Source organism: Macrotis lagotis, chromosome 8 (genome assembly GCF_037893015.1).
Source record: "Macrotis lagotis isolate mMagLag1 chromosome 8, bilby.v1.9.chrom.fasta, whole genome shotgun sequence".
In the NCBI taxonomy this organism is placed as follows: Eukaryota; Metazoa; Chordata; class Mammalia; order Peramelemorphia; family Peramelidae; genus Macrotis; species Macrotis lagotis.
In genome coordinates, this window is record NC_133665.1 from 179,322,148 (window position 1) to 180,475,580 (window position 1,153,433).

The window sequence follows — 1,153,433 nt, forward strand, 5'->3', positions numbered from 1 at the left end:
TGTAATTCATTTAAGTCTTCCTTTAAGAATCTGGATGCTATGTCATTTGGTATATTTATATTTAGTATTGATGTTATTTCATTATCTATGGTGCCTTTTGGAAAGATTCATTTTCCCAAGTATCTCTTTTAATTAGATCTATTTTTATTTTTACTTTGACTGAGATCATGAACTCTACTTTCATCTTTACAACTTCACTGAAGCTTAGTAGATTCTGCTCCATCCCCTTAGTTTAATTCTGAATGTGTCTGTTTCAAGTGTGCTTCTTGTAAACAACACATTCCTGGTTTCTAAACCATTCTGCTACCTGCTTCCATTTTAGGGACAAGTTCATCCCATGAGCAAAAGGCATTTTTGCACACAATCCTATCTGTGTGCTCTTTCCTCTTTTGACCAATTCATACCAGTTTGACCAGGAGAATGAGTTTTGTATCAGCCCCTTTCTTCCACCCCATCCTTTATTTATTTATTTTGTTGTCTACTTACGCATCCTGATTAGATGAGATAATTCTTCTTCCTCTCTTTTTCCGTTCTTATCTCAATATCATCAAGACATAACAGAACCACTCCCAGGTATGCAGTCCTTTATCATTGTTCATTCATATTTATCTTTTTTGATTTCTTTCCATTGTTATGTTTGACCTTCAAAGTTTCTCCATAGCTCTGATCGTTTTTTAATAAAGAATTATTAGAAGCCTTCCGTTTCATTAAAAACCCATGTTTTTCCTCTTGCAGCATTATACTCAGGAAAACCAAGTTATTCTTGGCTACAAGTTTATATTCTTTGTCTTCTGGAATATAATATTTCAAGTTCTCCACTCCCTTAAAGTGTTAGCTGCTAAATTGTGTGTGATCCTGACCGATTCTTCAGTATTCAAATTCTTTCTTTCTGGCTGCTTGCAATACTTTTCTCTTTGACCCAAAGGCTCTGGTTTTAGGTTATAATGTTCTTGAGAGTTTTCATCTTGGGACTAATTTTATGAGGTGAGTGGTAGATTCTTTTTATTTCCACTTTGCTCTCCAGTTATAAGAGATCTGGTCAGTTTTCTTTTAAAATTTATAAATTCCTTTTTTGGTTGTTCCCTTCAGGTAGTTCAATGATCCTTTTTCCAGTTCAGTTGTTTTTGCTATGAGATATCTTACATTTTCTTCAATTTTTTTTAATCATTTGAGTTTGTTTTAATATTTCTTGTTATTTTACAATGTCGTTGACTTCTATTTGATCCATTCTAATTGTCAAGAAGCTTGTTGTTTGGGCAAGGTTTTGCATTTTTGGTGCCAGCCTGTTAATTTTTGTTGATTCATCCAATGAGGTAATACTTGGCCACAGATTGGAAATGTGGAATGAGTGAGAAAGTATTGAGGATGACACCTAGAGTGTGAGGTTGGGGGAAAAGGAGGATGCCCTTGACAATAATAGGGAGTTAGGAAGAGGGGAAAATAATGAGTTCCATTTTAGACATGATAAATTTTTTTTTGCAAGGCAAATGGGGTTAAGTGGCTTGCCCAAGGCCACACAGCTAGGTAATTATTAAGTGTCTGAGACCGGATTTGAACCCAGGCACTCCTGACTCCAGAGCCGGTGCTTTATCCACTGCACCACCTAGCTGCCCCCAGACATGATAAATTTGCAATATCTAAGGGACATCATGTTTGAGATGTCTTAATAAACAATTGGGAACTTTCTCACAGGAGAGAGAGGTTAGGGGGTGGATAAACAGACCTGAGAATCATCTGTATAATGATGGCAATTGATTGCATAAATGTTGATGACATCACCCAGCAAAATAAGATAAAGGGAGAAAAGACCCAGGACAGAGCCCAAATCAGCTGACATTAATTGATGAAGATTCAGTAAAAGAGACTAAGAATTATGTGACTGAGGCAGATCTTGAATTCAAATCTTCCTGGCTCTCTATCTTATATATCACATGGTCTTTCTCCAAAATTTACTTACTTAATTTTGTGGGTGTTCCCTGTACTTCTACAGATCATCGCCCTTATGTCATTTGGTTAAGGGGTCATCCTGTGCTTACAATGGCTCCTCCAACTCCATTACCATGTGGTCAGTTAGGTGAGGACACTCCTTATTATTTAGACTTAATGCTAGAGTGATGGTTCAACCCATACTTATACATTCCTCACCTCACGGACAAAATCTCCAGGACTTTAAATGGTCTTTTCCCCACACCACCCATTGTCTCTGACCATTGTGTGGCTACTTCACATGGGCTCTGGTCTTTTGGTTTTGTTTGTAATCTACCTCTTCTGGTGAATATACACATGAGCTTTTGACCTGCCTAGAATCCAGGGTAAAACTCCCCACTTCTATATTTGAATCATACTTCTCTTAAGTCAGCAGCTATCTTCAAACAAGAACAAGGACTCCTACTAACACAACTACTACTGCTGTTGCTGCTGCTGCTGCTGCTACTACTACTACTACTACTACTACTACTACTACTACTACTACTACTAACACTTTTAAGATAGTCTTTATATTTAAGTCTCTCTTTTCTCTCTCTCTCTCTCTCTCTCTCTCTCTCTCTCTCTCTCTCTCTCTCTCTCTCTCTCTCTCTCTCCCTCCCTCCCTCCCTCCCTCCCTCTGCTTTTCTTTGTGTTTTTCTCTACCTCTATCTTCCAGTCTGCATCTGTATCTTCATATCTCTTCATCTCTATATCTTTCTAGCCTATCTCTTGGTCTCTGTATCTGTCTCTCTGAGACTATCTGTCTATATGTCTTTCTCCCTCTCTCCGAAACTATATTAGAATGACTTAAAAGCTCAGTTATTCTTCCCTTGTACTTTGACCTCTCAAGGAATCTCACAGAGGCAGAGAAACAGAGATGTCAATCCCTATTTTGTCTTTAATGTACACAGGGTAACCCAAAGCCTAATTATTCTAGTCTGAAAACACTGAACTATGAATGCCATGATTATGGGAGCGGAGGCCAGGGAAGGAGCAGGGGGCAGGGAACATGGGCTCCTGGGCTGGGGACATTGTGTCCAGTCCATGAGAATGAAGCCTCTGTATTCTCTCAGTCTTGTATTTGTCTTACACCAGGGCCCCCAAATTGGACTGCATGAAGACATAAGACCCTTTGGGCAAGGTAGCTTACTGGCTATGGGGTATTGATAAGACTTCAGTACTAAAACAGGGAGTTATCTTGGGAAGAAAAGAAATAAAAAGATGGTATGGTAAAAAAGGTAACACGGCAAACATTTTTGACTGGAAACATGATATTAGCTTTAATATCCATACACATGTATAATCATATGTATGATTATATGTATGCATGTGATATATAATTTAGCATATTCATGCCTATAGATACAGACCTATATATGTATAGGCACATATATACATTAAACCTATATTATATATACACACATACATATACACCAACATGCAAATTATGTCTGTGTATGCATATATAAAAAAGATACTAGGCAAGGAATATATACAATATGCTCTGCCTAGTACCATCTATATCTACATCTACATCTACATCTACATCTACATCTACATCTACATCTACATCTATATCTATATATCTATATCTATCTAAATCTAAATATATATATATATATATATAGAGAGAGAGAGAGAGAGAGAGAGGTATAAGAATTTCTTTAGGTATGGGCACAGATATTTATATCTGCATATAGACCAACTTATTTTTGTACATAAATATGCAAATTCATACAGGCATACCAGTGTGCCTGCATGTTTCTAACAAGAAAGAGTCATTTGTGCCTAAGCTCACATTACCCAACAGGTAGGGCTCAGGAACAGGATCAGCCCCTTTCCCCCTCATTATTTTTATCTAAACACAAAGAAGGAAGGCATAATGTTTATCTGGAAGGGACTTCCAGGGCCAGAAAGTTCAACCTCATCATTTTACAAATGAGGAAACTGAGCCCTAGAAAGAACACACAAACTAGAATTTGAACTGGGGTTCTGAGCACTTTTTTCACATTGACCTTACTTCCTCCACTTTAACTTTGAGTGACTCCAGGAAATTTTCTAAGATTACAAGTTACAGATAAAACATCAATCTGCATGATAAAAGGAGTTCCATGTACAGATGAAATCTCTTCTGGGATAATTATGAATTTATAAATACAAATTTATAATAACTATCCATGTAATAATATATGTGTTATGTGAAACTAGGTGTCTCTGAATACAGAATTAGAAATGAAGAAGGAATTCCTGCCTCATACAATAACTAGTTACATGACTCTAGGTCAGCTAATCAACACTTTTATTATCAGTTTCTTCATCTGCAAAATGAGGACAAATAAAGCCCCTACTTCCCTGGATAGTTTGAGACTTCAATGAGACCATTCATAGAAAGCACTTTGCCCACCTTAAACCACTATCCATATATTAGCTATTATTATTATTGGGCTATGGAGGGTGGAGAGAGGAAAGGGAAATATCCAGATCTGGGCTTTTTATCAATGAGGGCAAGTCTTTCTACGAGTGCCGAACTAATCAATAATTACTAGTCTTAGAAAGTTACCTGAAGTACTAACAAGTTAAATGACTTGCCCAGGACCACACAGTTAATGTTGCATTTAGGTATATTTGTTGCCTTCCACCTTGCTTTTGTGTTCTCTGTTCCAATCTCTTTTGTTTAAGGACGGGGCTCCCTATTTCACCCCAGCTGAAAGTGCAGTGGCCACTCCCTACTGACCCCAGAAACAAGGGTTAAGACATGTAGCGCCATGCCTGGCTATCACAAATTCTAAGATGGCATTATCCCTTCTCAACTTTTTGGAAAGTCATTCTACTTCCTCATTGGGCATATCAGATTGAGAGGCTCCATTGTCATTGAGGATAAAAGTAGCTAGGCAGAGAACCTTGGCAGGTGCAGTCTCTCTCACATCTGTCTGTGGTTCTCCCAGGTCCATCTACAAATGCTCTTGAGTGGACTAATGCCAAGCCTTCTCCAGGCTCAATTTCCTCCTCACTGCTTTTTGCTGTTTTGTGGGGGAAATGCTGCTTATTGTCTTCTATCATCTGCCCCCATGATTTTTTGCAAATGAGCCTGTATTCTAAACGGTTGTTGTCCTGACTGCCATGTCTTTCCACTTGGCAAAGAGATCAAAGATTTTCTGGCTGAGGGGATTTCTGAGCTCATTTGGCTTCCTCATTATGGCAATTGTTTTAGATCATTAAATCCTAAGAAATAATCAGAGTCAATGTCTTTTCTTTTTCCATTTCCCAGTTTTCAAAGTCAACAATTTAAGTGGGCCAAGTTGGAGCTAATGTAATTGAACACAGTTTCTCCTCCTCTTCTTTTTGCTTCATTCTAATTTGACTTTGATTCTGAATTTTTCTGTTATCCATCATCTGGCTATACACAACTGATTAGGAAGTGACTGCCATGGAAGTGACCAATCTGTAAAAATATAGTCAACTTCATTTGCTGTGATAGGGCTTGGCATTTGTTGGGTCCAAAATCTTCTGACTTTCTTCTTGAGAAAAGTATTCATGATGTGACAGGCATTAAGCTTCAGCATAAAAAGGAATCTTTGGTTTTTATTCCTCTATTAATTCAAACCATATTTCCATCTATGTTTTCCTTGCCTGGTGCCCACATTCAGAATGAAGTTTCTACCTCTGAATGAATTAATAGATGAAAGGTTGAAAAACCATCTAAGTGCTTGTTAAATTCCAAGAACTCACAGGTTACAGAAATACAAAAACAAGGAGAGTCCTTGCCCTCATGTAGTGCACATTTAAGTACCAAGGGAAATAGGGACTTACATTCGTGGTTCTTGGCATGTTCTCTTTAGAATTTCTCTAGGAAATAGAGAATACAATTGCTAGGTTGTTGCATTAATCCGGAAGACAAGTGATGAGTGCCTGGACTGGCCATGTTAGTGCAGAAAATGGGACAGATGGGAAATATATCAACAAGGGAGAATCAATACGCTTGCTCAACTGATTAGGCATGGGAGGAGGTGGTGAGTGGGGAAGAGTAGAAGATGACTCTGCTGGTTGGAAGGATGATACCCACAGCAAAAAGGAGAAGTTAAAAGGATGGGGAGAAGTTCTCTTTTTACATAGAGGGTAACTAATACACAAACATGGAATTGAATTGAAGTGAACTGCATTGGTACATCAGTTTGAGGCTTCATCCCTCACATAGACAACTACAATAGTCAGTCTGTGTGTTTTATCCCAATCTCTTTCTGTCTCTGTTTCTCTCTTTCTCTGTGTAGGTTTCTGTCTCTCTATGTCTCTCTTATTGTCTCTGTCTTTCTGTCTCTTTCTCTGTTTTTGTCTCTCCTCTCTCTCTCTCTCTCTCTCTCTCTCTCTCTCTCTCTCTCTCTCTCTCTCTCATTTTCCAATTGTGTCTTCAGAGATCTTGTAGCTGGCAATCTCTCCCCACTCTAATATAATGAAGACTATAAAGCCTGATTAATCTTTTAAAGATACGGTTTTCATCATTTCTCTGCTTAGAGACTTCAGTTGCTCCCTATTACCTAACGCATAGCATTCAGCTCTTTGGTCAGATATCAAAGACTCCCTGCAGTCTTTCTCCCATTATCCTTTGCTATTCCTTCTTGCTTCCCCCAGCCCAGAAAGCTCATTCCAGCACTATGTTGCTACTAACACTTCTCCATCTCTAAAATATTCTCCCCATTTGGCTCCACCTAACCAACCTTCACTCACTTTTCAATCTTCACTTGGACCAACTCTAGGAAGTTTCCCCTGATCATTGCTCTCTCCAGCTTATGGTGACCTCGGAAGCCATGGAGTTTGCAGCACACACTGTCCTTATAGCTCCTAGGGCCCTTGAGTTTATATTTACCTGTTCTATCTCTGCATTTTTTCCTTGTCTTATAGGACTACCTGTGTGTGTGTGTGTGTGTGTGTGTGTGTGTGTGTGGTTTAATTTAACCCCAAAAACTCATTTGCAGACTCCATGAGAACCATAGGCTATAAATATCTTGAACCTAGTTAGCATGAACCCTTGTGTTCTGAACATAGGAGGATCTGAGTTAGGGTACCACCTCTGACACATCTGGGCTATGTGACCCTGAGTGAGTCTCTTCCCTTGCCTCTCAGTGCCTCAGCTAAGATGACACCTATGATGGGGGAGATGCTGATCTATACTTCTAGAAGGGCTTTCCTCCCTGAAGCTCCCTATTCCCCTGAAATCATGGGAAACTCAAAATGAATAAAATCAAAAGGTATGTTATACAGAGTGTGCTTAGCAGCTTTATGGGGTGAAAAGAGAGGCAATCATAGGGTCAATTACTATAGGCCACACACCCCCTAAGAATTTCATAAATAATGAGGTATGAGGGGTATAGAGAATAGACAGCTGGCTTTGGAGTGAGGAATAATAAGAATAGCGGTGAACATTTATACAGCCCTTCTTCTGTACCAGGCTAAATTACAGATGAGGAGACTGAGTCAAACAGAAATTGAAAGACTTGCCCTAGATCATAGAACTAGTAAGTGTCTGAGGCTGGATTTGAACTCAGTTCTTCCTGAGCTTGCAGAATTCTATCTGCTGAGTCACCAAGTCTCTGTGTGACCATGGATAAACAACCTGAATTCTCAGCGTTCTGTCTAAGTCTCTCAGTTCGGTAAAGTGCTGACCCACAATGAAAAGCGTTCCCTCATCGGGAGCTCCCAACATCAGCCCTTCCCCCCCAAACCCAAATCTTTCAAAACTCTCAACTTCCACAACCACTTAGAGAAGTCTAGTGGGTCACATCTTTCTTTAAAATCCTGTGGGAGAATGTTTGGTCAAAATCAGGAAAAAAGAATCCACAAAAGGAGTAAATATTGTTAAGTAGGTTACAAAAGGTTTATGTAATGGTTTCAGGATCAAAAATAAATCCTCCCTTTGTTATGTTCCCTGAGCATCCATCTAAGAAATAACTCTAAGACTTCCCGGGCCCCAAACCATCCAATGGGGAAAATGCAAGATTCGAATAGCTCTTTGACGTTTTAAATGAATACACAGTGTCTCAAGACCCTTTAAAAAACAAATAAGGGAGGCCAAGGTAAGATGATTAGTCAGATGAAGGCAGTAACCTGATAACGTCTCTGAATCATCCAGAGGCAGGAGACATGTGCTGTACATCAAATGTGAAGCCAGCGTACAAGATGCATCTGTTTTCACTCAGAGGCCTCCCCTGGCCCCCTGGTCCCAGGCCCCCCTCCCCTCTTCATGCAATGAACACGACTGAAAAGTCACAGAGAATAAGAAGATGTTTGTAGGCTACACAGGATTTAATCCTCTCTCTACATCCTGGGCTGTCAGACTCTCCCACAGGCTGTCTGCCGCAGCTGTCATTGCCGGCTGAGTCACTGTGTCCTATTTGTCAAGACTCGGGGGATTACATCGAGACGGGGCGTCTATCTGAGGAAACGCAGTGTCCACCCTGGATCCGGTTTCCTCTCTTGTCAGAGAACAGTGATGGAGTCTGCGATGACAGTGACGGCTTCTGAGCTCTTGAAGTCAGCAGCAAGGGCAGAGGTCTGCTCCAAAGTACAATAAGAGTCAGGGAGTCCCAGAGAAAAGAGGAGGCCTTGACATCTGCTGCTCAGAGCCACAAGGACCTCAACTCCTTTCGATCCAAGGATGCTGCAGTGGACTTTTGGGACGGAGCACTTACGTGTATATTATTGGATCTTCACAACAATCCTGGGAGATAGATGCTGACAGTCAAGGAAACCGAGGCAGACAGAAATCAAATGACTTACCCAGGGTCACACAGCTAGTTAAGTATCTGAGGCTGGACTTGGACTTCATGCTGTTAACTGACCTATAGACCAAGTCACTACACTGGAAGATATAATAAGACTTTATTTTCATATAGTTCTTTAAGATTCAAGTCAAGAAATGGAAAGGATTATAGAAGTCATCTGGTCTAGCTTCTTAACCTCCCTGCCCCAACTCTGTTGGATAGGTCCAATCAGGAAAGTCATTTGTCCAGTAACATATAATGTAAGGGTCAATACATGAACTATGGTCAGTCTTGGAGTCACAAAAGACTAAGGCTCCAGTTCCATCTCCATCTCCAGTCAGTCAATAAATATTTTTGGAATACCTACAGTGTACCAGTGCTAAGTGTTGGAAATGCAAAAAGAGGCAAAAAGACAGTCCCTGTTCTCAAAGAGTTTAGAATCGAATGGGGGAGAAAACATGCAAATAAACATAAACAAACAGGCTAGATATAGGATAAATAAGACATAAGGAAGAGAGAAAAGACACTAGAATTACGAGAGAATAGGAAAGGCTTCCTCTAAAAAATGGGATTTTTGGTTGGGACTTAGAAGAAAGTCATTTGGTGGTGATAAGAAGGGAGAGCATTCCAGAGCCAGAGAAAATACTTGGAGCTGAGAGATTGTGGAACAACCAGGTGGCTGCTGTCTTGGATCAAAGAGAACATGTTGGGGGATAAGGTATAAGAAAACTGGAAAGGTAGAAGGGAATAGGGTTGAAGGATTTTGAATGCCAGAGAACTTTGTATTTGAACCTGGAGATAACAGGATGCTGCTGGGGCTTTTCAAGTAGGAGAAGAGGTGCGTGAGATGGTCAGACCCAAACTTTTAGGAAAATGTTTCAGTGGCTGAATTAGAGTGAGGTATACTTGAGTCTAGCAGACCTGCCTCTAGGCTCATTCTGTGACCTTTAGACTCCTTACCTCTCAAGGTCTCCATGTGAATAAGTATATTCCTTCCTCCAGTCTCTCACAGCAATGTCACAAAGCTAAGTGGTCTCAATATCTTGTTGCTGACTTACAAAATCAGAGCTGGAAGAAGTCTTGAAAGTCAACTTGTTCACCTCCCTCCTTTTATAGGTAGGGAAACTGAGGCCCATAAAGGGTGAATGACTTGGCTGAGATCATGTGGATAACAAATACTGACTTTGGATTCCAAATTCAGCATTCTTGCCACTGTCCCATGACTTTAATTTAGATCTTTTCACTGATTCCAGATCTCTGAAAGGAAGACCAGTTTTTGCCTATTGTTTTTCAGCTGACTGATATGAACTGGGTGTTTAGATGGTCCCGAACTCACTGTAAAATAGCACTTCCTTCTGTTCTGGCTGGGTCCTGGGGACTGGCCCAACTCATCTTTCCTTAAATACCATTCATCTGAATCATCGCCTTGGCTCTGCTCGGTAGAGAAACCCTAGATTCTACTCTGCCAGGAGATAAAACTAGCCTTAAGAAATCCCAGAGAATGGGTAACACAAGTCAAACCCATCAGAAAGAAGACCGAGCACCTATGGGAGGGGAAATAGGCAAAGGGAAATTTTAGGTAACTACTCTTTTCTGATGTAAGGAATCCTATGTTGGACATTCCCATTGGCAACACCCTGGAAGATTCAGGAGAGCAGACAACCCCTGCAGAGCAGCTACTTTGGTAAGGAATTCAAAGTCTGTTGTGTTGAGGTTAGAGCATATGAATTATAGGTAGATTCTATTTCTTTTTGCAAAGCTATCCTCATATTTGATATGCTGGGTAAGTAAAATCTCTCTGATGAAAATAATAAATTTTCTTTTATTGGAATGGCATCGCGTCCTAAGTTGTTATAGCACTCTTAGCAAAACTTTCAACACACCAGCATGTTGTAGCTCACCCTTTGAGAACTACTGACCTCAGGAACGCTAACCGGAGAGCTCACTACTTTTGAATATGGCTTCAAGCCCTGGGCTAGAGCCTTCTTCCTCTCTGCCTGAGATCTCTGGAATCTAATCCCCTAACAATAACGATCTTTGGAATGTGAGAAGAGCATGGATTCCATTCCAATGGAAATAAATATTTCATCAATACAGTCACCGCTTGCTCCAGTGGCAGGGAGGTTAGGATTTCATCACCCAGGCCAACACTCTTCCTCCTACTACACTCTCACGGACAGGCCTCAGAAGCTGACATTGGCTTCACCAGTCATTGAGACAATAAAGGCAAACAGTGGGACTTGCAGCTGATCAGAACCAGGTGTCCAATTCAGATTTTCCAGTAACTTTTTGTCTCCATATAAGGAGAAAAACAGGTGCTGGGAGAGATGAGCTCAGCGGGAAAGCAACTTATAGCTGGGAGAGACAGAGGGTTTGGGGGGGGGGGATCTGCCTGAACATTAAACCTTTTTTTCAGATCGAAAGCTCAATCAAAGGCTATTTTACATCACACCTGAAGTTATGAAAAGTTTCTTCTTTCCCCTTTGAAGGGGAACACCGAGTCCCAGGCCCTTATTGAACACATACAGGGCTGACCCTGTCATAGACAAATTAGGGACACACCTATTCCAGGTGTACAATCAATCTGGAAGAGGCTGGGAGAGTGTAGTGGGAACTTCCCTCTCATCTCCTCTCCTCTCCTCTTCTTTCTTCTCTCTCTTTTATCTCTTCTCCCCATTTCCTCTTTCCCCCTTTCTTTCCCTCTCTCTCCTCTCCTCTTCTCTCTTTTCTCTCCCCTCTCTTTCTTTTCTTCTCTTGCCCTGTCCTTTTCTCCTCTTTCTTCCCTTCTCTTCTCCCCTCTCTTTTGTTTTTCCTTTTCATTCTTCTCTTCTGCCTTATCTCCCCAGTCCTCAGTCGTCTTCATCTGTAATGTGGACCATCTAGTCTCTGAGTCTTTACAACTCTACATCTCCGACCCATGGATCTGTAAAGTGATCAGACTAAATACCTCCTAGGACCTTCCACCTTGAAACCTCTGCTCCTTCTTTTGTCTCTTTAAGTCCATTCCTTTCTTGTTCTGCCCCTAGTGAAGATGGAGGACAGTAGCTGATCACCATTTCTTTTTGTTTTGATTTGTTTTGTTTTTGCAAGACAATGGGGCTAAGTGACTTACCCAAGATCACACAGCTAAGTAAGTATTAAGTGACTGAAGCTGGATTAGAACTCAGGTCCTGACTCCAGGGGCAGTGCTTTATCCACTGTACCATCTAGCTGCCCCCCGGTCACCATTTTTTGAGGCAACATGAAGACGTGGAGGGAGTGCTGAGTTTGGACATAAAAAGACCTGGATTTAAAACCAGTTCTCGGCTATTGTCTCAGTTTCCTCATTTGTAAAATGAACACACTAACCTGGATGGTGTCAGAGGTCCCCTTCCTCCTCTAAGTCTATGAGATAGTTATATGCCTCTCCACCACTCCATGCTGCCATGCCTGTCTTCCTTCTGTGCTTGAAGATCACTGTCTCTACTTAGTTCTCCTCAGAGTAGGTTTTCTTTACCTTCTTTACATCACGGACTTCCTTGGGTAGCATTCTCGGAACTTTCCCAGAATCAAAACAACAACAACATAGAATTGCAAAGGAACCCAATTCTATTGAACTAAATATGCATTTTTCCCCATTTAAACTCATAGACTCACTGAAATCTATCTACCCAGCCTTGCTTAAGAAACTGCACTCCAGAGTTTGACTTCTCGCTCATAAAACCCTCTCAAAGCCTGGAACTTCATTAATGAGTTTCCTTCTTGGTGAGACTCAGGTGCAAGACAGATCTCCCACCATGGAGATGGGATGCGATCTCCACACCCTCCAATATCTTGCCATCTCTGTGATCAAGACCATCAGTGAAATCTGGCAGAGCTGTATGACTCAGGCCAATGCCAAGGACAAGGGAAGGTCCCTTTATCAATGAATCATTGAGCAAATATGAATCGAACATATCTGTCTCAGCTACAGTGCTGGGGATGATGGAATAAATATTTCTTTGTTAAATTATTTTATTTTGAACTTCATAAACACCAAAAAGAGTATGTCTATATATGTGGTAGAAGAAAAATAGAGAAATTTATATGCAGCTTACTTTTCTTTTAAAATATAAACAATAAAGTTGATATGACTTTCAAAGCTATTCTACTTGTCAGTGGTCTTAATTCTGCTCTCTTCTGTGGACTTCTTTAAATGCTTCAATTAGAATTCTTTCTTTCTCTTCTTTCTGTTTCTTTCTTTATGTTACCCTAGTCCTAGGCCAATTCTCATTCCCTAGTCCCTTAATGGGGGCTGGACTGGGGAGGAGAGGAGCACAGTGTGACAAATATGCTTAGTCAAGCAAAATAACTGGGTCTGGAACCAGGAAGGTCTGAATCTAAAGGTGGTACCAGACACTTAGCAGCTATGTGACCCAGGGGAAGTTACTTAGCCTTTATTTGCCTTGGTTCCTCATCTGTAAAATGGGAGCACACTGAAGAAGGAAACAATACATCCCTTTAATATTTTTGCCAAGAAAATCGCATGTGCAAAAGTCCACAGGGTCATGTAGGGTTGGACACAACTGAACAACAACCGGGTTATAAATAGAAGCATAAGATGTGCCCTTTCCCTCCAGGAACTCATAATCTAGTTGGAAAGATAAGATGCAAACACAGGAGAATATAAGTTAGTGCAGAAGGCGGTAGATGCTGAATCGCCCATCAGATAGCACTAGGAGTAAGCAGCCCAGGCTCCCGGAGAAGAATAAAATTGTGTCAAACTGGCCTGGTCAGAGACTTCCTGGAGGAAGTAACATCTGAAACAGGGGGTAGACTAAGAATAGCAGACTAGAAGGCTGGGAAACTAGCTGTGGAATGCATTAAACATTGATTGAGGGTCTCTGATATGACAGAGGGCTGACAACATGGTCGAGAAGGTTTAGATTCATGCCCCCACCAATGACACTCACTTATTCCCTGGCAAAGCACTTAACTTATTCTATGCCTCAGCTTCCTCTTCTGTAAAATGAGGGAGCTGCACCAAACACCCCTCTTTTTGAGTGAGGAATACTAGGGTTTCTCAGAAACCTATTACCTGTGTGATCCTGCCTGGAAAAAATCTTTCTATCTCTCAGACTCATAAAAGTATCTCCTATTTTACAGAGCTGACGTAAGGATCAAATGAGGTAAAGTATGCCAAATCAAATGGGATGGCAAACCTTAAAGCCCTCTGTAAATATTAATTATTCTTAGCATCATCATTATTATTAAAATACTCTGGAAACCTTAAGGTATTCCATAGAGGTGGATTCTTTATTGTTATTATTTTGATAGTGTTGAGCCAAGGTATGGAGATTGTAAGACAAAACGAAAACATCTTCACTCTGAATATGGGTGAATAACAAGGTAAAGACAGAGAACATGAGGGATGTGAGCGAAGCCCTGGAGGGATAAGAAAGGTTGCAGGTAGAAGGGAGTCTACAGGAAAGGAAGTCAAGGATCCTGAGAGGCAGAGATGAGAATGGAGGGCAGTCCCATCAGAAATTTCACTTGGGGAAAGGGAGTTTGGGATCGGGCACAGACTATTTTGACTGGGATGCATGAAGTCAGTCAATTAGTCAAAAATCATGTATGTCAGACACTATGATGAGCATTGTGGGCATGCAAAGAAAGATCAAAGACAGTATCTGCTCCCAGTCTGGGGAGAAATGCCTGGAATCCTAGGCTAGAGATAGGTCTCAAAGGATTTTCAAGACTAAATCACCAAGTTTATCATTAATTCTTGAAGTAATAGAGAGCCATTGAATGGGGGTTTTTTTGTTTGTTTTTCTTATTTTTTATTTTGCAAGGTGGGGTTGAGTGGCTTGCCCAAGGCCACACAGCTGGGTAATTATTAAGTGTCTGAGGCCAGATTTGAACTCAGGGACTCCTGACTCCAGGGCCGGTGCTCTATCCACTGTGCCACCTAGCCACCCCCATTGAAGGTTTTTAATAGGGGAAAGGCATGGCCAGAGCTGTGTCTTAGGGAGATAATTTTGTCAGCTAGATTGGAGAAAGGAGGTATGGTTATGACCTATTGCAGTAGTCTAGGGACATCTGTGTAAGTGGAGAGAAGGGGATGATGGGGGAGATATTTCACAAGGAGAATTGAGGACTCCTGGAGGATGGTGAGAGGGAGTAAAGAGTCTTGCATGACTCCAAGGATGAAAATCTAGATGCAAAGGGGATAAACATATATATAGGGCATCTACAAGGTCCCAGACACTGTGCTAAATGCATATTTATCTCTTCTTATCCTCACAACACCCTAAGAGAGTGAGAGAGAGGTAGTATTATTATCCTCATTTTATAGTTGAAGTAACTAAGGCAGGCAGAGGTTGCCCAGGATCACACGGATAGAGTCTGAGGCTGGATTTGAACCCAGATTTTTCTAAATGCAAACCCATGGCTCTAACCACTGTGCAACCAGCTAAGTTTCTAGAAGGATGATGGTATACTTAAGAGAAATAAGGAAATTTGAAGGAGGAGTTCATCTGTGAGAAGGAATATGATGAATTAGGTTTGGGGCATATTGAGTTTGAGGGTCATCCAGGACATCAACCTGGAGCTGTGGATGGTGGGATATTTGAAAGCTAGAACAGAAGATTATCCAAAGCTTATATGGGGCCCTTAATGACATGATTATTGGGTAAAAAAAACCATACCATCACAAGTATCTCGATTTATTGATCAAAAGCCATTTATGAAGCACTTTTTTGTACCAAGTGCTGAGACTGCAAAGAAAATGGGACCCACCTGCCCATGGTAGCAAAGTGTAGAATGTCAGAAGCGGGGGGCGGGGGGGTGAAGGCTGGTTGATTCAGGCTGTGGAACTGACCAATAGGAGAAGGAACAGTCTGGTAGGAGGATGGCGTAGGGTGAGAAGGTCACAGGGAAAGATGGATGTTCCAGGATGAGGAAGCCCCCGACACTGAGGGAAGTGCTAATGTGAGAGCACAGTCAAGGCATGGTGGGAACCGACAAACATCATTATCGTGCATCTTAGGTTTGTTTGTTTTTGTTTCTTTACTTGTTTTGTTTTGTCCTTGTGATAGACAGGAAGTCTGATCAGCAGCTGTTGTCCAGCAACATTTAGAGCCCTGGCCCGCTAACCAACCTGTTATTTCCTGTCTGAAGTACATAAGTCACAGAATCAAAATGTCAGAGCTGAAAAAGACATCAGAAGGTCATCTAGCCCAAGACCATATTTTATAGAAGAGGAAATTGAGGTTCAGAGAGGTGTACTGACCTGCCCGTCATCACATAAGGGGTGTGTGACACCTCCGTCTCACAGATGTTGTTGGAACTTACCTCTGCAGCAAGAAGTGACTGGGCAGACATGGGCAAGAATTTGCTTAAAGTCTGCTAATCTAACCTTGGCTATTTGCAGAAGATCAGAGATCCTCAATCCAAGATGCTTCCAGAAATCACTTATTTCTTTTTAAATGAAATAAAATAAAAATTAGTGGAAAGGGGATTTGTATCTATTAGACAATTAATTTCTTGGACCTGGGATTCTCAGGCAGTCAAGACTCCTATTTTCAAATGATCTCAGAAAGAAAGTTAAATCTCAAACTTTTGAAGATAAAGAATCCTGAAATCTCTGCTCTTTCTAGGATTGTACTGGTAATTTTTATCCCAAGGTTCCAGCAGCACTGTCTGGCATCCAACCAGTTTATTGGACAGTTCAAAGGAGAGATTTCTGTGTGAAACTGGCTATTGAGTGGTCTACTGGGACCACCAAGTCATGAGAGTTATGAAGCTCTTTCACAATGAAATCAAATAAACATGGTCACAAGGAGCATCCCTAGGAAATAAGGCTAAACCTTTGATGGCTATGTCCTGCTGGGAAAACCCACCTTTTTAACTGAGTTCTCATGGTCTCATGAAAATGACTGCAAGACATACTTAGAATCACTGCCTTTCAGAGTTGGAAGGGATTCTGAGTTGCATTTTACCCAATCCACACCTGAAATAAGGTTTCACTGTAGGACCTCCCTAACCAGTGGCTGTTCAGCCTTTGCTTAGGTTCCAAGTGAGGAGACCTCACTGAGGCAGCCCATCCCAGGTGTGGATGGCCCTGTTAGGAAGCATTTCTCAACATTGAGGCAACATCTGCCTCTTTGCAAATTCCACTCATTTCCCCTAATTCTTCCCTCTAGGATCAAATAGGCTAAAACAAATCCTCTATCTTGTGACAGCCTTTTATTTACTTGAAAACAGCTACCACTCTTCCCTAAGTTTCTTAGGAGGTTGTTTGGATATCTCATCATGAGTTCTCTGAATTACTGTAAGACACTGTATTTATCCAAGTTCTTAATTCTCTCAAAATTGCTTGCCTTTGCAATGATGTTTATTATTGTACAAATTGTTCCCCTGGTTCTGCTCACTTCCCTTTGTATCAGTTCAAACAAGTTTTTCCAGATTTCTCTGAAACTTTTCCTTTCATCATTTCTCATAGCAAAATTGTACACCTTCATATTCATATACATAATTAAGTAACTTTACATTTATGTTCACTCATTCTCACCTCTCCTTGATGAGTACCTCCTTAATCTTCTATCATCACAAAAATAGCTACATATGGGTCCTTTTCTTCTTTTATCTCTTTGGGATATAGATCTAGTAGAGATATCACTAGGTCAAAGTAGATTCACAATTTAATATCTTCTGGGCATAGTTCCAAACTGCTTTCCAGAATGCCTCCATTCTGAAGATTTCTAGCTCCTCCAACAGTGCATTGCTGAAGCCCCTCCAGCATCTGTCATTTTACCATTTTGTCAACTTTCCCAATCTGATGGGCATGAAGGGCATCTCAGAGTAGCATTTTTTAAAATATCCCTATTTATAGTTTCTATTCCCCCCCCCTCTCTCTGAAAATGATCTGCAAGAGTAACTTTCATAGGAATTTAGGATCATCCATGAAGAATTAAAAAGGGACCATGGAAGCCATCAACTGAAGGATGTTTCTTATTTTTATAACTGTGAATGAATTTTTTCTGTCCTTGGGAAAAAAAATCTTTTCCCTGAGATTCTTGCTTCAAATAATTTCCCCCTCATTTTCCTACTCCTATTTTTTAGCTGCATTGATTTTATTTATATAAAAACTTTTAAAATTTCCTGTAATCATGATTTTACCCTATGTGATCCTTTACTCTGTGATGAATTCTTCCCCTACAATAGATCTGAAGCATAATGTCTTTCTTGTTTCTAATGTTCTTCTAATGTCATCCTTTCTGTTGAAATCTTTTCGCTCTCTTTTTTTTAAATTCTCCTTGCTAAACACAGTGACTGGCAAAGAGTACATTATTTAATAAAGCTTTTGATCATTTAGCTTCTCTTAGTATACAGTACCGTAAAATGAGAATAATATTAGCCCTAAAGGGATCTAATGAAATGATATAGGCAAGGTTCTTCTGCCAACCCTAAAGAGCTTTATGAATGTTGACTCTCATTATTATGACAATAGCTGATATTTATAGAGATCTTTACTGGATACCAAAACTGTGCTAAGTGCTTGAGAAACCAAAAAAGCCCCAATAAAACAGTTCCTACTCTTAAAAAACTCACATGGGGCAGACATTCTGATATAGTCTGGTCTGTCCTAATGTAGACAGGATAAATTAAACCTAATTGACAAAGGGAAACCACTAGGACTCTTGCAGGTGGTTGAGACTTGAGAGACCCAGGGTACTCAGAAAGAAGAGTAGAGCACCAGGTATGTTCTTGGGAGACAGTCAGAAGAAGTGCCCAGAACCAAGTGACATAGTATTCTGTTAGTGAAGGAGTCAGGAGGCTGATGTCACAAAATGGAAGAATGAATGATGGCAAGTAAGGGGTAAGTAGACTGGAGAGGTTGGAGGGTGTTGGGTCATGAAGGACTTTTAACTCTAAACAGAGGATTTTGTATTTGATCCTGAAGCTACTAGATAACCACTGAAGTTTATTGGGTAGGGGATGATTCCTGCTTTAGGAAAATCACTTTGTCAGTTGAAGAGCCTCACTTAACCCGTGAGTTATCGCATTGGGTGCACACACAATGCAGGAATTGGATAGACTCGCAGGTGTCATCTACTCAGTGCTGGCATCATCAACATATTGACTGGGTAGTAATTATCGTTGTTCTCAATGATAATGGGCGTGTGATGTCTTGACTTGTAAATGTGTTTGGATTAAAATGAGGTGAAGTTGTGCAAGAACAATAGCCTCACTCTAGCCTTCGGTGTAAAATGAGTCCAATGGAAGGACATAGGTCAAGATGATTAACAATGACTTTGGATGTGGTGGGAGAGCCACCGGGTTATACAGACTATAGAGAGAAGTATGGTCATCTCAGAGTTCATAAACATATAAGTGGAGAGTTGCTAAGGCCAAGTGGGAAAAAGGAGGGCAAATATAGATTTCTGAAGTCATTTCCTACAAGGGGAGAAAATGAAAAAGACAGAAATACCATGAGGCAGGTACTGATCTCATTGAGAAAGGAGAAAGAATGTCCTGGAGGTTGGTAGATGATAGCTACCAGAACCCTATTTGGAGAACAAATTTGGATTGAATGAACCACAAAGAAAGAGTAACAAAATGATGGTGGTAGAGGAAAGGTCTAGAAAATAGTCACTGAAAGCAAGGAGTATTTTGACTTTCCCATTACCAACCAGTAAAGACAAATATAACCAGGCTAAACACATAAAACATTTTATGTGCTAGCTATATATAATGTATCATATATATATATATATATATATATATATATAATATATGTATATATGTATGTATACATATATATAACATCTATGTATGCATATATATAAATATAGAGCATACATTAATATATCATAACATATATAATATGACAAAGAAGAAGAAGAATATAGAACTTTAAAGTTCACAAAACACATTGTGGAAAGGAAGGGAAGGAAAAGGGAATAAGCATTTATTGAGTACCTACTATATGCCAGATACTTAGCTAAGTGCTTTTACAAATATTATCCTATTTGAGCCTCACAATAAGCTCGTGGGGGTAGGTGCTAGTATTTTTTCATTTTACAGTTGAGAAAACTGAGGTAGAGGTGAAGTGATTTGTTCAGGGTCATACAAATAGTAAGTGTTTAAACTCAGGTCTTCCTATTTACTGTACCACTTTGGTGTCTTCTAATTATAATCAAAAAATCGTATGTATCATCCCCAGTCCCTGAACATCATAAGATTTTAATAAACGCTTGTTGATTGATTTGTTATTGTTCCAAGGTAATTGCTCCCTCTTCTAAGTTCCAGCAGAATTTTGTTCAGACTCCAAACTCAATATTCTTTTTGCTGGGCTGTGCTGCTCATTTTTACACAGTTATTCAATGTGGACATCTCATTTTCTATTGAACCATCCTGCCCCTCAAGCAGACACGGGGCAAACAGCCTAGATGGATAATTCGTTGCTCAATGGTAGGCAGTCCAAGCCTTCAACCACCAAGGGGAAATGTAGCTTGGCCTATTTTTATGGATTTACCTTGGATCAGACTAGCAAAGAAATGAAATAAAATAAAATAACACATGGAAAATAAATGTTCGCTTTCTTTTAGGTAAACAAGATGGATTGTACATTGGTTTCACAAAGCCAAAAAAGAAAACATGTCACCAGTGAAGATGAGAGAACCCAAGTTCTGAATCTCCCTCTCACCCCTCCCTCAACTCCTCCAGCCTCTATTCATCTCTCAGACACTTTGAACAGCTTCTCCCCTTCTGCCAGGGAGGGTCTTATTCAAGATCCCCCAGTGGACATCACTGCACGCATGGAGTTGATTGACACCCCCGCCCCCACCCCCAAATGCTTTCTGATCAAGATAAAGACTGGAATATATGCCGAAAGTTAGCAACCCTGCCAATTATATCCATAAAAAGGAAACTTTTTATCAGGAGATCTCAGTCTCCTATTTCTTTTCATGAGGCTCGGAAGGAGGGAAAACTGCTTTCATGTGGGTTGAGAAGTCGAATCAGAGAAACCTGAACAGCCCAGGTCTTTTTCACACAGAGATGACAAACACTTGGATGTCTGTCTCTTGAGCAAATGTCTTAAAAGTATAGTTTACTTTTTTGTGACAGGAGAACAGAATCCTGAGTCCTAACCAGTCTCCATTCTCTCAAAGTCTCAGTGACTTTGGGGAGACATCTGCCAACATGAAAAACACATGACTGGGACACATTAGCCAGCGGATCATGGGCAGGAACCCTCTAAGGAAAGCAAGAACTGAAATTTTTGCCCAAGACTCAAAGCCAATACAAACTAAACCGTTAATGTTTCAAATGGCTGATTGAGGAGCTGGGGGCCACTTTGTTGTTGTTGTTGGGTTTTCCAAAATGCTCCACTTACTGGTTTCACCCAGAATGGAGAGAGAGAAAATCTCTCTATATATTAATAACTCATACCTTCATAGTGGGTACAGGACTGGTCTCAGAATCCAAAAGAGTTGGATTGCCTTTTGGACCCGAGCAAGTGACCTTACCTCTCAGTGCTCCAAGAAACTCTTTAAGCCTAGGAGTTATAGAATGATGGCCAACTTGCTTTGGTAGCACTGGTATTCTTTCCTCACCAGACTCCCTATACCAAGGAAATCATAGGTTCAGTTATAAAGACAAAGGGAAGAAGGGAGAGAGGGAGAGAAAGAAAGGAAGGAAGGAACAATGGCATTTAAGGTCAACAAAGTTCTTTCGTTATGGCAACCAAAATGTGTGAGGCAAACCATGGTGCCTACTCTGCATCTCATAGTCTTATATTATTGCATAAAGCTCAGAGAGGTTTTAGTGTTGTGCTAACCATCATAAAATCAATGTATGTCAAAGATAATTAATTACTATTAGAGACTACCATTTACATACTACCTACTAGTGCATTTTATAATTATTTATAATTATTATTTCATTTAATCCTCAAAACAACCATGGGAGACAGGTGTTGTAAGTAACCTGATTTTACACTTGAGGAAATTGAGGCAAATAATTGAAGTGATTTTCCCATGGTCAGAAAGAGAGTAAGTTTCCAAAGCTGATTTGAGCTCAAGGATTCCTACTCTAGACATTCTAGAGTGTTCTATTCACCAAAGTACCAGTTGCTTCCAGATTGAAACTCAAAACTTCCCAATTTTGAGCCAACTCTCTGGATATACTCCACACAGTGCCTGTCTTCCTGACTGATAGCAGGTATATCTAATAAACATTAAATCATTGCTATTTTACAGGAAAAGAAACTGAGGTTCAAAGAAAGTGGGGTCAAAGCCAGGACTCAAATCCAGGTCTTTTAAACCTGGAACTAAGTTTTTTTGCTATATTGTTGCCCCTTCAGAGGAGGCCTCTTTCCTTCAAATTTAGTAGACACTAAATTAGCATGGTAGTTAAAATTGATTTGCAATTTCCAGTGACCCCTATTCTAACAAGCAAACAAAAGATAAGCTAGGTCAGCTACCCAATAGGTTTCAGTCAACCACATGTTGAAGGGTGGAGTCCAAGTACAATTGGACTGGTGGTCAAAAGAATATCCCATTTTGGCAAACCACTTCTACCACAGTCTGGTGTTATTTTCCTTAACTGCATTGTCTACCATAACCACAACCTTGAAACATCTGTATGGGTGAGCCCACTCACAGAAGACAGGAAATGCCACAGGCAGTTACATTTGGTGACCCATTGAGGAGATATTGCTTTCCTCTCAAGACTGCAGTCCTGAACTGCAGAAATTCAGCAAGGAGCACTGTTCTAGCCTCAGGTCTGCCAGGAATGTACTGGTTCTAGGGCAAGGATGGAATGCCCCTGACTCACTTGGGCTGGTGAAAATATATTTTACTGGAGACTTGAAAGTCATCATAAACAAAGACAGAAGAGGCAGCAGACATGTCCACATACAACCAGTGCATCAGCAATGGCTGATTGTAAATACAAACACCATAGGTATCCAAGAAGATTAGTGAGAATTCTCATGGCAAGTATATCGATGCACAGAGAGTGACCAAGAAAGGACAAGGAGATATTTAGAGTTCAATAAAAAAGAAAACAAAAGTAAAAAATTGGGTCTAGGGAGGCTAGGTGGCACAGTGGATAGAGCACTAGCCCTGGGGTCAGGAGTACCTGAGTTCAAATCTGGCCTCAGACACTTAATAATTACCTAGCTGTGTGGCCTTGGGCAAGCCACTCAACCCCATTGCCTTGCAAAAACTACTACTACTACTACTACTACTACTACTACTACTACTACTACTACTAATAATAATAATAATAATAATAATAATAATAATAATAATAATAATTGGGTCTAATTAGATCTCTGGATTTCTACTCAGATGAATCTTTCTTGCATGGCACTTTTCTAACATTCAACCAGGATGAATGGATAACTGCAAGGTATATAAATGTCTACTGTTTCCAAAGAACTGAATTTACAGATAACCCACAGAGTAATGGAGCATCACATAGCAGGCATGCACAGGCCACAATATATTACATCAATACAATGGATTAGAAGACATGTAACAGATTCTATCAAGGAAAGCTAAGGGCAGGAATCAAAGGTGTGTTGGTCACATGGCAAGACTAATGCATTACTGTTATGCTGCTCAAGATATCAAGAGAATAAGAAGACTCCCAATCCATTGGGTGGTTTTTCTGTGGTAAATAAATGGGAAGTCAGGGTCCCAGAGATGGGCAGGTATGGATAGGTTATGACCTACATCAATAGAGAGAAAATCCACACTGATGAGGCTTAGCCTAGCTCCTGGTACATGGGAGGTACTTAATAACATTTATTGATTTGTTGAATATTGATTGACAAATCTAATTGAGTATTTGAGAAAGAATGTGCTAAATTGTCGATTAAAAACAATTGAGTAGATTGTGCTGTCTTATCTAGACAGAAAACAAAGAAAGATGAGCAGTGGCTGTTTTTATTTCCATCTTTCTCTCCATCACATATGTCTATTCTCTAACCTCCTAATTCAGATAAAAATTCCCCTTTGATGCTTCAGATTCTCTTTTCTTTTTTTTCTTCTTGAAATTCATCTGTTTTTAAGGCCCACTTAATTCTTCCCCCAAATCTGCATAGTAGAAATTATTTTTCTCCTCCAGTTATATTTCTCCTCCAGAATGAGAAAACTGACCATCCTATTGTATTCTGTCCTAATGGGATCACATATGGATATTTCAATCAGTTCTCAATGTTATATTTTAGGGGAAAATATAGATAAATTTTATTGCTCTCCACAATAGGGTGACTAGGCTAGTAAGAGAACCAAAGGTCATGATGTATGAACACACACACACACACACACACACACACACACACACACACACACCATTCAGCTGATTTGATTTTATTGAAGGAACCAGGAATATAGAACCTTAAGAATAGAAGAGCCTAGGGGGATGCAATAATTATCTTCAAAAGTTTAAAGAGGGAATAGATTGGTTCTGTTTAGCCCTGGGGGCAAACACAAGAACAACAGGTAGAAGGTACAAAGAGGCCAATCTGGGTTGTCAATGAGAACTGCCCCAAAGTGGGGATGGGGCTGCCTTGGGAGGAGATGGATTCTCTCTGAAGGTCTTCAAACAAGTCAGATAACTTCTTTTCAGGGATGTTCTTGGGCTGATCCAGAACTTTTCATCATTCCATGTTCACACTGCACGTCTTTATGGATGTCCTAACCATCTGTGTATAGAATTTTCCTTTCTGTGGTTTGCTATGTAGGCTTTTCTTAGCTTCTGTGGTAGGAAGGGAGGAAATGAGGTCTCATATTTAGGATCCCAGGTTCTGAATCAACTGCCAACATGGTGTATGGTCTTGGTTAAGATGCTGAGCTATTGTGAAATGAGAGTCACCAACTGTGACTCTCATATGAAAAGCATGAAGATGAGGGACATCCATGCTGTGAAATGTGGGGGAGACTTTGGTAAATCAGTATATCACCATCCAGTAGGAAACTTCTTGGCTTTGGTGCTGCACACAAGAAGGGAGAAATTATTCCCTTTTGAAAATGGTATTAACTTCTTGAAGGTTCTCAGGTGCAAATTGCAAACCAGAAAGGTTAACTACTGAAGAAGAGAATGTTCACACTTCATCGAGTTTCTAGATGTAAAGTTTATGAATTCCATTTTTAATATGAACTTGAAAAATTTCATCATATTATATGCTAGAGGGAAAAAAAAACTCAGATTGTATTTTTAAGTGGCTTTGGAAATCTTTTTACAGGAAATGAGAATATCCAATGAAGGAACTAGGGAACTGGAGAAGGCTTTTAAGGGGATATGAAGGTCGTCTTCAAATATTTGAAAGGCTGTCTTGCGGAAATAGAGTAATTAGACTTTTCTGTCTGGTCTCATAAGGAAGAACCTGGAGAGATGAATCTGTAAGTTTCAGAGAGAGAGATATTGGGGAGGGGGAACCAGCTGTTTGGTTTATATGATTGCTGGCTCAACAATGCAAGAGCATTTCAAGGTCAGAGGTTGGGGGACAGGGAGAGAAGAAGCTGCTGCCAATCCCTTAAATCATTAACTTCTGTCATTTGGTTATTAATACATCCATTTTACAATAAGAAAGCTTAGGTTCAGAGAGTTTTTGACTTACCAGTCATATAGCTAGTATCAATGGAAGGATTTGAATCCAGGTTTTCCCATTTCAAAGTCCAACTCTCTATCCATCCATTCCACATTACCTCCAACTAGTCAATCATCAGATCCTATCTTTATAGCTGGAAGGGATTTAAGCAGTCAGTGAACTTCACCTTCTCGTTTTATAAATAAGGAATGTGATTTGTACAAGATCATTGGTGAAAAATGGAACACAGACTATTTCCTAAGTAGTGACTCCTGAAAGCAAAGAAACTCAGAAGTAACTGTCCTTCACTGCCTGAGAAAACTTCCTGCCTGAAACTGCTTCCATGCTTCCCAGAGCCAAATTCAATATGGTAGCTCTGGGAGGACCAATTAGCCCATCTGTCAACAAAAAATACCAGGGAGAAGATGAAGAGCCCTGATGTGAAATAGGGAAAAATGGGATGGGACCCATGTGCAGTTGATAAAGGAAATACACACAGGGGCCTCTCTGGGATAAGAGTTAGCCAGCTAAGGAAATCCTCAGCAACCTCAGCCAGCTGACAGAGCTCAAGCAAAGCCTTTGATGAACACACAACCATTGTGACTTTGCTTCAGAAGGGAACAATTCAGGACAGCGTAATTGCCACCCAATCATCTCCCCATCAGCATGGACTTCTCAATTCTGAATGAACTCTGTACTGCCTTTCACAAAGCCCATGATCCCAGGGAGTTCCTCCAAGGCCACAGAATATACTCGATCAGCTCTGAACCAATTGGAGGAATCTGCAACCCCTGGAGAAGTTTTTGTCTCTTTCTTTGTCATAACCAGGCAGTGATTTTAGAAATAAATGGGGAAGGGAAGATTAGGATAAATGGATATAAGAAAAAGTCAGAAGAATCAGAAAGATATCCAAGATAATAACAATGTGAATGACCACAACACTAAAAGGGAACTTGGGTTCATTTGCTGATAGATCAGTTGACAGATGATAGCTACATTTCCCCATGAGACTCAGTTTCCTCATTTGAAAACTGGAAGGGGAGAAAGACTGAATGATTTCATTGGACTTGGAGCCAAAGTAATAAAGTAAAAAGATTGATGGTGTGACTTCTTTGGAATCAAATGATTCAAATCCTGACTTTGCCATTTATTGCCTCTATGACCTACATTACCCTTGTGAAAAAAAAAATGATAAACTTAAAAGTCAGCAAACCTTTTACAAAGAAGGATTAAATGGTAAAAGAAAGGGATGACATCAGGAAATGATTACTGCTGAAAAATGAAAAGATTCCTCTTTTTACAAAAATAATATTTGATTTTCCAAAATTGTAAAGATAATTTTTAATATTCAATTTTTAAAAAATTTTGAGTTCCAAATTTTCTCTCTCAATTACCCCATAACACAGTAAGCAATTTGAGACAGGTTATATATGTATGATCATGTAAAACTTATCTTCATATTAGCCATATTATGAAAGAAAAAATAGTACAAAAAGAACAAAATGAAAAAATAAAGTGAAATTAGTATTCTTCAACCTGCATTGAGATTCCATCAGTTCTTTTGGAGGTGGATAAAAATTTTCTATCATGAGTTACTTTGGATTTGTCTTGGAACACTGAATTAATGAATGTAGTTAAGTCACGGTTGATCATCATACAATATTGCTGTCTACTGTGTTCAATATTCTCCTGATTTTGCTCACTTCACTTTGCATCAGTTGCATTAATTCTTTTTTTTTAGGTTTTTGCAAGGCAAATGGGATTAAGTGGCTTGCCCAAGGCCATACAGCTAGGTAATTATTAAGTGTCTGAGACCAGACTTGAACCTAGGTACTCCTGACTCCAGGGCTAGTGCTTTATTCACTGCGCCACCTAGTCTCCCCTAGTTCCATTAATTCTTGTAAATCTTTCCAGTTTTGTTTTGAAATCATCCTGTTCATACTTTCTTTTTTAGTTTACTTTTTTATTTTATATTTACTTTATTTTTGCCAATTACATGTGAAGATAATTTTCATCATTCACTTTTGCAAAATTTTCTCTCTCCATTCCCTTCTCCCTCCCCAAGACAACAATCTGATACAGGTTATACGTGCAAAATTATGGTTAACATATTTCCATATTAGGCAGGTCATGAAAGAAGAATCCAAATAAAAGGGGAAGAGAGAAAAGAGAGAAAAAAAAGAATAAAGAGAGGAAAAATAAAAAGTAAAAATAAAATGCTTTGATCTGCATATAGACTCCATAGTCTTTCTGATGTGGATGACATTTTTCTATCACAAATCTTATGGAACTGTCTTGTCATCTTCAAGATTAAAAGACAACTTATAACTGTTATGCTCACTGAATTGCTAAGAAGAGCTAAATCTTTCAAAACTGATCATCACATAATGTTGCTGTTACTTGTACAATGTTCTCCTGGTTCTGCTCACTTCACTCACCATCGGTTCATGGAAATCTTTTCAGGTTTTTCTGAAATAGACCTGCTCATCATTTCTTATAGAACAATTGTATTCCACAACTTGTTCAGCCATTACCCAGTTGATGGACATGCCCTCAATTTTCAATCCTTCACCACAGCAAAGAGAACAGCTAAAAATATTTTTGTATATGTGGGTCCTTTCCCCTTTTTATGATCTCCCTAGGACAGACCTAGTAGACATATTGCTGGATCAAAGGATATGTACGGTTTTATAGGTCTTTAGCATAGTTCCAAAATATTTCCCAGAATAGTTGGATCAATTCACAACACAAAGGATTCTATTGCAAGATAAAGGAGTCCTTATCCCATCTCTTATTCAATCTGGCAAGTCACCATGATTATTTATTGTGCCAAACACCATGCTAAGTCCTTGGGATATAAAGAGGCAAAAGATAGTCCCTCCCTTCAAGGAGCTTACAATCTAATAGGGAAAATCACATGTAAACAAATACATATAAATAAACTACAAACAAGATAAATAGGAAATAAATAAAAGAATCAAGAGGGACTAAGGAAGGCTTCCAGTAGATGAAATTTTAGTTGTGCTTTAAAGGATCTCCTCTTTTGGTCCTAGTGGTACCCTGATGGGCAGTGAAGTTTTCTTTCATGCCTTCAGTTTGAGCTCCCAGTCTGCTATGCACCCTCCCCCATATCAATCACCAGTTAGTATCTCCCTTCTAACACTGGTCAGTCCAGTGATCAGCACCCCAATGTCTCCTGGGCATCCAGGTGTCACAATGGCTAGAGCACTGGACCTAGAGTCAAGAAGATCTGAATTTAATTTTGGCCCCAGTCACTCACCAGTTGAGTGACCCTGAAACAAGTTATTTGACCTCTGCTTACCTCAGTTTCTTAATCTGCAAATTGGGAATAATAATAGCATCTACCTTCCATGGTTGTTATGAGGATAAAATGAAATGTTTGCAAGGTGCATTATAAACCTTAAATTGGTACTATCTAAAGATCAGTTATTATAATCCCTATTACTATAATTAATGTAACTATCTTACTGATAACTATTAAATAGTCAATTAACATCAACTAGCTTTTATAAGATATTTATAGAGATGATATAACAAGAACAGAAGTTTTAAAAATTCTCTCTGAATCAGGGTATTAGCCTGACCTATCCCACATTGGTTCAAGGAGAGTGAGCCCCAAGTAAAGCATTTGCTATAAAGCAGATGTCCCTCCCTTGCTTCCATTATTGGGTTGGGTCAAATAGGTCACACTCCAGGACTTGGCCACTACACTTGTCTCAGTCATCAGCAGACTCTGGTATACTGGGGTTCCAGTACCTGGAGCTCCAGTAATTGTTCTTCTAATCTTTCAAGTAAAATTAATAAGGTCACATCCATCTTCAGTCTGCCTTCATCTAAGAATAGGAAAGAGATAGACCTTCTAAATCTATGAACTAGACCCCATGACTTCCCCTAATGTAGAATTGTTTAAATAGTAAAATGTCTACTCTATAAGGAACTTATGACATCTCTGTTTGCTCCCTATTGAAAGATGTTTTTGCTTCCTAGATTATCTGCACAATCAAACCAAAGTTCATTTTCCTTTGGTACCCATAAAGGTCCCATTGAAACCATGGGCCATTGGGTACATCTTCAAGGGTTGGGCACATCATCTTTCAGGGTTTATTCTCAGTTCCTTTCTCCATTTGTCACCATTTCCTCGGTCTGATTTTGCCAGGAAGCTTAAAGAAGCAGCTACAAATGCAAGCGATTAGCTGGTGTGGGAGAACTAGACGCAGTTTTGGTCACTTACTAACAAAAACACACAGCTGGCCGAAGGGCATCATGGTGTCATTTTTCCATCAATGTGAAAAAAATAAAAAAGGCAATCTTTGGAAGTCTCGCCTCAAACCTTCAGCTCCTCCACTGCGGGGGATCTAACAGCAAACATCTGAAGCCCGTTCTTGGTTCTCTGCCGCGTATTGGACATTCCGAGATCTCGTTAATCAAACCAGGCTGCCCGCTGGTGAATGCGTCTTGTGAAAAACCATAGACAGCCTCTAAGCCCCAATCATCAAATCATACAAGGGTTTTTAAATAGAAATTATTTTACGGATATCATTTTGTCAAGAAAAACTACTTTCCCACTGCCATGTAAGAACAGTAGGCAGAACAGAGACTTTCCAGAAAATGGGATGAGAATGCTATTGGAGAAATACTGATCTGAAATGATGTGGGCCTCTGGGTCTGGTCTTTCTTTCCTATAGTCATGGAAACATGTGAATGTTATCAATTAACTGAATTCCCCTTTATCTGGCAGGACTTTTGACTTTTTCTGGGGTCATGTGGATGGTACTATCCTCTCTAATCTAATCCAACAAGTCTATGTTAAAAGCCTCTTACCCCCAGGCCCCTATCCAATTCACACCTTGGATATAGACCTTGATCACAGGGCCAGTGGAGTCACGGACAGTACAGGGAGCAGGGACTGCCTCCCATGAAGCATGTGTGTAAATCCCTCTCAGGCTCCACAGGATGAAAGCCCCGCCCCCAATAATAGGTTCCCATGATAAATTGAGGAATAGGAAGAAAGGACCAAGGATTGAAGGATTCGCGAAAGGCTTCCTGTAGGACAGAGCAGCTCCATGCAGAGAAGAAAGGAATGTGTTCCAGACACAGGGGACAGACTGTGCAAACTTGAAGAGGTAGGGGATGAGAAAGGAGGGGAGGGGAAATAAAAATGCATCATTCAATCAATAAACACTTTTAAGTATTTTCTAGGTGAAAAACTTATAGTAGGAAAGTTAGGTGGCATGATGAAGGTGGACCTAAAGTCAGGAAAATATGAGTTCAAATCCAGCATCAGATATGGTGTTACCACATAACCTCTGTCTGCCTCAGTGTCCTTGACTGTAAAACAGGGACAATAATTGAATCTACCTCTAAGGTAATCATGAAGATCAAAAGAGATCATATTTATAAATCATTTAGCAGAATGTCTGGTATATAGCAGGAGTTTAATAAATGCTGGATCCCTCCACCTTCTCAGTAGATTCTGGGGATACAAATATAAAAATGAAACCTAGTATCCTAATAACCAATTAAAAAGAATTTGATAAATGCTTACTATGTACAAGTCACTCTTCTAGGCCACAGACTCTACTTTCAAGGAGTTCATAATTCACTAATCATCAATCCATTTAAAAAGCATCTATTAGGCTCTTGTGGTATGCTATATAATAAACTTTTACTATGCTTTAAATGCTGGGATAGAAAGAAAAAGCAAAGAATCCCATGATCTCCTTTAGGAATATTTCCCTACAAGAAGGAAATCCAGCCACAGACATATTGGAAAATAATAAAGGAAATGCTCTTCCAACATTTCAGCTCATCCTTCCTCCCTCATCCTACCCAAAAAGGAAGGCCTGGCTTTCAAAGTCATTGGCATCTTGAACAGAGATCCCATGTGTGTGTTCTGATCCCAGCTCCAATGAGGATTGAGCCTAAGGTCATCCATTTGAAAATGAACTACAAACTCTGAGGACAATGAGAAGTAACCATGCTATTTACCAAGGAGCCGGGTGGCTAATCAAGCTGTCCGCCTCTCCACAACCTTGGGTGGCCATCTGTGCAGAGATTTGCTTGGAGTTTCTTCTCTTCCTAAATTAAACTTGGCCTAGGGACAACAATCATGGATTCTGTGTTCTTGTGTAATGTATAGGGCAGAGTACACCCTCACCCTCAACCGGCTTCAGAAAATAATTGAAAAGGCTACAGGGGGAAATCTGAACTCTCATTGTCAGTTTTCCAATAGATAAACAGAGCCTTATGAGTTATTCTGCAGCAAGAAGAGTAGGGTTTGAAAATAAATCATACTAATATGTAACTAAGCAAAACATCATTCTCCTATTACAATATTTAATAGATCATCTTGACCCAACGGGAGGGGGATCACTTGGGTAGATGAGGAAGGAGGGTGAGGTAGAGGAACAAAGTTCTCTCTTAGGTTCTTTCTCTGAATTGCTGATTTCATTTCTGAATCCCAGTTTCTTATGAGTTAGGTTACTCAATAAACACACATTTATTGTTTACTGTCTAAGTAAACTAAGAGACAGAGGGACAAAGAAAGGTAAAATAGCATCCCTTCCCTCAAGAAACTCAGTCATGGGGGAGGCAACATGGAAATAACTAGGTACATGCAAGATGTAACAGAGTAGATGGTTGGTAACTCTGGAGGGCAAGGAATTAGGGCTTAGGGGAGACAGGGAAGGCCTGCAGAAGGAAGGACTGGAGCTCAGTCTTGAAGGAAGACAGAGACGATAAGGGAGAGGCTTCCAAACAAACACGGGAACACCCAGTTACTCCATGGAGCGGCCAGGTTAGGCACTTTCAGACTCAGAGTGGGAGCAAGAGTGAGTGGGAGAGGGGAATACAGCTGAATGAGCCTATCCATACCTCCTCCAAGTCTGGCAAGGATTTTTTCAACTTTTTGCCTTTTTTGTTTACTTTTACTTTTCAGAATAATTTATTAAAACCTTAATGCTTCCTTCACTCTGCAAACAGAATTAAACAGAAATTGAAGACGTCTTGCAATAATCTGTACTTATATAAAGGTCCACAGGAAAACATCTCAGGTCATTTGTCCATCAATGCCTCTGAGTCTCCATCAGGTTTCTTTGTTCATTCATCTCCACTCACTTTTCCTCAATCATTCCACCATTCAACAAAGACACACACACACACACACATACACATACTCACACATACATGGGAGAAACAGCACAAAAGAATGTTGTTTTTTGAATTGATGCATTTTTCAAACTTCATATTCATTTCCAAGGAAGTGTGGTATTAATGGAGAGCCAGGAGGACCTAGGTTCAGATCTAACTTCTGGTATACACTGGTTGTGTGACCCTGAGCAAGTCACTGTAGCTCTTGGTGTCCTAGATACAACTCTCTGTGATGATGGTGTTGATCTGCCCTGAGGGAGGGTTTCCTCATTTGTGAATTTTTCCCAGCAATGAAAACACTGGTCCAGTTCTTTCCTTATCCATTTTTCAACTTATTCTCCTTTTCCTACCCAGTGAAATTTCTCTGTAACAAATACTAAAAAGACACTGTTCGCATCTAACAGTGTATGCCAGAGTTCACCCCCTAGTCTGCCCCCTTTTAGAGAAGGAGATGCTCTTTTGATTGCTCAGTTCTAGGCCATTCTCTTTATTTACCTTCTTGCATTTAATGTCTGCCCTGCCCCACCCTTCTACTTACTTTCCTCTGCATCAGTTCCTCTGACTGCCCATGATAACCTAGCTGCCTTGTGCTTTTTTATTTTAGGTTTTTACAAGGCAATAGGGGTTAAGTGGCTTGCCCAAGGCCACACAGCTAGGTAATTATTAAGTGTCTGAGGTCAGATTTGAACTCAGGTCCTCCTGACTCCAGGGCCGGAGCTCTATCCACTGCACCACCTGGCTGCCCCCCCCCCCCTTGTACTTTATAAGATTAGTATCGGAGATAGATTAAAAGCCTGACACTATCATCACCATTACCATTACCATCACCACCACCATCACCAGTCTTTGCTTAAAGACCTTGGAGGAGTGGGAATCCACAATCTCTCTGGCCAACACAATCTACTGAGGAGGATAGTGTGGAGCTGAGCTGGTTCCCCAAGAAGTGGACACAGGGAAGGAAGGAGAATGCAGGTAGGGCAGGATGATGACCTGGTAAAGAACCAAGAGATGGAAAGAAGGTTTGTCACTGCAAGAACAAAGAATAGAGTTTAATGTCATAAGGCAAAAAGAAAAACATTTAGAGTCATAAGGCAAAGAGAGAAATATAATGATAAAATATTTTACCAAGTAAAGGAATTGTGGAATTTATCACCATGGTAGTGGGGCACTTATGAGTTGATGACCAGACCAAGGGTATGCCTATTTGGGGAGTTTGTGAAAACTTTCACAATCCATCGTTTTCTGTTTCTCAGGTTTGTAATACAAACGTCTGCCCATTCACATGCTCTGTCCCCTTTCCCTTACACCAGACCAATATTCCCTTATTCCTACAGAGTAACGAGGACTAGAGAGCAGCGAATTATATACAAAATGAAAATATGGCCCCAAAGAGGGAAGGCTTTCATCTCCCATGAAAGCCTGGCTGCTTTTGTTGATACATATGGAATAAATTTGGCCCAATTATATGCTGGGCTTGGGCACTTGGGTTCCAGTCTCACCACAGACTTCTGTTTTTTTTTTTTTTCCACAGATATACCATTACTGGCCAGGACCCTCCAGAACATTTGAACCAGGACAGTAGAACCCAGGCAAGAGAGTTCTCATGATCACTCAGCGAGAAATAGAAAGGACTGAGAAAGAAAATACCCCGATCTGTGCCAAGATAAAATTGAACCACCAGAGTGTCAGGACAATGTCCCAGACTGATTTCAATAAAAGCGTTCTCTCGACCTTTTCTTACACACCTCCACAGAAACACCAGGAAATGGGAGAAACCCCAGTATTCTCCTGAATACAAAATAGGGTTCCATGGCATTGGGCCTGGTTGGTCATTGCTGACGAATTTCTAGACCTCATTTTTAGGTTTTCAGAATTAGTTATCTCAATTATACAACCCCTTTTCCCTCTGATCATTTTGTGACTGCTCAGGAAGTGGGGGGGGGTGTTCTTTCCTGATATAAGTTGGGGGATGAAAATTGACCATCCCCTTGCATTTAAATTCAATGACTATATGCATGTGTAAATATGCAAAATTATACATATTTACATTAAATATTTTATGAGCGTGTGAAAGGTACAGACTCGTGATTTTAAGGGGTGGGGAGAAGTAGGTACATCTATAATTTAGAACATAAAGAGAAGTATCTAGGGAGACGGGAAAGGATTTGCCCAAGGTCTAATGGTCAATATGTATCAGAGACTAGTCTTTAGCCTACCTCTTTCTTCCACAAATACTAACCCTTAACCACAAAGCCATGTGTGTGAGGGGGAGGGATGTGACATATGTAAATATATCAATAAAGAGGAGGGGGAAAGGTAGGTTCTGTGAATTCACTGGTCAGTCTTCTAATAAAGACTAGAATTAGCTGTTGGGTTTTGTCTCTTTTTTTGTTTGTTTAATTTGTAGCCTCAGAGAATTTCCAGGGATATTGATGGGCCAGGATCACCCCAAGCCATTTCAAATTAGACCATAAACTGGAATCTAGTTCCTGACTGCAAAGACGGCTCTATGTACACATTATATCACACCACCTCTCATTTTTTGTCTTTTTATCCCCAAATCCTTAAGGTCTAGCACACAGTGAGTGTTTCATAAATGCTTGGTGATTAAATGACTGATTAGGAGATAATAGTAGGTACTTGACTGGTTGATTGATTGAATTTCTGGTCTCAAACTCCAAAACATACCCCTTGGACTCTGATCTTCTTCCCTACCTCCTTTCCACTAGTCTTAGACTAACTCTCCCCAATAACCCAGGACTCTGTTATATAGGAATATCAATACATAAGGAAAGTATATGCCAGCTTTCTGACACTAATAAGGCCATTTGGTTTAATCATGACAGTGAGTTTCTTGAATTCATTATAAGCTGCACACGACATTGTATTACCATCCTACACCTTCTTTCCCTATAAGTTTTCCTAACTCCTTTGGTATCAAGATCCCAGCACATGCCCATTTGCGCTCAAGGACCAACAGTTGTCTTCTGGGCATTATGATGGGCTGACTTTCTTCCCTAGGGAATCCCTTACCAGTTTGATCCTCAAGATATCGAAATCTTTCTTATCTTTTAGAAGATATATAGGGATTCTATGGGCTACTAAAATTCCCTTCCTTGTCACCATGGAGAGCTAGGCACAACAATCTTCATTTAAATGAAGTCCTAAGGAATAGTGTTGTTCTTGTTCAGTCACATCCAATTCTCTGTGATCCCATTTGGGGAATTTTCTTGACAAAGATACTGGAGCAGTGTGCCACTTTCTTTTCTAACTCATTTTACAGATGAAGAAACTGAGGCAAACAGAGTTAAGTGACTTGCCCAAGGTCACACAGCTAGTATGTGTCTGAGGCTAGATTTGAAGATGAGTCTTCCTGACCCCAGGCTAGGTAGTCTATACATTGTACCCCTAGCTGTCCCATGTGAACCAACTAAAATAAAGCCACCAAACAACTGTCTGTCCTAAGATTAGATATCTGCAAATTTCCAAGTTTACACCTGATTCCCTTCAAACAACTGATGGCATTCCTTTTATTTTCATTCATTGCTCTAATTTTCTGTTAAACTCCCAAATAATTTCCAGGCTCAACAATTCCATTTCCAAGTGCTTTTCCCAGTTACTTTAAAATCTTTTCAGTTTGAAGACCTCTCGACTGTGGACTTGAGTAGACCTTTTTTGGCAAACCTAACAGCAGACCAAGACAACCCTACCTAAATTTTCACATTATAGCTTTAACTAGCAAAGATATCCCCACACCGCCTTCCAAGATGGGAGATAGGGACTGATGTCTAAAATGCTATTTGAGTACAAAAGATTCTATTCTCCTAATGTTATTAAGGCATTGACCAGTCATCTTGTTGCAGACCTCTTTTTTATTTGACTCTTCTCCCTTACAGGATAGGCAAGGTCCTTCAAAGGAAGCATTTAGGAGAAAATGTCTCTGGATCTCTTTCTTTGAAAACCTAATAGCTCTCAAGAATGACAGCAATGTAAATCACTGGTATCATTAGGCCCAGCCTCTATGAGTCCAAATTGCTCCCATCAGGGTAAGATTAGGTCAGCCACCTCGAAAAGGACGAAAGGCAAATATTTTTAGAGGCCAGTGATCTTGATAGTATGACATGGTCTGCTTGAAGCCTGATAAGATCACTTTCTGGACAGGACCAATTATGGGGCTATTCGGTCTTCAAGATCTCTCCATTATCTGTCTCCCCCCCCCTGTCCTCATCCCAGAAGATGAACTTGTTTCAAAATGAAGATAGGCTAGGGAAGCACAGATGCAAGAGGGGCTAAACACCATTTCTTAAGCAAAGCAACATCAGGAGAGAGAGAGGCACACAGAAGACCCGCTTGTTTCCATCAGTGAAAGCGTTTATGTTGAGATTGTCAGCCAAGCCCAGTTAGGTCTGAATTCTCAAAGAAAAAAACAGGCTGGAAACAACATTGAGTTATTATGTCTCAGGCCAGGAGAAAGCCTCGGGGATTTGGGGATCCTAAATAAATAAGGGGGGGTAGACTTATGGTCGGTGCATAAATCATGAACAAAAACACAATTAAAAGGCTCCAGAGGAGGCTGTAATGAGCCACAGGCTGGTGAAGGAAAAAACTTCCAAATCAGCAAGCAACATTTATAGTGGAGGCCAGCAGTCTGAGCCAGCTTTATTCTGGGATTCGGAGAGTGACCTTTCCGATGGACCTGCTTAGGTGGAGTCGCCTCATTTTACTGTAAAGGTAGTTTTGGAACTGGAGGCTGCCTCTTCTCAGTCTTGGCAGGTTGGTTGTTTTGGCTTAAGGGGCTAACTGAACTCAAAGTATCTAGGGGTAGAGTAGGGTGGGGAGAATTCTGAGTCGGCTTGGTGGAAGGTTGACCATCAGGATTTCTGTACTTTCATCCATGATGTCATTGATCCTCTTCCAAAACAAAGGACAAACAACCACCTTCATTGCCATTTCCTCTGTTAATACTGGCAGGGTAGGGAATCTCAAAGAAATTCAGGACATTTCATTTTAGTCATGTGAAGGAGTACAGTAGAGTTAGGGGAAAAGTCTTGGATGGAGAGGCCAAGTCAATTTCAAATCTTGACGCTAGACAGACCTGGTACTTCCCTGTCACTTGCTAGATGAATGACTTTGAGCAGCACTTGACTTCTCTTAGCCTCAGTTTCCTAATCTGTAAAATGAGAGGATAAGACTAGATGACCTCCAAAGGTCCCTTCCAGGTTTAAATCTATGAACACACACTCCATCCTGACCATTTTTATGCCCCAAAGGGATGGGATTGGACTGATTTGGGCCTCAAGTTTCCTTTCTCTCATCCCCCTTCCCGAGGGCGGATGTTTAAATGTGAGCCGAAGAAAGGAAAGAGTATCTATCTTCAGTTTCTAGAAAACTGAGAATTAGTTTGTTGAGAAAATGATAGACCAAAGTGAAGTCGCCCATGCTAGAACAGAGGAAAATGACCCAGGATCATAGAGCTAGGGTAGAACTTCAAAGTCATCTTGTCCAGCTGCCTCATTTTAGGGCTAAGGAAAATGAGGTTGAAAGGATGAAACAATTTACCCAGTCAGTTCAAATGAAGCCCTAGCAATACTGCTAAAATCTAGATAAGAAATCTAGTGTGACTTCTTAAAAACTATTTCAGTATAATTGGTCATTTTAAGGCATTTAAAAATTATTCTGCTGAGGAGAGCCCTGGAGGCTTCACCAGATTGCCCAAGGGGGCCAGGATACAGAAAAAGTTAAAAACCCTTGACCTAGATAACTCCTTAAAATAGATCTTTTTTTTTTCCAAACAAAGAAATCAAGTTGTTTTGTTCTGGATTATTTTTTGGGTCATGGAGAAGAATCTTATTCTATGACTTCATCAATATAAAGAACTCCTAAGGTAAAAACATCCTTCACTACTCCACAAAGAAACAGCTAGTATGACTGTGCTGATTTTCAAGGGATTTATATTTCTTTTGTTTTCTTACTGTGAATAGGGAGGTGGGAAGGAGAAGAAAAAAGTTCTTGGAAACTGGAAGAAAAAAGAAATCCACATAATATTAGAGAAAGACCAGAGTCCTGAGAAATTAAGACAGCTGCCTATGCTGAGGGGACTGGGAAGTTGTGACTAGCTTGCTGTCTGTGTCAGAGTCAACACTTGAACCCATGTCTTCCTGACTCTGAGATTGACCTTCTTGGAATCCCTCAGGGTTTATAATAAAGGAGCTTTGATATCCTATTAGCCAACCTTCAGCCAGGACAACCCAGAAACACTTCCCAGCCCACTCAGCCTCCATACATTTTGACCTCCTTCTCCATCAATGAGCCCATTAAGCCCAAACAAGCAATCTCTGGAGCAGCCTGGCCTCTGCTAATTGCAGGTGTGACAGATGATAGATGCCTTGATTACATCAAGCCCGGCAACCCTATAGGGCCTCCTCCTGAGCCTGACAAGGAACGCTATGGGGCTTCCTCCTGAGCCTGGCAACCTTACAGAGCCTCCTCCTGAGTTCATGGCCATTTTGAAAGGGAACAAGCTCCCTAGGGAGGAAAACTCTAGGGGAATAACAAAAACAGCAAGGGCAACAAAAACCTTACCTATGCTTGCAAGCCTGCGCAGCCCATTGGGTTAGGCCATCAGTAGATGTGAGCATTAAGATTTTGCCTCCATGGCAAGTTATGTATCCCCAAGCAAATCACTTCCTTTTAGTCCATTTTAAAGCTCTGTCATTTTAAGGAGTCTTACCATAAAGCAGTTAATCTTAACAATGGCAGCAAAACTCCATTTCCCAAGAAGTAGGCCCAAACAGTGAAAGTCCATTACCCTAAACCAAGATTTCTCAGTTCTCTGCAAACATGGTCTAGTTCAAAATTGTTTCCTGAATGGAGGATTTGGGGAAAATCCTGTTTTCAAGAGAGGAGTGAAACAAAGGAGGCTCCTGTCTCTCCAGGATCAGGGAAGAGCTTGCCTCGGTGAAGGTTGAGCTCAGTGGCTCCAGTATCTAAGACTGACATTCCTTCCCAGAGTTGGGCGACTCCTCCAGCCTCCAAGAGCAAGGGTGGGCATGGGCTTCCTCATTTCAGTGCCTATGAATAGAAGCTGCATTCTTCAACTATCAACCACTACGGAGGGATTCTCTCTCCCTCCCCACATATAAATGAAAACAGATGAATTCAATCAAATCTAAGTCCCCCGAATTATGGCTTCCTCTCTTTCTCTCTCCATACCTCATGGTGAAGTTTAGACATAATTGGCCCATGATTTTATCCAGCAGTTCCCATTTTTTTAGGACCTGAAAAAAGGAACCATTTAGTTTTTGAATGCCATGACTTTCTTCCCAACCAAATCATCACATTTCCCAAAGGCAGTGGGAGCCCTAATGGGCTTCCTTTTCTCCCCCCAAGTGTGTGACTGACCTGTCTGAATCATTAAATCAATCAAACAATAAGCATTTATTAGAAATTTAAAGATGCACCAGCTTGGTGGCCAGTCACGCCAAACTTGAGTCAGGAAGCCTCATCAGCCTGCGTTCAAATATGGCCTCAGACAATGACTAGCTGTGTGACCTTGGGAAAGTCACTTAACCCTGTTTGCCTGTAAAATGTACTGGAGAAGGAAATAACAAACCAGAAGAGTCAGACAACTGAAATGATTCACAACAACATGTTGAGCCATAAGAGTACAAAGTCAAAAGAATCCCTGGCCCCAGAGGGTCAGTAGACCTATTTAAAATCCCTAAAAATAGCCATGAGGTGATGGGGGAGGGATGGGAAGACACAAGCAGCTGAAGCATCAGGAAAGATTTCATGTAGATGACATTTGTAGGGACTAGGGATTCTGAGAGAGCCAGGTAGGGAAGGAAGGCATGGTGGACAGCCCTTACAAAAGCCCTGAGGTGAGAGATGGCCTGTGACTGGATCACTGGGTCTCCAGACGACAATAGAGAGAGAGGGAATAGAAACACAGAAACTCCATTTGGAAAAACTTGGGGTTCTTTGGTGAGCTGCATCTCTGGGTCAGGCTAAGACTGTTGGAAATAGGTTTACTGTTGAGCAACTTAGACTTTCTTTGCCATGGGGGTTTAAACCTAGCTTAGACATGGTCTGGCCCAACTCCTTCATTTTACAGATGAGAAAACTGAGGCCCAGAGAAGTGAAGGGACTTGTCCAACATCACCCAGAGAGTCTGAGGGTCTCCTGGGTTTAGGACAAGGGCAAGCAATAGAGGAGGACCCAATCTTTGGACAACAGTCCCAAGCAGCAGGCACACCCAAGCAAAGGCCAATTTAAATAATTTCCTGGCACAGAATATGAACCTAGTCACTGTGGTAGGGTGTTTCCATTGCTTTATCTTGAAAGCGAACATGGAAAATGAGGAAAGAACTCCTCGCATGGGTTCCAGCGAGCCTATCCAGGGTTAGGAGTGTGTCTTCAGTTACCACAAACAGCATTGCAGGCTGATGTGGATGAAAACTTTTCCTGAATGGGGGTCAGGAGATAACGATCCTGTTCCATGAAGGTAAACAAAAGAGCAACTGTGCTTACCCACTGGCATCAGAGGAGGAGGCGGCCACCACTCACCAGCTCCTTCTCATTTATTTTCCAGAGAGGAGAGTCCAAAAGGGAAACATTCAACTCAACCATCATCTAAGTGGTTCCATGAAGTGGAAAGAAGAGTTAGTCCAGGCACTAAGCATCCCAGAATCTGGGGACAAGGAGGGATTTCTGAGGCTGGGAATCCCTTCAACAACAAACTATCAAATTTTTGTTTGAAGGTCTTGAATAAAGGGAAGAGCAAAGGAAGGGGACAGGGCAGAGGTAAGGGAGAAATTTTAGCTCCTGAGGCAGTTCCTTCTCATACTGGGAGTCACAGAGGTATGGCCAACAAATCTAACTCCAGAGCCAGAAGACCCAGGCTTAACTCCTAACTTTGATGTGTATTATCTGTCTGACCTTGGGCAAGTAGCTTAAGATCTTCTGAGCCTCAATTTCCTTATCTCGGTTTCCTTAACCAGACAGTCTCTGAGGTCCCTTTCAGCTCTAGATTGAGGATCCTATGACTTCTTGAAATTGATATTCTTAGGATGCACCTATAGCATCTCCATTAATTGGATGGCAGGCTCCAAATAACAGGGGCCAAATCTCAATAAAGTTGGTATCTTCCTTGGCCCTTGGTAGAAAGTCTCATACAGTGGAGGAATTCCATTATTTTCTGCTACGCTTGGTTTCAAATAAACTTAGGAATGTCAGCAAGATCATCACACTGTTTCCCATCTTTGTGCCTTTCTGTTGGCTGAAGCCCAAGGCTAGAAGACTGTCCCTCTTCCCTCTACCCTGTAGTTTCCCTGCTTCAGCTCTAATGTTCCTCTGCTACAAAAGGTTTCTGACTCAGATTGCCTTCATCTTCTTTAGCTATCATGTAGGCACCCAGATAGTTATAGGTAGTTTCCCCATTAAAATTTTCATGCCCTGAGAGCAGGGACTGTGGTTTTCTATTTGTTTGTTTGTCTGTTTGCTTTCTTTGTGTTGCCAGAACTTGGCTCAATGCCTAATACATTAAAAGTTTAATAAATGCTTGGCTGAACAAGTTGTGGTATATATCTGTGATGGAATACTATAGTGCTATAAGAAATGATGAGCTCATTGATCTTAGGCATGGGAAGACTTGCATGAAATGATGAAGAGCATCCTCCACCTCCTCCCCATCCTCTACCTCCTCCTCATCATCATTTTGTTTTCACTCAAACAAATATTTTAGTTAAATTTTTGGATAATTTTGATCATTACATTTTCATATTAAAAACCAAAATTTTTTTCTTAACACTTTCTATTTTTGTTTATATGCTGTATGTTTTGTTCTAACTTGTGAAGTTTCCAGGACTATGGAATGTTAAAAAAAAAAGTGGCATAGCCCTCCTGAGCCTATCAGGGTTGTTAGAAGAACAAAGTGAGCTCCATTGTAATGGAATACAAAAACCGATAAGCAAATAGAACCTAAAACTCATCACTCAATCAATAAGCATCACTTACACACCTACAAAGTGCCAAGCCCTGGGGAGATAAGAATGAAAAAAAAGACAAAGTTCTTACATTCTAAAGGGGGGGGTGTAAAAATGTGCATACTCTACACTTGTAGAGAATAAATTCAGATCGTTTATTGGGCAGGCACTAGACCTTAGGGAGATCCCATTTAACAAACTTCCAAATGAAGCACCAATGAAAATTAGGTGGCAGAGTAAAGTCAGGGGATTGCCCTAGCTCTCTCACAAACCACTCCAAATATCTTTCAATAATGACTCGAACCAAATTCTAGAGTGGCAGAATCCACAAGAAGATTGAGTGAAACAATTTTCCAGCCCAAGACAAATTGAAACACCAATGAGCAGAAGTACTATTCATGGTCAAGTTCCCACCTTGCCCCCTCCACCCACCTTGTCCTACAACCCAGGTCTTTTTTATTGGTATTGCTGATTTCCCATACAAATATATCCCCATTGTCAGATGTGTAGACTCGTGTCTTCTTTGGCCACTGGGAAATTATTGGCCACAGAGCTATGCTTTGGCTTACATGAGTGGGATTAACCAACTAAATGGTCTGGGTCCTGGTTCTGCAGCTCTCCAAACAAGGCTGAGGGAGGTACTGGTCTCAGATCCTCTTGTAGTGTAGGATCACAACCCACAGTCAAGGATCAATTGCCTATTTACCCACAAACAACAAATATCTACTGAATGCTTATTCTGATCCAGTTACTATGCTGGGAATATATTAATTAATCAATCAACAAACATTTATTAAAGGTTGTCTATGTACTAGACACTGGAGATACAAAGACAGAAGCAAAATAGTCCTGCCCTCAAGAAGCTTACTTTTGATTGGATAAACAACATGTGAACATATGTGTAATACATAAATACATATATCTGTAGGAAACGTTTGGATGTGTGTGTAAACGTATACACACATATAAACAAAAATGGATATAAGACAAAGAGATTTCTATAGGCAAGTTACTGGAAACTACCCTCAAGAAGCCTATATTCTATAAGTGAATACAACAGGTATCCATATTAACTAAATATGAGATAAAAAGATTTGGGGATTTCTCATATTGACAAATTTAGATGTTAAACCATCATATCAATTTATTAAGTACCCGCTAAACTCCTCACAAGTAGGAATTTTCATTCTTTGTTCTTTCCTCTTACCCACTGATTGACACATAGTAGGCACTGAATAAATCTTCACCGACTTGATTGATTGCTAGGGGTCTGGTCCATGCTATGGCTACATCAAAGCCAAAGGAAGGAAGTTAGTCAGTTGGTCATTCAGCTTATTCATTTGACTATTTGATTAATCTAATGTGTAGATCAGGACAGTACAAAAAGGCCTGGAATAAGACTCAGAAAGCCCTGAATTGGTCAACTCACTTCATTTTTGGTTCTTGGGGTCTGCTTCTTTTTCTATAAAATGAAGAGAGTCAGCTCTGAATTCTCTTCCACTACAAGAATGATTCCATGTGCTACAAATCACTTAGTCTACCTGGGTCTTACTCAGTTTCCTGATCTGTAAAATGATAGGGATGGACTAGATGACTTCTAAGGTTCTTATCATCTTTAAATTCTAATTGTAAGATGGGATCTCTCCAGAGTCTGGTGCCCTCCCCACAAATAATCCTGAATTTATTCTCCACAATGTAAAACCCATGCACATTTTATATCATGTTTCCCCCTTTAGAATGTAAGGACTTATTCCTTTTCATCTTCATCTCCCCAGGGCTGGGCACATAGTAGGTGCTTAGGTGATGTTTATTGATTGAGTGATGAGTTTTAGGATTTAAATTAATTAAATGTGAAAACTTCAGCATCCTCCTAGATCCCTATGAAAACAGCTATAGCCAGCCTAAGGAATTTCAGATATGGAGCCATGGAGGTGGAATAGAGAAAGAGTCATTGTGATGACTTCTAACTCTTGACTTTGGGGGTTTTATGATTCTCTAGGGCCATCAGAGACCTCTGTCTCCCAGTTAGTCTTGCCACTGGAAACTCTAAGACGCCAAAGTCCTTTTCAGTCCACTGAAGCAGGAACTGCCATTTTTGATTCCCTTACTTTGAGCAAAAATGTGTCTGATGCTTCATCTGCAATGAAAATATTCTGTGAGTTTGTAAAAAAAACAAAATTAATAACATACTTTTATAGGCATGTCTAACCATGAGATAATTATGCTCCTTGGATCATTGGTATCTTCCTGCCAAATGGGTTTAACATTATAATATATTCCTTGTTGTGTGGTTGGGCATAAAAATATTATTCATTCAAGGTTTATAATAACAGACTATTACCATAATAAATATTGGTCACAAGAGTTCTTCTATTGTGGGGAAGACTGTTACCCCAGCTCAAATGCATTACTGCTGATCCAAGATTAAATTTCACTTTTTTTAATCAAAAGTCTAAATCCTAAGGATTCCAAACCTTGAAATTGAAACTCTCTCTTGAAAAAAATTCAATGGGAACTATCAGAAAGAAATAGTCAAAATGGTCTGCAATAAGTCAAAAGAAACATGGGAGGTGTTTGGTCCGGTTCAGTCATCATTCTCCCATTGCAATGGTCTGCCTTCCAAAGAACTCCAAAACCATGATCTTGGGCCAAGGAAGCCTAGAGGCTTGGAAATGTGTTGCTTTTTTTTTTAAATCAAGGCACCAAAGGTCTCTCAGGAAAGTTGCAATTATTGTGTTACTAAAACCCAGACATCTCAAATCACTTAAGAAATCCAGGCTCAAGGTAGGAGAATCAAGAACCATCTTGTATTCTTGAGATCAGAGTCATTACTTGGGTGGGTCAACTGGGACTTTGCTCTGGGGGAAAAATTTAAAGGGCGCTGACAGTACTGGCAGTCCTTGAGCAGCAGAGAAATGAAAGAGCTTAGCACTTAGTTAGCAAGAAGAATTAGTTAAAGTAGGAAGTTACCAAATGGCCTACTTCCTCAACTCTAAACCTTCATCTGAGGACACCTTTTATACTATTTGCCTTGAGTACAATCTGTAAAATTCTATGTCCAAATATTACTAGTGGTTCTGCTAAAGATCATATCCTATTAAAACAAAACAAGTTTTGGATTTTGGTTTTCTGCTGTCCTGCCATGAAGCTGTGTCAAATATTATTGCAAATGAGTGAATCAAGAGTTAGGCCTTAAAATATTATTATTGTCAGTATTATTTATTCCAAGATTCATGAAAATAGTATCAGTTATAATGGAATTTAGACTCGATTTTGGTTCAAAAAAGAGCTTACATTTTAAAAGATTCCTTGAAATTGGAAAAGAAATGGAAATTTAGATTTTCCATTTTTATTAAGAGATTCTTGCTTTTTCTGCATTCAGGAAGTCATTTTGCCCACTTGGGGATGAATAATACAATATAACTAGAATGCTTCAGACCATAAGTTATTCTGGCAAAAAAATTATAAGACCAACTGAAGATTTTCTGGTTAACCAACAATATAGGGTTGTTAGGTAGTACAGTGGAGTCAGAATGACCTGAGTTCAGATCTGTTCTCAGACGTATACTAACTCTTTGCCTCAGTTTCCCCATCTGTCAAAATGAGCCAGAAAAGGAAATGGTGAGCTACTCTAACATCTTTGTCAAGAAAACCCCATTTGAGGTCATATTTGAGGTCAATAAAAACAAGAGTCAGTGCTGGAGAGCAGAAAAGAAAAGACCTGTGTTCAGTATTCAGATACCAAGCCCTGACACACCCAAGCTTTAAGTCACTCATTTAAATTCTCTGAGCCTCAATTTCCTCATCTAAATGGAGATAACCATCTTCTCACTACCTGCCTCACAGAGGGATGCTAGTTGTAAACCTCAAAATGCTCTATTATTGTGAGTTTTTACTATTATCTCTAAAACCAGACTCACTTGTTGAGTCTGGAAGAACATTTTCCTGCCTTAGGAAATATATTATTAATCACTGATAAAGAACTGTTAGCACCTTTTTTTTTTTAGGTTTTTGCAAGGCAAACGGGGCCAAGTGGCTTGCCCAAGGCCCCACAGCTAGGCAATTACTAAGTGTCTGAGACAGGATCTGAACCCAGGTACTCCTGACTCCAGAGCCGGTGCTCCATCCACTACACCACCTAGCCGCCCCTAGCACTTTTTTTTTTAAATCAAGGCACCAAAGATTTTGCAGGAAAGTTGCAATTAATGTGTTTCTAAAACCAACTCATCTCAAACCACTTGAGAAATCTAGGCTGGAGGGAGGAGAATCAAGAGTCATTTTATATTCTAGAGAGCAAAGCCATAACTAGGGTAGGTCAACTGGGACTTTGCCCGAGAGGGTGCTGGCAGCACTGACAATTCTTTAACCAGCAGAGAAGGGTCTTTTTTCAGGGTAACAAGCAGCTGATCAGTGAGAGTCAAGCTCTGGAAGTGTGAGCAACTCTGTCTGCTACTGGTCTATGTGGAGAATATGAGGAGCTTGTTTCTGGGACTACATGATTATAGGTAATAGAAGGGTCAGACCAGACCTGGTTCACCATAAGGACAGGTATTCTATAATTGTTTCCCAAGTTCCTAACACCATTTACTGAGTGATAAAGAAAAGTCTTTTGATTGGCTGTTGAACAGTTAATAAAAATTTATTAAGCATCAACTATATACCAACCAAGTGACAGGTATACAAATAAAAACAAAGATATTCCCTGCTCTCGAGAAGCTTACAATCCAATGAGGGAAGACAATATACAAAAGGAAGCTGAAAGTAGGAATACAGAGGAAAAAATACTTGGTGTGGGTCATGATAGAGAGTTCCCAAAGTAATGCAGCTGGTGGAAAATGTGGAAATGACTATGCTGAGCCCCCCCCCCCCCCCCCCCCCCCCGCTTTAAGGAGAAGCCCATGGCCCTGCCCTCCAGTCAAAGAGGAGAGTTCAGAGGAGTGGAGGATGCTGAAGAGAGGTGAGGACCAGACAGATTCAATCTGGATCAAAAACTGAGTATTTATGAAAGTCACTAACTGGCCAAGTCGAGCTCTCTTGCCTGATGATCAATGAGGGAAGAATCACTGTGGTCTCAGGGTGGGAAAGGGACCTGAGGTCCACTTTCCTTATCTTCATGGATTATTATGCAATTTTGAAGACATCTATTGGCTTTCTGTCTCTGTCATCCCCTGCTCTTGATTAAATGACTACATCAAACAGAATGGTCTAGATCATGACCTTGTAAGTGGACTAAGAAGTCCACTGATGGCACTTATTGAAAACCAGGCTGGGGAAGGAGCCACCTTTTTTTTTTTTTAAGGTTTTTGCAAGGCAAACAGGGTTAAATGGCTTGCCCAAGGCCACACAGCTAGGTAATTATTAAGTGTCTGAGACTGGATTTGAACCCAGGGACTCCTGACTCCAGGGCCAGTGCTTTATCCACTGTGCCACCTAGCCACCCCTAGGGGCTACCTTCTTGACACAGCCCAGCAATGGATCTATCTGGCAGTTAAATCACCCTGTTTCTTCGAACAAGAAAGCAACTCTTCCATACCCACACTGGTGGGGTTGTAGAGATACAGACATATTTATCCAGTATTGCTAAAAGTGAATTCAGTGGTAGGGGAAAAGTTTATAGCAACTATTTTGTTTGACCCCATTCTCCCCAGTAATCAATGTATAGGAAGATGATAGCTTAGTTTGGGGGAGACATTTTAGAACTTCAGATCTTACTCTATCTTTTCAGTATATTTGTTGCTCAGTCCATTTTCCAGTTGTATCTAACTCTTAATGACCCCATCTGGGGTTTTCATGGCAGAGATACTGGAGTTGTTTGCCATTTCCTTTGTCAACTAACTCATTTTACAGATGAGAAAACTGAGACAAAAGGATTAAGGGACTTGCCCAGAATCACTCAGCTAAGAAGAGTCTAAGGCCAGATTTGAACTCAGAAAGATGAGTCTTCCTGCCTGTGTGTCTTCTGTCCATTGTGTGACCCAGCTGCCCAGAAAATATGCTTTTGTAAAGACTAGTTGATGTTGATTGGATAATCAATACCAAGAAATCAACTGGTCACACTGATAGTGACACGGTAACGTCTGGCAATCAACATTGAAGGGGACACAAAAGAATGAGGGGTCAAGTCAATAGCATGAAGAGACTCTCACTGACCCTTGTGGATATCCCTAGAACTCTGAAGGAGAGATGAAGCCAACCATGCTCTAAAGTTCTAATCCTTCAGGGCATGTGTGGGTTGGGAGAGGAAGTCCAAAGTCCTGTCATATTCATATTGTTCATCACAGCATAGTAGAAGCAAAGGTAGAAGGTGTATGAGATTGAACTAAAGAGGATCTAACCTCAAGCTTACATCTGTTCCCCACCCCATTAGTTTTTAGATTCACTGATACTTGCTGAAGCCTTTCCGTGTTGGGGAAATAGGAGAGGTGTCTCCTCTACATAAGGATGGGGAAAGAACTATGGCAGGAGTAGGCAAAGCTCAGCATTGTAGATTCCAGGTCACGAAATTTGAATTTCCAGACTCTTGACTACAAAAGAGATGCAACTTAGAAGACTAGTAAAAACGCATTATCCTAGGATCTTATACAGCTAATCAAGTTTATTTTATATTATCACTACTCTTTGAATTCAAAAGACAAGAAATGATGAGATATAAATTTAGCATCTGAAATTTATTGGCAACCATAACAATATTACAAAGCTTAAGTCATAGTTCAAACTACAGAAATAATCAAAGAACATGAACAAATAATTTCTTTTAGGTACCACCTCATACCCCCCAATTTAGTAAAAATAATTAAATGCAACAAAATTCACTTCTGGTAGGATTATGCAGAAAGCATATACACATTCCTCACTGTTACAAATGAAAATCTGCAGAATCTCTGTGGACAGTAAACTAGCAAGGAGTAATAAGAATAGCAAAAATAATCATCTCCTTAAACTCTATAATAATTCCATTGTTGGGAATATAGTCTGAAAATCATCTTTTTTTTTTTAAAGAGCACCTTTCAAAGATTTTCCTAACCATTACTTAAAAATTAGGAGAAAAATAAAACAAGAAACAGCCTAAATGTTTAACAATAGAACAATAGTTGAATAATTGCACTAAGAATGTAATGGAATAATATAATGCAATTAAGATCAAGAAAGATAGAAAGATCTTTATGAAATAAGACAAAATGAAAAGAGCAGAACCAAAGAGCAGAATCCATTCTTAACAAGGACCATATATGAAAAATGAATGGGGATTTCAAGGGAGTGAGTGAAAAGTTAAAATGATAATTTATGTATTGCAAATCACTTATTTGAAGGTAACTGGCTTCAAAGCAAGTCTGATTGGTTGAATTGGCATTTACTGTTAGGACTATAATGAATCATTATTGTAGCCTGGAAAACCACTGATTTTTCAGGCCTAATCCAACCAGCTGTCTGTGTCCTCAGCATATGCACCTCCTCTGGCTGCTCCCCCCCACCTCCTGCTCCGACCTTCCCTGGAACAATCCCCATCCCACCCCCATCCTCTATACCCAGATCCTACTTTGCCTGAGTCTTCTAACTTGATCATTTCCAATTTCCTAGCTGACTGGTACCTCGCTGTAGGTAACTTCACCCATCAACCAGACCCATCTTACCACTCTCTATTAATTCCCTGAGATGCCTTTATCCTGTAGCTGCCAAAAAGCATGGAAGGAAACTGGGTTCCAAAACTCCCTGTGAGAGCCTGAAGTCTAGACAACAGCCTCTTCTTCTATTCATTCCTTCATAGTTTCCCCCATTTTTGCTCTGCTGTCTTATCTCTGGTCCTTTACTCTCATTGTCTGCCAGGCTCAGAAACTTTTCCCCTTCTCCATCTATTGTTCTCCATCCTTTTCAAATCCCAATTCAGGAGTCACTTCCTCCTCCCATTACTTAGCCCAATAATCCGTATTTGCAGTAATCCATAAGAATAATCCTTAAGAAATGCTCCTAGATCAATGGGAGCCATGGTGCTCCTTCCACCACCTCTAGGTTGATGTGATCACTTTCTCCCCCTCAAGCTTCTCATGACCCTTTCCTCACTTTCTTTGGCTCCATCACCTCCTTCTTGTATTCTGCTACTTTGATGGCACCCCACCTTCATCCACCCGGCTGCAAACTCACGCTAGCCCCATTTTTACCTTATATCAGAGCTACTAACTAATTGGGCACCATATTTGTCAATGTGAGGTCTTCTGACTCCCAACCCTGCCCTCTTTCAACCACATGGACCACATTACAATAACAACTCTTCGAGGCCCTTGTACATCCACTATCTGATAGAAGTCTCACATCAACCCTGACTGTGCAGACCAGGTGAAAACCAAGTCATCATTTTCCTTGGGGCAAAAGAAAAGTTTGAGAGAGGAAGAAAGGGTGGTTGTGGAGAGGGTCAGGCAGTCCCACCTCATACCAGGAGGGAATAGAATCTATTCATCACCCCCCACAAAGGTTAGAGAATAAATTGGGTTCTCTAGAAGGGGGCTGTGACAATTGGATATAGGGAGGGCTGGTTGGCTCTGGGGCAGTTGTGTTGTGATAACAGTGTGGACCAATGGTGGGCCATGAATTAGGGAATATGGAGGCCCTCTGGAGATGAGTGTCCATCAGGCCCACATTAGTTCCAGTTTCAACTGCAGTTGATAAGTATTTATGAAGCCCTTTCCATATACACAATACATAAACATACACAAACAGAGATGAGAAAATTGAGACTCAGAGACAACAGATGGATATATCCAAGGACACTAGCAAGACAGTATTAGACCTGAGGGTTAAACTCAGATTCACTAACTTTGGAATCAAAAGACTTGGGTTCAAATCCTACCTCTGATAGAAATTACCTTGCCCAACCAAGTCACTAAAGTTCCTGAGCCTCAGCAGCTTTCTCTTCTGTAAAATCAGAAGGTTGGATCAGACAGTCTCTGAGGTCCCTTCTAGCTCTGCACCTGTGATCTTATGGTCCTACCTATATGACTTTGGACAAATCACTTCTCCTCCCTAGGACACAGTTTTTTCATCTGTAAAATGGCAATTGGATAGATAACCTCTGAAGCCCCTTCCGGATGCTCCTATAACTCCAAGTAGCCCAGAATCTATCTACTGTCCCACTCTGCCCTTCATATTTATCAGTATGTACCAAAGCTCCATACCTTCTAATTCCACTAAACGTATAGTTAATGTTGTAGTTGTTCAGTTGTGTTCAACTCTTCCTTACTCCATCTGGGGATTTTTGGCAAAGATATTGGAGTGGTTTGCCATTTCCTTCTCCAGTTCATTTTACAGATAAGGAAACTGAGGCAGAGTTAAGTGACTTGCCCAGCTAGTAAATGCTTAAGGCCAGATTTGAATTTAGGAAGATGAGTCTTCCTGACTCTTATCCTGACATCCTTTTCATTACACGGCCTAGCTAAAGAAGCCCCTAGCAGCAGCAGCAGCAGCAGCAGCAACTTCCAGCTCATAGATGTTCCCAATAGCCCAGAAATCCCCCAGAACATCTCTAGTGTCCCAAGTAAGGAATCTCTTGACCCTTCCTTTTGGAGATTTCTTACAATCAGCACTGACAGAGCACAGACACAAAGAACAAACTACAAAAATCACTTTTTTGAGCCCCCTAGGCTAAAAGAACAAGATGGGGCTTTGTCAGAAGTAAGTAAATCAGCCCTCACCAAAAAGGAGGCTCCTCCGACTGGCTTCCCAATATACCTCTTAGGTGAGTGTGAGAGAACACTACTCTGACAGCTGCTTATTGACTTTTAAGATGCAAATCTAATGCCATCCAGCCCTGGAGGAAAGCACCAAATCAGAAGACTGGGGTCCTTTCAGCTGCTCTGATGACTGAAAGCTGCCTGGATCTCATGGGAAAAGCTTACTGTCCAAGCCATACACCTTCCTTTCTTAACTACGGAAGCTCTGGATGTAAAGGCGATTGCCTGGAGACCCCTACACTCAACAGATGCTCTTCTCAGATGTTATATTGGTCTCAGAGGCAGGTTCCCACTCTCCATCCTTTCCTGTTGGCTTACTCTATTCTTAGGAAATAGAGCATTTAGTGCAGAGCCTTAACAGCCAATGGCTTTGCAGAATATTGTAAAATGGGGATAATAAACCTACTTCCCAGGGTGGTTGAGAGAATCAAAGGAGACGATATTCGTAAAGTGCTTAGCACCTGGAACGTATAAATGCTAATTATTATTATTATTGTCACTATCATCATCATCATCATCATGAACTAATTATTAGTCATTCTTCACAATCATTTGCATTTTGACTTAATCCTGAGAAAGTTAGGAGGAGGAATGTGCCCAGCAAGGGCAGAGCCAGCAGAGAATAGTCACACTGTGACATCACCAAAAGACAATGATGGCACTCCTATAACAGAGGTACGTGTATAATCTGACGTGTGTTCCCTTTGTATGTGATTTGGCCAAGGAACCAAACATTCCCTATGGAAGGATTCATCATATATAATGACTACATATATCCATTGTTCCCTTTGATGGTTCCATTTGTGAGAAATTCTTCAAGTTATTGGGAAAATGCTATTTCTTCTGCTACTGAATAGGATCGATGAGGGCCTCATATTTTGGCAGGTCATACAGAGCACCCACAGTGTTGTCTGGCTGCTGTTGATCCAACTTTGGGGGGAAGTTTTTCACCATGAGTGATCAGGGAACTATGAGCAAGTGTGATGATGAAGTCTTTTCTTGGTTGAAGATGGGGAAGAAAGACTAATGACAGAGCCTGAAGCTTGTTCACATCTCTTGGCTCTGTTTGATGGAAACTCCACGGAGGGAAAAAAAGAACTACCAGGTTGGGAGGTGCCCCTTGCCTGAGACTATGTTTTAGCATCTTTGTGCTTCAAGTCTGAGTCTACTCTCCCCACATACTAAGTGTGTGTTGGGGCGAGAGTCCAACCCAAGTCAGGTGGGTGTTTCTGTAGCTACCGATCTTGCTCTGCAGTCTTCTCAGTTGATTGATAGTAGAAGAGACAACAAATGGCTAATTGTTACCGGGAAGCACATCAGGTGGGGGCTTGTGAGTACTAAAAAAAAGATCCTAGCCATTCAGGGTTACCTAATGATATAATTCCAAAGAGAGAAACAGAAAGTCAGTAGCCTCTGGAGGAATCAACCTGCCAGGGTAATCAGGGAGTGGACAGTGAGCCCCAACCACTGGTGACATTACACTTCTTTTCTTATTATGCTTCAGTGGTTCCCCATTAATCTAAAATCTTAAATAAGTTGTTTGCAATGAGAGTCCTTCACAACCTTTCCCCTTTCTACCTCCCTGGTCATCTCAAGCATTGACCCCTTACCTCTACAGTCAGATAAACTATTCTATTTGTTGTTCCTCTCATCTCTAGGACTTCGCATGTTCAGTTTCCTTACCTCTGCCTCTTGGTAGAGGTATCTTTGGTAGAGGTACCTTGGTAAAGGCACCCTTTCCTAATATTTTTCCTGGCACCCTCAGTCACTAGTACCTTCCTCTCCAAGGTTATCAGAAATGTGTTTATATGTATCTTGAATACACTTAGCTTAAGCATATTGTCTGCCCTGATTGAATGTAAGCCCTTAGAATATATTTTCATAGGGATTCATTTTATCTTTAGGTAGCAAGCACCTAGCAGAATACCTGACCCATATAAAGAACTGGGTAAACATTTGTCTTAATTTACTTCTATTTCATTCCTTTTTTTCTTTGAAATAATTATGTCTTTAGGCTGACTAGTTAACAATCTCCTTTATGGGGTTCTTGAGCTATGGTTTTGGATGAGTGAGAATCCATTGAGTATATCAAACCACCCATGTGAGGGTGTGATATGATGCTTCAAACATGAAAATAGAAAATTGATGCCAGGTATATTTCCTTTTATTTAAGAAATTAAGTAATATCTTTTGTTCTTGCATTAACCTCATTTCTAATTATATTCCTACTGTCTCCTCTATCCTTTCTAACAAAAAAGAAAAGAAAATGGGGTAGGAGTTCAGCAAAACTAATACATACATACAACCAATATGGTAGTCTATTCTGTGTCCCATATTCATAGCTTCTCACCTCTCCAAAGAACAGAGGGAACAGAGGCAGACCAAAGTCCCATCCTTTTTTCCCACTCAATCACTATAGAACATTAGACCTGAAGTGGATCTTAAGTTCATTGAAGCCAAAACACTTATCTGCCAGAAGACTGTGATCCCAAGAGGTTTAATTGACTTGCCTAGTTAGTGCTCAGAGTGGAACAAGGAGCCAAGACACCTGATTCTGGTACTGTATTCCTTCCAGCACACCATGCAGCCTGGGTAATCCAGCCTATATCCTGTTTTAGGATAACACAGGGATTCCCTTCTGCTTATGACATCCACATTCAGAGAAGGCACATTAAAAATAAAGTGCCTCAGTCCTTCCACTTATTACCTATTGGAGGGCCCCAGAGAAGAGATGGTTTATTCACAGCTTCCCTACCATAAAATACTTTCCATATTAAAACATGTGCTTCTGGTGTTCCCTTTTGCTTCCTTCTTTTCTATTTCTTGGGTTCCTTGTGGCAGGTGAGATGCTGTTATCTTTTCTGTGAACTTTGGCCTTTCCTTTAGCCTCTTCTCACATTTCTTTTCCTCCCAGGTCTACATCATGGAAAGTATCTAATAGGTTTTCATCATTCACTCAACACTGATCTAGGCACTTTGGGGGAAGGGAAGAATATATACATAAGAAATAGAAAATAAGTTTCCTGCTCTAGGTTAGTTAATAATCTAAGCCCAAGGGGGGAATGATGGCACATTAGAGGCACACTGAAAAGAGGATAAAGAAGACAGGGAAGGATCTGGAAACCATATCACATGAGAAGCATTTGAAGAACTTGGGAAAGTTAAGACATTTATGTGGAAAAGTAATGAGATCTGTTTTGTTAAAATATCACTTTCTCCAATCTCAGACTAATGATAGTCTTCCCTTATTTATTATCTCCAGTTGATTCTGTATGTATCTTCTTTCTACATAGTTGCTTCCATGTTGTCTTCCCCATAAGACTGGGCATTCCTTGAAAGCAAGATCTTTTTTCTTTGTTTCCAAAGAGATATCATAGAGCCTAGTATACAGTAGGATCTTAATAAATGCTTGTTGGCCAGACTGCTTGACTTCAGAGAGAAGAACTAGAAGCAATGAGTAAAAGTAACGTGGTGCTGATTTCAATTCAGAAAGACTTGGGGGCAATCACTGTTTTCAAATATTTGAAGGACTGTCCTATGGAAGGGTCACTAAATGATTTTGTGTAACTCCAAAAAATAGAACTAGGAACGACAAAAATTGCAGATGGGCATTATTTAACTTGGCATAAGTAAAACTAACTTGATAGTGAGAATTGATTACCTCTCCCAGTCTGATTTTGATGATGATGGTGGTGGCAGTTGTGGTGGTGGAGGTATTTTTTTATATAGTGTATTAAGGTTTGCAAAATGTTTTATATGTATTGTTCCATTTGATCTTCATGACATCCCTGTTAGGTGGGTTTCACGAAGAAATGAGTAGGGCATTCTCCTGACACTGGTAATCAGTGGCATTATTTGGAAATCAAACTCTGGATGGTTGTGATGGATGGCATTGGGAGTTAGGAATCAGAGTGTGGGAAGCAGCAAAAGAGGAGCGCTAATGGTACATTAGTATTGATTAGTGGTATGAGTTAGAAGAATGATTAGGTGATGATGAGTGGAAATTGAAAGAGTGGAAATTGCATTTGTGGGTGTCTGGGTTCAGATCCCTAGTAGAGGGCACTTTGCAAGTTGTGCGTGGATTCCTAGGACTTAGCGGTGAAGTTGGGTGTGGTGAGTTCCCTGTAGAATTTAGAAATTTAGAGATAATGGGCACATATCCAAAGTGGAGACTGGCATAGTCCTTTGGTGTTTCAAGTGAAAGATTGTGCTCTGGGTCTCATTATCTTTACTGACTCCATCAGTTGGGGAAAAAGATGAACAATCCCTGATGGATAGAAGCCTTCTGAATAGGACAACTTGGAGCCCGTAATAACCTCTGAACTAGAGAGCAGAGTATTCTCAACAGCAGAGGAGAGGGACAAGGTCATAGATAGAATTTTCGAGTATGAATCTAAAAGTAGTAGAAGTGAGTACCTTGTATCAAAATATGGAGAAGATTCATGCTCCCAGCAAAGACTGGACTTGGTGACCTCTTAGGTCCCTTCCAATTCAATCATCTTTTGAAGTGGACATAGAATGATAATTAAACCCTCAGGAACCTTCAGAGGTTCTAAAAGGAGATTTATAACCATTAGTATTAGGGCTGGCTAGGTGACACAGTGGTTAGAGCACTGGCCCTGGAGTCAGGAGGACCTGAGTCCACATCTGGCCTCAGACACTTATTACTAGCAGTGTGACCTTGGGCAAGTCATTTAACCCTGTTGCTTTAAATAAATAAAATTTATTAAAAAGAGGCTTTAGTATTGAACAAAAATGGGCAATCTAAAGTCCATCGTGTCTTCATTCATGAGTCCCTTTTTAGTTTTAGTTGGAGTATCCCACAACACTGAGACCCAGTTCAAGCTGGTTGTGGTCAATTTGCTTTTTTGATATTCTTCATCAATCTTCCTGCTCCAAAATCTCCCATCAATCACTCTTAATGGGATCTTATGTGTCCCATGGACCTTATCAAAATTTCCCTGGTTTCCCTCTAACTGAAACTCTCACAATTGGAGAAAAATGACTTTAGGCCAATTGGGAAGCTTCCTACCCAATAATCCACTGTCATTCCACTCCAGGTTATGAGCCACCCAGGAGCCAGTCATCTCTTGATACCCTGCCCTTGGCTATGCCTGCTTGCCAAGCTGTCATCAGGGACTTTCAAGATAGTTTTTCTTTGGAATCTCTTCACATATCAGAATAAAATATTTCTCCCCTGGGTGTCTGTCAAATGTCATGTAACATTTAATCCTAAATGCATTTCCATAAAAGTAATGAAATGAAATGGTGAAACCTCTCCTCGACCAAGATTTCTTGTTTCTCTAGTCCCTCATCCATAACCGATTTCCTTCCATGGAAGGGAAAGGGAAGGGATGGAAGGAGGAGGGAGATAGAGTTGCTGGTTAATTGGTTTTCCATGCTTTTGTCTGACTTGTCTCTTTAGTCAATGCCAACATAAGACAGTTGGGACCAAGGCACAGTGGGTTCACTTAGATTTAACATCACCTCCAATAATCAAAATGTCAATTCCAAGGAATGGGGCAGGTCTGTCTCTGTTTAAGCTACTTAATCATTCAGCCATGTGTTTGAGTTAGGCAGCAACATTTGGCTCAGTAAGGTAGTACGAGGTTTGGACTCGGCCATTTTAACTTTTCCAGAATTGACTTCCTCAGTGAGGACAGGCGTACATGGCAGAACCTTTTCAGTGGAGTATAGATACAAAGTGGGAGGCATGAGAGTTCAGAATCTAGATTCTAGAGACTGGTGGCTCAGAGACTATCTCTGTAACCTTGAGCTAATCAAGATGATTAACAAACAAGTTGAAACACATGAGGAGAAAAGGTGTCTGTATTTTGAAGAGTTCAAATCATCAGGATACTGAGAGAATTGGCAGATGTGATTGCTCAGCGATCTTAGGTAAATTTTGGAGAAGGGGAGAGGTAGCACAGCACTTGAGAAAGACAAATGCTGTCATGATATGTAAAAAACAGGACAACGATACATGTCATTGCCTCTACATGGCTGTTGCTAGCAATATTGTGGAATATTGCAATGCACTATGAAAGGGATGGCTTTGAGTATTTAGAAAGGGAAACGATGATTGCAACTTCCAGCATGACTTCATTAAAAATAGGACCGGGTTCCAAAATATGTAGACGGACAAGAATAATGAGCCCACTTAAACAAGGTGAGATTTAATAGAAATAAATATAAGGTGTTATACTTGTAAAGTTGATTATTTGAATCCAAGTACAAGTTGAGGAATCCTGGTTACCAGCAGTTCATGTGGAAAAGACCTGGATATTTTAATGGACTGCATGTTCTATACAAGCCAACAGTGCATTAAGAATATGTTAAGAGAGACACTGGGTCCAGGATGGGGGAGTTTCTACTCTGCTCTCATCAGAACACATCTGGAATATATGGGCACCACCTGTTAGGAAGAACACTGACAAGCTGCAGTCTGTTCAGTGAATGGGGAACCAGGATGGTAAGGAGAAGGACATTATGCCATATAAGAATCTGTTAGAATAACTTGAGATGTTTAGTCTGGGGAAGAGAGAACAAAAGAGTACAGATAATTATCTTCTCATATTTAAAGTGCTGCTATATACAACAATCCTGTGGAGACCCAGAGGGTGGCACTATGAACAGCAGGTAGAAGATGCAACGAGGCAGATTTTGGCTCATGGTTTGGAAATGATCATGTGACCCTGGGTCACTTCTCTGAAAACCCAAGATCTTATGACAACATGAATCTCAGACCCACCTCTGAGACTGGCTGTTCCTTGGATATCTTTAGGTCATGATACCATCCTCATAGCCTTTCCCCCTCCTACCTGTAGCTCAAAGAACAGTCATCAGTTCAATGCTACTCTTCCTGGAAAGGATGTTTTGATCATCATACCATGACTCCAATTACAGTCCTGGTGACTTCCCAGATCAAAGCAACAGCTCCCTGGCCAAAATTTCCCTAGAAGTGAATCCTTTTCCCATTAGAATGTAAGCTCCTAAGGTTAGAGAGTTTTGATTTTTTTTTTGAATTTGTATCTAAAGCATTAGCAGTCTCTGACAATGTTTTTGTTTCTTTATTTCCCCATCCAGGTCTGTTTTCTTCTCTTAAAAAAATGTTCCAGGGGCAGCTAAGTGATAGAGTGGATAGAGCACCAACCCTGGAATCAGGAGGCCCTGAATTCAAATGCGACCTCAGACATTTAATAATTGCCTAGCTTTGTGACCTTGGGCAAGTCACTTAACCCCATTGCCTCAAATATTTTTGAAAAAGTTCCCTTCTGGCTCTAGTTATATATGTATTGACACAGCTAATATTCCTAGGATTAGTTGGTTCTTGTCCTTTGTTATTGAAAAAGACCAAACCAACGTCACTATGTTTGAGACAAATTACAGTGTGTCTGACTGTGGCTAATAAGAACAATCCAAGCTTGGAATGCCTACCACAGGTCAGGCCCAAATAATTTAATCCTGAGATTAAGCCCTTAGTTGGAGACTTAGACAAAATAAAACAGACATTTTCTCTTTACCTCCCTGCACAGGTACCTTGAATGACTTGGTATTTGTATTTGTTGCCATGGGAGCTGATGCTCAGTAAGTCAAGGATCTTCAAGTAGAGGGGTTTTCACCTTATTCCGCTTGGCCCCATGGGACAGAACCAGCAATGTAGAGACACTGGAAAGAGGTCAGTTTGGACCTAAGATCAGAGTAACCTCACGATGGAGCTCTCCAAAAGTGGGATGGGCGGTCTTGAGGCATGGCTCAGGCCTCCTTGATGGAGACCTTCAAGCAGAGGCCAAAGGACCACTGGTCAAGTGGGACTTCCATGGCATGGACGAACTGGTCACTGGGGCTCTTCCTAGTTCTGAGTTCTCTCCTATGAAACCATAGGACTTCAGTTATTGTGTCCGCACTAGACTGGGTGACTGGGCGGGGGGAGGGAGGAAAGCACATACTATGCCTGCATAAACTGGGGGGGGGGAGGGGGAAGGAGAGCAGAATCAGCCAAAATTGACAGTAAAAAACAGACCCTGCCCTCAAGGAGATTACTTTCTCCTGGGCAGAGAAATGTTGTAGAGATAAGTGAACAGAAATTATGTGCAAAAGAATATGAAGAATTTCAGGAGGGACAGAGCCCTAATCAGAGCGGGAAGGAGCACCTGAACATATGGACATTTAAATGGAGCTAGCAATCATTCTAAGGGTGAAGGTAAGGAAGGAGAGGCTTCGAGGTAACACATAATCTACACATAGTACAGGCATGAAGCCAAGAAGTAGAATACTCAGACACATGTGTATATATGTAAAAGTAAACATGCATGTCTAGGTAGGTTTCTACATGTGTAGAATGTATGTGCAGGATTGTCTGCATGATGGACTAAAATGCCAGGCTATGAATTTTGTCTTTTAACGGGCAAATAGATGCTAGAGGAATTTGGAGTGGGGGGTAGGACAGGCAGGGTATAGGCTGATCTCTGGCTCCAATACGTCCCCTGGTGAACTGTTTTCATCCTGGTAAGCCTCCTCCTCCCCTCCACTTCCTCATCTAAAGGTGACCCCCCCCCATCAGAAGCAGAGAATCAGAGACCAGCTCTTTCCCACTCCTCTCCTGGGACCCCAGAGCTATTGCTACACCTCTGGGCTAGTTCAGCAAAAGCAATTTGATGTCATCCAGAATTTCCTGGCCTCCTTCCGTGATATTGGAAGCTCTCCACGCCTCATCAGAAAACTCCAGGAACAAGTCTGTGGGTTAAAGGTGGTCTGACCTCATGTGTGGTGTGGAAAGTCTTTGTCTGCCTTTGTGAACACACTCTGCAGACACACATACCGATTGCTCCCTCCAGGCCAGAGAGCCAGCATCTCCAGGGGAGCAAATGGGTTCCCCTGACCTCTGACCACAAGCTATTTATCTCAAAGAAGGCACTCCTCAAAAAAAATACCTCCCAAGCATCAGCTTTCAGGTAACTTTCTTTTGAAGAAGGCTTTTTTCTTTTTTGCAATGGATTTTTTGATTGTTTTATTAATGTCAGTGTTTTGAGATCACCTTAGTTTCATATACATATCCATACACACACATATATCAGACACACACTCATGGCATTCATCCATGGACATACAGACACACACACCCTCATCCAGACAGCCATGCCCTGTAACACAATCTAAGAAAGATTTTTTTTTAAAAAAACAAGCCAGCAAAACTAACCAACAAATAGGATCATAGATTTAAAAATGAAAGAGATCTTACTGGTCATCTACCCTAGACTTCACATCTAACAAATGAGGAAACTAAAGGAGGTTAAGTGACTTGCCCAAGACCACCCAGTCAGTGAGCGTGGAACTGGAGATCAGGCCTTCCCAACCCCTTATCCACTATCCCATGCTGCCTCATCAATTGGGTCTGACTAGATATATTAGGGCTAGGATGCTAAAGTAACCTTGCCAGAGAGTAACTATTTTCTAATAATGCATTAGAGTTTTCTAAGAATTTTAAGGATGTTAACTAATAGTTACATGGCACTTTATTTGTAAAGAGTACATTTGGGGGTGGCTAGGTGGTGCAGTAGATAAAGCACCGGCCTTGGAGTCAGGAGTACCTGAGTTCAAATCCGCTGTCTCAGACACTTAATAATGACCTAGCTGTGTGGCCTTGGGCAAGCCACTTAACCCCATTGCCTTGCAAAAAAAAAAAAAAAAAAAAAAAACCTAAAAAAAAAAGAGTATATTTGGTTTGGTTTTTTTAGTTTTTTTTGCAAGGCAAATGGGGTTAAGTGGCTTGCCCAAGGCCACACAGCTAGGTAATTATTGTCTGAGACTGGATTTGAACCCAGGTACTCCTGACTCCAGGGCTGGTGCTCTATCCACTGCGCTACCTAGCCACCCCTAAAGAGTATATTTGTAAAGCCATCTTTTACAGTAAAAGTTTATATAGCAAGGGGATGGTTCAAAGAAGTTTTATCTCTAGCTTCTCTTCCCCAAGAGAGACTTTGATTCCTGCCAACAGGAGAAGTAGGAGGTTGGGGTCAAAGGTTGACCCTCTGTTCTCCTTGGGCTGGGCTGATAATGATTTATCCACCTTCTTAAATAGTATTAGTCTAAAGGGATGTCATTTTTAGGTTCAAGCTAAACTACTGGCAAAGAAGGGCAGTAAGGTTTACATCCCCCAGGGTTTGCGTGACTCTCTCCCCACCAAATGTCAGATTCACAATGAACACACATACCCTATATCAAAGAAACTCATTTATCAAAGTTGAGAGCAAAATAAAAGTCAAAGGCAATACACATATAAAAATATAGACCATACAATATGCAGAGTAAATGAAATTTTATCTCACTTTAGGAGTAAGATAATCTAACTCAAATGAGAGTGTCCCATATCTCACCCCAAAAGCAACTTTTCCAAAGTCTCTAGCATAGCAAGCTATGGTTAAGGAGATGATAGAAACCGACAGCTCCCCTCTTTTGGGCTTCTCCCCAAAGCCTTTCTCTCCCTTCAGAGACCAGAAGGGAAGTTGGCATCATAGATATTCTATCTCAAAACTTGAAGGTGGTGAAACCTAGATCTCTCTTTGCCTCTGCTGTCACCAACTCTGCCCTCCCTTCACACAATAATCAATCTCCATCACCCTGGAGAAAGTGCCATTCAGTCAGCCCATTCAGTCAAGGGTTATATCCTTGGGACTGAGTTTTTCAAAATGGTGACTTTGATTAATGAAATGAACTGTTTGGGTTATTCAAAGTGTTTTTGCTATTTGTTTATTTTTTTTTCCTTGTGAGTAGATTCAAATCAAATCCACTCAAATTCATTCAACTCAATTAGCAATATTTATTTAGCACTTACTGTATGCATCAGGCTCTGGGGACTCTGACAAACATGAAATAGTCTCTGCCCTCAAGGAGTTCAGGTTTTATTAGGGGGAAACAACAGGCTTGTAGATAAATAAGAACAAAGCAAAGTCAAAGTATTTTCATAGACAGAAAGGGAGATAAGGAAAACCTAAGAGATAGCATTTGAGGGGTGGCTAGGTGGTGCAGTGGATAGAGCACAGTGGATAGAGTACAGGCCCTGGAGTCAGGAAGGCCCTGAGTTCAAATCTGACCTCAGACACTTAATAACAACCTAGCTGTGTGGCCTTGGGCAAGCCACTTAACCCCACTGCCTTGCAAAAACTAAAAAAAAGAAGAGATAGCACTTGAGGTGCCAGGAAGATTCTTATTCTAAGTTCAAATCTGGCCTCAGACATTTATCAGCTATGTGACACTGGATGGCATGTTATCCTGTTTGTGTCAGTGGCCTCAACTGGAAAATGCCAAGAAAACCCCCCAAAACAACAATAAAGCTATCACAAGGCAGAGTCGCAAGAGGGAAAGCATTTCAGACAGGGGCCACAGCTTGTGCAAACATTCACAGACGGGAAAGGAAAGCCACCATGTTCAAGGAACAGCCAGTAGACCTAGAAGGATCTTTGTGCTGGATTGAACTTTAGAGTATTCATAAAGATTTGCAAAGCACTTTAGAAATATTATCTCAATATTATCTCATTTGAACCTCATCACAGCCCTGCTGGGAGCTACTAATGTCACCCCCATTTTACAGATAATGAAACTAAGTCAGGGATTAAGTGAAATGTCCAGGATCACACAGCTAGGAAGGATTTAAGGTTGAGTTTGAACCCAGCTTTTCCTGACTCCAGGGTCAATGTTTTAACCATTATAGTACCTAGCTGCCTCAATCAAGAACAATTTACCTTGTTACCTAATTAGCAAGCTCATAAACTTTGCTTGTTTGTTTGTTTTTGCAAGGCAATGGGGCTAAGGACTTGCCCAAGGTCACACAACTAGGTGATTATTAAGTGTCTGAGGTCGGATTTGAACTCAGGTACTCCTGACTCCAGGGCTGGCATTCTATCCACTGTGCCACCTAGCCACCCCTAAAGGTAGAAAGGACCTTAGACATCATGTCACATCACTCAATCAACAAGAATCTATTAGGCACCTACTAGGTGCCCCCTGGCCTCTGCTAGTCTCTGGTGATGCAAAGAACAAAAGAAAACAGGCTTACCTTCAGGAAATTTGCTTTTCATCAAAGGAGACATCTACCAATTAATCCACCAATCAATGAACAACATTTCTTTAATGCCTACTATGTGGCAGGCATCTGAGTACACAAACCAAAAAGTGAAAAACTCCCTGACTTCAAAGGATCAAGGAACTGGCCAGGAATTATTAAGGGCATGTTACTAGCTAATGTTTTAAGCAATGAGAAATCACAGGTCCAGAGACATGAAATAGCTTATCCAAGATCACCCAGGAAAGAAATAATAGAATAGCAGATACAATGTGTGTGACCCCTAGCTCCTGGCCCAGGAATCTGTCTCTCTGCACCAAGCTACCTCCTTCTGAAAACAGAATTTAAAGTTCTACCTGATGACTCCTTTACCAAAGCTAAACTGACCTACACTTGAGGATATGGATCATCATGATTCCCAAGATGCTTTGTAATTAGCCATCTGTGGGAAGTAATTCTCTGAAATGCCTATTATAATTAACATTATTTTTATTGAGCCAAACCACTTCTGGTGTTCAGTTTTTCTTTGTTCCAGCAACTATAAACTATCAATGTCCTAGAGATCTCCCTGATTCTACACACAATTTAACTGTAATCTCATTTAGACAGCCAAATTCATTAAGAAAAAATGACCATAGCCTTGACTCCTGAATCCCAGATGTGTGGAGATCAATGGGTGCAGAAGAAGCCAGAGAGGTCGGAGCATACAGAATGAGGTGATCACGTGCATTTCCCTGGGATTAGAAGATTTAAAACTGGAAGGGGTCCTCTGAGAGATGATCTTGTAGAATGCCCCCATTTAGAGTTAGCAACCCTCTTAAGTACTATCAGAGACCCAGAAGGTGAAAACAGGCTTTAAGTCCTAGAAGTCAATGCTATTTCCGTTATCAATCATTCAACAAGCATCTCCTATTTCTATATATCTATCATCATGATGTCACTGGAGATAAAGGACAAAAACAGAAAAATCCCTCCTCTCAAGGAGCTTCCATTCTAATGGGAGATAAAACATGGATGTGAATAGGGAGATGGAAGTTTAAGAGGGATGACTCCCATCCCCACCCCCAATTAATGTAACCAACTCTGGCTATAATACTGTTATCTGACTTGGGGAATCAATCAATTGAAGGTCTAATGGGATGAACAATTCCTAGCCACCTCTGCTGAATTAATGGATCACTCCAAAGCATAAACCAAACATAAAAAAACCAGGTTAACCATGCTGGGAAAGCATGAAATACTTGGAGTCAGAAGATAAAAATTAAATGATAAAATGTATTTTGATTGACTAAAAGAATTAGCCACTTTTGAGGCTACTGATCTCGGAGAAAGAGATTCCAATGAAGATTTTCCAGCATCTGTTTGGGGAGTCTAACTTTGGGGGGGAGAGCGGGTTAAGAAAGCAGACCCTTTTGTACCTGTTCCAGTAGCAGGGTGGAGCCCAGGAGTGTCACACTGCACCCCACTCCTCTTGGTTGACCACATCACCATTAACTAACAATACATCTAGCCAGGAGCTGAGAGAGGACAAACTAGACACACCCAGCATGTCTTCTTTGGGGCAAAGAGAAGTACAATTTCATGAGGCTATATTGGTCCCCAACTCTAACATGGAGATATACCTACCAAAGAGTAACTTCATGAAGTCATCACACTAGGAAAAATAGGACTTCTGGAAAACCAAGGACTTTGAACTACCCTTTCCCTATATGCAATTTTTAAACCTGAGCTCACTTTCACCAAGTTTCTCTGTACATTTTCATGGGAAAATGTATCCCAGATTTGAGGGGATTATTTTTGTACCAACTACTCTTACTTAACCACATTAGGAAATCATTAACTGTGGCTAATTATTCTCAACTGGATAATTAATACAGAATCAATAGAGGAAGGAACTTATGAATGACACTAACACCAACCACTGTCCATCCCTTAGAGCTACTTCATTCATGTCAGTCTCACTCTCTATGACCCAATTTGGGTCTTTCTTGGAACAAAACAGTCAGAGATTATTTCCTTCTCCAGCTCATTTTATAGATGAGGAAACTGAGGCAAACAGGATGAAATGACTTGCCCAAGATCACACAGGTAGTAAGTGTCTGAGGCCAGACTTGAACTCACAGTCTTCCTGGCTCCAGGTCCAGTGCTCTATCTACTGCAAAGCCAAGTGAGGAAGGAACAGTCTCAGAAACCAGAAAGGATTAAAAGGAACCAAAAGCTTTGATTTATCTGAAGAATCCAAGTGATTGTGGACCCAAAGGAGGATGTTGGGAGAACTTCAAAAGGAGAGATCCCTATCTGCCTGTTCTTCCTACTCAACACACCATCCCCATCACCATGGCTAGATCTGGGCCTGGAATGAATTCAAATCATCATCAAGCATTTAGGGAGCACTAAAAGCTGGGGAGCAGTGAGGGCTGAGAAAGGTGCATTTTGCTGCTTTGAAGTAAATTAGGGCTTCTAAGACCCAGAGGCAGGAAGAGGAGAGAGAGGGAAGGAGTCCATTCCAAGTGTGTGATGGAAGCCTCCAAGTCTAGCATAAGTCAGTGTCTAATAGATAGCAGCATGTTTAATAAATGCTTGTGGATTGAAGACATGATAGTGAAAACGAGGCAAAAGACTGCATGGTTGGCTATCTAGATGGCACAGTGGATAGGGCACCGGCCCTGGAGTCAGGAGGACCTGAGTTCAAATCCAGTCTCAGACACTTAATAATTACCTAGCTGTGTGGCCTTGGGCAAGCCACTTAACCCCATTGCCTTGCAAAAAAAAAGCCTTAAAAAAAGAAGAAGAAGACTGCATGGTACAGAGGTGAGAACATCAGACATGGGTTCATATTCTGCCACTGACGTTCACCCCTTAGGTGACTTTGGGTAAGTGATTTCATCTTTCTACATCTTTTTTTCAAATTCACAAAATAAGGGAATTGTCTCTGATGACCTTTGTGGACCCTTCCAACTCTATATTTTATAATTCTATGATCCTAGATGACTTAACCTCTCTGGACGTCAGTTTCCCCATCCATAAAATGAAGACTTTTTCTAGCTAGAAATACTATGAGTCAAATGCCTTGGAGGGAGAGGGTCAGGATTTGAGTCCAGTACCTTCCTCACATGCTTGTTGTGCGCACAGTATTTTGGAGCCTATAAATCTGAGTTATTATTAGACTGGAGAATGGACTATAAATGAGAGCATGAGAAATGTAGGTAAAGAAGAGAAGAGGAAAAGAATTGAAAGAGGACAAAATGTCTGGCTTCTGAGATCCCGTCTCATCGAAGCTAATCCCTGCCCTTCTAAGGGTGGCCTCAGGCAAATGTGCTCTGCCAGGCCTGGCTTAAGAGAGAAGGGAAGACTGTCAGTCCCCCAGGGCGCCAGACCAAGGTCTGACTGTTTTGTTCCAAGGACTCTGGAGGCTGCCAGGGACCTTGAGGGATGTGGAAAAATCTTTCCCCCTTCCACCTGAAGTCCAGGATGCTTGGATGCTCAGCTCTTGCTCCAGGCAAGCCGCTGGGACTAGCAGAGGTGGCCTCCAACACCGCAGGGACCCAAGGAAGCTGAGCCATTTCCTAGCCCAACCCAAAGAGGGAAAGAGGTTGTTATTTTACCATGTTGAAGCATGCATCTGAAGATTAGCAGGGTGGTCTCTGTTATCAGTCAGCAAACTCCCACAACTCCAGATCCCTAAGCAGTAAGGGTAGCAATCAATCAGCAAGCATTTAACGTGCTTTCTATGAGCAGGCCAGTATTCTACCATCTGAGGGGATTGTTGTTGAGTCATTTCAGTCATCTTTGTCATCCATTAGGGGATTTTCTTGGCAAAGACACACTGCAGTGATTTGTCATTTCCTTCTCCAACTCATTTTACAGACGAGGAAACTGAAGCAAACAAGGTGAAGTGACTTGTCCGGGGTTACACAACTAAGGAGTGTCTGAGGCTGGATTTGAACTCAGGAAGAAGAGTCTCCCTGATTTCAAACCCTCAGTTCTATCCATTGGACAACCTAGCTGTCCCAGCTGCCCTAGTATAGGAACATCACCTCATACCTTTCAGATTGTCTAATATGATAAAAAAGGAAAATGACAAATATTGCAGAGAATGTGGGGAAAATGGGCCCCTAATGTACTGTTGGTGGAGCTGAAAACTGATCTAACCCTTCTGAAGAGCAAAGAGCAACCAAACTGTACATACTCTTTGATCCAGCAATAATACCACTACTAGATCTATATCCCAAAGGGATCATAAAAAGGGGGAAAAAAAGACCTAATGTACAAAAATATTTAGTGTCCCTTTGCATGGTGGCAAGGAGATGCCCATCAATTGGGGAATGGTTGACCAAATGAATGTAATGGATCATTCTTGTGCATTAATAAATGATGAAGAGGTAGATTTCAGAAAAACCTGGAAAGATTGAATGATCTAATACAAAGTGAAATGATCAGAACCAGAAAACAATGTACTCAATATAAGCAACACTGTGTGATGATTAGCTATCCATCTCTTCTCAGCTAAAATTAATTGACCAATGGACAAATTAATGGACATGTGAGTAAATGACTAGATAAATAAATAAATGGATAGATGCATGAATCAATCAAACAAGAAATGAAGTGAAAAGTTATTGTTGTATAATTGTGTTCTCTACATAACTATAAGATCAGAACTTGGTGGACGTGATCTTCTTAATATATATTTGGGAATATATATAATTGTGATTTACTACTTAATATAATGCTCAATTTCCTTCTTCCTATTCTGTAGAAGACCTTACTGGCCCCCAAAAGACTGTGAGCAGACCCTGGTTTTCCTTTTGCCTTTCCTTATGTCTAGTGCCCACCATACTGCCTGTCACATAGTAGGCATTTAATCCATACTTGTTGCCTTGACATTTCCAATGTCATCCCCAGCAGCTCTAAAAAGGATGGTGGTGATCAGATATGTTAAAGGCTCTTTGTTATGTTTCTAACAGCATATGCTTTCATTTCACCTTGGAAAAATTAAATGCCTAGAAAGTCATAGTTTTTCCTCTCTATTTCCCATGAAAAGTATGTGAGGCATGAGGGGAAAATGAAAAGGAAGATATTTGGGGGTTTTTTTAAATTTGCTTCTCATTCTTGACAGATTAGAATAGTCTTGAACTACCCCCCCAAGTATATATCATTTAGGAAATGGGGCAAAAGAGCAGTTCCCATTGGCCCCAATCCCAGTCCACACACACACACACACACACACACACACACACACACACACACACTGCTAGAGACTAATACAATCTGAAACTATAGAAATTAATTTCAAATGTGTTTTTAAGATTACTATGTCATTTAACTTGTCTATTTGAGTAGAATCCCCCCTGAGTACATATACACTATTATGATACTGGAAGACTTTTCTTTTCCATGTTAAGTCTCATTAGCCTGTTACCTATAAGCCTCTTCACATTTTTAAAACGGTTCCTAATCTAAAATATTTTAGAAGTCATAGCTAAAGAAGACATGGACTTCCATGTTCCACAAAGTTCTAGCAACAGCTTCACAGAAACTCAGAGGTAGAAGGTACTTCACATACTGTCCATGCCCACAAATCCCTGAACAAGAATCTTCAGTCTAAATTAATTGACAAGTGGTTGTCACTCTTTGCTTAAAGACCCCAAGTGAGGGAAGACTCATTGGACTGTTCTAAGTTTTTCCTGCCATCAGGAATAAATTTGACTCCAAAACTTTCAGCTACTGCTCCTTCTTCTGCCCTCTAGGGTTAGACTAACCTAATGTAACCCCTCTTCTACATGATGACCTTATGAGGATTTGAAAATGACTGCTGTGCTCCTTCTGAGCCTTTTCTTCTCCAAGTTAAACATCCTTAAATGGATCCACATATGGCATGGGTTTATGGACTTTTTATTATTCTGGTTGTTATCCCTCCAGCTTATCAATGTCCTTTCTAAAATGTGGTACCCAGAACTGAACACAGTACTCTAATGTGGTCTGGCCAGAGGAGAGCAGTACATCCACTTCCTTATTCCTTATTCCTGGAATATTGGACATCAGAATCATTCTGCCCATTTCAGGGACTTTCATCAAAACATCTGTGGAGTTGTTATTTAGTGGAAAATTAATTCCACATTTCTATCAAGAGATTTGCTTGAATCCCAAGGTGATTAACACTTCCCAGTACTGAAATTAATCATATTTATTGCTAGTCTTTTCGGGGCTATAGGGTCTACATAAATGGAGAACCATTTAAAGCTCCAGAATGGAAGAAAGGGAAAATATATAGCAAAGACATTTCCAACTTCTGGCTTAATATTGATATTTTTAATGTCTGATTTTTTTAAAAAAGAAATATTCTAGATGAGAAACTCAGTTCCAAACAAAATATTTGAATGATTTCTCTCCCCTCTAAGTTCCAGCTTTCCAAAATAGAATTACAATTTGATTTACTACAGCAATAAACTGGTTTCCCTTTCTCTAGAATTCAGAAATGATGACACACTTCCCCATCAGAGAGAAAAGCATTCTATATCACACTCTGCCAAAGAGCTTTGGTTCAGGAGTCAGGAGACCTGGGATCCCAGGTATTGTCACTGAATAAGAATGGCTGGGATAGTTGTCCTGTTTACCTCTGGGGAATGTTGACTAAAAACCATAAGACATACCAGAATTGTCCACATTCCTGAGTCATCTTAGCCAGTATTCCAACTCTGGCTTAGAAATCATTTCTTAGTCTACTAATGGGGAAAGAGACTCAGTCCCCACAAAGATAGCTCCCAAGAATGAGTTCTAGTCTTCATTTCTCTTTAAAAAAAAAAAAAAACTAATCTGGACCTGTCATTTCTTTGATCCTGGGGAGCTTTCAGTGTGCAAACTATCCACAAACTGGTTGCGGTGCCTCATGTCTGTAATCCTTGTGACTGAGGGGCCTGAGATTCAGAGGTCTTCTGAGTTCAGAAGTTCTGACACACAATAAGTGATTAAGTAAGTGTTAGACGGCCACACTAAGACCGCCACCAATACAGTGAGTCCTGCAGTTAAGAAGGGTGAATTTGTCCGGGTCAGAAAGAAAGCAAGTCAAATTTGTCTTCCAACCAGCAGTGGAATGGGTCTATGAGTGACCAAAGATGGACACGATAGGGAAACCCACTCAAAAGGGAAAGAAGAGAGAAAGCAGGAAGGAAGGGAGGGAGGAAGGGAGGAAGGAAGGAAGGAAGGAAGGAAGGAAGGAAGGAAGGAAGGAAGGAAGGAAGGAAGGAGAGAGGAAAGAAGGGAAGGAGGGAGGGAAAGAATGAAGGGAGGGAAGAAAGAAGAAAAGAAGGAAACTCTATCCACTAATATAAACAAGGAACTGGCTCATAACTTATATCCTTAGAAATATGGGGCACTGTTAAAGTTAAGTGACTTGCCCAAGGTCACATGACCAGCAAGATAATTGTAGTATTTGAGTCCAGATTTTCATTAGAAGCTTGCCCTCTATTTATCATTCCATACTGTCTCATGATGGCTCTACAATGTATTAACACTTCATGATTATTTTTGATTTCTAGAAATATACATAATAAAAATGCTCTAAAATTAGAAACCTTTGCAGGAACAGGGGTTGAGGCATTGGACACATTCCCTATTGTATAGCTACCTGTGGTTTAGAAAAAAGTTTGGTCCTGGGTAGCCTAATTGGGAGAGAGATAGAAAGGATGGAGGTGGGGAAGACAGAGAGAGAGAGAGAGAGAGACAGAGAGAGACAGAGAGAGAGGCAGAGAGAGACAGAGAGAGACAGAGAAAGAGACAGAGACAGGACTCCCTCTCCTGAGCTTGTTCAAGCCTTCACCCCAGTGCTCAAGGGATAAACTCACTTACAGTGTAGTTTATGGCTCCCGTCTAGGATTTCCCCCAAAGAATGGGAGTGAGAAGATACTCAGTAGACAATATGAAACAGTCATTGGATAGGGATTGATTTACCCTTACACCCAAAATCTAAAAGACTGGCAGAAAGCATTAACCAAGTGACTTCAAACAGGATTGAGGAGTTTCCGTGCTAACTCCTGTTCCAACGAGCTGCTCCTCAGCACAGCTTGCCGGCTTCCATGACACAACATCTTTGCATTTCCTTTTTGGAGTAGGGAACAGAAGAGAAAAAAGAAATGCTTGATAATTGACAAAACTGAAAATTTATAAAATTGTCAAATGAACTTAAAGCAGTTCTTTGATCAATATAGATCTAAAGTAAAAAAAAAAAAACCCTGATTAGAAATCTACAAACCATTTTATTTTATTTTCTGATGAAGTTTAAGCATCAGCCTTGGGCAGATTGCAACAGTAACTAGACGTTAAATTTTTGAAACCTGTTTTGGGGCTTTGCATGATGCATCAGGCAGAAGCTGAATCTTCTTTTAACTAGTACCATGTCCTTCTCCTGCTGCATTGTTGCAGGGCACAGCAAGACCCAGAGATCTCTTGGGATTTGCTACATCATAGTCAATACACGTGGCCAGAGGCCCCCAATGCTCCCATGAGGTAATCTGGAAGTAAGAACTCCAATTCTGATCATGGACCAAACATTCCATAAATAAGTACCAGCTCCGTGGTGCTTTCAGGAAGTCTTCCATCGAACAGAAGGAAGATGTATCTCCAAGTTATTATGCTTTAAAAGAGAATATGATGTGTGCACTATGGGAATTTGGGATCAAAAGCAGAGAAAGGGAACAGATAGAGTGAGAAAAGTCCTGTACTGTCCCACAAGTCACTGTGCAGAGAGCATAAGATCTGGCTATTCTGTTCTATAAAAGAACAGGGACATCTTCTATTATTTGCACATTTTAGAGTATATATATATATATATATATATATATATATATATATATCCCTATATATAATTTATAGGTGTGTATATGTGTGTATGTGAGAGAGGGACAAAGACAGAGAGGAGAGAGAAAAGCAAAATACTTTGACTCTTCTTTTCCAATAAGGGATCTTCCTTTCAAAAGCTAAAATCATACAAAATTCCTTGAAAGATACTACAGAGGCTTTGATTATAAATAGCTAATATACATATAAACTGGGAGGGTTCGCAGAAGGAGTTTGCCATTAATGTAGAGATATAATAAGCTAACTCCAAATGGAAGTAAGATTCCTTTCAGATGGCAAGTTCCTCCTGATGCTCCTATTTGAAGATGACATTGTGTCCATTGCATTCAGTCCTGGACCACTGCAGATCACCCTAAAAGAGAGCTTGAAACCAAAATAGTTTATCCACACAGAAAAAAGCCACCTGGATGAAAAATATTTATTATAATCACTCAAACACGCTTAACCTAACTATTCACACAGGAAAAATCAAGTGGATGAAGAGTGCCTATTATCATCACTTAGAAGGGTTTAAAATATCTACCTATGGGGAGGAAAAATCAAGGGAGTGAAGATAGCTATTAGAATCACTTAAAAGAATTTGACCTAACTGTCCATACAGGAAAATACAAATGAAGGGTAAATGCCTATTGTCCAGAGTATAATATGCAGTTTCATGAATATCTCATGGACTTGGTCTATCAGCACATCTCTCTTTTTTTAAAAAAATCCTAAATTAGACAAGAGAGGAAAACAAGCTAGACTGCCTTTTTTGTAAATTGTTCAATTTTTCAATGAAACCCCTGATTCTCTCTGAAACAAAGGTCTATTTTTTAATATTCATATTTTTCTAATTGAGAAAATATGGATACAAAGCATGGAATACCACAATGCTCAGATCAGAACCTGAAATCAGTCAAAGGGCAATGACTAGGGATATGTTAGGCATGATTAGGTTTTACTATATTCCTAATAAAGATGCATGTAGAAGTGACATAAATAGTATTTTCAGAGCAATGTACAACCAGAAAGAAATAGGCTGATCAGACAATAATGACAGCTACTATATGGAAAGCATTTTAAAGTTTTCACAGCCTTTTACAAAAATTGTCTCATTGATACTTACAAAAACCCTGTGATACAAGTATTATTATCATCCTTCCTTGTAGATAAGGGAAATGAGGCTAGTAAAGGTTAAGTGACTTATCCAGGATACCACAGCTAGTGAGCATTGGAAACTGGACTTAAATGTTAGTCTTCCTAACTTCAAATCTAGCACTCTACCCTCTATATTACCCAGGGATCAAGGGGCAACTCACGGATAGTCCAAGTTTTCCTAGAGATCACAAGAGATCAAGAAGATGGCACATGGTAAACATCCTCAGTGTGGATGGTGGACCAAAGTCACCCAGGAGTTTGCCGCTAATGTAGAGCTAATAGTTAGCTAATGAGCTAATAGTTAGCTAATAAGCTAACTCCAAATGGAGTTAGGATCAGAAATCATGGCTGGGTTGTGCTCTTCTCCACATTGAGAAGATTTCAGAGATCTCAAAGCATAAAAGAAATGTAGGTGCTAATGTCTGGATCCAGGCACAGAAGTATGAGAAATTTGAAGGGGTCAAAACCACTTTTAATGGAAGAGGGGCTGGGACGGATAACCAAAGGAGGCTCCGTGAGAGATAAACCTGTATTGAACTTTAGAAAAAGGGAAGGATTTCAAAGAATAAATAGACTTCAGTGGGGAGTCCATTCTATCTTAGGAGTGTGATCAGTGTGAAGTGTCAGAATAGATGAATCAAAAGCTAGAATTAAAGTTGTTGAAATATCAACCATCTCAAAATTCAGACAATACCACTCTGACGGCAAAGAGTAAAGAAGAATTAAGAATTTACTTTATGAAGGTGAAAGAGGGGAATGTAAATGCTGGCTTGGTGTTTAACATAAATAGAACAAAAAGTTTGATCACTGGTCCCATAACTTTCTAGCAAATAAAGGCAGAAGAAATGGAAGCAGTCAGATTTTATATCCCTGGGATCAAAGATCACTGCAAACAGTCACTGTAACCTTGCATTAAAAGATGTTTGTTCATTGGAAGGAAAGTTATCGCAAATCTGGACAGCATACTGAAAAGTAGAGACATCACCATGTCAACAAAAGTCCATGCAGTCAAAGCTAATGGGTTTTCCAATATCAATGTATGACTGTAAGAACTGGCCTATAAGGAAAAGTGAACACCACAGAATCAAGGTTTTTGAATTATGGTGCTGGAGAAGACTTTTTTTTTTAGTTTTTTTGCAAGGCAAACAGAGTTAAGTGGCTTGCCCAAGGCCACACAGCTAGGTCATTATTAAGTGTCTGAGACCGGATTTGAACCCAGGTACTCCTGACTCCAAGGCCGGTGCTTTATCCACTATACACACCACCTAGCCACCCCTGGAGAAGACTCTTGAGAGTTCCTTGATCAAATCAGTCAATATTTTAAAAAATTAACTCAGACTATTCATTGGAAAGACAAATATTAAACCTGAAGTTTAAATACTTTGGCCACAAAATGAGAAGATGGGACTCATTGGAAAAGATGCTGGGAAAGATTGAAGGTAAAAGGAAAGGGGGAATAACAGAAGAAGTGATAGAACTTGGACAGACTTTAAGAGAAAGTAAAGGATAGAAAGGTCTGGCTTGCTATGGTCCATGAGGTCAAGAGGAGTCAGTCCCAAATGAATGATTCAACAGCAACAACAAATGGAAATGGAATGAGGTCTAATTTGACTGCAACTAAAATTCATTCAGGGAAACAGACTGACAGATGGTTGGAAAGGTAGATTGAAGCTAGATTACCAAAGTCAGAAAAGATTAGCTCAGGAATTCATACTTTAATCTACAGGGAATGGAGGACTACCAAAGGTTATTGATGCTGAGAAGGGTATGATCACAGAAATTTCTTAAGAGATTTATTCTTCTCATACTGTGGTTTTAAGGATGGAAAATGGGTTAGGAAGGAAAGTAGGATGACCAATTAGAAGATCATAGAGACCACTGAAAGGAGATAAGAGTCTGAACCAGGATGGTTGCAAGAAAAGTTGTGGAAGTAGAATAAAAAGGGCTTTACTACAGAATATAAATATAGAGTGGGAGAGGGGAGGAAAAGCTGAAGATGTCTCAAGAGTCTCCGCTGGGGTATTTGGGAGGATGGTGGTATCACCAAAATTCTTTAATTAAATTCACAGGATCATAGAATGAAAGCTGGAAGGGACCCCAATGGTCATCCTATCCCATCTCCTCATTTTACATATGAGGAATCTGAGTCCCAGATTTGGAGAAGTGACTCACTTTGGGTCATACAACTAATGTCTAAGTTGATATTTGAACTGAAGTCTTCCTGTCCCCAGGCCCAGCACTCTGTCCAATGAATCATGCTATCTCTATGAAACAGAAATAGAACATTAGGGAGAAAAAAGGATTTGGAGGTGGGATGGAAGATTTTGTGTTCAGTTTTGAATATGTTGAGTTGAAGTATGGCTCTCCAGGTGAAGCAGGCAGTTGGAAAAAAAGAGGATTGGATTTTAGAGGATGGGAATAGGGATTTGGGAACCATCTGCACAGAGATCATAGTTGAATCTATTGAGCAAGACCACCAAAGGAGAAAAAAGAGAAGAGAACCAAAGAGAGAACTCAAGATTAGTGCATATTTCAAGAGTAGGAGGAAATTGGGGTTCTAGCTAAGGACACAGAGAAGAAGCTGTCATAAGATGTAAAAGACCCATGAGCTTATTCTATCATAGAAGTCAAAGGAGGGGGAATTTAGGAAAAGAGGAGGGAAAGGTTTATTATTCAATTCTGTAGATGGGTGTCAAGGAAGTGTGGACAGAAAAAGACCACTGAATTTTGGGAGAGAAAGGTCAATCGTGACCTTGGAGAGAACAGGTTCAGTTGTGTACATGGTCAGTTTCCAGGAAGGGGATTTGCAAATGCTCTGGTGTTGTTTATTCCAGTCATCTATCCTGGGTACCCTCACTCCACACAAGTCTCCCTCACACAGTATCATTTTGTCAAATTCCACTCAAAGGTCAGCTATGCTTGTTAAGATTTTTAAGGTGTCTGTTCCATTTAAATCAAGCTGGGGGGAAAAGGGGGAGAAATGGAATCTACTGAGAGAACAATCCCCTGCAAATTAAAAACACGTGCGCCCGTTCAATAGGTCAACTATGTAAAAATGTGTGATTATAGCCTGTGTTTATAGGGATTTTATTCACAGACAAGGCCTGGGTTAGGGTTTTACTGATTTCCTAGTGTACAGGCTGTCTAATCCAACCAGGGCCTGGCACAGTTGTTTAGATGTTTAGCTCTTTTCTTCTAGAAAGGAGAAAGAAAAAACACTTCCATGCATAATTTCTAGAATAAAACTTAGACAAATAACTTTCAGGAACTATCTCCATGTGTATGAATATTCAGTGTTTAAAAGCAAAACACAGACAGTGGCAAAAAAGAAACAGAATTACAGTAGCTCTGAGCTATTTTATTCTGAATGCACTGAAGAAGCACAGAATGTGTGAATGAGGAAGGAGTTCAGTGGGCATTGAGTGCAACCCTTAAATACCTGCAATTGCTACCTCACCCCTTTCCCACCATATACCTAGCAAGTGGGTGTCCTGGCAACTTTTGCTGGAAGATTTTCAAGAACAGGGAGCTCACCCCTGAAAGAAGTCTGTTTGTCTCTTGGACAGTTAGGAGGGTGAGGAAGTTTTTTCAAATATTCAGCCTGAAATTGGCTTCTTTGCAACATATATACCCATTGTTCTTGGTTCTGTCCTCTGGGGTCAAGTCTAATCCTGCCTCTATACGTCAGTCTTTTAAAATACAGTGATGATTTTCCACTTGAGCCTTCTCTGTAACACACTAAGCATTCCTAGTTCATTCAAGTGATCCTCATATGACCTGGACTCCATACATTTCATCATCCTGTGTACTTATGAAATCACACGCTTGGACTGGATGGCAGGACCTTCTTGCTTGGGAGCTAGGATCCTATGTGTGACCCTCTTCCCCCGCTATACAATTAAAGAGTTAGACTAGATGGTGTTTGAGGTCCCTCAGCATGTATAGAGTCCTGGACCTGGAGTCAGGGAGACCTGAGTTCAAATCTCAAATACTTACTAGCTGTGTGGGAAAGTCTAGTAATCACTGTTTACCTCAGTTTCCTTATCTGTAAAATGAGGATAATAATGGCTTCTACTTCTCAGAGTGGTGAAGTCTGGTCTTGGGGGATGGGGGACTGTTATTTCAAAGTCTTAGACACAGGGTCCCAGTCTGAGAGGAGATAATGGTCATGATGGTAGTGGTGGTTTGACAGAAAATGTATGATCAGAAAAGGAAGTGGTGGAGTCTTGAAGAAAGGAGGGATTATGAATGGACAGTCCATCACCCATCGATGACTTTACCCCTGGAGCTGAGAATTGAGAAGGGCCAGAGCCCCAAATACTCTGGAGGACCTTGTATTCTACACTCCTTCAGAAATTTGAATGCTGCTGCTTTGGATTGCTTGATTATTCCCTTTCTCATCCACATCCTACCTCCCTGCCTTTTTTCAGTCACTGTTCTTCTTACCTAGCATATTCTCCTTGTTCATCTCAGTCTCTTAGCATTCCTGGCTTCCTTCATGGCTGAGCTCCAAACCAACCTTCTTCAGGGGGCCTTCCTGTTTCCCCAAGCCACTAGTTCCCTCCCATTGCAAGTTACCAACCTTCTACTTATTCTCCATGTATCTTGTAGGAATCAATAAATACACAAATTTTGTCTTTCCCATTAAAACATAAACTCCTTGGCAGTAGGGACTGCTTTTGTTCTTCTTTTGAATCCCCAGCTGGTAGTGCAGTGTTTTTAACATAGTAAAAACTTAGTGATTCAACTCTTCCATATTTGGGTCTTTTATCCAAGTGAGCACCAGAATATGAGGGCCTGAATTAACTTTCGTTGTGTCCAGTTTCCAATTCCATCTCATATACTTTGCTGTATGCCACTTGGCAAGTCTCTAGCTTTGGTCTCCTCATTTGTAAAATGAGGGGGTTAGCTTCTAAATTACCTTTGAGGTTCAAATTTATGATCCTAGGTTATCTATATTGTGTAGTAAGTCCATGGAAGTCAATCATCATTGCAAAGCCTCTAATACAGTGAACTATCTGTGACTGGTCTAATAAAGCTTTTGATGGCAAAGCTTTTGACGTCAGCATCCAAAAGACCACCAAGCAGCTGCCCAAAGAAGTCACTGTGGGTAACTTGTTCCAATAGGTAATAATAATAAATAATCACTAGCTTTTACGTAGTTCTTTGAGCTTTGCAAAACACTTTAAATAGATTATATTGTTTGGTCCAGGTTTTATTTCTCTGCATGGGAAATAAAACCACAGGAATGGACACTCAGACCGTGAAGAGGCCCTCTTTTGCTAAAGTGTTGCCAAGGATAGTTCTCTCTTCCCCATGAAACATAGCATTCCACTTTTGGGTGGTTCTAATTGGGGCAGCTTAGGTGATTCAGTGGATAGAGTGTTGGGTCTGGAATCAAGAAGGAAGTCTTCCTGAGTTCAAATCTGGTCTCAGACACTTAATATGTGACCTTGGGCAGATTACTTAACTCTGCTTACCTCAGTTTCTTCATCTGTAAAATGAGATGAAGAAGGAAATGGCATCAGTACATTTGCCATGAAAATCCCAAAATGGAATAATAAATGATTGGACATAACAGAAACAACCAAATAATAACAAACATTGTGAAAAAGTTTCCCATTTCCCCTGAGCTTCACTCTACCACTCTGCAATTTCTACTCATTTGTGAAGTGAATCCCTCTGTTATGTGACAGACCTTCAAATACTTGACAACATCATAGGACTCAAGGCTTCTGGTATGAAAATGGACCCCAGAGATTCTTTAACAGGTGACAAAACTAAGACCTGGGTGACCTAATTGACCTGTGGAAAGGTCACAAACTCAGAGAGAGAAGGGGAGCAGAGCTGAGAGTATTTGTATTTATTCAGCATTTTTAGATTTGCAAAGCATTTTCCATGTTATCTCATTTGATATGATGGATGAGAGCATGATGATATTCCAGGAATTCAACTGATCACCCTTTGACCTGGGCATTCTGGACCCTTTTGGTGTATAGAACCACCCTGTAGATAATGCTTCCCTGGGAACTGCTCATTTCCTATCCTGAATCTTGGAACTGTTTATTTTTGTAGTACTATACAACAAACTGATGGAAAATGTCACCTGACTCCTTTATCTGTTAAACAAACATTAGAAACAGCAATTTGGCAAGAGGCTGATCTATTGTTCCCCCATTTATCAAGTTGCCATATTATTTATCAATGGGAATGCATTTTTGCAAATCACACAGCCAGACTCCAAAGGCAAGTAACTGATGTAAATCATCCCATTAAAAGCAACAAGGCTGACCCCTTCTCTGACACTTAGATATTTAATCTGTACATTATTTAGCTTGTAATATTCCTCTTTTCTACCCCAGCACCATATCTAATAGTTAATTCTCAGGGTTCAAACAGCAAAGCAGTGTTTTCCATTTCCTTCTCTAGTTCCATTGTGGCAACCTTCAGAACAAACAGGCCAAATTTAACTTTTTCCATGTGCCTTTAGAGAGTTTCAGTAACCCAGGGCTATAGGCTCTCTCAGTCCAAACAAACTTGTTAATGCCTTAGAAAGAGACTCAGAGGCTAAGTGTTTTTAAAGATGGGTGGTGACAATATAGAGCAGTTACTGAATGACTTTTCTCTGAGTATCTTCAGCACTTAGTGATATAGTAGCAGTAGATTCTTATTAATCGCCTGTTGGTTGATTGGTAAGGAAATTTAAAAGGGAGAATAACTTATTGTGGCAGCAAAAAACTGGGGAGCATAGATGTTCATCAGTTGAGGAGTTGTGGTACAGGAATATATGAAAATAATATTGACCTATAAGAAATGAAAAATAATTCAGAGAACTATGGGAGGACTTACATGAACTGATGCAAAGGTACGTGAGTAGAACCAAAACACAATACACAAAATGACCACAGAAATATAACTGGAAACAAAAATAACAATACTAAACCAAACACTAAATACTTTTAATGACCAAATTTTCATCCCTAAGCAGAGATGAGGAAAATGCACTTTCTCCCTTTCTTTGCAGAGGGGAAGGCCTGAGGGTAGAGAACATCATATATCCCAATATATGCTGCTGTTATGTTAGTTTTGCTGTACTGCTCTTTTTCCTCTTCATATTTTGATCTTAATAATGAATGACTCACTAGGTAAAGGAAAGATTAAAATGTAAATGAAGGTAATGTATAAATAAAATACTGACTAAACTTTTTTTATTTTTTTAATAAAACTGTTTTTAAAAAGAAAATGAATGGGATAGAGGATAGATTACAAGATGATGAATGAGCTGATGGGGAGATTAGATGGGTGAGTCAGTGGGTGAGAAATCCCAAGCATGACAGTCAATGTAGCACGTATGAGGAGGAATGACTGTATCTGACCCTGGTGCCTGGGTCTGCAGGATGAGAGAGAGAGAGAGAGAGAGAGAGAGAGAGAGAGAGATCAGGATGCTCCTCTGGTGAGAGAAAATGGCTCTGGGATCCCCTGCCTTCCCACACTTTGATACTGGATTCAGAAATATCATTCTAATAGCACAGTTCTAATCTCATAGTAGTCTGTGCATGGGAACATCGCACCCCAGGGACTAGGGGTGGGGGTGGTGTAACAAGCTGACCTAGAGTCAGAGCATCAGAGTCGATATATGAGTGGGTCTGTGTCACCTGGCCTTTAAAGCCTTCAAAGTCTGGCTCCAAACTATAGTTTCCAGCTTTAAATCACATTAATCCTTTCATGAACTCTGTGTTCCAGCCAAACTGGATCTTTCTGTTCCTTAAACACAGCATATAATCTCCCACCTTTGTGCCCTCATAAGGCTGTTTCCCTTGCCTGGAAGGCACTCCCTTCACATCTCCATCTTTCAGAATCATTCTTTCCCTTCAAGGATCAGCTCTGCCGCCATAGACTCCATTTAGCTGTTCTGTTTCTCAAGCTGGAAGGGCTCTCACTCCCTCTTCAAATATTCTTAAAGTACTTTGTCTAGATCTGCTCTTTGCCCCCATCACTAGCTATTATGTGGCACATTTATCAGTATCCCTCCTATTAGAATGTAAATGTCTCCACAGAGTAACTGCATCATTTTTTTAATCTTTCTATCCCTTGTGCTTTGCAGATAAAAAAATGTGTAATTCAATCATTTAATAATTGTTTATCTAATGGATGAATGGATGGATGGATGACTTATGAATAATTTCAATGGCAGATAGTAAGAGATCAGATATGTTTGTACATATTTATAAAAATTTCAAGTTTTATGAAAGAAAGTGTGGTGTGGTGGCTACAGTCCCAGATGTGGAGTCAGGAAAACCTAAATTTAAATCCAAAACCAGATACTTACTAGTTAGATGACTTTGGAAAAAACCACTTGCCCAACTATGCTACAATTTCCTTATCTTTAATATAACTGAGTTGTACCAACAAGGTGGAGAACTAGATGTTTTCTCTAATCTTCATAATCTGTCCAAAATAAGAAGCATGAAACAAAAATATTTCAATTTCATCTATCTCTACAGTCGAGGCATTACTGAGGACCCAAACAAAGTAAAAACAAAAAAGTGAATGGACTTATAATAGCAAAAGCTAGTCATTTATCTACAACACACCCAGTTTTCATCATACTTTTGAAGGTGGTCTGTACAACCAACCAATCTGTTTGCAATGTACCTCAGCTTTATACCCTAATCACTTCTCCATATCCTCTGCTGTGCCTTGGAGATATATAAACCCCAAATAACAGAATTTTTCTTAGACTGTGATAGCATGACAATTTTATATGCCATTTAACTAGCAAACTGAGGAACACAGAGAATGGGGGACAGAACATATGGCTATGTGATGCCCCACTAAATCTGAGGGAAAATGCACAGCATTCAGCTAAGTTCAATTCTATTCCCCCCATGTGACTTGGGGATAAGATCAAGACTAATGAAACATCATTACTTGCTCAGTATGGGAGGAGGCTGAGACTTTTTGAGATCTAGCCCCCAGGGAAATTGCCATTAAAGGGGCAAGAGTCAGAAAGCGAACAATAGAGGAAAAAATAAAGAAAAACCAATGAAATTATCAAAGCCCTTAGGAGGAATAAAACTCAATTAAAGACTTTGAGCATAAGTAGATAAACAGGAAGACAACAGAAAAAGAGTTCAGACAACTAGAATAAGTATTGCAAGGTAAAATAAAATAAATCAATGACTGATAATGGAGTTTTTTTGTGTATTCCCAAGAGAATATAGAAATAGAACTACTTCAGAATGTTCTTGAATGAATTAAAAGAGAAATAAAAATTGTCAGAGCAGAATTTATAGCCAGCACCACAGAAATAATTGACTGAAACTAAAAAACTTAAATCAATAGTGACAGTCTCATCAAAGAATGAAAATACAGAAGAGGATGATCTGGAAAAAGAGAAGCAAAAAGCAACAATATTAAAATAAAATATGATTTCCATGCATGCACATATATTTGTCTAAAATACAAGATATGTTGAGGATTATAGATCCTCACAAAGAAGGCAGGTCAAAAAGCATGAAAATCATATTGCAAGAAATAATAGAAGAAAACTTCCCAGGACTTTTGAATATAGAAAACAAAGCATCCAAACAAAAATCCAAAGATTTGCTCCAGAAAAAAATACACTTATGCTTCAAACTACAAAATACATAGTGTTTAAATTGATCGATTCCATTGACAAACAATAAATTCTGTGAGTGACCAGGAGAAAGCCCTAAGTAAATGTAATTTGAATAGCATATAACTATTCTGCACCCATGAGAAAGTGCAAGAGCAAAGAGAATAATGTGCTCTTAAAAAGCAATGAAACTCAAGATGAGACTCACGGTGACCTCTCCTGAAAATCTGAGCCTAACAATAAATGAAAACAAAAAAGAGGTGCATTCAATTTAAAATGAGGAATTCGAAATATTCCTAGAGAGGAAATTAGATCTGAAGAAATTATTTGCTTTTCAAATAACTAAGACAACAGAAATACAAGAAAGATAAGCAAATAAAGCAACCAAAAATGCAAAACAATATTAGCATGAGCATTAATAAGTTTCTAAAATTACATGAGAAAACAAGGGTGAAAGCAGAAGTCAAGTAAATGTAATGGTGGAGAAACAGGAATATAAAACATCATGTACTAAACCTTACAACAGCCCCTCCTACAAGGGAATCAATGTTTTTATGAGATTAAATCGCAACTTAAAGGGCTCTTAAAAGAGGGGAGAGGAAGAAAATAAAGGGTAGTATATGATATACATCATATATATATATATATATATATATATATATATATATATATATATATCATATATATATATCATATATACCCTAATCAATTCACAGGCTACTGCATGTTAGGCATAGTGAATAGTACTGGAGGAAAAAACATCTATGAAACACTCCCTCTTCTATATTCTTTGGGAAAGTGGCAAGGCCCCAGGATATGACAGATGCACAGATGAATCAAGTAAACCAGCACAGATTACCACTTGCCAGTCATTGTATGAGCTGCTGGGAATATGAAGAATAAAGAAAAGAAAAAGAAAGAAACGTGCCCCCCCCCCAAGAAACATTGTTCTATTGGGAGGGAAAACAAAGAAATATAAAAGTCATACAAAATTTCTAGCTCTAAAATCCTGCAGTTCTAAGAAAGATCTAGACTAGAATTTGGATAAGGGAAATGAAGAAGGAATGAATGCATTATATTGTCTATTCATTCCAAAGTTGCCCAGACATAATGGTGGAAAGCATTGGCATAATTCACTCCATAAATTATGCATGGGATGCAACCAATGAAATTAGAGCCATTTGACTAAAGTTTCAATTTCTATCTAAAAGATGAGGCCAACCCTTTAGGGGGGAAAAAAGAGGATTCCTCCATTGTCATTTCCATTTCAAAACATTTTGACTTTTCCTTTTTCTGGAGGTTTCTTCCATAGCTTTGGCTTCCTCCAACCCTCCAGGGTCCTGATGCCTGGTGCCCTTTCATGTACTCTCCATTTCTAATCAAATAAGCCTTACTTATTGTACATAATATTTGCTTCCCATCACCATGCCTTTGCTCAGAAATCTTTCCCTCTACAGCTCCATTTTATAGAATCATTAACCCCCTTCAAAGCTCAACTCAAGCACAATCTTATCTAGAAAGTATTTTCCAATCTCCCAGTTGCTATAAAACTTACTTCCAAAAACTACTTTGAACTTACTTTGTGTATTTTGCATTTACTTATCTCTACATGTTTTCCCCATAATACAAAATAAGCTCCCTTGGGTTATGGACTGTCTCTTTTTTTACCTATTATTCCCAGAATCTAGTAAAATACCTCACACACAATAGGCAATTAAAAAATGCTCCAACTTGAATCCTAACCTTCATTCTAACCATCTGTCTCTGCCTCTTGCTAATTTATCTGTGCACATAATATTATGTTCCAATCTTTTCTACCCCCTGGTAGAATATAATCTCCTTGAGGGCAAGGATATTATTATTTTTTCTTTCTTTCTCTCCAGCACCCAACAAAATCTGTAACATTTTAACAAATACTTTAATGGAATGAATGTTTGTAGATGCCCTCGCATTCTTTACCCAGCTTTGCCAGAAGTGTGCAATCCATTTCCCAGTCACCAAATCTAGGAAACCAACCTCTCACTGTCACATATAGCCCTGCTCTTCTCCTTCATTCTAAATCTTTTTACCCTGGATAGAAGGAATGTTGTCGGCATACCTTGACAAAAGCTTGGATGGAGCCCAAGTTGGTGTGGATCTTTTGGCCTGCTGGGTGAGACCTGAGCCTCATTTCAACTTCAGAATGGTGTTGTAAATCACCCCCCACCATCACTATTAGGCTGCTCCCCCACTGTTTATTCCTCAAACTCCCAAGTCTTCCAATGATTCATGCCCTCTCCCACATCATGTGCCTATAGAATATGAAGGAGAGGCCCCTGAAAATTGATCTATTTTCTGAAAGTTCTCCTCAGTTTGTTTTTTTTTTTGGTTGCATGCCATTCTATAGGTCCCTGTTATTTAGGGTCTCCTTTGGTATCATGTCCCTTTTAAGATACAGGCATCTTAGATTCTCAGGCTCTTGGGACTGATGATTTGCTGAGAACTCAGTAGAATAAATTCAAGCCAAATCCCAGGAGCTGCATGAAGCCTTCACATATAGATGGAATGGTCCTGGGAGTCAGGAGATAGGCTGCTTACACAGACCAGCTGCTGTTTGCTGAGAATTATGAGGTGGGGAGAGTCTACCACTCCTGCTGAGAGAAACAGCAGCCAGATGAAGGGAGAAGAGCTAGCCCCTGGGCCATCTTGATTCAGGACAAGCTCAGAAAGCAGCTGCAAGATTAAAGAGGTCTTAAAGAAGGCAAGTCGTACATAAGAGATTTGCAGTTTCATGTACAATCATCATTTTTTTTATTATACTATGTTATGGAAATGTTTATTTTATTCCATTAATTAAAATTAAATGAATAAATATGGGGGGAAAGATTCTAAGAGGCCCTTGATGAAGTGGAAGGTGATAGTAGAGGATTTGCAAATGCTTCACATATCTTTACAGATGAGCTGCCATCTCTGGCACTATGATTCAGGACAGACTTCTGAAGCATTTTATGTGACCATGTCTCCAGTAGACACCTCCACTTCATTACTTCAGAGACCTGAGGAAGCTCCTTGTCAGCAGCCTCAGTCTTTTGGAAATGGGCTTTGGGGCTGGATGAACTATGGCAGGCAAGGACACTTAATGGAATGTATTTCTGGTCTACTGGGCTCCTAGAAGTCATAGGGAGATAAGACTGTAGGGTATTGAACAGTATCATGTTGACATTTGCTGAGAAAGCTATATTGGATTGAGTCACTGACCCACATTAATGTAATTTACTCGAGGTAAAGTCAATGTATGTAGAACAGGATGGGGGAGGACAAGAAGGAGAAAAAGATGAAAGTAGAGAGACAATAGAATTCGGGGGGGGCAGAGGAGAGGGAAAAGGAAAGGAGAGTTTAAAAGGAAGAACTAGTTATATATTAATTTGGAAAGGAAGAAAAAATTCAACTGTATCTAAAGTCAAAAGGCATGAGTTTGAATCCCAGTTCTGACTCTTACTGCCTATGTGACCTTGGACAAGTCAATTTAGTTCTCCAGGCCTTAGCTTGTTCATAGAATAAGAGCACTGGACTAGATAAATCATTAATTCAACAAGTATTGATTAAGCAACTACTATCTATCCAGGTAGCATGGTACAGTGGATGGAGAGAGCTGGCCTTGGAGACAGGAGGAACTAGGTATAAGTCTCAATCTGAGACTACTAGTGTGTGATTCTGGAAATCATTCAGTCTCTCCGTGCTCTAGTCAACTCTCTAAAACAATAAATTGCAGTTGTTGCTGAGTCATTTTTTTCAGTCATGTCCTATTCTTCATGGCCCCATTTGGGATTTTCTCGACAAAGATCCTGGAGTAGTTTACCATTTCTTTCTCCATTTCCTTTTACAGAGGAGAAAACTGAGGCAAATAGGATGAAGTGACTTACCTAGAGTCTCACTACTAATAAGCATCTGAGGCTGGATTTGAACTCAGGAAGAAGAATCTTCCTATTTCCAGATCAGTTCTCTGTACCTGTACCTTAGCTGCCATGATAAATTGCAGAGAAGGTGAGAGAATACCTGCCCTCAAGGAGCTTATACTCTCTTGATGTTTCCTGCTCTAAATCTGTGACCCAATGAGCTAAGCAGCAAGACGAGTAAGAGAAAAATTAATCAAGAACGTAAGGATTCAATAAGAAAAAGGAGACAAGTCGGTGGTAATACAAAGACATGGAGGTTGAGGAGCCTGTAACAGGAAAAGCAAGATTTAGCACCCAAAGCTGGTGAAGAAAGGAGATGATATAGCACCCAGAGAGGTCAGTTAGGTGATGCCATAGGGGATAGAGTACCAGACCTGGAGTCAGGAAGATTTATTCTCCTAAGTTCAAATCCATCCTCAGGTACTTAACTAGCTGTTGAACAAGTCACCTCACCCTGTTACCTCAGTTTCCTCATCTGTAAAATAGTATCTCTACCAAGAAAATCCCAAAAGTCACTGTCAGACACTGAAGAGTTCTAAGATATAAAAGGTGAGAATGCAAAACAATTATTAAAAGTTTTACCAAGCACTGGCTCTGGAGTCAGGAGTACCTGAGTTCAAATACAGTCTCAGACACTAAATAATTACTTAGCTGTGTGGTCTTGGGCAAGCCACTTAACACCATTTACCTTGCAAAAAAAAAGAAAGAAAGAAAGAAAAGTTTTATTAAAAAAAAATTAAGAGATTTAAGAGATTCTAAGAGGAAAGGAAGACATACAGCATTGTATGCAGGCAGAGAGTTGGTCCTGAATTTGGAATGACACGAATTCAAGTCTGGTTTCTTCCACAACCTACTTGTGTAATCCAAGGTAGGCAAGTCATATTATTTCTCAATGCTCTTAGTCCAAGATGTCAAATGTCAGATTAAAATGTGATTGGGAAATATTTAACAAAATAAATAAAAAGAAACATTCAAATACACTTTCCTAAGTGAACATGAGCCTGCTGGGATCCTTATGTACAGTTTAGTGGACCTGTTTCTACTTGAGTTTGAAGCCACTGCTCTTGACAAAACAACAAATTAAAGAAAGGTACTAACTATATTGGGAAAGGGAATTTCTTCATGTAATGGTTTCATACAGCCATAAAAACATTAAATTCATAATCATACATGTGTGCATGAACAAATGAATGAATGAATGAATGAATCCTTTAGATATTTAGATATGTGAAGAAGAGACAAAGAAGGAGGTACAGATAAGAAGACATGAATGAAAAAAATAGAAAATGTCCTCTGGAAATTCTCATTTCACCAATCACCTATCGCCATCACATTTCCTCCACTGTTATGACTGCTCCTTTATCCCCTGCATTTCCTTCTTGTCACTCCCATTCCTTCTCCAACACTTCAGATTTTTCTCCTTTCTAAAACCTTCCAAATAAATCCTGTCTGATCCATTCCCCATTTCCAAATTCTCCCTCTTGTTCCCAAGTTCCTAAGCTTCTTTCTAGGCTGCTATGAAATGAGATATTTCTAAATCATTTAGCACTTATTCCCTTCCCCCTGAGCTCTGGCTTATAGCATTGGAATTGTGTGTCTTCATACATGAACATACACAGATATATTTGTAATTGTCATATTTCTGAATGTCTTGGCTCCCCAATTAAACCACAAGAGAGCAGGGAAAAAACCTTGAAAATCAGGAGAAAGCAAATTGTATAGCCCTTTAAACAGATTTTTATTTGATTTGGGAAGTAACAGGGAGCCTTCCTAGAAACTCCCAAATCTCCTTCCAATATAAGCTGCTCAGGTACCTCATTCAATGGGGAGTTCCCACCGGACAAAGGTCTTCAAGAAGAAGTTGGAGAACCACCTGTCCGTCATGGGATCTAGTTTTTGAGGATAAATGTGATCAGTCAGTGCCTGACTCATGGTAGGAGCTTAAAAAATTGTTGTTTAATTGACGGCCCCAAGGTCTTGTCCAGCTGTGAGACTCAGTGATGCTTGAGGTCCTTCGGGATGGCTCACATTTGATCCTGGCAAAATTCAGCTCATTATATCTGAGCTACAAAAAATCTGAGCCATGGGACCGGAAGGAGTGTCCTTCCTGGATAAAGAATTACACTTGCTAGGTTCCAGGCTGATTGCTTCCTGGCCCAAATCTCCTGCGTCTCTGTTGTCACCCCCTTTTGAAGGGATTCCATAGCTTTCCTTAGCAGCCTGTTCTATTGCCCAGTAATCCCTACTATTAGAAGACTATCTCTATCTGCCTTAATCTCTTAGCTGCTCTAGGAGTCATGTGGAACTGGCCCCTCGCCAAGGCAAAAGGCTGGATAATTCATTTCCTCCTACACAGCTTTATGTTCAGAACAGCTTTAGTTCACGCATCCTAAGATTCTAAAAGGTGATGTCCTTCCCCTGAGCAGGTGTTTCTATCTTTTCAACCAGGAGGAGCAGAGCTTTGCATGGAGCATGGGACCTTCGTGCCCTCAAGACCATCCAGCCTGGGCAGAAATGGTGCAATTTCTACCCTACTCAGTGAAGCAACAGGCAAAAGATAGTCCAACCCCTCACAGATCTCACAACTCAATAGGGTGACAATACAATATGATATAAATGTATCAGGTACTGTGCTAAAGATACAATAAGAAAAAGAAAGACTGTTCTCAAAGAGATTAGAATTCAATGGGAGAAGATAAAGGAGGTTGAAAAGAAGGCACCCACCCAGGGGCATGATGAGGAGGATGAGGAGGCAGAGCAGGTGGTGGCAAAAATAAACAAACAAACCATGCAAAGATCTGCATGCAAGCGAAGAAAATCCAAGGCAACCTCAAGAGGAGCCACAAGCATTAAGAGGGTTTGAGAAGGGGTGGCTAGGTGGCACAATGGATAGAGCACCAGCCCTGGAGTCAGGAGTACCTGAGTTCAAATCTGACTCAGACACTTCATAATTACCTAGCTGTGTGACCGACCTTAGGCAAGCCACTTAACCCCATTTGCCTTACAAAAACCTAAAAAAAAAGAGGGTTTGAGAAGAGCTTTCAGCAAGTGGATTGGTGCTAAGTAGTGAGAGAAGCAGAGATGAGTAGGGAGAGCCCAGAGTCACCACAATATTATATCTCACAGAGGCCTTGAACCCAGATCTTCTTGGCATCTCCACTATGGCATATAAAATTAACAATGACCAAAACTGGTTAAAGTCTTTCCTCTAAACTGTATTTCACTCTGCACCTGGTCTGGGCTGGTCTGGGATGGGATGAGATGAGATGGAATGGGGAAAGGAAAAACAGAGGAGAGGACAGGATCTGATATTTTCCTAGGATTTAAGCTTTACAAAGTTTCTTATATATATTGTTTAATTTGATTCTCGTCATATCCCTTTGCAGTCATCCTTATCTCATTTTCATCCATGTGGGTAGTCTTTCCAATGCTGTAGCTTGCAACCCATCCATGCTTGCTGATCCTGCGGAACTCTTGTCCAAATCTTCCAATAAATCTTTCTTGAGGGATCCACCTAACATTTTGAAGGCCTTTCTCTAGTTCTCTTGTTCTGTGTGTATCCTAATATAGTTCTCTTTCTGTTCCCCTTCACTCTTTGTTCCTACCACTGATCTCTCCAAAGACCCTTGGATGACTATGGGTTCCAAGCTACTCTTCCAGGCTCTGTGGGCCTCTGAGTGACCTCAGCCTAAATTCTTTGGGGACATATGATATGCCATGACTTATAGCCACAGAGATTCACTAGAGGGATAATGATGTTAAACAGATGGACCTTCATTTCAGTAGAGACTTAGGGTCATCCAAGGCACTGACCAGTCTCTTGACAAAAGTAAAACAGCCTGTTCTATTCCTCCATATGGAAATATTATAGTTAATATTAGAGCCACAGCTCCAGATGAGCAAAGTGAGGCTCACAGAAATTAGATGATTTATTCATGGTCACATAACTCAGAAGTGTAAGGGGAAGGATTTGAACCCAGGTCTCCCTCCAGTTCCAACATTCAGCTCTATTATGAATTGAACAAGTGCTCAAAAACTATCTGGTCCAAATCCTTCATTTTACAGAAAAGAAAACTGATTGGCAGGTAGGTTTTGTGACTGGCTCAAGGTCACACAGGTAGTAAATGACAAAGGTGGAATTGAAATCCAGATCCTGTGATTTCATGATCATATTATTTCCACTGTACCTTGACCCTTATTTTACTTTCCAATTGCCATTACATTCCCCTTTATTTCTTTTCCTTTGGGGGCTGTGTAAAAATCACTTTCCCCATCTGGCCTGACTCCGGGGTGATGCTGCCTGGACTCTTGTTTTCAGTTTGGGGCACTTCATTACCAGAGGCTGAATTGCTGGAGGGAGTTCAAAGAAACACAAGAGCAATAATGAAGTGACTGGGTTGAGGGGAGAGGGTGGGGAGACCGGGATTGCCTCACACTAGAAAAGGACAACTGGAAATTGTTGTTTGTCATAAATTGCTCTCGTCTTTCTAGGGTCCAGTAGGAAAATTCTTCTGCTTTATAGTAAAGGCAAAAATAAGCATATTTTATGACTAGATCCACTAATGATGATTATTAATGCTTAGTTAACAGCTCAGGTTGGAGAAATACAATTATTGGCAATAACTCATTAATGAATTTCCTACTACCTAAAGCCTGTGAAACCATGGAGAATGATGGAAATGGAAATCCTGACTATGATGAAATGCAAATCAAACAGAACTTGCCCATTGGGCAATCCAGTCATGCACCCAATTTCTTCTCATTTTTATTCTTGTTTTCCATCTTTCCTCCTGCTTTCTCTCCTTCTGCTTATCACTCTTTGGAGGTTGGGAGACACATTTTGCCCTTTTTTCCCCTCTTCTGCTCATTCCCAGACACCTGGACTTCTGGGTTCCAGTTGAACTGGAAATAAACTGTGCTTGCAATCTTTCAAGGAAGCCTGGTCTCTCTAACTCCTTGAGGGTCTTAAACTTGCATCTGGAAGGAAATGTGGCTTAATGGTTCCAATGGCCAGGAACCAAGAGTGGGGGCGAGAGGTCTCCAGATCTGTTCCATTCTATTGCCTATGATGCCGGTGAGACCATGGGTAACTTTATAGAACCGAGATGAATCCTAGATTCTCCTCTTTTAAAATGTTATGTATTGAGTATTTAACCAGCTCCCCAGGTGAAGAAACTTATTGGAAATCAAGAATTGAACATGGAATTGAGCTGTGTGATTAGAGAAGGCAGACCTGAACAGAATCAGCAAGGCAAACTTGGCAAACATTTTCAACCTTAGTCACCATTCCTCATTGATGGAGAAAACCCCTGATCCTGTCACCCAGGCAACTGGCATTTCTTTTGAACTCAAGGCTTCTTGATTCCAATTCCAGTAGCCTCTCTACTATGGTCCCTGTCTGTAACCATAGCCTGACCTGCCCATCTACACAGTCTCTGTCCACTTGCTTCAAAGTTAACCATCCAGTTGCAGGTGTTCATTCAACTCAGCAGTAGGAACTATTTACGTAGAGACACAAGCCAAAGAAACAGAGAAGAAATGATTGATTTCCTTAATATAGCCCTGTTGTTTCTCAGTAGGAAGGTGGGAGTGATGAACAAAATTGGAATATTATTGTGATAAAACCAAGATAAAAGGTTTAGTGAAGGGGCACAAGGAAGGATGCTCATCAAAGACATCGAAACCATGGAGCCTGGTGGTATTTCCACACTCGTGGTTCTGCTTGGGGTATCTGATGCCACTTCTTGTGATTTATTACTTGGGCTATAGATTATCTCAGGCTGGGCTGGAAAGGGATTCTTGGCTTGGTATTTTAACTCACCGGATGCATTGTGTGTGAGTCTCTGGTCTTGTTTCTCAATTTGTCAGCTGTAAAGGGAGTCCCCACGGTTCTCTTTCAGACCTAGCTTTGTTTATATAGTGCAGCAATAATCCATCACATGTGGCCCAAATCTCCAAATTCATTTTTATGCCAATGATATGACTTGTGTATAAGACTGGCTAATGGGTTTCTCTTTTAATTTTGACTTTACAACTTTGTTTCCAAAGCCACAAAGGGCCTTTTGTTTGAGGTATCATTAAAAAAAGAAAAAGTACATGACAGTTTCAGAATGACCCTCCATTTAAAAAAAAAAAAAGCTTCATTGGTCTTGGCTTCCATCTAAGATGGAGTCCCATTATAGCAGTTACAGTCATTACAGCATCACATTATCTCTCTTGAAAATGCCACTAAGTGCTGTGTGTTGTTTTTAAAACAGTTATTATTTTAGTTTTGAAAGCTTGGAGCAATGGTTGAACCCCATCCCCCACTAGGGGACTGGATTTTATCAGTCGTCAATCTGGGCATCCTCTGAGGACGGCTCTTCCCTCATTATTCAGGGCGCAACAACCATGGGATAATCTAATTCTTGACCAAACTAGCGAGCGCTAGAATATTTATTCTTTTAATTTGGAAAGGAGTTGCTTTCAAAGGCTTCCATTGAAATCAAATCCCAACGATTCATAGAAAACAGCTTGCCCCCATGCCTCGTAGCACTTGGAGCTAAGAACTGTTAGCAAAAAAAAAAAGAAAGGGGAAAACTGAATTACTGGACAGGGGGATGGGAAGCAGACAGCCTCCCGTCCTGAGGACTAACGTCAGTGAAGGTTTTTGCCTTCAAATCCACACTTTTTCAAACGAAGATTTACTCTGTGATCTGACACTAAGAAAATATAAGGAAATCATCGAAATAAATGGTGCCATTGCTCATGAATTGCTCATGACCACAGCTCACTTGGATCCAAATGTCAGAGCATGGAAGAACAATAATGACAACATTCATGACGATGATGGTCGGGGTGATAGCTAGCATGTATGTAATGTTTTGAGGCTTATAAAACACATATGTGTTCATACATATATCAAATGATATAAACATCACATATGCTTGGATATACAGTTTTGTATAGAGATGTGTATGGTATATTTCTATATAATTTGATCCTCACAACAACTCGGGGAGATGGATGTTATCATTTCCCTGATTTTATAGGCCATAAGACTATGAGAGAGGGTAGGCGTCACATGTCTAGTAAGAGACTTAGGATTTAAACTCAGGTCTTTATGGTAGATCCTACGCGCTCTCCACTGTCACCTAGACGCCCCACTCCTACACACATGCACACATTAACTGTTGTTATTTAGATTCAGAATCTTAGATTTGGAAAGGGCCCCAGAGTCTATTCTTCATATCACCAAGGAGCCTCCAATGAGATCCCCTCACTAGTGCTGAGACTACAGTTGAAGACTTCTAGGTCTAAGGAACTCACTACCTCTCAAGGAATCCAGCTTGCATTGAGGTAGCTCAGTGGATAGAACCCTGGTCTTGGGTCTTATAATATGGATGTAATGCTGATGTTGATGTTTTTGTCCTTCATTCTTGGAAGAAGCCTATAATATCAGGGAGGTGATGCCATGACAAGCACTTTAATTGGATTTGAATTGGGGGGGTGAGGTGTACTAAGTCACCAGCCTCACTTTCTCCTCCAGAACCATAGGGGTCCAGTGGCCAGATGTGAATCAGAGGCAAGGCAATCAGGATTAAGTGACTTGCTCAAGGTCACATAGCTAGTAAGAGTGTAATGTCTGAGGTCAAATTCAAACTCCTGCCCACCTGATTCCAAGGTCAATGCTCTATCTACTGAGCCTTTAATGCTAGAAAGGACAGTAAAGGCTACCTGCTCTAACCTGCTTATTATTTTACAGATAAGGAAACTGAGATTTGAATCCAGTGACAAGATCATAAGATAATATATTTAAAACTGAAAGGAACCTTAGAGGCCATCATTTTATAGATGAAGAAACTGAGCCCCAGGAGAAAAAGTATCTTTCCCAAGGATCACACAGCAAGCAATTACCCAAGTTGGAATGTGTGCTCAGATCTACTGACTCCCAACCCAGTACTCTGCCCATTGAGCCACATGCCCTCTTTATCTTGAACCTTCTTAATTGGGCAAGTGATTTCACCCCTCATAAGAAGATTACTCATCCATCAAATGAGAATAATAGCTTCATGCCCCCACAGTGGTTATTTTGAGAACCAAATAAGATAGCATATATATATATATATATATATATATATATATATATATATATATATGATAAGTCTAAATAGGAACTATTTTAATTATTAAGTCATAGTTGTAATTTATGTTGATGGAGAGAATTCTCATACTAGGAGTTCCTCGTGTTGATAAAATTGGAGATACTTGGCATGTTCAGGGTCAGAAATTTACATGTAACTATATCAAATTTCACCATACTAGATTTGGCCCGTGGCACTATCCTGATCCCTTTGGATCCTAGATGCTATTTTCAAAAGCTCACATTTGATGAGCATGATAACTCTGCCTTTATCTAAGTCACTGACAAAAATATTCAACGGAAGAGACCCCTGGGGTATTCTAGTACATATCTCCCCATAGGCTGACATGGATCCATTAATAACCACTTGGTGGATCTAGACATTCAGTCATTGAACCAGTAACTAGACAATCACTTAGTCTCCAAATATTCCATCTTGGAGTCTATCTGAGAGTCTCTAGGCATGTGACCATCATGAGAGACTTTTTTCCCCCAATGACTTTTTGTCCATGAAAGTCCCCTGATCTAGCATTCTGGCACAGGTGTCAAAAAAGGAAGGGAGTTGGCCTGGCATGATCATCAGTACTTGATGAATTCAGGCTGGTTCTCATGGGTCACTACTTCCCTTCCTAAGAGTTTCCAAACCATCGCATCAACAATATGTCTTAAAATTTTGTCTGAAATTGGTCAAATTTGTTAACATTGAGAAAGTCATTCCTGTTCCTTTTCCTGAAATAACTGGAATTTATTCATAATGTGAAAGTTTGCAAAGACCTTTGAGTACATTGTCTTATTTGGATCTTATGAAAGCTCTATGTAGATAGGTCACAAGCCGAGAGACTCGCAGATAGTAGGTGCCCATGGTGATATTTGAAGCCAAGTCTTCCTACCCATAAAATCGGTGCTTTAAATAGACAATACAAGTGCTTCTGAAGGTTTATGAGAGAACATATAAATATGTGGTATAATTTTTAATCAGCAACTTGGAGATGAGTAGCTAGGGATGATTTGGATTTCATTAATAAGGCATAAATTCCAACTCAGACAGCTAGTATCTGACGTTGAAGTTGAACTCAGGTTTTCCTGACTACATGCCCAGGATTTGAAGCTGGATAGGACTGCAAAGGTCATATACTGCAATATAAATGTCATGCCATGAGGGACCATTTTACAGATGAGGAGACTGAGGCTCAGGAAGTCTAGTGGCTTGCTCACGGTCACTCTGTAAATGTTTGAGGTGGGCTTTGGAGGCAGCTCTTACCACCCTACTATATTGCCTCCCCCAGTATGCTACTAATAGTGCCCATGGTATTTGACCTGGGTTGCTTGGGTTTGGTTTGGTTTTTAATTTAGTGCCTAAGTTAATGGCTGCAAAGAACAGGGGAGAGCGAGCAGCGGGGTACAGATCACATGGATGTCCCCCTCCTTGGAGGTCTTCAAGCTGAGGCCAGACAACCACTTTTTCAGTAAGGTCTTCCCTTTGTTGTCTGGTCGGTCCTATAGCCATAGCTCTGATTCTTTGATTTTGTGTAGGAGCAGGGGATGGAGAGGGTAACTGGAGCTTGGAAAAGATGAAGCACGCCACAAAAACAGAGCAGACACTGGCCGCTGGCCAATGGGGCACTGGCCGGTGGAGTCTTTGGTTGCTTTCATTCATCACTGTCTCTGAACCCCTCGGCAGCACCAGACAGCTCACTGTATAAAAGCCTTCTGGTTCACATGAACGTGGCATTGCATCCATTTCTGAAAGGCAGACCTTCTTGCTCTGAATCCCTTTCAACTCCAAGTTGTGACAGCACAAGCTTCGAGTGTCATCCCCAATCCCAGACGGTATCACTTAGGCGTGCTAACTCCCATCAGATTCTATTTCCATGAAAGACACCAGAGTATTTTTAAGATTATAATTTACTGAAGATGCTCATGATGTTTAGCTTGTTCTGGAGGATAACAAGAGGCAGCTTCACATAGCAGAGAGACACTCTACCTCAAAGCCAAGAAGACCTGAGTTCAAATCCCACCTCAGACACAGACCATCTACATAACTGGGCAACTCATTTAATGTCTCTGTTCTCAGAAACAACCCAGGATTATCCATTACATAGAAAATGCCAGCCTGAATTGGTAGAAGGAATTTCTTCAGCCAAGAGCTCCCTATACCAATGAAATGGGAGGCCCATTCAAAGATAGGGTTGGTTTGGATCTGAGTATTTCCCATCTCTTCAGTCTCACTTGAAGAGAGAGAAGGAAGGAGAAGGCTAAAGAGCCAAGGTAACCCTGAGTCCCATGACTGACTGAGAGATCAAGCTTTCAAACCTGCTTATTTTAATCTTCTTTTAACTACCACATGTTTTGTCTCATCCCCAGTCCATAACAATCATTCAGAGTACCTTAGATATAATAATGATAATAATATTAATACCCTTCATAACTGACCTGTCCTATTTCACTTGGTGTGATCATCAGTTCTCATGGTTTGAAGAGTATCTTTATGCAAATGGTTTTCAGAACTATATAGTCAGCCCTAAAATCTCTCTGGAGATCCTCAAGATTTATATTTCTGAGGGTTTTCTATTTGATTCCGGAGGTAATAGGGAACCTGAGGAGTAGGGGAGATGATATGGACCTTAGTAAGATCACTTTGTTGCAGCCAAGTAGAGAATGGATTGAATTGGAGGGAGATCTGAGGAAGGGGCACTAATGAGAAGATGTTGATATAGTCCATGGAAGAGAAATGGATAATTGAACTAAAGTGGAAAGAGGAAACGTAAGGGAGATATGTGTTAGATAAAGTGGTTCTAGGATTTGTACATTGATGGTATAAGTGGGATGAGAGTGGGAGAGGAGTCTAAGGTGACCCCTCTAAGTTTGAGAGCCCAGTTGAAGAAAGGAGCTCAAGAAGCAGTTCAAGGTCCTATCCCCTGAAACTACAAGACAAAACATCAATTCAATAAAAGAAAGACATTTGAAGCATTCCTATGCAAGGGGGGAGAAGAGGAGAGGAAAGAGGAGAGAGAGAGAGAGAGAGAGAGAGAAAGAGAGAGATCAATAGATTGTTTTGCAAACATTCCCTGACAACAGAAACACAAGAAAAATTTTAAAATCCTGCTACCAAGGAAAGTACAAGTAATGAAATAAATTGTTCCCTTTCCCAAGCACTATTAAAAGGAAAAAAAATTTTAAAAAGGAGAGGAGATTGATGGGGTTGCAACAAGAGCAGCAACATTAGAGTAATAACACAACCATTAAGAAATTTGCTTTTTAAAGTACACAGGATGAAAGCAGAAATTAAATATAAGTGGTGGTGGAGAAAATGTAGAAATTGTAGAATAGGCTGACACAGAAGAAGGAAAATTGGAGGTAAAATATGGAAGAAAATGTGTGAAGCATCTTAGGTGAATGGTTAACAAGAAAAAAAAAACACCTGTAGTCTCTCAGGAAGAAGACAGTCTAGATGGAATGGGTGAAATGATGAAGAGGGATGGTCATATGGGGGAAAAAATGGCAAACTTCAACTCAATGATGGTATTGGATTCCAAGGAAGTGAGGAGGGAGGAGAAGAATTAAATTCTATAATTAAAATGCATATGATCTGCAGAGATTTGGGACTGTTTAAGTCATTCACATTTAAAGAGGATGCTATCTCTGAGTGAATACAGGGGTATAGGAATTAGTTTTCCATCTAGGATAAGGGGGATAAGAGGTCTTGAAACCAACTAAAATCCACAAGAGTGGAAGGGCATGAACAGGAGTGATTTCTAGCTTTTACTCCGACTGGCGTTTCTGAGAATAGGCACAATAAAAAAGGAGAGCCAGGGAACAAGATCTGCAAGGTACAGTAACCATCTAGAACTCCAAATATGTGCCTTCGAAGCTTTAGTTCCATGAGGAATTCCTTATAAGAAGAAATAAATAAGTATAATGACCATGAATTGAAAAAATAAAAGTTTAGAAAAGACAAGTGGGACATATTTAAAGTAAAGAAATCCTTTTTAGAGAAAATATAGAAAATTTAAAAAATTTGAAAAAAGAAAAAAGTGATTTTAACTAACTACATGACTAAAAGGAAAAAGAAATGATAATTAGATAAAAGAAATGAATAAATTAAGTATAACTCTAAAACTAGGGGAAAGGTGACAAATTAGAGGGAGTGTTTCAAGGTAAGGGGAAGAAAACCCATAGAAATAAAGTTACCTTAAGGTACTGTAAGCAAAGAAAACTGAATAGATCAAATGACATCTTTATAGAGAATAAAGATCAAAATCAACAATAAATGATCCTTCAGGAAAAATAAAAACATTACAGAGAAAAATTTAAATCTAATTAGCATAACTTGGAATGTGAATGACTTAAACAATCCCATAAAATGAAAGAGCAGGACAGAATTGGACAAGGAAACAAAATTCCATAATCTATTGAAGGAAACTAAGGAAGAAGCACATTTGAAAAAACAGAGAGGCACAGAATAAAAATGAAGAGTTAGAATAAAATTTACTATGAATCAGGCAAATTCAAAATTTCAGAAGTTGTTATCATGTGATCAAAGCATAAAAAATTCACATTATAAATAAATAGATTTATAAAAATGTAGAGTCAAACTTAAAAGAACATCTAGTTTAACTCTCTTGCTTCACAAAAGAATAAAGAAAAGTTCATCATAGGGAAGTGAACTGGACAAGGTCACGGTTGCATCACTAAGTCAACTAACTAGTAAAATAAGATCTGGTCCAATGACTAAAGAAAATGAAAGTTGCCGAGCTAGAAAAAGTCCAACATCTTCCATTTCTCCTTACCTTGGATTTCCTTTTGTTTCTGAGTCCCATAGAAATCTACATTTGGGTGAAGGGTATGGGTTGGGGGAAAGGACAGGTGCAAAAGGAATAGGGACTGGTATAGAGATGGTATTATATGAGGCAGCACAGAGAAAATGGTAAGAGAAGGTAAGTCTAATCAACCTTTTAACACCATAACAATTATTAAAAGCTAAAAAAGATTGCTTTTCAGACAGTAGTGAATATCATACTGGAGCTGGAGTGTCCGGATCTGAGACTTTTCTCCTAGATCATGGATTCTGATCAAAATACTCAGTTTCCTCATTTGTAACATGGGGATAATAATTGCATCCACTTCACTGAGTTGTTGCAAGGCTCAAAATGAAATCCTGTATGAATAGTGCTTTACCATTTAACATTATTTTTATTACATCTAAAAAACTTATCTCTAACTTCCTTCTCTTGCTCTCAACAGTCCATAATCTTATGATCTGCATATACATCTCTAGATTTCAGCCAAAACTAGAGACATGAAAGAATTTGACCAGGGTCACTTAGGTCATAAGTAGTAATATTGAGATTAAAACCCAGGTCTTCTGACCAAATCCAACCTCCTTCCCATCCAACCATGATATTTAAAACATCTTTATGATAAGCTTAGACTCTGTATCTATGAAAATAACTGGCCTAAACATCCAGAAGTTGTAGAAAGAGTCCTTTGGTCAGTTAACAAGCATCTATTAAGGATTTACTATACTGAACTTACTAACGCTGACCTAAATGCTGAGGATATTATAATAATAAAAAGGTTTGTCCTTCATTCTTGAAGAAATTATTATTATTTGTTAAGGATGTAAAATGAAAAGAGTCCCTACCCTGAAGAAGCTTAAATTCTCAAAAGAAGCTGAAAAGGAGTGGGGAGGATTTGGAGAGGGGGAATGGTGTTATGCAAAATGGAGGTTCCAGGAGGTGCTCACCAAGGAGAGAAAAGATACAGAGAGTTGGAGGGAGGTTCCAGGATGTGAAGGCCACTGGTTGGGAGGGACGGTCCAGCATGAGAAAGCAACTGAGGCATGGCAGGGAAGGCTGGAGTTAGAAGCAGACCTGGATGAGTTATCAAAGATGGTCAGCACCACACCAGTTGGACTACATGGCCCCTGGAAGACAGATCTGATCATCTGGATGGAATTCCATGTGGACCTGTTCTATCGCCCTGTAGAACATAAACTCTCTGAAGGCAGAATTGTCTCCTTTGTGCTTGTGTCTCTAGTGTCAAACACAATGCTGAAATATAATAGGTCTGGAATAAATGTTTGTTGGTTGATTAACTGGAGAGTTCCCAGAAGATGGCCACTGGATCCTGGAGTCCATGCCATGTGAGACCATAGTATAGTGGGGAAATAATCAGCTTGAGAGTCAGGAGTTTGAATTTCAAATTCTAGTTTTGTTGCTTATTAGGTGTGTGAACTCAGGGAAGCTCATACCTCACTTTAAAAAATGGAACGAATAGCCCTTAGGTGACCCCCCCCCCCCCCCAGAGAGCTGCTGGGAGAATTGAAGAAGGAGTGGCACTTGGTATATTCTAGAAATGTCAGATGTTAGGATTCCATTCAGATCCATAAGCATTAAACATCTTATGCTAAACCCTATTCTGGGTTCTCAGAAAACACTGTCAAAAAAATGAGACAGTCCTAGCCCCCAAGAAGTTTATGTTGTCAACACAACTCCTGGTAGCAGGGGAAGAAAATCCATCCATTTCTCCCCAACCCTCCCCCCAACCCCGAATGTTATTTCATCCCATTCACTAAAGCTCCTGGGGTTATTCTCTGGACCAACATGCCCCATTCCAGAAAGAACATTCTGCCTTGGAAGCTGCTGCTCTCAGCATTACCCCCCCCTTCCACCACGCAGTCCTCCCAAGGAACATGGGACCCAACTGAACAGCAAATCCCACTGGCAGCACCCGCCTCACTCCCTGTGAGAGGCGAATGTCTGGAGGCTGAGCCGGCCTGGCCTTCTGTAACATAAGCCCTCCCCACCCAGAGGGCAGAAGTCAAGGACACTTTTTGATTATGGAGGCAAAATAGCCCCTATCACCATGTTATTTTAGCCTCCCTGTCTTCCTCTTGATTGTTCTCCTCAGCTTAATCTGTGGCATCCAGTGATAAGCCTGCTGGCACACAATTTATAGAGGAACAATTGTCTTGTCTTTTTTTTTCAGGACATTTATCTTTCCCAGCAGTCAAAGAAAACCTATATATAGTGCCTCCCTGGCGACAGACTCCCTCTGTCTCTGCCTTTCTCCCTATCTCTCTCCATCTCTCTGTCTCTGCCTTTCTCTCTCTCTCTGTCTTTCTGTCTCTCTCTCTCTCCCCCGCCTTCTCCCTTCTCCCCTTTCCCCTCCTTGTCTCTCTCTCTCTCTCTCTGGGTCACTGTCTCCCTCTTCCTCTTTTTTATCTCCTCTCTGCGTCTCTTGGACATCTGGGCATCTTATTGGATACTCTCAGTCTCTGTCTCCCATCCCTCTTGACGCCCCCTGCTTTCCTTCCCTCTTTGTTCATACTCCCTCCTTCCTTCCTCCCTTCCCTCCTTTTCTCTCTCTCCTTCGCTGTCTGCTTCTCTCTCCCCCCCTCTCCCTCCCACCTCTGCCCAGACACAAGCAAGAGACCTAAGTTTTACATCGAGGAAAACCCCAATAGCAACATCAACATGTTCTCCATAATTTTGCTATCTCTGATATTTTATCTCTTCCTCAAGGCTGTTTTTTTCTCACAACACATTCAATTTTGATCAAGAAAATGGTGTAAAGATTATCAGTCTGCCTTTTGTGGGGTGGGGAGAGAAGGGAGGGTGGGGGGAATTGTAGAATTCAAAACCTTACCAAAACTGATAGGTAGAAACTACTGTTGTATATAATTGGGAAAGAGATAAAGTATTGATATGATTTTTTAAAAAAAGAAAAAGTGACAACAACCAGCCAACTTTTGCTTAAGGCTCAAACTTAATTAAACATCGCTGTTCCAAGATAAAGTTGGTGGTGCATGACTGATGGGGAGAGGAAAGAAAAGGGCCCAGGGAGATCAAATCCTGGAAGGCTGTCCTTTCTCCTCAGGCACTGGACTCAGCCGGCAAGACCTGGTCAGTGTTTCTTTCTAACAGCTCGGCTTTCCATAGGGATCCATCACAAAACGAAAGAAGCAGCATCACTAAGTCACACCAACGATCATCACTGACATTTATAATGTGCTCTAAAAGGGTGGTGTGGCATAAAGGAAAAAGGTCCCAAGAGGCCCAGATGCTTCCTAACTATTATGAACCTCAGTTTCCTCACCTGTAAAACAGATCCCACTCAAGATCCGTGACCATGATCTCCCAGGTCCCTTCAGCTCTGTGATTCTCACAGCAACCCTGCAAAGTAAAACAAATACTAATGACATGTCATAGAAAACTACACATTCCCTCAGAGCCAAGAAGACCTGGGTTTGAATCCCACCTCTGTGGGATACTGCTGTGTGACCTTGGACATGTCACTGAATCTTTCAGTGAAGACTAAAAGTAGAGAACAGAATATTTATCAATATGGAGAATATATTGGTGAAGGGAGAAACTCTGAGCATCTCCTCTGCCAGACTGATTCTTTAATGAAGGCAAACAAGTCCATCTTTTCCTTCAGTTCTTACCTAGGCTTAATCACTGAATGGGCATTGCTTCAAACTTAGTTTAAAAAGCCCAAGGTCGCCCACTACACCCAGGGCCACCTTCTGTCATCCTGACCCATATCTGGTCACTGGGCCCAGATGGCTCTGAATGAGAAAGTGAAGTTGATGACTTTGCACAGTACCCCCCCACACACACACACACACACTTAAATCCAATTCACTTGCTTGTCATGGAATTACCCTCCTGGCGTCACTGTCCTCTTTCAGAATGAAGGACATCAGCAACCATCCAAGAGGATGCCAATGAAATGACAGGTTTCACCCTTGTTTTATACACAAGGTAACTGAGGTAAAAGGAGGTAAAGTGAATAACTGAGAGTCATGTAAGTTGCTTTGGGACAGAGACAGGGTTGAACCCAGGGCTCTCCTGATTCCCAGTTCTGCCTACTTTTCAGTTGATTGATGACCATTTATCTAGAATCTCCTCTGTTCCAGAGTCCATCCACATATCATGATGCTTCCCTTTGTTAGTAGATGATAATAATAGAGTCCTGTACTACTAGCATTTTCTTATGGTCCAATCCTCTTCATTTACAGATGAGGAGAGATTGGAAATAATATCACACTGACATTGAGAGGCACGATAGGAATTTGAGAACAGGTTTTCCAATTTCAAGCTCTATCTTTCCAACATGCTTCAGTAAAAGAGCAAAACCCTTTTATACCTTTTCAAGGCATTTCCTTTTTTTTGTTTTTAGTTTTCAACATTCACTTTTATAAGACTTTGAGTTGCAAATTTTTCTCTTTCCCTCCATTTCCTCCTCCCTCCCCAAGACAGCAAGCAATATGATATACATGTACCATCATGTTAAACACATCTGAATTTTATTGTGAAAGAAGAATAAAAATAAAGGGGGGAAAGCCAAGGAGAAAAAAAATTAAAATAGTATGCTTTGATTTGCATTCAGACTCCAGTTTTTCTCTCTCTGGCTGTGGATGGTATTTTCTAATACAAATCATTTAGAATTGTCATTGATCACTGTATTAGTGAAAAGAGTGAAGTCAATAGTTGATCATCTCATCATGCTGTTGTTACTATGCAGTGTTCTCATGGTTCTGCTCACTTCACTCAGGATCAGTTCATGTAAGTCTTTCCAGATTTTTCTGAACTCCACCTGTTCAGTTTCTTATAGAACAATAGTATTCCATTTCATTCATGTACCTCAGCCTGTTCAGCCACTGCCAATTGATGGGCATGCCCTCAATTTCCAATTATTTGCCTCCACAAAAAGAGATGCTATAAATACTTTTTGTATATGTGGGTCCTTTCCCCTTTTTATGTTTTTGGGATATAGACCTAGTAGTGGTATTATGGATCAAAGGATATGCACAGTTTCAAAGCACTTTCTACTGGAGTCATATGTCCTTGTTACAAGGATCAAAGGAGATAATGGACGCAAAGTGTTTTGCGAAACTCCAATTGTGATATCGTGATCTATTATTTTATTATCAATATCCATCTATTTTAAGTTGCTAAGTAAAGTGAACCTAATGCACACTTCACATTACTAAGAAATAAAAGAATTATAACCCTGAGCATGCTAACTATTCCATAAATTGAGGGGTAAGAAATCTGTGCTGATTACTCTGAGTTCTTGGTAAGAAAAGACTTTATGAATACAATTCATAGCAAAGCCACAATTTGCCAAAAGCCAGCTAACCAAAACTCTTGATTTTATCATATAGTTTCCCACCTGACCTCCATTTTTTTGGAAAAAAGACAAAAATAGCAAGAAAATAAGCTGGGAACAGGGTTTAGTCCAAAGAGCAGCCTCCGGGGATGTCCCAAGGTCAGGATCATTCAACCCCATCTCCTACTCCAGCTCCATCCCAAGAGACTACAATTGTAATTGCCTTTCCTAATGGCGACCTGGGGCCTTAAACATTCAATAAAGATTTCATTCTACTCTCCCTACACAGCTAAGGCAAGAAAATGACCTAACTAATTTCAGAAAGGAAGGCCAGCAAGAAATGTCAAAACTAAAAGATTTCAACTGAGGATTAACCAAGAAACCCAATGAACCATGCCACTGCTCCCTAAGCATTTCCACAGATTGAGGGGTTGGGTGTTTTGTTTTATTTTTAATAGAAATTATCTAATTCCTGGTATCATAGATTCGTATTGGAGAGAATCGTGGAGATTCTCAAGACTAATCTCACTTCATCTTCAGTTCCTGCCACCAGAACTGGTACCATTAAATCTTTTGCTCCATAATCAACCTCGAAGGTCTCTTTCCAACTTGTCTTCCTAATTCCAAATTTCAATGTTCTATGCACCATCGCTTAAATACCTGAGAAAGCAATAGCTTGGCTTAAGGTTATATTTCATAGTGAAGAGAACCAAAGACTTGGAGCAAAGAGAGACCTAGGCTTGAATGCTGACTCAGACCACATTTAATGAGTCATTTAAATCCTTTGAATTTTAGTTTCTCCATCAATAATAGGGGGATAACTGCCCCCTTTGATTTTACAACTGCTTCCATAGAAGGATCTATTAGCCTATAATAAATATGATAAAAAAGAATGAGTTGCAATTCTATAACACATGAAAGTTGCAAAACTTTAGAAATGTGCCTTTTTAAATTCCAAGGTAAAAAAAAACCACATTTATTCCAGGTATTCCAGGTGATACAGAAGGTAAGCCCTGGGGACTCAGGATTCTGGAGTATCTACCACAGAATTTCTTGTGGATGCTTTCTTCCATTAATCAACAAGATTTCTTCAAGCACCTACTACTACCAGTCACATGACAGACAACAATGAAAAATGTTCTACCCTCGAGGAGCTTCCACTCTGATGGGAGGGATATCATATAAACAACTAGCCACATAAAGGGTATAAGCAGAGGAGGGGGAGGTCATCTCCCAGGGAAGGGGGAAGGCAGAAGGGACTTTGGCAGATGGTGGGATTTACAATTGTGAGAATCTTTTTTTTTCAGAAATGGCAGAGATTTATAGTGGTGACATTTAAGACAACCAAGCACCCCCAAAAGCATCTCTCTGCTCTAGACTAGACTTGTAACTATCTTTTTTTAGATTACAAAAAGTCCCAGAAGTCTGCTCTATTTCCTGAGAGATCAGTTCTCCTCTCAAGTCTAGCCTATTTCTTATACGTTAGTGATTCTCCCTTGAGTCCTAAATTTAGTATTTCTACATAAAAAGACAGGTAGATATCTTTTAAATGTTGGCAAATATTGGACCCAGTCAATGAACAAGCATTCAGTAAAGACTCCATGATAGGTCCTCTGCTAAGCATGAGAATCCAAACAAGCTCCAGACAATGGACTAGATAACCTCTGAGATGCCTCCATCTGTTATCTAATGATCCTATGGTCTTTCTGGTTCTAAAATGATGAATTGTTCTGGCTAACTTGGGTCTAAACTGAATTGGAAGGAGTATATTCTGTCATTTACATCTAAGTGTTAGATAAAGTCCTGATCACCTCATCCCATAGAGATCCTGAAAGGGCAAAAGGAATGACTCTAGTTATGGACCTAGAGATCCTGGGTTCAAATTCTGTTCCTAACGCCTTTTACAGACCCTTGGGAAAGTCAAGTCTGGGGCTGAGGATCTTCACCTAAAAACTGAGAGACTGAACTATATCGTCTCAGAGATGACTTCCATCTCTGAATCCATGATCCTATGATCATTTTAGGTTTCTAAGTGAGGCAGGAAAATGAAATCTTTCTGTTGATTGGAATATCCATGAGCAGTAAGTGAAAGAGGAGGATGCCCATCTCAGAAGTAGCTGAGCCTCCTGGATGAGAGGGCCAGTCTCTCGATCTCTTCTAGCAGTAAATCTAGGCTGTTGTGATGTTTTTCTTCTCCCCACCGGCCTCCCATCTACTTGTCCCGGCATTGTGACCCAGACAAAACCATACCAGGAAACCAGGAGGGTAACTCTAACCAGGCACAGACAGCGGTAACTTGACCGGGAGTCCAGATCAATCAGGACGACCGTCTGTGTGTGCCGGACTCATAGGGTCTGTTTTACGGCGGCCAGCCTCACAGCCTATGGCCAAGGGAGTCATTCCGGTATGTTTTTGCAGATGAGACACAATTTATTAACATGAGGCTCGGCGGGGTGCGGGCCCATAAATTGCATGCCAAAATTGACCAACTCAGATAGAGAGAGGGAGAGAAATGGAATTGTTGTCATTCTTTCGGGCTGACAAATGAACTGTTCTGGACTGCGACAGCTTCAGTGGAGTGAGGCGAAATAAATCAGCCGGCTTGAATTGTGGTAAGAAAGCAAACAGTTTTATTGGTCTACAGATCTTGAGAAATGTTGATTAAGTCAGATGTGGAAACCCCTCCAGTCGTTTTACAAGCTGTTTTACCCCAGACCCCCCAGGCCTTCTAGTCTTACTCTAATCTCCCAGGAAAAGGGAAATGAATTGTTTTATTTTTGATAAAGAATGATAATAACAACCCTCCCTTCTACATATTTTTATGGGCCTGGGAAAAGGTAAATCTGAGTATGCAAGGAGGCTGGTACATGTTCTACAGGAGTAAGCTGCTATAAACATGGTATACCCTTCAGACTGGTAGAGGGCAAGGATGGTGGGGCTGGCGTTCCAGAGTGGTGACAGCTTGCGAGAATGCCATAAGCTCACTAAGAGTTCATTGAACACCACTGATTCTAAAATTAGGGTGATTGAGACTGGAGCAAGGCAGAAGGTGCTTTTGGAATGACATCATTTTCATCATCATCAAACTTTAAAATATGTAAAGCTATTTAAAATACTATGACTTTTGAAAAACTGTAAATTCATATTCCCATTGGATCATCCCCAAAAGCCTTTGAGGTTGGAGCAGCTAGGTTGCATAGTGGATAGAGCACCGGCCCTGGAGTCAGGAGTGCCTGAGTTCAAATCCAGCCTCAGATACTTAATCATTACCTAGCTGTGTGGCCTTAGGCAAGCCACTTAACCCTATTTGCCTTGCAAAAACTAAAAACAAACAAACAAGCAAACAACAAAAAAAGCCTTTGAGGTAAAGCTCTTATTATCACCATTTTACAGATCAGGAAACTGAGGCAGACAAAGATTAAGTGACTGGCCAAGGAACAAGATTTGAACTCTGGACTTCTTAACTACAAGTAAAGTGTAATTATTCCAGCAAGACTTCCAGGGAATAATAATGCTTAGACTAGTAAGAGGAGAGAGAGCTGAGTTGATAGCTATGATAAAGAAAGTCATCATATATAAAATGAAAACCAAACTGGGCCTTGGAAGGAGATCTTTAAGGAGTCTAAGATGCAAAGGTGAGGAAGTCCTTTAATTTTAATTAATAAACTATTTTTCTCTCCCTTTCTTTCTCTTTTTCTTTTAAAGTCTCTTCTCTCATTCTCTCTCCCTTTCTTTCTCTCTTCCTTTTCTCTTTTTAGTCTCTTTCATTCTTTTCTTTTCTTCCTCCCTTCTCTTTCCTTCCTTCCTTCCTTTCTTTCTTTCTTTCTCTTTTCTTTTCTTTCTTTCTTCCTTTTTCTTTCTTTCCTTCCTTCCTTCCTTCCTTTTATCTCATCTAGCCTGAAATTGCAGGCACCACTCACAGATCTTATCTTCATGGGAGCTTTAACCATTTCCATCCTGGGCTAGCTCATCTTTCTTAGGCTGTTTTGTGGTTTCCCCCATTTCCCCACCCACCCACCTTATCAGTGCTGCCCTTAGAGCAGATACCTAATTAGCTTAGTCTTCTGCAGTTCAGAACTCCTACCCTCAAGAAATCCACAGCCTCAGCCTGCCAGGTAGCCAAGTGGGAAATGAGTCCCTGGTACCATCCAAAACTGGGAGGATTCTCTGGGGTCTCTCTCCCTCTACTCTCTCCAGGTTGTTTTCCTCTTATATACACCTTCTTAATCATCTCTAAGGTGGGAATTTCTACAGCTTGTCCAAGTCAGGGATGAAGCCCAACAGTCAGTTAGCCTCCCCATACTGCCATGTTAAATGGAGAAGCAAAGCTTATGGTTTGGCCTTCTCCCATCCCCTGGATAACCAAAATGGTCTCTGCGGCAAGTGGTCTGTCTTGGCTACCAGATTTCTCAGCAATCCTATTTGGCAGCCTGAACCAACTTGTTGCAGCTGCAATAAACTTCTGAGACCCTCTCCCTCCAGTCTCCTCAACAGTAGCCAAGCAGACATTTGTGCCTCTCCAGGATCCCCATTCCACCTGCTGGTGCTATCAAGGCTCCCACGGCCCCAGGCAAGAGTTGAAAGAAGCAGAGAAAAGCAGAGGAATAAAGCCAGAATTTCAAGAAAATGTGTCTCTTCCCTGGACATGCATTTTCTATCCATGTAAAATGTCTGCACTGATTACAGGAGGCAGGTCAGCCAGTCAACTTTGCTGATACTCAAATCTGTCATCCATATACCAGAGAGGGGTCTGGGTTATTTGTTATTTCTCAAGTGCCCGGGACTATCCACTTTTCCTTCACAATTTGTCTCATGCATCACCTTCCACTCCTTTTGGATATGACCATTTTCATTCAAACCCTTTATCATCTCATTATTAGTACTGTTCACTCATTTCAGTCATGTCCAGCTTTTGATGACCCTACTTAGGGTTTGCTTGGCAAAGAGTGGTTTGCCATCTCCGTCTCCAGTTCATTTTACAGATGAGGAAACTGAGGTAAGCAGAAGTAAATGTCTTGCCCAGAATCACACTCGCTGGTAAGTGTCTAAGAAGCTAGATTTGACCTCAGAGCTTCCTGCCCCAGACCTAACATTCTAGCCACTGTACCACCCAGGTGTCCTTATCATCTCATACCTAAGCAATTATAATCCTCTCTCAACGGTTTTCACCACCTTTAGTCTCTCCCCCCTGCCTAGCCACCTTATGTAGCAGATGTGGCAGATGAATCTTCCAAAAAACACTCCCCGAGGAGAAGATTTGAGTTCAAGTCTGCTCCCAGAACTAGCTGTTTGACCTAGGCAAATCACTTAAGCACAATTTGCCTGAGTTTTCTCAAGTGTAAAATGAAAATAACAATAGGCCCTAAATCACAGGGTTGTTGTGGGGATCAAATGAGATAAAATGTGAAACAGTGCTTAACATCCTAATTAATACTGTATTCATCTATCTTCCCTCTCTGCTTCTCTCTTCCCCTCCTTCCCCTCTCTTTTTCCCTTTTTCCTCTCTTCTCTCCACCCCTTTCTTCCTCTCCCTTTGTCTGTCTTCCCCTCTCTCTCTGTCTCTCCCTCTATCTGTGTCTGTCTGTCTCCTCTTCCTTCTCTCCTCCCCCCTCACCCAAATACATCATTTTAATTCTAGTCTTCTATTTGTTTTCTAGTTTCAATACCTGGAATATTTTCTTTTCTCCTCTATATATATACCTAATCTTAAAATTTAGATATTAAGAGTTAAAAAGAGACCTTAAAGATAATTTAGTTCAATTCAAAGAATCACAGAATTTTTATCAATAGAAATGATCTCCATGGTCATATGAGTGAATGAATCCTTTCAAGATCGGCCATTCAGTTTCTCCATGATGGTCATCAAATGAGGAGAAATGCAGTATTTCCTGAAGTGGGCACCTCTACCTTTTGAGATAGTTCTTAACCTAGAACTTTCATACTGATCTGTGAATTCAATAATGTGGATATTCCCTTCAGTGTTGTGGTTTGCAATCATCCATATCTTTTCTCCTGGTAGCTCTTGTTCCATTCTTCTTTTATATTTACCACAGGGGAAAGCCCCAAAATGTTGGGCGTCTTCCTCACTTTCTCTTGCTGGGAAACTGAGCATAGAAACCAGTTGTTGATGGTCTCTCAGGCCCCTTTATTTGGAATTCACAAGGTTTAAGAGTTTTCTACATCCTTGTTATCTTCCCTATGATGAGCTCATCCAGCATGGCTCTCCTTTAGGTTCACTTGGTCTGATCCAAAAACTTTCCTGTCTTTGTTCTCTTTGGTGCCCTTTTAACATAGTTTATGGGCACATCTGTGACTATGATGTTAGAACCCAAATGGGGAGGCTCCATTTTCCTTGATAATGGAAAAAGTTATAAAAATGTTTGCAGATCTTTTCCATCCTTCGCCCGTTTCTTGTCCTCCTTCCAGCTTCATTCTTAAATGTCCTGAGGGTGATTGTGCTTATTTGGCACTTTTGAGAAGCTTTCTTTAAGCTAATGTTACCCTCCTCTATTTCTGTTTTATGAGGCGATGCTCTCATAATCTTTTACCCTCCTTCTCCATAAGATTTTTACAAATGAGTTTATGTATTAAACCAGTGTTTTTCTTGGCTGCCATATCTCGCTACTTGGCAATACATAAAGAAGTTTCAGACAAACTTGCTTTTTTGACTCTTGCTCTCCTTGGTATATAGCAAATGGTTTGTACTAGTTGAATTTCAACATGAAATTGTTTTATTCATGTTCACGTCATTATTTCTCTTTATATTCCATTTCCCCTTAGATGTTCATTGATATTTCATGTGACATATTTTGTGACCATTAAGGTCAGGGTAGAATTATTTTCATTACATGTCTTTTTTTTTCATTTTTAATCTTCTAGCATTGTACTAATTTTTATCTTGGCTCTAAAAATCAGGGCTTTGACCCAATATAGACTGTGAATTCAAGAATGATTTCCACATCACTAATGAGTCATTTCCTATCTATTAAAATAGAATTAATTTCATTTTGGTGATGGCATTCAATACTTACTATGCCAGAGTCTTCCAATTCTTTTCTCAAAGAAAGAATTCATTATATACAGAAATGAAGCTTCTGAGTCATCTAAAAGTTTGAAGTTTCTCTAATTCCTTGTTTTTGGTCCATATTTTCCAATCTATTTTTCCACCATTCTCCTCTAGACCCACATTTAAATTAAAATCACTGGGTATCCTAGAATGTCTTTGCATGTCTTTTCTTAGATTTTTTTTTAGATTTTTTTTTTTGCAAGGTAAATGGGGTTAAGTGGCTTGCCCAAGGCCACATAACTAGGTAATCATTAAGTGTCTGAGGTCAGATTTGAACTCAGGTCCTCCTGACTCCAGGGCAGGGTGCTCTATCCACTGTGCCACCTAGCCACCCCTGCATGTGTTTTCTTAATGTCAATCTAAATTGTCCTATTTGCATCTCCTACCTGTAGCTTCCTAATTCTTTAAATACTACAAGACATCTAGTCTATCTCCCTGAATCGTCCCTTCTCCATGCTAAAAAGCCTTAGGTCTTCCTACTGACCTTCATATAAAAGGGATTCAAGGACCTTTGCCATCTTGGTGGCCTTCCATTGGAGGCTCTCCAGTTTATCAATCTCCTTTGGGTCTCCTTTCATTCTTATCCAGACAAGAATTACCCTTCCTTTGAATTTATCACACACACACACACACACACACACACACATATAAACTTTGATTTACTCACTGTTGTTCAGTCATTCGATCATGTCTGACTCTTCATGATCCCCGCCCAATATTCTGGGGCTTTCTCCTGTAGTAAACGTATGGGAAGCATGGAACAAGAGCTTTCTTGCAAAGATACTCATGTTTTGCCATTTCATTCTCCAGTGAATTAAGGAAAATAGTGTTTAAGTGACTTGCCCAGGATCACCTGGGCATGATTTGGATGTAGTTCTGCCTGACTCCAGAGCCAACACTATCCACTGAGCCACCTGGAGACAGCAATAGCAACAGCACGGTGGGTTTGGGTTCAGCTCTCTGTGGCTGACCCTCACTGTCGGATCCTAAATAAACCACTTAACCTCTGGGCACTGGTCAAGCCCTGGGACTCCCCGAAGTCAAAGGCAGGGGAGATCTGCTACAGTGAACGGATTTCATCCACCTGCTCACGTCACAGGGCCTTCACGCGCCTCCTGTACGACCTTGTATTCTGGGAGCTCGTCCAGTGAATGAGCCGGGCTCAGCAGAAAGAGGACTTAGTCCGGAGAAAGCCAACCCGGGCCTCAGGGCTCGCCCATCCTCCAGGCCATCCTCCAGCCGCGCTGCCAGGGATTTCCAGACTCCGCCAGGCCCACCCCGGGTTGTCCCGATCCTATCTGGACATCAGAGGCCCCCGGGGAGCTGGAGGCTCTGCCTGCCCTGCTGGTCTGGGGGTGCCCACCAGCGGCCCCCCGGCCCGCTGGGGCACAAAGCCCCTCCGCCCGGGCCGCGGCAGAGTCCTGTCTCGGGGCCAGGCCCCCGCGGCCCGGGCTGAGCGCTCCGGGGCCGGCCCCGCCGCTCCCGGGCGCCCTGGGCTGGGCTGCGGCCCCTCCGGCCCGCCGGCCGGCCGCACTGCCTCGGGGGCCTTCCTTGCCCCGGGCCGTGGGCCCCTCGGGCGGATCTTCCACGACGTCTGGGGCTGCTTTGGGCTGGGTGTCGGTGGGCTCCGCCGCGCTGAAGCTGGGGGAGAATCGGGCTTTGCAGCCAGCGGCCATCTTGGCTCCGCCCCGTCCTGGCCCCTCTCGGGCCCCGGGCCCAGGTGGCCTGGACAAGGGGCGGCTGCGGACTCGGCACTCGGGTCCGTCCTGGCCTCACCTCCCTGGTGGCACCGACTTCTTCAAGAGTGAAGGGCCAAGGGGCGGCGAGGTGGAGCCCCGGCCCGCAGGCAGGAGGCCCTGAGTTCAAATGCGGCCTCAGACACTTCCTAATGACCCAGCTGTGTGGCCTTGGGCGAGCCACTGAACCCCATCGCCTTGCCAAACCCTAAAAGCAAACCAACAGAAGAGAAGGAAGGACAAACAGTATCTTGATCTGTCCTGTGGCCTCACCACCTTTCTACTGGGCACACTCTGAGGTGATTCTCTACCTTCAGGAGCCAATGGAAATCCTCTGTGCGGCACTTAAAGCCCTCCGGTCCTGGGCCCTGCCTGCTACTCGCATGTCTGCATCCTCCTTCCCGCCATCAGTGGCCCAGCCCTAAGGCCATGCCTGTGAACCAGTGGGCCCCACACCAGATCTGCCCTCCCCCCTTCCCTTTGTCTCCTAGCTTCCTTCAACACTCAACTCAAATATCACTTCCTTCAGAAGAGCTTTCCAGGGCCTTCTTGACTACTAGTGCTTTTCCTCCACGATGACCTCCGTTTATGCTCTCTATAATTTTTGCTTTAATACCATATTAAATCAGTATAATAATTAACATATATAATATTTAAGACCAGTGTCTGTTTGGTGAGCGATGCCCCGAAGGTGGTGTTTGACATACCTGCAAGAGGAAAATGACTTCTGATTGGTTGAAAGAATATGGAGCTATCACACTATATGAGTGTTGAGGGAATGTCAACTTGCTAGACTTCAGGAGATGACCTCAAGAGATACAGACAGCATAGATGTTTAAATAGTAGTCCACAGCCCCATGCATGTCACGCAACTGTGCCTCATCGTGTCCTTTGACTTCTAGTTCTTGGTTAGATAATTCTCATTCTCTCTCTCTCTCTTTCTCTGTCTGTCTGTCTGTCTGTCTCTCTCTCTGTCTCTTTGCCTGTCTCTGTCTGTCTATCTCCCTCCCTCCCACCCTCTCTCTGTCTCTGTCTGTATATCTCTCTCTGATCTTATGTCATTCCAAGTTAAAGACTTCACTTATATATATTACATATATATATATATATATATATAAGCCATAATATACAAATATATAAATAAAATTTTCTTTGGTATATTCTAATTTTAGAACTTCTCCCATTTCTATTTGCTGCTTTCTTCAATTAAAAAAAAAGTTTCCTAGTTAACTAAGAGGGTCTTTTGTGTACAAAATGTTTATGGGATAGGGTCTAAGCTAGCCAATGTAGGCTGTGGGTTACTCTCTCCCTTGAGAGTGATCAGATGACAACCCCGTAGAACTATATTTCTTATATTAGAAATTATTTGAAGTGTAGTAACTGGAGCCAGCCTGGAGACCTTGGAGAACAGAGAAGAGATCATTGTACCATAGCAGGCCTAGATTCTTGCCAGCACAGTCCTCCTGCTCTTCGAGTGGTATCAGGCTAACATCTGCATCATCTTGTTGTTGCTGTCCAGTCATTCCATCATGGCTGACTTTTCATGATCCCATGAACCATTTTAATAGTGTCCAGGGGATTTTCTTGGCAAAGATACTAGAGAGCTTTGTCATTTCCTTCTCCACTATGACCCACCCATTTGAGCAACCTGGCATGGCAAAGTTCATAATTTCATTGAGCTACACTAGACTTTCACCATGACAAAAATCTCTAGTCCAAAAGATTAATGTCCAAGGGTTGCAGAATAAAACTGCTTCCCCCTCAAGAGGAAGGGATGACCTTTGGCTTTTATATTCAGCAGCTTCATTCCAGAGGCACACTCTCAGACAAGAGTCTCTGTCACCCATATGATGTGAATGAGCAGGTTACTCCAGCAAGATGACCCACTGAGAGTGATCTCACAACTCCTCCACAAACTGCCTTATCCAAAGGTAGGCACAAGTCATCTTCCTAACTCCTTCAAATTTCTCATTTTTCCAAGAGCAGCACAAATGTCCCTTCTTTCAATACCTGAGGCTCCCATTTGGAAAAAGAAGCAGAATTTGGTCAAAGAATCACTTAAGAAAGGAATGGAAGGGGGTGGCTAGGTGGTACAGTGTATAGAGCACTGGCCCTGGAGTCAGGAGGATCTGAGTTCAAATCACCCTCAGACACTTAATGATTACCTAGCTGTGTGGCCTTGGGCAAGCCACTTAACCCCATTTGCCTTGCAAAAAAAAAAAAAAAAGGAATGGAAGGCAATGTAAAGGCAGAATTAGGTTGGAATCCAAGTCATAATATCTATTTCAAGCTAGAATGGATCTTGGAGGATATGCAGACTAATTCCCCCCATGCATAAACACATATGCATTTTACAGGGGAGGAAAATGAAATTCAGAAAGGTTAGGGGGATAGTAAATGGAAGAGGTAGGATGCAAACCCAGAGCTTCTGAGTCTATGACTCCACATCTACAAAAGTCTATGCTCTGTCCCATGAATATATATACAGTGTCTTTATAGTTCTGTGCTCATGCTAACACCATTCCCTATGTTTTTCAAATCTTCTAATCCTTCCTTCCTCTGTAATTCCTCATTATTTTTAAAATCTCATCTCAGGTCCAATCTCGTCAAGAAGTCTTCCCATTCCCTGGTCAGTAATGATTTTCCCCCTCCAATTTCACATTTGTTTTCTAACTTTCTAATGTGCTCAAAACTTGTATTATAGCTAGCAAGGCTTAGTGGTCTGTCCTCCTGCTGAGTAGGGATGGTGCCTGAGGTTACATGTGGGATTTAGGAGAAGTAGTCTCCATGAATATAGCTTAATATTTCTTCTTTTAGAACCTTTTCTATGCTGTATTTTTCTTAGGAGACATGTAGTATTGTATCCTTGAAAGCACACTGGATTTGGAATCAGAAAACCAGATTCAAATCCCATCACTGAATCTTTCTACCTTTGTAATCTTGAGAAAGTCATTTACTCTCTGAGAATTTCTTCATCTATAAAATGTGGGATTTGAATTAAATGGCTTTTGAAGTCCTATGAACATAGCAACATAACTGAAAATTCACCAAATCTAGTTTTGGCAGGTCATAAATAAGGAGCAAATTTCAGAAAACACACCCTTTTAAGGTGCATGTTCTATTGGTTTCCTAAAGTTAAACATGAGAGGATTCAATTTGGGCAAGACAATCCCAGTCTCAGAGCCAGGAGGGACCTCAAGGGACATTTTGTCTCAGCTAAAACTAAGGGTGGGGAATGACTGCCTCTCTGACATTTTTAGTAGGTGGACCCTTCTGCTTCTCCATGAAGACTTCCAGGGACAGAGAATCCCCAGGTCTCAGAGACCCTGTCTCACTTATAGATGTCCATCACTAATTGTTAGAATGACTTTCCTTGCATCAAGGACAGAGCATCATCACACAAGGAAAGAAACTATGGAGTATTTGGTATTCCTCAGGACCTGGGTTTAAATCTTGGCTATTGTCATTGACCTCTTATGTGTTCTTGGGCAAGTCATTCTCTTGGCCTCAGTTTCCCCAACTACAAAATGAGGGGGAACTAGATGACTTACAGTTCCCCTCTAGCTTTAAATCTATAATTCTAACCCAAAATTGTCCTTTGCAAGTTTCTCTCTCTCTCTTGTTGCTAATTCTGGTCCCTGGGATCAAAAAGAACAAATCTAAATCATTATGACTTTTGAAAGGATGAACAGAGATATCATCCTCATTGATCCCTTCTTCCCCCTCCCAGCCCCCAACACACACACACACACACACACACACACACACACACACACACACACACACACACACACACAATGTCTTTTTCTCCCTAAGCTAAACATTCTACTTCTTTCAAAATTCCTCACGTGGTACAGGTCCTTCACCACCCTGGCCACCCCTCCTTGGACACATCCAACCAATCAATGGCTTTTTTAAGTTTCTGTCTTCAGAACTGAATATAGGCTGGGGCCTGTTGGACCATTCAAATGACTTTTTTTGGCTGGATTCTACCCAGATTCAGGAAGACCTGGGTTCAAATTCCACTTCAGGTACTCCAACCTGTGTCATTGAAGACAAGTCCCTTCCTTTCTGTGTTCCTCAGTTTCCTCATTGGTAAAAATGAAGCAGTCAGACTTGATAGCCTCTACTTATGATACTATGATCAGCATCAATTTCCACAAGCACAATAGACCAGGCCAGCCACTGCCAAGTCCCCAATTTGAAGTTTCTGTATTAATCTATAATAGATTAATTTCAAAACGTTATATCAACAACATTGCTTTCTCTGCTCCTTGTTCCCAAGATCCATCTTCCCTTTTCTCGGGAGTCTCATCCCCCAAGAGCCCAGAAAACAGCTCCAAAGCATGTTGTTGGGATGATTTATTTCCCCAAACAAATGACAAGATGGGACTCAACCAATGACCTGCCCAGAGTAATGACTGTCCCATTCCTCCAAACTCTTGGTGGGATATTTCTTTTGTTAAGTGGCCAAGACCAAGAGCTCAGTACCAGCAGCCAGAAAATAAAATCAGATCATTCTAGCAGCATATATCCAATGATCTGAAATTCCCTGGAATCTGATTCTGTTTCAAAGGGAAAAGTCCAGATTTGGTTAAATGTAAAAAGGGAGAATAACTTCCCCTCTTGGGAGGCTCTGCTGAGCTTCCAGTGAACTCTGGCCCTGCCTTGGTTGATTTAATGGGTTAATAAGAGCAGTTGGGAAAGGGGGGGCTACCATGGATCGGCTGTTCTTCCAATCTTTGATGTCCTTGGGATTTGTCAAAACCTCACTTCAGCACTTGAAAAAAACAAGATTGTTGGGCATTCATTTGTCTGCCCTCCCTGCAGGAGCAAACCATGTGGGAGTGGTCACTTGGAAGTCAAGGTCAGCCCCAGGTCAGAAAGTAGCTGATCTCTATTAAGGACCAGCCTGTCTGCTCCAGGTCCCCACTATTACCAGCAGGCCCTCCAGAGAATTCCTCTCTCCATCAGACAAAGGTCTTTGTTATGCTATGTCAAAGGTGACTCTTTAACCTTCCTTTCATAGCAAAATCACTGGGCCAGCGAGAAGATAATGATTTTCATCAGCCTCAGCCATGGGGGTGACAGAGCCAAAGGCACCAAAAGGCCAAGGAGGCTGGGGGACAGTTGCGGGGAGCAGGCCATAGGTGGGGTGAACACCCTTGCCAAGGGAGGAGACCAGCTGAGCCTCTGTCATTGGGGGCTCAGGCCTGCCAGCTGCAGACCAACGCAAGAAAGAGGCCAGGCCATCTCAAGTTGGCAGCTATCAGAACCGGGGGAGGGCAGCAGTCGGCGGCAGCAATGGCAGACTCATGCCCAGGCTCTGGGGAGCAGATGACTCACCCTCCTGCCAGCCAGCTGGATGGCCAGCAGCCCTGGACTCATAAGGCCAGAGTGGCCTGGTGTGATTACTTTGGACGGCTGTGGGCCCCCAACACTTGGGATTTGTAAATGCCTCCAGAGAGCTGGACCCAACTGATCCTGATGACTGAGGGATCCTTGTGTCATGGAAATCAAAGATGCCAAGGCTCAGAGGGAATGTTCCCGGGGGAGGAGGGGAGGAGACGTGCTAAAAAGTCAGATTGTTCTTCATGGTGCCTCAGGCTTGGCCTTTCCATGTAACTAAAGCCATTTAAGAGAAACTCCAACTTTTCTCCTGGCCCTGATCTCACCTGGGTCCTCATGTCTCCAGATCTCAAGAAGGTGCTGGCTGGGGAGCACATGGGGAAAATAACCCCTTGTCTACAACCCAACACGAGGCCATTTTTCTGAACTGGTCCAATGCCTTATCACACACACACACACACACACACACACACACACACACACACACACACTCATTCACACATATTAATGGACATTCACTCACTCTCATACACATTCACATGCAATCTAAATATATATTCACAGCCACAGCCTCATATCCATTCACATAAGTTTACTTACACTCACTGACATACACTCATACATATTCTCATACATACATACACACGCACGCACACACACACACATCTCCCCCAGAAGCTGTAAGTTCCCAAAGTAACATTGATTTTTGCAGAAACAGTTACCCAAGGAAGACAAAAGGACTCCCAGGGGCAAAATAAGGACTTAAACATTATTCCAAAGACCACCTCTACCAGACCATCATCTTTCAGTCCACTGAACTATAGGACCCTGGATAAGTTAATGAACATCTCTCAGCCTCAGTTTCTTCATCTATAAAATGAATATGAAAATATCTGTAGAACTTACCAGGCTATTGTCAGGTAAGTGGTAGAAGGAATAAGAACTCTGTCCTTGGGGTCAGAAGAGACCTGAGTTCAAATCCTACCTCAATTACCTACCAACCAGTCTCAGTTTCCCCTTCTATAAAAATGAGAATAATGACAGTACCTACCTCACAGGGTTATCATAAGGAGTAAATAAGACAATGTATTGGAGAAATAAAGCATATATAAGTGCCAATTATATAAAAAAAATTATCCCTTTTCTTCAGGTTGGAGCAAAGGGTTAAAATGGTCCCCATTTTCTGGCTTTGCATCTGCTGTAGCAAAGAATTGGGTCTAGCTCCATAGCTGAGAGCAAACCATGCAGACAAGAGACACCCCCTCCTTCCATCCTTCACCCTGAGCTATTTTATCTCCCCAACCAGAATGTAAGCCTCTTGAAGGCAAGAGAAGTTTTTACATTTATCTTTATATCCGAGCCCTTAGGGAGTTTCTGACATATGAAAGGAATTTGCTAAGTGCCTGAGAATCTCCCTTCCTCATAGGTTCCATTTGGATTGTAGAAGGTGTTTTTGAGACAGAAGTTATGGGTTTGAATCCTGGCTGTGGATTCTCATCTAGAAGATGAGCAGATGGAAGGGACCCCAGAAGACTTTCCCAACTGTAACTCTAACCACTTAGGTTTCTCCTGCAGAGATCCAGGAAGGGTCATGCCTAGGCACCAACCAACATGTGCCCATGGCCTGGACCCAAGGCCAACCCATCTGTGAGGGGATGCCGACACAGCCGGGTCAGCCATGTGTGCCGAGAGGTGAGGTCAGCCCTGCAGATCAATTCCAAAGACTCTATCACTCCTCAAACAATGTTTTATTAGTCCATAAAATGTTCCTTAACTCTGCTGCTGATGACTCTGCCTGTGGACTTTCCAGGGCATCTTGGAAAAATACAGCCCAGGGGAGCGTTCCAAGACTTCCTTGCCTATAGACTAAATTCAGTTAATCCAGTCTAACTTTTTCTCTTAGTCCCTAGGCCTGTGAGTCTTTGTTCATTTGCATGAGGGTCCTAACATTGAATGCTCTGAAGAAAAAATATTCCAACACTTCTAGATTCCTGTCTCCCTACTTCCAGCTGAGGCGCTCTGGGGTTCCATCAACTCCTGATGTTTGATTTATAATCCTCAAAAGTTGTCTGACAGTCCAGTCCACCCTCCCCACAGCTGCCAAAGTGATTTTCCTAAAGAGGATAAGGAGCAGTGTGTGCAAAAATATTTAGTGGAGCCCTTTTTGTAAAACCCAAGACACCAATTGAGGCACGGCTAAACAAATTAAGGTAGATTTCTAGGATGAAACTTTTTTGAGCCTTAAAAAAAAGGATGAGAATGAAACCTAGAAAGATTTGTACTAACTGATGCAGGGTGAAATGAGCAAAACCAAGAGAAAATTGATACTCGAACAACATTGTGGAAGGGCTTTGGAACACTGGTCAATACAATGACCAACCATGATTCCAGAGGTCCTTGTATGAACCATCCTACCCTCCACCTTACAGAGAGGCAATGGTCTCAAAAGGCAAAATAAGGGAAAGAAATTTTTGGATCTGGTCAAAGTAAGAAGTTTCCCTCTTTGACTTTGCATATATATACATATATATATATATATATATATATATATATATATATATATATATATATATATATATAATGAGGAATTTGTTTTTATTTTTTTTTGTCTTTCAGTTGTTAGGGAGGCAAGAGGGAAAGAAAATAAATTTTTTGTTGTTTTTTTTTAAAATAAAGAAAATAAAAAGGGGGGGTGCTAGCCTGATCATATCTCTCCCCTTCTCAACAAAGTGGTCTGTATACTTCTAGAATAAAATATAAATTCTTCTATTGGGCATTAAAAATTCTTTACCAACTGGTCCCAATCTACTGTTTCATCTTCATTAGACATTACTACCCTCTACTCATTCAGCTATACTGCCTTATTTACTATTCCTCAGAAATGATCTTTCCTGCCTCCAGGACTTTGCACTGGCTAGTCCCCATGGCCTGGAAGACACTCCATCCTCAACTCCAGTTCTTAGACTCTCTGTTAGATCCAATAATACTTGAAGCCTTTCTTGGTTCCACTCCCCCCTCTACTACCAACTCATGGCTTCCCCTCTACGGTTGTCTTTTTATCGTATAGACCTATATATGTATTGTCTTCCAATTGGAATGTACGTCTCTTGAGGGCAAGGGCTGTTTTTATTTTTTCCTTTATCTTTCTTGTACTTATTTAAATGCTTGGCACCTAATGGGCACTAAATCAAATGTTGGTTCATTGTTTGATGGACAAATGCTTATTAATAGAAGCGTGGGTTATCAAACAAGGCCTAGGTGACCTCTGAGGTCCTTTTCACCTCTGGCTGTATTGTTCTACGGTCATTCTCTACTTGGCTTCCCCAAGACAAAATATGATCAACTATAAAATACGGGAGTAAGACTATGTAACTGTCAAAGTCCATTTTACATGTATTTTACTATGGTCTGTATGTGGTCTCCATGGATCTGAGTTTCTTGTTCAGTCACTTGAGTCATACCTGGTTTTTCTTGACCCTCGTTGGCAAAGATATTGGAGTAGTTTGCCATTTCCTTCTCCAATTCATTTTACGAATGAGGAAACTGAGGAAAACACTTGTCCAGGGTCACACAGCTGGTAAGTCTCTTAGACTAAATTTGAACTCAGGGTCCTCCTTACTCTAGACTTGGCACTCTGCCCATTATGCCATTGAGCTGCCCTCAGTTTACTCATCTGTAAAATGAAAGAATTTAACTAAAGGACCTCCGAAGTTCCTTCCAGGTCTAGGTCTAGGTTATCCTTTTTGACAAAGAGGCAAAGGCAGGTTTATCTAAAGAAGTGACACGGAGGTGGGAATAGGGTGGCCCGGGGCGGCGGGGGGGGAACAAATGACTCCAAACGGACTGAAAACTCTACACTTCTTTTAGAGGTACAGTAAAACAAACCAAGAGGCAAACAAACAAATAATCAAACAACCCGATCCAGATATAGAACATTCCTTTGCACAAAGAACTTCTCATGTCCAGGATACCTTCCCTCTTCATCTTGGCTACATTAAATCTCCAGCTTTCTTATTAGTTCAACTCAATGCCCTCTTCTACATGAGCTCTTTCCTCAATCTTCCTAATGATTGTTCCCATACCATCCCCCTATCTTGGTCTAGCCCCCAGCCCCCCACTTCTTTTTCTCCTTTCCCTTTCTCTCTCCTCCCCTCTTTCTGTCCTTTCTTTCTTCCTCCCCTCTTTCTCTCTCTCAATTATTTTCTATTACTTTTCATATGCTTTGTATTAGCTTTCCTGTGGATTTGACAGAATTGTAACTACCTCAAGAACAAAAACCATTTTGCTTTTCTCTTGGTGACCTCAGGGTTTAATAGGGTGCCTATGTCTGGTCTTATAAAAAAGCATGTGGCATTCCAAAGAAATAAAATCAATCATCAAGGTTCTTTTGGAGAATAGAATAAGATGGAAAAATCAAGACCAAGACAACAGACACTCCAAGACAGAACAGAGAGGCCTCCAGCCCTTGGAGACTAGGTAGACTCCACTGTGTGGCCACATGCTTGTCTTTATCCAAGAGGACTGCCGACTGCCTGGGGGTTGGGGGCGGGACAGGGTCATCTCCCTTTCCCCCCTCATCCAAAAGTGGTCCTTTGGGGATTGGAAGTCCAGAGAGCCCTCAACAACCACCCCAAGATCAGATACCACAAATGCCTAGTGAGGAAGTTTGGACCCCATCTCTAGGATAACTCTGGAAAATTCCAGGGTCTTGGTATTGAAATGGTTCCAAGATCTTTGTAGTAATTTTGCATCTACATGTAGCAACATCACAAACTTGTGAGAAAAGACTGTGTCTGGTGAAAAATAAGGGCCTAACAAAAAGATGCTTTCCTTAAAGACGAGACCTATCCCAGAGGTTCTGAACGTCTTTAGTCTCTCCCAAGTGCTGGGGCCCAAAGAGAGGGGCTGGTCCTTCCAGCATCCCTCCAGAGATCCCTGGGCTAAAATAGGGACAAGACATCATTCATGCAGACACTCCCTCCAGACTTCATGGTGTCTATCACCAGAAGCCCTGCTAGCCAGGCAGTGTCCTGGCTCTAGTCAATGGAGTCTGGGCTGAAAAAATGGAAAACCAGTAGGCAAGGGAACTATTTTGTCATCCCAGGATGATCTGATGTGTGTGTTCTGGGTCGGGGCTCTGCCACTTAATCAACAGCAGAGCTTGGTTCCCTGGAGTGAGCTCTGCTCCTACAAAATGGACTAGGGGCTTATCCTGAACTAAATTTAGATCTTGGGGGTGGACAGAACAAGAGAGCAATTGAGTGTCTCTGGTGGAGAACAATTTGATCCAAGCTGAAGGCCACCACATTGCCTGAAATATTCCTAGCTCCAGAGCCCAAGACTGAGCCATTCCAGGGCTGGGCTTTGGCAGCCGTGATCACTTGGGTCATGTGTCTGACTTAATCAGACCTTTGGCTATATTTTCCATCTTCTCCAGGAGCAGGACTAGGCTAGCCAGGGCACCACAGACAAGACAAGAAGTGTAGAAAATAAAATGGATCCCATTTCCATCAGGCTGTAAAGTTCACAGGTGTTATCCCATTGGAGCCTCCCCCATAGCTCTGGGAGGTTGGTGCTAGTGTGATCACCATTTTAGTAATGAAGAAACCCCCTATGCTCTGAGGGGTTTGTCTTCATTGACAGTGCAAAGCTGTGAGGAGATACATTCAAACAAACAAGGTGGTCCTTGACTTCAGGGGCCTTACATTCCAAAGGGGGAAGCGATGTAGAGAGGCATAGAAAAGGTGGGAGGAAGGAAGGGATGGGGAACTGAAGAGGAGAAGGAGGTGGAGGCCATAGAGAGTCAAGATCAAAAATGGGTTATCTCAATCAGACCTTACATCAAACCTGTAAGGTAGATGCCATTAGGGGGAGATTTGTTTAATAAAGAGAACTCCCAGGTGAGGAGGTACCTTCTACTGATATATGTTGCTACCTAATCTTCAATTTATAGTCTTAAAGACTTTGAGTTCAGACTTAATATACTTTCTGTGTAGCATCTGCCCCACAAAGTGCTCTTGGAAATATTATGACTGATGGATGGACGGATGAGTTAGTGCATCTCTCCCATTGCTGGGCTAGGGTGAACAAGTAGTGGCTTGGGGCTCTCCTCATTATCTAGTGTCCAATATATCCTGGCATGGACTCCAGCTCCTAGATTCTGCTGCCTTAGGCTGCTAACCTTTAGAAGCTTACAGGATGGTGGTCACCTCCAATCTCTTTGATCTAAAAGAAGCAAAGACTAGAGAGACAAAAACAACAGCCACCTCAGTTAGAGAGGGTTAGAAGGCTGCTCCCCGAAATCCCCAGCAGCCCCTTCTCCTTTGGCATCAGCCAGGCCCAGAAGAGCGAGAGCTAAGAGTTGTGTCCAGGTCTGGTCTTTTGAATGAACCCCTATTCCAACTCAGCTGCTGACCAATGGTCCCACATGATCAGTGGACTGGAACCACTTACAGATTATGTGAGTAGGCTTCAATGTTCAAGCAGGGAGGTTTTGGGAGAGCCTCCTGAGCTCATTGGCCAGCCCCCCTGCAGAAGGCATTACAGGTAGAGATGCCAGCTCGAGTGGAGGAGGATAGAAAGGATGCAAGACCTAGAGCTAGAAGTAAACTCACAGGTCACCCAATCCAAGTCCTCCATTTGACACATGAGGAAACTGAGGACCACAGAGAATAGGAAATCTGTCTAAAGTCATAATACAGGTATAAATATAACAAGTAGATTTTGAATCCAGGAACTCTCTGTCTCCTAGGACAGTTTCTAATCTGGCAGTTAGACTGAGTAGAGCAGAATCCCGGCGGTGGAAGCAATTTCCACAGCCATCTAGTAGTCCAAACCACAGATGAACAGAAATTCTTAATGCCAACTATCTGGCTTTGACCAAAAACCTCCAGCAAAGAGGAACCCTTGACCTCCCAAGTTACCTCCTAAAAAACAGCCATTCCTGACCTCTCTACTTGTGAGCACTCTCCTAACAGCCTTCAATTACTCAGATTTTCTCTGTGTTTTATGTTGACTTACTTATATACATGTTAAAAAGTATACACCACAGAGGAGAGAGACCTGGACTTGAGGTCAGAAAGACTTAGGGACTTAGGTTCAAATCCTGCCTCAGACATCTACTGAGACTAAGTGACTCTGGATAAGTCACTTTGCCTAGGGTACCTCATCTGTGAAATGGATATGACAATAACAGTACTCATCTCATAATATTTTTATAAGGATCAAATGGGATGATGCATGAGAGGGTAGGGCCTGACCATCTCTAAGGGTCCTAAGTCTATGAAAAAAACCTACAATATAGAAAGCTCTTTGCAAATTTAAAAATGCTACACAAGGTATCTCAAAAAAAAATCTAAGTTCAATTTATTTTTTTAAAAAATAGTTTAAAACTAAACAGGAAGTTTAAGCTGCACAAAGATTTTGGGGACACACATATAAATGTCAATTCATTATTATGGAGAAATAGGATGTTGTAATGGCTTAAGAATTGCCTTGGACTCCAGAAGACCTGAGTCCATTTCCCATCTCTGCCTCTGACTATGTGACCTTGAGAACATCATTTGATCTGGTGCACTAAAACCACTTTTTAAATTGTCAGATGTACATCGGCATTGGGGGAGGGAGTTTCCTCTCTCAGAACTCCTTCTATCACTCAAATTACTCATCAGTGTGAATGTATATACAGATACGTGTTCAAATATAATAGACAGATTCGTGCACATTATAATTGTCCTAGGCAGCTCTAACATCTGAAGTGATACTAAAACTGCCCAGAGAGTGTCCTTACTGGATATCCCTTATAGCAACAAAATCCCAGGCCTGGTTCTCCTCAGACCATTATTTATCTATCATTATTATTATTATTATTGTTGTTGTTGCTATCATCATCATCATCATCATCATCATCATCATCATCGTTTTTGCTATTATTTAGAATGTAAGGTTCTCAAGGTTATAGACCATTTAAAATTTTGTATTCATGTCTCCAGGCTAGCACTGTATCTGACTTTTAGTAGCTGTTTAATGAATAAATTAAGGCTGAGATGGCTATCTAGGATCCCTCTGAACACAAGCAAACTCTTAAATTATCCTAAGTCTAGAACCTTCCCTTTATCAGAGATGACCCAAATTGTCTGGTGTCTGGGATTGGGGAGCTGAGGAGATGACATGCCCCTGTGACATTTGATAATAGAAAATAGATGTTCAGAGATAGATTATAGGAGGCCCTGGGGCAAAGGTGAGAATTAACCTTCAGTGTGCTTTCTTTCCCTTAGACTCTATGCTGGAGATAGACCCCTATCTGCTGGATCCATCTGACTCTCAAAGGTAGCAATGTCCCCCTAGGTGGCCAGGACACAGTTGGAGACTGATCCCAGCTATTCAGGAAGAGACTGAACTGATCACTGACAGCCCAGACCTATCTAGTCCTCTCCTTTGCCCAGTTATGGGTGACCCAGAAAAGGTCATGGAGAAAATGGAGGTTCCTGAGCTATTTGTTAATCTTGTGACCCCCACTTTCATTTCCAACATCATGGTCATCTAAGGAGTCCCGTATAGGACATACCAACCAAAGCCCAGGCAACCCTGGTCCTGTTTTCCTCAGCAAATCTAATCACAACTTATTCCACAGAAGGGCTAAGTAAGGAAGGAGCTGTGAAGAGAGATAATCATCAGAGACCAGCCCACATTCTTGTCCTTATCCTGCATTCCAAGAGATATGAACTGACTTCAAAGAAAACAGCATTCTGCTCAGGATAGTGGAACCAGAGGACAAATCCAGCCAGAAGACCTTTCCCCATGCTATCAAGACCTCAGCTTGCTCCTTAATGAAAGGGGGCTGGATAGAGATAAGGGTCATGGGGGAAGCGGTTCGCCCATCCACTTTTCTTCAACACCCCCCCCCCACCCCCAGCTAGGATGGCTGCATAATAACTGCCCTACAACTTGCCAATGGGCTCTAGTTCTGGTCCCTTACTACAGAGGAGTCATCATTTTGTAGTTTTGGAACAGACTTCATCATTCATTACAGTTGTCAAAGATGAAGCTTGTTTACATTCATAAGGAGTGTTTGTTATCATCCAAACATCATGATTCTGGATTTTCTCTCACTGTCCTTTATTCCAGGAATGTTTTCTCTCCCTTTCTCTGCCTATTGATTTCTCTGACTTCCTTTCACTCTCAACTAAAATCCCATTTTTTACTCTTAATTCTACTCAATTACTTTTTAAAAGTTCATTTTGAATTTCCTCTATTAATTATCTTGTATATATCTTTGTACATACGCACTTGCATTTTATCTTCTCCATTGGATTTATATCTCAAACTTAGCAAAGGACCTAGAACATAGAAGAGGCTTAATAAATGTTTATTGGTTAATTGATTATATAGAAGGGAGGATACTGAGTTTTCTCTAATCTATGGCTTCCTAGATTGATGTTTGTTTATTGTTACGACATGAGACAGAGTTTTGCTCCAGTGTGGATATATGTTAAGGAGCAGAGAAACCACTGTTTCCTCTCTTCCCCTTATTTCCCTCCATTGGATAAATGGCTCCACGTGCTACAATTGGCCCTAGGTTACCACTATCAGAATCATGAAATAGTAACCTTGGAAAGACGGGGCTTTGGGACCCTTTAAGACCAACCTCATTTCACAGATGGTGAAACAGAGGCAAACATAATTTAAATGGTGAATCATACAATTAGTAGCTATCTGAAACAAGATTTGAACTCCAGACTGCCTAGCTCCAAGCTCACTGCAACCGCCTAGCATCTTCCATAGCTGTGCCACTCTTGTCTCGGGACCTGCCTTCTTTCAACTGCCCAGGAGGTTGAATGTACCATAACTCTGTTTCTACCTGACCAATGATCTACCTGACCCACATGTTAAAGGAAGACTGCCAAAACCTCAGCCCATCCAAGATTTTCAGCTATGGGTATAAATACTGTCTGGGACTGGAGAAATCAAATCAATGCATTGATGGCACTGTGCATTTGACAGCCTGCAACATTTAAACTCTGGGACATTATTCTTTTTTAAAAAAAATAAACCCATGGGGTGGCTAGGTGGCACAGTGGATAGAGCACTGGCCCTGGAGTCAGGAGTACCTGAGTTCAAATCCAGCCTCAGACACTTAATAATTACCTAGCTATGTGTCCTTGGGCAAGTCACTTAACCCCATTGCCTTGCCAAAAAAAAAAAACTTAAAAAATATATACCCACAAAACTCCAACTTGAAGCAAAAAAATATGGGCAAAATAGTAGCCAAGTAATTAGAAATGTTATTAACACCAAAAACAGAAGAAAAAAAACACCTCCAAATTTGAGATAACTGAGGACCATGCCCTGAACAACCAAGAATGTGAATGTTAGGGGGGGAAAGCACATCTGAATTAAGAATGGTGGACCCAAGACCATTCTACAACTTAGTGAGTAAGCAAAAACAAGATGGGAACGAAGAAAATGCATTCCCCTCCCCCAAACAAAAAAGTGAATGTCTGCATCCCCCAGACATTCTCCAAAGAAATTGAAAAGGGCCAGAATAAAGGAATCAGAAGAACTCTGGAAAGAAAACTAGACTGGGAGTTAATGGATGTGGGCTTTTGGATCTGATACTTCCTATGCAACCTTGGACAAAAGGTGACCTCTCAAGACCCTTATAGTTAAGATTTTGTCACTGCATCTCTCTGAACCTCTCCTGATTTCCCCAAACTCTCTTTTTCCCAATTTCTAGTGCTTTTGTCCCTCAGTTGCCTTGTATATGTTATATGTATATATGTATGTATATATATGTATATGCTATATACAGATTTTCTACCTTGTTTGAACTTGTTTGGCTCCCATAGAAGACTGTAATCTTTTTTCTGTGCATATTGATCAGTTGATGATCGTTCAGATTTACATTGCAATTCATAAAATACTTTCCTCATTTGTAACTATGCCCAAAATTAGGGGGAAAGACTCACATGTACAAAACTATTTATAACAGCTCTCTTTGTAGTGGCAAAGAATTAGAAATTGAGGGGATGCCCATCAACTGGAACATAGTTGAACAAACCATAGTTTGTGGTATTTGAATATGTTGTAATACTATTGTTCCATAAGAAACCATGAATGAGCAGACTTCAGAAAAGCCTGGAAAGATTTATATGAACGGATGCTGAGTGAAATGAGCAGAATGAGGAGAACATTGTACACATTAACAGCAACATTATATGATGATCAAATATGATGAATTTAGCTCTCCTTAGCAGTACAATAACCAATGACAATTCTCAAGGAATTGTGACAGAAAAGTCTACGCACATCCACTAAAGCATACTATTTTTAATTTTAAAAAAATTTGTTTTCCCTATATGGGTTTTTTTAACTCATAGTTTTTGATTCCCTTTTGTTTTGATTCTTTAACAACATGATGAATTTGGAAATATGTTTAATGTAATTATACCTATATAACCTATATCAGATTACTCACTGTCAAAGGAAAGGGGAGAGAAAGGAGGGTTAAAAAATGTCCAACTCAAAATCTTATCAAAAAAATCAATGTTGAAAACTATCTTTGCATGTTGTTGGAATAATAAATAAATAAACAAACAAACAAACAAATAAATAAATAGAGAGATAGATAAATAGATAAATAAATAAATTTAAATTTAAAAATTTTAAATTTAAAAATACTTTCCTCACAATAATTCTGTGAGATGAGTAGCATTGCTCTCAGTCTGGCAGTTAAGGGCACTGAAATTCAGGGAAATTAGGTAATCATACCACAAAGAAAGGGCAGAATGAGGACAAGAACTTGGGTCTTCCTGGTTTCAAGTTCAATGCTCTTCTGTCTTCCTGTTCTTCTAGCCTATGACTTCAGATACTTAAGGGGACATCAGGAATATCCTAGGAAGATAGAAGGGATTCCAAGCCTTGAAGAAAATAGCTGGGAAGAGAGCTTAGATCATTCAGTCAATCAACTATCAAGCATGTATTGAGCCTACCATTCTCTACTGTGAAAGGATCTGGAGATTAAAAGATAAGACTAAAATAGTCATCTCCTCAAGGAACTTATATTCTAGAGGAGGAGAAAACATGTACACATATCTATAAACCAATGCAAAATTACAGATAAAAAGTAATTTGTTATATTAATACACTTGGATTTTTTTAAAAAAGTGACTTTATAAGTATTAGGATTTGAATGTTGAGATTTATGACCAGCACTGTGATTTAACTGGCATTGGGAATTCCTGTGTGAGGAAATCCCTCCTCAGGTCCAGATCAGCACCTTCTCTGTCATGAGCAATCTTTGTTAGTTGCCTGGGCTTACTGAAAGTAGAGTACCTTATCCAGGGTCACACACTCAGTATGTTTCAGAGACAAGACTTGAACCCAGGTTTACCTACCAGCTTTCTCATTCCTATGCCATGCTGCCTCTTGTATAAAATAATGAAAATGTATATCTTATTCAAAGGAAACAAACCATAAAGAGCCTCTGAATGGTAAAAGAACACCCACTTTTGTGGCCATCTGTCAACTTTGGGAGAAGACCATCTATGGCAAAGAGCAGAAACAGATATATTAACTATGACAAGAGAAAGGCTGACATAGTAGATTGAGTGCTGGCCTCAGAATCAGAAAGACCTGAGTTCAAGTCCTATTTTTGGCACCTATTGGTTGTGTGAATGAATCTAGACAAGTTATTGAAACTTCTCAGTACTCTAGGCTCTCTACGACTCTAAATTGGAAAGATGGTGCCCATTTGTACTGGTCAAGGAAACTCCTCACCAGGACTTCCCCACAATGTTGAACCTCTTGGGAGGACTTCAACCACCTGATGATGCATGGCAAGTCGCATCCCATTCAAATCAGAGTATCTGATAAGTGTTTGACTTGTCTTGATGATAACTGAACCTCTCAAAAGGTACAGGAAGCAATCAGGATCACTGCTTCCCTGAGCAGTTATCTAAGTAGAATTTATCTAAGTAATTGTTAAGAAGTTATTTAAGTCAAAGACAAAGAAGACCAAAGGACTGAAGAAAGAGGCATGAGCCTATGGATAGAAAAACTAAAAGGAAATATGTGGGGAGGGAAGCCTCTTAAAAATGAAATTCTAATCACATGATTGCAACATTCAGTGAAGAAAAAGAAAGGGGAAGGTATGGATGAACCCTGATAAGACTACTGAGGGAGCTCCCTCAAGAGCTAAGGACTAGTACCAAAGGTAGAAACAGAAATATAAAGCAAAGAAGTGACGCTATGACAGCATTATTAAAAAGATTAAAGCTTTCCTGAGGTTTATTTTTAAAACATTAGCAACAAATAGAGTTTTATCACAGCAAAAACAAACTAGTTCAATATTGAGAAATGCCAGGAAGAAAGTTTCTCTTTTATTTGTATGTTTTCTATCAAAGAGAATGATCTTTTGGAGAGATGGTTGGGAAAAAATATATAATTAATATGATAAAAAGTAAATTGTGGACCAAAAGACATGAACAGCTTTTTTTTTTTTTTTTTTTTGGTTTTTGCAAGGCAATGGGGTTAAATGATTTTGCCCAAGACCACACAGCTAGGTAATTTATTAAGTATCTGAGGAAAGATTTGAACTCAGGTCCTCCTGAATCCAGGGCCAGGGCTCTCTATACACTGCACCACCTAGCTGCCCCTGAACAGCTATTACTAATCATCATTATCATTATTATAAATTCTTAAAAGAGAAGCTAAATTCTCTTTTGGAGTTCAACTCTCCTGACCTTAGATGAATTGCATTTCAGAGTACTGAACACATTTACAGATGTGAATGCTCAAAGGTTGTTGGTAATCTTGGGAGCTTTGGGGCAACAGGGAGATGTCCCAGAAGACTGGAGATGGGTGAACGTTCCCAAGTTTCTAATAGAAAATGATGGATTCTCAAACAATTGAGCTCAATTTAAATCTCTGGCAACCCCACAAAAGGTTATTAAGTAAATGATCTGTGAGCACTTAGAACGGGAAATAGTGGTCACTGTAAGCTACCATAAATATACTGAGAAAATCTTGCCCAAATAACTTCATTTCCTTCTTCTTTAAAAGCAAGCTGATTTCACAATATAAAGGAGAGAAATCTGGCTTCAGAGTACACAAGATCTAAGTAAAAATTCTTCTCTTGTCCTTGGGAAAGTTGCTTCATCTTCAGTGTCTCCAGGAAATTCTCCAAGACTATAAATGGCAGAGGAGGTGCCCATCTGCATTGGCAGATCATCCTCATTGAGAATTCCTACACCAAAGGATCTTGGAATCTTAGTGGACTATGAGATCAAAATGAGAAAACCAAGGGCCTGGGCAGCCTCTCCCTCCCCCCCCCTCCTTAAATTGTGAAATTGAGGACTGCCTTTTACCTTGCTTTATATCCCCACAACAGAGCCTGGTTCAATAAATGCTTGTTGGTTGACTCGCTGACTAGAAGCTAGCACTGTCCTAGCCTGCCCTGAGAGAAGTTTCATGCCCATAACACAGGAGGTAATAACCCTATGTATTCCGCCCAGATCATATCATACCTGGAATGATGTGCTCAGCTATGAGCACCCTATTTTAGGGAAGGCATTGACAAACTGAGAGTAGCCAATGACTTTAGCTTATTGAGAAATGTGAACTTTTCAGCATTGTCGTCATCACCCAGCTTGGCACTGGGTCACCTTTCTTTTAAAGAATCTGAGCTTATTATTCTACTTATACTCGAAGAGTTGATTAATAATCATTAAGGCTCCCAGTGAAAATCATCAGCACCACTGCAAGTGATCTCAGACTACTCCTCGTGAACCTTCCACTGAAGCTTTGGCAAAGCTTTGTGTCATTTCCACTTACTGTTACAGACTATTACAGAAATGAGACAACAGGTTGAGTTTCACTCTGGACACACATCAGTCGTTTAACTATCTGGATCACTAGTTAAATTTATTTACAGTTCTGTACCTGAGCACATCTTAAAATCTGATTGGCTGATCTCACTTAGGCTCTCACCTCTGATAGCGCCTTTATGATCTCAAGCATATCACGCAACTTCCTTGAACCCCAGTTTACTGTAAAATGAGGGGGTTTGACTAGATGGCCTCTCAGGTGTCTTCTAAGTCTAGAGTTTCAGTCTTCTGGCACTGCTTCTTTCTTTTCTTTCTTTTTCATTTCTGTCTAGATAGAACAAGATGATGAGTTATCGCATACAGTATGGCAGACCCCGGCCCACAAAGCCTCACTGTTTGCCATTTTTAAAGTTTTCCAAAGGGGGTGCATGAAAAGAGAGTTTATAGCCAGTACTAATTGTTTTTTACCATGGGACACAAAGGAGACTTGGTCTTTTACCACTTAAAGTCACAACAGTCTATTAATTTTATAACCTACATTTCTGTAATCTTGGCTCAGAGAGTTTTGTTGAAAGGTGGCAATGAGTGAAGGAACAATGGGCATCATTCAGCTCCCCCATGGGTTAAGCTAATATATAACAACTAATAAGTATCTCAGGGCCTCATTTTCTTCCCCCATTTAATAATAACGGACCATAATATGACGTCCTAAAGGCTGCGTGAATGCTCTCAATGGGAGAGTCTCAAAACTCTATGAGACGGATAAAGCTGCCAATATTGTCACCATGTTACTAGAGAAGATCCTGAGGGATGAAGTTTAAGTGACTTGACTATGGTCTTCTAGCTAGTAAGTGTCCCAGGTGGCGCTGGAATACAAGTCCAGCTAGTCAAGATTTGAGTTTGGATGCCAGAGTAGCGAATGGGGGCAAGAGGAGTCCCTTTCCCTGGTGCTGAACAGCTGTAATACAGGATTCCAGAAGCAAAGGAGTAAAGATTTGGGGAAGAGTCAGGGTTTGCAGACAACCAGCCTTCAAAGAGTTAATTCCAATTTCCAGAAAGGAAAGAGTTTTGCTGACCCTGAGTGAGATGGGCTTAACTAAATTCAATTTCACTGCAGTCAACAGGAAAGGAAGAAGGCAAAGCGAATTTAACAAACCAGGCTTTGTAACAATTCCCCAGCAGGAAACAATCTTGGGGCCAGTTATTCACTTTGTTCACATTGATGGGGACACCCAGCTGTGTTCACAGCTCCTCCTCAGGGCTCAGTCTGCTCGGATTATTTAAAAAGCTGCTTTACTGGCTGGGGAACATTGCCACAGAGTGGCATTCCAGGAGGGAATCCATGGGCTGTACATGGAAGCCGGCACCGACTTCTCTTGGGCCAACCTTTAGTAGTTGGCCAAAAGTGAAGGAATACTAAAGGAAGCCCCTGATGCCAACAGACATGGTCAGATAGAAATAGCTCATTGGCTCCTCCTTTCTCCCATCTTCCTTAGTTTAAGCCAGTTAACTTTTCTAACTCAAAGGGGCCATGGGCAAGGGTTGGGATTAGGATTGTCACTGGTGTTGGGAAACGCAGGCAAGGAAACTCCTACCAATGCAGATCAGCATCTTCTTACATCTTAGAATTTTAGAGAGTTGCCTGGGACATTCAGAGGTGAAGTGGCTTGCCTAGGGTCATAGAGCCAGGATATATCTGAGGCAGGATTTAAACTCACATCTTCTGATTTCTGAAAAAAAATCCACTTTTTATCCGCTAAGCCACATTGCTTCTAAATACAGAGATAGACATAAATTCAACCACAGATTTGGAATCTAGTATTTTTTCTTTAAAAGCTACTGTCAGGTTTTCTAGAACACATTTTGTTTCTTTTTGTCTGACAAGTTACTTCAGGAGGAGAGACAGACAGACAGACAGACAGAGACAGACCAACAAAGACAGATTTGGAGAACAACAGAGACACAGAGAGAGACAGTCACAGAGACAGAAAATCAGAGAGAGACAGAAAAAAGAGAGAGAAAAAAAACCAGACAGGGACAAACAAAGACAGAGAGAGTCAGAGACACAGAGATAAAGAAACATGGTGACCTTGGAGTCAGGAAGACCTGGGTTCAATCCTTGTCTCTGATAAACACTGGCTGACGGCCCCAGGCAACTCTGGAAAATTACAGAGATGGTGACTAGATTGGTAGAAAGAATTACCTTCACAAATCAGAATTCCAGGACACAAACATTTATGTATTTAATAATATAAATGTGCATACTCATATGTGTGTGTGTGTGTATGTGACCTCCTATGGACCCTGGCCTATACCCAGTAGGTAGATTATAAACCCATGACCCCCAGATTAGATTAGTGTAGAAAGTTTTAACTAATCTCTGAGAACCTGGGACAATACCTATAAAACATACCAACAAATCAGATTTATTACAACAAATTCAGTTACACAGCATGGAGCTTGGTCCTTGGACCATGGCCCAATCTGAGTCGCCAACTCTATAGGCAGAAACTGTGGATCTCAACCAGGTTCACTGGCTGGTAGCTCTCCAATTTAGCTAATGATTCTTGCTAACTACCAGCTGAGCTAATTGCCTCTGTCTGCTGATGGAATGTCCACGCTGTCAGCATCCTCATCCTTTGGTGCCCAGAGACAAAGTGATAGCTCTGGTCACATCACTACCCTCTATCCTCCATCCTTCCAAACTTTGAATCCCACTGACCCATATAGAGAGGTCATTTGTCCGCTCTCCTAAATGATTTCCCTGGACCCAGCTGGTAGTCCACAAGTTCTGCCATCTTTCCTGCCTAAAACAGGAAGGCTCTCTCACCCTGTACATGCCACTGAGGTTCCCTTGTAGCCCAGAACTGATGGAGACCCTTTTGGACAGAGTACTGATCACAGGTTCATAGATTTAGATGCTATCAGAATAAGGAAAAGGGTTCTCTTTGTCTTGTGTAACCCTTCCACTTCTTTTTTTAAAATATTTATTTTAAATTTTTTGTTCACCTCTTTTTTAATCCCCTTTATATTTTTCAGCATCCTCCCACCTCATTTCCTATTCACAGTTATCTCTTATAAAACAAAGGGGGAAGTGAGAACAAAACAGTACAGCTAACCAATACATCAATCAAGACTGACAGCATATGTTGTATTCCATCTCCATAGGTCCCCACATCTCCTTTTCAGTCCCCTCCCCCACTTATAGAAAGATGCCTTTTGGGGTCCTTTACATTGCTAGCACCTTCCTTATCTGGACCTTCCATCTACTCTGTCTAATTCTTGCTGGTGCCTAGTTGTTTCTATGTTGTCTTGCCCATTAGCCTGTGAGCTCCATAAAAGAAGGACCATTTTGGTCTTTCCTTCATGTCCCCAATGCTTAGCACAAAACTTCATAAGGACAATCTGGTGGTGTAGAGGGTAGAGGGTTTGGCCTCTAGTAGGAAGATTCATGGTTCTGAGTTCATATCTGATCTCAAACCGGTGTGTGACCCTGGGCAAGTCATTTCTCCCTCTTTGCCTCAGTTTTCTTATCCGTAAAGTTATCTGGAGAAAGAAATGGCAAACCTCTCCAGCGTCTTTGCCAAGAAAACTCTAACAGGGTCATGAAGAGCAGATCAAAGTGAGACAACAAATGCTTAATGAATACTTGCTGAGTGTTGACTTCTTTGATAACTGAGGTCTAGTAGTGACAAAGGAACCAGCACCCTAAGGTTTTTAACCATTGGTACTCAGTGGTCTAACAGCCAATCAGCTGGTCCACTATTGGAGGACTGACTCATATCAATATTGAGATCTTGGCTGCAAATTGAAGCAGAAAGTGACCCCAGAAGGGTCACAGATGAAACCACTGGGGAGGTCAAAAAAGGAGGCAGGTAAGTCATAGAATGAAAACAAAGGATTACCTTAAGGGACAAGTTCTTAGGACTTGAACCCCGGACAATCAAATTTAGAGGGTATAGCCCAAGGGTTCACTGGGAACCCTCCGACTTGGAGCCAAGGCCCTGGGGAAGGGGCTTCAGCATGTTGGATGTGCCCTTTTTGAAGGATTATGGGAAAATGTAAACAAGAGTCAGAGACTAAGGAAGCTTTTGTGGGCTGGAAGGGTCAGCTCAGCAAGGTTGTACTTCTGTGGCTGAGGCCACAACTGCCCCATCAGGAGGCAGGCTGGTCCTGTTCATCTCTCACTAAAGACCACAGCTTGTCACAGGTACAAATATGTCCCACAGAGATGGCCTGACCCTGCCTGGGCTGCCCTTATATATTGGCTGCCCTCCATGGTCTTCACTCCAAGAACACACAGCCAAAAAGAAAATACCCGTCAGATGCTAGTTGTGTGAGGAAGGCCGAGGGAGATGATGCCTTACATCTCTCCCTCGCTGCCAAAGACAATTCAGCTCCCAATTTCCAACTTTCAAAGGTCACAGGAAACAGTGAGGGATGAAGTTGAAAAGTCGTGTCTAGCAATTTCATTTACCTCTTTTGTCTCTCTGAATAAGTGTTGTTAATTCAAACCATTGCAAAACCATGCTTGATGATGTGTGAGAATGGAAGCCCCAAGGCCCCGAGGACCCTGCCCTCAACATCCTCTTGGGCTGTATCTCTGGGAAGCAGTAATCAATTTAGCCTGGGCTGCCATGACCTAGACCACTAATGTGGATGGCAGGGCTCACGGAGACTAGGAGTTTTCTGGGCAGACAGGCTGCCATTCCCAGACTCCCCCCCCCCAGATGCCCCCACCTTCTCAATCATCCATGACAAGATCCCATTCGGAAAATAGCTTGGGGAGGGGGCAGACTGCTGTTGTTTGTTTGCTTAGAAACTGTTACAAATCTCAATCGTTTTGCTGAATTCTGATTTTAAAAACCAGATTTTTATTTTAAACAATTCTGATGTTCAGACAGAAGAGTTCCTTTTGAAATAGTAACCTACCTCATCATTGCTCTATGTTTAATCTAATTCAATTTACTTTATTAATTGGTCTGGACTTCTTATTTTATCCATGTATTGAGATTCTAGAGTGGAAAGTGCCTCATCCAATATAGATTTACAATTTATCTGTAATTTATGGTCACTGGATGCATGGATGGATGCATGGATGGATGGATAGTTGCATGGAGGGTTAAAAACATGAATGAATCAGGATGAAAGAATAAAATAAATGAATAAAAAATGTAACCACTTACTATGTGCTAAACCCTGGGGATAAAAATTGAAAAAGCAAGGCAGGCCCTGACCTCAAAGAGCAACATTCTAATTCAGTTAATATTTGTTCTTTTTTTTGTGAAGACCACAATCAAGGAGGTAATGCCATGAGAAGCACATAAATTGAGTTTTCAGTGAGGAGGGGCTGTGCCAAGTCACCAGCCTCACTTATTCCTACAGAGTCATCTGGGTCCAGTGTCCAGATATGAATCAAGATGACTGGAGATGGCCCTGGGTGCAAGGCAATCAGGGTTAAGTGACTTGCCAAAGGTCACACAGCTGGTGAGAGTCAACTATCTGAGGCCAGATAGATTCGAACTCCCGTTGCCCTCCTGATACCAAGGCCAGTGTTCTATCCACTGTGCCACTTAGCTGCCCCCTCTAATAACGAGGACAACATATAAAAGAAAGGCAAGCTGCAAGGCATAGGGAAAGACCCTGAAAACCTAAGGGTGCCACAGAAATGTGAATGGAAAGGCCTAGGGTCTCTTGCCCTCAACAATAAGCCAGAGTATAGTACCAGGGGCTTCTGGGCATAGACATGGCAGACACACATAGAGGATCATAGGGTGCTATGGCAGTGCATTTGGTAAAGTCTAGGAAGGCCTTCCATGGACTCAGAAGGCAGTGTTGGAGATTCCCCTGGCATCCAAGCTATGTGAGGCATCAGTCAGCATGAATGGAGAAAGAGATGAGTGAGGAATGCAAAGGGGAAGAATGTTCCTGGTAGCGACACCTCTTCCCACTGCCCGCCTGGCCCCAGGGAGGTCTTGGGCAGATTAGAGAGCTGCAAGACATAAGAGGCATGCAGTGGAACTCCTAAGTTTATAATTGTAAGGCTGAGGTGGTCAGGGTCAAAGGTGGAATTCCAATATGGGTCCTCTGATTTGGGCCAAGTTGCCCCAGTCCTTCAACCCCCTATTTGGGCACATTGAACACAAACTTAGACAATGAGCTGGGTACAAAAGAGAGGCCAAGTGACTCAATTGTGGTCACACAACCAGGAAGTACCAAGTGCAGGACTTGAAACCAGATCTTCCTGACTTTAAGGCTGTCCCTCTACTCATAGATTTGCTTTCAGGGTTAATTTTATAAGCAGTTATTCCAATGATTCTAAGATCTCCCCATTTCAGGAGTTCTCTCATCAAAGCTGTCCAGCCTGGGGGACCCATCCTCCCAAGGTCACCAGAGGGGGCCATTCCAACATGCAGATAGCTTTCTGTGCTTTGTCCCAACATTGACACCAGGGAAGCCTCTGGTTCTACCCAGTCATCCTCACTCTCTCTCTTCTTTTTTTTTGCAAGGCAATGGGGTTAAGTGACTTGCCCAAGATCACCAACTAGGTAATTATTAAGTATCTGAGGCTGGATTTGAACTCAAATCCTCCTGACTTCCAGGACTGGTGTTCTATCCATTGTTTCACCTAGGTGCCCATTCCTCACTCTCTCTTGCCACAGGATCAGTCACTTCATATTCTCTTCTCACCTATCCCACAATTCATTAATTTCATTCAATAAATATTTATCAAGCACACTCTGTGTTTGATGACCTCTCTCTTCTCATGTTCTGAGGAGTCAGTTCCTTATTAGTAACCTGCCTGTGCCTAGTCATCCTGTACCTCTCAATTGGGAAGAGAAGGTAGTAAACATTTGTATGGTGCCCACTATTTGGCAAATAGCTCTTTCCATATTATCTCATTTCATCCTCCCAACAATCCAAGAGGTGTTATCTTCATTTTGCTAATAGGGAAACTGGAGCAAACAGAGAGTAAGTGCTTGCTCCTGTCTTAGACTGGATTTGAACTTGGATGTTCATGACTCCAGTTCATCACTCTATCCACTGACCCACCAAATAACGTCAGCATAATGACCACCTTTAATCCTTTGGAAGCACTGCCAAGTAGCCACTCTGGGAAAATGTCTGTATTGAAAAGATGAGTGTATGCTATTAAAGGAGTATTGGAAAACAGAATTTATTCTGTAAACTCATAGGGCAGCCACCAGGAGGAAGGAAGAACAGAGAGAGCTGATCTCAAGTATCAGAAGACCCCTATTCAAGCTCTGTCTCTGACCTATACTGTGTGGCCCTTGGTCGAACTCTCAGCTTCTCAGCCCTCTAGGAAACTCTCTAAGATTTTATTTTGTAGAGAAGATTCTGTTTTTCATTGGCAGATGCATTTCTCAACCCTGGGAGTGCCTTAGACTAATGAAATCAAAAGTCCAGTCCCTAGCTACCTAGAATAGCAAGAAGGAGCTATAAGTGTATGATAGAACAAAGCAATGAGCTCAAAAAGTCTTACAATAATATCACTTTTCTTAAAACAACTCTGTGAGGTAGGTACTGTAAGTAGTAATGATCCAATTTTTTCAGATGAGGAACCTGAGGTTTATAATGTGAGGAGAGAGTAGACTTGGTGTCTCCCACTCACTGGACTCTGGAAGAGTTGTCTTCGCTTGCTACCTGCCCTTCCTCACTACCTATTTCATTCCCAGTTACTTGCAATCTGGTTTCACAGGTTAACATACAACTGAAACTTTTTCCTAGATTGCCAATAGTTTCTTAATTGGTTCAACCAATGAGCTTTTTTCCTAGCCTTATCCTGTATGGCCTCTCAGTTCCTGTAGATGTTAATAAACATTCCTTCCTGAATTATCATCATCAAAAAGCATTTAAAATTTTTATTTGTCATATTCTTCACTTTATGACCATTTTGGAGTTTTCTTGGAAAAGATACAAGAGTGTTTTGCTATTTCCTTTTCTGGCTCATTTTATAGATGAGGAAACTAAGGCAAAGAGGTTAAATGACTTTGCCCAGGGTCACACAACAAGGTTGGATTCTCTTTATGGATTGTGCTGATGGAAGGTAAGCTTGGGCAGGTTTTATCAAGAGTCTAAGGCCAGATTTGAACTCAGGAAGATGAGACTTCAGGTCATTCTAGCTCCTGTGTCACCTAGCTGCCCATTAGCATTTATACAGCACCTACTAAAGAGCCAAACACAGTTAATAGTGTCATTTGATACTCTCTCCTCCCTTAACATTCAGGACACCATGGGGCAGAGTGGGGGAAGAGGTTTCAGGGAAGACCAAATAAAGAGAAATGTCTAGAGGCAACCATCTCCAAGATGTGAGGAGCCCCTTCCCATGATGTCTCCCCTGTGGACTTCCATCAGTCCATACCAGCAAGGCATGGAAGGCTGTTCAGTCTTGATAAAACCTGCCCAAGCTTACCTTCCATCAGCACAATCCACAATGAGAACCCAATCTTGACCTGGCACAATAGTGAGCACCTACTGACTACATGGTGATGGGTGGATAACTTCCTTGCTATGATGACACATTGGAAAGATACTGGAATATAATTAAGAAAAGAGGGGAAAATGAGCACAACCTAGATCTCATCATTCTCTTTGGAGGAAGGGCAGATTCCCTTTCCCCCAGCTCCCTCATTGTTCTCATCTATCTCATACTACAACAATGACCTCCTTTCAGTCTCACTACAACTCTGTGAGGCAAACAATCTAGGCATTACATTAATAGGTCTCATGTGTAGCTGCCAGCTTTTAGCATAGGGCTTTGCACAACAGTAAGAGGTTAGAAATTCTTCATTCAGTCACCTAGTTTTGAATTTAAGATTTGAATGCAGGTTTTCCTGATTCCAAACTCTACCAAAGCACCTTTTCTTTTTTTAAATGATCTTTTTAATTACATTTATTTATTTATTATTTATTATTAAATTTAATTAAACCAAATGTTCTTTTTTTTCATTCAAGAGACATTTATTTTCTCTCCCTTCCACCTCTCCTCTCAACAACACGGAACAAAAAGAAAACGAAAATTGTCCTAACAAATAGGCAAACAAAGCAAATTCCCAAATTGGCCGCCATCTGACAATATCATCTCCACAATCCTCTCAAGATGGCAGGGTCTGGTCCTATTTTTAGTCCATGGCTTCATTGATATAAGGGACTCTGCTGAGTTCTCCAGAGGGAGATCAGTATCTAGCATCTGCTCTGTAACTAAGGGTCTTAGGGACTCTAAGATAGGGAAGTTTCATGATAGGGTCACATAACCAGAGCTTCCTTACATGGAGACTAGCTTTTATACTACTCTGCTTCTATCTGGTTAGAAATCTAATGGAAACAGGAAAAAGAAAAAGAAGGAGAAAAGAAAGAGAGAGAGAGAGACTCAATAGTAAAGCACTTCTTTGGATCCCTGGCATGGCAAACATTTGGGAGTCAATAATAGCCTTGGCTTTGACCGCCATACCTTGATGGTGCCATATGAATAGCCATCGCCAGGAGAGTCATGGGAATCCTCTCCCCAACCCTGCTTCTCTGACACTTTCCCCAGTAATCTCTGCATACCTAACCTGGCTCCATCATAATGGTTATTATAACCTCCCCTCCTATACCCCCAAGCCTTCTAGCTTTCAACAGGCTGTCCATTTTCAGTTAATGCCAAGGAAATGACTGCTTTTAAAGCTTCCTCACGGTGGCAAGCCCCACTTTGCATTAGGTGTAAAAATCTTTTCGTTGGACAACTTCTGTTTTCATAGCTGCCTCCCCAGACACAGCTGTCCTTGTGTCTGTGTTTCCTCTTAAGCTGCCCTCCTTGGTTCTTGGGGGCCAGAGCTCAGGGGGAGCGGCAGTAACAGTTGCTGGGACATGGGGGATGTCAGTTCTTTGGCAGAGAGAGAAGCAGAATTTGGCCAAATGACATATGGGTTTTTTCAGAAAATTTCAGGAAAAGTTTTCTGTGCAGCTTCCAACCACGATTCCTCTTCTAGCCAGTGGCCACCAAAGAAAGGGGCCATGGGATCCGAGATCTAATAGCTGGGAAAAACTTTCAAGGTCATCTAATTCAACCCCCTCAATTTACCAGTGAGGAAACTGAGGTCAAGAGATATTTGCTCAAGGCCACAAAGACAGTAAGTGGTACAGTCTAGATCTACTGCCTTTGTCTCCAAATGCAAATATTTCCACTGTACTTCTCAAGAGAGGCATCAAATAAGGGAAATGTTTCTCTATTTCTCAGGCACCAAACATTTCCTTCCTCTCCTTTCCCTTCCCTTCCTTTCTGTTTGACTTTTGACTTCTCTCTCTCTCTCTCTCTCTCTCTCTCTCTCTCTCTCTCTCTCTCTCTCTCTCTCTCCCTCTCTCTCTCTCTCTCTCTCTCTCTCTCTCTCTCTCTCACCAGCCACATCCAATCAATTGCCAAGATTGCCTCTAAAACATCCCTCTTTTTTAATTATATAGTTTTTTCTCACTATTTTAATTATATAGTTTTTTCTCACTATATATATATATATATATATATTATATATATGTATATAATAGTAGTTTCTACCTATCATTTTTTGGTAAGGTTTTAAATTTTACACTTCCCGCCTCCCCCCACCCCACACAGAAGACAATCTCATATGCTTCCCATTCTTTCCATGCTAGGCACTGTTCAAAATTGAATGTGTACAACATCCCTCTTATCTAGCCTCTCTTCTTCATTCACCTCACGAGCATCCTAAGCTAAGCCCTTCTCACTTCTTCCCTAGACTGTTGACGTAATTTCCTAACTGTTCCACTGGTATCCAGTGACTCCCCTATTCAAGTCATCCTTTAATTCAGTGGCCAAAACAGACAGTGTAAATGCATACACAGATCTGATCAGGACCTGTTCCTGATTCCCCAATTCCCTCTAAAATAGAAAGAAAATTCATTAGCTGTGATTTATGGTCTTCAACAACGTAGCTCCAATTTTATTCATTCCCCTTCCTAAACTTTAAATCCCTGAAAAATTCATCAATATTACCCTCCTTCAGGGTCTACTGTGTGTCAGACAAATTGCAAGGTGTTCGGAATCCAAAATCACAAATGAAAAGAGTCCCTGTCCTTTCGGATCTTACATTCTTTTCCAGCAGATGACACAGAGACACATCAACGCCAGGCATAATGTTATGCATTAACAATATAAAGAAAGAATGAAATCTGGGTTGGCCCCAAGGAATCTATTATATTAGGATCAGCACATACAAATTAGATAGAAAGTAACTTTATGAGTAGAAGGGAACTCATAGAAGGAGAGAGATGAGGAAATCAGGGAAAGCTTCATGATATCAGGCAGAACTTTGAAGGAAACAAGGGATTCTAAAAGGCTGGAGGCACCACCTAGGAAAAGACATGAGAATGGGAGATAAAGTAGATAGGGCCAATTTGACTGCATGATTAGCTGTGATGCCAACCCTCTGCCTCCACACATTTAGACAAGTCCTTCTCCAGGACTAGAAGGTCTTCACTTCTTCCCCCCATCTTACAGAATCCTTCTCTTCATTCAGGTCTGAGTTCTATAAGACTTTCTCCATGAAGACACGCCTAATTTTGTTAACTTGGCATTATTCTCTCCATCTTCAAACTATTCCTGGGAATGTTGCCTGGACCTTCCTTTTGTAGATCCACTATGTACTGTGTGCTTAGTTTTCTGAGTCAATGGCCTTTTAATTTAGTGAAAAGAGTATTATTGACTTTGCAGCCTTGGATTCAAATTGTGGCATTTTCATCCTTGGCGACCATGGTCAAGTGGCCATTGAACCCCTTTGAGTATCTATTTTGACCCCCAGAAGTCTATATCTCTGTATATAATCTCATCTTTTTCTGGTAGTGATGAATACCGCTGTTGGTCACTAAGCTAGTGCTAATAATGTCCATGTAAACCTTAGATTGTAAGTTCCTTGAAGACAAGGAGCTGCTTTTTGCCTTTTTATATCCCTAGCAAGTAGGACAATGCCTGGAACAAATAGACTTACTTTTGATAGTGGCAGTTGTGGAGCAATGGGACTAAGTGACTTGTCCAAGGTCACACAACTAGTCTGTCTCAAGATTTGAACTCTTAATAAACATTTACTGGCTGACAGATACAGTGCTCATGTGCTCAATTGCTTCTTCTTCTCATCATCAATACCACAAGGGTGTTGCTTCAAGGCTCATCCTGTACAGACATATAACCCTTTACACAGGACTCTTCTTAGTAAAGATAGCATTGTCCTTTGGAAAGGGCAGTGAATCTAAAGTCTTGGGTTCAAATCCCACCTTGGCCATCTGTTTAACCTTGGGCAGTCACTTCCCTTCCCTTCATGATCTAAAATGAGGAGGCTGGACTAAAAAGCCTTTGAAGTCCCTAATGACTCGATAGCTATGATCTGATGATGGATTATGACCAAAAGAAATAAAAAATTGTTATACCCAGACTTCCACTGGTGAGCCTCTCCAAGTTTAATTAGTTGCTCTTCAAATGAGAGACGTACAACTTGAATTCAAACTAATAAGTATCTTCTATATGCTAGAAAGTGGATGAATGCTGGGGTGGCATATACAAGCAAAGATTTGAAGAATGGCTGCTCTGGACCCTTTCTTAAAATAATGGCTCCAGAAGGAACTCATCAATGGAAGAAGGGACCCGGGAGGAAGAGGGAAAGAGCAGCTAAAGAAGTATAGCAAAGCTGAGAATGCCTTATGACTGGTCTGGACCCTTCTTCAAAGCCTTCCCAGATTAGTAATGCCCACCTTTGCCTGTGGTTCCCTCCATATCTTCCAGCATCCCTTCCCCAATATGGTTACTACTCAAAGGAAAATCCAGTGGGATTTGGTGACAGCAGACTTCTACAGACTAAAAAGGATCCATGTGTCTGATTCTTGTTTCTTCCCTTCGTTTATCCCCAAGAAAACTCTTTTTCCCTTTTCTTCTGAGATATATGATCTCTTCCCAAAGCTGGTCCTCTCTTCTTTATAGGCCACTATGCTTGCCATTGCATCACCAATACAACCTGGGTGTGAAACATCTTTTGACCTCTTTAGGTCTCAGTGACCAAGGATGAATGAGACATTGTGTGAAAAAGAAGGCAAACGACTTGAAAGATGCCTGTATTATTCTAGCATTGTTATTCTTAGAGCCGGAGAACTGTCAAGCTATTTCTCCCATGTCTCTCACACATCATTTCCTCTCAAGCCCAGTATATTTAAAAATGGAAAAAAAAAAAAAGCCCTCCTCCAGGACAGAAGCCATTCTCAGACCAAGAAAACAGTCCCTCCAAAGAAACAAGACTCTCCTTTCTTGTTGTTCTTGGTTTACCTTAATCTCACCTTTGGGCCTCTTTAACCACAGCCCACCATCCTAACGGGAACAACAGAAACCAAGGACACTGGAACAATGACTCAGTTCTCTACTCCCCTTCCATTCCCTTCTCTGTACACAGCCCCCCTATGGCCAAGAATAACTCCCATGCTTCATGAATTTTCAGATAATATTGAGGGGAATGTGAGAATGACTTCACTGGTCCAACAGACAGCATCTGTATGAAGCTCCTTGGGGAGACGGACTGGGGCATAGAATGGCCTCTTGTCCTGGGATTGTATCAGTAGGTCCCATTATCTACCAAAGAGATGGGAAATTGGATAAGAGCCAATTTCAAATGCAGGCAAGCTGCACCATTTACATGAAGTATACGGGGCTGGGCCCACCACAAAGCTGGCGGGCTTTGATCTGGGGGGACTTTGGAATCATGTGTGACGAAAGAATTCTATACAAAGAATTATTTCAGTGTTCAAAGTTAATGAAAAGTCAGTCTGCACAATTTATGGGAGCAAGAAACCAAGCAATGAAAGTGGGAGGAGGAGGGGAGCAGAAATGTAATTTTTAAAAGCCCCCCAGGAATCTTAAGTGAGACCATCCTAATCACCCATGGAGTGCCTCTGCCCTGTAAGTTTCCATCAGATTTATTGGGTTTCCATGGAATTCAATCTCCTTTATCCGCTATGGAAATCTTAAGATATAGATTAGATATTGCTATAGATTAGATAAAGCTGTAGATATGCATAGGCCTGGGGAGACCTACAGATACAGAGGTGGAAATATTTGAATATTGGTGAGGAAATGAAGCAAGGATGAAAACAAACTGAAGATCAATTCCTCTAAGAGGAGATAAGACAAGAGATGACATAGGATAATGGGGTCATAGATTTAGAGGTAGAAAGAGTCTTGGGAAGCCACTTTCCCAAGCCCTTCTTTTTACAGATGAGAAACCTGGAACTGAGAGTGGTTCAGAGATGATCCCAAGACCACACGGGCAAGATCAGCCATTGCAATCCAGAAAAGGTCTTAGAGGTCATCTTGGCCCTCTCCCACATTTTACCCATGAGGAGCCGAGGGCCAGAAGATAAGGCAATTTTCCCAATATCACGCAAGCTGCAGAGCTAGGATTTGCCTTCTTCTATGGCCCCAAATTAAAATTAACTTAAATAACGAAACTGTTCTCTTTTACAGAAACCATCAGTCACTTAGGTTAGCTGGTTATAACTCATATCATTGCCTAATTGCCATAGAAAGGACTGAATTTCTTTTTTGGGGGATAACGGTTCTGCTCATTAACCTTCTAAGTGTCAGACAGAATCTTTTCAGGGTTAATTTCCTAACCATGACATGAGAGACATGGCCACTTTGGGCACAAAATAAGTTTTTATATTAGTAACTCACAGATTCATTTCAGCTCAAATTTTTTTTTTTAGGTTTTTGCAAGGCAAATGGGGTTAAGTGGCTTGCCCAAGGCCACACAGCTAGGTCATTATTAAGTGTCTGAGGCTGGATTTGAACTCAGGTCCTCCTGACTCCAGAGCTGGTGCTCTATCCACTGTGCTACCTAGCTGCCCCCTCAGCTCAGACTTTTAAGGACCCCAATAGAGATGGTACAAATTCATGAAACTTGGACTGATTGGAGGAAGAGTGTAAAGCATGATTGACAGGTTGTGAATCTGAAGCCGAGTACCTGGGAAGATGGGTGGTTCAGTGGATAGAGGTCCTGGATTAGAGTTAGGAAAACACTTCTCCCTTAGCTTAAATGTAACCCCCGACATTTACTAGTTGTATACCCCTAGGCAAGTCACTTTACCCTGTCTTTCTCCATTTCCCCATCTGTAAAATGAACTGGAGCAAGAAATGGCGGACCACTCCAGTATCTCTGCCAAGAAAACCCCCAAAATGGAGTCACAAAGCATTTGGCCAGACAACAACAAATGTGTAGAGTAGAAAGGAACCTTACATAGGCCACCTGGGTCCAAATGTCTGCATTTTAAAATTGATCAACTGGCAGGAAAGCCCCTTGGCTGAAATCATGGATCTAGCAAGTAACAAGGGAGATTCGAATCCCAGATCTCGGACACCAAATTCTTGCTTTCCCTGGGACCACCCACTGGCCTCTACCCAAAGTGGCCACATCTATTAGGATTTTCAGCTACTCTCTTCAGGATGAACTGTGGAATCACAAAATCCCAGAGATAACTCTCGGACCATCCAGTCCAGGTTATTCTTCATGAAGACTGCCTTCATCCACAATGTCCCCGACTTGGAGCCACTCGGCCTCCATTTGAAAGTCTCTCTTGGGATTTCTAGAGTATCCATTTCATTACTGGAGGACTTTGAGTAGAAGTATTTTCTCAGTATTCACCCAGAATCCCATAGATTTTCATTCATTCATTCATTCAATCAGCATACATTAAGCCCCTCCTAAGAGCCATGCACTATACTAAGCACAAGGGGTGATTTTAAAAAGACAGAAAGGGGGCAGCGAGGTGGAGCACTGACCCTGGAGTCAGGAGGACCTGAGTCCAAATCCAGCCTCAGACATTTAATAATTGCCTAGCTGTTTGATCTTGGGCAAGTCACTTGACCTCATTGCCTCAAAAACAAATAAACAAATAAATAAATAAATATAAAATAAATAGATAGATTTTTTTTAAAAGAGACAAAAGACAGTCCCTGCCTTCAAAGAGTTCACAGTCTAATGGGGGGGGGGGGAATGATAAGATGTGAACAAACAATAGATGGGATGCCAGAAGTAATCAAGAGAAAAGACACTAGAAATAAGAGGGATTGGGCATGGCTTCCTGGAGAAGATGGGATTTGAGCTGGGACTAGGAGGAAGTTAGGAAAACTTAGAAATAAAGAGGAGGGAGAACCTTCCCAGCATGAGGGACACCCAAAGAAAATACCGGGAAACACTGAACAGAAAGGAATGATGCTGAACCAGAGAATGGGTTGGATTATGAAGGATTGTAAAGATTGAGGATTTTATGTTTGATTTTGGAAGTGATAAAGAAACACTGGAATTTTGGTGTCTTGTGATCACCCTCGTGCTTTAGGAAGATCCCTCTGGCAGCTGAGTGGAGGATGGTCGGGAGTGGAGAGGGATGTGTGGCAGGCTAAATGCATTCATTCACACGGAGGAGAAAGGATTAACTTGTAGCTTGTCATTGATGCTGAGTCTTCCCTCCCCAGAGTGGGAGAAGCATCATCCCTCTTCCTCATGCTTCCAGTGGATTGGTGAACTCATCATCAAGGGCAGAATTTCTTCCACTGGTGCACATTGTAAACCCATTCCTGCCTGGCTATGGTGTGTGATTGCTTGCCTCACATCCTCCCATAAATTCACCAATCCACTACACTGGGGAGATCTCTCAGACAATGCAGAGGTTGTCCATCAGTCATCCCTTAGTCTTGGAACTCCAAGTCTGACTCATTGGTTGTTGACTTGGTTTATTTGGCTTTTTCCTGGTGCTTTGTCAGTGACATTCTTTACATGTTTCTCCAACATTATTCCTAAATTCATGTTGCAGCCTGCTCACACCTACCTTTTGTCAGTCATTTTCTGTGGGATCCAATTCTTCATGACCCCATTTTAAGCTTTCTTGGCAAAGATCCTGGAGTAGTTTGCCATGTCCTTATCCAGCTCATTTTATAGATGAGGAAACTGAGGCAAACAGAAGTTAAGTGACTTGTCCAGGGTCACACAGCTAGTACGTATCTGAAGCTGGATCTACACTCAGGTCTTCCTGAATCTAACTATTCACTGAGCCACCTCCATACCCATCACAATATCCCACTCAACAAAAAAGGAACCATGTGTGGTCCTCTCCACTCCACCCCAAGTCTTCTCAAGGCCATACATCCTCATTTACTTTGACCAGTCTTCCCTTGATGATGCCACTGCTAATTCTGAATCCTGTCTAGTCACTCTCCTAGTCAAATTCCATCTTGTTGGGGTCCCTCCTAAAACTGGATGAGACTCCAAATGTGATCCCATCTGGACAGACCATCATTGCCACATGTCACAAACCTAGGGAGGAGCCCACAGGACTTTGAACCAGGGTAACAGAACTTAGGGGCTGCAGAAATCCACACACTCACTCCTTCAGGATCACTTGAGTGGAACACATAGTTAGCAGGAAAAATTAGCAGAAATAGGAAGCTATTGGAGAATTAATAACAGCCATTTGTAGCAACTAATAGCTCTTCCCTATCAACTGAATTTGTTACTTCTTGAATTTCTTTTCACCTTATGAAGAGGATAATAATAATTATAGCTAGCATTTCTCTAACAATTTAAAGTTTGCAAAACTCTATAAAAATTACCATATTTTTATCCTCAAAACAACTCTAGGAGGTAAGTACTATTATTCTCATAACACAAATGAGGAAACTGAGGCACAGGAAGGTTGAAGGTCATTAAGTTAAGAAATATTTGAAGCAGGATTCAAATTTAGGTTTTCCTGACTCCTTGCCTATTGTTCTATCTACTGGGTCACTTAGCTCAGTGTAGAACACATCCAATGAGACTGTAAATCCATTGGCGTATCTGAGATTTGGAATAACTTTAGGCAAGTTGGCATCTCCTTCCCAAAAAAGAAAATCTCATATTTTCTAAAAAGCCACATCAAGGTTATCCAAGAGAACGTGGAATAAAAAAAGGCTAAAACAAACCAAAAAATAGGCAAGCACTATCATTTTGAAAATAATTTGGTATCATACATTAGAAAAAAGATTTCATTTTCTTGCCTAACGTTGGATGACTATTGATAGATCAAACACTGCACCAGGAGATACGGCTTCTGACATGATCCAAGATGCGTAAGCTTCATCAGTTTCAAAGAACTAGTTGGACTTCAGGGAGAAAGTGAATACATCTGGACATAACATTTCGTACCCAAGTCCAATAAAGTAATAAAAATAATAGCATGGCTTTCTCCTATAAGAAAAGGAATCTGTCATTTAAAAAGTCTCACATAAAATAACCACTCCTTAAAAACAACCCATCCCATGACTTGTGAATTCTTTTTCATTCTGTTAAAAGTTAGCACTATTTATTAAGGTGCCCCCAGGGCTATTGCTTTTCTCTCTTTTTCCTAGTCCAACATTCCACAAAATAAAAGGAAACTAATCTCTCAGTTCTTAACCTCTTCCAGTACAGTTTCCTAAAAGATGTCCCAGGGATTTAGAGTTGTGTCTTTGGAGCCTACACGCATCTTTCTGAGGCTGGCTAAAGTCAAGGATTTCAGTAGGATTCTGGGGAATTGGGAATTAACAATCTCCTTCAGAACCCCTAAGAACACTCTCCTTCTGGACACTCTCTTCTAGGACTATGGATACAGAAGATGGGATAAATCATCAGTCATGGTCACTGCAAAGTGACAGTTGGTTGTGCCTTAATGTCTTTCTCTGTTACATGAAAAGGTGCTTTGGTAGAGTGAATGGAACACAATTGGGTTTTCCTCATGAAAAGCCCAGAGTGGAACCAAATATAAAAAAATTCTTTAAGGGGTACTGACCATGGTCATAAAAAAAGTCAACAATAAAATAGAAAGGAAGGAAGGAAGATGGAAGATGGAGAAGGCAAGGAGAAATGATATAAGGATGAGCACGAAGTTCAATTCTATCTTTGATACCTGCTGTCTACATGTTAGATAAGTTACTTAACCTCTGTAAATGGAGTGTGGGGGGGGGGGAATGAAGGAAGGAAGGAAGGGAGGGAGGGAGGGAGGGAGGAAAGGAGATAGAAAGGAAGAAAATATCAATCAGTGGTTTCTTCTGTCCTCTTTTTATTAAAGAGAAAAATGAATGGAACCTTTGAGATCAGGGTGAATGACATAGGTCTGAGTAAAATATAAACTTGATGAATACTCACTGACCATATTTCTTGGATAGTACCAGCATATCCAAATTATGCTTTCAATTTGTTTTCCAAATTAAAGTGTTTGAGGTCATACACCTATTTATAATTTGAGATTGAATCCCAGATATGACTATGGTCTTTGAATATTCCAGATCTCTATGATGTCTAAAAGGATGAGGAAGTGTTCACCATGAGACTCAGCTCAAAGAGATGAGCTAGTCAGATACTAAGAGAGATTTGTTCTCAATCACTCATAGTCATTAACTACCAAACAGGATCTCACCAACCCTAAAGAAAGTAGTGGTAGCTAATATATGCTATGCATGGAGAAAGAGTATAGTATATACCCCCCAAAGACTATATATGAAATATATAGTGCTTTGATGGAGACAAGGGTATGGCCAACAGGCTAGGGAAGAGCTCACATGGAATAAGGCCACTGCTGGACCATCTGGTAGCTTTCTTTTTTTTTTTAATCTAATAATCCTGGCAAACTTTGTCATAAGACAAAGCCCCCATCAGCCTGCCTTAGGTATGGTTCTGCAAGATTGACCTGAAAAAGAGGGAAATAAGGAAAGAGAAAAAAAAGTGTTCAAATAAACAGTTATGGGGAAATGGGAGAAGAAACAGTAAGAATGTAATCCATTATGAAAAGGATTAAAATAATGATAACACTAATATAACACTTTGAGGTTTCTAAAACTCTTGGCAAACATTATTTCTTTGGAGTCTCATACTGACCCTGTGAGCCAAAGACTACAATGTTAAAAGACAGAATAGTTCAGAATTTCTGTGCTGGGGTGGGGGGAAGGGCAGAGGATTGGGGGAAAGGATACTATTTTCCAAACTACAATTCTTTCAATTATTATACACAAAATTTTCAGGTTTCATATATTGAAGTGGTATGATCTATCATCATTGCCCATGTCTGGGTTAAAGAAGCATTCTTAAATGAAGAGTCTGTCATACATTGACTACAACAATAATTAATGAAAAGACAGAATGAACCTGACCAATGTGTAATGATGACAACCTGTCTTGACCCTATTTTAGAGATGAGGAAATCCATGTCCCCACTTTGCTGGAGGTGAGGTTGTAGCTGGGTGGAATGTTGTCTATACTGACAGATATCAGGTGTGTTAGTTTGTTTGGTCATTTTCAGTCCTGTCTGACTCTTTGGGACCCCATTTGAGCAAAGACCCCATCTTGGGCAATGATAGTGGCATGGTTTATCATTTTCCTTTCCAGTTCATTTTACAGTTGAGGAAACTGAGGCATAGTGAAATGACTTGCTCAGGGTCACACAGCTAGAAAGTGTCTACAACCAGATTTGAACCGAGGAGGATGAGTTTTCCTGATGCTAGACCACTACTCTATCCAGTCCACCACCTAGCCATCTTCTTCCCAAATTGTAATAATAATAATAATACATTTATATTAAAAATGTCCCTTTCATGGTGCTCTGGGCAACTGCCTGCTCCTGGCTTCATGGACAATGCCCATTCATTCCATGATAGCCCCTGGACAAAGATCTCCCTTTCTTTGCTGTTATCATGTTGTGCAACATGGGCATTAAATATTCCAAACCAAATTTGATCCCATAGCTAAGGTGTTCCCAATAAAACTCAGAGCATGGAGACCCTTCCTAGGATGACAGCCTTGGTTTCTTGCCCTTTTTTGTGATCAGGAGCAGAATCACAGAACTTTGGAGTTGGATGAGCCCTCAAAGGCTTCTGGGAACAAACATCCCTGTCACAGCACACTGAGGAGAGATTTTCCAACTTTTGCTCAAATACTTCCATTGAGACATAGGGGATATGAGGAGAAATCCAATGCCTCCCAGGGAAGCTCATTGCACCCTGACTTATCTCTAATTCTCTGGCCAGTTTTCCTTCCATTAATCCTTCTGCCGTTAGTTCTGACTCTACCTTCTGGGACACCATTGCTGCTTGGGTCCCCGGCCAAAGCCCACATTTTGTTATATAGATACACTGAGAGATAAACCACATCTGCAAAAAGCCTTGAGTTTTATGAGTGTTTCCAAGGGCACTTCCCCATGATTGACTGTGGACATTTGGATTTCCCCCAACTGGGCTCCCCAAAAGGATTGTGTCAGTTGTAATCCAGAAATGCATTATATTTTTTAGTGTTAAACCACGCCCTTGTGATGGATCTTTAAAAAGAACATCGGTCTAGTGGGACCAGTTATTTTATTAATATAATGTCCTCCAGTTTCCCTAAAACTACCCCTGGGAAGGTAGAGAAAGTTTTCCCAAAAGCCGAGAGAGGCGGGCACCTGCTGTCCTGCCAGCCATAAATAATGCCAAAAGCTGGTGGGGGAGGAGGGCTAGGGGAAGAAGGAAAAAGAGAGAGACTCAATCTGGGCTCCTGTCTTTGAGCTCACACTGAGTTGAAACTGTCTTCCCCTACAGCTCCCCTCCTCAGAAACACAAACTCAAAGGTGGAGATGACGGTGATGATAATTTTTAACTGCGCAGAGTGCTTTACATTTATGACGTCTTTCTATTCCCGCATTATCACTGCAATGGTTACATGGATAGCTGTTGTAATCCTCATTACAGAGATGAAGACACTGTGATGGAGGGAGTAAATGTCTTGGTCCAAGTCGCCTAGCTAGTAAATGTGTGAAGAGGGACTGAAACACGGTGTCACAATAGATAAAACACTAGACTCAGAGGGGAAGACCTGGATTCAAATCCAACCTCAGACACCTAGCTGTGTGAGCCTGGACAAATCACTTAACCTCTCTTTATCTGTTTTCTCAACTATAAAATCGAGATAATGATAATAATAGCACCATCTCCAAAGGTTAGTGGGAGGATCAAATGGAATATTGGATGGAAAGTGTTTTTCAAACGATAGGGGGCAGTATAAATGCTAGCTGTTGTTTTGGTTGTTGAACTGCTTAAAGAAATTCTGAGGCTCTTAGGGGAGATTCTCAATATCCCCTAAATCTTTGCTCTCCCTAAGGAGACTGAGAGCCTCATTTCAATAATACTCTTCAGATTCTACAGTAACAGATGTTCTTAGAAGAATAGACTTAAAGCTAGAAGGGACTTCTGGTCCAACATGCTGAATTTCACAGATAAGGAAACTGAGGCCCAGACAGATTAAGAGCTTGTCCATGATCAGGGAGGTAGTGCGCATCAAAGCTGGGGTTTGAGTCTGAGCCACTTAATTTCAGATCCCTTGTTCTTCTCACTGTACTTACTAAATCGGTTTTTTAAAGAAGAATTCTAGAACTTAGGGTAATTATACCCATATTTCTCTCTTTGTCTTCCCCATTTCCCTTCCTCTTATCTCTTTGTCTCTATCTCCTTCTCCTCCTCCTCCTCTTCTCCTCCTCTTTTTCCCCTCCTCTCTCCTTCTTCTCTCCCCTTTTTCCCTCTCTCCCACTTCCCTCTTTGTCTCTATCCCTCCTCCTCCTCCTCCTTCTTCTTTCTCCTTCTTTCCTTCCTTTCCCCCCTCTTCTCCATCTCTCTCCTCACAGGTTTCATCCTGATTTAATTCTCTTCCTCCTCTGAGGAAAACCAGCTTCCACCATGAAAGGGGAGGTGGGGGTGTAATTACATCCATCTCTTCAGCCCCAAGGATAACCAGCTGGCCCCAGGCCCACGGCTCAGAGATGACTAATGTCCCGGGCCCCTCCAGCCCTGCTCTCTGTCCATATCGGAGCTTCACTTATGGCTTGGGATAGCTGGCCTGGGAGATAAGCCCATACGTGGATTAAGTCAAATGGAATCCCTGCTAATGAAATAGAAACACACAAAAAAAGGCCAAGGTCTCTGCAATGGTCTCTTCTTGTCTTTGGACAAAATTGAAACCCAGCTGAATTTTTCAGAATTTCTCTCATTCCATTCATTATGACATTATCTGCCCTGCTTACAGCCCTTCCTTCCCACGTGTTTATTTGCTATCACACCCTCCCCTTCACCCCAAATTCATACCTTCCCTAAGAGTTGCTGCCTCTAATCACCATTTATCTTTCCTGCTCTATTCTGTCTCCCAAAGACTTGCTAAAACCCCCATCCGTTCTGTGTTGCATTCCTGTCACAGCTGTCCTCAAACACCTTGCCACGGTCCTCATTGCCTTTTTTTCTTTTTCTTTTCTTGTTAATGCTGGCTCTGTCTGGAGGCCTCCACTCAAGTGTGACTTTGACGCCTCAGTTCTCAAGCTGCCTGGATGCTGATCACAAGTTCAAGGGCAGACTCTGTGCTTGTTATCTGTGGAACAACTTGGTCAAAGAATAATTTGGCTTTTTTTTGGGGGGGGGCAAATATCACAAATACCTTTAGCTGAAGAATAGGGGAGAGAAGGATAAAGCACAGTACAGGAGAGAGAAGCCAAATCCAGTCTCTGAGGCTTACTCCTACATGAACTCATTCAAGTCCCTTAACTTCCATGAACCTCAGTTTCCCAGAGTGTAAAATATGGGGATTAGACTAGATCGCCTCTGTGGTCCATTCCAATTCTAGAACTATGACCCTGAAATCACTTAACCCTTCTGGGCCTCACTTTCCTCATTTGTAAAATGAGGGATTTGGACCAAAGAGCCTCAAAGAGAGGCGGCCAAGTGGAACTGAAGCTGGATTCAGGAAGGTCTGAGTCCAAAGCTGACCTCAGCTACTTTCTAATTGTATTGTTCTGAGCAAATCACTTAAAGCTGTTTGCCTCAGTTTCCCCATCTATAAAATTAGGTCAATAATCACACTGACTTCCCAGTGTTGTGGTGAAGATTAAATTAGCTGATATTTGTAGAGTGCTTTACAAACCTTTAAGTTTATGTTATCATCATCATCATCATCATTATTATTATTACTTATTGTTGAGATCATAAATATAGATTTAGAGAGGAAAGATATTCCAAACTGGGGTATTTGGGAAAGTCTTTTGGAAGAGAACATGGTGCTTGTGTAGTAACGCAACCTAAGAGATCAAGTGAATATGAAGATTCTTGTGCTGAGAGGGAGGAGATGCTGAGCTGAGAGAGGCAAGAAGGTCAGTTTAGTTAGACTAAAGATTTAAGAAGAAGAAACGTATCCAAAGAGGCTTGTAAGTTCTGTGAAGCCAGAAACGCTTCTATTTTTATCCTAAAGTCAACGCATAGCCATTGGAGTTTATTCCCTAAGCATAGATGCTTAGGGTAAATCACTTTGGTGCTATATGAGAGATCAATTAGAGAGGGGAGAGACAAAGGGCAAGGTGATAGATAGGAGGGGATTGCAATCCTATAAGTTAAAAATAATAGCAGCATGATCTGAGGAGGTGGCTCCAATCGATCTTCTCCTTGAGGGCAAAGGAGGATGAATTGTTTGTCCATTTTTGTGCATTTACCTAATGCTCAGCGCAATGCTTAGGAGACAATAATTACAAACTAGTTAACCAACTCTGTGTGTGTGTGTGTGTGTGTGTGTGTGTGTGTGTGTGTGTGTGTGTGTGTAGATGAGTAAGAAGTATGAGAGATGTTATGGAGATTGGAACAAGATTCAGGAACTGAAAAGAGTAGAGGTTGTAGACCCAAGAGATTGGAAGGATGACAGCGATTTCCACAGGAAAAAGAAAATTGAGAAGGGGGTGGGCTTGGGGGGCGGAAATTCATTCTGATTTGGGTGGTGAGTTTGAGATGTCTAGGGGACAAACAATTTGGAAGATCTAATATGGGTTTGATGATGTGGGCTTCAAACTCAAGAGAGATGGTGATAGATGTAGAGATTTGTGAAGCACCTGCAAGGGAATGATAAGTATACCCATAGGAAATGATAGTTTAGCAAGCGAGAGACAAGAGCAAGAGAGAAGATGGCCTCAACAATGCACCTCCAGGGAATGAGTGTCACGTGGCAGAAGATCCAGCAAAGACCACTAACAAGGAGCATTCACTCAAACAGGAGAATTAAGCGCTGGCTAAGTCATGAAATCCCAAACAAGAGAGTTTTTAGGAGAGGAGGAGAGTCACAACATCAAAGGTGGCAGACAAGTGAAGAAGGATGAGACCTGAGAGAGCACTGGGTTTAGCAATTAAGAGATATTAGAGAGAGAAGAATCAGTGGAGTGAGTAATGAGACTGGAAGACAAGTCATAGGGGTTTTAAAAGACAATAGGAGAAGCAACCAATATAGATGGATTTTTCTGAACTTGAATTTCATTCCTGGCAAGAATCTTCTAGATAGTGTTAAAAAAAATTGTTTTGTAAGCATCCAGAAATGGAAACAGGACTACTGAGCATCAGTTTCATTTAAGAAGCAATTATTAAGCACCTACCATGTTCCAGATGCTATGGTGGGCTCCAGAGGAAGCAGGCAAAAATGACATAGTCCCTACCCTAAAGGGTTTACATTCTTTTCATGGAGAAAACATATACACGGATAAGGGAATGCAAAATACATACAGAGGAAATACAAAGTGATTTCAAGGAGCAGGGGCACAACACGGACAACTGGGGAAGGTCAGGAAAGGCTTCTGAGAGGTCTAGATGAGATTTCAAGGCAGCTAAGGATGTCACAAGGAAGGCAAACATGGAGAACAACCCAGACATTGGTAGAGAGGGATAGCCTGGAGAAAGGCAGAGAGTCCATAGATGAAGTGCCATGATAGAGAACAGCTAGCAGGTTGGCAGAACTGGAGATAGATGTATGAAGGAAAGAACTATGAAAATGAGTCTGGAAAGAGAAACCAGTTTAGAGGGAGGATATTGAGTTCCATTGCATCTGAGATGCCTTTGAGACATCCAGGAGAAGATGTCCAACAAGGGATTGATGATTCAGGATTGAATCTCTGGAAAGAGATGATGGAAAAATATGTAGCAATGGGGCATGCCAAACCAAGCTCACTTCCTTTTTGGCAGCAGAATTAGGTGGAATGCTACAGACTTCGTTTACCTTGATCTCAGCAAAGCACTCGACAGTCTTTGATGCTGCCTTTGCAGACCAAATAGATAAACGTGAGCTAAATAGTTCAGGAAAGGGAGATTTTGTATGGCCTGAATGATCTTACCTAAGGATTTATCAATGTTAAGGGCTGGTGCTGAAAAAGAAAGCAAAAATAAAGTTCTTATTCCCAAGGAGCTCCCATTCTGCCATGATGGGGAGAGAAATGCAACGACTCTATGCATTATTCGATGCATTCATCAGCAAGCATTTGTTAAGGGCTTATAAGTGCTGAGGATACAAAGAAAGGTAAAATGTTAGTTAGAAAGAAGGATGCAGGAGTGAACAGTCTCAAGATCATACCCATCCTGCCAAGACTGTTGAAAGGACTGAGGATATTTAGCCTGGAGAAGGGTCAAGGGACACATGATATTTGTTCTTGCCCACCACGTGCCCGTTTCATGTATCACATATGGCTCCCTTAACTGGCTACTGAAAACATCCCAGGTTTAACTCCTGGACCTTCCGACAATGGTTTCTATGTGTGTTTGGCACAAGTTTGCACTCATTCAAATGCAAGTTAAGGATAGCTGGTCTCATAATGACTTGTGAACAACTCATAAATCCTGAATAGCAGGTCCCCATCAATGCAAATAAATCGATCTATCCCACATAAGAATTACAGGAAGACACAGTAACTGTTTTCCTTTAGGCTCATCATCCAGAAACATCTGTAATAGGATTCTTTAGAGGATAGGTGATTTGTGAGACTTGGCAATATTTACATAACTTTCGGGGTACAGGCTGAAGTGAATGTGGTCACTGATCAATAATTCTGTTGATGGATTTAAAATACCAGTGGAGAGAAGTAATCTAGCCTTCTGTTTCCTCTCACTAGATGGGCCTTTCTCCAGAGACAGCAGATGGATTTGGAGAATATGATGGGTTGATCTGGTTCTATGAAACCAGTGATGAAGGTGAGCGGGAGGGAGGAACATGTTCTTCACTCTTCGTATCCTTGTTTAAAATTCCCATTACAGGCCCCTTCATGCCAATTAGCTTTCTTTGAGTTCCTTATAAATGAATCATAATACATTATCTGGATAATTTTACACTATCCATTCCCCAGGTGTCTGTATTTCAAAATTGTTTTTCTGAAAATATAAACCAAGGCCAAAGGATCATGGGATAATAGATTGAAAGCTGGAAGGAACCTCAGAAGCCATCTAGCTCCACCCTCTCATTTTACAGATGGGGAAACAGACCCAAGTAGATTATGACTTGCCCAAGGTCACGCAGGTGGTAAGCATCAAAGGTGAGATTTGAGCCAGAACCAATGTTTTTCCCATTCTACAATTCAAACAATTTTCAGAAGTAGAAATGCAAGCTATAATGCTCCAAATCACCAAGACGAGAAAAATGACCCTTCAAACAGCTCAGAGGTTTCACCTCAAAACTAGCAAACTGGCAAATGGGACAAATGAAAACAATCACCACTGGCAGGATTATGGCAAAGCCCACACACTCTTTTGGAACTTTGATTTAGTCCAAGCCTTCAGAGCAGGCTAGAAAGGTGATGAAAGAGCTTCTACTCTGACCCAGTACTGGATAGTCACCTCAGGAAGGTCAAAGATAGAGGCCAAACTATTTCTAACCGTCTCCTGGGGGGAAGGTGCAACTGTTAAAAAGAATTGTGCTGTTTGAATGCAATTGTTTTGAGTCCTAAGAGAAATGGCCAATAGAATTTAGAGGAACTGAGTAAATCTCTAGGAAATGATGCAGGAGTCGGAGATTAATATGCACGGTGACCATAATCATGTTACATGAAGACACTGAAGGACAACTCAGACAAATTTAAGAACTCACTCTAGAGACATGAGAAGCAAATCAGCTTCCCTTCTCTTGGTAGAGAGATGGGAGACTCCAAGAACAGAACAGAGCCTACCCAGGTAGATGTGGCCAGCATCTGGGCCAATTTCACTTTAACCACCCTTCGTTGTTACAAGGAAGGACTCTGTTGTGGGGCGGGGGGCAGACTAAATCCACATTAAGAAGACAATTTAAAGAAAAAAGAAAAGACAGAATGACCAATAGGTAGTGTCCCTTCAACTCAAGCCTACTTTCTTGAATTATAACATAGTTCTTATGTTCAGTTTTTAAAAGGGGAAAACAAAGGCCTTACTCTCTCTCTAAGTCTGGAGCACCCTGGACCACACCCAGTGTGATTTACTGACCATGTGCACCACTTTGTCTGAGCATCCCTAAGAAGCTACAATGCTGAGAAAATGAACTTTGACCACTGTGCTTAGATTAAAATGATCCATCTGATTTTGAAATCCTTTTAAAAAAATTAAACAACATATACATTTAATCTGATTTGATGATCCAAGGGAGGGAGCCAGCAACTGCAGAAGTCCAGGGTTTGGTGCCAAAGAGCAATCTCCTCCAAGGTGAGGACAGTGTGCAAGGATATGAGACATTTGGCTCAGACCCCGTCTCCACATGAGCCCAGCGTTCCTGTGAATCCAGAGAGCTCTTTGTGGTTAGATTTATCTGGACTGTTGACTCTCTGTCATTCCAGAAGAGGATATTGGAAATAAATGAAATCCATGTCTAGCCCCAAACCCTTATTTTAACCCCAGATTCACAAACACACACACAAAATCAGATGGGCCAATAACGTGGAAAGAAATGGATCTTTATTGTGTCATCTTTTCACTCACAAAGGGGAGACCAAAGGTCTGAAATGGGACATGCAGGAATAGGGCAGATGTTAAGGAAAGAAGGAGGAGCGATACAGTGCAAAGGATACCACCGGGTCTCAGTCCCTGGAGCATGATACAAGCAACTGGGTTTCAGACACCAAAGGCCATGGAGGGAGAAAAAGGGGGAATTCCTTGATTCTTTGGAGAGGCGGCTCTTAGATTTGACCAAGCCATATTATACCAGGATCTTCCCTTCTCCTTCATTGATGCATAGGATGCCTCCATCATTTCCTCTAATCTAGGGCATAGGTTCACACACATCAATTAATTTCCCATCTGTGATCTCACTGAAGGGGAGAGAGACTAATAAAGACTCGGATTGGGAGCGAGGGGATAGATAATGAGATTAGAGGTGGAGGGGGTTGCAGTTCACAACCATAGGACACCAAAATTTTCAAAAAAGGAGCAGGATAGGGAGTTGGGTGGTGCAGTGCATAGAGCACCAGCCCTGATATCAGAAGGACCTGAGTTCAAATTCAGTCTCAGAGAATTATTACTAATTACCTAGTGGTGTGACCTTGGACAAGTCACTTAACCCCATTGCCTTGCAAAAGAAAACAAAAAGGGGGGGCAGGATAGGGGTAAAAAGATGAAGAAGGAGGGATAGCCCCTTAGCAAATGAGACCTGGGGATTTCAGAGGAGACCCCCTCCAAAGCAGAGAGTCCCCCCTCTGCCTCTTGGGGTATCAATCACCAGAGGTGACTCTCTTCTCTGTTTTATGTGACTCCCCATTCTGAAACCCCAACACTACAATAATTCTATGAGCTCATCCATTGGCCAAAATTTTCTGTTCCATGGTGCAGATGGTAACCTATCCACATAGGTCACTCTTGTGTGTGACTTCCCATAAATTCACCATCAGGAGTCCACCCAACTCACTAAAGGCCTTCCTCACTTTCTCTGAATGGTCCCATTCCTGTTCATGTGTGGCTATTTAGAAGTTAGGTTGTGCTTGGTGTCACTGTATTTGGGTGGCTGTCGAGTGAGATTTCACAGACGCATAACCAGTGGCTGACATCACAGTGGTTTTAGTTAGTAAGCCTCAATTCCTTCCTCTTAGAATTTCCCATTTGACCTCTGCTACCACTATATTAGATTAAAGCCTAATCTAATATGCATGTATACATTATACATACAAAATATACACTAATGTGGTTTATTAAATTACAATGTGCTCTGATTCTCAATGAATTCTCTGGGTAATTCACTATGAAAATAGGTATCTGTGTTATAAAATTCTTCATGCTTTCCCTATACCTAGCATCAAAAAGAGGACATGTCCAGGAATCCAGTGCAAAAGAGATTCCGCCCCCCAGTTTTAGTGAATCTCGGGAATATAGGATATTTTGTGATTTTGCCCCTCATCCTAAATTGGACTGCAGGAACTGACATAGACTTTTTCCAGTTGGAGGTCTGATGCACCAATAGACCATAATTCCCAATTGCCTCTCTGAAACAAGCCAGCCACAAAGGGAGGTGGGAGAAGTACTGCTGCCCCACCCCCACTCCAACTGCCCCGTCAGCATTGCCAACCTTGCATAAAGCATCTTTGTCACGGCACGCATCAGCCTGGCTTCTCACGTCTGCTCACACCCCAGCAGAGCTGGTTGGGAATTACTGAAGCCCATGGTTATATAGTATAGGGAAGAGTCCAATAGAGAGCAGGCTTGGAGCGGGAAGGGAACTTTGACATTATCTTGGCCAGGCCCCTTAATTTACTGATGAGGAAACTCGGGCTAAGAGAAATTATGGGCTTCACCCAAGCTCACACAACTAACAAATGTCTGAGTCAGGATTTGAATTCGGGTCTGACTTTAATCCTCTGTCCATTGCACCACCTTCCTGCCTGGATGTTGTGCATTTGATCTGGGTCAGATCAATTAAGCTCTTCAGGTCTCAGTTTCTTCATCCATCAAATGACAGTTTCAAAGTAGTTATCCTCTAAAGATACCCTGATTCTAAATCTATAAGGATCCCCTCCTCTTAGATTGATATACAAACCTTCAATGGTCAATGAGGCAGTGGAGTGGACAGAATGGATAGTGTCAGGGAAACCTGCATCCAAATTCTGCCTCAGATACTTCTAAGCTGTGTGACTCTATGAAAGTCCCTTATCATGTCTGGGTCCCAGATTTCTTTTCTGCAAAATGAGAGAGTTGGATTTAATAACTTCTAAATTCTCTTGTAGGTTTGAGTATATAAGCCTATGGTTCATTGCCTTCTTCCAGTGAGATGACTACCTGCCCAGGTCTCTTTTAGTACAGGGGTCATAACACATGATTTGGAAAATCTGTAACAAATACCTAATCGTCTTTGATCCTCAGTGGTGGCAAATCCTCATCTTTTGGGGGTGAATTTAATTTTTTGAAACAGGAAAAAGAGTCAGGCAAAATCAAGTCTGAGATTCTTAGCTGAAATTCTTGTTTGTAATAAAAACAAGATGTGACTGTGAAGTCAAGAAATCAGAGCATTCAGAGTGCTTCATAAGCTGCCACTTTTCACAACTTCAAAAAAGGACCCCCAGAAACAGTGTGGGCAAGGGAAGTATCACAGAACTCAGTGGGCAGCCGGCCAAGGAGACAACTGCCTGGGATTGCAAGCACTCATTGGGTTGCCCGAGGTCTGGTATGTGTGGCAAAAACAGGAGGCCCTGTCCTTGATGCTTCCACCTCACAAGACACTTCATATTAAGTAATAGAATTTGAAGTGGTCCATTAACTTACCTGTAAAGAATAGTTTTAGGGGCAGCTAGGTGGTGTAATGGATAAAGCACTGGCCTTGGAGTCAGGAGGACCTGGGTTCAAATCTGGCCTTGGGTAAGCCACTTAACCCCATTTGCCTTGCAAAAACCTAAAAAAAGAATAGTTTTAACATTAAACTAACAGAGAAAAGGATGGTTCTTACTTAAACTGTTTTTTCTGCTAGCTGTAAACTCTACCCTTCCCTTCCATGTCATCCCCTTATAGTGTTGAAAGTTATTTCATGGAGCTAAATATTCCACTTTTGGAGCCACCTTTAGCTGCTTAAGGTCAAATGGTCTTGAGTTTTGAAAACAATGATTCAGATTAAATAAGATGAAATTTTATAAAAATAAATGTCTTGCTCTTGGGTTCAAAGAAAATCAACTTCCTGAAGTAGCTTCTCTGAAAAAAAAAAATCCAAGGGATTTAGTGCTCAATGTAAGCCAACAGAAGATTGGGGAGATAAGAAAGCAACTCTACCCCTGGGATGAATCAAGGGGAGTGATGGCCTCCAGGACAAAGGGCACAATGGTCCTCTTGGTTTTTTGCCTTATTCAGACCCTAACTGCAGTAATGAGTATTCAATTTTGGAGCCACATTATAAGAAAAGCAGTGATAAAATGCACCGAGTCCAGAAAGACACAGTGACCATCATATAGTAAGCACTTTTTTTTTAGGTTTTTGCAAGGCAATGGAGTTAAGTGACTTGCCCAAGGCCACACAGCTAGGAAATTATTAAGTGTCTGAGGCTGGATTTGAACTCAGGTCCTCCTGACTCCAGGACCAGTGCTCTATCCACTGCACCACCTAGCCTCCCCTCACATAATAAACACTTAATCAATGTCTGATCCAATGACATCACTCCCTCCTACTCAAAAACTCCATGGTCTCTAGGATCAAAACCAAAATACTCTTTTTGTCATTCAAAGTCCTTCCTGACTGACTCCTCCTGTCTTTCCCCTTCTTATATCTCATGCCCCAAGACGTATTCTTCATACCAATGACACCAGCCTCCTGGCTGTTTCACAAACAAGATCCTCATCACTTAGCTCCAGACATTTTCTTTGGCTGCATCCCCTGCCTGGAATGCTCTCCCTCTTCTGCTCCAACTTCATTCCTTGGCTTCCTTTAACTCCCAACTAAAAGTCCACCTTCCATTAGAAATCTTCCCTCTTAACTCTATTGCCTTCCCTCTGCTGATGATTTCCTATTTATCCTGTATATATCTTGGTAGATACATACATGTGTGTGTGTGTGTGTGTGTGTGTGTGTGTGTGTGTGTGTGTGTAAAGAGGAGGGATCACAATGAGGAAAATTAAATCTTGATTGAGTAAAAAACTTTGGAAATGCCCCCACAGTGGAATGGGCTGTTTCAAAGCAGAAGGTTTTTCATCCCCTAAGGTTCTACAAGCTCAATAGGCTCTTGGTGGGTATATTGGGGAGCAAGGGAAGGAAAAAGAAGGGACCAAACACTTATTAAGAACCTGCTGAGTTCCAGGCTCTGTGCTGAGCCCTTTACAAATATCAACTCATTTGTATTTTGTAGAAGGAATTTGTTTCAGATATGGGTGTGACTGGATAGAGCTTGGACTTGATAGGGCTTTTTTTTTCTCTTCAAGACTCATATGCTTTCTTCTTGTAGTCATCTGGGCCAAAATTTAATTTAGACCAGGGCCTTTCAAATCTTGGATATGGTGCCTCTTATGATTCGTTTGATGGATATTTGCTAAAAGTCAAGTTATGTAAAGAGGACTGAGCCCAGTCCCTGCATGGGAGGTGGGGAGGGGGGATGAAGAAGAGAAGGGGTGAGACAGAGAAGTTAGGCAGCTGCTATACTTCTCACAATTAGGGTTACACAAGACTAAAATTAAGATGAGGGGCTCTCACTCAGGTATGGCTTGCATGAGAGGGCCACTCAGGTCCCTTCTAACTCTAAACTGTCTAAAGGAATAGGGCAAGCTGAAGAATTAGGTGCTAGCACCCATGAATGCCACTTACTAACCTCCTAGGAACCTGTTTCAGATGAAATAACCTGAGGTGAGGGCAAAGAGGTAGCTAGTTCTTCAATTGGAAATTACACATTAGATGGAAATAACTAATGGGGCAAAGGATGCTACAATGGGGAAAAGGGAAGCGTGATACTTGTAAATAGCTTCTAAAGAAATAGAGATCAGATAGATCAGGAAAAACCCCACATGACCCCACTACACTATATAAAGATTATATATAGCAGGTACAGCATTACTGAATGCATATGTGTAGTCATATAGGTATGTCGAGATGGGTATATACATATATGTGCTTATGTCTAGTGATTCTGGTAGCATCTGCTTACCAAGTAACAACAGTATTATTATTATTTTATTTATTTTATTTTTTTGGCAAGGCAATGGGGTTAAGTGGCTTGCCCAAGGCCACACAGCCAGGTGATTATTAAGTATCTGATGTCGGATTTGAACTCAGGTCCTCCTGACCCCAGAGTCGGTGCTCTATCCACTGTGCCACCTAGCTGCCCCCTGAACAATATTATTTTGATGAATGTTGCAAATCTATGAATGCCTATGCATTCATTTTAATGATTCTCTGTGTCCAGAGCTATTTTTTTCATAATCTCAAAGAATTTTACAGTCTAGGACAATCCATGTAACTTGATAGATTAGAGTGATTTAGGGACCCTGTTAAGTCTTAATTATGCTATCCCATAGCATTGTGGTGCTATGTTGCAAAATCATGTCAAGATTGCTGCAGGTACTTTGCAAAGTACCTGTGTAGGTGTAAGAAAGTCATGGAAAAAATATTGATAATGCCAATTAAGGGGCAGCTGGGTGTCGCAGTGGATAGAGCACCGGCCCTGGAGTCAGGAGGGCCTGAGTTCAAAGCTGATCTCAGATTGCCTAGCTGTGTGACCATATGCAAGTCACTTAACCACATTATCTTTCAAAAAAATTTTTTTATTATAAAGATTTTATTTATTTTGAGTCTTACAATTTTTTCCCCAATCTTACTTCCCTCCTCCCCCACAGAAGGCAATTTGCCAGGCTTTACATTGTTCCCATGGTATACATTGATCCACACTGAGTGTGATGAGAGAGAAATCATCTCCTTAAGGAAGAAACATAAAGTCTAAGAGATAGCAAGATCAGACAATAAGATAGCAGGTTTAAAAAAACTCTTAAAAAAAGAAAAATAATAAAGTCAATTAAACTTAAAAGCATTTGTTTTCAGGAAGCTGGGGTTAAATAATATCCAGAATACCTGGATTATATTGATTATATCAATCTGTAACTGGCAAACTAGGAGACACTGGGTAAGTCACTTGACCTTGCTCAGGCTCAGGTCTTCATCTATAAAATGGGGATAATAATCTTGCCTCTTTAATGGGCTTGTTGTGAAGAAAATTTTTGAGTGCTATAGAAATGGCAGATGCTATCTGAGATGTAAGGTCTGTTTTGAGTTTCTTGTTGACAGGACGAGATGGATTAAAATTTTATTTTGGAAAAGGATGATTCTCAAAAAAAAGGCAGGGAAGGGGGGGAAGAGTATGGGGGTGGGGAGTGGCAAAATAATGCATTGACTTTGATGTTCCCAAACCAGACCCAGACACTGGCCTCTAGGGAGGGCTTTGAATACCAGAATCTGTCAGGGTGAGTTTATATTCAGTTTATATTCCCTCACACACAAGAGCGTGAGACTGTGGTTCGGAAGCAGCCGGCTGACACTGTATTGGATTTCAGTCCCTGGTTGGGGTAATAAAGGAGCAAATATTTACAATTGCATGTTTTCACATGTGCTTCCCCAACTCCTGTCTATTTGTGGCATTGTTTCAATACGCATGCAATACGAGGCTCAGGAAAGTGTGTTTGACAAGTCAATTAGCAAGACGAGTGACGATCAGAGTTAACAGGGCAGGCTTGGGGTCGGCAAAGCAGCAAGGTAAAGCATTCTTTAAATGGTCCCTATGGGTGACCCACGCTATTCCTCTCAAGAAAAGATTCTACACAGTCCAGTCCTTAACGAAAAGGAAAATTCTATAAAAATTTGGAGTGAGAGCTGCAGGCCAGTCCATGATACTTGTAAATAGCTTCTAAAGAAATAGAGATCAGATAGATCAAGAAAAACCCCACATGACCCCACTACACTATATAAAGATTATATATAAGCAGGTTCTTTGCTGTATGGCCTAGAATCCACACAAATGACAGAGGACTCTGGGGGTCCAGAAGCAATGGATATGACAAATAACTCTTTTTTTAAAGGTTTTTGCAAGGCAAATGGGGTTAAGTGGCTTGCCCAAGGCCACACAGCTAGGTAATTATTAAATGTCTGAGACCGGATTTGAACCCAGGTACTCCTGACTCCAAGGCCGGTGCTTTATCCACTGCGCCACCTAGCCACTCCAACCATAACTCTTGAAAGAAGAGTATACCTGGGGTAGGTCAAAGTGAAGAATGAGTTTGAAAGGGAATGAAAAATAGTAGATGGCTATTAAAAAAAAAGAGAGCAGATTTGTATTTAAGGTAAGGATAAACTTCTTTAACAATTAAGGCGAGCCAGAGAGAGAGCAAACTGCCTTGGGACTAGAAGGATCCTCCTCACTGGAGAACCTCAACAAAGGTTGGGTGGCTTCCTATTGGGGATATTCTAGAGGAGATTTGTGTTCAGCAGCGGATAGGGCTATAGATGGCATTTGTTTCTGATATGGGTGTGACTGGATACAGCTTGAACTTGATAGGACTTTTTTTCCTCTTACTCTTGAATTAATTCTTGCCTTTGTCCAATCCAAGAAGCATTTGTTAAAGACCTTTGCCATGTCTATGATAACAGGCATTGAGAATACTCAGATAAAACTGAAGAATAAATTCTGCCTTCAGAACCCTTCCATTCCAGGTGGGAACAGGTAAAGAAATAAAAGATAACTTTACAAGGGAGTCAAATTAAAAAAACAAAAAACTAGGGGAATAAGAGGGATTTCTGGTAGAAAGGTAAAACCTGACCAAAGGTGTAAATCTTTTCCTCTCAGTATTTCACATAAACAACCATTCTCCTCAGAGACTTCCTGAACACTCTCAGTAAAGTCAACAAGTCAAATCCTAAACCCTTATTCAAAACAGGAACTGAACTAAGTGCTGGGGATACAAAGAAAGGAACATTTTTTGCAAGTTTCCTTCCTTCTAGAAGCTTACATTCTAGTGGGGAAGACAACATGCAAACTACTCTGTACAAAAAAGATAAAGGCAGGAGGAACTGGAGATAATCACGAAGGTAAAACCTTGGCATTACTTTGAATGGCAGAATTGTAACTCAGACCTAATAAAGCAGACATTAGCCTTGAAGTGATGAAATCTAAGGGCTGATATTTTACTCTTGAATCTGTCAAAAATAATTAGCTTGGCAATAGACTTTGAATTAAGATCCACAGGTAACAGATTATTTTGGTCTGGCAAAAGCCAAATTCAGATATTAAAGACAGAAGAATGAGCTCAGGAATATAAAAGGTGGAAGGGTAAATGTAATGGTCCCACCATTATAGGACTAAAGAATTCTGGGGGAAGTGTGGTGGCCACATACTTCTCTTTACTTTTCATTTGCCTTTAAAAAAATTGGAATTTGATATTCAGATCCATTGTTTCCAGGCTTAGTTTTCTCATAATTAGGGTTTAATATAAAAAGGGAAAGTTATAATCAAAAGATAGCATTGAATTTAGCATCTTTTTTTGCATGTTTGCCCTTTGCCCTAATTACTTTTTTCAATTTTCTGAACATATGGAATGACTTTTCCTAAACATGTCAGAGAGGTCAAAGCTTCTGTTTTCTTTAATAAGATTACAGAACTTTTCTGAAAATTGAGAGAATTTGCCTCATGTGGCAGAGAATTCTTTCGGCATTTGATTCCATCAGCAAGAGAACTGAGTCATACCAATTTCATTTGGAATAAAGTATGCAATAATCTATGAAATAAATGCATAGAATTCCAGACAGCTGGCCAAATGAAAAATCTCAGAAGAGATGCCTCCTCAATATCTCATTGAAATTTAGCACTACTCCAAAAGAAGAAAACTACCTCAAACGATATGAACAAATCCTCAAATGCAAATGGACAAATCACTTAAAAATGAGAAAAACAAAGTTTACCAAAACAAGGGGAAATTATTTAGAATTTTAAAAGCTTAAAGCAAAAATGCTAAAAAAAACATATCAAACAACCTCAGGTGCCGAATCAGAGATAAGAGTCAGAAATATTCAGAACACAAAAATATGGATATTAAATACATTGGAGGAAGAAATAGAATTAGCAAAAATATCATCAGATGAAATTAAGCTGAAACTTAGGACAATGAATCTCCTAATAGAGTGCTTAAGTCCAATGACTATGAAATATCAGAGTCAAGGTGCTGGATTTGGGGGCAGCCACAAGATGAACTCTCTTAACATTTCCCACTAAATAACTTAAAAATAATGTTTCAAATCAAATTTTGGAGTAGCAGAGCTAACAAAAAATCAAATTGAGATATGATATTGGGATAGAGGCCTGTCCAGAGCTCACATATATCTGGTGGTAGCAACGGTGGCCACAGCAGTAGCAGGAATTCTCATAAATGATAAAGTGATCAACCAATTGGTCAGAAAAAGATTACAGATACCCTCTTCTGGCATTGGGTAGATCAGCAGCTCTGTTGTCCAGATGGTTGGTCAGAAAGGAGAAAGGCTTAGAGAAGCCTTAGTGCTGGCAGCTGTAGAGAGCAGGGGCCCTTCCTGTGTAAAGACACCTAGAGCAATGATCATACCTCTCCCTGCATCACATCACCTTGGAAGCACCAAAAACCTGCAGATCACCAAATTAACTTTGAAAACAGCAGCACATAAATGCCTGAAGCTTGGGACAGTGCCTCTCCTAGAACTTAACTTTTAACAAAAAAGTTGAAAGTCAAGGAATTTGTTGAAAAAACCAGAAAACAAAAAAAAAAAGCTACTGTGGGGAAAAAGCAGAAAAGGCCAAGGTATACACTCAGAAGGAGATAATAATGTGAAAACAGCTACAAACAAAGTCTCAAAGAAAAATTCTAACTGGACCCCAACAAGAATTCCTGGAATTGTTAAATAGATAATAGAGGTAGGGGAAAAATTTGGAAAATATGGAAAAAGAAATGAGAGTGATGCAAGAAAATTATGAAAATAGAATAAACAACTTGGTAAAAGAAGTTTTAAAAAACCTGAAGAAAATGGTACCTTAAAAATCAGAGTAGACCAAATGGAAAGAGAGGTACAAAAATTCACGGGAGGAAAAAAAAAAAAAACTCCTTGAAAATCAGAGTAGGCCTAAGGGAAAAACAGTAAAAGCTAAAAGAATATCTCATCAGAAAAATAACTAACCTGGAAAAATTGATTGAAGAGAGACAATTTAAGAATTATTGGACTACCTGAAAACCACGAAGAGAGAACCTAGACACCATATTTGTTTTTAAATTATCAAGGAAAATCTTGACTTTCTACTATCTTAAATTTAGAGGTTTAAAAAAATCACCTTACAAAAGAAATCCCAAAATGAAAACTTCCAAAATATTATAGGCAAATTCCAGAGCTCCCAGATCAAGGTGAAAATATTGCAAGTTCCAAAAAAAAACCACTTCAAAAATCATAGTGCCAGTCAGGAGTGCCACATAAGATTTAGCAGCAGTTATGTTAAAGGAGCAAAGGGCCTCGAACATTATATTCCAGGAGGCAAAAAACTAGGATTACAAATAAAAATGATCTACCCAGAAAAAAATGAGTGTAGCCCTTCAGGGGAAAAATGGTTATTCAAGCATTCCTGATGAAACAACTAGAAAATTTCATATTTAAATACAAGATTCAAGAGGAGCATGAAAAAAGGCAAACATAAAGGAGTAAGGGACTCAATAAAGCCAAACTTTTCATATTCTTATATGAGAAGATGGCCTATGAAGACCCTAAGAACTTTATCATTATGTCAATTAACAGCAACTTACATAGACAGAGGTCATAGGTGTGTGTTGATTAGGTTGGGAGGATTTATTTTTTTTAAATGAAAGGTGAGAAAGAGGGATACACTGGCAAAAAGGAGAAAGGAAAGGTATAAGGAGGAAATTTTTTTCTCACATTAAAAAGGTACAAAAGAAAAATTTTTATAATGGAGTGGAAATGGGGAGGGTTTTAACCTCACTCCCATCAGAAATGGATCAATGAGGGAAGAATATAAACACAGTTATATATAAAAATATAGCTTACCTAATAGGGAAGTAGGAGGAGAAAAGGGAAAGTAAAAGGTGGGGAGTAGAGTGACAAAAGAGAAAACTGAATAGGGGAGCCAGTAGAAGCAAAATAGATTTTCGAGGCTGGATAAGATAATGGGTTGGAAGGAAATACACAGTGAATATGAACAGGATGATATAAACCATAAAATGGAAGATGATAACAAAATGGAATAGAAATCATAATCCAATATATATACATATGTGTGTGTGTGTGTGTGTGTGTGTGTGTGTGTTACTGAGAAAAACTAACAGAAGCCTGGAAATACAAGAGGAGTCTAGGTTATGAAGGACTTTGAATGCCATACAGAACATTTTATATCTGACCCTCATAAAATTAATCAGTTCTAAAAATTTTCATAAGCAATGTAGATGAAAATGATGGTTCTAGATAACAGACACAAGAAAGAAATCAAACACATATTGATTATAAGAGACATTCTTGAAACAGAAAGATCCATCTAGTTTAAATAAAGGACTGGAGCAGAATCAAACATGTTGCAGTGGACATAAAGACAGGGGCAACAATTGTGATCTCAGACAAAGGAAAAGCAAAAGATAGACCTAACTAAAAGAAACAGTGAGGGAAACTATATTATGGAGTCATATCAAAAAAATTTATAGCAAGTGTCTCTGATGAAGGCCTCATTTAAATATAGAGAGTATAGAACTGAGTGAAATTTATAAAAAAAAAATAAGTCATTCCTCAACTGATAAATGGTCAAAAACTATGAACAGGAAATTTTCAAAAGAAGAGATTGAAGCTATCTTTAGTCATGTGAAAAAATGCTCTAAACCACCATTGATTAGGGAAATGTAAATCAAAATAACTCTGAGCTACTACCTCACACCTATCAGAAATGACAAATATTGGAGGGGATGAGAAATAATTAATAAACTATTGCTGGGACTGTACACTGGCCCAACAATTCTGGAGAATAATTTGGAATTATCACCAAAGAGCTATAAAACCGTGTATGCCCTTTGACCCAGTAATGCCACTTCTAGGTCTATATCCTAAAGAGATCAAAAAGAAAGAAAAACAACCTAAATGTAAAAATATTCATAGCCTTTTTTGTGGTAGTAAAGAATTCGAAATCAAAGGGGTGCTCAATTGGAAAAGGTCTAAAGTTGTGAGAGATCATTGTGCATAGTAATAACAATGTTGTAATGATGATCAACTTTGAAAGACTTGGCTACCCTGATCAAATCAATGATCCAAGACATTTCCAAAGGACTCATGATGAAAAAATGCTATCCACCTCCAGAGAGAGAACTGATGAACAATGAATGCAAAGTATAATTTTCCCTTTCTTTATTTTTCTTGCTTTTTTTGAAATATAGCTAATATGGAAATGTGTTTTGCATGATTTCACATGTTTAATTGATATCATATTTCTTGCCTTCTCAGTGGGTAGGGGAAGATGTGGGAGGGAGAGAGAATTTGGAACTCAAAATTTAAGAAGAAAGGAATGTTTAAAAAATGTTAAAAAGAAAGTGGGAAAATGTAAATAAAGCAATATATTATAGTAATGATGCATTTTGGATAGGACAACAATAGCTTAAAAACAAAGTTAGCCAAAAGTATTAAATGCCTACTGTGCTAAGCACCAAGGATATAAAGAGAGGCCAAAGACTTCCTCCCCTTGAGAAGACTTACAATGTAATGGGGGGAGACAACAAAGAAATATGTACAAACAGACTATAGACAGTATAAAAAAAGAAATAATTAAAAGAGGGAAGGCATTAGAATTAAGAAGGGTTGGGAAAGATTTCCTCTAGAAGGTGGGATTTTAGTTTGGAGATGATGGTGGTGATGATGATGATGGTAATGGGAGGCAGAGGCGAGGAAGGAAAGCATTTTTGGCATGGGGATAGTCAAAAAGAATACCCAGAGGGTCTTCTTTGTGGAACAGACATTGGATAAAGAATATATGTTACTGAGAAAACTAACAGAAGCCTGGAAATACAAGAGGAGGCTAGGTTATGAAGGGCTTTGAATGCCATACAGAACATTTTATATCTGACCCTCATAAAATTAATCAGCTCTAAAAGTTTTCATAAGCAATGTAGATGAAAATGATGGTTCTAGATAACAGACAAAAGAGAAAAAACACAGAATTTTCAGTGTTACTGAAACATTATAAAGAAGGAAAGAATTCATTTCAGGGAATCATCTACGAAAAATTCCCAGAAATTTTGAAGAAAGGGGCAGGTTAAAAATGGACACAATTATCAGGATGCCAACTTGACAGCACTCAGGACTCAACCCACCCAGACACATCATTATTTAGTTTCAAAACTATGACAAAGAAATTATCTTTGAAGCAGAAAAAAACTGTCATGTATCACAAAATATTCATTTGAATTCCATGAAATTTTCCTACAGAATTAGAAGCAACAGAAGCTGTAATGTCATTTCCAGACAAAACTATCCTCAATTCAGGTTTCTAAGAAAGTTCAACATTGTATGTTAGGATATATATATATATATATATATATACATATATACATATATATATATATATATATATATAGAGAGAGAGAGAGATCTATAAATACATATATAGATAGATATAAGAAGAAAGGAATGTTAAATGGCATTCAAATATCAAAGTGAGAATGAGGAATTCTTGGTGTGAGAATGTATAACCTTAATTTTTCTTGCAAATCTTCAAGAATAGATCCTCTGGAATAGACCTGAATTACCAAAATAATAATATTATAATAATAAAAAATTATAATATAAAATTATAATATAATAAAATAATATAAAACAGCAAATAATATAAAATTGATAAACAAAAATCTAATAAAAATAATAAATATAAAATAATATAAATTTACCTAATGAAAATAATCAATCCCAATAATTAAAGATAGAGTAAAAAGTGTTATTCTTTAACACCACTTAATGACAAAGTTTAGGGTGTGAGTAAGGGAAAAAACAGGAGAAAGGGGAAGATTTAGTAGGCTGTGATGGGCTTTTACAAAGGAAAAAAGGAAACGAGGAGAGGGAGCTGAGGGCTGAAAGGAGAATAGGGAAATTCCAGAGTACAAGCCCCAGTTTAAAGAAGAGTATGCTTGTCCAGAGGTGATGAGTCTTAGCAAAATTTATGACACAACAAAACATAGGGGTTTTGTTTAAAAATATGTAGATATAAGCTTATTTTTAAGTTTAGAAAAGGTTTGATACAAAGTTTATATTCCCTTCTGACAGAATGAACAATACCAATAAAAATTATGGGTTAAGTGAAATATAAGAATTATGACCTCATTGACATCTCAAACTCAACATGCCCAAATTGAACTCATCATCTTTTCCTCAAACCCCCTAGCCTTCTGCACCTCCCTTTTAATTTTTTTTTTAAATTCTCAATTCCAGTTCAACATTATCCCATCTTCCTATTAAGAAGGCCAGAAGTATGGTACCCATTATACATATGAAGACATGCAAAACACTTTCCCAAATTTGTCACATTACAACAGAAAACAAAAAGATGGACAAGGTCAAAGAAAATTTGATTCAATACTTTTATCAAGAGCAGCTCCATCCTCCCAGATACCCAGATTTGGAACCCTGGGACCGTTCTTCACTTTGCTCTCTTGCTGACCTCTCAAAACCGGTTGTCCAATTTTTGTTGCTTCTTTTTTTCCCAAAAAGTTTATTTTATCCTGAAGTTAAACTTCAAAATAAAACATTTTCAGATAGATCAGAACACACAAAAAAAAGAGAATTCCATTTCAAAGCACTTGCTTTTTAAAAGTTCATGATAATATAAAATGCCGTTTATTTTTAAAACTCCCCTTATTTTCTGGGCTTCTTCCTGAGCTTTTGTCTATTTCCATCTATCAATTTTTGGTAAGTTTTAGTGTCTTTTTTATTTATTAAATCACAATTAACTACGGCCCATCTCCCGAATTCTGTAGCTTCTTTCTTTACATCTGCTCCCTATGTCCCTATCCTCTCATAGATTCACTGGCCTTTTCCAGTTCTTATCACCTCTTGTCTGGATAACTGCCACAGCCTCAGCTTGGTCTCCTCATTGCCAGCCTCTCTCCACTCCAACCCATCCTCCACTTAGATGCTGAGTTTGGGTCTTACCTAGCCTCTCCTTACACCCCCCCCCCACACACACACACAATAAACTCCCAGGGTTCCCTCATCCTTCCAGAATCAGTATCAAATACTTCATTTGCTATTGGTGCCTCTTCATAATGTGACTCCTTTATCATATTCTGGTATTTGTATGTTTCTCTTCCCCTCTAACCATGCAATGATTCCACCACAGTGGCATGGTTTGCTGTCACTCAAACATATCTATCTCTATCTCTCTACTCCAGACCTGGCTATTTCCAGAGCCTAGAATGTTCTCCCTCACCACTCCCAACTTCTAGAATCCTTGGCTTCCTTAGTTTAAGGTCTACCCTGTCCAAATGGCCTTGATTACTGCCCTCTGTCCTAGCTTCTAGCATTATTGTCTCCAAGGTTGATTTATGTATGTTTTTTTTCCCTCTGGTTTGAATAGAAGTTCCTTAAGGGCAGAGGCTATTTTTGCTTTTTCTTTGTATACTAGCATAGGTATGTATTGTTATCGTTGTGGTTTTTCAGTTTTTTCAGTCATGCCTGACTTTTTGGTGATCCAATTTGAGGTTTTCTTGGCAAAAATACTGGAGTGTTTGCCATTTACTTCTCCAGTTTATTTTACAGATGAGGAGATTGAGGCAGAGTGAAGTGAGTTAACCCAGGTTCACACAATCAGAAGGTCAGATTTGACTCAGAAGAGTCCTGACTCCAAGGCCAGGGTCTAACCATTGCAGTACTGTCTGACTGCCCTATCTCTCTAAGAAATTATGCTATCATTATTATTTCAGTAGAACTAAGGAGGAAAAGAGGAACAATAGTCCTGTGTGTCCCTCATCAAGAGAGAATGAGGTAGACTGTAAGTTAAGAAGTCACCAGAATGGAATTTATCCATCTCTCCCCTTCCCTCCTAACCCCTCTACCTAGAATCATTTTTGGCCTTCACAAAATTGGATCCATTCTGGGGGACCGGAGCCCCTCCCAGATACCCGGAAGCCAAAGAGCTTCCCAAGGTATTTGACTTACGTGAGCGTTCTGATAGCTTAGCTATTTGAGAGATTCAGTATTCACATCCCCCATTCCAGCTAATCAGCCTCTTTTCTGGGGTTTAACATCAAACAAAAGCCCAAGGAGATTCTTTTTTCTCTGTCTGACAGAGAAAGTTTTCTAAGCAAGAGGATATTTATTTAAGTGATGGGGAGCCGACTTCAACACAAGTGATAAATTTGTCAATCTTTCTCTAAAGGTTGTTTATTCTGAGCCACATAATTGTCATGGATCATAAATATAAGACAAAGTAAAGCTTCAGTGACCAACCACATAGGGTGGCTTAATGCAAGATAAGAAAGAAGATGTCAACTGATCTTTTGAAGAAAAAGTGCTTCCTGCGGCATACAAAACAAGAGGTCTTTCTCAACATGGGATTAAGAACAGAATTTTTAAATGTCTTCTCATATTTGAGTGGAAATAGAGACTTCTTAAGGAATAATAATCCTCGAGGCCATTCCTTCTTTCCTTTTTTGTAACACTCCCCAAGAAATCTTCCTTGGATCACCTCCAGGAAAGTAACCAAGGACAGGAGAGAGCATTCCTTCTAACTCAGATGGAATGATGCTTCCTTTTTCCATCAGCCTTCCCTGCTTAGAGCATCTTCTACGTTTATACCATTGAAGCATGTCTAAAATGGGGAGGAAATGCTTCATTATTTCATCACTTATAACTTTCATCTGCTACTTCTGGCTCTGCCCACTGGAATTTGTGTTGTTTGGCCCCAGGAGACAGAACGAAAGGCAATGGGTGGAAGTTAACCAGGGGCCAATTTAGGCTTGATGATGTGGGGAACTTCCCAACAATTATGTCAAATATAAGTGCAAAGGGCTTCCTTGGTATGTATGGGCTCTTCCCTACCAGAGGTATGCAAACAAAGATTTATCAGCAAAGGGGCTTCTTGTTAAGATATGGGTTGAACTAGATGGCTTCCATTTTTCATCTGTGTTTGCCCAGTCTATCTTCCATTCCAAGAATTCACTCCCTCTCGAAATTCTTTATTTTCTTCAAAGCTCAATTCAAATACCATCTTCTATATGAAACCTGCACTGGTCCCACCCATCCCCACTCCTATTACTTCTCCCCCAAATCTCCTTGTATCTAATTTATATAGATTCCTATACTTTTTCTTTCCATAGAATGTAAGTTTCGTGAGGGAAGGACCTGCCTCCTTTTTGTTTTTACCCTCAGTGCTTAGCATAATACATAGACATAGTAGATGTTAATAAATATTTATATTTTTGAAAGATTTTATTTATTTTGAGTTTTACAATTTTCCCCCAATCTTGCTTCACCCCACCCCCCACAGAAGGCAGTCTGTTAGTCGTTACATTGTTTCCATAGTATACAATTGATCTAAGTTGAATGTGATGAGAGAAAAATCATATCCTTAAGGAAGAAACATGAAGTATGAGATAGAGCAGAATTACATAAGACATTTTTTTAAAAAAAATTAAAGGTAATAGTCTCTGGTTTTTGTTCAAACTCCACAATTCTTTCTCAGGATACACATGGCATTCTCCATCACAGATATCCCAAAATTTTGCTTGATTGTTGCCCTGTTGGTATGAGCAAGTCCATCAAGGGTGATCATCACCCCCATGTTGCTGTTAGGATGTACAATGTTCTTCTGGTTCTGCTCATCTCACTCAGCATCAGTTCATGCAAATCCCTCCACACTTCCTGAATTCCCATCTCTTCTGGTTTCTAATAGAACAATAGTGTTCCATGACATACATATACCACAGTTTGCTAAGCTATTCCCCAATTGAAGGACATTTATTTGATTTCCACTTGTTTGCCACCACAAACAGGGTTGCTATGAATATTTTTGTACAAGTGATGTTTTTACATTTTTTCTTCCTCTCTTCAGGGTATAGGCCCAGTAGTGGTATTGCTGGATCAAAGGGTATGCACATTTTTGTTGCCCTTTGGGCATAATTCCAAATTGATCTCCTGAAAGGTTGGATGAGGCTTAATGAATATTTTTCAATTGAGTGATGTCCTCTGAGTCACTTCCAACCTCAAGTTTTCATACTTCTACCTAAATTATTTGATTTAGAAGCAGATTGTGGTAACAAAACCTATTTTCTACATTTCTTGCTATCACCCAAGTCATTGGTAGGAAAGCAATATGAGTTTGGACCATTGCCTCTGTTCTTGCTCATATCTCCCCTTCAAAGACGGGTCATCATCTGTTGGAATTGGCAATAAATTTTCATTGCTTGATGCAGACACAATTTTGCTACCACAAGAGGATAGAGATCTTGCAAGGATAATAAGACACAGGTGCAAAAAAACCCCCAAAAAACCACGAAAAAAGAATGAACAAGTTCAGCCTGGAAGAATGAGACATACCTCCCTCTAATTAAAGAAGTGGGACTAAGGGTACAGAGTGGGACATACCCTGCCAGATGCAATGACTGTGTTGTGACTTTCTGTAAAGGTTTTTCTGTTTGTTTGCTTTGCTTGTTTGTTACAAGGAAGGATTCAGTGGATGACTGGGGGAAATTAAGAGAAAGATATTAAAGCTGACAAAAGGCAATAATAAAAATTTCAAAGAAATGACAAAATGAAAACAGTACAAAGATCCCACTCCTGTGCCAAAGTTCACATGAATGGGGAAAACTTGGGTCAAACTGTTCATATGTTGCAGATCACTTTGTTTCCAATTACCTTCATGAAGAATGTGATCATTCTATATATATATATATATATATATATATATATATATATATATATATATATATATATATAGAAAAGATTAGCTGTGATTCATCTGGAAGAATGAATTTCAACTTGAAGAATAATAGAAGCAAACTATAATGTCAATCACAATCACTCCCCTTTTTTGCATGGAAGATACATCAAGGGCTGTTTAGCAAGATGGAAAGGGCTTTGTATTTGGCATCAGAGCACTTAGGGTCAAATCGGCCTCTTAAGTCACTTTGGGCAAGGATCACAGTTGAAACAGACCTGCAAGGCCATAGAGTTCAAGCCCCTTATCTGAGAGATGAGGAAGCTAAGCTCAGAAAGGTGACTTAGTCAAGATCACACAGGCCTTCTTCACACTAGATCCAAGAAGTATGGTGTTGGAATTCATCCATGGAAATATCAGCTATATGAATAGGCAAATAAGGAAAACACCCTTATAAGCATCAGCTATCAATAGAGTAAAGAGCAAGGGGAATTCTCCCTCAGGACCAAAAATCAATGAAAAGAGGTAACTTTGATAAGGGAGTATTTCATATAAAGATAAATGGGAAAAGGAACTTTTGGCAGCTCAGAGGTTTTTACTCCCTCTCAAGAATGGAATTCCCAAGACAGTATTTTGTATTTACACACGCACATTTGTATTTTGTTTCTAAAATGAAGTGAAAGAAAAGGGGACATAGGAATGGGAAGCAGAGCTAAGAATCACAGTTTTTGGACTATGCACAAACTTAATATGAAGTCCTTTTTCAGTGACAAATGAGAGGATGCTCTCCTAGATGAACTGAATTGTCTCTCTCTTGGCATTCTTGCTAAGAAACCAGAAGACAAAAGGAAGCAAATTGGAAGGGTGGCTAAAAGGTTTCCTCTTGGAGAGGCAAATAAAGGAGCTAGTGAAGATGAATAGACCCAAAGGCAACAAGAGCCAAAATATTAGGTGGACCTCTCATATGGCAGCATTGTTGAACAGCTTTTGCATAAAGACCATCCCAATGGGGAGATACCCAAAGTCTATTGCCAAAAATAAGGAGGCCCAGAAATCCTACAGTAAGTTTCATATGACTCTCCAAGCTAAATCAACATTTTTAGCATGGACAACTTCAACACATAAGTGAACTTAGGCAAAGAAAGCAAAAAAAAGTCATACAATTTGGTTCAAGAATTTTTTTTTAGTTTTTGCAAGGCAAATGGGGTTAAGTGGCTTGCACAAGGCCACACAGCTAGGTAATTATTAAGTGTCTGAGACCGGATTTGAACCCAGGTACTCCTGACTCCAAGGCTGGTGCTTTATCCACTACGCCACTTAGCCGCCCCTCAAGAATTTTTTAAAATGAAAGAATTTGGTAAAGACTTTTTTAAATCCTATGCTTGTGCAACACAAATACTTTTTCAAGGAGTGAAGTGGAATACATTAGACATGGAAGGATCTAATTCATGAGGAATGAAATTAATTACATCTTCCTATACCAATATATACCCATTGCTTGCCCTGTGAAAGTAGGCTACAGGAACTGGGGAGAAGAAGGTGGTTTTTTTTAGTTTTTTTCCTCATCTTTTTTTAAATTGACATTTTTATTTATTTATTCATTACTAAAATAGTCTTATTGTAAGAGTAAACAAATCCCCCTCCCATCCCCACAAAAATAAAAAATCTCTTGAGAAATCAAGCAAAAGAAAGAGAAAACAAAGGGGCTTCAGTCTGTGTTCCAATACCATCAGCTCTGTCTCTGTGGCAGATCGCATTCTTCATCACATGTCCATCAGAGAAGTTACTCCCACCATTGATGTTGCTGATTGGAATTCCCTCCATCCATTGGAGAAGCTTTTGCAGGGGACAAGTTCATTGACTTTAACGCAAGACTGTTGTACAGAAGAATTAGATTAGACTCCAGACAACCAGGAATGATAGATAGAAGCTGCAAAGAGGTCAGTGTAAACTGATGTCAGGAAAAATAGGTTGACAATTTAAGCTCTCCCAAAGTGATACTGCCTCAAGAGGCTGTGGTTTCCCTTCTTCTGAGAATAATTATTAATAATAATGATATTCCCATAGTACTTTAAGGTTCAAGAAGCATTTTATGTTACCTTATTTGATCCTCAAAATCTGAGGTAGGTGCTATCATTGCTATTCCCATTTAATTGAAGATGACAAGGCTGAGGCTGGGGGAGGTTAAGTAATAGCTAACATTTATATGGCAGACAGTGGGCTAAATTCTCTCTCTCTCTCTCTCTCTCTCTCTCTCTCTCTCTCTCTCTCTCTCTCTCCTCTCTCTGTCTTTGTCTCTATCTCTGTCTCTGTCTCTCTCTGTCTCTGTCTCTCTCTCTCTCTGTCTGTCTGTCTCTGTCTGTCTGTCTGTCTGTCTCTCTCTCTCTCTCTCTCTCTCTCTCTCTCTCTCATCTATATAGACATATAGAAACCTAGTGGATTACATACAGAGACACATAGATAGGTAACTAGAGAGTTACCTAGATAGATAAAATATAACCCTGGCAGGCAGGTGTTTTATTCTCTCCATTTGACAGATAAGGCAAATGAGTCAGAGGTAAAGTGACTTACTTAGGGTTCATACCACTAGTAAGTGTATAAGGAAGAATTTGAACTCTGACCTTCCTGACTCCTAGTCTGGTTGTGCCCCCGCCGGCTGTTCTCCAAGCAGAGACAGGCGGACCATTTACACGGCCGTGTATGTTGTGGAGATGTCTTTGGGTGTTGGTTGAACCAGATGGCCTCTCCAGCTTTCAAATTCAAGGATTTTGTGAAACAATGAGAAGCGAATAAAAGAACAAATAGCACCAGAAACTATGACCATTTCCTAAGGAATTTTAACTAAAGTCAATCAATCATCCAAATGGGAAAGCCAAGAGCCCAGAAAACTGCTTTCCCTGGCCTCAGAGCCAAACTCAGAGACATGGCCTCCAAGGGTCACACTGACTCAGCTCATGACTCCATTTGTAAAATCTTCTGTAGGAGGATGGTAGCAGATCATGTGCAGATCTCATACAAAGAGTGGTGGAGGAACCAAAATGAGCTCCAAGAAAGCTTGGCCAGAGCCCCAGTGAAGCAGAAGAGTCCCAATAGCATGGAAGGGTAAAAGTGGAAGAACCACAGACAGACGATGCAACAGCCCAACCACTTGAATTCTGACCCTAACAATCCTCAGTGTGCTTCTTGGGGAAGCAGAAAGGACAACACACACATACACACACACACTCACACATATACTCTCACATACACACACACACACTCATACATACACACACATACTCATACATACTCACACACACTCATCTGTGCGTGCACAGACCAAGAACAAGAATTGAAATACATTCAGCATATGCAGAAGAGTTCTGTCCTGTAGGAAATATACCTTTGAGGGTATGGAGACATCAGTTCTCCAAATATCTTAAAGGAGGGAAGAAATCAAGGACATGGAAAAATTTAAGTATTTGCCAAATGCTATCCAGAAGCCATCACTTGCAATCTACTGACATCCAAATTTCACAAGCATAAAGAAGGGTCAAATGGCATGTAAGTGAATATTAGATTTAAAATCAGTACCTCAGTTCAAATCCTGACTCTGCTTCTCATTGCCTATGAGAATCTTTATCCTCTCTGGGCATGTTTCCTCACCTATAAATTGGGGGAATTAATCTAGTTACTAGTGATAGTGTGGTATGGTAGACAGAGGGCTGTGCTTAGAAGCAGAAAGACTATGGTTTAAATCCTTTCTCAGATACTCCCTGTGTGAACTTAAGCAAGTCTCCAAAACTCCTGAGCCTCAGTTGCCCCATCTGCTTGGGTTCTTTGGCCTCTAAGATCCTTTCTAGCTCAAAATCTATGATCCCAGTGTAGCCGATGCGATCTGGGGTAACCTTATATGCATAGGAGTTTGGGGGTCACTGAAAAGCAAAGGAATTTGCATGCTCTCTCTGGGATGTTAAAACTGCTCAGGTTTTTATTATGGCAAATTATTACAAATATACGGGTTAAAACTCCTAGAAAAGCAGTAACCACTTTAAGAACAGGCTAGGTGAAGTTTCAGTGAAAGTGAGAGAGGTAGCTAGGTGGCACAATGGATAGGGCACTGGCCCTGGAGTCAGAAGGACCTGAGTTCAAATCCGGACTCAGACCCTTCATGATTGCCTAGCTGTGTGACCTTGGGCAAGTCACTTAACTCCATTGCCTTCAATAAGTAAAAATTTAAAAAAAGAAAAGAAGAAAGTGTTAGAAAGAGAAGGAAAGAGAGAAAAGGTCAGGCAGCCATGAGGCTTGGCTTAGTCTGGCTACATGGCAAAGGGGAGCCTATGATGCTCCCTGTGGCCCAAGAAAGAGTGTGAGAAACATCCATCCCTCTGGAGACGGATTTCCTTCTTGAAAGAAGAGGGCAAAGAGAGGCAAGAGGCCTCAGCACTTCTTTTAACAGGAACAGTATTTAACTTACTCTTCTGTGGTAGGGGGGACAAGGGATGGCGCTTGGGCCAGGTATCTGGTCCTTCCTGTCCTAAGGTGCTGGACCCCCAAGTTCAACATGTCATTTCCTGTCACACCAGCTTCTATGGCCAAGGTTCAGGGAGGGGGGAAATGGGGGACAAGATACAAACAACAGTGTCAGGGGGAGACGGGATACAATCAAGGGCAGTTTACATCTCAGGAGCACACAGCCTTCCACAATTAACAGGATTTTAAGATCATTAAAGCTACATTCTTAATTCTCTGCGTCATTCCCCGCATCATCAGGATGCTATGATATCTACATTTCTTTCAAGCTGCAAAGCTATGCTCTTATTCATTTGTAAAATGTGTTTATTAAGCACCTTCTATGGGCTAAGGTTACAAAAGGCCTTGGATACAAAAACAAAAGTGGTAATAGTCCCTACAATCAAGGAGCTTCTCAGATCCTCTGATCCTCAGGGATTTGACACCAGCATCTTCTCCACTATTCTTTACTCTCTGTGTTCCCCAACTGTCTGCTTTAGTAGAAAGAGAGGGTACAAAGGGGAGAGATGACGCCAGTTCTGTCCAGTAAAATAATAAAGCTCTGGAGCAATAGGCTTGAGTGCGCTAATTGCCAGATCACTTGTGGGGAGTTTTGTTTTTCATTCCTGGATGTCCTTTGAATGTAGGTCTCTGAACCTTAAACCCATGAATCAGTGTCTTTCGTGGGGAACACTGAGCTAATTGAACCTGGGAGGGAGGAAACCTATCTGAGAGCTAAAATGTCTTAGGATCAGAGGTCAGGCTTTGGGTACATTGAGAGAAGTGAGGTCAGTAGACTGTGATCCGGAAACTGGACAGGTGGGAGAGGCCCCTGCCGTCGTACCAGGAGAGGATATTCCCCAAAGGTTCTAAAGGGGTGAGTGGTTTAGTTCTGCAGGGGGCCTTTCAGGACATCAGACAGCAAGCCACCGGATGGATGGGAAGCCAGCCAAGGCTGGTGGAGAGCCGGGGAGTGGGAGAGTAGTCGGTGATGTGGGAGGATGGTGGGAGAAGGGGAAAGGCACCAGAGCTCTGACTGTTCCCCTTCTTCTCTGTGGCCCCACTCTTTTATTTCTAGATGAGGAATTTGAGGCTTAGAGATATTAAAAATAATAATGGACAAGTTAGGAGAGATCTGGGTTAGATCCTTCCTAGCCATGAGATCATGGACAAGTGACTTTTCTCTGAGCTAAGAGGGCAGTGAGGGGTGCAGGAGAGAGAGAACTGGGCCTAGAGTCAGGAAGACCTGAATTCAAATCCAGCTTCAGATACTGAGTAGCTGCATGATCCTGAGTAAGTCATTTCACCCCTGTCTACCTTAGTTTCCTCACATGTAAAATGGAGATATTAAATCATCTGCTTCTCAGGATTGCTGTGAGGATGAAGTGAGGAAATATTTTCAATGCTTTTTGAAAAACCTTACAGCACTAGATTATCATCATCATTAATTATAATAATAATAGTCTACATTATATAATGCTTACTATGCAGCCAGGCAATGTTGTGCTAAATGAGTTTCAGTTACTCTACTAAGTACTAATTAAATAAAATTATTTTTTTTAACGTGAAAACAGGCCCTCCCCTCCAGGGATTTACGTTTTTTTAGGGGTTTTTTTTTGCAAGGCAAATGGGGTTAAGTGACTTGCCTAAGGCCACAGGGCTAGGTCATTATTAAGTGTCTGAGACAGGATTTGAACCCAGGTCCTGACTCCAGGGCCGGTGCTATCCACTGCGCCACCTAGCCGCCCCGGGGTTTACATTTCAATGAGGGAAATAAAATAGACATCTAGAGACATACATGTAGAAGATCTAGACCTAGATACAGCATGTAGTTTAGAGGGGAGGTGGTAGCCTCAAGGGGCCCAGAAAAAGCCTCTGAAGAAGCTGAGCCTTGAAGGAATCCAGGGATTCTAAGAGGCGGAAGTCAGAAAAGGGGACATTTCAGGTACCCGGGTAGGTCCAGTGCCAAGGAGTGGAGATGGCACATGAGTTACTGTGTGTGAGAAACAAGCAGGCTCAAGTGACTTGACTGTAGCGTACCATGGGGAGATGTATATTAAGTACAGGAAGATAGGGAGGGGGCAGGATGAAAGAAGGGAAGAGAAAAGGACTCTGAGAGAAGGGCGGGAGGTGAAATGAGCCATTCGAGTTGAGATGTTTGTCCTGTGCCACTCCAGTAGTATCACAGAGATGACAGAGTCACAGATACCTCGCATCTTCTTCTAGGAGGTCTCCTCGCCACTTTGATTGTTCTTGCAATGGTCATGCAGAAGAGAGGGAGCAACCCTTGGGGGAAAGAATTCTAGAATCCCAGAAATTCAGAGTTGAAAGGAAAGTTCTAAGCTTCCTTTCCTACAAAGGACTCCCTTCTACAACATATTCAACAAGTGGAAACTTTTGCCTTTCAGGGAGACACCAGATAAAAGACAGGAATCACCGAATCAGAGAACTGCCGAGAACCTCAAGGGTCATCTGATCCCAAGTGTATCTGAACAAGGCTACCCCCTGGTGGTCTTCTAGTGTTTGTTTGAAGACCTTTTGGTGAAAGGGCAGCCAATTCCCTTTTTGCACTGGCTTTGATTCTTAGGAAGGCATTTATTTCCCTACATCAAGCCTAGACTTGTTCCCTAGACGTTTCTACAAGCGGTCCTCTTAGGTCTCCCCTTGGGAGTCATGCCCAGGAGCATGAAATGGCACAATGTCTTGGTTGTGAGAAGAAGAGATCCAGCTGTTTCCTTTGAGAAGAGTCCCTCAGTAACTTCCTCTCCTGTAGGAGAGGCTAAAGAGAAGGAAGTTACTACAATCTTCAGGTAGCATTTAAGGACAAGGTGAGTGAGACTGATTATTGGTGTATGGTGAAAGGAGTATATGTAAAGGCAACCTGGGTAAGGAAAAGGTAACCGCATTGCAGGAAAGTCATGGCGAGCAGAGCAGTGAGGGACTGTGAAGTGAAGGGAGCAGAGACTTGGGAAGTAGGGGAGCAACACAAAGATACTCAAGTCTTGAATCTCTTTCCTCGATATAATCACTAGGTTGTGTGCATTGGGGATGATTGGGATGTGTCTGGGATGTGTCGCAAGCTGGTGACTTGGTAACTAGCCGTTGTTCCCCCATACAACAGATACTAAGATGGAATGGGCAGTGATGAGAATTAGCTACCTAGATGGTGTCTGTTTAACTTGTGTAAATTATTTTGCCTGTCTGGCTAAGTAAGCTTCTAAACCTTCTTCCCCAAAGAGCGACAGCAGGATAGATAAGAGTATTGGAAAACCTAACAAACTGAAAACTACATTCTCAAACCATTAGAAAGATGATTTTATGGTTTTTTCCCCCAATAACTTCTTACTTAGTGGACACTTTGGTGTGGTAGAAAAGAGATTTCTTTGGGCAGAGTTGGGGTCAAATCACAGATCTGCTCCCTATTAGCTCTGGATAACTTTTGGCCCGTGTTTATATTTTTCTCTGCCTCCATTTTCTTAGCTCTAGAAGAAATAATAATGAGGATATTTATATAATACTTTCCATATATCTATCCTCACAGCAAACTTGAGAGGTTAAAATATAAGGTTTTTTTTATTTTTTAGGTCAGGAAATAAAGGTGAAATTAATAAATTAGTCAGATTAAATTTAAAAAAATTAAGCGTAATAAATTCTGAAGATTGGATCTGAACCCAGGTCTCACCACACGGAGATAAGAATCACCATACTAGGACTATTGAACCAGTCAAATGGGGCATCATTTGGGTAAAATGCTTTGCAAGCTGTACCAAGTCCGATAGAAATGTCAACTGTTACGATCTTCCACTGATTGTTTTCTTCCTAGTCCTCACCTCATCATTTTTTAATGGGAAAAAAAGGCTTCCACTCAAGGTTATTGTCCCCGAAAGAATGGAAATTATATTGGGGATTCCTCCTGGCAAGGTAATGAAGAAATACAATTGAACACAAATGTTTCTATTTCCCTGTTTTGAAGTGATTATGAAAGACTCAGGCCTACAAGAAAATTGGAACCACAAAAACACCAGTCCACTATTAATAGAATAGCAACAACTTTTCCAAAAGAGCAAAGGTGTTTGCAGTGAGACTACCTTAACTTGCTATAAAAGCTAGAAAGGATATTTTGCCAGAGGGGAAAGATAGAATATCCCTAAAGTAGAACCAGGAAGCTATTTCTCTTATGGGAAAGACAAAGAATGCTATTGAATATCATTAGTACATATTGGGAATTTAAATATTTTTAAAGAGAACTTTCCATCAGGATTCAACTTTTTCTGAGATACAATATCCTATCCCCATCCAAGGAATTGAAATGTGAACCTTGGGTTCCCTCAAATTTTACTAAAAGGGTGGAAGGAACTTTAGTAGAGTCATTCTATTATAAAGCATAAAAGCTACAAGATGAAGGTATATACCATTTACTGGTCTCCATAGAAGCTGGTAGAAAGTAATTGGTGTAATATGATAAATAGTCTATAATGATACATTATTAATTATTATTATTAATTTTATATTACATCATATCACATATTATTTATATTATATTACATAATATTATATAATATTATATTATGTTATGTTATGTTTGTTGTATTATGATTATATTATAATTCTTATTATATTAATTATAATTATTAATTATTATCATTATTAATTCAGAAGATCTGTGTCTTCTTCCTACCTGTGTGATATTGGGCAGATAATTTCTTCTTTCTGAGCCTCAATTTCTTCATTTAAAATATGCAAGGATTAGACTAGTTGATGTCTTTTGATGGCTTCGAGTCACCTACCTGGGAGTATTTGGAGGCAGCAGGTATTCTGGTTTGGTTAGAGATGACTGGAAAGATAAGTTGGGGAGAAATTAGGGAAGATTTGAAAAGCCAAGGTAAGGAGTTTGTCTTTGGGTAGAAAGTAAGTTCCTCAGGTATGGCTCCAAGGAAGAGATCTGAGAAGAGATCCTACTTCCATACAGAGATAGGAGGTTCATAATGGCACATTGCATACATATTTTCGGTCACTTTTCAATGTTTTAATCAATCCTGATGATTTTTTCCTCTTCTTTTTCTTTTCTTTTTTTAAGGTTTTTGCAAGGTAAATGGGGTTAAGTGGCTTGCCCAGGGCCACACAGCTAGGTAATTATTAAGTGTCTGAGGCCGGATTTGAACTCAGGTACTACTGACTCCAGGGCAGGTGCTCTATCCACTGCATCACCTAGCCACCCCTTTCTCTTCTTTTTCTTTAAAAATATCATTTATCATATGAAATGGTTGTCTGGGGAAGTCACAGAGGCTCAGGAAAATTTTGATGATTTTTAAAAATAAAGAAAATATACCAATAAATGATATATTTTTTTCCAAAAAAAAGTCTAGAAGGAAGAAATGATAAAACTTTTGTCTTTGTGTCTCCAGTACCTAGCCCACTGCCTAGGATATATTATATGCTTTCATAAATGCTTGCTGATTGGTTGACTTTCTTCTCTAGGCAATTTCAAATCTAATTTTTGAGTTCTCTGAGTAGAATCTGCTGTACCCATGAATGAAAATATGACCTTGACCTGAGCTGAGGCTCTGCTATCCAAGAAAATGCCAAACAATCCTATCTGGCTGATGCTGGAATGTACATAGTTACTCTGAATAACTAGCATTTCATGGAAGAGTGGACCTCAACTATCATATTCATACTCATTAAGAAATGCTCAAAGTATGCAAAATCATAGAAAGAGATACATGGCAAAATTGTACCACCCCAAATGACAGCACAGTTTTACTTTCCATCAGACTATAAACTATCTGAAGGGGGAAAGAAAGACCCAGCTGTGTTGAATTCCGGCATGTCGCAGGAGGAATTAATTACCGCCATTTTTAACACTCACTTTCCTGGGTTTTGATTTCAGCATGGGATATTTATTACAACAGATTATTCTTATACAGGATAGAGAAGGCTTCAGGGTTTCTTTTTTTTCTTCCTGTTGGGGATGTAAAGAAGCAGTGATGAACTTCCACAAGGCTTTGCAGGGAGGGTGAAGAAAACCATGAAACCCAATGCCTGGCTGTAGGTACCTAGCAAGAGGCCTCCATGCTTGGGGGCACCTCTGATAATCAATCAAAGCTGGTAAGTGAAGCATTCTGTTTTGCATGCGCACTGCTCCTTGAAGCATTGCTGGGTGGTGGTGGATAAAGGTCTTAGCAGCACTGGACAGCGCCCTCTCTCAGGACCAAGAGCAAACAAATACAAATGGCCACCACACTCGATTTTATGAATCCATTGTCTTAACTGGGGGGAGAGAGAGGGAGAGGGAGAGGGAGAGGGAGAGAGAGAGAGAGAGAGAGAGAGAGAGAGAGAAAGGAGAGGGAGAGAGAAATGTTCTTCAGATGGGTTGGATTAGACAGTGGTTTAGAGGTAGCATGTTGTAGGAAGACAGTGCTGAATTTGAAGTCAGAGAGACCTATGTTCAAATCCTTCTTAGTAGCAGTGAAACCTTTGATGACTCATCTGACTTCTATGTGTTGCTGGCAGTTCCCTAGGATTCATCTACAAGTTGTGAATAATATGTGATTTACATGATGGGAGAGGGGGCAGAGACAGCTTCTACCCCGAGAGTTCCCAAATCTGATGAAATCATAGATGCTTTGTGTATTGGTGTGGAACCCATTTCAAGTCGTTGTCAAATGATTGTTTTAAATAATAAGAAATGTTTCACAATTTGGAGAAAGCTTTAAACTCTACTACAGACATTACCTGGATCTTCCAGGTAATAAAGGAATCAGGAAAGGTCTCATGAAAAAGGCAGCATCTGAGACCCAAGGAAACACAGGGACCTGAAGAAGCATGACCCTAAAGAGTTCAAGGAACCTCCAAGCATCAGCCGCTTCTAAGACTATAATCTGGGGTGGGTGGGGTAGGCGGGTAGGTGGGAGGAGAGAGACAGAGAGACACAGAGAGAGACAGAGACAGACAGAAAGAGAGACAGAGACAGACAGAGACAGAGAGACAGAGAGAGAGACAGAGACAGACAGAGAGAGAGACAGAGAGAGACAGAGACACAGAGACAGAGAGAGAAGAAGAAGAAGAAGAAGAAGGAGGAGGAGGAGGAGGAGGAGGAGGAGGAGGAGATGTAGCAGAAGAAGAAAGAGAAAGATGAAGAGGAAGGGGGACAGAGAGAGAAGAAAGTAGGAGGGGACAGGGGGAGGGAGGGGAGGTGAATAGAGAAAAGGAGAAATAAAGATAGGAAAAAATAAACAAAGCATAAACTCCTATGACTCCTTGTTACCTCCAGGATAAAATATAAAATGCTATTGTGCTTTTAAAGCCCTTTATAACTTGATCCCTTCTTCTCTTTCCAGTCTTCTTCCACCTTACTCCCCTCCTCAGGAACACCTAGGTCCTGGAACACTATCACTCAACTTGGCGCCTTTTCCCTGACCACCTTAGACCTACAGTGTTTTTCCTCCTCAGCTCCACCTGCGGGCTTCCATCCAGCAGTTCGAATTCTACCTTCAGTAACAGGTCTTCATGGTCTCTACCAAAGATTAAATTCACGTGCTTTCTTTATATTGTTTCTGTGTTATGCTGTTGGTCCATTGGCTCCCTTTATTGGTAGTTGGGTGGCTCAGTGGAGACTGCTGGTATAGAGTCAGGAAAATTTTCATTCAAAACCAGCCTCAGCTATTTCCTCCATGTGTGACCTTGGAAACGTCATTTAACCCCTGTCTGCTTCAGTAGCCTCAACTGTAAAGTGGGGATCATAACAGCAACCTCATAGCAGTGGGATAAGGATCAAACGAGATAATATTTGAAAAGTCTGGTAAATAGAGGTTATTGCTATGTTACCTTCCTTCCCCTTCTGAAGCTGGCCCTCTGCCACTCTGCTGTGGTGATTCTTATTGCTCACATTTTCTCGGCCTGACCTTTCACAGCTCACCTTATTGGATCATCCAACAACACGGCCAGGTCAAAGGTCCCTCCTGAAGCCAATGTGTGTCAGTCAGCCAACAAGCATGTATTTATCCTTAATGATATTTGTGCTAAGCACTATGCTAAGTGTGGGAGATACATAGCAAGTCAAAAGGAAGGCTCCTGAGGATCTCACAACCTAATGGGGAAAGAGAGCAAGCAAATAAAAATGAGCAAATAATTCTTATACAAGATAACTAGAAAATAGCTGAGGGAAGGCATTAGAAGAAGGAAGGACTGGGAGAAGTGAGATTTTAGCTGAGGCTTAATGGAAACCAGGGAAGCTTGAAAGGGTATGATAAGGAAGGAGAATCTTCTAGGCATGAGGGGCAGCCTGAGAAAATGTGAGAAACAGCAAAGAGGCCAGTGTGGGCATATGATTCTAATGTGGGTCTGCCACCACTCAATGGGACCTGCCTCTTTCTCTTCCCCTGAGATCAAAGGCCTTCTGCATGATAAAAGAGAGAACATCAAAGAGAAAGAGACCTCATCCAATGGACTTGATTCTGTGAATATAAAGAATCAAAAAGAAAATCAAGGGACATGGAGTCTAGGACCCTTAGGGACATAAAATAAACCATAAAATTATATGTAAAATTATCACTAGCACCAGATCTGAAAATTTAGTTTGTATGAAATCAAAAGTTCAACTGTCTGAAAGCTGTGTCAAAATCTCTATGGATGTAAAGGACAGGGAAAAAAATTTCTATGGATGTAAAGGAAAGACAATCAGGATAATACAGACTCTCGGGCATCATGAAGGAAAATTTTTCTAAAATTATTTTGGGTCTTGACCACTATGTACATATACATATATATATATATATATATATATATATATACATATACATATACATATATATGTGTGTGTGTGTGTGTGTGAATATATACCTATATTTACCAACCAAGTCATCAAGCCTGGAGTCTTCCTGATTCATTTTCCTTAATTCAAATCCAGACTCAGACACTTAATAACTGTGTGATCCTGGGCAAGTCACTTAACCATGTCTACCTCAGTTTCCTCATTTGGAAAATGAACTAGAGAAGGAAGTGGCAAACCACTCTGACATATTTGCCAACAAAATAGGGTCATGAAGAGGTGAACGCAACTGAAATAACTGAACAATACCAAAGTCATTAAGAAATGAAATAATTAATTGGATTTTTTTTTCTCATCTATCATATCAATATTTTGTGATTGGTTCTGGTCACCAAACGTATAGTTGTATATGTGTATTTCCAGATTCCATTTTATATATTTTATATATCATACCCAAACAACCTGTCCTCAAAAATGGGGTCAGTCTAAGGAGATTGGATAGTATAGTGAAGGGAATACTGGCTTAAGAATCCAATGGTCCAGATCTCACCACTGATGCCTCTGGCCCTTGTGACTTTAGGCAAATTCAACTTTACTTCCTTGGACCTCGGTGTCTTCATCCATAAAATGATGGGGGAGACAGAAGTTATGGCTTCTCAGGTTGCTTCCAGAGTAATATTGATGACTTGAAGAAGCTTCCTGACAATTTTGCTCCCTTAGGGCAGTGATGTTCTGAGACATACAATGGATCTTAGATCCAGAGCTTGACGGGACCTCCCAGGCCATCTTGTCCAGTCTTGGCCTGTGGATCCCCTGAACACAAGGACTCTCTTGCCCTTGGCCTATAGAATAATCAGTTTCTTAATCCTTTGGATGGGTTAAGGGATACTTGGTCATTACATATTGCAGGACTTGTTTATGGAAAGACCACCGGCCCTTGTTTATGTAGATGGAACAAGGAAGAGGAAAGGAGGCATTTGCCTCCAGAGCTCCAGGAGGAGTTGGTCCCTAGTAAAGACATTCTCCTGAAAGTTTGGAGAATGAAGGTGGAAGAAATATTATACTGAATCTACAATGCAATTGCTCTGGAAGGAGTGCTTGAAGTTATCTAATCCAATCCCCTCAGGTTATAATTGAAGAAATTGAAGCCCATGAAGACTGAGTGAGTCACCAAAAATGACAAAGGGATTAAGTACTGAAGGTTAGATTTATACCAGGTCTTCTGACTCTTTCCACTGCACATTTTTGAGATGGCTTAGGTCTTAACGCAGGCACATAAAGAGGGATATAGATTGTAATGTCAGAGGTAAGGTTTCAAATTATACGCCCTGAATTTCCAGAGCCTAGAATTCAATATAGTCTCTGTATTGTGACTTTTTAAGCAAGAAGAGGGTTGGGGAGTAGAGAAGAAACTTTGACTGTATTAAGTGTGCCAAGCCTTCTTGGACAGTGGTCTTCCTATAGATAGTGACAGGTGCTCAATGAAGAGGTCAAGTTAGCTTTCAAAATGGCAAGTGATTATTCTTTAGGATGTTGGGATCTCTGTTCTTTAAGCTCCCTGGGCTTTGTTTTCCTCATCAGTAAAATGACCAGATTGAACAAGACGGTCTATGAGGTCCTTTCAAGCTCTGGATCTAAGATTCTATGATCTTCTAATGCCTTAGCACAAATCAGGAAAGGAATATAAATCCTGTTCCCTCAAGGGTGACTGGCAAGGGATCCTTCTGATAAAGGTTCGAAGGGAGCCAGGGTTCAATTTGAACAAAATGCAGAGTGGTAGTCAGCCAAAACGATCTCTTCTGAGTCTCCTTGTCTTGTAGGATTTGAGTTGCCTTCCTCTTTTGGGGGTGGGGAAGGGTTTGTAACCCAAGGTGTTGGCAAAGCCTTCCCTGAGAAATGATTTCACATTCTTTGGGAAGCCCATGGAATCATTAGGTTTTTTTTCTCCAGTCTAAAGAGCTGATTCTTTCTTAACACATGGTTCTAACTTGTTCAAAAGGTGATCTGCCTCCTGGGAAAAAACAAAGCAGGAGGTTTTCATCTGTCTAGGAGGTCACTTTAAAATCCTCTTTAGTGACAGTCTTATGAGTTTTCCCTGACACCTAGAATATATGGGTTAATAATTGGTAACAGCTGTTTGACCTGACTGTGGTCACACAATTTAAATTGCTTCTCTTTATACTTTGGGAGGGAAAAACCTACTGAGGATAGTCCAACAGTAGTTGGTATTCTAATTGGGAGATCTTTGTCTAGTGACTGATAACTGAACAGATGAGTGGAGGAGTCAAATCTTTTCTATACTGACCTCTTGTCATAAATGCAAACAGAAGATCAAAGGATGTTGATGGCAGACTAAGGGAAGAGAGTTTTGCTGGTCCTCTGTGGAGGAGCAAATAAAGGAGCAGGCTGAATTGTTTTTATTGTGCATTCAAAGGTAACCAAAAGCATCCTTTCAGGGATACCTGGTGATTTCATATTGCAGAACTTGTTTGCGGAAAGACCACCAGCATCCATTGCAGCAGCAGAAGAAATCCTACAAAGAATCCAATAATCCTCCTCTCCAAGGTAAATCAGAAGGCATTTTAAGAGATTGTGATTTCAGTGCCAAAATGGACATGGGGGTAAATATAGAAACGTGGCTTAGAAAATATGGATCATAATTGAAAAAAGAGAAATGCTTTTAGATTACACATAATTCACCTTCATTTTATTGATTTCTTAAATGTACATTATTACATGTCTTTATGTATATCTATTTTCTGGTGAAGACCCTGTGCATGGTAAACTGCAAATAATAGCACCAAAAAATGAAACTAAATTAACCAAAAAGAAATGACTGGTTACTAATATGGGAGTCATATCCAAATCAGAATATGTATAAAGTCATTCCATCATCCCATTAGAGTAAAAATTGAGATAAATGCTAAATGAGAAGAATAAAAATGAGGTGATAAAATATAAAATTAAAACAGTTCCAAAATGACTTATTTGAAGAAGCTGTAAGCAACCTCCAAATGGAAAATGGAAAAATAATAGTCACTGACACAAACCATCACCATTTGCTAACAAAATGTATCTGAACTTGAAAAATCTTCATAATAAGGGAAGCAAGAGAATTAGAAACTGCCAAAGTCAGCAGACATTTGATTTCCTTGCAAAGTACAAGCAAGTGGCAGACAAAAACAAAAGTTAGAATATGAATTCATGTGTGCCAAATATGAAATTTGTAAGAGCATGATCTATGCCTACTCAATGGCATCCATGTTGAAACTATGAGAAGGGAATAGGCAGGGTTTTGCAAATGATATTCCACAGTTAATTATAAAATCAACTCAAATATGCAGAGAACTGAAGTCTTTTGTGTTTATCATTTGTTGATTATGAAAAATTATTTAACTGAGTAGAGCAAAATGCTACCCTAAAATCTTTTCCCCATGAAGAGTCATGTGTATGTTAAAATCAGATAAGATTCCCAAAGATATAACAAAACTAACTTCATTTGAAGACCCCCTGATTGTTTATATCAAATGAAGTATAAAATAGAATGATATATGTTCACTAAAAGTATTTTTAATCATGATAGATAATGTCCAGAACATAAACTAAATTGAAGCTGGAACCCCCATTGACGGCAAGAGCTTCTAGAGTTTCCTGTTTTAGGGTTTCCAAGTTCTAGGGCATTACACTCTCCCAACTTACATCCCAAATCATCTACTAGAGCTCAGCCTAACCATTCAAACAAGAAAAACCAAGTGGATGAAAAATGCCAGCAATCTGAACTAGAATATTCAGTAGAATGGAAAATCCATAGAACTGTTCTGCTCATGTATCTTGAACTAACATGTTGATACAATAACAAACTTGACCTCCCCATGGGTCAATTGCCTTATAAATTGTGCAGCTTTCAATGATTACAAACTTCTGCCTGAAACAAAAACACATCTTTAAACCCTGATGTTCTTTTAGGAATTGCACATGGCTACAAATCATGGACTGTCATAGTCTCCAAAGCTGTGTTGGACCAAAAAGTTTTGAAGAGAAGCGGTGGTCATAAATAGGCTGCAGAGTCTTCCTAATTAAGAATTGTGTCTAAGAAGAGGTTCAGAAGAGACTGCTTGTGTGGTACCTTCCCCTAAGCCTCAACTTTTCAGGTCCCTTTTATTTGTTGTCTTCCTCCTTGAGGGAGGGACGGTCGGTCTTTTTGCTTGTATTCATATACCTAGAAGTTAGCACATGGTTAACATCTCATAAATGTTTTCTGGCTTACTTATCACTAATATGCTGGAATTCACATGGTAAAATCAGAAGACTTATCAATGACCATGTTGTTGTTCAATCTTTCGGTCATGTTTAGCTCTTCATGACCCTGTGGACCATATCACATTGATACTGTTTGTGCGGGTTTTCTTGGTAAGGATACTGGAGGGGTTTGCCATTTACTTCTCCAATGGATTAAGGTCACCAGAGGGTTGCACAGCTGTTGTCCCATTACTCTTTTTGCTATGGGTGTTATATAGCTTTAGTTGTGATCCCATCTAGGCTTTACTTGCCAAAGATACTGGAATGGTTGGCCATTTCCTTCTCCATTTTACAGATGTGTAAATGGAGGCAAACAGGGTGAAGTGACTTGCCCAGGGTCACAAAGCAGGAAAGTGTCCGAGCTGGATTTGAACTTAGGTCTTACTGACTCCAACTCCAGTGCTCCATCCACTAAACCACCTAGCTGCTATCATGATATTGGAATAGACCTGATAACACCATACCCTACTTTTCAAGGACAGTCTACATGACATTGGAACTTAGGGAATGAAACAAGGAACAAGATTTTCATAAAAACAGATTTTCCCCTCCCTAACCAATCACTGCCTTTTGGGCTGTAAAAATAAAATAATCAGTTCTTTGCTAGGAAAGAAATATGCTTCTTGAAGAGTAGAAATTGTACTGAGTCATAATCTGATTTGCTGATGAAAACACAGAAACTGACCTGAAGAAGATATGACTTCTCCCAAAACAGATTAGATGCACAGAAGTGAACCCTGACCTGGTGTCCGGGAAATAAGAGCTGGGAGAGGCCCACTGAGGTCATCCTCATCCTGAGGAAGGAGCACTCCCCAGGGGAGTCTTCCAGCTTCTCTGGTCTCATATATGTCGAGATATATACTTACATTTTAACATTTTTTATTAAATTAAAGCCAGTTCCATCTTTCTGAGGAATGAAACTGAAAATGATTAAGGGAATAATTGATTTTCTAATGAATGCAATTTAAGACCTTGGCAGTCTTTCTTCATGCAAACATTCCAGTCTTGTGAGATCAGTAATACTAGGGGTAATAGAAAGGGTGAAGACTCACTCGGTATAGCCCATGGAGGAAGTGGGAAAAGGGTATGTGGGTCAATGAATGTAAGTCTTTCATGAGAGGTGGTCTCTATGAACTCTACTAAATGCTAGTGGACCTGGAGATCTAAGTGACTTTGGAGCCCTTCTCACTCACCCATATGTGGAGACACTCTTGCCTTATGAATGATCTGAGTCATTTTGCTCTTTCTAGAGGCAAGAAATAAATTGAAATGAAGGGGGGAGATGTTACTTGGAAATGGTATAAATGCAACCTTGGAAATGCAAATTCTAAAAACAATCCTTGGGGCTCTCTGATTCTGGTCTCCTAAGGTGATACAGTGAGAGCACAGGTGACATTCAAGAACGGTTAGGCAGCTTTTCATCTGGAAATGATCTGAGGGCTTTGTTGGACTGGCAAGTCCAATGTAAGTCAACTGTATGCTAGGGAGATCAAAGAAGCTGGCATGATTTGATCTTCAGAAGAAGTTGACATTAGTCTCTACACAATCTATTCTCATTAAGACACACTGGGAGTTCTGTGACCAGCTCTGGGCTTCCCCATTCAAGAATCACCGTGAAAAACTGAAGTACATCCAGGGACAGTGGCCAGAAGAGTCTCTTAAGTCTGCACCAGTGGACTGAAGATGTTTAGTTTGAAGAAGAAATGACTGTTCCATCCCTGTTTTCTGTCCTTACCTTCCTCCTCTGTACATCTTTAAAGCTCTAGGTTATCCAATGAGTTCCTTAACCACACCAGTCATTTTGAACGACTCTCCCTTTTCTTCCTTGGTATGGCTTTTCTTTGCACATCTTTGCTTCAAGAATGCCATATATCCATAAATCCAAATGAATCTGATCTAAGCAAGAGATAAACCTTGAAAGAGGACTTACTATGTTTCTTAGCATTCTGCTGTCCTCATTCACAGTAATTGTCACAAGGAGAAAATCATTTCCCAAAACCTTTTCATTCAGTCTCCCAAGATGATATTTTTTAGAACACAAATCTGATTGTTTCATTCTCCTCAAAATTTTCCAAAGTTTCCCCATGGCCTCTAGAACAAAATACAAATTACTCTGGCATGAAAAATCCTTCCCAATGTTGCTCCAAAATATCTTCCCAGAAATAGAAGTTAGAACCTTCTTTCTCCTGCCATACTGAATATTCAAGATACACCAGCTTTCTTACTATTCCCCTTCGTACAACATTCCATCTCCCATCTCTGTACCTTTGTTGTACAGACAATATTCCCCACACTTAGAATGTTCCCCACTTTTGGAATTCCAAAGACCATCCAAGAATCACAACTTTTAGACTGGAAGAACCATAAGAGGCTTTAGATGCCACTGAGTCCAATTTCCTCCATTTAGAGCAAAAATGAGGCACAAGAAAGGTCACATGATTTGACTGGAATCACATATTAAGTCTGGAGACAAGGTAAAAACCTGAGTCTTTTTGATTCCAAGTCCAGGATTTTAGGTCCATTTTACCTATTACCTGCCTCATAATTATAAAAGGGAGATATTGCATCTGCTAAAGGAATTCCTTCAGCTACTCATGGCAGACCAGTCTGGCCAGAAACCAATTGTTTTCCTAACCATTTCCAGCCCGATTCACAGACCAATCTTCCCTTCTACTCAATATGAAACCCAATCTCAGCCTGTGATGAGACCGGATCTTATCCTTTGCTACAGACTTCCTAATCTGCATTATTAGCTCTTGTGGTTTCTCATCTTAAAACACCCCTGCCTATGAGAGACTTCTGGAAATCCTAGGAGAATAGAATCTCCACCAGGATCTTTCAACACCACATTTGGAAGGTTTGATGAGAATTAGGATGGCGAGGGTAGATCTGTGCCCTGAGGGATGCTTGGGTTCCACATGTCAAACTCCTTCCTTTGGACCACACATTTCCACAGCTTACCTAATATTAATTTTTAATTTGCATCTGAAAATGCTACCATGCTGAAATTGGGTTGTAAGGATGCCCTGCCCCCAATATTAAGGAAGGAACTCCATGGCTGATAAGGAAGAGGTAGAGCATCACAATTAGTGAAAAGAGGGCTGGTCTTCTCATCAGGAGAGAGCAAGTTGGAATCCTGACTTTGGAACTTTCAAGCTATGTGTCTGTGGGTAAAAGTCAATTAATTTTTCTGGATATCAGTTTCTTTATCTATAAAATGAGAATGGAGTAGTTCCAATAACCCAGGGTTTTTGTGAGGAGCAAATGAGACAATCAATATAAAGAGGTTTGTAAAACTTAAAGAACCATATGCATGGCAGCTACTATTCCTAGCCAGACATAAAGCCCTACACATTTCAGACAGGGCTATTTAATTCACACTGGTGGGACAGAAAACCTGCTGCTACCACCATTCCACCACTATATACCTCCAAGGAGAACAACATTAGCAGATGATGAGAAGGTAAATGATTTCCTTCCAGGAAGTTAAAGGGTTCCTGATTTAGAGCTAGAAGGGGCTTCTGAAGCCAGTGAGTCAAAACTCTTCATTTTACATATCATTAATAATCATTAAGACATACTACAATGCTCTGAATACAGCAAGCACTTAATAAAGGTTTACTGAAAAACAATAAAAAAATGAATGCTGAGGGGCAGCAAGGTGGCACAGTGGATAGAGTACCAGCCCTGGAGTCAGGAGGACCTGAGTTCAAATCCAGCCTCAGACACTTAATAATTACTTAGCTGTGTGACCTTGGGCAAGTCACTTAACCCCATTGCCTTAAATAAAAAAATTTTTAAATAAATTTTAAAAAATTTAAAATGAATGTTGCAAAATTATACCAATCAAACTTGAATCCAGAGAAAAAAATATGAGAAGGTGCTTCAATTTTTAACAGGTTGGGACCTCTGGGTACCTTGGTCAGTTTTGCTGAATTTTTTTTTCTTTGTTCTAAATCTTTATTATAAAGGGCTGGCTGGTTGGGAGGGGGAGGAGATAGATATTGGAACAGGTAGATGCTATCAAAATAATAGCCATCCCCAAATTTTAACATTGCATTTACATAGATAGTTATATAGATATAGATAGGGATATAGAAATTACTTTCAGTTTACAAAGCAATCCTGAACCAAGAGAGGTGTGTTGTCTGTACTTCAGATTCAGAATTTTAGATGTCAAGATCCATTATACATTGCAGTTCAATCAACCAATCAAATATTTATTTCAGACCCAATGTGGGGTAGGCTTTGGGGATTTTTTAAAAAAGTGAATCAACTTCTATTCACATGGAATTTATAGTCTAGTAGAATATAAACACATACATAGATGTGTACAAATACATGTGTGTATTTTTATACACATGTTTGTATAATTATATTCAGCTTCATGTGATGCATACATATGCTTCTTGTGTGTAACTGTGTCCACATATTATATGTGTAATTATGTACACGGGTGTGTGTGTTACATACACACATCTACACATACACCGATTACATATAAAGAGAATATATGCAAAGTAGTTAAAAATATGGCAGTTTGAGAAGAGAGACCCTAGAAACCAAGGGGATGAAGAAAGACTTCTCCCAGAAGATGGTTCTTGAGTTGAATCGCAGAGAAAGAGATGCTCCCTCTTTGACCCAGAAGTTAGGAGTGAACACCTTCTAGGAAAAGATGGCAGTCAGGGCAAAGGCACAGAGATGGGAGATGTGTGTGAGGCTCAGAGAAAAGAAATGTTTATGTAGAAAGGAGTGATGGCCACTCAGGATGAAAAGATGGTTGGGGGGCAGACTGCATAGGGCTTTAAAAACTAAATAGTGGAGTTCAGATTTTATCCTAGAGGCAACAGGAGGACATTGGAGTTGGTCAAGTAGGGGAATGATCTGGTCAAATCTGTGTTTAAGGAAAATTCCTTTTAAGCAGCGGTGTAAGACAGACTGGAGTAGAGGACTTGGGGCAAGGAGACTGATAAGGAGGCTGCGGCAATAATCTGTGGTGATGACCAAACCAGGGTAATGGCTATGGGATAGGGGAGAGGTTGGGAAAGTAAAAATGGCAGGACTTGGCAACTGAATGAATGTGTGGGGTAAGGGAGGATGGTGGTGCCTTCAGTAGAATGAGGGAAGCTGAACCAATGAGAGGAAGAATCATAATCCTGATGTGATAATGAAGTAAGAAACACTTTACCTCATTTTATTGGAGTGATAGTTAAATGCTTTTAATCATGAAGGAATGCTCATCTATATTCATAAGATATGATTCGTAAAGCTTAGGGAAAGCAGAGAACTCAGAGATACTCTTTACTTTGGAGATGAGGAAAATGGTGCCCAGTGACAGCTGGTAGGTGGCAGAGTTGGGGTTCCAAGCCCCATCTTCTGACTCCCGATCCAGTATGCTTCCCATTGTACCATCGGCCTCCCTCCTCCATGACCCAACAGAAGATCTTTATGAATGGGAACTGTCTGCATTTTGCCTTGTGTCCTCAGCACCTCTTCCAGGGCCAAATACAGTAGTTTAAACTAACAGGATAGGAAATTTGGAGCTGGCAAGGCCCTCAGGAACCATCAGATTCAGCCTTTCATTTGATGAAGCACATGATCATAGATTTAGAGTAGGCACCTTAGAGGTCATCACGCCCAGCCCTCCTTATTTTACAGAGAAGAAAATGAGAGTCCACAGAGGGAAAGTACTTGGCTCATGGTTCCAGAAGTCATGAGCTTCCTCGGACTCCAGGACTGATGTCTTTTCCCTAAACTCCTCCATCTCCCCGAATTGAGTGGAATTTTGTCTCAGTAACATTGCAGAACATTCACTCTGGCTCAGGTGCCATGATACTGGGAGTGTTAGATCCCAGACCTCTTCTTACCTACCCAGGAATGGAATCCTAGGAGGGCAGGCTCATTTTCAGCTTTTCTTCTCTAATTCTCTCACTGTCCAAAGGTATGCATGGAATAATGACCAGTGGTAATCATGACATTCAACATTGAGCCAGGGGCATCCTACAAAAGAGGACAAGTAAGGGAATCGCATCTGAACATGGTCTAAAGACAGCTGTCAATTTTTGATCCTGGAACTATCTCCAATTGAAACTCCAGAGTGATTCAACAGGGGCCTTTTAAAAAGCTTCTGAATCTTGCTGCAGCAATGGAGTCGTAATCGTTCTTACCCAGCCCTGAAGGTGGCTTTGAACCCCTGATGCTATGTGGCCACCGTGCACAAGTGATGGAAGTACCCTCCAATCCTTAGCCATAAGTCACCCTGACCGAGACACATTTTAAACCACAGGCTCCTTATTGTAGACACTCTGCCATGTATTTACTTATTTTGTTCAACAGATGCAAACATCTCAGTTCTAAACATAAATATTTAACATTTTAAAAAGACAGTATTTAGGCCCTTGGATGCCCTCCAGAGGCCCAGCCCTCGGTTATCACCAGCCCTGCCAATTAGTCCATCATAGAAAGAATCTGAATAACAATGGACTTCAGACCTATTTAATTCCCCATTTTTTTTTTAATAAAACAAATCTCTCTGGAGAGCTGGCAGAGGTGAAAAAAAGAAGGATGGGTTAGGGTCTTCTTAGGGGCTGTTAGGTTGAGGGAGCAAAAGGGAACTACAGGTGTATTTTTTTTCCATTTGTAAAGGAAAATGTTCCTCTTGTCCCTCAGCATAGTTGGGATGGCTGCTGGGGGAAACAAAAGGAAAACAGGTTCATAACAGACAGAAACACGGTGGACGAGCCACTGGGACCTTCTTTCCAACAGCACAACAGGAGCAAGGAAGTTCCTGCTCAACAAGATAGGGAGATGGGGTTGTTTCTCTTGGGACTCAATAGAAAGAATGGTAGTTCTAAGTTTTCAACCCAGGTCTGCTGCTTCCTCTGTGTGGCCTTGGCCGAGTCACTCTGGGCCTCAGTTTCCCCATCTGGAATATGAAAGTATTGCAACAGGTGACCCATAAGGCCCTTTTTAGCTCTAAATCTAAACTCCCAAGACCCTATTCCCTGAGAATAAGAGAATGGTAAGGCTTAAAGGGATGATACTGTTAGGAGTGTGGGATGCTGTGGCCTGAGATAGGAAAGGAGGGCATAGATGTAGTATTAAAGATGATTTCCCACCATCTTTCGCCATTGTGACTATCGACCAGATGAAGCAAGAGTTAAAAGTCCAAGGGAGTCATTTATTATTATTGCTGTTATCATACACACACACACACACACACACACACACACACACACACACGCACACACAGTCATCCCCCACTATAAATGATATGAACTCAACAAGGGCAAGATCCATGTCTTATAAATGGAAATCATGTTGCTAGAGCATTATTGCTGTAGCTGTTATTAATTTTAGGAAGAACTAGGTGGTTCAGTGGACAGAGCATTAGGCCTGGAGTCAGGAAGACCCGAGTTCAAATGTGGTTTCAGATACTTAATAGGCTGTGTGACTCTGGTCAAGTCACTTAATTTTTGCTTGCCTTAATCCACTGGAGAGGAAAATGGCAAGCCATTCCATTATCTTTGTCAAAAAAAAAAAACCCTCACACATGGAAAGTATTAGGGTGCAGTGGTCCATGGGGTCACGATGAATTGGACGTGACTGAAGAACAAATTCTTAACTTTAAAAATTCACATTTTATCTCATTTTAATCACTCATCAAGCTGAGTAAATGCTAGTATTCTACCATTTTGCATTAAAAGAAAATAAGGTGACACAAGGTCACACAGCTACTAAGAGTCTGGGCTAGATTTGAACTCAGGTCTTCTTGACTCTAGGCCCAACCCTCTATCCACTGTACTACCTAACTAATCATCCAAGGGATGGAACAAATAAGAAAGGAATCTGACATCTCAGTCATAAGTGAAAAGTCAACCGGTCCATGAGTGATTGGTTCCTTGTTTCAAGGGATCCCAAAGCCAAAGTTTCTGGACCTAGGTCTCCCAGGTTGCACGGGTCATTCTAAATCAGCCTCTAGCTAGGAGGATTCACACAAGTTTTGGCCATGGAAGAAGGTGTGACTTCACATACATATGTTGCCACATAAGCAAGAACACATGAGTTTACTCAAGCTATTTACATGGACAGCAGAAATAGTCTGTCCTTGCATTCATAAAACTTTTCTAGAGCTAACCCTCCTGTTAGAACAGCTCTAAGAATCCAGGGCAATTCTTTCTTTTTGGAGGAGAGGGAAATAAAACTCTAACTGGGATAAGTGATATGAGTTTACATGAATTTATATGTACAGGCACATAGATAGATAGATAGATAGATAGATAGATAGATAGATAGACAGATAGCTAGAGATATAGATATATACCAAAAAGTCTGAAGTTATTACAGTGATAAATATAAATGCTATATTATGTATTAAAGGGATATTATAAAGTCATAGTATGTATAGGATATATCACAATACTATATTTTAAGGTTATATTATGCTTATATATTATAATTATAAATAAATTATAAACTATACATCATAAATCTATCATAAATCATAATATGAAATCATAAATAAATTATATATTATCTATTATAAATCTATTATAAATTATATAATATAAAATTATAAATCAATTATATATGATACATTCTAAATACATAATAAATTATATAATAAAAATTATAAATAAAACATTATAAATTATAAAATATATTATAAATCTATAATATTTATATATTATGATGCTTGATTATCAAACTATATTATGCTTCTGTATTATAAAGCTATATCATATATTAAAGCTATTCAAGTATCCTATATTGAGAAACATCTATACATGCCTATATGTATATGTAATCTCTCCACATGAGGTGTCTCCACAACCCGCAACAAAAAGACTAAGGCTTTTGGACAACATGTAATTACACATGTATGTGTATGTGACTGATGGTCCATACACATGCATCTGCGTAACATCTTTCCATTAGGCATGTGTTTGTACAGTCAGCCTGCTATGGTAAATAGAGAGCTGGAGGTGGAATCACAAGGACTATCAAGTCCTATCTCTGGTTCATGCTGACTGTGTGACCCTAAGCAAGTCACTAACCCTCTGACTGCAACCCTCAGAAAACTTTAAGGTTGAACTGAAGTCTTCCTGCCTCCACGTTTGTGTCTCAGTCTGGTCTCCATGATCAAATTTGCATAAATCACAATGAACATGCAAAAGCAATTCTCTGTATACAGGAGAACAAAGAGACAGTTGTCTCAGCATGTGCAGACTTCTTTGACCTTCTTCATACTGTCTAGATAATGAATGATGATGATGGTGGTGGTGGTGGTGTCCACCTACATGGATATGGGAATGACCATATTTTGCCATTTTTTTTGATTAACTATGGTATTCCTCAGCTGCTAAGGTGCCTCACCTTGCTAGTCTCCCATTCTAAGAGGGATCATCAGTGAGTTCCTATCTCTGCTTGATAAACTTGAAAGACCAGTCACAAACTTCATGAGTCTCCACCTTTCCAATGTCTCAAGGCCCAGGTTTAGAGATGAAGCAGGGTGATACTGGATCCCCCACCAATTAAAATGGTGGAAGCTCTGAAGTCAAGACTAAGAATCAAATCAGAAGGGCATATAAGACAAAAGGAATACACCATGGCACCCATGTCACTTATTGCCCTGTGGACCCCTGGCAACCGGTTGTGAGCCTAAGCTATCAATGTTCATGGGTCATGTTCTTCTCAAAGAAGAAAGAACTGGAATGAGTAAGGGCACCTTCAACAGCAACATTCCAACACCTTTAGTGCAGCTTTGGATCTGGTCAGTGGTAACATACTTTGAAATAAATCTCATCAGAACATGTGAATGAAGCTATTCATTTAGCTCTCACAGTAAGACCAAAGTTGGCTACAATAGAGATATCAATAATGGGAATAAGTGTGAGAGAATGATTCCCTCCCTGGCCTCTGTCTAGTGATGGGCCCTTTTACAATTCAATGATACCTCACTGTCAACTTTGTGAAAGAATGTCATCTTGGTTTCTATTGGACAGGCTCGATGCCTAAGAGGAAGACACTCTATACAGTTTTAAGGAGATAATCAACTGGAGCCTCCTGGAAGAGAGGTGACCAAGATGTTGAAAGTATCACAACTATTCCATGTTTGCATCATCTTAAGGAAATGGAATTGGAGAGGTCAGAGGAGAGATGACATATGGAAAATGGATATCTCTGGGATTGCCATGCTTATTAGGTTTGAGTATCTGGCCCCCAAGAGCATGACTAGAAGCAGTCGATGGAAGCTGAAGGCACAGCATTAGGTTCAATGGGAAAAAAACATCCCTGATGATAACTTGTTAAGAAATGAAATTGGTCATTCCACATGGTTGGTGAGCCCCTTATGAACTTAAGCCTGGAGGAGGAGGCTGAGTGGTCATTAGTTTGGGCTGCCATGGGGGCTTGGCTCTTGTCTCAGCCTATGTGGGGTTGGATGACCTCTAAAAGTCCCCTTCCCATCCAAAACATGACAATCCAAAACAGGGTGCCACCCACAAGTGGCTTCTAAGTGGAGCATAAGTCATGTGAGAAGGCGCGTTGTCACTTAGGTGAGTTTTGATGAAAAGTGGGCCGAGTTATAATATGATTCTTGACCCCCTCCTTCCCCTCTGCTTGGCAAATGTTGCAATAGGGCACCATCAGTGACAGCTGAAAGCTGAATGGTCCACAACCAGGATGCCCTTTGGTATATGGCCACTCAGAAAAGCAATTCTGTCCAGTCAATCCAATTATTCTAGAACACTGAAATGCCACATCTGACATCTTTCAAAAATGCACATTAACATTTCCTTCTGAGAGGCAGTGAAAAATGAAAAGGGATCAGATACATATTGCCAGGAAATGGAAATGCTGACTCTTTTCCTTTGTATTAAAGTGATTCAAATATTAGCTGGAATGCTATGGTCATCCTGTTAGGATATTAATGTCTTTAGGATGATTAGAATGATCTCCAAATCAAACTTTGGACAAGTAAACTCCTCAGTATCAGAAGACCTGGGAGTATAATCCAAGTGCTCCAAGGAAGTCGGGGGGAAATGGTATTTGAGAGAGAATATGTCTCCAATACCATCACCCTGGGGAAATGAGACTATTTTGCTGAAGGTCACTGCCCGATAAAACAAGGCAATGGTCCCATTGGATAATAGATTTTAAGCTAGATGTGACCTTTGAGACTAGGAAACCAAGGCTTAGGAAAATGGAAAGCATTGTCCAAGGTCATACAGGGTAGCTCTACCATGAAGGAGTCCTCAGACTCCCAAGTCAGTACTCTTTCTACCATCTCGCACTGCCCCTCACAATGAATAAGAAACTAAATTTTCTGATTTGGATGCATATTATTTTTATTTTGAGATAAAAATGAGTATAAAATTTCCATTCATGCACTTTGAAAATTAAGAACAGTGAACTTAAAAATAAATTTAACAAATAATAAATGCATATATTTCAGTCCTATATCAAGGTCTGGGAAAAGAGATGAAAAGGAAGGTTAGAACCAGATGGTCACCCAGCCCATGTGAATGGGACATTCATTCATTCAACAAACATTAAGAATCTACTCTGCTTCCTCCACTAAAGGGAGATGCAAAGACTCAATAAGTCTTGGTCCTTGCCCTCATGGAGCTTATGATCTACTAAGGGGTAAGACATGCACAAATGATCATAGTAAAAAAGAATTCAAGATAAGCATGAAAGGTTCAAAGGTGCAGTGAAAGAAATGGGGGAGGGGATCATTACCAACCAGAGGGTGGCATTGGATTGGGGCTTTATAGGACAGATGAAGGTCAAAAGACATCCCAGGTCTAGAGAGCAGCAAGAGTCAAGGAATGTAAAAGGGAAAACCTGGGAGTGCCAAGTGGTTCAGTTTGACCAGAGATAAACTGAGATATTTGGCTGGACCCTGATGGTGCCTTGGATCAGAATGCCTGCCAACAGCTCTCTGACTCTGGTGGGTTTCCATCTGAATTTTGTGAGGCAACAGACTCATCCAACAGAACTGTAACTTGGGGGCAGACATTATTTTAATGCATGTTTTTGCATCCCCAACACTTTTGGGCATTACACATATCTTCAGTTTAAAGAAACATGTGACTTTGGGCAGATACAGAGCTACTACATTGCAGAAGGCCTGGAATGCCATGCTGAGGAGTTTGAACTCTATTTGGTAGCTTACCAGTCTATTGCCATGTTTGGAGCATAAGGAAGATGTGAATGGATAGAGACAGAGCTATAAAGAAAGCTAATCTGGCAGGAGGAGGAAGAGAGGGCTACGTACAATATGTGGGCAAGTGAGTGTGAGGGCCTGGGGTGGAGGGCAGTGGGGTAGAGGAAAGAGAGAAGGGACCCAGAAAGAAATGCATGTCAAGAGGAAAAGCATGTCAAGAACACACACACACACACACACACACACACACACACATACACACACAAACAACACATATACACCAGAAAGGAAGACAGGGAGGAGTTACAAGAAAGGGACATGGGTGGGCAGGTGAAGAGCTTTGCATAGATATATACATACACACACACACACACACACACCTGAGAAATAGCCTGAGACAGAGGCTCATCTGCACAGCAAGCTGGACAGGTTTGGGTACCACTACAATAAACTTCCCAAGCTAGGCTATATTTTTTCAACAATAGGTCAAGGGGCCATCATCTTTTGGTACATGCGCTGTGGGCTGGATGTAATTAAAGCTGATGGATAGAGCTGTCCCAGTTTAGGCCTAGGTAATGTTTAATTGGAAATGTTTGTTTATAAAAAAAAGAAAACCCACAAACTAATAGCAAATAATTAATAAAGTCGATGCTGGTTTTTAATTCCTTAAAAAAGAGATCAACAATGAACTTTTTACTGGACCTTTTTAGATACTTCCCCCCCCCCCAAAGAGTGGGGTTTCTAGGGGTTCAGGATTAGTGTAAACATGTCTACTTAGGAGCAAAATGGCTTTGAACATGTCACTTCAACCCCAAGTTTTGGCAGGAAACTTTGCTGGTTCCTGAACCCATTAAAATTTAATTATAAAATGAGTTCCTATTATAAATTGGGGCCCTGGAAAAAGGCATGTCAGGAGATTGACTTTTCATACCTTGAAAACATGTAAAGTTTGTTTCTTAAAGATAGCACAAAACTTACTTCTTTTACGAAGAAACCATAAAGACATTCTGAGGTTGTGTTTGTGTTTTTAAAGAATTATTTTAACATCTTATGATGGATCAGAAAGATCTCAGCATCCTTTCCCTTTGACAGAGGAAAGCTGGACAAACACCAGCTAATACAAGCCTTGGGCGTTAATAAAATCCATGCTATGGTAACTTTATTGAACTGTGGTGCCTTTTCTAGATAAGATCAATGCCAACAAATGAGAATCTTTCGGCTGTAGAATTCAGAAATGACCCAATTGTCCCAAATGCTGCCATCAGGTTCTGTGCCCCCCCTAAGTTGGCATGAGGAAGCAAGAACACTGCTTCCTCCAAAGAGAAGTGAAGTCTGAGATACAGTCAATCGACATGTGCCAATGAAGCCTTCCCTGGGCATTATGTCTTCCTTTCTGCCTCCACCCAAAGTCACTCTCGCAGAGTTGAATCCGATGCGAGCCTGAGACCATCCTTAGACTGCTTCTGCACATGGCTCGAGTCTCCATCTGGCCAACCTGAGGAGGTTTAGCTCCTTTCCACTGGATGGCTCCAATCTGATTATTCCAGAAACATGGCAGGGGGAGAAGTTTCTGGAAAAGAGGAGGGTAAGAGGCACTAAAATAATTTAGAGATTACACAAGATGGCTAATCTCAGCTGCAGAGAAGCAAAGGTCTAAAGACTCAATGACTCGGGTCTATATCAGTTATCTTGACTTGGGGATCTGTGAACATTTTTATTAAATTTATATTTTGATTTCTGTATTTTAATATAACTGGTGTCCTTTATAAACCTGTGTGTTTTACTTAAGGCATTCAAAAAGACATTATCCTGAGAAGGGGTCTGTCCACAGCTTTCACCAGACTGGCTCCCAAGAGGTCATAGTACAATAAAAGGATAAGAACCCCTGATCTAAATGGAAAGGAGACAGTTTAGTGAGCTGAGCCCATCCAGGTTTGAAAAGCTTTCTCCTACACTGGGAAAAAGAGTCTGCATCTGGTCTGCTGAGGGATGAGGAGCAGGGCTGGCGAAGGGTTCCCTCCTCTTACCTGACTTGAGGGTCTGGGTGGCCAGGTGCCTCTGATTGGGGAACAGACCACCCGACTCCTGTTCAGTGGTTCTCTCCTTTGGGTCTAGATCTGAGATGGAAGTACAACCACCTAGATGAACAAGAAGAACAGAGTTTGAAGGGGAGCCCAGAAATGAGTCTGCCTTCCTACCAGTGGTGATGACTCAGGTATAACAACATAGGTAAGAAGCAAAGTGGCAAAAATCTGTTGGTGCTCAATGACCCCAAATAACAATAATGACCAAAGATCTAGGTCTCTCCCCTTCCCCACTCTACATACACAATCCCCTCAGTTTTATGTCCAAAAATGACTATTAGGCCACGTCTTGCTCATTTGAAAGATATTCTACCTCTAATCAGAATGTTCTAATTTTCCAGAAGCATGTTCTGATACTGATGCTGCAGACAAAGTGGGGCTGCCACCATATTAGAACTGATCAAATTTTAAGATGGAATAGAGAAAATTGTCTATGGTCCCTATTGCATGGGGATTCACTATGGATTCTCACCATGGCAGATTATGGGAACCCACAAGAACAAATGAGATCCAGTATGAGCAGGGAAAAGCATCTGTTGGGGTTGCCCAGAAGGGTCCATGCAGCATTTTCCTTGGGGACAGAACAGTGAGCCAGGGCATGGCAAAGAAGAAGATTTCAATACAGAGCAAACTCCTGGAAAACAGGGTGCAAGGTGCCTCTATCAGCCCTGGGTACAAAATAAAGCCCAAACCTAGAGAGAATTGTTGATTTTCAACTCTAAGCTGATTGGACCAATTTGCCACCATCTCCTTTCCTTTGGTAGAGAAGCAGCACTGTCTTAGGAATGAGGAATTCTAAAGGCAGTGGGGACCTCAGCAACTCAATACCCCATGTCCAACCAAGTGGTCCCTGAGTTCCTATTGAAAGATTTCCAAGAAGGAGAAATCCAAGATGACTCCAAAGAGTGGAGCCCATTGCTGCCAGAGGTCTAAACTGAGTCCTTTCTGCTCCTGGTTCTGCTCAATGAGTCCAGGTAGGACAAAGCAAAAGCCTTCTTCTGGGTTTTATTACTACTTATGATGACACTCAACTGGAATTTAAATTAACTTCTTAAAGAATTAATTTCTTCTTTCAGTTAAAAACTTTAAAAAATTTATTTAAAAAATGGAGTTAGGGGATTCCAAGTGAGGAAACTTCCTTTGTAAATTCAGATCTGGCTCCATCCTGTTCTCTATATAATCTCTAAGAGTTGCTTGGGGTACTGAAATGACTTGTCCAGGGTCCAAAGATGTCAGAGATGATATCATATTTAAGACCAGATCTTCTTGACATTGAAGTTGGTTCTATGTACTTGATCTCCCAGCTTTGTCTCAGGAAAAAAAAAAACTTTATTAGGCCACATCTTGTTCATTTGAATGATATTCTATCTCTAAATTTGCTAGATGGGTGTTCTGATATACTAGAAAGCGTCTTGACCAATTTTTTCTTTCTTTCAGAGGAGATTCTAAAGGGTTTATTGATCATTTATCCTTCTTAATGTTTGAGCAATTACATGGATTCCTCTTAGTAGTTTTAAATTTAGATGATAATATGGTATAGTAGAAGCAGCACCTTCACTAGAAGGAAGGTCTTGCTTTTCTTAGCTTTGGTGTCAGGGCCTTCTGATATTTCCCTATAAAAATGAGCTCGTGAAAATGTCCAGCCCCATTATTTGGGGAATAAGTGAATGATCCGTGGCAGCAGATTGTAATGAAATATTCCTACATCACCAGGAACAGTGAACATGAGGCATGAGGCATGCAGAGATGGAAGGGAAGACTTGTACACACTGGCCCGGAGGGAGGAAAACAGAACTGAAGTACCAATGGACACAATGGCTACAGTCATTTAAACAAAGACAACACCACGAGATGGAAAATCTTGGGCCAAACCCAATGGCCAGTATTGGTTCCAAGTGGCTGATATCAATATTCTTCCTTAAGCTGTTAGGAAATGGTAAACTACCATTGCAATCACTAGCTAGGTTTGTTTAGCTTAAAAAAATATTTTTTAGGGGAAAGTACCCAAGGGTTGCAGGGCATTGAATGGGAATTGCAAAAGAACAAATTGGATCAATTAAAGAAAAAATGCCCAGACCCTAAAATGAGTATAACTGATCTATACTGAAGTCTGCTTGGCAAAAAGGAATAGAGATGTCTGTTTTGGAAGCTGGCTTGTTGAACCGGTTACTGATGAAAGAAAGATCCTGGGATCCTAATATAACTGTTACACCATCAGTTTTACCAGCAGCACCACAGACAAAATGACTATTTTCCAAGAAACTCCACGGCCAAATAATGAGCATCAATACCCCAAATATTTCGATGCGTTTTAAGAAACCATAGAATGAATAAAACCAAGAGATAAATTACTTTTTATTTAGTCCCTTTATCCAGATTTCCACCCTCCTAAATGAAACTGTGGATCTCAGACCATAAACCAGAAAATAGGGAAGGCACTTGTCCTAAATGAGGTCTTGAGCAACTACAGCTGCAGGTAAACGCCAATGGTGTTTGCAATGACGCATACAAGCCAATGGGCCTCTATAGGAAAGGAACTGGCACCTTCTGAGCTGGAGGTCAAACACTCAGCACTTTCCAAATCCCAAACTCTCCTGGCCCACTCTCAAGCAGTGTTTCACAATATTAATCCAAACATCATGGGATTTCTTTCCCCAATAAAACTTCTAAAGAATGATTCTTAAGCTCTAACAATGTACCATAAAATCTCTTCAAGTAACAGGAAACCAATAGGCCGACCTCTCAGACAGGTAATATAGCTAGAAAACTGGGGAAATTAAAAACAAATAAAATGTTACAAAAGCTTCCTGATGCAGGCCCTCCCCTTGGCTTTTCAGAATCCTTATCTCCTTTCAAGGATCAGCTCAGGGGCTCCTTCCCCTTTCCTGATTTCCCTACTCCATTTTCTAGTCTCTCCCTTTCCTCAAATGATCTTGTAGATATCTACTTATCTGATTACATTTTTTTTCTATGTACAGAGAGCCCAACTCTGATGCTTTGGACATAGTATTCAAATGCCAAATGTACGTTTGCCGAAGAGATCATTTTACAGAGAGTTCACACAGGGCAGGTTACTCACATGGTGGTCAGAAAAAGGATACAAGGACACTCTCAAGGTCTCTCTTCAGAACTTGGGTATTCACTGTGTGATAAGGGAGACCCTGGCCCAGGACTGCCCAGCATGGCATGCCCTCATCAGAGAGGGGGCTGTGCTCTATGAGCAAGGAAGAATGAAAGCAGCTCAAAGGAAATGGGAGATGCCCAAGTTTAGAGAACCCACCCCAAGTGTCCCTATGGGTACCTGTCTTGTGGTGGAGCATCCGAGCTCATTTTGGTCTGATTGGTCACAGTCAGACACCGTGGAACCTGCCTCTAACAGAGAGGTGTCATTTTGGTCCTTGTCAAGAATGAAGAACCACAACCAACCTTGTGGGTCAAGCATGTTGGTGCTGCTAATCTGACTGCTGACTGGTTGGTCAGTACAATACAACCCCAGAACGACAGTTTAATTGGAGAGCATTGCCTTCTGCTGCAAAGGACTGTCTTCAAAGACAGAAAGACTATTCATGAGTAGAAAAGGTAGCTTCAAAGGACAACCTCACTGTGATGGATGGAGCACTTTAGGACACAGATCAATTGTCCTGAAGTGGGTGGGGGAGGAAGTTAAGTTGCCTCATTACAAAGTTGAGCCTCTGAGAGGTTGAGTCCACCCTCTCTGGGTTAGACTTTGGCCTTGATTTCTTCCATGTCCATCTGGCCTTTCCAGGAAAGTCACTGACCCTCTACAGGGAGCCCTCCTCACCTTACCTCTACTCTCTGCCCATGATCCCAATGCAGGCTGTTTCCCACTTCATTTCTATATAATGGGAAAGCCTTTTTTCTTCACTTCATGGGCTTTTCAACATCTGTCCCAACATCAGTTCTGAACGGTCTCTCCAAAGCCCCTTGTGCAGGGGCAGTCTCTGCCCACAGTCCTGGCACCAATATTCTAACTGGACCATTTGTCCCTCGGTACCCACCCTTGTTTCCAGCTTCAATGTGTGGCTGCAAAGCATAATTATAGAGGCCCGCTGTTAAATGTCTACCTGGCAAAGAGGATTTCCGTTGAATGCTGCCAAAAATTCAGGTACAAGTCTTGTTATTACAGTGAAAACATCATAAATAGACAGTATATTGAGGAAATAAATGAACCCGGGCTATAATTGCAGTCATCAACCATCTCTCTTGACAAATAAAACCCAAAAGAAGCGAGATGCCAACATATTAGGTGCTTGTTTATTGAAAAAGGATTTCCTCAGCAGTCCATGTAAAACATTAAGTGCCAATTTATTCCTCTCCTAGACAGTATGATGGGAAAATGTTGCTGCTTAAAAAAAATTTATTTAACTTTTACTGATTATCATGGGCAAACCAGAAAAAAAAAATGAAATGTAGACTCATTCAAATCTAGACAAAGGAGCTTAGTACAAAAGAGAAGGGAAAGAAGCACTACCCAGGAAAGAAAAAGGAAAGGTACAAGGCTATGAATCCAAGAAACTAAACATTAAGTTTAATATAAAGTTCCTACTGTGAGCTGGGAACTGCCCCATGTCTCAAAATGTTTACAACCTAATGAGGTGGGAGTGGAGTAAAATCATGAAGAGACAAGATAAAAAAGATAGTAAAATAAACATCAAAGAGATGTCCAAGAATGGAGCTATGAGAAACAGAAAAAAATATTTCTTTCGCCTGGAGAGTCCAGAAAGGCTTCATGAAGGTGAACTCTGAAGGAAAGGAAAGGTTTCAGGGAGCGGACGGAGGAAGAATAGTCCATTCCTGTCCCTGTGTGAAGAGGCAGAGGTATGAGAAAGGGCAGGATGAGAAGAGGGAATGGAGAGGGGTTCAAGTTTTTTCTGGAACACAGAACATATAAACGGGAATAATATAAGGCCAGACAAGTAGATTGGAGCCAGACTGCGGAGGGCCATGATCAGGGGCTTTAATTCTGTAGGTAAGGGGAAGCCTTTTTATTTTTATTACCAGTTGTAAAGAGTAGTTTGCTGAGAAGCAGTGATTCTTGAATGAATCCTTGGGGTATTTATGTGTTTTTAACAAGTAAGTTTTGAAAAATATTTTTGTTTTTACAGCACCTACATTTCCCAATGTATCCCTCCCCTATACCATACTATTCTAATAAGTTATTTCTTATAATAAAGAAAAAAAATTTTGACTAGTCAAATTATTTGAAAACTGACATTGCATGCAGAGTTCTCCATCCATAGTCCATTGCATCTTCAAGAAATGGAATCACATTGCCAAGAGTGGGGCCAAGAAGGATCACTCTAATTATGAAAGATTCAGGGTTGTGGCTGTTGTTCTATTTATATTGCTATACTAACTATATTGCAGCTATAACTCCAAAGATGCCAAACAGACATCAATTGACCCAAAACAGAACTCATTTTCTTTCCACTTAAAGACTTGTCCCTTCCTACCTTCCCTATTATTGGAAAGGAAAAACACCATCCTCCCCAGTGCCCCAGATTCCCAACCTAGGAGACATCTTGGACTCTTTCCCTCTCTTAGTCCCATAGCTAATCTTTCACAAGGTCTATGGGTTTGACTTTCATTACTGTCTCCTGCAATACCCCTGTGTCTGCTCCAACACTATCACCCTTCCCTCCACCTGCTACCAGTAGGTGCTCATCACATCACACCTGGATTATTGCCATAGCTACCATGGGTCTACCTGCCTCAAGTCTCTCCACTCTAAACATCCTTTACTCCCCAGACACAGTGAGTTTCCTACAATGTAGATGTGTTCACGTCACACACGTGTCCACTCAGTAAACTCCAGTGGCTCCTCCTTACCTCCAGGATCAAATACCAAATATCCCCTCCTACTTTTCCAGCTTTCTTGTACCTTATTTCCCTTCTCATACTTATTCTTCAATCTAGTGGTACTGGCCTTCAATCTGTTCCATGAAAAAGACCCTCCACCTTTTGACCCCAGGCTTTTTCTCTAGCTGTCTGTCCCTCCTGCTTGGAAGGCTCTCCTTCCTCTGCACCAAGCAATGACTTCTTTGCCTATCTTGAAGACCATCTAAAATCCCACCTTCTACAACCCCTCTTAACTCCAAGGCCTTCCTGTGGCTAATTATTTCCTCTTTATCTTGTATAGAGTTTGTTCTATATATATTTGAATGCGTTCTCTCCCATTAGAGTATAAGCTCCCTGAAGGCAGACTGTCCTTGGTCTCTTTTTGTAGTCTTGGTTTTTAACACAGTGGCTGACAAATAGTGAACACTTTAATGTTTATCAAAGGAATGAAAGATTGCCTTCCTGGTTTTGCTCACTTCACTTTGCATCAGTTCTTGTAAGTCTTCTCACATTTCTGTCTTCTTTATATTCGTTATCTTATGGCACTGAATTACATTCATGTACCACAGTTCATACAGCCATAAGCCCAGTTCATGGGCATCTATTTTGTGTCCAGTACTTTGCTACTATCAAAAAAAAGTGCTCCTGTAACTATTCTGCTGTCCACATGACCCTGAGTCTTGCAGAGTGTCAAGATCCCAGGCAAGCAGATCTGTTTAGAAGACTGCCACAAGCTAGCTTAACTATCCCCATAGCATGTGTAGAGGCAGCATGATGCAATAAATAGGGTTAGGGAGCCCTGGGTTCAAATCTCACCTTGGAGATGCCTTTGTTCTATGACTTTAGGTAAAAAATTTCCCTTCTCTGGGTCTGTGTCTTTATCTGCAAAAAGGGAGTCGGGGGGATTAGGGGGGAGGTTTTCTCTGCAAATTGTCCATCAGCATCCCCACCCTTTAAAGCTGGCCCTGGACTTGCTACAAGGATTAAGAAACTGGTAGCTCAACCATCTTTTTCTGCTGGTAATTACAGGAAGCTATACCAAGCAGGGAAAAATAGTCCTAACTTACTTACAAAAAGTAAGGGCGACGCATAAATCCGACACCTTGGAATGGGTCCAGTTTAAGAATTTCTCCAGATGTCAGTCTGTAAACAGGCCTTCATAAAGTGAATTCCCCCCATTAGCTGCTGGCAAGAGCCAGAGTGAGAATATGCTGCTGCCTGATGACCCCCTCCACCCTAGGTGCCTGGATTCTTGTCTGACACCAGAGATCTTTTATCAGTTAGGAGGGAGCCGAATTGGGGGCAGAGAGGCCCTGGCACCACAAGTGCACCAGAGGCTGAAGGCACCTTTGAGTTAGGGGGTTCTCCCAATGCTGCTCCCACAAGGAAATGAGAACTCATTCATTTGTGTTACATCTGGTTTTGTAACACATTTGGTTCCTAATCTGAAGAATTTGGAAGGACACACACCCAGCAAGAATATAAACAGTATTTAAAGGGGGGGAAAGGTACCAACTGCTTTGTTCGAGTCTCCAAACACAATGTTTTTACACATGTTAACAAGATCATTAAAAGTCCCAAACAAGAATACAGAAGGAGCCTTCAATTAGTGTCTGGAAATGAGGAAGGAGGGAAAGTTAATATTTACTTTTCCTGGCCTGCTGATCAAAAGCTAGGGTCCTTGGCAATGGGTTGGTAGATCTTTCTTCAACTTAGTCCTCAAAAGAATGATAAGAAGAGTATCTAACCTTTGGGGTTTAAGCTTCCACTTTGTCGCTAAGCCTTAGGGATCTAGAAATCAGAGGTGGAGGGGAAAAAAAAAAAACCTCCTTTCCAGGATCTTGCCATTTTCAAATGTGTTCTAATCCTTGTTCCTCTTCATAAAAATACTAACAGAAAAAAAGGAATAGAGGAGTAGAGTGAAGAGTTTGGAGGTGTTGAGACAAGTCAGCGAGACTATATTTAGAACTCTTTAGAACTCCCTATGAGCCGGTCACTGGACTACCGGCTGTGGAAACAAACAAAACCAGGTCCCGGCTCTCAAAGACCCAGGAAAAAAGGTAATAGTAATGATAATGATGACGACGACGACAAGGATGATGATGATGATGATAAAATAATGATAATTATCAGATAATGAGCTTTCAGCCCAACATTTTCACTCAATTACCAAAATCAATGATTTTTGTCCACCTAAGCAGTATTTTCCAGCACACCAAACCTTAGAGAATAGTACCAGAAGAGCAACTTGTCCTGGGAAGGTTTCAGTATCAATTCCCCTGAACATCATGAGGAGAAGAAAATCATCACACTGCCTGTAGCCCAGAGCACAGAATTTTATTTGGCCTGGCTATTGAACAATGAGAGATGGAGGAGTCTCTAGAGCAAAACCATTGCATCAATGATGATGGCTTCCCAAAAGATGCTGGCAATGCTTCTTCCACTTGAGATCAGTCCATAACTTGAACTAAAGTCAGAGTCCAGACCAAGTTGGGCCATTTTCAGAAATTATATGGAATGGGAACCGGCCGCCAAAGCGTCAGCTTGGCCAAGTCGCTCTGGGAACAAACCAGTCACAAGAAGGGGAAAAAAAAGACACTGTGACAGGGATTCTTTGTCATCTTCTAATTTTTTTTTAATACAATAAGGAAACAGAATAAAATCTTGGGCACCAGGCCAAAGTGGTTCTGTCGATAGAAAGATCTGCTGTTCCAGCAGAGAAACAATGTCATTTTCCAGACAAAGAAAATGAAGACGGAGGAACCAGAACAAGTCTGTGTGGCCTAATCCAAGGAGCTAACCAACAGGAACCTGGCACGGTCACCATGAGGGGTCAGAAGCACAATCACAGAGACTCTAACCAAGCAAACAAATTGGAGGGACTTCCACAAGCCACAAGCAAAGCTATCAAATGCAGCTTCTTAAAACAAAATTCTCATTTCCAAAAAAGAGAGTGAGAGGCAAAGAGATGCAGGAGGAGCAGAGATACAGGACATTAACACTGGTTTTCCTAAGGTGAAAGTCCAAGGCTGGCAGCTTTGAACTGTTCCTCAAACACCTAGTTAATAAAAGACACTCACTTAAGAGTCCTACAGGTTGTAGTTCTGAGAAACACTGATTTCTCAATGTGGATCTTTCAAGACTTCATTCACTAATGATCAGTAGGGATAATGAGAGTTGTGGTTTTCTATTTACCAGTGTTTCCACCATTATGGAGAAATAGGACTCAAATAGATGAAAAATTAAGATGAGGATAAAAACGAACTAGATTTTTCTCCCAGGAAATCACTGGCTGAACCTGTAAGGGTCTTCTCAAAAAGGAAGTCTACAAACAGAAATAAAGCATTGAGGGAACACCTTGCATTAGACACCATTTGGACCACATTTGACCCTTCCACTGTCCACCTGATGAGGGCAAGAAGACTTCTCAGATGTAGCAGCCTCTTCTCCCACTAGATCTGGGAATAAAAGTTTGATGTCATGGTCCTGGTCAAACACCCATTCTCTAAGAAAGAAAGAGAGCAGCCACAGAGGGCAAAAAAAGCGTTGTTCCCCAGACTCCTCCCAGCCAGCTTCAGTTTCCAGATGGGGATCTGATCCATGGCTAAACAAACAAGCTTCCCAAGGAAGATAAACAGACATACACACACACACACACACACACACACACACACACACACACACACGCACACACACACATACACACGAAAAGAATGAAGAAGTGATGTCTTCCTTTTATAAATGGTAGGTGCTCATCAGACACTTGTTGACATGAGAAGGATTTCATGGGATTGTACTGGAAGACTATGCTCGGGAGACCAAGTCTCATGGAGGTCATCAGTCATCCCCTAAGCTGCCAGAAGCAGACTCCACTACAACATTTCATGACCAAGGGTTGTCCACAACGTACCAAAATCTCTCAGTAAATATTCTGGGATAATAATGACCTAATTAAAGTCTTTGTTTTGTTTTGTTTCTCAATAAAATTCATCCATTTATTTTTTTTCTTGTGGGGGAAAAATCCCTCTCACCATTATTTTGAATTTTCTCAAAACTTTTAGGGTTTCCTGTTATTCTTTGCACCAATTTCCCTTGCCACATATATTTATAGCCCTCCTAACTAAGTGTATTGCAGGGGGAAAAGTCTTGACTCTGGAGTCAGAAAATATGGGTCCAAATCCCACCCAAAGGTTGACAACTTGGGTGATTTTGTCAGGTGACTAACTTTCCTAGGTCTCAGTTTCCTTTTTGGTAAAATAGAGTTTCTTTCTGATCTGAGCTCTGATCTTCTACCCCTGACCTTGAAAATCTCCATGTGGAAGGAAGTCAAAAAGAGAAGCAGTTAGTGAATTTAGTCATAGCAAAAGATTGATGATGATGATGATGATGATGATGACAGATAGATAAATGGATGAATTTTCTATAGTACCTACTATGTGTTCTTGTTAAGAGATTTACAAATATTTTCTCACTTAATCCTCACAACAATCCTGGGAAGTGGATGCTGTTATTTTCTCCATTTTACTATTGAGGAAACCAAGGCAAACAGGATAAATGACTCGATGGAGATAACTTTCTAACTCCAAGCTCTGGTATTCTAACTACTGGACCATCTAGCTGCCCTGTGAGGGTAAATGTGGGGGATATCTCTCCTTAGGGACAGCTGGTGATGGTAAGCATAAAAGGCTGCCCAGACTGGAGAGAATTCTGGGACCAATAGGAAATTCCTGCTTAAAACCTCTATCACAAGTCCAAGATCACAGCCAAGGAAATAATGGACAGAGACATCAGATAGCAGTAAGAGAACAATCTCTTCCCCACTTCTACCTATTCCCTACAGAACTGCCCTAATATTCTGGAGAGCTCGCCATCCTTCCAGTCACCATTCCCACATGATGATATTCCTGACTATCCATTCATCCCATATATTCAAGAAGTTGCCAAGTCTTTTTGTGTCTTTTTCTCTAACATGCCTTCCCTGGTTCAGACCTGTTCAGATGTCACCTGGCTTCCTGCTCTTTCAGTTTCTTGAATATCCTCCCTCCAGGTCATCCAGAACATAGCAATCCAAGTGATATTCTCAAAGCATAGGTCTGACTGCCCAAAAATCTTCCGTCTCCCTATTGATTCAGAGAACAAATATAAAGACCTTTTTACGGGCATCTGAAGTCCTATACCACTAGGCCCCAACCTATCTCTTCAGCCTCACTGGACAATTAGCCAGATGGAGAGGAAATATTAACATAACTGAATATGTTGGTAAATCAAGGGCACATCTATGCAAGCTCCCATAATGTATGGGTGGTTAAAGAGGGGCTGACACATCTGCATCAACTTTAAAGACCTAGAAGGAAAAAGACACAAAAGGGGACCCCAAATTGCCTAGAGCTGTTACCCTCAACCCAAAGGAATGAAAGGAAGTCATTGAGGGAAGATGAAGTCATAAGTTAGAGTTAGGGTCAGAAAGAAATGGGTGGAAAAGGTGAAGAGCAGAGATTTTTCAGATATTTAGGGAAAGAGGTAAAAAAGGGGGGGATACCATGAAGACACTGAGAAAGAAAGGAAATAGTGGGGAACAAGTAACTGAATAAACTAACTGTCAATTATGGGCAAGGGTCTGGTGATACCAAGATAAAAGGGACAGGATTCCAATCTTCCCCAGACTTACAATTCTGTCATAGAGGTGAAAGCACATCTTGAAGAGACTGGTATAACCCAAGCTCAGAAGAGAGAACATCCCCCTGGCTGGGGGGCTCAGGGAGTGGGGCAATGAGCTAAGCCCTGGAAGAAGAGAAGACGTCTGAAAGGCAACTAACTATGAGGAAGACCTATTCCTGCCATGGGAGATGGTCTAATGGGAGAAGACCCGTAGTAGACTTCGGCTTATAAGCCCTTCAGCCAGAACATGGAGAACACACATTATGTGAAATAATGTCAATGAAGAAAGTTAGGTGGGAGCCAGATTATGGAGGACCTTAAAAGTGGGGCTATTTTATGGGCACTAGGGAACTAGGGGAGTACCAGCTCAGATCTATGTTTTGGGATTGTTTTGGCAGTTGGATGGAGGATGGATTAGAAAGGGAAGGTACTAGAAATAGGGAGGCCAATGAGAAGGCCAAAAAATTAATTCAGACAGGAGGTGATACTGGCAGAATGAAAGTAGTGGAGAGAAGGCAGGGGCAGATGCAAGAGGTATTGTGCAGGAAAAATAGACATTGGGGATTGAGAGAAGAATCAGAGATGCCTTGGAGGTCAAGAAGCTGAGTCGTTGGGAGCATGGTGATGCTCTCAAGTGGACAGGAAGGAAAGGGTTGGGGAGGAAAAAAGAAACCCTGTTTTAGACATGCTGACATTGAAGAATCTATAGGACACGCCAGAAGAGACAACCAGCAAGCAATTAATAATAGTTCAGAAGCGATAGGAGAATAGACAGACCCAACAATGGACAGACAGACAGAAAAATAGAGAAATTGACTGCGAGCTCTGAGAGTCATTTGTGTAGGGATCATATTTAAATACATAAAGCTTCGTATATTGAAAATGAAATTTATAAAGAGATAAGAGAAATGAGTTTGAGATAGAGCCTTGGAGAAGTCCTGGACTGAGGCAGAAGATGCACGATACTTTGACCAAGAGTAATGAGAAGAGGTAGTCAGAATATGGGGAGATAACCAAGAGGAAGTAGCAACATGGAAGGAAGAAGAGATAGCCATGATGTAGATGAAGGGTGGGGGCAGTATGCAGAAACCACCATGAGGTCAAGACGGAGAAGACGTAGAGAAGGTCATTGGGTTGGGCATATTCCAACTAGTGGGTGACACTGGGAAGTTATTTCAGTTGAGCAGTGAGGTGAATAGCCAGATTGTGTGGGTCTGCGCTTCTCGGGAGGCAGAGGCAACCATTACACAAGTGGATGTGATATGGAGGAGGGACGCAGGCCAACTGGCTTAGGGGATAGCAGAGGGAAAAGAAGGCTGTTTAAAGGCAGGAGAGATCTGGGCATGTTTGGAAGTAGTGGAGAATAAGACAGTAGATAAGGAGAGATTATTAATGAGAAGGAGAGGGGGAGTGATTAATAGGGCAAGCTCCTGGAGGAGATGAGGAGGGATGGGATAGAGAGTATGCACAGATGTCAGCCTTGGGAAGAAGAGCCAGCTTTTTCTGGGAGTCGAGAATCAAAGGGGGGAGAATGCGTAAAGATGTAGAAAGGTTTTGAAGTATGGGTTAGATAAGAAGAAAGTTCACACCTGATGGTCTATCTCTTCTCCATGAAGTAGGAGCCAAAGGGGATTTTCTGAGAGATGTGGGGGAGACATCAGGGGCTTAAGGAGAGAAAGGAAGGTTTGGAATAACTCCTGAGGGGAGTGTAAGAGTGAGTTAATCAAGAAAGAATAAAAGTTTTTCCATGTTGATGTTGAGTAAGCAACATGACTGTTTAGTTGTTCCAAGTAAGCTCAGAGGTGTGACTTCTTCCGGCAGCCCCTGCACTTAGAGACTCCAGATAGAACAGCCAATGGTCTGATGTTGGAGAGAGCAGAAAGGGAGGGAGTGAAGGGTAGATGCCAATTTGTACAGGAACTGGTCAAATCCAGACTTAAGACTGGGAAGAATGAAAAGTGCATCCAGAGACTTGGGTTCAAGAGAATAGTCTGCCATTTACTCATCCTGTGATGCTAATGGTCTCTGGGATTCCTTCCAGCTTGAATATTCTGTGATTATCACAGAAGTTTACAACTTCCTGGAATCTACTTTGGTTAGGAGGAAGATGTAAAATAAAATGGGGAAAATGGAAATTAAAAAAAAAAAACAGAAAGTGAGAGATATGGAGGTATTACATCACAAGCAGGGGAGGGCTAGTCATCAGGATCCTGGTGCCAATGGTTCTTATATATTAATTACATATGGCACCAGAGCTATAACTAAGCCAAGGTGATTAAGGATTATCCTAGGTGCCAAAATTTATAGGATGCTGACATCAATGAGACATCGTCAGTAAACAGAAACAGCCAAACAGTCTTCAGCCATCATGAATATTAGTGAAAATAGGAAGCTGCTGGACGGAAGATGGTAAGCATGCTTGCTTCCAATTAGCAGTTGGCTTTCCCAGTTGCAAGTCAGTTCTGCCCCTTGCCTCTCACTGCCTCTTGGTGTCCCAGGGTTCCTTCCCAAAGGGCCCTCCCTGGGCCCTGGGTCCAGCATCCCTCTCTTGACTCGGCTCCTGGACCACAATCCTGGACCTTATCCCAGGGACCAGAACCACCAGTTTGGGCTCTGCCTGGTCCCACCACACACAAGTTGGTAATCCTTCTACTGGGGACTTTTTCCGAAACCAAGTGGGAGCAGGGAAAACTTAGAGGCTCCCCTAACTGCCAAGGCAGACAGGTATTATTATCATCATCATAGCAGAGCTAAGCCCATTGCAGGTGCTTTATAATTATTATCTCATTGATCCTCACAAGAACCCTGGGAAGTAGGTGCTACTATCAGCTGCATTTTACTAGGGAAGAGACAGAGGCAAGCAGAGGTGCAGTGACTTACCCAGGGTCATACAGCTAGGGAGGGCCTGAAGCTGGATTGGAACTGAGGCTTCCTGGCTCCAAGGCTAGTGCTCCACCCACAACATCATCTCAATGGTCCTGATGATTCACACAGGTGTATCTACAGCTATTCTTACAGTTTAATGTTCAGGAGGCCAAGGATGGTGAACTTTCCATTGTTTGGAGGTAGGAATATCAAATTCTACCTGCCCATCTGAAATTACTGAAAGGAGCAGAGCACTCCACCCTGAGAAAGGATGCCTGACTATGGAAAAGGCAAAATAATGAAGGGGAGAGAGGAAGATGGGGCTGGTGATGACTGAGAAAGGAAATCCAGGAACACAAGATAGGAGAAACTATCCGAGGAGCTCTACTTTAGGAAATGGAAATGGATGCATTTGAGATGAGAAAATTCAAACAATCTTGTGGAAGCCACAGGAAATAGGAAAATGAGGACAAAGCAGAGCTGTCACGTGGGACACGCTACATGATGAACTGGTGGAGGAAGTACTAGAATGTTCTGGGTCAGACACACAGCATTCATCCAAAGCAGAGGGTCACACCCTTTTCTGTGATGTGGACCCCCCACCCCTCATCCCTTGGCAGTCTGGTGAAGCCCTGGGGGTCCCTTCTCAGAATTATGGTTTTAAATGAATAAAATAAAATATATAGAATTACAAAAGAAACCAATTGTGTTAAAATACAGTTATCAAAATATTTTCAGATTCAAGTTCACAGATCCCAAGTTAAGAGCCCCTGAGCTAAGATTTGGCAATGAGAAAGAAAAAATACAAGGAGGGTAAAAGCCTTTTGAACCCAACATTTTTGGGGAGGGAAGGAAGGCAAAAAGAGTAAGCAAGCTACAATTGAATGGACAGAATTTTTAGGGTTTTTTTCTCAAAGGAAAAGAGGGAATGCGGCAGGGAGGCTCAAGTCCCAGCTACACGTGTTGCTTTCTTCTTTTTGCCATCTTAGCCACTCACCAGCCTGATGCCAGATGCAATGATGAAGCAGGGATTTTAGATAGGGAAGAACTGGTCCAAGTCCCCAGGTGAGTTCCATCGACTCTGGTGTCCAGGACCTGGCTACCAACCATCAGCTGAGAGGAGAGACAGCTGCTCAATCCATTCATGTCCTCCAGAGCTCTGGTTGGGATCTGAGGACACAAGGGATGATCCTCTGTTCTACTTCTGCTTAGGTTAGAACCAGGAGAACCTGGGTCTGAATGTTGGCCAGTTGTGTGACCCTGGGCAATGACCTCTCTTGCAAAGCCTCGGCTTCTCCATCTGCAAAGTGGGAGTAACATTCTGGGGAGCACGGCCTCATGGGGTAGTTTTGTGGGTCAGATGAGACCATATATTTGCCACTATTAATTTGTATCTGAGGGAGGCACTTCTTCACCACACGGTCATCTTTTGACTCACATGTGAACTGGATTTAAATGAGGCAGAGCTGCACAAAGTTGGAGACCTCATCCTCTCGTCCAGAGTCAGCAGAGCCCACTGGGGAGACAAAAGTCGGGACGAGTGATGATGGGATGCAGTGGATGATGTTGGCATCTTCCCTGTCTGACCAAGCTCTAAGTGCTTCATCACACCTACTTCCTCCACCTTCATAGGCTTGGAACAAAACATTCACAATCGTCTGTTCCACCAGGGAAACCTTTGCATATTTGGGGGAGATACCCCACTAGGTCACCAGTGGCTTTGAGGCCTGTTGCTTACTCTTATATGGTCATCTACATCCACCAAGGATACTTCCTTTCTGGAAATAAGGAGCTTTTAAAAATACAAATACAAAGAGATCAAGGCTATTCCTCTAGAATAAGAACTTGAGAATCTGGAGATAGGACTTGGAAATGGGTCATTATCTGAAAAGAGTGGAGAAATATTCCTCCTCCTTGGACAGTCTGGACCATTCAGCTGGGTAACAAAATTTGATGTGGTGACTGACCAAAGATTTTCAAAAGCAACAATGACCAAAATATAAACTTGGCTCTTCCTATAAATGCAGGCTTTGTGTGGCATCCCAAGGAGAGAGAAGGAAGTTTCAAAGTTGCCGAATCACTTGGTCTCCATCTGGCTGCTGCCTAACCAAGTTTTACAGCAATGAGCCAAAAGCCAAGAACTTTGTGGGGAGGCTCACAGTGAGCCCGATGCTTGGGCTAAATCTGAGCTCCTTGGATCCTTCCTGGCCAGGGAAGGACTCTCTCTGTGTGGGAGTTTAGCTCTGTCCTGTATTTCTGAAAAAGAATTCAATAGCTATACTCTGCAGAAATCTGACCCTATTTTGACCTTACCTCCCAGGGGGCTGCCTTCATCACGCCCCTCTAGTGCACCCTGATGCCACTGCTCTATATCCTACCAGAGACCCTCACTTAATGGGAGGTGGGGAGGCAGGAAGCGGGAACTGACGAATACTAGATCTGATACAAACAGATCCACTTCCACAAGCCTGAAAATGTTAAACTATATGCTGACGGTGCCCTCCCCTGTATCACCATTGGTATCTCCTAAAGACATGGGACAGAAAATGGAGATTTCCCTCCTCCCTGACTCTTTTTTTCCTACGATACCATTTATAAAATGTGAATCAGGTCTTGGGAAGGGCAGTCCCAAGTCAGAAAATGTCAAGAGGAAGATGATGAGAATGGTAAGGAAGCTCAAAGACTATGCCAAGAACTTGGAACAAAGAGGACTTTGGGAAAATAATAACCACTGCTAAGTATTTAAAAAGCTATCACATGACTTAGAAGATTGGCAAAGATGACAAAAAGGGAAAACGACAAATATTGGAGAGGCTGTGAGGACACAGAAACATTAGTATGCTATTGGTGGAACAGAGAAATGGTCCAGCCAATTATAGAAAGTAAAAGCCTCAAAGTTATCAAATTGTGGCTACCTTCTGACTCAGCTATACCAATACAGGGCTCCAAAGAGATCAAAGAAAATGGGAAACAAATCCATATGGACAAAAATGTTTATGGTAACTGAAAATTAACAGGCTGCTCAGCAATTAGGGAATGACTAAATATATGAATATATGAATATATGAATATAGGGTGATATTATTGTACTATAAGAAATGATGGTATCAGAGGAATCTAGGAAGACTTAAATGAACTGATGAGGAGGGAAAATGAGAAGAACCAAGAGAACAAGTTGTATGGTCACAATAAAAATAAAGATAACTCTAAAACCTTAAGAAATCTGATCAATGCAAAGACTAACCATACTTCCAGAGGACTGATGGGGAAGTAAGTGTACTTCCCACCTCCTGGGATAAATGGGATAGACTCAAAGAACAAAATCCAGCATAGTTAAGGCGGGAATTTGTTTTGCTTACATATTTGTAACATTTGGTTTCTTTCTCTTTTTTTAGGTTTTTTCAAGGCAAATGGGGTTAAGTGGCTTGCCCAAGGCCACACAGCTAGACAATTATTAAGTGTCTGAGGCTGGATTTGAACTCAGGTACTACTGACTCCAGGGCTGGTGCTCTATACACTGCACCACCTAGCCGCCCCTCTCTTTTTTTTTCAATTGAGGAATTTAGTGAAATGGGAAAGTAAATGAATACTTGTTAATCAAATTAAAAGTTTAAAATTAGCAATCATTTAAAAAAAGATATTTGACTCCTCATTGACCTCAGAGAGCTGAATTATGAGAAATGTCAAGTTAACAAGAATTTGATTGGGAATTTCCCAACTATCAAAGCTTTGCACATGTGGGAGTGCTCATCTCAGGAGGTGCTGGGTTAGGGTTAGGGTTAGATTTTTTGGTGAACACTGGATAACCACTTGCCAGGTATGGTAAGGAGGATGCTCAGATACGAACATGTTGGACTGGATGGCCTTTGCAGCTCCTAACAATTCAGAGTCTGTGTCAGTGATCAGGAATAACAAAACAAAAAGAATGGTAAACAGTCTGGACCAAACACCATCACATTTTAAAATTAGTCTATACCTGAACTAAATTGTGTGTGTGTGTGTGTTTTTTTAAATCCATTGTTACAATACCATTACCCAGTAGGGAGCATTTACTTTTAAGAAAAGTGGTAATTTTGAAATGGTTAGCTCTGTTATACCAACTCTTTTCTCTCCTGTTCATCATTATCATTGAGATAACTGCACAAAATTTGGCTACATGCAAATTGGCATTCATTTTTTTTTCTTTTTTAGTTTTAAGAAACAAATGTTTGACTTTGAGAAAGGAAAACTAGAGAACTGGGAAATTCTCTAATCTGGATCCTGAAAAGTTCACCTGCTCTTCTAAATGCAGCAGAGGGATAGTAAGTGATCTCACGGATCTGCCTGGGTGGTGATATGGGGGCCCATTCACTGTCAATTTGGAAGTCTGGCTGCTATCTAGCTTATGTCATCCTCTTCCTGTGATTGAATCTGAACAGGAGTGTGGCAAGTAAGCAGCCCAGACCCTGTCGCTACTGCATTCACTTTGAGATTGAGCTGATAGAAAACAAACTTCCAGGGAGCCTCAGGATAGGGCTGTACAACATATCCCAGCCAAGCTCACCAGAGAGGGTAATAAATAGGTCTAATTGCTAAGTAATTTAAAAAATAAATTTCTCTTTTGCACAACAGAAACAATGAATGCCAACTTGAGTGCTTGGTGACCCCTCTAGGACCTTGCGATATTAAGAAATCAGACAGCACATTGTCCCATTTTGTTTGAGCAAGGCAGCCCCTTTGCTGTGTTGGACTCTTCAATTCATAATGAAGTGTTATTTGTCTTTGGTCTGCAAGGCCCCTAAGGGATAGGGTGAGTTCCAAACTAAACAGTAAAAGACAGAGTCCCTCAAAAATGGCCTAGGATTAACATGGATTCAAAAATATGGCGAACCCAATGCTAAGCTTTGCAAGCTGTCAGAGTTCCATTAACATGAAAAACTCAGTTTGGGTTTTCTGGGGTCTTCAAAGGCTAGGAAATCAAATGCTGCGTCCTGTGTGATGATGGGGAAGTAGTTAAGATGGGCAGGGCAAGGTCAGATCCAGACTGCAATGAATAGGATTTAAGAAGGCCACCCCCTTTGGAAGCTCATGGGAATTTGGCTCATGATTTAACACTTTCCCACGTCTTTCCTTGGAGTCTCGTTCCTGGGGTTTATGCTCTTTTTCCATTGATGGACTTGGAATCTGGCATAGACACCCTCCCCAGCAGAGGGCTGACTTCTAAGCTCACAAATCTTAAGATTGGATCTCGAAGAGTCTTGCCTCAAGAGCAACTACAGGTCCAAGACTTGGCTAGGCAAAGCATCAGGGGAGGCTGCAGAGGCACCTGCTGATGCTGTGTTCTAATCCACACAACCAAGACATTAAGAAATTATGGGAGGACACAAGCTCTGCTACTTTCTCTGTGAGTCCTGCAAGTGGTGGATGGCCAGACTCAGCCAAGGCTGGGGACCAAGAGAAGAGTGGTCCACTGTGCTGCCCAAGGGCTACCAAGGGAAGAATCCAACCTCTTGAGGACAAAACACCTTGGAATGTAACCCAATTCAACATGTACCTACTTTATGGAAGGCACTGTGCTAGACTTTGGGGTAAAACAACAGAGAAGTCCCTGTCCTCCAGGAGCTTGAGTTCTTTACTGGAGAAAGTATCATAAGCACAAAGTGACAGATACACCATTTACAAAAATTGGTTTTGGGGAGAAGCCCCAGCAATTAGGGAATCAGGAAAGGGCTCATGTAATAGATGGCACTTGAGTAAAGCCTGAAAAAGAACTGGAGATTCCAAGAGGCAGAGATGATGAGGGAGTGCAAGCTAGACCTGGGGGGGGGGGGGAGGGAAAAGAGCAAACAAATCTGTGAAGGCAAGACATATCAAAGAGAAGAATCTATAGTTTATCCTAGAGGAAATAGGAGGCAATGAAACTTCTGGAAGCTCCAAGTAATTTGGGTCAAGCCCAAAATCTTTTAAAGAGAGTCCACAGTAGAGCCCTAGGGCTTTAGACAAATCAAGGAGCCAACAGAGAGCAAGAAAGACATAGGCAATGAATTCCTTTTCTGCAGTTCTCCATCCTTTAAAGAGTGAAGGAAACTTCTGAGGTAGGAAAGTAAGAAGAACCAATTCTTTTCTATAACTCTTCTCTAGAGTCTGTTTGTCATCTTTATTTGGAAAAAACAAACGTTTATTGGACAGAATGTTCAAAGCATTTCATCATCCTACACAAAGCACTGTTGAGGTTCAATGTGGCTGATGGGAGCATTTGTTTCTCTGTGTTGGTATTAGTCACTCGGACTGTAAGTGAAAAGAGAGATTGTGAATGAAGGGTAGCTCACATCCCACCTCCCCACATCGAGGAGGCACAAGAGCTACAAGACTGGCATTACTCTGGGCCCCACCAAAATAACAAACACCATTTCCTGGAACTCTGTCACCTTTCCTTGCAGAAAGCAACCAATGACCATGGTTCACAGAGCTGACATCTGCTCATGAGACCAAAGACACACATCCTGAAAATCAAGTCAAAACATAAACAGATGCTCATTGATTTCAGGGCAGAGGGAGCTAAGAGAAACAGGCTAGGGAAAATGGTTCAGCACCTAGTCATGAGTGGCCAAAAGTTTCAGATGTCTTACAACACTGCAGAGATTTTCTAGATGAATGAAGGAAGCTGTATTTATTAAGCATGGTTTGGGGGAGATAATGAGTGCAGGAAGGCTGAGGTGTAGGATGGATGGAAAAGGCCTGGTGGTCCTCTCAAGGGAAAAAGAAAGACAGTTGGCACTGCCTTCTCATCTCCACTGATAAAATCATTTCTAAGGCAGAATCACTTGACAATGCTAAGATCTTCCATGAAGAAAATCAGAGGTTGGAGAGACTCAATCATGAAAAATCAAATCAAATTCTAGCATTAAATTTAACCATATTTTTGAATCCTCTACTGGTAGATGCTATAGAAAATTTGATGAAAAGATCCAACCTAAGCAGAACATCCTATACGTATTTATAGTTGGAATTTGAAGGATAAGACAAAGACAAAACATTGGAACCAATCTATCAGTGTGTCCACTAATGGCCTGTCCTGAAGGCAAAAGGGATACATTTGGATATTCATTCCTCTGTTCTCTGGATGCTTTTAAAGAAAAGGAAAATGGCTCTTGAGAAGCCAAGCTGGGAAGAGCTGCTTGGACCCAATCCAATACACACCGAAGAGATTGATGCTGGATGAGTCACAATTTTGAAAGCATTCAGAAACTGATTTTCAAGCTATTTAAAAGAAAGATACAAAATGGCTGGGCAAGAGGAGGACTGGAGAAAATCACAAGTGATATAATTAATTAGTACTGAGCAAGAGAAATTGTAAGAAGATCAAAGATTACTGTGTGATTTATCTGTATGATTGTGTTTCCATCTCCATGATCTTAAGGAAGATGATCCAAACATGAATCCATGGTGTCCGTGATGAAAAGAGGTGAAAAGAATATTTAGGCTTTTTGGGGTGGCTAGGTGGTGTAATGGATAAAGCACCGGCCTTGGAGTCAGGAGTACCTGGGTTCAAATCCGGTCTCAGACACTTAATAATTACCTAGCTGTGTGGCCTTGGGCAAGCCACTTAACCCCATTTGCCTTGGAAAAAAAAAAACAAAAAAAAAGAATATTTAGGCTTCCACAAATGATTCTCCACAGTGAAGCACAGCCTTCCTTGTCACACAATTGACTGAAAGTTTCAGAGAAAACAAGATGTCCCTGTGTTATTATTTACTATTTTTTAAATAATCTGACTCCATGCACCAAAATTTACCCCAAAGAGTCTTCTCCAATATGGTGCTCCTCATGATAGCACGAGATCCTATATGGTTCCTCAAAAGATGCAATAATGAAGGTTAATAGCTAATCATATATCTTCTATTTGTTACTATCAAAGAGTTATGAATCAGGGAGCTCACCTAGAATGTTTGCCACTGTCCTTTGGAGGCCTATTTGGGGTTCCACTGAAAGAGGGATGCTCTGTACTTGATGATATCCATCAGAAAATTCTATTTGCAAGGCTTTTTAGACTGAATATATAAAGTCCAAGGCAAATAGAGACTCTTCAGTGAGAACTATAGATATGCAAAAAGAGAACAGACCCACAATTCATGCAAGAAAAACCAAATGGCATTTAACCGGAGGGACAACTAATTGCCTTAGTCCATCTCTACATATATACTGGACAAACAGTACAGAAAGACAATGAGATAGACCCATTATTGGTTAGGAGTAAAGTATTAAATATGCATTTGGGAAAATGTGAATCTAATGACGTAGGCCACTGGCTACCAGGGAGAACTAGCCATATGCATTAGGCTGCTCTCTGAGATTCCAAGGCTGTAAGACATCAGATTTAAAAAAAAAAAAAAAAAAAGACACTAAGTCACTCCTCTATCTGTCTGTTCCATTAACATAAGGCAAGCAAAGGGTTGGCCTCAGAATGAATCTTTCTTCTGTCCATTCCTTCCTTGAAGGGTGAGGAGTTGGAAGTACCAACAGTGTCTGATAGTTTAGAAATGAACTGTCTTTTTCCACCTTATATTCTTATTATGTTTGCTGCTTTCATTTTGGGACTCTGAGGACTACAAATGGTAGCATCATGGTAGGGAGAGAAGACTGAATAAGAACCAGAAGAGCTAGTTTTGCTACTATTACCACCAGCATTTATATAACACTGTAAATTTACAAACCATTTTACATGAATTATCCCATTTGGTCTTATGACAACCCTGTGAAGTAGATGCTATTATCTCCATCCTATAGAGAAACCCAAGTCTGAGAGAGGTTACATTACTCACCACATTGCTAATAAGTGAATCAGGCAGGATTTGGACTTGCAACTTTAGGATTTCAAGCCCAGTCTTTTATCCATTGAATGTCACCAGCTTCCTCTACCAATGAATTGGTTGATGCAACATAGTGGAATTCATCTCTTTTGACCTTAAGTTTCCTCATCTGTTAAATGAAGGGAGTGGATCTTTAGAGTCCCCTCCCAGCTTGAAGACTGTAGTTCTATTACATCGTGTAAGAAGCTTTCAGCATGTTTATAAAATATCATTGCCGAATGTCAGATAAGAAGGCAACAATCGGCATCCACAGAGATGAGATCACGGATCTACCCAAGATGGGAGCATCAGTCCAGTTGAGTCAGGTCATACCCCATGACAATTAGTCCTACAGCTCAATCTCAGGTCCCATCATCCCCCAACTCCTGCCGATGCATATGCTAAGTATTCCAAAGGCATCACGGGGCAGATTAATTTACAGCCAGATTCAGCAGTCGTATTTACAACAGATACTTTATCTTTAGGAGGCCTAGCTTTAATGCTTTGTATTGATTCAAACATTACTTAAATTCCCATGTGAATGTTGGCTGTTATACAACAATATACATATTCAGTCCACTGAATACAGAAATATCACAAGATAACAATAAATAGCTGTATTTCCCCCACTTAAACAATAGACTATCCCCAAGCTAGTAGGTCTGGATTGAAGCAATCCCACTAATGCAAAAGGACTCCATCATATGGACTGTCAAGGGATCATTTTTTTAAGTAGAGGAGGAAAGGCTCTGATGGAGTTTTCCAAACTAATTTGAGGATGAAACACTAGGATTGTGAAATAGATGGACTCTTTCAACATGGGGTCTCTCTAAGGGACAGTATTATTCTCTTGGTTGTCCTCCTGCTGTCTGATCACTACTTCTCAATTTCTTTCATGGATCATCAATCATCTTGTATCCTTTTGCTTCCAGGGCTGTGTCCTAGGTCCTATTTTCTTCATTTTTTTGCTCCGAGATCTCATCATCTCCATAAATTCAAGTATCAGCTGCATGCAGATGCCTCCCAAATCTTTACATCCAATTCTAATCTCTTTCCTGAACTTCAGCTATCCATCATTACCTAAGTCCTGGATGTCTCATAAGCATCTCAAAATTCAACATATCCAAAGTGGAACTCATTCTCACTCCACCTAGTTGCCCATATTCTCTAATTCTATTGAAAGCAGGTTATATTGGGGGTTATAGGACCTGATACACGTTCTAGAAGGCTTATTCCCTTCTCCTTTCTCCATGCAGTCACCCAGTTTCAATACTAATCACAGGGTTGTCCAAGACACAGCTCAGTCCCTCTTCCTCCACAGTCAAGGATTGTCAGTCTTGTTTTATCCTCCCTGATAACATCTCCTGCTAACCTCCTCTTCATTCCCGTCATACAGGTTCTTGTCTGATCTACTCTTATAGTTTCCCCCATTCCAATTCTCTCTCCTCTCCCATCCATCATTTTCACAGCATGTCTTGCTAAGATAGAAGTCGTTTCCATTGACACTGGATAGCCGGCTCTCACGCACCTCTCCAGCTTTACTTTAGCAACTCCCCATTCATAGACTCATAATCCTAGAGAGAGGGTTCTTCATCTAATCCAACAATGTAACTAACATTCATATGGCATGATGCTAAGCAGCTTGCAATTATCCCCTCATCTGATCCATACCACAACCCCAGAAGATAAATTCTATTAATTTATTATTATTATTATTATTATCATCTTCACCTCAGAAACTGAGGCTCATTGAGGATGCATGGCTTGTTCAAGGTCTTACAAGTACTAAGAATTCAAGTTAGATCTGAACCCTGGTTCTCCGAATCAAAAGTTAACTCTTTCCTCCATCCTGGGCTGCTCCCTGAACATGTCACATTAATTACCATACCCGGAACACATTAGGAGCTCAATAAATGCTTACTAGCTGACTCCTTTCTCATCAAAGCTCAGCTCAGATACCAGCTCCTCTCTGAAGTAGTTTCTGATCTTCCTTCCACCTTGGTCCTTGGACAATAAGAACAGTAAGAAGGCCCAGATCCCGATTCTGGGTCTCCTGGAGGAAATGATCCCTTCACTAAAGTTGAAGAGCATCAACTCTCCAGATTACAGTCTTCCAGAGTGGCCTGGGTGGGTCTTACAGCTAGTTTGTCCTTCACACATAGTAATGGCAATTGGAATAAATGTAATAAAAAGAGGTCAGTAAAAGTTGAGAGAAAAATTGAGAAAATGAAAAAAAAAACCTTTTCCTTCAGAAAAAAAATTGATGTACAATAAAAAACATTTTTGGCATAGAATGGATTACAGTTGTGTTGTTACCTGTGCCTTAGGGCAATGGATCCCTCTGACAGATTGTACTTGTCAATTTGCAACAGAAACCCAGTCCGGCCCCTAGGTAGGACCCAGGCAATCCTTAGGCCATGGACCATTCCCCTTTTATCCAGGTTGCCCTGCAAGTCTGCCTTCTGAACAGGTCCTCCATCTCAGGCTAAGCCCTCGACCTCATCCACCACAAAACTATGGCTCCCATGCAACAGGCTGCCCTATGCAGCAGCCTCTCTGGCCTTTTAGCTTTCCCCTTCCTTAGACAATGAGAAGAACAGTCCTTCTCTCTTACACCTAGTCCTGGCAAGGATCATTGCCCTGGTGATTTTCTTCACATGATCATGTTATATCAGAAAACCTGCCTAGGAAATATTGGGCCTTAGAATAATGCCACACCATGACAAGTTGTGATCTGAATGGGAAGGAAGTTTTGTAGCAGATTTCAATTAGCCAGTTAACTCCCATGTATTCCGAGATGATGAACAACACTGCACTTGGAGTCAGGATTCAAATCCTTCCCCAGGTCCTTACCAGCTGGGTGCTCTTGGGCAAGTCACTTCATTTCAGTAAAATGAGTGGGTGGGACTTGCCACCTCTTCCTCCTGGATCTCTCTGGCTGGTTCACCCTTCATCATGTCCTTTGCTATCCAGGGCTCTGGCCCAGATCCTCTTCTTGGCTCTTTTGATCAGCCTCATGGGCTCAAAGAAGGTCCCTTCCCATGCTAATTTGTGATCCTGTGGCCAAGTACACCACAGGATGCTTTCATTAGCCTCACTCAAGTTCCTAATTCCTGCCACCAAATTCAGAATAGCTAATAGGTATTCAGAGATTCTCAGCACAACCTCTGAAAAACAGGTGAAGAGACCAGTGGACAACGGGGGGATGAGAAGCAAAAGAGAGCCCACGGAGCAAAGGCAAAGGAGGAGCTGATGCAAAAACTGGCAACATCTCCCCTTCTGGTCCATAAAGGAAGAAGAGTCCTAGAATGTTCAGACTGGAAGAGATCGCCTCATTTGAAGCCCTCTTTGGTTCATTGATGCTCAGAGACTTGTTCAAAGTCCCCTTGAGTGAGGGGTCCTGAGACTTCTGGCTCGGAAGGGGGATCCTAAAGAAGACAAGAAGCAATTCCTGCTTCAAAAAGTCTATCCCTGAAGAATGAATTCATTCTTTGGAGAAAAAGACCAGATCCGTTTCTAATCTCAAATTTTGGAGAAGAGAGGCAGAAATATTTGGGAGATTATTGTGCTGGTCAAAGGATGAGCACACATTCTGCTTTTCACCTGTGCACTCTTCCAAACAGACTGACTGGACACCAAGACCTCCTCTTTCTACCACTTCCTACAGACGTATTAGACCATCTGGCAGAAGAGAGCAGAACTCCCTTCCACCATATTGAAAGGTCTTCAGCCACGTGGAGGTAGAGCATGGACAGGATTCTATAAAGAAGGCCAATGTCAGTTGAATGAACTCCAGTTCTTATTTCAAGGCCCAGGGATTACATCAGGGTCAGGCCAGAACCTCTCTGTGCTTTGGCAGCCAGTCTTCACAAATTGATGTGGCCCCAAAGGCTCCAGTACCGGGCCTCCCTCATGCTGGATGTGGTAGGCGAGAGGGCGGCTAGGATCCTGCACTGACAGCTCTTGTAGCCCCCACTGGTGCTGACCCCAGAGACCCCTACACCACAGGGAGGCTTCAGGGGAGGGCCAGAAGGGATTCCACAGACTATGGAAATGAGAGTGAGAGCAAAGGGCTCCCTCGTTTCCCGCAAAACCAAGGGGGAGAGGAGAGACAGTTGAAAAGACCAAAACAAGTCAGAGTAACATCATTAAGCAAAAACACTTTTTAAAAAATACGGTGTGTTCCGGTCAAGACAAGAAATGCATGTCAAGGAAAGAATGAATAAAACATAAGTTCCAGTAAATATTTTGTCCCATTGGCAGTGGTGCCCAGAGATGCTCAGCTTTAAGCCAACTGTTCCCTGGGATGTGGTGGCCCACAGAAAACCCTGCTGAAGGGGCTCTGGCTGAGTAGCCCACATGGGCTGGGGCAGAGGCTGCCCCCATTCCTCCACAGACATTCCTGGGGGCTGGCAACATTGGAGAATCTAGTGAAAATGGCCAAGGGTGGGGAGGAACCTCTCCTTCTGAGGTCTAGAGGATCAAGTTATCTATAAGAAAATCCAATTCACACCAGCCTGGTGAGGTGCTTATTATGTCAAAATACAAATCATTTCCTTGGCAGCAAAAGCACTGCTCCATGTTTCTCTTCTAAAAATATTGGGTAGGTGGGTTTCCAAGGGATCACACACACAAAAAGAAGAATTTTCTTTTTGATCAGGCGTCTTGACCTTAGCTTAGGCACACTCTAAATGAGAAGTGACTTAAGTGTTGACCAGTGTCTCCTGCTTCTGTCTGATGCGGGTCCCACCAGATCGATTAAAATGACAAATAGAAAGCAATTTCTTTCTCAGTTGTCAATGTGCACAATAAAGTGATTCCTTTATTTCTCAGATAAAATGAACTGAATCTCTGCCTGGTGTGAATGATTTCTACAGAGTGGGAGAGAAAGGCATTGGACCCCTTGGAGCTGGATGTCGCCACTCCCAAGTTTCACCTTCTATAGTTAATGTTGATGAAGGGCATTGAACACCGGAACTAATTCTCTTGCTTCACCAACTTTCAGGAGGTTTCTGAGGTACCTTGGAACTAGGTGTCCACTGGGACTTTTGCAGTGCCCACCATGGGTACTTGCCCATCTGAACAACAGAATGTGTGTTTGATTACAGTGAATCAGAATAATTTTAGACAAAATCTAATTCTGTCTGGCTGTATGATACAAAGGCTGGTGGAACCTTGAGATAAGCATCCCACTGTCTTCTAAAGAAGGGGAGAGGAAGGGAAGGCAATGATTGTGAAATGATCTTCTCAGTTTTCCTCCTGGGAGGTCACTGTGACATCCAGACAGGATTCTGGCAACAGAAATTCACCCGTGAGCTGGAAATCACACCTTTTTAAAAACCAAATTCACAAAGAGATGACTGGGGAACCAATATTTCTTGGCTATCCCACAGTGGCCTCTCAGGTCTATCTGGGCCCCTTCCTACACCACTTGCCACCCATCTCCTTCTTTGATCCCCAATGTCAATTTGAAGGGCTGAGTGCATATTCTCTGAAATGTGTGGCCCCCTGCTTCTGATCCCATAGAAGACTGGGTGTCATTAAACTGGAAATACAATTAATCGACTCCGATGGCCTGCTAATCATATGCCCACTTTGCTCATTTCAGTGATAACTCTAATTTATAGTCAAAGACTTAAGTACCACAACAGTCCGTCTTTGGAAGGGGTCAAAACTAATAAAGTTCAGCTTTCATCAAATTATGGATGGCTACTGGTAAGAGAGCTGTTGGGAGCAGTTAAAATAATTACCCATAATAGAGGGGCAGGCGAACACATTGATCTCATCTACTACAAGACCATTGTTCTTATTTGGAATTACAATGTCTTTTTTTTTTAACTTTCTCAGGAAATTTTTGCCATGATTCACAATCTAGGAATCTTAAAAATGACTTTCTTATTCCCTCTACTTTACCACTCCCCAAGTCTTCTTCCTGTTTTCTGGAACTTTCTTTTCTCATCTCTCAGTTTTACTATTGCCTTCATGACTCTAGATGGAAAAGATTTTTCCCCGCTTTTCTCTCCTCCCTCTCAGTATGGCAGCAATTAGCCTCAGGAATCCGGGGCTAGGGAATAGCGGGGTTCAGCAAGTCTCCACTGTTAAAAGAGATGTCATGAATAGAATATTAGAGATTTCATCATCAACCTGAAAACAAGTTCAAAAAGTGGTATTTCAGCTGACCCTTTTCTGTACTTGGAGAAGAAAAACATGTTTCTCAGGTGCAGGTGCCTTGGCTCATTTCTTGTAGCAATGCCCTGGGACAGACCAGTTAAAGCAGAATACAAGGCTCAAAGGCTACAGGGACAGAACTGAAAAAGTAAGGTTTTTGAATTCTCAGACCAAGGAAAGCTTTGAAGGTTTTCTGAAATATATAGCGAGTGAGGGATGGTCAAAGAAAGAAATGATCGCCTATATGATGGTGAATTTCACAATCAGTTGATCATTCAATCATTGATTCCCAGCACTAAGTGGCCAGGAGATAATTGCTGCCCTCAGTGACATATTGGAAGAATACAACACATAGAATGGTGGCCACAAAAGTAGTTTTGGTCTCAGGAGCTACAGGAATTGTGAGTGGAAACATAAGGCAACAGGCCATTCTGCCCTTTCTAAGAGCATTAGCATTGTAGTAAAAAAAAAATAAGAGTGAAAAAGCATTTATGGCACATGTTCAGAGGAGTCTGCCAAGTGGTGGCATGCCAACTGGTGTGACTGTCTGCAGACCATGAGAGAGAGGCAGAAGAGTTGTGATGGGGGAGTCTGGGTGGTGGCAAAATTCAGAAGACCCCTCGGGAATAGAGCCTGGTGTCCTGGGAGATGGTATCAAAGGCTGGCACTGGCTTAATAGAGGAGATTCATTTATGGTCTCAGAAGCCCAAAGGGCAACAGAAAAATTCCTAGTGAGAAAATTTAACTAAGTATTTCACACTATATTTCTGGTAAAAAAAATTTATTATTTTTCTGTTGTAAGAAATGGAATATTATCTCCCCCAATGATATCCAGGATGCTCATATTTGGTAAAGAGGGCAGGTCAATCATACAGTGAATGATAGGCAGCAGGGGAGTGGAGTGAGGAAAGGTTAAAAGACCTGGCAGGAGATCAGAGGATTTAAGGGAGGAAATAGCTTGGCTGGGTCATGATCCATACTTCTGGGTGGGTCTGGGGGCTTGGGGATGATGATTCACTTAAGCATCATAAGGCATGGAACTTACAGGAGACTGAAAGGGGAGCCTCGGGAGATACTGTGTAGAAGAGGTGGTTTATTTACATGAAGGTCCTAGGCTAAAGGACATGCACTTTCATTCCAAGGAAGGGATGTAGGTGAGACATTTAGAAAATCTTTCCAGTAAGTAGCGGGTTGAGAGCCTGGGCCTCATTAAGGAAAGGCTGCATAGACGCTTTCCTTGCCCTGCCAGAAGCAAAGATTTAAAAAAAAAAACTTCCTTTTTCTTCTGATTTCTTTCAACATGACAAATGTACAGGGGCAGGAGTGCTGAGTTTAGAGGGTAAGACAAATACCCACAAACAGAAAAAACAGGTAAGGAAATGGGAGAGTTTCAAATAAAGTCATAGGAGAGATTAGAGAGGACAGATGTTCTTCTAAGTTGGGTGGATAGAGCTTTGAAGCGAGGGAAGAATTGAAGAAACAAAGGTGGGGGAGGAGGGATAATTTCAGGTGTGGGGGACCACATTAGCAAAAGCCTGGAGGGGCAAGGTGAAATCAGGAAATGTGAATTTATCTGGTCCGACTGAAATGGAGAGTGAGTCAAAATGAAGCCATGTAAGAGAAGGCCAAAAAATGTTGGGTGATGTCATAGGAAGGGCTACCTGACTTGATCCCACTGATCCCATTGGGGCATGGTTCAGGCAGGGTCAAAGTAAAGCTGGCGGGTCCCTCACTGCTCCTGGAACCCAGCACTCCCTTGAACCTCACCAGCTTCTCTAAGGACTTTCAGTTGTTAGACAAAAGAACTTGAGTAACAGTTTCCTAAGACTAGGTCTTCCAAGAGACTCCCCTCCTCCCCTGCCCTTCAAGGGCAGCCAATATTCTGGTGCTTTGTGGTATTCTGCATGTGATGTGATCAGTGTTAAGTGACTTGTCCAAGGTTACACAGCGAGTGTCTGAAGTCAAATTTGAACTCAGGTGGCTTCAGGGCCAGCGTCCTAGCCACTGTGCCAAGATGAAAGGTGGGCTAGGAGCAGATTTTAGAAGCCCTGAAATGATAGCCTAGGGAGCTTGTTCTTGGTGGGAGGCCCCTGGAGGTGTTGAAGCAGGTGAATTATGAGGTCAGCTTTGAGCATTAGAAAGATTACATGGGAAATCATTAAGGACTGCAGAGAGGCAACCAAGAACAAGGGCAGGAGGCTAATCCAATGGTCTGTGCAGCAATGAGCTACAGGGGTGCTAAGGAGACAAAAAGGGGGTAGCGGTAGCTCCCGGGAGCAAATAAGATATCCAGCTATAGCGCACAAAACAGTGGCTCGTGCCTATGGAGTTTTACAAGTATCTGGTGACTGTCTGGTCACCCAGGTAATATAAAATAGGAATGAATTAACATAGAAACCGGCTCTTCTGCCTCCGATGCCCTGCGCCACAGGTGGTCTTTTCTTTTTCCTTTCACTGGACCATTCCTGGCCTGGATCATAAGACTTGGGATGACTGGCACTCTTCCCCCCAGGCTGGCTAAGCTGGACTGAGCTATAGGGGAAAGTCACCCCTCCTCTCTCCATGTGCCTTTATTCCCAATCTAAGACATCTTTGGCATTCCTTTGCTAAATAAAGGGCCCAACTCTACAAGCCGACCCATTGGTTCACAGCTATTAAGTCGTAGACCACATCCCCACTACAGACCTGATAGTTTTACCCAAGGGTCAGAGTGGGGAAAAGACAAGGCTTTCTGCAAGTCTCGAATCCACCCAGATTTCTGTCTTATTCCCTGCATGTTTTTCTTTCTTTTCTTTTCATTTTTTGTCCTCTCCCAAATGATAGACCTATTTGCTTTTTCTGAGAGGAGATCCTACCACCCACATGGACAAGGACACGTGTGGAACTTTTACCCGAGAGACCCAACTGGATCCATCAGCTAAAAGCAAAAAGGACCAAGAACTGGACCCTTCTGTGGAGGCGAAGCCCAAGGATGGACCTGGGGCCAAGGGAACCCATCCTCTTCCTCTCCTTGTAACTACCAATCCTGCACTACCCCTTCCTCCTTAGTGCTTTTGCAGGTTGCCTTCCTCCATTAGAAAGTAAGCTGCTCAAGACAGCTTTTTGACTGTATTTGTATCTCCGTTGTTAATAAATGCCTATTTCCTACCTTTTCAGATCAAATTTTGGTCTTTGCCATGGGATTGATCATTCTATTTCAAATCTGTGCATGTCTCTGTCTGTCTGTCTCTGTCTCTGTCTCTGTCTCTCTCTCTCTCTCTCTCTCTAATTTCCTGAAGTGGCTGGCAACATAGAATATGAGCTCCCTCCATTTTCTGTGAAGATTTTTCAAAATCTTTCCTCCTTCCATCCTGGTGTGGAGAATGGGGTTCATGTCCATCCTTACCAAAGCTACCTCCCCTAGACAGAGGATGGAGCCTAAGTCCCCCATATCTAAGCTAACTCTCCTCATACACCCAGTCAGATATCTTTCCCTGATGCGACTTCTTCCCTTCCCCCAAGACATAGGATAGGCCCAGACCCCCCCCCACACTTCCCTCTTCAATAAAGATAGTTTCTTTAAAGACACCAAGTTGACCCTAGAATCTGATTGACCCTGGCGGCAGCTTCCTGGTCACCTAAAAGTATTAAAAAGTCCCAGCAAGAGGCAGTCTAGGTTTCGTGGATTTCTGAAGACCACTGGAGTCTCCAGGGTCCCATCACCAGATTCAGGTGAGACAAGGGTGGGAGGATTTGGGGAGGTGACGGTATCCTTGTTGCATACCCTTGCTATCTTTCCACGACTTGGGAGTGCCTCCCTCTGTGCCACCATCAGAAGAGAGGCCCACACCCAAGGAAATCCCATGCCTCCCTGCTTCCTCCCCAAGGTCCTGGCTCCTTCAATTCTGTCTTATCCTAAGGCTGTCCATCTCTGTGGTCCCTCAGATACTCAGACAGCATTTGTCATTACACAACTATTACCTGTAGCTCTCTTAGCCTGTTATCCTTTTCCCGCCTTCTGGCCTTCACTGCCCACCTACTACAAAGAGCAGGAGATATTACCTGACTCTTCTCTACTGTTTGCCATGGAGAAAGGGTTTTTGCAAATCTGAGAGGGTGAAGGAATATCAGTTCCTGTTGATGGTATCATGACGCTATGATGGCAGACAGCTTCTACCTTACATGTTTTCGAAATGAATCTACCTCCTTGGCTAGCCTGTTCACAAAGGAGGAATCCTCAGAATAAGGTATCTATGGTTCCTTCCTACATAAAATTTTTTCTGAAGCCCTTCTGGTGGGTCACTAGATATTTGCCACACAGGTGGCCAGTGGCCTGCCACAAACACCAATTTGTTTAGGAAATAAACTGCCAAGATGAATGTGGCCATAGGGGATGCTTCTTTTGCTAAGAATTATTTTCCCCCAAAGCATGAAGCAACCTAAGACAGCATTAGGAATCAGTCCTGACCACTTATACTTAAGCTGGCCCCATTAACATTTAATGTTCCGATACAAGAATGCCCCAGTCAGTGTCTCCTAATTGATGAGATGAGGTGAGTTGGCCATGCCTGTCCATGCAGAGGATTGAAAGTGGTGAAGCTCTCACTGCAGGCGGGGTTTCTTTTCCAGTATATATTATGCATGATTTTGTTCTCTTTAAATATTCATTTTGGTAAATGTGATTGCCATAGCCTTCTTATGCTTTCCTCTCCAAATGTCTGAAAGAAGCATTTCTACTCAGCAATCCCAGCCTTGGAACACAAATACCCATTTGCCCAACCCAGATCTGCCGAAATTGAGACAAGGAACAAAAGCAGAAACTCCTGATGACCCCATGAGAACTTCCATTCACTTCAACTGGCAAAGTTGGGAAGAAAAGACCAGATGCTGACCTGCATCAGGAAAGGGAGCTTCCTCGCTGTCATGAGTCCAGTCCCTATTCCCATGAAGACATGGTATTGACCTGTAACCAACAATGCATTTAGGGCTAACTTGGAGCTGATCAGTTAACCCAGAAAAAAATCTGTCTCAGTTTCAATAAAATCCAACATTAGTAATAATGCACCCTATCATTGCCAGTCCACTGGACTTAAGTGAAATTCTCTTTATTTATGAAAGAATTTATATTTGAGGTGGAGAATGGAAAGAACTCGACTTATGTCTATGGGAAATTCTGCATACATCTGCCATATACATATGCCATAGAGACTCCAGAACAGAATTCGAGAATTGGATCTGGACAAGACAAAGGTCATTGAAACTGATGCCATCATTTTACAGATGGCAGCCCTGAGGTTGAGAGCATTAGTGGCATCCCTAAGCTATCCCCAGGAGAAAGTACCAGAGATGAGGCTAAACCCACATTCTTTGACATCCAACAAGGCATTCATGTCTCTAAAATTAGATCTCCTTAAAAGGATATCTGTGTGCACATGTATCTCTCTCTCTCTCTCTCTCTCTCTCTCTCTCTCTCTATATATATATATATATATATATATATATATATATATATATATATATATATGTATATGCATGCTTATAGAGAGATACTTATTTTGATTATCAGGAGGTCTAATCCAGCTCAGACACTTGCCACTTACTAGCTGTGTGACAAGTTACTTCACCCTGACTGCCTTGCATCCAGGGTCATCTTCAGTCTTCCTGATCCATATTTGCCCACTGGACCCAGGTGGTTCTGGAGGAGAAAGTGAGGCTGGTGACTTAGCACAGCACCCCCCCCCAATCCATTCATGTATTTGTCATGGCATCATCTCCCTAATGTCATGGTCTTCTCTGAAAATGCAGAACAAACATTATTATCATTATTACTTAGATTATAGATTTAGATATCTAAAGCATCTGTAGCTATATAGATCTCTATCTCCGAAATGCAATATAAAGTGGCAAAAGGATTCTATTAAATATATTTACTATGATATTTTCAATTGCCCATTTCATCAGCATGGGCATTCCCTCCAAAGATACAGACTACAGTGTCTTTTTATTGTGGGCAGTTCTTACATCTCAACAGAGGTTAAGCTACACTCTCCTAATTATCCATATTTTAAAAGCTTCCAATTCAAATAAATATGAATTCTTTCCACATGTTATTAAATGATCAATTAAAAATTTAATACTGGGCATCAACAAGTGGAACAAACTGGTACAGCTTACTTACATTTAAGTTAGCTACTTTCAGTGTAGAACGTAGCCTAAGACATTTACGGTCCCTCCCTAATAATTCCCATCCGGGTTCCTCTACATTTCCCTATTCATTTCCATTCACTATCCCACTTAATATTATTTAAAGTCCCTCCACATACCCTTATATTCCTCATTCCTGTTTATCTAATTACATTATTATTGCTGTTCTGTGTCCTTCCTTCTGAAAGGTGATGACATGATATGCAAGGGAATTGGATTTAATTGAGGGAAGACCCTGCAATGTCACCAGATACTGCATCGCAATTTCCTGAACCATCCCATCCCTGGGCGATTCGGTTGCTTCTAATTTTTTTGCAATTACAGAATAATGCTGCTATAAAAATACCTGAACAGAAAGCTTTTTTATTGTTTTTTTAATAAGACTTTCAAGATCTATTCCCAGTAGTGGAATCACTGAGTGTTTTACTCATTGTTTAATCAATGCCACGACTCTCTTGGTCTTTGTCCCTTGTCATTTTCTTACTAAAAGCACGACAAAGGCTTCCCTTGCATTTTCTACCATCCGATGTGCCAGGAAAATGTGGTCTATCCATCAATGGATCCAATGTAACTTTTGTCCCAGGGAAATTAGGCCCAAGTGGGACCCAGGTGAAACTAGGTGAAGAATAGCAACAGCAGATGAGATAGTGACAGGAAGATATTTTGGAATATTGTAGGGATTCGAGAGATCTGCTGATGAGAAGCAGTACCAGCCTGACTGCTTGTAGCTAGAGAAATTAGCCCAAAGTCAAAGAAGCTGGTCTGAAAACGATGGGGGAGGGAGGGGTGGATGTGTTAGATAGAAGCAGCATTTATAGAGCCAAGTACTGTGATCCTCACAACAATCCTGAGACATAGATACTGCCATTATACTATATTGTAGTGCATTATATTTTTATATTGTATTTTATTATATTTTATATGTGTTTATAGTTGAGAAACAGACCTGCAAGTGACTTGCCCAGTGTCACCCAGTTAATGAGTGTCTAAAGTAACATTTGAACTCAGGTCCTTCTTACTCCAGGCCCAGGGTGCTGCCCACCCATACCACCTAGCTGCTTTAGACCTGACTAAAAACCCTGTCCAGGAAGCCCTCAGAAGCTGACATCTTAGAGCCCTAAACCCAAAGGGAAAAATAATCTTTAACATTTGTCCTTCATTATCAAAGACACAAGCACATGAATTGGATTTGAGTGAGGGGGTGCTGTGCTAAGTCACCAGCCTCACTTTCTCTTCCAGAACCATCTGGGTCCAGTGGCCAGAGGTGAATCAGGATGACTGCAGATAGTTCTGGATGCAAAGTAGTCAGGGTGAAGTGACTTGCCCAAGGTCACACAGCTAGTTAGTGTCAAGTAACTGAGGCCAGATTCAAACTTCTGTCCTTACTCCAAGACCAGTGCTCTAGGTGGCACAGTGGATAGAGCACTGGCCTTACAATGGGAAAACAAGAAGCAGGTTCAGGAGTTAGCATAGGAATACTTAGAGAATCTACAGCCCTACTTGATAACCTAGAATGCAACCAGAACCCTTCCACAGCAAACTTATGGAAACAACAGAAAATTTCTATAATCTTCAGGGATTATCCTATGTTTGAGTTCCACTAGGCTTCATTACCAGTTAATTAATGCAGGTTGTCTCCTTATAAGAAGAGGTTAAAGATCTTGGACTGGCTCTTAGTAGGTCAATGGATCCATGAGTTCATGGATGTGTCTTCTTATCAATGGTGCTATTGTTCCAGGGACCTCTCCCCCAGTTTCTTGTTGTCATGACCTAATAAATGTGCTGAAGGGTTTCCTTAAGGCTCTTTAAATCTCCGTGACCAACTCTTCAACCTTTTAGCTATCCATGACCCACCGCCTCTCCTGAACCCACATGTCCTAGCTCGTGATAATGGCTTTCAAGTTGTCTCAAGTCTCTAACTCAACTTGCATATAGGTTTTTCCTCCTACTTCTTCTCACCATGTGCTTCTCACTTCTTTCTAATTCTTCATCGATTTAGGAGTTCCATAATTCCCAGCCATATGGCATCATGTTGAGGGACACTGAGCTCATTCTCAAATGCAACTGAACCCCCTCTCTTCCTCCTTCTCCATTCTGGGCTCATCTTATTATCCATACACATTTGTCATCTCAAAGCTGTCCATTCAATTGCACATCATCCTATGGAGAATCAGCATTCTTCATCAATGCAGTGTTTTCTTCTCTAAAGAACAGTCTCTTTAGAAGGCTTAGATCTCACCAAGGAGATTTCATTAAGGAGATCAGACAGACTATAAGTAATCAGTACAATGGGATCTACAAACAGAAGCATCTGCATGACCTCATGATGAAAAAAAAAAAGGGATTCCTTTCCCCTTTAAACACTGTGCAAAAATCCTCCATGACAGAGGGAGGTCCTCTGTCTCCCTACTCTGGGCCAGCCTTGATAGGGATAATCAGAGGACTCTTCAACAAAGCTCTCTCTGTGACTGCCCCAATGAAGGGATCATTTCAACAAGTCACAGCAGACACACCAAACAAAGGATCTTTAGAGTTGTCTTTTAATCTATTATTAAAGTTTGTCTTTTCTTTTCCTTTCCCCCTCTTTGGTCTCCTCCCTCCATCCAATTCTTGGATTCCCTCATAAAAGTGCTTCTTCTTATGCTTCTCCACCAGGTCTTCTAAATAAAATATAGCCTTTTCCTGTCATATTCCAGTCAGGAGTCCCATACCCATCACATTTCAGTGACTCCTATGAGATCAAATGAACTTTTCTGAATTTAGACTTGTATTTTACCCTGTTTGTTACCCATATTTTCTTCGTGTGTAACTCTCTATCTGGGGGCATGCTTCTTACTGTAGACTCTCTCCTTGTTGGCATGCTTTCTATTCTCCGTGGCATTTGGTTCAGCAAGCTGATAGGAGAGGTCCTCCTCTTCTTGCCTCCCATTCCCCACTTCTTTTTTCCCCTCTACAGATCCCTAGCTAAGATTCACAACATTCTGGGCAAAAATGTCTTTATCCTTCTCATTCTAGTCAGTTCTTGTCCCCTTCTGCACAGAGGAGTCAACTATCATAATGAAGGCCTTTTTCTTATTGTTCTTACATGTAGAAACATCTCCCTACTACTTGGTTGCATCTCATTCTTGGTACTGATCAGCCTCCTTTGCCAATTCAACATCTCCATGATAAATGTCTTTCAGGATTCTTCCCATACGAAAGTCATCACTGGCAACATGTGAGGCATTTGAAGTTGAACTGATTGGCACCTGGTCTGGTCTTCCTGATGCCAGGTAGGAGTCCTATCCACTACACCACCCTGATATCATTACATAGAAATTACTTTAAGAATGACATACTTCAACTGAGATCTGGGTTCTCCAATGTAATATGAAAGATATAACCATTCTTAAAGATTCATATGAGGGGGAAAGTATATAAGCCATTATTAAGTGCCAGCTATTTTGCCTCTTGCCTTTACTCTGCCATCTTGGCTCCACCTCTACATTGTGCCTCTTGTAAGATCGCTCATCACAATGGTGATGTCTGTTTTGAGTTCTTGTGAGTTCTCCACATTTTGTTTCACTAAACATCACAAATCAGTATTTACTAAATAGCTAGTTCTGTAATCATTTGTATTTTCCAAATCTCAATGAAATCAGCACAATAAACAAATTAGGACCTCTTTAAGTAGACAAGGGTTTATTTCTTAACATGAACAACTGTTTGCTCTCCAAGGGGGATTTCCCATAGATGGCTGTTTATAGATGATATGGTGCTGAATGCATTAAAACCCAGAGCACTGTAGAGCTTCTTAAAGATACCATTATCCCTCAAAATAAGTTGGTCTAACTATCCACACAGGAAGAAACAAGCAGATGAAAAATGGTTACTGTCCAGTCTAAGGCCTGAGAAGCTGTAAGATCAATCTTTAGAGCTCATGCATCAGGATATTAGTAGTATTTTTATAATAGAAATAATGTGCATATTACATATATTCACTCATATATGATGCTAATGTTTGTCCTTCGATCTCAAAGAAGGCCACAGCATCAGGGAGGTGATGCCATGACAACATATGAATTGGATTTGGCAGGGGAGGGGCTGGGCTAAGTCACCAGTCTCACTTTCTCCTCCAGAGTCATCTGGATCCAGTGGCCAGATATGAATCAGGATGACTGGAGATGCCCATACTCACATATGTGTATATGAATATGCACCATGGCTAGACACTGGAAATGGACAATGACCTAGGCTCAGAATTGGGCAGGAGAGGATATGTAGGTTAGACTGTCCTTGGAATGGACTAATAAAGCAGTGACATGCATTGGACCTTCAGTAATTCCTGACAGACAAATAATGAGAGGAGGGCTTTTATCTAATCCAGAGGTTCTGGTGTCAGTCACCCTTTAATCTTTCAGGACTGTGTTTTAAAAATATATGCTTCATGCTTTGGGACTCAGGCATAGTCACTACAAGAGAAGAATAAACAGAAAATCTGTCAAGTAGGTAGATAGGGAACCTTAAGACACATGTGGTGATGTGCCCAATCTTGGGTTGTTTCGAGTCCACCAGCCACAAGCCACAAGCCATGAGCCAAGTCTGCAGTAGTGACAGACAGACAGGCAGAACTCAGGTGGAGACTTCTGGCTCCATCCAAAGGTCAGATAAACACATCAGTGAAAGCAGAACACCTTTTTGAAGGGTGGGAAGTGCGGGTGGAACACCAACTGATTTTAAAATTAGGTGAAACTGCAGGCTCAAAGTGACAGCTCTTGAAGGTTTTGATGTGAATTCATGGAAAATGATCCTCTGACATTTAGCTGTGAAAGGTACAGTTTATGTCACTTCCAGTGAAAAGCATGTGTCATAACCCTGGGGGAGGGGGGGAGCCGGACTTTGGTGCTAAAATTTGTTATGAGAGGTTGTAAAAGCCAGGGTGTTCCTTTTCACGTATAAGAAAAGCTTCTCTCTTCTTGTCTTGAAGTAGGCAAAAAAAGAGCAAGATATGAATCAGGATACCTAGAGGCACCCACGCTCACATCTGGGTCCGAGTGCCGATATCATGGCTAGACACTGAAAATGGACAATGACCTGGGCTCAGAATTGGACTGGAGAGGAAAAGTGGGGTAGACTGGCCTTGAGAAACTGCAGGATTTTTTAATGATCCCAAAACTCCTCCTTGGATCATCAAGGATGAGAGATGAAGCCATTCCAGATGAAACCACCAGTCTAGTTGGGGTTATTGTGACAACAAAGTATGTTGGCCAGAGAGCCAAAAAACCCACCAAAATGACACTGGAAAAGCCCAATTAATTTGTCCACTCCATTTTAGAAACATGCCCAATCAATGAATTAACTAAAATGTTATTAATAAATAAGCCAACGTGTCAAGAAACTGTAATTCAGTCAGTACAGTGCTACTGACCACAGAAGAAACCACCATTTGCCTAACTAAGGCACAGTAAATGATTTTTGAGACCCGGGTTCCAATCCTGCCTCCGATTATTATTGGCTATCACTTCATTTCTGTGACCTTCCATTTCTTCTTAAAATAAATTTAAAAATAATGATACCTGAGGAATAGATTTGGGGGGGGGGTCTTATATTACCATTGTCATTGTGAGATTCAAAAGAGATAAATTAGGTAAAATGCTTTGTAAAGTGTTGAGATATTCTCTGACTACCACCTCTAATTAGGATTTCAGCTTCTACCAAAAGAATTAAGCAAAAGTAGGTTATAAAATCATTTTTTGATATTATAAAGTCTGAATTATTTACATAAAGGAGACTATCCTTAAATTAGGTGCCTGGTGACTGAATGAATGGCTCAGTAAACTGTGGAACATGAATGTCACAGAATATTACTGTTCCATAAAAAAATCTGGAGAATTCAGAGGAACATGGGGAAATGGATATGGATTGACAAAGAGTAAAGGCAGCAGATGCTTGGAATATATATATATGATGACTACAACAATGTCAATGGAAAAAAACCAAGAAAATAAAGCTGACTCCCGTGTAATTGCATATGATTGGACTTAGAGAAGGAATGAAAAAAATGCATCTGCCTCTATTCATTGGTGAGGTGGACAGGGGGATGATTATAGGCTAGAGACTGTTGCATATACTGTCAGGCTCAATTTTCTGAAATTGTTTTTTATTTGTCACTTTTTGTTACAAGTGAAGGTTCTAAATAAATGAATGCAAGTTTAAAAAACCCAAGAGAAGTCTCACTAAGTGATGGGTAGGAGACATACCCAGAAATGAATGTGATTTTTTAAAGGCATCCATTTGAAAATGGAGAGGACTTTAAACATTTAATTATCTTCTTAAACAAAGGAGGTGGAGAAAAATGCATGAATTTTTATTAACCAGGATGAAATAGATTAGGTTATATGGCAACATATGGTACAAATTATATATTTATAAATAAGCAATGTCCAAATATAAAAAAAAAGATGAGATGGCCTTCTCTAGCAACCTCATGTGAATATGCATTGGTAGATATATAAATATATGGGAAAATGGCCTCTATGATTATCCAATGAAAATAATAAAAAAGAAGCTGGCTTGAATAGCCAATATGTCCTGATTTAGAAGAATTATATTGAAGATTATACTCAGAAAGCTCACAGTCACTCTAGACATTTGGGACTGGTTCGGAGCCTCCTTTCCCAGATGGAAGCAGTTTCTAACACAGAGGAGGGGATGACTCCTTCAAAGGCGGGCTGTGGGAAACAGAAGCTGGACAGCTCCCAGGTCCTTCAGAGTCCCCTCTATCTGGTATGGCTCTTTGGTGGACAGAGAGCCCTTACAAGAGACTCTGGTGCAATGGAAAGAAAACTAGTTCTAGAAGCCTGAGGCTTAGAAAAAGTGACCTTGGGCCAAACACTTAATCTCTCTAAGCCTCAGGTACCTTGATGGATAAGAAACTACCCACATCACAGGCAGTTGTGAGGAAAATGTCCTGTCAACTTTAAAAGTTCACATAAATTAACTCAACGCAATGTTCTCATTCGCCAATATCTTTTGTTGGATCTCAATACCACCATCTTGCAGTGGAAGTGACTCTCCTTGCTTTGGAATACCTATAAACTTATATTTGATCAACATACTGCTAATAGTTGATAAAAATGCAAAACCTTCCACAAGAAATCTTCTATCAACAAGACATTGAACCATGAACCGTGGAGAGAGGCCTGGAAGGGGAAGTGAGTGAAGTTGTAGCAAGAAATGGCAGCACTGGAGGTAGAGATGAAGACAAAGAAGAGGTCAGATGAGTGAGTCATGGGCAAAGATGGAATGATGGGAGTTTCTGAGCAGACAAAGGAATGCGGTAATTTTAATGAAGAGGATAATGTAATGGTGAGGCCCATATAAAACCAGATGAGCCCACGTGTGTGGCCAAGGCAGAGGCAAGGAGAAGGTCAAGGGATTCACATAGGCTGAGGATTAAGGAACATAGTCAACACTTAATACATGCTTTTACATTCATTCATTCATTGATGACATCACAGATCCATCTCATGATAAAAGTATAAAGATAACATGTCCTCCTCCTGACTTTGGACAGAATTCCTGGCTAGCACCTAATCCCACTCCTCTTTCATTTATAAATTAAGTATTATTGTTTCCAAAAGCTAAAGAAATAAACACAAAAGCTTTTTAACTGCCATTCGTGGGTATTTTCCTAAGTTAAAAAAAAAATCCAATTTGCCTTGCAATTTAATAAAAGAACCGCAGACCACTCAGTCAAATAGCACTGATAATGTCATCATTAAATAAATAGGAAAGAGAGCTACAGTGACTGTATGGAACAAATCTTAGGGTGTCTTACTTGGCAGATAAAGGACTGTTCTAGATGAAAGACTTCAGCATACTGATGAAATGACTTACTCAGAAGGGTCCTCAAACTGAGATCAAACCACTAAGTGGACCATTAACTAAATGACATAGTTTTAAATATTAAAAGGGAAGTTTAAAAATGCCCCAATAAAAAAGGGGTCAGCAAGGTACTTCATTAAAAGAGCCACTGCCATCCACAGCTCAGTGTGGGAATAGGAGTGAGGTGGAGGCATCATGCTACCCATCAAAATGACTTTTCTGGTTCAGATGCATCACTCAGCAGGACCCATTTACCAACCCTTTTTAGCTCCCAGTTTGGCCAGTGTCAAAGGCAACACAGCTGAGGATATGGCTTGAGATGGCTTGTAATTCATCTGACCACATTCATAAGTCATCCAACTTGGTTTGCATTAGCTTCCTAAATAATTGAGGCACTTACTCAGACTAAGTGACATTTAAGATCTTGGCCACTACACTTTTTTATATAATAGCTTTCTCTCTTCTGGGTCCAGACCACTTGATCACTAAGACCACACTGACTGTGACATCACTAGCCCCACATCACTCTACGGAGGGAAAAACATCAGCAAAATAAGGGGCAGGGTGACTAGAAAGAGAGACCTTAAGAAGGGAATAAAAGCCATGCATTTTTCATGAGCACAATATTAATATGTCTCCATATTTCATGGGCTAAGCCCACTGACACAGTACATTTTGAATGTGTGTTAGAGATATTAGGTAGGTAATTAGGACCATTATTGTATCAACTGTGGATGTTAGAAGATTCTAAGGGTTCATAAATCTAGAGAGTAGAACACAAAATTGAAGCAAGGGGAAAAGGAATGTGTTGAGACAATCACTAGAAACTGGCCTGTTGGAAACCATACTCCCCAGAAGGAAGCCCTGTATACAAGAAGTGTAGCTGAAGCCAGAGATAAGGGGAAATCTGGCTGGATAGCTCAGGAATCTGAAGAATTCAACTCAAAGAGGCTGCAGCAATCCATTCTAGAGACCCTGATGGGCTCCATAAACTTCAGCAAGGGGAGGACTGAGAAGGGTAGCTGGACACCAGATCTCTGGAGATCAGAAAGGGGGCTGTGAGTATCCTCTTCTCTCAAGGAAAACTGAGAACAACAACCCCAAAGGCTCAAATAAGAGACCTGGGGCCATGTTGCTCCAAGGCATGTCTTCCTAAATCTAATAGGCCACCCAGTAACATCACACTTTCTAGTACTTTCCATACAAACCTTAGAGTCCCTTCTTCTCCTTCAGTCTTAGTTTCCTTCTATGCAAAATGAATGGGGGGGACACCAAGGACTCTAAAGAATACTATGATTTCAAGACTTCTAGCCTCACTTTTCTCACATGCCATTTTCACTTGATGTTTTACGAGGAGAACATTGTTTAAATAACATGGCCCGGCACATGACACTGTCTAGGTGACTGGGAGACAAAACTCGTGGCTGTTGGAAGAGCTGAAGTCCTGGCCATGGGCCATCACAGGCAACAGCTTCATGTGGCTACAGTCAAGACATTCTCCATAAAAAAAGAAAGGACACTCCAAGAAATTGTTCTTTTCCCCCAATTGGCCCAATTTAAGTCGGATATGAAAGAATGGTAATAGTTTACATATGAAACCAATCTGTCTCTAAATATATTGAGGACCCCAGATTTGGAACTTAAAAGGAGCTCAGTCATCTAGTCCACTTCTCTCATTTTACATGTAAGGAAACTGAGCCCCTGAGAAATCAGAGGAATTGGCCAGCCAAGGCCAAGTTGCCTCAGTCAGTTCTCTAATTGCAAATTTGGGGCACTTTCCAACAAATCAAAATTTTACACTCAAATTGAAGCAGCAGGGCACAGGGAAATGACATGTTGATCTTAAAGGTCATGCCTTTCAGGACAGCATTGTCACCCTTGCACAATGCATGCTGTATTAGCCACTCCTTGGGGATCACAGCTGTGGCATACGTAATGGAGAATACCTGGAACTAAGTGCTAAAACACTCCCCAAGCAGCACCTTTGCCCCACCAATCACAGAAATGCATTTAAGCAAGGTCCTCTGGAGCAGAGCTCTCTCTTTTCCTCTTTGCATTTCCCAGCAGGACTGCTACTTTTTCTCTCTCTAAGCTAGACCCATGTTCTCCAGCCTATGCCTTTGGAGCAATATGGCCCCTGTTCCATGGGGTCTAAGTTTTTCTTCTCTCCTCTCCTCTTTCCTGGACCTATGTTCTTTCTCTCTCCCTCTCTCTCTTGTAATTATGACCCACATGTCAGATCAGTTCTACTTCCTCAAGATCAAGGGGAGGTTCAAGGAAAACCATTGAACCTCCTGCCCCCAGGTTTCCACCTTTCACAAAGGCTCATCTGAATGAAAGGGCCAGAATGGGGCTGACTCACAGCAGTTACATGGATGCGTTTCTTCTCTTGGAAGACCAGCCAACAAGTCACTAAGCATCCATTCCAGCTTGCCACGGCACTTTGCTAAGTCAAACATAACAACGGGCAGAAAGACAGTCAGTCTGTGCCCATGAGGAGCTTACGCTCCAATGAGAAGAGGTAACACATAAAATGTGGGGGGGGGGGGAAGCCACCATGCACCATGTCTGGAGCAGAGTCAGGAGAATATGGCCAAGCCGAATGGCAACAGCAGAATGACATCCTTAGGAGATATCTGCAATCATGGAGATGTGTGAACTGCCCCTCTAAGTCCACATCCTAGACATTTGAGGTCCCTTCCTAGCGGACCTTTGAGGTAGGTGTTTTGTTCATCCATTCCTATACATTCCACACATGCTCTGCATGTAATTTCATCTTCCCACAAAGCTAGGGGTGTTTGTGAGACAGGGTATCCCAGATTTATGGGCAGAGAGTTCGCTGCTCTTTTTCTTGCTGTGCTATTTCATCATATGCCTTTTTTTAAAAAACATTGTCTTCTAGCTGATAATTAAAGGGCAACCCATTGGTAGGGGCTCGTGGGCTTTGGTTTTAGGGGAGATAGCTCTACAGAGTACCTTGAACCTGGGATAGTTGTGAACTGGAGAACTTGCCTCTAAGTTAAGGAAAGTGTCCCCAGGATTATACATTATACATATGGGTCAGGGATGTACCCCTTGTCTCTTACTACCCTGGAAAGGAAGTGACAGAATGAAAGAATTTGTGTTCAATTAATCTCAAAATATCTAGATTTAAGCAATAGGACAGCCCTCCTAGGGGACAGACAACCACAAAAAGGATAAATCAAATGTAAATACTGGACCAAATGGAAAAACAGGGACCATTACTCCATTAGAAGCCCCTTTCATCTTCCTGATTATATGAACTTTTTAAAGGAATTCCCTCCTCTGCTTCACCAACACACTCCCTCCCAGGAACACCCAGGCACAAGAACAAAGGACCACAATCTAAGATGGGAGTAAGGGCAAGAGGAGTCTCCTCCACCCAGACTCTACCCCCACAGTGACCCAGAACTCCATTTAACTGTTGCTCACCTGCTTCCAGGCCAGGGTTTGAGTTCTAGGGAAAGTACTTTACAAACAAGCTGCCGAGCCACTTTCCTGAAGGGCCCCATCCTGTCCTGGCAAGGCTACCAGCTGCCCCTTGGATGGGATGACCAGAAGGAGGATGTCCCCACTCTTGTTCTTTTGCTCCCGGAGCAGGGCCAACTGAAATCCCATTCTGGAAAGGCTCCAGAGTCTGGTCTTTGGTAAAGTCTTTATAGGGCCATGAGAACAGTGGAACAAATGGACTCTGTAGATTAAGGAAGACCCTCAGTCTAGACAAAGAAATGTACCTTCAGATGATCTAAGTGAGGAGACCAGTCTTTATCAGAAGACTTTGAGGCCAACCTCTTTCCAGGCTGACTACAGATCCAGAAAGCTTTGGGGGACAGAAGTCCTATGTATATTAAATAACCAGAACTGACAACCCCCTCCATGCTCTGGAGCCAAGTATTCACAATAATGAAGTTTATTTATTCAATCTTGGTGTTTTTCTATTTATTTAATTGCTCTTATTGAACAAGAGTGGGGGGAGCAGGGAGGGAAGAAGACAGCCTTAGAGTCAGGAAGCCCCCGGGATCAGGTCCTTCCTCTAACCCAGCCTGAATGAATGACCCTGGAGAAATCACTTAGCCTCCCAGTGGTCTAGGTGCTGATCCTCATTGGTAAAAGTAATTTTGCTCATCTGGAGGTCCCTGCACCAAAGAAATCATATATTTAATCCTCCCCCTCAAAACTGCCAAAGGTTTGATGTTGACTGTTTTTCTTTGCAAGTGTGGAATACTTAAGCTAAGGAATGAATGAATGGACTCTGCCTGCATGGACTAGCCTGTGCACCTAGCCACCAGGGAGAACCCATGTGCAGGGGAAAGTGGGTCCTCAGGGCCACACATCAATCCAGCAAAGACTCTGCTCCTTTTGCCACCTGCTACTGAGGGTTTCAAAATAGGGTATAGGTCAACAATGGCACAGCTAGCTTCGCAGGCACCAAGTAAAACTCATGCTCAGTTCTTTTACATTTTCATTTATGCTCTAAGAGAAAGCAGAGTGGAGAAAGAGAGAATCAGCTGAAGAATCGTAGGTGCATAGACTGAGAGAAGATACCCCTTGAATCACCCCAGCATATGATGACTGAGAGCCCAGAGGCCCAGCAAAGTGAAGTCATCTGTCCAAGGCTGGAAGTGTCAGAGTCAGAAGGCAGGCAACTAAGGCCACTGGGGAATGAGGGGGAGGGAAGAGGAAGAGGAAGGTCATGATGTCCCCAAACCAGGGTCCTGCTTCACTAGGCCCCACCAGGGTCTACAATTATGCTATGTGAACCTGGCCAGTCTTGCTCCTGGACATCTCAAAATGAATGCTAGGGCTCCTAGTGACCACAGTCAGGGCATGCTAAGAAGGACTGGTACAAGTCAACAGGAAAGAGGAGCCCCCTCCTTCAGGACCCTCCACCACTCAGGGCCAGGGGAGCTTGACGCTGATGTCGGCGCTTACATTTTAGCCTATGGCACAGGACTCAGCATCTCTGCCCTCCCTGACTTTGATGCCTGGGGTCCAGGAGAGCTGCAGAAGAGCCTCATCTGGGTTCCATTAGCTGGTATATTATTCTATTTATGTTCGTGAAACATGGTATCTTGAGATCACATTTACTAAAACTTTACCTTAAAAATAGTTTGATTCTCTAATCCACTTTTTATTGGTTAGAAGAAAAACAAAACGTATCATGTATTCAAAAGTAGGGGGGAGAAAAGACATACCATTCTAAAAATGTCTAGCAAGCAAATACCCTAAGAATATTTATTCAAGTGGTTATGCTAGGATAGCTGGAAGAAAATGTGGGAGCAATTTTCTTGGCTATCATCGCTCTCACATGAAATTGAAACTCAGATCTAACCCAAGGCAGATTCCTTTCCTTTGGGGACAGTCCTGTCTTACCTGGCATGACGATGGTCTGCTGAGCCGCTGCATCAGTGCTTAGACAGAGGCGGCCCCCTTTGGCAAGGCGGTCACAAAGAAGGGTGATGTGCTTCTTCAGACGACTTGTGTCCTTGGGGATGTTCAGCTGGCTCGTAAGGTTCAGGGCCTGCTCCTTGGAGCTCTTGGATAGACAAGTCTTCAGCAGATGAGAGACAGCAGCATCGACCGTTTCCTCCCAGCCCTGAGGAGGGGAGTCAGTATGCAATGAAAGTCACTGGGAGGTGAATTTTGGTAGCTGCTACAAAAATTCTGTATGATAGGAAGGTCTTCTGGGTGGGATGTATGGGATGGCAAGGAAGGTCTAGATGGGTCATGGCAGAAGGAATACCCACCCAATGGAAATTCCCTAAGAAATGCAAAACTTCACCACCATGAGAAAATGTCCAACTTTCAACCACTGGAGGCAGCAAGAGAATGAATTATCTACTACAAAAACTAGATTGAGACTTCACACAATAGTTGAAGAATCTGCCACAAGGGATTTAAAAATAATGTGTCACAACATTTGTCTTTGTTAAGTTGTTTCAGTCATACCCAAACTCTTTGTGACCCCATTTGGAATTTTCTTCACAGAAACTGATTTTCCAATTTCTTCTCTAGCTCATTTTCCAGAGGAGGAAATTGAGGCAAACAAGGTTCCTACTTTTAGCCAATCAGTGTCTGTGCCCACATTTGAACTCAGGTCTTCCTGACTCCAGGCCCTCTGCTCTATCTGTGCTACTTAGCTGCCGATGCATAATAAAACACTTGATGAATGTTCATGAGGGGAAATCCATCATGATCTCTGATATACTTGGTATTTCAAATATACTTGAAAGACTTTTTAAAGAACAAAGCATATTTTATCTGTGTACTATTTGTGGAGAGGAGATACTTCTATTTTGCTTTTAGAGCCATTGCCAAAAAAAAAAAAAAAGTAAATTTGGGGTCAGAATAAGGAATTTTTTTACTATAATTTAGAGGCAGCTAGGCAATGACAGAGAGCTTTGCTACCTCTTCTGGTGGGAACCCTTCACCTTGGTTCACTATTGTAAACTCCCTATGTCTCATCTCTTCTGAAGCCTCACTATGACCTAGCAGTCCATGTTCCCACATGGACTCTTCATAAACAAATAATAATAACATTTATATTCATTAGTTTGCTGAGATGATAAGAAGTCAAATCACATATAATGCACTTTGAAATTCTCAGGAAAAGATCATGTGTTAAAGATTTTTCTCCTTTTTTTCAAAAACCATTTCTAGAAAAACGCTACTTTAGGACTGAAATCTCCTTACAAAGTATGAGTCCAACTCTTTTTCCCCCCTTCAAAAAAGAGATAAGCCCCCCTGAAAACAAGTTTGCAATCCAAACACCACTACATCCTTCACTCCTGAAACACAGGAGAAAACATCGGGAGAGCATTTATCACTCAATATCAGTGCTACGTTCTCCAAGAAAGAGAGAGGAAAAGAATCTGATTGAATAAACAGAGATTATAGCCCTCACCCTGGTTTGAGGGTTAGGAGAGAGACCTCATAAAAATGGCCTTTCGTTACAAGTCTTAAGGCAAAACAACATTCGTCTCATTCCTTTATTTTACCAAGTGGCCTTCTACTGTCTGTGCTGCTCAGATAAGAAGGCAAAGTTGTTTCCACTCTGAGTCCCAAAAGCTCACGGACGCAGTAACCCAAGTGGAAGAGCAACTCTTCAAAAGAGGCACTAATTAAACTCCAGAAAATGGTGGGCCCCCCCCGGTCCCACAGGCTTACTGGACACAAGAATTATCATTTGGAGGGTGTCAGCAGTAAGGAGAGCCCTTTCATATCCCGGGCATCTCTTCCAAGGAAGCCGGAGTGATTTGTGTAAACTCTGGGATTATTCCTTTCTCAGCCATTTTGGACAAAGCCAAGTCTAAGTGAGGACCTGGTAGTGAAAGGACTGCAGTGAATGGAGTCTGAGCTTCTCAGTTTGCCAAGCTCCCTGGGGAAAAGGAGGTCCCATTTATTTTGAGTGGATGAAAACCTCCAAGTGCTTTGTGAAATTCAGGCTAACTGGTTTTAGTGGAGCTTAGTTAAAGGATACTTAGCAAACAGAGGAAAAGGCCCTTCCACAGACCTCTTCCACCCTTCCACTGTGGGTGAGTGTACACACACACACACACACACACACAGAGAGAGAAAACCTTTACCTTCTCTATCCAGTGTCCTTTCTGACACACCCTCCAGCCCAGACCCAGCTCTTTCAGCTGTAGTGAGACAATCCAAGGTGCCCAATGGCCTCCTACAGAGGTTGTAATGGAAGGTTTAAAGGTGGTTTCAGGCTCTGGAACCCTGAAGAAATGTCCATGTGGATGGTGAGATAACACAGTTCCCCTCTCCATCTGTGGGGCTCTAGGTATTTGATTAAATGCTTTAAAGAGCAGAGTGCTCCACAAGAGGGCAGGCACAAGATCTCACCTCGGTTATAATGAATTCTCTTGAGTTCCAGCTGATCTGATTCATTTTCTTGATTTCTCCCCTCCCAGACCACCTTGCCCCACATGGGGATTACTCGATTATGCTTTGTTCTAGCGTCCTGTGCTTGGAAGGCAACATTACTTGGATACCAAGGCAGATCAGCCCCTTCTCAACCTTGACCCTCTTCTAGAACTGCCTAGAAAGTGAAGAGGCAAAGTGACTTGCCCAGAGCCCTAGGGCCAGGAGGTGACTAAAGTCAGACCTGAGACCAGGTCCTCTTAACCCTTAACTCCCTTGGCTGATTCTCTGGAGAGGAAGAAAATCCAGTAAACTGAGATTGAGAGTCAGGAGACCTAGCCACATGAATATATGCCACCATACTTTTTTGGCCTCAGTTTCCCCAGGATTAAACTTCACAAACACATTGCTCTGATTCACGGGGTCAGTCAGCCTCGCCTCTTTCCTCCCACTCCCAAATCTGGAAGACTGTTGTGGTTGCCTCTCATCAGCTCCATTCTTTCCACCTTCATGAGTCCAGTCTGGCTTCTGGTCTTCCTCCTCCCCCATTATCCTCCTCATCACTGCTAAAATAACCTTTCTAAGGTAAAGGTCTGACACTATCACCTTCTTGCCTGAAAGCCATCCATGTCCTCTATTGCCACAAGGACAAAATACAAACTTGGTGGTCTGCTATTAATCTGGTTCCCAATGATGCTTCCCAAGATTCCTCATCAAGTATTCTAACTTCCAGACAAGCCAGCTAACTCAGTTTCCTCAAACCTGCCATATCAAGGAATGGAAGAAACAGGCTTGACCTAAGATAATCCGAGCAACTCAACAGCAACAGTGAGACATGGTTCCCAAGGGCAGAGTAAGATGGTGAGAAAGTACTCAGGTCAGAGGAATCAGCAAAGATGGAACCGTGGAGAAGGATACTTTGTTAGCTTAATGTCTTGTACCCCTGCCAACATAAATGACCTTGGGGAAATATTTTTTTAAAAAAGAAAATGTCAGCTCAAGAGACCTAACATTTCCGTAATTTTTTTTCTATGGGCAGGAGAACATTGGCAGTACAGGAAGTCCTAAAAAGCTAACATACCTTAATGAGAAAGGCTGACTCTACCAGACAAGGTGGTCTGCAGTGAGGGAGTCTCAGCATTGCTGGTACCAAGGCAGAATCATGAAAATTCTCCTTACTGGTCAGTCAACTCCATCTGGTGACCACATCTATTTTGGGCAAAGCTGGTATCAGTTTTCCTGCTCTCCTCAGTAATGCCATTGCTCATAATTGACGCTTTATTGCTAGGTTCACCATTCCCCAGAGTCCTTGACAGTGTCGTAATTAAGGGGTGATCCCTTTTTTTTTGTTCTCAGAAGTGTCACTCTGTCAACAAACATTTGTTAAGTACCTTCAATAAAACACATCATAGTTGACAACTAAGGGGTGACAACTAAATGGGGAGAGGAAAGAGATAACAATCCACCCATCCATCTAACCAGTGGAGTTAAGTCTCTCCCAGTGGGTCACAGATTATTGGGACAATTTTCCATTATCAAATGAAGAAGCATGTCCTTCTGAGAATAATGTTTTTAAGTAACTGTAGGAAATGTTAAACTTCAGTCAGAGGTTAGTGAAAATAGACATATTTTCCCCCTTCATTCAAGTCCCTTAATCCTCTGAAATCTATTCATGGACCCCTTCTTTGGACCCTAAGTTAAGAAGTCCAGGTCTACTATGGAGACAGACCATGGGGAATTATATAGACTGAGGAGGGTAGTTGTGTATTTTTTTAATAGAGCCTCCATCCTTCCCTCCTTCCACCAGCCTTTCACTAGAAGAGCTACCCAAAGTAATCCAATGACTTTGACCCCTGGGCCAGACTCATTGCTTGAGTCAAGCGGTTGGTACAAGAGGTGGACTTGGAGTCAGGAAGGCTAGGATTCAAACCCAGCCTCAGACATGTGCTGGTAGTGTAACTCTGGGCAAGTCACAACTTCCATCTGCCTCAGTCTCCTCAACTGTACAATGGGGATAACAGCACCTACTTTCTAGAATTGTAAGAATGAATCAAGGCCTTATCTGTCCAATGGTTTCCAAACCTTAAAGCACTCTAATAGATGTTAGTTAGCTATCAGCCAGGTACTCCATCACCTTCAGGGGAGGAGATGAAGATTTAACAAGACTCATGGTCTGACTCTATGCATTTACAACCCTAACCAAACAACAACCATTTAGTCTTAGATTATAATATTATATAACTAATTAATAATGATTATCATGCACTTACTGTATCAGATACATTGGTACGCACAAAGATAAACCAAAAACAGTCCCTGCCTCCCACTGAGTGATTTGACAAGAAGGTTCAGCTGGTTGATGTTCTCCATTAAATACTCTGACTCAGAGAAAAACCGTGCAGCTATTTTGTGGAATTTAATTTGGAATGCAAGATCAGTCAGTAACCACTGAAGGGCCAATGTGTGCTGGGTACTGTGGGGACAAAGATTCTCAGTATCCCTGGCGCCCTGACAAATTCTGGTGCACCAGATTCAAGGGTAGGTGGAAGCTAGGCTTCCCAGTAGCTTTGGGAATACCCCAGAGAACAGACCAACACTTTTACTGGAGACATAAACCAAGACAGGAGTTCCCAACCTGCAGACTGTGAACTTCTTTAAAATGATTTTTGGTAACTATATTTCAATATAATTGCTTTGCTTTATAATTCTCTATCTTTATTTAAGCAACATGATTCATGGAAGAGTCCGCAGGCAGCCCCCAGTGGCCCGCCTGCTACTAAAGGGGTCCACTGCACACCACAAAGGGAAGGGCACATCCTTCCTGACTCTCAGGGGCACATTTCGGTGTGGGACCCCCAAGACAGTTGTGGCAAGGCCAGGCAGCCAGGTGGGCGTCTTGGGAGGCTCAGGTCTAACAGTAATGCTGTGTGCTGAGGTTGTCATCTTCACACTGATGAATTCAAAGATCTGTGATCTCAGCAGTGTGAATTGCCTCTCCATCCATGGGAGCAGCCATGGCTCAAAGCTTCATCGGGTGCCGTTAGCCTGGAGATGTGCCTTGCCACCCCAACTGGGCTGATGCCCAGGGATCATTAGATCCAAAGCTTTAACCAGCATGATTGGGGAGGGGGGACCCTGCCATGACGTGGCTTGGGGGGAGGGCTAGAGTTCAGCTGATTTCAGCAAGTGCTTGATGTGCATAAAGGATTAATAAATGCTTGCTAAGGGGTAGTTAGGTGGTGCAGTGGATAGAGCACTGACCAGGCGTCCAGAGGACCTGAGTTCAAATCCAGCCTCAAACACTTAACAATTACCTAGCTGTGTGGTCTTGGGCAAGTCACTAAATCTCATTGCCTTACAAAAACCAAAAATTAATAAATAAATGCTTGTTGAAAAACTGATTGATAAATCAAATAATCAAAGTGGATAGACTAGTATAAATAAGGTTGGTAAAAACCTTCAATTAAAAATGTATTAAAATGGATCTCTCCCAATAAAAAAAACATCATTTCCCCAAAAGGGCTTTTTCCTTTAAAAGGTTACCAACCTCCAGTTTTGCAACAAGTTAATGGCAGAACCCAGTCTAGAATGCACGTGATCCAACTCTAAGCTGAGTTTCTTTCCATTACTCAGTGATGCATTTTACTGAAAAATGTTGATGCGTGTTTGGAGACAGGAAAAACAGACCTCAAAAACTAAAAAAGAGTTATCAGTAAACCACAAGATATATCCCTACATATGGATTTACTACATAGTCATCAATGAGTACAGACTAGCAAGGGGACTAGATAAATGTCCCCTCCACTCCCATCCCTGGAACTTGCCCGTGATGTGCCTGCCTTGAACTGGGTATAAATTTTAGGTGACCACCTGGTAGTTCGGGCATCTCTACTCCTACCCTCAATGTATGTATCTTCCACATGAACAGGGACTTTCCAAGGGGCTAGTCTCAAGTTCCTAAGATAGTGGAGTGCCTAAATACATATTTGTGAGGGCTCAGTCATCAGAGCCTCCAGGCAAAGCATCAGAGCATCAGTTCCCCTCAAATACTAGGGTGTATCCTTAACAACCAGTGAGGAATGAGTGACGAACTATGGAAAAAATCCCCCAAATATGTTAAACCACTTAAGTACAAAGTAGTACAGGATTCTTTTCTTTATTTTTCTCTTCTCCCTTTAATTAGTTTGAGCTTTGAGGACCACCCAGAAACTCCAATTACTTTTGGATGTGGCTGCCCTTCTCTGCATTGGTCAAGGCCATCCATGGACACATGATTCCTACATCAAGATTCAGGTGTAGCCTCTCTGGTCACTTTCCTCTAGGGCCGAACAAGATGACCTCTCAAGTCCCTCCATTCGAAAGATCTTTGACCAAGGGCTCCATTATGAAAGCTCAACCAAAGTTCTTCTCAAGGTCATTGAGCAACGAGTCAAGATCACGATGTGACTTTATCTGAATTCCACAGGCCTTCGGAAAGCACAATGGAGCAATTACTAGAGTTACTCCTTCTCCAAGGACGGTGGAGAGAGAGATGACACTCTCCCAAAGGAACAAGTTATTCTCTTAATTGGGATCTCATGGAGGGAATAATGTTCTGTATGGGGGGGGGGAGCTTGGATTGGAAGACTCCCAAGGAACCTCTCATCCAGGCAAGCTGTCTTCTCGGAACCCAAATACCTTGGCTTTGAAAAGTGAAAAATACAACACAGGACACTTTCAATTTTGTATTGCTAAACAAACTAGAAATTGGATTTTGTTTGTTCAATGTCTAGAAAATTTGATGACTCTAAACAAAAGAAAACAAAGCTCATGACTACTAACAGGACCTATAATTTCATCAACTAAATGTTTCCTTCCTAGGCGGGTTGTTTTGGTAGCATTGCATGAAAGAGACAATAGCAGGAGAGAGAAGAGAGAGTAAAGGACAGGAGAGGGAAGGGGAGGAAAGAGAGAGGGAGTGAGAGGTAAGGGGGAGAGACACAGAAAGAAGAAAAGAAAAGGACAGGGCAAAGAAAAAAATGAAAGCACACTTCTTCACCAGGGATATATGCAGAAATGGACATGTGTATACAAGTTTGTATTTATACATAATATGTGTGTTCATATATGTTCATATGTGTATATATGCATCCATATTAGAAATATACACAACAAAGTCACATGCATCTATGTGAAATGCATCACCTATACTTTAGTTCACATTATATTAAAACAACCAAATTAGAGATGGACCATAGAACTCATGTTCTTTAGGGGAGACTTCCTTCTTACTGGGTGAGAAAGGGCAAAATGAACCCCTATTTCCTTTTTTTTCAGGAAAACAACCATTCCCCAGCAAAACAGTAGACCACATTCACAGTCAGGTCAGTAAAACTCGAAATGAGCTGATACATGCCGAGAGGGTGGACATGGTTTGGATCCTGACGTCCCTGGAAACTGCGTGGAAAAGTTGTTGGCTCCAGAATGAGACTCAATGGCTATAAAGCCACAAAGGCGTATAGAGGGAGACTCCGCTGCCAAAACTAGATATTGGATTTTATTTGCTCAGAGTCTGGAAAATTTGGCGACTCTAAACAAAGAGAGCAAGGCACATCATTACTAACAGGACCAACAATTTCGTCAGCAAATTTTGATTCACTGTTGGGGACGGTGCAAGCCTGTCCACATGGATGTCACAAACTACATCTTGGCTAGACTGAGCTTATTTTTTTTGAATCGATGCTGATGTGCTTTGGAAGAACATAAATTCTGACTAATAGACCTGAATGTGGCCACCTGCTATAGTGTTCTATTTTCTCCACCCACAGACAAAAAAGACCACCAAGATTTGTCTCAGTGCAGTAGAAATTATTTGACTTTATTGGACTAATGGGCGAAGTGGGTAGGAAGATATAAATCACAAGAGGAAATCCATGTGCCCCAAATTAGAATTACACTTGTTCAATGTACTGTACCAAAAAGTCTCAATATGCCCCAAATAGCTTGCTTAACCAAACAAAGGTAGGAAATAAGGCAAAAACTCATCCTTCTCATTCTGTGAGAAAATGTTATTTAGTTTGGAAGTTATAGTCTTGTAATTAAAAAAAGGGTAAATAGTAAAAAGAAGTCAAGTGGATCTAGGAGAAATTCACTTGCTTCTAAATTCTCCTAGGTTAGGATAAAGTAGTATGGATGGCATTTCAACCTAAAGTGGCTTCTGTTAAGAAAATCAGAGCAAAGTACTATTTCCTCAGGGTCTATTGGAGCAAAATGAGAAGGTGGCTACTCCATGGGATGGAATGCCGCCTGTGTCCCAGAAACTGGGGCAAGCTAGGAAACATAAAGGTTTGTCTAGAAAAAAATAATAAATAAAAACTTGCCACCAACTTGTTTCGTCAAGAAAGCAAGAAAAATCACTCAAATCTTGACACTGGATCAAAGTTGAGGAAATCATAAGCCTCTATTCCAATATGTGTCTTGTTTCCCTGAAACTCTCTGACCTAGTCTTTGTCGTCACCTTTTCCTCCCTTCCTTCCCCATCCCTGTCCATCTCCTCGTCCTTGTCCTCCTCCTCTTTTTCTCCTCCCCCCTTTCTTCATCCTCAGCAGCAATTTTCATTGGTGCTTTCAGGTCTGATGTCTCATGCCTCTTGTTTCCTGTGCACTCTCCATTGAGCTTAGACACAGTCAGGATAAATGTCTGCTACAGACCCAAGGCTCTGGGCCAGGGCACTCTCAGTTGGTCTCTGCTGGGCCACTCTGCTTCTCTTCCCTTAAGAAGCGGGCATTAGATGGCTGCCATGACTCAAGCCTCACTCCCCATTCACCCATGTGGTCTGCCTAGCATACAAATCCACCCTGGGGAATATACTCAGCATGCAGAGTTAAGTTACACATGTCAACTTGTGCCTTTCGCTCTTTCTAGGTTTTATTTAATGCATTTTCACTGTGCTAAGAAGAAAATAAGCATAGAACATTCCAAGAGGAATCCAAAAAGAACATTTCCATTCAGCTACTCTTGGGACCCACATCATTTACAATTCTACCATGAACATGTCAAATGGAAGTCAACTGCAGTGCACCTAGCTCCTAACTCTTAGCTATTTCTGGCCATCATGGAGACAAATTGTGTGTGTGTGTGTGTGTGTGTGTGTGTGTGTGTGTGTGTGTGTATGGTTGTGTGACTATGCCCTTCTTGCTACTATCAGAGAGAGTAGCAAAATATTTAATTTTCCCTTTAATTTCCCACACACAGTTAAAGTTATTATGGCACCATAACAGAAATAAGATTCCACTTTCACTGCTGATTCTAAGTACTTCCTTCTTTTGTGAATCTTTTGAAAAGGGACATTAATAATGGTAATGATGAAGCATCTGAGTCATCCTTCAGCCCAGACACTGTGCCGAGGTCATTACATCAAAATGATCTGATGACGCCTGAACACTCTAAGCCTTTTAAGTGAGTTTTGACAAGCTACTTCTCAAACAAAAGGATTTTCTATGATAAACATATGCTCCTTAGCAGAAGCCATGCTAATATATCAGGAAGAATCTTTCTCTCAAAAACTGTTTGGAGAAAAGAGATGGAGAAGTTCTCTATTCCCATGACTGATGCACAAGTGCTGAGGGCGGGCCGGCATCCGGTGCTTGGGGTCTCAATAGCAGGAATGGAAGAAGCTGGCGTCCCTTGGAAACAAGGACCCAGAGAAATAGACCCAGAGTAAACACAGAGAGACTCAAAATTATAAATACAAAGCAGTAAGATGCCAGGGGGTTGATAAAGAGAGTGCCTGCAGTGGAGGCGATGACCAAGACACGAATGCTCCAAGGCTCCAGCAGGTGGATTACTTGGCTAGGAGCAGGTCGCTTTGTTTTGTCATTTTTCACAACTCTTTGGTCCCCCATCTCAGGTTTCCATGGCAAAGATCCTGAAGCACCTTACCATTTCCCTCTCCAGTTTGTTTTACAGATGAGGAAACAGAAGAAAACAAGATGAAAAACCTTGAGCAGGGCCACCCAGCTGCTAAGTGTCTGAAGACTGGTTTGAGCTCAGAAAAACTTTCTCAACTCCTGACCTGGCACTCTATTCACTGTACCACCCAGCTATAAGGAACCCTTGGGGAAGGCCAGGATCAAGGGGAACACCACCCAGAGGGTAGAGGCATTCCACCACCCTGGGGCTCTTCAAACAAGAAGATGGAGCCATTTCCTGGGAATGTGGAAAAGGTATGAGCTGGACCGGGTGGCCGATGGAATTATCTTCCACCTTAAATTCTATTCAATTGGCACTGTTCAACTGGATAGGAGACAACTTTAGGGGGATATGGTAGCTGATTTAGATATTTGAAAGGCAGTAAGGTGAAAAGGAAATTCATGTTCATAGTGGCTCTCTTTTGCAGGAGCAAAGAACTAGAAAATAAGGTGTGCCATCAACTGGGGAAATGGTTGAATCAGTTATAGTATGTGAATGTAATGGAATCCTATTACACCATAAAAATGATGGAGATGGATTAAGACAAACCAAGGAAGACTTGTATGAGCCAATGCAGGGTGAGCAGAATCAGGACAGCAAATTATATAACAATACTGGAAAAACAAACAATTTTGAAAACTCTCAGAACTATGATCAAAGGTAATGTGCATCCATGACTCCAGAGGGCTGATGCTCAAGCATGCCATCCACCTCTTGGACTCAGGGTGCAGAATGAGGTATGTATTTTGTGGATATGGTCAAAGGGGGGATTTATTCGGCTTGAACCTGCATGTCAGATGGACAGAGATGGGAGATGAGAGAGCATTTGTTAAATGGTTATTATGTCTAGGCACTCTGAGAGCTGCTAGGAAGGTAAATACAAGCAAAAACTATATAGAGCCTACCCTCAAGGATCTTACATGTTAATGAGGAGAGGGGAGGACCATACCTGCCTGGGAGCAGAGATGGAAAAGCCTAGAGAATCAGGAGCTGAACAAGAGAGAAATGAGCTGTGGTGGGTCTAGGCACCTCGTTAAATGGCAGATCTGGGCAAGTATTTACCAGTGGGAGAGGCACCACCAAGGCAGAGGTGTGATGGTAAATGGTTGACAACTGACTCTCCAAAATAAGGATGATAATAATAATAGTAGTAGTAATTATTATTATATCCATGTTTATATATGATACACTTTCAAGTTTAATCTGCATCATCACCATTTTGTCCATTACTTTTAGAAGTCTAAAGTCTAGACAATCAATAAAACAATCAGTTTGATTCCTGATGTGTAGCACTTGCCAATTGCCAGGGTGTAAGTGCTCTCACTGACAAGTGAAGCATCTTTCAAGGTTCCGAGGCATCTCTAGGATGATGTCTTAATTTTCTTTTTCTTTTCAATGGTGGTAGGGGAGGGGGTGGGAGGGATAAAAAAATTTATTTCTGTTCATTAATTTTTTTCAATTTAAAATAAAATGAAAAGAAACAAACAGGTTTTCCTTGGCCCCAGAGGACAAATCTAGGAGCCATGGGTGGATGTTGAGAAACAGTAGATTTGGGCTTGATTCCTCCCAATTAAAGCAAAGAGATGGACTAAGTTTGTCACTCCAAGTCTTTACATGAAGGGTGGATGACACCATTGTTGTAGGGAGGCCAATTTGGATGAGATGACCTCTAAGATTCTCTGATTCTACAGCTGACCTTGAAAGAAGACTTTTGGATGAATAAAGTGTGCTTAAAATGTTGCATATATGTTTGCTTACAATAGTTAACAAAGAGCCTGTAGACAAAAATCACAGGCTTTATACCCAAACTTGCTCTCTTAACATGTGTGCGGGTGGGCTGGGAGAGGTCCCATTTTTCTAACTGGGCACAACAAGACAGGCGGTAATGCTCCCTTAGTGAACAGGTGCTTGATATTACCGACTGATGGACTTTGCAGGATGGTTAATAGTATAGCACAAGTTTTTGAAGGCAAAAAGAAAGATTGAAAAAGATCCACTAGCAGACGAGGCCATGTGCGCCTTTCTGTCATTTTGTTTGTCTTGTCCTCTACAAAAGAAAGTAAAGAAGCAGGAAGTATAATGAGAGGAAGCGTGCGGCACACCTCCAAAAATCAACCACATTGTAGCAGGTACAGTCCCTTGCATGTGAAAAGAGGCATCTTCAAATGATAACCACACAAACCTAAATTCCAATAAGCAAAAGGCAAACCTAGAAAATTCATCAAGCTCAATAAGACTGACTGTCAGATATGAACCAGCCTTCAGGGAAAATATGCCCTTCGGGGAAGTAGGAAGGGCAAGGCATTTTCCAATTCCACTAATGGACTCACGATTTGGAGTCCTTTTAGGAGGGCTCAATTAGAATCGCAGCTGACATTTTCCTTGAGACAAAATAAGAAGGCCATTTGGCATGGGTGCTCCAAGCACAAAGGAGGGATGACACCTAGTCTGCAGCAGCAGCAGGATTAAATTGTTTCTCGATGATCCTGGAAAACTGTCAGAACTGGGTAGTGTTTCCAGAGAGACAGCTGGCTACAGACCATAAGGAAGAATTCAGTCCCAAATGGAGTGACATCTATATGAAAATGGTGGGCTCACACTGCGATGAACATTATTTTTTTATAAATCATGAATTATAGATTTAACATGAACCATCAATAGAGTTGGCTAAACATGTTGCACAACCATTTACATTTTGGTCCAAGGAACAGCTTGGGTTGGGGTCCCTCCCAAGCCTCCATGACTCTGAGATGATAAGAATCACCTCTTCCTTTTGGGGAGCACAGGGGAGAGCCCTCTGCAAAGGGATGTCCTGGGGCTGACCTGCCTCCTGACACGTTCCATTTAAACAAAAAATACAACAATCCACAGCATGGAGTTGTTTGAAAAGGAAACGAACATTTTCCCAAGCACTTTCTTTCACCGCCGTTCTTCTCAGATGCTTGTGGGGAAATCGGCACACTGGCCGAGAGCTTCTGTCTGTAAATACCAGCCACATGTCTACGGGATCCCCACCCCCACCCGACATCCCACTCAATCCCCTACCCCCTTGCAACTAAACTTATGTCTAAATTACTTTCAGATTTCTGTGGTATCTTAATAACTTCAATATGGGATGTATTTTCAACATTTGGGTAAGTGGCTTCTCTCCGCCCACAAGCTCCCCTTCTTTCCAAGCAATTTTAGCTTTCCATTCTTCATGTTAGCCTCTCGGTAGGGTGCCCATCCAATAACACTGATTTGTGAGGTCTGAAGACATAATGTGAGGGATTATGAACAACCCTATGTAAACCACATACAGAATGACTCTGTCTGAAAGAATGAAAGAGGATTCCTAATTTTCAAGATGTACATGAACTGTCCTTTTGTTCTCCCAAAAGCTACCTCAACAGCCCAAAACCCAAACTGAACCTCAAAATGTGGCTGAACATGAAGAGCATGAAAAACATCATGAAGATGTCTTCAGATCCTCCTTTGCCCTTTAACATGTCTTACCTCACTGATAACAAGGGACCAAGAGACTTCAACAACTCTACAGGGAGCATACCCTTCCCCACCACCATGAAAGGGGAGAAGTTGCCCTTGAGGACTTTGCAAGAGGGAAAAGAGACTCCCAGTTCAGAAGGCTGCCAAAATCTTAGGAGATGACCACAGCTAAGTGGTCCTGTTTTCAGGTAAGAGAAATCACTAGAGAAACTAAAGGTCCTCACACTCAGGAAATTCTTCTTTATAAGAAGGCCAAAGTCCATTTTGACTTATTCTGTTCTTCACTTCATACTAAGATACTTCTCACTAAGTCATGACTTTATCAGTCTCATCTCACTTGCCATCCATGTATACCCATGTCCTTGCCAGGCCCTTAAGAGACAATGTGGCCAAATCATCACCTGGCCATCAATGGTTGAGTGTTGAGCTTCTTTGGACTTGGTCACTTGAGGAAAAGGGCATATAGGTTTGTCATGGGGGCCAAACTCAAAGTGCTCCAGCTTAGCAGGATCTGTCAGAATCTAGATGGTGCCCACAGCATCCTGGGCTCATAAACATCACAAGCCAATTGGGACCTGGAGTCATCCAGTCCAGCTCCTATGTTCTTTACCTGACTCTCCCAATGTCAGCGGGGTAAGGAGATAAGACTTTTGAAGAGGGATGCCCTACAGAAAGGGAGTTCATTAGTTACCATCTCCCACCCAAATATCACCAGATCAAATAACCCTCATCTCTGGAACCAGACTTTATCTTCTGATCCCTCTTGGGTTACTCCCCCCCCCTTAATTGGCTTCATCTCCTTCCCATACTTCACATGCTTCTATCTGAAGAGCCCTAAACCAAATGATTTGCTCCCCAAACTGTGTCCAGTGCTAGACCATAAAAGGATGACAAATTACAGCTTCCAAAAGGCTAAATATCTTTTGGGGCCCATCTCAGTCCATGGTTTCCTTGTTTCAAACACATGACACATGGTGATCTACACTCCTGCTGCTATCAACTGAGACCCCCTTAAAAGTCAATCAGGACCATGTTATCTTGCGTCAAGATGGAGTGGTTCATTCTGCCTGTTACCGAATACTACTCTAAAAGGATTTCTGGCTCTCATGAATTCTATTAGTTGTCTTCATTAAGAGAGCTCATGAGAAAGTGTGTTAGATCCATGTTTTCAATTGACCAACTGCTACGGTGTCCAGGGCCGAATAAGAACCCAGACAGAGGATATCCCTCTGCTGTGTTAGCCCAAAGGGTAAGACCATTTCTTGCTTCCTGCCCTATATTTCCCTTTTGGCTTTTCCTATTGACTTTGTGTTCATTTTCCTAGCAGTTTCCAATATTTCACTGAGCTCATTTAAGCTTACAAACCCAGAATTTCCAGGGTATTGGAAAAAAAAATTGATCCCCAAATGATTCTGAAGGCTTTGTAACCATTTAATCCATTTTTTAGGAACTCCAGGAGAAGAGACAGCAAAACTTCTCATTTCAATACCCCTTAGGGAGATGTCCCTGAACTCTAACATAGTTCTTGATTTTCCATTCTCCTGAGAGATCTGATCCAATTTGTAGCTCAGGCTTCACTTTAACGAGGCTCTCTGAGGCGTGTCCTACCATTGCTGTAGATGTTTAAATTGGAGAATGACAAATAAAAGTCATGCTAGTATCTTCACCAGCGAGAGGAGTGAGGATTTGTCAACCAGATAGCTTAATAGCAGCCCTCAGCCCTTCAAATAATCAAGTAACTATTTCCCAAGCTTCTAGGTGACAGAAGACCATAAGAAAACATGTACTAAAAAGTGGCTAAAAAATGCACCTCAGGGGCAGCTAGGTGGCATAGTGGATAAAGCACCAGCCCTGGAGTCAGGAGTACCTGGGTTCAAATCCGGTCTCAGACACTTAATAATTACCTAGCTGTGTGGCCTTGGGCAAGCCACTCAACCCCATTGCCTTACCAAAAAAAAAATGCACCTCCATTTCCAACTTTAATCAAGATTTCAGAAAAAGTGGAAAGGGTACGCCTCAGAAAGAAAATCAGGATTAAGGAGCACTTCAGATGTGCCAGTTCTCTTGAAGACCTTCCCTGTGCCAGGCAGAACAGCCCTTACCAGCTCTTGAGAATCCTGCTGCAGTGGCAAAAATGCAGCCTCAAGAATAGCGATCTGGTCAGCACTGAGCTGCTGCCACAGTCCAATCAGCATGATCACCAGGTGAGTGGCGCTCTTCAGTCGTGTGAAGGATCGCTGCAGGTTGTTGTGGTTCTCCTCTGCGGCATCCGCCAGGGCAATTACCTGCAGAAACATCAAGAGAGCTTCATCATCGGTGCTGAGCCCCAGACACCAAGGCATCACAGGGCACACACCTGTTTTTATTTAGGACAAGTCGATAAACTTGGTCTTCCATAAATATAAGCCAGAGAGAGTAAAAAATGAGACTGTCTTTTCACTCTGTTTGTGCTATAGCAAACGTGTTAAAAGTGATCCCCAATCCATGTGGCAATGGGACAAAAGTAACACATCCATATTCACATAGCTACTGCCATTCATTCATTCAGGAAGGTGGTCAATAGGCACCATGCAGGCACTGGGGAGACAGGCAAGAATCAAACAATCCCCACCTTAGGGAGCTTACATTGGATCTGGAAAGGCAACATGTACAAAGATAAGCAACACAACTACATGCAAAGGCAATTTTAAGGGCAGAGGGCTTGTCCCAACTGAGGAAAGTGAATCTTGGTAGGCCCTTGAGCTGAATCAAGGTAAGGAGGAAACACCTTCAAGAAATGGGGGACAGACACCTAGTGTCAAGACAGAAAGGCCATGCATCTGGCTGGAGGATAATAGAGGACTCCTGGCCATTAAGCCTGGACAGATAGGCATGCTAAAGAATGGTACTTGTATTTTATCCATGAGTCACCAGAGAACTACTGGGGCTTCACGAAGAGAGAAGAGGCCAGGCACAGCTTGGAGAACAATAACCCAGCAGTTGTCGATAGGATGGAGAGAGAGTGGAGGCCAAGACCAATGGCTAGTACACTACTCTAGAGGGGTTGAGGAGCAGACGAAAGAGGCTATGGAAACAAAACTAAGCCTTGGCCATGGGTGAACTATGGCTGAGTGAGGTGGACTTTGGAAACATGGACAGCTGGAAGGATGGTGGTGCCCTTTACAGACAGGAGGGCACTGCAGGCTTTACAGATGATTGGATGAATCTCAAGAATCTCCTGCCATACAACTGTACCTAAAAAATAATGTTATCGTGATCTCTGTCATGAATGCCCTCCTCAGATAAACTTCCCTTGTTCTAGCTCAATTGAGTTTGAACAGAGAGATAATGAGTACAGAGTAAACAAAACCATACACAGAGGTTTTTAACTTCAAGGGCCAAGGGACCCAGGTGATGACCCCTAAGTAGAGCAGGTTTTAATAAAGGGACATGGGGAGTGGACAGAGCACACCCCAAGGAAGCCTCATGGGAAGAGCCATCCTGCTGATAAGTCACAGGATCGTTTGCAACCCTACCCTTCAGGATTCCACCTGAAAGGTGACCGGGAACTAGGACAAAGCCCAGGCTGAGTGATGTCAGTCACTGGCCCACAGCAAGTGGAGGGAGAAGGCTCTGTTGGGTGTGTTTACTCTCAGATGCCAAATCTCCTCAGGACAAAATTGGCAGGACTGAGTTGGATTGTGGGCTTTTTTGAATGCTTGTGTGGAAAAAAAGGACCAAAAGCAGCAATTAGATGGAGCATCCCAGCTGCCCTGGTGTTTTATTTTAACGCCTCGGTGAATCCTGTGCTCATTAAAAGGAATACTCACTCCTCCAAGAAGCAACAGCCATGTCCTCATGCCGTCTACCCCACCAGAGTATGAGAAGTCACTGGAGAGGGGAAGTCTGAGGCCGGTGGGCACTAGAACGAGCGTGTTGAAAAGTCATCAGGCAGGACCCCTGCTGGATGGGCCCAATGTCTTTGGGGGAGGGGGAGATGGGGGGCTGTGCTCCCAGGGACTCCAGAAGCCACCCAGAGGTCGAGAATGAGCCAGCCCTTCTAGGCCCCTCAGTAGATGTTATATCCTTGAAGCCACAGCATAGAGTAAGGCCAGTCTTATAGTCCCCTCGAAAGTACCAAACCTTTGCTACACTTTCCCCATCACTTTCCAAAAATCTAGAAAATCAACAAAACAAAAATCAAGTCCCAAATTGTAGTATTTGCCAATTTCCAAGGCATGAATGTTCACGTTTTAATGACTGGCTCCAGCAAGTCCCTACTCAGACACAGAAGTATCACCCAAAAAGTGTCTGTGGGTAGGAAGACCAATCCCCATCAATGGATTCAGGGAACTGAGTATGTGGCTAGGAAGCTACTGCCCAAAACCCCCTTTTACCAGATGAGACTGAAAGGCAAGTCTCCCTCTATGAGGGAACATCAAATGAAAGGAAGAGGCCACTGTGGAATTCTGTCAGTCACTTTGTGATGGCTACTTCTCACTGAGAAGACCAGTCAATGGAAGAACATGGAGGTTTAAAAGAATGGTAATATTTCGGGTTTCTGCTTATCTGGGATGATGTAAAATATAGGATTGAGATTTTTTATGCAGATTTTTGATGAAGATTTTGATGTCTTTTGGTGTGTCCCCTGACCTTTCATGGCTGAGGCAATGAGAAGTGAACCAATTTCCTGAGGTCACCCAGATGACAAGGGTCAAGCCTGCATCCAAACTGATATTCTTAGACAGCAATTCTGCTATATGCCATGCTTTCAAAACAAACATGTCTAAAAGGGTGGGATGTCTGAGTACTTGCAGACCCAGGCACCTTCATCCAATGCACTTGTATCGGGATGGCTATTTAGTGACGTAATATCCCAGGACAGCACCCATCCTAAGCAGACCTGCCAAAAAGTAATGATCCAGGAGAAGTTTGGGGGATGCCACAAACTATCTAAAACTAAGCAGGGGCAATACAGGACCAACCAGAGAGAAAAAAAGCTTTTTGTCCCCCCAAAGTCCCAGAATTAGCTAAGGAAAGAATCAAAGAACTCCGTGGGTATACCACCTGGAGCAAAAGCCCAGTCTCTAGGAATTCACCAGCTGTTCACCACATTCTCCACTGGAAGGTAGTGATAACCTTGACTGTGACTCAGTTGCCCTTGAGTGTCTCCAGTGGGCCAGGTCTAAAGGGCTAGGATCATGGGACTCGGTGTCCAGCCCCTCCAACAAGGACTGGGAGATCGCCCAGTTCACTGTAAATGGTGACACGAGGCCAACCCGCTGCCGGGGCTCGACTGTAGAGGGAGTGTGTTGTATGTGTGTATTGTGTATTCTCTGGATACCAGAGGACTACAGCAGCTATCAAAGGCTTTAGGAAACGATAAATGCTAATGATTTCAAACACAATGCATAGAGCTTCCAAATTAAAGGTTTCCAAATCGAATGGAAAGCCCAGAGGACAGGTCCAAGTCCAAATGCCATACTGGAGGATGCCAAAGGATGAAGCGGCGCCCGCCCCCACCCAGGGAGCTGCTCGGGGGAAAAAGCTGAACTGACTCATAAAAATTGGTGTGAAATTAATCCCAAATACTTCCAGCTGCCAAGACAGGCTCTAAAATTGGTTACAGAGAAGCCGCGGCAGAACAGACATGAGTCACACCACAGTGAGCCTGGCCAGGCCGATCCCAGACTTCCCTGCCCGTTCTGCCACCGAGATCCCCAGCTGGGAGAGACCTCAGGGCCCATGTGGCCTCTCTCTTTACAATAAAGGAAACTGAGGACCCCGCAGACTGGGTAACTTGCCCAAGTGGCAGAGCTGAGATCTGACCCCAGGCCTCAAAGGCTGGGGCGGGGGGAAGGCATGGGTCTACCCAAAGAAAGCTCCAAGGATGGGGCTCTGAGTTCCCTACTGTCAATCACTTCAAACCCTTTAGCTGGAATCTCTAGGGGGTTTTTGGTTTGGTTTAGTTTTTTGCTCCAAAGACCTCATCATCTCTTGCCTGAATTATAGCCTCCTAACTGACCTCCCAGAATCCAGTCTCTTCCCTCTTGAATTCATCTTCCAAGGCTCTGGGCTTGGCCAAGCTCTTCTCAAGCTCCTACTGCCTCTAGGATAAAATGCAAACATCTTTGTTGGGGATGGAAGGTCCTCTCTGATTTCCCATCCTCCCTAGCCACTCTTGCCCTCCCACAGTCTGGGTTTTGGCAAAATTTGGCTACCTTCTGTTCCTAGTACCAAACAGTCCATATCTCAGCCCTCTGCCTCTGTCTAAGCTGCCTCCCATCCCATTAAGGCTCTTCCTTCTCTCCAAGCTGCCTCCTGGAATCCTACCTCTCACTCTCCTGGAATAATGTGCTTTCTACTTTGGCTTTTCCTGATTCCTCTAAGATTTGAGGGAAGCCCACCCTGAATAACTTACTTTGCATCTACTTTACATATGATATATATATATATACACATATATATATATTTACTTCTCAATATATGAGTTGTATTATTGAGGAGAGTATAATCTCTTTAGAGGCAAAGTGCTAAGACTAATGCCTGTTCAATTGATTTATTTGAATTAAGGAATTTTCCTTTCATAAAAATAATAGGGTTCATGTTTTTGTTTTTGCTGTTTCTCATTCTAAACAACTGAAAATTAAGAAAAGAACTACCCTCAATATCAGAGATTTCTTCTTTAGAACCAACAAGACAAAACCAAAATGGATATTCTGCTGCTCCCTTTTGAGAGATGCATCCAAAGGGATCATTTAGAAATTGTCTCTGAACCTCAAATTAGAATATAATAACATACGTGCTTTTATCAGGAGGATGACAGCATGCTTGGAAACCAATTTCATCACCAATAAAATTAAGCATCTTAGTGAGAAGTCAGAGCTTTCCTAGGTTTGAAACCTAGATGCTCCAGAAAGTGGAACTAATAGCATTTTAATGCAAATCCTTCATGAGGCCCCATAACTCCAAGGGGAACCCTCTCACTTGGAAAAGTTAAAGATAATCCCAGAAATACAAAGGACAGTGTGGTTCAAGGCTCACTAACTCCAGATCTCTTGACCACACCAGTTTTTCTTCAAGGTCCTCAGTTCATTCATCTAGAACATAAGAGTGTTGAACTTGACATCTGCTAGGGTTCTTTCAGTCTAAGGCTTTGGAGTCTTATGGCCATGACTTTGGATCTTGCTAACACTTTGCATTTTCCAGGTCATATTTATGGAGACTGGGAGATGTGGGAGGCATGGTCTGCAAGCAATTGCCTGGGAAAGGTCTGGGCTTCGGTGACCTGAAAACTCAGTGAGAGAGTGACGAATTAAAGATGGGCAACAGAAAGTTAATCCATCCTTAGGCTACATTTGGAGCATAGCCTGGGAACAACGTAATGATGATCAGAATGTCTTCTGGGCGGGGGTGAGGGAGAGGGAAGGGGGGGCAGAAAAAGTATAAAATTCAAAACCTTACCAAAAAGTGATAGATAGAAGCTACTATTGTATATAATAGGAAACAAATAAAATATTTACATAATACATCTGGAGAAGTTCAGCGATCTAGGCTGGAAAGACATTCTCTGTTCCCACCATAGTCTGCCCTCCTCCTTCCCCCTGTCCCCCACTTTCCCCTATCATAACAGAAGTCAATGCCAACCAAAAACTCATCCTGGACTCCTCCTCCTCTCTCCCTCCCTAGCTCCAACATGGTGCCAAGGTCTTTCGATTTCACCTCTGCAACATCTCTTAAATATTCCCCATTCTCTCTTCTCACCCCAGCCCCTTGCAGGTTTATTACCTCACTCTGGATATTATAATAGATGTGGGGGGTGGGGTCTGCCTGCCTCAAGTGATTTTCCTAAATGTCAAATCTGATCATTTGACCCTATACTCAGTAAACTCCAGTGGTTTCCTATTTATAGACTCCAGGGTCAAACACAAAACACGATATTTGGCATTCAAAGTTCATATAATCTAAGCCCCCCTCATCTTTACAGACATCTGAGACCTTACTCTCCAACATATGCTCTTCGATCTTCCATGAAAAGGTCCCTCCATTTCCCATTTCTGGGTATTTTCTCTGGATGTGTCCCATGTCTGCAACACTCTCCCACTCCCACTACTGAGCTCCCTACTTCCATTAAGTCCCAGCTAAAACTTCATCTAGGAATCCATGCTCACCCCCTCTTCATTCTGAAGCCTTCCCACTCTTATTATCTCTTCTTTATCCTGTCCAGAGCTTGCTTTGGAGATATTTGGAGATAACCCTAAGTTTCCCCAGTTCCATTTAAGTTGCTTGAGGCAGGGGCTGTCTTCTGTCTCTTATTTGTATCACCAACACTTGGCCCACAGTGGGCACTTAAATGTTTATTGATCGGTTGATTGAGAGATCAGATCACATCTGAGGGTACTCTGGATAGTGTAGAGGGAAAAGGGCATTGATAAGTTGGAGAGCAACCAGAAGAAGGCAACCAGAATGATGAAGGATCTGGAGTTCATGTCTTATCAAGATTAGCTGAAAAAAACTGGGGTTGCTGAGTCTAGAGAAGATAAGATTCAGGTGAGATTAGGAAGCTGTCTTTGTGTCTGATCTGTTGAATTGTATCTGATCTGTCCTGCTTGGGCCAACCCCATTGACCAAAAGCAATGGCTAAAAATGGCAAATTTGTATCTGAAATACAATTTCCCAAAGTGGAATGGATTCCCTAACGAAGAACCAGCCCCTCTCACCAGCATCTGGCAACCCCTGGGGAATGTTAAGTTTGTCACAGACAAGAAAGAACACATGGGACAAAGGGGTTTAGAGGGTCCCACCCAACTGTTTTTCTAGGGTCCTGGGAGCTCTCGTCTCTAAAATTAATCAGGAATCACTCACCTTCTCAGACTGTTGAGAGGGAACAGAAAAGGAGAGCCTTTGGAAGGCACAAAACACCAAAAGGGATTATCACTGTAACTTAGACTAGCACTTTCAGAATACATACATGTTATGTTACATTATATTATGATGTTATATTAGGCTGAATTATATATATATATATATATATATATATGTATATACATATATATATATATGGTGAATTACCATCAATAAAAGGTTGCTAATTCAGGTAATTGTCCATTATTCCATATTTATAAATGAGTCTATTATACAGTAGAATATCTTCACACTGTGTACTTTCCCCTCTACTCAGATTCTAGCTTTTCCACATATTATCTCTTATCCTCCCTGGGTGCAAGAGTCAATCTTTGGATATTTCTGTTCTGCCTTTTCTAATACATTAATAAAGACTGAATGCAAACACCACCAGATGGGGGAAGCTGAGCCAGAAGAGGTTTGGCGAATCCTATCCAGGACCAGCCAACACATCATCAAGAGGCCGGGACAGGGAACGCAAGGAGGCAACATAAGAAAAGACCCAACTCTTTAGAGAATCTGGCTGAGTCAGACGAATGGTGAAACTCCGTGATGCTTTCTGTTCCTTCCTGTTTGAGGATGGTTTCCCTCTACTTGAGAAAGCTTCCACTGACCCTGTTGATACCATGGGATCCACCTGGCCTGGCTTTCTATAGATGTGCATATTGAGCAATTCCTTCCTCGATCTCCTCCCCACCTGAGGACTTGTCTTTGATTTTTTAAAGCCCTGGGATATGCCAAGACCTAGCTTGAGCAGGACCAGACCATGCCATGGAAGTAGAAGGGCCCTTCTGCTCAGCCCGGGGTATGATGCCACTTCCTGCCCCAAACTGCCATATGGGAGAGCCATCGATTAATCTTTGCTTGGGTGCCCTAGGCCAGCAGTCAAGAGGACCAGGCTTGTTTTCTAGCCAAGCTTAATTAACTTGTAAGGGGGATTTTAAGAGATGCCATAGCAAATGTTTTACTAAAAGCTATATAAATTGAATGACCTGGATTCTCCTGATGCATTAAGTTTGTCATTTTATTTTCTCTTTAAAAGACAACTTTGGAATGAATTGTTCTTTAGAAACTTCCTCTGACAATTACTCCCTGAGTCTGGTGTTGTTTGTTTTTCTATTTGCATTATTTAAAAAGTTAAAAAAAAGTTAATTTAAAAATATAAGGAGAAAGCAAATTAGAGAACACAAATTCAGGATCCAAAAGCTCAGCTATGTCCTCACCAAATGGTCCATAACTCAACCTTGATTTTACTAGAACTCTGAACAGGGCAAATGATCAATCAGGGTTCCTCCATTCCAATAAACCCTAAAAACCAGCACAAGGAGAAGTTGTACTTTCATTCCATCTTACAATTAAAGAAACCCCTGGCAAAGGCTCAGTTCTTCCAGAGACTCCAGGAGGCCCCATGGAAAGGATCTAATTGTCTCCTGGGCGGGGGGGAAGTGTGTGTGTGTGTGTGTGTGTGTGTGTGTGTGTGTGTGTGTGTGTATGTGTCTATCTGTCTGTCTGTCTGTCCCCGTTTTTAGATCCCACAACCCACAGAGCTCCTTGGTCTTCCACCTCTCTATCACAACTATCTTCTCTCAGAACCCAGACCTCTTGCCTTTCCTCCATGAGGAGATGCAGATGCTAACACTAAAGAACTCACATTTGAGTACAATTCAGATCATCCCCATGAGGTATCTCCCACTCTACAAGGGCCACCTTCTGCAGCCAAGGGCTGGAAGGACTGGAGGACTTACAAAGGGAGGATCTGCTGAAGGATCTCAGAGAGCTCCTGCAAGCAAAGTTCCAAAGGGATAGGCAGACATGAGAAAGGAGGATCAGATCTGCTCAGACAGAACTAGTGGCCACTGGCAAACATCTCAGAAAGACAATTTCAGGTTCTGGCTGGTAGTTCTAAATCCATGGTGGTGTGAAATGAGAAAGACATAAGTGTCCATGGTCAAGTGGAGACAAACGAGACCCTTTTCGTAAAATTTATCTGCCAAATGTACAAGAACCTCAATCAGCCTAATGGAAACTAGCACCATTTTTTGGGTTAGCTTTGTGCTAAAAATAAAATCATTCCCAAACTTACTTCTATTTTTACCTTTTTCCCTTTTTTTCTGGCTGACCAAAATTTTACCCCTTTCCATAAAGCTACCTATAGTAAAATGAAATCCTAGTCTTAAAATAATAATTAATGGAATCAAATTGTAAAAAGAAGAATGAATATTCTCTGGAATAAAGTTACTTATTCAACAGATCGCTCTTAAATTTCAACTGCACAGTTGGCAATGTCATAGCTCATTTTACAAGCCATAGAGAATTCTGGGGACTTCCCTTTCCAAAATCAACATCAATGAGATCTGATCTGAATGGTTTCTAAGTTTAGAAACCCTTTTATTAATGTTGCATATGGCATTCCTACATGAAGATATTTTAATAATTACAGAGCTGACCACACGGCTATGAATGCCATCTTCCGTGTTCAAAAATGATAGATGGATGGGTGGGTGTCCACCAAAGCATTTAATTAGCTTAGTGGGTGGCTTGTAAGACACACAATTACATGTCTACATAAATTCAACTACTTAGCCATCTGGGCTAGCTTTCTTTCTATTTTGGACACAGTAGTTATAAATTCTTAACTAGCCTTAAAGATCATTATATTCTCTGAATGAAAGAAAAGTCAAGGGGAACTGTCAACCTGGACCTAATTATAATGAATAAGGACCAGTACCGAAACAAGAATTGATAGAAACCTTGGAAGGAAGTGGCCACTTCATTTGAAGGTCATAAAAGATAGGGCCACAGTGGATAGAATGCCAGATTAGAGTTAGGAAGACTCATCTTCCTATGTTTAAATCTGGCCTCAGACATTCAATAGCAGTGTGACCTTTGGCATGTCACTTAACCCTGTTTGCTTCAGTGTCCTTATCTGTAAAATGAGCTGGAGAAAGAAAAAGGAAACCAATCTAATATATTTTCCAAGAAAATCCCAAATGGGATCACAAAGAGTCAGACACTACTAAAAAGTGACTCAACAGCAAAAAGATATATAAGGAGAGACCCTTCCAATAAAGACAGTGGTGTGAAAACTTATAGCCAGGCTCAGCAAGATTTTAAATGATGCCGCTTGAAGTAGATCGATAAAATGATAAACTCCTTTACGAGTACAGGAGGCTGGAAGCCAGCACCAGCTCTGATAACTGGCCAGGGTCTGTCCCAGCTTCAAGGGAACAAAGCCAGGCTCCAGATAGCAAAGGCAGACAGACAGTGATGGGGCAGAAGTCAAGGATGGTCCTGGCTCCAGGATTAGTTTCCAGGCCAGGTTTGTGGAAGAGCACCAGGAGGAAAACCAAGAAGCAGATATCGCATTCAGATTGTAGCAGATCAGAAAGATGCAGACTGTAAAAGCATCAGGGCCCGTCACGGATAAAACTGCAAGGAAAGCTAACAGTTCAGAACAAAAGGGAGAAATGCAACCCAAGTAGCAGCATACTCCCTGAAAAACAGAATGGAACAAAACAGAGGTCAATGATTCAGTTAGTAACCAAAATATTAGATGAAGGTCAAAAAGCCGTGCAATGGATGACAAAGAATGCATGAGGTATCTGTGATCAAAAACAACTTCCTGAGGAAAGATGTCAAAGAAAGAATCTCAGAAAACCATGACCAAACAAAACCCTTGGACAGAACATTTCCTCAAAGACGACTGCCCAGATTCAATAGAACCAGAGGGCCAAGTGAAAATACAAAGAGTCCATTGATCACCTCCCGAAAGAAACACCAAATTGAAAACACCCGGGAATGTCATAGCCAAAATCCATAGAATTCTGGTCAAAGAAAAATGCTAAAAGCAGTTAAAAAGAAAAAGTTCAAGTACCAAGGAACCAGAAGAGTCAGGATCACATGAAACTATATTGCCAATTGCAATAAAGGAGAGAAAATCTTGGAATAGGATATAAAAAAAGAAAAAGTTAAAATAAATGGGTTTCCCTCCTAAGAATATCTTGTTCAGAAAAACTGAGAAAGTAATTTTACAAATGAAAAAAACAGAGCTTTGACAGGAGTTTCAAACATGTCTAATGAAAATAATCAAAGAATCTTTGAAACATAAAGGAGACAAACAAATCCTAGGAAGGTAAATAGACTGAAGTAGCCACAAAGAGTCTAAAGGATGATCAAGTTCTGACCTCCCAACAGGGGGATAGGAAAAAAGAAGTGTTCCTTCAGAATCCTCTTTCTTGTAGAAAGAATAAGGAACACATGTCATTCCTCAACAGATAAGTCATTTAAAGGATGTGAACAAGAGAATGGCAAAGTATTCACAACTGCAAGAAAAAATGCTCCAAATAATCAGTAATAAGAGAAACACAAATCAGAACTACACTGAGGTTTCTCTTCATACTAGGCAAAAAAAATAGGAATAGTCAGTGTCAGGGGCCAGCTGGAGTCAAGAAGAGCTGAGTTCAAAATCAGCCTCAGAGTCTTACCAGCTGTGTGACCCTGGACAAGTCACTTAACCCTTTGTCTCAGGTACCTCATCTGTAAAATCAGTTGTAGAAGGAAATGATATCTTTGCCAAGAAAATTCCAAATAGGGTCATGAAGAGTTGGACATGACAGAAAAGACTAAAGATAGGTACACTACTATATCATTGGTGGAGCTGTGAAATGATAGCTATTTCAGAAAGCAATTTGGAGATGTACAAAGTGACTTAAAATGTCCACAAACTTTGAACTAGAATGGTCTATTACTGGTCTTATATTCCATGGAAGTCATAGATAAGAAGAAAGTACCTATAGACATCAAAATATTGATATCAGCAAGCAATTGGAAATAAAATAGTTGCCCATCACTTGGGGAATGGGTAAACCCATTGTACTACAAGATGGTTCCTGGGTTGGAAGAAATGATTGATGTGATGAATACAGAGGAGCCTGGAGCAGAGCCAAGAAGACAATGTTCACAGTATCTATAAAAATGTAAATAGAAAGAATGGACATAGGAAAAGGAAAAGGAAATGTGACAAAGTTATAATGATCAATGAGGATATGAAAAGAGATGTGGGGTCCCCAGGTGTGAAATGAGTCACCTTTGGGGACTTTTCACCAGGTTAGTACGTTGTGTTGATTGCTTCCATTTCTATTGGGGTTTTTTTGGGGGGGAGGTCTTGGATACTGAAAAAAACCTATGAAGATGAAAGAAACAGAGTATCAAAAAAAGTATTTTAAAAAATAACAGCTGCCAGGCAGGGACAAGAAGTAGAGAGAAGCAACTTTTACTGCAGGGCCCTGTGCTGAGCTCATCACGAACATGATTGTACCCCACAAGGCCGGATGAGGGTTAGCCCCATTTTGCATGGAAGGAGACTGAGGCACCCAGCTAGGAGGGGTCTGAGCCTATCCTGGAACACAGATCTTCCAGCACCAGGCCCAGGACTCCATCTGCCAGGCCACTGGCTGTCGCTAAACAGGGGGAGGAGGAGAGATATACAAGAGGAGAAGAAAAAGAGACAGGGCACCCCCCAGGAAGGGTAAGAATCACAAGTATGGATCAGTGGGATAAAGAAGGAGTTATCCAGAGACACAAAGAGGAAGGCCAAAGGAACACGCTGGCACATACACATACATGGGGTTACTTATGCACACTTATCCCATGATCAGGCATACAGAGACATCAATGCATAAATGCAGGCACAGGCCTGAACATACAGCTCACTCACATACATGTGCGTGTGTGTGTTGCAGATGCAGACCTTTGTCTATACACATGCGCACACACATGTATTGGTGCCCATACACACAGAGCCGGGAACTTGCATGGCACCTGGGTCCATCTCTGTGTGTTAGGAGATGGACAGGAGCACATGGACAAACATACGAGCCACCCACAAGAGATAAGCCAGGGAAGACTAGCACGGCAGTTCTCAAGTCCTGGGAGGACAGTGTGGGTCCTGCCCCGGTGCGCCATGGCTTCTAACTTGATTCAGAAGGGCCGGGGCTGTGTCTTTGCTTTGTGCCCCACGGACAATGACCATCAGCAGAGTGGGGGGGGGGGGATCCAGGCAGTCCCTTCCACAGCCCAGTGAACAGTGTGGAAACAGAGTCATGAGACTGGAAAAAGGGAAGGGCCGATGGTGACACTTCCTTACCACTGGAGGTCTCTGGACAGATGCTGGCAGGCCCGTGCCAGGGATGCTGTAGATAGTGGTCCAGAGGAGAGCAGATGAGGCATGGATGGGAGGAACAATGACACGGGCTGCCCAGAAGACCAGGTCTAAAAGTGTGGACCAGGGTCGCCAGAGGTCCCTGAGATGTTTTCACAGGATCAAAACTGTTTGCACAATAATACTAAGATAGTTTCATTTCTAATACAGTAAATATCAACAGCTATAACCCACAAAACATATTTTTAAGTGTGTGAAGGGTCGAGGCGGCTAGGTGGTGCAGTGAATAGAGCACCGGCCCAGGAGTCAGAAGGACCTGAGTTCAAATCCTGCCTCAGTCACTTGATAATTACCTAACTGTGAGACTGTGGGCAAGTCACTTAACACCATTGGCTTGCAAAACCTTTAAAGAAAAGAGTGTGAAGGGTTGGGCAGCTAGGTGGCACAGTAGATAGAGCACCAGCCCCAGAGTCAGAAGAACCTGAGTTCAAATCCTGCCTCAGTCCCTTAATAATTACCTAATTGTGAGATCTTGGGCAAGTTAGTTAACCCCATTAGCTTGCAAAAATCTTAAAAAAAGAGAGAGAAAAGAGTGTGAAGGGTCCTGAAGCACAAGACCCTTACCAAAAAGGCAGAAAGAATATGAAGAACTGAATGGTGCCTTGGACTACAAAGAATATGGAAGCAAAATTGGATAATATAATAATAAATCACTGCTGGTGAATCTGGCTAAAAAGCCCACATTTACCAAGGGTCACTGGCCCTTTGCCGCCTTCTTCACCGACAGTTCCTTGTATGCTCTGTGCCAGATACAGTCAAATGGGTGAAACTTGGACTAGAATGATTCAGACATGGGGAAACAGTAAAACCAAGTGAGGAATGTGACACAAGGCATGACCCCAGAACCCAAGAACAAGCGAGAGGACTGGAAAGGTGGCCCAATCCATACTTCTGAGCTTGATCCACAAGGTCTTTGTTAGAGAAGTCTAGCTGAGGACTTTGGGGGGCCTGTGGGGCCCTGAGCCTCAGGGCTTGGCTACACATGTTCGTGGGTACCGACTAATGTTTATTTTACAAAGATATGCAGTTTTCTTACCCCAAACTCCAGGCAAGTTAACAGAGTATTATAGAATAACATGGTAAGGCGATAGCCTAAGTGAGTGCCCATTAGGATAGCAATTTGTAAAAACTCAGGTCACAGGAGAGAGAGAGGAGGGGAGGGGAGGGAAGAAGGGAGGGAGGGGGGAGGGAGGGAGGAAGGAAGGAAGGAAGGAAGGAAGGAAGGAAGGAAGGGAGGGAGGGAGGAAGGGAGGGAGGGAGGAAGAGAGAGAGAGAGAGAGAGAGAGAGAGAGAGAGAGAGAGAGAGAGAGAGAGAGAGAGAGAGAAGAGAGAGGGAGGGGGAAATGAAGGAAGGAAACAAGGAAGGAAGGAAGGAAGGAAGGAAGGAAGGAAGGAAGGAAGGAAGGAAGGAAGGAAGGGAGGGAAAAGGAGGAGAAAGCAAGGTAAAGAAGGAAAGACTATTATTTTTTCCAGCTGCAATGGACTGCGGTGTCTATTGGTTCTCTGGCTCTGGGACAATCTAAGTGCTGTGTAGCAGCCAAGATTCTCATTTGAGAAGGCCATTTTGTACCTTGGGCCATGTCCCAACTGAGCTCTACCCATCTCCAGAGCTGAGCTATCTTGTCAGTGGTCAGACAGCTCCTAAAATAAGAGGTAAAGCCGCTGATGAGCATGCCAATGATGCCTTCTCTATGGGAGAGTGGACCCTGCTGAGGAGAGCTACAATTGGAGCTGGGGGTGGGAGGAGTGCCCTGGCCAGGAACGCTGGGATGGCTCCTCCCACCCTACAAGTTAGATTCATCTTCCTTACAAGGCTTTGTGACCTTCCTTGAGATGTGTCTTAGGCGTGAGTGTGGCCAGCTGACTGCAGTCATCACTTCCCTTGGTCTCCAGACAGCCTCCACCCAAGAGAGTCTAAAGGAATGGCTCGGAGTTCTCAGTTTGTGCCAATATCCAACTTAAATGATAAGAGCTGTCCTGAGTCAACGGGTCCTCATAGGCTCTGCCCAAAGACAAGTCAACAAACTTCTACATCATCGATTTTCACACTCTAGGGCCTCAAAAAAGTCTTTAAAATTATTGAGGACCTCCCTCAAGGAATTTGTTTTCATGGATTGTACTGATTGGCATTTAGCATGTTAGCAATGAAAATTTCTTAGCGTTGTGATGAAATAGCTCATGGACTCCTGAAAGGGTCCCAGGGACTCCTCCTGGAAGAAGCTCACGCACTTGAAAAGAACCACTAAATGATGACTAACTCCAAGTGATTTCAACTTTTTGCACAAAACCCACGTCCTAACACTTGACCATCCTCAGGTCCTTTTCATTCATCAAAGACCAGGCACATCTACGGGTCCCCAAGAACCCTCTGCTAGGGATCACCCTGCTCCATATCTGGCCACTGGACCTAGATGCTTCTGGAGGTGACCTGGCGAAGCCCCTCCCTCAAATCCCATTCTGCTACAAGTCAAGATCTCACCTTACTCTCTTTGACACCACTTCTTATGGACAAATGGCAACTATCAGTGAGCTAACATTTTTGCAGTGCTCTAAGAGTTACAAAGCGCTTTGGAGCCAGGGGGCCCTTATGACAGACAGAGGTTGCTAGATGTGTTGAGCTTCTCCCAACTAGAAAGCATCTAGATTCCTAATTGGAGTCAGATTCCTGGCTCCAGTCCAGAGCGCGGCCCACCAAGTCACCACAATGCCTGCCCCTGCCCACTCTAAGCCAATACTCAGCACACTAAGGAGTGGGCTTCCCCAAGATATTGTGGGTAGATCCCCAAGCTTGGGCAGATGGTAATGGCCAAGCTGCCACCCAGGCCCCAGCTGGCCTGAGTGTGCAGAGGCTCACCACCAGATGATGAAGGCCTAGCCGTGCCACGGATCTGCCATGGAGCTCACAGTGGGAAGAACACTGGAGTTGAGGTCATCTTGGGCCCAGGGACCAGGTGAGCTGGGAATCTTAGGCATTTTGCCTCTTCCTAATCTGCCTCACAGGCAGTGGCACCTGGATCTCTGCTAGCCCAGAGCCACCTCTGGGACCCAGGGAGATCCTGTGCCTCATGTACCTTGTAAGCCAGAAAGTCTACCAAAAACATCCAGGTGCTGAATGATGGTGACTGCTGCAGCACATGTACCAAGTGAATGCCAGATGAAGGAACACAAAGATCCACCTATGTTTCTGTAGGCAGTTTAGGTCCTTGAACCCCCAGTAGCCCAGAGAAGAGGGAGCCACTCTTCAAAGTTGGCCACAACCTGGCCATGGGGCTCTGGACAAGTCCTCGCCCCTTCCTCCCACCCCGCCCCAGGCAAGTCTCTTGGACTCTAAGTGGTGGAGCAGGCAACAACCGACATGGGTGGAGAAGCTCTCTCACTGAAAGGTCCACAGGGGTTCTCCCTCTATGTGCCACCCCCCAAAAAGTAATAAAATAGCTCATAGAACTTGAGAGCTAGGAAGAACCTCATAGATCATCCACTCTTAACAAAAAACCTGGAGACCCAGAAACTTAAAGTAAGGCACTTGGGCAAAGTAACAGAGCAAAAGGGCTCAGTGGAGTCAACATCGGCTCCCTGCCCACTATCCCACTGTCCAGAGCAGTTCTGCCTGGCTGCAGATGGATATCCGATCTCCACCACCAGGAGATGTATAGAACTGGTCATGGTTCCTCACTAGTAAAGCTTAAGATCCTCAGGAACAGAAACTGGTTTTTGAGTCTTGGGACCCCTGGCACCCAGTCCAGGGACTTCTACAGAGGAGAAGCTTAACAAAAACTTGGTCAATTTGACTGAACTATCATCTCCATTTTACAGGGAAGGTAACAACTATTGAAGGGAAAAGTGCCTTGGCCACAATCAGGGCTACTAATTACAGAGGAAAGGATTCGGACCCGGGCCCTCTAACACTGGGACACCCCATGCTCTATCCACCCTCACCAGTCCTTTTCTCTTAACCTTTGTCTCCTGGGCTACTGGGTCTGATGTCAGCTCTCATTTTCCTTCTTCTAAAAACAAGCCAGTCTGTCTGGGGGATGACTCTCCAAATTTTTTGACTGTGCCCTCCCTGGCTGGTGGAGACAAGCCAACAACGGATAACAAGTATCATTTTTCTCCCCCCCTAAATACCTGAAACAGGTCCTGTGCAAAAGGGCACCCTATCTACCCGAACAATTCGCCTTCTCTTTTACTCACACCCAAATCGGACAAGGATCCCTGTTTAAATCTGGGGACTCTAATAGACCCTATTCTCCAGAAATCTGAACCCGTTGCCAAAGCTGAACCAAGTGGGGAAAGATTGCCATCGCCCAGTAAGCGATCCACACTCCCTTCTTGTTTTCATTGCTAGTATTAGTATCAGAAAGTGCGATAAGGTGTAGAGTTTGGATAAAGTAACCGATGTCACATAGGCTGGTCAAGGAAGCTGGCTATAAACCTCTCCCAGAATAGGAAGAGATGCCACTTGGCTGGGAACAAAAATTTGGGTTCCTCTTTATCTTCTCCACTCTCAGGAACGAGGTCTTTATTTCTTCATTGGTGCATATTAAAATCAGAAATCTCCTTCTTCAAAACAAAACTCTTCTGAGAACTCATGGAGGAGAGTGGGGGCGGAGGGGGATTGTAGTTGTTAGTGCCTAAGAGAAACAGAATCATGGAAGGTCAGAGCAGGAAGGACCCAAGAGATGGATTTTACCGACAGAAAATGATGGTGAAATGTTCATTAAAATTCCAAAGGAGCCATCTGTAGGGGGTGACTCATAATGCAATCCCCAGGAAACAGAGAAGATGTTACTAGGCTGGTAAAGTCAGTCAGTATTGGGGGAGGGTCCTCAGAGTCAGACCCTGTCCTATTGAGGGTGAAACACAGCCACATGTGGAAAGTCGTAGGCATGATTTCAAGAGGTGCAAAGTTGCAGATGACATGATGGTCTACCTAAAGAATCCCAAAACATCATCTAAAAACTACTAGAAACAATCAGCAACTTTAGCAAAGTCGCAGGATATAAAATAAACCCTCATAAATCCTCAGCATTTCTATATATAACTAGCAAGATACAGCGGGAAGAACTAGAAAGAGAAATCCCATTCAAAGTAACTTCAGGCAAAATAAACTACCTGGTAATTCTACTAGCCAAGGCAGGCTCAAAAACTTTTTGAAAACAATTACAAAACTCTTCTCACGCAAATAAAAACAGATTTAAATAACTGGGCAAATATCAACTGTTCACGAAGAGGCCAAGCTAATATAAAATGACAATTCTACCAAAGCTAAACTACTTGTTTAGTGCCCTGCCAATCAAAATTCAAAAAACCTACTTTAATGAGTTAGAAAAAAATCTAAGTAAATTCATATGGAGACTTAATGGGGACTTAATGAAAAAAATGCAAAAGAAGGTGCCCTAGCCCTACCAGATCTAAAATTATACTATAAAGCAGCAAAACTGCCTGGTATTGGCTAAGAAATAGAGTGGTGGAGCAGTGGAATGGACTAGGTGCAGCAGCAGGAAAGGGTTATAGTAATCTCCTGTTTGATAACCCCAAAGAGTCCAGCTATTGGGATAAAAACTCTCTTCAATAAAAACTTGGGAAAATTGGAAGTTAGTATGGCAGAAACTTGGATTAGACCAACGCCGCATACCCTATCACATGGATACAGGATTTAGACATAAAAAAATATTATAAGCAAACTAGAAGATCAAGGACTAGATTACCTGGCAGATCTATGGGAAGGGAAGCAGTTTATGATCAAGAAAGAGTTGGAGAACATCACTAAAAATAAACTAGATAATTTTGACTACATTAAATTAAAAAGGTTTTATACAGACAAAACCACTGTAACCAATATCAAAAGAAATGTAGTCACTTGGGAAACAATTTTTACAACTAGCATTTTTGACAAAGGACTCATTTCTAAAATATACAGAGAACTGAGTCTGATTTATAAAAAGCACAAGCCATTCCCCAATTGACAAATGGTCAAAGGATATGCAGAGGCAATTAAAAGATGAGGAAATCAAAGTGATCCATATGATTATATGAAAAATTGCTCTAAATCACTACTTATTAGAAAACAAATTAAAGCATCTCTGAGGGACCACCTCACACCTCTCAGACTGGCCAATATGACCAGAAAGGACAATGATTGATATTGGAAGGGATGCGGGAAATCTGGGACACTAATGCATTGTTGGTGGAGCTGTGAACTCATCCATTCTAGAGAGCAATTTGGAATTATTCCCAAAGGGCAACAAAAATGTGCATACCCTTTGATCCAGCAATACCACTAGAGGGTCTATACCCTGTAGTTAATGAAGAGATAACGAAAAAGGGTGAAAACATCCCATGTACAAAGATATTCATAGCAGCCCTGTTTGTTGGTGGCAAAGAACTGGAAATTGAGTGAATGTTCATCAACTGGGGAATGGTTTAACAAACTGTGCTATATGCATGTCATGGAACACTATTGTGCTTTTAGAAACCAGGAGGGATGGGAATTCAGGGAAGCATGGAAGGATTTGCATGAACTGATGCTGAGTGAGATGAGCAGAACCAGAAAAACATTGTACACCCTAACAGCAACATGGGGGTGATGATCGACCTTGATGGACTTGCTTATACCAACAGAACACTTCTCACAAATACGGTAATTTATTCTAGATACTATTTTTATTTTCAGATAAGCTTCAAAGTGTCTGCCCCATCCTTTTAAAGTAAGCTGTAGGGGCAGCTAGGTGGCACAGTGGATAGAGCAATGGCCTTGGAGTCAGGAGTACATGAGTTCAAATCCGGTCTCAGACACTTAATAATTACCTAGCCGTGTGGTCTTGGGCAAGCCACTTAACCCCATTGCCTTGCAAAAAAAAAATTAAAAAATTAAAAAATAAAGTAAGCTGTAGAGTAGACCTTAGTTTAGGGAATATTGGGAAAACTCAAAAATACTTGGGAATTTTATGTTGTTTCATGTCCCAAGGTGTTCTCAACTTTCTCTTCCAGCCCACAATTTGAAGTTTTATTTTTAGATGAAGGAAAGGGACACCACATAACTTTGAGACCAAAGTGATTTCCAAAATAAGATTATTAGTAGTTGGTTTAAGTACAGATGATCAGAATTCCTGGTGGAATTCAGCCTCAAGAAAGTCTTCGATGAAAAAAAGATGAAAAAAAACTTTTTTTTTTTTTCAGAGAGCATCTTCCCTTTGTGAGAAAGAAATAAGCTCCTAGGTTTAAAAACAACAACAGTGGCGGCAGCAGCAACAATAACTCAAGTTTCTCATAAGAACATTTGCTCTGAGTTTGTATTCATGAAAGGACTGAGATTTCACATGGAGAAGACATCGCACCCAGCTGAGAAGTCAGCAAGGACTTTCCCTCTAATTGCTTCTTTTGGTCATGGAACCTCGGCTCCTTGGCCTGTCAGGCCACAAGCTGCTGTTCGTTGGACAAATGAGGGAACTGGAACTGTTACCTATATGCTTGTTGTATTTATTCTGAACAGATGAGCAGAAATCAAATACAAGCTCCCAGGCTGGTCCCAGTCTGCTCGCTTCCCTGTCTTAGCTCAGCCACAGTCACTGCCCAGTGAGATTAGGTGCTCTGGTCAGCTAACCCCCTCCATCCCCTTCCTTGTCCCAGGTTTCTACCCCTGCAAGGCCTCTTCTTCTAAGACCCAGGCCAGGGAGCCCTTCCTTCTCCTGTGGAGCCTTCCTGGTCCTCCTTGGTGTCTCCCTCTGCCCCACCTGAACTTAGGAGCTAATAAGGATCTCCTGGATTGAATTTGGATCCAAGGAAAATGCTATTGTTTGTGTAATGGTCCAGGAATTCGCTGATAACTGGAGTCTCCTGGATAGGAGATACCATGAGGGCCAGATTCGATACCATGGAAGACAGAGGCACTCCCACAGCTTTGGATCCGGCCACCCATGGACAAGCTTCAAGTGCCCTGGTCTCCACAAGCTGTGGGGGCCAGGGAAGGGAAGGATTTCAGGAGAGCATCCCCTCCTTGGAGGGCAGGAACCACCTGTTTTTGTCCTTGAATCTCCAGCAGGACCAGGCCCATCGAGGACCCCAAACACATGCTCCTCAAGCTACCCTGGCTTAGACTGGGAGCTTTCCCTAAAGTTACCCAACCAAAGTTCACAAGAGACCCAAGTTATTGAATTTCCAAGTCACCAAAGGGCCAGGAAGAGGCAACGATCCCTCTTCCTTGGCCATGCTCAGGCCTGTGCAGAACACTACGGTGGCCACATCTGCCTGGGTCTGACTGGCAGAAATGGCTGGCCAGCAGGAACCCTTTGGAGCACTCATCCTTGTCAGTCTCATCACCCAAGCATGGCCTATAAAGCCCCAGAGCCACACATTACAGATGGTATAATTTCAAAACATTTGCAAAGAATGTGGTTTCTAAGAGATTATTAGCAGACAGCCTAAAGACTAGCTAACTCTTAAAAGGAATGACAGTTTCCACAATAAGCAGATTTAGAAAAAAGACCAGGATAAGTAGAAGCTCAAAAAATTTACTATAAAAATATAACTATTTCTAGGATATCTCTTTTCCCCCAGCCATATAAATTTGTTTCCTATTCGGATCCATCCTTCATGGTATCTGAATAAAATATGTTCTTATATCTAAAAAGTTTGGAAATTTTGAAAAATCTAAATTGAAAATAGTCTAAAAATTTTGAAAATAGATTCATTCTCTCTTCAAAGTGAAAAAAGATTTCCAAGAGAAAAACTAATAATCACCACCTCTTACAAAGGTTGAAAGGAAAGGAAACAAGGTTTAGCATCCACCATCAAATGGACACACCTATGTCTCCAGAGCTCACTCAGGAGGCAACTCCTCCACCACTACAAGACCATCTGATGGAGGGATACAGTCTTCATTTTCCCTCCAAAATGCTGAGCCCCCAAAGCACTGGCACATGTGACAACGATGTACAACAGAACCCAAGGGCCCCATGGCACTGCTGTCCCATCTGGTCTGGAGAGAACACAACTGTCACACCAGACAAGGGCTCTTGGGGCCCACCTCGAAGGGGTCTGTCCTGCTCTGGGTCATCTTTGATCATGAGGAAACACTTCCTGACATTGAGCAGGACTGCTGGGACCAAGGAGCACAGGTCTGCTCCCCCCCTTCATCCAACAGCCCATCGTAGGTTTAAGGACAATCATCAAGCCCCATAAGCCTCACTGTCCAGGCTAAACACCCTATGAGCAAATCCTCATTCCTCCAATCTTGTGGTCAGCTAGCAGGAGTCTTCCTGTTCTGTCCCTATATATTTAAAATACAAAACATATTGTTTTTTCTATTTAATCTGAAATACAGGGACTTCCTCTTTGTGATCACAAAGAGTCAGCATGGTCTGTTCAGGTCAGGGACTTCATTTCCTTTTCTGATGGGGTTACTAACCCTGGAAGATCAGGAAAATTCTACACAGGGAATTTTAACCAAAATTTGCCCAAGTTTTTGGGTAAAATGCCTCATTCTACTCTTCTAAAGATTAAGGGATGTGGTCCGGCCAATAGTACAGTTATATGGCTTCAGAAGTAGTCAAAGGAATGACTGGCTTGAGGAAGGAAGTCATCAATAGTTTGATGACAACTTGGAAGGTCTCCAGTGGAGTGCCCCAAGGATCTGTGCTTGGCTTGGGGCTCTTCATATTTTCATCAGCAATTTGGATGAAGGCATAGATGGTAGGTTTATCAAATCTGCAGATGATTCACAGCTGGAGAGAGAGCTAACAAATGAGAAGACAGAAAAGTGACTCTAAAAGATTATGGCAGGGCAGGAAACTGAGCCAAACCTGTTAAGGTGCAATTTCATAAAGATTATATAACAAGTGCATTCAGATATGACTCCACATGTGCAGAGTTGGAGTTCAACAGCAGTTGGTCTGAAAAGGATCTGGGGGGCTCAGTGGACTATAAATTCTAAGTCAACAGTATGAGACACCAGCCAGGAAGATATCATGCTCATGGACTGCACTGAGAGACAGGGCTCCCACCACTAAGACTGAGAGCCCCACTCCATGTGACCCTGGCAGTTCATCTCAGGATCTGACACTTTTATTTGAGGTGAGCTGGAGAAACCTTTGAGAACACTGAGGGAGATAAAGGGCCTGACCTGAGTCCAAATTATATGAGAATAAAAGATCTGAGGACAGTTAGCCTAGAAAAGGGAAGACGGGCAGAGAAAGAGCCATATCTGGAAGAGGGAATGGTTCTGTGTGGTTCCAAAAGGAAGGTCTGGGACAACCGGGTTAAAGGAAAAGTTTCTGAGCAATCAGCATGACTGCAGTAGAATGCACTGCTCCAGGAGGCAGGGGTCTGCATCAGTGGAGGGCTGTGGGCAGGGGCTGGAGAGGGCAGGCAGGAATTGGAATAAACACTTGTTGAATGAGTGAATGAATGACCACTGAAGTTACTTGAACAGCAGTGGATCCTATGAGTCCCCTAAGAGTCCCAACATCTCTGCCTGTATTCAGGAGGCTCCCACAGACTCCCGCCAACTCTTCATTCTCAGTCCCCAAGTCTTCCTGATTCTTCCATCACAGAAACTCTCCATTGCCTAGAAGGTCTTTCCCAAGATCAAGCTGAGTTCAAATCCAGTCTCAAGAAAGAAAGAAAGGAGAGAGAGAGAGAGAGAGAGAGAGAGAGAGAGAGAGAGAGAGAGAGAGAGAGAGAAAGAGCAAGCAAGCAGGAAGGAATATGTGTACGTGTGTTTGTGTGTATGTGCATTGACATATAGTTACAGCTCATTTGACTGATCAGTTATATGATCATTTCACTAAACCAATAAATTTTGCCAAAATATTTTAATGAGTATTGTTATAACCAAGAAACATTAAGATTTCTCTTGATGAAATTCAGTCTTAAAAACAGGAAGCTGTTTGGCTGAAAGTCAACAAATCTGGCACCCCAAAAGATCTGAATTCTTTGCAAAATTTTAAAAAGAAAACAACTAAGTAACTCAAAATCGCCGTTTTCTGAGTTTTAATCCCTCCACTTTTTGTGATCCTTAGACTTTCTAATGTGAATTTCATTACAGCCATATATTGGGGGAAAAGGAAATGCCATTAGCTATCAAATCTAAAATAGGTTTTGGTGGAAATTAGACCAGCTTCTGGAAAGGGCTTTAAACATACTAATATCAGCTTAACTTCTTTTCCCCTCCTTGGCAGGAACATCTGTACTGACTCCACTTCAGCCGTCTCGTGAGTGCCTAGATGAAGTTTAAGGAACAGTCTTACGGCATCGTGTTTAGCTCTAATGAATCATACTCTGTCTTCTGTAGAATGAAAAGAAGCTGGAATCATTTCTCAGGGCAAACAATTACAAATAAATTGGTAACAAATGCTCCTCGGCTAGGCCAAGTCTTCTGATAAGGAGACCTTTCATCCTCAAATACATCTTGACCACTTTTATGATGTTGCCCTTGATGCAATATATTTGAAGTTCACGCTTGAGTTCAGTCAAATCGTTTTAACTCTGACTCACCCAATATCAGCCACTCAGAGAGGTGCCTAAGGAGAGATGCTTCTCGGTTCAGTGTCGAGAAACTCAGGGGGCTTGTCCTCAGAGCTCCTGGTTAATAAATTGGCTGAGGAGATCAAGAGGGCTTTAGATTAAAAAGAAAACTGAAGGGAAGAGACATTCCTCTCTCCTCTGCCAGCTTGGATGGCCCAGAGACAACAGGGACAATGTTGGAAGAACAACAGCAAAAAGACAAAGTAATTTATAGGAGGTGCTATCCAAGAAGAGAGGCCACAACACAACCCACATTGTCAGGGAGTTTTGCAGAAATGCACTAAGTATGAAAATACATCCTTTGGTGAGCCCAGAAGTCTTAATGCAATGAAGCACATTCAACTTTGTAGTTATGGCTCAGATGTAGTTGAAAGAGGCATGACTACTACACTCTATGGCCCTAGAAGAGAGCAGAATTGAGGAAAGGGACAACAGACAATAGTTTCTATTAAGAAAGTATTAATATAAGGGAGTTCTGGAAGCAGAAGGGGAGAGCATGGTGGAAATCACTGTATGAAAATCTTTAGCGGGTTCATTCCCCAAGATCTCCATGAGAGAGACCATTCTTCAAGGTCTCCGTGAGGGTGTTACCCCCAGGATCTCCATGGGAGGGGTCTTCCCCCAAGGTCTCTACAAAATGGTTCATCCTCCAAGATATCCATGAGGGGGTCATCCCCAAGGTCTCCATGAGACAGATCATCCCCCAGGGTCTCCTCTCATGATCCACTGTGTTTGGCCAGAAGTCGGGGTTGTCCAAGGCTATGTCAACAAAGAGCAAGCTGCCATTGGGCTGGGAAGGCTTTATGTGGTCCTAGCAACAGATGACTCAGCTCAAGAATCAAGTCAATGAAGAGGGCAAAAGTAAACCCCCTAGGGTTTGGCCACAAAAGAATGTTCTAGGCAAGTGAAAACTACAAAGTGGCACTCTATCCAACGTGGACCCCTTCTGTTTTTAATGAGAGAAAAGAACACCACAGTAGTTATAAAGAACATTAACTTAACTGTCCAAGGACAAAGAATCCAACATGATGCTGGAAGAAATGGCCATAAACCAAACTAGAAGACACAAGGAATCTGTAGCTCGATGAAAAGATGATATGTTCTTTATATCTATGGCACTGGGGAACTAAGTTTCATGAAGCAGTCAAAGGCAAAAAGAAGTAGCAACTCATGGGTCATTTGGTTATTTTTGTCTTTGCAAAACTCATGATGATCATAAGAAAGGTATGGAAGGTACCTGGAAGGTGGCTGCAGTTGATGCACCAAAATTTGTTACAGAGGAGAAAGAAATAAGAGGACGTGACAAATTTTTCATAGCTGATTATTTCAGTGCAAAGATGGCAATACAGGTAGATGAGGAGAAAAGTTAAAAAACATGAAATAGCAGGAAAAGAGAACAAAGTCTTGTGGGCTACTTAGAAGACTCATGCCTTTATCTGATAGAAACCATCTTCCAGAAAGAGAGTCCATAGGCACTGGACATAGTGAACACAATAAAAGTCATACCCACAAATTGGCACCAACTCTAACTCAATAGGAAATGATTAGTTACTGATGTGGGGTTCAGATCAGAATCCTGGTGTATATTCAGAATGTCAATCAGCAAGAATGAAGTTCAAAATCAACAACAAATAAAAAGATAAGAAAACTGTAAATAACCACAATAGCTCCAACCAGAAGGATGGAAACAAGGCATCATTGAATGCCCCAAACCAAGAAAAAGGCTAAGATTATCACTGTTGTCTGCTGTGATTACTGGTTGGCCATAACAAAAAAGGCAAAAAGGGAGGTGGAATATAAAGATTATAACATAAGATTTTAAAATAGTTGGAGCAGCTGTGGCACAGTGGATAGAGCACCAGCCCTGGAGTCAGGAGGATCTGAGTTCAAATCCATCCTCAGACACTTAATAATTGTCTAGCTGTGTGACCTTGGGCAAGTCACTTAAACCCATTGCCTTAAATAAAAAATAAAAGATTATAATATAGTTGCCAAAATGACGAAAGTCTCCAAAACGTTTTCACCAGCAAAATCTTAATTGACTCATCAACCAAAGTGACAAAGCAGCAACAGTTTAGAATACAAAAGCAATTTGAAGGAAGGAGGGCAGTGATCAACTACAAGCATGATCATGAAAATATCAAAGAGAAAGTCAATGAAGACAAATCTGGAGAAAATTTAATGCAAGTCCACAACGACGTACATGGAGTTGAGAGCATTCACAGTTGAAACAGTCAGGGGGAGGAAAAACAGACATAAAGTGGAAGGCGCTTGTCAACGTTAATCTTTAACAATCTAATTTCATTATCCTTGACAGAAAATCACCTCATTTGGACATTAACAGCTGAGTTGGATATGTTGGGTTTTTTTAAAAAAAAAAAAGTAGAAAAGACATGGGAAGATGAACTTGGAAATACCATCTGTCCTGGAGACCACAGAGAAATCATCTTGTGACCACTTTATACTCTCTGAAGGATGTGAAGGTCCAAAAAGAATGGGGGGGGAAATTGCATGTGACATTAAGAGACACAGAAGGAGACCAAGCTGCCATGAATCACTACCACTTATATGGCTGCGTGCTAAGAGCATTTTCAATAAAAATATGTAAGACAAGGGAGAAATCAAGTTTCCCACCCTTGGCCAATGACAAACCCATAGTTCTACAACAGACTGAGAGGCACAGAGAATACTCGATCCCACTGAGCTTACGGTATTACCAAAAAAAATCTGACTTAGTAATGCAGAATGAAACCTTAGAGGACATCCTATGGGACAGAGGTAAGACACCTTCGGTGAGCACACATCTCTTCTTTTTATGCTTTCTTTGATGTTGCTGATCAGAGGATCCTTGTCCAAGGTTATCTGTGTACTTGCTTTATCCCCATCTTATAGGGCAGCTAGGTGGTGCAGTGGCCTTGGAGTCAGGAGGACAGGAGTTTGAATATGGCCTCAGACATTTGATGCTTACTAGCTGTGTGACCTTGGGCAAGTCACTTACACCTAATAGCCCCACATCCACTGGACCTGATGGCTCTGGGTTGGAAAGTGAGGCTGGGAACTTAGCACAGCATCCCCTCACTCAAATTCAATTCATGTTCTTGCCATGACATCACCTCCCTGATGTTATGGTCTTCTTTGAAAAATGAAGGTCAAAGGGGTGGCTAGATGGAGCAGTGGATAAAGCACTGGCCCTGGAGTCAGGAGTACCTGGATTCAAATCCAGTCTCAGATACTTCATAATTACCTAGCTGTGTGGCCTTGGGCAAGCCACTTAACCCCATTTGCTTTGCAAAACCCTAAAAAAAAAGACTAACCTATAGATGAGGTGTTAAAAAAAAAAAAGAAAGAAAATAAAGGTCCAAAAAAAAGCCCAATCCCCATTTTATAACTGAGAAAACTGAAGTTGAAAAGCTAGGTAACCTAGTACAAATGAGATGGAAAATAAGAGTGGAGAGTTTAGGGTCCCAGTCCCTGCAAACCTGGTTGACCATACCAAAAAAACAAAAAGAGGTTATGTGAAGAGGGAAAGTACATTTGAAGAGGGTGCCTTAAATACCAACCAGGCCTAGGACTTTATATTTTCTAAAAAGGAATCTGGGCAATAGATATTCTGCAGTCTCTGCATCATTCCTGTCTGGATAGTCAGGGTGCTTTTCACTGGCCCCAGATCTCTTCTAGGAAGCACTGCAATGTTTGATGACTTGATATAATCACCGTAATTTCATGTGCAACAAAAACAACAAAACCATCCAGAAAAGCCCACCCCTCCATCGAGCCTATCTCCAACCTGCATTCTGAGTTCAGATGCAGAGGTGGGTAGGGACCTTCAGGGAACAGACATCTATGTGGTCTATGCCTCAGGTTTCTGATGCTGAAGAAAGAGTTTGCCTATTATAATCTTGAAAGTTGAAACTTAACTAGTTTTGATATAGAGATGAGAGACATCCTTTGTTGGCTGGTAAAATCAATGTAATTAAAAGACTCTCATTCTTCAGGACTTCATAGGGCCCAAACTCTCAAGATGTGGGGTGGGGGGATTTGCCACAGGGGAAGACTGGCCACATCCTTCATCCAGAGTGAAAAGGCTTGCTCCTCATCCATGTCCGTCCACAAATCCTCCAATGGCAGCTCTCTTCTGGTTATTTATATGGAATAGAAGAGAATGTGCTGAGCCAGGAGACCTGAGTTCAAATACAGCCTCAGACACTCTAAGCTTGGTGACCCTAGACAAATCACCTAACCTGGCTGCCCCAGATTCCTCCCTTGTAACCTAATGACAGCAAGTCCCTCCTGGGGCTGTGTGAGGACCCAAAGAGACCACGTCATCAAAAGACACACCATAATATAATTCTCATGATTTTAATATTTCATGGGGCCCAAGTGATGCTCTAAGGGTACTGCGAGTGAGCCTCACTCTTTTTTCTGAGATCTCTTCCAGCTCTATCTCAATGACGCTGAACTGGTTCTAGAGGCAGAAACTGGTGGGGCCATGGGACTTCCAATGAGATTTTTTAAAAAAATCATAATTTTTATTATTAGTATTATTATTATTATCAAGCACTAAATTTAGAAAGAGTGTGTGTGTGTGTGTGTGTGTGTGTGTGTGTGTGCACGCGCGCACGCACCCACATGCAGTCAGGGACATGCTGAAAGCATTAAAGACTAGATTAAGTGTTTGGGGAAAATAAAGGTTAGAAAACATTTTCATTGGTCCATAACAAGCCCTTTGTATCCCATGTGTAAACCCTGTTGCTAACCCCTTCCTCCACCCAAGGCTCCCCAGCCTGAGATCTGTCAGTGTAAGCACCCTGAGGCCATACTCCCCATCCTTCTCTTCTGTACTTTTTTCTAGAGTTACAAGATAAGACCCATGGAGTGAAATTGCATGTTCTTCTGGAGGTTAACAGGATCCCTCCCCACAAAGGGTCTTGAGCACAGAAGGCATGAGAAAGAGGAAGACGAGAAGGGGAAGGGAGGGGAGGAGGAAGAGGAGGGAGAGGTGCTGCTTAAAAGAGTCTACATAAGTAACTCATAATCTTCATTGTCTGTATTCTTTTACACATGCATGTCTAAAATGGATTTCCATAGATGCCCACTCACACAATTTTAGAACTGGGAGGGACCTCAGGGGTCATCTGGTCCAAAGCATCTCCCTAAAGGAATCCCCACTGAAGTATACCTGGCAAGGGCTCATCCAGTCTCCCTCCTGGGCTGGCCCACTCCTCTTTATGAGGAGGTTAGGAAGGGTCTTAGATCAAGCCTCAATTTACTTCTTTCCAATGCTGACCCTTGCTCTTCTTTTTGACCTCCAGGGTCAAAAAGAACAAGTTTAAGTCCCCATCCATCTGACAATTCTTTGAAAAATTTGTGGACAGATACGTCGATCCAGGCCTTCGCTTCTCCAGGCAGCTGAGCCCAGCTCCCTCTGCTGATGTTCCTCTCATGAGGACTCAAGGCGCTTCACCTTCCTGGTCTTCACTGACCTTTCTGCATTTTTATCCATGTTCTTCTAACTATAGAACCCAACCCAGGCCTGCCCATCACTTCCTTCTTCCTGGAAGCTCATCTCTCTCTTATTCTTCCCACCTTTGACCAAAATCCCTCAAAAACAACACATGAATACTGAGAGAACTGTTGAATTCCTAGCCCCCTTATGGGACCAGCGATGATGAGGCTCCATCTTGAAATCGACTGAAAACCCCTGAGAATCCATCATCTCCCTGCATCCCCAGAACCTTGCACAGACCTTGTATGCAGCAGATGATTACAAAAGGCTTGCTATAAATGAAATGAAGTTTTAAATTAGGTTGATGGGGAAAAATAAGCTCATGTTTCCCACCTACTCTATTTTGATGCCACTGATAAATCCAAGATATTGAGCTACCAGAACACGAATCTTCCCTGCCACCACATTTGGCACATTGGGGGTTGAGTGGTGGACTTGGATCAGAAAGTCTTCACTATCTAATGATGAGCAAGTTATTGAGCCTCTTAGCCTCAGTTTCCTCATATGTAAAATGAGAATAACAATAATAATAATAAATAGTATCACCTACTCACAAAATTTTGTGAAGATTCAAAGAAATAAAAAATGTACTATTTTTTGCAAGCCTGAGAACAACTGCATAAATGCTATTCCTAGTCTATAACAAGGCTAGAATACAGCCCCAAATTGTTATTTTTAGGAATATTGGTATTTAAAATATTAAGTATGGCTCAGAATTCTGCCCAAGTGGGTCAGTTCAGACCGAAAGGGTTTATTTATTGTCATACCAAAAAGGCTTCACCTATATGGTTGAGTCAACCACTGGACTCGAAAGATGAGAGGGAGAGCTGAGCATATTAAACATTCAATTAGTCACAGGGAACGTGGGCCCTGCCCAGCAGATTTATAGTAAACATTCATGTCCACATCACATTCCTTATGATAGGAATGGCAAAGTTTGTTTTAAAGCTAAAAAAAAGTAGCCAAGAAAAATGTCCAACCCCAAACAACCACATGAGTTTTTCATTCCCCTAAGAAGCAATTTTTAGTCTATCTGGGTTTGGATCCATAATCCATACAAGCTCTAAAGTTAAACAATTCTGGTTTGAAGCAAATTAAAAATTTCCCCCAACAATTGCTAAGTATGAATGTTTCCTTTTCCACTGCAACCAGATCAAATTAAACCTACAGGCCACATTTACTGTAACATAATCAAAGGTTACCCACAGGGAATACGTGGCATGGGTTCACTATATTTTTTAATAATTTTCTCCCCAAAGATCAACAACACAAAGACCACAACTTGGAGCTTAATCAACCCATGTTTGGGATACACCAAGTTACACCAGTTCAAAAGGATATTCAGTGTTCAGTATAAATAGCTCCATCATGTTTAAAAAGGAAAATGTACTCTCTTTTTCTTAAATTCTTGTAACCAAATGAAACCTGGAAGTGAATGATATGATGGAAAAAAGAATTCTTAAAGGCAAAACAGTCTGTAGGTAATGGGGAAAAATCTCAGGATCAGGCCATAAAAGGACTAGTTGAAGGTGGTGGAGATGGTTCACTTGGAGATGTGGGTACAGCTTAAAGTTGGATTAATTAGTCCAACTCCTTTTCCACAAGTTAATAAAAAATTCAGTGGCCATCCAAGGCACACCTCCAACAAGATCCAGAATCAATCATTTCTTCATAATTGTGTCCACATGAGAAAGCATTGTGTTGTGTGGTATGGTTGTAGCCCCTGACCCCACTGATGGCATCCGCCACATGGGGCAGTGCCTGCCATCCACTGGGTAGAAGCCTGAAAGGGCAAACCAAGGCTGGTTGGTCCAACAAGTTTCCAGAGCTAAGTACACCATTCCCATCAGTGCTAAACTCTGCTCTCAATGCATTCCACGATGACTTCTCTCCAAAAGAATCTCCCAAGAAGTTGACTCATACCAGACATACCAGTGATGCACCAGCCCCTATGTTAGTCCATGCCTTCCCCCAGCATCACAACTGGGGAGAAGCACTGCAATTTTGAGCTTATTTATTGCCGTTGGCTTTTTATACCAGGACTAGATCCAAAATCTCCTCATTGTACATATTTTCCCCAAAGGATTGCATAAGACATTAGCTCTACATTACTTCTGGAAAAAAATTTTTTTTTACATAGCCATTGTCCTCTCCAAATATCAAAAAATAAATAATATCTTTGATGATCAAGGTTCTGGTCTTCAGACAAGACTCACATCTGCTCCTCATCTACTTTCCTTTCATCCTTTTAGACTCAATAAGTCCACCTGAGCATTTCTACCGCACTCTGGATGTGCCAACTGCCTCTACAGGAATGTGCAATTTCTCTTTAACCAGGACTATTACTTCAATATTTCAAGGATCCATGATTTCATCAACAGGGTTACTCTAACTGCAATTTCTCTGCATCTCAGGAATATACAGGTTGTTATTTCTAAAAAAGTCAATTCCTGGCAGTCAAGTATCTGGTAAGGGGCTTATTCCAAAGGCAGGTTCTTGTGTTGTGACAGCACCAACAGTGCCCCTTGGTTGGGCCTGCCACCCATAGCTCCCTCCCCCTATTGCCAGTGCTTTCAACAACCTCCAAGGTCACTGGGAAGTCATGGTGAGGCATGAAGTAGCTTCCTTTGAATAATCATTTCTACTCCTCAAGTATTTTATTCATTCTGGAGGAGTCCCCCGCTGAACCAGGAGGGGTCCTGCAACAGGAGTCAACACAGCAAAATGGTAGCCAAAAAGTCAAATGCTATCTGGGCCACATTGAGAAAAGTTCACTTCTTTCACCATATTCAGAAAAAAAAAGTTTCAACTAGACCCTATGACTTGGTTTTCACTAAGACCTCCCACCCCATATTTTCCCCTCTGTCAATCATCTTATATGAGATCTCAAGGGCCTGTGATTTAGGGTAAAGATTGAAACAATACACTTAATTTGCTGAAGTTTTTTGGAAAAAAAACTACTCCCCAATAATTCTCCTTTTTCTATATCTACATAAAATGGCTAATTTGGGTTAAGTAAAAATTAGTCTTCTTCAATTCCACCACTTAAAAAATGGACTGATCAATGAATGGTCAATCTGATTCATTGTGTGATAATGGATGAATATACTCTCTCCCTCCATCCCCCCACTCCCCACTCATGATGCGAATAGCTACCAAAAAGAGCAATCTTACCTCCACTCTATCCCTGCAACAACTACTGGCTTTCATTTGCAAATGTCAAATTAATCTTCTCAATGCGGAGATGAGAGGGCACCATTTTGGAGTTCAAAGATTTTGAGCAGTTACTTCTTGGCTCCTGAATAACTACCCACAAAGGAGGAGGAGCAAAGCATGACCAGGGAGGGTGAGAGCCCTGGAGACTGGCTGGCACCTTGAGGGTCTAGAATGCCCAGATGCGGATCACACTCTGGATCATTATTGTGGGTGTGTGACAGATCCCCCTGTATGGGCACAAACCCCATCAAACCAAGAAGAGTGTCTCATCTAAACTCTGACTGTATCTTCTGGACCTCCCTCGATGGATGCTCAGTGTTGAACTGAAGCAAATCAATCAATTAGCCATAAGCATTCAGGAAGCTCCTTTGGGTAGTAGGCATTAGCCAAGGTTCTGGGGGTGCAAATTCAAAGGAAGAAACCAGCCCTACTCCATGGGACTTCCATTAAACAGGTGACTGTTTAAGCAAGGCCTGTTTCTGAAGAGGTCTCTCAGGTTAAACAGCAACAATTTACATTATTATGAGCTTTTGATGATACTCAATACTGACCTGAAGTTTCCAAAGTTCTCGCCATGCCTGTTCTCCATTTGGGCCCCATTACAACTGGCAGTGGTAGAGATTGCAGTCATTGTCATGCTACTTACATCCATGATGAAGCTGAAGTCTGGTGAGGTCTCATGCCATGTCTATGCCACACAGTTCACTATTTAGTCTAGGAGGTAGAATTTGAACCCCATGTCTTGCTGACTGCAAGGGCAGGTTTCTATTCTCTTTACCATATTGCCTCTGGTTACCATCACCTTAGTTCAGAAAACAGTTCTTTGGATCATTTTTGCAAAAAGCTTTGCAAAGCAACATTTAAGTCTATTCAATTAAACAATGAAAAGAAGCAGAGAGGTGGTGGGCCTGGCAATGCCAAATCTCAAATTATACACAAAGTAGAAACTCTCAAAACAATTTTGTTTTGGTTAAAAAAATAAAGAGAATGAGCAATGGAATAGATTAGACAAAGAATGTACAGAAGCAAATGTACCCAAGACCCTACAAATTTACAAGGTAAAAAAAACCCTAGCTATTGAGATAAGGACTCACAAGTGACAAAAACTGCTAGGAAATTTGGAAAGTTGTAAGGAAGAAATTCGATTCAAACCATATGTCTTACCTTTATTTAAAGATAAGCTCCAAATGGATTTATGACCTAACTATGAAAGGTCATATTGCAAACAAATGAGAGAAACATGGAAAAAATTATCAGATCTATGGACAGAAGTTCATGACCAGGAAAGGGGGGGAATCACAGAAGACAAAATAAAAAATTGTGACCACATAAAATTTAAAAGTTTTTGTTCAAATAAATCTAATAAAGTTAAGATTTAAAGAGAAAAATTATTAATATTTGGGGGGGGGATTTTGTAGGAAGTTTCTTTGACAGAAAGCTTTCATTTATGAGATAAAGAAATGATTCAACTTTATAAGAATAAGAGTCATTCCCCAACTAATAAAGGATTTAAGGCTATTAAGAGGCAATTAATTTTCAAGGAAAGAAACCCAGGCTATATACATATATGAAAAAAATCAATACTCTCAGTCATTGCTAATTAGAGGATAGCAAATTAATTCAATTCAGATTGGCATCAATCTCCCATCAATCAGATTGGCAAAGACAATAAAAAAGAAAATGAAAAATGTTGGAGGGGCTATAGGTAAATTGTCATCTGGATGCACCATTGATGGAGCTGTGAATAGATAGAACCATGCTGGAAATAAATATGGAGTTATATACAAAAACATGTCCTTTTAACCATTTAGGTATTATTTTATAACAAGTCTTTTGTGTGGAAAAAATACTGGAAACCAACGGAATGTCCATGAATTAAGGAATTGCTGAATAAGCTGAGATATATGAATGTGATAAAAATCTTATTGTACCAAAGAAGGAAGCAGATTATTTCAAAGAAACTTTGGACAACTAATATGAACTGAAGGAATGTAAAAGGAATGGAACCAGTTGAACAATTCATACTATAAAATCAATACTATAAAAATGAACAATTTAAAAACTTATAAACTAAACAACAAATGAAAATATTATACAATAGCAACAAGACTGTAAAGACAAAAAAACTATAAAGGCTGCAAGAAGTCTGATCAATACAATGGGAGTCCATGGTTTCAAAAGACTGATGATGAAGTTGCTACCAACCTCTAGACAAAGTGATAATGGATTTAAGGGGCCAAAAAGGGAATTTGTTTTGCTTGATGATGCACATTTGTTACAGGAGATTGCTTTTCTTTTCTCTTCTTTTCAATGGATAGGAGATGAAAGGGAGAGAAAGGGGATTTCTCTTCATTAAAAACATTTTTTAAAAATAGGGGGAGGCACTCCAGATGGAGAATATGTCATATATTTTCAAGAGGAAGTTTAGTTTTAATTAACTATCTGAGTAATTACAAGAGACTTCTCAAGGAATAGGGATAATCTATAAATGGTTGTAATGTAAAAAACAAAACACATCAAGGAAACTTAAAAACCAAAAATCTGCATGGGACGTGCTTCCCTTAATCAATGAGATCCTAGTCCTCACAACATTCCTATAACAGTCAATTAAGAGAACATAAACATCTACCTCCCCCAACATTTGGCCCCTGAATTGAATGAACATTTTCAATGGCATTTAGATCACAGGACACCATGACTGAGCTTGATCACCCTTTATCAGGAGCAATTATCAGCACAATGATAGACAAAATCCTTTTCAAAATGGTAGCTGGCTCTTCAGCAAGCGGCTTAGCCAAGTAACTGAAGTAGCTACATATTTGTATTTCATCCACTCCACTGACTACTTTTTTTAATCACTCCTCCCCTCTAGTCAAAGACAGAATCTCTCTATATCTGCCCATTATAAGTAGCCACTCTGTCTACTTAGAGTAATTGTGTTATCATTAGTAATCTTTCAGAACAAAGATTTAAAAAAAAAAAGTGCTTTACAGAGATCTCTTGGTCGACAATTTGAATTATCCTACCTAACAAGGAAGCCAGAAACTGATGCACTCACTTTGTATACATCCACAATAACCCACCAAAATTAGTGATTCAACTCACCAAAATGAACTTGGTTGGATAAAATTAAATGTTTTGTATTTATTGAATTATTCAATATGATTTAACCTCAGGGACACTTCTATCAAAAAAGCAAAATATTTAAAGTAATCTTTAAGTTGCAGATGAAAGATCTTAAAACATAAATTACCCTCAAGGCCAATGACAGAAATTTGAAAATATTTTATTGTCCATGATACTAAAGAATAACCCATTTCTTCTTCCTGGTATACAGGAAGACTTTTTTTTTATCACATACTAATATAAAACTTTCAGTCTCCTGATCAATCATATGCACTAGAGCTTATACATATATATTCACACAAACACACACATACGGATGTATAGATATAAACATATGTATAATATGTCTTTATGTAACACACACACACACACATACACACACCTTATAAATGGTTCAGTGACCTTTGTTGTACAATGATAGATAGTCAGAAAGCCAGCTTGTTAATCAATGGAATTAGTGGTGTCCCTAGAGCTCACACCAATCATTGAAATATAAAGAATACTGGGAGAAGTTATAGATTAGGCAGAAATCCATAGAGCATCTTCCAGAATTACAAGATGCCCAAAGCAGAGAAGACAACTGAAACCTCTCCACACACCTTAGGAGGGAAGCCACGACTGAGACCCACATGGAAATGCATCATGAATGGTAGTGAGGTCTACCTACAAAGGTCCTATACGCTCAATCAATATGAATCAGAATCCAAATCTGAGGGGCAGCCCCAGAAAAGGGAGGGGATAATGTCCCTGACCTCTGCTCTGGTCAGACCTAATCCAGAGTTGGGTTCAGGTCTGGGTGCTAAGCTGAAGAGGGTCCAGAGGAGCATGACCAAGCCAAGAAGGGTCTGGAGGCCATGGTAACATTGTAAGGACTAGCTCTGTGATGAGAGGGTTAGCCTGTAGGTGAGAGTTGGGGGGGGGGGGAAGTTGACTTCCAGAGATTACTCCGCTCTGCCTGGCAGAGAGGGCAGAGTCAAGAGTCCCAAGAGGCAAACTGAGGCTCAAGAGATCAGGAAGAACTTCCTAGCCGGAGAACAGCAAAATCTCTAGTCCAAGTTCCTGAGAGTCTGATTGCACCAGATCCTCCACCAGCACATGGAAATAAATGAATTTGTAGAGGCAGAAGAGAGTCTCCTGTCTAACAGCTCCCATCCTTCCACCCTAAGACAGAATGACAGTACATCCAGGGGGAAATACGGCAGCAGGAGCCAGAAAGAGCTTGTTGAGGTGAGCTTGACCAAGTCCAGAGTTTCCCTTTGGGGTCATGCATCTGTGGCATCCTAAACAATTTTCAAACCTCCTTTCCACCCTCCACTACATGTGAGTCTCAAACCAACTCATTAGGCCATTAAAGTAGCCATTATCTTCATTTTAAAGATGAAGAAACAGAGGTTCAGAGGCCAGTCTGGGCCAAGATGCCCCCTTGGATTCCAACCTTCTGCTTTGTCAAAAAGGATTTCTTCCATCACTCCACAATCCAGCATGGTTACCCAGTCCTCCAGAGGGGCCTTACCTCTTTCTTTACCTAGTTCAACTTTTCTAAAAATTATTTTTGCTTTCAGTTAAAGTAAACTTTATCAAAGTCAATCAATTCAAAGTCCCATTCTCTGCCCTCCCTTGAGCGAATTCAGAGGAGTCCTGGGGAGTTTGAGGCAGACAGGGACCAGGGGTTTGGCCCAAATTGCACAATTATTTTAAGTGTCAGAGGCAGGATTTAAACCTAAGTTCTCCCCATTCTAAGCCTCTTAGAGTATTACAGATAAAAGTGGTTGTTAAAGTCAATCGAACCTGGGAAGAGAAGAGTACAAAGCTGATGCCATTTAACCTAGATTTATACCATCACACTACAATTTAGGTCAACAGTGAAAAAATCCAGATGGCTCTTTTCCTTCCTCCCTTCCTTATTTCCTTTCTCCTTACCTTGGCCAACATGATGCTAATTCAACTTTTTAAGCTAATAAATGGCACCTCAATCTTTTGGCCACAGACAGCCATAATGCCTAAGAACATAATCTCACCACCAGGTGAGTGGACTCAATGATAAACTACAAATTATCAACCCTTTGTGAAACCTATGATCACCAGGATTTGACAGACCTCAGTCTTTTTGTTCCTGTCATCTTAAGCACAAAAACTATCCCTTGATCCTCCCTCCCTCCATGCTCTCTAGTCTCTACCAGGCCAAATTCTGGAAGATTTGTCACTCAAAGGGCTTGTGCAGTTGACTGACTAATTTGATGTTTCTTAAAGTAAGGATAACATAAGAAATCAATATTATTCTTTAACTAAGCTCAGGAGAATGGTTCATTTCTCAGAGGGTCTTAGATGTGGGGAAGTATCCTTTCTATCTCATCCTATTCTTGACTTATCTGGGGTCTCCAATTTATATATATATATATGTGTGTGTGTGTGTGTGTGTGTGTGTGTGTGTGTGTGTGTGTGTGTTTGCAAGGCAGATGGGTTTAAGTGGCTTGCCCAAGGCCACACAGCTAGGTAATTATTAAGTGTCTGAGACTGGATTTGAACCCAGGTACTCGACTCCAGGGTCAGTGCTTTATCCACTGAGTCACCTAGCTGCCCCTTCCAATTAATATTTTAACATTAAGTATACTGGATAAATGGTCAAAGAGAATGAAAGAATAATTTCTGAATCAATTATTAGCTTTCATTATGGAAATTTTTAATTTGAAATATAAAATATGGAAATATTAAAACTGGTTTCCATCATTATGAACTAATAATTTTTAGATACACTTTTCTAAAAGTTTAATGGAAATAAGGTAAAGATCACCATCATTTTGAGTCATCAATAAAAGTGAATTATATTACAAGCATTAATATTGAAACATTGAGCAATTTCCATTTCTGAAACCCCATGGAAATTATTTTAAATTAAATAAATTGTAATTCAGTCATGTATTTTCAGATTTATCTTTATTTTAGTCTGTACAAGACAGTAAAATATTCATTATTTTTTAAAATAATAAAACATGAAATAATATAGCTAACACTTGGGCAGAGAGTGCTTCAAGTTTTTGCTAAGTGATTTACAAGTGTAAAGTGATGCTCACAGTTACTCCTGGGAGTCTGGTGCTATCATCACCCCTAGATGAAAAAAAACAGAGTTCAGGGTCATGAAGAAAGGAAGGGTTTGAGGCCCAATTCTTCCCTCCAGGTCCACCCCAGTACTTGAGCCATTGAGCATCAAGAACAGAAGCTAGGGCTGAGGGCAAGGTGATGGAGGATTAAATTAAAAAAACAGTGTTCTAAGATTAACACTAAGACAATCCAAGTGGAGAATGAGTGGAAAATGGCAAGTAACACTGAGAATAAACAAATCATGATGGTTTTGAAAAGCTACTTTGGGGAAATCGGATCAAAGGAGAGAGGAGGTCATGGTGTGGGATGGAGAGGTCAGTGATCACCAAAGAGATAGGAAAGGTAGAACTGGTCAAATATCTGCTTTGATTTCTCTGTCAAGCAAAATGATCTTTAGTTGGAAAGGATGAAACTAAAGTGACTGAAGGGAAACTGAAACACAGGATAAGGAGGGGTAAAAAAAAACACCAGTTCTCAAGGAAGCTGAAGACCAAAAGAATTGACAAAGTCCCTGGCATGATCTTGGAAAAAATCATGGGAAAATGAAAGGCTGGAAGAGGGGAGAGAGGAGGGATTCTGCCAACCATTGGAAAATTAGATTGAATTAAATTTCTAGCAAAATTTATGATGTGTGGACATAAAAGGTTCTGGAAAATCTAGTAGTCTTCATGGCCCCTTTCATTCCTTAATCCTATACTCTATATTCTGACACAATTTGATACTGGGTCTTGTCTTTTTTTGTCATCCTTTGTCTTTCTTCACATAGAAGACTGAGTGTGAAAGGTCCATGTTCACTAAGAAAGGATCATGCCAAGTTTTTCAGAGTTTCTCTATTTCTTCATCTCCTGCCACAAATGTTGGTGTACAATCTCCATCTCTCTGCAGAGGAGCCCTTGTGCTCATGTTCATCTTTAGAGCCATGATACACAATGACTAAGGGTTCTCATCAAGTCTTGTATTACCCTCCCTAGGAGATTGCAATATGCAACTCTTAACATCTCTCTGGTGAGGCTGAGCTTCCCTTCCAATCAGCTGGACCCCAAGTGGATTGCTACTGAGTATGTTGAGATGGGGTATAGTTATCAACCCAGTGGTTGATGGCCAGAAATTCAATTCAACTCAACCATACTAACCATTAATCTACCTTAATATTCTCCTTGTTCTTCATTTTTTTTGGTGATACATGAACTGGACATTGGGAGGTAAAGGAAGTAACATAGGACTTAGGAACATGTTCTAATCTTGTTTGTTCTGAGGTCAAAGAAAGATCACCATGAGAACAGCATTTAGATCCAGCTTCTAGGTATATGGTTAGGCTGATCTTTGGATTGCATATATAGTCTGTTGTTGATACCTTATAGTCTATTCTACAATAAATTTCAAGTTGATCATTTTTCCTAAATTTCTATTTATTTCAAATTAGAAAAAGAAAAATATTTTCATCTATCATAATACTCAAAGAAACAATTTGGGAATCAAAGTCAAAGTTGCTTTATAAAAAGAACATTATATTGAAAAAAATAGCAAAAATACAAAGACCAAATAATAAATCTCTGTTCGTAACAAAGCTGAAAAAATCTGATATTTAGAACCTATGAGGAATTTATTTATAATAATGTCCATTGCATAATTCATAAATGGTCAAAGCATATGATCAGATATTTTTTATCTCAACAAATTAGTTAGAAATTATTTATTATGCACATATGTTCTGGTAGCATTCATTCTTAGTAACTACTTGAAAAGCTATTCAAACTTACCTTCTCTATATCAAATTGGTCTAAAAAACTAAAACAATTTAATTGCATGTTGGCTGAGTTGTTGCTTCTAAACCATAAATTAGGGCACCCTTTTTGAAAATAAAGCTAAGGGTTACAAAATAAGTCATACATTTTGACAAAAGGATTCCCATTCCTGAAACTATAACCTGGTTCTTGTCCTAGGTTATCAAAATGATGTCACTATGTTTGAAATGGATTGTGGCTGATCAAGCCAATAAGAGCTCAGACACTTTCCCACAGACCGGGCACAAATAGGCCATGGGAACACCGAGGATGGGTTCTCTAAACGTGGGCATCTCATGTTTCCTTTGAGTTGCTTCCATTCTGCCTTGCTTATAGAGTACAACCCTCCCTATGAAGAGGGCAGGCCATTTGCGCAGTCCTGGACCAGGGTACCCCTGCTGCACAGTCAGTTTCAAAGATGTTATTAAAGAAGGTTGGGGGAAAAAGAAATCCAGTAGATTAGTATCTTTTTTGCTTTTATTTTTAATAAAAATGTGAGCAACTAATTACCAAAATGAAAATTTATAAAGATTTCATTAGACATCTAAGGGTTCTTTATTATATTTAGGGTGAATTTTCATTTTCTTCTGAGAACATCCGAGATGAATTCTATCTTGTAGCTTTTAGGACAAACTGAGATAAAGGAAACCACCATGCATGCTATCTAATGGGGGGGGGCATAAATGCTGGTCCAGTTGTTTTGTCTTCAGATTAAACACAGCGCACTCCTTGTTTAAATGGTCAATGGAACCAAAAAGCTCTGGCATGCTCTTTGGGACCACTGAAATCCAGGTCCCACAGAAAAGCTGATATTTTGTAGGAGATAAAGACCAAAAACTCTCAGAGGGAAAAGCTATTTTTTTTGTTTTCGTTTTGCTTTTAAATAGAGTCAGCTTTGGGGAACATATTAGAGTACTTCCAACAATAACTGGTTTTCTGTCACCATAACCTAATCAAGGGGCGCGATATTTCCATATAGAACACTTTGGTGTCCCTGGTAAGGAGGAACCTGAAATGTGGTTGTTTTAGGGGATGACTTTTTCTGAATATTCAGCAGTTCCTAATTTGGGGTGGAGGGTGGTTTTTAACTGACAAGTCAGGAAGCCAAAGAAAAGTTTTCCCAGCAAGCCAAGAACTACAGTCACAGGAAGGACTTTTTAGAAATGATCTTGGGGAACAACAACCTTCATATCATGAGAAAAAAATGTTGGTCATGAGCCTTAAATAGGCAAGGCTTTCTCATGGATTCCTACTTGTGTGTGTATTATGCATACTTATGTGTGACACGTGTATATGACATATATCTAGGGGTCATCAAGACACAAATTTTCAAATTCTTTTTCATATGGAGGCAGACAAGATGATTTCCAATGCCTTCTACTTCTAAATTCTGATTCCTTGATATTCTCTCCTCTATAAGAAGAATAAGGCATATATATATATATATATATATATATATATATATATATATATCTGATAACTCATAAGCAATTATTATTTCCATCACTCATAGCTAGTGTTAATAAAGCAGTGCATCATATTGGTAAAGGAAAATATTCCACAATTTTTTAGCAAAATCATTTAAATTACTTACAAATGAGACCACAGGGAAGGAAACTCTGACTATATTTCCAGAATTTTTTCAATATATTGATCAGTTCTGCTGGGAAATTTTTCCTGCTCTTTTTGTTTCTCAATAGAAAATATTCTTTGTGATATGGATGTCTTACTTGGAGAGGAGAGAGAGAGAGTAGTGGAAGGATACAGGGAAATATTTGGGCAAAATAAAAACAAAAGATCAATAAAATATATTCATTAGAAAGCGAAACTAGAGCTTCAACCCCTCATTCATTCATTCAATGATTCTTTAGGACCTACTCTGTATAAGACACTCTGTCAGGTACTGAGAATGCTAAAATAAAAAAGAAACCATATCCCTGGGCTACAAGAACTTATATTCTAATGGGAGGAACAGCATAAAATCTGTTTAGACTGTGTGAAGTAAATCTAACTAGCTTTTAGCTAGGTTGGGGAAGCAGACCTCATCTTAGTGATGAAGCACAAATCAGACCATGCTACAAGCCAGAGGAATATTGATCCTGGTCCTGTTTCTTGATTCGACATGTCATTTCACTGGTGGAGAGAGCTCTTGTCTGGCGTGTGTCTACAAAGAGACCTGGACCAGGACAATCACTTGCCAAGGCCTGCTCTCGAGACATGATGTTGTGTTAGAATGCACTAATGGTGATGTGAGTATACATCTACAACATGTAAACAAACATTCAAAAAGCCATAAAATAGCAAAACTCACAAACTGCTAAAAGTAGTTCCCTATTCTAGGACCTGATGGTTGGTCAACCTGATGGTTGCTCTCCTCCCAGGATTCTTGTTCACATGGGACGGATGAGTAGAACTTTTCCCATCTGATTGATGAAGTCAAGTGGTTTTCCCAAGCCATTGGGTGCCAGAGCAACAAAGACCGAAACCAGCCTCCATCTTCAAAGCCCAGCACTTTTGATGAGAACAACATATCCTTCAAGTATCCACGATCCTAATCAGATCATTTCATCTATTGCACATTCCACATAAGGCTAAACCTTTAAAACATATAAGGTTAACTCTTAAAACCAACCTAAAGGGCAAGGGACATCAAGAGATGGTGTTCAGGAACTGTCTGATGCCTTAACAAACTAACCATATTCCCCTTGGACAACTTGGTTCTTTCAAATATCTTCTCAGTTCTTTGTTCCTGTGTGACAATGGGGGTCAGCAGGAGATGTGAAAACAATCATCATAAACCGGAGAAAACTCTCCGACAGACAGTGCCAGTGTCATCCCACAGATTAGAACCAAAGACGACTTAAAAGTATCTGTGTACTCTGGGGTAAAGAAAAGACTGGGGGGAGGGGGGAGAAGGGGAGGGGGCACTGGGGCTGTCTTCTTGGAGCTCTCTTCTCCCATTTCTCTTCTGGGCCTTAAAAGCCATTTTAATGACTATTTTAACAGTCACGTTCTTGATCCCACAACTTCATCCCGCTGTTTTAATGAGCAGGCCACGGCTCATGAAAGAAAAGGGAACAGCTGAGGAGCCTGGCCAACTTCACAAAAGCTGTCTCCTTCAAAGGCCCTGGGTGAAGGAGCAATTTCATTAATGGAAGGGACAATGGGCTGCCAATCAAAGGTGGAAAGGCCATTCGGGAGGCCCGGGCTGGACTTTCTCCCCCCCGCCCATGTCATCCACCGTGACAAGCAATAGCTCCCTCCACACAAAGCACTTGGGGAAGGCTTGCCATCATTCATGGTTTGGGGCTGGGAGCTTGAGAAATGCTCCCATGTTCCAATAAACCACTCTTCCATAACATTTGCAAAGGAGAGCAAGGAGTGGTCTCCCCTTGGGCAAACACCTGTCAACAGGCCAGGGAAGGGTCACTCAAACTGACCACCTCCTTTTATGTCCCATGCCAAATTCACTGTAATTCATTTTGTTTCTGCCAGAGATTGGCATTCCAATCCCATGTTCGAGACAATTAGCTACTATCCTTAGTTTCTCACTCCTTAGCTTAGGTATTTCAAATAAGCCCCAAAAAACAAAGGCGAGGGAGAGGGGGCATTCACATTTTGCACAAAGAGAAATGGACACCCAGCTGCTTTACACAAACACAATGTCAAACCTGAGATTCAATGGCACCAGTCGGGAGAGTGGGCTAGAAAAATACGGGAAGACTAATTTATGTGTTAATAATGCCATAAGCAATTATGGAAGAGGAGAAAAAACCATTTAGATGAATACGTAATTAAAACTATGACACAACACAAAGAACACTTTCTTCTGGAAGAATTATGTGAAAAGATGAAAGAGACAGAGAGATTCCCACCTCTAAATTAATTTCACCAGTATTTTTAAAGCATTCATCAGCTATTTTTACTATTCACTCTTAAGTAAACAGTTAACAAAAAAGATTAACCAAATCCAGAAGTTTTTACAAGGAATATTACAAGGTAAAATAAGTATGTTTCCATTAAATAAGCCAACAGAACACCCACCTTCTCAAATCATTCCATGTGTTCACCCCAGGACAGAACTAATTTTCTTAGAACAGACAACTAAGAAATCAAAATCCTCCAGTCTCTTCCTAATTCTGTCATTTGCTGGGTTACTTTGATTAAAAAAAAAAACTTAGCCTCAGACATTGTATCGATATATAAATGTTTAATAAATGTGAAAGAAATTTATATCATTCTTTTAAAGTGGATAAAAATAACTAACTAGGAAACCAGTTTTTCACAAGAAAAAGAAATTCTAGTGTGGTTGATCTGGTTTAGGGTAATATAACAAAACATTCCTTTCCAACACAAATGTCCCAATTTTTCCCACACATGAATCTTTCACATTCCCAGACTAATTGACCTACACTACAATTTTACCAGTTGGCTAAGGAAAATGTAAATGCTTCTATTTGTGCTAAGACATATCTGCCTTTTGAATAATCTTAGAATCCAAGAAGTAATGATAAACTCTGGCGAGGTGGAGGCATTGGGAATATGAAGGCAGTATTCTGGGCAAGGTCTTGTTCAGTGCAACAAAGCATAGTAGCATCCTACTCAACAAAAAATGAACCTCTTGAGCAATTTCTCCCTTCAAATATAAATGAAGACATTGGCTACCTAATGACAGCAAACATAGCCTAGCTTTATAAGTACTTAGATCCAAATCTGCACTCCACTGGAAAGGGCCAGAGAAGGGAGGCCATCCGACTCATCCTAGAGGGTCTGTCAGTCAGCACTAATTAAAACACTCGTATCGGAGAGACACTGACTTTTCTTAACAAGAACAAACTAAGTGAATAATTTAATTCTCCTTGACTCCTACTTCCTGCTGTGTCTCTTGAAAATATTTGAGATACCAGGTTTACAAACATAATTGCTTCTGTTGATCATTAACCAGCATGTCAGACAGGGGACTTTCAAGAGAGCAGATCCACTGTGTAAACAATATCCCCAGAGGCCCCCAAAGCCAATGGAAGGGGCAAAAGGATAAGTCCTAATCTCTCCCCAAAGGGTCAGCCTTGGAAGAGGCTTGAGGGCCACCTATGGCTAAGCCTCCTCAGTCAGGGCGCCATCCCTGCTCCGGGCTGAGTCGCTGATGGGCTAGCCCCAGATGCCCCTTCATTTAAGGAGGAGACTGGTCTTTCCAGAGTCGGCTTCTGAAGTTGGGATCTACTCAGCCAAACAAACCCAAGTGGCATAAACAACAACACTACACATGGGTGTTTGTTTCTTTTCCATTTTTAGCTGGAACCGTGCTCCATGAGGTGTGTTTTGCCATTAGATTAAGTGAGGCATAACGTTTCTCTGCCGTTGGTCGCTTGGGTCCCATAATTGCCATTCAGTGGCTTGTGTGGGAGAGCAACTGGAAATCCCCAAATGCCTATTTTTGATTGTAAAAACAATGACCAAAATAAGGCATGAAAACCAAATGCTTCTATGGGAGGAGAGGAAATGAGTGAAATGGTTCTGGGTCAGATTTTCCCTTTTTTAACAAGAAAAATAAAGAACCACAGAAGTCATATTAAAAACAAAACAAGAGAAGAGTACCAATTACAGCTCAATGGCGACTATTTGTGTTGGCCTAATAGAAATGAGTCTAGGCAAGTTTTTACAGGAAAAGAATTTTTATCCCCCAGGTCTGCTTGCACAACGTCAAGTGGCCCAAGCAAAGGACACTGCCATGTTTCCTTCTCTGCCCAGAATGGTCTGCTCCTTTCACAAGAAATAAGGAAAGAAAATATATTATAGCAGCAACTGGACTGACATTTTAAAAAAGAACCTTTAATTAAAGACATGCTTTTTTCTTTTGACATGACTTAACTTCTAATAAAGGATGAGACTTCTCACCACAAGCTACCTCCATTTATGAGGGCGCTAAACCTTTAAGTGAAAATCAAGGCTCACGCTCTGTAGTTCTACATTCTTGGGCTCCAGCCCCCATCCACTCTCTTCAGTAGGAAAAAATGGATTTGTCATTATGTCAAAATGGGAACTCTTTAGCTAAAGAGCCATGGAATTATCCAAACAGTTACATCTTGGGAGGTTAACGGGGTATTTCAATGTTTGGTTTGTGGATTTGAGGTTGATTACATACCTCTATTATTGAATGGCAAGTTCCTCCCCAAACTTAATTACTTCATTATCTTGACATAGTCCAAATATTTCTGGAATTGTTTGTCATTAAATATGCAAAAAGACATGCCCTCGTGCATTTATAGTAGATGATTTTCTCTTTCTTTTACTATCATAATAAAATACTAACATAATAAAACAACAAATCATATATTATGGCCTAACAATCTGGTGAAAATAGAGTGCACAGGAGGCCAAGATTAGCTTCAATCCTTTTTCTCCTTTTTGAGAACTAGAGGACTCTTGGTCTGAAATTGCATTTTTCTCCTGATCAACACTCTAACAAGCAGCTCTTTTACCAGGCCCCACCCCATCGTGGTGGTTTATTTTTGTGGTGTTTGCTTTAAGTCACAAAGCATCTTTTCTCATTCAGAAAAATACAAAAGCAATTACTGCAAATAGGAACATATTTTTTTTTACATAATCATAAAGAAAAAATAAGATTTCGTTAAATAGAGAGCATTTAACAAATGAGATAAAGAAAAAGAAAACTAAGAAAAATGGAATTTGGACAAGGATGTATTTCTGGTCAAGGAAATTGATAAAGCACAGAAATGATTCTGGAATGAGCACAACCCAAAGGAGGTGTGTCACACACAAGAAAACAAGGCCATTTATTTACACCCACTAAGGGACAATGGCTATCCCAGAAACCCTGCCCTAGACAGAGCATGGTGCATGACCCTGGGGACATGGGCAGCAGCCCTAAAGACCAAGGGAAAGGGTGGGCAGAAATGCTCCAACTGAACACAATGGAGAGACACAGGAAGTGAATTTGCCAGGGTCACCCTTAGAGATGAACCATGAATTATCTATGGCCTTAGTGCTATTTAGGAAACAGGCAGCTATCCTGGAAAGGGGTCCCCCTTTAACACCATCAAGGAGGCCCACACAGATTTTCTGGTGAACCTGGCAAAGCAAATTCCACTGCCTTCCATTCTTTTCCTTGATATTCAATACATTTTCATTCAGTATTCCCATCACCCAACTAGCTGCATGTCTGGAATCAGGAAGCCTGGAAGGTCTAGAATGGGGCAGGTAGAAGAAACTCATCTTCCTGAGTTCAAATCCAGCCTCAGATACTTACTAGCTGTGTGATCCTGGGCAAGTCACTTAACTCTATTTTCCTCAGGTTCTTCTTCTATAAAATGAGCTAGAAAAGGAATTGGCAAACCTCTCCAGTATCTCTGCCAAAAAAAAATCCCAAATGGGGTCACAGAGAGTCAGATTTGACTGAAAAATGATGAATCAGAATTGAATATGGGAAAATTCAAAGTCTGAAAATGAGGCATTTCTGCCTCCCTGTCTTTGCATCCCTAGTTTGCCTCCAAGGCTCCGCTCCATTGCAATCTTCCAACTAAAGCCTTTCCCAATCTCTCCAGCTGCTAGTATCTTCTCCCTCAAAAACCAGCCCTCTACTAGAGGAGACCAGTCATGGAAAGCTTCACCTACAAGTCAAAGGCAAAAGTGCCAGGTCCTGGGGTGGGGGGTGGGGGGCAAAACCCCAGTCCTATCCCTTCCTCCATGCCATTCTTCAATATCACTCCTCTGGGTGCAGGTTCCTGAGCTGCTACCACCAGACTCAGAGAGAACCACAATGAATGACTCTCCCTTAGCAGAATTCTATACAACATGCATGGCTGGGAAACAGAAGGAATGAATTGATGAATGAATAGGATTTATATTCTATCACTAAATATTAGAACCAGATTAATGCTCAAGTGCCTATAGACCCAGGAAAATGTGTTAGGCCTAAGGGAAGAAGATGACCCTGAATCCATGTCCTTACTACTCCTAATGATGATGATAATAACTACAGTCACTACTGACATTTCTGTAGTGCTTAACATATATTAGGACAACAATCCCTGGCATTTCTATGGCTACTTAAGGAGAGCAAAGAGCTTTACCCATGCTGGGAGGTCCGTTACATTAATAATAACACTCATTATTATTAATACCAATACGATAGAGCCTTAAGTTTGTAAAAGCCTGTAGACATTACCTCATTAAATGATGCTATTCCAACCTGGAGATGAATTCCAAAGACCAGGCTGGCTCAGTTTACAAAGACTCATCTGGAGATTTGTCGACAGTAGATGGATTCTTCAGTCAATCAACACCCATTTTTTTTTAAGCTCTTATGATGGCCACAAGTCAAAGAAAAGGGGGAAACTATCCTTGTCCTCCAGGGTAGAGGCCTGGGTGCCCACAGCTGAGACACCGGGGAACCTGGGCATCTGGGGAGGAGGACCAGGCAAGGTCTTCTCCAAGGTGCTGGCAAGGAAGACTGGCTCCACAATGCTGAGCATGGCAGGCAGCCAGAGTGAAGGTGGAGGAAGAGCTAGATGGCAGCAGAGAGGACTAGGGAGGTAGAGCAGCTCCTGAAAATTCTGCCCACCTCAGCTGTGAACTCATCCAACCTTTCTGGAGAGCAATTTGGAATTATACCCAAAGGGCAACAAAAATGTGCATACCCTTTGATCCAGCAATACCACTACTGGGTCCATACCCTGAAGAAATGATGAAAAAGGGTAAAAACATCACTTGTACAAAAATATTCATAGCAGCCCTGTTTGTGGTGGCAAAGAAGTAGAAATCAAGTAAATATCCTTCAATTGGGGAATGGCTTAGCAAACTGTGGTATAGGTATGTCACGGAACACTATTGTTCTATTAGAAACCAGGAAGGATGGGAATTCAGGGAAGCCTGGAGGGATTTGCATGAACTGATGCTGCGTGAGATGAGCAGAACCAGAAGAACATTGTACATTCTAACAGCAACATGGGGGCGATGATCAACCTTGATGGACTTGCTCATTCCATCAGTGCAACAACCAGGGACAATTTGAGGCTGTTTGCAATGGAGAATACCATCTGTATCCAGAGAAAGAATTTGAACAAAGACCAAGGACTATTACCTTTAATTTAGGGGAAAAAACTGCTTATTGTCTGATCTTGCTATCTCTTATACTTCATGTTGCTTCCTTAAGGAGATGATTTCTCTCTCATCACACTCAATTTGGATCAATGTACAACATGGAAACATTGAAAGACTAACAGACTGCCTTCTGGGGCGGGGAGGGAAGTAAGATCGGGGGGGGAAAAGTGTAAAACTCAAAATAAATAAAATCTTTAAAAAAAAAAGCAATAAATGCACCAAAATCATGCTATCAAGAAAATGAGAAGCTGCTTCTCTAACAGCTTGATTAACAAATGATTAAATTGCCAAAGAAAATTAAAAAAAAAACTCTGCCCACCTCACTTCCCTTGGGAGATGGTAGCAGACAGCCCACCACCCTCTAACTCTGGGGGTATTTCTCTAGGTGTGATGGGATTCCACTGGTCCAAGGCATGCCCAAAGAGGAAACTCCCTCCTCCCATGCAGGAGCACCCTCTACATCAGAGAGGTGCCAGGGCTGCAGAGGCAGTACGTCTTCGAGGTGACAGTGGTGCCCAGATCGTCCTCACACCTGACCACCCCCTCCAGCAAGCTACCTGTCTCAAGAATCTGCTATTCCATTCAAGGGCATTTAAAACAGGCTCCGGCCACTCTTGGGCTGTTCAAGACCTTCCTGCCTCCTGGGTCCACTCCACCTCCCTCTCCTCCTCAGGATGCGCCTGGCCTCTCTCCTGACTCTCCTAGCCCCCCACACCTGAACTGTTTTCTCTCTCCTCCTCCTGGCCTCCCTTCCTCAGCTTCAATCACACCTTCTCAACCCCATGCAGGGAGAGTGTGAGAGCAGCCCCTGGGAAAGCTGTGGATGACCCGGGAAGGGCAGGAGGGAAGTGGGAGCCAAGGACACAAGAGGTCAGGCAGGGCCAGAGGGACCAAAAAGACCAAAATCCCAAACCTCTTGCCATGAATGTTTCTGATGGAGTCAGACAGGAAGAGCCTAGAAGGAACTGACACAAATTTCATGGCATCCTATAATTCTGGAAGATCTCATCTTATGCCCATTAAAACAACAAAGATTTTTTTTCCACAGTTAAATATTGTTTCTATTGAAAATTTGAAGTTTTAATGTAAAGACTTAACAGAATGTCTTCCATGGGGGATGGGGGAGGGAAGCAAGAATGGGGGGGGGGCTATAAAACTCAAAATAAATAAAATCTTTCTAAAAAAAGAAAGTTTGAAGTTTTAAAACTAAAAAAGGAAGGTAAGCATCACCTACTGGTCTAGTAGTTCACTTCTACATGGAGGGGCTACAAGTGATTCAACCAACGAACAACTGAGGGGGTGAAGGGAGAGTTCCCCAAAGAGGCCACTGAGCTTCCCCTGAGCAGATGCAGGAGAGAAGGTGCGTGGCTCACACCATCTCCTCAGAACAGTGGGATGGTCCAGAAGCTCCACATCCGAGTCTGAAGGGGGCAAGGCCAGGGGCTGCAAGCTACCCTCGAATCCTCCAGGCCTCAGCCTGGCCCTCGGGCCCCGGCCTCCCTTCCTAACTTTTCTGGCTAGGAGCCCAGCTCTGGAGTATAAGGACACACAATGCCTTGGGAAACGCTTGGGTGTGTGTATGCGCAGGCACAAACACACACACACACACTCTCATACTCATACTCATCCTCAGACACACAGACATACAGACACACACACACACATACACACTGCTGACAAAGTGGCGCTCTCTGGGAAAGCACTGCCTGCCCTCCCAAGCAGAAGACTGCAGCCCCCCTCTACAGGAGGTGATGGAGCCGCCTCTTAGCCCAAATCCAACAGTCTCCCGGGGGGGCTCTCAAGCTAGAACAGGGGCTCATCAGGAGGCCTATGGGAAAATATTACCATAACCCAACTAAGTAATACCATCTGACTACTTTGGAACAATTTCTCTCATTATTTCTGATCTTTCTGACAGGGAGATTCACGTCCCAGTTTCCCCCCAAATGCAAAGTGTGAAAGAAACCAGAGTTTCCCCTTGGGAAGGACGTCAGTCCAGGTCCAAGCTGCCCCGGCTGTGGAAAGCAGGTACCGCCAGAACACACAGAAAGCCTTGTCAGGACTGCCTGGTGGGACACGGAATGGGGGAGTGTGATTCTTCTCCAAAAGCAAGGGGAGAAGTGGGACGGTCCTCCCATCGTCAGAGCCAAGAGCTGCCTTCTCCCTCATCCTTTCTAAAGGTCTGAGGTCGCAGCCCGGCTTCCCCAACTCCACTCGGAACAGGGCCGTTGTGGGCATCGGATGACGGAGAAAGGGGAAAAGCAGAAGCAGCCCAGGGATGCCTGATGGAAGGGTGTCCACAATTCACCTCTTTGCTTCCACATCCCCCTAAGCTGTCCTGTTCACCAGTGTGCCTACCTCAACTAGATGCAGACCCCGGGGCCATGAGCTAACCTCATCAAAAGGACAGTGAGGTCCCCAAGGTCACCTTTTTATTTATTTCATTTGCTACTTCCCCACTCCATCCTGACCTGGCTTCCCCTGACCTGGGACGTTCCCTGGGCCGGCTCAGGCATGGATTTGAGACCTCCCCTCCACACTGGTGAACAAATGGCTTATTTAGGAAGCACAGTCCTTGCCCCACTCTGTTTTCAATTTCCATAGATTTCCTTGCCTTTTACAGCCATGCAATATGAATTTGAATTGACTTCTGGGTCTACTTTACAGTGTGAAAAGTGGCCACTGAAAAGAGGAGATTTGGCCAAACACCCCCAGGTGGAGGCAATCTGGAATCCTACGGGGTCTCAGGCCACAGCGGGGAACCAGCGATGATGAAGAGGGACATTAATGAGTCAGAGACATCAAGCCCAGCCCTCAGTCGGCGGCCCTGGCCATCATCAACCATTTACGAAGCCCCTACTACGAGCCTGCCTCGTGCTGGGGAGTCAAAGATAAACTAATGAACCCGGCCCTCCTCTCAGGGGAATTATATTCTCCCGGAAAAGACCCCATGGAGACAATCATGAGGGGAAGGCAGGAAGGCTTTAGGGATGAGGGGCACTTGAGCCGAATCCTGCAGGAAGTGGGGGGCTTCTAGCACATTGAGCAGAGGGAGGAGGGGGCTCTAGGGTTCTTTTGTCCATCTCCCTCCCAGGCAGGCTGGGGCCTCCCAAGGTGGTCCCTGGGTCACTCACCTCTCTCCCCCCTTCACTATCTTGTTACTACCAGGGTTGGGTTAGCAGCATTCACTGAAGCAGTGTGGGAAGGGCAGTTGCCCCAGAAGCTGGCTCCCCAAACCTATGGGACACTCAGCCCTGGTACAGACAGAAGCAGCAGCTTCCCCCTCACAACTGGGCTCCCCTCTTCAGCCCAGGCCCAGAGCTGGGGGAGGGTCTTGAAACAGACTCCAGCTGCACCCATTGGCTCCAAGGCCTTCTCTCTTTGCCACTTGACTGAGGAGTGAGCGGCCAGTCCAAGCTGATGATGGAATGATTCACCAGCTTCCCGGGATCGATTCCTTCTGGGCTTCCCCAAAGATGAAGATATGGGGTCCCAGAGCCTCCCATGGCAGAACTGAGAGGCTCTGGGGTTGGGGGCAAATCGACAGGACAAGTCCATGAACATTTAGCAACACGAGCACCACACACTTCTAAGCTTCCCCGAACCCATACACATTTTCCCCATTGCATTCTTACATTAAGACAATCAAAAGGACAGTACACCGAGCCCTCATCTGCTGCCCACCATGCCACCATGCTCTCCATGCCCACTGGACCATGGAGCGGGCCCAGGTGTACTCCTTGTGGGTGACCAGAAGGCTGGTCTGGCTGGACATGGGCAGCGAGAGCAATATCCAGACAGGCTCCAAAGATGGGTTGGGGCTGAAAGTCAAACAAGACCTTCTATTCCATGCTAGAGGCACTGGAGAGTCACGGGAATCCAATGAGGGCTAGGGTCTGCAGATGGGTGCTGAAAGACGACCGCTCACAAGACTGGTCTGTCCCAACTGCCACTTTACATTAGTGACTTTTCTCATGAAAATGATTGTTCATCCTGTCAAAGTGGATTTCTTTTTACAATAATCTATTATATTACAAGACTTTGGAGTCAGATTCAAACAATGTCCCATACTTGTTTATTTTCATTCCTTCCAATTCTGCTACAAATATAAAAATTTTGGAAAATATCTCCAATGTACTTGAAATGCACGCCAACAATATTCTCTTGAGAAAAGGTCAGTTATCATATGTTCACGTTTGGGTTTTTCAAACAGCCTGGACACCACCACCACCCACACTCCTCTTTTTCATATGCTATGGATTTAGAGCTGAAATATGCAGCCTTTTTTAAAAAATCTAAATCAATACCCAGGGTCTTGCCAAACACAATATAGCAATTAGTATTGAATGTTCTGAGGTTCAGAGTTCATAGATTCAACTGTCAAACTAACTGAATTTTGAAATTGTTTAGAAGAACATATTGTAACGTTTGAAAATTTTAATGTAATGTGCTGGTCAGGTGTTTGGCCTGAGAGATGGTAAACTCCCTGAAAAAGTCACCCTTGAGCGATTCATAAACATTATTTGAAACAAACAAGGAGCGAGAGGCAGCAGTTTGGGGATAGAAATGTGCCTAGAACTGTTACTTTGCAAATAAGCAGGTACAAAAGGTCATGGGGCAAGAGGAAAACCAGCCTGGTTTACACTGTTTACTATTGATTGGGAAAATGAATGGGAGTCTTGGGCTGTTGCCACTGACGTTCCAGGGCCCCCGAAGAAATGGGAGAGCTCGACCAAGGTGGGCTTTGAATATAGTAAAGGGAGCTAGGGGCCACTTCAGCCCAGGGAAAGTGGCCCTCGGGTGACACCTGGGGCGGGAGGGATGGCTCTATACCTAGCGGAAGGGCAGGGACTTGACCTTCAGAGTGGTTGGGTGAAGTGAAGCTCACAAAGGATATGGAAGAAGCCAGCCGGGAGCCCCAGCTCCCGGGAAGCTGTGCCCATCAGAGCTGTCTTTGAAGACAGCCACATGTGGGGAGGGGCTGGAGGGCACATGTACAGCTCCCAGGGTGGCCATCCCATCCTCAGTGCAATCTTGGGGAGAAACATTGTAGAATGGGAACTTTCCAGAAAGAAGAAAGGCATTTGACTTATCTGATAGCTTCATAGTATTGCCCTGTATCCATCTCCCAGGGCTTATGCAGCATCCCCCAACTGAGGGATATCCCCCAGATCAGAGTTCATCATTATAAAAAGAGCCTCCATCAAGGGCAAATTATCCACACTAAGGCTGAGAAGAGGATCCCCAATGTTGAAAACTGGCGTAACTGCAAAAAGAATCAGAAAAGAAAGGCAGGCTATCTAATGAGATCAGGGAGCTACACCTGAAAGGGACCTCAGAGGCCACCTGCCCCAACCTCTTCATCTTACGAATGAGGGTACTGAGACCCAAAGGACTCCCAGGACTTCAAAAATTATGATTTCTGAGCTAGACAGACTTCAAAGACATATTCCTCCATTTTACAGGTAAGGAAACTGAGTCCCAGGGAGAAGTGGCTTTTCCAAGGTGGCACAGGTTCTAAGGGGCACAGCTGCCAGCCAACCACATTCATTAGAAATCTCGGGCCAGGTCAGTCCCTGAACAATCTTATGGTGCTGACAAGGCAGCTCCCTTCTGGGAGCCGGTCATTAAGGGCCGGCCGTCTTCCGGCCTGCCATGGTTAACTCTCCACAAGATTTACGACCCAGGGCTTCATTCCCAACGTTAAGAGCTATTACGGAAGCCATCGCTGGAGGTCTCGGATCAATAGCACAGGCCTGGTCCAGGCCCCTCAATCTCCTTCTAACACATCAGAGGTGATTGTTAAGTGCTGCCAGGGCCGGGAAAGCTCTTGAAAATGAAACACTAAAGAGGGTTTGGGGGAAACTGTGGGCAGCTGCGAGGCCACAGAAGTTACTTATTTCAATGAAAGACTTTCAAGGCTTACAATAAAGCACATTAGCACCAGTTCTTGAAATAGGGCAGGATGCGGCGGCTTCACACCCAAGAACCAGACTTACTGAAAGGGAGACTGCCGAGCTGCCCAGCAGACTGAAAGGACATGGCGGCTCAGAACATTCCAGTGCCAGCTGTGGGGCCCTGAAGGGACGAGGGGCCTGGACAGAGACAGTGTCAAAGCCAGTTTGGGGGCAGAAAAAAGAACAAAGAACCAGGCAGAGTCCAGGCTGCAGCAGCCTTCCACACCACACTGACTTTGCCAAAGGACTCCACCTTCCCATCCAGTCTTTCCCTGTCCAGTCTCACCATCTCACCTCCCTGGAGCTCACCTGCTCTCTCCAGGGGAGGCCTCCTGAGAAGGTGGTTTCCTCCTCACCACCCCCCCCCCCCCCCCCGCCAGCTCACACCCAGAACTGCCAGTTCTTACTAGGCCAATCTTTGAATAATTGCCCGGAGGGATGCAGGGAGGTACAGACCCCTTCCCTGGAAGGTGCCTCACCTGTGTTGGTAGGTGGTCAAGGGGACCAACAAAATGACAGCAAACATTTGTTAAGCTTCATAGTGTGCTGGACACGATGCAAAGGTCCAGAATGCAAATCCTAGCAACAAGAAAGACCTCCCTTCCCTTCTGGCACTTCCACTCTAGTGGGGGAAGAGCATATGTGAAAGAGAGACAGAAAGAAGAGAAGGGCGCAGTGGCTATGTGGATGAGGATGAAGAGGGTGACAACAGTGGATGGGACTTGGTGTGGGGAGGGTCTAAAAAAGTCTTGAAGGGTGAGTATGGGACAAAATAAGATCAAAGGTCACCTGTGAGACTCAGCGTCCTCAGAGCAGAGACCAAGGTGGGCTAGGGTTAGAGATGGGGAAATCGTCAGAGGACAAGTCTGCAGGTTTTAGAGATGGCTGGAAAGTGGATGCAAACTCAAATCAGACTCAAAGTCCTCCAATGGAGGATGAAGTAGGGGCTATGGGGATGACAAAATGGAGGAGTGCTTCACTAGTGTTGGTAGGTGGTTAGGTAGACAAATCCTTAACATCTAGTGACTAGAGATGTTCAAACCAAGGTCTGGGTTTGACCAGAGGACCTGGACTCAAATCCTGGATCTGCCTTGGGTTGTTGACCTTGAGCAAGTTATAATGGCCCTTTCTGGCCCTCAGGTTCTTTGTAAAATAAAAGTATTATACCAGATGGTCTCTAAAGGACGTCCTAGCTCGAAGGCTAAAATCCTAAAACCATTTATGGAAGTCAAGAAAAGAAACTTTTCTGATGTGTCAAGAGGTCCGTAGTAATCCCCCCAATCTCCTCCATGTTCTAGAGTGACAGAGCAGGGGAATAACTGGTGTCCATGGTTTAGAGTGACAGTACAGGACAATAGCCGGTGTCCATATTCCAGAGTGGGAATAGCTGGTGACCATGTTCTAGAGCCACAGTTTGAATATCTAGAATCACAGTATAAGAGAATAACTGATGTCCATAAGGAACCCTAACTGTGGCCCTGAATCACGGCCACTACAGAAAGTGCCTTTGAATCATCAATGATGAAGTATAACTATCACATAATTCATATTTATCCTAGTTCCCATCTCCTACAGTCAGGGAAAGGATATACACACTTTTTTTTCTTTTATTAATTCCTCCAGATTAAAACTCACAATATAATTGATGATCAGGCTCCCACAGAAATCACTAAGACCAACATGACCAGGCTGAGCCAGGACAGCTCCAGGCATTCCCGTTACAAGCACCTTGGAGAACAACTCAGCATCCATGAATTGGGTCTTGGGATTGAGGTCAGAACCAGGTAAAACCAAAGCAGGTGAAGCCGAGAATATCAGTGACTGGCATACCTCTGAGGCTGGTCAAGTTCTATCCTGACATGTAGGGCAGCTAGGTGGGACAGTGGATAAAGCACTGGCCTTGGAATCAGGTGGATGGGGAGTTCGAATCCTGCCTCAGACACTTACTAGCTGTGCATCCTTAGGCAAGCCACTTAACCCTGACTGCCTCACATCCAGGGACGTCTCCAGTCATCCTGATTTATATCTGGCCCCTGGACCCAGATGGCTCTGAAGGAGAAAGTGAGGCTGGAGACTTAACCCAGCATCCCCTCACTAAAATTCAATTCATGTGCTTGTCATGGCATCACCTCCCTGATGTCATGGTCTTCTTTGAGGATGAAGGACAAACATCATCACTCTGCCATGATCTCCACAAGAGCTCGAGGAGGAAGGCATTGCACATGCTCCTTCCTGAGCATCCACCTTAGACTTCCTTGAGGATGGCATGCAGCTGGATGGATGATGGATAGATGGAAGGATGGATTGATCACATATATACATCCATGAATATATTTATGCATCTATATATCGACATGTCCCCAATATCTGTATATTGTGTTTGTGTGCATGGGGACAAAGATTTCAAATGAGTTAAGCAATATTTAGTGCTTTTAGTTTCAACTTGTAAAATATCACGCATTAAAACTTCAATGTTATCTTGTATCTTCTTCCACACCAAGACAGATTACAAGGAATTTATAAATTCATGGAGGTTCAGAGAGATTCAATGACTTTCTCATGGCCACTTAGCAGAATCTGAATCCAAGTCTTCCTGATTCAGACTCTTGGTCCAACTCTATGCTCTGTAATAGTAGAATATTCTTTCATTGTCCATTGGGTTCACTAAGCTTGCTACTTATATTATTTATATACAATTATTCCAATACTCAAGCTGCATGCAGCCAGATCATTGTGGGCAATTTTCCAAACATTCATAGCTGCCCATCCTGGGTGACACTGGCTATGTCCTCTCATGTTCACCACAAGAGTACCCCTTGAAATTTATTCACTTATTTAACATGGCACATATATTTCTACACATACTAACCCTCTCCATATTCAAATCTAAGCTCACTGTAAGTAGTTATTTCATCCCTTGCTTGAATTTGTTATCACTGTTTTCCAGTATGATAAATATTTATTGATTTTCATGGTACATGTACATGGTAGTGAAAAATGCAGATCCCTGACATGGCCCATAATTACAAGTTCTAAAATCACTGAAAAAGAAGAGGAGGGAGAGGCAGAAAGGGAACAAAACAGGAGGGGTAAGAGGGCCAGACTGACCAAAGTAGCCCAGGCCACTGGGAAGGACATCCACCACGTCTGGGCAGAGACTCATGCTCCTTCCTCCAAAGTCGTGAATCTCCAAACCTGTCAGGCTCCAACAGTAGTAAACTCTCCAGTGATGGATGGCTCCATCAGGGGGGTGGGGGCTCGCAGTTGACCTGGATGCCCCCCAGAGCACAACCAAGCACCCTTTCTCTGGCAGCATTGGGGGAATGTTAGGTGAAGTAAAACATCTCCACATGAATGGAGGCTCTTTTTCCATGAACAACATCCATATGACCAGACTCCTGGCAACCCCAACAGACCAGTTCACACCGCTTGAACATTCAGCTTTGCCAATCTCATGCCAGCTTCATGACCTGATGCAATGCCCACTCCAAGCCACACTGCTCATCAGATAGGTGCTGTGAAGCAGCCTAGTGTGTACAAGTATTGCTCCAGCCACCCAGCATCTCCCCAGCACCCCATCAAGGGCATCCCTGGGCGTGAGCCAGCCCTTCCTTGGCCCTCTGCTCTTCCCCCACAACCTAAATCTACACCTACATCCAAAGGCATCGAGGCAGATCACAGAAGAGAAGACTTGAGCCCAAACACAAAGAGCTCCTCCCCCCACCCAAATGCACTTCAATTTTCTCCATCTGAAGGGGCAGATGGCATTCTGGGAACAGGAGGCTTCAAGTCATGATTTGGTTTCATTTCTCCAAGATGGGGGAGGGGGAGGACTTCCAAGGGCTGCTGGAGACAGTGCAGGAGGCTGGCACTCTACCCCCCCACCAAGATCACTGCTGCCTTTGCTTTGACCAGTTCTCAAACATTTAGGGGTTTATTTTGTCCCAAGGTTTCCCTCATGCCATCTCTGGCTGCAACCTTAAAGTCCTATTATTCAACATCTAATGATAAAATGACATAATATTGTAGAGTGCATTCTGCTATTATTGCTAACAAATTAGATCCAATTTTCCTTATTTTTATAGCTGAAATGATTCCTCCTTTAAAAACCATTACATCCCCAGAAGTGAGCCAGGGAACCCCGAGAAAGTAGCACCCGCCCCTGGACCTTGGAGATACAGCTTTGGCCTTCCCTTTTCCCAGCAGACCCAGAATCCAATGCGCCGGCTGCTGCACATGGACATACTCCAATTACCTCCACATGCGTGAGTCTTACGGTCGGCTCCAGGAACTGACCGCTTAAGCCATCAAAAACCATGCCCTTCGACAAGACAGGTGGCCGGCCCAGATGCCAAGCCAATACTTGGTGGCAAGCTCTGGAATGCATTCTGCCTAAGTGGTTCTGGCAGTCCTGGGGGAGCTAGAGGACTGACCTCCAGCATTAGCCTCAGCCCACCTTCAGGAAGTTGTCTTTCTTGCTGGTCTGTGGCCAAAAAGGTGCCACCATCCCAAGGATGTTTTCTTGGTAGAAAGGGATCAAAAGCCAGAGCAGAGGGTGAGTTGGTCTGCAAGGCTCTTGGCATGAAATCCCCCCTTAGAATCCAGTCAAGGGCTGGAGAAGCTAATGGGATGGAGCTCTCGCAGCATGAATAATACATAACGGACACAATCAATGCAAGGAGGTTACAGGCTGATGGAAAATAAATACTCTAAGTGGAAACAGAGGAAGGCTCCTAAAGACAAAGGCTGCCTAACAATCCATCTCTTCTCTCTCCAGAGTGAACAGAAGAGGGAACTGTTGCAGTGCAGCCAAAATACGAAGCATCTCTATCAACTGTGGCTCTTCCTTTGCCAGATTACACTCCCCAAATCATCTGTGCCCACAGGACTGTGACTGAGGCGAGCTAGGGATCAGTGGGCACATGCTCCTGCCCCTTGGCCAGGGGACCCACAAAGATGCCCATCACCATAAACATCATGAAATCGTGCAGCCAGGTTTGTACAAACAACTTGGACGAAAAGAGCTAACTATTGACATCTGTTTTCCTAAAAGAGCATTCGGGATCCTTGATGCATCCATCCTCTCACGTCATGTCTCTTCCAGCAACCGACAAGGGAGGAAATGATTCACAGCCTTCTGCCCCTAGGTAAAGAGGGTCGACAACTGCTCTAACATACCCCAGGGGACCAGCAAGACCCCCCGCTCATTCAGGGCCTGCCAGCCCCTTTCCAAAGGAGGGCCCTTATTACAGAACAGTACCTGGGAAGAATGGATGAGAGCAGAACCCTATTATTTGTCATTTTTAAAATTTGCTCCAAGTTCCTTAAACCCCAAATCCTTTAAGGGTAATTTTCTAGACATAATAGTTGACGCAGCCTAAATACAGATGCAGAAAAATATGCAAAAAGAAAAAAATCACAATTGCTACAAACTCTGGTGCAAGAGATACGAACATTTCTCTCTGGTCACAGCTGATGCATCATCCCACAGTGATTTCAAAACCTGCCAAGATTTCTTCAATCTGCAACCCAAAATAAAGAAGCTCATGTCATTTCTCTTCTTTCTTCCCGAATAGCTAGAAACCAAAGGAGCTCGGTCTTTCTAGTTGTTCAGTTTGACTGAATGGCTAAGGGGACAGGTTCCATTCCCCATCCCATTACAGCCAGCATCTCCAAGTGCTTTTCAAGGCTTCCTTTTTGTGGATTATAATATATAGGAAGGGAAAGGAGGTGGGGTGGGAGGGAGAAAGAAAGACAAGACAGAGACAGTGAGACAAAGAAGAAAAAATAAAGGAGGATAAGAAAGCAAGAGAGGGAAAAGGAGAGGTGGGGTAAGAAGGACAGAAGGCAAAGAGGAAGAATATGTTAAAACACCATTTTATTAGACCTGTTAATATTGTAACACAACAGCTGTGGGTAAAACATCAGGGAAAAACATCCAGAAATCAAAAATATCAGACATAGACTTGAATAGGAAAATGTAGCATGTTTATATATGCTCTTATGAATTTAAAAAGGAGGGGCCGGCTAGGTGGCGCAGTGGATAAAGCACCAGCCCTGGAGTCAGGAGTACCTGGGTTCAAATCCGGTCTCAGACACTTAATAATTACCTAGTTGTGTGGCCTTGGGCAAGCCACTTAACCCCATTTGCCTTGCAAACCACCCCCCCCCAAAAAAGAATTTAAAAAGAGAGATGGTTCTCATTTTCCAAGTTTTGTCTAAATTATATATTTATATAAAGGCAGGGATGGTTTTTTAAGGTTTCTTCTACATCCTCAGTAAATGGACTGAAGGCTAACAGTATTGAGCAGTGATGGAGAAATGACTATTCAAAATATTAATCAATAGTTATGTCAAATAAAGAGAATTAACACAATCTCAGATCCCAAAACAGTATTGTTATTACTCTTCAAGTAATGCTTTACTTGCACCTAGATGAAATGATCAACATAAATTGACACATTTAGAAATGTAGGATTTTTTTAAAATGCTAACTGATATTATATAAGGAGATTAGGGGAAAGTTCACCTATTTCTAGAGTTGTTGTTGAGTCATTTTTTAGTCATGCCAACCATCAACAACCCTATTTGGAATTTTCTTGGCAAAGATATTGGAGCAGTTTGCCTTTTGTGGATTGTTGTGGTTTCCTTCTCCAGCTCCTTCTACAGATAAGGAACTGAGGCAGCCTGAAAGTTAAGTGACTGGCAATCTGAGGGGATCTGGAGGACTGGTCTCCGGCATTAGCCTCAGCTAGTAAATATCTGAGACTGGAGTTGAACTCTCACAAATGAGTTGTCCTGATTCTAGGTTCATCACTCCATCCACTGCAATACCTCGCTGCCCTATCTCTTTCTATGGGTATGTACATGTAAATTTGTATATATATTATCAGTAATAATAATAATAAATATTTGTAATCTCCAAACCACTTGTAATGAAATGCTTTCAAAATGTAGAGACCTAGCAAAGAAAATCAAAACCATATGAGAAAAGGGTGAAGTATATAGCCCTCGTGTTGCCCTATCTACTTCTCAAATTCAATGGAGGCTGCTCAGCTTCTAAAATGATTTTTATGTACACAGCAGAGATGAGGATGTTTGTCCTTCATTCTCTAAGAAGCCCATGACATCAGAAGACAAGCATCCAATCTATTTCTTTTATTCAATAACATAAAACAGGTATTTTATCAACCTGGATATGAAAGAACAAGATAGCTACTCATCATTGAACTATTTCCTTATGAACTCCTCCAAAAAGACAAAAATATATTAAGAACATTCTAGACAATAACCTTGTGAGGATGAATCTTCAAGCATTGTCATATCATTTTCATTTTACAGATGAAAAAACTGAGGCTGATAAAGTAATTCTCACTAGTAAATATTAGCAGTAAGATCTGAACCCAAGTCAAGGGACTCCAAGCTCCACAATTAAACCACACCATTTCTCAAGGTCAAATTGAAAACAGTAGGTTAGATGTGTCACCACCTGTATCTAACACTACCCATCCAATCAATATTATTGGTGATTTTCCTAAATGTCATAGGTCATTGACAAGAAGAACCAAAGTCCTTTCCTATGCCTACCACACTAGTTCTCTCTTTGGTCCAGACTAGTGATTTCATGGACACAGAAAATTCCTAGAGAAGAAACCTCCTCTACCAATCCAGGTCAGCACCTACTCTGGGATGTATAGTTTGGACGAGCTGCCAGAGATGCAGAGAAAGTGAAGGCTGCATCAGAGGTGAGCAATGAGAAGCTACATGACTTCCAACTATTATGTCTTATTCTTTCAGTGTCCTCCAACTAGGTCAGTCCAACTTTCTAATTGTCACTTTTTTCTCCTTGAGTCCATGCTCCCCTCCCTTCTTTCCCATTGTAAATTATACCATAAGAAGTTGAGGCAAATGATGCCTCAGTATTCCTAAAAATGAAAGTGAATTCTTTGATTTGGGCAGTAAGTTTGGGGCCCAGTTCAGAAAGGTTCTTAAGATTGAAGGGATTCAGGAAAGCCATTCAGGGCTCTTCAGCTACAGACAAAGTCCTCAACTTGTTAGCTGGGCTCCAGTAGCTTCTAAAATGACTTTTATGTACACAGCAGAGATGAAGATGTTTGTCCTTCATTCTTAAAGAAGCCCATGACATCGGGGAGGCGATGTCATGACAGGCACATGAATTGGATTTGAGTGAGGGGAACTGTGCTAAGTCACCAGCCTCACTTTCTCCTCCAGAGCCATGTGGGTCCAATGGTCAGATATGAATCAGGACAACTGGAGATGGCCTTGGATGCCAGCTAAGGTGGCATCTATTAGAGTGCAAGCTCTCAGTGTCCAAGCCTGAGTTCTGTCAAGTGAGGGGGATAGCCGAGGTACAGTGGCCTGGCTATGGCCAGGAAGGACTATGATGCCAATTCTGGCCCCAAACAAAGCAATGGTCATCCAGTCTTTTCTTGAACACTTAAGGTAAGGAAGACCCCAATCCTTTCTGAGGAAGATTATGCTCATTTTCGGATGATCACTAAACATTTCTATTATATACCTACTATGGAGCCAACCATTGTACTGAGAGCTAAGGATACCAAGAAGGGGTGTGTGTGTGTGTGTGTGTGTGTGTGTGTGTGTGTGTGTGTGTGTGTATGCGTGTGTGTGTGCATGTGGACAGACAGGCAGACAGAGAAAACTTAAAGAACTCTCTCTGTATTGAGCAATCAGTCTATATATCAATGATTGTGTACCTATAAATCTCTAACTATAGATTGACATCAAGAGAGACATAGACAGAGAAGGGTGGGGGCAGGATTCAAATTCATGTCTTCCTGACTACAAGCCCTCTACTCAGTCCGTCAGCAGGCTAGATGACTGAAGAGAGCCATCCTGGATGTCTCTTCTCTAGACTCATCAACACCAGTTCCTTCGTTGCTTTCTGGGTGTCAACATCCTTCCTACACATGGTATCCAGGGCTACAGACCACACACTCTACTTAGGCCAAGCCACAAGGTCTCTCACTGTCCCCGCTCCTCTCCCCCTCCTCTTCCTCCTCTTCCTCACCCCTCCTCCTATCCAGGGTCCCACCAAGTGGCTTGGATCCAGTTGGTGATCACGGAATCCATGTTGTTCTGTTGACTCCCTAAGTCCACACCAGTGGAGGAGAACAGAGTGCAAGATAATTCAGAATGAGAGATAATCCAAAAAGGATGACCCTTCAAGTTTAGAACTGTGTTCATATATTGACATTTAAATACAACTACAGTTAATCTCAGAGTTTAAGATGAATGAAGGAAGCTGCTTCAGTGGATCTATTCAGACCACTGCCAGGTGCCAGTGCCATCTTCTCCATGACAGGGAAGGGTGTGGTGACCTTCTTCAAAGGAATACCACCCAAGCACTGTCTAATACTTCACCAAGACAAAAAATCCAAAACAAACAAGGGGAAAATGGAAGACTATTTGTAGGATCCCAGCTTATTGGAAGGAGGAACCTCAGGAGTGATTGGGGGTCTAAACCCTAATATTAAAGTTGAAGAAGCTTGGAAACTAGAAGCTACATGATGTGCCCCAAGCATCTGGAAATGAAGGAGCAAAGTTGGATTCAACCCCATGTTTCTCTTCTTCCCAATGGCTCCCACTGCCCTGAAAATGCAATGTAACCCCAAAAAAGTCAAGGTGAGAAGAACACTGAACATTTACAATGCTTTTATTTACTTTTGCAAGCTATGATCATTGCTGTTATCAAAGTTAATACTGATATGGAACTTTAAAGTTTGCAAAGCACTCGGTCTAGACATTGCCATTTGGGCCTCCGCACATACCTGGAGAGAAAACCAGTAGAAGAATCGTTATCCCCATGCTATAGATAAATCAATCAATGGGGAGAATTTATTAGGCACACAGTGCCAAGCCTATGCAGATTATTGGTAAAAGACAAAAACAAAAGGTTCTGCCCTTGAGGTTTGTGCATTCTATCCCTGGAAACTATGTAGATGGTTCACAAGGGAGGCAGCTGTCATACAGCGGTAAGATCTGAACCCAAGTATTTCTGACTTTAAGCCTAGTCCTCTACATGCTAGGCTGCCCTTCCTCAACTCCACACAGGCTGGGAATTTGAAACAGAAGCCTCTAAAAACAAATCTCACAAAAGGGGGAAATCAGTTCATTTGTAGAAGCAAATATTTATCCACTACAGTATACATCAACCATACAACATTCCAGTGATTATTTTCCAAATTTAAATTATTTACATTCTACCATAAAGCAACAACTCTGTTATAATCGCAGGAATAGTCTTTTCCCTGGGTTAAAAAAGATGATTTTTTATAGTCATCTTTAGAAGAATCAGTGCCCCCAAGTGAATTTTTTTTTAGGTTTTTGCAAGGCAATGGGGTCAAGTAGCTTGCCCAAGGCCACACAGATAGGTAATTATTAAGTGTCTGAGACTAGATTTGAACCCAGGTACTCCTGACTCCAAGGCCGGTGCTTTATCCACTACGCCGCCTAGCCACCCCCCCCCCAAGTGAATTTAAAAATAAAAAATTCCCAAGTTGAAAGTAATGTAAGATGGCATTTTTCTAAGACCTTTGTTGGTTTCTTGGATTTGACAAATCAGCATTTCTCTCCCTGCTTGGGATGCCAGACCAGAGAGGAAGGACAAAGGTCCCTCTTCCAAGTCCTGTCTTTTGCTGCACTCTGCTGGAACAGTCCCTTACTCTTCAAGACAGCCCAGACCATCCAGACAGAAAGAGCCCTTCAATAAGGAAAAACAGAAACCTCTGCATATGGTGAAAGTATCTTCAATCCTGCACATCTGGATGGGTAATTGTGCCTCTCCTTTATCTCATTAACTGTCACCCTCTCTGAAAACACACATCCCTTCTCCTTTACCCAGCCCACACATTAATAAATGATGATACAAGATGATAAATGTTTCCATCATGATTAGAACTATTATTGTGATTGCTGAGTGTTTATCACCGATCGACCGAGTCCTTGGCCTAAAGGCTCACTAGGCTTTTCTTTTTGTGGAAACTTGGGCCTTTGTCTCTGTAAACATTGCCGGTGTTTTCCCAGATGGCCATCACCTAAGGTTCAAGGATCATTTATTACATTAGAAAATAATGTTTCCCAAATCAAGCGGACAGGTTTGTGGTTGGCTGAGGGGAAGCCAAAGAAGTTACTTCTCAGCATCTTCACAACAGATCCGTGGGTTTTTCACTCCACTCCCCTCACCTCAAAAAATGCACCTGTAGTCGGCATTCATACTGGAGTTCTTTCAGTGAAAAGTAAATCTATTTATCTTGGCCCAGAATTCCACCAAATAGTGTCTGGAGAGGAGTCAGTAACACAGATGCAATGGAAAGAAACGTGGCAAGCTTGTTTCAACAATCTTCCGAGGGCAATGAGGAAAAACTTTCACCCTTCTCCCTGTCTTGGGAATTACAAACACAGATGTTGGCACCTCTCCCAGCATACACCAAATACTTCTCGATTTTTACTAATACCTGCTAAAATTATGTCTTGGCCTCTTTGCTTGGAAAGAAAAGGCCAGAATGACCCTTTCTCTGACTTTATAATCCACATAAATCTTCTCAAGAGTGTTCCCAGGGAGAGCTTTCCATGGAATATTTCTTGTGCAAAGAACAACAGAGTCCTTGGAGGTGACTCTCCCTTCTCTAGAGCTTTCACTGTTGCTCAACCCAATGAGAGTAGAGATTCAGGAGGCTAGTGAACAAATGGAGGCAGGCACTTATCCTGTGGGGACCAGACTGCCCAGTTCTAACAATGAATCTCAACCGTGGGCTTGAGCTGTTGCCCTCCTGTTTTTGGTGCCAGCCTGGCATGATCAAAGATAAAACTGGGCTATGCGCCCATTTTACCAAGACACCATTTCTCATGCCCACCATCGTGTGTCTACTCACAAAGGCACCACCTTAGTTCTACCCTCTCCATCATTCCTGTAAAGATGCCTGCCTCAAATCCGGCCCCACTCCATCCACCCTCCATTCAGCTGCCAAAGTGACAGGCCTAAATCACAAGTGGGCTCCCCATAGCCTCACAGATTAGAATAATATCTAAGGATCAGAGATTTTGAAACTGGAAAGAGCCTTCATAGTAGCTATGGAGCCTGACCCCTACTCTTACAGAGGATGCCAAGAGTCAGTCACCCAATGAGTATCTGGAGCAGAATTCAAATAGAGACCTCTAAAGCCCTTCCCAGCCTGGTCATAACCTCCCTCCCACTGCCTTCTCCCTGATCCTCACCCACATTTCATCTCTCATCTCCACAACTCTACAGAGGCTGTGCTCCAAGCTGACCGCTGCCTTTTCTCCTCCTCCACCATTCTAGCTTTCCTTCTTTTGGGAGATCTTCCTGACCTAGTTTCCCCACCCCCCAATAGTTCATGCCTCTCCATAACCACCAATTGAACACACTTCTCTAGTCTATACTCTCTACCTCCTCCCCATGGCCCATCAAGGTCTGTCGAATGACCCTCCAAGCATTTCCCAATTCTTTCCTTTCTCTCCTCTGGCAGAGCCCCCCCCCCCCACAGGTGCAAGGTCGCAGCACTCATCCCTATCTGCCACAAGTCTCTCCCAACTCCAGGAGCATCTTCTACTCAGCTGCCTAAGTCATCCTCCTAAAGTGCAGCTCCGACTGCATCACTCCCTACTTACTCCTGGCTCCCTAGTGCTTGCAGGATCCAAGATCAAATCATTCAGAGACTTTCCCAGTTTCTCCTCCATCTCCTCCCATCCCCGGCCATTTCAATCCTCCCTCTCTTGATTCTGGTCATTTTTCTCAGGGTGCCCCCCCCAAGAATGCTCCTGCTCCTCATCTCCCCTTCTGAGCTTAGGCTTCTCTCTGCTTCTTATCTCTTTCTATGTAATTGTTTGCATGGTCCAGTGTAGGCACCTCAAGGACTAGCTCATCTTGTATTGCAGCCCCCTGGGCCAAGGTGGGCACCAGCACAATATGCATTTGAGCCAATATGAGGGCACTGTGATGTAGTAGGAGATCATTCAGAAGACCTTGATCCCAGGGACCAAGCTTGCATATAAATCTGGCTAAGCATCTGAGGCACTGGAGGACATCTAAAGTCCTGGTGGGGTAGGGCCAGAAGGTCAGAAGTAAAATGCTCTTCCACACCACCCAAAGGGATTGTTATTTCAAAAAAAGGCAGTGGGGAATTTGCAATGATTATTGATAACATCTGGAATTTTAAGGAATGACTTCACAAGACTATCTTTAGGAACTTGAATTTTATTTATCTACACTAGGAGGCATCTAAATGGCCTGGAGTTAAGAAGACTTGAGTTCAAATTCTGCCTTTGACACACCATAATTTCTCTCAGCCTCAGTTTCCTTATCTATAAAGTAGAGATGATAGGACCTACCTCACAAGTGTGATAACATATATAAAGCATTTTTCAAATGGTAAAGCACAATATAAATGCTGGCTAACACAAAAAAGTAAATTGCTATAAACTGGACATAAATTTAATGAGATTTATTCATTTCAGGAGCAAAGGAAAAATTTATAGAAATTTAAATATTTATAAACAATGTTCCAGGTATACATGCTCGCACAAATAATCATGTTGGAAATCAGTGGCAAACTAATAAGTATGATTATGAAGAATGAAAGAGAAACAAAATATTATATTTAAAAATCTAACAACATTCCTCAAAATGGGCAGAATGGACCCAAATTTTAATCTGAATACAGAAAAGATCCATTTTTTCTTTCAAATGACAGTCGTTGTCTTTATTAACCCATTGTCATAATGCTCAAATAAGAAGCAGCACGTAGAGTAACAAAGGTAGCTGGAACCAAAGGCCATTTATTTACTTATGTTGTATCTCTGATCTGGTATTTAAATGAGAGGGTTTAAAGCCAGGTCTTTGGGCCAGAGCAGGGAGGGGGGGGAAGCCCATTTTTATAGCAAGCAGAACAAATTGACTTTTGAACATCAAAATACTACCCAATCAGTTAATGGGATTTTGCTGTGTCACAGACCAAAAACTAAAAACAACAAACCTTAGTCATTTGGCAGGAATAAATGGCCAAAATGGAAAGTGAAAGAATCTGCATTTTAGGAGCTATTTGGTTAGTCTGGGTTGTTGTCTGGCAACAGAAGGAAGTAGGAGATTTTACAATATGGCCAGGAATCCACCATCATTTTTCATGAGTTTCTTTCCAATCTTGTGGTAGATCTTCCTACTCCCATCAGGTCAACCCCAGAGGCTGCTCCAAGATCCCAGGTGGCCCTATTTTTTTTAGGTTTTTTTTTTTTGAAAGGCAATGGGGTTAAGTGGCTTGCCCAAGGTCACACAGCTAGGTAATTATTAAGTGTCTGAGGCCGGATTTGAACTCAGGTACTCCTGACTCCAGGGCTGGTGCTCTATCCACTGCGCCACCTAGCCACCCCATATTTTCTTCACAGGGCAAAGACACCATAGAATTCTCAGTTCCCAAAGATATGGTTGGTCAGCAGTGGAATCTGACCCTTTTGACTGGAAAGTACAAATCACAGGGCACTGGGCCAGTCCTTGTTTTCATCCATTTAATTGAGGGAAAAAAAGGTTTCCATAATTTTTTGAAAATGACCTTTCATGACCCATCTCCAGTCTGTGGCAAAAGAGTTATGAGCACCCAAACCAGAAGCATTGGAGTTTCACTGCTTGGGGGGGGGGGGGGTGAGGCCAGAAGAGAACCCCTGGCCACACACTTGGTCTCCCAGGGATCAATTCTTCTACTAGGTCAGGAATAACTCCTTTTTACCAGGAGCTGAAAACAAGACTCACAAGTATGCTTATCACACAGCCCAAATGTCCAACTACCAGCCATCCTACAAAATCAAATCAGTGAGGGGGTGGCTAGGTGGCGTAGTGGATAAAGCACCGGCCCTGGAGTCAGGAATACCTGGGTTCAAATCGGTCTCAGACACTTAATAATTACCTAGCTGTGTGGCCTTGGACAAGCCACTTAACCCCATTTGCTTTGCAAAAACCTAAAAAAATCAAATAAAAAAATCAAATCAGTGAGCTCTTGCCATGGGTTACTGGTACATATAAAAGCTTTCCTTTAGCCAGTTAAACATTCCAATAGACACGTAGGCCTTCCCACTCTCTAGATCCACTTACAATTGGCTTCTAGGTAAGACTTTCTTTCAAAGGATCTTCATGAACCCGATCATCCCTTTTCAAGAGAGGGTGCGGCCAACACTTCCAAAATGTCTTTAGCAGGTCATTGGATTTGTCAGACAAGTGCCCAAATAATTTCCTTTCAGTGCAAAATCTGCTTCCCTAGTCTTGGTCTTTGGTTAAGAATCCCAAAAGATGCTACTGACAGAGCAGGCAGTCTCCTTCAAGGAAAGAAGGCCAACCTCAAACAACCTCACCTATATTTGAATCAAGGAAGAGTTTCTTAAGTCCTTACTGTGGATAAAGCACTATGCCAAGCCCCAATAAAAGAAGAAACCTAGTCCCTGCCTTCAAGGGCTTGCATTCTAATGAGAGAGCCAGCAACATGCCAGATGAAAAGGTTCCTTGGTCCTTAGAGTACAACAGTAAGCAGTCTTACCTCTTCTTTGAGGCCACAGGGACTGACCAGATGATCTCAGTTCTGACGGTGAGAGATGTGATAGCACCAAGGATTTCCATGGTCAGAAGGTGCTTTTGTGGGTCTTGAGGGGATACAGCCACAGAACCTACAGGAGCACAGGTCAGGCCACATCCCCCAAGAGTAGCTTCCAGGCTGATGGGATGGGCTGGAAGCCAACCTCTCCTCAAGGTTCCTGGACCAGTATCTTGAGCATGTCCAAGAGGACACAAAGGTCAAGGGTGTCAGTGAATTCACTCACCTGGCTCACCCTGCCTCCTATCTGACTTTTGAAAAACTGGAATAGAACATAAACTGGACAAAACTACACCATGGCTGCTCTGAAGCTACATTAGTTGAAGCACAGGTCATCTCCTTCTAGCCAAGAGCTTGTGTTCCACAAGCCCACTCTTCATTTTGCTGTGGTCTTTTCTGCAGGCACCAGGTCCTTTGGAATGACTTCCCTTAGGTGTTCACAGCAGCCTGAGGAACTTAGAAAATCACTGCACTTCTCTTTGGGTGCGAGGACCACCAGGAGAAACTGAAACCTGTTGCAAATAAGCCTGGACTGGAGCTCCGCTGCAGGCTCAAGAGGCACCTGTGGCCTTACCTGGGAGCCCAAAGGACAATGACAGAATGGCTTTCTGGGTCTATCCTTGAGAAAAGTTTTCAATTCTCAGCATCAAGGATGACCTTATAAAACCCAAAGATTCTTAGGTTAATGCCAAAATGAAGAGTGTCGGCTGATGACACCAGCATTGAGTCAGGGCTAAGACCAAAAATACAAGTGACTATGGAACGTTACCGCACCTCTCGAAATACAGATGATTACAAAGGGAAGAAACCATAGTGTTTATATAGTTACTGCTCCTGGATCCGAGGTTAAGAATTCCTGCTCTAATTTAATAGGGCTTTGTGTGGCCTTCCAGTAGAACTAACAAACATCTCTCAGGGAGTTTATAATGAAAATATGACAAAAAGACATTTTTCAAAGAGTTAAAACCATCACAAAAGCCATAAGTCAAATAGGGGAGGCAGACATAAACCTGTTGGTTTAGATGGGCATTCCTTTACATCACTGCCTCCTAAATATGCATAAAAATACTGGCCACATCTTAATTTTTAGTAAGAGTATGAAATCACAGAAGCATTGACCCAAAAGAGACCTGAGTGACAAAGTCTGGTCTTCTCATTTTACAGATGGGGAAACTGAGGTTCAGAGAAAAGACTCATCCCAGAACATACAACAAGGCAGCCCCAGGTGAGGAAGGGGCAGAGCCAGCTGAGCCACCAGTTGGCTGGCACTCACTGGAGGGGAGACCAAAGGCGAAGTTGCAAGGAGGGCCTGGCAGAGACATGATGGCAATCTGTCCCTTCTTCCTCTAGCCCCTGCTCTCCTTCTCATTCCTCCTCAAAAGCCAGGGTTGTCCCTCCCCCAACTCTCCATGGAATCCACCAGAGTTTATAACAGCAGTCTCCCTTTCAGAGTCTTCCCTTTTGCTTCTCAGTATCTCTTTCTAAATTCATCATAACAATATTACTTGATTTTTAAAGAAAACCTTTAACAGTTTTTAATTAAAATGTATTTTTAGGAGGTGGCTAGGTGTCGCAGTGGATAGAGCACCGGCCCTGCAGTCAGGAGTACCTGGGTTCAAATCCAGCCTCAGACACTTAATAATTACCTAGCTGTGTGGCCTTGGGCAAGCCACTTAACCCCAGTGCCTTGCCAAAACCTAAAAAAAAAGTGTAATTTTAACACAAATAGTGCTTTAACTTTTGTAAAATGCTTCACGTTCATGATCTCATTCAAGCCTCAGAAATATCCTATGAGGTGAAAATGGAGTTATCAGAAAAGTTGGGTGCCTTATCAATGGCCACAGAGCTAGTGGGTGAGTGTCAGAGGCAGGATCTGAATCCAGGTCTTCTTGAGGCCAAGCCCAGGACTCTGTGTTCTATCATATAGAAGAGTAATAAGATAAACAAGACAAAAGCAGATTTCTGTTTCCAGGACAGACATTACAAAGTTTAATCTTCCTGGTGGTGAGACAGTCACACGAAAGAACCCCACTTTGGGGCTTGGCATGGGGGTTTCCCAGCTGCTATCGAGGCCAGAACACCTCTGGATGGGCTTCCCAAGTGAAGGCAGACTCCTTCCAGGGAGTTTCAGGAGCCCTGGGCTGGAGGCTGCTGGGAAGGGGGTTCTCTTGGAATTCATGGGTGCATTCTGATATCTTTTCCTGGAAGTCTAGTATAGTTGCCTCTTTTACCAGAAATGGGTTGTCCTCATTCCTGTTCCCGGAGAGGCCCAGATCCTATGGGCAGGGTCACCCAGACCTCCCAGCAAGGCCGCTGGGCAGGCTTTAGGATCCCTTTGCTTGGAGCAACAAAGACAGATCCTCTTTCCACAATCAAAATGCAATTACTTTAAAGGTTTGAGATTGACATTATTTAAGGTCAGTGAAATTCAATCTCTCTCTGTCTGACTCCAAATCGTCGGGCTGACACACAAAGAAGTGTGTCGATTGCTGCAAATTCATAGCACTATTGGAAAAACAAGGCACTGTGCATGCCCAGTGAGGGGGGCCACCTCCTGGTGGGTGAAGGTGTTTCAGCACAAACCCCTAGATCACATCACACTGAATGCCATCTCTTCAGGGCATCACCAAAAGAAGGCCGAACCAACAGGACCCCTGTGAGATGATGATTCCACATTCCTGGCTCACAGAGACAAGATCTACATTGAAGTGTAATGCAGCCACACCCTGTCTCTGAGAGAACTCTCCTGAAAAAGGCCAAAAGGGCAGACAAGAAAGAGAAGAGGAATTTCCCAGCAGGCTTTGGGGCTCCCATCAGGGCAGGAGCCTGGAGGCTAAGATGTGGGAGTCAACGTGCACCTTGGTCAGCATCTCCAGGCCAAGGCCGATGTTCAGCTAGATGGAGCCAATCAGAGAAAGTGGATCCTAACAGAAGATGCCATAGCTAAAGAGGAGCACACTCGCCGTTAATAAAAAATGCAAGTGCCCGGGAAAGAGGAACCATGCCAGATGGCTATTAAGACTGGAATGTTTCAGACACTAATAGGCCCATTCTTGGCTTGGTGGTGTGTAACTCTCATTAAGTTGCAATTAGGGTTACACACCTCAGTCGAAGGAGACATCACACCGATAGCTACGCAGGACCGCCAGCACCCCCTGCCCCTTCTAAAAGAGAATCAGTCGCACTGGGTCCCAAGCATGGAGGCCAGGAGGAATATCACATTTGGAACAAGTAAGGAAAGTGAGACATGCTTGGGTAACCGGCCAGCACCCTGACAGCTAGCGTCCATGTAGTAAAGTTCACCCACCAAGACCCACAGCCAGCTAGGTGGTACAGAGGAAAAAGCAAGGAATGGGAAGTCAGGGTCTGGGTTCAAATCTCAGTTCTGCCACATTCAACCCATGGTCCTGTCAACAAATCACATCCTCTCCAGTTCTGAGCCTCTGACACCATGATCAACCAGGGCCTGAAGATTGGCCTGGACCAGCAAGTATCCCTCCAGTGGCTACTTACCTGCATTCACATTCCAGAGGCTCCTTTCCTCCCTCCTGTTCACCTTTTGAGGGAACAAAACAAGGTGAAAGAGAAGGAGAGAGGAGCAAAATCAGAAATGAAGTTACAGGCAGTCCATGGGGGCCAAGGCAAACCAGTCCTATCACCATGAGCCAGTGCAATCCATCGCGGGGTGGGAGGGAGGGAACATCTATCCCCCTCATCTAGAAAGTCAAAAGCACAGACGGGAGGGAATGAAAGTGGTCTGCCTGGGCCCTGCCCCAAAATTGGGGTCCCAGAGGAATTACCAGTGGGAGGGGACATGGAGGATGGGTATTCCAGGGTGTCCTAAAGGTTCTGAGTGGCCAAAGGAGGAAATAGGGGAGGATTCCCAAGTTGATCTAGGAATGAAGACAGACCTCTAAGAGATGAGAAGGCCACGTGTCCACTTCTGTCTTTCCGCACCCAACATCCAGCACAGTACATACACTTGGCCATGAAACTCTCAGTGATTCCATGGCAAAGGACAAGAAGGCACAAATGAGCTGTGTCAATCTGGGTACCAATGAAGAAAGTACCCACATGTATTAGAGCCCAGAGCCACAGTAGAAAGACGCACGAGTCAATTTAGAATTTGGTTATTCTTTCCTATAATAGCATCAGAAGCCTAAATGTATTACAAAACAAACCTTTAAAATGGTACCTAAGTTCCACTTCCCCCCCAAAAAAAAGAAATATTCTTAAAATATTACAAAACACATTGCCAAAATGATCATAAGTTCAGGACCCAAATTAGTGCCTCCCCAACTGTTAACTAATCACCTGGTAGTTATGTGATTTATCCATTTTCTATATGAGTTGTCTCCTCAAGTAGAATGTAAGCTCCTCGAGGGCAAGACCTCTTACTGAGTCTTTGCAAACCCGCTGCACTGTATGGGACTTGGCCACTTCTTTTTCCTTCTTTGGACTGGACTGTGATTTCCTAAAGGGAAGGCACTCCCAGCTCTATCAATACTGATCAGAGTCCCATCCACAACTCAGATAACTAGCTGGAGCACTGAGAGGTGAAGCTAAGATTTCCTCAGTCACCTAGCCGAGACGTCTAACAATCAGGATTTGAACCTGCAAGTCCTTGATGCTGAGGTCAGCTCCGGATCCACAAAGCCCATCGATTGACTTCCCTTCTAATTAGCCATCTCTTCCCTTCCACAAGATGTTGTTATTGTTTTGATTTCGAAATATTTCATTCAGAGAAAGTCAAACCAAAATATTCTGAATGGCCCTTGTTTCTGCAAGTTTCTGAACCCTAGCCCGAATTAATCCCTGATTCTATTAATCTGGTGCTCCTTTTATGTTGTAAGTGACTGTCAAACAGCAGCAAGTACATTCATTCAGTAAGAAACAGGAAATAAGTTTCAGGAGAATTCCAAGTTCTATTTCCTCTAAAATTTCTCCAGTATCTCTCAATGGCATTTTCCCATAGTGTCCATTATAAAGAAACACAATCCTGCTTCTCTAGGTTCCGTCCCATTCATTCATTTTGGGGAAACTATTTAACCTGATGAAATATAAATCACAGGACTGAGAACTTTGGAATTTTAACTTTTTGTTTAAGGAGGTTTAAATCTGTGAAAGAAAAATGAGCAAGCTACTCCAGGGTTTTAATAATCTGTCCTGGAGAGGGATGACAGCAGCACGCCATGGTCCTGCTGTGGCCTTTCTAGATGGTGATAGAGACAGGTCAATGACTTACCCCAAGGTAGCGTTCATTCATCATAACAGATGGGGAATTGAAAGGGGATCAAAGGTCAATGTGTTCTCACACAAACCAAGGAGAGAAAACACTGACCATGGAGAGGAGACAGGTCACGGCAGGACTTGCAGTAATTCAATGAATGAGATATTTTGAGAGTAACCAACCAAAGATTCAACAAATAGAAGCAAATTGCCAAAAATGGTAAGAAAGGGAAAGCCATTGTCAGAAGGGCTATGGAAAGACGACATGAATACACGACTGGGGGGGGGGGGGGGGAGATGAGGAGAACAACCCATGAACTGATTCAACCATTATGGATTTCATTTTAGAGTTTTTCAATTGGAGTAACCAAGTTGCCCAGGTCTTTTGATCTAGAGTTTCTACTGGTGGGTACATGTTTCAAGAAAGTCAAAAGATGAAATCAAAGGTTCACTGGAGACCAAAATGTTTGTAAGGACAAAGAAAAGCATATGCCCAAGATTAAAGAATGGCCAAAAAAATGGGCAATGTATAGATTAATGGAATATTATAGTGCAATAAAAAAATAACAAGAGCAATTCAGAGAAATCTGGTAAGAGCTACATGAATTGACCCTGAAATAAATTAAGAAAACCCAAAGATCAAGTTTTTTAATGATTACAGCAATGCAAAGTGCTCATTAAAGAGAAGTTTAATTTTAAGAAAATGAAAAATCCACTGAATGATCTGGAAAACAGGGAATGAAATTTGCTCTGTCCTTATGAAAAAGATATATATAGTAAAAAATATACTGCTTCCTATGGGGTCAGGTGGGGTCACTGTATTGAGTGCCGATTTGAGGGTCCTTATTTTATTTTGTCACTAAAGAAAAAGCCAATCAGTAAGAAATAGGAAGCCCAAGGGAGTTTGCTCCTTTGCCTGTTTTTCTATGAGTGACTAATGAAAAGGATCCTATAAAAGAGATATTAATAAAACACTGCTTTGGTTTCTTATGTGTCCCCCCTCACCCAGATAAGGGTGGGACCCCGGATACAGCCCAAGCAGGGGAGAGTCCAAAGCACCCATCTGCCCCTCCTTCTTGGAAGCATTGCCCAATATCACATCGGTGTTTTTGGCTCAGCCGAGATCCATAAAATCCTAGGCCAAGGACACTTCATAGGATGGCAGTGATCCCAAGAAACTGAAGGATATGTGGCAAACTCTTGGCAGGTTTGGCCAGGCCGGAAAGGCATTCCCATTGGTCCAGGTGACGGCCTGGGGCTGCACTGGGAGGAGCGGGCTAAGCTCAGAATCAGGAGAATGACCATTAGATCATGACCATTTGGCCAAAGAGACTGATGAAGCAATGAATCGATGTTTTTAAAGACATTTATTGAGTATTTACGATGTGTCAAGCACTTGGGAGACAAAGAAACCTTCCTTGGGATAACTTACATTTGTTGGGGAGCACACAGGCGACCACAGAGGGACCCCCTGGGAGGGAAGACCCAGTTAATGCTGGAGAGGTGGGCAGCCAGGCAACTGGAGGGAGTGCAAGAGGCAGCCCAGGCCTCGGCAGAGGGTCTGCTGCCTGCAGCCTCCTCCCCAGAGAGGGGGAGGCCCCAGGACCCGCTCCCTGCAGTCCCAGGATCCCTTCATAGGTGGATGCAGTGGTGGAATAGCCCCAATAACCCCGCTGAACTCTCCCAACATTTCCCTGCAAACAACTCTGGAGTCATGACATCATCCAACCATTTGAAGAATGAATTTGGAGTGCCAAGGGGTAACAGTGTGTACCCTTTGACCCAGCAATACCGCTCCTAGGTCTGCATCCCAAAGAGACCAAAGGAAAAAGGAAAAGAACTTATATGTACAAAAGTACTTCGAGAAACTCTTTTGTTGGTGGACAAGAATTACAAATTGAGGGTATGTTCATGGGTTGGGGAATGGCCAAACCAGCTGCAGGATATGATTGTGATGGAGTACTCTTGTGCCTTGGGAAATGAGGGGAGTAGTTTCAGGAAAAACCCAAACCACATGGCAGGACCCCTATGAACTGGTGCAAAGGGGAAGTAAGAATAACTGGGAGGTCACGGTGCACAATGTTGCAATGAGGACCAACCGTGAAAAGCCTGGCTCTTCTGATCCATACAATGCTCCAAGACAATGTCAAAAGACACATAATGAAAAACGGCTATCCACCTCCAGAATTCTGAGTGCTTCTGGCTCTCTTATATTTTTGTTTTTGTAGTATGGTAAATATGGAAATATGTTTTGTACTATTTAACATGTATAATTAATTGATATCAATTTGTTTGCTTTCTTATTGGGTGGGAGAGGGGTGGAAAGGAGGGAACTTGGAACTCAAAATTTGAAGAATAACAAATTTTGAAAACACACAAAAGAAATATTAACTCAATTGCTGGTACCCTTAATTTGATTTCTTTAGCCAAACATCAGAAAGTACTAAAGGAATTCAACCCCATCTTAATAACATTAATGTGCTAAATAAAATCAGAGGATGGGAAGAAACTGGAGCTAAATGGGAGGAGTAACCAATGAAGTCATTAGCGGAGGGACTTTCATCTCCATGAATCCTTCCTGGATTCAGCAAATGCCATTATTCTTTTCCCAGCATTAATTCTTACCTGTGTGTGTCCTCTCTCCGTCTATGAACCAACAGTCCCTTGAAGCAGAGAATTTCTTTTTTTTTTTTTTAATTTGAATCCCAAGGACTACAACAGGCACAAATGTCTGAATTTCACCAGGCCATCTTACTATGTTGTGTTAATGATACACAAAAGTACACATGCCCAACATAAGTAAATTTTTCTTATGTTCAAGCCATCAACACTAATCTGCCATGGAAAACCATACAGCCCAACATAAAGAACCCAACAAGACAAATTCCTCCACTGACTTCCACAAGAGCTCAATATGAAGAGAAGGTACTGTACATATGGATGGAGCCCGTGCAGCATTGGCCAAAGTTGGCACAATGTGACTTTCAGCATCTCTCTAGAATGAAGGGTGCTCCACCGGCTGACTTCTAAGATCACTTGGCCCCAAGCTCTTAGGTCAGAAAATATGGCTCAGAATTAATTGTGACATTAAAGAGGCCCAAGTTGTGTAGCCAGCTTTGATGTCCCAGGCATGGGGATACAGCATAATTGCTTGGAGGAGTCATAAGACATTGTTGTTGACCACAACAGAAGCACACTATAAAAAATGACTAGTTGAGCAAATGGAATTTATTTCCAGATTGGCTATCTGTCTGTAGTCATGTCACTGGTGGGGTGGGACTAAGGTCAAAATCAGGATGAGATTATAAAGATAACAAGGAGGAGCCCAATGCCATTCACTATGACAGCGCCAACTACTTAAACAAGCTGCCAATTTAAAAAATAAATAAAAGAAAATTAATGAAAGTAAGAACATGCTTTTGATTATCACCATTTTCTAAAGAAATTTATCCAACGGAAAATAGCTGTCACGATGGGCAGGGAAAAAATGGGCCCAGTAACCCTGTCATTCGGCAAACATTCAAGGGTCCCCCAAGGGCAATGCCAGTTGGGAACAGACAGCGATAGCTACTAAAAACTGTGGGCTCGGCAGTCCTCTCGGGGAAAACTGAAAAGAATGAACACATAGCATGAACTCAGCTATCCGGTCACATCACATACTTAGAACACAAAAGTCTAAATAGCACCATGAGAGAGTAGACACTGTGCTCCTGGGGCAGACCCTCAGCACCCCCCTCCCCAAATTCCATTCAGATTTACTTTACCTGCAGTTCCACCAAGCCAGGTTCCTGAGCCCAAAGCAGATCAGGAGGAGATAAAGAAACTTCTGGAGAGGAAAGCACAATGACAAGAGAAGGCCTGGGACAAGGAGTCATCAAAGTCAACAGTCACACTGTACAGATGAGGAAACAGGCCTGGAGGGCAGCAGCAAGGCCAGAACCTGGGTCCCCAGATTTCCAATCCAGGGCTCAGAACCCTTTTAATGGATTAAACTTGATGGTGGATGACAAAGAGACACCAAGTGGAAGAGATTATTCCCCCCATCAAAAGGTATTGATTAACCTCATGTTCTGTCCCAGGCCCTGAGGGGAGGTGCTGAGGTGACAGCCACAAAGCATGAACTGATCCCCACATCTGAATGGAGGAGATACAACAAGAACACAAATAAGCACAAATAAAAGGTGATAGATGCAAATATATACCAAGCAGTTCAAGGAGGGAGGTCACTTGCAGATGAGGGAATCAGTGGTTGATGCCCACTGGACTCAAGGTCTTGGTCCACCATAAATCCAATAACAGGAGGGCGCATCAGGACCCTTGGGGAGTCCTCAACCAGTAAACAAGAGCTGTGGATTCTCCTCCTCCTCCTCATCCCTGCTTCACCTCCTGATCTTGTGATTCAGGGCTAAGAATCCCTCCTCCAACCCTTCTCCTCCTCTATCTTCCTGAAGTGCGGCAGCTCCTGATGGTCTGAAAGCAGAGGTTGAGGGTTCAAGGACTTCTGCCTAGGTCATCTCCTGGCTAAAAAGCCCCCCCATGGCTCCTCAAGGAATTTATTGACCGTGTCCGAGTCCAGCCTCTCAAATTCCTCTCCAGAGAACTCCCATGCACTTCTCAGCCTCCCCGACCTCTCACTGCCTATACTCACACCAAACTGGACCACGCACCATCCCCCAGAGAGGTGAGTGTGGGAGAATGCAAGGACATGCGTGTGAGAATTTCCCACCTCGCCATGTGGCTCTGATTCACCTGGAATGCCCTTCCAACACCATTCATTAAGAGGGGGGAGAATGGCAGCCAGGGCCAGAGAGGTAAGTCAAAAGGCCATCTTTTCAGGGGATTTTTGTTTGTTTTTTAAAGAGGAATTTTCTGCCCTAGCAGAACCCAATGCCTTCTACTGACCGGGCTTTTGAGAATGAGCAGCAGTGGTATTGACCTCCATCAGGCAACTGGCCCCAGGTCCCCTGGGCCCCCTAGACAGAATATTCCAGAAGCAGGATGTCCTGATTCAGGGGGCCTGCTCTCTTTCCAAGACACCGCGCTGCCTCTCAACCTCATATTATGGAACACAGTTAATATTACAGAGAAATGAATATTCCACAAGTTCAATCACTTTTCCCCAAATATAACTACATGATAAAAATTTTAAAAGCCTCCTGCCTCCAAAAGTCAGTTTCCTTTAAAAGGGGGAGAGGGAGGAGACAGGGGAAGAGTTACATAATTTTGTATTCTTACACATTATTATATTACCAAAAAAAAATGAAAGCCAGGGGCCTTTCTGAGTTGGAAGGGCCCACCTCTGGCTGTCTAGAACCACTTCGGGCTATGGAAGCCTTGCCTCCACAAGCACCCTATCAATGATCATCCGGCCTTTTCTAGAAGCCCCCTCCAATAAAGGGGGGCCGCTAGGACCTGAGGAAGCCCTCTTTCCATCTTGGGAAATGTTCTACCCACCCAGTAGAAACATGGCTTGGTGGATCCTACCCCTGCTCTCCTTCTGCCACTCTGGGCCAAGCAGAACAGGACCAGTTCCTGAAGCATAGAGCAAGGAAGTCACGCTCCCCCCAGTCCCCTCTTCTCCAGGCCACACAATGCTATTAGCTAGGGTAAAAAAAATGAACTCCAAGGGCTGAATTGGCTCTATAATTTAACAAATATTCATAAGGAATCTCAAACATCCTATGACTGAATACTTCAAACAGTTTGCAAAATTCATGGCTTTTTCCTAAATTAATTTTGTATATTGTTTTACTATTCCAAGTATATGGCTAAAAAGACATTTATGATTTTGAGACTACTACATATTAAAGACAAACATAAAATTCATGAACTCCATTCCCCATTTCCCAAATAACAAGTTCCCCCTTAGTTTCTGCTACCACAAATAAAAAAAAAAACTGCTACTATAAAGATTTGCTTTCACATATGAGTAAAGTATGGCTTAGCACATTATTCACTTTCTTTGATTTCTTTGGGACCTGGATCTAGTAGTGACAATGGACTTATAAGACACAAAAAAATGAACTCTAATTCATAAATGATTTGAAACATCATTCTAAAATAAACCAAATATGAAAAGTCAATGACAAACTCATAATTCAATGGATCCTGTGATTTCATTGATGTGAGTAATCCAGATATCCTGAAGTCAAATTTTCATCAAATTTCATAGAAATTATAAAAGATACCACATATTCATCAAAAGATATGTAGGGTTAAGGACAAGAGCCAACAGTTCTTTGGGAAAGAACCATCAACCATGACTTCTGAACTGAGGACAACAGAGATGCCCAGAATCTAAAATACATCTCACCACTCCTGGACTTGGAACTGATAGTTAATCTGGAGCCCCTCTAGGCAGGGGCTTAGGAGGGACAATGAAAGGATGGAGTGCCATGCTGAGAAAGCAGAGAAGAGTAATGATCTGTCCTTCCCTCCCACCCCCAGACACCCCTATTCTTCACTGGGTCCCAGGATCCTCGGCTTGGAGAGCTCACTTGACCCACTCCCACCAGCCCAGGTGACTTTTTAGGAACTTATGAACAGATGAAACATGTTCACCAAGAAAAGGTCTGGAATAAAAAAGGCCTAGCAGAATTACCACAGTAAATATAAAAGGAGACAGACTCACTTTTTGGTAAATAGAAATTTTGCTACAGTCCTTCAATCTGACTGGTATCATTTGGTTTATATATGTTCTGAGTAACCCAATAAAAACTATATTTTAAACTTTGGAAAAATAGTGATGTTTAATAGCAATGCTGACATATGGAGATCAATGTGGACCAACAAGCTTCCCATGTGAGAAGCATCCCAAGAAGCATGTGATGGGCTCTCTGACAATAGTCCTATTCCTGAGGCAGCCGTCCCAATCTCATGTCATCAGCAAGTCTGATAAGGAGGCTGTCACTGACTTAAGTCACATCACTCGTGAAAACATTAACTAAAACAGAGTTCTATGATATCACATGGAGATTTCAAGGATGGGAAGAAAGAAAGGGCTCATTTCTCAGGCCCAGGGCTGAGATCTCAGACCAATGAGTCTGAGAGCAAGATGACAGCTGGGATGCGGGGTGGTCACAAACATGCTTCTGGATTATGGCCAGGAAGGACATCCCCAACCTTAGAGTATATGCTAAATCACACCAACAACTCCAGTTACCTGGAAAAAAAAATACTGCCCCCTGCACTGACCTGTTTGAACGTCCCATCTAACAAGGTGTCCAGATGTTGGAGAGGGGCAGGCGTCTTATCTTTGAACCTCGTCAGTAGCCGTCGTTCTATGGCTCGGAACTGGATGGCTCTTTCAGATAACAGTTCTTCAACTCTGTCTGCATTCAGTCGGAGCTATAATTAAAAATTTCCAAAGTTCCAATTAACTGGGCAATAAAGATCCTTTGCTCTGCCAGAAATGTTTAGGATAAAAAATGCAGGTGGCCAGGCAGCCCACTAATGAAATTCCTCTCTAGTGCAGAGCAGCAGTTACATAAATGCTTTTGATTGCCTATGAGAGCCACTATTCTTCTTTAAAGCATTTCTCTTAAGATACTATTGAAAATTAAAATAATCAAGTCAAGACATAGAAAATAAAAGATTTTCAAAGTGAGGTTGTTATTATTTCACAAAGCAAATACAATAGCATGAAACTCCCCAAATTTGAGGCACACCATCCACATACATGTGTAAAAAATATGTCAAGAGAGTTGCTAAAGATGCCCATGTTTTTAAGAATTAATGTGCTGAAGGACCCAGTACTAGCCAACAGTGGGTCTACAGAATGTTTATGAAAGAAATTGTAAATTGAAAAATCCATTTCATGTTTTAACTAATGGATGTGTGATCGCATAGAGGAAAATGCACATACCCTCTCTACAATTATCCTATCAGCAAAATGAAAATGACTTGTCATATAAAGTCATATCATCATAAACCAGGAGAGAGTAAAGGACTATATTTTTCATGCCTAGAAAGTAAATGAAGTTGTAACTACCAGTATCATAAGAGAGTATTAAAAAGATTATGTCATATAAAAATCAAAAGCTTTTATACAAACAAAATCAGCCTAGCTAAAGTAAGGAAAGGATCAGCAGGAATGATTTATGTCAAAAATGAAAATTAATAAACAAAACTTATTCATAAAGGAAAAGAGAGTGATAAAACATTTCAGATGAAAGTCTGACATCAAAACCTACAGGGAAATAGACATAAATCGATACTATCAGCAGCCAATTTTCAATACATATGTGGTCAAAGGAGATGAAGAAACAACTAAACCAAAGTCTAAATCAAACTTTCAAGGTAAAAATTTGAAAAAAAACATTTTAAATTCTGCAAAAAAAGAGTAATAAAATTGTTTATCTCACCTAGCAACCTAATCACTTGTTTTCTCCTCCAAAGCAGCAATGGACAGTTAGAAAGGAAAGACCTCTTTTGGTCTTGGGATTTCATATGCGTGGGGAACTTTAAAGATGGAAACTCCCTCCACCAATGTGATTTATACATTACTAGATGCTGGACAAGTCCCTTAACCCTGTTTGCCTCAGTTTCCTCATCTATAAAATGAGCTAGAGAGTAAAACGGCAAATGACTTCAGTACCTTTGCCAAGAAATCCCAAAATGAAGCATGAAGAGTTGGACATGACTGAAACAATTGACCAAAAGTAAAAGATAGATCCATTTGGTAAACACATTACAAGATCAATGATTTAAAGCTGGGAAGCACCTTAAAAACCATCTAGTTCTAGTCCAATAACTTCCTTTTACAAATGAGAAAAGTGGGATCCAGAGAGTTGACTACAATAGCAGGAGGCAGTCAACATGCAAACTCAAACCCTTTACCTCCAAATCCACTAATATTTCCATTTTGTCTCACATTAGTTTGAATTTAATAAATAATATAATAATATAATAAATAAAATAAAGAATAAAAGAATAAATTTAGAAGCTTCCCTCCGAAATGTCTTTATTTACAAACTTCCATGTTACAGTTAAGACCCAAACACTGTGAAATCATCTTTACACTTTTACTTTTTAGATCTAATTACCAAACATGATCAATTTTTTTTTAGGTTTTTGCAAGGCAATGGGGTTAAGTGGCTTGCCCAAGGCCACACAGCTAGATAATTATTAAGTGACTGAGGCCAGATTTAAACTCAGGTACTCCTGATTCCAGGGCCAGTGCTCTATCCACTGTACCACCTAGCCGCCCCTAAACAAGATCAATTCTTACTTCAAAACACCCTTATCTAAATTTCCACATCCCCTTTCCCTCCTCAGTTGCTGAGCTAGCACTGCAGAACAAGCAGCCAGTACTGTACCATCCTCCCAGCCCTTCTCCTGGTCTCTTATCCATCTTCCATACAACACCTTAATACCTGTAGATTGATCTGCAACAGTGGTCTTCCAAAAACACTACTTTTATCAGCTTGTCCCTTGTCCTCAAGAAGCCACAAGGATCAGTATTACTAACTAAACCAAGTTCAAACTTTTCTGTACAATGATAAAATAGCAGTTCAGAACTCACACACATTCTGGAGAAAAATATCTTCTAAGGAAAAGGCAAAACACTTAAACAAAGAGAATCTTATCCAGAAAGTCAGGGCACCGTCATCCCTGGAATTAACCAGATTCACCAGTGTTTCTATCAAAATCTAGCTTCATCAGGGACAAATGTGTTGTACTGACACCATTGTCTCAGGATCCAACATACTACCCAAGGGGAAGGTGATGTCCTTAATATGAAGACAAGCCAATATATATATACATATATAGACATCTATTAAGTGCCTATTATGTGACTGGATTGTAGGGTGCTTGAAGGAGAACAACAGATAGAAGAATTCTACAAAAGGTAGATTAGAGCCAGGATGTGATTGCTACATCTACTTTTCTCATCTCAACAAGTTAATCTTCATGAGCATGACCACATGAGCAGTGTCCAGAGGACGTCTGTGAGGAAGCTTTGAGAAGGTGTCTGTAGATGATTTTCTACAGTCCACCACAACTTCCCAGGCACGCAACCAACTGAGCTATAAGAAACAAAAGTCATACCAATCTAGGGTCTGCTGAATGCAATGAAGAATCTCTCTCAATAGAGTAAATTCTGGTCTCAAATAGAAGTCTCTCCCATTCCATATGCCAGACACTGTCTAGGAGATAAGCTTGCTCAATTTGTCCACTGAGCCTCAAAGTCAAATGGGAAAAAAAAAACCAGGTTGGAGGTATTCTCCCATTAATTCTACCATTCTATCATTAAAGCATGTGACAGTGTTGAGAGGGTACCCTGGCCAAAACTCAAAGAGCAAAGGTAAATATATATATATATATATATATATATATATATATATATATATATATATGATTGGCAGAGACAAGCAAGCCCTTGGGCCCAGAGTTGAGCACTGCTAGTAGTGGCACAGTGCCCAGAGTGCCAGGCTAAGATCAGGAAGACTCACTTCCAAAGTTCAAATCCAGCCTCAGATACTTGCTAGCAGTGTGACCCCAGGCAAGTCACTTCACCCTGTTTGCCTCAGTTTCCTCCTCTGTAAAACGAATGGGGAAGGAAATGGTCAACTGCTGCCCAATCTTTACCAAGAAAACCCGAAATAGTGTCACAAAGAGGCAGACATGATTGAAATGAATGAACAACAAGAACAATCTTAATAAATGAAGAACCTAAAAAAAAGAAATAAATGGGGGGACCGCTTGACGGCCATCTGTCTTCTAGTACCTGCGGAGTTACCAGGTGGAAGAAGGGTTCGACTTATTCTGTTTGGCCCCCAAATGGCAGAATTAGGATCAAGGTGTGGAAATACACAACAGCATATTATTGAACAAAAATATTTTCATCCCTCTTGGTAAATGTCATCAAGAAGCCGCCTCTGCTCTTCCCTAAGTTTGTCCTTCATTCTCCAGAGTTCCGGATGGCATTCCATCTGCAAGAACTTCCAAAGGCAGCAAAACAACTCTGAGGAAATCATTGATGAACTGAGACGATGCACCGTAATAATTCATCAACCTAGGAATTTTATGGAAATGCAACGACGGCAAATGCAGCCAATAGGTGGAAAAACTGAACAGCAGAAAGAGGCACTTGTTTCTTATAAAAAGCAATAAAGAAAAAAAAATCTTTCCATTTCAATAACTCCCAGAGATGACTAAATGGTATTAGCAGAAGTTGGAGAGAGTGTGAAGTTACCCAAGAGCAACTAAAGAAATGGGTCTCTCAGTGTGTGTGTGTGTGTGTGTGTGTGTGTGTGTGTGTGTGTGTGTGTGTGTATGCATGTGGAGGGGGGGGAGGACGAGGGGCTGGGATCAGTGGGGAGAAAAGGACTTCCAATTTCTTTGATACAGATACAGTCTAACTTTGTATGAATATCTTCCTATTATGTAGACATAGAACAGAAGAGGAAGAACAAGCCGACAAAGGGCAAGGGTGCATTGCAAATCAACTATGTTTGGCCAAATGGAAGTAGTGAGGGTCTCCCTATGAGGAGGCTAGACCCTAGGGAACCTGAGCTGCTAATCTGAAAGCTCCCCAAGGAGAAGAGCTATGAGCAGAAATCCCTCCTGAGCTGTTGGTGGGGCTTACCACAGGAGGCAACTTAGGAGCAGATCTTATTGTTCATAAAAAATCTGAAGGACAGAAGTGTTTGAAGGAATATTGTCATCTAACTGTAATATCACAGCACAGAACAGGCCGGGCAGACCACCACAGTGGGGACTGGCTGCTGTCAAATCATGGACAAGACCCCAGATCTCTCAGTTCCCCCAATAGAGGTTGAAAGAGGAAAATGAATTAAAAAAATGTAATTTACAATGAACATTATTTATACATCTTGCATCACATATATCAGACTGCTTTAACATGAAAAAATTCAAACATCCCCAAATTGAAAGCATTTGGTGTAAAAAATATACTGACCTTTGCAGAATTTCCCTTCTACATATGATCTCCAAAAAAATCAAAGAAAACATTGTTTCAAGTTCTCTATTCTCTAAGGACCAGATGCTGTACAGAATTATGCATTAATTCTACACAAAAATTCTTATATTGATTCTGAATGCCTGAGGACCAAATAAGAGAAAACTTCACTTTTATGGCCCATACAGATACTATTTTATACACATGAGCAGTAATATCTTTAAAAAACAAAACTAGCTAATGGATTCAGGGGAGATAGATAAACTGAGGGTCAACTTTGGGTCAAATCCTTGGAACCAAAGATGTATATGCTGAACCAATCACCAGGAGCAAGCCAAGACCTCTCCTGGACACTAGATAAAGACAAAAGGGAGACAGCTCCTGACCACAAAGAGCCTAGACTGAAGGGAAGATATAATAATATAAACACATTAATATGTTTGCTGCTATTTGGAACTGATTATAATTTATGCATCATAAATATTTCCCTTAGATTCAGAAGAGATTTATAAGGCATAAAATCTTGAGTTAATGAAGTTGATTGTGTGTATATAAAGTAATGTGATTGATCTGACACACTCAGAGATGGAGACCCCAATCTAAGGGCAATATTACAAACAGTGACCTTGGCAGCCTCAATATGCTATGCAATGATGCTGACAGTGACCAAGTCACTCTGGCCACTCCCCTTTGGGGACTGTCCGTGAAGCCAATTACAGTCAAACGGGAAAATTCCTCTTTCGTTTTTAACTGATATCTGTTTCCTCAACTGAGCATTAGCCAATTTGGTTCGGACATTGCTCACCAGCTGTCAATAGACATAAACATCAATGAAAGCATGTGCCGGGCTCTGGGGACACAACAAGAGGAAAAAGAGAGACCTCAAGGAGCTTCCAATCCAAGGGGACAGACAACAAACACATACATACAAACAAGATGTATAGAGATGAAGAGATTTAAACACACACACACACACACACACACACACACACACACACACAGAACACTATTTTAAGGACTGGAAAAGAGTATGGGTTGGGAGGAGGGATGGGAAGACCAGGCAGAGAGAAGAGGATGAGGGCATGAAGAGCTTTAAAAGGGGTTTCTTCTGTGATCCTGGAAGGGGAGGCTTTGGTTCTTGAGGAATCTGAGGCAGCCCCCCAAGTGACATCCATCTCCACCATGACAAATATTTGTGTTCTGAAGTTAAAGTCAAAAGTGGAGTTTCAAAGGCTGGAAGCCATCTGGGGTACAGTGCTGAGGAACCAATGACCACCCAGCACTTGTCCCCCAGTTCAGGGGGTCTTAAGACACATTTCAGGTTATGAGTTTATACCTGGGACTAAAAGAGGCCAAGATGTGAAGCAACCTCCAAATGGATCAGTAAACTTACTAGGTCCTCTTCCTAGTCCAGTTCCAACTTTGTCAACTCAATTTTCAGGTGTGTCTAATTCTTCATAATCTCAGCTTGGGGTTTTCTTGGTGAAGACCCTGGAGCCTTTACCATTTCTTCTCCAGCTCATTTTGCAGATGAGAAAACTGAGGCAAATAGGGTAGAGACTTGTCCAGAGTCACAAGTTACTAAGTGTCTGAGGTTGGATTTGAACTCAGGAAGAAGAGTCTTCCTTCCTCCAGACCCAGAAATCTATTCACTATGTCACCAGCTGCCCCTCCAGTTCCAACTTGTTTTTCATAAATATGGGTCACTAGTCATAGGTCACACAGTCCCAACATAATGAAAGGATCAACATAAGCATACTGCTCCTATCGTAAAGATGAACTGAGAGAGATGCATGTCCATGTACAAAAGAAAGAACATTATGATTATGCCCATAATTTACATTATCAGACATACCTCAAAATGCTGGTCAATTAGGTCAAAATATTCTTGTAAAGGAATACACTCCAAGAAAGAACAAGCGAAATCTTTGATTCCCAGCTTTTCAAAATGCTCCTGGAGACGAAGTGTGAGCTCCTTGGTGAGGAGCCAGAGGTCCTCAAACTGCTCGCTTTGGATTCGATACCGCTCTGTTGCAATGGCAGCCAAAGGAGGAGAGAAGAGAGCCCGTTAGTCATCAGTTGGTCACCTAAAGTTTGGTGACAAAGCCCAACCAGCCAAAACTTTCCAGTCTGCGGAGGTCAGAGATTTTCCCACAACACGGATTTCATGTAACAATTTCTGGGGTTGGATTGTCATTTCTGCCTCCACCAGATGACCAGGCTCTCAAAACTGGGCAGTCACTGGAGGCTGCAGAGGAGGCTTCCATTAATTGAACAACTACGATGGAATCACCCCAAGGAAGAACAGCCATAGCTACTTAAGAGATATTTTCAAAAATAAAACCTCCTGGGGCAGCCAGCTGACACAGTCATGGGCCCTGGAGTCAGGAGGACCTGAGTTCAAATCTGTCCTCATTTAATAATCCCTAGCTGTATGACCTTGGGCAAGTCACTTAACCCACTTAAACACCTTGTAAAAGTTAAAAAAAAATTAATCATCCTCTGAGAACAACTGTGATCAATATGAGCAGCTGGCATCCAATGATCATGGGTGACACACTTCCCACCAATTCAAATCCTGCCTGAATGTGGCACTCGAGGGCAACGATGGAGAGCATCCAACCTTGTGTTCACCTATTAGAGGGAAGGACCAAGAGGGAGGGAAGCTGCTGCCTTTGCCCCTTCAACCAGCATGGAGGACCTAGAAATCCAGCCTCAGATTCTTACTAACTGTGAGACCCTGGACAAGTCATTTAAAAAAACATAAAATCCATTTGCCTCAGTTTACCCAACTATAAAATGATGATAATAAATCCGACTTCCTGAGGCTCTTGTGGGGGTTGAGTGAGAGTTTTGCATACACCTTCAAGTGCTCTATGGCAGTCAGAGGCACTTCCAGGCATGGAGTCTGAAAAACTCAACTTCCTGAGTTCAAACCTTGCCTCAGACATTTGCCCCTGGGTATATCACTTCACTTTGTTTGCCTCAGTTTCCTCATCTGTAAAATGAACTGGAGAAGCAAGTGGAGAACTACTCCAGTGTCTTTACCAGGAAAACTCCAAACTGGATCACAGAGAGACAATGCAGAAAGGACTGAACAACAATAAATTAAGGGCTACACAAGGTCATCCTTGGAGTGTTGGAATAAAAGGAGCAGAGATTTAGGGTTTTAAGTGCATGGGCCCAAAATAAATAATTGTTGAGTGAATGAACCTTTGAAATAACTGAGAGCACTATTCCATTAAGACACGATCACCAGAAAAGAACATCCCCTCCATCTCCCTGCCTTCTTCCTGAGGCAGAGAGAGCAGGCAGGTGGGATACTCAATTCCTGACCCAGGACTTCAGACTTTCAAGGGACTCAGTGAATATGTGTTAAATGAATTAATTAAATTTGAGATATGGAAGAAGTGTCCTCTTGGCAAGTATACTCTACCCTAGAAGCAAGTTTGCATCTCTGTAAAATGTGCCACACATCTCCTAACTTCCCAATCTCAGAGTCTAATGGTACTTGGAGAAATGGCATAAAATGCTCATTGGAAGGGGACGGGGTCTTGGGAAACCATTAAAGGAGTCATCAGTGACTTTCCTTTTGACTCTTTCCTGGCTGTCCCTTTCTATTCCTGTAGCTGCCATCTTGTTCTCTTCTTTTCACCCCATCCACCAGTATAAAAGTCATAATATAATTATATATGTAGTATAATTGTACACAGTATAATTAGTCTTTATTCCATTCTCTTCCTTCATGCCAGATCAAATTTAAACTATGCTCGTTATTCCTCAGCTCAGAAGATGTCAATAAGGCCTCCTTAAATTTACTCTCCTCCAGACTTAAGTTAATCTCACAAGTGACCCTTCTTTAAGTGGCCCTTCTCTGGCATCATCTTGGGGCTCTGGTTGCCCACCTCAGGAGATGATCCACTTTGTCAATGCCATCCCTAACATGTGACACCCCAAATTGAACCGAAATATACAAGTTGGGGTCTGAAGCAGTTGAGTACAAGAGGGTTGACACTGCCCTTGTTCTGGATGCAATGCTCCCAATGTTATTTTTTCCCTTTGCCTAAATCCCAAATCCCTAGATCCTTTTCATGAACATGGTGTGTGTCCCTGCCCAACTCTGCATTTCTTGAATCTGAGAAGAGGATTTCACATTGTCCTCCACTAAATTTCATTTTACAACTCTGAGGTCCGCTTTTCAGGCCCTTGAGATCCTCTGACCTTGTGTCATCCAACATCTGTTCTTCCCATGACCTCAAGGTTCACGTCATCAGCACATTTGATCAGCACACCACCTGGGCCTTCACCCAAATCACTTTTAAAGAGGACAAAAGGAAGACAGCAAAGAAGAGATCTGTGAGAAGCCCTAGCCTGGACCTCCCCTCCATCCCAGAATGTATTCCCTCTAAGGTGACATTTCTTCCAATTCCCACCCACTTAACTATCTAGGCTCAACCCATATCTCTCATCAGTCACACCACAAGAATCTAATAAGTTCTTACTGCATAGCGTCCTAAGTCTGTCCTAAGGTCCACATCACAAAGGCAATAACATGGGTCCTTTCCACATTCTCGTGGGAGAGACAATGGGCAATGAGGATGCAGCATACATAGTGTAAATGGAGAAGCGGCTCAGGGGGAGGCATAAGCAGCTGGAAGGGTATGGTTGCCATATTGCCCTGGACTTGGAGGAGAGTCAAATGAATGAAGACTGGAAAAGGAGGAAAAGGCTGGCTATAAAACATGGGCTTTCCATTTGATCTTGGAGGTAATCGGGAGCCACTGGGGATTACTGAGGGGCAAGGGGTGAAAACATGAGAGATTCCATGTAACCCTTTGTTCAAGTCTATGTAAACCATGTCAAAGGCATCTCCTGGTCTTCCAGCCTAGCATTATGATGCAGTCTCTGCCCAGATGTCTAAGGCCAAAGTTTTTTCTACCACCACCACCACCACCAGTCGTCTCTACAAGTCCAACCTCCAGCCTTCACTCCTCAGAGGTACATGAAGGAGACGGTTGGGATTCAGGAGGCTAGGATAGAAAAGCATATATTCCAAAGAGTGAAGAGCTGCCAGCCAGGTTTGGCTGAACTGAAGGGGACAGGAAGAGGAGCAAAGAGAAATAAAAATGGAGAGTTAGTGAGTTAATTTGAAGCCCCAAATTCTGGGCTGAGCAGTTTGCTTTTTATTTTACAAACAACAGAGTCACCAAGTTTGTTGAGCTGGAGGATGCTCAGGCCAGACTCTGCTTCTTCAACTTGGGAATAACACACAGGATTTGAGGAATTTGGCTAAAGCAATCTGTTGGCTATAAGACACGATTTCAATGATTCTCTTTCTTTTTTTTTCACATTCGTGTAAGAAGCTCCAATTAAATTAGAAAGTCTATCACTTGCTGGCAATAAAAAACTATTTGGCTCCCTTAATGATATGATACCTCAGTAATAATAAACTTGCACAGCGTTACCAATTGGCGGCTTGGTCTAGTCCACAGGGAATCAGGAAATAGAACAAAAATTGCATATGTCTCCCTCATAGCTTGGCCTAAATACCAAGCATGATTTTAGAAGCAGATGTCTTTCAAGGGCCCACCAAGCCTCAGGCACCAAGTGCAAGGGTCAACTTCCTATGACTTATACAGGACTTGAATGTTGCTTGTGTAAAAGATACTGCTTTCTTTGCATAGTTGGGGTCCCTCTGGATTGAGATTCTAGAGTTTAGAGGAAGGACTCTTCATCAGGCAGAAATGGGTCGAGTAGAAAGCTTTTTTAAAAACTCAATATCCTGAGAGGAAGAGACAGAAATCAAACAACAGAAAATCCAGGTCAACTTCACTGACAAGGGCCCCTTTTTGTGGTGAAGTCTGACTCTTCGGGACCCCATTTGGGTTTTCTTGGCAGAGATACTGGAGTGGTTTGCCATTTCCTTCTCCAGCTCATTTTACAGATGATGACACTGAGGCATACAGGGAGCAGTGATTTGACCACACTCACAAAGCCTTTAAGTGTCTGAGGCTGGATTTGAACCCAGGAAAATGAAGTCTTCCTGACTCCAGGTCTGGCACTCTATCTACTGCATCACTTAGCTGCTCACTTCCAATTGCCCTATGTAGACTATCTTACATTTTTTAAATCTTCACTACAGATGGGTAAGATTAGGACCACTCCCTCCGATGAGGTGAGACCATCGAGGCAAAGTTGCTTTTTTAAAGAGGGATGCTTTCTCATCCTTCAGCTTGATCACCTACACTATAACTTTAGTGGGTATTCTAAACTTACAGAGGAAAAAAAATTTAAAAATCTGGCCAATCACTTGCAAGTTCCAAATATCCAGCTGCTTAGGCCAATGTTGACAATGTCCAAAGAAACACAAATGTCCTACAAATCATTTCATTTTTGCCTTTATCCCACTAAAACAAAATAATACATGTAATTCAATCCAATAATTTCCATTCTTATAACGTACAAACTATTTTTCTCTTTCTTCTCAGTAAATATCTTGTATAAAGCATTACCAAGTGAAATAAGGCATGAAGTTTTTCAAAAACTTTCCAACCAAACACTCCGTGAACACATAGGATCCCATCATCCAAAAGAACAAGAAGGACATGTTAAGGGAAGGAAATACCATAAAAGGAATGAGCCAACGTAGCCTTCACCAAACTCCTTTGGGTTCAAGCAGATATTTTTTCTGGAACTCTTGCTTCCCCTTTGTGTCCAAGTATTCTTTCTCAAGTGTAATGTCCATACCATGTGGAGCCTCAGCAGTTAGGTGAGACATGAGAGAATATGGCCTCTTTAAGGCCTGGAACACTTGAAAATCACTGAATGCTATGACCATTTTCCCCCTCCTTGGGCTCTAGCAGAGGTTCTCCCACTCACCAGATTCTGAGTTGGAAGAGACCCTAGAGATGAATGGATGAATGAACGAGCATTTATTAGGTACTAACTAGAATTCAAGTATGAGGAAGATCCCTGGCCTCAAGGAGCTTCCAATTCCATTCCACAGCAGCAATGGGGGAAGGGGGACCAGGGAGGAACATTCTGCCTATCTCCAATTTCCTTTTACAGATGGGGAAACTGAGGCAATTATCTTGCCAAGGTCACCCACAAGGTCCACAACAGATCCAGGATGAGACCCCAGGGTGGCTGCTTTCGGAGTCACCACCTTTTCTATCATACTAGACCCCCTCCTCTAGACCACTGTTTGCCACCAATTCTCCACAAAATATTTCAAGACAAACTCAAAAGCAACAACCATTTAGTTTTACTTACGCGAGGTCTTAGATGCTAGAAGAGTAACTTGAGAGCCAGTGATGAAGCAAAATCCGAGCATGTTTACCTGATCATCATCGGAATGATTAGCAAAGCCTAGAAATAAAGGAGGGCATGGAAAGACATTTTAATGGTGGTTAAATTGAGCCAAAATAGGAAAAACTGCCTCATCTTCTGCTATCTTCTCAGGAAAGCTCAGATACTGAATTGGTCTTCTTTTGTGTGGTTTAAAAAATCCCTACTTGTTGGTCATTCTAATTTCTAGTTTCCAGTAGAATGTAAGCTCCTTGAGGACAAGGACCATGTCAGTAATTTCTCTCTATCCCCATCTCCTAGCAGAGGCACAATCCCCATCACACAGTGGTAATACATAAAAATAATGGCACATGATAAGTGTATGTTGAACTGAATCAAAGTTCTTTGGAAAGGTCTCCTACTGATCTCATTACTCGAACATCTTCTGGCCAAATTGGGTTGACTAAAGTTATCTTCATCCTCATGACTGAGAAAGACTATCCTCAGGAACAGGCATCTTTGGAAGAGATCTGACCCTAGGCAGAAACCGATAATGCTGGCCTTAAAAAGTCTCTCCACATTAGCAGGGACCCTTGGACACATCAAGTTTAATACATTATATAGTCAAGTGAAATTTCTAGAATTTTTAATTAGGGGGTTTTTATTGGATAATATTGCACTGGGCCAACAATTTTTTTCAAATCAATCAACTTCAATATTCATTCATGTAAAAACAAAAAAGACCATGGAGAGCTCTGGTTTTTAGATGGAGTAGGAAATTATCTGGTGAGGTATTTCTAATTCTTTGTTCATCAATTTTAAATATGAAAATAAACCCCTTCATAACTGATATGCTGAAAACTCTCAGAAAAAGAGCATACAGACATTGAAAGGACAGAGGGAAATCATTCCTCAGACTTTTGTCTTTCTCCAGAAAGTGGGAACGCCTTGAGTTCCTTAATATTGCTTAATTTGTTTAATTTAACTTTGGAAACACTCTTCAAGTTAAACTACACCAAGAACTTCATCGGTCACTGTTGCCCTAATTAGGCCATCAAGTCAAGGAGGGGAATTTGCCGCATCGCTTTGGATTTAACGAACGAGAAGCCCAAGACCTTTAGGCAGCCAGGCCCCTTGGCCAAGGGTAACCTATTCCAGGGAAAGTCTCACCTCTGAGGAGCTGGCACACGGGACTTTTCTCACGATCATACTGTCCAAGCAGTCACAGTCCCATAAATATTGAGTCTTCAGGGGTCTTGACTGCAGCAGACATAACACACACACAGAGGTGTGTTTGCCACAGAAATCAAGCCAAGAACCATCCCCCAAGGGGCTAGTTGGGCCGAATACAGGTACAAGTCTGAGGAGAATGGGTTGGCTCCATCTGCAAGCTATACACCAATGGAGGAATGGAAGCCCCCAAAAGAACTCAGTTTGACCTAGAATTCTTTTATCATTCTATCTCTCAGAAGACAAGGGGCCATTAAAGCTTTCCTTACCATCCATTGGATCTCATCTCTTTCAAATATCACTATCAAGCCCCCAGGAAAAAGACCCTTGACCAAATCGAACCATCTGAGCATCCAGATTTCAATATCATATTTAACTCAGTTTTCAAAGAGAAGACAATGGCTAACTGTACAGAGGACTCATTAATAATGAGTGATGAATACAGAGCACAGTCATCACTTCAGCTTTCAAATTAATTACACAGCTTTACTTTGGGTAAAGTCCCAATTTGACATAAGCAATCCAAGAAAGAAAGTAAACAAAGCTTCTAGAAGCAATTCTTGCAAATACAAACACCTCCTCTCACCTGCAAAATCCTACTCTTAAAGAAGCCAAAGATGAAAAACAAAATATTCCTAATGGTGGTGCTAAGTTTGGAGATCTAAGAAAACACCTTGCAAAACAACCAAAGATCAAGCCGTAGTATTCGTAAGTGGTCAATTACATAAATTTCCACTTACCATGATATTTCTAAAATCTTTGAATTTGGAATCCTCTCCAGAAATGTGAGGCTGCCTCTCAGAGGCAACAGTACTGAGTTTATAAGGGGGCCTATGAAGGCTGATGAAATCAGTAGACTTTTTTTTTAATTCTACACTATCCTCCAAAAAGTAGATGAGTATGGTAGCTGAGAATTGGGGGCTGTTAAAGATCATTGTCCCCCAGGTGTGGGCACCTAAGGGGCTCTGCCACACACTTCCTTTCACTCACAAACCAAGGCTGAATGTCCCCAGAGTTGTCCCAAGCTTCAGGGGAAAGTGCCAGCAGACAACAGGGTCCAAAGAATGAACATGCCCCTGGTCCAGATGCTGAAACATCAGCACACCCAAGAGCACCTACTGATAGAATTTCTCACCTGGGGCATATATTTAGAAAGGGAACTATTTTATGTATCCACAATAAAGAGGAATAATCAATATTTACATTCCTGACAAAGAAATCCCGCCATCTCCAAAGATACATTGGATGTTTTCATTTTTGAGTGTTGAAGCAAAATAATGATTAAAATATTTTGAATCAAACTTAAAAGCCACATCTTATTACTTATTGTTGATATAAACTGCACCTTTGACCAGGCAGAATGAAGGGGGACCGGCGGGGGGGGATCCTGGAGACATTCTTCTAGGCTGACTTGGTGATTATCTTATAATTACCCCATCATTACTCACTGCTCAGGGGAGTCCATTTGAAATGCCTAACATTTCTGTTGTTTCACACACACACACACACACACACACACACACACACACACACTCTCACCCCACATATATACACACACACACCACATACACATACACACTCACACCCCCACACCCCCCACACACATATATACACACACACCATACACATATACAGATACACTCATACACACACCGCACACACATATATACATACCACACACATATACATACACACACATACCACACACACTCACACACATACACACACCACACACTCACACACACATTCACACACAGAGCTTCCAGAGGCCTACCTGGGAAGAGGCCGAGAAGGCTGACTGGGGCCTTGTTCGTGTGGATAGTGAGCTTGTGGCTTGCCGTTTTGGAAGGTTGGTGAGGCAGGCAGATCAACTTGAGGGGCAATCTGAATTTACAATGGGCAACTCGAGGGATTCCTGAAATTTCAGAAAAAAAGGAAAAACAGCATGGCAGCAAATTCTTGAACAGAAAGCGATGCTTCCACTAGACTTCTGGAACAGGGACTTTTTCCTGGCCATTCACTTTGTGGATGTGACACTAAAATACACTGCAGAGAGTCTGCTGCCTGATGGCATCTTGGTGCCATCCAAACAGGCTTCAAGCTCCAGTGGTGTTGGAGTGGTGGCTACTGAGGCCCACGCTTCCCCAGTGCCTGTCTCTGAGGGGCCAAGTCTCCAAAAGGAAGGCCTCACGATCAAAGTCACATGCCTCAGGGCTCAGAACCAAAAGACCAAGAGTACAGAGCTATCCCCTGCTCTTCCCCAACTAAAGACCAAACATTACCTGCCTGAGGCATCTATCCAGAAATTTTAAAAATTTCTCTCCCAACCATTAAGAATTTTTAAAAAATTATTTCCTAATTTTCTTACTGAAGAGTAAAATTGTGCTTAGCAGGACCAAGCCCTCCATACCAACTTGATGTCAATTCACTTCTTCAAAATGGAGAATGCCACTCTGCTATGAGAGGTGGCAGTTTTCCATTGAGTTCCATTAGCATTTATTAGGCACTTCTATACATTTGTCTCTTCCTCTCATTCTCTGGAGCACATGGAAATTCCTATTCCTGTGGGTATTTGAATAAAACTTGATATAAACTGAGTCAAATGTTGATAAAAGTTAGTGTCATTCAGACCAAAAACTAGGGGGAAAAAATTACTTCCAAACATTCTGAATGCTAGATTCAAATTTCTTTGAGTACAATCTCTACTGGCCTCTTTATCTCACAAAAATACATTTTCTTGAGAAAATTGAAATGTTAACATTGCAACTTGCTGCCACCAGTCTGCTTCTGGAGGCCACGAGGTGGTGCAGTGGACAGAGCACCAGTCTTGGAGTCAAGAGGACCCAAGTTCAAATATGACTTCAGACTCTTATGACCTTGGCTAAGTCACTTCACCCTGACAGTCTCACATCAGGGCTATACTCATCATGCTGATTCAACTCTGGCCATGGGACCCAGAAGCAGGGGAGGACAAAGCAAGGCTGGGGACTCAGCATAGTCCCCTTCACCCACTCAAATCCACTTCACATAACCTTGCCATGGTATTGCCTCCCTGACAGTGAGATCTTCTTTGAGAACAAAGGACAAAAATGCAACAGCAGCAGCAGCAGCAGCAGCAACAGCAGAACCTAAAACCCAGAAACTTTAGTTCTACACAACAGAAGGGCCCAAACATAAGGAAAACCTGATTTAACTGAACCTTTGAAAAGCAGCTTGTAAGGGTGGCATTCAACCTGGTGGAAATGGCCAGGCTGGGATGGTTTTCCTGAATGAAGTATTTCTTCTCCCTATTCCATACATGATGTTTTTTTAAAAAAGATTTTATTTTTTGAAAAATTAGTTTGGCCAAGTTTCTTGTAGAAGCCCTGAGGAAAAAAAATGGAGTTGATTTATTTCCTCAGAAGAGACTTTTCTCAAAAACCCTTCACTGTGTTTTGGCACTGGAGCAGTCCCCCAGCACCACCACAGCTGCCTCCCCAACATGAATGGGTAAGCATAGCTTGTCATCATCAATCCCTGACATCAGGCTTGGAGGGAAAACTAAGATCAAAATTATCTTTGAACAGAATGGTTTTGCCTTTCACAAAATATTAATTACATTTGTCACTGCTTTAATCCCAATCTCACTGTCAAACAGGAAGCAGATCCAAAAACTGATGGAAAAAACAAATATAACTGCAGGTGAGAATAAGGAGGGGGAGAGACACACACACACATTCACCTACACACACATACACACACACACAAAGACAATATGCAATGTAGATAGTATACAGTAGATAGTAGATAGTAAGGAATTTGGATGTAATATCTGAAATGCTTCAGTCTTATAAGATCCTAGAATTAGGCACTTATTTATGTATTAATATTTCATATCAATACATGAAATTGTACACATTTCTATATTATGTTACATAGGAATTCTATGCATTTAGATGTATTTATATATACATATATAAAAAATGTACATGTTACCCAGATACATGTGTGTGTGGATATAGATATAGATGTCAATGTTGATGTAGACATAGATATAAATAGATATAGATATGATATAGAGAGATAGAGATAGAGACAGAGATAGAGAGACAGAGATAGACAGAGACAGAGAGACAGAGATAGAGATATAGAGATACAGATACTGAGATATAGCTACAGATATAGATATAGATAACTATATAGATATGGATATGGATATGATATGGATATAGATAATATATAGATAAATACATGGATATAGAGGTAGATGTAGATGTAGAGATAGATGTGGAGATAGATATAGATATAAATAAATATATAGATACGGATATGGATATGATATGGATAGAGATAATAGATAGATAAATATATAGATATAGAGAGGTAGAGGTAGAGGTACAGAGATAGATATAGATATAGATATATAGATATGGATATAGATAATATATAGATAAATATGTAGATATAGATATAGATATAGATATAGATAGAGGTAGAGGTAGAGGTAGATGTAGATGTCAATATAGATATAGATATGGATATGATATGGATATGGATATGGATATGGATATGATATGGATATGGATATGATATGGATAGATAGAGATGATAGAGATAGAGATATAGCTATGAGAAGGTAGGGATGTGTGTGTGTGCTTCTCCACATATCTTAGCCATGTCTCCACGTTCAGATGAGAATCTAAATACATATGATGCCATGGATATGATATGGATAGATAGAGATGATAGAGATAGAGATATAGCTATGAGAAGGTAGGGATGTGTGTGTGCTTGTCCACATATCTTAGCCATGTCTCCACGTTCAGATGAGAATCTAAATACATATGATGCCTTCATGACAGACATGTCACAGTATTATGGCATGTGTCACATACTACATGAAGGGACCAGAATGTATCCACACAGATGTTCACACACACACACACACACACACACACACACACACACATACTCTGTTCTCCCCATGCCTCAGGGAGGGGCCAGTGAGGAGCTGTGAACTGCAAACTGAAACGCCGAAGCTGCAATGGCAGCATCTGGAGCAGGGATGCCAGCCACCCCAAAACTCTTTCCTGGTGCAGGCCTGGCATGTCATGGACTTTAATGGCCATAAATGGCAGATATGCCTCCCAGAACAACTTCAAGCCTCCATCACATCCTCCTCCTCCTCCAGTCAAAGCAGGATGATTCAACTGTAACCAGCTGGGCCTCGGAAGGATTCAATCTTTGAAATACATTTAAAAGGCAGCATGTCTACATTTCAGAAAGCCCCCCCCCCAGCTCTGGACTGTCTGGCTGGGGAGGATGTCACATCCCGAGGGAGCTTCCACAGTCCCTTCAAGGGCTGGCAGTGCAGCAGCCAGGGCCGGAGGATGCAGGGGGAGAGTCGCCCTGGCCTATGGAAGGTAAGATTGAGGCCGCTCTAGGACCAGGAAATAGCTGGGGATTTTCTTTCCAATGATTATTTTTCTAAATACAGCAAAGTCAACAATGATTCAAGTGAACCATTGGCACAGATAAATTTTTACAATTTTCAAAATGGCTCTTTTACTTTTTTCTGAAAGGAGTAATTGGGTTATTTCTTCTCTGCTCTCGGGTTTCCGGCCCTAGTCTTTCCCACAGTGCACAACCCAAGCAAAGCATTATCCAAGCCCCCAGCCCCAGGCCTGCCAGGGTACATCCTGATGACCCAGGACCACATCTGCTGCCCAATCAGGAGTCCACTGTGATGGCCATGCATTTACAATCTTCCTTTCTCTTTCCCTCTAGATGGAGGTCTATAATTGGGGGAAGGGGAAACGTCTGGGGAAAGGAAACCCAAGAGTGTCAATTAAACTACCCACTATTGATCAGTTTGTAGAAACAAGCTCATATTGAAAGGTTCCAGAGTCAATAAATCAACCAACAGCGGGTTTCCTCTATCTAGCGGGTGAGCCATCCCAAGGAGGGGGTGCACACTGGCTCCTCCGCTGACTCTCTCCATGAGAGCATTCATCATACATGAAACGTCGGCACGGCAGCAAGAGAGGAGAAGTGGGATGCAGGGAAGACACTTCCTCCTTGAGCAGCGGACGCCCCTGGGTCAAAGGGGGTGAGGGTCTCCTCTGGAAGGGTCCAGAAACACAAGCAAGCTAGGGGAGGCCGCTCTCGACACGTAAAGGACAATCATCAACGCCCGGGCGCAACTGCACCCAGGAGTGCTGACTGGCCTGGCCAGGGGGAACGGCAAGCAGCTTGGGGGGCACAGAAAAAGCCTGCAACTTTGAGAGGGACCGACAGGCATCTGCAGTGGGCTTGTGCCTTTGGTTCCCTCTTGTGGCCACTGGTGGGCATTACAGGTATTCTAAAGGCATCATGAAGTTTACCATTTTTCAGGGGTCTTTTCCCCTTAAAGTAATTTGTTTTCCCCTCTATGAGGAAAAAGAGAGGAGATTGGTTTTTCTCTAAATATAAACAAACATTAGCTGTGAGAAGCTGACGTTAGCAGGTGCATTACTGCCTTCACTCTTGGGGGGGGGGGGTCCTCTTGCATATCTGTCCATAAGGAACTTAGTACTGGGAGGCATGGCACAGAGAAGCTGGAGGAAGCATAGAGCACAGAATACCCCAGGTTTGATCCCCACCCATGACACCTGGGTAAACCACGTCACTCATGGCTGTGAAGATTTCCCACCATTGGAATCGGGGCTTGGACAGGGGTCTGGCCTACATCATGAAGCTGCAGTGAAGACAGAGTAAAGGGGTGTGGAGAAAGAAATAGAAAGGTCCCCCACACACCAGCCATCACCCCAAGGCAAGCTTGGTGCAGAATTCATTTATGTGGCTATATATGGGACAGAGGATTCTATTTACATGGATATCAAGGATATTGAGAGGATGTACAGGCCCTCTAGAAAGGGGTGCCCTTGTGGCTTCCTGCTCAGCATTTGAGCCAAAAGCCCAATGAACTTACCTGTAGGCATGCTGTAGGAGGCCATGGCGGTACCCCCCAGTTCTGAAGGCAGATAATTTCCCTTCAGAAACACAGAGAAGGTGATGGTTTTCTGAATCTCTGGCTCTGTAACAATGGAAAGAAAAAGGGACTTTACTCATGTGCTGATTATTTTTGGTGAACTGTTTTTTTCCTTAATTTTTTTTTAAATTTTATTTATTGAAGGCAAATGGGTTTAGTGACTTGCCCAAGGCCACACAGCTAGGCAATTATTAAGTGTCTGAGGCCGGATTTGAACCCAGGTCCTCCTGACTCCAGGGCTGGTGCTCTATCCACTGCACCACCTAGCTGCCCCTTTAATTTTTTTTTTTTTAATATAAGAGACAGGTAAATCTGGGGAAAGGAGAAGGATGTTTTGGGAAACAAAGGTGATGCAAAGCAGGAGCTATCAACTGTAATGATAAAGATAACAATAAATGAATCTCCATGTGAGAGAATGGAGACTATTGGGGGGGGCACAGTGATAGCTCAGAAGTAGCGGGGGCCTAATTAAAGGAGCAGACATGTGAATGGGGAGATGGACACAGAGGCAAGATCTGTTGTAGAGGTAGAAATCATACCAAAAGGCAATTGATTGGCTATGCAGCATGAGAAGAAATGAGGGTTCAAAGATGATACTGAGGCTGCAAGTCTCAGGATAGTGGTGGCCATCGCCAAAAAAAAAGGAGGATCAGGGGAAGGGGAAGCTTTGAGAGGGACATGAAATCTGATTGGGACTGCTGAATGTGGGATGTCTATAGGACATCCAAACCAAAACATTCAATGGGCGGTTGGTGATACTAAGCTGGGGTTTCGGGGAGCAGAAGATGGCTGGAGATTTAGCAAAGATGAGGTTGATGGCCTGGAGAAAGGCAGAGTGATTGGCAAAGCCAGCCTGCCCCTCACTGAGACTGGGTCTGACACTCCACATGTTAAAGAACAAAAGTGGCATCTTCAAAGATCTTGAGAGATTAAAATGATGCATCAAGACCCAATAAGACACAAGAAAGCCCACCTTGAATTTTTAAAATCAACTGTACAAGAGGATGGGGGGAAAGTTGATGAAACTTGAGGCTGAATGAAAAAGTGAAAAGCCCTTGAGGCTGGCAGTGTGAACACCACAGAAATGAATGGGGATGCCAAAGCAACAAAGAAATAGGGATGGATATGTGAACTCAATGGGCTGCAAATTAATACCAGTTTCATGTTTAAGAGGAACCAGCCCTGGGTTCTCCATGGCAGGGGACACTGGCACCCTAAAATGAGGGCCCTACAGAGGGTGACCCGGGGGAAGGCCTGGGTCAGGAAATGGCACCCCATGGGCCTTGGCTACAAGATTGGGAAAGTTTAGTGTGAAGACAAGAAGAACTGAGGGAAGGAAGAAGGGAAAGGTAGAAGGGCTTCCATGATGCCTTCTCTCTGCCAGACAGGTGCTAAGCATTTCTACATTGATTATCTCATTGGATCCTCATGACAACCCTGGAAGGCTGGTACTATGACTATAGGTAAGGAAACCAAGGCAAACAGAACTTAAGCTACATGCCTGGGCCAGATATGAACTTGGGTCTTCCTGACTCCAGGCCCAGCATTCAATCCCCTCCACCATCCACCTTGAGACCCCCTTGGGAGAGGATGGACAAGAACATGACAGCTGGCCATGGGTCTTAAGGGTTATTGTATGGAAGTAAGGTTCATTTGTTTAGATTGGCTTTGGGGCAGAAAAAAGAATAGTGGGCAGGAGTCCCAGGAAGGCATGCTTCCTGACAGTGTTCAAGGGAGCCCAGATGACCACCAGTCAGACCTGATGTTGAGGAGTCCAGATCCAGGCCACCCCACAGTTCAACATTCTCTGAGCTCAGAGCAATGTGGGCAGGGGTCCGGAGGCCGCCAAGTTCAACCCCTGGGATCTGAGGTCAAGAAGCCCACCACTGCCCAACAAGACAAGACACAGACAGGGGAACTTACCTAAGAAATCAAAGACGAAGTGGTCACGGGTGGATGCTAAGGGTGGCTCAACATAAACAGATAACTTGATCTTCTGCAATGCCAGGCGGCTCTGTATCATGACCTAAAAGCAAGCAGATAAAGTATTTACCAACAATGATATCGCCTCTGGGCTAAGTCAGATGGGTCCCACTTTTTCCCATTGATGTTTCTCTACTCCCTCCTGGTGATTCAATGATCCAAAGATCGACCATGGTAGGTGTCCTACATAGACACAAACACAACCTTTCCACATCTTAGGAGATGGTCCATGCAAGTCTATGGATCTGCTAAAGGAACCACTTTCAATCACCTTCTAACCATCTCTAAGCATCACTGTAGCCATCAGGAGAAGAAACCAGTACCAACTAATCAGGAAGAGGTAATGGAGAATCATTTATTGCTACTGCCAACAGGTTAAACACCTAGAAAAGCGGGGAAACATCAGTGAAGATTCTTCCAAGCATCTATGACTCAAAAGTATCACAAATGATTGATAGTGGCTGCTCCTATTGACTGGTGAGCATTTCTCAGTATTGGCCCCAAGTCAGGAACATTGCCTAATTTCTATGAATGGTCTTCTCATCTTTCTCCTTCATCATCTGCTTCTCCTTTCCACCTTCGTGATGACCCCCTCATCTCATTTCTCTTTCAGCCCAACTGCTACAACAGAGTTCACTGGCACTCAATTATGCTCACTCTTGTGCTTGTCTCATTTTCCTGGTCAATTTGAAGCTCCCTGAGCCCAGAACTGGGGCTTACTCATCTCTACAACCCCCTTGGTCCTTCATATGGTGCTCTGCACTACTATTTCAAATCTGGAAGATCTGAGACTTCATCGATGTGTAGAGTCCCTACACTACTGGAGACTGAAATCCAACCAAGCCTGCCCAAGTAGTGTCTCCATGCTCCCAGAATTCCACGAGAAGACCCCCCAAGTTCACTGCAGACTTTCTCCTCCCCTCCTGATCTTGCAAAGACATCAGCAGAGAATGGGGGGATGGTTACCCCAGCCTGGCTGCTCCTATTTCTTCTGGCCAGTTATCTCTCTGATGGCATCACTTTCACCACATTCTTTTGTAATGGGTTTCAGCGTGCCCATGGCCACCATACTCCTTTTCACTGAATTAATTCTCTTTCCAAGATGATGGGCTTTCCCTTTTTTGCCTCTTCTAGTAATCATTCTAAACAAAATTGCACATCAAAAGTCAAGGAGCAAGGGGCAGCTAAGTGGTGCAATGGATAGAAGCACCGGCCCTGGAGTCAGGAGTACCTGAGTTCAAATCCAGCCTCAGATACTTAATAATTACCTAGCTGTGTGGTCTTGGGCAAGCCACTTAACCCCATTGCCTTGCAAAAAGAAAAAAAAAGCTTTAAAAATATTTTAAAAAAGCCAAGGAGCCAACCCTAGCTCCTCCACAAAAGATGCACTGACTCCGCTCCCAATCCCTTGTCTTTGATTCTATCATGGAACTTGGGGGCGGCCAGGTGGTACAGTGGATAGAGCAATGGCCTGCAGTCAGGGAGATGCCTTTTCTGAATTTAAATTTGGCCACACGTACTAGTTGTGTGACTCTGGAGAGTCACTTCACCCTGCTTGCCTCAATTCCTTCTTCTGTAAAATGAGCTGGAGAAGAAAATGGTGACCCTGCACCAAGAAAACTCCAAATTGGGGCCCAAAGAGTTGAAGATGACCAAACAACTGAACAACAACAAAAATCATGGCTCTCAAACTGCGAGGCCTTCTTTAGAGGAAGGGTTTAGGGAAGGGGAAGACCAAAAGTCTATGGAATGATGAACAAATGGATAATTTGGAGTGAGCTATCAAACGCAACATTGGTATCATACACACCGGCCACATGTGGTCTACAATGTTCCCATGTGAGGATCGAATCAGATTAAAATGCAATTAGGAATTGTAACAAAATAATTTAAAATACACTAAATCAACATGCAAATCATGGGAATTCATACATATGGATTAGAGGCATCCGTTTCTATTTGAGTTGGAGCCCACCGATGTACACCATAAGATTCTAGAAACTTCCTGTATTTATTTTAAGTGACATGTTTCCTTCCATAAACCTCAGCAGCTCTGGTGAGTGTTCACATTCTATCTGCAGTAACCATTAGAGCAAAACCAACACAAAAAGCTCCTGGAAATTGGCAGGACAAGCAGTGAAAGTGGCCCCATGCCCCATCGTCCACAGGCCCAGGTGGGCCGTGAGAAGGGATGCCTCCAAGACAGATCCATCATTCTAGACGACCCTTCAGCCCAGATGTCCAACCTTGCCAGGCTGGAGGCAGAGGGAACCCCGCCAGCCACACAGGCGGGTCACTGCCTCCTTCCAGACAACTGCAACACCAAAGAGATCCAACTGCTCGCCGAGCAGCCAACCACCAGAACTAAATTAAACCATCCACACTTTCTCCACTTAAAAAAAAAAAATAAGAGCAAACAGCTGAACCCAAGAAACCAAGAGGAGGACCTTTAGCTATGGTAGTTACTACTGCTGTTCCCCACCCAACCCAACCCATCCTGGACTCCAGCCAAGGGACGCTTGGGTGTTTGGCTGACATGTGACATGTGATAACGCCATCCACAATGCTCCGATTTACTGAGTGCCAGCAATGTGTTGGGCCTCAATAGGGGCAATCGAAGACATGACCACAGTATCAAAGAGGCGAGTCAGAAACTCCAAAAAGTTAACCAACCCTTGGCTTAAATGTAAATCTATTTTAACTGGGGAGGAGGAGAAGTTTCAGGAGGAGGTGGGGAGGATAATTTCAGGATTTTCCATGGTATTTCTAGCTTCCCTTACAAATTGAAATACAATCCTTAGGAAATACAATCTTGTATTTTCATCCTCGTTATACAAGCATTACGCCAAAGTCCTTCCTGGTTGCCTGGATAGATGGTCACGCATCATGAGCTCCAACTGAAGGTAGCCTCATCTTCACTCACTTGGAACGGTTGGAAAAAAATGGCCTCAATTAAGTGGATTTATTTACTATCCTGGAAATTTCTATGGCTACACATCTTGGCTGCTCTTGTTATGCAAGACCATAAGGAGCGATTTACAGCTGGATCCTGTAGAGAAGCCATCGGGCCATATGAGGGGCTCCTGGGGCTCCTGCGCCACTGCCCTACAGCTTTGAAACCACATTCATGTGGGCACAGAACCATCAGAGCTCAAAGCCATCCTTTTACAGAGGAGGAAGCCAAGGCCCAGACAGAAAAGTGACATGCCCAAGGTCATGCAGGCCCCAAGGGGCAGGACCAGCTTTTGAACCCAGGTCACACTAGCAAGTCTTTCCACTACACAAGGCTGCCTCCAACAAGACCCAAACTACACAACTCAGTGATTCTAAACTAAACAAGAACATTCTAGTAAGGGAGATGATGCCATCCATTTCATAAAGGTGATGCTGCTGGTCCCCATGAAAACCTAAGGAAGGAAGAGTGAGGCTGCCACCCCGCCTCCCATGTCACCCAAGGTCATCAGAAGAGAAGGCAGAGGGAGTACTGGGCAAGGCCCCCAGACTCTCCATCACTGATGTGTTCATGGAGGTGGACATGTTGCTGAATCAATATGCAGAATGAACAAGATCTGACGTCCAAGGCCAGTTGCAGATAATTCCTAAAACTGTGTAAGGGCTTGATGTCTTGCCATTAATGAATTTCTAGACTTAGCATTAAAAGGCTGGAGCTCCTAATTGAATTTGGAGGTTGAGGGAGAGAAGACTGGGGAAGTCCACCCTTGTTTCCTGGGACAGAATCCCAGAAAAGGAGCTTGGGGAGGATTTGCACACATGGCTTGCCTTTAGCAACAGGCCAAAAAGCTCAAATGAAGCCTCCATTCAATCCAGGGAGCATGAACCAACTGACAATGCTCCAATCTCTGACAGCCCTCTCCAAGGGCAGCAATCAACAATCCAAGTGGACCCATGTGGCAGATGTGGGGATACATGCGTGTTTGGAGGAAGGGATAGAGGGAGGGACAGAGGGAGAGGGACAGGAAGCAAGGAAAGAGGGAGGGAGGGAGAGAGCACCACAGAAATTGTGCCCCAACTACCAAAATCTACAATTTTCTGGTTCCTAGATTTTAGGAAATGATAACTGTTTTCTAAGTAGTATGGTGCTTACCAGGTCCACACAAATGCCCAGTGAAGGGTGAGGCTGACGGGGCAGGGATCAGAGAGCAGGCCTCCTATATTGATCAGGCTGTGGCCGGGGATCCACAGGAGGTGGAAATGACAAATGCAGAGGTGCAGACCTGTGATTTCACATGCCCACACATCCTGACTGGCACCATCTCTATCTGCAGTTTTAGAGTGGCCTAGAGCACCAAGCCAGGACAGGACTTGAACCCACCACCCAATGCTGCCTCCAGCAAAGTACTTCCAGACATGCTGGCGATGGGGGGCAGGGGTCCCACAAAGGCAGTGTAGAAGGGTGAAGCCCAGCAAGGACCAGAGGAGGCTGGCCTGTGCAGGGCAGGCTTGGAGACAAGAGGGAGCAACCAAGGGGTGTCAAGCATGGGGAAATGGGAAGCAGAGAGCCCCGCAGAGGGCAGCCACTGTAAAATGGAAGAAACAGTCACAGAGCGGGGAGCCATAAGGGGATAGCAAGGAGATCCAGCAACCTAGTGACAGGGAAGGAGAACCAAGGGAGACCATGGACTGGAACCCATGCACCTAGAAGCACAGCGGTCCCCTCATCAGAAATGAGAAGCAGAATTAGTGTCACAGCAAAGAGCTGGCATACCTTCAGGGGCCCTGAGTCTCACCACCTCATTCTAGATGAGGAAACCTGTGGAACAAGGGAAGTGATTTGCCCAAGATCACACAGATAGGAAGTAGCAGAGGCAAGATCTGAGTTCAAACCTCCTGCTTCTACATCCAGGGATCTTTCCAACATACAAAGGTGCATCCGAATTCCACTATGGACATAGTAAGTCTGAGGTGTCTGTGGGAAGTTCAAAGTGGAAATGTCCTGGCAGTGGGTGCAGGGGGTGGGGGGAAGAAATCAGGCCTGGAGGTCAGGAGACAAAGAGTAGGCCATGCAGAGTTAGGAGGGGTCTGCAAAGACCCTGCACTAATGGAACTCATAAAAATGAAGCTGTCACCAGAGAGAAGAAGCAAGGGTGGCAGTGAGGACAACGGAAATGATTAAGTGCTCAGATGTCCTAGAATGCCCAACTCTATCTTTACCCTCCCAGCCAACTCCATGGAAGGTTGCAGCAAGAAGAATGTCTCAGATGGTACAGAAGGACTCCAGAATTCATTTCAAATAGCCCCAGAATACCCACAAAAGGTACCATGACTGCCGTGGCGGGTGGTTCTGTGCCTCCAAGTGACGCCGGATGCCCCAGGAGGGAGTCTCCACAGACAGCAGCCTCCATGGGCATCTCTAACAACACCAGAGGCTCCATAGCTATGAACAGACTACCCCAACCTCAGGATGCCAACTCATGCCCCTGGGCCAACCCATCAACTCAACAATGGTCATAACCAGCTAACACATGTGGCAGCAGACGAGACTCATGCTCCTGTCACTGTCTACCCCCCTCTGGACTGAAGAAGCAAGCCTCTGAGCCATGAGCCAGCCTGCAGGCACTACTGCCCATTTCATGAACAGGGAAATCACCAGGATAAAGTGTGGGTCCGTGTGGCCATTGAGGGCACGCTCAATACCTTCACAGTGACAGAGGGGACGACTTCAGCTCCCGCATCTTTGTTGGTGGCTTGCTGTGGAGACAGAAAGAGAAAATCATGAAGCAGTGGCGAGTAGGGGGGTAGAGGGGCAGAGGGGGAGCATGATCTCAAAGGTACCCATGAAGGAGTAACTATGATGGAGGCAATACAAACTCCCCACCATCAACAGCTGAACAGGGAAAGGCCTATAAAGGATTTACCACTCTGATGACAGACTAAAATATACAAAAGACATTTTTATATCTCCTCTTTTTAGGGAGGCATAAACTCAAATTTAAAATATCCCCATAAAGCGGGGCTGGGGGGGAAGAGAGAAAAGGTCACACTATATTCCCAAAGACATTAATTTCCCATTTCTAAAATGCTGAAACTATCTACTTCTACAAACTGGATGTTTATGTTGCCTATAAATCTCATCTTGTTCTTCATTCGCAAAAGTCTTCCTTGTACATTCAATTAGGAAAAGGGGAATCATATCCCCGGGGCCTGCTCTTTTTTATTGAAAATGATTAAGAAAAGATTGTAATGCTAACAAGCAACAAAAAGTTAGCTTTTCAATGCTGGCCACTATTCCAGAGAGAGTGCTCCATTAATAGGTCAGCTTTATTTGGGGTAGATTTTTATATTTAAAAAAGTTTTTGTCTCTAGAAGCAACTTTGTGTTCCCTCTGTATTAAAAAATAAAAATACAATTCGACACATCAAATCTACCATAATAATTACAACCCAAATTTATTGTTTTAGAAGGTGAGGGTAAATAGATAAAATAAAATTCCTATTCCAACCAATGGGAAATAATTGATGACTTGTTTCTTTATAATAAACCCCAATAGAAATGCTTCATTTTTGAATTTTATTAAAAAGTTCAGAAATTCTCTACAAATTGAGCAATACGGATAGATGAGAGAAAAAGGAGAGGAAGAGGGAGCAAGGCTGCACTGAGATGGAAATCCTAAGCTTGAGGTCATGATTTAAGGCTCCTAATTTTCTAGGCTTCGGATAACAACTAACACAGAGGTGAGAGATGGGCTGCAATTAGTGCTGAGAGAGGAAGGCCCCAGGTTTCCCAGTCACGGATCCTTCAGTGTATTAAAATAGAAAGCATGTTGTTCAGTTCATCAAGATTTGGTCTTCCCAAATTCTGGGTGAAGTGAAGAGATGAATGGGGAGTTCAAAGACATGAGATCAAGTTCTAGCCTGGCCACTTACTCTCTATCTGGGTGACCTTCAGCCAGTCACCTTCCCCAAGTCTCAATTTCCTTATAAGTAAATGAGGGGGCTCAACTAGATTATTTCAAAGGAATCCCAAGCCAGATATCAAGTTAGGCTTTTCAGACTAATAGGAAAATTCTGCTTCTGCCATTTCCAAAGGCAGAGCTAAGAATGAAATGATTCTCTTCTTTTTTGATTTTCTTAACATCTGAGCATCTCTGAGCATCAAAGTATTTAAGGAGCAACAAACCACAGTCCCCCAAAGGAAAGTTGGAGGAGAAGAAAGAAGGCCGTTGCCACCAGGCTCAGAGTTTTATTTATGTTTCCTCTGGTGTTCCCTTAAATACTGTTCTTTTATCAATAAACGAGGGGTCCAGGCCCATCACTTGAGGAAGTCTGGAGCCAGAAAAAGACCGAGGACAGAGGAAGCAGGGAGATGGGTCACCCTGTTTGTCAAGGCCCTCTCCTGAAAAGACCAAAGTTGTAATGATACCAGAAGGCAATCACTCGTTCTAAATAATTTGTGCTGAAGGTCACCTAGGAAAAAGAAATGTGTAGCCCAAAGCCAAAAGGCGACCCTGGCAAGATGGGGAGCAATGTGAGCACCAGTTGGGCAAGGAAAAGCCAGAAATCACAGTGCCTTCACCTCACATTAGATCTGGGTACAAGGAAATGGGGTCTCTCCTCTGGAGAGGAGTCAATGTGCCCTTCATCACAGGGGCCCACAGGGCAGCATGTTCTTTAAAGCTCCTTAACTGGGCAAGGGGCACATGATTTTTATTACAGTGTGACACTCAATGTTTGTTCAAAGGTGGGTCTTGGATCTGATACCTGGACACTGAAGTGAGTTCCAGGCTGAATGAGGGGTTAGGAGAGCTAAACACAATCAACCCATGAGCCAGGTCAAGTGTCTGACTTGATCAACTCTAAATAATCTCGGGGGGTCCAGCATCACAGATCTCACTAGACCCAGTAGCAGACCGGGAAATATGGTTCGCCAGGGTATAACTCATCTCATGCATGGGGCAAAGGGGCAGAGGAACTGGGCTGTTTGGATGAGCACTGTTCCCCTAAACCAACCTAAAACCTTTGCCCCAATATCATAGCCTGGAATCAGCCTGGACCAAGAGGAATCACAATGCCTCCAGGAACCAAAAAAATGGTAGAAGATACTTGGCTTCTCAAAAAAAGGGGGGAATATGGAGCTTCTTTGAAAGACAGATACCAATTCAAGCAATACAAACAAGGTTTAGGGTTCTAAGAGGTTGACCAAAAAGTCACAGCTACTGAGGATGAAACCCTCTTGATTCTGTTCCTCCAATCATGGACATTCTACTTTTTATGAGACTTTATGTGATTTCACCAGCATGATTATGCCCTTCACCAATGCAGATGGCAACCCTCCTCTGCCTTAGGATGACATTCATCAGCCTATAGCCAGTCTCTCTAAATTTAGCTAGGCTCACCCTAACACCAGGGAACCCCACACCCTATCTCCTTGCCCATCGGATCTGTGAGTCCAAGGTCCTCAGTTTGGGCTATTGAAGATAGATGCCTCCTCCTGTCCTCTCCCTTGTAGAGGCCGAGAAGCCTTAATTTTAGAGGTAACCAAACCTCAAATGACTTCCTCTGAAATTTCTGATTGGTCCAACATCCTATTTTACATCCTCACCCTCCCCCCAACCAGCACCAATTCTTTATAACTCCCCAGGAAATGAATTCACATACAGACACAGTGTCCAGAGAGGAGGAGACAGTGGCAAAAACTGAGAGAAAATCTTCTTTTTCAGGTAGTGGCAGAGCACCTGCAAAGAAAGGTCCAAGTTAAGAAGTTCCACAGGAATGCTAGTATGCTGGTTTTGCCCCCTAAAAAAGCAACATTAGAAATGGCTTCCCTATGTTTATTTTCCACCTTGGAAATAACTAATCTCACTGATTATATCAATCTAATGAGTTACAAATGGAAAAAATTGGTTAAATGAAAGACATAACTAGTCAATGAAAGAGTACATAATTTCCAAAGCTATCAACTAAACCACAGAGATCTTTTTTTTAAATGTATTTTTATTATCATATGAACAACCATCAACAACACAAACATTCCAACATGCAAAGAAGAGGATTTTTTTGGGTAACCACGCACTTTGGACGTAGTTTGGCTTTAGGTGCCTATTTAGCCTGACAACAAAGTAGACAATTCTAGCCTCTTCTAAATCTTTTGTTTTCTCATGAGCATTGTTTCACTGATGCCTATTTACATGTTTGTTAGTTTGTTTGCAACTCTACTGCTTCCCACTCATTTCCACCCCCCTTATAAGAAAGGAGCAGCAGCATCCAGAAGAAACCAACATTTCTGGCTCAGTCAGAGAGGCCAGTTAACCTGTGCTTGCAGCCCCATGGGCAATGAGGTAGCCAACTGATGTCAGGTGCCTCCCTGGGTATGCCAGGGCTATCCTATCATGAGACCGGCCTCATGCCTTTCTGGATATCTAAAAATTCATTTTAAAAACTGAATGTCCTTTTCCTAGGACATACATAAAGGGTCCTGCCTTATAATATTAAGATTCTGTTGAGAGGGATTAGACCAGATATGATGTCTTTTAAATATGCAGTTATGGCACATTCAACTGAGATCAATGTGTATACCATGGAAAATGTAAAGACTAACAGACTGCCTTCTGTGGGGGGTGGGGGGAGGGAAGTGAGAATGGGGGAAAAAATGTAAAATTCAAAATAAATGAAATCTGTCTAAAATATGCAGTTATTGGCATGTTGTCTCCTTTGGAATGTGAATTCCTTGAGGACAGTGACCGCATAGCAACGTGTTACTTAATAAATGCATGTTGACTGACTGGCCACATACTTATATTATGTTATGTAGAAATGAACATGTACAGAACATGCATGTACAAGTTGCAACTATATTTTGTGTGTCCATATGTACAAAGATGTGTTGTTCATGTCTATGTTGTGGAAGGTCTTAGACACTTACTAGCTACTAGACCCTGGCCAAGTCACTTAACCCTCTTTGGCTCAGTTTTCTTGTATGTAAAATAAGCAGGAGAAGGAAATGGCAAACTACTCCAGTATCTCTCCAAGAAAACTCCAAATGGGGTCACATAGAGTTGGACAATACGGAAAGACTGAACAACAATAAATGTTGACAGGTATGTGCATGAGTATGAACCCATTTGATCCAAAGTGGAATGGGACGAGGACTCCCCTGAAGAAGCAGATGGACAACCACCAGCAGAGATGGTGGAAAAGGAATTTATATAGATTAGACTACATGGTTTCTGAATTCCCTTCCAACTGAGTAGAATGCTTCAGATGTCAGTAATTTGTTTGGCAAATTTAAGTCAATAAGATACTTAAGTGAATAATAGGGGCATCAAAACATTTAACATTTAAACTTTAAATATAGATTTGATATCAAGCAACTTTAACATTTTTATAAAACATTTTCATTTAAAATAGAATTTTTATGGTCTATATCATCCTATCTTTTGTATATAGAGAAATAATTTTTTCTTTCTAAATAAATTGATTCATTAGTAATTTCTTGACTAATATTTCTTTTCTTAGTTTTATTTTATATTTTAATATTTCCCAATTATATGTAAAAACCATTTTTAACATTTTTTTTCAAATTTTGAGCTCCAAATTTTCCCCATCCTTCCCCCTGTCTCCACATTGAGAAGGTAATAGGTTACACATGTGTAGTCATGCAAAACACATTCCTATGTAAGTCATTCTGGGAAAGAAAACAGAAAAAAAAAACAAGAAAAATTAAGTAAAGAAAAAGTATTTCTGATTTGTATTCAGGCTCTGCTAATTCTTTCTCTAGAGATAGACAGTACTTTTGATCAAAAGTCCTACAGAATTGTTGTGGATCATTGAATCACTGAGAATAGCTACATTATTCATAGTAGATGATCAAGCAATATCACTATTACTGTGTACAATGTTCTCCTGGTTCTGCTCACTTCACTTTGCATCAATTCATGTAAGGTTTTCCATGTTTTTTTGAGAGGGTCCTGCTCATCATTTCTTAAAACACAATAGTATTCCAGCACAATCATATACAACAATTTGTTTAGTCATTCCCTAATTGATGGACATCCCCTCAATTTCCAATTCTTTGCCATCACTAAGAGAACTGTTATTAAATATTTTTGTACACATAGGTCCTTCTCCTATTTTTTATCTCTTTAAGATCTAGACTTAATAGAGGTATTATTTGGTCAAAGGGTATACATGATGTTTTAGTCTTTTTAGACATAGATTCAAATTGCTCCACAAAAAGGTTGAATCAGTATACATATTCATCAACAGTATGCTAGAATTTTAATTTTTCCACATCCCCTCCAACATCTGACATTTTCTTTTTTGTTCAAGTAGCCAATCTGACAGGTATAAGGGGGTAGCCCAGAGTAGTTTTAATTTACATTTCTCTCATTAGTGGTGATCTAGAGCATTTTTTTTATATGACTATAGATGCTTTGTCAAAAAATTGTCTGTATTCATATCCTTTAACCATTTAGCAGTTGAGGAATGGGTCTTATTTCTATAAATTTGATTCAAGTTTCTATATGTTTGAGAAATGAAGTCTATCAGAGAAACTCAATGAACAAATTTTTTTTCACACCAACTATTATAAAACTCTGTTATTTCCCTCTGTCCTTTTTCCCCTATTTATCCTCTCTCTCTCTCTCTCTCTCTCTCTCTCTCTCTCTCTCTCTCTCTCTCTCTCTCTCTCTCTTTCTCTCTCTTTCTCTCTCTCTCTCTCCTTTTACCCCATTCATTCTCAGAGCAGTTTTGCTTCTAATTTTTTCCTCCTTCAAACTGTCCTTTCTATCATCTCCTTCTCTTATCCCCTTCCCTTCCTACTTTCCTGTGTTGTAAATAGGTTTCTATATCCAACCAAGTGCATGTATAATTCTCTCTTTATGCCAGTTCATGTGCTCCTCTCCCCATTTCCCCCTTTTTTTCCCTTCCTCTATAAAATCTCTTTCAGGCTTCTTTTATGCCAGGTAATTTATCCTATTCTACTACTCTCTTTCCCCTCCTCCCAGTGCATTCCTCTTTCTCATCCTTTAGTTTTATTGTTTTAGATAATCATACCATCACATTCAGTTCACACCTCTACTTCCTGTCTATGTATACTTTCCTAACTGCCCAAATGATGAGAAAGCTTTTAGGAGTTAAAATATCACTTTTCCATGTAGGAATATAAACAGTTTAACCTTATCAAATCCCCTATGATTTCCCTTTCCTGTTTACCTTTTTAATGTTTCTTTTGCAACTTATATTTGAAAATCAAATTTTCTATTCATTTCTGATCTTTTAATCAGGAATGCTTAAAATTCCATTGAATATCCATTTTTTACCCTAAAGGATTATCCTCAGTTTTGCTGGATAAGTGATTCTTGGTTGTAATCCTAGCTCTTTTGCCCTCCAGAATATCATGTTTCAAGTTGTCCGATCCTTCCATATAGAAGCTGCTAAATCAAGTATTATCCTGAATGTAGCTCCATAGTATCTGAATTGCTTTTGCAGTATTTTCTCCTTATCTGGAAATTTTGGAATTTGGCTATAATATTGCTGGGAGTTTTCATTTGGGGATCTCTTTCAGGAAGTTATCAGTGAATTCTTTCAATTCTACATTGTTCTCTGGTTCTAGAATATCAAATCAGTTTTCCTTGATAATTTCTTGAACAATGATGTCTAGGCTTTTTCTTAAATCATGATTTTCAAGTAGTCCAATAATTCTTAAATTATCTCTCCTGGATCTGTTTTCCAGGTCAGTTGTTTTTCCAATGAGGTATTTCACATTTTCTTTTATTTTTTTATTCTTTTGCTTTTGTTTGTTCCTTGATGCTTCATAAAGTCATTTGTTTTCATTTGCCCAATTCTAACTTTTAAGGAATTATTTTCTTCAGTGAGATTTTATACCTCTTTTTTTTTTCATTTAGCCAATTCTACTTTTAAGGAGTTCTCTTTAGTGAATTTTTGTACATCTTTCTCCGTGTGGTCAATTCCTTTTTTAAAAAAATGTTTAATCTATTTAAGGCAATGGAGTTAAGTGACTTGCCCAAGGTCACACAGCTAGGCAATTGTCTGAGGCCAAATTTGAACTCAGGTCCTCCTGACTCCAGGGCCGGTGCTCTATTCACTGTGCCACCTAGCTGCCCCCACCCACCCCAGTCAATTCCTTTTCAAGACATTCTTTACTTCATTGGATTTTTGTGCCTCTTTTACCATTTGGCCAAGGCTGTTTTTGAAGTATTATTTTCTTCAGAAGTTTTTTGTGTCTCTTTTACCAAGATGTTGACTCTATTTTCATGATTGATTTTTTTTGCATCATTCTCATTTCTCTTTCTAACTTTTCTTCTACCTCTCTTATTTTATTTTTAAAATCCCTTTTGAACTAGCTCTTCCATGACCTGAGACCAATTCATATTTTTCTTTGAGGCTTTGGATTGCAGGAATTTCACCTTCTTCTTAGTGCTTTGATCTTCCTTGTCACCTTAGTAACTTAATATGGTCAAATTTTTTTCTGTTGTTTGCTCATTATTCAATCTATTTCTTGACTTTTAATTCTATGTGAAAATGAGGCTCTGCTTCCCAAGTAAGGGGGCACTGACCCAAGCTTCAGGCTTTTTGTGCTGCTATTTTCAGAGGTAGTCCTGGGAACCTGTAAGTTAGCTCTTCCAAGGTGGTATGATCTAGGGAGAAGTGTGTTTACTGTTCTCCTGGACTGTGCACTGATTTATGAATGACCTTAAACATTCTTTTCAACCCTGGAACTGTGACCAGAGTCCCTGTTCCCCTTTGGTCACAGCCTCTGCTGTGCTAGTGTTCCTCCTCACACTGGAACTAAGACCCAGGACTGCAACCCAGATTCAACAGAGTCCTACCCTTGGTGCCAGCAAAGGGAGCCCTGTAAATCTCCCTCTGACACACTGTCAGAATGTCTGTGGGCTGAGAGTTCTGGAAACCTCCACTGTTGTTATGGAATCTGTCACTTGGAGGCCTGCGATAGTATGATCTGCCTAGATTGCGCTCCTTGTTCAATCCAGTGCTACAGACCTTTCTAGCTGTCTTTGGCTATTTCACTCCATCTTTTTTGAGGGTCCTGACATTCTAGAAAAGTCATGTGAGTCACTTTACTCTACCATCTTGGCTCTACCTCCAATACATTATTTTTCCAAAGAAGAATCTTTCACAATTACTTAAGGAAAAAAATCCTCTCTTCAGAAATGAAAGCAAAGTCCTTGAAAAACTCTGACTTCTATTTGGAGATGATGTAAGCAGTACGCCCAAATCTCTTGGTACCTCTGCAGCCCCCAGGAACCAGAAAGCTCTGCACCCTGGAGCCCATGGGATATCACAGGGACTCCTAGAAATCACCTGGAGCAGGAAGGAGACTTTCTTCAAAGAAAGATCCATCACCATCTCATTAACATATAGCCTATGAAGATTGAGGAAGGAGGCCAATCATCCAGCACAAGTGACATCATCAGATGTCAAGTCTACTATGAGATTTAATTATTTATAATATAAATAAATAACATTTTTTTTATTTAATGAGTTCTGGGAATTTCATATTTGATGAGTGCAATCTGTTTTTGCCCATCAAACTGAGGTGGCTAGATGGTACCATGGACAGAGTGCTGGGTCTAGAGTCAAGAAGACCTGAATTCAAATTCTACCTCAGATATTTGCTAGCTGTGTGATTCTAGACAAATTACTTAAACTCTCTCAGTCTCAGTTTCCACAACTGTAAAAACTGAAACACTAATAGTTCCACCCTTTCCAGGGTTGTTGAGAAGATGAAATAAAATAATATTTGTAAAGCCCTTGCCACAATAATGTCCAGTTCACAATAGGAGGATCCCATTGATCCAAACAAGTGTTGTCAGCCATGGAAAATCCTGGCTGCCATCAAACTGTAGCTATCTTCTAAGAGAAGTGACAACAAAGCAGTACCCAGCCTTCCTCTGTTCCATGTTCTAAGTGGACAAAAATACATTCTCTCTGAGGCTCTGAATTTTTAATATTTTTCAGCTCACTCTTTTCCTTTAAAGTTTAATAAAAGAGTATGACCAGGACCAAGGCATTGTAATCCAACTTGAATCTGTTACCAACTTAAAAATAATCTGTATTTTTTCTAAAGTTCTAACATAATCAGAGCAACAAAGACTTTATGACATTAAGAATCCAACATATAGAAGTGTGTGTGTGGTGAAGGAATCATGGAATGAACTTGGCTTCATTTGTTTTCCTTGGCCTTTGATGCTATACTTCTCTTATTATTCCTACTTGTTCCAACATCGCTTTTCATTTAAAAAGTTCATATTTTCTCCAATTTTTTTAAAATACATTGACCTGATGCTGAAAAGTAATGTTTTTCATATGCCTAATGAAAAGCAATAGGTTTTTGCTATTTGAAAAAAAAAATTTTCATCATAAAAGACATCCTTGGGAATCAAATAGTAAAATAATATTGCAGTACTGAAAACCTGGGAAATGAAACTATCCCTAGCAATTGACTTCCCAATAATTAGTGCATTACCAGTTATACTCCTTCCAGATGACTGCGCAGCCACCCATGTAAATGACACATGAGAATTAAAAATACCTACAATTTTGGTAAACCATGCTGGGATGACCATATTTCAAAGTGTTTGTTTTCCTCTTCAAAGAGGTAACTAAAATGACTTCAGAAAAATTTTAGAACATGAAGAAGTAATGGATAAGAACGTTCATGTTCTCTATATAGCCCCCAAGCCTGTCCTTCTCCACTAGCATTTTCTGCTTACTTTAGATCATAAAGAAAAACACAATGCTGGCCAACCTCTGAATCATATTAGCAATAAGCACGCCCATAAGTAGGGCACTGGTTTCCCATTGGCCTCAATACACAAATGAAACACAGATCCCTCATGGGCTGAAGAAGAGGCTATTTTCATAGGTGTTATCTTGAAGGGGTAGGAAGAAAAAAACAAGCCCGCATGTGTAGGAGACAAGGCCAGGACCACCAAGCAGCCATCTGCATACCTGGAGAGATGTTGACATCCCTGATGATTTTCTGAAGTTCTTTCATTTCCAAATCAAGCTCTTCGTAGTTTATTTCTCTAGAGTCCACTTTGGGGGCTTGGAACAGAGATGGGTCTGTCCCCAAGTAGGAGCACTGCAAATGGCCGTTATCGCTCAGAGTGACAATTACGCCCTTCAGGCCTCTGCAGGAAGAAAGAAAAATGTCAGTGCAATCAAAATTCAGGGGGAGTCTTGTTGAACTTTAATGAATCTCTTTTTAAAAAAGACAATGACAGAATGGGATCATTCAAGAAAGTGACTCTGCTGAGGAGTTATTGCCACCTCAAAAGGATGACTTTGAGGTTTCAATTCAAATGGTTCTAAAAGATTTATATTTATAGCGACTTTGACAAGAATATACTTCAATAAATGTGTGGTCTCATAATAGCCCCAATGGGTCAGATCATTATCCATTCACACCAATTTTCCCCAGGTGATTGCTATCCTTGTCTTCCCATAAACTCAACATAAAACTTCTACCCAACAAGCCCTGAATGAATCATGAATATTCCATGAGAAACTATGTCACCTCAAGCTGTCCAGTACTCAATATTTCTTGATATTACTATTAGCTAACTTTTACTAAGATTTTAAAGTTTGCTGAGTATGTTCAATGTGTTATCTCATGTGATCCTCATAAAAGTCCTGAAGGAGAGGTACTATGATTAGCCCCATTTTAGAGATGGGGAAACTGAGGCTGAAAAACAAGAAGCAATTTGCTCAGGGTTCCAATAAGAATCTGAGGTTCTATCCATGGGTCCACCTAGCTACCTTCACTCTTACTATATGGTGGATGTCTCTCCTCTCTATATCTGCCCAGTCAATGTAGGCCTCCACTTTATCTACAAATTCTATATTAACTTATTATGGTATATATTAACATGTATAATTTTAAAACGCTGTCCTGAACACTGAGGTTAATTGACTTACTGAGGGTCATACAGTCTAAATGTGTCATGGACAGGGCTTGAACCCAGATTTTCTCAGCTCTGGGACCATTTCTATTTGAAAATGCTACACTATCTCCCACTATGTCCATATATGTCATATATGTCATATATGTCGTATATGTCATATATGTCATATGGTTATATCCCTTTCTAATGCTCGTGATGGACCAAGCCAAGTAGGGTATGGTGCTTCTTTGTCATTGTCCAATATGTGGCAAGGACTCTTGCTCTGGAATCAGTGAATGCCAGTTCTAATCATTTCCAACACAACCTTTTTGACCTAGAGCAATTTCCCCAGGTCATAGATTCTTCCTCTATTAAATGAAAAGTATGGGGCCAAGGTGGGGGGGGGGATTAAATGGCCTTTGAGATCCCTTCCAGCTATAGCTCTATGAGCCTTTGATTGAAGTAAAAGGATGGAGAAAAATTTGACAAAGAATTGGCCAGGACCTTCACCATGCACTCCTCAGAAGCCTCATGCCTTTCTGTCATGAATTCCTCATTCAACGACAGAGTTAGAAGGTGCAAATATGGCAAGAACCAAACAGTACTTCAATGGATTGGTGATAATACCATGGCCACTTATCCAACCATGCATGCCTTCCTACCCAGGACCACTTTTGTTGATTCCCTATTATAGATCTTCCTCAGGAGGACTCCCCTCAATTACAAGATCTCTCTTCATTAATAGAGCACCAGGCAATAGTATTAGACTCTCAGAATGGGAAAGGACCTCAGTGTTCATCCATTCCAACAAACCCAGCCCCCCCCCCTTTGTAGGCATATAAATATACAGTGATCTAATTAAGCCCACCATGAGACTACCACCCTCTCGATGACCTCTAATTTTTATTCCTCAGTCCTTGTGGTTTTCTGTGATCTGTAGCCACATAACATCAGAAGAAGAACACTGGTGTTAATAAGATGGATTTTGTTTTAGAGACATGATTGAAGTCATTAAAATAATTATTTCCCCAACCCTTTGTCTCTTCTATTCCATTTTGGGCCCATTCTCTACCTACAATGTTTGTTCAAGATCTGGAATGATGGACCAACATATATGACAGTCAGTATAGCCTGGCTCTACAGTCTGTCCATACAGCTTCAGTGGATTCTATTGTGTATTCAATGCTATTGGGGATCACGTGGTCATCTGGCTTTGCAGGACTCACAAAAAGTATTTGGGGAAAAAAAGTACACCAAGCATATACTTACAACTTATGTGCCAAAAGCTACTACAGAGGAAGAAGGAAAAGAACACTATAAACTCAAAAGGGCCTTCCAATTTCAATTAACATATATTTAAATTTTAGTGGCTTCTGTGCAAAAGCGAGCATTAGAGAAAGGGAAAAAAAGCACCTTGGAAAATATGGTTCAGGAGTCATAAATGAAAGGGGCCAAAGGTTTGATTATGCCAGAACGTACAAAAATACACTGTATGCAAAGAGAAGATATTGGACATCAAGAAAACCAAGTAATAGAACACATGCAACAACAACAACAACAAAAAAGTAACAGTGCAGTTGAACAAGAAGCAACAGGAAAATGTGAGTCATTTTCAAATCAGTTGACTATTTACAGTCAGGCTATAAACTTGTTAAGATAAAAAAATCAAAGATATGGCTTACACCTGAGGCAACTCAAAACTGACCTATTTAACCAAGTTATTGATACTGAAAATGGGAAATGAATAAAAGAATAGAAATGGACACAGAACATCATTATTTTCTAGAAAAGTTCAAACAATGCAAATCAAGCATCACAGAAAACCCAAAGGAGGACAGAAAACAGAGAACTTAAGTGAGAAAAGTTGATCTCTCTGCCAAGCAGCAATATGGCAGCCAAGGGCAACATAGGTTTAAAATACAAGCCCACTTGTAAAGTCATACAGAGGATGTTGGAAGATAATAAACAATATCACCTCATAAATGAGTGAGAAGTAGCAGTGGGAAAAACAACTTTAGAGAGAGAATTTTGCCCAAGGATCGGACTAGCCTAGATCATCCCTGGGGCATTTGGGGATAGAACTGGAGGAAGGTCAACTGACAGAAAATAGAAGGAAAAGCTGCAGAGATTTCTGTACCTAACTCTTGCTCCATGAACTGAGAGATGAAGTAGGAAAAGTTCTAAAAAAAAAAACGTAAAGAACAAAGTTTGGAAGAGCAACTGGACTAAACCAAGTCCAAAAGGAGAAAAATCTGAGCTGAGGAAGAAACATCCTGGAGGATGTGAAAGGACTGACTCAAGATATTTCAAAAAGGTAAGGATGGAAACTAAATACTTAGGAAAACATCAATGATATTATTATTGTTGCCCTAAAAATATCATAGCCCCAAGAGAGGCCCTGTGTCCTAAAGGACAAGGAGCATCTCTCAGAGTGAAAAAGATCTGGGGTCCAGTCTGGGCTCTGGTACATTCTAGTCAGGTCAAATCACTTAACCTCTCAGTGTGCAAGGCAAACACCCTAAGAAAGTAAGTTGTGAGAAAGTTGCTAGTGTGTAATAATAGAGGGACTGTCTATACCAGCCAGTCACAGGACCAGACCAAAACAAAAACAAAAAACCACCATCCTAATGTCTATTTTCCTATCTCTACAAAACCTTTATTGGCTATTCGCCCGGATGAAAAAAGGGAATCAAAAGGCTTCACAATCAATACTCTGCAGCAGCTTATGGTCACAGCTGACCAAAAAAAGTAGAGAGAATAGTAAGTACAAGGCCCTTTGTACCGAGTGAGAGCTAAATTTAAAAAAAATGTCAATTCTATCCTCAAGCAGTAAGGTGTGTCATGAACCCCCTGGAAGTCAGTCAGGGAAAGCCTATGGGTCCCTTTGCAGAAGAATGTTTTTAAATAATTGAAGGAAAGGCTAAGCTACCATTATAAGTTAGTAAAAAATAAAGAGGCATTTTTTCTCATCCAAGTTCATGTACCTCCCCACCCTGTCCCAATCCCGAATCTAACCATGGACTCCTTGGGAACTCAGCACTATTTTAAGAACTCCTCTTAGAAAGCATGCCCCAGCCACAGGTCAAGTTCATGTAAGATTTCTTAGTTTCCAGTGGAAATAATTTTACTATCCACTGTCAAATAACACAAGACATGCTGGCCAAAGGCATTTGTCATTCATTGTCCAAATGCAAGGAATTCTTCCATGCCAATGGTCTCCTTCAGAACTTCCTGTTGCAATTGCATCTAACCCCAAAACATGCAAGAACTAAATGAGGTCCACATTGAGTCCGGGGCCATGATTTCACAAGTACAGACAATTCTCAATGAAGAAAGTCTTTCTATTGTGCAGCTTAGAAGTACTGAGATAGTAAGCAACTTGCTCAGGGTTGGGGGATGGGGGAAGGCTTGAACCCATGTCTTTCTGACTCCAAAGTCACTCTCTACTCATTATGGGATGCTACTTCTCTCTCTGCTTTTTTTGGGGGGGAGGGAGAGAGAGAGAGAGAGAGAGAGAGAGAGAGAGAATGTTCCCCACCTCCACTCTACTCTCAGGAAAACTAATAGAATGCTGATTTATAAAGAAGAGAGGACTTTTTCCACATCTTTTTTCTTTTTCATGAAGGTGCAGGATTGTAAATCTTGGAATTCTCCACTCTCTAAAGAATTAAGAGTTGTAGCTGATGCAAAAGCAAAAGTAAAACTGTAGACGTAAGTAGTCTGCAACACATGACCAATTTAATTAAACAAGTATTTAACCAACAAAAGTGATAGAAGGAATGTCATCAGAAAAATGGTCAGCCTCGTGATCCCCAAGTGTTCCACATCCTTAGAGCACAATTCTGAAATTCTGAAATCCAACCAACCAGTCACATCTCCTTCCCATCTCCCTCTGCCTCAGAACTCTTCACCCTATCTCCCTCATCCTGAGAGATCCATTCATCCTGAGGGCTCCATCCTTCATATCACTCCTTTGTCAGCCTATCTCCCTACTTTAACCTCTTCCTGTCCTTCCCAATAGTTTGAGTTTGAGACTGCCCACTCCTCTAAAATTCTTTGACTCCTTATGTTTTCCCTTGAAGGAATCCAAGTCTTTTTTTTTTAATTTATTTAAGACAATGGAGTTAAGTGACTTACCCAGGTCACACAGCTAGGTAATTAAGTGTCTGAGGTCAAATTTGAACTCAGGTGCTCCTGACTTCAGAGCTGGTGCTCTATCCACTGAGTCATCTACCTGCTTCCCAGGAACCCAAGTCTCAAGTTACCTCCCATCAGTCTTTCACTATGGCACCAGGGCAGTCACTTAAGAGGACTGTCTCTGGATTCATGACTCACTTATCACATCTTAATTACCAGTGATCAATTTAAAAGAAAAATATGAATAACTAAGGATAATATAGGAAGACTTCTTCAAAGAATGAAGAAAGCAGAGCCAGAAGCACATTAAAGTTAATAAATATGTGTGAAATACATGTAATTTATAATGTATCATCTCCCAAGACACACACATCCTATGACAATAATGTGAATAAAGAAAATTGTAAAAGCCAACAAAACTCAGATCAAATCCCAAGGACAATGTTGGGATCAAATTATTAAAGAAATTTTTCTCTTTAATAACCAGTAAACTACAGAAAATGAAAGTGATATGTAGCATCTCTCTGGCCAAAGACTGGCTTAACATTTTTTAAGGGATGTAATTTGTGAAGTGTTTGTTGGAGGAAATGTCAGCTCTGTCAAAACAAAATAGACCAATAAAACATTTCTTAAAACTTCTCAAACACAGAGACCTCTATTATAATGGAAAAAACACCAGGGTCACAACTGGCAGGCTTGGGGGGGGGGGTGGAGTTCTAGCTTTGCTGGTGATTATTTATAAAATCTTAGCCTTGCGAGCACTTATATAGGAACATCTATCTTAACTCCAACAACATTCTAACATATACTTAGCAAGCCATTCCTTAAGGACTTCCAATACAAGGGAATGCATTTCCCCCCACCTCTTCTTTCACCATCATCATCTAACTCCTACTCTTATATAGCACCTATTGTGTCCCAGGCCTGTACTAAGCACTTTACAAATATTGCTTCATTTAATTTAACCACAAGGAATCCTATCTTTAATACCTCAAAGTCTTAGATAATAAATTTCAGAGGGAGAGCCTCAAGGCAGAGCATCCTGGGAAGGATGCTACCCTAGCTAAAAGTTCCTAAGTAACTGGTCCGTGTCCTACCCTTCTCCCTATCTCTCTCTCTCTCGACGGCCTTTGAAGGTCAAAGCAGAAGAAACAATTGGCATATCCATTGCCAAAGAGCTGCTATCTTATAATGACATGTCTATGTTTGTCTGATATTTGCCAAGGAGGTTAATTTTAAGTATGCTATCGCAGGGAAAACACCCTCCGAGTTTTTCCTAATCCCTCACTAAGAGCACATCCGTAAATCACTGCCACTATCCAGGACTAATCAAGAAGCCAGTAAACGTGCAGTTCTCGGACAGACCATGATGATTCGAAAGGAGCTCTGGAAGTCAACAAAGGAAGTCAAACAATAGGTGTCCTTACAGGTCCTTGTGTTTGCCACTCACAGAAATCCAACCTGACCCACATTAAATAGGGGAACAAAAGAATCTCACACCAGTGCTGATATAACCCAAGATGGCAGACAGAAGAAAGGAGCTGGTTTCCTAAGAGTCTGAATTCAAGGTAAAATATCATACACACACACACACACACACACACACACACACACACACACACACACACCACACAACACATTCCTGTTTTCTGGGGGGGGGGGGTCTATTTTTAACAAAACGTTGTCCATCCTTCTCACACAGGTTTGCCCTTCTCCATTTCCTTGCCATCGGACCAACTAAGGGTGCACTCAATTCAATTTAACTCAACACACATTTATAAAGCACCTACTGTATAGTTCACTGGAGCCCAAAATGACAGGAGTGAAAAAAAATGGTGACTCACTTCAAAAAAAGGAAAGAGAATGGGAGGAACTTACCAAAAAACATAAATTGGGACCAGTTTGGTTCTTCTCCTTCTGTGACCTTCTGCCTCCTCCTAGGTCAGCTCTCCTTAACCCTGCCAGGAGTCTGATGGTCCATGCCCCACCCAGACCTGTCCTACCCCCTTCAATGACCCAAACTTCCAAACCACCTTCCCACTTTATTTATTTCCATTATGCTCAACTCTTTGTGGTCCCTTTTGGAGTTTTCTTGGCAGAAATACTAGAGTGGTTTGTCATCTCCTTCTCTAGCTCCTTTTACAGATGAGGAAACTAAGGCAAACAGGGTTAAGGGTCCAGGGTCACACAACTAGTAAGTGTCTGATACTGGATTTGAACTCGGGTCTTTCTGATCCCAGTTCTGGCACTCTATCCATGATGTCACCTAGCTGCCATTAGTAATAGATATTTAAATATATAATTATATTGTGCTATGTTTGCAGTTAGTTGTTCTGGTTCCCCTCTCCTCTTGAGAGCTACAAATTCTAGTTTCTGAACTCAACCATGCATCAAGACTTCCTTCTTGTTATCTCTCTAGCAAGATGGAAGACAGTCCAGGCCCAGGAATCACAAAAAGGAAGATCCTGGGCTGCTCCAGTGGAAAGACCTCAGAAGGCCTGGATCCAAATCCCTTCTCTGACTCTTACCATCTTTGCCCCTTCTAGCTCTACATCTGTGATCCAAATAGGAAGCTGTGGTAGGAGTCATGTTTCTTTGGGGAGAGAATTTAAAATAGCTCAACTCAACTCAACTTACAGATTCATTTCTCTGGGGAAGCCTCCTATAGCAAAGAACTGAACCAAGATCTATACCAAGTCCTTCCTAATTCTGATTTTTTCCTACAAGAGCTGACACCATTCTTTTATTATAATCTGCCTCAGATCAAAATTGGGTTCCACATCCCCACACACACATACCCTCCAAACACTCTGAGCAGCTTAATCTGAATCTGCTCCCCTTAGTGTCTCCAGATCGAAGGAGGAGACCCCTCGTTTCTGTATAGAATCCCATCCTCTAAATGCTCTTAAAGATGGCTCCCCCTTGGCACATTAGGAACTGACTTCTTTTGGAACCTTATCCTTGGGTAGGGCAGAGCTGGGGAGGGGATGGCAACTGGAGGCTTGGAGGCCCAGTGAAAGGCCACAGTTCTGGCACATACTAACTATAGGACCCTGGTCAAATTATATAGGCTCTCATGGCCCTGAGGAACTCTCTCAAACTCCAACTTACCAAGGAGGTGCTACCTGTCTCAGAAGATGGAGGTTCCTCACCTGGGATCATCCCCTCCATTCCCTTCAACACCAAGACAAATACCCAAGACTCTAGAGCTCAGCAAGCTCTTTGAAGACAAAAACTACATCTTCTTTGTCTTTTATCCAAAATCCCAAAGACAGCTCCAGGCCAGTCATGGGTCTTTAGTAAAGGCCTGTGAATCGTCTTCCTTGAAGTCAACAAGATGGTGAGCCATGGGTTTCCTCTGAGCTCCAAAGGCCTAAGAACTCTAAATATTCTCAATTACAAGCAAGGGAGACTTCTCTAATAAAAACTGTGACTTGCTTTAATAGCTAGGTTCAGAGTGGTTAGGGAGTCTGCCCTGAGCTCCCAGCTGGCACCCCTCAGATGACTGGGTGGTCTCAGCCCTTTGAGCCCCTCATTTAAAGGTAGGCACTATGTCCCTAAAAGACAGTACAGTCCCTTCCTCATAGCTACTATAACCACACATCATCCCTGCAGATACCACTCCTCCATCTGGCAAACTTTCCATTCAGCATGTAATTTCAATTGTGTGCAAAGATTTTTATTATATATGGAAAAAGGTTTGGCATGATCGTGCATGTGTAATTTCTATCAAATTGCTTACCCTCTCAGGGAGGGAGAAGGTTAAAGGAAAAAGAAAATTTGAAACTCAAAATTTTTCAAATGAATATTAAAAATTATCTTTACATGCAATTGGGAAAAATAAAATATTATTTTAAAATAGACTAATTGATACAAGAGCAGTTAGATGGCACAGCAGATAGAGTACTGGGTCTAGAGTCATAAAGACTCATCTTTCTGAGTGCAAATCAGATACTAGCCATGTGACCCTATATATGTCTCTTCACCCTTTTTGCCTCAGTTTCCTATCTATAAAATGAGTTGGAAAAGGAGATGGCAAACCACTCCTGAATCTTTGCCAACTGGGGCCACACTGAGTCAGACATGACTAAAAACAACTAAGCAACCAAATTGGATCAGACATCATCCTCCAGTCAAAGAAATACAACATCTGAAGAGCCATTGTCAATAGGGAAGCACTCAAAATATGAAACAAATTATGCTGCTATCAAAAGTAACTTGGCTGTGCAAAGCAACTCCCACACACATATGGTAATCATTTGAAAAGCTATCTTTTATTGGATTCTGGTAATAACAACAGCATATGGTCTTTGGATGTCTACTCTTACAAAACAAAATTTTCACAACATAACCTTTTAAGAAATCAAAATGCTTTAGATATTTTCCATCATAGAATAGCAATCCAATCACTCAACTCTTGACTTAACAGATTTGTCTGCTAGCACCAACTTTTCATTTATTTCAGAAGAAGATGACTTTATCATCTTTGTTTTGGTCATGCTGTGTAACTGTGAAAGGTTTTTATGCTATAATAATTAAACAACAGATTCATTCTCTTTCTTTTCCTGTCCTTTCTTGCCCCATGCAACAAAAAAGGGAAAAAAAATATTTTCTTACTTTTGTTTTCTTCATTATCAATAACCAATATTTGAAAGATAATAAAATTTACTCCATATGTTAAAAAATTCATCATTTCAAGTCTTAAGACTAATTTATATTTCTGTGGCTCAGAGATTTTACAGCAGACTGTAGTTTAAAAAACATTCTGTTAACACCCTCAATTAACCAAAGAGAAAACCAAGGCCAGATGAGATAAAAGGACACGAGAATTGGGTGTCTGCAGTTGTATTTAATAGGGATGAGAATTCAAGATTTTAAAACTGGCTGAAATTGAGCCTTCCTGAATTCATCAGGTCCAAGAACAGAGAAGCTCCTTTCCCACGGCATCACAAGGGCCACCATAACAAAGCTTCCCTTTGTCCCCGTGCCCTTTCCCCTGACCCCAGGTAAAGTGAAGTGGGCTAACTGACATATGCCCCCCTCCACCTCATCCACCATTAGTTCCTTGCTCTACCATTCCCCTTCCTCTGGCAAGTCTTTGGGAATGAGAAAGAATCTGACAAGGAATCTAAATGAGGATGAGGTGAAGGTAACTTCCACCAACCTTCACCATCTTGATACTTTCTTTTATGGTTTTTGTTGAAAGTCCATCTAATTTACACCCTGGGAAGCTCACCATCACCTCCTTGCCCCTAATCAATATAAAAGTGTCCTGAAAGACAGCTGTAAACAAAGTCCATCACCATTTACTACATCCTGGTGATGGGAGGGAAGTACCTACGCTTTTGTGATTCATGGTGCATAGAGGGAACAAATGAGTTGTTGTCAGGTTAATGATTTGGCCAAGGTTCTAGAGGTGACTTTGGAGAATCCTAGCCAGCAGAATGGTTAGACTGCTAATCAGTCCTGTGGTTCAAGAAGAAGGAGAAAATGAAATTTCACATTGAAAAGAAACCCATCAAGGGAATCAAGGCAGAAACTGGAAATCCTAGACTGATACATTGAGACCACCATGGCCTGACACTGACCCTGTGATCTGGTCAGCACCTCCATGTGTCCATATACATGGAGGCTGATGAATATTAACTTCATGGGCATCTTATGGTCACAAGCAATAACATTGGTGGGCACTTCATATATGCTGCTCCCCCCTTATGAATATGTTTACTAAGTTTCAGCTTTGAATGTATTATCCTTAAGGTAGTGGGTCAGTTGTATACAGAAGAAATCCATCCTTCTGATGAGGATGGGTCATACACTGTGGTTTAGAGGCAATGGATACCCAAGCTTTTGCCATGTGGGTACAGAACTAGTTCTGTCATAAATCAACTCAGGCCCAAAACAAGTCATTTCAGCATCAAAAGACACTGGACCTAAATACAATAATCTCTCCTGTGATAATATCATTTCCCTTTGTCTTATGTGTACCTAAGATCATAAATATATAAAAACTGAAAGGAGCATTATGTTGAGAACTTAGGGAAAAAAACACAATAAAACCAAGCATAGAGGTTTCCATGATGCAAGCACACTGATCAAAGGAAACAGGAAAACCCCAAGAAAATGGCATACAGGGAGTTCAGCTGTGATTCTGCAGCGCATCAGGAAGGGGGGCTGCGAAGACAAACCCAGGCCAGTTGTATCTTCAGCACCAGCTGCCTGGATAGCAGGAATCCCCTTAGGCTCTGCCTTGGTTATATGAAATAAAAAAAATACCATTTTGGACCCAGATGGCTCAAGATCCAAGAAGTGTCTTTTCTATTTTGGGGAAAAGAAAAAAAAGCCATATCAGAATGTCTTCTATTGAAGGGAGGGGAGAGGGAAGGGAGGGAAGGAGGGAGAAAAAAAAATTATAAAATTTAAAACCTTGTAAAAAATTAGTATAAACTACCATTACATATAATTGGAAACAAATAAAAGATTTATAAATTTTAAAAAAGAAAGGAAAGAAAAAAAAGGAAAAAACTAAGCTGAACAGGGACTAACCAAGACATTTGCTTTAGGCTGACCATGAAATGGGTTGGCCAACTAGCCCCTCTCTGGTCCAAGCACCCATTCAAACTGAGTTTTTCTGTGGCTTCTGAGTCTTTTATTCCCAACCTGAAGTTCTCTCTTCACTCAGGACTGACCATTTCTTATCTAAGTCATCTTCACCTGACCAGGGTTAGGAAGCCATGCCCAACACACCAGGACTCTCCAGATTGCCCCTAGAAAAGGACAGTATAACTTTGCTCATTGGCTCCCCTGGGAGCATTTCATTTATTGAAAAGCTATGATTTCTGTCACCTTTGGGCACAAGCTTAAAGAGAAGCATCCTGAGAACACACTGATACTGACACCAGTCCCCCCTCTGTGTCTGTTTCCTCACATGTAAAATGAGCAAGTTGGGCTATGTGATCTCCCAGCTCCTTTCCATGTCTCATTTTTATGATGTGATGACTTAACTGTCTTCCAAGAACACCACTCAGAAGTGAAGGAATATTTCAAGTGATTAATTGGCAATTTTTAAAAGTCAAATAGGATTGATTTGAATAACCTGTACCTGATACATTCCCAAAATGATAAAGGTCCCTTTCTGAGCCAGGAGTTAATACTCTGATCAATGGATTGGAGTTTAAAAACAGTAAAAACCTTCCAGGGGACTCCTTTGTGGCTTCCAGGTCAGAGTCCTGCCCTATGAGGGTAAAAGGACAGATTCAGTCTAGACAGGGGAGAATCTGAGCTTTTATAAATAGATAAATATATGTATGTATGTATGTATGTATGTGGGCATGCATGTATATGTGAATATACATGTGTCAGTGTGTGTATGCACAGAAAAATATTATTCTTGTTTTAGTTATCTACAACCACAACTAAGTGACAATGAATGGTATTGAATGTAAATGATAAAATTGATATGAAAAAAATCTCATCTACATCCCCTTCCACCCTTACTTATGCTGATGGAAACATACAAATTCTCCTTCTACAAGGCCTTTAACAGAATCTGAAAGAATGAAATGTTCTTGGTAGAAATTCCACTTCCTATCTGTAGGTCACCCCTGCCCCACCTTGTCCAGCCCAGCCCTGTGGGCTGTGTGTGGATTCTGGACCAGACTCAGGTCCTGAGTTTGGCAAAAGAAGAGGGGGAAGGGGCCACCTGGCCAGAGGAGACGATGTACCCACAGCAATGCCAACGTCCAACAGAAAGAGTGCCTTGCAGGATAGTTGCTGGAGCCATGAGCCTTTTCTTTCTCTTGGCTGGTTTTCTGAAGTTTATGTCCCCCAAAGTCAACAATGACCACTCAGAAAAAGCCTCTTCCTAGCAAACACACTAATCCATTTCCAGTGAAATTTTATTTTTTGTTCTGGAATTGGTGAGAAGAAAGAGGCATTCAAACACAGATAATTTTCCATCGGAAAGATGGATTTTAATGGGCTTTGCTTTTTTTTTTCCCTGTTGTTTGTAACCAAAGTACTAAGGTCTCGGATTCAAGATACACTATTGAATTCTCTCTCATTTCCTATCATAAACAAACCACAAAAGGAGGTCTAAACAAGCTGGCTGGAGGGCACCTGGGGGGGCCCGCCACCTCTAATCTTCCCACGTAGAGCGTGTTTATATGTCCTTGGTGGGAAACAGTTCAGGGCCAGACGGTCAGAGGTTAGTCAATGGAGGAGGAGCTGGGAGAGTCACCACGCTGAGAAGGCTTCCTCCGGCTAGCAAGCCCGCGCCCACCCCTGGCTCTGACCTCATGACCCCACAGACAACCATGTGGGAGGCTGCCCATTAAGACACCGTCTCCTTGTGGCTTCTCTTCACCACTGACAGCAATGACAACAACAGATGACATTTAAACAGAGCTTAGGATGGGCCCTATCCCAAGTTTCCTCTCATTATCGAGTGAATACCCAGCCCTACGCTCCAAGGTGGGGAGGGGGGGAATGCTGTTACTGTCCTGAGATCACAGAGGAGGAAACTGAGGCAGACTGAGGTCAGGGACCGCCTAGCATCCGGAACTAGTCACTGTCTAAAGCTGCCCCAAGTCCAGGCCTCTGTAGTCCTGGGCAAGGAACAAGCTGGTCTGGAATTTGGTTTCCTTATTTGAAAAAGGGAGATAAAACTGCCTTGATTTCTTCCCTCCCAAGATCATGGCATAAAGTGCTTTCCAACGACAAAATGTGGCACAAATGTGAGCCTTGTATAACTCAGGGCTGTCTTATCAGTCTAGATAAATGAACAGTTCCAGAAAAGCAGGTAAAGGAAAAGGAATTCTCTTCCACACTGGGACATCTTTAGTCCCTTCATTGTGTCCTACAGGCACCACACTAGGCCGAGAGGGGCTCAGACTCTCCCCCAGAGGCTCAGCAGCATCAATGAGGAGGGGGTCTGGAGGAGACAGAGAGGGCAGGGCCAGACACAGTGGCCTCAGCAGCCAGAGACAGTATCCAGGAGCAGGCTGGAGCTGGGTTCAACTACCTCGACCTCCACTACCACTTGGGCCTCATCAAAACGACCTTCCAAAGCCTTGCAGGAATGACCAAGAGACCCACAATACCTGCGAACACCAAAGGGCACCTACCTCCAATTGAAATGACCCATCAAGACCTAGGAAAGCTCAGTTCTCTTGAAAGAGGTGGGGCCCTATGGGAGTGGAGTACTTCCCCACTTGTCAGGGGCAAATGATTTACAGCTTAGTTTGTGTCACTAGTGGGTGGATATCTCACAAGGAAGGGTTCAGAGTGGGGAGGTGAGAAGGCTATATTGGGAACTAACTGTGATATTGAAGTATCTAGCTTATAAAGAATCATTAATAAAAATGGTTATTGACTTGAGCTGAAAATAAAGGCATCAAAGGAAAAAACAGTTCTTATAGTTCCAGGTCTATTCTAACAGCTGCATTTGCCTGCAATTACATATTTTCTTCCAAGTCAAAATGCAGCTAAATGGAAAGCCCTATTCACTATTCTTTTTTTTTTTATTTAAGGCAGTGGGGTTAACTGACTTGCACAAGTTCACATGGCTAAGTAATTATTAAGTGTCTGTGGTCGGATTTGAACTCGGGAACTCCTGACTCCAGGGCCGGTGCTCTATCCACTATGCCACCTAGCCACCCCCTCTATGCACTATTCTGGAGAAAAGCAAATTCTTAAATTTCACTAAACAAACAAACAAAAAAAAAACTGAACACCACCAAAGGTTTGGTTGACAAGACAAAATGAAGAGGAATAGTGGATAAAAAAGAGGAAAAGAAAGAGGTGAAGAGCAGTGGGGCCCCCAGCTCCAGCCCCCCCCCCGACTTCCTCTCTCTACTCTGATGACTCCTGGGATCAGCAGCAACACAACCCACTGTGACGCTCTATGGCCTTCCTCTGTTCCAGTCCTCCTATAACATCAGTAACTGGTGGAGGGCTATATAGCAGCAGTATAGAGTACACAGAGTATATGTAGAAGTCTCTATTTTTACAAGAACAAAAAAAAAAGAGTTTCCTGCAACTTAAGCCACCAATTTCTGTTAGAATCTATCACGTTGGGGCGGCTAGGTGGTGTAGTGGATAAAGCACTGGCCCTGGAGTCAGGAGTGCCTGAGTTCAAATCTGGTCTCAGACACTTAATAATGACCTAGCTGTGTGGTCTTGGGCAAGCCACTTAACCCCACTGCCTTGCAAAAACCTAAAAAAAAAAAAAAAAAAAAAAAAGAATCTATCATGTTGAAAGCAATACCTAACACTCTGCAGCCCCACAGACGGAGCAAAGGGATAAGGGAAAGTATGTCAAGATCAAAAACAATTTTAAATGGCTAAAAATATATATTTTAAAGGAAAAATAACAATGTTGGAGAGGATGTGGAAAAACTGAGACAATAAAGCACTGCTGGTGGAGTGGTCAACTGACCTAACCCTTTTGGAGAGCCATTTGGAATTATGTCCAAAGGACAATGAAACAATACCACTATTAAGTCTGTATCCCAAAGAGACCGTGAAAAAGGGGGGGGGGACCACACAGACAATATTTATAGCAGCTCATTTTGTGGTGGCAAAGGACTGGAAGTTGAGGGGACGCCCATTGGCCGGGGAATGGCTGGACAATGGCTCCATAGCATACGAATGGGATGGAGCACTCGTGTTCTGTGAGAAATCACAAGCAATGGACGTTAGAGAAGCCAAGAAAGACTTGTATGAACTGATGCTGAGGGAAAGGGGCAGAACAGGAGAACACTACACAGCAACAGGAACACTGTAGGATGACCAACCAAGGACACAGCTCTTCTCAGCAGCTCATCAATCAAGGACAATCCTGAGAGACCGGCTAGGGACAACACCATCCGTGTCCAGAATAAAAACTGTGGCCTCTGAAGGCAGAGAAAAGCAGACTATATTCATTTTTTAAAGTTTATCTTGTTTTTTTTTCTTTCTCATGGTTTTTTTTTTCCCTTCTTGGTTTTAATTCTTCTTATACAAATTGACTAAAAGGGAAATATGTTAAACACAATTGTATATGTATAATCTGTATTAGATTGCTCACTGGCATGGGGAAGGGGAGGGAAGGGAGAGTGTAGAAAAATGTGGGGTTCAAAACTAATTTTCCATGTAATTAAAAACAATAATATTTTTAAAAGAACCTTCACTCTAGGAAATTAAAAATGTTTCACATTGTGATGAATGAAAAACCCAAGAAGCAGAGTTTCTAGGTAATTAATAATCAATTTAATATTTAGGCTAACTAATAATCAATAAACTGAGAAATAAAGATAAAACCATAGAGGAATGGAATGCTTTAAATACCTTTGGAAAAGGAGTTGCCCTTGACAGGTGAAAATCACATGAAAATTTGAGGAAAGTGCTTTCAAAGCCCAGAAGAGAGAAGACACAAAGCACCAGGCTAGGCTTCCCCAAGGAATGGGAAGGTAGTTTGAGTCCCAGGCTTCCCAAAGATCCTTTGGTTTCAGGAAATCACAGGGAAGGAAAAGACCTTGACCTTGACCTTTTAAAAGTTATTGACGTTGGACTATAACTAGATCTTAAATCCTAAGCAAGGTAAAAGAAGTCAAATGAAACTGAGGAAAGAGGAATAATGGGGCCATTCCCAAAGAAGGAGAACACTGAACCTGAGGCTGTTGCCTTTAATGACCCAAATTCTGGAATTCTCTCACTGAACTTTCTTTCCCCAAAAGGCAGAACTAGAAACAAATGGTGAACTTTGTTCTGGCAATTGGCTCGAATGGCAACATTTCCAAGAAGCCATCCACAACATCATCATTCAATAGTTCAATTGAGAACAAATTCAGTTTACCTTGGCAATCGAGAAAAATTAATTTTAAAGATTCTAATGACTTAAAGGCAAATTTCACAACAATTGCTTCTGCTTAATTGTCAATTTCCACAAAGAACCACCAATGAAAGAGTGTATTTCCAATAAGGCCGATTTCTCCCCCCAAAAAAATTTTAATTAATTAATGAGGTTCAAAAAATTGAGAGGAAAGCAGTGTCCCTTATATACCACCATCCCTGTCTGGCACAGAAGGAGGGATTTCACTGCTAGTTGGGTCCCCTGCATCTCAAGCCACCACCCACTAGTAATTTGGCCAATAAAGCCAATGGCCCATGCAATGAGTGTCAGAAGCAGGATTTCAGGATGCATCTCCCTGGCTCTGATATAATAACCACTACACCACACTACCTCTACTGTAATGCCAAAAATATATACATGTACTATCCTTCTTACATCATTTCCATTCCACAAACATCTACAGAGCACCTACCATGTATTGGGGGATGTCAGGAACACAAAAGCTACAAATTGCTCACTGCCTTCAAGGAGCTGCCATTCTACAGGGAAGACTCAAGAGGTGTATGAAGACATTCATGCAAAGTATAAAGAGATTTAGGAAATCACATCAAGAGAGAAGAGGTCTTTAGAGGTGGCCCCTGGGCAGGACTCTGAAGGAATTCAAGTAGAACCCATTAAAAGGGGGCTTGTTTTAGGTAAGATGAAATCTAAGTTTTCTTCAATAATTGAAATCATAGGGCGGCTTAGGTGGCACAGTGGATAAAGCACCGGCCCTGAAGTCAGGAGTACTTGGGTTCAAATCTGGTCTCAGACACTTAATAATTAGCTAGCTGTGTGGCCTTGGGGCAAGCCACTTAACCCCATTGCCTTGCAAAAACAATAAATAAATAAATAAATAAATAAATAAATAAATAAATAAATAAATAAATAAATAAATAAACAAACAAACAAACAAACAAACAAACAAACAAATAAATAAATGAATGAATGAATAAATGATTGAAATCACCAGAAACTTGGTCTGGTCATGGGGGCACCTTTGATACCACACAACACACACACATACACACACACACACACACACACACACACACACACACACACTGGCACAGGCACATGAATGCTGATGAATCTTTCTATACAACTATAACCTTGACATTTTTCTTTCCATAAAAATATCTTAGGGTGGCATTCTGCCATATTTCTGTTGAGTGACTTTAATGGAGTGGTTGGGGTGATGTCACTCAATTACACCCAAGATGGGGGGGGGGGGGGGAGGAAGTGTACTGGGCAGGAGAACAAAGCTTTCCTTAGCATTGAGAGGACCCCAAAACCGAACAAGCTGTAACAGATTGGGTCTTTTTACTCCACCCCACCATTGCCCCAATTTGGCTTAGTTTTCATAAACACATATACTTTCATTAAATTTAAATTATTTTGATATATTGCTTCCATCAAACATGTGCTCCAGTGGCCAAAGCACTCACTGTTCAAGGCCCCTGGCCCAGGCCTACCCCCAATCACTGGTCGTGGGGAAGTGCTCCTTCCAACAGCGGCTCGCCACCAACTTTACATGTGTTTGGGCCATTACTACTGACAAACTGGCTTTGGTCTTTTGTTTCGAAGAAAGGGGTCTGCTTCAAATGATAGTCTCCCAAAACACACACGTCCACAAAAGTCCCACAATTAACAGGAATAACAGGCGACTGTGAGAAAGAAGAGGATGCATGAAAAAAGCCCACCTCAGAGGTGCTGAAAGCATCGGGCTGCATGGGGCTCTGGTTGGTTTTAGCACTGGCACAAGGTAAAGGCAGCCACTTCAGGCAGATTGCCTTTCTCTGCAATGAAAAATAAGCGGACACTGTTCTGGAATGCTGACCCTCCAGACGTTCACCCAGGCCGACCACAGGCCGGCCGATCTGATGCTGTCATCTCAGGCAAAGGTACCAAAGTTAAAAATCCGTGGCGGGGCGGGGGGGGGTAGCTATTTGGATACAAAGCCTACAAACAAACCTTAGACAACATCATTCTTCCAAATGATTGATATCTGTGTTGCCCTTTGAAATGTTGGAAGTGTTGACTCCAGCACCCCACCCCTTGAGTTCACTGGAATGTTCTAAAGAAAAGCTGGTGAGCGCCACAAAAACAAGGCAGCATCTTCAGCCCTAACAGTTTCATTTGGCTCAGTTTTTATTTCCCAGGGAGAAAAAATGAAAAGCAAAAGTGACCCAAGGGGCAGCAGAGTTATGGAGTGGGGGTGAGGGGAGAGGGGGATACTATGTGGGTGATTTCAGGCTATGCCCACTAGGGCCAGCATGCCAGAGGCAGGGCAAGATCAAACGGAAGTGGGAGATCCCAAAGGAAATCAGGAGCGAGGGAGGGATGAGTGAGATGAGACCAAAGGGGCTCCAAGCCCTGGAAGAAGGCCCCCTGCACCTTAGGGGGACCTTTGTGGAAGACTGATGGGGAGCACGGACAAGAATGACCTGGGAGGGGAGAGGTGGATGGGCTGAGAGATCAGGAATCTTGGGAGGAAGCAGTGACACAAGAATGTTCCCAGGCAAAGAAAGGGAAGAATGCCCTCCAGGCAGAAGACACCTGATCCACTCAAAGGAGCCTGAATAGTGAGAGAATATCTGGCCAAGTCCCCAGCTAAAGATGAACCTCTCCACACTCCATGCTGGTATTCTCCATCTGATTCTAAGAGCTTAGCACTTCAATTAGATGTGGTCTGTGGTCCTGGAGGCAGGAGGACCAGCCTGGCCCCACTTACTAATTTACCCTGCTGGCCTCAGTTTCCCCATCTGTAAAATGAAAGAAATGACAAACCATTCCAAGCCATTGAAATGACTCACCACCAACAACAATTAGGTTTGGGGGTCTTGCCAGAACTGTGCCACCCCCTTAAGGCATGAGGAATTTTGAGAAACTTCCAAAACTTAATTCTAAAATTAATCTAAAAGAAAAAAGATGCCATTTCATGAGTAGAACATAGACAACATTCAAGCCAGCCACATGTCCCAGAACCCCATTAGCCCGGTCTCCAGGCAACCTGATGATTTCTGATTGCACTGGAGGACCATAAATACTTTCTCAACTTTGCAGAAGACATGGGGTCACCTGGAGGCAGTGCAAGGGATCTTTCCAAAAGATGACCCAGCAAAGACTGCTCAGTCATCCAGAGCATCCATAGAACCCAACATCTGCGGCAGGGGTCGACGGTGTATGGATTGTGGTGGATGAGTGGGTCCCAAAGAGGAGACCCCAATGGCTTGGGGGCAGGGGGGCCCCCACCCAGTGTCACATAGCCAGTAAGTGTCTGAGATGGGATTCAAACTCAGGTCCCCTGATTCCAGAGCTTGCACTTTCCCTATGTGTGTCTATGTGTGAATGTACATAAAATATCAGAGGTAAGAGTTGGGATTTGTCTCTTGCCATGCTGTCAAATCCTGTCAACCTCTCCACTCACAGTCTCTCTTCAAAGACTCTCCCTGGGTCCGAGACTATCTCTTTATTCACCCCCCAGCCTCCAGCCACCCTCTGGGACCTCCGAACCCTCAGACCCTCAGCCTCACTTTTCACACTCCTCTGCTGAGCAGCCTGCCCCCAGGAGATTGTGAGCTCCTTGAGGGCAGGGGCTGTCTGTGTCCTTGTCATGTCATTCATATCGTAGGGGCTTAATGAATGTTTGCTGGTTGAGTAGGGGTGACACCAGCGGCAAGAGAGTCAGGCCAGAGGGAAGGCCCGGCAGGGAGAGTGGCTGTGGTGGGTGAGAATGACCCAGCTCCATCTGGGGGAGGCAGACCAGAGAGAGCATGCAGGGAGCAGGGCATCCCAGAAATCTGAGACCAGTATCCACTTCAGTAAGCCTGGAAAGGGGGACCAGGGTCAGCCTCAAAGCCAACAGAAGAGTTCATCTTTGATCCTGGAGGCAAGAGGGAGCAATGAAAGGCTGATGAAGAGGAGAGTCCCAGGATTAGACCTGCACTTCAGGGAAATCACTGGAGGATGGACTGCAAAGGGCAAGGTACCTGGGGATGTGGGGACAGGTAATGCAGATAGGAGACTGCTGCAAGAGGTGAGCAGAGAAGCCATAAGGGCCTGACACGTGAGAAAGAGGCACAGGCACAGGAGATGTGGAGATAGCAACAGGGAGCCCAGCACCCTAGGGGTACAGTAGGATGGGAGGGAGGGAGGAGGTGGGGGCCTGGCCAGTGAGAGGCACCTTTCACAATGTTTGCTGATGGCCTAATCACCCCAAGACCATGAACTTGAGTATCTGACTCTCAGAACCAGACTGGTTCTGGGGAGCAGGGGGTACAAGACGTCTGGGGGAAGACACAGCAGAGGGAGGGGCACTTGAACCTCAGCAGGGAGTGCAGTGCATCATCAGGTAGAGTCAGAATCCACCCAGCCTCAGACATGTCCTAGGTGCATCTCCATAGGCACACCTCCGTGGCAAGGCCCTTAGTCTCTGTGGAGCTGTTTTCTCTAGTGGAGCAGCCTCTGGGTGTTGATGCCACAGGAGTCAGGCTGCAAATTCTTTATCCACAGTCTTACAGTCATGCCCAGCAAACTCTCTTGTTGAACCATTCGCCTGAAAAAGGATGTTTGGGGGTGGACTGGAGCCAGTGTCGGCTGTGGGCACTTAGCAAGCTTGAGGGCAACTGCAGTGTCTCCTAAGGGAACTGAAGGCCTATCCAAGATGTGGGGCTCTGCTCCATCAGCTGGCATCAGTGAGAGCTGGAGAGGAGGCAGCGGTGTACCCGCCTTCAATAAGATCACCTGGAGAGGTTGCAACATGCACACACTACCGACACACAACTTTTTCCAAATGAATAAATGATGAAATGATTTGTCAAGAGTCCCAGACAACTATTAAAAGTAGGCTGTAGGGTTTGATCCCAGGTCTTTCCGATACAAGCCTAGCCTAACAAATGAGATCCCAGTGGGGGCTCTTGTATTGCAGCAAATGTATTGCATTTTGCCATGACTTCTACTTGCCCTTCAGAGTTGGCCCTGCGATAGAGGCTGAAATGACATCAGTTCACCAAGGATAATGAGTGTGCATTCTCAGGCTAGCCTCAAGACCACCGTGGTCCTACAGAATTTGTCTTTTATATTTCCTATTTAAGCATGTAGGAAACCAAGCCCTCTTTTCTCCGAAGGAACAATAAAACAGAAAACTGCCAGTGTCCAACAACATTCGGAGGCTGAGCCCCTAGAACTCAGTGGGAATGGGACCAGAGTGAGCCCAGGGAGCCCAATCCCACAGACAAACAAGGATGAAGCCTTTTCCCACTAATGGCCCCCAAAATATATTTTTTTTTAAAAAAGAAACTTTGCTAACCATTTCATAAGGAATTATAAATGATTCTTCAAGTACTATCTTCCCATCATCAGAGAGTTATATAAAAAATTCATTTTCTTCCTCTTCTAATAAAAAAGTGTTTTATTCCACTTCATAAGCCTGCCCTTCAAGGCCTCAGTGATCCCCTCGCTGCTTACCCTCCCAAGGGGGATCAGGGGACAGAGCAGCCTGCACATCCGAGGCACCAAGGGTCTATCAGTCTAAAAAAAAGGAAGACACTCCAGCATCTCGCCCCAGAACAGGGATGATCGTGTGTGTAGATGGCACCATCTCCTGGGTGATGACAGTGTAGGGGATCCCCCTGACGTGGAAAGCCTCCAGCTGGCTGTGAGGAAAGCTCCACTCTTGCAAGGTCCCTGTCAATGTTGCTCATATGCATCTGCCCTCCTTGGGGAAGCTTTCCCATACTTTTTATGGTGACAGCACAAGCAGCTCACCTCTGCCTCATCATTATTCATAATTCTCATCATGAGAAGTCTATAGGTATTAGAGAAAGGGAAGCAGGGGTCAATAGGAGAACTCTGTCATTTCCCAAAGATCACCCTCTCCTGCTCTGACAAGATTCTGAAACCAACCCAGAGCTCATCCCAGGCTCTGACCAAGACCGGTCCTGACAGACAATCCCCATCCCCTGCACATCATCATCAAGGTCACTGTCAGGTCTCATGCTCCCATCACTATCGCAGCAAGCTGGTTCATGCCCTTCTGGCACAACTCATCCAGAGGGCCCTGACCTGGAGCAGAAATTTAGCCAAGAGCAAGATGTGGAGCACTCGCCCTCCCTTCCCTCATACATAGTTACGTATGGACGCGTCATCTCCCTCTCCCATGTGTGAAATGAAGAGTGACTTGTTGGGCCCTGAGCTTCCTGCCGGGTCAGGACACATGAATCTGATTGCCCACAACAGCCGAAGAGATTCTTGTGGGCAGGGGACTGTTGGACTTATTTATTTTTACAATGTCAAATCCTAGTACTAATGGTATACAACTCTACCACCAATTAAGTCCTGTGTTATTTCTAGAATAAGTCCCAGGGAATTCAAGTCACCAAGCTCAGATTCCTCTGAGAAGAGAAGCTTAGATTCTCATGAAAATTTCAGATTCAGAAGATGTTCATAGCTCCATTGCCAACAAGTCAACAGAAGGTTTACAGTGGAAATAAGTGGTAATAAGGCAAATTCCACTATGGTTTAATTTATAAAACAGAAATGGGCAAATCTGACCAACATTCTGAGAGCACCTACTTATCTTTCGTGGTATTTCTTTCTAGTGTGTCTCCAAAATCTCTGGCTGCAAATTCATCAATTTTACCCTGGAATTTTACCCAAAGTTGAACAATATGGAACTGTACTTAGCGTTGTATGCCTGGTGAGACAGGAGGACGCTGCATTTCCCATCACTATGTGAAAAATGAAAACCCCACAAGGACCATGAGGAGCAGCCAAAAAAAGGAGGCTACTGACTAACTTTTTTTTGTAAGGCAATGCGGTTAAGTGACTTGCCCAAGGTCACACAGCTAGGTAATTATTAAGTGTCTGAGACTGGATTTGAACTCAGGTCCTCCTGACTCCAGGGCTGGCGCTCTATTCATTGTGCCACCGAGCTGCCCCCTAACTTTCTGATGGAAGGAACCTTGCTATGAAAAGGGAAGGAAGAAGGAAGAAGAAGACCATTATCATCATCATTATCATCTTGCTGGATGTGCAACCATTGCTCATTTTTAAAGGATTCCTTTTGGGGTAGCTAAGTGGCGCAAGGGGCAGCTAGGCTGCACAATGGATAGAGCACTGGCCCTAGAGTCAGGAGGACTGAGTTCAAATCCATCCTCAGATACTTAAAAATTTACCCAGCTGTGTGACTATGGACAAGTCACTTAACCCCATTGCCTTGCAGGGAAAAAAAGAAAAAAAAAAGAATTCCTTTTTATTTCATGAGGGTAAGATAAGAATCAAATTTATTACAAAGCAATTTCCAAATTTAAGGTACCAAAGTTCCCAACAATTAACGAAATTTCAGATGATGAGTCGTCTTGCAATGAAGTCACTGAATAAACCAGTGATACCACTGGCTAATGGTTTCAGATGGCAAAGCCAACCAGAAGGTCACAGAGAAGCCATCTAATAACCACCTAATCCCAGAATGTGGGTCTTACAAGAAGAAAACATCATCGAAGTGTATATATAAACACAGGGCTTTTTTTTGGATTTTCTCCCAAAAAGCTTCCCACAAGCCTTCTGTCGGTCCTCTGTTCTTGTGTCATCGGCTGAGCAAACAAGTCTCCTTCTGGCACATAAGCCTCAGAACTGCCCAGTCACAGGACAGGGAGTGCAAGGGCACAACCAACCTAAAATTGCTCATATCACCTGCCCAGTTGTAACTGGGGATGTGGGATGAAGAGAGGCCTCTTCCCAGGTGCCAGAATGAATGGCGTGTCCTCTCAAAGGAGAGAACAAGGAAAGAATGTGGTCTGGAGGCAAAGGAGAAAGAAGGGGCCTAAAGGGACTCCCCAAAACCATGGAAACCCAGTGTGGTCCCAAGAGTGCAAAGGCTTTCCTTTTTCACAAAAGACTGAAATGGACCCACTGAGGAAGAGATATCTTTGAAAGTGCCTGTAATGAGATGTTGGTAGATGTGAGCAGGAGGAGGAGGCAGAAGAATTCACAGAAAGAAAAGAAAGCTGTGTTGATGAACAATTCTGGGGCCAAGAGATGCCAAGGTGCTACAGGCCATCCTGACCTGGAGAATCACAAGAGGAGGATCCGGAAGGGAATGAGAGCCCCCACGACTCATCAAATCTGATGATCAGGACAAAGACACCTGCCAGAAGGAACCCAGGAAACCCAAAGTCCTGAGCAACAAGATGAAGAAATGAGGGATGAGGTTGTTTTGAGGAACAACCAGTGGAAGACAGAGGCTTCAGGAAAGAAAGGCAGATGGGAGAAGCGAACCGCTGGACACAAAGACGGCATCGGGAAATGGAACATGGATTTCTAGTCCAAGGCAACAGGTAGGAGGAAACTGGCTGCTGTCAGAAATCTTTGGAAATCTATGAGAAATCACTGAAGAGAAGAGCTGAAAGATGGCAAACAGAGTCCTCTTGGTTCAGAAGAGGAAGAAAATGGATTCCTCCATCTAGGGGTCCATGAGGTTGGGTGAATTTTCCTGGGAAAATTCTAGAATGTATTATCAAAGAGATGGTTTGTAAGATCTTAAAAAGGAAGATAGTGACCTCAGCTTCACTGAGGAGTGACAATGCTGACTAGCCTCGTGTACTACTTCTGTGTCCCATATGAAGCTGTCTGGGGATACAAAGAGCTATAAGACAGGTAAGGGATTTTGTATCTAGATAAGCAGGGAACAAACAATAAGAGATAGCCTAGAATGAAAGAGGGTCCAGACCACCCAACGTTGTTCAGAAAAGGAGACCAGTGAGCATCTGAGCTGGGGGGGGCGGGGCTTCCTGAGGAGGTGGATGGACAGGAAGGGGGAGGCGTCCCAGACAGAACAGCAGAGAAAAAAAAATAATGTTAAATACTTTCCATTAGGCTAAGTGGCTAGGCATACAAGCTCTAGAGAAATATATTCATTTTACCCAAAGTTATATAAACTAGAGAATTCTCTGTAACAAAAGGGCAAGGGGCCCTGGGCCCCCGGCCAGAGTTTACAAATACTGTCATTATCTTGGAACTTTTGCTGTGAATAGATACTGTCTTAGCAATAGCAGCTCATATTTGTAATGGAGGCAATATGGTCCACTGGACTGGAAGGGAGAGGAGAGGGTTGAATCTGCAATCCAATCATAGCTCGGCTGTGGATATGACCTTGGTACGTCATTTATCACTGCCTCAGTTTTCTCATCTGTAAAATGAAGGGCTTGAAGGAGATGCCTTTTCACCTTTGACCCTTTAAACCATATGAGGCAGGCTGGCAGGACAACTCTGATAATCCATCCTATTACAGATGAGGAAAAAACGCTCACTGAAGTTAAGTGATTTGCCCAAGGTCATGTAACTAGTTCCAGTCACAGACTCCAAGAGCATATGGAGAGGCCGGCCCCCCCACCCCGCAGGTGCCTCAAAGTCATTTCCCATGAAAGTCTGGATTAATGTGTGTTCTTATCATGTCCACAGCAGTGAACATTCCCTCTAAGTCGAAGAACGCAGGAAAAGAAAGACCAGGAAACTCAAACATCATGGCCACATTCAGAGTCGATTAATTCTATTAATGAGCAAGCTTTGTTCCAATTCCCTTTCCTTTACCTGACAATATTTAAAATTATATTTAAAACAAAAAGACGATATCCAATTGAGTTAAGGATACCCCAAAGAGTATCAAGCCAGACAGGCCAAAAGGAGACGGAGGAGAGACAAGGAGCCCAGAGCACCAACAAAAATGGGAATTTCAAGGATCAGAATGTCTAACTGCATCCCATTCTTATTTACAGAACGGAAACATCAGAAAATGGCGATCACTTCCTTGACATGTAAACTCTGCTGTCTAAACACATTTATCAAACATTACCGGAGACAATCCAGACCTGTGTTATCAGCTCCTGTTCAGGTCTGCTGAACCCCAATGAAGCTCTCCTCCAGCTTCCTTCAGCCTCCCCCAACCCACATCCACACAGCCAGCCTCCACGGGGGCCGTCCCCCAGGCCTTGACGCACACTCTGGCCAGGGCTCTGAGCTCGGTTCCGCGGGCCCTCCCCGGAGGTCTCTGAATTCTCAAGCCTGGGACTCCTTCTTTTATGCTGAGGCAGCCCAGAATAAGGAGGAGTGGGGAATTCTGCTGGGGAGATACCAATGGTTGTTCCTACTGGAACCCACTTCTGATGCCAAGGCTGCCTTGAGTCACCAGGCTCCCCCTTCACTGATTCATTTCCCAAGCCCACATGGGGATGAATGACAGCCACAGCTGCTCCTGATTAAAAGTCAAAACAGGAATGAGGACATGAAGTATACAGCAACAAAATGTTTACTCTTCACAAATGAAGGTACTTCTTTTGGAGGAGTTTGTTAAACAAAAATTTTCTCAAATTTGATCTGCCAAAAGCAGGTCTATGGTGATTGCCAAGGACCTACCAGTTCACCAAATGTGACTCATGACTTAGATCAGAATTGGTGAGGATACCGAGGTTCCAGCCAATGGGGAAACTAATGCAAGGCATGTTTACAACAGTTCGACTATATTTTTCAAAACGTATATTAATCTTAGAATTTAATTTAAATTCTTGGCAAACTGTATTTATGATTCCAAACAATAATGATTATTGCAGCTTAAACATACCTATTTTGCTATTGTGAAAAGTAAATTTTTCCTAGCATTTTTATTTTTCCCAACTTCATCTTGAAGCAGATAGACCCCAAGATCACCAGTGTCTGACATGAGAGAAGGCATGAGGAAGGCTTTCTTAATTGATATTCAACAAGAGATTACCTGTCTCTTTAAAAAAAAAAAATCAGAGTTCACTGTGGTCAGAGAAGGATCTGTATATGCAGATTCCAAGGACTCCACTTTGGGTTATTCTGATTATTTTTTCTTTCTTTTTTTTTTAAGTTTTTGCAAAGCAATGGTGTTAAGTGACTTGCCCAAGGTCACACTGCTAGGTGATTAAGTGTCTGAGGCTGGATTTGAACTCAGGTCCTCCCAACTCCAGGGCCAGTGCTCTATCCACTGTGCCACCTAGCTACCACTATTTGGATCATTAACAGTGCCCTTGACAAAGACCCAACTATGCACATATACTGACCACTCAAGAATTTCTAAATCTAAATCCAAGTCACCAAACCCTCCCTTTCATGATCACCTAGAAAAGATGACCCAGTTGGCCGTCTATATCCAAGTCATTTTGTTTCTTTCCTCAGAAAGTCGGTCTTTGGCTAGAGTATCTCTCTTGGCCTTTAAATCCAAGACAGCTCTGCTTAAATCTGACTTCTCTTAAGCATAAGGTCTTTTGTAGTTCTACTCGGAAATGGACCATGAGATAGAAAAATTCCATCAAAAATTCATAAAACAGCTTTAAAACAAGATTTGGAGTGGAATAATCTGAGATTCCATCAACTTCTGAATAAGACCAAATAATACTATTTACTTAAAACAAACTCACAAAGAAGGTTTCTTTGCCTTTGAGAATTAAAGGAAATATTCCGTGAGGAAAACAATTCTCTTGAAACCTAACCCACTTCCATCCCAGGTTTTGCAGCAAATATTTTTTATCAGAAGCTGTGAAATCCACCATATTCATGGTTCTTTGTATGGGCTTCTTATGAAAGACATTTATTTGTCCTCCTGATAAGTGCCGTGACTAATAAGAAGCTCAAACCGGCTTGAGCAAGGGAGCAGAGTTCCTACAGGATCCCAGCCCTGGACTGGCACCACAGCCCAAGGACGGAGGGGAGAACTTACTGCAGGCAGCCCACCTTCACCGCCACCGGCACGTGGGGAAGCTGTGTGGCCCACTTGAGGGTCACGTCCTGGTACACGTGCAGCATGTTGTGGTGGTTCCCAATCAGGGTGTTGATGGCTCCTTCTGACACTGGGGGTGGAAGACAGAAAATCAGGGTTCTGGGGAACAGCAGCCGAGAGGCCCGGTCCTCCAGTCTGGAGAACTGGGCCTGGAGACCAGGGCCCTACTTCCAGGACTGTCCATCCCCAAGACCCTCAAGACCTCTGGGGCTTTGTCTCCTAAGTCTCAGCCCTTCTACTCCTAAGCTACAAGACCCTGGGAAAGGGACCTCATCCTTAGTAGCGAGGACTCATCCAGCACCCCAAGGTTCAGTCCTCACACAGCCTGAGGGAAGAGGGGGAGGAGCTATCATTATCCTAGATGAGGCAAACAAGGTGGCACAACCTGCCCAGGGTCACACTGCTAGAAGCATCTGAGGTTGGCTCCCTGCCTCCAGGTCCAGAGCCACCACTGCCTCAACCCTGGTTTCTCTGTAAAATGAGGACGAGTCCCACTTTCCTGAGTTATTGCAAGGAAAGGACTTTGGGGCCCTTAAAAATGCTCTAAGAATGTGAGTTATTTGTACAACAGGGAAGGCCTGAAATCAAGGAGCAGCTGCCCCTAAGCCATGGTCAGGTGGCCTGGTGCAGAGACCACCACCCTCCCTGGATGCCCGGCAAGGCTCCAGAAGCAGTGGGCAGGATGTACCCAGGCATCGCAGGCAAGGACTCAGTCTAAGGGAACCCCGCCCTCCCCCACACACACACAGATAAACATGTGTGTGCACACACATGTTAAGTACACACAGAGACACACACAGCCCCCTCGAAATGCACCTGAGCAGTAAGGGAGGAAGCAGCTGGGGCTGCAGTCCAGTTTCTTCATGAAGCGGATCTGCCCATTGTCCTTGAGGCAGAAGAAGTTCCTCTCCCCCAGCACAAAGACTGAAGAGGCAGACTGGTTGAAGGAGACCACGCAGAGGTCCAGGGCCTGCTCGCCGATGTTTAAAGTCCAGTCCACCTGCAAAGACACAACAGTGTGAATGAGTCCACAGGGACGGACAACAGCAGACCACCAGCTCTGCCACACTCTTGGGTAGAGAGTGGAGGGAGGGCAATTTCCAGTCTGGCCTCTTGGCCTCTTGGCCTCTACATTTCCCAGAAGAGTTTCCATATCTAGAAAAATGATCTCAGGCCTTGGAGAACTCCAGCCTCATAACTCTGTGCCCTTTGCCTGTCACTTTTCCTTTTTTTTATTTTTTTTATTTTTTGGTTTTGCAAGGCAATGGGGTTAAGTGACTTCCCCAAGGTCACACAGCTAGGTAATTATTAAGTGTCTGAGGCCAGATTTGAACTTGGGTCCTCCTGACTCCAGGGTCAGTGCTCTAACCACAGCACTACCCAGCTGCCCACATACCCATCACTTTTCCAGTGGTAATCCCAGGCTTTGGGTGCACCAGCATGTCTTCACTGCTGGAGAGACCGCAGCTCCTAGAAGGCAAAGCGTCTTCCTGGGGCTCTCCTGGCCCAGCTGGCACAGGAAGCCTCAAGCAGAGGCTGTTGAGAAGACAGCTCGCTGCTCTCCTACAGGAAGACTGGGAGCACCTGACTGAGTGAAGGCCCCCAACCAAGAGGAACCCAAGGCTTAAGATCAGGGAAATCCAGAGAGGGCAAGAACATAAGAATAGAGGGACAGAGGGACACAGACCAGCTCCTCTGAGGACAATGCCTGAGGCAGGTGGACAGAGGAAGTCTTTGAGGGCTAATGGCAGCCTAGTAGGTCAGGGGCACACTGAGGGTCCCCTGGGCCAGACCCGGAGTCAGGAGGAGCAGGGCTAGGAGGTCCAGTCACTCGGCATTGTCAAATCACTAAAAACAGGAACATAATCACCCCAGTATTGACCGGCTGGAGCTGATGTGCAGGGCCTATGAGAGAGCACCTGGAGCTCAAGGGGGGGGGGTCTCTGACTGGGTGTGCCATCCAACCCCAACCTGCCCAGTCTCCTCAGTTCTTGTCCTTGACCCTCAGAAGCTCTCCAGTCCGGCCTTTGGCTCAGCAGGGCACCAGTGGAGGAGGGACACTGGTTGTCCATCAGCCATCCCTGGCTCACACAATGTGGGCCATCCATCTTCTTGGTCACCATCACCCTTTGCTAAATCTTTCACCCTGGCTCCTTCTCATAATTATTTCTTTATGTGCCCATCACCAATGTTTTCATTGATAGTTTATTTTTCCAGTTATACATTGTGAAAGTTTTCAACCTTTATCTACTTGTTCATCTCTAAGTTACACAACTTCCCTCCCACCTTGTGCACATACATTTGTTTTAACACGTTTACACAGTCATCATTTTGTGTGTGAGGAGTTAGGACCAAGGGAATGAAATGCATGGGATAGGAAGGAAAAACCTAAGAGAAATTTTTAAAAAGTGAACCTACGGTTCATTCAGATTCTGTGGTTTTGGTTTTGGTTTTTTTCCTCTGGATGGGAATCACCAATTATACCCTTCAGATGCTCACCACATTAACATCCTTTAGATGCTCCCGCCACACTGAACCCTTTGGGACGCTCCCCGCCACATCAATACCCTATGGGACGCTCCCCACCACATTGACGCCCTTGGGACGTTTCCTGCCACATCGACACCCTTGGGACACACCCTGCCACATCAATACCCTTGGGATGCTCCCACCACATCGACACCTTTGGGATGCGCCCCGCCACATCAGCACCCTTGGGATGCTCCCGCCACATCGACACCCTTGGGATGCTCCCCACTGCACTGATGCTTTGCGCACTTTTGTGCATCATGTGCACATACTGCTGCTTCCCCCATGGGCGAGGTCTCCTTCCTGTCCGTATACCACAGGTGCCTAATAAATGCTGGATGATTATTCATAGGTACGGTGAGCAGCTGCACAGCCCTCAGCAGCGAGCAGACCTTCCTTCTAAAGCATCCTTGGTAAACTCAGACTGTAGAATACAAAAGCTCGCACTCACCACCAGCCTCTTTCCGGAGCCAAGTTTTTGCTGCTCGGTCTCCTGTCTTTTATCTGCGTCTGTTGCGAAGGCGAGGACCTGGTACCTGGGGAAGACAGAGACACAGAAGCCAGAGAGACGTGAGCCTGGACACAGCACAGAGGGCTCTTCTTGAAGGGAAGTCCAAAGTAGAATTTGTACTGAATTTTATTAGGCCGTGAGACTAAAACGGCAAAAACCATATAAAGAGATTATTAAAACAGGGGAAGGAGTCCGACCCTGAGAGCCTGTAAATCACAACTGGGGTTTGTACTGGGAAGTATAAAATCTGATGCTAGACATTGTCCTGGTTCACATGATTGGTGCTGACACATCCAGAACTTTCAGTGACTACAGCAGTCATCAGAGGGGCAACAAGCAAAAATGAGCTCTTTCTGTGTACACAAGAAAAGTAGAAAGACCCACACACACACCCCCATCCTCAAGAAGCCCATAGTCCAAGGGGAATGAGGCAGGCAACAACTCCAGAGTCAGGTAGAACCTGGAACAGGAGGGAGCTACAGCGGCCAGGGCACTTCCCTTAAGGTGGAGGTTCTGGGAGGAGACCTCCAATAGAGGAAGGGGCTGCAGGGTTGGCTCAGAGCATTGGGAGCTTCTATTTCACCAATGTGCCTCACAAGGACCTGGGTGAATCCTGAACAAGTCCCCTAACATCACTGAGGCTCAGTTTCCTCATCTGTAAGAGGAGGGGGTTGAACTCAGAGACCCCATTAAACCCCTCCTGGCACTAGGATTGGCATCTAATGATCAGAACTTTCTCCTTCACCAAGATGGGCTCATACATTTCTCAGAATCACTTCATTAGTGGGAGGTGTGCAGGATGAATCATTTAATCTGACAACTATCCACCTGAGCAGCACATCTCAGCTACAATAGCATCACTGCCCAATATCCACTATGTTCCCCTGGAATGAGTTCCCAGTCCCCACCCCACCATTACTCTTCTGATGCCATGGGCTATAACTCTTCCTTCCCTCTTCAGGGAAAGCCCTGATTTCAGGCAGAGGATAAGAGACAGTCCACAAGCCCCTCCTAGAAATCGGTCCTTTCCCTCAAAGCATGCCTCCTCTCCCCACATTACCTGAGCCCCCTCCCCAGACCTCTCTCTCCTCCAGTTTTCCTCTAGAAGATGCCTTCCCCAAATAGAGGGCAGAGATTCCCCTGCTTGGCCATCCCTGGATGCCTATCTCTTAGCAACACTGGCCAGGCAAGCATCTAGTAAATGCTTTCCTCATACCTTTCAGAAGAAGCAGTATGGGTTGCATCAGAGGGGGTCCCTGACTCAGAAGGCACACTTGTGCTCTCTGGCCCAGAAAGCCCAACTAGGTAGAGCATGGAGAAAGTGAAAAACAAGCTTCTCGAACCCTTGGGCCAAAGGAGGATGACCACTTGATGAGCACCAGTATGTTATAAAGGCACAACTGACCCACCAGCCTCCGAGGCCCCTTCCAACTCAGAAATCCCCTAAGCTAAACCATGGCCCCATCATGGAATGATGTTTGGACTAATGAGCAATTTTTGAAAATTAAAAGTTCCTCAGGCTTTAAGAAACGCTCTTTGCAAATACAAAGAGTTCTTATTTGAATGGAGTTGAGCCCCTAAAGTGGCCTCCTCCGATGCAAGCTCCGGTCGGAGCCATAGCCAAAGGCAGGCCTGCTTCCCAAACCCAGATCAACTTCTCTTCCTGGAAGATAAATCAGAACAGGATTTTATAGCTTAACTATAACAAACAGTAAATTTAGATGATGACAAATTGACAATAGCATCTCTTTTGCAATTCTTGCTGTCTGACCTCTTTTTGACTATGAATAATAACACATATAAAACTCTATGGTTAATTTTATATTTAAAAACAATTCCAAGAGAGCTTGGGAATTCAGATGCAAGGAAAATAACTAAATCTTTTCTTTTCCCCTTGCCACTCAAAACTATTCAGGGATAAGAGCTGAAGACTCTAATTCCCTTATGGAAAGGGCTGAAAGAATAATGAGGCCCCAGGTGGGACCACTTGTGAAAAACTCTGCCCATGTGCTTTTGGGGAAGGGTCCCCCCCCAACCACAACATCATGGCAAGGATAATGGCCGTGCCTTCTGACCAGCCAGTCCCACGTGCCTACAACCGAGGGGTCAGTGGGATTCTAAAGCCACAAGTTACCCTGTAATTTAGAGCTCCCCAATGTCACAGCATCAAAATAGCCCATCAGGATTGAGGTACCCCAGGGATGACTTTAGATCTCAATTCCACTGAAAGTGCTAGGAGGCAAGCAGGCCATCTTGGTTCAACTAATAATAATAATAAAATAATTGTAGGTGCATAACTTCTCTGCTAAAACCATGAAAAGTATTTTATTGAGATTTCAGGAACTAAACGTTCTCTTTGGTTTATATGCCCACAGTTCATCACCAAGATGGCAGCCTCCACTCACTTTGTCACACATGCCATCAGGCACTACTACATCTACCCTACTTCTAGATGGCCAAACTTCAGGTAGAGGGGGCAATGTGATCAATGGGAAAGCATGTGGGTGTGGCACCAAAGGACCCAGGTTCAAATCCCACCTTGGTTACTTGCTGGTGGAAGCTCCCTGGGCCTGGATTTTGTCCCTTTTAAAACAGGAGGAACAACTTGAAGGGGATGTCGGCACCCCTGCTGCTCCAAACCTATGACCCGTGACTTCAATGGAGCCACGTCCTCCTCCACGAGGATGTTCCCAGGGAACATGTGGGGAAAAGAAAGACTGCCTGAGGCAAGTCACAGCTCTAGAAGAGCCCGGCATCACACAGAACAGGTCTGCAGATGCAACGAGACAAGCGCCCACAGGAAGACCCCCTCTGGCTGGAGCTGTGTTCAAGGCAGCAGAGGGTCCCGGCCCTCCCCTCAGGAAGGCCACCTACGTGCTCAGCCCTTACTTACACTATCCCACCCTAGGGCTTTCAGGGAGGACTATTATATGAACCATCCCAGGAGGCCAGGGAAAAACAGAAATCTGGGATGGAGCATCATGGAAAAGTTCTAGAAGGAAATGAGGCTAGAACTGGAGTATGAAGATGGGGAGGGCAGAAGAGGCAAAACAGCCTGGGAGAACCAAGCTGGGGAGGCAGCCCCAAAGATGGCCCACTCATGGGCTGGTGGGAGGGAAGACTTACTCATCAAAGGAGTCAGAAATAAAGGGGCATTTAGGAGGGGCTTGCTGTCTTATTGCCAAATTGCTGATGCAGGGAAGCCTGGCACAGGGGCAGTTGCACCAGCATTCACAAACAGCTCTCCGTGGAAATCCTGGGGGGCCTCTCTGATTGATTCTCCAGCATGTTCTGGCATGTTCCAACAGTTCTACCATTCTCCTCTGGTCTCCTCTCCTTAACAGGGAAGTTCCCCTGCTACTACTCTGGGAAAACAGAGCCCATGGGCATCTGTCCACATCCCTCACCACACCTCTCCTATCCAGGCAGTGACCAGTCTTTGAATACCTGTGCTCCCATCTTCCAAAGCCTGCCAAGGCCACTCCTCCTCCTTCCATCTTCCCCTTCTCCACACTCACCTGCTTCTTCCCAGCCACCAACAAACATGAGCCAGGCCCCCCAAATCCTTCAAAGTCCATCACCCAACCCTGCCTCTCATCCAGCCACGGTCCCACATCTCATCTAATGCTTAGAAAAACATATGCATCCTCAGCATCTCCATTTCATTTCCCAGTTTCTTGTGATCTACACCCAAGGCCTGCTCCACTAAAATGCCTCTCTCCCAAGTTACTAATGACGGCATCTCTGCCATTCCGCAAGAAAGCCTGAGACTTCGACCTCCCAGGTGGCCCAGCCTCTGTTCGCTCTTCCCCCTTGGCTTGGGGACCCTGCATTCCCTTGGTCTCCTCCTTGCTCTCGGACGACCTCTTCTCCATCTCTGCCACGAGACAGAGCCAAGCCCAGAGGCTCCACAAAAACTCTGTCCTGGTCCCCCTATCTCTCTCTCTCTCTCTCTCTCTCTCTCTCACCAACTTTATTAATTCCCAAGGATAAATCCCCATCTCTACAACATTATTATACACATGTGTATAGATATCTATAAATCTCCATCCACAAACATTCACATACACGTTGGCTTTATCATTGTCATTTTCAGCCATCTGACGCCTGGCGACCCAGCAGGGGTCTTCTTGAAGAGACTGGAGCAGCTTGCCATTGCCTTCTCCATCTACATACATACACTTTCACATATCTACATCCACATATGGTACACACTCATTTACATATATACTAGGAATACATTACCCACCATACAGTTAGATAAACATATGCAGATGTATACATATCCCTCCTAAAACAGCCTCCAATCCCATATCACCAACCGCCTGCCAGACATCTCTCCCTAAATGTTCCACTAGCATCTCAAACAACATTTCTACTATTCCACCAAAGCTCCCTATTTCTGGTGAGGGTCACTCTTGGTGCCTCCCTATCGCTCACCCTACATCACCCTGCGTCACCCCTCACCTGCTCTAAGGTAATAATAGCCTCTCTAAACTCAGGCTCTCTACTCTCTGACCCACATCACTATTAACTCCACTCCTCAAAACCTTCCTAATGCCTCCGGGATAAGTAGGTCTTGGCCTTTAGAGCCCCCATGCTGATCTCGTCTCCCCCCACACACACGTACACCCTGGGGTGGCCTGACCCGCTTACTGACCTGTCTGAATTCAACCTTCCATTTGCCTTCCTCCCACTTCCATCCTCGTTCTGTCATTGCCTCTACTTCCTCAGTTCCGGGGTCTTCCTATACAAAGTCCCTCCAGCTGGGAGGGTTCCAGTTTTCAAGTTCTCTTAGATTTATTTTCTTATTTGTATTACAATGTCCCCGATAAAATGGAAGTTCCCTGAGGACAAGGGCTGCTCTTATAGCTGTCTCTCCTTCCACAGTAGTTACACATAAAAGATGCTCAATACTTATGAATGGATTGGTCCTGTCTTAAGGGAAGTCTACAGAAGCCAGGCTGAAGAATATAGCTGTTACCTCAAAGAAAATGGGAGCTGAGGGAAATCTTTGGGCCGGCAACTGTCCGAGGACTGACCCGAGGACAGAGAGAGATCAGGGGGCCCAAGGACTGGAACCAGGAAACCAGTTGGGAGGCCCCTGGTCAAGCCTGGATGGGAGAGGACGGGAGCACAAACCATGATGATGGCAGTGGAAATGGAAAGAATGGGGGGAGAAGGCAACTTCAGGCAGCATGGTCAGACCAAGCAGTAGAGAAGACAGAGGAGCCAAAAGTGACCCCCAGGTGAGGAGGTCAGGGAGCCGACAGCAAAGTCAGTGAGCCGAGGTCTTGGATCTGCATCCCCAGGCTCACTCTGTGATACCAAGAACCAGAATCCCATTGGCATCTCTACTAAACATTATGGAAAGCAAACTCCTAGGAAACAGGCTTGATGGTAGGCAGTCCGGCTGGTGTGACTGTGCAGCACCTCCTATGACAGTCAGAACCACAAAGGATGGAGCCCCCAAACTTTCCAAACTCAGCAGTGCTTGTTCCTGAGATGCGTCTTCTTCACCTGTCCTGAGGGGGCTGTATAAGGTCATTGAGTTCCCTTCACGGTCACCCCCAGTGTGCCAAGCTCCCCAACAACCCCACAGTCCCCTCAGAAATGTTGTTTAGGTGAAGTGACCTCAATAGCAGCAATGGAATATGAAGTTTTGTATAAATGACTTTGGGGCAATTGTAAATTCCGATAACCCAGCCTGAGTAATCAGCAAAGCAGAGGGAGCCTAGAGCAGTAGCCACTGCCCATTTTTGTGCTTTTTTACTCACTAAGGAACTGCGTCAATGGTTATCATGAAGTACACTTAATGTTTTAAACATTAAGGCCGGTACACCAAAACACATGAAATTATAATCCACATCCAGTCCCTGAAGCCCTCAGGCTTTTTATCATTTTCTAATAATCCATCCCCCATACATTTTTACCAAGTCCACCCAATGGAGAAAATGGACTTTTCATCCTAAAAGAGATGAATTGAGTGGAATGGAATGCTGGCGAGGCCTCCCAGAGAACAGGGGGGCTTCAGTGAGATAAACCCACACGTTAAGGAAGCTAACACTTGACTTCTTTATCCAATCTGGAACTGCTACCAATTAATTCCAACACATATTTCAAAGCAGAAGTAACGGAGTCTTCAGGCCCCCCTATTGTTCCTGGGGGGGAGAGGGGTCACCCTGCCAAGACAGTCACTCAGGCCAGAAACATTCCAGCCTGTAGGAGAAGTGCAAAGCTAGCCGTGGGCCATGCTTGGGCTCCGGCTAGTTCCCTCCAGCTCGCAGAGTGGCCATCGAGGCTGATGACCCAGCCCAGCATCGCCACTATGCAGAAGCCAAGGTCCCAGTGTTTGGAGGGGCTCCATCTTGACCCAGGAGGGAAGGGATAGACAAGTACTATTTTTCTCAAACTTTCAGGAATTTGCTTATGCGATTCAGGTTGCCATTCATAGGCACTAGAGTGGGCCACACCAAGCCAGCCCAGCAACTGCCTCTCTTGAGCCAAGGCCAAGCCTGGGCACCTGGCACATGTCCAAAGAGAGTCTCATTTGAGTGGGCATGAAGCCCTGATGCCCAGGAGGGTCTCTGCACTGGTGACACTTTGCCACCCACCAGTCACACTCCAAAATGCTACCTTTGTGGATAGAGATAGGGAGGGGGAGCATCCAATAGCGACCTCCCTATTTTTGTATTCCCTTCCTTGTCTTTCCTCACTGATGACACTCCTTTGTGCTGAAGAAGAGACCTAGGGAAAAAATAGTTCTCAAACCAAATTCCCTAAGGAAAAAGAGCCCGGGCCCCAGGGGCCACCTGGAGCCTGGGGTGAGGCCCCTGGGGCAGAGCAGCCGATCCAACTGCTCAGAATCTTCCTCCCTCTTCCTATAAACAGGGGCAGTGATAATGGGGGGCAGTGATAATGGGGCACACCTCCCACCCAGTTCAGCTCTAACTGACCCTCAGAGCATGAACTATGAAGTACTTCCAGAAGCTTCCAGAGGCTTCCAGAGGCCACTCACTTGTAACTCTCCACGTGCCGACAGGAAGAGACAGTGATGAAGGAGTCTGTACGGGAGCTGTAGGTGAGGGGGCCAGGCAGCAGGAAACCAGGCAGGAACCGCCCAAAAGCATAGCTCTCCTGCTCAAACAACATGAGCATCCCATCCATGGACTGGATACAAATGAAGTCTCGCCCTGGAGGAAGACAATAGAAAACAAAACAGCCACCATCAGATGGGTCAGTGCCACGCTTGGATAAAACACCTCCAGCCTGCAGTCCAAGGAGAATGCAAAGATGGAATGAGGAACCCTGCCCTCCGAGCCTCCCAATGCCCCATCTGGAAGCAGAAGCTCTAGGACTTCTTGGCAGGAGAGAGTACAGGCTCAGCCAGGGGCAGTGGGACGGTGGCCTGGGAGAGGGGAGACAACCTGAGCAGCAGGTACAAGACCTGAGGGGATGGTCCAGTTGGGCAGGAGCCCAGATCCTGTGAGGTGGGGGATGTGAACCAAGCCCACACAAGCCAACGGGAGCTGGGGCTGCGGGGGGGCCCTAAAGGTAAGTGCTGGGGGCCCAGAGGAGGATGACCAGGGCAGTGGTCCCGAGAGAAGGGGGAGATGTGGGCAGGTGAGAACTGACAGGCCTGGCAACAATAGAGAGAGAGAGAGAGAGAGAGAGAGAGAGAGAGAGAGAGAGAGAGAGAGAGAGAGAGAACGAACATGGGGAGAGGAAAGCAATAAAGCCAACTGAGGATTTACAAACCTGGGAAACCGAGGGACTGAGAGTGCCAAACCCAGAAAAGAATTTCTACACTTCAAGGGCAAAAGAAAATCGAGTTCAAGTTCAATTCTGGGGGTTCCAATGCTTACATGGGATTGGAATACTATCAGAATATACATACATCAAAAGCTGTTCCTATGGTCTAAACAGAATTATCCCTAGAGATGACTCTCACTCCCAGCCCCCTAAATAAACAAGGCAGGCTCCCCCGCCTTTGCCCAGGGCTTCCATCTGAACCCAATACAAATAAATCCACAAATACTGTGGAGCACCCACTGGGATGAGACCCCCAGCTCAGCGACAGGTATAAAGGGTGGCCCACCCTGGAAAACAACAAGAATAAGGCAAAAGGCTTTGGAGGGGCCAACGGGGAGTCCACCATGCCTTTGCTGGGCAGCATGAGCGTGGCTGCCTGGGGCAGGCACTGCAGACAGAAAGGAAGGCAGAAGAGGGGCGTGATGGGTCCGTGTAGGGTTGACCTCCAGGTCTGACACTGTGAACAGACACTCAGAGGAAGGCGTGGGGCACATGTCTAATAGACAAGTGTCTAATACATGCTTTGTGAGTATTATTCAAAGCTTAAAGTGTTGGGTGGACTTGAGTTGGTCCTCTGTACTTTGAAACTCGTCTTGGACAGAAAAATTGAGGTCCAAATAAAGAAACAGATCAGACCTCGGTTCCATTTGTCTCTGCATTTAGAGAGACAAAAGACTGGAGATTCTGACAGTGTCGGACCAAGCATTTATTAGGCCCCAGTTGACTGCGGGGCGCTAGCACACAAGGCCTGACCCCCAAGAAGCTCATGGCCTAGCCACAGAGGGCTGACCTGGATGGGCTGTAGGCAGAATTTTAACCCAGACCTTTGTAAGACAATCCCCAAGTCTGTCCACTGTCCCAACAAGCCTCGTCAGAGAGAAATCAATCCAGGGCAGCACACCATCTTGACATGGCCTCTCTTCTTACTCCTTGTCATTCACAAATGGGATGTTTTTTAAGAACTCATAGCAAACTGCAAGAGTCTCTACTTGCTGCATCTGTTAGGTAGACTTCAAAAAAGAAGCAACCAAAAACATTCTCCGGGTACACAGCCTGGAAAGGCTTTGGAGCCTGTTCCCCATTCAGCATCCAGAGCTGGCCCGGTCATCCTGCTCATCCAGGACTGACCCCTCAACCTGGGTAATTTGCCAGTGCTGGTCTAACCCTTCTTACTCCCACCCTCAGCTCACTTCACTGGATGTCTGTGGAAAATAAGAAGTTAAAATGCTCCTCCTCTTTGGGAGTTAACTGGCATAAAGGAAGGTTCTGAACACCACCAAACCATCAAGTAGTAGTAGTAGTAATCATCATCATCATCATCATCATCATCATCATCTGGGAGGGAAGGACTCTGAGGGCTTCTATCCAAAATTGAAACAATGACATTCCCTCTGAGCCAATGGGCCCAAACAATAACCAAGAGGGGCCAGGCTTGGGATCTACTGTTGGCCAATCAAAGAGCCTCAGACCACACACCAGGCCCAGATAAGGGCTAACATAACCCACATTTTACAAATAAGGAAACTGTCTCTAGGATTTAGTAATGACTTGAGGACTGAAGCACAGGAAAAGAAATGGATAATTTTCATTTTGAAAAGCAAGGGAAAGTGCTAAAAAGAGAAAAAAAGTTCAGATAAACATGTTGGATAAAAGAGCATTTGTTAAGCCCTTGCTATAGAACTGACAGTGGTAAAACCTGGAAATACAAAGAAAGGTCAAAGTCCAACCCTGACCTTGGGCAACTTACAATCTAAGGGGGTGCTAACCATATGCAAACAATTCTGCAGAAAAAGAGTTAAGCAAATAAAAAGAAACAGACTAAATAAATGATAGGTGAGTTAGTGAATAAATTTCAAAAAACAAACAAATAAAAAATGAAAAAGGATAAATTGGAAATAGTCTCAGAAAGGAAAAATAAATTGTTAAATACTATTTCCTGGTAACTAATCACAGAGAAAACTTAAACATAATATATACACTCCATAGAAACAAATATTTTAATAACATTATATTAACAGGTTTACACAAATTTTTGTTTACATCTTGGCAATTCGATGATACAGCAGTTTGTTGTGCTGCATTGTGTTGTGTTTTGTTTGGGGGAATAAGGGGTGTCTAGAAAATCCTACACATTCAGTAAAAATTACAAGTGCAAAAATTCAAATGTGATTCATCACAGTTCAAGCATATAACTGTCAAATTTTTTAAGACTCCAAAAGCACTCTGTTCAATTTTCCCCTGCATAATTTTAACTTTTCCTTGCAGAAAATTTGCAATCCTCTATCATTTTGCTGGGCTGTGATCTTCACTTGAAAATGAATTATGATTGAAAGCATAAGAATGGGTGTGATAGAAATCTGACAGATAATGTCAGAAGAGCCTCTGGACCTTATTGGATCTGGCATCCAAATGACACATTTACCCTTTTCATTATTACTCTTCATAATGATGCTGCTAAAAAATGTAGTTGGTTAAAGGTTTGGACAGAACATGAAAGAATTCATATAAAAGACTGATTTGAAGCCAGAAGAAATTTTAGGGACAAAAAAGCTTTCAGTAATGCTGTGGTTAGTAGAAGCTCCTGGAAAGAAGGAGCAAAGCAGTGGGGAGCCAGTGACCCCAAGGGGGATCTGCAGCAGCAGTGGCCTCATCACCACCAGAGGCTGCCAGGAGAAGGTGAGCAGTAAGGAAAGGTAAAGGGGCCCAGGGATTGCACTCCCCAAGAGTGGGCTAGCTCCCCTGGAAGACAAGCAACTCAGCTCAGCAGAGGGTGGGCTTTTAAGGAAGACCTAGGGAACTGTAAGGAAACATCTCTCTCCAAGTGAGAGGGCAGGCAGCACAGAGAGCAGGGCTGAGGTAAGGAGGGACATGTCCTTCCATGTCTTGGAGATAAGGCTTGTCTATATCAAGGGGGACATTGACCTCATGTCAACCACTTGTGCCTTCAGCAATGTTAAATGTGAGGTACATGCACAGTGCAGAGGGAGTAAAGCATTATAAAATGTATTTTTCTGTCCAATAACTGCTCTACTTCAATACAAGTAAAATGAGTACATTTATCTGAACTATGCTTTGAACAACTAGTAATCTTGAAACAATTTCATAAGGTGGATGTGACAGAGTTCAATGACTGCGCATTAAACACCGACTACATACCACTGGGAACTGGGCACCCAAACCTTGTTCCATTTACATCCAAGGGGCTGTGTCAACACTGTGAATACAAAGGTGACATGGGCACTGCCAGTCTCTGGAGTACTGCCATCTGAGCGAGCAAACACTAACAACCCAGAACATCCAGAAAGGCTTCCTGTACAGGTGCCCCCTGAGCTAAGGTGGGGGCACACAGGGGACTCTGGAGGGAGATGGGTGCCCCTTCAAAGTCCAGAGTACAGCTCACTGGCCCCAGATCCAGTACAGGAGGGCAGAGGGGGCAGGGATGCTGAGGGACCTTCCCATTTACAGGTGGCAAGCCAAGCTCAGAAAGAACAATGAGCATGGTCACAAGTTGGCCAGAATGACCAGAGCCCATAAAGGAGAATCATGCTCAAAAGCAGGCTCAAAACAGTCAGAAATAACCTTGTTTTTCAAGGCATTTACAATTTAATAGGAGACAGGGAAGAACCCCATACACAATATTACCAGAGCTTAAGAGACAAGGAGGGGTGGGGCAGCTAGGTGGCGCAGTGGATAGAGCATGGGCCCTGCAGTCAGGAGGACCTGGGTTCAAATCTGGTCTCAAACACTTAATAATTACCTAGCTGTGTGGCCTTGGGCAAGCCACTTTAACCCCATTTGCCTTGCAAAAACCTAAAGAAAAAAAATTTTTAAAAAAGAGTCAAGGAGGGAAATGAGCATGAGAAATATGGAGAGGAAAAGGCAGAGACAGAGAAGACTTCATGGAAGAAGCCTGGCTGAATTGGGCCTTGACTGGAAGGAGAAAGTTCAATAGATCCACCCTGGGGGACCCCTTCCAGGCAAGGCCTAAGGACAAAGGAAAGTAGAAAGGAGAGGAGGAGAAGCCAGGTGAGAACAAGTGGACAACAGGATGGAGGACTATCCAGCTTGGCTGGGATGCCAAGTCAATGGAGTGCGGCAGAGTAGACATAAGGTTGGACTGTAAGTGGAAGTCAAACCCCAGAGGGGAACTTAACATTGAGGAGGACCAGGGGAGACCAAAGGCTATCTGGACTGAGGACAACATGATCATAGCAGGCCGCAAGGCAGCAACGTAATGGATAATAAATTATAACAATAACAATGACAACAACAATAATAATAATTAATAATATTTATATAGCCTTTCCTTTATGGTCAGACCTATGCTAAGAGTTTTACAATAATTATCCATTTGATCCTCACAACGCCCCTAAGAGGTCAGTGTCATCCTCCTCATCATCCCTCAGCGGAGGCTGATGGGTGCAGTGACTGGCCCAGCGTCACATGCCTAGAAGTGTCTGAAGTCAGTTGGGAACACTGTCTCCCTGACTCCCTCTTTCACCCCATGGGCAGCTGCCTCCACATAGGACAGCCATGACAAGGACATTTGGGAGTTCTTTCTGGGAACACAGAGGCAGCAAATAGGAGACACACTTTGGAAGAAGAAATAACAGGACTGGCCGCTGACCGGAGAGGGAAAAGTCAGAGAGCAGTGTGATTATGAGGTAGGAGAGTGGGGAGGCAGAAGTTGGGGCATGTTTCTAAGGGAAGATCCCAAGTTCCAATTGCCATGCTGGTCTTTTGGCAACTATGGGATGAGCCAGTAGAGTGACCCAGCAGGAGCCAATAGTGTGCCTCTGCCCCCAGATCACCACCAATCCAGAGAATAAAGTTCTGAAAATTATCCACACTTTGAGTTTAAGTATAAAGACCACCTACTCAAGTCTTTTCTCTCACTGACCTTGAGCCTCCCATCGCCTCTCGGTGAAGTCCGTGCTCAGAAAGTGGCTCTGGTTCTGAGTTTTTCAGATGCATGTGTCTCCTAAGGAGGCAGGGGGCTCGATGCCAAAGAGGCTGGAGCCCCCTCTGGGTCATGAGTCTCATGATTCCTGGGACCTCTGGCAGATTCTCAAGAATAGCAGTGAACACAGAATCTTTAATCTGTCCATTTTGATCTATTTGTCTGAATGCAATGTTTCTTCACATTTCATTGTATTTATGAATTGAGATATAAAGACTTTGTCTCAAACATTGCTCCTAAATTCCTAATGAAGTTATAATTGATCAGTACATAAGGATTTGTGATTTGGTTAGTTCTCCCTCCACGGACACAAACAGCAGCCTTGCTACTTAGGAGACATTATTGAGAGTCTGCCATGGACTGCGGTCACTCCAAGCTGGAGGAGAGATGAGAGGCCTCTCCAAACTCAGCTAGCTGCGGACCCTTGGACTCATCAGGACCTGTCAGGACTTGAGTCCTGCTGCCATTGTCAAGGCATGCTGATGGGGACAGGAACAGGCTTGGGCTTCCCACAGTCCAACCCTATCATTCTACAAATGAGAAATGGGTGCTCAGGAAGAGCAAATGGCTTCCTCAAAACAGACTTCAAGTCGGTGACAGCATCAGGACTACTGATGATCAGAAGGACATTCCTTTGCTCTCTTCAAAGAACAGCAATCCTCCTAGCATGACAAGCATGCCCGGCCCTGAAGAAGCATATGAAAAGATGCTTGATGGTACTAAGCCAAATTTCTGTCAAACCAGAAAAAAAAAAAAGAGATGGATTCCATTGGTCTTCCCTAGTGGATGATCCAGACGCAGAAAGACAAAACCGTGTCACCCAGTGGAGAGAACTTGCCTAGGCTTTCTCTCCTCTCTCCTCAAAGGCAACAATTCTAACGTGATGAGTCTGTTATGAAAACCAAGAGCCTTACATAAGCCCAATTATGATAAAAAGCAATATGCAATCAATGGTCAAAGAGCCTAAAGAAAGACATAAGAAGAATGCTGCCAATTAGGAGCCTTCCTCCCTCTTCATTTTCTGCATCTGTTTCTCATTTGCATTAATGAGAATTCTATACACAGATAAAGGCGGAATGGACCCCTGGGCTACATGCGGAGGTTCCAAGAAATACATCTTTATCTCATATGTTAGCAACCTCTTTAACAGACCTGAAATCTACAGTATATGGAGATAAATGACAAGAAATGGTGATCCTTGAGTCATCAAAGAAATGACGTAAAATTCATGTGGTGACAATCCTCCCTTGGGCTAGGTTGTCCATGAGAGAGAGACAGAGAGACAGACAGACAGATGGACAGACAGACAGACAGGCTCACACTCCATCCACAGCCCATGTGGTTTTTAAAAGGAAAAATACAAGGGAATTAAGGGCAAGTCTTAACTTTGAATTTGCATGGCCTCCCTTTAATGGCATTTAACGCCAGTTGAATTACTTAGATTCTCTTAAAGGAAAAAGGAAAAGTATCGCAGCTTTAATTTTTTTTAATCATAAAAACTAAGGAGTATTATTGTTTAACTAACAAACTGGTTAGGCCTCTCCTGGGAAAAAAATGCAAAAAAGTTCTCCAATATAGGGATCTATAAATGAAAATAAAATCCTTCTAAATATTGCCCGGAGCTGGATAAATACTAAGATGCCTTGAAACTAAGAGTCTCCTAATAAGCTTTAAGAAGACATGTCTCAATAGACTTCAAGGTCAGACTCTGGACATACTTAGGCTACAGAAAAGATGACTAAGAGGACGAGAGAGATTGCCCCATTTGATATGGTCTTTTCAGTCCTGGGGTACAGATGCTGCATTTAGGCTTCCTGGCATCGCCTCCCTGAGGTCATAGTCCTCTTCGAGAATGAAGGACAAACATGTCCCAGTGCAAGTCATCCCAAAGTGAAAAGGGTGGTCCCAAGAGGGGGTGGTGCCTCCTCCTGAACTGCTCTCCCATGGTGGCTGGAGGATTCCTATCAGCTTTGGTCAGAGAGAGAGGATTCCTTCCACAATAGCTTGGAAGAAACACTTCTGAGGACTCTTCCGATTATACAGCTCCATGATCCTCATGGTTTTGTGAACTTCAAAATGTTGTCAAGATGCTGCCCTGTCCAGACCATGAAGAGACAAGTGATCCCAGAGAAGTTCTCAGAATGATTTGGGTCCATAATGCACACCCAAAAAGAGATCTCCAAGTTATCTGAGTGCTCATTACCTAACCTGGTAAAGAATGGATCAGTCAAAAAGATTAGAGCTTCCTAGAAGGGGAGCCGAGATCCCTGGCCTCAAGAGGAATCTAATCTAATTAGAAGTAATAGGATAAACATGAAAAACGCCAAAAGGAGAAATGAATACTCACCTCTCCACCGGCAGCTACCTAAGAGCTAAAGGAAGGGCTGAAGCAAGGTCATCCCAGAGGCTTGCACAAAGAACTGGGCAAAAAAAAAAGCCAATGGCAGAAGCCTACCCACTGAAGGCCTTCAATCAGAAGGCAAAGAATGGCCATACTCTTGATCAGGCCAAGAAGAAAAATCAGGTGCTGACGCTCTCTCACCTCTGGGATTTGTAGGAACCAGTCCCTTCCAGTTCCTCAAGGCAGTGCAGTGGGGTAGGTGAGGGCTGGACCGGAGTCACAAAGACCTGGGTTTGAGACAGCCTCCAACACTTCCAAGTGGTATGTCCACAGATGCGCACAGAACCCAATGAACTTTACTCAGGGAAATAATGAGGCTGTCCCTCTATTGTTGGTGTAAATCAAGCCACACAATGCATGTAAAATGCTGTAGCAAACACACTATGGTAACATCAGTTACTACTATTCAAATCTTAGTGTTTGATTGGCAGTGTTACGTGGGAGTCACCTCAAAAGAGCTAAAGATGAACCTTACACAAAAAGGCAACACCCAAGTGCCACAGGAGAGGCCACAACTTGGAGCCACCTTCACAGAGGAGTGAAGGAAGATTCCAAGGAAGGGTATGAGAGGAAGCAAAATGGCCTGGACACATGCCGGCATCAGGGCAGGATGACAGATGGTCATCGAGGTGCCAGGACAGCATGGCAAGTCCACCCTGCAGGGGAGGCTTCTTAGAAGAAGTGGGTGAGTCTCACAGAAAGGACGATGAATGCCTTCACATCTGCATCACCCCCAGAGGGAGAATTCAGACTGATGAGGCCAGAGTCACTGGAGCAAAGAATAAATTTTGCATCCACTCAAGGGTCTGTACAAGTTGTTTCCCCCAGGAGAAGGTGACACCTCAGTGGTTCAAAACTGCTTTGTCTGGTCTTGGGGTCTCAGCCCAGCTGCTGGCATACCCCAAGGGAAGCATACTGAAGCAAGATCTGAACTCAGGTCCTCCGACTATATATAGAGCCTACCCTCTTCCTATGATCCCATGTGCCTCCTCAGAGATCGGTCAGCAGATGTTATAAAGCACACCCCCATCTTAGTTCTGTAAGGACACAAGGAACCATCAGGTCATCCATCAGTATTCACTCTTTAACCCAGTCAAGTCTAAGCCCAAAAACAAGGTACAGGGACCCAGGCAGAGAAAATTGGTCTGGGGTCTAGGTTTCAGGGAGTCCATAAACCAAGGGGAAAATCTGAACATACATGCATGTGTGTATGTGATCTGTATGTAAACGTGCATGTAAGTATCCATGCATCCTAATTAGGAGGGGAGGAAGACAAACAGCTCACTACAAGGGCGGGGAGTTCTGCTAAGAAAAGAGGATTTTTCCAGTGAGGCTGACAGGACCACAATGTAGAGAAAAGGCTCCCTCTGCTGATGCAAATGAGGAAAGCACACATGCAGGAGGAGGTAGAGTCCAGCTCTGGCTTCTTAGGATTGCAGGCAGCCCAAACATCAGGACACTTTCCTTTGGGCAAGTCTCAGGATGCAGGGCTGAGTCCCAGGGCTAAACAATGAAGATGGGATGGGATGATGGGGGGATGTGGGATGGCAGGGAGTTGTTCTTCAGCGTCCAACCATCTAGTACAATGCCTTTCACATAGTAGGAACTTCAGTCCCGATCAGAGTTTGAGCCAGCATGTGACCGGTCCTAAGTCATGTAATTCCATGATTTCCTCTAGTCAGGAATGAGGAGAGATGATGCTTTTGTTTCAAGGCCCCAGAATGATCTTGTTGAACAGAGTAAGGAATAAAAGAATTAAGTAACTTGAAACAATTCATTTTAGCAGACACTGCTTAAGATCAAGGACTTGATGCACTTGCACGCCCAGCTCTCTTAGGACAGATGATCTTAATTCACGGTCAGATTTCTCTCCAACTACATTGTGAACATTTTAAGGGAAGAACCAAGTCTTCTCTCTCCCTGATCCAGTGGCTCTCAGGCTCACAATTCTCCAGAGGATCCCCACCGCACAAAGGTAAGCTCCTTTGCCAAGTCTTCAAAGCTCGCCATGGTCTGGCACCATCATCCCTATCCAGAATTACTCCACATGTGCCCCATGCTTTCTGACCTCCATGACTTTCTTCACACTGTTCCATGGACCTGGAATGACACCCCCAAGCCCACTCTTCTGCCAGCTCCCTGACCTCACCCTCCCCAGCCCTGACTTTATCCCACAAAGCAGTCGACTTGGACCTAGGCCTTGGGGGATATTTGACACTTGCCCCTCAGAGACCCCAACTTCACTGAGAGAAGGGACCAGGCCAGATCAGCCCCTTTCATCTCCCCCATCTCTGCACATAGGGAGCATTGAAGAAACTGTCTGCTTTATAAATGTGGGGGTTTTAATTAAATGTTATCATTTTCCTATTACAAGTTTGTAGAAAGCTTAGACTTTCACTCCACAGTTGATCCAAGAGTTGATAAGAAATTTACTGGAGGAACAGTGTGATAAGCCAGGAACCTCGAGTCAGCTATTTCGTTGTGTCTGCCTTTTGTATGCTTTCTCAAACTGATGCCTTTGAGTCCACTGCCAACAACAACCATCCATCCCAGATTTCCTGGGGCAGTCCCAACTTTTTTTTAAGTGCACTTTGAACAAAGCCTGGATTCTGTTATTTAGTGGCAGCTTGGTGGCATGGGGGAGAAAGTGTTGTAAGTGGGGTCAGGAAGACCTGAGTTTGAGTCCTTGCTCAGATAATTCCCAGCTGGGTGACCCTGGGCAAGCCAATTAACCCCTCTAGTCTTAGTTTCCCCATCTGTAAAATGAAGTTAAGGAGAGGCTCACAGCTCAAGGAGATGATTTCTCTAAAAGCTGTCTTCATCAATGTTGTTAGTAGAGGGTCCAGGCAAGAAGAGCCAGGATGGGGCAATATCATCAATCCCAGAAGGAGTCGACTTCTGGGCATGAGAGGTGAGGTGACTGGAAAGCCAGAGCCTTCACAGAGAACCATGAAATCAGGAGGAAAAGCAGATTTAGGAGGAAGAGACCAAGGTCAGTTCAGGACATGGAGAATTTGAGATATTCGCTAATCATCAGAACCATTTCATGGGCACCTGGAGACAGTGACACGATACTCAGAAGAAATTTTAGGAACAGAGACTGTGAGGTGGGGGCTATCTGCAGAGAGGACCAGCCAAAGCCAGGAGGGGGAAAGACATGTCTGAAGGGTGCACTAAAGGTAAGTGAAAGGGGACCATCCACATCAAGGAGTTCAGGAAAGAATGAGGAAACTAAGAACCACCAAGGCAGGGGAAGAACCATTTCCATAAGAAAATGGAGGAACAGGGGAACAGAAACCAGAGAAAGAGAAAAGAAGTGGGTGCGGTGGTCCCCAGTGATCAAGACACTGGGGTGAAAGATGAGGTTTGGAAAAGGCCACCCATCCTCGGGATTAGGACATCACTGGAACTGCATAGGTCAATGGCAACTATTTAATGAAAACTGGCCAACCAGACAGGGCTCTTATTTTCTATAGGGACCTTGGAGAGAGCAGTCTGTTGGATGATGGGTGTTGCCTTCAACATCAACAAATGGGAGGCACTGACTATGAAAGACCTGAGTTCAAATCCAGCCTCAGACACTTACAAGCTAGGTGACCCTGGTCGTCTCAGTTTCCTCATTTGTAAAATGAGCTGGAGAAGGGAATGGTGAACAGTATCTGTCAAGAAAACCCCAAAAATAAAATTTCACAGGTGCACAGCAAGAAGGAGAGAAATGACAAAACAATATTGGCTATAGAGGTCACTGTTCACGCTTTCAGTTGGGTCAGAGGGAAAAGTACTCCTTAGAGACCCTTTTAAAATCCCTGGGAGATGAAGACAACATGCAGGTCTACTTAAGACAAAGTCCTTCAAGACCTAAATGCGGCGAGTGCACTCTCTCAGGATCTCACTTTACAGGATGGATCTCACCATTACCCTGTTAGTTGACACTCCCAAACCTGTTTTCTCAGCTCTGAGTTGGACATAATAGCTGCAGCACCAAACTCTTTCAAACACATTGTGCTGTTTGAGCCATGGTCATGGTTTGGAAGGCTGCGTTTTCAGATTCCAAGTTAAAAAGGAGCCACTTTACAAAACAAATTAATAAGGACCATTTAAATAAATATTTGACTATTGAAATTTTCCATCTCAAAAAGCAAAGCTTTCTTTGTGTCTCTAAGCTTATAGACAACCGACAAAATTCCCTTAGTTAACATTTTAACTGGAACTCCTTACTGATCCCAAAGGAATCAACAATCTCATCAGTGTAGGTGTTCCCAACTACAATGTTCACAGTTCAAACTGAGCAACCATCATCCACAGCAATCTCTCAGTCCCTCAACCCCAAGGGTTTCATCCAACATTCTGAGAGCCTTCCCTATTTTCTCTTCACATGGTGAAAAGGCCAATGGAATGTGCACACTATTTATCAATTATCCCTTACACTCACCCCCCATGATCAGACCTCCACTTTTTTTGACAACTCATGAAATTTATCCTTGAAATATTTCTAGATATTAGACATATCTCATCCTACCGTGGAAAATAATAAAAAGTAAAATAAAGAATAGCATTGTTTTAAGGTGGGGGGGTAACTATGAGCTATTGCCGAATATTTCTCTTGGAAATATAAAAGCAATTGTCTTCTTTAAAGGCTACAAAAACAGACTCTTCATTTGCAGAGTCTGAACACAGTAAAATGAAAACTATCATTTAGACCCTGTCGCCAGATGTTTATGAATTTACATGAAAAAGTTGTAGCAATTCAGCCTCTTCTTGGGGAATACAATCAAAATTACCAAGTAAAACGTGAAGATGTTGAGGATAGCCTGCCAGTCATAGCACTTGTTCTCTTTCAGACTTATTTTGTTTTTGCCTAGGAAATATTTTATAACATTTCAACCAAACCAAGAGAAACATTTATTTTTAATTTTACATTAACTACTTACTTAAGGCAAATAAAATAATTTTCTTTAACAAAATAAATTTGTACATAAAAATAAATTTTCTTTTTCCTTAAGGAAATCATATAGCCTTTATTAATCAACAAGGTAAGCTAAAGATAATCCATTATTCAGAGAACCTCAAAGAAGCAAAATTGTTTTTTACACCTACTGTAAGGAATAACCCAAACACATCAACATATCCTTCATCACCATCATTATCATCATCATCAATGTTTCAAATCTTGGTATTTGGTGGTTTCTTCAAACGGCATTTAACTTACAAAGATTTTAAAGAGTTTGTTTTTCTTTTAGGTTTCCAGACCATGGCTTAAAGGGTTTGCCTCAGTTTCCTCAGTGGTAAAATGAGGATAATAATAGCATCTGCCTCTCAGACTCTTGTATGGATCAAATGAGATAATATCTGTGGAGGGTTCTGCACAGTACCAAGCACACCATGCTTCTCATCATTGTCATTTTCTTTGTTCCTCCTCAGTAAGCTCAGCACTCACTTACATACTCCAAAAGCATTTTCTAAAGATTCCAAATTGAGCTAGGTCATTTTTGAGCAATCTAACACTTTCTTTTGCAATTATACAGAAAATCAAAAGCATCTGTTCCAATCTAGATTTTGTTTACAAAATTAGAAACATCAATAGGAACATAAACAGCAAGTTCTCATGTAACATCTAATCAAAATGTGTTATATACAGTTCCCTGTTACAGTTACTTTGTTACATGGTGTTAGAAACAAAGGTCCACCGATCAAGCATGAGATTGCCAGGATAACACTGAATAGTAATAATTCCACAGTTTTGGGAGTCATCTTTTTTGTGTTCATTGTTTCACCAACAGGATCTGGTTAACTTCTTTGAGAGAAGGGATGGCTCCATTTTGGCCTCTCCATATGTTTGGAGCAGAATGAGGCTGACAGCCTTGCCCAGCTCTGACTCACTTGAATCCAATTTACAGTCAAGTCCAGCTATCACCCTAGGTACTTCAGGAACAAAGAACAAACAACAGACAATTAACATATCCCTCTCAACTGATTGAAAAGACTAGTAATAGGGGCAGCTAGGTGGTGTGGTGGACAGAGTACCCACCCTGGAGTCAGGGGCACCTAAGTTCAAATCCGGCCTCAGACACTTAATAATTACCTAGCCGTGGGGCCTTGGGCAAGCCACTTAACCCCATTGCCTTGCAAAAACAAACAAACAAAAAAAAAAAGATGATGAAAAGACTAGTAATTTTGTGGTACTGTAATTTTCAGACGATAATCATATCAGGATGGCTTTCTCCTCCAAGAACCAATAAATCAACAAATATTTTTAAGCATCTCCTAAGAGACCAACCTCCCCCCGCCCCGAACCTCAATCAATCACTGCCTTGTCATGGTGGAGGGGCTTGCATTGAACTAGGCTACACAGAGTTAGCCAAAACAACAGGTCATGGTAGAGAGTGATCCATTGGAGAAGGATAAGGCAAACCCCTCCATATTCTTAGCCAAGAACACCCCATGGATAGTACAAAGATGATGAAAGAGATGACATTGGAAGATGAACCCTTCAGCCAGGAGGGTACCCAGTACACTACTGGGGAAGAGCAGAGGATGGCGACAGGTAGCTCCAGTACCAAGAAGCCACTGGACCAAAGCCAAAAGGAAGCTCCCCTTTATGTGTCTAGCAAAGAAAGCAAAGAAATTGATCTGTAAAGATCAATATGGCATAGGAACTGGTGGACTGTAAACTCCTTAAGGGCAAGGCCTAGTTCCCTAGTCACATATGTATCCCCAGGCCCTAGAGCTATATCTAACCCAAAACATAGTCCAAACTTAACAAATTTTTGTTCATTTTAATTATGATCAATATTGGCAAATACAAAAGTAAAAATCAATGAGGTGTGAGAAAGCAGGCCAGCAACAAGCTTAGTGTGAGACCCAAGTAGATCGGATCATCCAAGGACTCTGTTTGAATAATGACCACAAATAAAAATGAAATGGAACAGATCTGCCTGACGTCTTGGGATGATCGAGCCCCAGAATGTCAACAGCTGGCATTTGGTTCAGTCTGTCCTTCCAACATTCACATGAGAGAGGCTGTCTCCTGGCCTTGCTCTCCCCCAAGTTCCCCAGAGGGTGTCCACCCTTTGTAATGAGGTCTTCCTCTCCTCCCTTCAGGAAGGGACGGGTAAAGCACACCACTGGCCCACCCAGCATCCCTTACCCTTGACAAGCAGCCAGCCTATCTTCTATTCCTACCAGATTATTCCTTGTTGATATCTCCCACTCCTGATTTTTTTCAGGGTTTTTCAAGGGCTCTATGTTGTACCCCACCCACATCCATCAGGTGCTCTCGACTGCCTCTGTGAAGGTCATTATTGGTTCTTTGAAGTCTAATATGCCCCATATCTTGCTGTAAAATGATGTTGATAATAAAAAGATATGTGAGGAGAATAGTAGACAGGAGCTTTCCTCTGGCAATTTCCAAAGGTGGCAAGTTGATCCATCCAAGATGATCTAAGCTGACTGGCATATCCTTTTGAGAAGCCATAACCTTATGGACTGCTGGGTCCAGAACAAGAGGAGGGAGGCTAGAAGGGAAAAGGAAGGACTGGCAAGAAGGCCAGGTGAATGGGAAATGAGCCACGGTCTGGTCTGCAGGCTAAATGGATAGGGTTAGGTGAGCTCATTCATTCATCAGTCAAGACAGTTTTCAGTTCCGGAGCATAAATTCAAAAGCTGAGTGAGTTAATTTCCCTAGAGGCACAGCTTCTGGAAGTGCAGTCTGGAAAGGCAGGATAGAAGCAGGGCAGATGTCTGAATCTGGCTAGTTATGGTAGGTGAGAGCACCAGACACTTATTGGCTCGCCTATCCAAGTATCTCAGGCCCAGGATGGAAGGTGCAAAGCTTAGGTGGATTAACTTCCCCTGGAAAAGATAAGACAACCTCTTTTTCTAAATAAATCCCTGTTTCCTAGAAAATCTCTGGGGTGTAGAGGGTGTGTGATAATGATGGATAAAAGATCATCTGTGAATAGGTAAGCCTGGGCTACAAATAAAACTCCAAATGCTGCCCAAATAAGATTAAAAAGTAATTTTAAGTACATTAAAATGCAATTAAAATGTACGTGGGAAATGTTTAACAAAATAAAAATAGAATATAACACAGACTGTGCTCATTTGTGGTTTTCTAAGTTCATAAGCTGCTGTGACAAGGGGCTCCATTTTATTATTCCAGGTTTCCTCTCTCCCTGCAATCATCCTCATGAAGACCTAGGTGCTGAGTTAGAGGCTCTGTCCTGCAATCAGAAGATCAGCATCTCATCTGTCTGAACTTCCCACCAAACGCATCACTTAGATCTCAATTAATACTTAACCAGTCGAGAAGCTAACTCTTTAGTCTTCACGGATCTTTCCACACCATGCAGAGTTCAGGAGTCAGGGATCAACCATATTACACAATATAAAAATAGAAGATCCTGATTTTATAGAAATATCCGGGTCCTGGAGATCTCAAGCCACTATGAAGACCCATTTTGGAGACCGAGAGTTGCCCAGCCATCTACTCCATGCAGCTCTTAAAAACACCAGAGTTGGGCAGTGGCAAGGAAAAGCCTGGACCTCCGACTTCCAGGTTTGGTCTTCTGCCGACAGAGGAGGTCTTCAGCATCTACATAAGCCAAGTAAGCATTGTTTGCTCCCTTTTTTAAAAAACCTTCACAAGGTTGTTCCATCAATTCTAATTTCTTCTCTGCATCATCAGAAAATGACTGAATCTTTTTGCATTTTTATAAGGAGGCTGGTTGCATTAGGTCCAATTATTTTTTAAAACTTACTAAAAGAATAAATTAAAACTGAACAGAAAATTCTCCTTTGCACCCCAGAGTTTTTAATAGTTCATCTTACTTCTTTTGGTCATTTTGTTTTAACGTGTAACTGGTGAATAGGATTTTTTATGTTTCACTTTAGAAATGCAGTCTTCCAAGGGCTGTGCCAGAAACGTCCATCTTGCAAAGCTGACGGCAGCCAGTTGGCTTTGCCAGTGACATATTTATAAAGTGAAAATGGAAGCCACAGTCATTTTCTGAGGATCAGATGGAATCACTTAGTGTGGGCTAGATGGTTTCAATTGTCTCTGCCTCAAGAGGACTGTCCCTCAGCCGGCAGCGGGTCAGCTACCGTCGTTTAGGACTGGGAGTTACTCACGCAAAATACAAAGACATGACAATGAAAACACTTTTTTCCTACTCTTTTTTCCTTATGATAAGTATACAATTAAAACAGGTGGGAGGTAAGAGTTTTAAAATGCACCCACTGTCCCAGCAATCTTGAATCTAAGCCTTTGCATCAGTGATCACTTCCTCTGTGTTCAGTCTACCAGATCCCAAAATTTTTTCATCCAATAACCATGTGGTCAAAGCAGAATATAGTTAATGCTTCATGACATGGACTTCACTTACTCTCCCTAAATGTAAATGTTAACAAGAGGCATCAGGCTACATATATTTTTTGTCCCATGAACAAGTGCTCATCTGAGAAGAGTTCTTAACTTGAAGTCCATGAATGTTTTTCTTCATATTTTTTTTTAGGTTTTTGCAAGGCAAATGGGGTTAAGTGGCTTGCCCAAGGCCACACACACAGCTGAGCAAACATTAAGTGTGAGACCGGATTTGAACCCAGGTACTCCTGACTCCAGGGCTGGTGATTTATCCACTGCACCACCTAGCCGCCCCCTTCATATTTTTTTTTTTTGCAAGGCAATGGAATTAAGTGATTTGCCCAAGGCCACACAGCTAGGCAATTATTAAGTGTCTGAGACTGGATTTGAACTCAGGTACTCCTGACTCCAGGGTCAGTGTTTTATCCACTGCACCACCTAGCCTCCCCCCTTTATATTTTGATAAACTACATTTTACCATTATTAGTCCCTTGCAATATTATGGAAAACCACTTCTTCAGTTTATTTTCTGCATTTATAAGCTGTTCTGAGGAGGCCTTAAGCTTCACACACGTGCTGCCAAGGAGACAAGGACACAGAGTTGGGGGGATGTGGCAGACCCTGGGCTGAGGACTTTACCAACGTGATCTTACTGGATCCTCACAACCACCCTGGGAGAGAGGGACTATTAGTATCACCATTTTACAGATGAGGAAACCAAGGCAAACAGTGATGAAGTGATCTGCCCAGGGTCACAGAGCGTCTGAGACCACATGTTGCGCATGGATCGAGGACCAGGTCTGGAATCAGGAAGATCTGAGTTCAAATCCAGCCTCAGACACATACAAGTGGTGTGATCCTAGGCAAGTCTCTTACTGCTGTATGCCTCAGTTACTCATCTGTAAAAGGAGTTGGAGGAGGAAATGGCAAACCACCCCGGTACCTCTGCAAAGAAGACCCCAATGAGGTCCCAAAGAGCCTAACAGGCCTGAACAACAATTTCCTGATTTCCACGGGTGCCCCATCCATTTGTGTCCTCTATCTGCAAAAGCTTCTGTTTAATGCAGGTCATAGGCAAGTATTGAAAATACTGCTCCTCCTTCAGTCCCAGTCAGCAGATGCTCATCGTGGTCCTGCTGGGGGCCAGGGAAAAGACCAGGCCACGAGCAGCATCTTCAGAGCCTCCAAGCAAGGGTCCCACTCTAGGATCAAGCCTTGGGGGTCAAAGAAAGTGAGGGGACCCAGGCCTCCCATGCCTGCCCACACAAAGAGCAGAAAGAACCTCTGATTCTAGACAGCAGGAAGACCCTGCCAGAGCAAGAGGGAATGAGGAAAAGGAGACCCTGACCAGGTCGAGGCGCCTCAGTAGATCTGCTAGCGATCTACCTCACTCACAGAAGGGACTTCATAAATGAAGACTTGTTGACTTAACTTGACCCTCGTCTTCCAGGTCCCCACAGTCACCAATTGTTGGGGAAAGAACAGAGGTTGAGATTTTTATTCAAAGTGGGAGACAAGAGCTGGGGGAGAGTCAGTCCTTTAAAATCTGGGGAGCAGCCCCTGGATAGACCTCCTGGCAGGAGGCCAGCCCAGCCCAGCCTGGCCTTCCTCTTCATGGACAGGAGGGGGCTGGACAGTGGCTGCCCCCCTTAGGCCTGCCCCCTGCAGGCACTTTGGCGAAAGCTGGCCCAAGAATTGGGCCTTTGGGATCTGGTTGTAAAACAACAGACAAGGTGAAGCTCCAATTGGAGATTTGCAAGGAGCAGAGAAAAATCCAATAGATATTACCCACTTCTTAACAATAATGCATAGAGTGTGAAAGGCTGGGGAGTCAAAGACAAAAAAAAAAGATAAATCAACTTTTAAAGTCTAATTAAATGTGGGGTGGGGGTGACAGGAGGGGACAGGATGGCTAAGCACTAGGATGGGGCAGCTAGAGGAGGAAAAAGCACTGGTCGTGGGGTAGCAAAACCTGAATACAAATCCAACCTCAGACACTTGATACTAACTAGCTCTGAGACCTTGGGCAAGTCACTTAACCCCATTGCCTCTCCCAAAAACAAATTTAAAAAAAGCTAAGATACACTAGTCTGGGAGTCAAAATACCAAGTAATTCCCCTACTAAGTAGAGTGCTTAATTTGGGTCTCAGTTTTTCTCATCTGTTAGATGGGAATATGAATAATTATAGAATTTATATGTGATGATTTTGTTGTAAGGAAAACAGATAATAAATTGAACTCACTTTATAAAAGTGAGTTTTTCTCATGCAACATACTTAAACAGTAAAGGAAGCTTGAAGGAGGGCCCAATAAATCCCAGTGACCCCACTGACTTTCCCAGAAAGCAGAAGTCGAGTATCAAAGGGAAAAAAAGCAGCTTTCAGGGTAGTTAGATGGTGCAGTGGATACAGCACCAGCCCTGGAGTCAGGAGGACATGGAGTTCAAATCCAGTCTCAGACACTTAATAATTGCCCAGCTGTGTGACCTTGGACAAGTCACTTAACCCCATTGCCTTGTAACCCCCCCCAAACAAATTAAAAAATTAAAAATAGAAAGCTGCATTCAAGGGAGATGAGGAGACAGAAACATGTGGTCAGAGAAAAAAGTAACTAGTGAAGCTAAAAGTCAAATGCCTAGTTTAATGAATTACTAATATTGTTCAGTTAGGGAGATTGTTTTTTATAACAACTAATGATAGCATCTCATTGCTTTCCTACATTCTTGAAAACCATTTTAGCCTTTCAGCATATTAGAAAAGCAAAAACCTTGACTGCAAAGGTTAGATTAAGATGGGAAATTCTTATTAAGTTTGGACCAAAATGATAAACCTCATTATTCTATCAAATATGGAAACATTTTGGCCTGGTAGCCACAAATCATGGGATTCTCCCTTTTTTTGAATTGAACAGGAGGGATTTTCATTCTCAGAGATGAATGGACGTTTCTACCACTAAGTGATCACCCTGGCAATGACAGCATCCTTCACAAAAAGTCAATTTTTAAGGGATGGGCCCGAATGAATAGCCCAGCAGCTCCATCCTCACAAGTCCGAGGTCAAGCTTAGGAGGTTCTATTGGACTCCCCTTTCAGCCACAGACTGCGCAGTCTGGCCCTCCTGGGGTGGACCGATTTGTGGATGACTCCAAGGGGGTGCCCGCCATCTCCTCGAACCCTTTAAAGAATGCCTGACAATGCTCAATGAGGCGTGTTCTCAGAGACAGAGGTTTCTGTCCGAGGTGACCTGGCTTCTAAAGGACCCCCAGAGCCCAAGGCCTCCCCCCAAGTCTGGAAGTTCCCCACTGACCAGAATTCTCTCCTGCCTCATGTCCTTGGGGCTTCCCTGGTGGGAATTGAATTTACTTTATAAATTGCAGATATCCCTGAACTTTCTGCTGGATCCTTTCTAGACCCCCCCCCTTAGATTGGGGGTTCCTTGGAGTCAGGGACCATCTTGTATCTTTCTTTGTATCCCCAGCCCTTGTGTGGGGCCTGGTGGAGGTTCTTAATGTTTGTGGTCTGACAGTGCCCAAGTATGACCCTTCCTAGAGAGGCAAATGGGGCTCAGGTGTTGGAATTCAGTAGTGATTTCTGAGGGGCTTCAAAGGACCCAGTGGACTTGATCTCGTTTCTGGTCCTATTGCAGCTCCATCAAGGGGGTGATGCCCATCCCAAGAAACCCCGTCAACCTCAGGGGAGAAGTCAGGGAGACAACCCATTCTCCTGCCCATCCCTTGTCATTTGGAGTACAAATCCAAGGCCACTGGTCACAGCCTACATTATGTGATTTATTCTACAAAAATTCTAGATTCTTGTGCATTCACTGCTAGTGACCAGACCCCCCAGACAACCAGTCTCCTCTCACTCACCAAGTATAAGAAAATCTTTAAATCTGAAGATAAGAAAAGAATTCTTTCATCAAAACAATAGATTTTTTTAAATGTTATTTTCCTTCCTCTAGACGTCAACAGGAGAAAAAAAAAATGTTTCCAAACTTGTCCTCTTTAGAAAGAAATGACTTTGTATAGGCTGCAAGAGGGGAAAAAAAAATAGAAGGGGCAGTTCCTTGGGTTCCACTCAGAGGGCAAGGGGAGGAGGGTTTAAATACAGTAATGAGGATGATGGGAGGCAATGATACCAGAGTAAAGAGACTCCAATTAGGGCCATCCCCCAGCCCTCTCCCTGAAAGTCTGGGACATCAGCAGAGATAGCCAAAGCAACCAAGGGGCACCGGCAGGGCCAAGCTGGCCAAGACTTAGAGAAGCGTTGGGGGGGATTTTCCAAAGGAATACAGGAAGGGAAGCCTGGGACTCTGGCCCTCCTCATCCCCCCACCTCCCAAGTCCTTTCAGTCCCTTCAAAGCCTGGGGTCAGGGACCCCTTCTCCAGAGGCTGGTCCTGACTCCCTAGGGGTGAGCAATCTGGACTTCACCCCTAAAATTACTTCATAATTGCTTACCTATAGAATAGGGAAAGATCTCCAAGGCCCTCTAGACCCAGCCCCCCAAAGTGTCCACAGAGCTGAAATGTGAGTTCTGGAGCAAAGGACCTTTCCGTCACTGTCTTGGGACCTCCTGCCCTTCCAGGGATGGTTCTGAAGTGAACCAAAACCATGTGATGTAGCCCAAGGCGTACTGGTTTTTAAGTTGTTGTCCTTTACCTTGTGTTACATTCTTACAGAAAAAACAATGCTACTCATATTGATGGCTCGAGCGGCATTTATCCTTCCAGCGCCTGTCATTTATTATTATAAAACTGAAACTGAAGAGGGATTTATCCAGAAGAATAAGCCAGATCCTGTTAGCTCCCAGCAGCCACCCTGCGCCAGCTCCCTGATGAGCCCACCTAGGCAAAGGACCCCAAACTGTCCTCATCACCCTCAGCAATTCAAACAGCCAGCAGAGAATTAAAATGGGGACCACTCTTTCTCAGAAATTATAACATTTAGGTAAATCAAGGATGATCACTGTGCAAAACAGACATTTGAACATACATTTCTTAATAAGCACTGCAGCTAGATCTAGTGAGGTGAGACAGATAAAGCCCCAGGCCTGGAGTCAGGAAGATCTGGGTTCAAATTCAGCCTCAGACACTTACTAGCCCTATGTCCCTCAATCCCTATTTCTTCAGTTCATCAGTAAAATGGGCATGCTGGAGAAGAAACCAGTGAGTGACATCAGTGTCTTTGTCAAGAAAGCCCCTGACTGAAAGACTGATCATGCTGGGGCACAGAGGCAGGCCCTGCCCTCAAGAAGCTGATGTTCCATTGAGAGCAAATAAAAACATGTGTATCAAATACAAACCAGCCCGAGTGAAGCCACACAGGGGCATGTTCAAACACATGCCCCCTCCTCAGCTTCTCATTTTGAGCTTTCAGAACCTGAAGCAAAAAAAAAAAAAAAAAAAAAAACAGGCCAGCCACTATAGGAGTCACCTTCCCCCCATACCAGTGAGCAGCTCGGGTCATTGCTGGGGCGAGAGCAGGGCATCCCAAGTGCAGTTGGGTCCGGGCTAGAGGCTAGGGGGCCAATGGCTTAAAAACACACATAGGTGTATACGTACAACATACATCTACACATATATGTCAAAAGGTGGTACATGAAGAATTAAAGCCTACATTAGACATGTAACCACTAATTTGGTAGATGGCCAATTTTAGCAACCCTAAAGAAAAAGGAAAGAAGGAAAGGAGGGAGGGGAGGGAAGGGAGGAGTGAAAGAGGGAAGAGAGAAGGAAGGAAGGAAAGGGAGAGGAGAGGGGAGGGGAGGGGAGGAGAGGAGAAGGGGAGGAAGGGAGGAGGGGAGGAAGGGAGGAGGGGAGGAAGGGAGGAGGGGGGAAGGAAGGAAAGAAAGGAGGGAGGAAGGAAAGGAGGGAGGAAGGAAAGGAAGGAGGGAGGAAGGAAGGAAGGGAGGAAGGGAGGGAGGAAGGGGGTAAGGAAGGAGGGAGAGAGGGTGTTCTGGGGATCCAGACAGAGAGGTGGGTTGGCCCTGCTTTCCAAGAGGCCTGGTGTTGAAGGGACACAAGGCCCAAGGGATGTTTTAGCTGCAAGTCAGAGGGGTCCTTAGGATGGGTGAGCAAAGGCCACCTCCTTGAGTATGATCTCTGGTTTCTGAGGCTAAACTACCAGGGTCAAGGGCTCTGGTGACCACAACTTTCCCTTCAGGGAGAGAGCAGGCCCAGGCTGCTTCCTCCCAGAATGGCAGCCGAAGGAAGGGGGCTGCAGACCTGGCTCCTCCAAGGCTCCTGAATTCAGGGCCCTGAGCTGCTTCTGTCAGGGACGGAGGGGAGATGGCACTCCAGGGGACAGTGGTGGTTTGCCCAGCATGGGCCTCCCTGCCTCCTGCCTCCACCTGTTGCTGCTTCCATGATGGCAAAGGTCCATCTGAGGATGGTCCTTCCTACAGATGAGGCCCTGGGTCAGGTCAGAAGGGGCCCAAGGAGGGAGTAGGTTGTGGCCACTCCTGTCATCTGAGGCCACTTAGGAACCAGCCAGTAACTGCCCCTTCTTATTCCAGGGAGGTGATGCCCATGCCTTCCACAGCACCTCTTGTAGAGCATTGTCTTCCTGCTTCATCTTCTCTGAAAACTCTTGTCTGGTGGATACTTACGCAGCTTTCACAGACCTCATTTCCTGATGTTGTTGGATCATGTCTATGATGACAGGGGGTCAAGCTGTTCCTGTTGTTTGGTTTGTGTCTCAGTCCGATACTATTTATGTACAAATTTAACAGATATTTGGGCACTGTAACCCCTGGCAATCATCCTCCTCCTCACCTCCACCCCTGGGAGACTGGTGTGTAAATGGGAGCTTTCCCTCATCCACGCCTAGCCACAAACCCCAACGTTTTGACTTTCCTGACTTCAAAATCATGTTTCTGCACCCCCCGCCTCCTCACCCCAGCCTCCTCAGGGTTTGGGGTGGAGGAGGTCTCATTTTGCCAGCCAGCCTTCACACTCCCCTCTTGGACTTGGACTTGGGTCATCACACAAGAAAGTTCCAGCCTCCCTTTTCGGTATCTTTTTGTGTATTCTCTTCTTCCCTCTGGAACTGAAGCTCCTTGAAAGCAGGGTCTGACTTTTTCTTGTAGTCTTTGTTTAGTCCCATCTGACTCTTCTACTCTGTGTGAGCCTTTGAGGCTTTCCTCCAGGTCATTTTCCAGATGAGGAAACTGAGGCCAGCAGAGTGAAGTGACTTATCCAGGGTCACACAACCAGGAAAAGTTGCAGACCCAGGGGTCTGCCCCTAGCATCCCTGTCTTTCTTTTTACTTGGATTGATACTACTGGGCCTGACCATAGGAAGCACTTCATAAATGCTGATTTCCTTCCCCTTCCTCTCTCCCTTCTCTCCCTCCCTTTCTCTCTGCCTTCCTTCTTTCTTTTCTCTCCTTTAGGTCCCATCATCTCTCATTAGAACAGAACCGTCTTGAAAACAAGGCCTGGCCCGGTTATTTCCACTTGAATCCCTTGCCCCCTGTGAAATTAAACAAATGCTCTATCTCTCTAATATTCTAGCACTCTAAACACTGTAAGAGGCCAGCAGACGACAAATATGTATGAAAACATTTTAATATGTTTTCTTTTAAAAAATATAAACAAAAGAACATCAATCTTTGTGTTCATACTTTAATCCTACAAGATGGAAAACCAGTTCCTTCCAGAATGAACATGAAGGATGATTCAAGTCTACTCTGGCGATCTCGCAAAAAATAACTGACCCCTGGGTGTGGTATGGGTGCGCTCTGGCCCCTCTTTTCACCTGAGTTAGTTTTAAAACCCAACTTCCTCGCATTGTCTGAGTCAGATCCTTCAGGGGCTTGACCGTGTCCTTGCTGTAGCAAGACGGCGTAATACAATATGGAAACAATAACTGAGCGGCTTTCGCAGGCCTAATTCGGAAAATAATATTCATGCGTTTAGGGAAAAGGGAGCCCCGACAAGTGTGAGTGGAAAATTTCATCTGGCCTCTCACAGTGGTCTGATGAAGCTGTAGACTGTTCATTGTCTTAACGATTAACCTCACACAGGATTAGGAAAAACAGAGAATCATGTCCTGTGCTAGCTTCCAGGGTAACTGAACCTGGTTTTATCATCTCGTATTTTAAAAGGAAATACATAAAAAGAATATAAAAATGTTCAAGGAGAAACACACTTTGGATGTTGAAAAACGACCGGGAAGCAAAAGGAAAAAAAAAAAGATCTCAGTAAGAGAGAAAAAGAAACAAGCACTTTATTTCTCACCAATCTGTCTGAATTCATTTTACTTTCATTACAGATCTAGCCTGAAGGCGAAGTATGTTGAGGGTTACAACAAAGAGGGTGTTATAAGGAGGATTTTTTTTTAATAATAAAGTATAACATATGTGTAAGCCATGCACCCTTGTAACAGGAAACTTTATAATAAGGGTCGACTGTGCTTAACTTTTCCACAATTCTGGGAGAATGAGTTTTATGAGGTGTTAGACAAAGAAATTATCAAGCAAGTTTTGTGCTACAGAGTTAAAAGCTTTTGTATGACCGTAGTTTTAAATTTAGTATAAGCTTAAACGTGGGTCCTGCTATATTAGGAACCGTGCCTAAATCTATTAATAAGCCGACTGTAGCTCATTCTCTTAAAGAATATGTTTAACTTTTGCCTTCCAACAAAAAATTATTTTCAAATTCCGTTATTTTGTGGTTTTCTGGGCAGTGGAAGGCTACTCTTGAACTGATCAACGCATAATATAATTGGGGGATCCAATCAGTAGCTCTTTTCTTTTTTGAATGATGGCGATGAATATTTTTGGAACACTGAAAACCAGCGCCATCATTCATTCCTCACTCTTTCTTTGCCTCCCTTGCCCAACTTCCTGAAAAACCACATAGTTTTGTTACTCTTACAAAGAACAAGGTCTGGGCCTGTATACCAATGGAGATTAATTATGGCAGGATAAATGTAAACTGGACAGTGCAGAGGTTCTCTGGTGAGCATGCTTCCAGCCAAATCTGCAGATCACTCAGCTAAGGCGAACATGAAATTAAGAGTCTTAATAAGGCCTAAAACCAACCTCCTGTGAGTTTCTAACTGATGAGCATTTCTTCCCTGACTTTCCAAATCTAATTAGGCAAGATGCAAGGTCAAGATTGATGGAGAGCTGCCTTACATGAAAGAGTCTCGATCCCCGTCACCAAGCCCCTATTGCAGATTCAGAGGAGTGGCCCAGAAGCCATCATTCAGAAATAGTAATCCCTCCTCTCAGGCCCTAACAAAAAGGTTCTTTGCAATATTTATTTTTTATTTTTAAATTATGATGAAATGAAATATAATTTTGCTTCAATGCCAGTTCCCCCAGTTGATAACCGCAGAGCAGGGTGGAAGGCAGTGAGTGGGAGACACAGCTAGGAGAGGTGGGCTATGGGGCTGCCGAGGGCCCCCCAGGACCTGAAGCCGGCTCCTGCAGACAGCGACAAGCAGGCAGGAGATAGGGAAGGACGATGCCCGGCTGACTCCAGAGGACTGTCCCAGACCCGCCCGCCTGCCGAAGCTCTTCTCACCACGTCCCTACCAGAGTCCACCTCTGCAAGGGCAAGAACTCGGAAGATCCCCAGTGATCAACGGCTCAAAGATCCATTGTGGGGAGGCATCACAGGCTTGAGGGTACTGCTAATGGTGACCTAGACGTGACAAGTGCTATATTACTTTGTCATTCACTATAACCATGTGACCAATTAAACCTGACCAAACAGGCCCTCGCCACACCAGGCCTGCTGCCGAGCCAAGCGTGCTAAGCCAAGCCAGAGCTCGGCCTTGCCTCTCATCTCACTACTGCAGGACAGAGACATGGGGCTCCCAGAAGAGACGAGTCGCCAGCTCCCTGCTGCTGCATCCATCTGAGCTCTGGCCCCCACCTTCCAACCTCCCCATCACACCGGTCCGCCCCAGGGGCCTCCTCACCTTCTCCAGTGGAAGCAGATCATAGGACTGTTTCGACCAATCCCGGATCTTAGACTGAGGGAGCCTGCCCTGCCTTTCCAAACCCTAAGCCATCTCTGCTAGTCATCCCTCACCAAACACAGCCCTCCGTACCCCAAGAGCAACCGACCCAGATCAAAATGTTCCTGGGATGTATCCAACCAAATAAGTGACAGGACAGTCTAACAGCAAAAGTGTGATGTTTAAAAGCCCTGTCGAGATGCAGTTCATAGGGACCCTTCGGCCCAGACAAGTTAAGTTCAACCCACTGCTCAAGAGTCTCATTTCTTTTAAGAAGATCCGGGGGTAAGTGCAGCAGCTCCGATCCAAACCACTTACACATACTAACAATTCTAAAAATTGAGACAGGAACAAAAATAGATGAGTATCGCCATTTCTTAATGAAGTTCAACTGACACAAAACTTTGCCAGGTTCCATTATATCTGAGACTTAAACTCTGGAGGTCAATTAAATTACCTTTTGCATTCAATCTTGAAGGAAGCAATTTAGCATCTTAAAAAGTTTAAAAGAAACACAGACTATATTGTTCTTTCATATGAAACCTTTTTCCAATAATACTGAAACACTTTGCTCTCGTGCACTTTTATATTTTAATTTCCTTTTAAAATGGTTAGAATGTTGGAGAACAAAAATACCCCAAAATAGAAAACCACCTTATATTTCTACGGTGTTTTGCAAAATGCTTTCAGATCCATAGAGATCCAAATATCTAGACCTGGGCTCTTAAAAACTGTCTTCTAGTCGGTCAGTGGTCAGTGTCATCTGGCAGCCAAGGGCTTTGCTTTTCCAATGAGAACGTCCAAGATGATGCCAAAGGCCTCTCCCTGGAGCCCGTCCCTCCCATGCAGGATGTTTCCACCTTCCTCTCACAGCCAGAAGGCCTTCATCCTCCAGGGCAGAGGCTCTCCACACCTGGGTAACCCTGAAGGAAGGGAAGGTCATAATTACTGAGTGAGGAATTTCTGAAAATTGAGGTAAATGGGAGAACTGAGACAGAACCATGGAAAAGCCCCTACCCCAAAAGGGGGCAAGACGAGGTTCCTGAGCCCAACAAAGGGGAGACTGACATCCACCTGTCCTGTCACCAGCTTAAAGCAGCAGATTGACTTCTGGTCCTCTTCATACAAGACCACTCTGCTGGAAGAACAGGAGAATGCTTGGGATACAGCCAACCTCAACTCTGGCCAAACCAACTGGACAAAGCCTCTTCTTCTGACCTTGGGAGTCAGATATGGAGATACGGGCTAGACAATGGCCCAGCTGGGGATTTTGAACTGACCAAAACAGCTGGTCAAAGAGGCAGAGGTCTGCTCAAAGGGAGACCTCTGAGTTCCCTGGGGTCTTGTTCTTGGCCCCATGCTGTTGGACTTTTTATCAATGCCCTGGATGAAGGTGTCGATGGCATGCCTGCCTTGTGCCAAGTGCACAAAGAGGATCAACACGGTGGCTGATGGTCAGAAGCCAGAAGGCTACTCAGAGCTTGAAGTGATAGGCTGAATCTAGAGAGAAGAGCTTCTAACATTACAGGTTCCAAAATGTCAACTGCCTAGCTCCAAGGCAACAGAGATGCAGCCAGGGGAAAGGGTACAAGACCTGGTCCAGCATTCCTGAGAGGAGAAACTTGGTCTACCCAACGAAAGGTTGGCATCTCACTAACCATCTCCTGGAAAAAAAGATCTGGGCATTTTGTGACCACAATGTGAGCTAAGAGGGTGTCACTGTCCCCCAAAAGGCAACATCAATTCAGTCTGAACTGGGTCATTCAGAACACATATGCCTGGGTCCAAGGCTGGGCACCCTATTTTTAGGAACCAACTGAAGCACAGTCAAAAGAGGGTGACCTGGTCACTAGCTGGAGACCAACCCCTACAAGGAGAGGTTAGGGATGATGTTTTGTTTTGTTTTGATTAAGGTGTAACCAGGCCAATGATAATGGTCTTGATGCATTTAAAGGACTACCATATGGAAGAAGGATTAAATGTAGCCTCTGCTTTAATGGGCAGAGCAGCTAGGTGGCATAGCCTAGAGGCAAGAAGACTCATCTTCCTGACTTCAAATTTGCCCTCTAACCCTCAACAGTTGTGTGACCCTGGGCAAGTCACTCCACCCCTTTGTCTCAGTTTTCTCATGAACTGGAGCAGGAAATGGCAAAATGACTCCAGTATCTCTGCCAGGAAAATCCAAAATGGGTCATGAAGAGTTAGTCATAACTGAAGAAAGGCTGATCAACTAAAGGGCAGAATTATGAACTTTAAATGGAAGTACAAAGAGATAGTTTTCATTTAAATGTAAGGAAAAGATTGCAAAGGGAAGAAGGAGGGCAGTGGACAAGGGGCTAGAGAAGACCTGGGTTCAAGTTAACCACCTTGTCAAGCTGTAATTCAGTCTTTCGGTGCCCCAGACTACTCTCTAATTTCCTAAATTACAAGCCAACAAATTGCTAACTATGGCACTGAAGGGAGTTCCTTCAAATCAGAATAACCTCCACCTGAGGATCACACAGGCCACTCACCAAAAGGTGAAGGATGCAGCCTCAATGGGAAGGTGCTCTTCATCTCTGGAAGCCCCCAAGGGGCTGGCTGGCTGCAATACCACCAGCTTGGACTAGGCCTCTCCATGAGGTTCTAACACTTGAGCTCAGGGTCCTGGCCACTAGCTGAGTGACCTCTGGCCTCTCCCATTGGAATGTGAACTATAGGGGTGCAGGAACAGTGATTTTGCCAATATCTAAGCACTGAACAAACTCTTGCTGACTGTCATCTCACCTTCTCCAGGCCTTGGTCATCTTAAAAATGAGGGGATGAGATCAAGAAAGCAACATACGTGGAGAAGATGTGGGAAAATTGGGACACTGGTGCATTGGTGGTGGAGCTGTGAACTGATCCAGTCCTTCTGAAGAGAAATCTGGGGTTCTATTCAAAGGACCCCAAAACTGTGCACACCCTTTGATACAGTAATTAACACTATTAGGTCTGGATCCCAAAGAGATCATTAAAAAAGGAGGAAAGACCCACATGTACAAAAATATTTACAGCAGCTCTGTTTGTGAAGGCCCATCCATTGGGGGATGGCTGAACAAGTTATGGTACGTGAATGCAATGGAACACTATCGTTCTGTAAAACGTCATGAGCAGGGAGGCTATGTAGCACAGTAGACAGAGCACCAGCCCTGGAGTCAAGAGGACCTGTGTTCAAATCAAACCCCAATGCCTTGCAAAAAAAAAACAAACCTAAAACAAAAAAGAAATCATGAGTGGCCAGCTTTGAGAGAAGCCTGGGAACTTGCATGAACTGATGCAGAGTGAGGGAAGCCAAACCAGAACATTGTACACACTAACAGCAACATGGAGTGATGATCAACCATCATGGACTTTGCTCTTTTCAGCAACTCAATGACCCAAGACAATTCTAAAAGACTCCTGACGGAAACTACCAAAACTACCATCCTCGTCCAGAGAAAGAACAAAGGAGTCTGAATGCTATGATCAAAGCAGGTGATTTTCACCTTTTTTTTGCTTTTTGCCTTGTCCCTTTTGTTCTGATTCTTCTTTCACAACAGGATTAATGTGGAAATATGGGCAACATGACTGAACATGTATAACCTGTATCAGACTTCTGGCTGTCTTGGGAGAGGGAGGGAGAAAAAGGTGAACCTCAAAATCCTACAAAAAAAAATGGAGATTCAAAACTATCTTTACATGGAATTGGAAAAATAAAATACTATTGGGGGGGGGGGGGAGAAGCCAAAATACATTTTTTTAAGGTCGGGTTTTTTTTTTTTTGCAAGGCAATGGGGTTAAGTGGCTTGCCCAAGGCCACACAGCTAGATAATTATTAAGTGTCTGAGGCCAGATTTGAACTCAGGTCCTCCTGACTCCAGGGCCAGTGCTCTATACACTGAGCCACCTAGCTGCCCCCAAAATACATTTGTAAAGTGCCTACTGTGTGCTGAGCATTGTAGCTTTTTGTACTTGGGAAGTGGCCTTTCAAATCATCACTCAGATCTTTCCTACCTAAAAATCCGTGGCTTGATCTTGTAAACACTAGGAAAGAGGACAAGAGGTGGGAAAGAGAGGAATGTCCCAAGTTACTGTGCCTCAGGAATAAATTTGAGAAAACAAAAATTCTTTAGCTCTGGGAACTATTTACAAAACATCAATACACCAAGATAATTTATTCTCTTCTAATAAGCAAAATGTTTCATTAGACTCCACAAGAGATAGCAAGAGGCAGAAGTCCCATAGAGTCACAAGACTATTGTTCAAATCTTGTCCCGAAGGTTTTCTCTATTGATTTTTAATTGATCATACTTTATATACACTTAGAAAACGCTTGTGAAAACAAAGCAAGCCTACTGCCCATCACCATCTCTGCAGCAAGAGTTTTTACTAGAGAATTCACTCCCCTCATTTGAGTTTCCACATCCAACCTCTGGCAAGAAAGCTTTGTTGTCTTTTTAAACATCCCTGAGACAACCAACATCCTTTCTGCCCTTCCCCCCCATGGATCCAGGGCTGCCATTGATAGTAACCAAGGAAGCCCTTCACCCCTGGTTTCTGTAGCAGAAGTTCCGGGGAGACTAGACGATGTAACCAAGTGGAAAAAAGTCCCCTCAACCCCTCTTGATGAGCTCTCCCCAGGAACTGAATTTTTATACAACTCAACATACAGGAGGAAGACACAGGAAAATAACATTGCTTAGTAGGTCTTGGAGCAGGAATTTTACAAAGGAAAATCCAGTCCAGGTCGAGAAGTGATCACATTCTACTCTCGATGGTAGAAATTTGTCTCCAACACAACAAGACCCTTAAAATTAATACTGACCAGAAACAGAAGCCGAAGCTCCACTCGGATTCCCCAGCCCCTCTGTGGGTGAGGGGGGTCCGGGTGGAGGGTGGTTCATGGGTGCCCCGAGATTATCAACACCCCCATCCCCAAAAGAGAGCATTAATCTGCCATCAGCACTAACACACCCACCAAAAGGCAGGCTGGGTCTGCCTGTACATTCACCCAAACACAGCATATCAATTCAATCTTTGGATGGCAATCAAAGGCTCCAGATGGCCCAGGGGGATCTAGACTTTCAGCGATGGTATGTGCCCACTGATAGGCTTCTCCGGCAGTTAAGATGAAAGCCCAACATTTCAGACAATTAGACGTTACCACGGACTGTAAAGGATTGGATTATCTAGCGCCGCTACATGATTAGATGGACGGCGGCTTGCCGAGCCTTCAGTTGGCTATTTTCTTTGGCAGACCTCAGAACCCCAGGAATTCATGAATTTTATTTATGTGACAATATAATCCCATACAAGCTTATGGTAGTCAGTTCATTATTTTTAAAAATATTCCTCAAGCCTGGTATTTATTATTTGTAAAAATCTCTTCATCTTGTGGCGGCTGGTAAGGTCAAAAGAAAATCGGATTGTGAGTCAGAGGCCAACAACAGTGGAGCTTGGTTCTGGCTCTGGGGCCAGTCTTGCTTCTCCATAACTCAGTTTTCTATCAAAACAAAATGGTATCGCAGGGTCCCCTTTAGCTCCCTTGCCCATGATCCTTTCTGGATAACTGAACTGCAAACATACTGCCCCTTTCGCATAATGTATTTTCATTTCATAATTTGTGTCCCTCATTGGCCCTGTTCTTTTGCTTGAAGCTTTCCTAATTTTTCGTCCTCGGGGAAAAGAAAAACTCAAGTTTCTGATGAAAAACTGCATTATAATCTAGTGAAGTAAGAACATTAAAAGGGTTAAGGGGGGAAATTGACTTTTCTCAAGTCTGTCAAAAAAAAAAGGAAAAGCTAGAAGGTGAGTACAATATATTAAATAACAAGATTTATTTTTTAAAGTTTTATATTAAAAAAAAAGGTTTTAGCCACCAAGTGACTATCTTGGGAAGTTCATCCCATGAGGCAAAAAATAAAGATGGTACAATGTGCCAACAGAGATCACCCTGGCAATGTTATGGTCAAAAGTTTCTAGCCACCAGGTCATGGTGACCATTTTCTTAGTTTCAACAAAAAGAGTTTGATGACCCTGAAACATAGCTTCCAAATATGAGTGACAATCCTCCTCCTCCCATGACTGTCTTGAGGTAGAGGAGGGGTTTGAGTAGGAGCTCAATGGGACCCAAGATGGGTCACTCAAGATGCACTGGTCATAGCGGAGAATTCTGACTGGAGAAGGAAGCAGCCAAGAAAACCCCAGGGCCTAGGCTACGGTTCCCAGGGTCATGAAGAGTCGCCATGATGGAACCACCACAATCATCTCCCATTAACCCAAGCAAGACTCCGTGCTACTGGGACAAAGAGAACATGCGGACTCTTGTCCTGCAGGAGGTTCAGGTCTGATGAGAACAATGCACAAAGGACTCTAAGATAAAAGATAAAGAGGGGGTAAGAGAAACATTCACTTTTCTTATGAAGAGACGGAATGGACTGGAGTGGAACAGACACATGGGCATCTGGGGAGCCCTGGGACATTGGGGAAACTGTCCACCTAGCCCTCAGTTTGCTCATCTGTAAACTCCATCAAATTGGGAGGTGAGTCACAGAACTCCTAAGGCCTTCGCAAACCCTGTACTTATTCAGTTTAAGCTTCTACAGATTGTGTCTAGCTCGAGGCATCTGAACTGAGCCTCGGCTGGTAATAACGTTTGTCCTTCATTCTTGAAGACCAGGACCTCGGGGAGGTGAGGCCATGACAAGTATGTGTACTAGATTTGAGTGGGGGGGCTGTTCTACATCACCAGCCTCACTTTCTCCTCCAGAGCCATCAGATATGAATCAAAACAACAGGAGATGGCCCTGGATGCAAGGCAGTCAGGGTGAAATAACTTGTCTAAGTTCACACAGCTAGTAAGAGTCAAGTGTCTGAGGTTGGATTTGAACTCCCATCCCATATCCACTGCGTCACTCAGTTGCCCTGCCTCAGGTCCCAGGACACTCCCCATTGGGAAGGTGGACTGGAGACACAACTAACATGGTGCCCTTGGGACCATAGCCCAGGCCAAGAGGTGTAACTTTGGCAGACAGACACTGGGGGCCTTCAAAGAACAGAAAGGGAGTGAAAGGCCCCCAGCAAGCTTTTCTGAGTCCTGAGCCCAACAACCGCAAAGGCCCAGAACTCTCCATGTGAAAGCGGGGCTTAGAAAGCCTTCAATTCACAGACAGGATAACCAGATCTGGGTTGATGGATGACTCCCCCAGAGCCAGGGGTCTGGAGGACCAGGTCCAAGGAGGGAGTGGAAGAATGGTCCACACTAGTTTGAAGTGTTAATTAGGAATATAGAAAAAGTCACATCCATATTGGCAGATGGAGGGTGCAGGTCTGAAGGCAGGAAGACCACATCCGAGTTAGTTGACCCTGGGCCAGTCACTTCTCTTCTGCAGAAGGGCGATAGTAATAGTACCTCCCTTCTGGAGTTGCTGGAGCAGCAAATGATAACAATGGTTAAGTGCTTAGTACACAGAATGAGCACTACATCAATGGCAGTTATTGGCTACTGTGAAGTAGTGGAGAGCTGGGAAAGAGCCAAAGTCTTTAAAATATGTAAATGTGATTATCAATGCTAAAAAATGCAAACTTAGATTATTTAATAAAATTATAAATAATCAAAGTCTCCACAAAAGAAAAAATATTTCGCCCCTGGACTCCGAATGGGCCAACCCTTCATGTTGGGTGGGGCAGATACCAACAGGATTCTAAGTCTCCCATGTGATTCTTCTGACAGAAGACCCCACAGCCCACTCCTAAGGGGAGGAATGGGCAAAGGGTCAGCCTGGCCTGTATCAGGCAGACTGAAGGGGAGGTCAGGCCGATGAGGATGGCAGCCCAAGACTTGGAGAGGCTTGGTTCAGGGCCCTGGGAGGGTCTTAGAGCTGGGCTAAGAGTGGAGATGACCTCAAGGTTAGTATTTCCTTGTGAGTCAGTGGGCAGGACTGAAGAGGGCAGGTGAGGAGGAGGGAAGAAGGAGGACCTAGAAACATCTACCCCAGGAAGGGGCTCCTAACCTCTTGGGGCCCTGGATGCCCTGGGCAATGTGGGGAAGCATCGGAGGCCTTTCCCAAAAGAATGAGTTTAGATGTAGAAAATAAAATACTAGGGGAGGCTAGGTGGTGTAGTGGATAAAGCACCGACCTTGGAGTCAGGAGTACCTGGGTTCAAATCTGGTCTCAGACACTTAATAATCACCTAGCTGTGTGGCCTTGGGCAAGCCACTTAACCCCATTTGCTTTGCAAAAAACTAAAAAGAAAATACTTAGGATTATAGAGAATTAATTAAATGAAATGAAGTTATCAAAATACATTTTTAAACCAAGATCTCGGACACAGGCAAAATTCATGAGCTGTAAGATGAAGAGCAGACCCTAAAAGGGCAACCACTGGCCCAGAGAACTGACTAGCTTTTGAGGGAAAGGTTTTAAAAAGTATATATTGTTGGGAAGATATCTGCAGGCATGACTTTTATCAAGAGTAGCAGCCCAGGGTGGCCAGCCCCAACATCAGGAAGTCCCCCTCTGACACATAAGAGCAGAGAGACCCTGGTCAAGTCATTTTCTGGGCCTTGGGCTAGACCTTAAGACTGTTCCTTTCCCACAAGTTTCCCCCTCACCTCAGGGAGAGGAGTTTCCCAGCCAGGAGCTCCTTACATTGATGACAGCAAAGCATGAGGCCTCAAGGAAAACTAAAACCTGAGATTGGCAGACCAGGGACTGGGCAGGAGAGGAAGCAGCACTGCTCATCCTGGGCAGAAGAGCCTTGCAAAGATTCCCCAGGGCTTTCCCAGTGTCCTCCTGGATTCCTCTGGACCTGTCCATAGATCCCAGGACACTCACCATTGGGAACTCTCCTGATGCACAAGCCAGCCTGCCTGGACATCCCCACATCCCCTTGGCCGGATGGACTTTCTGGTGGGTGGGCAGGCCCTGGACTCCAGGGGAGCCCTCTGGTTCTTTCCAATGTGTCCCTTCCCTCCTCTGACTTCTTTTAACCGCCCCCATTAGTGTCTGTTTCTTGAGGGCAGGCAGTCTTTATCTTTACTTATCCCCAGCCCTTAGCACAGTGACTAGTATACAGTAGGAATTTAATAAATGCTTATTAAGGACAGCCCAGAGGCACAATCACATCTGCCGACACCTATGCTCACATATGGCACAGAGAGTAGAGAAGCACAGATGAATGTTCAGTCTTTTTTTTTTTAGGTTTTTTTTGTAAGGCAAATGGGGTTAAGTGGCTTGCCCAAGGCCACACAGCTAGGTCATTAAGTGTTTGAGACCAGATTTGAACCCAGGTATTCCTGACTCCAGAGCCAGTGCCTTATCCACTGTGCCACCTAGCCACCCCAGATGTTCAGTCTTAAAAGGAGAGCCACAACCCCCACAGGAAGTGTTCTACTCCCCCAAAGGGCCAGCCAGATACCTGAGGGAGTACCTGAACCAGGTTCAAATGCAAATCTCACAGAGTTTAAAACCCTCCCAACATGACCTCAAGTTCTCTCCCCAGAGATCTGACTTAAGAGGGTAGCTGGCAAAATCCAGGAGGAAGCTGCTGCCCAACCAAGAAGCCTCCAGCGCCAGTGGTGTGGCCCATTCACTGTGGGAGCAGAGGAGGGCACGGGTGCCTCCCACTGAACTGGAAGTTGAAACAAATGAAAGAAAAGTAGGGGAAAAAATGACTCAGGTCATTAAAAACATGAGGAAGGAAACTAATAAAACTCAGGAAAATAAAACTAAAATGTCTAAAGGAAGGAAGACAAATGAAAGGGGGGAAATCATATAATGGTAAAGAGTGTGCAATCTGACCGCACAAAACCCACGTCACAGGATCATGAAACTAATCCAATGGGAAGACTGAGCACGAGATGGAGAGGAGGGCAAGGCCCCCACTGGCCCAAACCAACGACCATCCTCTGCCTGGCCAAAAATCAGATGTCACTATGAGGCCAGGACTGGACTCTGGCCTCTGGGGTCCAGACGATGGCAGCACCTGAGGGCCACACATTGTTTCCCCTTACTATCTCTGGTGTGAAAAGAAAGAAAGAGAGGAGGAGAGGAAAGGAAAAGAAAAGAAACAAGAAAAAAGAGAAAAAAAGAAAGGAAGGAGGAAAGGAGGGAAGGAAAACAAGAAGGAAAGAGGGAGAAACAGAAAAAAGAAGGGGTGAGAGGGAGGAAGGTGCAAGGTAGAAGAAAGAGAAAGAAAAGAGAAAAAAGAGAAAAACAGAAGGAAGGAAGGAAGGAAGGAAGGAAGGAAGGAAGGAAGGAAGGAAGGAAGGAAGGAAGGAAAAAAAGAAAAGAAGGGGAAGAAGGGAGGAGAGAGAAAAAGAAAGGAAGCAAGCAAGCAAAAGGAGAGAGAATAGGAGGGGGAAGGAAGGGAGGGAGAAAGAAAGAAAAGAAAGCAAAGAGGAAAGGAAGGGGGAAGGAAGGAAGAGAGGAGAGAAAGAAGACTTCATAGCAGAGGGAAGAGCACTTTGCTCTTCCAAGATAAGGTCCCCTCTGGTCTTCAGGGAACTGCCGGCCTCTGGCTGGTATGCTCTGTAGAAAGAGGCTCATCGGCCATTTGATTTGTTTTTTAAGCTTGACCCAAATGACATCCTCTGACTGAAAAAGTTTGAATCATCTCATAAAGAAGATCCCTGAAAGCAGACCGAATTCTTGGGTTTTCACTTGATTTTGTTGTCTGTGGCCTTTCCCTTTTGTTCCATTTCTTCTTTCACAACTTGATTAATGTGGCAATACGTTTCCATATATCAAAATGCTTTGCATTTTGGGAAGGGAGGGGAGATGGGCGAAAGGCAGGGAGAAAGATCGTGTAACTCCGAATCTTATAAAAATGAAGGTGGAAACTTATCTGAATGTGTAAATTAGAAAAAACAAAATACTATTTACAAAAAAAGGATCGATTCAAACTTGGTAATACCAGAAAGCCAATTAAGTAGAGGCTATTAATTTTGGCCAATCCCCATTGACTTCAGGGATCTCAACTAGATATTTTCCCACTCTGAATTATGAGCTGATAAAAGATAAAATCATTCAAGCTTTATAACACAAACTGGTCTTCTAAGCAGCAACACCCACCAAGACCCCCTTAGAATATCCTCCCCGCCAGATCCGCCAACATTGAATGAGGCCTTTGGGTTTGTGGCTTATTCAACTTCTGTGATGAATCCTCATCGATCCTCAATCAAAATAAAAGCCCATATGCACCACATAAGTACAAAAATGAATGATGAACAACCCACTTGAATCAATGGATCCATGAATTCACCACCATGGCTAGTCCCTCCACTGCTATGAACTGCAACCACACCAAGAAGTTTTGTCCTCTTGCCTGTATTCTCCCAGTGATCTTCCAGCATGTTGGGGACCTTCTCTTCAGATGGGTGCCAGTTGGTGGGGCCTACAGAAACACTACTTGCTCACCTCCTTCACCCTGCCACATGTCTTCTCCATTATGTTCCCTTGGTCACTTCAGTGTTGGACACGGGAGGAGTGACCAGATGCAAGACTGATGTTAGAAAGGTCACACTACCACCCATGTGAGCAAGTCAAGACTAAACCCTACAGCCAAACAATGGAAAAGCTGGGCCTGGGAACTCAAGTTTTCTCTGTAGTGTCTTATTTGATGAAATAACCATTTGTTAAACTCCTGCTGGGGGCCTGTCTACACCACAGGCAGCTCCTATGTGGGACTGTCATCCTCTACAACTGGCATACACCCCTTTGCCCCCACACAGAGGGGCCCCTTGGCTTCCGAGCCTGGGTGACTTAAAGGAAGTTGAACCAAAGGATTGAAAGATGCTTTCTCTACAACACATGATTAAGGGTACCAACAACAGCAATCAAGACACACTGTGTACTGGGAAAAAATGGGCCCAGGGCAGAGGCCAACGTGGTTACTCCTAGAGCTGCCATGACAAACTCTCAACCAATGGGAGCAACAACTGGCAAACACCCCAAGCCACAGACCCAGGGGGGAAGAGCCTGAGGGGGAGGGAGTTGGATGACAACTTGCAGGTTCTGCTCTTCATATGCTCTTGTGATTTTCTTCATCTCTCTGAATGTTTTGTCAAGTGTAATACTGTTTTTGCTAAAAAAATAAAAAAGAACATTTAAAAACAGAGAGTAAGGAGGTACTGCTTGTGACTAACAAGCATGAGCTTTGGCATCCAGGCTGCAGTCTCCAGAGGCTACTTCGGTGGACATTGGCCCCCTAAGAATGGCTCGGATTGGCCTGCGGCTTCACTGTCCCAAAGAACTTTTTCAGTATCATCTCATTCAATCACAGCCACCACCCCAGGGGTGGAAGCCAAGGTTCCTGACCCCATTCTCAGGGTGTCACTCCTTCCCTTCTATAGACTCATCTGTATATGATGTACAGGGTCCCTGGACACCCCCAGGGAAATATCAGATCCCTGAGGGCACTGGCATATTATCACTGAGAAACCCAGAGGCTCTTTGCCTCTCAGCTTCATTTTGGGGTTTTTGGAAGTGGCCATTCTTGGCCTCTTGGTCCCATCTCTCTTACCCAACCTAAATCGCTGAATGGGCATTGCCTCAGGTAAACATGACCTAGGAAAGACCCAGCTTTAAAAAGCCAAGGTTTCCCCACCGCACTGAGGGCCATCCCCAGGGATCCTGATTCACGTCTGAGTTCTGGAGGAGAAAGTGAGACAATTCAGGTGCTAGCCATGGTGCTACCACCCTGATGTCTTGGACATCTTCAAGAACAAAGGACAAATATCATCCGGCCTCAGCACGAAGTTTGGGCCTGATCTTGAGACCAGAATATACAAGAGAATACATAAAGTTCACTCCAATGGACCCTTTCCACGATCCGGGAGAGTTTCTGTGGCGGAGCAGTTGTCACCTTGTGACACCACCAGGCAAGGTGGCCTGGGGTCTTTGAGGGAAAGGTGTGCAGCCTTCCTGCCTCCTGGCTCCAAAGCCTGGTAGTGCTGGCCTCCCCCTGGTAGGCTCTGCCTCCCCAACCCTCCTGGCCTCCTTCCAGAGGGCAGCTCCCACCCACTAGTGCTTTCTCTCCAAGAATCCCACATATACACATACAAACAGATGTACCTTTGTGTGTATATGTGCACACACGCACAAGTCTGTTATATGGGCACATCCATGCATATGATGTCTAGGAAGCGTGTGCATGCAGCCATGTCTGCACACATCAGTACAATCTAGGCAAGCATGTGAACACCTGCCTGCCTACATATATGCACATGTCTTCTACGTGCCAGCTCCTGTGTCTGTTTTATGTGTTTGAGTCTGTGCCCAGTACAGACTCAGGACCATCTAAATGACCGCTGGGCACTCCAACTAAACCTTCAAGAGCACAGGCCCTCTAGGTTGCCATGCAGGGGAGAGGGGGCCTTCCAGGGTCCGAGTGCTCCTGGATGGGGATGAAACGCCAAGTCTTCTAAGCCCCATCTCTGTCCCAGCTTCCCAGTCTCTGAACTAAGGCTCCAAAGCTGCCCGATGCTGCCCTCTGGTGGCAGCTGTGCCACAGGACGTGGCAGTGCCCTAGGGTTGCTCCTCAGCAGCAGGACCCCCTTTTCTAGAGGCTTGGCCTGCTCCCAGCTAGGCCAGAAGGAGGTGTAACCCAAGGCTTTCCTCACCCTCAGGTTGGTCCTGAGGCAGCAGCTCCAATCCCCCCAGCATGTGCCACCTCCTCTCCCCCCAGAGCTAGGATGAAGCTGCTCTGATCACCAATGAGGCCCAAGTCTTGACAAGCCCTTGGGCTCAGGGAAGCAGGGAAGGCTGGAGATAATCACAGGTCCCAAGATCCTGGGGGGGGGGAACCTTCCACTTCAAAACTTCAAAGTTGCTTCCACTGATCAAAGTTGGCCTGCGTCTGAGGCTGCCCCTTCAGTGGCACCCAGGACTGGAGAGGATTTCACTCTCTGGGCTCCAGAGGCCACTTGCAGGGGCTGAATTCAGAGGATGACGGCAAGGGGGCTGACACTGGATGCAGAGCTGGGGGGCTGGAGAGGCCACTGGAGCCTGGGCCATCTCCACCCAAATCTCAAGGGAAAGGGCTGTTAAGGAGTTGAAGGGTGGTTTGAGGCCCCAGACACAGGCCCCCTTGTCCTTTGATGCCTCAGCTAGGCTGACTGCCTGACCCCTGGTAACGGCTATCCCTCAGAAGCTGGGAACTCAGGCTGGTGGCTCTTCCTTACCCATTGGCAGTTAAAGCTGCTGGATGTGAGGAAGGGGAGGTCCTCCTTCCAAAGGGATGGCATGTGGCTCTGTGCCCATCCAGTTCATATCACCCTAGTCTTCTTGCCAATGGGGGGCACTTCTAGTCCACCTTGGCACCAGGCAGCCCAGCAGCTGCTCTGAATGAGGGCTTGTGATGTCAATGCTAGGGTGGGGTGAGCATCTGGCCTTCACTGGGGCGCCGGTCTGGGCTTGACCTCGGAGCTCCCAGGTAAGCAGGGGGCCCAACTGGAAGAATGGTCAGGGGTATAGGGGGCACTGCTCTTCCCAGAAATTATTGCAAAATAGAATGAAAAAAATTGCAATCAAAAACTAAAACAAACTGTTGAAAAAAACAAGTTTAGGCCCAGAGGAGAGAGACATCAAGACCAACCTCTTCCACGATCAGGGTCCACAAATACAGACCAAGACTGGCACACATGAGCAGTCTGGCAGCATTTCTTTTAGTTTATAGTTTAGTTTTTTATATTATTGGTGACCGGGGGGCTTGGTCGAGAAAATAGACACTCCTCAAAAGCTAAGTTTTTTTTTTTTGCTTTTGCAAAGCAATGGGGATTAAGTCATACAGCTAAGTAATTACTAAGTGTCTGAGACCAGATTTGAACTCAGGTCCTCCTGACCCCAGGGTGGGTACACTAGCCACTGGACCACCTAGCTGCCACAAAAGCTATTTTTAAAAATGTTTCTCATTTGCCTTATATTCGGCTTTATTTACACCACTGGATTTTGCCAGTCACCTCAACCACAGCAGGAGATGGAGCAGGGGGTTCCTCGTTCCATGGTCAAGTGGCCCCAGGAGAGGCCCAGGATGTATCCAGGGGCCGACCTTAATCAGCTCCTCCAGCCTCCAAGGGCCTCTGGAAACAAACAGGAAAGAACTCTGAGGTCTTCTGGTACAGAGTCTATTCACCTCACACCAAGGAGCAAGAGCCCAAGGAAGACAGCTTCTTCTCTGCGATCAGCAGGATGATGACTTGCTATGCTCAAACACTAGGAGGGGGGACCCCCGGGCCCTCCCCAGCCCTCAGGGTAGTGGACCAAGGATGAGCAAGAGAGGCTCTGAAGATGCCAGCAGCTGCCCCCCACTTACCTGAGAACTCGAGGTCAAGCCCAGACAGGACCAGTGCCTCAGCTGAAGGCCAGATGCTCACCCCATCCCAGCACTGACATCACAAGCACCCATTCAGAGTAGCCACTGGGGCACCTGGTGCCAAGGAGGACTAGACAAGCCCCCCACTGATGAGAAGGCCAGGGCAACATGAACTGGGCAGGCACAGAGCCACTGTGTCAGAAATATTGATTACCAAAAAAGAGAACTCCCGTGTTTCTTCCTCTATCTCAGAAGTAGCAAGGGGCAAGGGTGGGGTCCAGGATACACATGCTTACAGCAGCTGAGAAACAACGCCACTGCTGACCCTGGCAGGATCAGAACCTTGGTAACAGTCACGATGCCAACCCTGGAGCATCAGTCTGGCCCGGCTAGGTGGGGAGGGCCTTCGGGGAGAAGTGGGGACCCATCTGCACAACCATGTTAAAGTTCTGGACAGCTGCAAGGCAGCGGAACAGAAAACCTGGGGGTGGATCCCAGCAGGTCAAACAGAAGACAAAGCTGGGAAACAGTCACTTTGTAGACAGGACAAAGGGGAGATAAATAACAACCATCAGAAAATACCACCTCCACCTTGGGATGGATTGTTTTGTACTGTTAGGCTTGGATATCTGAAGGGAGGCCTAAAGGAAAGGCATCTGTCTGCACCATGCCATGCCACACAGCCTCCTTTCCCATGAAAAGGAGAACCAAACCCCCATTACCTTTGATGCCTCCAAAGGAGCCATAGGTCATGTTGCAGGCGACCCGCTGCAGATTGTGCTCATACATGAGCTTGATCTGGTACTGGTTTCCATGTTCCACGCTGCCCATAGTTCCTACAAACAGAGAATTGAGATTGGGTCAGTCGTGAAAGCAGACTGAAGGGGAACACATCCCCCCGCATGGCAGCCCAGCCAACCAGAACCAGCCCCAGCGGATCTTCTCTGATTGACTTAGACCTGGACTGCATCAGAGGTCCACCTTGTTGGGCCCCTCCCCAGGGGAAGCCGCACCTGTGGTGACAGGAGCTTCCCAAAAATCCTCCCAGCATCTGCTACACAATAATCTGAGTTAATTTTCTTTGGAATAATTAAGTAATTAGTAAAATATGAAAACACAGTCCCAAAAGGATCTGAGGCCAAATTTCTGCTTCTTTTCAAATGATGCTATTTTTGCATCCCACCTACTGAAGAGATTACTGAAGTCTCTTCTAGTTTAATGGATAAAACGTGTCAATGTCCCCTGGTGATGTTCAATGAATTCTGCCAAAGAGAATCCTCAAAAAAAGAAAAAGACCCTGCATTGGGTTGGTCTCCAGTGACAAAACACAAGAACATTTAAAATACACACATCATGAAACCAAACAGTCTCTCACACCTTAGTCACCAATGACACGCCAATGAAACAATGCCATGTATTAAGGGCCCACTATGCCTAAGAGCCATGTTGTCATCCACCCTGGGGAAGCTTCCACTCTACTAGGGTAAAGGCCGGGTCCAGAGACCCCCAAAAGACAGGCAAGGGGGTGAAGAGGTGCAGGTGGAGGATCTAGTGGGGCCTCAGAACTGACAGGCAGAATGGAAAGTGCCAGAGAGAGGTCCAGAGGGCAGCTGCATGCAAAGAGTGAGCGATGGAGCCCAGGGGGCTGCCTGTACCCCCTAGGAGTGCTTCAAGGCTCTGCCTAGCTATTCTGGTTATATGTGGATTAGGTGGTGATTGGCATGTCTCTGCCCACTTAAAATAAGGCACAGCTACCAGAGGGGGATCAAACAGAGTTCCCCTCAGTCCAGTAGAGATAACCGAACATCCAGTCAGTTGGACTGGCATGCCTACAATACCAGGGTAAAGTCCCCAGGCCCTGGCCTGGAGCACAGCTAGACTCAGAAAGCTCCCTGGGTCCTGCCAGCCTCACCCCTGGAACAGCAGAACACTCAGACAACCACAAAAATGAAGAGTTCTGTACGGGTGAACCTCAGCAACGCACTCCCCCATCTCTACAAAGGACAGGCTCCAGAGAGGCCGATGAATGAGGCTGCTGGGCCCAGGACCCCCTGCATCGGCCTCACAACCAATGTGCAGCCTGCAAGGGCATCAGGGCCAAAGCAACCATGGGAAGAGCTGGGAAAGCAATAGAGGGGAGGGGTGGAAGAGACCGCAACGCAGACATCCTAGTACAAAATACAAAGGAAACCTTTGCTTGGATCCAACTGAAGTGCATATTCTAGCAAAACATCTTTTTGTCAAGGAATGGAGATGGACGACTGTCTAAGGCAGGACTCGTATTCATTTCTTCCCGACCAGAGGCTGGGAATGCTCCGCTTTCCTATGGCAATCATCTGCAGACAAGCACTGTCCACAAGCTGCAGGGCACCCAATCCCCAGACAGGACTCACCGATCAATGCAGAGCTGCGCCACCAATGAAGGAAAGCGTGAGGCCAAAGTCGGAGAGGTAGAAGGGTGGCGGGCACCTCCGCTCATCAGGGCAGACTCTGGGAGTGGGGCTCCTCTCTGACCTGAGCCAGGGGCTCTTGGCACCCTTCCCCTTTCTCCATCTTTAGCTCCAGACATGCCCAGGCCTGACCACCAACAAAGCACGACTGGCCTATCGGTCCCTCTGGAGGAACAGTTGGTCAGTTTGGAGGACGAGCACGGGCAGCCCCCACCATCCCCCCATCCACACTGAGCCTCAGCCAAAGTGAAGACCGCTCGCCAATGCCGACGGATGGGCGATGGACTCATGGGACGGGGTGGGGCATCTGTGTGGGGTCGCAGACAGTGCAGAAACATGTTTCACTTAATCAGGAATATTTGGGACGAAGGTCCTAGTTTTTGTCTTGTTTTTCTCTTCAATGGGGGTGGGGTGGGGAATAAATTACATTTAATTGAAAAATAATATGGAAATTTGAAATTTTTACACCAAGTTTCATTTTTTCATGTGTGGTATTCCTAAGAGCCACAATCAACCTTGGGGCAATGCAGTGGAAAGCATGTGTGATTCAGAATCAGGGAACCTGGGTTCGAATCCCTGATGGTCCAAGTACTCTGGGCCTCAGTCAAGGTTGCAGAAGGAGAGGCCGACCCCTCCGTGGTCAAAACCTACTATCGAGTTTCCCCATTTCGGTCCATCAGGGTAAATTCCATGACAGGGCCCCGTCCACTGGCAGGGGCAGTCTATCCCATTTGCTGGGTCCTAGGGGGTCTCACCCAGCAGCCTTCTCAGAATCCCCCCACCATCACCTCCAGATTGGGGCCCGAGGGCAAGCTCCCCAAGGCGAACTGTCTGCTAAGCACCACCAAGGCCAACTGACTTAGTCCATCAATGCCGGTCTAGGAGGCACTCCTCCAAGAAGGCACCTCCACAGGAACCTGTGGAAATCATGCAAGAAGAGGAAACCTTCCATCCAGCCAATGACCAACCTGGCTGGTGTGGGGGACGCCAGGCTGGGCAAACCCCCACCATTGCCCAGACCAATGGCACTCGGACCCTGAATCTTGGAGCCTTGGTAGGAAGAGATTTAACATCAATCTCTCTCCTCCCCTCTCCTTTCCTCTCCCTCTGTCCTTCTCTCTCTCTCTCTCTCTCTCTCTCTGTCCTTCTGTCTGTCTCTGTTTCTGCCTGTGGCTCCCTCTGTCCCTCTTCACTCTCTGTCCTCCCTTTCTCTGTCTCTGTGTCTCTGTCTTTCTGTCTGTCTGTCTCTGACTCTGGGTCTCTGGCTCTGGCTCCTCTGTCCTTCTGCCTCTGTGTCTCTGTCTGTCTCTGTGTCTGCCACTGTCTGTCTCTGGCTCCCTCTTCCTTCTCTCCCCATCTCTGTGTCTCTCCCTCCCTCCATCTCTCCCTCTCTCCAGCTCCTCTTCTTCCACCTTAAGAACAACCCCAGCTGAGGAACCCAAGGCTCAACACATCTAGTCCCAAGGCAAGAGGCGCCAGGAGCAGGCGGGCCACGCGGGCCACTCGGGCCATGGTCAGCGCTCTGTCCACTGCCCCACATCGCCCCCCAGCCAGCACTGGGACCCTGAAGACAACAATGGAAGAACAGAGCGCAGTTGGGGCTGAGGCCAGACGGGGCAGTGCCCAGAGCACCGTGGGGGCTCCAGAGAGAGGAGGGGGCACAGGAGCCCAACCACGCACCACAAAATGCTCTGGAAAGAGTCTTCAGGGCCCAAAGGGGCCTCTGCTCTATGAGGGTGCCCAGCAAATCCAAGAACTCCTATCCCGCAACAGGAGATATGGAAGGCTGAGTCGGGTCTTCAAGAGAGGAATCCTGGGATGTGGGCAGAGATGTGAGAGACGGACTAGACCAGGGGCCAGGGACTGTGGGGTAGAGTCAGGACCACCTCTGGAGTTCAAATCCTGCTCAGTCACAGCATGCTGGCCCCCACCTCCAGGGGCTTGTCTCTGCTCCTCAACTGGGCAGAGGGGGTGGCAGGAAGAGGATCAGTGCCCCACAGAGAGCATCAGGGGTGTCTTTGGAGGTTATAGGGAGTGGGCACAACAGGGTCAGAACTGCCCTTAGAGAAGATCCCTCTGTCAGTCAGATAAAGAATCCCTGGAGCAGACAGAGACCCCTGAGGAGACCCCACCCACCCACCGACGCACCCAGAGCTGAGGGCAGGAGAGGGCCCGGCCAACCGGATGCTGCCCGAGGAAAGTCGCAGCTTATTGGTGACTCTATGGGCAATGTGTTGGCAATGTCCTGGTCAGTCAGAGGCAACTCCCTGGATCCCCAGGGGTTCAAGTGGCACCTCAAATTCTGGAGAGGAGCCCCCCTCCCCAGCAGAGGGAGCAACTGAAGACAAACCCTGGCTGTACAGGAGCCGGCCTCAGACAGCTCGGAAACTAAGCTGACTAGCTGAGACGGTGGTCACTAGAGGGAGCATTCGGCTCGCTGGTCAGGGAGGAAGGGCGGCAAAACAGAGTACTGCGGCAGGTAGCAGAGAGAGAGTGTGTGTGTGTGTGTGTGTGTGTGTGTGTGTGTGTGTGTCTCTATGTGTATGTGTGTCTCTGTGTGTCTGTATGTCTGTGTGTGTCTATATGTCTGTGTGTCTCTGTGTGTCTGTATCTTTGTGCGTGTGTGTCTGTGTGTGTCTCTGTGGGCCTGTCGTCTGTGTGTGTCTGTGTCTGTGTGTGTCTGTTGTCTGTGTGTGTCTGTGTTTGGGTCTGTGTATCTATGTGTCTGTGTGTTTGTGTGTCTCTGTGCATGTCTGTGTCTCTGTGCATGTGTGTGTCTGTGAGTGTCTCTGTGCGTGTCTGTGTGTGTGTGTGAGAGAGAGAGAGAGAGAGAGAGAGAGAGAGAGAGAGAGAGAGAGAGAGAGAGAGAGAGAACGAGAACCTGGGAAGAGCAGCCCTCAGCCAAATGGACTGGAGGCTGCAGGTGGTCAGAGACAATGGCTGCTACACACGTCCCCCATGCTAGGCCTGGCCACACACACACACACACAGACACACGTGCGCGCACGCACACACACACACACACACACACACACACACACACACACACAAACACAGGCTGTGAATAGGTGCCCAGGGCGCTCATTCCCTGTGATTTTTCTCTCTGGAGCAGATGGGACAAATGGTCAGGGAGGGGGGTCCCAGGCACAATCCTGCTGGGGCTTTAAGGACCCTGGGCTCGTCCCAGAAATAAAGGCCCATCTCTTTACAAAGGGTCCTGGAGAAAGGCCGACCATTATCACAACTAATATTGAAAGACCCACACCATTCTGCCAACAAGGGCGTAGTGCAGCAAGTGAGGAAAAATCGAGCGGCGGCCACATCGCAGGTGTGGGGTCGGACCCTGGGAACACAAAGCCCAAGCGGGCACAGCCTCCCTCAGGGGGAGGCCTGCAGATGGAGAGGGAGACAAAGGATCCTGCAGGCCCCCTGACGTGCACGTCAGCTCCCGGGGTCTGGGACCGAGGGGTGGGGGGCCATCTCTACAAACCATGGGGCTGGGGTACCCAGCCAGGTCGTTGCAGACATCTGGACCTGCTGGTACTTTTCTTACCAAGGCACTTTAACGAATGCTTTGGTTTGGGGGAGAACAAAGAAGCAGCCCTCTCCTTCGTCAGTGTGTGTGCGCCCACGTATGTGCAGGTAGACACATGCATTGATGTGCGTGCTCCATACGAGTGAGCCCTTCTCCCTGCATCTCTACGCTCACAAATCAAACAAACACCAGAAGGTCTCAGGAGAAAAGGCCCCAGAGGCTGAGGGTCCCTGGATCAGATCCCTGGGGGTCCTGGGTGTGACAGGCCGGGCTCAGGCTGGGTCAGCCCCCCCACACCTGTGGGCAAAGACCTCCAGCGATGACTTTGTCACCAGGCAGCTATTAAGCACCTACTATTTGCCAGGAGCTCCCAAACACTGGGATGAAGAGAAAAGCAAAAGCCGCCACCCCAAAAAAAGAAAGCTCCCCTTCTAAGGGAGCAACGGAGGTGCAACAACCATTCATAGGAGCACACACAGCAGCAGAAATGGGAGCGGCTGGGAGGAAGGGGTTGGTACTAAGGGTATGGGGGGATGCCAGCCTGGGAGAGAGGGGGCAGAATGGGGCAGGAGAGTGAGGTGGAAGAAATCTGGAAAGGGGAGACCCAGATCCTTAGGGCTTGAGGAGCCAAGCTGGGGCTTTTGTGTTTGACCCTGGAGGCCCTGGGGAGCCACAGAGGACACTGAATATGGGGAGGGGTCCGGATGTCTGGTGCTGAGGGCCTAGCCCAGTAGGGGCAGGGTCAGAGAAGGGGAGGGGGAACATACCGGAGACTGCAAAAGTAGAGGCAAGAGACTGGCTTTATGGGGTGTGTGCAGGCCATCCGAGGAAGAGCAGAGGGCCAGAGGGGACCCATCTCAAGTTCTGCCTCAGACATGCCAAGTCTGAGAGGCATCAACATGGGTCAGACAGTCAGGTGTACTAGGAGGAAGAGGGACCGGCAGCGGGGAGCTTGGACAGAGGCCGAGGCTGTGTAGGGACCCCCGGCATACAGATTCTAGCTGCTGAGATCACCGGCAGGCCTGGGGGGGGGGGGGCGCAGATTGGACAGAGAGCCAGCCAGGGAGGTCAGGCAGAGGCCAGGAGGGGTTGCAGGCTCCCCAGCAATAACTTCAGGGGCTCCCACAGCCTTTTGGGAAAAGGCAAACTGCTCTGTTCCGTCTTTACAGCCCCTCTCCACACAGCCCTAAGGGCGAGGGACACGGGCCCACCACCCACAAGGCAATCTGGCTGCTCCAGCCTCCAGTCCCCTTTGGAAACAGCATCCTCCCGCCCCTGTTGGAGGGTTCCCCCGCTCTCTCAGGCATTCCAGCTGTGTCCCCCATGAGGATCCAAGCTGCTGGGGGCCGGGGGTTGCCCCTTCTTGGTATCCAGATCCCAGGGGCAGCAGCAGAGGCTCTGGCACCCAGCAGGGGCACAAGAAATGCTACCCCAGAGGAGGTGCTTAAGCAACAACTTGTTGAATGAGGCTGAAAGGTCTACAGGAGATGAGGCCCAAGTCTCCCAAGGTGAACAAGCCCTCCACCGATGCAGAGTCGAGATTCCAACAGAGCCCAGACTCGGGGATCAGCGGGCAAAGCCCTAATCTCTGACTCGGCTTCTCCCTCCGTAAAATGGGAATAGAAAAGCACGGACCTTCCAGAAGGAGGCTCTTCCCTTCCCCTTGCCCCTTCTCCTGACTCAGGTCAGCTCCTCTTACATGGCCCCCTCCCGGTCCCTCGCATCTGGCTCTTTTCCAGTAAATTTAACTTCAGTCTCTCTCTTCCTGTCTCTTGTCTATTTGTCTCTGTCTCTGCTTTTTTCTGTCTCTCTCTCTCTCTCTCTGTCTCTCTCTGTGTGTGTCTCTGTCTCTCTGTCTCTCTCTCTCTCTCTCTCTCTCTGTCTCTCTCTCTCTCTCTCCCCCTCTCTTCCTCCCTCCCTCCCCCCCACAGCCTTTCACTCTCTAGTGCTCCTTTCCCTACCTCCAGACATACTTCAGTCTCCCTCAATCTGAAAATCACATCCCAGAGGAAACTGAGACCCACACCCCATATTCTTCCCACTCCCCAACTCTGACAGATTCCCTCCTCCCCAGGAGCAGCCTCGAGGCCAGTCCCAGAGCTGGGCCCTGGGGCTCTAAAGACAACAAGGGGCCATCCCCATCCCATCTGCCAGTCACAGAAAATGAAGACAAGTTGGCTACTTTGGGAAGGGGGGCTTCTGGGAAGGAGCTTCCTGGGGCCGGGGAAACCAGAGAGCACGGCTGGGCCGGCTGGGCCAGAGGCAGGTGCCAGGCAGGAGCGCGGGGCGGAAATAATCCTACAAAGGTCAGGGCAGCTAGGCCAAGCAAGCTTTGAAGGTCAGTCTGAGATGGCCTGGCCACTGGTTTTGCACAAATAAGACTTCAGTAATGCCACTCATGGCACGCATCTCTGGCACCCCAGTCATCATCCAAGCGTTTCCCCCTATGGTCCTGGAGGGAGTGCTGGAATCAGCCCTGTTTTACAGAGGGGGAAACTAAGGCAAAAAAGACTGAGTGGTCCAGCATCCCATGGCCTGTGTCCAAAGTCAGCCAGAAGTCTCTCTTTAAAGAGCCTGCACCCCATGCTTCCAGTCTTCAGAAGGGGGCTGGGGATGAAGCGAGAAGATGGGGAACTCTAAAACTTCTTTTAATTGGATGTTAAAACTTGTCTTTCCGTGCAATTGGAAAAGATAGAACAAATGCTATTTTAAAAGAACAAAAGGCACGTGCAACAGCTCCAACAGCTACAAACCTCTACCTTGCCACAAAATGTCTTGCAGCAAAGGATCCAAACCATCCTCCCTCGATTCCTGCCGAGGCGTCCCAGGGAGGCTTGGGTGACTCTGGTCGGGCAGCGGCCCCAAAAAAGCAATGAGGGGACATCTCGGGGTCATCTAGGGCGAGAAACGCCCCTGTTTGCATTGGCCCATCCTCCCAGCTGGGGCTCCCAGCTCCTGCTCCTCCCCCCATGCAGAAGCCAACCAGCATCCACTGCCCCTGAACCCCAAGAATCCCAGCCTCAGTTTGGCTTTAAATACTCTGCAGGAGCCCCCAGAGGGAGGAAACTGAAAATCAAGGATCTCTCTGAACAACAGGGATCTTCTTCTCAAAGTTATGGTGGGCAAATGAGATACTACAAGTAAAACCCAAGCATTTCAGGACCCAGTAAATATCAGCTACCATCATTACCATCACCGTCACCACCACCACCATCATCATCACCATCATCACTCTCCCCATTACCATCATCATCATCATCATCATCATCACCATCACCACCACCATAATCATCATCATCATCATCTGAGCCATCAGCCCAGGAAAGACAGACAGAGGGCCTCTAGGTTAGTGGAGAGAAAGGAGAACACCACCAAGTGGATCACTTTCAACCCAAGGTCGGGGCTTAGGGCTCTTGTCAAAACCCAAGCACAAGCTGTCCTGTGGCTTCCGGAAAGCTTCTTAATAGAGAAATGAAGACACGTGGTGTTGTGAGGCACAATGTTCATCTTACCTGAGACAGAGTAGACACAAAGCTTTCTGGAGTGCAGCACGGCCAGGTGGAGCAGCTCCGTCCCTCTGTCAAAGACAAGAGAAGTTTAGCATGGCATGCAGGGCAGGGCCCCATACAGAGCAGGAGCTAGGTCAGGCAGTCAATCAACAAGGCCTCGGTCAGAACACATGGGGCTTGACTCTACAGGCAAGCCTTGCAAGGACAAAGTCAGGCAAAAGCAGTCCTGGCCCCTGATGGGGGGTAGGATTATACCTCCTACCAAAGTGTTTAAACTGAGAAATCAATTTGAGGTAGACTTTTTACCCTTAAACCTATTTATGTCCTACATGTGTGCACGCACACGCACACACACACATGCGTGCACACACACACACACACACACACACACACACAAAATCTCCTCCTTGGCCCTGATGTCCCGGCACATCCCTCCTTGTCTTTGTATCATCTGAGCCTATGTCAGACCCCCCCGCAATAGCCTAGAAGCCCCTTGAAACACAGGGCTCGTCTCGGCCCCCCTCTTATACCAAAGTCACTTAGCAAACGCTGACTGAGCTCAATCATCATACAAGCCCACATGGTGGGTTTCTAGACCCCCATCTCCATTTTTCCCCCCGGATAAACTGAGGGATTCCATTTTGTCCACCATAACTTGATTCCTGCCTTTTCCTCTCATTTCCATTCTCTTACAGAGCATACTTAGGCAGCATTCAGTCTTTATACAAGTCAGATTAGATTTTGGGTGGGGGAGGAACAGGAAAGAGGAGAAGGAACTTGGCCATTACAAGAAACAGTAAATTCAATTCCCCACCAGCTTATCACAGGCCTGAAATCCAAGTAATCACTCCAAACTAAGTGGCTCTCGAAAGGCAATACCCATTTGTCACCTTGTCACCTGGAAAGATAACCCTCCAAGATTGGGGCGATTTGTGCTTCATCTCAGAAACAAAATGGTTCTGGTAAGAGAGAATCTAGAGCTTCATTTTTCCTCCTTTTTAATGGGTTTTCTGGCCTCAAATACAGACATGATAAATGTCCCCAGAGAAATGCACGCTTAACAGAACCCATGTGCTCCAGAGACCAAAGAAAAATTGTCCCTAAAGAAATTACATATTTACCAGGAAAATGATCATTCTGCAAGAGAAGCCACAAAACCCTCCCACCAGGCCTGGCTTGGACCAGCCTTGAAGGGCAAACTCACAGACATGGGGTGGCCTTCCCCCCTTCAGGACAGAAGGGACTCGATTTTAAACTCCCAAGCTAAAGGTGATGACCGCCAGCTGGTGGGTGGTACCTAGTGACTGCGTGAACTCTCTCTCTCTTACTCCCTCCCCCCCCCCCCCAGAGCTCTGGGGGCTTCCTAGGCCATCTCTGCAGGTGGGTCCCAGCTAACTGGGCACCAGCTGCCTTTCAAGTCTGGCTTATTAAACCCATGGAGACATATGATAACTTCCATATGAGGATCCTTAAGCAGGGGGTCCTTGGCAAAGGGCGCCAAGGAAAAGGTTCAGAATCAGGAATGACACTTCACTTTCCAGGCAGAGATACTTTAGAAAAGTGACAGAGTGGGTCTTAAGGGAAGCAAACCTTTAATTACCATAATTAAGATGCTAATCACTGTGATTTTTGCCAACTCTACTTACGAAACAAATTTTCCCACTTCCACTTGGAGGACTGGATCACGTAAATGAGCTTCGAGAAGTAAATCTCCAGCTTGCGCTCCATCTCCAGCTTTGATGGGGTGGGGGGAGAAGATCCGGAGATAGCCGGTGTAACTGCCCACAACGATTTTATCTAGGGAAAGACAAAGAAATATGGAGCAGGCACCATATCCTGGACCATCTTAGAGGGCAAACGCCCTGCATCTGTGGAGATGCTAAGCATGAGCTACAAGCCTTGCTTCCCTTGTCTACAAGACATTAGCAGAAGCAAATACAAGGAAATGACATTCTTGGCCATATGTTTTGTTAAATCACTCGGTCTGACTCTTTATGATCCCACTTGGCATTTTCTTGGCAGAGATACTAGAGTGGTTGGTCATTTCCTTCTCTGGTTCAATTTACAGATGAGAAACTGAGGCAATCTGGATGAAGTTACTTGCCGAGGTACTAAGTGTCTGAGGCTGGATTTGAACTCAGGTCTTCCTGACTCCACTGTATCAGCTAACAGCCCATTTGGGGACTTTACAATCAAACTAAAGAAAGCAATGGGTGATTTGGACTGGAGGAAGGGACCTCAACCCTCTCCTTTTACACATGGGAAACGTGAGGTCCAAAGCAGGGAAAGGACTCCTCCAGAGACAGCAAGGAGCAAAGCCAGGCCTTGAATCCAGGTCCTTTGTTTCCAAAAACTGAGTCTCAGCAGCCATGTGACTAAGGCCAAGTCACCTTCCATCTCTGCTCCTCGGCTCCCTTGACCGCAAATCAGGGGACTGGGCTAGGGGAAGCCCAGACATTAACTGACAGGCCTGGGGCTGCAAACATGCAGGGCAGAATGAGCTTTAGCCAATGGCCAGGGACCTGGCCGCCGAGCTGGGCAGCCTTCCCTGCTAGACTTACCCTCTCCACTGCAGCTGTTGTCCACATCAGCCACACACAAGCACCCTTGGTCAAACTCTTCTTTCTCTCCCAGGACGGTAGACCACCAGTCTCGAGCTTTAAATAAGGACATTTTCCTTTACCCTAAAAAGAAAGGGTTGACTTCAAGGTAAAAATCTACACTTCACGGTCCTAAATCTCTTTAGAGGAATCAATAAGGCCTAGGGGCCCAATTAACTCAGAATCTTCTGTTTTAGGAATAACTTGGAAGCCTGCAGCCAAAAATGGTGGAAGTCTTCAGAAAACTTCAGATTTGGAGCACCAGACCCTTCCTCAGAGGCAATCGAGTCTCACCCAGACAGGAGAGAAATCTCCCCCCTAACAAAGCTGCTCCAAGCTCACCCAGCTTCAGCTTGCGGGCCTACAAGGAAGAACAGCCCACCTCACCTGGGCAGCTCTACCCGTCAGGAGATGCTTCCCCCCTTTGCTCCTGGTTCAGACCCCCACCCAGGCCTCCCTTCTCCAGGTCACATTTCAGAGGCTCCTTCAATCTGACCCATCAAGTCATGAACTCAAAGACTCTGAAGACCAGGGGAAGCAAAGCCCCCCAGGAATCATTAGGGAGATGCTTCCAATGTGCCATGGGCCTTGGGATCCTGAAGGAGTTCATTTATCTCACCAAAGACGGGGAAGGAACTTGACTCAGCCCCCGTCACAAACTGCTTTTGCCCTTGCAGACAAATCCACGTCAGAAATCATGGGCAAACTGAACACTGCATGGCCACCCCTGCCCCAAAACAGGGCTCCCTAGGCACAAAGGGAAACCTCACAAAGTGGAGGTAATCCAGTTAAGTCTCAAAATGCAGTTCACAGGGTATTTGGCCTTACCAGATCTCAAAGGATCTGCAGCTGGCAGGAGGCCCCAACCTCAAGAACTGCCTCAGGCCCTGGCTAGAGGCCTTTTCCACAGAATTTCATTGCTAAGATGAAGACAGCCCACTAGCTCTGCAGCTTCCGGTCTTCCAGGGTGCCCCAGCCCAAGGCTGCTCCCACAAGAGAAATCACCTCCCTGGCTTTCATTTTCACAGTCGTCACTTCCCAGTAACTGCCCCCCACTTTTGAAGCAGGCAGCGGCCCTGCCTGCACAGATACCCCTCTGCTGTGCTCTTTGACAAGTCAGGAAACCGAGTCTGGCAGGGGCTGGGCGCACCAGCTGGAATCAAGTCCAAATCCCAGAAAACCCCTCTTCTTGGTGCTTTCCTAGTCTGGCTTCCACCCTCCTCGCTATCCTTCCCTGGCTCTATGGGGATGTCCACCTGGAGATCTGGCCCCTTCTGCCCATGCACTTTCTGCTTTCCTTCAAAAGTCAGGCTCCGAGAGTCCCTCCTGTGGGCCTCCTTCCCTGCTGCCAGCCCCTCTGCCCCCCAAATCATCTTGACTATAACAAGGCCCTGGGGAGTGACCTCTCCAGCGGCAGTGGAGGGTTGGACACTGGACAGAAGAATTTGGCGGGATTCCTTCCTTCCTTCCTTAGCACTGGATGAGGTGGCCCCTCAGGCAAGCTGAGGATTCTCTGGCCAGGGCTTCTGGTGGCAAGGCCTGGGCCTGGCCCGAAAGACACCAAGAGCAGGCCCAAACACTCTCTGACCCCAATAAGCACACACTGGACCCACATGAACCAGACAAAGGTCCAGGTCTGTGGCAGCACCGTAGGAGTCCCAGGAGTCTAAGAGAGACAGAGAGGAGCATGTTGGGAAAGGCAGAGATGAGAGGGCAGCCTGGGGAGGAGGGGGCATTTCCATCTCACAGGCACCAGGGAGGCAATTAGAACAGAGCCAGCTCAGCGGGCCCAGGGCCGGAGGAAAATCATTTTCACAGCCAGGCAGCCGATCAATTGGTGAGAAGAGAAATTGGCTGCAGAGAGACCAATTAGGAGGAGTGGAGAGCAGCAGGCTGCCAAGGGGGGGTGGGGTACAGGCCCAGACTGGCCAGCCTAGCCTGGCTACCTCCTCTCTCAGCTGTCATTAGTGTGGGGTCCCTCTCCTTGGGGTCTGTGGAACCCTGCCCTCTCCTGGCTCTCCCCACCCCCCACCCCACCCTGCCCTGCTCAGCTCCAGAACTCACACTCAGTAGTGTGGCTTGTTCCCAAGGGTTTAATTATCCTTTCCGTGCCCAGGATTGACTCCACGCACATGACAAAGGGGCAGCCCATGGGCCTCTAATGTTTGTCCTTCATTCTCAAAGAAGACCACAACATCAGGAGGTGATGCCATGACAAACATGTAAATTGGATTTAAGTGGGGGGGGGGGGCGCTATACTAAGTCCCCAGGCTCCTCACTTTCTCTTCCAGAGTCATCTGGGTCCAGTGGCCAGATATGGATCAAGACAACTGGAGATGGCCCTGGATGCGAGGCAGTCAGGGTGAAGTGACTTACCCAAGGTCATACAGCTGGTTAGTGTCTGAGTTAGTGTCTGGATTTGAACTCCTGTCTCTCTGATTCAAAGACCAGTGCTCTATCCACTGCACCACCTAGCTGCCCTATGGGCCTCTTGGTCATACTCAAAAATGCCCAAAATGGAATTCTTTCTCATTTCCCCAAAGTCCCCCATTTGCAAAGTCCCTACTTCTGCAAGATCCCCCTGGCTGACAATGTCAGAGAGACTCTCCCCTGGTCCCTGCTCTTCCCCAAGAGAGACACTCAAGGGCTCCCTGCTGTTGCAGCCCCCTAGCTCAAGTCTCGCCACTCTCTCCTGATCTGCTGAAACAAGCATCCCCTTGGTCTCAGGCCTCATGCTTCACTTTTCAACTCATCCTCTAACAAGAACCAAAGTCACCTGCCCCAAGAGCAGAGCTGGCCAGGCCACCTCCCCAACAATAACCAACAATGATCCCCCTGCCCCAGAGGCCAAAGGGAAGCTCTTCTATCTGGCTTCTGCAGCCAAACTGCCCTACCAACCTTCCTCTTCTCCCTCATCCCCCTCCCACCCTCATGGGGCTGCTGGTCAGCCCCATGGGCCTCTGCTCTCCTCATACTTCTATCTCCTACCCCAGGGCCTTTGCCTCCCTCATGTCTGGGGCTCACTGCAGGCCCCTCCTAGAGCCACTTCAGTCAGGTGAGGAAGAGAAGCTGGAGGATAAGATGTGGAGAGGTGGGTGAGAAGAGAGGAAGGAGGAGGTTGTGGAGTTGGGTCAAATAAATGAACCAAGGAAACTGGGGAGACCACAAGCTGAGGACCAGAAAGAGGAGAAGAGCTGTGCTCAATAAGGCAGGGTTGGGGAAGAGCAAAACTGGCAGAAAAACAAAAACAGGGAACCTTCCCACTAAATCTCTTAGTCCAGGTCCATTCAGAGAACTTGATTTCTGCCAGGTTCTGCGTTCGCGAGATTTGCTGACCTGTCCAAGATGAGGAATGGATGAAAATAGGTTTGTTCCCCCTTCCTGACCCACAACCTTCCTCCCCAAATCCTGGAATTAGGCAAATAGGTCCTTTTGGCATAACTCAGCTGAGTCAACAGTGACCCCAACTGGAATATGCACAAGAGAAATCACAAGGAGAGGATGGAGGTTTTTCTCTTTCCCAAAGGTTGGATTCTTTTCCCTCATAAAGTCAGAAAGGAGAAACTGTTTAATCAGCAAATATTGACATGACACAGGTAGAGAGAAGCAGGACAGAACAGAGAGAGAGGAGATGCTTTGACTGCACCTTCATTATCTGGCTAATCAAGCCCTCATGAAGCACCCAGGGAATTCAAAACTTGGCCCCAACCCACTGAAACATGGGATTTCCCACTATTCTCCTTCACTTCTACTGTTCTCTAAGCAGACTGAACTTCTTCCTAAAATACAGTCCTATGGCTTCCTGCTTCTTTGCATTTTCCATGCTGTTCCTTTCCATGGGCCTGTCCTCCCCTGATGCCTTCCAGAGTCTAGCTCAAGAGCCAGACCTTCAAAGGCCTTACTAGCACCTAAGAGGTAGTAGATGACAGGTCCACCTGGATGACAAATACTACGGAATCCAAGAAGCAAAGGGGAGATGCACAGAGGAGTTCCAGGAACATGCCCCGGGACACTATGGGGAAGGAATGGCCAGATGGAAATCCACTAGTAGGGGACCTGGGGCTGGAGCAGGCTGCAAGCTCAATGGGACAATTGGATTCTAAGGCAGCCCCAACGCCACCAGAGGCTTTGAGAGGGATCCAGTTAGTGAAAGGAGAAAGCATACTGGCAAGTGAGAAAGCATGACATTGGCTAAGGGGATAAGCCGGGATCAACAGGGAACCCATACAAACCTATCCAGCTCAGAGGCGCTCCACAAAAGACAAGTAGTTGAGCCAATGAGTCAGAAAACCATTAACAACCATATGGAAGATCCCTCAAAAAAGAGAAATCTACATCAAAGCAACTCTAACACAGTCAGCAAACAGGCAAAAATGACAAAAGATGGGACTAGACTGCAGGAAGAGAGAAACATTCATTTGGTGGTGAAGCTGTGAACCAATCCAATCATTTATCAAAAAAAGAAAAAAGTAAACAAATTGTCCAAATATCCACACCCTTTTTTATTCAGAGACCCCACTGCTCAAGGAGAAAGGTCACAGTTTGCCAGAATATTCACAGAATGTAGATTTAAAAAAAAAATGGAAAAAAGTGGATCCTCCCCAATAAGGAATGATAAGACAAACCAAGGTAAAATGAAGGTAATGGAATGTTACCATCCTGTAGGAAATGAAGAAAACAAAGCTTTGGGAGAAGCATAGGAAGCTTCTAATAAACTGATACCAACAAGAAAGTAACAGTCATGAAGATGACAACTGATGATCCAACAGCCAAGCTCAGAACTAGAGAAAAGTTAAGATGGCACATGCCCTCCCTCCTCTCTGTGAAGAGGCACCCTGCTTCTCCTGTCCCAGACCAGTGATGGGATGGCTGGCTTTTCTTCTTCAGTTTGTTCCAAGGGGTGCTGGTGGTGGGATTCCCATAGACACCAGGAGTCATTTTTAAGTAGGCCCTGCTGAATTGTATCCTGGTCAGGTCAACCCTGGGGGACCAGAGTTGCGTTGTGGCCCCCAATTTTTTAGGAAGAGCACTGATACACTGCAAAGTGTGCTGAGGAGGGCAGTCAGAATAGAAAAGGGTCCTGAGATCATAGCTCAAGAGCATCCATTCAAGGAAGTGGGACTGACTGTCCTCATCAAGTATCTGTAAGACCTTCAATGTCTGTCATGTGGAAGGAACAAGCAGGTGCACAACATCTGGAGCGCAAAGTTGGTGGCAAGAGGAAGAGACTGCTGCCCGAGCAGATTTCAAATGTCTCAAGGAAAACCATCCCAACAACTGCCCCAAAGCACCCTGGGCTGCCTGTCGGGAAGGGGGCACAAGGGACTTCTCTCTGGAATGAACAAAGCAGTGTTTGAAGTTCCTTCTAACTCCAATATTCTGCCAATAAAACCATCTCAGAAAAGGGAAGCCCCACTCTCCTAAGTCTAACAGGAAGAAATAGAGGGAGAGGGACCCTTCACATTGATCTTCTCTAGAAAAGCAAAAAAGCCCCAATCTTGGATTGGGTGCATTGGGTGCATGGAAGACAGTAACTCCAGCCCCAACAAATCACTTTCTAAAAATGGCCAGACAATAAACTGGCAGCTTCAAAGACAAAAGAGACCTTCAGTCTTTGCAAGCCTTCCTGTGAGACACCTAATCAATCTTGCTATTTGGGAATATCATGGGTGGGTGGTAATATGCAAAATCAATCTTGATATTGTGAATGTCAAAGCTTTCCTTCAAAAGGCTGGATCATCCTTCAGGATGATACCAAGAAGGTCATCCTTCAGCCAAAACAGAGCATAAACACATTGCACACAGCACACTTTACCCAATGATTGCATAATCAAATCATTTTCGATTAATATACACATTTACCAAGGGCTTACTACCTATAAGGAATTCTGTTCAGAGCAGAATATCTAAAAATGAAAACCAAGTGGGTCTTCCCTTCAAGGCACTTTCATTCTAGTAGAGGGAGGAGGAATAAAGGATGTCCACAGCTTACAAAGAGAAAACCTATTCCAAACTTACCCAAGGAAGCAAATACAAAGTCACCTGAAGAAGGGAGATGGGAGGATTGATGGAGCAGGAGGCACCAAAGCTGGGCTTCCAGGGAAAACAAGAATTTATGAAGCAGAAGGAAGAAGACAGTTTATTCCAGCTAAGAGTGAGACAGGGGAGGGTCTAAATGATAGACTGAGAGATTTGTGGATATTATTCTCAAGTCAATAGGGAGCTATTGAAGATTCTGAGCAAGGGAAGGGCAAATGCTCAGATTAGAGTTTAAGATCCATTTGGCAGCTGTGTAAAGGACACAGGAAGCAGGGAGACTAGAGCCAGGGAGGCCAATGAGCAGGCTGGGTGGAGAAGTCTAGGCAAGGATTGATAAGGATATGGATGAAGGTAGTGCCTGCAGGAGGGGAGGGAAGGGAAGGGAGATAATGCAAAAAAGGTTGGGAAAACAAAACAAAATTTGATTCCTGAAGGGAATGAGGAAAAGAGACTAGCTGAAGATAGCTCCCAGGCTGCAGACCTCAGGGACATCAAGAAGAAAGAGGAAACTTTTGAGTGGTTTGAGAGGTTTGGGAAGAAAGTGAAATTTCCCCTTTGGACACATTGAGTTTCAGTTACCTATGGGATATTCAAGTAGCAAAAAGTACCAGGTAGTTAATGATACAAGAATAAAGTGAAGGGGAACTAATAGGTCTGGATTCATAGATCTGGGAGTCATCTACTCAGAGAAGATAACTAAACCCATGAACTCACCAAAGGAGGGGCAACTGTGAGAGTTGGGGGGGTAGGGAGAGAAAGGAGAGGAGAAGGGAAAGGAAAATGATGATCCAGCAAAGAAATCATGGGGAATAATAAGGCAGGGAGAGCTGATAAAGCAGTGTGACAAGAGCCATGGCAAGAGAGGGAAGCAGACAGCATCTCAAAAGACAGAGAAGCCAAGGAGGCGGAGGCAGCCTGGTCAGGCAACAAATCAGCTCCTGCCAAAACTGAAAAATCAGAGTGCACCAAATAATGATCCAGAAATCCAATATGTAACAAGAGCGCGCGACTTTCTCCTAGTCCCAAACTGCAAAAGCCAAAGGCAAGAAACCCTCAGGAGAGGGTAGATGGGGCCACCAGTCTGTTTTTTTGGTTAATATTTTGTTTTTGTTCTGTTATTTCTCACCTCATGGAGTCAATGAGGTTACTCATTTTGTTTCCAATTCTTTCCTTTTGAGCTTTTATTTCATTTTGATTTCTTACTTTATTTCTTCTTAGGTATTTGTGTCTTCCATTCTTCTTAGGTCTCTTGTGAAAAGTCTGTTTTTTCTTAGAGCCTCTGTTTTGGTATTATTTTTCCCTCCTATGTTGACTTTGGATAATTCATTATTATGATTATTATTATTATTATTATTATTATTTATTCATGAAAAAGGAGGTTCTAGCCTGGCAGCAGTTGAGATGAGGTCTCATCTGGCAGCAAAGCCACATTTAGACGTGAATGTGGTGGGCCCAATCTAAAGACAAATTTGCATGATTTCTGAGCACACCTTCTCCCAAGTCCAAAGTGGTATAAAAGAATAGATACTTTTAGGGTATTGGGGGAAAATGTTTGTACATATTTTTTGTAATAGTTTCTAAGTAAACATCCCTTTGCAAAAGAGAGAAGATGTCAATGTGTTAAATGGAATTGGAGCACAAGTCACTGGTGGTCACAGTAGGGGAACACATCAGAAACTGGGGCAATAGATGATAGTGTTAGAAAAAGTACCCAAAGATACTGTGAGAACCCTAAGAGGAAATGTAGCTAATCTCACCTGGGACAGTGAGGCTTGCTACCTTTCACTATGAATATTTGTGGAAAAGATTTTGGTTTTGTTTTTTCCCCTCCCCAATGGATGGGGTCAGGATAAGAGGTAAGGCAAGAAGAAGAGAAGATTATTTTTGTTCACTGAAAAATTTAATTGGGGCTCCTGCCTCTGCTTGGTCTTGCCTTGGCTTTTGAAGGGCTTTCCATGTCATTTCAGAACTGAACGTTGTGTACCTCAGAGTCCTGGAATACTTTGTGCTGAGTGATTGTGTGTCCTCACTGGCCCTGCTGCTCTCACTGGTCCCCAAGCTCCCTCCTTTGAGTTTCCAGTCACCTTAATTTTCCCACTTGCTGGGAAGCCCTTGTTCCTGCTGAAGACTCCATGTGTCTCTGGTGGCTTGTTTGCCTGAGCAGAGCAAGAGTCAGGAAGAAGAAGATGGAAAAAGAGGATGGAAGAGAAGGGACTGGAAGAAACACCCAAATAGAAATTTCAGAGAATCCCAGAAAGTAGGAACTGATGCAGAATATTGTGAAGACAAACAGTTCTGAATGACCTAAAAACTCTGATCAATGCAATGACAGATGAGAGGCCCACTGATGAGGTATAATGCTCATCTCCTATGAGATCAGTGCATTTTTTGTACTTGGTCAATGAAGGAATTTATATGCTAAGTACGCAAACTTGTTCCAAGATATTTTTTTCAATTATGGGGAGGTGGGAGAAAGAAAAAATGAGAACTTACTCAAAGAAATAATGGAAAAAGTTAAAAAAAAAAGTATAAATTAAAATAAATTAAAAGCCAGCAGTATGAAATAGACTGATGATTCCATATGCAATACCCTTTTGGAGTCCTCCTGTGTATGAGGAAACACCTTTTGTAATGCTTCAAAATATGATCACAAGTCACTTAGCCTCTGGTGGCCATAATCTACCAAAGAAGGAAATGGCAAACCACTCCAGTACCTTTACCAAGAAAAACTCAAGGATAGTACCAGTGTGCTAAGGCCCAAGGGATCAGAGTTGGACCCAACTGAACAACAAACTTTTATTTTTATTTCTTTTATTAAACATTTCCCAATTGTATTTTCATCTGGTCTGGACACAAGCTTGACACCTCTGCCCCAGAATATCTCAGTATATCTAGAAAACCAAGAGAAAATATTCCTCTAATCCAATGAGCATCCCGATTGTAAATTCTCATGTTCTCCTAAACTTTCCTAAAGCAGAACGGGGCTGTATTTCAGGCTGACTGAAGAAGGCTTCAGACCAGACAGACTGGATCAAAACAGTATTTAGACTTCAAGGGAAATCCTAGCTAATCTTCCTAGGCCAGCTTTAACCTTGAGACGGAGGGCAAGCAAAGCTACTAAGCATTTCTCCGTTACCCTTCCCAACCCCCACTCTCCAAAGGTGCAGGGTCACTCAAGGAGACTCAGGGGCCTGGTGAGGCACGGGGAGCCGTGTGACCCAATGATATCAAGAGACAGGGCCACAGGGCAACTACGGTCCCCTGCAAATGAAGCCACAGAAATCTGGACAAAGGAAGTTTCCCCATTTTGTCATTCAATCTCATCTTGGGACCAGCAGTCTACATTATCAGTGACTTTTGGGACCCTGAATCTGTCATCCATTATGTTAGCTCCCTCTCAGCTTTGTGTCTGCCACAAATGTAATAAGCACAGGCTCTATGTCTTTATTTGCTGTACTGATACCAATGTCAAACAGCACAAGGACTCGGGAGGCAAATTTCACAGTTCTAGATCTGCCCACCTAAGTATGGATGGTCTAGAACAGAGGTTGGCCCTCCCCTTGTTTCCATACAGCCCTCACACTAAGAAAGAGTCTTTTATATTTATAATACAAAAAATTCCTTTGTTGGACAATACGGGAACCATTCTTAGCTCAGTTCCCCCCAACCTTCCCTTAATCTAGGGTGCAATGTCACTTCCCTGGTGGTTTTTAAAGGGAGAAGAGTTCCCCAAATTTACACCCAGTTTTAACTTCTTCCCACCAAATGCTAGTTAAACAAAAGATCATAATAGAGTCCAGTAAGTGATGCCAAGTATCTGAGCAAACAGCAGGCAAAAGTTGGAGAAGATTCAAACACGCCAGAGATGGAAGAGCTCAGCTCAACCAAGAGAGAGAGAGGCCTCCATCTCCCCTGGCCTCTAGGGAGGCAAGCTACAAGTCAAGTCTCCCAGGCAGCCCCCAGTTCAAAGAACCTACCCAACAAGCCCCTTGAGAAGAAGAGGGAGAATCAGCGTAAGAACAACTGAACTGCCGCTCAGCCCCAAGGCTGCTTGGGGTGCATGGAGGTCACTGAACCTCGAGAGAGCAGGGGAAGCTTCTGTTGAGACTTGAAGGGGAAGGCAGAGGAGAGAGAGCACTCCCCACTGGGGGGTGGGGAGCTGCCTAATCGTACTAGCCACACTGAGGAAGCCCGGCTTTACTCCTATTATCACATCTAGTCTTTACCACATCCGGAGAGGGACGGGCTGCTATTATCTCCATTTTGCAGATGAGGAAACCGAAGCAAGCAGAGGTGTAGTGACTTGCCCAAAGCCACACAGTTCAGTGTCTGAAGCTGATTTGAACCCAGGTCTTCCTGCCTCCAGGTTCGTGCTCTATCATTAAATCAATGTACAATCCTCTCTTCCTCGTGGCCAACTTCCTCCCCTGAATTTCAGCCCATGGGGTCCTCCCCGTCATGTCTGTGGCCCTCCCACAATCTGGTGATGCCCAGCTTCTTCTCCTTGTTGATGACAAGTCCTAAGGTTGAATGACAACATCCCCTCCCCACCCCCAAGGTTCCTGGCATTTACAGGCAGCCACTGAGCTTTCTTTTTTGGCCAAAATCATCTCCAGAGCTGCACTTCTCTGCCTTGGGTGGCCTCCCTTTGTGTAGGATGAACTTATCTTTGAAGCAAACAAAGATCTCGGGAGCTGCTCTGCTTCTGGCAGGGAAAATGGGGCACCTGAGAACCCAAAGACCCCAGACCCAAACCACCAGCCTCAGCACAGGCTTCAAAAGCATCCTGAAACTCCCCCACTACGTCCTCCTTCCCTTTGGTTGGCCTGTATCACGCACTCCCATGCGCCCTCACCACATCCCACAGGTACAATGCCTACCACCAGGCTCGGCTATTGCTCCCACCCCACCCCTCTGCTGACCCTGACCTCGCATCTCCAACTGGACGTCTCCCTTCCCACTTACCATCTTCCCAGGACCTCAGGTTCAGAATCCTCACTTTCCACTCCCCATCCCCTAAACCCAGGATGCTCTCCCTCCTCTTCTCTGGCTTCTGGCTTCCTCCAAGACCCTGCTGGAATCCTGCCTTCTAAAGGAAGGCTCTCCTCACTGCCCTACTGATCAGTTCACACTCATGCCCTCTACATTGTTTAAATGTTGTCTTAAACACTGGCCCAGGGGCACCTTGCAAGCAGGGACTTTTCCTGATGCTCAGTCAAGCTCCCAGCACACCAGGGGGCAGTCATGGGCGCTGACCATCATTTCAGCATCACCTACCCAGTATGTTCCTGCAGCCTCCTTTGTTTCCTCACCTCACTTACCTTCCCTGGCTCTTTGGAGGCAGGCAATTGGTTCAGAGGTTTTTATTAAGGACTCACCAAATGACAGAAACTGGCCTCTGGGCTGGAAATATCAATAATGGCAAAAACAAACCCAACCTCAGCCCATTCTCTTCGAGGGCCATAGTTCCATTCTCCCAAACTCGAGGAAGGGCCAACATAACTCCATGAATAAGCTGGCCAGTTCATCATCTGTATTTATGTACCGATACCTCAAACCCGTGGGCTCTTTGCTAGCTAGTTTCTCAATTTTTGTCCATTGGGAATTTCTGAGAGTCTCTATTTCTTTTCTGCTTCAGACACTGGATCTCTCAGGTCTCTAACTAGTCCCAGACAAACAAACATCATTTTTGCTTTCTTTTAAATCCCTCCCTGCTCAGGAATCTGTCCTTGCAGCATTTAGAGGCAGGACAAAGGCCCTTTTCTGAGACATACTCAGCCTCCTTGTCCTGATCTCACCAGCTCTCTTCTAAACAAATTTCCCCTCCTCCAATTTAGACCTTGGCCATCTGGATTTCCTCCTGTTCCTCTTCTACTGGGGGAATGAGAGGAGAGCAGTAAGCACTAGAGAAAGGTTTGGTGTTTTATGGAATAGGGTAGGGATGGGACTGACTGCTGGGAAATCCTCTTAGCCCAATTTCTAAAATCAGATAGAACAAATTCAAGAATTAATGAGTTATTCTACTTGTGGCAAAGAAAAGAGATTTCAGTCCAGGAGAAAGTTGTGTTTACAAAAGGACAAATAAAGATCCCAAACTGCAATTATGAAGGCCAACCCTAGCCCCACAGAAGAGATCTTTATACATTTCTTTGCAGAGGTGGTAGACTATGGGGACAAAACAGGATATACTCTATCAGACTCTATTGCTGTATTGATTAGCTTTCCTGAACAATTTTTTTCTCTTTTTTATTATGTTAAAAGAGATGGCATTCTGGCAGGGAAACGGGAGAGAATTATACTTGGAAATGATGTGATATATAAAAACAAAAAGCATCCATTTAAAATTGCTTTTAAAAATAAGTAAATGGGGGTAGCTAGGTGGCGCACTAGATAGAGCACCAGCCCTGGAGTAGGGAGTACCTGAGTTCAAATCTGGCCTCAGACACTTAATAATTACCTAGCCACATGGCCTTGGGCAAGCCACTTAACCCCACTGCCTTGCAAGAAAACCTAAAAAAAAAAACCATAAATGATCTTAATGGAAAAAAGAAATCCAGGGCCAAAAGATGTCCCTAAGATGCTTGTGTATTCTCCTAGGAAAAGAAGAACTCTTGAGGAGAGGTGGGGGGGGAGCAGGTCAAATGGCTGGAAGACTGAGTGAGGCTCAGGTCTGCCAGTGGTGACCCCTCAAGTCTGACACATGTGCAAGGCTATCTGATGCTCAACTGGACATCTGTTCCATTAGTACATGGGATGTTGAAGGAGGAGGATCCTAGGCAGGTGAACGAACGCTGAGCCAGATGACCCTGAGGTCCCTTCCCCTTTTTCTTCTGCTCAAGCCTTTCCTCTTCCCTGATGCACTCAAATTATCCCCAAATCTATTCATTTCTGAAAGTTCAGTAAAACAGATATACATGTATATGTGTGTGTGTATGCAAACACACATCTATCAATGCAACTAATGAACTATCTTTTCAGTATCATTAGAAAAGGCATCTATGTTTTTCAATGAATAAAGTCATCCAAAGATATGAACAATTTTCTTTTTTTTTTTGCTTACTTTGAGTTTTTAAAGGTAATGAGATTAAGAAACTTCTGAAGGTCACATCACTAGGAAGTATCTGAGGTTGGATTGGAACTCTGGTCCTCTAGATGCCCCTCACAAAAGCAATTTTCTAAAGAAGAAATCCAAAGGGTCAACAGGCATGTGAAAATGTAAATTTGTGTTCCACCTCATATCTATCAGATGATCAAAGTGGACCAAACAAAAGCAAATGACAAATGATAGATTACACAGTGGAAAAAGAGGCACACTGATGCACTGTTGGTGGAACTGTCAGTGTCCAGCTGCAGAGGACAGTAGAAAAGAGACACACAGATGCACTGATGGTGGGGCTGTGAATGTCCAGCTGTTCTGGAATGCAATTTGGTACTATGCCCAAAAAGTCACTATAGCTTTTGACTCAATGCTACCATGACTGAGCCCGTAGCTCAAAAACTCAAAAAAAAAAAAAGAATAGGAGGATCCCTAAGAAGCTTTATATCCCCAGAGTCGTGTGAATAAAGGGCCAGTGAAGAACAGACATTCAAATCCCTGCTCAAACTTCCTCTCATCATCTGGGTGACCACCCTCTGTTCCTAATCTAAGAAATAAGGGGATTGGCCACACTAAGCTATAAAGTCTGAGTTCTAAATTCAGGATCCTGTAATATCACTGCATCTTCTTCAAAATTAAGAGTTTTCCTCTGTCTTCTCTAACTTTTTTATTTCCCATCCATTGGTGCTACCCACAACTTAAGCAAATAATAATCTTATCGGCTTAAGCAAACAAGATCTGTGTAAAGGAGAATTGTCCCAACCCTGTGCATCAAACTCCTTGAAGGTTATTTTTAAATTATCATCCCCTTAAGGACTCCTTCCAATGTTAGATCAGTATGTCTGAGAGGGCAGAGGGGACTATCTCTCCCACTTTGCCATAGCCTTCTAAAAGTCGTCCTTTCTTGCTCATTCCATCGGGGCAACAATCAGGGACAATTTGGGGCTGTCTGCAACCGAGAATCCCATCTGTATCCAGAGAAAGAACTGAGGAGTCTCAACAAAGACCAAGGACTATTTCCTTAAATTTAGCAAAAAAAAAAAAAAAAAAATCTGCTATCTTATTGCCTGATCTTGCTTATCTCTTTTATGTTTCTTCCTTAAGGATGTGATTTCTCTGTCCTCACATACAATTGGGATCAATGTACCATGGAAACAATGGAAAGACTGGCAAACTGCCTTCTGTGGGGGGTGGGGGGAGGGAGTAAGATTAGCGGAAAATTGTAAAACTCAAATAAAATCTCTAAAGGCCTTCCTTTGCGGAATGCCCGCAGATCTGAGGCCTGAGCCTTCACCTGTGCCCAGACTCTCAAGAGAAGCAGGTTTGGGCCAGTGCAGCTACAATGCATCGGTGTGCCTCCGGGCTCTGGCATTTTCCTTCTTGTGCGGCAAGGGAGAGGCGTACGGGCACGCAAGGCCCCGCGCTCTCTACAGAGAGGTAAACTGAGGCAAGGGGAGGCCAGGGGGCCCGAGGCACAGGTGTGCATGGCAGCGGGGGTCATCTGCGACGTGCTTCCACAGGCCGAGGGGCAGCGGGGAGGACCCGGGCCCCGGGAGCCCGTCTGGCAGGGGGGCGATGCTTGTGGTCAATTTCCCCGGTCAAGTTCAAAGCCCTGGGGGAGGGGGAGCGGCGCGGGCGGCCCCCGGCCCAGCACACGTGCGGGCCCGGCGCGCCTACTCACCGGGCCGGAGGGCCCAGGGCGGCCGCGGCCCCGGGCTCCGAGGAAGCTCAGCGCGGGGCAGCGGCCACGGGCAGCGGCCGGGGCCGGCTCACAGCGCGGGGGCCGGCCGGCGCACGGGGCGCCGGGGGCGGGGCGGCGGCGGAACTCCGTCCCCGGGACCCACTGCCATCTTCGCCCCGGTTGTCATAGCACTTTACAACGAACCCCGCGGTTCCGGAGGAGAGGAACGGACGCGGAGGCTCGCGGGAGTCGTAGTCCCGCGGAGGGAGGGCGGGACGGAGGAAAGGGGATATTTGCATTGGTCCGGGGGGGAGCGGGGAGCTGTCGCTCTCGAAGGGCACGCAGGACGTTTCGGACCATACCACTCGGCTACGGGGAGGGGGATGTCCGGCGGGGTGGAGAGGGCTGAGGAGAGCGACGCCGCCCCCCGGCCCCCCTCTGGCGCCCCGGCTCGGTGGCTCGGGCCGCAGACACGTGTCGCCGGGCGGCGCGCGCTCTCCCGGCGCTCCGAGCCGGCCGGGGAAGGGGGCGGGCCTTGGGCCGCGGGGCGGGGCCCGGCGCTGGGGGCGGGGCCCGGCGGGGGCGGGGCGCGGCGGCCGCGCTTCCTCCGGGAGGCGGCCCCGGGGGCCGGGCCGGGCCGGGCGCGATGGACCGGGCGGCCGTGGCGCGGGTGGGCGCCGTGGCCAGCGCCAGCCTGTGCGCCCTGGTGGCCGGCCTGGTGCTGGCGCAGTACCTGCTCACGGCCAAGAAGAGGACGGGCCGGAAGACCAGGATCATCGAGATGGTGAGTGCGCGGGGGCCGCCCCGGGCCTCAGTTTCCCGGCCTGTCAGGCCGGGCCCCAGGCTCTGCCCCGGAAAAGCGGGGCGTCCCCCGCCCCCGAGGCACCGTGCCACCCGGGGCCCTGCCACGGGGGGAGGCCAGGGGCGGCCCCCAGTTCGTCCTGAGAAGGGGGGCCTGAGGGGCCCGCCCCCCGATGTTGCAGAGGAGGAAACTGAGGCCGGGGAGCCGCCTTGCACAGGCCTGGGCCAGGCGGCCCGGCCCCCAGGTGATGCCGCACTGCTGCCCGGGCCGCGGGGGCCGCCTCCGGGGCTGCCAGCCTCCCTCCTCCCCTCGGCGGCGCCCCGGGCCCCTGCGCGGCCCCCCAGGCCCCTGGCGCCTCCGGCCTGGCCCAGGCGGCCGAATGCTTGGCCGCTTGCCCGCAGCCCGGGGCCTCCGCATGGTGTTCGCTGCCCTTTCCCCCTGCTCCAGAGTCCCAGGCCGCCCGGGGGTCCCTGGCAGGCGACTCTTTAAAAAGCCAGCTAACAGCCAGGCCCGGACGCCCGGCGCCTCGGGGGGGCACCTCCAGACGCCAGCCCCGCAGGTGATAGGGTGGCAGAGAGCCGGCCAAACACGTCCGCTGGCAGCGCCCGGCCTGAGAACTCCCCAGACTCAGTCTGCTCCTCTCTAAAATGGAGCATCCGGCTGTGGATCGAGAGCCACCGCCCGGAGTCGGGAAGACCCGAGTTCAAGTAGGCCAAGCAAAGGAAGGCCTGGTAGGGCAAAGAGGGCCAACTGTTGGGATAGAGAGCCCTGGGCCCCGAGGCCGGAGGACCTGAATTCAAATCCAGGCACTTCCTAGCTGGGTGGCCTTGAGCAAGTCACTTCACCCTATGAGCCTCAGTTTCCTCATCTGTCAAGTGGAGATGGAAATGCAGCATCTCCACGGAGAAGACCTCAGATGGGGAAAAAGCCTGAGCAAACTACTACAAAAACCCGAGTGCGACTCCTCTAGTTGAGATAAAGACAAGAAGCACCCGGTGATTTTGTCATGTCCATATTTTGTCACATTTAATTAGTTCTCTTCATACCCCCGGGGCCACAGGATTTCATTCCTTGTAGAAGAGGCAGTGGTGGCCTCCCTGGAAAAGTGAAAAGAAAGCCCATTGCCAGGCCACATCTCATCCCTCTCATTCCACTGAGACCACCCGGGTCTCTGCAGAGACTTCTCAATGCAGGGTCTGAGATCCTGAGTTTGAAGCCTGCCTCTTTCTATCAGTGTGAACGAGGAGAAAACCATGCCACCTTTCTGGGCCTCAGTTTCCCTCTCTGTAAAGTGAGGCAATTCAAAGGTCCTCTCCAGCTCAAAAGCTCTGTGAGTCTGGGTGTGTCCCAGGCCCCCTTTTCCTCATCCCTTCAATGGGCTGATAAGGTTTGCAGTGGCCTCCCCTCCCCATTTGGGGGCTGCCACTCTGCTTCCCCCAGATGTAGGTGGGAGCTCAGCTAGGATGAGGGTCTTGTCCAATGCCAGCCTCCTTCCTCTCAGCCCTGCCCATTGCTCTACCACAGTTGTGACTTTCACACCCATGGTGGGGAAATGAGGGTTCAATGTATCTGGTCCAGACCCCCAAAGAGAAAGCCTGGTTCATGTTTCAGTTTCTGTTCTGACACAGCACCCCCCCACTCCCCCACTCTGTTTCACTTCCTAGTCTGTGCTTGGATCCGGTTTTATGCAAAGCCCGTTAATAAATGACTCGATTCGTGAAGGTCGATGTTCCTTAGTCAAACACTGGAGTGGTCCACGGTAGACAGGAGTCACGGTGGAGCTGAGTCACTTGAGTCTGGCCACCTCTGTGACCCATTTGGGATTTTCCCAGCGGAGATACTGGAGTGGATGGCCATTTCCTTCTCCAGCTCATTTGAGATGAGGAAACTGAGGCAGACAAGGCAAAGTGACCTACCCAGGGTCACCCAGCTAGGAAGTGTCTGAGGTTGGATTTGAATTCAGGTCCTCTGGACTCCAGGCCCATGCTCCATCTACTTCACCAGGTGGCCGCCGTTGCTAGACACATGGGCATTTGTTTGATTACTAATCAAGAGCCTCTAGATGTGGAGCCTCAGAAAGACCAAAGAGAAACAGTTGAGGAGAGGTCCTCCCTACCGGGGAATCAGGAAGGAGCCCCCTCCCCCCCAGCACCAACTTTTCTTCTTCAACCCCTCAGCCTCCCCCGACCTCCCTAGGCCCACTCCCAGGTCCAACTGCAGCCTTCTGCGGGAGAAAGAAAGCCCCCCATTTGGTCTTCTGATCATCCCTACAATTCAGCCAGAAGCCTTATCAGTCGCTTCCAGAAGTGCACTTTTTTGGCCAAACTCCACATGGGCCGGTTGCGCACATTGGCCCTTGTCTTCATTTCCTCATAAAACCACCACCATTTCTTTTGCTCCCGACGTCCCTCGTTTCTTTGGACTATTGTAGTAGCTAACCGGCACTTTGAACGTGTATTTGACTTAAATTTGAACGCCCCTGTGAAGTAGATGCCATTATTATCCCATCAGACAGATGGGGAAACTGAGGCACGGGTGACTTTTCCGAGGACACCCATCCAGCCTGTCTGAGGCAGGTCTTCCTGAATGCAAGTCCCAGCTTTATCCACTGAGCTGCCTCTCCTGGGTTCAAGGATGCAGGGCTTGGTTTGCCACAGGAAGAGGCTATTCATCCTCTCTGTGGCATGGGGGTAAATGCGTCCTCTTCTTGCCCCAGATGCCACACCTTGGCAGGCGCGGTGGCCCCTCCTGGGCCTGCTCTCTCACTATTACTCAACTTAGATTACTCAGAAACTACAGCAATCTCCTTCCTGACCCCTCCCTTCCCCCCCCAGACCCCCTCACTACTCTACTGCAGGCAGAACCCCTTTCCTGCTTAGAAACCTTCAGGGGGTTTCAGAGGAAATTAGCAGCAGAACAGTCAATGGGGAGGCCCCCAAATGCCAACATCTTTCCTGTAGGCTGTCCAGGAAGTCTGTGGCCTTTTCACAAGAGCCTTGCCACTGGCCACACGGTGGCCCCCTCAGCCACCAGGTGAAATCTTTATTCACCTGGGGCCTTTCTGAGACACCGAAGCCAGACCCCCTCTTTCATTTAAGGAGAGGCCCTGACCTGAGATTTCCTGGCCAGTGGGACCCCCCAGATGAGGAAACACTTTCCACCAATTCAAGTAGCTACCTCCCCTGCAATGTAAAGGCTTAGGAAGCTTCCTGCCGGAGTGGCCCGTTCACTAAACTGACCTAAGGGTCCCTGGAGACCTTGTGTTGTAGTCTATTTTTAATTATTTTCACAAATGTTTCCCAATCACAGTTTAATCTGGCTGGGTTTCCCTGGGGCGGGGGGGGGGGGGGGGGGCACAACCTCTGTCCTGGAGCCTAACACAAAGGAGGTGCTTTATCTATCTCAGTTGATTGATTGGAGCAGTGAGCAGGGCAGGCACATGCCCCCAAAGTGGGATTTGAACCCAGGTCCTCCTGGCTTCAAACACAGCTCTCTTTGCTTTGTGTTTCATTGGTTTTCGGTCACATCTCGCCCTTCGTGACCCCATCTGGGGTTTTCTTGGCAGAGATACCAGAGGGGTTTGCTGTGTCCTTCTCCAACTCAGTTTTAGAGATGAGGAAACTGCAGCAGACAGGGTAAATGACCTGCCCAGCTAGTGAGCAGCTGAGGCTGGAAGAGGAGTGTCTGCCCGACTCCAGACCTGGCTCCACACACCAAGCCGCCCTTGAAGACCCTATTTAGTATGATGGCTTAGGAACTGGTCCTTTGACAGGTGCCATACTGCTGGGACCTTCCCTGCATTCCTGTCCTTCCCCTTCCTTCCTGAAATTTCCAGCCTGTCAGAGGTGATGAGAGTTCTAGGTCCCATGGAGCCCCCACCCTGTCACCCGTCAGAGCAAGCCACAGCCCACACCAGGGTATGAGCACTTGGCCTCCACAATGCCATCTGCTCCACCTCTTCCTCCTTATTTGTCCACTGCACGGTAAAACCTCAATTGTGCACGCTGGCTGAGAGGAGCTTCAGCCCACATTCGCCCAAAGCTTCATTATAGAGGGCCACAAAGTAGGGCTGGCACTGGAGGCAGGAAGACTACCCTGGGCTGCTGAGCTGCCAGTGAAGGGGTGCCCCCACATAGAGGAAAAAAGGTCCCTGGTCTTATCCAAGGACCCCAAATTGAGGGGGTTGGACACATCTGACCCACCCCACTCTGGAATCTCTTTGATAACATCTGACAAAACACCTTTTCTGCTGGATGGGCCTTCTGTTCTCCAGTCCTGCCCCTCCACCACTTCATTCCCAGCCCCTCTGTGACTTAGGGGGTGTCCCACAGGAAGTCCCAACCAGACCCTGAACCTCTTCAGCCTCTCATGGTGCAGCCGGTCAGCCTGAGAGCATTTGTCCAGTCTTAGTGGGCACCAGGACCCTCGCTGTGCCCTTGGCTAGGGGCTCTGGTTTTGCAGGGGGAAGAGGTGTAGACATTGCAGAGTGGAGGAGAGGATACAGGAAGGTGACCTTGGAAGGGAAGTCACACCCTGGGGGAAGAGGCGGTGTTGGGAAGCTTCCTGGAGGAGGTGGCCAGAAAGAGGGCCAGCTGGGATTCCCCGGGCAAGGGCAAGGTGTGGCCAGAAGGGTGAATCATGGAGGGGGTTGGGGAGTAGAATGTAAGGTGGCAACTGGGTCCTGAGAGGTACAAATAGGAGACTGGTGGTATGGATTCCCTCTATTGGAAGTCATCATTACATCAAAATATGGGAACTGGTTCTGTCCCAATGGAAATAGTGCAAATTCAAATAAGACTCTGCCCAGGTAGACAATCCAAATTTACAACAGAATTGAGCTGGGGGCAGCTAGGTGGTGCAGTGGATAGAGCACCAGCCCTGGAGTCAGGAATACCTGAGTTCAAATCTCAGACACTTAATAATTACCTAGCTGTGTGGCCTTGGGCAAGTCACTTAACCCCATTGCCTTAAATAAAAATTTTTAAAAATTAAAAAAAAATAGAATTGAGCTAATTACAAGAAAGCTTGGCCAGGGTAGGTAAAAGGTGAAGTTACAAAGTTAAGGAGTTTGGACTTAACCAGCTGTGGTAGAGTATTAAACTCAGGCCAGTTTATTAAAAACAGAATTAAAGTCAATTTTCAATTCTCCAGTCATGTCATCTCAGAGGTAATAGGAAGCCACTAGAGATCACTGAGGGATGTGGGTAACATGGTCAGAACTTCACTGGAGGAAAATCTAGCAGCTGAGTCAAGGATGACTTGGAGCGGGCAAGACTCATTGGCTGCTCTCTCACATCATGGACTCATGGAGCTTGTGGTCCACTAGAACCCCTAGATCTTTTTTATAGGACAGGTGTTCATCCATATTTCCCAAGCCTATAATTATGAAGCTGATTTTTTTTTTTAAATTCAAGCATAGACTACTCCTACCCACCAGATTGCATATATTTTGGCCCCTTTGTTCAAGCCTCTCCCATTCTCTTAGGGCCTGCTCGCTCTCTCTCTCTCTCTCTCTCTCTCTCTCTCTCTCTCTCTCTCCTGACTTTGTGACCTACGAGCGAAGTGAATATTTCTATGGCACTTTTAGTTCACAAATCAATTTATACTTACTATCTCAATAGATCCCTCAGGCCCTACCCTGTGATTGCCACACCAACTCAAACCTCAGTCTAAGTCACTGATGAAAATGTTGACCAGTTCAAGACCTAGGCACCCACTGGAGACCTTCTTCCAAGTTGTTATGGCCTCCTGGAAGAGGCTCCTCTTGGACTCGGTCATTTAGCCCGTGACACCAGCATCTAACCCAGTTCTTAACCTTTTCTGTGTGTTACAGACCCTTGGGCAGTCTGGTAAGGTCTAGAGACTTCCTACACTTCCCACAATTATAAATAAAATCCATAAGATAACCCAGAAAAAGGAAACCAACTTTACCGAAAAAGAGTTATCAAAATACACATATTTTGAAACCAAGTCTACTGACTCCTAGACTAAGGACTTCTGAATTCTCGACCATTTGTCTCTCCAGCAGAACATAAAGAGTTGTTGATCGTTCTGCGGAAATCTAAGTGTCCCATTTGTGACTAATGCATGGCTTAGCTAGCCTGTCCCAAAAGGGAAGGGAACAATTCTGCCAGGCCCTGTTGTTGGGGAATTGATTCTGCTTTTCAGGATCGCTGCTTCCCTTGTTGAGTGCTCCCCGAGTCCCCCTTAGGATGGAGAGAGCTTTGGCACTGGAAATGTCACCCAGGAGGATGCCTTGCCATCTGCCTGGCTGCCACATCCTGAGGACCATTGGGCCTCATCACAGACCTCGCAGCTGCGACGTCCTCTAGACTGTGACCTCCCCCAAGCTTCTGGAGAGCGGGAGGCGGCTCCCTGCTCAGCGTAATTGCCTAGTGTCTGCTTCATTCATTCCTAATGGCCTCTCGAGTTTTGCCAATCACTGGTGCTGGGCTCGCCGATCCGTAGCCCACAGATGCCTCCCTTGCTCCCTTCTTTTGAAAATGAGGCCAGCCTTGGTCCTGGTCCAGGCCCAGGCCCTGCTCTCTGCCATTCTCCTGGATCTTTGGGACTTCCTCAGCAGGTGCATAGCAAGCCCATCTCCAAGCAGGGGAATACAATGAATGAGGCCAGTCAGATGCTGCTCCAGATCGTTTTCATTTCCTCACTCTTCTGGGAGTCCCACTGCCTGCAAAGCCTCCCTCTTCAATCAGATGCCTTTGGTTTGGCATCCCCAGATTCCAGACAAATTGCTGTTTCCTGGCCCTGATTGCATACACTTGATCTGTGGCTTAGAGTGCATTATTCCTGGCTCTTGGGCTCTAGGGGGACACACCAAACCCCATTCTCAGGTGTCCTCCCGGCCAGCTGGCCACTCTATCTTCTTCATTCCTCACCTTCAGTGAGCAGTTGGCATGAAAATATCCCTTGTTTCCCTAAATCTGGGCTTCCCCCTTGCTTCCTGCGCAGCAACCCCTTTGGCAGACTGGTAGTTGCCTGCCCATAAATGCATGAAGTGTAGGAGATTACAAAAGAAAACAATTCTACTGAAATACAGCAGCCAACAAGTCCCAGGCCCGATCCCTGGCCAGGTCTGCTGTCTTTTATCCTGGACCGCTCAGTCATCCAGATTCCTGGGTTCCCTCTGGCACTTTGGGTAGAGGACCCAGTCTTTGTCCCATTTCTCCGACCTTCAGATACCAGGGAAACTTATCTCTCCATCTTTCTCCCCCTCCCCTCTCTCATTTCCTACTCAGAAACCCAGACCACTCTCTCCGACCCATAACCCCAAAGGAGCAGTGGGTTTCCCACAGCTCCAGAACAGAAACAGACATGCCTTAGGACACCCACACAGGTGGCGTTCCAGGGCTGGCAGCACCCCAAACACAGGCCCCACCGGCAGGTCACAGAAGAAGCTTCCTGCTCTGGCCCACTTGGCCAAAACAAGTTCCTAGCCCTGGTTGCCATCTCCTGTATATACAAATCTGTCTGTCGTGAGGCTGTGGTTGGAAATATCCAGAGTTACTCTTTCTGTTCCCCTTTCACCCCACTGCTCATCTCTCAAGTCCTTTCCTGCATGTTTACATACTCTGATCTCCCTGGCCCACTCAGAGAGGGAGGCCTAATTCAGTTAGCAGGCATGGAGGCAATGCTTATTGTCTTCCTTCTAGGTATTTCTGATGAGATAGGCATCTTTCTCCAGAGCCTTTTCCTCTGTTTTCTTGCACATGTCTTGGGGGAAGACTAAGTTCTTTTTCGTTTTGTTTTTTTGTAAGGCAGTGAGGTTAGGTGACTTGCCCAAGGTCCCACAGCCAGGTAATTATTAAGTGTCTGAGGTCAGATTTGAATTCAAGTCCTCCTGACTCCAGAGGCCGGTGCTCTCTCCACTGTGCCATCTAGCTGCCCGAGACCTAAGTTCTTGAGCAGACAACAGCATGCAAATACTTGCCTTCCTGGTACACAGAAGGCACTTAATAAATGCTTGATGACCTGTTGGCTTGACTTGCTTGGTTCCATCCACACATTTTCATCCACACGGTCGCTCACATTTTATAATACTTCGGGGCTCTAAGTATGCCTTCCTTAGAACTCTGAAGTAAGTTAGTGGTGGTGCTGTTATTCTTCTTGAGTCAGGTTCAATCATATCCAACTCTCCATGACCCTGTTTGGGTTTTTTTTGGGCAGACATACTGGGGTAGTTTGCCATTTCCTTCTCCGGCTCATTTTACAGATGAGGAAACTGAGTCACACAAGGTAAAGTGACTTGTCCAAGGTCATGCTGGTAATAAGTGTCTTAGGTAGGATTTGAACTCAGATCTTCCTGACTCCAGACCCAGCACTCTGGTGTGCTACCCAGCTGTCCCAAAGGACAACAACAAATCACATTCATGCAGGTGTTTAAGTGAGAAAGAAACTTCAGTCCTCTGAAACCAGGTGACACTTTTCAGGCCTTTATGTGCTCCTTTTCAGGTCTTCCTCCTACTTATCTCTCTGTTGAGCCCCTCAGGCTGGGCCCTTGTAGGATTCTCTGCCCTATCCCCTCCCTCTCCCAGTGTCCCATACTACCCACATCAGACTCTCCAACACAGTGCAGGATTATGCTCCTGTGAAAATTGCATCTCCCTCACCCCTGGGTGAATTGTGCCCAAGTCCCTGCCCTCTGCCCAGAATCTTCACCCCCCCCCACACACACACACACATCCTGCCCTGACTAGGGACAAGGATCTCTTCCAAACGGCCCAAGGACAACCGACCACGCATCTTCCCGAGTCTGATTCATTCCTTGGGTCTCCCTGGCCCCTGTGGCCCCTGGGTTCCTGGAACCGGTCCCGATCTCTGGGCTCTCTCTGCCCATTCACCTCAGCCTCCTCCAAGACTCGGCTCAGAACTGCCTTGTTCAGGACGGTGACCTTTGCTGGTCCTTACTCCATTTTTGGGGTGCCATATTGGTTCACCCCTTAGAATGTAAGTTCCTTGAGGGCAGGCACTTCTTTGTCTCCCCATGCCTATCTCTTAGTAGTGGCTTCAAAAATGCTCTTATGTCAGAGTCTGAAAACGTTCATTAGCCAGAACTAATGTTGTTCCTTTTGACATTGAAAACACCCCTATTATGGGGTTTGCCCGGACTATCCAGTCAGCTCACATTCTTTTTGGAGAGATTAGCTGTGTGCTTGAGAAGTTCATAAAGAATAAAGGGCACTTTCTGATTAGGATGGTGTCCAATAAGTGGGGCAGGGGGCACCAGAAGGAGAGAGAAGTGTGGGCTGAGGCAGGGAGGAGGAGAGGGGAGGGGAGCACTCCCAGGAGGAAAGCCAAACCGATCTCTCAAGAGCAATGGAAACTGGAAGGGAATCTCACCCAAAGGACAGGGACCAAATCATAGTCCAGCTTGGAGAAGGGTGTGGAGGAGAAGTGGGGCTGAGCTTAGAAACAGATGAGGGGAGGCTTTGGGTCAACCCTGAGGAGTATGCCTTTTATCCTGTAAGCCATTTAGGACTTTTGAGGAGTGACTCAGAACTCAATGTTTTAGAACGATGATCCTAGCAGCTTTCAGAAGGGATCGTGAGAAAGGGTAAGCCTCCCAGATCCTCTTTGGGAGATGATGAAGAGAAGGAAAAAGACTAAATACAGGGGAGAGACATGAGCCAGAAGAGACAGGACTCAGTGACTGATTGGATATGAAGTAAAAGACAAAGGAGAGTCCAAGGCAGGCCCCAAGCATTGGGAGGAGGCTGGAGACATGAAGGAGACCAGGATGAGACTTGGTTTGGGGAGGAAGAGAATGATTTTTGTTGTATGCCTATTGAGTCTCAAGTCACAGTGTATCCACCTATCGGTCCAGCAAGCAGCCCTTGCTCCAGAAAGAAATCAAGTCTGAGTTAGATAGAGAGCCCTGGGCCTGAGTTCAAATGTAGCCTCTGGCATTTCATCTCTGGCCACCCCAGATCCTCATCCATAAAATGAGAATAATAACATGATTTCCCAGGGTCATAGGGAAGGTTAAATGAGATCATTTTTGTAAAACTCTTCTCTCAAAACCTGGCAATCAGTAGGTGCTTTGTCAATGCTTATTTCCTTCCCTGCATATAGAAAGCAGAAGACTGAGAGAGCTCCCTAGAAGAGCAGACCAAGGGTTCAAATTTGGTAGGGGCCCATATTTAGCGGGGAGAGGGCCTTTGAAGAGACTAAAAGGGAGTGTTCAGAAAGTCAGGAGGAAAAACATGACAGTCCAGCTTTTTAGAAACCAAGGGAGGCGGCCGTTTCTGGGAGTAAGCTGTCATTGGTGTTGCCCAACCACAAGTAAAGTGGGTCCAGGATAGATATTGAAAGAAGGACCAAACAGTCATCAACTTTGATCATTGAGATCCCTGTCACCTTCACAAACATAGCTTTGCTAGTGTCAGGCCAATAACTAGATTAAAGGAAGGGTGATAGAGAAACCAAGGCAGACAAAGGGGTTCTGAGAAGTTTGCTGATGAGAGGCAAATATGAGAAACCTGTGAATGCTGGAAGGCTCTGAGAATCATAGATCCAGGCTTGGAAGCAGCTTCAGAAACCAGGAATAGAACCCTTTCATTTTTATTTTTTCCAATTGATATTTTATTTTATTTTTCCAATTACATGTAATGAAAGTTTTTCAACATTCCTTCACATGCATACATATACTTTTCAAGTTACATAATTTCCTTTCACCCTCCCTTCCCCACCCCTCTCAGGGGCAAACAGTCTGGTAAATATTGGCCACGTTTATGTTGAATATATTCACAGATTAGTCATTTTCTGTATGGAACTTTCTCATTTTAAAGATGAGAAAATGAGATCTGGAGAGGAGAGATAGCTTGCCCAAGGTCAAGCAGGAAGCAAGAATCAGAAGTGAAATTTGAACTTACAGCCAAGACAAAAGGTTTGGTAATGAGGGAGAACTTGGTAAAAGCTAATTCATCTGAGGATGCTGCCTAAGAGCACATACTTCCCTAACAATTTAAGATATGGCATAATAGACCAGTCCTCTATCACACAGTATCACTTAGCATTTCTTATTTTGGGGGTTGCCTTGAGATGATCTTAATGGAATTGGGGAATCTCATCAGTTTGTGTTCTCCATCGAGTCAAAGGATGACAGTAAAACCTGATGCATTCTTTCCTACCTGTTCTCTTCCATCATGATACCTCTTTATTTGTCAGGATGCTTCTTAGAGGAGAGCTAGGTGGCAAAGTGGATAGAGCACCTGCCCTGAAGTCAGGAGGACCTGAGTTCAACTCGGCCTCAGATATTTGATAATTACTTGACTCTGTGACCTTGGGCAAGTCACTTAACCCCACTGCCTTGCAAAAATCAAAAACCCAGAATGCTTCTTAGAGTCAACTCCTAACACTCTGACTGGGCAGGTTTTTAGGAAGCAAGAACTTTCTCCATTCCAGAAGTTTCTGAATGGGGAGATGTGAGCCCATCAATGTAAGCTCTCTCCAAACGTGAGATGCCAGTTATCCTCAGTCTGTAATTCTCCAAGGAAGATCTGGCCTTCCATGCCTCTCTCCTCGGTGCCCACTCCATCTCTTCTTCCTTACCATTCATTGCCACATAAGCTCCCTTCACTTGGGGCATCCGTATCAGTTGATAGATAAAATTAATTCAAACTGAAACTCCAAAAACTAAACTGTTAGAGGAAGATCAAGTTTGGAGCCTGAAGGGGCTCTCTTTGTTCTGTAACTGCTCATGGCCAGTATTTTCCAGTTACCACAGGACCCACTGGGATCCTGAGTAATCAGCATTAATGAGGTTGGTTTGGAATTGAAGGCTGTTCAGCTTGTCCAGTGATTCAGATTGGATTTCTGTATTTGACTCTGGGAGCTTGTTAGCCAGAACTAATTGTGAAGTATATGCAGGATACATTCTCTGCCTGTCTAGTCCTCCCCCAGGAATGCTTTGAAAAGGTCAACAGTACATAACATTGAACAAGAAAAATTCATCCAGGAGAAGGTAAAATAGGGCAATATTTCAACAGCGCTGATGGAATGTCATTTATTTTTCACCATAATCGTTTCCGTTGGGGGTTCCTGGACCTAGGCCTTTCAATTGACAGCGGTAATTGACAGTTTTTCTAAGCTGACCTCCAAATATCTGGTTAGTGAGTCCGTGGGGCCCACCGGGCAGCTGTCCATCTCTCCCTTGTCAAGACACAGATCTCATGCCCAGGCTACTTCCCTGACCAATTTGATTTTTCACATTTTCTCTGACAATAATCAGAAGGTCAAAACATGGCAATGTCTCTATTTAAGTGTTTAAAGACAAGGTAAAGAAACTAAAACGATTTAACTTAAAGGATTATCATTGGAAATCCAATTTCTAACAGACAAATTATGGTTCAGACACCGAATTAGATGATTCAGACTGGTTCCCTCAGCCCCCAGGCTGTCTTTTTTCCATGCAATGCTGTATATATGTGTGTAGCAAAGGTCATTAGGTTGAAAATAGAAATAATATCGATTAACTCTAAGAGCAAGTATATGTCCTGTTTATGTACATTTATCATAGCCCAGAAACCCACTGCACATTCAGAATTATTATACCATTAGTTTTATGGCAGCATTTTAATAGAGTTGCTTATTTCTACCTGTTTTTCTTGCCTTGTATTGCTGATTTCATTGACTTTCTCCATCTCCAAACCTTCCTCATCATACTGTTCTTTGAATGAGCTGGACACACTCTTCACTGACCCCCATCTATTTTCTCAGAAGCTAATTCTCACTATTGTCCTCTTTGATACAGGCAATAGCATTCTGGGTTTCAAATATAAGAAGCCAAATTTAGAGCCTATCTCTTTTCCTTCCTATGGTGTTTTTTTGAGTAAGCTGCTGACTTAACCTCCCTGGGCCTCAGTAGGCTCATCTGTAACAGGGGAGTGAGAGGTCGCCCTGAATAGAGCTTAGAGTTTATTCCCTGTCTTAGAGAATGAAGGCCCAGTACAATGAGACAGCCGGGATCAGCGATAATGAGGAGCTGGAACAGAGCAAAGTGCTACCTAGCACACAAGACCTCAGTTTGTATGACCATGTGTCCTGCCAGGAACAGTTGTTACCTTGCCAGGCTCTGTGTTACCTTCTATTGCTTGTTAACAGATGTAAATACAGAATATACTTATATACACTGTGACTATCTAACAGAATATTAGAATATGAGCCAAACTTTAGAAGAAGCTGGGGAGTCTAAGAGGGAGCAGTGCAGGCCAGCCCCAGTGGCCACGATCCATGGTTCTTTTGTCCTCAGATGAATAGTTAAAAAAAAAAAAAACAGGAAATGTATTTGAAAAATGAAGGAAGTTGTTCTGACACCTTTAAAGAGAATCCTCAGAAGGAAGTTATTTAAATGCAGAAATATCTGTATAATATTTAGATTTGAGTGGGGGGTGGGAGAGGCTGGTCTAAGTCTCCATCCTCACTTTCTCCTTCAGAACCATCTGAGTCCAGGGGCCAGATAGGAATCAGGATGACTGGAGGTGGCCCTGGGTGCAAGACAGTCAGGGTGAAGTGACTTGCCACCTCAGTGTCTGAGGTTGGATTCAAACTCCCATCCTCCTGACTCTAGCCCAGTGCTCTATCCACTGTACCATGTGGCTGCCCAATGTTGAAGTGATGTCAATGCTTCTGGGTTCAAAGTACGCCAAGCCCCTGAGTTCTAAGACCAGCAGGTACAATTGAGCACTGGACTTGGGTTCAAATCCAAGCAGTGACACAACCAGTGTGCCCTTTACTAAGTCACCTGTTCTCTGTAAAATGAGGCAGCTGCACTTCAAGGGGAGCTAAGGTTCCTTCTGGATCTCCATCTTTTCTTGCTCTTGTTTGTCAGCTTCTTTCTGCTTAGCATCCTTGCAATGTTGTTTCTTGAAATCACTTGCTTGGTGGAACTGGGTTTGGAGAGTTGCCTTTGGCTTTTTTCAGGATTTTCACAACTCCTCCCCCAACCTCCTGCTAGATGGGTTCCTGGGAGCCCCAGCTGCTTCCACAGGGTGTTGTTTCTCCAGATCTAAATACAATCTAAATACTCCCCACCTCCAGTGGCACTCTTCCAGCCTCTTAGAGGAACTTGGAATAAGCATTCTGTTGAAGCTGGCCCTGTGATTTATTGAACATACAAGATCACCAGAAATCCTCGAAATTTCCCTTTCTTACAGATTTCCCAGTTACAAACAGATTCCCTAGTCAGTCAAACACACAGGTTTTGGGTTTTTTTTTTCCCAAATGGTTGCAATGCAGAATTGTCTTTTTTGAAGGAGGGTCAATGCCACATCCACCTGCATGCCTGTTTCTTTCTCTGTTCCATCACTTTCTACTAAACAGCAGCCTTACAAAAACTTCTGACAGGGCCACATTTGGCCGGACATCATATCACCCCCATATTCCTTTGACAGTTTGTTGAATCAGGAGGCAGAATGGTTAAGGGTACTAGTGACAATTCTCGCTTTTGCAAGTGAGGACAGTCTGACTGCCCAGAGCCATTCTGAATGGACCAAAGGTCATGAGTTTTTGGTAAGGAACAAGGAAAAGGCTTGGACCTGGAATTGCACAGGGTTAGGGATATCTCACTTCCAAGGCAGATTGCCATGCTTCAGCTTAAAGCCTTAGGGCTCTGGGAAGTCATGGAATGGGAGCCCAGGACTTCTTGGTCATTGCCTTAGGCAGAGCTGCTTCTCTTTCCTCTAGAATAGGCTGTTAGTCCTGGAGGAATATCATTGAGAAAATCTCACTTCTACCTAACTCTAGATCATTATGCTAAAAGTACTTGAGTTTCTGTTGGGAATTTTAGCTGGGTTTTTAGAAGAACTTTTGGCCTGTTCACTAACTCTGTTGATCCTTTCCACCACCAACATGATCAAGGTCAAAGAGTCTATGAGGGCAAGAACCACTTCATTTGGGGGTTTTGTTCCACTCCTTCTTAGCAAAGAGAAGCTGCCTAATAAATGTTCCTTTGCTCATTTCACTCTCTTCCTTCAGGATTGGCCGCAAGCACCTTCTTCTCCATGAAGTCTTTCCTGATCTTTGCTCCTGAGTCCTCCTTTGCCCTCCTTCCTTAACTACCTTATATTGGTCATTTTTCTATCAGATGCCTGCTAACTAGGCCACCCTGGTCTTCTCTCAGCCTCAATTTCCATTTCTGTAAAATGGGAATAGTGTAATGCCCACCTTCCAGTATCTTTGTGAAATTTAAATGCTAGCTATTATCACATGTATTCATTCTTTCTCTACATATAATTATACTCATCATCTCTCCCAGGCGAATGTCAACTTCATAAGGGAAAGGAATCCTTTGTATTTTTATGTTTTTTATGTATTTTTATGCCCAACCCCTAGCACAGTGTTGGATGCATAGCAAGGACTAATGAATACTTGTTGGTTATTGAATAAATGTTGACTAGTTCACTCTTTGGATCACCTCCTTGTGGAAAGTTCAGGCATTCTAGAATATGTGTTTGCTAAGGACTTCTATGAGTTCATCTTATACTTAGAAGAAGTTTGTGTTGATTGGGAGTTCCCCCTAGATCCAGTGTTTTCTCTGGACTAGTGAGGCCTGGAATTGGTTACACAGACTCTTTCAGTAGCATTGGTTTCCCCAGGTCTCAGTGGCTGGTGGATGGGTTTTGATGATGAAGCCTCCTCAGTTGACTGAGAGTTTGTAGAACTCTCTAGGCCTTACCTGTGGCTTCAGCATCTGCACTCTTTGATGACCAGGGAGCAGACACAGATCACTCTCTAGGAAGGCCAGGCCTGGCTCACAAACTTCACAGAGTTAGACACTGACCCCTGGGAAAAGAAAGCAGGCTGCCTACAGCCCTCATCAGAAGGTCTCTCCCTCCTCCACTCAGGACCAGAGCATCAAGTTCAGTAACTTTGCAGACTTTCAAGTATGATATTCTTGGGGTTCACTGTTATTATTCTCTTATTTTATCTTCAAAGAGTGCAGGCTCAGTACTTGGTTTCTCCAGGAATCTAGTCATTTTCTTTTGGGGAGCGCTTGGGGTAATATATGGCCAGAGAAATTGCTGATGCACCTTGAGGGCCATGGGATTTCATGTGATATAACTTAGGTAGGATCCAAAGGAAGACACAGAAAGTGGACAGTGGAGAGACAGGTGGAAAGATGGATGGATTAATGGATAGATGGTTGGATGGGTGAATGGATGGATGGATGGATAGATGGTTGGATGGATGGATGGATGAGTGGATGGATGAGTGGATGGATAAATAGACCGGTCTTCAGGATGCTTCTTTTTGCAGATGATTTTGCTACCATCAATAATCATGATATCATCAACTTCTCACTTGAATTATTGAAATAACAGTTGGTCTTAATGTCTCTTGTCCTCCTCTTCCAATCTGTCCTCCACCCAGCTACAGAGAGATTTTCCTACAGGACAGATCTGATCACAGTACCTCCCCGACTCAGTAATCTGCAATGGTTCCCTATTCCCTCAATGAACAAATATAAATTCCTCTCTTCAGCATTTAGAGCTCTTCTGAGATATTTTATCTTTTAAGCTATTTACATACAACCCCCTTCTCTTTCTCATTTTCTTACACATTCCTACACTACCAACACTCTGCAGTGCAGCCAAACTGGTCTGCTTGCTATCCCATTGACACAATGTTCCATCCGCCATCCCTTTGCTTTTGCCCTTGTTTCACACACACACACACACACACACACACACACACACACACACACACACACACAAACACACACACACACACACAAACACACACCCCACTCACCTGAAAGATACTCCCTTCTCACCTTTCAGAATCTTAGTTTTCTTGTAAGACTCACTCAGTCTGCTTTCCCTTCGCTGCTGCTACCCCTCTCCTCCCTCCCAAACTACTCCATATTCCATGTGCACTTACTTATAGAGGTATTTTGTCTCTCAGGTAAATCCAAAATTCTTCAAGGGCAGAAATGATGTCACTTTTGTCTTTTTATCCCCAGGATTTAACATAATACCTGCTACATGTTAGTTGATTAAATAAATGCTTAATTGATTTATATTTTTCCTGTGTATATAATTTGTAATAATTTTACAGTATAATATAAGGTTTTTGGTATATTTAGAGGTTTCTTGTTTTTGTGGTGATGGCAGTAGTTGCTCCCTGGATGTTATTTTTCTCATAAAAATACGCTACATAAGTGACACATAATTGTTCCCTTTCTTAGTGAATTTCTTTTGGACAAATTTCATTTAAAGGTTGTTTGTAATTACTGGGGAGGGGGGCTCCCTAATCCTCAGCCCTTCATTGTTAAGAGCTGTTGAAAAGAAAATGAGAGGGTTTGACAGAAATTAGCTATACTGGCATCTTCTGCCATAGATTGTAGACACTCAGCATAGATAGACAGTCTGAATATAAAAGGTCAGATCATTTAAAAAAAGGCGGGGGGGAGAGGTTAAGGGAGGAGGGTGTACCATTCACAACCACTGTGAAGGAAGAATTCTTAACTAAACAAAGGAGAGGAGAGAGGACAAAAGACAAAATGTGCTTTTGATTATATGAAACTTAAAAGGTTTCACTCAGACAAGAGCTCAAAGGATGTGAACAGTTTTCAAGAGAATAGCAAACTATAAATGACCCTTTGAAAAACTTGCTGCAAATCACCCAGAATAAGAGAAGTAAGAACTTAAACAATTGAAAGGTCACCTTATGCCCCGTAAATTAGCAGAGAAGACAAAAAAATGGCAACCGGCCAGGATGGAGAGGTTGGGAAATAATGGTGCTCCAGTCCAGGTGTTGGGGGAGCTCAGAAAAAAATGAGCCCAGGGCCCAATTTGGGCAGAAGCAAACCAAGTGTAACCTTTGACCCAGAAATCCCACCCTGGTTATGTACCCCAAGGATGGTTAAAGCCCAAAATCCCGGGCCAGTGTCTATCAGCCGTGTAAATGCTACAAATATTCCACCTAGGAAATATTTGTGGTGGGAACGATCTGGAAACAAAGTGGGTACCCATTAATTGGGGAAGGACAGAGAAACTATAGTCTGAATATAATGGAATATTCCAGTTCATTCAGAAGTGAGGAAGGTAAGGGACTTCAAAGAACAAAGGGAGATTTTGTATGAGCTGAACCAAAGAGAGAGAATGAAATGTCCAACAATTGCAGAATGGCCACCACCATGGAAAGGAAAGAAAACCACTGAATAGGATCCCTTGGAGAATACATTTAATGAAAGCCAGCTCCCTCTTCAAGTAAAGAGGCATCGCAGAATATTATGCACTTTGTCAGGCTCTGAGAATGCAGTCCAGCCCAACAGGCAGTTATTGTACCCGTGTTCTCCCTAATGGGCTTTCTTTGTTGCTAGGGATTATTCAACCTGGAGGGGGAAAAGGAGGGTGGAGGAGGAGATGAGGGGGATAAGGAGAAGGTCCTTTTTTTTATTATTTCAGAAAAATGGCTGCCATAAAGACAAAAGAGATCAATAAACTATGTATTTTAGAAGAAAATAAATCCAAGTTGTTTGTATGCCACAAGACAGGCCACCCGGGCTGTCGCATTACAGTTCCTGCTTTACACAATGCTTGCAAACCATCTCCCTGGGTTACCCTTGCATCATTAAATTACCTCGGCCACTCAGACAGCTGCAGTTTGAACTTCCTGTCTCTACTTTTGTCTTTGACCTTTCTTTTTTAGATCATTTTGATATTGACGTTCATATTTAAGAGTCACGTAAAGTTGAAAAAATATTTCTGTCTAATTGAAAAATCGTTGACGAAATAACTAAAACTATATGGAGGGAAATTTTAGGCCAAGGAGACCTTCGTATTGTAATTCTCTGTTTAAAAAAGTAGGCATCGCTATTCTCCATTCGCTGATGGGACTTGGGTACTTTCTTCTAGCCTTAGCCTTTTGCCGCGTTGCTAGGCAACATGCCTCCAAATTGGACTGAAAATTTGCAGCCATCTGTTTCTCTATCAGCAGGGGGAGCAATTCTCTCTCAGATGGAGAGCGCTCCAAGGGTTCAGCTCTGACATTTCCCATTCATTCCATGCCAGTGTCTAGAGAGCAATGTGCCCACAGACAATTCATTTTCTGTGCTCATTTGCACCCCATCCTGGGGCCTTCTACCTTGAAAGTCAATCATCAACACCCACGCTGTTATTTCCCCAAGCATGTGGTCTGCCTCCTTCCTCTCAAGGTGTGATGATTAGAGCTTTGCTTGATTCTAGTTCATTTGGCAAGCTCCTGCTTGCAAGGCCTAAGCTCACAGAGAGGCAGATAGCCCCTTAAACAGCGTGATTGGAAAGCGCCTCTACTTGAGCCACCTGCCAAAGTAGATTTCATCCCCCTGCCAGAGTGAACCATCCATCCCTGCCCCTCCGACCTAAAATTTCAATCCCTGGAGTCCTTTCTTTGTATCAAGATGAGATATTGCCTCCAAAAAAAAATTGGAAAGGGAACATGTTTTCTCTAAGAGGGAACTGAGTCAGAGAAGGTCGTTCTTCTTGAAGTTGTCTGTTCGCATAGATTTGCTATGGAGGGTCAGTTCTAGGATGCTAAGCCAAACCAAGGACCAATAGTAAGAAGCAATAGCACCTGGCTAGGGAACTGGTCAACAGCAGGACAGTAGCAAGTGTCTCTGGGATAGAGAAGGTAATGCCAAAGTTTGCCTTCACTTTGCCTGTGGTACGTGCAGGCACCATCCTATCTGACCTCTAAAGACCATATGTCCTCAGATGTTCCATATTAAGTCTTTCCAGCCATTTCATAACATTCAGCACTCCTTCCCTCTGGGTCCTTGCCCCATTCACCAGTTATCTCTTCTTTCTGGAGATATCCCTGCAGCACCTCTCCCTTTCATTCCTCTTTTCCTCCACTAACCAATCCCATTTCCCAGGTAACAAATCCTAACATCCATCTGTAGATTGATGTATAGAGCTTAGCTTCCCTTAGACCATACTAATAGGCAATTCTGGCCCAGGATTACACACACGCACACACACACACACGCGCACACACACACACACACACACACACACACACACACACACACACATCACCCTTTGCTAAATTTGACCCTTGACCATTAGTCCATATTTTTGTTTTTTCTTTTAATCTTTGTTGAAAACATGGTAGGTGCTGGGATATAAAGGCAAAACAAAAAACAAAAACCCAAAACTCTAATCCCCACTCTGTGGAACCAGCATGCACATATATAATTAAGCAGAGAGGACATAAATACAAATTAACTAGAAGGTAACAGAGAAAATGGCCGGACATTAGTAGTTGGGGATATCAGGGATGCCTCATGGTAGGTGATGCTAAAGCACTCCTATGTCTGAGTCACTACTTGGTCATAGAGAGATGGCCAGTTTGGCTAGTCAATGGGGTGGCAAAGTGGAAGAATTCTTTAATAAGGCTGAAAAGATAGACTGAGGTCAAGTTGTAAAGGACTTTTAAAAACTATTCTATTCTATTTTATTCTATTCTAGAAGCAATAGGGAAAGTTAGTAGAGTTTGAGGAAGGGACCTGCATTTAAGGAATAACATTTTGGCCACTGAGTAGGAGATGAATCAGTGAGGAGTAATTTATGGTAGGATGACCAATAAGGAAGCCATGTAATGAGGAAGACTAATTAATTAGGAAGCCATGCAATAAGGAAGACCAATAAAGAAGCTATGCAGATGAGAGAGAGATGAAAGGATAAAGTCTTTCTTGTAAAGATCCACTAAAAGGAAATGTGTCACATAAGGAAGAACAAGAAAAAAATCCAGGAAGCTTTATTTTAATAACTATCTCAACAATTAATAATTGCCTGTTTTCTAAACACAATTCATTTTTCACTTGTAGACCTTGTACTCAACTGATATAAAACCCCCCACTAGATTGTAATCCCCTGTTCATAACCAACATGACCTTCCACTTGAACCAAAGAAAGAGGGTACCATATTTGACTATTTTACCTATAAAGATTTTACATGAATAAGTTCTGAATTTGCCTTTCTTTGTTTCTTCAAGGAGGTAAAGAGTCAACTGAACAATCATCATTTCCTCATGATGGCTGGGACTCTCCCTCCTTATCTCCTAGCTTCCTTGCTTTTCTTTAAGATTAAACTAAATCCTGGCTTTCTACAAGAAGCCTTTCCTAGCCTCCCATGATGCCTAAAGAAGGCTTAAGTGGACTCCCTTTGTATTGTGTCTGTCCATAGCTGCTTTCATAGTGTCTCCTCCATGGGAATGAGGTCCATGAGGGAAGGGGGTCATATTGCTGCCTGTCTTTGGGTCCCATGCTTAGCACAGTGACTGATATAGAGTAGACACTTAATAAATACTTCTTGCCTTGATTATAAAAAATTGTTCCTCTGGGCAATCACAGGAAGAGGCATTGGAACCTGATTAGCCATGAGACCCTGACCAAGTCCTTCCCCTCTGAACCTCAGTCCATCATCTATAAACTAAGAGGAGATGGATGAATTGACTCTGCTCTAATATCCCTTGTTCCTTCTTTAGTGTGACTCTGATGGGGATTAATTTACATGCACATTGAGGTCCTGTATTTGCAGTGATAAAAATCAAAATACTTCACAATCATTCTGTTCATCAAATACTATAACTTTTCCCAAAAAAAAGGGAAGAGGCACATAAAATTAAAAGTAATGAAGATGTGAGAAATCATTTAGTTTTAGCAAATTAAACTGCCAGCCTGACAACTTTAAAAAGTAATGGATGGGGGCAGCTAGGTGGCACAGTGGATAAAGCACCGGCCCTGGAGTCAGGAGTACCTGGGTTCAAATCCGGTCTTAGACACTTAATAATTACCTAGCTGTGTGGCCTTGGGCAAGCCACTTAACCCCATTTGCCTTGCAAAAAAAAATAAACCTAAAAAAAAAGTAATGGATGGGGGTAACTAGGTGGTGCAATTATCCCCATGCCTTAAATAAATTTAAAATTTTTTTTAAATAATGGAAACTAAAGAAATAACCTTCTATATGGAATATCAAAAATCAACATAGATTTTCTTTTATGTGTCAGATCCTGAGCTAATGTCTCATTCAATCCTCACAATAACCTAGAGGTAGGGGCTGTTATTAACACCATTTTACAATTGAGGAAACTGAGGTAGACAGAGCTAAGTGACTTTGTCCAGTGTCACCCAACTGGTAAGAGTCTGAAGCTGGATTTGAACTCAGGTCTTCTTGACTCCAAGTCCTGTGTTCTATCCTCTGTGCCATCTTCAGGGCAATGTTATGCGCATCACTCTGAAATGGTGCAATGAGGAAGGATCAAAGAAATCAGACACAGCGTAAATACAGACCCACCTACAGATTGAGTTGGGGAAGCATGACAATTAATCTTCAGCTAAATGGGAGACAGACTTGTACCCAGTATCATAATACAAATTTAGAAAGCTCCGGAAACTAGAAATTAGAATTTCCTCTCCACAGATTTAAGTGGAAATCTACAGACCAAAGAAGCAGAGTCAAGAGAACAATATGTAGGGCAAAGACTACTCCATAAAGGAAGACAACCCTCAAAAACAACAGAACTCTCATCAGAGGCTGATGACAATCCATGGTCTCTGAGTCTTTGGTCTTAAGTTCTCTCTTTTTTTAAGAAGGTAAATTTCAAAACATCTAAATATTCATTTGCCACCAGCCTCAGTCTTCCCTTTTTTCTGTTTTCTATCTCAATTTCAGGGAAATCACCATAATTGGTGGCTAGTCCGTGTGGTTGTGTAGGACTGTCCACTAAATCAAAATAGAATTTTTTTAATTAAAAAAAATCCTTTCTCAGTTTCACAAATTCCAGACGTTCTCTATTATAGATACTTTTTTTTTTTAACTTGGCATTCTTAATGCAGAAGCTCCTTGCCTTCTCCTAAACAAGGGCAATGACAAAATTGCTTCATCTCTAATAACTCATTGGTTTAGGCCAAAGAAAGTAAGTCTGCTAGATAGCTAGAGATGTGTGTTGTGATGAAGAATTTATCAAGACATTTTAAAGACAGACTGTTGCAGCACATTAACACAGGAGCTCTCCCATGGGGGAAGGAGGTTAAGTAATTATTTTTAATTATAGCTAAATTAAAACACCATTTCAGAAGCAATATAGAAATTATTAATACCATTAAAAAGATTTTCTAGGTCAGAGCTTGATTACTCAATTACAATATAGATCTTGGTCCCTTTTAAAATAAATCTTGAAGGTACTAATGGAGAATTAAAAAGCAAATACCACCTATTTTCTATAATGAAATTATGGCTACTTAACCCTAGAAACATAGCCTCTAATAAGGGCGGATCCATTTTTCCCTTTCTTTCTGACCATAGCCTGGCCTCCAAGACCCTTAGCCCATTTACTGAAGGCTTTGTGGCATTCAAGTAAGTAATTATAATCATAGTTGGCACTTATATATATTAGAGCATTACAATAGCCCTGTCTGTTGGGTCCTAACCAGTGTTGTTATCCTCATTTTACAGATGATGAAACAGGTTCAGAGAAATTGAGTCACACAGTAAGTGGCACAGGCAAGATTTGAATTGAGGCTTCTCTGAATGCAAGTCAAGTGATTGTTTTAAAAAAAAAAAACCACCACCCACTGCCTCTCCAAGTAATTGGCAGGCAGTATGGGTTTTGTCACATTAAATAGTTTTTCATCTGAACTTTCCAGTTTTTGCACAAATTCAGATTCAGTCAAGCATGGATTGGAGAATTAAAGTGACTTTACTTAAGATTTAAAATAATGGCCCTCCTCACAGCAGCAGGAGAAATTAAGAAAGACCTCCCTCCAGCAGATTGAATGAGGGGATGTGAACAAGAGCCCCACAAGCTGGGCTGGCGTGAATGGGTGGCAATCTCCATCATTGGGGGGAATTCTAAATCAATGAGACCACTGATCAATTAGAGGGGTCAGAACAGAAGGGGTCAGGGAGGGTTTGCAGCTAGAAAAGGACAGACTAGCCAGATTGCAAGCTTTCTCCTCGGTTGGAAAGAATTTATTTGTAAACAGGAGTAGATCTTTGCTGCTGGCTCAGCTCCCCCTTTTTTGTCTTAGCTTAGGTTTTGAACATTGTGCCACCTTCTTCATCTCTAAAAATGATCTCTGAATAATTGTAAGGCTCTGGAGCCATGGTGGTCGATTGGCACAGGATTTGGGAGTCCAGAAAATCTAGATTCAGATACTCCTTCTGCAGTAAAATAGGGGTAATCTATTCTCCCTTGCAGGGTGGTTGTGAACTCCTAGATGAAATCCTATATATAAAAGACTTTTTTATAATGCTCTATTCCTGCCAGCTATTATTTGGGATCTGAGTGATGCAAATTTTCCAGGAATGATAATGTTAATTTGATGACTGTTCTTCAGAGATAGAGGTAGATGATGTTATTTTTTGATTTGGTTTGGTTTGGCTTTTGGTATAGGGGAAAGGGTTTGGGATTTGGGGATTTGGGAAGGGAGAGGGAGACTTAGAGATGACCCAGAACTGGCTGATGGCCATGAAAGAACAAGTTAAGGGACTCGCCAGTCAGGGCTCTCCCTGCATATTTGCTGTGAAAATGAATCTTAGTACATTCTCTTGGACCTTATTTCAAGCAAGCCTTTGCCACTAATTAGCCTCAACATTTGTGTAAATGATTTCTTTCCAAATTTCTGAGTTCCTTTGGAATATGTGATTTTTCTCAGATTTACCTGAAACCCCCCTCCAAAAAAAAACCCTTACAAAAGTCACTATTTATCAAATCAAGGGACAGTCCAAGGAGAATGCTTCCATTTTGCCATATATCTGAAGATGGGGAGGGGGAAATTTTCCTATAAAAGTGGCCTGTATTGGACAGAAGCATTAAGAATACCAAGTTACCACCACAGAAACTGGAAATATTGAACCATTTAGCTGCTTCTCATATGACTAAAGACAAAATCCCAAACCCAAACAGTGCAGGTCATTTTTTTAAGTTGATATTTTATTTTTCCAAATATATGTTATGGAAGTTTTTCAGCATTCATCCATATACCTATGTATCTTTTTAAATTACAAAATTTCCTTCCACCCTCCCTTCCCACCCCACTCCCCTCATCGGCGAGCAGGTCATTTTCAGCAGCCAGAATGCTGATGGGGTGATACAGAAATGACACAAAAAAAAGAGTACCTAGTTTTCATCTTGTTCCAATCCAAGTACAGAGATCCAACTGTAAAGAAAATGAACATTACAAAATCCAGGCCCATGAATCTCCAAGAACCTAAAGAATATTTGGCCCCAGATCGCTGACTTTTACATTCTACACTCTATTATCACAAATCTCTCCTTCCTGTTGTCTAAGCTGCCTTTCATTTCATACAGGAAATTAAAACAGTGAGAAAGTTAGCCCAAGAAGCAGCCTCAAGAAATTCACAGACGCAAAAACTGCCAGGAAATTCCTTTGATCTGAGATATTCCAACAAAGGAGTGAATCAATGAATTATATTTTAAAGGATGAGAAGTTGGTCCCCCCCCCGCCACTGCTTCTATTCAAGGCCATAAGTTTGTACCACAGTTCCAAAAGTTGGGAATTAGTTGGTTTTTAAAAAATGTCTTTGTGTTTTAGTGCACATTTTTTTTTAGGTTTTTACAAGGCAAATGGGGCTAAGTGGCTTGCCCAAGGACACACAGCTAGGTAATTATTAAGTGTCTGAAGTCGGATTTGAACTCAGGTCCTCCTGACTCCAGGGCCGGTGCTCTATCCACCCAATTGTCCCAAGTGCAAAATATTTTTAGTAAATTTTTGTTGGCCTAATAATCATTTTGTTAAATGTTTTAGATAAGAAAATAAAAAGGGTTTTCATGGAAAATAGCATCTCTGAAGTTTGTTTTCCTGTTATTTAGTTACCTAGTGATTTGTAATTAGTAACAGCAATAATAATTAGCAATTTGTCCATAATACAACACATCATGTATTACACTGTATTATAGTCATTAGAAAAGCAATTAGTAATAATAATAATAGTACTACCCCTCACACCCTTCATTTAGCATTTTAAGATTTGCAAAACATCAGTTTCATATCTGCCCCTCAGGGAAGCTTTCCTTCTCATCCCCTTTTGGGGGTGGTCTTGGCAAAAGTACTGGAGGGGTTTGCTGTTTCCTTCTCCACTGCACTAGAAAGAGCCTTTGAGGTCTTTGTGTCTCACCACCTATCTTTTACAGATGAGGAAATTGAGGATCAGAGGGGTTATAGAACTTGTCCGGGGTCCCATAGCTAGTAAGAGATCAAGGATTCGAATTCAGATTTCCTTGACTCCTAAACCAGAGCTTTATCAGCTGTACAACACTACCTCTTATTCAGGTGAGTGAATAAATGGATGGATGAATAAATGAATAAGCTGAGGATGAAGGTGCTAGCTCTAAGCAACTGTTTTCATGGGCCCTGTCAAAGGACCAGAGTGGCCTTGTTTTTGTCTTTCTATCCCCAGCACATCTAATGAATTTAATCACGAGTGATCAAGAGTCATGATCCTGTTTGCCCTCCCTACCCAAGTATTTGAGCCAACCTTTCTACCACCACTCTTCCTTGTTCCTGGGGTGTTTGACATCATAGCTTTAGTATTTTAGGAATTTTGTATGGGAGGGAGTGTGGGAGAATCCGAGTCACCTCTTACCAAGTTAACACCTGGCCTGCTCCATCTAATACTCTCTTTGCAGTCAACCTGCATCCTGGCTTCTTGAGCCTTGGAAACCTCCGTCCCTTCTTCAGCCAAATTTTAATTAAGAGAAGGAAGTTATTTCTCTTCTTCTCAGGGAACACCAAGAGTGGGAAGAAGTTGGGCAAAGGTCAGGATAGAGAAACCAAGTCTTGGCTCCCAATTTACCTTCATTATTTTGCCCAGTGACTTCCTGGAATAGCAAATAGGAGTACACAAAAGCATCCCGGAGCCGAATGGGATTCTGGGGGAGGCATCATTGGAGGGGATCCAGCTTCCCAAGGCCTTGCTTTTGTCACTAACTTGTTGTATGCTTTCGGACAGGTGGCTTCTCTTTGTAGACTTCTCTATAAAATCAGAGAGGCCAAACTCAACCATCTCTGGGATTTCTTCTAGTGAAAACACTTTTTTGATGCCATAACTGAGAGTTTATTGTGGTTATTGAAAGGGGGAGGGAGAAGGGCTGGTTCCATCGGTTTGGGAAGGGATTTATTTTTTCCTATCCAGATATTAAAGTGGGGGGGGAGACCTTAAAAATTTCTGATTTGACTTCTTTCCTTTGCCTTTTTATGACTTCTGCCAGCCTCCAAAAGGGATGCCAAGCAAGGGAGAAGGGCAGCCATATCAATTAATGCATTTTAAAGATGCTTATTGGATTAGGGTTTTCTGGGGTTTTAAGGTTTGGAGAGTGTTTACAGTACACTAGGGCTTTTAGGCAGATTTCCAAGTGGGAACAATGTCTAATGACAATGTTTAGCTTTTTAAGTTGGCTCCCCCCAATTTGACAAAGGAAAGTAAGTTATAAGGCCTTATTCAGGTTGGTGGTGGGCATCACTTTCTACTCAGTCAAACCAACAAGCTAGGGCTTTGTTTGCTTGAGAAAGGAAAGGCATTACAGAACCCCAGCAACTCCTTGGAGAGCACCCCCCCCACTCCCATGGCCCCCCTCCCACCCTCTCCAGGCTTCTGAATTCTAAACCAGAGTTTGCCAGCAGGAGGGATGAGACAGGATTCTGTTGCTATGACGACGAGGCCCCAAGCTGCCGAGGCAACAAAAAGCAGACCCCGGCTGCATAAATCTGAGGCCTGGGGATTGCTGGGAGCTGCCTGGCCTTCATCTTCACCTTCCCCCCCTTATAAAAAATGCAGCCAGAAGTTGCCTTCCATTGGACTCAGTCCCTTCCCTCTGGGCCTTTTGTGTGGCCCTGTTCTTTTTCAAAGCCTTTCTCAATGTCTTCCCTCCATCACTGTTCCTCTGAAGAGTTCAGACGTCCCTGCATGACTGATGCCTCCATCCAGGGCCATGTTGAGGGGCATTGATACCCCGGTAGGGAGGAAAGGAAAGAGGAACATCTTTCAGGGAGGCTGGGGTGGGTGCTCCCCCTCCTGCTCCATCCTAGTGGGCAGAGGCAGAGGCCTGCTGAGCTCATTACTAACAGGCCACATCCTACCTGCCATGGAAAACAGGCCCTATTTCCCAGCCAAGTCCTTTAAGACTGTTAAGAGTACCACGGCATTGACATCAGTATTGGGGGGGGGGGGTAGAATTGATTTAAAGTGAATATATTTGTATAAAGGTAAAACTCCTTGAATCCTGCAGAGCAGTCCTAATCTATCCTAGATAATGGTGACTATGGGGTCCCTAAGGTGGAGCAGAGCAGTGGCAAAAACTGAACCAGAGAAACCCCAAGAGGGTAAGGTTAGGGCCTGGACCCACCAGCTCATCCATAGGAGGGAGCTGACTGAAGAACTAATTGATGAATTTTAACTTGAGCTTTTACATCTTAGAAAATCAGCAAAAATGGTAAGAGGGGACTTGTTTTATTATTTTCTTTGATGACATAGAAAATGCTGATACATATCAATCTTAAAAGTGTGCCACATATTTTTTCTTCTGGTGAGCTGGTCATTAAATAGTTATTATCATAGAAATGTCCTGATGAGGAAATTCCAGCTAATGCAGATTAAATTTAAAATTTTCCCATGCATTTTCCCCCAGGAGAACTGGTTGTTAAACAGTTATCAGCGGAGCCCTAAAATTTCCAGATAAAGAAATTCTAATCTAATGCAGATTGGATTTAAAATTTAGTATAAATTTATAAATATATAAATAATATAAATTTAGTATAAATATAATAATAAAGTTAAAATAAAATTTAATAAAATTTTTTCAGCATAGCCCTGAAACTCCCAGTTAAGCAAACTCCTGCCACCAGTGCAGGTCAACATCTTTCTCAAAACTTGTCTGGGAGCACCCAGAGCTTAAATGACTTGCCCAGTATTCCCACAGCCAGTATGTGTTAGAGGTGGGATTTGAATCCAGATCTTCCTAGTTTTGAGGCCAACTTTCTGGACACTAGTTCATGCTTCCTCTACTATGAATATAAGCCCAATGACACCCTCTAGCCTCTGTTCTGAGGCCCAACCATAAATTGTGAGGCAACCCCAATGACCAGAAGATTAGCAAATCAGGAATGTATTTTACAACCTTTGATGGCTTCCTTCCAAAAAAAAAACGTGCTTAGAAGTGAATGCTGGTTTTAAAGTCAGAAGGATGGGTTCAAATCCTGAATCTGACACTTGGTGGCTGTGGGACCTTGGGCAATTCATTTCCCTTCTTGAAGCCGTGGCCTCTAAGGTCCCATCCAGCTCTAGGATCAGTATCCTACAACTCTGTTCCTGTCATCTACAAATATTCATCACTCACCATTGCTAATAGAAAATCTCCCTTCAACTGATCAGCAAATTATTTGGCCCTGGTGGAACTGAGCCCCCTTGTTCTTGGATCTAAGGGCCTCAAATCTGAAACCATTTCCTCAAAGTCGTGGTCATCCCACCTTGAAGGATAGAGGGGGAAGAGAAGCAGAAAGACCACCAAGAAGACTAATGGGAGGGAATATCAAGGCAGTGGCCTTGGCAAGCCAGTCCATCTGCTGGGAGGTGGGGACCTTGCCCCCCTCCTCCCTACATCTGGAGGCGATTCACAGAGGAAGTGGGATGTCCACTGTTTATTCCTTCAGCTGAGGGGACACAATGGACAGAGTATTAGGCCTGGAGCCAAGAGGCCCTGGGTTCAAATGTGGCTTCAAGACACTTGACACTAGCTATGTGACCCTGGGCCAGTCACTTAATGATTATCTCTCAGATATATGTGTGTATGTGTGATAAAAGGGGACTTGCTTTCTCTCTCTCTCTCTCTCTCTCTCTCTCTCTCTCTCTCTCTCTCTCTCCATATATATATAATCATTAGTGTGATTAGAAAACACTCTGGCTCTGAGGTCAGACCAGCTGGCTTCAGTCACCTCCTTTACACTTTTCTCAGCCTCAGTTTCATCTGTAAAATGGAGGGAGGGTGTTGGATCGAATGACCTTCCACCTCAAGATCTCTGAGCCCACAATCTGACTTTTTTCAGCCTCCGTTTCCTTAGATGTGAAATAAGGGGGTGACCTGGAGGGCCTCCCAGGTGCCTTCCAGACTGGGATCTTGTTTAAAAAACTCAGGACTATGAAGTTTTAGAGCCAGAGTTCAAAACCAATCTCCAGACGCCCAAATGCAGTCACTAGGTGGCACCTGGAGCCAGAAAAACTCATCTTCCTGGGTTCATGTGTGGGCTCAGAAACTTAATAGCTGTGTGACCTTGAGCAAGTCACTTTACCTTCAATCTGCAAAATGAGCTAGAGAGGGAATTGGCACAATACTCCAGGATCTTTGTCAGGAAAACTCCCAGTGGGGTAATGAAGAGTCGGATATGACCACCCCCACCACCGTAACCCACTGCCTAGATACAAATGTGGCCCAGCCACAGAAAGGCTCCCCAGATAGAGGTGACCTTTCAGCCAGATCGCCAGCCTGTGTCCAAAAGCCCCCTGTCTTGGTTCCCTGTTAAGTAGGGAACTGTCCAGAACAAAGAAGGGAAGATCCAGGCCTGCAGCGCTCTGCCCACAGTGACTCAAGAAGAGAGGAAAAGGTTGTCCAAGGCTGCCGCAGCGGTGGTCAGTAGCAGAGGAGCTCCCACTCTCATCTGTGGGAAGAGGAGGGAGTTGGATTAAAGTTGGTTTGAGTTGTCAAATTCTGTAATACTAATGCTATTGGAATTCAGCCATCCTCATGTTCTTTCTTCCTTTGCTGCAGTGAAAACTCTTATCTGAAGTGCCAGGCTGCCCATGGGAAATCATTCACCCTCCTAATGTGTTGCTGAACCCCTGCCAGGCTGCTCATTGCTTTCAAAGCAAAAAAGAAGTTGAAGGGGAAAAGGAGGTAGAAGACGCATTGGGAACATGTTTTTGTTTATTTTCCTTTGGAAATACTGGTGAAATACACATCCCGAATGTAAAGGAAGGCAGTGTAAAATAGAAACAAGATGACAGTTCAGTAGTGTATAGGACTCAGGTGGTCAGGAAGCATTTCTTAAATGCCCACTGTGTGCCAGACACAATGGTAGGGGTGCAAAAAATTACATTGTGCCTACTCGCAAGGAGTTTGTATTTTATTATCAAAGCAAAACCTAATGTTTTGTCACTATTCAGTTGTGTCTGACTCTCCATGATCTCATTTGGGTTTTTCTTGGCAGAGATACCAAGTAGTTTGTCCTTTCCTTCTCCAGCTCATTTTACAGATGAGGAAACTGAGGCAAATCAAGTTAAGTGACTTGTCCAGGGTCATGCAGCTAGAAAGTATCTGAAGGTGGATTTGAACTCAGGAAGAGGAGTCCTCCTGACTCCAGATCCAGCACTCTGTGCACAGTACCATCTAGCTAGCTGCTCTAAAAACAACATCAACCCCTAACATATATAAAATACACAATTGGAGACTGGGTAAAAAAAAAATGAATAAATGCAAGGTAATTTTGGGGGAGAAGCTCTAGCAGCTAGAGAGATCAGGAAAGACCTTCACAAGGTAAAGTTTATCCTGAGTCTCAAAGAAAAATCAGATTTCTAAGGAGAAGTGCATTCTAAGCATAAGCTAGTGCTTGTGCAAAGGCAGGAGAGCTAGAGACGATTTGTGATGCTGTGAGAATCAGCACAAAGATCAGTGGGGCTGGACTGGAGAGTCTGGAATACATGGTTGGAGTCCAGTGGTGAAAGACTTGAATTTCAAATAGAGGATTTGTCGTGGATCCCGGAGGTGCTGCAGAGGCCCAGTAATCTCTGGAATAGGGGATGCTAGATCCTGGAGAAGCATGCAGATTCCCTTCTTTCCCTATTGAGGGATATACATTGGCACACACAATTATTCAGTTACATTTATGGTATTCAACTTCCCTGTTCTCAGGGATTCTGTTTTTCTTCACGAGAACAATGATTTTTTTTTCAAGAGTTGCAAGAAGGATTCATGAGCAAGAAAATTCTTGATTAAATAGTCTTATCATCACAGTGGTTGACAAGGTTTAATATAGCACTCCAACATGGTCCTCATAACAGCCCTGTAAAGGAGACATAATTTTTATAGATTAGGAAACTGAGGCTGGCAAAAGTTGTGACTTGCCCAAGGTTCCACAGCTAAAAAGCATCCAAGGCTGGTTTAGATCTCGTCTTCCTGGCTTTAAACCCAGAACTCTTGGCCATCTTGCTACCTGCATTCAGTGCAGAAATGTCAATAGTATGTTGAACTAAAGCATTGCCATTGGGGTTAGAAAGAACTGAGTTTGGGGGCATCTAGGTGGCACAATGGATAGAGCACTGGCCCTGGAGTCAGGAGGACCTGAGTTCAAATCCGATCTCAGACACTTAATAGTTATCTAGCTGTGTGGCCTTGGGCAAGCCACTTAACCCCATTGCCTAGCAAAAACCTTAAAAAAAAAAAAGAATGAAAGAACTGAGTTTGAATTCTACCTCACACATAGCTGGCTGACCCTGAGCAAGCCAATGAACCACTCTCCACTTAATTTCTTCTTCTATAAAATGGGTTAATAGTATCTACTTCCCAGGCTTAATTTGGCCAACATTTAAAAGGCACTAAATTAGCCACTCCTTGGACCCATTCCAAGACTTAAATTAGCCCCTGTGAGTCTTCCTAAAGTGGGGAGAGGCTCTGGGTTGTGTTACACCCAGGGGACTACTGAGATCCTTTACTACAGGGTTGTAGCTTTTTGTCTGACGCTTCCAGTTGCAGTCATGCCATTTGACCTGAATTTTGACCCCACATTCCAAGCTTTTGCACCATGCCTCCATAGACAGACCAGCCCCCTTCTATGCACCTCTTTGGGGGATATGCTCTGATGTCATCCCAGGGTTTAGCCCAGAGGAAGCCCTTAACAGGCTCTCACTGACTTCTGGGGAGCTGGGGACACACAGTGGCAGCTCCTCCTGCTGGTTCCCCATCCTTGGTCTTCTACCTCTGGTTTGTTTGAGTCATCCAGAGGCCCTGGAATGTGTTCCCTCTTCATTTCCTCCTTTCAGATCCTTGGACTCCTTCCTTCCTTCACTCAACTCCCAGCCACCTGTTCTTCATTGCCTTCCCTAACACACCACCCTTGTTTTCTGTGCTGCTTCCTTCTTTACATTAACCTTGCTTTTAGGGGCGGCTAGGTGGTGCAGTGGATAGAGCACCAACCCTGGAGTCAGGAGGACCTGAGTTCAAATCTGACCTCAGACACTTAATGATTACCTAGCTGTGTGGCCTTGGGCAAGCCACTTAACCCCATTTGCCTTGTGAAAAAAAAAAAAACTTGCTTTTGTTTCTGTGACTGTTGCAGTCAATCAACAAGCATCTATTAAGTCCTTACTGTATCCAGTAAGGCACAAACGCAGAACCTTCCTAGAAAGAGCTCCCATTCTAAGGGGGGTCGGGGAAGGGGGATTAACATGTAAATGATAGGTAGCACAAGGTGAGACTTGAACTAAGTCTTAGAGGAAGCTGGAAGGTGAAGGGGAGGAAGAAGGACATTCCAGACATAGAGGACAGATAAGGAAAAGGCCCTAAGTCAGTGAGCAGTGAGGGATGTCTATATGGGAGAGCCTATGTGTGGGGAGATGTCTATGTGGTGAAAGGCTAGAAAGGAGGGAATATAGTAAAGATGAGTAAATGGGAAGGGACCAGCTTAGAAAGAGCTTTTAAAAGTCAAACAGTTTCTATTTAGACATGAAAGTATGAGTTACCTTTGGAGTTTATTGAAGAGGGGAATGCCACGGTCAGACTTGTACCAAAGGAACATCAGTTTGGCAGCTGAGTGGTGGATAGATTGAAGCCATTCTAGACTTGAAGCAGTTCAGATGTGGGGGAATGGGGGTCTGACTAGGCAAGGGCAGATGAGAGAAGGGAGACTCTTTAGGAAGTGGTAACAGATGGGATAGGGGAGTTGAAAGAAAGTGAAGAATAGAGTGTAACACCAGTGGTAAGCCTGGATGACCAGGAATATGGGGTTCCCTCGAAATTAGAAAGAGGTGAGGCTTCAGCAAGAAAGAAAATGAGGTCATACTTGAATATTATTTTGCTTCAGATGTCTTTGACATTCCCCAAAGTCAGTTGGCCTTATGAGACTTGGAGTCAGGAGAGAGGTTGGGCTGGATATAAAGATCTTAGCATCATCTACCTAGAGATGGTAGTTGAGTCCATGGAAGCTGATGAGATAGCATAAATGGAGAAGAGACTTGGGGGACACTCATAGTTAGGGGTATGACCAGACTGAAGATTGATGGGTAGGAGGAGAATCGGGAGAGAATAACGTGGTGAAAGCTTAGAAAGGAGAAACTATCCAAGAGAAGAGGGCAGCCAGTAGTGCCAGCATCTGCAGTGAGAGTAAGAAGAATGAGAATTCAGTAAAAGCAATTGTAAGTTTCTTGATACCTTTGGAGAACAGATTCAGTAAAATAAGGAAGTCAGAGACCTGACTTTTGAGACTTCTGGGGAGAGAGAATGGAGTCATCAAATGTTGAGAGCTTTTTCCAAGGAGAGTCCAAAAGGCTAAAGGTTAAAATGTGAGGATGATCCATCTGCTGGAGAAGATGGGATGGGATCAAAGGTGCACGTTGAGGGGTAGTTAACGTTGATGAGACAGGTATGTGTTGAGGTTGTATTCTGCCAGTACCACCCTCTGTAAGAATGCAAGCTCCCTATGGGCAAGGATGGGGTCCAACCTAACACTTCCGAACATATCTAGACAAGTATGATCCATCAGTGATGGGATTAGAAATCATAAACACAAAACCCAAGAGCTGGAGAGACCTCAGAGGTCATCCATCGAGCCCATCCTGCAGTGTGGCCAGATTTTAGATGCTTCTCCTTTCCTGAAATCTCAGCAGCCTCCAGTTCCTTCCTTTGGAGCCCAAATGAACAAGTTGAATCTGTCTTCTATGAGACAGCCCTCTATTTACCAAAATCTTCAGCTGGCACAATCTCAAGGCCTTCCCCATGAGGGTTGAATTCTTCCGACTGTGCTTATTCCTACCCAGGATCTGTCCAAGATCAGATTCCGAGGGTAGACCTATAATCTTCTTAGGCCTAGCACTATGCAACTCCTTTTTGACTTATTAAATTTTATTTTTTATTATGAGCTTCACAAACACGATTTGAGTATATAAAGAACAGAAAAAGGATAATGACACCGTCTGTTGCTTTTTTAAAGGATACATTAACTATAGCACAGTAGTAACAAAAGAAAAATTGGCCTTGTTGGCCTATTCCTTTGGAACTTCCTTTTGCTCATTGTTGCTTTCCTTTTGGGTTGGTTTTTGGGCATCACTGTTGTCCCTCACTCCCCAAGATCCCCAACAGAAACACTGGCTTATGGACAGATGCCCACGCTGGCTATGCCTCATACTGCCAACAGGTAGGGAGCATGATACACTCTCAGCTTCCAGAAGCCATGAGCAACAGGCTTCTTGCCTTTTATGGTGACTTTTGAGTTCTACTGATTGAATGCACTCCAACATGCATCAGTTCATTGGACTTCAGGCTTCTCAGGTTTCTTCAGATCTCTCATCTTTGTCATTTCTTATAGCACAGTACTCTCATGATACATTCACCAACCATTCCCCTACTGATTGGCACCCACTTTGTTTCCAATTCTTTGCTGGCAGAAAAAATTGTTGACAGAATAATTTTGCATATGGCAGACCTTTCCTTTGAACTTTTTGCGTGTTGGGAGGTCATGCTTGTGTCAGAGGTGGTGTCAGAGTGGGCCACGAGCTTACCTCAGGATCAGAAAGACCTTCTGACAGTGACTGTGAGGCACTAGGCCAAGTTCTCTTCACCTCCCTGTGCTTTAGGGTGTTTCAATGTGTTTCAATGAATGTGCCAGTGGACCTGTCTTTTTTTTTCTTTTTTAGTTTTTGCAAGGCAGTGGGGTTAAGTGATTTGCCCAAGATCACACAGCTAAGTAATTATTAAGTGTCTAAGGTTGGATTTGAGCTCAGGTCCTCCTGACTCCAGGACTGGTGCTCTATTCACTGTGCCACATAGCTACCCCTGTAACCTGTCTTAAAGGAAGAGTTTCCATCTGGGAATCACCAAGACCAGGGAGATCATAGTCCAATCCCTGCCTCTATCCCTATACCTGTCCTAACTAGAAATGATGGACTTGGGAAATCCAGAAGAGTTGAGTTCAGATCCTTCTTCAGATACTTAACTTCTTTCTGCCTCCATTTCCTTAGCTCTAAAATGGTGTTGTTGTGAGGATCACATGAGATATTTGATTTGTTGTATGGTAGCTCTTCTTCCTCACTATCTATCACATACAAATGAAGATAGATGAAGATTGGTGGAAGGAATGGTGGGTTTAACCTTGAGAAGAGAACCTTGGTTGTGTTTTGGAGGTAGAGGGATCCTCAGGTACTTCCAATCTGCCAAGTAGAAAAGCAGTGAGGTCTGTTCTGGTTGAACCACTTTGGGAAGAATTGTGGGGGGTGGGGGTGGAGGCTGCCTCCAGGAAGAAGTGGGCATGATATTTAAAGACTAATGAGCAACTAGAGTATTCCAGGAATGTGGTGGCCTATCCCCAAGGCCGGTCATCCCCTCCCACTAGAGATATCTCAGTGGACTTAACATCACCATTAACTGGATGTTGTCCAGGGAACTCAGGCTTTAGGAATGGACCCAACTTGACCCAAGAGGTCCCATTCAACCAGGGTGCATCAGAGATTCTTCTACTAGTTAGTCTCACTTGGGAAAACTCATGTTACTAGCAGAGCATTCCCAGAAACATTGTTATAATCATTCTCTAAATGGAACCTGAACCTATAAGCTGATTCAGTGATATATGGTTTATTAAAACATTGAACATAGGCAAGTATGCTTGTGACCTTTGATAGCTAAAAGGCTAGATTTCTCCCCACCAGGAAGAGGCTGATAGAAAATACTGTTTACAGAAATTTAGCTTGGCAGTGCCCCAGTGATAAAACTGCTGAGAGAGAGTGGCACACATATCCACACTTATCTCTCTTGTGTCCTGACACATACGTATCAGTTTATTGCAACATTACTATTTATAGCAAAACACGGCTGGTGCTCTTTAAATTATGAAAATACTTCTTTTATTTCAAAACAATTTGCCATTTTCTTTTTCAGTTTGGCAAAGGAATCATTCCCCTCCTGTCGTCTTGGTTTTTTGCACTTTCGGTGTGCTCCAAGGGCACCTTTTCCTTTGTCCAGTCCCTTTCCCATGCCCCAAGAGCCCAAGTTTACATCCTCCTGCCCAGACTCCTTGCTGAGGTAGCACGTGCTCACTCCCTGCCAGAGGGGGCAGCTCCCTCCCTGAGCACAACAAAGTACAAATGTCGCTGACTACGTGTGGCCCAGGACTGTTTGTTTTGCGTGGGGATTAGCCAGGCCCTTTGGGACCGCCTTCACTTGCACCTTGGGCTGCCTATATTAGTCATTCGCAGTCAGGAAGAATTTTCTTTTACTGCTCTAGCTCCTCAGGCAAACTTCGCTGGTAAGTGTATCTACTTCATGTAAACAGATGTGCTTCTTTCGCCTAACTTTGTGTTGTGAGCACGGGATTTGGGCATGCTCCCCTGGAGGGCTAGACAGCCTGGCAGAACGTTGAGAATAGGAAAAGAATGGCTCCAGCAGGAACAAGAAGCAACAGAGAGTCCAGGGCAGCACTGTTGATCCCTGGGGTTTAACAAAAAGGAGAACTATAGAAAGAGGGACAGTTCAAGCCTTAGGATCTAGTCCCAGAAGCTTCGGCTTTGCTCTACTGCCTTATTAGCCAAAAGCAAAAGGTTACCTAGAGGATCCAAACATAATACATCCATCTTGTATGAATCAATTCACTTACCCTACAAATCGACTTGCAGGTTCAGGTATGGGGCCCAGGTTTAGAAACCTTCCTGGGTGACCAGTGCCAAAGTTTGAGCCATGTTTAATTTGTTACCAAAACTAAGGTAGCCTAGAATGGGATTAGACTGGTAAAGATATTCTGGTGTGCTGTTCTAAATGCTTTCCTCTTAACAATCAAACTTCTATAAATCTTTCTTAGGAACTGTGTGGAAGTAATAGTCTAAAACCCTGTGTTGTTTGGGGGCTTCACTGTTGTTTGGCAACAGCGGAGAAGCTCTGGTTTGTTGCAGAGTAGATGTCTATATATTTACCTATCGAGTCCCAAAGGCAGAAAAAGGTCAGAGGATGAAGCCGCTGCTTTTTTGTTGATGGGTTGGCTTGGTTGTTGTTGACCATCTCTATGCAGCTTAAGCTCTGCTATCTACCGATTCAAACTGCTGTTCCCAGGGCGAGATCAAGGACAGAGTCCCAAGTAGTTCTTATGTTCAGCACCCACGTTCAGTCATAAGTTACCGCCGCCAGAAATTTAGCTTATCATCAAGATTACAACAGCCTATTCTGATGACATTTTGTATACTTGGAAAAAATAAGCAAAAATGATCCCTGTCTACATAAGGTTCTCTATGCAAGTTGTAAAAACCCTGTGCCTCATCTTACCTGTCTGTAAAGTGGCAGGCTTGGACAGGATGGTCCCCAGAGCCCTCTCTAGTACAATGAATTCCAAGGTCTAGTAAGATCTAATGAGATCTGATGGAAAGGCTAATGAAAATTATTAAGAAAATGAGTATAAATTGCTATTTTGTACCAGTAGCATTTGAAATTTTATTTTACACAGCTGAGTCTGGTGACGGTGTCTGGCACAACAACACACCCTACAAAGTAGTTTTGGTTTGGGTTTCACATTCTTAGTTTGATGTCATTTACTGAAGCAAAGAGTATTTAGTTTCATTTCCCCAGAGAAACCAGTAGCCAATCCTCTGACCCACCAAGATAAGAAATATGGAAATAGAATTCTTAAAATGAGATGAAATTTTTAAAGCTATTCTAGGGATTGGTTTATAGGGTTCCTATTTTCAATAGAAACACTTATGTTTGCTTCAATTTTAGTAATATTCCTAAAGGTTGATTATAATAGGAGATATCACTTGTATAGTATTTTAAGTTTCAAACTAAACATTGATTCTAACAGGAAAAATTATGAAAGGAGATCTGTGTGATTGAGCAATTAATTAGTCTGAACACCAAGAAGGGAAATTCTATTTTAAACAGAGGTTATTATTTTTTGAAGATGGAAAGAGCAAACAGCATGTCAGAAGTCATTTGATCCCATTTGAATTTCAAGCATCCAAGTTTATCTTTCATTATTAGAAAAAGTTTGTAAATAAAAGGTTTATCTATAAAGTGAATTTTTTTCAAGAGATTTGCAAACTTTATATTAGCAAGTTCAGGTTTTCTCTTTTTTTAAGGTTCTAGTTTTCTTAAATCAAAGAACTTTCCATAAGAATCTTAATGACTGACCAATCAGAGCAATTTCAATAAAGGGGCTCTTACCTCTCACTTTATCCCATGGCCTGCTTCTCTCCGGTGATGCTGGCCTGGACTGCAAGCTCACAAGAGAATGTCTCTCCACTTTCAAAAGATCACTTTTCCACTTGTCCACATTCTGGGGTTTTCAAAACCTTATTTCTCAGATGACAACAATGATAAAGTTGTCCTTGAAAGAGATTTTATAAAGTTCTAAGAATTCTCCTTTCCGGCCTGGCCTCAGGCTGTTCAACATCACCAGAGCATCTGTAACAGGTGATGGGGCAACGATTGGCAGAGGCCGTCAAGACTGGCCATATCAAGCCGGGTAGATTTACAAGACCAACTGTTTAAAAATACACTGCCCTGATTTTCTGTGGCCTCTTTCAGGTTCAGGCCAAGAGGCTGACATTTACCCCACCACCTCTGACACTTCTGTGCTTACACAATAATACTGACCTATGAGAATGATGGAAGCAGGTCTGGCCAACATGGGGCCTTACCTTCTCATCAAGAGAAGACATTGTCTTGTGAAATCTGGCCTCCTGAGGGACCGTTGGATTCATTGGAATTTTTATCTGGAGTTATTTTTATAAAGTATAACTTTAAAATGAGCCTTATTTAATCTGCTGAGAACCTTTAGTTAGAAAGATGAGGGGCAGCTAGGTGGCACAGTGGATAGAGCACCAGCACTGGAGTCAGGAGTATCCGAGTTCAAATCCGACCTCAGACACTTAGTGATTACCTAGCTGTATGGCCTTGGGCAAGCCACTTAACCCCATTGCCTTGTAAAAACAAAATTTAAATAACAATTTCTAAAGAAATAAAAATAAAAAGATGAGAGGCAGTGTGGTACAGGACTGAATTGACTTAGAAGAGGAAGACCTGGGGTCGAACTCTTCCTCTGATCCAACTTAACTGTGTGACCCTGGGCAAGTCACTTTTCACTGCCTCCCATAACACTCGAAGACTCTTAAGTTGTAGAACAAGTACCTATCTATATTGGTAGAGATATTCCCTGTCAGATAGGTCTGGTTAAAAAAAAAAAATTTAGTTCTCAATAACTCCTCATATTCTTTTTCTAATAACGAGGACCTCCAAGGGGCCAGAAGTCAAAGGTAGCAGAGAGTAGCAACCGGCTAAACATGTTAGGCTTTGGACCCTTGGAACCACACATTTCAACATTAATTTTACAGCTATGAAAATTGTCTTTCTAGGTTCCATAGCAGTCCCATTCCCTGGCTATATACATTTCTATATTGTCCTTCCCTTTTCAAACAACTAATAATAGCTTCAAGCTTTTCAAAGCACTTTGTATTCATTATCTCAGTTGATTTTATTAAAAATGATATTTAATTAGTGCCTTCTGAAAGCCTTTTGCAGGCATCAGTCCCCAAAGGAAAGCTCCAGGTGGCAAGTATCAGTTCTGTGGATGTGCAGATTCTTGACTCTGCCCCAGGTTTCCCAAGAACAGGCTGAAAGGCTGTCCCCAGAACTCTCCTGAGGAGGGGATTGCTTTTTTGACTTTGGAGGAAAGGACCCAGGAGGCAAGGGCACAGCAATTGTCCCATATCCCCAAGCAGAAAATCTATTACTGTTGAGTTTGGTTTTTTTAATAGTTTCAGAACAATCTACTTCAAGGAGGGAAAGGATTAATTTAGGAGAAAAGGGTCTGAGCTTGGGCCAGGACTTATCAAGATATTGGGTAGAGATTGGAGCCTATGGCTAAGACTTTGGAATGGCCTGCCAGTGCCTGGGGTCTAAAAAGGAGCTATAAGTCCAGTCTGTAAGTAGGGGGCTGGAATCATAAGAGAGGGGATCATGGAATCATGAGATCTCAGAAGAACCCAGACTCAGAGAGAGAGAGAAATAGAGTCCAAGAAGGGAGATCTTGCTCCCAGCCAGGTAGGTCAGCCTGGAACTCAAGGGCACTAGAAAGCAGGATCATGAGGGCCCAAGGTAAATAAGGAATAGATTTGGCATCCTGAGCCAGAGGAAAGATGCACATTTCTAGAGTTAACTCCAATGACCCCGAGGGCCAGTCATGTCTTCCATGTGACATTCCCTCCCACAATGCATCTGATTCCTTATTGTTGGTGGCCTCTCGCCTTGGTCCACCTGGGAGTTGACTGCCTGACTCTCTGAGAACTTTCCTCTCTTTTCTTGGACATTTGGTCAATGCCCGTGGGGCATCCACCAGTCGTCCCTTTCCTCTTACTCCAGGACCAACCCATCCTTTTGCTGAGGCATCAGGGGTCTGGCAATCCTACTACTTCTATGGGATTTCCAGTCTGTGATGGTCCAGCTAGGGCTGTGAAGCCCCCCAGTTGTCTCTGTTGGCCCTGACTGGCCTCCATATGGTTTTTTAGAAGACAGCCCATCCAATACTGGGGTGATTCACTGATAAGCCTTTATTCCTGGGAACATGCCCAGACAACTTTTAGTTTCCCCAAGAGAATCTAGAACTCTCTCTCTCTCTCTCTCTCTCTCTCTCTCTCTCTCTCTCTCTCTCTCTCTGCTGAGTTTCAATTCTCATCCTAGGGCTCTGCCCATTTGTGCTTTCAGTCTGACTGGACCTCCTTCTGCAGGCCATCTACCCTCATTTCATAGTCGAGACAGCGGACAATCCTGGAGTGCTTAGCTCTCAGCAGTGTTGTTATCCTTATTCATCCAGTTTACTCTCCCTGTATCTAGACAGGACAAATTCTTGAAAAGTCTCTTGGCGGTCAGAGAGGAAGCTTCACAGAGTTTCAGGGCTTGGCCCAAGTGGCACAGTAGAGACAGACAGACACCCCATGCATCACAAGCCCAATCTGCCAAAAAGAACTTCCTTCAGAAGATGGGACTTGAGCTGAGACTTGAGAGAAACCGAGGGACCAAAGGAGGAAAGTGTGAGGAATACAAGTTAGTCCCTAGAGAAAAACCAGGGTCAGGAGTCCTACAGGGAAAATTGACTCCACTGTTGGAGGGCCACTCATCGCACTGAGACCCCAGACCTTCTACTGGTGCAATGAGCAATTCTGCCTCTCTTCCCTCCCCAGGTTCAACTCCCTGTGAGGCACAGGCATCTCATCCCTGCTCCCCCTAGGATCAGGACTGCCCACTTCAGCTCCATTAACCCTTTTCATTGTTTCTGTACCTGTCCCACCTACCAGATGATAAACTCTTTGAGATTGGGCCTTGTCATATCTGCCTTTATGCCTCAAGGTGCCCAGCATCTGGCCCTGCCCATAGTAAATAAGTAGTGAATTCCTATGAGCTGAATTCTGACTGTGTTCCTGTGGTTATGAACAACAGACCAGCTCATCCTTCCTAACCATTGGTGGCCACTTCACAATCCAAGCAACGAAGACTGAAGTCTAGAATCCAAGGAATGTCAACATTATTCAGAGAGACTAGGAAGAACAGTTGTGATTTTACCTTTACAAACATAAAGGTTTACTTGTTCAAGGTATCATGCTGTAGCCTAGAGATGTACAAAGTCATCCTTGCCCCCAAGAAGCTTCCAATCTAAGAGAGAATCCATCCCAGGGAAATCAGACCAAAAGCCAAATTGACTTGGTATTTCCCTAGAATTAGTGGCTAAACTGGTTAGCTCCTGGCTTGTTTATTGTTAGGATTTTCTCTTGGATTTCTCTCCTCTGCCCTTATGGTGTTTCCATGCTATTTTTTCCATTTCTTCACCCCATGGAGTAAGGTCATATCACAGTCTTGAAAAGGTCAAGTCTGCTGAAACCCATTTAAATCACAAATAAGTCTGGCACTTCTCTAGATTCTCAAGAGTGACTTTAAACTGAGATATGATTTTTCCTTTTCACCTCTCTGGTACTACTGATACAACAAAATCCTAAAATTAAAATCAATCCAAAACAAATTCACATTTTTCCCTATGAATTTTTTTTTGGGGGGGGGGGAGAAGAAGATTTACTCTAAATTTTAGTGGACAACAAACAATATTAGAAACTTTTTCCAAAATGTAACACTTGAAGTCATAGAAAATATCTCTATTTCTAGAGTTGTGGAAAGTTTTTATTTCCAATGGCTAATTTTAATCAGTATATAGTTTACCCTACTTCTTTCTCTTCAGTGTTTTATGTAGCAGGCTTCCTCATTGTCTCTACTAAACCCAACCAAAAATAGATGATGTCCAGTTTGGGCCATCTCTAGTAAAACCTGGACTCATGTTAAGTAGGTATAAGGTGCATGCTCTGAGTGACCATTTAAGACCAAACCAGGAAGTGTTAAGATGCATTTTGAGTATGAAGGAGGCCTAAGTATGTCACCCATACCTTTTTCTTTTTTTCTCTTTTGCCATGATTTATCACCTGAAATAATCCAGAAGGTCGGATAGCTGAGACATGAATAACCAAGAGTACGACATACTTGTGAAAATGGTGGGTATCTAAAATGTTTCCAGTTCTATTTCTCTTTTCTGGAGCCTTCTCGCTTTTAACTTAAAAGGCAGATTGATCACAAGAGTTGTGTTTTATGCACATTTATCCAGACTGCTGCTTTTCCTCTTTTCTCATAGAAGCCAAGATGCTGGCCAACAGCCAGTGGTTGGGTAAGATGTCTTCTGGTTGTCTTTGTTGTTCAATAACTGTGTGCAAATCTTCCCAGTTTTAATTCAACTGCAAAGTTCTCTTTTGTACTTTTGATTTAAACTATCATCCTAGAATGAAAATGCCTCCTTGTCTTCTAAGGATCACAGTTTCCTACAGTGTTTGGCAGGCCTCTTAATCTTTTACATATAATATAAAACGGCAGGCATGGCATCACCTGGCTTTCCCTCCCCAGGCCCAAAATGCTAAAATCAGATTTTGACAACAACAATGTCCTGGGCTTCAGAGTCCCCACCACCACCACCACTATTTCCCCTCAATCTCTACTCCATTTCCTACCTTGACAGGTTTCTCTTTTTTTTTTCTTTTTTGACATTTAAGTACAAAGGACAGGATAGGAGGAAACACGGTAGAGTAGAGAATGTGCTTGGGCAGGGGAGAGGGAACAGGCATTTATTAAACATCTACTTGGTAATGAATACTTTACATTCATTTCATTTAGTCCTCACAACAGCCCCAGGAGTGGGTGCTATTGGGATTCCCATCTTATGGTTGGGGAAACTGAGGCAGATAGAGGTGAAATAACTTGTCCAAGGTCACAAAGCTAGTAATCATCTGAAGTTGGATTTGAGCTCAGGTCTTCCTGATTCTAGGCCTGGCACTCTAACCCTGGTGCCCCCCAGCTGCACTATACACTAGAGTCAGAACTTGGTTCTTGCCACTGGAGTGACAAGTCTCTTCATCCATTGAGCCTCGGGTTCTAACTGGAAAATTAGGGAGTTGGACTAGATGACCCATTGGATCTGTGATTCTAGAGATGCAGAGGACAGTGGCAGGTGGGGAAGTCCAGAATGACCACTCAGGATGGTGCTTGAGCTGAATGGGAAGAGAAGGAAGGAAGGTATTTTACAAGGCAAGGTAAGGACAGGTGTGCTATTTATGAGGAACAAGAAGGCCAGTGTGACTGAGCCAGACAGGGCAGGAAGGGGGGTGATGAATGGATAGTTCACAGAATGTAGGAAGGGGGATAATAAATGAATGAATCATAGGAGTTCTGAATGAATGAATCATGGAGAGCTGAAAGAGGGGGAATGAATGAATGAATGAATGAATGAATGAACCAAGATGGGTAGGGAGGAGAATAATGATCTATTGAATCATGGAGGAATGAATGAATGAACCAAGATGGATTGGAAGGAGGATGATGATTGATTGGACCATGAAGGATCAGAAGGGGAGAATGAATGAATGAGTGGACAGATGGGTTGGAAGGAGGGAATGAATGAATGAAGCTTGGAAAGCAGGAAGAGGAAAATGAATGAATGAATGAATGATTCATGAAGGGCAGGAAGGGAGGTGATGAATGAAGGAACCATGGAGGGCTGGAAGTAGGAGAGTGAATGAATGAACCATGGAGGGCAGGAAGGAGAATAATGCCTGAATGAACCTTGGAAGACTGACTGGAAGGGGAAAATGAATGGATCAATAAACAATGGAGGCCTGAAAGTGGGGGAATGAATGAATGAATGAACCATGGAAGGCAAGAAGGGAGGTGATGAATGAACCATGAAGGGTTGGAAGGGAATGTGTAAGGGACCTGCCAAAGTAGCCTGGGGCCAGAGTGCAAAGGGCCTTCAGGACGAGGAGTCTTTGTCTCTTCCTAGAGTTGGCACTAGCAGCCAGGGAGATGCTTGAGAAGGAGGGTGGCCTTGTGGAAGCTGTTTGGGGGGGGGGGGCGGGGACAGCAGGAAAGTCCTGAGGCAGGAGGCCAAAGCATGGTCCAGGTGAGGGCCCGAGCTGGGGGTCAGTTATGGGAGGAGAGAGAGAGATTGTAGAGGAAGAAGAAGCGAGATGGGGGTTAGCCAGGATTGGATTGTGGCATGAGCATTCTCTGCCTTGTCTGGAGGCCCCTGATCTGGCAGTGTGGCTTTCATTGCTTGCAGTAGCTTGGGAGTGTGCTGAAGCTGTCCCCAGGGTGAGGCCTATGGCACTCCTGGGGTCCAAGTCTCTAGGTCTCTGCAGCCTGCCCCTCCCAAGCACTAAGTCCATGGGGAGTGCAGTTCTTGGTGCAAGCCTACTGGAGATCCCACAGGAAGTGCCCAGACCCAGGACAGTGGGCTCTCCCCAGCCCTGCTCTACTCACCTTACTTGCCTAAGCATAACAGGAAGTCCTGGGGATTCTCCCAGCAGACAGTTCTGCCCCTCTTAGAACCTACCTGAGGGTCCACAAGTGAAGAAAAAAGTAGTATAAATACCAAAGCCCAGAAGGCCCTATCCTCTGGAAGCCGTAGTCTAAGGGGAAGGCAGTCCCTCATATGGGAAAAGGATGGCTGAGGGGAGGGAGGGGGGAAACACCATTGGGGTAAGTTGTGGTCCTGACCAGTGGGGCAGGAGGACAAGGTCTATGCCCACTTTGGGGGCACAAACATGTTGGGGGGAAAGGAGCTATTCTCCCACCACAATCATTTAACTATGAGTTCTGGTTCTCCCTTCCTTTCCTAGGAAAATTTCATTCTCTTCAAGAACTACCATTTGCAGGTACCTCCTTCTCCAGGTACCTAAATTTTGTCCCCCCAGGCCAGCCTTGTTGTCCCCTTGGGGCCTCTACTGCCCCCAGATTTCAGTCTGTGGGCTCTTTCCAATGTCAGCATTGCTGGATCTAGAAAGGACTATCTGGTCTCATTGCCTCCTTTTCTCTCTGAGACCTAAGGAAGGAAGATAATTTGCCTGAGGTGGCCCAGGCTCTCTGCCAATCACAGACCCAGCACTGCCTATCGATGGCGCTCACCCCTGGACCCCCAAGCAGAACAGGGCAGGGATGTCAGACCCTCAAGAGAACTGGATGGGGCCCTGGAGGTCTTGGCATCCAGTGGTCTCATTTTGCCATTGAGGAACTGAGATTCAGAGAGCGGTGCTAATTTGCCCAAAGTTACCCAGACAGAAGGGGAACCCTGATCTTCTGGACTCCCCACTGCACCCACACTGCCTCTCAAGATAGATCTCAGTGATAATCCTGCTCTAGCCCCCAGAATGCAGCCCTTCAGTTCCCTTGGAAATATAGGGACACCCTCCCTATCCTAAAACTTGCAAATAGCTGGATGACAAAATTTAATTGTAGGGAGGGAAATAAGGCTGTATCAATAAGAAGACAAAACTTTAGCCCCCTCTGTAGATAGCCAGTAACCCCAGAGACAGGAAAAACCAAGCTACTTCTCAAGGGCCCCTGTGCCAGGAGCCCCTGGCCCCCAAGACCTGCTCTGACCCAGGGTCCTCTGGCAGCAGAAGGGGCTTGAGCTCCCATTTGTTGCTCAGAATCTTCCCAGCCAGACATCAACCCTCACAGCATCTTGGACAAGGCAAGGACAAATCTCTGAGGTTTTGCTGTGTTTTGTTCTCATTCCAAATCAAGATAGAACTGTCAGAATCTTCCCACCTCTCTAGGCAGCCCCCCCAAAAGCTCTCTACTTCTTTCCCCTGATTTTCACTCTCTTCTAATTAGTTCTAGGCCCTCCCTAGAGTAGGACTGGGGGGAGAAGGGAGGTGGGAGCCTTCACTGCCAAAGGGAAAAGGGAAATCCCAGCAGGCTCCCCTTAAATTAGAGCTGTCAGTGACATCTCCAAGAAGGCTCTGGAAGTTATATCTGTAGGGTTCATTAGATGAAAGAACCAAATAATGTGCATCTCCTCCAAGAAAACAGAAATCAGCAAGTAAGGACAGAAGACAGTTGGCCTTCTCCATCAAGAACGTTGGCATCAGAAAAGGGAGGGCAAGATTCTCCAGAGAAGCCCTTAGAAGTTTATGTGATTCCCCCGTTCATTTAACCACATTAATGGAGAGACTCAAACCAGAGATGATTTTAAAAAAAAAAAAGAAGAAATCTGTTTTTTAATGCACGGCTGTGTATGATTTTTGACAGATTGGTTTTTCCAATTATGTTTTTCTTGAGTTGCATTCAGTCTTCTCATTCACTGAGCACATATCAGTTGACAAAGAAACTGAATCTTCATCATAAAGAGACAGCCCAATTATGCACGGTAGGCAGAGGGGGGCAAACAGAATTGAGATGAAAAACCGACTTTTGCTAACTCTGAGGAGAGCGCCATGTCAAATGGCTGGAATAGCCTTGCGAAGATGGATTGCTCTACAGTGGCTTTCTTTCTGGTCGTGAATGTGTTCATGCCTTTACAGGGAGCCTCCGTGATGGCCTTCAGGGCCACATACCTGATATTTGTTCATGCAGCTGTAGCCAGATGCTGACACCTGACCTCTGGTTTGGATCTGTATGTTAATTAGTGAAATTAGCTAAGCCTGGCTCCTTTCCTGGAACGAGGGAATGAGTTTTCCAGATGGCTCCAAGATTTACAGGAAATGCATGGTTTGGTTTTACTTGGTGGAAGAATTATCCAAACAATTCTTTCATGGGATTTAATCCTTTAAAAAATCCTATGGGAGGATTGTTTTCTCTTCATTAGAAAGCTCAGAAAGTTGAGTCCATCTTATAATTTCAAATGATAAAGATACAAATAATTAAAGATACTCTCCTTGATAATCAATCTAATGCACCTTTATCAAACTTATAATGGACCTAGTGTTGTGGTGGGCATCAGGAAGAGCTGACCTAAATCTCTCCTCAAATGCTAGTTGTGGGGTCCTGGTAAGTTATGGAAACTCCCTAGCCTCTGTTTCTTCATCTATAAAATGGTAGGTGAGGACTCAATGGCATCCCTTCAGGTCTCCATCCTCATTTTTATCCTTCTTGACCTGGTGCTATTGACCTTCCTCTGCTCCTGGGTATTCTCCTCTCTCTGGGTTTTCTCTGTCAACCCTCTCTTTCCCCCGTGCGACCCTCACCTCTCCTCCCACACTTGTACCTGGACCCTCTTCTCTCCCTAGCCTCCTGAGTGATGTCAGCGCCTCCATGAGGTTCATTTTCATCTCTCCACACAACTCTTTGATCCACAGACTATGTCTTTGTTTCTTCCCTCAGCTCTGGTTGCACATCACGAGCTTCCCTTCAGACTTCAGGAACTGGGTGTCCTAGCTCAAAACCAGACGCGTCCCTAAGACCCAGGCTTTTTCTTCTAGGGGCAGTGGCATCCTTCCAGTCACTCAGCCCCTCCTCACATAAACAATCAGTTCTGATCCCATCATCCTTCCATATCATCTTGAATTTTCCTCTTCTCTCGGACAGTCATCTTGCCTGAATGTTTCAACAATCTCCCAAGTGGCGCCCCTGCCTCAACTCTGCATCCTCTCTAGTCTTTACCTGAAGCACTGGTTTGACCATGGTATCATCCCTCTGCTCAGTAAACTCCAAGGACTCCCTGTTACCTCCACAATCAAATAGGAGTCTTTCTTGGAGGCATCTGAAGTCTCTGACAACCTGATCTCAGGATCTTTTTCCATTTCTTATTCATGATTCCTCTTCATCCAGTCTATGATCCAGTCAAACTGTTTTGTTGGCAATGTTGAAGTCTCTCAAGATCCCTCATTTCCTTTCAAATTAAATGTCACCTTCTCTACTAGTCCCTCCCCCCCCCTCAAAAAAAGATTGATTTTTGTTTACTTATGTGCATGTCACCTCCTTCAACAAAATATAAACTCCTTGAGCCTTGAGGTTAGCAAATAGATGCTTTTTTCAGAGTTCATGATGAAGGGAGGCCAGGGACTGCCTCAAAAATGGTGCCAGATGTTTGCCTACATCTGGTACAAAAGGAAAAGATGAAGAGAAATTTGACAAAGATTCTCCAAGTCATGTCAGCAAACAGTGAACCATGAAGACTGGCAAGAGGTCATTGGGAACTAGGATTTGGAATGAAAAAAAGGGAAAGAAGCCATGGGTTTATATGTTAATGAGAACATAAGTCCAAATAGCCATCTTTCCTTTGAGCATTCGGGGTTCTGGCTCACTTTGTGTCTTTTTTCCCATAAGGAATGAGGAGGAACATTAACCAGAACCATCCCTGTGGATCACAGTTAGGAGACTGTCCACAGAACAATAGTAATAGTTTCTGTAGCATTTTAAGGTTTGCATAGCACTTTATATCATTTATCTAACTGGATACAATAATTCTATGAGGTGAGAAGTGTTGTCATTTTATAGATGAAAAACTGAATACTGCCATTTAAACACTGAGGCATCTTCTGAGTAACATTATTGTCCAATTTTAAAATTACAGTTATAGTTATAGTGATGGGGAAATAACTGGCATTAATTTCTCTATACTATTTTATATTCCTGGGGCAGCTAGGTTGCATAGTGGTCAGAGCACTGGCCCTGGAGTCAGGAGGACTTGAGTTCAAATTTGGCCTGACACTTAATAATCACTGTGTGACTTGGGGCAAGTCACTTAACCCCACAGCCTTAAATAAACGAAAAAAATATTTTATGTTACTGCTATTAGTCATTTAGTTCACAGTAATAGGGATTGATCAATGTACTTGTGTAAGTGAAGCTAAAAATGTGGTGGGTTTTTTCCCTTTTGGGGGGCTTGTAGTGTTGGTGCCAATAAGCTCCATGGCCAGTGGCCAACAGACCCTGCCCTTGCCCCTTGTGGCTGCCCAGGGTCCCTTGGCTTCCATGCAGATCAAGGGTCTCTAAGAAGAGAGCTGGAAGTGAGGCCTGGGATGGCCTGGGCTGAGCCCCTTCTTTTACCAAGGAGGAAAGCAATCCCCTCAGCCGAGGCCTCGCAGGGAGCAAGCTACGGAGACAGGACTTGAACCCAGGTTCTGAACCTCCAGGTTTATCATGTTTATTAAAAAGTGCTGGAACGTTTTAACTGCTTCTGCTGACTCGGTGAGCAGGGGGTGTGACTGTGTGGGAGAAAAGGGAGACAATATCATCAGAAAAAGGGATTTAGAGAGTGATGACCCTGGTGGTGTGGGCATGCCCTGGGCGAGCTTTGGGAAGGTTGCAGCGCCCTGTGGCACAGCCCGGCTCTCGTCTTGGCCACATCCCAAACCTCAGCCTGTAATCTGGCTCTGGTCACTCTTCCCAGAATCTTCCTTGTTCTCTCCCAAGGCCTGGGATAGGACGCTGTCCACAGTCAGAGGGCGAGAAGAGGAACATGTGCGGGTCGGCCTCCCATAGCCGGCAGCCTGCCCCCCCAAAAGTGCTGGGCTCCTAAAATCAAAGGTGCTCTTTAGCTTTGAAGCTTGCCCTCCACAATCTTGACTTCCCCTCACAGCCTCCCTGGACACAGGGACCTTTACCCCCTAGTTGGGCTTAAGGGCCTTGCCAGGCCCAGCCCTCCAGGGGTCTTCCCGACTCCAGCCTGGCCCTCTGCCCGTGGTCCTCCTTATCCTGACATCCAGAGGCAGCCCAAGAAGGGACCTCAGAGCAGCTCACCTGAGCCTCTCATTTTACAGTTGAGGAAACTGAGGCTTGGGCAAGTTGGCCCAGCCCAATTTGAGTTCCAAATGGCAGAGTTGGGTTATGACCAGGGTTGGGGCTTGTCCCCCTCCATTCTCACCCCCCCAAAAGGGGTAAAAAAGGGTTTCTGTCTTTTCTCCAGCACCGTGGACCTCACCACCCATTGTTTCTGTCCCACAGACACCCAGAGGGTGTGTTTCTTCTGTCTCGTGAGTCTGGAGGTTGCCTGCCCATGATTCAATGCCCTTCAGGCCTGGTCCAGGCTCAATGCCCCCCCAGATTCATAGCAGCATTGATAAATAAACTGATTATCTTGGCCCACATCTGCAGAGGATCTGAGGCCAGCCTGGCTTTTTCCTTTAAGCTGTTTCCAGCCCGAATCTGAGCTTTTCACTGTCAGGGAGCCCGCCCCAGGGCTGGTTCATCCTGGATGATGACAGAGACCCTAGGACTCCCTTGACCAGATTCTGCCTTAAGTCAATCCTCCCGTGTCTGCCGCTGTCTCCACAGCCAGAGAGAGACATTGCCCAAGGCACCCGCCTGTGACGAAGCACCTGCCTGGTCTGGCTGGAGGAAGAGATCAGTCAGTCTCTGTGCTTGAAAATGAGACAGGGACCGCTCAGAAAATGGCCCGTGACTGGGAACAACAGAAGAGGATGAAATCGGGGAGGCTGGAGCCCACCCACCTCCTACCTCTGCCATCCCAGAGCTCCCGCATGGCCCCGCCCTCCTCCAGCTGGGGTGGCCTCAGTGGGCACCAGGGTCAGGGGCCCAGCGGGCACTCCCCTCCAAAGACAGCCACCACTCCCAGGCCCAGTGGGCGAGCATGACTATTCTTATCACAGTCCAGAGAATGGCCCCTTCCCTGCTGCCCCTGAAGGACAGGACAGACCTATATCTTTGCTTTTCCACTTCTCCTTTCCACAGGTTGGGGGGCGGGCAGAGCCTGGCACAGTCTTGCCTGGGGAGCAGAATATAATGAATAGTGAACATGCCACCCTCCCAGCCCCAAATGTCTGTATGCAGCGGCAGCTGATGGAGCAACAACAGAGGCTTGAGGATGTGGGACGGGGGCATGGGGGGGGGGGGGACTGGACCTGCTCTCAGTTCAGATCCTCCCACAGACACCCTTTGGCTCTGTGACCTTGGGCAAGTCACTGGGTCTCTGAGCTTAAACTTTCCACATCTCTAAAATGGAGATAATGGTCATAGTAATAGTAGCTAATATTTTGAGAGGTTGGCAGAATGCTCTACCAAAATGATCTCATTTGATCCTCGCGCTAACCCTAGGAGATGGAGATCATCATCATCACTATCATTATCATTAGCATTGTTATCATTATCAGTATAGTTCTCCATTTTACAGATGAGAAAACTGAGGCTGAGAGAGGTCCAGCTAGTGGACTTGAGCTCCAGTCCTCCTGATTCTAGGTCCTTTCTGCTTTGCGTATTCTGTCTCTCGATCCTCACAACAAAAAGAGGGGAATACATTATTGTCCCAATGAGGAAATCAAGCCTGAGAGCGATTCAGTGACTTGTCCAGGGCCTTCCAGCCAGTGAGTGTTGGAGCCAGATTCAAACTTGTGTCTTCCTGACTCTAAATCCAATAATCTCTCCAAAGACAGAGATGAAATGACGTCTAGACAGCATTTTGCAAACCTTAATTCTAGTCAGACTTCTGAGTCTGGGGATAGTCCACGAAAGTACGAGTTGTCCTTTTATCATTCCTGTAGGACAGGGTTTGAAAAACATCTTGATCATCCTGAGCATCATTCTGAGAAGGGGTTCCCCGGGCTGCGCAAGGGGTCGGGGGCACAAAATGAGAACCTAGCTCTCAAAGGAGAAACAGCCCCTGAGCAGCAGAAGGGTCAAGGGGATCTGCCACAGACCACCCAGGCCTGTTGTAGGCCCAGGGTCCCAGGACTGCCCCTTGGGTCTGCCTTGTCACTTCTGTTATCTTTTCTGCTTGAAAGAATACAAGGATTGCTCCAAAGGGGAAGAGAATAGAAAACATTGGGGAAGCAAAGTGTGGGGGTTGGGGGCCACAAAGTTGGGGCCCAGAATGGAAATGGAAGAGCCCCATGTGGGGAGGGGGCTGGGGGCAAGAGGGGGCAGGAAATGACGAGACTGAAAGGGGCTCTCCAGAGCATCCAGGCCTATAGGGAGAAGGGACGGGTGACAATTTTCTTGCTGAGGAGTGACACGCAGGGAGGGGGCCTCTGATTTCTGGGAACAGACCCATCTGCCAGCCCTGCCCCCTTGAGGTTCTTCTCCTGTGGGGAAAATGTGCAGCCAGAAAGAACCAGGAAGGGAATGGCAGCCCCTGGGAGACTGGTTAAGAGCATCTAGTCTTGTCTCTGGGCCCTCGAAGGCCAAGGTTTGGGGAAGGGACCTGCAGGTTGAGAAGACAGCATTTACAGACAGAATTTATGGGCCACACTCTAGGACATGAAATGATGATCTCTTGTCAGGAATCGGGTACAATTCCCATGGCCAGTAAAGATAGATTTTCCAGGAGCTTCCCTCATGGGTCAGTCCAACTGGTTCCCACTGAGAGCAGAGGGACAAGGGCTTCAGGGTTCAGAAGTCAGGGAAAATGTGAAATAAAACCGAAAAGAATCAAGTCTGGATAGTCAGCAAAGTGAGGGAAAGCAAGACCTGGTTAGATTGAAAGAAAATTCAACCTCTCAGTGTCCCTCAAGCTGCAGGAGGGCAGGACTGGACCACAGTAGGACCAAGGGAGAGTCTGCCTTAGTGGAGAGCTAGATAAAAGGGGTGACTGGCTGACCGACTCTCCATCCATCTCCATAAGTTGTAGCGTGAGACATAGAGAAGGAATGTTGGTGGAAAGGGAGAGGGAGGGTGTGCGAATCAGCCATGAATGGGGAACCTCAACACCTGGAGGGAATTCTCTCTAGTGATGGGGAGAACTTGAGCCACCACTGGGTAAAGCAGAGCCAAGGACTATGTTGGACACCCCTGGAGAGAGAAAGAGGCTAGAAGGGGCCCCCAACTTCTGGACCTGATGCTGTTGAAACTGAATTGGTGGGACCTTGGCAGGCAGGCCAGGCCTCTAAAGGGCCGATGTTGGGCAGGCTGAGGAAGACCTGGTGAGGTGGGGGATGTGGCCTGAGTTTGGGAAGAACAGTTTTCAGAGTTTAGAAAACTGAGGGCCTAAATGTTGCAGGGAAAGTGAACCCCAAGAGGGTTCAGAGCGACAGAAGGAAAGGGCTAGCTGGAGAGTTAGTGGGAAGGAGGGGCGCTCCCTGAGTTCTGAAGCCCTGGTCTGGCAGGAAGGAGGGCCTCTAGGAGGCTGGGGCCCCTCTGAGATGCCCTCATGGGAGGATGTGGTCAGGGGCCCCTCGGTGGGAGTAGACACGATCCACACCAGGGAGGGTACGCACATCTCCTCAGATTATTGGAGTGTTTGGGTGTAAAAGGGAGCACAAAATCAGAGTGAAGCATCTGCCCATAACAAGGAAAACAAACCGTCCTCCCAAAGAGTAAGAGGCAGGTGAAGGTTCTGTAGCTACACACATGTAACAGATGCATCCACGTGCTGGTGGACGAGCCCCAGGGCATCTAACTGCAGGCCGTGACTTGGCCAATGGTCATACTTGGTCCACTTGTCTTTCCTCAGTGGATGGCCATGCGTATGAATTTGTAATTTTATTCTATGAGAAAGGACCAGAGGGCACGAGCCCTTACTCCCTCTCTTGGAAGCACGTTAAGGACCCCAGGCTCCAAGGGGAGCTCAGTCATGTCTCTTAGTCTCCTGCTTTCCTATCCCTGCAGATGCCAGAATTCCAGAAGAGCACTGTTCACATCAAGAACCCAGCCAAAGTGGAGGAGATTCTCTGTGGCCTGATTAAGGGAGGAGCCACCAAACTCCAGGTGAGATGGGGCCAGGTTTCATCACCTTGTGATTAGAGGGTTGGGTAGGGAACTAAGCCAAGCAACCGGCTCCTCACCCTGAGATCCCAAAGTTCATCGGTATCCCTCAATGGGAAAAAAAGTAAAATATTAATAGACATGATTATCTTTGCTCTCAAAGGTGTAAAATTAACTAGATGCCAAAACAGTATTAAGCTCTTCCGGAAAGGAAGAAAGAGCCCAGGAAATGGGCTTCTACAAAGACACATCCAGAGGTGTTCAAGTCAAAGAAAACACATCTTGGTCGTTCTCATAACAGACCCAGTCCCTTGTCAAGGGGACAAGTGGAGCACACACACACACACACACACACACAGTCCTGACCCACATGGACATGCTCTTGTTTTGCTTCAGATTTATGACCACCAAGTTCTGAGCAAATGTTGGAAGGATCATTAAGCCTTGTCACTGGGGTCACCACTCTCCCTTTGCCCACTACTGTATTTAGATTCTTATTTTCCAAAGGCAAAGCTCAAGATTTCAATGTGTCCCACGGGTTGCTTCTCCCCCCAAAAAAAAATCCAGTTCAGATACATTTTTTATTGCCAGACTGAGTCATCTGAGAGGGTATCAGTTTAGCAACAAGGTGCCCACTTCAAATACCCCCTTAAGTTCTATTCTTGGTTTTTGTTTTTGTTTAGGTTTAGGTTTTTGCTAGGCAGTGGGGTCAAGTGGCTTGCCCAAGGCCACACAGCTAGGTAATTATTAAGTGTCTGAGACTGGATTTGAACTCAGGTCCTCCTGACTCCAGGGCCAGTGCTCTATCCACTGTGCCACCTAGCTGCCCCAGTTCTATTCTTGTTGATAAGACTAGGGACTGAGGTTGCCCTGGACCCCAAATGGTGTTCTCTGTCCCATTCCCCCCTCATACCCCCACATATAATCCATTTAGGCAAAGATTAACACTTCCAGGCCCTCCTTGAAGATGTGGATGGTCATCTCTATTCCACAGAGAAAGGGCTCTAGGAATGTACAGAGGGAGGGAGAAAGGACGATGCAGAACAGAAAGGAAACCAATGTGTTCAAGACTTTCATTGTAGTTTATGCTTTTCTTATTCCCCTTCTTTTACAGATAATTACAGACTTTGATATGACATTAAGCAGATTTTCCTACAATGGAAAAAGGTGTCCAACATGTCATAGTAAGTTGGGGTACATATGTTCCAAGGACTTTAATTATTCAGTCTAGGTAAAAATTTATTCCAGTACAATTAGTAAACCATGGCATGGGGGTGGGGTGGAGTTTAGTATGTAAATGTGATTTTTTTACTTCCTTTTGGAATATTTTGATAATAAGAAGAGACAATTATTTTTCCTTCATTATGTTAATGACCTTTTTGCATTTACAGTTAGGCCAAAAAGAGGTAACTGTAGGTGACCTTTGCCTCTGCATTTCCCAGAAGCACATGACTACATTGTTTAAATTTTAAAATACAATGCTCATTTATCCTTTTCCACTGAAAGTGTTGGGGGCAGAGTAGGGGAAGGGATGTATGATTGGACGTAAAACTGCAGAAGGCCATTGAGCTCAGTAATGGAAATCATCAGTTCCCAGTGTACATAGCTGACATACTGAGTGGAAGCTTCCATTGGAACAGTGCCCACAGAATATTTCTTTGTGGCATTTCATCTTTCTCAAAGATGGCATCAGACCCAACACCTGGAGAATTAGGGATTCACTGGATAATTATTTGGTTTTCTCTTTTTAGATGTCATTGACAACTGTAAGCTGGTTTCAGATGAATGTCGACAAAAGGTAAATGATAACTGTAATGATTGCCGGGTCATCATTTCTTTCTTTCTTTCTTTCTTTCTTTCTTTCTTTCTTTCTTTCTTTCTTTCTTTCTTTCAGGGCTTTTCTATAATTTATATTTTCTATACATTTAACCTGGTTTTTGGTCTTAAGTAGCCCATTTTATCATAACAGACCCATTACCAGGAGCTTCTTAATCGTGAGGACAAATCTCAAGAAGAGCAGAAAAGCACAGTTATCCATCTGTGCCTAAATATCTTGCAAAGTAAAACAAAACCATGTGGAAACTGGGTGATTTGGGGGCTCTTCTCCATATTGGGGGTATTCCTCGGTCCCTTCGGCATGTGGTAAATCCCATCTGTCCCCTCTCTTTGAAGACATAAAATATCATACAGAGGATTACAAAAACACCTAATTCTATTATATAAACTTACCAATTTTTTAAAAGAGCAAGTTAATAGACCCCGATATAAGAACCCTTTGCCTTAAAGTATCCAGAAAACTCCTCAGGTCTGTTTGGGTGTAGAAGACCTAGTCCCAAGACCTCAGTCTGAACCAAGTTTCCTATTAGTAAATGAAATCCTAAGGTTTTTAATGATATAATTTGATTTTTAAAAAGAGTTCCTGGAGTAAAAATCTTAACATGAAGGAAGAGAACCAGCTTTGGAGTAGAGCACATTGAAATATTGACCATATCAGGACCCCACTTAGCACAGTGTCTGTCACACAGTAGGCACTTATTCACTGTTTATTGACTAACCAGCTCACCTGCCCACAGATCACTTCACTGGGTGGGTTGGCTCTTCTCCATGCTTAGTGGATAATCGAATTTTCCTTGGCATTCCATGTTCTAAAGTCCATCTGTATGATTGTCTAGTATACATTGTTTTCTTTAGTCTTATAATAAGATAGATAAAACTCTAGGGTTCCCTTTCACAATTTATTTATTGATTCATTTCCAGTTATTCCAACTAAAGGAAAAATACTATGCCATTGAAATCGATCCAGACCTCACCATAGAAGAGAAATTCCCTTACATGGTAGAATGGTGAGTGGGGCCATTGGGGGAGAAACTGGGGGTGTGGGGAGGAGAAAAGGAAATTCCAGCCACAAGCAAAAAGATTTCCCCCATTTCAAAAAACAAAGGCTGAGTTCCTGTAGGGGCAGAGACTATTGCTATAAATACTGTGGTTTAATTTCTAATTGCATTGTTGCCTACCTGACATGGTAGGACTTCCCCTCCTCTGGTGAAGTCCCAGGGTCATTTCTACTTTATAGTAGTGGCACCTGTAGATAGGGGCAGTATAAATGCTTTGTGGACTCAGAACTATGTACTAATAGCCAGGGATACAAAAAGAGTCCAAAGTTGGTCCCAGCCCCTCAAGGAGCTCCCAGGCTAATGGGGAGATAACATGTAAACCACCTAGTTTAAACGAGATAAAGATACCTGAAAAATTAGAGCTCCTCTCATCAAGAAGGCCTTTTGGCAGCAAAGCAAACCTGCCTACAACTTCATGAATATGGAAAAGGACTTCTGGTTTGGTTTGGTTTTTTTACTGATCCAAACCTAACACCAAACAGCATCTTAAACTATAGTCATTGCTTTACATAAGACTCAACCTGGGGCAGCTAGGTGGTGCAGTGGATAGAGCACCAGCCCTGGAGTCAGGAGGACCTGAGTTCAAATCCAGCCTCAGACACTTAATAATTGCCTAGCTGTGTGGCCTTGGGCAAGTTACTTAACCCCATTGCCTTACAAAACTCTAGAAAATAAATAAACAAATTAATTAATTGAATGAATGAATAAAAGAAGACTCTCCCTTTAACCATATCAGTAATAACAATAATAGTTATTATATCATTATTATTATTATCATTATCATCATGTGTTCTAATAGCTGACATCTATATAATGTGTAAAGGTTTATAAATCATTTTATAAATATTATTTAATTTGATCCCCATAATAACTGTGGAAGGTAGGGGCTATTATTCTGTTCCTTTTACCATTGAGGAAACTGAGGCAGCCAGAGATTAAGTTCACCCAACTGGTGAACGTCAGAGGCTGGATCTGCAGTTGGGACTTCCTGACTCTAGGCTGGCATTCTCCCCACTGTACCTCAGGGACCTAAGAAGAAAGACCATAGGCTTGGTTCCTGATGATGTGTGCCTGTCTTGTCCCCAATGAAATCTGGTTGCCTGAGTTTTCAGCTTTCTTTTCTGTAAGAGCAGGGAGCCAGACCATGTAATTTTTAAGGTCTCTACCTACAAAAATGGGTTGTTTTCCTATGACTTTGATAACTTTTCTTTATCTTTTTAGAAGATAGAATAGTCAGAACCCCAGTGTTAGATGTAATCCTTAATTTCAGAAAACTCAAAGATAAATTGCTGGTCTAAGTAAGTCAGCCAGAAGAGCCAGTGCCCTGGCTTCTTGGATGGATGGCAGGTCTAGAAGTCCCAGCCAGGTGGAATCCCCAGGAGGAAGGAGGCCGGGGTGAGAGCTTCTTGTTGAGGAGCAGGGACTCCTCCCCTGGGGCCTCAGCAGGTCGGGGAAGGGCCCCCACAGATCATAGAAGTGAAAGGCAGGGCTTGCTTGTTCTTGGAGGTGGGGGAAAAGCTGCAGAGTCCACGCAGAGATTCTGAAGAATGAGGGATGGCTTGGCAGTAAGAGGGCAGAGCCATCTTGACATTTCCCCCTTTTTCCCCGAACCCTCAGGTATACAAAATCGCACACTTTGCTGGTGGAACAGGGGTTGCCAAAGAACAAGATTGGAGAAGTCGTGGAAGAATCTGATGTGATGCTCAAGTAAGCTTGGCCACCCCCTGCAAGGGTTGTCATTGGGAAAGTGGGACAGTGGCCTCTGGGGCTGCCAGGTCACCAAGTTCTCAGTGCTCTGGACTCTCTAGTATTTTCCATTGTCTCCCAGGATCCTCCAAGTCTACCGTCCTATCATCTGCCATGATGAACAGTTTTGTTTCCTCCTTGCCTTTTCTCATCCCTTCCCTTTCTTTTTCTTTTCTTATTGCTATAGTGGCATTTCTAGCACAGTATTAAATAATAATGCTGCTAATGGACATCCTTGCTTCACTGGGGATCTTACTGGGAAACCTTCAATTTTATCCCCATTACAGATAATGCTTTCTCTGGGTTTTAGATAAATATTACTTATTTTAAGAAAACTCCATTATTCTCTGCTTTCTAGTGTTCTTAGTAGGATTGGGTAGTGTATTCCATTAAAAGCTTTTTTCTGCATCTATTCATACAATCATGATTTTTGTTGTTTCTGCTATAAACAAGGTCTATTTCAAATATAATTTTCCTAATATTAAACCAACCTGTATACATCTCACCTGGTCAAAGTATATGAGCTATATTGCTATAATCTCCTTGCTGATGTCTGCATTAAAAGTTTTCTATCAGTATTCAATAGAGAAATTGGTTTGCAGTTTTCTTACACTGTTTTTGCTCTCCCTAGAACATAGACATATTTTGGTCATAGAAGAATTTTGGTAGGGCATTTTTACTTATTTTTCTTTTTTATATATAAAAAAAAGTATTTATCTTTAGCATTCTTTTCTTTTTTGAGTTCCAAATTTCTTCTCCCACTTCATTCTCCACCCTTGGAGAAGACAAGCAATATATCAATTCTACATGTGAAATCATGCAAAACATGTTTCTATCTTAACCATAGTGCCAAACAAAATGAAAAACTTCTATTTCAGTGTGATCAGAGTTCATCAGTTCTCTCTCTGGAGGCGGATTGCATTTTTCATCATAAGTCATTCGAATTGTCTCGGACCATTGTGTTGATCACAGAAGCCAAGTCTTTCACAGTGGGTCATCATGATGACATTCGCAATGATCTCACGCTTCTTCCCACTTTACTTTGCAACAGTTAATTTAGGTTTTGCTCTATTTTCCTGAAACCCACCCCCATCATTTCTCATAGCACATTCAATCCTATCTGTCACAGTCCTAGGCCATTACTTGTTCCCCAACTGAGGAGCATTCCCTCAATTTCCAATTCTTTTTCACCATAGAGAAAACTGCTATAAGTATTTTTTTACTTAGAGGTGCTTTTCCTCTTTCTTTGATCTCTTCACCATACATACCAATCATGACATTGCTGGATCAGAGAGTATGCCATTTTAGAGCCCTTTGGGCCTAATTCCAAATTTTTGGACCAGGGGCGGCTAGGTGGCACAGTGGATAAAGCACCAGCCCTGGAGTCAGGAGTACCTGGGTTCAGATCCGGTCTCAGACACTTAATAATTACCTAGCTGTGTGGCCTTGGGCAAGCCACTTAACCCCATCTGCCTCGCAAAAAAACCTAAAAAAAAAAAAATCTCCAAATTTTTGGACCAATTCACCACTCTACAAACATGATCTCTCTATTTTCCCTTACCCCCTCCACATTTGTCATTTCTGATAAGAATAAGGTAGTATCTCAGAGTTGTTTTAATTTGCGTTTTGCTAATTGGTGGTAATTCAGAGCATTTTTTTCATGACTCTAAATAGCTTGGATTTCTTCTTTGAAAATCGCCTGTTCATATCCTCTGACTTGTTATCCAGTTGAGGAATGACTTATTTTTACCAACATGACTGTTTCCTATATACAGACAAGGCTTCTATCAAAGAAACTTCCTGTAAACATTTCTTATATTACTTCGTTGTACCTTTCAGCAAAAAGCAGTTTTCCTGATTGTTTCTTTGAATTGTCTATTCTTGCCACCCTCACCATTTTTGCTTTACCCGTAGTATATTAGATTCTGCTCTAGACCTTTATTTTCACTCTCACAGCCTATTGTTGGGTTCTGGTTCCTCCTTCATTCTGTCTCCATTTCTGTTCTGTGGTGAGCTCATCCCATTCCCATTCACAGCTGGGATTCCTCTGTACTCCCCTCACTCCCATGGGCTTCTGGTGTCCCTCCTCCAAAGGCCTAGTTGGCTTCGACCGCCGCCTCCCTTCTTGTGCCCTCCATTTTAAAATCCTGCCATCCTATTTCCCTAGTGGGAATCTACAGCTGAGCCTTTAGGTATCATCTTCCCTTTCTGAACCAGGTGTGATGAGGGTAAGCTCCAGGCCTGGCCTTCCATCACACCATTTTCCCCCACTCTAAAAACTCTGTGCCTGCCAGCTTTAGATGCAATGACTCCCCCCATTCTGCCTTTCCCGGTGCATCCCTTGTTTCAACATAATCTATTTACATGCCTGCTTCTGTCTAGATCAAGTCCCTTAAGCTGCCCTCATCATGGTAGAGTTCTCAGGGGTTACATGTGTCCTCCCCTGCAGCAGAGTGGTTTTTTATGATCGGATTCTTCTTTTGTGTTGGTTTTTCATTTTTCTAACTTGTTTCTTGACACGATTATCAAGCTGATGGTGGGCTCCACTCCCCTGGAGGTGACTACCTAGGGGTGGACAGCACCATGCCCGGCTTCGGGCTGTTTTGGTGCTGCCAAGGTGGTGTGATCCTGGGAAAGGGGTGGTCGCTGTTCTCCCGGCCTCTTTACCAGGAAGGACCCCTGCTCTCCTACAGCTCCAGGTGCTCGTGCTTCTCTTGGCCCCGGACCTGTGAGCAGGGCCCTGCTCCTTGTGAGGAAACCACAAGAGCCCCCTCCTCCCTAGAACTGTGACTCAGACCTGTGCCTGGGTAGTAAAGAGGCCAGTCACCACCAGCTCTACCGGTGCTGGCAAAAGGTCCCCAGAATTGCCTTGTATCGAGATGACTGCCTCCTTTAGCATCTCTGGGCTGAGAGCTCTACAAGATGCCACCTTCACAGGGCGCTGCCACTGCATCTGTGCCGCCTCATCCCACCCCGATATGTCTTAGGCTAGGAAAGTATCTCATCTGACTTTTGGTTTGAGGTGTTATTATAAAGTTGCTTAGAGGGGAATATTGACAGAGCTTAATCCATCATCTTAGCTCTGTGTTCCCTCTCCCCCAGTTTTTACCTATTTTTTCAAATCGTTTATACAAATTAGAATTAGTTGTTCTTTAAATATTTAGTAGAATTTACTTGTAAATCCATCTGATCCTGGGGAGTTTTTCTTGGGGAGCTCATTTGTAGAGTTTTGTTTGTTTGTTTGCTTTGTTTGTTTTGGTTTTTGCAAGGCAATGGGGTTAAGTGACTTTCCCAAGTTCACACAGCTAGGTAATTATTAAGTGTCTGAGTTCAGATTTGAACTCAGGTCCTCCTGACTCCAGGGCTGGTGCTCTATCCACTGTGCCACCTAGCCACCCCAGTTTTTTCTTTTGCAAAGGTAGGGTTATTTGATTTTCTCTTCTATTAATCTGGGCAATTTATATTTCTCCATTTCACTTAGATAATCATTTTTACTTGCGTATAATTAGGCAAAGTAGCTCGTAATAATTGCTTTGATTTCATCTTCATTGGTGGTACATTTGCCCTTATATTAGTAATTTGGTTTTTCTTCTTTTTTATCATATCATCTAATAGTTTATCTACTTTATTGATTTTTTTTCATAAAATAAGCTCCTAGTTTTATTAATTCAAGAGGTTTTTTTGCTGTGAATTTTATTACTCTTTTGATTGTCAGAATTTCTATTTTGATGTTTGGAATTTTCTATTTGTTCTTTTTTTGTAGTTTCTTAGTTGCATGTCCAGTTTGTCTTCTCTTCTTCTGTTAATAGATATAAACATTCAGAGATAAAAATTTTCCCCATAAGTATTATTTTGGTTGCATTCTACAAATTTTGTTATGATGTCTTGTTATGGTCACTGTCTTTTTTTTTTTTTTTTAGGTTTTTTTGGTTTTATTTTTTTAGCAAGGCAAATGGGGTTAAGTGGCTTGCCCAAAGTCCACACAGCTAGGTAATTATTAAATGTCTGAGGCTGGATTTGAACTCAGGGTCTCCTGACTCCAGGGCCGGTGCTCTATCCACTGCACCACCCTATGGTCACTATCTTTAATGAAATTATTGTTTTTATGATTTGTTCCTTAACCAACTCATTCTTTAGGATTAGATTAGTTTTTTTTAAGAAAGATTTTATTTATTTTGAGTTTTACAATTTCCCCCCATTCTTGCTTCCCCCCCCCCAAGAATTACATTAGTTTTCAGTTAATTTTTCTAATGTGCTTACAAAGCCCTTTTTGGAATGCATTAAGGTTCCAAAAGGGCACATTTAACTGTTCTGTATTTGATTGTGAGCTTTTATACCTTAATAGTATGTAGTAAGTTTTTATGAAAGTGTAATCTACAGCTTAGAAATCTAAACTCTATTCTATCCCCATTCATTTTTCTGGTTTGCTTGGTTTTTGGTTGGGCAATAGGGTGAAGTGATTTGCCTAAGGTCACACAGCTTGTATCAATATCTGAGGCCACATTTGAACTCAGGTCTTCCTGACTCCAGGTCTGGCACTCTCTCCACTGTGTCACCTAGCTGCCCCCCTACCCCATTCAGGGTCCTCCAGTTTTTCTCTTTAATTTCTTATAGTTAGATTTATCTAGTTTGGGAGGGGAAAATTGGGTTTCCACACTCAGATAACTTTATTCTTTCTTCCTACAACTCCCTTCTTTTCCACACTTGTTACATTCTGAACAGAAGAAGGTTTAATTAGCAGAGGAGAGGGATGAGCCTTCCTCGGCTTGGCCCCAGAAGCGGGAGTGGGAGCAGGTGGAATGTAAGGAAACGCAGTGACCACTGAGGTGGTTGACTGAGTGGGAGGCCTCAGCAGGTGAGGGAAGCCCCCTGCCCCGTCCTGGGAGGTCTTCCACCGCTGGTCAGCTGGAAGGGGAGGGACAATCCGAGTATAGATTTGGATGACCTCGCAGTCCTTTCCACCCTGATTTGAAGATGGGATAGTCTAGTCCTTTCAGGCCCATTTAGGGTTTTCTTGGCAAAAATGCTGGAGGGTTTGCCATTCCCTTCCCAGCTCATTGTACAGAAACAGAGGCACCCAGGATAAGGCAACTTGGACAGGAAGTGTGCAAGCCAGATTTGAAGTCAGGAATGTAAGTCTTCCTGACCAGGGTCTCCTGGCTGCCCTTAAGATCGGCTGTGGAGCCTCAGTTTTAGAAGAGAACCTATTGCCGTAGACTTTGTACCAAACTAAAACCTTCATGGCATCATCATTCTATGAAAGTTTTATCACATCTGGCCAGGCCTGGACTCAGGGTCCCTCAGGGCTCTCCCTAGAACATGAAGGTGACACCTAGGGCGGCCGGGCTGGGCTGAGAGACTCGTCTGCTGGCCAAGGAACAGCCTGGCTGCGTGCCAGAAGGCTCCAGCTCATGGTGTGGTGGGGGGATCGGACACCAAAAGTTGAGGCCCCCCACGTTACCCACTAAGGGTCACAGACCCGGTGGTCAGCTCTGTTAGGAAAGCCTGGCCTGGTGGAGTCAGAGAGCTCTGAAGACTAATGCTCAGGGTGGGTGAAGTGGCCCAAATGGGGAGGAAGCGAAGGGCCCCTTGTGCTGCCCTTTGCTTTCTCTCTTCCTGATGTTTTCAGTGTTCTTGGGGAAGCTATCATATGGTAAAGACTTCATAGGATCATAGATCTCTGCACCAGATCATTGACCAAGGGGCCCAACTTCAGAAGTGGACAAGGCAGCAAGCTTAGTGGGGTGGGAGGAAGAGAAAGTGGGGAGGAAGAAAAAAGAGTGGATGGAGAGAAAAGGAGGGAGAGAAAGAGAGGAAGAGGAGGAGAAAGGAAAGGGAAAGGGGGGAAGGGAAGGAAGGAGGGCAAGAGAGACAGGGAGAAAGGAGGGAGGGGGATAGAGAAAGGAAGAAGAAAGTGAAAGGACAAAGGGGAAAGAGGAAAGGAAGCAAGAGACAGGGAAGGATGGAAGGGAGAGGGGATCAAGGGAGGAGAGAGAAGAAAAAGAGAGGTGGGCCAGAGGAGGAGGGGGACAGAGCAGCTGATCTGGGATGGATGGAATTTCCATGGGCTGCTGGGCATGGTAGTATGGGGGCCTCTCTTCTCCTGGGAGTCAGTGGGCATCCCCAGAGGGTTGCCAAGGGCAGCTGCCAATAAGTCGCTTTTTATCAGCCTCACCATTAACACAGCGACCAGCTGGTGGCCACAGACCCCTCCTTGCCCGTCTGCAGAACAACCAAACCCCTTGGATGCAGGATTCTGTAAATGAAGTTGACTGGTAAACCCCAGACGATTCCAGAAGGAGAAGCTCTCGACCTCCTGTGGTGGAAAGGAAGCTTTCCTTTCACCTTGCAGGGTCAGAGAGATCGGGGCAGCCTTGGACTTGAAAGGCCAAAAGTCCTGTGTTTAAGTGTAGCCGGGGGACTGTGAGAGACCTGCTCACTCTCCCTGAGCTTCTGTGGAATGGGAGGTACCTGTCCCTTAGGCCTGGTGGGAGGATCTGGAAGAGTGTGAGTGAGTGAGTGTGTGGGTGAATTGGGGGGGGTCATGTAAACTGCTCAGCCAGCATCCAAAAAAAGAATTAACTCCCTAAAATCCGCTCTGTCCCCACACTTTGCAGGGAAGGCTATGAGCACTTTTTTGACAAGCTCAAGGAACACAACATCCCTGTGTTCATATTTTCCGCCGGTATTGGAGATGTCCTGGAAGAGGTGATCCGCCAGGCTGGGGTCTATCATAACAATGTCAAAGTCGTGTCCAACTTCATGGATTTTGATGAAAACGTAAGTTGATTCGGATTCTCTGACTGCGGATCATGAGAGAAATTGGAGTGGGGGGAGCAGAGATTTGTCATCAAGTCAACGCACCTGTGAGGGCCGAAGGCACAGGGGACCAACCCACTGGAGGTCTGGCCATGTCATGATCTCTCACCTCCCGTTGCTCAGTCAGATTTGGAAAATTGCTCCAAGACTTTTTACTTAATTAAAAAAACAAGTCTTGGCTTTTATCTCCAAACTCTAGATAAAACGTGACCTGGGCTGGCCAGGGCGCTTCCCTAAGAGGCAGCGACTCTCCATAGTGGGGAGAAAAGGAAGCAGGTGAGAATCCCTGCTCCAGAACCCAGATCCTTGAAGACAAGGGGGCCCTGAGGCAGGGCAAGAGAGATGGATTAAACCATCACCCCAGTGGAGCCTGGTGCGGAGCGCCCCACAGCCCTGCCTCAGGGAGCTGGCATGGCACTCCTATGGAAGACGCACCCCCAGGCCACGGATGGCAGGGATCTCTGAGAATGACAGGGACATGATGAGGGGGGGGTTCCCTCTGTGAGGGAAGGCTCAGGGTTCCCGTGGTGCAGCATGCCCACCGTGCCCCATGGTCCACTCATTTGTCCCCTTGGGCCGCCTGACCTCAGAGGGCATGGGGCACCTCCAGAAGAGCAAATTGGGCTGCCAAGGGGAGCCCAGAGGAAAGCCCCCTCTGACGGCACCATGTGCCTTGTTTAGGGGGTGATTAAAGGGTTCAAAGGGGAGCTCATCCACGTGTTCAACAAACATGATGGCGCCTTGAAGAGCACGCAGTACTTCAAGCAGCTGAAAGACAACAGCAACATCATCCTCCTGGGAGACTCCCAGGGAGACTTGAGGATGGCAGATGGCGTGGCCAACGTGGACAACATTCTGAAGATCGGCTACCTCAATGACCGCGTGAGTATCCCTTCTGGTCATCCTCTCTTACAACTAGGGGCTGGAGGTCTAGGGGGGGCCTGGGGACCCAAGGCCCCAGCCTTAAGGGGCCTAGACCCTTTTGGGAAGAGCACATCCTTGGATACCAGTGAACCTCATAGAAGTGAAAGGAGAGGCCTGTTCTGCCGGGCCCGCATCACCCTTGGGGAGGTTGCTTGCCATCTCTGAGCTTCCTGGTTCCAAGAGGCCGGCGCTGTGTGACTGGGCTGCAGGCTGACCCGGCTGAGGCGGTCTCCAGCGCCAACCACTTGTCTCTCTTTTCTGGTCCCCCAGGTGGAAGAACTCTTAGAAAAATACATGGACTCTTACGACATTGTTCTGGTCAAAGAGGAGTCCCTGGAACTAGTCAATTCCATCCTTCAAAAAATCCTCTGAGTGAGGGCCGGGCCGGACCCCCAGGACCCCCCGGGACTGGCCCTGGGCCCCCTCCCCGAGCTGGGAGGTGCAGGGCTGCCTCCCCTCGCAGGACTGTCTTCTGATCATATTCCAGATAAGAGTGTGACTCCATCAAGTGGATACTTTTTTTTCTACACTCCCCTGCCACAAAATAAAATAATGCCCAAAACCAAAAACCTGGCCCGGCTCAACTCCCAACCCTAACCTGACCCAGCCCAACCTGACCCCACCTAGCCGGACTCAACCTGACCCAACCGGACCCAGCTCGCTCCATAGCCAGATGGTGGAAACGTGGCCTCTTCCCCTCCCCCCCTCCAGAAGTAGATTATATTTTTGTTTTATCATGAATATTTTAAGGAATATTTTCTCTGTGTGCTGTGATTCCCAAGGCTTCAGTGGAACATCTTGTTACATGTGATGATGCTCAGGGTCCATTCTTGGTCCATTTTGCTTCTTCCTGGTGAGGTTGGGGCAGAACTCCTTTGAGGGTCACCCAGCCAGTCTCCAGTGGGGTCTGACTCTGTGGCTGTGGTCAGTCATTTGCGTAAAATGTGAGTGTCCACCATAGACCAGCCGGCCCCTGGCACTCAGGGGGAAGCCCTGGGGCTGGATCTCTGTCCAGGTTCGATGACCAGCAGTGTTCAGATTCAACTCTTGATGGTAAAGAAAATGACCAGTGTCTCTGGGGTCAGAAATCACAGGGTCTTGGGTCAGAGCTAGACAGAGTCCTGAGTGACCTCCCATTGTACTGAGGTGGAATCCCAGGCCAGAGAGTGAGGGCGTCCCCCAGATCCCAGGGGAGCACTTCCATCTCTACTGGAATGGCAGCCAGCTTTTGAGAAGGCATCATTTCAGAATTAGACTAGGGTTCGAGGTGCCTCGAACCCCCCTGGGGAGGATGGGCAGGAGAGCAAGTGGACTGTCTGCCTGTAATTAAAGTATTCTCATCGACCTTTACCTTGGACGGTCATCATTGTCTCACCTTGAGCCGGCCTGGATCACGTTAACCAAAGCAATGGGCAAGCCAGGCTGTGAGCAGGACCGACCCCTGGGTTCCATTCAGGTGGGTGGGACAGGAGCCCTCAAAAGTCTTTGGAAATTCTGTGAATTCAAAAGTGCCGACTGTGCGGGTCCCATGTCCCTGGCCACAGGGAGCTGCCAGTCACTTATAGAACAGAGAGACAGCCCCAGTTTAAGATCTAGTCCCATTCCAGAAGTTTCTAAGCCCTTTGAAATTCACCCATAGGGACAGCTAAGTGGCACAGTGGATAGAGCACCAGCCCTGGAGTCAGGAGGACCAGAGTTCAAATCCCACCTCAGACACTTAATAATGGCTTAGCTGTGTGGCCTTGGGCAAGCCACTTTATCCCTCTGCCTTGCAAAAAAAAAAAAAAATTTAGAAATTCAACCATAGCTTTTTTCAGAGAAACAACCCCATAAACAGTAGTTAGGGTCCCAAATCAATGCGTAATGTCCTTGAGCTGAATGTGCCTGGAAACACTGTTCATTGACTCAGAATCAGGCAGAAAATGTGTTTGAAATGCACTCATTTTAGGAGAAATGTTTGTGAACTCTGTATATGTGTGGAAAAGTGCCGCATAATTGAAGCCCAGCCTCCGCCTTGCGTGTGTGAGCTAGTGGATCCCATAGACCCGGCCCTGGAAGGGGGAGGTGCCCCCCTCACTGCAGGCCGGGCAGCTGAGCCCCCATCTGGGTCTCAAGCAGGAGCTTGTTGGGGGAGCCACTGAGGGGCAAGAGCCTGTAGCAGTCTTGGAGGCTCGCACACTCCCCCCCCCGTTCTCCCCATCTTCTTCCAGAGTCATTCTGCTTATGTCGACGCTCCCCTACCTGAGACCTGGGGGGGAGGGGGTGTTCATCTGAATGGTCTTCATGGGATCGCAGCCCCTGGCTTACAGAGGAGGAAACTGAGTCCCAGAGGGGGCGTCACCATTTCCTTCTCCGGCTCATTCTACATAAGAGGAAACTGAGGCAAACAGGGTGAAGTAACTTGCCCAGGGTCACCCAGCTAGTGAGATTTGAACTCATGAAGCTGTCTCCTGGCACTGGGGTGCCACCTAGTGGCCCCACCCAATCTACACCCCTTATTTTAGAGATGAATGAGACAGGTGGTTCCCAAGAACACTCAGGTCCTAGGCAGCATTTGAACTCAGAACCAGGTCCTCTAGAATCTGATACCAACCTTCGTTTAGTACAACCAGGGGCTATCCTGGGGTTTTGAGACAAGACTCAGCCTTGCCCTGGAGCCCCAACTCTGGAGACCCCTTTTATCCCATATTGAACCCCGTTTCTGGAATCTCCTCCCTCCCCCTCTGCCCCTCCAGGTCAGTCATTGAGCACCTCTCCAATGGCTGATTGCTGGGCCTCGGGAGATCAGCTGCCTCTGGCCCCAGGTTCAAGGTCAGAGCCCCTACATTGGGTGGGGGGTGCTCCAGTCCCCCAGGGAGAAGCCAGGAAGATTGATGTAGAGAGAGATGAGGATGGCCCCTGGGGGGAGGCATTTCTGTGGGGTTTCCCTGTGGCCTTTCTCCAGGTAAGCCCCCCGGGGAGGAGGGCTCCAGGGCCCCCCAGAAAACCTGATAGGCCCATTCGGAGCTCTCTGGGTCTCAGTTGCTTCATCTGTAAAACAGGCCTGGTGATGATGATGATGATGATGATGATGATGATGGTGATGGGCCTGCGTCAGGGCTCCCTGAGGAGAGGACCAGGTACCTGAGCGCTGAGAAGATGAGGTAGAGGTGGGGGAAAGGAAGGGCCAGGTTCAAGGGGCAGGAAGCCCTGGATTCGAGTTCCATCTCGGACACCCTGCAGCTCCCAGTATCTGCATCTGGAACAAGGGGTTGGAGCCCCACGGTCCCTCCCTGCTGTCAGGATCCCCGAGTTCACCCCAAGACAGCCCCATGCACTGAATTAGCAAAGCACTTTACGGATCTCATCGCTCCAGATCCCGGGAGCACCGGGATGGTGGTGGTGGTTCGGTCCTGTCCGACTCCCCAAGACCCTATTAGGGTTTTCTCAGCAAAGATGCGGGAGAGGTTGTGCCATTTCCTTCTCTGGCTCATTGTGCAGATGAGGAAACTGAGACAAACAGTGACTTGCCCAGGGTCACACAGCTAGTAAGTGTCTGAAGCTGGATTTGAACTCAGGTCCTCCTGACATTCTTCCACGGGCCACCGCACTGTCCCCTAGGGAGCTATTTAGTGGTTTTAAATCCTCACTTTTACTGATTCTCTTAAAAGGTGAAGGGACTTTCCCAGAGGCCTAGAATTAGACACTAGTGGCAGGATTTGAACCCAGTCCCTACTGCCTCCAAGTGAGGCCCTGTGTTCCTTAGACTGCTAATTACAATCGATGTTGGTGCATTTGTTCAAACTGTCGGCCAAACTGAAAAGAATAAAGATGGGCGTGTGTTGTAATGAGTCTCCTTGCCTGGCATTCCTCCTCCTCCCTCTACCCACCTCGGCCCCTCCTGCCTCCGATTCTGAGTTTGGGGGACAGTGGGGTGAAGGGTCACAGCTGAAAGAAACCAACTGGTCTAACCCCCGTCCTAGAGAGGAGGGAGAACGGGCCCAAGGTCCCCTGAAAATCCCAGCCCCTCCATGCTGTGATGGCTGGACACCAGCCTGAGGCCCTGGCCTGGGCTCCCATGAGCGGCTCTGCCCATTCCCGGAGCCAGGCCAGACCCCAGAGGAGCCGGTCTAGCCAGCCCTGTTTCAAGGGTGATAACTGTGGTGGTGACCAGGGGTGACCGGGGGTGGTAACTGAGGCGGGTAACCGGGGGTCTACCTGGGGAGTAAAAAGACCAGTTACAGAGGGAAGGGCCCTTCCAGAGGACAGCATCACCTCCACCCACCGCAGACCCCAAACTGGGGCCAGACAGTGCTTCACTCCTGGCCCTGGCCTGCCACAAAAAGGCCTCCCCTATCTTTGAGGGGCTTATGGTCTGAAGAAGCTTAAGGGGGGGGGGCTGTACCCTCACCACAACTGGAGGAGGAAAGGACGTCAGCTGACTTGATCCCTCCCTCTGGGAGGGGGATGTTCTGGTGGGGGGGACACCGTGGTAAATGGAGTCGGGTGAGCTAGACGACTTCCCAGTAGGACGTGGCCGGGGTCCCACCTGAAGCTGCCCGCAACGTGCGGCCTCATCTGGCACAGCGGCTTCCCTTCCTCCCCGGCCAGCTCATCACGTCTCCTACCCCGGGCCAGATGCCCTCTTCTTCCCCCATTACACCCCACCCCCCACCTTTGTACCAGTTTCCTTGGAGCAGCCCAGGCCACCAGGGATGGCCTTCATGGATCACGCCCCCCACCCCCAGTGGCCAGAGGTATCTCTGAGCCCTTCCCCACCCCACCTCTTCCCGTCCTCCCTCGGGGGACAGAACCAAGATCCTGACCTCTCTTCAACATTAGTTCACTCACTACTCAGGCCCCTGGGCCTCCATTAGTCCAACCCTCAAGGCTCCCCGGGGTTAAGGGCTCTGCCCAAGGTCACCCTGGCAGCTCACCTCCAAAGCCCACTGTCCTCCCAAGTGGTTTGGCAGGAACGTAGAGTGGAAGCTCCTTGAGGGAAGGGCCGGGGTTTTGTTTTGTCTTGGTTGCCCGGGATGGTGTAATGGGTAGAGCCAGACCTGGGTTCAAGTGTCACTGGTGAAATGCTGATGTGTGCCCCTGGCCATGTCCCTTTCCTCCATCAGGTCCTAAGGGGCAGCCCCAAGCTCCTGTGCTGAGCAGCCCCGGGGGGCCCTGCCCCCTGCACACTAATGCAAGCACAGGCTCAGGCCGGCAGAGCCCTGATGGTGGGAGGTGCTGGGGGCTCAGGGCAACTCAACGCAGGTGGTAGAGAGCCGCAGAGGATTGTTGTGGTGGGGAGTATGAAGAATGATGGGGGGACCTGGCAATACCTGAAAAAGGCCACTGCCCAGTCCAGGAGGGTGCTGAGATGGGGGGGGGTGCTCTCCCTGGAGCAGGACCTGGGGGAAGGGGGCAAGCCAAGGAGGGAGAGCTCAGCTCCTAGGAAACTGGATAGGGGCGGCTAGGTGGCATCTAGAGTCCCAAAGACCTGAATTCAACCCCACCCCCCGACACAAATGATATGACTGGGACTAAGTCATTCACTTACTCTGTGCCTCAGTTTCCTGAACTGTAAAGCAGAGATGAAAGCTGACATCATTGATAAGGGCGGCTTTGACACATGTAAATGTGAGCCACTGGGGTGGGCTCCTGGAGAAGGGAGGGAAGCCAGGCTGCTGAAGAGGTGGGGCAGGGAGGGAAGAGGAAAGGAGGAGGAGGAAGAGGAAGAGGAGGGAGGGGAGAAGAAAAAGGGAAGGGAAGACAGGAGGGAGCAGAGAGGAAGGGTTGGTTTCCCATTAGCCGGGGAGTCCTCAGAGCACTGGTCTTCTGGGCGTCATCTTCAGCACTTGGTACACAGTTGGTGATTACTAAGTGCACATGGCCTGATGACCATCCAGAGCTGTTCCAGGAAGGCCTCGGCCAGCTCAGACCCTGGGCTCCATGAGGGCTATCCCCGAGGGACCCGTCCCCTCCCACCATTCGGGGAGTCTCTTTTCTTTAAGGAGACCCTTGCCTCCAGCTCTGGCTCCCAGTCAGCATCCAGGGTGCTGCCGCCCTGTCTGAGGCTGCCAGGCTGGGGGTTGATGCGAGGAGATGCCCCCTACCCCAGCAGCATCATGGGTTGGCCTTCGATGGGATGGAGCTCCAAGAGACCAGGGCTGCCTCACCAAGTTCCCAGCAGTGGGGAGGGGGCTGCCCCCGCCCCACCACCACCACCATCCCTTCCCGTTTTCCAGGTGATCTGCAGCTTGGCCAGTTCCAGAACTTTCTCTGGCTGAAGAAAAACTGCAAATTCTGACAATGCTGCCACAGGGCTTTCTCCCCAAAATCCTCCAGCCTTTACCATCATATTTTAGGAACTCAAGAAGCAGGAAATGGCAAGGCAGGATTTGAACCCTGGTCTGAGGACCCCAACCCTGGCACCTTCTCACAGGACCCCCCCAGCTATCCTCCAAACTTAGACTCTGGGGCTGGAGGTCTAAGGCCTTTCAAAGTCCTTCTCATACAGAAGAGGAAACTGAGGCCCAGAGGAGGGAGGAGGGGGCAGAGCCCACTGCCAGGGTCTAGCTTTTTGGTTTGTTTTTGTTCAATTTTCTTAGTTATTGGAACACTTGAGCTGGGAGGGGCCAGATGTTGAAGACAGAAGAACAAAGAAACCATCTGGCAGCCCCTGCCCACCCACCAAGAACAGGGGTCCCCAAGGGGGGGGGTCTGGGAGAGGAGACCCGGGTTTGATGGCTCCCTCCGACACCTCCCCTGGGAGGCATCATCCTCTCTCCACGGGAGGGGATCTCCCAGAGCACACAGCAGGCATTTAATAAATGCACATTCTCAATCCAGGCTCTGCTCTGAAGGGGACATCTCAGGAATCCCACATCTCACAGGGACATTTCTTTTATCACATTTTTCCCTCCCTAGTAGGGAACAACAAGGAAGCTGAGTATTCTGGACCCCCAGATGCCTGGCAGGGGGGCCCTATGCCAAAAGCATGGATTTGTTCGTGGATTGTCCCCAATATTCTGACTGGCATTAGCCTGCACAGCTGCTGGAGGGTCACTGGTGGTGGGGGGCTGCGGGTCAGAGCCCACCTCGCCTCCAGCCTCACCACGGCCGCCATCTCCGGCCCCCATGTCTTGCTCAGGCTGTGCCCTTTGGAGGAGGGGATCTGCCTTATCTCCTTTTATATAGTTTAGGCTAAGTGTAGGCCCCCCACCCCCACCTCTGCCCACACCCACAGACTCCCAAGAAGACACAGTCACTCAGAGAACCTCATTCACTATTTTATGTAACAAAAATTCTGTTTGCGGCCCGTGGGCATCGACCCACACCAGCATTCTTGGGGTGCTCTCGAGTTTCCCTGGGACAAATACAGTCCAATGAAGCGTTTGCAGGAGGCCTGTGGAGGCTGGGGGGGACTGAGGGTAGCGAGGTCCAGGGAGTCAGGGGGGCCGAGGGCAACAAGGTCCAGGGAGGTCAGGGGGCTCGGCAGGAGCCAGGAGGGTCTGGAGCCCTACACACTCATTGCCACAAGGGCAGCATGGGGTCAGGGCCCAGGGCTTCCTGGGTGCTGTCAGAGCATCCCAGCGCTCCTCGGTGGGGGGTCTGTGACCCTGGACTCTGGGGCTCCCTCGGCCCTCCTCGAGGGTGAGGAGGGGGATCATCAGCTCCCAAGGGGTGGGGGCAGCCCCTATTTTAGTGAGGCACAGAGGATCAATTGAAAATGCCACCAGTCCAGCCCAGGGACTGCCCGATGACTGAAGAACCAAGGGGTCCTCTCAAGTGGCCGGACAGCTCTGCGGGGGCCAGCCGCTCCTTGGGGCAGGGGGCTTTCTTCTGCCGACCCCACACATCTAGAGGAGCTTTTCTAAACAAATAGACGCTGAGGGTTAGAAAATAAAAGCAAAGAGAAGTCCATGGACCCTCACACCCATCTCTCTCCGTGGGCTCACGCACCCACCCTACCAGTGGCTGGCAGGGCGGGGGTCCTGCGTCCCTCCTGCTGGTCACAGCTCGTCGTGCCTTGTTTCCTGGTCTTTCAGCTTAAATTCTTCAGCCGTGACTTTGCCGTTTCCATCGCGGTCCTGGTTGGTGAACATGTTCTTCACGATCATTTCCGCATCAAAGCCTGGCGCGAGCCTCCCCTTGCCAGATGCCACCTGGGCGTGGATGTATTCTGAGAACTGCAGAGAAAAGGAAGGGGAGGCCTTCGTTCCATGGATGACAAACCCCTCTACCTGAGCCCGGGAGGTCCATGCCTCAGAATCTGCCTGGGTGACCCTCTCAGAGCCTGCGTGGACACCCCCAAAGATGGCTCTCACTCTCCAGGCCCAGGGGAAGGGGCTGCCCACACAGAAGGATCGCTCTGGTTCCATCTGGTCTCATCAAAGGGCAGACTTGGGTCTGTTGGCAAGGACCCAAGGGGGCCCCTCATTGGGTAGGGGTCAGTCCTGCTTCAAGAAGAGGCAGGACTGGGGTAAAAGGGAGAGTGCCCCCATGGCCCAGCTGGGATTTTTTGGAGCAAAGGAGGGCTGTTAGGGAAGAGGGGCTGGGGGGCAGGAAAGAGAACCAAGAGGAGGGGGTGGGCTACAGTGTCCTCCCAAGGGGTCAGGGTGTTGGATGGACCACCGCACCACCCCTGGGGGTCACAAGCAGCCAGGGCCCATCATGCCTTCACCTCTAGCTGGGGATCTCTATGCCAGGCAATGGCCCAAATCACAGGGAGGGGGCTCAGGGGTCAGTCTGGGCCAAACTTCCCTGAGCATAGGGAGTGGCTGCTTCCAGGTCAGAGGGCCCCTTCCCCAGACAAAGCGCTGGACCCCCATTCCCCCCCAACTGCCAAGGTCAAAACAGAAGCTGGCAGAGGGGGCCTGGGAGCCTTGATGGTCAAGGGGGTTGGGGGGTAAATGGAGGGAGCTTGGGGACCCTCACACTGGCCTCCTCTCTGCCCCCCACTTACCTCCTCCAGGAGGACCTCCCCATCCCCATTCTTGTCAATCTCTTCGAAGAGGTTGGGGGACACCTCCTCGGTCCAGACGAACATGTAGCCCTCAGGCAGGCCAGACACCAGGTCCAGAAGCTCGATGTCGAAGACCAAGACGGCGCTGCCTGGGACCTCCCCCGCTGCGAGAGCCAAGAGCCCCAGTCAGGGGTGCCCAATGCCCCAAGGGATGTGCCCCAGCCCCCTCGCTCACAGCAGGAGCCCCAGTCCCTCATCCAGATTTATCGCAAGGTCCATTGAACATGAAAACAGGGTGATGCAGGCTGGGGCTCCCCACTTTCTCAAGCAGCCAGGGAGGGTGGTCTGCCCTGGACATGAAGCCCCCGATCCAGGGTCAGACACCATCTCCCCTGGCCACTTGGCTTTGGAACCTTGGAAGTCACTTGACTTCTAGGGGTGGCTGGCACCTCCTCATGGCTGAGTGAAGGTGACCCAGAAGATTCCATCCGTCACCTCAAGACAGAACCATGACTGGGTCTGGCTCGGCCCTGCTCGTAATCCCCCAGCCCTTTAGTGTGAGCCATCACCCTGTTGATGGACAGTGTTTTGGGGAGGGAGCCCAATTACTGAGCACCCCGCATCAGGATCCCTGCCCAGGACCTCTGGACATTGGGGTCTGGAGCTCTCGGGGTCATTCAGATCTGGGCCTAAATCTTACAGGATTTCTTATTTGGAGGTCGGGGCGGGCTGACGTCCTTCCAGGGTCGCGGGCACATGACTGCAGGAAAGGGGAGCCCAGCAAGGCTCCCTCCCACAGAGATCCCCTACACAGGCTGTACCCAGCACAGGACCCTGGGAGAGGCCACACGGTCCGCACGCACCCCAGCGCAGGATGCACCTTGGCCTCTTTGGGGACAAAGCTTCAGAAAGCTCACTTGAACCAAGTGCTGAATTTTTCTTAAACTTCCAATTTTAAATGGAAAATGAAGATTCTAAAGACTGTTGTCCTTCTTCCCCTTCAGGAAGGAAAGGGGGGGATAGACCAGGGGCCGGGGCCCCAGGCCAGGGCCCCCACTTCTGGCACTCACCCACGCCGGCTTCCCCGTAGCCCAGGTGCGGTGGGATCACCACAGTACGCTTCTCCCCAACACACATGTCTCGGAGGCCCATGTCCATCCCCAGCACAACCTGCCCCGAGCCCAGGACGATGTTATAGGTATGGCCCAAGTTCAGTCTGAAAAAGAAAAGGAAAAGTTAAAAACTCAGACTCTGTGGCAGCGACTCCTGTCACACTTCTCCCAGGCGGGTGTGACCCAGGTCAGCCTCAGCCTCCTCACTGTGGGACTGGCTCTGCCCACCTCAGGAAGAGGCAGGACCCTGGTGCCCCCAGAGCAAGGGCCACGAGGTCTGGGAGATCTGGGTTCTAATCCTGGCCCAGGTCCTTCCCAGCCTATGAGCCAGGCCGCCCCCCTCACCTATGCACCTCACTTTCCCAATCAGTAGAAGGGGATGATAATTAGAGCCCCTCTCTCCCAGGGCCTCTCCCACTGGGAATGCCGCTGCAGTGGTCCCGGGACCATGGCTGGAAGCCTGCCTGCCTTGTGAAGAGAGCCCGAGAGTGGTAAGAACCAGGGCGTACCCTCCCACCAACGGGGAGACCCAGGGCAAAGGGCAATCAGCCGGCGGGCTCTTCAGAGTTCCAACTCTCAATTCTTTTTAAAGTTCTGCGGCGGACTTCCAAGGTGGCACCAGGATAGCAGCGTGAGGCTCACGTGCTCCCACAGCCTTTCCCTACCAAAGATAAACGAAGCCTCTGCAAGGACATTCAAGCTACAGAGAAGATTCAAAGAAGTTTTCAACTGTAGACACGTGGAGAATCTTCAGTGAAGGTCTGTTTATTGGGGGGGAAGGGGAGTAAAGTCAAGGAGGCATGACGTGGGAAAGCCAGCGGGACGCTCTAGCCACGGTGTAATCCATGTCCCAACAGCTTGACAACAGTAGAGGCCCCAGCAGCTAGAGAGCAAGCCAGAAGGTAGGACCTCAACCCTAAACAAAGTCTAAACCCTGAGAACACCGGGGTAAAAGACCAGACTGCTAAATCAGAACCTAGACATAAACTTCTGCAAAGGCAAGGCCTGGACTGCATAGGCAATATCTTGTGGCCAAGGACAAGCCAGGGATCAGACCCCAGCCCCAGAAGGAGCAGAGTTAAAACAAAGATGAACAGAAAAGCTACAAGAGTGCCACTTTACAGACAAAGATGACAGCAATGCCACGTCTGAAGAAGAAAACAGTTAAAAAAATCACTCACAGGGGAAGTATCCAAATAGTCTATAAACTGGACTCAAATACAAAAGCTCATTGAAGACCTTAAAAAAGAATTTAAAAGGGGCAGCTAGGTAAAGGAAAAGGGGGAGGAAAAACAAAACAAAACAAATGTTGGTCAAGACCATCAAATTGTATACAACCTTAAAAGGGAAGATAAAACACTTCTAATTCTTTAGAACTTTACTTCTCTAAAGCTAGTTAGAGGGTAGAATATAATTGATACAGGATATGTGTAAAATTGAGTCTTATCTCTTGATTGAAGAGGTATAAGATGACATCACTCTGAGACAAAAAAAAGGCCATGAAGAAAAGCAAGGGTGTTTACTTTAAACAGCGTCTCATTGTCCTTTGACCCACTTTAATCCTACTGTGCCTAGCACCTTGTCTAATGAGGGTGCCATGACCTGGGAGGGCCCCAGTCAGTGTCTCTAGAACCTACAATCCTTTGTGAAATTCTCAGGTGAGACCCCCAGAGCCTCCCAGTCCTAAGAGATCTTCAAGATTACAGTTAATGGTGTCTCGCTTAACAAGGGGTTAAGTACCCTGGGGGGGTTAAAGTGGGAGAAAGAATAGGCCTGGGGGGGAAGAGCAAAAATAGTTCAAAAAATGATTTAACTTTAGATGATACTCTGGCTCATGAGGAGGATTATGTGTACTTGAAAGATACCTGAAAAGGGGGTTAGGTAAAAAAAAGATTATAATTATAATTTGACATAATTTGAGACAATGCTGCCTATCAAGCAATCAATCTGTGATATCATTTTTTTAGGGGTTTTTTTTTCAAGGCCATGGGGTTAAGTGGCTTGCCCAAGGCCACACAGCTAGGTAATTATGAAGTGTCTGAGGCCTGATTTGAACTTGGGTACTCTTGACTCCAGGGCCAGTGCTCTATTCACTGTGTCACCAAGGCGCTGCTAATCTGTGATATCTTGATAACAATATCAAGCAATCAAATAATCAAGCTGTGATGGATGATACCTGATTAATAATATTAGAGCAATAAATAACACTAAGGGAGGAAGCAGAAAGATTTATAATTTTAGAGGGAAGGAAGGAAGAATGTTAATTCTACTCAATAGATTTAGATCAGTGAGAGAATAAGATACATTCCCACTTGGGTTTAAAAATTTATTCTAATCTACAGGGAATGGGAAAGCCAAGGGAAGAAGGGACTGAAAAAGGGAAGGGAAGGTAGAAGTGAAAATAAACTGAAATTTAAATTTTAAAAGAAAAATCAAAGGGGAAAGGGAGTAAAATTTTGGTGAGAAGGAAAAAGAGAAAAGGAAAGATAAATATAAATGGAGAAAGATAGCATGGAGAGAAATACAGAATTAATAATCTTAAGTGTAAATGTGAATGGGATAAACTGTCTCATAAAACGGAAGCGGATAGCAACATGTCATTTACAGGAAACACATCTGAAGCAGAGAGATACACACAGGGTAAAGGGAAAAGGTTGGAGCAAAATATATTATATGCTCAGTGGAAGTAAAAATATCTGGGGTAGCAATCCTAATCTCAGACAAAGTAAAAGCAAAAAATCAATCTCATGATTGAAGGAAGGAAGGAAGGAAGGAAGGAAGGAAGGAAGGAAGGAAGGAAGGAAGGAAACTACATCTTCTTAAAAGGCATTGGTAATGAAGCTATATCATTACTAAACATATGTATAGTTTGCACCTAGTGGTATATGAACCACAGGTATGCACCTAGCAGTATAAGAGTCAGATTCCTAGAGGAAAAGCTGAGTGAATTACAAGGAGACATAGACAGTAAAACTTTAATAATGGAAAACCTCAATCTCCCTCTCTCAGAACTAGATAAATCTAACCACAAAATAAACAAAAAGGAAGTGAAGAAGGTGAATGAAATCTTAGAAAACTTAAGATATGATAGACCTCTGGAGAAAACTTAAGGGGAAAAGAAAAGAATATACCTTTTTTCTTGGCAGTACATAGCACCTATAACAAAACTGATCATATATTAAGGCATTAAAAACCTTACAATCAAATGCAGAAAGACAAATAATAAATGCATATTTCTCAGACCATGATATAATTAAAATTACATGTAATAAAGAGTAATGGAAAAATAAACCAAAAACTAATTGGCAGGGCGGCTAGGTGACGCAGTGGTTAAAGCACCAGCCTGGAGTCAGGAGTACCTGGGTTCAAATCTGGTCTCAGATACTTAATAATTACCTAGCTGTGTGGCCTTGGGCAAGCCACTTAACCCCATTCACCTTGCAAAAACTTAAAACAAAACAAAACAAAAAAAAAAAAACAATTGGAAACTACATAACTTAATTTTAAATACTTATATACAAGAAAATGGTACTAATGAGACAGCATACCAAAATTTATAGGATGCAGCCAAGGCAGTTTTGAGAAGAAACTTTATATCTCTAAATGCCTATCTAAATAAAATAGAGAAAGAGGAGATCAATGAATTGGGTAGGCAACTAAAAAAAGGCTAGGAAAAAGAACAAATTAAAGCTCCCCAATTAAATATCAAATTGGAAATTCTGAAAATCAAGGGAGAGATTAATAAAACTGAAAGCAAGAAAACCATTGCTCTCATAAATAAAACTAAGAGTTGGTTTTATCAAAGAGCCAATAAAGTAGATAAATTTTTGGTTAATCTGATTTGAAAAAAAGATAGAAGATAATAAAATTACCAGTATCAAAAATGAAAAGGGTGAACTAACCATCAATAAGGAGGAAATTAAAGAGATAATTCTGAGCCATTTTAGCAAACTTATTTGCTAATAAATTGTATAACCTGAGTGAATTGGATGGATATTTACAAAAAATACAAACTGCCCAGATTAACAGAAGAGGAAATAAATTACTTAAAGAACCTCATTTCAGAAAAAGAAACTGAAGAAACCATCAATAAACTCCCTAGGAAAAAGTCCCCATGTCCAGATGGATTTACAAGTGAATTCTACCAAACATTTAAGAAACAATTAGTTCCTATTCTACATAAACTATTTTTAAAAATAGGAGAAGTTCTGCCAAATTCCTTTTATGACATCAACATGGGGCTGATACCTAAACCTGGAAGAACCAAAACAGACAAAGAAAATTACAGGCCAATCTCCCTAATGAATATTGATGCAAAAATATTAAATAAAATTTTAGCAATGAGTTATTACCAGGATAATACACCCTGATCAGGTACGATTTACACCAGGCAGGCAGGGATGGTTCGATATTAGGAAAGCACTCAACATAATTGAACATATCAATAGCAAAACCAACAGAAATCAAATGATTATCTCAATAGATGCTGAGAAAACCTTTGATAAAAATACAACATCCATTCTATTAGAAACACTAGAAAGTTTAGGAATAAATGGAGTTTTCCTTAAAATAATAAATAGTATCTATCTAAAACCATCAACAAATATTTTATATGTAATGAGAATAAACTTGAAGCATTAACAAAAAAAATCAGGGGTGAAACAAGGATGCCTATTTTCACTATTACTATTCAATATAATATTAGAAATGCTAACAGGAGCAATAAGAGAAGAAAAAGAAATTGAAGGAATCAGCATTGGCAGTGAGGAGCCAAAACTTTCACTCTTTGCAGATGATATGATGGTATAACTAGAGAACATGGAAAAAACCATCTTAAAAACTCCTCAAAACAGTTAACAAATTCAGCAAAGTAGCAGGATATAAAATAAATCCACATAAATCATCAGCATTTCTATATTTGAATAACAAAGTCAAGAGCAAGAGAAAGAAAAATTCCTTTTAAAATAACTATAGGGGCAGCTAGGTGGCGTAGCAGAGGGGTGGCTAGGTGGCGTAGTGCATAAAGCACTGGCCTTGGAGTCAGGAGTACCTGGGTTCAAATCTGGGCTCAGACACTTAATAATTACCTAGCTGTGTGACCTTGGGCAAGCCACTTAACCCCATTTGCCTTGCAAAAAAAAAAAACCTAAAAAAAAAATTATAGACAACATTTAATACTTGGGAATCTACCTCCCAAGACAAACCCAGAAACTGTATGAACACAATTATAAAGCAACTTCTCACCCAAATAAAGTCAGATCTAAATAATTGGAAAAATGTCAATTGCTCATGGTTAGGTCAAGCTAATATAATAAAAATGACAATTCTACCCAAATTAAATTACTTATTCAGTGCCATACCAATCAAACTACCAAATAATTACTTTACCGAGCTAGGGAAAAAAAAGTAACAAAATGCATCTGGAGCAACAAAAGGTCAAGAATAGCAAGAGAACTGATGAAAAAAAAATTGTGAAGGAAGGTGGCCTAGCTCTACCAGATCTAAAACTATACTATAAAGCAGCCATCGTCAAAACTGCCTGGTACTAGTTATGAAACAGAGTAACGGATCAGGAGATTAGGATAGGTTCAAAAGTAGTAAATGACTATAGCAAATCTACTATTTGACAAACCCAAAGATATCAGTTTCTGGAATAAGAACTCACTATTTGACAAAAATTGTTGAGAAAACTGGAAAATAGTATGTTAAAAACTAGGCATAGATTTGTGCTATACCAAAATAAGGTCAAAAATGGGTATAGGTTTAAATATAAAGGGTAATACCATAGATAAATAGACCAAGAAATCTTTGTCTATCAAAACTATGGAAAAGGGATAAATTTGTGACCAAACAAGAATTAGAGCACATTATAAAGTGCGAAATGAATGACTTTGACTATATTAAATTAAAAAAGTTTTGCCCTAATAAAATCAATGCTGCCAAAATTAGAAGAAAAGCAGAAAGCTCAGAAACAATCTTCACAACTAAGAGTTCTGATAAAGGTCTCATTTCTAAAATATAGAGAACTACATCGAATTTATCAAGTCACAAGTCATTCCCCAATAAACGGTCAAAGGATAGGAAAAGACAATTTTCAAATGAAGAAATTGAAGCAATATATAATCATATGAAGAAATGTTCCAAATCACTACTGATTAGAGAAATGCAAATTAACAACAATGAGGTATCACCTCACACCTATCAGATTGGCCAAGATGAGAAAAAGGGAAGATGATCAATACTGGAGAGGCTGTGGGAGGATTGGGACATGAATGCATTGTTGGTGGAGTTTTGAATGGATCCAACCTTTCTGGAGAGCAATATGGAACTATGCCCACAGAACAATGTGGGGGCTGCTGGGTGGCACAGATAGAACACCAGCCCTGGAGTCAGGAGGACCTGAATTCAAATCCAACCTCAGATACTAAATAATGGCCTAGCTGGGTGATCTTGGGCAAGTCACTTAATCCTGCAGTCTTACAACAAAAAGAAAGATGTGAATGAGCTGAGTGGCCTCAAGGGGGCAGAACAAGGTCTGTGCAACAAGGACTGGGCCTCCAGGTACGGCCCAAAACTTGCTTCTTCGTTTTAAAAATTGTTTCAGGTTTTATGGTTTCTTCTCATGTTTTTCTGCCCTTTTTGATGTGACTCTTCTTTCACAACATGATTAACAGGGATGCGTTAACGGCTCCATTTCGGGGGTGGGAAGGGAGGAAGGAAATGGGAAATTCAAAACCTTACAAAAAAAAGGGGGGTTAAAAGCTATCTTTGCATGTAATTGGAAAAATAAATTGATTTTATTTTTTAAAAAGGCAGATCTAAGTAAGTGGAGAAATATGACTTGCCCATGGGTAGACCACAACAATCTAGTCAAAATGATGAATCCCCAAATTCACTTTTTGTTGTCTCGTCCAGTTTTGGGGGAGATGTCTCAGATTGCCTTTAGTCTGTCTTCTGCCTGGACAATGGTCACTGGTAGCGTCCTTCCTTAGGGCTGGCTCTGCCCAAGTCCTGCTTAGGACCACCCCTGTAGTCTTCCAGGACCCAAGCCATATTCTGGTATCTTCTCCCAGGACCCAAGCTGTATTCTGGGGGTCTTCTCCCAATACGGGGGCTGTAATCTGGGGGCACACCCTTGGGCCCCACCGTGCTCTCCCCACCCCTTTCCCAGTGAAAGACCCTGTGCTCTTTCTCCTATCAGTTGAGCCCCCATCTCCATTATTTAAACCCAAAGCAGCCAGATCTCAGAGCACTCATCTCCTACATATAAATGAAGCTCAAGACACTCAGTGGAGCCACAAGCCCCTCTGCCAAGGCCAAGGTCTCGTGCCTTTCATGTCACGGGACCAGGGTGCAGGTGAAGACCTGATGCCCACCCCCCATCCGACCCAACCCTGGCCAGGCATCAGGTGAGGCTAGTCATTCTGGCCGTGGCTACAGGCTCAAGTCTCACAGTCCTAAGGAGAAAGGGGCTGGAACCCCATGGAAAAGACTGGATTCAAATCCCACCACTGAGCCTCAGGTTCCTCGCTGTCCTGCCTCCCTTAGTGGAGAGCTTCCTGTCACCGGAGCAAGCAGAGGTCCCAAGTGCAAATCCCTGTGCTGACACTCTCCACCCACTGTGGGGGACCACTGAACTGTGCCAGACCCGTCCTCGCAGGTGAAACAGCAGAGCTAGAGCTCTCGTGGTCCCTCCTCAGGCCCAGGTCCATCCACCCCCAGACCCCCACTCACGTAGAGTCCAGCCGGGTGCCGTCCATGAGGGAGGCGTTGTAATGGTACTTGAGGTAATCCCCCTTCTTGCTCAGGACTGAGCAGTTGTCTGGCTTATAAAGGGAGGTGATGCTGACCGAGTCCGAGGGGTTGTGGAAGTCAATGACGTGGATGTCGAAGACCAGGACGGCAGAGCCAGGGATGTTCCCTAGAGATAGAGACGGAGACAGTGAGGGGGTGGCCTGGGGGGGGACCCCAAGATGAGGGGGGAGGGGGGATCCCAGAGCGGCCAGCTTGTGTGGAGGCTGGAGAAGAAGCCCAAGCTCAGAGCAGAAGAGCTGGACCCCCAGGCCTGCTTCCTCCTCTGGACCTATGCTTGAGATTGATCAATCAACCAATCTAACAATCAATGAATCAGCATTTACAAAGAGCTTGTTCTGGGGCAGCACCAGAGATGCAAAGGGAAAAGAAAATGCCTGAAAAAAAAGGTTCTGATCTGAAAGGGAGAGGAGCCAGAGGTCCCAGTGACTGTGGGAGGGGCATATTGGGAGGCTGGGGGCACCTGGCCAGCAGCCGCCTGGATGAAGGCGTGGAGCTGGAAACAGCCCCAGGTCGGGGCCCAGACTCACCGCGGCCTTCCTCGCCATAGCCCAGGTGAGGGGGGATGACGATTCGGCGTCTCTCTCCAACACACACTCCCAGCAGGCCCTCGTCCATGCCAGCAATCACATAGCCCTGCCCAATGTAGGTGTCAAACGTGCGGTTCCGCGAATAGCTGAGGCACAAACACAATCTGGAGTGTCAGGAGGGACCTCCGCTCCCTGACCGGGGTCACTGGCTCCACCAGGGACCCCCAACCAAGTTCAGCCCCACCCCCACTCTCCTGGAAAGGCCCAGTCTGTCTAGGATGACAAGGAGGATAAGAATCAGACCCAGGATTCAAACTCAGACCCGAGGCTCCTCACCCAGACAAAAGTTCAGCATGGTTGAGGCTGACCAGGCCGCACTGAGAAGACAGAAGGCACAGGCTCCAAACAAGGGCAGCCAAGAAATAGGGGTGTGGGGGTCAGGGGGGCTGTGCTCCCCCAGGGTCTGAAGAAGGGGACAAGGAGGCAGGAAATCAGGAATGGGATGAATGGCTGGGGAAGACTCCAGTCTGGCAGAAAAAAGCACTGGATTCAAATCCCCCTCCCCATGTCGAGAGAACCTTCTGAGAGACCTCAGGGAGTCCCTACACCAGCTCTGACCACTCTAAAGGGGCGTGAGGCCCCAAGTATTCCAATACAGTCCTCAATAACCATTCCTTGCATAAAGTGCAGTGGAGCAGAGCTGTGCCTCAGTTTCTCTTTCAGTTATTCAGGGTGTTTCTGTCCCCATACTTTGGCAACACCCCCTCTCTGGGCCTCACCTCCTCATCAGGAGACCAGGGGGCTGGGCCAGGTGACTGGGGAGGGGCTTGGCTAGGATAGGTGGTCTGATGGCTACAGGCCCAAGGGGACACTTCTCCAGACGCCTCCATCTTTGCCGCCCCTAAACCATCACTGACAAAGTGCATTAACATCACAACCGGAGATGAGTGCTCACACCGCTTACTGAGGACCAGCTGTCCTGAGGGGCAGCCTCCATGGAGGAGCTTCATGGCACGGCAGCGTCTGCCCTACATGGGGAGGGGTTGGGCCAGACACCACCCCCCGCTCTTCATTCCTCAAGTTTACAGCAGAGGAAACTGAGGCAGGCAGAGTAACCCCCCTGCCCGGACATCACTGGGCTGCTCAGGAACAGGACCAGGACATGGACCCGGACCCCCAACTCTAAATCTCTTTCTACTGCACCACAAGAGGTTGTGATGTTTAAGGCAATGATGGATCAATCCTGCCACGGCCTCACCCCCCATAAATGCGGGGCGCTCACATAGGGGCCACCCCACAGTGGGGTCCCATGGAGTGGCTGTGGGATTCAGGGAGGCGACAGCAACAAGGTGGGGGGGCACAGTCAGAACAAAAGCAAAGAGGTGGGAAACGGCGCCGAACTGGGAGCAGAGCTGAGGTTGCGGGGTGCACATGACGTCAGCGGACCCAGAAGCCCGACCCTTCCCACAAGTTGCCATAGACCCTGACCGCCTGGGGAGGCCCCGTTACCTGGAGTCAAAGACGGTGCCGTCCAGGAGGGAGGCGTTGTAGTGGTAGCGCAGGAAGTCCCCAGGGCTGCTGCGGCGCTCACAGCCTTCTGGCACAAGCGTGTTCTCCACAGTGATGCCGTCTTTGGGGTTGTGCAGATCCAACAGAGCCACGTCGAACACCAGGGAGGCCTGCCCGGGGATGTCTTTCCCTGGAGGGGTTAGAAAGGGGGTGTCACCCGCCGTCACCATGATTCGTCCTGGTCTGGGACAAGGGCTGGAGGCTCCAGGTACCCCACGGGCAGCCTGAGTGCCCGCTGACCACTGGCCCATCTCAGCACTGACCACAGGCAGCTTAGGCATTTTCAGAGGGAGTAAAGGGGTCTCTTAGCCTAAGCCTACCTCACAAGGGGGAGTGCCATCACCCACAGGAGGGGATCAGCCCTCATCCAAGCTTTGGGCAGACACTGGAGCCACTAGAGAGACAATGGCTAGATGGTCAGGCCCCCAGACCAGACCAAGACTGGGGGGGTGCTGGGGCCTTTGTGGGGGAGGGGAGGGGCCCAGCCTGGGGAGGAGTATGAGTGCCCCCCCACACGCATGTGCAACTCCAGATGATGGTCAGCATTAGTCTGACCCTCAAGGCAGCCGATAATGGGGACATCTGTTCTGAAAAAGGGCATTTGAATAACCTGGATCAAAGTGCTCCCCAGCTTGGGGAGGGGGGGCACAAGGTGGGGGACAGAGGACACCTGGAACTCAAAACTGATTTAAATGAATGTTAGCATCTCCGTGCAGTTGGGAAAAACAAAATATAATTTTTTTTAAAAAGAAACTTCTGAGCACAGAACTTACTATTAAGAAGCCTTGGAAAAGAAAAATTATAAGGAACTGTAATTTACAAATCTTCCATTTTTCTGAAGAAAAAGGCAAAACTCCATCTCTCTCTCTCTCTCTCTCTCTCTCTCTCTCATAGACGGGGAAAAATGACAAGCCCCAAAGAAAATTGTGATTAATGCTTTAAATAATGTTCACCAGCTAAAACAAAATCAAAATAGAATTCTACATCTTCTGGGGTCCATCAGGGTGGGCCCAGAAGACAAGCTGGGAGGAGCCCTCTTGTCCTTCTTCCATCCTCATCAGTGGGGGCCTATGGAGACAGAACACTGCCTACAGTGTGGGAACCGGGGTGATTTGGGGAGTCCTTAGCCGCCTTTTCCCCCCTCTCTCTTTACTTTTATAAAGGAGTTTTATGGGCAAGGAGCAAAACATGGAAGGAAGAAAAGGCGATGGAAACGTTCTACATTGACTAGCACCCCAGAGCCGGGCATGACTGGCACCTCCTCAGTGACACCTGCTGACAAAGCAATCTAAGGAAACAGGAACATGGTGGCTACGCCTGAGCCTTGGGCCAGCCTGGACCTCAGTCTCTTCCTCTTTCAATGAGTGGGTAGGGGGAGATATCAACCAATAAGCCACTCTTTGGTCCTTCATCACAGCAAACTATCACCACCCAGGAGGCAGGGACTACTCTGATCCCATTATACAAAGAGACCCGGTGTCAAGGCCAGACTTCCACTCACCCTCCAAAACCCAATGTTTAAGAGACAATCTCCTCATATGAAGCCTGCAAGGCTCCACCTGGCCACCACTAGATTCAGAATGGCATAAAATAAAGGCAGGATTGGACTCACCGTCGCCATCTTCCCCATAGGCCAGAAAAGGGGGAATGGTGATGATTCGCTTTTCCCCCACACACATCCCCAGAAGACCCTTGTCCATGCCCGGGATGAGCCAGCCAATCCCCACGTAGGTATCATAGGTTTTCATCCGATTGTGGCTACCAAATGAAAGGTGGAAGCAGGTGAGTCTCCCTTCCTCAGGACTGGTCACCCCTGGCCCCATCCTTTGAGGGGTTTCTGCTCCCAAATCATCAATCAGTATTCCTAAAGTTTATGAAGAAACTAATCGATCAAAGAACAAGTTTTTATTAAAAGGACATTGCTAAGCCCTGGGGTTGCCAAGACAAACATCACCAGGTCTTGACCCTCAGCTAGCACAGAGGGCATTATCAGGGCAGCATATACAAAAGAAATACATCTATATCCAAAGAGTCAAATATAAGAGAAAAGGAACTATTTATAGCAAAATATTTTTTGGTGGCAAAAAATGGAAATTGGAGGGATGCCTGTCAATTGGGGAATGGCTGAACAAATTGTGGTATAGGAGGGTGATCTGTAAGATAGGAAGCAGGATAATTTCGGGAAAATCTGGGAGGACTTACATGAACTGATTCAAAGTGAAGTAAGCAGAACCAGGAGAACATGCACTATTGCATGATGAACAAATGTGAATGACTTAGCTCTTCTCAGCAATACAATGATCCAAGACAATTCCCAGGGACTCATGATGGAAAATGCTCTCCACCTCTGCAAAAAGAACTAATAAACTCTGAATGCAGACTGGATTAGGCTTTTTTCATCTTCTTGATTCTTTTTTTTGGCAGTAGAGCTCATATGGAACTCTATTTTACATGACTACACATGTAAAATTGATATATTGCTTTGCCTTCTCAAGGGGTGAGACGAGGGAATTTAGAACTCAAAATTTTCAAAAACTGAATGTGAAAAATTAAAAATAAATGAACAAATAAATAAATAATTGGATAAATTAATTTAAAAAATGTAAGGACACGATAGTCATTTGAAATATGAAATCCTGAAAGAAGCGAGGCCTCAAATTTCCCAATAATCAGCTCTCACAATTATCCAAGGATAACAGGGGCACGAGCTCATGGATGGGGTGTCATCTCTAGTTTAACCCCCAATCAACACTATGGGAGCCTATTCACATCAACCCTAGAATACCATGTTCATCTTGCTCATTTCTCCTCTGAAATGGTCATTCAGTGTAAATGTCTCCAAAACCCAGGACAGATTTTTTACAAATCTCATTCACCACAAATGATGACATAGGGCTGCCAAGACAGTTAGCAGAACCCCAGCCTCAGAGCTGGAGACTCAGGTCCAAGTGACAGGACTTGTCCTTGGTCAGAAAGCCATGAGGCGAATCTGGGGCCTTTGTCTCCAAATTCATTGCAAATATAACACTACAATCTTAAACAACTTGCATTTTGATAAAAAAGAGAAATATTTTGATGGAATTTAGACAAGACGTGCTCAGTGTCCCCTTCTGAATCCATCTGCCACCCCAAAGTTTCTAACTTTCTGTGACCTGGAAATCAGCAGGCGCTCCATAAAAGGTTTTCCTTCCTTCCTTCCTTCCTTCCTTCCTTCCTTCCTTCCTTCCTTCCTTCCTTCCTTCCTTCCTTCCATCCATTCATTTCTCCACTGGGAAGCACGTATGGCTTCATCCATCTCTATGGGCTCCCCTCCATTATGGACCATTAGAGATCCTATATTTAGGGCTGGATCCAACCTCATTTTACAGAGAAAGAAACCAAGGTACAGGAGCTTGCCCCAAACTGAATACATTAAAAGCAGAGCCAGGACCTGGACAAAGTCTGTGAGCCAAAAACAAATGCTCTGATACCGGCCCGAACATCCACTTTGGGATACTGCTTATTTTAAAAACACAAAATCCTTTTTCTTCAAATGATCAAACCCACTGAGTTCATGTCCCGACCTCACTCCATCCTTGGCTCGTCCCACATGCTTCACAGGATGCTTTCCTGGTCCTTGGACTTATAGTACTGTGCCTGCACCTCCAGAAGAATCAAACAGGAAGCTTGTGCTTCTCCGGGGTCTGTCGTGAACTGGTGCTGGTTCCTGAGATGCCACTCATACTCTTTATTCCTTCACAGACATTCTCAAGCAAAAACCCTGACTCAGCCTGCACCTGTCACTCATCTCCGTTTGGGGGTGAGCTACCTTGTCTTGCCTTCCTTGATGCCTTTTCCTTGGCTTTGGCATCTTGTGGTTGACTGTTCCACAGCCATTTTCTCCTTCACTACTGCATTTCCATATTGGTCAGTTTTTCCTCAACATTCTCCCACCCCCCTCGACTTCAGGTCTTTCTGGGAATTTCTAGACCTCTATATCTTCTTCCTTCTCTCCTCTCCTGGTTTCCTCCTGAGCTAATCCTTGCTGAATTCTCCATCTATCTGGCATGTCTCTCAAGAGGTGGCTCGCTTGGTTCGGTCTTCCACCTGACAAGGAAGCCTCAGGAGACGAGGGTCATGAAGCAATGGCAGCTATTGTTGAAAGAAGCAGAGTAGGTGCGAGGAGAGGAAAGGGGGCCCAACACCCCAGCCAAAGCAGACCTTACCTGGAGTCGAACAGAGTCCCGTCCAAGAATGTGCCATTGTAGTGATATCTCACAAAATCTGACACCTCAATCGTCCGGGAACAGTTGGCCGGCTTGAAGTAAGTGTGAACTTGCACTTGGTCCTCGGAATTCCAGAGGTCCATCAGGAGGACGTCAAAGTGCAGTACAGAGTCCGGGGGGATGACATTGGCTGGGAATGCAAGATAGGGTAAAGTGAGACCCCCCGCCCAGCAGCCCATCCTCAGGAACCTCAAAGAATCGGCCGGAAAATCAAAAGTCAAAGGGGTCCTGGCTGTTTTCTAGAATCGCATCTGAGTCATACTCACGGACGCCTTCGCTCCCGTAGGCGAGCTGGGGAGGGATCTTCACGAACCTCCTCTCGTTCACACACATGCCAACGAGGGCTTTGTCCATCCCTGCGATCAGCTGGCCTTTCCCCACAAATACGTTGAACGTAGAGCCCCGGTCATAGCTGCACAAGAGGACAAAGGGAGGCATGAATGCTTCAGGAGGCAGGAAGTGCCCCTTCCATAGAGTATTTTTAGAGCTCAAGGACAATTGACGGGGGTGACTGGAGGGATGGCTGGCTCTTAGGGTAAGTCTGAGAACAAAGTGGCCGGAACATCAGACCTGGGCCAGAACACCAGACCTGAGCCGTCCTGCCTCTGGTCCCCAGCTGACTGACCCAGCACGAGCCTCATATCAGCCTTGGACAAGAGGCGGAGCTCTGGGCTTGAGTCAGGAAAGGCCTGGGCAGACCCTCTACCGCTGCCCCCTTCCTTCTGACTGCCCTGGGCAAGTCACTCCCTGAGCTTCAGTTTCCTTCATGGCAGAGCCCAGCAGAAAAACTACAGCTCCAGCATCAGAGGAGCTGAGTTCAAATCCCACCTCCATGGCCACCTGCAGGACATTTAGCGGGTCATTCATTTCCAGTGGCCCTCAGTTCCTCATCTATAAACTCACAGGCTGGACCAGCACCTCAAGTCGCTTCCCACTCTAAATCTTCAACTTGCCCAAGGTGCTCCCGACACTAAAGCTGGGACCTGACCAGTCACTGAGAGGGGTGGGCAGAGCATGGAAGCAAAGTGCTTTGAGACCCTAAAGGGATTTCACAGATGCCAACTGCATTAGTCACTCAAAATATTAGCAAATATGAGACACTATCATCTCTAAGCTGCATCTAGACAGCGGCAAACTAAAAATACTGCAAATGATCCAGGCAGCCTCAGGTGTGCTCAGCAAAGATGGGATTTGGATGACGAGCCAAGGTAGGGGCCATGGACGGAGGCAGGGTCATCCTGTCTGCTACGCACCTCATCTGCCAATGTCGTCTTTGTAATTTCTCTTTCCCCAATAGTCTGAGAAAGGAAGTACTGTCCTGGACCTGGTCCACCCACAAAGAGGATCTGGAAGCCCAAGCAGAACCAGGGGGACTCTCGTTGGGGTCGGGGGCAGAAAGGAGGAAGAGGGGGCAGGGGCCAGAAGGAGGTGAGGAAGGCAGCACCCAAGAGGGGAGAGCAGCTTTGAACAATTCAGAGGCTGCATGGGGAGGCACTCAACCTCAACCTGCCAGGGACATCTGACCAAAGGCAACTGGGACCCTCTGAGGACTGAAGTCTGGTTCCACCCATCACCTGTCGACACAAAGATCGACTCTGCTGCTTCTTCATTTGCCTCCTTCTCTGTTCGGCCTTCCTGGGAAGGGGCATGAAGATATCCACAAATGGAGGTAATGTGAAAACAAAAAGTATCCACAAAAATAAGGTTAAAAGAAAGAAGATGCAACTCTGAGAGCCAAAACACAAATTATTCTAAGGCAGGTAAAAAAAGGGGAGAATCCCTGGATCCACGTGGATGCACAGAGAATTCATCAACCAGCTCTGAGGAGAGAAGCAAAACAGCGCCTGGAATTTAAAATGCTCACTGGGAGTGACGGACCAATTGGAGCAAGAGCCACACGGCTGGACAGGGGCAGTGCTAGTGGTCAACAGAGGGAAGGAAGAATGATTCTGCCCCTTCTCTGCCCTTCAGGCTGGGAAGGACATGGGAGGGGGCGATTGGGGTTCCAAGATCCCTCAAATGGTCTTCCTCAAGCCCGAGATGGGACACCAGGAGAGGATCTCCACAAAATCAGCTCCCCCAGTATACAAAGGGCTTTTCCAACTAGTAGGCTTTTAGAAAGAGAATCCAATGCTATTCAAGCCAAAAACTGCTCACCATGTGTCAGTCAGCCCTAGAAATCACAAGGGAAATAACGAAAAATTTTGCTCCTTCCTACTGGGAAAGGCAAGACATGCTGATGGATAAGCCACCATTAGCTAATTTGGGGGAGAAGGGGAACCCCAATATCAAGTGAGCTTGTGAGGAAAGAGGAGGTAGCAACTGAGTCCAACCCCAGAAAATGATAAGGAGTTTTAACAACAAAAACCACTATGCTCCAACAACATTGTGCTCCTGGGAGTGGTGAGGTTTAAAACGTGGCTGCCCAGCACATAGTACACACCTAATAACATGCTGAATAACTCCCTGAAACAGTGTAGTGTCTAGAAAGCCAAGTCAGAGATTGGTTGTCAAGGGCTTTTGATGCTGGATCTAGCCATTGCTTCTAGGTACTAGGTTCTAGGGTTACTGAAGATCCTTGAGCAGGAAACGGTCCAGTTAGACCGATGCCAGAGGAAGAGTGTTTTGGGGGCTGTGCAGAGTGAACTGGAACCAAGCAGACCGATTAGGAGACCACGGTGACCACCTCAGTCATGGAGGAAGAGAGCCTGGTCCAGAACGTGTGGGACCAAAGAGGAAAAGGGAGATGTGAGAGGAACTAGCAATTCAGCAGATCTTGGCCACAGATTGTATGTGGGGAATGAAGAAGGGTCCACAGCTGAAAGCCTGGATGACTGCAGGAATAGTAGTGCCCTCGAAAGAGGAAAGCTTGGGGGAGAGGACAGGTTTAGTACGGGGCAAGTATGAGTCCCACTGTGACTATGTATCTGTAAAATTTCAAAGGGACATTCAAGTGGATGGTCAGTGGGGCAGACCAGGTGTTCAAGATGGAGACTAGGGATCTTGAGTCAACAGGATTAGACAAGATCACCCAGAAAGGGTATAGGAAAGGATTCCAACGAAGACACTGCAAAGGAGACTGGGAAGGCAATGGGAGGAAAGCTGGGGAAGGCCGGGCCACCCAAGTCAGGAGAGGGCAAAGTAACCTGAGGAAGGGAAAGATCACCAGCATTATAGCCACAAGGAGGATGAGGCCTGAGGAAAGGTCACTGCTTCATCAGCAGAGACTTCACTAGGGATGGGAGCATCCTGAGGTCAGAAATCAACCTTCAAGGACTCAGGTGAGTGGGAGGAAAGATAGGTGAGGCAGAAGAGCAAAGCTGACCGTTCAGCCAGTGGCCCTCTCTCAGTCCTCATCTTTCTTGACATCTCTATAGTCTTTACCATTATGGATCAACCCCTGCCCCTGGATACTTTGCCCTCTGTCAAGTATCTGACCAAGCTCCCTCTTCCCTTCCTGGATCCTTCAGAAATCCACATCTCCGACCATCAACTCTCTTGTATTTTTAACACCATGAATGTCTTCACCTGAATGTCCCATTGCCGTCTCAAATGCAGCAAGTGTAGAATGGAACTCATCATCCTTCTCCAAAACAATTATGCCAGCTGCCATTTATCAGCACTTTGCAAAGAGCTCCAGAGAAGAGCTGCACCTGCCCCTCCAACCACCCTGCGAGGGAGCTGCCATTTTGATCTTCATCTTACAAAGGAAGAAGTGGAGAAAGAGAAAGAGACTTGCCACAGATCCCATCATCAAAAAGCATCTTTACTGAGACTTGAATCAGTCCATTCTCACCTGGACTAATCAAATTCTCCTGATGGGTCTGCCTCTCCAGTCCATCCTCCATTCAGTCACCAAGGTAATATTCCTTAAGCCAAGGTCCAACCAGGTCACTCCTTATTCAATAAATTCAAGTGTCTCCAAGATCAAATATAAAACCATTTGTTGTATAAAGCATTTTATAACTGGGACCCTCCCTAACTTTCTAGTCTTCCTACACCTTACTCTGACCCCACCACTGCCCTAGAATTTGGCTCCTAGTGAGCAAGGACCTATCTGCCAGGTAGAGGGCATGATAAAGGCTTTGCCGAATGGAGGGGTGGCAGACCACCAAACTCCTTTATAAATTGACTCAGCTTACTCTCCTGGGAGTCCACTGCCCAGTCTGGTTTCAACCATATGAAGCCCTGGCATCCCCCTTCCTGTCTCTCCTGTGAGGGCTGAGGCTGCCTTTCTCTTTACTAATTGGACCCCTAGGACGTGGCACAGCAAGAGACCCATGCTAGTTGCTTTGTTGGACTGACAGCACTCTAAAGACCTTCCCGTCCATGGAGGGATGTGGTATGGAAAGGTCATGAGTCTGCAAGGTCCCCAGGAGCAGGACTCGAGGCAGAGGGAGACTTTGGTTCTCTGTAGGAAAACTTCCTCGAATCTGAGATGGAAGGGTAGCGGGTCTCCCCAAACACATCAGAAGTCTTCAACATGGCCTCGCAGGGTTCTAGTGGGAGTCAGGAGCTCTCCTACATGGAGCTCTTCACAGTGGAGACTGGGTAACCAACTGCCAGGGTCCTGGCTGTGGGGTCACACACCATCCAAACACCCGCCAGCCATGTCCCTCCTCCGTCTTGCTGTGTAAAGACACTGGCGGTGAGGGGGGGCTCCCCGAGTGCCACAAGGTTCTCTTCTCAGCCCCATCCACACCCTGAGGTCCAAGAGGTCCACAGCCACTCGACCACTCGCTAAGAGCTCTATCCCCAGCTGCCCCCCAGCCCAGGAAGCTACTTCTATTAATAGACACCACACAGAGCATCGGCATTTCCCCAGATGTAACATGGATGGCAATGGCTGCAATCCTCATGCTAGGAAATCATTTTCAAATGTGCTTTTCTTCTAGGCCCCTGGATAGAGGACTCACGGCATTCCGATGTCATCACTTCTACATGGCGAGCCTCGGCAAGAAGCCAGGAGCTGTCCCCTGGCTCCTGGCTCCCTCCCAAGACTCCTCCAACAGCCAAAGAGCAAAGGGATCAAGATGAAAAGGTCTCAAGGAAAAAACAATTCAGGAGTGGAGATGAGTTTGAGCCAAGTCACCCAAAACTAAGACATCCAGGGGTGAGGTATCAGCCCTGAGGACTTATCGTCAGAAGAAGACTTACAGAGGAAGAAATTGAGGTCTGGATAATCTCAGAATTTCAGAGACTGTGGGGAAAGACAGAGGAATGAGCATCTCTAAGGGCTCATCATGTAGAGCAGAAACATTATTTAAAAAGAAAAAAAACTGAGACAGAGAACAGTCAGGAGACTTGCTCAGGGTCACCGTAGTAGCTGCTTAGAACAGGAGGTCCTCACTGACCTGAGTCTTCCTGATTTCAGGCTCCAGTACCTCCAAGGCAGCCCAGAGTCCAGTGTTCCTCCAGTGGCCACCCAACCTTGAGCAAGGACCTCCAGAAAGGGCTGCTCCCCCCCCCATGCCACCCCACACTGTTGTTGCTCTCCCCCACTCCCCGCTGCCCCCCCCCCAGACCCCTGCTGGAAAGGTCAACATTATGGGAAGTTTCACAGACACCAGATCTGTGTGAGCTTCTTGCTCTCTAAGGACCAGAAGAACAAATCTAACCTTCTGTCCAAGTGATAGCCCTTCAGAGGCTAGAAAAGAATGAGCAACATCAACAAATATTGATTAAGAGCTAGGAGTGCTCCTTCCATGCTTCTCTCTTCCCCCAGTTTCTTTAACAATCCATCCTCCTGGAATGTGGTCTCAGACCCTTGGCCATCCTGCCTACTGTCCTCTGAACTCTCTCCAGCTTGGGAATGTCCTTCCCAACACCTAGTACCCTGGCGGCACACACCCAACACTCCAGACCAATGGGATCACCCAAGCTCAAGTGAAGATACCCTCCTTAATCAGGGGCACCTTAGAATGGAAGAGATTAAGGGAGGAGAAAAAAAATCCTATCCTGCCTCAAGGTTCCCAAGTCACAGTTGCCTCTCCATGCTGTTATCAACAATAGCCCCAGCCTGGAGCTCAAGATGCCTGTTATCCCCAAAATGAGGTCAGGCAGCCCAGACTCCATGGGGACGTGGCAGTCAGAAGAGGCGCCCTCGCCACCTGGCACCAATGCCTCGCATGTCCCTGGGGTGCCAGGGACAAACACTCCATCCCTCAATGGTCCAGTCTCAATCTGACAACCAGCTCTAAGACTTGCCATTGCCAGGCTCTTTGCAGAGTGCCAGTGGACACAGGACAAAAGGGGCAGAGACAGTGTTCAACTAGAGGAAAGGCAGGTGGGGGAGTCAGAAGGAACCCGAGGATCCAATGCTTGGGGGAGTCCTACAGTATTATCTCTAGTCAGAGACTACGTCAAGCCAAAAGCCAATTCAAATATGGTGCCCTCACTCAGAGCTGGTCAAAGGCAGCCTACCCTAGAGTGGACCCAATCCTTGGGGTGGCTCCAAGAATCCTCAGCTTCAATGTGACTCAGGTTGCTTAGGATTAAAGGGAAGGAAAGAAAGGAAGAGGGAAGAAAGAAATGGAAGGAGGAAGGAAGGAAAGAAGGGGAAAGGAGGAAGGGAGGGAGGGAGGAAAGAAAGAAGGGGAAGGAAGGAAGGAGGGTGGGAGGGAGGAAAGGAGGGAGAGAAGGAAGGAAGGAAGGAAGGAAGGAAGGAAGGAAGGAAGGAAGGAAGGAAGGAAGGAAGGAAGGAAGGAAGGAAGGAAGGAAGGAAAGGAAGGAGGGAAGCAGGGAGAAACAAAAAAAGGAAGGAATCGTCCAGGAAAAATGCTATTTATCTCCTGACTATTTATCTACGGGAACTCCTTGAAGGCAGGGCCTATTTCAGTTCTGTTGTGGTATTCCTGAGAGCCTAGTACAGCATAATAATTGCTTAAATGTTTATTGAATTAGAAAGGAAAATAAAAGAAGGAGTAAATACCACTTTGCCTCCCAAAGCTATCAGAGCCAGTAATGAGAAGTTTGGCTGGGAGTCTTGGCTAATGTGTTTGGGCAGAATACTTTGCAATCCGGCTGAAATTGCAGTGTTCTTTTTATTTTAAGTAGCTGCTGCACAGCTAAATGTCCATTCCCTTTACCCAACACCTAATTTCAAAACCATGGCTCAACTGAGGATAACACTGGCTAGAAAAAAATGAATGAAAAGAAGGCAATAGGGATGTGTTGTTAAGATTAATGAGTAACAACAAAAACAAAAGCCAACCCCAAATAGTCTCCTAGAAAAATAATTTGTGGCCAAGTCCCGAAAATATTGGTTTGAACACATGGGGGGGGGGGGGTGGACAGTGGTTTTAGTGTCCTGAAAATTCACCCCACCAATGCAGATCACCAACTCATCCATAGCTTAAAACTTCAGCCAGGTGCCTAGCAAAACCCCAGGGGGACGACCTGGTATGCCAGAGCCAAGGTCAGAACAGAGGCGGGTTAATCAGTCATAAGTGTTTAATAAGCTCCTACCCCATGGCAGGTACTGTGCAAGGCAATGGCAATGGTAAAAAAAAAAAAAAAAAAAAAAAAAAAGGAAGGAAGGAAGGAAGGAAGGAAAAAAAAAAAAAAAAAAAAAAGAAGAAGAAAGGAAGGAAGGAAGGAAGGAAAGAAAGAAAGAAAGAAAGAAAGAAAGAAAGAAAGAAATCGTTCCTGTTCTCCAAGAGCTTATATTCCATTCAAGGAGAGACCATACAGGTAAGCGGCTACAGGCTCACATGCCCACATATACAGGTAGGCAGCTACAGGACTGACAAAAGGTAGTGATGGTAATGCATTGCTGGTGGAGTTGTGAGCTGATCCACCTTTCTGGAGAGCAATCTGGAATTATGCCCAAAGGGCAAGCAAACTGGGCATCCCCTTTGATCCAGACATTCCACGAGGAGGTCTGTATCCCAAAAAGATAATGGAAAGTGGGGAAAGACTCCAATGTACATTATAATGTATAATTATAGCAATTTTTTTTGTAGTGGTTAAAGAACTGGAAATTGAGAAGATGTCCATCTATTGGGGAATGACTGAACAAAAAGTGATACACGAATGGGATGGAACTATTGTTGTGTAAGAAATCCTGAATGGCCAGACTTCAGAGAAGCCTGGAAAGATTCAAGAACTGAGATGAGGTGAAGGGAGCAGAACCAGGGGAGCATGGTATACACTAACACTCAGGTCTCCTAGGATTAAAGGGAAGGAACGAAAGGAGGAGGGAAGAAAGAAATGGAAGGAAGGAAGAAAGAAAGGAGGGAGGGTGATAGGATGATGGTCGATATGATGGCCATGGTCTTCTCAGCTATGCAACAATCAAAGACAATTCTAAAGGACTTGTAATGGAAAATTCCACCCATAACTACATCCAGAGAAGGAACCACGGAGTCTAAATGCAGACCACAGTATACTATTTTCAATCTTTAAAGTTTCTTTTACATTTTTTTTCCTCTCTTGATTTGTTTTTTTTCTCTCTGTTCTAATTCTTCTTTCACAATATGATAAATAGAGAAATATGTTTAGCCTATAGTAGATTATTCTCTATCTAGGAGAGGGGAGAAGGAAAGGAGGGAGGGGAAAGTGAGGAATTCAAAACCCAACCAAAAAATGATTGTTGAAAACTCTACAAGTCATTGGAAAAACAAATATGTATTTTTTTAAAATAGCAGTAGAGGGTACAACCAGTTATAGCCTCAGGAAGGGCTCCCCCCACAAATGACCACCCCGGCTCTCCATAACAAAAAAGAGCCTTTGAACAACCAGAATTGAAACTCTGACCAAACGCCCACTCTCAGATGGGAGTTAAGATGACCAGTGATATTACTGGAATAGCATCTTGGTTTATTCTAAAATTAACTCACACACAAAAAAAGAAAAAGTCTTCTGTGGTGGGTTGTAAACGGGTTAACTGGAAGGCCCATGATGTTTTTCATGCAGTCAGCTCCTGATAACAGCCCACCATGAGAGTAAGCTACCCTGCCTAGACTCATTGCCCCTTTCCTTTTTTTTTTAATTCCAAAATATCATATAATTACCACTACCCCTAAGGCAGAAAAGCATTATTTCATATAGAACTGCACAAGACTATGTTTACAGTAAATATTCCCACAGGCTCAGATTGCATTAAAGTTTGCTATTTCCTTCCTACATATGGAAAACTTATCTGCTTACTATTCTACAGAGACAAATTTTCAATGCTTGGGTCAGCAGCAATTTTATAGCAAGAGTTCAGTGAATCCCTGAACTTTAAAAAAATGCTATTTCTCAAAGGTCTTACCATTTATCTTGTGACTGTCCAATCTATAGTCAGACTCCCAGATTAAATAAACAAACCTATAATTCACTGACCATTTTCTTTGATGCCTCTAGCTTTATCCTTAAGAACTCTCTTCTTTAGAAGTCAGCAATTTCTCCTTGCCCTTCATTTTCTCCTGCATTTCAAGTTTTAAGGGTTTCTACCCATTTTGTCAAATGCACTCATTTTTATCAAAACCACATTCAATGAGAATGCTAAACTTAGTTAAATTTATCTCTATCCACATACACACATCTACATTTCATGCACACCCAAGTGTGGACACACATGCATATTATATATAATATACGTAAAATGTGTGTGTGTGTGTGTGTAACAAGTGAATTGAAGTGGGGGGGGGGGCTTCAGCCATGGCAAGGAGAGATCAGAAAAGGCCTCGTCTACAAAAAGAAGCTTGACTGTGGCCTGGAGAGGAAGGAGTGCATTGCAGGCTTATCGTGGTTCCCCATCAGCATAGAGGCCACATCACAAGGGTCCTTATTTCACGTTGTTTCAGACCTACCCACACTGAGCATAGGCTCAGTAAGGGGAAACCCTCAATAAGGGGTTAAATCTCACCAACGATGCCATCCTTGGGGGTGCTGTGGGGTCCACAGACATGAGGAGGTCACCCATGGTTTCTGGACCCACTCTTGGACCAAAGGTGTAGAGTGTGTCGGGAAGATGGAAGATGGATTGGGGGAGGAGGAGAAGAGACAGAAAGTCTGTGAGGAAGCGTTCTGCCCAGGGCAGACCCACAAGAAGAACCAAGACCAGAGTCAGACTCCCAGAGGGATGGTTGGCCACGGCGTTTAAGATGAGAAAGAGGCCATAAAGAATAACAGCTTCCCACCATGGAGGCCAGGAGATGGGACAGAGATGAGTCAGGAGAGGAGCAAGCAGAGGGAGACTACCAGGGCCCCCCTGGGGGGTGATCTGAGACCAACCATGTGTCAGATGATGTGCTCAGGGCTGGAGAGAGAAGGGAGGACCAGTGTGCAGCCCCCCAGGAGCTTGGGTGGGGGGCTTGAGGGGCAGGACAACAGCTATTCTGAGAGAGAGAAGGGAGTGCGGGCAGTCAGGATGTGAAAACCCAGCTGTGGGGGGTGGGGGAGGAGAGGAAATCATGCGTCCACCCAACCCAAGAGACTGGACAATGGAAGGCCAAGCTCAGGAAACGGCACAAGGGCCAGTCTGGCTGAAATTCAGAGCAGGATAATGTGAAATCAGTCTGGAAGGAGAAGCGAGAGACAGGCTGCAAAGGTTTTAATACCACAAGGACATTTGTGGCTTTTATTCTGGAGTCAATGAGGGGTTGAGGAAGACTTCTGAACGAGGGAATAATTACAGGAGAAAGCTGGTGTTTAGGAAGATGAAGCTGCCCATGAACAGAGACGGCGTGAGAAGAGACCGAGAGGAGGCTGATCAGTCATCCTTGCTCACACACACACACACACACACACACACACACACACACACACACACACACACACACACACAGCCTTGACTTCCAAAGATCTGGAATCCTCCAGGAAGAAATAATAAGAAATAACAGGGTAAAGAAATACAAGTGTATTCAGGTGGTAAGGGTCTGGATGGTCATTCGGGTGGTAAGGGTCTGGATAGTTGGCAAGCAATGCCCTAGCGGCAGAATGGTGACGCCTCGGGAAGGAGAGAGAAACTCAGAGGCGAGGATGACTCTGGGACTGTGGATCTGGCAGTTTCCTCCACAGAAAAATCAAAATTTGGCAAAGATCCTGAATCACACTCTGGAGATAGGGTGGGGGAGACAATAAATTCCATTCAGGATGTGTCAAGTCTGAGACATCCAGGTGCAGATTTCAAGTCAGCAGACAAGTTGGACATGGAAATCTGGGCGTGGAGATGAAAAATATATTAAATTGAATTTTCTTCCTTTCTAAAACTAAGCTTCCACAGAGGCCCCTGATGCAGGGAGGGACCCCATGAGGTTGGTTGCGACTTCCTAACAATTTGAGTTGAGCAAAGATCTCCCTCTGCTTCTTTCCAAGGCTCCAGCATGTAGTTGGCACTTAATAAATGCATGCCTGTTATTCAGATGAATAATTAAAGTATGGATGAGCTTGAGGGGAGGGGGGGGGCAAGAGTTCAGGTCTGGGCTGGCTTCCGTGGCCCTGAAATCTCTTCCATCTCTCTAATTTGTTGATTCTGGGAGGGACAGAGCAAAACAGGAAAAGGGGAGAGGCTGGGACAGAAAGGGGCTTCCAAACAGAAGCCCCCAAAGGGGAGCAGGAGATCATTCTCAGCACTCCTCTCTGAAATGCTGCGGAATCCATTAAAGACCCTGGAAAGCCGCCGGCTGGCAAAGAGCCATCGCCTAGCTGTGGTCCTGGTGCCGAGGCCTCCCCGCTTCACCTGGACAGCCTGGAGCGGGCGGGAGGGCGGGTGCCAGCCACTCACACCTTTGCCCTCTTGTCAAAGCCCAGGAGGGGCAGCCCAGGCCCCTGGTTAGGGGTTCAAGCTGGTTGGGTTCTTTTTCCGAAACTTGAACTTGCCAACGCCCTGGAGCAGAGGCACCAACTGCCCACCAGCAGCCAACCAAGAACTTAAAAAATTCTTCTGGGAAGCGATCATGTTTCTGCACACTGGCCTTGCTTCAAGGCACAGCTAGCTTCTGCCAGGGCAAGGCCTGGGCTGGCGCCGGGCCAAAGCCAAAGAGCAAGAAGAAAGAAAAGAAAAAAGAGAAAGCCTCTATCCCTACTTTCTAAGACTTTCTCCAAGTACTAAGGGCCAGGCCCCCCCCTCCATGTGGGCAGAAGGGAGCCCACTGATGCCCCCAGCACAGGGCTCTCCCCCGGCACTGCCGGGATCATCCCTACCTTAGAGAAGATATCAGGGTCCAGGGTGGGATGAGAGACCCCCAGGAGGCTCCCTGAGACCTGCACAGCCGGGCCCTGCTGCACCCAGGGGAGGCAGGGTCAGGCTCCAAGGTCTTCTCCCCAGGACCCCCGATGAGGCTGGAAGGCTGCAATGTGCAGGCCTGCACGAAGCTGCCTTTGGGGCGCCAGCCCTTTGCTCTGGTCCATCCTGGGCCACAGGCTTGGGACGAGGAGCCCCGGGCTGGCACTGGCCGAGCTGACCTGGGGGCCCCGGCCGGCACTGGCCCGGCTGACCTGGGGGGCCCCGGGCCGGCACTGGCCGAGCTGACCTGGGGGCCCCGGTCTGGCACTGGCCCGGCTGACCTGGGGGGGGCCGGCACTGGCCCGGCTGACCTGGGGGGCCCGGGGCCGGCATTAGCCCGGCTGACCTGGGGGCCCCGGTCCGGCACTGGCCCGGCTGACCTGGGGGGCCCCGGGCCAGCACTGGCCGAGCTGACCTGGGGGCCCCGGGCCGGCACTGGCCCGGCTGACCTGGGGGCCCCGGTCCGCACTGGCCCGGCTGACCTGGGGGGCCCCGGGCCGGCACTGGCCGAGCTGACCTGGGGGCCCGGTCAGAAGGAAGGCTGGTCCCCAGGCGGCCTGGGGTGACATCAAGTGGAATCGGGCACAACTGGGCCAGGGCTCCCCGGGATGGGGCCGGCCACCGCGAGCCCCCGGGGCTGCCCCAGCAGCAGGGGGAGATCGCCAAGAGGCCGGGGCAGCCCCGCTGCCCCCCACGCCTTCCCCTGCCCCCCGGGCTTGCTGCGAGGGGGTGGGGCTGCGGGGCCTCCCGCCGCCCCGGACCCTGGAGCCCAAAGCAGCCCTTCTGCGAGCCGGGGGAGCGGGGCGCTACCTGGAGTCGAACTTGCGGCCGTCGGGGAAGGTGCCCACGTAGTGGTAGCGCACGAAGTCCCCGGCGCGCACGGCGCGCGGGCAGCGCTCGGGCACGGCGCGGCGCTCCAGCTGCAGCTCGGGCCCCCGGCCGGGCGCCGCGCGGCCCGCCACGCCGAGCAGCAGCAGCGGCAGCAGCAGCGAGGGCGGGGGCGCGCGGGGCCTGCGGGCCGCCATGCCGCCCAGGGGCCGGGCCGGGCCGGGCGGGAGCAGGCGCGGGCCGGGGCGGCGGGCGGCGGGCGGCGGGGCCGGACTCTGCAAACGTGGACCGGAGGCCGCGCCCGGCCCGCGCCCGCCCCGCCCCGGGGCGGGGATGGGGGCGGGGAGGGGAGGGGCGGGGAGGGGAGGGGAGGGGCCGGGGCCGGGGCCGGGGCCGGGGCCGGGGCCGGGGCCGGGGCCGGGGCCGGGGCCGGGGCCGGGGCCGGGGCCGGGGCCGGGGCCGGGGCCGGGGCCGGGGCCGGGGCCGGGGCGGGGCGGGCCGGGGCCGGGCCGGGCCGGAGCCGGCCCCACCAGCCGGACGGAGAGATGCGTACAGAGACAACTAGATAGATGAGTAGATCGGTGATGGATAGATGGCTGGGCGGCTGCACAGATAGATGGATGGATAGAAAGATGATGGATCAGATGGCTGGATGGATATGACAGAGAAACAGATGATGGATGGATGGATGTAGATCAGATCGATATGACAGATGGATAGTATAATGTACATCTCCTCAGGGAGGGGGCCCTGCTGCGCTCACTCTCCCTATACTCAAAGCCCGCCTCCCCTTGAAAGATAATACAGCGGCTGTATCAAAAGCTGGACCAGGATTCTTCTTCCTCCTTTTGATTTTTTCCCTGAGAGATGATGATGATAATGCTTGTGTTTGTCCTTTGTTCTCAAAGAAGATCCATGACCATCAGGGAGGTGATGCCACGACAAGCACATGAGCTGAATTTGACTAAGTCACCAGCCTCAGTTTCTCCTCCAGAGTCATCTAGGTCCAGGGGCCAGACATGAATCAGGACTGGCGATAGCCCTGGAATGACTTTCCCAAGGTCACACATTCCTAAGTATCAGAGGATGGATCTCCCCACCACACCACATAGCTGCTTCATGAGGAATATGGCCAGAGTGGCCTTGTCTATCATTGAGGTGGTCCTGGAACACTTGTTCTAGGGTCTAAGCACAATTATTGACTTGTTTAAGATTTCACAACATAATAAATCTATTTTGTCCCCACTTTACAGATGAAGAAACAGGAGCTTAGAAATAAAGGATGCCCAAGTTAAGATCAGGGGATCACAGCTCACATATTGAAAGTATTATTGTCCCCTTTTCAGAGTGGAGGAAACAAAAATGATTTGTCCAAAGTCAGACAGCTATGAAGTACCCAAGCCCCATATCCTACCAATGGATAGAAATTAAGCCCCCCATGATGCTTGCTGGTTGGATGCACCCAGGACGGTCTCATCTAGGAACAGGCATTTGAAAAATCTCACAGTTGATAACCCTCCTTGGAACCTTCTCCAAGAAATGAGTGAATAAACATGATTAATGTGGAAATGTTTAACATAGTTAAAGGTGTATAACCCATATTAGAACATTCCTTGTCATGGGGAGGGGGAGGAGGGAAGGATGTGAGACCAAAACCTCACCAAAAAATAAATGTTGAAAACTATCTTTGCATGTGGTTGGAAATGTTTTTTAATTATTAAAAAAACAAAAGAAAAAAGTGAATATTCTTTGCATCCCTGTTTCATGCCTTGACTAAATATTAATGTTCAGAGTGGATCTCTAGTGTTGCTGAAGGGAGGCCCCTTATTCCCAAAGAGGCACAAAGGAGACATTTTGCTTTAAGAATCCAGTGGTTTTTAAAATCAACAAATAATCTGCCCAGTGGGATCTTGAACTCCGTCTGCTTTTATATCAACAGTGTGACTGTGAAGATGTGGACTGCTGTAGATGCCATCTATGAGCAGAAGATGAGTATTTAGGAAACACCAAAACATTAGAATCAAGAGCAGCAATGGAAAATGACCATGCCAAAAGAGATAAATACAAATAATACAGGAGGCAAAACAGAAAACTTTTGTGAACTGATCCAAAGTCAAGAAATCAAGTCAACCAGTATTGAATGAACACTTTATACAATGCTGGAAGGTTTTCAAAGTGCTCCATAAAAATTTTCTCATTTTATCCTCACAATATCTTTGGAAGGTAGGTGCTATTATTCCCTTTTTCCAGATGAAGAAATTGAGGCAGACCAATATTAAATAACTGACATCACAGCTAGTAAGGATCCAATAAAACCCAGCATGATAAGAAATTCCATGCAAAGCCAACTACAGAAATTTTAAAATATTTGGGAGTCTAAGACATATCCAAGAATTGTAGAAACCATTTTTTGCAGAAATTTAGACCTGAAAATAAGAGAAATGGTAATTGTTCGTGGCTACGTCAAGACATTAGGTGTATAGGGTGTTCAGGAAGAAGGAGCACCTTTCAAAGGTGTACACCTTTCACCTAACTCTCACCTGAGGCTCCAAGAAGCATGTGAATCAGTCACACCCTGGTAAAATCATCTCAGCAGATAGGTTAAACCAGATTGAGGGTAACCAACAGGCCTCAGATCTGTTGCTGAGTTAGGGAATGTCTACCCCCCATACATGTGAAGACTTCCCCCAGCAAAACTGGGCAGATGAGAACAATTTATCCCAACAGGTAAGAAGCAGGTGCTGTAGAGTTTGGTCAGACATCTAAAATACCAAGGTCATCTACCACATCCCAGACCATCAAAAAGACATCTTGACTTCAATGACCCTTAAAGTGTAAGGTTGATGACCTTGTACAGTACAACTCTGCCTCACTTCATTCCAATTCATGCCCAAGTCAAAACATTACCCATGAGATCATTGGTCCTTTTTAAAAATGAAGGACAGGGGCGGCTAGGTGGTGCAGTGGATAAAGCACCAGCCTTGGAGTCAGGAGTACCTGGGTTCAAATCCAGTCTCAGACACTTAATAATTACCTAGCTGTGTGGTCTTGGGCAAGCCACTTAACCCCATTTGCCTTGCAAAAAAATCAAGAAAGAAAGAAAGGAAGGAAGGAAGGAAGGAAGGAAGGAAGGAAGGAAGGAAGGAAGGAAGGAAGGAAGGAAGGAAAGAAAGAAAGAAAGAAAGAAAGAAAGAAAGAAAGAAAGAAAGAAAGAAAGAAAGAAAGAAAGAAAGAAAGAAAGAAAGAAAGATGAAGGACCAAAAAAAAAGTTAATATCTGAGACTAGACGGCACCCACACTATCCATTGCCATTTAGCTGTGTCTAAACAAATGGATACAAAGAAAGGCTTTTAAAAAATCCCTGCTCCCAAGGAGCTCATAGTCTGATGTCAGAGACAATTCTAGTGGTCTCCCTATGCTGATGATCTAAAATTTATTCTGTCCATAACTGTTGGTACATAGTTATCTGCATGTTTTCTTCTCCTCCATTGGACTATGAGCTCACTGGGGGGGCAAAACCTTTTATTCGGGGGAGGGTCTTTCTTTGTATACCCAGTGCCTGGCATAGTTGATGCTTAGTAAATGTTTTGCTTTTAAACTGACTACAGAAAATGTTTGTGCTATTCTGGTGGGTAAGATGGAGGAGTATTTGATTGATTGGGTGTCAGCAATTTAGAAGAACCTATGCTTAGCCTGAATGTTGTATAATATATTCGACAAAGACTTGTGTTGACCCATTTTTACTGAGTGGGTCTCTAACTTGGGGCATTTGACAGAGCAGATCAGAGACAGGGTATCAATAATCAAGTAGTGGTTTATTGATTTCACTGCAAGGAACCAATTGGCAAATCATGGGATTTTTTTTCTTATGGGAGCTCTGTCTTGCTGTAATTCAGGCAAAGAACATATATGTGATCATAAGTGGGAAGCGGGGGGAAGGTGGATCATAGAAAAGGGATTTTAGTGGCTTGAGTCATCTTCCCAAGACAAGCCTCCATAGGGGGAAAAATACAACAATCACAGCAACTATGACCATCCAAGTAGGACAACCCAAGTGTCCTCAAGTCCTATGGAATGTTTAAGTTGATCATTAAGTCTTGAGAATATATTACTTTTTTCTTGGATACAGTATAGGTCATAACAAGTAACGTCCCAACAGAGGAAAAAGAATGCAGGACTTGTAATGATTTAACAAATTACTCTGACTTCTTTGTTTTCACTCCTTCCCAGGGCCAGAACCTAGCTATGAAAAGGATCTCCTGAAACTAAATTATTAAATGCATTACACATATCTTTCAATATGAAAAGAAAAATTCTGACACGTGGATTAAAAAAATAAATAGCAAACTTATCAAATCTGTATTTAAAAAGGGATGGCTGAGATGTTACATGATAATCATGACCCAACAGGTCTCAATAGGGTAGGACCATGAGCAGGATGGATGCAGAATGGGACAGCATTTGTAAGGGGAAGTCTCAATAGCCACAAGAGTGTTGCAGAAGGACTTTCTGTTTGGATCTGTTTACATTAGGTAAGCTATGAGCTTCCTTCCAAAGCCTCCAGTCTTTTGAGCCCATCTCTCTGAAACAAGATCAAGACAAACAGTAGTGTCCTCTTCTTTCCCAGATTTTCCACCTCAAAATACTGTCACCCACCAGACTGCTGATAGCACTCATAGCTAACTGAAAAGGCTCTTTGGAGCAGAGTTCTTAAAAACTTTTTTGTACCATAGATTCCCTTGGCAGGCTGGTGAAGCCAATGGAACCTTTCCTAGTTTTGGAAAAAGCCAATCTCTGACATTTGCAGACACTCATTTTCCTGAAGAGTACTCCATAAATAGTGGAAAAGAATGGTTTCACCAACTTGAGGAATGAAAGTTCCAAATTCTTTGGTAAAATTACATGACTAAAAAGTTCCCTCCCTCCCCCCCCCCCAAAAAAAGATTCTTTGATCTTTAACCTTTAATCTGAATTAAGAATTCATTCTGGAATTTTGGTTGTGTGACAATGTTGTTAGCAACGAAAATATTTGTTTCCTGTGTTTTCTACGAGTTTGTGTTGGTATCCATTCAGCAAAAGGATGTGTAGTCTACACAGGACTAAAAAGTTTAAGTATTTTGTATCTGGTGACTCCAAAAGTGGAGAAATTTGTTAAAGAACAACTTTATAGTTTTAAATTTCCAGAAATTAAATCTTATGTAATATCCTAGAACCACTTAGCAGGCATTACATTATTCTCTTAAATATTCTCTTGTTTAATTACCTTGGACAGAGCCCTCAGAGGCAATGTCATATACATTTAAGGGAAAAAAAAGGACAAAATTTGATTTTCAGAGTTGGGTTTTCCACAATACAGTAAGCATCTCTAAAGCATTCACTAGAATTTAACTGTCTATGTAAATTAGAAACAAAGTCAATAAGTCTGTATCCCAAAGAGATCAAAGGAAAAGGACCTATATTTACAAAAATATTTATAACAACTCTTTGTTGGTAGCAAAGAAATGGAAATTGAGGGGATGCCCATCCATTGGGGAATGACTGAATGAATTGTGGTAATTGGGATGGAATACTATTTACTATAAGAAATGCCAAGTAGGATGGTTTCAGGAAAAACCTGGAAGACTTACCCAAGCTAATGTAAAGTGAATTGAGCAGAATGAGAATACTGTACATAGTGATAGCAGCATTGTGTGATGACCATTATAGACTTAGGTCTTCTCAACAGGACAATGTTCCAAGACAATTCTGAAAGACATGAAGAAAAATGCTCTCTAGCTTCAGAGAAAGAACTGATGAATTATGAGTGCAGATAGAAGCATACTTTTTTTATTAGATTTTTTTTTGCAAGGCAATGGGGTTAAGTGGCTTGCCCAAGGCCACACAGCTAGGTCATTATGAAGTGTCTGAGGCTGGATTTGAACTCAGGTCCTCCTGACTCCAGGGCTGGTGCTCTATCCACTGCACCACCTAGCCACCCAGAAGTATACTTTTTTAAACTTCATTTTTCTTGTTTTTTGCAGTGTATTTCCTTTCCTAACATGACTAATATGGAAATATATTTTGTGTGATTTCACACATAGAATCTATATTAAATTGCTTGCTTCCTCAGGGAAGGGGGAAGAGGAAGGACAAAAAAAAGTTTAAAATTATTAATATGTGTAATTGGAAATATATGTGTGTATATATATGCATACATATATATTAATCATCTAGTCCAATCATGCAGGTTCAGAAATAAGAAGAACCCAAAATGTCAGAGTTTTAAAGGGCAGAATGAAAAACTATCACTAAACTTGAAAGGCTCAGCCCTGATCACTTAAAAGCAAAGTTTTGCAACGAATTTTGAGATTTATAAGAAAATTAGACTGATTTTAAAAAATGATTTGATGGAATAAAAGGAAACTCGATTTGAAAATGCATCAAAAGCAGATAAACTGCTTAAAAGTATTAAAAACTAAAGTGAAATACTGAATCAATTAAGGAGTAATGCTAAATGTGAGCTGTGAACAGCTTAATGAGAGTTAGAGAAAAAGAGAAGGAATTAAAGGCAGGCTATATAGACATGAAGCTCAATTAAAAGGCAATCAGAAGTATGTAAAGTTCTCTTCAAAACAAATTTTTTAAAACAAAATTCAATTTAGAATCCCCAGCAGCAGAGAACATGAAACCTAGAACTTTTCACTGAGACAGTATAGGGCCATGATCTTTGCCAGCTGTCAGAATCTCCCTCAAGGGTTAAAAGCCCAGGATTTCAGTTTTATGTCCCTGACTTTTTATATTTTAGTGTTCTCTTTATAGTTTCTGGCCTTGTGAATGGAAAATATCATTTATAGTGCTGTCACATTTTGAAATGTTACCAAGTGTCATACACTTTTATTATTCTAATAATGGTTAGTTTTTCTTTTGACTAGAATGCTGCAATTTTATCTTATTTTATTTTGGTTTTTTGGCAGGGCAATGGGATTAAGTGACTTGCCCAAAGTCACACAGTTAAGTAATTATTAAGTGTCTAAGGCTGGATTTGAACTCAGTTCCTTCTGACTCCAGAGCCAGTGCTCTATCCATTGCAACATCTAGCTGCCCCTGAGTACTGTGATTTTAACATGTTTAGTTATTACTTGTCTAGAAAACATAGTGCTCTTCTGATTAATGACAAGGTTAGGTATTAAAAGATAAATGCTCTGTATTGTCCAAACATAGATTTTTTTACTAAATGGTTTTGCTAAATGGCACAGCACACTGATAAATGAAAATGAAAAGTTCTACAAGGATTAGAAATAGTTGAAATTAATTTTATGATTCATAGGATCGTCTGACTAATGACTATATGAGAAATACAAAAATAAATTGTAACTCAGTATATTCATATATACTCAATTAGTATAAACTCATTCTATTTTTTAGTATGACGACTATGTCAGTTACTATTAGATTTCAATGTTTTATATAAAAAGACTTTATTCCCTGAACTGGTCACTCAAAATTCTGGTCCTCAAGGGGAGAAACCACCCTGGAAGCCTGCTGAGCCAAAAACTTCCTCAGCTCAACCTGGTATCAACAAAGGCAGGATCTTCCTCTTTGTCCTGGGGGTGATGAACGTACATTAAGCCAGACAGACCAGCTGGAGAATCAGAGAGGTTCTGGGTAACAGCTTCTCACCCTAAAAGCTACCTCCCCATGCCCATCTTCCCTGCCTCTCTCCCCACTGGAAGACTCTTCCAAGGGCCCTCCCCTCTCTGGTCATCTCGACCTTGTCTTAGGTGAGGGCCTGAATGAACACCCCCATTGTGCAGCTTCCATTAGGCTGGACTCCAAAAGGAGTGTGGTGGAGGGGAGGGCAGGGACTGAACTGCAGAGGGAAAGAGACATTTTGGAAATTTTCTGTGTGTTTAAAAGAGTGACCTTGTTCTTCCTTGGGGTTAGCTGGCAGGACCACCCACCAGGCCTCCAGCCCTAGCTTACATGGAGCTTCCAATCCCAGGAACCTGGGGCCTCAGCTTTCCGGAGGGGCAGCTACAAAGCTGAAGAATGTCTGAGTGCCTTGGGGTTCTAGGAGGGCCTATAAAGCTGGACAAACCAGGGCTAGGCACTAACCTTATGCCCTCCTACATCTCTTTTCCTGTTCATTGATTTTTGCCTCCAGTCTCTGGTGGGTTCCATTCCCACTGGACCCTCCAAGAATCCAGTAATCCTCCTGTCTATGATCTGGTCCTCCCCTGTTCACCAACTGGGCTCTCTTCGGTCCAGTCTGTCTTTCACACTCCGCCAATGACTCTCCTCTAACTCGTTTCTCTCTCCTACTCAACAAACTTCAGTGTTTCCTAAGATGAAAGTTAAACTTTTAAAACTTCACCACCTAGCTGGTTTCAAGCTTCATAATAAAGTCTACTTTTTGGACCTCTGCGGGGCAGCCAAACAAGATTTCTGTCCATCTCACATCCCTAGCCCCCTGCTACCAGTCCATTCTCTATCAATCAATAAGCACCAGGCAGTGTACTACTGCTCATACCGATGGCCAAAGGTAAAAGACAACCCCAGCATGCAAACAACTCCACAGGCTGTCCACAGCTTGGAGATGATCCCCAGAAGAAAGGCTTCCTGGAGCAAGAAGACTGAAGGAGGTGGAGTTGAGGGGAAAGAGCATCCTAAGCACAGGGGCAGTTGAAGAAAAGGCTCCAAGTCAGAAGATGGAAGACCATCCAGGAGTCCACTGGCACTGGACTAAAGGGGAAGGGGAGGTTTTAGATATAAGGAAATTGGAAAAGAGGAGTGGGCTGGGCTAGGCAAAACATTTAGAGTTGACCCTGGACATGATTGGCAGGGAGTCATGGAGTTTATTGAGTCAGACTATGCTGCCGAATGGAGAATGGTCCAGACTTGAGGCGGGCCGACCCCCATTAGGCCATTTAATCTAGTCTTGAGGAGCTGAGGGCCACCAGGATGGAGGCTGTGCCAGAGGAGAGAAGAGGGCATGTGGAAGGTGAAAGCAATGGGCCTTGGCCACAGACTGAATATGGAGGGCAAGAGACCTGACACCTAGGTGGTGAGTCTGGGCCCCCCTGGAGGATGCTGGGGGGGGCTCCTGATTAGCAGGAATGTTTGGAGGGTGGCTGGTATGGGGAAATGCTGTCCATGTCTGAAGAGATCAGAAGAGAATGAAGGCTGGAGAAGTAAATTTCAGAATCTACTGCAGAGATGAAAATTAAATAATAATTAATTAAATCCATGGGAGCTGATGAGATCACAGAGTGAATAGCACAAGGATTGCTGTCTTGTATAGCTCAATGGAACTATGACCCAGGAGAGGGTTCTGACAAAATCTGATCTACTGGGGAAGGAAATGGCAAACCGTTCCAGTTTCTTCATCAAGAAAACCCCACAGACAGTATAAATTATAAAAGAGACAACACCAGAGGATGATGTCAGAAGGTCCCCCACACTCTACTGGGCAAGTGAAGGACAAGTGCAAGTGGTTCCAGTACTAATGAAGCATTTGTAAAGGAAGCTCAACTGTGGAATCATCTGATGACAAAATGACAAAAGGAAAGCCCTGTGCAGCAAAGATTATGATTGCATAGGAAGCTGGAATCTAAGATCCATGAACCAAGCTGGATGTGTTCAAAAAGGAGATAGAAAAATTAAACATCTTGGGTTTCATTGAATTTGTATGGATGGGCATGGGTGCAGCTGATTCAGGTGATCACTGCATAGACTGCCGTAGGCAAGAATCTCTTAGAAGAAGTGAAATAGATCTCATCATCAATAAAAGGGTGAGAAAAACAGTACTGGAATATAATCTCAAAAATGACAGAATGATATTTGTTCAAGTCCAAAACAAACCATTCAATATCACTATAACATTACAAGCCTAGACTTCAACTACTGATGCCAAAGAAGCCAAAGCTGATCAATTCTATGAAGAACTACAACATCTTAGGAGGTCATATCCATCATTGGGGACTGGAAAGTTAAAAGTAAGAAATCAAAAGATAATTGGAAAGCAGTCAAGTTTGTCCTTGGAGTACAAAAGGAAGCAATTTTGTCAAGATAACTGCTAATCGGGACAGTTAGGCGGCACAATGAATAGAGTATTGCCCCGGAGTCAAAAGGACCCGAGTTCAAATGCAGCCTCAGACACTTAATATTCACTTAACTATGTAACCTTGGGCAAGTTACTTAACCCTATTGCCTTACAAAAACCAAAATAAAAAAGATAACTCATTGGTCATAGCAAAAACTCCTCTTCCACAACCCAAAAGGCAACTATATATGAAAACCATCAGATGATTAATATCAGAATCAAACTGATAATATACTTTGCAATCAGAGGTGAAGAAGCTCTATACCATCAATTAAAGCAAGACTGAAGCTGGCTGTGGCTCAGATCATGAGCTGCTTATTGCAAAATTCAGACTTAAATTGAAGAAAGTAGGGAAAATCATCAAACTGTATAGATATACATAAATAGCATCCCTTATAAATATATCCAATTTCAAACAGCAAGAAGAGATGAGTTTTTCTTAAATGAACAATGCAAAGAAATAGAAGAAAAACCATAGAATAGGAAAGACAAAAGATGCCTTCAAGGAAATTAGAGATATCAAGTTAAGGTTTTGATGAAGAGGGAACAAATTGAAGAATTTTATAAATGAGATTTAAAAATGTTTTTGGAAAATGTTTTTAGGATGTTCTAGTTTTGGGTTTGAATATGATGAATTCAACAAAGTATTATCTTTGATTCACAAGTATTTAGGAACAAAAAGATTTAAGCTTGCCTGTAGTTAGCAGAAGCTAAGGGAGAGAAACAACAGCAGCTGCCATGAAGCAATAAGCACTAATGAAGAGCATGAGAGGTTTTCTGGGATGGGGGCATGTCACACTCCCCAAGAGTGGACTGACTTCCCAAAGGAAGATGAACAACTCAAGCCAGGAAAGGTGAGTTTTTAAAGAGGCAGGAAGATAAGGTAATTAGGGATTTGCAGATGAGGGGCAGCAGCTCAAAGACTTAATTCTTTCAGACTGGGTCAGGGATCCATTATTTTGTTGATAGGGGCTTTCTTGTGCCTGGGGGCCTTGTGCCTTGCCAGGAAGTGGCAAGATACTTTACATTAACTTCATCTGGATAGCTTGGACAACAGGATGGAGGTTCAGAGTTAATGAAGGCAAGATAATAGGTTAACTATTTGACATGATTAGGAAAGAAGAAACAGACTAGTTATGGAACATTATTTCTCTGTCTAATGTTTCCTCTACTACAGTCTCATGAAAAATTGGCACAATAGATAAAAAAGGTCAGGCTTAGCAAACAGATGGCAAGAATATACAGAAGAACTATATAAGATCTTAACATTACCAATACCCATTACTGATCTAGAGACAGACATCCCAGAGAATGAGGTCAAACCTAGGAAGCATTGCTAACAATGAAGATAGAAAAGGTGATGAAATGCCAGCTATTTAAAATCCTAAAAGATGATGCTGTTAAAGTACTGCATTCAGTATGCTAGAAAACTTGGAAAACTCAATAGTGATCACTATTGACTAGAAAAGCTCAGTTTATATCCTAATCCTAAAGGACAATGTCAAGGAATGCCCAAGTAATGTATCATCCTCATTTCACACACCAGAAAGATTATGCTCAAGATTCTGCAATCTAAGCCTTGCTAATGTGTGAAAAAAAATGACAAGAGCAGGCTGGTTTTCAAAGAGTTGGAGGAACTTGAGACCAAATTGCAACATTCGCTGGATTAGGGAGGAAAACAAGGGAATTCCAGGGGGAAAAAACATCTACTTCTACTTCAATGACTACATTAAAGACTTCGACTTTGTGTGGATCACAACAAAATGTGCAATATTGAAAAACTGTTGGGAAAATTGGAAGTTAGTATGGAAGAAACTTGGATTAGACCAACACCTCATACCCTATACCAAGATAAGATCAAAATAGATACAGGATTTAGACATAAAAAAACAATATTATAAGCAAACTAGGAGATCAAGGAGTAGTTTACCTGTCAGATCTATGGAAAAAGAAGCAGTTTATGACCAAGGATGAGATGGAGAACATCATTCAAAACAAACTAGATAATTTTGATTACATTAAATTAAAAAGCTTTTGCACAGACAAAACGACTGTAACCAAGATCAAAAGAAATATAGTAACTTGGGAAACAATTTTTTATGACTAGTGTTTCTAACAAAGGACTCATTTCTAAGATATACAGAAAACTGAGTCAAATTAAAAAAAAAAAAAGACAAGCCATTGCCTAATTGACAAATGGTCAAAGGATATGCAAAGGCAATTTACAGAAGAGGAAATCAAAGCAATCCATAATCATATGAAAAATGGCCCTAAATCACTAATTATTAGAGAAATGCAAATTAAAACATCTCTGAGGTACCACCTCAAACCTGTCAGATTGATCATTGTCCTTTTTAGTCATATTGGCCAATGTTGGAAAGGATGTGGGAAATCTGAGACACTAATGGCATTGTTGGTGGAGCTGTGAACTCATCCAACCTTTCTGGAGAAAAAATTTGGAATTATACCCAAAGGGCAAGAAAAATGTGCATACCCTTTGATCCAGCAATACCACTACTGGGCCTATATTCTGAAGAGATGATGAAAAAAGGGTAAAAACATCACTTGTAGAAAAATGTTCATAGCAGCACTGTTTGTGGTGGCAAAGAAATGAAAACTGAGGGAAAGTCCTTCAATTGGGGAATGGCTTAACAAACTGGTCTATGTATGTCATGGAATACTAGTGTTCTGTTAGAAACCAGGAGGGATGGGAATTCAGAGAAGCCAGGAGGGATTTGCATGAACTGATGCTGAGTGAGATGAGCAGAACCAGAACAATACACAGCCTAACAGCAACATGGGCGTGATGATCAACCTTAATGAACTTGCTTATACCAACAGGGCAGCAATCAAGCACAATTTGGGGGTGTCTGTGATGGAGAATGCCATCTGTATTTTGAGAAAGAATTGAGGAGTCTGAACAAAGACTAAGGACTATTACCTTTATTTAAAAAAAATGTTGTCTTATTATGTAATTGTTGTATCTCATACTATATGTTTCTTCCGTAAGGATATGATTTCTCTCTCATCATATTCAACTTGGATCAATTCTTACTATGTGAATGATGTAAAGACGAGCAAACTGCCTATTGTGGGGGGTGGGGGAGAGAAGTGAGATTGGGAGAAAAGTTGTAAAACTCAAAATAAATAAAACCATTCTAGAATAAAAAAAATGGAAATATCAGTTCACCCTGCTTGTCTCCTTCTGGGCCAAGGAGCAAGCTGGAACATGGAACAACTGAATTAAAGTTGCCGGGAGAGATACTCAGTGGCTATGACTCTGAAGTTGGAAGTGAAGAGTTAAGAAGCCTCTTGAGGAGGGTAAAAGATTAAAAAAGCCAACTACGATGTTGGCAACTAGTGCTACTACCTCCTTGGCAGAGGGAGAAGAAGCAGCGGCAGATTCTGGTGCTGAGTTCCAGCCAAGGGCAGAGGCGGCCGGAGCCAGGACATGCGCGGCCGCGTGCTGCTTGTTAGGGCCCGCGGCGCCCGAAGCGCAGAGGCAGCACTGAGACGTGGGGCTGGGCTGGGCGAGCTGGGCTGGGGGCACTGGGCTGGGCGAGCTGGGCTGGACTGGGCGAGCTGGGCGGGCTGAGCTGGGCTGGGGGCGCTGGGCGGGCTGGGCTGGGCGAGCCGGGCTGGGCTGGGCGAGCCGGGCTGGGGGCGCTGGGCTGGGCTGGGGGCACTGGGCGGGCTGGGCTAGGCGAGCTGGGCTGGGGGCGCTGGGCTGGGTGAGCTGGGCTGGGGGCGCTGGGCATCGCGCAGGCGGCGCACGTGCGCCGGGGCGGCCCCGAAGGGCAAGGAATGAGCCCGAGGCTCCGGGGCCACGTGGGCATCTGGGCCTCAGGAGGAGCTGAGCGGGGCGGCCCGGGAGTCCGGCCCGGGAGTCCGGCCCTGGCCCGCCTCTGGGCCCGGGGAGGACGCAGGTTCCCGGATGAGGAAGAGTGGGGAGGGAGGGAGGGAGGAGGGCGGCGCCCCGGGCGGGAGCCGTTGGTGACTGGGAGGGCAGAGGTCGGAGGTCGGAGGTCGGGCCGGGCCTCGGGGAGGCCCCTCCCCCGGCGGAGCCTCGTGACCTCCGGCCGCCCCCGCCCCCGCCCCGGCAGCGCGGCGCAGGCGTCAGGGCAGGCCGGGGGGGGGGGGGGCGGGGAGCGGGCGGGGCCGGAGCGCGGCGGGGCGGGGCCGCGGGAGGAAGTGAGCGCGCCTTCGTCCTCCTCCTCCTCCTCCTCCCCCCCGCCGGCCCGCCCGGCCCGCCCGGCCCGCCATGCCTCCGCCCCCCAAGCGGGCCCGGGAGCCGGCCGAGCTGGAGCAGCAGCGGCGCCAGGAGCAGAAGCGGCGCCGGCGGGACGCCCAGCAGCGGCGGCAGCTGCAGCACCTCGAGTCCTTGTGAGTGGCGCCGCCCCGCCCCCCGCGGGCCCGGCCGGGCCGCGCCGCCGCGCAGGGGGAGGGGCGGGCGCGCCGCCCCGAGGGCCCTCCCCCGTGCCCCCGCCCCCGCCCGGCCCGAGCCGGGTCAGAGGTCGCGCGGAGAGCGCGAGGCGCCGGAAGGACTTCCGGTGACCTCCCCTCCCCCAGGCAGCCCGGGAAGAGGCCGCGTGGGGGCGGGGCCCCAGAGGCCCCGCCCCCGGCCCGGCGCGCCGCCGTCTCCAGGCGTCGGGGGCGGGGCCCGCCAGGGAAGGGGGAGGGGCGGCTGGCTGGCGCGTGCGCGGAGCCCGGCCTGGTGGCCCTGGGCGAGGCGCCCTGCAAAAGTAACAGAAGGGGGCAGGGCCCCCTCCCACCGGGCCCTGGCCAGAGCACCCAAAGAGCCCACCCCTGTGGACGGGCCTTGGCGCCCCCGTGGGCCCCCGGGCACCCCCATCCCTGGGCGCCCTGTGAGGCCTTGTGTGGCGTGTGGCACGAGTGCCCGCACTGGCTTCCCGCAGCCTCCGCTGCCCTCCCAGTCTTGGCGCCAAACCCTCTGCTGGACAGGACCCGGCTAGCTCGCTAGCCCCACGGCCTTTTGCATCTTTCCTACATTTTTCTGCCCTAAAAGTATGTTTCCCAGATCTGTTCTCGCTGCCAATTTGTAATTTTGAGGAATAACTATACAATTTTCCGTACTTGGTTGTTTATATTGCCTAATTCTCTCTCTTTTTTTTTCCAAGGCAATGGGGTTAAGGTGGCCAAGGTCACACAGCGAGGTGATTATTAAGTGTCTGAGGCTGGATTTGAACCCAGGTCCTCCTGACTCCAGGGCCCATGCTCTATCCACTGCGCCACCTAGCCGCCCCAATATTGCTTAATTCTCAATGTATTTTTTTATTTTGTGTTTCAGCTTACATTCATTCCTAGTTCTTTTAAAAGTGTACTTTGAATCAGCAAAGTTAGGAAACAGCATTGACCCTGGAGTCAGGACGACCTGAGTTCAAATCCCACCTCGGACATTTCTGTGTGACCCTGGGCAAGTCACTTAACCTTGATTACCTCTCCCCCCCAAAAGAATGCCTTTTTCTTTTGAACCATTCTGGAGGTTCTGCTATTCCATTTGCCTCTTTTTAACTGCATCTGTCTTACAATCTCTTGTCTCTTTTACTGACTAGTCCTGGTTCATTTATAAGACTTGCGCAGAAGATTTTTATTTCTCTGAGATTCTATTCATCCTTCTGTTTTACTGATTCTCTTGCGTTCTTTTTTTATTTTAACATTTTTTGGTTTGTTTTTCTGTTTCTGCTTATGAACGAAGGTTTTTAATCAAACATTCATTTCTTTCCAACTTTTTGCCTTTTAAGTTTTCTCTTGTATTGCCTGACATTTGTCTTTCTGAATCTTCCTTACTTTTTGACTCCCTCTCATTTCCCCTGCTCCGTGGAGACTCACCCACCCCTCCCTCCCTGGCCTGATTCCTGGACCATCTCCATCTTCCTGTGTTAGAAGATTTGGGGCTTGGCTGGTCTGAGAGGGAAGACCCAGCTGGGTCTCCAGTCCCTTTTCTCTCAGATTCCTTCATGAAATCCCAGTCCTGTCCTCCATGTGGCCAGGTAGGGAGGCTTCTGCTAACTCACAATTATGGGAGATTACCACAGATGCACCCCAATTCCCCAGCTTACTCACTGTGCCAGACAGGCAGAAGTGGTTGAGAATAGACATGTGTGTTCTAAGTTTTCTCAGATATGAATTCATAAGGATTTGAGCTTCTTTTCTTGGAATTTTAGGCAAAAATATTCACAATCTGGCACATAGTTTCTTTTCTTTTAAAAATTTTTTGAGCTTCTCAAAGTTTGAAGAACATAGAATTTGACCATCTTTCTGACCTTGTAATCCCTGGCTGTGTAGGAAGGTGGCATGTGCTGCCTCCTCTATCCTGTGGACTTGGCAAGGGGTGCTTGCCCTAGGTTAGGATGGCACATTCATGTATTTGTTGTTGCCATTGAGTCATGTCTGAGCCCCTGTGACCCCATGGCGGGTTTTCTTGGCAAAGATGCTAGAGCAGAGTACCTGTCTTCTCCAGCTCTTGTACAGATAAGGAAACTGAGGCACACAGGCCTTGCCCCACAACACATAGCTAGTGTCTGGGACTTGTATTTGAACTCAGGTCTTCCTGACTCCCTGCGCCACCTAGCAGCCAAAAAGAGAAGTGGTTATTTTCAAGGAAGAATATTCACATTTACCCACAAACTTCATGATTTTTATTGCATTTTGAGAAAATGAGCAGTAATGGAGTGAAATATTCAGTATGGAATTTTCTGCCCAAAGAATTCAGAGAGAGAGAGAAAGGGAAAAAGCATCCATCCCAACCCTTTCCTGCCTTATAAAAGCATTGATCGATGACAACCTGGAATTGTGATGTTATTATAAGAAATGAAATTGGAAATTAAATTCTCCTAGGTCTGAAAATCTTTAAAATACTTCTACACTGGTACTTTTGATACGCTTACCAAACACTGGAATATACTGGAAGTGAGCAGAACCAGAATTTACATAATGACCAAAATAATGAAAAACAGAATTTTGAAAGAATTCACAATTGTGATCAGTACAGTGACCAGGCAGAACTCCAGAAGACTAATAATAAAACCCTGCTTCTTACCTCTTAGCAGAGGACTGCATCAGCAGTAAAGATAAAACATTGACTTTCAGGTAAAACTAATATATCAGTTTGCTTTTCTTGTCTATTTTCATTGGCTACAAAGGAAGAGCTCTTATGGGAGCAGAGAGACAAAGATCATGAAATTCCCCCAAAATGAAGAGAAATGCATCAATGCAACGTTAAAAAATACAGAGAAGAAAACAGAAACCTTCAGAGGGGACTTTTTTCCCTGTCTTGTTAAATTTTACTTCTAAAAACATAACAAGACCTTTTCTTTTTTTTTTTTTTTACATATGGAAATGTTAGTAAAGTGATTTAAAGAACAGAGAGCATTAACATTTTAGAAGTCCTAACTTGAATGTCCCCAAAGAAAACCAGCTTTGAAGTCATGCTTTTAGGCAGCAGTGCTTGTTTGTCTCTGTGTGAATGAGAACATTTTTTTCCAGTGATTTGGATAAATATGTAGTATCAAGTTTGTGGACGGACCAGAGGGTTGAGCTGAGAAATCTGAAATACCTTGCTAGATAATACTGGGTTGATCTATAAAATGAGATTTAATAGAAATAACTGTATGTTTTACACTTGGAAAACCACTGCTTTACCCATGCTTCCACCTAGCTACTACCATCCTATCTTGCTCCTTTTTTGGAGACCTTCTGCCCACTGGCTTCTGAGGTCTTCAGTCCCTCAGCCCTCTCCAAAATTCTCTGAATTGCCCGATCTATACCTCTTTCTCTGGACCTTGGCTCATCACCTTCTCCTTCTAGATCTTGTCTCTTTTCTTGGTTTTCATGACACTCTTTTCTCTTGCTTTTCTTCCAGCTGCTCGGTTTCTTCTACTGGCTCATCACTCATCATGCCCATTCTCGGTGGGTGCCCCTCAGGGTTCTGTCCTGGGCCTCAATAACTTCATGGGTTATTATGTCTGTACAGATGCCTCCCAGATCTGTATATCCAGCCCTAACCTCTCCTGTTTGTCATTCTTGGCTTAGCCAGTTATCTTTTGGATACCTTGAATTGGTTACCTTTTAAGCATCTCAAAATCAGTCTGTCCAAAACAGAACACATTATCCCCACCCTCCCTCCAACCCTTCTCTCCTCTCTTAGGACCTGACCTATTACTGTCAGGGCACCACATTTTCCCAGTTACCCAGGTTGGCAGCCTTGGTAGCCTCCTCAAGTTTTCCTTTCCATTCAGCCCATATAGTTTACATGTCCAGTCTATATTATATCTCTCATCTCTGTTCCCTTCCCTCCACTCATACAACACAATTCTTACTCAAATCTTTATTCTCTCATCTCTTTACCTTACTGAAGACCTCCAAACAAAGGCTATTCCTGCTCATTTGGATATATTGTAGAGGGAGTTAGACTAGATCAGCTTTGGGGCCCCTCTAACTTTTAGATTCTGTGAAAACATTTTCCTTTACTGTGTGTATACCTGCATTTTTAATATTTTGTCAGATAGGAACCAAGTATTTTTTTTAAATTATATTTTGCCCAATGTATAGACCAGTAGACTTCACAGTCATCACAAGATGATTTTGCAAGTCAAGCAATACATTTGTGGTAGATTGGGCCCCTTTGTGACTAGCCATGATTGGACCCAGTGCAAATTTGTTTGAGGTAGGTAGGCAGCTCCTCAAAGGACACACACAGTGTGATCAGTGAGGAGAGAGATGGCTTGCCCCTCCAGAGTCTGGCCCTTCCATCTCAGGTAAGTGGCATAGGGTAGGAGAACAGTGGGATTAGATGTAGGGAGGAAGTGGACCTCTTCCGTGTCAACATCTGGCACAAGGGCTGTTGGTGCCAGACTTCTTATATTTCTGAGAGTATGAAGAGTCGACTCTGGGGCAGCACTTTATGAAGCATAGTTGTTAAGGCATTTAGGGTTCAGAAAAGAATCTCCCACAGGTTGACCTGTCCAAAACGGCCTTGTCTCATCCTGGGTTTACAGGAATAAATCAAGTACTTTTTCTGTGCAGTTCATGTCAATCGAATTAGACATATCAAATCATAATGAGCGGGGAGATTTAGGAAATTGCCCTTATGCCATTTGTATTTGCTTGATTAAAAAGAAAGACATGTGCACATCTGGGTTTAGTTTGAAATGCTTAATTGAAAGACCATTCTAAAAGAGATTCCACTCTGCAGAAATCAAAAGGGACTTCTTTAATAGCCAGAAGTGTTTCTTGTCTCTTACCTTACAATTAATTGTGGACTACAATCTGAACAAGAGAAATATTAAGGAAGATAAAGAAAAAGATTGTAAGTTCAAGAAATCAAATATTAAAATGTTTATGCTCTGTCTACCACCCAGCCACCCCTACTATTATTGCTATTTTATTTGGGGTCTTTTTTTCCTTTTATTTGGTTTTTGCAGGGCAGTGGGGTTTGGGTGGCTTGCATGTCACACGACTGGGTGATTGTTGGGTGTATAGGGCTGGATGTGGGCTCGGGTGCTCGTGGCTCCAGGGCTGGTGCTCCGTCCATTGCGCCACCTGGCCATACCTACAATTATTATTATTATTATTATTTTTTAATTTTAATTTTTTTCTCTCCCCTTTACTTTATCGCTCATGCGAGTCTATATTTATGGGGGGTGGGGGGTACTTTGTTTATTCTTAAACAAGAATATTTTATTAATGTATAAAAACATTATTTGTACAAAATGAGCATATTAAATAAATAATCAATGAAAAAAAAAGAAATGGTTTTAAAAGATTTGTCTCCCCTGATTTAAAAAAACAAACAAACAAGTATAACCAGGAAAATAAATGTGTACTTTTTTGTTGTGTCCCCATCCAGAAATCAGATCATGCAAAACATATATTTTTATTATAATCTTTTCCTGTTTATTAATTGTAGATTATTGGAAAATGGAAAACCTTTTTTTATCATGACACAAATTGACTTTTTAAAAAGAGGAACATTCTTACAAGTTTGAAGTGCTAGGCACCTTTCTTTCTAGAAAATGATGAAACAGCTTCCCATTCCATCAGCATGGATTGTTACCTGCAGCCCTGCACAGCGTGGTTCATTCACTTCCTCTCCTCCTCAGCTTACTCTTGTTGCTGTTTTTATACTGTAGACCCCTGCTCTTCTCTGACTCTTTTGTGCTGAGCACTCAGGCTGTAATTGTTTGGCATGGCCTGGTCCTCTCTCTCCATCCATGCTCTTCCTGCAGGTGATCTACTGATGGTGCCATCCTGAAGCCTCCTCACACTCATTAGACTTCTTTCCCTGTGGACGTGGGGGTTTTGTGTTGGAGGGGGACCCTAGTTGTGACTGACCAAGGTCGTAGATAAAGTAGGAGACTGGACTTGAATTAAAGCCCTCAGACTCCAAATCCAGGCCTTTGTTCATTGACTCCATAAATGTCATCTAGAAATAGGAGCATCTTGTTTATTTTACCTGAAAAGGGGATTGAATCACTAAATCCTGTGATTCCTATTCCTAGCTACCTTTAGAATATTGTTGACTCCAGCAGGAATTTCTCTTTGTAAGCATTTGGAGCAGAACATTTTTTAGCTCATTTTACAAAGATGGAAATTGCAGTTTAGCTGGTCAAGTGACTAATGGTACATATGAGAGACTGGATTTGAACTCAGGCCCGCTAACTGGTTCTTTCCATATACCCTCTGGTCTAGCTGCTATTCTCTCCCTGATCTTTCACTTAGTACATTGGGATAGATACTAAGAAGATAGAAATGAATGCAGTGATGCTATTTTCATTACCCATGGAAACAGATGACCTCAGAAATGCCAGGAGAGCTCGTTTCACATGTATGTGTTATATGGCTACTTTCATGTGTAAATGTGGCCTTCCTTCCAATAACCTGTCCTCATTGCGTTTTTTCCCTTAGGTGATTTTTAATCTTTTGAACGGTTATATGTACTCCTTGCACTGTGACCTTCCTTTAATGTACTAGAAGTAGTACACTCAGCTTCTTTTACCTTTTTTTGTATTCCCAGAGCTGAGTATAGCATGAATGTTTGTTGAATGACTAGTCTTTGGCTGCCGTGTCTCTGAATGACAACAAGATCAAGTGGTTTCTTGGACCTGTGGGCCTCTTCTTTTTGGTAATTTGCATTAGTTAAACTTCTCTGGGAGATCTTCATAATCAATTTATGCATTTCTCAGTTTCCATAATTAATATCTTGTTTAAGCCTGTTGGGTTTCAGAAACTTAATTGCATAGTGTCATCTTATCATTATGCTTTCTTGACCTTATCATCATCTTTCTGAAGCCTTTAATACTGCCTATCACCCTGTTCTCCTTGATGGTTTTGTTTCTTTAGAGTTTCATGACATTCCTTTATCCTGGTTCTCCTTCTGCTTACCTGACTGATCCTTCTCAGTCTCCTTTGCTAGGTTTTTATCCATATCTGTTCCCCGAGTCTGCTTTTCCTCTACCCCTATACTATTTCATTTGATTTTCTCATCAGTTCCCATGGTTTAAGTGATTATCTCTGTGCTAATCATTCTCAAATCTACTTGTCCAGCCCTAACTTCTCAACTGATCCCCAGATTTGAATCTCCAACTACCTAATATACTTCAGTCCTATCTTCAGAACATCTCTTGCTTTCTTGCCATTCTCTCCCCCTGACACTGCCACCCCCTTGGTTGCCTCCTCATTCTACTCCAGTGGCCATTCAGGTGTCAAAGTACAGATCTGATCATGTCACCCCATCACCCTGGTGTTATCATATGTAAAATCCTCTAATTGCATTTCATAAACTGGCCCTAGCTTTGCAATCTTCTTCCACCTCACTTCCTTCCTTTTCTCCCCCTCCTCTTGGACCCCCTAAGTATTGTTTGATCCATTCACCTCCTTGCTGTTCTTTCCACAAATACTCAGTCTTCTGATTCACTGCATTCCCTCCTCATCTCTCTTTCCTGACTTCTCGGCTTCCTTTAAGTCCCAACTCAAATCCTACCTTCTATAGGAAGTCTTTTTTTAGTCCAGTTTCCAATATTGGAGCACTTGGTAATCTCCCTCCAATTATATGGCAAATGAAGCAGCCTAGACTTCATATCCACAACTTGCGTGGAAGGATCACATTTTATCTTTTTTTTTTTGCAAGGCAATGGGATGAAGTGACTTGCCCAAGGCCACACAGCCAGGTAATTATTAAATGTCTAAGGTCACATTTGAACTCAGGTCCTCCTGACTCCAGGGCTGGTGCTCTATCCACTGTGCCACCTAGCCACCCCGAAGGATCACATTTTAAATGAACTATTCACAATATTTTCACAGCAGCATAAATTGAATGAAATGAAACCGTTTATTAAATGAAATACCGTAATACTCTTCAATAGGCATGTATGAGGAATATATAAAACTCTGGAAAGGCTTTTATGAAATAATTCCATCCAAAAAACCAAAATCTAACCCAGGACAGGCTGCACACAGGTACTTCTTTCAAGCCTTATGGATTTTTTAATTAAGTTTACAAATTAATTTTAAAACTTTTCCTATAGGGAAGGCAAACATTGTTTTGGACTCTATGGGGGCTGGCTCAAGCAAGGGGCAAAGTCAAGCCTAGCAGCAGCTGTCCCTTGGAAGTCAATCACATCTGTTTTTCTTAGCTTATCAACTTCTTTAGGTGAGAAGCTATTTATATTTAATATCACAGTCTTTCTCAATGTTAATATTAGAAAACTAGATTTGAAAATGACAAATTTTTTGCTCCTTCTCTGCCTCTCCTCACCCCCACCCTCCCAAAAGAAAAGCCCAAATACAAGGGCTTATTAATGGATCAAGTGACTGATCTTCTGCCAGCTTTGTAGGGTCATAGATTTGAATCCTGACTGGTAACTATTGAACCTCTTTAGGCCTTTTAAAAAATCTGTCCAGTGTAGGGATCCTTCCTCTTCAAAATCTGGGGCTGAGACTTTGTGATCTTTAACTCTTACTCTGGACTTGGCTTCCCTTCTCCGAAAACAAAAATCATAACGCTGGAATCATTCTTCCACTCCTGCAGAGAGAAAAAAAAACCATAGTAGAGAAATTAAAGTAAGGCTGAACAGAACTGCTGGAGGCGTCTAGTGCCGCGGCTGGTGCTGGAATGACACCAGAGAGATCGGAGGGGGAGGGAGAAGAGTCACTGTACAAAAATCAGTGCTGACCAAGACATGGACACTGAACTTGAAAGACTGACCAAAAGGTGCCTCACCCCTGACAGAGAGGTGACAGACCCTGGGCCCAGGGATTTATGCAACCTGACTATGACATTTATTACAAGGGCTTTGTTTATCTTCCTTTGTCAGTGAAGGTTACAAAACCTGAAAGAAAGAATGATGGATTTTTATAAACGTAAAAAAAATTTTTAAGATGAATAATAATGGGGTTTATTTTTTAATCATTCAAGTTTCAGAATTCCCTGAAGGGCCACCAGCTGGTGCGATGGACAAACTGCGGGGCCTGGAGCCAGGAAGACTCATCTTCCCGAGTTCAAATACAGCCTCAGACTCATATTGTGTGACCCTGGGAGAGTCACTCAGCCCTATTTGCCTCAATTTCCTCATCTGTAAAATGAGCTGGAGAAGGATTTGTCCCCAGATGGAACAGCAAGAGTTAGACACAAATGAAAAACCGATCCACTTCTGAAGCTAATCCAGCTCCTCCTTCTCTTCTGTTTATTATCATTAATCTACTTGATTTATACACGCACACAACATTTACACACACTCACACTCACACATATACACCTCCAACATGCATATATCTGGGGCTTTGCCATGTAAGAGCCGAAGCGTGGTGGCTCCATCGCCCCCATGGATTATAAAAGTTTGTCAGTCAATTCTCTTCCATCTTTCTTTCCCTCTCCTGCTGGGGATGACTGCCTGGGTGACCCCCAGCAGCTTGTAGACTTTGACCTTCACCTGCCCCGATCACCCAGCTAGTAGATGTCTAGGGAAGTGCTCAGACCCGGGCTTGCTGCTCTTAAGGCCGACCCATGGTCTTGACTCTCCCCCCAGAGGAGCCAGCATGTGTTTGTGATAGACACAGCCAGGGCTGAGGGCATGCCCCCTGTCGAGAACCATTTCTTCTCAGAATACCCCTGCACAACATCGCATCTCCTATACAACCTGACAGTTAAGGATCTCTTGTAAAATAATAACAGCCACTTTTTACAGTGCCTTAAAGCTTTGCAAAGTATTTTAATGTCTCATTTTATCAATTGTAGTTAAGTCTCTTTTAGGCTTTCATTATTTTTCAAATGAGAAAACAGGCTCAGGATGGTTCAGACTTTCTCAGAGTCATTCAGCTAATAAATTTCTTCCTTCCAGTTTGCTTCACTTCCACTTGTATTAGATAGACTCCTGAAGTCCTTTCCCCTTTTTCTGATCCCATATGTGCTTGGCTGACCTTCCTAGTAATGGCTAGAAAGAACTGTATTATAACAATGGAATTAATTTTTTAATTTAGGTCCGATCACAAACTTTTTTCGGCCTTATTTTTCTCTTGTCTAATAGTAATCAAAATTAGACCATCATTTGGTATATTAATGTGATTGATGATCTCTTTCTTCCTTCCTCTCCCAGTTATGAAAAACCTCCTCCTGGACTTATCAAGGTGAGTATGGCTGTTTATAAACATCATTAAAAAGAATTGCATTTTGAATAAACTTTTGTAAAATCAGATAATTATAAGATGGCATGATTCTTTTTTTTTAAATATTTCATTTTTTTCAATTACTTGCAAAGATAGCTTTCAACAATCATTTTTGTAAAGTTTTGAGTTTCACATTTTTCTCCCTTCCCCCTTCCCTGACAAAATGCAATCTAATAAATGTTAAACATATGTCCATATTAATCATGTTGTGAAAAAGAATTACAAAGGGAAGGAAAAATCATGAGTGGGGAAAAAACATACTACATAAAACAAATTTTAAAAATTTTAAATAGTAAGCTTTCCTCTCTGGGTGTGGATAGTATTTTCCATCACAAGTTCTTTAGAATTGTCTTCGATTATTGTGCTTTGGAGATGAACAAGTCCATCCTGGTTGATCATCACATGATGTTAACATACTGATTCTTTTTAGTTTTTGCTGGGCAGTGGGGTTAAGTGGCTTGCCCAAGGCCACACAGCTAGGTAATCATTAAGTGTCTGCGGTCAAATTTGAATTCAGGTCCTCTTGACTCCAGGGCCAGTGCTCTATCCACTGTGCCACCTAGCTGCCCCTAACATTCTGATTCTTAAGGTACTTTTGCTACCACTGTTTCTCTGCTGTCACTTATTTTTTCCAAAGTATTTTGTGAATGGATCCAGGGTAGGGCTCAAAGTAGAACTTTTTAATGTCTCAGACAGCTTTGGCAAATTTGCTGAAACCCAGGGACCCTTCTTTAAATTTATTTAAAAAAAGAAGTAGGAGTGGCGGCTAGGTGGCACAGTGGATAGAGCACTGGTCCTGGAGTCAGGAGGACCTGGGTCCAAATCTGGCCTCAGGCATTTAATAATTACCTAACTGTGTGGCCTTGGGCAAACCACTTAACCACATTTGCCTTGCAAAAACATAAAAAAAAATAATAATAAATAAAAAAGTAGGATTTCAAAGGAAACCAATTATATTAGAGATTTCATTTTTTACCTTACCAAATTCATAGACTCTCTAAAATTTACTCATAGAGGCCAAGAATTTCTAATTGACAGATTAAAGGGTTGGCTCAAACTCCCCTTGCATTTTATATCACCCTCCTCCTTACTGATTGGTTGCACTTATTTTATAGACCATATCTTCTCATGTTGACTGTGCTGCACATTTTGGTATTTTATTATACAGGCTAGTCTCCCTAGCTAGGTTTGAGTGCCTTAAGAGTTAGAAGGCACATGGAAAATATTCTTCCCCATGAAAAAAATCCTTTCTACCATGTTTCAAACAAATGACCATTTAAATCCTTTCTTTAAAAATCATGGGAAGATCATTATCTCTTGAAAAGTTTGTTTCATGGTTGAATAGTCTAATTATAAAGAAGTCCAGTTAATGTCAAGAAACACTTATTAATCATTGACCATATGTAGGAAGTACTAAATTCAGGAGGCAGCTAGGTGGTGCAGTGGATAGAACATCGACCCTAGGGTCAGGAGGATCTGAGTTCAAATCCAGATTCAGTCACTCAATAATTTCCTAACTATGGGACCTTGGGCAAGTCACTTAACTCCATTGCCTTGCAAAACCCCCAAAAAGATGTACTAAATTCTGGAGATTAAATAGCAAAATCATGAAATCATTCCTAATTAAAAGAATTTTCTATTTCACTGAGGAGATAAAACAGCATGTACACAGATCAACAAATGAAATGCAAAGTCTATACACAGTCTATACACATATTCTAGTTTGTTTTCTGGGAATTTTCTTTTCTGCCTCAATTGTGACTTTGTTGAAAGTACATAGATTATTTTTTTTAAATCAATATATTTTCCTGAGGTTTAATTTTTTCTAGTGTTTTTCTTCTCTGTTCTAATGGTATAATTTGCCTGCACCTGAAAAAGATAATAATGTGGGAGGGATTTTTTCCTCTCATTTCACATCAAGGGGATAATGAGACGTGCTCTAAAACAACTTAAGAAAAGATGGGTACTTTTGGTTTTTTGTTTACAGATTTTTTTTTCCTTTATTTAGGAAGATGAGACCAAGCCAGAAGACTGTATACCAGATGTACCGGGCAATGAACATGCCAGAGAATTTCTGGCGCATGCACCAACTAAAGGACTCTGGATGCCCCTGGGGAAAGAAGTCAAGGTGATGCAATGTACGTAATCTCTGTCTTTCTAATTATTCAGAATCATTTATGTTTTTCCCATACATGGGTAATTTTCTTAACATCAGAGAAGCTTCTTAGAATACCTAGTTTGGCCTAGCTCACTTTCTCAAAAAAAGCAACTAGAAATATTCAGCTTTGATAAGAAAAGACTTGGGCCAGGTGGAAGAAAGGGGACTTGAAGAGGGTAGCACTCTTCAAGTGTTTGAAGTGTTGTGTTGTGGATTTGTTCTGTCTGCCCCCAGGAGACTGTCATAAGAAGGAGGCATGGAAGATGTGGTAAAGCAAGGTTAGACTTCTCTTAAGGAAAGACTCTGGACTCATTAGAGCCATCTCAAAGTGGAAGGGCACTGGGGCATGGCAGTTGGCTGCACTTGATGCGACTCCTCCACCTTGTGTCACTGATGTGGGGGTTTTTACTGTCTTCTAGGCTGGCGCTGTAAACGGTATGGACACAGAACAGGAGACAAAGAATGTCCATTCTTTATCAAAGGCAATCAGAAATTAGAACAATTCAGAGTAGTAAGTACAAAATTATCATTTCAAGATGCCTTTTGTAGAAACTGACTATTTTTTATTTTATTTTATTTTTTTTAGGTTTTTGCAAGGCAAATGGGGTTAAGTGGCTTGCCCAAGGCCACACAGCTAAGTAATGATTAAGTGTCTGAGACCAGATTTGAACCCAGGTACTCCTGACTCCAGGGCCAGTGCTTTATCCACTGCGCCACCTAGCCGCCCCAGAAACTGACTATTGATGAAACACCTGCACGATAACTTGTCTGAGGTTAACTTCCTGCTGAAACTGTATTTACAGTTATGGCCTACAAAATGTTGTCCCCCAAAACAATTAAGTGAACCCCCAGTAGTCACTGCAACTTAGGCTATGTCGCTTTTCACTTTGGTAATTGTCTAACTGTTCTTTTAACATTTTGAAAAGGGAATCTACATTAATCACTGTATCTGACCTGAATTTTATTGCCTTTTAACCTTGTCTTCATTTAAGTTATTGTAGTCACTGTTCTTTTGTCCCTTTTTGGTTTTTACTCTATAATTATCTCATCCTGTTTCTCTTTATTCCTCATGCTCATCCTTCTTTGCATTCATATTCTCTAGTTAGTTCAGTGTAGGCAAATAGTAGGTTTGATGCTTTTTGCTTTATTGATAGGGCCACTTCAGGAATTTTTATACCTTTAGGTCACATTTTGCTGGCCTTGTTTTCATGGGGCTATAAGCCTTGTGACAGGATTCCTGGGCTAAGTATATTAATAGCTTAGTAACTCCTCTTGCATAATCCAAATTGTTTTATGGAATGGTTTGGCAAATTCAAAATTGCACCTGCAATGAATTTGTATGCCTATCTTCCTGTCATGGTCTTCAGAGTGAATTTTTTCCAATTACCAGTATGATGGGTGTGAAATAATACCTCAAATTGCTTTAATTTTCATTCTGTGATTATGACATCTATTAACTTCTGCCAGATGTTGTCAGGGTGGAGACAGGAGTTTGATTCTGTGATCTGAATTTCAAGCTATATACATTCATATATATATAAACATATACATTCATATACATACATACAGCAGTGTGGCTTCTGGAATTTGATCATTAAAGTGAACAGTTCCTAAGTCTTTCAAAGTTGTTTGTTTGTCTTTACTGTATTATCATTTAAACTATTTTCCTGGTTCTGTTCACTTCTGTTCACTCTGCAATCAGCTTCCCTGATTTCTTTAAACATTCCCCTAATCATTTCTCATAGCACAGTAGTTTTCTACCTCATTCATATACCAGAATTTGTTCAGTCATTCCCCAATTGATGGGCACCTCCTCAGATTACTATTCTTTGCCACCTCAAAAAAAGCTTATAAAAATGTTTAACAAGGGGCAGCTAGGTGGTGCAGTAGATAGAGCACCAGCCTTGGGAGTCAGGAGGACCTGAGTTCAAATCCGACCTCAGACACTTAATAATTGCTTAGCTGTGTGACTTTGGGCACATCACTTAACCCCAATGCCTTAAATAAATTTAAAAATTTTTAAAAAATATTTATCATGAGAATTGATTTGGCCTAGAACTGATCCTTTCCTTAATCTACCCTCCTTATAATTCTTCTCTCCCTCCCCCAACTCTGTGTTTGTGTGTGTGTGTGTGTGTGTGTATTCTTCCTGTTCAGAGGAGTTTAGGGCTCAGCTGCTTCCCCTCTCTCCCTTCCTCCTTGTTTGTAGAGACTTTTACTTGTGCACCCCGAGTATGGGAGATAATTTTCCCTCGCCTTCTTTTCCCTTTTCTCCACTGTATGTTCATCCCCTCTTTCCTTTCTTCTTTTAAGATTTTCAAGTTCCAAGAGCATCCCTCCCAGGCTTTCTGTCTAATTAGACTCTGACTGCTAATGGTAGACAGGCTTCAAAGGGCACAAAGGGACATTCCATCAGTCCTTGTGGACTCCCTTATGATGGTTCATATTTACCTATTTATGTATCTCTTAAATCCTGAATTTGAATTTCAGTTCCTATGAAATTCGGGTCTTTTCATCAGGAAATCTCTATTTCATTGAGTGTCCATTTGTGCCCTTAAGGACTTTGCTCAGTTTTGCTGGGGAGGTTATTGTCCTCTGCCTTCTAGGATGCCATATTCTGTGCTCTGTGGTCCTTCAGGGTGAGGGCTGCTATGTCTTCTTAGCACCTGAATTTTTTTTTTTGTGGCTACTTGCCATAATTTTTCTTTGACTTGGAATTTTAACTGTCATCTTCCTGAAAGTTTTCATTTTGGGGTTTCTTATAGGAGGTGTGTTTCTCCTTGGTCCTCTGGTTCTAAGAGATCTAGGCAGTTTTCTCTTGAAATTTTTGAGAAATCTTTTTTTTGGATATGATTTTCAGGTAGTCCAATTAATTCTTAAATTTTTTTCACCTTGATTTGTTTTCCAGGTTAGTCATTTTTGCTATGAGATGGCTTACTTTTTTTTTCTATTGTTTTAAGCCATTTGATTTTGTTTTAATATTTCTTCTTGTCTCATGAAGATATTAACTTCTGTTGGATCCAGTCTAATTTTCAAGGATTTTGTTCAAAGTTTGAATCTCTTGTGCCAAGCTATTCATTTCCCTTCCCATTTTTTATTAACTCTTCTGTTTCTTTTTCAATTTTTCTCTAGTGTTTTAATTTCACTTATGAAAATATTTTTAAACTTTAAAAAAAAATTGTGATTCATCTCTTTGAGGAATTCTAAGCTGAATTTGTACCCAAGTGTTTTTTTCTTTGAGGCTTTGCTAGTAGATATTTTAGTCTTTCTCTTCTTCTGAGTTTGTCAGCAATAATAACTTTTTTATGGTGGGATTCTTTCTTTGTCTGTTTTTCTAACCCACTTTCTCACTTTAGACTTCCTGTTAGGACCAATAGTTTTGTAGGGAATGTCTTAACTGATCTCATTGCTGCTTTGGGGGTGTATTGAGATTTGTCTTATTCCAGGATCTCACTAATAGTTAACTCAGCAAAACATTTGAGTATTTTTAAAATATATTTTATTTGTATCATTTTTTTTAATATATCTTCTAACTTCTACATTGTTCCCTCCATTTCTCTAGCCCCTCCCAAAGAGGCAATTCTTAGAAAAATGAATTTATTCCCCCCCTCCCAAAAAAGGAGAAAAAATCAGCAAAAACTAATGACTATTTGGGGGGGGGAGCTGATAACACATGCAGCTTTTTCCCCATTAAGGACCACCCTGGGCCGTTGGTCCCTGCCCGTCTCAGTGCTGGGTGTGGCCAGAGACAGGGAATGGCTCTGAGCCGCCTCCAGGATGAGAGTTCCATGCCACTGAACCAGCTGGAGAAGTACAAATGGCTCTAGCTTGGTGCTGGGCTCCTCCTGCACCCCATTAAGCTGGGGGTCACTGGGGCAGGGGAGGGAGGGGGCATGACACCCTGGCTCTAGGGAAGCCCCAGGTTCTCCTTGAGAGTAACAGGAAGGACCCCAGGCTCATGAAATATCGCTCTTCTCTGTCCCTCAAGGCACATGAAGATCCCATGTATGACATCATAAGGGAGAATAAGCGTCACGAGAAGGACGTGAGGTAAGGCGCTTGCGAATAAAAGGACGCTGGCTTGGCATTTCAGATGATGGATGGAACTTTGCATTTCCAAACACAAGCAGAATGTTCAAAGAGGACACTGCCACTTTATGCTACTTTCCAAGCTGTCCCGCTGCTCTGTGCTTTCTGCCAAACTGGCTTCTGTTCCCTTTGAAACTTCAAAAACCAGACAATGCCCACTTCTTTTTTGTTGTCACTGTTGCTGGACTCCTGCTTCCCCCCTCCCCAACTAAGTGAACCAGGAGAAAGAAAGATAAACTGGGGCAGCAGAGTGGTGTGGGTGGCACACTAGCATGGGAGGGCACACCGGCATAGATGGCACAGCAGTGTGGGTGGCACCCAACTGCAAACAACCTTTGACCCAATACCACAACTCAGTCTGTAATCCAAAGAGATTGGGAAAAAATAGGAAAAAGTGCCTAGATGGACAGAAATAGTTAGAAGCAGCTCTTTGTGGTGGTAAAAATTGGAAACTGAAGGGATGCCATCAATTGGGGAATGACAGAATAAGTTGTGATTTGTGATTCTGATGAAATGCTTTTGTGCTGCAAGAAATGACATGTAGGATGGTTTCAGGCAGACTTGGGAAGGCTTCAGTGACTGCCGCAAAGGGAAGTGAGCAGAGAATTGTGAGAACACACAACAGCAATTTTTTTAACAATGATCAATGGTGAAAAACTTTTCTACTCCGATCAGTAGCGTGCAGTGATCCAAGACAATTCCAAAGGACTTGTGATGTCACATTTAATCTGCTGAGAGAACTGATGAAGTCTGAGTACAGATTAAGACAAAATTTTCTTACTTAATTTTTCTTGCTTTTTGCAACATTTGGAAATGTTTTGTATGATTTCACATGGATCATTAATATCACATTGTTAAGGTTTCCTCAATAGGGAGAGGAGGGGGAGAGAATTTGGAACTCAAAATTTAAAAAGATTTTTAAAATTATATGTAATTGGGAAATATTTAATGAACTAAATAAAAATGTATAGAGAAAATGGAGGGGGGGGGGGAAGAAGAGAATGAGAAGGGCCCTCCCAAACCAAGAGTCCTTTGGATCAGTCTTGAAGAGCAAAGTCCCCAGGAAGCTGATTTGATCAGCAAAGCCTCGTCCTTTCCAATATTTTGAGGTTTTTTTCTTTCTTTTTTTTAAGTTTTTTGCAAGGCAAGTGGAGTTAAGTGACTCACCCAAGGCCACACAGCTGAGTAATTATTAAGTATCTGAGGCCAGATTTGAACTCAGGTCCTCCTGACTACAGGGCTGGTGCTCTATCCACTGCGCCACCTAGCTGCCCCTAAGGTTGTCTTAATGGGGGATGTGTGAAATCTAAACCATACAAATGATGATAGTAATAAAATCTATATAGCATTTTAAGATTTCAGGGCAGTTTACAAATATGACCTCATTGGATCCTCCCAACTGCCTGAGAGGTAAAGGCTATTATTATCCCTGAGGAAACAGAGGAAAGACAGAAGTCAGATGACTTCCCCAGGGTCACACAGCTAGCAAGTGTTCAAAGCTGAATTTGAACTCAGGTCTCACTGGCCCTGGTTCCAATGGTCTGTCCACTTCCAATCACTTAGCTGCCTCTTAAATGGATTTAGTTTTTTTTTTTAGTTTTTTGCAAGGCAAATGGGGTTAAGTGACTTGCCCAAGGCCACGCAGCTAGGTAATTATTAAGTGTCTGAGGCTGGATTTGAACCCAGGTACTCCTGACTCCAGGGCCAGTGCTTTATCCACTGCGCCACCTAGCCGCCCCTCTTAAATGGATTTGAGATTTAAAGTTAGTTGTAATTAGTTGACTTATATGATGTGGCTTTTATTTCTTTTTTCTTTTTTTTGCAAGGCAATGGGGTTAAGTGGTTTGCCCAAGGCCACACAACTAGGTAATTATTAAGTGTCTGAGGCCAGATTTGAACTCAGGTCCTCCTGACTCCAGGGCTGGTGCTTTATCCACTGCGCCACCTAGCCTCCCTGTGGCTTTTATTTCATGTATATTTATTTTTCACCTGAAAGACCCAGGATTTAAGTTGTGCTCTCAAATAAAATAATTTCCTTTTAATTTATTTTAAAAATCCATACTACCCAATATTCTTTGAAATCAGCTCTTTCATCATTTCTTCCAGCACAGTAATAATACTCCATTGTGCTCAAGGGCAGTGATTTATTAAGCCATTTCCCAATTGTCTGAGAGCCTCCTAGATCCTGGGTTACCTGTTGCCTACTCCTCTCATGTATCCCATTGATGGGAAGGGTCAACTCTAGCCCTTCTTCCTCCTTTCAACTCTCTCCTCACCTTTCCTTCTCTTTCCATTCTTCTGAACTTTGAACAGATCCAATCCAAACACAAGACCTTTACTTTTCTTAACTCTCAGTATCTGTTGAATATATTAAAGCTTTGATGTGACATTTATAATTATTTCTTTTCCCTATTAGAAGATTAGCACTGGTGGGGCAGCTAGGTGGCGTAGTGGATAAAGCACCAGCCCTGGAGTCAGGAGGACCTGAGTTCAAATCCGGCCTCAGACACTTAATAATTACCTAGCTGTGTGGCCTTGGTCAAGCCACTTAACCCTGTTTGCCTTGCAAAAAAAAAACCTAAAAAAAAAAAGGATTCACACTGGCTCATCATACAGCTCCTTCCAGTTGCTCAAATAAATTTACCTTTTTAGGTTTCTCTGAATCTTGTGTCTGTATTTCAAAGTTCTTACGACATCCTGGTCTTATCAGAAATGTTTCAAAGTCACCTCTTGTATGAAAGATTTTTTTTCCCTGAAGAATTATACTCAATTTTGCAGACTAAGTTGTTCTTCCTTATAAGCTTCTGTCTCTTTGGAATATTGTATTAAAAGATCTTCTCTCAAGGGGCAAGAGCACTGGCCCTGGATTTAGGAGGACCTGGGTTCAAATCCTGCCTCAGACACTTAATAATTGCCTGGCTGTGTGACCTTGGGCAAGTCACTTAACCCCATTGATTTAAATAAATAAAAACAAACCAAAAACAAGATCTCTCATTTATAGAAGCAGCTTCCATGTATTTTGTGATCCTCACCATGGTTCCTTGGTACTCTAACTCCTCCTTACTTCTGATATTTTTAATTTGTGTGGGAGTTCTAGATTTTTGAACGACCTGCTGGAACTTTGCCTTTCTGGACTCTTTTCTCTCTCTCTCTTAACTTTGTCCTCTGGTTGTAGTAGATCTGAGCAGCTTTCATTTGTGATCTCCTGAAATACAGTGTTCACATCTTTTTTTTAAGAATCATTGTTTTCTTGATTGTACATATATAAACCTATATCAGGTTACTCACTGTCATGGGGAAGGGGAAGGAGAGGGGGAGAAAAGGATAGGAGGGAGACAGAAAAAATGTGAAACTCAAAATCTTACAAAAATCAATGTTGAAACCTTTCTTTACATGTAATTAGAAAATGATCATTTTTAAAAGAATTGTTTTTATGAAGTACGCTGATCCTTAAATTATCCCTCTTTGACCTGTTTTCCAAGTTTTTAATATCAGTTATCCTGTGGTTCCCCTCCCCCCATTCTTTTGATTTGTTTAACTTCCTTTCTATCTGGTCTATTCTTGTTTTAAGGGATTACATTTCTTGACTAGGATATGCTGTTTTCTATATTAAGCCTTTAGAATAAAAGGCTAATTTTCTCCTACAGAACTTTTTTTAAAAAATCTTGTTTCATTTCTTCTATTTGCATAATTTCTGGACAATCCATTTTTTCTTTGCTTGCCATTCTACTCATGATTTTCTTTCTGTCAATCTCTAGATTTGGGATAGTTTTTATACTTGTCATTTCTCTTTGATTTACTCCTATTTGCAGCTTTCCTTCCTAAATCAGAGTTTTGAGTTTGAGTCATACTCTGCCCTCTGCGGCTTTGTTGGATGGGGGTGTTTAGACCTGGTTGATCTTGTCCTGTGTCTCCTGGGCCCTAGATAATGTAGGCCCCCTTCCAGGTGTGCATCCACCTACCTTCTTGAAATTCAAAGGACTGGATCTTCCAGGCCCTCTCTGTCATCTCAGGACAGGATGTGGGCCATCCCAGTGTCATTCAGGGCCCTGGAATGTTGCTTCCTCTCACTCCTTCAGCTCCTTGGAACCCCCAAAGGCCCACTTTGGGGTGTTCTTGAGACTCTGTGTCCATCTCATGCCTGGTTCCCCAGGAGCTTCTGTCAGTTCCACGGTATTTACTGTAGTTTCTCTGTGAATTTGTCATCATTCAAGCTGAATACAAACTTCAAGGTTTGCTAGAATAGATTTTGGAAACCAGGCGGTGGGTCCCCCCTCCAGGTAGTCATCTTGGCCAGAAGCCCCAAATTAGAGTTATAAAGACCTAAGCCAGTGGCTAAAATTTAAAATATTGCTAATTTGAAAATTAATGGTGATATCCTTCTTTAGTTAGCTACTTTGCAGAGACTCCCAAGTAAGCAGAAAATTTGGTGTTTAGACTTCCCTCTTTGTTTCCATTTTTGTGAGTTGGTATTATGAAAAGTTTGGGGTTGGTTTTTGTTTTTCGATAAGAACAAAGATTCAGCCTGGCTTTGTAAATAAAGGATATGAATGGAGATCTGTGATTTCAGGGTATTGTATGAGATGCATGAATTGCATCTTCCAGAAAGACTTGGTTTTTTTAAACCCGAGTTTTGTTTCTTTAGGATACAACAGTTAAAGAAGCTCCTGGAGGATTCCACCTCAGAGGAAGATAGCAGCACTTCCAGCTCCTCAGAATGTAAGGAGAAGCACAAGAGGAAGAAGAAGAAGGAGAAACATAAGAAGAAGAAAAAGGAGAAGAAGAAAAAAAAGAAAAAGAAAAGAAAGCACAAATCGAAGTCAAATGAGAGTTCAGACTCTGACTAAAAAGTAATTTTCTTTTGAGCCACCTCGTTACTCCAGAAACAGAGTGAATGTCAGAGTTTCTGAAGGAGAAGTAGCCTCAGCAAGGCCTCAGTTGACAGAAAAAGGAACAAGAAATAGGTCTAGCTAGTTCAACTTCTGAGGCCATTTGTCCTTGCAGCCAGCAGAGAGACATTCAACATGAGGCTGAGTTGCCTTTATGCCACACTTGGGATTCTCATTGTCATCTTCCCTGTTTACTGTAGTTTTTTATAAGTTTTTTTTTGAAGAAAATCAAGCACAAGATATGACGGTATTGTGAGGATTTCCAAGAGATCCCCCGATGAAAGCAGAGGGTTAGCACGGCTCTAAGCTGATGGACTTGGATCTTCAGCTGCTGCAGGGAGTGCTATCAAATGTTGAATGAGAAAACTCAATAATCAGACTTAGAAGTGACCATCCTTGCTGCTGACAGGAAACTGGGTTGAAATAGAATGGTGACCCATGAAAAGAGGAGGCAACTTTATGAACCATTTCATCTCCATTGTAATAATTTTATTTTGGAATTTGATACAGCACCAGAGTAACCGCTTTATGAAGATATTTTGGAATTTTTTTGAGTCAGCAAAAAATCCTTTCTTCCTCCCATCCCAACCTACTCCCCAATGCAACAAAAGAAAAATAAAACTCATTAAAAACATGTACTTAAGCAAAACAAAAAACACTCCCATGTTACCATAATTTGTCTCATTCTGCACTCCTGATCATTCATCTCTGTATTGGGAGATACATCACCTGTTTCATCATCAGTCTAATGGAATGGTGGTTGGTTATTAAACTGAAGAGTTCTTAGTCTTTCAAAGTTGTTTGTCTTTACCATGTTGTTAGCCTTTTATAAATTATTCACTTGACTCTGCACTAGGTCATACGAGGCTTCCCTGATTTCTCTAAACCATTCCCCTCATCATTTCTTACAGCACCATAATATTCTACCTCGTTCATATACCAGAATTTGTCCAATCATTCCCCAGTGGATGAGCATCTCCTCAGATTCCTATTCTTTGCCACCTCAAAAAAGCTTATAAAAATGTTTATAATTGATTTGGCCTAGAACTGATCCCTCCCTTAATCCACCCTCCTTATAATTCTTCTCTTCCTCCCCCAACTCTTGCTTTGCTCAGTACCGGTGAGTGTCACATGTCACTGCCTCCCCTCCATCCCTTCTTTCTTGGTTGTCCTGCATGTGAGTTTCCCTCACCTTTTCTCCCAGTGTGTTTTCCTTCTTTTTCCATTTTTCTTTTAAGATCATATTCTAAGAGCATCCCTCCCAGGCTTTCTGTCTTGATTCAATGACAAAGGGAAGACAGGTATATCATCTCTTCATATTAGAATTAGCATTGTGGACTCCCTTATGATTATTCATGTTGACCCATTTATGTTTCTCTTAACTCCTGAATTTGAACTTGAGTTTCTTTGAAATCTGTTTTCATCAGGAATGCTTAGAAATCTTTTGGTCCCCCTTAATGATTTTGCTCAGTTTTTCTGGGGAGCCTTCTAGGATACCATATCCTGTGCTCTCTGGTCCTTTAGAGTGAGGGCTGCTATGTCTCCTTAGCACCTGAATTTTCTTCTGGTTCCTTGCCGTAGTTTTTCTTTGTCTTGGAATTTTGACTGTCCTCTTCCTGAGAGTTTTCATTTTGGGGATTTCTTACAGGTGACTGGTGGATTCTCTTTCTCCTTGGCCCTCTGAGTTCTAAGAGATATAGGCAGTTTTCTTTTACTCCTTAACCTCTCCCAATTGCAGTCATATCACATATTCTTCTAATCACTGTTGTTTAGTCCAGTTAGATTGGTTTGCTTCTAGTATGAAAATGACAATAAAGCCAACCCACTCTATCCAACTAATTTGGTGGGATTTCTGGCAGTGATTATTTCCCCTCCCTCTCTGAGTGGGAGGGGGCAGTTGTGAGTTTTTAGAGCTACCTCAAATTAGCCTCTCAACTTCTTACAAATTCCTTTTATTCCCCTTCTGTTTTCTTAGGGATGGGGCAGGGAGTAATTGAGTCCTAGCAGCGTAGTGGTGTTGTGGAGACTACACTGGGCCTGGAGCTCAAATCTGGCCACATACACTTGTAGCTGGGTGACTCAGGCCATCTGTCAATGATGATAACACCGTCCTCCCAGGGTTGAGGAAGCATCAGACACTAGTTGTCCAAGGGCCTGGCTCCTTCCAAGCACTTAGTGCTTGTTCCTTTCTATGGATGGGTCCCCCCCCTTTCCCTTTTCTTCCTAGATGATGAGACTCTGCTAAAATGGGGGCTTTACCCCTCTTGGAAACTGGTCTGTCCCAAAACTGACTCTCCCAAGCCAACAAAGTCTCATTTGTGTGTGTGTGTTCATCCTTGTTTTTAATGTTTCATTGATGCATGTCAGCCCTTATAAGGATTGGAGCCAGTTGTCTGAAGGCCACGTCTACATAATGTGTCTAAAATTTGCTTTCCTGGATTGCAGCTGATAGGGGGTTTTCTCATAATTCATCTCCACTGAATTTCAACTTTAGCCCATTTGAATTATTTGGTTTTTCTGGGCATTCTTTTAATAAATATCATTCTATGATGACTTGATTTTTAATATACTTTGCTGAGGAATCTTGTGAAAAGGGTTTTGAAAGTCTAAGTAGAATTTGTTTCAACAAAAGCCATGGGGCCTTGTTTTATGGTATATTCAACCCACATGATGCATTTTCCCTCATATTGACTCTGGAACTGTTGGATAGAAATCAGTTTATTAATACTCCTGTATTCTAGTCATTTGTACCATAAAGCTAAGTGTAATGGCCCATGGTTTCATATTTTGACCCTTGAGCTCCTTTTTTAAATTTTTGGATAAGATATCCTAAATAGTCTTGGCACTTTAATTAGAATTAATCAATTTAGTTAAAATTCTTGAAACATTTTTGATTGAGGCTTTGCAGGGCTAGATTACAAAGTCAGTGTATTTTTTGAAGGCAACAGGGAATCGCGAGTTTATGACTACTGTCATATGACATGTTTGGACCTGCTCTATACACAGCATGTTCTTTTCTAGCTTTTTGTTGTGCCATTGCTCCCCACCCCCACCCCTTTGTCCCTTTGCTCTGTTTAGAGGTCAAATATGTTTGCCATGGTTTCCACAGAGGCCGTGTCGATCAACTACCCTATTACACTCCACATTGCTTGATTTTCTCGACTCCCTCGATTATAATTTTCCCATTTGGGGTATCCTCATGGCCAGCAGAGGTCAACAGAATGGTTGACTCGACATAAAAGTAAAGAAGAAAGGATCAATATAGGCGGGATAATGCCTGGACAGAATTGATAGTGCCCAGCCAGGGGGCAAGGGGAAAATTGGGGAAAATGGGTTCCTGTGACATTTGATCCCACCTGAAAGAGGACAAGATGAACTCACCCTGGATACTGATGCTTGAAACTCAGAAAGTGTATAGATATTTGAATTCATGAAATTTCCTCATGAAAATACTGAACTCAGAGATCACTTAGTCCATTTTGTAGATGAATAAGGCAAGTCCCAGATCTATTGAGCGACTTCTCCAAGATCATGTAGCTGGTAACAGACCTAAAACCAGAATATTCATTTCCTGATCCTCCCTGGTCTGATACACTGATACATCTCCTTGTAGATTTATAGCTTCAATTAGTCTAAGAAATGCTTTCTGCCAAAGCTGTGATGCTGAAATGTCCAGACCAGCCCTTTATCAATACCATCTTAAGAGTCTCTTTATACTCTTAATTCATGGGTCAAGACCAGGATTCAAATCCTTATTCATTTCAGTGTTTACTGTGTTACCACAGATAAATCTCATGTAATGTCTTTGAGACAGTGTAATGAGACTCCAATGAGATGTGAGCAAGGCTTAAGAGCACTGTATCAGATTTTTTTTTATTTTTATTTTTGCAAGGCAATGGGGTTAAGTGACTTAACCAAAGTCACACAACTAGGTAATTTAGTGTCTGAGGTCAGCTTTGAACTCTGATCCTCCTGACTCCAGGGCCAGTGGATGTATTGTGCCACCTAGCTGCCCCAGGGATTTTGATTGATTTCCTTTCTTTATTCAAATCGAAAGGGAGCTGTCTTTACCCAAAGAGTCATCCCAACCAGGATCCTGATTTGGAGTTTCCCATGTTGCTTTCAATTTATGACTTTCATTCAAGTCGCGCGTGTGTGTGTGTGTGTGTGTGTACATGCACATGTGTTAGAATAAAAAGAGATTGAACTGATCCAATCTAAAATGTAATCAGTATTTTTAATGTTAACCTTTTGGGTCCCTATCAGCAAGTTTAGTTAGTCTAGTCATTGATTTGCAATACACAAGAGCCCTTTTCCTTTTTGATGCCCTTCAGGATTCTCTAAGGAGATTAACAGCTTTGATACTTAAGACTATCAAATAGGTTTCATTTGAGAATTTCGTGTCCCAATTTCCTATCTTAAGAACTGAACAAAGACATAAAAAGACCTTAAAAAGGTGCCTGCTGGGCAAAATATTCCCTTACAAGTAAGTAACCCGACAAAATCAAGGTTAGATTTCTGAATTCCCATTCCCTAATGTGTTGCACTATTTTATGAAAATCTAAAAACTGAGGCTCCATTGGAGATCCATGGGATCCCCAATCTGTGGAGAATCTTCCATGATTGTCATCCTGTTGCTGGGATTATGGCAAGAGGAAGTGTTCCCTGGAGTCCCAGCTTCTGAATTGGAACTCTGAATGAATGAAAACAGTATTTGTCCTAAATGCTTACCCAGTAGCAGGTGCTATGCTGGGCTAAGTTCATACAAAAGAACTAAAGTCCTCCCCTCTTACTTCCCCCTCCCAAGCTGGCATCTGGGCCTTGAAGGACTTCAATAAAGTCTGGGGAAGAAAGCATGCAAACAAAGAAGAATGTCAACACAGAGCAGGGAATGAAGTTGGGAGAACAGCAGGTAAGTGGGGCTCCATGTGTGGAAATGGCAAGTTAACTCTCCAGGCAGTGGACTCTGCATCCCTGCTCCTGAGAATAGAGGAGAGGAGGCCTGGGAGGCAGAGATGAGGGAGAGGAGGCAGAACAAAGACTGGACGATGACTCCAGGGTCTTGAGTCTAAGCGGGTGTGGAAATGGTGCTGGTGTTACTGTTTTGGACATTTTGGATTGAGTTTTTGTTAGAGCTTCAAGATGCAGATATCCAAAACGAACACGGAACTCTGGGAAAGGCCAAGACTGGAGAGAGAATTCCAGACTCATCTGTGGAGGAAAAGGAGATGAGAAAGGCCCCTCTGCCAGCACATCTGCCAGCTCTTCTGCCACATGCTCCAGCTCAATTCTCTAGGCTTTCTCCATACCCTGGTGTTGGGATTTAGGGGCTTAACCTTCTCTTACCATTACTTTCTCCTGCCACTCTTTCCTCCAGAGATTTAATCAGTCACATCCAATTAACAATTCACTAGATTTTAGCCCAGAGGCAATATGATGGATCTGAAGTCCCAGGGTTCCCTTTCCCTCTCTAATGGAATTTATAGGAGATGAAAAATGACCACCACCATCATAGTGGCTCAGAACACGGAATTGTAAAAATTGATTATTTTACCCAAAAGGAAAGTTATGAACTCATAGGTCACTTCACAAGAATAGTTTAAATCCTGTAATCATGGCTTACATAGAATCTTAGATTGAAAGAGTCTTCCTATGGCCACCCAGATGAAAGCAGTCTTTGAGCCTTTGCTTGAAGAGCTACAATAACGAGGAAACCACTAACTCCCTCGAGGCCATTCATACTACGTCTGGATAGTTCTTGGTGCCAGAGAATGTTTCTTCAAGTTGAAATTTGCTCTTCTAATTCTCTCTGCCCAAGGCGAATCATCCCTCATGTACACATTTCAAATGCGTTAAAATAGCTATTGTCTCCTCTCAATTTCTCTTCCTCAGGGTGAATGTCCCTCATCTCTACAACTTAATCTCAAATGACTTGAGTTTAAAACCATTTATTTTTCTAATCTCTCTTCTTAAGATGACTGATGTCCTTGCCTATAATCAAACAAAAAACTCTAAATGTGGTCCAACAAGGCTAAGGAATAGCTATATTGTGCCTCCAAGTAGAACCTAAAGCTTTTTTGTTGGGGAGAAGGGGGGGGCTAGGGGGAGGGAGAATTGATATGATGCTGAAAGTCCATTAAAACCTCAGTTGTTTTTAGATGAATTGTCATCTGGCCACACTTCCCCCATCTTGTAAATGTGAAGTTGATCATTCAAAAATAAGTTTCATTTTATTAAATTTGCCCTAAAGGTCTATAGCCTATTGAGATCCAGGGAGAGAAACTTTGGGAGAGAGTTGGCCTCAAGTTCAGCATGGCCTTGATACAAGCCCTGCCTTGGGCCCATTCTGGAGTGATGCTTTTGGTGTCGCTGGTAACTCTAAAAATACAAAGTGAATAGTTGTCCCCACTATGGTAGAGTGAATTTTTTCATCAACAGTTGCTTATATCAATGAAATTAATAGAGATTTCTTTTAGCTTCCCCCCCCCATTAGTTATCACCTGCAAATCAGATGAGCATGTAGTTTATACCATTATCTGTTTCATTGCTCAAAAAACTGAACAGGTCAAGCTAAAATCCCTTGATCAATTAAGGATCATGCTTTTGATTTGCCCATTTGAGTAGATCAAATTTACCCATTCTAATGGTTCAGATCTCCCCTACCTTTTCCACAAGACTAGAATGAGAGGTCTTTCTTTAAATGTCTTGCTAAAATCTTGTCTCTGTCCCCTCACCTGACTCCAGGCCTGGCCCTTGATCCCAAGTCACCTATCTGCCCAAAGAATACACATATACACTTAACACAGTTGGGTAAAGAAATACATTTTACTCAAATGGGAAACAGGAGGAGGCAAAGGGGCTAAAGGAAAGGAGAAGAAAAGACAGTAGATTAAGAGAGGGACTAGTCAAAAACATAATCATCTCTTAAGGGGGGGAGAAAAAAGCATGGGAATAGGATGGACAGAAACAGACACTTAGAAATCATAACTGTGAATATGAATGGAATGAACTGACCCATAAAGTGGAAGAAGACAGCAAAATGAGTTGGAAACCAGAAGGCAACAATAAGTTGTTTATAAGAAATACATTTTAAATAGATACAATTAAAATGTAGGAATGGTGTAGAATATACTATGATTCAACTGAAGTAGAGAAGACAGTGGTAGTAACCTTGATCTCAAAAAAAAAGCAAATACAGACCTAATTTTTAAAAGAGATTAAGAGGAAAGCTATATTTTACTGAAAGTTATCAAAAGATGATGAATTAATGTCAACATTAAACATAAATCTACCAAACAACATAGCATCTAAATTCTTTTTTGTCAGTTTTTGCATGGCAATGAGGTTAAATGATTTGCCCAAGATCACACAGCTAGGTCATTATTAAGTGTCTGGGGTCACATTTGAACTAAGGTCCTCCTGACTCCAGGGCTGGTGCCCTAGAAACTGTACCACCTAGCTGCCCCAAGCATCTAAATTCTTAAAGGAGTAGTTAAGGAGTTACAGGGTGAAAAACCTGATAAACTACAACAGTGAGGGAATCAGTTTAACTCCCAGAACTTGATGAATCTAAACAAAAAATAAAAAGAAATGAATGACATAAACAGAAAAAGAGGAAAGAACTCAAGAATAATGATTGGGAATAGAAAAGAATATGCCTGTTTCTCATCAGCATGACACCTATAGAAAATCTGACCATTTACTAGGGCATAAAAATCACAAATGCAAAAAATTAGAAATATTAAATCCATTTTTGCTAAATATAATAAAATGTAAATTACACTTAATAAAGGGCCTTTGAAGCAAAGATTAAACATTAATTGGAAACAAAATAATTTAACCCTAAAGAGTCAAGGAATATTAATCATAAAAACTATCAATAATACCATTAAAGAAATTGACAACAATGAGACATCATATAAAAATTGGGGGAATGCATTGCAAACAATGCGTAGAGGAAAATTAATATTTATTTCTACATGCTTAAATGATTAAAGAAAGAACAGATCAATGAACTGGGCATGGAACTATGAGAATCAGAAAAACAATAAATTAAAAAATCAATTAAATACCAGAATAGAATCCTGAAAATCAAGGGAAAGATGAACAAAATTGAAAGCAAAAAAAAAAAATCCATTGACTTAATAAAATGAGATGTTTAAAATAAAGAAAAACAGTAAAATAGATAAGCAATTAACTAACTTTTTTTAAAGGAAGAAAACCAAATTACCAGTATTAAAAAAGAAAAAGACACAAGCAATAAAAAATTAGGAGATGTTTTTCCAATTATATGTCAATAAAACTGTCAATTTAAATGAAATGAATGAATATTTGCAAAAAATATAAGTTACCCAAATTAAAAGAACAGGAAAGAGTACTTTAAAAAATCTATTTTATCTGTATCTTTTTTAAAATTTTTATTTTTTTAGGGCAATGGGGTTTAGTGACTTGCACCAGCCCTGGAGTCAGGAGGACCTGAGTTCCAATCTGACCTCAGACACTTAAAACTTAATTAGCTGTGAGACCTTGGGCAAGTCACTTTAACCCCACTGTTTTGCAAACTCCCCCCCCAAAGCCTATCTTAAAAAAAATTTGAATAAACCATAAATATGCTCCCAAAGAACAATTTCCTTAGTCTCAATCTCAGTCTTATAGACAAATTCTACCAAATATTTAAAGAATAATTAATTCCAAACTACATAAACTTTGAAAAAAATGGGAAGAGGCATTACCAAATGCTTTTGAAACAAATATGGTCTCCATATCTAAACCAGAAGAATTAAGACGAAGAAAGAGAACTGTAGACCACTATCCCTAATGAAAATTAATCCAAGGTTTTAAATAAAATATTAGCAAAGAGACTCTAGATAACAAAGAATATATCTTGTGACCAAACTGGATTTTAAAAAGGAAAACCTTAAACATAATTGACCATATCAAAATATCAAAGCAATAAAAAAATCATATGATTATATAAAAAAAGTTGGAGGAAAAGCTTGACAAAATATAACACCCATTCTTGTTAAAAAAAAAAAACAAACAAACACAGGGGCAGCTAGGTGACGCAGTGGATAGAGCACTGGAGCCTGGAGGACCTGAGTTAAAATCCGACCTCAGACACTTAATTACCTAGCTCTGGCCTTGGGCAAGCAACTTAACCCCATTTGCCTTGCAAAAACCTAAAAAAAACAAAACAAAAAAAAACCCCTAGAAAACAAAGGAATATATGAAGCTTTTCTTGAAATTACAAATAACAAATAGTATGTATTTAAAACCAAGAGCCAGCATTATCTGTAATGAGGATAACCTAGAGAGAAGTTCTTCCAATAAGAGATCACGTGATTTAAAAAACCCAACAAAGCTACAGATAGTATAAAATACTTGAGAGTCTGCCAAACTAAACAGTAAGTATATGAAGACAATTATAAAACATTTTTTTCAAAAATGAAAACTATTTCAAATCATTGGAGAAATAGTAACAGCTCTTGGGAAGGCTGAGCCAATATAATCAAAATGCCAATCCTGCCTAAAGTAATTTACTTGTTACCTGCTATACCAATCCAACTACCAAAGAATTACTTTAGCAAACCAGAAAAATAGTAATTCAACTAGAACATAAAAGTCAAAAATACGAAAAGAATTCAGGAAAAAAGTAGGAAATGAAGGCAGCCTGGCAGAACTAGATCTCAAACTACCCTACAAAGTCGTAATCATTAAAACAATTTGCTACTATTGGTTATACGACATACAAAAGCAAAAGAGCACAGTAGCCAAGTGTTGGACAAACCCAAAGATCCCAAATAAGGGAGCAAGAATTTGCTATTCAAAAGCAACTGTTTGTAAAACTGGAAAAATCTGGCAGAAACTGGGTGTAAACTAACATCTCACATCTTATACCAAGAAAAACTACAAACAGGTAATTTACATACAAAAATGACATTACAGAAAAATTGGAGGAATAGAGAGAGCTATAGATAGGGGAAGAGTTCATGACCAATATGAGATGGAAAAGTTCACAGGAATTAAAATAGAAGATTCTGATTCTGTAAAATAAGTTATTATGCAGAAAAATAATGCAGTTAAACAGAAATGGGAATTCAGGAAATAATCCTATGCAAAAAGTTTTTCTTCTAAATAGCTCATTCCTTATATAGGGAATAATTCAATTTGTGAGTCATTTCCCAAATGACAATCAAAGGATATGCATACACAGTTTTTAGTGGAAGAAATCAATAGCCATATTAAAAATACTATAAATTACTGATAGAGATATGTAAATTACAACAATTCTTAGGTACCACTTCACACCTACCATACTGGCAAAGTTGAAGAAAGGAAAATGTCAAATGTTGAAGGGACCTAGGGAGAAACAGAAGCATTAAAGATGTGCTGGTGGAATAGTGAATGCAGCCAACTGGTCTAAGCCAATCTGAACAACAGTATGGAACTATACCTCCAAAGCTATTCAGTTGTGTATATCCTTTGACTCAGTAATACTACTATGAGGTATATACCCAAAAGATTAAAGACAAAGGACCCTAATGTACAAAAATATTTATAACACCTGAATGTGGTAGCAAACAATAGCAAACTAATAGAGCACTCATCAATTGAATAGCTGAACAAATTATGGTATGTGTGTATGATGGCATACTATTAAGAAATGATGAAGGGATGGTTTTAGACAAACCTAGGAAGTCTTGTATGAACTGATATAAAGTGAGGGGGCATAACTGGGAAACTATAAGTTACACAGTATGTAAAGTAAACAACCTTGAAAGACTTAAGAACTCTAATCGACACATTAGAACCAAATGCATTTCCAGTTGACTCAATGAAATATAATGTCCACCATATTAGAGAGGTGATGGACTCAAAAGAGCAGGTTGAAAAATTTTTTTCCCTTGGACATGCCTAATGCAAGAATTTGTTTTGTTTATTTTCTCAATAGGTAAGAAGATAGGTGTAAAGAATTTGGAACTTAAAACTGAATTAAAAAAAAATCTCCCTAGCAACAACCATAACAAGTAATAAGTATTTAATCTCCTTCTTTCCTAATTTTGCTGTGGTGTAACTTTTAATGTTCAGATCTTATATGCATTTTAACAGTAGCCTACATGTGATTTCTTCCAAACTGCTAATTTTTCCAGAAATTCTAGTCAAATAGGGAATTCTTTCCCAAGTAATTGATGTTATTACAATAATCCAAGACTGTTATGGAGTTAATTTTTCCCCCTGATCATTCCTTATCTTTATTTATTGATCAAGAAGCAATTAGATGGGAGAGTAGAAACAACACTGGACCTGTAGTTGGGAAGATATGATTTCAAAATTCCAGCTGTGTGACTCTAGTCCAATCACATAAACTATCTGCCTCAGTTTCCTCATTTGTAGAATGGAGATAAAAACAGCATTTACGTCCTGGAATTATTGATAAAATGAGATATCTGTATAATGATCTAAAAGTGTTTTTATCTAAAAGTGATCTTAAAGTGTTTTATATAAATGCTATTACTATTCTTATCACCTATTTTTATATTTTTAAACAGTATTAATCATTTTATTTTTTAATTAACAAAAATCAATTTTCTTTCATTCTACCCCACATCAATCAAGATAAAAATATGCAGTCAAGCTAAACAATTCCTTCATGTCTAACTGAGAATGTCCAAAAAAATGTCTTATTCTGCAACCTTAGTCTATCACCTCTCTCAGTCAGGATCCGGATAGCCTGAAAGCATCACTGGTAAATTCCTTGAGTTCTTAAATCTTTAAAATTCTTGTGTTTTAACACTGTTGTCCATCTTATATTGCAATTGGAATTTAATAAAAAGATAAACTGAGGCAAATCTCTCAAGCAAAATAGTATTAGCTGGGGCATTAGTTAGTTGTCAATAAATGGGTCAAAGGATCACTTCCATTAATTCAAAAGACCCCAGGCAAAAGTTCCCCTCTTATAAGTTTTGGGGAGTACAAAACATGATCAGGACAGGCTAGATCATGAGATTAAGAACAACATGATTGGGGGCGGCTAGGTGGCCAAGCAGATAGAGCCCTGGAGTCAGGAGTACCTCAGTTCAAATCCGGCCTCAGACACTTAATAATTACCTAGTTGTGTGGCCTTGGGCAAGCCACTTAACCCCACTGCCTTGCAAAACAAAAAACAACTTAAAAAAAAAAAACATGATTGGTTATAGAGCTGAGTCAGAGGGAACAACATGTTTGGTAGGAAGTTTGGTAATGGGGGCTAGCAATGACTCCCTCCTTCTCTCTAGGTCTAGGTAGTGCTCATTATTTGAGTGCAGACATGAGATATTGGCTCAGACTTTTGGACTGCAAACCAGAAATCCTTGAAGCAGAGTTTGGTGAAGAAAATATATCAGGGCCAAATTCACTTTCTTTTCACACATTCTTCAAGGTCTGTTAATTTCTTTGAGCTGAAGAGCTGGATTTTTAAGTTTATTCCAATATAGGCCAGGTGAACTCTGAACTCAGTTCAGAGACAAAGAACCATGACAGAAACAGTTTAAAGGACAAAATCCACTATTAGTAAATAAGATCAATGAATAGATGATACAGAATCAATTTTAATCTTTTCAAATCCCCTTTTTGATCTCTCTCTCTACACACACACACACACACATATACAAACCTTAGATCATTTATCTATAATTCTATGAACTCTTTTCATCTTCAACAACAGGACACATTGGGCAGCTAAGTGGAGCAGTGGATAGAGCACTGGCCCTGGAGTCAGGAGGACTTAAGTTCAAATTTGAATTCAGACACTTAATAATTGCCTAGCTGTGTGGCCTTGGGCAAGTCACTTAACCCAACTGCCTTGTAAAAAAAAACTTTAAAAAACCCAATAGGACATATTAAGAAAATTTTCTTTTTTTCAGTGTAAGTTCAAAACAGTTTTAACATAGTAACTAATGCAAAGTTGAACAAGAATAACAAAACTGATTCATCATAGCCCCGGCAATTGTAAAAATATCTGAAAACATAGAAGAGAAATTTACATGTCTCAAGGCAACTATGAAAACTTAGCAAACGTACTAAGTCTGATACTCTTTAATTCTATAATTCTGATCAAAAATTGTTTCGTCAGCTTCTATTGAGGTTTTTAAGTCTGAATGTTAGCCTCTGCCCTCCAAAGGTCTGTATCTCTCCAGTTATAAATCTTAAAGCAGGCTCTGGTCCCCCTCTAATTGCATCTGCTAGTTTGGGCTTTCACAGTTGTATAAACAATCAAAAAAAAAAAGACCATCCTGAGAAGGCAGGAAACTGGTCTGGTTAACTCTATAAGACACCAAGTAAATTCTTAAACTTCTGACATTTTGGAAAGGGAAAAATTCCAGTTTTTTATATATCTACATCATATCTGATAACAACATAAAATATCAACCCAGAAGGGGAGACAGTAGACCTTGTGCTAATTAGAGTTTTGTCAGTTCTGACATAGAACAGACCTTATGGATGGATTAGAGAATCATAAAGTAATCAATGACACCTTTATAAACTAATGTGTAACCTGTTTGGTTGGCTGCCAAAATTTTAGAATCCTTTGTGAGAGTTCTATAAACATTGTTTCTTCAGCTCTTGGTTGATATCTTTAATGAGATCATCCACCCATGGTTAAAACTACCTTTTTGTTATTTCAATTTTAGCCTAAGAAAATTATGATTAACAATAGGGTGTAACAAAAGCCAAAGTAATATCTAATGATCATGAACATCAAACCTCCTAGTATACCAGTAGCCCACTCTCAATGTGCATTTTATTCTATTTTTTAGTTTTTTTTGCAAGGCAAATGGGCTTAAGTGGCTTGCCCAAGGCCACACAGCTAGGTAATTATTAAGTGTCTGAGACCAGATTTGAACCCAGGTACTCCTGACTCCAGGGCTGGCGCTTTATCCACTACGACACCTAGCCACCCCTTAATGTGCATTTTATCAGCACATTTCATCTTGAATTTCAGATGTTCTACAGAGTTGTCTAGTCTGGGAAATCTTCTCCTGGATATCTTAGAAGTCCTCAGGGTAGTTCTGTAGGAGTCTCCTCATTAGTAGATTTGCTTCTCTGGTTCTGGATTTTCTGTAGAAATCCTTGGATGTTCTTATTTTTTTTAATATAAAATACTTTCTTTTTTTAAATTTATTTTTATTAAAGATATTATTTGAGTTTTACAATTTTCCCCCCCAATCTTGCTTCCCCCCCCCCCACAGAAAGCACTCTGTCAGTCTTTACTTTGTTTCCATGTTGTACCTTGATCCCAATTGGGTGTGATGAGAGAGAAATCATATCCTTAAAGAGAAGAGACGAGAAGTCTAAGAGGTAACAAGATCAGACAATAAGATATCTGTTTTTTTCTAAATTAAAGGGAATAGTCCTTGCACTTTGTTCAAACTCCACAGCTCCTTCACTGGATACAGATGGTATTCTCCTTTGCAGACAGCCCAAAATTGCTCCCGATTGTTGCCCTGATGGAATGAGCAAGTCCTTCAAGCTTGAACATCACTCCCATGTTGCTGTTAGGGTGTACAGTGTTTTTCTGGTTCTGCTCATCTCACTCAGCATCAGTTCATGCAAATCCCTCCAGGCTTCCCTGAATGAAATCCCCTCCTGGTTTCTAATAGAACAATAGTGTTCCATGACATACATATATTTGGATGTTCTTATTAAAAAATCTTTTACAAAACAGATCTCAATACAATTTAGTACAACTTCTTAAATATTACTTCTCCACTAATCTGTTATAATCAACTCAAACCTTGTGATTCTAAGAACATTAAATTAAGAATCAATCTTTCACTTGAAACAAGAGAATTTCAATTTTTAAATACCCTTGCTATTTCTGTTTTTATCTAAACTCTGTAAGTGGACATAAACAGTACTAACAACAGGCTGAAGAAACTTTAAAAAAAAGATCTATGAGAATCTGACTTAAAAGTCAATCTTCCTTGTTAAAGATGTATACACTATAAACTAAGGCTGAGTGCTTTTCTCCATTAGCACTGACTCTATTATTATCGTTTAATTTCCTACAGTGTTAGCAAACTGTTAACATTGATATAACAATGAACACCAAGAAAACCCAGGTGCTCCATCAGCCAGCACCACACCATCTATATGTTACAGCATCACACCATTAGTTACAGCAAATGCCTAAGTTTTGAGGACTGTGGACAAGTTCACTTCCCTTGGCAGTGTACTTTCCAAGGAAGTAAACCTTGACAATGAGGTTGACCCTTGCATGGCCAGAACCAGCTCAGTATTTGGGAGGCTTTGAAAGAAATTGTGGAAGGGAAGAGGTATTAGATTGACTACCAAACTGAAGGTCTACAGAGCTGTTGTGACTTCATGGTTATAAGCCTGTGACACCTGGACAGTCTACCAGTGCCATGTCAGGAAACAGAATCGCTTCCATTTAAACTGTCTAAGGAAGATTCTGAAGATCCCCAGGCAGAAGATACCAGACACTGAGGTCCTTTCTCAAGCTAAACTGCCAAGCATTCCAACATGACTACAGAGAGTGCAACTATGATGGTCTGGACATGTTATTAGAATGCTTGCCAAGAAGACTTGGCACAGGGAATGGGGTCAGAAAAAGTGATACTGAGACACCCTGAAAGTCTCATTGGAGAATTTTAGAACTGACTGTACAGTTTGGCCCAAGACCACCCAGCATAGCGTGCCCTCATCAGAAGGCAGAATTGAATTAGCTCAAAGGAAATGAGACACCTGTAAGTTTAGAGGACCCACCCCAGGGGTTCATATGGACTATTTGTGCCTGACCTGTGGTAGAGCATTCTGAGCTAAATCAGACACACTGCCATTTGTCTCAAACACAGTGATATTGTTTTGGTCTTCTTCAACAATAAAGGACAAGAACTAACCAACACTGATAATAGTTAAGAAATTCAAATATAGAGATATCAAAAATTAAATATTTTAAAAACCCCAGGAGGTAGAACTATTGGGGGGGGAGGTAGAGTGGGGGTGTAATACAAAAATGTTTAAGTATTGCTATGAGCTAAAGGGAAAGAGATGCTAAAGGCAGGAAACCATGGGTTCCTAAACAAACTAAACATCCAAAGTCACCATGAAACATGGTTGAGCAGGAGAGTTTGGGGCTCACAAAGCCTCAGAGCCAGCTGACCTCTAAAGGAAGGTGAGTCATTAAGTGATACTTAGTAAAGGGAACAGGGGAGTAGGATGTTATTTGGGGGATCATGCTCCTCCAGAGCCAGCTGGCCTCCCAAAGAAAGTCAAGCAAGTTAACCAAGGAGTGAGTGAGCTTTTAAGGACTCAGGATGAAAATCAGGGCAGGCAGCTAAGCTACACTTCTACTACTAGTCTTTCACAACCAACCCAAAGCCTGGGGGCCTGAGTTGTGCACAGGGGTCTGCAGTGCAAGGCATCCTTCTCACTTACCTTTCCCAGAATCAATCATCCCAGGGCTGTGGAGATGGTCTACTTGAGGAATGTGGGGATGTTTGGGTCCCACTAGAATGTGAAGGGAGGATTGTTAGTTTACATTACAAAGACTGCCTATATTGTTGCCTATGGGCAGGTATCAAATTAAAGTCAAAAGACTTAGCCTCCAACTGACCAAAACTAAGATTAGGTGGGGTGTGCCTAAATTAACCTGGGGTCTTGACCTTCTCCTTTGCACATGCTCAAGGAGATAGCTGTTCTTGCTCATTAGTATAATGAGCAGGGTTCCGGAAATGTATGGGAACCAATGTATCAATCAGCCTATAACTGGCATAAAGGGGAAGGAACAAGGCCTTTCAAAATGCATAAAAGACCTTTCATTTCTGGGATTCCTCGCCCCTCTCTCCTATCATTAGAGAGGTGTGCCATTTTGTTAGGATATCTTAATAAAAACCATTTTAATCACTAAGTATTTGTTAGGATATCTTAATAAAAACCATTTTAATCACTAAGTATTCATGAGCCATTTATAACAATTTGGGCATTCATCCCTGATTTTATAATGTAAATCTATTTTCCCAGAACAACACAAGAAAATAATGCACACAAATGGCTCGATTTCAAGCCCACTTTCTTGGTGTTCTTTGCTGGAGAAATATCTCAAAGAATGCTGGGAAGATTGGCCCAGGTTTGGAACTGAGAGTGATTAAAATGTCTGGGGGGTAAGAACTGCAGTTAGGGGTGATCTCCAGGGTGGTGGTGGTCAGAGCCACCCTGGTTGGCTGAGAAGTCCTCCAGATGGGAGATCTATCCCAAAGGAGAGACCAGAGAATAATAGGGTACCCCAAAGGGAGGGAGGGGAATTTGGGTTCCCTCTCCAGGAATTTCCCCCCAAAAGAGGGAAGGTTGCCTCCAGACTTGGGGGGCAAGGAAGTCACAGGGTTGGTAGCCACAAGCCAAGGAAGCTGGAAGGAAGGAAGCTAATTTGATCCAGTCTGAGTATGAGCAAGTTTGAATGTTCCCATGGGTGTGTGTTTGTTCTAAGTCTTGTCTTGTCTAAGTGGTCTGGGGGAGGTATTTCTGGGTCTGCGGACTCCATCTAAGTATTAAACTAGGGGAGTTGGAAGTTGGGCCAAGGAGTTTCAGAAGATGGGAGAGAAGGAAGTTAAGTCTTCAGTATCTTTGTGGAGTTCAGACCTTCCCTCACTGAGCCTGTGGTAGTTGTGTTAGAGTTAAAGAGAAAAGGGGAGGGGGATTCTTAAAGAGAAAATTTGTGGTTGGGGAGAGTTTAAGAGAGAAAGAACTTTTAAGGGAAAGATTGGGAAGTTATAGGAGGGAAAATTTCTTATTCTTGTGACTGGGAAAGATCCCATGTTTTCTCCCTGGGGAGAAGGGGGTTGGGGGTTGGACTTGTGCTAGTCTTGGACACTTGGTAGGCTTGATCCCATCTGCCATCTTCAGCTGAGAAGTGCCCCCCCTGCCCATGGGGGAGGGAGATGGCAGGAGATTTCAAGTGTTAAAGCCTTAAAGGGAAAGCAACCCCATTACAGATGTGACATGTGATTGGAAAGGAAGAAAATATAAAATCAGAGATCGGAGAAAGTTATTGAAAAGAAGTCCTGTTTAATGAATGTCTCTGCTCTGCCACATGGCCTAAAAGTGCTAACTCATTTTGTTTTTAAGGTTTCTGTACTAGAGTATTGGGAATCACTTGGAGGATTTTAAAAGGGGGTTAATTAGTGTTGTTCCATTCTGATAAAATTTGTACAGAATGGGAAGAATTAAACCTAGATTGTTAAAGCGGTTTGGGATTTTAAACTTTTTTTTTTAGTTTTTGCAAGGCAATGGGGTTAAGTGACTTGCCCAAGGCCACACAGCTAGGCAATCATTAAGTGTCTGAGGCCAGATTTGAACTCAGGTACTTGAACTCAGGTCCTCCTGACTACAGGGCCAGTGCTCTATCCACTGCACCACTTAGCTGCCTCTGATTTTAAACACTTGTAACACCTTTGAGTTAAAGGAAAGTAGCACTGTATTACTAAGAAGAAAAATACCTATGTTATCAGGGATACTTCCTGATTTCTTCTGGGAAAAAAGCTCTAATTCATTTTAATGTTAAGTCTAATAATGATAACAATTGTATTTTTATGTTGGATGGAGGTTTTGGAATGTGAGTACTGTGTTCTCTGTACAAGGTAGTCTCGAACTTTTATCAAACTAAACTGTTGGGAAGTTTAATTGTACAGTTGACAGCAAACTAGAGATTTCATCTAATGATTTAGTCCTTTGCTATCAGATTAACCATGGCATAAATAAGAATTGCTTTGGAGTTTTAAATGTAGTGTGTGTGTGTGTGTGTGTGTGTGTGGTAATGGATTCTTGGAGGATCTGGGCACAACTAATGTGGGGCACTCTGACTGATAACCGAACAAATAGCAATTGTGTGGTCCCACTGTAAGGTAACTTATTGATGAACAAGATGTATTTATCAGTTATGTGATATTCTTTTGTAACTGCAGAAAGATTACATTTATAATATTTGGTTTTCTTTTGTCAATATATAAGTTATTTAAATACTATAATGTTAAAACCTGGGATTCACATGTGATTGCTTTGAAGGAATAATTAAGGGAAATATCAAAATTATGACCCCTTTTGGGATAGCTCGGTGGGTTCATGAATAAGGTAACAATGGAAGGATTGCTTTGTACAATCTAGTAATTTGTGTGTTATTCTTACTGCTGTTTTATTATATTGGAATTAATAACGCATGTTGGAAATGTAAACTCACCTAAGATGTTCTAAGAGTTTTAAAGAATTCTGAAAGTAACATTTTTTTATGTTAGGGGGCAGTTAGGTGGAGCAGTGGAGCAGTGGCCCTGGAGTCAGGAGAACTTGAGTTCAAATTGGGCCTCAGACAATTACCTAGCTTGTGTGACCTTGGACAAGTCACTTAACCCAATTGCCTTGCAAAAACAAAAAGAATAATGTGTATGTTAAGAATGGTCAGTAGCTAAACAAGTTTATATATAAAGTTTGTATGAATTGGGAATATTTTGGATATATTAGTTGTTTTTGTTCAAAGTAAAAGCACCTATGTAATGAGCTTAATTGTTATGTGAGAATTTAGGAGATGAGAGGCAATTTCCTGGCCAAAGGAGGTGTTTATTTGTTGTAAAATACAGCAGGCTAAGAGGGTTCTCTAGCCAATGGGAATCTGATACAATATCTTTATATAGAGGCATAGTAGATATGATTTCAGACAAAGGGATGTGAGTCTGGAGATCAGAAGCCTTGAGTAAGAGAGGTAGGAGATTGGCATGTAGGGCCAGTTATAGTTTAAAATCCTGGTTTTAGCAAGGGCCAGGAAGGACACTCAGAACTTTAGGTAGGGACCTCATTAAGACTATAATTGGAATTTAGTGAATTGGACTCACTTGATGTTCTATTCGGGTAAAACAACTATTCATGGGACTTTCAATCAATTTTCTCTTTTTAGGTCAGCAAAAAGGAAGTATTTCTGGCTCAATGTATGGTTCTTGGAGCCAAGGAAGCCAATGGGCTAAAGATGTCAGGTAAAAGGGATGTACAGTTGAAGGGAAGGCTTTTCAGTCTGGCCTGAAGCTGGACTCTTGACTTGATTTCTCCAAGGTGACATGGATAATGTCTCACCTGTAGAATAAATCTGACTTAGGATATTTGACACTACCCACATGACCTCTTCCTGGATGCTGATATTCAATATTTATATCTATAAAGGAATTTTTCTTTGATGCCTTGGATCTTTATAGTAACTAAGCAAACCAGAAAAAGGAATTTTGGGTGAACTGGATTTAATAACCTGAGAGGTGTGTGACTCTGACACCTGCTATTAGCTACACGTTAAGATAGGAATTAAGTTTCCTTAATTTTTAGGTTAGAGGGGATATTTAGGTAAGGAGAAGAAATGGAAATTCTTAGGATAATTACAGTTTCAAGGTCTAGTTTAAGAAAAGGACTATGAGTCAGATAAGTACATCAGGAAAAGGAAGATCTATGGTATATTTGGGAATATTTTTGGAAAAAAAATCCATTTTGTTTAAGGACATTGGAGTCATTATTGTAATGGGAGAAAAAGGCTATGAAATATATATGCTAGAAGTTTAAGTTAATGTAGTAATTCTCCATGGAGTTCACTCATGTAGTAAAACATTTATGGAAGTTTGTGTTAGAGCAAGGTATGTATGTCAATATGACAGTAAGGCAAAACATAAATTGTTATAAACCCTAGAATCTGACTGACTTGTGATGAAAACATGTCTTTTGATCTGAGGAAAATGTGAAGCAGTTTCTTCACCAGAAGAGGAGGTCTCAACAAGTCCCCTTTTGGCACAGATTCAGAAGTTGAAGAAAGACATCTGGATGTATTCATGGAGAAGAGAAGAGAGGAGAGACACTGGACCAATTCATCTCCCTTATCTCTCGCCTATGTGTACGTTGTTTAGTCAGGGGGGTCTATACCTATAACTTCCCCTTGGTTCTATAAAGGTGATACCCCTACTTATGACACTCTCCTTATGGAAAGCAAGAGGAGAGGCAGGGTGAAGATGTTCTCCATTGAGCGAAAAGGAGATCATGATTATTGAGTGACATGATTATATTCGACATGAGTCTCTATGTCCCATCTAGGGGAGAGTCCTATCTCTGATTTAGAGAACAGGGTATTAGTAATGTTGGGAGAAGAACCTAGCTGACAGAAGTCATTGCCCATTCTTTTGGTGTGGCTAACTGTTGGACTTGTGGTGGTCCACAGAAGTGTGAGAATTGGCCTTGGGTGGTAGTACCCTAGAGTCCAGCCTAGATTCTCAGTTCCTTCTCAGAGATGCACTGTGGCATAGGATTCTGGTCCAAAGGAGAGAAACACCAGTGGCATATGACTAAGTCAGTTCAGAGTGACTATTGTCTATTCCAGTCTGTCCAGTATATTTTCCTGGGGAATAACAAATGTCAGTGGACTTATGTCCAGAAGCAAAATATACATATTCTGGACTGTATAACTTAAAAGATAGGAGGACTAAGATTCATGTGAGATGTAATAATGGTACCTGGCTCCCTTGTCAGGATCCATTAAAGTAAAAAAAACTGATTACCACTGTATATATTGCTACCTGGATATAAGATGGGAGTTCAGGCTATGGAACCCCAATTTATATCCTGATTAGACTCTAAGATGTAGTGAAAATAATTACCAATTAGCTAGGGCCCTGAACTTGCCAGCTGGCTAAGCCATGCAAACAAGAGAAAGGGTTATTCAACACAGAATTGTATTAGACTATCTCTGTTGGTTGGAGATGGAGGAGTTTGTGGCAAATTAAATCTATCAAATTGCTGCCAATAGATAGATGACAAAAAGCAAGTAGTAAAAGACATCAGGAAAAAAAAAAGGCATGTGCTCCCATATAAACCTGGAAAATAGGACCAGTCCATGTCTGACAATGAGGAAGTTAAAATCTTGAAAAAAAAAAGAGTCAGTAGTCATGTCAGTAACAAGGAATGTGATTTAAGAAAGAAATCACTAATAAGGTGTAGAACCCCAAATTCTTATTATAAAAGAAAAGGGGGAACTGTGAGGAATATGTGGGTATCTGAATTCCACAAGAATGTGAAGGGAGAATTGTTAGTTTACAAAGACTGGGGTCTGCCTATGGATGGGTATTGAGTTAAACTCAAAAGACTTAGCTTCAATCTGATAAAAAAAAATGAGATTAGGTGGGGTTTTCCTACATTAACCTAGGCTCTTGACCTTGTCCTCTGCACATGCTCATTAGTATAATGAGCAAAGTGAGGTAAATATATAGGTTCCAATGTATCAATTAGATTGTGACCCCGGTCTATGATTGGCATGACGGGGCAGGAACAAAGCCTTTCCAACTGCATAAAAGACCTTCCATTTCTGGGATTCCTTGCCCTTCTCTCCCACTTTGAGAGAGGTGTAGCATTTTGTTAAGATATCTTAATAAAAACCATTTTAGTCACTCTAGACTAAGTATTCACAAGCCATCTATAACAGTCTGTCTGCTGCCAGAGTCGCTTGACCTTAACGGTGTTGATTCCTCCCCGCATCCATCAGGAGAGCACACTGACAAAGCTGCACAAGCACAATCTGTGCTATGTGATAATACATCCTAGCCATCACTCAATTGGCCACTTGTCAGTACTGTCTTTTCTCTCAAGACCTTCCATTATTACTAACTGTGTATTTCGCTCCATCCTGTTCTACCCCCCCCACTTTGATTCTATTCTCTAGCTCTGTCTGTCTTTCTGTCTCTTTCCTTTCAACCATTCCCAGTGAGAAAGTTTTCCACCAGCAGGAATGAGCCTTTTTTTTCCAGCCTTGGAGCATCACTGTTCTGGGTCTATGAGGAGAGATGGAGGGGGTGGGGGGAGATGAAAGGAGGAGGTCCTGGGGCTGGGGTCCAAAACTCTGCTGGTTCTTACTTAGGGGAGGCAGGGCTCTAGGCCCATGAGAGGGAGGAAGGGAGGGAGCAGTGAGTATACCTGCCCAGTTCTCTGTCATCCTGGTGCTGCTGTCTGAAGAAAGGGGCAAGGTGGACACACATACCCATGGCAAATAATGATCTACCCTCCTCTATCCACCCCAATCCACCCCACCCAGGTGTGCTGGGGCACAGATGGGGGTGCGGGGGCATCTGTCAGTGAGGGGGAAATGGTTGGATGTGGGATGAAAGTTCATTTTAGTCTCTGGCAGTGAAATTTGGGAACCTGATGTCTAAGAGCAAAAATGAGATAATTAGGTATTTGCAGATGAGGGGAGGTAGCTCAAAGATTTAGCCCTTCAGGCTAAAGCTAGGACTCATTATTTTGGTGACAGGGGCTTGTCTTTTGCCTGGAGGGGGCAGGAATTTACTGAGTCCTGGCCAGGGAGGGGGCAAGGTACTTTATTAAATGTTCATTGGGAGGGGGTGGCTAGGGGGCCCAGTGGATAGAGTACGGGCAACCTCAGACACTTAATAATTACCTAGCTGTGTGGCCTTGGGCAAGTCATTTAACCTCAAAAAACCTAAAAAGTTCATTGATCTCATCTCATAGTTTGGACAGTGGGGGAGGGATTTTAAGAGATACATACATCCTCATTTCAGAGGGCACAAGAGGGCACAAGTTAATAACTATAAAATATATTTTTCTCTGTCCAATATTTCCCTATTTCATTCATAAACAATTTAGGATCAAATTCATTTAGGAATTGTGAGGAAGGTCTCTTTTCTTTTTTTTTTTAGGTTTTTTTTTTTTGCAAGGCAAATGGGGTTAAGTGGCTTGCCCAAGGCCACACAGCTAGGTCATTATTAAGTGTCTGAGACCAGATTTGAACCCAGGTACTCCTGACTCCAAGGCCAGTGCTCTATCCACTACACCACCTAGCCGCCCCGAAGGTCTCTTTTCTTCTGAACTACTCAGAAGCTGTGTAGAGGTTGATATCCAGCTAGGACCCCTAGATTGAGATATATCACTTGTATTTATTCCAGATGGAATAAATAAACCTCACAAGAAAGCTAAACTGTGACTCCCAGTTTCAGATAGGGACCAATAAGGAGAAAAGTCAGAAGCCCTAAGGAAAAGGTACCTGGGGAAAATAACAATATAGAAAAATATAGAGAATAAAAATCATATTTCATGATAAAGGTAAAATTTTTTTTTGCAAGGCATTTGAGTTATATGATCTGCCCAAGGTCATACAGTTAGGAAATTATTAAGTATCTTAGGTCACATTTGAATTCAGGTCTTCCTGACTCCAGGGCCAGTACTCTATCCAATGTGCCACCTAGCTGCTCCAAAATTATGTATCTTGAATACACTTACCTGAGAGGAGTTAAGATCCAGCTTCTTGGTCTCTTCCCACCTGCAACCATAGCCACCCTTTTTTGTCCTTCCAGTGCCTGGTATTCTCAGGTTATTTTCATCTCTCCTTTGATAGGAAAAAAAATGGTTAAGGGCAACTAGATGGTATAGTGCATAGAGCAATGGCTCTTTGAATTACATATTGTGAATCCAAAAATCTAAGAACCTTAAAAACATAGGGTTAAAAATAACATAACAGAAAAATGTACATTAGACATGGAATTTTATTCTCTGGAATTTACCTATAGAAAGACTCCACCTCCAAGATGGTCACAATGAGAAATGAGAAAGACACTTAACCTTCTTAGTAGCTTAATCAGAAGAATTTGCACAATATCTCTACCTGAAACTGATCTCAAAGATTATTATCTATGAACAATTATTTTCATTGAAACTTTGACTGTCTCTCATCCTGAGCATTGTTCTCCTAGATTTGTGATTAACATAGGGGGAGACTTTTGATTTCTTAATTTTTAACTAGGGAGCAAAGTAATTCATATGAAACCCATTATTCTCTAATAGAAATTAATCTTCTATCATAACATAATTATGAGAAATTATTCTCTCACAATATATAACTATGTAATCTTTTTTGCTTTCCTAAAACTTTTACTCAAAATTTCACTCAATTTTGTAATTGTTTAGAACTCTAAATTTTAAATAACTATTTAATTTCAATTAATTCCAATGTAATTTAATACCCCCCCTTAGGAGTAAGACCAATAAAGGATATAATCCTCACATAAAATCATAGGCAAAAGGACATATTTTATAAGAAGATGGCTTCAAATATACAAATGAATTCATTTACAAATTATACAATTCTCTACTTACAGGTGTCAAATCCCAAATTAAATAAGAAAACCTAAACAAAATTAAATTTCTCTTAGAGGCAATACAAGATATACCATATGTTACTCTCCCCTAGGAATACTGATAACAATAAAAAATTCTTTTTGAAGCATTTTATTAACTTGAAGTCATTGATAAATATATAACACATATATGTGAATATATGTAATATATGTATATGTAACATATACTCCCATAAACTCTTACATAATAGTCAAATTTTTTTTAAAAATGACTTTTTCAGTGTATAAATATAGACAGATAACCATAAGCAGGCAGATGACAAGGTCAAATGCTCATTTATTTAATTGTTTAGGTAGGATATGGTATTGCAACAACCATGTCAATCAGAAAATTCATGGCTTAACTTGCCTTGGTTAGAGAGATTTGCTATGAGAGGAAGAAGCAAGGACATTATTATATAAAACCCCATCTTCCAAGCCAAAGTCCGAAGACGTGTATATTCACATGTATACATTGTTTCCAAGCCAAAGTCCGAAGACATGTATATTCACATGTATACACTGTTTCCAAGCCAAAGTCCGAAGACATGTATATTCACATGTATACATTGTTTCCAAGCCAAAGTCCGAAGACATGTATATTCACATGTATACATTGTTTCCAAGCCAAAGTCCGAAGACATGTATATTCACATGTATACATTGTTTCCAAGCCAAAGTCCGAAGACATGTATATTCACATGTATACATTGTTTCCAAGCCAAAGTCCGAAGACATGTATATTCACATGTATACATTGTTGCAGTTGTTGCACTTGTTACATTAGCTAGTCAGCAGCTTTTATAGCCACGCACCCGCCATGTGCATAATAGTTGAAAAAGCATCCTTAGGTACATTCAATCTCAGCTAAAAATGGTGTGAGCAGCCAAGTGCAAGGCAGGATCCCCCAGCCAAACTCAGAATTAACCAGGTGGGAAGGGTTCTTGCATGGGTTCTATGTTAGCCTACCCAAGTTCACCCTCCCACAAATATCCACTGGCCTTAGATTTCAGCTATGACTCCCACTGAGCTGTGGGCATTTTTCTTGAAGCAGTGAAACATTTGCCCAAGTATACAACAAACCTGATAAAGAAGTTCAAAAAGAAAATTCAGGGTCTCAAAAGGTTTCACTTCAAACAGCAAAGTCTCATTAATCATAGTGGGACTGGCCACAATTGTTATCACCACCCTCAGATTGTTACAATAAATTAACTAGCCAAAAAAAAGGTTATTAGGCCTTCTCAAAAAAAAAAATCACAAGAGATTCTCTTCTATCGTTTCTTCTTCTCAAATACAGCTTAAAATTCAATCTGATGTAAAAAGATAGTTATTTAAATATTAATCATATTCTGAAAGTTCTCACAGATAGTGAATATAAAATAGTTTACTAACTCCTTTAGAGCAAAAATTTTTCTGAGACTGGTGTCTGCTAAGACTAAGATGGTCAAACCATTCTGTGGTGCAATTTGGAACTACACTCCAAGGGCTATAAAACTTTCACATAGCAATACCACTATATCTATATCCCCAAAGAGATTTTTTAAAAAAGTATCTATATATAAAGAAAGCTGTTTATAGTTGCTCTTTTCTGGTGGCAAAGAATTGGAAACTGAGAGAAGACCCATCAGTTAGGGAATGGCTGAACAAACTTTGGCTATGTGAATATTTTGGAATATATTGAGCAGGATGTTCCCAGAAAACCCCCAAAGACCTACACAGGCTGATGCAAAGGGAAATATCCTGTGTACAAAATAATGGCAATATTATACAAAGATCAACTATGAATGGCTTAGCTATTCTGAGCAATACAATGATCCAGAACAAACCGAAGGACTTAAAATGAAAAATGCAATTCAGAGAAAGAACTGATGGCGTTTGAATACAAATCAAAGCATACATTTTTACTTCTTTTTTTGGAACTTTTTTTTGAGGGGGGGAGGAGAGGCTCTATGTTTTCTTTCACAACATGACCATTATGAAAAATGTTTTGCATGACTACACATTTATAAGTGATATATGGAAGGTCTTTTAGAATTGTCTTTGATTCTTGTACTACTGAAATAATCTAGTCCATCATAATTGATCATCATTCCATGTTGCTGTTAGTATGTACAATGTATTCCTGGTTCTACTCCCTTTGCTCAGCATCAGTTCATGCAAGTCTTTTTCAGGCTTTTCTGAAATCCCTTCCCTCATGAATTCTTTGGTTTATTTATTTTTATATTATTACAATAATCTCGCTGTAAGAGTAAGCATAACCCCCCCCCCCCCTCCCCAAAGAGATAGAGAAACCTCAAGAATAGTGAGAGAAAAAAAAAGTGTACTTCAGTCTATGATCAGATTCCAATGCCTCTGTCTTCGGGATGAGTTGCTTTCTTTATCATAAGTCCACCAGAGAAGTTGCTTCACTATTTTTCCCACAGTTGCTATCACTAGCTGTATTTCCCTCCTCTCTATTCCTTCTCAGTCTCATTTATTCTATTCTCTCACTCCTTTCACCCTGTCCCTGTTCAGAAAAGTGCTGTATCTAAGTACCATCTCCCATGATTCTTCCCTCTCTTCTATCATCACCCCCCCCCATTCTCCCCTTATCCCATCCCTTTCCTCTGATTTTTCTCTAGGGTAAGATAGATTTCTATACTCTCTTAAGTGTGTATGTTATTTCCTCTCTGAACCATTTCTGATGAGAATGAAGAACCCATTCTGGCTGTGCTGTGACTGCACTGCGGCTGAGCTGTGGCTCTTTCCAACCCCCAGTCCCAGTGAAATAGACCTTTCCTGCAGATCTTCTAAGCTGTCTTGGATTGGGAACTTGTATCACTCAGACTTTCTGTGGGTGCCACCCCTCTAAATTTTGGCTAGAGTCATAATTTGATAGCTTTTGGAGTTTTGGAGGAAACAAGTTTCTGGGAATTCCTGCAATTCATGCTGCCATCTTAGCTCCACTCCCCCAATGTATGGGCATTCCCTCCATTTCCAATTCTTTGCCACCACAGAGTTGCTGTGAATATTCTTATACATGTGGGTCTTTCCCCCTTTTTTGCGATCTCTTGCTTTACAGATCTAGTCATGGTCCTGCTGGATCAAAGGAGACACACAGCTTTATTGTCCCTTGGGCAGAGTTCCAAATTGCTCTCCAGAAAGTTTAGATCAGGAAATGAACATTAAATACTGTTTTTACATGTAACAAAGGGAAAATAAAATAAAAAAAGAAGCCAGTGCCAATCAGGTCCCAGGGACAGCTTTGTCTTCTTTTAAGAATTAATCCTTGTGGGGAGCAGCTAGGTGGCACAGTGAATAGAGCACTGGTCCTGAAGTCAGGAGGATCTGAGTTCAAATCAGCCTCAGACACTTGATAATTATTTAGCCCAAGAGACCTTGGGCAAGTCGCTTAATCCCACTGCTTTGCCAAGGAAAAAAAAAGTAACCCTTGCCAGAGAAGGGAAGGAAGAGAAAGCCAGAGCTTTTCATATATTGCATGAGGGGGGGGGGTGTGGAGGGAAATGACATAAACTAGGTCCATTAAGTCCTACCTCTGATTTCTGCCAGCTTTCATTGTCCTCTCTTCCCTGTACCTGACTTTCTGGACCTCAACCATGTATACACACACACACACAGTCTCCCTATCTGACTGTTCAATGACTGAATCAGTCATCTAGCATTAAGTGGGGTCTTGCCTTCAAAGAGCACTCACTCTAATGTGGGAGAGAGCACAAGTCACCAGGTATACTTCAGATAAAACATTAAGATGAAGGTCATCTCAGAGAGGTTGGGCGACCAGGAAAGGCCTTGACTTGTGGAAGAGGAGAACCAGGCGAATACTGTCAGTAACACTGTGTGATCAGCAACCAAAACAGACTTGTCTCTTCTAAGCAATACAGCCATCAAAGGTAATTCTGAAAGACCTGTGATGGAAAAAGTCATCCACGTCCCAAGAAAGAATTAAGGAATGTGAACGCAGATCAAAGCAGGCTATTGTCACTTTTAAAAATTTGTTTTCCTTCTCATGATTCTTCCTTTTGCTTTAATTCTTCTCTCACAGTGTGACTAATATGGAAATATGTATAACATAATTGTGCACATATAACCTAAATCAGATTATTGGCTATCCTTTTTTTGAAAGATTTTATTTTGAATTTTACAATTTTTCCCCTTATCTTGCTCCCCCCCCCAAAAAATGGCAGTCTGTTAGTCCATGCTATACAATGATCTAAACTGAATGTGCTGAGAGGGAAATCATACATTATTTGCTATCCTAAGGCAGGGGGAGGGAAGGGTGGGAGGAAGAAAACTTGACAAAAATGAATGTTGAAAATTAACTTTACATATAATTGGAAAAATAAAAAAGTTACACACACACACACACACACACACACACACACACACTGGACCTGTGACTCACTGGAACAGGAAATTTCTCCCACAAATGCAGCTCTGCAATCTACATTCACAGAGCTGTCTGTGGCACTGTTAACATGTTTGACGTAGAACTCTAAAACTCTAACCTCTGACTAACCTCATAGTTTATATTACCCAAGCTATATCTTATCTTAATAACTTAACTTTCTTCTCCTGTTCTTGTTCCTTCTTGGCTCCTCCTTTGATCTAGCTTTTTCTTCCACTCAAGGCCATTCTTCAAATTCACTTTCTGGCCCTCTTAACAATCTTCAGAAAGTCACAAATGAATGCTAACTGAAACTTTTGCAGTATGAATAAAGGCCTGCATCTCTACTCTAATACAGTATTGCTCTAGATAAGAGGTTTCACATGAAAATTTACTCTCTTACACCTTATTCCCCTCTTTGAAGAGAATATGAAGCACTGGGATCATCTAGGCAAAGAATGCGGCTGGGCACCAAATTCTGTGGGATTAAGAATGTCATAATTTTCAATTTCAGCTTCCAGCTTCAGATCTGTAGCACTTCTGAGACTCCTTTCCCCAACTCCCACTGGAGCTTATGGTCTAGTACCCAGAGGTTGACTACATCTCCCCTCAAGGTTCCAAAGGAGAAAGGACTTTCCTGATCCTCAGGAATTCATATCCAGTTTGCTTCCACTGATCACAAACCTACTGCTAATTAGCTTTTAGAAAGGAATATTTACCAAGGTGATATAGTAAGAAAATATGGCACAAAAAGATATACTCCCCAAATCTGACACACTCTGTCCCTGTACACACAAAGTTTCTGGGGAGACTGAGCTGGAGAGCACATGTGACTCAAGAATAACTCAGGGCTATTGGTTAATCAAAGCCCTTTTCTTCTTTCTGGCTCTTTATGCTTTGGTATAGCTCTCTGCAGGGCTCTAAAGTTCAAAGGCAATGCCCTTGCATAGTTCTCAAACTGCCATTCCTTAATGGGCATATAAGATCCTGATGTGGATGGTATCCTCAACCATTGTTCTACCTGGTACACTGTCTGCCACCAATGCTGAAGACAAGTCCAAGTCTTTTTTTAAAAAAATACATTTAGGGGCAGCTAGGTGGTACAGTGGATAAAGCACTGGCCCTGGAGTTAGGAGTACCTGGGTTCAAATCCGGTCTCAGACACTTTATCATTACCTAGCTATGTGGCCTTGGGCAAGCCACTTAACCCCATTTGCCTTGCAAAAAACCCTTAAAAAATCCATTTATTTATTTTCATCATATGCAAGTCCATATGTCCATGCATATTTCCATTGTTACAAAATGTCCCTCCACCCTCCCTTCCCAACCCCCTCCCCTCAGCAGGGAACAGTCAAGTTAGCATTTTACATACATATTTTGATAAACATGTTTACAAATTAGTCATTTTCAGCATGAGGAATTAGGATTGAGGGAACATGACACATAAGAGATAATTTTTATAAAGTGTTCATCAGGTTCAGAAGGGATTTTTTTCTGCATGTTTTGTTTTGTTTTTCTTCCTCTGGATGGGGATAACATAGTCTATAGCCAGTCAAATATAGTTGACCTAGAAGTCCAAGTCTTTCAACCTTCCAAAATTTATAAAGTCATTTAGTGGGGATAGGAGACAGAAAGATGACTCTTTCCTACCCCAATGATTCCTTCTTAGGAGCTTGACTGAAGCTGTGCCCACCACTAGGTTGGCCTCACAGGGAATGACTGATCATTATATAATAAACTGATGAATGAATGACTCATTTGATGGAGAATTTATTAGTTATTTATGTTGTGTCTGACAGCAATGTGATAATCACAGGGAATACAAATGCAAGTAAGCTAATAAGCTGTAACCTTCAACAAACCTACCTTTGAATGGTGGACAAAAATTACATAAAAAGAAGTATCAAAATGAGGCGAGAAAGGATGCAATCATGGTGGGACACCATGCGCTGGAAAGGAGCAGAGTGGCACCTGGGACAGGAGCTGAAGATCCCAGGGGTCAGAGTTCAGGTTTTGGGAGAAATACAGACGAAATGAGAGAAAACAGGAAGAGTGAGTGCATGCCTCCTAAGTCATCTGTCTGTGTTGGAGGTAGAGTTTTCTGGAAAACATGTACCAAACATTTTTGGTTATCAACTAAATGCAATATAGGCTTTGGGAGAAGGAGAAAAGCACTTCTTCAACATGTATTCCTCCAAACCAGTTTATAAACACTAGAGATAACAGGGAACTTAATCCATCACAGTAACATGGATCAGCAGTAGCAGTCATCATTGCCTCTGAATCCAAAAGAAAACATTCATAACCTGAAAATCCCAAATTATTCTTAGAAATATTAAAAGCAATGTGGAAAGGTTTCATGGAGGAAGTAGAAACTAAGATGATCCCTGAAATAAAATAAGGATTTTTAAGGATTAGTTAGGCGTAGGCATAGAGGATTGGTTCATGTGAATAAAAGATGGGAGATAGCAGGTCAACACTGGGAATAGCTAGTAATTGAGTTTGGATGAAATTCAGAGGGTATGAAAGAGAGTAAATGTGAAATAATGTTGGAATATGGCTAATGTATAGATTTTTAAATTTATTTACAAGTGTTTCTTTTTTTTTTTCCAGGAGAGAGAGCTGTGAAGTTAGGAAGAAAAAATAAATGTCTAGCAATTTAAAAAATCAATTTTGAAATATGTAAGGTATTAGAGAGAAAAAAAAGGTGGGGAGAGAATAGAATGCTAGTTGGAGTGAATTACAGACAAATAGGACAGCTCTGAAAGCCACTTGTTGAATTTATTATATACATAAAAAGAAAAGCAAGCTGCAAACCTGCTAACAATGCAGTGATGGGCTCAAAAATGATACAAATATTTTTAGACAGAGCAAATGAGTGGATTTGGTTTTGCCCTTCTATGCTTAATTATTTCAAGGACTGCATTTTCTTTACAGGGAGATTTGGGAGGGAAATGATTGGTCCTAATATTGTTTTGGGTTTGTTGTTTATTTTTTTGAAGGAGAAAAGAAGTTTATTGAAGTAAAAAAAGAAGTAAAAAGTAGTAAAAAAAGAAGTAAAAAGAAGTAAAAAAGAAGTTTATTGAAGTAAAAAATATAGAGAAGAAAACAGGTAAGTAGGTCACCTTTAAAAAATACATGGATGTAACAGAGATTGTATACAAAATGTATGTAACAAAGTCACAGTTTCACAATTAATTCTTTTCTTCTGTTTTGTACAAGAAAATTTTTAAATAATATTCATTATATTCAGAAAAAAAATATATTTTTCCCCAAGACAAATATGGGGTTAAGTGGCTTGCCTGAGGCCACACAGCTAGGTAATTATTGTCTGAGGTTGGATTTGAACTCAGGTCCTCCTGACTCCAGGGCCAGAGCTCCATCTACTGTGCCACCTGGCTGCCCCCCAAAATATCTTTTTAATGGCCAGAAGAATACATAAAGAAGTTCAGACGAAGATACAAGAAGGATAACCTTGAAACTAATGTGCTGAATTTGTTATATACATAAAAAAACAAACACCCAAGCTGTACATAACAAAAATAAGTGCTTTATATATATATATACATATATATATGTATATATATATATATAATCCTTTTCTGTCTTCTTACAGATAAATTTTTATGTTTGCTCATATTCATAATAAAAAATTAAAATAATTTTTTTCAAAAAAGGAAAAAATAGTCAAATCAAGAACTCTACCAGCAGGAGTGACTACCCACCAACCCTACTGCCCCCACTACCCAACTATGTCTCTATCAACAACCAGGTACTATATCTGGGGTTTTCCTGTTTCTTTCTCTAGCCCCCTATTTATCAATCACCAACCACCTAGAAGAAAAGTTAATAGCCCCCTCCTGCTTTTCTCTCATCCTTATCTCCTTCAATCTCACTTAACCCTTGGTCCACCTTTTCCATGGTGCCCACTAGAATGCCAGGTGCCATTATTTAAAAACAAACAAAATCACACTCCTTTCCATCCTCATCTCTGAGGTTCAGTCCCACACATCACCAATTGCCTATGGGACATTTCAAACTGGACATTCTGATGATGTCATAAACTCAACATGTCCAAAACTGAACTCATTATCTTCCCCCCCACCAACTCTTCTCTTTTTCAAACTTTATTTCTGTACCATATTTGTAACCCTAACTTTATCCTATATTCTTCACTTTCCCTTAACCTATATTAAATTGAAACAATTGCCAAACCTTCCTATTTCTTTTTTCACAAGATCTATGGCATCTGATATCTTGTTTCTGCTCACAAAGCAGAAACAAGTCCAGGGACTCATTTTACACCTAGAGGATTACAAAAGTTTGCTTCCTAGCTGATCACTCTGTCTCAAGTGCCTCCCTCTCCAGTCTAACCTATATGTCAAAATGGATGACTGAGCAGAGACAGATCACCCAGTTCCCCAAACCCCAAGATTTACACCAGATTACATAATGATCAAAAGCTAAAATTAGAAAGTACAGCACGTAAAGTTTTTCCTCCTCTAGAACTGCACAAAAAGTCACCCAGAAGCTTATGCTCAAGAGAAAAAGGGACCACCAGAAAATAAATTCCAGTTTAGGTAACCAAACCTGTAAACTTCCTCACAGGACCAGAGTTGAAACAGAGACACGGTAACCTACTAGGCTCTGTATTTGGAAGCAACAAGAAGGGAGGACTCCCCTGAGAATGTCTCTGTTAAAATAAGTTAAGCAGGATTTCCAAAATAGTCCTACTTGTGTTTGCCTCCAAACTTCATTCTGTTCTCTACACGGCATTTTAAAAATCCTTAATTGGTGCTTTTATCTATTATTTTTATAATGATTACCACCAGTCCTTTATCTTCCTAATTCTACCTCCCAGCCAAAAAAACCTCAAAATCAATGGTATGGTCAAGCAAAAGAAACTGACACACTTGCCAAAAATGTCTTTTTTCATAAGAGGCTGGAAGAATGCTTTATCGTCTTTCCTCTGGAAACCTGGCTGGTCACTGTGTTAACCAGAACTCTTAAGGTTTTCTAGGTTGTTTCTGTTGGCAATACTGCAGCCATAGGACACAGGTATACCTTGGAGATGGATAGTTCCATTCCAGATCACTGCAATAATGAGAATTCTATGGATTTTCTGGTTTTCCAGGGCAAAACAGCTATGTTTAGACTACATTGTAGACTTTCAATTAAATGTGCAATAGTATTATGCCTAAAAGACCCCTATGCACAGCTTAATTAAAAATGTTAGCCAGCCATGACGTGGGCCTTCGGTGGGTCATCATCCTTTTGTTGGTAGAGGGTCTTGCCTCCATATTGATGGCTGCTGACTAATCAGAGCTCTAGTTGCTGAAGGGTGAGATGGCTTTGGCAATTTCTTAAAATAAGACAAGAACGAGGTCTGCCACATTGATTGACTCTTTCATGAAAGATTTCGCTGTAGCGCGTGAGGCTATTTGATAGCAGCATTTTACCCATAGCAGAACTTTTTTCAAAATTGGAATCAATTCTCTCAACCCTGCTCAATGCTTTATTAACTAAGTTTATGAAACATTCTTCAATATTCTTGTGTCTCAAGGGAAGTGGCCTGAGGAGAGGGAGAAAAACCAAGGAAGGAGGAGTCAGAGTACACATAACATTTATCCATTAATTTGCCACCTTATGCATGTCACTTGTTTCTGACTCTATTTCCCTTCACCAAAATGCCTTGTTCTTATACTTAGTCTTGAGCAGCTTTAATGTACAATGCTACTCCCAACATCCCTCTACCACCTGTCTATTCAGTTATTTTTGAATAAGTTACACTGAATAAGTTCATCTAAGTCTATTCCACAAAATATCAATAATGTTTAGGGATAGCAAATTTATCTGTTTGCATTAAGGTAGTGAATTCATTTTACACTTTAACAGACTTCAGGTACTTGTGTCTTAAGCACTTTCACAGATTAAGATGGACCGTGCCTTGACTCTTAGATAGGGAATGGAAACATTTCAGAGAATTTTTTTTCCTCTTAAAGATTTTATTTATTTTGAATTTTACAATTTTCCCCCCAATCTTACTTCCCTCCCTCCACACCCCACAGAAGACAATGTGCCAATCTTTACACCGTTTCCATGGTATACACTGATCCAAATTGAACGTGATGAGAGAGAAATCACATCCCCAAGGAAGAAACATAAAGCACAAGAGATAGCAAAATCAGACAATAAAATATCAGGTTTTTTTTTCCCTAAATTAAAGTCAATAGTCCTTGGTCTTTGCCCAAACTCCACAGTTCCTTCCCTGGACACAGATGGCATTCTCCATTGCAGACAGCCTCGAATTGTCCCTGATTGTTGCACTGATGGAATGAGCCAGTCCTTCAAGGTTGTTCATCGCCCCCACGTTGCTGTTAGGGTATACAGTGATTTTCTGGTTTTGCTCATCTCACTCAGAATCAGTTCATGCAAATCCCTCCAGGCTTCCCTGAATTCCCATCCCCTCCTGGTTTCTAATAGAACAATAGTGTTCCATGACATACATATACCACAGTTTGCTAAGCCATTCCCCAATTGAAGGACATTTACTTGATTTCCAATTCCTTACCACCACAAACAGGACTGCTATGAATATTTTTGTACAAGTGATGTTTTTACCCTTTTTCATCATCTCTTCAGGGAATAGATCCATTAGTGGTATTGCTGGATCAAAGGGTATGCATATTTTTGTTGCCCTTTGGGCACATAGTTCCAAATTTCTCTCCAGAAGGGTTGGATGAGTTCACAGCTCCACCAACAATGTAATGTGTCCCAGGTTTCCACACAAGCCTTCCAACAATGAACATTATCCTTTCTGGTCTTATTGGCCAGTCTGAGAGGTGTAAGGTGGTACCTCAGAGAAGCTTTAATTGGCATTTCTCTAATAAGTAATGATTTAGAGCAATTTTTCAAATGACTATGGATTGCTTTGATCTCATCTGTAAATTGCCTTTGCATATCTTTTGACCATTTGTCTATTGGGGAATGGCTTTTTTAAAAAAAATTTGACTCTGTTCTCTGTATATTTTAGAAACAAGTCCTTTGTCAGAAATACTAGTTGCAAAAAATTGTTTCCCAATTTACTACATTTCTTTTAATCTTGGTTACAGTGGTTTTTGTCTGTGCAAAAGCTTCTTTAATTTAATGTAATCAAAAATCATCTATTTTGTTTTTAATGATGTTCTCCATCTCTTCCTTAGTCATAAACTGTTTCCCTTTCCATAGATCTGACAGGTAAACTAGTCCTTGATCTTCTAATTTGCTTATGGTGTTTTTTATGTCTGAATCCTGTATCCGTTTGGAACTTATCTTGGTAAAGGGTGTGAGGTGTTGGTCTAATCTAAGTTTCTTCCATACTAACTTCCAATTTTCCCAGCAGTTTTTATTGAAGAGAGTTTTTATTCTAATAGCTGGACTTTGGGTTTATCAAACAGCAAATTACTATAATCATTTCCTGCTATTGTACCTAGTCTATTCCACTGGTCCACCACTCTGTTTCTTAGCCAATACCAGACAGTTTTGATGACTGATGCTTTATAATACTAATTTTAAATCAGGTAAGGCTAAGCCACCTTCTTTTGCACTTTTTTTCATTAAATCCCTGGAAATTTTTGACTTTTTATTTCTCCATATGAATTTACTTACAACTTTTTCTAACTCATTAAAGTAATTTTTTGGAATTTTGATTGGTAGGACACTAGACAGGTAGTTTAGTTTTGGTAGAACTATCATTCTTATTATCTCGATCTATCCATGAGCAGTTGATGTTTGCCCAGTTATTTAAATCTGATTTAATTTGTGTGAGAAGTGTTTTGTAACTGTTTTCAAACAGTTGCTGAGTCTGCCCTGGCAAATTGACTCCCAGGTATTTTATATTGTCTGAGGTTATTTTGAATGGGATTTCTCTTTCTAGCTCTTCCTGCTGTATCTTGCCAGTCATATATAGAAAAGTTGAGGATTTATGAGGGTTTATTTTATATACTACAACTTTGCTAAAATTGCTAATTGTTTCCAGTAGTTTTTTTGGATGATTTCTTGGACTTCTCTAGGTAGACCATCATGTCATCTGCAAAGAGAGTTTTGTCTCTTCCTTCCCAATTCTAATTCCTTCAATTTCTTTTTCTTCTCTTATTGCTGAAACTAACATTTCTAATATGATATTGAATAGTAGTGGTGATAATGGGCACCCTTGTTTCACCCCTGATCTTATTGGGAATGCCTCTAGCCTCTCCCTATTGAATATGCTTGTTGATGGTTTCAGATAGATACTGCTTTTTAGTATAACAAACAGTCCATTTATTCCTACACTCTCTAGTGTTTTTAGTAGGAATGGGTGCTGTATTTTGTCAAAAGCTTTTTCAGCATCTATTGATATAATCATATAATTCAAACCTAACAGTTTTCCTAATATTGAACCAACCCTGCATTCCTGGGATAAATCCTACTTGGTCAAAATGTATTATCCTAGTGACAACTTGTTATGATAGTTTTGCTAAGATTTTATTTAAGATCTTTTGCATCTATATTCATCAGGGAGATAGGTCTATAATTTTCTCTCTATAATTTCTTTCTGTTTTTAACTCTTCCTGGTTTAGGTATCAGCACTGTATTAGTGTCATTGAAAGAGTTAGGCAGAGTTCTGTCTTCCCCTAGTTTTCCAAAGATTGGAACCAATTGTACCTTAAATGCTTGGTAGAATTCACTTCTGAATTCATCAGGCCCTGGAGATTTTTTCCTTAGGGAGTTCAATGATGAATGTCTTTTTTTTTTTTTTTTTTGCAAGGCAATGGGGTTAAGTGGCTTGCCCAAGACCACACAGCTAAGTAATTATTAAGTGTCTGAGGCCGGATTTGAACTCAGGTACTCCTGACTCCAGGGCCAGTGCTCTATCCACTGTGCCACCTAGCCACCCCAAATTTCTTTTTCTGAGATAGGGTTGTTTGGGTATTTAATCTCCTCTTCATTTAACCTGGGCAACTTATATTTTTGTAAATATTCATCCATTTCACTTAGATTGTTGCATTTATTGGCATAGAGTTGAGCAAAATAATTCTGAATTATTACTTTAATTTCCTCCTCATTGGTGGTGAGTTCACCTTTTTCATTTATGATACTAGCAATTTGGTTTTCTTCTTTCTTTTTTTTTTAATCAAATTGGCCAGAGGTTTATCAATTTTATTGTTTTTTTCATAAAACCAACTCTTGGTTTTATTTATTAATTCAATAGGGTTTTTTTTGCTTTTGCTTTTATTAATTTCTCCTTTAATTTTTAGAATTTCTAATTTGATATTTAATTGGGGGTTATTAATTTGTTTTCTCTAATTTTTTAGTTGCATATTTAGTTCATAGATTTCCTCCTTCTCTAATTTATTCATGTAAGCATTTAAAGATATAATATATCCCCTGACAGCCTCTTTGACTGAATCCCATAGGTTTTGGTATGTTGTTTCATTATTGTCATTATCTAGGATAAAATAATTAATTCTATCATTTATTGTTTGATCCACTCATTCTTTAAAATGAGGTTATTCAGTTTCCAATTAGTTCTGGGTCTATATCTCCCTGGCCCAATATTGCATATGATTTTTATTGCATTGTGGTCTGAGAAAGATGTTTTCACTATTTCTACATTTCTGCAATTTATTATTAGGTTTTTATGCCCTAGTACATGGTCAATTTCTGTTTAAGTGCCATGTACTGCAGAGAAAAAGGTATATTCCTTTCTAACCCCATTCAATTTCCTCCAGAAGTCTATCATATCTAGGTTTTCTAACAATCTATTTACTTCCTTAACTTCTCATTTGAGAGAATTCTGAGGAGCTGGACATGTTTAGGACACTTGACCCTCTCCAGATTTCTTCAAACTATTTCTAGCTGATTGGATTTACTAATGAATGTGACTACATATGGCGAATTGAGTTCACTTTTGGGCCTCAGATTTTAGAAATGACATTTATAAATTCTAAAATTCTTAAGAGCAATCTTCAGGGTGTCCAGATATCTTTTCTTTTGACCCCCTTGTGAGCACTTGCCCTGTGTGAGTTCTCCATAAAATAGTTTTTTTGGCAAGTATACATCTGGCATTCTAACAATGTGTCTAGCCCATCATAGCTACACTCTCTGTAGTAAAGTTGAAATATGAAGCAGTTTAGGTAAAGAAAGAACTTCAGTATCTGGTATCTTTTCCTGTCAGGTGATCTTCTGAATCTTCCTAAGACAATTTTTAAAATTTATTTAAGGTAATGGGGTTAAATGACTTGTCCAAGGTCACACAGACAATTATTAAGTGTCTGAGGCTAGATTTGAACTCAGGTCCTCCTGACTCCAGGGCTGGTGCTTTATCCACCACACCACCCAGTTGCCCCTTGGGCTACCGCCTATTTTACAGATGAAAATGAAGCTAGGTGATACGGTAGAGAGAGCACTGGCCTTGGAGTCAGGAGGATGGGAGTTTGAATCTGACCTCAGACACTTGATACTTATTAGCTGTGTGACCTGGGGTAAGATGTTTAACCCTGATTGCCTTGCATCCAGGGCCATCTCCACTTGTCCTGACTCATATCTGGCCACTGAACTCAAATGGCTCTACAGGAGAAAGTGAAGTTAGTGGCTTAGCACAGGCTCCTCTCATTCAAATCCAATTCACGTGCTTATCATGACATTACCTCCTGCTGTCATAGTCTTCTTCAACAATAAAGAGCAGGGGGCGGCCAGGTGAAGCAGTGGATAGAGCACCGGCTCTGGAGTCAGGAGGACCTGAGTTCAAATCCGGCCTCAGACTTTTAATAATAACCTACCTGTGTGGCCTTGGGCAAGCCACTTAACCCCATTGCCTTGCAAAAAGTAAAAAAAAAAAAAAAAATGAAGAGCAAACATCACCATCATCACAGATGAAGAAATGTCTAAGATAAACTGTCTAGGATCATAAAACTAAATAATGAGTGTTCAAACCAAGGTCTTCCTGACTCCAAGTCTACCCTGCCATTTGAGGAACTGCCATATGAAACAATTAGATTTTCTCAAAGAGCTTATATTTGGGGGCTGGCAGTGAAGAGGAACAGAAACTTGTACAAAGAAAATTGTCTTCCTTGCTGTTCTTCCCCGTATCATCTCCCAACTCTGAGAATTTCCCGTGATGGTCCCTCAGGCACGGGGAATGCCATTTAACCTGTATATGTTACATACGCAGAACTGTCTGCACTTTGTCTCACTCATTAGACTGAGGTCCTTGAGAGCAGTGACTGGTTTTTGCCTTTCCTTATGTCCCTAGCACTTAGCCAAGTTCTGGGATAGAGTAGGTCCTTAGAAACACTTGCTGACTGACTGAAACATATATGAGATAATTTCCAGGGAATGGGCATGTGTCTAATGTGAAGGACAGCCAGTTAATAATAGAATATGAGTTCAAGAAGACACAAATAGTTGGATAGAGTGGAATAAGGACGTGGGGAGGGAGGGGTTGAGAAGGGTGGGCATGAGGGAACAGGGAGTGAGAGCCAAGAAAGGCAGCCTCTGGCTCAGGATCCTAGAGATACTGTAGGAAAAACAGAGGAGAGGCTCAATGTACACAGCAGCAAAGAAAGAACAAGTTCCTGTTTATGGAAGGTGACAAGGAACCGGGTCTGTGAAGTGCTGAAAACTAGATGATCTGAGACATCTAGTCTTCAATCATCAGTGGGGGCTGCTATACCCTAGGGCTCACTCTAATGTTGAAGAGTTTATCCTGGGGGACATGTGGGTGAGGGAGGCAGTCATCTGACTGATGACCAGTACAGAGTGGCAAGGTTAACAGGGCAGACAGCTAATTTTTGGTCCATGCACAAGGGCAAAAGTCTCTGAAGTCTAGTTGCCTACCCTTTAATCTTCAATTCTGAGATTTGTGATTCAGGTTTATTGTTGGGAGGGGCAGCCTGAAGAAAGAGCCATGAATTGTCACTATGCAACATTTTTTGTTTTAAATTTAAAAGCCCGTTCAATGATTTTTGAACTACTGTCTGCCTAAGTCAGACTTCCCTGGCCATCATTCCCTGTTCCCTCATATTCATCCATATCAGCCTCATCCCATTAGAGAATTATTTCCTAATCCCTATATATAGATTCATATTCTTTTGTCTCTGTCTCACAGATTAAGGTTATTATTTTCTTAGGTCTTTTAGAATACGTTAAATGGCTCCATACTGTTTATTGTTATGTTCATTTTAAATCCAAGTAGGAAAAAATATTCTATTATTCATACTACTAACTTCATTCCACTTGCTTCTCACCTCCCTTAAAGTCACTTTATGGTAGAAGCCTACCTTCTAAGTTGCTGCTATCTCTCCATGAGATCCACGAATGCCTTGGATAAAAATGTTTTTGCCTATTAACACAGTAGGGTCTAATCACCTAACCCAACCCACTCTTGCTAAATAACTGACTGTTAGCAGGTTTACATCAACTACCAATTGCTCATTCATTCCCCATCCCCAACCCTCAAATGAGAAAATGAATTGTAGAGGTCTAAAAATATCTTTTTTTCCAGGTCTAACATTAAGCCCGGTAGAATGTTTACACCCTCCACCAACAAATTAACACTTTCATTGATGTATCAGCTTCTATGCAGACTGATCCAGAATCTTGGAACTGGAAGCAATTTTAGAAACCTTTTTGTCCCACAACCTTATTTTACAAGTGAGGAATTAAAGCCCACAGAGGTTAAATGACATCTCTACAGTCAAACAACTAGGGCAGACTCAAAATTGAAAAAGTAACTGTTTATTCTTTATGTACCAGTCCCATTAGCTTAAGATAACTTGAATTCTTATGAATCCATGATTGTTCCATGTTATTAATTTTGAACAATGATGAAGGTTAATCACCTTCCTGTAAAAGGTAGAAATTATCACGCTTTTATTTCTTTGGCATGCCTTCATTAGTTATTTGAAAAGGAACCCATACAAAGTGTGGTCACTTGTTGATACTGGAGCATCCTGTCTTTCTCATTTGACAGGACTTTACCATGCACCAGAGCACACAAAAACAATCTGGTGGTCAGTCTTTTCAAGATGCCTAGCTTTGAGTCAGTCAATTCATAGCTAACTAAAGCTCCAAGGACCAGCTAGAATCTAGAAGAGCTGTTACCTAAGAACTGTCACCTCAGAAATGTCCTGCTAGAAAAGTCCTCACCTAGAACCATAGCCTAAATAGTGTCCTGCCCACATGTACTATGGTTAGTACACTTATACACTGCTATAGTTCTCTAGAGTAACTACATTCTGGGAATATGGCATCCTAATTGGTAATCAATAACCTAAAAGGATATCTATATACTTTGGAAGACAACCAGAGGAAATTTAAAGGACTGAGACCAATCTATTCCAATTTGGGAAGCTCTAATGGATAATAGTTCCTTATATGAAATCAAAACCTGCCCCTCTAAAACTCATTATATACCACTCTCTGAAACAGTTAAGTCTTCTATCTATGATGCTTGAAAGTTAATTACTTTTATCTAAACCTAAACCCATGCCATAAAGATTCTCAAAGTTCTTTTATTTGACTCAGAGGCCTAGTCAGAGAAACTACTCAACTCACTAATATAACTGTATTATCTTTCCTAAATTATATTATATAGAAATGAACACAATATTCTAGATGTCATCTGTCCAGGAGATGGATCAATAGGGGCAATGGGGTTATTATTCTTGGACTGGGCACTACACTAGTAATTTAAAATAAAGTTTCATTAATTCTTTGATCACCACATGGTGATAAGATTTATTAACTAATATTCAGGGCCAGCTAGGTGGCACAGTGGATAGAGCACCAGCCATCCAGCCCTGGAGTCAGGAGTACCTGAGTTCAAATCTGGCCTCAGACACTTAATAATTACCTAGCTGTGTGGCCTTGGGCAAGCCACTTAACCCTCTTTGCCTTGCAAAAACCTAAAAAATATATATATATTCTTATTTGCTTTCCCAAGTAAAAAAAAATATCTCCCTGCAATTTTAACTTCTTTTTCCCCCAAAGACAGTATGTCAACTAACATAATGCTGCCCAAAATAAACACACCACAATTTTGTTCACTTTTGCCTCCATTTATTAAAGCTCACTCATTTTGTTTATATAGTTTTTACATTCAGAACATATCACTTGAGAATGCACGAAAAATAAAAGCTGTTAATATGTACAAACTTGGTCTTTTAGATTTAGTAAGCTTTGTGAGATTGGAAGTTAACCGTCCTTTGAAGCAAAGCACCAAGTATATCTTATTTTCAAGCGCTATACAAAAGCTATGACAACGCTATGGTTGTCTTAGATGTTCTACACATCTAAAAAAAATCTGAAAATCACAATGAAAAGATGCTGTGACTCTCTACTAAAGCAACAAATACAAGTAAGTTAAGCTTCATTTCTTCAATTTGAGTTTTAAGAGTTTTAAAAGACTTTGCAGTGACTCTCAAGTAGGGATAACAGGAAAAATGTCAATACCCAACTACCTTTTCTCATCTGGAACACAGACATAATTAAAGTACATTAATTCACTCCCATCATCCTCCAAGTGGTAGAAATTATAGCCTACAACACTAAAGTTGACATTAAGAAAGCATTATACTGTTTAGCTATTAAGGACATTTTTTTTTAATACACACAGCATAGACAACTTACTCGTTAACACATTCTAGAATAATTAGATTCACACAAATTAAGAGATAAAAGTACGACAGTGGTGCGACATTTTCAGATATCCTAGAAATCAAGTTATAGTTTCATTGTACTTAATACCAACTCTATAGGTTTTCTCCAAAATGCTTGGCTTTTTTGGAAGAAATGCAAATTTAATCCCCAAGGGCAAACAACAAGGAACCATATTCTTAATGGCACCAGTTCCCTTCCACATAGACATATGTTTTTGTTACTACAAACTACTAAAATCTCAGAGAACTAGTAATATCAGAGACACGTTGACTGGCACTACTTTATTGTCAATAGTGAGCTAGCACAATTAAGCAGAACACGCTAAGTTTCAATTTCCCCAGAAAGTACTAGATGAAATCAGCAAAGTGAGACAATTCTGATGACTATCGCTGGTAAGCTGGAAAGACAGCATCTCTTTCAAATGATTTAATTCACAGGCCAAAGCATCTGCCTTCACAAGCATTCACAAAGCAGATCATCCTGGCCTCAAAATCCTTGAGGCATCAGCAACTCATAATGTCCAACTTGGCCTTCTTGCTTCAGTTGATACAGCAAGTCTTCCTTGCGCCTTTTCCTTCCAACTACCAGATATCTATCATGTCCCATTCCATGAGATTTACTCTTAAGGCCATATTTCTGCGCAATCTGATGTATCTGCTTTCGTTCATCGCTGGTAAATTCTGTTGAGAAAGTCAAGTTTGTGTGACTTGATGAGCGAGCATAGTTTCTGATTATTTGTTCGATATCTCTCTTGGAAATTCTATTCGGCCTCTCCACATCAAGCCCTAGACCTTCTCGTTTATGCTGCTCTTTGACCGAGATGGGCTCGCGGATACCCTCGCCACATTTTCCCAAACCTCCACCAGTCCAGCCCATTTTTCTCAACAGCTGATTCCCAATATTGTCCTCTTTGATCTGCTGTTGATAAGCTTCCTCTGCGGAACGGCCCCGGATTTCGTTTCTCGAGATCACAGTATCGATAGTACCTCTCCTCAGGTTGTTAACCACAGTTGGCTGAGTCCTTTTCAGGATTTTCACAGCTTCTTCTGCGGCATCGTGCTTAACGCTTTTCTTTAATCCAATTGCTTCAGCAATTAATTCTTTCTCTAGGATTACCTTGCATTTCCACTGCAGGCCTGTCAGTCTTTCAAAGACATACTCCACAGTCATTTTGTTGAACTGGGCGGTGTCATTCAGAGTGCATACCGGATTTGAGGAGTTCTCATAAACCACGAGATCCTTCAGATCCGTCTTTCTGGAATATCCCTTGGGAGAGTAATCAATGGTTTGAACTTGGGTGGCTGTAATGTTGGACTGTGTCTTCTGCAGAATCGTCAACGCCTCGTCGGCAGCCGCATGTTTGCTTGTCTTTTTGCTCCCGTATCCTTCTGCCAAGCACTGGCCTTCCAAAAACACTTGGCAGCGCCATAAGCGATTTGGCATCATATCATACTTGTACTCGATGGCTACCCTGTTGAAGGAGGCAGAATTATTGAGGATACCAATAGAATCGCTGGCGTTTTCTATGAGCACAAAGTTGGCCCACTGTCTAAAGTTGGCAATAGCAACATTGGAACTCAGCTGTCCAGGTCCATTCTTAAAAGACTGGAGGTCTTCCGAGGGCTTGAGGGCCGGTGGGAAGTCGTAGTTAGACAGGCCGGTTGGGAACACTACCAGGTCCTCTTGGTAGGTGTGTCTGTACTTCCTTCTCACCACTCTGACTTCCACCGACTTCTGCAGCAGCTTGATGGCCTGCTCGGTGGCGCGGTCCCGGGAGCCGTTCTTGCTGCCCGCGTAGCCCGTGGTCAGGTAGACGCTCTGGCAGCGCACCTCGCAGGCGTAGCCGTCCGTCAGGAACTTCTTGCTCCTGGGCACGTCGGAGGGGGCGATCTCTTTCAGGGAGGCGTAGATGTACTCGGGGTTGGTCTTGCAGGCCTGGATGCAGCGGGTGAGGATGAAGGTGTAGCTCATCTTCTCCGAGCCCAGGTAGAGCTCCGGGTCCGGCAGGTTTCTGCGGATGGTGGCCGAGAGCCTCTCGATCAGGTTCTGCTTGGCCGCCAGCATGGACTCCGGCAGCTTGGTGGCGAGGGAGGGCTCCCCGGGGGCGAAGCCGGCGGGCCGCGGGGCCGCGCTACTCGGGGCCGGTTCTCCGGTATTTGAGAGCATCCTGGGCACGGCGGGGTGCGGCCGGCCCTCCCGGGGGCCCGGCTTCCGGCCGCCGTCCCCCGGCCACCTGCAGGGGTCGGCCGGGGGCTCTGCCCACGGAGCGTCCGTGTCCATGGGGTCCTCCCTCCGCTCCTCCTCCTTGCTGCCGGCCACGAAGTGGACCGGCTCGAAGCGGGGGAACCTGGGCACCGCCTTGCGCTTGGAGCCGCCGGGCCCCGCGTAGGGGGAGAGGGGGCGCTTCTGGCCCTTGGAGGTCTCGGGCGCCCCCAGCTCGCAGGACGGGATGTCCCCGATGTGGATGCCCTCGGCCATCTGCAGGATCTTCTCCATCAGCTGCGGGCCGTACTTACAGCCCAGGAAGACGTGGTTGGTCCAGGCGGTGGAGAGCGACTGCAGCTGGTCCGACTCGCCGGGCCCGCGGTAGCTGTGCAGGTGGCGGCAGATGAACTCGCGCCGCAGCCCCCACTGCCGGTCGCTCTCGTGGCTGTAGCGCCACTCGGCCACCGCCTCCTCCTGCGGGCGCTGCCCCGGCCCCGGCCCCGGCCCCGGCCCCGGCCCCGGCCCCGGCTCGGGCTCGGGCGGCGGCGGCGGCGGCGGCTCGGGCTGCGGCTGCGGCTCGGGCGGCGGCGGCGGCGGCGGCGGCGGCAGCGGCTCGGGCTCGGGCTTGCGCTCGGGCTCCTGCGGCGGGCACTGCGGCAGCGGCGGCGGCGGCGGCAGGAAGTCATCCCCCGGGCTCGGGCGCTCGCCCGCCATCATCGCCTCCTTCTCCGCCCCAGGGAGGAGCCGCGCGGGGCCGCCCCCGGGCCGGTCAGCTGGGCGGACGTGGCGCGGGGCGGGGCGCCCGGGCCGGCCGCTGCGGGCCCGCTCCGCGCTCCGGGCCGGGCTGGGCTGGGCGCGCCGCGGCGGGGGCGAGCGGCCGGCGCCCGGGGGGCATGGCCGGGCTGCGGCTGCCACGCCGCACCGCCACGCCGGGGCCGCGCGGCCCGCGTCAGCACGGCGGCCACGCCACGCGGCGTCCCGGCCGGCCCCGCCGAGCAGGGTCCAAAAGGGGGTCCGCCGCGGCCGCGGGGCGCCTCGGCGGGAGGGGGCGGGGCGCCCCAGGATGGGCACGGGGCGGGCACCTGCCACCGCCCCCACACGGGCCCGGGAGCCCCCCAGCCCGCCGCCGCCGCCGGGCTCGGTCCCAGGCCGGGCCAGCGCTGGGCCCCGGGGACAGGGGGGCCGCTCCGGAAGACCCACCGGCCCCCCGTCTTTCCCACGCTCGGGGGCTCCACGGCAGGGCCCTTCGGGCCTCCGGGAAGGCGCTCTGAGCACCCCGCGATGCGGAGGGCCCTGGGGGCCCCACTGAAGCTCGGGTTCGAGCCCCCACTCCGCCCTTCCCTAGGGGCCGCGGCCAGGCACCGGCCGGAGCCAAACGGGGACAAGCCCCGAGTGGAAGAGAACGCGGGCTGTCCGGGCCGGGCCAGGCCGGGCCTCAGCCGGGTGTGGGGCCGGGCTGGGCCAGGCCGGGCGTGGGGCCGGGCCTCAGCAGGGCCTCAGCTGGGCGTGGGGCCGGGCCAGGCCGGGCCGGGCAGCAGGGGCCCGGGCTCCAGCGCACACTGAAGGAGCAGGGGAGGGGGCCGGGCCCCGGGGCCGGGGCAGCCTTCGTCCCCGGGTGCAGGAGGGCCCCGCATCGGGCCCACGCAACGACTGGTCCTCCCAGGCCTGACCCGCAGGGCAGCAGGGCCCGGCCCCCCCACAGCAGCCCCCTCCCCAGCCTCCCTCAGGCCTCACTGGGGGGCACAGCTCCAAGCCCACGGGAAGGGCAGGTGCACTCAAGCTGCATGAATGTGCTCTCAAGGAGCCTGTGGTCTCTAAGGCCAAGCCTGAAGTCTTCACTCCTGTCACTCGTCCAAAGCTAGGCCCGGCTGAGAGGAGAGGGCCCACCCCCCAACTTGGCAGTGGGAAAATCCAGTGTCTCCCCATTTCTGTTCATTGAGCTGCTCCCCGCTCTAGTGACATCCAGGAAGGGAGGTCTAGAGGGCACCAGAGCTCCACTCAGAGCCCTCGCCTCGAGGTGCTGCCACATTCTGAACAATTTTTAATCTACTTAGGAACAAAAATTTCCTCCAGCACTTCCTTAATTTTAGACAATCAACAACACAGTAAATCAGGAGGAAAGGTCCAGTTGCCAGTTTACCAAGGGGCTCTTTCAAGGAGATCAGAGCAGGGTCCAGGAGAGCCTGGCCTAAAAGGCTGATCTGAACCTGGCAGGGGACTGGCCTGAAGGAGCTCCCTACAATGAAAAATGGCCAAAGGGATGATTCCAACAGACTTGGGGAAGCCAAGGAAGGACAGGACAAAGTCATAGAGGCAAGGGTCTTCCTTAACTCCAGAGCTTGGAGGGGTGGCCCAAGCTGTCACAAGGCCATCGGGGTCCGTTCCAGTGCAGGTGCCACAGAGAGACTGGGGCAAGAGCAGCATGTCCTACAGGGAGCCAGAGACACAGAGACAGGAAAAGTCTGGCACTGGGCATAGCAGCTGGACGCAGAAAGGCCAAGTGAGAGGAGATAGATGTCCCCCCTCCCAAACCCAGAAGCACAAGAATGTGCTGCCTTCATCACGCCCTTGTCTTCCACAGAGATGGGGTGCCCACCCGTATTATCTAGCCACCCCTCTCCCCTCCCAGAGGGAGACTGCTCCTGCTGCCCCAGCTTCTGCCCTCCTCCTTGTCCCCCTCCTCCCTTCTTTCTTCCCCTTGTTCTTCATGGTAGCTGGATACAGAAAAGCTGAGAGAGACTACTCTAAGAGACCCAGCCCTGGGAAACAGCTTCATCTGGGAAGTACAAAGTCTAGTTTTCTTGACTCAAAGGGTGACAATAATGAGTAGAGAATATAAGCAAATTAAATCTAGCCATTGAGTTCTGCCCTTAAGGATTCTAAAACCTTGGCACGAGCAAGTCTTTAATAATCATTCAGTTTCCCTTCACTTTCCATACCAACATCCTCCCTAAAATGTTCCAGACAGAAAATGATCTTGTTCTAGCTGAACAAAGACGTCAAGGTAGCAGCATGAAGTGATAGAATGGTCAGGGGGTGAAATCCTAGGTCAGCTTCTCATTTAAGCAAATCCCTTCACTTTTCCAGGCCTCAGTTTCCTCAACTGTAAAAAGAGACTTGCCCTAATTACCTACATCACTACCTAGACTGAAAACACTGAGGCAACAAGTGTGGTCTGCATTCAGAGATTTTCCCACTGACTACATGAGCTCAATTGGGGGGCAGGGTGGGGGTCGCTCTTTAAGGTCATTGAAGGTCTGGCTGTAGAAGTGGCCTGGGAAAAAGTGGTCCAGGGATTTCCAGCCAAAGCAACGAACTTCTTCAATGGCCTAGGGCAGCTGAAGCATGTAGATGAGCTTCCCTGGATAAGTGAAAATATAGGCCCCATCTCTGTGACTGTATCTGGACTACATCTCTGGAAACACAGAGAAAGGTGAGTAGGCTGGTGATCAGCTCTGAGACCATGTTCCATGATAATCAGTTTACAGAACTGGGCAACGCTGAGTTTAGAGAGGAGACTTGGAGGGCACATTACCACAGCCTTCACACACTTAAGGGTTCTTATGGGGCTGGGGAGCAGTTTTTACTTGTTACTCTTGACCAAAACTGGGCAGAATGAGAAATAAAGCACATGAGTTTCAGTGGAGGAACTCCAGACTCAAAGGAAGTAAGAACATGCGAATTCTATTTATCCATGAGTGGAATGGGATGCTTCAGGAGGTAAATAAAGGCAGTTGCCTCATAACGGTCTTCAAGCAAAAACTAGATGTTCACTTGTTTGGGGATATACTAACTGGAATTCTTATACAAGGATACACTAAGATGTCCTTCCAAATCTGAGGTTGTATCAATCCACAAGTCAATTCATTCCATTCAGGGACAGATTTACTTAAGTATTTTCTTGTACTCCAATGGATCTGTGACCTCCTCATTGCGGACAGTTCTATTAATGATGCTAACTGCAAACTACACGTATTTTCTCATCTTCCCATAATCATCACACAGATGCAATGTTAGAAATCTTCCTTGATTTCTCTATACATTATGAGGGTGTTTCATCCATTCCCTAGTTTCTTTTAATAAGGTTCCTTCTTGCCAAGATCAACTCCTCTTAGGGTATTTTTGATGACATTCCCAACATTTTCAGACTACAACTTCAATCATTCTCATTCTCTCTCTGTCTCTGTCTCTGTCTCTGTGTCTGTGTCTCTGTCTCTCTCTCTCTCTCTCCCCCTCCTTCTTTCCTCCCTCCTCACATTTAGCCTTTCTCTAGTTCTCTACTGCTTTCTTAAAAAAAAAAAAAGTGTCCCCCCCCCACTCACTCTCCATTTCCTATCCTTTCAATCATTGCTCAACCCTTTACAATTTAGCCACCAACTTCATCAGGCAGCTAGGTGGTGCAGGTGATCAACTGTTGGGCCCAGATTGAGGAAAATAAATTCTGGCCTCAGGTATTTACTAGCTGACTAGATTACACAGGTTATGTACAGACAAGCAACTTCTGCCAGCCTCAATTTCATCAACTATAACACGGGAATGATGATCACATCCATCCCCCAGGGTTGCTGTAAAGCAGCTTTTAGCACAGTAAGCAGCACACTGTCAGAACTTCACCCAAGTGAAAGAGCTCCCTGTAAAGTCACCAGCTATCTGTCAGATCAGGAGCTCTTTTCTTCATCCACCTGCTACATCTGACGCTGCTAACCATTTCCCCCTAAAGACTTGTTTTGCATTTCCTGATAATATTTCCTTCCAGTTGTCCTCATGATCCATATCTTGCTTCCTGAGTTTACTCAAGGCTTTGTCCTTCCCAGTTCCTCCGAGTTTAATTATACTTTCTCTGCAGATGATTCCCAGACTCAATTCCTGCCTCTACTCTGAGTTTTAATCCCTTATCAACCACTACCTATTGGAAGTTTCCAATTGGATGTCTCAAAGCCACGTCAAACTCAGCATATCCAAAACATAATTCTTTGTGATTAACCAAATAGATTAGGTCCCACCCTACCCCACAACAAATAGAACAAATCAATTAGCCCATCCAGGACAGAATTTCTTTATCTGCTCTCATCAATCCATGGTTGGCCATGTGGCTCCAGAAGCTGGGGGATCCCTTAAAGAGATTATTAACTTGACCTGACTCAAACACAGGAATAAAGTCCAAAGGAAAAATGTCTCCCTCATTCCCATTTGTCCTCCTCCCTGCATATCCTGGATCACCCTATCAGATGGCTCTCTATTCTCTGGTCCTAACTTTTTCTTTTCTGGCAGTAATGGATGGGTTTTGCTTGCATTATCTTTCTTCCAAGTCCATCTATCTTCCAAACTTAGATATTTCTGATGAGGAACCAAACTAAGGATCATCCTTGACTCTCTTATCCAGGCATTCCATTACTGACTCTTCACTCTCCCCACTGCACATATCCAATCATGGTCAAAACCTTATTCTTAGTATCTCCAAAATATCTCTCAAATCCATCTCTCACTATTCACAGAGCCTTCATCATCTATTCCTTAGACTACTGGTTCAATTTTCTAATTTGCCTTCTTTCTTCAAGTCTTACAGCTCTCTGATCCTTCATCCACAAAGCTGCCAAAATGATTTTTCTAATGCCCTGGCCTGACCATCATTTAATTACTCAGTAAACTCTAGTACTTTCAGAATCAAATAGAAAATTCCCTTATTAATGATAGCTAGAATTGATGCAGCACTTTACAAATATCTCATATCTACAACTCCAGGAGAAAGGTACCATTACTGTCACCATTTTACAGATGAGGTAACTGGGGGGGGGGGGGGGGGGAAGAAAGGGAAAGAAAGAAGTACTTATATGATGTTACCATTTCCTAGCCACTGTGCTAAATGCTTTTACAAATATCTCCTTTGCTATTCACCACAACCCTCCAATGCTATTTCTATCTCCATTCGACAGTTAAGGAAACTGAAAGAAGGAGACATGAAATGCCTGGGTTTGAGTCACAACTGCCACATTAGTGCTCAGGTCTTCTTGCCTGCAGAACCAGTTGTGATTTCTTAAAGACAGGATCTTGTTTTGGCCCATCATGGTGTAGTATAGTGCATCGGCTAGCCCAGAGGAAGTGTCTGTTAACTCTCATTTTTTTCCTTTCAAAGTTTTCCAGATCTATCTCATTACCTTATAACTGAGATGCCTGTAACAAGAGTTGCCTCCCTCCCAGCCTTCTTTTGTGAATACCTTGCTGAAAGAAGTAAGGCATGGGATATTGATAAATTCTTTCCAAAAAATTGCTGTTGTTCAGTCACGTCTGAGTCTTTCATGACCCCATTTTGGAGTTTTCTTGGCAAAGACACCAGTATGGCTTTCCACTTAGGTCATTTTACAGATAAGGAACTGAGGTAAACAGGGTTAAATAACTTGCCTAGGGGTCAAAAGCTAATACATGTCTGAAGCTGGATTTGAACTCACAAAGTTGAGTCTTCCTGATTCCAAGTCCAGTGCTCTATCCACTAAACCACCTAGCATTTACATCTAAATAGATGGAATTCTTGTAGACTTCCCTGTCCTTCAAACTTAAGAAAGAGGGGCGAGCCAGGTGGAAATTCCCCTCCTTCAGCTCCTTCCTGAACTTCTATGGATAAAGCCCTCCTACCCCCAAGCATTAAGATTTCCATGGTGAGAATAGCTAAACCAGGCTACCCTACCAGAAGTGCCACTATCCTAGTCCTTTGGTCCAACTGACGGAAGGCCCGAGTTGCAAAATTATGTGGATTCTAGCACAAGTTGGCCAGGCAAAGCTTCCTGCTCACTTGCCTTTACCAGAACTATTCCACCCTATGGACTGAATAATAGGAAACAAGACTATTGGAGACCATCTAGCTGCTGTGGGAGTCTCTAGACCTTAAACATGTAGCAGAGGCAACAAGAAAAAAGGTCACTTCAGCCTTCAACTGGGATCTTGGGGTAGGGGACCAGGCAGCATTCCCAAAGGGAGGGGAATCTGGCTTCAGACACTCTGAGTAATAACTGGACTTTTGGCACCCACAAAAGGTAATCAATTGTCCTTGGAAAAATTCTTTCCACACTCCCAATCAGTATACATACACACCTTGTCCCCCATAGGCATGATTATTCTAGAAAGCAATTTGGAACTATGCCCACAAAGTCACTAAATTATGTCTTCTCTATCATACTGGGGCTAAACTTCCAAAAATAAAAGATTAAAGGAAGAAGAAAAATTTTTATCAAAGAAAATGACAACAATGAGACATTATGCCACAACTAGTGAATACAGCCAATGCAGTCCTTGAGAAAAAATTCTTTATCTCTATATCCTTTTGACAATAAAAGAAATAACCAGTCAGTACACTGGGCATACAACTAGCTAGAAAAGCAACAAATTAAAAAACTCAACCCAAATAATACTTCATAATAATAATAATAATACTTCAAAATCAAAATTTTTTAAATCAGAAAGCAAAAATAAACTGACAAAGAGCTTTTTAAAAAAAATTAGAAAATAAAACTAGTGGTTAGATTTTTTTATTAAAAGAAAATAGGAAGCTAGCTTCATGTCAACAATGATAAAGGAGAGTTTATAAAAATAAAAGTACTGCAAATTATTTTGCCAAATCATATGCAAACAAAATTTATAAAATTTATAAAAATGAAATGGATATTCACAAATACAAAAATTGCCAGGATGAACAGTAGACAGAATTTTTAACTAACCCAATCAGAATAATAAGAGTAGAAAAGAAGACTAGATAAAATTATGAATGAATTATATCAAATATACAAACAACTAATTCAAGTATTACACAAACTCTTTGCTAAAACAGGCAAATAAGAGATTCTACCAACTTTCTTCTGAGAAAGAAAACTACCTGAATATCCATTTTTGAATAGCAGTACAAAAACACTGAACAAAAAACAGACAATAAACATCCCCAACATATTAAAAAGATTATATACTATAAACCCCAAATAATAAAAATCATGCATCACAGATACAATAAAAAAATCTTGACAAGATACAATACTTATTTATGTAAAATATATTATAAAATATATGGCATATGTCATAACAATTACATGAGGGAAAGTGTCTACAAACAAGAAGAGCAGCATTATATCTGAGTGACTTTTTCAGTAAGGTGAGAGGATCTCTATCATTACCATTACTATTTTACACAGTAATCAAAATGCTACTTAAAGCATATAGACACGAATACAGTATTTGGCAATCCACCCCCTTAAGAATACAGGAAATATCTGAATACAACTACAAAAAAAATACAGAAAAATCTAAATGAATGGAGAGGGATTAATTGCTCATACACAGTTATGTAAGTTAAATTAATTTACCTATTCAGTGCCAAACCATCAAAAATTACTTTGTAGACTAAGAGAAAATAATAATCAAATTCATTTGAGACACAAAAGGTCAAGGATCTCAAGGGAAATTATGAAAAAAAGTGGGAAGGAAGAGAGCCTCAGCAGTATCTCAAACGATACTGTGAAGCAGTAAATATCAAAACAATTGGACACTAGTTTAAAAATAGAAAAGTGCAGCAGTGGAGTAGACTAGGTATATAATATACTGAATGAAGCCAATGAACACAGTAACATTGTATTTTATAAACTCAAGGACTCCATATACTAGGTGAAGGAAGAGCTTGGAAAGCAGTCTGGCAGATGTTGGGTTTAGAAGACTAGTATCTTTCACAATATAACCTAATAAGCTCCAAATGAATTTATGACCTAGATATTTAAAAAATCATATCATAAAACAATTAGAAGAGCAAGGAAGGAGACAGTTTTTGCAGCTGGGGGATGGTCAGTCAAGGCAGATACAAAGCAAGTCTAAAACCAGTCTCTGGCCTGAGGGAGCTCACAATCTAAAAGGGGAGGCACAATAACAGTGTACATGAAAGAGATACACAGGTTAAATTGGAAGTAGTCTCAACAGAAAGATTTCTTAGAGAAAGCAGGACTTTAAGTGAGGTTTGAGGAAAGCTAGGGAAGTCAGGAGGCTGAAGAGAATGGAGAGGGATCATGACAAAATTAAGGATTGACAAAAATCACAGAATATAAAGACAATTTTGATCACAACTAAAACAAATAAAATAGATGCAGCCAAAATTATAAAGGAATCAGTAGTTTAATAAAAGATGTCCACCCATTATTTGATATAATTCTGGAAATACTAGCAACAGCAATAAGACAAGAAAAAGAAATTTAAGACACAAAAATAGATAAAAAGGAGATAAAAAGAGGTGAAACTACTATTCCTATTTGCTATTGATTGATATGTTGCTATATTTAGAAAATCCATGAGATTCAGTAAATACATAGTTTCAGCAAAGTTTCAGGGAACAAAATAAGTGCTCAAAAAGCAAATGAATTTTTTATACAACAATATAATCCAAGAAGCAATAATAGAAAGGACAATCTCACTTCACCTAACTACAAAATACATGAAGTATCTAGGGATCAACTTACCTAAAGTACATAAAAGACATATAAATTTAATTACAAAGAGGTCCTTAAAAGAAATAAAGTACACCTTAAAAAGTTGGAGGAATATTCCTACCAATACAATAAAAATTGCAATACTACCAAACTTAATTTTTACTTTAATGCTATACAAATCAAATAAACATACTTTATAGAACTTGATAAAGTAAAAAAATTCATTTAGAAAAACAAGATCTAAATTATCTAGGGAACTGAGGAAGAGAGGAAGAAATGGGGAATAGTACTTCAGACCTCAAAATTTTATTATAAGGGGCAGCTAGGTAATGCAGTGGACAGAGCACTGGCCCTGAAGTCAGGAGGACCTGAATTCATATAGGGCCTCAGATACTTAATAATTAACTAGATATGTGACCCTGAGCAAGTCACTTTAACCCCATTCCCGCTGAAAAACAATAACAAAAACTATATTATAAAAACAGCAGTCATCAAAACTGTCTGGTATTGGTTAAAAATGAAGAAATAGATTAATGCAACAATTTAAATAAAGGAGAATCAGAAATAAAGGAACTCAAAAACCAGCTCAGTTTTTTTTAATAAGGCTGAAAACAAATCACCAAGAAAGAATCTTTACTTGATAAAAAACTGTTAAGAAAACTAGAAAGCTAGAAAGTCTGGCAGAAATTGGGCTTGGCCAATATCTTGGACCACAATCTATAATACAGTCTAAATAGATAAGTAAACTTAATAAAGCTCACACTATTAAAAAATGAGAAAAGAAGCAGATTACATTTCTCTCATAGCTATGGGTGGGGAATGTATTCTTATCTAACCAAGAGATAAAAAGTTACAAAAGATAAATAAATAGGTAGCTAATTACAACTGCACAGACAAAATGAATGCACCTGGCATAAGAAACAAAGTAGTAGAATGGGAATAAAATCTTATCAAATTTGTTAGATAAGGGTTTGGTATCTGCAACATTAACTATATATCTCCAACCACATATATATATATATATATAAATATATATATACACACACACACACACACATATATCTATACATTATGTTATATAATTGTTATTCCCCAGTTGATAATTAAGTAGTCAAAGGATATGAACAAATAGTTCTCAAAAGAAGAAAACTATAAACTACTCACAATTAAAGAACGTTCCAAATCACTAATAATAACAGAAATGAAAATCAAGACAGCACTAAAGTTTCATCTTGCATCCTGAAAACTGGCAAATATAACAAAAGATGATAATAAACAGAGCTGAAGGAGTTGTGAGATGATCGGCACATTATATATACTGCTGAAAGAGCTGCAAAATGGTACAATCATTTTGGAAGTAATTTGGAACTATATAAATAAGATGACTAAACTATCCATACCCGCTGAATTACAGACTCCCATTACAGGACTTCATATTCCAAGGAAGCCATCAATAAGACCAAAGTTCCCACAGATACCAAAATACTTAAAGTAATTCCTTTTTTTATGATAATAAAGAACTGGAAATAAAATAGATACCCATGAATTGGGGAATAACTAAACCAATAGTCTTAAATGGATATAATCAAATATCACAGTGCACTAAGTAATGTAATGAATAAATACCATAGAAGCATAGGAAGTCAGTAGAGACAAGAAAACAGTTTAGCAATGACTATATCAATATAAATGGAAAAGAATCACTATTCAAAAGATCCAAAGTAAATACAGCAAAATTATAAAGATCTAATATGACTTCAATAACAAATACAAGAAAATACCTCCTTCTCACCCAATTCATGAAGTTAGGAGCTCCACAGTTACTGAACATTACAAATGTTTTGGGATTTTCCCATATATATTGATCAGTTATGCTGATTTTTTTCTCTTCCAATTTTTTTTAATTTCTTACATGAGATGGTTCTTGGGGAAGGAGGAAGGATATTTTAAAACATAAAAGACAAATAAAAGCTTATTTTTTTTTAAAAAAAGAAAGGAATAAGGTATATGACGGAAAATCCTGAAAAGGTTCTGATAAACTATATATATATATGTAGCAAGGGGACTAGAGTAGCCACCCTGTGATATATTCAAAAAGACAATATTACATATACTTTCCTATATCATATCTACATCCTCTGCAATCTAATGGCACAAGACACTCAATTTCTTAATTCCAGGAATTTCCACTGGCTGTCACCTGTACTTAGAATGATTGGTTTTTTTCCCCAAGTCCCAGCTAATACATCATTTACAAAAAGTCTATCTTGATTTTCCTTAATACCAATGCCATGCCTCTGTCGATTATCTCCAAATTATCCTGCATGTAATTTTTGTACAGTTGTTTGCATGTTGTCTTTTCCATTAGACTATGATTTCCTTAAAGGCAAGAACTGTCTTTTACATTTCTTTATATTCCCAGTGTCTCTCCCATAGTAGGCACTTAATAATGCTTACTGCATGACCAAATTAGCTTAGATTTGGGGCAGTACAATTCCAACCATTATAGGGTTATAGAAATGGAAGAATAACAACAAAATTCATCTATAAAAGTAAAAAATTAAGAATAAAGAATACAAAAAAGAAAAAAGAGAATGTAACTATACCAGATTTCAAATTTTACTTCAAAGCAATAATCATTCAATTATTTGGAACTAATAAAAAATAGAAAAATTAATATGTGGAAGAGAATAGTTATATAAGATCAAAAGCAGTCAATCATAGTACATAGTTTTTGATAGAACTAAGAACTCTCAATACTAGAATAAGGACTCAAAAAAAAAACTTGCTATGAAATTTGGAAAACATCCAGGCAGAAATTAGATTCGGAACAACATCTTACACTATAAATCACAATAAAATCTGAATGAGTATATGATCTAGATATAAAAGGCTATATATTAAATTAGAGGAACAAAGATGCAAATGTCTTCCATAACTCCATATAGGGAAATAATTACTGACCAAACAAGGGGCAGAGAATAGACTTCAAGGCACATACCCCTTAAATACCCCAACTTGCCTGTTCCTCAATTTATCCAATTTTTATCACTTACTCCTCCATTTCTTCTGATCGAAACACAAAAATGGTCATACTAGTATTGTTGCTATCACCCACAAAATGTTTCAGTGTTTCAATGTTTGAGAACTCTAAAATTATTGTCTGTGATTACAGTCTTTGATTATTCCACCTATTTCTATGTTCTAACCCTAATTTCTAACTTGGTTATTTGTCCTCCTTGGGACTTCCAATCTCTTCACCTCATAATAGTTTCCCCCTAGGCTAGCACCCCCACACTGGCTAAATTCTATTCCTTTTCCTATCTCCACTCCAAGGAGAATCAGTTTAACACTATACTACCCTCTTTTCTGGGATTCCTTGAGCTCTAATACTATCACCCATCATGTCTTGCCAAACTAACCCTTCATTTCTTCTTCCATTTACCATTCTAAACCTCCTATTTATGTGCCCTTTTAAGATATAGGAAGTCTGGAAACCATGCGGGATAAATCTATTTACAAATTTATTTAATTCAGTCTTAAATGAGCCATCATATCATTGTTCCCTCAATTGATTCTGTAACACACTTAAAACATCTCTGACATCATCAGACATTATTTTCTGCTTCACTATAATTTCTGAAGCAGTCCTTTTCCTTCACAAGACCAATCCTCCTACACATACCCTTGAACCCAACTCCTCCCATCTTTTCTAGGATATTGCCCTCATTAACATTACTACTCTCTCATTTTTCTCATTATCTACAAGGTCCTTACTTAATGAGTACCCAAGTCTTTCCCTAATCCTTATCTCCTCATTTTGACCTGACCATCTTACTAGCTATTAATTCAATATCTCTCTTTTCTTCTTCAATTAAACTCCTTGAAAAAATTATCTAATTTTGGTGCTTTAATATCTTAACTCTTCTGAAAAACATTCATCCTTTTTACCTTTTTATTAAACTGAAATTGCTCTCTCCAAAGTGAGCAATGAAGAATACTCCCACTCAGCTGAGTATAAAACAAATCTATCTTAACCAATAGGGAAGGGGAGGGGGGAAAACCTAAAATGATGGGAGAGGAGAAATATGAGGGAGATTAAGGGATGTGGGGCTCAGAAGCAGAGCATAATTTTGAGGAGGGACAGGGTAAAAAGAGACTCAGATAAACAGGGAAAAAAAGATTACAAGGAAATATACAGTTAGTAATTATTAATGTGAATCAACAATGTGAATGGGATGAATTCATTCATAAAATGGAAGCTGGAAGCAGAAAGCAGAATGAAATAGAAATCAGAATCCAACAATGTATTGTTTATAAGAAACATAACTGAAACAGAAAGATATACACAGTGACCAGAGCAGAATCAGGCATCAGCTAAAGTAAAAAGGCAGGGGTAGAATCATGATCTCATACAAAGCAAAAGCAAAAATAGGTCTACTAAAATAGATAATCAGAAAAACTACATTTTTGCTAAAAGGTGTCATAAATAATGAAGTAGTATCAATACTAAAAATAAATGCACCAAATGCCATAGCAACCAAATACTTACAGGAAAAGTTAAATAAGCTGCAGCAAGAATTAGAGAGTAAAACTATACTTAGGGGTAGGAGGGACATCTCAATTTATATCATCTCATAAGTAGTTAAAATAAATCATCAAATAAATTTAAATGCTAAAGAGATTAATTAAATTTTAGAAAAGTTATACATGAAAGACTTGTAGAAAATTGAATGTGAATAGAAAGGATACCTTTTCTCAGCTGTATATGGCACCTTCACACAAAAAAACTGGCCATGTATTAGCGTACAAAACCTCACAAACAAATGCAGAAAAGAAATAGTAAATGGGTCCTTTTGAGACCAGAATGTAATAAAAATTACATTGGATTTGAGGGTGTTGGAAGTATACATTAAAAATTAATTGGAATCTAAATAATCTAATCCTAAATTATGAGTGGGTCAAGAACAAAGCACAGAAATAATCAACAATGTCATTAAATAAGAAGAATGAGAAAATAAAACAAAATTTCTAAGATGCAGATAAAGCAGTACTCAAGGGAATTTATTTTTAAAAGTTCTAAACACACCAATTAGAAGAGAAAAGAGCTGGTCAATAAATTAGGGCATACAACTAAAAAAACTAAAGAAAACAAATTAAAAGTTCCCAGTTAAAAGCCCACAAAAGAAAAATCCTGAAAAAAATCAAAGGAAAAATTCATCAAATTCAAAGAAAAAAAATGAACTTAAAATAAAGCCAGGAGCTAGTTTTATGAAAAAAAAAAGAAATAAAATTAATCTAATTTTTTTAAAAGGGAAGGAAATCAGATTATCATAATCAAAATGAAAAGGCTAAATTTACCACCAATAAAAATGAAATTAAACCAATTATTAGAAGCTATTTTGTTCAATTATATACCAGTAGAACTGACAATTTAAGTGAAATATATGAATATTGTCAAAAATATAATTTTCCCAGATTTACAGCTTGGGGAATAGCATATTTAAATAAGCCATGTCTACTTCCTAAGGGAAAAATTCCCAGGATCAGATGGATTTGCAAATGAGTTCTACCAAATATTTTGACAATAATTAATTCCAATTTATTTGAACTATTTGAAACTATTTAAACTATGTGAAAAAAATAAGAAAGTCTCACCAAATTCCTTTTATGACACAATTACAGTTTTGACGCCTAAGTCAGAAAGAGTAAAAACAGAGGAAAACTTATATTCCAATTTTCCTAATGATTATTAAAGCAAAGATCCTAAATAAAATATTAGCAAAGAGAATATAGCAATAACATCACAAAGACCTTATACACTATGGCCAAGTGGGATTTATAACAGGAATAAAGGTCTAGTTCAATTTTAGAAAAACTATAAGCATAATTGACCATATCAATAATAAAAACAAAAATCATAATTATATAAATTGAAAAAAGCTTTTGATGAAATACAATATCAGACATATTAAAAATACTAGAAAGCATAAGAATAAATGGATCTTTTCTTAAATAAGTAGAATATGGCTAAAAACAAAAGTAAGCATCTAGAAAGGGATAAGCTACAAGTCTTCCCAAAAAGATTTAGGGTGAAGCAAGGGTGTCCATTATCACCTTTATTATTCAATATTGAACTAGAAATGCTAACTGTAGCAATAAGACAAGAAAAAATAGAAATAATAAGAGTGAGGAATGAAGAAACAAAACACTGCTCTTTGAAGATGATATTATGATATACATATAGAAACCCAGAGAAATCAACTGAAAAATTAGTTGAAACAATACCTTTAGTTGCAGAATATAAAAGAACTCACATAAATTGTGGTCATTTCTATGTTACTAAGAGAAGCCAGAAGCCAGAAACAGAAAAATCCTATTTATAGTAAATATTTTGCAGATGTAAAAATATAATACTTAGGAGTCTACCAGTAATTTACACCCAAGTATACTTGTTACTATCCAGCAACTACATGAACACAATTACACAAAAATAAAGACAAATCTAAACAACTGAAGAAACATTACCTGCTCAAGGATAGGTTAAGGCAATATTTTAAAAATCACAATTCTATCTAAGTTAACGTATTCTGTGCGATGCCAATCAATCCACAGAAGAATTATGTTACAGAGCCAGAAAACAAGTAACGAAATTCATCCAGAAGAACAAAAGGCTAAGAATATCAAGAGAATCAAAATAACCTGGTACTGGCTAAGTGGTCGGTCAATAGAATAGACTGGGTATACAATATGCAGTATTAAATGACCATATGTTATAGGGAGCAAGAACTCACTGTTTGGCAAAAACTCCTGGAAAAATTGGAAAGCAGTTGAGCATAAATTAGTTATAGTTCGGCCATCATATACAAAGATCAGGTCAAAATGGATATACAATTTAGACATCAAGGGGGATATCCTAAGCAAATTAGGGAGTATGTAAAATTTTAGCTGTCAGATCTAGGGAATAATTTTATAACCAAACAAGAGACAGAGAAATCACATGAGTTAAAATTGATCATTTTGATTTAATAAAATTCAAAAGTCTTTGTGTAAACAAAACCAATGTAGTGAAAATTAAAAGGAAAGCAGGAAATGGGGAATGGCATTTACAGAAGGTTTCTCTCATAAAGGCTTCATTCCTCATATATACATATACATACATCTATATATATGTATATATATATATATATATATATATATGAAACTGAGTCATATTAATAAAACTAAGAGCCATTCCCCTATGGTCAGTGGTCAAAGGATAGTAGTTTTCAGACAAGAAATCAAAGCTATCTTTGTTCTAAACGTTCTAAATCACTAACAGAGAAAAGCAAATTAAAACAATTCTGAGGAATCACCTCACGCCTGTCAGACTGGTTAACATGATAGAAAAGGAAAATAACATGCCCAGAGGGGATGCGACAAATCAGCTACTCCACTGTATTGATGGAGAGTTGTGAACTAGTCCAAACATTCCGGAGAATAATTGAAAACTATACCCAATGATGCAAGGGATAGTTTCAGAAAAACCTGGGAAGACTTCCCATGTATCGATGCCAGTGATGCCAAGTGAAGTGAACAGAATCAGAAGAACACTGTCCCCCCCCATAACAGTAATATTGCAATAATGACGAACTAAGGAAAGACTCAGCTGCCCTGATCAGTACAATGATTCAAGACAATTCCAAAGGATTCATGATGAAAAATGCTATCCATCTCTGGAGCGAGAACTGATGAACTTGAATCTGTAGCAAAGCATACAATTTTCCCCTTTCTTTTTCAACATGGCTGATATAAAAATGTTTTACATGACTTCACATGTATAAAATGGGCAAGATAATGTCGTTTCTCTATGTGTATATGTAGGAGGGCTGGATGGAAGGGATTTAGAACTTTAAAAGTGTTTAAAAGAATATTAAATTTTTAAAAAAAATGATTTTTTTAAGTACCAAGTTTAACAATGATCTCTTCATTGCCAAAATAGTCCTTTCTCAATCTTGATACATTTGTGGTTCTCTGAAACATTTTATATTTAATATGAACTATCCTTCTGTATATAGCCACCCCCTTCCTACTTAGGTTTTCTGTACCCTGCTCTTTCTTAGTTTTCCTCCTATATGATGATTCCATCTTTGTCTCCTTTTCTATATCATCATCAATGTCAGACTCACAAACTGCAGATTTTCCCTAGGTTCTATCTTGGGCCCTCTTTTCTCTTTTCTTTCTATACTCTTATTGAACGATAACATCAACTCTCATGGGTTCATCTGTCATCTATAAAGATGATTACCATATCTTTATAATCTGGCTAGTCATAGTTTCTTTCCTGGCTCCAGTCTCTACATCATCAACAATTGGACATTGTGAGAATACCAAAGATATCTCAAACTCAACAGAACCAAAATCTAATATAAAGTAAGCAGAATCAGGAAAACAAGTTATACAATGATTATAATATTGGAAAAGAAAACAATTTTAAATACTTAAGAATTAAGATCAAAGCAATCTACTATTGGGATTTCCCTCAAAAACTTCCCCATTCTAAAATTCTCTATTACAATAGAAGATATCACCATCTTACAAGTCATCCACACTAGAAACTTCTAGTCCTCAATCTTATCCTACATATCCATTCTATAACCAGATTTTGTTTGTATCTCTAAACATTTCTCATCTTTTCTGTATACAAACAAATCCAGTTCTCATTCAAATTCTTTATTACCTCTAATATGGACTCCTGAAATAGCCTTCTACCTCCTCCCTCCACAACCAAATGTAAAGTTCTCTGCACCTGGCTCTTCCCTACCTTTCCAATCTTCTAGTCTACTCCCCTACTTACTAGAGTCCAGCTACCTAGTGCTTAAGTATACCTTACTTTTATTATCTCATTGACCTTAACAATAAACCTATGGGAAGGGAGTTGAGAGAAATATCTAAATATCTAGTATCGGGGAAGGAAGGAAGGAGGAAGGAAGAGGCAAGCTATCAATAACATATGAAAAAATGTACCTATCATTAATAAGGGAACTGAAAATTAAATTACTCTGAGTTCCATATATCATTCATTAGATTATCATAGACGACAAGAAAGAGAAGCAGTATTTTCAGGAGTTGTAAAGGCACACTAATGTAAAGTTAGCAGAAAAATGCAGAATCAGAAGAAACATCTATCTAGTGACTATAATCCTGGAAAACAACTTTGAAAACGTTTAAGGACTATCTATCTTCCATGCAATGAAAGGCAAAGATTTGACAAAATTAATGATGAAAGCTATTTGCCGCCTCTTAGGTGAGAGAGGAGCAGATTGAGACATCTTATCAGATATGAGTAATAAGTAAAATTGTTTTGCTTAATTACATGTTACAATGGAAGGCTTTCATTTGAGGGCAGATAGAAAGGAGAATAAAGGTAGTTCTAATGTCAAAAACCACAACAAGAAAACATCGCATAATACACAGAAGCAAAAAAAAGCTCAGGCAAGCATGGCAATATGGGTAATACTAAGTTACAGAAGGAAAAAAAACACCCATTTATTAAGTGCCGATGCCTGGCATTGTGCTAAGTGCTGGAGATACAAATACAAGCAAAAAGAGAAGACCCTGCCCTCAAGGAGCTTACATTCTAATGGAGGGAGATAAACAGACAAGAGACAACTGGAAAGGTGGGGAAGAAAGAAGACATTTAGCTCAGGGACACAGCAATGAGAAGGGAATGGCTCTGGCTCTTTCATTAAACCAAGACTTCAGGAGAGTGGAGGCAAATTTTCAAGGAAACCAGGGAAATCAGAAGACAGAAAGAGAAGCAGCATTTCAGGCAAGCAAGGCAGCCCCTACAGTGGATGAAATAAGTAATGCCAAGGTGGAGGGAGCTCGATCTTAGGTCCAGAGGGACCAGGAGAGGAGGAAGGGGGTCAGGTTATTAAGAATCTGAAAAGTCACATAGACTTGACTCACAGATGGTTTCAAAATTTTGTAATTATTCTGAATAGGATTTACCTAGAATTTTCTCCAGGATTTTGTTGTGAACATATAGACATGTTGATAAGTTTTGTGGATTACTTTTCAATTCTGTTATTGTACTGAAGTTATTGCCTTAGTTTCTTTCTTTCCTTATTATCCAGAGTTTTCTAAGTAATAGCATGTTGTCAGCTAATAGGTATAATCTTGTCATCTCTTTCCTAATATGTATGCCTTTCATTTCCTCACTTAATACTATACATAACATTTCTTTACTAAATAATAGTGGGGGAAAGGAGATATATTTCATTTACTTCCATATTTACTAGAAACACTTCTAGTTTGGGGGGTTTTGTTTTTCTGATTGAAAATATTGTTAGTCCTGAGTTAAATTATGGAGGGATAACAGTATATAGGTCTTTTTGTATTTGTTTCAATATATGCCACATATAAATATATGTACTTTTATATATTATATATTTATATACACATAAATATATATAAGCATTTATAGCTAGAGTTACACATATATAACACATTAAAAAATGACCCCACTCTGCCTATACCTAAAGGAATATTTCTATATCTAGTGATATAAATGTGTTTGGGATATTTAATATGATTGATAATATTGCTAATATTGTCCTAGCACAGAATCATTTTACAACTCTGAAATAACTTATAGTTTGTTACAACAGTCAAGTTTTTGGCATACACTGCTTTGATCTTTTGGCTAGGATTTTTATAAACTTTTGGCATTCATTAGTGACATTGATGTTTAGTACTTTTGTTCTTTTATTACTCTCTGATTTAGATATTAAGAATGTATGTATTCCACAAAATTAGTTTGTTAGAATATTTCTCAATTTTTGAGAATAATTGTATCTTTTCTTTATAAATTCAAATCCATTTTTTTCTCTCACTTTCACTTCTCTTTCCCCACTCACTGAGAAAGCGTGAAAAACAAAATTGGTTTCAAATTAGCAGAATCAAATAAAACAAATCCCAGGATTAACCATTAGGACCTACCTTCTCTCCCCCCCCCCCAATATATCCCCCCAATCTGTCCTCTGAGTCCATTATCTCTCTATCTGGAAATGAAAAATATACAGAGCATCATTAAGTCCTCTAGAGCTGTGGCTGATTCCATTGTGTTAATCAAAATTGCTAAGTTTTTCAAAGTTACTTGTCTATCCAGTATTGTTATTATTGTATAAACTGTTCTCCTGGGTCAGCTTGCTTCACTTTATATCAGTTCACACAAGTTTTCCTAGATTATTAATTGCACTTTTAAGGATTTAAATAGACTTCATCTCTAAATCCACGGTGGACCAAGATTTTTTTTCTTTTAATAGCTCAGTTTCATTCTCTGAGACTGGGTAAAAACATCTCTATTTCAAGTTTTGTTAATTTGAGTAATTCATATTTTTAAAGTAATTATGAATTTAAAATTGTCAGTTTTGATAGCATATATATGATCATTCATTCTAATAATTCTTTTTGTTTCTTCTGCGTTCATCTTGTATAATTTTAATTCTGGCAATTTACTTATGCCCTTTTCATTTTAATCAGATTTACTAAAATAATTTTTAAATTCTGTTGATCTTTATAAAGAATGAGCAATTGACTTTGTTAATCATTTTTATATATTTTTACTTTGTTTTTAAAATTTGCAAGATTTACTCTTTTAAGGGGGTGGCTAGATGGTGCAGTGGATAGAGCATGGGCCCTGGCAAGAGGAGGATGAGTTCAAATGTGACTCAGACACTTAAAAATTACCTAGCTGTATGTCCTTGGGCAAGCCACTTAACCCCATTGACTGGCAAAAACCTTTAAAAAAAAAGATTTACTCTTTTGAGAGGATTTTGGAGTCTTATTTTGTTTTTTTTTTTTCAGTTAATAGTATTATATTTTTTCCAATTACATCTAAAGATAATTTTGAATTTTCATTTTTTTATAAGATTGATTTCCAAATTTTTCTCCCTTCCTTTCCTCCCCCCCCACCCCAGTCAGCAATTAATCTGATACAGATTCAGAACAAAAGGGAAAATAACCATGAGAAATAAAAAAAACAAAAAAAAAATTTTTAAGTGAAAATAGTATGCTTTCATTTGTATTCAGACTCCATAGTTCTCTCTCTAGATGTGGATGGCATTTTCCACCACAAATCTTTTGGAATTGTCTTGGATTGAATGCTTATTTTTCAGGTCTTTAAAATGTTGCATATTCCATTGATTAATCCTCCTTTTTATTTTGTTAATGTTGAAGTTTCAGTGAGTTTTTTTTCTTTTTAAGAATGATTCAACTGCATCCCAGAAATGTTTCATTATTAGCATTCTTTTTAATGGTTATTATTTTTGTGATTTGTTCTTTTCTCCGATAATTTTTTTAGTATGTCAGCAAGTCTCCATTTGGATCTATCTTTTTTGCTTTCTTTGTATTAATTAGTATTTTGTGTTACATCCTGTAAAAGATGTTTAGCATTTCTGCTTTTCCCCTTTTTACTGTTCTTTTCCCTCACATAGGGTCTATTTTTGTAAAAATACCATATGGTGCTAAGAAATAGGTATACTCTCTGATGTTCCTATTCAGAAGTTACTATATGGTATTCAGTTCTACATCCTCTGTTTAATTATTTTGCTTTGTTTTCTTTTTTATTAGAATTGACCAATTTACAATTGTCCATTTATTAGTAAAGGAAGTTACTGAAATGATTTCTAACTTATCCTTGACCCCCAAACAAAAGTTCATTTTTTTATTCCTTATATTCCACCAGTATTACTGTAGAGAAACTAATAATAGAACGGTATACTCGCCAAAAAACTAAAAATAAGTAACATGGAAAGGGAAACGCAAACGTTTTTTGAAATGAGCAAGCTGAAACATTAAAAATAAAGAATTATGAAGAATAAATGGAATAAAAGGTATCATCAGAAAAAATGTGTAATAAATAAAGAAGATAGAGACACACTTAGCATAAAGAAGGTCAATGGAATGGGTGGTCCACAGGTAAAAATGTTACTGGATTTATGGGAGAACATGGGTAAAAGTTCCTAATGATGGGCATGCAGAGACAGGTTGAGACTTGCATCATTTGAGGAAACAATCACATTGATAAGGTCACAGATCAATTTGAGAATTTAAATGAATAAATTCTATTTAAGACTATTAAGGGGGTGGCTAGGTGGCGCAGTGGCTAAAGCACCGGCCCTGGAGTCAGGAGTACCTGGGTTCAAATTCTGTCTCAGACACTTAATAATTACCTAAGCTGTGTGGCCTTGGGAAAGCCACTTAACCCCATTTACCTTGCAAAAACCTAAAAAAAAAAAGACTATTAAGATATTATTTCATATGCTTTAGGTTCGTTTTTAGAAAAGGAATTTCCTAAAGTCACAGAGGGAAAAAAAGCTTTCTTCCCATGTTAAAACAGAAAGACTTCTATAATTATTGTGTTACTATGTCTTTTAGAAATTCAGAGAACTGTTACGAATTTAAATATAGGTCATTTGGTACAGATATGTTTTTAGTAGTGATATTGTCTTGTCTATTGGCTTTTGAAACAATGCAATTTACTTGTTTATTTCTCAACAATGTGAATTTATATCATTCCTTTGAATAATAGCATGATTACTACTCTTTTTAAATTGCCTTATGAATAGTATATATTGTTCCAGTCTCTCGTTTTCATTATGCATGTATCTTTTATTTTTAGACATATAGTGAAAATCGGGCTGCATTTCGTTTTATATATATATATATATATATATATATATATATATATATATATGTATATATATATATATGTATATATACATATATACATATATATATATTTGGTGACTCATTTTATTGGATTGTTTAATCAATTCATATTTGAAGTTATCATTGTTAAGCTTGTGTTTTCTTCCATTTCTACCTTTTATATTGATTTTTATCAGTATTTGCCCATTTCCTATTACATTTTTAAATGAGTCAGTTTCTAAAATGCCTCCTTACTTGATAACTGTCTTTTCTACCTTACCTGCTCTATCCCAAGTTAATTTGCATTTACTTCATTTTTTTTATTATTTCTCTTCTCTGTCATATTATTCTCAAAGATTTTCTGATGCATAGATTTATTTTAATTTGTTCTTTCTTTATTCTGTTTGTGTTCCCTATGAGAGCAGAACTTCTTAAGTACTAAATTTGACCTCCCTTTCATACCATTTTTATGTTAGTACCCTACCTTATCATTCCCTCCTCTCTGCTGGCATTATTTGTAGAAATAGAAAATCACGAAATATAAATTCATATTCAGTTATAACAGTACTGTGGGATAGGACATTCTATGCCCCCAAATTATGAGTTTTTATCCTTTAGTCAGTTATGGAAACAGCTGTGCTGGTGTGTATTGGTGGCCATTTGGGCGCTGGGGGCTCACATTAGGGAAGAATGGTAGGAACTGCTATATCAAGTGTGTTTCCTTCCTTTCAGCTGTTCTATCATGTCCCATTCTGGTAGCCCCATTTGGAGTTTTCTTGACAAAGATATCTGAGTAGTTTGCCATTCCCTTCTTCATTTTAAAGATGAGGAAGCTGAAGCAGAGTTAAGTGACTAGCACCAAGCTAGGAAGTATCTGAGGTCATATTCAAACTCATGAAGAGGAGTCTCTGATCTTAAACCTATTGTACTACTGACTGCCTAATAGCTGCCCAGCTTCCTTCCATTACTTGGTTGATACTATTTGGGTTGTCTCTTAATTGGGCAATGGCAAAATAAATCATGACACATGAATGTAATTGAAGATAACATTCTTTAAGAAATTTTTTTTAAGTTGGTTTCAGAGAAATCTGGAAAGAATGGTAATAATAGGCAGAATCAGAAGAATAATTTATGCAACACTAACCATGACTCTAGAGGACTAGTAATGAAACATACGCTCCTCCTAATAGAAAGATGACAAACTCAGGGAAAATTTTGAACATGGCCAATGAGTGAATTTGTTTTGCTTGTTAATTTATATTTGTAACAAGGTTATTTTTCTTTCTTCTTCAATGGAGAAGTAGATAGGAAGCTGAAATGAATTTTTAATTTTGAAATTAATTTAGTTTAAAAAGAAAAAAGAAAATTAACACAATTATCTCTTCCACATCATGAGGGCTAGGGGCATGGTGTCCTGTGATCTGGAAAACCGTATAAAATTTTTTGGTTTTCTCTTCATACCAGAGAAGAAATAAAAATTTTTTTCTTTTTCTTTTATGGAGTTTTATAATATTGTAGTACAATAATACCTTATTAGAAAGTTTGGGTATAATTAAGGTATAAAAAATAAAATATGTTGGTATTATATTTTTATGCATTTCTGATTTTCTAAATGTTTTCTGTGTCATCTGCTGTTTCCACAAAATTTCAACAGTTCCCATTTAATTTCTTAGGCCAACCCACCATATAACAAATGGGAAAAGTCATGATATGATGGGGAAAATTATGTGCTATAAGAAATGATGAGGGGGATGGTTTCAGAAAAAGCTGGGAAGACTTGTATGGACTGAAGCAGAGTAAAAGGAACAGAACCAGGAGATAAGAATAACAGTTTTGAAGACAAACATTCTGTAATATTTAAAAACTCTAAGGAAGGTACATAACCAATCACAATTCCAGAGGGGCTTATGAAAACCAATACCCCCTTCTATCAGAAAAAAACACCCATGAAGACTGAGATAGGTAGATAGATAGAAATGTATGGGTACATATATGTGTGTGTGTGTATATAAATATATATGCATAAATGTGTATGAATATAGGCATGGTCAATGGGGGACTGTTTTGTTTGACTATACATTTTAATTATTATTTTATTTTTTCAATTAGAAGCAAAGATAGTTTTCAGCCTTCATCTTTTTATAAACTTTTGAGTTCCACATTTTTCTACCTCCTTCCCTTTCCACCCCTCCAACTCCCAGCCATGAAAGTGAGTTATCTGATATAGGTTATACATGAATAATCATGCTTAACATGTTTCCATTTTTTTACTCTGCATTTTTGTAACTGGGGTTTTTGTTTTCTTTCTCAAAGGATAGAAGGAGAGGAAGGGGAATGACAGTTAAGAAGAGTAAGACAGCTGACTATGTTATCTCATCAAATAGGTTTTGACTTCAATTAATGAATTAATCACCACAGATTTATTGCAGGCTTACTATATTACATGTACTATACAAATATCAGGGAAAACGAAGCCAAAAGAGAAAGAACTTAGGACCTCAAAGGTTTACGTTGGCCCATGTTACCAATAACTGACATTCTTAAAAAGCATGACTATGTTACATCACACAAGGTGGATAATTAAACATTTGCTCTGATCCCCATGACCTCTCAAACCTCTAGAAAACAGGAACTATCTGTCAGAGATAAAGCTACTCCAGCCATCTCTAGCACACTAGGAATGATTTAAAAAAAAGGCCATGAACTAATACCTAACACGTTAATCATCACTACCCCTCCCTCATTTCCCACCAGGCTGCCCTGGAGCCTGTACCAGCCACTTGCAGCTGGGCTTACCCCCTGAACCCTAATCCCTCCCTCTTTCTAGTCCCAGGAAGACCCAAGGTCCAGACTCTATTGGTTTGCTGACAAGTCAAAGCTTCAGCAATCTTCTGTGCTGTAAAATATCTCTGAGGAAGAGCAGAGAAATGGAGGAAAAGGGGCAGGACGTGTCTGGGCCTGAAATAGAATTTAACTCCACATTCCAACTCGCCACCCTCCTCCTAAAGCCTTGGAGATACAAATGGCCCAGGCTGTTGTAGCATCAGTGAATATTGTCAGGCCAGAAAACTGAAGAGAAGGAATGAGATAGGACATCAGGTATGAATGGGGGGAAGAGAATGGGAGCTGTGGGGTGTTCCCCAAAGCCTGGGGGAAAAAGTCCGGCATCCATTTAGGGTTAGCTCTGTACCCAAAAAGTCACCTGGAGCAAAAACCTAAACTGTTCAACCATAAATGGCTCAATATGGGAAGAATCTAAGACACTGTGAAATCCAGGTTCAATCCTGATTATAAGCAGATAAACCAACAAGGAAAACATTAACAGCAAGAGGAAATATGGCCTCCAAATCTAGTAAATAAGTTCATACATCTATGAATATATCCTAGAAAAATAAAAGGAAAATGATTCAGCCACCTGATGAGGCAAAGGACCTGGTGGACATTGAAGAGACCATAGAAGTACAATATGCTGTTTTCTGAGTGGTTTAAAAGAGAAATGAGAATTGTGTGATAGAATTTACAACCTGAGCAGAAAATATAATTGACAGAATAGAACAACTTGAAATCGCAAATCTCGCCAAAGAAGAAAGCAAGGACAACTAACTGGGAAAAAATAAACACAAAAATAAAGGACAATCTAGAAGAAGAAAATAAAATGCAGTAACATTGTAAGAAGATATGTTTTCTATTCAAGCCAAATATATTGATCTCAAAGACAGATAAACAGAAAACAGGTTTCCCTTGAATATTTGGCAAGATATAATACAAGATGAGGTAGAGCCAAGATGGCAGAGTAAAAGCAGGGACTTTCCTGAGTTCTCCTACATCCCCCTCCAAAAAACTTTAACCTAATGCCTTAAAACAAATTCTGGAGTGGTAGAGCTAAGAAAAGATGGAGTAAAAATATTCATCTTGAGACAACTTAGAAGGTTAACAAGAAAAGTCTGTCTCCCTAGGGTGAGAATGGGGCTCAGTCCAAAGTTAACGACAGACCTAGGGAAGGACTGAAGTGGCAGGGGTGGCTCCTGGAGCCTTTAGCCCATGGATGATAAGGGGCTCAGACAAGTGGCCAGGAGGAGATGATGAGAGACTGTCAGCTGGCACTGGGTGCCTGACTAGAGTGTGGTCATGGTGGCAAGGCAAAAACTGTGCTTGAGGCTTCTCCCAGCCCACAGCACAGGTCCAGAAAACGGTGGTCACATCTCTCCTCAAATATACCAGAACTGAAACCTTATAGACACCCAGAACTAGCTGTGATAAAAAGCAGCACCAAAAACTCCTAAAGCTTGGAAGAGTGTCCCTATTACCATGGAAGTAGAGTCCAACTTTAATATAGAGTTAAAAGTCAGGAAATAGGATAGAAAAATAAGCAAACAAAATAATAACATCATAGAACACTACTGTGTTAACAGGGAAGATGAAAATATAAATTCAGGGGGTGGCTAGGCAGCACAGTAGATAGAGCACCGGCCCTGGAGTCAGGAGGAGTTGAGTTCAAATCCTGCCTCAGACACTTGATAATTACCTAGCTGTGTGCCTTGGGCAAGCCACTTAACCCCACTGCCTAACCCCCCAAAAAAACAAAAACCAAAAAAATATATAAATTCAGGAAAAAAAGACAATGAAGTAAAAATGCTGCATCTAAAGCCTCAAAGAAAACTTATAAATTGGTGTCAGGCCCAAAAAAAGAATTCCTGGAAAAACCTCAAAAAACCCCTTAAAAATCAAATAAGAGAGGTAAAGGAAAAACTGGGAAAAGAAAGTATGATGCAAATGATGCAAAAAAAAATATGAAAAAAGATAATAGCTGGATAAAGGAGGCACAAAAATACTTAAGAAAATAATTTTTTAAAAAAATAGGTCAAATGGTAATAGAGGCACAAAAGTCCACTGAGAAGAGTTACTTAAAAAAGTAAAATTGACCACATGGGAAAAGGTATATAAAAATTCACTAAAGAAAAGAATTACTTAAAAATGAAGAATTGGTCAAATGGAAAAGGAGATACAAATATTCATCGGAGAAATTAATTTCTTAAAGATGGGATAGTCGAAGCTAATGACCATGAGATATCAAGAAACAACCAAACAAAATCAAAATAATAAAAAAATTAGAAGAAAATCTAACTATCTCATTGGGGGAAAAACTAACTTGAAAAATAAATTAAGGAGAGATAATTTTAAAATTAATGGAATCTAAATTAGATTACTCACTATCAAGGAGACTGGGGAAGGAGAAAAATGTGGAAATCAAAACCTTACAGAAAACAAATGTTGAAAACTATCTTTTGCATATAGTTGGAAAAATAAATTTATTTAAAGAATTAATGGGGTGCGGCTAGATGGCACAGTGGATAGAGCACTGGCCCTGGAGTCAGGAGTACTCCAGTTCAAATCTAACCTCAAACACTTAATAATTACCTAGCTGTGTGGCCTTGGGCAAGCCACTTAACCCCATTGCCTGGCAAAAACTAAAAAGAATTAATGAAAAACTATTTGACAAAAATTGATGGGAAAACTAGAAAATAATATGGAAGAAATTAGGTATAGACCAATATCTCACACCCTAACCCCAAGATAAGGTGTAAATAAGTAGAGAATTTAGATATAAAGGGCGATGCCATAAGCAACTTTAGAACAAGGAATAGTTTATCCCTTAGATCTGTGGAGAGGGAGGAGGAGTTTATGATCAAATAAGAGATAGAGAACATTATGACATGCAAAATGGATTTTGACTACAATCAAATTGAAAATTTTTGCACAAATAAAACCAATGCAACCAAGATTAGAAGAAAAACGGAAAGTTGGGAAACAATTTTCACAGCTCGTGTTTCTGATAAAAGCCTCCTTTCTTAAATATAAAGAGAACTAAGTCAAATTTATAAGAATACAAGTCATTTTCAAATTAATAAATGGTCAAAGGTTATGAACAGATAGCTTTCAAAGAAATAAATTAAAATGAAAAACTGTTCTAAATCATTACTGATTAGAGAAATGCAAATTAAAATAACTCAGATTCACACCTATCTGACTGGCCAATATGACTAAAAAGGAAAATGATTAATACTGGAGAGGATGTGGGAAAACTGGAACATTAATGAACTGTTGAACAATTTGCAACTATGTCCAAAGAACTATAAAATTGTGCCTACCCTTTGATCCAGCAGTACCACTATTAAGTCTGTATCCCAAGGAGATCATAAATAAGAGAAAAAGACCCACATGTACAAAAAAAAGGTATTTATAACAACTCTTACTGTAGTGATAAGAAATTGGAAATTGAGGGGATGCCCATCAGGTGGAGAGTGGCTGAACAAGCCATGGTATATGAATGTGATGGAATATTATTGTTCTGTAAGAAATCATGAGCTTATTTATGGTCTTCGAAAAAGCCTAGATAGCCTTGCATGAACTGATGCGGAAGCGAGCAGAACAGATCATTCTACATATTGACAGCAACACTGTATGATGACCAACTATGATAAAGTTGGCTCCTCTCAGCAGTTCAGAGATCAAGGACAACTCTAAAAGACTTGTGATGGAAAATGGCATTCACATTCCGAGAAAAAACTATGGATTCTGGAGATCAAAATATCCAATTTTCACTTTTTAAAACTTCTTTTATGTTATTTTTTTCTTTCTTTTGTTTTTTTCTCTATAGTTTTGATTTTTCTTTCAAAACATGACTAATATGAAAATACATTAAATGTGACTACATATATAAATGTATATCAGATTACTCACTGAAATGGGAATGGGGTGGAAAGGGAGAAAGGTAGAAAAATGCGGAACTCAAAAGCTTACAAAAAAGATGAATGATGAAAACTATCTTTGCATGTAAATGGGAAAAAATAATATTTATGAAAGTATTAATGGAAAAGAGAGGATTTCAGGAAGGTGACAGAGAATACTTTCAGCTTTCCAAATTTCCTCCACAAAAACAAGACATCATTTCAGAGCAGCAGAAATAAACAAAGGCTAAAGTAGTTGCTCTGAGACAGTATGAAGAGGCCCCAGGAAAGACTAGACCTCCAGAAGCAGTTTCCACCTGAATGAAGTGTAAACAAATCCAGGCTAACCCTGCAGAATCAACAAACAATCCCTGGGGCAGCTGGGTTGAGAGGCAGTCTCAGGCTTAGAAACTCATACAGCAGATAGTATTGGGGGTGGGGTGGGGGTTGACAGCCGAGTAGTAAAAGATAGAGGGATCTTCCACTATAAAGGGACAGTAAGCCCACAACTGTGCTGACCAGATACATCCCAGGTTGGGACTGGAGGGAGGAGCGGGGTAAGGGGCTGGGACCCTGGTGGCTGTGGCCACTTGCAAGAGGACAGTCTCTGGTTTAAGTGCCAAGCAAAGAGTACAGCTATAGTTTGCAGTCACTGGAGGGACTTAGTAAAAAGTAAGATTATTTGCTGGACAGTGGGATTTAGGGGCTCCAGCTGTGACTGGGAAGTCCTTAGAGGGCCCTGAGACAGACCTCAGAAAATAATAGAAGGTCCTGAAAGTTAGAGCTTCATTCCCTAAACTTTAGGAGCACAATATGATCACACTAACAGCAATAAAAAATTAAACAAAAAATTATAAATAAAAATGAGAAAGGAAAATCCAACCATAGATAGTTTCTATAAGGATACAGAAGATTTCATATTCAGAAGAAGACAATGAAGCAAAAACAAAACCAAAAACCAAAACACTTCTTTTTCAATGAGAAATGTCAAATGGTCCCAAGCCAAAAGAGTTTTTAGAAAATCTTAAAAAGGTCTTTAAAAGTAAAATAAGAGAGATTGAGGAAAAATTAGATAAAAATTAAGAGTAATCCAAGTAATCCAAAATTATGGAAAGACAGTCAACTAACTAAAAATAGACAATCAAAAATTTAAGGGAAAAAATTCCTTGAAAACTAGAATTGAGCAAAGGAAAGCTAATGACTTTCTAAGACATTGAGAAATCATAAAACAAAATTTAAAAAAATGAAAAAGTAAAAGAGAAAGTGAAACATCTCATCAGAATAGCAATCAATTTGAAGAACAGATCAAGGATAAAATAAATGTAATAGTAAACTAAAAATTATGATCAAAAAAGAATATTGATATAGTATTATAAGAAATTATCAAGGAAATTTGCCCTGATGTTCTAGAACAATAAGGCAAAGCAGAAATAGGAAAAAAACCCTCCAGTCACCAACTGAAAAGAGATTCCAAGAGGAAAATGTATAGGAATATCATAGCCACATTTCACATCTCCCAGGTTAAAGAGAAAATCAGTGGAGCCAAAGAGCTGGGGTTACAAACAAAAACAACATACCCAGAAAAGCTAAGTATAATTGTTAATGAAAAAAATGGACTTTTTTCTTAATAGTATTTTTTTCCCAAATACATGTAAAGATAGTTTTCATCATTCATTTTTGTAAGATTTTAAGACTCAAATTTTCCTCACTACTTCCCCCTTCCCGAAGACAGCAAGCAATCTGATATTATACATGTACAGTCATATCAAACACATCTCCATATTAAACATCTTGTTAAAGAAGAATAACAATCATGATGAGGAAAAAAACTTTTTTAAACTGAAAAATAGTATGTTTTTATCTACACTCAGACTCCATGGTTCTGCCTCTGAATGTGGTGGCATTTTCCATCACAACTCTTTTAGAATTGTCTTTGATCACTGCATTTCTGAGACAAGCCAAATCTATCATAGTTAATCATCACACAATGTTACTATTATTATGTACAAAATTCTGCTGGTTCTGTTCACTTCAATCAGCATTAATTTATTTAAATCTTTCCAAGGTTTTCTTAAATCTGCCTATTCATCATTTCTTATAAAACAATAATATTCTATTATAGTCATGCACCATAACTTGTTTAGCTATTGCCCAACTGATAGGCATCCTTATATCTTGAAATAAAGTATGAAATGTTGGCCTATGCCTAGTTTCTGCCAAACACTGGAACTTTCAGCTATTGTGATAAAAAGGTCAGAACTTAAGGGAAAATTCGACATACAACAATCAATATTCAAAATCAATTATAAGGGACTCAACAAGATCAAATTCTTTACTTCATATATGAGAAAATATTAGCAGTATTCTTTTAACTGTCAACATTATTTGGGTATTTTGAAAGGAAGGCTTGGGGGGCGGCTAAGGTGATACGGTAGATAGAGCACCAGCCCTGGAGTCAGGAGTACCTAAATTCAAATTCCACCTCAGGCACTTAATAATTAGCAAGCTGTGTGGCCTTGGGCGAGTCACTTAAGCCCATTAGCTGTGCAAAAACCTAAAAAACAAAACAAAACAAAAAAAAAGGAAGGCTTGGGTTGAGCCATGTATGATGGGGTGATTCTTAAAAACTATGTAATAAAAATACAAAGGAAATAAAAAGGAGTAATTATCTCAAACAAATGTGGTATAAGTGGAAAAATTAGCACAGAAGAAGCTAGTAGTGCAAGGAGTAGTAGTGCTAAAACCTACTTTTTTTGTAGAGAATGGGTTAAAGAGGGAATAATATGTGTGTGTATGTGTATGTATATGTATGTACACCCCCAAATATATTTAGAAGGGTATAATTCCAAATTCCAATTTGGTAATTCCAAATTCAGAGAGAAATAAAAAAGCAAGGAGATAGGCTGAGGGGAAAGGATAAGAAGAGACTTAGAGAGGCAGGTAGGTTAAAGAAAAGGAGGGCTAGGTAGTAGATAAATGTAAAAGAGAGGAGGAGTGAGGAAGGAGAGGGTATATAGGGTGAGAAAGAGAAAACATAGGAAAGAGAAAAAAAAACATTCGTAATTGTGGCTTAAAATTAAAGCTTCTCTGAGGTACCACCTCACACCTCTCAGACTGGTCCAGAAAGGACAATGATCATTATTGGAAGGGATGTGGGAGATCTAGGACACTAATACATTGTTGATGGAGCTGTGAACTCATCCAACCTTTCTGGAGAGCAGTCTGGAATTACCCCCAAAGGGCAAGAAAAATGTGCATACCCTTTGATCCAGCAATACCACTACTGGATCTATACCCTGAAGAGAGGATGAAAAGGGGTAAATACGTCACTTGTACAGAAATATTCACAGCAGCCCTGTTTGTGGTGGCAAAGAATTGGAAACTGAGAGAAAGTCCATCAGTTGGGGAATGGCTTAGCAAACTGTGGTATATGTATGTCACGGAACACTATTGTTCTATTAGAAACCAGGAGGGATGGGAATTCAGGGAAGCCTGGAGGGATTTGCATGAACGGATGCTGAGTGAAATGAGCAGAACCAGAAGAACATTGGTCGGTTGCCCTAACAGCAACATGGGGGCAATGATCACCCTTGATGGACTTGCTCATTCCAACAATCAGGGACAATTTGGGGTTGTCTGTGATGGAGAATACCATCTGTGTCCAGATAAAGAGCCATGGAGTCTGGAGTCTGAACAAATTTCAAGGACTATTCCCTTTAATTTAGGGAAAAAAAACCTGATATCTTATTGTCTGATCTTGCTATCTCATACTTTATGTTTCTTCCTTAAGGATATGATTTCTCTCTCATCGCACCCAATTTGGATCAATGTATACCATGGAAACAATGTAAAGACTGACAAATTGCCTTCTGGGGGGTGGGGGGGAGGGAGGTAAGATTAGGGTAAAAAATGTAAAATTCAAAATAAATAAAATCTTTATAAAAAAACAACTGTGGCTTAGACTATGAATGAGACGAATTTACTCCCAAAATGGAAAAAGAGCAGATTAAAATTTGAATTCAACATATGGTGTTTTCAGGAAACATTCTAAAAATGAGAAATACACACAAAGATAAACTAAAGGGCAGGAGTACAATTTAGTATGTAAAAGCAGAAATAGTAATCATGATCTCAAAGTTAAAATGTATATAGATTTAATAAAAAATGAAAAACAGAAACTACTGTCAGCAACATTATTCAATATTGTTTTAGACCATTTAAAATACCTAGAAAGTATAAAATACCTGAGTGTATAGATCCAAAACAGATCCAAGAGCTATATGAACATATAGAACATAAGACACTTTTCATACAAATAAACTCAAATTTAAATAACGATGGTAATTATTTATTGTTCATGCATAGGTAAAGTAACTATAATTTTTTAAAATGACAATTTTACCTAATTTATTTAGTCAATATCATCTCATTTAAATTACTAAAAAAATTATTTTACTGAATTAGAAAAAATATCAACAAAGCTCATTTGGAAGAACAAATGATTAGGAACTTCAAGAAACCTGGGAAAAAAGATATAAATGAAGGCAGTTTGGCAGTATAGGATCTTACATTATATTATAAGATGAGAGCATTGTTGAAATGCAAAAAAAGGATAATTTTATTGATTTTAGATTAAAATTTTCTTGCATAAAAAATAACCTATGCAGTCATGAACAGAAGGAATTCAGAAAATTGGGGGGAAACTCTCATGGACAATCTTTCCGATAGGATATGATAGGTTTAAAGTATTGCTGTGGTATAGGAAACAATGAGCTGGTTGATCCAGAGAAATGGAAAAGACTTGGACTTATGAAGGAATATACCATCTACCTTCTGAGAAACAAGTAATTAGAGGAAATAATCATAGTTTGGTCTTACATGTGTGGGTAGGAGTATATATGTGTATATTTATATCTATCTGTCTATCTATGCACACACATACACACACACGTATCCATACTTAATTGTAGTCTTCTTTATGATGGAGAAAAGGGAGAGGAAAAAAAAAAGTAAAAAGTACATAGAGAGCAAAAGAAAAACCGAGCAGCTTTGAAAACAATGTGTAGTATTTATTATATAGATTTCCTTGATATTGTTTTATACTGAAACCTCTCTTGCAGTCTGTTGTATTCATGGAAATGTGTTTTTTTCCCTCTCATCTTGTGTTTTAAGTTTAAAATTTTTTAAATCAATTTTAATTAATTAAAATTAAATAGTCTTAAAGTCATGATTAAATGAAAAAGCCTAATCTTCACCTCTGAAGAAATTATCAAGGAAAACTGCCCCATAGCCTAGAATACAGTGTAAAATAGCCACTGAAAGAGTCTAATAATCACTTCATCAAAGAGATCCCAAAATGAAATATTACAGTCAAATTCCAGATCTCTCAGGTTCAAAAGTGGAAAATATTGCAAGCAGCCAGAAATATTGTGGAGCCACAGTCAAGATTCACATAAGATTTGATAGTTTTTAACATTAAAGGAGCAGAGGACTTGGAATGATATTCTGGAGGGCAAAGGAGCTAAGTTCACAACCAAGAATAACCCATCCAGCAAAAGTGAGTGTAATCCTTGGGGGAGGGGGATTATATTTAATTAAATAGAGGACGTTCAAGTACTCCTGATGAAAAGAACAGTGTTAAATAGAAATTTTGATTTTTTCAAATAAACTTTCAAGTAGGATCTAAGAGAAACATAAAAAGGTAAACAGTAAAGCAATATTATAATTGATTCAATGAAATTAAACTGTGTATACTCCTACATAAAAAGATGGTTCTTGCAACTCCTAAAAACTTTATTTTTACAACATTAGGAGGAGTATATATAGATAGCTATGAACTGACTATGATAGAATAATAGCCAAAAAAAATAAAATTAAGGGGTAAGAGAGGAATGTACTGGGAGGAGGAAGGAAAAAGGGAAAATTAATCATTTTACATAGAAGAGTTATGAAAGAGCTTTACAGTGGAGGAGCAAGTAGGGATGAGGTGGCAGACAACATTTGAATGCTATTCTCATCTGAATTACCTCAAAGAGAAAAAAATAACATATGGTGAAAGGAGAGAGAGAGAGAGAGAGAGAGAGAGAGAGAGAGAGAGAGAGAGAGAGAGAGAGAGATAAGCAGGGGGGAATAGGATGGAGGAAAATACAAAGTAAGTATAATCTTGATTGTGAAAAAGATTTTTACAGAAAGTTGCTGTGATAAAGGTCTAATTTCTCAACTAGAGAACAGACAAATTTATAAAAATATAAATCATTCTTTAATTGATAAAAGGTCAAAAAATATGAACAGTAAGTTTTCAGATGAAATCAAAGCCATCTATAGTCATAAGAATGCTCTAAACATTATTAATTAGAAAAAAATGCACATTAAAACAACCATGAGACCAGGCTAAACTGATAGAAGGGGTGAAAATTGCAAATTTTGGTGGGGATATGGAAAAATTGGGATACTAACACATTGTTGGAGAAGCATCTATAATTATGTCCAAATAGTTATAAACTTGTAACCCAGATATATCACAATTAGTTCTATTTCCCAAGGTGAATAGGGGAAAAGGAAAATAACAATATTGCAAAGTATTTATAGCAACTCTCTTTGTGGTGGCAAAGAAGTGGAAATTGAGAGGAAGCCTACCAAGTGAGGAATGGCTAGACCAAGTATGGTGTTTGAATGTGACAGAACAAAAGAAATGATGAATATGTTAATTTCAGAAAAAGATGTAAAAACTTACATGAAAGAAGAGTAAAATGAGCAGAACCAAGAGAATGCTTAAACAGTAAAAGCAATATTGTTCAGAGAAAAACTGTAAATGACTAAGTTATTATGCATACTATAAATATTCAAATCAACTTCCAAGGAAGGAAGATGCTATCCACCCTCCAGAGAAAGAACTGATGAAAAGAAGTATGCAAGTATGGTCTTACATATATGTGTGTTTATCTGTCTGTCAAGTGGTGGCTTCTCAAGAGGGAGACAGTTAAAAAATTTTAATGCAATAAAAATTTAAAAATAATACTGAAGAAAAAAATGTTCTACATCACAATTGATTAGAGAAATGCAAATTAAAATAGCTGTGAGGCACTACCTCACATCAATTAGATTGGCTACTATGACAGAAAAAGAAAATGACAAATATTGGTGGGGATATGGGAAAACTACAATACTAACATATGGCTGTTGGAACTGTAAACTAATTGTACTATTCTGGAGAACAATTTGGAACTATGTTCAAAGGACTATAAAACCACACACACCCTCTGGACCCTGTAATTCCACTACTAGGTCTGTATCCCAAAGATATATTTACATAAATATCAATAGCCACTAATTGGAAATTGAAGGGATGCCCACCATTTGGGAAGTGACTGAACAAGTTGTGATATATGATTGTGATAAAAATACTACTGTGCTATAAGAAATGATAAAGAAGGATGTTTCAGAGAAACCTGAAAAATATTGCATGAACTGATAAAATGTGAAGTGAGCAGAATCAGGTGCCCAGAATATATACAGTAAAAAAGCAATATAGAACAATGATTATCTATGAATGACTTAGCTATTCCCAGCAATACAATGATCCAGGATTTATGATGAAAAATGCTATCAACATCCAGACTCATGGAGTCCAAATACAGATCAAAACATACTTTTTAAAAATTTTGCTTTTCTTAAGAATTTTTTGCTCTGTTTTCATTTACAATATGATAAAGATTTTGCATGTCTGACCATGTCTAACCTATATCAAATTGTTTGCCTCTCAAGGAGAGTTGGAAAGGAATAAAGGGGGCAAGGGAGAATTTGGAACTCAAAAATTTTAAAAACAAACGTTACAAATTGTTTTTATATGGAATAGAAAACAAATATTTTTTTTAAAAAACGAAATAAAAATACAAGAAAACTGCCTGGAACTTCTGAACTCCTAAACAAAGTGTCAACTGAAAGAATCCACTCATAGCATCTAGGAAAAATAAATGGATGCAAACTCTAAGGTATAGAGTGGTTAAATTTAACAGCTCCAATGAGAAAAACATAATTCAGCAAGCTATTAGGAGGAGGAAGGAAAGGAAATTTGAATAGCCCATGACTATTCTTCACCACCAGAAAAAGCTAGAGAGAATATGTGTTCTGAAAAATAGTAAGAGCTCAGTATGTAGTCCAGGGTGACTTGCTCTGAAAATATGAACTTAACCATAAATGAAAAAAGTTAACATTCAATAAAAAAAACTCCTTCAAAACATTCTCAGAATGAAAACCAGACCTGAGGAGGACAGGAGAGGTAAATAACTCCTGTATCCAAGAACAGCAATGGCATCCAAATGAGACCTGGAGGAGGCCACTTTCTAAATAGGTCCAAGAGACAAGGGAACAAGATGAAGGTGATGGTGGAAACGCAGGCTTGGGGGGCCTTATGGACACAAACTCACAGACAACTGCCCAGAACCCTGCCTTACAATGTTTTTTGTTGTTTGTTCTATGCAACTAAATGACAAAATGGAAGTGTGCCTGGGAGAGGAAGAAGAGGATAGACAGAAAGCTGTGTGAGATTCACCTCAATTAGGGCAAGGGTTAGCAATGACAGTACGGTGGCTCGTCTCAGGAGCTAAAAAGCCTTCAGGGCAGGGGTTGAGGAAGCAGGAGAAAGACTGAAAAGAAAAAAAAGAGTAGGTCTTGTTTCAGAAGTGGGAGGGGGAGTGTCTGATGACTGTTCTTAAGCATGAAAAGGGATGTCCTTTGAGGGGAGAAGGGGACCTTGGTGCTAACTGTTGTCTGTAGAGATTGAGGGTTTTAAAAAGACCATTGTATTGCCTGGGGTGGGGGATTGGCATTCTTGAAATCAACTGGCACCTAGGAGAGTGAGAGGACATAGCCTCAAGGATATTTTGAGGCAAATTGGGAAGGTCAAAAGGCAAATGGGTAGGCAGGGGGAGGACACAGGTCTGTGATAAGCTGAATAACTGGGAGTTGGGGAGAAAGGCTTGTCATGCCATGGGGCGATACCCTGTCAACAAGCAACAATTGGCATTTGGGGAAGAAGGGAGTGGGTTATAATGGACAATGGGGAACCATAGCAGAGACCCTATAAGGCTGTGGCAGAAACTTTTGGATACCTTGGAAGTTTTGATTCCATGAGAAACAGAGATGGATCACATAAATAAAAGGGAAATGAACCTCAGAATGAGGGTCTAGAGTAGGGAGAAAGGAAAAATGGATAGTAAAAACCGAGGGAGAGAAGTTTTCTCTGGAAAGGGGTACAAAAATGAAAATTTAGAAACTAATGAACAGGACTAATTGAAGAGAAGGAGAGGACGATGGAATCTACTTCACTAAAAGGAAAAAAAGAGGGAAGAATTAAATAACCAGATAAAAGCAAGAAAGAAAAAAAATAATCAAAAGAAAGGGTGCAACAAATGGGGGGGAGGAAAAGAACTGAGTTGAAAAGAAAACCAGTGGGAATAAGGTCACCTTAAAAAAAGATTAAGCTAAAGTAACTGAAGAGATACAGTTAAACTATGCTTACAGTGGAAAACAAGAAAAAAAACCCATAACTTAAAAAAGTATTAAAGACAAACAGAGGAAGATATAAAGCTAACATTCATAACTTTAATTATGGATTAAATTTTCCAATTTAAAAAAAATAAAAGGCTGGATAAGAAAACAAAACCCTTCAATCTGTTGCTTTCAAGAAAATATATTTAAGAAACAAAGACATGCACAGAATCAAACTAGGGAAAAGAATTTTTTTTAATTTTGAACCAAGTGAATCCAAAAAAGGAGTTATAGTCATGCTTTCTAACAAAAACATTAAAAAAAAATTAAAGGAATGAACAAGGTACTTACAGGAAAGCATTAACATTACTACAGGAAGAGAGAGTTACAGGAGTCATCAATGTCCTTTACCCAGTTTTGGTAAGTCTGACAAAAAGATAAACAAAAGGGAAAATATGGAACTGAACAGATTTCTGAAGAAACTAAAGGTAGAACACATAAAGCATCTTGGAAAAGGAAATGCAAAAGAACAGAAATACATATACACATATATATTTTCCACATGAAACTTATACAAAAATGAACCAAGTATATTAGGATATAGAGATATTACAAATTTTAAAAGGCAGAAATGCTAAATATATCCTTTAAAATCAATAAAATTAGGAAAAGAAAATCAACCAACTAGAAATAGTCACTTAAGGAAACTTAAGGGGAAAAATAATTTCTTGAAAACTAGAATAAGGCAAAATAAAGGCTAATGACTTTCTAAGACACCAAGAAATAATGAAATCGAAAGAATTTAAAAACAGAAATCAGAAAAACAACTGATCAGGAGAACAAATCAAGGAGAGACAATATAAAAATAGTTGAACTTCCTGAAAATCAGACTAAAAAAAAGAATTTTAATACAATATTATAAGAAACTATCAAGGAACATTACTCTGAAGTTCTAGAACAAGAAAGCAAAGAAGAAATGAAAAAAGAAATTCACCAATCCCACTTGAAAGAGATCCCAGGAACTCAGAGGAATATCATAAGCCAAGTTTCAAATCTCCTAGGTTAAGGAGAAAATACTGAAATCAATAAGAAAAAAAATGTAAATATCATGGCACTACAATAGGAATTACCCAAGACCTAGCAGCTACTACTGTAGGTCCTTCCATATATATTCTGTAGAGCAAAAGAGTTGACATTAAGACCAAAGGTAACTTATCTAGAAAATTTAGTTATAACCTTGAATGGGAAAAAATTTAACAAACTTTAAAACTTTCAGTTATTTGTGCCCAAAACCCCAGAACTTAAGAAAATGCTACATATAACATCTTGGAGAAAAGTTAAACATTAAAGACCAAATTAAAATGACTCAATAAGATCAAAATATTTACTTCACATATGTGAAAATGCTATCAGTCCTCTCTTATGACTGTCATCATTATTTGGGTAATTTAAAGAAAAGCATGAAGTTTGATGGAGTGATTTTATAGCAATAGTAGAGAGAGATAAAAAGGAATAATTATCTCATTTAAATGAGACATGATAGGAATAGTTGATTCAAAAAAAGCAAGTTGGGGAGGGCAGGTAGTACCTGAATTTCAATTTTTTTTAATTTTTATTTTTTTAAATTACATATAAAGATAGTTTTCAACATTCATTTTTTTGTAAGATTTTGAGTTCCACATTTTTCTACCTTCCCTTTCTCCATGACTTAAATTTTACTCTCGAGAATGGTTAAAGAGATAATTATATACCTATAAGGGTAAGTGGGGGAAGAGGGAGAAGGTAAGGGAGGGACTCTTAGAGGGGTGGGTAGGCTAAGGAATAGGAAGGCTAGTAGTGGGTAAAAGTAAAGCAGAAGAGTGAGGAAGGATAGAGAGGAAAGGCAATAAATAATTATAGCTTAGAATGTGAATGGGATGAATTTATCCATGAAATGAAACAGAGAAGATTAAAAATGTGAATTCAATGATATGGTACTTTCAAGAAACACAGTGAAAATGTCAGATACACACAAACAAAAACTAAAGGGTAGGAGTAGAATTTAGTATGTAAAGAAGCAGGGATAGTACTCATGATCTCAATCAAAGTTAAAGATAAAAATAGATGTAATAACAAAAATGAAAAACACAGAACACTATGTGTCAGCAATATTATTCAATACTGTTTTATACCATTTAAAATATTTGCCAAAACAGACATAGGAACTATAGTATCCTAAACATTAATATTATTTATACAAATATAGTTAGAATTAATTTTTAAGTAATATTTACTCTCCACGGGTTGGTAAAATGAGCATAATTTTTTCAAGTGACAATATTATCTAATTAATTTATTCAATGCCATCCCAATTAAATCACTAGAAAATAATCTGAGTTAGAAAAAATAATAAAGTTCATTTGGAAGAACCCAATGTCAGGAATTTCAAAGAAACCAAGGGGGGAAAAGTTGTAAAGGAAGGACATTCAGCAGTATCAGACTTTATAAGGTGAGAGCAGTTTCTGAAGTGTAAAATGGATCATTTTGATTATTTTAAATGAAAGACTTCTACAGGGCAGCTGGGTGGCACTGTGGATAGAGTACTGGCCCCGGAGTCAGGAGGACCTAAGTTCAAATCAGACTTCAGACACCTAGCCTTGTGACCCTGGGCAAGTCACTTAATCCCACTGCCTTGCAAAACAAACAAAACCCCCCAAGATTTCTCATATAAACAAAACCTATACAGTCAAGAATAGAATAGATGCAGCAAAAATGAGAAGAAACTCTCATAGACAATATCAGACAGGAGACTGTCAAAAAACTGCTGTGGTGAAAGAAAAAATAAATTGATTGATTTAGAAACGTAAATGGAAAGATCTCGACAAACGAGGGAAAATGCTATCCACCTCCAGAGAAAAGAGATAATAAGTGGAAATCTGTATAGAATGGCTTTACATAATGGAAATACATTTAGTATGGTTTTACATACATGTATGTAAGTGTATGTATATATATATATATATATATATATAAAAGAGTACATGCATATATACATATCTGTGATTAATTATAGCCTGGGGGTGGAGGGAGTTGAAAATATATAATAAAAAGACACAACAGAGGGAAAAAAAAACAGAAAGAAGCCAAAAAGAAGATGAAAACAATGTGTGGTATTTATTATATAATGGTTTTCTTGAAAGGGAAATTTATTGTTTTATACTGAATCCTCTCCTATGTTCTACTGTGTACCTGGAAAGTTTTTTCCTTTTCTAATTTTGCATTTATATTTAAAAAGAATAAAAAAATTATCAAAAAAGGGGCAAGGATGCTAAAAATATGAAAGACCAGGAATTTTCAGTTCAAGTCTCTATAATATTTTTACTTATTACAAGAGACTTTTCACAAAGATGTAATAATCTATGCATGTAATACAATAACAAAATACATGGATAAAACTGAAAACATATAGTGTTAAGATATTTTTAAAAAACTTTATTTAGGTGAGCTATTTATACTGATTTTTAAAAAAATATAAATCTTTGGGGCAACTAGGTGTTACAATGGATTGAACTTGGGCCCTGGAATCAGGAGAACTTGAGTTCAAATTTGACCTCAGACACTTAATAATTGCCTAGCTGTGTGACCTTGGGCAAGGCATTTAACCCCACCGCCTTAAAAATTAAATACAAGTATTCCTCATTTCCAAGGAAAGAAAAAAGTCACATGGAATCACGTCACCCAAAATTTTTCATATTTTCCAAATTCCAAAGGACTCATGATAGAAAATGCTGTTCTCATCCTGAGAAAGTACTGTACAGATTGAAGCATATTATTTTTACTTTTTTTCCCCATGGTTTTTGTTCTGTTTCTGCTTTCACAACATGACTTGTAGAACTATCTTTAAACATGAAAAAAATAAACAATCTATATTAAAATGCTTGTCATTTTGGGAAGAGGGGATGGGAGGGAGGAAGAAAAATTTGGATCTCAAAATCTTATAAAAAGTTGAATGTTGGGGCGGCTAGGTGGTGTAGTGGATAGAGCACTGGCCTTGGAGTCAGGAGTACCTAACTTCAAATCCAGCCTCAGACACTTAATAATTACCTAGCTGTGTGGCCTTGGGCAAGCCACTTAACCCCATTGCCTTGCAAAAACTAAAAAAAAAAAAAAGTTGAATGTTGACCAGGGGCAGTTTTGGGCTATCTGCAATGGAGAATACTATCTGTATCCAGAGAAAGAACTGTGGAGTTTGAACAAAGACCTAAAACCTTCAGTTTAGGAAAAAAAGTTATCTTATCATGTAATTTTGCTCTCTTTTATACTTTATTTTTCTTCCTTAAGGATATGCTTTTTCTCTCATCTCATTCAACTGAGATCAATGTACACCATGGAAACAATGTAAAGACCAACAGAATGCCTTCTGTGGGGGGGGGGGGGGAAGACATGAGAGGGAAATAAGAATGGGGGGAAAATTGTAAAACTCAAAAGAAATAAAATCTTTCTTAAAAAATTGAATGTTGTGACAATATGGAAATATATTTGACATAGTTATACATGTATAACATATCAGATTACTGTCAAGAGGTGAAGGGAGGGAAGGAAGGGAAGAAGAAAAATGGAGAACTCAAAATCTTAAAAAACTGGATATTGAAAACTTTATCTTTGCATATAGTTGGAAAAATAAATAAATTTATATTTTAAAAATGAATGCTGAAAACTTTTATATATAATTGGAAAAAATAAAATACTGCTTACTTTTTAAAAATGGTTACAGGGTCAGGACTAGGAGAATGTTGGGGGAGGGGGAGAGGGGGAGATGGGGATAAGAGATGGAAAGGTTGCTATTCTCAAGTTTCTCAAAAGTCTTTTAATATATCATTAATTTAATGTATCATTAAAATTTTTTCACATTATATTTATATTTTCAAGTAACATTTTTAGTCTGCCCTTTCCTTTACCTCCCCAACTCAGGAAATTTTATTAAGAAAAAGATAAAGCCTTTATGCAGTTGCATATCCAGCAAAACAAATTCCCTCATTAATCATATTCAAAAATGTATTTTTGTAGATAGAACATCAGCCCTGGAGTCAGGAGGACCTGAGTTCAAATCCTACCTCAGACAGTTAATAATTACCTAGCTGTGTGGCCTTGGGCAAGCCACTTAATCCCATTTGCCTTGCAAAAACTAAAAAAAAAAATTATTTTTCTTTCTGCAAATTTAAGTTCATTATTTTTCTGCAACAAAGTGAGTAGTGTGTTTCATCTTCCCTTTTTGGGACTCATGGTTTATTATTGCATCAATTGGAGTTCTAAAGTCCTTCAAAGATATTTTCTTTGTTATTTATAAATTGGTCTCCTATATCTCCTTACTCAGCTTTGTGTCAATTTGTAAGTAATCCCAGCTTTGTCTGAAATTGCCATTTCATAATTAGTTATGAAATAATGCTATTCCGTTACATTTGTTTAACCAGAGTTTTCAATTTCTGACTGACTCAAAAAAAGTTGCTATGACTATTTAAATACATATAGATCTTTTTTCTCTTTCTTCTTTTTCTTTGGGGACATAAGCCTAGAAATGATACAAAGAGAACAGAGAGTTGTTAACTTTCTCGGAATAGTTCCAAACTGCTTCCAGTCCCAATTCACAGCTCCACCATCAGAGGTTGTACTAAGTGCACCTGTTTTCCCACAGTCCTTCCAACATTTGTTATTTTTTTTCTTTTGTCCTCTTTGTCAGTCTAATGGGCAAATTTTGACACAGCTCCTTTGGCTTATATACACAGTAGAAAGAATGCTAGATCTAAAAGGAGATGACTTAATTTTTGGCCCTGCCTCTGCTACTTTGTGGACCTAAACAATTCATCTAATTTCTTTCAGTCTTATTTTCCTCATCTGCTTAAAAGGGGGATAATACCTGTACAATGTGCTTCAAAACATTATTAGAGTTGGAACAAGTGAACAGGTAAGGTACTTGGCAATGAGATACTAAAGAAACTTGGATTTTAAGCATGTACCAGGAATGTACAGGTTCTGCTAAAAATAAATTAATAAGTCATGGTAAGTTAGCCCATTTAGCCTTTCTCCTCCCACCCCCCAAAGAAAACTTTTACAAAAAGGCAAAGATCTAGTTGTGGTAATGGATTATTCCTGAGTTCATTTTGTAAACAATGTGACCTCTATTGTAATGGTCTCTACCAAATCAATGACTCTGTCAATCTTACCTCAGTCTCAAACCCATTCTAAAATCACTGTGTGCTTTTTATCTGCAACAGGGACAAGAGTTCAGTTATCTAAAATCAGTGCAATGGGGGCAGCTAGGTGACACAGTGGATAGAGCACCAGCCCTGGAGTCAGGAGGGACCTGAGCTCAAATCCTGCCTCAGACACTTAGTAATTGCCTAGCTGGATGACCTTGGATAAGTCACTTAACCTCACTGTCTTGCAAAAATACCAAAAATGAATAAATAAATAAATAAAATAAAATCAATGCAATGTATAAAATGCCCTCAATGACAGTATCACTTTGGATGAATCACTTCATAATAGTATACTGTTTAAAAAAAATAGTATAATTGGGGGCAGCTAGGTGGCACAGTGGATAGAGCACTGGCCTTGGAGTCAGGAGTACCTGAGTTCAAATCTGACCTCAGACACTTAATAATTACCTAGCTGTGTGGCCTTGGGCAAGCCACTTAACCCCATTGCCTTGCAAAAAAAACTAAAAAAAAAAATAGTATATTGCTAAAGAAAAAAGAAAAAGAGTACTCCATCACATCTTTTAAATGATCAATTAAATTAAATTTAAAAATTCCTAGTGTTTGGGGAAACCAAATAAACCAGCAAAGTTTTGTGAAGGATTCTTCCTTCAAATCAACTCAATAGCCAAAGAGAAGCCAGGGAACTTTGGCCCCACAGAGTAACAGCACTCAGGAGGTGCAGTTGTCTTAACCACTAAAACAGGGATAGAATTTCCAGTCTGGAAGGGCCAAGTTATTCTTAGAAATACAAATGGCAGCGGAAGAGGGGTGAACTTTCAAATGGAGGTGTAAGTACCCTATCTAATCCGTATCTCCTCAGCTCCCAGCCCCAGATTCTCATCTTGTCATCTGGCTACACAAGATGGCACAAACTGGAGCATGATGCCACAACAAAAAGGTTCTCAAAGGGATTTTGGCAGTTCAGTTGGTCAAAGGGCCAAATTTTTTTCTTTCAAAAACCAATCAATATGAGTTGACTTCTTCTAAACTCAATTTCTTTTCAGTTCTTTTTTGTCAAAGTGAAGGGAAAGACAGAAAGAAATAATGCTTTCTTTTCTTTTTTTTTTTTTAAAGCTTTCATGGCCAATTTTATGGATGACCTTTAGAGGAAACTCTTCTTTTTATAGTCTAAACTACCCCCAGGATAATATAAGACTTCATATACTAGACTTGAGTCTTTTCATTTCCTACACTTAAGCAGCTTTCAGAGAAAGTTTCTGTGACCATCAAAATACCATATGCCTGGCCAATCTCTTGAGTACTGGGGGCTACTTGTGTTGTGATTCCCAACACTATTGAAGAATCGCAGAATTTTCTAGGAAGGGACTTCAAAAGCCATCTAGTCCAGTTCAAGTCTCCAAAAGTATGTCTGCCTTCACAGATCTTCAAGACAAACTCACTACTTCCTGAGGGAACTTGTTCCATTCTTAAACAACTTCTTGTGCTGAAGAGTTCTTCCTGACATCAAGCCCCCAAACTGCCTCTTAGCAATTTTCACTCACAACTCCTACTTCTGCTCCTGGGGTCAAGCAAAACAAACCCAATCCCTCTTCCACAATCAATCAAGCCATCAACAACTTTCCCATCAGGTCAGAAACTTTTGTAATCCAGGAAAACAAAAGAAAAGCAAAAACATTCCCTTCCCTGAAGGAGCTCACTTTCTATGAGCAGTAACTGGGGACAAACAAGGAATAGACAGATCTGGACACACACACACACACACACACACACACAAGTCTCTATATGCACAGCCACCCACCGAGAGAAGATAAGGTGGCGATCACCTCACAGGAAAGGCACTAACATTCAATTATTCTGGAAAAGACTGCTTGAAGAAGGTGAGATCTGAACTGAAACCTGAAGAAAACCAGGAGGCAGAGAAGAGAGGAGGAAAAGAGAGAATGTTCTACTTCAAGTCAGGACAGAGAGGGTCTTGCCAGAGGAACAGCAAGGAAACCAGTGTCACAGGAGAGCAGAGGACATGGAAGAGAATAAGAGGCAAGACTATTTAAAAAGGGCAAAGGGCCAGATTAAAAATACAAATGGCAGTGGAAGGGGGCCCAACAGAAGATTTTATATTTGATCCTGGAGAAAAGAGGGATCTGAATGATTAGGGGGATAACAAAGTCAGGAGTTGAGTTGAGGAGGAGATCCACCATGTGACTCTGGAGAATGAGAGTGTCCTCTACAGTAATAGTAAACTCAGAAAGGGGAAGGGTTTGAGGAGAAAATAATGAGTTCCATTGTGAACATGTTGACTTTAAGATGCTTATGAGTCATTCCTTTTGGGATGCCCAATAAGTAGTTGGAAGTAGGAGCCTCGAAATTAAGAGAGAGATAAGGGCTAGAGAGATAGATCTGAGAATCATATGCATTGGGATGATAGTTAAATGCACACTACATCACCAAGTAAAACAGAAGAGGACTTAAAGGAGACCTGATTGAAGACTGATCAAAAAGTGAAAGGCAGGAAAACCAAGAGAAAGAGGTATGAACACCTAGAGAAAAGAGAATATCCAAGAGAAGCAGGTCATTCAAAGAGTCAAAGGCTGCAGCATAGTCAAGAAGGATGAGGACTGAGAAAAGTACAAGAGATTTGGCAATTAAGTGATCCCTGGTTAACTCTGGAGCAATGGGGGGTGACTGATGAAGGGGGGAGCCACAGGAAGAGAGTTAAGAAGAGGAGAGGAAATGAAATGGAGGAAGCAAATGCAACTGCTTTTCCAAGGAGTTTAGGACCACAGCAACTGGGGATGTGGGATAAGGGAGGGTGTTTTAATGGCAGCAACAAAGGTGTGTTTGAGGGCAGATGTTAAAGATTAGTGAGAGGATGAGAATAATAAAGGCAACTTGCTACACACACACACACACACACACACACACACAAACAGACACGCGCACGCACACACACATACAAACATGCTTTTAAAAGCAAGCTCTCTTTTAAGAGATTTGTTTCATGTGTAATCCCTTCTTTTTCTGTTCAATATAGGGAGAGATGCCCATTTTATCTGGTGTCTATCAAATTCATCATTATATTATTATACATTATACCCATATGTGTGAATATACATTTACATATATATATATATATATGAACTTTCCCTAGAATCAAAACCAAGTTCACAACCTTATTGTCGGCATTCTAATTCTCTTACTAGAAAACGAGCTCTTCTATCCTTCATAAAATGTTAATTTTCTACCTGCTTTCAATATCAGTAACAGTAGCTCAGCAATAAAATGTGTCTATCTTTTCAGTAAATGCAGATATAGTTCATCTAGGGAAAGGGAATAAATTCATCAGGGACAGTAAGATACTCTTTTATCTCTTTAGTTAAACTGGTATCCATTCCCAAGAACTGTACTTTTTGTTTTATCCTTTCCATTTCAACACTTGGCAAAGAAAATAGAGGAGGAACTAAATTCTTCCTTCCCTCTTGTGTCCTATCCTTTTGTTCGCTGAAATCAGTGGTCTGAACTCTTTTTTTTTAATCCTCCACTCTTCCTCAAAATTGCTAAAATCAAAACAAAAAAGCAAACAGCAGATTTGTTTTTGTTGTCCTTAACCTTTCCTTGATAGCTTCAGTTCGTTTGGTTGCTTTGGCACTCAAAACACAATTCTTACAAGACAGTCACAGTCTCATTACTTGCTTTGCTTCTCTTTTCTCTTTGTACCTCTAAATTTGGTTACTAAGTTTTCTGTGTAATCAAATTGCTCAGGTCCGTCGCCCATTTTCCTTTCTTGTTGATTCTTCAAAATTTCATTCTTGAACATCTTTCATCCCTCCTGGGTTGAACTCTTAGATATCTATTCTCCCAAAATCTGAGACTAAGATCAAAGCACATTTGACTTTCCTTTCCTTCTCAAACAAAAATGCTAGGAAGGGTCAGCCCTTCCCCTCAATGTTTCCATCATTTCCTCCCCAGCAAGCAGGTATTCCATGTTATGAGAATTAAATTACAAAACAATTTCCCTTTTTAGAGGAGGAAATATTCAGATAGCTTTTGATCATTGTGTTTTGGCAAACACAAGCAAGCTCAAATTTCCCACTGATTCACTTCTTGGATTTTTATTATTCCAGGGTCAATCAGTCACCTTCTCCTCAAGAAAATTCCAATTGCTCCTCTTCAATTTGTGATTCAAGTCTATTTTTAAGCTCCAATTATAAAAATCTTTCTTTCCCTCCTCCTCTGGATAAAATTCTTCAGGTTGATCATTATATCTCTTGCTCCTGAAAACTAATCAGAGAGTCATGTCTCTTTTTTTTAATTTTTTAGGTTTTTGCAAGGCAAACGGGGTTAAGTGGCTTGCCCTAGGCCACACAGCTAGGTAATTATTAAGTGTCTGAGACCGGATTTGAACCCAGGTACTCCTGACTCCTGGGCCAGTGCTCTATCCACTGTGCCACCTAGCCACTCTTAGAGTCAGGTATTCTCTAGAGACCTTGGTCTTCCGTTCAATTTTGTCTTCTTCTGAATTACTATTGGAGATTTACACCATTCCTCCTAAATGCCTCATTAATACTTTTATACTCCCTTTATCACCTCCTTAACATCTTATCATTAGAGAGCACTAGCCCATCCTTCTCTTACAAATTTCTTGTTTTTTTTTAATTAATTTGCTTTCCTTTCACCTTACCAAACTACTTTATTCTTAAATTCACTTCCTAAAGTTCTTTATTCTTCTTAATCCTTTTTCTTCTTCAGATTGAAGCCTCCTTTTAAAAAAAAAGTTTAATTATTTTAAGCAATTCTCAATTTTAATCTGGTTTGGTTGCTTGCAACTTGAGAATAGACTACATGTTCTCTTTCAACTTTTCCTCATATTTTCCCAAATTTCTCCTCCTCAAATTTAATTTCTGGTTTTCATCACAAGTTGAAGACTTTCCAAATCACCCTCGCAATTTCTTTCTTTCTTATTCAGCTCAAGTCCTTCCTCTTCTGTAGTCCTTTCTGCCACAGAATTTTCTTCTTTGGAAACCAGAAACAGAAAAGAAATATTCTTTTCTTATGACTATCACCTTGCTGACATCACTCATAGTCTTACTTTCCTTTAAGGATTATGCTATCTTTCTATACCAAAAACTTCAGATCTTTCTTGCCATCCTTTTCTGGCCTCCAGATCACTCTCCCTCCTTTCTAATGACGTTAAAAAAAAACTGGCTCACGTTCTTTCCAATTCAGCCCCTACTCTTATGCTTGGGGACTTCAATTTGCACACAGAAATCCTCTCGAATACCCTGATCTCCCAGTTTATCAATTTCTCAAATACCTGGGATCTAGTTTTCTACCTCACATGGCTCAATATCTTATGTCACCATCACCCATGATTATGCTATCCACATTTTTGAACTCTCCCATTCTTCCATTTCCCTTCACCAACATTAAACTTCTATATAACTATTAATTCAATTCTTTTATTCTCTATTTCATTGCTCCCCTTCAGTACCTACCCCCTTCCTGTTTTCACTTATCACTCCCCTCCTATGGTCTCAGTTTCAGCTCTCCAGTCTTTAACATAAGATTGACCAAACCTATCAGAAATCACATGATCATATCAATAGATGCTGAAAAAGCTTTTGAAGAAATACAGTACCCATGCCTATTAAAAACACTAGTGTAGGAATAAACGGACTGTTCCTTAGAATAATTAGCAGTATCTTTCTGAAACCATCAACAAGCATCATATTCAATGGGGAAAGGCTAGAGACATTCCCAATAAGATCAAGGGGTGAAACAAGGGTGCCCATTATCACCACTACTATTCAAGATTGTGTTAGAAATGTTAGCTTCAGCAATTAGAGAAGAAACTGAAGGAATCAGAATTGGGAAGGAAGAGACAAAACTCTCAGTATTTGCAGATGACATGATGGTCTACCTAGAGAATCCCAAGAAATCATCCAAAAAACTACTGGAAACAATTAGCAGTTTTAGCAAAGTTGCAGGTTACAAAATAAACCCTCATAAATCCTCAACTTTTCTACATATGTCTAGCAAGATACAGCAGGAAGAGCTAGAAAGAGAAATCCCGTTCAAAGTAAGCTCAGGCAATATAAAATACTTGGGAGTCTATTTGCCAAGACAGACTCAGAATCTTTTTGAAAACAATTATAAAACACTTCTCACACAAATTAAATCAGATTTAAATAACTGGGCAAATATCAACTACTCATGGATAGGTAGAGCTAATATAATAAAAATGACAATTTTACCAAAACTAAACTATCTGTTTAGTGCCCTACCAATCAAAATTCCAAAAAATTACTTTAACGAGTTTGAAAAAATTGTAAGTAAATTTATATGGAGAAATAAAAAGTCAAGAATTGCCAGGAGCTTAATGAAAAAAAATACAAACAAAGGTGGCTTAGCACTACCAGTTCTAAAATTATATTATAAAGAATCAGTCATCAAAACTGTTTGGTATTAGCTAAGAAAAAGAGTGGTGAACCAGTGGAATAGACTAGGTGTAAAAGCAGGAGATGATTATAGTAATCTGCTGTTTGATAAACCCAAAGAGTCTGGCCATTGGAATAAAAACTCCCTCTTTGATAAAAACTGCTGGGATAATTGGAAGTTAGTATGGAAGAAACTTAGATTAGACCAACACTTCACACCCTTTACCAAGATAAAATCCAAATGGTTACAGGACTTAGACATAAAAAACAACACTATAAGCAAATTAGAAGATCAAGGACTAGTCTACCTGTCAGATCTATGGAAAGGGGAGCAGTTTATGACTAAGGAAGAGTTGGAGAACACCACCAAAAGCCAATTAGATGATTTCGATTACATTAAATTAAAAAGCTTTTGCACAGATAAAACCACTGTAACCAAGATAAAAAGAAATGTAGTAAATTGGGAAACAATCTTTACAAGTAATGATTCTGACAAAGGACTCATTTCTAAAATATACAGAGAACTGAGTCATATTTTTAAAACAAAAAGCCATTCCCCAATCGACAAATGGTCAAAGGATATGCAAAGGCAATTTACAGACAAGGAGATCAAAGCAATTCATAACCATATGAAAAAATGCTCTAAATCATTAATTATTAGAGAAATGCAAATTAAAGCTTCTTTGAGGTACCACCTCACACCTCTCAGATTGGCCAATATGACCAGAAAGTATAATGATCATTGTTGGCAGGGATGTGGGAAATCGGGGACACTATTACACTGTTGGTGGAGCTGTGAACTCATCCAACCCTTCTGGAGAGCTATTTGGAACTACGCCCAAAGGGCAACAAAAATGTGCATACCCTTTGGTCCAGCAATACCACTACTGGGTCTATACCCTGAAGAGATGAGGAAAAAGGGTAAAAACATCACTTGTACAAAAATATTTATAGCAGCCCTGTTAGTGTTGGCAAAGAATTAGAAATCAAGTAAATGTCCTTCAATTGGGGAATGGCTTAGCAAACTGTTGTATATGTATGTCATGGAACTCTGTTGTTCTATTAGAAATCAGGAGGGATGGAAATTCAAGGAAGCCTGAAGGGATTTGCATGAACTGATGCTGAGCGAGATGAGCAGAACCAGAAAAACACTGTACACCCGAACAGCAACATGGGGGTGATGTTCAACCTTGAAGGACTCGCTCATTCCAACGGTGCAACAATGGGGAACAATTTTGGGCTGTCTGCTAAGGAGAGTGCCATCTGTATGCAGATAAAGAGCAGTGGAGTTTGAACAAAGTTCAAGGACTATTCCCTTTAATTTAGAAAAAAACAGATCTTATTGTCTGATCTTGTTACCTCTTAGACTTCTTGTCTCCTCTCTAAGGATATGATTTCTCTCTCATCACACCCAATTTGGATCAAGGTACAACATGGAAACAAAGTAAAGACTGCCAGATTGCTTTCCGGGGGGGGGGGGGGGGGGGAAGTAAGATTGGGGGGAAAATTGTAAAACTCAAATAATACCTTTAATAAAAATTAATTTAAAAAACATAAGATTGAGAAGTTTAACTACATAATATCCTCAAAACTCGAATTTGCCTTCTTATCCTGTTGCCATTAATGTCACGCCAAACCCCAATCCTATCCAGCTTCTAAACTCTTACTCACATGCTGCTGAATGACTGCTACAGAAATTCCTACAACTCCTTTAATTGGGTTCATTATAAATATATGCTATCTCACCTCAGCTTGGTCGTCATAGTTATTTAATATATAAGGAGAAAATAAAGACTATATAACTTTTAGTCTACAAATAAAAGCTCCTCTTAATCTCCCATTAATTTCTTTGTCCCATTCTCTGATGAAGAAGTAGCCCTCAAGGCTAATCCTTCTATTTGGAACTAATTCAGGACAAAATTCTTAATCAAGGATACATTAACTTTAAAAAAAAATACTTTGCTAACTTTATTTCAGGATAACTAGTTTGTCTGGTATTCCTATGTATTTCATTTAATGCATTTAAAAACATTATTCAGAGAAGGGATCCCTAGACTTAGCAGATTGTCAAACGAATTGAGAGCAAAAAGATTGAGAACTCTTATTTTAGGAGCCTGCTCCTTAATTCTTTTTCTCCTTTTCTCTCACCTTTGACCTGTCCATCTTTCCCCTCTAGTTACAGATAGCATATAGACTCTTCCCCATCCTTAAAAATAGCTTTTCCCTTGACTCCTGCAATCTTAAACTCTGATCCTAAATCTCTAGCCAAATTTCCATAACTTTCCCTACACTCAGCCTCCAATTCCTCATCTCCTACTTAATCCTCAGATCTTTCAGGGTGCTTTTTTTTTTTTACTTTAATCCTGTGATTTCCAGAGTGCTTTCTCCAAAATTCTCTTTTTAACAAAACTAATCATTTCTCAGTTCCCCTTTTGACATCTCTGTAGTACAGACATTGTAACACACTCGCTCTTCTTGGATAACTCTCTCTTCCACTGATTTTGTGATATTCCTTTCTCTTTATTCTACTCCTACCTATCTGACTCCTTCAGTCTCATAATCTATCTCCTATGTGCCTAATCTGTGCATATTTCAACAAGGCTCTGCTGGTCTCCTCTCTTGGTGATCTCATTAAGTTTCCATGGGTTCAAATCATCAAATATCCAGCCTTAATCTCAACTGAACGGAAGGGTCTATATTGCCAACTTGGTGCCAGACATATCAACTCTTAATATCCCATTTACATCCCAAATTCAAATTCAGTCTGTCCAAAATGATATTCATTTCTCTTTATTCAAAACACAATTTCCCAGTTTCTCCTGAAATGATGACTCTCCTCTTGGTGAACCAAATTCATGACCAAAAAATAATCCTAGATTTTTCTCTCTCCATTTCCATGGTTAACAAAACCCATCAGCAACATCTCTCACATCCATCCCCTTCTCACTAATCATCTTCTTTTCTTTCCTAACAACACTGTCTTTCCTCAGGTCCTCACCATTCTTAATCGAACTATTGCAACAGATTTTTATTTCATCTACCTGCTTTCAATCTCTCATCATTCCCCAATGTAGCATTCTCACAACTACCAAGTTAATACTCCTAAAACAAAAGTCTGACCACAATACTGACCTCAGAAATCTGAAGTTGATCCTTACCGCTTCTAAAGTGAAACACAAACTCCTTACGTTAACATATAACCCCCCACACACAATGCAGTCCTCACATTACTCCCCTTTGCACGGTCTATATTCCTGCCTTAAAGGTTTACTAACAGTTCCACAAATTCCACGCGCTCTCTCTCAACTTCTCCTCCTAACTCATTTCCACGTTTGAGAATTCCTAGCTTCTTTCACTGCTTAACTCCTATTCAAAACCTTTACTGGTCCCCACTGTTAGTGTTCTCTCACTCTGTGTGTAATGTAATTCCTCCGGGCTCCCAAAAGCAAGCTCTTTGAGAGTAAGGACTGCTTCATTATTGCCCTCCTAACTCAAATACCTAAACAAGGTACTTTACACAGAAGATTCTTACTGACTATTTGTAATAAGTTTCTACCTTTACACAGTTCTTAATTAGTTTTCATAGACAGCCAAACCTTCTGTGTAATCTAGGAAAACAATTGATCCATTTAGATTAAAATAGTGGCCCCCCCATGAAAAAAAAAGTAATATGTCCTCTTCTCTAGATTTTTAATTTTATCCTCCATGTTCTACTCATTAACTTGGAAAATGTGTTCTAAACCTTTTAGGTGGGCACAGAGATGGCTTTAAAGAGTTCATTATATGTTCATTGTTAACCTTAGAAGGAAGAGTGGCACTGGTGTGCAGGGCACGGGCTTGACCTTAGCCCTATATAATGCATGTTTTCAGATCTGTATATCCAAAATTCTCAATAGGAAGCAGCAAATTAATTTTAAAAATGCTAATTGATCTGAATCTACTAACACAACTGTATGGTAATAGTTTCAGAACTCTAGGGGGAATGAGGCTGCTGGTTAGGTTCAAATGGTCTAGTGTTGTGTAACCTAAAAAAAAAAAAGCATTTGTTGAAAATTTCAGAGGGTCTGGATGGCAGTATCAGCTGGGCTATTTTGGAGTTACCTAGGATTTGCATGTGAGCCCCTCCTTAAAACGTGGAAAGAGAGAGAGCAGTTCTTCAGCAAGGTAAGTTTAAAGTTAAATGACTTTGTTGGGGAGATCTGGAGCAAATACAATAAAGTTAGGAGATCAATGCAGAGTATTTCACTTATACTTAAATTAAAACAAATAAGCTTGTACTTGTGAAACTGAGTAATAAAAACAGGAGGAACAATTCACATGGTCTTATCTAACATGCACCAGGAGCATTTAAAAGGCATTTAAAAGACATTTAAAAAGGTCCAGCGCATGAATCTGCATAAGGATCAGGAAGTGGTCAGTATCCCGATTTCCTTGATTATGCTGAGTGCCTTGCTCCCCAATCTGCAATCAATGACCTAAAGAGATGCTTAATTAAGAGGGATGAAGGAAAAGTTAAAGGAATTGGACTGAACCCTCAGAGAAGACTGACTTCAGATCACTCTTGGTCCTCCAAAGCTAACACTGATCTTGCCTAAAATTGAGGCAGCTGGTGAGGCAGTAGAGAGAATGCTGGGCCTAGAAACTGGAAGATCTGAGTTCAAATCTAACCTCAGATCCTTGTAGCTATATAAAGGGAAGGGAGGCAGGGAATATTAAGCATTTATTTATTTAGCACCCACTTATAGGTCAGCCAGACCTAAAGCTTACTGCTTTAGAAGTAGTATCCCCATTTTACAGTCAAGAAAACTGAAACAGAGTTTACATGACTTGTCCAGGGTTGAACAGCTAGTAACTGCCAAATTTGAACACAGTCTTCCCAATTTCAGGCCCATTTCATCACCTAGCTGTCTGTGTGGTCCTGGAAAAGTCACCTGACTTGTTTGGCTTAGTTTCCTCAACTGTATTATGGTACTTAACTCACAGGGATGTTGTTTTGTAAGGAAAAAATGCTTGGCATAGTGCCTGGCTATGTAAATGCTTAGTCCCCTGGACTGGCCTCTGACAAGACTTTCTACTCCTAACTATTCCTCCCTTCTTGTACAGCTTTCCATCTTATTAAGATGGGGGAAAGGAGAAGAAATCTGCTTAGATAATTTCTTCCCCAATATCAGCCCAGTGAAACAGAAAAGCAAAACTCCAAATTTCTTAACAACTTTTCCTTTTTTTTTTTTTTTTTACAAATGAAGACCTTAAAGAAACTGGGCTCCCATTAATACACACTCAGATATTTTTCAGGCTCTCTACCCATGCCCCCCAACTCCACTTTCTTCATCTTTCATATTACTGTCAGTGATTAAAATAACCACCCTTTATTAAGTTCCCTACCAAAAAAAGTTCAAACTCCTTAGCCTGGCAATCAAGGTCTTCCCCAATCTTACAGGATCCACCCTCAAAAAGGATCCACCCTCAGCAAGGGTTGACTTTATCACTATGGCTTCAATTGTGTTTGTAACTTTAACAGATGGATATTTTTTTTTAATTTGTTAAGTGGAACACTCAGGTTATTGGGGTAAGGATAGGACCCCTAGAGATATTAGAAAAAAATTTTAGTCTTAAAGGGTTATTAGGAAAAAATTTCCTTAGTTTCAGTACAAAGTGACTATATGTGTAACACAGTGGCCACTGAGTGACTCTGGGGTCTTTGAAAAGTTTGAGTCAGGGGGCAGCTAGGTGGCACAATGGATAGAGCACCAGCCCTGGAGTCAGGAGTAACTGAGTTCAAATCCAGCCTCAGACACATAATTACCTAGCTGTGTGGCCTTGGGCAAGCCACTTAACCCCATTGGCTTGCAAAAACTTAAAAAAAAAAAAAGTTTGAGTCAGTCTCTTCCTGGAGCTCAGCCTTTTGAATGAAACTCAAGGGCAGAGATATAGATCTTATCAACTAGAGTCTCAGAAGTTATCAGTCCCTCCATGTTTAAAACTAAAGCTCTGGTATTTTAATCACTAGAAAAAGGCACAAAAGTTCCTTCTGGCTCCAAAATTCTTTAAGTATCAAACCAAGAGTGATGTTAAAGACTTGGCTTAAACCTCTGACCCATGCAAGAATCCCTCCTACAACATCTGAGAAGTATTTATTACAGCTTCTGTTTAAACATTTTCCACCATGAAGATCTCATGACTTCCCAAAAGCTTACCTCCCAGTTTTGGACGGCTCTCAGTATCAGAGTTGGCTCATGTAGAATCAAAATTGTGTCTCCATCAGACCATCACCCATTTATTCTAGTTCTATCCCCTGAAAAGTCAGAGTCAACTGAAATTTTTCTTCCAGATACCCTTTTCAATGGATTTTTGGAGACTAACCTAATTCTTCCCACCCATTCCTCCAAAAAAAAAAAAAGCTTTTGAGTTGCTTCAGCCATAACTTAAAAGACTATTTCAAAACCACCCCCAAAGAGCCCCTGACTTGTCAGTCTTTTTAAAAACGTACCTTAAGGAATTAAAGGTACATACAAAGGATGTAGAGAGTGGAGTATGAACTCCTTTGTCCTGGACACTTTATCTGTCCAAAAAATACTGATGGAGTTGTACTACTCTGTGGGTCAAGAGGTCATGAGAGCAGTTAAGTTCATTACCATCCACGATGTTCTTTTAAGAAGCATTCAAAGACATGTGTGATGGTCAATTCCGCTATTTCTGAGAGAAAACTGTGAATTGTTAATCGGTTATACAGTAAAAGCACCACAAACTATTTGTCTTTCCATCTCTGCCCCCTTTTATTCAAAAGAGCACTTGTTTCATTAATATTGGTTTTACATTCCAAAAAACATATTACTTCAGAAATACATGAAAAATAAAAGCTGTTAATATGGTACAAAAATTTTTCTTTTAACATTTAGGAAGCTTTTTAAGGGATGAGTCAACTGTCCTTTAAAGCAAAGCACCAAGTATTAAGTGTCTTCAGCACTACACAAAGCTGTGACACAATTTGTGGTTGCCTTGGATGTCCCACACATCCAAACACTCTGAAAGTTAACAATGGAAAAATGCTATGACATTCTCTAAGGTGACACATACAAGGAATTGAAGCTTTCTTTTATCAGTTTGGTTTTGAGAATTTTAAGTTCTTCCAATGTCTCCGCCGATCAGTTTAATCAAGCAATATCGTCAGTGTCCAAAGACCTTAGCTTATTTGGAACCCAAATGGACTTAACATACATTAACTCACTCCCATCATCCTGGAAAACATATGGTAGCAATTATAATCTCAAACACTAAAATGACTTTAAGAAAGTATTATATCGTTTATATTGTAAGGACTTTTTATACACACATTATAGACAATTTACTCTAACATTCTAGAATAACTAGTTTCACACAAATTAAAAAAGATAAAATACAAAATGATATGGCATTTTGGGTAACTCCAGAAATCAAAATTACTTTTATTGCAGTTTAATACCAGCTTTCTATATGTTCACCAAAATTTTTTTTTTTGCTTTTGGAAAAAAGAAATGCAATTTTTTTTTCCAATGGCATGATGGGAAACCATATTTTAAATGGCAGCAATTCTTTCCTTTTGGACATATGTTTTTATTACAAATTATTAACATCTGAAAGAACTAGTAATATCAAGACACGGTAACAGTACTATTTTTTTTTTTTGTCTTCAGGATTATGCTAGTACAAGTAAATGAAGCTCTTTAGGTTCCAATTTCTCCTAAGAAAGCATTTTATGAAATGAGCAAAGGAAAACATTTCCAAATGAATATCTCCTGCAACCAGAAAAAAATGCAGCATTTCTTTAATATATTTTAAAAAAAAAAATCTAAGCATTCACACAGCAAACATTTCCAGCCTCAGTTTCCTTGAGGCATAAGCAAGTCGTAACGTCCAACTTGGCCTTCTTGTTTTGTCTGATCTAGTAAGTCTTCTTTACGTTTTTTCCTACCAACCACCAAATATCTATCGTGTCCCATTCCGTGAGATTTACTCTTAAGGCCATACTTCTGGGCGATCTGATGGATCTGCTTCCGTTCATCGCTGGTAAATTCCGTTGAGAAAACCAAGTCCGTGCGGCTCTCTGACTGGGCATAGTTTTTGATGATCTGGTCGATGTATCTCTTGTAAAGTTTATTTGGCTTCTCCACATCGAGGCCGAGGCCTTCTCGTTTGTGTTGCTCTTTGACCGAGATTGGCTCGCAGATGCCCTCCCCGCATTTGCCTAGCCCGCCGCCCATCCAGCCCATTTTCCTCAAGAGCTGATTTCCGATATTGTCCTCTTTGATCTCCTGCTGATAACCGTCATCCCCGGGGCGGCCCCGGATGTCGCTCCTCGTGATCCTGTCCTCGAGGGCGCCTCTCTTCAGGCTGTTGAAGGCCGCCGACCTCGTCTTCTTCAGGATCTTGACGACCTCTTCTATGGTCTCGTGCTTGACGCCCCTCTTTATCCCCACTGCTTCGGTGATGAGTTCCTTCTCCAGCATGACCTTGCACCTCCACTGGAGGACGGTCAGCTTTTCGAAGACGTACTCGACGGTCATGCGGTTGAACTGGGCCGAGTCGCTTCGGGGGCACACGGGGGCGGAGGCGCGGCCGGAGGCCACTCGGTCCCTCAGGTCCTTCCTCTTGGCGCCGTCCTTAGGGGCGCAGCTGACGGCCGGGCCTTGGGCGGCCGCGATGCCGGGTTTCCTCTTCTGCAGGACGCCCAGCGCCTCGGCGGCGGCCGCCGACTTACTCGTCTTTCTGCTGCCGTAGCCTTCGGCCAGGCACCGGCCCTCCAGAAACACTCGGCAGCGCCACGCGTTATTCGGCATGAGGTCGTACTGGTAGTCGATGGCCATGCCGTGGAAGGACGCCGACTCGTGAAGGACGCCGACGGCGTCGCCGGCGTTGTCCACCAGCGCGAAGTCGCTCCAGCCTTCGGAGAGGGCGAGGGCAGAGGCGCGGCCGGGCGGCCCGAGCTCGCTGCCGGCCGCGGCGAGGTCGTCCGGCGGCCTGAGGGCCGGCGGGAAGTCGTAGGAGGGCAGGCCGGCCGGGAGCACCGCGAAGTCGTCGTGGTACGCGTGCCTGAACCTCCTCCTGACCACGCGGACCTCCACGGGCCGCTGCAGCAGCTTGACGGCCTGCTCCGTGGCGCGGTCCCGGGAGCCGTTCTTGCTGCCCGCGTAGCCCGTGCTCAGGTACACGCTCTGGCAGCGCACCTCGCAGGCGTAGCCGTCCGGCAGGAACCTGTCGCTGCCGGGGATGTCGGAGGGCGGGAGCTCCTTCAGGGCCGCGTAGATGTACTCGGGGTGCGTCCTGCAGGCCTGGAAGCCGCGCGACAGGATGAAGGCGTAGCTGCTCCTGTCCGGGCGGTGGGACGCCTCCCTCCTGGGCAGGCTCCTCCGCACGGCCCCCGAGAGCCGCTCGATGAAGCTCTGCTTGGCGGCCAGCATCGGGTGGGGGGGCGGCGGCGGCGGCGGCGGGGGGCGGGCCGGCCGCGGCCTGCGGGCAGGGGTCGCGGCCGCTCGGGGGCTTCCGCTCCACGAAGGAGAAGCGCGTCTGCGAGAACAGCGTCTTGCCGAAGCGGGCCCGGACGCGGTCCCGCACGTAGCTCTTGAGGCTGTCCACGGGCCACTGGATGGAGTCCACCTGGGGGTCGCCCCACTCGCCGCCCGCCTCGGCCGGGTCCCGCCGGCGCTCCTCCTCCCTGCTGCTGGCCACGAAGTGCACGGGCTCGAAGCGCGGCCTCACCAGGAACCTCGGGGCCGCCTTCTTGCGCGGCGGGCTGGGCGCGTGCGGGGACAGGGGCCGCTTGTGCGCGCGGGCGGGCGGGGGCCGCGCCAGGGCCGGCCCGTCGCCCACCGGGATGCCCTCGGCCATGCGCAGGATCTTGTCCATCAGCTGCGGCCCGTACTTACAGCCCAGGAAGACGTGGTTGGTCCAGGCGGTGGACAGGGCCAGCAGCTTGTCCAGCGCGCCGGGCCCGCGGTAGCTGTGCAGGTGGCGCCGGATGAACTGGCGCCGCAGCCCCCACTGCCGGTCGCTCTCGTGGCTGTAGCGCCACTGGCCCAGCGCCGGCTCGGGCTCCCGGCCCGGCTCGGCGGGCGGCGCGGGCCCCGGCTCGGGCGACGGCGGCAGCGGCGGCGGCGGCGACGGGATCGGCGGCGGCTGCGGCGGCAGCGGCGGCGGCGGCGGCGGCAGGAAGTCATCCCCCGGGCTCGGGCGCTCGCCCGCCATCATCGCCTCCTTCTCCGCCCCAGGGAGGAGCCGCGCGGGGCCGCCCCCGGGCCGGTCAGCTGGGCGGACGTGGCGCGGGGCGGGGCGCCCGGGCCGGCCGCTGCGGGCCCGCTCCGCGCTCCGGGCCGGGCTGGGCTGGGCGCGCCGCGGCGGGGGCGAGCGGCCGGCGCCCGGGGGGCATGGCCGGGCTGCGGCTGCCACGCCGCACCGCCACGCCGGGGCCGCGCGGCCCGCGTCAGCACGGCGGCCACGCCACGCGGCGTCCCGGCCGGCCCCGCCGAGCAGGGTCCAAAAGGGGGTCCGCCGCGGCCGCGGGGTCCTGCCGCCGGGGACGGGGCGGGGGGGGGGGGGGCCCGGGCAGCCGGCCCACCCGGGGCTCCGCGGACGCCCTCGCGCCCGCCCGACAGCCGCGCCTCCCGGGGCGGGGGGCGGCCCGGCCCAGACGCCCCCACGGCCTGGGCCAGGCCGCTTCCCAGCCGAGGGAAGGAGCCCGCTCACGCCGCCAAGCGCGGGACCACCCGAGGGGAACAGAGCCAGCCCTTCCTTGGCACCGGGACCCGGGGCGCCGCGGGCACACAGCGCTGGCAGGGCAGCGCGGCCCGGCTGCCCTCTGCGCAAGGAGGGCGTGCCCCCATGCCCGGGGAAGCGGCCCATCCCGGGGCGCCCCGCAGCTCAACCAGGGTCTGCTACCTGCCCGAGACCCGCGCCAAGCGGGCAGCCTCCCCCTTCCGCCCAAGCACTTCCCCGGTCTGCCCTTATTCTGGTCCTCATGTCCAGAAGGGCACAGCTTTTATCATGAATGCCAAGAAACGTTTCCTTCATAAATACACGATTTACGAAAAATCAAATGGTGTTCCCTGACGCCGCAAATTGGCCTTCTTCTTAAATGAGGGCACCACGAGCCCCCCCCCCCCCGCCACTCCGGTCTCAAGGCCCCCCCAAATAAAGTAACATCCCTTGGAACGATTGGTGTCTTTAAAAACTCCAAACTAAAACCCTCTCCCACTGGGCACCAGCTGACAGGCTCAGGGAAGAAGAAAAAGGTCAAACCCCATCCTCAGACCTAATCTAATGAGATCACAACTTGCGTGCTGCCCCACAAAAGGCATCGTTGAAGGGGGTCCTTTTGGTCTCGTCAGCACCAAGGTACCCTATAAAGACCTAACTGTAGCCTAGAGCCCCTGTGTTCAAAGAAGCCCCCTGGAAGGAGGGGAAGGAAGGAAAAGAGGCAAGGATGCCTTTTCAAGACTTCAGCAGCCCAATCAATTACCCGCATTCAGCCGTCACTGTGCCAGGCAGCGTCCCAGGTGCAAAGAATACAAAGTACAAAAAGGCTCCGACCTTAGAGATTTCTCATCTGGCCAGGAGAGGCAACACAGCCAGGCTAGGTGGGTACTGAATAATGCAGGCCCCCTCCGGGGTGGGATAGCCCTTCCCGTTCAGGACATTCCTCCCCTCTTTCTGCCTTTCTCTCCCCCCCCTCAATCCTGTTTTCCTTCCTCCCTCCATCTCTGCCTTGCTCTCGTGTCTGTGTCTATCTTCCTCTCCCCCTCTCCTCGTCCCCCCACCTTAACCACCTTCAAGTAGTACCCTTTAACTAGCTCAAGTTCCCATTCTCTAGGGGGGTCCTAGTTCCACCACCTCCGTGTAACAGGAAACCAAGGTCTGGGTGGGCTCCCCTCTCCAGCCCCTCTCTTCCTCTCCTCCCCCCCCCCCCAGCCCTAGCAGAGCACACGGGGCTCCCTTGACTTGGCTCTCAGCACTTCAGCTAGAGTTGGCCTGTGGTTTTGGGGGAGCCGAAGAAACCCCCAAGTCCCTCCTACCCATCACTACTGTCAGGTCCAGTCTCTTCCAGCCACCACTTAAGACTTTTGAGTTTTGTTAACCTGTATGCAAACATTACCATTTCTCACCATTAATTAGGCTTCTCTATTCTTAGCCCACAATTTAAGGGGCCTCATTCTGATTGTTTACTCTCAGCTTTATGCAAAGCACCTAAATGCTGATCTAAAACATTGACAAAAATGGTAACCGAGACGATCGAGTGGAGAAGCTTTCCTAACCTCCCCAGAAATGTCCCTGCAGCTTAATATTAATGAGGACTCTTTTCATGAGGTCATCCAGCTAACTCAAAATCCATTTCTCTCTTTGTCCACAGGAATATCATGGGACATTATGGTAAATCACTTACTAAAATTTCCTCATGTATGGGTTCAAGGCATTTCCTTGATCTGGTAATCCCAGCAAAACAGAAACCAAAGTCAGTTTTTCATGACTTAGCTTCAGAAAAGTTTTACTAACTCCTGCGTCATCCAATGCCATAAAAAATTAAGTACTTTCTGTGGTCAGAACACTATGCTAAGCTCTAAAAGAGAGAGACAGAGTTTGAATTCCTAACAAATCTGACAATCTAGTACAGGAGAACCCATACATAAATACATGAATACAAAAAGAAATATGAATTGGCTGGGAACCAAACTGGATTACCTTTCTCAAACGCACCTGTGTTCATCACAAACACCAACATACTTTCCTTTTTAACTGCTCACGAACTGTTTAAATGGTCCATTCTAGAATCATTCCAGACTCACTGGTTTAGCTTCCAGAGTCTACCTTTTTAAGCAAATTGAGATACCTGCCAACCCTTCAGGCACTTTTCCTCCACCATTACCAACAATGATTCACCAATTACATCTGCAGCTCTTTCAATATCCAAGGATATTATCTTCTGCAGGGCAACCTATCTCTCTAATAGAAAAAATTCCTTTTTAGGTATATTCTAATACTCTCCATTTGAAAATGGTACTTTTTGATACAGGAAATAGAAACAAATATTTTTCAAGATCTTCTTGCTCCACCATATATAAAATCTGTTTGATTTTTCTTATCATTTTTCACAAGCTCCATTCTGATATTGACTCTTCCTAAAACTACTTTTGCTGGACCTAGGTTACTCTTAATGGTTCATCCTCTACCACTCACTGCACATGTTTTTTTTGTTTGTTTGTTTGTTTTTAAATATTGAGTCAAGTGATGAATTCTTTGCCTTCCTGCTACCTGTTTCTCACACTCCTACACCCCTTACCACATGCCTGTCCTAATCTAGAGACTCTTACTATCTTTCCATCTTTTCTCCCTGTGCCTCACCATTTATACTTCTCAGTTCTGGCTGCTTAAGTCTCTATTATTGTCTCTCCAGTCCTATTTTCCCCCACTGCCACTCCCCCACTCCGCCGCCCCCCCCCCATACCACACTCTTCTTGTCCTATGTGCCCTGTGGAACTTAATTTTATTGTTAAATTGTCCTTCACGTTCAGCATCTTCATGATTTATAAAATCACACAAACCTATTTAGCAGCATTTAAGTTCCTCTTAGGTTCTAGGCACATTGCTGAACTGTTGGGGATAAAACACCAAAGAGTTTCTAGTCTAGCCAAGGGCACCCACATGTCTACAGGCTGGTGTAGACAAGCTCAAGACTGTGCAGGAGGTGGAGGTGAGAAGGGGGGGCAGCATTCAGTAGATGAGGTTCTGGAAGAAGGCTCATTTGACAGGATCAGAGACAGGGTGAAGAGGAGTGAAAGGTTAAAAGGGATGTTGGACATTCAATTTTGATCAAGGCACAGCATGGAAGCATCAGATTGCCTTCTGCAGGGTGAAGGGGGAGGGAAGGAGGGGAGGGGGAAAATTGTAACGTTCAAAACCTTATAAAAATAAGTAGAAACTGGTATTGTATATAATTGGAAAATACAATATATAATAAAAGGGGGAAATGTTGGGGCCAAGTAGCAAAAGCTTTAACAGACATAAAACAGCTTATAAGAGGTAGCCGCTAGTACTTGCGGATATGTGGGTTGGTTTTGCTTGACTGTGCTCAGCGGGTACGAGCTAAAGTTTGTGGTGCTGTGGTTTTTGTTGTTGCTGTTGTTAGTCTTGAAAGGTGGAGAATTTATGGGGAGAGAGGAGACTGAGAGCTGCGCCCCAAAAGCAGTCATAAACTTAAGAAAGAATGGTGTTTTTTAATGTACAGAACACATAAGAAGATTCATGGGAAAATATAGACAAGTAAGACAACTGGAACTAATGTGCCAAATTTATTGTATACTCATTTTTAAAAAAAACCTGTACATAATGGAGATCCAGGGCTCTCATTCATAATCTTTTTTTTTTCTGTAGAAGGAAATACTCATATTTTTTAGCATGTGTATTTATCAAGTTTAGAATAACAAAATAAAAATTCAATCTTGGAATTTATATTTTTGAAATTTGGAAATAGATCTAGCACAAATAAAGAATTTATGTCCCAAAATTATGATAAAAGTACTTCAGTTTGTGTGTGTGGAAGATGGACTAAAGTGAGAGAAGTGAAACAAAGAGACTAATTAGGAGGCTAGTTTAACAGTCCAGTTAAGAGATAATTAAGGTCAGAACAGAGGGGAAGGCTGTGCAAATGAAGAGAAAGCGAAGTATTGTAGAGAAATCCCAGGTGTTAAGTAGTTTTCCCTGCTTCCAATACCCTTTCCGACCCCCCTCCACACCTTTTAGTTTTCTTTTCTGAAAGAAATTTCCCCATTGGAATGTTAGTTCCCTGAGGGCAGGGGCTCTTTCTTTTTAAACTTGTTTTGGAATCCTCAGTGCTTAACCCTGCTGCAGGCAATCAGAATAATTACTTGTTCTCCTTCCCTTCCTGCTATTCCCCAATCTGTTAGCTAGGGAGATAATCAACATCTATTGACATGTTAATGGGCCTCTCTATGCCCTGGCAGCCCAGTTCTTCCCTTCCAAGGTGGCCACCGGCTGTCCGGCTGTATCAGGCACTCCAGGGATGGCCCACCCTGGAGCTCCTCCTCCCCTCCAAGTGTGCTGTCACCCCTCTCTCTGACTCCAACCTTCGATTCCAACTGTAGACTCGGGGCCTCATCTCTCCTAACCTCAGGTCTCTGCTGCTTGCTTTCCCGAAATAGCATTCCTCGTCTGGACTCCCTCTGCTCAGTCAGTCTTCACTTCTGCTCGCTCCCTCTCCAGGCCCTAACCTCTGCCACTCTGCGTCTCCTTTCAAACTTCAACCCGAAATGATCCTCACCATCCACCTTCTCAGGTCCTCTTCAAAGTGGCCGTATTACACATTCTCCACAATATGTCTGAAGACAAACTGCTCACATCACTCCCTCTCCCTTCCTTTCTTCCTTGGGGGGGGGGGGGGGGTGAGGATGGAGAGAAATAAGGTCACTGATCACAAGTTCCTTCTTCCTGATATTGCAACTTGGCCAATTCAACATCCTTCCCTAATCTTTGCTCTCTGCTACAGCTTCAAAGGAAAGAAAGGCTCCTCTTGCCACACCAACGCCTCTATCCCATCCTCTCTCTTCTTTGGGTCTGCTGCTTCCATTATTCCTTTTCTCATCTATAGTCAAGATTGGGAAAGGCCGGAGCTGAATTTAGCTAAGTTAGAGTCTAGCAAAATCAATACAAGGATTTAAGGGTCCTCCAACTTGGTTCAAAGACCAAAGCATACCACTGTCTTCTTTGTTTACACCCCACAGCATCATTTGATAATGCAATTGAGCATTAGTTCATGCAACAATTTAGGAAGTGATTGAGTCTTGCAAAAAGACTTTTTTTTTTTATCCCCATGTATCTTCATCACTGTTGATTCAAGTATGCATAGTAAAACAGATTCATCATGAGGCATTTGGGTGTCTCATACAAAAAGGATTTGTTGTGAGAGGAGTAAGAGGGATGTAATAAAACTAAACTTTTTTCCTGATAGATGTGGATCTGAAAACTACAAAATGACTTTTCATAAGTATCCTAGAACCAAAAAATCCCCCTCAGCCTTGTTTAATCCCAGGTAAAATTTTGTATATTATGGGGGGGGGGGGTAGGGACAGGTTCTGTGATTTTATTGGTCTAATGACAGATGAGATTAGCCCAATCTCAGCAATTTACAGTTTTAGCAAGTTGCTTAGAGGTTAAGTGATTTACCCACCAAGATGGGGCACAGGCTCTAACTAGTCTGGCTTCAAAACCCACTCTCTGTTCACTAAGCTCTGCTACCTCAGGGGCATTTGAACTTCACCCCTATTCCAGAGATATGATGATGATCTAACAGATTTCCTTTTCTAAAGAGGATACACATAACACTGGACAGGAAGGAGAAAATCCATGATTGCCTTTGCTGTGATGTCTCTGATGATCTTTAACAATCAGATGTGCTAGTCAGAGAACTCTGGTAGGTAGATTAATGCTCTCCCCTTGAATGGCTGTTTTAGCAAAACACCTTTACTGTGAATCAGAATGATGCTATAAGAAACAAACAATACACAACTACACTATCAATCACTGACAATTTAAGACATGTTTCAGGATAACATCAGTAATTAAAGTCCAAAGATTTTAAGCAAGCTAGGAGATCAAGGAATAGCTTACCTGTCAGATCTATGGAAAGGGAGGCAGTTTATGTCAAAGAAGAGATGGAGAACCCCATTAAAAATAAACTAGACAATTTTGATTACATTAAATTAAAAAACTTTTACACAGACAAAACCATTGTAACCAAGATCAAAAAGAAATGTAATAAATTGGCAAACAATTTTTACAACTAATATTTCTGACAAAGGACTCATTTCTAAAATATGCAGAGAACGGAGTCAAATTTAAAAAAAGACAAGTCATTCCCTAATTGACAAATGGTCAAAGGATATGCAAAGGCAATTTACAGATGAGGAAATCAAAGCAATCTATAGTCATATAGAGCAAAAAAATTGCTCTAAATCACTAATTGTTAGAGAAATGCAAATTAAAACATCTCTGAGGTACCACCTCACACCTCTCAGACTGGCCAATATGACCAGAAAGGACAAAGATCATTGTTGGAAGGGATGTGGGAAATCTGGATCACTAGTACACTGTTGATGGAGCTGTGAACTCATCCAAACTTTCTGGAGAGCAATTTTGAATTATACCCAAAGGGCAGTAAAAATGTGCATACACTTTGATCCAGCAGTAGCACTACTGGGTCTATACCCTGAAGAGATGATGAAAAAGATAAAAACATCACTTGTACAAAAATAATATTCACAACAGCCCTGTTTGTGGTGGCAAAGAATTGGAAACTGTGTGACTGTCCATCAATTGGGGAATGGCTGAACAAATTATGGAATATGCATGTTATGGAACACTACTGTTCTATTAGAAACCAGGAGGGATGGGAATTTAGGGAAGCCTGGAAGGATTTGCATGAACTGATACAGAGAGAGATGAACAGAACCAGAAGAACATTATACACCCGAACAGCAACATGGGGGTGATGATCAACCCTGATGGACTTCTCATACCAACAGGGCCACAATCACGCACAATTTGGGGATATCTGCAACAGAGAATGCCATCTGTATCCTGAGAAAGAATCGTGGATTTGAACAAAGGCCAAAGATTGTTACCTTTAATTTAGGGGGGGAAAACCCATTATCTTATTATGTCATTGTGCTATATCTCATACTTTATGTTTCTTCCTTAAGGAGATGATTTCTCTCTCACCACATTCAATTTAGATCAATGCATACCATGGAAACAATGTAAAGACTAACAAACTGCCCTCTATGGGGGGGAAGCAAGAATAGGGGGGAAAAAAAACTGTAAAATTCAAAATAAATTAAATCTTTCAAAAAAAAAATGCCAAAGATTTTGAAATTGGTTTCTATGAAACCATTTATGATACATAAATACAAATGCATGTGTGTGCACCCACACACCTCTCATTTTGTACCAATTAAATTCCCAGTCTTCCTAAAAGTTTCCGGGTTCTGTCTTTTTCTTATCTTTCAGTCTTTCCTGTTTATATTCTTACATACCCACATCCTTTTCATAACACAATCTAAAACAAATATCAAAGTTGTAAAATGATAATCACAAAATAAAATATTATCATTGTAGTTATATACATAGGAAAAAATTCGCTGCTTGAGACAGATTATAGGAGGAAGACAAATCACAAAATTCATCACAATTCACATTTCAGTTCAATAACAGGTAAAATCCTTTCAGGATGGAGATACATATATTTAGAAGAGACTTGAAAATTGATTGGAGAGCTGACAAACAAGGGGCAGGCCTCAAGAACTGAGAGGCCAGGTCACTTTAAAAGGACTCTGGGGGAGATTTACACATTCTGTCACACTGGACAACTTGGGAGTGGCACACTTGGCCCATTCTCCACCTCTCACTATTCCCCATTCAATGCCCACCCTTCTTACTGTTGATAGACAAGTCCTTATGGTTTGGAAGCAGAGTCTCTGCTGTCCATTTACAACAGCATTTTTATCTAAAAGCGAAAACACTTCAAGAAAAGAAATATGAGCCCCAGCCAATTAGACAAGTCCAGAGTATTCAGTCCTACTGGAATGCTATCCCAACAGGCATATTCCATTCCGAAAAGCCAGAAACATGCCTCCTCTTTCCTCCTCACCTGCCAGAGGGATCCAGAACTTAATTCTATTTTCCCAGGCTTGAGCTAATCCTTCCTTAACTTGAACTAAGTTTAAAAAAGTCCTCGAGGTCCCTAGAATATAGAGGGGGGTAGTCATAAACCCAGGTCTCATCTGAATTCAATTCAGAGAATCAGTCAGTCAGTAAACAGATTAAGTGCCTATTACAAGCTGTCAGAGGATAAACTGGAAATAATCAACAGAGGGAAGGCAGCAGAATTAAGAGGGATTGGGAGAACTTTCCTGTAAAAGGCAGGATTTTAGCTGGGACTTGAACAAAACCGGGGAAGCCAGGCAGAGATGAAGAGGGAGAGAATTCTAGGCAAGGGGGAAAGGCAGTGAAAATGCCCAGATCATTGTCTTAGTATATGAGGGTCTGTACCAGGGTGGTGGCAGTGTCAGAGGATAGGGGAGGAGATGTGAGAGATGTTATTAAGGTAGAATCAAGAGACCTTGAAAATAAATTAGAAATATCAGGTAAAAGATCATAAAGGGTTAAAGACGACCCCCAAGTTGAGAGCCTGGGGGACTAGGAGGGTGGTGGTTCCCTCAACAGTAACAGAAGTTTGGAAGTGGGGAGGGTTTTGAAAAAAAAGATAATGAAATCAGTTTTGGATATGTAGGGTTCGAGATGTCCACTGAACATCCAAGGTGAGAGATCACTGGGCACTTGGAGATGCAAAGCTGAGGGTCATCAGAGAGGTTAGGATTGGATAGAACAAAAAATCATCAAGACAGGTAATGATAAATGAATGAATGAATCTATTGGAGGTGATGAGATCACTAAACTAAAATAGGAAAAGAGCTAGAAGAGAGTCCAGGATGGAATCCCGTAGGATAGTCATGGTTAGCATGTATGACCCAGAGGAAAATCCAGTTTAGGAAACTGAGAAAGAGAGGTCAGAGAAATAGCAAGAGAACCAGAAGAGAAGAGTGTTCTAAAAACTTAAGAGATGTGAGAGTAGACAATTAGAAAAGGTTATTAGATTTGGCAGTGTAGTTGTCGTTGTAACTCTGGAAAGAACAGTTTCAATTAAGAGTTCAACAGAGAAGAAAGGAGGTAGAGACACAGAAAGTCTTTTCTTTTTCTGTCTTTTTTTTTTGCAAGGCAATGGGGTTAAGTGACTCGCCCAAGGCCACACAGCTAGGTCTAGATGAAGTGTCTGAATTCAGATCTGAACTCGGGTCCTGCTGACTCCAGGGCCACTGTGCCACCTAGCTGCCCCACAGATGGTCTTTTCAAGGAGTTTCACCCCAAAGGCAAGAGATACATGGGATGATAGTTTTGGGGGAAGATGAGTTGAATGAGGGTCTTTGAAGGGTGGGAGAAAGGGGGGCATATTTGTGGTATAAGCAGACAAGGAGAGACTGAGGGTATCTAAGAGTGGGGAAGATGGGGGGTCGTCTGTTGGAGAAGGTAGGACAGAATGAGGTCACTCCTGAAAACAGAGGGGCCCGCCTTGGCAAGAGAAGGCCAAGGCACGAGAGCGGCAAAAGGTCACCTGTGGGTTATGAGACGAGCAGGACGGAAGAGAGTTTGCAGCCAACTGTGGCCAAGTTTTCAGGAACATCTGAGGCCAGGTCCTTGGAAAGGGCAGAGGAGGCCTTGGGGGGCCGGGAAGATTTGGAGGCGCCGCTGCGGGGTATGGCGGGATGGCGCTGTGTCCAGGGAGGGCCGAGAGGGGAGGCGAGGCCGACCCTGCGGTCAGGGGGCCCCGAGTTCAAATGCCGCCTCAGACACCCGATAACAATGAATCTGGCTGTGTGGCCCTGGGCAAGTCACTGGAAAGAGGGGAGGCGGGGCGGGGCCGCAGGCAGCAAGCACAGCGGCCGGGCGGGCGGGGGCGGGGCCGCAGGCAGCAAGCACAGCGGCCGGGTGTGGGGGGGGGGGGGCCCTCTGCGGCTCCGCGCCTGTCCCCGCCGGCCCGGGCTCTCCTGGGCACCGCGGCACGTGGCCGCCCCGCCCCCTCCGCCCCCTCCCCGCGGCGGGCGCGGCCCCCAACTGCCGCGGGGGCGGGGCCTGGGGGCGGGGCCTGGGGGCGGGGCCGGGCCGGGGCGGGGCCCGGGGCTCGTGGCCCTCACGTGCGGAGCCGCCTCCCCAGGGGCGGGAGAGGGCCCGAGGGCGGGGCGCCCAGGGCCGCCCCCCCCCCCCCCCGCTGCACCCCGAGGCCTGGTGCTGAGAGAGGCCCGAAGGCCGCGGCCCGGCCCCCAGGCGCCCCCCGCCCCGCCCCCTTCCCCTCCCCGGCCCCGTGGGGCGGCGCCTGCGCCCCCGTGACCCGAGCCGCCCCTCCCCCTCCCCTCCTCGGCCCCGGGGGGCGGCGCCTGCGCCCCCGCAGGGCCCCGGGGCTCCCCCAGACCCGGCTGCAGCCCGCAGGACCGTGCGGCCGCTCAGCCGGTCAGACGGGACTCCCTTCCCCGTGGCTAGAGAGCGGGACGCTGCCCTCATGCTTACGGAGAGGGAAACTGAGGCCCGCGGACGGAGCCCCCTGCCCGGGCGCACTTGCAGTGAGCATCGAGCCCAGGCTCTTTGGCTCGGGAGCCGCCGCATTTTACTGCCCCTCGTTGAGCCCAAGGGGGTCCTGACCTCACAGGCATCGCCACGGACAAGCAGACCTCGGCAGCAGGGTGGCGGTGGGGGACCCTCGGCTCCCCGGCTAAGGTGCCCCGTGCCTGCCCGGCCGAGCGCACAGCCTCGTTTCTCGCCCTCTGACTCGCGGCCCTGCCCCTTCTCGCCATCCTTCACACTCAAGCACGATTTTACCCGAGTCTTGGCCTGGCTGTCTCCCAATGATTTGCAAGATCAATAAAGCCACCTTTACAGAACGATGAAAGCCCTTCATAATCTGGATCTCAGTATTCTAGCTGGCCTTAGCTCATGCCACAGCTCAGCCCCCAGGGACTGTCCCTGCACTCAGTATGCTTACTCTATGCCGGCTGGCCGCTCCACCTTGGAAAGTCCTCACACATCTCCTGGGTCGTCTTTTTTCCTTCTTTCAAAGTTCAGATGTGAAACAACATATACTAATGTTACTATTAAAAATAAAATATTTAATGAAAATGTAGAGAACGGAGAAGACCCATTATAAACAGAATAATTTAAAATTTAGAAAAATCTAAAAGGGATCTAACAATTAGATATCTCTATTCCACAAACTCTTTTCATCCATAGAGCTCCATTCACATGTCTGCACTGTATTTTACAATTTTGTAATTTCACATCTTTACAAATCCCTACCCAGAATTACCCTCCACTCTACACATCACAATCCTACATCCTCTGTGAAACCCCCCACTTTCTAAATTGAATTGAGCTCTCAATTGATGCAGAGTAAAATGATTGGAGCCAATTTTTACAAAAACAAAATTGTAAAGAATGACAAGTAGTAAAGACTTATAAATTCACATCAATTGATGACAAGATGATGATGAAATATGCTATCCACCACCTGAGAGAGAGTTGAAGAGTTCAAAGGCTACCCAGTAGCCTTTTATAATCACTTCAATCATTCATCCTTGGTCAAATCTACTTGGGGTATTTTTTATACCTCTCTTTGTCTTCCCATCCACCCCTTATTTGTGCCCTCATTATTTGCACCTGATTAAAGTTCATCTCTCCCTTTAGTCTTCCCTGACAGACACTTAACATTGCTGAATTTATATGTGTATATATAATACCCATATATATATTTTTTTATATGTGCAGATATACTTATATGTAGTATGCATGTGTGTTTGTTCCTGTTCTGCCTCCTCCCAACTATGAGCAAAAAACTGGCAGCTGCTGTAGGCAGGAACCTCCATATAGTCTTATTTTGCAGCCTACATGATGCCAGTCAATGTGTTCCACATGGGTATACATATATATGCTCAGTAAATATTTTCCTTCTTTGATGTCTTTCCACAGCTCTTATGGTATTATCTGCTCAATTCTTTCATTTAATTTAGCAAATATTTATTCAGAATCTAATACTAATACTAATGTGATTATTCTACTTGAAGAACCTGAGTATGTAGAATGAATGAAGCAATGAGAATTTATTAAGTATTTACTAATTGCCAAACACTGCTTTCACACTGGAATACAAAGCAAAGAGGTGGGATGTCCCCTTCTCTCAGGGAGTTCACTCTCTAATTGGGGGAGCCAGCAGTTAGAAAGGACCATAGGTCCTTAGATGACATCAGTAGGCTAGATAATAGTGGGGGCAGTCTGCCCGGCAGATGAGAGCTTAGGAGGCCATGGCAAGGCAGGTGGTGAGGACTGATGTTGCTTCCGTGTCACTAAATTGTAGCTCCCATCTCATTCAAGCCCTGATGGCATCTGAGGTAGCCCAGTATGGTTGGGTGGAGGAAATCTGGAAGGATGTACTTAGTGATGGAGGCTATAAGGTCCTAAAACCTACCTTAGTAAAATGAAATGCAGGCCTGGTCTCAAAGAAGTTTTTAGTTCATTGAGAATATGATAGGCACATGAAAAGAAAGCTAACAATGGGAGACAAGTTACATTAAGTTCCCCATGAGTTCTCTTAGACACCACGAACTCTGAGATCAGGGTGGGAAGGTTCACTCTTTTTGAGACAGAAGAAAAAAATGTACTCTGCACTTAAACACAAAGTAGAACAGAAAAAGATAATATACAGCTCGCTTTTCTTTTTAAAAATATAATAAAGCATATTTTTTTCCAAAGTTGCCCTGCTTGTCTGTTTCCTACTGATTTTACTGATTTATATTTCTTACCAATTTTCCTTGTGTTGTTTTGGCTGTGCTTTTTTTTTAATTAAAGATTTTATTTGAGTTTTACAATTTTCCCCCCAATCTTACTTCCCTCCCCCCCAAAGCAATCTGTCAGTCTTTACTTTGTTTCCATGTTGTACTCAATCCAAATTGAGTATGATGAGAGAGAAATCACATCCTTAAGGAAGAAACAAAAAGTATAAGAGATAGCAAGATCAGACAATAAGATATCTGGTGTTTTTTTTTCTAAATTAAAGGGAATAGTCCTTGAACCTTTGTTCAAACTCCTTGGTTCTTTATCTGGATACAGATGGTATTCTCCATCACAGACAGCCCCAAATTGTCCCTGGTTGTTGCACTGATGGAATGAGCAAGTCCTTCAGGGTTGAACATCACTCCCATGTTGCTGTTTAGGGTATACAGTGCCCTTCTGGTTCTGCTCATCTCACTCTGGCTGTGCATTTTTTAAAAGAAACTTCAATGACCTTAGTACCTTTCTTCCCCTGCACCCATTTTGGTAATCCTATCCCTCTTCTTCCCCCAATTAAAAGAAAGAAAAACAAAACTCTTCTTTCAAATACAAATTACAAACAATGCAGATTTTCACACTGACCATGTCTGAAAATGCAATTCTTCACTTTGAACTCTTCACCTCTCAGGTGGTGGATAGCATATTTCATCATCATCTTCTAGAATCATAAATTGTCATTGATCTGAATTTGTAAGTCTTCCTTAGTTGTCATTATTCTTTACAATTTTGTAAAAATTGCAAATTTTTGTAAAAATTGCCTCCAGTCATTTTACTCTGCATCAGTTGAGACCTCAAGTCAATTTAGAAAGTGGGGCAGTTCATGTAGGATGTAGGATTCTGATATGTAGAGTGGGTAGGGATTTGTAAAGATATGAATAGAGATATATAATTATTAGATCCCTTTTAGATTTTTCTAAATTTTAAACTATTTCATTTATAATTGGTCTTCTTCCCCATTATCTACACTTTAATTATTTTATTTTTTAAAATTATATTAGCATATTTTGTTTCATAATCATACTGAATATAACATCAAATTATCTATAGTATATATCAAAAAATAAAAATGCTGATTTTTTTTATTTAAAAGAAAATTGCATACATGACTTCAGCTGATAGTACAAGCAATCTTGCACTTTAGTAGTTTTCCAGTAGTTAAAAGGAAAAGAGATACCAATGTTCAATGCTTTTTGGCTATTTAAAATTGTCTTAATTTACACAGTAGTGGTAATTGTACACATTTGTTCTTTTTGTTCTTCTTGGTTCAGTGTATATAATGCCATGCCAGTCTATTTTTTTAAACTTCCCATATTCATTTTTTCATGATCCAATAATATCTTGTTATCAACTTATTATGAAATGGGGGTAATGGGAAATGGCCAGTAGGAACTCAGTCTTTTAAGTAAGCACCATAGAGCGTTGTCCAGTGGGCTCTAAACCACTTGGAGGTTCTTGGAGCCTGCTTCCGAAAGTGCTCAAAGGGATGATCCATCAGAACACGTGAAGTCTCCTCTTCCCTAATTTTTGTTTGCCTACCACATGGGGACCAAAGCTAAGCTGGAACTAAGGTGCATACCAATTGTGGGAGCAGAGGAAAACTCAGTTTCCAAGGGAAGGAAGATGCTGTGACCCTCCAGGTAAAAGAGCCTCTCTTGCTTTTCTTCTTTCCTAATCTTAGGTAAGTGGTGCTGGAGGTGGCTCATCACATAACCTTGTGAGCTTCCAAAGTCTGAAGAATCATCAGAGATCCACCTTGTAGTAGTAGAGTCTATCAGGTAAGGAGACATTTGTCTGAGCATGGTGGACCTGGCCCTGGACAGAATGGATGTCTTGGTAAAGTTGATGGAGAGAATGGTGGCCGGCATGCCTAAAATCCTAAGTCCACCTTGCGACGCTGAAGTCCTGGGAAGAATGAATTTTCAGGTTTCTGAGGTTTTTGTACTTCTGTCCTTGCTATACTTTTTCAGTAATTATCTCTTTGTTAAAGCTAATGGATATTCATTTATTAATATTGAGAAGAAACTAAGTGATCAGAATTATAATGGTGTGATAATTTCTGGTTAGATGATATTGGGGAAATATTGACTAGAGGGAGGATAGTGATTGAAATGGAAGTTCATAATCTATTTTAGAGAAAAACATCCTTGGACCTTCCCTAGAACAATGAAGGGAACAGTAGCCTTTCTTTGGGGAATAATTTAATAATCATAAGAATATGGTTTGGGAGAGTGAGCCCAAAGCTTTTGCTTTCTCTACATAAATATACCAGAGTTTATTTAGCCATACTGCATCATTTGAAAAGATGGCTTTCCCCCCATTATGTCCTAATATAGTTGAGAGTCACAAATAGTACCATGCTTACATATCTATAGTATTTTCCTTACTGTATAACTTTCTAAGGTTAGAAATCCAATAGTATGGTTTAACCAAGTCAAAATTGATTAATTTTGTATCAAATGTGATTTCAAATTATTTTCTTCAAGCTCTCATAGAGGAACCTAGTTTTCTAGCTTTATTTTCTTTGAATAATCAAAGACAAGATTCTACCAAGTAGATCTCATCCCAACTCCTGTTTTCCTGCTCCCAACCAATTTTTCTATTTTTTATCCAACTCCATATTCTTCTGATAATTAAACATTTTATAATTTGATATGGCAATGCCATTCCTCTGAATGACTTTTCTTATTGTGTCTAATTCTATAAAGTAGTCATTCTCAAAGTTTGGTCTGTGTCTTGCTGGGAATCTCTAAGAATCTTTCAGGGAATCATTGAGGTCAAAACTTCTCTCTTTTTTTTTTTTTTTTTTTGCAAGGCAATGGGGTTAAGTGGCTTGCCCAAGACCACACAGCTAGGTAATTATTAAGTGTCTGAGGTCAGATTTGAACTCAGGTCCTCCTGACTGCAGGGCCAGTGCTCTATCCCCTGCACCACCTAGCCACCCCCCAAAAAAACTTCTTTTAAATTAATACTAGATGTTCTTTGTCTTTAAAGAAATTTCTTCCTTTTCCAACTCTATATCTGCATACAGCAGATTTTCTTCATACACTTCAACCAAAATAACATATCACAAATGATTAGAATGCGGAAGCAAATAGGAGAATCCAGACAGTTTTCTATTAAATCCAATATTTAAAGGACACAATGCCACTCTTCTCCCAATTGTTTTTGTCTTGGAAAATTAAATCATTTTTCATTAAAAACATGATTTTTGTTGACATGTAATGAGTTTATCATCCTGACCTTGGGAAGGATAGGAATGCTGTGTCTTGCCCCCCCCCCCCGGGGGGGGGGTTGAGGGTTAGGAATCTCACGGGAAAGCTCCTTATCTGTAGGAAACTATACCAAATAGGGAGGAAAAAAACCCAAACAAATGAAAGGAGTCATAGGGACAAATGACAGCACTGAAAAATGGAACCTCTAGCAGTTATGGACATTTAAGAGAATTAACCCTGAGATGCGGGATTCTGACCACAGAAACAAGTCTGCCCAGGTAGCCCAGCTGAGACCTACTCACCAGAGATTCTGTGTCCTGAAGATATCACCAGAAGGAAAACTCCACTAGGGCTCTGTAGAGTCAGAAGGCTAAGGAGGCCTCAAAAGTTCCCTACTCGTTTGCTTCTCTGCTATTGTACTTGATGTATATGTCCACTCTTCTCATTGACACTGTGCATTTCAGGGGAAGTGTACCCCAGGATTATGAGGTATAAAGTTGAATAACTGTTTGCATTCTGCCATCTTAGTTCATCCCTTTGCTCTGAGGTCATTGTTTCTGCTGACTGACTGTTGAGCTATAGTTTTAGGAATATAAAACCAACAAGTTCCTTGAGGCCAAGGACATTCTACTCCAGAGGAGCAGCTGAAGACTATTGGGAGTAGAGATAGCAGAGCTCCTGGAAAGGATGCTTCATGAGATGGGGAACCTCACTTTCCAAATTTGAATAATATTTGCAGTAGAAATCTTAAATGGTTGATGGATAATCACATGAAATTATTCCTTGTATCCGGAGGGGGCCCTCTAAATGTCAACCACTTTTGCCCACTGGACAGTTTGAACCTGAGTTAGGTATAGCATGGATATTTTTAGAAATGATCTGGACTGCCCCACTCCATGTCTCCAAGGGAAACTGCTATTTCCTCCTTTGTGAAGATTAGGAGAACAGCTGTGATTAGGTGATTACTTCTTTTCTCATCTATCTTCAAAACAGGGGAGTGGGCAAGAATTAGATTTTCCATCCAAGGACACAATGCTCTTTTGGGTTTCAGAACCGAAGCCACTTTAGAGAGGAAAGACCAGGAAGGTCATAGCTTAATCAAGGCCAGTTTAGCTCCCTCCTACCAAACACTTAATCCACAAAATGCAATCACAACTAACAAGTAAATCTTTTCAAGGTAAGCAGGAAAATAGTGATTGGAAGAGTGGCATAGATTAATATAGGTGATGGAATACACAAGAGCCAAGGAGCTCTGTGACTTGGATGTGAGTTTGGAGAAGGATCTCACCAGAGAAATCTGCTATTCATAGTCTCTGGGTTATAGGTGATGGGAGTCCAGGTTCATGCTGGTATGCTCATCTTCCCCATTAGAGCTCTGGTTAGCCATTCTACGCTGGGACCATGCTGCTTTTCCTCACCCTCTCTCTTCTTTCTTCCAGGACTTCCTACTTCTCAGGACTCCCTTTTTTCTGTAACAGACACATCATAGGAATGTCCTTCAAGGACCTACTTAGGGGGGGGGGTTTGAGGTGGCCCAGGATTGGTATGAAAATAAACTAACGCTTTCTGATTTTTTACCTCCCTCGGTTTACTGACTTTACTTCTTACAAATGAACTAAAGCGGACCAAAGGAACAAATCCCCCAGGGCTTTTTAATTTTCTAAACATATTTTTTTCCAGAGAGGCAGTGGCCGGCTCTCACTAACTCTGTGACCTTGAGCAAGTCTCAGCTCATACAGCTATGAAAGCCCCATCTCCTCATCTACAAAAAAGGAGAATAATAGTTTTTTATGATGTCTACTTTCTAAGGGTATTGTAAGAAAAGTGCTTTTCAAACCTTAAAACGCTACATAAATGCACCTTGTGATGATTGTTATTGAAAGGTTAGGAAGGCTGCAGCATGAAGACCCTATCAAATGAAACCCCAGTCTCAGTACAATCTCAAACTGCTCTTTCTGATCCCGAAATACATGCTGGAGCAGGGGCTAGAAACCAGGGTTCCACTAAATCAATGAACTGGATAAATGCCCACAAAGTTAGCATTGCATTTCTTCAGTAGAAAAAGCTAGAACATGATCAAAGTGGGGAAAGCCCAATTTCCTTCCTCATAAGGGATGATTTAAAATCTCTGGGTAGGGGGAAGTGAGGAGGGCCAAGAAACAAGTGAAGCCCTCCCAAGGATGTTGGTTACCATGGCTCTTTGGTAGTTAGCTAACAGCACATATAGCCTTAGAAGGGATGATGAATAAAAGCACTCCTCTAACACTGACCTGTTCCAACCAGTTCATCAACACTGGAGAGAAGAGGGATCAGGAGAAACAGTTGTCATAGTTACTAAGGCCAGGATAGAATTTCCAGGCCGAAAGTGCCAAGTTATTCTTAGAAATTACTAATGGCAGTGGAAGGCCTGGGCAGTGGAGGGAGGGGCTGAACACATCTCCTTTGTTCCTTGTTCTTGACTGGCAGGAACAGATTCTGACCAGAAAGTTTGAAGCTTAGCACTTTGTAACCACTTTTTTCTTCCCTCCCTTTTTCTCTGTGAATGCCTCTTAAAAACTTAGCAGACATCAAATTAAAGAAGAAAGTTTATATAAAACTGCAAATTTCCAATACATAGATGAGTAGTAGTTCTTTTTTTAAATTTAAATATTTTATTTGCTTGTTTTTCCATCTATATGCAATGATTGTTTTTAACCACCCATTTTTTTTGCAAGGTATGGATTTTACAGTTTTCTCCTTCCTCCCTCACTTGACATAAAGTAATCTAATCTCAACTCTACCTTTATAACCATGATTAGCAATATTTCTTAGATTGATTTTTCTTTTTTTTTATACTATATATTTCCCACTTGTTCTCTCCCTCCCGGCTCCCAAACAACTATCTCTTAAAATAAAAAAAATTGGCAGGGGGGCGGGGAGTGGGGAGGAGAGCAAGAAATTCAACCAAATATATCAATATATTAAGAAATCTGACGTATGCAATATTCTACAATGAATGCAAAAATACCCACCCCCTCCAGTTACCTCAAAAAGGAGCTGGCTGTTTTATCCTATCTCTGCTTTGGTGGTGAGCTTGTTTGTTATAATTTTGCAACATTCATTTTTACTGTTTACATTGTTGTAGTCATTGCCTCCATTGCTTTCCTGGGTCTTCTTACTTTAGTCTACATCTTTTCACTTATGTCTTTTTGTGCTTTTCTGTATTTTTCCTGCTCATTGTTTCTTTTTTTTCTTTTTTCTTTTTTTAGGTTTTTGCAAGGCAAATGGGGTTAAGTGGCTTGCCCAAGGCCACACAACTAGGTAATTATTAAGTGTCTGAGACCGAATTTGAACCCAGGTACTCCTGACTCCAAGGCCGGTGCTTTATCCACTACGCCACCTAGCTGCCCCTTGCTCATTGTTTCTTACAATAAAATAATATTCCATTACATTCTTGTACCAAAATAGGTTTTACCTTTCCCAAGCAATGGGCATCTACTGTGCTTTCATACTACTTCCAAAACCTGCACTATTTCTTGTTTAGAATCAGATTTTCCTTTTGCAAGGAGAGGCAACTTCATGGTGACATGAGCCCTAGGGTTTGGGATTGAAACTTCATCACGTCCTGCCAACCTGTGTGGCCTGGTACAAATCATTCAACCTTTCCAGACCCCAGTTTCCTCATCTATAAAATTAGGTGATTGAAATAAATGACTTCCGAGGTCTTTTCAGATCTTAACCTAGGATGTTATAAATTTCAGTAGGATAGTTTAATAGATCTGTGACTTCTTGGATGTGAGGCATTTCCTCAAATCATGAAAACTGCATCTCATCCATTTACTGGATACCACCCCTTCCCCCTTCAGGTGAGAACTCAAGCCCTGGATAAAAATGTTTCTGGTCCCAGCAACACATGGGGCATCCCAGACAGAAGTGTCTAGTTCATTCTTCACTGGGAAAAGATGGCCTTTTTTAAAAAAATAGATTCACAGAAACCCTCAAAAGACATGGAGAACGGCCAAAATATTAAACATATGGAGTTTATTACTCAAGGTTTCTAGACCATGTGCCAAAACTTAGTGCATAGGGTGGCTAGGTGGTACAATGGATAGAGCACTGGCCTTGGAGTCAGGAGTACCTGGGTTCAAATCCGGTCTCAGACACTTAATAATTACCTAGCTGTGTGGCCTTGGTCAAGCCACTTAATCCCATGACCTTGCAAAAAAAAAAAACCCCAACCTAAAAAAAAAACCCAAAACTTAGCTTATACCACTCCTAGGGATCTCAGACAATCTGGATTCATGTTACAAAAAAGTCAGCATTCTCAGTCTGTCAACATTTTTCTAAGTTGCTTGTTTTATTTCGTGCAGTATGCTTGCTATTTGGGTTTGTTATATATTTTTTTTCTGTGAGAATCTTAAGAATCTTGAGTTTTCTTTGGGTTACCATGCTCTAGGTCAGTTGATTTGGCTCAGAGAATTCATGGTTTCCCAGGTATTTATCCTGCTAGAAAAAGGCTTGATTTAGGGTCAAATTAGAATTCCAATACCAACTGTGATACTGCATAATTATGAACCTTACTCTTTTTGTTCTCTGGGGCTTCATTTTTGTTCTTAATTATAGCATAGAGATGTTATTTACACTACTATCTTATAGAGTTATCTTAGTTAAGCAAGTGCTTTATAAAGTATAGACTAGCAACCAATTTACTTTTTTTAAAAAAAAATTAGAGAAATGAGGAAATCTCCAACTGCAAGTGATTGGATAGCTTGACACTGCCCATGGGAATCCCCAGTTCAATAACCTGATATTCAAGGAGCTCTAGAATGGGGCCTCATTTTATCTATCCAGTCTTATTTCTTGCTACTCCCAAATATGAGCCACCAAACTCACATAGTAGGAGAGGAATAGCATGTTTGTTGACTGGCTGTCTGACCCAAAGGACCTTCTGATTGACCCACAAATATGTTCACCGTTGCTTATTTTGTACCTTTCAACTTGGAGTTTCATCTCACTCCTTTCAACCTATTCAGCACTTGATATAGGCATTCCTCTCTCACCCCCTAACATGTTACAGTAAAATTAAAGCAAGAATTGTGAAAGATAAGAACTTTATATGGTAGGTGAATATAACATTACATAGACCTTAATTCAATTGCTGCTTTGTTCTGCTTAAATGTTTCATATCGAACTATTTGCGTATTTATACCAAACTCATGTATATGTAGTAACATGTTTATATCAAACAACATTATTTATGGTTGACAAAATACAATAGTTGTGGTCATTTTTTAAAAAGACAGGCTTTAAACATAAGTCCATATTAGAAGATTGTTTCCATGGGGAATTTACATGTTGGGGCTTTCTTTTCCACAGCCAAGTATCTCCAAAAATGCAAGGACTACATCTACTGGTAAGCAGATTGTTCTAGAATAAGATAACAGCAGGGAGATTTTTAAAGTGATTGGAATTTTCTAGGTTTTCCCCAAAGTTTTATTGCAAGCCAGTGCTATGCTGAGAATCTGGCCATCATGGTAATCATTAAAAGTCAGAAAGTTTATGGGAGGCACATGCATTCCTCCTCAACTACTTCCTTTGGGTCATTACCACATACATTCTTCCAAGGTCTCTAGCCTGCCAAGACTAAAAGTTGGCAAACAGAATTTGAGATTCTATTTGGCATGGAACAGCCTTTCCCTGCTCTATTGAAGGAGCTGGGAAGAGTTGAACCCATTAGGGGCTGCAAACATTAGCCCACTTGAACATCAAGGGTGCAAGTAAGCAGAGGGCTACGTTTTAAAAACAACAACAATGTTAAACCATGGTTCTAATAAAAAAAAATTTCAAGGTTTCTTTGACCACTTCGCTGATTCCATATTTCTCTAGGAGAATTTTAGATGCCATCAAATGTATGTAATAAGGTATGAAGAAGTGGGAAGGGATGATTCAAGGAATTGCTGTTTTTAAGAAACTTGTGATTTCTTTATTGCAAGGGCTTAGCGCTTACAAAAAACTGGCAGAAGTATAATGTTTAAAAAGCTCTAACTCTCCACGCCACCTCAACATCATCTCTCTTGTTCTTATAATTTTAGCCAGCAGACGCTGTGAATGTTTTACCATGACACTACATACAGCAGAGAATAGGGAGCATGGTCAAAAAGAAAGAGGTTGGTATTTTAAATGTAGGCAGAACCAATACAAAAATCTATAAGTAAGAGTGTGTATTTTCATTTTTAAAAAAAAAGTTTTATTGATTCTTTTGATATTCCACCAGCAAACCCCATCCTCCCATATACCTAAACCATACACTGAACTTTCCCTTGCTACAGAAGAAAAGAGTTAAACAGAACAGCAATAAACAGAATGGCAAAGTGGGCAAGGTGAGGGGGAAGAGACTTTGTTTCATCATCTATGCTGAGGTTAAGATAAATAAATCATTTATTGAGTGTTTGCTTCTTGTTAGACACTGTGATAAGTACTAGTCCAACCCAAGAAAGAAAGATCACCCCTACACTCAAGGATCTTACCTACTAATTAAAGGAAGACAAACCAAACTACAAAGGGAAGCTGGAAGTATAGAGTTAGGGGAGTGGGTGAGGGTATGGTGAAAGGGCAGAACTGCTGATCAGGAGGAGAGGAGAGGAAAGGGAGCTGGGATTGCAGGGAGCAAGGCTGAGGCCCTTCATGAATGGTGGTCCTGGCCAGGGAACTCCCCAGTCAGGAGAGAAAGCCCCAGGGTAAAGGCATCTCCAGATGGACAAGGCTGCTGGGGAGGAGGTGGCTGGAACCAAGACTACTTATTGCAGTTAATCCAAGTTTGGCCCTGTTCCTAAATTCCTCATAGTCATTATGCCCTATAGCACCGTGGTATGCCATTCCATTCATATGGTCCAATTTGTTCAGCTGTTCCCAAGTTGATGTGCAGTTGCTGTGTGTGTGTGTGTGTGTGTGTGTGTGTGTGTGTGTGTGTGGTTTCATTTTTTGGGTTTTTTTCCTGGCACAAGACTATTTAGATAGAGTTTCCAAAAAGCAATTCTGGTCTGGCAGACCATCTTTATTCCTATGCTGGACTCAAAGGGAAATCTTAGTTTTGAGTCCAAGTGAAGGTAAAATGAATGGGACAGTCGCAGTATCCAATGACTCTGAGCTGTGAAAGGATTTTTCATCCCCCGACTGCTCCCTTAGTAACTTAATCCTTGGAGAGATATTGAAGATGGCATCCAACACCTACTTCACTATTTAAAAAGCCAAAGAGTGTGCCATGTCAGGGACAGCCCTCCTATAAAGGTGAGAGTCAACCTAGTTACACTGCCTCAGTTAAAATCTGGGACCCACACATGCTACTTGTGACTGACAACCGCCTGTCTTCCCTGGGAGCTGAGAAAAGCCTGGATGTGAGGAGGAAAGACTGCACAAGGATCCCTGGAAAACAAGCTAGCCCATGACCCAAGATGACCATCTAGAGCTGTGAGTTACCCCTTGGCAACATAGGCTTCCTGAGCTTGATCTCACTTTCCCCTGAATTTGGAGAGAATTTAGGGGAAGGTGTCTCAGCATTTAAGGGGGTGTGTATTAACTCTTCTTACTATATTAAGTAAATACCTGTTTCTAAAAGCTAATTAAGTCTGGCTAATTAATATCAATTAATAATCATGGCGGGGTGGGGAGCACATAAGCAAGAGCCTATCATCTAGCCTTAGAAAGACTACCCCCAAACATTCAGTGCTACCCCTAGAACCCTGAGGGAAGCATCAGTTTTTTGGAGACCCAACCTGCAAATGGGGACTAGAAAAGTAAATCTTATATTTTAAATTTTAAATCTTAGCTTTTGCTACATTTTCCTCTATTAAAAAAGAGGGTTATTCACAGCACCTGAAATCGAAGTAGATATTTTAATATATCAGAAATGAATGCCAAAGGTGTCCACTAACTTATTGAATCTTATTATAATCAGATTTCTAAGACTGCAGCAGGTTAAATGTTATCTAGTCTCACAGACTAATCCACAGGGTAATCCTCTCTGAATCCAAGAGATGTTTATTCTAGCATCCCTTGGAACATTTCAAGTGGAGAAGATCTCACCGCAATAGCTAATCCTAACTTTTTTTTTTTTGATAGCTCTAATTATTTGAATTTTTAAAATACGGATTCAAAATTTTATTTTTCTGAAACATATCAGTCTTACACTCCAGAAAGGCAGAATAAAACAAATCTCCTTTAAGGGCCATCATCATGTCTACTTTTTAGGTTTTTCTTTCTTGTGGTGGAGATCCCTTGTTCATTCAACTGACTTGTTAAGGTCCTTTTATTTGTTTGTTTGTTTGTTTGTTTGTTTGTTTTGCAAGGCAAATAGGGTTAAGTGGCTTGCCCAAGGCCACACAGCTAGGTAATTATTAAGTGAAGTGTCTGAGACTGGATTTGAACCCAGGTACTCCTGACTCCAAGGCTGGTGCTTTATCCACTACGCCACCTAGCCGCCCCTGTTAAGGTCCTTTTAGACCCAGCTGGGTGAGCTCCTAGTCTGTCAGTGTCTTTTAAAATGGAAAACATTAGCTCGGCCCTGTCTTACTTGTTGGGAAGACAGGGCTCTTTCCCCTCCAGAACTTCTGTTCTGGGTCAAGCAGTTCTCTCCTTAAGGCTACTCCATCCAGAGCCCTGGGCTCAGCTGTCAGCAGACTGGTACTTCTTTTGCCCTCCTCCAATCTGTCAAAGTTTAAAGGTTCATGGCCTAGTTCATATCATCTTTAATACTTCTTCACTTAAGAGCAGAAAAGAATAGTGTCCAAAAGGGCATGAGCCAAAGTGGAGCCATGACTTCACAGTCACATGGCAGCAACTTCCAAGAAGTGCTCAGGGCTACCTCCTCTCCTTGAAAATATGGCATTTGGTACTCCTCACCAAACTCAGCCAGAGAATAGAGAACGTTGGCTGGTAGCCAGCCAAAAGACTTTCCTTCATCATGCAAGAAGGAGACCTGGAAACAGAATTCCTCCATACCCACTGCCCTCCACCCACATCCTCACCAGTTTCCAAACTCAAGGGCACCACGTGCATAAACTCTCATTGCTGACCCTCCTTGGCCAGGACTCTGTTCTACTACAAGAATCTTTTTTAATTTGTTGTCATCAATACCACTAAGTCAAAGGGTAAGTACTGTTTAGCGACTTATGTGATATTAGTTGCAAATTACTTTCCCAAATGGCTGAAACAATTCACTGTTCACCAACAGTACTTCAGTGTACCTTCCTCCAGCAACGGAAATATTCAGTTTCTGGCAGCTTCACAGACCTGATAGGTACAGTCTCAATTGTTTTAATTTGTATTTCTAATTATCAATGATTTGGAGCACTTTTTTTTTCAATTAACTACTGAAATCTTGTATTTCTTCCTTTGAAAACTGCTTATTTATATCCTTTGATGATAAATGAAAGAGAAGTTCAATTTCTTATAAATTTGAATATATTCTCTATATATCTTGGAAATGAGACATTTAAAAGATAAAATTGGTCATTTTATAGCCTTTGATATTCTCTGTCCCTTGTTTAGTCATGCACTCTTCCCCATAATTGTGAAAAGGTATCTTCTTTTGCTCTTCTGTCTTTTGATGTGACTTTTTAAATCTAGATCAATCCATTATATTTTGAATCGATGTCTTTTTAATCTTTATTTATATTTAATGTTTTTTATCGATGTCTTTTTTTTTAACATGAGAAATAAAATGTGTCCCAAGGCTACCCTATGGGGTCTGATCAGATAAAAATATAATTGGGAAATATTTAACAAAATAAATAACAATACAACAAAATACAGATGTTAATATATGGTCTTCTAATTCAGTTTTATATATATATTTATATATATATAAATATATATATATTGCCTCTGCTCACTTCTCTCTGCAGTAGTTCGTAGAAACTTTTTCAGATTTTAGTAACATTCCATTACATTCATGTACACAATGTATTTAACCATTCCCCAACTGATGGATCTCCACTTTATTTTCAATTCCTTACTATCACAAAAAAGTGTTGCTCTAAATATTTTGGAGTATATGGGAATTTTTTTCTTCTTCATGACTTTCTAAGCCCAGTAATGGAATCTCTGGTTCAAAGGGTACAGGCACCACTTTATTGGAATAATTCCAAATTGTTTTCCAGTATTCCTATTATCCCACAACTCTTCCAACATTAACTATTGTTATTTTTGTGTGAAATGAAATCTCATGATTGAAATTTCATGAAATGAAATCTTTATTTGCATTTTCTTGATTATTAGTGATTTGGAGCATCTTTTCATTATTTGTGATTGGGAACATTCTTTCCATTGATTGTGAATACTTAGCAATTTTTTTTTTGAGAACTATCTATTCATTTCCTTTGATCAATTAAGTTGATTATGTTTTGACTGATGGAAAAAAGGCTCTTTATTGAAATGGCAGTCCTTCCTGAAGCATTTGTCTGTGTTACAGTCAGGGCACAAACTTCTCTGGAGAAAAATTAGAATTAATAAAAAGGGATTTTTTGGATAAGAAGAAAAAATATTCTATGTAATGGGAAAAATTTGGTTCTCAAATATTTGAGCAAGAAATAGATCATGAAAAATGGATAATGAACAGAGGAAATGATAAGATAAATTATTATCATTTAATGCAGAGGTTTAACAGATATAAATTGTTATAACAAGGAGGGAAAAAACCCTAAAAAGTTGATTTACTTGTTGATTACTTGGTTACTTTGATTACTTGTTGTATGGGAGGACACGCATTTTAATTTAACCTGCAACCTTAACATTGATTTCTTAAGTCTAAACAATCAACCAAACAATGACTCAAACTTTGATTTGTAATGTCTGCCCATTTCTAAAGTGTAAATGCTCATACTAAAAAATTAACAGTCCTCTTTGCTAGGTTGCAACTGAGTCCAGCACAATCCTGGCTGGCCCTCAGTTTTTTGTTTTTTGGGGGGCAAGGAAATAGGGTTAAGTGACTTGCCCAGGGGTCACATAGTGTCTGAGGTAGGATTTGAACTCAGGTCCTCCAGACTCAGGGCAGGTGCTTTATCCACAGTGCCATTTAGCTGCTTCAGCTCTCAATTTTTTATGAACTTTTCAGTGAAAGTTGAAGGACAACAATGCCATGAATGCTGGCACCACTAAAAGTTGATGGGCATGGGAAGTGCAGCCTGTATTCCAGAGGCCATCCCTACATACTGTTGAGATCAGGGCTGTAAGTCAAAAGATTATGAGCAGGAGGGAGGAGCCCTTGGGACCCTCAGTGGTGGTAAGAAAACCCCAGGCTCAGCCTGTGAACCCCCAAAGTGCCTGCTGCCATTGTGGAAGCAGCTGATGGGCAACCTTTCACCACCAAGGAACTGGGGAGATATCAAGAGAAGCTGCAACTGGGATTCAGTGAATCACCAGACCATTGGCTGCTCAGGATGGGGTCCCTTGGAGCAAATCCAACTCTTCATGACCTCATTTGAGATTTTTGTGGCAGAGATATTAGAGCCTCATTTTACAGATGAGAATACTGAGGCAAACAGGGGGAAGTGACTTGTCCGGGGTCACACAGCTAGTAAATGACTGAAGTCAGATTTGTACTCTGGAGGATGAGTTCTGGATTCCAAGTTCCCTGGAGTAAATATGGAGGAACCATGTGTTAGGGGACTGAGATGCTTTACCCCAAAACACCCTTTTTTCCTTTTTTGATGGCTAAGTTGTCCATACCTGGTCCCATGAAGAGACTATTTGTTACACCAAGTTCACTATTTTGTAAAGGAGTTGGGCTTGATAGATAGTACAGGAAGGGTGGGGGGGAGGGTATGGAGTTCAGTCTACCCGGGTCTATGACCTTGGGGAAACCAGTAGCATAGTGGGTAGAGTGGAGGGCCTGGAGTCCGAAGACCTCAGTTCAAATATGACCTCAGACACTTACTAGCCAGCTGTGGGACCCTGAGAAAGTTGCTTAACCCCATTCACTTTAGTTCTTCAATTGTAAAATGGGGACACATTGGAGAAGGAAATGGCAAATTATTCCAGGATCTTTGCCCAGAAAAGATCTCAGAAAAGTTCTGAAGAGTCAGACATGAGTGACTGATTCCACAAGATCCACAACAACCCCATGACCAGTTGGAGGGCAGGGTACACCTCAATGATTTCAGGGGTTAGCTTTTAACAGACTATGAGGATATTAGGAAAATTGTTTATTAATCTTATAAATATATTTTTTAAGGTTTTTGCAAGGCAAATGGGGTTAAGTGGCTTGCCCAAGGCCACACAGCTAGGTAATTATTAGGTGTCTGAGGTCGAATTTGAACTCAGGTCCTGACTCCAGGGCTGGTGCTCTAACCATCGTACCACCTAGTCTGCCCTAATCCTATAAAGAGTCTCAAGGGTTCTTAATTGGAGTCCACAGATTTCCCTGGGACTATGAAGGTGGAGGGGGATAAAAGGATACTCATTTTCACTAAATTTGACTGGTTTTGGTAATCTTTTTCTTTTCTGAATTAAAAAAAATTTATTTGAGAAGTGGTCAATAGGCTTCTTCAGACTGCAGAAGGGGTCCATGTTATAAAAACATGTTAACCCTTGACTTAAGCCAAGGGGATCCTGGCAAGTTTTCCCACTAATGAGGGAGGGAATCTTGAGGAGGGGCCCTTAACCTTGGAGGTGTGTCCTAGACCCTGGGGGGCAGTCTGGGGAAGCCCTTCCCAACTGTTTTTAAATGCATAAAATAAATACTTAGGATTACAAAGGAAACCACCTCCTTACAGTCTAGTCAGCCTCATTCATTAAGGCCTTCACTAAGTGTGGGGCACTACACTGGGGGCTGGAGATTCAAAGAGAAAAAGATAGTCTCTGCCCTCGAGGAGCTTACATTCTAATGGAACTTCTCCCTCTACTTAAAGCTGAAAAGGCTATTGGTGAAGAAGGTGGAGTGGAGCTGGGGAAGAAAGAAGTCCAGAGGGACTGGACAAAGTGCTTTGAGAACCATAGAAGAGTGAGCCAGCCTGGCCCTTGAAAATAGGAATTCTGCAAGGAACTGATCCACCAGAGGAAGGGTTGGCAGGTGCAGAGGGACCTTCCAAGGTGAGATGACTGTTATGACATGGTGGAGAAAGAAGTCCAGAAAAACAGGAGGGGAGTCTGGAGAGGCCTGAAGGAAGCGTGAAGGTGTCATTTTTTCCCCCCCTATTCAAGGCATGGCCCCACTAAAATCTATTCCTAGACTCCCAGAGGGTTAAGAGTCTTTGGTTTTGAATATGGTGAGGAGAATCTTTTTCTAGACTGCTTCCTTGGGCTCTGGAGGACCATGGTTAAGGCCTCCCACTGCAGTTCTTGTGGGGCATGTCAGCACCCATCAGATGGCCCTGCTTTCTCCTTGGCTAGACTCTCTGACTGGAACCATTCCAAGGAGAGCGGAAGATGCCCATCTGGACATGGTGTCTGGAGGGCCATGGGGTGCTCTGCAGTTAACCCTATGTTTGCCCTGGGGATGAAGGAGGTACCCTGTCCTGCTGGCCTCTGTGCCAGTCAGAGCACCTACCTGATCCAAATGGACTTCAACCTCTCCCCGACTGAGCCCATCTCCAGGTAAGAGGCTCCAGCCGAAAGCCCAGGACCAAGAGGAGGGTGGAGGAGGGCTCTCTGGTGGCTAAGAAGGAACTGTGAGCAGTTTCCAGGAAAACTTATCTAATAATCCATAGAAAAGCAAGCTGATAGACTCAAAGGGCATATGGAAGTCTATTTTCTTTTTTTTAAAAAAAATTTCTTTAAGGCAATGGGATTAAGTGACTTGCTCAAAGTCACACAGCTCGGCAATGACAATTAAGTGTCTGAGGCGGGCTTTGAACTCAAGTCCCTCCTGACTCCAGGGTCGATGCTCTATCCACTGCTTCACCTACTGCCCCTCAGCCTATTTTCTTTTGTGTGATTTAGACCCCATTTGTAATGGCTTTTGTGTTCTTTGTCTTCTCCCTGGATGGGGGAGGAGAGCACAAGGACAAGAGAAACTGAATTTAGAAGTATAAAAGAAAAAAACAAACTCCTCTGATCAAAACGGACAGCTTTGGGACATATTTCTGGCTGCCCCCTTTCACCTCTTCCTTGCTGCCTTCCCCAGCCTTGGCCCTCTGGGCCTCTGCTCACTCAAGGACACAGCATAACTTGGGAAAATAGCCCAGGCACCCCTCCCCAACCCCCCTCCCCATTGCTTTCCTTAGAGAATTCCTTCCCAGAAAGACCTTGGAGGGCTGAGGGAACGAATTGTGTCCCTGGGAGCCTGTGGATGAAAGCAGACTGCAGAGTCCCATTTTGATTTAGTCTCTTCTCCCAGTGGGTCGGTTCCTTAGGGAGAGGGAAGTGGGTGAGCTGCAGAACCTTGAGTGAGTGGCAGTACAGGGAGGACCTCAGGATCGGTTTAGATCCCTGGGCAGGCTGCATGCAAGACATCAGCTCTTTGCTATTTCACAACAGATGATCCTTATCTGTGATGAAGAATTGATGACTGGGCCAAAGGTGTAATCCTTTGGGCTGCTCTGGTTCATCATCACTGCCTTAAATAAGGAGGCCCCACCTTGCCTACCACATGGACCAATTAATCCTTCTCAAGTGGGGAGGTGAAGTCAAGAATTTTCATTCTTCATTCTCCTCCATGTTACTGATCACTCCTTCATGGGATTGTCAATTGTTCGGGTGTTTTGTTCCTATTATCCTTTTCATTTCATTCCCTCCCCCATACTGCCTCCATGCCAAGCTTCTCACATCCACAAATTTCAGATTGACCAATAAAAGCCCCAAATCATTTAAATGGTGAAGGGTCCTCATAAAGCTCCTCCAGACCTTGCCACCAAGGTTGGAATGTGATAGTGTCACCATCTGCTAGGTTCTTTACCCCACATACAGGTTAGTATTGGTGGGGAAGCTGTCCCTAGGATCGATCAAACTGAGACTGTTGATACAATTTCCATGTCGCCTCTGCCTATCCTGACATGGTGTCCTGGTCAGGTATGGCTGTAAACAGCCGGTACATCAACTCGGAGCTCTTCTAACTTATCTAATGTTGAAAGGCCAGAGACCTCCTGGCTTCATTCAAGAATCTGCTCAAATGTTCCCTTAGAAAGGAAGTGTTCCCTTATGTCCTTTCTCCCCTGCTAATGCCTCAAAGGTTTACTTTCACTTTATCTTTTCTGGAACGTGGAGCTCCTGGAGGAGGGACTGGTTTTGCTTTGATTGGCAGCTCTAGCAGGAAGCATAGTGTCTGTCACTTAGTAGGCACTTCTGGTGAATACTTGTGACCAGACCCCATGCTTTCCCTGAGTTTCTTTCTACAGCATTAAGGGGATTGGTGTCTATTACCAAAGGTATGTGTGAAAATGTTCTTTTTGAATGTGCTTTCTAATAGAGGAAAGTTCATTTAACTGTTAAATGTCCTGGAGTCTCATTTCACTCCAACAATGAATCTGCATGAACAGGGGACCTGCTTGTTTCATTTCCCTGCTGATAAGCAGGCTTAGATGGCTTTGATTTACGTCTTTGGTGGAGATGGTGGTGGTTGTTATTGTTGGAGGGGAAAAATCCAGATAAATGAGATCACAAGTCACCTGAGTATTGGATTAAGTATTTCCGTTCTTTTAAGAACAGTGTCTGGTCTACCCAAATGCTCCCATTTTAACTACCTTTTCTTCCTTTTATTTAGAAAGGAACTCATTTAATTTATATAATTTTTAAACTTCATTAGCCTCACAAACAGAAAAATTAGCTCTCTTAGCATGGTCAAGTCAACCTTTTAGCTTTAGTGATGTTTTTGGGCGAGTTCAGTCAACTGTCCTTTGAATCAGCCAAGGCCAGAGATCTATCTGTCTGCATAACCTTGACCCAAATGAGGTTGCTTTGGATGTCCCACACATTTAGCATCTCTGAAAATCACCATACAGATTCTGGGATTCTTCTCTATTAAAGTAACACATCTAAATCAAGGGAGCTTCATTTTCTCCAATTTGAAGATTTTTTTAAAAATTCCTTCCATGTCTCCCTCAGGCAATGCTATCAGGCAGAAGTATCAATAACTCAAAGACCTTCCTTTATTTGTACCCCAGACCTAGTTTAAGATGCCATAACTCATTCCTATCATTATGAAAAACATATGGTAGAAATAATAAGCTGGAACACCGGAAATGACTTTAAGAAATCAGTATATTTATCTTGTAAAGACATTTTAAAACACACAACATAAGACAATTTTCTCTGCTAAAACATTTTATAACAGACAAATTTATACAAATTTAATGAGAAATTACACAGTGGTGTGGCATTTTGAAGCATTTTAGAAGTCACTTTGTACTTTTACAATATGAGTTTTACACATTTTCTCCAAACTGCTTTGCTCTTTTGGGAAAAAATGCAAATTTCTTTCCCAGGTACAAAGAAAAGAGCTGGTATTTTTAATGGCACCAAATTTGGACATATGTTTTTGTTATTAAATGAATGCACAAAGGAGCATGTGATTTCATCAATTCAGGAAAATCCCCCTTCCCCCAACCCAGATCAGAACCTCTTTATGATTTGGAAAGTTGCTTGAGTTGCAGAAAAATGAAGTTCACATGTCAAGGGTCACACAGCTACAAAGTATCAGAAGTAGAATTTTAATCAAGATTTTCCCCAGACCAAACCCAGCATTATCTTGTTCTTAGGTACAGTGCCTGTTTTTTTTTTATTACAAACCAGTCACTATTATTTATTTGTTACAAACAGAAACCAAAAGACACAGCAAAGAAACTGGTTTGTCTTGTGTACAATTCAACAGAGCAATTTAGTTTTCTGACATCTATTATTTCACACTTTAGACTGTACCAATTGTGTTTCTTATACATAATAAATATTTCACATTTCTCCAAGCTTCTGCATAGATCATTACCTGGGTCTAGAATGTGTTCTCTCTTCACTTCAGCCTTTTTGAGTCCTTGGGTCCTACCAAAGTTCAGCCTGGACACCTCTAAACATGAGGATTGTCCCAATTCCCTGTTTGTTAACTCTCCACCCCACTAGACTTGATATTTATGTAGGGTATTGTAGTCTATTTTATGTGGTCAAACCTCAGCACCAGAAAGTCGGGTTCCAAGAGAATGACATCTTTTGTTTTCCCCGTAAGTTCTAGGAGGACTCTTAAGAGACAGTAAGATTTTTGTAATGTGTCTACTTAAGCCCCCGATGTGATGTGTTTTCTACATCATTAATTGATCAGTTATTGATTTGATATCCTCTAAAAAAGTGCAAGTTAGCATCACCTCAGTGTTGTCATTGTTCGGTTGTTCAGTTACGTCTGACATTTTGTGACCCCATGGATTATATTCATGGAGTTTTCTTGGCAAAGATACTGGAGTAGTATAACATTTCCTTCTCCAGTGTGTCCCCATTTATAGATGAGAAACTGAGGCAAATAGAGCTTAAGTGACTTGCCCAGGGTCACACAGTCAATGGGTGTCTGAGATCTTTCTGTTTCTAAGCCCAGTGCTGTATTTGCTGCTCTACCTAGCTGCCCCCCTCCACAGCTTCCCTCCCACATCTCCTCCATATATTGATACTGTTGATTAGAAGCCCGATATCAATTTAACCAGTTGATTTTTTGCTTATTATCAACCAATTAATATGAATTAACTTTTACAAAGGGATAGTTACTGAAAAGATCTAACATAAAATAAAAGAAGCATCCCTCTGAACTTCAGGCTCATTCTACCTCCTCCACCTTTACCACCTTGGTCCCCAGGAAAGTTGGTGCAGCCCTAAAGGCAATGCTATAGAACATTTATCACAAGAGTTCGATTCCAAATATGGCATTGCCAGTTCGGTGGTGGTATTTTCTTGCTTCCTGCCAGGTCCATTCACTGCTGTGTTGGATACAGCAGATGGCTTCTCAGGGCTACAGTGGCACCTCACCTGGAGTGGCCGTAGTGGCTACAACAGTGTCTGCTCTAGATTCCCATCACTGAACCTCCGGTGTCTCCTCCAATCATTTAAATCTCATCAGGTTGTTCTGTCTCCGGTTCTGCTTCATCTAAGAACAGGATAGAATAGACACAACAGGGACAGAAGAGATATAGGTGACATGTAGCTTAAAGGCCACATGGCAACAAGGGAGGGGAGGAGCTTCCCCACCCATAGTCTCACAGCATTTCTTCATTCAAACTGCCAAGAAAAAGGTCATTTGTCTGGTTAGTGCCTATTGTATACACAGTTAATTGGCTCCGCAGTCAATTAAACCATTTTCTGTTCAGATTCAGTATGTGCGCTAGACACGATTCCAGAATACCTGTGTTTGCTCTGAAATGGGGAGCAGGGGCTCTCCATTCCATATGAATAACCACTTCTGAGAGAAGTCTCACCCAGTAGCCATAAGTTCACTGGACTTGGGTCCTCACGGGCCAGCCCCTTGTTATCATCATCATTATCTGGGTACATGCTGTTTCTACCAACAGAATATAAACTAGTTAAAGAGAAAGATTGCTTTTGCCTTTATTTCCTCAGTGCCTCGCCCATAGGAGTTGCTTAATAAATACCTGCTGAATGAAGGAAGGAAACATAAGGTGAAATAAAAGGGTTAAACCAGTTAAATAGTTTCTGCGGCCAGAAAATGCACTATTTCTTTCAATCCTATGTCAAAAAATTTATCTCCTCATTCACTCAGTATACACCTAATTCTGGTCTGGATTTCCCCAAGGCATAACCAACTCAAAATGTCCAAATTTGCCTTCCAATTGAAATTAATCTAGTAAACCTTCCATATATACATACATAGACACATACATATATATATATATACATATAGATAGATGTATATCTATCTATCTATCTATGTTTTTGTTAACTACCATCAAATATTTATCAAGATCTATTCTGGCAGATTCACTCCTAAGACCATATTTCTGTCCAAGTTCATATATTTACTCCCAATCATTACTGGAAAACTATAGACAAAGTCAAGGCAGCGTGACTCTGAACATATGCAGTTCCTGTTGACTGATTTGACATTTCTTCAGGATTTTGTTAGTTTTGTCTACATTGTGCCAAAGCCCTTTTCATTTATGTTCTCTGACTGAGATGGGCTCTTTCATATACTTTTCACATTTTATGAACCCTTAGTTTGCCCAACTCCCCATTTTTCTCAGGGGCCGATTCCCAATATTTTTCTTCATTGCTGTCTTGTTTATTATCTCTTCTTTGTGGCCCTGAGTGCCATTTTTTTGGTCATCATATCTTCAGTGGCACTATTATTTGGGTCATGAATGTTGGTTGGCTTTGTTTGTGGGTTTTTTTAAAAAAGATTTTCACAGCTTCTTCTGCAGCCTTTCTCTTGACATTCTATGCTTGTCATCAACGGTTTCTGCAGTTAATTCTTTCTCCAGAATTACCTTATGTTTCTATTGGCAGTTTCCCAACTTTTCAAAGACAGGCTGAAAAAGATTGCTGTTCAATTCAGCTGTGCTGCCCAGTAAACACAGAATCTGAAGAATTCTCATAAAATACAACAACACTGAAAACTATAATTTTTTCCCCCAAAATCATTAGTCAAAGAGCCTACCAGTTTCACAAAGAAAATCTTCTTAGGGACAGCTGTGGTCCTTAATGGTGATTTTCTGAAGATTGTTTAGTTCTCAGCATCAGCTGAATATTGAATTTTTTGCTTGTAACTTTCAGGTAAGCAGTGGTCTTGCAAAAAAAAAAATAAGACTTGATAGCTGCCAAGTTTCATCTGGCAAGTCACCACACTTGTGACCACATCATCTCACCAACAGCTAGAACTGTTAATGATACCAATGACACTTGCTTTTTGACTGAAGGATAAAATTAACTGCCAACTGATTGCAGCTGACTGCAACCTTGATTGGCAAAAGACCTTTTGGAATGTTTCAAAGAAAATCTTAGGAAGTTAGGCCTGCCAGGTTTACCACTAGGTCAATATGATAAAGAGTTTAAAATTTTCTATCCTCAGCACCTCACTTCAACAGGTTTGCCCAAAACTCGGACAAATCTTTCAGGGGATATAACTTTAGTTAGATGCAACCTTTGACATCTTTTTATCACATCTTATCTTTTTACGATACTTTTATGTTTTAACATCTTAACTCACAAGCAAGCTAACCAACATGGGGAAGTACCCAGAAAGGAAGATAGCCTCATCTCATATTTCTGAACACAATAACTTTCTAAATACCTATCGTTCAATTTCCTTCGATGCATCATTTATCTCCAGATTAGAAAGGTTCTTCTGATGACATTTTGTTCTACAGGTAGCACTGCTCCTTTAAGGAAGGATCAGCAGCCTGCTAAATATAGGTGATCTTCGACAGACTTTCTTGATACTCTCCTTCATCCCCAACTACTTCTGCTAATCCTTCTTCAGAAATGCTTTCTCTTTCCATCGATGGAAAAGTCAAGACACCTTCTCAACAGTTACTTGGCCGCCCTAACCTGAGTTGCTTAGTGTGCGTATGGAAGAGAAGAAGTTGTCAAAAATGACAAGATTCTGATTGTGCTTCCAGATCTCCTAGGTGAAAGCGTCTAGGGCTCGACCTTTGTAGCAGGAATGCTACATTGGGTTTTCTGCCCAGCACCCTCTTAGCTGCAAGTTTCTCTTTTGTTGTTTTAAGGTCACATTCAGCTAAGCGGTGGCCAGGTCAAAACAACTGACAGACTCATGAAGAATTTGTTACATCCTACTTCTGTTGGATTGATATTTCATTAAAGGAGGCAGAATTATCAAGGACATCGATAGAACAATCCCACTCGCATTTCTTTGAGTTTGTCAAAGTTAGTCTATGATGGGGAGTTGCAAACAATAGAATTAGTTTGACTTCCCAGATTTATTCCTGAGGGCTACAAGATGTTTTGAGAATTTGAGGGACAGAGGATACTGATAGCAAGGCGAGCCGGTTGGAAACACCACAACATCAGCATGATAAGTGTGTCTAAATTTCCTTTTGACGATTCTGACATGAACAGGTTTTCTTAAGAGTTGAACAGCCTGTTCACTAGCTCGATCTCTGGATCTATATTTACTGCCAGCATAAGCTGTTGTCAAATAGACACTGTGGCACCTAACCTCACAAGCAAAGCCAGTAGTCGGGGCTGCCTTCCTTTCTAAGGCACCGACAGGGGGGATTTCTTCCAAAGAAGCATACTGAAACTCAGGATTTGTGTGACAGGCCTGAAAGCAACGAGTTAAGATATGTGTATAGTTAATTCCCCGAGAACCAGCTGGTATCTGGGGATTGTGAAAATATTCTTGAACCGCTCCAGAAAGTCTTCGAATGACATTCTGTTTTGCGGTTAGGAGTAACTCCTCAAAAGTTGGTGCTGAGAAAGTTTCAGCAAGTAACTGAGAGGACAGATTTTGGGGGACAGGCTCTGTCCTACTGGATGATGCTGAGACACCCCTAGCCCTCGAGTGAGAGGTGGGAAGCCTTTGGGCTTCAAACCTGACAGGATCCATGCTACCTGATAACATGGCCCTTCTCCGGAGCCTGCTCTCTGTCAGAGTAAACTGACAGTAAGAACCATGAGAGGACATGGTGGGCCTGGCATGAGCCATACTACTAAGTAATATTTGGCTCCTTGCCGGCTTGCTCTCAGTGAAACCAAATCTTCGGGACGAAGGCAGAGAGAATAGGGGACGAATGGGATGAGCCATACTATTAACTAGCACTTTCATTATTGAAGACCTGTTCATCGTAGATGCAAAACTCACGTCGGAATATGGAGAGTGCGTGCTACGAATGGCACGGCCCACTGAAGATGAGAACATTTTGGTGATGGCGTGCTTACTCAGTGTGGGGATGAATCTTGTGACAGGACACCGGGAAGACGATTCAGCAGTGACGGGAGCCACACTGCCGGAGAACATTCTGGTGAGGGCAGGCACACTCTCTCTGGAAGTCAATCTCCTACCAGAACGAGAAGTGAAGGAACTTGTGACGGGATCCATGTTCTTGCAGGTCATGCCAGTAACTGCAGGTATGGGCTTTCTGAAAGCAAATCTTCGGTAAGAATACTGAGATGATGTGGTATGGATGGCCCTAGCCTTACTATTTGGTACTATTTTGCTTATTGTAGATCTGCTCATTGTAGAAGGAAAACACATGTCAGAATATGGAGAGAATGTACTACGGATGGCACGTCCCATTGAAGGCGAGAACATTTTGGTTACGGCGCGCTTACTCTGTGTGGAAATAAATCTCGTGTCAGAACACTTAGGGGACATGAAACCTGTGGCAGGAGATGTGCTCTCTGAGAACACTCCGGTTACTGCAGGCTTGCTCCCAGTGGAAGCAGCTCTTGTCTCAGAACACGGAGGGGACACGAAACCTGTGGCAGGAGACGCGCTCTCTGAGAACACTCCGGTTACTGCAGGCTTGCTCCCAGTGGAAGCAGCTCTTGTCTCAGAACACGGAGGGGACACGAAACCTGTGGAAGGAGACATGCTCTCTGAGAACATTTCAGTTACTGCAGGCTTGCTCCCAGTGGAAGCAGCTCTTGTCTCAGAATACTGAGAGGACACGGTACCTGTGGTCAGAGTGCTTTCTAGGGAAACTCCCTTTCCGCTTTCAGGGTGGCTCTCTGGTGAAGCAGCTCTTTTGTCCAAACATGAAGGCGATGCAATACCTATGGCAGGAGACATGCCCTCTGAGAACATTCTGGATATTCCAGGCTTACTCTCTGTGGAGGCAAATTATTCATCACAAAACACAGAGAAGGCACAATACCTGCGACGGGAGATAGTCTCTCTGAGATTACTCCCATTTCTGTAGAATCCTCTTCTCTAGAAGCAGCTTCGCTCTCTGCATGAGCCGGGAAGGTAATGTCTACGGAGAGAGACACGCTCTCTTGAGAACATTCTGCATACCACAGGCCTACTCTCTATAGAAGCAATGCTTCTCACAAACCATAGAGAAGAGACAAAATACCTGCAACAGGAGAGCTGCTCTCTGAGACTCCTCCCCCTCCCGCAGAATCGTCCTCTCTCGGAGCACCTTCTTTTTCTAAACTTGGTGGCAATGTTCTCTCTATGGAAGGAGACACACTTTCTGAGAACATTCTGTACACTCTTCTCTGTGGGAGCAAGCATTCTCATGAAACACAGAGAAGACAGAATACCTGCAACAGGAGATAATCGTTCCAACAACATCCCCGTTCCTGAAGCGTCATCTTCTGTGGCAGTAACTTCTCTCTCTGGCAATTCAGTACCTGCGGAAGGAGACATATTCTCTTGAGAACATTCTGCAGACTATAGGTTTACATCCTGAAGGAGCAAGTATTCTCTCAAAACACAGAGAAGAGGCCATACCTGCTATGGGAGATACGCTTTGTAAGACTACTCCCGTTTCTGCAGGACTGCTGCCTATCAATCCAGCTTCTTCCTTTGAACAGGAAGGCAATGCGATACCTGTGGAAGGAGCCACACTCTGAGAACATTTGGCCTACTCTCTGTAGAAGCAAGTATTCTCTCAAAACTCAAGAGAAGAGACCATACCCGCTGTAGGAGAGACTCTTTCCGATAACAGTCCCACTTCTTTACAATTACTCTCTTTCAAAACAGTCTTTGTCTCCAAACTTGGTGCAACAGCTGTGGAAGGAAACACTCTTTGAGAACATTCTGGATACTACAGGCTTACTTTCTTTAGCAGCAAGTAGTCTCTCAAAACAGAGAAGATAAGCATACCCTCTGTGGGAGACAATCTCTCTGATATGCCTGTTCCGGTAACCTGGTTTTCACTTGAAGTCCTTTCTATTTTTGGACACGAAGAACATGGAATACCTATGGAAAAGGACGAGGAATCTGAGAACATTCCAGTTGCTGCAGACTTGCTCTCGGCGGAAGCAAATATCATAAAACATAGAGAAGATACCGTACTTGTTGGGGAAGGGATGCTTTCAAAGAATCCTTTTGTTTCTACGAGACCGCTTTCTTGTAAAACACTTCCTGCCTCAGTACAAGGAGAAGATGGGATGTCTATGGAAGGAGACAGCATTTCTGAGAACAATCTGGATACTACAGGTTTACTCTCTATAGAGGGAAGTATTCTCACAAAACAGAGAGAAGGTACTGTACCTGGGGTGGGAGAAGCGTTCTTCAAGAAATCTTTCCTTTCTACGCAATTGCCTTCAGTTGAAACACTTTCTGGTTCCAAATATGGAGGTGATGGGAGATCTATGGAAGGAGACAATGTCTCTGAGAACATTTTTAGATACTATGGTTTATTTGCTGTAAAAGCAAGTATTCTCTCAAAACATAAAAGATGTCATACTGGTGGGTGGAGATGGGTTATCTGAGGAAATTCTCATTCCTTTGGAATGATTTTGGATCAAAGCACCTTCTGTTGCTGAAGGAATAGGGGACGCAGTATCTGTGGAAGGAGACATGCTCTCTGAGAACGTTCTGGATACTCCAGGCTTACTCTGTAGAGTAAGTAGTATTCTCTCAAAACATAGAGAAGAGACCATACCTGTTGGGGTAGAAACTCTCTCTAAAAACTCTCCCCTTCCCCCAGCGTTGCTTTCTGTCAGAGTATCTTCTGTCTTTAAACCTGTGGAAGGAGAACATAATCTGAGAACATTTTAAATACTCCAAGGTTTCCTCTCTGGAGAAGCTAGTTTTCTCTCAAAACATAGAGAAGAGACCATACCTGTTGTGGGAGAAACTCTTTCTAAGCATACTCTCATTCCCCCAGGCTCACCTTCCGTCAAAGTCGCTTCTGTTTCCGAGCATGGAGTGAATGCTGTACCTACAGAAGGAGACACGCTCTCTGAGAACTTTCTGGATACTCCAGGCTTGCTCTCTGTAGAAGTGAGTTTTCTTTCAAAACAAAGACAAGAGACCATACCTGTTGTGGCAGAAACTCTCTCTAAGCATACCCTCGGCCCCACAGGATTCCTTTCTGGTGAAGTGGCTTCTGTCTCTAACCGGGGAGGCAATGCAGTATCTGCGGAAGGAGATGGGCTCTCTGAAAAAGTTCTGGATACTCCAGGCTTGCTCTCTGTAGGGGTGAGCATTGTCTCAAAACATAGAGGGGACAGCTAGGTGGTGCAATGGATAGAGCACCTGCCCTGGAGTCAGGAGGACCTGAGTTCAAATTTGGCCTCATTTAATAATTTAACCTAGCTGTGTGGCCCTGGGCAAGTCACTTAACCCCGTTGCCTTAAATAAGTAAGAAATAAAAAAATCAAAACACAGAGAGGACACAGTACCTGTGGCAGGAGAGACGATCTGTGAGAACATTCTGCATAAACAGACTCGCTCTCTGTGAAATCAAATATCGTTAGAAAGCACAGAGAAGATACCATACCTGTCGGGGAGGACCGTCTTTCTGCAAACAGGCCAGATCGGGCAGTATCACCTCGTCTTGAGAACAGGCCAGATCCGGCAGCTTCACTTTGTCTTAAAGCAGAACCCAGAGGATACGGGAAACCTGTGGCAGGAGAGACGATCTCTGAGAACATTCTGGATGCGACAGACTCGCTCCCTGCGGAGGCAAATGTGGCCACAGAGGGCAGAGAAGGCAGCGTACCTGTCGGGGAGGACCGTCTTTCTGCAAACAGGCCGGCTCGGGCAGCTTCGCCTCGTCTGGAAGCAGAAGCCCGAGAGTAGGTGAAACCTGCGGCAGGAGAGACGGTCTCTGAGAACCTTCTGGACCGGAGAGGCTCGCTCCCCGCGGAGGCCCGGCCCCAGCAGGCAGAGGAGACCACCTACCTGCAGGCGGAGACAACCTTTCCGAGAAGGCGGCGGACACTTCGGGATCAATCTCTGCAGAAGCAGTTCTGGCCTCAGAGGCCGAGGCGGTGGCGGCCGGCCGCAGTCGGCCTAGGGACAGTCCGGAGGCTTCGGGGCGGTCTTCTCTGGAGGCCAGCCTGATGGCGGAGCACTGCGAAGGCCGGATGAAGGCGGCAGGGTCCAGGAGCTCCGGGAGCAGTCTGTTAACGGCAGGGAGCCTCTCGGCCGAGGCCGACCTCCTCCCGGAGGCGGGAGGGGAGAAGAGGCTGGTGGACGGGGCCGGCTCGGCGGCTCGGCTCTCCGGGGCGCTGGCCGCGCTCTCAAAGAAGCGGGAAGGCAGGAGGCCGGCGGCGGGCGCCGTGGCCTCGGCGAAGAGTCTGGCGGCGGCGCCGGGCCTGGCGTCGAGGGAGGCACGTCTCGTGTGACAGCACTGAGAGGTAAAGAAGCGAGGCGGGAACACCAGCTCCGGGAAGAGGCCGGAGCCCAGGGCCCTGCTGGTGGAGGCCAGCCTGGCCTCGGGGCAGAGGAAGGGCGCCAGGCCGCCCAGGCCTTCCAGGCCGCGGGCCGAGGCCAGGCTGGCGGCCAGCAGCTCCGACACCGAAGGCTTCCTCTCCGGGGAGGCGGCCTCGGCCTCCGAGTCCTCCTCGGTGGAGGAGATGCTGATGGGGGGCGAGAGCCTGTCCGGGGCCCCCGCGGCCGGCCGTGGCCCCTCGGGGGAGGCGCACTCGGCGTCCGAGTACTCGGTGGAGGAGATGCTGATGGGCGTGCAGGGCCGGGCCAGGAAGCGGCCGCTGACCACGGGCTTGGTGTCGGGCGGGGAGGCGCAGCGGGCCTCGGGGCTCAGCAGGTCGGGGGGCGGCGACAGCGCCTGGCACAGCAGCCCCGCCACGGCCGGCTTGCTCTCGGGGGAGGCGCCGCGCGGGTCCGGGCTCTCGGACGAGAAGAGGTGGGGGGGCGGCGACAGCGCCTCGGACAGCAGCCCCGCCACGGCAGGCTTGCTCTCGGGGGACGGGCAGCCGGGCTCGGCGGCCACGGGGGCCAGGAGGCCGGGGCCCGGGAACAGCGCCTCGCCGGGGAAGGCACCGGGCTTGCTCTCGGGGGAGGCGCCCCGGGACTCGGGGCCCTCGCCCTCGGGGGCCAGGATGCTGGTGCTGGGGAAGAGAGCCTCCAGGGGCTTGGCGTCGGGGGCCTCGCGGGCCAGCGCGTCTGCCGCGGGCGAGCCGGGCTCGGAGAACGCGCCGCGGCCGGCGGCCGCTGGCTCCGGGGAGGCGCCCCTCGACTCGGAGCCCTCGGAGGCCAGGAGGCTGGCGGCCGACAGCAGCGGCTCGGCGGGGGCCGCGCCGGCCTTGCCGGGGTCCCCGCCGGCCGCCAGAGCCTGGGGGGGCGGGCGCACGCGCCGCAGCAGCTCGCTAAGCACCGGCTTCCTCTCGGGCGAGGCGCCGCCCAGGTCCGAGTACTCGGTGGAGGAGATGCTGATGGGCGAGGCGGGCCGGCCTGAGAACAGCCCCGCCACCACGGGCTTGGCCTCGGGCGAGGCGGGCGAGGCGCAGCCGCGGTCCGAGTACTCGGTGGAGGAGATGCTGATGGGCGGCGAGAGGCGGCTGGCGAATAGCCCGGCGATCACGGGCTTGCGCTCGGGGGAGGCGCAGCTGGCGCCCGAGCCCTCGGAGGAGCAGCTGCAGCTGTCCGGGGACAGGCGGCCCGCGAAGGCGGCGGGCAGGGCGGGCTTGGCCTCCGGGAAGAAGGCGCCGCGGCCGGCGGGCTCGGCGGACAGAGCCGGGGCGGCGGAGGGTGGCGGGCGGCGCGCGGCGGCCCGCTCCGGGAGCCCGGGCTTGCGCTCGGGGGAGGCGCTGCTGGTCTCGGAGGAGGCCGACGACAGGATGATGATGCTCGGGGACAGGCTCCCCGAGAAGAAGGCGTTGATGACCGGCTTGCGCTCGGGGGAGGCGTAGCTGACCTCAGAGCAGGCGGAGGCGGAGGTGAAGGTGTCCGGGGACAGCCTCCCGGAGAAGGGGTCCCGGGCCCGCGGCCGCCGCTCGGCGCTGAAATAGCTGGCCTCGGAGGACACGGAGGACGAGATGCTGATGGCCGGCGACAGCGTCTCGGGGGACCCCGCGGCGGCGGCGTGCGCGGCGGCGGCGGGGGGCGGCCCAGGCTCGGGGGACGCGCAGCTCTCCTCGGAGTACTCGGTGGAGGAGATGCTGATGGGCGGCGACAGCCTCCCCGCCGGCCCCGCGCCCTCGGGGGGCTGCGGCTCCGGGGATGCGCAGCCCGCGTCCGAGTACTCGGTGGAGGAGATGCTGATGGGGGGCGACAGGCGCGGGCGCATCAGCCGCGGCAGCACGGGCTTGACGTCCGGGCCCTCGCACGCCGCCTCCCAGCCCTCCTCGGGCTCGGCCGGGGGGCCCAGGGCCGCCAGCTCCGACAGCAGCTCGCTGATGAGCGGCTTGGTGTCAGGCGGGGAGGGGCAGCGCGCCCGGGCGCGGGAGCTGTGGGGCCGCGGCGAGTCGGGCAGCGGGGCCGGGCCGGGGGGCTCGGGGGGCGCCTCCCCGCCTCCGGCCTCGGAGCCCTCGGGGGTCGGGCCCGACGCAGTCTCGGGGAGGCCTCCCGGCGGCTCACCCTCCGGGGCCGCGGCCCGGGTCTCGGGGGCCTCCGCCGGCACGCCCCCACCCTCGGGCCGGCTCTCGGGGGTCGCGCCACCGGTCTCGGCCGTCTCGGGGGCCGGGACGCCGGGGGTCGGGGAGCCGGCCTCGGGGGGCACGCCCCCGCCCAGGGCCCGGCTGGCGGGGTCGCAGGGCTCGGAGCCCCGGGCGGACGGGGCGCTGGGCTCGGAACACAGAGTCTCGGGGGCAGCCCGGGGGGGCGGCGGGCTCGGGGCCACGGCAGCTGGCGCGGAGGACGGCTCGGGGGGCGGAGACGCAGCCCCCGACGCCGCTTCGGGCCGGCCGGGCCCGGGTTCTGAGCCCTCGCCGGACGCCGCGTCCGGGGCGTTCTCGGGGGTCCCGGGGCCACGTTCGGGGCCCCGGGCGGGCAGTCCTGCGGCGGGGGCGGCCGCCCCTTCGGGCACCGCGCCGGGGGGCTCAGTCTCGTCCTCGCGGGAAACGCTGCCGGTTTCCGCCAGTCCAGAGGACGCGCTGGTGGGGTCCGAGGAGGGCAGCGCGGGCCCGGGGCTCCCGGGGGGCTCCGACGGCGGCGCCGGGGGTCCCGGGGGTCCGGGCCCGCCCTCCTCGGCGGCTCGGGGCGGCGGGCTGGGGACCGCGGCCGGGCCCTCCCCCAGGCTCATGTGCAGGAACTTGTTCTTGCTCTCCACCGGCCAGCGGATGGACTGGCCCGGGGAGGCCGCGGGCTCCGGCCGGGGCTCGGGCTCGGGCTCGGGCTTGGCCTCCGCGCCCTCCTCCCCGCCCTCCGCCAGCCTCGGCACCACCTTCCTTTTGGGGGCGCTGAGGCCGGGCTGCGGGGAGAGGGGCCGTTTCGGGGCCTTGGGGGGCTCCGGCGGGGGCTGCGCGGGGGGCGGCAGCTCCCCAAGGTGCATGCCCTCCACCATCTGGAGCAGCTTCTCCATGGTCGGCGCGGGGTACTTACGGCCGAGGAGGACCGGCGGGCCGGAGGGGCCGCCCGCCCCGGGGCCGGGCCGCAGCGGCCGCCCGCCCGCCCGCGGGGCAGGTGCCGGCAGCCCGGGGCGCGCGGAGCCCGAGACCGGCCGCTGGAGCTGCGGCTCCGCTCTGGCGCCCGAGTCTGCATCCAGCGGCAGATGAAGCCCAGCCCGAGCCGCCCGAGCCGGCGCAGCCACTGGTGGTTGAGGGCGGCTCCGCCCCGCGCCCAAGACGCAGCTGCCGAGGGGGGCGGGGGGAGCAGTCGGGGCGCAACCAAGTGGCCGCGCGACCCCCAGCGCCGCCCGGCCCGGCCGGTCCTAGGTGGCGCCCGCCCGCTCGCCCGGCGCCCCCCGCCCCGCCCCCCGGCAGCCCCACCTGGCTCCCCTACCTGCGGCCCCTCCCCAAAACCTCGCTGCTCCGGGGGTCCTGGGCGGCGCGGCGGCTTCTCGCCAATGGTATCTTCCTGGCTTGGCCGCGGGGCGGCCAGCCTCGGAGCCGCAGGTGCATGCCCCCCGCGGCAGGTGCGTGCCCCCCGTGTGGCAGGTGCGTGCCCCCCGCGGGATGCAGCCCCGTCCTGGCAATGGGTCTCTGCCCCCGCGGGCAGCTTTGGAACCCACGCCCAACAATGCCCTTTCCAGCTTCCTACGGGCAGAGTGTGGAGCACCCCGACGTCCCCCCAAACCACCTCCCAACGGGCCCCTTCCTACTCTCCCGGACTTCCCACTCTGCCCCCCTTCCCAGGCAGACGCCGCAATTCAGGGGCGCCGACCTTCTTGTGATTTCTTGCTCAGCTTCCTTCACCTCCCAAATGGAACCTTCTCCCCCTTTTTTCCCGGCTGTCCCCCACCTGCGGACTACTCTCCCTTCTCACCTCTGCCTCCTGGCTCCCTAGCATCCCAATGACCTTGCATGTGCACAAGTTGTTTATCCCCATTGCCCCATGAAGTCTCCACTGTTAGACCAAATTCCTTGAGGGCAATGCCTTTGTCTTTGTATCCCCAAAGCCTGGCAAAGAGGAGGTGCTTCATAACTGCTCACCGTTGAGCCAGAACTCACATAGAGGGTTAGAAGAGAAATACAAACGGGGAGACAAGAGAAAGACTATGTGACTGGAAGTGATTTCATTTCAGAAAGGCTTACCTTCGCCACAGAGGGACCTAGGTGGCACTGTAGCTAGAGGACCAGGCCTGGAATCGGGAAGACTGGAGTCCAGATCTGTTCTTAAGACACATACTCATCTATGGGACCCTGGCAAGCTACTTAAACTCAGTTTCCTTAACCATAAAAGGAGGAGAATAGTAGGACCTACTTTCCAGGGTGACGAAAATCAAATGATGAATATTCGTAAGGTACTCAACGTGGTAAGTGCTTAATAAGCGGTCTAAGCAACAATTGTACAGTGGCCCGAGATACAGAAAAAGCCAGGCACATGTTAGGCGTTATTATTACTACTGTTATTATTATCATATTATCATTGACTATCAATGATAGTCAATTCCATTCACTGCTAATAACATCCTTCCCACAAGTTGGCTTTCTCAGTCCCCCTTCACCCTAGTACCCTCTCCCTGAGAGCTTCTGTTTGTGGGAAATATTTGCAGGTTCTTTCCTCCACCATCAGCTCTTTAAGAGCAAAGACTGTGGTGTGGGCATGCACGAGGGATGCCCCCTCAGGAGTGTCCTGTGGACACAAAGTAGGTGCCTGTTGAATAGAGTCCAATGAGAATTCTACACAGTGGCCAGGAATTTGGGGCATGTGGTGTCCCGGACATTAAAAAGGGGGAGAATCTTATTGTCATCTCAATATGAGGAATTTCCATTCACGCCTGGGTTGAAAGCCGTTTCTATACCACTTAGGAACATCAAACAGTCTAATTTCTACAAAATACCCTAAGGTGCTCATCAGTTCACAAGACAACATAGGAGGGGATCCTATTCCCGCTTCTCAAGGCTGCCCTCATTTTCCATCCAGCCCTTCCTCAGACCCAATTTTCAGAGAAGACCTTATTCAAAGTACGCAGTCAATACTCAAATCAGAAAGTGAGGTGCATGGATGCGCTCTTGGGTAAAAACCAGTTACAATATGCCAAATGCAACTTCAGCTCAGTTAGCAGGAAGGCGTATATTTCTTCAACAGGAGGAAATTACAAAGTTCCATCACTCCTGGGCAGAGGAGTTGAAATGGGGGTGGGGTGAGGCAGGACAAGGGGGTAGAAGACAGAAATGACCCAAGGAAGATTTCACAAAGCACACCAGGTTGGAATTTCAGAAAGCTGCCTCCTAACTCTGTTTTCAACGTGGGAGAGGTTGGTGTCAGCAGCCAGTTTAGATCTAGATGGCACTAAAGAGACAGGTGGAATCCTACCGATTTCAGATTTGTATGACCAAAGGACCATGTTGAACTGAAGAAAGAGGTGGATGAGTTCAGTTTGAATAACAAGTGAGCTTTTACCTTTACCCCCCCAGGATTTAACCAAAAGAATGCTGGGGAGAGACCTGCACCCCTTATACAATGCTGTTCCATATGCAAATCCCGATTAGAGGGCTGAGTGGGGAGGGGGCCCAACCCAGGAAGAAAGAAGACACCGGTGTTTTCCAGTTTCCAAAATCTTCCTTCCCCCTTTCCCTTTCTTTCTCAGGGAGGTGCCTCTTTTGTGGTGACTTAATGAATGTAGAGCTAGTGGAAGGAGAGAAGATGGAAGGGAGGAGAGGAAGAAAATGAGAAAGGCGGGGAGTGAAGAGAATGGAAGGGAGAAGGTAGGGAGAGGTATGGCAGCTTCCTAGGTGCTAGCTTTGTAAGTGTGAATACACCTATGGGTTTACTCATTCTTGCCACAAGATAAAAAGGCTGACTAGCACAGAAATGACAAAATTCAACCCATGTCTGAACAAGAATCCTTTCTACAACATACCAGATCAATGGTCATCCTTTGCTTAAAGGATGCCCTCCCCCCAACCCCCAGAGTTTTTCCTGAGATGCAGCCTCTTGGCTACTACTACCCCTTCTTTGTTCCTACTCCTGCAGTCTGCAGTTTTGATCTCGTTCTAGGCACTAATATTTCTTTGAAAACGACTTAAGAAGGAATTAACTTTTTTTTTTGACAGCCAGGTCACAATGTTGATATTTTTAGCTTAAGTGAATTAAATTTCTCAAGTCTTTTTTTTTTCATATTAACTGTTTATTTAGAGTAAGGTTTCCTGCATCCTCCACTTGCCCAAATAAAATTTTAAACTTAGGGGTACAATTAGATATTTCACATTATTATACTTTTATGGTAAAACTCAGTCTTGTACTTGTACATGCCTAAACCTGTTTAGATCCTTTTTCTGATTCTACTCTGCTTGCTTCATGTCATCCAGAAATTTAGTAAGCATAGCAACTTTATGTTTGTGCCCCATAGATTGTAAACTGCTTGAGCAAAGATGGTTGTGTTGATTTTCTTATTCCTACTGCCCAACCTACAGTAGGTTGAATGGGATGCTATTTGAATGAATGAATATGAATGAATGAGTGAATGAATGCAAGTCATTGACAAAAATGCAGAATAAGAACTCCACCAGTGAGTCCCCCCTCCAGGCTGACAATAACCTCCACAATCTGGGTAAGGTCCTTGAAAGAATCCCGAATCCTCCTTTTGTTTGGCCCACATTTGTCTGGATGTTCACCCTTAGAGACTCACAAATGCCTCTACAAAATATAGATCCACTGTGTCTGGGGCTTTTCCTCACTCTGGCTAACCTAGTCCAAAGCCCAGAGGAGGTGGCTCTTGGCACTTCCACAAACATCCAAGTGCTTTATACTCCAGCACTATAGAGGACACAAAGATGAACGATAAGAGCTCCTGTGCCCAGGCTCCAGTGGACAAAATGGACATGACGTGGCCCACACACAAATCAGTAGAATACAAAAGGAGAGGCTGGCAGCTATCTGAATGCTGAACTGAAACTGTGTCTTCACATGTATCTGTTTTCACGTTAACATGGTTTATTCTTTTCCAAAGAATTAAAATAGTAGGTAACCTGTTGCATTAGTCAATATTCCTTTTTAATTGAATGTTTTTATTGATACTTCTATTTTTATATCACTCATTTTCCAAAACCCCTACCCCCTATATAGAATCCTGCCTAATGAAAGAGATAAACAGTGAAATAAGAAATGCTTAACTAGAGCTCTATTATGGGTGGTGGTTATGACTCTATATATGTGTGTGTGAGAACTACTGATGAAAAAAAACAGATATCAAAGGGAATTTTTAAAAACAAGATAAATCCACAAATTGGTTGTATCTTACAAGCTATGCAGAATTTTGCTGCTATAATCCAAAACTAGAAAAAAAAATCTCAGCATCAGATCCTTAAAATCAAGATCCAATTATTCATTATATTAAGCTGAATTCTGATGTCTTAGGATTGCTTTCTTTTACATTGCATATTGTTCTCAATTCTATTTTTTTTATATTTGGCAGTTCATAAATCTTTTTCCTATGTCTTTGAATTCCTCATATTCATTGTTACATACAGGGCAATAATATTTTATTATGAATTTGACAAATATCAAACATCATTTCCATATACATGGGACAGATTATAGATGACACTTGTAAATAGCTTATTTTCATTAGAGTCCATTCCTGTCTGCCTTTCTGAACTACTTCTCTTTTGTTCAAAGAAGATTTTTGATATCTTTTCATGTTACCTAGATTCTTCCTCATTCCTTTCCCCCTCCCATCTAGAAAGCCATGCCTTATAACAAAATAAAATGCTTTTAAAAAGAAGGGAAGACCTGATCAATACACCTAAGAAATATATGCAATGATTCACAGTTGTGGATTTTATATATTTTAGACTTTTTTTAAGTTTTTTTTTTTTTGCAAGGCAAATGGGGTTAAGTGGCTTGCCCAAGGCCACACAGCTAGGTAATTTTTGTCTGAGGTTGGATTTGAACTCGGATACTCCTGACTTCAGGGCCAGTGCTCTATCTACTGCGCCACCTAGCTGCCCCAGATCTTATGTATTTTAAAATGTTTCATTCATGCTCTGTTTTTCTTTTATTTTTTTCTTGGTACCACTGGCACTACCTTTTCACTCCTGATAATTCCCCGTCTAATAAATAACAAACCCCTCACCTATAACAAATAAGCAGAATCAAGAAAACAAAACCCACATACTGGTTCTTGTCTGGATATATACATACATATATATATGTATATATATGTATATCTTAGTCTGTTCTGAGTTGGAAAATAAAGTTCTCATCAGTGTTTTGTAGTTGTGATTAGTCTTTGAATTGACGGGAGTTCTTGTCTCTTCAGTCATTGTAGAAATTGTTCCCCAGATTCTGCTCACTTTGCTTTATACCAGTTCATATGGGTCTTCCCTTGGCTTGAATCTGTTCATTTCTTGGTGCACTACTATTTCTACTAAATTTACAAGCCATAATTTGTTCAATCATTCCCTAATTGATGGGTGCCCATTTTGTTTCTAATTTTTTTAACCACAAAAAGTGGTGTGAATATACTGGCATATAACAGATTTTTCCTTTTGTTTAACCTCTTTTGAGATATATGCCCCAAAATGGTAATGCTAAAGGTGTAAACAATTTAGTGACTTTTCTAAATTTGAAATTGTTTTCCAGAGCAGTTAAATCAATTCATCACTGATGAATTCACCAATGGTGGATTACTAGAACAATCACTTTTTGATATGGTACTTAATTCTCTTTTCAGGACAGAAGTGTTGGGAATGGGGGAATAAAATGGGAGTGTGCTGAACATTTATATGATATGTTGAAACAAAATCAATAAAAAATTTAATAGTCATTTCAAATTCTTGCCAGGGATCAATAAACCTCCACCTCACTGATTTATGGGTTCCAGAGTCCATTTAGCAATTAGCATATTTGCCATCTCCAATCCTTGAAATCACAGGATGAGAGATTTACACCTGGAAAGGTCTTTAGAGGTCAGCAAGTCCAAACCTCTCACCTTAGAGGTAAAGCAACTTGCCCAGGATCACACTGATTATAAGTATTTAAGGCAGGATTCACTCTCAAATCTCTCCACTCTGCAACTTTTATTAAATTGTCATTACCCTAAATTCAAGAATTTTTCTATTTCAGAGAGAAATATACAGAATCCTCTCCTGCTCTCAGACATTTCACTTTAACAAATGAGACATTCTGATGTGTTAGAGAATTCTTTCTCAATATGGTAAAATATAGTTATACAACTCAAGGTACTGTTAAAGTTAACATTTTGTTTCATCCATTCAGAAGAATCATTTGATCCTGGAGAATCATAGATTGCATGGTTTTTAAGAAAATGATCATTCAAGATTGTGACTATTCTGAACGGATGAAGCAAAATGTTCACTTTTTGAGACTGCTTCCACAGAGTAGATACTCCATAACTCTTTGTGGTTTTTTTGTTTGTTTGTTTGTTTTTAGGTTAAATGGGGTTAAATGGCTTGCCCAAGGCCACACAGCTGGGGAACTATTAAGTGTCTGAGGCTGGATTTGAACTCAGGTCCTCCTGACTCCAGGGCCGGTGCTCTATCTACTGCCCCACCTAGCCCCCCACCAAAAACTTTACTCCATAAACTCTTGTTGCTTGAGACGTGACAGAGATCTTTCACACCACAACAGCCCCTCAATAGGGTCATTTTGTCTTTGCTTAAAGACCCTGGGTGAGGAGGATATGGCACCCACGAGAAGTATTTGCCCTTACATTGAGACGAAATGTGCTTCCCTGCGATTTCCACTGCATTGCCGCCATTTTCCTATCTTTGCTTGGAGGCTGTATTGGGGAATCTTTGATTGCCGTCTCTTCACTCCTAGTCTCTCAGGCACCTGGAATATTTTTAACCCGTTCCCTTTGTGCCTATATACCGGGTATATTTGGGGAAATGGCTGTGCACGGGCCGGCCAGGTGGGTAGGGTCAGGCAGAAAAAAACCATCTGCTTTTTTAAATAAAATCCAGGCTTGTTTGGCTTTGTGTGTTTATTCTCTATTCAAGTGGACCATGCAAGCGAACCGAAGGTGGGCAGTTTTGGCTGCTAGCCTTGCCCTCCACCATGAAGGCTGGAAACACTTTAATTCGTGCTTGCCACACTTGAACTTGTGGGGGCCGGATACCCAAGGCCAGGTGGCTTTTGAATGGCCACCTTTGGCCGTCTAGCTAGAATCTCCCACTTTGGGGCAGTTCAGGTGAGGGAAGCGCAGGCCCTTTGGGGGGGAGGGATGACCGGCACTGTGTGCCAGAGGGCACTGTGTGCCAGAGGGCACTGGCCTGGGCGCGGCCCTGGGGCTTTGGGCACCCACAAGGGGAGCGTCGGGAGGGCGGCCGGCTGGGTCCTGTTCCGGGGGCTCGGCGGCCCGTGCCCCCCGGCAAGGGCACCAGAACCGCGGGGGCACGACCCGGGGGGCCGCCTCCATCCCCCCGCCCCTGGCTCCCGGCGAGGCCCGCGGCTCCGCTCTACCTGCCCGGCTGCCGCCCCTCCCCCGGCCGGGGCCTCCACACCTGCGGAGCCTTTAAGGCCCGGCCCACCTGCCCCCCCCCCCCCCCCCCCCCCCCCGTCCGCGCGGCTCGGGCCTGGGGCCCCCGGGGCAACTGAGGCAGGCGGGGGGGGGGGAGGGGAGGCGGGCGGCCCCAAGAAAAGCGCGGGCAGGCCCGGGGAGCGGGCGGGGCCACGGGGAGCGGGCGGGGGCGGGGCCACGGGGAGCGCGGGCGGGGAGGGGCCACGGGGAGCGGGCGGGGGAGGGGCCACGGGGAGCGCGGGCGGGGAGGGGCCACGGGGAGCGCGGGCGGGGAGGGGCCACGGGGAGCGGGCGGGGGAGGGGCCACGGGGAGCGCGGGCGGGGGAGGGGCCACGGGGAGCGGGCGGGGGCGGGGCCACGGGGAGCGGGCGGGGGCGGGGCCACGGGGAGGGGCCGGGCAGCGCGGGCGGGGCGGGGCCACGGGCAGCGCGGCGGCCCACAGCGCCTCCGGGCGCCCCGCCCCGGTCACGTGGGGCGGCGGGGCCGAGGGGCGGGCGGCCCGGCAGACGGACGGACGTGGGGGCGGAGCCCGGCCCGGCCCCGCCCCTCCGCTCCCGCCCTCCCGGCGCGGCTCCTCTGCGCGCTGCTCCTCTCGCCGCCCGCCCGGACCGCGGGACCCTCCTCGGCGGCGCCGGCCTGCGGCCCGGGTGAGTGGGGGGGGCCGGCGGGGCGGCGAGTGGCGGCCGAGGCGCTTCCGCCGGCGCGGGCCGAGGCCGGGGCGGGGGCGGCGGACGGGGACTCGGCGCCGAGCTGGGCCCGGGCCTGGGGGCGGCTCTGCCCGGCGCGGCCCTGCCCGGGGGCGTGGCGCCGCCGTGCGCCTGCGCGGGCCCGAGCCCGCCACCGCGCGTGCGCCCCAGCCCGGCCCGCGCGGCTCCCGGGAAGCGGGCTCGGAGGGGGCGGGGCTCCGCCGCCCACACGTGCTCCTCCTCGGCCCCCCCCCCAGCCCGGGCCGGGCCCGGCGCCTCCGACCGGACGCCCCTCCGCAGGGCCCGAGCTCGCTGGGGGGGGGGGGGGCCCAAGTTTGAGAAGCGTGTCCTAAAGCTCCCCCCCGGGCAGGAGACCGAGGCTCAGCGGCGGGGCACGGCCAGGAGCCTCGTTAGGAGGGCCCGGCCCCGGGCCACCCCAGAGAGGGCGACCCCCGCGCCCCGGCGGAGCCGCGCCGGCACTTCCGGGTCAGGAGGTCACCCCGGGCCGGGGCGGGGCCGCGCATCACAGCCCCTGGGCCCCGGGGGGACGGAAGACTTGGGGTTCAGTCAGCGCCCCCCCGGGACATGCGTCGGGCAGGCGGGTCAGCCCGGGCCTGCGGGGGGCAGAGGCTAGGGGGCCCCCAGTCAGGAACACCTGGCCTCACGGCCGTCCAGTGGGGGCCCCGGGGCCCCCGCATGCCCCTGGCTGCCTCAGTTTACCCACCTGTTAAACGAGCCGGAGGAGGAACCAGCCAACCCCTCCAGTTACTTTGCCGAGAAAACCCCCAAAACGACGGCCCCGAGCCCCAGGGAGGCTGGGCTTTCAGAGCCGAGGCCCGGGCCCCGAGCCCCGGGGAGGCGGTGTCCGCGCCCTGCCCTGTGATGCAAGTTGCTCGTGATTATCCCGCTTTCCAAACACAGTCACCTGGGGAGGCTTTTAGTAGCTCAGAATCCTAAATCAGATGATTTAGGGGATTTCTTTTCTCACTAAAATATTTATGGGTAGCAAGTTCTTGAAGTTGATGCCACAGTCACAGTTTTAGTTGCTGGCACAGACCCGTGACTGCCTGGCATCAGAGGTGGACCGGTGGCTGGTGGATGCCACCAGGAGCTTTCCGGGGTGGGTGCAGGATTGGCCCAGGCCTCTTTGCCCGACATTAGAAGGATTTCAACACATCCTCAATACTCTTCCCAGGTGTAGGAGGGCTCCTTGGAGCCGGTGGAAGACCGTCCTGGCAGCATGTTTTCTCAGTGCTTCCAAGTGGCGTGATGCCACTCCATTCAGGTGGCGATGGAAGCGACTGGAGTAAGAGGAATCAGAAGGGCCCCGGTCAGCCATAATCACTTCAGTTCCCTTCCTTGCACTCAAAAGCTCTTCAGTTCTAGAAGTCTTTTCTCCCGGGTCTGGAGTCAGAAGCTCCGGGAAGTTTCTCCCCCTTCAAGGGTGACAAACTCAGGACGATGCCATATGGCATCTGATCTTATGTTTGAAATGACGGTTCAGAGTTTATTCACCTTGGCTAATAATTCCAGATGCTAAAATGCACTGGAGCCAAGACCCAAAGCCACAGAGTGGTTAAGTGGGCTTATCAATGTGAATGTTCCTCCCGTGGTGCAGATCAGTCCGGGTCCTCTCATTTTAGAGATTGAGGGACCAGTCACTTTCCCAGCCTCTCCTGATGTTGAGGACACCAGATAACCCAACTAAATCGTGCCCAATTACTGCTGCTCTCCTCTCATGAGAACTTCGAGGAGTACTGGACCAGTGGCAGCTGTATACCAGTGAGATGATGAATTTGAGTTGTAAATGAGAGAGACGTTTCTATTTGTGTCCCAAACCAACCCTGGGTACCAGATCGACCAAGCTTGAGAAATGTTGCAGTGTAGGACAGAAAAGTATGAGGGCAGGGCATCCCGTCCAGTCCAAAGACCATGTGTTCCTTGATACAGGAAGCTTCCTCACAAGTGACGAGTCCCATCCTACAGCCTTCCTTTTCCTTTGTGACTTTTGTTCTTTTCCTATTTGATGATATTGGAGTTAATTCATATTACATTCTTCTCTTCTCTTGCCTGCTTGAAAAATTCTTTCCCACAATACTTTTTTGAATTAAAAGGTAGGAATTAAATTTTAATACCCAGTTACCTCTCTATACAGAATCGTGCTGGGAAAGATTTGCTTTTTATCATTTAACTCACATTTGATGACTCCTTAAGCAGGGTGCTGTAGTGTACTCTTCCCTGAGCTTCTCAGATCATAGGAGTGACTGGCAAAGAAATCTGAAAGTAGCCAAAGTCAAATTTGTGCCGTTAAGTGGAAATGTTTGCAGGATAGGAGGGGAGTACTTTGTTCTCTGCCCTGGAGTTGTTTAACCTTCCCACTGTTTTAGTTTTTTTTTTTTTTTTTAGGTTTTTGCAAGGCAATTGGGGTTAAGTGGCTTGCCCAAGGCCACACAGCTAGGTCATTATTAAGTGTCTGAGACCAGGTTTGAACCCAGGTACTCCTGACTCTAGTGCCAGTGCTTTATCCACTGCCCCACCTAGTTTTAAGGCCTTACTTGCTAGGCCATTGTTCTGTTTTGGGGGAGCAATGTTCTCACCAGACAATTGGGGAGGTGTTTCTCCAATCCCAAACAAAGCCTAGCATTAGGTTAAGGCTAAATGGGTAAAAGAGATAAACTGGAAAACTGCATTTTGCTCAGTTTACAAGAGAGTGAAGTAATGGAACCATTTTTGCTTTCTGATGAAGGCCTCATTTCTCAAAATATATAAGCAAAGTACTCAAATTTAAAGGAATAAAAGCCTTTCTCCAATTGTAATTGACCAGAGCAGTTTTCTGAAGAAATCAAAGCTATCAATAGTTAAATGAAAATTGCTTTAAATGACTAATAATTAGAGAAGTGTAAACAGAATAACTCTGAGGTACCATTTCTCACTTATTAGACTGACTAATCTGACTGAAATGGAAAATGACAAATGCTGGAGGAGCTGTGGAAAACTAGGGACCATAATGCCCTGTCGTAGAGTTGTAATGGAGAACAATTTTGGAATTCCCTCCAAAGGATGCTAAAACCCATCAGTAAAACCCGTATGTGCTTATGTGTAAGTCATTATTGAGGGAGAGTTAAATAAGTCATAAGAAGGTGAAAGACAAGGGATAAGGGAAAAGGCAGGGAGGCTATCTCATGTATGTCTGAGTGGGAAGGCTGGGATGTTGGGTCAGACAGCTATTTCAGGCTGACCACCACAAAGATGCAAGCAACATTAGGGAATAAGAGGACAGAGACATCAGTAGCTTGTACTCCCCAGAAAGCAAGAAAAAGGAAAAAGCCCTATTTGTACAAAAAGATTGAGAGCACCTTTTTGTGGTGATGAATGAGAAATTGAGGGGATGCCCATCAGTTGGGGAATGACTGAACAAGGTGTGGCTTATGAATGTGATAGAGTACTCCACGAGAAATGCTGGGGATGGGCTGGAAAAAGACATGGGAAGACCTATATGAGCTGATGCAACCTGAAGGGAGCAGAGCCAGAAATCATTGTAATAACAATACCCTAAGGGCGATCATTGGAGTAAGACTTAACTCCTCTGATCAATACAATGATCTCAGATCATTCCAAAGGACTCATTGAAAAATGCTATCTGCCTCCCAAGAGAGAACTGATGAACTCTCAGTGCATTGAGGCATAAATTCTCACTTTGTTTATTCTTGCTTTTTTTTGGTGACATGGATAAGATGGAAATGTTTTGCATGATTTCATATGTTTAATTGATAATCATATTGCTTGTCTTCTCAGTAAATGGAGGAGGAGAGTGGGAGGGAGGAATAGCATTTGGAACTCAGAAAAAAGTGAAAAGTAAATAATAAAATTTAAAATTCAGAAATCTGTTTTTAGTTTGAGTTGCATCCTTATGTTGACTGCAGTGTCAGCATCCCCTTGTCCATTTATATAGATGACATTTTTCAGTTTGCCGGTGTGGTTTTCTTAGCACCCTGAGAAGCAGATGGAAGAATTGTCCAATCTTACAAATAAGGAAACTGAGGTGGAGTGATTTCCCCCCCCCTTCTCCCACTTCCAAATGTTGTAAAGGTTCTCTAACTCCAAAATCCATTCTCTTTTTTTCTTTCTCTTATTACCCCTTCTAATGGATCCTGGCTTATCTCCCCTTACACCATAATGTTGCTTGTGCCTATGTGGCGGTCAGCCTGGAAGTAGCTGTCTGACCTAAACTAACATCCCATCCATCTCCCTCAGACATGAGACAGCCTCCCTGTGTTTTCCCTTAATCCTTTGTCTTTCACCTTCTTATAACTTATTTAACTCTACCTCAGTAATGACTTAGACATAAACACATATTAAGTGCCAGCAGCATTGCAAAATGAGGTCTGGATTTAGAGTACCAGGATTCAAATCCTGGCTATGTGCTTTAGTGCCACCTGTGTGACCTTGGACAGAGTAGTTAATCTTTTTGGGCACCAGATGCTTGGGTTGACTTGGATGACCTGTAGAGTGTTAGGGCATTGGCCGGATGCTGGCCCACCTGTTTTTAAATGCTTTCCTTTTCTTTGTTTTCAACTCTTGTCCATCTGTCTTGAGAAAATAAGCTTTATTCTTCCTTGTCTCTTCATTCCATTTGTGATCCAAAGAAAATGTAATCATGTCTGAAGAGTCCTGCTAGTCCTATATTTGCATCAGAGGATTGATTAGTAAGTCACCCTTACCTTTATAGTCTCATGAGGTCACTCAGAAGTTTACTTTACAATTTTCCTCAAGGCAAATGGTTTTTTTCCCAATATTCAAAATAAACTTACTTTTATTCAGTTTTTTCATTCTTTTAATTGATAGAAGCAATTTTCCTTTTTTCATCATAAACCATTTTTCATCTACATTATGGTTTTTGTAATCAAGCAACTATTTCTGTATTTGTTCAAATGGAAGATGTATTAAGTTGTATCACTAGATGAAAGTGTGAGGAAACAGAATGGGAACTGTGGACAGGACCTTAGAAGACTGCTTGTCTGTCTTGGGTTTCAAGGAAGGGGATGTTGTTTGTTAACTCTGGGCTGTCATGACTTGGTGAACACCTGCAACCTGTTCCATCCTTTGTGAGCCACAGAGTATGTGGGGACAGTGTGGAAGTGGAGAGCCAGGGAAGCCTCTAGAAATAGCTTGCATCAGCACATCCATGAGGAACTGGGCTCTGTTTGTCCTGAGTGGTCCTGACTGATAACCTCCAGAGGAAGGAGCTTGTGGGCTGGTGACTCCTTAGGAAAGCTCTGACACTGAGAGCCTGTGATGGGACTCGTAGTTCTTGCCTTCCATAGCCCTTATCTGGGATGCTTATTCAGCAGCAGGCCTCTGAGGCAGTGAAGCAGGCAGTTCTTGAGTCAGGTGTTGGAAAGTGGTGGGTCCCTTTACCAGGGCTTGTCAGCACCCACTAAACTGATGAAAGGAAGCGCTCTTAGAAACCGAACTTGGTAATGAATCCCTCTGCGTTTGTTTTACTTCTCCATGAATATGTTCTGTCTCCTCAGCAGAAGATATAGCTCCTGGAGGGCAGGGACTGTCGTAAATCTGAATCCTTGTGGATGGTGTCGTAGGATTGTGGATGGGGAACTTGAAGGAACCTGGGAGGATGTCTATCCCAACCCTTCTTTGTACGGAGGAGAAAGTGAGGAGTTGGGGAGGTTGACCAAAGTCTAAGGGGAGGAACTGAATGGTTCTTCCACTGGTCACACTGACCCCTTGGGGCTTGTACATTGACAGACGTTGTTCACAGATGGTTTCTCTCCACCATGTTCTCACACACTTGCGCACCCCAGTAATTGGGTTGTGCCTACTGCTCACACTGCTTCTTATTTCATAGACCTCTTTTGTTGTTAGTACTTTCTCTCTCCTCGCGTTTTCTTGTATTAACTTACAGCTAGACTGTTTCTTTGGGTGTCTATATGGACAGCACCTACCACAGTGCCTCATACTGTTTAGTGCTTAATGATTGTCTGCTGAATTGGAGGTGCTTAATGCTTTTGTATTAAAACCTCTTTCAAGGAAGGAGGGATGGAGGGAGGAATGAAGGAAATACTAAGCATTTTCTATGTGCTGGGCCACTATCTCATTTGGTCCTTACCTTGCAAGGTTGTTATCCCCATTTTACTGATGAAGAAATTGAAGGGAATCAGGGGTAAAGTGACTTGTCCAGGGTCACCAAGCTCGTGGGTATCTGAATCAGGATTTGAACTTAGATCTTCCTGTCTCCAGACCCATCTCTCTATCCATTGGCTGCCTCTAGCTCTCGCCCTGGGGTCTTGTTGGTCACCATAAAGAATTATTGAGGGGGAAGTATGGTGGGGTCTTCCTCACTTCTCCTTTTATTATTGGTGGTCCTTTTCCCTTGTCATTTTATCCTGTTACACATTTGTTCCCTTTCAGAAGAGCCAAGAACCAAGTCAAAAACTGATTGAGCAGAGTGCTTGGGAAGGATCAGGACTAGAGCTTCCCCGTGGTTTCAGCCAGACTGGACTAACAGCTATCTTTCCCCCACCCATGACAAGCCCTTTATCATTTCCTCCTGGAGCCCACTCTTCACCTCTTCCTTGGAGGCTCGGTGCCCCTGATCCATATAGAATCTGCTTCTCAGAAGCCATTCTTAGCTGTCTCCCCCATGCCTGGAGTCTCCTTCCCTTCTGCCCACCCTGCTCTTTTTGTTCTTCCACCTGCATCTGGTGCCTTCACTTTCTTCCAGACTTGTGTTCTTCTACCTTGGTAGCTTGGGGTCAATGCTTGCTGAGGTGCATTTGCATGATCTATGTCTTGCATATTTTTCATAAAATTGGGCATTTCCTTCTATCCTGCTCTAGAGGTTCTTAGAAATCTAAAGTCTGTCAACTTTGAAACCTGTATTTCAACAGAGTGAGTTCCTTTGTATTCTTTTTTGATATAGTTTATGTATTTAAAACCTGCTCCTGAGAGGGCTTCATCAGCCTGCCCGGGGGCCAGATACACAAAAGGTAAAGAACCCTTGTCCCACCTGGATCTCCAGTTTGTTCAACTAAAGTGAGTTGGGGGACTCACTAAATCGGTGCAGTAGTGCAGATCAGTTTGAAAGAATTGATCTCCACTTATTTTCAAACAATGGCATTGGGAATGTTTAAAAGTTCTACCATTCAGAGCTACATGAAAACCTGGAGACAAAGGGAAAAACTTTAGAAATAACTGGGCGGGCGTGGGGGGGGGGCAACTGCTGAGGAAATCTGAGGGCAAATGGATTTTGACCTTGCCCACTCTTCTCTCCAACCTCCTCATTGTCCCCCAGATTAAATGAATACTTATTGTTGCCTACGAATTGAGGATTTTGTCATTCTTCGAGGTTTTGATCTGAAGGGGAAAGTGATTCAGCTTTGAGAAGGGTAATTTTAGGCCTGACCATGAGAACTTAGAGATCTTGCTACTCCTGCTTTTTTATAGGTGAGACTGCCTACTCCTGACCCCTGGTCCAGTCATCTGAAGGAAATGAGCTCAAGATGCTCTCTCACCTACCTTCAGGCCCTAAGCTTCTAAGAGATTCCCTGAGGTGGTTCTTTGACTTAGAGCTGAAAGCTACTGCAGAGTTTAAGGGACTTCAGATTTCTTTTTTTTTATTAAAGATATTTGAGTTTTACAATTTCCTCCCCAATCTTACTCCCCCCCCCCCCCCCCCCCATGGAAAGCAATCTGTCCAATCTTTACTTTGTTTCCAGGACTTCAGATTTCTACTTTCTATCTCTATGGTTTTCTCTGAATGGGAAAAGTTACTCGATGGGGAAGCTGAGGGCCAGGAAAGGGAAGTGACTCCACCCATGGCCTTGCAGGGAGCAAGACTGGCCTTCATAAACCCCCGAAACCTTAGTGCTCTTGCCCTTGGGCTGTACTGTTGTTCACATTGGTTTCTTAAAGTGGTTTACAGTCAGTTCCCAATTTTTTAGTCACAGAATTTGAGAAAAAGGGGCTTTTGTGACTGTATGAACTACCTTATATCCTTTAACCATTAACAATTAACTTGAAGATTTTGAACTTTTTATTTTTTTACATTTCATTTATTTGTTTTTAATTAAATTTAATTATTTGTTTTTCCAGTTACATGCAGTAGTAATTTTCACCTCGCAAGGTTTTGAGTTTTACAATTTTCTCCCTCCCCCTGACTTTTTTTTACTTTTTAAAATATTTTGATAACTTTACTTCAATATAATTGGTTTCTTCCAGACTATCAGAAAGGTCTATAACACAGCGTTAGGAATCTGCATCTAAAGGAATTCTCACCATAATATGCAACAAGTGGTCATTTGCCTTCTGCATTTAGGGAGGGGAACCCATTCCTTCTTGAGGCAATTAGGAAATGGAGATGATTTTGTAAGCTGATTCAGAAATCAGTTTCCATTTCTTGTTTCTTTTTTTTTGTTGTTGTTGAGGTATAGTTATATGATCTATGTCTTGCAACTGTTCATAAAATTGGGCATTTCCTTCTGTACTGCTCTAGAGGGTTCTTAGAAATCTGAGTTTTGTCGACTTTGAAAACAAATTTTGAGAATTGTGTTTCAACAAAGTGATTTCCTTTGTATTCCTTTTTTGATATATTTTTATTTAAAAACCTGCTTCTGAGAAGACTTTTAAGTTAAAAAAAAGTATGCTTCAATCTGTAGTCAGACTCCATCATCTCTGGGATTGGTTAGTATTTTTTATCCTAAGTCCTTCAAAGTTGTCTTGGGGCACAGCACTGCTGAGAAAAGCTAAGTCATTCATAGCTGATCATCCCACAGTGTTGTTACTGTACAATAGTACATGTCACTTTACATCTGCTCATGTGAGTCTGTTCAGGTTTTACTGAGAGCATCCTCATTTCTTCTAGCAGGATAGCATTCCATCATAATCATGTATCACAATTTGTTCAGCCATTCGCCAACTGATGAGTATCTACTCAATGCCCAGTTCCTTGCAACAGAAAAGAGCTGTTTTATAAAAGTGTCTTTGTATGTGTGTATACACATACACACACATACACACACACTCTCTATATCTCCTTATATGCATAGGTCCTTCTCCTCGTTTTCCTTTCTTTTGGAATACAGACCTAGTAGTGGCATTGCTAGGTCAAAGGGTAGACATGGTTTGATAGCCTTTTGCCCATAGTTCCAAATTTCAGTTTGCATTTCTTTAGAGAGAGAGAGAGAGAGAGAGAGTGAGTGATTGGCACTCAGACCAGCTCCCAAAAGTCTTTTGAAGAGCTCAGAGTCAATACTCTTGGATGGGTCCATGATCTTGAGGTACTATCAGCCCTTCCCACCTGACCTCATCTTCTGGGATGATACCTGTCAGCTGTGATTGTTGTTCAGTCTGGTCTGGCTCTTCATGATCCCACTTGGGGTTTTCTTGGCAGAACAATTTACCATTTCCTTCTTCAGCTCATATTATAGATGAGAAACTCAGGCAAACAGGGTTTGATGACTTGCCCAAGGTCAGATTTTAGGAGTCTTCCTGACTCCAGACTGGGTATCTTATCCACTAGATCACTGAGCTGTCCCAGTACCTGTCAGAGGATCCCTGTAATTAGTACAGCTGGAGCCCTTCCTTTGGCTGTCTGAATTTTATTCATCTCTCTCTCTCTCTGTGATCAGCCTTCCTCTTCTTTTGGTCATACAGGTACCAGATTTGTTATACTCTCGTAACAAACTCATTTTGACTCATTTTTTTCCTATACCTAGTAAATGATGTGACAGTAATACTAATAACAATGGTGCCATAGAGCCTGACAACCATTTTATGGGAAAATGCATTCGGTATCATATCTAGATACTCAAAAATTATTATTTTTTCCTTTCCCAGCATTGAAGAGAAGATGGAAAGAGGGAATTTTCTGAAGCATTTGATGTGATTTTTTGTAGCCTAGCGTGAGTGCAGTTAAAAAGCTATGAGGAGGGGTAGCAGCTGGCTGGAGCAGTGGATAGAACTTAGGAGGACCTGAGTTCAAATTTGGCCTCAGACTTTTTACCTAGCTGGGTGACATTGGGCAAGTCACTTAACTCCATTGCCTTGAAAAAACAATAACAACAAAAAGCTATGAGAACAAGAGTCTTCTGCTCAAGGTAGACTTCTTGGTGACTGGTAGCCTTATCTTCCTTATTTGGAAAATCCTAGGAATTGGCCCTCGTGTGTCTGTCTTTATTGGCACCTTCCAGTCAGGATTCCTTTCCTTTGATTTACTGCAGGGCAAACTCAGTTGGATATGTGGTGCATTTGATTTTTTTTTTTTCCTCAGGCATTTATTTCACTCTAACTCTATCCTGATCCAGACTCATTCTATGTTATTTTCCTTCATGGAATGAGTGAAAAATAGGAAAAAGAGAAAAGATCCTAAGTTCCATTTTGGACCTAATCCCCTTGGATTTTGTGTTGCCTGTGAGACATTCTAGGAGAGGTGACCAGGAGGCAGTTGGTGTGGTGGGATTGGTGGGCAGAAGAGAGATTAGGAATGAATGGACAAGGTATCCCCAAAGTCTTAGTGCAATCTTTCCTAGCTTAAGACTTTGAGGTCATCCCATGTAGATTAAGGAGTCAGGCATAGAGATGATTAAGCCCATAGGAAGAGGTGGTGAGATCACCAAGAAAGGATGTAAAGAGAGGAGAAAAGAGGGTCAAGAAGTGAAGCTTGGAGGACCTCAGTGATTTGGGGTCTTGTGCTTCAGACAGGTAGGAGGAGAAAGAAAGGAGGTTAATTGGGTTCAGTTAGCCGAGGGAATGGCCAAAGCTAGGGTGAAGATTCCTTTTCCTTGACCATTCCTCAAACCCTAACTCCATGTAGGAAAGTGGCATGCCTATTTTCTTGTTCACGGAATTCACCATTTTATCTCCTTCCACTCTTGTTTTCTTGCCTCACCTGTGTCCCTTGGCATCCTTGGCTGCCGTCAAGGCTTAATCTCAGGTGCCACTTATTCTGGGAAATCTTTTCTGGGCCATCTTATTAAGAATGTTCTCTCTCTCCTCAAATTCTCTTCCAACTTTAAATCAAATCAACATTGAATTTACTTTTCTGTGTACATGTTGTAATTATTCCCCCAGTAGAAACTACTTGAGGATGGACAGTGCTGAACACATTTGAGAAGCGACTGCTGGCAAGAAGACTAGTTGGATTGCTCTTAAGATGGACTAGGAGAGAAGAGATGAGGACCTTCTGAAATAGGAGAGTCTGGAAGAGAGGGAGTGGAGACAAGCAGAGTCCCCAAAGTGAAGGGCAAGGGGCATAAAAAAGATGAAGTTTAGAGCCAGGATGACACAGTGATTGGTGATGCTATCAACAGAAAGAGATAAAGTCAGGGAAACCTTGTTTGGGGCAAAAAGAGTTTGAGGTACGTGGATGATGCTGAAGTTCCTTTAGGTGGGAGAGACAGCAGAAAATTTGGGAGTCCGCTGCTAAGAAATAGTCAACAGAACTATGAGAATGGGTGAGATCACCAAAGAAAAGTGTAGGGAGAAGAGGACAGAAGAACATGGCCTTGATAAACTGGGGTCCAGGGAGGGGCAGGGATGACCGGGAGGCAGGAGGGCCTGAGATCAGATCCAGCCTCAGACTCTTGTGGCTGTGTGACCCTGGACAGTCATGTTCGCCTTCATCTGTGAAGTGAGACAGTAAGAACTCCAAGCTCCCAAAGCACTTGAGGATCCACTGAGATACTCTTTGGGAAGCTCTTAGCACAGCGACTGCCTGGCCCAGAGACTCAGAGCCATTGTCCTTGATGGAGGGGCCACCCCGGGCCGGCCGACTTAGGGCAGTGCCTCGAGCCTCACCACCCTCCTCTACCAAATAGAATCAGGATGTGGTGGCCCCTGCCTCCTGGGGCTCTGGGGAGAGCTCCACAAGCACTGACTTCACCCATCGGTGTTTCCAGCTTTCTTACTCGGCTGCACTTTATGCCCCAACCGTGCTGGTTTCCTCTGTGTTCCTCCTCCTTACCAGGCACCCTTCTGCTAGGCTTTTCTTCATTCAGGATACCCACTTTCATTTTGGTCTCTTGAATTGCTCACCTAGCCTTGATCACTGAATGGGTGTTGCCTTAGACAAACTGAGACCTGGCGAAGCTTTAAAAGGCCAAGGCTTCCCACTGCGTTGGGAGGCCATCTCAGGTTGTCCTGATCAGTATCTGGCCACCGGACCTAGATGACTGCAGAGAAGAAAATGAGGCTGGGGACTTTTGCTTGCAAGTCATCATCTTCCTGATGTCATTGATTCCAATCCAGAGCAATGGACAAACATCAGGCAATTGAATTCCTGTTTGTTTCTTAAAGAAAATCTTAAAAATAGCCATTTCTTCCCCTCCTTTTTCAAAACACCACGCCCCCAAAAACTGTAGGTAATGACCTCCCCTTCTGAAGTTCAATCAACACTTTGTTTAATCTCTGTCTAAAATGCTATCATGATGTGATTAATATTATTTATTATCATTAGCTCTGAGACTTCTTCATTAGCCTATAGTCTCCATGAAGGCAAGGGAACATGTCTTAGATACATTTTGTATCTCACTCAGACCCAGTCTACTGCCCTATACAGCAGCCACTCAATCAGCATGAAATGAATGACCATTTCTCTTTAAATTGGTGTTACTGTGGGAGAATAGCCAGTTTTTCCAGGGTATTGATTATTAGAAAACTTTCTTAGTCTACAAATTGCCTTGTTAATGCAGCCCAGTTGTTGCATAGTTGGATTTTGAATGAATAGAAGATTCTGGTTAGGTTTATCAAGTAATTCAAGTTCTGATCTGGAAATAAAAAGTCATTACCTTAAATGACCTGAAGTTCTGTTTTTACACCTGTTTTGGATCCTTCCATAGTTAACTTTGTTGGAGACTTGTCAGTCGATATCAAGTTCATGTAATAGTATAGTTTGGCAGGAAGTACCATTTGACCCTTGCATAGATACTCTTTCATAACTGACATTCTGGGAGCAAAATATTAGCAGTATCAGCGAGATCCTCATTTATAGTTTCCATCTTAAAAGTATTTGCCCTTTGGATTTTTGAAACTAAGCATCATGTAACTTAATTGGGCATGAAAATACTCTCTATATATACTTGTATACATATCCTTCTCAGGTCTTCTGTCTTTCCCATCAGCCCTCTCAACGAGCTCCAAATTTGAGTAAGAAAAATAAGATTCCTTTCTCCATTCTTTCTTCATAATTTCACCTATGGTTGTTGAGTAGTTTCTATTGCAGGTAAGAAAAATTGAAGGGGTACTAATGGTATTAGAGTTTTTTTTTTTCCTTAGGTTTTTTGCAAGGCAAATGGGGTTAAGTGGCTTGCCCAAGGCCACACAGCTAGGTAATTATTAAGTGTCTGAGACTGCATTTGAACTCAGGTACTCCTGACTCCAGGGCTGGTGTTTTATCCACTGCGCCACCTAGCCGCCCCGAGGTTTTTTTTTTTTTCTGTAACTAAATGAAAATATCTTTTATTATTCACAGATCTTCAATTGTTCATCTATTCTGAAAGGAACTGTTCCTGCTGATAGCTCATGTACATCTGTAATCTTTGGTCCAGGTGAGAAACTACTCTCAGACATCTACTTTATCTTTTATCTCATAAACAGCCCATCTTCCCCATTTTATCAGAACAACCTCTGGGAACAAAAAGTAGGAAAATATGTGTTAATATAGTTTGTGTTATTCATAAATAAAAGTTTTATAGCTTACTCCATCAGTTATATTGCTGTGGTTAGGCATTCAGCATTGGATTGAACTTAGAAATCATAACACTTCAGTGAATCCATGATTTAATTATTCATGTGAGTGTGCCCTTCCAAATATACAGGAGCTGATCAATGATTATGCATCCTGTGTTCTTGTTCTCCTGTAAATCTTTCACCTTAGATGGAAAAACTTGACAATAGAAACAGCTGGAATTAGTTTATCCAGATATAATTTGAACAGTATGCTACCACTTTTAAAAGACTGCTAAGGAATAAAGAGAAAATGTGATTTTTGTTTTGGTTTGTTTTTGCAAGGCAGTGGGGTTCAGTGACTTACTTACCCAAGGTCACACAGCTGGTAACTATCAAGTTCCTAAGGCCTGATTTGAACTCAGGTCCTCCTGACTCCAGGGCCAGTGCTCTATCTACTGTGCCACCTAGCTGCTCCTGGCAATGTGATTCTTATGATTAATTATATCATGTGGGGCCATGATAGGGGAGCCTTACTTGCCAATAGAATCTCTTCCTGTTGGGGAAGATGTCTTTAGTTGGCCATCGAGTAGGTTAGTGAATTCATGTTGGGCAGGTATCGCAGAAGGTCTGTCAGCCAGACCCAGCACTCAGTCCAAGGAAGGGAAGGGACTAGCTTAGGAACTGTGTCTTGCTTTTAAATGAATTCAGATTGCTTTCTGACATACAAATACATCATCTTCCTAGATGGTGGCCAATCATGTAGTATCATTAGCATGGAAGAATCTTCATCATACTTGAACAAAGAGGCAGTAGAATCATGGTGACTGGCAGCTGGCTTTACTGTGTCACTAGGGAGGACTTTCAAACAAGAAGTGTAAAAGATACCATCCAAAAAATAGAGGATTGGGAAAGGAGGTGGCCCAGTCATGTAGCCGCTATGAGCATGGTGTAGCAAATGGATGACCCAATAGTTATTGTCGACTCTTGCAGTTGTTCAGCCATTTTAGTCCTGTCTGACTCTTGGTGACTCCATGAACCTCAGCATGTCAGACCCTTCTGTCATCCATTATTTCTAGAAGTCTGTCCAAGTTCATTTTTGTTGTCATCCCCTTCTTTTGCCTTCAATTTTTCCCAACGTCAGAGGCTTTTCCATTGAGTCTCATCTTCTATCATTATGTTGCCAGAGTATTTAGACTTCAGCTTCAGTTTTGACAGTTTTTTTTATTAAAGATTTTATTTATTTTGAGCTTTACAATTTTCCCCCTAATCTTAACTTCCCTCCTCCACCCCTCACAATTTGTCGGTCTTTATGTTGTTTCCATGGTATACCAAATCGAATATGATGTGAGAGAGAAATCATATCCTTAAGGAAGAAATAGAAAGTATAAGAGATAACAAGATCAGACGATAAGATAGCAGTTTTTTTTTCTTCTAAATTTAAGGTACTAGTCCTTGGAACTTTGTTCAAACTCCACAGTTGTTTCTCTGGATACAGATGGCACTCTCCATTGCAGACAGCTCCAAATTGTCCCTGATTGTTGCACTGATGGAATGAGCCAGTCCATCAAGGTTGAACATCTCCCCCAGGTTGCTGTTAGGGTGTACATTGTTCTTCTGGTTCTGCTCATCTCACTCAGCATCAGTTCATGCAAATCCCTCCAAGCTTCCCTGAATTTCCATCCCTCCTGGTTTCTAATAGAACAATAGTGTTCCATGACATACATATACCACAGTTTGCTAAGCCATTCCCCAATTGAAGGACATTTACATCATTTCCACTTCTTTGCCACCACCAACAGGGCTGCTATGAATATGTTTGTACAAGTGATGTTTTTATCCTTTTTCATCATCTCTTCCGGGTATAGACCCAGTAGTGGTATTGCTGGATCAAAGGATATGCACATTTTTGTTGCCCTTTGGGCATAGTTCCAAATTTCTCTCCAGAAAGGTTGGATGAGTTCACAGCTTCACCAACAATGTAATAGTGAGTTTTGACAGTTTTTAAAAAGATCTCATTGTGTAGATCTTCTGAAGAAGGCTTATAGTAGAAAATAGACACATTGCAGAAACCCTTATGAGGAGAGCATGGATGCATTGAAGAGTTTGAAAATGGGTTTAATAATTCTTCAAATTATTGTCTTCTAAAATGCAGAACAGTCATTCAATTAAACTTGAATTGATCATTTGAAAACATGGGGCTTCCTAGGACTCAAGCACCATTTCTATAGACAGCATGTCCTAAAAGTTTGGGTGCCATTTTATTATCTTAAAACTTAGGACAAATTTAAGATCTTAGAATTTCAAGTCTTTTTGAATTTTTTAATATTTCAAGCTGCGTTGTCTTTTAGGTCCTCGTATAGTTTCCTATTTAGGAACAGCCAACATATACAAAACTTTATTTAAGGTTTTCCGAGTACTTGCAATACGCAATCTTGTTTGGTCCCCATAACAACTCTGTAAACTTCTTGACAAAATAGCTTAATGATGAGAAAGATTTCATCTACCTAGTCAGTTTCCATTCCCTCTAATAAAATATGGATCCCAGATGTAAATAGACATTCCTTTCAGATGGAAAAGAAGCTTACACATTTATAAAGTACAAAAGAAGAATGTGGGAATTCCTGAATTCTTAAGTTACAGTTTTTAGAAATACAAGGCTCTCCCCAAGGTATCAGGTTGGTGAGGCAACTGCAAGCTGGCCCAAAGTTGCTCAGCAAACAGCACTAGAATCCTTATCTCCCATTTCCTTCTCAGGCCTGTTCCATTGTGCTTTTGGTTCTTAATTTTGGACTAATTTGCAATATTTTTGCAATCGTTTGATCCTTATTTCTAAGGAGTGATAGATGAAAATGTTATCTAAGAAATTTTAAGATGGTAGAAATTGGATTATAGGCACTAATCATTGTAATGAAGTAGAAAGGGCTTGATTCAAAGGAAATTGTAGCCAATCAACTAATTAATAGTCCCTTAATTGATTTGTTGGTAATTTTCTCTTTCCAGGACCATTTAGTCTGTTTTTGTTTTTAGCTGTGACAAATCTTCTCATATGTGACTCATTTTCTCAGAGATTCTCCTTAGTGTCCATGCTTCTAGGATACCTCCATAGCAGACAGTACATCTTATATGAAGGGTTTAGCTGGACCCTGTGACTTAGTTCAGTTGGGGACCCCAATACACCTCATCATACCCCATCTCTGGGCACTATTCATAGAGATGCTTTAATGGCTCTCCCAATGGCCAGTAAAATTGACTGGGTTTAGAAGAAGTGAGACTCTCTTGCATCACTCCTTGACTCTGAGTTTTAGTATCTTTTGCCCCAGAAAAGAAGCATCATGTATTTACGTTGGGGTTATTGCTGAGAAATCTAGTTAAAGGATCATTGGTGGTACACTGACTAGAGCCCTGGACCTGGAATCAGGAAGACAACTCATGAGTTGTGTGACTCTGAGCAGATCTCTTAACCTGTCTGTCTTAATCTGCTCAACTATAAAATGGGAATAAGAATAGTCCTAACCTCCCAACTGTAAAGATTGATCCTCTTAGGACCCAGCACATGGTGGGGGTCTTAGGATTATAATGTTAATGGTAGAGCTGATTGCCAGAACCTTCTTGTACAGATGAGGGAGCAGAGGGACTTGTGGCTAGGCTCAGAGGCAGGATCTAAAGCTGACCTCTGTTCCAGGATAAGTTCTGGATCATCCATTCTGAAGAAGTCATTTACTCAGCTGAGTCTGCTCTGGTCTGACATTTATGAAGCTGCCTCTTCTATGATCAGGCTCCTGGAGAGAAAGGCAGGCCATCTTTGCTAGCAGAGAGCATCCAGTCTCTTCTGCCACCTCATCCACTTCAACTTCCTGTGAGGTTTAGCTCAGGTGGGACCCCCTGCCTGGAGTCCATGTTGGGAAGCCCCTACAGGGCAGGGAGTTGTCTTCCCAGGAGCTGGAATCAAATAGACATTTAGTAACTATGTCTGTTGATTTGAATTGTTTAGGAGGGACCCAAGGTGGACAGACTGATTGACAGAGCATTTAATAAGAACCTATTTCAAGCCCTATATGAAGTTCTGCAGGTGTGACACACAGTGAAGGGGGCCAGGTCCTTCCCCCAAAGAAGTGAACTCTCCTGCTTGGGGGGGGGGCATCAGAAAGGTTCCTATAGGAGGCAGTCTGCTCAGTGAACCTTGGAGGAAGCCAGGGACTCCACAAAATGGGAGGCCCTTCCAGGCACTGTGAGGAGCTTGTCCAAAGACCCAGAGGTGGGAGATGAGGTGCAGAGAAATTAAAGGACAGTTTGGATGGAAGATTGAATTTGTGAATATGTTGTGCATATTTTAAGAACGAGGTAAGTAAAAAAGCCTTTAGAAGAGAATTGGAGGTGTACTATAAATGGTGAACATGTGAGATTATGAAATGTAACATAACAGATTACTTGAATGTATTAGATGACTGAGTCAAGGATAACCTCTAAGAAAGTGGGTTTTCTTTAAAGCAACTTCATTCCAAATGCCTCGAAAGCCTAACTTTTTTACTGGACTTTTTAAACTCATATTCTATATTCAAAAAGAATCTCCAAAATAAGAATTAACAAGCATTAACATCTTGTTACTGTCTTTCTGGCATGTTTGTTTTTGGAATGGGAAATAAGACATTTCCGTTGTCCTTCTGTCTCATTTCTAAACTAAGGTCGTGTTTATACTCAGACTTGAATAGTGTTTTAGAATATCTTGTTTCTTTTTATGGTAGTATCTAAAATTGTGTTTTGGATAAATACAACTTTACATCTACATGTCATTTGAGGCATTGCTTTCTAAAAATGTATTGGACTAGATTTCCTTCTCAGTTGAATTTTTTTCTTTTCAGTTACTCAAGTGGATCCCAGGATGCTGCCACGAAATCTACCTCCTCTCTTCATGTCTCTCCCTTCTGGGCAGTGTTCTTCCACATCTGAGCACCCTATCTACAGGCTGGCTTGAAATCCTCCAAAGAAGAGTTCATGCGTGCTTAACCTGGAATCATTTAGGAGTTGTTCTAAATCTGCACCACAATATTAATTAGTGAATTTTGAGTGTCTCAGATTCTGAATGCTACATATAACCTCACTTAGAGTTGTTTCTCTTTTGACTGAGGCATTCACCTGATCTTCCAACAGAAAAACTGCGACTACCTTAATCTGGTCCTAGAGATATTAATGGAATACAGTCATGTCCACTCAGGACGAGAGGCAGATCAATACTGAATATGCTGTTTCCTTGTTGGAACAGTTAAAACTGTTCTACGAACAGCAGCTGCTAACTGACATAGTGTTAATTGTTGAGGAGATTGAGTTCCCTTGCCATAAGATGGTTCTTGCAACATGTAGCTCTTACTTCAGGTAGGTATTTTATTGGTTCAGGTCTCTGGGTATAAATTGGATTTGTTTGTTTGTTTTAAAATGGGTCCTTCGAAACCCATTTTCAGATCATTCTTACAGGTGTGCAGATTCTGTCCAGACCTCTATTATATCAATGTGCTCAACTCCAAAAACTCCTTTCCCTAAAGCATAATGATGGACTTTAGAGAAAATGAAAGCTTGGGGTGGCTAGGTGGCATAGTGGATAAAGCACCAGCCTTGGAGTCAGGAGTACCTGGGTTCAAATCCGGTCTCAGACACTTAATAATTACCTAGCTGTGTGGCCTTGGGCAAGCCACTTAACCCCTTTTGCCTTGCAAAAACCTTAAAAAAAAAAAAGAAAATGAAGGCTTGGTCAGGCTCCCACAGACAACATGACTTAGAGGTGGTACTTGAATCCAGGCTTTCCTGACCCCAAGGCCATTCCCTTAGTCCATTTGTGACTCTTTCTCTAGAGATGCTTTTACACTGGTTGTGTCATTTTCTTCTACTTAGTGAATAATGAAAGAAGTTGGGAAAAGATTAAAGGAAAGAAAAATGGTGGATGAGAGCTAGGGACAATAGATTTTAGAAGTGGACATTTTAAATAGACATAATTTGACTAGCTCCACTTAAAAACCTAAACCTCAGTGTGGCCACAAATGAGTTTTCAAACCCTTTCCAACTGGACTGGGTCTGTCCATAGATTTTCTGTCTGATTGAGAGTCATGGAGCAGACTTCATTTGGCAGGAGATTTATCAGAAGGTTGGTTTACAAAGTAATGGAGGCTTTGGGACCTCTGAGGTATAGAGGGCACCATGGGGTCTACAATAGTCAGGAAAACTCCCTGGTTCAATGTTGGATCTTTGACAGTTTGTGTTTTGACAGAAGTTTCTAATTAACTGAGAAAGAAGAGAAATCATCCCTTCATTTTCTTTTGATCTTTGAAAGCCATCTCCATTCCTAAATTGAAAATTTGCAAAAGGCTTAACTTTTGAGGGGGTATGTCTAGAATCTTGATTGATGTTTTACTTAGGAGGAGAAAACAATCATTTCCTATTGCTGTTTATCATATTCTTTATTACACCTTTTAGATTTACCAGATTCCTTGCTGAAGGCAATATTTTAATGCTTTTGGTTCTCTTCAGAGAGAATTGGTTAGCTTCCTTAAAAACCCATCAAGACACACCCATTTCAAACCCTTTGAGGCTCTGGACTGAATATTGAGATCAGAGTCCCCATCCCTGTTTTTCCTGAGCACTGACAAAGCTTGGCCTGATGTTGGGGGCTGGGCTACTCAAGGCCTCTCAGACCTTGGTACCCACTCCTGATGGGCTCAGGTCTGCAATCAGGCTGATTGTTCCCATAGCAATGGGGCACTCTTAGCTGTTTCCATAGCAACGGGGCACTGATAGCTCAACTCACTCCTCCAGGTCTTTTTCACATTAAAGGATTATCAAGGCTGACCTTTTATTTACTGGCCTGGTACAATTAGTTTTTTTCAACCCTAAATTCATAACATGGTTTGTTGCTGTTAAATTATTTCATTTATATGGCTTAGAATTATTATTCTGGTTGGTTAGGGCCATTTGAATAAAGGTTCTGTCATCCATTCTATTATTTATTCCTCTAAGCATTGTGTCATCTGCAAATCTGATAACCATGCCTCTCATATCTTTATTCAGATTATTGATAAAGTAATGAGAACAGCTAATGAGAGTACATTATTGCCTTTATCTCAGTTGAAACTGATTTCAGTACTTTGAGTTTGGTTATATTATTGGATATAAATCTCCTTAACTAAACTGTCCAGTCCATGTTTCCTCATTTGATCTACAAGGATATCCATGAGAGATTTCTAACTTCTTTGCTGAAATTGAGATGTTCTCTCAATTCATATTCCCTAGTCAATCAGTCTAGTAATCCCATGAGAATGAGAAGATCTCACATTCATATAGTATTTATTATATGCCAGGCACTGTGTTAAAAGCTCTACAATTATTTCATTTGATCCTCAACGGTCCTAAGAGGTAGAAATTATCCCCATTGCACAGATGAGGAAACCAGGTTATACTTTTTTCTAATGATGCCATCTTCTTCCACTAGTTTGTGAGGGATCATATGGTCTTATGGGAAGATTGCTAGTACAGGACTCTGGAGGTCTTGGCGGGATTTCCAACTCTTGACCCTAGCTCTTTGACCCTTTTGAAGGCCTGTTGAGAAGGAAACACTGAATAACCCTTAGAAGCATGATCTCAGGGTCAGTGGTGTTGAGGCCCTGCCCATCACGTCTTAGCCATGCTTTTCAGACTGAATGCCTCTTGGTCATCTTTCAGCCTCTCTTTGTCTCCCAGATGGTTTGGATTATGATAGAGACACCTGCAACCACCAGTAGAATTAACAACTCACTTTTGTTTTCGCCGGTCAGGTGCCTTCTCTCCTGGGGTATGTTCTATGTTCTACTTAGAACTGGAAAGGGTTTTCCTTGTCCTCTTTTACCTAGATTCTGGCTTTACTAAGGCATTTTTTGCTCTTTTCTCCTAAATTTAATTTTTTATATCCACTTGATGAGGTTAATCTCCTGCCAAAGCCTTTCCCAGAATGGAGTACACTGCATCCCACCAAAACTCACCATTATAAACAGTTGTGATTCAGAAAACCATGTCTTTAGCCAGTTTTTAATTTCCCATATTCTGTTTGCTCTTCCAAATCACTATTCTGGACTAGGGAAAGAGATTTAAACAATGCCTAGATTTCTTTTGGCTATGTCATTTCCACCTGTATTAGCAGGTGCAGCATAGCCCTCGAGTGAGGGGTCTGGAGAAGCCTGGTTTTGAAGTTTGCATTAGATGGACATGATTAGCTGGGTAGGTGGGTCATTCTCAGAAATTTAGTTTCCCTATCTCCTTTCTCTTCTCTCTCTCCAGCCAGTCTTTTAGTACTTTGTTGATCTCCCTCCTTCCCTCCTTTCCTTCCTTCCTTCTTTCCATGGTACCATTCTTTCTCTGCATCCCATCAGCTGCTCTCTCCATTTTCACTACCTTAGAATAGATGATTCTCAAATCCAACTGGGATTTTCATTTTCAAGTCCTGATCCCATCCTCCTCATGCTGTTTTGGTGCTTGAGCCTCATCTTCAACCCAGCATCTGAATCTGAGCTCCTGTTCCCCTCCAGAGTGACTTCTTAACTGTTCTCTTTGAGTGGTACAACCAAGCTCCAGATAGCCATTTCTCAACATTAGTTCTTTCTTTTTACCCACTTGCTTTGCTTCCCTTTCTCTATGTAAAACTCACATTCATGTAAAACTTTCCAGTTTAGAATGAGCTTTGCTTACAGTTAGTTACCTTGGGAGTGCTAGGTCATCTCAGAGAGTTGGAGGGACACCCAAAGCTCTCACCTTCACAGAGAATTAGAGTGGGGCATTCCTTATTTATTGTGTGTTCCTTCCCTCCCATTGTGGTGGTCATGATATCCATTTGCTTCTTTGGTTGACTAACTTCTTTTTGTGACAGTTCACATCAGTTTTCCAGGCTAAATTCATCATATTGCTCATTGCTTATAGTACAGATTTGTAGCAGAACTGATTTATTTCTAGTTCATGGGTCTCTCTTTTGAGTTGGAATTCTTCACTACTACAAAACCATAGCTCATTCTCATCCAGATGAAGCAGAAGCTTTTTTTCTGTGTCATCCAAGGTTCTTGTGGCCTGTTTGCCTTTCCAACCCTCTCTCCCTGTAGCCAAGTTGGTTTACTTGATGTCCTTGAACGGAGCTTCCACATCTGCTATCTAATTCTGGGCCCCGCTGTTCCTCTACTAACTGAAGCAGTGATATGGAGCAGGGAGACATGGCGAACCACTGCACCTCCTCCAGTTGGCAGGGGCATGGCTTCAGGAGCCCCCCAGACCACTCCCCTGGCTTCCAACATGGCTTTGGTAGCTGCCACTTCAGCAGCTGCAGGCTTGGAAGAAAAATGTTGGTGCCCTCACATGGCTGAGCAGCCATCAAGATATGTAGGTGGAAATGACATGGAAGAAGATGCGCCCTTTGCTGCAATCCCTCCAGAGCAGGGCCTTTCTGTCAGACATTCCTCCAGGTCTGGGTGGGTTCTGGTCTCCTCTTTGAGGCTCACTAGGACTTTGCTCATAGTACTAAGGACTGCTCCATCCCTCTGTCCATCTAGGGCTCAGTTTGAGGCTTAACTCTTCTTAGAGGGAGCCTCTGTGTCTGCTCCAGCAAGGATCACTTACCCTTCTGAACTCCAGGCAGAACTTTCAAAACAGCCACACCTTCCCCAATGGGAGGGGGTAGTCTTTGTCTCTCATGGGGGTGGGAAGGCACTTGAGATTCCCCAGCACAGATAGATAACTCATCTTGAACTGACTGTCCTTTATCAACCAACCTAAGGCTTTTCTGAGGTCTCTTTTTAGAGTTCTATCTGATCCCAGTGCTGGTTTTTGTGTGACTCCACTGAGGGAGGGGAATTGTTTTGCTTTTGTTTCTTGTCCAAAACATTCTTGATCTAGAAGTCTGCAGAGAGCTGAAAACAGTTTGCAGGATGTGGCCTTGGGGTGTTGGTGTTTGGTGTGTGTGAGAAGTTCATCTCTGCTACAGGATGTTCAGCACTTTGGGGCTGAGCAACTGCATCCCACTGGTTCGCATCTTCCATGGTGTTGGCCTTGCAGATGATCGGTCCTGGACAAATGAGCCATTGAGAACTTTAAGCTGGCTGTTGACAGCGAGAGTGGAGGAGTGGGTTATGAAGTAGCTGTTTTGCAGGGAGCTGAATTCCTTTGAGCTTCCTCTTAGAATCTGAATTAGTCTTGATCTAGTTTAATTCTAATCTATGGGTTTTACACATTTAAGTATCATTTCTGAACTTTTTGATCTGTGTTTTCTTGACTCTGGGTAACAATTGTCTTCATTGTTTTACTCCTTTTTAATCTTTTATTTAGACTAAATTAAGAATTGTGGGTTTTCCCTCTAGGGCCATGTTCATGAGCGGTCTCAGTGAAAGTAAACAGACACATGTGAACCTGAGGAATGTTGACTCGGCTACTTTACAGCTCATCATAGCTTATGCATACACGGGAAATTTGGCCATCAATGACAGTACGGTGGAGCAGCTCTATGAAACAGCTTGCTTCCTCCAGGTGGGTGTTCACCGATCCAGAGAGTTCTCTTCTGTTGTTGCAATTGAGTTGGGATAGCTTTCTACTGAGTTAAGGAAACTTCCTTGCATCTTTAGTGATTTACTATCCTCTATTTAAAAATATTGTAATATATTTTACAACGCAAAGAGGTGATTCTCATGCCTTCCCTTCTCCTTTTGAATAAAATAAGGAAGGAAATAGTAGTTTATTTCCTACTATTTTGACTAATAAGATCCTTTTAAAATTGTTTAAAATGGCATATTAGTCTTATTACAGAAACTGGCCTGGACACACTTTTAAAAAATTTAATTGGAATTATCCATTGTATAATACTCTCATTTAACCAAGATGGGTGATTTCACATCAAGTTTTTTTGTTTGTTTACTGTAATCATGTGCTCCATATGCTTTTATTTAGAGTGCTGGAAATGTAATGTCCTAATTTCTAATGGCATTATTTTATTCAAATGAATTTTTATAGCTATCTTCTGTTTTTATATCACTCGTGTTTCTAATGTCTCATTTCCTGGATCCCTTACAACAAAGAAAAGAGAGGTGGGGAAACAACACTCAGAACCACCCAGCAGACCAGAAGAGTTTGGGAATGTCTGCTAGGTTGCATGCCCTTTGTCCTCAATGCTGCAAAGATGGGCGGAGAGATAGTAGCCTTTCTTCTTCATCTGACAAGGTTTTGGAGGAGTGGATGCACTATAAATCTTTACACTGAAGGCCATTTGACTTGAAGGGTACATGGCCAAGGCATCCTTGAACCAGAGTAAAGCTTGTTTAAAGTATTTTTCTGTGATAATTTATTTATATCATGTATTTTCTCTCATTTTACTCAATGAACATTTTAGAAGATCAAGGATAAGATTTTTCCTGAAATCCATTATCCTTGCCAGAGTAGACAGAAGGTTAGATTTCAAGAGTGGGTGACTTATCACTACTAAGGTTCAGGCAGGGAAGAGGCAGTTTTCACTTTTGTGCTTTTTTCTCCCCCCCCCCCCCAGGAGGGGAGCAGATATGGGGGAACACACACTAACTATAAATACTGCTTTTAGGGACTGGTAAATTGTCTCTGGGCAGGAACCCACAACTTCCTTTCTAAACACTTTTTAAAAATTGCTGAAGAAAGGGACATCTAGATTCCAATTAAGTTTGCCATTCACTAATTTTTTTTTTTTTGTTCTCTAATAACTTTATTCTGACACAGTGACAAATGCCTCATGGATGTGTCTCTTGGGAAGGGATTCAAGGGAGGATGCCTAAAATCTGAGACTTCCCCACTTGGGGAAAGTCACCAGCCAATCCTAGCTGGATCTACCCTAGAATGAGAACCTTTATGGCTTTGATTCTCTTTCTAATCAATCACTTAAAAGACGATCAAATAAATAAGTGCAACAGTTGGTAATTCTTTTCAGCTTAAACTGAGATTTGTACTTCCCTCCTTTATAAGAATAGACAAATGATGCCCAGAACATCAAGTGTTAGGGAATGAAAATTATAGATTTAAATTTTCATAATTTTTAATTACATATAGATTGTGATCATTACTTTTATTAATAACTTTTATTCCTGTAACTAGAAAGTATTAACAGCTACTTATTATAATTCCCTCTATACTAATAATTGTTGTTCTGGTTTACTTGCTCTGACTTTGAAAAGGCAAGCACTCACTACTCTTGGGTCTTGATTTCCTCCTTTGTGACCCTACCTCATTCTCTAAGACCTGGAAGGTCTAGGATCCAATCCAGCTGGTCCTGTTCTCAGCACTGTAACTTTACTCATGAGAGAATCTTCACAAATGATTGTTGAGGTGATTTGTCCTAGGTAGGGAAGAATTTGATTCAGGAATGTCTCAGGTACAAATCTGAGAGCCCGTCTAGTATTGGACCACAGCTTCTTCCCTTTTTTGTGTCCTGCCCTTATACAACAGTGTGGGAACACTTATGGACCCCTTTTTGAAACAGTACTTTTAAATGTATAAAATAAAACATATAGGAAATCAATTTTATTGAAATATAAAGATTTTTAAAAAAAAATCCAAGTTCATAGACCCCCGGATAAGAACCCAGTTACTTTTTATATTTTTATTTTTTATATAAATATTTTGTTTTCCAACTATAGACAATGGTAGTTTCCCCTAACCTATCTTTTTTTTTTTTTGGTAAGGTTTTAAATTTTATAATTTTTCCCCCACTCTCCCTTCCTTCCCCTCATGTCCCCATAGGAGGCAATCTGCTAATCTTTACATTGTTTACATGCTATGCCTTGATCAAAATTGAATGTGTTGAGAGAAAAATCATATCCTAGAGGAAAAAATAAAATATTAGAGATAGCAAAATTAGGTAGTACATAAGACAACTTTAAGAAAAATTGAAGGTAATAGTCTTTGTTTAAACTGCACAGTTCTTTCTCTGGATATTGATGGTATTTTCTATCACAGATCCCTTAAAATTGTCCCTGATTATTGCCCTGATGGAATGAGCAAGCCCATCAAGGTTGATCGTCACCCCCGTGTTGCTGTTATGGTCTACAGAATTCTTGTGGTTCTGCTCATCTTGCTCAATACCAGTTCATGCAAATCCTTCCAGGTTTCTCAGAATTCCCATCCCTCCTGATTTCTAATAGCACAATAGTGTTCCATAATGTACATATACCACAATTTGTTCAGCCATTTCCCAGTTGATGGACATTCACTCAATTTCCAGTTTTTTGCCACCACAAACAGAGCTGCTGTGAATATTTTTGTACAAGTGATGTTTTTACCCTTTTTCATGATCCTTCAGGGTATAGAGCCAGTAGCAGTATTGCTGGATCAAAGGGTTTACACATTTTTATTGCCCTTCGGGTGTAATTTTAAATTGCTCTCCAGAAAGGTTGGATGAGTTCACAGCCCCACCAACAATGTATTACTGTCCCAGATTTCCCACATCCCTTCCAACATTGATCATTCTCCTGAGGTGGTACCTCAGAGATAAAGTTTCTTTCTTTCTTTTTTTTTTTTTTTTTGCAAGGCAATGGGGTTAAGTGGCTTACCCAGCTAGGTAATTATTAAGTGTCTGAGGCTGGATTTGAACTCTGGTACTCCTGACTCCAGGGCTGGTGCTCTATCCACTGCATCACCTAGCCGCCCCCATAAAGCTTCTTTTTAAACCTAATGGTTTGATGATAATACTTGTCTTTGTGAGAGGGTCTAATCACAGTATAAAGGACAATTTTATATATGTGTGCATGCTTTTTTCTTCTTCAGCCCTGTGTATCTGTCTGTCTGTCTATCCAGCCAGCCAGCCATCTTAAATATCTATTCATTTATTTCATAAGACACTGAGAATACATAAGTAGGGCCATTTGGTCCTTTCATGGGAAACCTGATGTAAACATAAGCATTGTTTGACCATGAGCATGGGGCTTCTGAATTATGCTTTGCTTATGATTCCTGAAAGTAGCAACATTTATAATAATAGAGCTAGAGTATTTGATGCTGTGCATTTCTTGTGCCAAAACAGATGACTCTGTTTTGCTCTCATTGGCCTTCCTTAAATTTTAGGTAGAAGATGTATTACAACGATGTCGAGAATACTTAATTAAAAAAATAAATGCAGAGAACTGTGTTCGTTTGTTGAGTTTTGCGGATCTCTTCAGCTGTGAAGAATTAAAGCAAAGCGCCAAGCGGATGGTGGAGCACAAATTCACCGCTGTGTATCACCAGGATGCGTTCATGCAGCTTTCTCATGACCTGCTCATAGACATCCTCAGTAGTGACAACTTGAATGTGGAGAAGGAAGAGACAGTTCGTGAAGCCGCCATGTTGTGGCTCGAGTACAACCCGGAATCTCGGTCACAGTATCTCTCCTCGGTCCTCAGCCAAATCAGAATCGATGCCCTTTCAGAAGTAACGCAGAGAGCCTGGTTTCAAGGTCTTCCACCCAATGACAAATCTGTCGTGGTTCAGGGTCTCTATAAGTCTATGCCCAAGTTTTTCAAGCCACGCCTTGGCATGACGAAAGAGGAAATGATGATTTTCATTGAGGCAGCTTCTGAAAACCCTGGGAGTCTTTACTCATCTGTCTGTTACAGCCCCCAAGCAGAAAAAGTTTACAAGATTTGTAGCCCACCTGCCGACCTGCATAAGGTTGGCACTCTTGTCACTCCTGATAATGACATCTACATAGCAGGGGGGCAGGTCCCTCTAAAAAACACAAAAACCAATTACAGTAAAACAAGTAAACTTCAGGCGGCCTTCCGAACTGTGAATTGCTTTTACTGGTTTGATGCCCAGCAAAACACTTGGTTCCCAAAGACCCCCATGCTCTTTGTCCGCATTAAGCCCTCTCTGGTTTGCTGTGAAGGCTATATCTATGCAATTGGAGGAGATAGCGTTGGTGGAGAACTCAACCGGAGGACTGTGGAGAGGTATGACACTGAGAAGGATGAGTGGACCCTGGTGAGCCCACTCCCATGTGCCTGGCAGTGGAGTGCTGCAGTCGTCGTACATGACTGCATCTATGTGATGACACTGAATCTCATGTACTGCTACTTTCCCAGGTCAGATTCTTGGGTTGAAATGGCCATGAGGCAGACCAGTAGATCCTTTGCATCTGCTGCAGCTTTTGGTGATCAGATCTTCTACATTGGAGGCCTCCACATTGCCAGCAGCTCTGGCCTGAGACTGCCAACCAGCACGGTTGATGGGTCTTCGGTCACTGTGGAAGTGTACGATGTGAACAAAAATGAATGGAGGATGGCAGCCAACATCCCTGCCAAGCGCTACTCTGACCCTTGTGTGAGAGCTGTAGTGATCTCCAATTCTTTGTGCGTTTTTATGAGAGAAACCCACTTAAACGAGAGAGCAAAATATGCCACCTACCAGTACGACGTGGAGCTTGATCGCTGGTCTCTGCGGCAGCATATCTCTGAGCGCGTGCTGTGGGACTTGGGGAGAGACTTCCGATGCACGGTGGGAAAGCTGTATCCGTCTTGCCTCGAAGAATCTCCGTGGAAACCACCAACGTGTCTTTTTTCTCCTGATGGAGCTGATGAGTTTGAGCTGGACAGGGACATGGTGGCCTTGCCCCCTGTATAGTGGTGGGACCGAGGGCATGCATACCTGCCTGTAGTTAACCTTAGAAAGAAGAGAGCCTTATGAGAGAAGGACTAGAAATGGGAACGTTAAATCCTCTCTTTCATAAATTGTATTTTTATGCCCTACTCAATATTTGCAGCAGTATAATCCATGTATCAGTGAGTCTTATGGAGAGGTAGACTACCATAATCTGAAATAGTTTATCCAATAATTGAGAAACTTTTATGTATGCCACAAGAGCCTAAGCATCTGGAGTATCTTATTTTTAGCCCTATGAACTTATCTTTTGGGACAAGTTTGCTTCATTAAGCTAGTTGGATGTTCCCAAGTCATTCTGAGAGACACTTCCCATGGATGTTCAGGATTCCTGTGCTTCTCTGTGGGTGATCTCAGAGCTGAGCTCCCCCTCCCCAGTCCCATTGTAGTCTCCCTGGCCCAAGTGAGCGTTGCCTTGTGTGGGATGATGTTCCACAGGGCACGCAGCCCCTGACTGCAGGACCAGTCAGCTGGATCAGGAGGGGAGTGTCACACCTGGCTCTTTGGGAGGACAGGTCTTCAGAGCAGCTGGGAGTTGAAACCAGGGGTGAACTTAGCTAGCTGGGCTTGTGCAGGAATTGCTAGCTCCCCAATGTGCAGGTCTGTATGGGTTTCGATCAATCAGTGCCTCCGTGTCCTATGGTACAGGAACGTTGGCTCATGCATATATGACTTCCTGCTGCTGCTGAGGTATTTTTCCAGTATAAAACCAAGGTTTAGTGTGGGTTAACCAGGTCTTTTATTTTTGTCATTGAATAACAAACATTACTGTAGAGTGATTGTGTATGGATATCCCTTTGCCTATCAGGTTGTTTTTTTTTTCCCTTTGGGGATGGGGTGGGGTCAGGGCCAAGTTTGGGGGGATGAAGTGTTCAGGAATCCTCTGCACGAGGTGGGGCAGAAACCAAGGGCTGCTCTGGATCGAATCCCAGGAACCACTAGAAGAGGCGGGGCTCCCCCTCCCCACTCTCCCGGGAGCACAGGTGCTTCAGGACAAATGTTACCAGCATGTTGAGCTGCATCATGTTTGGCACTGTATTTTGACTGGCGTTAATTTATTTATTAAAGAAATTGTACCTTGAAAATGTTGGCTCCTCATTTGTGGGGGTGGTGGCATTCATGGAGTTTTAGAGTTGATGTCCTCCTCAGAATCAGTCCAAGCCTGCTCATAGACAGGACACAACTGAGGCCTAGAAAGGTGCAGGTGAACTGCTTCAACAGTAGAATATTCATTGGAAAATATTATGGGAGAAAAGAGAGCATGGGGACTTGATTTTGGACTTTGGTTGCCATGTGAATTGAAGAGCTGCTCATGGTGCCCACCATGTTGGATATTCTGGTTGGAGAAAATGTCGAGGCTGCTGAAGTGTGTGGGAAAGGTCATCTCTGGAGTAGCCGATGACTTTGATGCTGTTTCTCTCAAAGGCTGGACAAGCATTTCTCTTGATTGAACAAAAGTTTTGCTTATGCTTACAGTGGATTTATCCAAAATGCACTAGAATGGGCAACAGCTATTACCGAATTTTCAGGAATAGTTCCATGAATAGTTCTATGATTCTGAGGGTAAGCTGTCTCACCTCTGTCTTTGCCTCTCCTCCCTCTCACTTATCTCTCTCTCCCCGGCCCCTTCCTTTTCTTCTGTCCCATTTCCTTTTCCAGCAATTCCTGAAGTTTCATTGGGCTTTAGATTAGAGTGATTTGTTGTGTGTCAGTCTAAATTGGTTGGCTGCATTGAGAAAAGGAAAGATGCAGTAGAGTCAAGAACCCTGGATTTAGAACCAGTGGGCTTTCATTTAAAGCCTGGTTCAACTTCTGGTTGAGTGATCAAGTAATCATAAGAAAATCACTTTTTCTCTCTGGCTCTCAGGTTCCCTCTCTGTAAAATGAAGGAGTTGGGCTGCATGATTCTAAAAGATCTTCCAATTTTGAAAAACAGTGACATCTTACCTACTTTAAAGAGTGTGTAATTATATCACTAATTACACAAACACACACATTTAAGTGAAAGTCATTCAACCCAACTTTGTCAGTACCTCAGTCACTGTGGACTTTTTTATGAGACCGTTGGAAGCCATTCTACATAGGATAGAGTAAAATAGCCATTGACTCTTGGAATGTCCTTGTACTTTGGAATAGCCATTGGCTCTTGAACATCCTTGATGTTATCTTGTGGCTCTCTTTCCCTTCTCATACTCATTTTTAATTTATTATACTTTTTATGCTTGTTAAAGTAAAGGGCACAAAACTCAATTCTGGTGAGTCATGCAGACACAAATGATCACACCAGGAGGAACTTAGAAAAGTTCTGCTAAAGATTAGAAAGTGAGGACCTTAAGGACGTAAGTGGCATTTCCATCACTTCTGCCCATTGGCATATATCTAACAAGAATTGATTAAAAACTTCCTGGAACCTTTAAAATCTAATCAAAAGAGCTTTAGACTGAAACAAGGGGGAAGGAGCAAACTTCTGTGTCCATACACACCCATCTTGATGCCATAGAGATATCACAGAACCATGTTCTAGGCTCTAGGGATCCTGAGACAAAGTAGAATGGCCCCTGATCTTGAGGAATTTGCATTCTTGCAGAACATGTGTGTGAAATAGGGATACAGGAAAGAGTTCTTGTCCATTTGAACCTCAAATCAAAGATTCTAAGATGTGGAGGTGAGAGGGCAGTACAGTTAAGACCTAGGGAACCAGTAAAGAGACAGGAGAGCAGCACCATCCGTAAGGATCAGTAAAAATGGTCCTTTGGTTGTATTCCTGGACATGAGGAGAGTTGTGTAATGAAGCTGGAAAGGTGGGTTCTTGGGGCCAAGTTATTGGGGGGGGCTTTCAATGACAGTTTATATTATGTAAAGGAAATAAAGGAAAGTTTTGAATAGGGAGTGACTGTTTCAAAGACTACCCAAGTTTAAAGTCAACAAAGTTCAAGAAAAGAATCAGGAATAAAAGCCTGAGGTGTCCATTCAAATGTGCAAAATAGGTCTGAACCCCAAACCCTGGCTTCATCTAAATGTCTGGTATAAGACTCATGACTGAAATACAGCTCTGAAAGGAAATATTAAAAAGAAACATTTTGTAGAAAGGGAATCAAGGAGAAAAGTACTTTGATTATGTATTAAAGGGGTGTTTTCATGTGAACAAAGCTAAGAGCATGGGATGGGGAGAATAGAAGAGAGAATTTTCATGGAGATAATATTTTTATGTTGGTTTCCCTATTACTCCCCCTCCCCCCAAGCTCATTGAAATCAGGGTCTGGTTTTCCCCTTAATTGTGTCCTCAGCACTTCACAAAGAGTAGACAATAAATATTTGTCGACTAAACTGACATTTTAGTCGGGGAGACACCATGCAAACAGTGATATACAGAATATGTATACTCATGTATTGGTCTAAACCTGTATCTATAGGCAAGCTAATCTCAGAGGGAAGGCACAAGAAGTAGGAGGGAGAGATGACTAGAAAAGGCCTCCCTCAGAAAGTGGGGTTGGAACTGGTCCTTAAGGAAGCCAGGAATCAGGAGGGAGAGCATTCCAGGCAGAGACAGGAGATTGAGTGCAGGTAACAACTGGAAGCCGTTGACATGGGATCATAGAGTATGTATATTGTATAAGAAGGCTGGAAAGGGAGGAAGGGACTCCCGAAGCCAGGGAATGGCCTATTTGATTCTGGAAGCACTTGGGGACCATTAGAATTAAAAGCAGGGTGTGTGTGTGTTTATGGGGAGGGATGGTCAGACCGCTTGCTTTAGGGATGTCCCTTTGACTTAAGTGATGGTTGGGTTGGAGTGGTCGTTGGACAAAGGGTACTTAATATAGTCTAGGTCATAAGGCAGTGAGGCCCTCATCCGCATGACTGAGTGGAGACAGAGGGGTGACGAGAGATAGGAAGTTAGAAACAAGATTTGACAACAGTTTGGTGAGGGGAGTTGATGGTGAGGTGAGGAAAGGAGGTTGTTGAGCCAAGATGCTTAGGAAGATGGTGGTGCCCCAATAGTCATAGGGAAGTTGGGTGGGGGGAGGGGTTTGGGGAAAAGATGAGTTCACTTGTGGACACAGGGTTCAAGACATCTACTGGCTATTCACTTCAAGATGCTCAATAGGCATCTATTGACTAGCAGTCAGAGCACTGATTAGGGCTGGATAAATAGATCTGAGAATAGATAATAAGGGAACCTCTAGAAGCAGATGAGATTATGAATTGAGGAAGGGTAAAGCAAGAAGAGAGCACAGAGGGTAGAGCCTAGGTGGGGGGGTATGCTCTCTTAGTGGGTGAGATCTATAGGAAGTTCCACCAAAGGAGCCAGGCTGATCAGACAGGGAGGAGGTAGATCAAGGGAGAGCCCTGCCACAAATGCCCTGAGAGAAGAGAGCCTCAAGGAGGTCAAAGGCTGCAGAGAAGTTAGGAAGGATGGGTACTGAGGAAAGGCCAATGGATTTGTCGACAAAGATCATTCTAGGAGGACCTTGGCTACGATAGAACATCCTCTTGATCAGTTTGGGCTCCTTCCCAGCAGTGGGAGCAGTGGCCACTCAGTATCAGAAATAACCAGACTACCCTTTGCTCCAGGTCCAGTCTTCTTTCCATTACAATGTCCTGAGAAGCAAAACCAATCTCAATCCTTGTTCATGCACCTGAGGGCCACTAGCATACCCAGCCTCCCTAAATCTTGTTTTTTAGCTAAGCAGCCTCAACCCTTGCACATCTCCCTCCTCCATGGGCATTCTAGGTGCTCTGGATGGCCACTATCCTTCCAAGATGTCACACACCATGGTTGACCAGGCTCTGGCCTGGCACAGGAGGAGCTAACCTCTCAAGGTGCAGCCCATGATTCTCTGATTTCTCTCAAACCTCCAGACATTTTTGGCTTCCCCAACTGCTACTTGAAAAAATAGACGGGTCTGCATTTGAATGTGAGGCTCTGCATTTTTATCTCAATAAATTTCATTGACAATGCAGTCTATCACTCTGCACCCATCCCAGTGGTTCCACCTAGCTTCTATGTCATCCTTCCATGGGTTTAATAGACAGGATTACATCCCTGGCTTCATCACTGATTCAGACTGAGTTCGATGGAAATAACATGGAAGATGTGAAATTGCAGCTTGGAGAGAGGGCAGGGCTGGCTCTCTGATAGATCTGCCTAGAGGTGATCGTGCCAACAGTGGCGTGAACCAGATCTCCAATGAAGACGCTGAAGAGAGAAGGGAATCGTATGGGAATGTCAGAACCAGTAGTTCGGAGAAGATAGATTGAGTGGAAGAGGCTAAGGAATAGACAGGTAGGAAGGGAGCTTACTTATGGGGACAAAGGCGGTCAGGAATATCCAACATGTTCAAGAGTAAAAGCATTTAGGGAGAGAAGAAAGGCCTTTGGGTTGGATTAAGGCTGCTGGTAACCTTGGAGGGAGGAGGTTCTGTAGCGTGGTGGGGATGGAGGTTGAGTGAGTGGGTGGCGATGACTCTTCGATGTGTGATCACTTGGCCAGGTTGGCAGGATGTTTCTTCAGTTGTGGTTGGGATAGATAACCTAGGTCCTGACTAGGATACCATGCCAGTCATTCTATGGTGGAGTTTCCCCAGCCTGGAATGCCCTTCATAAGCTGGCTAGGCCCACCCATCTTTTAGCTACCTTTAAGGATAGGTGTTCATTGGTTTGGTTCTGATCTTCCCTCCCATGTCTTGGGGGTCAGAGTGCATTCTTTGGTTACTAGCGTCTCCTTGGTCGTACACCCTTCTCAGCTGGTCCTCACCCAATAGGCATTGGATGGACCAACATTGAAAACCTTCCTGAATGGTAAGGCTCACCTGTGCCAGTGCTCCTCAAGCCCCACAGTCTAGGAGCTGGTAGAGCAGGCTACCTTTTGCCCAGTCTCTCCACCTCCAGCCCCTCTTCAATAATGGCCTTTCTTTCATGACATTTCCAGAATACAGTGGTAAAGTCCAGAATGTGTATTATTTTCTCTCCATGTGAACCCCTGACCAGGACAGAACTAGATGAAGGCTGGGATTCTGCCAAACTTGGTGGCTGTGGCTGTCGTTCTCTCTGCTATCTGGGAACATCAAGAACCCCAGCCTCCCCGTCTCCTTGTCTGGATGCCTGCTCCATCAGATCATGCCCAGTATCTCCACCCAAGTGCATCATAGGAGTAGGAGTCCACATCTTGTCGCTGCCTCTAAGATGGGGATTCTAAGAGCGTCCCCGACAGCCTGTATTTCACAGGATCAACTGCATTTATCTCATGTTAGTAAATCCAGGTCAGCGTGGACCATTTAATACCGATGGCCATAAATTCATGGAACGATAGTAATGGCGGCTTCTTATCCTTTGTTATGGAAGACCAAAACGACATCTCTTGGTGAGCGACAAGTTACAGTGGGTCTGATCCTGGCGGATCAGGTCAGTGCCACTCCGCCACAGGTCGGGTAGAACAGAATAACAATGATAGAGGGTTAGAGAACATTTACAGAGCATTTTAAAGCTTGCAAAGCCCTTTACAAATTTTATTTCATTTTATCCTGATGACAACCCTGGCAAGCAGGTGCTATTATAATGCTCAATTTATGTGTGGGGAAACCAAGGAAGACAGATTTAGTGGCTTGCCCTGGGTTACAAAGCCAATGTGTGTGAGGATGAATTTGAACTCAGGCTTTCCTGACTCCAGATGTGGTGCACTTGTCACCACCCCTTTTAGTGAACTGTCTTTTTCACACATGGATGACCTGTTGAGTTCATGTGTGTGTGTGGGGGGGTGTTGACCTTCACATCCCTGAAGGTGACAGGTCTTCCCACATTGAGGGTGCCCTTGTCCCCTGCAGGACTGTTACTGGAGTCAGGCTAGAAGCCTTTCCAGCGTGGCAAGGTCCCCTCCAGCGTGGCACTCCCTCCATTGACCTGGCTGCCTTTGGTTGTGGGGTGAGTCACTGCATTAGGATGCTGATGGCAAGGCTGGCAAGACGGCGGGGATACTTGGGGAATTCACTATTTTCATCACTTCACTCCCTCTTGTTTTTATCATAAAGGATGTTTTGTAGGTGGTCTGGTGGCTAGGACTGGAAGAAGTTCGACCCCCAAGTTCAAGTCTGACCGGGACCCTAGTTGAAAATGATGAGACTGCCCTCGGCCTCAGTTTCCCTGTCTCTGAAATGGGCGGTATCATCATCCCCCTCTCAACATGAGAGAATATTCGCCAGGCACCATGTGGGCTTTGGACCCTGTCTGAACAAATCCTAGCTGGGAATATGTTGTTCTTAGACGGGGAGGCCCACTCCAGCCAGGGTGGTTGCCACGGGAACAGTTGGGGGCTGAGCCGTAAGGGGGGGGGGCAGGCCCGGAGGAGGGGGGGGCTTGGAACCCCCAGCCTCTTAATAAAGGCTAACATTTCCAGGCGGCTGGCAGGGTGACAGGGAGCCTGACAGCTGGTACCTTTGATTTGACCATCAAGATTGGTAATGAAACCTGCCAGCTTTTGCGGGGGGGGGGGGGGGGGGCCAGGGGAGATGTGGGTGGGAACAGGTAAAGGCAGCTGTTTAGAGGGAATCTTAAGAAGGATTTAACATTCTCCTTCTCCAACTGGGGCTCCTAAACCTTCTTTTGTCAAGGACCTCCCAGGACAGGCCCCTCAAGTCTAGGGAGAAAATAAAAAACAGAATTACAAAGGAAACCAATTAGATTGAAATAGGGGTGTGTGTGTGTGTCTGTGATGTGTGTGTGGTATGTGTATTTTGTGTGGGTGCATGTGTTTGTGCTAAGAGTATGTGTTGTGAGTGTGGTGTGTATGAACCCCAAGTCCATGGGCCCAGAGCTTGTTTGGGGGGTGCTCCTCTTGGCAGCTGGGGGGGCAGGCCGGGGTCCTTTTGTCCCCAGGCTGTGCCTCCAGAAGGGGATTCCCTCCCCTCCCCTCCCCCTTGGCCTGGAATGTTTTCCCCTCCTGGGGGCCTGCAGGCTGGGCAGGAAGAGGGGGGGCAGGGCTGGGAATCGAATGGGATTTTCAAAAGAGGCTCAAGTGAGGGGGAGGGCCTGCTCTACCTCCTGGAACTCATCCCTTGAGCGAGCCCCTCTCCCTCCATCGCCCCTCCCCCTACAGGATTTTCCTCTAGCAGGGGCAGGACCCAAGCCCCCCCCCAGGAGCCCCCCCTCAGCCAGCCACCTCTGCTGCCATCCCACTAAGGGCCCCAGGCTCCCAAACCTCAGCCCACCCAGCGACACTGCCTCCCCCCAGAATTAAAAAAGGGTGGCAGGAACCCATCACACCCAGGGGGCACTTCAAAGAGAAGAGGAGGGGATGCCGGGACAAGGGGGAGCAGTTGGGGGGCACAGGACACTAGACAAACGCTTACTTTTGAATGTGGAAAACAGCCAAGTTAACAAAGGCAGCTGGGTAGGGAGGGCGGGCAGAGGGTGAGAACAGCAGCTTGCTTGGCTGGCTGGCAAACTGGGGGTGGGGGGCAGGGAGCAAGGAGGCCTCCCCTTCCTAAAAAGCAGCATCTCGGGGCCTCCCAATGAGCCAGTCTGACTAGGGGAGAATGGGGGGGCCAGGAGCCTGGGGGGAGCTCCCAGTGAGCCAGTCTGGATAGGGGCAAAGGCCCCTGGGGCCCCTGAGGGAATGCCAGCAGTTACAATGGGGGGGCAGAAGACACCAAACAGAATGAAAACCCACAGTCCCAACAGCTCTAAGAAGGATGAATAGATCGGGCTCCCTCACAGAGGATCAGGGGCTGACTGAGTCCTGGGGTGAGTGCGCCACCCAGGCCCCATCTGGCTGCTACCCACTTTTGTGGAGCTTTTCAAGAAGCCCAGGAAACACAAGGGAGCCCTTTGCCAGAAGTGGACCATGAAGGCCTAGTTTGTGGGGCCCCTCTAGGCATCTTCTCTGCTGGTCCCCAGAACCGGGGCCAACTTAAGGAAAGTCACTGCAGGTCCGGCCCGAGAGAGGAAAGAAAGTCAGTCATGGAGAAGGTGGGCCAGGATCAGCGCCATTTTATTCTCTATTTCTTTTTAAAAGAATAGAAAGATCTTGCAAGGGCTTTACAATTCAGCATAATTAGACAGTATGATGTACGGAATGGCAGCACTTTCCATTCATGCAGCTCAAACGATAAAGCTCACTACTCAAAGGAGACCCCGATCTGTGTCCCCCAGGCGTGGACCCACCATGGCCACTTCACTTCCTTGGTGAGATGGTGCCATGTTTTTCGTCTTCAATGTGAAAGTCATCTAAAGACCACTAAACGAATTCATCTTCCCTTCAACAAAATGATTCTGAAACTTAGACACAAAGAAGCATTTTAAGAAAGCATTGTAAGACGGCCCTGCAAACGTGGAAGCTTCCGAGTGGCTCAGCTACCTTTTTGCCTCCCCACACTGGAGTGAACTGGAGGAGGGCAATCCTGCAGTACAAAAATATTCTGAGAAGCTCCCATACACCTGAGATCTGTGGGCAAGGAAAAATGGGAAGGGACCAGGTAAACTGTGCCCCATTTACATGATTTCAATAGTGTCTCCCTTCCTTCACCAGTAAGATAACACTAAGTTTCAAAGTGGCTCTGCAAAATACAAATGCATTGACATTTGAAAAAATATGCAAGTTTCTGGGCATGCACAGTGTCTTGTTTTGGGGCAACCAGAGGCGGAACCTTTGATTTACATCAGGATGTTATCAGGGAGTAATTTGAAAAACACAACTACTGGCAAATGGAGAAGATGAGATCTTTATTTCTCTTTACTGTCCTTGATGAATATTTACAGACTTTTGGACACTGAAAAGATCTCAAATGTCACAAGTATTTGAAAAAGAAAACTCCCATCCCTACATTATATTACACAGAGGATGGGGTGGGATTTCAAGGCCACATCTGCTAGTGGACACTGGGGGTCTACCCAAGTGCCCCTCCCAAGGACCACAGAGAGCGGCAGGTGAAGGGTAGGCCCTTTGCCCTAAGGCCCATGGAACCTTAACAGCCAAGGAGAGAAACCACTGATGGGGCCAGGAGGCCTGGGCCCTCCCCATCTCCCCTGGCAGTTTCTCACTGCTGATGTCACCAGCTTCTACACCCCAAAGCCAAACAAGTTCAGTCTCTTTGGGCCTCGGAGGCCAGTTGGCTTGGCCTCCAAACTCTACAGTGATTAAGAGTTGGTTTACCAGCCTCAATAATTTAAGAAAAACTGGCTAAAAGCTCCAGGTTTTGCCCATCGCTTGTCCTACTCAATACAAGCCATCCCCAAGTGCTCTACCGACAATCCACCATCTCCTCCTACAGAATGAGATCTTTTCATTTGAAATGTTAAACTCTCAGATCATTCATTGATAATACCTCGCTTCTCGCTTCTCTTCTTTTCTCAGTATACTTTAACTCAGAATTCTAAAAACCTTATTCTCCAACCTCACACCGCCCCTCTCTTTCCTCCCCCCCCTTTGAAATCACATGAGATAAATATCATAGGAGTAGTTATAAACATTGATTTCCTTATGAAAACACAGAATCCTGGGCCCAGTTTACTCTCAAAGCACATCATTACAGGATGGTTATTGTCTAAAAAGATTCATTTTTAAAGTAAAAGGATGTAAGCTAGTCTGAGGGGCTGACAAATCACTCCTTGGATGGTCTTGGGGGAGGAGTTTATTATTCAGTAGACTAAATATGCAGGTCTACACACATGATGCTCATAGGATGGTTTTTTGAGGGGGAATCATTGTGGATTCTACAAAATTCTAACAGCTCTAGTCTGAGTGTAGAACAGCTTCCTTCTGAAGGTGTTCCACTCATCTGGATGGTCCCTCCCAACCAAATGCCTATCAATGCAGCCATGTGCTACTGAGGGGTTGGCTTGGGATGACAAGGGTTTCCTCCATAACCTGCCTCACCCCAACCTCACCCATCTGGACCGCCTGCAGATCCATGACCGATGAGTTTTTAAATCCAGCTCTCAAAATCCACAATCTCTTCACACTTCTGGCCAGGTCTTCAACATAACACCCTCAAACCTCCTGACGTTCTGTCAGTGTCAAAAAGATGGCTAGAGAGTGGTGGGAGAGTTCTGGGCAGGCAGACCCTCCCCTGCCAGTCGGACCCCGAGCCCCCAGGAGTGCCAGCTCCCACTGGACCTCCAGGAACCACTGAAGGAATGAATTTTTAGTCGTCTAAGGCTAGGAGTGAAACAGATCTAGGCAAGCTCTTCACTCAGACATGAGATCCTGTATCTATTTCTGAGCCAAGTCTTCTCTCTTACCGTGCCTGGAAGTCCGACAAAGAACTAAGCTGTACAAAAGCAAAGCTAATGTTGACATTGGGCACAGCACCTCCTCTCCTTTGCGGCTCAGGTTGTCCATTAAATGATGGTTTTTCTTACAAGATCTGAACTTTGCTTCACTGAAATACTAACAGAAAGTTCCTCTGAGATACACATTCTGAGAACAAATCCTACCATAACCCAGACTCATACCCACTCAGAGCAAGCTGGCTCTCTGACTGCATCGTCTTCCAACAACAGCAGCTCTGTTGGCAGAAGTGCTGCAGCCCCCAAGCCTTCCCCTCTGGCCTGGGGTCCTGGAGCAGGCAGGGTTTAAGGAGCAATGGTGGACTCTGCTCCTGAAATTCCCAATGGGACATGGCCCAAGAGGAAAGGCTTGAAGAGCCCATATTGAAGGAAGAAAGTGGGCTGCTCCATTACAAAAGAGATAACAGGGAGCAGACACCCTAATGGGATAGGGGGCAGCAGGAAGGAGACAAGAGGGAGGCTGGGATGCTGCCATTCCCTTCTCATCACCAACACCCCTGGATTCTCTTCCCTGGTCTTGAGGGAGCATTCACGAAGCAGGGTGGCCACCACAAGACCAGTCTGGACGCCAGCAGCTGTGTGGGTCTCAGAGGACAACGAGAGTCGAGCCTCCTTAAGAGACAGGCTCCACAGAAGACAACCTCTTCCTGAGGGACTGAAAAATCCAATGACTTTTCAAGACAAGCTAGGAAAGGGCCATGATCTCAAGACACATGTTAGTTCAGTCCTACTCAAATGCTGACATGGGGAAGGTGCCTTCCAGAAGTCTATGATGTAAAAGCATTTAGGCACCACCTGCGCCTCTGCCCAGACCTGGCCTCGGTGAGAGACTGGCATCTTTCCCTTCAACACCAACATCATTCAAATTCGCAGAGATGGTTTTCCTAGTTTACAAAGACCTTTTTTTGCTCTTCTAAAAATACATTAAGGAGGAAAAACCGAAAGGAAGAATGTCTTTCAGTGGGGGGAGGGAGGAAGGCCTGGCACCTGTATGAGGAACAAAAATTCTGGGAAAAATATATGCAAAGGAAGAAGAGAAGGTCCAGAGTTCAGACAGATGCGTGTGTCTGTAGACACGAACATGACCAACTGAGGAAGACACAGTAGCAGCCATCTTAAAAACATTGCCTGCAGGAACACTGGTTTCCAACACCATGGACAGAGTTCAGACTATGCAAATGCAGCCCTGCCTTTCTAACCGTCTGGGTCTGAATTAGGAATAGAAGGGGGGGGGGGGGGCAAGAGCAGGCAGGGAAGGGCACCAGTGAGATAAAAAGTTTTCAAGGATTAAGAGGATGAACTTTAAAAACCTTCCCAATATCATCTTTGAGTTGCAAGTGGGCAGGTGTGACTGAATTGGGGGAAGAAAGGAACATGGTGGGTAGAAAACAACAAATTTATATCCTTGTCATATAATGATAATCTATACTTCTGTTTAAATTAATTTAGAATAGAAAAAATAAGGAAAAACCTCAACAGTAAAGGGCTTAAAACTTATAAAGCCAAGGGCCAAGTAATATTTATAGGCCCAATTTGAGAGGAATCAATATATAATATTATTTTTAATAAACAAATTATATTTTTTCTATCCAAAGGGTAAAACATAACTATAATTTACATAAACAACTTCTATAAACAAATAAATGTACAAAATCAGAAAATCAAAACCATCACATGGTCCATTTCCTAGTTTGAATGAATTAGAAAGGCTCAGATTTAAGTAAAAGTAGTCAATTTAGACAAACATTCTAGATAACAACCTCATAATGGTCATTCTTTTATACTTCTGAATTAGGCTACATTCATTCACTCTCATGTATATTATTTTAAAAAACACACAGAGAGTAACTGTTCACGCTATTTGGCCATCAATCAACAGTCCAGCACCTTGGTTCCCCTGGGGACGAACCCAGGGACTCAAAGGCAGCAGAAAGCTCCGACCTCCCAGCAGACCCTGGCCACTGCTCTCAGTGTTTCCCTTCTCTGGGGTCGGTGAGACCTTGCGTAGTTGACTGCGTCAAAGTGGAGAGCCACAAGGACATGGCTGACTTTGCACTGGAGAGAGCTCCTCCAACAGACTGGCCTGAAATCGGAGGGGGAAATGGTCTTTATTTTGTGAGAAGAGAAAGCATTCACCAGTTGCCTGGATGTCAAAACTTCAGAGAGATGGAGGGGACCAGTGACAAAGGAAGAATCCACCCTTCCAGGCTGATGGTCAATCAGGGCTTCTTACTCTTTTGGGTAAAGGGTCCCTCAGGTAGTCTGGTGGAACCTATGGACCCCTTCTTAGAATAATGTCTTTAAATATTTGGAGGAACTGCTAAATGAAATTTAAGATTTCATTCAGAGGCTAGAAAAAAAATAAAGTGACATTTTCCCCCATCCAAATCCTCAGATTTTCCAGAAAAGCAGGTGAAGATACCATCTGTTAAATGACTAGAAATGACTAATATCAATAATAATGATGAAAAAAAACAAGGATAATTTCCAATTTCAAAATAGCCACATTTCATAAGCTACTAAAGACCAGGAAGTGGTTAACTAATTTCTCCGCCAAAGACTTTTAAGAACCTTACTTCCTTTGTTGTCTAATCTCCCCCAGCAATGGTTGAGCTCCACAAGGGACTGACAGTCTCTGGGACACAAAGCGTCCTGTCAGGACACATAATGACTGTCCCTGGGTTTGCGGCACGAAGCCGTCTGTTGGATTTGGCTGATTCTAAGCAGGGAGCCGGTCCCTAATGAGCCGTCTCAGCTCGGGCCCATGTGCCAGCACAGCCTGTTCTCGACCTCCTGGGGCGCCAGGGAACAAAGGGAGGTGGGCACTGAGGAAGCTCGGGCTCAGCAGCAGCTCCAAGAGTGAGCTGATCCTCGGGGTTCTGGGTAGTCCAGGACTCTAACCTGGAGCCTTCAGGAGAGGGAGGAGATTCAAAGGGCTTGAATTGCTAGTTCCAAACAGGATGGCCCAGGAATCACAGCTCAAGTAGTGGCCCCTACTTTACACGATGTTCTCTGGAAAAACTGATGGTCAGGTATAGGGCATACTGGTGATGGAAAGCTCCATGACAGAGAATCATTGAAGGCGGAGGAGGGGGAGAGCCAACTTCTTCATTTTACAGAAGAGGAAAATGAGGCTCAAGAGAGCCAGGGGTGGGTGGCTAGGTGGCGCAGTGGATAGAGCACCGGCCCTGGAGTCAGGAGGACCTGAGTTCAAATCCAGCCTCAGACACTTAATAATTACCTAGCTGTGTGGCCTTGGGCAAGTCACTTAACCCCACTGCCTTGCAAAAAAAATAAGAGAGACCGAGCTGGGGTCAGTGATGAAGTAGGACAAATTTGAATAAAGGAAAGGAGGTAGATTTTGGGGAACAACATGAACATTAACTGGTAAAAGCAAAACAGCTTCCCTTTCTCTAAAAATAAAGACATGGGGAGTTGTGGAAGCATGGGCCTGCCCAACAATCACTCTTTCCTGTGAGTTGGGGTCGCTCCTGCCACAGACAAACTAAATTTGTCACTGAAAATGACTTTAGGGACCTGGGGCTTTTGTACCAGTGGTGCACCTTACCCACAGCTTTTCCAGTTTGCACAACATTCCTGCTGGTCGTGGCCATGGCGTTTCCAATCTTTTTGCCACGTTCACTATTCTGGACAGAGCTGGAGAGGAGAAGGTAGAACTGGTAAGGGTTGCCAGACAGCCATCACTCACCTGCTACAACCATACAGAGGGAGAGGATACAGCCCCAACAGGCTCACAGGAAGCATGGTCCCCCTAGGAAGCCCACCTGGGAGCAGGGGGCTTATTAGTCCCCTTTTGCAGATGTGGACAGTAAGTCTCTGGGAGGCTGGTCAGGCCCACAGCTAAAAGGTGGCTCCAGTTCTCCTCCCATCTGTTGGATAAAGTTCCTTCTTCAAAATGAGTTTTCACCCATTCCCTGAGGGACTAAGGCAGGAAGAATTTGCCCAGCAGTCCTGGAGAACAGTTCCCAACACTGCCCACTGGGTCTCTCCAGTTAAAGCTGGAGGCCCCCCTGGAGTCTTTCAAAGGATTTACATGACTGGCTGATTGTCTGCTGAGCATGGTCCAGAGTGGTACTTACTGGGAGAATCTCAGCTTCACGTCTGACACCGAGTACTGGCCCTGGAAGGGATGGCTGCAAAACAAGGGGGCACAATTTTGACCTCTCCATCTCTTCAGCCTCTGCTGCCAGGCTTTGGGGCCCTGCCTTCTGGGCTTGGTCAGTTAACAAGCAGAGAATGGCAAGTGCAACTGCCCAGAGAGGGGCTGGGGGTGTAACTAGAGTTGTGGGGAACCAGAAAAGGCTTCATGTAGGGAGGGGCCCAGGGGCCAGACCCTGAAAATTTAAATCGCCCCCAGTGTGCCAATCAATGGGCCAACTCATTTTATCAATACCTTGCTGGATCCTTACAACTACCTGGGGAGGTCACTGCTGCTGAGGAGGGTGAAGGAAATAGAACTGAAGTGACTTGTTCATCTGGGGAAGGGTCTGAGGCTGGATTTGAATTTGGGATTCCGGGGCCACAGACCTTGGTGCTCTGCCCCTCAGCACCAGCTTGGGGGTTTCCCCTTAGCCCAGGGGAAGGAGGCCTTCATCACACTGGGAGGCAGGGGCAAACTCATGAGACAAAATGGGCAGAGCGGCCAGACTCCTCCATGTGAAACAGTGCCCTTCTCAGACTCTGTTCCCCACCCTTCTTACTTCGGGTTGATCTCTGCCAGAGCTGGGTGTCGGTTACTGTTCCAGACCCTGTAATTGTGGGTATTCTTCCAGGCTGCTACGAAGGTTGTCCCATAGTCTGATAACATCTTCTCATTCTCTGCCAAGCAAACCCCGGGTTCAGGTTCAAGGTTCCAGCCAGGGAGGTGGCATGGCACCCCAGAACCACTCCCCCCCCCCCACCCCCCAAGGTTCTCCTTCCAAAGTTAACAGCTGGGCTCCTGCCCAGCTCTGATCCAGACCCCATCTGGACTCCTAATCCTGACAAGACTCCTCAGGAACCTGAGGTTGAACCAGGGTTCCCCCACCTAGGAGCCAACATGGCTAAGGTTCAGGGGAGGTGATTGGCACTTCAGGCCTAAACCTTCAATTCCATTTTGGAGCTGTCCAGTGCCCCCCTCACTGGAAGCCCAGAAGGCCTGCCATTTACTGAAGGTACCAAGGGAGTGGGTCCCTTGCTATAGCCTTGAAAGCAGGAGGAGGTGGCTCAGATTTCAGTGTGTGGCTGAAGGTTTGAAGTCTCTCTTCTTCAATTCATTCACTAGGATAAATGTCCTCTTTTAATCTAATTCCATCACCAACAGCCCAAATGTTAAGGCAATTAATTATTAAGAAAAAGCAATGGCTTCTCATGAGGCCATGTGGCTAGATGAGAAGAATTCATGCAGGAATCTAAGGCTGTATATTTTATTTTGCCAGAATTATTGATCCCATGTCACTCAACTGACCTTTTGTGCCTCAGTTTCCTCAACAAGAAAATTGAACCTATAATAAGAAGCTCGGAGAAAAGAATGTCTTCCTCTTCTGCAGGTGGAAGGACTTGGCAGCACCACAAGATTCTGAGCATTCCAGCTGGGGTTCAGATCCAGGGTCTTGGGCTCTAAGTCCTACATGCCCATTTATACAGACCACTGAAAACAGAAAACTAGGAAGGGAAATTTGAGAAATTTCAAAGAGTGATACAGTGAAACTCCAAGAAGCAGAGCTAGGTGAGTCCTGAAGGCTGAGGACACCCATCTCAGGTGCAAGAAATGTCCCAGGAAGCCTCTGGGAGAACTCCAATATTCCCCAAGAGGCATGTAAAGCAGTCTCTCTCGTATGCTAAGACATCTTCACTGTCCAGAGAGGAATGTCTGAACTATGGTTTATTTTTTTGGCTTTTTTATTTTTGCCTCATTTTTTGCTTTATTTTTATCATTTATATGTAATCCTATATCTTGATGTAATATAGTTTAATTCTATATAATTGATATGATTTAATTATAATAAATATTTTTATTATTTTTAAAAAATATTTATTATGCTTGGCTTTATTTCAAACTAGACAGAGTCATCAGAGGGGCCTGGCTTGTTTATAGGTTCAAGCTCAGTTTTGCAGGCTTGCTCTCTGTCCTCTCTGCCAGGGCCTCCAACACAGGCCCTCTGGCCTGCTGGATCCTTACCTGCCTGCAGGGAGGCGGCAAGCAGAGCATGGACATAGACTGCAAACTGGGCCCGGATCCACTCGTCTCCTCCCTCCCAGCCTGTCCCGTCCAGGAACACGTCATCCCTGTTTTCGGTCACATGCTTCACCAAATCATCGGCGAATCTCAGGTCCGCTGTAGTTGGGCTCAGGATCTTCCTCAGTTCTGGGTCATGGATGTGAATGACCGCTTCTTCCACCTATGAGGTACATACATGTGCATCATCATTTGGGGAGGTCATGCACTGCAGAACTGAAACAAGAATCCAAAACAGAGGTTCTTGTTCTGGGATCCATGAACTCCCAGAAAACTGCATCCACGTTTTCATGCTGTCTAACTGAAATTGAGTCTTAAATACATGATTCTCAGAAGGGGTCCCTGACCCAGAAAAGGTGAGGAAAAGCTCCCAGGTTCATGTAGGGTCCCAGAGGCCCAGAGAGCTTATGGAGCATACAAGTGCTAAGTGAAGAGAGATTGAACTTGGGGTTATGACGCCAAAGTCCCCCAGCAGCACACTGCCTCCCAAATAAGGAAGGCCAGCCTTTCAATAAAAATTCACAATATCTCTACATTAAAGTAAAAAAAATTCTCTAACTTCTAAACTCACCCTAATTTTTACTGAACCCCCAAACTGCCTATCTTATAGTGGCCCCCCAAAAACCTACCCACAATTATTTCCACATAACCAATGAGTTACAGCTTATCATTGAGGTAACACACAATAAACATGAATATTACTTTCTTGCTTGTCTAATTTTGAAAAACTTGGTTTTGGCAAAGATCATTTCTAGTTAAAAACACACATGGTTTAAAAAGGTAGAAGCAAGAAAGGAAGTGATCATCTTTATTTCCATGGCTTCTGAGTCACAAGGACATTTGTCTTCTGCCCATGCAACCCCCATTTCTTTGTTCTGCTCCCCACACTCAAGGCATACATACTTCCACGATGGCATCACTGAGGTGTTTCTGTTGCCGAAAAAGAATGTTGGTTGCCCCAGCCACAAATCCTCGCACGGTCACATCAGAGAGAAGGTGATGCTGCTGTAGTGCCATGTATGGCAAACAGAGATAGCCCTGGGCAGGAAAAGAAACAGGACAAGGCCAACTTGAAGGAATGAAGAGAGGGAGCATCTCCCTCCTTCATCACTCAGCAGCTGGAACGGAGCCCTGAGGAAGCCACCTGGAAGCCATGAAAGGCTCCTTCAGGAGCCACCTCAAGGCTCAACTTCCTCCTCTCTGGCAGGGGTCGGGGGCTACAAATATATGAGACTCTTCCAATATGATGCTTCTACTAGATTCCACTGAGAAACGTAGGAGGTGTGAAAATCAAAGAAACCAGGGCCAATTTTAAAAGTCCTGCAGGTGGCCACTCTCTGGGGATATTGGTGACTGAATTGAGGCTGTTTTCTAATGGGCCCCTTTCAGGGGATGAGCTACAAGAATGGATCTGGGACAGCCAGCCAGTTAATAACAAATAGTACATATCACCTGTCTGTCAGACACTGAATACCAAAGAAGGTCAGAGATAGAGCCTATGGCTAAATTAAAGGGGCTGAGAAAGGTTTATTACAGAAAGTGGGATTTGGGGACTTGAAGGAAGTCAAGAAGATAGAAAAGAGGGACAATGTTCCAGGTCTGGAGCCAGGAGGGAGTATATGTTGGGAAGATGTGGCAAGGCTGGAAGGAGGGAGAGGGTTAGATTATGTAGGGCTCTGAATGTCAAGACAAGCATTTGATATTTAGATGTGACTGGGAGCCAGTTTAGTGTTTATTGACTAGGGGCATTATGTGGCAGCCAAACCTACCATCGGCTACAACAATGGTTCAGGAAGGAGGTCATGAGGGTTTGTACCGGGGGTGGCAGAATCAAAGGAGAGACAATATCTGAGGGATGTAGACTTTGACAACAACTCAGATATGTGGTCAGAGGGGTGGTAGTGAGGAATCTTGGATGACTCCCAGGTGGTGAATCTGAGAGACTGGAGGATGGTGTTGGCCTCTACAGGAATAGGGAAGGGGATGGTTTAGGGGGAAAGAGTGAGTTCCATTTTGGATGTGATCAGTTAGAGATGTCCACTGGTCATCTGGCTAGAGATGTCTGAAACACTGCAGATGAGGGATTTGAGGTCCATAGTGATGTCAGGGTGGGAGGGGCAGATCTGAGAAAAAGACAAAAGTTGAATCCATGGAGCTCACCAGGTGAAGTGGTCTAGAGCGATAAGGCCCAGAGAGACATCCAAAGTTAGTGGTAAATACATCAAAGTTGATGAAGAGGGAAGAGTCAGATGGGAGCACCAGGAGAGAGTAGCCAACAGAGAAGGAGGATCCATTGTGTCAGAGGCTGCTGAGAAGTCCATCCAGAAGGACACTGGATTTGGCCACTTTGGAGAGACTTTGCAAAGGACCCTTCTACTCCAGATACTGTTTGTTACTGCACTTCAACAGACTCTATAGCCTGATGGCACTGGGGGTAGGGTCAGATCTAAGGAGGAAGGGGCATGGTTCCTTCTGGCCTTCCCTTCTCTGGGGGTTGCGAGTCAGTCCCAGTCCTCAACAACAGGCTCCGCTAGAGAAAGAAGCAACAGAATCAAGACTGACTCACACCCAGAGAGGCCTGTTTCCAATAGAGCAGATGCTATTATGATGAATAAACTACAAATCTATTTGAAAGCATCCCTGAATTCACTCACAATCTTTTGAGGGGGGAGGAAGGTTGGGCTTTTTTCTTCTTAATGTTAAGAGGTTCACACAGGTTGGAAAAAAGGTTGGAAGCTCTGGTTTACCAAGCCCACTTTACCAGTCTTGGTCAAAGGCCTTTCCAGATATTAAGATTTGGAGACAGGTGAACATACAGGACGAGTGCCCTCTCCAACTGAATGAGGCATCCAGAAGATAAGGGATCAGCACATGGTCACACAGCTAATGTGTGTTGGAAGCTGTGGAATGTTAAGTTCTTAGATTTAAAGGAACCTCAGAGGTCATCATGAAGAAATGAAGACCTAAAAACAGTTCAGTGACTTCTCCAGGGTCACACAGCCAAGCAAGCATGAAGCAGGACTGGAATCCAGGCTTCCTCTTTTGTCAGTCAGTCATCAAGCACTTAGTAAGCACCTACTATATGCCAGATGCTGCTGGGGGAACAAAAAGAGGCAAAGGACAGTCCCTGTCCTCATGGAGTGCCCACTCTCTCTGATGGAGGAAAGAAGACATTAACAAACACCACACACAAGTTGGGACTGGAAGATGCTGGGGAAGCTGAGGTGAAAATGAGTTCCAAGATCATTGGGGGTGTGCAGGCAGCCCCTGAGAAGAGTGAGAACCAAGCTATAGGATCAAAGAGTATGGGAGGGAGAGGAGTGGGAGCAGGTATGAGAAAACTGGCAGGGGAGGTCTGGGACAGAAAGCAGACCCCTGGATTAGATCCCACTGCTATCACTGGGAGTTACTGGAGTTTCCCAAGCAGGAAGGTGACATCTTTTTGGATATTGAGACACAATCAAATTACATTTTAGAGTTCAGCTGTAAACTTCTCATTACTTGAAACAGTCATGTATTTTAAATTCTAAGGTAAAACCTTGCCCTTCTGTTTCTAATTAATGAGTCTCTTATCTCCTCTTCCATGGACCAGGAGGCTTCTTATTGAGATCAATTGACAGGAAAAATCTGCCCTCCACCCAACTCTGTCTTCCTCAGCTCTCCTTTCATCCTCTTCTCTTCTTGCATATTCCAGGAGGATTAAGCTAACCTGATTAATCTTGGTTCTGGCTAAGGGAAAGTCCGCTTGAGCTTGAGCTTCTGAATGAGAACAAGGCCCATAGATTCTTCAATACCCGGCCCACTGTTAGTCAAATTCCAGCAATCAAATCTTGGGTTAAAGAAATCCAGCTTTGGCTAGCCACAGGAAATGGAATGCTCCTCTAGCTATTAATTAAAAATGAAAGAGTAGAAAGACTGCTAACCCTCAGCTGGAAAGGTCGGGTCTCCAAAAGACAAAGGCAAAGGTAAAGGTATAGGAAGCTAGATACTTGCTCTTTGTGATAATGGGACCAAGCTGAAGTTACACATTATATGAATGATAATTAAACAAGGTCTGGCTCTCCCTTTTCATTCTCACCCTCAACACTCCCTTGGCTTAGGTTGTAAACCTGGGGCAGCTGGGTTCCTCCGTCAGATACAACTGCCTATATTGTCTGGGGCCTTGACTGGATGATCTGGAAGAAGGCGTCCTTGGAGGTGTCAATTATTACAAGGGATCTGTGTTCAACCCATAGTCATTAAAAGACCATTTAGATTACTTTTAGTCTCCCATAAATTCTTTTTCTGAAACGATTTTGTTAGAAATAGAAGTTAGTTAAGGGCTCCATCCGTTTCAAAAATAGTAGTAGTAGCTTTTAAAAATATATCTGAAAATAGCTTTTTGTTTTGCAACCAACTGAAAAGTAGATAAGTTTAGCTGATCTTAAAAAGACATGAAACTGCAGTCAACTTCTAAGTGAGGCATTGCTCTATCACCAGGTATATCAGGGCCAGCAGCCGGGAGGTCCTTCTGGATGCTCTCATGCCCAAGGTCATACCTGCTCTCCTCCTTTTTCCTCTGGGATACTCTTCTTTTGAAACTCGAACATAGAGAGATGCCCACACCTAAGGTGAATTCTGGTAAGGATGATCGTGGTTAGCCCAGCTTCTCACGCCATTCCTATCAATGGCGATGTATCCCGACAAAGACACAAATGGTGCTGTCCCCACCTTTGAGGAGCTCCCTTTCTAACACAGACAGCATGCAACTGGGTTTGAGTTGAATTGAAGGAAAAGGAGGATTCTAAAGGTGGAGGGGGAAAAAAGGAGGAAGCAAGCCCTAGTGGGCAGAGCAGGGGCAAAGGGAGGGGATGGGAGGCAGGAGATGAAGGTCCAGTGTGGCTGTCCTCCAGAGAGCAGGCTGGGAGGGAACAAGGAAGGGCTGAGTTAGCTGCCAAACAAAGGAATGGGTGGTAAAAGTCCCAGGAACTGCTCAAGGTCAATGTGGGAGTGGTTCAGTGGGACATGTGCCTCTTGGCACGTATGTGAAGGGGAGACTTGAGGCAGGAGGTGGGGGGCTTTGAATTAAGGCTGTGGTCTGTGGGGTAAGAGGTGCTGAAGACTGGCAACTGACTAGAGGCAAGGAGGAAGGGCAAGTGAGAGTTGGGGCTGACTCCAAGGCCACAGATGTCAGGGTCTGGACAGGATGCCCTCCACAGGAGGAAGATGTTGGTGAGTTCAGTTTGCAGTGTTGCATGAATGTGCATCCCCTCCAGTCTGTCCAAACAGTTGATGATGGGAGCCTGAAGATCTGGGAGTCTCCTGACAGATATGCCCACCCTCCTCGGGGGCAGAGGGAGCCCACAATATTACCAATCAATTTTGCAGATGAAGAAAGTGCAATTCAGATAAATGGTTTGGTCTCTCTGGACTGTGGACCATTGGCCTGCCCCAAATAAGCTTGGGGCTCTCTCCCCACTTCCTAACCTTCTGGCCTGTTCAGGCTTCTGGTGGGAGTCTGACCTCGGGCAGGCCCTGGGCTCTGCCCTGAGGAACCTTGCTCACACAAGGAGCCTGTCAACTATGGAACAGAGAATGAATGACCACAGTGATGTAAACACTGAGGACTAGAGCAGGAGGTGGTGGCATGGACCCGGGCCCTCTCCTGGTCGAAGGCCCTGTCCCGGTGACCTTGCACTCATGGCTGAGGGTCTTCATGGAGTTTATACACAGGATTAATAGGAGTCAGCATTTGTATGGATCTTATTAACTCAGAAACCAGAGGGTGGCCAGGGAGCTGCTGGGATGATCCAAGCTCTGAAGAAGAGTCCTCGAGGACCCTTACTGTAGGCCAACAAGCTGGACAAATTCCTCTTGGGAATGTGGGTCATGAGAACCCCAGGAGCTCCCCACTCAAGGCCATGGCCTTTGGAGGCAGACTGTCGAGGTCGTCTCAGACATCCCCGAAGACACCAAAGGGATGCTCTTGGTTTTGCCCTAGCGGCGCATGCTGAAGGCTGGGCTATCCTGAAAGACACTATGTTAGAGCAAGCATTTGTCTGAATACTTGCAGCCAGTTCAAAAGAACAACATGGGCAGGGCTTAGCCTGGGCAGCTTCTAGTTATTTTTGTGGGCATGGTCCCACTGTAATACCACCAGAAGTTTTCCTTTTCAACATCTAATTTAGAAAAATCCTTCATTTTAATGGTTAAAAAGTGACTTCTGATGAACCCCACTTAAAGTAGGCTTCCCACCCCACACAGCCTTCTCCCCACATACCCCCACCCTATCTCTTGCTCAGGACTCCCTGTGCTGGGTCAGCTCTCCGTCCCCAGGACTCCAGCTTCCACATCCATCCAGGCGGTCTCCTCCAGTCAAATGGAAGATGCTGGAAGGCAGAGGGCCACCCTGTGACGACTCGTTCCTTCACCATCTCCATGTCTGACGCCTCCTCCACTGGCACTGGCTGCCTCCTGGACCCCCAGGCTTTCTAATGTTTGTGCAGTGCTTTGTACATGGCTAGTCCTCTTGGATACCTGTCTTGGAGGAGGGCCTCAGTGCACAGAGTTGGCTGTTTATCCTTCTGAATCACCAGGGCCCAGGACATTTAACTACCCCTAGCCACAAGGTCAGACATATAGCACATGTCCAATAAATGTAGGTGGCTTTATCTGAATTTAATAGCTGTGGCTGAATTGCACCTGCTGATATCTTTGCTTAGAAAGGCTTTTTATCTTTCTCAATTTTAGTTATCTGAAGCAAAATGGATCTTCTGTTCCCTCTCATCAAAAATGTACAGGTCAAGTTCTTGAAGCCTGGGGCATGGGTGGGCAGGTAGAACAACAGGCTGACCCACTGGCTCCTCCCACTGTGGAGGGGCCCCAAGGCTGCAGGATCAGACCAGACTCTTCCTGCCCATGGCCAAAGACTGCTTCTGGCAGAACTCTGTCCATGCCTGTTCCTGGGATCCAAAATCCCTGCCTGCCTAAGAGCACGCCCTGCTCCCCAGTCACCACAGTCATGCACCCCCCACCCCAGGTCCTGCCAGTCACCAGCCTCTTCTACCACCCATAGCTCTCCCAGAAAACAATCCTCTCCTGGCTTGGCTTCCCTTCTCTCCTTGCTCTTCAGGGTCTCTTTGAGACTCCCCCTCCACTCCTTCTCAGTATGGGTCCCTTGGTCCTCTTAGGTCCTGGAGGCTGGCCATCCTCTTACTGACCACCGGGCATTCTCATGGAGATCAGCACTTGACTGTCTCCTTTTCCATCTTTCTTCCACAAGGTGAGGATGTCCTGACCACTCAGGCACACAGTAGGGTCTTCCTGACTGATGACAAAGATTAGATGGGGCCCAGTTGGGGGGCCTGTGGTCCAAAGGGGCTTGTGACATGGAGCAACACTTGGTCTAGAACCTGGTGACCCCATGTCCATGGTGGCTCGGCCTCCCTAGGACAGAGATGATAGGCAAGGGTCCCAGGCTGGTTCAATTCCTAAGGAGGCAATGCTGCTGAAAGCATGAGGGCTCTGTTTTCTCAAAGGGCTGAAGAGTTGAAGCCCTGTCTCACTTTTGGGGCCAAGAATCTGTCTTATACTCCATCAAGTATAAAGTTAACTTCCATTTGGATGGTGGCATTTTTGATTGGGAAAAGCTTTTATGATGGATACTCTTGTTGTAAAAACAGCCTTCATTATGATTTTTATTTTTTAAAGAGTAAGCAGACTTCTCAGCACATCCCCCAACCCCACGTCATACACAGTAGGTAATCAATTAATGCTTATTAATTAAAAATGAAAAGCCAGTAGACTATAATGTTTCTATAGAAGGAATTAAAATAGCAAAAACGATAATGTAGATTCTAAAATTTCTAAGGAAATGGTTGGATGGTTGTGGAGCAAGGATGCAGAGAGATTAACCAAAATTAAATCAGCTGCTTAAGCCTGGCCCAAACCAAAAGAAGCAGCTCCATGGGACAAACTGCTGGGTTCTGAGCTGGGCTCTCCAAGGGCTACTCTATGTTACGGTGTTCACGGAAAGCCCATCCACTCCCTGGGCAAGACTATTTTGGGGCAGCTGCCTGGAGGCCACTCCCAGCCAAGGTGAAACCTCCCAAGGTCCTGTCTCCCAGGCTCCTGCGGTCTCCTCTCCCCTAGACCACCAACTGTCCCAGACCATTATTCAGCACAGAGCACCAGCCTGAGTATTGGGAAATACTCAACAAAGCGATTTTGTAGAGTGTAAACCCCAAAGTGGGTTTCCAAGGGCCATTTACTTGGGAAAGAATTTCCTTACTGGCCTGGCTGGAATGAACCAGACAGAAGAGCATCCAGGGAGTGAGAGGGAAGAGACCCAGGGTGCCAAGGTCAGGGACCCCTCCCTTCTTCTTGCCCTAAGCTCAACTTCACATTTTGCAATGTACAGTGGAGAGTCATGATAAATGAGCAAGATGGACACAAGGGAATTTCTCAGAACCATTCTTATCCAACATGGACTGGAGAGCTTCAACTTGGGGGTATTCAGGTAAGTCACCAACCTAGTAAGTCACCAATCTAGTAAGCGCTCAGCAAGCTGGCGTGTCTTCAGAGTCTGTTCCAAGGCTTGGAGCCCCTGGCGCAGCCCCTGAGAGGCCACCTGACTATAGCTGGCACCTTCATGGGGGCCCAGCTTCCCAGCAGCCCTCACAAAATGGAGAAGGCGGAGTGTGCTCAGGGGCTGACCACACAAGGCTAATGCTACGGACCTCAGTACATGTGGAGGGTGAAGGTGGGTGAAGTCCGATACTTGCTGCCTGGCCTGAGGCTCCACTAGGCTCCTCCCAACAGTGCTGGGCAGAAGGAGCAGATGAGGAAACTGATTCTGGGAAAGACTGAGCTGCTTGCCCAGGGCCCCCAGTCAATTAAGTCTCCAGCCACCAAGCCCCTTCATTTATCCAGGAAATCAAAGCCTGGATGCCTCTTGTCACCTTCATGTCTGAATTCCTAATCTCTTTGGAGTCTCAAGAGCTCTTGGTCTGTTGGTCACAGCTATGAGTTCTGGCTATGGGCACCAGACCAGTTATCACCACCTTCTACAGAACAGGCTATGATTTTCACATAATGGTGAAGGCACATAAAGATGAAATAAAAAGAGTTGAGGTCATACTTGCCTAGCTGAAGGTGCTCTCAGACCAGAAAAAGCTCATTTGTGGTATTTCTCAAGGGACTAGATTGTGAACTTTAGGAACCTTACCTTGGTGAAGATGGCCAAGGGCATGCCATATTGGTCCTCTTCCAAACCAGAGATGAGTCCTGGAACGAACACCGTCTGCCCCAAGTTAGCTTGAGGCTGTACAGTAATGGGAGGGCTCTCTGAGGGACAATGGTCCCTGGGAAGGAAATTTATCTGTTTAGGTTCCACCTGCTCCTTTTCTTTCCCGCTAGTGCCGTCCAAGATGCCAGGGTCCAGGGTACCCCATTCATTTTCTGACATCTCGGGGGTCGGGTGCACAGGATGTCTACCAGGCTGTCCAGGGCCATTGGCTGCTTGTGTGTTGCTGACCTCTTCGGTGGTTTGGGACAGAATCCCATCTGCCTTTGGGGCAGCATCCCCTCTGTGGTTCCCAGACACTTTTTTCTTGCACATTGCTGAATTTGTACTTGAAATGTCAGAAGCGGATCCAGAGACACAGTCATTGGCAGGAGGAGTGTCATGATGAAGCCCAGCATCCTCAGAGAGGCTCTTCCGGGGCCTGTACTGGGAGCAGTCCCGGAGGCCATGTTCGATCATGCCTGCAGTGGACAAGTGACCAAACAAGTGGGGTTCAAAAAAGACATGGGAAAGACAAGAGGAAATGTGAAGGCCCAATCAACTCTCACTGTGAACACTGCCAACTTTCAAAAACAAAGATGTAGAAAAAAATTCAGTTTGAAAATAGAAATAATCTCGAAAGGGAAATAAATGTCATATTAAAATGACAAAAAATAAACAATTTAGCCAATGCGTTTTTTTCAATACTAATATGATAAAAGCCTTAGTTTTAGAAGAAGTTTAGTAAAAAAAAAAATAGAACTTTTCTCTTACCTGGAAAAAGGGATAACACAGTCATGAGCGCACCCACCAATCTATTCACTGGAGAAATATAAAACAGAACCTGAAATGGATTCACAATTGCTTAAATTAGAAACAAGGATTCAATTAGAAAACAAACTTAAGACAAAGCTGGCTAATGAGAAATGAGCTATGGAAGAAACAGAAACCAAAACAAAGCAGCCAATTGGCTCTGCTGACCTAGTTTCTTTTCTATTTTCTCATTAAATAGTGTCCCTTGGAGAGGCAGTCCAGGGGACAGGGTGGCTTTGCAGCTTAGACTCCCTTGAGGGAAGATGTTTTCCAGCTGCAGAGAGCTTGGGAAAACTGGTCAGTTCTTGCACTGGTCTGATGGGCAGAGGTGCCCAGTTGATCTTGGAGGGTGGCATGGCCAAAGCCCAGTACCATCACCCTCAATGGACACTTGTGTTTATGATGGGACTGAAAGAAACCAAGTCATACTCTCCTTTGTCTGCAGAACCACATCACATATGAGTTGCCACATTTGTCATGCTGCTGTGTTACTAGACCATCCCCCAAAGGGTATTATTCTCTTATGTTCAGAAGAGTAAATGGATATCATATGGTCAGAAAGATGCAAAGAATCATCATTGAACTGACTTTACTACACACATACACATACACAGGGGCACGTGTACACACACACACACACACACACACACACACACACACACAATCCCTACTCTGTCTCCATCCCAATGGTCTTGTATCAATTTTCTTATCACTTTTGAATCTTGGAGGCTCCACTGGATCTTTTGGCATCTCCACCATTCAAGCAACTCTTTGCTTAGCTCCAGAGCTGATAGCCACTCTTTGCTAAGATGGTATGTCTCGGTTTCTATCAGCTAAGACAAAGACTTCCTTGGAATACACAGCAGAGTAGTACAGATTTTGTATGAAAGACCCAAAGGTTGGACACGGTGGCACTGTGTATGTCTCCTGATTCCAGGGAAACTGAGGCTGGCAGATGGTGTGAGCTCAGGGATTCTGAGCTACAGTCAAGGAAAGACAACCAGAGGCCCCAGGTAAGTCCACTGCCAATATGTAAGCCCCGGGGAGTGGGAGAGATGAATTGACCCAGGCTGGACACAGAGATGTCAATGCTCCTGGGCAGTAGGACAAGTTCACTTCCCCCAGGGCCATTATACTTTGAGAAGCCCAATGTCAAAGAAAGAGAAAGATCTGAAGACAAAGATGGTAGAGGAGAAGAAACACAGCTCTTTCAAGGACACATTGAGTCTCTCTTTCCAGTCTTTGCTAATGGTGAGGTGGCACTTGTGTCTATCGGAGAGCAGATCCGACCTAGAAAAGTAAGTCTACCAAAACAGCTGGGGCATACTGACAGCGGCATCAACAGGTGTTTAATTAAAAGAACCTCCTGTGTCGTAGCATAAAGTACAAGTGCAAGGAACTGGCTGCTGCCCTGCAAGAGCTTACTCCCCTCAAAGATCAAAGAGCCCTCATTTTCTGCATTCAGTCTACAAACAAAGGGCACCCACCCACTTCTCCAGGCCCCTTCCATCGCCAGGTGCTAGGTTTATGCCAGCTAAGCTATTTAATAGGCAAAGAATAAACTTTAAATACTCTCCCATGCCCTGCCCTTCAAATCCCACCTTTTTCTCCAGAAGAATCAGCTTAAATAGGATTAAGACCTGCCCAGAAAAAGAAAAAAGGGAACCATAAGATGATTACAAATGAACCCAACCTCAATATTCCCACTCCTAGGGGTTATTTTTGAATTGCTATGAAACATCCCATTTTTTTATACAACTTCTGTTGCTAAGCAAATAAAGTCCTAAGGAAATAATGCTAAAGAAAAGATTAAGTCTAACCTAGACGCTAACCTAAGGCTCCAAAGGTTACTTGTGCCTCTAAAAATGTGATACATTATTCAACGCTCCTGCCTTTTATCAAAGTGATGCGTTCCGGCCACGGGAGTAAGCCAGCAGCTGCTGGGCTGTCTAGAGAACTAGCAAATGTCCATGTGAACAGGCTAGTCAACATTCACAGACTCAAAATGTGGAGAGTTTGGTTCAGAAATGCCTCGTGCCTACTCCAATGATAGCAACAAAAAAAATTAGAGAAGTTTATAATGTTCCCACCAACTCTGTCTTTAGATTCCCCTCTTAGAAGGACACCTCAAATCTCACAGATGCTTAGCTAGGGCCAGAAAAACCACCACCACCAACAACAACATGGTGGCCCAGGTCATGATCAAGACCCAGACAACTGGGCTTAACCCAGAGAGAAACAAATGAGTGACACTCCTTGTATTCTCCTCAGAGTGTGTACTGCCATCGTATTTTTTTTCTTTTCTTTTTTTGCCGTTATAAATAAAACTGAGAAAGAAATTTGTCTTGTAAAATCTTACTTAATAGAAGGTCTGTGATTAAAAAACTTTGAAAAAAAGATTGCTATTGGGGGTTAGGAATATAAAGAAATCATGCAAGAAATAACTCATGTTAAATTAGAAATATGACAAAGAGTTTCCTCTTATCTGGGAGAGCTGGAATTTTAGATCCATATCTGAAGAAAGGAACATTTTTAAAGGAGATACTATATTTTCTCCAATGAACCCTAGTAAGAACTGTGCCTTATCCTTGGTACTTTCTGAGCCCAACAAAGAATCATACCTTGTGTCGAAACTGAAGGACCAGATCTCGGGGGGAAAGACCTGCAGGGTAAAGAAATCAATCTGTGAGTGTGCCCTTCCTCAACTGCCTTGTGGAGGGGAAGGGAGCAAAGAGGCACGGACATCTCCAGCTCCAATAAACAGGGTTTTGATTCAGGGCTGCATGGGAGACAAACATCAAGAGATAGTCTGAGATCTGTAGGTAGGGTCTCTAGAATGATTTTTCCACTTGACAAATAATTTTATTTCTGGGCCAAAAGACCACCACGATTAATGGCTAGCTGAGCAATTCCGAGCTGTTTGCCTGGCATACTCACTGCTGCCCTTTCTTAACCACTCTGATATTTTAACATTTTCTAGTGATAACTTTTCATGATCTTTTAAAGACAGAGTTTGGAGAAATTCTGAGAACTTGCTTATGATCTGCATGACAGATGCCTTTCATGACTGCATCCTGCTGAGAGGAGAATGTAGGGATGGCCTCCATGACTGAGATCACTTTTTATCATTATCCAAGGAGAACTCAATAAATATTTATTGATAATAAGATCTGGGCCCAGGACTGTCTGAAGACAGTGCTTGATCTCTTTGAAGACCATCTCATTCCCTGGAGAGGGTAATACAGACATAAGGAACCAACCAGCTAGATAATGTCTATACCTATAACTATGCAATTCTGTCTATACTGGGCCAGTGCAGATTCCACACACCAAACATAGCCACTGATGAACCTGAATTGTATGGAGGAGACAGGTAGAGCCTATGTAGGAATGAGGGCAAGTTTCCCTTTGATAGCAATTCCCAGATGACAAAAATTACATGATGTGTGAGAGGAAGCAGAGAAGACAAGCACACGGCAGACAGTCTAAGCATCTCAGCAAATATCCCTACTGCAGAGAAAGGTGAGAGATGCCCACCTGAGGAAAGTCTGTTTAGGAAATGTCTAGATACATGTTCTGAAAGCTTAAGTCATAGACAAAGTGAGAACCCCAGGACCAGCAGATCTGATGAGCCTGAGGATAATCCATTTATCCAATAAGACTCATGAAGGTCTCATCTGGCTGGCAAAGTGTGACTTACCAAGGTAAACTTGGGACCCTTCAATGGAGGCTCCTCCCAAAGAACTATTCATATGCTCATAGAGTTCCTAGGAAATGCAGATTTTAAAAGAGAGTGATTATGACATTTCTGATATTATGAACTGGAAACATTGGAGAATCCAGTAGAGACAAGGAGAAAACGATTGCTTAATGATGGAAGAGCCAAATGTACAAAGACCCTTCCCCAAATGCTATCCTCCCCACCCCCACCCCCTGTGGAGACCCCATGAGCTCTGGGCTTCCCAGTCTCCCTTCCCCTATACCCTTTCACCAACAGGGCAGGTTTTGTTCTTATTTTTTAAACCATAATCAAGAGACAGCTCAGAGCCACAGAGCAGGGCCGAGGGAGCCCAGCCCCCAGTGCTGGCTCCTAATTCACATTCTGCTCCCTGCCCCTCTGCAGGACTGAGGTTGGGTGCCTTCCGGCACAATCGCTGCTCTGCAGTAGCAGTCAATGACAGAACTGGAGTTCAATGCCGCAGCCAGCCTATGCTCCCAGATTATTGACGGCTCCTTTGCCAGGAAATAGCCACACGACGCTGCTTTGGACCGTGGGGGAGGGGAGCCAGAGTGCAAAGAAACTGCCCAAAACTTCTTACAAAAGGACAGAGCACAGCAGAGATAAACGTACGTGTGTGTGTGTGTGTGTGTATGTTGGGGGAGGCAGCCACCATAATCAGGTGTTTTTTTAAATTGAATTATCACTAAGTAGAGGCTGGTGGGGCTTGCCTTTCATGAGCACAAGGGGACAGCACATTAGGATCAGATCACTTCTCTTCTGGTCCAGGCCTTCTTTCACAAACACGCTTCCACTTAATTGAATGTTTTTAGCAGAACACTCCTACACAGGCACAGAGATGCACATCATAAAATTACCTTTAGGATTGAAATCTGGGAAAAATCCTTCTCTTCAAAATAGGCGTGGGTAATGAGCTGAAGTTTTGCTTGGAGTAAACCATAGAGAGGCTAACAGGAGAAAGAAAACAAAGTTAGGCAGCGTTTAATAAAAGAGGAGAGGTGAAGAGGAGGGAAAACAGCAAATGAACTACATTTCCACCCTACTTCCCCCCCCCCCCCAACAGAAGTTGAAAGAGACCTCATGAGGTCATTCAATGTCCCAGGCCCAGCCTTCTGCAAAAGCTCAACTGTCCAAGGATGTTGTTCAAAATACAACCATTGTTTGTCATCACCATCATCATCACTAACTGCCTCAGTGCTGGACTCTCTCAGTGGGCAGAGCGTCTTCCTGCGTTGGGGCCAGTCTTTCTCTTGGTATCACTTTGTGTCATTTCCCATATGGTTCATGGAAAGGAAGGACCTGTGGGCTATGTTGGTCCCCCACCCCCATCCAGGCTCAGGTATTGGGTGCCTGTCAGTCAAATTAAGCATTTACTGTGGGCCAGGTGCTGTCCTCCAGGAGCTCACAGTCCGGTGCAGTACACTGGAAGTAATCAACAGTGGAGGGGCACCAGAATGAAGGGGGGCCGGGGACTTTAGCTGGGACCTAAAGGAAGCTAGAAGGTGGAGATGAGGAGGGAGAGGATTCCAGTCACTGGGGAACAATCAGTCAGAGAAAAGTCAGAAAAGGGAGGGTGAGTAAATGACATCCTCCTTCTGCCTAAAACCTTTGGCTTCAGTGGCTGTTCCTCTTCTCTGGACTCTCCTCATATGTGATGCCATTTAATATGTGGCTATTTCCTTAGGAACCAGGGCACAGTTGGGCAGTGATCTGCTCTAGCCAGTGTGACTGGCCTGGCTCATGACTGACAGTTGTGATCTGTCCCTGAATCTACCTCTTGAAGCCTTGGCCTGATGAGACCTGGCTGAACTTGGTTCTGTCAAGAACCTAGGCTTCAACTCCAACCCCATGAAGAGGTAGTAAGAGAAAGGTTTCATGGAGAAGAGAGTTTCAGAGAAACTTGGGAAACCCATCTGAGGGAAGCTCCCTTCATTCAGGGGAGCAGAATCAGGAAAATCCTTTGGCCCAAATAAAGAACTCTGATCAATGCGCCCTGACTTTAAGGAGCTTTAATGAAATGGGCAATCTACCTTCTGGCAGAGAAAGAGGGAGTGGACTCAGCATATGTTTCAGAGAGACATACTTTTTAATCTTGTCAATGTGGGAACTCATTCACTTGAATATGCAGAGGTATTAGAAGATTCCTGGTTTTGTTTAATTTTTTTTATCAGAAGACTTCATAGAAGGCTGTTTTTTATATGCATAAATTCAAACTGCATATGATACTATGGTTGTTACAAAAAGGGAACAAATTGTTTCTTGCTCATTATAGGTCAATTTTGTTCCCAGCTTCATTTTTAGGTTATTTAAAATATTATTGCTGATTTACAGGAAATTATGTCCAAAATGAACATTTTTTTTTTTTTTTTTTGCCCAGACCACCCTATGCCTCACTGTTCTTTCCATGCTTCATCTATGGTTCTTGATAGGTGAATGAAAATAAATGCCGTCTATAACAATTAGTCCTTGAACTAGCATACTTAATATTTTTGTCAGTGAAGAAAATTCAGAAAGGTTGATAAACATAACAGTAGAATCCAAAGTTATCCTGAAAAAAACAGGAGAATGTTCTATCAGAATCTGGCTCACATCTAACAAAAACAACAAATTGGTGATTTGGGAAGAGTCATGGAGAGGGCAAGTACAATTCTTAGCTTCCAAGGTGAAATGACAGCTAGGGGAGAAGGGAGATTTTATCATCATGGGGGAGGTAGAGCTCAAAGCCCATTTGTCTGAAAAAGACGTGGGTGTTCTGGCGAACTCTGGGCTTAATATGAACCAATGGGGTACTAGGGTAGCCCCCAAAGCTAGAAAAACCTAGGGCTGTTTTGGGAAAGGCTCACTTCCATGAAGGAAGAGGAAATCAGGGGTCTGGGATGTGGTCAGACCTCCCCTCTGTTGACACATCAAATTTTAGGAGACACTAATAACTGAGAGAACTCCCAGAGGAAAATAAAGGGTGGTGAAGGGTCACCTGAGCATGGGTCAAAGGGCTTCTGGAGGCTTGGCCTCAGCAAGAGAAGACCCAGAGGGACATGAGAGCTGTCTCTAAGTATCTGAAGGACTGTCACAGATAAGAAGACTTATTATGTTTGGCCTCAGAAGGAAAAACAAGGAGGCAAGGGTGAATGAAAGTGGAAAAGAAATGCAGATTGAAGGTTGAAGGGAAGACAAAGTTCTCATCAGAGCTGTCCCAAAGGCTGGGCTGCCTCAGGTGGTGATGGGCAAGCCCTCACTAGAGGTTGCCAAACAAATGCTGAGTGACCACTTGTCAGAAAGGTTATAATAGGGGGGGAATCTGATTAGAAAGTCACTGAGAACCCCTAAAATTTAAGTTCTAATATCCTCTCCAGTCCTGGGATCAATCACTCGGAGTTCCTTCTCCTTAGTGTGCAGGTGTGATCAGGATGTGATTGGTGCAGTATACAGTGAGTCACACAGGGACCCCATCAACAGCTCCTTATTTATATATAGGCCACTGTGCTAAGCACAAGACCTAGATCCCCTTCTAAGGACAGAGTCCACCAACCTCCAAGTAGAGTTCTCTCAGTTCCTTAGCCTCACTCATGCCCCTTGGGAACTTCCAGAAGTTTCCTTCTCTAGGCTATGGCCAAATGAGTTTAGCAGATTGGGTAAACTCTGATCAATTAGAACATGCCAAGGAAGACCAGTCCTCTAGCTGAAGAAATATCTATTGACCCATCTGCCAGTTTTCTGTCCAAGTGAAGACATTCCATTGTGATAAAATTTGTTTTAAAAAATATCTTCCCAGTTTTTGAAAATGTAGTTCTTCTTTTAATTGCCCAAGGAAAAAGTGCCTTGTGGAAGCAACTAGTATTTATGGGCACAGACCACTGCCCTTGGGCAGGACTCAGCCTGTCCCCTCCTGAGGGGAAACAGCAGAGAGGCTTATGACGGTGGCCTGGGCTTGGAAAAGGAGAATGAGATTCTCTGAGGTACCACGTCCAATCAGTGCCATTGCAAGCCCTGTTGGTCTAGTTTCATCTCCTGAATATGCCCCTTCCCTCCTCTGACACTCATTCCCCTGGTACAGGCACCTCATCACCTCCTTCCTGTCTGGGGGGGGGGTGTCTGACCACTCTGGCCCCGCCTCCTCCAGTCCCCCCTCCTCTCAGCTGTCAATGATCTCCCCAAGTGGAAGTCTGACCCTAGCACCCACTCTTCTAACAGCTCCTTCTTCTCTTGTTTGGCTTTTGAAGATCTTCCCAAGCTGGCTCCCTACTTTCTTCCCTTCCAGGACCACCAACCTCAGGTTTTGGCCCCAGCTTTCCTCCAAGTGTGGGCTCTCCCTCCTTATCTATGCCTTCTAGCCAGTCTTAGCCAAATTCCCACCTCTAGGAAGAAGCATTTCCTAGTCCTAGGAATCTCTTACTTTTCAGGCCTTCCCCTAGGGCTTATCTCCCATTGATCCTATTTCTATCTAGTGGATACATAGTTGTTTACAAGGTGTCTCTTCTAGACTGTAAGCCTCTTGTCATCTGTCTCTCTTTGTGCCCCAGAGCTTAGCCAGTTAGCACTGCCAAACAGTAGGCATTTAATAAACGCTTGTGGTTTTGAGATAGAACATCAAGTAGGGGAGCAGGAAGTCTATCAATTTTGTTGGCATGTGGAAGGCTTGAGGAATTTGAGTTCAGGAAAGACAGACTGTGGAGTCCACAGGAAAAGGGAATTTGAGATTTCTTCCCTGGGGCAACAGGGAGCCAGACAAACTTCCTGAGCAGCAATCTGGGGTGTGTGAAGGAGAGCTTGGAAAGACATCAATCAACCAAAGGGCAGGGAGGCCACAAAAGGAAAAGGGATACTGTGGAGGAAGAGGTCAACCGAAGCAATGATCCAGCTCTGGTGCTGACCATCTGTAATGGGTGACTCAATTCAGTCTTCGAGGGCCCTATATAGATGCATCTCCAAACTGAGGGGCTTGACATAAAACACCTGAAAATGAATGGTGCAAGATTCCCAAAAATCATCTTGGCCCAAAGAAGGAGTAGATGAGTAAGGGGAAAGTGGGCTTCTGCTGGTTGAGGGACATTGCTTATGTGTCAGAATTTTCCCAAGGTATTGACTGATTTTTCTGATTTTTTTCCCTCTTCCTCTTTTTTTTTTAAAATTCTTTCTTTGAAGAGATGGCCCTCTGAAAGGGAGGGCCCTCTGAAAGGGAGGAAGGGCTAAGAAAAGAGAGGACATCCAGATGATGTGGAAACTAAAGATATCAATAAAAATCTACCTAAAAAAAAAAAGAGGTTGAATTCTAAGACAACAGGTCCATCTCTATGACTCCGGGAGTCTTTAAGCAAGTCAGATGGGAATTTTCCCTTAGAGAATCATACTTCCCATTTAAACTAGATCATATTCCAATTTCTGACAATCCTCTTCCTTATCAGAGAATCTATCATTGACCCAAAATGGAAACACAGAATCTCTTTCAGAGATCTCTGAATGTGTGTATGCCAGTCCTTTGTATTTGCTTATGGGTCTTGACTGGATGCTCAGCATTCTCCATTTCTCTTCTGGTTTGACTTAGGACCTCTTTAGTATGTCTCAGTGGGTGCAACCTTAGCCTATAGTTTAGGGTTTTAGGGAAAAGTAATTAAGAGAAGGTCTGTGTCCATGTTCCTTAATGAAATTCCAAGTAAGTGAAGGGGACTGTCATGGCTCTCCCCATTTCTTGCCTTTCTTAAACAGGAAGGATATGCAGCCCGATAGGCTTTTGCTGAAGGACAAAGAAAGAGCAGTGAGCCAAGCTGAATCTAACAGCTCAGTGAGAGGTAAACCCTTGACATCCACCTCCTGGATTAAAGACTCTGGATTTGACAATGACTGTGGGGAGGACAGGCGAACAGTCTTGCAGAAAGTGGGTTTGGATAAGCTTCTCCGACCATATACTACAAGAAGCTCCAAAGAGGAATGAGATGTAGACACAAGAGAACACACCATAAGCAAATCCGAGGAGCTAGGAAGGGTCAGATTGGATCAACATGGAGAAGGAAAACATTCTTGACCAAATAGGAAATAGAGATGATCACAGGAGGGAAAAAACGGAGCACTGGGATTGAACTTTCATACAAATAAAAGCCAATATTGTGAGAATTACAAAGAAAACAGTTAATTGGGAAAATCATCTTTGCCACAAATCTCCCAGTTAATGTCTGACATGTATGTATAGGGAATTCATACCAATATTTATAAATAAGAGATAAATGATCAAAGATTTGAACAGATAGTCTTCAAGAAGAAGGGCAAAACATCAGCAATCATATGAAATGCTCCAAATCAGTAACAGTTTTAGACTATTTGAAGCAGTAATGGCCAGAGAAATTATGGTGAAGAAATAGAATGCAGTATCCTACTCTGCTATGAGGAAGGATGAGAAGGGCAAATTCAGAGAAACATGGGTACCCAGTGGCATGTGAGAGGAACCAAGTCTGAGCCAGACAGACGGTGATGACAGAACAGTTAAGGAAGACAGTTGGAGGTCTTCAGGGCTCAAATGAATGCAATGACCAACCACAACCTGTTCAGAGGACCAAGGATCACGACTCATGCTTCCCATGAGTGGCAGAAAAGCGATGAATGCAAAGAAGGCCAATGTGGAGATGTTTTACTAAACTCTCTAGGGTCAAGGATCAGGTTTGGGATGCCAGAAAAAGAACAGAAGTGAATGGGGACATAGGCAGGGAGGTGCTGAAATGGCAAAATTATACCTGAAACTGGTATAAAAAAACCAGTTGGATAGTGGTAGTTACTGGTTTCATCTGCTGTTCTCGTTAAAAAGGAAAACAAAATAAACCAAGCACTGGATTTTGATAAACCAAACACACTGAGAAAGACCAAGAACTTCCTCCTCTTCCTCCAATAGAGAAGAACCACCTTATCAACCAGACTGGTCAGGATGCAAACAAGGCTGACAGTCGGTAAGGAAATGTGTCTGAAAAACAAGTGTGGATCCTTGAGCTCCCTCCCAGCCCTAGAAGCCTTTGATTGGAGAAGATGCAGATGTCTCTGGGGGGATTCTTGGAAGCATCTGGTCCAATCCTACTCCTTGCAACTCTCCTATACCTACTTATGTGGGCAGCCACATATATCCAATGAATGGCCCAACACTGCAGGCAGGGAGGGTGGGCAGTGACAAGACCCCTCTTTTGACCGCAGCTCACTTTGTGTCCCATGACCTCCAGAGTCCAGGTTCCAAATATGGTGGACTTGGGTACTGGGAATGCACCAGAGACCTGGGCTGCCTAGGAGTAAGAGAGACTCCAGGTCATCCAAAAGCTAAAGGTCCCATGGGACTACTCAGATCTTTGCCTCGGACCTAAAGAAGGTGACCACCCCAAGCTGGATCTTAACTACCCAGAACCACCGAGAGATACCAAGTAAACCCTGGCAAGTGTTTATTGAGAACTGTTTGATAATCCTGGTCCAATTCTAGTCAGGGATTGATTTCTGGAGGCCAGAGCAGGGAACAAGTGATTTCTGGCCTTCCCTTTCCCCTGAGGCCTCCTGCTCTGTCTCTGGAATTCTTGGCTTGCTCTAAATGCTACTTCCTTCAGGGGGCACCTTACCTGACTCCCCTTAGAAACTCTCTTTTCCCTTGGTAATGACTTTGAGAGCACTTTCTTGTAGGCCCTTATACATAGGCCTTCTCCTCTCTTAGGCCTTAAATCTCCTCCTCAGATAGTCATTTTTCCAGAAGAGGACTCTTTTCATCTCTGACAGTATATCTCATGGTTTAGACAGCACCTGGTACCCAGAAGGCCCTTGAAAAATGCTGCAAAATCAGGTGCTTCCAATCTTTGGTTCTAGGTGCCCAGTGCTTAGAATCCTTAGAAATAAAAGTCTGTTAAAGCCAAAAGCAAAGACAAAACTAATCACACTAACCCCCCCCCCCCCCCCCCCCCCCCCCGTTTTGGCTAAATTTACTCCTAAGAGTTTAACTCTTCCTCCTACACTTTCTACTAAATCTGGTCAATGCTAGGAAAACCAATGGCAATTTCCAGCCGTGAGTGAAAGGTATTAATGCTAAGTGTGAAATTGCAGAAGGATCAGAGCCTGGCAAATATGGCGCCAGACCCACGCCTTGACATCTCTCATGAATTTCTAGGATTGAACACATTCTCTTACCAGCTGGCTTAGAACACAGACACTTTTCTGGACGGTTTCTCTGGTTACATCTGCTTGCCTTACTTTGAGTGCCTATTAAAAAAACAAAATCATGAGACTCTTACTAGAAAGAATTCAAAGATGAATGAACAGATTCAAAAATAATCAAATACTGAGTACAGGAGCAAAGCTGCCCACTTCCAATGGGCTTTCCATAGATATTGGGGCAGAAACCAGGGACTGTGTCTGGGGTCCTCCTCCTGGGCCTGCCACATGAAAGAACTTATCCTGAGATAGACCTTTATGGTTATAAAGGTCAGTAAAGTGCAGAAGGAGTGCTTGTTGGGGGTTATCTGAAGTCCTGAATTCAAATCCTTGCTCTGATCCTGGATGGCTCTGAAACCACTATATAACCAACCTTTCTGGTCTCTGTTTTTCTCAGTAACAAAATGGATATGGTGACACATCACAAGGGTTCTGAAGAAAGCATTTTGTAAAGACCAAAGACAGAAATGTGAGTTGTTCTTATCTCAAGATTTGTATACAAAGATTTGTATCTCTGACTGGGACTTTGACTGGCTAAAAGTGGTGATAAAAAACATGGGCCTTTTGGATTAAGTCTAGCACCATTTCCAATAAAGTACCAAAGGAGGAGGCCCTAACCGGTCTTCCCTCTGCTCTAAGAAAAGGAAATATGAAGTCAATTAATCAATAAACATTGATTAAGCTCCCACTATGTGCCAGACTGCAGAAGTGTGGCTCCTTTTCACCGCCAACACCAAAGGACCGATGTACTTCTTTCTTTCCTGGAATGAGAGACATCCTTTTTTTTTTTTCACCCAAGAGGATATGCATTCTGGCCTAGTGAATCCCTCCTCACATTCTTTAGTCTGGCTGATCACACAGTAACTCCCACAAAGGCCTCCCCACAGATGTTCCAACCAGAACCGGTGTGTGGCTGTCACAGCCAATGGGGTTAGAATGTCCTTGAGAACCGCTTTGGAGAAGCGCAGACCAAGGCCGTGAGGAGGATCTAACTATGATAATTGGTGGGCTCTTCCCCTCCCCTCCCCTCTCCTCAATAAATGTTCCCTTCTGGAAAGGGTTCCTCAAATGAAACCCCTCCATCATATCCCACCCTGCCCCAAAAGGAAGTCATGAGCCCCTAGCTCTTGCAAAGTGATCTGGGGAAGCTCCTCTTCCTCATTGGGACAGTGGGCCAAGGGAAGGATCACTGGTTTCTGTTCCCCCAATGCAGAAAACAGTGGAATGAAGGCTTGCTGACTAGATGTGATCTCCAAGCACATGAGGTTGTTTGTCAACAGTTTAAGAACAAAATAGTTACTATTGTTATTATTATGGATTATTGTTATAATATTGTCTCTCTCCAAGGCAAGTACAATTTCTCTGTCATGCTTGGGAGAAATCTCCTTAGTAATGACTGTGGGCCAGAAGGGATCAAATATCCCTTGGACTCTGGGAGCCTGTGGGCATGAACTCCACGAGCCTGCCTACATTTCATAGGCCCTCCTCTTTCCCCAGTGATCACTTTGCCCATGCAATCCTATGGATTATCTTCTTGAATGCTTTTCCATTGCTCTCTACCACCCTGAGCTGGCCCCCACTTCCCACTTAGAACAAGACTGAAAAAAGAAGAAAAGAGGTGCAGCAAAATAAACTCTGAGAGTGATAGTGTGTGCAATGCTCCACACCACTGGTCCCCAGACTTCATGAAGAACGGGAGCAAGAGGGTTTTCTCACTAATTTTCTAGGGTTGGATATGGCTATTGGAAGGGCAGAGCACTGTTTCCTTTATGTTCTATCCCTTTTTAGAAGGTTAATCTGAAGAGCTCACTTCCTGGTAGCCCAGTTTCAGAATCCCACTCATGTCACAGTGAAGAGGGATAGCCTTTCTTTTTAATTTTTTTAAAATTTCTTTTTTTGGCTTTTTTTCAAGGCAATAGGCAGGGTTAAGTAACTTGCCCAAAGTCACACAGCTAGGTGATTATTAATAGTCTAAGGCTAGATTTGAACTCAGATCCTCCTGACCCCAGGGCCAGAGCTCTATCCATTGCACCACCTAGCTGCTCTGGGATAAAGAACTTGGAATTATTTACTGGTAAGATGGTAGCTTACAAGGAATGGAATGCCTCCCTGTTGGCTGTTATAGATTTCTTTTCTTTCCCTGAGAAGGGTCCCTAGGTGAGCTATGGAAAAATGGGGCCCAGGGTACAGACATACTCTCAAGTCAATGGAGGTCATCACTAGGGACACCAACTGAGGCTGTCTGCCCTCCCATGACCCCAAGACCCCAAATCATATGGGGGTAGTAAATGAACTCCCAGTATAATTCATCTTGGGGAAGCCAATCTCATGGATGTTTGGGTATAAATGAAGGGAGAGGCATTGAAAGGTTCACAGTTCACTTTATTTGATTTGGTTCAGACTTCTCTGAATAGTCTCCTTCACTGTATAATGGAGATAACCCCCGCCTCCCAGAGTGATGAACAGCAAAGAGGTAAAACCTGTATGTAAAGTATATAGAGCCCTCCAGACCAGCCAACAGCCATAGTTGTAACAGAAGCGTCTTTACAAGTATACAGGGAAAAGTTGCTAGTGAAGGATGTCAAGGCCACGCATGAACTTGACTTTGATTCCAGACAAAACTCAAAAAACATTTCACTAAAAGATGGGCAGTGAGCATGTATTGAGTTGGAACCAGCATGGTGTGTATGTGTGTGCATGTTTGGGGTGGGCGGTGGTCACCAGGAACGCATCGTGTCAGGTCAGAGGAGAGGAGCAGGAAGTTTTCAGAGGCAGAAATCTAAAGAATTACTCTAGCCAGATTAAAAAAAAATACTCTACATAATAAATGATTAGAGAAATGCAAATTAAAACCACTCTGAGATCCCATCTCATGACCATCAGACCAGCAAAGTTGACAAAAAAAACCTGGCTTACAAATGCACTGCTGGTCCAGTCATTTTATTTTATTATTTTATTATTTTTTTGCAAGGCAATGGGGTTAAGTGGCTTGCCCAAGGCCACACAGCTAGGTAATTATTAAGTGTCTGAGGCCACATTTGAACTCAGGTACTCCTGACTCCAGGGCCAGTGCTCTATCCACGGCGCCACCTAGCCACCCTGGTCCAGCCATTTTAGAAGACAATTTGGAACTATGACGTTGAGTCAGTAATATCACCATTAGGTCTACACTTCCAAAGAAATCAGAAAAGTCCCATAGGAACACAAATATTCACAGAAGCTCTTTTTGTGGGCAAAGGCTGGAAGTTGAGGGAATGCCTATCCGTTGGAGAATGGTTCAATAAGTTATATAATATGAATGTGATCAGTAATGATGAACTACAATTCAGAGGGCTTCAAGATGAAACATGTTAACCATCTCCTACTAGAAAGGTGATAGGATGGTCTCAGAGCAGAGATTGAGACATTTTCTTTTTTTTGGACACCACTAATGTGGGAATTTATTTTCTTTGATAATACATATTTATAACAGGGGCTCTATTTTTGTGACTATCTCAAGTAGAGGGAGAGGGAGATAAAGAGAGAAGATGTGTAAGAGAGAAAATATGTACTTGAAAATAAAATAAAATTTAATTTAAAAATTAAATCATGTTGGACTCAACATTTCCTTAAAAAAAAATAAAGGTTTATAAACAGTTTCATCCTGTTTATCATGATAGTAGACCACACAGGAAAACATTGAAAATGCTTTTTGGACAAGATGGTGAAATGTGGACTGAAAGACACTATGGTTGTGTGGACTTGGTAACTGGCAAAATGACTGAACCCAGAGACTGGCCATTCGTGGGCCAAAGTGAAACTAGGGAAGGTCCAATGAAAAAAGCCAGGGAATCTGTCCTTAGATGGAGATACTGACCATTCTTAGTATGACTTGGGTGAAGACATGGTTGGTATGCCTATCAACTTTGCATGGGTCACAAAACCAGGATGGATGGTTAATATGACGGATGGCAGGGTGGGATCTACAAGACTCCAAGAGGTTAAACATAGGATTGACTCTAGTAAGACAAAATTTTAAAAAGGGATAAATGTAAACTCATACCCTTGGGTTCAAAGAATAATTATATAATTACGGACTAGCAGAAATAACCAGAAATAACAACTTCACAAAACTTACATGAAAACTAGGCTTATTACAAGAGAGACGAACATGAATATGGAGCCCAAAGCCAAAGCAAAGAGTTCATAGTCCTTATAGAAGTTTGCATTTTTTTTTTTAAAAAAAAGAAGTTTGCATGTTTATAACAGATAGTGAAACAAAGAAAAGAGGTGATATCAGAATCTCCACCTAAAGGGGTATGACATGGAGGGAAAAGTGAAATAAAGGTGAGAAAAGTTCAAAACCCCAACCAAAGGGGAGGAGCAAGGTGAGGGCAAAAGTCACATTCTTTTTGCTTGGAAACCACTAGACCATGAAGATAGATGGTCTCCTTATCTACAAGGACTGGCTGCACAAGCCTAGTGCAGACTGACTGGCACCTCTCTTGACTTCCAAGGACACACAGGGAGTCCAATTTGGGATACAAACAACAAATTATGACAGCAAGGGAAGGGGGTTCCTGCTTGACACATTTGCTCTAGGACAAGTGTTTCTGGAAAACATGGCAACTCAAAAAGTTAAGTGGAGGGGACCCTTTAGCAGTCTTTAATATTCCTCCCTTCCCCGACATTGAACTAGCCAATGATTTGTAAAAATAATATTTAGATACTTTAGTGGCTTGCAAGCTCAACATGGAGGAAGAAAACGGCCCTTACACATTGGCCAGGCTAGATGCCATAAAAGGTGGGTAAAGTGTAAGAAGAATAAGCAGTAGGGATGCCATCAGTGTCTCAGAATCCAAGAAAAAAACATAAGCAACCACACAATGTGTGGGAAACAAATAGGACAAGCTAGAGATTCTGAGACAAGGATTTGGCCCAAGGGGACTCATGGCTAGAAAACAGCCTGGGACAGATATTCTTTATTGAAAAGATAAGGATCAGTAAAAAGAAAGGGCAAGTGGGGGGGGTCAATCACACTGTAAACTGACATCAAGTCAGGTGAGGAAAACTAGACTGGAAAGACTGGAAAGGGGAAGCAGAGCAGGGAAAACCTGCGTGATTTTCTCTGCAGCAGAGACCAGAAAGAGGGGTGGATGGGCAGAGGGAGAAGCCTGGCATGGATACACACTAGGGTAGTGAGGGGTCACTTCATCCAGATGTCAATTGGACCACTACTGCTGCCAAAAAGGAGAGAGCTGGGCTTGCCCAGAGGAAGCCAAGGGGGAAACTGCTACTCTGGGCCCAACTTTCAACCAAATGGAGGAACTGGTGGTCAAAGTAGAAAGGACAAATATTTTAGGGGGGCCCTTTTTCCCATGTCCCATCTTACAATTTGTGAAGGCAAGGAAAGCCAGGGGGAGTGTCACAGCCAGCACAGACTTTTAGGTTGGCAGAAGCCAAGAAACCATGTAGCATCCCTTGGGTCAGGACTCTTTGGGTAAAATCATGGATGGAAAACTCTTGGGAATGAAATTCTGAAGAGAAACCATGCCAGTGAGGGGAACAAAAGGGAGACCTGGCTAAAGAAACCAACCAACATTGATTCACTAGTTAAGACTTTTTAAAGGTACAGTAAAGGGCGAGTAATAGGATGAATACAAAGGTGTACCACAGACTGATAAGAAGAGGGCAAATGAATAATGACCACAGGCCCACGTGGCAATGCTAATGACAACACAAACGGGGTTTTAAGGCTCTACTAAGGAAAGGGACAGAAGGGATGGACCTGCAATAGCAACGACAGAGAGGAGGATGGGCTTCTGTCTCTACTGATTCTTTCCAGAAGAATCCATTTTCGACACAAAAGACTAGAGTACATATGGTCACAGGGGCTGAAATGAAGGGAAGCAGGGAGAGAAGCAGCCACTCCCCACTGCTCTGAGGACCCAGATGTACCTCCAAGGAGAGCTGGCAGAGATAGTCAGTAATCTCCCAAGGCCTGAGGACTGGAAAAGGGCAAATAGCCAATTTTCTCCAAGAGAGAAAACCTTGGAATTTAAAGTTCAACTCTAGACTAAATCCCAGAACATCTGAAGTGGTTGAGCAAGTGTGGAGAAGGAAGCTGCCACCAGTTCAACTTCCTCAAAAGCAGGCCAGGTCAGACTCACCAGCTTTCTGTTTTCTGGACAAAGTTACCAGACTGGCAGAATGGGTGAATAGGGGAACAGCAGAAGAAGAGAAGTAGAGCTGACCTCTCACACAATTCTCATAGAAAAGGTGGAGCTGTAGCTATGAGAATAGCAGATTTGGGAGAATTCAGAACAGCTCAACTGGTTAGACTCAAGGAGGAGTCATTAATGGTTCCTTGTCAACTTGGAAGATCGTCTACAGTGGAATGCCCTGGGAATCTGTGCTGGGTCCTGTGATGTCTAACATTTTTATCAAAGACTTGGCTGAAGGCATAAATGGTTTGCTCATTAAATTAGCAAATGAAACAAAGCTGGGAAAGACAGCTAACATTGATAACAGACTCAGAATTAAGATGGATTTTTGACAGACTGGAACATTGGGCTCAATATAATAACGTAAAATTAACTAGGGACAAATGGGAGTTCTTACATTTGGGTCACACAAAAAAAATCAAACTCACAAGTATGAGTTAGGGGAGAGGTGACTTCTCTGAAAGGCCCTGGGGGTTTTACTGGACTACAGACTCAAGATGAAACCAGTGTAAAAAAAAAGCTAATTCGATCTTGGGCTACATCAGCAGAGGCCCAGTCTACAGAACCAGGGAGGTGACAGTTTTATTGGGCTCTGCCCAGGTCAGATGACATCTGAAACAGCAAAACTGGCAAAAGATGACAGTGGTGCAAATGAAAGGGGCTGAAGCTGTGGGTATCACATTTGAAAAACATTAAGTTAAAGGGTGTGTAGGAAGGAAAAACAAGATGGCAAAAGGTCTCCTGACCCTTCAAGATCAGGATCAGGTAAAGGAAGAACTGGACATATCTTGTTTGCAGAAGAAAAGACATGGGGGACAATGGGAGCTGCCTGGAAGTCGACCATCTGCTTTGTTCTATGGCCCCTCTACAAGGCAGGCTAGAGTCTCCATACAATGGCGATTTGGGAGCTCAGAGAAGGAGGGTGCAGTCAGATCTATTCCTCCAGAAAATTATGGGGTAGCTGTGTTAATGAAAGATCACACCAGAGAGAAACTAGGAAATAGGTGAGGAGAGCTCCAGCAGGGCTGGTGATTTTGTAAACAAAGGATGGGGATGGATGTGAGGGACGCCATAGAGGTAGAATCAGCGGGACCCTTAGAAACATTAGTGTGAGGGCTGTGAGGGAGAGGGAACCGTCAAGAATGGAAGATAGCTCTGCATATAATTCAAGTCACACCAGCAGGGGAACTAACAATCCAACCTTGGCTTAGGAAATGAGTGAGAAGATGCTACCTTAAGAAAAACATGTCCCTTCCAGCTTTCCATTTACAAACCAATTCTCAGAAATGGAAAAACCTAAGGAAACAAGAAATCACACAGCAGGAAGTTACTTTGGACATACTTTGTGTGGAAATGAAGTCTTGTATAAAATAGAAATTCTAATATGAAGATATCTGGGGTGAATCAAGCTGAGTACAGTCTGAAGTTACTACTAAAGCCCAGGGTACACAAAGACTTTTGGGACACCCTGTAGAATACACAGAATCTGTATCATTCTGAATGAAACCTCACAGAGACTTGGAAAAATACTACTCCGATGGCCTGCATATGAATAATCTTATTAATAGATTTTCTTCTTTCTATCAAAATACATACCTTGGCTTCAATTTGTCTATAGCAAGAGACACCATAGACTGTTGTTCCATTTCCATTTCTGGGGGGCAGGTGGAAAAACACGGTATCTAAGAGATATACAAAGAAATTTGCTTAGTTAAACTGTCTTCAATTCCAAAGGACTTAAGATTTTTGAAAAAGGCTAGCCACTTCCAGAGAAAGAACTGATGAAATGTGAATGCAGACTGAAGAATATTTTTCAAACGTTTCTTTAAATTATTCTTGGGGTGCTTTGGGTCTGCATTCTCTTTTGCAACACAGCAAATACAGAAATATGCTTTGCATGATTGCACATGTATAATCTATGTCAAATTGCCTGCCTTCTCAAGAAGGGGAAAAGGGAGAGAAGTAACAAAATGAAACTCACAATTTTAAAAGAGGAATGTTAAAAAATTTTTATTTACATGTCACTGAGAAAAAAATAAAATAAAAATTAAATGCTGCAGATGAACTGTCTTGAGATGATGAGATAATGATGTTCTAAGTCTTTCTACATTAAATACTGCTGTTTGGCTCTTATTAAAACTGTGTTTCTATCAACTTTATGGAACCTGCATGAATCATTTCTGCCTAAGTGTGTACCCCAAAGCCCTTGGTGGCTAAATCACCACAGGTTCAAGCTTGGGCACAATTTAGAAAGCATTTTCCACATTTAAGAATATTATTTTGAAGTGAACCAAAAGAGCTTGAAATTTAGTCTTTTGAAAGTGGAATCTGCTGTGAAAAGTGCTCCTTCGGGTGGGAAAGGGCTGAGGACCGCAGTGGCAGGATTATGGCAATTTCCCGTTCACAGCCTTCTTCATCTCCCAGCACAATGGCAGAACTTGGCAGGAGCCACTCACCAAGGCTGTGATTAAAGCCTTCCCCACCGTGACCTCGGGCTTCAAAGAAAGGAAAAAAGCTTGTCTTCCCCTGACAGGAAAAGGTGGGAGGCAGGAGGGTTGGGGAGGGAGGCAAATAAACGTCTGAGCCAGAATATTGCTTTTCTCATTTCCTGCCACCTAATACCAGCCCTGTGATATGGCAAAGGTGACGATCAGGAAAGACAATCAGATGGTCACTCATGGAAGTGCCAACGAGCTCAACAATTTGGAGACAGAATGATTCTCAATTGTGGCAGCAATGGTTTGTATCTCAGACCAATTGAGAGATAACAGATTTGGGTTCCAAGCAATGTGTTCCTCTTTGGTTTAGCAAAAACAAGAACAAAGCAAACACCCCAAATGTCTCTCAGAATGGGGACTGACCTGTTCTGGGGTCATTCTCATTCCTACTTAAGGGCTCCAAAATATGCTGATTTGCCCAGAGGCAATGAGCATCACATGCCCCCCAGAACTCAGCCGGCTCTGGTTCTGGTTCTGGCTCTGGCCCTTTCCCACCTGGGCAGCAAGCATTGTCAGAGCCAGCACTCTGAAGGCTTAGCTTCTGAGAAGCCAGAACTGTCTTCAATGTACTATTGGAGAATGGTCCTAACACACAGTCTCCTACTGCCTCCCTTTCACCCACACCATACAAGTAGAAAATGGAAACTGAGGCATGTCTGAGGCATTGTCTCTTACCCATGAGAGGTGACATGATCTCCAGCAATGGCCTCTATGTGGGAGGGCTCCTTTGTCCCTCCACTCTACTCTGCCCAGTGAAAACTGGTTGTGTGTCAGGCCAGGCTGGGGAGAACTGGATGATCCATTCTTTTTAATCACCAGCATCTGCCCCAGTGCCATGCACACAGAAGCTACTTCATATGTATCTGTTGAATTGAATTAAAACTAACTTAGGGGGTTGTGAGAAGGCCTGGAGAAGGGAGAGAGGGCTCCTGTCCTAGGGCTCCAGAGTAATTACTAGGAAAAGGCAATCAGACATAAATCTCTTTCCTAGGTAGGAACAGAAATGGGGCCCAGCATGTTGCCTGAATGCAGTGAGCACAAAACCTTAAAAGGCAGGAGAAAAGAAAGACTGGGGGATGGCTGGGCTGCCCCTTGGCTGCTTCCCTGCCCCCCCTATTTTCAGCAGCCAAAAGGCCCAGGGACAGAGGAGTGGCCCCAGCGTGACTTTGGTCCTCCTCCTTCTCAGAGGCCTCTGAAGCACAAACTCAGATATCTTGAGGAGATTCACAGCTTCCTCCTTCCTCCTTCTAATAAGTTCCATGGAAGTTATTAGAAGATAATTGAGGGTTTGCACCCTTCAGTCATTAAGACACTCTAGGAGTTTGGGATGCCCAGGATGCTCTTCCAGTGTTCTGGTTCCATGCTGGCCTGGCCTTCCCCTCTTACCTTCCTGATAGTTGTGAGCTCCATCGGGCAAGGCAAGGAAAGGTAAATACTTCCACTCTTCAGGTAAAGTGTGGCTGTCGTGGCCTTCTCCTGAGATAAGGGGAGGATAGGAGAATTCAACCTAAAAGAGAAAAGAATATGTTAGCAAGAAAATTGATGATCAAAAGGAGACCACAGCAGACTGACTCTCCATGCCCCCATCTGGAGTTTTCTTGGCAGAGATCCTGAAGTACTTTGCTATTTCCTTCTCTGGCTCATTTTACAGATGAGGAAACTGAGGCAAAGAGGGTGAAGAGACTTGTCCAGGGTCACATGGCTAAGAAGCATCTGAGGCCAGATTTGAACTCAGGAAGTTGAGTTTCCCTGATTCCTAGCCCAGCACTCTTCCACTGTGCTACCCAGCTGCTCCCATTGATAGCTTAGCTAGGCAGTTGAGAGAGGTGTTGGGTGAAGGAAGGGAGGTTGTCCACTGGAGAGAGAGGGTCGTCTTTGGAGTAAGAAGGGTAGGCGTTCAAATATGGCTTCAGACACTCCCTAGTTGTGTGACCCTGTGAAAGTCACTTCACCTATTTTTGTCTTAGTTTCCTTATCTGCAAAATGAGCTAGAGAAGGACATGGCAAAATGACTTCAGGAACCATGGAGAGTAGGATATGGCTAACTGACTAAACAACCAAATCTGACATAGGCCAGGCAGAAAGAAAAAGATAAAGATTAAGGGATAAAAAACATAACCAGAAAATGGAATTTGAGGAGAGGGAGGAAAGGAGGAAGACATCAAAGATGAAAATCACAACCACAATGACTGGAGATTGGCAGACAGAAGTTAGGGCGCCACAAGCAACAAAATGGGCTTTATGGGGAAATGGGCTTGGCACTTCCTCTCCGGACTTTTGTGGGGCATGGATCATGTACTGCTTCATCGAACTTTTTTTCTAGGTAACTATTTCATGTTAAAAGAGAATAGAAAGAATGAGAAACCGTCTTGGCCCAAAAGCTCACGATTCAATGGGGAGCTAAGATCACCCCCCTTGTGCACTGGCCCATTTGGCCAATGTTGCTGCTCCAGTCTAATGAGGTGGCAGCCAGGAAGGTTGAAGCAACAATCAGAGGAAGGGGTCCTCTAGTCCACACAGCCCACGGGGTCACAATTAGTCCTGGGACTGTTAAGAGAGAGGTAGAGAGAGACCGGTGACAGGGAGAGAGGTCCCCACCAGTGCTGCCATTTATTTGTGACCAGACAGAACAGATGATACTGCCAGAGGGGTGTTTAGGGACATCAGATGTAGAAGCAGGCTGGGGGAAGGGGCTGCAAGCCTGGGCAGAAAGAGCAGCAGGGTTGGGTAGTTGATCATGGGAGCAGAGAGGGACTGGTAGACCTTGGTGGTCTGGGAGCCTGTGCTGATGCACTCTGCATCTCAATTGTGGTGTGAGAGCAGAAAACCAAGTCTGGGAGCTGGTGGTACTGCTGGCCCTTGTCCTGGGGATGGGAGACGGTTGGGGTATGGAGGGGGAGGGAAAGAGGCTAGCCCCCTTCCCAAGGTACACAGGCTGGGAGGTCGCACGACCTGCTCCTCCAGGCTCCCGGAGCCAAGAGAAACAGAGAACAGGGGACTTCTGGGCCAAAGGAGCAGAGGGAATGGAGTCACCAAAACAACCCTTCCAATGAGACTCTACAGCTGCTCTAATCTGGAGCCGTGGAGTGGTCTGGGTCAGAGCCGCTCTCTAAAGTATCAATAAGAAAGAAGAAAACCCTGGCAGGAAGGTGAAGCAGCAGAAGTCCCAGAGCAGCCCAGGGAGCCCCTCCAAAACAAGGGATTCACCAGACAGAGGCAGGGCACTTTTTAAAAAAGAAAACAAAACTGTGAAATCACTAGTGATGGCCTGGGGCACAAAGTTGGAAATAAATTCCCCAAAGGGAAAACTTGACCTGGGAGGTTTGTGGATTTCACCTTCATAAGCAAGGATGGGATGGAAAACCAAAAGAGTGGGGTCACGGTGCTTTTGGGGGGGTCCTGGAGGGAATCCCGATGGTCACCAGACAGTGACTAAGTCTTCAGGGCTCCCCAGCTCTGGTGGGTCCAGCCTCAGGTCACCTCCTCTCCATACCCAGACACCAAGATACACACACACACAGACACACACTCTTTATTCTCCAAGCTGGCTGCCAGGACCTGTTTCCCCCCTGGGCCTCCTTCCTTCTGCTTCCACAAATCCCTCATTTACCTGAGAGCTGAGTCCTGGCATTCTCCATCACAGGGTGTCTCGGGCCGCCCCCCCGCCACCAGGTGGGACGGCTTCTCCAGGAACCCCCTCTGTATACATTCTCTAGTTCATTTTCTAGACACAAATACAGTTTCTCGGGGGTGAGGGCTGCTCAACCTCCCCAGGCCTGGCAGGAGGCTGGGCAGAAGGCAGCCCCCTTAACAAACATCTCTTTGATAGAGTCCTGTACCTTCTGGTCCGAAGAGCATTGCCTCAGAGGGCAGTCAGGGGCTCCCAGTCTAATGGGGAGACAACACATGAATCACTTCAGGATGGACCCAGAAACCCTGAGCCAGGTTACATGGGAGAGAATCACAGAAAAGGGGGGGGGGGTCAGAAAAGGTTGCCTGTGGGCCAGAGTGTTCAGACATGTGAGCTAAAACATACCCCTAAACTGAACTGAAATGTTAGGAGAAAAATAAATAACTAAAATCTTCGGAGAAATGTTTAACAAAATAAATAGACATGCAATAAAACACAGGGAACAAGGTGTCCAACAAAGTTACAATGCAGCCCTCCAGTCCATCCATCTGAGTGGGACCCCCGCAGGAGAAGATGGGTTTTAGTTGGGCCAGGCCTAGAGGAGGAGGAGGGAGATGGACCAGGCCCAGGGGAAGCCAGGGAAGCTCACCAGAACCAAGAGTTTAGGAATGGCCAAGAGGCCAGGGTCATGGGCCTGCAGACTATGTGGGAAGGGTAAGAAGACCTGAAAGGGGTGGATGTGGGAGGGGGGGGGCTTCTGCCCCAAAGTCTTCACAGCCATATTCCCTTTACATTCACTCTCTGCCCCTTTCTAGAATATAGCTAACCTAAACTCAAGGAATGTAGGCAATGTAGCAGCCAGTGGCAAATGGGATCATTAATCATTTCTGTTAACAAGGACAGTGGAAAAGAAAATCAATGAGGTGAGCTGTCAATTAAGGATGTTGGGAAATGAGCAAATTAAAGAACCAAAAGCAAATGAGAAATTGAGAGAATTAAAGGAGAAATTAATAAGATGGCATCTAAACTAATCAAAAAGCTGAGTATTTTTTTTAAAAAGAAGATCAATAAAATTAATAAAACCGTAGCAAATTTAATCAAAAAGGGAAGAAAATCAAATGACCAAAATCCAAAATAAGGCAAGGCAGATGACAACAAAATGAAGATTTATTCTAACCTGATAAAAAATATTTATCTGAAACTAAGAGAATTGACTGTCATGGAGAAACATTCGAGATCATCCTGCTAAGGAAACAGGATTGTTCTTTCTCATCATTTACTATTTAAACACATTCCTTAAAAATAAATGTTAACTATAGTAAAAGAAGAAATTTAGGAAATAATGTCTAATGAAGAGCTTCTTCATTAGAAGAGCTGCGGGGGCGGCTAGGTGGCGTAGTGGATAAAGCACCGGCCTTGGAGTCAGGAGTACCTGGGTTCAAATCCAGTCTCAGACACTTAAAAATGACCTAGCTGTGTGGCCTTGGGCAAGCCACTTAACCCCATTTGCCTTGCAAACCTAAAAAAAAAGCACCCCCCCAAAAACAAACAAAAAACTTAGCTGTGAATGATAAAATGATTTATTTCACCTCAATAAATAACAGCAGCACAGGAGAACCAGAATCTGAATCCAACTACTCTGATCCCAAATCTTCCCCCTTCATTAGACACAATCCTGATAAATGGCAACAATCACGCAAAAGAAGAAACTTAAAAAAAGAGAAGCAGCATTAGCAATAAAGATAAAGTGTATCAAATTCTTAGATGATAACTTATGAGAACACATATAAAGACACCTGATGGAAGACAACCACATAAAAATATCAAAGAATTCAAACATGAATAAAGGAAAAATTAAAGAATTACAAAAATACAGAATGTGCATGATTAAGGAGAGGTCATACTATACATCAAGGTATAAATCTGAATCAATACCAAAATCAAAGGCCCAACTGGATGCTTCATGATGAAAGCAGACAAAGTGGTAAGAACTACCTTCCTTCTAGACCCTGCCCACCCAAAGGCTCTCCCAGGTTCCTGGCTCCACAATCTTGGCATCATCCTCATTCTCAGTTACTCCATGGACCTAGCTCCTGCTGTGTCTTAAGTTTTCTACCCTCTCCTCCCTTCTCTACCCCTCTACTCACATATACACTGCCTTAGCTCATCAGGCTTCTATCACCTCTCACCTGGAATATTCTAAAAGACTTCCCTAAACCTGAGAACTGACCCATACTAGGTAACATCAATGGTTCTCTGTTGCCTCTAGAATCAAGGAGAAAAAACTCAAAAACTTTAGCAAAACTAACCCACCAAAATCAACAGGATTTTGATGCAATAAAACCCAGGAGACAACAGAAAGGTGAGTCCCACTGAAAACAACTTCAAACTGCATAAAACAATAACAGTCAATATGCCAAAGAATACTCAATAGTTGAAGAGATAACGTGTAAATATTCCTTAAAAAAATAAAGAACTATTTATAGGTGGAGAATACTCATTGTTTGTAGCTAGGCATACAGATAGTAGGTAATTTAAAATACTATCAAAGCTAATTTACACAGATAATGCTGGCCTAACTACCAAAGAGATATTGTCCAGAGTCAAATAAAATGATAACATTCATTTGCAAGAATAACAGATCTAGAATATCAAGGGTAATACAGAAAAAAGGTAGGAATGCAAGGGAAAATTAGGCTTAGGTTTTAAATTATATTAGAAAGCATCAATCATCAAAATCATTTGATATTGGTTAACAAATAGAAAAGTAGGTCACTAGAACAGACTGGACAAGGAAGAATCAGAAATTATGGACTCAATAAACCAATGTTTGAAACTTTAACCTAAGAAAGAACTCATTATTTGATAAAAATTGCTGGGAAAAAAGCAATATGCCTTAAGCGGAGAACTAAGAGAAATTGATAAAAACAAAAGTAATTCCCCAAGTGATAGGTGTATATGAACAAGTAATTTTCAAAGATAAATTGCAGTCTATTAACAACTCTAACCCAAGAATGCTCTAAAAAGAGAAATGTAAATCAAAACTTTAATGTTTCTCCTCAGACTGAGAAAACTGGCAAAGATGGCAAAGAAGTCAGTCTAAGAGGGCTTATGGACAGCCAGGCCCACTAAGGCCCCCACTAGTGGAGCGATTAATTGGGATAAGCATTCTGGAAGGCAGTTTGGAATTATGCAGACCAAGTCCCTAAGCTGTCCATCCCCTTTGACCCGAGATTCTGCCCTTCTACCCCAAGGAAGTCACTGACAAGAAAAGCTGCATATGATGCAGGAACACTACGGTTACAGGGAGAGTGGGATTGTTTTATGTCCTTGCAAATTCTAAAGCCACTTAGAATGACCTTGGCTACTTGCTCACCTGTGGGCCAGGCAGAAGCCCCTTCTATAGGAACAATCCTTCAGTACCAGATGCTGACCACTCCCAAACACAGAGGGGCATTTCAGGAGAGTCTGGTGCATGACTTGCTTGCTCAACTTTTCTAGATGACCTGGGCAGGTAGCTGGCCTGCCGGGCTTAGACCACTGCACCCAACTCCCCATGGGGTTTCTAAAGCATTCTTAACTCACTATCAACTGATACTGTTATTCGGCCTTCATTTTTGAGGAAGGCCATGACATCCAAGGTGATGCCATGAAAGGGGTATCAACTGGATTTGAGTGAGGAGGGGCTGTGCTAAGTCACAGCCTCACTTTCCCCTCTGGCCACTGGCCAGATGTGGATCAGGATGAATGGAGAGAGCCCTGGATTCGAGATGGTCAGGATTAAGTGACTTACCAAAGGACCCACTGTTAGTGTCACATTCAAACTCCTGTCCTCCTGACTCCAAGGTCAGTGGCTCTATCCACTGCCCTTAACTCCCTATAAGATGCTTAACTGCTAGCTATCTCTCTCATTTTATCTATTATGTGTTTGTTGTAACTTTTAAGTAAATGTGTTTTTCTTTTTACACATGCACTCCAGGGTCAAACCGTTGTGAGTTCTTCCCTTATGCGAACCATAAAATGCGGCAAATACAGACACCAAAATCTTGAGAGAAGGCTTTTTGGGGTATCAAAGAATGGGGAACAAAGCAGATACACCCTAGCTGGTGGAACAAATCATGCTCCATGAATGCAATGGCAGAGGAGATCATGACTGCCGAGAAGCATGGAAGTGAGGCAAAGTGAAGTAAACAAGGCCGGGCTGGGCAGACAAGATGTACAAAGGGAACAATGTCAATGGAAAGAAGCATGGACACTAAAGGTTTCCAAATCTCCTCCCTACTTCTTTGCAGCAGGGAGCTTTAGAGTCACATTTGCTCAATGGGTTGTTTGGTTCAACAATTCTTTCCCACTTCTTTATTCTTAAATTACTGAAGATTAATGTTCTCTCTAGGCAACTGTAGGCAACATTTGGGTGGGTCTGTGGTAATGCTCCAGTAACATTACAGTTAAATGGATGAGTTCTCTATACATCTGTTAGATTATGAACAACAGGGAGCTTCCAATGCTTCATTCTATCTTCTGAGGCATTATTAAAACAATAGCTAGCACTTTTGTCTAATACTTTCAACATTTTACTGTAGTTTATCTGGAAGGTAGGGGCTATGATCAGACCCATTTTACAGATGAGGAGCCTGAGGCTGGTAAGGGGAAGAAGCAGCACTGAACCTGACCTTCGGTCCTGGGCACTATTCAGTTAGGAGCTAAATTCTGATGTGGCTCATGCTCCTTCTGTCGGGTCTTGTGATGATGACTTGGTCCCATACTGCCATTATCAATCTGTTTTGGAAGAATGAAATGTGCTGTTTGGCTTCAGAGGGGAGAAGCGGGAGCAATGACAAACTGGCAAAGAGTAAAGTTAAGCACCATAACTTTAAGGAAAACCCTTCAGAAATGCAGAATGAATTGGATGGAGAAGCAGATGGCTTGGAAGGCTGTGGTTTCCCACTCCTCGGAGGTCTCCAAGCAAAGGCATGGGGGGGGACTGTAAGTCACTGAGGGTCCTTCAAATGCTGAACTTCCAAATAGATGAGTTTTTCAGAAATCTAAAATCTCAGAACCTTGGAGGAAGCTTTCAATAAAAAGTCATGGGCCCTTTGGCCCAGCATTATGTCTAATCCCTCAAAACTTAAAAAAAGTCAAAAAGAACTATCATACAAAAATATTTATAGCAATTTTTTGTAGTGGCAACAAACTGGAAACTGAGGAATTGTCTATCATGGACAGTAGCTGAATAAGTTATGTTGTGGAAATGGCATGGACTATTATAGTAATATAATAAATATGGAAAGGGGCAGTACCAGAAAGAGATGGAAGACTTGCCCAGTTTGAGGCAAAGTAAAGAGAGTAGAGTCAGGAGGAAAAATTTCACAATAACTCTTAATAAATTTAAGAATTCAGATCAACTCCGTGATGGAGGTGAGAGGGTTAATGAGTCCAGGGAACTGAAGATGAAGTGTGCTACACACTCCTTCCACAGAGGTGATGGGCTCAAGATGTAGAATAAGGCCTATGTTATTAGATTTGGACACAAAACTTGTTTTGCTTGACTGTATACTTGTAACAAGGTTTTTTTTTTTGACATATGGAGGTAAAAAGGAGAGAGAATACATGCTTGATAATTTAAAAGGAAATTTTGTTGAAAATTATAGTAGCATAGCAAAAAAGTAGGAAATTAGATTCATCTCTCATCAACAAAAATTCCAAATGGATCAATGAGTTAAAATATTTTTAAAAGATTATAGAAACTTGGAAATTTATTGAATGACCAAGCTGCTTCAATCATGGGAATAAGAAAAATTCTCAGCTTTTTAACAAACAGAAGAATTTATAGGATACAAAATAGATGAAGTTGATTACATTTAAAAAAAAAAGATTTTTTTTTTTGTACAAGAAAAAGCAATGCAAACAGAATAAAAATACCAAGATTGGTTGTGGCAGAAATCCTTTAAAACTAAATTGCCGATGGACAAATAATAAAGACTTGGATTTTGACTGTTATCTTCTGTGATTCCAAGATGATAGTGGAAGCTCCTCTACCATTGGTTTAGGTCAAACGTGGAAACAAAGGTAGTTTTCAGATGATACCAAACCCCCAAATGAACAGATAAAGGAAAAGCTCTTCCCACTTCAATAGGAAGATTATAAAACCTTATTTTAAGGAGGAAAACTTGGTGACATGTTTTGTTCAAATAGAAGTAAACTCTGAATGTGATTTTTAAGGCCAAAAAAAGGGAGTTAAGACCCTCCCTTGTAATGGGCTACTGGGGGTATTATTTCCCTTTAATAATTTGTTTTGAAAATTTTCTAGAAATTGAAGCCAAGGACAGTGGTATATAGATAGAACAGGGACAATGCTTGTCTATTTTCTGAAAATCAAGAATGATGCCTTTCTCCTGTTAGGTGACATTTCTTCCATTCTCCTTGACCTTTGGAAATGCTTCCCAGAGGATTAGCAGTCAGTCTGGGCCGTGCTTGGAGGCCCCAGGGTGTAGTGTTCTGGGACTGGTGACTTGAACTTATCAAGGACAGATCGATGCTCTCTAATTAGACCCTTATTTAACTTGAGTTTAAGCTACCAATTAGCCATTTTTATTTTGTCCTTGACAATCCAAATGTCATCTCCTTGGCAGAGAAAACAAGCAAAATAAAGTTTTCTTTGACATCTACCTCATCCTCCTCCTACCAACTCTCATTCTATCATCCTTCTGTGATCCTCTTTTTCTCTTTTCCTATTTTGTTAAAGAAATACATTTTTTAAATAAAAAAGTAACAATAATTTTTATTTCTAAAAGGCCTTAAGGACAATACTTTCTGTTGTTCTGTTCCTCTTTCCGCTGAAACTTAGCTGTTTAACAAATATAGCATTTTGCTCATTAGTTTCTTTCAAGATGATAATGAATCTGAATAAACTGCATATGTGGGAAGAGCCTCAAAGAGGGGCTCTCCTCCAAACCCTGGAAATATATAGACATTTTGATATGTTCCCCCCCACCCAAGATAACACTAGCCCTTGCCTTTTATTGCCAAATGGTGGGAATTTCAGCCCAAGTAGGAGAGGAAAAACAATGCCCTGAATACTATGGGGGAGTGAGGCTTTGTGAGACCCAGCTCTTAGACCAGACGGTGTGGGTGGCCGTCTACTTTGTCTACAAGAGAGGCTGGCCTTATATAAAAATACCTGCTCTAAAGGAAAAACCAGACATTTTTTTTTTTAAAGCTAGTCAGCATAGGCATGCAATTAATGATTTCAGGCAACCTTTAGGAAGGAAACAAAAAGGCTTAAGCATTAATTAAGAATAATTAAGAATAATTGAGAAAAGTAATAGTGAAAAGATGACCAAAGAAAATTCTTCTCAGAAATATTACCATTAATTTTAAAAGGATTTATATACAGAAGTATTTCAGAGTATCAAGCTACCAAATATTTTCAATAGTAAAGGAGGTGAGGACAGTCTGCTCAAAAGTGTTAAGCACTATTAGGGAGATGAATAGCCTGGAAATCTCTTCTCCAGTTCTTCTCTTCCTTTAGGGTCTTCCTTGCCCAGGGTCCCCCTGTTTCCTCCTATCCTATTCTTAGAAATGAAGTTTATATGATCTAATAAACATGAAACCTAGTAGAGTATAGAAAATGATGATGGATTCCATCAGAAGATATCTGAAGGTAAAATCAAGAAATCAGTCATTTACTACTTATATGATTCTATACAACTAATAACTCCAAATATGAACAATGGAAATATAAATGTAACATTTTCATTATAGAGCACCCTTGCAACAGAGTGGTAGGATTAAATGGGATGGATACCTATAAAAAATCTGTAAAGCCCAATGGGGACCTGTGTGTGTGTGTGTGTGTGTGTGTGTGTGTGTGTGTGTGCGCGCGCGCGTGTGCGTGTGTTGTCAAATGAGAAGGAAGACCAAAAAAAAGTCAAAGGGATGAAAGTTATAGACAACACTTATATATGAGTAAAGGAAAGCAAATTACACATAACAGAGATCATTTTTATGTTCCATGTATTTGGAAATGGCCATTTTCTTGAGTTTTTAAGTTTAGAAAAAGATATTTTTAAAATGCTACATAAATCTAAGTGCTTATTAACAAGTTAACACTGCAGAAAAAAATCACTCAAAAAATCACTCAAAAGACTTGAAATCTCTTTCTTTTGGTATTTAAGATTCAAGTCTTCAGACAAAAAGCAAGAAGATCTAGTATGGAGGTTCTTACTATTTTTTGTCACAATTTCCCACAGTTTGGAAGATGGGGAAGTCCTTAGATGCCTTCTCAGAATTATCTTTTTAAATGCATGAAACACAGCACAAAGAATTATGTATGATGGAAATCAATTATATTGAAATATATATACAATATTTTAAACCTTCCCCCCCTGCCCCCGAGACTTTGGTTTAGGAATCCATGCTCAAAGGGGTGAATTTGGGGGTTATAGAATGTTGGCCCCTAGAGGCAGAATTTTAAGGAGTAAGAGGGTCTTTTCTGGTGTCCTACAATTAAGTATTATGTTCTTATAATGATAGTCGGCAATGTCAGTATTCTTTCCATTGATCCACATAGGTGGTAAATCAGGTGCACTTTCCAGTCTTCTTATATCCTTCCCCAGACTTCTCCATGGAGGCTTTACCACAGACCCTCCTCTAATCCAGGGCTACTCACCCTCTTTTATGTCAAAGAACTCTTGGGTAAAATCAAATTCTCAGATCCCAGGTCAAGAGGTTTTTGGAAGCCCTTGCCAGCAATTAACCCATTTTCTCTGTTCTCATATCATGTAACCTCCTGTGGGTACTATTGCAACCCCAGGGTTGTCCATGTAGGTCATCCTTTGCTCTGGACTATATGACCCATATCTGTTTCCAATCCTACACTTTTTCTTTATCCCACTACTTCTTATGTGCACATCACCACAGGTAAAAGGCCACAGACTCCCGAAGTTTCTCTGCTCTTTGAGTCACCCACTATTGTGAGTCTTTGGAGATTGCGGTTTCCATGATTCATAGTCACATGGTACAATTGGTGTTTTAAGCATCACACTCTTACAACATGAAAGCTGTAAGATCTCCTTAGAGATCCCAGGGATCATGAATTTAGTCATCCATCAAACTTTTCCAGCAGAGAATGCACGAGCCAGAGAGCTTTAGCAGGTGAAGGATGTCCACAAACAGGACAAAGCTTGGTCCTATTAGTCATCAGATAAAGTTTACAAGCTCATGGACTGCCAGAACTGGTTTTGGGGTCACATAACAAATAACCTCGCTTTGATCCAGGGTCCTTCTAAAAGTAGCCAATGAGAACCCATTAATTAACTGTCAATCTCTTCCCCTTCCTGCCTCTCCAAGCACCAACTGCAAGGAAGAATGGACATCCTTGACTTTGTCACAGACTAAGAAAAAGAGACCAGTCAGTCAAGAAACACTCCCGCAGTGCCCACTGTGTGCCAGCTCCTGAGATAAGGATGAGCAAAGTGCCCTCTGAATAGCTTGGTACTGTCTCAGAGTGATGCCTCCAGCAGTAGGGGCCATTGAGCTGGTGATGAAGGAAATTGAGAAGACTGATCAGATATAGACCCACCAGCATTAGTTCTTTTGGCAGTGGGGGGCATTGGGCTTGGAATAAAGGAAACTGGTAAGGTGTAGACCCCCCAGGGTTGGTTCCTTTGGCAGTGGGTGCCATTTGGCTGGTAATAAAGGAAACTGAGAAGCTTGGTTGGGTGTAGTCCATCAAAGTTGGTTTGGGAAAGAAAAGAAGTCAAGTCTTTAAGAAGGCTGCCCCAAAAGCTTCTGATAAAAGGTTCCTTAGTTTGCCCTGGTTACATTTTTCCTGACCAATTTCTGAAAGGGTTAGTTAAGCCAGACTCCAATGCCAGTCACATCTCCCAACATTACTAACACAAAACCGATAAGGGTCAAATACAAGGTTGGAGACACATTGACATCCATTCCCACCTTCATCTCAAGAAAAAAGATCATGTTCCACCTCACTACAAAGTATGTCATGTCTGAGAAGATGCAAAAAATGTAGAGACAGAGAGGGAAACCTAATAAAATGTTACATTTAAACAAATGACTGAAGGAGGAAAAGAAAGGGTTGGGTTAAATATATAATCAGATTCAAAGCCAAGGATGAAATAACTTCAAAGAGTCAATGTTAATTTAATGAGTGAACTAGTAAGTTCTTTTAAACCTAAGAAGTGATCATCTCTGCCTTAATGGTTACTAATTCTAAAATGAGATATTTATGCTCAATAGTCAACTCAAATTAAAATTAAAGAAAAAAAGATCAGATTTAATTACTAAAATACCCAATCAATTCCTCTATTGATAACAGACCGAAATATTTCAAAGCTGAAAAAATATTGCTGCAACAAATGATGGACCAAATGACCTAACATTCTTTTCCTTTAGTTTCTGAGACTCATAAAAGATGCCTTGACTGGTAGACATTCCTACCTTCGATCCCTATAAAAGCAAATGGCTTCTTTATTATCTCCTGGAAAAACAGAGAAAATTCTGTGATAGTCCTTCTTATGCCTAACTTATACAAAAGAAATTATATACACAGAAAAGTCGGAAGGTTTCTGCTCTATTTTGTGTATACAAGAGAGGGAGGGAAGAGGGAAAGAAGGAAAAAAAGATTTATGAAGTACCTACTGTATGTGACAAAGCACAAACTAAGTGGTTTAATTTATGACCCCATGGGCTCACACAACAACCCTGGGAGGGAGGTGCTATTGTTATGCAGATGAGGAAACTAAGGCAAACAGATTCCCTGACTTGTCCAGGGTCTTACCCAGGTCAGTCTTTGAGGTCACATTTAAACTCAGGTCTTGTTAACTCTAACCCAGGACACTATTTGCTGGATTACCTCATGGCCTTGGGGAGTTAGAAAGCAGATAAATAATCAATATTCTAGAAATAATCATTGGATCATTACTGACCCAATCACTCAGTTATAAATCACCCAGCAAGTCCTCCTGGTAGCAATCCAGAAAGAACTAGATTCAAATAAGTCAGATGTGGTTCACATCCTTTACACTAAGAGGCAAAATCACAACTGAGGTATAAACTCCTAATTCCTACATGCTGTGGGAAAGTCTCAGCAGCCGATGCTTCTAATATACATTCTTCATTATAAGAGGGCGTAGTCATGCCTGAGCCCTGTCACTGTTGGAGGTGCACCTGCACAACACATGCTTACATGCAGACTATATACATGTAACACACTCACAATGCAATACCATACATGCATACATGCACATCACACAATAAAGAAATCACACACACACACATAACATGTTCAACATATACATTATAGTTTATAGACAATATACCTAGGTTATGTTTGGATGGAAGCTACTTTGAGTGAGTTTGATTCCAAATAAGCCCTCTGGGCAATGCTTTGCTACCACCTGAAAAACAGACAGACAGACAGACAGACACACACACACACACAGAGTTACCACCTGAAAGTGATCCTGAAATGAAAATTGCCAAGAAAATTCTAGCTAAATTCCCAAATTTCCAGGTTAAAGAGAAAAATACTTCAAGCAATTGGGGAAAACATCATTCAAATTTCATGAAGCCATGGTCAAGATCACACAAGATTTAGCAGCTATTAAGTGGAAAGAGTAGAGGCCGTGGAATATGATATTCCAGAAAGCAAGAGCTGGGATTATAACCAAAAATAATCTACACAGCAATACGGAGTCTAACCTTTCAAAGGAAAAAAAAAGGATATTTAATGAAATAGAGGATTTTCAAGTGTTCTTGATGAGACCAGAGTTGAAGAGAAAATTTGACTTTTTTTCCCTTTTTTTGTAAGGCAGTGGAGTTAAGTGACTTGCTCAAGGTCACATAGCTAGGTAATTATTAAGTGTCTGAGGCTGGGTTTGAATTCAGGACCTCCTGACTCCAGGGCCGGGGCCACCTAGCTGCCCCAAAATTTGACTTTCCAATACAAGACTCAAGAAAAGCATAAAAAGGTAAACATGAAAGAGAAATCACAAGGAACTCAAGATTAATTGTTTACCTTTTCCATTTAAGAAGATGATACACATGATTTCTTTTTAAAAAATTTTTTTTGGTTTTTGTAAGGCAATGTGGTTGTGACTTGCCCAGGGTCACACAGCTAGGTAATGTGTCTGAGGTCACATCTGAACTCAGGTCCTTCTGACTCCAGGGCTGGTGCTCTACTGGCTATGGATACATATGACTTCTAAGAACTTCATCATTATTTGAGTAGTTAAGAGTTAACATAGAAAGAGGTAATGGGATTGAGTTGATTACATTGGGATGATTTTTTTTAAAAGAATGGATAGATGAGAAAGTGGGATGCCCTGGGAAAAGGGGAAGGGAAAGGAAGCCTGGGGAAAATTATCTCACCAAAAAGGTAGGAAGGAAAGGCAATGATGTTAGGGGAGGCAAGTACAGGCAATGACTGAACCTCACTCATATTTAAGTTAGTTCAAAGGAGCATATATCCTGGGAACATACATATTCAATTGGTAACAGAAATCTACCTTATGCAACAGTAGGAAAAGAATGGGATTGGGGAAAAGGATGAAAGACTGCAATAAAGAAGACAGATTTTTTAAAAAGGCAGTGGTGAGAAGCAAAACAAACTTTCATGAAAGGACAGGAGTAAAAAAAGAGAAGGCTAAACAGAATAAAGGGGAATGCACAGTTAGTAATTATAACTGTGAATGTGAATGGGGATGAACTCACCCATAAAAAAGAAGCAGATAGCAGAATGGATTTGAAACCACAATCCAACAATATGTTGCTGTTGTTTGTCCTCCATTCTTGAAGAAAACCATGATATCAGGAAGGAGATGTCATGACTTGCAAATGAACTGGATTCAACAGAGTCAGAGCTGTGCCAAGTCACCAGCCTCACTCTCTCCTCCAGAGCCATCTGGGTCCAGTAGCCATATATGGATCAAGTGAGCTGGAGATAGCCTCAGATGCAGGGGGAGGCCTTAGCCTTTACAAGCTAAGGTCTTTCCTGGGTCTCAGTTTGCTGGAGGCAATGCCCATTCAATGATTAAAGCTAGGAAAAACCTAGTCAAAAAAAAATCAGTCTGGGAGAGAAGACCCTCAGGTTTCTGGTCAAAACAGAAACAATTGCTACTTATACTTCAATTCAACAATATATTCTTTACAAGAAACACTTGCAACAGAGACACATCCACACAGTTAAAATAAGAGCCGGAGCAGAATGTATTATGGTTCAGATGAAGTAAAAAAGGGTGCAGGGGAGCAATCATGATCTCAGACAAAGCAAAAACAAAAATAGCCCTAATTAAAAAGGATAAGCAGAATAACCACATCTTCTTAAAGGAACTACAGACAATGAAGAATATCAATATCAAATATAAATGTATCAAATGGCATAGCATTCAAATTCGTAAAGGAAAAGTTAAATGAATTATAGGATGAAATAGATAGTAAAAGTATAGTAGTGGGGGACTACAGTGTTCCCTCTCAGAATAGATACTATAAAATCAATAAGAAAGAAGTCGGGAAGATGAAAAGAATCTTAGAAAAATTAGATATCATAGAACTCTGGAAAAACTGAATGGGAATAGAAAGAAATATACCTTTTTTTTCAGCTATCCAAAGTACCTTCACAAAAACTGACCATGTATTAGGGCATAAAAACCTCAAAATCAAATGCAGGAAAAAATAGAAATGTCAAATGCAGACCAAAATACAATAAAAATTATATTTAATAAAGAGCCATGGAAGCATAGATTAAAAATTAATTGGAAATTAAGCAATCTAATCCTAAAGAATGAATGGGTCAATGAACAAATCACAGAAATACAATAAAAAGTTTTATTAAAAAGATGAAAACAATGAGACAACCTTCCAAAATTTGTGGGATGCAGCCAAAGTAGTCCTTAGGGGAAAATGTATATCTCTAAAGGTGAACATCAATAAAAGAGAGAAAGAAAAGCTCAATGAATCAATCGAGTGTGCAACTCAAAAAACTAGAGAAAGAACAAATTTAAAATTCCCCAATGAAAACACCAAAATGAAAATCCTGAATCTCAAAGGAGAAATTAATAAAACCGAAATAAACCCCCCCAATAAAATAGACAAATTATTGATGAATTTTATTTTAAAAAAATGAAGAAAACCAAAATATTAGTATCAAAAAATGAAAATGTTGAATGCACCACCAAAGATGATATTAAAGCAATTTCTGAGAGTTATTTTGCCCAATTATATGGCTGCAAAACTGATAATCTAAGTGAAATGGATAAATAATGTAAATATATAAACTTCCCAGTTTAACAGAAGAGGAAATAGAACACTTAATAACCCTATCTTAGTAAAAGAAATTGAACTAGTCATAAATAATCTCTGTGAGGAAAAATTTGCAGGATGAGATGGATTTATAAGTGAATTCTACCATGCTTAAGGAACAATTAATTAATTCCAATAATATATCATTCCTGGAAAAAAAATAAAGGAGTCCTACACAAAATTCCTTACAGAACACAAGTATGATTTGGATACCTAAATCAAGGAAAGCAAAACAGAAAAAGAAAACCATTGATGAATTATCTTAATGAATATCATCTCAAATAAATTACTAACAAGGAGATTACTGCATTATATACCAAAGATTTTATACCAAAGATTTTCCACTAGGACCAGTTGGAATTTATATCAGGAAGGCAGGGCTGAGTCTAATAGCATAATTGACCATTAGCAATAATGAGTAACAAAAAATCATATGATTACATCCATAAATGCAGAAAAAGTCTTTGACAAAATACAATACCCAGCCTAGCCTATGAAAAACACTTGAAAGTCGTAAGCAGTATTTATCTTAAAATCAAAAGCAAGCATTAACTGTAATGGGGATAAGCCTTCCTGATAAGAGCAAGGAAGAAGCAAGGATGTCCCTTATCACTATTATTCAATATTATACTACAAATGCTAGCTTATAGCAATAAGACGAGAAAAAGAAAATGAAGGAATAAAAATTGGCAATGAGGAAACAAAACTTTCATCCTGTGCAGATGATGATGTTATATTTCGAGAACCCTAAAGAATCAACTAAAAAACTAACCGAAACAATGAATTTTAGCAAAGTTGCAGGATTCAAAATAAACCCAAATAAATCACCAGCATTTCTATATGCTACCAACAAAACTCATTAGCAAGGGACAGAAAGAGAAATTCCATTTAAAATAACTATAGACAACATCAAATTCTTGGGAGTTTATCTACCAAAACAAACTCAGAGACTATAAGAACACAATCACAAAACAGTTTTCACACAAATAAAGACAAACCCAAACTAAAGAAATGTTCATGGGTAGACTAAATACATTTATGTATTCAGTGCCATACCAAACAAATTTCTATTTTAAAAAAGTTAGAAAGATAATAAAATTCATCTGGAGGAATAAATAGGGGCATCTAGGTGGTGAAGTGAATAGAGCACCCACTGGCCTGGGAGTCAGGAGGAACTGAGTTCAAATCCCACCTCAGACACTTAATAATTACCTTGTTGTGTAACCTTGGGCAAATCACTTAACCCCATTGCTATGTAGAAACCAAAAATAAATAAATAAAGAGAGAGAGAGAGAGAGAGAGAGAGAGAGAGAGAGAGAGAGAGAGAGAGAGAAAAGGAATAAATGGCCAAAAATATCAAGGAAAAAAATGTAAAGAAAGGCAGCCTAGGAGCTCCAGATCTCAAACTATAATACAAAGCAATAATCTTCAAAAACAATCTGGGACTATCTAAGAACAGAATGGAGATCCCATAGTGGAATAGATTAGATAAACAATACCTATTTGTAAATAACTATCATAACCCAGTATTTGGTAAATTCAAAGACAAACCAAGCTTTAGGGCTAAGAACTCACCTGTGACAAAAATTGCTGGGAAAAGTAGAAAGCAATTTGGGAGAAAGTAGACACAGATCAAAATCTCATAACATATACCAAGAGAGGTAAAAATGGATTAATGATTTAGATGTAAAATGTGCTATCATAAATAAATAGAATAGGCAAAAACGTCCCTGTCAGAGCTAGGGGTAAGGGAAGAGTTTATGGCCAAACGAGAGACAGAGAGGTTCATTAGGAAGTAAAATACTTTCGATTATATGAAATTAAAAATCTTTTGCACAAACAAAACAAATATAAACAAAATTAGAAGGAAAAGAGTAAACAGAAAAATTTCTTTAGCAAGTTTCTCTGATAAAGGCCTCATTTCTCAAATATAGAGGGAATGGAGTCAAATTTCTAAAAATAAGAGTCACTCCTCACTTGATAAATGGCCAAAAACTTTGAAAAGGCAGTTTTTAGAAGAAGAATTTAAAACTTAATAGTCACATGAAAAAATGTTCTAAATCACTATTGCTTAGAGAGACACAAATTAAAACAACCTTGAAGTTATCACCATTCATCTATCTGAGTGGCTAACACAACAGAAAAGGAAAATGACAAATGCTGGAGATAGTGTGGAAAAACTGGGATATCAAAGCTATCCAATCATTGCTGGTGGAGTGATGAACTGTTCCAGTCATTCGGGAGAACAATTTGTAAGGATGCTCAAGGAGCTATAAAACCGGATATATCCTATGACCCTCTACTAGGTCTGTTTCCCAAAGAGATCAAAGAAAAGGGAAAAGAATCTATTTGTATGAAAATATTTATAGCAGCTCTTTTTGTGATGGCAAAGAATTGGAAAGTTGATCCACTGGGGAATAGCTGAACAGGTTGAGCCATATGATGATGAAGAAACACTATAAGAAATGTGCTATAAGAAATAAGGAGGGGAATGACTTGAGAACCATCTGGGAAAACTTATAAGAAATGAAAGTGAAGTGAGCAGAACCAGAACATTATACAGAGTACAGCTAGAATGTATGGAAAATCAAATGGGAATGAAACTCTTAGCTCTCATTTAATGATCTAAGACAATTCCAAAGGACATATAATGAAAAATGCTATTCCCCACTAGAGAAAAAAACAAATTCTGAATGCATACTTTTTGTCTGTTTTCTTTTGCAACAAGAATATGGACTTACGTTTTGCATGACTTCACATGTATAACTAATATAAAATTGTTTGCCTTGTCAAGAAGGGGGAAGGGAAGGAGAGAATTTAGAACTTAAAAAACGGTTAAATTTTACATGTAACTGATAAATATTTAATGAAATAAATAAAAATATATTTCAAGAAAAAAAGTGAACAAAAGGGGTTGGAAATGTTTGACCATTCCAGGAAGGCAAAAGAATTAAAAAAGGAAAAGTGAGTAACTTGTTCCTACCTGCTGACCCAGAGGTTCCACTGTTGGCCTATTTCCTGAAAGCAAGCCAAGACTAGCTTGTCCACCAGTGAGAACCCACAGACTTCTAGAGGCTTGTTTCATGAGCAAAGCCATGCTGAACAAACTGGTATGGGAGTGAGATGGAAGGGCTGGTAGACATGGGAAGCTGGACCTGAGGATCGTGAAACCAAGGGAAGGATGGAAGCTGCAGCCGCATCCCTCTGGCCAGGAAGCACCATGCTCAAGGTTCACGCCATATTGCTAACAAAGAAAGATGGAGGGGGGAAGACTTGGGTTCAGATCCTCTCTTAGGTTCTTGCTAGCTTCACTGCCTCCTACCTCAGCTCCCTCATTTGTAAAATGAGTGAGCTAGAGCCAGTGGGCTCTCCTTCAAGTCAAGCCAACATATGTATTAAGTACCTACTAGGCTCTGGACACTGCTAACAATGATGATGCGGAGAAGGAGCCCTCACTCAGAAGGGAACACTTTGCTAACTATGAGGCCTCATACAAGATATATACTGGATAAATGGGAACTAGTCTCAGAGGGAGGCATTAGCACTAAAGGGGGTCAGGAAAAGCTTCCTACAGAAGATGGGCTTTTAGCTAGGACTTGAGGGAAGCCAGGAGGGAGAGTCTTCCACACAAAGGGGATGGCTGGAGAAAATGCCCCAAGCTGGGAGATGGAGTAGAGGGATGCAAGGATAGTAAGGAGATTGGTATCACTGGATGGCAGAGTAGGGTGGAAGAGTTAAGTATAAGAAGATGAGACAGGCCAGGATAGGAAGGACTTGAAGAGCCAAGCACATAGTTAACCCTGGAGATAACAGGGAGCCAGGAAAGCTTACTACATGCTCTGGGAGATGAGGCAGATGGACCCACCAGGTTTCTCCAAGAGTCCAGGCATGAGATGATGAGGGACTGCACTGGGGGAAACAACAGAATTTGGCAACTAATTGGATTGGGGGAGGAGGGAGTGAGGAGTCAAGGAAGACCACCACCTCGGCTGCTAGTCTGGGTAAGATGGTGGTCATAGGGAAGTAAGGAAGAGTCTGAGTTCAGTTTGGAACATATTTGAGACATCCAGCTCTTGAAGTCCCTTCTAATTCTCCACATCTGTTCTATGATTTTATGTTTTTCTATTCTATTATGTGATTCTATGTTTTTCTTGGCTGTATTGTGTTGAAGGATTTGTTTGATTGAGTGCTTTTGAGAAGTATCATTTGCATCAAGACAAAACATAGTAAAAAATTCAAAATCAATGGGGTCAGCTTGAGGAATGGGATCATAAGATCACAGGCTTTCCCCTAACACTTGTTTGAACAACCTCAACTATCTTTTGTCTCCCCATCAAAAAAGCTATGCAAATCTTTAGAGATGGAAATCTTTCTTAGCATTTTATGAAACTTGGTTTAGCCAGATAACAAAACATGGCTAGATATTTTGAGTAATTAATGGTGTGGGGCATCAAGATATAGAGGCAGACTGGTATAATGGAAAGATCACCAGACTGGAATCAAGAATGCTTGATACATGCTGCATGACCATGACGGTCACTTAACTCCCTGACCTTTGGTTTCATCATCTGTAAAATGGGGATAATATCTATGACTGAACATAGTCACTGTGAGGTTCAAGTAAGATTATCTAGAAAGTATTTCGCAAGTTTTAAAAATCTGCTTGGGTTTGTTACAATTTGAAGTAGAACACCAGATGTTGGAAATTAAAGACAAGAAAGAAAGGGGGGTGTGTGTCCTGCCCAACATGCTCACTAAGTACCACAGGCTGAAGTCACGGCCAAGGTCCCTATTCCCCGCCATCCTTTCAATCCTTGCCTTTCTCAGTCTCTACAATATGAATCCCAGAAGACAATGCTGTCATTACCTGTGTGACCCTGGGTCCATAAAGCTACCTCTCTAGGGTTCCATTTGTGTCAAATGAGAGAATAGGATTATATGGCCAGGAAATAGCACTGGTAGAGGCAGATCCTATAACGGAAGTTCCTTTCTGGTTAAAGGAAAGAGAGTGGCAGAATCAGAGTGACCAACACCCTTCACAAACACACAGCACCCACACCCATGCCATTGTGCCCAACCCCCAAGGTAATGGCACTTCTAGCTTCAGACAGATTTGGAAGGAGCTGCAGCAGAGAAAGTATTCTTTGTTGTTTCATTCTAACTTTGCTAAAATATGAGTAGCTTTAGGCAAGATTTCAGTCTTGTGTATGGATGGGATTACTTGTTTCGGTTGATAAGTTATCAAGTTGTATGATGAAAGCATGGATTCTAAAGCACAAGGATTGAAAAGCTGGTCTCCCAAGGTTACTCCTTGACCTTTTCCTATAAGCTCCTTAGTACTGCCTTTGGAAGGCAATTTTGCAAAGAGGGAGCTGTCCCAGGGAGTGGGTCCTCTGATGCGAAATCTGCTGGCCTCTCTGGACTCTGCATGCTCTGCTGCCCTCTCAGCTTTCTTCCCTCCAAAGCCAAGTCCCTTAACGGGAGGGCGGGGATGAGCTGCCCACTATTCCTAAGGGGCTGTTCATTCATTTGCTAGCTCCTCAAGGAGGCGCAAACTGGATTTGCAGCCAGGAGAGCCGTGGGTTCGAATCACTCCTGTGACTGCGTATAGAGGAAGCCTCAGTCTCCTCATCTGTATAGATGAGCCTTGATAAAGACTTCGGAAACGTTACAAGGCCGAGGGTCGGTGGCCATTAGCTTGTGCTCCTGCCGGGGCTGGATCCCGCATCCCCAGGTCCGGGCCTGGGTCGGGGCTCGGGTCGGGGCCCGGGTCGGGGCTCAGGTCGGGGCTCAGGTCGGGGGGTCGGGGTCCGGGCCCGGGTCGGGGCTCGGGTCGGGGCCCAGACCCGGGCCCGGGCGGTCTTGGAGGTGGAACAAAACCTGCCGTCACAGGTGCTTCGGTGCCGGGGGCGTGGGGCCGCCGGGTCGGGCCTGGGCCACGCGGGGCCCCTCGGCCTCGGCTCGGTCCGGGCCCCCGCGCCGCGCTCTCACGTCTGCCGAGGCTTTGGGGGGGCCCCGGGCCTTCCTGCGCCGGGGCAGCCCAAGAACAGCCCGGGGGCCCCAAGGAGCCCGGCCCGGCCCGCCGCCCCGGGGCCTCTGCGCTCAAGGCCCGGGGGGACGCGGGGGGCACGCGGGGCGCCGGGGGGGCCCGGGCCGGGGGCGGCGCCGGAAGCGCCCCGCTACGTGGCCGCGTGCCTCGGGGCCGAGCGCGTGGGGAGGGGGACACGGGGGAGCCACGTGGGGCCGCAGCCCCTCCCCCGCTCACCTGGCAGCCCTTCTTGTGGTGGAAGCCCACCACCACGATGTGCAGCACGGGCCCCCGCGGGCCGCCGCGCCCCCCGGCCTTCTCCATGGGCTCCGGGACCCCAGGGGACGCCGAGGCAGCCCCCGCCGGGCCCACCCGCCGCCGCCGCTCCGCCGCTTCCGCCTCCGCGTCACCTGATCCCGCCCCGCCCCGCCCCGCCCGGCCCCCGCGGCCGGGGCGGGCCGGCGGGGGCGGGGCCTGGGCGGGGCGGGGCCTCCTGCTCCCCCGCCCCCGGGGGCCCATCCGGGCTCTCAGAACCCTCCGAAGCTGGGCCCGCCCCGCCCCGCCTGAAGCCCGCGGGAAACTGAGGCAAGCCGCACCCGGGGATTCCCGACTCCACGCTGCGCATGCTCCACACCGGCCCCCGTGGCGCTAGAGCCTTTCTGCCAGGTGCCGGCGCGGATCCTGTGAGCTGCCCGGGCTTGGCCTTTGCAAGGCCATGGGGCCAAGGGACCTGCCCAAGGTCATTACCAAGTGTCTGAGGTCACATCTGAGCTGCGTCCTCCTGACTCAGTGAAATCTGTAAAATGAGCGCTGCCGCCGGCCCCAAAATGTGGTAAAATGTGTGCTAGGAATCAGCTTTGGGTCCACATAGAACGGTGAAGCCTGGGAAATATTTACCCAGTGAATATATACCAGTTGTCACCCATAGTCCCATCAGAAACTCAGCTAGAAGAGAAAACGGAAACGGAGTTTCAGTGCAAAGATTGTCCCCAAGTTCTCAGTGAACAGGCAAGGGAGGACTGTCCTCACCTGAAACCTGAAGTCAACAGGAATCCAGCCCTACAAACCTGCCTGTGCCATCGCCATGGACATAAGCAAAAAAGCCTACTTTGAGATGCCCGGCCACCCGAGAGGCTGAAAAGCTAGAAAAAGGCTCTGAAGAACCTGAAATGACACCCTATACCAAGTAAACATGCTTTAGAAACCATTGACTTCAGTGTAAACTGCATCGTGCAGAGGCCCAGGAGATGAAAGGGAAACGTAAGTTGAAAAGGAAGATTCAGGTTTCAAAAACAAAAGAAAGGGAAGGCTCACAGAAGCTTCAGGACGAATGGCATAAAAATGTCCACAAGATGATCAGACGGCATCCATCAGGCCAAAAACAAATATCATTTAAAAACATGATTTTGGCTATATTTGAACAAATTGGAAATTATAGTCAAAATAACTTCAAACTGACATTAAAAGTCATTTAGCATGTCAAATATTGAGAAATGAAGATTTACTTTATCACTTTTTCCTTCAAAGGTTTAAATGATTAAATGTAGCTAATCACAATCACAAAATATTTCAAGAATTTGCTCTTTTTTCTTTCATTATTTTAATTAATTTTTGAAATTTTCTTTTTCTTTCATTTATTATTATTATATATATTCATTTATTTTCTTTCATTATTCCATTCATTTCCTCCATTATAATTAGACAAAAAAAGCATACTTTCTTAGTTCTTGCATTACTCAAAAGAAAGGCAACATGATTTGGTGGTGGACAAATGAATGACTTTGAATTAGAAAAATCTTTCTTTGTCCAGTAGAATATAAGCCTCGTTGGGATAGAAGCTGTTTAACTTTTGCCTTTGTTTCCCCAACATGATACACCTTGTGCATAGTGATCATTTAAAAAAAATTGTTGAATCAACACACCCTAGTGATATCACCAATTTAGCCTCATTAAAACTATAAATTGGAGGTCAGTCTATATTAGCAGAGTAAGTTTTCACATAAGGAATACCACTGATCAAAATAAAACAACGCCAACAATTCTATCAACAAAATTTCTCTAAATTTGTGGCTCAGTCCTTCATTTTGTATGTTACATTCCAATTTCTTGAGCTACCCCTTATCCTTGAAAAGCTTACTGTGATCCTGGCTGGTTCTTGTTAAGTGATTTTCACGCTTCTGTTGACTTGGTTTTTTTTCCCATTATAGTGTGGCATGTCTAGGCAGGTCACATTTTGATTTGTTTAATGTCTTATTGAAGCCCTATAAATTCATTTTTTACTAGTTTTTTCAGTTCAAGGAAACTTTCTTTTGAGAGTTTCTGTAATACAGTTTCCATGCCCACCATGCTAAGAATGCTCTCTTGTCTCTATTACACCTACCTCCATCCCTGATTTCCTTTCAGTCCCAGCTAAAATCCCATCTTCTAAAGAAAACCCTTTCCAAGCTCTCTGCATTCTACTGCATTTGACCTGTTAATTATTTCTTATTTGTCCTGCATATAGTTTGCTAGTACATATTGGTTTGCTTGTTATTTCTCCCATTAGATTGTGTTTCTTTTTTTTTAATTAATTAATTTTTCCAACTACATGCAAAGATAGTTTTCAACAATTATTTTTTGGTAAAGTTTTGAGTTTCAGATTTTTCTCCTTCCCTTCCTTTCCTTCCCTCTCCTTCCCCTTGACAGCTGGGAAGTAATCAAATACAGGTTATACATGTATATTTGTGTTCAACACATTTCCATATTAATTATGTTGTGAAAGAAGAATCAGAACAAAAGGGGAAAAAACAATGAGAGGGAAAAACATTTTAAAAATTGAAAATAGTATACTTTGGTCTTCATTCAGATTCCATAGTTACTTCTCCGGATGTGGATGGTATTATCCATCACAAGTCTTTTAGAATTGTCTTGGATCATTGTACTGTTGAGAGGAGCTAAATCCATCATAGTTGGTCATCACACAGTGTTGCTATTAAAATGTACCAATGTTCTTCTGGTTCTGCTCACTTACTTAGTATCAGTTTAAGTCTTTACAGGATTTTTTGAAAGTCCAGTTGCTCATCATTTTTTTTTTTTTTGCAAGGCAATGGGGTTAAGTGGCTTGCCAAGGCCACACAGCTAGGTAATTATTAAGTGTCTGAGGCTGGATTTGAACTCAGGTCCTCTTGACTCCAGGGCCAGTGCCCTATCCACTGTGCCACCTAGCTGCCCCCTACTCATGATTTCTTATAGGATAATAATACTCCATCACATTCATATATCACATTTTGTTTAACCATTCTTTACCTGATGGGCATCCCCTCAATTTTCAATTGTTTGCCACTACAAAAAGATTTGTTATAGATATTTTTGTACATGTGGGTTTTTCCCCCTTTGTTATGATCTCTTTTGAATACAGACCTAATAGTGGTATTGCTGAATCAAAGTTTTATTGCCCTTTGAGTGTAGTTCCAAATTGCATTTCAGAAAGATTGGATCAGTTCACAGCTGCACCAACAATGCCAGTGGTGTCCCAGTTTTCTCACATCCTCTCCAACAATGACCATTTTCCTTTTTTGTCATATTGACTAATCATGTAGGTGTGAGGTGATACCTCAGAGTTATTGTAATTTGCATTTCTTTAATCATAGTGATTTAAAATATTTTTTCATCATTATTTTCTTCCTCTGAAACTTTCTTGTTCATATCCTTTGAACATTTATCCATTGGAAAATGATTTGCATTCTTATAAATTTGATTCAGTTCTCTAGATATTTATAGAAATGAGTCCTTTATCAGAAACTCTAGTTATAAATGTTTCCCAACTTACTGGATTCCTTTTAATTTTGGTTGCATTGGGTTTATTTGTGCAAAACTTTTAAATTTCATGTAATCAAAATTTTTTATTTTGCATTTTATAATTTTCTCTATCATTTGCTTGGTCATAAACTCCTCCTCTTTCCATAGATCTGAGAAATAAACTATTTCTTGTTCTCTTAACTGACTTTTATGTCCAAATCCTGTACCCATTTAAATCTTATCTTGGTAGGTTGTGAGTTTCTTGAGGTCAGGTATTATCTTTTATCTCTTTTTTGTATGCCCAGAACTTAATACAACAGGGGTTTAATAAATTTTTCTTGACTAACTCACTTTAAAGATTGGGAAACTGAGGCAGGCAGTACATTAAGGGCTTTGCATGGGGTCACACAGCTAGAAAGTATGTGAAGATAGATTTGACTCTTGGTCTAGTGTTATTTATCATCCCAGGGAAATGCTTAGAACACAGAGGTGAAGGGACTGTCCTAGGACAAGGGGGGGCATGACACTGACCCAAACTAGTTTTGAGACTGGCTCCCCATCCACTCCTAGACTGTGGATAAAAGCAGGAAGAGGAAAAAAATGCCAGGGATCTTGGAAAGGCCACAATCAGCAGGTGTGGGTTCAGGAAGGGCAGGCTTCATTTAGACATGGGCTTGGGCTGAGTGTTTAAGGAAAGAAGGATTATTTGAGACAGAGTTGAGGAGCAAGAAGATTCTAGGTATGGGGAATGTCTAGTACACATTTAGGAGGACAGGAGGGAAAAAGTTGCTTGTGTGGAGCAGAGAGAAGGCCAGTTTTTATTGCAGAATGCCAGATGGGGAGTAAAGTCCGCTGAGATGGGGAAAGATAATTAGATGGAAAAGGGCTTCAAAGCCAATTGGAGAAGTTTGCACTTAAACCCAAAGAACGTAGAGAGTCACTGGGTCTCCATGAGTAGGAGAGAGTAACAAGGTCATATCTGAGCTTAAGAAAAATCCCTTTGGTAGTTGTTAGGTTGAAGAAGAACTGGATGGGAAAAGACTGGAGCCAGGGACACTGATTAGGAGGCCATTGGCATCATCTAATTGAGACTTGATTGGCAGGAACTAAGGTGAAGGCTGTGTGAGGAGAGAGAGTAGGGATCAGGTAGAAGAGATGTGGTGGAGAGATGAATGGTCAGATTGGGAACCATATGAGAAAAGAGAGAGTATGAGGAACTGGGAGACTCTAAGAAGGGTGTTGCTTTCAACAGAAATAGGGAAATTTGGAGACAAGCTGGAGTTAATGCCCAAAGGACTGGACTTGGGGGTCTTAACAAATGGCCCATGTATAAGTTTCATGGAGTTAGTTAATAAAATTAACTGAGAAAAACATTACTTCTTTATTTTGCCTAAGCTCAAACTGAAATGTAGCATTTCTTCAATTACTTACAATCCTTTTTCTGAAGTGTCCAGAGGTTGCCAAAGATAGCCAGAGGGGCCATGATACAAAAAGGGTTAAGAATCTACTATACTGAGCCTTGATGATACAAAGTTGAAACAAGTCCCTGTCTTCAAAATGTTTCAATCCGATGGGGGGAGAGTAGAGAAAGCAAGGACACACATAAATGGGATACATGAGGGCATATACATTCAGTGTCAAGGAAAGGTCCAGGCAAATTTCTATGAGAAATTTGAGGAGGTACATGTGGCTTTTCTGGGGTTCACAGCAAAAAGAGGAGAGGAAATCATGATGGGGAGGGCCAAGCAACTAGTGTTGGGAGTTAAAGTTAGTGAAGGTCTCAACATGTTTAGGGTCTTTGCCTTTTGTTTTCTGTCTTAGTCATTCCCATATGTAGTCCAGAAAGTAAGACCTTCTTAAATACCTACCTTATGGGTCAGTGATTTAATATGCATTAATTAAGGGCCTATGATGTGCCAAACACTGTTAATGATATAAAGAAAAGCCAAAGGCCAGTTCTGTCTTTCAAGCAGCTCGCAGTCTTAAGGGAAAGCAAGCAAGCAAGAAACAATGTATAAACAAGATATAGACAGGAGAGACTGGAGAGAATCTCAAAGAGATGACACTGAGGATTTAATGGGAAAGAGAATATAGGAGTTCTGTTTTGGAACTCACAGCATTAAAGAATTTTCAAGTTAATAGGCATTTAGCAACCAAGAAGTGCACTCCATATCCTAAAGGATTCCACATCTTAGCAAAAATAATCCTCCAACTTCTGCTGAAAACTCTCCCACCTGGAGCCTCCTTCCCTCCCCTTCCTCTCTGGACAGTCCATTCCCCTTTGGCACTTTTGGCACTGCTCTCATTAGTAGGAAGTTGGTCTGTTTTTACAGACATTGAGCCTTGTTGAGTTTCTTTCCAACTTCCACCTTGTCTTCTGTCTTCTGGGGCCAGACAGAACAGATTTAAACTCTTTTCTCTGTGTCATTCCTACCTATTCTTGAAAATGGTCCTTCTGTCTTCACTGCTGTTTCTTTATTCAATCTAAACATCCAAAGCTCTTTCAGTATATCTACACCTATAATGAACTAATGACCCTTCAACCCTCATGGCAACTCTTCCCTAGATTCAGCTCAGAGCTGAACATAAGGCTCAGAATGAGCTATGAGAAGGACAAAGAAAAGTCGGAGTACCATCCACCTCCCTAGTCACAGAATCTGTGCCCCTATTAATGCAGCACAAGATTGAAAAAGATCTATTTGCTGCCATACCACACTGGTCACCACACTGGACTTATAGTAAGCTAGAAACCCCAGATCTTTTCCTAAGACTGTTGATCCATACCCCCCCATCTTATACTTATGAAGATGAATTTTTCTGTATTCAGTTAGATTTGCCTGAAATCCCTATTGAATGCCACCTTATTGCTTTTGAAATGTCTCTGCCACATTGTAATTTGAAATATCTAAATAGGCAGTTGGTGAGGTGCGCCTGACGCTTAGGAGCCTAGGGTTAGAGATAAATATCTGAGAGTCATCACAAAGAGAAGATAGTTAAACCCAGGGAACTGGGGGGTCAGAGAGAGAGACAGAGGAAGAAGAGACAGAAAAACAAAGATAAAGAGAGGGAGAAAGATAAGGAGGGAGAGATGCACAGAGATAGAGAGAGATGTAGAGATGAAGAAGAAAAGCTTAGGAAACACATTTAGAGAACATGCTATGGTAGCTGATCTAGCCAGGAAGACTGAGAAGGGGTCAACCAGACAAGAGGAGATCTAAGAGACATCTGAATCAGGAAAGGTCAGAGAGAGTCTCTGGGGGAGAACATGGTCAGAAGTGTCAATGCAACAGAGAGTGAGGAGAAGAATGAGAACTTTGGCAAGCCGATTGGATTTGACAATTTGTTGGTCATTGGTAGCTTTAAAATGGAACAGTTTCAGCTGAGACATGAGGCTATAAACTGGATTATAAAAGCTTAAGGTCTAAGTGAGAAGATTGGATATAAAGAACAGTCTTTATTTTTCCCCTAGAGGTTTCACTAGGAAATGGAGGAGGGATATGGAATCTTAGTCTGAGAGTTTGTTAGTATCTACTGAAGGTTCTTAAAGATGGGGAACATTGGGCATGTTAGAAGTCAATATGGAAGGCACCAATAAACAAAAAAGGGATGGAAAGAAAGTATTCTAGAGAAATAAGGGTGAGTCGGGGGCATTCTGTTGGATCAAAGAAAAGACTATGAGATAAAGGAACCATGTAAAGAGGGTTGACCTTGAACTTGACAATATATCTATCTGATTATGAGTTATTAGGGAAAGAAATAGGGAGTAGGTGATGATTCCAGTGGGATTTTAGATGAAAAGAAAGACTGAAGAGCAAATTCATAATGAATGATTTCATTTTTCTTACTAAAGAAGGAAGGTATGTTCTTGGCAGAAAGAACGGAATGAAAGGGAGGTTGGAAGGAGTGTGTTGGTAAACGTTTAAATATCAGTTCTCTGAAATAAAAATGCAAGCATGGCACACTTTTAAGTTTTGTTTGCATCATTAGCATTTTCTTTATAACTTTTTTAAGTCTAGTCCATCAGCAAAACAATGAATTAGACCCTGATTGGTGACCTTTGCTCCTTTCTGGGGGATATAGTAAATAGAGTAAATAGGAAGTCATAAGTTCATAAGACCTTTATTAGCTGTGTGAACTTGGACAAATCACCTCACCTCTGTTTGTCTCTGTTGCACGCTCTGCAAAATGGGATTATTAATAACAACTGATTTCCAGAGTTGTTGTGAGGATGCAAGAGAAAACACTAGTAATGTACTTTGCAGACTCCTAGGGCTTATTCTCAATTAAGAATCAGAAGGGGACAAGTCAGTCATTCCAGTGATAAGAAGAGAACAAATGAAGGCCATAAAGTCACTCTAGGACATCTGATAACAGGTCACTTCCTGAAGAAGCTGCATCTTGAATTAATTTTAAGGGAAAGGAACAGAGGAAAGGGAAAATTTTGGAAGCAGGAATGAGGCTTATTAATCTGAGGATTACTCAAGAACAAGATTTATTCTAATGTATTTGAAGATTTGGTTTGTAATAATTGAGGGGGAGGGAGGGGGAGAAAGAGAAAGAGAGAGAGAGAGAGAGAGAGAGAGAGAGAGAGAGAGAGAGAGAATTCTGAATCATGTGTTCTTAGATATTGGGGACATAGATTTGGAGTTGGTAGGAAACTTGACTGTTGACAAATCCATTTCCTTAATTTTACAGATGGGGACACTGAGTCTCAGAGAAGTTAAGCGACTAGCCTCACACTAAACAACTACTAAATGTTTGAGGTGAGATGTAAAAATTAGACTTCTTGACCCCTGCTCCCCCCAGCTGCCTCTTTTCTCAGTTCCCTCAACCGATGACATGAAGGCCTTGGACTAAGTAGGTGCTAATGCTCTTTCTGGATCTAATGCATAACAATCCTCCAGAAAGCACTTGACAGATACATAGTCCATGACAAGGCCAAAATATCAAGAGTTTTATACATACAGAAATATTTACAGCAGCTCTTTCCTAGTGGTAAAAAAAACCCTAGGAACTGAAGGGGTGCTGACCTACTGGGGAAGGACTGGATAGCTAATGGTGTAAGAATGGAGCACCAAATAATGATGCCCTAAGGAATGACAAAATGAAAATTTCAGAGGATATGAGATCTCAGTGACAAGATGAAGAGTAGCAGAACAGTGACAACAATCTCATCCATAAAGACATCACTTCTCTACTGGCCCTAAATGAAAAGCACCCCACCCCAATCCAATTCATGTGCTTGTCATGGCATCACCTCCCTGATGCCATATTCTTCTTTGAAAATGAAGGACAAACATTATTATCACTTCCCTACTACTAGACTCTCCCTGCTACCATCTTCCTTTTTACTGTTCAGGTCACCACTCTCCTTCTCCTGGTCACTCAGGCCCCTCAGTGTCCCTGGGGCTCACCAGTTGGGTGCCATTGTTGACTCTTCACTTACCTCTCATCCCTCTATCTTCTATCTCCTATTGAGTCTTGTCCATTTTATTTTGTAGTAACTTTCACATATGACCCCCTTTCCCTACTCTGTCACCCTTCAACCTTCTGTTACCTGCCCTCATCCCTTCCTGACTTGGTTATTGAACTGGCCTGCCAATGGGGGGGGTGTTCTCCTTCCTCAAGTCTTCCCCCACTCCAATCTATTTTCCACTCAATTGTTAAAGAGATCTTTTTAAATATATATATATATATATATATATGTATATATGTATAAATGTTTTGGTTATATTTTAAGTTCCAATCTGTCTCTCTTTCTCACTCCCCACTCTGTACCAGGAAAGATCATCATTTGACACAGATATGGATAGATATATTTATGCATGAATATATGAAAAAATTCTCTACGCATACTTCTATTTTTCAGTACTTTTGTTGGAGGTATATACTATTTTCATTCATGGCTCCTTTGTAGCCTGATTTCAATATTTATAATACTCAAAATAGCTTAGTCTTTCACAGTTATTCTTTGAACAATATTGCTATTCCTGTAGCCAACATTCTCTTGGTTCTGCTCATTTCACTCTTCCTAATTTCATGCAATTCCCTCCTTGTTTTTCTAAAATCAGATTGCTCTCATTTCTTATAGCATGGTAGAATCCCAAGAGAATCATATACCACAACTTTTTTATCCATTCCACAATTGATGCCTGTTCTTTGCTTCCACAAAGACAGCTGCTTGAAGAGATCATTTTTTATTTTATTTTTTAAAATTACATTCAAAGATTTTTTTTCATTCATCCTTTTGTAAGCTTTTGAGTTCCACATTTTTCTACCATCCTCCCTCTCCTCCACCTTCCCCTTGGCATTGAACAATCTCATATAGGTTATGCATAGACAATTGGGTTTAACATATTGGTACTGACCCCCAGGCTTACTAAACTTCAATGACTCCCTGTCCACTTCAGGGTCTTCTGTTGGACTTTTAAAGTCTTCATCATCTATCTTTGCTACACACACACACACACACACACACACACACACACACTCACATACCCCTTTCCAATGTTTTCCACTTTCCACTCTACTACTTCCCATGTACCCTGCCATTCAGTGACACTGGTCTTGCTGTTCCTCCAACAAGACTCCCCAGTTCTAGGCTTTTCCTCTGGTTGTCTCCCATGCTTCCTGGAATTCTCCTCTTCTTCTCTGCCTCTTGGCTTCTTTGACTTCCTTTAAATCCTAGCAAACATCCCATGTTATCCAGAAAACTTTTCCTCATTTCCCATAATGCTTCTGGAGGAATACCCTTCCCTTTCTGTTTCAACAGAATGATTTGTATGTATTCTCCCTCTCTAGACTGGGAACTCCTTAGGGGCAGGGGCTGTTTTTGCCTTTCTTTTGACTTCAGTACTTAGTGCCTACCATATTATAGGAACTCAAAAAATGTTGATTGATTGACTGTGGACGATTCTGGAAGACTTTGGATTCTACTCCATTGACTATGAAACTGCCATGATGCTGGAGCATCTGAGGAGGAAGTAGGAGATTGAAGGAGATATGCTTCTGGAAGGGGCCAATGTAGGGATTTGTATCTTGGGAGGAATTATCTTTTCTTTTCATTTTTTATTGCTCAATAAAGTGAAAAGGAGAAGTGGAGGTTGACTGATAATAAATGTGGCAACAATAAATGAAAAAAAATGTAAAAAAACTAAAACTGGGGTCCTCTCCCAGTCACATTGAAAGATTAGAGCAAAAGTTTTATTTTTGATTGTGCAGTTGATTTAAGGGTCATGTCCCTGAACACTAGTATTACAATGATTTTGGGGAAGGGGATTTTAATAATAACTTGGTGCTGATCTCTTATACTAAATCCTCAGTGTCTTCTCTTTGAGATTCTCTCCAGTCTCTCCTGTCTATATCTTGTTTGTACATTGTTACTTGCTTGCTTTCTTTCCCTTTAGACTGCGAGCTGCTTGAAAGACAGAACTGGCCTTTGGCTTTTCTTTATATCATTAACAGTGTTTGGCACATCATAGGCCCTTAATTAATGCATATTAAGTCACTGACCCATAAGGTAGGTATTTAAGAAGGTCTTACTTTCTGGACTACATATGGGAATGACTAAGACAGAAAACAAAAGGCAAAGACCCTAAATATGTTGAGACCTTCACTAACTTTAACTCCCAACACTAGTTGCTTGGCCCTCCCCATCATGATTTCTTCTCCTCTTTTTGCTGTGAACCCCAGAAAAGCCACATGTACCTCTTCAAATTTCTCATAGAAATTTGCCTGGACCTTTCCTTGACACTGAATGTATATGCCCTCATGTATCCCATTTATGTGTGTCCTTGCTTTCTCTACTCTCCCCCCATCGGATTGAAACATTTTGAAGACAGGGACTTGTTTCAACTTTGTATCATCAAGGCTCAGTATAGTAGATTCTTAACCCTTTTTGTATCATGGCCCCTCTGGCTATCTTTGGCAACCTCTGGACACTTCAGAAAAAGGATTGTAAGTAATTGAAGAAATGCTACATTTCAGTTTGAGCTTAGGCAAAATAAAGAAGTAATGTTTTTCTCAGTTAATTTTATTAACTAACTCCATGAAACTTATACATGGGCCATTTGTTAAGACCCCCAAGTCCAGTCCTTTGCAAATGTGGGGCAAGATCTTTGACTAGCAAGACTAGATTTTTTTTAATCACCCCATTCCTTGATCTCATAAATCTCAGGTGTGGACCTGGGAGTGTGCATAGAAGGATGAAAGATATGTGGAATTTTAGACCTAAGTGATGGATTGGGCGATTGGGGCTAGAGAGTGTATTCTTTAAGGAGGGTTTTGAAAAGCCACAATTGTACATGTGAGGAGAGAAAATGGCAGAATTAAATATCAAGGAGCCATGTCTTTGAATATCCTTGTTTCCTTCTCTGCTGGGCTAGTTGGGGAAGGGGAGAAGGGCCTGGAATAGACAATGAAGCTCCATGATTCTCTACCCCACCCCCACACTCCCTGGCCACCCTTGATTTGGAGGAAGAGTGTTGCTAGGCAACATTGGAGCAGGTTTATAGAAACTTCAGCCAATGAGAACCCAGGAAAGATCTGCAGACACCTTTGCCATAGACTGTTCAAGTGGCTCATTATCCAGACCAGCAGAGAAGGGATGGATTGTTAACTCTTTGGCTCCTGAGAAAGATTTGGCTTTTACTGTTTTTTTAAGGAAATACATAAAAAAATTTAAGGAACCAACTCTGTTCTGTGCCCCATGCCTGGTCCTGAGGATACAAATATGCCTGCCTGTCTGTCTGTCCATCTGCCCATCAGTCTGTCTGTCTATCTATATTTTTCTCTTTTTTCTCTTCTTTCTCTTTTCCTCTCTTTCTTTTTCTTTCTTTATTTCTCTTTCTGTCTGTCTGTTCTATTTTCTTGCTTCCTTCCTTCCTTCCTTCCTTCCTTCCTTCCTTCCTTTCTGTCTATCTTTCTATTGGTCTGTTTATCTGTCTACATCTTTCTAGTTATAGCTATACATGGATGTGTATATATATATATGTATATATACATAATTTACATACTTATATGTACATATATCTGTATATAAATGTATAAAAATAAACTCACATATTAGTAAAAATCCTAAATGGAAAGGGAATAGGCCCATCCTCAACTCCACTTGGGATTTCACTGATGTAGGTATCCCCTAGTGAGAAATCTTTCTCTATGGATGCTGCATTTGGGTACTTTCTCTGCATTTGGGTACTTGGGACTGGCCCAGGGAAAGGGGGATTTGACACTATCACATCTTTGAGACTGACTCCCCATCTACTCCCAGGCTATGGATAAAGGCATTAAAACTAAAAATACAAGAGAGTAAATACAAAGGAGATAGGGAAGGATGCCATTAGCAGGTATGGGCTTAGGAAAGGAAGACTTCATGTAGAAATGGTGCTTGGGTTGAGTGTTGAAGGAAAAGAAGGTTGTATGAGGAAAAGGTGAGGAGGGAGAAGATTCTAAGCTGGGGAATGAGACAGGAGTGAAATGTGAGGAATAGAGAGATGACTATTTTGTGTTTCAGAGTCCCAGATGAGGAGTGATGTCCACTGAGGTGGGGAAATTAGGTTGGGACCAGGTTGGAAAGGTCCTTAAAAACCAACTGGAGGAATTTGTATGTGATCCTAGAGGACATAGGGAACTATCAGTCTTCACTGAATAGGGGTATAACAAGGTCAGATCTGGCAGTTGTTAGGTTGCGGAAGAACTGGATGGGAAAAGACTGGAGGCAGAGACACCAATGAGGAGACCATTGCTATTATCTAAATGAGTGTTGATTGGGGCAGGAACTGACACTGTATGAGAAGAGAGCAGGGGTCAAATGGAAGTGATATGATGGGCAGATGAATGATCAGATTGGGAACTGATTGGACATGTGGAGTGACAGAGTGTGATGAACCAAAAAGAATACCCTGGTTGTGAAATTGGGAGACTGGAAGAATAATTTATACTTTCAGCAGAAACAGGGAAATTTGAGAGTCAGATGAGTTTAGTGGAAAAGAAAATATAGGGTTTTGTTTTGTCTTCTCAGCATTAAAGAATTTTCAAGTTAGCTGTTATCCCACAGCCATCAAGTTACTTCATTTCCTAAAGGAATCCCCAGCATAATAAGTGACTATCCATCCTCAGTTGGAAGCCTTCCAAGATGGTTCCTCCTTCCCTCTCCCTCTTCTCAGGCAGTCCATTCTCCTTTGGCACTTTCTAGACAAGTCTAATTGGTAGGAAGTTGGGCAATTTTTACAGACATTGAGTTTTGTTGAATCTCTTTCCAGTTTCCATCCTGTTCTGCTGCTTCTGTTGTCTAAGGTTAAACAGAACAATTGTAAACCTTTACCCTGTGACATCCCTACCTACATTCGAAGAAGGTTCTCATGTCTTCCATGATACTTCCTTACTCTTGGCTAAGTATCTTAAGCTATCCCACTCAATCCACATGTGTCATAAACTGATGACTCTTCACCTCCTGGCTGCTCTTCTTTGGATACTTCCATGTTATCAGTTTCTTTTAACAACTATGATGTCCAGAGCTGAACAAAAGGGTCAAAATGAGCCACAAGAGGGGCAGAGAAAAGTGGGACTATCCTCCATCTCCCTAGTTATGGAATCTGTGCCCCTATTATTGCAACATGAGACTGAATATGGTTCATAAAGTTCACCATAATGCTCACCCATGTTGGACCCATAGTTCACTAGAACCCCAAGATCATTTCAGAAAAACTGTTGAGCCAGCTTCCCAGATCCTATTGCTTGTAAGTTGGTTTATTTGTACCCAGATAGAAGATTTAACATTGTTCTCTATTAAATATAAACTCATCAATTTTTAGATGTCTCTAGGACATTGTAATTTGAAACATTTAAACAGACAGTTGGTGAGGTGGGCACAAAACTCAGGAGAGAGATTGGGGTTGAAGATAAGATAGACATCTGGCAGTCATAAGCAGAGAAATAATCATTAATTCAGTGTGTTGGGGAGGTCAGAGTAAGAAGAGAACAAAATAGAGAAAAGAAGAGATATGAGAGAAGAATGAAGAGACTAGCAGAGAGAGAGAGAGAAGTAAGAGAGAGAGAGAGAGAGAGAGAGAGAGAGAGAGAGAGAGAAGAAGAAGAAGAAGAAGAAGAAGAAGAAGAAGAAGAAGAAGAAGAAGAAGAAAGAAGAAGAAGAAAGAAGAGGAAGAAAGAAAAAAGTCTATGGATCACACATTTAAAGAACATGATTTATTTGTTGATGTAGCCAAGAAGACTGAGAAGGGTCAATCAGGCAGGTGAAGAAATAAGAGAGAACAGGGTCAAAAAAGACCAGGGAGAGGGTCTACAAAGAGACTGATCAAAAGTATTGAATAGGAGCAGCTAGGTGGCACAGTGCATAGAGCACCAGCCCTGGAGTCAGGAGGACCTGAGTTCAAATCAGACCTCAGAAACATAATAATTGCCTAGCTGTGTGACCTTGGACAGGTTACATTGCCTTAAATAAATAAGATAAAATTTAAAAAAAGATGTCTTAACTATTAAAAAAGAAGTGTCAAATAAATTAGAGAGGTGAATTAGAACTTAAGCAAGACCATTGGATTTGTCAATTAATAGCTAACATAGCTTGAGAAAAGATTCAGTTGAGGGATGAGACAATAAATTGGATTAAAAAAGGTTGACAGCTAAGTAAGAAGATTAGAGTGGAGTCAATCACTGCAGACAGACTTTCCCCCAAAGGTTTCACAGTGAAATGGGGGAAGAGATAGAAGTTAGCCTGAGGGACTTTTTGAGTCTACTGAAGCTTCTTTAAACATGGAGGATACTGCGCATGTTTGATGGTGGTAGGGAAGTTAGCAATATATTGGGCAGGGATGGAGAGAAACAATATTATAGAGAGGTAAAAAGTGAGTAAAGAACCAATCTGTTGGGGCGGCTAGGTGGCGCAGTGGATAAAGCACCGACCCTGGAGTCAGGAGTACCTGGGTTCAAATCCGACCTCAGACACTTAATAATGACCTAGCTGTGTGGCCTTGGGCAAGCCACTTAACTCCATTTGCCTTGCAAAAAGCTTTAAAAAAAAAAAGAACCAATCTGTTGGAACAAAGGAGAGGGCGTGCCATGAAGGGCACAGATTAGGGAATTGGTCTTGGAAAGGAGCAAGGCTAGATGACTATGAGACATTGGGGAAAGAAGTAGGGAGTAAGGGATAATGACAAAAGGTTTTGATATGAAAAGAAAGAATGAGGAGGGAGCTCAGTAACTGGCTTCAATTTTTTTTTTTTAGGTTTTTTGCAAGGCAAATGGAGTTAAGTGGCTTGCCCAAGGCCACACAGCTAGGTCATTATTAAGTGTCTGAGATCATATTTGAACCCAGGTACTCCTGACTCCAGGGTCGGTGCTTTATCCACTGCCACCTAGCCACCCCTGGCTTCAATTTTCTTACTGAAGTAAGAAAGTAATAGGTAATAGAATGGGATGAGGGAGAGTTGTATGAGCAGAAGTTGACTGTTGAATGTTTAACAATCAGTTCTCCGAAAAAAAAGTTTGCAAGCCACTCTTGTTTCATTTCTATTATTAACATTTTCTCTGTGACTTTTTTTAAGTCTAGAGAATCAACAAAGCTCTAAATTGGGCCCTGAGTTGAAGCATTTGCCTATTTCTGAGGTGAAAATGCTCACACTATAAATTCAACAAGGGATGTAGGAAGCTGGTACAAGCTACCTTTAGCATTGTCTTTTGTGTGAGTATTGAAGAGATATGTGAAGGCCTGGAATAACTTCTGGGGGGAAGGAGATAGGGAATAAGCTAAATATATTAAATAAATTTATTCTTTCTTTGAAATTTGTGAAACAGATGCCTGCAAGACAAGTTATTCTCAATATACTAGATGGGGCCAGGCAAAACTTTTTTTTTTAGTTTTTTTTGCAAGGCAATGGGGTTAAGTGACTTGCCCAAGGCCACACAGCTAGGTAATTATTATGTGTCTGAGGGTGGATTTGAACCCAGGTACTCCTGACTCCAGGCCCGGTGCTTTATCCACTGCACCACCTAGCTACCCCAGGCAGAACTTTTCTTAGATTATCTGGAGAAGGAATGATCCAGAGAAAAGAAAAGTTCCCCAAGACAAATACTGGTCTCCATGCTAAGTGGAAGCCCCTGATATACAACAGTAGTTGCCAAATAGCATTTTTTTTTTTTTTTTTTTTTTTTTAGTTTTTGCAAGGCAGTGGGGTTAAGTGGCTTGCCCAAGGCCACACAGCTAAGTCATTTTTAAGTGTCTGAGGTCTGATTTGAACTCAGGTCCTCCTGACTCCAGGGCTGGTGCTTTATCCACTACACCACCTAGCCACCCCTAAATAGCTTTTCTAAAAATAGAAGTAAACTGAATTAACATCAGGTAGTCACACCCAATTTGGATCAAGGTACAACATGGAAACAAAGTAAAGACTATGGGGTGGGGGTGGGGGGAGGGAAGCAAGATTGGGGGAAAATTGTAAAACTCAAATAATATTTTTAATAAAAATTAAAAAAAAAACATCAGGTAGTCTATGGGCCAAACCCAGATTCTTCCATCCTGCCCATCATTGAAGTCACCAGGAGTAGAAGAAGAGTTGACGTTAGAAGTCAGTAGATCTTGGTTCAATCTCGGCTCTTTCACTATTTGCATGATTCTGGGCAAATTATTGCAATGGGAAGGAAGAGAAGAACTGTAGTTTTCAGCAGAAATCTCTTGAATGGTGAAAGAGAGGCACCAAATAAAATGAAGTGTAGGGTCTTATGTATTAAATGAGGGTCCTGATACAAAGGAAAAAATGAGAGGGGCATCTCAATTTTGCCATGACTTAGGGTCTACATTAAGAAGACTATTGAATTATCCACTGAGAACTAATTCAACCACCATTCAGTAAGCTCCTACTGTACCTCGGAACTGTGAGAAAGACATAATCATTTCTGTCACGAAACATTTTAGAATCTTATTAGAGTTATAATAATTTTAAAATCAGAAGTAGAGACACAGTGAATAGAGCATTGAATTTGGAGTCAGGAAGATAGAAGTTCAAATGCTGTCTCAGAACTTACAAGTTGTGTGACCTTGGACAAGTCACTTCACTTCTGCTTTTCTCAGTTTCATCATTTACAAAATGGAATAAAATAGCACCTGCCTCCCAGGGTGGTTGTAATGATACATGAGTAAATATACATAAAATGCTTTGCAAATCTTATATTTCTAATTTCTTAGTTGGGAGGAAATAAGACATTACAGTGCTAGCAAGACAATAATTGAAGGTCACATAACTTCTCTAAAACTTGTGAGTGAAGGGGAACCCACTGTGAGTTGGGGTCACTTTACTTGGATTAGGTCTCAGAGGAAGGAACAGATGAAAAGGGAAGTTTTAGAAGAAGGAAAGAATCTGATTGCTACTGTCAGAGAGAGAGAGAGAGTGAGCGAGAGAGAGGACAGACAGCGAGAAAGAGACAGATTTAGAACTGTCAAGAAGCTTGGCTGTAAACAAATCCATTTTTGTCATTTTACAGATGGAGAAACTGAGTCTCAGGGACATTAAGTGACTGACCTCAGATTAAACAGCTGTTATATGTTTGAGATGAAATATAAAGGCAGGTCTTCCTGGCTCCTGGTCCAGTGCTCTAACCACTGAGCAGTCAATTGCCTTTCTCTGGCCTCAGCTTCCTTATGATTGACATGTGGGTCTTGGCCTTGGATAAATCACTTCACCTTCCAGATCTAGCTCTAACATCCTGTGATCCTTACTCCTGCCCTCCATTCATTCCAGTCCCCCTGACAACACCTGATAGACATACATTCCATTACCAGGACACACTAAAAGCTATTCAGGTCTTATGGGTTCAGAAGTCATTACAGCAGCTCTTTTTCTAGTAGTAAAAAACCCTGGGAACCTGAAGGGTGTGTGACTGGGAAAGGTCGAAACAGTTCATGGTAGATGACTGGGACACCATGTTATGAAGTCCTAAAAAATGACAAAATGGACAGTTTCTGGAGACATGAGAAGACCTCAGCACCATGATGCAGAACAGCTTTTTCTATGGTGGCTACATTGAATACCTCCTGTTACCTATCCTTTTGGAAGATGCTTGGGATACAGAACTGAAGGGACTGTTCTAAGGACATGGGAGACTTCACACTGATCCAAACTGGTTTTGAGATTGGCTCCTCATCCACTCCTAGGCTGTGGATAAAGGTTTGAAGAGAAAAAATACAAAAGTTTTAAATGCAAGGGAAATAGAGAAGGCCCCCATGAGCAGATGTGGGCTCAGGAAGGGAAGACTTCATGTAGAAATGGGACTTGAATTGGATGTTGAAGGAAAAATTCTGTGGGGCAAAGGTGGGAAGGAGACCAGTATAAATTCAGGGAGACAGGAGGTGAAAGATTGTTTGTGAAGAGCAGAGAGAAGACTGATTTGTATTGGAGACTTCAAAATGGGAAGTAATGTTCACTGAGGTGGGGAAGACAGGTGGAGACAAGGTTTTATGGAATCTTTAAATCCAACTGGAGAAATTTATACTTGATCCTATAGTCTATAGAGAGCTACTGGGCTTCATTGAATAGGAGAGTAACAAGGTGAGATCCAAGCTCAAGAAATTTCCTTTGGTATCTACTGAGTTGAGGAGGGACTGAAGAGGAAAAGAGTATAGGCAGAGATGCCAATAAAGTGGCCACCACCATTTTATAAGTGATGGGAGATCAGGGAAGGAACTAAGCTGAAGGTGGCATGAGGAAAGAACTAGGGTAAAGTGGAAGAAATATGGTGGAGAGAGGAATGGCCAGATTGGGAACTGATTGAACATTGGAGTGTGAGAGGGTGAGAATTGAGGAGAATCCCTCGGTCATGAAATTGGGAGAAAGAAAAAATAGTGGTGCTTTCAAGAGAAATAGAGAATTTGGGAAACAGGGAGATTATTGGGAGAGAAGAAATGGGAGTTCTGCTCTGGACTCTCAGTATCAAAGAGTTTTCAAGTTCATAAGGATCCATCAGCCACTGAACACACTTCATATCCTAAAGAAATCTCATCATTACATAAAAAGTGGTCCTCCACTGGAAGCCCTCCTCCCCCTTCCCCTTCCCTCTGGGTAGCCCATTCCCCTTTGGCACTTTTTGGATAGCTCTCTTCATATAGCTGTAGTTATGTGTGTGTAGTAAGAAGTTGGGTAATTTTTATTAACATTGAGAGAGAGAGAGAGAGAGAGAGAGAGAGAGAGGACTGAGAGACAGAGACAGAGAATGAGAGAACCTAGGGAACACTCATATTTAGAGGACATTATATAGAAGATGTAGCTGATCATCAGGAGAATGAGAAGGCGTCAGCTTGGCAGGACTAGAGTCTGGAGAGAACAGGATCACAAAAAGCCAGTCTCCAGGAGGAGAGGATGGTCAGAAGAGTGAAAAGGATCTGAGAGGGGGAGATCAATGAGACCTGAGATAAGACTGTTGGATTTGTCAATTAACAGATAATTGGTGGCTTTAGGACAGAAGAGTTTCAGTTGAGGGATGAAGCTACAAACTGGATTAGAAATACTTAAGAACTAAATGCAAAGATCGGATATAGAGTCAAACAGAGCAGGCAGTCTTTTTTTCTACATGTTCCATTGGGAAATGGACTGGAGATAGAAGATATTAGCTTGAGGGACAAGTGGAGGTTCTTAAAGATGTGGGACATTATCTCTCCTTATAGGTACAAGTCTGGTCTTTCAGAAATCTCCTTCTGCAGCACACTCTAAGGTCACACCCACTCAACTTATCACTTGGATCAAAATTCCACATATCTTTCATTCTTCAGTCCCAGGTACATACTTGGAATTTGTTTGTCACTGACCATGTCATGTCCAGGTTCAATAAACTTCAGTGGTTCTCTGTCCCTTGCAGGGTCAAATATGTAATCCTCTGCTGGGCTTTCATCAATGTTTATGACCTAGCTTTGTTTGCCTACATACACACACACACACACACACACACACACACACACTGAAGACTTAGTGCTTTGCAGATTATAAGAGGTTCAAAAATGTTGACTGACCAACTGACTGATGACTCTGAAAGACTTTGGACTCTGCTCCATGAACTGTGAAGCCAACATGATGTCAGAGGAGCTGAGGATGAAGCATGCTTCTTGGAGGGGTCAATGTAGGGATATGTTTTGCTGATCTAATCCTGTCTGTTGCAAGGAATTATCTTTCATTTTCTTTTCTAATTGGGTGAAAGGAGAAGAGGAAGGGAGATAGATCATAAATGTGGCAAAAATAAATGAATACTAAATACTAAATACTAAAAAACTAAAACTAGGGTCCTTTCCCAGGCACAAAGGGGTATTAGAGTAAAAGCTTTATTCCTGATTATGAGAAGGATTTAGGGTGTTGGTTTCCCTGAAAATCCCCTTGGGGAAGGGGATTTTAATAATAACTTGCAGCTAATCTCAATTTAATTTCAATCAATAAATCAACCAGCATTTATTAAATACTCAGTGACTTCCCTGTGAGATTCTCTGATCTCTTCAGTCTCTGTCTTGTTTCTACAGAATTGTCTGCTTGTTTTCTCTCCCATTAGATTTGAGAGAAGGAACTGATCTTTGACCTTTTTTTTTTATGTCACCACAGTGTCTGGCACATAGTAGGCCCTTAATTAATCCTTCTTAAGTGAATAACCCCCAGAGTGAGCATTTTGAAGGGCTGACTGTTTTAAACTCCGGGTTGGATGAGGAAACTACAAAGGCAGAAAACAAAGGACCAAGACCATAAACATGTTGAGACCTCCACCCAAGGGGTGCCTGGCATGGGTACTCTGCTCCCAGGAAAGTCATGCCTCCTTCCTCATTCTTCTTATGGTTCTTTACTTGGGACTTTTCTTGACACCAACCTATTCTCCATTTTCTTTGTATCATAGGTATTTGTACAAGTACTTTTTGTGACTTTTTCCCATTAGATTGGAAGCACTTGAGGGCAGGGATTCTGCCTTGTTTCTACATTGTCTCATCCAGGTTTAGTGTAATAATGAGAATTCTTAACCATTTATTCTGTTCTATGCCCCTTTGTCATCTAAGGAAGTTTTTAAATCCCATCTCAGAGGACTGCTTTCCAATAACTGAAAGATATTAATTTTTAGTTTGAAGTTAGGGAAAATAAAGATGTAATGTTTTTCCCATTCATTTTTATAGACTAACCCCTTCAAGTCTCGCCCTGAAACACAGATCGAGTCCTTTGGTCAAGTCCTTTGCATATATGGAGACAATATCTTTCAGTATCACAACCAGGTCACTTTTTCCCCCACTACTCTTTGATCTCATAAATCTCAACTATGTACCCAGGACCATACATAGAAGGATGAAAAATATGTGGAATTGTGATCAAAATTTAAGGTTGGATGGATGTGACCTGAGAGTGTACTGCAGAAGGACGCTTCTGAAAGACCAGGTTTGTACCTGAAAAGATACAAAATGTCACACTATGGAACTATAGTACAAAGAGAAAAGTCTCTGAGAGTCATTGTTTGCATCGGTGTTTTGATAGATGGGGTAGGAGAGAGTGAGGGCCTGGGAGAGACAATGCAGCTCCATGATTCTCCGCCCTACCCCCACAGGCTCTGATCCTCCACAACATGGATGGAGGAAGAGTGTTGCTAGGGAACATTGCTAGGTTTTCAGAAGCTCCAGCCAATGAGAAGCCCAAAACAACGAGCAGATATGTGTGCCAGAGGTTGTCTAAGTGACTGGAGTAGAGAAAGGCTGTTTTTTGTTAACTCTATAGGTTTTGTGATAGATTTGGTTTTCAATGGCTTCTCAAGGAAAGCAAGCAAGAATTGATGGAACCTGTTATGTTTCTGCCCCTATGATACAGATATGTGTGTGAAAATATATGTATATATAATATATACATATATTCTAGAAATATATATTTATTTACATCTTTGTTTATATGTAGCTGTAGATACATACACAAAATACATTTATATGTAAAAAAACTTAAATGAAAAACAAATAGACATATTCTTAACTCTACCTGAAATTTCAGAGATCTAAGGTACCCCCCAGGTGAAGAATCTTTTTCTATGGACGCTATTTATCAATAAGGGAGATGCTTAGAGCACAGAGGTGAAGGGACTGTTCCAGGGTGAGGAGGACTTGACAATGGGTCAAACTGGCTTTGAGATTGGCTCCCCATCCACTTCTAGTCTGTGGATAAAGGCATGAAAAGAAAAAAAAACACGAGGGAATCAAATGTAAGGGAGATATGGAAGGAAGGCCACCATTAGCAGGTCTGGACTCAGGAAAGAAAGACTGCATGTAGACAAGGTGTTTGGGTTGAGTGCTGAAGGAAAGAAGGGCTGTATGAGGCAAAGGGGAGGAGGGATTACAGGATAAATTCAGGGATGCTGGAGGTGAAAGTTCATTTGTGAGGAGCAGAGAGAAGGCCAGTTTGTATTGCAGACTTCAAGATGGGAAGTAATGTCCACTGAGATGGGGAAGATAGGTTGAGACCAGTTCTATGGTATCTTCAAAGTTGACTATAGAAGTTTATACTTGATCCTAGAGACCATAGGGAATCACTGGCATCATTGAGGAGAAGATTGACAAAGTGAGACCTGAGGTTAAGAAAATCCCTTTGGTAGCTGTTGAGCTGAAAATGGACAAGTTGGGAAGAACCAGGGACATTAGTTAGGAGGTCATTGTCATTATCCAAGTAAGAGGTATTTAAGGCAGGAAGAAAGGTGGAGCCTGATTATGGAGAGAGCAGGGAGCAGGTGGAAGAGATATGGTGGAGAAATGAATGACCAGACTGGGAACTGATTGGACATGTGGAGAGAGAGTGAGGAACTGAGGAGAATAATTAGATTATGGAATTGGGAGCCCCTCATGCATTTCATATCCCATCATAAATAACACAAGTAATAAGTGATCCTCTACCTCTCTTAGAAGTTCTTCTAGGTGGTGCCTCTTCTCTTCTGCCTACTTTCTGGACAGCTCTCATTTTTACTGACTTGGAACCTTGTTGAGCCCCTTTCCAATTCCCACTCTATCTTCCTCTTCTGTCTTCTGGAGTCAAATAGAACAGATTTTTTTTCCTTTTTCTCTGTGTCATTGCTAGGTACACTTGAAGATGGCCCTCATCTCCTCCTTAATGCTTTTTTACACTAAACATCCCAAGCTCCTTTAGTTGAGCCACATGTGTCATGAATGGATGACCCCTCACCTTCCTGATTGCCTTCCTCTGGACACATCCATGTTATCAATGACCTTAGTCAACCATGATTTTCAGAGCTGAACACAATGTTCAAGATGAGCTAACAGAAGGGTAGAATATAGTGGGATTATTCCCCCTGTCGTGAAATCTATGCCTCCATTAATGGGGCAATAAGGGATTGAATAAGATTGATTAGCTGCCACCATCTTATTCATCTATATTGGGCCCATAGTGCACTAGTATTCTCAGATCGTTTTAGAAAAACTGTTGATCCATGTCTCCCTCATCTTACACTTGTAAAGTTGATTCTTTTGTATACATTCAGAATTTTCATATCTGTCCCTACTGGATGCCATTTGGTTGATTTTGAGATGTCTCTGGGACATATCTCAAGAGGGAACTGGTGAGGTGAACTGGAAGCTCAGGAGGGATTGCGGTTGGAAATACATACACAAGAGTCATCTGCTAAGAGATGATAATTAAATTCAAGAAACTAGTAACTTGAGACACAGACAGACAGAGACAGAGATACATGCACAGGGAGAGACAGATGGAGAGAGAGAAGGAGCTTTCTTAATCATGGGTTCACCCATATAGGAAACTCATATAAAGAAGACATGATACAGTTGATTTAGCTGATCATCAGAAGTTTGAGAAAGGGTCAACCAGGAAGGAGAAGAACCAGGAGAGACCAGAAAGAGTCTCCAGGAGGAGAGAATGGCCAAAAGTGTTAAGTCCATCAGATAGGAGAGGAATGAGACCGAAGACAAGATCGTTGGATTTGTCAAGTAACAGATAATTCGTGACTTTCAGAAAGAAGAATTTCAATTGAGGGATGAAGCTACAAACTGGATATAAAAGTTTATGGATTAAATGAGAAGATTGGATATAGAGTCAATTAGAGTAGACAGCCTTTCCCCCCTAGATGTTCCACTGGGACATGGAGGAGAGACAGAGGATGTTATCTTGAGCGACTGGTGATGGTTCTTAAAGATGGGGCACATTCTGGCATATTTGAAGGCATAAAGGAAGGCACCACTATATAAGGGAGGGGAATGGTGAGAAAGGGTTTTAAAGAGAGATAAAGGGTGAATCTGACAACAATTTATTGGAACAAAGGAGAAGGCAGGAGAGGCCCATTTAAGAGGTTGGTCTTGACTAGGAGTAAGGCTACCCAGCCTATGAAATATTGGGGAAAGGATTGAATTGGGGATGATGCCTATGACTTTTTACTTGAAAAATAAGACTGAAGAGGAAATTCATAGTAGTGATTTCTACTTTCTTATTAAAGAAAGAGACCAACCAGGTCCTTGATTAAAGAATAGTATGAAAGGAGCAGTGTGAGAAGTGTAGTGGTTATCAACACACTGAAAAAAAGCATGCATGGCACATTTTTCATTTAAATTTGCATTATTGAGGCAGCTAGGTGGCGCAGTGGATAGAGCACCAACCCTGGAGTCAGGAGGACCTGAGTTCAGATCTAACTTTAGACATTTAACTTTAGCTATGGGAACTTGGGCAAATCATTTAACCCCATTGCCTTGTAAAAGCAAAAAAAAAATTGCATTTTTAACATTTAGCTTATAATAAATGTAGAAAATCAACACAAAAGTAAATTGAAAAGGGGATTTTTAGCATTTGGTTATTTCTGAGGTATAAATGGTCACACTGAAAATTTAATGCCTGGTTTTAGGGAGTTGGTACAAGCTGTCCCCAGAATTGTCCTTTGTGGTAGAGTTGAGGCTAGAAATGAAGATTTAGTATAGCTTATATGGGGAAGGAGAGAGGGAATCAACTAAATGGATTAAATAAGCCTGTTCTTTCTTTGAATTTTGTAAAACCAGATGCCCTCAAGGGAAGTTATTGTCAGGCAGGGACAGATAAAACTTTCCTAGATTATCTGGAGAAGGAATGATCCAGAAAAAAGGGAAGTCTCCCAGGGTGAACTGTGGTTATCCTGTTAAGGGGGAATCCTTAGATATATACTCAGTAGTTGCTAAATAGTTTTTCTGAAAATGGGAATGACCAGGAGAAGAAACCCAGGTTCTTTCATTCTGGGACTCGCCCATCCTTGAAGCCACACGGTCAAGGAGGAAGAGAAGAACTGAACTCCAGAAGTCTGAAGACCTTAGGTCTAGTCCTGGCTATTTGTGTGACCTTGGACTAGTCATTGCTATGGGGAGGGGGAAAGTGACTGAGTTTCCAGCAGAAATCTCTCGAATGGTGAAAGAGAAGCACCATGTAAGTAAACTTCAGCCTTGGGTCTAATGCAATTAGTGAGGGTCCTGATACAATAGAAATAATGAGATGGGTTTCTCAATTTTACCATAACTTTGGGCCTATGTTAGGAAGGATATTGTCTTGTCTTCTGAAAACTAATTCAGCTTTTTGATAAGCTCCTTTTATATTCCCATGTACTATATGAAGATAAAATAATTAGTTTCTTAAATCAGCTTAGAATCTTATTAGAATCACTAGAATTTAAGAATTAGAGGCAGTGACAAAGTGAGTAGAGAATTGAATTTGGAGATAGGAATACAGGATTTCTTTCTTTTTGTTTTTAATTGTTGCAATTATGTCTTTGGACTCTATTGAACAAAGGACCATTTTCAGAAATACAACAGTATTTACAGTTTTTGAACAAAGATAAAGCATTTCAAATTATATTCTCTAGTCATTTAGAGATGAAATTTTTTGAGTGTACATGAAATAGTTTGAGGAAGAAGTGTCTGTCAGATAGTATAAGAATAAAAATCCAGATATACTGTGTTACTATAAAGTAATGAATAACTTAGCCACTGAACAGAGATCAGATTCCTTATGTTGTTAGAAACACCTTGAATGGTTATCCACATTTAAATAAGCAATCACAGCACATTCAATTTAATGCAGTTTTATATAACACAAAAGTAATTATCTAACAGAGCAATCAGACATTCAGCAAGATATTGATGTGCACTTCATTCAATATTTTTAAAAAAAAATACTTGCTCCTCTCTCTATGGGTAATGAGGGGCTTTTAGCCTTCACAAAAATATAAGAATTGAACAATAACAAAAATCAATAGCTAAATGCCATAGAAAGACAAACATTTTGGCTGAAAAAGTATATTTAAAATTATATGTGTCTGGGTCTATAATGCATGCCAAAAATGGCTGAACAAATCATGGGATGTGAATCTAATGGAATATTAATTATGTCAACTGTCAAAAAATGTCAAACTCCTTATGTCATAAGTAGTGAAGGATTCAGAATAGCACGTGATGACATATGAAATATGTATGAAATAACCAGGATCAGGAAAACAATATATCTACTGATGACAATAATGTGAATGGAAAGAACAATAAAATGAAATTAACCACTATGCAATTATAATGACCAGGTTTAACCTTGAAAAAGAAGAAAATGAACCTCTTTTCCTTTTTTTGAAGAGATATAGGACTATACTTGTCCCTAATATTGCATATGCTCTCCAACATGGTTGATGTGTTGGTTGACTTTGCCAAACTACTGTTCTATTCCCTTCTTTTTAAAATTTCTCATAAATGATAGTTTGCTTTGTTAAGCTATATTCAGAAATTATGTGATACACAAACAAAATATATCCATAAGCATAGGATTTAGAAAAAAAAATCCCTAATACCACAACTATTCCCTGCAACATGTAACTTCAATGGCTATCCACTTTGACGATTCCTTATTCTGCTATTTTTATAGGCTAATATTCCTAAATTTAAATTATAGTTCCTTACTGAATAACTCACTTTTTAGATTAAACATGGATGATTTAACAATCAACCTGTCTATGAAGTATTCATAAAGTGCATTATGCCAGGCTCTAGTGATTCAAAGACGAAAACAACAATCCCTGCCTTCAAGGGACTTCCTTACTACTGAGGGATACAGAATATAGAAAAAAATTAACTGCAAAAGAATGGCAGCAGTTAATTAACAGAGGCATCAAGAAAGGCTTCCAAAAGGAGGTGGCAAATACACTTTGCCTTGAAGGAGTTCGTTGAAATGGAGGTAAGAAGGAAGTGAGTTCCAGCCTAGGGGGAAGCCTTTGCAAAGGCATGAAGGAAGAAAGGAAGAATTGGGGAAATGGCAAATGGACCAGTTTAGCTGGAATGAAGAAAGCATGAAGAGGACTAATGATAAGTCTGGAAAGCTAAGTTGAAACTTTTTATTATATCAAAGAAAAGTGAATGCCCACCAATTGTGGGCATTGTGATATATGGGAATATATGGGAATATTATTTCACCAGAAATATATAATCATTTAGAAAATCTTGGGAAGAGTCATATGAACTGATGCAGAGCAAAGTGAGCATGATCAGGAAAATAACTAACATGATGGCCACAATTGTGTAAAGAACCCCACTTAAGGGCCTCAAAACTGATCAGTGTGGTAACTAATGGTGATTTCAGAGATCTGATAGTGATCATGTCTTCTGCCTTTTAATAGAAATGTAATAAATTAGTGTAATGAAATGAAGCACACATTTTCAGGCATGACTAATGGGTTTATTAGTTTTCCTTAATTGTACTTACCTGTTACAATGGAGTGTTCTATAGAGGAGAGTAATCATTGGAAAATAGTAGGGATGCCAAGAAAAAAGAGATTATAAATAAACAGTTTCTAAAGAAAGCCCAGAAACTAATTATGGAAGATTTTACATACCAAGTGAGAGTTTAGGGAGTCAGTGAAGAACTCTGAGCAAAAGAGAGCATTGTTATATCCATGAATCTTTTTTTTTTTTAGAATTTTTTGACAATTGTATGGATAATGGCTTGAGGAGGGATAAAACTTTATGGCAATAGACCAGGTGAGAAATATTAAGAGACTGAACAAGCTAAGAGTGTGTGTGTGTGTGTGTGACAAAAAGTGGGGAGAAGTGGATGAATGAGTTTAGCCTGGTTGTATATTCCTATAATTCCAATTACTAGGGAGCTTGAGGCTTGGGAATTGTCCTTGGAAGCTGTAAACTGCTCTAAGCTGTGCAGATTGAGCAGTCCACTGAAACTGGCATTAATATGGTGAGATTCTGGGACCAGGGGAGGGAATTGGAGGGGGATGGGATATACCAAGATTACTAAGGAGGAGAGCCTGGCCCAGGTCAGAACCAGGGTGAGTCAAAACTCCCATGACAATTAGTTCTAGTGAAGAGCTCCTGCACTTGCAGCCTGGAAAAGATGGGGAGGCTCAGTAAGAAAGGAGAGAGGGAGGGAGGAAATGGAGGAAGAAAGAAGAAAAAGATTTTAGAAGGTAGAATTGCTAAGACTTGGCAATGAACTGGATACAGTGTGATAGAGTAAAAGAACAAAGGGTAACTACAAGGGTACAAAATAAAGTCAAAGGGACAATGTTGGTACATTCACTTGAAATAGGACATGTTGAGATTGAGAAAGTAATGAGTCTTGGTTTTGACATTAAGTTCATTATGTTCAATTATGAAGTCCTGACTTTCTAAAGTGGTAGGTTTTTAAAGATGTTCTATAAAATTTCATGCACTTGGTATAAATACTTGAAAGAGTTTCAGGGGCCAGCTAGGCAGTACAGTGGATAGAGCACCAGCCCTGAAGTCAGGAGTACCTGGGTTCAAATTTGACCTCAGACACTTAATAATTACCTAGCCCTGTGGCCTTGGGCAAGCCACTTAACCCCATTGCCTTGAAAAAAAAAATCTAAAAAAAAATTAAGTAAAATAAATATTTCATATAATGCAGTGCTCATTGAAATAAAAATTATTTTTCTACAAGTGATCACTTCTTTATGGTTCTATCGTTTGTTAAAAAAAGATAATTTACCTTAAATTTGTCTTTTTCAATTAACTATAAGGAACTCTTTTGTTCTTTTATAAATAACTATAAGAATATTGATTCTTCCATTGTACTCTAAATAAAGTATTTTATTAAGTTTTATACATTTGCTAATATATTAAAAACTACTGACCATGTCAAATGTTTTCCAGAGTAAAAAATATTTTCCACTTGTAAAATAATAAATTTATATAGCAGCTTAAATTGTAACAGTCGATTTCAAGTAGACAAAGGTAAGACATTTAAATAATTAATTTTAAATAACCCTATAATATAACCTTGCTGAATTAATCAATGTATCAAACATTCTGTTATCTTAATCTGTAATGAAATATAGTTTAAAAGTTGACTGTTCCTAAATATTTATAATTTCATGGACTACAGGATTTCAAAGGCTGTCTCACACACTAATTGCATGACCTTGGACAAGTCACTTCACCTGTGCTTGCTTCAGTTTCATCATCTATTATAACTGGGGGATAATAAGCACCTGCCTCCCAGAGTTATTGAGAAGATATATGAGATAATAGTCATAAAGTGATTTGCAAACCTAAAGATGCTATCTCTCATTCTTTGTTGAGAGGAGACAAGGAATTACAGTTATGACAAATGAAGAGTTGAAGGCTATATAATTCTGCCAGAACTTCTGAGGGAAGGAGAGTCCTCTGTGTGTTAGGGTCAAGTCATGAAGAAACTCTGTCTTGGAAGAGGTCTCAGTAGAAGGAACACAGGAACCCAGATGTTTTGGATGTAGGAAAGACTGATTTCTCTTTTTACTCAGGTGAAGGGGCTATTCTAATGCTTTGGAAGAATTGATTTGTAGCAATAGGGAGATTGAGAGAAAGGAAAAGTTCTGAATCATATGCTCCTAGATCATAGGGACATAGATTTAGAAGTGGCAGGAAATAAATCCAGTTTCTTTTATTTTTACATATGGTCAACCTTTTTTTTAAAAAAAATTATTTATTTAAGGCAATGGGTTAAGTGACTTGCTCAAGGTCACACAGCCAGGCAATTATTAAGTGTCTGAGGCCAGATTTGAAGTCAGGTGAATTCCTGAATCCAGGGCCGGTGCTCTATCCTAGCTGCCCTGTGGACAACCTTTTGATAAGCTCCTATTACATCCTTTACCCTGTATGGCAGGTAAAACAATTAAGTATCGTAAAGTAGCTTTGAATCACTAGAATTTCATAATTAGAGGCACTGACCAAGTGAGTAGAGAATTGAATTTGGAGATAGGAAGACAGGATTTCAAATATTGACTTTCACACTTACTGCATGACCTTGGACAAATCACTTCACCTGTGCTTGCCTCAGACAGATGGGGAAACTGAGTTTCAGAGATGTTAAGGTACTAGGTTCAGATTAAACAACTAAGTTTTTGAAGTGGGATTTCAAACCAGGTCTTCCTACTCTCTGATCCAATTCTCACCCAGTTGCCTCTCTCTGATTCTTAGCTTCCTCATGATTGAAATGAGGCTCCTTCCCAAGTTATCTCATATAAATTGTTGATACAGAGTTTGCATTTTTTTTCTGTCCCATTAGACAGAGAGCTTCCTAAGGTCAGGGGCTCGTTTATCTTTCTTTGTAACTTTAGCACTCACCACCTAGTGCTTGTCATATCATAGGAACTCCAAAAGTGTTGGTTGATCAGCTTTGGTTCTTAAAGACTTTGGACTTTGCTCCATGGTCAGTGAAGCCACCATGATGCTGGAGGACCTAAGGAGGAAGCAGGAAGCAGAAGGAGATATATTTCTGGAAAGGACCAATGTGGGGTTTTATTTCTTGGGAGGAATTGTCTTTTATTTTCTTTTTAATTGTTCAATAGTATGAAAGGGAGGGCAGCTAGGTAGTGCAGTGGATAGGGCACCAGCCCTGGAGTCAGGAGTACCTGAGTTTAAATCCAACCTCAGACAGTTAATAATGACCTAGCTGTGTGACCTTGGGCAAACCACTTAACTCCATTGCCTTGCAAAAAAAAACAAAATAGTGTGAAAGGAGAAGTGGAGGTAGCTTGATAATCAATGTGACAAAAATAAATGAATAAATAAATGGTAGAACCCCACCCCCCAAAACTGGGGTCCTCTCCCAGTTACAATGAAAGATTAGAGTAAGGAAAAAATATCCTGATTATGAGTAGGATTTAGGCGGTCTGTTCTCCTGAAAACAAGTATTAAAATTGTTTTTGGTGAAGGAGATCTCAACTTAATTTCCACCAATAAATCAACCAGCATTTACCAAATCCTTAGTGCCTTCTCTGTGAGATTCTTTGATCTCTTCTGTCCATATCTTGTTCGTACAGAATTATTTGCTTGTTTTCTCTCATCAGACTGGGAACTCCTTAAGAGAAGGAACTGGCCTTCCCTCCCTTTTTATGTCCTCAGCAGTCTGCACATAGTAGATTCTTAATGAATGCTTGATGAGTGATTGATCCATAGACTATTTATGAAATGCTTACTGTGCCCTAAATTCTGGATTAGATGGGGGAATTACAAAGGCAGAAAACAAAAGAGCAAGACTCTAATTGTGTTGAGACCTCCACTCAATGTAACCATGAATTCTAGCTATCTGATGTGTGTCTTCTGCCCTCCCCACTATGGTTCCTTCTCTTCTTTTTGCTGTGAACCCCAGAAAAGTCATGAGTACCTCTTCAGAATTCAATCCTTTGCCTGAACCTATTCTCCATTTCCCTTGTATTAGTGTTTTGTGTAAGTACATTCTAAGCATTTCCCCCATTAAATTGGAAGCACTTTGAGGGAAGGGATTTGGTTTTGTTTCTACATTGTCTCATCCAGGCTTAGTGTGGTAGTGACATTTTTAACCATTTATTTTGTTCTTGCCCCTTGGCCATCTAGTGCAGCCTATGGACCCTTATCAAAAGAATACTTTTCATTAATTGAAGGAAATGTGAAATTTCAGTTTGAGGTAAGGGAAAACAAAGATGAAATGTTTTTCCCATTCATTTTTATAGACTAACCCCTTGAAACCTCTCTACTAAACACAAATCAAGATCTCTGGTCAAGTCCCTTGTATGTGTGGGGCAAGATCTTTCAACAGCAAGGCCAGGTCACTTTTTTTCTCTTCCTGTTCTTTGATCTCATAAATCTCAAGTATGTACCTGGGATCATATATAGAAGGATGAAAGATATATGGAATTTTGACCTAAGTAGTAGTTTGGATGGGTATAACATGAGAGAGAGTCACAGGAGGAGGCTTCTGAAAGACCAGGCTTGTACCTGTAAGGAGAGAAAATGGCAGAATGCTAGGAAAAAAGGAAATGTTTATGAGAATCATTGTTTGCTTCTTTGTTTTGATAGATAGTGTAGGGGAGAGTAAGGACCTGGAAGAGACAATACAGTTCCATGATTCTTCACCCCACCCCCACAATCTCTGGTCCTCCTTGACATGGAGGAAGAGTGTTGCTAGGGCACATTGATGCAGGTTTTCAGAACTTCAGCCAATGAGAACCGGGAAATGATAGGCAGACAACTTCTCCAGAGACTGTCCAAGTGATTCATTATACAGATCAGTGGAGAAAGGCTGTTTTTGTTAAGTCTATAGGTTTCATAAAAGATTTGGTTTTCAATGGTTTCTCAAGGAAAATAAGCTAGAATTGATAGAACCTGTTTTGTTCCTGCCCCTAGGCTACAAATAATGTATTTATACATACATATATATTTTCATATATATTCACATATATTCCATATATGTCTACATCTATTTTTATATATACATGCCTAAGTTTATAACTAACTGTAGATATGTGTGTATATATATATATATATATATATATGGTTAAATTCATATATATATATATATATATATATATATATATGTGAAACCTAAATGAAAAGGGAATTAAGTCCATCCTCAAGTTCACCTAGGATTTCACTGATAAAGGTAATAACCCTTTCTCCATGGAGGATGCACTGGGCATCTTCTCTGTTATTTCTCATCCCAGGAAACTGCTAGGAGCACAGAGGTGGGCTGTCTCAGGGCAAGGGGGTCTTGACACTGACCCTAAGTGACTTTGAGACTGAGTCCTCACTTCTAGTCTGTGAATAACAGCATAAAGAGAAAAAAATACAAGGGAGTCAAATGTAATAGAGATTAGTGTAGCAGGTGTGAGCTCAGGGAAGGAAGGCTTCATGTAGAAGTGTTTGGTTCTTGGGTTAATTGTTGAAGGAAAAGAAGGATTGAGTGAGGCAAAGGTGAGGAGAGAGATCAGTATAAATTCAGGGAAACAAGAGGTAAAAGATTATTCATGGGGAGCAGAGAGAAGGCTGGTTTATTTTGGAGACTTCAAGATGGTAGCAATGACCCTTGAGGAAGGGAAGATAGGTGGAGACCTGGTTTAATAGGATCTTTGAAGCCAAGTGGAGAAGTTTGTACTTGATCCAAGAGGTTAAAGTGAGCTACTGCACATCACTGAGTAGGAGAGTAACAGGAGGAGAGGCTGAGCTTATGAAAATCACTATGGTAACTGCAGAATTGAGGATTGACTCATTGGGAAAAGACTGGAGTCAGGGATCCTAAAGAGGAGGCCATTGCCATTAAGTGAGAGATTATTGGAGTGAGCAGTAAGATGAAGGCTGTGTGAGGAGAGAGTATGGGTCATGTAGAAGAGATTAATGGCCAGATTGAAAACTGATTGGTCGTGTAGAGTGAGAGAGAGTGAGAGGTTATGGTGGAAAATATTCAGGTTATGAAATTGAGAGACTGGAAAGAAACAGGGAAATTTGTGGGGTACAATTGGAATTAGTGGGAAAAAGAATATTAGAGTTATGTTTTGGATTTCACTGCATCAAAGAATTTTCAAGTTAGTTGGGATTCAATAGCCACCTAGTGCACACCATATCCTAAAGGAATCTCCACCATAAAAAAATAATAAGAGATCTTTCAACCTCTACAAGAAGTCCATCCATCTAGGTGTTGCCTCTTCCCTTTCCTCTTTGGTATTTTCTGAACAGTTCTTGGTAGGAAGTTGGGCAGGTTTTACTGACCTTAATTCTTATTGAACCTCTTTACAACTTCTACCCATCTTCCCCTTCTGCCTTCTGGGACCAAACAGAACAGATCTAATCTTTTTTTCTCTGTGACATCCCTAGCTATACTTGAAGATAGCTCTTATGTACCCCCTCATGTTTCCTTACTCTAGCCTAAACATCCCAAGCTCCTTCAGTTGAGTCACATGTGACATGAACAGATGATCTTTACCCTCCTGGCAGATTTTTTCTGGTTATTTCCATGTTATTAATGTCCTTAGTCAACCATAATGTCCAGAGCTGAACATAATGATCAAGATGAGTTATGAGGGGGAAGGGAAAAATGGGGCTATCTCCTACCTCCCTAGTCATAGAATTTGTGCACTTTTTAATGCATCATGGGATTGAATAAGGTTGACAGCACCACCACATTACTCATCTATATTGGTTCACAGTGGTCGATTCCACAAACATTTTCAGAAAAAACTATTGATTCATGTCTCTCTTATCTTAAACTTGTAAAGTTGATTTTTTAATCCAGTCAAAAGATTAACATCTGTCCCTTTTGGATGGATGTCATTTGGATGATTTTGAGATTTTTCTGGACATTGAAATATGAAATATCTGGAGGGAAGCTGGTGAGGTGGGTCTTAAATTCAGGAGAGACTGGGGCTAGAAGTACACAACTGGGAGTCATCTCTTAAGAGGTGATAATTTAATCTCCAAACTGGCAAGGTAGGAGAGAGGAAGAGGTGGAGAGGGAGAGAGACAGACAGCCAGCCAGCCAGAAAGAGAGACACAGACAGAGAAATATAGAGGGATGAATACCGAGGGAGAGAGAAAAAAGGTAGGCAGAGAATAGAGAAAGAGACAGAGTCATAGAGAAAGTGGGACAAGAAAATGGAGGGAGAGAGAGAGAAGAGAAGAGATGAAAGGAGAAGAAGAGCAGCTCAGGGGACACTCATATTTAGAGGATATGGGTCAGCTAGGCAGTAGCAGAACCAGGAGACAACAGGATCAGCAAAAGTCAGAGAGAGTCTCAGGAGGAAAGGATAGTCAGAGGTGGGAAATCCATCAGAGTGAGGGGGAGAAAATGAGATCTGAGATATGACTATTGGATTTTATAGATATTGGTAGCTTTAGGATAGAAGAGTTTCAGCAGAGGGATGAGGCTACAAACTGGATTACAAAAGTTTAAGGACTAAATGAGAAGGTTGTATTTAAAGTCAAACAGAGCAGAAAAATCTTTTTTTTTCTGGATGTCCCACTGGGAAATGGAGTAGAGATAGAGGAGGTTAGTTTGAGGGGGTGGTGAAGGTTCTTAAAAAAGGTGAACATTTGGGTATATTTGAGGGCATATTGGAAGGCACTAATATATAAGGAGGAGGGATGCAGAGAAAGGGTTTTATAGAGTGATAAAGGGGGACAATCTGCTGAAACAAAGGAAAGGGTATGGAAAGAAGGGCCCAGGTAAAAGGGTTGGCCTTTTCAAGGAGCCAGGCTACCTGCCTAAGAGATATTGGTGAAAGAAGTATTGAATAGGGGATGATGCCAATGGCTTTTAAGAATGAAAAAAAGTAGTGGCGTTTCTACTTTCTTACTGAAGAAAGGGTACAGGTCTCTGCCTGAAAGAATGGGATGAAAGAGAACTGTGGGAACAGGTGTGTCCTGATAAATGGCTACCAATCAGTTTTCTGAAAAAAATGCATCCATAGTACATTTTAAATTTCAATTTGTATTATTTTTTGTCTACGACTGTTTAGAAGAGTAAATTGGAGTGGAAATTTTGGCATTTGGCCATTTTTGAGGTATAAATGCTCATACTGAAAATTTAACACCCAGTTTTAGGGAACTTGTTTGAGCTGCCCCCAGAACTGTCCTCTCTGGAAGAGTTGGGCTAGAAATGAAGGTTTGGAATAGCTTGTATGGACAGGGAGAGAGAAATCAACTAAATACATTAAATAAACTTGTTCTTTCTTTGAATTTTGTGAACCAGATGCCTTCAAGGGAAGTTTTTTTTTTTTTAAATCAAGATACTAGATGGTGTCATATAAGACTTTCTAAGATTTTCTGGAGAAGGAATGATCCAGAAAAAGAAAGTCTCCCAAGATGAACCCTGGTCTCCCTGACAAGGGGGAACCTCTGAGATATATAGTCAGTCGTTGCCAAATACCTTTTCTAAAAATGGAAGTGACCTGAATTAGCCTCAGGGAGCCTGGAGACCAAACCCAGATTCTTCCATTGTGGGACCTGACCATCCATAAAGCACCATGGTCAAGAAGGAGGAGAAGAGTTGACTTCTAGAAGGCTGTAGACCTTGGGTCCAGGTCTGACTCTTTCACTGTTTATCTGAACCTGTGGTAGTCACTAATGGGGAAGAGAAGGACTGCAGTTTCTAGTGGGAATCTCTAGAGTGGTGAATGAGAGGCTCCAAGTAAGTCAACTTCAGTCTAGGGCCTTATGTAATGAGTGATGTCCTGCTACATTAGAAATAAAGAGACGGAGTCCTCAATTTTGTCATGACTTTGGGCCTTTGTAAGGAAGGATATTAAATTATCCACTGAAAACTGTTTAATAAACTCCCTGGTTCCTCCCATATTAGTGAACAACTATGACAGTTCAATAATGCCAGGCAGGTCCAAGTTTGTGCCATATGGTAATTTATGATAACCTGGTAACTTGTCTCTTGATGGGTTCATGGTCAGTACAGTCTTACTCTCAGACCTATCTCAGTAGGCAAGTCCAGCAGATGCCTCACGCTAATAAACACAAGTGTGTAACTCATGCCTCCAATCATTTGGTTGGATGGTGTGGTCTTCTTTGTTTGTTGAAGGACAAAGTTGTAGTAGTACTATATCCCTGCCACTCTAAGGGATAACAATTATTGCCATTAGGCAGTTTAGTATCTCATTGGAATCATTAGAATTTTAGAATTAGAGGTAGCGATAAACTGAGGAGAGAATTGGATTTAGTAGGAAGACAGGAATTCCAAAGCTGTCTCAGACACTTACTAACTGTATGATCTTAGACAAGTCATTTTACCTGTGCTTGCTTCAGTTTCATCATCTTTTATAATTGGGTATTATAAACAGCTGCCTTCCAGGGATATTATGAGGATACAGGAGATTTGGGTGGAAAGAGGACTCTGCTGTAAGAAATGGGGAACAGATTGATTGTAGAAAAACCTGAGAAACTTGCCAGAAATAAGGAAGAGTGAAATCAGCAGAGCCCCAGAGAACATTGGATGTAGTAACAAGTGATTTGCAAACTTTAAAATTATACCTTTGATTCTTAGTTGAGGCTACTAGGCAAGTTATTACAGTAATAATAGAACAGTTGAAGACTGTATAATTCTGTCAGAATGTGTGAGTGAAGGATAGCTCAACGCAGATTGCGAGTGAAGTCATGGAGATACTGTATCTTGAATTAGGTCTCAGGGAAAAGAACAGGGGAAAGAGGATGATTTGGAAGTAGGAAAGATTCTGATTGCTATTATTCAAGAGTAGGAGATATTCTAATGCATTGGACTGGTTTGTAGCAAGAGAGAGAGATTGAGAGAGAGAAAGTTCTAAATTATATATGACTATATAATAGGGATTAGAGCTGGCAGGAAATTTGGAGGTTGACAAATTCATTTCTTTTATTTTACAGATGGGGAAACTGAGTCTCAGAGAAGTTACATGGCTAGCTTCAGACCAAAACTCAAAGTGTCTGAGGTGGATTTCAAAGCAGTATTCCACTCATTGACCCAACCTCATGGTTGAAATGAGGGTCTTGGATTTTGCAGGTACTTATGTCCCTTCCTGATGTAAGTCTATGATCTTATGATCCTTACTCTTGCCCTCCATTCATTCCAGTTCCCCTGAAAGCAAATGGCAGCCACAGTTCATTTTCAAGACAAATTGACTGCTTTGACCTATCAAGAATCTTATTGATGTAGAAATATTTGTAGCATCTCTTTTCATTGTCAGAGTAGGGCACCATATTATGAGGCCCTAAGGAGTGTCAAAATGGACAGATTCAGAGGACATGAGAGGACCTCAGTGACATGATACAAAGCAGAATAATGACAGTAACCTCATCCACAAAGATATAGTAACTCTGGTACCAGACCCTTCCTACTGCCATCTTCCCTATTACTGTCCAATGTACCACCTCCAAGGAAACTTAAGTTTCCTTAGAGTTCACTAGCTGGGGGTCATTGTGGACCCCTCACTCTTTCTCTTATCCCTCTCTATTCTATCTACCATCAATGCTCATCCAATTTACTTTGTTTACTTTCTTCCCTACTCTGTCACCCTCCCCAAGCCCTGGGTGCTAGCCCTCATCACCTCCTTCTTTGGCTATTGAACTGCCTACTGGAGGCCTACTCCAGCTGTCTCTCCACTCCAGTCTAATTCCACTCAGCTGTCAAAGGGATCTCTAAAAAAATTTTTTTGTTATATTTTAAGTTCCAAAATTTTATCTTTCCTACTACCCTATTGTGCAGAATGACACAGATATGTGCTGATTTAAATGTGTGGATAAAATTATATGCAGAAATCCACAACTATAGACATATACATCTATATTTATATATTCATATACAGTTCTTTCTCTGGAAGATTAGGCCATGAGTTCCTTGTGGCTGATTTCAATATTTACAACACTCAGACTAATTTAGACTTTCCCAGTAATTTTTTGAACAATATTGTTGTTACTGCATCCAAAGTTCTCTGGGGCTCTGCTGATTTCACTTTTCCTCATTTCTTGCAATTTTCTCAGGTTTTTCTACAATCAATCTGTTCCCCTTTTAGTACGGCAGAGTCCTCTTTCCACCCAGTTATCCTCCACATCCCATTCAGCCATTCCCCATCTGATGGACACCCCCTTACTTTCTGATACTTTGCTCCTGCAAGTAGGGCTGCTCAAAGGGGTCTTCTTAAAGTGAAATTGTCATTGATCACGTCCCCAGATTCAATGAACTTCAGTAGTTTCTCTCTCCCATTCAGAATCAATCACAGAATCCTCTGCTGAGCTTCAAATGCCATTCATGACCTGGCCTTGCTTCCCCTTCACCTCTACCCCGTAAACAAATACAAACACACTTACCAGTCTTCTCGCATCCTTCTACACTACTCTCCACATATCCTACCATCCAGAGACACTGGCCTTGCTCTTCCTTCAGAAGACACCCTGCCTCTCAGTTCTAGGCTTTCCCTCTGGTTGACCCTCAGGTCTCTTGCTCTGCCTCTTGGCTTCGTTGTCTTCCTCCAAGTCCCAGCTAACATCTCATCTTCTCCAGGAAGTCTTTCCTCATGCTTTTGGATTTTTGGATAAATAACCTTCCCTTTGTTAATCCTCCCCAAATCATCTCATATGTGTGTGTGTGTGTGTGTGTGTGTGTGTGTGTGTGTGTGTGTGTGTGTGGTGTGTGTGTGAGTGTATGTGTATATATATATATATATATTTTTTTTTTGAAGTGAATTTTTGTATGTCTTCTCCACTCCCCCAGACTGGGAGCTCAGGGGATGCTTTTGGGTGCCTACTATATTGTAGGTGCTTCAAAAATGTTGACCGACCGACCAACTGAGAATTCTGAAGGATTTTGGACTGTGATCCAGGGACTGTGAAGCCATATCAGAGGACCCCAGGATGAAGGGGCACACAGGAGACATGCTTCTGGTAGGGGCCAATGTGGGGATTTGTACCTTGGGAGGAATTATCTTTTATTTTCTTTTTAATTTTTCAATAGAGTTAGAGGAGAAGTGGAGGTGGGCTGATAATATATGTGGCAAAAATAAATGAACAAATAAAAAATGCAAAAACCCTAAAACTGAAGTTCTCTTCCAGTCACAATGAGGGATTATTCTTCAGGATTAGGGGTCAATTTCCCTGAAAATAAGTATTACAATTAATTTTGGGGAAGGGGATTTTTTTTTAAATTTTTGTTGAATTTTACAATTTACTTCCTTCCTCCCACTCCCCACAGAAGGCAGTCTGTTAGTCTTTACATTGTTTCCATGTTATACATTGAGCAAAATTGAATGTGTTGAGAGAAAAATAATATCATAAAGGAAAAATATAAGAGAGAAGAAAATTACATAATAAGATAACTTTTTTTAAAAAATTAAAGGAAATAGTCTTTGGTCTTTGTTTAAACTCCACAATTCTTTCTTTGGTTACAGATGGTATTCTCCATCACAGACAGCCCCGAATTGTCCCTGATTGTTGCACTGATGGAATGAGCAAGTCCATTAATATTGATCATCGCCTCCATGTTGCTGTTAGGGTATACAGTGTTTTTCTGGTTCTGCTCATCTCACTCAGCATCAGTTCATACAAATCCCTGAATTCCCATCCCTCCTGGTTTCTAATAGAATAATAGTGTTCCATGACATACATATACCACAGTTTGCTAAGCCATTCCCCAACTGAAGGACATTTACTTGATTTCCAGTTCTTTGTCACCACAGACAGGGCTGCTATGAATATCTTTGTACAAGTGATGTTTTTACCCCTTTTCATCATCTCTTCAGGGTATAGGCATTGCTGGATCAAAGGGTATGCACATTTTTATTGCCCTTTGGGCATAATTCCAACTTGCTCTCCAGAAAGGTCAGGGGAGTTTAGAGCTCCACCAGCAATACATTAGTGTCCCAGATTGGAGAAGGGGATTTTAATAAAAACCTGATACTAATCTCAATTTAATTCCAATCAATAAATCCACCAACAATTACTATATACTCAGTAACTTCCCTGTGAGATTCTCTAATCTCTTCTGTCTGTATCTTGTTTGTTCAGAATTGTTAGCTTTTTCCTCCCATTAGCCTAGAAGCTCTTTGGGAGAAGGAACTAGCCTATTTCTCTTTCTTTATGTCACCAGCTGTGTCTGGCATACAGTAGGTCCTTAATTAATCTTTCTTGAGTGACTGTCCCATAGAATGAGCATTTATGAAGTGCTTACTGTGTACTGAGCTTTGGGCTGGATGAGGGAATTACAAAAATAGGGAAAAAAAAGGACAATTCCCTAATTATGTTGAGATCTCCACTCAATGCAACCCTGAAATCTAACTTCCTGGTGTGTGTCCTCTCCACTATGGTTCCCTCTCTTTGCTGTGAATCCCAGAAAAGTCATGTGACCCTCCTCAGATTTCTCATAGTCCTTTGCCTGGACCTTTTCTTTATAGAGAACCTATTCTCCATCCCCCTTGTATTTTTGAGTTAATACTTTCTGAGACTTTTTCTCATTAGATATAGGGATTCTACCTTGTTCTAATATTACATCATCCAGATTTATTGTATTGTGAGAATTATTTATTTTGTTCTGTGTCCCTTGGCCATCAAGGGCAACCTTTGAACCCCTTCTCAGAAGAATGCTTTTCAATGATTGAAGAAAATGTTAAATTTAAGGTTGAAGTTAGGGAACATAAAGATGTAATTTTTCACAAGACCCAGTTCAAGATCTCTGGTCAAGTCCCTTGTACATGTGGGGCAAGACTTTTTAATATCATGACCAGGTCACTTTCCCCCTCTTATGCTTTGATCTTATATATCTTAGCTACATACCTGGAACTATATATAGAAGGATGAAAGAAATGTGGAGTTTTGATCTAAGTGGTAAGTTGGATGGGTATGACATTGAGACTGTGTTGTAGAAGGAGGCTTTTGAAAGACCAGACTTGTACCTATAAGGAGAGAAAATGGCAGAATCCTAGGAGAAAAATCTATGAGAATTGTTTGCTTTTGTGTTTGGATAGATGGAGTAGGGGAGAGTAAGAGTCTGTAATAAGACAATGCAGCTCCATGATTCTCTACCCCACCCCCACAGTCTCTGTTCCCCCCTGACATGGATGGAGGAAGAGTGTTGCTAGGGAACATTGATGCAGGTTTTCAGTAACTCCAGCCAATGAGAACCCTGGAATGATCAGCAGATACCTTAAGCCAGAGACTAAATGACTCATTATATGGACCAGGGGAGAAGGGCTGCTTTTTGTTAACTCTATAGGTTTTGGGAAAGATTTGGTTTTCAATGGCTTCTCATGGAATTTTGTGCTACAAACACACACATATATATATATAACATATATATGTTTATATATTTACATATATATGCACATATGTGTGTATATTCCACATACACATGTCTTATGTTTATATGTAATAAATCTAAATGAAAAGCAAATAGGCCCATCCTCAACTCCATCTGGGATTTCACAGATGCAGGGTACCCCAGGTACGGAAACATTCTCTATGTATGCTACATTTGGGCACCTTCTCTGTTATTTATCATCCTAGGGAGATGCTTGGAGCACAGAGAGGAAGGGACTGTCCCAGGGCAAGGGGGACTTGACACTGACCCACTCAGGCTTTGAGACTGGCTCTGTATCCACTCCTAGGCTGTGGAGAAAGATATGAAGAGAAAAAATACAAGGGAATCAAAGGCAGGGGAGCTAGGGAAGGCCACCATTAGCAGGCAAACTCTAGAAACTCTAGAAAGAAAGACTTCATGTAGAAATGGTGCTTTGGTTGAGTGTTGAAGGAAAAGAAGGATTGAGTGAGGCAAAGGTGATGAGGAAGATGAGTATAAATTTAGGGAGACAGGAGGTGAAAGATCATTTGTGAGTAGCAGAGAGAAGGACAGTGTGTATTGCAGATTTCAAGATGGGAAGTAATATCCGCTGAGGTGGGGAAGCTAGGTCTAGCAATATTTTTTATAATCTTCAAAGTCATCTATTGAAGTTTGTGCTTCCCTATGACTTTTAGGTCATAGGGAACCACAGACATCATGAGTAGGAGAGTGACAGGTTGATGTATGAACTTATAAAAAATCCCTCTGTTGGTTGTTGAGTTGATCATTGACTGAATAGGAAGAGTCTGGAGACAGGGACCCTAAACAGGAAGTTGTTGTCATTATCGATGATGATGCGGGTGAAAAGTAAGAGATGGCAGTGTGTGGAGAGAGCAGGGGTCAAGTGAAAGAGATATGATGGAGAGTTGAATGGCTAGATTGGGGACTGATTGGACATGTGGAGTGGGAGAGTGAGAGGAACGAAGGAGAAAACAGGTTATGAGATTGAGAGGCTGGACATATGGATTGTGCTTTGAAAAGAAAGGGGGCAATTTGGGGAATAGGTAGAGTTAATGGAAAGAAAAACATCTATGAGAGTCATTGCTAGCTTCTGTGTTTGGATAGATGGGGTAGGGGAGAGTTAGGACTTGGAAAAGACAATGCAGCTCCATGATTCTCCACCCCACCCCCATGGATGGAGGGAAGAGTGTTACTAGGGAACATTGATGCAGGTTTTCAGAAACTTCAGTCAATGAGAACTCAGGAATGGTGGGCAGATACCTTCTCTAGAGATTGTCTAAGTGATTCATTACAGTAACCAACAGAGAGGGGATGTTTTTTTGTTAACTCCATAGCTTTGTGAAAAATTTGGTTTTCAATGGCTTCTCAAGGAAAGCAAGCAAGAATTGATGGAATTGTTTTGTTCCTCTCCCTGTGTCTACATCTATGTTGATATGTATCTGTAGTCATTTGTGTCATGTGTATGAATTCATATTTAAGAAAACCATAATGAAAAGGGAATAAGCACATTCTGAACTCCACCTGGGATTTTCCTGATACAGGATACCTCTAGATAAGGATCCTGACTTCACTGCCCCACACTGACTTTGAGACTGGGTCCCCATCTACAGCTAGGCTGTGGATTAAAGTATGAAGAAAGAAGACTGGGGAGTCAAATGCAAGAAGAGTGGCCTTCCAGCCCAATTATCCTCCACGTCTTGTTCAGTCACTCCCCAAGTGATGGACATCCCTTCACTTTCCAATTATTTGCTCCCACAAGTAGTGCTGCTCAAAGGAAACTTTTTGTCTTATTTGATATTATATTTTATTTTTCCAATTACATACTATGATAATTTTCAACATTCATTTATTTGCAAATTTATAAATTGTGCATATTTCTATCACCCTCCTCTCCCTCCTCCCTTTGGGGGTGAACAGTTTCTTCAAGTTGTACATATCATTTATGTCTAACTTATTTACATATTAGGAAATTTGTGAAAGAGGCATTAGAAAGAAAGAAACTAAGAGAAGTTTCTTAAAAGTGAACATAGTATACATTCAGATGCTGTGGTTTCTTTTTTCTTTTTCTTTCTTTCTTTCTTTCTTTCTTTCTTTCTTTCTTTCTTTCTTTCTTTAGTTTTAGCTTTTTTTTTTTTTTTTGCAAGGCAAACGGGGTTAAGTGGCTTGCCCAAGGCTGCACAGCTAGGTAATTATTAAGTGTCTGAGACCGGATGAACCCAGCTACTCCTGACTCCAGGGCTGGTGCTTTATCCACTATGCCACCTAGCCACCCAGTTTCTTTTTTTAATCTGGATGTAGATGGCATTATCCATAACAGGTCTCCCTCAATCTATGAGCTGCTGGGAGGAGCTGCTTTCATCATAGTTTATCTTCTCACAATGCTGTTGTTAAAGTGTACAAAATTCTCTTGGCTCTACTCCCTTTGCTCAGCATCAGTTCATGTTAAATCTTTCCATGCTTCTCTAAAGTCTGACCACTAAGAATTTCTTATAGAACAATGGTTTTTCAAAACACTCATATAATATAACTTGTTCAACCATTCACAAATGAAGGGCATCCCCTCAATTGCCAATTCTTTGCCACTACAATAAGAGCTGATATAAATATTTTTGAACTTGTGAGACTTTCCTCCTTTTTATGAATTCTTTTGGATATAGACTTAGTATTGATATTGCTGGGTCAAAGGCTATGATCAGTTTTATTGCTCTTTGGGCATAGTTTCAGAAAAGGGATCTTCTTAGAGTAGAATTTCACTCACCATGTATTGACCAATAAATTGTAGAGTTTCCCTATCCCCTCTGGGTCAAACATGCAATCTTACTATTGGGGTCTCATAGCCATTCATGACCTAGTCTTGCTTTCCTTGCTGCACCACAGTCTCCTTGCTCCCCCCCCCCATGCAAACACACTTTGCAGTCTTCACCCTTCACCTCTCATGTACCCTACATATGCCTTGCTGTTTCTTCAGAAGACACTCCATCTCTCGGTTCTAGGCTTTCCTTCCGGCTGTCCCCCACATCTTCTGGAATTCCCTCCTTTCTCTGCTTCCTGACCTCTCTGTCTTCCTCCAAGTCCCAGCTAACATCCCACCTTCTCCAGGAAACCTTTCTTCATCTCCCTTAATGCTTCTGTACAAATACCCTTCCTTCTATTGATGCTCTCCAAGTTACTTCATATACATACATACATACATATATATATATATATATATATATACATACATATATATATATATATATATATGTATAGTGTTGGTACAGAATTGTTAGGTCATCTACCTCCCTAGACTGGGAGCTCCTCAAGGGCAGGAGCTGCTTTTGCCTTTCTTTGTAACTTTAGCACAAAGCACTTGGTGCCTGCTATATCTTAGGAACTTCAAAAATGTCGACTGACCAGTGACTGACAATTCTGAAGGACTTTGGACTATGCTCCATGGACCGTGAAGCTGCCATGATGCCAGAGTCCCCCAGGAGGAAGGAGGAAACTGAAGGAGACATGTTTCTGAAAGGGGATTTTTTTGCTGATCTAATCCTATGTCTTGTGAGGAATAGTCTTTTTTTATTGTTCAGTAGGATGAAAGGAGAAGTGGAGGTAGACTGATAGTAAATATGGCAAAAATAAATGATCAAATGAAGAAATGCAAAACCCCCCTAAAATTGGAGTCCTCTCCCAGTCACTATGAAGGATTATTTCTAATTATGACAGGATTTAGGGGTCAGTTCCCTGGGAACAAGTGTTATGATTGATTTTGGAGAAGGGGATTCTAATAATGCCCTGGTTATTGTTAAATCTTGATTTAATTTCAATCATTAAATCAGTCATCATTTACTAAATCTCCAGTGACTTCTCTGTGAGATTCTTTGTTCTCTTCTGTCTGTATCTTGTTTCTACAGAATTATTTCCTTGTTTTCTCTTCCATTAGACTGGGAGAGGTCATTGAGAGAAGGAACTGGACTATTTCCCTTTCTCCATGTCATCAGCATTGTCTGGCACTTAGTAGGTCCTTAATTAATGTTTGCTGAGTGACTAACCTACAAAATGAGCTTTTATGAAGCACTGTGTCTGAAACTCTGGGCTAGATGAGTGAATTACAAAGACAGAAAACAAAAGGGCAAGACACTAAGTATACTGAGAACTCCTCTGTAACCATGGACTCTAGCTGCCTGGTGTGTGTCCTCTCATCTATGGTTCCCTCTCTTCTTTTTGCTGTGAACCTCAGAAAAGTCATGTGGCCCTCTTCAGATTTCTCATGGTTCTTTTCTTTACACTGAACTTATTCTCCACCCGCCCTGTATCACAGCTATCTGTTTTAATGACTTCTGTGCATTTTCCCCATTAGACTGGAAGCACTTTGAGGGCAGGGATTCTGTCTTGTTTCAATATTAAATCATCCAAGTTTAGTATAGTTAGGAGAATTCTTAATCATTAATGATTAATTCTTAATAATTCTTAATCATCAATATTTTGTTCTATGCCCCTTGGCCATCTAGGGAAGCCTTTCAGCCCCTTCTCAGAAGAATGATTTTCAGTAATTAAAGGAAAGTTTAAATTCCAAGTTGAGATTAGTGCAAATATATTTGAAATGTTTTTCTCATTCATTTTTATAGACTTACCCCTTGAAATCTCTTCCCAGGGCCCAGGATAAGACTTATGGTCAAGACCCTTGCATAGGTGGGGCAATGGCTTTCAATATTAAATCAAGAGGAGGTCATCTATTGTTCCTTGTATTCATCGATCTCATAAGTCTTAAATATGTACCTGGAACCAGATATAGAAGAATGAAAAACATGTAGAATTTTGACCTAAGTGGCAGGTTGGGTGGGAATGGCATGATAATACACTAAGAAGGGGACTTCTGAAAGACCAGACTTGTACCTGTAAGGAGAGAAAATGGCAGAACACTTGTACTGTGTCTATAAGGGTCATTGTTTGCTTCTGTGTTTTGATAGATGGGGGAAGGAAGAGTTAGGGCCTGGAAGAGACAATGAAGCTCCATGATTCTCCATCCCACCCCCACAGTTTCGAATCCCCTTGACATGGAGAAGGAGTGTTGCTAGGGAACATGGATGCAGGTTTTCAGAAATTCCAGCCAATGAGAACTCAGGAATCGTGGGCAGATACCTTCTCTAGAGACTGTCCAAATGACTCATATAGTCCAGTGGAGAAGGGTTGTTTTTGTTAACTCTATAGGTTTTGTGAAAAGTTTGTTTTCAGTGGCTTCTTTCAAGGAAAGAAAACAAGAATTGATAGAACCTGTTGTGTTTCTTCACCTATCTTACAATACATCTATAGCCATATATATGTATGTAGATTCATATAGTATATATATATACACATGCATATATGTGTTTACAGATGCATTCCATATATATTTATTTTTGCATCTTTTTAAATGTACCTATATTTTTATGTATCTGCATATGTGTGTGAATGCTAATATATTTGCACCATCATATTTACATATATATATATATATATATATATATATATATATATATATAAACATTTAAATGTAAAAACTAAATGAAAAGAGAATTGGGACATCCTCAGTTCTCCCTGTGATTTCACTGATACAGGACAGTCCCAGATGAGGAACCTATCCCTATGGAGGCTCAATTTGGTACCTTCTCTGTTATTTATCATCCCAGGGAAATACTTTGAACATAGTGATAAAGGGACTATCCTAGGGCAAGAGAGACTTGACACTGACCCATACTGGCTTTGAGACTGGCTCCCCATCCACTTCTAGGCTGTGGATAAAAGAATGAGGAGAAAAAATGCCAGGGAACTTGGCAGGTATGGGTCCAGGAAAGGAAGGCTTCATATAGAAATGGTACTTGGGATGAGTGTTGAAGGAAAAGAAAGATTGTATGAGGGAAAGGTGAAGAGGGAGATCAGAATAAATTCAAGGAGACAGTAAGTGATAGATCAATTTGTGAGGAGCAGAGAGGAGGGAGGATAGTGTGAATTACAGACTTCAAGTAATGTCCACTGAGATGGGGAAGATTGATGGTTTCATGAGATCTTCTAAATTAACTGGAGAAGTTTGAACTTGAAGGCCATAGGGAGTCACTGGACTTCATTGAGTAAGAGAGTCAGAAGGAGAGACCTGAGTTTAAGAAAATCCTTTTGGTATCTGCTGAGTTGAGGATAGATTGGTTGAGAAGGGACTGGAGGCAGGAACACTTAATAGAAAGTCATTGCCATTATCTAAGTGAGAAGTGATTAGGGCAACAAGTAAGGTGAGGGTTGTGTGAGGAGAGAGGAGTCAGATGGAAGAGAAATGGTGGAGAGAAGACTGGCAAGATTGGGAACTGTTTGGATATGTGGAGTAGGGGAGTGTGAGGAGCCAGGTTATGAAACTGAGAGACTGGAAATATGGATTGTGCTTTCAGAAGAAATGGCAATATGGGGAACAGGTGGGTGAGTGGGCAAGAGAATATAAAAGTTCTGTTTTGAATGGATGTCATAGTATCTAGGAATTTCCAACAGCTACTTAGAACACTTCATATCCTAAAGAACCCTGACCATCACATTAGTAATAAGTGAGCCTCCAGTTTCTGCTGCAAGCCTGTCCAGGTGGTGCCTCCTTTCCTCCTCCTCTCTGAACAGCTCATTCCCCTTTGGCACTCTCTGGACAGTTCTCCTTGGTAGAAAGTTGGACACTTTTCCTGATCTTGAGCCTTGTTGAGCTTCATTACAGTTTCCTCTTATTGGATGTCATTTGTTTGATTTGCAGATATCTCTGGGACATTGCAGTTTGACATATCCCTGTAGGGAGCTAGGGAGGTGGGTGTGAAGCTCCGGAGAGACTGGGTCTGGAAATAAACATCTGGTAGTCATCTCCTAAGAGATGCAAATTAAATCTATGAAACCAGTAAGGTAGGTGTGTGTGTGTGTGTGTGTGTGTGTGAGAGAGAGAGAGAGAGAGAGAGAGAGAGAGAGGATAGACAGACAAAGACAGAGGCAGAGAGAACAGAAGAGAAGTCCAGGGAACACTCATATTTAAAGGACATGACATAGTGGATCTATCTGATCATTAGAAGTTTGAGAAGGCATCAGCTAGGCTGGAGAAGAACCAGGAGAGAAGAGGATCAGTGAAGGTCAGACTGAGTCTCAGAAGGAGAGGATAGTAGAAGGGTGAAATCCATCAGAAAGGGGAAGAAGATTGAGAACTGAGAAAAGACTATTGATTTTGTTAATTAATAGATATTTGGTAACTAGGATAGAGGAGTTTTAACTGAAGGATGAGGCTACAAACTGGATTACAAAAGCTTAAGGATAAAATGAGAAGATTGGATATAGAGTCAGACATAGCAGATAGTATTTTTTCCCCTAGATGTTCCACTTGGAAATGGAGGATTGAGAGATAATATTAGCTTTAGGGGTTTGTGAAGGTTCTTATAGATGGGGGACATTTGGGAATGTTGGAAGGCATAATGGAAGGCACCAGTATATAAGGAGAGAAAGGGTATTACAGAGAGATAAAGGTTGAATCTGGGCACAATCTGTTGGATCATAGGAGAGGGCATAAGATGGGGGGGTCCATGTGAATGGGTTGACCTTGGCAAGAAGCAAGGCTACTTACCTATGAATATTGGGGGAAAACCCACCTGGGGGATAGTGGCATTATCCATGAAAAGGAAGATTGAAAAGGAAGTTCATAGTGAGTGGCTTCAATTCTTTTACTGAAAAGAAATTTAGTCTTTGACCAAAAGAATGGGATGAATGAGAGCTCTATGAGCAGGGGTGTGATAATAAATAATTAAGAACTAGTTTTCTGAAAAAATGAAAAAAAGCACGCATAGCACATTTTAAGCATTAACTTACATTATTGTCAACTGTCAATGACATACTGAAATGTAGAAAATCAATACAATGTAAATTGGATCAGAAATTTTACTATTTGTTCATTTCTGAGCTGCAGATGCTCACCCTAAAAATTTAACTCCTGGCTTTTGGGAGCTTGTAAAAGCTGAATTTAATATTGTTCTTTGAAGGGGAGTATAGATTAGAAAAGAAGGTTTGGAATAGCTTATGTGGGAGGGAGATAGGGAATCAACTAAATACATTAAATATACTTTTTTTCCTTCAAATTTTATGAATCACATGCCTTCAAGGGAAATTATTGTCTATATAATAGCCAGACAAGACTTTTCTACATCATCTGGAGAAGGAAAATCCAGAGAAAAAGAGAAGTTCCCCAAGGTAAACTGACCTTCCTCAAATATACATTCAGTTGTTGCCAAATAGCTTTTCTATAAAGGGAAGTAAGCTGAATTAGCCTCAGGGAGCCTGGAGGCCATTTCCACGTTCTTCCATTCTGGAACTTGCCCGTCCTTGAAGCCACATGGTCTAAGAGGAGGAGAAGAGCTGAATCTATAAGTCAGTAGAATCTGACTTCTTGGCTCTTTCACTATTTATGTGACTTTAGGCTAGTCACTACAATGGGAAGGAGGAAAGGGGCCATAGTGTTCACTAGAAATCTCTAGAAGGGAGAAAGAGAGGAACCATGAAACTAAATGGTAGAGGAGGGCCTTATGTAATCTGTGAGGGCCCTGGTACAGTAGAAATAATGAGATGGGCTTCTCCATTTTGCCATGACTTAGGGCCCATGTCAGGAAGAATATTGACTTGTCCAATGAGAACTAATCCAACCATTTGGTAAGCTCCTACTAGATCCAGTAACAATTTTGTTTCTTTAAATAGCTTAGAATTGCATTAGCATGATTAGAAATTTAGACACAGAGGCAGCAATAAAGAGTAGAGAATTGGATAGGAAGACAAGGTTTGAATTGCTGTCTTATATGCTTGCTGTGTTACCTTGAAGATGTCATTTCACCTGTTATTGCCTCAGTTTCCTTATCTGTTATGGCTGTGGATAATAAGCACCTGCCTCCCAGACTTGTCATGAGGAAACGAGACAATATTCATAAGGTGATTAGCAAACCTCAAACTTCTAGCTGTTATTCTTAGTTGAAAGTAGATAGGAAATAATAACAATACAATAGTTGAGGGTCATATAATTCTATCAGTGAGGAAGAGCCCACTGTGACCTGGGAATCACTTCATGGAGAAGGGATATCTTGGTTTAGGTCTCAGAGAAAGTTTTGGACATAGGAAAGAATCTATTGTCCTTCCTCAAAAGTGGATTTATTCTAATGCATTGAAAGAATTGATTTGTGGTAATAGGGAGTTATAGAGAAAGAAAAAAGTTCTGAATCATGTGTTCTAAGATATTAAGGACATAAATTTAGAAACATGGATGTTGACAAATTCATTTCCTACATTTTATAGATGGGGAAACTGAATCTTAGAGAAGTTAAGTTTCTGATCTCAGACTAAATAGCCTATTGTCTGAGGTGGGATCTCAAAGAAGGACTTCCTGGGCAGCTAGGTGGTGCAGTGGATAGAGTACTGTCCCTGGAGTCTAGGAGGACCTGAGTTCAAATCTGTCCTCAGGCACTTAATGATTGTCTAATTGTGTGAACTTAGGCAAGTCACTCTTTTTTTTTTTTAAATTTTTATTAAAGATATTATTTGAGTTTTACAGTTTCCCCCCAATCTTGCTTCCCTCCCCCACCCCCACCCCACAGATAGCACTCCGTCAGTATTTACTTTGTTTCCATGTTGTACCTCGATCCAAATTGGGTGTGATGAGAGAGAAATCATATCCTTAAAGAGAACAGAATTCTCAGAGGTAACCAGATCAAACCATAAGACATCTGGGTTTTTTTTTCCGAATTAAAGGGAATAGTCCTTGTACTTTGTTCAGACTCCACAGCTCCTTATCTGGATACAGATGGTACTCTCCTTTGCAGACAGCCCAAAATTGTTCCCAATTGTTGTGCTGATGGAATGAGCAAGTCCTTCAAGGTTGAACATCACTCCCATGTTGCTGTTAGGGTGTACAGTGTTTTTCTGGTTCTGCTCATCTCACTCAGCATCAGTTCATGCAAATCCCTCCAGGTTTCCCTGAAATCTCGTCCCTCCTGATTTCTAATAGAACAATAGTATTCCATGACATACATATACCATAGTTTGCTAAACCATTCCCCAATTAAAGGACATTTACTGGATTTCCAATTCTTTGCCACCACAAACAGGGCTGCTATAAATATTTTTGTACAAGTAATGTTTTTACCCTTTTTCCTCATCTCTTCAGGGTATAGACCCAGTAGTGGTATTGCTGGGTCAAAGGGTATGCACATTTTTGTTGCCCTTTGGGCGTAGTTCCAAATAGCTCTCCAGAAGGGTTGGATGAGTTCACAGCTCCACCAACAGTGTAATAGTGTCCCAGATTTCCCACATGCCTTCCAACAATGATCATTATCCTTCCTGGTCATACTGGCCAATCTGAGAGGTGTGAGGTGGTACCTCAAGGAAGCTTTAATTTGCATTTCTCTAATAATTAATGATTTAGAGCATTTTTTCATATGGCTATGGATTGCTTTGATCTCCTCATCTGTAAATTGCCTTTGCATATCCTTTGACCAATTGTCAATTGGGGAATGGCTTTTTGTTTTAAAAATATGACTCAGTTCTCTGTATATTTTAGAAATGAGTCCTTTGTCAGAATCATTAGTTGTAAAGATTGTTTCCCAATTTACTACTTTTCTTTTGATTTTGATTACATTGGTTTTATCTGTGCAAAAACTTTTTAATTCAATGTAATTGAAATCATCTAATTGGATTTTGGTGATGTTCTCCAACTCTTCCTTAGTCATAAACTGTTCCCCTTTCCATAGATCTGACAGGTAGACTAGTCCTTGATCTTCTAATTTGCTTATAGTATTGTTTTTTATGTCTATGTCCTGTAACCATTTGGATCTTATCTTGGTAAAGGGTGTGAGGTGTTGGTCTAAGCTAAGTTTCTTCCATACTAACTCCCAATTATCCCAGCAGTTTTTATCAAAGAGGGAGTTTTTATCCCAGTGGCCTGACTCTTTGGGTTTATCAAACAGCAGATTACTATAATCCTCTCCTGCTTTTACACCTAGTCTATTCCACTGGTCCACCACTCTATTTCTTAGCCAATACCAAACAGTTTTGATGACTGATGCTTTATAATATAATTTTAGAACTGGTAGTGCTAAGCCACCTTTGTTTGTATTTTTTTTCATTAAGCTCCTGGCAATTCTTGACTTTTTATTTCTCCATATGAATTTACTTATAATTTTTTCTAGCTCATTAAAGTAATTTTTTGGAATTTTGATTGGTAGGGCACTAAACAGATAGTTTAGTTTTGGTAGAATTGTCATTTTTATTATATTAGCTCTACCTATCCATGAGCAGTTGACATTTGCCCAGTTACTTAAATCTGATTTAATTTGTGTGAGAAGTGTTTTATAATTGTTTTCAAAAAGATTCTGAGTCTGTCTTGGCAAATAGACTCCCAAGTATTTTACACTGTCTGAGGTTACTTTGAATGGAATTTCTCTTTCTAGCTCTTCCTGCTGTTTCTTGCTAGTCATATATAGGAAAGTTGAGGATTTATGGGGATTTATTTTATAACCTGCAACTTTGCTAAAATTGCTAATTGTTTCCAGTAGTTTTTTGAATGATTTCTTGGGATTCTCTAGGTAGACCATCATGTCATCTGCGAATAGTGAGAGTTTTGTCTCTTCCTTCCCAATTCTAATTCCTTTGATTTCTTTTTCTTCTCTAATTGCTGATGCTAACATTTCTAATACAATATTGAATAGTAGTGGTGATAATGGGCACCCTTGTTTCACCCCTGATCTTATTGGGAATGCCTCTAGCCTCTCCCCATTGAGTATAATGCTTGTTGATGGTTTCAGATAGATACTGCTAATTATTTTAAGGAACAGTCCATTTATTCCTACACTCTCTAGTGTTTTTAATAGGAATGGATGCTGTATTTTGTCAAAAGCTTTTTCAGCATCTATTGATATGATCATATGGTTTCTGATAGGTTTGTTATTGATATAATTGAGTCTACTAACAGTTTTCCTAATATTGAACCAACCCTGCATTCCTGGAATAAATCCTACTTGATCATAATGTATTATCCTAGTGATGACTTGTTGTAGTCATTTTGCTAAGATTTTATTTAGGATTTTTGCATCCATATTCATGAGGGAAATAGGTCTATAATTTTCTTTCTCTATTTTAACACTTCCTGGTTTAGGTAGCAGTACCATATTGGTTTCATAGAAAGAGTTAGGCAGAGTTCCATCTTTCCCTATTTTTCCAAAGAGTGTATATAGGATTGGAACCAATTGTTCCTTAAATGTTTGGTAGAATTCACTTGTGAATCCATCAGGCCCTGGAGATTTTTTTTTAAGGAGTTCACTAATGGCTTGTTGAATTTCTTTTTCTGAGATAGGGTTGTTCAGGTATTTAATCTCTTCTTCATTTAACCTGGGCAACTTATATTTTTGTAAATATTCATCCATTTCACTTAGATTATCAAATTTATTGGCATAAAGTTGGGCAAAATAATTTCAAATTATTACTTTAATTTCCTCCTCATTGGTGGTGAGTTCACCTTTTTCATTTATAATACTAGCAATTTGGTTTTCTTTTTTTTTTAATCAAATTGACCAGAGGTTTATCAATTTTATTGGTTTTTTCATAATACCAACTTTTGGTTTTATTTATTAATTCAATAGTTTTTTTGCTTGCAATTTTGTTAATTTCTCCTTTGATTTTTAAAATTTCTAATTTGGTATTTGATTGGGGATTTTTGATTTATTCTTTCTCTAATTTTTTTTAGTTTCATGTTTAGTTCATTGATTTCCTCTTTCTCCAATTTATTCATATAAGCATTTAGAGCTATAATATATCCCCTGAGAGTTGCTTTGAATGAATCCCATAGGTTTTGGTATGTTGTTTCATTATTATCATTATCTAGGATAAAATGGTTAATTCTTTCTATAATTTGTTTTTTGGTCCACTCATTTTTTAAGATGAGGTTATTCAGTTTCCAATTTGCTCTGGGTCTATATCTCCTTGGCCCAGTATTGCATATGACTTTTATTGCATTGTGATCTGAGAAAGATGTATTCACTATTTCTGCCTTTCTGCAATCGATCATTAGGTTTTTATGTCCTAGTACATGGTCAATTTTTGTATAAGTTCCATGTACTGCAGAGAAAAAGGTATATTCTTTCCTATCCCCATTCAGTTTCCTCCATAAGTCTACCATATCTAATTTTTCTAACAATCTATTTACCTCCCTAATTTCTTTCTTGTTTGTTTTATGATTCGATTTATCTAGATCTGATAGCGGGAGGTTGAGGTCTCCTACTAGTAGAGTTTTGCTGTCTATGTCTTCCTGTAATTCTTTCAGCTTCTCCTCTAAGAATTTGGGTGCTGTCCCACTGGGTGCATATATATTCAATATTGAAATGACTTTATTGTCTATGGTACCTTTTAGGAGGATAAAGTTTCCTTCCTTATCTCTTTTAACACTATCTATTTTTGCTGCTGTTTTGTCTGAGATAAGGATTGCTACCCCTGCTTTTTTTACTTCAGCTGAAGCAAAATATATTTTGCTTCAACCTTTTACCTTTACTCTATATGTATCTCTCTGCTTCAAATGAGTTTCTTGTAAGCAGCATATTGTAGGATTCTGGTTTTTAATCCACTCTGCTATTTGCTTACGTTTTAAGGGAGAGTTCATCTCATTCACATTTAAGGTTATGATTACTAATTCTTTATTGCCCTCTGTGCTATCTTCCCTCTGTTTGTATTTTTCCCCCCTTTACCCCCCTTTTATCCATATTCCCCAGTATTTTGTTTTTGAATACCACCCCCTTCAGTGTGTTTGCCCTCCTATATCGCTCCCTCCCCTTTCTTTCCCTTTTCCCTGTTCCCTTCCCTTCCTTTTGTTATTTCCCCTAATTTCCTCCACTCCCCTTCCCTTTCTCTGTCCCCCCTCCCCTTTTCCCCTTTTACTTCTTGAAAGGTTAGATGTTTTATAAGTTAACTGAGTATGTGTAGGTTGACTTTAAGCCAAGTCTGATGAGAAGAAGATTCAGGTGTTTCTCCTCTATTCCCTTCTTCCCCTCTATTACCATAGGTTTTTTGTACCTCTTATTGTAATGAGATTTGTCCCATTCAATCCCCTCCCTCCTCCCTTCTCTTTCCTGTCCCCCTTTTTAGGGAGGTAGTGTATTTTTTTTTAGATCATTCTATCTAAGTCATAGAAAATTCTGAGTGTCTGTCCCTTCTAGTTCAGTATATTCTGTTGAAGAGTCCAAATTCCTGAGAGTTATTAGAGTCTTTCTCCCCAGTGGAGTTAAAGCCAGTTACATCCCATTAGATATCAGTCTCATGGATAGGTCATGGATCTCCAGCATTTCTGGCTAGGTATATTCTCTCTGTTAGAGTTACATTTCTCAGGATTCTCAGGATTTATGAGAGTCTCTACCCCCCCCCCCCCCCCCCCATGCTGGGATATAGCCAGTTTCAACTTGCTGGATTGCATTTTTTTCCTTTTTACCCCCCCCCCCCCCTTTTTTTTACCTTTTCATGTGTCTCTTGAACCTCCTGTTTGATATCCAAATTTTCTGTTTAGCTCTGGTCTTTTCATCAGAAATTTTTGGAATTCTTCCATTTTGTTAAATGTCCATCTTTTTCCCTGGAAGAGAAGGCTCAGCTTTGCAGGGAAGTAGATTCTTGGCTGCATTCCAAGCTCCCGTGCTCTTCGAAATATCTCGTTCCAGGCCCTTTGATCCCTTAAAGTTGATGCAGCCAGGTCCTGCGTGATCCTTACTGTGGCTCCTTGATATTTAAATTGTTTCTTTCTGGCTGCTTGCAGGATTTTCTCTTTTATCTGATAGTTCTGGAGTTTGGCCACAACATTCCTTGGTGTTTTCCTTTTAGGATCTTTTTCTGGTGGGGATTGATGTACTCTTTCAATAACTACTTTGCCCTCCAATTCCATGATGTCAGGGCAGTTTTCCATCACTAGATCCTGTAATATTAAGTCCAGGCTTTTTTTCTCTTTAATGTTTTCAGGAAGTCCTATAATTTTCAGGTTTCCCCTCCTCGATCTATTCTCGAGGTCAGTGGTTTTGTTGATGAGGTATTTCACCTTTGCTTCTATTTTTTCTATTTTTTTGATTTTGTTTAACTGACTCTTGCTGTCTCGTGGAGTCATTAGTTTCTGTAGACTCCATTATTTTTTTGGGGGAGGAGTTTTCTTCATTAACCTTTTCCAATTGGTCGATTGTACTTTTGAAAGAGCTTTCCATTTGACCCATTGAGGTTTTGAGAGAATTCATTTCTTTTTGCATTTGCTCATTTGAGGATCTGAGAGAATTATTCTCATTTTGCAAGGTATTCATTGTCTCCCCCAAATTTTCCAGTTGATTTTTAAACTCCTTCCTTATTTCTTCAAGGAAGTCTTTCTGTGCTGGAGACCAGATGGTATTCTCCTCAGAGGTTCCAGGTCTCTCTGGGTTGGGGTCTTTCCCTTCCAGGAATTTTTCTATGGATCCACCTTTCCGCTGACCCTTCTTCCTTATGCTAAGACCTTGAGTTGGGTGGGGCTGGTTCCCCTGGGCTTGGGATCTCTCAAGGCTTTACTGAGTGCAGTTTCTCTGGCTGGCCAGTAGGAGGTGCTGGTTGCCCTCTCTGGGGTGTCTGTGACCTTGGCTGAGGCCTTCTCCCTTTGCTTGAGGGAGGGCATTGGAGCTATTGAATTCTTTTGCCTTCACTCAATGGGGGGCTTTACCCCGGCCTGAGGCGGTTCCTCAGCTGGGCTGGTTCTTCTGCTCACACCCCTGGGCCTGAGGCAGAAGTCATTTGCATTTCTTTGAGAAGAGGCCTCGGTGCCATGGAGGCGCGGGCTCCGAGTGTCTCAGCCCCGAGGAGCCCCGGGATGGCGTCCGCAGCTGCCCTGCCCCAGACCTCTCCCCCGGCCCCTTCCCCAAGCTCCAGGGGGACAGCCCCGACACCCGCGCCTCTGCTTCCCCGCGGACCCAGGCCCCCTTCGTCCGGCCCCAGCGCTGCTCCAGCGGCTCCGGCTCTCGGGCCCTCAGACTCCCGGCTCCGATTCAGCTGTTGGTCCGGCTGCTCTTCCCTGGGAGCTCGGCCTCACCTGCGGGGACTCAGCCCAGGCCGCTGCGGGAGACGAGTGCTGAGCTAGATGCTCCTCTCCTGGCTTTTCTTCCTGGGTTTCCTGGTTCGGATTTCTTCTAAGAGGTTTGTTTCATGTGACAGATGGGGAAGAGATCAGGAGACTTCAGAACTGCGCCTGGCTTCTCTCCGCTATCTTGGCCCCCAGTTGGCAAGTCACTCTTAACCCCATAGCCTTAAATAAATAAAAAATTATTTCGTACTCAAAGAAGGACTTCCTGGGCAGCTAGGTGGTGCAGTGGATAAAGCACTGGCCCTGGAGTCAAGAGGACCTGAGTTCAAATCCGTCTTCAGACACTTAATAATTGTCTAATTGTGTGAACTTAGGCAAGTCACTCTTAACCCCATTGCCTTAAATAAATAAAAAAATTATTTCCTACTCAAAGAAGGACTTCCTGACCCCTGGTCCACGCAGCTGTCTTTCTCTGACCTCAGTTTCCTCATGGTTGAAATGAGAGTCCTGGATTTTGCAGGTGATAATATCCCTTTCTGTTGTGAGATCCTTGCTCTGGTCCCCTGTTCACTCCAATTCCCCTGGCAGATAAACTGAAGGCATTGACCTATCATGACTCTTATCCATATAGAAATATTTGCAGCAGCTCTTTTCATTGTCAGAATGGGACACCATATCATGATGCCCTAAGGAATGACAAAATGGACCTATTTAGAGGACATGAGAAGACCTCAGTGACATGAGGAAGAGCAGAATAGTGACAATAACCTCATTCACAGAGACATAGCATCTCTACTACTAGATTCTCCTGCTGCCATCTTTCCTACTGTCTGGGGCACCTCCCTCCTCCTTCTGGTCATCCTGGACTTGAGTGTCTTTGGGGCTCACAAGTTGACGGCCACTGTAGACCTCTCTCTCTCTCTCTCTCTCTCTCTCTCTCTCATCTGCCGTCAATGCTCATCCATTTTACTGTGTAAAATCCAGTCTATTTCACTCAACTGTCAAAAGGGATTGCTTAATAATTTGGGGGGGCTATATTTTAAGTTCTAAAACTCTTACCTTTTCTACTATCCTACCTTGTAATATGACATAGATATGTGCTGATATATATGTGTGGATATATTTATATATGTGTACATGCAGATGAATACACATACATAGATATATACATTTACTTATCCATATTTAGATTTATATATGCATATGCTGTGCTGTCCTTTCTCTGGAGGAATACAGCCTCTTTCTTCATGAATCCTTTGTAGCTGATTTCAATACAAGGCCCAGACTAACTCAGCCTTTTTTACAATAATTCTTTGAACAATATTGTTGTTACTGCATCCAGTGTTGTGCGGGTTCTGCTCATTTCATTCTTCCTCATTTCTTGCAAACATTTTCAGGTTTTTCCTAATCAGCCTGTTCCTTATTTCTTCCCGCAGAGTCGTCTTCCAGCCCAATTATCCTCCATATCTTGTTCAACTTTCCCCAATTGATGGACATTCCCTCACTTTCCAATTCTTTGCTCCCATGAGTAAGATTGTTCAAAGGAATCTTTTTTTTTTTTTTTTTGACAAGGCGATGGGGTTTAGTGGTTTGCGCAAGGCCACACAGCTAGGTAATTATTAAGTGTTTGAGGCCAGTTTTATTTAACTCAGGTCCTCCTGACTCCAGGGCCGGTGCTCTATCCACTGCACCACCTAGCCACCCCTCAACTATGGAGTCCTCTGTTGAGCTTTCATAGTTGTTCATGACCTAGTCTTGCTTTCTTTGCCCTACCACAGCCCACTTCATCCAAACATACTTTCCAGTCTTCTCACACCTTCACCCTGCTCTTCTCACATTTCCTACCATCCCGTGACACATGCCCTGCTATTTATTCAGAAGACATCCCACCTCTCAGTTCTAGCCTTACCTTCTGACTGTCCCCTACATCTCCTGGAATTCCCTCCTTCCTTCTCTTCCTCCTGACTTCTGTACCTTCCTCCAAGTCCCAGCTACCATCCCACTTTCTCCAGGAAACCTTTATTCATCTCCCTTAATGCTTCTGTACTAATACTCTTCCTTCTATTGATGCTCTCCAAGTTACCTCATGTATGTAGTGTTGGTACAGAATTGTTAGGTCGTCCACCTCCCTAGATTTAGAGCTCCTCAAGGGCAGGAGCTGCTTTTGCGTTTCTTTGTAACTTTTGCACAAAGCACTTGGTTCCTGCCATATCTTAGGTACTTCAAAAATGTTGACTGACCAGTGACTGACAATTCTGAAGGACTTTGGACTGTGCTCCATGGATTGTGAAGCTGCCATGATTCCAGAGTCCCCCGGGAGGAAGGAGGAGACTGAAGGAGACATATTTCTGAAAGGGGATATATTTTGTTGATCTAATCCTATAACTTGTGAGGAATAGTCATTTATTTTCTTTTTTATTGTTTAATAGGGTGAAAGGAGAAATGGAGTAGATTGATAACAAATATAGCAAAAATAAATGAACAAATGAAGAAACACCAAAAAATCTAAAATTGGAGTCATCTCCCAGTCATAATGAGGGATTATTTCTGATTATGATAGGATTTAGGGGTCTATTCCCTGAAAACAAATCTTATAATCTGGTGTTGATTTTTTAAAAACTATTTATTTTCATCCATTTGTATGTGCATATGTCCAATCTCTAATTTCAATCAATAAATCAACCATCATTTACTAAATCCTCAGTGACTTCTCTATGAGATTCTTTGATCTCTTCTGTCTGTATCTTGTTTCTGTAGAATTATTTGCTTGTTTTCTCTCCCATTAGACTGGGAGCTCCTTGAGAGAAGGAACTGGCCTTTCCCCCCTTTATGTCCTCAGCAGAGTCTGGTTCATAGTAGACCCTTAATTAATGTTTGTTGAGTGATTGATGGAATGAGCATTTATGAAGCATTTACTGTGATCTAAACTCTGAGCTGGGTGAGGGAATTACAAAGACAAAAATAGAAGAGCAAGACCCTAAGTATGCTGAGACCTCTACTCAATGTAACCATGGACTCTAGCTGTCCTGTGGGTCCTCTGCCCTCCCCACCATGGTTCCCTCTCTTCTTTTTGCTGTGAACCCCAGAAAAGTCATGTGACCCTCATCAGATTTCTTAAAGTCCTATTCTTTACACTGAATCTATTCTCCACCCCCTCCCCTTTTATCCCAGTTATTTGTGTAAATACTTTCTGTGCCTTTTCTCCTTTAGATTGGAAGCATTTTGAGGGTAGAGATTCTGCTCTGTTTCAATACTGTATTATCCTGGCTTAGCACTGTATGAGAATTCTTAACCATTGATTTTATTCATGCACCTTGGCCATCCAGGGGAGCCTTTGAACAACCCTTCTCAGATGAATGAGTTTTCAATAATTGAAGGAAATAGGGGCGGCTAGGTGGTGCAGTGGATAGACCACTGGCCTTGGAGTCAGGAGTACCTGAGTTCAAATCTGGCCTCAGACACTTAATAATTACCTAGCTGTGTGGCCTTGGGCAAGCCACTTAACCCCATTGCCTTGCAAAAACTAAAAAAAAAATAATTGAAGGAAGTGTTAAATTTCAGTTTGAGGTTAGGGAAAATAAAGATGAAATGTCTTCCTCATTCATTTCTATAGACTAAGCCCTTGAAATCTCTTCCCAGGAGGCAGGTTAAGACTACTGGTGAAGTCCCTTGCATAGGTGGGGTAATATAGTTCAATATCAAATCAAGATAAAGTCATCCATTGTCCCTTGTATTCATTGATCTCATAAGTCTCAAACATGTACCTGGGACCAGATATAGAAAGATGAAAAATATGTGGAATTTTGACCTAAGTGGTAGGTTGGGTGGATATGACCTGAGACTGTGCTGCAGAAAGAGGTTCTCTCCTATAGGAGAGAAAATGGCAGAATTCTAGTATAAGGAGAAATGTCTATGAGAAACATTGTTTGCTTCCTGGGTTTTGATAGATGGGGGAGGGGAGAGTTAGGACCTGGGAGAGACAGTGCAGCTCCATGATTCTCCACCCCACCCCCACAGTCTCTGTTCCCCCCTGACATGGATGGAGGAAGGGTGTTGCTAGGGAACATTGGTGCAGGTTTTCAGAAAGTCCAACAAATGAGAACTCAGGAATGATGGGCTGATACCTTCACCAGAGACTATCCAAGTAACTCATTATAAAGTCCAATGGAGAAGGGCTGTTTTTTGGTTAACTCTATAGGTTTTGTGAAAGATTTGATTTTCAATGACTTCTCAAAGAAAATAAGCAAGAATTGATGGAACTAAAATAAATTTTTTACATATATATGTCTATTTATATATATATATATATATATATCCACTTACGTGCTTACAAATACATGCCATCTATATTTTTGCATCTATGCTTATTTATATCTATATATGTATCAGTATGTATGAATATAGATATATCCCTTTACATATACATATATGTAAAAACTTATATGAAAAGAGAAAACTTATATGAAAAGAGGCCCCTAAATCCTGTCACAATCATAAATAATCCCTCATGATAACTGGGGAGGACTCCAATTTTAGATTTTTCAATATTTCTTCATTTGTTTATCCTCACTTTTATCTGTGATTTCACTGACACTGGGTACCTCCAGGTGAGGAACCTATCTCTATGGAGGCTCCATTTGGCACCTTTTCTCCTATTTATCATCCCAGGGAAATGCTTGGAGCACAGAGCTGAAGGAACCATTCCCAGGGCAAGGGGGACATGACACTGACCCACACTGGTTTTGAGACTGGCTCCCTATCCATTCCTAGACTGTGGATAAAAGCATGAAGAGAAAAAAATGCAAGAGAGTCAATTGCCAGGGAGCTTGGGAAGATCACCATTAGCAGATGGGCTCAGGAAAGTAAGCCTTCATGAAGATGCTTTGGTTGAGTTTTAAGGAAAAGAAAGTTGTGTGAGGAAAAGGTGAAGAGGGAGATCAGTATAAATTCAGGGAGACAGGAGGTGAAAGATCATTTGTAAGAAGAGATAAGGCCACTTTGTATTGCAGACTTCAAGATGGGGAGTAATATCCACTGAGGTGGGGAAGATAGATGGAGACCAGGTTTCAAGGGATTTTCACAGCCCATTGGAGAAGTTTGTACTTGATCCTAGAAGCCACAAGGAGTCACTGAATTTCATTGAGAAAGAGAATGATAAGGTGAGATCTGAGCTTAAGAAAATCCTTTTGGCAGGTGCTGAGCTGAGAATAGACTGGTTGGGAAGAGACAAGAACTAGGGACATCAACTAGGAAGCTATTGCCATTATCTAAGGGAGAAATCATAGGGGCAGGAAGTAAGGTGAGGGCTGTGTGAGAAGGGAGTAGGAGTCAGGCAGAAGAGATCTGATGGAGAGATGAATGTCCAGAATGAGAAATGATTGAACATGTGGAGTGAGACAGGGTAAGGCATTGAAAGACTAACCAGATTATGAAATTGAGAGACTAGAAGTATGGATTGTGCTTTCAGAAGAAACAGGGCAATTAAAAAAAAGAAACAGGGTAATTTGTGGGAAAGAATTTTTCAGTTTAGAGGGGATCCATTGGTTATGTAGAACACTTTATATCCTAAAGGAATCCCCACCATCACCTTATTAATAAGTAATCCTCCAATCTCTCCTGGAAGCCCATCCAGGTGGAGTCTCCTTTCTTCCCCCTCCTCTCAGGACAGTCCATCCCCCTTTGGCTTTCTATGAACAGTTCTCCTTGGTAGGAAGTTGGACAATTTTTGCTGACCTTGAGCCTTGTTGAGCCTCTTTTTAGCTTCAACCCCATCCTCCATTTCTGTCTTTTGGGGTCAAACCGAATAGATCTAATCCTTTTTCTCTTTGATATCCCTAACTAAATTTGAAAATGGCTCTTGTGCTTCCTTATTCCGAGCTCCTTCGCTTGAGCTACATGTGGTATGAACACACATCCCTTCATCCTCCTGGCTGCTCTTCTCTGGACACTCCCATGTTTTCAATGTCCTTAGTCAACTGTGATGCCCATAGCTGAACATAATGCCCAAGATGAGCTATGTGAAGGACAGAGAATTGTTGGACTATCCCCTACCTCCCTTGTAATGTTATCTGTTCCTCCATTAATGGGACAGCAGGGGAGATTGACCAGCACCTCATTACTCATCTATATTGGGTCCATAATGCATTAGAACTCGCAGATCTTTTTTGAAAAATTGTCGACCTGTATCTCCTTCATCTTACACTTGTAAAGTTGTTATTCTGTAACCACTCAGGGGATTAACATCTGTCCCTATTGGATGTCATTTGTTTGATTTACAGGTATCTCTGGGACATTGCAATTTGACATATCTCAGGAGGGAGCTAGGTGGACCTAAAGCCCAGGAGAGACTGGGCTGGAAAGAAACATCTGGGGTAGTCATCTACTACGAGATGCTAATTAAATCCATGAAACTGGTAAGAAACAGGGACAGAAAGACACACAGAGGAGACAGAGAGACAGAGAGATTCATATTTAGAGGACATGATATAGTTGATCTATAGGATCATTAGAAAAGGGGTCAGCTGTACAGGAGCAGAACTGGAGAGAACAGGTTCAACAAAAGTCAGAGAGAATCTCCAGTAGGAAGGTCAGAAGTATGAAGTGCATCAGAGAGGGGGAGAAGAAGGAGACCTAAAAGAAGACTATTGGATTTGTCAATTAACAGATAACTGGTGACTTTGGGATAGAAGAGTTTCAATTGAGAAATGAGGCTCCAAACTGGATTACAAAAGTGTAAGGATTAAGTGACAAGATTGGATACAGAGTCAAATAGAACATGTTCTACTGGAAAATGGAAGATTGAGAGAGACTATTAGCTTCAGGGTATTGTAAAGTTTCCTTCAGATGGGGGGCACTTAGGCATGTTGGAAGGCATAATGGAAGGTGCCAAAATATAATGAGATAAAGGATTTTATTGAGAGATAAAGGGTGAAGTTGGAACAAAGGAGAGGGCATGAGATGAATGGCCCGTATAAAAGGGTTGGCTTTGGCAAGAAGCAAGACTACCTTGTAGTTTTTTCCTTGGGGAAAAATATTGAGTAGGGGTTGATGCCAGTGGTGTTATATATGAAAAGGAAGATTGAAAAGGATGTTCATAGTGAGTGGCTTCATTTTTCTTACTGAAAAGACACTTTGTTTTGAGTGAAAGCAAAGGATGAGTGAGAGCTTTGTGAACAAGGGTGTGTTGATAAATATTTAACAACCAGTTTTTTGAAAAAAAGGAAAAAAGCATGCATAGCTCATTTTAAAATTAACTTCAAGTATTAACATTTTGGCAGTGACATTAGGAAATACAATAGTAAATTAGATCAGAAATTTTAGTATTTGGTTATTTCTGAGATATAGATGCTCACACTAAAAATTGAACTCCCACCTTGAGAGACTTGGTATAAACTGCTTTTATCATTGTTCTTTTTTTGGGATTGAGAATAGACTAGAAATGAAGGTTTGGAATAGCTTGTATGGGGAGGAAGAGAGAGAGAATCAACTAAATTCATTAAATAAACTTGTTTTTGCTTCACATTTTGAGAACCAGATGCCTTCAAGGGACGTTATTTTCTACATACTAGATGGTTTCAGAGAAGACTTTTCTACATTATCTGGAGAAGAAATGATGAAGAGAAGTCCCCCTAGGTAAAATGGCCTTCCCGTTAAAGGGGAATCCTGTAATATGCATTCAGTTGTTGCCAAATAGCTTTCCTATAAATGGAAATGAGTTGAATTAGCCTCAGGGAGCCTGGAGACCAATCCCTGATTCTTCCATTCTGGGACCTGCCCATCCTTGAAGCCACATGGTCTAAGAGCAGGAGAAGAGCTGTATCTAGAGGTCAGTAGAACCAGGATTCAGTCTTGGCTCTTTCACTAATTGTGTGACCCTGGGTTAGTCACTGCAATAGAGAGAAGAGGAGCTACAGTTTTCAAAAGGATTCTGCAGAAGAGTGAAAGAGAGGCACCATGCAACTAGATTGTGGTCTAGGGCTTTATGTAACCAGTGAGGATCCTGGTACAACAGAAATAATGAGATGGGCATCTCAGTTTTGCCATGACTTAGGGCCTGTGTCAGGAAGAAGACTGACTTGTCCAATGAGAACTAATGCAGTCATTTGGTAAGCTCCTACCAGAATCATGGCATTACATTTAAGATGCAATAAATTAGTGTCTTTTTAAAAAAAAGAACTTAGAATTGCATTAGAATGATGGGAAACTTAGAATTAGAGGTAGTGATAATGAGTAGAGAATTGGATTTGGAGATAGGAAGTTAGGATTTGAATTGTTATCTCACACATTCACTATGTGACCTTGGAGAAGTCACTTCACCTGTGCTTACCTCAGTTTCACTATCTATTATGACTGTGGATAATAAGCACCTGCCTCCTAGACTGGTTGTGATGGCACATAAGACAATATTCATAAAGTGATTAGCACGCTTTAAAATTCTAGCTGTTATTTTGTTAGAAAAGAAATAGTAAAAGTAATAATACTATAGTTGAAAGTTATACCATTCTGCCATAACTTCTGAGGGAAGGGGAGTTTACCATGGACAGGGGTCCCTTCATGGAGAAGCTATAGCTTGGATTAGGTCTCAGGGCAAGGAAAAAAGAAAGGGGAAGTTTTGGACATAGGAAAGAGTCCGGTTCCTGTTTCTCCTCAAAAGTAGGAGTTATTCTAATGCATTGGAAGAATTGGTTTGTACTAACAGGGCGTTACAGAGAAAGTTCTGAAGCATCTGTTCCAAGATAATAAGGACATAGATTCAGAGCGGGCAGGAAACTTGAAAGATGACGAATCCATTTCCTTCCTTTTACAGATGGGGAAACTGAATCTTAGACCTCAGGCGAAACAGCCTTGTGGCTGAAGTGGGATTTCAAAGTAGGACTTCCTGACCCTTGGTCAAGTTGAACCATTGAATCACTCAGCCATCTCTCTCTGGCTTCAGTTTCTTCATAGTTGAAATGCGAGTCCTGGATTTTGCAGGTGATAATGTCCCTTTCTGTTGTAAGTCCATGATCCCAGGATCCTTTTTCCTGTCCTCCATTCCTTCCAATTCCCCTGACAACCCCTGGCAGACAAACTGAAAGCACTGACCCATTATGAATCTTAATCATATAGAAATATTTTCAGCAGCTCTTTGGACTGTCAGAATGAGGCATCATAGTATGATGTCCTAAGGAATGACAAAATGGATAGATTCAGAGGACGTGAGAAGAGCAGAACAGTGACAATAATCTCATCCACAGAGACATAGCATCTCTACTGTCAGACCCTCCCTGCTGCCATCTTCCCTACTGTCTAGGGCACTACCCTCCTTCTTCTGGACATCTAGGACTTGAGTGTCCTTGGGGTTCACCAGTTGGGGATCATTGTGGAATCTTCACTCTCTCTCTTTTCCCTGCCACAAATGTTCATCCATTTTACTTCGAAACATCTTTCACACAGCCCCTTTCCCTACTCTGTCACCCTCCCTAAGCTCTGGGTGCAAGCCATCACCACTTCCTTCCTTGGTATTGAACTGGGGTGCTGAAGGGACATCTGCCTACCTCAATTGTCTCCCCATTCCAATCTATTTTACTCATCTGTCAAAAGGGATCTCTTAAAATTTTTTTTTGGATTATGTTTTAAAATTTTACCTTTCCAATCATCCTACCTTGTAGCATGACACAAATATGTACTAATATATGTATGGATATATTTATAAATGTATATATATATATATACAGATAAAGACACATATGCATAAATATTTATCCACAATTACATATATACTTCTAGATTTATGTATCCATATGCTGTTATTTGCTGGAGGAATAAAACCTCTTCCTTCATGGGTCCTTTGTGGCTGATTTCATTATTTACAATGCTCAGACTAACTGACTTTTATGGTTATTCTTTGAACAATATTACTGTTACTTCATCAGATTTCCTGGAGGTTCTACTCATTTCACACTACCTTATTTCTTCTAAGCCCCTTCAGGTTTTTCTACAATCAACCTGTTCCTCATTTCCTGTAGCAAAGTTGTCTTCTTGCCCAATGATACTCCATATCTTGTCCAGTCACTCCCCAAGTGATGAACTTCCCCTCACTTTATAATTCTTGCATCCCACAAGTAGGGCTGCTCAAAGGCATCTTCTTACAGTAAAATTTGTCACTGACCAGGCCAATAGTTGTTCATGAGCTGGACTTGTTACCTCTCCCCATCCCCCCGCCCCCCCCATGAACACAAACACACTTTCCAATCTTTGCATACCTTCCACCCTACTCTGCCATGATATAGGTCTTGATGTTCTTCCAACAAGGCACCCCTTCTCTCAGTTTTTCTCTCTGGCTGTCCCCCAGGATTACTGGAATTCTTTCCTTCCTCCTCTTCCTCTTGGCTTCTCTGTCTTCCTCCAAGTCCCAGCTAACATCCCACCTTCTCCAGGAAGCCTTTCTTCATCTTCCTTAATGCTTCAGGAGTGGTCTTTCCCTCTGTTGATCCTTCCCAAGTCATCTCATATATTTATTGTATCTTTTCTGCCCTCTTAGATAGGGAGCTACCCAAGAGTAGAGGCTACTTTTGCCTTTCTTTGTAGCTTTAGCACTTAACAATTAGTGACTGGATTATTTTAGCAGTTCAAAAAATGTTGATTGACCAGAGGATGATTCTTAAAGACTTTGGACTCTGCTCCATGGACTATGAAGATATCATGATGCCAGATGATCCAAGGAGGAAGTTGGAAGTTGAAGGAGACATGATTCAGAAAGGGGTCAATGTCAAATTTATATTTTGTGAGGAATTATCTTATCTTTTCTTTTTTATTCTATTATGTGAAAGGAGAAGTGGAGATGAAATGATAATAAATGTGGCAAAAATGAAGGAATAAATTAAGAAATGCAATAAAATGAGGGTGCTCTCATAGTGACCATGAGGAATTATTCCTGCTTATGATAGGATTTAGAGGTCAGTTCCCCTGACCACAATTGATCTTTGGGAAAGGGATTTTAATATTAACTTTTTGCTAATCTCAATTTAATTTCAATCAAGAAATTGATTAGCATTTGCCAAATCCTCAGTGACTTCTTTGGGAGATTCTCTCATCTCTTCTGTCTGTATCTTGTTTCTACAGAATTATTTGTTTTTTCTCCCAAGATGAGGAACTGACCTATATCCCTTTCTTTATGTCATCAGCAGTGTCTGGCTCATAGTAGGTCTTTAACTGTGGAGTGTTTGTTGAGTGATTGACCCATAGAACGAGCATTCTGAAGAGTTTACTTTGTCCTAAGCTCTGGGTTGGATGAAGGAATTACAAAGGCAGAAAACAAAAGAGCAAGACCCTAAACATGTGGAGACCTCCATTCAGTGTAACCATGGATTCTCTCTCCTCCCCAATATGTTTCCCTCTCTTCTTTTTGCATGTGTCCGTCTTCAGATGTCCCAAAGTCCTTTGCCTGGACCTTCTCTTTACACTGAATCTAATCTCTACCCCTCTGTATTAGTCATTTTGTAAATACCTTCTGTGCCTTTTCTCCATTACATTGGAAGCACTTTGGGGGCAGGAATTCTGCCTTGTTTTAATATTATACTATCCAGGTTTAATAGATTTTGAGAATTCTTAATCGTTTATTTTGTTCTGTGCCCCTTGGTCATCTAGCAAAGCCTTTGGGCCCCCTTCTCAGAGGAATGTTTTTCAATAATTGAAGCAGAAATTATATTTATGGTTAGGGAAAATAAATATGTAATCTTTTCCCATTCATTTTTATAGACTATCCCCTTCAAGTCTCTTCACAAGACACAGGTCAAGACCTCTGGTTCAAGTCCCTTGTATATATGGGACAAAATCATTCAATATCAAGACCAGGTCACTTTTTCCCCTTCTATTCTTTGACCTCATAAATCTCAAATATGTATCTGGGATTGTGTATATGGTATGTGCAATTTTGAGCTAAGTGGTAGGTTGGTTGGGTAGGATGTGAGAGTGTGCTGCAGAAGGCTTCTGAAAGACCAGGCTTATACCTGTAAGGAGAGAAAAATGGCAGACCTCTGTGTACAAGGAGAAATGTCCATGACATAATTGTTTGCTTCTGTGTTGATAGATGGGGTAGGGGAGAGTACAGGCTTGGAAGAGACAATGAAACTCCATGATGCTCCACCCCAACCCATAGTCTCTCTTCCACCCCCCTCACATGGAAGAAAAGTGTTGCTAGGGAACACTGAGCAGGTTTTCAGAAGCACCAGCCAATGAGAACGCATGAATGATGGGTAGACATACACCTTAGACAGAGACTAAGTGACTCATTATAGGGACTAGAGAGAAGGGTTGTTTTTGTTAACTCTTTAGGTTTTGTGAAAGATTTGGTTTTCCATGGTTTCTCAAGGAAAGCAAACAAGAATTGATGGAACCTGTTAGGTTTCTGGATGCTGCAAACATATATATATATATATATATATATATATATATATATATATATATATATATACATATATATATGTATATATATATATGAAAATATATGTATATTCATATAGTCTAGAAATATATTTATTTGAATAAATAAATATATATTTGTTTATATATTTCTATGTTTTATATGTAGCTCTTTAAAAAACAAATAGATACATTCTCAGGTCTACCTGTGATTTGACTGATACATAATACTCCCAGCTGAGGAAGCTTTCTCTATGGAGACTGCATTTAGACATTTTCTTTGTTATTTCTCATCCCATGGAGATGCTTGCAGGACAGAGGTGAATGGACTAGCCCAGGGCAAGGGGGACTTGATGGTGACCCAGACTGGCTTTGAGACCTGTTCTATATCCACTCCTAGATTAATAAAGACAAGAATAGACAAAGGGAGTCAAATGCAGGAAAGCTAGAGATGGCCACCATTAGCAGGTGTGAGATCAGAAAGGGAAGGTTTCATGCAGAAATTATGGTTGCACTGAGTGTTGAAGAAAAAAAGAAGGGTTGTGTGAGCTAAAGGTGTGTGGGGGGAGATCAATACAAATTCAGGGAGTCAAAGGTGAAAGATGATTTGTGAGGCACAGAGAGACCAGTTTGTAGTTCACACTTCATGATGGGGATCATTATCCAATGAGGTATGGAAGACAGGTGTAGACCAGGTTTTATGGGATCTTCAAAGTCACCTGGAGAAGTTTGTCCTTGATCCTAGAAGCCATAGGGAGCTAGTGGGCTTCATTGAGTAGGAGAATGAATAGGTGAGATCTGAGCTCAAGAAAATTCCTTTGGTAGATGTTGAGGATGGACAGGTTGGGAAAAGACTGGAGTCAGGGATACTAGTTAGGAGGCCATTGCCATTTTCTAAGTGAGAGGTGATTGGGGCAGGAAGTAAGTGAAGGCTGTGTGAGGAGAGAGCGAGGTTCAGGTGGAAGAGATATGGAGGAGAGATGAATGGTCTCATTGGGAACTGACTGAATATATAGAGTGAGCAAGGGTGAGGAATTGAGGAGAATAAGTAGATTAGGAAATTGAGGCCACCTAGTCACCTAGTCATATCCTAAAGGAATTCCACTATAACATAAGTAATATGTGGTCCTCCAACCTCTTCTGGAAGCTCTCCCAGGTGATTCCTCTTCTCCTCCTCTCCTCTGGGTAGCCCATTTCCTATTGGTACTCTCTGGACAGCTCTTATTGGTAGAAAGCTGGACCTTGAGCCTTGTTGAGCCTCTTTCCAGCTCTCACCCTATCCTCCTGCTCTGCCTTGAAGAGTCAAACAGAATAGATCTAATTCTTTTTCTCTGTGATATACCTACGTACACTTGAAGATGGCTCTCTAGGCTCAACATTCCAAGCTCCTTCAGTTGACCACATGTGTCATGAACAGATGACCCTTCATCTTTCTAGCTGCTTTTCTCTGTTTACTTCTGTGTTATCACTGTCCTTAGTCAAACATGATTCCCAGAGCTGAACATAATGCTCAAGATGAGCTATGAGAAGGCAAAGAATAGTGGGAATATCCTCTACCTCCCTAGTCATGGAATCTGTGCTCCCATTGATGGGGAAGCATGGAGTTGACTAAGATCGATTGACTGCCACCATATAAGTCATCTATATTTGGTCCACATTTCACTAGAACCCCTAAATCTTTTTAGAAAACGGTTGATTCTGGTTTCCTTCATTTTTCACTTGTAACACTGATTTGTTGTATACAATCAGAAGATTAACACCAGTTTTTATTGGATTATTTGGTTGAGAGTAGACAAGAATTTACAGTTATAATAAAAGAAGAGTTGAGGGTCATATAATTCTACCAGAACTTCTTAGTGAAGGAAAGTCCACTGTGAGTTTTGGTCATGTCATGGAGAGACTGTATCTTGGCTTAGGTCTCAGGGAAGGAACTGATGAAGGAGGATATTTTGGAAGTAGGAAAATGTTTGATTGCTATTGTTACTTAAGAATAGGGGTTATTCTAATGCATTGGAAGAATTGGTTTGTAGTTATAAGGAAGCTGAGAGAAGGAGAAAGTTCTGAATCATGGGTTTCTAGATAATAGGGACATAGCTTTAGAGGTGGCAGGAAACTTGGAGCTTGACAAACCCATTTCCTCCATTTTACAGATGAAAAAATGGATTCTCAGAGAAGTTAAGTTACTGGCCTCAGACTAAATAGCCTAATGCCTCAGATGGAATTTCAAAGCAGGTCTTTCCGACCCCTGGTCCAATACTCTACCCATTGACTCACTCAGCTTCAGCTTCAGCTTTGTGATGGTTGGATTTTGCAGGTGTTAATGAGCATTCCTGATTTATGTCTATGATCCCATGATCCTTGCTCCCATCATCCATTCATTCCAATTCCCCAGACGACATCTGGCAGATACACAGTCCATTATCAGGACAACCTGAAAGCATTGACTTATTGAGAATCTTATCCATATAGAGATATTTGCAGCAGCTCTTTTCATTGTCAGAATGCAGTACCATATTTTGATGCTCTAAGCAATGACAAAATGGACAATTTTAGAGGACATGAGGAGGATATGATGCAGAGCAGAACAGTGACAATGACCTCATCCATAAAGACATTGCATCTCTACTACCAGACCCTCCCTCTGCCTTCTTCTTTATTACTGTCTAAGGCACCACCTTCTTCATGTTGGTCATTCAGGATGTGAATGTTCTTGGGGTTCACCAGTCAGGGGCCATTGTGGACTCCCTCTGCCCTTTTCCCCTCTCTATTATATCTGCCACCAATGCTCATCCATTTTACTTTGTATCATCTTTTACAAATTCTCCCTTTCCCTCCTCTGTTACTCTCCCCAAGGCCAGGGTGCCAGCTTTCATCACCTCCTTCCTTAGCCATTGAACTGAACTGCTGGTGGGGATATCTGCTTACCTCAACTGTCTCCCCACTCCAGTCTATTAGTCTATTTCCACTCAGCTGTCAAAGGGATATGTTAAAAAATTTTTGGGTTATATTTTAAGTTCTAAAATTTTACCTTTCCTACTGCCCCATCTTAAAATATCAAAGAGATATGTACTGACATTATATGTGTGGATATAGTTTTGTGGATATAAATATAAATATACATATATACACCTACAGAGCCCCCCATATCTCTATCTATATATCTATATGCAAATCCACAACTACATACATAGACATCTAGATTTATCTATACATACACAGTTCTTTCTTTGGAGGAGTATAGCATCTTCCTTCATGAGTCCTTGGTGGCTGATTTCACTATTTACAATACTCAGACTAACATAGACTTTCAGTTGTTCTTTAAACAACATTGTTGTGAGTGCCTCCAATGTTCTGTGGGTTCTGTTTATTTTATTCTTCCTTACTTCTTGTGAACCTCTTCTGGTTTTTCTACAATCAGCCTGTTCCTCATTTCTTAAAGCAGAGTGGTCTTTGCACCTACTTTCCAAATTTTGATCCCATAAGTAGGACTGCTCAAGGCATCTTCTTAAAGTAAAATTGTCACTGACCATGTGCTCTCCAGGTTCAAGAAACTGTAGCGGTTCCCCATCACCTCCAGGGTCAAATATGGAAGCCTCAGCTGGGCTTTCCCCATTGTACCTGACCTACCCTTGCTCCCCCCCACCCCATACTATCGTAAACACACTCTCCATCTTCTCACCCTACTCCACCCAGTGACCCTGGTCTTGTGATTCCTCTAGAAGTCACCCCACCTCACAGTTCTGGGCTTTCCCTTTGGCTGTCCCCCCATACCTCCTGGAATTCTCTCCTTCCTCCTCTTTGCCTCTTGATTTCCCTGCCTTCCTTCAAGTCCCAATTAACATTTCAACTTCTTCAGGAAGCCTTTTCTCATCTCCCTTAATACTTCTAGAGAAATGCCCTTCCCTCTATTGATCCTTCCTACTACTTCCCACTAGACTGAGAGCTCCTCAAGGGCAGGGGCTGCTTTTGTAATGCCTGCACTTAGCAATTAGTGTCTGGCTTAGCTTAGGCATTCCAAATAATGTTGAATGATCAGAGGATGATTCTTAAAGACTTTGGACTCTGCTCCATGGACTGTAAAGCCATCATGATGCCAGATGACCAAGGAGGAAGCAGGAAGCAGAAGGAGACATGCTTCTGGAAGGGGCCAAGGTGGGGATTTGTATCTTGCAAGGAATTGTATTTTCTTTTCTTTTTTATTGTTCAATAGAGTAAAAGAAGAAGTGGAGGTGGGTTTATAATAAAAGTGGCATAAATAAATGAATAAATACCAAAAAACTAAACCTGGGTTTTTTTCCAGATCCTACTGGAGGATCCTCATCATGACAAGATTTAGTGGTCAGTTCCCCTAAAAATAAGTATTGCAATTGATTTTGGGGAAGGGGATTTTAATACACTGGTGCTTATCTCAATTTAGTTTCAATCAATAAATCCATCAGTATTTATGAAATCCTCAGTGACTTCCCTGGGAGATTCTCTGTCTGTTAGGTCTATATCTTGTTTGTATGGAGTTGTCTACTTATTTTCTTTTCCATTAGACTGGGAGCTCCTCGACAGAAGAAACCGTCCTACCCCCCTTTCTTTATATCACTAGCAGTATCTGCCGCTTAGCAGGTTCTTAATTGTTGAGTATTTGTGGAGTGACTGACCCATAGGATGTGTATTTATGAAAGGCTTATAGTGTCCTAAGCTCTGGGATAGATGAGGGAACTACAAGGTAGAAATCGAAAGAATAAGACCCTAAGTAGTTGAGACCTCCATTAAATGTAACCATGGACTCTAACTACCTGGTGTATGTCCTTTCCCCTCCCCACTATGGTTCCTTCTCTTTTTGCTGTGAAACCCAGACTAGTCATGTGCCCCCTCCTCAGATTTCTCATAGACTTATTCCTTGGACTTTCCCTTACACTCCAACCCTGCCTTCCTCTCTTGTATCATAGTTATTTGTGTAAATACTTTGTGACTTTTCTCCATTAGTTTGGAAGCACTGTGAGGGTAGGGATTCTGCCTGGTTTCTACACTGCATCATCCAGGCTTAGTGTAGTGTGAGAATTCTTAGTCATTTATTTTGTTCTCTGCCCTTTCCTATTTGCCTTTGAACTCCTTCTCAGGAGAATGCTTTTCAATAATAGAAGGAAATGTTAAATTTCAATTTGAAGTTAGGGAAAATAAAGATGTAATATTTTCCTATTCATTTTTATAGAACACCACCTTGAAATCTCTTCATTGGATATAGAGTCCATAGGAAAGCACTTCACATCACTGAGCAGGAGAGTTAAAGATAAGAGCTGAGCTTATAAAAACCCTTATGATAGCTGCTGAGTTGAGGATGGGCTCAATGGGAAAACAGGGTGGGCAGGGATCATAAATAGTCATTATCTACATGAGATATGATTGAGATGAGAAGTAAGGTGAGGGGAGAGCAGGGATCAAATGGAAGAGGTATGATGGAGATTGGGAACTGATTGGTTATGTGAAATAATACATGAGGAATTGAGAATACCCAGATTGTGAAATTGAGAGATTGGAAGCATGGATTTTGCCTTGAAAAGAAACATGGTGATTTGGGGAACAGGTGGAGTTAGTGGGAAAAAGAATGTAAGGGGTCTGTTTTAGATTCCACAGCACCAATGAATTTTCAAGTTAGTTGGGATCCAATGGTCACATAGCACTTCATATCCTAAAGAAATCCCCACCATAAGATAAATGAAGCCCTTCCAAGCGGTGCCTCTTCCCCTTCCTCTTCTCTCTGGCAGCCCATTGCCCTTTGGCACTCTCTTGATAGGAAGCTGGACAGTTTTTAAATGTCCTTGAACCTTGTTGAGCCTCTTTCCAGCTTTCATCCCATCCTCCTGGTTCTGTCTTCTGAGGCCAAACAGAACAGATCTAATCCTTCTTCTCTGTGACATCCCTAGCCATATGTGAAGAGGATTCGTATTTCTGCCCCCTGCCCCGTTTCCTTATTCTAGGTCAAACATACCAGGCTCCGCCAGTTGAGTCATGTGTGACATGAACAGATGAGTCTTCACCCTTCTGGCTACTCTTCTTTGGACACTTCATTTTCAATATCCTTAGTCAATCATGATTTCTAGAACTGAGCACAATCCTTAAGATGAGCTATAAGAAAGGCAGAGAAAAGTGGGACTATCTGCCACTTCCATAGTCATGGAATCTGCATTCTCTTTAATGAAGTTTGTGATTGAATAAGGCTGATACTTATCTTACATTGACCCCACAGTGCACTCAAATCCATGGATATTTTCAGAAATAACTTTTGATTCATGTCTCTTTTATCTTAAACTTATGAAAGTGACTTTTTTTATCCAGTAAGAAGATTAATATCTGTCCTTTTTGGATGTCATTTGGTTGATTTTGAGATTTTTCTGGGATATTGTATTTTGAAATATCTCAAGAGGGAGCAGATGAGGTGGGTCTTGAGTTTAGGAGAGATTGGCACTGGACAGATACATCAGGGAATCAACAGCTAAGAGGTGATAACTCATTCCAAAAACATGGTAAAGTGGGGGGGGGGGGAGAGAGGAGGAGGGGAGAGAGAGGAGGAGGAGGAGGAGGAGGAGGAAAGAGAAGCCTAGGGAACACTAGTATTTTGAGGACATGATTTATTTGTTCTAACTGATCATCAGAAGTTTGAGAAAGAGTTAGTCAGACAGGAGAATCAGGAGAGACCAGGATCTGCAAAGACCAGAGAAAGTCTCCAGGAGGAGAGGATGGTCAGAAGGGTGAAGTGCATCAGAGAGGAAGAGAAGAATGACTATTGAGTTTGAGATGAGACATGACTATTGGGTTTATCAATTAATAGATAATTGGTACCTTTAGGATAGAAGAGTTTCAATTGAGAATAAGGGTACAAACTGGATTACAAATCTTAAGAACTAAAGGAGATACAGAATCAGACAGAGCAGACGTTCTTTTTTCTAAGATGTTCCACTGGAAAATGGATGAAGAAATACAAAAGTAGAAAACAAAGGAGCAAAACTGTCAATATGCTGAGACCTCTACTCAAGGTAACCAGGGACTCAAGGTGCCTAATGTGGGTCCTCTGTCCTCCCCATTATGATTCCCTCCCTTCCCTCATCATGTGTGTCCCTATTTAGACTTTTCATGGTCCTTTGCCTGGGACTTTTCTTTACATTGAACCTATTCTCCACCTCCCTTGTATCATAGTTATTTGTGTAAATACTTTCTGTGCCTTTCCCTTTAGATTGGAAATACTTCAATGGCAGGGATTTTACCTTGTTTTTACATTGTATCATCCAGGCTTAGTGTAGTAGTGAGAATTCTTAACCATTTAACTTATTCTGTGCCTCTTGGCCATCTAGGGAAGCCTTTAACCCCTTCTCAGAAGAATGCTTTTCAACAAGTGAAGGAAATGTTAAATTTCAGTTTATGGTCAGGGAAAATAAAGAGGTAATGTTTTTTGCATTCAATTTTATAAACCAACCCCTTGAAGTCTTTCCCTGCAAGATTTGACCCTCTGATGAAGTCCCTTGAATAGATGGGGCAAGATCTTTTAAAATCAAGACCAGGTGACTTTTTTCTCTCCTATTCTTATATCTTGTGTATCTCACTTATTTACCTGGGATGATATATAGAAAGACAAAAGGCATGTGGAGTTTTGACCCAAGTGGTAATATGGATGCTGCAGAAGGAGGCTTCTGAAAGACTAGGCTTGTATCTGTAAGGAGAGAAAATGGCAGAACTTTAAGAGAAATATCTATGAAATTTGTTTGTTTGCTTCTGTGTTTTGATAGATGGGTTAGGGGAGAGTAAGGACCTGGAAAAGACAATGCAGTTCCAAGATTCTCCACCCCACCCCTACAGTCTTTGTTCCCCCTGACATGGATGGAGGAAGAGTGTTGCTAAGGAACATTGATGCAGGTTTTCAGAAAGTCCAGCCAATGAGAACTCAGGAATGATGGACAGACACCTGCTCCAGAGACTAAGTGACTCATTATACAGACCAGCAGGCTGTTTTTTGTTAACTCTATAGGGTTTGTGAAAGATTTGGTTTCCACTGGTTTTTCGAGAAAAGTAAGAATTGATGAAACCTGTTAGGTTTCCTGACCTGTGCTAGGCTCTGGGCATAGAAATATATTAATATATATGCTTATAAATGTACAATTACATATATGCATATATTCTACATATATATTTATGTTTATATCTAGGTTCATATCTATATAAATACTTATATGTAACTTTAGATACCACTCTATACATATATATTTATATATGTATGTATAAGTTCCTTTATATTTAAAAAGCTACATGAAAAGGGAATAAGTACATCCTCAAATCTCTCCTGATTTGACTGATTCCTGAGACTCCCAGGTAAGGAACCTTTCACTATGGAGGCTGCACTGGGAGCCTTTTCTGCTATTTATCATCATAGGGAGATGCTTGGAGCACTTATCATCATAGGGAGATGCTTGGAGCACAGAGGTAAAGGGACTATACCAGGGCAAGGGGATTGATGCTGACCCAAACTAACTTTGAAAGTGGCTCCCCATTCACTCTTAGACTGTGGATAAAACCATGAAGTGAAAATATTCAAGGGAGTCAAATGTAATGGAGATAGAGAAGACCACCACTAGCAGCTCTGGGCTCAGGAAGGGAAGGCTTCATACAGAAGTGATGCTTGGGTTAAGGGCTGAAGAAAAAGATGGATTGACTGAGACATAGGTGAGGTGGGAGATGAATATAAATTCAAGGAGACAAGAGGCAAAAGATTGTGGGAAACAGGGTGAAGACTGGTTTGTATTGCAGACTTCAAGATGGGGAGCAATGTGCACTGAGGTGGAGAAGCTAGGTGGAGATCAGGTTTTATAGGGTCATCAACATCACCTGGAGAAGTTTGTAATTGATCCTAGAGACCAGAGAGAGCCGCTTCAAATCACCAAATAAGAGAATGACAAGATGAGAGCTGAACTTATGAAAATCCCTTTAGTAGCTACTGAGTTGAGGAAGGACTGAATGGGGACTCTAGATAGGAGGTCCTTGCCATTATTTAAATGAGAGATAATTGAGGTGGGAAGTGAGGTGAAGACTGTGTGAGGAGAGAGGTCAAGTGAATGAGATACATGGTGGAGGGATGAATGGCCAGATTGGGAACTGATAGGACATGTGGAGTGAGAGTGAGGAACTGAGGAGAAAACTTAGGTTATGAAATTGAGAGATGGGAAGTATGGATTGTGCTTTGAAAAGAAATAGGGCAATTTGAGGAATAAGTGGAGTTAGTGGGGAAGAGAATATAAGAGTTCTGTTGTGTATGTCATAGCATCAATGAACATTAATGACTTTTCAAGTTAGGTGGGATCCAAAAGCCATCTAGAGCACGTCATATCCTAAAGGGATCCCCACTAATAGCATAAATAATAAGTAATCTTTCAACCTCTACAAAAATCCTTCCAGGTAGTGCCTCTTCCCCTTCCCTTCTCTTTGGCAGCCCACTCCCCTTTGGCACTCTCTGGGCAGCTCTCATTGATAGGAAGTTGGGAGGTTTTTACTAACCATGACACTTGTTGAGCCTCATGTTTCTACCCCATGTAACTGGTTTTGTCTTTAGGGACCAAAGGAAAAAAATATATATATATATATATATATATATATATATATATATATATATATATATATATATATTTTAGTTTTTGCAAGGCAAATGGGGTTAAGTGGCTTGCCCAAGGCCACACAGCTAGGTAATTATTAAGTGTCTGAGACTGGATTTGAACCCAGGTACTCCTGACTCCAGGGCCAGTGCTTTGTCCACTGCGCCACCTAGCTGCCCGAGAAATATTCTTGAAGAGGATTATCATTTTCTCTCTCATGTTTCATTACAATTGGCTAAACATCCCAGACTCCTTCAGTTGAGACACATGTGACACTAGCAGATGATCCCACCCTCCTGGCTGCTCTTCTTTGCATACTCCCATGTTTTTAATGTCTGTAGTCAACCATGATTTCCAGGACTGAACATAATCCTCCAGATTAGGCTGAAACAGGCAAAGACTGTCTCCCACCTCCCTAGGGGATCTGTGCCCTATTTAATGGAGTTTGTGATTGAATTGGTTGCCATCACAATACTTATCTATAGTGGCCCCACAGTACATACACTAGAATCCACAGATCTTTACAGAAATATCCATTGATCCATGCCTCTCATCTTAAATTTGTACAGTTGATTTATTTATAGTGACAGAAGATTAACATCTGTTCCTAATGGATGTTATTTGGGTGATTTTGAGATTTCTCTGGGATATTGCAATTTGAAATATCTGGAGGGAGCAGGTGAGTCTTAAGCTCAGCAGAACCTGGGGCTGGAAATACATTTGTGGGAGTCATGTGCTAAAAAGATATAATTCAATCAAAAAACCTGATAAAGAGAGAGTGAGAGGGAAGAGAGAGAGAGAGAGAAAGAGACAGAGAGAGTCAGAGACAGAGAGAGACAGAAGAACAAGTAGAAATATAAGAAGAATAAGTTGAAAAAGAAAAAGAGAAGCCAAGGGTACACTCATATTTAGAGGACAAGCTACAGCTGATCTAGCTGATCATCATAAGTGTGAGAAGGATTCAGCCAAGCAGGAGCAGAACCAGGAGAGAAGAGAATCAGCAAAGGCCAGAGAGAGTTTCCAGAAGGAGAGGATGGTCATAAAGGTGAAGCCATCAGAGAGGGGGAGATGAATGAAACCTGACTATTGGATTCGTCAGTTAATAGATAATTGGTGCCTTTAGGATAGAAAAGTTTCAATTGAGGATGAGACTACAAAGTGTTCTGTGCTCCTTGGCCATCTAGAGAAGTCTTTGAACCCCTTCTCAGAAGAATGCTTTTCAATAATTGAAGGAAATGTTAAATTTCAGTTTATGGTCAGGGAAAATAAAATTGTAATGTTTTTCCCCACTCATTTTTATTAACTAACCCCTTGAAATCTCTACACAAGACACAGATCAAGACCTCTGCACAGGTGGGACAAGATATTTTAATATCAAAAACCAGGTCACTTTTTTCTCCTATTTTATGATATCATAATTTTATGTATGTATCTGGGACCATTTATAGAACAGTGAAAGATATGAGGAGTTTTGAACGAAGTGGTAGGTTGGGTGGATTTGACATGAGAGTGTGCTGCAGGAGGGGGCTTCTGAAAGACAGGCTTTTACCTGTAAGGAGAGAAAATGACAGAACCTTAGAAAAAAGGAGAAATGTCTATGAGATTCATTGCTTTCTTCTGTGTTTGAATAGATGGAGTAGGGGAGAGTAAGGACCTGGAAGAGACAATGCAGTTCCAGGATTCTCTCCCCCACCCCCACAGTCTCTGTTCCCCCTGACATGGATGGAGAAAGAGTGTTGCTAGGGAACATTAATGCAGGTTTTCAGAAACTCCAGCCAATGAGAACCCAGAAATGATCGGCAGATACTTTTGCCAGGGCCTGTCTAAGTGGCTCATTAGAGAGACCAGCAGAGAAGGTTTTTTTTTTTTCTTTTTGGTTAACTCTATAGGTTTTGTGAAAGATTTAGTTTTCAATGGCTTATCAAGAAAAGCAAGTAAGAGTTGATTGAATATATATATATATATACACATACATACACAGACATATATGCATATGTATGTATAATTACATATTTTAAATATATAGCACATATATTTGTGTTTTTGTCTGTTTATATATACTAATATTTATATGTTACTCTAGATACACACACAAATATGTGTTTGTTTTGGTTAACTCTACAGGTTTTGTGAAAGATTTGGTTTTCAATGGCTTCTCAAGAAAAGCAAGTAAGAGTTGATTGAATATAAAAACTCCTTTATATTTAAAAAAAACCTAAAAGAAAAAGGAATGGCCACATCCTCAATTCTACTGTAATATGACTGATACATAATATTCCCAGCTAAGGAACTTTTTTCTTTGGAGGCTGCACTGGGCACCTTTTCAGCTGCACTGGGCACCTTTTCAGCTATTTATCATCAAAGGGAGATGCTTGGAGAACAGAACTGAAGGGACTGTCCTAGGGCAAGGGGATCTAGATACTGACCCACACTGGCTTTGAACTGGTTTCCCAATCACTCCTAGGCTGTGGATTAAAATATAAAGATAAAAAATTCAAGGGAGACAAATGCAGTGGAGATAGGGAAGGTCACCATTAGCAGGTCTGTGTTCATGAATTGGGCAGGCTTCATGTAGAAGTGATGGTTGGGTTAAGTGTTGAAAAAGAAGAGTTGAGTAAGGTAAAGGTGAGGAGGGAGACTAAGATGAATTCATGGAGACAGGAGGAAAAAGATTGTTTCTGGGGAGCAGAGAGAAGGTTGGTTTGTATTGCAGACTTCAAGATGGGGAATAATGTCCACTGAGGTGGGGAAAATAGGTAGAGACCAGGTTTTGTAAGACTTTCAAAGTCAACTGTAGAAGTTTGTACTTGATCCTAGAGGCCGTAGGGAACCACTTCTCTTCACTAAGTAGAAGAGAAACAAGATGAGAACTGAGCTTATGAAAATCCCTTTGGTAGTTGCTGAGTTGAGAATGGATTGAAAGGGAAAAGTCTGGAGGCAAACACCCTAATTAGGAGGTCATTGCCATTATCTAAGTGAGAGATGATTGCAGCTGGAAGTAAGATGATGGTTGTGTGAGGAGAGAGCAGGGGTCAAGTGGGAGAGATGAAGTGGAGAGATGAATGGTCATATTGGGAATTAATTGGTCATGTGAAGGGAGAGAGGATGAGGTTATGAAAGTGAGAGACTGGAGGGGATGGATTGTATTTTCCAAAGAAAGAGGGTATTTTGGGGAACATGTGTTATTGGTAGGAAGAAAATGTAAGAGGTCTGTTTTGGATGTTACAGCCTCAATGAATTTTAAGTTAGACTGGATCGCATCTAGCCACATAGTGTATTCCATATCCTAAAAGAATCGCCAACATAAGATAAATAATAAATTGTCTTTCAGCCTCTACAAGAAGCACTTCTAGGTGGTATCTCTTCCTCTTCTCTCTGGGAACCCAGTCCCTTTTGACACTCTGGATAGCTCTCATTGACAGGAAATTGGGCAGTTGGCTGACATTGAATGTTGCTGAGCCTCTTTCCAACTTCCATCCTATGCTCCTGGTTGTGTGTTCTGAAGTCAAATAGAGCAGACCTGATCTTTTGTCTCTATGACATCCCTAACTATACTTGAAGATGGTTCTCATGTAACACATCCTTTCTCTATGTTAAATATTCCAAGATCCTTTGGTTAAGTCATATGTGACAAGAGCAGATGACCCTCCACTCTCATGGCTGTCCTTCCATGGGCACACCAATGTTTTCAAAATCTGTAGTCAGCCTTGATTTCCAGAGCTGAACATAATCCTCAAAATAAGTTCTAAGAAAGTCAGAGAATAGTGAGACTATCCCTCACCTCCATCTTTAATGCAGATTGTGATTGAATTATGGTTGATTGGCTACTCCAACAATACACATCTATATTGACTGTTCAGTGCACTCAAATCCATGGATCTTTTCAAAAAATAACTATTGATCCATGTCTCTCATCTTAAATTGTGAAGTTAATTTTTTATCCAATCAGAAGATTAACATCTGTCTTTATTGGCTGTCATTTGGTTGATTTTGAGATTTCTCTGGGACATTACAATTTGAAATATCTCAAGAGAGAACTGGTGAGGTGGGTCTTAAACTCAAGAGAAAATGGGGTTGGAAATACACATCTGAGTGTCATCTACCAGGAGGTGAAAATTCAATCCAAAATTCTGGCAAGGAGAAAGAGAAGAAAGGGGGATATCTATCTATCTATCTATCTATCTATCTATCTATCTATCTATCTATCTATCTAGATATATGTATATCTATATCTATCTATGTATCTATGTATCTATTTATCTATCTATATATATATATCTAGAGAGAGACAGAGATAGAGGCAGAAAGAAGGACAGAGACAGAGAAACAGGGAGAGGAAGAGAGAGACAGAGATTGACAGAGAAAGAGGAAAAAGAAGAAAAAGGAGAACAAGAAGGAGAAAGAAAAAGAAGAAAAACAAAAGGAGAGAAGCCTAGGGAAAACTCATATTTAGAGGATATGATATAGTTGAATTAGCTGATCATTAGTAGTTTGAGAAGGAGTCATCCTGCAGGAACAAAACCAGGAGAGAATAGAACCAGCAAAGTCCAGAGAGAGTCTACAGGAGGGAGAAGTGCATTAGAGAGGGGGAGATGAATGAAACCTGAGACATGACTATTGGATTTGTCACTTAATAGATAATTGGTGCCTTTAGGATAGCAGAGTTTCAATTTAGGATGAGGCTACAAACTGGATTACAAAAGTTTTTGGATTAAATGAAAAGATTGGATATTGAGTCAAAGAGAGCAGATAGCCCTTTTATTTCTACATGTTCCACTGGGAAATGAAGTAGAGACAGAGGATGTTAGCTTGAGGGACTTTTGAAGGTTCTTAAAGATGGGGGGAATTTGGGCATGTTTGAAGGCATATTGAAAGGCACCAATATATAAAGAAGGGGATGGAGAGAAAGAGTTTTAAAGAGAGCGAATTGAGGGACAATCTGGTGGAAGAAAGGAGAGGGCGTGAGATGAAGGGCCTTTGTAAAAGGGTTGGCCCTGACAAGGAGCAAGGTTATCTGCCTTGAGATATTGGGGAAAGAAGAACTGAGTAGGAGATGATGCCGATGACTAAAGAGCCCAGGTCCTTGGCTGAAAGAATGGAACAAGAGAGAGCTGGGTGAGCAGGGTTGTGTTAGTAAATGGTTAGAAATCAGTTCTCTGAAAAAAAAGCACGTACAGCACATTTTAAATTTTAATTTGCATTATTAACATTTTGTCTATGATCAATGTAGAAAATCAACACAACAGTAAACTGGAGTGGAAATTTAGAATTGACCATTTCTGTTGGTCCTTCCCAAGTTACCTCTTGTTATCTTTTGCTGGTATAGAACTGGTGGCATGTTTTCTTCCTCACTGTACTGGGATGCTCCTCAAGTTCAGGGGCTGCTCTGGGCCTTCTTTACATCCTCTACATGTCCCACTTAGTGCTTGTCTTACAGCAAGAGTTTCATAAATGTTGATTGACCAGATAACTGATGATTCTAAAAGACATTGGACTCTGCTCCATGGATGTGAAGCCACCAAGATGCTAGAGGACCTAAGCATGCAGTAGGAGACAGAAGGAGACCTACTTTCAGAAAGGACCAATGTGGGGATTTGTATCTCATGAAGAACTATCTTTTCTTTTCCTTCTTATTGTTTAACAGTGTGAAAGAAGTAGTAGAAGGGGATTGAAAATAAATTTGGCAAAAACAAACAAATAAAGAAATGCCAAAAAACCCCCAAACTAGGGCTCTCTCCTAGTTAAAAGGAGGAATTATTCCTGATTATGACAACTTTTAGGCTTCAGTTCCTCTGAAAACAAATATTATAATTGATTTTGGGGAAGGGGATTTTAATAGTAATCTGTTGCTAATCCAAATTTACTTTCAATCAATCAATCAACCATCATTTAGTAAGGACCAGGAAGAGAAAATGAAGCACCATGATTTTCCTCCCCACCCCCACAGTCTCTGTTCTGACTTGAAGGAAGAGTGTTACTAGGGAAACATTGATGTAGGTTTTCAGAAACTCCAGCCAATGAAAACCCAGAAATGATGGACCCATACCTTCTCCAGAGACTAAGTGACTCATTATACAGACCAGCAGAGACTGGCTATTTTTTTGTTAACTCTATAGGTTTTCTGAAAGATTTGATTTTCAATGACTTCTCAAGAAAAGCAAAGAAGAATTGTTGTAATCTACTAGGTTTCCTGATCTGTGCTAGATTCTGGGATACAAATATATTTATCTATATATAGATATATGCATATAAATGTACACTTTTTATGCATAAATACATGTAACCATATATATGTGGATATATTCCCATTATATTAATGTTTTTATGTTTTTTATACCAATATTTACTTGTAATTCTACATATATACACAAAAACACATATACACACATAAATATATATTTATATACATATATAAACTCTTATGTTTCAAAAACCTAAAAGAAAAGGGAATAGACACATCCTCACTTCACCTGTGGTTTTACTGATACAAAGATATTCCAAGGTGAGGACCCTTTCACTAAGGAGGTTGCACTGGGGACCTTTTCTGCTATTTATCATCCCAGAGAGATGCTTGGAGCACAGAGCTGAAGGGATTGTCCTAGGGCTAGGGGAACTTGACACTGACCCAAACTGGTTTTGAATCTGGTTCCCAATTCAATCCTAGGTTTGCAAGAGAGTCAAGTGCAATAGAACTATGGAAGGTCAACATTAGCAGACCTGGGTTCAGGAAGGGGAGGCTTCATGTAGAAGTGATGTTTGATTTAAGTGTTGATGATAAAGAAGGATTGACTGAGGCAAAGGTGAAGGAAAACAGTATAAATTCAAGGAGTCAGGAGGCAAAAGATGGTTTATGGGAAGCAGGGAAGACTGGTTTGTATTGTAGACTTCAAGTTGGGGAGTGATGTCCACTGAGGTGGGGAAGATAGGTGGAGGCCAGCTTTTATAGGATTTTCAAAGTCAACTGGAGAAGTTTGTACATGATTCTAACAGGCCATAGAGATCCACTGCATATCACTGAGTAAGAGAGTAAAGATGAGAGCTGAGTTTCTGAAAATCCCTTTGGTAACTGCTGAGTTGAGAATTGCCTGATTGGGAAAAACTGGAGGCTGGATCTAAAGAGGAGGCCATTGACATTATATTAGGGTGAGATGATTGGGGTGATAAGTAAGGTGATGGCTGTGTGGGGAGAGAGAAGGAATCTGGTGGAAGAGATGTGGTGGACAGATGGATAGCTAAATTGGGAACTCATTGGATATGTAGAGTGAGAGAGTGAGGAAAAACTGAGGAGAAAAACTGGATTATCAAATTAGAGATGAGAAGTATGCATTGTACTTTTTTTTAGTTTTTTTTGCAAGGCAAATGGGGTTAAGTGGCTTGCCCAAGGCCACACAGCTAGGTAATTATTAAGTGTCTGAGGCTGGATTTGAACTCAGGTACTCCTGACTCCTGGACCAGTGCTTATCCACTGCACCACTTAGCTGCCCCTGTACTTTCAATAGAAATAGTGCCATTTGGGGAAAAGGTGGAGTTTGGATGGAAGAGAATATAAGAGTTCTGTTTAGGATGCCAGAACATCTAAGAATCTTCATTTAAGTCAGGACCCAATAACCACCCAGTACATTTCATATTCTAAAGAAATCATCACCATAACATAAGTGATCCTCCAACCTCTACTGGAAGCCCATCCAGGTGGGCCTCGTCCCCATCCCCTCCTCTCTGGCAGTCCATTCCTCTTTGGATCTTTCTGAATAGCTCTCATTGGTATGGAGTTGGGCAGGTTTTACTAACCTTGAGCTTTGTTGAGCCTCTTTCCAGCTTCTACTCCATCTTCTTGATTGTGTCTTCTGGGGTCCAACAGAATAGACCTAATTCTTTTTCTCTGTGGCAACCTTAGCTATATTTGAAGATGATTCTCATGTCATGCTTCCTTACTCCTTGCTAAACATTTCAAGATCCTTCAGGTGAGCCAGATATGGTATGAAGAGATAACTCCTCACCCTCCTTTGGACCATGTTATCAATGTCCTTACTCAACCATGATTTTCATAGCTGAACATAATCCTCAAGGTGAGCTCTAAGAAACACAGAGAATAATGGGACTGTCCACCTTCCTAGTCATGAAGTCTTTGCCTTTAATGCAGCTTGTGATTGAATAAGTTGATTGGCTGCCACCACACTACTCATCTATATTGGTCCCACAGTACACCAGAACCCTCAGATTTTTTTTAGAATAAATTTCTGAATATATCTCTCTCATCTTAAACTTGTAAAGCTGATTTTTTATTCAATCAGAAGATTAATATCTGTCCCCATAGGACGTTCCTTTGGTTCATTTTGAGATTTCACTGGTCATTGCAAAATGAACCATTTGGAGGGAGCTAGTGAGGAGTCTTAAGTTCAGGAGAGACAGGCTGGAAATGCACATCTGGGAGTTATTTGCTAAGAGGTGATAATAAAATCCAAAAACCTGGCAAGGGGTGTGTGTGTGTGTGTGTGTGTGTGTGCGCGTGTGTGTTAGAGAGAGGGGGGGAGAGAGAGAGAGAGAGAGAACAAGAATATCAAGAGGATCAAGAACAGGAAAATGAAAAAGATGAAGAGAAGCCTAGGGAACACTCATATTTAGAGAACATAATACAGTTGGTCTAGCTGCCCATCAGAATTATGAGAAAAGGTCATCTAGCTGCCCATCAGAATTATGAGAAAAGGTCACCTAGGCAGGAGCAGAATGAGGAGAGAACAGGATTAGCAAATCCAAGAGATAGTTTCTAGGTGGAGAGAATGATCAGAAGTGGGAGGGGGGAGAATATTGAAACCTGAGACATGACTATTGGATTTGTCAATTAATAGATAATTGGTACCTTTAGGATGGAAGAATTTCACTTGAGGATGAGGCTACAAACTGCATTACAAAAGCTTGAGGATTAAAGGAGAAACAGTCAAACAGAGCAGATAGTCTTTTTACTAGATGTTCTGCTGGGAAATAGAGTAGAGAGAGAGGATATTAGCTTGAGGGACTGGTGAAAGTTCTTAATGATGGGGCACATTCAGGCATATTTGAAGGCATATTGCAAGGCAACAATTTATGAGGAGGATGGAGAAGAAGAATTTTGTAGAGAGATAAATGGTGAATTAGGGGACATCTGCTGAAACAAAGAAGTAAGGAAAAGACCATGTAAAAGGGGTGGGTCTTGGCATGGAGCAAGGTTAACTACCTATGACATATTGTGGAAAGAAGTATTGAGTAGGGGATGATGCCAATGCCTTTGTACATGCAAAGAAATCCTGAAAATGAAGTTCATAGTTGTGCTTTCTACTTTCTTAATGAAGAAAGAGACCAGGCCCTTGGTTGAAAGAATGGGACAAGAGAGAGCTGAGTGAGCATGGTTAATTATCATCTCTCTGAAAAAAACCACAGTACATTTTTATTTATAACTTGCATTATTAACACTTTGCCTATTACAAATGTAGTCAATCAACAGAACAGGAAATTGGACTGGGGCTTTTAGCATTTGGTTATTTTTGATGATCCCTCTTCAAGTTAACCCATTTATCCATTGTGGGTGTGGGAGCTCTGTAAGGGCAGGGCTGCTTTGGCCTTTCTTTTCATATCCAGCATTTCCCACTTAGTGTTTGCCTTACAATAGAAGCTTTATAAATGTTTTACCAACTGATTGATGACTCTGAAAGACTGTGGACTTTTCTCCATGGATGTGAAGCCACCATGATGCCAGAGGACCTAAATATGAAGTAGGAGGTAGAAGGAGACATACTTCTGGAAGGGACTAATGTGATGATTTGTTTCCTCGTGAGGAATTCTTTTATGTTCTTTTTTATTGTTTGATAGAGTGAAAGCAGAAGTGGAGAAGGGGACTGATAAGAAATGTGGCAAAAATAAATGAACAAATTAAGAAATTTGATAAAAACTAAATCTGGGATCCTCTCCCAGTCACAATGAGGGATTATTCCTGATTATAACAGCATTTAGGGATCTGTTCCAATGAAAACAAGTATTACAACTGATTTTGGGAAAGGTGATTTTAATAATAATCTGCTGCTAATTCCAATTTAATTTCTATCCATAGATCAACCATCTTTTAGTAAGGGCCTAGAAGAGACAATGAAACTCCATGATTCTCCACCCCACCCCCACAGTCTCCCCCTTGACATGGTTGGAGGAAGAGTGTTGCTAGGGAATACTGATGCAAGTTTTCAGAAACTCCAGTCAATGAGAACCCAGGAATGATGGGCTGATACCTGCACCAGAGACTGTCTAAGTGATTCATTATACAGATCAGTGGAAAAGGGCTATAGGTTTTGTGAAAGATTTGGTTTCAATGGCTTCTCAAGAAAAGCAAGTAAGAATTGATGGAAACTGTTACATTTCCTGTTCTGTGATAGACTTCGGGGATACAAATAGAGATATCAACATATATACACAAATATATGCTTTTGAAGGTATTTATATAAGTATATATGTTTGTAAATATACCACAAAAACATTTATGTTTATATCTGTATTTTTATACATCAATATTTATTTGTAACTCTAGATATATATGTATATATATATACATAAAACAGTCACACATAAATATATATCTATATATAAACTCTTTCATTTTTCAAAAACTTACATGAAAAGGGAATAGGTACATTCTCAACTCTACCTGTTATTTGACACTCACGGGTGAGGACCCTTTCTCCATGGAGGTTGCATTGGGCACCTTTTCTGCTATTTATCACCCCAGGGAGATAACTTGGAGCACAGAGCTGAAGGGACTATACCAGGGCAAGGGGAGCCTGCTAGTGACCCAGCCTGGTTTTGAAACTGGTTCCCCATCCATTTCTATGTTGTGGATAAAAGCATGGAGAGAAACAATTCAAGGGAATCAAAAGCAATAGAGATAGGGAAAGTCACCATTAGGAGGCCTGGGTTCAGGGAGGGAAGGCTTCATGTAGAAGTGATGCTTGGTTTAAGTGTTGAAGAAAAGGGATTGAGTGAGGCAAAGGTGAGGAGGAAGACCAGTATAAATTCAAGGAGACAGGAGGCAAAAGACTGTTTGTGGGAAGCAGAGAGAAGGCCAGTTTGTATTTCACACATCAATTTGGGGAGTAATGTCCATTGAGGTGGAAAAGATAGATGGAGGCCAGGTTTTATAGGAGCTTCAAAGTCAACTAGAGAAGTTTGTACTTGATCCTGCAGTCACCTGCATTGGTGGGCCAAAGGGAGCCACTGTACATCACTGAGTAAGAGAGTGACAAGATGAGAGCTGAGCTTATGAAAATCCTTTTGGTAGCTTCTGAATAGAGAAGTGGCTGATTCAGAAAAATAGACTGGAGGCAGGAGCCCTAAATAGGAGGCCATTACCATTATCTATGTGAGAGATGATTGTGGAGGGACGTAAGATGATGGCTGTGTGAGGAGAGAGCAGGAGTCTTGTGAAAGAGATATGGTGGAGAGATGAATGGACAGATTGGGAACTGATTGGACATGTGGAGTGAGAGAGTGAGAAAAACTGTGGAGAAAACTCAGGTTATCAAATTGAGAGACTAGAAGTATGGATTGTGCTTTAAACAGAAACAAGGCCATTTGGGGAACAGGTGGAGTTAGTAGGAAAGAGAATATAAGAGATCTGTTTTGGACGTCACAGCATCTAAGAATTTTCAATTTAGTTGGGATCCAATAGCCACCTAGCATTACTTCATGTTCTAAAGATATCATAATCTCTCTCCTGGAAACCCATCCAGGTGATGCCTCTTCTCCTTCCTCTACTCTCTGGCAGACCATTCTTCTTTGGAACTTTTTGAAAAACTCGGTCTGAACAAGTGCTTTGGAGATGGGCAGGTTTTATTGACCTTGAGCCTTGGTGAGCCTCTTCCCAGCTTCCACCCCATCTTTCTGCTTGTGTTTTCTGGGGTCCAATAGAACAGATCTAATTATTTTTCTCTGTGATCTCATTAGATATATTTAAAGATGATTCTCATGTCAAGCTTCCTTACTGCGTGCTAAGTATTCCAAGCTCCTTCAGTTGAGGCACTTGTGACATGAACAGATAACCCTCCTCCCTCTTGGCTGCTCTTCTTTGGACACTCCTATGTTTTTAATGTCCTTAGTCAACCATGATTTTCAGGGGTGAATATAATCCTCAAGATTAGCTCTAAGAAAGGCAAAAGAATAGTGGGACTGTCCACCATCTCCCTAGACATGGAATCTATGCCCTCTTTAATACAGTTTGTGATTGAATAAAGTTGATTGGCTGCTACCATAGTATTCATCTATATTGGCCCCACAGTGCCCCAGAACCCACAGATCTTTTCAGAATAAACTATTGATTCATGTTTCTCTCACTTTAAACATGTAAAGTTGATTTTGATCCAGTAAGAAGATTAATATCTATCCCTAAAGAATGACATTTGCTGACTTAGAGATTTTACTGGGCCATTGCCAGATGAAATCTCTGGAGGGAACTAGTAAGGTGGGTCTTAAGCTCAGCAGAAACTTGGTGAGCTGAAGGGGAGAGAGTGAGAGAGATAAATAGATAGATAGATAGATAGATAGATAGATAGAGAGACAGACAGACAGAGAGAGAGAGACAGAGAGAGAGAGACAGACAGACAGAGAGAGAGAGACAGAGAGAGAGAGAGACAGACAGACAGAGAGAGAGAGACAGAGAGAGAGAGAGACAGACAGACAGAGAGAGAGAGACAGAGAGAGAGAGACAGACAGACAGACAGACAGAGAGAGAGAGACAGAGAGAAAGACAGAGAGACAGAGACAGGGAGGGAGGGAGGGAGAGAGAGAGAGAGAGAGAGAGAGAGACACAGAGAGGAAGACAGAGAGACAGAGACAGGGAGGGAGGGAGGGAGGGAGAGAGACAGACAGACAGAGAGAGAGACAGAGAGAAAGACAGAGAGACAGAGACAGGGAGGGAGGGAGGGAGAGAGAGAGAAAGAGGGAGGGAGGGAGGGAGGGAGGGAGGGAGAGAGAGAGAGAGAGAGAGAGAGAGAGAGAGAGAGAGAGAGAGAGAGAAGAAGAAGAAGAAGAAGAAGAAGAAGAAGAAGAAGAAGAAGAAGAAGAAGGAGAAGAAGGAGAAGAAGGAGAAGGAGAAGAAAGACAGACCAAGAACAATTAGGGAAAATAAAGATGTAATGTTTTTCATTTTGATAGACTAATCCCTTGAAATCCCTCCAGGACACAAAGGTCAAGACCTCTGGTCAAGTCATCTGCATTGGTGGGGCAAGTAGATTGAATGGGCATGACTTGAGAGTGGTGCTATAGAAGGACCAGGCTTGTACTAGTGAGGAAAGAAAATGGAAGAACTCTGGCACAAGGAGAAATGTCTATGAGAATCATTGTTTGCTTTTTTGTCTTGAAAGAAGGGTTAGGGGAGAGAAAGAGCCTGGAAGAGACAATGCAGTTCACCCCACCCCCAACCCCCCCTGACATGGAGGGAGGAAGAGTGTTGCTAAGGAACATGTAGGTTTTCAGAAACTCCAGCCAAAGAGAAGCCTGGAATGATGAACTGATACCTTCGCCAGAGTCTAAGTGACAAACCAGTGGAGAAGGGCTGCTTTTTGTTAACTCTATAGCTTTTGTAAAAGATGTGGCTTTCTATGGCATCTCAAGAAAAAAAGAAAGAATTGATGGAACCTCTTAGGTTTCCTGACCTGTGCTTGGTTCTGGGATTCCAAATAAATTTACATACATATATTCCACATATATATTTATGTCAATGTTTATATGCTGCAGGTATGTATATATTTAAATATATAGATATCTTTATATAAACTCCTTTATCTGTTAAAAACCTAAGTGACAAGGTAATAGTTATGTCCTCAACTCTACCTGGAATTACGCTGATGTCCAAATGGTACCTTCTTTGTTATTTATCATCCCAGGGAGATAATTGGATCACACAATTTAAGGGACCATCTCAGGCAAAGTAGCCTTGACAAAGTTCTAAGCTGGTTTTGAGAGTTTCCCCATCCACTCATAGGCTGAGGATAAAAACATGAAGAGACAAAATTCAAGGGAGTCAAATACAAGGGATCTGGGAAGGCCACCATTAGCAGGTGTGGAATCAGGAAAGGAAGGATTTATGTAGAAATGGTGCCTGGACTGAGTGTTGAAGGAAAAGTAGGGTTTGGGGAGGCAAAGATGAGGAGAAAATATAAATGCAGGGAGATAGGAGGTGAAAGATTGTTGGAAGCAGAGAGAAGGCTGATTTGTATTGCAGACTTCAAGATGTGGAGCAATGTCCACTAAGGTGGGGAAGATAGGTGGACTCCAGGTTTTATAGTATCTTCAAAGTCAATTGGAGAAGTTTGTGTTTGATCCTAGAGGCCAAAGGGAGCCATTCACATCACTACATAATACAGTGACAAGATGAGGTCAGAGCTTATGAAAATCCCTTTGGCAGCTGCTGAGAATAGACTGAATGGGAAAAGACTGATTGCAGGGACCCTGAATAGGATGCCACTGCTATTATCTAAGTGAGAGATGCATGGGGCAGGAAAGATTGTGTGATGAAAGAGCAAGGTTCAGGTGGAAGAGATATGGTGGAATGATGAATGGCTAGATTGGGAAGTAGTTGAACATGTGGAGTGAGACAGGGTGAGGAACTGAGGAGAATAAACAGATCATGAAATTGGGAGACTGGAAGTATGGATTGTGCTTTGATAAGAAAGAGGGGAAATCTGAGGAACAGGTGGAGTTAGTGGAAAAGAGAATATGAATTCTGTTTTGATTGTCAAAACATCAAGGAATTTTCAATGAGTTGGGATTCAAGAACTACTTAGTGTACTTCATATGCTAAAAGAGTCCCCACCATAGCATAAATAATAAGTTATCTTTCATCCTTCACTAGAAACCTACCCAGGTGGTGCCTCTTCACCTTCCACTCTTCTCTGGCATTCCATTCCTCTTTGGCACTCTCTGGATAGCTCTTATTTATAGGAAGTTGGACTATTTTTATTGACCTTGAGCTTTGTTGAGCCTCTTTCCAGCTTCCACCCCATCCTCCTGGTTTTGTCTTCTCTGATAAAACAGAACAGATCTAATTCTATTTGTCTGTGACAATCTTAGCTGTATTTGAAGATGATTCTCATGTCTTGCTAAATATACCAAGCACCTTCAGTTCAGCCACTTGTGATAGGAGCAGATGTACTTACAGCCTTCCAGCTGGTCTTCTTTGGTCACTCCCATGTTATCAATGTCCATAGTCAACCATGATTTCCAGAGCTGAACATAATCCTCAAGATAAGATACAAGAAAGGCAGATTATAGTGGGACTATTACCCAACCCCCTAGACATGGAATCTGTCCCTACTTTAATGCAGTTTGTGATTGCATAAGAGATTGGCTGCCAACACAGTACTCATCTATCTTGGCCCCACCGTGCATTCAAACTCATGGATCTTTTCAGAAATAACTATTGATCCATGGATTTCACTATTCTTAAAAACGTATGAAGTTGATTTCTCTGGGACATTTCAATTTGAAATATCTCAAAAGGGTGAGGTGGGTCTTAAGCTCAGGAGAGATTGAGGCTGTAAATACACATCTGTGATTCATCTCCTAAGAGATGAAAATTCAATCCAAGGTAAGGAGATATAGACAGATGGATAGAGAGGCAGAGAGAGAGAGAGAGAGAGAGAGAGAGAGAGAGAGAGAGAGAGAGAGAGAGAGAGAGAGAGAGAGAGAGAGGAGAAAGAGAGGAAGAAGAAGGAGAAGAAGAAGAAGAAGAAAAAGAAAAAGAAGAGAAGCCTGGTGAACACTTATATTTACAGGCATGATTGATCTAGCTGATCATTAGAAGTTTGAGGGAGTCAGCCAGGTAGAAGAACTAGGAGAGGTCAGGATCAGCAAAGACCAGAGAGAATCTTCAGGAGGAGAGGAGGGTCAGAAGGGTGATGTGTACCAGAGAGGGGAAGAAGATTGAGACCTGTGACAAGACTATTGGATTTGTCAATTAATAAATAATTGGTGTCTTTAGGATAGAAAAGTTTCAATTGAGAATGAGGCTACAAACTGGATTACAAAAGTTTAAGGACTAAAAGAAAAGAATGGATACAGAGTCAAACAGAGCAGATAGCCTTTTTTTTCTAGATGTTCCACTGGAAATGGAAGATACAGGATATTGGCCTGAGGGACTGGTGAAGGTTCTTATAGATGGGATACACTTAGGTATGTTTGGAAGTATGATGGTAGGCACCAATATATAAGGAGGAGGGGTGGAGTGAAAGGGTTTTATAGAGAGACAGTGAATTAGGGGATGATCTGTTGGAATAAAGGAGAAGGCATGAGATGAAGGGCCTTTGTAAAAGGGTTGGTCTTGACAAGGAGCAAGGCGACCTATCTATGAAATATGGGGGAAAGGAAATATTGAATAGGGGATGATGCCAATGACTTTTTATATGCAAAGGAATCCTGAAGAAGAAGTTCAGAGTTGTGCTTTCTACTTTTTTTATTGAAGTAAGTGACCAGGTCTTTGGTTGAAAGTATAGGATAAGAGAAAGCTGGGTGAGCAGAGGTGCCCTGGTAACTAGTTAACAATCTGTTCCCTGGGGGGCAGCTAGGTGGCACAGTGGATAGAGCACCGGCCCTGGAGTCAGGAGTACCTGAATTCAAATCCAGCCTTAGGCACTTTTTTTGTGGGTTTTTTTTTTTTTTGTAAGGCAAACGGGGTTAAGTGGCTTGCCCAAGGCCACACAGCTAAGTAATTATTAAGTGTCTGAGACCAGATTTGAACCCAGGTGCTCCTGACTCCAGGGCAAGTGCTTTATCCACTATGGCACCTAGCCACCCCCAGCCTTAGACACTTAATAATTACCTAATTGTGTGGCCTTAAGTAAGTCACTTAACCCCATTTACCTTGCAAAAACCTAAAAAAAAAAAAAGAAAGAAAGAAATGAAAAAAAGAACAATCTGCTCCTAGAAAAAAAAGCATGCCCAGAACATTTTTAATTTTAATTTGCAATATTAACATTTTGTCTATGACAAATGTAGAAAATCAACACAATAGTAAATTGGACTGGAAATTTTAGAATTTGATCATTTCTGTTGATCCTTCCCAAGTTGCCTCTTGTGTCTAATTGGTATGGAGTTGGTGCCATGTTTTCTCCCTCATTAGAGTGGGAGCTTCTCAAAGGCAGGGGCTGCTTTGGGCTTTCTTTACATCCTCAGCATTTCCCACTGCTTCCCTTACAATAATAGCTTCATAAATTTTGATTGACCATCTGACTGATGACTCTGAAAGACTTTGGACTCTGCTTCATGGCTTTGAAGCCACCCTGATGCCAAAGGGCCTGAAGATGAAGCGAAAGGCCTAAGGAGACATGCTTTGTAAAGAACCAATATCAAGATTTGCATATCTTGAGAAATTATCTTTTCTTTTCTTTTTTTTATTGATTAATAGAGTGAAAGGAGAAGTGGACAGGAAATGAAAATAAATGTGGTAAAAATAAATAAAAATATAATGAAAAGCAAAAAAGCTAAAACTGGGCTCCCCTTCTAATTACAATGAGTAATTATTCCTGATTATGACAGCTTTAGGGGTCACTTCCCCTGAGAATAAGTATTAAATAGATTTATGGGTAGGAGATTTTAATAATAATTTTCTGCTAATTCCACTTAAATTTCAATCAATAAATCATCCATTATTTAACATGGGCCTGGAAGAGACAATGTAGTCCATGATTCTCCACTCCACCCCCACAATCTCTGATCCCCTCTGACATGGAGGAAGAGTGTTGCTAGGGAACACTGATGCAGGTTTTCAGAACCTCCAGTCAATGACAGGCCTGGAATGGTGGGCAGATACCTTTGTCTGAGACTAAGTGACTCATTATAAAGAACAGTGGACTGTTTGTTGTTAACTCTATAGGTTTTATGAAAGATTTGGTTTTCCATGGCTTTTCAAGGAAAGCAAGTAAGAATTGATGGAAACTCTTAGGTTTCCTGGCCTGTGCCAGACTCTGGGATTTAAATATATTTACGCGCGCACACACACACACACACACACACACACACACATACATATATATATATATATATATATATATACATATATATACACATACGTATCTGTCTATATATTGCAAATAAATTCTTATGTCTATAAGTTTTACATACTATTATTAATATAACATAAATACACAGACACACACATATATAAATATATATGCATAAATAAATTCTTTTATATTTCAAAAACCAAAATGATAGGGAATAGGCACATTCTCAATTCCATCTGTGGTTTGACTGATATAGGGATCCTCCAAGTGAGGACTCTTTCATTAAGGAGGCTGCATTGGGCACCTTTTCTACTATTTATCATAAGAGGGAGATGCTTGGAGCACAGAGCTGAAGGGACTGTCCTAGGGCAAGGGGAACTTGACAGTAACCCACACTAGCTTGGAACTTGGTTCCCTATTCACTCTTATATTGTGGGAAAGAAAAGAAAAAAATTCAAGGAGTCAAATCCATTGGAAAGAGGGAAGACCATCATTAGCAAGCCTGGGTTCAGGAAGGAGAGGTTTCATGTAGATTTGATACTTGGGTTAAGTGTTGAAGAAAAAGATGGATTGAATGAGGCAACAGTGAAGAGGGAGACCAATTTAAATTCAAGGACATAGGAGGTGAGATTCTTTGTGGGAAGCAGAGAGAAGGTCAGTTTGTATTGCACACTTTAAGCTAGGGAGTATTGTCCACTGAGGTGGGGAAGGTAGGGAGAGACAGGCTTTATAGGATTTTCAAAGTCAACTGGAGAAGTTTGTACTTGATCCTAAAGGCCATAGGGAACCACTGAACATCAATATGTATGACAATGACAACAGAGAGACAGAGACAGAGAGAGAGACAGAGATGGGGGAGAGAGAGAGAGAGAGAGAGAGAGAGAGAGAGAGAGAGAGAGAGAGAGACAGAAAGATACAGAGAGAGAGACAGAAAGATACAGAGAGAGAGACAGAGGGAGAGAGGGAGGAACCGAGGGAGAGGGGGGGAGGAAGAGGAAGAGAGACAGAGGGAGAGGGAGAGAGACAGAGAGACCACAGAGTCACAGTGAGAGTTTAGAGAAAGAGGTAGTTATAGATAACCAGTGAAATTGTAACAAGAAGGGAATAAGAGAAAGAGACACAGAGAAAGGTGAATTAATAGAAGAAGGAAGAGGAGAAGGAGAACATGAAGAAGACAAAGAAGAAAAGAAGACGATGACAAAGAGGAAGAAGAGGACCAGACTGGGGAACAGTCAGGAGATATTATCGTTGACCTAGCTGATCATCAGAAGTTTGAAGTTAGGAGCAGAACCAGGAGAGAACAGAATCTGCAAAACCCAGAGAGAGTCTCCAGAAGGAGAGAGTAGGGTGAAGGGCATCAGATGGGGAAGAAGACTGAGACCTGAGACAATACTATTGGCTTTGTCAATTAATAGGCAATTGATGTCTTTAGGATAGAAGAGTTTCAGTTGAGGGTATAAAGCTTGAAACTTGATAACACAAGTTTAAGCATGAAATGAGTTTAGTTATAGAGTCAAAGAGCAAAGACAATGTCTTTTTGGAGATGTTCCACTGGGGCAAAACTCCAAGTTTGCTGTAAACTCTAAATCTATGTCCTGATTATCTGGGAATCAAAGTTTCAGAACTTTTTCTTTCTCTTGATTTAATAATGTTCCATTGGGAAATGAAGAAAAGATAGTGGATATTAACTTGATGGACTGGTGAAGGTTCTTTAAAATGGGAATACTTGTTATGTTTTAAGGCATATTGGTGGGAATCAATATATAAGGAGGGGAAGGGAAAGGGTTTTCTAGAGAGCTAAAGAGTGAGTTAGGGGACAATCTGTAGGAACAAAGGAGAAAGCATGACAGACTTTTGTTCCCACAAGTAGGGCTGCTCAAATGGATCTTCTTAAAGTAAAATGGTGACTGACCATGTCACTTCCAGACTCATTAAACTTTAGTGTTTCCTTATACTCAGAAGTGCCAAATATGGGACTCCTCTCTTGGACTTTGATCACTGTTCATGACCTGGTCTTGGTTGCTGCTCCCCCTCCCCTTCCACATACACAAGCATACAGTTTCTAGTCTTCTCAAATCTCACATCCTACTCCTCCCATATCTCCTACCAACCAGTGACATAGACCTTATTGTTCCTCCAGAAGACACCCAGCCTCTCAATTCCAGATTTCCATCTGGCTGACCTCCAGATCTCCTGGAACCCTCTCCTTCCTCCTCTGCCTCTTGACTTCTCTGCCTTCCTCCAAGTCTCAGCTAACATTCCACCATCTCCAGGAAACCTCTCTTCATCTTGCTTAATGACTCTGGAGCAACAATCTGCCCTCTCTTGATACTCCCCAAGTTATTCCATGTGTATTTTACTTGTATAGAATTATTTGCAACTTATCTCCCTCACTTGAGTGGGAGCTCCTCAAAGCAGGCATCCTTTGGACTTTCTTTGCCTCTCTAGCCTTTCCTACTTAAGGGAAATGTTTATCTCACAATAATAGCTCCATAGATGTTGATTGACCAGCTTACTGATGACTCTGAAAGACTTTGGTCTCTGCTCCATGACTTTGAAGCCACCATGATGCCAGAGGATTCAAGGATGAATCAAGAGATCAAAGGAGACATGCTTTGGAAAGAACCAATGTGTAGATTTGGATCTCTTGAGGAATTATCTTTTATTTTAATTTTTATTGCTCAATCGAGTGAAAGGAGAAGTGGACAGGGATTGAAAATAATTAAACAATCAAAGAAATGCAAAATCCCCTAAAAATAGTTAAAATGAGGGGATTATTCCTGATTATGACAACTTTAAGGGTTCAGATCGCCTAAAAAGAAGTATTATAATAGAATTTGGGTAAGGGGATTTTAATAATAATCTGCTGTTAATTGCAATTAAATTTTTATCAATAAATTACCCAAGATTTAGGATGGGCTGAGAAGACATTGAAGCTCCATGGTTCTCCACTCCACCCCCACAATCTCTGATCTCCTCTGAGATGGAGGAAGAGTGTTGCTAGGGAACATTGATTCAGGTTTTTAGAAAGTCTAGCCAATGAGAAGCCAGGAATGGGGGGCAGATACCTTTGTCTGAGACTGTCTAAGTGACTCATTATACAGATCAGTGGGTTGTTTTCTGTTAACTCTATAGGTTTTGTGAAAGATTTGTTTTTCCATGGCTTCTAAAGAAAAGCAAGTAAGAACTGATGGAAGCTTTTAGGTTTCCTGATCTGTGCCCAGATCTTCTGAGACACATATATTTGCATATATATAGATACACACATCTACATGCATACGTCTCTATAGTTTCCACCCATATATTCATGTCTATATCTGTTTTCATATATCAATATTAATATGTAGCTCTCTCTATATATACACACAAAAATATCTAATACATATATAAATTCTTTTATAATTCTAAAACCTAAATGAAAAGGGGATAGGCACATCCTCCCACTGTGATTTGACTGATACAGTAAACTCCCAGGTGAGGACCCTTTCACTAGCGGGGTTTCATTGGGCACCTTTTCTGCTATTTATCATCCCAGAGAGATGCCTAGAGCACAGGGCTGAAGGGACTGTTCTAGAGCAAGGGGAATTTGACAGTAACCAGAACCAGCTTTGAACCTGGGTCCCCATCCAGTCCTATGTTGTGGATAAAACCATAAATTAAAAAAATTCAAGGAAGTCAAATGCAATGGAGATAGGGAAGACTACCAGTGACAGGGCTGGGTTCAGGAAGGGAAGGCTTCATGTGGAAGTGATACTTGGGTTAAGTGTTGGTGAAAAAGGGTTAAGTGCAGCAAAGTTGTGGAGGGAGACTAGGATAAATTCAAGGAGCCAAGAGGCAAAATATTGTTCGTGGGACAGAGTGAGAAGGTCAGTTTGTATTGCCTGCCTCAAGATGGGGAGGTGGGGAAGATAGATGGAGACCATGTTTTATAGGATCTTCATAGTCAACTGGAGAAATTCGTACTTGATCCTAAATGCCATAGGGAACCCCTGAACATCTCTAAGTAAGAGATTGACAAGATTTGAGGTGATCTCATGAACATTCCTTTGGTAGCTGATGAGCTGAGAATTGATTGATTGAGAAAAGACTGGATGCAGGGACCCCAATAGGAACCACTGCCATTATCTAAGTGAGAGGTGATTTCGATGAGAAGTATGGTGCTACCTGTGTGAGGAGAGAGCAGGTATGGTGGAGAATTAATTGGCCTGATTTGGAATTGATAGGACATGTAAAGTGAGAGAATAAGAGGAACTGAGGAGAATAAAAAGATTATGAAATTGAGAGACTGGAAGAATGGTTTGTGTTTTCAACAGAAACAGGGAAATTTGGGGAACTGGGTAGAATACGTGGCAAAGAATCATAGCAGCTCATACTTTTCAAGTTAGTTATAAATAGTCAACTATTGTTCTTCATAACCTAAAGGAATGCACCATGACATAAATAATGTGATCTTTCACTCTCTACAAGTCGCCTTTTCAGGTGTGCTTCCTTACCCTCCCCTCTCCTGTGGCAGCCCATGCCCCTTTGTCACTTTCTGGGCAGCTCTCCTTGGAAGGAAGTTGGGCACTTTTCTGACCCTGAGCCTTTTTGAAGTTCTTTCTAGCTTCCTTCCCATCCTTCTGGTTCTTTCTTCTGGAGTCAAACAGGCCAGATCTTATCCTTTTTCTCTGTGGCATCCCTATGTGTACTTGAACATGGCTCTCATATTTCCCCTTATACTTCCTCACTCTAGGTTTAAAATACCAAGCTCCTTCAGTTGAGTCACATAGGACATGTGCAGATGACCCTTCATCCTCCTTTTTGCTCTTCTGTAGAAACTTATGTATTTTTATATTGCCCAGAACGGAATATAATGCTCAAGATAAGTTTTGAGAAAGGCAGAGCATAATGGAATTATGCTCTACCTTTGTAAACATCAATGCATCATGGGATTGAATAAGGTCTATTGACTGCCAACACTATACTCATCTGTACTGGCCCCACGGTACACTGGAACCCCCAGATCATTTCCAATGAGAAGCTGAACATCTGTCCCTAATGGATGTCATATGTTTGATTTTGGGATTTCTCTGGGACTTTGCTATATGAAACTCTAAAGAGGAAGCTGGTGAGGTGGGCCTGAAGATCAGGAGAGACTGGAACTGGAAATACATATCTGGGGCTCATGTTCTAAGAGGTGAAAATTCTATCAAAATGGATGGTAAAGGGTGTGAGAAAGGGAAGGGGCGAGAGGGAGAGAGAGAGAGTTGAAGACAAACAGAGAAATCGCAACAAAAATGAAGGAGAGCAAAAGAAAGATGAGAGAGGAAGAGAGATAGATATAATGAACTAAATGTAGAAGGAAGAGAAGATAAAGTAGAAGACAATGACAAAAAAGAAAAAAGAAGAGGAATATGAAGAAGAGAATCCCAGGGAAGTTATATTTAGAGGAGATGATTTAATTGACCTAGCTGATTATCAGAAGTTGGTGGAGTCAGCAAGGTAGGGGCAGAGAGAGTCTAAAGGAGAGCATGGTCAGTAGGGTGACTTGTCTCAGCAAGGGGAAGAAAATTGAGAACTGAGACTAGACTATTGGTTTTGTTAATTAATATATAATTGGGGGAGGCTAAGTGGCGCAGTGGATAAAGCACCGGCCCTGGAGTCAGGAGTACCTGGGTTCAAATCCTGTCTCAGACACTTGAAAATTACCTAGCTGTGTGGCCTTGGGCAAGCCACTTAACCCCATCTGCCTTGCAAAAAAATCGATAATTGGTTGTTTTAGGTTAGAAGAGTTTTAGTTGAGGGATGAAGTTACAAATGAGATTACAAAAGCTTAAGATTTAAATGGGAAAATTAGATATAGAGTCAAACAGAAGAGATAATCTCTTTTTGTAGATGTTCTGTTGGGGTCATCCTCCAAGTTTTCTGTAAACTCTAATTCTGTGTTCTTCTTATCTGGGAAGTCATGCTTCAGAACTTTCTCTTTCTTTGGATCTAATTTTCCATAGGTAAATGGAGTGGAGATAGAGGATATGAACTTGAGGGACTGGTGAAGGTTCTTCAAAATGGGGGTCACTTGGATATGTTTTTAGCCATATTGGTGGGAACCAGTATATGAGGAGGGGAAGGGAGAGAAAGGGTTTTTAGAGAGCTCAAGTGTGAATTGGGGACAATATTTTGGAACAAAAGAGATATCATGAGAGACTTTTGCTCCCCCCCAAGAAGTGTTGCTCAAAGGGATCTTCTTCAAGTCAAATTGTGACTGGCCATGGCATTCCCAGGTTCAACAAACTTTAGTGTTTCCTTATATTCTGCAGGGTCAAATGGGAATCATCTCTTGGGGTTTCATCACTGTTCATGACCTGACCTTGCTTGCTGCTCCTCTCCCCACCTCCAGCCCCACATACACAAATTCACAGAGTTTCAAGTCATTGCCCATCTCCCATTCTATTCCTCCCATGTCTCCTACTATCCAATGCCATAGTGAACAGTTCTAGGCTTTCTCTCTGACTGTCCCTAGATCTGAAATTCTCTCCCTCCTCTGCCTCTTGGCTCTTCTGCCTTCCTCCAAGTCTCAGGTAACTTCTCCAGGAAGTCTTCCTTTATCTTCCTTAAGGTTTTGGAGCAGCTGCCTTCCCTCTGTTGATCCACCCCAAAGTATCTCATGTGTATGTTATTGGCAAAGAATTGTCTGCATGTTTTCTGTCCCACTCGACTGGGAGCTCCTTAAGGGCAGGAGCTGCTTTGGCCTTTCTCTGTAACATCAACACAATGCTTGTTCCTTGGCCAACTGCAGGAACTTCAAAAATGCTGACTTACCAACTGACCTATGACTCTCAAAGACTGGATTCTGCTCCATGGCCTGGGATGCTGCCATGATTTCAGAGGACCCATGGACAAACAGGAGGCAGAAGGGGATATGCTTGTTGCAGGGCTTCTGAGATTTACTTTGCTGATCTACTCATATTTATTTTGTGGATTTTTCTTCTCTTTCTTTGTTCAATAATGGAAAAGGAATTGGGTAGTGCACCAACCCTGGAGTCAGGATGACTTGAGTTCAAATCCCTCTTGAGACACTTAATAATTAAATAGTTGGGGGGCTGCTAGGTGGTGCAGGGGATAAAGCATCGGCCCTGGAGTCAGGAGTACCTGGGTTCAAATCCGGTCTCAGACACTTAATAATTACCTAGCTATGTGGCCTTGGGCAAGCCACTTAACCCCATTTGCCTTGCAAAAACCTAAAATAAAAATAGCTGGGCTAGTCATTTAAGCACATTTTCTTCCCAAAGAGCATAAATAAGGGGAAATGAGAAATCCAAGGGAACTTATAAAAATATATTGAAAATGAATTATGAAAAATAAACTAGTCTCCTTTCTTCCATAAAGTGGGATTGAGTAATACCTTCATTTCTTTTTATCTGGCAGGATTTAAAGGTCTGGTATCCTGAAAACCATTTTCCCAGTGATTATTGAGGAAGGTGTTTTAAAAATAACCTGCTGCTAATCTCCATCTAATTGCAATTGATAAATCATCTGGAATTTACCAAATCTTCATGCTCTTCCCTTTGAGATTCTCTCCCATCTCTCCTGTCTCTATCTTGTTTGGACTGATTTGACTGGTTGTTCTCTTTCTATTTAGACTGGGAGCTCCTTGAGAGAAGGAAATGGCCTTTGACTTTTATTTTCTTCTCAGCAGTCTCTGATTCATAGTAGGCCCTTAATTAATGCCTGTTGAGTGAATGACTCATAGAGTGAGCATTTGTGAAGTGTCTACTTTGTACTGAGCTCTGGGTTGGATGAGGGAATAACAGGAAAAAAAAGAGGCAAGACCCTCAATATGTTGAGACTTCTACTCAAGGTAACCATGGACTCTACTTCCTGGGTTTTGTCCTCTGCACTCCTCACTATGGTTCCATTTCTTCTTTTTGCTTTGAAGCCCAGAAGAGTCATGTGTCCCTCCTCAGATTTCCCCCAGTCCTTAGCTTGGACATTTTTTTTTCAACAAACCTATTCTCCAACCCTTTGAATCATAGTTATTTGTATAAATGGCTTCTGTGCATTTCCCCCATTTGATTAGAAGCTCTTTGAGGGAAGGGATTCTTCCTTGTTTCAACATTGTCTCATACAGTCTGAGGTTTCTTAACTGTTTATTTTTTTCTATACCCCTTAGACATCTAGGAAAGCCTTGGAATCCCATACCAGAAGAATACATTTAAATCATTAAAAGAAAACTTATATTTTTGTTTGAGGTTTGGGAAAATAAATATGTAAAGTCTTTCCCATTCATATTTATACTCCCTTATAGTATATAACTCTTGAATCTCTTCAGGATACATAGGTCAAGACCTCTTATCACATCCCTTGCATATATGAGACAAGATTTTTCAGTAGCAAGACCTGATTATTGTTTCCTACTTATTCTGTGACCTCACAAATCCCAAATATGTACCGGAAAGCATATGTAGAGGGGTAAATATATGAGAAATTTTGACCTAATTGATAGGTTTCATGGGTATGACATGACAGAGTGCTGCAGGAGGAGGCTTCTGAAAGACCAGGCTTGTTTTTGTAAGGAGAAAAAAATGGTAGAATTCTAGGGGAAAAGTCTATGAGAATCATTGTTTGCTTTTTTGTTTTGATAGATGGGGTTGGGGAGAGTTAGGGCCTGGGAGAGACAATGCAGCTCCATGATTGTACACCCCACCCCCACAGTCTCTGAACTCAACTGACAAAGATGGAGGAAGAGTGTTGCTAGGGAACACTGATGCAGGTTTTCATAACCTCCAGCCAATGAGAAGCTAAAAATGACAGGCAGATATGTGCACCAGAGACTTAAGTGACTCATTAGACAGACCAGGGGAGAAAGGCTGCTTTTTGTTAACTCTATAGGTTTTGTGAAAGATTTGGTTTTCAAAGGTTTTTCAAGGAAAGGAAGCAAGAATTAATGGAAACTATTAGGTTTCCTCACCTGTGCTAGCCTCTGGGGACACAAATAAATTTACATATATATAAGCATCTATATGTCTAATTAAAGGTACCACAAATACTACCACATGTATACTTAATTACACATATGCCAGGAATTTATTTATGTTTGTTTATATATGCCTATTTTTATGTAGTTGCAGATTTGTATAAATAAATAGATTGATACATAAACATATAGGTGTTTCTATATAAACTCCTTTATATATATAACCCCTAAATGAAAAAGGACTAGGCATATCCTCAACTTTCCCTGGGATTTCACTGACACCGAGGACCCCCAGGTGAGGAACCTTTTTTTTTTTGAGAATCCATTTGGTACCCTCACTGATATTTATCATCACAGAGAAATGCTTAGAGCACAGACCTGAAGGGATTGTCCCAAGGCAAGGGGCCTTGATATCGTCCAAAATTGTTTTTGGGATTGGATCTTCATCCATTCCTAGGTTGTGGATAAAAACATAAAGAGACAATATTTAAAGGAATTAAATACAAGAGGTGTTAGGTCAGGCCACCATTAGCAGGTCTGGAATCAGGAAAGGCAGGCTTCATGTAGAAATAGTGCTTGGATTGAGTGTTGAAGGAAAAGAAGGGCTATATGAGGCAAAGATGAGGAGGGAGACCAGTATAAATTCAGGGAGGTAGGAGGTGAAACTTTCTTGTGGGAAGCAGAGAGAAGGCTGGTTTGTATTGCAGGTTTCACAATGGGCAGCAATGTCCCCTGATGTGGGGAAGATAGGTGGAGACCAGGTTTTATGGGATCTTCAAAGCCACCTGGAGTAATTTGTACTTGATCCTAGAGGCCATAGGGAGTCACTGCACAAGACTAAGTAAGACAGTGACAAGGTGAGATATGAATTTAAGAAAACCCTTAGGGAATTGCTGAGTTGAGGATGAACTAAATGGAAAATAGTGGAGACAGGCACCCTAAAGGTGAGAGAGAGAAAGAGAAAGAGAGAGACAGACACAGAGGCTGGAAGAAGGAAGAAGAATGAAGGAAGGAAGGAAGAAGAGAAGATAAGCCTAGGGAATACTGATATTTTGCTGATCATTAGAAGTTTTTGAAGGATTCAGTCAAGCAGGAGCACAACCAGGAGAGAAGAGGATCAGCAAAGGCCAGAGAGAGTCTCCAGGAGGAGAGGAGGGTCAGAGGGGGACATGAATGAAACCTGAGACATGACTGTTATATTGTCAGTTAATAGATAACTGATGGCTTTAAGATGGAAGAATTTCAATTGAGAAGGCACCAATATATAAAGAGGAAGGATGGAGAGAAAGGGTTTTACAGAGAGATAAAGAGTGAATTAGGGGACAATCTGTTGGAACAGAGGAGAAGGCAGGAGATGAAGGGTTGACCTTGGTAAGGAGCAAGACTACCTACCTAGGAGATATTGGGGAAAGAAATATTGAGAAGGGGTTGATGTCAATGACTTTTTACATGCAAAGGAATCCTGGAAAGGAAGGTCATAATTGTGCTTTCTACTTCTTACTGAAAGAAAAGGCCAGTTCCTCAGTTCACGGAATGGGACAAGAGAGCTATGAGTAGAGGTGCCCTGGTGAGTGGTTAAAAATCAACTGCCTGAAAAAATAGTATGCCTAGCACATTTTTAATTTTAATTTACAATATTAACATTTTGTCAATGACAAATGTAGAAAATCAATACAACTGTAAATTGGACTGGGGATTTTAGCATTTCTGTTGATCTTCCAAGTTACCTCTTGTGTTTTTTGCTGGTACAGAATTGGTGGCATGTTTTCTCCCTCAGTAGACTGGGACCTCCTCAAGGGCAGGGGCTGCTTTGGGCTTTCTTTGTATCTACAGCATTTCCCACTTAGGGCTTTCCCTGCAATAATAGCTTCACAAATGTTGATTGACCAGTTGATTGATGACTCTGAAAGACTTTGGACTCTGCTCCATGGCTTTGAAACTGCCATGATGCCAGAGGACCTAAGGTTTAAGCAAGAGACCTAAGAAGACATACCTGGGAAAGAACCAATATCAGTATTTGATATTGATCAATATAAATATCAGGATAATTGAGAAATTATTTTTATTTTCATTTTTAATTGATCAACAGATTGAAAGAAGTGGACAGGAAATAGAAATAAATGTGGCAAATATAATTAATCAATTAATTTAATGCAAAAAAACTAAAACTGGGGTCCTCATCTAGATACAACAAAGAATTATTCCTGATTATGTCAGCTTTTATGGTACAGTTCCCCTGAAAATAAGTATTACATAGATTTTGGGGAAGGGGATTTTATTAATAATCTACTGCTAATTCCAATCAAATTTCAATCAAATTCTCATCATTTAACATGGGCCTGGGAGAGACAATGCAGCACCATGATTCTCCACTCCACCCCCAAAGTCTCTGATCTCCTCTGAGATGGAAGAAGAGTGTTGCTAAGGAACATTGATGTAGGTTTTCAGAACTTCCAGCCAATGAGAAGCCAGGAATGGTGGGCAGATAACTTTGTCTGAGACTGTCTAAGTGACTCATTATTCAGACCAGCAGGCAATCTTTTGTTAACTGTAAAGATTTTGTGATCTCTCTCTCTCCCCATATATATGTATATATATATATATATATATATATATATATACATATATATATATGTACACATATATGTCTACCTATTACAAAATACTTTTAAGTCTATATCTAAGTTTTTACATACCAATATTAATATATTAAGATATAGACACACATAAACACATGCACACACACATACATATATAAATTCTTTTATATTTCAAAAACCTAAGTCACAAGGGAATAGCCAAATTCTCAACTCCACCTGTGATTTGACTGATACATGGATCCTCCAGGTGAGGATCCTTTCATTAAGGAGGCTGCTTTGTGAACCTTTTCTACTATTTATCATAACAGACTGATGCTTGGAGCATAGAGCTGCAGGCAATGTCCTGGGGCAAGGGGAACTTGACAAATGACCCACGCTGGCTTGGAACCTGGCTCCCCTTTCACTCCTATGTTGTGGATAAAAGCATTACAAGAAAAAATTCAAGAAAATCAAATATAGTGAAGATTGGAAAGGCCACCATCAGGAGGTCTAGGTTCAGAAATAGGTGGCTTCATGTTGACTTGATACTTGGGTTAAGTGTTGAAGAAAAAGATGGCTTGAATGAGGCAAAGGTGAGGAGGGAGACCTATCTAAATTGAAGGACAAAGGAGGTGAGATTCTTTGTGTGAAGCGGAGAGAAGATCAGTTTCCCTTGCATACTTCAAGCTGGGGAGTATTGTTCACTGAGATGGGGAAGGTAGGGAGAGATTGAGTTTTATAGGATCTTCAAAGTCAATGGGAGAAATTTGTACTTGATCCTTGAGGACATAGGGAGCCACTGCACATCACTAAGTATGACAGTTACAAGATGGGATCTGAGCTTATGAAAATCCCTTTGGTAGCTGCTGAGTTGAGAATGGACTGAATGGGAAAAGAATGATTGTAGGGACCTGAACAGGAGGCTAGTGCTCTTGTCTAAGTAAAAGATGCTTGGGGTGAGAAATAAGTTGAAGGTTGTGTGAGGAGAGAGCAGGGGTCAGATGTAAGCCATATGGTGGGGAAATGAATGGCCAGATTTGAGAACTGATTGGACATGTGCATTGAGAGATGTTGAGGAGAACTGTGCTTATGAAAGTAAAATATGGGAATTATGGATTGTGCTTTGTAAAGAAACAGGGCAGTTTGTGGAACAGGTGGAGTTAGTGGTAAGAGAACATTAGAGTTCTTCTTTGAATGTCCTAGCAGGAAAGTCACTAGTGCACTTCTTATCCTAAAGGAATCTAGTAGAACATGAATAATGTGATCTTTGAATCTCTACAAGAAACCCTTTCAGGTTTGCCTCTTCACCTCTTCACCTTCCCTTCCTCTTTGGCAGACAATTCTCCTTTGTCATTTTCTGGACAACTTTCTTTGGAAGGAACCTGGGAGTTTTTAATGAGCCTTGCTGAGCCTCTTCTTTCCAGCTTCCCCTCCATCCTCCTGTTTCTTTTTCTGGGGTCATCCAGGCCAGATCTTATCCCTTTTCTCTGAGACATCCCTAGCTTTTCTTGAAGATGACTTCCAGGTCCCCCCCCCCCCCATGATCCCTTACTCTAAGCTCCTTGAGTTTAGTCATATATGTCATAAACAAATGACTCTTCATCCCCCTGATTGCTCTTTCCTGGACACTTCCATGTTTTCAATGTCCTTAGTCAATCATGGTGCCCAGTATTGAACATAGTGCTCAAGATAAGTTTTGAGGAAGGCAGAGAATAGTGGGACTATATCCCAACTCTGTATTCACTAATGCACCTTGGGATTGAATAAGATCTATTGACTGCCACCACAATACTCACCTATATTGGACCCACAATGATCTAGAAACTCAGATTCCTTCAAAAAACTCTTGGTGTATATCTCTCTCATCTTAAATTTATAAAGTTGATTCTTTACAATGAGAGGATTAACATCTGTCCCTAATGGCTGTTATTTGGTTGATTTTGAGATTTCCCTGGGATCTTGATATTTGAAAGATGGCAATAGGAAGCTGGCAAAGTGAGCCTGAAGGTCAGGAGATCCTGAAACTGGTTATATATATCTGGGAGTCATCTGCTAAGAGGTGAAAATGTGATCCAAAACCATGGTAAGAGTTGGGGAGGGAGAGAGAGGGAGAGAGAGACAGAGATATTTAGAGAGATAGAGACACACATTCTGAGACAGAGAGACAGACACAGAATCACAGTGAGAGAGTTTAGAGAAAGAGACAGTTACAGAAAGTGAAATTGTAACAAGAAGTGAAGGAGAGGGAAAGAGAGAGACAGAGGAAGGTGAAGAATTAAAAGAAGAAAGAGGAGATGATGTAGAGGACAAAGAAGAAAAAGAAAAAAGAAGATGACCAAGAGGAAGGGGAAGAAGGGAAGCCTGGGGAACAGTCATATTTGGAGGACATGATATGGTTTGGTATAGCTGATCATCAGAAGTCTGAGAAAGGGTCAGCCAGGCAGGAACAGAATCAGGCTAAACCTGGATCAGCACAACCTAGAGAGAGTTTCCAGGAGAGGAAGGGAAACAGCATGAAGTATATCAGTGAGAGGAAGGAGAATCAGATCTGACATGAAACTCATGATCTGGTTAATTAAAGATAATTGGCATCTTTAGGATAGAAGAGTTTTACATAAGGGATGAAATTACAAATTGGATTACTGGAACTTAAGGATGAAATGAGAAGATTAGATATGGAGTCAAATAAAACAGATTATCTCTTTTTCTAGATGTTCCACTGGGGTCATCCTCCAAGGTTCCTCTCACTCCAAAGCTATGTCCTTATTATCTGTGAAACAAAGCTTAAGAACTTTCTTTTTCTCTCCATCTAATGTTCCATTGGGCAATGAAGTTGAGATAGCAGATATTAACTTGAGGGACTGGTGAAGGTTCATAAAAAAGGGGATACTTCGGTATGTTTGAAGGCATATTGGTGAGAACCAATATATAAGGAGAGGAAGTGAGGGACAAGGTTTTCTAGAGAGCTAAAGAGTGAATTAGGGAACAATCTGTTGGAGGGAAGAAGAGGCTTTTGTTCCCCCAAGTAGTGCTACTCAAAGGGATCTTCTTCAAGTCAAATTGTGACTATGTCATTCTCAGGCTCAATAAACTTTAATATTTTCTCATCATTAACAGGTCAAATATAGAATCCTCTGTTGGGCTTTCATCACTGTTGGTCTTGGTTGCTGGCTCCACCATCCCCCTCCACATCCACAAACACAAACACACAGTTTCTAGTCTTCTCACATCTTCCACACTACTCTTCCCACATCTTCTACCAACCAGTGACACAGACCTTGTTGTTCCTCTAGAAGACACCCAACCTCTCAATTCCAGATTTCCATCTGGCTGACCCCCAGATCTCCTGGAACTCTTTCCTTCCTCCTCTGCCTCTTGGCTTCTCTACCTTCTTCCAAGTCTCAGCTAACATTCCACTTTCTCCAGGAAGCCTTTATTCATCTCCCTTAATGACTCTGGATACACAGTCTTCCCTCTGTTGGTCTTCCCCAAGTTATTTCATGTGTCTGTTACTTATATGGAATTATTTGCAACTTCTCTCCCTCACTCGAGTAGGAGCTCCTCAAGGCAGGTGTCCTTTGGACTTTCTTTGCCTTTCCAGCCTTTCCTACTTAAGAAAATGCTTATAATACAGTAATAGCTTCATAGATCTTGATGGACCAGCTTACTGAAGACTCTGAAAGACTTTGACCTCTACTCCATGGCTTTGAAGCCACCATGATGCCAGAGGATCCAAGGATGAATCAAGAGATCAAAGGAGACATCCTCTGGAAGGAACCATTGTGTAGATTTGTATCTCTTGAGGTATTATCTTTTCTTTTCTTTATTGTTGCTCAATAGAGTGAAAAGAGAAGTGGTCAGGGATTGAAAATAATTAAATAAGCAAAGAAATGCAAAACCCCCTAAAACTAGTTAAAATGAGGGACTATTACTGATTATGACAGTTTTAAGGGTTCAGATCACCTAAAAAGAAGTATTATAATAGAATTTGGGTAAAGGGATTTTAATAATCTGTTGCTAATTGCAATTAAATTTTAATCAGTAAATTACCCAATATTTAGGATGGACTGAGAAGACATTGAAACTCCATGATTCTCCACTCCACCCCCACAATCTCTGAGATGGAGAAAGAGTGTTGCTAGGGAACATTGATGCAGGTTTTTAGAATCTCCAGCCAATTCGAATCCAGGATTGGTGGGCAGATACCTTTGTCTGAGACTGTCTAAGTGACTCATTCAGACCAGTGGGTTGTTTTATGTTAACTCTATAGGTTTTGTGATAGATTTGTTTTTCCCATGACTTCTCAAGGAAAGCAAGTAAGAATTGATGGAAGCTGTTAGGTTTCCTAACCAGTGCCAGGATCTGCTGATACACATATATTTGCATATATATATATATATATATATATATATATAGCCACATACATCTATATGCATATGTGTCTGTATATTCCACATATATATTCATTTCTATATCTGCTTTCATATATCAATATTAACATGCAGCTCTCTCTCTCTCTCTCTCTATATATATATATATATATATATATACACAAACACATATACACACAAATATCTATGCACAGATGAATTCTTTTATAGTTCAAAAACCTAAATGACAAGGGGATAGATAGGCATATCCTCCCCCTGTGATTTGACTGATACAGCAAACTCCCAAATGAGGACCCTTTCACTAAGGGGGTTTCATTGGGCACATTTTCTGCTATTTATCATCCCAGAGAGATGTCTGAAGCACAGAGGTAAAGGGCCTGTTCTAGTGCAAGGAGAACTTGACAGTAACAGAACCAGTTTTGAACCTGGGTTCCCATCCACTCCTATGTTGTGGATAAAACCACGAATTGAAAAAATTCATGGAAGTCAAATCCAATGGAGATAGGGAGGATGATCAGTGGCAGAACTGGATTTGGGAAGGGAAGGCTTCATGTAGAAGTGATACTTGGGTTAAGTGTTGATGAAAAAGGATTGAGTGCAGCAAAGGTGTGGAGGGAGACTAGGATAAATTCAAGGAGACAAGAGGCAAAATATTGTTTGTGGAAAACAATGAGAAGGCCAGTTTGTATTGAATAGTTCCAGATGGGGGTGTAACGTTCTCTGAGGTGGGGAAGATAGATGTAGACCATATTTTATAGGATCTTCATAGTCAACTGGAGAAATTTATACTTGATTGTACAGGCCATAAGGAGCCACTAAACATCTCCAAGTAAGTGATTGACAATATTTGAGGTGATCTCATGAATAATCCTTTGGTAGCTGCCAAGCTGGGAAATGATTGATTGAGAAAAGCCTGGATGCAGGGACCCCAATAGGAACCACTGCTATTATCTAAGTGAGAGGTGATTGGGATGAGAAGTATGGTGCTGCCTGTGTGAGGAGAGAGCAGGGGTCAGGTGGAAGAGATATGGTGGAGAGATGAATTGGCCACATTGGGAATTGATTGGACACATGGAGTGAGAGAATAAGAGGAACTGAGGAGAATTAATCAGATTATGAAACTGAGAGACTGGAAGTATGGTTTGTGTTTTCAACAGAAACAGGGAAACTTGGAGAACAGGGTAGCATCAAATAATTTTCAAGTTAGCTGCAAATAGTCAACTATTGCTCTTCATAACCTAAAGGAATGCACCATAATGTAAATAATGTGATCTTTCACCCTCTACAAGTAGTCTTTTCAGATGTGTACCCTTACCTTCCCCTCCTTGTGGCAGCCCATGCCCCTTTGTCACTTTCTGGGCAATTCTCCTTGGAAGGAAGTTGGGCACTTTTCTGACCTTGAGCCTTCTTGAAGTTCTTTCTAGCTTCCATCCAATCCTGCAGGTTCTTTCTTCTGGAGTCAAACAGGCCAGATCTTATCCTTTTTCTCTGTGATGTCCCTATGTATACTTGAAGATAACTCATATTTCGCCTTAAACTTCCTTACTCTAGGCTTAACATCCAAAGCTCCTTCATTTGTGTTACATATTACATGTGCAGATGACCCTTCATTCTCCTTTTTGCTCTTCTCTGCAAACTTCCATGTTTTAATAATGCCCAGAGCTGAATATAATGCTCAAGATAAGTTTTCAGAAAGGCAGAGCATAATGGGATTATGCCCCACCTTTGTAGATATGAATGTATCATGGTATTGAATAAGGTCTATTGACTATACTCTATACTATACACCACTATATCCATCTGTATTGGGGCCACAGTGCACTAGAACCCCCAGATCTTATCAGAAAAACTATTGATCCATGTCTCTCTCAACTTCAACTTGTAACATTGATTTTTTTCCAATCAGAAGATTAACATCTGTTGGAACAAAGGAGAAGGCAGGAGACAAAGGGTCGACCTTGGTAAGGAGCAAGGCTGCCTGCCTATGAGATATTGGGGAAAGATATTGAGTAGGGGATGATGGCAATGACTTTTTACATGCAAAGAAATCCTGAAGAGGAAGTTGTGAGCTGTGCTTTCTACTTCTTAATGAAGGAAGACACCAGGTCCTGAGTTGACAGCTTGGACAAAGAGAGTACTGGGTGAGCAGATCTCTCTCTCTCTCTCTCTCTCTCTCTCTCTCTCTCTCTCTCTCTCTCTCTCTCTCCCTCTATCTCCATCTCTATATATAGATAACTGGTTAAAAATCAGCTCCCTGAAAAACATATTGTGCCTATCACACCTTTTAATTTTAACTTGCAATATTAACATTTTGTCTATAACAAATGAAGAAAATCAACACAACAATAAATTGGATTGGAAATTTTAGCATATCTGTTGGTCCTCCCCAAGTTACATCTTGTGTTTATTGTTGGTACAGAATTGGTGGCATGTTTTCTCCCTCAGTAGACTGGGAGCTCCTCAAGGGCAGGGGCTGCTTTGGGCTTTCTTTGTATCTACAGCATTTCCCACTTAGTGCTTGCCTTACAATAATAGCTTCATAAATGTTGTTTGACCAACTGACTGATGACTCTAAAAGACTTTGGTCTCTGCTCCAAGACTTTGAAGCTATCATGATGCCAGAGAATCCAAGGATGAATCAAGAGATCAAAGGAGACATCCTCTGGAAGGATCCAATGTGTAGATTTGTATCTCTTGAGGAATTCTCTTCTATTTTCTTTATTATTGTTCAATAGAGTGAAAGGAGAAGTGGTTAGGGATTGAAAATAATTAAACATCAAAGAAATGCAAAAATCCCTAAAACTGGGCTCCTCTCCTTGTTCAAATGAGGTATTATTCCTGATTATGACAGCTTTAGGGGTTTTGTTCCCTAGAAATCAAGTATTATTATAGAATTTGGTTAAGGGGGTTGTTAATTGCTGCTAATTGCAATTAAATTTTCATCAATAAATTACCCAACATTTAGGATGGGCTGAGAAGAGACATTGAAGCTCCATCATTCTCCACTCCACCCCCATAATCTCTGATTTCCTCTGAGATGGAGGAAGAGTGTTACTAGGGAACATTGATGCAGGCTTTCAGAAAGTCCAACCAATGAGAGGTCAGGATTGGTGGGCAGATGCCTTTGTCTGAGACTGTCTAAGTGACTCATTATTTAGACCAGTGGGTTGCTTTTTGTTAACTCTATAGGTTTTGTGATAGATTTGTTTTTCCATGGCTTCTCAAGGAAAGCAAGTAAGAATTGATGGAAGCTGTTAGGTTTCCTAACCAGTGCCAGGATCTGCTGATACACATATATTTGCATAAACATAGCCACATACCTCTGTATGCATATGTGTCTATATATTCCACATATATTCACATCTATATCTGCTTTCATATATCAATATTAACATGCAGCTCTAGATATATACACACAAACACATACACACAAATATCTATGCACAGATAAATTCTTTTATATTTCAAAAACCTAAATGACAAGGGGATAGATAGGCATATCTTCCCCCTGTGATTTGACTGATACAGCACACTCCCAATTGAGGACCCTTTCACTAAGGGGGGTTTCATGGGGCATCTTTTCTGCTATTTATCATCCCAGAGAGATGTCTGAAGCACAGGGCTGAAGGGCCTGTTCTAGGGTAAGGGGAACTTGACAGTAACCAGAACCAGCTTTGAACCTGGATTCCCATCCACTCCTATGTTGTGGATAAAACCATGAATTGAAAAAATTCAAGGAAGTCAAATGCAATGGAGATAGGGAAGACCACCATTGGCAGAACTGGGTTTGAGAAGGGAAGGCTTCATGCAGAAGTGATACTTTGGTTAAGTGTTGATGAATAAGGGTTGAGTGCAGCAAAGGTGTGGAGGGAGACTAGGATAAATTCAAGGAGACAAGAGGCAAAATATTGTTTTTTGGGAAACAGTGAGAAGGCCAGTTTATATTGCATAGTTTCAAGATGGGTAGCAATGTTCTCTGAGGTGGGGAAGATAGATGGAGACCATGTTTTATAGGATCTTCATAGTCAACGAGAAATTCATCCTTGATCCTACAAGCCATAGGGAGCCTCTGAACATCTCTAAGTAAGAGATTGACAAGATTTGAGGTGATCTTATGAACATTCCTTTGGTAGCTGATGAGCTGAGAAATGATTGATTGAGAAAAGCCTGGAGGCAGGGACCCCAATAGGAGGCTACTACCATTATCTAAGTGAAATGTGATTGGGATGAGAAGTGTGGTGCTGGCTGTGTGAGGAGAAAGCAGGGGTCAGATGGAGCAGATATGGAGAGATGGATTGCCCACATTGGGAGTTGATTGGACATGGGGAGAGAATAAGAGGATTGAGGAGAATAATCAGATTATGAAATTGAGAGACTGGAAAGTATGGTTTGTGTTTTCAACAGAAATAGGGAAATTTTGGGAACAGGGTAGACTAAGTGGCAAAGAATCATAGCAGCAAATACTTTTCAAGTTAGTTGCAGTCAAATTGTCATCTATTGTACTTCATAACCTAAAGGAATGCACCATACCATAAATAACGTGATCTTTCATCCTCTACAAGTAGTCTTTTCAGATGTGTACCCTTACCTTCCCCTCCCTGTGGCAGCCCATTCCCCTTTGTCACTTTCTGGGCAGCTCTCCTTGGAAGGAAGTTGGGCACTTTTCTGACCTTGTGCCTTCTTGAAGTTCTTTCTAGCTTCCATCCCATCCTGTTGCTTCTTTCTTCTGGAGTCAAACAGGCCAGATCTTATCCTTTTTCTCTGTGACATCCCTATGTGTACTTGAACATTGCTCTCATATTTCCCCTTATACTCCCTTACTCTAGGCTTAACGACCCAAGCTCCTTCAGTTGAGTCACTTAGGACATGTGCAGATGACCCTTCATTCTCCTTTTTTCTCTTCCCTAGAAACTTATGTATTTTTATGTTGCCCAGAATGGAATATAATGCTCAAGATAAGGTTTGAGAATGGCAGAGTTTAATGGGATTATGGCCCACCTTTGTAGACATGAATGCATCATGGGATTGAATAAGATCTTTGACTGCCAACACTATAGTCATCTGTGTTGCACCCAAGGTACACTAGAACTCCCAGATCATTTCAGAAAAATGATTGATCCATGTCTCTCTTTACTTAATCTTGTAAAGTCAATTTTTTACAATGAGAAGATTAGAATTTGTCCCTAATTGATGTCACTTAGTTGATTTTTGGATTTCTCTGGGACTTTGCTAATTGAAACTCTAAAGAGGAAACTGGTGAGGTGGGCCTGAAGATCAGGACAGACTGGAACTAGAAATACATATCTGGGTGTCATCCTCAAAGAGGTGGAAATTCTATCCAAATAGTTGTTAAAGCATGAGGGGGGGAGGGAGAGGGAAGGGGGAAGAGGGACACAGGGACACAGGGACAGAGGGAGGGGGGAGAGATCAAGAGAGATCGAGAGAGAGAGAGAGAGAGAGAGAGAGAGAGAGAGAGAGAGAGAGAGAGAGAGAGAGAGAGAGAGAGAGAGAGAGAGAGAGAGAGACACACAGACAAACTGTGAAACTGCAACAAAAATGGAGAGCAAAAGAAAGATGAGAGAGGAAGAGAGATAGATATTAAAACCTAAATGTAGAAGGAAGACAAGATGGAGTAGAAGAAGACAATGATGAAAAAGAAAAAAAGAGGAAGAGGAAGAAGAAGAAGAAGAAGAAAAAGAGAAGCCTGGAAAACAGTCATATTTAGAGGAGATGATTTTGTTGAACTGGTAGATCATCAGAAGTTTGAATAGTCAGCCAGGTAAGAGCAGAACTTGGAGAGTCTAACATCAGCCAAGGGTAGAGAGAGAGTCTCCAGAAGGGTGAAGTCCATAAGAGAGGGGAAGAAGATGGCGACCTAAGATTAGACTATTGGTTTGTTCATGAATAGATAATTGGTGATTTTAGGATAGAGTTGATCAAATTGAAGGATGAAGCTACAAATGACATTACAAAACCTTAAGACTGAAATGAGAAAATTAGAAATAGAGTTAAACAGAGCAGACAATCTCTTTCTGTAGATGTTACACTGGGGTTTTCTGTAAACTCTAAATCTATGTCCTCATTATCTGGTTACCCATACTTGAGAGCTTTCTGTTTCTTTGGATCTAATGTTCCAAAATGAAAATGGAGTACAGATAGAGGATAGTAACTTGATATACTGGTAAAGGTTCTTCAAAATGGGGGAAACTTATGCATGTTTGAAGGCATATTGTTGGGAACCAAATTATAAGGAGGGGAAGGGAGAGAAAGGGTTTTCCAGAGAGCTGAAGAGTGAATTGGGGACATCTGTTGGAACAAAAGAGACAGAATGAGAGGCTTTTGTTTCCTGATTTAGTGCTGCTCAAAGGGATCTTCTTAAAGTCAAATTGTGACTGACCATGTCATTCCCAGGCTCACAGACTTTATTGTTTCCTTATATTCTGCAGTATCTACTAGGGAATCCTCTCTTGTACTTTCATCACTCTTCATGACCTGGCCTTGCTGGCTGCTCCCCGTATACACCCCCTCCCCAGTCCAACACACACAAACACAAGCACACATAGTTTCCAGTCTTCTCCCATCTCCCATTCCTCTCCTCCATATCTCCTATTATCCAGTGACACAGAAAACACCTCCCCTCTCAGTTCTAGGCTTTCCCTCTTGCTGTTTCCCAGATCTCCTAACATTTTCCTCTTCCTTCTCTGCCTCTCCAGTCTTCAGGCTTCCTCCATGTCCCACCAAACACGCCACCTCCTCCAGGAAGCCTTTCCTCATCTTCTTTAAGGTTTTGGAGCAACTGCCTTCCCTCTGTTGATCCTTTCCAAGTTATCTCATGTGTTTGTTGCTGGCATAGAATTGCCTGCATGTTTTCTATCCCACCAGAGTGGGAGCTCCTCAGGGTCTGGGGCTGCTTTGGGCTTTCTCTGTAGCTTCAACACAATGCTTAGTCCTTGGCCAACAGTAGGAACTTCAGAATGTTGACTGATCAATTGACTGATGACCCTAAAAGACTTTAGACTCTGCTCCATGTCCTGGGAAGCTGCCATGATGTCAGAGGACCCATGGACCAGCAGGAGGCAGAAGGAGACATGCTTATTATGTGGATTTTTCTTCCCTTTCCTTGTTCAACAAGGGGAAAGGAAGTGGGTAGTGCACTAACCCTGGAGTCAGGATGACTTGAATTCAAATCTGGCCTCAGACACTTAATAATGAAATATCTGTATGACCTTTGGCTAGTCATTCAACCATATTGTCTTGCCAAAAAACCTAAATAAGGGGAAAGGAGATATGCAAGGGAACTTATAAAAATATATTGAAAATAAATGAATAATGCAAAAAATAAACTAGTGTCCTCTCTCTTCCACAAAATAGGATTGAATAATACCTTCATTACTTTTTATCTGGCAGAATTTAGAGATCAGGTATCCTGAAAACCATTATTCCAGTGGCTATTGGGGAAGGGTATATTAAAAATGACCTACTGCTAATCTCAATTTCAATCAATAAATCATTTGAAATTTACCAAATCCTCATGGTCTTCCCTTTGAGATTCTCTCCCATTTCTCCTGTTTCTATCTTGTTTGCACTGACTTGACTGGTTGATCTCTTTCTAATTAGACTGGGAGCTCCTTGAGAGAAGTAAATGGCCTTTGGCCTTTATTTTGTCCTCAGCAGTCTCTGATTCATAGTAGGCCCTTAATTAATGCTTGTTAAGTGAATGACTCATAGAGTGAGCATTTATGAAGTGTCTACTGTGTACTGAGCTCTGGACTGGATGAGAGTATAACAGAAAATGGAGGAGCAATACCCTCAATATGTTAAGACTTCCACTCAAATGGACTCTACTGCCTGGGTTTTGTCTTCTGCACTCCCCACTATGGTTCCATTTCTTCTTTTTGCTTTGAAGCCTGGAAAAGACATGTGTCCCTCAGATTTCTCAGAGTCTTTCACCTGGACCTTTTTTTTTTGTTCACTGAACCTATTCTCCAACCCCTTGTATCACAGTTATTTGTATAAATGGCTTCTGTGCATTTTCCCCAATTGATAAGCGCTTTGAGGGCAGGGATTCTTCTTTGTTTCAACATTGTCTCATCCAGTCTTAGTGTAATCTGAGATTTCTTAACTGTTTATTTTTTTCTATACTCCTTAGACATCTAGGAAAGCCTTGGAACCCCATGCCAAAAGAATACGTTTAAATCATTAAAAGAAAGCTTAGATTTTTGTTTGATGTTTGGGAAAATAAATATGAAAAGTTTTTCCCATTCATATTTATACCTCCTTATAGTACGTAACCCCTTGAATCTCTCCAGCATACATTGGTCAAGACCTCTTGTCACATCCCTTGCATATATGAGGCAAGGTCTTTCAGTATTAAGACCTGATTTTTTTTACCTATTCTGTAACCTCATAAATCCCAAATATGTCCCTGAAATCATATGTAGAGGGGTAAAATTTATGAGGAATTTTGACCTAATTGATAGATTTCATGGGTATGACATGGGAGAGTGCTGCAGGAGAAGGCTTCTGAAAGACCAGACTTTTTCTTGTAAGGTGAGAAAATGGCAGAACTCTAGGAGAAAATTCTATGAGAATCATTGTTTGCTTCTTTGTTTTGATAGATGGGGTAAGGGAGAGAGAGGGTTTGGAAGAGACAGTGTAGCTCCATGAGTCTTCACCCCACCCCCCACAGTCTCTGAACCCCCCCCCCCCACATGGATGGAGGAAAAGTGTTGCTAAGGAATATTGATGCAGGTTTTCAGAACTTCCAGCCATGAGAACCCAGAAACAGCAGGCAGATATGTGCACCAGAGACTAAGTGACTCATTAGACAGACCAGGGGAGAAAGGGCTGCTTTTTGTTAACTCTATAGGTTTTGTAAAAGATTTGGTTTTTTCAATGGCTTCTCAAGGAAAGCAAGCAAGAATTGGTAGGACCTGTTAGGTTTCCTGACCTGTGCCAGGCTCTGGGGACACAAACAAATTTACGTATATGTTAGCATCTATATGTATAATTAAAGATACCACAAATATTACCACATGTATATTTAATTACACATATGCCAGAAATATATTTTATTTCTCTTTGTTTATATTTGCCGATTTTTATGTAGCTGCAGATTTGTATATGTAAATGGAGAGACAGATTGATACATAAACATATAGGTATTTCTATATAAACTCCTTTACATATTTAACCCCTAAATGAAAAAGGACTAGGCTCATCCTCAACTTACCCTGGGATTTCACTGATACAGAGTACTCCCAGGTGAGGAACCTTTGTCTACTGAGGTTTCATCTGGTACCCACTCTGATATTTATCATTACAAGGCAATGCAGAGCTGCAGGGACTGTCCCAAGGTAAGGGGCCTTGATACTGTCCAAAAGTGTCTTTGGGAGTGGATCCTCATCCATTCCTAGGTTGTGGATAAAAACATAAAGAGACAAAATTCAAGGGAATCAACTACAAGAGATCTAAGTAGTAGGTGTGGAATCAGGAAAGGAAGCCTCCATGTACAAATGGTGCTGGGATTGAGTGTTGGAGGAAAAGAAGGGTTTTGTGAGGCAAACTTGAGGAGGGAGACCAGTATAAATTAAGGGAGGCAGGAGGTGAAAGCTTTTTTGTGGGAAGTAGAGAGAAGGCTGGTTTGTATTGCAGATTTCAAGACTAGGAGCAATGTCCCCTGAGGTGGGGAAGAGAGGTGGAGAACAGGTTTTATGGGATCTTCAAAGCCACCTGGAGGTTTGTGCTTGATGCTAGAGGTCATAGGGAGCCACTGCACATCAGTAAGTAAGACAGTGACTGGATGAGATTTGAGTTTATGAAAACCCTTAGGAAGCTGCTGAATTGAGGATGGACTGAATAAGAAAATACTGGAGACAGGTACCGTAAAGGGGTGTGTGTGTGTGTGTGTGTGTGTCACAGAGACAGACAGACACACACACACACAGACACAGACAGAAAGACAAAGAGAGAGACAGAAAGAAGATGGAAGGAAGAAGAGGCAGGAAGAAGGAGGCACGAAGAAGGAAGAAGAAGGAAGGAAGGAAGGAAGAAGAGAAGCCTGGGGACTACTGATATTTAGAGGACTGATATTTAGCTGCTCATTAAAAGTTTTTGACAGATTCCCAGTCAAGCAGGAGCAGAACCAGGAGAGATAGGATCAGCAAAGGCCAGAGAGAGTCTTCAGGAGGAGAGGAGGGTCAGAAAGTTGAAGACCCTAAGTGAGGGGAAGAAGATTAAGACCTGAGCCATGACTATTGGATTTGTCAATTAATAGTTAATTGGTGGCTTTAAGATGGCAGAGTTTGGAACAAGGATTGAGAGAAAGGGTTTTACAGAGTGTTAAAGAGGGAATTAGGGGACAATATGTTGAAACAAAGGAGAGGGCAGATGATGAAGAAAAAGCCTTGAGAAGGAGCAAGGCTGCCTGCCTATAAGATATTTGGGAGAGAAATATTGAGGGGGCAGCTAGGTGGCACAGTGGATAAAGCACCGGCCCTGGAGGCAGGAGTACCTGGGTTCAAATCCAGTCTCAGAGACTTAATAAGCACCTAGCTGTGTGGCCTTGGGCAAACCACTTAATCCCATTTGCCTTGCAAAAACCTAAAAAACCAAAACAAAACAAAAAGAAATATTGAGCAGGGAATGATGCCAATGACTTTTTATATGCAAAGAAATCCTGAGGAGGAAGTTGTGAGTTATGCCTTCTACCTCTTAATGAAGGAAGAGACTAGGTCCTGAGTGAAAAAATGGGTGCCTATCACATTTTAATTTTCATTATTAACATTTTGTCTATGACAAATGTAGAAAATCAACCCCATAATAAATTGAACTGGGAATTTTAGCAAATCTGTCGATCCTCTCCAAGTTACCTCTTGTGTCTATTGCTGGTACCAAATTGGTGGCCTGTTTTCTCCCTCACTAGACTGGGAGCTCCTCAAGGGCAGGGCTGCTTTGGGCTTTCTTTGTATCCCCAACATTTCCCACTTAGTGCTTACCTTATAATAATAGCCTTCATAAATCTTTTTTGATCATCTGACTGATGACTCTGAAAGACTCTGGACTCTGCTCCATGGCTTTGAAACTGCCATGATGCCAGAGGACCTGAGGATGAAACAGGAGACCTAAGGAGACATTCCCTAGAAAGAGCCAATATTAGGATTTGTATATCTTGAGAAATTATCTTTTATTTTCATTTTTTATTGATCAACACATTGAAAGGAAAAGTGGACAGGGAATAGAAATGAATGTGGCAAAAATAAACAAATAATAAAATATAAACACCCTAAAACTGGGGTCACCTTCTAGTTACAATGAGCATTCAGTTCCCCTTAAAATAAGTATTAAAGAGATTTTGGGGAAGAGGATTTTTATTAATAATCTACTGCTAATTCAAATTAAATTTCAATCAAGAAATCACTGTCATTTAACATGGGTCTGGGAGAGACAATGCAGGACCATGATTCTCCCCTCCACCCCCACAATCTCTGATCTCCTCTGACAAAGAGGAAGAGTGTTGCTAGGGAACATTAATGCTGGTTTTCAGAACCTCCAGCCAATGAGAGGTCAGGTATGGTGGGCACATACCTTTGTCTGAGACTGTCTAATTGACTCATTATATAGACCAGCAGGCAATCTTTTGTTAACTCTATAGATTTTGTGATAGATTTGGTTTTCTCTGGCTTCTCAAGGAAAGCAAGAAAGAATTGAGGCAAGATGTTAGGTTTCCTGACCTGTGTTAGGCTTTGGGGATATACATATGTTTGCAAATATCTATCCATCCATCCATCCATCACATATATATGCATATATGTGTCTATATATTACAAATAAATACTTATGTCTATATCTAAGTTTTTTGCATTCCAATATTTTTAGTCTAGATAAAGATATACAAAACACATATGCAGAGAAATATATGTATATATATATATATCTACATATATAAATTCCTTTATATTTCAAAAACCTAAGTGACAAGAGAATAGCCACATCCTCAACTCTTCCTGTAATTTCACTTATATAGAGATCCTCCAGGTGAGGACCCTTTCCCTAACGAGGCAGCATTGGGCACCTTTTCTAGTATTCTTCATAATAAAGAGATGTTTGGACAGTGACCCACACTGGCTTGGAACCTGGTTCCCCATTCACTCTTATGTTGTGGATAAAAGCATTAAAAGAAAAAAATTTCAAGGGTGTCAAATATAATGGATATAGCAAAAGCCATCATTAGGAATTCAGGGTTCATGTAGATTTGATGTTTGAGTTAAGTGTTGAAGATAAAAATGAATTGAATGAGGCAAAGGTGAGGAGGGAGATCTATCTAAATTCAAGGACACAGGAGGTGAGATTCTTTGTGGGGAGCAGAAGATTAATTTGCATTGCTCATTTCAAGTTGGAGAGTATTGTCCACTGAGGTGGGGAAGGTAGGGAGAGACCAGGTTGTATAGGATCTTCAAAGTCAACCGGAAAAGTTTGTACATGATCCTAGAGGCCATAGGGAGCCACTGCACATCACTACATAAGACAGTGACAAGATGGGATCTGAAATTACGAAAATCCCTTTGGTAGCTGCTGAGTTGAGAATGGACTGAATGGGAAAAGACTGATTCTAGGGCCCTGAATAGGAGGCCACTGCTCTTATCTAAGTGAGAGTGGAGTGGGAAAAAAGTTGAAGGTTGTGTGAGGAGAGAGCAGGGGTCAGGTGGAAGAGATATGATGGAGAGATGAATGACCTTTAGATAGAGAATGATTGGACATGTGCATTGAGAGATGTTGAGGAGAACTGTGCTTATGAAAGTAAAATATGGGAATTATGGATTGTGCTTTGTAAAGAAACAGGGCAGTTTGTGGAAGGTGGAGTTAGTGGTAAGAGAACATTAGAGTTCTTCTTTGAATGTCCTAGCAGGAAAGTCACTAGTGCACTTCTTATCCTAAAGGAATCTAGTAGAACATGAATAATGTGATCTTTGAATCTCTACAAGAAACCCTTTCAGGTTTGCCTCTTCACCTCTTCGCCTTCCCTTCCTCTTTGGCAGACAATTCTCCTTTGTCATTTTCTGGACAACTTTCTTTGGAAGGAACCTGGGAGTTTTTAATGAGCCTTGCTGAGCCTCTTCTTTCCAGCTTCCCCTCCATCCTCCTGGTTCTTTCTTCTGGGGTAAAACAGACCAGATCATATCCTTTTTCTCTGAGACATCCATAGGTTTTCTACAAGATTACTCTCAAGTTCCCTGTCACGATCCCTCACTCTAAGCTCCTTCAGTTTGGTCAAATGTGACATAAACAACTGACCCTTCATCCCCCTGTTTGCTCTTTCCTGGACACTTCTATGTTTTCAATGTCCTTAGTCAATCATGATGCCCAGAACTGAACATAGTGCTCAAGATAAGTTTTGAGAAAGGCAGAGAATAGTGGGACTATATCCCAACTCTGTATTCACTAATGCACCTTGGGATTGATTGATGTCTATTGACTGCCACCACAATACTCATCTATATTGGACCCACGGTACACTAGATCACCCAGATCTGTTCAGAAAAACTCTTGATCTATGTCTCTCTCCTCTTAAAATTGTAAAATTGATTTTTCCCAATGAGTAGAATAGCATGGCCCTAATGGCTGTCCATTGGTAGTTTTTGAGATTTCTCTGGGATCTTTGTTACTTGAACGATGTAAAGAGGAAGCTAGTGAGATGGGCCTGAACATCAGGAGATCCTGGAACTGGGAATACATATCTGGGAGTCATCTGCTAAGAGGTGAAAATGTGATCCAAAAACTTGGTAAGAGTGAGAGAGATAGATTGATAGAAAGAGAGACAGAGAGACAGACACAGACAGACACAGACACAGAGACAGACATAGAGACAGACAGAGACAGAGAGACAGACACAAAGTCATAGTGAGAAAGTTTAGAGAAAGAGACAGTTATAGACAGTGAATTGTAACAAGAAGTGAAGGAAAGGGAATGAGAGACAGAAAAAGTGAAGAAATAAAAGAAGAAAGAGGAGGTGAAGAAGATGGAGAAGAAGAAAGAGGAAGAAGGTGACAAAATGGAAAGAGAAGTGAAGTCTAGGGAACATTCCTATTCAGAGGAGATGATATAGTTGAAGTTTGGGAAAGGGTCAGCCAGGCAGGAAAGAGAATCAGTACAGACCTGGATCAATACAACCTAGAGAGAAACTCCAGAATGAGAGGGTGGTCAGAAGGGTGAAGTCCATCAGTGAGGGGAAGAAGAATCAGATCTGACATAAAACTCTTGGTTTGGTTAATTAAAGATAATTGGTATTTTTAGGATAGAAGAGTTTCAAATGAGGGATGAAGTTAAAAACTGGATTACAGAAGCTTAAGGAAGAAATGAGAAGATTAGATATAGAGTAAAATAGAGCAGGATATCTCTTTTTCTAGATGTTCCACTGGGGTCATCCTCCAAGTTTCCTCTCACTCTAAAGCTATGTCCTTATTATCTGTGAACCCAAGCTTCTGAACTTTCTTTTTCTCTCCATCTAATGTTCCATTGGGCAATGAAGTTGAGATAGCGGATATTAACTTGAGGGACTGGTGAAGGTTTGTAAAAATGGGCCACTTGGTTATGTTTGAAGGCATATTTGCAGGAGCCAATATATAAGGAGGGGAAGGAGAGAAAGGGTTTTCTAGAGAGCTAAAGAGTGGATTAAAGGACAATCTGTTGGAGGGAAGAAGAGGCTTTTGTTCCCCCAAGTAGTGCTACTCAAATGAATCTTCTTTAAGTCAAATTGTGACTGACCATGCCATTCCCAGGCTCAGAAACATTAGTGTTTTCTCATCATCTAAAGGTCAAATATGGAATCCTCTGTTGGACTTTCATCACTGTTCATGACCTGGTTGGTCTTCCTTGTTTCTTCCCCATCCTCCTCCACAAACACACAGTTTTTCATTTTCTCCCACCTCCCACCCCACTCCTCTCACATCTCCTACCACAGAACTTGTTCCTCCAGAAGACACCCAACCTCTCAATTCCAGATTTCCATTTGGCTGACCCCTAGGTGTCCTAGAACTCTCTCCTTCCTCCTCTGCCTCTTAACTTCTCTACCTTCCTCCAATTCTCAACTAAGATTCCACCTTTTCCAGGAAGCCTTTCCTCATCTCTCTTAATGACTCTGGATTTACAGTCTTCCCTCTGTTGGTCTTCCCCAAGTTATCTCATGTGTATGTTACTTACATAGAATTATTAACAACTTATTTCCCTCACTCGAGTGGGAGCTCCTCAAGGCAGGCGTCTTTTGGACTTTCTTTGGCTCTACTGTGTGGTGACTCTCCTGTATTTCCCACTTAAGGGAAATGTTTATCTTGCAAGAATAGCTTCATAGATGTTGTTGGACCAGCTTACTGATGACTCTGAAAGTCATGTGTCCCTCCTCAGATTTCTCAGAGTCCTTCACCTGGAACTTTTTTTTCACTGAACCTATTCTCCCAACCCCTTGTATCACAGTTATTTGTATAAATGGCTTCTGTCCATTTTCTCCATTTGGTTAGAAGCTCTTTGAGGGCAGGGATTCTTCCTTGTTTCAGCATTGTCTTATCCAGTCTTAGTATTATCTGAGATTTCTTAGCTGTTTATTTTTTCTTTACCCCTTAGATATCTTAGAGCCCCCATGCCAGAAGAATACATTTAAATCATTAGAAGAAACATTATATTTTAATTTGAAGTTTGGGAAAATAAATATGTAAAGTTTTTCCATTCATATTTATATCCCCTTATATTATATAATACCTTCAATACCTACAGGATACATAGATTAAGACCTCTTGTCTAGTCCCTTGTGTATATGAGGCAAGGCCTTTCAGTCTCAAGATCTGCTTCTTTTCTCCTACCTCTTCTCCGACCTCACAAATCCCAAGTACATCCCTGAAATCATATGTAGAAGTTCGAAATATATGAGGAATTTTGTCCTAATTGATAGGTTTCATGGGTATGACATGAGAGAGAGCTGCAGGAGGAGGCTTCTGAAGACCAGGCTTGTTCTTGTAAGTAGAGAAAATGGCAGAATTCTAGGAGAAAAGTCTATGAGAATCATGGTTTGCTTCTTTGTTTGGATAGATGGGGTGGGGGGGGGAGAGCGGGTCTGGGAGAGACGATGCAGTTCCATGAGTCTTCACCCCAACCCCACAGTCTCTGAACCCCCCTGACAAGGATGAAGGAAGAGTGTTGCTAGGGAACATTGTTGCAGGTTTCTGGTCCTCCAGCTAATGAGAAGCTAGAAACCACAGGCACATATGTGCGCCAGAGACTAAGTGACTCATTATACAGACCAGTGGGCTACTTTTTGTTAACTCTATAGGTTTTGTGAAAGATTTGGTTTTCAGTGACTTCTCAAGGAAAGCATACAAGAATTGTTTGCACCTGACCTGTGCTAGCGTCTGGGGGGCAGAAATATATTTACACACACACACACATACACACACACACACACACACACACACACACACACACACACACATATATTAGAATGTATATGTATAATTATATATTACCACACACCTATTTAGTTAGAAATATGCCACAAATATATTTTGTTAATGCTTGTTAATATATCCCTATTTTTATGTAGCTGCAGATTTGTATAAAGAGGCATAGATAGATAAATATATATATGCATTTCTATATAAACTCCTTTATATATTAAAACCCTAAATGAAGGAGGACTAGGCGCATCCTCAACCTTATCTGAGATTTCAGTGACACAGAGTACCCCCAGATGAGGAACCTTTGTCTATTGAGGCTCCATTTGGTAGCCTCTCTGATATTTATCATCCCAGGGAGACACCAAGGCAAGGAGATTTGACATTGATCCAAACAACTGACTTTGAGACTGGTTCCTCATCCTATGCTAGGCTGTGGATGAAAGCACAAAGAGACAAAATTGGAGGGAATCGAATACAAGAGAGTGAAGTAGTAGTTGTGGGCTCAGGAAAGCAAGGCTTCATATAGAAATGGACCTTGGATTGAGTTTTGAAGGAAAAGGCTTGTGTGAGGCAAATGTGAGGAGGGAGACTAGTTTAAATTCAGTTAGAGAGGAGATAAAAGATTGTGAAAAGGAGAGAGAAGGCTGGTTTGTTTTGCAGATTTCATAATGGGGAGCAATGTCCACTGAAGTGGGGAAGATAGGTGGAGATCAGGTTTAATAGTTTCTTCAAAGGCAACTGTGTAAGTTAGCATGGGTCTGTTTGAAGGCATATTTATGGGACCCAATATATAAGGAGGGGAAGAGAGAGAAAGGATTTTATAGAGAGATGAAGAGTGAATTAAAGGGCAAACTCTTGGAGGGAAGTAGAGGTTTTTGTTCCTCCAAGTAGTGCTGCTCAAACGGATCTTTTTCAAGTCAAATTGTGACTGACCATGTCTTTCTCAGCCTCAATAAACTTAGTGTTTCCTCATCATCTACAGGTCAAATATGGAATCCTCTGTTGGACTTTCATCATGGACCTGGCCTTTCTTGCTGCTCCCCCTACTCCCACATACAGAAACACAAACCCATACACAAAGTTTCCAGTCTTTTCCCATCTCCCATTCTACTCTTCCCATGTCTCCCACTATCTAGTGACACAGAAGACAACCCTCCCCCCAATCAATTCTAGGATTTCCTTTTGGCTCTTCCTCATATCTCTTGACATTCTCTCCTTCCTCCTGTCTCTTGGCTCTTCTGCCTTTATCCATGTCCTAGATGAAGTGACACCTTCTCCAGGAAGTCTTTCCTCATCTTCTTTAAAGTTTTGGAGTAGCGCCTCTGTTGCTCCTCCCCAAGGTATCTCAATTGTATGTTGTGGCACAGAATTGTCTGCATGTTTTCTGTCCCACTGGAGTGGGAGCTCCTCAAGGGCAGTGGCTGCTTTGGGCTTTCTCTTCGACAGTGCTTAGCTAACAATAGGGACTTCAAAAATGCTGATTGAGCAACTGACTGATGATCCTCAAAGACTTTGGAGTCTGTTACATGGCTTGGGATGCTGCCATGATGTCAGAGGACCCATTGACAGACAGAAGACAGAAGGAGACATACTTGCGGAATGGCTTCTGGGGTTTATTTTGCTATCTATACTTAGTTATTATGAGGATTTTTCTTCTCTTTCCTTGTTCAATAAGGGAAAGGGAAGTGAGTGGTGCACCAACCATGGAATCAATTCAGGATGACCTGAGTTCAAATCCAAGGAAGGCAGGAAAGAGTGGGACTATCACACACCTCTCTAGTCATGGAATCTGGGCTCTTTTAAATGTAGTTTGCAGTTGAATAAAGTGTATTGACTGTTCCAATAATTCTCACTTACATTGGTCCCATAGTGCACTCCAACCCATGGGTATTTTCAGAAGAAACTAATGATCCATATCATTCTCATCTTAAACTAGTGAAATATCTGTCCCCATTGGATGTCATTTGGTAGATTTTTGAGTTTTCTAAGGAGAATTGTAATTTGAAATATCTCAAGAGGGAGTTTGTGAGGTCTTAAGCTCAGGAGAGCTTGGGGCTGGAAATACACATCCGGGAGTCATGTGCCAAGAGGTGATAATTCAATCCAAAAACATGATGAAATGAGAGACTTGGGGAGGGAGGGGAGAGAGAGAGAGAGAGAGAGAGAGAGAGAGAGAGAGAGAGAGAGAGAGAGAGAGAGAGAGAGAGAAGAAAAAAGAGAAAGAAGAAGGAAGAAGAAGAAGAAGAAGATGAAGGAAGAAGAGGAAAGAGGAAGGAGAAAGAGAAGGAGGAGGAGGAGGAGGTGAAGTCTGGGATGCATATTTAGAGGACATGATGTAATTGATCTAGCTGATCATCAGAAGTTTTTGAATGATTCAGCCAGGCAGGAGCAGAATCAGAAGTGAATAGGATCAGCAAAAACCAGAGAGTCTCTAGGAAGAGTAGATGGACAGAAGTGGGAAACCCACCAGAGTGTGGGAGAAGATGAAATCTGTGACATGATTATTGGATTTGACCATTAACAGATGATCTGTGCATTTAGGCTAGAAAAATTTCAATTGAGAATGAGGCGACAACCTAGATTATAAAAGTTTAAGGACTGAATGAAAAGTTTGGATCCAGAGTCAAACAGACCAGGCAGCCTTTTTTCTAGATGTTCCACTGGGAAATGGACTTGAGACAGAGGTTGTTTGCTTGAGGTCCCAGAGAAGGTTCTTAAAGATGGGGCACACTTAGGTATTAGAAAATACCAATATGGAGAAAAATGGTTTTATAGAGAGATAAAGAATGAATTAGGGAAAATACATTGGAACAAAGGAGAGGGCAGGAGATGAAGGGATTATGTGAAAGGAGTGGCCTTGACAAGGAGTAAGTGGACCTGCCTATGAGATACTGGGGAATGAAGAATTGAGTAGGGGATGATGCCAATGGATTTTTACAGGAAAAGGAATCTTGAAAAGGAAGTTCCAAGTTGTGCTTTCTACTTCTTACTGAAGGAAGAGCCCAGGTCCTGGGTTCAAAGAATGGGACAAGAGAGAGCTGGTGGGCAGAGGTACCCTGGTAACTGGTTAACAAGCATCTCTCTGAAAAAAAAGCATGCACAGAAGATGTTAAGTTTTAATTTGCATTATTAACATTTTGTCTACGACAAACATAGAGAATCAACACAACAGTAAATTGAAGTGGAAATTTTAGGATTGGCCAATTCTGTTGATACTCCCCTGGTTTCCTCTTTTATGTATCATTGGTATAGAATTGGTGACATGTTTTCTCCTTCACTAGACTGGGAGCTCCTCAAGGGCAGGGGCTGCTTTGGGTTTTCATTCTGTCCCCAGCATTTTCCATTTACTACTTGCCTCACAATAATAGCTTCATAGATGTTGATTGACCAATGAACTGATGACTCTGAAAGTCTTTAGATTCTGCTCCATGGCTTTGAAGCCACCATGATGCCAGAGGGACCCAAAGATGAAGCAGGATACCAAAGGAGACATTCCTGAAAACAAGTATTATAACAGATTTTGGGGAAGGGACTTTTAATAATAATCTGCTGCAAATTACAATTAAATTTCAATCAATATATTACCCAAGATTTAGGTTGGCCCTAGAAGAAACAATGAAGCTCCAAGATTCTCCACTCCATCCCCATGATCTCTGATCCCCTCTGAAATGGAGGAAGAGTGTTGCTAGGGAATATTGATGCAGAGTTTCAGAGCTTTCAGCCAATGAGAACCAAAGTATGATAGACTTATATCTTCACCAGAGACTGAATTAGTGACTCAACAACAGACCAGTGGAGAAAGGCTGCTTCTTGTTAACTCTATAGGTTTTGTGAAAGATTTGGTTTTCGGTGGCTTCCCAAGGAAAGCAAGTAAAAATTGTTGGAAACTGTTAGATTTCCTGATCTGTGCTAGGCTCTGTGGACACAAATATATTTACATATACATATATATATATATATATATATATATATAAAATATATATATAATCTATGAATATATGTGGCTATTCCACATATAGTTATGTCTATTTCTGTTTTCATATCAGTATTAATATGTAACTCTGATATCTATACATATAAAACATACATACATAAATATGTATATATGCACACATAAATTCTTTTATATTTCAAAAACTTAAATGACAAGGGAATAGGCACATCCTCAACTCCACCTCTGATTTGACTGATACAGGAATGTCTGCAGGTGAGGACAATTTCACTAAGGGGGTTGAATTGGGCAATTTTTCTACCACTTATCATTCCAGAGAGATGCCTGAAGCACAGGGCTGAAGGGACTGTCCTAGGGCAAGGGGAAGTTGACAGTAACTTGAACTAGTTTTGAACCTGGTTCCCTATCCACTACCTATGTTGTGGATAATACATAATGAGAAAAAATTTAAAGGAGTCAAATGAAATGGAGAAAGGGAAGAACCACCATTAGCAGTACTGGGTTCAGGAAGGCTTCACATAGATGTGATGCTTGGGTTAAATGTTGAAAAAAATAATTGAATGAGGCAAAGTGAGGAGGGAGATTAGGGCAAATTCAAGGAGACAAGAGACAAAATATTGTTTTGTTGGAATCAGTGAGAAGGCCAGTTTGTATTGCAGGCTTCAAGATGGGGAGTAATGTTCTCTGAGGTGGGCAATATAGATGGAGACCATATTTTATAGGATCTTCATGATTCTATAAAGAGAATTTATACTTGATCCTACAGGTCATAGGGAACCACTTCACATCTCCAATTAAGAGATTGACAAGATGAGAGGTGATTTCAGTATAGCTGCTGAATTGATATTTAATTGTTTGAGAAAAGACTGGAGGCAGGGACCCTAAATAGGAGGCCATTGCCATTATCTAAGTGAGAGGTGATTGGGGTCAGACATTAGGTGATGGTTATGTGAGTAGAGTGTAGGGGTCAGGTGGAAGAGATATGGTGGGGAGTTGACTTGATCAGGTTGTGAATTGATTTGGACATGTGAAGTGAGAGCATGAAAGAAACTGAATAGGATATCCAGGTTATGAAATTGGGAGCCTGGAAATATGGTTTGTGTTTTCAACAGAAACAGGAAAATTTGGGGAACAAGGTAGAGTAAATGGCAAAGAATCCTAGTATCAAATAATTTTCAAGTTAGTTGCAATCAGATAGTTATCTAGTACGCTTCATAGCCTAAAGGAATCCACTGCAATTTAAATTATGTGATCTTTCACCCTCTACAAGTAGTCTTTTCAGGTGTGCTTCCCTCTCCTGTGGCAGCCCATTCCCCTTTGTCTCTTTCTGGGCAGTTCTCATGGGAAGGAAGTTGGTCAGGTTTCCTAACCTTGAGCCTTCTTGAAGTTCTTTCCAGCTTCCACCCCATCCTGCTGGTTCTTTCTTCTGGAGTCAAATAGACTAGATCTTATTCTTTTTCTCTGTGACATCCCTAGATCTACTTGAAGATGGCTCTTGTATTCCTCCTCATGCTCCCTTCATCTAGGCTTAACATCCCAAGCTCCTTTAGTGGAATCACATATGACCTGCACAAGATAACCCTTTATTCTCCTGATTGCTCTTTTCTGGAAACTTCCTTGTTTTCACATCCTTAGTCAACCATCATACCCAGAGCTGAACATAATGCTCAAGATAAGTTTTGAGAAATGCAGCAAAAAGGGGGTTTAAACCCCACCACTGTAGACAATAATGCCTCATGGGATTGAATAAGGACTATTGATTGCTACCACAATACTCTTTTGTATTGGGCCATAGGGCACTAGAACCCTTAGATAGTTTCAGAAAAATCATTGATCCATGTCTCCTTCAACTTCAACTTGTAATGAGAAGATTAACATTTCTCCCTGATCAGTGTCAGTTGTTTCATTTTGAAATTTCTCTGGGATCTTGTTATTTGAAATATCTCAAGAGGAAGCTGGTGAAGTGGGTCTGAAGGTCAGGAGATGCTGGAACTGGAAATATGTATCTGGGGATCATCTGCTAAGAGGTGAAAATTGGATCCTTAAGGGAGGGAGGGGGAGGGAGGGAGGAGAGGAGAGAGAGAGAGAGAGAGAGAGAGAGAGAGAGAGAGAGAGAGAGAGAGAGAGAGAGAGAGAGGAGATAGTTATAGAAAACACTGAAATTGGAACAAAAAATGAAGGAGAGTGAACAAGCAAGAGTAAGAGAGAAAGAGATATAAAGAACTAAAAGAAGGAAGAAGAGACGATGAAGTAGAAGACAATAAAAAAGAAAAAAGAAGATGAAGAGGAAGATGAAGGGAAGCCTGGAGAACAGTCATATTTTGAGGGCATGATCTAGCTGATCATCAGAATTTTGAGAAGTCAGCCAGGCAGGAGCAGAACCAGGAGAAACCAGGATCAGCAAAGACCAGAGAGAGTCTCCAGAAGGAGAGGAGGGTGAGAAGGGTGAAGTCCATCAGAGAGGGGAAGAAGATGGAGACCTGAGACAAGATTATTTGTTTTGTTCTTTAATAGATAATTGGTGGTTTTAGGATAGAAGAGTTTTAATTTAGTGACGAAGCTATAAATTAGATCACAAAAGCTTAAGGATGAAATGAGAAAATTAGATATAGAGTCAAACCGAGCTGACAATCTCTTTTTGTAGATGTGCCACTGGGGCCATCCTCCAAGTTTCCAGTAAACTCTAAATCTGCATTCTTCTTTTCTAGGAACCCATGCTTCAGAACTTTCTCTTTCTCTTGGTTCATTGTTCCACGGGAAAATGGAGTTGAGATAGAAGATACTAACTTGAGGGACTGGTGAAAGTATTTAAAAATGGGGGACACTTGGGTATGTTTAAAGGCATATTGGTATATATATATATGAACGGGAAAGGAGAGGAAGGGTTTTGTAGAGAGCTGAAGTGTGAATTAGGGGACAATCTGTTGCAACAAAAGAGTTTCTAGTCTTCACCCATCTCCAATTCTACTCCTCCCATATCTCCTATCATCAAGTGACACAGAAGACACCCGACCTTTCAGTTCTAAGTTTTCCCTCTGGCTGCTCCCCAGATCTCCTGACATTTTCTTTTTCCTCCTCTGCCTTTTGGCTCTTCTGCCTTCCCCCAAGTCACAGTTCACATCCCACCTTTTTCCAGAAAGACTTTCTTTATCTCCCTTATGGTTTTGGAGCAACTGCCTTTCTTCTGTTGATCTTCCCCAAGTTATCTCATTTATATGTTACTCGTATAAAAAGGTTTGCATGTTTTCTTTCCCACTGGACTGGGAGCTCCTCAAGGCTTGGGCTGCTTTGAGTTTTCTCTTGTAACTTAAGCACTTAGTGCTTAGTGCTTTGCTAACAGTAGGAACTGCAAAAATGCTGATTGACTGACTGATGACCCTCAAATACTTGGGACTCTGTTCCCTGGCCTGGGAAGCCACCATGATGTTGGAGGACCCATCGACAAGGGAGGCAGAAGGAGACATGCTTCTGGGACTTATTTTGCTTATCTATACATATTTACCATGAGGATTTTCCTTCTCTTTCATTGTTTATTAAAGGGAAAGGAAGTAGGTAGTGCATCAGCCCTGGAGTCAGGATGACCTGAGTTCAAATCCTGTCTCAGACACTTAATAATTAAATAGCTATATGACCTGAGGCAAGTCATTTAACTTCATTGTCTTGCCAAAAATAACGTCAATCAGTGGAATGGAGAATTGCAAAGGAACTTATAACAAATGGACTGAAAATAAATCAATAATGCAAAAAAGATAAACTAGCATCCTCATACTTCCATAAAGTGGGATTGAGTAATATCTTCATTCCTTTTTATCTGGCAGGATTTAGAGGTAAGTTATCCTGAAAACCATTATTCTGATGGATGTTCGGGAAGCGGGTTTTAAAAGTAACCTCCCACTAATCCCAATTTCCTTGCAATCAATAAGTCAACCAGAATTTACCAAATCCTCATGGTCTTCCATTTGAGATTCTCTCCCATTAATCCTGTTTGGACATACTTGGTTGGTTGCTTTCTTTCTCATTAGACTAGGAGCTCCTTAAGAGAAAGTAATGGCCTTTGACCTTTCTTTTGTCCTTAGCAGAGTCTGACACATAGTAGGACCTTATTTAATGCTTGTTGAGTGAGTGATCCATAGGGTGAGCCTTTATGAAGGGCCTACTGTTTACTGAGCTCTGGGCTGAATGAGGGAATTACAGAAAAAAGGAGCAAGACCCTCAATATGTTGAGACCTCTACTCAAGGTAACCATGGACACTATTACCTGGGAATGTCCTCTGCCCTCCCTACAAGGGTTCTCTCTCTTCTTTTTTCTGTGAAGTCTAGAAAAGAAATGTGTTCTCCCTCAAATTTTTCATATTCCTTCTCCTGAAACTTTTTTTCACTGAACCTATTCTTTAACCCGCTTGTATCACAATTATTTGTATAAATGGCTTCTGTGCATTTTTCCCATTATATTAGAGGCCCTTTGAGGGCAGGGATTCTGTCTTGTTTCAACATTGTCCCATTCAATTTTAGTGTAGTGTGAGATTTCTTAACTGTTTATTTTGTTCTACACCCCTTAGACATCTAGGAAAGCCTTTGAGTCCCATGCCGGAAGAATACATTCAAATCTTTAAAAGAAAAATATTTTAGTCTGAGGTTTGAGAAAATAAATATGTAAAGATTTTCCCATTCATTATTATAACCCCTTATAATACATAACCCCTTGAAATCTCTCCAGGAGACACAGGTCAAGACTTCTGGTCAAGTCCCTTGCATATTTGAGGCAAGATCTTTCAGTATCAACTCCTGGTTATTTTTCCCACCTGTTCTCTGACCTCACAAATCCCAAGTACATTCATGAAATCATATGCAGAAGAGTGAAACATATGTGGAATTATGACCTAATTGATAGATTTCATGGGTATGACATGAGAGAGAGAACTACAGGAGGAGGCTTCTGAAAGACCAGGCTTGTTCTTGTAAGGAGAGAAAATGGCTGAATTCTAGGAGAAAAGTTTTTTGATTTTTGTTTGTTTCTTTGTTTTGATAGATGGGGTAGGGAAAGCAAGCACCTGGAAGAGACAATGAAGCTCCATGATTCTCCACTCCACCCCCATAGGCTCTGATCCTTCATGACATGGATGCTAGGGAACATTGATGCAGGTTTTTCAGAACCTCCAGCCAATGAGAAGCCAGAAATGACGGGCAGATATGTGCACCAGAGACTAAGTGACTCATTAGACAGACCAGTGGGCTGCTTTTTGTTAACTCTATAGGTTTTGTGAAAGATTTGGTTTTCAATGGCTTCTCAAGGAAAGCAAGCAAGAACTGATGGAAGCTGTTAGGTTTTCTGACCTGTGTTAGGGTCTGAGGATAAGGATAAATTTACACACACATGCACACACACACTTATAAGCATCTATATGTATAATTAAAGGTATCACAATTATTGCTACATATATATATAATTACAGAAATGCCAAATATATACGTATATATTTCTGTTTATGTCTGTTTATATATACCAATTTTTATTTGTAGTTACAGATTTGTATATCCAGATAGAGATCAATAGAGACATTAATAGGTAAATACATAGGTACTTCCATAGAAACTCCTTTATATATAAAAAACCTAAATGCAAAAGCAATAGGCACATTCTCATGGGACAATAGGCACATCTCATCCCTGGGATTTCACTGATATAGAGTATTCCCAGGTGAGGAACCTTTGTCTATTAAAGTTTCATCTGGTACCTTCTCTTATATTTATCATCACAGGGCAATGAAGAGCTGAAGGGACTGGCCCAAGGCAAGGGGCCTTGATACTGATCAAAAGTGTCTTTGAGTTTGGATCCTTATCCAATCCTAGCTTGTGGATAAAAATAAAGAGACGATATTCAAGGAAATCAAAAGCATGATAGCTAGGGCAGACCACCATTAGCAGTGTGGGATCAGGAATGACAGGCTTCAAGTAGAATTGGTGCCTGGATTGAATGCTGAAGGAAAAGAAGAGTTCTGTGAGGCAAGGATGAGGGAGGAGACCAGTATGACTTCAGGGAGACAGGAGGTGAAACTTTCTCGTGGGAAGCAGAGAGAAGGCTGATTTGAATTGCTGATTTCAAGATGGGGAGCAATATCCCCTGAGGTGGGGAAGAGAGGTGGAGACCAGGTCTTATGGGATCTTCAAAGCCAACTGGAAAAGTTTGCATTTGATCCTAGAGGTCATAGGGAGCCACTGCACATCACTAAGTTAGACAGTGACAAGATGATGCTGGAGCTTATGAAAATCTTTTGGTAGCTGCTGAGTTGAGGATGGGCTGAATAGGAAAATACTGAGGACAGACACCCTAAAGAGGAGAGAGAGAGGGAGGGAGGGAGGGAGGGAGGGAGGAGAGAGAGAGAGAGAGAGAGAGAGAGAGAGAGAGAGAGAGAGAGAGAGAGAGAAGATGAAGATAGAAGATGAAGAAAGAGGAAGAAGAAAGAAGAAAAATTAGTAGTAGAATAAAAGAAGACATAGAAAAATAAAGAAAAGATAGAAGAAGAAGAAGAAGAAGAAGAAGAAGAAGAAGAAGGAGGAGGAGGAGGAGGAGGAGGAGGAAGAGGAGGGGGGGAGGAGGAGGGGGGAGGAGGAGAAGCCTGGGGAATACTGATATTTAGTTGATCATTACAAGTTTTTGAAGGATTCACCAAGAAGGAGCATACCCAGGAGAGAAGGGGATCAGCAAAGGTCAGAGAGTCTCCAGGAGGAGAGGAGGGTCAGAAGGGTGAAGTCCATCAGAGTGGGGGGGAGATGAATGAACCCTGAGACATGACTGTTATATTGTCAATTAATAGATAGTTGATGGCTTTAAGATGGAAGAGTTTACTGGAGAATGAGGCTCTAAATGGGATTACAAAATTTAAGGACTCAATGAACAGATTGGCTACAGAGTCCAACAGAGCAGACAGGCTTTTTTTCCTAGATGTTCTAGGGAACTGGACTGAAGACAGAGGATCAGGTGAAGGTTCTGAAAGATGGTACACACATAAGTATGTTTGGAAACAGTGGAAGGCAGCAAAATATAAGGGGGGGATGGAGAGGACAGGTTTTACATAGAGATAAAGAGTGAAATAGGAATAGGGGACAAATGGATAAAAGGAGCAGGCAGGAGATGAAGGTCTTTGTAAAAGGGTTGGTCTTGAGAAGGAGCAAGGCTTCCTGCCTCTGAGATATTGGGGAAAGAAATATTGAGTAGAGGTGATACCAATGTCTTTTTATATGCAATGGAATCCTGAAGAGGGAGTTCATAGTTGTGCTTTCTATTTCTTACTGAAGAAAGGGACCAGGTTCTTGGTTGAAAGAATGGGAAAAGAGAGCTGGGTGAGCAGAGGTGCCTTGGTGACTGGTTAACAATCTTCTCCCTGAAAAAAAGCATGCCCAGCACATTTTTAATTTTAATTAGCATTATTAATATCTTGTCTTTGACAAACATAGAGAATCAACACATCAGTAAATTGGAGTGAGTATTGTAGTATTGGCCATTTTTATTGATCCTCTCCAAGTTACCTCTTTTCTCTTTTGTTGGTACACAATTGGTGCCATGTTTTCTCCCACATTAGATTAGGAGCTACACAAGGGCAGGGGCTGCTTTGGACTTTCTTTACATCTCCAGCATTTCCCACTCAGTGCTTCCCTTATAATAATAGCTTCATAAAATTTGATTGACCAATTGCCTGATGAATCTGAAAGACTTTGGACTCTGCTCCATGGCTTTGAAGCCAACCTGAAGCCAGAAGACCAGAGGATGAAGCAGGAGACCTAAAGACATACTTTGGAAAGAACCAATATCAGGATTTGTAGATGTTGAAAAAATATCTTTTATTTTCATTTTTTATTGATTAATAGAATGAAAAGAGAAGTGATAGGAAATGAAAATAAATGTGGCAAAAATAAATAAATCATGAAATGCAACCCCCCCTAAAACTGGGGTCCCTTTCTAGTTACAATGAAGGATTATACCTGATTATGTCAGCTTTTAGGGTTCAGTTCCCCTGAAGATAAGTATTGTATAGATTTTTGGGAAGGGGATTTTAATACTAATCTATTGCTAATTCCAAGTAAATTTCAATCAATAAATCATCCATCATTTAACATGGATCTTGAAGAGACAATGCAGTTCCATGATTCTCCACCCCCACCACTCCATCTCCACAATCTCTGATTCCCCTCTGACATGGAGGAAGAGTGTTGCTAGGGAACATTGATACAGGTTTTCAGAAACTCCAGCCAATGAGAGGCCAGGATTGGTGGGCAGATACCTTTGTCTGAGACTGTCTAAGTGACTCATTATTCAGACCAGTGGGCTGTTTTTTTGTTAACTCTATAGGTTTTGTGAAAGATTTGGTTTTCAATGGCTTCTCAAGGAAAGCAAGCAAGAATTGATGGAAGCTGTTATGTTTCCTGACTTGTTCTAGGCTCTGGAGATACAAATATATATCTAGATATCTAGATATCTACACACACACACACACACACACACACACACACACACATATATATATATATAAATATATGTCTGTATATTAGAAAGAAATTCTTATGTCTATATCAAAGTTTTTACATACCAGTATTAATATATAACTCTAGATATATACAAACATAAATACATAGACACATAAATATATATATAGATGCATAAATAAATTCTTTTATATTTGAAAAACTAAATGATAAGGGAATAGACAAATCCTCAACTCCACCTATGATTTGAATGATACAGAGATCCTCCAGGTGTGGATCCTTTCACTAAGGAGGCTCCATTGGGCACCTTTTCCACTATTTATCATAACAGGGAGATGCTTGGAGCACAGAGCTGAAGCAACTTTACTGGGGCAAGGGGAACTTGACAAGTGACCCCCACTGGCTTTGAACATGGTTCCCCATTCACTCCTATGTTGTGGGTAAAATCATAAAGAGAAAAAAATTCAAGGGAGTCAGATGAAATGGTGATATGGAAGGCCACCATTAGCAGGCCTAGGTTCAGAAGGGGGAAGGCTTCATGTAGATTTGATGTGTGGGCTAAGTATTGAAGAAAAAGATGGATTGAATGAGGCAAAGGTGAGGAGGGAGACTGCTTTAAATTCAAGGACACAGGAGGTAAGATTCTTTGTGGGAAGCAGAGAGAAGGTCAGTTTATATTGAACACTTCAAGGTGGGGAGTAATGTTCACTGAGATGGGGAAGGAAGGTAGAGACCAGGTTTTGTAGGATCTTCAAAGCCAACTGGAAAAAGTTTGTACTTGATCCTAGAGGCCATAGAGAGCCACTGAACATTAATATGTATAACAATGACACGATGAGAGCTGTGCTTATGAAAATCCCTTTGGAAGCTGCTGAGTTGAGGATGGACTGAATGGGAAAGGACTGGAGGCTGGGACCCTAAATTGGAGGCCATTGCCATTATCTAAGTGAGAGGAAATTGGGGAAGAAAATAAGGTGGCAATTGTGTGAGGAGAGTAGGGTTCAGGTGGCTAGAGAAGAACCTGAAGAGAACAGGATCAAGAAAGACTAGAGAGAGAGTCTCCCTGAGGAGAAGATAGTCAGAAGTGGGAAATCCATCAGAGTGGTAGAGAAAATGGAAACTGAGACAAGACTTTGTCCATTAATAGATAAATTATATCTTTTAGATAGAAAAGTTTCAGTTGAGAATGAGGCTACAAACTGGATTATAAAAGTTTAAGGACTTAATGAAAAGATTAAATACAGAGTCCCGCAGACAGTCTTTTTTCCTAGGGAAATGGACTTGAGACAAGGATTTTAGCTTGAGGAACTAGAGAAAGTTCTTAAAGATGGGGTACAATTAGTTAGGTTTAGAAGCATAATGGAGGATACTAATATATAAGGAGGGGGATAGAGAGAAAGGGTTTTATAGAGAAATAAAGTTTGAATTTGGGGATAATCTGTTAGAAAAAATGAGAAGGCCTGAGATAATGGACCTCTGTAAAAGGGCTGGTTTTGACAAGGAGCAAGGCTACCTGACTGTGAGATAATGGGAAAAGAAGAATTGAGTTGGGGATGATGCCAATGGTTTTTTAACAGGAAAAGGAATCCTGAAGAGGAAATTCAAAGTTGTGCTTTATACTTCTAACTGAAGGAAGAGACCAGGTCCTGGACTGAAAAAATGGAACAAAAGAGCTGGTGAGCAGAGGTGCCCTGGTAACTGATAAACAATCAGCTCTCTGAAAAAAAAAAGCATGTGCATCAGATTTTTAATTTTAATTTTTAAAATTTGTCTATGACAAACAAAGAGAATCAACACAATAATAAATTGCACTGGGAATTGTAGTATTGACCATTTCTGTTGTTCCTTCCCAGGTTACCACTTGTATCTACCTTTGTGAAAGAATTGATTGCATGTTTTTTCCCTAATTAGATGGGCACTCCTCAAGGGCAGGTATGTCTTTGGACTTTCTTTGCCTCCCCAGCATTTCACACTTAGTGCCTGATTTACAATAATATCTTCATAGATGTTGATGGTCTGGTTGACTGATGACTCTGAAAGACTTTGAACTCTGCTCCATGGCTTTGAAGCCACCATGTTGCCAGAGGACCTGAAGATGAAGCAGGAGACCACAGGAGACATGCCTTGGAAGGAACCAATGTGGAAATTTGTATCTCATGAGGAATTATCTTTTATTTTCTTTTTTTGTTGTTCAATAGGGTGAAAGAAGAAGTAGAAGGGAACTGAAAATGAATGAGGCAAAAATAAAAAAAAATGAAGAAATGCAAAAAAATTAAAACTGGGGTCCTCTGCTAGTTAAAATGAGGGATTAATTCTGATCATGTCAGCTTTTAGGTTTAGTTACTCTAAAAAAGTATTATAATAGAGTTTGGGGAAGGGGATTTTAACAATAATCTGCTATTAATTCCAATTAAATTTCAATCAATATATTACTCAAGATTTATAATGGGCCTGGAAGAGATAACAAAGCTCCGTGTTTCTCCACTCCACCCCCACAATCTCTCATAAATGTGGCAAAAATAAATCATGAAATGCAAAAACCCCCCTAAAACTGGGGTCCCTTTCTAGTTACAATGAAGGACTATACCTGATTGTGTCAGCTTTTAGGGTTCAGTTCCCCTGAAGATAAGTATTATATAGATTTTAGGGAAGGGGATTTTAATACTAATCTGCTAAATCCAAGTAAATTTCAATCAATAAATCATCCATCATTTAACATGGATCTTGAAGAGACAATGCAGCTCCATGATTCTCCACCCCCACCACTCCATCTCCACAATCTCTGATCTCCTCTGACATGCAGGAAGTGTTGCTAGGAAACATTGATGTAAGTTATTAAAACTTTCAGCCAATGAGAACCCATGAATGATGGGCAGATGTCTTTGCCAGAAACTGTCTAATCGATTCATTATACAGACCAGTGGAGAAGGGCTGCCTTTTTGTTAACTCTATAGCTATTGTGAAAGATTTGGAGGAGAGAGCAAGGGTCAGCTAGAAGAAATATCTTGTAGAGATGAATTGCCAGATTGGGAACTGACTGAACATGTGGAGTGAGAGAATGAGAGGAACTGAGGAGAATAATCAGATTATGAAATTGAGAGACTAGAAGTATGGTTTGTGTTTTCAACAGAAACAGTGAAACTTGGGGAACAGGGTTGAGTAAGTGGCAAGGAATCCTAGAAGCAAAGAATTTTCAAGTTAGTTGCAATTAAATAGTCATCTAGTGCCCTTCATATCCCAAAGGAATCCACCATAAAGAAATGATGTGATTTTTCAACCTCTACAAGAAGCCTTTTCAGGTGTGCACCCTTCCCCATCCTGTGGCAGCCCATTCCCTTTTGTCACTTTCTGGACAGTTCTCATTGGAAGGAAGTTGGGCAGTTTTTTGACCTTGCATTTTGTTGAGCCTTTTCTTTCTAGCTTCTACTCCATCTTCCTGGTTCTTTCTTCTAGAGTCAAATAGGCAAGATTTTATCCTTTTTCTCCTGTGACATCCCTATGAAGATGGCTCTCCTATTCCTCCTCATGCTCCCTTACTCATGTTCCATTGTGCCCTTATACCCTAATCCCTAACATCCCAGACTCCTTCAGTTGAGTTGCATATGACATAAGCAGATGTACCTTTCATCCTCCTGGTTGGTCTTCTCTGGAAACTTCCGTATTTTAATGCTGCCCAGAACTGGACATATGCTCAATATAAGTTCTGAGAAAGGCAGAGAACAGTGAAATTTTACCCCACCTTTGTAGACATTAATGCATCATGGGATTGAATAAGGTCTATTGGTTGCCACCACAATGTTCATTTGTATTGGACCCACAGTGGATGAGAAACCCCAGATCTTTTCAGAAAAATGATCCACGTCTCTCTTAATTTATACTTGTAAAGTTGATTTTTTTCCCAATGAGGAGATTAACATCTGTCCCTAATGGATGTCATTTATTTGATTTTGAAATTTCTTGAGGACCTTGCTACTTGCAACATCTCAAGAGGAAGGAGAGAGAGAGTGAGAGTGAGTGAGTGAGAGAGAGAGAGAGAGAGAGAGAGAGAGAGAGAGAGAACAGTCAGTCAGTTATTGACAAGGAAAAATTGGAACAAAAAATGGAGAGCAAAAAGAGTAAGAGAGATATGGATTAAGAAGGAGGAAGAAGAGAAGACAATGAAGTTGAAGACACTGAAGAAAAAGAAAAGAAGAAGAAGGAGAGGACAAGGAAGAAGAGAAGCCTGGGGAACAGTTCTATTTAGCAGGGCTTGATATAGATGATCTAGCTGATCATCACAAGTTTGAGGAGTCAGCCAGCAGGAGAAGAACCAGGAGAGAACAGTAAAGGGCAGAGAGAGTCTTAGAAGGAGAGGATGGTCAGCAGGGTGAAGCGCATCAGCAAGGCAAAGTAGATTGTGTTGAGACCTGGGACAAGATATTGGTTTTGTTAATTAATAGATAATTCATATCTTTAGGATAGAAGTTTTAATTGAGGGATGAAGCTATAAATGACATTACAAAAGCCAAAGGATGAAAAGAGAAAATTAGATGTAGAGTCAAACTGAGCAGACAATCTCTTTTCTTAGATGGTTCACTGGAGCCATCCTCCAAGTTTCCTGACAATTCTAAATCTGTGTTTTTATTTTCTGGAAGCCCATGCTTCAGAACTTGCTCTTTCTCTGGAGCTAATATTCCATAGGAAAATGGAGTAGAGATAGAGGATATGAACTTGAGGGTCTGGTGAAGGTTTTTAAGAATGGGGGTCACATGGTTATGTTTGAAGGTATATTGGTGGGAACCAATCAATGGGGAGGGGAAGGGAGAGAAAGGGTTTTAATGAGAGCTGAAGAATGAATTAGGGGGCAATCTGTTGGAACAAAAGAGAGATCACAAGAGGCTTTTTTTTCCCTACAAGTAGTGCTGCTCATAGGGATCTTCTGAAAATAAAATTGTGACTGACCATGTCTTTCTCAGGCTCAATAAACTTTAGTGTTTTCTTATCATCTACAGGTCAAATATGGAATCCTCTGCTTTATCACTGTTCATGACCTGGTCTTGCTTGCTGCTCCCCCTACCCCTATATACACTAACACACACAATTTCCAGTCTTCTCCCATCTCCCGTTCTACTCTTCCCATGTCTCCTATTATCTAATGACACAGAAAACACCCCACCTCTCAGTTCTAGGCTTTCCCTCTGGCTGTCTCCAGATCTCTTGGCATTCTCTCCCTCTTCCTCTGCCTTTTGGATCTTCTGCTTTCCTCTAAGTCTCAGGTATCATGCCACCTACTCCAGGAAGCCTTTCCTCATCTTCCTTAAGGTTTTGGAGCAGCTGCCTTCCCTCTGTTGACCCTCTCCAAGGTATCATGTGTATGTTATTGGCATAGAATTGTCGGCTTGTTTTCTATCCCACCATAGTAGGAGCTCCTCAGGGGTTGGGGGGCTGCTTTGGTCTTTCTCTGTAACTTCAACACAATGCTTAGTTCTTGGCCCACAGTAGGAACTTCAAAAATGCTGACTGACAAACTGACTCTTGGCCTTCAAAGTCTTTGGACTTTGCTCCATGCCCTGGAAAGCTGCCATGATGTCAGAGGACCCATGGACAAGTAAGAGGCAGAAGGAGACATACTTGTGGAATGGCTTCTGGGGTATATTTTGCTTATCTATACATATTTATTATGAGGATTTTTTCTTCTCTTTGATTGTTCAATATGGACAAAGGAAGTAGGTGGTGCACCAACCCTGGAGTCAGGATGACCTGAGTTCAAATTCCACTTTAGTCACTTAATAATTAATTAACTTTATGAACTCAGGCAAGTCATTTACCCACATTACCTTGTCAAAAAACATAAATAATGTGGAAGGAGAAATTCAAGTGAACTTATAATAAATGTATAGAAAATCGATGAATAATGCAAAAAAAATAAACTAGCCTCCCCTCTCTTCCACAAAGTGGGATTGAGTAATACCTTCATTCCTTTTTTTATCTGGCAGGATTTAGAGGTCAGGTAACCTGAAATCCCTTATTCCAATGAATATTGGGGAAAGGGGTTTTAAAAATTACTTGCTGGTAATTTGAATTTCTTTGCAAACAATAAATCATCCACTTCCCTTTGAGATTATCACCCATCTATCCTTTCTGTATCTTGTTGTTCTCTTTCTAATTAGACTGGGAGCTCCTTGAGAGAAGGAAAGGGCCTTTGGTCTTTCTTTTGTCCCCAGCAGTGTCTGATACATAGTAGGCCCTTAATGATTGTTGAGTGAATGACCCCTAGAGTGAGCATTTATGAAGGGCTTACTGTATACTGAGCTCTGGGTTGGATGAGGAAATTACAGAAAACAAAGGAGCAAGACCCTCAATATGTTGAGACTTCCACTCAAGGTAACCATGGGCTCTACTGCCTGGGCTGTGTCTTCTGCCCTTCTAACTATGGTTCCATCTCTTCTTTTTGCTATGAAGCCCAGGAAAGACACATGTCCTTTCTCAGACTGATCATAGTCCTTCACCTGGACCATTTTTTTCACTGAAACTATTCTCCAAGCCCCTTGTATCACAGTTATTTGTACAAATGAATTCTGAGTAATTTTCCTATTAGATTAGAAGGACTTCGAGGACAGGGATTCTGCCTTGTTTACACATTGTCTCATCTAGTGTTAGTGTAATGTGAGATTTCTTAACTGCTTATTATGTTCTTTATCCCTTAGAAATCTAGGGAAGCCTTTGAACCCCATGCTAGAAGAATACATTTAAATCTTTAAAAGAAACATTATTTTTTAGTTTGAGGTTAGGAAAAATAAAGATGTAATATTTTCCCATTCATATTTATAGCCCAACCCCTTGAAATCTCTCCAGGAGACACAGGTCAAAACCTCCAGTCAAGTCACTTGCCTATGTGAGCAAGGTCTTTCAGTATCAACTCCTGGTTACTGTTTCCCACGTATTGTCTGACTTCACAGGTCTCAAGTACATCTCTGAAATCATATGTAGAGGGGTGAGATATATGAGGTATTTTGACCAAACTGATAGATTTCATGGGTATGACATGAGAGAGTGCTGCAGGAGAAGGCTTCTGAAAGACCAGGCTTGTTCTTGTAAGGAGAGAAAATGGCACAATTCTGGGTAAAGAGTTTATGAGAATCATTGTTTACTTCTGTGCTTTGATAGATGAGGTAGGGGAGAGTGAGGACCTGGAAGAGACAATGCAGCTCCATGTTTTTCCACCCCACCCCTACAGTCTCTGATCCCCCCTGACATGGATGGAGGAAGAGTGTTGCTAGAGAACATTGATGCAGGTTTTCAGAACTTCCAGTCAATGAGAAGCCAGAAACAATGGGGAGATATGTACACCTCAGCCTAAGTGACTCATTAGACAGACCAGGGCAGAAGGGCTGCTTTTTGTTAACTCTATAGGTTTTGTGAGATTTGGTTTTCAATGGCTTCTCAAGGAAAGGAAGCAAGAATTGATGAAACCTGTTAGGTTTCCTGACCTGTGCTAGGGTCTGGGGATACAATAAATTTACATATATATACATGCATAAAAATTATAATTAAAGGTATCACACATCTTACTACATCTATATGTCTAATTACACATATGCCACAAATATATTTATTTATGTCATTTCATATATACCTATTTTTTATGTAGCTGTAGATTTGTATAAGTAGATACATTAAATATATAGGTATTTCTATATAAACTCCTTTATAAATTTAAATACTAAATGAAAAAGGAATAGGCAAATCCTCAACTTTACCTGGGATTTCACTGACATGGAGTACCCCCAGGTTAGGAACCTTTGAGGTTCCATTTGGTACCCTCACTGATATTTATCACCACAGGAAGAGAGAGTTGAAGGGACTGTCCCAAGGCAAGGGACTTTGATATTGGATCCTCTTCCATTCGTAGCCTGTAGATAAAAATGTAAAGATATAATATTCAAGGGAATCAAATATAAGAAAGCTAGGGCAGGCCACTATTAGCAAATATTACATATTTATGAGTTGAGGATGGAGTGAAAGGAGACCATAGCCATTATGTAAGTGAGTGGTAATTTGGGCAGAAAATAAGGTGATAGTTGCATGAGGAGAGAGCACGGGTCAGTTGGAAGAGTTATGATGGAATAATAAATGGCCAGATTGGGAACTGATTGGACATGTAGAATGAGAGATTGTAAGGGGTTGAGGAGAACTGAACTTGTTAAAGTAGAATACTGGAAGTATGCATTTTGCTTTGTAAAGAAACACGGCATTTTTTTATGGAACAGGTGGAGTTGGTGGATATGAGAATATTAGAGTTCTGCTTTGAATGTCCTAGTAGGAAAGTCACTAGTGCACTTCTTATCCTAAAGGAATCTGATAAAACATAAACTTTGAAACTCTACTAGAAACCCTTTCAGGCTTGCCTTTTCACCATCTCCTCCTCTCTGGAAGAAAATTCCCCTTTGTTATTTTTCTGGACAACTTTCATTGGATCAAAGTTGGGTAGTTTTTTACTGCCCTTGAGACTTGTTGAGCTAACTTCTACCCCATCCTCCTGGTTCTTTCTTCTGGAGTAAAACAGGTCAGATCTTCTTTTTCTCTGAGATATTCCTAACTTTTCTTGAAGATGACGCTCAAATTTCCCATCATGATCTCTTATTTCCGGTGTCACATCCCAAGCTCCTTCAGTTTAGTCACATATGACATGAACAAATGACCCTTCATCCCCCTGATCTTTAGTCAACCATGATGTTCAGAACTGAACATAATGCTCAAGAAAAATTTGAGAAAGGCAGAGAATAGTGGGACTATACCCCACTTCTTTAGTCATTAATGCAATATGGGAAAGAATATGGTCTATTGGGTGCCACCACAATACTCATCTATATTGGACCAACAATGCATTAGAACCCCCAGATCATTTCAGTAAAACTATTGATCCATGTCTCTCTCATCCTAAACTTGTAAAGTTGATTTTTTTCCAATGAGAAGATTAATATCTGTCCATAATGGATGAGATTTCTCTGGGACCCTGTTATTTGAAATATCTCAAGAGGAAGCTGGTGAAGTAGACATGAATTTCAGGAGAGACTGGAGCTAGAAATACTTATCTGGGAGTCATCCACCAAGAGGTGAAATTTCTTTTTTTTAAAAAAAAATTCTTTATTTATTTTCATCCATTTATAAATGCATATTTTCAAGTTATGAAATTTTCCTCCTCCCTCCCTTCCCACCCCTGATCCCTCAGCAGTGAATAGTCAGGTTAGCAATGTACCTACATATTTTGTTAAACATATAAACAAATTAGTAATTTTTGGCATGAGGAATTAGGATTAAGGGAAGGAGATACATGAGATGATTTTTATAAAATGTTTATTAGATTCAGAAGGTTTGGTTTTTTTCCTGTGTTTTGTTTTGTTTTGTTTTTCTTACTCTTATGTGGTTCATAACCAATCAAATACAGTTGTTCCATCTCTCTGGACTGTCAAGAGGAGTTGCTTCCATCAAGGCGGTTCATCTGATAATTTTATTGATGTATAAATTGTTCTCTTGGCTCTACTTGTATTATTCAGCATCCTATCCCCACATGTCATTCCAGGCTTCTCTAAAGTATGATCATTTATGCCTTCTTACAGAACAATATTATTCTGTAGTATTTATGTACTATAACTTGTTTAGCCACCCTTCAATGGATGGGCATCCCCTCGATTTCCAATTCTTTGCCACTACAAAAGGAGCTGCTATGAATATTTTGGAACATTTTTTATAATTTATTCTGGAAATAACCTAAAATTGGGATGGTTAGATCAAAGGGTATGAACAATTTTATTGCTCTTTGGGCATAATTTCATATTGCTCATGACTCCACCAGCAATGCATCAGTGTTTCAGTCCTCCCACAACCTCTCCAGCTTTGATCATCTTCCCTTTTTCTCATCTTGACTAATCTACTAGATGTTAGATGATATCTTACTGTTGTTTTAATGTCTATTTCTCTAATCAATAGTGATTTGGAGCATTTTTTCATCTGATTATATATAGCTTTAATTTCTTCATTTGAAAACTATTTTTCATATCTTTGACCATTTATCAATTGGGGAATGACTTGTGATCTTACAAATTTGATGCAATTCTCTATATATTTAATATATGAGACCTTTATCATAATTCCTGGTTGTGAAGATTGTTTCCCAGCTTTCTGATTTTCTTCTCATTTTGGCAGCATTGATTTTATTAGTACAAATCTTTAAAATTTAATATCGTCAAAATCATTCATTTTACAGTTTATAATGTGTTCTAATTCTTGTTTGGTCATAAATTCATCCTTTCCCCCCCAAGACCAGATAGATAATTTTTAATCTATTAATTTATCTATGGTATTTCTCTTTATGTCTAAATTCTGTACTCATTTTGACCTTATTTTGGTATAGGGTGTGAGATGTGGCTCTATGCCTACTTTTTTATTTTTAAATTTTTCTTTCAGTTTTTTTTTTCAAGACAATGGGGTTAAGTGGCTTGCCTAAGGCCAGACAGCTAGGTAATTAGTAAGTGTCTGAGGTCAGATTTGAACTCAGGTCCTCCTGACTCCAGGGCTGCTGCTCTATCTACTCTGCCACCTAGCTGCCCCTATGCCTAGTTTTTGCCATACTATTTTCCAGTTTTCTCAACAATTTTTGTCAAATAGTGAGTTCTTATTCCAGAGGCTGATGTCTTTGGGTTTGTCAAATAGTGGATTGTGCAGTCATTTACTGCAGTTTCTTTTGAACCTCTCCTAATTCACTGATCCATTACTCTATTTCTTAACCAATGCCAGGCAGTTTTGATGATTGCTGCTTTATAGTATAGTTTTAGATCTGGTAGAGCGAGGCCACCTTCCTTTACATTCTTTTTCGTCAATTCCCTTGCTATTCTTGCCCTTTTGTTGTTCCAGATGAATTTTGTTACCATTTTTTTCTAGCTCAATAAAGTAGTTATTTGGTAGTTTGATTGGTATGGCATTAACAATACATAATTTAATTTAAATAGAATTTTCATTTTTATTTTATTAGCTCGACCTATCCAGGGGCATTTGACATTTTCCCAATTATTTAGATCTGACTTAATTTGATTGAGGAGAGCTTTATAATTGTGTTCATATAGTTTCTGGGTTTGTCTTGGGAGGTAGATTCCCAAATATTTAGTGTTGTCTACAGTTGTTTTAAATGGAATTTTTCATTCTATCTCTTGTTCTTGGATTTTGTGGTTCATATGTAGAAATGCTGATGATTTATGTGGATTTATTTTATATCCTGCTATTTTTCTGAATTTGTTAATTGTTTCAAGGAGTTTTTTAGATGATTTTCTTGGGTTCTCGAGGTATACCATCATATCATCTGCATAGAGTGAAAGTTTTGCTTCCTTGTTGCCAATTCTGATTCCTTCAATTTCTTTTTCTTCTCTTATTGCTCCTGCTAGCATTTCTAATACTGTATTGAATAGTAATAGTGATAATGGGCATCCTTGTTTCACCCCTGAGATTTTTGAAAATGCTCTGAGTTTATTCCCATTAAATATAATATTTGTTGATGGTTTTTAGATACTATTTATTATTTTAAGGATAATTCCAGTAATTTCTAAGCCTTCTAATGTTTTTAAAAGGAATGGATGTTGTATTTTATCAAAGGCTTTTTCAGCATCTATTGAGATAATCATATGTTTTCTGTTGGTTTTATTATTGATATGTTTAATTATGTTGAATGTTTTCCTGATATTGAACCATCCTTGCCTGTCTGATATAAATCCAACCTGATTATGGTGTATTATCCTGGAAATAACTTGCTGTAGTCTCATTGCTAAAATTTTATTTAAGATTTTTGCATCATTATTAATTAGGGAGATTGGTCTATAATTTTCTTTGTCTGTTTTGGTTGTTTCTGATTTGGGTATTAGCATGATGTTGATGTCATAAAAGGAGTTTGGAAGAACTTCTTCCTCTTCTATTTTTTAAATAGTTTATGTAGAAAATGAATTAATTGTTCCTTAAATGTTTGGCAGAATTCACTTGTAAATCCATCTGGACTTGGAGCCTTTTTCTTAGTGAGTTTATTGATGGTTTCTTTAATTTCTTTTTTCTGAAATGGAGTTATTTAAATAATTTATTTTCTCTTCTGTTCATCTGGGCTGTTTGTAAATATTCATTCATTTCATTCAAGTTGTCCAATTTATTGGCATATAGTTTGATAAAGTAGCTCTGAATTATCTCTTTGATTTCCTTCTCATTGCTTAGTTTACCCTTTTCGTTTTTGATACTGGTAATTTGGTTATTTTATTTCTTTTTTAAAATCAGATTAACCAGAACTTTGTCTATTTTATTGGCTTTTTCATAAAACCAACTCTTAGTTTTATTTATGAGATCAATGGTTTTCTTGCTTTCAGTTTTACTAATCTCTCCCTTGAGTTTCAGAATTTCTAATTTGGTATTTAATTGGGAATGTTTAATTTGTTCTTTTTCTAGCTTTTTTGGTTGCATACCCAGTTCATTGATCTCCTCTATTTTATTCATGTAGGCATTTAGATATATAAAGTTTCTCCTAAAACTGCCTTGTCCACATTCCCTAAATTTTAGCATGGTGTCTCATTATTATCATCTTCTTAGATATAATTACTGATTATTTTTATTATTTGCTGTTTGACCTACCCATTATTCAAAATAAAGTTATTTAATTTCCAATTAGCTCTTGGTTTATCTTTCCTTGACTTTTTATTACATGCAATTTTTATGGCATTATGTTCTGAGAAGTGTGTGTTATTTCTACCTTTCTGCATTTGATTTTAAGGTTTTTGTGCCCTAGTACATGGTCAATTTTGGTGAAGGTGCCATGTACTGCCAAAAAAGATATATTCTTTTCTATCTCCATTAAGTTTTCTCCAGAGATCTATCATATCTAAGTTTTCTAAGATTTCATTCACTTTCTTAACTTCCTTCTCGCTTATTTTGTTGTTTTATTTATCTACTTCTGAGTGGGAGACTGAGGTCTCCCAATATTAAAGTTTTGCTATCTATATCTCCTTTTAATTCACTCAGCTTTTCCTCTAGGAATCTGGATGCTATACCACTAGGTGTATACATGTTTAGTAATGATATAGCTTCATTTCCAATGGTGCCTTTTAAGAAAATGTAGTTTCCTTCCTTATTCCCTTTTAATGAGATTGATTTTTTGCTTTTACTTTGTCTGAGATTAAGATTGCTAAACCAGATTTTCTTTACTTCCACTGAGGCATAATATATTTTGCTCCAAACTTTTGACTTTGCTCTGTATATATTTCTCTGGTTCAAATATGTTTCCTGTAAACAACATATTGTAGGATTCTGGTTTTTAATTCATTTTCCTATTCACTTCTGTTTTATGGGACAATTCATCCCTTTCACATTGACACTTAAGATTATTAATTCTGTATTTCTCTCCATGCTATCTTTCTCCATTTATATCCATTTCCTTTATATCTTATTTCTTCTCAGAAATTTTTTCTACTTTTCCCCTTTGATTTTCTTTTAAAAACTTAACTTTCAGTTTATTTTCACTTATACCTTTCCTTCCCTTTTATCAGTCCCTTCTTCCCTTATCTTTCCCTTTCTCAGTCCCCTCTCTTCCCTATAGATTAAATTAGATTTAAAAACCCAAATGGGAATGTATTTTATTCCCTCACTGTGCTAAATATATTGAATAGAATTTACTCAGCATTCACATTCTCCTTTTTTTCCTTTTAAAATTATAAATCTTTGTGCCTCTTCCCTTGGTGTTATCAGTCTAATATTATTAATCAAGTATCATCAATCACAGTTCAATTATTTGATTGCTTGGTAAATTCCTATTGATATCAAGAAATCACAGATTGTTTACTTGATAAGCAGCATTGACTCCATTTGCATCAAATTATAATTATAATCATTTTTTACCTTACCCCCCTTTTCAAGTATCTTTCAAGTACACACAATAAATAATATGATCTTTGAACCTTTACAAGAAACCCTTTCGTGGATGCTTCTTCACCTTCCGCCCCCCTGGAAGATAATCCCCCTTTGTCATTTTCTGGACAACTTTCATTGGAAGAAAGTTGAGCAATTCTTATGGACCTTGAGTCTTGTTGAGAATCTTTTTTCCAGCTTCCACCCCATCCTCCTGATTCTTTCTTCTGGGGCCAAACAGAGCAAATCTAATCCTTTTTCTCTTTGACATCCCTAACTATACCTGAAGATGATTCTCAAATCACTCCTAATTCTTCTTTTGTCTAGGTTTAATATCCAAAGCTCCTTCAGTTAAGCCACATGTGACAACAGATGAATCTTGACCCTTCTGGCTGCTTTTCTTTGGATACTTCCAGGTTTCCAATATCCTTAGTCAAAAATGTCCAGAGTTGAATATAAACCTCAAGCAGAGGTATAAGAAATTCAGAGAAGAGTGGGACCATCACCCACCTCCCTAGTCATGGAATCTGTGCCCTTTTTAATGTATTTTGTGATTGAATAAAGTGGATTGACTGTCCCAATATACTCACCTATATTGATCACACTGTATGCTCCAAACCCATGGATCTTTTCAGAAGAAACTATTGATCCATATCTTTCTCATATTAAACTTATGAAACATCTGTTCCCATGGGATGTCATTTGATAGGTTTTGAGATTTCTCTGGAACATTGCAATTTGAAAGATCTCAAGAAGGAGCTGGTGAGTTGGATCTTAAGCTCAGGAGAGCCTTGGGGCTGGAAATACACATCTGAGAGTCATCTGCTAGCAGCTGATGATTCAATCCAAAAATTAAGTGAAGTGAGAGAGAGGGGAGAGAGAGGAGAGAGAGAGAGAGAGAGAGAGAGAGAGAGAGAGAGAGAGAGAGAGAGAGAGAGAGAGAGAGAGAGAAAAAAAGGAAGAACAAATAACAAGAAGGAAAAAGAAGGAAAAAAGGAGAGAATCCTGGCTAACACTCATATTTAGAGAACATGATGTAGTCGATCTAGCTGATCATCAGAAGTTTGAGAAGGAGTCACCCAGGCAGGGATAGAACCAGGAGAGAAGAGGAACAATAAAGACCAGAGAGAGTCTCTCAGAAGAGAGGATGGTTAGATGTGATAAATCCATCATGGGGGGGGGGGGATGAGATCTGAGGCTTGACTATTGGATTTGTCAATTAATAGATGACTGATGCCTTAAGGATAGAAGAGTTTCAAATGAGAACTAGGATACAAACTGGATTATAAAAGTTTAAGGACAATGAAAAGTCAAACAGGATCAAATAGAGTAGACAGCCTTTTTTTCCTAGATTTTCCCCTGGGAAATGGACTTGAGACAGAGGGTGTTCACTTGAGGGATGAGTGAAGGTTCTTAAAGATATGGCACAGTTAGTTATGTTTGGAAACATAATGGAAGATAATATATGAGGAGAGGATGGAGAGAAATTGTTTTAAAGAGAGATAAAGTTTGAATTTGGGGACCATCTGTTGGAACAACAGAGAAGGCTTGAGATGATGGGCTATCTGCCTATGAGATATTGGGGAATGAAGAATTGAGTAGGGGATGATGCCAATAGTTTTGTACTTGGAAAGTAATCTTGAAGGGGAAGTTCAGAACTGTGCTTTCTACTTCTTACTGAAGAAAGAGACCACGTTCTTGGTTGAAAGAATGGGACAAGAGAGAGCTTGGTGAACAGAGGTGCCGAGGTAACCCGTTAACAATCAGCTCTCTGGGGAAAAAGTATGTGTTGCATATTTTCCAGTTTTATTTGCACTATTAACATTTTGTCTATGATAAATATAGAAAATCAACACAACAGTAAATTGAGGTAGAAATTTTAGGATTGGTCATTTCTGTTGATCCTCCCTAAGTTCCCTCTTGTATCTATTATTGGTACAGAATTGGTTGCATGTTTTCTCCCTCAGTAGACTGGGAGCTCCTCAAGGGCAGGGCTGCTTTGGTCTTTCTTTGCCTCCCCAGCATTTCCCACTTAGTGCCACCATGATCCCAGTGGATCCGAGTATGAAGCAGGAGACCTAAGGATACGTACCTTGGAGCCAATGTCACAATTTGTATAGGTTGAGAGATTTTTTCATTTTCATTTTTTATTGATTGATAGAATAAAGGAGAAGTGGACAGAGAATGAAATAAATGTGGTAAAAATAAATAAATAATTAAATGGAAAAAACTAAAACTGGGGGTCACCTCCTAGTTACAATGAGGAATTATTACTGATTATGACAGCTTTTAGGGTTGAGTTCCCCTGAACATGAGTGTTACATAGATTTTTGGAAAGGGGATTTTTATTAATAATCTACTACTAATTCCAATTAAATTTCAATCAATAAATTACCTCTCATTTAACATGGGCCTGGAAGAGACAATGAAGTTCCATGATTCTCCACTCCATTCCCACAATCTCGAATCCCCTCTGACATGGGAGGAAGATTGTTGATAGGCAACATGGATACAAGTTTTCAGAACTTTAAGGCGATGAGAACCCAGGAATAATGGGCAGATAACTTTGCCAGAGATTGTCTCAGTGACCCATTCGACAGACCAGGGGAGAGTGGCTGCTTTTTGTTAACTCTATAGGTTTTGAGAAAAATTTGGTTTTCAATGCCTTCTGAAGGAAAGCAAGTAAGAATTGATGGATTAGATTAGATTAGATTAGATTAGATTAGATTAGATTAGATTGTTAGATTCTGATTGTTAGATTCCTGACCTGTGCTAGGCTCTGTGGATACAGATATATTTATGTATATATAGATATGAACATATTTGTGTCTATATATTCCACATATATTCATATCTATATCTATGTTTTTATATATCAGTATTAATATGTATCTCTAGATATGCACACAAACAAAAACATAAACATAAATATATATGCATATATGAATTCTTTTATATTTCAAAAACCTAAATGACAAGGGATTAGGCACATCTTCAACTCCACCTGATACATGGACATTCATAGGTGAGGGCCATTTTACTAAGGGGGTTTCATTGGGCACCTCTGCTGCTATTTATCATCCCAGAGAGATGCCTAGAGCACAGGGCTGAAGGGACTGTACTGGGGCAGGGTGAACATGATAGTAACCAGAACTAGCTTTGTACTTGGTTCCCAATCCTCTTCTCTCCTATGTTGTGGATAAAAGCATGAAGATAAAAAAATTCAAGGAACTCAAAGGCAATGGAGGCAGGGAAGACCACCATTAGCAGGACTGAGTTCAGGAAGAGAAGGCTTCATGTAGATGTGATATTTGGGTTAAGTGCTGATGAAAAAAGAAGGATTGAGTGAGACAAAGATGAATAGGGGAGACTAGGTTAAATTCAAGGAGACAAGAGGCAAAATATTGTTTGTGGGAAACAGTGAGAAGGCCAGTTTGTACTGCAGACTTCAAGATGGGGAGTAATTTTCACTGAGGAAGATAGATGGAGACTATTTTATATCCTATTTTATAGGATCTTCAAAGTCATCTGAAGAAGTTTATACTTGATCCTATAGCCCACAGAGAGCCACTGCTCATCCCTAAGAGATTGATAAAATGAGAGATGATCTCACAAAAATCCTTTTGGTAGTTACCGAGCTGAGAATTGATAGAGAAATGCCTAGAGCCAAGGACCCTAAATTAGGCTATTGCCATTATCTAAGTGATTGGTGATTGGGGTAACAAGTAAGGTGATGGCTGTATGAGGAGAAAGCAGGGGTCAGATGGAAAAGATATGGTGTAGGGATGAATTGACCTAATTGGGAATTGATTGGCTATGTGGAGGGAGAGGGTTGAGAAGAACTGATGAGAATAACTGGGTTATGAAACTGAGGGACTAGAAGCATGGTTTGTGTTTTCATCAGATAGGGGAAAATTTGGGGAACAGGGTAGAGTAAGTGGAAAAGAAGAATCATATCATCAAGGAATTTTCAAGTTAATTGTAATCAAATAGTTATCTAGTGCATTTTATAGCCTAACAGAATCCACCATAACATAAATAATGTGCTCTCTCAAGCTCTAAAAGAAACCTTTTCAGGTTTGCATCCTCACCTTTTCCTCCCCTGTGGCAGCTCATTTCCCTTTGTCACCTTTTGGACAGTTCTCATTGGAAGGAAGTTGAGCAGATTCTCTGACCCTGTGTTGTATTGAGCTTCTTCTTACTAGCTTCTACCCCATCCTCCTGGTTCTTTCTTCCAGAGTCAAACAGGCCAGACTTTCTCCTTTTTCTTTGTTACATTCCTATGTTTACTTGGAAATGGCTCTCATATCCCCTCTCATGCTCCCTTACTCCCTTATTCATTCCAAGCTCTTTCAATTGAGTCACATATGACATGAGCAGATGACCCTTCACCCTCCCAGCTGCTCTTCTCTGGAAACTTCCATGTTTTAATGTCCTTCATCAGCCATGTTGCTCAGAGCTGAACATAATGCTCAAGATAAGTTTTGAGAAAGGCAGAGAATAGAAGGATTATACTCTACCTTTATAGGCATTAATGAATCATGGGATTAAATAAGGACTATTGACTGTTACTGCAATACTCATCTGTATTGGCCCATTGTGCACTAGAACCCTCAGATGGTTTAGTAAAAATTGATCCTTGTCTCTCTCAACTGAAATTTGTCAAGTTGATTTTTTTACAATGAGGAGATAAAATCTTTCCTGTATAAATGTTATTTGGTTGATTTTGAAATTTCTCTGGGACCTTGCCATTTCAAATATCTCAAGAGAAAACTGGGGAGGTCAGGAGAGACTGGAAATGGAAATACATATCTGGGGGGTCATCTTCTAAGAGGTGACAATTCTATCTAAAAAGCTACTAAGGGGGAGAGAGAGAGTAGAGAAAGGAAAGAGAGAGAGAGAGAGAGAGAGAGAGAGAGAGAGAGAGAGAGAGAGAGAGACCTAAAAGAAGAAGGAAGGGGAGAAGATGAAGTAGAAGATGAAGAGGAAGAGGAAGGGAAGCCTGGGGAACAGCCATATTTAGAAGGCATGACATAGTTGATCTAACTGATCATCAGAAGTTTGAGGAGTCAGCCAGGCAAGAACAGAATCAGGAGAGATCAAGATGAGCAAAGGACAAAGAGAGTCTCCTGGAGGAGAATATGGTTAGCAGGGTAAATGGCATCAGGGATGGGGGGGTGGAGAAGATTGAGACCTGAGACAAGACTATTGGCTTTGTTCATTAATAGATAATTGGTGGGTTAACAATAGAAGAGTTTTAATTTAGAGATGAAGCAACAAATTAGATTACAAAAGCTTAATGATGAAATGAGAAAATTATACAGAGAGTCAAACAGAGCAGACAATCTCTTTTTGTAGATGTTCCTCTGGGCCATCCTCCAAGTTTCCAATCTCCTGTAAATCTATGTCCTTATTATATGGGAAGCCATGCTTCAGAACTTTCTCTTTCTTTGATCTAATACTTCATAGGAAAATGAAGTAGAGATAGAGGATATTAACTTGAGGGACTGGTGAAGGTTTTCAAAAATGGGGGACACTTGGTTATGTTTGAAGGAATATTAGTGGGAACCAATATATAAGGAGGGGAAGGGAGAGGAAGGGTTTTCTAGAGAGTGGAAGAGTGAATTAGGGGACTATCTGTTGGAACAAAAGAGAGATCACAAGAGACTTTTGTTCCACCAAGTAGTGCTGCTCAAAGGGATCTTCTTAGAGTATAATTAATTGTGACTGACCATGGCATTTCCAGGCTCAATGAACTTTAGTGTTTCCTCATCCTCTGCAGAATCAAATATGGACGCCTTTGCTGGGCTTTCATCACTACTCATGACCTGGGCTTGCTTGCTGCTCCCTGCCCCACTGTCATATGCACAAACACAAACTCAAACATAAGTTTCCTGTCTTCTCCTATCTCCCATTCTACTCCAAGTCTCCTACCATCCAGTGACACTGAAGACTACCCACTTCTCAGTTCTAGACTTTTTTCTGGCTATACCTAATATCTCCTGACATTCTCCTTCCTCCTCTGTGCCTTGGCACTTCTGCCTTTCTCCAAGTCCCAACTACTATCCCACCATCTCCAGGAAGCCTTTCCTTATCTCCCTGAAGTCTTTGGAACAACTGCCTTCTCTCAGTTGGACCTCCCCAAGTTATCTCATGTGTGTTACTTTTACAGAAATGTCTACATGTTTTCTGTCCCACTAAACTGGAAGTTCCTCAAGGCCAGGGCTGCTTTGGGTTTTCCCTGAAAACTTCAGCCCTTAGTGTTTAGTGCTTTGCTATCAGTAGGAGCTTCAGAAAGGTTGATTGACCAACTGACAGATGACCCTCAAAGACTTGAGACTCTGCTCCATGGCCAGTGAAGTGACCATGATGTCAGAGGAGCCATGGACAAGCAGGAGGTATAAGGAGACATGATTCTGGAAGGGCTTCTGGTGTTTATTTTGCTGATCTATACATAATTAATGCGAGGATTTTTCTTCTCTTTCAAAGTTCAATAAAGGGATAAGAACTGAGTAATACATCAACCCTGGAGTCAGTATGACCTGAGTTCAAATCCAACCTCAGATACTTAATAATTAAATAGCTGTATGACTTTGGACAAGTCATTTAAACATATTGCCTTGCCACCAAAGCATAAATAAGGGGAAGGAGAAATGCAAGGGAACTCATAACAAATGTATTGAAAATAAATGAATAATGGAAAAAATAAACTAGCATCTCCTTTCTTCCACAAAGTAGAATTGAGTTTTATGTTCATTCCTTTTTATCTGGCAGGATTTAGAGATCAGCTAATCTGAAAACCATTATTTAAATGGATATCGGGGAATGGGGTTTCAAAAATAACCTGCTGTTAATCACAATTTCTTTGCAATCAATAAATCATACAGAATTTACAAATTTTCATGGTCTGTCCTTTGAGATCCTTTCCTATCTATCCTGTCTGTATCTTGTTTGGACTGATCCCACTGGTAGCTTTCTTTCTAATTAGACCGGGAGCATTTTGAGAGAAGGAAATGGTCTTAGGTCTTATAGTTACCAGCAGAGCCTGGTACATAGAAGGCCCTTAATTAATGCTTTTTGAGTGAGTGACCCATAGAGTGAGCATTTATGAAGGGCCTACTGTATACTGAGCTCTGGGTTGGATGAGGGAATTACAGAAAACAAAGGGGCAAGACCCTCAATATGTTGAGACCTCCACTCAAGGTAACCATGGACTCTACTGCCTGGGTTGTTTCCACTGCCCTCCTCACCAGGGTTCTCTCTCTTCTTTTTGTTGTGAAGCCTAGAAAAGACATTTGTCCTTCCTCAGATTTCTTGTATTCCTTCAGCCAGCCTTTTTTTTCCAGAGCCTGTTCACCACCCCCTTGTATCACAGTTATTTGTAGAAAAGACTTCTGTGCATTTTCCCCATTAGTTTAGAAGCTCTTTGAGGATAGGGATTCTTCCTTGTTTCAACATTGTCTCATTCAGTCTTAGTGTAGTCTGAGGTTTCTTAATTGTTTATTTTTTTCTATACCCCTTAGACATCTAGGAAAGCCTTAGAACCCCATGCCAGAAGAACACATTTAAATAATTAAGAGAAACCTTATATTTTTGTTTTAAGTTTGGGAAAATAAATATATAACGTTTTCCCATTCATTATTATAACCCCTTATAGTATAAAAATCTTTGAAATCTCTCCAGGAGACACAGGTCAAGAACTCTGGGCAAGTCACTTGCCTATATGAGCAAGGTCTTTCAGTATCAACTCCTGCTTACTGTTTCCCACCTATTCTCTGACTTCACAAATATCAAGTATGCTCCTGAAATCATATGTAGAAGGGTGAAAAATATGAGGAATTATGATAGAATTGATAGGTTTCATGTGTACGACATCAAAGAGAGCTTCAGGAGGAGACTCCTGAAAGACCAGGCTTGTACTTGTAAGGAGAGAAAATGGCTGAATCCTAGGAACAAAGTCCATGAGAATGATTGTTTACTTCTTTGTCTTGATACATGGGGTAAGGGAGAGAGAGGGCCAGGAAGAGACAATGCAGCTCCATGATCCTCCACCCCACCCCCACAGGCTCTGATTCCCTCTGATAAGGATGGAGGAAGAGTGTTGCTAGGGAACATTGATGCAGGTTTTCAGAACTTCCAGCCAATGAGCAGCCAGAAATGATGGGCAGATATGTGTGCCAGAGACTAAGCGACTCATTAGACAGACCAGGGGAGAAAGGACTGCTTTTTGTTAACTCTACACGCTTTGGGAGAGATTTGGTTTTCAATGGCTTTTCAAGGAAAGCAAATAAGAATTGATGGGACCTGTTAGGTTTCCTGACCTGTGCTAAGCTTTGGGAATAGAAATAAATTTACACACATATATACATATAAGAATATTTATGTATAATTAAATGACTCACAAATATTATCAAATATATATATCATTACACATATACCACAAATATATTTATATTTATGTCTGTTTTTATATATATGTATATACCTTTTTAATATGTAAATGTAGATTTTTATAGATAGATAGATAAAAATATAAATATTTCCATGTAAATTCCTTTATATATAAAAAATTTAAATCAAAGAGGACTAGGCACATCCTCAACTTTCCCTGGGATTTCACTGACACAGGGTACCTCCAGGTGTCTGTTGAGGCTCCATTTGATACCCTCACTAATATTTATCATCACAGGAAATACTTAGAGCACAGAGCTGAAGGGACTGTCCCAAGGCAAGGGGACTTGATATCATCCACAAGTTTCTTTGAGATTGGATCCTCATTCATTCCTAGGTTTTGGATAAAAACAGAAAGAGACAATAATCAAGGGAATTAAATACGAGAGAATTAGGACAGGCCACCATTAGCAGGTGTGGAATCAGGAAAGGAAGGCTTCAAGTAGAAATGGTGCTTGGATTGAGTGTTGAAGGAAAAGAAGGGCTTTGTGAGGAAATGGTAAGGAGGGAGACCAGAATAAATTCAGGGAGACAGAAGGTGAAAGATCTTTTGGGAAGCAGAGAGAAGGCTGGTTTGTATTGCAGATTTCAAGATGGGGAGCAATGTCCCTTGAGGTGGGGAAGAGAGGTGGAGACCAGGTTTTATAGGATCTTCAAAGCCAACTAAAGAGGTTTGTACTTGATCCTAGAGGCCATAGGGAGTCATTGCACATCAGTGAGACAGTGACAAGATGAATTCTGAGCTTAAGAAAACCTTTGGTTGAGTTGAGGATGGACTGAATAGAAAAATATTTAAGACAGGCACCCTAAAGAGGAGAGAGAGACAGAGAGGAAGAAGATAGAAGAAAGAAAAAGAAAGAGAAAGAAGAAGAAAGAAAGGAGAAGAAGAAGGAAGAAGAAGAGGAGAAGCCTGGGGAATACTGATATTTAGCTGCTCATTAGAAGTTTTTGAAGGATTCAGTCAAGCAGGAGCAGAACCAGGAGAGAAGAGGATCAGCAAAGGCCAGAGAGAGTCTCCAGGAGGAGAGGAGGGTCAGAGGGGGAGATGAATGAAATCTGAGACATGACTATTGAATTTATCAGTTAATAGATGATTGATACCTTCAGGATAGAAACGTTTCAATTGAGGATGAGGCTACAAAGTGGGTTACAAAAGTTTAAGAACTCAATGAAAAGATTGGACACAGAGTCAAAAAGAGCAGACTTTTTTTCTAGATGTTGCACTGTGAAATGGACTAAAGATAGAGGATGGTAGCTTGAGGTCCCAGAGAAGGTTCTTAAAGATGTGACACATTTAGGTATGTTTGAAAGCATAATGGAAGGCACCAATATATAAGGAGGGTGATGGAGAGAAAAGGTTTTAGAGAGAGATGAAGAGTGAATTAGGGAACAATGTGTTGGAAGAAAGAAGTCATAAGATGAAGAGTCTATGTCAAAGTGTTGGCCCTGACAAGGAGCAAGGCTTCCTGCCTATGAGGTATTGGGGAAAGAAATATTGAGTAGGGGTTGATACCAATGACTTTTTACATGCAAAGGAATCCTGGAAAGGAAGTTCAGAGTTGTGCTTTCTACTTCTTACTGAAGAAAGAGATCTGGTCCTGGGTTGAAGAATGGGACAAGAGAGAGCTGCATGAGCAGAGGTGCCCTGGTAACTGGTTAACAATTTGCTCCCTGAAAAAAAAGCATTCCCAGTATATTTTTAATTTTAATTTTCATTATTAGCATTTTGTCCATGACAAATGTAGAAAATCAACACAACAGTAAGTTGGACTGGGAATTTAACATTTGGTCATCTCTGTTGATCCTCCCCAAATCACCTCTTTTATGTATTGCTGGTACAGAATTGGTTGTATGTTTTCTCTCTCATTAGTATGGGAGTTCCACAAGGGTAGAGGCTGCTTTGGGCTTTATATGTATCCCCAGTATTTCCCACTTAGTACTTCCTTTACAATAAAACCTTCATAAATGTTGATTGACCAGCTGACTGATGATTCTGAAAGACTTTGGACTCTGCTCCATGGCTTTTAATCCACCCTGATGCCAGAAGACCAGACGATGAAGCAGGAGACCTACGGAGACATGCCCTGGAAAGGATCAATGTTAGGATTTGTATATCTTGAGACATTATCTTTTATTTTCATTTTCTATCGAACAATAGTGTAAAAAGAGAAGTGGACTGCAGGGAATGAAAATAAATGCAGCAAAAATAAATAAACAAATAATGCAATGAAAAAAACTAAGACTGGGGTCCCCTTATAGTTAAAATGAGGGGCTATTGCTGATTATGTTAGCTTTGTGGGTTCAGTTCTCCTGAATATAAGTATTAAATAGATTTTAGGGAAGGGGATTTTAATAACAATATACTGCTAATTCCAATAAAATTTCAATCAATAAATGACCCATCATTTCACATGAATCTGGAAGAGACAATCCAATTCCATAATTCTCCTTTCCACCCCCACAGTCTCTGATCCCTTCTGACATGGAGGAAGAGTGTTGCTAGGGAACATTGATGCAGGTTCTTAGAAACTCCAACCAATAAGAGGCCAGGAATGGTGGTCAGATACCTTTGTCTGAAACTGTCTAAGTGACTCATTATACAGACCAGTGGGCTGTTTTTTGTTAACTCTAGGTTTTGTGAAAGATTTGGTTTTTGATGGCTTCTCAAGAAAAGCAAGTAAGAATTGATGGAAACTGTTATGTTTCCTGACCTGTGCTAGGCTCTGGCTATGAAAATATAGTTACACATATATTTATTTATTTATAGATACCTAGATCTATACACATATGTACATCTATGGGGTAGTCTATCACAAATATATGCTTATGTCCATAGCTAAGTTTTTACATACCACTATTAATATATTACTCTAGATGTATACACACAAACACACACACATATAAAAATTCATAAATAAATTCTTTTTTTAATTCATAAACCTAAATGACAAGGGAATAGGCACGTCCTCAACTTCACCTGTGATTTGACTGATACAGGGATCCTCCAGGTGAGGACCCTTTCACTAAGGAGGCTCCATTAGGCACCTTTCCTACTATTTATCACAATAGTGAGATGCTTGGAGCACAGAGCTGAAGGTACTGTCCTGGGGCAAGGGGAACTTGACAGTGACCCACAATGGCTTTGAACCCAGTTCCCCATCTACTCCTATGTTGTGGGCAAAAGCATGAAGAGAAAAAATTCAAGGGAGTCAAAAGCAATGAAGATTGGGAAGGCCACCATTAGGAGGTGTGTGTTCAGGAAGAAAAGACTTCATGATAATTTCATGCTCGGTTTAGTATTGAAGAAAAAGATGGATTGAATAAGGTAAAGGTGAGGAAGGAGAATGGTTTTAATTCAAGCACACAAGAGGTAAGATTCTTTGTGGGAACCAGAGAGAAGGTCACTATGTATTGTACACTTCAGTCTGGAGAGTAATGTCCACTGAGGTGGGGAAGGTAAGTAGAAACTAGGTTTTATAGGATCTTCAAAGCCAACTGGAGAAGTTTGTACTTGATCCTAGAGGTCATAGGGAGCCAGTGCACATCACTACCTAAGAGTGACAAGGTGAGATCTGAGCTTATGAAAATCCCTTTAGTAGCTTCTGAGTTGAGGATGGATTGAATGGGAAAACATTGGAGGCAGAAATCCCAAATAGGAGACCATTGCCATTATCTAAGTGAGAGATGATTGGGGTGGGAAGTAGGGTGAAGGTTGTGTGAGGAGAGAGCAGGGGTCAGGTGGAAGAGTTATGGTGGAATGATGACTGGCCAGACTGGGAACTGATTGGACATATAGATTGTAAGGAATTGAGGAGAACTGAACTTATTCAAGTAGGATACTTAAAGTATGGATTTTGTTTTTTAAAGAAATACAGCAATTTGTGGAACAGGTAGAGTTAGTGGGTAAGTGAGTATTAAAGTTCTTTGAATGTCATAGCATCCAGGTCATCTAGGCACTACTTATCCTAAAGGAGTCTATCGTAAGATAAATAATGTGATCTTTGAAACTCTAGAAGAAATCCTTTTGGATTTGCCTCTTCACCTTTCCCTCCTCTCTGGAAGACAGTTCCTCTTTCTCATTTTCTGGGCAACTTTCATTGGATCAAAGTTTGGTAATTTTCACTGTCCTTGAGCCTTGTTGAGCCTCTTCTTTCCCGCCTCCACCCCATTCTCCTGGTTCTTTCATCTAGGGACAAATAGGCCAGATTTCATCCTTTTTCTCTGAGACATCTCTACTTATTCTTGAAGACTGCTCTCAAGTTCACACTCATGATCCATTATTCTATACTTAACATCCCATGTCACATATGACATGAACACATGACTCTTCCTCCCCATTTGCTCTTACCTGAGCACTTCCATGTTTTTAATGTTCTTAGTCAATTATGATACCCGGAACTGAACATAATGCTCAAGATTAGTTTTGAGAAAGAGAATAGTGGGACTATACCCCACCTCTGTCGTCCTTAATGCATTATGGGATTGAATAGTCTATTGGATGCCACCATAATACTCATCTGTATTGGACCCACAGTGCACTGGAAACCCCAGATCTTTTCAGAAAAAACTATTGATCCATGTCTCTCATCTTAAACTTGTAGATGGTGATTTTTCCAATGAGAAGATTAACATCTGTCCCTAATAAATGTCTTTTGGTTGATTTTGAGACTTTTCTGGGACTGTGTTATTTGAAATGTCTCAAGAGGTACCCTCACTGATATTTATCACCACAGGGAGATGCTTAGAGCAGAGACCTGAAGGGATTATTCCAAGGCAAGGGAACTTGATAACGACTAAAATGTCTTTGAGATTGGATCCTCATCCATGCCTAGGTGGATAAAAACATAGAGGCACAATTCAAAGGAATTAAATGCAAGAGAACTAGGGCAGGGCACCATTAGCAAGTGTGGAATCAGGAAAGGAAGGCTTCATGGAGAAGTGCTTGGACTGAGTGTTGAAGGAAAATAAGGGTTGTGTGAGATGAAAATTCTGGAGACAGGAACTCAAAAGATGAGAGAGAGAGAGAGAGAGAAGATGATGAAAAAGAAAAGAAGATGATGGAGAAAGCAGAGGCAGAAGAAGAAAAGAATAAACAGAAGCAGAAGAGGAGGAGGAAGAAGAGGAGAAGGAGGAGGAAGAGGAAGAGGAGGAAAGAAGACATAAGAAAGAAATAAAGAAAGAAGAAGAATAAGAACAAGAACAAGAAGAAAAGTAGGGAAGCCTGGGGAATACTGATATTTAGCTGCTCATTAGAAGTTTTTGAAGGATTCAGCCAAGCAGGAGCAGAACCAGAAGAGAAGAGGATAAGCAAAGGCCAGAGACAGTCTCCAGGAGGAGAGGAGGGTCAGGGGGTGAAGCCCATCAGGAAGGGGAAGAAGATTGAGACTTAAGACATGACTATTGGATTTGCCAATAAATAATTGATGGCTTTAAGACAAAAGAGTTTAACTGAGAATGAGGCTACAAACTGGATTATAAAAGTTTAAGGAGTTAATGGAAGTCATGAGATGAAGGATCTTTGTAAAAGGGTTGACCTTTACAAGGAGCAAGGCTGCCTGCCAATGAGATATTGGGGAAAGAAATATTGAATAGGGAATGATGCCAATGACTTTTTACATGCAAAGGAATCCTGAAGAGGAAGTTCAGAGTTGTGCTTTCTATTTCTTTATGAAGAAAGAGATCTGGTCCTGGGTTGAAAGAATGGAACAAGAGAGAACTGGGTGAGCAGAGGTGCCTTGGTAACTAGTTAACAATTAGGTCTCTGATAAAAAAGCATACCCAGCACATTTTAAATTTTATTTTCCATTAATAACATTTTGTCTATGACAAATGTAGAAAATCCACACAACAGCAAATTGCACTGGGAATTTTAGAATTGGCCATTTCTGTTGATCCTCCCTAAGTTACCTCTTTTTGGTACAGAATTGGTCGAATCTTTTCTCCGTTACTAAACTGGGAATTCCTCAAGGGCAGGGGCTGCTTTGGGCTTTTTTTTTTGCATTCTCAACATTTCCCATTTAGTGCTTGCCTTGCAATAATAACTTCATTAATGTCGGTTGACCAGCTGACTGATGACTCCGAAAGACTTTGGAATCTGCTCCATTGTTTTGAAGTCACCATGATGCTGGAGGACCTGAGGATGAACTAGGAGACCTAATGAGACATGCTTTGGAAAGAATCAATGTCAGGATTTGTGTAAGTTGATAAATTGACTTTTATCTTCATTTTTTTATTGATCGATAGAATGAAAGGAGAAGTGGACAGGGAATGAAGATAAAGATGGCAAAAATAAATAATCAATAATGAAATGCAAAAAACCCCCAAAACTGGGGTACTCTCCTAGTTACAATGAGGGATTATTCCTGATTATGACAGCTTTTAGGGTTCATTTCCCCCCAAAATAAGTACAAAATAGATTTTGGGGAAGGATATTTTAATAATAATCTACTGCTAATTCCAATTAAATTTCAATCAATAAATCACCCATCATTTAACATGGGTCTCGAAGAGACAATGAAGCTCCATGATTTGCCACTCCACCCCCACAATCTCTGATCCCCTTGGCATGGAGGAAGAATGTTGCTAGGGAACATTTATCCAGGTTTTCAGAAACTCCAGCCAATAAGGAACTAGGAATGATGGGCAGATATCTTTGTCTGAGACTGTCTAAATGACTCATTATACAGACCAAAGGGTTGTTTTTGTTAACTCTATAGGTATTGTGAAAAATTTGGTTTTCAATGACTTCTCAAGGAAAGCAAGTAAGAACTGATGGAACCTGTAATGTTTCTTGATCTGTGGTAGACTCTGGGCATACAAATACATATATGTATATATATATATATTATAAATAAATACCTATATCTAAGATTTTACATACCAATATTAGTTACTCTAGATATATGTATGCAAATACATATATGTGAATATATAAATTCTTTTATATTTCAAACACCTCAATGACAAGAGAATAGGCACATCCTTAACTCCACCTGTGATCCTCCAGGTGTGGATCCATTCACTAAGGAGGCTGCATTGCACATCTTTTCTACTGTTTATTATAACAGGGAGATGCTTGTAGCACAGAGCTGAAGGTAGTGAAATGGGGCAAGAGGAACTTGACAGTGACCCACATTGGCTTTGAATCTAGTTCCCCATCTATTCCAATGTTGTGGATTAAAGCATAAAAAGAAAAAATTCAAGGGAGTCAAAAGCAATGGAGATAGGGAAGGCCAGCATTAGCAGGCTTGTGTTCAGGAAGAGAAGGCTTGATGTAGATTTGATACTTTGGTTAAGTGTTGAAGAAAAAGATGGATTGAATGAGGCAAACATGAGAAGGGAGAATAGTCTAAATTTAAGGACAAAGGAGGTGAGATTCTCTGTGGGAAGCAGAGAGAAGGTCAGTTTTTATTTCACACTACAGGATGGGGAGTAATGTTCACTGAGGTGGGGAAAGGTAGGTAGAGACCAGGTTTTGTAGGATCTTCAAAGCCAACTGGAAAATTTTGTACTTAATCCTAGAGACCATAGGGAGCCACTGCACATCATTACCTAAGATAGTGACAAGGTGAGATCTGAGATATGAAAATCCCTTTAGTAGCTGCTAGGTTGAGGATGGGCTGAATTGGAAAAGGCCGGAGGCAGGCATCCCAAATAGGAGGCCATTGCCATTATTTAAGTGAGAGATGATTGGCGCAGGAAATAAGGTGGAGATTGTGTGAGGAGAGAGTAGGGGTTAGGTAGAAGAGATATGATGAAATGATGACTGGCCAGATTGGGAACTGATTGGACATGTAGAATGAGAGATTGTGAGAAGTTGATGTGAACTGAGCTTATTAAAGTAATATACTTGAAGTATGAATTGTGCCTTGTAAAGAAACACAGCAATTTGTGGAACAGGTGGTGTTAGTGGGTAAGAAAATATTAGAATTCTTCTTTAAATGGCATAGCCTTATCCTAAAGGAATCTACTATAGTGTAAATAACATGATCTTTGAACTTCTACAAAAAACTCTTTCAGGTATGCCTCTTCATCTTTCACTCCTCTTTGGAAGACAGTTCCCCTTTGTCACATTCTGGGCAACTTTCATTGGAAGGAAGCTGGGTAGTCCTTACTGACCTTAAGCCTTGTTGAGCCTCTTCCTTCCAGTTTCCCCACCATCCTCCCGGTTCTTTCTTTCTATCCTTTTTCTCTTTGACATCCTTAACAATACCTGAAGATGATTCTCAAGTCACCCCCAATTCTTCTTTTGTCTAGGTTTAACATCCAAAACACCTTCAGTTGAGAATCATATGACATTAGTAGATGAACCTTCATCCTCCTGGCTGCTCTTCTTTGGACACTCCCAGGTTTCCAATGTCCTTAGTCAACCAAAATTTCCAGAGCTGTATATAAAGTTCAAGCAGAGTTATAAGAAAGGCAGGGAAGCATGGGGCTATCATCCACCTCTCTAGTCAGGGAATCTGTTCCCTTTTTAATGTAGTTTGTGATTGAATAAAGTGGATTGACTGTCCCAATAACACTCACATATTTTGGACACACAGTGTGCTCCAATCCATGGATCTTTTCAAAAGAAACTAGTGATCCATGTCTTTCTCATCTTAAACTTCTGAAACACATGTACCTATTTGATGTCATTCAGTAGATTTTGAGATTTCTCTGGGGCATTGAAATTTGAAATATCTCAAGAAGGAGCTGTTGAGTTGGATCTTAAGCTCAGGAGAGCCATTGGTTGGAAATACACATCTGGGAGTCATCTGCTAGGAGGTGATAATTCAGTCCAAAAATGAGGCAAAGTCAGAGAGAGAGAGAGAGACAGAGAGAGAGAGAGAGAGAGAGAGAGAGAGAGAGAGAGAGAGAAGAAGAAGAAGAAGAAGAAGAAGAAGAAGAAGAAGAAGAAGAAGAAGAAGCAGTAGAAAGAAGTAGAAGGAGGAGGAAGAGGGGGAGAATAGAAGCCCGGAGAGCACTCATATTTAGAGGACATAATGTAGTTGATCTAGCTGATCAACAGAAGTTTTTGATGGATTGAGATAGGCAGAAGCAAGCCAGGAAAGACCAGGATCAGCAAAGTCCAGAGAGAGTCTCCAGGAGGAGAGGATGGCCAGTAGGGTGAAGTGTATCAGAGAGGGGGAGAAGATTGAGAACTCAAACAAGACTATTGACTTTGTTATTTTATAGATAATTGGTGACTTTAGGATAGAAGAGTTTTGATTGAAGGATGAGAATAAAAACTAGATTACAAAAGCTTAAAGATTCAAAAAAGACTGAACAATCAACAGAGCAGACAGTCTTTTTTCCTGGATGTTCCACTGGAAAATGGACATGAGACAGATGATGTTAGCTTGAGGGACTAGAGAAGGTTCTTAATGATGGGGCACCCTTAGGTTTCTTTGGAGGCATAATGGAAGACACCAATATATAAGGAGGGGGATGTAGAGAAATAAAGTGTTAATTAGTGGACAATCTGTTTTAAGAAAGGGGAGGGCATGAGATGAAGGGTCTATGTAAAAGGGTTGGCCTAGACAAGGAGTAAGGCTATCTGCCTATGAGATATTGGGGAATGAAGAATTGAGTAGGAGATGATGCCAATGACTTTTTACATAAAAAGAAATCCTGAATCAGTTGTTCAGAGTTGTGCTTTCTACCTTCCTCCTGAAGAACCAGAGCAGGTCTTTGGCTGAAACATTGGGATGAGAGAGGTGCCCTGGTATATGGTTAACAATCAGCTCTCTGAAAAAAATCATGCACATCTAATTTTTAATTTTAATTTGCTTTATTAACATTTTGTCTATGACAGAAATAAAGAGTCAACACAACAGTAAATTGGAATTGGAATTGTAGTATTGGCCATTTCTGTTGGCCCTCCACAGGTTACTTCTTGTATCAACTTTTGGGAAAGAATTGGTTGCATGTTTTCTCCCTCACTAGCTGGGTAACTCCTCAAGGGTATGGCTGCTTTGGGCTTTCTTTGCTTCCCCAGCAATTCCCATTTAGTGCTTGCCTCACAATAATAGTTTCATAAATGTTGATACACCAGTTGACTGATGACTCTGAAAGATTTTGGTTGCTGATCCATGGATATGAAACCACCCTGATGCCAAAGGACCTGAGGATGAAGCAGGAGACCTAAGGAAGGAAGCTAAGTAGGGTTTTGTATCTCTTGAGGAATTATCTTTTATTTTCTTTTTTATTGTTCAATAGAGTAAAAGGAGTACACAGGGACTGAAAATGAATGTTACAAAAGTAAACAAAGATATGCAAACAACCCCACTAAAACTGGGATCATTTCCTACTTAAAATGAAGGATTATTCCCAATTATGACAGCTTTTAGGGTTCAGTTCCTTTGACAAAAAGTATTATAATAGATTTTGTGTAGGGAGATTTCAATAATAATCTGCTGCTAATTCCAATTAAATTTCAATAAATAAATTACCCAAGGTTTAGGGTGGTAATGGAAGAGACAATGAAGCTCCATGATTCTCCAATGCACCCCCACAATCTCTGATACCCTCTGACATGGAAGAAGAATGTTGTTAGGGAACATTGATGCAGGTTTTCAGAACCTTCAGCCAATGAGAACCCAGGAATGATGGGCAAGTACCTTTACCAGAGACTAAGTTACTTATAATGATCAGTGGGATGTGTTTTATTAACTCTATAGGTTTTGTAAAAGATTTGCTTTTCAATGTCTTCTCAAGGAAAGCAAGAAAGAATTGATGGAACCTGTTAGGTTTTCTGACCTGTGCTAGGCACTATGGATTCAAATATATTTATACAGATATACATATATATATATATATATATATACATACACATATATATCTCTATGCTAATATGTATCTATATTCCACATATGTACATGTCTATGCCTATATTTTATATATCAATATTAATGTGTAGCATTAGATATATGCACACATAAATATATTTATAGCATATATAAATTCTTTTATATTCTAAAAACCTAAATGACAAGGGAATAGACAAATCCACAACTCCACCTGCAATTTAACTTATACAAGGACATTTCCAGGTGATGATCCTTTCACTAAGAGGGCTGCATTGGCACCTTTTTTATATTTATCATCCTAGAGAGATGCCCAGAGCACAGACCTGAAGGGAAATTTGACAGTAACCAGAACTAGCTTTGAACCTGGTTCCTCATTCTCTCCTATGTTGAAGATAAAACCATGAAGAGAAAAAATTCAAGGAAGTCAAATGCAAAGGAGATAGGGAAGACCACCATTACCAAGACTGGGTTCAGGAAGGGAAGGCTTCATGTAGATGTGATTGCTTGGGTTAAGTGTTGATGAAAAAGAAGGTTTGAGTAAGGCAAAGCTGAGAAAGACTAGGATAAATTCAAGGGGACAAGAGGCAAAATATTATTTGTGGGAAATAGTGAGGAGGTCAGTTTGTATTGCAGACTTCAAGATGAGGAATAATGTTCACTGAGGTGGGGAAGATAGATGGAGACAATATTTTATAGGATCTTCAAAGTCAACTGGAGAAGTTTAAACTTGATTCTACAGGTCATAGGGAGCCATTGCACATCACTCAGTAAGACAGTGAAAAGATTTGAGCTTATCATAACTCTTTGGGTAGCTACTGAGTTTTGAATGAACTGAATAGGAAAAGACTGGAGGCAGACACCCTAAAGAGGAGAGAGAGAGAGAGAGAGAGAGAGAGAGAGAGAGAGAGAGAGAGAGAGAGAGAGAGAGAGAGAAGAGAGAAGAGAGAAGAGAGAAGAGAGATAGAGAGAGAAGATGATGAAGATAGAAGGAAAAAAGAGAAAGAAGAAGAAAAAGAAGAAGGAAGAAGAAGAAAAAGAAGAATAAGGAAGAAGAAGAAGAAATGAAGAGAAGCTAGGGAAATACTGATATTTAGAGGACATGATAGAGGTGATCTAACTGATCAACAGAATATTGAGGAGTCAGCCAGCCAGCTGCAGACCCAAAAGAGAATGGGATCAGCAAGTGCTGGAGAGATACTCTAGGAGGAGAGGATGGCTGGAAGTGTGAAATCCAACAGAGTGGGTAAGAAAATGAGATCCTAGACAAGACTGTTGGATTTGTCAATTAATAGATAATTAGTGCCTTTAGGATAGAAGAGCTTCAATTCAGAAGGAGACTACAAACTGAATTACAAAAATTTAAGGACTAAATGAAAATATTGAATACAGAGTCAAAAAGAGCAGACAGCCTTTTTTCTAGATGTTCCACTGGGAAATGGACTTGTGATAGAGGATATTAGCTTGAAGGACTGACTGATGAGTGTTCTTAAAGATGGGGCCTACTTAGGTATGTTTGGAAGCATAATGGTGGGAGGGGGATGGAGAGAAAGTGTTTTATAGAGAGATAAAGGAAACTTGAAGAAAAAGTTCATGGTTGTACTTTCTACTTTCTTACTGAAGAAAGAGACCAGGTCTTTGGTTGAAAGAATGAGAAGCAGATAGGCTGGTGAGCAGAGGTGCCCTGGTTAATGCTAACCAATCAACTCTCTGAAAAAAAAGCATGTGTACCACATTTTTAATTTTAATTTGCATTATTAATATTTGTTCTATAAAAATGTAGAAAATCAGCTCAATGGCAAATTGGACTGAGAATTTTAGCATTTGGCCATTTCTGTTGATCATTCCCAAGTTATGTCTTGTGTCTATTATTGGTACAGAATTGGTTGCAGGTTGTCTGCCTCACTAGACTTGGAGTTCCTCAAGGGCTGGAGCTGCTTTGGGTTTTCTTTGGATCCCCAACATTTCCTACTTAGTGCTTGCTTTACAATAATAATTTCATATATGTTGATTAACCAACTGAAAGTCTTTGGACTCTGCCCCATGGCTGTTAAACCAGAGGACACAAGTTTAGGACAGGAGAACTAAGGTGGCATGTTCTGGAAGGAACCAATGTGGTGATTTGTATCTCTTGAGAAATTATCTTTTATTTTCTTTTTTATTCATCAATAGAGCGAAAGGAGAAGTGGACAGGGACTGAAAATAAATGTGACAAAAACAAACAAACAAACAAACAAATAAATAAATGAAAAATACCTAAAATGGGATGTGCTAGTTACTTGGACCTGTTTTTTACACTAAACCTGTTCTCCAACCCCCTTGTTTCACAGTTATTTGGATAAATGATTTCTGTGCCTCCCCCCCCCCCATTAGATTAGAAGGTCTTTGAGGGCAGGCATTCTCTTTGTTTCAACATTGTCTCATCCAGTCTTAGTGTAGTGTGAAGTTTCTTAACTGTTTATTTTATTCTATACCCCTTAGACATCTAGTTTGAACCCCATGCTAGAAAAATACATTTAAATAATTAAAAGAAACAGTTTATTTCAGTTTTAGGTTATAGAATATAAGGATGTAATGTTTTTCCCATTCATTTTTATTGAGTAACCCCTTGATATCTCTCCAAGAGAGACATAGGTCAAGACCTCTGGTCAAGTCCTTTGCATATGTGAGGCAAGATCTTTCAATATCAAGACCTGGTTATTTTTCCCACCTATTCTTTGATCTCATAAATCCCAAGCCTGTCCCTGGGATCATATGTAGAGGGATGAAAAATATGTGGAATTTTGACCTAAGTGATAGATTGTGTGGGTATGACATGAGAGTGTGCTACAGAAGAAGGCTTCTGAAAGACCAGACTTGTACTTCTAACAAGAGAAAATGGCTGAATTGTAGGAGATAAGTCTATAAGAGTCATTGTTTTGATAGATGGGGTAGGGGAGAGTAAGACCTGGAAGACACAATGGAGCTCCATGATTCTCCACCCCACCCCACCCCAGTCTCTGATCCCCCCTCACATGGATGGAGGAAGTATTGCTAGGCAACACTGATGCAGGTTTTCAGAACCTCTAGTCAATGAGAAGCCAGGAATGATGGGCTGATACCTCTGCCAGAGACTGTCTAAGTGATTCATTAGACAGACCAATGGAGAAGGGCTGCTTTTTGTTGACTTTATAATGTAACCCTTGTGAAAGATTTGGTTAGTAATGATTTCTCAAGAAAAGTAAGCAAGAATTGATGTTATCTGTTAGATTTTCTGACCTGTGTTAGACTCCAGGTATACAAATAAATTTACATATATATTTACATATTATATATATATATACATATAAACACATATAAGTATGTGTATTTATAATTATGTGTATTATACACACAATCATATAGATATCATTACACGCATGTGCACAAATAAATTCCTGTTTATGTCTATGTTTTTATATACCCCTAATTATATGTAACTGCACATTGGAATAAATAAATAAATTGATTGATAGATACATATATAGGTATCTCTATATAAACTCCTTTATATATAAAAAAACCCAAATGAAAAGGAATAGGAACATCCTCAGTGTTATCTGGAATTTTACTGGTGAAGAACATTTGTCTATTGAGGTTCCATTTGATATTCTCTCTGATATTTATCATCCCAGGGAGATGCTTAGAGTAGAGAGCTGAAGGGACTGTCACAAGGCAAGGGGCCTTGACATTAAGCCATAGTGGCTTTGGGACTGACTCCCCATCCATTCCTAGGCTATGGATGAAAGTACTGAGCCAAAATTCAAGGGAATCAAAGGCAAGAGTGCAAGGGAAGGCCAACATTAGCAGGTGTAAAAATCAGGAAAGGCAGATTTCATGTAGAAGATTTCCTGTTGGCATTGAGCGTTGAAAGAAAAGAAGGATTGTGTGAAGCTATGGTGAGGAGGGAGACTAGTATAAATTCAGAGAGAGAGAGAGGAGATGAACGATTGTTGTGGGAAGTGAAAGAGAAGGCTGGTTTGTATTGCGTATTTCAAGATGAGGTGCAATGTCCCCTGAGGTGGGGAAGAGAGATGGAGACCAAATTTTATAAGATCTTCAGAACCAACTGGAGAAGTTTGTAGCTGATCATAAAGCCCATAAGGAGCTACTGCACTTCACTATGTAAGAGAATGACAAGATGAGAGGTGTGCTTATGAAAATTACTTTGATAGATGCTGAATTGAGGATAGACTGATTACAAAAAGATTGGAAGCAGGGACCCTAAAGAGGAGGCCATTGACATTATCTAAGTGAGAGATGATTGGGGAAGGAAGTACAGTTGTTTGAAGGGAGAGCTGGGATCAGGTGGAAGAGATATGATGAATGGCCAGACTAGGAACTGATTGGATATGTGGAGTGCGAGAGGGTGAGGAACAGAGGAGAATACCCAGGTCATGAAACTGGGAGACTGGTATGTGCTTTGAAAACAAGGAGGGCAATTTGGGGGAAGAAGTAGAGTTGGTGGCAAAGAGGATATGAGTTGTGTTTTGGATGTTACAGAATGAACAAATTTTCAGTTAGTTGGGATCCAAAAACCAATTAGTGCACTTCATTTGTTAAAGGAATCTCCACCATGACATAAATAATAAGTGATCCTTCAACCTTTACTAGAACCCTCAAGCAGTGCTGCCTCTTCCCTATCCCTTCTCTCTGGCAGCCCATTCCCCTTTGGACCTATCTGGATAGTTGTTAGACAATTTTTGCCATCCTTGAGTCTTGTTGAGCCTCTTTCCAGTTTCCACCCCATCCTCCTGGTTCTTCTTTCTGGGGCCAAATAGAGCAGATTGTATCTTTTTCTCTTTGACATCCTTAACTATATGTGAAAATGATTCTCATGTTCTCCCCTAATTCTTCTTTTGTCTTGGTTTCACATCCAAAGCTCCTTCAGTTGAGTCACATGTGACATCAGCAGATGGATCTTCACCCTTCTGGCTGCTTTTCTTTGGATACTCCCAAGTTTCCAATATCCTTAGTCAACCAAAATGTTTAGAGCTGAATATAAATCTCAGGCAGAGTTATAGGAAAGGCATGGATGAGTGGGCTATCATCTGCCTCTCTTACCATGGAATCTGTGCCCTTTTTAATGTAGTTTGTGTTTGAATAAAGTGCATTGACTGTCCCAATAATACTCACCTATATTGGACCCACAGTGTGCTCCAAACCATGGATCTTTTTTTTTTTTAGGTTTTTGTAAGGCAAATGGGATTATGTGGCTTGCCTGAGGCCACACAGCTGGGTAATTATTAAGTGTCTGAGACCGGATTTGAACCCAGGTACTCCTGACTCCAGGGCTGGTGCTTTATCCACTACGCCACCTAGCTGCCCCTCCATGGATCTTTTCTGAAGAAACTATTGATCCATGTCTTTCTCATCTTAAATTTTTTAAACATCTGTCCCTATTGGATCTCATTTGGTTGATTTTGAGTTTTCTATGGGACATTGTAATTTGAAATATCTCAAGAAGGAGCCGATGAGTTGGATCTTAAGTTCAGGAGAGCCTGGGGATGGAAATACACACCTGGGAGTCCTCTGCTAAGAGTTGTTAATTCAATCCAAAAACATGGTAAATTGAGAGAGAGAAAAGGGAAAGACACACATACAGACAGAGACAGAGAAAGAGAGAGAGACAGAGACAGAGAGGAAAAAGAAGAAAGAAAAAGAAGAACAAGAACAAGACCAAGAACAAAAGAAGAGAAGCTTGGGGAACAGTCTTATTAAAAGGACATGATATAGTTGATCTAAAAGATTGAGAAAGGGTCAGCCAGGCAGTTGCAGAACCAGGAGAGAAGAGGATCAGCAAAAGCTAGAGAGAGTCTCCAGGAGGAGAGGAGGGTCAGAAGGGTGAAGTCCATTAGAGACGGGGAGATGAATGAAACCTAAAACATGACGATTGAATTTATCAGTTAATAGATCATTGATACCTTCAGGATAGAAAAGTTTCAATTGAGACAGAGGCTGCAAACTGGATTATACAAAAGTTTAAGGACTCAATGAAAAGATTGGATGCAGAATCAAATAGAGCAAACAGCCTTTTCCCCCTAGATGTTCCACTGAGAAATGGAAGACAGAGGATGGTAACTTGAGGGACTGGTGAAGATTCTTTTTTTTTTTTTTTTTTAGGTTTTTGCAAGGCAAATGGGGTTAAGTGGCTTGCCCAAGGCCACACAGCTAGGTGATTATTAAGTGTCTGAGGTCAGATTTGAACTCAGGTACTCCTGATTCCAGGGCCGGTGCTCTTTCCACTTCACTAGCCACCCCATGAAGATTCTTAAAGATGGAACACACTTAGGTATGTTTGGAAACATAATGGAAGGCACAAATATATAAGGAGGGAGATGGAGAGAAAGGGTTTTAGAGAGATAAAAAGTGAATTAGGGGACAATCTGTTGGGAGAAAGGAGAAGGCATGAAATGAATAGCCTATGTAAAAGGGTTGGCCTTGCCAGAGAGCAAGGCTGCCTGCCTAGGAGATATAGGGAGAAAGAAATATTGAGTAGGGGATGATGCCATTGACTTTTTACATGTTGTGCTTTCTACTTCTTACTGAAGAAAGAGCCAGGTCCTTGGTTGAAAGAATGGGACAAGAGACAGCTCTCTGAGCAGGGGTGTGCTGGTACCATCAACTTTCTTGGGGAAAAAAAGCATGCACAGCATATTTTTAATTTTAATTTGCATTATTAATATTTTGTCTTCGACATTTGTAGAAAATCACCACAATAGTTACTTGGACTGGAAATTTTAACATTTGGCCATTTCTGTTGATCTTCTCCAAGTCACCTCTTGTATCTGTTCTTGGTACAGAATTGATTGTAAGTTTTTTCCCTCACTGGATGGGAGCTTTTCAAGGGCAGGGGCTGCTTTGGCCTTTCTTTAATTTCCCCCTTAGTCCTTGCCTTACAGTAATAGCTTCATATATGTTGATTGCCCAGCTGACTGGTTGGACTGTGCTCCACTACTGTGAAGTCACCATCACACCAGAGAAGCTGAGGATGAAGCAGGAGACCTAAAGAGACATCCCCTGGATGGAACCAATGTGGGGATTCGTATGTCTTGAGGAACTATCTTTTGTTTTCTTTTTTATTGATCAGTAGAGTGAAAGATGTAGAGAGGAACTGAAAATAAATGTGGCAAAAATAAATAAACAAACAAGGAAATGTAAAAATACTAAAATTGGGGTCTTCTCCTAGCCAAAATGAGGGATTATTACTGACTATGACAGCTTTTGGGGTTCAGTTCCCCTGAAAACAAGTATTTTTGGGAAGGGATTTTAATATTAATCTGCTTCTAATTCCAATTAAATTTCAATCATTAAGTCACCCATTCTTTAGTATGGACCTGGAAGAGACAATGAAGCTCCATGGTTCTTCACTCTACCCCCACAATCTCTGATCCCCTCTGACATGGAGAAAGAGTGTTGCTAGGGAATACTGATGCAGGTTTTCAGAAACTCCAACCAATGAGAAGCCAGGATTGATGGGCAGACATCTTTGTCTGAGACTGTCTTAAAGTGACTCATTATAAGACCAGCGATTTTTTTTTTGTTAACTCTATAGGTTTTGTGAAAGATTTAGTTTTCAATGGCTTCTTAAGGAAAGCAGTAAGAATTGATGGAACCTGTTAGGTTTTTCTAACTTGTGCTAGGCTCTGGGGATGCAAATATATTTACATATATATGCATATATGTGTCTATAAATTACACACATATATTTTGTTTATATCTATGCTTTTATATACCATTATTAATATATAACTTTAGATATATATACACATACAAATACACACATAAATCTATATGCATATGTAAATTCTTTATATTTCAAAAGCCTAAATATAAAGGGAATTGGCACATCCTCAATTCTACCTATGATTTGACTGCTACAGAAAACTCCCAGGTGAGGACCCTTTCATGAAGGAGGCTGCATTGGGCACCTTTTCTCCTATTTATCATCCCAGGGAGATCTTTGGAGCCAAAAACTGAAGAAACTGTCCCAGGGCAAGGGGGACTTGGCAGTGATCCAAACTGTCTTTGAACCTGGTTCCCCATCCACTCCTCAGTTGTTCATAAAAACATGAAAATAAAAAAAATTCAAGGGCATCAAATGCAATGGAGATACGGAAGGCCATCATTAGAAGCTCTGGGTTCAGGAAGGGAAGGCTTCATGTAGATGTGATGCTTGGGTTAAATATTGACAAGAAAAAGAAGGAATGAGTGAGGGAAAGGTGATGAGGGAGACCAGGTGCTGAAAGATTGATTGTGGGAAGCAGAGGGAAGACTGGTTTGTATTGCAGACTTCAAGATGGGGAATAATGTCCACTGAGGTGGGGTAGGGGGAGACCAGGTTTCATAGGATCTTCAAAGACAAGGATATAGAATTTTATACTTGATCTTAGATGTCATAGGAGCCACTGCACATCACGGAGTAAGAGAGTAACAGGATGAGAGCTGAGCTCATGAAAATCTCTGTGGTGGCTGCTAAGTTGAGAATTGATTGATTGAGAAAAGATTGGGGTCAGGTACCCTAAATGGGAGGCCATTGCTATTATCTTAGTTAAAGATATTTGGAGTAAGAAGTAAGGTGCTGACTGTGTCAGGAGAGAGCAGGGGTAAGGTGGAAGAGATGTGGGTTGGTTGTTTGGTTCTTGTCCATTATCAAAGAAGGTCAATATGACATCACTATGTTTGAGATAAATTATAGTGTGTCATGTTGTGGTTGATCAGACCAATACAAGCTTGGAATGCTCTACCACAGGTTGGGCACAAATAGTCCATGTGAACACCTGGGGTGGCTTCTCTAAACTTTTGGATGTCATGTTTCCTTTTAGTTGCTTCTATTCTGCCTTCCTCATGGGACCTATCCATGCCCATGTCTCCCATGCTGTACAATTAATTCAAAAATTCTTCCATGAGATCTTCAGGTTGTTCTGGCATCTCTCCTTCTGACCCCCTCATGAGCACTTGCCCTGGGTGAGTTCTCCCTTAAATAGTTTTTTGGGCAAACACATGTTTGGCATTCCAACAATCCAACTGCTTGGATTTGCACTCTCTGCAGTAATGTTGGAATGCTAGATAGTTTAGTTCAATAAAAGATCTCAGTATCTGGTGCCTTCTCTTGCCAGCTGATCCTCAAATCTTCCCAAGACAATTTAAATGGAAGTGATTCAGTTTCCTCACATGGCACTGGTAGACCATCCAGGTTGCACAGGTATATAGCACTGAGATCAGAACAACAGCTCTGGGGACCTTCAGTTTGGTAGTCAGTCTAATAACTCTTCCCTCCCACACTTTCTTTTGGAGCCTCCCAAATACTGAGCTAGCTCTGACAATGAGAGAGTCAACCTCACTGTCAATGTGCACCTCCCTGGAAAGGACACTGCCAACGTAAGTGAAATTGTCCATAGTACTCAAAACTTCTCCATGATTCCACATATGGATGGTGTGGTGTTGGCTGATGGAACACCTGGGTTTTCTTGGTGTTCATTGTTAGACCATTAGCCCAAACAGCAGAGAATCAATCCATACTCTGTTGCATCTCAGCTTTAGAAGCTGCATTGAGTACACAATCATCTGCAAACAGAAGATCATGCACCAATACTCTCTCCACTTTGGTCTTGACTTGTAGCCTTTTCAAGTTAAAGAATTTGCCATTAGCCATAGCTAACCTTGAGGCCATGTTTATCCTCAGTGAAGGAATTTGATAACATGGCTGAAAACATCATGCTAAAAGTATTGGAGAAAGGACACATCTTTGTTTCACTGCATTAGTGACTGGGAAATCCCGAGAGCATTGTCCACTATCCAGAACCTGGGCATGTGGGTGATCATGAAATTGATGTACAATACTGATGAACTTTTCTGGGCAAGCAATTTTTTTTTTTGCAAGGCAATGGGGTTAAGTGACTTGCCCAAGGCCACACAGGCCGGATTTGAACTCAGGTACTCCTGACTCCAGGGTTTGTGTTCTATCCACTGTGACACCTAACCATCCTGAAGCTTCTATATTTTCCCATCATTTTCATCAAACCAGTCTGACCCAGATGAGCAAATGCAGTGCTGTACACCAGATCTCTGAAAGCTACCTACTCCTTTTCTGCTTCAGTTTTGCCAACTGTGTGTTGACTCAGTTTTCCCTCCAAGTTAGCAACAGACTGTTCCTGCTCAGAGAGACACTCTAATCTCTTGACATTAATTCTCCTAGTATTCATTTTGTCTTGGGATCACCACTTTGGTTGAATATGAATATTTAGCTTAGAGAGGATGAGTCTGTGATCAGTTCAGCACTCTGTACCACATGTTGCCTTTGTCACTCTTACATCCTGTCTGTCTCTTCTCCTTACAATCACATAGTCTAACAGATGACAATGTTTGCTCCAAGGGTGTATCCAGGAAGTTTTATTGAATTTAGGTAAAGGGAAGACAGTGTTTGTGATGAGAAGGTCAGGAGATACACAAGTCTTCAGTAGAAGGTGACCAGTGCTATTGTGGTTTCCAACTCCATTCGTCCCAAGGACTCCCTGCCATTTCTGGCAATATGAATGTACTCTAGCATTAAGGTCACTCAGCATTATAATCTTGTCCTCTTTTGGTACATTGATGATAAGGTTCTCCAGGTCTTCACAAAATTTTTCTTTAACTTCATCAGTGTTCATTATGCTGGGAGCATAGACACTGATGATGATGGCTTGGCTTGGTAAGTGATAATCTCATTTTCATGAGTTTGACATTCACTCTTTTTTGGTAGGTTTTTTAGAGAGTTAACTAGATTAATTTTGCAATAAAAAAATGGAAAAGATATAGTGGAGAGATGAATGAGGGAGAGAATGAGAGGAAATGAGGAGAATATCAAGGTTATGAAGTTGAGAGCCTGGATGCATGGATTTTGCTTCCAACAGAACAGGTGGAGTTAGTGGGAAAGAGAATATAAGAGTTGTATTTAGGATGCCACAGAATCCTAAATTTTCAATTTAGTCCAGATCCAATAGCCATCTAGTACACTTCACGTTCTAAAGAAATCATCACCATAACATAAGTGATCCTCCAACTTCTCCTGGAAACCTATCTAGGTGGTGCCTTTTCCTCTTTCCCTCCTCTTTGGCAACTCATTCCCTTTTGGTACTTTCTGGTCAGCTGTAATTCATAGGAAGTTGTGCAGGTTTTAACTTTGAACCTTGTTGAGCTGCTTTCGAGCTCCCACGCTATTCCCCAGTTGTATCTTCTGGGATCAAACAGAACAGATCTAATCCTTGTTCTCTGTAACATCCTTAACTATACTTGAAGATTATTCTCATGTCACTCCGAGATCCTTCAATTGAGCCACATGTGATACCAGCAGTTGATCCTTCATCCTCCTGGCTGCTCTTTGGACACTCCCATATTTTTAATGTATTTAGTCATCCTAATTCCTAATCCCCAAGATGAGCAATAAGAAAGGCAACAATAGTGGGACTATTCACCACCTCCCTAGACCTGAAATTTGTGCCCTCTTTAATGCAGCTTGTGCTTGAATAACGTTGATTAGCTGCCAACTCATTACTCATCTGTGTTGGCCCCACAGTGCACCAGAACCCACAAATCTGTTCAAAACAAACTGTTGATCAATGTCTCTCTCTTCTTAAACTTGCAAATTTTATTGTTTTATCCAATTAGTAGGTTACTATCTGTCCCTAATGGATATAATTTGGTTGATTTTGAGATTTCTCTGGGACTTGGAAATATGAGGGAACTGGTGTGGAGGGTCTTCAGATCAGCAGAGACTGGGGCTGGAAATACACATCTGGGAGTCACCTGCTAAGAGGTGAAAATTAAGTCCAAAAACCTGGGAAGGGAAGGAAGAGATGGGGAGAGAGAGACAGAGAGAGAGAGACAGAGGAGGGAGGGAGGGAGAGAGAAGAACAAGAAGCACAAGACCAAGAAAAAGATAGAGAAGAGAAGCCTAAGGCACACTCATATTTAGAGAACATGTTACAATTGAACTGGCTGATCAGAAGTTTGAGAAAATCTCTCAATTGTTATCTTTTATTTTATTAGAATAATTATCTTTTCTTTTTATTGTTCAAGAAGACATGGGGGGCTGAGAAGAAATGTGACAAAAATGAACAAATAAAGAGATACACAAAAACTAAAACTGAGGTCCTCTCTCAGTCACAATGAGGGATTTTCCCTTTTTTTTTTGACAGCATTTAGGACAGCATTCATTTCCCCTGAAAACAAGTATTCAACCTGATTTGGGGAAAGGTGATTTTTATAAAAATCTGCTGTGAATCACAATTTAAGTTCAATCAGTAAATCAGTCAATATTTACTATATCCTCAATGACTTCCCTGTGAGATTCTCTGATCTCTTCAGTCTGACTCTCGTATTTTCTTTCCCATTAGACTGGAAGCTCCTTGAGAGAAAGAAATTGGCCTTTTCCCTTTTCTCTATGTCCCCAACAGTGTCTGGCACACAGGAAGCCCTTAATGAATGCATATTGGGTTCCTTAATCAGAGTGAGCTTCCATGAAGTGCTTACTGTGTCCTAAGCTCTGGGCTGCATGAGGCAATCCAAAGGCAGAAAATAAGAGCAAGACCCCAAATATGTTGAGACCTCCATTAAAGGTAGCCATCCATTCTTGCTAGCTGGTGGGTACTCTCTACCAACCCCACTAGGGTTCCCTCTCTTAGCTTTTTGCAGTGAACTCCAGAAAGGTACCATGTCCCTCCTCAAATTTCCCATAGTCCTTTGCCTAGATCTTTTTTGTTTTTTTAGATTTTTTGCAAGGCAATGGGGTTAAGTGGCTTGCCCAAGGCCACACAGCTAGGTAATTATTATGTGTCTGAGGCCAGATTTGAAATCAGGTCCGCCTGACTCCAGGGACAGTGCTCTATCCACTGCGCCACCTAGCCGCCCCTAGATCTTTTCTTTACAGGGAATCTATTCTCCATTTCCCCTGTATCACAGGTATTTGTGTAAATACTTTCTCTGCCTTTTCCCCATTGGATTGGAAGTATTTTACATGAATATTGTATCTCCCCAGGCTAATTTTATTTTGATCTATTCCTCATAGCCATCTAGGGAAGCCTTTGAACCCATTCTGAGAAGAATATTTTTCAATAATTAAAGGAAATGTTAAATTTTAATTCATGGTTAGGGATAATAAAGTTGTAATGTCTTTCCCTTTCATTTTTAAAGACTAATCCTTTGAAATCTCTCCAGGACACACAGGCAAAGAGCTCTGGTCAAGTCCCCTGCATAAGTGGGGCAAGATCTTTTAATATTAAGAACAAGTCACATTTTTGCCCCTTCTCTTTGATCTCATAAATCTCACCTATATATCTAGGACCTTTTAAAGAAATATGAAAGAGATGTAAAATTTTGATCTAAGCGATGGGTTGGGTGGCTATGACATGAGAGTGTGCTGTAGGAGGTTTCTGAGAGATCAGACTTGTACCTATAAGGAGATAAAATGGCAGAATTCTAGGAGAAAAGTCTATGAGAATCATGATTTGCTTCTTTGTTTTGATAGATGGGGTAGGGGGAGAGAGAGGGTCTGGGAGAGACAATGCAGTGCCATGAGTCTTCACGCCACCCCCACAGTCTCTGCACCCCCCTGACAATGATGGAGGAAGAGTGTTGCTAGAGAACATTGATGCAGGTTTTCAGGTCTTCCAGTCAATGAGAAGCCAGAAACGATGGGCAGATATGTGCACCAGAGACTAAGTGACTCATTATACAGACCAGTGGGCTGCTTTTTGTTAACTCTACAGGTTTTGTGAAATATTTGGTTCGAGCTGGTCATCAGAAGTTTGGGGAGTCAGCCAGGCAGGAGCAGAACCAAGAGAGAGAACAGGATCAGCAAAGGGCAGAGAGAGTCTCTAGGAGGAGAGGAGGGTCAGAAAGGTGAAGTACATCAGAGAAGAGAAGAAGACTGAGGCCTGAGATAAGACTTTTGTCAATTAATAGATAATTGGTGCCTTTAGGATAGAAGAGCTTCAAAGGAGTGATGAAGCTACAAACTGGATTACACAAGTTTAAGGATGAAATGAGATTAGATACAGTCAAAAAGAACAGATAATGTCTTTTTCTAGATGTTCTACTGGGACCATCCTCCAAGTCTCCTATCAATTCTAAATCTATGTCCTTATTATCTGGGAACCCAAGCTTCAGAATATTCTCTTTCTTTTGCTCTAATATTCCATTGAGAAATGGACTTGAGATAGAGGACATTAATTTGAGGGACTAGTGATGGTTCTGAAAAATCGGGATACCTGGGTATGTTTGAAGACATATTGGTGGGAACCAATATATAAAGAGAGTAAGGGAGAGAAAGGGTTTTCTAGATAGCTGAAGGGTGAATTAGGGACAATCTGTTGGAACAAAAGAGAGATCATGAGAGACTTTGGCTTCCACAAGTAGTGCTGCTCAAAGTGATCTTCAAGTCAAATTGTGACTGATCATGTTAAACCAGGATCAATAAACTTTACTGTTTCCTTATCCTCTACAGGGTCAAATATGGAATGTTCTGATGAGCTATCATTACTGTTCATGACCTGGTCTTGCTTGCTGCTCCCCTGCCCCCACCCCCCACATACATAAATACAAACACACAGTTTCCAATCTTCTCACATCTTCCACCCTATTCCTCCAATGTCTCCTAACATCCAGTGACACAAAAGACAAACTACCTCTCAGTTCTAGCCTTTTCCACTGGCTGTCCCTTGGCCTCCTGGAACTCTCTCCTTCCTCCTTTCCTCCTGATTTCCCTGTCATATCCAAGTCCCAGCTACCATTCCACCTTCTCCAGAAAGTCTTTTCTCATTTCCCTTATTGTCTCTGGAGCAACCACCTTCCTTCTGATGATCCTCCCCAAGTCATATCATGTTTATGTTATTGACATAGAATTGTCTGTATGTTTTCTGGCCTCAAGAGCAGGGGCTGCTTTGGACTTTCTCTGTACCTTCAAGATTTAGGGTTTTACTAATAGAGCTTCAAAAATTGTGACTGACCAACTAACTGACCCTCAAAGACCTTGGACTCTGCTCCATGACCTGTGAAGTTGCCTTGGTGTCAGAGGATCCATGGACAATCAGAAGATAGAAGGAAACATGTTTCTGGGGTTTCTTTTGCTCATCTCTATATATTTATTATGAGGATTTTCCTTCTATTTCTTTGTTTAATAAGGGGAATGGAAGTGTATATATATATATATATGCATATACATATATACATATACATATATATATATATATATATTATATACACATACATGCCATCCCTGGAGTCAGAAGGACCTGAGTTCAAATCCGGTCTCAGATACTTAATATTTACCTAGATGTGTGACCTTGGGCAGGTCACTGAACCTCCTTGCCTTGCAAAAACAAATAAATGAAGCAAAAGAAGATATATAGGGGGATTGATTATAAAGGTTTCAAAAGTAAATGAGTAGATGTAAAAACGTAAACTAGGGTCCTCTAGTAAACTAGGTGCCACAAAGTGGGTTTGAATAATTCCTTCATTCCTTTATATCTGGCAGGATTTAATGGTCAGGCACCATGAAAACTATTATTCCAATGGTTTTGGGGAAGGGAATTTTAATAATAACCTGCTGCAAATCTCAATTCCTTTGCAAACAATAAACCATCCAGAATTTACCAAATTCTCATGGTCTTCCTTTTGAGATTCTCTCCCCTCCATCTTGTCTGTATCTTGTTTGTACAGACTTGACTGGTTTCTCCCTTTCCCATTAGACTGGGAGCTCCTTGGGAGAAGGAAATCACCTGTGGCCTTTCTTTCTATCCTCAGCAGAGTCTGGCACTTAGTAGGCTCTTAATGCTTGTTGAGTGAGTGACCCATAGGGTGAGCATTTAAGAAGGGCCTACTGTATACTGAGCTCTGAGCTGGATGAGGGAATTCTAGAAAGCAAAGGAGCAAGACCCTCAAAATGCTCATACCTCTGCTCAAAGTAACCATGGACTCTACTGCCTAGGCTGTGCCCTCTGCCCTCCCCTCTATAGTTCCCTTTCTTCTTTTTGCTGAGAAGTCTAGAAAAGTCATGTTTCCCTCCTCAGATTTCTTAGAGTCCTGCACTTGGACCTTTTCTTTACACTGAACCCATTCTCCAACCACCTTGTTATTTGTGTAAATACTCTGTGCATTTTCCCTATTGGAATTGAAGCAATTTGAAGGTAGGATTCTACTTTGTTTCAACATTGTCGCATGCAGGTTTAGTGTAGTTGAGGTTTCTTAACTGTTTATTTTCGTTCTGTACCCTGTGGACATGTAGGGAAGCCTTTGAACCCCACTCCAGAAGAATAATACTTTTTTTCACATTTATTTTTATTCCCATTCATTATTACAGGCCAATCTCTTGAAATCTCTCTAGGAGACATAGGTCAAGACCTCTAGTCCAGTCCCTAGCATAGGTGAGGCAAGATCTTTCAGTATCAAGACCTGGTTATTTTTTCCCACCTCTTCTCTGACCATACAAATCTCAAGTATGTCCTTGGGACCAAATGTAGAAGGATGAAATATCTGTAGAATTTTGTCTTAAGTGACAGATTGTGTGGGTATGACATGAGAGAGTGCTGTAGGAGAAGACATTGTAAAGACCAGGCTTGTACTTGTAAGGAGAGAAAATGGCTGAATTCTAGGAGAAAATTCTGTGGGAATTATTGTTTGCTTCTGTCTTTTGTTAGATGTGGTAGGGGAGAGTGAGGGCCTGGAAGAGATAATGAAGCCCCATGATTCTCCATCCCACCCCCACAGTCTCTTATCCCCCTTGACATGGATAGAGGAAGAGTGTTGCTAGGGAATATTGATGCAGGTTTTCAGAAACTGCAGCCAATGAGAAGCCAGGAATGATGGGCAGATAATTGCCAGAGACTGTCTAAGTGACTAATTATACAGACAAGTGGAAAAGGGCTCTTTTTTGTTAACTCTATAGGTTTTGTGAAAGATTTGGTTTTCAATGGCTTCTCAAAGAAAGGAAGCAAGAATTGATGGAATCTGTTAGTTTTCCTAACCTGTGCTAGGTTCTGGGGACACAAATATATTTAAACACACACATATAACCTTATGAATGTATAATTATACATATATGTATATATGTGTGCATGTATGCCACAAATATATTTATCTTTATGTCTTTGTTTAAATATACCTTTATTAACAGGTAGCTGCAATTATATATAAATGGATAGCTAGAAAGATAGACTTATAGATAACTATAGAAGTATCTTTATATAAACTCTTTATATATTAAAATACATAAATGTAAAGGGAATAGGCATATTCTCAACTTTACCTAGGATTTCAGTGATATAGGGTGCCACCAGGTGAGGAACCTTTGGCTATTAAGGTTCTATTTGGTATTCTCTCTGTTATTTACCATGACAGGGAGATACTTAGAGCACAGACCTAAGGGGACCCCAAAGTGACTGATATTGACTCAAAGTGGCTTTGAGATTGGCTCCCCTCCCCTCTTAGGCTGTGGATATAGCATGAGAAGACAAAATTCAAGGGAAAAAGCAAGGGAAGGCCACCATTAGCAAAGATGGAATTAGGAAAGGAAGGCTTCATGTAGAAATGGTGTTTTGATTGAATGTTGATGGATAAGATGAGGAGGGGGTCCAGTATCCATTCTGGGAGACAGGGGGTAGAAGATTGTTTGTGGGAAGCAGAGAGAAGGCTGGTTTGTATTGCAGACTTCATGAGGGGAGCAACGTTTGCTGAGGTGGGGAAGATAAGTGGAGACCAGGTTTTATAGCATCTTCAAAGTCAACTGGAGAAATTTGTCTTTGATCACAGAACCCATAGGGACCCACTGTACATCAGTAAGATAGACAGTGACAAGATGAGAGCTGAGCTCATGAAAATCCATTTGTAGCTACTAAGTTGTAAATTGATTGATTAGGAAAAGACTGGAGGCAGGGACCCTAAAGAGGAGGCCATTGCCATTATATAAGTGAGAGATGATTGGGGTATGAAGTAAGTTATAGGGTTGTGAGAGGACAGAACAACCCAGATAGAAGATATGATGGAATGGTGAATGACCAGACTGAGAAATAATTGGAAATGTGGAGTGAGAGAGTGTGAGGAACTGAGGAGAATACCCAGGTCATGAAAGTGGGAGACTAGAAGCATGAATTGTGCTTTGTAAAGAAAGAGGGTGATTTGGGGAAGAAGTGGAGTTAGTGGGAAGGAGAATATGAGTTCTGTTTTGGATGTCACAGCATGAAAGAATTTTCAATTAGTTGGGATCCAAAAAACAATTAGTGCACTTCGTTTGCTAAAGGAATCCCCACCATAACATAAATAATAAGGGTTTTTTCAACCTTTTCTAGAAACCTTTCTGGGTGGTGCCTGTTCCCCTTCCCCTTCTCTCTGGCAGCCCATTCCCCTTTGACCCTCCCTAGATAGCTCTCATTTATAGGAAGATGGACAATTGTCCTTGAGTCTTGTTGAGCCTCTTTCCATCTTCAACCCTATTCTCCCAGTCCTGTCCTTTTTACTCTTTGACATCCCTACCTCTATCTGAAGATAATTATCAAGTTTCCCCCCCCCAATTATTCTTTTGTCCAGATTTAATATCCAATATTTCTTCAGTTGAGCCACATGTGAAACAATCAGATGACCCTTCACCTTTCTGGCTGCTCTTCTTTGGACACTCCCATGCTTTAAATGTCCTTAATCAGCAATGATTTCCAGAGCTGAACACAATGCTCAAGATGAGCTATAAGAAAGACAGAGAAGAGTGGGACTATCACTTCCCTCCCTAGTCATGGAATCTGTACCCCTGCAGTTCGTAATTGAATAAGGTTGATTGGTTGCCTCAACAATACTCATCTCTATATTGATTCTATGGTCCACCCCATCCCATGGAGCTTTTCAGAAATAACCATTGATCTATGTCTTTCTCATCTTAAAACTTGTGAAGCACCTGTCCCTATTGGATGCCATATTGTTGATTTTGAGTTTTCTCTGGGACATTGCAATTTGAAATATCTTAAGAGGTTGGTCTTAACTTCAGTAAAACCTGGGGTGGAAAATACACGTCTTGGAGTCACATGCTAAGAGGTGATAATTCAATCCAAAAAACATGGTAATGTTAGAGAGAGAGAGAGAGAGAGAGAGAGAGAGAGAGAGAGAGAGAGAGAGAGAGAAACACATGGACAGAAACAGACACACAGAGACAAAGAGTGAGACAGAGAGACAAAGAGGAGAGAAATAATGATGAGAGAAAGATAACGATGAAGAATTAAGAAGAAGAACAAGAAAGAAGAAGAAAAAGAAAGAAGGAAAAACAAAAGAAGAGCTTGGGAAACTCTCATATTTAGAGGACATGATAGAGTTGAGCTAGCTGATCATCAGAAGTTTGAGGAGGAGTCAGTCAGGCAGGAGGAGAACCTGGAGAGAACAGGATCAGCCAAAGGTAGAAAGAGTCTCCAGGAGGAGAGGATAGTTAGAAGGGTGACGTGCATCAGTGAGGAAAAGATTGAAACCTGAGACAAGACTATTGGATTTGTCAATAAATAGATAATTTATACCTTTAGGTTAGAAGAGTTTCAATTGAGAGGGAGCCTACAAACAGAACTACAAAAGTTTAAGGATTAAATGAAAAAAATGGCATACAGAGTCCAACAGAGCAGACAAATCTCTTTTTCTAGATGTTTCATTGGGAAATGGACAGAAGAATGTTAGCTTGAGGAAACAGTGAAGATTTGCAAAGATGAGTACACTTAGTTATGTTTGGAGATAAGGGGGGATGGAGAGAAAGGGTTTTCAAAGAGAGATAAAGAATGAATTAGGGGACAAAGGAGATGGTAGGAGATGAATAGCCTATGTAAAAGGGTTAGCTTTGACAAGGAGCAAGATTACCTGCCTGTGAGATATTGGGGAAAGAAGTATTGAGTGGGGGATGATGCCAGTGGCACTGTCCACAAAAAGGAATTCTGAGAGAAAGTTAGAGTTGTTCTTTTTACTTTCTTACTGAAGAAAGATACCAGGTCTTTGGTTGGAAGAATGGGATAAGAGAGAGTTGCCTTGGTAAATAGTTAACAATCAACTCCCAGAAAAAGGCACAAACAGCACATTTATAATTTAGATTTGCACTGTTAACATTTCATCTATGATGAATGTGGAAAATCAGCACAACAGCTAATTGACCTGATCATTTTTGCATTTGGCCAGTTCTGTTGATTGTCCCTAAGTCATCTCTTATATCTATTGTTGGGACAGAATTGGTGGCATGTTTTCTCCCTCATTAGACTGGGAACTCAAAGCAACAGGAGCTTCTTTGGGCTTTCTTTCCATCCCCAGAATTTCCCACTTAGTGCTTGTCTTACAATAATAACTTCATAAATGCTGGTAGAACAGCTGAGTGATGACTCTGAAAGATTTTGGTCTCTGCTCCATAGTTTTGAAGCCACCATGATGCCAGAGGATCTGAGGATAAACCAGAAGACTTAATGAGAAATGTTTTGGAAAGAACCAATGTCAGGATTTTTGTAAGTTGAGAAATTGACTTTTATCTTCATTTTTTTTACTGATCAATAGACTGAAATGAGAAGTGGACAGGGAATGAGAATAAATGTGGCAAAAATAAATAAACAAGTAATGAAATGCAAACAAGACCTAAAACTGGGGTACCCTCCTAGTTACAATGATGGATTATTCCTGATTATGACAGCTTCTGAAAATAAATATTAAATAGATTTTAGGGAAGGAGATTTTAATAATAATTTACTGCTAATTCCAATCACATTTCAATCAATAAATCACCCATCATTTAACAAGGGCCTGGAAGAGACAATGAAGCTCCATGATTCTTCACTCCATTCCCACAATCTCTGTTCCCCTCTGACATGGGTTAAGTGTTGCTATAGAATATTGATGCAGGTTTTCAGAACCCGGAATGTTGGGCAGATACTTTTGCCAGAGACTTTAATGACTCATTATACAGACCACTGGAGAAGGGCTGTTTTTTAAGTCTATAGGCTTTGTGAAAGATTTGGATTTTCAATGGCTTCTGAAGGAAAGCAAGTAAGAATTGATGGAACCTGTTATTTTTCCTGACCTGTGCCAGGCTCTGGGGATACAAACATATTTACATCTATATAGATATATACAAAATATGCATATTTTCTATATATTCTACCTATACATATCTATATTTATTTTTTATATATCAATAATATCAATATTGCTCTAGATTTATGCATATAAACATAAATATAAATATATGTACCTATAGACATTCTTTTATATTTTAAAAACCTAAAGAAAAATGGAAAAAGGCACATCCTCAACTCCTCCTGTGATTTGACTGAGACGTGACCCTCTCAGGTAAGGACCCTTTCTCTTTGGAGGCTGCATTGGGCCCCTTTTCTGCTATTTATCATCATAGGGAGATGCTTGGAGACCCGAGCTGAAGGGACTGTCCTAGAGCAAGGGGAATGTGACACTGTGATTCAAAGTGGTTTTGAACCTGGTTCCCATTTACTCTTATGTTGTGGATAAAAACATGAAGAGAAAAAATTCAAGAGAGTCAAATGCAATTGAGATAGAGAAGGCCACCATTAACACATCTGTACCCAAGGAGAGAAGGCTTCATATACAAGTGATGCTTGGGTAAAGTGTTAAAGAAAAAAGATGGATTGAGTGAGACAAAGTTGAGGAGGGAGATCAGTATAAATTCAGGAAGACAGGAGGTAAAAGATTGTGGGAAGCAGAGAGCACAGTTTGAATTGCACACTTAATGTTGGGGAGTAATGTCCACTGAGGTGGGGGGGGTAGGTGGAGATCAGGTTTTATAGGATCTTCAAAGCCAACTGGTAAAGTTTGTACTTGATCTTAGAGGCCAAAGGGAGCCACTGCACAACACTGAATAAGAGAGTGATAAGATGAGAGTTGAGTTCATTAAACTCCCCTTTAGTACCTCCTGGGTTGAGAATTAACTGACTGGGAAAAGACTGGAGAAGGACCCTAAATAGGAAGCCATTGCCATTATCTGAGTAAGAGATGATTGGGGCTGGAAGTAAGATGATGATTATATGAAGAGAGAGCAGGGTTCAGGTGGAAGAGATATGGTGGAGAGATGAATGACCAGATTGGAAATTGATTTGACATGTGGAGTGAGAAAATTAGAGGAACTGAGGAGAATATCCAGTTATGAAATTGAGAGACTGGAAGCATGGATTGTGCTTTCAACAGGAACAGGGAAATTTGGGGAACAGGTGGAGTTTGTAGGGAAGAGAACATAAGAGCTCAGTTTAGGATGCCACAGCATCTAAGAATTTTCAATTCATTCAGGATCCAATAGCCACCCAGTATATTTCCTATTTTAATGAAATTATCATCATAACATAAGTGCTCCTTCAACCTCTACTGGAAGTCCATCCCAGGTGATGCCTCTTCCCCTTCCCCTCCTCTCTGGCAGCCCATTTCCCTTTGGTACTTTCTGTACAGCTCTTATTGGTAGGAAGTTGGGCAGGCTTTACTGATCTTGTGTCTTGTTGAGTTTCTTTCCAACTTCCATCCCACACTCCTTGTTGTGTTTTCAGGGATCAAAGAGATAAGATTAATTTTTTTTCTCCATGGCATCCTCATCTATTCTTGAAGTTGGTTCTCATGTCCTTCCTCTATGCTTAACATTCCAAATTCCTTCAGTTGAGCCACATGTGACATGAACAGATGACCCTCCACCCTCCTGGCTGTTCTTCTTTGGATACTCACCTGTTTTCAATGTCCTTAGTCAACCTGATTCCTAGAGTTGAACATAATCCTCAGGGTGAATTGTAAGAAAGGCAGAGAATGGGGGACTATCTTCCACCTCCCTAGTCATGGAATCTATGACCCCTTTAATGCAACTTATAAATAAGGTTGATTGACTGCCATCACAATATTCATCTGTTATTGACCCCACAGTGCCCCAGAACACACAGATCTTTTCAGAATAAACTGTTTATTCATGTTATTGTCATCTTCAACTTGTACAAAGTTTTTTTTTAATCCAGTCAGAAGATTAACATCTGTCCTTAATGGATGTCATTTGGTTGAGTTCGAGATTTCTCTTGGACATTGCAATATGAAATATCTTGAGGGACTTGGTAAGATGGGTCTTTAGTTCAGGAGAGAATGAGCTTGGAAATACTCTTCTGGCAGTCATCTACTAAGAGATGATAATAAAATAAAGAACTTGGTAAGGTAAGAGAAAATATGAAAGAGAGAGAAAGAAAGAGAGAGAGAGAGAGAGAGAGAGAGAGAGAGAGAGAAGAAAAAGTGTTCCTAAGGAACATTTCATATTTAGAGAACAAATTAGAGTTGATCTAGCTGATCATCAGAAGTTTGAGAAGGGCTCTCAATTATTGTTCTTTATTTTATTGGAAGAATTAAAATTTTTTTTTATTGTTCAATAGGGGGAAAGTAGAAGTGGAGGCAGGATTATTAAGAAATGTGACAAAAATAAATGAACAAGATAAAGAAATGCAAAAAACTAAAACTGAGCTCCTTTCCCAGTCACAATGAGGGATTATTCCTGATAATGACTGCATTTAGGGATCAGTTCTCTTGAAAAAAGGTATTATATCTGATTTTGGGAAGGGTGCTTTTTATAATAATCTGGGGCTAATTACAATTTAATTTCAAGCAATAAATCAATCATCATTTACTCCATCCTCAGTGACTTCCCTGTGAGATTCTCTGATCTCTTCTGTCTATAGCTTGTTACTAAAAATTATGTTTTCTTTCCCATTAGATTGGAAGTTCCTTGGCCTTTTCCATTTTCTCTGTGTCTCCAACAGTGTCTAGTACACTCTAGGCCCTTAATTAATGCTTATTGAGTGTCTTACTCTTAGAGTGAGCTTCCATGAAGTGTTTAATGTGTTCTTAGCTCTTGGCTGGATGAGAAAATCCAAAGGCAAAAAACAAAAGAACAAGACCCCAAATATTTTGAGACCTCCATTAAAGGTAACTATCTACTCTTGGGTTGTGTGGGTGTGACTTCTATCCTCCTCACCAGGGTTCCCCTCTCTTCTTTTTGCTGTGAACTCCAGAAAAATCGTGTCCCTCCTCAAATTTCTCATAGTCTTTAAGTCTGGGAATTTTCTCGATACTGAACTTATTCCCCTGTATCACAGTTATTTGTGTAAATACTTTCTCTGCTCTCCCCCCATTAGAATGAATGTACTTTCCATCAGCATTGTATCTCTCCATGCTCATTTTATTTTGATCTATCCATCATGCATCTAGGGAAGCCTTTGAACCCATTCTGAAAAAAATATTTTTCAATAATAAAGGAAATCTTAAATTTTAATTTATGATTAGGGAAAATAAAGATGCAATGTTTTCCCATTCATTTGGATAGATTGACCTTTTGAAATCTCTTCAGGACACACAGGTCAAGAGGTCTCTGGTCATGTCCCCTGCCTAGGTAGTGCAAGATCTTTTAATATCAAGTTTAAGGCACATTATCTCCTCTCCTCATTGATCTCAAAAATTTCACCTATGTAGCTGGGACCATATATAGAAGTATGAAAGACACGTAAAATTTTGATTCAAGTATAGGTTGGGTAGCTATGACATGAGAGTTTGCTGTAGGTTTCTGAGAGACCAGACTTGTCCCTATAAGGAGAGAAAATGGCAGAATTTTCAGAGAAATGTCTATCAAAGTTATTGTTTGATAGATGGGGTAGGGGAGAGTGAGGGCTTAGAAGAGATAATGAAGCTCCATGACTTTTCACCTCACCCCCACACTCAATGATCCCTCCAGACATGGATGGAGAAAAAGTGTTGCTAGGGAACATTGATGTAGGTTTTCAGAAACTCCAACCAATGAGAAGCCAGGAATAATGGGCTGATACCTTCTCCAGAGACTGTCTAAGTGACTCATTATACAATCCAACTGAGAAGGGCTCTTTTTTGTTAACTCTGTAGGTTTTGTGAAAGAATTGGTTTTCAATGGCTTCTCAAGGAAAGATATTAAGAATTGGTGGAATCTGTTTTGTTCTTGCCTTTGTACTAGAAATATATGTATATGTACATATATATATTCAAACCTGTGCACATATGGTCTTTATATACATTTTTACAGCAATGTTTTTATGTGGCTCTAGATATATGCATACATATAGAATGTGTATAAGCTTATTAATATGGAAAAAACCCTAAATGGAAAGGGAGTAGGCACATTCTCACATCCACCAAGTCACTGATGACAGGTACCCCCAACCTCCCAGGTGAGGAGCCTTTCTCTATGGAGGTTGTATTGGGAATCTTCTCTGCTATTTATCATCCCAGGGAGATGCTTGGGGCTCAGACATGAAGGACTGTTCTAGAGCAGTCCTTGCCACTGACCCACACTGGCTTGGACATTGGCTCCCCAAATCCACTCCTAGGCTGTGGATAAAGGCATAAAAAACACAAAGGATTCAAATGCAAGGGAAATAGGAAAGGCCACCATTAGCTGGTATGGGTTCAAAAAGGAAGTCTTCTTGTAGAAGTTGTGTTTGTGTTGAGTGTAGAAGGAAAAGAAGTGGTGAGTGAGGCAAAGATGAATAAGAAGTCCAGGATACATTCAGGGAAATAGGAGTCAAAAATTGTTTATGGGGAGCAGAGAGAAAACCAACTTATATTGGAGACTTCATGATGGGGAGTAATATCCACTTAGCTAGGGAATATTGGTGGAGAAAAGGTTTTAATGGATCTTCAAAATGACTATAGAAGTTTATACTTGATCCTAGAGGCCAATAGGGCTTCAATGAATAGGAGAGTCACAAGATGAGAGCTGAGCTTATGAAAATTCCTTTGGTAACTGCTGAGTTGAGGAAGGACATAATGGAAAACACCACAAGCAGGGACCCTAAATGGTAGGCTAGTGCCATTATCTATGGGTTAGGAAATAAGGTGAAGTTTGTGTGAGCAGGGAGCAGATATGGTGGAGAGAAGAATGGTCAGATTGTGAACTGATTAGCCATGTAGTCTAAGAGAGGCTATGAAGTCTAGGAAGTCTATGAAGAATTGAGGAGAATACTCAGGTTTTGAAATTGAAACAGGAAATTTGGGGAATTTGTGAAGTTAGTGGGGAAGAGATTAGAGTTCTGTTTTGGATGTCATAGCACCAAAGAATTTTCAAGTTTGTTACAATGCAATAGCCATCTAATAGACTTCTTATCCAAAAGGAATCTACTATAACATAAATAAAGTGATCTTTCAACCTCTATAAGACACCCTTCCGGGTGTGCCTCTTCATCTATCGATTTTCTTTGCCAGTCCATTACCCTTTGTTACTACTTGGACCAATTTTCAATGGAAGGAAGTTGGGCGGTTTTTACAGACCTTGAGCCTTCTTGAGCCTCATCTTTCCAGCTTCTACCCCATCCCCCTGGTTTGTTCTTCTGGGGTCAAACAGACCAGCTCTCATCCTAGTTCACTTGCCACATCCTTAGCTATACTTGAAGATGGCTCTCAGGTTTCCCCTCCTGCTCCCTTCCTTTAGACTTAGCAATCAAAGCTCCTTTAGTTGATCATGTGTGAAAAGAACAGATGACCCTTCACCTTCCTGATTGCTCTTCTCTGGACACTTCCATGTTTTCAGTGTTTTTAGTCAACATCTTATGATACCCAGAGCTGAACATAATGCTCAAGATAAGTTTTGAGAAAGGCAGAGAATAGTGGGACAATGCTCCATCTCTACAGTCATTGATGCATCATGGGATTGAATAAAGTCTATTGACTGCCAACACTATATTCCTCTCCATTGGGCCCAATGAGCAGTAGAACCCCCATATCTTTTAAGAAAAACTACTGATGCATGTGTGTCTCTCATTTTAAACTTGTAAAGTTGAGTTTTTTCAATGAGATGATGAACAACAGTCTCTAATGGATGTCCTTTGTTGGTTTTGAAATTTCTCTGGTATCTTACTATTTGAAATATCTCAAGAGGAAGCTGGTGAAGTGGACCTGAAGCTCAGGAGGGACTGGAATTGGAAATACAGATCTGGGGGTCATTTGCTAAATGGTGAAAAATTCAATCCAAATTTTGGTATGGTGACAGTGAGGGAGAGAGAGGGAGGGAGGGAGGGAGGGAGGGAGAGAGAGAGAGAGAGAGAGAGAGAGAGAGAGAGAGAGAGAGAGAGAGAGAGAGAGAGAGAGAGAGAGAAGAGAAAGGGCCAGTTTTAGACACACTGAAATTCAAACAAAAAATGACTAAGTGCAAAAAAGTGAGGGACCAAGAGAGAGGAGGAGAAGTTGGAGAAGAAGACAATGAAGAAAAAGAAAAAAAAGATGAAGAGGGAGAAGAAAAGAAGCCTGGGGAACAGTCATACTTAGAGGGTGTGATATAGTTGATGTAGCTGATCATCAGAAGTTTGAGGAGTCAACCAGCAGGAGCAGAACCAGGCAAGACCAGGATCAGTGAAACCCAGAGAGTCTCCAGGAGGAGAGGAGGGTCAGCAGGGTGAAGTGCATCAGAGAGGGGAAGAAGAATGGTAATTAACAGAATATTGGTGTTTTGTAGGATAGTTGAGGGATGAAGCTACAACCTAGATTACAAAAGCTTTAGGATGAAATGAGATTAGATATACAGTCAAAGAGAGCAGACAATCTCTTCTAGATCTCCCACTGGGGCCATCCTCCAAGTTTCCTGTCAACTCTAAATCTATATTATTATCTGAGTACCCATGCTTAAGAACTTTCTCTTTTTTCTGGATCTAATATTTCATTAGGAAATGGAGTCAAATAAAGAGGATATTAACTTGAGGGACTGGTGAAGGTTCTTAAAAATGGGGGACACTTGGGTATGTTTGAAGGCATGTTGGTGGGATCCAGTATATGAAGAGGGGAAGGGAGAAAAAGGATTTTATAGAGAGCTAAAGAGTGAATTAGGAGATAGTCTGCTGGAACCAGAGAGAGATCATGAGAGGGTTTGGCTTCCACATTGATGACTGACCATGTCACTATGAGGATCAATAAAAGTTAGTATTTCCTCATCCTTTCCAGGGTCAAATATGGAATCCTCTGTTGGGCTTTCATCACTGCTCATGACCTGGCCTTGCTTACTGCTCCCTACCCATTCCCACATCCACAAACACAAACACACAGAGTTTCCAGTCTTCTCCCATCTCCCATTCTACTCCTCCCATGTTTCCTCCATTCAGTGACACAGAAGTCACCCCACCTCTCAGTTCTAGACTTTCCCTTTGGCTGTCCTCCAGGCCTCTTGGAACTGCCTCCTGATTTCCCTGTCATATCCAAGTCCCAGCTACCATCTCACCTTCTCCAGGAAGCCTTTCCTCATCTCCCTTATTGCCTCTGGAGCAACCAGCTTCCCTCTGTTGGTCCTCCCCAAGGTGTCTCATATGTGCGTTACTGGCATAGAATTATTTGTAACTTATCTCCCTCACTGGAGTGGAAGATCTTCAAGGTCAGCGGCTACTCTGGGCCTTTGCTGTAACTTCAACACTTTTTCAACACTGTTTTGTTAACAGTAGGAGCTTCAAAAATGCTGATTGACCAACTAGCTGACCCTCAAAGATACTGGATTCTGTTCCGTGCCTGTGAAGCTGCCATGATATCAGAGGACCCATAGACAAGCAGGAGACTGGAGGAGACATGCTTCTGGAATCACTTATAGGGTTTATTTTGCTGAGGACCTGAGTTCAAATCTAGCCTCAGACACTTAATAATTACCTAGTTGGGTAACCTAGGGCAAGTCACTGAACCTCATTGCCTTGCAAAAAATATAAGGAGAAAGAAGCAAGGCAGGGGGACTGATTATAAATATGTCAAATATAAATGAATAGATGGAAAAAAAGTAAACTAGGGTCCTCTCTCTGCCACAAAGTGGTGTTGAGTAATATCTTCATTCCTTTTCATCTAGCAAGATTTAGGGGTCAGTTACCCTGGATTCCATTATTCCTATCGTTATTGGGGAAGGGGGTTTTAAAAATAACCTGCAGCTAATCTCAATTTCATTGCCATCAAGAACTCATCCAGAATTTACCAAATCCTCATGGTCTTCATTTTGAGATTCTCTCCCATCTCTCCTGTCTGTATCTTGTTTGGACAGACTGAACTGGTTGCTCTCTTTCTAATTAGACTGGGAGCTCCTTGAGAGAAGGAAATGGCCTTTGACCTTTATTTTGTCCTCAGCAGTCTCTGATTTATAGTAGGTCCTTAATTAATGCTTGCTGAGTGAATGACACATAGAGTGAGCATTTATGAAGTGTCTACTGTGTACTGAGCTCTGGGCTGGATGAAGGAATTAAGGAAAAAAAGGAGCAAGACCCTCAATATATGGAGACCTCCACTCAAGGTAACCATGGATTCTACTGCCTGGGCTGTGTCTTTTGGCCCCCTCACTTTGGTTCCCTTTCTTCCTTTTGCTGTGATAGAAAAGTCATGTGTCCCTCATCAGAATTCTCAGAGTCCTTCACCTGGATCTTTTCTTTACACTGAACTATTCTCCAACCACCTTATATCACCGGTATTTGTGTAAATATTTTTTGTGTATTTTCCCCATTAGATTGGAAGCACTTTGAGGGCAGGGTTTCTACTTTGGTTCAACATTGCCTCATCCAGCTTTAGTGTAGTGTGAGGTTTCTTAACTATTTATTTTGTCTGATACCCTGTAGATATTTAGGGAAGTCTTTGAACCCCATACCAGAAAAATACTTTTAAGTCATTAAAAGAAACATTCTATTTTTTCCCGTTTATTTTCATTCCCATTTGTTTTTATAGGCTAATCCCTTGAAATCTCTCTATTAGATACAAGACAAAACCTCTGGTCAAGTCCCTTGCAAATGTGAGGCGAGGTCTTCCAATATCAAGACCTGGTTATATTTTCCTACCTGTTCTCTGACATCACAAATCTCAAGTATATCCCTGGGACCAAATGTCGAGGGATGAAATAAATGTGAAATTTTGGCCTAAATGATAGATTGTATGGGTATGTCACGAGAGTGTTGCAGGAGGAGACATCTGAAAGACCAGGCTTGTACATGTAAGGAGAGAAAATGGCTGAATTCTAAGAGAAAAGTCTGTGAAAGTCATTGTTTACTTCTGTGTTTTGTTAGATGGAGCAGTGGAAGAGATAATGAAATCCCATAATTCTCCATGCCACCCCCACAGTCTCTGATCCCCCTTGACATGGATGGAGGAAGAGTGTTGCTAGGGAAAATTGATGCAAGTTTTCAGAAACTGCAGCCAATGAGAAGCCAGGAATGATGGGCTGATATCTGCACCAGAGACTGCGTGACTCATTATCCAGTCCAGTGGAGAAGGGCTTTTTTTTGTTAATTCTGTACATTTTGTGAAAGATTAGGTTTTCAATGGCTTCTCAAAGAAAACAAGCAAGAATTGATAAATCTGTTAGTTTTCCTAACCTGTGCTAGGTTCTGGGGATACTAATATATTTATACACATACATATAAGCTTATAAATGTATAATTATACATATATGCATATATGTGTATATATATGCCACAAATATATTTATCTTTATGTCTTTTTTATATATAAACTTTATTTATATGACCTGCTGATTATAGATAAATAGATAGTGATAGATAGCTAGATAGATGATAGATATATTGAGAGAAAATATATAAGGATTTCTGTATAAACTATTTTATATATTAAAAACCTAAATAAAAAGGGAATAATACATCCTCAACTTTGACTGGTATATCCCTGATACAGGGTAGTACCAGTTAAGAAATCATGGCTATTAAGGTTTCATTTGGTACACTCTCTTTTATTTATCTTGCCAGGGAGATGCTTATAGAATAGAGCTAAAGGGACTGTCCCAAGAAAAGGAGCTTTGATAATGACCTATAATACCACTGAGGCTGGCTCCCCTTCCACTCCTAGGGAAAAAAAACATGAAGAGACAAAATTCAAGGGAATCAAAAGCAAGAGAGCTAGGGAAGGCCACCATTAAGATGGTATGGAATTAGAAAAGCAAGGTTTCATGTCAAAATGGTCTTTGGATTCAGTGTTGAAGGATAAGAAGAGTTGTGTGAGGAAAAGGTGATGAGGAGGTCCAGTATAAATTCAGGGAGACAGGAGGTGGAAGATTGTTTGTTGGTAGTAGAGAGAAGGCTGATTTATATTGCAGACTTCAAGATGGGGAGTTATGTCTGCTGAGGTAGGGAAGGTAGGTGGAGACTAGGTTTTATAGCATCTTCAAAGCCAACTGGAGAAGTTTGTAGTTTATTGTAGAACCCATAGGGAGCCAGTGCACATCACTAAGTAAGACAGTGACCAGATGAGAGCTGAGCTCATGGAAATCCATTTAGTAGGTGCTGAGTTGTAAATTGGTTGATTATAAAAAGACTTGAGGCAGGGTCCCTAAAGTGGAGGCCATTGCCATTATCTAAATGAACATTGGGGGCAGCAAATAAGGTAAAGGTTATTCGAGGAGAGAGCAGGGGTCAGTTGGAAGAGACATGGTGGAATGGTGAATGGCCAGATAATTCTAATCCAAACACATGTGGAGAGAGAGAGAGAGAGAGAGAGAGAGAGAGAGAGAGAGAGAGAGAGGAAGAAGAAGAAGAAGAAGAAGAAGAAGAAGAAGAAGAAGAAGAAGAAGAAGAAGAAGAAGGGAGGAGGAGGAGGGAGGAGGAGGAGGAGGAGGAGAGGAGGGATGGGAGAGGAGAGGAGAGAGAAGAGACATAGATACAGAGACACATAGAGACAATGAGTGAGACAGACAGAGGAGAGAGAGATAAAGACAGAGAGAAAGAGAAGATGAAGAATTAAGAAGAGGAAGAAGGAAAAGAAAGACAAAGAAGAAGAAGAAAAAAGAAAGAAAGAAGAGGTGGAATGAAGAAGAAATCAACCAAAAGAAGTGACTGGGGAACAATCCAATTTAGAGGCTCTGATATAGTTGATCTACCTCTACCTGATCATTAAATGTCTGAGAAAGGGTTAGGCAGAGAGGGAACAGAACCCGGAGAGCACAGGATCAGCAAAAGTCAGAGAGAGTATCTAGAAGTCGAGGATGGTAGGAAGTGGGAAGTCCACCGGGGAGGGGAGAAGATGAGATCCTAGACAAGATTGTTGGATTGCCAATTAATAGATAATTTGTGCCTTTAGTGTGGAAGAGTTTCAATCGAGGAGTCTACAAAATGGATTACGAAAGGTTAAGGACTAAATGAAAAGATCGGATAGAGTCAAACAGAGCAGACAAGTCTTTTTTCCTAGATGTGCCATTGGGAAATGGACTGGAGATAGAGGGTGCTAGCTTGAGGGACTAGTGAAAGATTCTTAAAGAATGGGCTCACTAAGGTATGGGAAGCATACTGAAAGGCACCGATATATAAGGAGGGGGATGGAGAGAAGAGTTTTTTTTTTTTAATACAGAGAGATAGTGAACTAGGGGCAATCTATTGGAACAAAGGAAAAGGCAGGAGATGAAGGGCACTTGCAAAGAAGGCTACCTGCCTTTGAGTTATTGGGGGAAGAAGTATTGAGCAGGGGATGATGTGAATTGCTCTTTACATGGAAAGGAATCCTGAAGAGGAAGTTCATAGTTGTGCTTTGTACCTTCTTATGGAATAAAGAGACCAGTCTTTGGTTGAAAGAATGAGAAAAGACAGAACTGGGTGAGCAGGGGTGTGCTGGGACATGGGTAACAATTAGCTCTCTGAAAAAAAAAAAAGGATGCACAGCGCACTTGTAATTTTAATTTGCATCATTAATATTTTGTCAATGACAAGTGTAGAAAGTCAACACACCAGTGAACTGATCTGGGAATTTTAGAATTTGGCCATTTCTGATGACCTTCCCCAAGTCACCTCTTGTAGCTATTTTTGGTACAGAATTAGTTGCACTGGACTGGGAGCTCCTCAAGGACAGGGCTGCTTGGGGCTTTCTTTGCCTCCCTAGCACAGTGCTTAGTGCTTGCCTTACAATACTAGCTTCATAAATGTTGTTTGACAAACTGGCTGATGACTCTGAAAGAATATGGACTCTGCTCCATGAACTGCGAAGCTGCCATGATGTCAGAGGAGCTGAGGATGAAACAGGAGACCTAAGGAGACCTGCTTTGGAAGGAACCAAGATGGGGATTTGTAGCTGATAAAGAATTATCTTTTATTTTCTTTTTTATTGATCAATAGAGTGTAAGGAGAAGTGGTCAAGAACTGAAAACAAATGTGGCAAAAATAAATAAAGAAATGCCAAAAACCTAAAACTGGGTTCCTCTCCTGGTTACAAGGAGTGATTATTTCTGATCACGACATATTTTCAGGTTTAGCTCTCCTGAATGCAAGTATTGGAATAGAATTTGGGGAATGGCATTTTAATACTAATCTGCTGCTAATTCCAATTAACTTTCCATCACTAAATCACCCATCATTTAAAATGGACCTGGAAGAGACAATGCAGCTCCATGATTCTCCACCCCACACCCACAGTCTCTGCTCCCCCTGACATGGATGGAGGAAGAGTGTTGCTAGGGAACATTGATGTAGGTTTTCAGAACTTCCAGTCAATAAGAAGCCAGAAATGATGGGCAGATATGTGCGCCACAGACTAAGTGACTCATTAGACAGACCAGGGAAGAAGGGCTGCTTTTTGTTAACTCTACACATTTTGGGAGAGATTTGGTTTTCATTGGTTTCTCAAGGAAAGCAAATAAGAATTGATGGAACCTGTTATGTTTCCTGACCTGTGCTAAACTCTGGGTATACAAATATCTTTACATATATATGTCTATAATTTCCACATACATATCCATGTTTATATATGTTCATATATGTTAATATGTAGCTCTGGATATACACACACAAACACATAGACCCCAAAATTTATATGCATATATGAATTCTTTTATATTTCAAACCTAAATGAAAAGGAATAGGCACATCCTCAACTCCGCCTGTGATTTGACTCATACCTGGTTCCCCATCCACTCCTATGTTCTAGATAAAAGAATGAAGGGAAAAAATTCAAGAGAGTCAAATGCACTGGAGATAGGGAAGGCAACCACTAGCAGGTCTGTTCTCAGGAAGGAAGGCTTCATATAGAAGTGATGCTTGGGTCAAGGGCTGGAAGAAATAATGGAATGAGTGAGGCAGAGGTGAGGAGGGAGACCAGTTTAAATTCAAGGAGACAGGAGGCAAAAGACTTTGTGGGAAGCAGAGAGAAGGCTAGTTTGTATTGCACACATCAAATTGGGGAGTAATGTCCGTTGAGGTGGAGAAGGTAGATGGAGCCCAGGTTTTAGAGGATCTTCAGTGCCAACTGGTAAAATCTGTACTTGATTCTAGGCCCATAGGGAGCTACTGTACCTCCCTGAGTAAGAGAGTGACAAGATGAGAGTTCTTGAAACTTCCTTTAGTACCTGCTGAGTTGAGAATTAACTGAGTGAGAAAAGACTGGAGGTGGACCCTAACTAGAAGGTCATTGCCATTATCTGAATAAGAGGTGATTGGACCTTAAAATAAGGTGATGCTGTGTGAGGAGAAAGCAGGGGTCAGGTGGAAGAGATATGGAGAGACCAGATGGGGGATTGATTGGACATGTGGAGTGAGAGAATGAGAAGAATGGAGGAAACTATCCAGATTAGGAAATTGAGAGACTGGAAGCATGGATTGTGCTTTGAACAGAATCAGAGCAACAGCTTTTGGGGAATAGGTACCGTTTGTAGGAGGAGAATATAAGAGTTCTGTTTAGGATGCCAGAGCATCTACAGACTTTGCAATTTAGTCAGGATCCAATAGACTCCTAGAATACTTCATATTCTAAGGATATCGTCACCATAACATAATAAGTGATCCTCCCACCTCTCCTGAAAACCCATCCAGGTGGGGCTTCATCTTCACCCCCCTCCTTTCTGGCAATCTATTCCCCTTTGACACTTTCTGATTAGCTCTTATTGGTAGGAAGTTGGGCAGGTTTTACTACCCTTGAGCCTTGTTGAGCCTCTTTCCAGCTTCCATCCCATAATCCTTGTTGTGGGGTCCAGACAGATCAGATCAATTCTTTTTCCCTGTTACATCCTTAAGTATACTTGGAGCTGACTCTTATTTTCCTTTACTCTGTGCTAAAAATTCCAAGATCCTTCAGTGGAGGCACCTGGGACATGAAGAGGTGACCCTCCCCACTCCTGGCAGCTCTTTTTTGGACACTCCATGTTTTCAATATCCTTACTCAACCTGATTCCCAGAATTGAACATAATCCTCAAGGTGATCTCTAAGAAAGGCAGAGAATTGTGAGACTGTCCCCCACCTCCCTAGTCATGGAATCTCTGCCCTCTTTAATAGTTTGTGATTGAATAAGGCTGATTGATTGGCTGCTACCACAATACTCACCTATCTTGGCCTCCAAGTGCCCCAGAACCCACAGATCTTTTCAATATAAATTTATGAATCTTGTCTCTCTCATCTTAAACTTGTGAACTTGATTATTTATCCATAAGTCAGAAAACTAATACCTGGCCCTATTGGATGTCATTTGGTTGATTTTGAGATTTCTGTGGGATATTGCAATTTGAAATATCTGGAGGGAGCTGTTGGGATGGGTCTTAAGTTCAGGAGAGACTGGGCCTGGGAATACACATATTAAGGGGTGATAATAGAATCCAACAACATGTTAAGTTGAGAGAGAGAGAGAGAGAGAGAGAGAGAGAGAAGAAGAAGAAGAAGAAGAAGAAGAAGAAGAAGAAGAAGAAGAAGAAGTAGAAGAAAAGAGCAAGAAAAGAAAAGTCTTTTGTCTGAGAATTTTCTTGACACTGAACCTATTCTCCATTTTCTGTATCACAATTCTTTGTGTAAATACTTTCTCTGCCTTTTACCCATTAGATTGGACATACTTTGCATCAACACCCCATCTCTCCATACTCATTTTACTTTGATCTATGCCAGGTGGCCAACTAAGGAAACTTGTGAACCCATTTTGAGAAGACTATATTTCAATAATTAAAGGACATGCTAAAATTTAATTTATCCTTAGGGCAATATGGATGTAATGCTTTCCCCATTCATTTTTATAGACTAGCCCCTTCAATTCTCTCCTGGACACACAGGTCAAGACCTATCCCATGCATAGGTGGGACAAGATCTTTTAATATCAAGACTAAGTCACATTATCTCTCCTCCTCTTTAATCTCATACAAATCTCACTTACGTACTTGGAACCATATATAGAAATATGAAAAAGATGTAAAAAATTTGATCTGACTGGTGGTTTGGGTGGCTATGACAGGACAGTGTGCTGCAGATTAAGGTTTCTGAGATACAAGGCTTGTAGCTGTAAGGAGAGAAAATAGCAGAACTTTGGAGAAATGTCTATGAAAGCTATTATTTGATATATGGGGTAGGGGAGAGTGAGGGCTTGGAAGAGATAATGAAGCCCCTTGACTTTCCACCTCCCTCCTACACTCTCTGACCCCCTGACATGAATGGAGGAAATCTGTTCCTAGGGAATATTGATGCAGTTTTTCAGAAACTCCAGCCAATGAGAAGCCAGGAATGATGGGCTGATACCTTCTCCAGAGTCATTATACAATCCAAGAGAAGGGCTGTTTTTTGCTAACACTATAGGTATTGTAAAAGATTTGATTTTCAATGGCTTCTCAAGGAAAGAAAGCAAGAATTGGTGGAATCTGTTTTGTTTTTCCCTTATGCTAGAAACATTTTTATTTACATATGTTTATATATATTATATATATATATATATATATATATACAAACCTGTATATACATATTTTATATACATTTTATATCTATATATCTATATATGGGATTTGTATAAATTTTTTAATATGCAAAAACTCTAAAAGGAAAGAATAGGTACATTCTCAAGTCCACCTAGGATTTCCCTGATAAAGTGTACCTCCCTCCAAACCCCCAGGTGAGGAATCTTTCTCTATGAAGGTTGCATTGGACATCTTTTCTACTATTTATTATCCTAGGGAGACAGTTGGAGTACAGAGCTAAAGAGACTATCCCAGGGCAAGGGAGATTTGACACTGACCCACACTAGCTTGGGCACTGGCTCCCCATCCACTCCCAGGCTGTGGATAAATGCATAAAAACATAAGGAATTCAAATGCAAGGGGAAATAAGGGAGGCCACCATTAGCTGGCTGGGTTAAAAAGAGAGGTCTTCATGTAGATGTGATGTTTGTGTTGAGTGTTGAAGGAAAAGAAAAGTCCTGTGTCCCTCCTCAGATTTCTCATAGTCTTTGGGAATTTTCTTGTCATTGAACCTATTCTCCATTTCCCCTGTATCACGGTTCTTTGTGTAATTACTTTCTCTGCCTTTTCCCCATTAGATTGGAAGTATTTTCCATCAACATTGTATCTCCCCATGTTCATTTTATTTTAATCTATGCCTTGTGGCCTCATTTTGTGAGTGAGGCAAAGATGAGGAAGGAGTCTAGGACACATTCAGGGAGATAGGAGGCAAAAATTTTTTGTGGGGAGCAGAGAGAAAACCAGCTACTGTTGGAGACTTCAAGACAGGGAGTAATGTCCACTGAGACAGGAAATATTGGTTGAGAAAAGGTTTTAATGGATCTTCAAAACAACTGGAGAAGTTTGTACTTGATTCTAGAGGCCAATAGGGAGTCACTGGGCTTCAATGAGTAGTAGAGTCACAAGATGGGAGCTGAGCTTATGAAAATTCCTTTGGTAGCTGCTGAGTTGAAGATGGACATAATGGAAAAGACTAGAAGCAGGGACTCTAAAATGGGAGGCTATTGCCATTATCTATGTAAGAGATCATTGAGGCAGGAAATAAGGTGAAATTTGTGTGAGCAGAGAGCAGGGGTCAGATGGAAGAGATATGGTGGAGAGAAGAATGGTCAAATTGTGAACTGATTGGACATATAGTTTGAGTGAGTGTGAGGACCTAGGGAGAATACCCAGGTTTCAAAATTGAGAGAATGGAACTATGAATTGTGCTTTGAAAAGAAACAGGGCAATTTGGGGAACAGGTTATATTAGTGGAAAAGAGAACATTAGAATTCTGTTTTGGATGTCAGAACATCAAAGAACTTTTTAAAATTTATTTTTATTAAATATATTATTTGAGTTTTACAATTTCCCCCAATCTTGCTTCCCTCCTCCCTCCCCACCCCCAGAAAACACTCTGTCAGTCTTTACTTTGTTTCCATGTTATACCTTGATCCAAATTGGGTGTGATGAGAGAGAAATCATATCCTTAAAGAGAAGAGAAGTCTAAAAGGTAACAAGATCAGACAATAAGCTATCTGTTTTTTTCTAAATTAAAGGGAATAGTCCTTGCACTTTGTTCAAACTCCACAGCTCCTTATCTGGAAACAGATGGTAATCTCCTTTGCAGACAGCCCAAAATTGTTCCCGATTGTTGCGCTGATGGAATGAGCAAGTCCTTCAAGGTTGAAAATCACTCCCATGTTGCTGTTAGTGTTTTTTTTAGTGTACAGTGTTTTTCTGGTTCTGCTCATCTCACTCAGCATCAGTTCATGCAAATCCCTCCAGGTTTCCCTGAAATCCTGTCCCTCCTGGTTTCTAATAGAACAATAGTGTTCCATGATATACATATACCACAGTTTGCTAAGCCATTCCCCAATTGAAGGACATTTACTGGATTTCCAATTCTTTGCTACCACAAACAGGGCTGCTATAAATATTTTTGTACAAGTAACGTTTTTACCCTTTTTCCTCATCTCTTCAGGGTATAGACCCAGTAGTGGTATTGCTGGGTCAAAGGGTATGCACATTTTTGTTGCCCTTTGGGCATAGTTCCAAATAGCTCTCCAGAAAGGTTGGATGAGTTCAAAGCTCCACCAACAGTGTAATAGTGTCCCAGATTTCCCACATCCCTTCCAACAATGATCATTATCCTTCCTGGTCATAGTGGCCAATCTGAGAGATGTGAGGTGGTACCTCAGAGAAGCTTTAATTTGAATTTCTCTAATAATTAATGATTTAGAGCATTTTTTCATATGGCTATGGATTACTTTGATCTCCTCATCTGTAAATTGCCTTTGCATATCCTTGGACCATTTGTCAATTGGGGAATGGCTTTTTGTTTTAAAAATATGACTCAGTTCTCTGTATATTTTAGAAATGAGTCCTTTGTCAGTATCATTAGTTGTAAAGATTGTTTCCCAATTTACTACATTTCTTTTGAACTTGGTTACATTGGTTTTATCTGTGCAAAAGCTTTTTAATTTAATGTAATAGAAATCATCTAGTTGGTTTTTGGTGATGTTCTCCAACTGTTCCTTAGTCATAAACTGCTCCCCTTTCCATAGATCTGACAGGTAGACTAGTCCTTGATCTTCTAATTTGCTTATAGTATTGTTTTTTATGTCTATGTCCTGTAACCATTTGGATCTTATCTTGGTAAAGGGTGTGAGGTGTTGGTCTAATCTAAGTTTCTTCCATACTAACTTCCAATTATCCCAGCAATTTTTATCAAAGAGGGAGTTTTTATCCCAATGGCCAGACTCTTTGGCTTTATCAAACAGCAGATTACTATAATCATCTCCTGTTTTTACAGCTAGTCTATTCCACTGGTCCATCACTCTATTTCTTAGCCAATACCAAACAGCTTTGATGACTGATGATTTATAATATAATTTTAGATTGGGTAGTGCTAAGCCACCTTCTTTTGCACTTTTTGTTTCACTAAGCTCCTGGCAATTCTTGACTTTTTATTTCTCCATATGAATTTACTTATAATTTTTTTCTAACTCGTTAAAGTAATTTTTTGGAATTTTGATTGGTAGGGCACTAAACAGGTAGTTTAGTTTTGGTAGAATTGTCCTTTTTATTATATTAGCTCTACCTATCCATGGCAGTTGATATTTGCCCAGTTATTTAAATCTGATTTAATTTGTGTGAGAAGTGTTTTATAATTGTTTTCAAAAAGATTCTGAGTCTGTCTTGGCAAATAGACTCCCAAATATTTTATGTTGTCTGAGGTTACTTTGAATGGGATTTCTCTTTCTAGCTCTTGCTGCTGTTCCTTCCTAGACATATATAGAAAAGTTGAGGATTTATGAGGGTTTATTTTATAACCTGAAACTTTGCTAAAATTGCTAATTGTTTCCAGTGGTTTTTTAGATGATTTCTTGGGATTCTCTAGGTAGACCATCATGTCATCTGCAAAGAGTGAGAGTTTTGTCTCTTCCTTCCCAATTCTAATTCCTTCAATTTCTTTTTCTTCTCTAATTGCTGATGCTAACATTTCTAATACAATATTGAATAGTAATGGTGATAATGGGTACCGTTGTTTCACCCCTGATCTTACTGGGAATGCCTCTAGCCTCTCCCCATTGAGTATAATGCTTGTTGATGGTTTCAGATAGATACTGCTCATTATTTTAAGGAACAGTCCATTTATTCCTACACTCTCTAGTGTTTTTAATAGGAATGGATGCTGTATTTTGTCAAAAGCTTTTTCTGCATCTATTGATATGATCATATGATTTCTGATAGGTTTGTTGTTGATATATTGAGTCTACTAACAGTTTTCCTAATATTGAACCATCCCTGCATTTCTGGAATAAATCCTACTTGATCATAATGTATTATCCTAGTGATGACTTGTTGTAGTCGTTTTGCTAAGATTTTATTTAGGATTTTTGCATCTATATTCATCAGGGAGATAGGTCTATAATTTTCTTTCTCTGTTTTAACTCTTCCTGGTTTAGGTAACAGTACCATATTGGTTTCATAGAAAGAGTTAGGCAGAGTTCCATCTTTCCCTATTTTTCCAAAGAGTTTATATAGGATTAGAACCAATTGTTCCTTAAATGTTTGGTAGAATTCACTTGTGAATCCATCAGGCCCTGGAGTTTTTTTTTAGGGAGTTCAATAATGGCTTGTTGAATTTCTTTTTCTGAGATAGGGTTGTTCAGGTATTTAATCTCTTCTTCATTTAACCTGGGCAATTTATATTTTTGTAAATATTCATCCATTTCACTTAGATTATCAAATTTATTGGCATAGAGTTGGGCAAAATAATTTTGAATTATTACTTTAATTTCCTCCTCATTGGTGGTGAGTTCACCTTTTTATGTTTGTGATACTAGCAATTTGGTTTTCTTCTTTCTTTTTTTTAATCAAATTGACCAGAGGTTTATCAATTTTATTGTTTTTTTTCATAATACCAACTTTTGGTTTTATTTATTAATTCAATAGTTTTTTGCTTTCAATTTTATTAATTTCTCCTTTAATTTTTAGAATTTCTAATTTGGTATTTAATTGGGGATTTTTGATTTGTTCTTTCTCTAATTTTTTAGTTGCATGTTTAGTTCATTGATTTCTTCTTTCTCCAATTTATTCATATAAGCATTTAGAGCTATAATTTATCCCCTGAGAGTCGCTTTGAATGAATCTCATAGGTTTTGGTATGTTGTTTCATTAGTATCAAAGAATTTTCAAGTTAGTTGCAATGCAATAGCCATCTAATACCCTTCATATCCAAAAGGAATCCACCATAACATAAATAACATGATCTTTCAACCTCTATAAGGCACCCTTCTAGGTGTGTCTCTTCACCTTTCACAATGCTTTAACATTCCATTCTCCTTTGTCCCTTTCTGGATGAGTTCTCATTGGAAGGAAGTTGGGCACTTTTCCAGACCTTGAGCCTTCTTGAATCTCTTCTTTCCAGCTTCCCCCCCCATATTTCTGATCTCTCTTCTGGGGTCAAACTGGTCAGATCTTATCCTGTTTCACTTGTCACATCTCCAGACATACTTGAAGATGGCTTTCATGTCTCCCCAGTGCTCCCTTGCTTTAGACTTAACAACCCACTCTCCTTCAGTTGAGCCACATGTGAAAAGAACAGATGACCCTTCATCTTCCTGGGTGCTCTTCTCTGGACACTTCCATGTTTTCAGTGTTCCTAGTCAACCATGATACCTATAGCTGAACATGATGGCAAGATAAGTTTTGAGAAAGGCAGAGAATAGTGGGGTAATACTCCACCTCCATAGTCATTAATGCATCATGGGATTGAATAAGGTCTATTGACTGCCAACACTGTACTCATCTCCATTGGGCCCAGAGTGCACCAGAACCCCCAGATCTCATCAGCAAACTACTGATGCATGCATGTCTTTCTCATCTTAAACTTGTAAAGTTGATATTTCTCAATGAAAACATTAACAAGAGTCTCTCATGGACGTCCTTTGGTTGATTTTGAGATTTCTCTGGGACCTTGCTATTTGAAACATCTCAAGAGGAAACTGATGAGGTGGGTCTGAGGCTCAGTAGAGACTGGAACTGGAAATACTGAGATGACGGCCATCTGATATGATAAGAGGTGAAAATGTGATCCAAAAACGTTGAGAGAGAGAGGGAGGGAGGGAGGGAGGGAGGGAGAGAGAGAGAGAGAGAGAGAGAGAGAGAGAGAGAGAGAGAGAGAGAGAGAGAGAGAGAGAAAGCATAAAGAGACAGACAATCACAGAGAGAGTGTGTATAGAGAAAGAGACAGTTATAGACAAACTAAAATTGGAGGAAAATGAAGAAGAGTGAAAGAGTGAGAGAGATAGAGATGAACTAAAAAAAGACGGAAGGGGAGAAGTTGAACCACAAGAAGAAAATGAAGAAAAGAAAAAAGTAGATGTAGAGGAAGAGGAAGAAGAAGAAGAGGAGAAGCCTGGGGAACAGTCACATTTAGAAGGCATGACATAGTTGTTATAACTGATCATCAGAAGTTTGAGGAGTCAGCCAGGTAGGAGGAGAACCAGGAGAGAACAGAATCAGCAAAGACCAGAGAGTCTCCAGAAGGAGAGGATAGTCAGCAGGGTGAAGCGCATCAGAGAGGGGGAAGATGGAGACCTGAGACAAGATGACTGGCTTTGTTAATTAATAGATAATTGGTGATTTTAGGATAGAAGAGTTTTAATTGAGTAATGAAGCTACAAATTAGATCACAAAAGCTGAAGGATGAAATGTGAAAGTGAGATGTATAGTCAAACCTAGCCAACAAGCTTTTTTGGTAGATGTGCCACTGGGGCCATCCTCCAAGTTTCCTGTCAACTCTAAATCTGTGTTATTATCTGGTAAGCCATGCTTCAGAACTTTCTCTTTTTCTGGATCTAATGTTCCATTGGGAAATGGAATTGAGATAGAGGATATTAACATGAGGGACCGGTGAAGGTTCTGTAAATTGGAGACGCTTGGGTATGTTTGAAGGCATATTTGTTGGAACCAATATATGAGAGGGGAAGGGAGAGAAAGGGTTTTCTAGAGAGCTGATGAGTGAATTGGGGACAATCTGTTGGAACAAAAGAGAGAGAATGAGAGGCTTTTGATGCCACAAACAGTGCTGTTCATAGGGATCTTCCTAAATTAAAATTGTGACTGACCAGATCACTTCCAGGCTCAAAAAACTAGTGTTTCCCTATCCTCTGCAGGGTCAAATTTGGAATTTCCTCTTGTTCATGACCTGGCCTTGCTTAGCTGCTCCTCCCCCTCCCCCAACTTCACATACACAAATACAAACACAATGCAAACACAGTTTCCAGTCTTCTCCTATATGCCATTTTACTCCTCCCATGTCTCCCACCATCCAGTGACACAGAAGACACCCCATCTCTCAGTTCTAGATTTTCCCATGGGCTATCCCCCAGGCCTCCTGGAATTCTCTTCTTCCTCCTTTGCCTCCTGATTTCCCTTTCATATCCAAGTCCCAGCTACCATCCCACCTTCTCCAGGAAGCCTCTCCTCATCTCCCTAATTGTCTCTGTTGCTACTCCCAAAGTTATCTCATGTGTATGTTATTGGCATAGAATTCTTTGCAACCTGTCTCCCTCATGAGAGTGGGAGGTCTTCAATGGCAGGGGCTGCTTTGGGCTTTCTCTGTAACTTCAACGCTAACAGTAGGAGCTTCAGTAGGAGTTGATTGACCAACTAACTGACACTCAAAGATATTGGACTCTGCTCCATGTCCTGTAAAGCCACTATGATGTCAGAGGCCCCATGGACAAGCAGTAGGCCAAAGCGGACATGATTCTGGATGTGCTTGTAGGATTTTTTTGGCTGATCTCTCTTTCTCTCTCTCTCTCTCTCTCTCTCTCTATATATATATATATATATATATATATATAATGTATGTTATATATGTATTTATTATGAATATTTTTCTTCTATTTCTTTGTTTAAGAAGGAAAAAGGAAGTGGATAGAACACCAACCCTGGAGTCAGGAGGACCTGAGTTCAAATCCAGCCTCAGACACTTAACAATTACCTAATGGTATGACCTCGGGCAAATCACTGAACCCCATTGCATTGCAAAAAAAGAAGGGAAAAGATGAAATGAAGGGAGAATGATTATAAATATGTCAAAATCAATGAACAGATGCAAAAGTAAACTTTAAATTATTAAAAGAAACATTATATTTTAATTTGAAGTTTGGGAAAATAAATATGTAAAGTTTTTCCATTCATATTTATATCCTCTTATATTATATAACACCTTGAATCCCTACAGGATACATAGATTAAGACCTCTTGTCTAGTTCCTTGTGTGTATGAGGCAAGGTCTTTCAGTCTCAAAATCTGCTTCCTTTTTCCTACCTCTTCTCTGACCTCACAAATCCCAAGTACATCCCTGAAATTGTATGTAGAACTTTGAAATATATGAGGAATTTTATTCTAATTGATATGTTTCATGGGTATGACATGAGAGTGTGCTGCAGGAGGAGGCTTCTGAAGACCAGGCTTGTTCTTTTAAGGAGAGATAATGGCAGAACTCTAAGAGAAAAGTCTATGAGAATCATGGCTTGCTTCTTCGTTTTGATAGATGGGGTAGGGGAGAGTAAGGACCTGTAGAGACAATGCAGCTCCATGATTCTCCAACCCACCCCCACAGTCTCTGATCCCCCCTGACAAGAATGGAGGAAGAGTGTTGCTAGGGAACATTGATGCAGGTTTTCAGGTCCTCCAGCCAATGAGAAGCCAGAAACAACGGGCAGATATGTGCGCCAGAGACTAAGTGACTCATTATACAGACCAGTGGGCTGCTTTTTGTTAACTCCATAGGTTTTGTGAAAAATTTGGTTTTCCATGGCTTCTCAAGGAAAGCAAGCAAGAATTGTTTGTACCTGTTAAGTTTCTGGACCTGTGCTAGGCTCTGGGGACAGAAATATATTTACATATCTTTATCTATATCTATATATCCATATATTAGCATCTATATGCATAATTACATATTACCACATATCTATTTAGTTAGAAATATGCCACAAATATATTTTGTTTATGCTTGTTTATATAAACCTATTTTTATGTAAATGCAGATTTGTAAAAAAGAGACATAGATAGATAAGTATATATGCATTTCTATGTAAACTCCTTTATATATTAAAACCCCAAATGAAAGAGGACTAGGCACATCCTCAACCTTACCTGCAATTTCACTGATCCAGAGTGCCCCAGGTGAGGAATCTTTGTCTATTGAGGCTCCATTTGGTACCCTCTCTGATATTTATCATCCCAGGGAGATGCTTGGAGCACAGAGCTGAAGGGACTGTCCCAAGGCAAAGGGCCTTGATACTGTCCAAGTATCTTTGAGATTGGATCCTCATCCATTCCTAGGTTGTGGATAAAAACATAAAGAGACAAAATTCAAGTGAATCAAATATAAGAGACCTAGGGCAGGCCACCATTAGCAAGTGTGGAATCAGGAAACGGAAGCTTCATGGAGAGATGGTGCTTGTATTGAGTTGTGAAGGAAAAGAAGTCTTGTGTGAGGCAATGGTGAGGAGGGAGACCAAATTAAATTAAGGGAGACAGGAGGTGAAAACTTTCTTGTGGGAAGCAGAGAGAAGGCCGGTTTGTATTGCAGGTTTCAAGATGGGGAGCAATGTCCCCTGAGGTGGGGAAGAGAGGTGGAGACCAGGTTTTATGGGATCTTCAAAGCCAACTAAATAGATTTGTACTTGATCCTAGAGGCCATAGGGAGTCATTGCACATCACTAAGTGAAACAGTGACAAGATGAGATCTGAATTTATGAAAACCCTTTGGTAGCTGCTGAATTGAGGATAGACTGAATGGGGAAAATAGTGGAGAAACATACCTTAAAGAGGAGAGAGAGAGAGAGAGAGAGAGAGAGAGAGAGAGAGAGAGAGAGAGAGAGAGGAAGGGAGGAAGGGAGGAAGGAAGAAGAGAAGTCTGGGAAATACTTACATTGGCTGATCATTAGGAGTTTTTGATAGACTCTCAGTCAAGCAGGAGCAGAACCAGGAGAGAAGAGGATCAGTAAAGGACAGAGAGAGTCTTCAGGAGGAGAGGAGGGTCAGAAGGGTGAAGTCCATCAGAGAAGGGGAGATGAATGAATCCTGAGACATGACTTTTGTATTTGTTAATTAATAGATAATTGATGGTTTTAAGATGGGAATGGGAGGTTCTAATATATAAGGGGGAAGGAGAGAGAGAGAAAGGTTTTTACAGAGAGATAAAGAGTGAATTAGGGGACAATCTGTTGGAACAAAGGAGAGGGCAGGAGATGAAGGGTTGGTTTTGAGAAGGAACAAGACTTCTGTCTATGAGATATTGGGGAAAGAAACCTTGAGTAGGGGATGATGCTAATGACTTTACATGCAAAGGAATCCTGAAGAGGGAATTCTGAGTTGTTTTCTACTTCTTACTGAAGGAAGAAGCCAGGTCCTGAGTTCATAGAATGGGACATGAGAGATCTGGGTGAGCAGAGGTACCTGATAGCTGTTTAAAAATTAACTTCCTGAAAAAATAGTATGGCCAGCACATTTTTAATATTAATTTTGCATAATTAATAGTTTGTCTATGACAAATGTAGAAAATCAACACAACTGTAAATTGGATGAGGAATTTTAGCATTTCTGTTAATCCTCTCCAAGTTACCTCTTGTGTCTATTGCTGCTACAACATTGGTGGCATGTTTTCTCCCTCAGTAGATTGGGAGCTCCTCAAGGGAAGGGGCTGCTTTGGACTTTCTTTGTATCTCCAACATTTCCCACTTAGTGCTTGCCTTACAATAATAGCTTCATAAATGTTGTTTGACCAGATGACTGATGACTCTGAAAGACTTTGGACTCTTCTCCATGACTTTGAAACTGCCATGATGCCAGAGGACCTGAGGATGAAGCAGGAGATGTAAGGAGACATGACTTGGAAAGAGCCAATGTTAGGCTTTGTATGTCTTGAGAAATTACCTTTTATTTTCATTTTTTTATTGATCAGCACATTGAAAGGGGAAGTGGACAGGGAATGGAAATATATGTGGCAAAAATAAATAAATAAACAATAAAATACAAATACCCTAAAACTGGGGTCCCCTTCTAGTTACAAGAATATTCCTGGGACCAAATGTCAAAGGATCAAATAAATCTGGAATTTTGACCTAAATGATAGATTGCATGGATATGACATGAGAGAGCTACAGGATGAGACATCTGAAGGAGCAGGCTTGTACTTGTAAGGAGAGAAAATGGCTGAGTTCTAAGAGAAAATTCTATGGAAAGTCATTGTTTACTTCTGTGTTTTGTTAGATAGGGTAAGGGAAAGTAAGACGTGGAAGAGAAAATGAAGCCCCATGATTCTTCATCCCACCCCCAACAGTCTCTGTTCCCCCTGACGTAGATGGAAGAAGAGTGTTGCTAGAGAATATTGATATAGGTTTTCAGAAATTCCAGTCAATGAGAACCCAGGAATGATGGGCTGATAACTGCACCAGAGACTGTCTGTGTGACTCATTATACAGTCCAGTGGAGAAGGGCTCTTTTTTGTTAACTCTATACATTTTGTGAAAGATTTGGTTTTCCATGGCTTCTCAAAGAAAGCAAGCCAGAATTGATAAAAACTCTGTTAGTTTTCCTGACCTGGGCTAAGTTTTGAGGATACAAACATATTTACACACACATACACACTCACACACACACATAAGCATACATATAATTATAATTATACATTACATGTCCTTAGTCAACCATGATTTCTAGAGCTGATCCCAATGCTCAAGATGAGCTATAAGAAAGACAGAGAAGAGTGGGACTATCACTTATTTCCCTAGTCATGGAGTCTGTGCCCCTTTTAATGCAGTTTGTAATTGAATATGATTGATTGGCTGCCCCAGCAATAGTCATCTAAATTGGTCCCATAATGTCTTCCATTCCATGGATCATTTCAAAAATAACTATTGATCTAAAGCTTTCTCATCTTAAACTTGTGAAATATCTGTCCCTATTGGAAGTCACTTGGTTAGTTTTGAGTTTCCTCTGGGACCTTGCCATTTGAAATATCTCAAGAAGGAGTCGGTGAGTTGGGTCTTAAGCTCAGGAGAGCCTGGGGCTGGAAATACACACCTGGGAGTCATGTGCCAAGAGGTGGTAATTCAATCCAAAAACATGGTGAAGAGAGAGACTTGGGGAGGGAAGGAGGAGAGAGGGAGGGAGGGAGGGAGAGAGAGAGAGAGAGAGAGAGAGAGAGAGAGAGAGAGAGAGAGAGAGAGAGAGAGGGAGAGAGAGAGAGAAAAGAAAGAAGAAAAAGAAAGAAGAGGTGGGATGAAGAAGAATCAGTTAAAAGAAGAGTTTGGGGAGCACTCATATTTAGAGGATAGGATGTTCTAGATCTAGCTGATTGTCCAAAGTCTGAGAAAGGGCCAGCCAGGGAGGAGCAGAACCAGGAGAGAAGAGCATCAGCAACGTCCAGAGAGAGTCTCCAGGAGGAGAGGAGGGTCAGAAGTGGGAAATGCTTCAGAGTAGGGGAGAAAATAAGATCTGAGACATGATGATTGGATTTGTCAATCAATAAATGATTGGTGCCTTAAGCATAGAAGCATTGCCATTGAGAAGGAGGCTACAAACTGGTTTCTGAAAGTTTAAGGACTAAATGAAAAGATTGGATGCAGAATCAAATAGCGTAAACAAGTCTTCTTCTAGATGTTCCACTGGGAAATGGACTGAAGATAGAAGATGTTAGCTTGAGGGACTGGTGGAGATGGGTAGACTTTGGTATGTTTGGAGATGTAATGGAAGTCATCAATATATAAGGAGGGGAATGGAGAAAAATGTTTTAGAGAAATAGTGAACTAGGGGACAATATGTTGAAATAAATAGAGGGCATGCGATGAAGGGCCTTTGTAAAAGGCCTCACCTCGACAAGGAGCAAGACTACCTGCCTATCCTGCCTATGAGATATTGGGGAAAGAAGAATTGAGCAGGGGCGGATGACAGTAGCTCTTTACACTAAAAGTAACCCTGAAGAGGAAGTTCAGAGTTGTGCTTTCTATTTTCTTACTGAAGAAAGATACTGGGTCTTGGGTTGAAAGGGTATGATAAGAGAGAGCTGCCATGGTACATGGCTAACAATCAACTCTCTGAAAAAGAAGCACAAATAGTATATTTTTAATTTCAATTTGCATTATTAACATTTTGTCCATGACAAATGTAGAAAGTCACCACATCAGTTAATTGACCTGGGAAATGGAACATTTGACCATTTCTGTTGAGCCTTCCCAGGTCACCTCTTATATGTATTGTTGGTACAGAATTGGTTCCGTGTTTTCTCCCTCACTTTTCTGATAGCTCCTCAAGGGCAGGGGCTACTTTGGGCATTCTTTGCATCCCAAGCATTTCCCACTTAGTGCTTACCTCTCAATAATAGCTTCATAAATGTTGCTTGACAAGCTGACCTGTGACTCAGAAAGACTTTGGATGCTACTCCATGGCTTTGAAACTGCCATGATGTCAGAGAACCTGAGGATGAAGAAGGAGATAGGAGGAGGCATCCTTCTGGAAGGGACTGAAGTGGGGATTTCTATCTCATGAGAAATTATCTTTTCTTTTCTTTTTTATTGTTCAATAGAGTGAAAGGAGAAGTGGACTGGGACTGAAAATAAATGTGGCAAAAATAAATAAACAAATAAATAAATGCCAAAAAACTAAAACTGGGGTCCTCTCTTAGGTACAATGAGGGATTATTCCAGATGAAGACAGCTTTTAGTTTTCAGAGTCTCTGAAAACAGGTATTATAATAGATTTTTGGGGAAAGGGATTTTGATGATAATCTACTGTTGATTCCAATTAAATTTCAATCAATAAATCAGCCAACATTTAGGATGAACTTGGAAGAGACAACGTAGTCCAGGATTCTTCACTCCACCCCTCACAATCTCTTATCCCCTCTGACATGGAGGAAGAGTGTTGCTAGGGAACATTGATGCAGGTTTTCAGAAACTCCAGCCAATGAGAAGCCAGGAATGATGGGCACATACCTTTGTCTGAGACTGTCTAAGTGCCTCATTATACTGTCTAGTGGGCTGCTTTTTGTTAACTCTATAGGATTTGTACAAGATTTGGTTTTCAATGGCTTCTCAAGGAAAGCAAATAAGAATTGCTGGAAGCTCTTAGGTTTCCTGACTTGTGCCAGGCTCTGGGGATACAAATATATTTACATCTTTATAGATGCATATAATATGTCTATAAATCTCACATATATAATCATGTCTATATATGTGTTTTTACATATATTATTATATAGCTCTAGAATATATATTTATATGCATATATAAATTCTTTAATATTTCAAAAACCAAAATGAAAAGAGAATAGGCACATCCTCAGTTCCACCTGTGATTTCACTGTCATGTGATACTCATAGATGAGGACCCTTTCTCTTTAGAGGCTGTATTGGGCACCTTTTCTGCTATATATCATCACCCACAGATGATTGGAGCACAGAAATGATGGGACTGTCCTAGGGTAAGAGGAGGCCATTGCCATTATCTGAGTAAGAGATGATTGGGGCTGGAAGTAAGATGATGACTATATGAAGAGAGGGCAGGGGGTCATTTGGAAGAGATATGGTGGAGAGATGAATGACCAGATTGGGAATTGGTTGGACATGTGGAGTAAGAGAATGAGAGGAATTGAAAAGAATATTCAGGTTATGAAATTGAGAGACTGGAAGTTTGGTTGGTACCTTCAACAGAAACAGGGCAATTTGGGGAACAGGTGGAGTGTGTAGAGAAGAGAATATAAAAGTTCTGTTTAGGATGCCACAGCATCTAAGAATTTTCAATTTAGTCAAGATCAAATCGCTACATTGTACACTTCATATTCTAAAGAAATCATCACTGTAATCAGGTGGTGCCTCTTCACCTTCCTCTCCTCTCTGGTAGCCAATTCTCCTTTGGTACTTTCTGAATAGCTCTCCTTGGTAGGAAGTTGGGCAGATTTTACTGCCCCTGCACCTTTTTGAGCCCCTTTCTATCTTCCACTCTAAACTCCTTATGGTGGGTTCCGGAGTCAAACAGATCAGATCTAATTCTTATTCTCTGTGACATTTTCATCCATTCTTGAATATGACTCTCATGTCCTTACTCTGGGCTAAACATTCCAAGATCCTTCAATTGAGCCACATGTGACAAGAACAGATGACCTCTACCCTCCTGGCTGCTTTTCTTAGAACACTCCATTGTTTCCAATGTCCTTTGTCAACCTGATTCCCAGAGTAGAACATAATCCTCAAGGTGAGCTCTTCGAAGGCAAAGAATAGAGGGACTATTCCCCACCTTCCTGGTTATGGAATCTGTACCCTATTTAATGCAAGAAAAAGAAGAGAAGCCTATGGAGCATTCATATTTAAAGAACATGTTAGAGTTGAGCTAGTTTATCAGCAAAGGCTTGATAAAGGCTCTCAAATAGTAGCTTTTATTTTTAAAATAATTATCTTTTCTTTTCTTTTTTATTGTGCAATAGAGTAAAAGGAGTGCAGTGGGGATTGATAAATGTGGCAAAAATTAATGAACAAATAAGGAAATGAAAAAGAAACCCTAAAGCTGAGATCCTCTCCCAGTCACAATGAAGGATTTTTCCTTAGTAATACAGCCTTAGGAGTCAGTTCTTCTGAAAAGAAGTATTACAGCTGATTTTGGGAAAAGTGATTTTTACAATAATCTACTAAAAATCACAATTTCATTTCAACCAATAAATCAATCTGCATTCTAAATCATTCACCATTTACTCCATCCTCAATGACTTGCCTATGAAATTCTCTGATCTCTTCTATCTGTATCTGGTTTCTAAAAAATTGTCTTTGCTTTCCTATTAGACTCCTTGAGAGAAGGAAACTGGCCTTTTCCCTTTTCTCTATGTCCCAAGCAGTTTCTGGCACACAGTAGGCCCTTAATGAATGAATATTGGATTCCTGACTCTTAGAGTGAGCTTCCATGAAGTGCTTACTGTGTTCTAAGCTCTGGGCTGCATGAGGGAATCCAAAGGCAAAAACTACAAGAGCAAGACCCCAAATATGTTGAGACCTCCATTACAGTGAGCCATCCACTCTTGTTGCCTGGTAGGTGTCCTCTACCCTCCTTGTAAGGGTTCCCTCTTTTCTTTTTGCTGTGAATCCAAGGCTTCTCATAGTCCTTTGCCTGGATCTTTTCTTTACATTGAACATATGCTCCAATTTCCCTGTCTTACAGTTTTTTGTGTAAATACATTCTCTGCCTTTTTTTCCATTAGATTGGAAGTATCTCCCCAGGCTCATTTTATTTTGATCTAGGGCTCATGGCCATCAAAGGAATCCACTGAAGCAATTCTGAGCAGAATATTTTTTCATTAATTAAAAGAAATATTAAATTTTATTTATGGTTAGGAAAAATAGCCATGTAATGTTTTCCCCATTCATTTGTATAGACTAACTCCTTGAAATCTCTCTGCAACACACAGGTGAAGACCTCTGGTCAAGTCCTCTGCATAGGTGGGGCCAGATCTTTTAATATCAAATTGTCACATTTTCTCCCCCACTCCTTGATCTCACCTAAGTACCTGGGACCTTATATAGAATTATGAAAGACATGTAAAATTTTAACCTAAGTGGTGGGTTGGGTGGCTATGACATGAGAATGTGCTGCAGAAGGAGGCTTCTGAGAAACCAGGCTTGTACCTATGAGGAGAGAAAATGGCAGAACTTTCAGAGAAGTGTCTATGGAAGATATTGTTTGCTTCTGTGTTTCGATGTTTTAGGGGAGAGTGAGGGCCTGGAAGAGTTAATGAAGTCCCATGCCTCCCCACCCCACCCCCACAGTCTCTGTTCCCCCCTGACATGGATGGAGAAAAAGTGTTGCTATGGAGCCTTGATGCAGGCTTTCATAAGTCCAGCCAATGAGAAGCCCATAGTGATGGGCTGATACCTGCACCAGAGACTGTCTAAGTGCCTCATTATACAGAACAAAAGAGAAGGGCTGCTTTTGTTAACTCTTTAGGTTTTGTGAAACAAAAAGCTTTTCAATGGCTCCTCCAGGAAAATAAGCATGAATGAGCGGAATCTGTTTGGTTCTTGCCCTTGTACTAGAAATATATATATTTTCAAATTTGTGTCTGTATGTCTATTTATGAACATGTGTGTATATATATGTATTTTATATATTTTACATCAATTTTTTATGTAGCTCTAGCTATAGACATATATATGTTTAAATATACATTACCTATAAGCTTATTAATACACAAAAAACTAAAAGGAAGGGGAACAGGCACCTTCTCATGTTCATCTAGGATTTCACTGAAAAGGGTAGCCCCAACCTCCCAAGGTGAGGGGCCTTTCTCTATGAAAGCTGCATTTGGACATCTTTCCTGCTATTTATCATCCCAGGAGATGCTTGGAGCACAGATTGGAATGGACTGTCTGTCCCAGGGCATGTGAGCTTTGACACTGACACACATTGGCTTTGAGAATGGTCCCCATTCAATCCTAGGCTATGGAAAAAGGCAGAAAAACACAAGTGATTCAAATGCAAGGGAGATAGGGAAGGCCACCCTTAGCAGGTGTGGGTTCAAAAAGGGAGGTCTTCATGTAGAAGAGATATATGTGTTGAGTGCTGAAGAAAAAGAAGTGGTGAGTGAGGTAAAGATGAGGAAGGAGTCCAGTATATATTCAGGGAAATAGGAGCAAAAATTTGTTTGTAGTGAGCAGAGAGGAGAACAACTTATATTGGAGACTTCAAAATGGGGTGTGATGTCCACTGAGACAGGGAAGATAGGTGTAGACCAGGTTTTAATGGATCTTCGAAAAAAACTGGAGAAGTGTTTGGGAGGCTCTTGGGAGCCACTGGGCTTCATTGAGTCAGATAGTGACAAGATGAGATCTGAACTTAGGAAAATGCCTTTGGTAGCTGCTGAGTTAAGGATGGACATAATGGAAAAGACTTGAGGCAGGGACACTAATTAGGAGGTCACTGACATTATCTGAATGATAGATAATTGGGGTAAGAAGCAAGGTGAAAGCTGTGTGAGTAGAGAGCAGGAGTCAGATGGAAGAGATAGGGTAGAGAGAGATGATTGGCCAGATTGCAAACTGATTGGACATGTGGAGTGAAAGAGTGTGAGGAACAGAGGAGAAAAACCCAGGTTATGAAATTGGGAAATTTGGGGAACAGGTGGAGTTAGTGGTAAAGAGAATCTTGGAGTTCCGTTTTGGATGTTATAGCATCAAAGATTTTCAAGTCAGTTGCAATCCTGTAGCCATCTAGTGCACTTCATATCCAAAAGGAATCCATCATAACATAAATAACATGATCTTTCAACCTCTATAAGATGCCCTTGCAGGTGTGCCTCTTCACCTTTCCCTTTGCTTTGGCAGTACATTCCCCTTTGTGACTTTCTGGATAGTTCTGATTGGAAGGAAGTTGTGCAATTTTTACTGACCTTGAGCCATGTTGGCCTCTTTTTTCCAGCTTCCACCACATGTCTTTCTTCTGATGTCACATAGCCCAGATCTTATTTTCTCTTATCACATCCCTAGCTATACTTGAAGATGGCTCTCATGTTCTCACTCATACCCCTTTACTTTAAACTTAAGAACCAAAGTTCCTGCAGTTGAGTCACCTATGACATGAGCAGATGACCTTTTACCCTCCTGGATGCTCTTTTCTGAAAAATTCCGTGTTTTGGTGCCCAAAACTGAACATAATGCTCAAGCTAAGTTTGGAGAAAGAAAATAATGGGACTCTACCCCATCTCTGTAGATGTTTATGCATCATGGGATTGAATAAGGTCTATTGACTGCCATCACAATACTCATCTATATTGAGCCTAGAGCACACTGGAACCTCCAGATATTTTGGGGGAAAAACTCATAATCCATATCTCTCATTTTTAATTTATAAAGTTGATTCTTTTCCACGAGAAATTTTCAACTCTCCCCAATCTATGTGGTTTGGTTGATTTTGAGATTTTTCTGGGACCTTGTTATTTGAAATATCTTAAGAGGAAGCTGGTGAGGAGGGTCTGAATCTCAGGAGAGACTGGAGCTTGAAGTGCAAATCTGGGGGTTCATCTGCTAAGAGATGAAAAGAGAGAAAGAGAGAGAGAGAGAGAGAGAGAGAGAGAGAGATTGAGAGACAGACAGAGAGAGACAGAGATAGAGGAGACATAGAGAGACAATGAAGGCTACCTTTAGAAGGTGTAGAATCAGGAAAGGAAGACTTCATGTCGAAATGGTGTTTGGACTGAGTGTTGAGGGATAAGACAGGTGGTATAGGCAAAGGAGAGATGGGCATCCAGTATAAATTCAGGGATACAGAAGGTGGAAGCTGGTTTGTTGGAAGCAGAGAGAAGGCTGGTTTGTATTGCAGACTTCAAGATGGGGAGCAATGTCTGCTGAGGTGGGAAGGATAGGTGGAGACCAGGTTTTATGGAATCTTTAAGGCCAACTAGAGAAGTTTGTCCTTGATCATAGAACCCACTGCACATCACTAAGTAAGACAGTGACAAGATGAGACTCGGGCTCTTGAAAAGTCATTTAGTAGCTGCTGAGTTGTGAATTGATGACCAAAAGACTGGGCACAGGGACCCTAAAAAGGAGGCCATTGCCATTATCTAAGTGAGAGATTGGGGCAGGAAATATGGTAAAGGTTGTGTGAGGAGAGAGCAGGGGTCAGGTGGAAGAGACATGGTGGAATGATGAATGACCAGACTGGGAACTATTTGAACATGTGGAGTGAGAGAAGATGAGGAACTGAGGAGAATACTTAGGTCATGAAATTGGGAGCCTGGCAGTATGGATTGTGCTTTTAAAAGAGAGGGCAATTTGGTGAAGAAGTAGTTACTGCAAAAGAGACTATAAGAGTTCGATTTTGGATTAACAGGATCAAAGAATTTTCAGTGGGTTGAGATCCAAAAATCACTTAGTGTACTTCATATGCTAAAGGAATCATCCTCATAATCTAAACAATGAATGATCTTTCAACCTTTCTTAGAATCCTTCCCAGGCTGTGCCTCTTCCCCTCCAACTTGCCCTTCTCTCTGGCAATCTATTCCCCTTTTCTCCCCTCTCTAGATAGCTCTCATTTATAGGAAGCTGGTCAATTTTTATTGTCCTGGAGCCTTGTTGAGCATCTTTCCAGTTTCAACTCCATCCTCCTGATTCTGTCTTCTGGGGCCAAAGAGAGCAGATCTAATCCTTTTTCTCTTTGGCATCTCTACCTCTCCCTGAAGATGATTCTCAAGTCCCCTCCCATTCTTATTTTGTCTGGATTTAATATCCTATATTTCTTCAGTTGAGCCACATGGGAAGTATTCAGCTGACCCTTCACCTTTCTGGCTGCTCTTCTTTGGACACTGCCATTCTTTCAATGTCCTTAGTCAACCATGATTTCCAGAGCTGAGCAGAATCCTCAACATGAGCTATAAGAAAGACAGAGAGGAGTGGGACTATCCCTTAGCTCCCTAGTCATGGAATCTGTGTCCCTTTTAATGCAGCTTGTAATTGAATGTGGTTGATTGGCTGCCCCAATAATCCTCATCATCATTGGTCCCACAGTGCACTCCATGCCATGGATCTTTTTAGAAATAACCATTGATCAATGTCCTTCTCATGCTAAACTTGTGAAAAATCTGTCCCTATTGGATGTCACTCAGTTGCTTTTGAGCAATTTGAAAAAAGCTGAAAAGGGAAGTGTGAGGTGGGTCTTGAGCTCAGGAGAGACTGGGGCTGGAAATACACATCTGAGAGTCATGTGCCAAGAGGTGATAATTCAATCCAGAAACATGATAAAGTTAGAGAGGGAGAGGGAGGGAGGGAGGGAGAGAGAGAGAGAGAGAGAGAGAGAGAGAGAGAGAGAGAGAGAGAGAGAGAGAGGTTGAAGAAGTAGGATTAAGAAAAAGACAAAGAAAGAAAAACAAGAAGAGGAGGAAAGAAGAAGAAGAAGGAGGAGGAAGAAAAGAAGAAAGAAGTCAGATGTGGGAATTCCATCAGAGCAGGGGAGAAAATGAGATCTGAGAGTGACTTTTGGATTTGTCAATTAATAGATAATTGGTGCTTTTAGGATAGAAGAGTTTCAGTTGAGAAGGAGGCTACAAAGCAGATTACAAAAGTTTAAGGACTAAATGGAAAGATTGGATACAGAGTCAAACAGATCAGAAAGCCTTTTTTCCTTAGATATTCCATTGGGACATGGAGAAGAGATAGAGGTTGTTGCCTTGAGGGATTGGTGAAGGTTTGTGAAGATGGGGCAGACTTAGGTATGTTTGGGGGCATAATGGAATATATATATATATATATGCATATATATATATACATATATACATATATATATGTATATATGTATATATATATGAAGGGGGAGGGAAGTTAGTGGAAAAATTGTAAAACTCAAAATAAATAAAATTTTTAATTAAAAAAAGAGAACTAAAGTGTAAATTAGGGGACAAAGGAGGGGTATGAGATGAAAGGTCTTTGTAAAAGGGTTGGCCTTGACAAGGAGCAAGGTTATCTGCCTATGAGATATTGGGGAGAGAAGTATTGTGTAAGGGGATGATGCCAATGATTTTTTTACATGCAAAGGAATCTTGAAGGGGAAGTTCTGAGTTGTGCTTTCTGCCTTCTTACTGAAGAAAGAGAACATGGCCTTGAAAGAATGGGACAAGAGAGAGCTGGGTGAGAAGTGCCCTGTTCGCTGGTTAACAATAAGCTCTCTGAAAAAAAAAAGCATGTGCATCACATTTTTAATTTTAATTTGCATTATTAACATTTTGTCTGTGACAAATGTGGAAAATTAACACAAAAGCAAATTGGCTGGGAATTTTAATATTTAACCATTTCTATTGATCCTCCCTAGTTTCCTCTTGTATCTATTGTTGGTACAGATTGGATGCATGTTTACTCCTTCACTATACTGGGAGCTCCTCAAGGGCAGGGGCTGCTTTGGGCTTTCTTTTCATCCCCAGCATTTCCCACTGAGCACTTGCCTTGCAATAATAGCTTCATTAACATTGGTTTTCCAGCTGACTGATAGATTTACAAGATTTTGGACTCTGCTCCTTGACTTTGAAGCCAGCTTGATACCAGAGGACCCGAGAATGAAGTAGGAGACCCAAGGAGGCATGTTCTGGAAGCAACCAAGGTGGGGGTTTTTTTCTCATAAAGGATTATCTTTTCTTTTTATTGATCAATAGAGTAAAAGGAAAAGTGGATTGGGACTGACAATAAATGTGGCAAAAATAAGTAAACAAATTAAGAGATGCCAAAAAACTAAAACCAGGGTCCTCCCCTAAGTACAAGGAGGGATTTTTTTTAGGTTATGACAGCTTTCAGGCTTCAGTTCCCTTGAAAATAAGTATTATAACAGATTTTGGGAAGGGGATTTTGATAATCTGCTGCTAATTCAAATTAAATTTCAATCAATAAATCACCCATCATTTAACATGGGCCTGGAAGAGACAATGTAGTCCATGATTCTCCACTCCACCCCCACAATTTCTGATCCCCTCTGACATGGAGGAAGAGTGTTGCTAGGGAACATTGATGCAGGTTTTCACAACGTCCAACTAATAAGAAGCCAGGAACAGTAGGCAAATACCTTTGTCTGAGACTATCTAAGTGACTCATTATATAGCCCAATGGAGGAAAGGCTGTTTTTTGTTAACTCTATAGGTTTTTTGAAAGATTTGGTTTTTCATGGCTTCCCAAGTAAAGCAAATAAGAATTGATGGAAACTGTTAGGTTTCTTGACCTGTGCCAGGATCTGCAGATGCAAATATATTAATATATTTATATATTTATAGATATATACATATATGTGCAAATATGTGTTTTTAAATTCCACATATATATTCATGTCTATATCTATGTTTGTAAATGTATTTTAATGTGCAGCTCTAAATATATATAAAACATATACATATATATATATAATTATATATATTATTTTATATGTCAAAAACCTAAATGAAATGGGAAGGGAAAGGCACATCCTCAACTCCATTTGTGATTTGACTGATACATGATCCTCTCAAGTAAGGACACTTTCTCTTTGGAGGCTTCATTGGGCCCTTTTTATGCTATTTATCATCATTATAGGCAGATGTTTGGAGCACAGAAGAGGTGGGACTGTCCTAGGGCAATAGGATTTAAACTGGCTTTGAACTTGTTTCTCCATCCATTCCCATGTTCTGGATAAAAGCATGAGGAGGGGAAATATCGAGAGTGAAAAGCCATGGAGATATGGAATGTCAACACTGGGAGATCTGTGCTCAGGAAGGGATGGGTTCATGTAAAAGTGATGCTTGGGTTAAGTGTGAACAAAAGAGAGAGTGAGGCCAAGGTGAGGAGGGAGACCAGAACAAATTCAAGGAGACAGGAGACAAAAGACTGTTTGTGGGAAGCAGAGAGAAGGTCAGTTTGTATTGTACACATCAAATTGGGGAGTAATGTCTGTTGAGGTGGGGAAGGTAGGTGGAGACCAGGTTTTAGAGGATCTTCAGAGTGACCTGGAGAAGTTTGTACTTGTTCCTAGAGGTCATAGGGATCCACTGCACATCACTGAGTAAGAAAGTGACAAGATGAGAGTTGAGTTCATAAAACTCCCTTTAGTAGCTGCTGAGTTGAGAATGAACTGATTGAGAAAAGATTGGAGATAGGCCATAAATAAGAAACAATTGTCATTATCTGGGTGAGAGATGATTGGGCCTGGAAGTAAGGTGAAGGTTGTGTGAGGAGAGAGCATAAGGGGTCGAGTGGAAGAGATATGGTGGAGAGATGAATGACCAGATTGGGAATTGGTTGGACATGTGGAGTAAGAGAAAGAGAGGAACTGAGGATAATATCCAGGTTATGAAATTGAGAGACTGGAAGCATGGACTGTGCTTTCACTACAAACAGGGCAACAGATTTTGGGGAACAGGTAGAGTTTGTAGGGAAGAGAATATAAGAGTTATGTTTAGGATGCCAGAGCATCTAAGTATTTGCAATTTAGTCAGGATTCAATAGACTCCTAGTACATTTCATATTCTAAAGAAATCGTCACCATAACATAATAAGTGATCCTCCAACTTCTCCTGGAAATCCATCCAGGTGGGACTTCATCCCCACCCCCTCCTGTCTGGTAATCCATTCCCCTTTGGCACTTTCTGAATAATTCTCATTGATAGGAAGTTGGGCAGGTTTTGC

General features: G+C 42.3%; 7 protein-coding genes and 2 pseudogenes across 22 annotated transcripts; 3 read left to right on the plus strand and 6 right to left on the minus strand.

The window, feature by feature from the left end:
- Window positions 1-104,016: 104,016 nt before the first annotated feature.
- Window positions 104,017-510,596, minus strand: BBS9 (Bardet-Biedl syndrome 9). Of its 4 annotated transcripts, XM_074198924.1 has the most exons (22): window positions 510,424-510,596; window positions 495,569-495,691; window positions 494,654-494,804; window positions 493,011-493,075; window positions 484,236-484,349; window positions 440,714-440,888; window positions 433,636-433,720; window positions 431,472-431,655; window positions 430,596-430,725; window positions 401,915-402,096; window positions 394,580-394,656; window positions 391,620-391,673; window positions 385,905-386,007; window positions 383,922-384,026; window positions 378,747-378,887; window positions 375,728-375,823; window positions 370,311-370,483; window positions 363,727-363,879; window positions 279,340-279,522; window positions 263,303-263,525; window positions 214,425-214,535; window positions 213,535-213,967 (listed from the first exon to the last, which is right to left on the minus strand). In XM_074198924.1, the coding sequence occupies exons 2-22, from the start codon at window positions 495,678-495,680 to the stop codon at window positions 213,936-213,938; spliced, it is 2,649 nt and encodes an 882-aa protein (XP_074055025.1). In that variant the 5' UTR covers window positions 495,681-495,691; window positions 510,424-510,596; the 3' UTR covers window positions 213,535-213,935. The 4 variants fall into 4 exon arrangements, 3 of the variants coding, with proteins under 3 accessions (XP_074055027.1, XP_074055025.1, XP_074055028.1); XM_074198926.1 differs by lacking the exons at window positions 213,535-213,967; window positions 214,425-214,535 and adding an exon at window positions 104,017-104,069; XR_012471048.1 differs by lacking the exons at window positions 213,535-213,967; window positions 214,425-214,535; window positions 263,303-263,525; window positions 279,340-279,522 and adding exons at window positions 342,597-360,139; window positions 360,297-361,002 and having other exon boundaries at window positions 510,424-510,595.
- Window positions 510,597-511,034: 438 nt separating this feature from the next.
- Window positions 511,035-582,676, plus strand: NT5C3A (5'-nucleotidase, cytosolic IIIA). Of its 4 annotated transcripts, none has more exons than XM_074198938.1 (10): window positions 511,115-511,207; window positions 554,962-555,016; window positions 566,352-566,450; window positions 567,562-567,631; window positions 568,199-568,245; window positions 569,205-569,290; window positions 570,959-571,048; window positions 577,705-577,867; window positions 578,588-578,788; window positions 579,101-582,676. In XM_074198938.1, the coding sequence occupies exons 2-10, from the start codon at window positions 554,981-554,983 to the stop codon at window positions 579,200-579,202; spliced, it is 894 nt and encodes a 297-aa protein (XP_074055039.1). In that variant the 5' UTR covers window positions 511,115-511,207; window positions 554,962-554,980; the 3' UTR covers window positions 579,203-582,676. The 4 variants fall into 4 exon arrangements, with proteins under 4 accessions (XP_074055037.1, XP_074055039.1, XP_074055040.1 ...); XM_074198937.1 differs by lacking the exon at window positions 511,115-511,207 and adding an exon at window positions 548,307-548,748; XM_074198936.1 differs by lacking the exon at window positions 554,962-555,016 and having other exon boundaries at window positions 511,035-511,207.
- Window positions 582,677-586,056: 3,380 nt separating this feature from the next.
- On the minus strand, window positions 586,057-616,295 carry FKBP9 (FKBP prolyl isomerase 9). 3 transcript variants are annotated; one of them, XM_074198942.1, is made up of 11 exons: window positions 616,081-616,295; window positions 603,323-603,468; window positions 602,997-603,186; window positions 600,404-600,549; window positions 598,732-598,921; window positions 597,223-597,368; window positions 596,615-596,801; window positions 588,839-588,984; window positions 587,769-587,932; window positions 586,775-586,992; window positions 586,057-586,676 (listed from the first exon to the last, which is right to left on the minus strand). In XM_074198942.1, the coding sequence occupies exons 1-10, from the start codon at window positions 616,293-616,295 to the stop codon at window positions 586,816-586,818; spliced, it is 1,707 nt and encodes a 568-aa protein (XP_074055043.1). In that variant the 3' UTR covers window positions 586,057-586,676; window positions 586,775-586,815. The 3 variants fall into 3 exon arrangements, with proteins under 3 accessions (XP_074055043.1, XP_074055042.1, XP_074055044.1); XM_074198941.1 differs by having other exon boundaries at window positions 586,057-586,992; XM_074198943.1 differs by lacking the exons at window positions 602,997-603,186; window positions 603,323-603,468; window positions 616,081-616,295 and adding an exon at window positions 600,994-601,100 and having other exon boundaries at window positions 586,057-586,992.
- Window positions 616,296-630,289: 13,994 nt separating this feature from the next.
- On the plus strand, window positions 630,290-652,793 carry RP9 (RP9 pre-mRNA splicing factor). Of its 2 annotated transcripts, XM_074198945.1 has the most exons (7): window positions 630,495-630,562; window positions 637,215-637,322; window positions 640,792-640,822; window positions 642,870-642,999; window positions 643,439-643,530; window positions 647,008-647,069; window positions 651,754-652,793. In XM_074198945.1, exons 2-7 carry the CDS (start codon window positions 637,273-637,275, stop codon window positions 651,953-651,955), a joined length of 567 nt encoding a protein of 188 aa, XP_074055046.1. In that variant the 5' UTR covers window positions 630,495-630,562; window positions 637,215-637,272; the 3' UTR covers window positions 651,956-652,793. The 2 variants fall into 2 exon arrangements, with proteins under 2 accessions (XP_074055045.1, XP_074055046.1); XM_074198944.1 differs by lacking the exon at window positions 637,215-637,322 and having other exon boundaries at window positions 630,290-630,562.
- Window positions 652,794-695,638: 42,845 nt separating this feature from the next.
- Window positions 695,639-699,261, minus strand: LOC141496400 (NF-kappa-B-repressing factor pseudogene; annotated as a pseudogene).
- Window positions 699,262-757,201: 57,940 nt separating this feature from the next.
- On the minus strand, window positions 757,202-760,757 carry LOC141496402 (NF-kappa-B-repressing factor pseudogene; annotated as a pseudogene).
- Window positions 760,758-793,305: 32,548 nt separating this feature from the next.
- Window positions 793,306-806,424, minus strand: LOC141496401 (uncharacterized). Of its 3 annotated transcripts, XM_074198948.1 has the most exons (16): window positions 802,849-806,424; window positions 802,667-802,753; window positions 802,445-802,567; window positions 801,983-802,081; window positions 801,836-801,883; window positions 801,605-801,685; window positions 801,407-801,505; window positions 801,211-801,330; window positions 801,013-801,111; window positions 800,821-800,916; window positions 800,632-800,724; window positions 800,446-800,544; window positions 800,256-800,345; window positions 800,066-800,164; window positions 799,865-799,963; window positions 793,306-799,763 (listed from the first exon to the last, which is right to left on the minus strand). In XM_074198948.1, the coding sequence occupies exons 1-16, from the start codon at window positions 806,411-806,413 to the stop codon at window positions 797,947-797,949; spliced, it is 6,714 nt and encodes a 2,237-aa protein (XP_074055049.1). In that variant the 5' UTR covers window positions 806,414-806,424; the 3' UTR covers window positions 793,306-797,946. The 3 variants fall into 3 exon arrangements, with proteins under 3 accessions (XP_074055049.1, XP_074055048.1, XP_074055047.1); XM_074198947.1 differs by having other exon boundaries at window positions 801,211-801,309; window positions 801,407-801,685; XM_074198946.1 differs by having other exon boundaries at window positions 801,407-801,685.
- An 8,041-nt stretch (window positions 806,425-814,465) lies between these two features.
- KBTBD2 (kelch repeat and BTB domain containing 2) lies at window positions 814,466-848,002 on the plus strand. Of its 2 annotated transcripts, XM_074198950.1 has the most exons (5): window positions 814,466-814,644; window positions 828,170-828,245; window positions 833,226-833,736; window positions 838,722-838,887; window positions 842,437-848,002. In XM_074198950.1, the coding sequence occupies exons 3-5, from the start codon at window positions 833,567-833,569 to the stop codon at window positions 843,970-843,972; spliced, it is 1,872 nt and encodes a 623-aa protein (XP_074055051.1). In that variant the 5' UTR covers window positions 814,466-814,644; window positions 828,170-828,245; window positions 833,226-833,566; the 3' UTR covers window positions 843,973-848,002. The 2 variants fall into 2 exon arrangements, with proteins under 2 accessions (XP_074055051.1, XP_074055052.1); XM_074198951.1 differs by lacking the exon at window positions 814,466-814,644 and having other exon boundaries at window positions 822,385-828,245.
- Window positions 848,003-852,961: 4,959 nt separating this feature from the next.
- AVL9 (AVL9 cell migration associated) lies at window positions 852,962-916,590 on the minus strand. Of its 4 annotated transcripts, XR_012471049.1 has the most exons (17): window positions 916,423-916,589; window positions 893,591-893,711; window positions 891,303-891,388; window positions 883,480-883,551; window positions 876,198-876,287; window positions 875,302-875,368; window positions 874,223-874,263; window positions 873,203-873,241; window positions 871,563-871,632; window positions 870,732-871,270; window positions 862,430-862,564; window positions 861,470-861,689; window positions 860,010-860,127; window positions 859,389-859,442; window positions 858,857-858,945; window positions 857,176-857,371; window positions 852,962-853,278 (listed from the first exon to the last, which is right to left on the minus strand). XR_012471049.1 is itself a non-coding variant. In XM_074198954.1 (16 exons), exons 1-16 carry the CDS (start codon window positions 916,507-916,509, stop codon window positions 853,259-853,261), a joined length of 1,848 nt encoding a protein of 615 aa, XP_074055055.1. In that variant the 5' UTR covers window positions 916,510-916,589; the 3' UTR covers window positions 852,962-853,258. The 4 variants fall into 4 exon arrangements, 3 of the variants coding, with proteins under 3 accessions (XP_074055055.1, XP_074055053.1, XP_074055054.1); XM_074198954.1 differs by lacking the exon at window positions 857,176-857,371; XM_074198952.1 differs by having other exon boundaries at window positions 852,962-857,371.
- Window positions 916,591-1,153,433: the final 236,843 nt, after the last annotated feature.

What these genes read in the sequence shown, in the direction of transcription:
- BBS9 (XM_074198924.1), bottom strand. Translation starts at nt 495,680, where the DNA reads ATGTCCTTATTTAAAGCTCGAGACTGGTGGTCTACCGTCCTGGGAGAG. An exon ending in CTCCTACAGCATGCCTACAG is followed by an intron (nt 378,888 to 383,921) that starts GTAAGTTCATTG and finishes CTGAAATTTCAG; the next exon opens with GAATCCCTCGAGTTGCCCAT. An exon ending in CACCCAGACCCTCAAGTCAG is followed by an intron (nt 213,968 to 214,424) that starts GTAAGAGGAGGG and finishes CCTCTTTTCCAG; the next exon opens with AAACTTCTCCCCCTGCCATG.
- NT5C3A (XM_074198936.1), top strand. Translation starts at nt 511,070, where the DNA reads ATGGACCGGGCGGCCGTGGCGCGGGTGGGCGCCGTGGCCAGCGCCAGC. An exon ending in GAGGAGCCACCAAACTCCAG is followed by an intron (nt 566,451 to 567,561) that starts GTGAGATGGGGC and finishes CTTCTTTTACAG; the next exon opens with ATAATTACAGACTTTGATAT. An exon ending in TCGGCTACCTCAATGACCGC is followed by an intron (nt 578,789 to 579,100) that starts GTGAGTATCCCT and finishes CTGGTCCCCCAG; the next exon opens with GTGGAAGAACTCTTAGAAAA.
- FKBP9 (XM_074198942.1), bottom strand. Translation starts at nt 616,295, where the DNA reads ATGGCGGCCCGCAGGCCCCGCGCGCCCCCGCCCTCGCTGCTGCTGCCG. An exon ending in GGCACCGTCTTTGACTCCAG is followed by an intron (nt 597,369 to 598,731) that starts GTAACGGGGCCT and finishes TTTGTGCCTCAG; the next exon opens with CTATTCGCGGAACCGCACGT. An exon ending in CTACGGGGAAGCCGGCGTGG is followed by an intron (nt 587,933 to 588,838) that starts GTGAGTGCCAGA and finishes TGGCTCTCGCAG; the next exon opens with CGGGGGAGGTCCCAGGCAGC.
- RP9 (XM_074198944.1), top strand. Translation starts at nt 630,441, where the DNA reads ATGCCTCCGCCCCCCAAGCGGGCCCGGGAGCCGGCCGAGCTGGAGCAG. An exon ending in AGAAGTCAAGGTGATGCAAT is followed by an intron (nt 643,000 to 643,438) that starts GTACGTAATCTC and finishes ACTGTCTTCTAG; the next exon opens with GCTGGCGCTGTAAACGGTAT. An exon ending in CGTCACGAGAAGGACGTGAG is followed by an intron (nt 647,070 to 651,753) that starts GTAAGGCGCTTG and finishes TTGTTTCTTTAG; the next exon opens with GATACAACAGTTAAAGAAGC.
- LOC141496401 (XM_074198946.1), bottom strand. Translation starts at nt 806,413, where the DNA reads ATGGTGGAGGGCATGCACCTTGGGGAGCTGCCGCCCCCCGCGCAGCCC. An exon ending in AAGACGGTCCTCCCCGACAG is followed by an intron (nt 802,082 to 802,444) that starts GTATGGTATCTT and finishes CTCCTTCCGCAG; the next exon opens with ATACTGCATTGCCTCCCCGG. An exon ending in AAGCATCCCTTCCCCAACAA is followed by an intron (nt 800,917 to 801,012) that starts GTACGGTATCTT and finishes CCTTTTCCATAG; the next exon opens with GTATTCCATGTTCTTCGTGT.
- KBTBD2 (XM_074198950.1), top strand. Translation starts at nt 833,567, where the DNA reads ATGTCCACTCAGGACGAGAGGCAGATCAATACTGAATATGCTGTTTCC. An exon ending in ACATGTAGCTCTTACTTCAG is followed by an intron (nt 833,737 to 838,721) that starts GTAGGTATTTTA and finishes TTTTCCCTCTAG; the next exon opens with GGCCATGTTCATGAGCGGTC. An exon ending in AAACAGCTTGCTTCCTCCAG is followed by an intron (nt 838,888 to 842,436) that starts GTGGGTGTTCAC and finishes CTTAAATTTTAG; the next exon opens with GTAGAAGATGTATTACAACG.
- AVL9 (XM_074198952.1), bottom strand. Translation starts at nt 916,509, where the DNA reads ATGGAGAAGGCCGGGGGGCGCGGCGGCCCGCGGGGGCCCGTGCTGCAC. An exon ending in ACCACAAGAAGGGCTGCCAG is followed by an intron (nt 893,712 to 916,422) that starts GTGAGCGGGGGA and finishes TTTCTCTTTTAG; the next exon opens with GTTGAATTCTCCTATCCTCC. An exon ending in TGCCGCCTCCCTGCAGGCAG is followed by an intron (nt 860,128 to 861,469) that starts GTAAGGATCCAG and finishes TTTGCTTGGCAG; the next exon opens with AGAATGAGAAGATGTTATCA.